The sequence below is a fragment of the Monodelphis domestica genome, chromosome 5 (genome assembly GCF_027887165.1).
Source record: "Monodelphis domestica isolate mMonDom1 chromosome 5, mMonDom1.pri, whole genome shotgun sequence".
NCBI lineage: Eukaryota > Metazoa > Chordata > Mammalia > Didelphimorphia > Didelphidae > Monodelphis > Monodelphis domestica.
Window position 1 is genome coordinate 250170680 of NC_077231.1, and position 1153433 is coordinate 251324112.

At 36.0% G+C, this 1153433-nt stretch overlaps 1 protein-coding gene and 2 long non-coding RNA genes across 27 annotated transcripts; 1 reads left to right on the forward strand and 2 right to left on the reverse strand.

Annotated features, from left to right (window-relative positions):
* Positions 1-104354: 104354 nt before the first annotated feature.
* PARD3 (par-3 family cell polarity regulator) lies at positions 104355-834986 on the forward strand. Of its 25 annotated transcripts, none has more exons than XM_001374556.5 (25): positions 104624-105466; positions 241881-241982; positions 420875-421055; positions 456703-456881; positions 485556-485687; positions 522294-522385; positions 527044-527127; positions 544094-544219; positions 545486-545868; positions 551598-551737; positions 554558-554686; positions 558012-558050; positions 565776-565964; positions 567417-567587; positions 575949-576099; positions 588199-588388; positions 593720-593871; positions 594945-594989; positions 600217-600444; positions 613693-613918; positions 646103-646213; positions 658697-658954; positions 810323-810443; positions 822971-823098; positions 832820-834986. In XM_001374556.5, the coding sequence occupies exons 1-25, from the start codon at positions 105347-105349 to the stop codon at positions 833211-833213; spliced, it is 4071 nt and encodes a 1356-aa protein (XP_001374593.3). In that variant the 5' UTR covers positions 104624-105346; the 3' UTR covers positions 833214-834986. The 25 variants fall into 25 exon arrangements, with proteins under 25 accessions (XP_056656874.1, XP_007504821.2, XP_007504813.2 ...); XM_007504743.3 differs by having other exon boundaries at positions 593720-593868; XM_007504757.3 differs by having other exon boundaries at positions 593720-593781.
* LOC103100309 (uncharacterized) lies at positions 207690-228412 on the reverse strand. The gene is made up of 3 exons (XR_473325.3): positions 228210-228412; positions 212829-212881; positions 207690-208080 (listed from the first exon to the last, which is right to left on the reverse strand). It is a non-coding gene; the product is annotated as an uncharacterized LOC103100309 (long non-coding RNA).
* A 302092-nt stretch (positions 834987-1137078) lies between the features above and the next one.
* Positions 1137079-1138836, reverse strand: LOC130454628 (uncharacterized). The gene is made up of 2 exons (XR_008912399.1): positions 1138627-1138836; positions 1137079-1137914 (listed from the first exon to the last, which is right to left on the reverse strand). It is a non-coding gene; the product is annotated as an uncharacterized LOC130454628 (long non-coding RNA).
* Between the last annotated feature and the right edge of the window lie 14597 nt (positions 1138837-1153433).

Here is a 1153433-nt window from a genome sequence, read left to right on the forward strand (position 1 = left end):
AACAGCCTCTCCCTATATTTTCTGTCAATGTTAAGTGTACTTTTCATCCCTATCCCACTCTTTCTTGTGGTTATTAATAATCATTATAATAGTAGTTAATAATAGCAATGCTAGGAGGAGATGGCATGTATCTCATTCGGTTCCCACATGGCTTTTTATTTTCTCCTAGGTTTCACTATGTTTTGAAATCTTTCAATTTATATTGTTTGGGCTCAAGATGAGTATTTACTATAGCAAATATGAAAAACATTGTTCTCAATCTGCTTTGGATCAATGTTATATTGGGGTCATTTGGGGAGACAAAATTTTTTTTTTCTGTTCTGCTCTACCTTTATTACACTTCATTGAATTCTCATGGCTATTTTGGGCTCTATATTTGGAATAAGGGGATTCATCATTCATTGATTTTTTCAGAAGTAGCAAATTTTTGGTGTATAATTTTTGCCACCATCTTCTGTCTTTCCAGATATTTGATAGGTGCTAAATTCTTGCTTTCTGCAGTCATACATCGAACAACTTGTATATTCCTTACATGATCTTCCTTAATCACAAAGTCTGGGCTCCTTAAGAAAAGTCCTTCTAGGATGCTATCCACATCCAGAGAAAGAACTGTGGGAGTAGAAACTGAGAAGAAAAACAACTGCTTGATCACATGAGTCAATGGGGATATGATTGGGGAGGTAGACTCTAAATGATCACCCTAGTGCAAACATCAATAGTATGGAAATAGGTCTTGATCAATAACACATGTAAAACCCAGTGGAATTTAGGGTTGGCTATGGGAGGGGGGTGGGAAGAGGGGAGGGAAAGAACATGAATCATGTGACCATGGAAAAATATTCTTAATTAACCAATTAAATAATTTTTTAATGATGACATTGAATTTGAAAAAAAAGGGGAAACAAGAAAATATTTTTTAAAAAACAAAAGAGAAAAAAGAAAAGTCCTTCTATAATTTTCAGGGGACAATGTCTTAGTCTCAATATGCTTCTGCTACTTCTGCTGTACTCTTACCATGTGAGTATTACTACTACTAGTAGTGGTAATAGCTTCACCATTTCATTGTTCTTTTTCCCTCCCTCCCTCCCTCCCTTCCTTCCTTCCTTCCATTCTTCCATCCTTTCCCTTTCTTTTTGTCTTAGTAACTATACAAATGAGGTCAAGTGACTTGACCAGGGTCACACAGCTTGTGTGAGGCCAGATTGGAAGTCAGGAAGATGAACCTTGACTCCAGGGCTGGTACTCTGTGCATTATGATGCCACCAAGCTGCCTTTGTTTCATCACAGGTCCTCTGAAAGCATGAATTATCATTGTGCTGGTGGCAGTTCTTACAGCTGTCAAAGTTATTTCTGCTGCCTCAGACACTTTCTATTCTGGCTGTATGACCCAAAGAAAGTCACTTAACTTGTCTAAGCCTCACTTTCCCTGTCCTTAACAGGGGGTAATAATAGTACCTGTCCCACAGCATTATCTTTAGGATCAAATTGGATAACATTTACATACATATTATAGCAACTCCAAGAAGATAAGACAAAGGGGACAGTATTTTCTAATTTGGTCCTAATGGCAATCCTATGGAGTAGATATTGTTTTTAATCCCCATGATCTAAAAAGGGAAATGAGGCTCAGGGGTGTTGTGACTTGCTCAAGATCACACAACTAATAATAAAGCCTTCATTTCATGTCCAGGGCTCAATCCCATCTACCACCCGAGACTCCCTCTGAAAGCCAGAAGCATTCTCATCATTCTCAAACACAAAGCAGAAGTAACAAGGTCTTTCCATTCTCCCCCTTTTCCTCTAATTAAAGCAGCTGACAAGAGCATCAACCCAAGCAGTTCCAGAGATTTTTTTATGGGTGCCTTAGATGCTAGCCAGCCTGGACAAACCATTGGCTTCATTATGCATATTTGATGAGAAAGTTTTTCACAGCTGGTGTGTTGAATGTTCCCTAAGAGCCAATTTGATCCCCTTTCTATGAGCAACTCCTTTTTTCAAGTGGAGAAGAGAACACAGAAACATTTAACAACAAAACACAGAAAATTTAATCATCTTGTAAGAACCATTTCTTTTCTGTGTGAGCTTTGAGATGGTCAGCCTCCATTTTAGTATGCATAAATTAGTCAATCAGCAAGTATTCATTAAGTACTTCCTGTGTGCCAAGTACTGTGCTTGGTTGAGATACAAGCACAATAAATAATATAGTCCCTGCTTTCCAAGGACTTATATTCTCTCAGGGGAAGCAACATGTACACTTCCAAGTACATTCAAGATACAGACAGAATTTGATTTGGGGGAATGGGGCACCAGAAGCCTGGGGATCATGAAAAGTAGTCTATGGTCTTTTGTCTGAACTCTGACGAAAACTCAGAGGCTGAAAGGCAGAGAGAACGCAAGAGGGGAAGTCTGGGGCAGATTGTAGAAAGACTTGGAATATTGCATATGGTGCCTTTCTTAAGTATTCTTTATCAAGCAAAAGAAACAAACCTTCACCAAGCTAGAAAGAGACATTATTGCTGGGAAGCCGCCATATGTCATTTCTATATTTCTCCATACAATCTTCTCTCTTTTCACACCATGACTCTAATAAAGATCCAACCCTCAAAGAAAGGAGCTATTTATAGCTTCTTTCCACCAAGCTATTTATATTTTTAACTGAAGGAAGAGTATGGGTTATCTGGCTTTCTAGCCTAAGAGATTTTCAAAAGAAAAAGACAATCCATTGAATAGAGAAGATAGAGCTTCATTCATTCCACTTGTCTGAGATTTTTGCTACTGAAAAATGGGAGCTAGTTGGAAAAATACATTAAAATTAGCGATTGTAATCTTTAATTAACAAGGGAAAATTGCTATTCTCTCTGTCACTCTTTGAAATCATCACATGGGCAAAACCCATAATGAGGGGTCAAGAGGTCTCTGACACACAAATTTGGAGCAGCAGTTCCAGATTTTTAGCCTGCTTGCTAATGATAATCTCTTGCTCCTCTCCTTAGGAATTCAGTTTGAATAGTGAATTAAGTGATAGGTAAGTACTCATCACTAACTGCATTAAAAAATACCTTTAAAATAAAAGCATCAAAAATTAAAATAAATAAATAATGAAAATAAAATAGAAGCATCAAAGCAATTTCCCACTGTTTCTTGTTGTTCAGTTGTTTTAGTTGGGTCCAACATTTCATGACCCCATTTTGATGTTTTCTTAGCAAAGATACTGGAATGATTTGCCATTTCCTTCTCAAGCCCATTTGACAGATAAGGGAACTGAGACAACAGGGTGAAGTGACTTACCCAGGGTCACATAGCTATTAAGTGTCTGGGGTCAGATTTGAACTCAGGAAGATGAGTCTAGAGTGATCTCTCTCCTCTATGACACCCAGCTGCCTATGTTCTTTTCTCTGGGTTCTTTTTCAGTTGGGGAGGTGGGGTGCCTCTAGCCTAGAATTGCTTTTGGATTTCAGTATCTCCCTGCTAAGTTCACACATTTTTCTATCTGTAACACAAAAGGCATCCCAGACTGTTTTTAGCCAACTGAGGCATAATGACTAGAGGGAAAATGTTTTGCTGTATCTGATACCTTCCTTATTTTTCCCTAAAAATAATTTATGAAGTTTTTGTCTATAAGCTCTTTATCCTAAATTTATGTGTTTCAAGTTGCAAGGAATATACTGTATTTCTGGTATTGTAGGATTTGGGGAAAAGGTCTATGGTTCCCTTTTTCTCTCTTAATTAGATAGATTTCAAACATTTACTCTAATATACATGATCTTTATTTCATTAGACTAATGAATCCCTTTTTTATCTGAATGTTGAATAATGGGAAGATCATCAAACTTGGAGTTGAGAAATGTCAGTTCGAATCTCACCTCTCCTTGGTTATGTCATGTGCCTCCTTTAGGACTCAGTTTTGCCATCTGTAAATTAAAGAAGTTTTCTTTAAAGGACCTTTAAGATCCCTTCCAGCTCTGTCTATCTGTGATTTTCTCATATGGAAGCCAATTAATCTTGATCTTCTCTGGAGAACCTCTAGCTCTGTTCTTTCTTCTTCTTTTAACACTTATCTTCTGTCTTAGATTTAATACTAAGTATCAGTTCTAAGTCAGAAAAGCAGTAAGGATTAGACAAAGGTAGTAAAGTGATTTTCCCAGAGTCACATGGCTAAGAAGTATCTGAGGCCACATTTGAACTCAGGACCTCTTATCTCTAGACCTAACTATCTACTTAGCCACCCAGCTGCCCCTCATTCTGTCTTGATAGAAACGTGGTTGCTTTTCACTGTTCCAAAACAATAGGATTGGGGACCTTGCAATCCGATGAGTTACTCCTGGGGACCCCAAAAACCTTGGGTCAATTTTGGAAGTCTTTAGGCTATAGATTTTGTTTGAAGCAATGTTGGGTTCCAATAGAAGAATCACACTGAAGTAATTCTGATTCTTAAAAAAAGCAAAAGGGGAAATTGACAGCCCAGAGAAGAGTACCCTGATGGCTTGATGACATATGCCATAATTAAGAGAATACTATATGCTTCCCAATGATATGCCATGGAATGGAATGAACTATAGAGATGCTTAACTAATGACTCCTCCATATGATGCAACACTTAGAATGGGATTCCTGAAGGCAAGAACTTCTCAGTACTCCATTTTGTATTTCCAGGCACTATCATTATCATCATCATCACCATTATTATTATTAATTAAAAATTGTGCATATAGTGGTGTCTACTGTGCATTTTATTTTTCTTTAAAACCCTTACCTTCCATCTTGGAATCAATACCATGTTTCAGTTTCAAGGCAGAAGAGCAGTAAGGGGTAGGCAATGGGGGTTAAGTGACTTGCCCAGGGTCACACAGCTAGGAAGTATCTGAGTCTGTATTTGAGCCTTTTAGAAATGTCCTTTGGTCCTCAGTACAACACTGTGAGATACACAGTGCAAGTATTATAATCCCCATTTTACAGATAAGAAGACTGGAGTTCAAGGGAGTTAATTGACTTGCCCAAGGTCACAGCTACAGTGTCTTAGCAGAGCCTAGGTCTCCTTTGAACACTATTCAATTCAGCTAACATTTATTAAACACCCACAGAATGTGGGGCACTATTCCAGATGCTTGAGATCCAGAGGAAAAATCAAAATAATCACTTGTATTCAAGGAGCTTAAATTCAACTGGGTGATAGAGCATGCCCACGATGCCCACAGAGAGGCAAAAACAAGGTATACACCAAGTAAATCAAAATAATATCAAGAGGTGACATTTGCATTAATATTAAAAGGACTCATTTTAATTACAAATAATAATAAAATTATAATGCTGGAAAAATTAATATTAAGAGAGAGAGAATTTTAATAACTCAGGAGATCCAAAAAGACTTAGGGTGATAGTGACTGGGAGCTGTCCTTTGAAGGAAACTAGAGATTTGAGAAGTAGAAGGAGGGAGAGAGGGAATTCCAGATACCGGGGCCCAATTAGTCTAGGTACAGAGGTAGGAGGCCAAATGTCCATATGGGGAACAGCTAACAGGTTGGCTTAACTGCAACAGAAAGAAAAAAAAGTACTTTTAGGACAAGGAAAGATTAAGTAGGAACTGAGCACTTAGAAGCTCTCCACAAATGTTTATTGTTTGACTGAAGAAGCTACCCAGGCCCAACTTGCTTTCTTAAATCAAATCGACTGATTTATCCATTTTCGATGAAGCAATAGACAAGTAGGTCCCTATGATGGAGTATCCTGAATCATAGGCATAACTGAGCTTGACCCTGCTAGAGTTCCTTTGGAGCCCAGGTCTAAAGGAAAGATCCCAAGAGGACCTTCCCCCCCAGCTCTGAGATTCGGATGATTAAATCCAGGAGGAGACTTGGAAATCTGAAGACCTCAAGATGAAAATACCAAGGGGGAAAGAGAGTTCATTTGCAGGAGCTCCCAGACCACTAGGCAATTTTGTGTGGCTCAAGGCCATGCACAGCTAAACAAAAATAAGTGTTATAGGTCTGGCTGGTCTCTTCTGGATTAAAGAGGCAGAACTATAGCTTTCTATTCTCTCTGTCTCTGTTGCTTTCTCTGCCTGCCTGCCTGTCTTTCTCTCTTTCCCATGCCCTGTCTTCCTTCCTTCCTTTCTTCCCCCCTCTCAATTCCAAAGGCTTCTGCACAAAGAAATGATATATTACATACATTCTTGAAATGATACACATTAATGAAATGAATATATACATTAAGATGGATGAAAAGAATGGGATTGCATCGGTCTTGTCTAAGAAGACAAGGCTTCCTCCCATGTTCAGGTCTGTCTTTGAAGAGAGTGACAGGATGCCTTGAGTCCAAGGCTTTTCCAGCTGCATTGTCTCTGCCTATTTGAGGCTGACTTTTGTAAACCTCAAAATTCCTTAGACTTATAAATGTTGGAAATTTCACCCTACACTTTTCCAGTGTGGAGTAGATCTTTAAGTGTAAGGAATTGTATTTCTACATTCACTGCTCTCAGGAAAAGTGACCTCCCAGAACACATAGGCTAGAGGATGACTTTTCTTAGGGAATGAAAGAGAATTTGTTTGAGCTCATTGTTGAACTGAGCTCCCTCCCTACCCATGCTTGGTAGGACATTATACAGATCTGTAAACATTTGCAAAGCACCTACTAGGCACTGGGAAGATGAAAGCAGAAACATTCCCTCTTCTCAAAGAGTTTAAATTCTTCTGGTATATTAACATATAGAGGCGGGGTGATGTATGTTGAAAAGGATGATGGATTTGGAGTCAGAGGACTTGAGTTTGAATTCTGGCATCACTACTTATCACCTATTTGACTTGGGTAAGTCGCCTAACCTCTCTGGTCTTAGGCTCCTCATCTGGAAATACAGGGGTCAGATTAGATGGCTTTGGTCTCTTTTGGCTCCAAAGATGCAATCTGATGACCCCAAATCTTCCTCTTCTTGTGGGCAGTTGTGTCTCCTGGAGCAAGTCACTTAATCTTTCTAATCTCAAGATCCCTCACCTTCAAAATGAAGAATACTTTTTTTTTTAAACTACATTAAGAAAAGAACGTTAATCCTTGGGAACCCTGATAAAGGAAAGCCAACCAACTCCAAAAGTTACTGACTGATCATCCAGCTACAAAAGATTACAGCCTAAGGATAGAGCTCCTTTTAGTTGAAATCCTACAATTTTGTGGGCAGGGAATTATAGGATAGGAACAAATCAAGAACATGGTTTGGGCTGTAAAGTAATTTTAGTGATAAGGGAATCATAAGTTAGAAACCTTTGCTTCTCGTTCGAATCTGCTTTCAAGCCATGAAATGTCGGGAGACGACTTTTCCGGATTGTTTAATAAAACTCGGCACACACCCTCTATTTGCCAACTGAAAAAATACCCAAGCCCAGAAGGCACAGGACTATGCCTGTAAGCAAAGCACATGGGCATGCTTTAATGCTGCACATGGAGTCGCTTTATTGGAGATTCGAAAAGCTGCATTTCACACACCTGAAAACTGCACAAGTCTGCTTGGTGGATTTCCTTTTGTGATAATGAAAAGATCTGCTAACTTCTCCTTTTCATTATTGGCATGATTATGGTTGCATTCTAATCAAATCAAGAAGGCATCTGTTAACAATTTACTCCAGTGAGTTGGTGTCTCAGAGTGGCCAGCTGCTTTTGAGGTCTTCATCGGAAAACATACTTGACCCATTAAAAATATTAGCCAGGATAAGGGAGGGGAAGCCGCCATCTTTATCTCCAACTGGGGAACTATAATGCTGGCCTCTTGCATTCAGCAGAGTAAGGGAGAATAGAGCTCCCTAAATCACAGGTATCTGATGTCATGTGTTCAGGCTTGCCTGTGAGATGATTGCAGAGGCAGGTGGGGACTTCAACAGGGAAGAGAGATCTGATGACTGGGCTTTAGAGTATCCAGCTTGACACAATGGAAGGAAGGCAGGGTTTGGAGTCTGAGGACATGGGTTTGGATCCTGACTTTGTCACTCACTTCCTCTCTCCCCTTGGAGAAGACAAATAACCTCTTTGGCCTCTGTTTCTACATTTGTAAAATAAGGGAGTTGTGAAACATTTTCTGTGACTACTTTTAATTCTAAGTCATGCCCTTGTGTGGGAAAATATTTAGCTCATTTTCTTATCTTTCTACCAGGAGATTGTTCTTGAAACTGGAAAATATTCATGATTAATGGCAAATTTAATTAAATGTAAATTAAAAGTAAAACGTCAGCTTCCGTGGAATCAGAAGAGCTGGGATTTAATCTTAGTGCTGCCATTTAATTCCTTTGTGGCGTTAGGCAGCTACCACACACCTCTCTAGGCTCCAGTTTCTTCATGTGTAAAAGGAGAGAACTGGACTCGATCCCCTTGAAGGTACCCCAGAGCTCTTGGTCAGTGCTGCTTTCGCTCTCTTCTCCCTCAGGAAGAAGCATGTTCATTTTGACTGGGCAGAAGAAAATCCCCCAAGTCAGAAAACCTAAAATCAAACATGTTTTAATGATGTAAAACCTAGAAATGTTTCCTCTTAGAAACAGAGAATGTTGGAAGAAGGGCTAGTCCAGGAATGATGAGGTTGCTTTGGGATGTATTACTTAAGCTTTCTGGATATCGATGCCGAGGTTTATAAAGTACAGTTCTGGCCTGGATAAATACTAAGATCTTTTCCAAGTCTAATATTCTTAGATTCTAACAAACAGCAAAACTGGATTAGGCATAGGTGGAAGGGGGATCTGAAGTTTTTTTTAGTGGCTTGATTATAGGGATGATATCTTTTGTTTCTTTTATCTCCAACAATGTCTAACATTGTTATATCAAGAGAATATATTGGTGCAACTAAGTAGCACAGGCCTGGAGTTGGGAAGACCTGGATTCAAATTTGACCTTAGACACCTCCTATCTGTGTGACCCTGGACAAATTATTTAACCTTGATTGCCCATCCCTTGCTGCTCATATATCTTAGAATTGATACTAAGATAGAAAATCAGGGTTTAAGTAAAGAGAGAGAAAGAGAGAATATATTAAATAAGTCCTTTTGATTGATTATAGGAAGAAAAACTACAAAGTATTGTTATTGTTCAATTGTTCAGTTTTGTCTGACTCTAAGTGACTTTTTCCATGGTGCTTTCTTGACAAAGGTCCTGGACTGGCTTGCTATTTACTTCTCAAGTGAATCCCATTTTATAGATGAGGAATCAAGGCAAATGGGATTAAGTGACTTGCCCATGGTCATACCACTAGTGAGTGTCTAAGGCTGAATTTGAACTCAGATCTTTCTGGCTCTAAGCCTGACACTCCCCTCCAATGTACCACCTAACTTCCTTCTATTAAAATATTGACTTCCAAAATAAAAGCAAGAATTAATATCACTTTAGCCCTACAACCCCTATCTCCTTCCCAAATAAATAAATCTGACTTCTAAAAAAGGGCAGTCCTCAATCATCCAAATGTTCATTTTAATTATACTATAGCAATTTTCTGTAAGGCACTGAAATGAGACTTTAAATGTAGCCAATGGCTCATTATGGTGTAGGTGCATCTCTCTCACTCCTCCTCCCTCTCCCAGAGAGGCAGAGCCTATGGCTGTGCATGTGGGTGGGTTTAGGGTTGGTGTGGAGCTTGGCAATGAAGTTTTCCTTAGAGAAATGGAATATGGACTGAGTCTAGCTGATCTCTCATATCTCCTTTTAGTAAAATGGCAATGACAGAAGTTTTTGCCATGAAAAAGATGGCAGCTTGCTTAATGGAGGCCTTTCCTTGGGTTCATTGCTCTATGGAGTGGAGAGCCAAAGAGAGAACTACATCAAAGCTAGGAAGCAATGAGTAATGCTGGAGACAAGGCAAGCTGGGATCTGCAAGGGAAATGGAATGGGTACATCGGCTCACCTCTGGGAAAGAAATGGGTTGTAATCTGGGCAAGATGGAGAGATGGAAAGGAGGAGGCAGATAATGCTAGGAACATACTCAGCCTTTCACTGAAGTCGTATGACCATAGCTGACCTCTAAAAGTATACTCTAGTGAGGAAGAGAAACTAAGCCAGTAGGTACTGGTCCTGTCAAAGGGCTCGTTTTCTCAGCTATTCTAGGTGGGGAGGGCTAGGGTACGATTCATTCAGAAAAGCGTGCTGGTTGTTTTGTTGCCTTTCTAATTATCTCTGTACTAATTAAATGTTTTACCTATAAGCAGGCTTGGCTACACTTACCAGACACAAGGCAATTGGAGAAGATTTCATGACTTTGAGTTGGATTTGGTTGGCAGGCTTGAAAGACAATGGCATTTTTGTTTGTTTGTTTAACCCTTACCTTCTGTCTTAGAATCATTACATAGGGTCACTTCCAAGGCAGAAGTGTGGTAAGGGCAAGGGAATTGAGGTTAAGTGACTTGTCCGGGATCACACAGCAAGGAAGTATCTGAGGCCAGATTTGAACCCAGAATCTCTCATCTCTAGGTCTGGCTCTCTACCTAGCTACCCTGATGATAGTGTTGTTGTTTTTTTCCTTAAATTTGATCTGCATTCTTTCTTTCTTTTTTTTTTGCTTATACTTCTTTTATTTTTTTTCAATTATGTGTAGAAACAATTTTTTGTCATTGTTTTCTGACATTTTGCAATTCAGATTCTCTCCCTCCCTTTCCCCTCCAAAGATGGCAAATGGTTTGTTTTGGGTTATCCCAGTGTTTTCATGCAATATATATTTTCATATTCCCCGTGCCATGACAGAAGACTCCTATACATACAATAACAAACTCATGAAAGATATAAAGTGAAAGATGGAATGCTTTGACCTGCAACTAGATTCCAACCGTTCCTTTTGTGGCTGTGGAGAGCATCTTTCATTATGAGACTGCTGAGGTTTTCTTGGGACCTTGTTTTGTAGATAACACTTTAGTCCTTCATAGTTGATCCCATTGATAGTGTTTTGAAAAGAATATAGATGGAGCTGGACACAATGGTACCGGAAGCAGCAGCTGTAACCTTGCTGGGCTGGTATTAGATTTGTGACAGGTAATTCCATGCGGACATCAGCTTCTGGGGGCACTTGAGCTGCATCCCATTTCAGCATTTGAGTAACAGGGACAACCAAAGCCACAGGATTCTATGGAAGAACATTCCCAAGAGCCCCTGCCCTGCCATCTCATATATCTTAATAGCCTTGACCAGGAGAATCACTGAAACCCCTTTATAAACTCGTTATTAATTGAATGTATCTTTCTCCTTCACATAGGAAGATGAGAAAATCCTTCATTGTTGCCAGTAAACAAGAAAGAGAAACTTACTTTAGCCTAAAGAAGTCTTCTGAATCAGAGATGTGCTGGGACCCAGGATCAACTGGAATGAACATTTGAATGTTTTTTTCTTTATTACCTTTTATCTAAAATCAAATTGTTTACTAAGGTAATGCTGGCTCAAAGACATTTGGTCGACAGCTGTAAAAAGAAGAAATAAGAAATGATAAGTAGAGAATAAACAGATTTGATAGGTGGGACACATCTATTACTCCAGAACATAGTGTAATACAAAATGGGGACCAGAACTACTTAGTCTTCCTGAAACTTCTGACTGAGAGGTATAGGCATCTCGGTTAATCTCTCCATTGAGTGCCCTTTATACTCTTTGAGGGTTGCTTGTTTACCTGAGTGTTAGCATGACAAGTAACTACAAACTTAGACATGAATTAATTTCAGGTATTTCTAGATTTTTAAGAGCTAGATGAAAGAGTGCAGCCTCCTTGTTTCTGTAGCTTTTTATCTTCCTATCTTGGAGCCTAGCACCCACTAGGAACTTCATAAATGCTCCTGGAATTGAATAACCATAGCTGACAGGTACATTATACCATTTCTTCTGCAAAGTTCTTCTTGTTTCAGAAGCTGCTTTTTTGGTTAAGACTAACACAATTAAGGTTTAATGGAGGACTTCTTTTCCATACTTTCCTAGAAAATTAGTGACTCATGGTATTCTTCCACCCTATTTGGGGCTGGCTGATATGGAGTATAAAGGAAATGATGGTGACTGAAATGAGGCAACCAACTGATTCTCTTGTTTCTGAGATCTGTTTTGTTTTTTAATTATTTTAAAATTTATTATTACTATTATATTAAAAACCCTTACCTTCTTGTCTTAGAATCAACTCTAAGAAAGAATAATGGCAAGGACTAGGCAACTGGGGTTAAGGATTTTGCCCAGGGTCACATAGCTAAGAAGTGTCTGAGGCCATGAAATCTGCTTTCAATGGAGTCTCTCTAGCCAAAGAGTCTTATTATATAATGAACATTGGCAAAAAAGCTAGTACTCTAGCTCCTACTGGTTTCCTAAAGATCTCTCAGCTTTGGAGTACTTGCTTCTGGAAGCAAAGTTCATCAGAGCTAGAAGGTCCTTAGAAGTTGTTTGGCTCCAAAACTAATGCATCCAAAATTAGAAGGGAAGCAACAAATTGGGAAAAAAATCTTCATAACAAAAACCTCTGACAAAGGTCTAATTACTCAAATTTATAAAGAGCTAAATCAATTGTACAAAAAAATCAAGCCATCCTCCAATTGATAAGTGGGTAAGGGACATGAATAGGCAATTTTTAGATAAAGAAATAAACATATTAATAAGCACATGAAAAAGTGCCCTAAATCTCTTATAATCAGAGAAATGCAAATCAAAACAACTCTGAGGTATCACCTCACACCTAGCAGATTGGCTAACACGACAGCAAAGAAAAGTAATAAATGTTGGAGGGGATGTAGCAAAATTGGGACATTAATGCATTGCTGGTAGAGTTGTGAATTGATCCAACCATTCTGGAGGGCAATTTGGAACTATGCCCAAAGGGCACTAAAAGACTGCCTGCCCTTTGATCTAGCCATAGCACTGCTGGGTTTGTACCCCAAAGAGATAATAAGGACAAAGACATGTACAAAAATATTTATAGCTGCATTCTTTGTGGTGGCAAAAAGTTGGAAAATGAGGGGATGCCCTCCAATTGGGGAATGGCTGAACAAATTGTGGTATCTGTTGGTGATGGACTACTATTGTGCTCAAAGGAATATTGAACTGGAGGAATTCCATGGGGACTGGAACAACCTCCAGGAAGTGATGCAGAGTGAGAGGAGCAGAACCAGGAGAACATTGTACACAGAGACTGATACATTGTGGTTTAATCGAATATAATGGACTTCTCTACTAGCAGCAATATAATGATCCAGAACAATTCTGAGGGACTTAGGAGAATGAACACTATCCACATTCAGAGGAAGAACTGTGGGAGCAGAAACACAGAAGAAAAACTACTACTTGATCACATGGGTCAAGGGGGATATGATTGGGGGTGTAGACGCTGAATGATCATCCTAGTGCAAACATCAACAACATGGAAATAGGCCCACATGTAATACCCAGTGAAATTGTGCGTAGGCTACAGGAGGGGGTGGGGGAGGGGAAGGAAGGAACATGATTCTTGTAACCAGGGGAAAATGTTCTAAATTGTCTAATTAAATAAAATTAAAAAAAAAAGTTGTTTGGCTCAACCTACCCTCAGTTATAGGCATCCCTTCTATAATATCCCTGATAGTAGTTATCTGCTGTCATTGAGTAAATTAGTCATATCTGACTCTTCCGGACCTCCTGGACCACTTCTGCCTTCCACAATCTCTCAGTCTATGTGGGTTGATATTCATGCTTGAGTGGTTTGCCACTTCATTCTCCAGTGGATCACTCTGTGTCAGAACTCTCCATCATGACCTGGCCATTTTGGGTAACCCTGCAGAGCATAGCTCATGGTTTTATTAAGCTGCATAAACCCCTCCGCCATAACAAAGCAGTGATCCAGGAGTGGGATAGTCATCTAACCTCTGCTTAAATACTCTGAGGGATGATGATCTCATTCTATTTTGAACAGTAACAGCTGTGAGAAGGAAATTTTTCCATGTTTTGAGTAGAGACCTACTTCCCTATTATTTGGAGGCAGCTAGCTAGGGGGCACATTGGACTAAAGTAGTGGACCTGGAGTCAGGAAGACTTGAGTTCAAGTTTGGCCTCAGACACTCACTAGCTATACAGCTCTGGGCAAATCATTTAACTCTTGTTTTCCAAAGTTTCTTCAACTGCAAAATGAGGATAATAACAGCACGCACCTCAAAGAATTTTTGTGAGGATCCAAAGAGATAATGTTTTTAAAGTGCCTCGTATGCTATCTGGCACATAATAGACATTCCCCTTTACTTCTACTAAGACATCCCTAGTCTATCCTCTGGGATCACATGAATAAATCTAACTCTTCTTTCCCATGACAATTCTTGAGATACAAATTGCTATTATATCACTTATAGTTTCCTTTATTCAGATTTACCATATCCAATTCTTATGACTGCTTTTTTTTGGGGGGGAACCCTTACCTTGTGTCTTAGAATTGATACTAAGGTTCCAAGGCAGAAGAGCAGTAAAGGTTAGGAAACTGGGTTTAAGTGATTTGCTTAGGGACACATAGCTAAGAAATGTCTGATAACAGATTTGAACCCAGGACTTCCCATCTCCAGGTCTGGTTCTCTATCTACTGAGCTACCTAGCTGCTCCTTGATTGCTCTTAATAAGACATGGATTCCAGATCATCTTCTGAACCCAGTAACCCTCCTTGTTATACAGTTCAGTTTGTTAAAAGCTCTTGGAAAACAATGGTGCTCCCCCCTCGCCTCCCCGCAACTGAACAAATATGGTTTCACTCCTACAGAGCAAGACAACAATCACCTCCTTGCTCTGGATACTATGGTTCTATTCCCACAGTCATAAATTCCATGAGCTCTGGGTGCAGGCATGCAAACTATTGGTTCACTTGGAACTTGCATCAAGCTCTATTTCACCTAAACATCTGCCAAGCAAGTCTTTCCCATCTGGTACTTATGCAGTTAATGCCTTGAAATCAAGTGTAGGCTTTTACATTTATCCCTATTATAATTCAATGGATTGTAGGATTTGGAGATGGAAGGGAACTTAGAAGTCATATCGTCTGTAGGATTTAAATTGATGTCCAATACTCCAAGAGTTATATTTTATAAAGTTTATTAATAAGCACTTAAAGTAGAAGGAATAAAAAGGAAATAGAAGTAAAAAAAAAACCTAATAATTTAACAAAATTATGACCACATGACTAAGTTCTCCTTGCCTAAACAAAAAGCCCACTTCCTCAAAGCACCTACAGGAAGACAAGAGAGTGAGAGGTGGGCTACACCAAATTTATATCCTCCCTATGTCAGCACATAATGAGGAGAGTGGAGTGCTGGGAGTTGTAGTTTTTAGGGTAACAGATTCTAAACACACACATCCAACCCACTCATTTTATGGTAGAGGAAATTGAGGTGCAAAGAGGACTCACTGGACCCTCTAAGCACCTCTAAATGGGGTCTTGGACTGCTTGCCAGTGGAGGGAGGAAAAAGAGTCAAAGAAGTAGAGGTGATACATAAGAATATAATAAATATCTGAATGAAATCTCTGTTTCTGCTTCTCTTTCCTTCCCTCTTTGCCTCTGTTGCTCTTTTTCCTCCCTCTCTCACATACACACAAAGTCAGAGGATTTATAATGAAGAGAAAAAACAACCATCTCAACAATAAGCTAGCTATATATGTAAGCATTAAACATTTTCCCTTGTTAGTAGCATCAAAACATTTTTTCTTGTTTCATTCAAGTATTTATATTTGAATTCATTAATAAATTCAATTTATTTTCTGAATGAAGAAAAAAAAATTGCCCAAGATCAGGCAAGTAGATTAAATAACAGAACCAAGATTTTGAATCAAGGTTTTCTGGCTGTAAACCTAGGGATCTTGATACCTTTTAGAAAGTTGTATCTTGTTTGTTTGTATCTTGTATCTTTTCCAGCCTGCTCAGATCTTTTGGAATCCGGCTTCTTTGATCATTCAGATCTACCCCTTCTTGCTTTAGTTACCTGAAAAATCTAGTATGACTTTATATCTTCTTTATATGAGTAATTACTACTCCAAGTTGATATTGATTTCATTTGCCAACATTCTTAGACTATTTATTCTACCTATAGCAATGCATCAAGCAGTCAAAAGTATATTAGATACATGTTTGATGCTGTGCTAATGGGTAGGAGTAGACAAAACAAAAGACAAAGACAAAAACTAAATAGTCTCTATGCTCAAGTAGTTCATCCCATATAAGGGAGGTAACTTGTGTATATTTCAGTATATACAACATAATTGAGGCAGCTAGCTAGGTAGTATAGCATGGAGAGAGTACTAGACTTGGAGCTGGGAAGACCTGAGTTCAAACGTGACCTCAGACCTTAGCAGCTGTGCAACCCTGGACAAATCTCTTAATCTCTGTTTGCCTCAATTTCTTCAACTGTAAAATAAGCATAACAGCACCTACCTCACAGGGTTGTTGAGAGGATTAAATGAGATAATATTTGTAAAGTGCTTTGCATAATGCCTGGCACCTAATAGGTATGGGATAATGAGGGGAGACACTAGCAAGTTGGAGGGACATCATCACAAAAGGCTTCCTGCAGAAGGCAGGATTTGATCTGATCTTTGAAAGAAAGATGAGATTCTAAGAGGCAGAGGGAAGAGGGATTGCATTCTAACCATTGGGGACAGACAGTGCAAAAGCAAAGGGAGCAGGATGTCCTGTGTGATGAATAGTCACAAAACTCATTTGACTAGACCACTGAATGTGTGAACAGAATATTGTATGTTAAGGCTGGAAAGGTAAGTTGGAGCTAGGTTGTGGAGTGTTTGAAGACCATTCAAAAGAATTTACTTCTGAATCTAGAACTAATTGGGAACCACTGGAGTTTATTGAGCAAAAGAATGACATGATCAGACCTAGCTTAACATACATCACTGATAGCTGGGTGGTGGATGAAATAGAAAAAAAGGAAAGAACCAAAGTAAGAAAGACTATAGGAAGTTATCACCATAGTCCAAGCAAGACTTGATGAAGGCTTAATGTGGGGTGTTGACCTATTGAGTAGAGAGAAAGATAATTGTAAAAGACATTGTGGATCAAAATTTGGTAAAAGTTGTCAACTGATCGGATAGATTGGGTAAAGATTTGAGAATGACTCTAAGGCTGCAATCCTGAGTGCTTAGAAATATGAGCAATAGTCCCATGAACAGATATGGAGAAGACTGAAAGAGGGAAGGGGTTTGGGGAAAAGAACATGAATACTATTTTTGACATAATGACTTTTAGTAGCCTACAGGGCATCTAGTTTGAAATTTCCAATAGTTTATTGTTGACTTGGGATTGTAGATAAGGAGAAAAACTAGAACTGCTCATATAGAAGTGAGAGTCATCTGTAAAGATTATAATTAAACCCATGAGAGCCACTGAGAGTATAAGAGAGAAAAGAGAAGAGGTCCAGGAAAAGTCTTGGGGTATTCAACCCCTTGTAGGGGTCAGTATGAATGGAAATCAAGGAATGAAGGCTGAGAAGGAGGGCCTGCTTGGCAGGTCAGAGGAAAACTAATCATGGAACCTAAAAAGAAGAACATATTCAGGTCAATATTATGGTCAGTTGTATCAGGCGCTGCAGAGAGGTCAAGAAGAAAACCAAGAAAAATTTACCAGATTAACCCATTAAGAGATGAGTGGAAACTTGGGAGAGAAAAATTTCACTTAAATGAGAAAGTCAGAAACCAGACTGCAAAGGTTTGAGAAGAGAGTGAGATGAAAGGAGGTGGTGGCAGTGAGAGTAGACAACTTTTTTTAAGACTATAGCTTTCAAAGATGGAGATCTCTAGGATAGTAACTTGAGAGTATGGTAAAGTCAAATGAGGTTGTGTGTTTTTTACTTGCTTGCTTTAGGGGAGACTTGTTTGTAGACAGCAAGGAAGGTAACAGTAGTTGAGGAAGGGACGGGAGAGAGACAGAAAGACACAGAGAGACAGAGTTGGACTGAGAAAAAGATAGAGAGGAAGAGAGGAAGAGAAAGAAGTGGAGAGACAGAGAGACAAAGACAGAAACAGAGACAGGATATAGAAGATATAGGAAGGTATAGGATCAAAGGTATATATAGATGAGCTGACCTTGGAAAGAAGGGCCACCTCCCCAGTGAAGCCTCCACTATTATCTAGGTAATAGTATATAACCATATTGGTGAACTTATGACACATATTCCAGAGCTTACTGGAAGGGGCTGCTCCCTTCCCCCTCTCCACACACCTGGGGACATTTGTCCCATCACCCACCCCTCTGCCCAGCATCCCAATGGGAATTCTTCCTCTCTCCCCTATCTGGAGTGAGGTGGGGGGCTCACATGTGACATGAGGGTTGCACTTTGGACACTTAGTCTCTAAAAGGTTCACCATCACTGGAATATACCATCTTCCTGAAATCCAGATATAACATATTTACATTTCCATAGAATTATAGATTTAGAACTGGGAGTGACTTTGGACAACATCTTATCCAACTCATCTGGCAAACTGAGATCCCAAAAAGGTGAAATAAGTTGCCCAAGTTCACATAGAGAGCAACAGAGTCAAGATTTGATTTGAATTCTGTCCTCTGACTCCAAACAGCAAACCTTCACAGTTGAGTGTAAAGCCAGAGGAATGAGATTGCCTCTGTACCTAAGATACAGAATCAACATTTACAGGAACATATTTTTATCTTTTGAATCATATTCCCATCTCTATGACATGCTAAGTAGCCTCGGCAAGTCATTTAAGGACAATCCGGTTTCCTCTTGTTTGCAAAGATGTTGAAGAAAATATGCAAGTGTACTTGACTGGTGCCGGGAGTCTTATCAATGCCCAAAATAAATAGCAGTAATTCACATTTCTATAGCACTTTAAGATTTACAAAGTACTTCTCATAACACCTCAGGAAACACGTGCAAGTGCTATTAAATCACTATTTTACAAATCAAGACACTGAGACTCAAAAAAACAAATTAAACAACTCAGCTATCATCTTAGATGGTTAGTGTGGGAGCCAAGATTTTGAATCCAGATCTCCTGACCCCAGATCTCTTTGATCTTATACCACCATGCCCCTCACCTCAGTGTTTGTCATTGGGTCCTAAAGTATGCTGATGGAATTTAGTATGAGGCACTTGTATTAGATCTCAAGGTTTGGAAAAAGACCCAGGTGCAAAGTTGGACCTCTTTAATGTCCTGGTCAAATGGCTGAGGGAGGGTTTCTGGGACGCAGCTTAGTTTGAAATGCTCGGTGATATTTTATTTTATTTTATTTTTCTCTTTAAATGTATTTATTTAATTAATTTAGAATCTTTTTCCATGGTTACATGATTCATGTTCTTTCCCTTCCCTCCCCCCTACCCCTTCCCATAGCCAATGAGCAATTCCTCTGAGATATTTTATAATGAGGGCCGATTAAACCACAAATGCATTAGAAGGTCACCCACTCATCTGATCCATTTGGGGGGGGGGGGGTCAAAGTAGAATATTCTGCTTTGTCCGGCTTTATGAGGTCTGTTAGAATTAAATTACCCAGAAAGGTTTTGGAAGATTGACTTTTCTCTCTGTCTCTTCTAATTTTTTTTTCTATTCCATTCCTGTATCCCCAGTTTCTTCCTGGAGGCAGCCTCATTTGGTTCTCAGATCTGCAGATCCCAACAGCCTGAAGAGAACGATTCACCCCACTTCAGAAAGCAAGTGGAAACCTGCACAATTCAGAGTGGCTTTCATAATGGTCCCTTCACCTTTTCTTTGCCCCTGGAGTCATGGGTGACCCCTGCCCCCTGGAGATAGCAGGTATGTGTCTGCTATCTCAAGAGACATGAGGGGAGATACTTTTTCCCATAGCAAACCTGAAAACAGCCCAGATCTGTGCCTTCCACCTTGTTCTTCTTCACCAACTGTATGCTTTGATTTTTCATCCTCGTAACTTTCCCATGTAACCACACCCCTGCCCCACCCTGTTTGGGGCACATGTCATTTTTTTCCTGCCTATGAATTGCCATCTCCCCACATGAACAGGTGAAAGAAATGAATAGAATCCCTAAAAATAGCCCTGAGTAGTGAGTATTCCAAGATAGACAGTTTTCCACACCCAAGCCTTGGCAGAAGGTAGAAGCCATGGGGAGTGTCTAGAGCAGTTTAGTGAATGCTTAGGAACCCTGGGTAGGGATCAGAGTTGCCAGCAGCTCTCTGAAGGCTGATCTGACCCAGCTCAAGTGCAGAACGGTACCTACCATACACTTCCTTATTGGTCAGTTGTTTTTCAGTCGGATTCTTCATAACTACATTTGAGGATTTCTTGACAAAGATATAGGAATGGTTTGTCATTTCCTTCTCCAGCTCATTTTACAGACGTGGAAACTGAGGCCAACAGGGTTAAGTGACATGCTCGGAGTCACACAGCTAGGAAGTATCTGAAGCCAGATTTGAATTCAGGAAGATGAGTCTTTTTGATTCTAGGGCCATTGCTCTATCCATTGCATATTTGCTAAATATTAAATGAATGCCTAATAAAGTGAGGAGTGAACAGGAAAGCATCTTCCAAAGAACTATGGCCATAAAGCAATAATTGTCTGATTTTAGAATGAGGACACATTCTGATTAGATATAGGTCAGGAAGAGAGAATATGGTGGGCGCCCAATAAACCTTGGCAGTATCTGCCTGGCCTCAAATGGGGAACATTATATAACTGGACACAGAGATGAAAACATACAAGACAATTAAGTGTGTGCTGAAAGTCTGGCAACTGTGTATTACTGGAATGAGTCCCAGAATAGTCTTAATTTTTTTGCCAAAGATCCCATCCTGAGACAATGGTTGAAATATATAAAGTCACAGAAAATTAGAACTGGAAGGGACATTAGAGATTATCTAATTCCCCTTGTTTCACATAAGAGGAAACTGAGAAGGTTCATAGAAGTGATGTGATTTGCCCAAGGTCGCCCAGTAGAGCAAGGATTCATATTCAGGTTCTTTTCTCTTCTAGTTCAGTCATCTCCCCACCCTAAGCTTCCCTGTACCCAGTGCTACCAGTCAGAGCCCCCCTACACTCTTTCGGAAGTCAACAATATGGTTTGAACTGAGGGGCTTCATTCCATGCTGTAGTTTTGACGTCAAAACATTTGGGGTCCACAGTTTGATAAAGATGTAGTTTAAGAGTAAGTTTTCTGATATTAGGGCCCTAGACCAGTAGATGTGAGTTTAGAGATTATTTCATTGTTTGTATTTATATCCTCAGTGCCTAGCACAGTGATGAACTCATAGTAGGTAATAAATTCTTCAAAAGTGAATAAATGGACATTCATAAGTTTAGATCATACATAGGTATATTATGGATATGTGTTTGTATATGTATTTCAGGTATGAATAAACATATAGGTCACACCTTATGACTGTTTAGATCCCTAAGTTCTGGAAATGGGGTCTAGATATTACCTAAAACTATAATTAGCAAATCTAATTTTTTACGCACAAAATTCATCCCCTTCCTCAATAAACAGAATGAATGAAATGTACCCTCAAATAAACTTTTTATGACAAATTCATTTAGGGAAGAGGAGATGGAATTTAACTTAAGGAAATGTCTCATTACTCAGGACATAAAACTCTGGATGAGAAAGAAACCCTGCAAAAATAAGAGGCAATTGCTTACAGGCTATTACAGGGGCTCCATCTCTTCCCTATTCTCTCAGATGAAAACCTTGGCTCAAATTCCACTAAAAAAATTCAAATCATTTGCTGAGTGCTCTCTTCTCCCCTTCTCCTCACCTTACACCATATTGATGCCTTCTGCCACTGTCTCCTCCTTCATCATGTCACATGAAAAGATAGTCCTCCTTGCCAAAACCTCTCAATGTACACAAATGATTCCATTCCATCCTATCTGTTTTCAGGTTTGCTATGGGGAGAAGTATCTCCTCTAATGCCTCTTGAGATAGTAGACATATACCTGGAGCAAGAGTAAGGTGCCTCCTCTGTCATCTCCCACTATCTCATCAATCTTAAAACTCTTCCTCTCTACTGGTTTTTTATTGAATTTCTAATGACTACAAATTTGGCTGTCTCCTCCATCCTCAAACCCCCCCTCACTTGATCTATATGTTCCCCTAACTCTCCTCTGTCTCTCCTAACTTTCAGGCTAAATTCCTTGAGAAGACAGTAATCATTGCCTCTATTTGCTTTCCTCTCAAACTCTTCTTTACTCTGATGTCTGGCTTCCAAACTTAACATTCAACTCAGACTTCTCTTTCCAAAACTGCTTGTGATCTCAACTGCCAAATCTAATGTCCTTTTCTTAATGCTCAGCCTTCTCGACATCTCTATAGCATTTGATACTGTCTACCACCCTCTTCTCCTTGATTCTCTTTTCTCTCAAGGCTTTAGTGACACTGTATTTTCGACATCTTGAACTGGAAGTCCAGTAGGCGTCTTCAGTTTAACTCAGTTTTATTTCCTCTTCTCAACCCTCTCTCTTCCAAACTTCCCTTTTAACCTAGAGGATATCACCACCTCCCAGTCATCCAGGTTCCTAACTTGGGTATCATCCTTGGCTCTTCAGTCTTTCCATAACCAATCTGTTGCCACAGTCTGTTTATTTTATCTCTTACACTGTCACCATCCTTGTGAAGACTCCTCATCACCTAAGTCAAACCATTTCGGTAGCTACTTAGGTGATCTTCCTGCTATAAGTCTCTCTATTCTCTAGGGCCATCCTCCATTCAGTTGTTAAAATGATCTTCTCAAAGTTCAGATCTTACTATGCGACCTCCTCATCACCTCCAGGATTAAATATAAAATGTCTGTGAATCATTTTGCCAGTACACTGTTGTTTATAATTATATGACTATTGAGAGTGTTATCATTGCAGCTGACTCTTTTGCTTTGTTAGTTATCCATGCTTTTTGCTTTTGATTGATTGCTATGTACTATGGATATGTATGTACACTTTTTAGTTACATGTAATTTTTGACAATTATCTCTTGTCATTTTAAAATTCATATTTTCTCCCTCCCAACTTCCTTCAGACAGTAAATAGTCTGATATAGGTTATACCATTGTTTTCATGAAATATATATTTCCATATTGCTCATCTCATGATAGAAGATACATATCACACATATAAAACTTTCATAAAAGAAATATAGTGGAAGATTCCAGATTCCAACAGTTCCTTCTTTGGCCATGGATAGCATTTTTCAATACATGCAGGAGACATGGTATCATATAGAACTGTGATGGTGAGCCTATGGTATGTGTGCCCAAAAGGGCACACAGAGCCCTCTCCGTGGGCATGCCTGCAGTCTTCCACTAGAGTTCACTACTAGTAAGCCAGAGGAACTCAGGGCCAAGCTATTCCTCTCCCCTTCTCGATGGGCCTTAGGACATTCCTCACTTCACTCATCCCTCTGTCCAGCAGCGCAATGAAAGAGCTTCCTCCCTCCCCTGTTTGGGGTAAGGGGGGAGAAGGGGATGGGGTGGGGTGGGACCTGGCACTGTCTCTAAAAGGTTCACCATCACTGATATAGAGCATTACCTGGGAGGATACTTTGTTGATAATATGACTAACTACATACAGGACATAACACAGACATTTCAAAAGTACATGCATACCCATAGTACATAGCAATCAATAAAAAAGCAAAAAGCATGGATAACTTTATACCCTCCCTTTCCCCTGCCCTATCTCCCAGCTTCCCAAGACCTGGAATGTTCTCCCTCTCATCTCTGTTTCCTAGCTTCTTTTAAGAAAGTCCCATCTACCATTCTACCTTCTAAAAGAAGCTTTTTCTAATTCTTCATAATCTTTGTATCTTTCTTCTGAGATTATCCCCAATTTGTCCTTGGATATATCTTGTTTGTACCTAGTTATTTACATATTTCTTCCTCCATTAGGTATCTAAATCCTTGATGGAGGTGGGGGTGGGGGGTTTCTTTTAACATTTCTTTGTGTCCACAGTGCTTAGCCCATGCTGGACTTACTAGGTAATTAATTAATGCTTATGGCTGGCTGACTGAGATAGCAGGGTAGGTAAGGGGTGGGCTACAGAGGAGCTCACATGGGTGGGAGGTTATAAAGCTAGAAATAACTGTACAATCTGGTAGTTTTTTATTTGAAATAATTCAACCAATAAGTATTGATTAAGCATCTACCATGTGCCAGGCACTGTGTTATGTGCTAAGAATACAAAAATAGAGATGAATCAGCCCCTTCTCTCAAAGAACTTCTTTCTATGGGTGAAGAGGCAGGAAACATTCACATCTATAGGTAGGTTCAAAATATAGACAATGTAAATACAAACGAATTCTGGATAGGGATGCACAATTTGCTGGGAAGGTGAGGGTTGGGGATGCTCAAGAAAGGTTCCATGTTGCAGATGGTGCTTGAGCTCAGGTTAATGAAAGTGAGGAATTATAGGAAGCAAAGGTGAGGAGGTAGTACATTTCTGGTGTAGAGGACTGTCTGAAGATGTAGAGACAGGAGAGTGATGTTGAAAGTGAAGGATAAGTAGGCTGGTTTGGATCTTTCTAATTAGATGCTAGGTTTTTCTTTGTTGCTTCACTGCTGAAAGAGGACACCATCTAAATTTCCACTCCCTAAAACAAAATTCCAGTGACCCTGCCCTAGTTATGGCTCTGTTGTTTAGTCATTGAAATGGAAGACTGATTCTGTTTGGGGAGTACAGAGACCAGGGAGCTTGCAACCTGAACTAAAGGTATTGATGATAGTTGATGAAGAAAATAAAAACCAAATGTCCTGAACCCTAAAGGAATTATCATTGCCACACCTAAGAAGTCAAAGAAGGATTGCAACTAATTTAGGAATGGCAGAATTAGAGGAAGGGCTATTTGAATGCTTCCATAGTCACAGAAAAAGGCAGCTAGGTAGTACTTTCAATAGGGCATTGCACTTGGAATCAGGAAGACTTCGCTTCATGAATTCAAACCCAGCCTCAGACACTTACTGGCAAGTCATTTAACCCTAATTGCCTCAGTTCCTCATCATTCAAATGATCTGGAGAAGGAAATGGCAAACCACTCTAGTATCTTTGTCAAAAAAATCTCAATTGGGATCGATCACCAAGAATTGAACTTGACTGAAAAGTGACTCAACATCTTCATCATCATGACAAAATGCTAAAGCCAGAAAGGGACCTTAGAGATTAATCCAATCCCTTTATTTTTAAGTAGGAAGAAATTTAAGCCCAAAAAGGAATACTGATGACTTATCCAAAGTCATGTAATTAGTTAATGGGAGAACCAAGACTAGAATTCGGGTCCCTTGACCCCTTCTTGTGCTTTGTAGATCTCACCAATTTACAGATGGGAAATTCAAATTAAATATCTATTGGGAATACACTTATGTAAAAGGTAGCACATCATAGTACAACTACCATACTGTAGACAATTGAATTATTAGTGAAAGAGCATTAACACTACAGTCACAAGACCTGGATTCAAATTCTGCCTTCAATACTATATTTGTGAATAACTTATGAGTCTCAAGGGTTATCACATTTTCTTTTTTATAAACTGAGGGAATGAACTAGGTAGCCTTTGATGTCCTATTTAGCTCTAGAGTTTTGATCCTATTGTGAGGAATAGATCCTGACAAGATGGTGGACTCCTCCCACAAGCCCATATAATAGAGCAAAAATTGAGTAAAGCTTCATATTCCTGGAAACCACATCACCCAAGTTTCAATCAAAACAAGTTAAACTTCATATTCCTGGTTTAGACCCCATTTCCCTGAAATTACATCAGCATGTTATAATGAGGCTGGGGGTGATAGGCTGTCCATTACCTAAAGCTTACTTAATTGGCCACTTTCAAAAAAGGCTAACTGGGTATGCAAATGATTAGGCTAGAAAAATGCTACTCTTTGATTGGCTAAAGTCTATATATGAATAATTAGGAAAATGAGGTGTTGTACATTACACATTCTGATTAGTTAGTTCTCCCAGCTAGATTATAATTTTCTGGTAACTGACCTATGGTAAACTAGGAAGGGGACCATTTTGTGATAAGAACTAGAATAAAGAAGGGTCTATGAGCTCCCTTGCTTTGTACTTGCTGACCGTGAACTTGCTTTCTGCTCATGAATTCCCATTCTCCCAAGAATGGAATAAAAAAAAAAAGCCAGGGGGCAGCTGGGTAGCTCAGTGGATTGAGAACCAGGCCTAGAAATGGGAGGTCCTAGGTTCAAATCTAACCTCAGACACTTCCCAGCTGTGTGACCCTGGGTAAGTCACTTGACCTCCATTGCCTAGCCCTTACCACTCTTCTGCCTTGGAGCCAATACACAGTATTGACTCCAAGACAGAAGGTAAGGGTTTAAAAAAAATTTTTTTAAAAAGCCCTTGACACTCTGTTGCAAAGTGCAAGGCCATTAATGAGTAGTAGGGCATTCCTCTCAATATTATCCCTCTTCTCCAACTAGCTCCTCTCTTCCACAGATCCAGACAACTGCCTCAAAATCTACCAGAGATGGCGCCATAGAGGAAGTTCCACCCTGGACTCTATTCCCCTTATACATTGGTGACTGCCTCTTGCAATTTAGGGAAAGCCCTGGCCATATTTCACTTCTCTTCTTCCTCTCTTCTTTTCTTTTCTCTATACTCTCCCTTTTCCCCCCTCTGTCAACCCAAGTTCTGAATTTAGGAACTAGGATCAAATTTATTGCAACTTTTTTTTTCTGATTAGAGTATATTTATATACTCCCCATGATCATACTCATTATCCCATTTGCTTTCCTGACCAAATCATCCTCCTTTGCCCTCCTCTCCATGTATTTCCCCCATTAGATACATTCTTAAAGGAAGGAATTGTCTTCGCTTTTGTGTTTGTATTTTCAGAAGCTATTGCATTTGATATGAGTGTGCTGAAGCCAACCAGAGCCAGAGAACTAATTGTTACATTTTCAGTGTGAGCATTTAAATCTTGAAAATCAGCAAACACTACAAATCAGGACTTGATTTATTGTTTTATTGATGTCTAGACTTAAGAAAGTAAAGAAGATGGTTGTGATGAAGATTAAAATTAATAGTGTGTCGTTTAATTCCCCTCCCCACCGCAGAGCTGGCTATTAACTCTCTCCCAGTACACCACTGAGCTGACATTTACAATGTTAATGACAACATTTAAGTTTAGGCAGATCATATTTTGGAGTATTGAATAATGCAAAATCACTTGACAAAGACAAGAAAAGATGCCTTCTATTAACATCTCTAGCTTGAAAGAAAATTAAAATAGTTCCCATTTATTTGGTTACTGAGATATCACAGTAGGTATTGACTTGGTGAATAATTTTGATGTATGGAAACCCCTTTTTCTCTGGGTAAAAATATTAATGAATTTTCCAAGTTAGACGATAAAGTTTGGAAAATTCTAAGACATTTGATGCATGATTCCTGAGCCAAGAGGGAGGACTGGCTTTCCTTGTGACCTTGAACTTGTCTCATTTAACCTCTATTATCCTGAGTTTCCTTATTTGAAAAATAGAGATAATAATCCACAATCTGGTTCACAGAATTGTTTAAAGCATATTCTTACCTTCCTCATAGTACTATCGAGAGGAAAGTGCCTCGCTAAACCTTCAAACTTATAGATAAATGTCAATTACATAGAAATTATATTAGTGTATCTTGTTATTGTGCCACAGGAGAGACTGTAATAGATAGTAGAAGGCTGGTCTTGGAGTCAGGAAGAGTTGAGATCAAGTCTTGCTTCTGACACAAACTCACTTTGTGATCTTAGACAAATCATTTGTTCACTTAATAACCCAGGCTACTGTGAACATCTGAGACACTGAGGTAGGTATTGGCCCAGAATTTTTCAATGGTATAAGAGTATCTTGAATATATATATATTTTTCTTTTTGTGAATTGCTTGGCTTCAGAGAGAAGCTTACCATAATGTAGGATTTAAAGCATCTGTTTTTAATTACTGGAGTCATAGTCCATGTAATTACAATGTCAATCAACATGACCATGAAAGACACGAAAGACAAATTCTAGACTTTTGAACAACCACGTCTCTAGGAGGAAGAGAGGATTGTCTGCTCTTCTGTGCAGTTGCCTACTACAAATCCACGGACCAGTCTGCTTTCTCCAAGCTCTTTCTCCAAGGATGTGGCGATCAGAGTTTTGGTCAAGGACTAAAAGAAACTCTGACTTGGAAGTATATGACCAAAAGACAAATTACTTAGCTTTTTGGCTTCCTTATCTGTAAATTCAAGGGGTTATTCTGTGGTTATCCTAATTAAGGCTACGGAAGCACCAGCTGAGAAGTTGTTTCTCCCCCTCCTTTATACTATTTTTTTTCTCTATTTCCTTTGTAACTACCCAGACCCAGGTCCTCAGGAGCACCTGCTGGACCATTTCAGTAGTGTCCTAACAGGTCAAATCCATCTCATTCAGCACCCTACTATGTGCAAAAATCCTATTCAAAATGGCATTTGTTTGTGTTTAAAGACATAATCCCCAATTCGAAGGAATTTATCTTCTATTAGGGACATCTGACAAATACACAGACAAATATCTTGCAAAGAAGTATGGGATGGGAGTAATGGAGAAGTCCAAAGGGCTGGGAAAATCGGAGCAAGGAGAGGGCACTTTTTTGGAGGGAAGAAAGAAAGGATTCATTGAGGAAATAGTTTATAGGCTGAACTTTAAGGGAAGATACAACTTGATTTAATTGAGTAAACATTTATTAAGTGCCTGTTGTGTGCCATGCTCTATGGTACATATTAGGGAAGCAAAGGAAAAAAGGAAAAAAAGAACCCACCATATCTTCCTGAGGAGGGGCCACATAAATGAACATAGTCTAGGAAATGGAAATTATATACAAAGGAAATACAAAGTAATAAGGGCATCGATCAGTAAGGAGATCAGGAAAGACCTCAAATAAGGGTGGCAGATGAGATAAGCTTGTAATGGAGGTAGGGACTCCAAGGGGTGAAGAGGAAGAGCATTCCAGACATGAAGAACAGGTATACAAAGGTGCAGGTGGAAGACAGAGTGTCTTATAACCAGAGCAACAATTAGATGTAATAATATAGTACCAGTAGCTAACATTTATCCAGCACTATGTTCCAGGCACTGTGCTAATGCCTAACAGTTTTTATCTCATTTGCTCCTCACAACCCTAGGAAACAGGTGCTAGTAACATTCTCACTTTACAGATAAGGAAACTGAGGCAAATGGAGGTTTAGTAACTTGCTGAGAATCACATAGCTGGTAAGTGTTTGAAGCTGATTTTGAACTCAGGTCTTTCTTACTTGAGGTCCAGCATTCTATCCACTGGACCACCTAAGTGCCCCTAGGAAATAGCCCTAGGTGCTATGGACTGATGGCAGTATGAGAGCATGCTCAAATGGCAGAAAAAGTCTCTTTCAGGGAACAGAGAAAACTGCTGAAGACAAACTCCATTCCCCACTTTTGCTTGGCCTTGAACCCTACCGATCTCCCTTCCGCTTCTTCTCTAGCATATCCCCACTGATTCCCATCTCCTGAGAACTTTCTTCTTGTGCCACATGCTCTAAAGAACACTTTCCCATGTCTCTTTGTTATGTCAACCATTAATACTCATTGAATATCCATCCAATTTCTGTGGAACCCTTTACCCCTTTGAAAAATGTGAGTTATTTATTCTAGAAATGCAGTTATGTGATTGAGAGCCAGTCCTAGAGATGGGAGGTCCTAGGTTCAAATCTGGCCTCAGACACTTCCCAGCTGTGTGACCCTGGGCAAGTCACTTGACCCCCATTGCCTAGCCCTTACCACTCTTCTGCCTTGGAGCCAATACACAGTATTGACTCCAAGACAGAAGGTAAGTGTTTAAAAAAAAAAAAAAGAAATGCAGTTATGTGACTATGAAATCATATGGATTCAGGTGGCTAATTTTAATTCTAAAAGACCCAGGAAATTTAAAAAGTGTCTCCCCATCCATTGCATCTTTCCATCACTAAGTGCTCTCTGAGTTGCTCCAAGTCAACAAAGATTGATTAAAGACTTACTCTATAGGGGCAGCTAGGTGACATAGTGGAGAGCGTGCCAGTCCTGGAGTTGGAGGAACTAGAGTTTAAAGCTGTCCTCAGATGCTTCCCAAGGCTAATTTTCTATTAACTGCTCCATACTACTTTCTTTTTTTTTTTTAATTTTTTTTTAATTTTATAGTATTTTATTTGATCATTTCCATGCATTTTTCATTAAAGACAAAGATCATTTTCTTTTCCTCCCTCCCACCCCCCGTGGCCGACGTGTGATTCCACTGGTATCATATGTGTTCTTGACTTGAACCCATTGCCATGTTGTTAGTATTTGCATCAGAGTGCTGCTCCATACTACTTTCAAAAGAGTTTTCTAGAATCTAAGTAAAAACAGTATAGTGAAACAGAAAGAGGACTGGGTTTGGGATTAGAGGACCTGTGTTCAAATTATGACTTTGCTATTTACTACTTTTATGTTTTGGGACAACCTATTTGGCCTCAGTTTCCTAGGCTGTTTGCATCTCCAGCACTTGTCTTAGCTTTGGGCTCATAGGAAGCCCTTGCTCTATGCTTTCTCTCTCATTTGCTGAAAAGTGAAGATATTGGAAGGCATGACCCCTAAGGCTCCTGCTGCTGCCTCTACATTTTAGGCTTTTTAGATTAGTCTCCTACCTTCCTGACCCCAATGAGCTTTCCATCTAGGGAAAGTAATCCCAGCAGAAACAAATAGTATTTGAAAACTAAATAAGGAAAAGGAATTAGGCTATTTGACTACGTATTTTACCTCATAAAGAACTTTGTTTATAACTCTCTGATGGAATTAAAGTGTGAAGTTGTGTTTCATAGTGGCTTGTATTCGTATCTTATCCCTTCAATAGACTGTAAGCTCCTTGAAGGTAATAAGTCTTGTCTGATGTAAACTTTTGCATCTTGTTAGGTGCCTAGCATAGTGCTCTGGATGCTGAAGGATATTAGTAAATAGATACTGAATTGTATTTTTTTTTTGAAGCACAGTGCTGTCTTAGCACAGTGCCTGGCACATAGTAGGTCTTTTTTAAAATAACCGTTACTTTCTAAATTAGTAACGTTATGAATAAAATTCTCAGGAGACTGGATATTAATTAATAATTGTTTATGAGATTGTAAAGGTTGGAATGAGAGAGTGTGAGACATACACACACACAGAGACCAAGACACAGGGAGACAAAGAGAGACAGAGACAGAAAGAAATAGTCACATAATCCCATGGCCATGCCCAACTAATCTGCTTATCTCCATTTGCTCCACAAAAGTGTCTTGCCAGGAAAAGTCTCCAGACCAAGAGTCCTGCTTCCTCCAGCTCCTCTTTTAAAGCCCTGGTGATATCACTCCTTCCTCTCTCGGGTTGGACAGACTTGACCTCAGACAGAGGCCAGTCTTCTGGACACCAGGAGTCAGGGGGAACAAGAGGCAAGCATCTTTTGGGACACCAGGGAGCCACGAGGCCCCTGGCATCCTTCTGTAATACACATGCTCACCCAATCAAAAGGTGAGTCTGATACCAACCAAAATGGGTTTTCAAATCTTTCCTTTTTTTAAAAAGTAAAGAGGGGTCCAATTTATATTAAATTCACCTAGTGACAACTCTAAGACAGAAGGACAAGGGCTAGGTAAATGGAGTTAAGTGACTTGCCCAAGGTCCCTCTAGAGTGACTAGAAACCTCTTCACCCATCTCTCACCCACTTCATATTCAGTTCCCTTTTCTATGTTGTCTTCCCTCATTACAATATAAATTCCTTGGGGGCAGGGACTGTCTGCTTCTACAACTAGGTCCCAATTAGTATGAATAATGAAATTACTTCAATGCATATTTTCATTGGACTGGTACCAGTATCCATATTTTGCACAGGCATAATTTTAAATAGCTGAAATTCAAATATGTGCGACGTCTTCCATGGGATCATTATTTGCACTCATTGGGACCTAACTGTATTAGTATTGCTAGAGCCAAACCTGACATACAGTAGACACTACATTAATGCTACCTGTCAGAGGAAGACTTGAACTCAGCTCTTTCTCTGACACCAAGACTGGCCCTTCAGCCACTAATATTCAAATCTATGAATAAATGGAAAATATAGATATAGTATCATATAGTATTTGCTCAGCTCTTTCCAATGCCAAGAATGTCCTTTAAGACATTGCTTTATGATGTTGTCTTTTGCTTATATTCAAATCTATGAATAAACTTAAAAATAAAATATTGCATTATACTTACCTTTTATGAACACACTGTAACCCTCTAATTGTGTTCCTCTAGAGAAAATAGAAAGTTAGCCTGGCTTTAATTGCTCTATTTCTCAGTTTTATAATTAATTTTATACCCCAAAGCTTTGCATAGAACCTAGCCTATAGCAACTGCTGGAAAAATGCTTGCTTGTTTGATTAAAAGCAATAGATATAATTTTGCCTGCTCTTCATATTTTGTTGATAATAAAGAAAAGGGTTTTTTTTTTCCTTCCAACTTTAGAATGAAAGAGAAAAAAGCTTTTGATGAGTCATTAGCTTTTTAGAGTTGGGTAAGTTTGAGAGTGATACTTTCTACCAATACCTAAATGCATAAATCAAATTATGCCATCTGTCACATTGCATATACTTTTTGTAATACTATGATGGAAATTAGAGATGGGAAGGATTATAATGTTATCTATTGCAGCCTCTAGTCTTCATGGTACAATGGAGCTCAGAATACCACCTGGCACTGTGCTCTTGGGAGTTTTAAATCTCCTCAGCAATTGGTCCAACCTCTCCGTCCCTAGGGATACTATTTTACTACCTTCTTTTATGGTTCCAAGTACTAGGAAGCTGTTTTCTTTTCTCAGGAATCAATTAGCTGCCTTGTCTTACTTCTCTACTTACACTTAGCCATATACAGAATGAGTTACTTGTCAATATTTATGCTTCTGAAATACATTTTTTAAAGGGGCAATGTTAGTCTGTCAGCTAGAGACTTTGGGGAGTATTGGCTGCAAAATTACCTGCTTCCCCTTCAAAGTGGTATCTGGTAATTAAATATGAGCATTATCTTGTGGACTATAGCATTGTTCAAATGTGAAGGTATGTTCCAATTAGAAAAGCGCACGAGCATCCATTAACCCTAGCAAGGTCTGTATGTTCGAAGCCATCAAATAGTACAGAACCAGGAGTCCAAATGGTTAGAATGAACAACACTAATTGGACTATCAGCTTTGGAATTAGGAAGACCTGAGTTTGAATCCTGAGTCCTAAGACATTACTCTATGGGATTGGATCATAGGTTTCAAGCTGGAAGGTACGTTCAAGCTCTTCTAACCAACTCTCCAGAGAATTCACAGAGTGTCTTCTCTCAGCTGTAGGACTCCCCCTGGGACAGAGCTCACTTAGATGGGAGGGTGGGGCAATCCTCCCCCAACACTTCCAGTTCTAGAGGACCTCAGCCCCACCCCCAACCTCCGCCATATTTCATCCAATCTAACCAAACATGATAGACAAATCAGGGCATCTTGCCATCTGCTCTTCTGCTCTCTCTGCCATTTCAATTCTAGCTCCTAGGACAGAAACCAAATCAATATTAGCATTGCTACTGGACAGGAGATGCCAACCTATTACTACATAATAATTCCACTCAGAATTCTCTTGATTTTCCAAACCAAAGCCTCCTTTTCCTAGTCCCTACTCTTCTCTATGCATTATATTCCCCATTAGCATGCAAATTTACCCTTAATGCTTAGCACAGTGCTTAGAATAATAATAATTAATAACAAATAAATAATATATTATACATACAGTACTTAGAATAATAATTAATAACTATGTAATATATTATATATTTATGACTGTTTAATAATTAATAATAATACTTGTATAGCGCTTATTATGCGCTTTTACACTGTCTTTACAATTATTATTGTGGCATTTAAAATAGTGGATGCCATAAACTATAAGAGTTAAAATGGTTGAGGTTGTAAACTGTAGTGAGTAAAATAGTGGAAGATATAAATTGTAGTAGATATAAGAGTGGGTGAGTAAACTGTGACCACAGAAAATATGTTTTCACTACAGTGTCTTGTTTTTAAATCAAATATAAGGTGGTCGCCAGGGAAATATTCCCAATTATGAATATACCCAAGTCAACTGGGTTTTATAGAGAATTTAACTAATAATACAATGAGGAATTAAAGAAAGAGAGAAAGAGTAAGAAAGGAATAAGTATGAAGGGCCTTGAGCCAACATGGCCTAGACCTGAGTCTTAAGAGAGAGAGATCAAGTCAGTCAATCTTTTATCACTCACCACAAGATCTGTCCAAGCAAGGATTCTAGTGACACCAGGCCAGCATCATCTCAGCTGCCTTCACCAACTCAATCCTCAATCTGAATGTTTCAGACTGTCTCCCTTGAGCTCCTATCTGAGCTCTTATTTAAAGGTCAATTTCTCCTATGTCACCTCCCCTAAGTCCTTACATCTACCAATCACAGTAGACGTTTTCCAAAGGACAGACCATTCTGAATTCACACCTGAGTAGACTAACCCTTTTAGTAATCCACACCTGAGTAGGTTAGAATCTCTGAGTAACTTTCTCACCTCTTTGTCCCATGTAAGTTTGCCTGACCTTTATAGGCACCCCTTTGTATTAATTCTAAAAATAGGCATGGCTTAAGTATGGGTGTAAGTATTTTTCATTGTTCAGCAAGGAGTTTTCTCCCCTAAAGCAGTCTTAAGTACGGGTGGAGTAGAGGTCTTCCCATTTCTGATCTAAGTAGAGTTCTCACATTTTAGATCTAAGTAGCTTCACTGTTTAAAATGGGGAATAGTCCCAATAGGGAATTGTCCCAATGAAAAATTCCCCAATGGGGAATTTTTTAACATTCACAAGTCTGAGATATTTCAAGATTCACATTATCTCATTTGTTCCTCACAACAACCCTGGGAGGCAGATATTACTATTGCTCCTATTTTACAGATGAGGAAACTGAGACAAAGAACAGTTAAGTGGATTAATTACCGAGGCTCACACAGTGTATATAACAGGTACTAGCTAGAATAAATTTATGTAATATATAATAAATTTAATTAATTCAATGATACATTTATGTAAATCTCTATACTATAGAATGTATATACAAAATCATTGTTGATTGATTTAGTCCAACCTCCTATTTTTATAAATGAGGGAACCGAAGTCCAGAAAAATGAAGGGACTTTCACACAGCCAACATTAACAGAACCAAGATTCAAACCCAGGTCCTCTCCTGCCAAAGCTCAAGCTCTGTTCCGATTAACCATGTGAACCTGAGTGAGTGCCACCACTTGTCATTATTCCAAGAAACTCTCTAAGACCAGATATTGCCTGTCAGGGAGTTCCCCATATCCATTAAATTACAAGTTCAGTCATTTCTCCCACTCCAAAACCCTCAAGTGTCCAACAAATCAAACTCAAATATTGAGAGTCATACAGTAACAGAGCTTCCAGAAGAGCAAAGCAGAACAAAACCAGTGGGTTTGGCAACACCATCATGCCGCAACAAAATGAGAGCACCTCTGCTTTATCTTTTTCCTGTTTTACTATATTTAATCTCTCCTCTTCTCTTTCCCCCCTATGCTGCCCTTGGGCTTTTCTAAACAGAGCAGCATTTCCCAGGATTCCCTGGAAAGGAAGCAGCCTTTGTTAAACCCACTGCCAGGATGGTCTTCATAAAGTATTAGTATTCGCCTCTCTGGCTGCCCTACTCACTGCTCATGTCACTGCTCTAATATCAACCCTTTATGGTACACCTCAAGAGGTTTAGGAAAACAGTGGCCATGCAATGTCAATCCAATACTTTGGCAAGAGGAAACCCAGGACAAATGGTTGTGGGTCCCCATTGCCTTTTTCTTCTGTCTTGGGGAAAAAACTTTTGGACAAAATTCTTGAGTGGTGGGAGAAAGGAAGGTAAAGGAAAAACGAAATTCAATAACCTATACATTCCATGAACTACGAAGATAAGGTAATCTTTAATACTCAATCCAGTTAGTACCTAGAAATGGTAGGTCCTGTGTTCAAATCTGGCCTCAGACACTTCCTAGCTGTGTGACCCTGGCCAAGTCACTTCAACATCACCCCCTCCATTGCCTAGCCCTTACCACTCTTCTGCCTTGTAACCAATACATTGTCTTGATTTTAAGACAGAAGATAAGTGTTTTAATTTATCTTAAAAACCGCAATCTAGTAGAGGCTGGGGTCTAACAGTACTGTACTATCATCAAACAACTATCTGAGTTAGTATTCAAGTGCTTTTCTCTTCCCTTCCTCCCTTAACCTCAGTGATTTTGCTCCCTGCTTTAAAGGTGTTCAGCTGAAAGAAGAAATCAAGTTAACAATATCTCTCCCATGAGTCCCAAACCCTCATGCAGGGCTCTTTGATTAATGAGACAGAAAAACAAGACCAGACCTGAGTTCATCTCAGCCTCTTGGCACCATATGCCCGCTTTCAACTCAGATTCCCTCATGACTTAGGAAAGTTCCTGGAGCATGAAGCATGCGGTCCTTTAAAAATGCCAACCAAACAAATGGACTTTCTCGCTGCTCTGGAGTTCAACTCCTTAAAAGCATATGTCCTTGTTGGCATTGCATGGCTCGGTGTTAAAAATCTAGGACTTAGTCTGCTAGGAGGAGTCCACTGAAATGTGCAAAATGTTGTGGTCTATCTGGAGGAAGGATGAGATCAGTCACTGGATTTGTTGGCTGAAATCTCAGCTTTAAGGATCTCTGTAGTTGCTAACTTACCACTCTGAAATCCCATCATTTTCTTATTTCATATTTATATATTTTTCGTTTTTGTATCATTCCCCCCCCCACATAGACACTCAGCAAACCGTTTCTTGCAATTTTAAAAGAAAGAGGGGGATAAAAAGCAGCTCAAAAAAAGATAACCGTCACATAAACCATTGTGACCCTCCATTCAATACAACTCATACAACAAATACGGCTTTGACCAGTAGCAAGGACTTTATGGAAATTTCTCCCTATTCATTTTCTCCTCTCCTCTCTCCAAACTTTCCCATGTAGCCCCATCTGTGACCAAGGATTCCTTTCTATTATGCTTTTGTCTTTGAAAAGGGTTTGAGATTGCAGAACTCATTTTCAAATGGCTTTTTGAGCCCTCGAAGGTCCTGCATCTTCTCCTTCAGAGAGAGCACCATGTTTGGGGAGGCCTCAGTACTCAAGAGAGACGTGCCCTCTGGGAGGGAAGCTCTGCCACTGCATTCACCATGATTTCTCTGACTGCAAAAATTACATTTTTAGGCAACAACACAAAAATCATTTAACTTCTCTTTCAACTTGCAAAGAACTACAACAGAAGGAATTTTAAACCAGCAAACTCTCCTCTAACATCAATCGACAAGAATTATTACGCACCTGTTATATATAAAACGCTGGGGATATAAAGCAAAAAGAAAATCTGTCTGCTCTCAAGGAGCTTACAGTGGATAGAAGAGACATATACACATGTGTGTGTGTGTGTGTGTGTGTGTGTGTGTGAGAGAGAGAGAGAGAGAGAGAGAGAGAGAGGACAGAGAGACACAGAGAGACACAGAGAGAGAGAGAGAGAGAGAGAGAGAGAGAGAGAGAGAGAGAGAGAGAGAGAGAGAGAGAGAGGGAAACATAAAAATACAGGATAGTTTGGTGGGAGGGATGGGAGTGGCTGAAGGGAGTCTGTAGAAGCTGTAGAAGGTGACATTTCAGCTGAGTTTTCATGGAAATGTGAGATTCCAAGAGGTGGACATGAAGAAGATATTTGATTCCAGGAAGAGGGGCTAGCCTCTAAAAAAGGCAGGTAGAAGACAATTCTGAAGGGCTTAAGACAAAACCTCCAAAGAAGGAACTGTTGGAGTCAGAATGCGGATGAAAGCATGTGATTTTTCTATTGTTCATTTGGTCTAATGTTTTGGAGTTTTCGTTTTATAAGACTAATCATAAAATGAACAATATGGAAAATATGTTTTGCATGATAATACATGTATAACCCAGCACCAGGAGGGGGAAGGGAAGAGAGGGAGGGAGATAAATTCAGTCATATAGCTTAGGAAAACTTGTGTGGAAATTTGTTAATCTATATCGTTGGCAAAATATATGTATATACATTTTTTAAAAAAATTAACTATACATATATATTTTCTATCTTTACGATAGAAGAGTTCAAATCTGTTTACGATTCACTAGCTCTGTGACCATGAATAATTAACTGTGTCTCTGAACTTTCATCTCTATATAATTAAATTGGAGATAACTCAGGAACTTCATAAATGCGCACATTCCATTGACAGTACATATCCCACCACATCCAACATTCATCCCATCAGTTCACCGTAGAAGGTCTACTCAATATGCTGGGAGCTTTCTTTGGGCTGCTTCTTACCACCTGGAACAACATTTTATAATCTGGCACTATCCTTCCCTATAAGATTTTACTAATGAGTCATTATTCCAAATTGCCATTGCCCTTGTTGTCATATTTTTGTTTGGCAAGTAAGTTAAGTATTTGCTGTTGAAAATGATGTTATTACTTTTGTTCTCAATGTTATGGCAATTTAGGTTGATTAAATTCTATATGGATTGACTGTAATAAAAAAGACAGGTGGAGAGGGTTGATGGATTGTCATGGGTGAGCAACTGCAAGAAGGCAATCTGAGTAGATGGCAGAGTTTAGGAAGATGAATCAAGTATAACAAGGTTGGAAAAATAGTTGGGGATTAGATTACTAAAGACTTTAAAAACAAAACACCAGAGTTTCTATTTGATCCAAAAGGTAAGAGGGAGTCAGATAAGGTAGAGGGAAAGAAAGCACTGAATGTGGATGGAAAAAAAAATCTGGGTTCAATTCCTGGTTCCTTTTCTAAATGATGGTGTGACCCTGAATGAGTTGTTTCTCCATCCTGAGTCTCGGTTTTTCTCAAGTACCAAATGAAAATAATAATACTGTACCTGCCATTCTCTAGCTCACTGGATCATTGAGGATTAAAAAAGATAATATATGTAACATGTTTTGAAAGTTTTATGAATGTCAGTTATTATTATTAGTGATTAAGAACCTTTCACTACAGTTTGCTTCATCAACTATCAGGTTGCTTATCTTTCTCCCTCCTATGGGCTGCTTCAGGCCATTTTCACAGCTTTTGTCCAAATCTGTTCCAACTTGTTCTCAGCTGTTATTTAAAATGCAGCTTTGATTGCCTCTGTATAGGCAATGCCCAAAAGTGATTTTTAGGGGTTTTTTCTCAGCTTCAGAATTGTCTCTCCCTACCTCTGAGGTCTTCGGACTTTCTCTGCCCTTTCTCTTCTCTCATTCTGGAATGGATCTGCATAGTTCTTGAAAGGAGATGCAAGTCACACCAGCACCTTCGTCACCCCTAACACATCCCAGTTGTCTCATTCAGAGTCGCTCTCTCTCTCTGGGTAAATGGTACAGTCTGACTTTTGGATATTTTCCAACCCGTACCTCCCCATCCTATACTGTGTCCTCTCCCTTTCTTGGAACCCTTTCATTTCCATGGTTCTGCTTTTTCCAAGTCACTCTGTTCATACAACTGGAATTGGTTTCATATGTCTCGGGGCATTATAATATTTGTGTCTTTGATGTTTTTATCTGCTATCTTTGGTGTCTCTCCTAGCAGCCTTTCCTCTTGACTGAATTATGAACTACCCAAGGGAGAACCAAGTGGACTCAGTAATTTTCTGTTTGAGAACTTCTCATTGCTAATTAATCCCCAGCCTGAACCTTGTTGCCCCTGTTTTCTTCTGTAAGTTCACTGTTTCCTTTTTTGGGGGGTGCTAAGAAAATGATTGCTGGGTGGCTTGTGAAATGCTTTGACATCAACTGAAAGGTCCTATTTAGGATGAAAATGCCATTTTGAATGGTTGTTAAGGGGAACAAGTGAGAGTCATGCTGCTAAAATGCTGTATTTCAGAAATTGTGTATTTGCCATCCTGATAATTGTTGTCTTGCTTTTTGATTTTTGGGTTTCATTCTTTCCTCTATGTGTTATGACATTAATAACTGTTCTGTATGAAAATTCAGAGTAGACTTCAGTTCAGCTTAACACTGCTTCCTCATTTAATAACAACAAATAACACATTTCCTCATAAAGAAAATTAACCATTAATAATAATAATGGCTAGTATTTATAGAGCACTGGAGGGTTGGCAGAGTTTTATGAAGATCTCTTTTTAACTTCCAAATAAGCATGGCAAGTAAGTGCCTATCGCCATTATACATATGATGAAACTGAGGCAGACAAAGATTAACTGGCCTATGGTCAGGCAGCTAGTAAATATCTAAGGCAGGATTTGAATTCAGGTCTTCCTGAGAGCCCAGGGCTCTATATTCTGCACTAACTAGCAGGGGTGTGGGGGTGGGGGGCAAGAAAGTCAGTTAATAGTTATAGGTATCTATTAACTTTTCTCATAGGATTTAGGATTCAATATTCCAATGCTTTTATTGGATCTTTGTTCTCATTCATGAGGGTATTCCTTCCAACCATGCAAATCACAACCTATCAATGCCTGCTCATACCATGAGTCTCTTGATTGTGTATTCCCATATGTTTAGGGAATTATGAAAGATCAAAGGTATAAAAGACATCACTGATATATATTTCACATCCCATCCAGCTCTCCACCTAGCCATCTTCTTGCTATCTCTCCTGCAACTGCATCCTCTAGAGTCAAGACCAAAAGACCTCCAGAGATCATTTCTTGAAGGACTTAATCTACTAAGTTTTGGAACTCCCATTTGACCTGTGTTGATCAGTGAGTCAGTGAGTGCAAACTTACATATCACACTTGTTCAGGCTAGTCCCCTGGTTGTTTAGGTTCAATATTAAAACAAAATGAGATTCTCATAGACCATTCTATATTTAACAATGACATTTTCTTAGCCAAAGCAGGAGGAAGATATTCTACAAGGAATGGCATTGAGGAGTCCTTAAGTTGATTCCATTAAGCAAATCTCCCATCATAATTCACCAGTCATGTCTCCGAGAGCCCCTCCAGCTCCCCAAGACTGCTTTGTACTCAGGGGATGAAGAATTGACATCAGTAATCGAAATCCTTACTCCCTTGAGCCAGCTAAGTCTAGAGGAATGATTCAATACCTTTAAAAGAAAAAAATCCTAGCCTAACCTACATGGGGAAGAAGGGTTAGGACATCGTCCCTATCCCAGTGCTGTAGCTTACTTGTAGCCCCAGACGGAATGTTGCTTCTGATCCAATCCAGCCATCTACTCTGAGAACTATAACCAAATCATTTCCGTTACAGCTGCTGAAAAGTGTGTTTCATTCTACTCCCTTAAGGCTCTCCTTATTTTCTGTGATTACCCAGACTAGAATTCTCTTATTTGTCTACTGTTCTCCTATATATGTTGTCTCCTCTCATTAGGATATAAACCCCTTGAGAACAAGGACTGTCTCACATTTATATTTTTTAATCCAAGTGTTTAGTGGCCACATAGTAAATACTTAATAAATGCTTTTCATTCTTTCATTCATTCATTCATTCATTCATTCACATTTTTAACTTTTGCCTTCTTTCTTAGAATTCATACTAGGTATTAGTTCCAAGGCAGAAGAGTGTTAAGGGATAGGCAAGTGGAGTTAAATGACTTTCCCAGAGTCACACAGCTAGGAAGTTTTTGAGAATAGATTTGAACCTAGGACCTCTCTGGGTCTGGATCACCATCCACTGAGCCACTTAGCTCCTCCACATACACACTGAAAGAAGAAGACAGACTGGTCATGTTATAGGAGTGAGGGATAACCACATACTGATTGGTAACTTTGACATTAGGAAAACTTGAAAGATGGCCCTTAGAATACTGTGTTAAGCTCCTGTGGCAAATGAGATTTAGGATGATTTTTAAAATCTAGAACCTTCTTTTTGGGGTGTGTTGCAAAATTACAGAGAAGGAATAAAACACTTTTTTGTCTCCCATAGCTAGAATGAATCCATTTCTCACCTCAACCTCTTGGAAACCCTCTTCTTTCAAGCTTGAGTGTCATCTGTAGGGAGCCTTTTCTGATCTACTTGGTTCTAAGCACTCTCTCTCTCTCCTCAAATTATAATGTGTATATTTGTCTTTAATTCCTGTATTCTACAATAGAAGGCTGGGGTATTTAATATTTGGAGAGGCTTAGACCTATGATTTCAATAATGTTAAAGACAGAAAATCCTAGGTTATAGACCTGTATTTAATACAAAACAACTATGTGACCAAAGACAAATCACTCCCTAAGCAATTCTCCAAGTCTAGAGATTAAAAAAAAAAAAAGCAACACAAAAATCCTTACCTTTGGTTTTAGACTCAATACTATGCATTGGTTCCAAGGCAGAAGAGTGGTAAGGACTAGGCAATGGGGGTTAAGTGACTTGCCCAGGGTCACACAGCTAGGAAGTATCTGAGGCCAAATTTGAATGTAGGACCTCCCATTTCCAGGCTTGGCTCTCAATCCACAGAGCTACCCAGCTACCCGCAAGTATAGAGATTTAAGAGGTCAGTGCTAATCTTCCTGGTATATAGTAGGCATTTAAATGCTTAGATTAAATATTTAGGAATGAGAGAAAAATAAAATTTAATGGGAATGATAAAAATAGTAGAAAACAACAACAAAAAGGAATGGAAAGGAGATTAAATAAAAAGGGGGGAAAGACAAAGTAGGAATTTAAAAAAGAAGTTGTATGAAAGTCATCAAATGAAAGGATAATAATCCCTTTACTTTTTTGTTTTTAGATTCCCCACACACACTCACACTTTTTTGGTCTTTTGCTCAAAATTCTAAAGAGAGGATTAACAGAGATTCAGAAAATAAAGTTGGACTAGACCAAGGCCAACACCAGGTGGCAAATTGCAGTGAAATAGTCCTTGCCAAAGCAACTAAAAACTTGGAATGCTGTTTTATTGGATTACTGTTTTGAGGACCCAGTAGGGAAGTGGGAGGAGAAGGAAGGTTGACCAAGTTGGGGTATGAAGAAGAATGTTCATTAAGGATGTGTCATGGTGAAGCAGGAGCCACGATGGCTGTGTTGGATCATTTATGAGAAATTCTGCTAATACCTCCACTAATGCTGCTTTTTTTTTTTACCTTACCACCTGCTAGAGGCCAAGTCAATAGAAAATTGGTCCTGTGGGTATTTCAGAAATATTCTCTGACACAAATATTTACACAGGAGTACTTGTGTTTACATTGCATGGCTTTGGATTTTGGCGAGCCCACTCCCGCCTCCCAAGAGGAGCAAGCAGAGAATGTATGTCTGACACACCCATGAGAAGGAATCATCCAAGAAAACAGTGACATTTGCAAAGAAGTAGAAAAACTCTTCTGCCCTTTAAGCAGGATTAAGAGCTGATGCCTTTATTCTGATGAGACATTAAGTTGTCAGGGCTCTAGGTCAGCCTCATGCATGGCTGATGTTTTTATTATGGATCCTATTAGAGAATTTCATTTTCCTTGTACCCTAGAAAAGTCCTTGCTTTGATTTTTCCAACGATTACCTTTAATATGATAATGATGTTTGGTCCCAGATGACAAAGAAAGTTCCTTCTGAGCCTGAAGTTGTTTCTGTTACGTTTATCCAGGTAGGTCTCTACTTCTTGTTCCTTTCTGGGAAACCTTTGAAGTCTGTCCCAATCTAGTCCACATCACTGTTGCCAATGAGGGATTGGTAAGAAGAATCTTCCACAGGGTCTTCTAAAGGTGAGGTCATGGCTGAATACCATTAAGGCTGATCCTCCATAATTAGGTGCTAGAGGCAGTCCAATTATTAAAATGATGCTTGATCTTCTATAAAGATGGGATATGAACCAAAAAAGCCAGCAGAAGAATTTATAAAGGGAAGGGGCACAAAGAACAATTAAGCAGAATATGAATGGAATATTTTTGTCAGTGAAGTAATGGGGGGGGCTCTGATCTACATAAGATTCCATGAGCCTAAAAAATATGAACCAGATGTTTCATGGGATCCTAGAACAGAACCAGTCCCTTTAGGGTTCTCTACTAGAGTAATGATGTGGAAAAAACGTTGACCTTGCTGCTGCCTGAAGAAAAGCATTAGAGAATGTCTCAGTCCTTCCTTCTTCACCCACTGAGATCAGTGGATCAGGTCAAACATAAAAAAGAAAAGGCAGCTGAGCTTAAGGGACAAAAAGCAGCAAAATGGACAAAAGTCCTAGACATGTCCCCATCCTGATTTGAGGCTTCTTGCAAGAACTGAAGCAGGTCCTCTGGACTGATGACAAAAAACTATTCTGGTATACTTAGTTGTGACTTGGAAGGAAGAGAGCCAAATGAGTCTTTTTTGAAAATGTGGCTCTCTGTCTCAACCAAGCAAGAAACAAAATTGCTTCTCATGAGTTGGATGGCCTACTGTTTGGCAAGGGAGCTACTTATTTTCTAACCAGGAACTATTTGCTCACAGCCTGATGGGCTTCCTTCCTCTTTTGCTTCCTGGGATTTAACATATTGATGCTAGATGAGGTGTGGATAGCCAATCAGCTTAGCACTGCAGTTCAGAATTGCTGAATTCCAGTGAATTATAGCCTTAGCCTTCCCAATAGTGGCAACCAAGGTCATGCACATTGAGGTAAATTCTGTGAGTCCCTGGAGAAGTCTTGTAGCCTGGGCCATTCGGCAAATATTTCACATCTTGGAAATAGAGAATAAAAAGAGAGGATTTGGATAATGATGAATCTGTGTCATGTCATGGTCAGCCACAGCTGCTTCTTTGACATCATCCTGCGAGCCCTCCCTCATTCTTTTGGCCAGGCTTGTGTCAGGGGTGGCTAGACCCTGACAGACAGAGTCTTTGAAATCGTGTTATAAAAATGAGGCTTTGGGATCCCTCACCAGGTGACAGGGGAAATCTCTGCCAACCCTGCTCCCAAAGGCAAGAGACGCCAAGATACTGTGTTGTGTCAGCTGTCGCACCACCCTGATCTCACAGGCTTGAAGAAGTTGCACTGTTTTCTGAAAGCTGACTATTTTCCTTCCCCTCCCCAAAGTTTCTATCATAATGGATTGTATTGTAGCTTAACTTTGCTGTATTTCTTAAAGATTTCCTCATCGATTGATTTATTTTATAAGAATTTCAATGAAATTTATCATTCTCTACTATATTGTTAGACTTGGAATAGTGCTACACATGGGATATAAATGTCTGTTTTGCTCTGTACAGTGATGGAAAAACCGCCTCTAGAAATTGGGAAAATATGCTTCAGCTGATTCCCCTAAAGAACTCTCTTAACAACAGCTACAATTACTCACATTTACCCTATAGAATATTTTAAGGTTTAGAAAGAGCTTTCCTGGCAATAGCAACTTGAGGTAAGTAGTATGAATATTTTTGTCCCAGTTCCATAGCTTAGGAGACTGAGAGTCAGAGAAGAGTTGACATTTTATAAAATTTTATCAAAGCTTTATATTATTTTAAATTTTATGTTATAAAATTTTAAGGTTTGCAAAGCACTATGTTGATGTATCTCATTTTTTCCTCACAGTAACCCTGTGAAGTAAGTGCCTATTATGATCCCCATTTTACAGCTGAGGGCAGTGTGGCTGAAATTATTTGCCCAAGGTTACTCAACGAGTAAGTGTCTAAGGCAAGATTTGGACTCTAATTAAGCACTCTATCCACTGTGCCACTTCCCTTTATCTGAAGTAAAGCAACTTCTCCACAGTGTGAGCCAGGATTCTTACTCCCTGAAGCTACAAGGATATAATATTCTTTTAGTTTTGTTGACATGAGTTGTGGTCAAGTTGATCAAAGAATCAGAATTTTAGGACTGGAAACCAAAATCATACTCTTCTCAAGGTGCTGTGAGGGTGAGTTGGACTCTAGTTTTTAATCATGCTATCACCATTTATTTCTTAAGGAAGCTTAACTGATGTGAATTAGTCACCACCACAAAGAGACCAGAGAGACCAGAAACTGCCTCAGCCAGAAAATTCTCAGCCAAAGGAAACACTGGTTTTAGAATACATTTTATTGTAAAATCTTAGCGAGGAGTATGATAGAAGATTTAAAGCAATATCACCTCATAAAACAGTAAGAAGTTGTAGAAGGAAAAATTGGATTACAGAAAGCTTGATGAAAGACATAATTAAATCAGGTTCTCCCAAGAATATTTGAGGATGAAAGCAGGAGGAAGATCACAACAATAAAAAATGGAAAAGATCTGATAAGATTGCTATAACTAACTCTTTTTTTAATGAACATGGAACCAACACATTTGTATTCCAACATTAAGGTTTCTACTATGCTGAAAGAGGAAATAGAAATGACATTAAGGAAAGCAAAGATAGGAAAAGTAGCTTGGCTCTACCAAGTATACACAGAGGAAAGGTAAGATGGAGGCACAATTTTAAAAATATTTCATTTATTTTATTAAATATTTCTCAATTACATTAAAATTATTAACATCCATTTAAAATAAGTTTTAAGTTCCAAATTGGCTCCTATCCGACTCCATATCTTCTACCCTTGAGAAGGCAAGCAATATTTCAATTATATTTGTGAAGTCATGTAAAATGTATTTCCATATTTGCCATCTTGAAAAAGAAAACATACACATATACATACATTAAAAAAAAAAGAAGCAGCTAGGTGGCTCAGTGGATTAAGAGAAAAGCCTAGAGACTGGAGGTCCTGGGTTCAAATTTGGATGCAAATACTTCCTAGCTGTGTGACTCTGGAAAAGTCACTTAACCTCAATAGCCCAGCTTTTACTGCTCTTCTACCTTGAAAATAATACTATTCTAAAAGAGAAGCTAAGACTTTAAAACACACACACACACACACACACACACACACAAAAGAGTAAAAAGAAATATACTTTCATCTGCACTCAGAATTCATCAGTTCTCTCTCTGGAAGTGAAGAGCATTTTTCATCATGGGTTCTTTGGAATTGTCTTGAATCATTATGATCAAAATAGCTGTCTTTCATAGTAGATTATTACCAAAATATTGCAGCACTTTTTAATAATTCAGGAATGGATTCTGAAGGTATCTAAAAGAGCAGAGGTTACTAATTGTTTGGGGGACACAACAGATTTTATTATTCCACCCAAAAAATGACAGATAATGTCAATAACAATCAACTCATATGCTTACTTTCTCATTACTACCCAATCATAGGATCATAGACACAGCTGGAAATGATCTCAGAGGTCTTTTTTCTTTATTTTTTTTCCTCCTTTTTCTTTTTACAGATAAAGAAAAGGAAACACCAAATGATTTGTGACTTGCCCAAGATTACCTACATAAGAGACAGAGCTGGGATTCTAACCCAAGTCTTCTGACTGTAAAGGGATTACAACCTAAACTAGATCACCTTTCCTCTATATGAAACTAACAATCAAATAAAATAAAGCGGCATTCTTGGTGACAAAATGAAAAGAGAAGAGGTAGGCTTTTTCAAGTATTGGTCCTTAGTAGACCACATATTTATAACTCAATTGACTTGCAGCTACACAAATTACAAAATTTCTTTGTTTATTTTTTGACTAAAAAAAGTATATGATTTGGTAGATTAAAAAAAAAAAGTGCTACTTTAAAAGACTCTTCCAACAAGATACCTCCCTCATCCAAGTCAAAAGAATTCAAGAGTTCTTCAAAGAGGTAACAACAGAAATAATTTGCTTAATCATTAAGATCAAGATAGTGAGGGGCAATGAGTTGGTTCAGTGGATAGAGAGCTAGGATTGGAGATGTGTAAAGATTAAAATTTAGGGGAGACCAAGGCAGGTAGAAATTAGTTTCTCTCTGCAAGGAGTATTACATTTTTTTGAGGTTTATTAAAGTTTGAAGATTAAAGAAAATACAAGCAAGAGAAGCACATGCTAGGTGGGCCATGAGGCCCACTCAAATTTCACTCACATCATGAGACGCTTCTGTTTGCCAGCGGAGCCAGGAAGAGAAGAGAGCCCCGCGGTGGGCGGAGACCCTCTAAATAATCATTTTGCTCTCAGCCCATTTGAGAATTCAGTGAGATTACAAAGCACTCTGGGAGCTAGCAAGGACTCCTGGGGAATGGAGTCCAGAGTTCAAATCTCAATTTTACAGATGAGAGATCCTAGGATAAAAATCTGGCCTCTGGTACTTCTTAGCTGTGTGACCCTGAGCAAGTCACTTAACCCCCATTGCCTAGCTCTTCCTACTCTTCTGCCTTAAAACCAACATGGTACTGATTCTAAGATGGAAGGTAAGGGTTAAAAAAAAAAAAGATCAAGCAAATCATCAAAAGGGAAAGGCATCCTGACAAAGTCTGTTTGATAATCTCTTGGAGAATATCCTGCACAGAATTCAAATGAAAAGATTATCTAGAGATGGCCTCAAAGGACAGTCTTGAAAACATTCACAAATTATTCTCTTTTGTTTTTTAGTCCCTTAACCATGCAGATATTCTCTGCCTTCTTCCAATCCAAACACATGGAAACTTTAGTGAGCCAGTTTCTGGTCATGATGACTCAGGGGTCAGCACTATAGGATGATCCAAAATAAAAGTTTTCTAATTGACTATGGAAGCAGAAGAAATAATGACTCAGAAGAAATAATGAGTTGCTGAGCTGGAATGAATGAGCATACAAAAGGGGTAATGGGACAACCTCAAGTTTTTTTTCTTTAATGGAGTCATAGCAGTGGTAGCCAGAGCAGTAGTGGACAAGGGGCCTGATCCCAAAAATAGTCAATCAGTAAATACCACTATGTGTAAGGTACTGTACTAAATGTTAGTGATAGACAAAAAAAAAAGTCTCTATCCTCAAGGAGCTCACAATCGAATGGGAGAGACAACAAATAAATAGATGTGTACAAAACAAGCTGTATTGACAAATAGGAAAGAATTAAAAGAAGGAATGGACTAGAATTAAGAGGGGTTAGGATAGGTTTCCTCCAGAAGATGGAATTTTATTTGAAGTTTGAAAGAAATCAGAGAAGCTAAGAGGCAGAGATGGGGAGGTAGAAGATTCCAAGAATTAGGATCAGTCAGAGAAAATTCCCAGAGTCAAGAGAAGAAATGTCTTGTTCATGGAAGAGCAAAGAGGCAGGTGGCACTGGATTAAAAAGTACGTGACAAGGAGTAAAGTATCAGAAGACTGGAAAGGTAGGAGGGGCTGGATTATGAAGGGCTTTGAATTCTAAACACAGGATTTTGTATTTAATCTTAAAGGCAATAGGGAGTGCCACTGGAGTTTACTGAGTAGAGGGGACTAACATGGTTGGATCTGTGCTTTAGGAAAATCACTCAGTGGTTGAATGGAAGGTGGATTGGAATGGAGAAAGACTCGATTGAAAATAAGTGAAATAATAGGGATGGCATAGGGCAGTAATGGCAAACCTATGGCACAGGTGCCAAAGATGGCACACAGAATGCTCTCTGTGGGCACAAGGCTGCACCCTCCCTTCTCCCTGATTTTGTTACTAGAAAGGCAGAGACTCGAGCAGAGCTGCTCCTTTCCCCCTCTCCATCATGCCTGATGGACATTTTTTCATGTCTCCCACCCCTCTGCCCAGAAACCCAATGGTAGTGCTTCCTCCCTCCCCTGTTGGGGGGTAAGGGGTGGGACACAGCACTTGGTCTCTGGGGGGACAGGGAATGGCACTCAGTCTCTGGTGAGAGGTTGGCATGGCACTCTGTCTATGGAGTGGGATGGGAGCAGAGCCTGGAACTCCATCTCTAAAAGTTTGCCATCACTGACATAGGAGATAAACTTTAAGAGGGGCTGAGATGGAATGGGTTCATTTGAGTATGTAGACAAGTTAGCCTTGGGAAAGAGTAAGGCCACTTCATCATGTGAGACAAGAATGAAAGAGGAGATAGTGGCAAAAAGAAGGAATGACAAGATAAAGAAAGGGGGAGAAAGGGGAGTCCATGGCAAATGTCTTCAATTTTTTCCTGTAAATATAAGGCAAGGGGCAGCTAGGTGGCTCAATGGATAAAAAGCCAGACCTGGAGATGGAAGATTCTAGGTTCAAATGTGGCTTCAGACACATCCTAGTTGTGTTATCCTGGGCAAGTCATTTAACCCTCATTACCTAGCCCTTGTTTCTCTGCTGCCTTGGAACCAAAAACCTAAATCAATTTTAAGACAGAAGGTAAGGGTTTAAGAAAAAAGAACAAACAGTCAGGTTCATAGTTGAGGGGGTGGGCAGAGGGAAGCCACAGGAAATTTGAGGAAGGATGAAAAGGCTTGAAAAAGCTACTGTGGAGAGTAGGATAGTGAATTGATGAGGGAGGTCTATCTAGTAGGATTGCTTATTAGCAGGGGAGGTAGTTTGGCATAAATTTGTAGTGAACTCAATCAGAACAGTTGTATAGTTTGTTTCCACCTACTTTCAGCAGCATATGAGTATGAGCAAAGGCAATGGATGAGGGAAGTGATCCAAGGCTAAAGTCTGTTGGGGCACAAAAGGAGAAATTATAGGGGGTCAGGGATTCAAAAAAAGAGGGCAATGTAGAGTTGAATTGGTTCACCAAGGAGTCAAGATGGGGGAAAGAAGAAAGTGGCTAGTGTACTGGATATGGTGTGGAAGAGAACTGAGGATCTGGGAAATTAAAAGTGTCAATGAAAAGTAGGGTTTGGCAAGGGAAGGCAGAAGGAGAGGTAGAAGGCCAAGAGATACTGTCTAGAGAAGGGGATTTTGGAATTCTTGAACATGTTAGTGGCATATTTATGGGCGATGGAAAGATCTTTGTGTGTGGCTGAGGTGATGTGGAAGAGTAGGTCATGGGAAGGGAGTAGGTTGAGGAATTGAGTGGTTATATTGTTTGAGAGAGAATTATGTATATTGAAGTCCCTAAACATGAAAGCAAGAGCCAGGGAAGAGAGAAAAATTGTAAGCCAGGTACTGAATTCATTGAAGTAGGTAAAGGCATGATTTGGTGGTCTATAGACAACAGCTTCCAGGATTTTGAGTGAGTGGTAGATATGAATGTTGTTCATTCTTTATTTCAAAGAGGACTGTCAACATCAAAGAGTGATGCCTTGACTCACAATGAATTGGATTTAAGTAAGGCAGAGTTTCTCAAAATTCTCATCCTCATCCTCCCTTCCAAAGTCATCCCAATCCAATAGCAAGACAAAAATAAGACTGGTGATGGCTTCACATGCAGTTGATGACCTTGACATCTTCAATGTCTCATCAAGCTCTAAGCACTCCACAGTGTCTTCTTCAGCCACCTTCAGGGCTATTGAAACAAATTGTTCTCATCCTTCCATTCCACTGGGGGAAGTCTTCATATGTTTGGTGTAGACATCTCTTCTAACTCACTAATGAGTCTGTGCCTTGTGGGTTACCTTCAATCTGATTTAGCCTACCTGCTGAGACAGTTACCCTGGATGTGGCTGTTGCACATATCACAACTTCTTAGAGCCACAGATGAGAGTTCATTGAGAGGTAGATTCTAAAGGTGGATGAACAGTCCTGGAAAGGGCTTAGTATGCCCTCACAACAGAGGTGCTAATCCTCCCTGAACATATGCCCCATGTATGATAGATATAAACAGCATGAGCCTTAAGAAGGAGAGGTTACTGAGTAATGGAGATAGGGAGAGAACCTAGAAGTGCCCATGGGGAGAAAGGATTAATCCTCTACCTCTCACCCTCCTCAAGCAGTGAGCCAAGAAGTGTGAGCTGCTCTAAGCTAACTCCATAATCATCAATTCTTTTGGCTCCTCAGCCAATTAGAAACCTCATTGTCTGTAAGTCAGTATTCACCACTGAGTCATTGAGGACCAAATCAACTCACTGAAATTTCCACCTGATTAGATGGGAAGTAGGTACATGCTTTAAGAATAGGCAGAGGGGGCAGCTGGGTAGCTCAGTGGATTGAGAGCCAGGCCTAGAAATGGGAGGTCCTAGGTTCAAATCTGGCATCAGACACTTCCCAGCTGTGTGACCCTGGGCAAGTCACTTGACCCCCAGTGCCTAGCCCTTACCACTCTTCTGCCTTGGAGCCAATACACAGTATTGACTCCAAGATGGAAGGTAAGGGTTAAAAAAAAAAAAAGAAAAGGCAGAGAATATTTTACATGCTTTTAAGACTGGTCTTTATAATCTAGTCCACCCACTCTACAGATGATGAGGATCTTCAGATTTATCTTGTTATTACCTTGATTTAATTAAGCTCTAGAACATTGCAGAATCTCCCAGGTGAGTGAACCTGTAATCAGTCAAGAAACTCTGACCTAACTATGCACAATAGAAACATCCAAATAAATAAAGAATACTTACTGTCTAGACTCCGCTGTAGAATGTAGAGACAGAATGGTACAGAGGAAAGAATGTTGAGCTCAGAGTCAGCCCAAGTTCAAATTCCAACAAAGTGTCAATGTTGGAATTTTTTTCTACCTACTCTCCTCTCCTTCCCCATTCTTGTCCATTTGGAAGGGGTGAGGGAGGGGCAGACACAAGGGGAACCTACAGAATGTGCTGCAAATGATACAGAACTGGTTAAAAAAAAGAAAACCACTACTGTGAGGATGAAGCTGATTGGTTGGATGGCTTAATTTGGAGGAAGGGAACCCTCAGATAAAATTCACTGCTGCTTCCCTTATAATGATTGGTGTTAGACAATTGAGAAGTTGGGAATACTATTGGTGCTGTCTAATTTTTTTCAGCCTAGGGGAAAATTCTGGTGGCCTTACCCCAATTAAAGATCTATTCATTACTCTCCTAAAAATATATCTCATTCAAAATGGAAGTCTGTTTGCTTGCAACAGGTGCTTACTAGTTGTATGACTTTGATTAAGTCTTTTAACCTCTGTTGGCCTCAGTTTCCTCATCTGTAAAATGGAAATAACAATAGGATCTACATCCCAGTGTTGTTGTTAAGATCATATGAGATAATATTTTAATGTGCTTAATATGTAGTAAGCATTATGTAAAATATTAGCTATCATTATTATTACCTCTTGGGATAAGGTAAAATGAACAATATTATTTGACTATTTTCACAGTAAGAAGTTCTGGTTAGACATAGGAACCAAAGAGATGAGCTGATATTGATCATCCCCAAGATGGAATTTAGTCCACCTGCCAAGAGTAAAGAAGCTTAAGAGGCACCCTTAGCACATTCTAGTCTATCTATCTATCCATCCACCTATCTATCCATCCACCTATCTATCTATCTATCTATCTATCTATCTATCTATCTATCTATCTATCTATCTATCTATCTGTCTGTCTGTCTGTCTGTCTGTCTGTCTGTCTGTCAGTCTGTCTGTCTGTCCATCCATCTATCCATCTGTCTGTCTGTCTGTCTATCTATCTATCCCTAGCTTTGTGAAATTTTCAAAATACTTTCATATGTGCTATTTCAATTAATCTTTACAAGAACTTAGAGGCAGATAGGATAGTCATCATTATACAGGTGATAAAACTGAGGCTCAGAGAGATTAAGTGATTTGATAGAATTTTAGTCATGTAACTCCTAGTTCCTCCTTCCAGGGTTCAATCAATATTTATTGAGTAATTTAATAATTTTCCAACTAAAAATAGAAAGAGTATTTCCATTTAAAGTATATCTTATTAAAGATAGGTCTTTGCCACTGACTAGCAGTATAATCTTGGGCAATACACCTTATTAAGGACTCAGTTTCCTCATTCATAAATAAACAAGTCATACTAGATGATGTCTAAGGTCTCTTGTCTCTAATAGAACATAAATCTATATTTTTATTGTAATCTGCAGAAGCTGGAAACATATTTTTCTTATTATATTGTAAATAAGAGAAATTGAAAATATCCTACACAAATACCAAGAATAGAGCTTGGATACAGGCAAAAAATCTTTCCTTTTCTTGTTTTTTAAATTCTGAATTTTAAATGTCTTTTGGCTGACTCCATTTGGCTTAAGCAGGCTGGGGGTGTGTGAACTGTGACTGCCATTTGGTTAACATCAAAAGAGTCTTTAGCTAATGATTTTTATTTTTAATTGGGGATTCTCCCTTTTTTCTTGACATGTGACTATGGATTTGCATGAAAATTCTGACGAGGCTGTATATTCTGGAGCTTGTTTTTGAAACAAACCTTTTTAATCGCTTCAAATTGCAAGAGTTCTGCATTAGGGGGTGGATACTGTGATTCACAGTTTCAAAGGAAGAAAATGAATATAGACCTCAGCCAAGCAATTTGTAAAACTGGAGCCTTGACAGATATCCAGGAAGCAGCAGGAAAACAACCCGACAAATGCCTTGACGTAACCTGAAGTTACACAGTGAAATGAGTTCCAGAGGAAAGTCAACTTCTGATATTAAGGAGGTAAAGGGATTTGTGGAAGCCAGTCTTATCATGAAAAGCTGAATTAAAATGAACAATCTGAGTCTTAAAAATACTTAGCTGGCTGGCTTAGGCATCTTGTCTGACATTCTGGCAAATTAGCTAACATTATCTCTTCTTATTGTGGGTCTGGTTAACAATGGGAAATCAAGAACAATGAATTTCCTGTAAATGGGATTTCATACTTTAATTAATTTCCCTGGTTCAATTAAATTCTACAGCATCACTTAGCATTGTTCCAGACATATGTTTGCCTGTATGTACATGTACAGATCCACATAATTTTTCCTCCATTAACAACAAAGAAAACCTTAATTAAAAAGATTGTCAGTTTTCATGAATGGAACATTCAGCCATCTTGTTTTTAATTTTTCAATGCATTCTTCAGGGTTTTTTTTTTAATATTCAAAAGAAAACCTTCCCTTTACTTTCTGTTTTCCCTTTCTAAGTTTACATTTTATCTTAATTTATACAGTTTATACCAAAGCTCCCTTAATTAATTTGAAAAGTATAAAAAAATTAAATGACCAGTGAAAGTAGGATTGACTTTTATGGGAACTGCAACATCATAAAGTGGAAAGATCTCACAATTTGGAGTGAGAAATTGCTAACTGGTACAACAGATAGAGAACTGGGCCTAGAGCCAGGGACACTCATCTTCATGAGTTCAAATCTGACCTCAGATACTAACTAGCTGAGTGACCTTGGACAAGTCACTTTACCCTCTGGGTCTCAGTTTCTAATAGATGGCTGTTCTAGATTTAAATCTAGAGTATTGGGCTTACTCTCCAACATATGCATAATCTTTCTTGATGACAATTACTAACATATAGTGACTTTTATTCTTGGTTACCAAATAGTACAAAACAAACTAGTTATCTTTTTAGTGTACTAGTACTAGTAGTAGTCTCTCGGTGACCGAGAATGACGATTGTCTTTGTGCATTATCATCTACGGTGTACCCTCATGTGGCTTTGGAGTCCAAAGGCTGAGGCGCACAGTTTGTGGCACATGGGGCCTGGGACGCCAGCTGTTACGGGAGGTGCAGGTGTGGCCTGGTGTCGGCATTCACGCGCAGCGGCAAGACGTCAACGTCGCTCATCTTCAAAGGTGGCGGCGGCATGGTTAATGTGGGTTCGCCAGCTGCTTCTGTCAGAGGCAGCGAGTTCTACTTGCTTTGGTGTCATGACAGCCCACTTCAAGTTGGACTTTAGCTGATCCTTGAATCTTTTCTTTGGTCGGCCTTGTTTCCTGAGTCCAGCTGACAGTTCGCCATAGAATACCTGTCTTGGTACTCGCTGTGGGTCCATGCGGATGACGTGTCCAGACCATCGTAGCTCGGTTTTGAGGACCAGGACTTCGATGCTGGTGGAGTTGGCTCTGTCGAGAACTTCCTGGTTGGTGATTCGGTCCTGCCATCGGATCCTCATGATTGACCGGAGGGAGCGTTGGTGGAATTGCTCCAACTGCTTCATGTGCTTCCGGTACAGTGTCCATGTCTCACAACCGTACAGGAGCGAGCCGAGGACCACTGCGTTGTACACTTTGAGCTTCGTTGCAATGCTTACACCGCTGTGTTGGAGGACTTTGCAGCGCAGCCGCCCGAGTGCCTGGCTGGCCTTTTGGATCCTGGCATTGATCTCGTGGTCTAGGGACCCGTCGTTGGCGATGGTGCTGCCCAGGTACTTGAAGGTGTTGACATTAGAAAGCTGCGTGCCGTCGATTGTAATGCACGGCTGGTTCGTTGGCCTCCCTGGTGCGGGTTGGAACAGCAACTCTGTTTTGCTGAGGCTGATAGTCAGGCCAAACAGTTTTGTTGTGGTGGAGAACCTGTCCACAATGGTTTGGAGATGATTTTCTTGGTGGGCCATGAGAGCACAGTCATCTGCGAAGAGAGCTTCCAGGATGAGTCTCTCTGTTGTCTTTGTTTTTGCAGTCAGGCGGTGAAGGTCGAATAGTGAGCCATCCAGTCGGTATTTGATGTAGACACCCAGGTCTAGATCCATCACAGCATGTCATAATACTTGGGTGAAAAATAGGTTGAATAGTACCGGAGCGAGGACACAGCCTTGTTTCACACCATTGGAGATGTTGAAGCGATCGAAAGTCTCTCCACCAGATAGGACTTCCCCTGTCATGTCGACATGAAAGAGCTGGATTAGTTTGATGAATTTTGCTGGGCAGCCGAGCTTGCTGAGGATCACCCACAATGTGTCCCTGTTCACTGTGTTGAACGCCTTTGTCAGGTCTATGAAGACAATGTAGAGACTCAGGTTCTGCTCAAGGCATTTTTCCTGCATTTGCCTCACTGTGAAGACCATGTCGATGGTGCTGCAATCTGGTCGGAAGCCACATTGTGATTCAGGCAGGTTCTGCTCTGAAACAGATGACAGGAGTCTGTTGAGTATAACACAGGCGAGGATCTTTCCGGCAGTGGAGAGTAGTGAGATGCCTCTGTAGTTGTCACAGGCTGCTCGTGCGCCTTTGTTCTTGTATAGGGCTACAATGGAGGCATCTCTGAGTTCTGGGGGCATGTCTTCCTCTTCCCATATGCTGGTCAGCACTATGTGGAATGCCTGGAGCGCCTTTACATTTAAGGCCTTGTATACCTCAGTTGGGATCCCGTCTTTACTGGGTGCCTTGCCTGCACTCATTTGTTTAATGTCTTTTTGGACTTCCTCAGGGACATCAAGATGTTCAATGGTGCGGTTTTGGGGTATCTGGTCAAGGGCGCTTTGGTCGACTGAAGAGGGTCAGTTGAGAAGCTGACTGAAGTGTTCTTTCCATCTGTTGCTGATGCGTTTTTTATCTTTTATGAGAGTGTCACCGTCAGAGGATAGCAAGGGAGTGGTGGTGGGTTTTAATGGCCCATAGACAGTCTTGAGGGCACTGAAAAATTGTTTGTAGTTTTTTGTATCAGCAAACCACTGGATTTCTTCTGCCTTTTTTTCCCACCATCAGTCTTGCATCTTCCTGATCTCACGCTGTGCGGTGGCTTGGAGAGACTTGAATCTGTCCTTTTTAGGAGCAGAGTGTGGGTTATTTTGCCACTCCATAAAGGCTTTGTTCTTTTTGCTCAATAGGTCTTCAATAGCAGTGTTGTTCTTATTGAACCAGTCCTGGTGGTTGCATTGTTTTGGGCCTAGGACTGCCTTTGATGTTTCCTTCACTGCATCTCTGAACTGGTTCCATTTCTCAGTTGAGCTTCCAGTGAGTGGTCCCTTGGCAGACAGCTTGTCGTCCAGGCAGGACTGGAATGTTTGCAAATAATATGGATCTCTAAGATGACTCACGTTGTAAAATGCACGAACTGTCTGGGCGTGTTTTGGATGGCGAGGCGCAATGCGCATTTGAAGAGTCGCTCTAACCAATCGGTGGTCTGTCCAGCATTCAGCTCCTCTCATGGCTCTGATGATCTTTATATCCTGGATGTCTCGCCGACGTACAATGATGTAGTCAATGAGATGCCACTGTTTTGATCATGGGTTCATCCACGTTGTTTTATATTTGTTCGCCATTCTGAACACAGTGTTTGTGATGGTGAGTTCGAACTCCGAGCATTTGCTGAGTAGCAGTAGGCCGTTGTTGTTCATTTTGCCCACACCGTGTTTGCCGAGCACTCCTTTCCATCTTTCATGGTCCTGGCCAACGCGGGCGTTGAAGTCTCCCAGTAGTATTAGCTTGTCATTGGTGGGCACTGAATGCAGGATGGCACTCAGGTCAGAGTAGAACTGCTCGATGGTCTCCTCTGTGCTGGTCAGTGTTGGGGCATATGCGCTGATGATTGTGGCATGCCAGTCTTTGCTGAGAGGCAAACGGATCTTCATGAGCCTCTCGCTGATGCCCACAGGCAAGTCTGGCAGCTGTTTGAGCAAACTGGTCTTGATGGCCAGGCCAACACCGTGGATTCTGTCTTCATTTGAGGCTCTACCTTTCCAGAAGAAGGTGTATCCAGTGGTGGGTTCACTGAGTGATCCCTCTTCTGGTAAGCGTGTTTCACTTAAGGCTGCGATGTCGATGTTATATCACGCCAGTTCTTTACCGATTAGAGCTGTTATTCTCTCAGGTCTTGGGGTATTCTCTCTGTCAAGTAATGTCCTGATGTTCCATGCTCCTAGTAGGAGTTTCTTTGTATTTTTTCTTTGATTTCGACCGCTTAAAGGGATGACCCACCAGCTACGGTGTCCTGACCGGGTGTTTGTAGGGCAGGCAATGTTTGGGACACCTTTTCTAGTCCCCTCCCTTGATTAGGGTGAGCAGTGCTGTCCTAGAGAGGGCTGCTCAGTCTCCCAGGATGCTGCCGAACATCTCTGCTGCCCACAGGGCCAAGCGACCATTGGTCCGTGGGCTGCCTACGTGCAGGATCGTGACTACAACTGCCAGTGGTCACCTCCACCTGTTGCATCGACACTCCCCCATCGCCGCAGGTCTTGAAAAGGGTGGACGGGGTTAGGATAGATGAGTGTGCACAAAGATACTTGTGTGTGAAGGAGATTTAAGTGGAAAAGCCGATGCACAGAGACAGTCCCACTCTCTCGGCTTTGGAAGCCTGGGTCCAGTGGCACGAAAAATTGTTACGTCTGGAGACTTCCTCAGCTGCATTGGATGGCTGTGTTGTCCTTTGTGCTCCAACACGCCCTAAGCACTCCACAGTGCTTTGCTGCGTCGCCCTCTCAGCCGTTGAACCTTCTTATTGGTTTCTTCCATCTGTTCAGCTGAAGCAGTCTTCACATGCTGGGTAAGCAAAGCCCTGGTTCACCATGGGTCGACGACCCGATGGCTACCCTCACAAGGTTTGGCCGGCCTGTTGAAGCCGTTGCCCGGGGTGTGGCTGCTGCCACATGCTAGCAGCTACTGGGAGCCCCAAGTGAGACCTGGGTGTCAGGTGGGGGTCAGAGGCTGGAGAGCTGCCCTAGGAGGGCACAACAAGCCCTCCATACCAGAGATACTAACCCTCCCTGAGCACCCCATACACCCCCCTTTTTAGTGTAGTGACAAAAGAAATGACAGCTAAATGGAAGGATAGCTAACAATTTCTCCTTAGAGTGCAATTAAAAACAAAAGATGGCAGAGTTGGCCTTACTGTGTGCCCAAAGGCAATACAAAATATGCTTTCATGAGTCATTTTATCAATCTCATTTTGTAATGCTCATGATGGACATAAGCTAAAAGAGTATCATGGAGCTGACAGCAGCTCATATTCTAACAGCTATTGTACAGGACGAAGGGGTAGAAAAAATACTACATTAAATCGTATCTTAACCAGTAGATCTTACTACTGGGCATACCACAGGTAAGTCAGTTGCTGAAATTAAACCTTCACATATATTGGAATATTCATAGAAGCATTCTTTGGAGGACTAAAAAACTGGAATCAAAGTCAGTACCCATTGATTTGGGCATAAGTGAGTCATGGTATATGAATGTAATAAAATATCATACCATATCAAGTAATAAACACCAGGAAATCAGGGAAATGTGTGAAGATTTAAATGAATTGATACAGAGGGATGAAAGCAAAACAAAGGAAAAAATATAGAAAGTTATGATAGCGATGTAAACAAAAACCATGCTGAAAGAAATTAGGCTAATACAATGACCATTCTTGGTCTCAGAGCACAGATGATGAAATACATGTCCCTTTTGTCAAAAGAGAGCTAGTAGACTCTAGATGAGGAATGTTTGGTAAACCACTTTTCTTCTTTTTATAAGATAGAGAAAAATTTCAATAAAAAAAATTAAAGGAAAATTATTAACAAATATGACCCAAGTTTAAGAAATAAGAGACTAAAAGTTTGGAGATCATTCAGAAGATCTATGCCTATATAGTGTGATTACTTTCTTCTAGAAGAAATTCAGAAGGCTATGGGCAGGGCAAATAGCAAACAATATTTAAAATATAAAATTCATCCTATTTTAAAAGATAGGAAATGACTGTTTACTGATGTAGGAATTATATTTTTAAAAAAGTTGTCTGATGGAATCAGACCATACATCAGTGAGAACAAAGACCAAAATCAATATACAGGCATCCCTCACTGTTGCATTTCACTTATTGCAGCTTCACTGTATTGTGGGTTTAAAATTTTAAAAAAATCTAATTCTGTATCACAGAGGTTTTGATTATGCAAGTTTGCCAACATGGGACTGTACAAGGCTGAGCGCAAAGAAGACGTTTCTGTATTGGTTGATGGAATAAAAGGTAACCAATCACAGGGCTGTGTTCTGTATCCTGGGCGCTGATTGGCTCATTGTTTATAAGAGTGTAGGAAAGGTTAAGAGTGTGGGAAAGGTTTATAGAAGACTGGGAAGGGTTTATAAAGCCTTAAAATATATGCAAATAATAAAATAAATATAACAAGGCTACTTCGCAGATTTTCACCTGTCACAGGGGTCTCTGGAATGTAACTCCCACGATAGGTGAGGGATCACTGTAAAATGAAAATGAAGGTTAAAGATCATAGAATGGAAGCTGAAAAGAATATCAGAGACCGTCTGATCCAACCCCTTCATGTTTGTGTAGTCCTTATGATAATTTTCAATTTGTCCTTGCACTCGAGGGTTCGGTCTCCAGAGGATGGGTTTTAGGGTTAACCTTGTGGATCTTCCCCTCCCCCCCCCCAGTACTTCATAGTAACAATCATCCAGGACGTACAATTAGCCATAAAAGAATAGGTATAAAATACTCTCCACCCCTGCTGGAATAGAGCAGGTTCTTCTACAAATAATGGGAAAGGGTCCCATCCACTGAGCTTCCTACCAGGGGTCATGCCTCTTGAAGATGTTTCTTTCCTTAGGAAACTGTCTCTTTCTATCCACATTTGTCTCCAGACTTTTTGTCTCTAGCTCCTCAGCTGAGCATTAAATTCTCTCAAACCAACTTTCTAGTTGCTGGAGGACCAGTATCCTTGCGGGTTATGGCCCCTGGACATTTAGCTTCCTTCTAGGTGCTATAGCTAATGGAGGTGGGGAAAAGAGAGACTTGTTTGGCATGATGGATAATGGCCATCCAATGGCCAAGGCCCTACAATTCTTTCAAGATGGTTTAGAAACTAACCTGTAGAGTTGGAGTAAAACTCCTTAACATTTTCTTTACCTCCAGATGGCAAACTAAGGACTGGAGTGTGACTTGCCCAGTGCTACACAATGTCAGAGTTCTTCTGAGCCTAGAGCCAGTGATATTTTCATTTCAGTAAAGTACCTCCTAAAAACCGTCCCTGTCCTTGGAGAGCTTACATTCTGCTGGGAGATAGAGTATGTGTGATTTTTCTTTCTACTGGACTTATGATTTCATTGGTGGATTAAGCTCTATATGAGAAATTATCTATTTTCTCCTGAAGGACAAAGAAACCACAATATTTGGATCCTTACATCCTAGTCTATGATGTTCTATTCAAAGAAATAAAAAATAGGACTGGGAAAATGGAACTGGAACTAACAGCTGAATCAAACCAAGAAAACACTAAAAGAAATATGGGCTCATGCAAAAGTAATTTTGAATGCACTGAAGTATAGCTTTACAGTCTCAAGAAAGAGGAAGATATCAAAATAATGGGGGGAAATAATGGGCAACTCAGTGAGCATCAAGAACCACAGTTCCAATTATATGCCTACTTTCTCTTCTTGATAAAATCTTGGATCAGCAGCATGGCATAGTGTTGTGGTATGAATCAGGAAAGTCTGTGTCTACATCTCACCTCTGTGGCCACATTTAATCTCTCATCACTCCTAGGACACTCTAAGACTATAATTTTCAGACAAGTGCCTAATCTACATCAGCAAGGAAGGTTTCCATCCTGGGAATTCTCTACCTTGATGAGCTCACAGGCTTGGACTAAGAAGAAATAATTCAAATCTTTATGAGAATGGTCTACCTGTCTATCAAGGCCATTTGGGGATGAAAATATGAAAATGCAACAGGTAGACTTTGTAAACACTTTTTAATGCCAGACCACATCTTTAAACAGGTTATCCAGTCAAGTGAAAGGTACAAAAAATACATGATCAAACCACTTTTGGAATTCATTGATTATAAACAACAACAAAAAGCTGTTTAATTTATTAGAGCCTGAAAGGACCCCCTCCAATAAAGAGCCTCACACATCAGTTGAGATTATCGAAGATTGTTTGATAAATTGAACCACACAGATAACTATCCCATAACCTTTACATTACAAACACCAAGCAAGGCATAAAACAGGGAGCAATATGCTCAGGAAAGGTATTTACCATTGCCTTTGGTGATGTCTCATACAAGGTCCAAATGGAGGAAGGATTCTCTACAGATGAGGAACGATGGTCCCGTTTGTGAATAATATTGTGCTGATTTCATTAGGTCCCAAACAAGATAGAGTATCCTCAGTGAATTCCATGATTACTTAAAAGAGAGCAGTCTAATAATTTATACCATAAAACTAAGTAGATAGAAAAATAACTATTATCAAGACTATAACATGCAATCAAATGGACAATCTACTGAGTTAGTTCATCACTATTCATGTTTGGAATAGTTATTGCAAATGGAAAATGTTTTGGGTCCAGAACTGAATAGGAAGATTAGAGAAGGGCCAATTTCATTTGGGAAATCATTCAGTGTTGTTCCCCATTGCAAAAATGCATCTTTTCAAGACATATGTTCTCCTGGTAATTCTTTATGACTGAAAGTCTTGAAACATGACAATATTTGAGGAATTAAAGTTATGAGTGAGCCAAGTGGCAAATGGTAAAGCACAAATGGTAAAAAAGATAGTAGCGTATTTCCAGTGGTGACCTATAATTGAGAAATGGCATCAAAGAATATTAATGAAGATATGTATAAATGGAAAAGGAAATTGGCCAGTCATGTGGTGCAAATGAGGGATAATAGAACAACTTACCTGCTCTATTTATGCCTCCAAAATGTGAAAAACCTAAACAAAACACAAAACCCCACTTGGAGAAAGATGTCCAGCATGATGTGTTGATCTTTAGAGGTTCTAGAAAGCCATGAATAGTTTGGGATCCATAAAATAACAAATCCATAAATACAATGATGCATCATTACAAGTAGAAAAAATAAGACAAAAATTGTTTAAAATAAGTTACAAATCTAGGTTTATAATCCTATTAGTCCATTATATAGCCTAACAGGATAATTCAGTATCCTCCCACACACACCTCAAACTGTAAATAAAAAGGAGGAAATCAATTAATATGACTGTTAATTGTGGCCACTTTTGACCATCAGGCCAAAGATAATTAACCAATGATCATTCTTCAGGTATTTTCTGGGTTGGAAAAATTTAGAAGTCATCTCAAATTTAACTTTATAAATGTTAATATTCAGCATGAAATTTTCAAATATGATAAATGAAACTACAGTCAAATTAGTGTGAATAATGAACCCTCCTGCAGTGGTCATATTATTTGAATGCTCATTATATTTTTCCATTGGGATAGATCCAATTGTCATATTTTACATTATATGTGACTTCAGGTAAATTTGGTATTATTATTATTATTAATTAAAAATGTGGATCTAAGAAAACTTGCAGAAAATAGAGAAGTCAAGAGTTGGAGCTAGTGTGGTTGTTGTTTTTGTTGTTGTTAAGGGGAAATGCCAAGTTAATATTTTCTTACACAATTTATAGTAGTCATACACAATTTATAGTAGTCATAGTATCTTATGAGCAGAATTATACCTCTTCAATTCTCATGTATTTTGACTATAAAAAGGGAATAGAATAGATATTTTGTATTTACTATAGGCCAGGCACTGTGTTAGGTGCATTAACAATGTTATATCATTTTATCCTCACAACAACCATGTGAGGTAGTTGCTATTATTATTCCCACTTTATAGTTGAGAAAACTGAGGCAGGTAGAGGTTATGTGTCATACAACTAGTGTCTAATGATGGGTGGATTTGAATTTGTCTTTCTGACTTCAGACCCAGTGCTAAGCCACCTAGATGCCTACAGAGAGATTCTTAACATGGGGTCCATAAACTTAAAAAAATTTTTTTTGATAACTAAATTTAAACATTATTGGTTTCTTCTGTAATCTATATGTTTTATTCTATGTATTTTAAAACAATTTTCTGAGAATGGGGTAACCATAGGCTTCACCAAGCTGCCAAAGCATATCTATGACACAAAAAAAGGGTTAAGAACTCTGACTCCAGAGGTAATTTTAAGTTTTCTAATTGGTAATCGTAGTGCTATCTTAAGAGACCTGTGCCATCATAAGAGACAGCATGGCATAGTAGATGGGGTGAATCAGTTGAAGTCAGAAAGATCTGGGTTCCCATCTTACTTTAGACATTTACTGACTGAATATATATATATATATGTATATATGTATATGTATAATGTGTATATATTCCCATCTTCCCTCTACCCGTTATTTTTTTTTAAAACAGGTATTTCGACAATATTTGTACCCTGTGCTTTGCACCAGCCCATTCACTTTAGGGACCTTTTCTATATTAATAAAGAAATGAAAATATATTATATACATATATACATATAAAACACACACCTATCTACTAATAGTTTACCAAACTCTATTAGTAGACAAACATAGCCATAATATACTTTGGTAGACTTATTTTTGTCCATCATCTCTCTTACAGGATTTATACAACCTCTTATTTTATGATAAGCAAAAAAGTAAAAAAGCAGTTGGTATCATTTGTTCCCAGCTTAATTAGAAAAATTTAAGAGGATAAATTAAGTGAATCAATGGGGGGAACCCTTACTGAATTATATAAGATCATTTTTCCTTTGGATAAATCTCCCTACTTGATTAGATGTTCTGAAAATGCAAATATGAGCTGTTAATCTGATTCTAGTCTTTGAAAAAGAGGCCATGAAAAAGTCATATTCCACAGCAAATATTTATGATTTTTATTTCTAACTTCTCCACGATAATTTGGAAACATCACCTATGAGAAGGTAGCTTATCTCCTGATTAATTTTGTCAAATATGTATCATTAACCTTGATAGATGTTTTATACACAGTTTTTTTAATATATTATTTCTAAAAATAAACTTATTTATTTTCAAGTATTTTTCCCATGTTACATGATTCATGTTCTCTCCCTCCCCTTTTCCCTCCCTGCTCCCAAAGCTGATAAGCAATTCCACTAGGCTATACATGTATTATTTCCATATTGTTCATTTTTGTAATAGAGCAGTCTTTTAAAACCAAAACCCTGAATCCTATACCCATATAAACAAGTGATAAATCATATGTTTTTCTTCTGCATTTCTACTCCCACAGTTCTTTCTCCCAGTGTGGATAGGATTATTTCTTATAAGTCCCTCAGGATTGTCCTGGGTCATTGCATTGCTGCTAGTAGAGAAGTCTATTATATTTAATCATTCCACAATGTTTCAGATACCATGAACAATGTTCTCCTGGTTCTGCTCATTTCACTCTGCATAAATACAAAAATATTTTTAGCTTCATTCTTTGTGGTGGCAAAAAATTGGAACAAGAGGGGATGCCCTTCAATTGGGGAATGGCTGAACAAATTGTGGTATATGTTGGTGATGGAATACTATTGTGCTCTAAGGAATGATGAACTCCTTGATTTCTATAAAACAGTGTAGGAAACATACCCTGCTCCCCTTATGTAATGCCATGACTGTATTCCCAGTTATCTTCTCTTGTAGGAAATACTTTTATAGTTTTGGCAACGGTTATCCATTTAAGGAATCATCTAATTAGGCTCTTAGGATGCTGGTACAACAACTGATGCTTATTTACTTTTGTATGTTTACAATTTGAAATGGATATTTTGAATCCTGAACCAACTCTTGGTAGTAAAGACATTTTTTCTATTTGGCATATTTTCACCAGTTATTGGCTGGTAAATCCTCCTTGAACTACGTATTTATTTTACTTTCTTTAGAATTAAAAAATGTTAGTTTAAACTCAATACTTATCAACAAAGGTGAGTATAATCAAATAAGTCATGCAGCCTGAAAAATAAAATCTGGCATAAAGTCCTTAGTATTTATCAAAGTAAAACCAAACAGATGAACAGACAATAGAAACACCCCAAATGCCCTGGTTCTCTATTCCTTTTCTTTAAAACATTTTTGTCTCTTTTATTTTACATCACCTACATTTCTTATTATATCCCTAACCCTAATCCTCCCTTTTTCTCTTCCAGAACCATTCTTTATAACAAAGAATTTTTAAAAAGGAAAATAAAAGGTTTTCAAAACTAACCAGTGTTTTGAAAGAATCTGACCTGTTCCTTTTCAAAGGCTTTTGAAATTGGATTTCTTTCCAATGACCTACTTTTGGCTTTGATAGATAGAGAGATAGATAGATAGATAGATAGATAGATAGATAGATAGATAGATAGATAGATAGATAGATAGATAGATAGGTAGGTAGGTAGATAGGTAGGTAGGTAGGTAGGTAGGTAGGTAGGTAGGTAGGTAGGTAGGTAGATAGATGAACATCACCTATATATAAATGAGCTATCATCTCATTAGATAGATGAACAGATAGACAGCTCATAGACAGATGAATAAGTGGCTAGTGGGAAGAGTGACACAGTAGATAGAGTGCCAGGCCTAGAGTCAAGAAAACTCATCTTCCTGAGTTCAGATCTGGCCTTAGACGTTTACTAGGTATGTGACCCTGGGCAAGTCATTTAACCTTGTTGACCTCAGTTTCCTAATCTATGAAATTATCTAAAGAAGGAAATGGCAAACCCTTCCAAATGGGGTCCCAAAGAGTCAGATATGACTGAAAACCAACTGAATGACAATATAGATGAATAGATAGGCAAATAGATTAATAGATTCATGAAAAGATAAAAGGTAAAAGATAACGATGAATAGATATGTAGATAGATGGTAGATTAGATGATCTGTGAGTAGATGGATGATAAATAGATGAATAGACCAAAATATGAATGGATAAATAAATTATAGATAGATGATTATATTGATGATAGACAGATGAATGGCAGTTAAGTGGTGCAATAGATAGAGAGCTGGTTCTGGAGTCAGGAAGACTCATATTCCTAAGTACAAATCTGGCCTCAGACCTGTCGTGAAAGTAAGGGATAGTCAATGAACAGCCTGTATGTTCCACTAGTATTCTTGTGATGTTTAGCAAGGTAAATTTTATGTAAAAAATGTGATAAGTATGGGGATTCTTATTCTCTGCTTCCATCTTGCTCTTCTTTGGATTTTTGTGAAAGTAGCATAATTCTGGAGCTTCATTTCTTATCCCAACTTAAAAGTAATGGCCTTTGTCAGGTAATAATACTGTTTGATTGAATCAGACAACCATAACCAAGTGTGAATAGAGCCTTTATATGTACCTGCATCCATCAAAGTCATTGTGTGAGAGACTAAGTAATTTCATGAGAAATTTGTAGAAAAAGAATAAACCATCTTGGAAACAGAGGAACAGATTCTGAGGCTCTGGAGGAAGCGTGACTAATATATTTCAGAGGAACCAAGAAAGGGCTCAGTTGTTGTAGAGAAGGAAGATAATAGAAGTCATTGGCTCTCTAGGGGCAGCTAGGTGGCACCATACTGCATAGAGGACCCAGTCTGGAGTCAGGAAGACCTGAGTTCATATCTGACTTCAAATACTCAATTGTTTTTGCCTCCATTTCTTTCTCTGTAAAATGAGCTGAAGGGGGCAGCTGGGTGGCTCAGTGGATTGAGAGTCAAGCCTAGAGATGGGAGGTCCTAGGTTCAAATCTGGCCTCAGACACTTCCCAGCTGTGTGACCCTGGGCAAGTCACTTGATCCCCATTGCCTAGCCCTTACGGCTCTTCTGGCTTGGAGTCAATACACAGTATTGACTTTATTGACTCCAAGGCGGAAGGTAAGGGTTTAAAAAAATAAATAAATAAAATGAGTTGAAGAAGGAAAAGACAAACCACTCCGGTGGGGTCACAAAAGGACATGATTACAATAACTGAACAACACCTATATACCTCTATAGGTATCTCAAATATATTTTAAAGATATGGGGTGTATGGGGTGCTCAGAGAGGGGTAGTATCTCTGGTATGGAGGGCTTGTCATGCCCTCCTAGGGTAGCTCTCCAGCCTCTGACCCCCACCTGACACCCAGGTCTCACTTGGGGCTCCCAGTAGCTGCTAGGATGTGGCAGCGGCCACACCCCGGGCAATGGCTTCGACAGGCCGGCCAAACCTTGTGAGGGTAGCCATCAGGTCATCGACCCATGGTGAACCAGGGCTTTGCTCACCCAGCATGTGAAGACTGCTTCAGCTGAACAGATGGAAGAAACCAATAAGAAGGTTCAACGGCTGAGATGGCGACGCAGCAAAGCACTGTGGAGTGCTTAGGGTGTGTTGGAGCACAAAGGACAACATGGCCATCCAATGCAGCTGAGGAAGTCTCCAGGTATAACAATTTTTCATGCCACTGGACCCAGGTTTCCAAAGCCGAGAGAGTGGGACTGTCTCTGTGCATTGACTTTTCCACTTAAATCTTCATGGACAAGTGTCTTTGTGCACAAAAACGCACAAAGACAATCGTCATCCTCGGTTACCGAGAGACTATTACTACTACTACTACTATTTTACAGCTAACACTGAGTGAGGAAAGCCTTTAAAGGAGGCTCATCTTTGCCAAACACAATACAATGCATTTGCTGAGGACAGCAAACATTGAAGCTGGAAGGGAAAAATATAAAAGTGGGATCAAAGTCAACCACATCATTTTAGTCCATTACCTTGACTAGTTTAGAAAAGTTCTCAATCATTTAATCAATTCACTCTAGTGGATTAATAAACCCACTTATGAAGTAAAATGGCTGCAGACAAGAATCTGTTCTAATTGGTTGCTGGACTTTGCTTTTCCCTTGGGGTCCAATACAAAAGTGTCACATTGATTGAAATGGAAAACTTTTTCAGAAATTTGAATGTATGGCTCTCTAGGACATTCCTGAGAAGGAACTGCCTAAAAGAAAGAAGCCTCAACTTGAGCCAGGTCTCACACACACACCCCCTCCCCGCCCACCCTTTCCTTTGACCAGAAGCAGACTTTGTAATTTTGAAGGGTCCAGAGGATGTTGGACTTTCTATAAATACCCTAAATAGTGTCCATAGGTCAATTGGAGGAATCTACATCTTTAGAAGCCAAGAAGCATCTTGAATCACAGTTCCATAAGGAGTCTAGAAAAAAAGTGAGCACCATGTCTAAAGGAAATTCTTGAGGACTTCACAAATGGGGAAAAAGGACTTCTAAAAACCAATAAGCCTGAGCCCACTTTCCCCTTGATTTCTATATACTTGTGATAATGTTTTGTTGCAGATGTTTGGGGCAATGTTTTATACCAATTGTGCTTACTGGATTACTTTAGTGAATACTCCTTTCTAAAGGCTTCTAAAAAATGGCTGATTTTAAAATGATAATCTTCAGAAAAGAAACACTACTGTGGGCTCAAGCTGCTAGCATTAGAGCCCTCTTAGAGCCACCCTTACAAAGGATTTGGGAAAATACCCCAGAATATATATGGGCTACCCTAGAAAAGTACACACTCAAAGTATGCATAACTTTATTGGGGCTCATTGTAAGTCACAAAACTCAAGAAGTTCTAAATTAAAAGAGACGTATTCATGAAGTTCTGAGGAACCACTCAATGGTTCAGTGAACTAAAAAGGAGCTAGGAATGCTATTTTCTCTACCTGCTCAGATTTATAATGAACTCTTTCTTCTCTAGCTTCCCTTGGGCAAAATAGGTACAATACTTATTATTCCTTTTTTTTCCCCTAGTGAAAAATTCATCAACGAAATTCTTTAAATGTTGTACTTTGAAAAGCAACTATTGTGTTGTCTGGCAGCTGGTGGTTTTGCAAACCAGAAATATCAATGGTGGTTGCTGTGTTCGAGTATAAATGACAGTAACTTATCTTAGGTAGGTTCAAAACAAATTTCTTTTTATGAATGAGGAAATTAACCCATGATGTCTCAATACTTTGACAATATGCAATTTGACTGGTCTGGATTCCACTCAGATTTCAGCCCCTCTAACTCGGTCAATAATGTAGGGCTAAAGATTTAACTCCCTTGCAGTTGAGCTGATGATGAATGTCTCTGAACTTAGCTAGGCTGTTCTTTAGGCAATTGACACACAATCTACCACCACATCCATCCTTGTGAAAACCTTCCAGACTTTGTACTCCTTTACCATAGTGTTCAAAATGCCAACCCAAGGCATCAGGTGAGGACTTAAATGAAAGATAGTTTCTCAAAGCAACACCAATGTTTGTTCAAAATCTTTAAAAAATTTAATTAGTATAATCTATCAATCAACAGAATGGAGATAGTGTGGAGTAGAGGGTAGAAAGCCAAGCTTAGAGTCAGGAAATCCTGCTTCCAACACTTACTAGCTGTGTGACCCTGGTCAATTAACTTTGCCTTGGTGCCTCAGTTTCCTCATCTACAAAAGGAGGCGTTGCACATAATGGTCTCTAAGGCCTTAAAATCTATGACCCTAGGAATAAGGATTTCTTATGTGCTGACTATATATCAAACATTGAATTAAGGGAGATGAGCAGAGGCAAACATAATCCAAATAAATTGAGAGGGATAGCTAACAGTGGATGATAGTCAGGATTCAAAAGGTCTTGATGGGCTAGGATATTGCTGAATTAAATAAGAAGATGAAATTGAATAGGAGTAAAAAGAAAATCTTAAACTTGGATTACAAAACCCAATTTTACAAGTGGAAGGGAAGAGATCTAGTTAGACATTTGAAAGTATGAGGACTGCAAACTCAAAATAAGTCAATAATGTGATATAGTGGCCAAGAAAACAGATACTATTTTAGGCTACACTGAGAGATGCAGCTTTCAGGATTATTGCCTGCAGTTTTGAGAGAGCCTCCCAGTTGGCATTTTGGTCTCAAGCCTCTCATCCCTCCTCCACCCTGCCTTCTACTGCCAAAATGTTTTTCCTTAAGTGAAGATCTAAGCATGGCACCAACCTATTCAATCAATTTTAGTGGCTCCCTACTCCATTTAGAATAGAATATAAACTCTTTACTTTTTAAAATTCTATACAACCTGACCCCTACCTATCTTCTAGACTCACTGGATGTGCTGCCTCATCCCCCCATACTTTTGTGATTCAGCCAAACTGGTGCTTTGTGTTCTTTACACAGGAGACTCCATCTTTCTTCTCTGGCTCCTTCAAGACTGGAATCCTCTCATCTCAGCTTGACTTCACAGAATCCCTCAAGACACAATTCCATCCTGATCATCCACATGAAGCCTTCATGATTTACCTAACTGCTAACACCTTTTCATTCAAATGATCTTGTGTTTACCTGTTTTGTATTTATTTGCATTTATTCCCTTCACATTTTTTTTCTATGCATTAGATATGTGCTTGTTGTCTTCCCCAGTTAAATATAATCTCCTTTTGAGTAGGGTTTGTTTCTTCTCTGTATTTGTATCCCAGTGCCTAGCATAGCACTTGACACAAAGTAACTGATTAACAAATGCCTGTCAGTTGATTGGCCAAGGAAGTGAGAGATCTCTTTCTTGCTCAGATCACTTCTGGAGCATCATGCTCAGTTCTGGGTACCACTTTTTCAGATGTGATAAGCTGGAGTGTCCAGTAAGGCAAAAATAATGGGGAAAGCCTATGAGAACATGTAATATAGGGATCTGTTAAAGGAACTGGGAAAAAAAGGCTTGGGGACATAATAGCTGTCTTCAAAAATTTGGAGGGTGGGCATTACAAGAGAGATTAGGTTTGTTCTGCTCAACCCCAAAGGGCAGAAATAGGAGCAATTGGTAGCAACTGCAGAGAAGATTTATAGTTGGTATTGGGAAAAAACAAACAAACAATTAAGGACAATGCCAAAGTGTGAGTGGTTGGATGCCTTGACTGGCTTACCCTTTTTAGAGGTCTGAGTAAGCGATTGATCACCGCATGTCAATTAAATTGCAGAGGAGACTTTTTGGCAGCAGTTGGAGTAAGACTTCTGCCACCCCTTCCAATTCTGAGATTCCATGGAATAGGAAGGAACAAGTTCAGGAATCATTTATATTTGGCAATAAGGGGAGAACTGAGGAACCATATATATTCAAATGAGTTTGTATTACCATAGCAAACCCCTAGTCAGTGCTGGAAGAAGCAGATCATAAGGACCTGCAGTATAATAAGTGAATAATAATATTGAAAGTAGAGCAGTCTTAAGATTTGATCCAAGAAACAGTTTTTTTGATCACCCATTAAAATCAGATTTGGAAAACTCATATTGAGATGCCTCTGCACTTTTTTTTTTTTAAGCCCTTACCTTCTGTCTTAGAATCAATAGTATGTATTGGTTCCAAGGCAGAAGAGAGATGGGATTAAGTGACTTGCCCAGGGTCACACAGCTTGGAAGTATTTGAGGCCATATTTGAACCCAGGACCACCTGTCTCCAAGCCTGGCACTCTATCCGCTGAGCCACCTACCTGCCCTTGCACCAGCTGTTTTTCATATCAAAATGTCCCCAAACTCTTAACTCACAATATACCTGGGCACAGGTCTGAGTAAGATTAGAAGGTCATGAAGAGCATTCATGTGTACTGGCTGATGGGATTTCTTCAAGCCATCATACTCCTCTGACTCTGCTACTAACTCCAAACTGTAAAACCTTGCTTCTGCATCTTTCTTCTGGAAACACCCTTAGCCTCCTCACTCCAGGGTACCTTATCCCCTTCACCCCCTCAGGAATTCCTCTGGGAGCCTTCATTTGGTGGAGAGCCCCAGGCTATGCAGACTTTATTCTCCTCCCAGTTCTGTTTCAGTCTTTCCAGGCTTAAAAACCACACTCCTGCCCTGGGGATACCTTCAGCCTCCCTCCCTTCATTACTCAGTTCCCTTTTGGATCTTGTCTTCCCACATTAGAATGTAAGTACCTTAACCGGCAGGGACTATCTTTCTTCTTGTATTTGTATCTCCAGGGAGGCAGCTAGGTGGTACAAGACTCATGTTCCTGAGTTCAAATCTGGCCTCTGACACTTAATAGCTTTGTGACCAACTCTGGGCAAGTCACTTAACCCCGTTGGCCTCAGTTTCCTCATCTGTTAAGTGAGCTGGAGAAGGAAATGACAAACCACACCAGCATCTTTGCTAAGAAAACCCAAATGGACTCCCAGAGTCAGACATGATTTTAAAAAAAGATTGAACAAGTATCCCCTGTACTTAGCAGTATTTAGCATAGCACATAATTAGTGTTTAATAACTGCTTCTTTCCTTCCTTCCCTCTTATCTGAATGACTTTGACTTTGTAATTCAGATTTAGAAGCTTCATTATGCTACTTGTGTCAGACTTTTAAATGACAGGAAGAGCCTCCTTAGTCTTTGAAAAGTTTCTCTTTCTTCAGACTCTTGATCTAGGAATTTTTTTTTATGACATCACCAGTATTGTCACTAATTCCCCTTTCAAGCACACAGTTCACAAAGCTCAAAAAAAAAAGTTTGTATATTGGTCAGAGAAACAAATTGAATTTATATCACAGCCCATGGATAATATCAACACCTACCAATGAACAACTCTTCCCAAGATACCCAACCTACCCAAGATACAGCTAAGAAACAGGCAGAAGTTCAAAGAGAGATCTTTCATAGTTCCTTGGATATGTGGATATTTACTATAGCTCCTAGAAGATGGGATTTGTTATTCCTATAATTTTAATGCACATTTCATCATGGGGTATTGCTAATCATTTTTCCAAAGAAAAGGCTTCTCTGTTCTGGCCTTTATGGAGTATTTCAGGATTTCTCTCCTTGAGGCCAATATAAGACCAAGGTATTTTCATTCTGAAGTCCTATTCTTGTACTACAGTTTCCAATCAATTCTGGCCTCACACAAAAATGTCATGAAGGAGTAGAAGGAAAGTTGGATAAAGGAGCCATAATTCCAATAGCTGTGCAGTTTAGAAGAGAGAATAGTTTCGGCCAAAGCTCTGAGAGGAAATAGCTTGGAGTAGGAAGTGGGGAAAGGGGAGAGAGGGGCAGGGAGAATCCAAGAGAAAGTTATGCCATTTCTAAGGAGAAGTTCATGAGTACAATTCCACAAATGAGAGAACAGGACTTTGGGCAACCAGGAATTGTTCTGTAAGCTTGATACCACTTTCCTTTGTAGTCTGTATGAGTGAAATGTGAGCTCCTAGAGAAGAGACTGCTCTGCTTTTCTTTTTATTCCCAGCATTTAGGATGGTGCTTTGCACACAGTAATCACTTAATAACTTTATACCTCTGGGAAATTGTGCCCCAGATCTGTAGGTGTGCTTGCTGAATAATACTCATTGATAAAAGCTAATTAACTCTGGCTGGTTAATTGATATCAAGTGATGGTTAGTCCCATTAATGGAGGCTCATGAACTAGTATCATAGATAACCTCTCCCTCAAGCCCTCCTAGTTACCCTTAGTACTCTGTAAGGCGAAGTAAGCAGCCTTCTTTGGGAAATCCAAATGGCCAGAGAATGGGGTTTGGGAGAGTGAGCCCAGAGCCCATGCTACATATATATGCAGCACTTGAAATGAATAGAAAGCAAGTTTTCTATCCTCTAAAACTTTTGAACCCTAAATAACAATGTGTTTTGTGTACAGTCTGCAACTCAAAAAAAGTAGCAGGTGGGGGCAGCTGGGTGGCTCAGTGTATTGAGAGCCAGGTCTAGAGACGGGAGGTTCTAGGTTCAAATCTGTCCTCAGACACTTCCCAACTGTGTGACTCTGGGCAAGTCACCTAACCCCCATTGCCTAGCTCTTGCCGCTCTTCTGCCTTGGAACCAATACACAATATTGACTCCAAGACCTAAGGTAAGGGTTTAAAAAAAAAAGAGTAGCAGGATCCCATTTAATTCCCCATTCTATACATTCTATTTGTACCAATGGGACAAGGGTATGGACCAGCAAAGAAGCTGCTTTAAAGCAGAGTTCTACAGGGAATGCAGTTCTACTGCCTCCAAGGCTGCCACTGCCCACCATCCCTGGCTATCATTCCATGCCCATCCTCACACCCACGGCATACTTAGCCAGCACTGATGAAGGCCAGCAGCTAAGCTGGCACTACTATCATTACAACACAGCTGGGTAGTCCTAACCTTGTAACTATGAGGAAGCATAGTTTTGCATCAATATTATTCATGCTTTCTGAATTTGTTCTGTTGGTCCTTGTTTTCTCAAGGAAGGAAACAAACATTTATTTCGCATCTACTATGTGCCAGGTACTGTGCTAGGTATTGTACAAATATTGTTTTGTTTAATTCTCACCATGGACCTGGAAAATAGGGGCTATTATTATCCCCACTTTACAGTTGAGGAAACTGAGGCAGAAGTTAAGTGATTTGCCTATAGTCACATAGCTAGTATCTGAATCCAAATTCAAACTCAGGTCTTCTAGACTCTTGTTCCAGAACTCAATCCACTGTATCATCTAATTGCCTCTAAAAGATATAAGCAATAAATTTGAGGAGAGAAAAAGTAAATAAAATTATCAATATTACTGAGTAGCCAAAAATCTATTCCTGAACATCTCCTGGTGAGAGTCACCTTGGTCACCTAATGGAAATTAGAGAACAAAGTTTGATGAATGAATGGTTCCTGGCTTAGGTATTTTTTCCTTCAAAGCTGATTGTAGTTTCTCCTGTTCCAGTCATACATTCCCACGAGGATATCTTTCCTTCTACCCTTGATCACAATACATGTTTGGTAACATACTACGCCTATTTAAGCCCGACATGTGTCCCTGTTTTCAATGCTCTATGGGTTACTTGCAATATCCATCAGAGATGATTATGTTTCATCAGTAGAGTTTAAAAAAAAAAAAAGATGATTGTGTAAAATAACAAATAGTTTTGGATCACTAAAAGCATGATACAATTTCCCAAATGCTATCCATCCTGATCTCTTCCTATGCTTCCCATTTGGGGTTTTGTTGGTTAAAATACTGGAATGGTTTGCATTTCCTTTACATCTCATTTAACAGATGAGGAAACTAAAGCCAACAGGGTTAAGTGACTTGCTCAAGGTCACACAGCTAGTAAGTATCTGAGGTCAGAGTTTAACTCAGGGCTATGAGTTTCTGACTTGACACCAAGCTTTCTATCCACTGTGCCACCTAGCTGTCCCCATATTAGTAATACTAGCATTCATTTACATGATATTTTTATCTAATCCTAGGTCTAAGCACAATTTATGTTGTACTTTCCTTGTTAATAATACAATATTTAAAGCTTTAACAAGGAAAAATTATACATGAAGATGGTCATATTCCAAGCCTGCCTTTAGTTCTTTGTTCTTCTGCACTATTTCCTTGTCTGCTGGCTTCTTCTCTCACTTCTTTGCAAATGTCCAAGTTTGCCTCTTGATCTGGAACTTTTCTTCTGAGTTAAAATCCTGAAATTCTAGTTGCTTTGCTGGAGGTACTGTGAAAAGGATATTAAACTTGAGAGGGTAGAGACTTGGGTTCTAGCCTTCCCATTATTTAGCAGTCTTATTGTGTGTAAATCATCTAATATTTTGTTCATTTCTAAAGTTAGGGGGAATAAACGAAATGGCCTCTATGGTCTTTTGGGGGTGGAATGAGATGGAGAAGGACAGTTAGGTGCTACAGTAGATAGAACAAGCAGGCCTGGAACTCATCTTCTTGGCCTCAAATTTGGCCTCAAACACTTACCACGTGTGTGACCCTAAGGGAGTCTTTTAACCCTGTTTGCCTCAGTTTTCTCATCTGTGAAATGAGTTAGGAAAGGAAATAACAAACCATTCCGTTATCTTTTCCAAGAAAACCCCAAATGTGGTAACAAACAATAACAATCTTTTAAATTCTGCTGACAGGAGGGATTGTGAAAAAAAGTGTAGGTAAAAAAAACCTTGGCATTTCTCCCAAACAAGAAAAACCACAACCATGCTAGCTCCAAGTCTTGACTTCCCTATTTTTAAAAAGTTTTCCTAGATGTACATGCTTGAAGTTGGAGTTACCATCTACTTAATAATAGCAAATGACATTTATATAAATCTGTTTTTTTTTAATTTTAGGAGTGTTTGATATTCATGATTTCATTTTATTCTCACAACTTTGTGAAGTAGGTTCTACCAGTATTTTAATCTCCACATTTCAGATGAAACGACCCAGGTTTAATAGATTATGTGACAGCAAATATCAAATACAAGATACAAATGTTGGTTTCCCCTAACACTAATTCTAGTGCTCTTTGTGCTGAACTTTCCCCTCTCTATTGGTTCTACTGATACTCCTCCTAATGCTCCCCATCATCCCCCATAATATCAATTGGCTTCCATTCATACAAACCAGCCAAATCCTCACCATGCTACCTACACTCAGACCAATATCCTAATCTTTCACAGCAGTAACTTTGGACTCTATCCCTATGACCTGGCTGGCTCTGATTCTTGACCGTTGTGTACTTGTTTACCAAATAAAATACAAATATTTTGTCCTGGTATCCAAGATCCTTAACAATCTGTCTCCTACCTAAATTTTCAAATTTATATCTCACTCTTTCCCAATAAGAATCCCATACTTTATCCTAACTAGTCTAGCTCCTCATCCCCCTAACCAAGGCCTGTACATTCTCATCTCTGTACCAAGTTTCATGTTATTCTCCTCATTTGTATAATACTCTTGAAGTCCTCTCCAAAGTAAAGACAATCATTGGGATTTTCATGAACTTCACAGCTTGACTCTGGCAAGAAGTAGGGTGAGGGGAAGAAAGAAAAAATGTGACTTGGCAATGTTAAAAGAAAATAGAAGGAAGAAAGAGAGAAAGAAAGAAGGAAGGAAGGAATGAAGGAAGGAAGGAAGGAAGGAAGGAAGGAAGGAAGGAAGGAAGGAAGGAAGGAAGGAAGGAAGGAAGGAAGGAAGGAAGGTGAAGAATGGTATATTTCAATTTGCATTCAGACTCCATCTGTTCCTTCTATAGGAATAGATATCCTTTTTTGTCATGAGTCCCAAGGAGTCCCTCTGGATCCTTGCCTTGTTGACAGTAGTTAAGTCATTCAGAGTTGGGCATCATATATTATTGTTTACTATATACAATGTTTTCCTGACTTCACTTTATATCACTTCATATAAATCTTTCCTGGTGTTTGGGGGTTTTGTGTATGTGTGTGTGTGTGTGATCATCTTGCTTGTCATTTCTTATGGCTCAATAGGATTTCACTACAAGTGTTTATAACAACTTGTTCATCCATCCCCTACTGATGGACATGGCCAGGAAAAAAAAGCCGCTAAAAATATTTTTGTATACTTAGGTTCTTTCTCCCTACCTTTAATCTCTTTTGGAGACAGACCAAATACTGGTATTTCTGGGTCAAAGGGTGCACAGTTTGATGGCCCTTTGGGTATGGTTTCATAGTGATCTCCACAATTGTTCTATCAGTTCACAGCTCTACCAATAATGTATTGGTGTCCCAGTTTTTCCACATCCCCTACAACATTTATCATTTTCCTTTTTTTGTCATGTTAGTTAAACTGGTGGGTATGAGGTGGAACCTCAGAGTTGTTTTAACTTGCATTTCTCTAATTAATAGTGATTTTGGAACATTTTTTCATATACCTAAAGATAGTTTTCATTTCTTCACCCAAGAATTGCCTGTTCATATTCACTGACCTTTTGTTAATTGGAGACATATCTGCAAAATCTAACAGAAACCTTGGAGACCCTTACTGAGAGGGATGGTAGTGAGGGCACCCATGTGGTCACAAATATACACACACACACACACACACACACACACACACACACACACACACACACACACACATATATATATAAGCATATGTCCTGTTTAGATAAGCCAGAGGCTAGATCATGGAGCCCTAGCTGCCTCTTCTGCTTTATTTGTCCTTACCTAATCATAAAAGATTGCTCTGTGATGCTGATCTGATCATGTCCAATCTGGTATGTAAGTGTGTCCAATAGGTTGAAGATCCTAGATCTATCAGGCAGAACTAACTGATAGAAAGGAGGATTTTTTTTGGTTGTTATTTTTAACCCATTTCTTTTATTTAGGAGGATACAACATAAACGAACTTCTTTTTTAAAAAAAGTTATACACATATTTACACATATGTTTATAGTTGAAACTATTAAGCATTTATCTCCATACTACCTTCACCACTGCAGGAAAGAAACATATAACAAATTGTAACAAATAAGCATTATCAATCAAAACAAATTCCCACTTTGGTTATAGCCAAAAATGATCGTCTCATCTTTTGTGTCAGCCCAATATCTCTCTTTCATGAGGTAGACAACAGTCTTCATCCCTGGTCCTCTGGAATTATGTCATTGTTGATCATTATATTGATCAGATTTCCCAAGTCTTTCAGAATTGTTTATTTACTACAATATATTTTTAAACCTTTATCTTCTGTCTTAGAATTAATATTGTATATTGCTTCCAAGGCAGAAGAGTAGTAAGGGCTAGGCAATGGGGGTTAAGTGACTTGCCCAGGGTCATACAGCTAGGAAGTGGCCAAGATCATATTTGAACCCAGGACCTTCCATCTCTAGGCCTGACTCTCAATCCACTGAGCCACCTTGCTGCCTCCTATTTACTACAATATTTACATTATAGTATAAATGATAAATAAGTAATATAACATTTTAGTTTTGCTCACTTTAATGCTGAATTAGTTCATAGAAGTCTTCCTATCTTTCTCTGAAATCATCCCTTTTTTATATTTCTTATAACACAACAGTATTCCATGACATGAATGTACCATATTTTGTTCATACATTTCCCTAGTTGATGGGTACCTCACAAGGATATTTTCTGCATCAGAGAAGACAATCAGTGTCAAGAATCAGAGTCGAGTATCTAGCCCAGCTAAGCAGAAGGCACAAATCTGGAGCTGCTTAAACATATGTTCTCAGAGTTACATCTCGACTTTCTGGCATAGTATAACTAGTTAATATTGCCATTTACCAACTTGTTTAAGCGCCTGTAGATAATAATAGGTATAAGTTACTGAAACCTGTTTTAAATTGTTCTGTTAATGTGAGCTGGTGAGAGCATACGGTGTTAACCTTTCTGTTCCCCAGTTGAAATATCCTGATTATGGACCCAAATATAATCTTTTACTACTTTCGCTCCCAGGGAACTGGGGTTGGGCTATAACAACCCAAGATTAGAGGATTTGTCCATTTATTTGAGGTGGTCCATATTCTCCAAGCCTGAATTGTATCTGGTTGCCAGAGGCATGCAAGTCCACAGTAAAATAGTCCCTTGGTCAAGAGAAAGAGAGCACAGAGCTTTTACTTAGCCATTTGGGCCCAGCAATGATTGGTGTTGGTGTCCTCTGATATTTGAGGAGCTAATTCCAAACAACCTCGAGTGCTTAACCCTGGATGAGCCCCAGACAGGACATGAGGTCGCCCTGCCAGTTGGCTATAGAACAGAATGATTAGGAAAGGCTTCCATGGCTCCCACCTTTGGAATATAGGGCTGCTGGTCTTTTCCAGCCACTCCCTGTCTCCTCCCACCAGGGTGACCTACTTTGTAATCATCATCCCTGGCACTACCTGCTAGAGGAGCATCTTTGTGAATGTGAATGGAAGGCCACTAATGGGGAAAGGCCACTTGGTTGATGCCCAACCCTAAGGGAGCCACACTAATATTTTTCAGGCTCCTGTTTTAAATAAGATTCTCTTAAACTGCCTGAATCCCAATTTAAGGAGAAGAAAGAAAAACTGTTCTGACAATTGGGGGCAGGGTGTCTGCTCGGCTTCTTTCTCTGCGTTTATCACACACCTGCTACCATTCTCCCTCTTTTTTAAAACTCACCAATGACAAATAAAGCCCATGAACCAACAGTTCTGATCAACCATTTCTTTACCTAAACTATTCATGGTACTATGAAAAGAAGAATAATGAACTTAAAAAACTGGATCACCTTAGAATCTGAGAGCAAGCAAGCACTTCTTCATCTGCATGAATTTTCAGAAGAGAAAAGTTAAGGACAACCAGACACGCCTCCTTAATCAACTCCAGCATATTCCATCTCACCTCGGCAAGTGGAGGTGGCTTGTACTTTCCAGAGGCTCTCACCAGCCCCTCTATAGCTCATTCCTGTCTCTTGTGGTCTCTCCCTGGACCATTACTCAAATCATCCAGCCTCGTCCTATCTTGCTCAACTTGCCAAACTAAAAGTGGTGAAACCTGAACCTCCACTCTTTCTGCTACTGTGCTAGCCCTTAGCTCAAACTCTTGTGCCTTCCTTTACTTCTCATACCAGGTGAGGTTCTCTCTCTTCCTTGCAGGTAGGTGGAACATTGGATAGAGTCCCAGACCTGAAAGCCAAAAGCCAGAGTTCAGACGAAGACATTGACACTAACTGTGTGACCTTGGGTAAATCACTTAACCTTTGTCTGTCTCTGTTTCCTCAACTGTAAAATAGAGATTTATAATAGTACCCACCTCCCAGGGTTGTTGTGAGGAATAGATGAAAAAATAATTGTAAAGTGCTCACAAACAGCATTTGGCATAAGGGTAGGTGCTTAATAAACTACTATTCCCTCCTTCCCTTCACCTCCTCTTCCTTTATTTTTTTAAAACCCTTACTCCCCTTTCCCCCCCATCTTAGAATCAATACTGGGTACTGGTTCCAAGGCAGAAAAGTGGTAAGAGCTAGGCAATGGGGGACAAGTGACTTGCACAGGGTCACACAGCTAGGAAGTGTCTCAGGCCACATTTGAACCCAGGACCTCCCATCTCTGGGCCTGACTCTAAATACACCAAAACACCTAGCTGCCCCCACTTTCTTTTTCAAGATGAGAAAAGACCAGGCTATATTTTCACAGGATTCTGACAGCTTAGCTGTTTCTAGCAGATTGACACAGAAGACTTTACTTCTTCCACCAGAAACTGGTCTCTAAATACTCTGCTACACAAATGTTTCATTTCCCTGATGAGACCTTAAGCTCCTTAAAGATAGGGACCGTGAGATATATTTCTTAGTATCCAGCATAGTAGTGACTGAGACTGTAGTCTTCATGGCTTAAAGTCTTCAGGACAGGCTTCTTGGATCTATCAGCAAAGGGGAAAGAAAGTTTTCAGCAGTCCCCAAAAGGCTAAAGCTTTGGGGGGGAGGGGGGTTGGCTTGATTTAGACAAAACAGTCAGCTTCTCAGAATAGCCTGATCTTTCCCCAAATCCAAGAATGACTTCCCTTCCTTATCCTCCATTCTAAAAACTGACTTGCTGTTTCTGGCTCAGGCCTTGGATTTGGGCACACCAACTAGGACTGTCTTTTTGTTTTATGCTCACTCAGATTGTGAGTCTGACAGATCCTCTCCTCCCCTTCCCTCCCCACCCACAATTGGCCCCCCTCAGTCCTTGATCTTTTCCCTGAGTAGGTTATTACTGTAAAACACTTAGCTAATTTGTGTTGATTGGTTGAAGCTGTCCTTCCTCTCCCTTCCCTGCTCCCCATGTGAAGGTGATGTCACTGATCTAAGGTCAAAGCCTTCTAGGCTTTGGATTGGTATGGGTTATGAATTTGAACAAAGCCACTCATTCATTCCTATGTCTTATCCTTTCCTCCCTAGCCCCACCCCAGGACTTTTGATCAAGGGCACATATTTGAGAAAAAGACTAGCCCAAGTTAAGATTAGAGTCTGGGACTGGTGGTTTGTTTGGTTTTTTTTTTCCTCATTGTGAGGCAGGCTGATCTCTAAGGGGATAACAACATTTAAGCATTTAGAATAACTTGTAAGAGACTTAACTTTGTGACCTTGATAACACTTGACCTATTTGGGTCTCCTATTTTCTAAAATAATAAAGTTGGATTCAATGATCTCTAAGATGCCTTCCAAATTGTTTAATGAACCTACGATATGTCTTATGAAAGAATCCTTAAGCCACTTGGGGAAAATGCAGGAGAAAAATCATCATTAAAACAGGATTCTTTGGTTTCTGCTCCAACACACCCAAGTTTCTTCACTTAGATGATTTCATGATTCCAGGATGACTACAGTGGTCAGGATGTTGGTGTCAGGTTTCATTCAAAAGTTAACATGTTCCCCACCCCCAACATTATACCCCCAAAGTCTCTGCACTGACTGACTCATGTGGAAGTGGACCCAACACCTGAGTCACCCCATCAATTCCCATAGTCCCATAGGTTGAAGTACTTCCTGGACAATCCTTCTCAAGCCTGGGAGACCTCATAACAAAGGAGCAGGACAGGTGTGTGTGTGAGAGAGAGACAGAGACAGAGACAGAGAGAGAGAGTTAAGCTTTAGGGGACTTTCACATTACTAATCCTGATTGTTTCAGAACTTAGAAATTTCAGTCATTTGAAACTGCACCATGCAGGAAGTATGGCATTCCAATTATCAGCTTCAATGCCTTTTTACTCCCTAGGCTGAAAGTGCTTGTTCAAGTCCATTTGTGTTTATTAGAGAGCTGATCAGCCCAAATCCCTTTATTTCTTAGCTTGATCTAATCATTCAGATCAGGTGAATTGGTTTTCCTCATTCCTGTGACTACCCCCTCTAATAGTGCAAATCAGGATTTAGCCTCACATAAGCCTATTCAATTCATGTCCATATCTTTCCAGAAATTTTTCATAAAGGACCGATCCAGTCTTCTAAAAACTTATCTCTCACTCTTCTAACATTTCGTGGGAAATAATACAGCATGAGCAGTGTTTCTCTTCCTCTTTCCTTCCCACATATTGCTGGCCCACTTCCCTTTCTGGTCATATATTCTTGATGTCCTATATGTCAGTTTTGGTTCATGAGTCATCCTTATAGTAATATAAAGGCAGCTAGGTAATATAGTGGATAAAGCCTTGGGCCTGGTGACAGGAAGACCTGAGTTCAAATCCAATCTCAGATACTTATTAGCTGTGTGATCCTGGGCAAGTCATTTAATATCTGTTTGCCTTGTTTCAACTGTAAAACTGAGATAATAATATCACCTACCTCCCAGGCTAGTTGTGGATAAAATGAATATAGTTGTAAAATGCTTAGCATAGCATCTGATACATTGTAGGCACTATATAATTATTTGCTATTATTATTATTATTATATTGCCTTCTACTCAACTACCTTGGATCTTTCCATTAATCTTTTAGTCACAAGCACTGGTGATTTTTCTGAGACTTGGAGGGTTTCATGACTAGCCCTCAGCTAGTATCACTAAGAGAACATATTTTGCCAATCTCTCCTTGGTTCTCTTCAGTTCTTTTTATGTTCTCTTTTTGTTGATCATATAAGCTCCCATGATGCCAATTATCATTTAGGGCAAGTCGTTACAAGATCTCTTTACAAGTGACCATCTAGCTTCTAAATATTCGTAATGGTCTCCAATATTAAGGAATCCATTATCTCCAGAAGCATCCCATTCTACTTCTAGACAGTTCTGTTTACAAGGGTTTTTACTGAGTTAATCGACAAAGCTGTAGCCCATACAGATTTGAACAGGAAATCCCTATGGTCTGGCCTATAAACTATTACTAGATTATATTAATATGTTAAATTTAACATTTCAAGAATGATATGCTGAGTTGTTCAACCAAAGTGTTACCATGGACATGGAGGACATTCTAATAATAATATCTTACAGAATATTGCTCTTGCACCATCCAGACCTAACTTTTATTTTCTTTGTAGAAACAAATATTTCAGTATTAGTCTCGGTGCAATGATCATTCAAGTCCAAAATGTGTTGTCAGATCTACCTATCAGTAACTGATTATTATGAATACACAGCCTACTTGAATAACTTAGTCCTGGATTGAGAATTATCATCAGTATAAGAGGCACTAGAAATCTAAAGACATTTGTTGGAAGATGCCCAGGGTCCCAATTCCAATACCAAATGAGTATTAGAAGTTTTCCTCTTTCAAGGATGCCACAGAATACCAAAGACAGTATCCTTCTTTTTCTCACATTTCTCTTTAAAAATTAGTATTGGTCAGACTATAGCAAGTATAGCATTAGAAGCTCTTTAAAACAAGAGGCACAATGAATCAAGAATTCTATGGAGCTTATACAAATGATACCTACAGTCCCCAAGAGGTTGGTCTCTATATATTTTTGGCAACTTTGAGATTCTATGATTTCATGAGTCTAGGAGTCGGTAGAGAAGCAGAATGTCATAATAGATAGAACCAGCCTCAGAGTCATGAGATGTGGGTTCAAGCCTTGCTTTTGATATGGCTGCCTCTCAATATCACAGGCAACTCCAAGACTCTAAATTTTGAACTGGTACTAATCTGTATTCATATAGGATCTTTCTTCCCTGAGAGTTCCTTATAATTGAATTTCAGGTTCAATCACTCTCCTTTCTCCAGACCTTCAATTTTGGGGGAGAAATCCTCATGATATTATATTCCCCTAGTACACAGATCTGGCCAGAGTAAGGAGAACCAATTCTGAATTGCAATGGCCTTGAGACCTCAATAATTTATATAGAGCCTCAACTCTATCTCCCTTTTTGTCATTAAAATTTAAAAAGCAGAATTGGAAATCTGGACAAAGAAAACTCTGCAGGCTCTCCTTAAAGAACCTAGATAATGCACCTCATTCTTTCTCATTCTAAGCATAAATTCACCCATAACTGGCAATTCTTCCTGGAACTGAGACAATGAGCTGTTGTACTGTCTCTGTGACAGTAATTGTTTGGATTTTTTAAAATTGAAAACTTCCTATATATCTTTTTGAGTATTGTGGCTACTTATATGACCAAGTGCTATGTGTCTGGTTGCTGCCAAGCTTGTGTGATTGGTAAGAGGGAACAAGTAGGTCTAATTTGAGGGCAGCTGGGTATTAGAGCAGATAGAGTGCCAGGTCTAGAGTCAAAGAGGATTCAGCTTGAGTTAAAACCTGGCTTCAGGCACTTATTAGCTGTATGCTCCTGGGCAAATCACTTCACTCTGTTTGCCTCAGTTTCCTCATCTGTAAAATGAACTGAAAAGGAAATGGATAGCCACTCCAATATCTTTGCCAAGTTAAACCCCACATGGTGTCACAAAGAGTGATTAAACAACAACAACAATAAAGTCTATTTCATCAATCTTCTGCCAAGTTACTTTCTATATCCAAGCCTATGTCCATAGCTTCATGTCAAAATGAACATGTTGTGAACAAAATGTCATGAACAAAAATTGTCTCCTCCTTCTTTCCTACCCTCTCCCCACCAAATCTTAGTAACAAATATACAAACAAAGAAAATTCCTGCATTGGTCATGTCTCAAAACCCTCTCTCAATTTGTACCTGAGTCCATCTTCTCTCTTTCAAGAGTTAGGTAGCATATTTCATTATGATTTCTCTATAATTAAAATTGGTCCCTGAGTTGATCAGAAATATTTCAGAATTGTTCATCATGTCATGATTGCATAAAGTACTCTCAGCTCTGCTTATATAATTCTACATCAGTTCATAAAAGTCTTCCCAACTTTCTCTGAAATGTCCCCTTTAAGCATTTCTTTTAGCAGGATAGTATCTCATTGTATTAATATGCCATAGTTTGATCACTTGTTCAGCCATTTCACAGGGTGAAACCCTTTCCTCTCTTTCCATTTTCTTTGCAACCACAAAAAAAGAGCTAATACATATATATATATATATGCATGTATGTATTTTTTTTTAATTTTCCATACATGTGAGTTCTTTACTCTCTCTCTGATCTTCTTTACCTATAGGCCTAGGAGTGATATTATTGAATCAAAGAATACATACAAGTTTAGTGCATACTTTTTGTGCATAGATACAAATTGCTTTCCAGAATGACTGGACCAATAAATAGCTCCATTAGTTATGTGTTGATTTTCTTGTTTTCATGCATTCCCTCTCACATTTGTCATTTTCTTTTTTGATAGCTTCAACAATATGAAAGGTGTGACTCAACCATGGTTTAATTTGCATTCTTCTAATTATTGGAAGATTTGGAAGGATTTTTTCCATATGGCTATAAATAAATTGGATAAACAAATATGGCTATAAATAAATAGGCACATTATAAATGTGCCTATTCATAACATTTGACCAATTATTAATTGGTAAATATCCTCTATTCTTAATAAATTTGAATGTTTCCTATATATTTGGAAATTATAACCCTATTGGAGAAACTTGTTAAAAATAATTTTCCCCTAGTTATTATGCTTGCCTGCCAATTTTAGCTTCATTGGCTTTGTTTGTGCAAAAGCTTTAATTTTATATAATCAAAACTGCTCATGTTATTGTCTGGGATGATTTCTATCCCTCATTTGTTCATGATCTCTTTCCATATCCATAAATCTGGTAATCTCCTTTCCATATGATGCTCTTTTAAATAATTATTGCCATCTTTCATCTTTTCTCCTACCATGTCTTTGGTTCACTTTGGTCCTCATATGGGGGATCCAGGTATCACTATACTGCAGAAGAGAATAAGAAGTGAATTATAACTGAAGTAGCCAATAGAAATTATAGGACATATTTCTGGATCAGCTCTCACAAATGGAGATTGTTACTTATAATTGGAAATTGGATTGGGAATTTCAAACCAGAAGATAAAATCCAAACTACATTGTCCTGGATCACTGGGGAAGGAATAGTGGTGTCAGGTCAAGTTTAAGACTTATGAATCATTATGGAAGGGGAGTGCTAAATATAAGTGAGACAGATAAGAAAATAGCTTTTAAATCTCAAGTCCATCGGTACCTTGTTAATACAGAATTCTGTTCAACTGGAGATGAACAAACCAATGCAAGGAATAAGAGTCAGTCCTGGTGTTGGAAAAGTACTCCTGGATCAAAATCAGACAGAGTTGAATAAGAGATATATTTTATCACAATATCACAATATTTTATCACAATATCACAATAACATAGACAATCTTATGAAGAAACCATGGAATTTGAAATGTCCTTTTGCCTTGGTTGGTAATGTAGCAACTCTATTTCTTTAGACCTATTAAAAGCTCTACATTCCCATTAGTCTCTGTCCAAGAGTTCATTCCCTGATCCTGAACTTGCCCAGACAAATCTTCTCCCCATTAAATTTGGTAATTTTAAATTATGAATTTCATCTTCTGGTTTAATATTTCCCAAGCTCTTGTCATTGGGAGAAGACCAGAGAACCTTACATCCTTTCTAGTGCTCATCATTTCCGTATTTCTTTCAGCACCTATCTATAGCAAGTTCCTTTTAAAAGATTTTTCCCGCCTTGTAGAGATTGTGGTTTGATGTTCTTTCATTCCTAAAGGCAGAAATGTTTGGAGGTTCTCCCAGCTCTACTAGTTCTAGATCTGGTAGCCTCTAAAGAAGAAACACCCAAGTTCACCAGGTGGCTCTTTCATAGCCCTTCATCTATTGGCCTCTTGGGTCTGGCCTTTCTCTTTCCCCTACACTTGTCATTGAGCTGAATCATCATCTTGATGAGATAGTATAAAAGTAAAAAAAAATATCTCACTAGCCCTTTAATCAATCATCCTGGAAAATGGCCAGTACAGGCATACAAAAGAACAGTTCTTGATCAGAAGCACCTGTACTAGCTAGCCTAAGAGCAAGCAGGAGGAAAGGAGGCCCAGTCACTTATTCCAAGAGGAACAAATTTAAATACGAAGTACCCTAAGATTTTCTTTCTCAAAGGCACTCTAGCATCCTACATTTATGCCCTGGAATACAAAAGGTTAATAGCAACAGTTATACTTTTGGGAAGGTGAACCACAGGGCTAGGAATCCCTGAAGGTGCAGTGCAGGGAAGTGTCTCCATGGAGACTGGAGCAGCAGATGAAAGGGAGGGAGAAGATCGCTTGAGCATTCAGTGCTTTCCCAAAGTTCAAAGCCAGGGAGTGAGCGGTAGACAGTGAATAGCTAAAGTGGGGGACAAATACGAAGATTCCAAGCTGTGTGAAAGAAGTGAGGTCTAAAGTGAGGTCTAGGTATGTTATTGAATAGGATCACCTTATACAATGGGCTCCTTTGTGCCCCTTCATTGTAAGTATGTAATATATACCATGAGTCTATTCCTGGCATCCCAGTTCAAAGAACTACCGAAGGTTGTTTGGGGCTCCAGGATCAGGCAAACAAGTCTTTGTAAGCCTTCTTTGATGAATGAGAGTAGCCCAGGTTTGTTATTAAGAGCATGAAAGACTGTCTTATGTTGACTTGTAGGGTTGCTCCTACCACAATTTCCAGATGAGAAGGGAAAATTTCCTTGCTATGAAGATTCAGTGGTGTCTGGAGCCTTTTTTTAATGTGGAATGAAGGCAGTTACTCCCAAGTATGAGCTAGTCCTGGACACATAAGTCTTATGTCTCTTTGCAGAGACCAGCAGCAGAGGGAAGAGTTTTGATTTACTGTCACAATGATCCAATGCATCTGAACCAGAAAGAATCAATCAACAAGCATTTGCTTGTTAAGTGTCTGTGATATACCAGGTACTGTGCTAGGCATTGAAGATGTGAAACAGTTCCATCACTCTCCAATTGGGAAACAACAAGTACACATAGACGTATATACAAAATAGATACAAGGTAATGGAGAGATTGTTTCCTACATCATCCATCTTGCTTATTCAGTGCTTAGCCTCAGCATCTCTTGCTGCAAGGGTGGAGTACTATACTATGTGGCCAGCTGATCAGCAGCTGTTGGTGGTGTCTCTAGTCTGTTCAAAGTACAACTTCTAACCCAGCTTGATTATGTCAGCACTTGCAGGGCTGATACCTTCATGAAATAACAAAAGACCTAGATGCCCTATTAACTTGGCCTTATTAGTTACTATTACTATTACCACAATCACTACCACCACTATTACTACTACTACTATTTTTTTAACCCTTACCTTCTGTCTTAGAATTGGTATTAAGCATTGGTTCCAGGGAAGAAAAGTGGTAACCTGTGTTGGTGAAGACATGGCACATGTGCCCTGGTAGCATGGAGCAGGCTGCTCTGTTCTCCTTCTCCACTGTACATGAGGACATTCTTCACATGCCCTGCCTCTCTGTCCAGCAGATCAATGGGAGCACTTCCTCCCTTCACTCTTTGGGGGTAATGAGGAGGGGCTCACAGGTGGGTGGCATGAAGGTGCAGTTTGGGCACATGACCTCTAAAAGGTTTGCCAGTGCTAGACTAGGTAATTAGGGTTAAATGACTTACCCAGGGTTACACAACTAGGAAATTTCTGAGATAAGGTTTAAATCCAGGAACTCCCATCTCCAGGCTTGGCTCTCTACCCTCTGAGCAACCTAGCTACAGCTACTATTAATACTTCATTTACCACTACTACCACCTTCGCCACTACCACAACAACTACTATTTCTATGAAGCACTGAGTTTGAAGTCAGAAAGACCTGAATTCACATCCAGCCTCATATACTTCCTAACTATGTGGCCCTAAGTAAGTCACATAATCTCTTTCAGTTTACTCAACAGTAAAAATGGGGACAATAATAGCACCTACTTCACAGGAGTGTTGTGAAGATCAAATGACATATTTGTAAAGTACTCAACACAATTCCTGGTACAGAGTAGGCCCTTAATAAGTGTTTTTTCCTTTCCATTCTACTCCTTTCAGACTTATATAATTCTAAAGTTATGCCCTTTTGTGCAAGCCTACACTGGTAACTGTAACAGAAGCCTACCATGATCTATTCGCTTTGGGGCATTTCCAAAAGGGTTGTGAATATGCCTTAACCACTTCCAGTTACTAGATGGGGCACTTCTTTTGATACCAAGCATGAGGCAGTTCAGTGGTCCAATGGATAGGGCACACTTACAAATTGTGTGTCCCTAGGCAAGGCACTTAAGTTCTTTGTCTCAATTTCTTCATCTACAAAATGAGGATAATACAAGCACCTATCTCTCAGGGTTGTTATAAGGAAAAAAAAAATAGAAACCTTAAAGTGCTATGTAAATGCTAGCTCATTATTATTATGTACCTTGATCCCTTCTATTGACTCCATGATCATGCTGATTCACCACTTGTCATAAAGAAAAGATGAGGGTTGTATTAAAGGTCTGGTTTGGGTATAATGGAGAAAGAGTAGATGATTCCAGAAAGCAGAAGGAGGGTGAGCTGGATTCCTCCTTCTGTCTTCTTCAAATATGTCTCTCCACTAACCCTGCCTTTACTCCCCTCTAATAACTGATTAATGGGTGAACCTTTTCCCTTGGGGAAAGAGAGAGAAATCTGTTCTCTCCCCCTTCAATATAACAAGGAAGTCAATTTAAGATAACGGACACTTTATTCTAACAAATGGTGGTTAGGGGTAAGATAAACAAGATGTCTGAAGGTTGGAGTTTATTGGAAAGAGGGTAAGGAAAGTCCCTGTCTGTCTAAAAATATCTTTCTCCCTCCCCCCAAAGTTGAGAGACCCAGGCTTGTCAGCCTGGTCTCTGAGAGGCTCAGGGTTTGGTGACCCTGGTCTTAGCACAGCAGAGCCAATGTCCAGACTCAGGGCATCACAGGAGCTGTGTGAGATCTTCTGATGCTGTTCTTCTTCTTCTCAGGTTCTGCCACAACTCTTGGTGTCTTTGGGGGGGAGATGGTGATTAGGATCAATGGGGATTTTGTATAGCTCTGGAAAGAAATCTCTGATCAGCCTGTCACCCTTGGCTTTCTCAAACAAGAGAGAGATCAACTTGGCCTCAGACACTTCCCAGCTGTGTGACCCTGGGCAAGTCACTTGACCCCCATTGCCTAGCCCTTACCACTCTTCTGCCTTGGAGCCAATACACAGTATTGCCTCCAAGAGGGAAGGTAAGGGTTTAAGAGAGAGAGAGAGAGAGAGAGAGAGAGAGAGAGAGAGAGAGAGAGAGAGAGAGATCTACTGTCTCCCCCTAGCATCTCCACTTCCCCCAAGATCGAAAACATCCTTCACCATCCCCTGCTGTGGATGCAAACCTCTGTCTAGATCTCAAGACTCTGGCAGACTTTTTTGCTTTGTATTTCTTTCTTTAAGTACAGGTGATTAAGTAGCAACCCTAAGATGAATATTTCTAGTTTCTAGAAGAAACTTGAGTTAAAGAGCTCAAGGTCTCTGTGTTGGTTGACTAGTAGAATGTGGTCTTCAAAATAACTACTTAGAGTACTGGAAAGCAACTTGGAAATATACCTCAAAAAGTCTCTAACTCTGTATACTATTTGACCTAGAAACACTCCTATTAAGCATATTCTTCAAGGATATAAAAGAAACAGGGGTGGGGACATCTAGGTAGCTTAGTAGAGTGAGAACTAGACCTAGAAACGGGGAGTCCTGGGTTAAAATTTTATATCAGAAATTTCTTGGCTGTGTGACCCTAGACAAGTCACTTAACCCCCCATTGCCTAACGCATGCCACTCTTCTGTCTTGGAATCAATATACTGTATTGATTCTAAGATGGAAGGTAAGGGTTAGAAAAAAAATTAGGGCAAGCATATACATGCACAAAAATATTCAGAGCAAATGTCTTTGTAGAAGAGTTCCATCTAGTTTTTCTAAAAGTTAATCCTATTTGGGGACACCCTAAAAATGAACCAAAATTTTAAGCTTTAAGAGCATATCATAGCAAAAACCTTTACACTAAGGAGGATGCCCATCACTGGGTAATAGCAAACAAATTATGATAGGTGAAAGTAATGGAATAACATTTACACTATAAGAAATGATGAAAGGGATGGTTTCAGAGAAAACTGAGAAGACTTATATGATTTGATTCAGAATGAAGTGGACAGAACCAGGAGAACAACTTTGATAATATCTATAAATATTGTGAAAACTAACAACTCTGAGAGACTTAAGGACTGTGTGTGTGTAAAGAAGTAACCAGCCATAACTTTAGATGACCAAGGATGAAGTGTGCTAAAGAATTCTTGACACAGAGATGATGGACTGACTAGACATGCATAGATACATGTTTTCATATATTTACTAGAGATACATGTTTTCAGGCAAGGTCAATATGTAGTCTGTTTTGCTGCTGACTTACTATATAGGAAAGTAGGTGATTATTGTGATTTTGGTGTGGAGATATTTGGTTGTAATGGGGAGCTAGTGATAGTGAAAGAGAAATAAAAAAGAAAGGAAAGAAAGAAGAATAGGAAAAGAGAAAACTATTTTAAATCATTCACAGAATAAATGGAGGCTAAAAGTAGATGAATAGAATAATTTTGGGGACTATTATGCTGAATTTAAACTATGCTTTTTAAAAAACCCCATAGAACAAAATAAATCTCTAGGTAATGAGATTTACATTTTCATATAGAAGTGTTTTTCTGTTCTACATTCCCCATAGAAATGTTTGGGTTTGTTAGTGTTTGTCAAGTTTTATAATAAAAAAAATTAAAAAGTGACTTTTCAGGGAAAAGATGACTACTTGTCAGGAGGATACCCTTTGCCCAATACCCTGGCTTGCAAGAAATACAGACTTTGAGTGAGCTACTTGGACAGTGCAAACCTGGGGTAAGAATAACATTTCTATTCAGCACTCTCACAAAATATTTCATGTTTTAATTTTTAAATTATAAACCTCTTGGGAAGGTATAATAGGAATGATGGATTACTGTATTATGATTAAGCTTTGATCAATGCATGTTTAAAGATCTTTTTCATGTTAAGCATTTTTATTGTGATAGAGGAAATAAATAGCTGTCATATACCCGAGCAACTTTATACATTGAATACCTTTCTAGAAGGAACTTGAATTAATCCCTTTTGGGGAGTCTTTAGAATTATTTAGATCTTTAAGATGTTCCATCCCCCCCCACCCCTGTATTTGGAGTCTATATCCCCAATCATAGCCCCATCAACCCATGTGATTGAAGATTTTTCCATGGTTCCATGATTCATGTTCTTTCCCTCTCCTCTTTCTCACCCCCCACCCCCAGCCCATAGCCAAAAAGTAATTCCACTGGGTTTTACATGTGACACTGATCAAGACCTATTTCTATATTATTAATATTTGCATTAGGGTGATTGTTTAGAGTCTACATCCCCAATCATATCCCCATTGACCCATGTGATCAAGCAGTTGTTTTTCTTCTGTGTTTCTACTCCCACAGTTCTTTCTCTGGAGGTGGATAGAGTTCTTTCTCATAAGTCCCTCAGAATTGTCCTGGATCATTGCATTGCTACTAGTAGAGAAGTCCATTACATTCAATTGTGCCACAGTGTTTCTGTTTCTGTATACAATGTTTAACTGGTTCTTCTTTCAGTCTGCATCAATTCCTGGAGGTCATTCCAGTTCACATGGACTTCCTCAAGTTCATTATTCCTTTGGGCAAAATAGTATTCTATCAATAATAGATACCACAATTTGTTCAGTCATTCCCCAAATGAAGGGCACCCCCCTATTTTCCAATTTTTTGCCACCACAAAGAGTGCGGCTATAAATATTTTTGTACAGGACTTTTTCCTTATTATCTCTTTAGAGTACAAACCCAGCAGTGGTATGGCTGAATCACAGAGCAGGCAATCTTTTAAAGCCCTTTGGGCATAATTTCAAATTGTCCTCCACAATGGTTGGATTAATTCACAACTCCACCTGCAGCATATTAGTGTCCCAATTTTGCATATCCCCTCCAATATTCATTACTTTCTTTTGCTACCATATTGGTCAATCTGCTAGGTGTGAAGTGGTACCTCAGAGTTGTTTTAGTTTGCATTTCTCTAATCAGGAGGCATTTAGCACACTTTTTCATGTACTTATTGATAGTTTGGATTTCACACAAGTTTCTGACTTTTCAGTTATCTTTAATTTTTCTTATCCTCCCCATCTAATCAATGGCCAAGTCTTTTTTTTTTAATTTCTTTCATAAGATTTTCATCTTCTCTTCAATCACTTGACAACCATTCTAGCTCATACCTTCATTACTTATTTCAGACTATTGCAGAAGGCTCCAAATTAGTTTCCATGTCTCTAGTCTTTCTTTTCTCCAACTCATCTCCCATATAACTACTAAACTGATATTCCTAAATCAAAGGTCTTCCCCCCCCCCTTCCTATTACCCTATCAAGAATTTTCAATATTTCTTCATTGCTTCTGGTACAAGAGTTTATAGATAGATTTAAGGTGGTATGGGGGGAAAATTTACACTTTTATTTTCACTAACCTCTAATGAAATTTAGAATTTCCTTCTATCATGAATATAGGTAATCTATTGTTATTCTGAGAAAGGGTCTTCATTTACCATATGGCCAAGGTTGCCTTTGACATGCACAAAAACATTAAGAACTACTGCTTTGGGATAAAAGACAAACTTTTCATATGGTATTTAAAGTCCTTCATAATCTGGCTCTTCAATTTATCTCAGTTTCACATTAATCCTCCTTGTTTACTAAGTTCATGCTTATTTTCTATTCCCCATACCTGACATTCCATTTTGAAAGATTAGAAAAGACAGTTGTCCCAGTTTTCATAAAAGGAGAAATAAATGCATTCTGTAAGCTATGGTGAACTTGACTTTGACACCTGGGAAAATTGAAGGATGTTTTATTAGAAAATGGGTTAATAAAAATCTAGAAAAGAAAGTGGTCGCAGAGGACTTAAATGAATTTACTAAGATCATCACATAAGACTGACCTCATTTCTTTAGGACGGTTTTTAGACTGACAATCAGTGGAATTCTAGGGATACGTTTAATTACCAGGTGGCAATGAGCCCCACCTCTCACTCTGGGGCAGCAACACACTGTAGGTCTCACCAGCCAAAACTTAGTTCCCAAATCCCACCCACTGGCTAACCCCACCTCTCTTTTGAATGTACTATATTTCAGTGAGTACTCATCAAGTCCTTGGCATAACACAGTTGTTTTCCCACACAAGCAGACACACCTGATGGAATGCTGTATACTGCATTACACTTTGCACGTAATCAATAAGTAAACAAACAGTATTTGATAATAAAATTTTGTTGTTGTTTAGTTGTTTCAGTCATGTCTGACTTTTCATGACCACTTTTGGGATCTTCTTGGCAAAGACATTGAAGTGGTTCATCTTTTCCTCCTCCAGTTCATTTTATAAATGGGGAAATTGAGGCAAACATATTAAATGACTTAACCAGGGTCACGCAGCTAGTAAGTGTCCAAGGCTGGATTTGAATTTAGATCTTCCCAACTCAGGTCCATCTCTCCATCTTCTGTGCCACCTAGCTATCCTTTGATGACAAGGACATGATACAAAATAATCAGCAATACTTACTAAGTGACTGACAGGCTGTTCAAGTCTCCAGGAGCCCTACACACATGGGATCAGCTATGATTTAGGAGTTCTAGCACATACACCACTTTAGTGTTCCCTTAGTAGACAAAGGAGTAACAATTCTTTCAGAGGTTCAACTCCCACTTCCTTTAGTCCTGGACATCAAAGATAGATAACCCAAACCATGAATTTAGGATCTTGGCTTCCTCGTGGCATAGCAATATAGAATGTGGAATCTGGTGCAAAGTGAGACTCAGGAGAGTCAATGGTTTGGTCTCTGTTGCTGGGGAGGGAGGGGATGGGGAAGTGTTCTCTGCCTTCATCTGTCCTCTGCTCATCATTGGCAATAGATTTCCTGCAGGAGCACTGCCACCACTGTCCTTTCATTTCTCCTTGAACATGCCATAGCCTTTCATTGCAGTTTCACTCAGTTGGTTCTCCTCTTCATTCACCACTGCCCCATCAGCAACAATTACCAAATCTTTGAAAGTGAGGGGGTGGAAAGGGAGATGCAGCAAAATGAAGAGGGTTTCCCTAGATTTTTTAGCAGTGTATTTGACAAAATCTCCCATTCTATTTTTGTGGACAAAATGAGGATGATTGTACAATTAGGTAGGGTTAGAAAAGATTAAATGGCCTGAACGGAGGAGTTAATTAGTGGAGCAATAGCAACTTGGAAGAAGATCTCTAGTAGAATTCCTCAGGGATCTGTGCTTCATCTTGGGTCATTTAACAATTATATCAGTGACATGAATAAAGACACACATGGAAAACACTTAATTTGCACATGCATGAAAGCTAGCATGGTAGATGATATCACTGGTGGATGATATAAAGATAAAGAATCTTTACCTGACCTGGGTCTGATAAGATGATATTTTGTAGGGATAAATGTTGTCTGATACTTGGACAAAAAAAAAATCAGCCTTTAAGTATAAGATCAGGAAGGCATAGGTAAATACTTCCTCTGAAAAAGATCTGAGGGGTTTCATGAACAGCAAACAGTAAAACAGTGTGATGTGGTGGACCCCAAAGCAAGTGTGATCATAGGTTACAATATGAGATGCATAATACTAGGACTATGGAAATAATATTTATACTGTATTCAGTCCTAGTCAGACCACATCTGAAGTATATCATTCAGTTCTTTAGAGCATATTTCAGGAAGAATATTTATAGGCTAAGTAGTGTAGAAGGAAGGTTGACCAAAATGAGAAAGGGCTTCCAGATCATGCCATAAGAAGATCATTTGAAGAAAGTGGGAATATTTGACTTGAAGAAAAGATGGGGGAAGACATGACAATTGCCTTCAAGTATTTGAAACACTACAATGTAGAAGAGAGATTAGATTTTTTTTTCTTGTCCTCTAAGGTCGGAATTAGGAGGAATTAGCTGAGGCCTCAAAAAAGCAGATTAAGACTCATTGGGGTGGGGGATAGAACTCCAGGGGTAGAGTAGGAGGACCTGGGTTCAGCTCTGGCCTCAAATACTCCCTAGACCATGGGTAAGTCAATTAAACAGAGTCGCCTACACCATACTACTTTTCTGCCTTGGAACAGATATTTGTATCCATTTTAAGACAGAAGGTAAGGGTTAAAAAAAAAGGTTCACTCATTGTAAGGAAAAACTTACTTTGTCCCAAAGTAGAGTGGACTGTCTTAGTGAGTACTAGGTTCCTCTTGACTAGAAGTTTTCTAGCAAAGGTTGAACGATCACTTTTGTGGGACACTATAGAGGTAATTTTAATTCAGGTACAGATTGAACTAAATGACCTCAGTTTCTTTTTAACTCTATGACTTTAGGAAATTATTTGTGGTATTTCTGTTTATAGTTTCATAAGTCCTGATAGGCTAATAAAAGAACTGTCTGTATTATCTTGTACTAACTCCTCCTGGCACCTTTCAATGGACAAGGAGGGGTTTCTGAAGGCAATAGGCTTATATACAGCTTTGACTGAGCCTAAAGCTACAGACTCATCACAGGCCACTCCCTACTCTATTAATTGTACCAGAACCTTGAGGCTGTTTAGCAATATAGCTACAGCTGCTGAAGACACACACAGAACACTCCCTCCTGTATCCCTCTCAGGAAAAGGTTGCATGCCAGGAGGACACCCAAATACATATATGAAAGAAATTATCTAGGGACCCCAAGCCACTCCAGCTGTTTTCTCATCACAGTTGAGTCTTACCTAATTCTTCTAAAATGTGTTTCTGACTATCAATAAGCATATGAAAAAGTGTTCTAAATCTCTTATAATTAGAGAAATGCAAATCAAAACAACTCTGAGGTATCACCTCACACCTAGCAGATTGGCTAACATGGCAGCAAAGGAAAGTAATAAATGCTGGAGGGGATGTGGCAAAGTCAGGACATTAATGCATTGCTGGTGGAGTTGTGAATTGATCCAACCATTCTGGAGGGCAATTTGGAACTATGCCCAAAGAACACTAAAAGACTGTCTGCCCTTTGATCCAGCCATAGCACTGCTGGGTTTGTACCCCAAAGAGATAATAAGGAAAAAGACTTGTACAAGAATATTCATAGCTGCACTCTTTGTGGTGGCAAAAAATTGGAAAATGAGGGGATGCCCTTCATTTGGGGAACTGAACAAATTGTGGTATCTGTTGGTGATGGAATACTATTGTGCCCAAAGGAATAATGAACTGGAGGAAGTCAATGTGAACTGGAATGACCTCCAGGAATTAATGCAGAATGAAAGGAGAAGAACCAGTTAAACATTGCATACAGAGACAGAAACACTATGGCACAATCCAGTGTAATGGACTTCTCTACTAGCAGCAATACAATGATTCAGGACAGTTCTGAGGAACTTATGAGAAAGAACTCTATCCACCTCCAGAGAAAGAACTGTGGGAGCAGAAACACAGAAGAAAAACAACTGCTTGATCACATGTGCTGATGGGGATGTGATTGGGGATGTAGACTCTAAACAATCACCCTAATGCAAATATTAATAATATAGAAATAGGTCTTGATCAGTGTCACATGTAAAACCCAGTGGAATTACTTTTTGGCTATGGGCTGGGGGTGGGGGGTGAGAAAGAGGAGAGGGAAAGAACATGAATCATGGAACCATGGAAAAATCTTCTAAATTAATTAAATAAAATTTTCAATTTTCTGTTGGTGATGGAATGGTTTTTTTTCTGGCAAAAATTTGTAATGTGTTTTAAGATAAATTTTAATGGAAATCTTTAGTTCCATTAGCAATGATATCTTTTGGGCTATGCTCCCTACCTACATCAACCATCCCTTATAACAAAGAATAAAAGAAGGCAGGAGGGATGTTTTTCTCTAAAACTAACTAAGGTGTTGAAAAAAGTCTGACATTACAAGAAGTGTTCATATCCAAATCCAATGCACTCCTACAAAAAAGCAGAATGAGGTGTCTCTTCATAGCTTAGTAACTATACTTTTAAACATTGGATTTCAATTGGTTTGTTGTTGGGGTTTTTTTCCCCTCCATTTACATTGCTGTAATCATTTCACATGTTCTTTTCCTGGTTCTATTTTACTTTCCATCAGTTCATACACTTTTCTCTGTGTTCATTATATTCATCTTTTCTCATATTCAAGTAGTAGTCTATTATTCCTGTACTCAAGCTTGGTTCAACTTTCCCCATGGATGGACAACTACTTTGTTTCTAGTTTGTTTGTTTGTTTTTTTCACTTTTTGTTACTTCAAAAGTTGCTGCTATAAAAATTTTTGGGCCTTTCTTTGTGTCACTGACCTCCTTGAGGTTTATGCCCAGCAATGGAACCTCTCTGTCCAAGGCGTAGACATTTCAGTTATGTCTAAAGCATAATTCCAAATTGTTTTCTAGAATGGTTGAACTAATTTACAATTCTACCAAGATTTCATTAGTGTAGTATGTATATCTTTTCACAGGGGGAATCTTTTTTTTTTCAATTTAAACATTATTTTATTTGGTTATTTTCAAACAATATTCCTTGGAAACAAAGATCCTTTTCTTATCCTCCCCCCTCCCAACACCCCTTCCCTAGCCAATGCATGATTCCACTTATCACATGTGTCCTTGCTTCAATCCTATTTCCATGTTGTTGGTATTTGTATTAGGGTGTTCATTTAGAGTCTCTCCTCATTCCTGTCCCTTCCACCCCTGTAGTCAAGCAGTTGCTTATCTTTGGTGTTTTTACTCCACAGGGGGAATCTTAAGTACACCAATAATAGTTACATTCCCCCTTTTTGCTTAAATTCTCTGGTTACCTCCCCCTCCAGCCTCTTCAGTGTTTCTGAGGCTATTTATACACTCATGGTCCAAATGACTGTCATCTGCTCAATTACCATCTTCTAGTGTTGTTACATTGTCTTTTCTAAGATATTAATAAACATGAGCATGATTGTATGTATTTGAAATTATGACCCATATTTGGACAACTGCCCATTTGCAGATGGGCTGAAATGTTTAGGGGATTTCTGCTTAGTTTGGAGAACATTAACTTTTGATCATTAAAAATCAATTGAGGTATCAAAATGCAAGAGAATTTGAAAGAGGGCTTGCAATAACATTGTAACCTTTGATTTGAGATAAGAAAAAAATTAAAGACATTTAAAGTAATATGTGTGATATTCAAGGTTTGGGAATTTGGATTTAATGCCTTTGAATAGCTAAATTATTAAGGAATTGAGATGTCCTTGGTCTTATTTATTCTGCTTATATTGTCAAAGACATTAATGGTAATGGTTAAGCTGTACATTTTCACCAGAGAATTATTGGGATTGATTGGGATTGGTTAAAAATGATGAATGGAGTGTTGTTTTACATTTATTGTGTCCAGTGAACTTTTATAAGTTTGGTTTTATTCAAGGCATTTTAAAATATCTAACATTTTATGAGATGCAATGTTGTATGGTGAAAAAAAAACCCACTGGTTTAAGGATCAAAAATGCTAGGTTTCTGTTAATTCCATATTGGTTATTTGACCTTGGATGAGTCTATTCTCTTTGTTGCCTAATCTATAAAATGTAGATAATAATATCCATTCTTTTCTTTGTATAGTTTTTGTAAGGATCAAATGAGATTGTTTATTTGAAAAACTGTAGTGTTCTGTAAATATTATTAAAGTGATTTGGTATTAGAGAACTTTTTTTTAGCTAAGTAAAAGATTTTGTTATCTATGTTGTATTCCTAATGTCTTCTCCTCTAGCTAAAAAACAAATATGGACTATTGCATTCAGTTTGTAGTATATTTTATGAATGACATTGACAAACTAGAATATATCCAGATTACACTGGTCAAGATGGTGAAGGAAGTAAAGATCTTCCCAGATATAAATCAATAGAAGGAACTGGGTTGAGGGAGGGTCATCCTGAAAAAGAGAAGAGAAAAAGATCAATGTGTTTGGGACATGACACAATAGAGGAATTTAAGGAACTGTCTGGGAAAAGGGGGTTGTGACTTGTTCTTCATTTCTAGAGGAAGAACAAGAAGCAATGGTTAAAAATAGAAGCAAAGCAAATGTTTTAATGTAAGGAATAGTTTCTTGTCAATAAAAGTTATTCTAAAAGTAGAATGGGTCCTGCTACTTCCTACCTGTGTGACCTTAGGCAAATCACTTTCCTTCTCTAAGGCTCTGTGAAATGGATTAGATAGAATGGCCACACTGATCATGAATGTATCTGTGAACTGGTCACTTGGGAGGTCATTGGTTCCTTTCTTGGAAGTTTTAAATCAGTACATGGATGATCTTTTAGTTATGTTATCATGAAGTAAATTTTTTTCGTAGACTAGTTAGCCACTGAGGTCCCTGCCATCCCTCAAGTCTGTGATTTTTGTTTGTTTGTTTGTTTATTGGAAGGGGTACTAGAATGAGAATAGGAAATCTGGTTTCTCATTGTGGGAAATTTTCTTAATTTCCTTGTGTCTCAGTTTTCTTCTCTATAAAGAGGGACTGAACCAAAAGATCACTAATATACTATCTGAGGCAACTAGGTGCCTGGGTTGGAGCCAGGAAGATCTGAGCTTAAATTCAACTTTAGACACTCGGTAACTGTGTGGCCCTGGGCAAGTCACTTAACCTGTTTTCCTTAATCTACTGGAGAAGGAAAAGCAAATGACTCCAGTTATCTTTGCCAAGAAGACCACATATGGAGTCATGAAGAGTTAGACAGGAACAAAAATATTCTGTCCAGCTAACAGTGCTTATTTTAAACTATCCAGATTGTCATTATAGTTTATTTATTTGGTATATCAAGGATTCAAGATCTTAAGAGTGTTGGTACTCTGTACCCTAATCTATATCATTCTTCAGAGTGGTCTTCTTGATTGCCTGTGACTTTTAAAGATCACCTAGTGCCACCCTTCTGGTGATGAACCTCTCTGAACTTAGCTGGGCTGGTTCTTAGACAACAAACATTTAGTCTGTCACCAGGTCAATATTAGAAACCTTTCCAATTTGATAGGACATACCAGAGCTTGTTCCCTCCTGGTCTAGCCTTTGAAAATCCATGGTCCTCTTTATTCCATGATAAAGTATCTTTATTAATCATGGCAGAAATAATGTTTTGTGAGAGAATCTACATCTGAACTAGGACATGTTCCCCAAACTTACTGAAAAAAAAAAAAGGGAAAACCATAAGCAATCCCAGTTTATTGGGTTCTTTCCACTGCAGGTGTAATATCCACTATCAGTCTCAACAAATCAGTTATAGGAGAAACAAGAAATGAGGACTGTGTTATGCCCAATGCAGTAAAAAACCAAAACTGCATTGTTAGAGATGTTTAATGTTACAAATAACAGAAGAATCTTTTTTTCTTTGTCTAGATAGCAGGAAATCTGGATTCTATTTCTGTTTCTGCCTCTCTCTTTGTGACCTTGAGGAATTTACTTAACCTAACCTAATCGAGTATGCTGGTAAAGAGTTGTAAAATTAGATGTAATATCTTGAAGGTGCAACATTATTTTTATTTTCATATTGAATATTCTTATTGTCACATAGTAGCTTCATGAAAGTGTGAATTCCCTTGACATCTTCTAGGAACAAATGGCTAAAATGAAATTATAACATCTTCTGACAGACAAAGAATCTCCTCTGGCATATTTGCCTTTCTCTAAACAAAAATGTTCTTTATTAAGAAATCCTAGCCCATAACTAAGCCTGAAAGATGAGATTTATACTACGTTTCCACATATTCTTGAATTTGTTCCATGCTTTTTAAAGTCTCAATATCACTGAGTAACATACTACATTAGCTCTTGTGTCTTCCAGACTTTTAAGTGGCTATGAGGTTTAACTTGAGCATTTGGATGGCTTTGCACATCTTTTCCCTAAAGGCACTTTGAGTACATTAGGTTCATAGATTTGTACCCGGATTGTTTATATTGCAGTTAAAAAAAAAAAAGCATTGGAATTGTTGACTTTGACTCTCATGTATTAAAGTTGGGGAAAGGGGTCAAGGCAGGGTCACTGAAAACTAAGTTAAATAGTAACCCCTGAAAGGCTTGGGCAGGTTATGCCTTCTCCAACAGGAATCATAGAAGATTGGTTTTTGCTCTTCGTGCATAACTGACTGCTAGGGTCTTTCACCGAAGCGGCAATCTGATGAAAGACTTGTCAGTAAGAGACAGGACTACCCTGGAAGCCAGTGGTTTTGGGCGTTGAGGAAATATCCCCAGTGTGGGGAAGAGATGTCTGTAGAACCCAGATCTACCGGAGAGAACTTGTTTTAAAACACTTTCTCCTGCAGAACAAAATCTAAGTATATGTACACGCACACATTTTAAAGAGACATGGGGCATTTCGTCACGAAATACTCCATCCCAGGAAGGGATTTAAAAGTGACAAAAGAAAATGCTGAGGGTGGATTTCAGCTGGGATTTGGGTGGGTGGGTGGGGGCGGCAGCGGTGGCGCTGGGCAACCTGGGAGAGAAAGAAACATCGAAGACCGCTGGGTGTGTTTGCTCCTAGGGGAAGTGAAGATCAGGGAATGGAGCTTCGAAAAGCCCACGGAGAGGACAGAGAAGGGTGGGCTGGGTTAGGGTGACAGCTAAAAGAGGGGTCTTACGAAGTCAGGCTCGAGGATCTTGGGGAAATTCCAGATTGGACCCGTAACCTTTCTAGTTAGATTCCCTAGTCGGTACCTCTGCGTCCGCGTTGTAGCTGTGGTTCCCCCACCCGGCCCCCACTCCGCAGAGAGAGGGTTAAAGTAGGAAAAGAGAAAAAGCAGTCCACAATTTCCCGACCACCCCTTCCACCTTCCTGCCCTAAAGGGGTGCTGGAGGAGAGCGGGAACTCAGTCTAGCAGGGACTGAGGCAATGCACTCTTCCTCCATGGCGGGGAGTCAGTAGCTCTGGTCTCTCCCCCTGCTGCATGTGAGCGAGTGTTTTGTGCCTCTCGTCCCTCCTCCTCCTTCTCCTCCCCTCTATTCTCCATTCCCTCCCTTCTCCCTGAGCAGCAGTGGGTGCTAGCAGCAGTAAGAAGCAGCCGCCGCCTAGAAGGAGCGCGCAGGAGACTCTGAACAGGTGGCTAGAAGCAGGGAGGGCGAGCCTCCCAGGGCTGGGGAGCTAGCGAGTGGGAGAGAGGCAGCCGCCGCCGCCGAGCATGCCAGCCTAGGGCCCGCCGGGGCTGGCCGCGTCTCCGCGTCTCTAGCGCGCTCACCGGCTCGCCCCGCTGAGCTCAGGAAGCGCCTGTTGTGCAGCCTCCCCCACCCCCACTCAATCCCACCCGACCCCCTTCTCTCCCTTTGGCTCAGCCCCGCAGCTCTCACACTCACACACACTCACTCTCTCACACGCACATACACACACGCACACACTGTGCAACTGTGTGCCACAACATTTCACTGGGCGGCGACGTTACACCGCCTTCTCCTTTTCTTTTTCCTCCTCCTCCTCCTCCTCCTCCCGCCGGGCTGTCGCTTTGGGGAGGGGGTTTGGGGAGGAGGGAGGGGGCCCCAGAGGCCCGAGCAGAGGGACCGCGGCTGCGGCGGCTGCGACAGCGGCAGCATGAAAGTGACCGTGTGTTTCGGGAGGACCCGGGTGGTCGTGCCGTGTGGAGATGGGAATATGAAAGTTTCCAGCCTCATCGAGCAAGCGGTGACTCGCTACAAGAAGGCCATCGCCAAGGTGAGGCTGGGGCGGGCGATGGGTGCAAGGGACTGAGGGAAAGAGGCAGGTTTGCTGAAGGCTGGCTGTTCGAGTGGAGCTGGAGGAGAGGAAAGACGAGGAGGGAGAGAAAGGAAGGGGGGGAGGGAGGAGGAGGAGGAGGAGGAGGAAGAAGACGCAGGAGAGGGCGCCCGGGATCAATATGGCGCTTCCTGGAAAGGGGAGGAAGGGGGAAACGAGGAGAGGCAGGGAAAGTGCTGGGTCCCGGGGAGAAGAAGGGGGCCGCCGAGGAAACCCGGGGGCTCACGCTTGGGTGGGGGAGAGGAGGAGCGGAGAGGCTGGAGTCGATTTTACCTACGTGCTCCTGCTTTCTGCCTCCACCTTCTCCTGCTAGGCTTCCCAGAGTTGCCTGACAGACTGGAAAGTTTCAAGTGCTGCTGGGATGTCCCGGCCTGGGGGCAGGGAGTGTTGTGTGTGTGTGCGCTAAGTGTGTGTGTCCCTGGGTGCTAAGTGTGTGAGTTAGTGTGTATGCCTGTGCCATAGAGAGGAATCGGGCTTTGAAGAGCTTTAACCGAATATGGCTGCGGTGGCTGCTGCTGTTGCACTCTGCCATCCAGCTGGGTGTTTTTTTTTTTCCCTCCGCTTGTGTATTTGGGGGGTTGGAGGTGGGGAAAAAGTCGAGAGCTTGGGTAGTTTAATCCTGAACTCTTTGTCATTTTCTTGCTGTGTGTTTCCCCTGGCCCTCCTCTCTCTCCCAGCTGTTCAGTTTCTTTGTAGGAAGAAAGTTAGTATTGCTCCTTTCTGTCCTAACCCTCCCCCCCAACCCCCGCAACCCCCTAAAGGGCGGAGGTGGAAGACCGAGTGCGTGTCTCTGATTTTTCCTTCAGGGGGATTGCAATATATCCACAACTGTACATGCCACAAGCCGTAGTGTGCAACATGGCTTTGTGTGTTTGTTTGTGTGTGTTCATGTGTGTGTGAGCGCCCCTGGGTTACAGGATTGTTGTGGAAGGCTGTGCTTCACCTCGTGCTCAGGTTCTTTCCACTAATTTCCCGAGATTCGCAAAGCCAAGTTAAGATTAAAAAAAGAAAGAAAAAAGAAGAGGAAAAGTCCTAAATTAAATACTGCCATGAAAGCTTTCACTTTGATTACTCTAACTGGGCAATAGTTAACTGCAAACAGTTGAAATCCAGCTCCAGGCCTCCCACTTCTTCCAGGCCCTGGAGGCAGAGAGAGTGAAATGTGGACTTTGTGACAAGAGTTTAATTCTTATTTTTATTAAAGAATGCCATGGGTTTCTTTCTGGACGTGTTTCTTTTTCAAAAAATGAAATTTTCAAATGTATATGAATTGAGTTGAACTGAAGAATCTTTTTTCTCCTTCCTCTGGAGATGGGGGAGGGGGCGGGTTTTGAGTGTTTTGGGCGCTCTTGATTGGGTGATGGGTTAATCACAAGCAGATTTGCCCCTGGAGTCAGTGTCCTCTATGTCAGAAATGCTTGCTACAAGTATAGAGACATGGATTTCTAGTATAGTTCAAAAAATGTTTTGCTGGGCAGAGTGCCCCGAGATTGATTATGACTACCTATATTGGAGAGTTACTTTAAAAACTTAAATATTTTACTTTCTGAAAGGGGGCTTCCTTGAAAGCCATCTCCACTATATTTACTTTCCTGGAACCATTTCCATATGGTATCTGGCTGGCTTGCTTAGGAGTTAGATTTCCCTTTTCTTTGGTGTGATGAGACATTGTTTCAAATAAACATTAAGAATGTATCAGGAAAGTCTTTTTGGTATTCTGTTTAGGATGTTTGTGGGTATTTAAGATGGAATTCACACTGGATTTTTCCTTAAGCATTCAAGGATACATCTTCTAAATCAGATAGTCTTTCAATGGAGAAATTCTATTATAAATGTAACATTTTAGCACAATGTCTTTCTTTAGGATCTTGTGAAATATAAACTAGTTGTAGCTTCTGTTTGAATTGGGGATGGTAGACAAAAAACAGGATAATTTCAATCAAATCTTAGATGCCTTACAGTTCTAGTTGAGGTCAGTCAATAACATTTTAATTAAAAAAAAAACTGTTTATCTTCTGTCTTAGAATCAATACCAAATATTGGATCCAAGGCAGAAGAGTGGTAAGGGGCAGGTCTTGGAAGTTAAGTCACTTGCCCAGGGTCACACCTATAGAAGTCTCCTGAGATCAGATTTGAATCCATGACTTCATCTCTAGGTTTAGCTATCTAGAGTCACTTAGCTGCTCTTGTATTTAGATAATGTTTAACACAATTTGTGTTACTTTTGAGATTAATCTCTGACATTCAGATTTTGGTAACAGAAACATGGCATTAGCCATCCTGTTTCCCCAAAGCTCTGAAGAATACCCATTAATGTCAGTCTTCTATTGGAAATCAAATAGTGCTGGGGATTGTACAAATGTTTGCTTTACAAAGCAAAGCTACTAATGAAAAGAATTCTTTGCCCTGAATCTGATACTGTATGGGGATGGGGGGGATGTGTATAAATGAGAATTAATAAAGTTTTAACATTTAAAACTAATAGCCTTATAGGGCAAGTATCCAAGTGAATGGGAAACAATTTTAAAGTTGAAGGAGTGAGAGATGTTAGTTTAAAATATTAGGTTAAAAAAAGGTTTTGCATAGATTTCAGAATGGTCAGTGTGCTCTTCTCTTTGTTCATTTTTGTGATTAGAAAGAAAATATTTTGATGTTGTTATAATCATTGTTGCTGGTTGTATTAACTCTACTAGAATATACAGGGTAGCAGGTAAATTGCAGTTTGTTTTGCAATATGTAAAGTGTAGCTATATTATATTGCAAAATTTGATTAGAGAATATTTCAGGAGCGTGAATAATTTCTATAAGTCTTCTAAGGTTTTAAAAAATGTTATTTAATGGTTAAGGAGCAAATTTTAATACTTGTTTGCTTATTGCCAATTCTTTTTTTTTAATTTTTCTTAAAATATGAGACAAGGACATTCTTTTTTTTTTCTGTCCTTATGCACTAACCTTCATGTTATTGTTGAGTAGCAGACCTAAGTCTGGTCCCTATATAGTAACTGAATATCTAGATTTGCAGAAAGTGACTTTCCTGTATCCTGTATCCTGAATGACATGTGATAAATTTTCCCATCTGGTTTGGAGTGCTGTGTGAGTTGAAGCTTTCATAACTTGAAAAAAAATCAATTCCAAATACATAAGATTTCTTTGTAAAAAAAATTTAAAATCTAACAAATAGTACTAAAATTTTAAAGAAGTTTGGGTGTGAAAAAATACATATTTTTTAGTAGAATAAAATAATGAATGTCCTAATTACTCCTGTGGAAACAAATCCCCAATGAAACCATTATTTCAGTTATAAGTGCTAGCTATAATTAATCAGTCAATAAGTTTATTAAATATCTATTCTGCATTAGGCATTGTGCTAGGAGTTGTTGCTACAAGAACAAAAGTGAAGCAATGTTTCCTCTAAAAGAGGGAAATTCAAATCTTTGCTGCTCACTGACCTTGGAGAAGTCAGCTTTTTTGGACTTCAGTTTCCTTATTCACAAAATATGGATATTGGGCTAGATTTTTTTCTCTAAAATTTCTTCTATTGACATAGGCCTAGAAATCATTGATGCTTGAATACCAAGTTTATTATATTTCAATAATTCAAGAATCTGGAATTTAATTAGTCTCTAAGTTTCTTCCTTTGTTGAAGATTGCAGTCTCTGCATTTCCAAGAGGTACTATGGTTATTAGATTCTCTAAACCTGAGGCTCTTAGCATGTGATATGTATTTGTGTATGTTTACTTCATGAGCAGTCTTGTGAAGTCTATAGACCTCTTCTCTGAATTCACGTTTTTAAATACTTAAAATATATTGTATTATAAAAGAAACTCATTCTACTTAAATATATAGTTATCATCATCATCATAATAGAACCAAACAAGTTCCTGGAGTACAGGAACCCTAAACATAATTAGGTGGGTCCTATAAAGACAGTAATAATGAGATATGGGATGGAGCCCTGGCTCTGAAGTCTGAAAAGCTTGGTTCAAACCCTGCCTCTAGTGCTTACTAAAATATATACCAACCTTGGGCAGGTCATTATCCTCTCTGAATATCAGCCAGGAGACTGGACTAGATGTCCCCTAGGGATCCAGCTCTAAGTTTGTGATTATATTATATTCCTTTGACCTGATCTGTACTCACAGACTTTCTAGTTCTATAGGACCTGTTGGAGTTTGTATTCTGCTCCCATATTCCTAGAGAACCTAAGACCACTTCTGTAGTTTAAGGTATTAGACTGGTGCTTAAGTGGAAGATATTCAGTTGTATCCAGCTGTTTCTTGTACTAGCAGAAATACAGTGGAAATAGGACTAGTATTTTGTTTGCTCATTTTCTCCTATTTGCTTTCATCAACAAATATTTATTGTATCTCTACTATGTAAAGGACACTGGACATACATGCAAGGAAGACATGCGTCTTGAATTTCAGATGTATCTCAGTTGGAAGACCAGATAGATGGCTCTACCTGTTTAACTTTTTCTTTGTTCTTGTGAGTGTACTATTGCATTGATCCTTACTTCATAGACTTGGTTCCATCACCTGCTATTAAATTCAGCAAACATTTATATAGTGCTGAGTGTATAAGAAATACTATGCTAGATCCTAGAGGTACAAAGGACTATAAAACAATCTTTCCTCTCAAGAAACCTACTTGGGAAGGTAGGACACATTTAAAAAAGAGAAAAAATAATTCAAGGGAGCATGTGTTCAATGTCTATTAAATGGCAGATAACTGAACATAATAAGTTTTAGAGAAAGATTGGAGTCATCAGAATTGACTTAATAGAGATAGTAAGGCTTATGATGGTCCTTGAAGGAGTCAAAGGTCTTGGGTAGAGGATATTCTAGGTAGTAATAATCATGGTTACAAAGCTGAGGATTTGGTCACAATGAACATCAGTGGGACTAGTTTGAGGAAAGTGGAGATCAGATCTTGGAGTCTTAAATCACCCTGGGAAAGGCTTTTGAACTTTTCTGTAGGAGCTATCACAAGTTTTTGATTTGGGAGGTGATTGGTGCAAAGCCTGTTGTTAGGAACATTCATTATATATTTGTGGTAGATATATTAGAGAGGGGGGAGATGGAGGTATGGGGATATTAACAAATGTTAGCTATTGAAAAAATGAGTTGATGAGGATGGGAGTTAGATTGGGGTATTGGTAGTAAGAAAGAAAAGAAGGGACAGATTTGAGCAACACTGTGAAGAATTTAATGGCTTAGTTGATGTGGATGAGATTATTCAAGGATGACTCATCATTGGCCTTGATTGGGGTGGGGGAGGGGAATGGAGGAAAGTGTAGTCAAGGATGATTAATGTAACCAGTCTTTCAGACTCTAATCTAGCCACAGCTGTAAGGGAACCCCCATCAGATGACAGGGTAACTGGGAAGGGACCAGTTTAAGAAGAGCATACTAGCTTGCTACTTTCTTGCTGAGGGGCTAAGACGGGATCTGATTTAGCTATATGAAAAGAATGGGGGTGGGGTGGGAGTGGAAATGGGTCAAGGCAGTCTCTTAAACTTTATTTCTGTCCTGATGGCTATTGTCCCAATGGGGAAAGGAAAATGGTAAACAGTGTTTACGAGCTTTAAAGTAAAAAAAATTTTGAACATATATTATGACATCACACATAATAGCAAAGATGTGACCATGTATAAGCCTGTGGTTCAGGCTCTTTTGACTTATAAGATATATTTGATCATTCAGCGGATTTGCTGAGCCTTTGTTTTGATCCTGTGCAGATTTAGTTTTATAACTAATGGTAGATGTTTATACAATCTTAATGTTACATTTCTTTCTGAGAACTTTGTAAGTCTGTGGTTATTATAAAGTGATTTGTGGTTTAAAGTGTAAATTATGGAATAAAATAAACTCAATTTTGCCTGTGTATTATTCCCCTCAGAAGGAAGTATATGGTGAGGGCTATCTTCAAGGACCTTCAAAGGAAATGAATAGATGCCAAGAATCTGTGGGAAGAAATACATTGAAAATGGGATAATGTGGACTGATAGAGTGATGAGAGTACTAATATTACAAAGTTGTCATACTTCTTGTTTGCATTGACTATTTTGCATATTACTGATGAAAACTTAACCTCAAGCCAACTTCTCTGTGTTAAGCAGATTCTCTTCATTAATGAATGATTTAAAAAAAACCAAATTAAATATTATCCTAAGATCTAACAGATCTTAGCAAGGTAAATTTGTTGCAGAGAAATACATAAAAGTTACTAAAGAAAAAAATTAAAGGTAGCTAGATATCTCAGTGGATAGAGAGCCAGGCCTGAGGATGGGATGTCCTGTGTTCAAGTTTGGTCTTAAACCCTTAACTGTGTGACCCTAGGCAACTTACCTAGCCCCTACTACTCCTCTGCCTTAGAACTGAGATTTAGTATTGATTCTAAGACAGAACATAATGAAGTTTTCAAAAAATTACTTGATTTTTTTGTTTAGAATTATCTGTCATTGTACTTTTTTTTTATCATTGAAAATAGTTTACAATATACAATAGTTTATTGAAAATTTACATGAAAGCTGAATAGAGCAGTGATAAGTCAGAACTCTTACCTTATATAGTAATGTATATATAGCAAGCCAGCAATTCATCAGGAGCTATTTTTGAAAAAAGGTAGTATACATATTTTCTCTCTCAATTTTGAGAGAATCTTACTTTGTGGCTAATGTTTCTTATTGCACAATTAACTTAGACCTGAGTTCAAATTATGTTTCAGATAATGACTAGCTATATCACCCTGGGTAAATCAGACAGGCAGGTAAGAACGTGTCATAAAAACTTAGAAGAGAGACTCCAGAAGAGGCATCAGATGCAGAGAAGTCAAGAAGAATGGAGACTGAGTAAAGGTCATCAAAACTGACAAGTTAAAATATCATTAGTATTTTTGGAGACAGCAGTTTTAGTTAAGCTTGGAATAATGAGATTGGAAGCTAGATTGCAGAGGTTTTACTAGAGAAGGAGAGGAGAGGATTTCAAGACACTCACTATAGATGATTTTATTAAGTAGTTTAGCTGTTAAAGGGGAGGAAAGGTGTAAGATGATGGGTAATCATTTTGTTCAGGTTAAAGAAGAGGATTTATTTTTACTTTTTAGAGGATACTATTAGGCAGGAGGGAAGCAGCCAGTAGAGAAAGAATTGATGAGTAGTAAGAGTGGGAATGCTTTAAAAAAGGCAATAAAATTGTTCAAGGGTACATATAAAGGGGATTCCCTCTGTAAAATGGAGATGAGTATCTTCTTCATAGGGTTGTTAGGTTAAAATGAGATTAAACAGATTCAAACTCTAAAGAATTTGTAAATATTAGCTGCCATTATGACTATTAAGGTAATGTTTTAACTTGAGTTTATGGACCCTTGCAGTTTTAAATGATTATATTTATAGGAATTGTGGTTTTTCTTTCTTAGATGGATTACTCATTTTTTGTTTTTGTTTTAAAAGAGAATACTTATGGACTGTGCATACAGATTATATTTTTTCTTAATGCTTCTAGCAGTGATAATTTCTGAAATGCAAGTTAATATGTAGAATCTGCAGAAAGCTAATAAACTTGAATATTTTGAGAAAATAAGTTAATTTTTTTGGGGGAAAATGTTAGTGAAAATAGAAGCTTAAAAATTAGGGTACTGGAAGAAAGGAATTAAGTCTATTATTCCTCCCTCAATTAATGTTCACAACTTAAAATACTTTGTCAAAAAATAAATAGGTAAAAATGCAGATCCATTGGTTTATTTAAAAAAAACAATTAGGAGAAATATATGTAGACCTTTCAAATCTTTAGTATACATTTTGACTTTTTATGTATTTAGAATAGCCACATAAGCAGTCTTTGCAAGTACAAGTTTAGATTCAGACTGAGTTGGCATATATAAAAGCTTTTTGGAAAATTGGTATGAGAGCTCAAGCTGTATACAACTGATATTTAAGATATTAGGGAATGGCCATACTAGGTCAGGATTAAAGCAGACCTCTCAGAGAAATATGGGAAGATGACCTATAAGATACTAATGCCAGTTTGTAATTCTTAATTCTGTAAATTGGGAATCTTGTATGTGTTCCAGGGTTAAATAAAAATGTTGTTGACCAAGTTTTCTGAAGTGCCATATGTTTGTACAGTTGTTAGTCTTCCTTTCTATTTAGAAACATATCACTGTCTAAGTCTAAGGACCTTTCCGTTACTAAGATTCTATAGTCTCCAGATTCCTCCTTGAATTGTCAAGCAGGGTTCTCCTTGCACATATCAGCTCTGCTGCCACTAGTGTTTATTTTATTTGTTGCTTTTAATCTGCTTTGAAACAGTAGGAGTAAGTAGGACTGCTGGCTCACTGTAGACTTCTGATTGGCTCTTTCCTACAAAACAGGCTTCTTCTGTTTCCAGTGTATCTGTATTGTAAGGTAACTCATGGAAAATAGTTTCAGGAATATTTTCATACAAAGGAATTGAAAAAGTTATCTTACATCTTTTCTTTGGAGTCAACCCTTTGTAACTCTGCAACCTTAACTTTCAGTGTTTTGTAGCTATTATTTCTTCTATTTATACTGTTGTTATCATGTATATTGTTTTCTTGGCCATGCTTCCTTCATTCTGCTCCATTTCATCTAGATCTTTCTATGCTTCTCTATATTTATCATTCTGGTAATTTCTTACAGCACAGCAATTCCATTCTACCATTTATTTAGCTATTCCCCTCTCAATGGGCAGTTACTCTGTTAATAGTTCTTTGATATCAGAAAACAACACTGCTATTTATATTTTAGTGTAGATTGAGACTTTGATTTTATTGGTGATCTTTTTGGGGAGTCATTCCAGTCAAGAAGCATTAATTACCTACTAAAGGCAGTTAGGTGGCACAGTGGATAGAGTGCAAGAGTTCAAATCTGGCTTCAAATACTTGCAAACTGTGACCCTGGATGTCACTTACCCCTGTTTGCCTCACTTTCCTTATCTGTAAAATGACCTAGAGAAGGAAATGGTAAACTACTCCAGTATCTGTGCCAAGAAAATCCCAAAATGGGGTTACAAAGAATTAGACATAACTGAAACAACAGAAGAACAGCGAAATCATCTATTATGTTCCAGGCACAGTGCTAAGGGCTAGGAATTGGAAGATAGGTGGAAGACAGTCCATGCCCTGAAGGAACTTACATTCTAATTGGGGAGTCAACTTGCAAATAGCTATTTACAAAATATATATTTAAGATAAACCAGGAACAATAAATCCCGGAAAGGCACTAGAATGAAAAGTAATTGGCAAAGGCTTTTTGTATTGTAGAATTTTGGCTAGGTCTTGAAGGAAGCCAGGGAAGTCTGGAGGTGAAAACGAGGAGGGAGAGAACATTCCATCTAGAGATGACAGTTAAAATAGCTGGAGTCCTCAGATGAAGGAATGGCAAGGAGGTCATTATCACTGCATCTTAGATCATATGGAAGGGAGAAAGGTGTAAGTAGATTGGAAAGATAAGAGAGGCCAGGTTATGAAAGGCTTTGAATGCCAATTAGAGAATTTTGTATTTTATATTGTAAGCAACAGGGAACTGCTGAAGCTTATTGAATGGGGTGGGGTGGGGATAATATATTTAGACCTGCATTTAAAGAATATTACTGATAGCTAAGTGAAAAAATGGACTGGAATGAGGAGGCTTCTGGCAGGCAGACCAATGAGTAGACTATTGTAATAATCAAAGTATAAAGTCTTGGTGGGGGAGGGAATGAATTACACTTTTGGGGTACATACCTAGTGTAGAATCCCTGGGTCTAATGGTATGGACATTTCAGTCGCTTTATTTGGATAACTCCAAATTAATTTCCAAAATGGTTATGCCATTTCATAGCTCTACCATTTCACTAGTATATTTCTGTCCAAATCCCTTCAAGCATTCATTAGTCACATCTTTTGTCTTCTTTCTTAGTTTGCTAGGTGTGAAGTGAAACCTTAGAGTTATTTTGATTTGCTTTTCTCTTATTAGTGTTTTAGAACATTTTCTCCTATAATTGTTAATAAATCTACAATTTCTTTCCATCACCATTTATTCATATGTTTTGACCACTTTTGGGAAATGGTTTTTGGTTTTCTATATTGATATTTATAGATCTTGGATACCAAACTATTTGAGAAATTTGACACAGAGTTCTTTTCCCATTTGTTTGATACAATTCCTCAACTATCTCAACCTCCTTCATCCACTTTTTTTTCTTAACTTATATTTTGTCTGTAGAAGCTTTTCAATTTCATGTAAACACTTTTCTTTTTTATGCTTCGTAATTACCTCTATCCCTTTTTGGTTAAGAATATAACTCCTACCCATAAAGGGTTCATCATTTGTTTCTCTTCTATTTTTTAAAAAGGCACGATCTTTAATATTAAGATCATCTGTCCACTTTTTAAATTTAGTTATTGGAGCAGCTAAGAGGCTAGAGTCAGGAAGACTTGAATAACAATTTGACTTCAGAAACTAGCTTTGTGACCATAGGCAAGTCATTTAACTTCCCTATGTCTCAGTTTTCTTATCTGCAAAATAGGGATAATTATAGCACCCTACCTCCCAGAGTTGATGTGAGGATCTAATGAGATAGTTATAAATTGTTTAGCACAGTGTCTGATACATAGTAAATTGAATATATATATGCATATATATATATATATGCACAATGTTAGCTATAATATTGATAATAATGGAATATGGTGGATGATATTGAGCTAAGCCTAATTTCTGCTAGATTTCTTTTCATTTTTTCAGCAATTTTCATCAAAGAGTTAGTTCTTTCCTACAATATCTCTTAATATTAAACACAGGAGCTTAAAAACTTTAGTAGACATTACCACTTATTCTAAGTACCTCACTCAGTCTTTCTCCTTGTCCCAAGATGTTTCTGTAAATAGTTTTTAACCTAGAAATCAGAAAATTAGATGAAACCCATTGTATTTGAATCTCAAGTTCAAAGATACTTTTTTTTGCACATGATAATATGTTTGCATAAAGATTGGAAGATTATAATTCAATGACCAATTCTTTATTTCATATACTTTTGATGATCTTTAGCTATAATATTCAGAACCCATAAAGAACTTCTAAAAATAAATACCTAGACAAAAAAAAATAAATTTTCCCCTTCTAGTGTTTCTTTGCTTTTGTAATTTGTACCATGTGCTTTTGTGATTTAAAAGCTTGTGGTGGTGGTTATTAAAGAAGTGTGACAATACTTTTCATTTTGTGGTGTAGAATATTTTATGAAAGATGGTTATATATTTGGCAGAATAATGAAACAATTACAGATTCCCTGCTGTTTGGGCACATTTAGCCTATCGATAGTTTGGAGGCTTCATAAAAGCCTGCCAGCATATATATCCATGCACATGTGACAGTCTGATGTTTTCAAATCCTTGTGATCCTTCTAATTCCTACTTTATTTCTATTCCTTCTAATATCCTACTTTAGTCTGTCAGAAGGAAGGGGAAAAAAAATTAGATTGGGTATAAGTCCCAACTCTGACATGTTGCATAGGCCAAATCATATAACCTCTCTGTCTTCTTTGTTTTTCCACTTGTAAAATGGGGATAATACTTGCATTACTTACATCATTGGTAAAAATGAGACAGTATATATTAAAATACTTTGCAACTTTAAGGCACTTTGTGAACTAGTTATTAGTATTAATATTAGCAAATTGATTCAGTATTGTAAGGTTTTCAAAGGGGTCTTACAAATTTTATTACTTCACATTTTATTATTTATTATCCTCACAACAACTGCAGAAGGTTGGTATTCCTATCTTCATTTTACAGGCAAGGGAAATGAGGCAAACAGATTGAATGACTTGCCTTGGGTCAAACAGCTAGTAAATTTTCTGTGTCTGGATTTGAATTCAGGTTTTCCTACTTTTTGTTCCTGTACTCTAGTCACTGTACCATCTTGTGGTATATAAAACCAGGTATTTTAGGGTGATATTTAGGGGGAAAGCTTATCATTATTTTTTGACTTTATTTGAGAGGGAGTCTAGACCTCTGGTTTTATTCACTTAGGAAATTTTTCACCTTTAAAACTCAGTAGCCACTCTGGATTTTATAGCATAATTGAGTTGCCTGGGAACATTAATAAGTTAAGTGACTTATTCAGAGTCACTTAGTAATGTCAAAGCTGTTCCTTTACTCAAGGTTATCTTGAGTCTAACCATTCAACTATGCACTCTCCTTTTTTTGGATGTGCAATTCTTTAAAAAAAATTCATTGTTTTACTCTCTGGAAGACTTCAGAAACCTATTTTAAAACAACTCTCAACCTAGACAACAAAATGACTAAAATTGCAAGGAAATTGAAAGAGGTCATTTTTCTATTTTACCTCTTCCTCAATTATTTTTATTCTAGTTATTATAATAAAAAAAGAAGTTAGAATAGAAGTTAACAAGGAGTTTTTTAGCTTCACTCTGAATGACATTTTGAAGAGTTAAAAATAGCTGAGTTGCTTAGACAATGGTTATAGTGTTGGGAAATGTTTGGTAGCAGTGGATTCAATGGTTTCTGCTAGCTAATTCTTTGGAATATCGAGCATGAATTGTACTGGTCTTTTTAAGTATGCATACTGTGTGTGTGTGAAATGGTTTCTTCAGTAGCACACAGTAACAAGTACACTTGTTTTCAGTGTAAAGAATTGTTTATCATCCTGTGATGTGTACAAACACCTTCTGTTCTGAGGATTCCTGTGGTTAAAATATGTTTGGGATTTAGTTGTTGTTAAATTAAAATGTTGACTTATTTTCAGAGATAAAAAGTGAGAAAAGAATATCAAATTCATATCTTAGGAATCATTGTTCATAGTTGTATTTTATAAATGATTGGTACATTTCACTTTTTATTAAGGAGGTAGTATGCTGGCATATTGATGTCTGCTTTTCCATTTTTAATTCATAGTTTCTTATGGAACTCATTTCTAATAGGTTTGAACTTTTAAAAATCCATATTCCTTATCCTCAATCAATATGTGAGTTCTAGTTCACCAAGATTTTCCCCAGCAGATGTGTCCTCCACTCCACATGTTTTCTTGTTAGAGCCAGAAGCACCTGCAGATGAGAAGGTGAAATGTCCAGGATATTGGTTCCTGAAGTATTCTTGCACAGGATATGAATAATCACAAAATCCATTAAAGCTGGATATTGGTTTTGGTACCTATGCTCCTTTATTACAGATCTGGAAAAATGCTGTTTAGATAAAAGTAGATATGAAGGAATTTATACTGGCTTTTTATTAGATTGGTTAATATTTAAACAGTATGTCTGAAAGGTGGCAGTATTTCAGTATTTGGTTTGAGGAAAGTTGAATCATTAACTTATGCTTAATTAGGAAAACATCAATTCTATTGTGGGATGAGTTCTAAAAAATGACTGTAGGTTAAAGATTTGCATGTTCATGGGAATACAATTCAATGCCCTTGCAATGGGCAGTTATATTTCATCTTTGCAGCTTGGTAAAAATGCCATGGCACACCTCTGTGATTCCAGCCTCAGATTTTGAACAGCACAGAAGTCAGGTAGTCACTACAAAGACTCTTCTTAATAAAGGTCATAGGTGTTGAAAACCCACAGTTAAGAATTACCTTTTTGGAACTGTTCTTTCATGTCTGTATTAGCATATATTTTCTTAAATTCTAATAAGAAGAAATCCTAAAAAAAATTCAGATGATGATTAAAAAAAAAGAACTTAACCACTACAAAGATTAATTTGTTGCCAAATTACATCATCTATCCTAAACAGTAAAAAGGACATTGATATACTAAAAGGGTCTTAGGAGCCTTAGTTATTTATATGCATTATGCATACAGTTGGATGTAGAATAAGAAATTTTAAATTAGCCAGAATTGTAAAAGTTCTAAAATAGTCAAATCAAATTATTTCACTAATCAAGTTTAATTGTATTTGGGAAAATATTTTTGGTGTTGTAGATTGTTCCTCTTGTCACCAGAGCTATTTTTTAAAATCAGAGGTTGTAGCAAAAATTGCTGGACCAAAAAAGTTACTATTTCTTTGTAGAATTTCTTATATCAACAGGTATTATTAGATAAAAGGTGACATTTTCTTTTTTAGTGAAACTCTATGTATTTTGTGTATGTATATATGCAAAAATTTGAATATATTTTTGTGCTTGAGGAAAACAAACTACATCCTCTTTGGTGAAGAACCTCTCATATTTATGAATTATAACATTTATCATGCACAGAACACTTTGGTACCTTAAAACATTGATTACTTATTAAAGAGCAGATTTTAGCAATACATTTTCTTTATTCTATCACCATCACTTATTACATAGGTCACAGTAATTGCCGTATAACACTTCTTTCCTTCCATTTGAATATGAGGCTTGTGATTTGTGGCATAACATATGTGAAATTTAATGTCCTAGTTCAGATAAAGTCACCTACTGCCTGCCTGTCTGTTTATGGGAATGGATCTGTTTATCTTATTAAGGTGAATATTTTGAGTGATCATCCTAAAGATAGGATTATATGAGATTGCCACATCTTCATCATATAATACTACCTATTCCCACCACTTAATATTCAAAAAAATTTTCTTTACCTTTTAAGAGTTTCTTCTTCAACAAAATGAGAGAATGAGACAAGAGGACCCTGCATGTTAAATGAAATGTGGTGATTCCACTGACAGTGACTGTAATATAAGAAGAATATACAGGAACACTGGAGGGTTTATTTCATTTGGTACATTTGCTATTTTTCCAGTTTGATCTGTAAATATTCCTGAAATTTGGCTTAATTAGATTTGTGCTTTTTGTTCTGGATCTTGTTCTACTCTGTTCTTTCTGTGAGGTAATACTACTTGCAAATAAGCTGATTATCTAATCAACTGGTGTTTCCTTTGGTGGCTTTCCCTCTCTATTTGGCAAAAAGATTAAGCTTGCTATTTGAGGTGGGTTAAGGGCTGTTTTCAGGCTTTTTGTGGTGACTTTTATATCTTGTTAAACAAGAAATAGTGAAGATGAATGTCATTGTTCTTGTTTTTATTTATTTTCTACCTTTTAATAGTTGAACTTGTTGAAGTAAATGAGAGCTGTTCTAGTTTCATGTCTCATCCTGTTCTTTTTACCTAATTTAGTATTGATTTTAACTTTTTCACTAAGTTGTTGATGATATGAGTACACACAAATAACATTTGAAAGAGATGCTCATGCCACTGACTAGTTTTTTCTTCTCTATAGTCAATTACATTTTTAAATATATGATTATTCAATGTTGGCCATGCTTTCCAAATCTCTTCATAAATGTAGTCAGAGGTTTTTAGGTAAAAACTTTCAGGGAAATCTACAAGCTTTTGGTTGTTAACTTTCTCAATTCCCTAACCAAATTTTCTTGCTTTTTCATTGTTCCTTTGTGCTCTCTCTCTCTCTCTCTCTCTCTCTCTCTCTCTCTCTCTCTCTCTCTCTCTCTCTCTCTCTCTCTCTCTCTGTCTCTGTCTTTCTCTCCACCCCCCCCCCCCCCAATGAATAACAAAATCTGTGGGGTTGGTTTGATAGATCTTGTCAATGTCATTCTTCTCAGTAGATGCTGGCATATCTTTGGACAACACACGAGAAGTTGACCAAGAATATAATAAAATATGCCCTTAGGCACATGATGAAAATATTGTCATTTCCTTTATTTGCACACAAGAAGTGGAATAAGCTGTGTCATTGGGGAAGTATGACCATAAAAATGTGTTCACTGGTCATATATCAAGGTTGGTATTGGATAGAATGCTAGACTTGGGATCTAGAAGACCTGAATTAGAAATTGGCTTCTGACATTTATTGCCTATATTATACTGGCCTAGTCATTTAGCCAATTTGAGTTTCATTTTCCATATTTGTAAAAAATGGGTAATATAGCACTTAACTTCATGTATTTTTTGGTGAGATCACATATTGGGATGACATGTAAGGCATTTTGCAAACCATGAATTATCATCTAAATGTCAGCTGATTATTATTATTGCTTTTATAACAACATAGATGCATAGCAAGAGCTCTATACTTCCATTCCATGCTGGAGATTTTAAGAGGATCTAGAAAGGAAGGTATCTAATATTCTGAGTAGAACATTTGTGGAGGATTTATGAGAGGACGTAAACAAGAATTACAACTAATGAGAACATGTGGGTGGATGGATGGATTTTGTTGGAGGTAGTACCCACATTGATGAGATCATGGATTTGTGGAAGTAATGATATGCTATTGAGAAAAAAAAAGAAAAGAAAATTTCCCACCCTCTTATTGCCTGGAAGAGGCAGCTTAGTAATTGAAGAAACTCAATGTATCACATTTTTTCAACTTCCCTTCACAACTTTGATACTTCCTGATATCTCCTTTGTAAAATGTATTTCTTTGAAATAAGTACAATGCTTTTGAAATTTGATACTTAAGTTTCAAGAAGCACTGATTCCTTCTTTTTTTTTTAATATTAGAAAAGGATACAATGCATAATATGTATGACTGGAATTTACTTATCTCTCCTGCTACTGTTTTTACTTCTTCTGTGGTTAATGCAAATAAATAGTGCATTGGAAAAAAAAAGTTTTCCAAAACATTTTTTTCCCAAGAGAAGACATTTCAGGGGAATTTAAAGTAATTTGGTTTATGAAGCAGGGAATAAGATTTTAGTCTAAAGTAAAATTAAAATTTAAGAAGGCCTTGCAGTGGGCTAAATTTTATTTTGCCTCTGAGAAGAAATGCTGACTATCTAGACTTAGAGGAATAATGTTCTTTATAATTCACTCTCTTGTGACACTGTAGACCTTTAGAATAGATTTTTCTAATGAATGCTTGGCAAAGTAATTGCAAAGTTGTCCATATGTACGTATCTGTTGGAGTTGTGGTAAAACCATATTTTCAGTGGTGATACTTAATGAAATCACAGATCCAGAGGTCATGGAGAACAATTTGTACATCCATCTACTGTGTAACATTCTCTAAAACTGGTACTCCAAATTCTGCTTAAAAAATCACCAGTTATAGGTAACTCATTGCCTTGTAAGGGCACTTTTCTTGCTTAAACAGGACCTTTAAAGTGGGAGATTTCCACAAGGGACAATGTGAATTGAGGCAATTTGAGGCATAGGAAATTGCATATGTGAATGAGTGGAGGCAGGAGAAGACAGTACCAGACCTGGGAATGGTGAGTAATGGAAGAGGAAAATGGAGAGGAAATGTGAAAGGTGGTCAATGAGAGGAATGGAACAGATGGAGTAGTGTTGCAATAAGGCTGGGAAGATTCATTTGGGTCAGAAGAACTTGAAAGCTAGGCCAAGAATTTCTGTGTTCTGTGTCCATTAAGAAGACCCTGATGGTTTTTTAACTATAGAGTAAAGGGAATCATGCCTATGCAGTAAGGAAAAAAAACTTTGGTGGTGTGAAAGATGGATTAGAAATGGGAAGAGTTTGGAGAAAGAACTGTGGGATTAGAAAGCCAAATATAATTGGGGTTTTGGCTTTAAAAGATCACTCTATTGCAAATATGACTAATATGGAAATGGGTTTTGAACAATGATACATGTATAACCCAGTGGAATTGCCTGTCAGCTCTGGGAAGGGGGAGGGAAGAAGGGTGGGGGGAAATCATGAATCATGTATCCATGGAAAAAAAATTCTAAATAAATAAATTTAAATTAAAAAAAGAAATGGAAAGAGTTTGTAAAGAAGAAGGGTATTAAAGAAAACTGAAATGGGAAGAACTGAAAAAGGTATGAACCAGAGTGTTGGCCAAATGCAAAGGGGGAAACAGATGTTTGACAGAATGCATAGTATTTTGGAGTGGAAAATACTTGTTCATACCCCCTGCTCAGTGGGAAAGCACTATGTCAGGTTCTACCAGGGTGAGTGAGATGGTTAGCTTCTCTTCCCTTTTGAGCTTGTACCATAGTGATATGGTGTATTAGGTATGGCTATCTCAAAGTGTGCACATTCATCTTCTTGCTTTCAGTTTTTAAAGTGATAATCATCCTGGACTAATGAGGATAAGATGTGACTTTGCTACTCCTACTACTATGATTCCTCAGCCTCTCACCTCCCCTCCCCTATTTTCCTCAGGTGTGTGTAGTTAGGTGATGATACAAAGCACTAGCATCCATGGACAGAGTCACCTGCCAAAATGCTCCATCTCTGGTCTTGTCACTTCTGTTTCCGAGGCTGTATCATTGTTCTCTTGCTCTTTTTGCTTGAAGTTGTCTTATTAGCTGGTTCCAAAAGGATTTCCCCCTCTTAAATTTTTATCATAGGAGGCAGCTAGGTGGCTCAGTGGATGGAGAGCCAAACCTGAAGATGGGAGGTTCTGGGGCAAATTGGACCACAACACTTCCTGGTTGTGTGACCCTGGGAAAATTACTTAACCCCCATTGCCTAGCCCTTACCACTCTTCTGCCTTAGAATCAGTTATAAGACAGAATGTGTTTAAAAATAATTTCTTATAATAGACAACTCATACTCTGTATTTATACAGTTCTCACCAAGTATCATTTCTTATTCAGTGAAGTCTTTTACAGAGTTTATGAGAATGGCTGGTAAGCAAATGTTTTTAGTATATTTCACTTAATGAAGTACCCATATTCCTCTTATGAAGGTCTTGGCATTCATGGTCACATTAGAGGATCTTCCTTTGACGTGTTGGGTTTTATTTTTGGAATGGCTCACTGATATCCCTCTATCAGTACAGATAGCAATCTATTTATATTCCCTTATCCTGTATGATTATTGTCTGGGTGTTCCCCTGAATTTACCACATTGAGTATATCCAATGTGATCATGACTGTTTTCTCTATCTCTTGATTTTGCATGGATACCACTCGAGCATTTTGATTGTTCACTGGTAATTCCAAGCTCATGTAACACGACCAGTTCACTTCATTTTCTAGTCAGGTATTTCTTTGGTGACATTCTTTATTCTAGTTCATCTCCAAAATTTTCCACTCAAGTTATGGCTTTTGGATGACTCTTCATGGTCCTTTGAATTGACTTTCTATTTTCATTTCTTCAGAGACTTACCATTTTTTATGACTTATGGCCATAAACTATCACAAGGGCCTTTTTTTTTTTTTTCAGAGCAAAGCTTAAGTCATTCAAAGCAAAGCTCAGTTTCTCCAAGTCAATCCAGGTTGCTCCCCCCTTCTTTGACCATTCCAGGCCTATTTAATTGTTAATTCACAGTGTCTTGCATGATATCCAGATTTATACTTTGATCAGTAGATCAGCCAATATGATATCATATATAGTTGACTAGATAGTCCCTAGAGCTTGTCTAAGCTTGTCCTTTAAAGCTTGAACATGCTTTAATGCTATACTAAGACTTTTGGGACACCCTTTACACATACCTGTTTGAGTGTGTGTATGTGTGCACATACACATTTGTAGATGGACAAGCTCTATGGACTACTAAGTCAATTGCAATTATACATAATCTAGGCAATAAGCAGTCATTATCATTTGGTTTTTCCTTTGTGAATAGTTAGTCTTATCTCTTCTGATTGCTTATCAGTTTTATTTTGAATGCTTTGCAATATTCTAAAACTTGAGGATCATAACTGATATATGGTGTTGTGAAGTTTGCTGCCATTTATAGATGGGAATCCCTTTATTGAAGAGGATCCTTTTTCTTTTTAGGTGTTATACAGGACCTCTTCTATGACAGTGGCAAACATCTTGGAAGAGCATAAATAATTAATCCTTCACTTTCATAGGGGTAACATTCCTAGAAAATGGTATGAAAGTCAAAGATACAAACGTTCATACAGTGAACCTACTGGAAAAAAAAGGAGTTAGGTTTCCACAACCACTAAAAACTATAATCTTTTGCCAGAGATTGCTAAAAATGCACTTTTTTGCATACAATTCTTTATAACAGAACATTGATTCTGATATATATATATATCAGAATATATATATATATATATATACATATATATATATATACTTCTTGCATAGTAACAATAAAATATAAGGTAGCACAGAAAATAAAAATTGGTAACATGTAAGACTTTGCTAGAATCCCTAGAATTCTGTGACCTCTTGATTTCAGAAAATATTCATTTTTCATAACAAAATCTGCAGCATCATAAGTATGGTTCAACAAATGAAATTCTTAAAATTAAAACATTTTAGAACTTGTATCTTGCCTACCACAATGTCAGATGACAGTGTGTAAACATTGTTCCCTTATTGCACACTTGAGATATTTTATTTATTTATATTATTTTAGAACCTCCTGGAGCAAATTCATTAGCATTTTTGTGAACATTTTTCCTTTTTTTTGCAGATATAACTAATTATTGATTTATTAATAGCAAACTGTGGTCAATGAGTACATGGGGAACTCTTTGAATAATAGTTAGCATTTAGATGGTCTTGTAGTTGATACAACTAATAGAACGCCAGACTTGGAGTCAGGAAGAATCATCTTGAGTTCAAATTTGGTCTCAGACATTTATGAGCTATGTGATCCTGGGCAAGTCATTTAAACCTATATCTTACTTTCCTTATCTATAAAGTGAGCTAGAAAAGGAAATGGCAAACTTCTTCAGAATTTTGGCCAAGAAAACCCCAAATGGGGTCATGAAGAGTTGGATATAACTGAAAAAGACTCAGTAACAAGCAACAACAATGACATTTATATAATGCTTTGTTTAACACAGTATTTTACAAAGATAATTTCATTTTATCCTCATAATAATCCTGGGGGCAGTGTGGGCTCTATTTATTAATATCTATTTTATTGATGAGGAAACTGAGAAAGAGATTAAGGAACATATCACATAGACAGTAAGTGTTTGAGGCTAAGAAGTTCAAATGCAAGTGCTCTTAACTCTTGGTCTAGGATTCTGCAGCTTCTAAGTGCAAATTTAGGTATTGATATAACTCTATGTAGATAAAAATTAACCTAACCAGTAAATTCACTCTGATTACTTTTTTGACTATTCATATTTTGTGTTATTTATTATTGTTGTAATAGAGATACTTATATCGGTTGCTCTCAGGGCATTTAAATCCTGTCTCAACTTCTGAAGTGAGTAGAGTCAAGAAATTGTTTGTGTTCCTCTTTACCATAGTTACAAGATATTTCCCGCCAGGTTTCCCAGACTATGTGGTAGAAGGAGATAATTATAATAATACCTTATGTTTACATAGTGTCTTCTTCCAAGAAGTTCCAAGTGTTTGCAGACAACACTTTTTAAAAATAGAACATTACTGTTAGGTGGGTAAGGTCATACTATCAACATTTTATAGCTAGGGAGAATGAGCTAAAATGAGGTTAAATGGTTTCATCTTACCCACTGAAGTAGCAACAGAAGGCTAGTCTTTTAATTCGGAGTTTGTTTAATCAGAGTGTGCCAAGTACAATCTCATGGATATGTGTCTAAAAAGTGGGGTGTAAATAGAATTAAAAAAATCAAACAATATGTTAAATATACTAAGAAAGCTTCCTATTGTAAGAAAAGTTGGAAGTGAATTCTTTAGCAAAACAAATAACAACACTGAAGTTTAGATTTACAGAAACAGAAATTTAGAGTTGAAAGAAACTTTGTAGATTATCTGGACAAACTTCCTTATTCTACACATAAAAATGAAGCCCAGTGAAATGAAGTGAGGTCATAGGGATATCAGAATTGGGATTTATACCTAGGTTTTTGTTTTGTACAAGTCAAGGACTCTTTCCCACTATAGCACACTGCCTTTTTCTATAATTTTAAAATAAATGTTCATTGCCATAAAAACCTTTTTTTTTGTACACAATGATGCTTTATGGGTGATATATTGTGCCAGTCCAAAGGACAATGGAATGTTAATGTGGTGATAAAAAGCAGGCTATGTCATGCTACTAACAAATGCCATTTTGGTGAGAAGTAGCATACAAGATCATTGAGAACACATATTTTAGAAAAGGAAGGAGGTGGGCCAATCTTTTAATTAGAATGAGAGATAACAGATGGATAGCTAAGAGGTACTGATACTACTGATACTTCTATTAAAATTATGAAAGAATAGTCTAGCGTGATCATGTGAGCTCTCAGTGGAGGATTTATGGAAAGATATGGGCAAGAATCACATGTAATGAGACTATTTAGAAGGGTTGTGAAATATATACGTAGAGGAAGTATCCACAGCAATGAAATCACTGATCTATGATCCATAAGTTTATGCTTGTATATTATGTTTTAGTCATAGTTTTGGAGCTATGATGGAGATTAGAGATCATATTGCTTCTATTTTTTAATATTTCATTTTCTTTTTATTCAATTAACAAACATTTATTTTCTCTCCATTTCAGTCCTTCTACTGCCTCCATTGGGGAAAACCAAAGCAAACCAAAATGAAACCCTGTAACAAATATCAAGAAAAACACATTACCTCATTGACCATATTCAAGAAATCACTTCTCATTTTGCATCATCAATTCATTACCTTTGTTCCAAGGGGTAGGCAACATAGTTTATCATCAGTCCTCTGGAATCATGCTTATTCATTGCATTGATTACAATTTTTAAGACTTTCAAATTTGTTACTATTTTAAAGTGACTGAATATTTACAAGAACATAAGCAGGTAACATTTAAGAATTTTCTTTTTATCTTAAGTCTTTAAAAAAGAGATAGGCAGCAAGACCTTCAGAAAGTAACCTTCAGTTACTTTCCAAATTTATACTTATTCTTCCAGTCAGCCCTACCCTCCCTTTTCACATGATGGGATAATGCAATTCTTTGACATGACTGGCTATGTTGACTGACTTAGCCTTTGTCCAGCTGCCTCTGTAATATTGGGTGCATCTGTAACTCCCAAGTACAAGAATGTCTTATCCACCAGGAAAGAAAGAAAGGAACAGAAATGGAAGAAATGTTTCCTTTGATGACAGTACAGAGTGAATGCCTTAACTTGAAGGGTAACTGAGTAATGCTGTAGTTAAGAAATCTTTTCCTGAAGCTATGACAGCAATATAATCTTTCACCATTTTTTAATGGATGAGATTTATATCAGGCATTAACTACTAATTGTACCCTAGTGGATTATCCCTATGATATTTTTTTTACTCAGAATATATTTAGACAACATTAATATTTCACATAACAGACAGCATATATGGACTAATTAGATGGAGGGGGTGGAACTGGAAATTCTGCCTTTTGTTCCTGATTCCTAAGATTCAAGTAGAGCACTATTTCCAAAGCTTTGATGACAGTCTCATATATTTTCCAGAATCTCTCTCAATGGTATTGCAAGTCGTGGGGGTATTCAGAAAAAGCTTAGATTAGATGTGTTTGATTTTCCTTTTTTTCCAGAGGTAAAGTTTTGTTGATATCAAGACTAATCTTCATGCTTTGAGGAAGTCTTTGAGATGTGATTCTGTTTCATAATTTTTGGATTCATCATCTTCACAGAGAAGTTCAGAAAGCCTGAGAATAGTGGTATAGACAGAAAAAGGGAAAAGGAATTGTATGTTCATAGATTGAGTATATTTTAGAACTGGAAAAATAATATGAAACTCTCAAAGACTAGTAAGCTAAACTTCTGAAAGCTTCAATTCCTAGTTGAATTAGGATTAGTCCTTGGACTTTTGATTCTTATTCTAGTATAATTGGGCATTATGGTTTTCTATAACAAGTGATTCAACTTTGTTTGAAAAAAAAAAACTGGTTACTTTAAATCAGAATATGCTATTGACTTAGAGCACAATATCTGACCTCCAATATCAGATCTGTGGTAATGTATAATATGAAAGAGCAAAGAAACTGAGGAAATCTATAATACTATTATTGCTTCAAATATGTAAGATGGGTGTGCTGACATTATCTTGAGGCTTTTTTGGTTACTTTGTAAGCCATGGTCTGGAGGAGGGGTTTGTGGTACCTTAAGGGATGCTCTTGCTAATAGAAACTACAGCTCAGCTATTTCTACCAATGCCAGAGATAGATCAAACTGAACACTGACAGGTAGTAAATCTCCTTTTTAACTGCTATTCTGTATTTATAAGTGCACATTTCTTTTCCTTATATAACATTTACTTAACAGAAGGCACCAAAAAATGAAATGAGACTAACTGGCCAATCTGGAAACAAGGGAGATGGAGTTCTGAATGAGGAGTTCTAAACTTTAAGACTGGCAAGAGGAAATTGGCAGGAGCTTTGACTGGTGTTAGAAGCAACATTTTCCTGGCAGAAAAGTCTGTTAGTTATTGCTTTTGAAAGCAGAGGTATTATATTTTTGCATATGTGTGTGCTTGCTTAAAAACTGATCTATTGCTTTTCAGGTGCTTTTATAGTATCACCCCAGATAAGAGTTATTATTGAACTTTTGAAGGATTGATGCTTTGGCATTTATCTACAATGTCATATAAATTGGCCAAAAGATTAATTAATGTTATGGGTTTTGGTGCTTTCTAATGAATAATTGTTAGGCTCTATCATGAATGTTTAGATGAATATGAAATTAGAAATTTACTATTTGGAATATTTAGAAAATTGCAAAATTTTTTATTTGGGACTTTTTTACAGTTTTAAAATTAATTTATTTATAATTTTTATTTCTCCTGATTCATTTAAAAGGAGCTAATTATTCTGTGGCTCTCTTTTTTTTCTCTGCTTCCCCCGCATGTATTCTTGGTAAGGAAACTTACCAAGATGAAGTGGTCATTGCTGAAGCTGGGTTCAAGTTCTGAAGCATACTAGTTGTATTATCAAGAACAAGTCATTTAAGCTCCCAGTTCTAATTGTAATTTCTATGTAAGTTGCTGATACACTTTTTTTTTTAGGGAATTTGCACATTGGGAGCATCTCACCCCCCACCCCCATTCTCATTTATTATTAACTCATATTATATAAATGCTGCTTCTGCAAAAGATATGACCCTGCAAAGGAGGATATTTAAATCACTTAAAAGAAAATCTTTGTAGAAACTTCCAAGCATCTCTGACACAAGGAGAAGCATCTTGTTGGTTTATTCTCAGCATCTCCCAGTTAATACGTTAGTGTCAATTAAAGCCAGTGAAATCATCTTAGCATCTTAATTTTTGACTTGTTTATGCACCAGCATCATTACTGCTCATGCCTCCTTTGGGATTTAGTTGATTACTGAATTAGTGCCAACAGAATAAGCAGAAAATAATACCTGGGGTATGTAATATTTGAATAAATGTAATTTACATTATTTTTAGTGTGTCTAGAAATAAAACAATCTTATCAAAATCTGAAATTTGAAGACAGGGTTCATAAGGTTAAAGTTTTCAGTGTGTTAATATTTTAAGGCCTCAACTTATTTCTCTTAAAAGTATTATTTAGGTTTTTATTGAATGGAACAATTTTCAGGCTTATCAGTAATGATTTAGGAATAGAGCAAGTTTTATTTAAAGTTTGATGCCACAGTGTTTGATAAGAAAGGGTTATAAAAGCTTTGACTTTAGGAAATTTTTAAAATTACATTTTAGTTTTTAGCTAACAAGCATTTATTTTCATTCTAGTGCATCTCCTTTTATCAGACTTGAGATAACCAAAACAAGCCAAAGCCCCTGTAACAAATATGTGCATAGTAAAGTAAAACAAATTTCCATATTGACCATGCCCAGAAATATAGATTTCATTTGTTCAGTCTTTTGTACCAATGTCTCTCCAATTGGTACATATAAGTGAGGTCACTAAACTGGAACAATGAGTTCTTATCTAATTTTTGAATCAGAAAGGAGACTAGAAAGAAATTGTGACAAGTTTGGGCAGTGTTTCTTCTTGGACCACTTCCTGCTCAGTTGCCTCTTTGCTCTCTTGTTCTGGCTTTGGTTCCACTTTGGAACAGGGCTATGATATGTGAGGAAAGAGAATGGCTTATGAAGGATAGCAAGAACATTTATTAGTCAGGTGCTAGACATATGGAAAGAGCATGGAATTGGGAGTCAGGAAACTTAGGTTCAGGTCATGCTTCTAATTATTCTGTAATTTCAAACATGTCACCTGCTCAGCCTCTTTTTACTAATCGGTGAAATGAGAGTGATTCCTAAGTTTCTGTTCTTTTCACCTCTGATATTGTAGGATTCTATGGAACATTGGAGGAGGAGGCTCAAGAGGTTGAGTAGAGGAAAAATCAGTGTGCCCATCAGCCATGACAGCCTATTTTTCATAGGCTACTCCATGCTTTATGGAACTTAGGTGTTATGTGGCACAATTAAGAAAACTGTACTAGCAATACAAATAAAGGGAGAATCACCATCCTTGCTCTCCAGACCACATTTTAATGAGGGAGACACACTGCATAAAATTATGGAAGTTTATTATATATAGTCCACAATGTGATATGCAAATAGATAATAAATGGTAGGTAAATTCAGAAGGAAGGCTAGTACTAGCATTGAGGGGGGGACCTGAAAAAGCTTTTATCAGAAAGTAGATTTTTAGCTGACTCTTGAAGGAAACCTAGGAAACCATGAAGCAGAGGTGGCCTCATTGAAAAACAGGGAGAGATTTGAAATTGATAACTACTTCTTCCTTTCTTTTTTTCCTTCTAACTTTTAAACCTTTACATTCTACCTTAGAATCGATACTGTTGGTTCAGAGGCAGAAGAGCAGTATGGGTGAGGTGACTTCTCCAGGGTCACACATCTTGGAAGTTATCTGAGACTAGATTTGAACCCAGGGCCTCCTCTCTCCAGACCTGACTTTGTCTATGAGCTATCTGCCCTGTACTCAGTAACTTCTAAGGTTCTTGTTATTCACCTGTTTTAGCCATGGCCACATCTTCTGTGACCTCATTTAGAGTTTTCTTGGCAAAGATATTAGAGTGGTTTGTGGTTTCCTTCTCCAGCTCATTTTACAGATGTGGAAACTAAGATAGACAGGTTAAATGACTTACCCAGAGACACATAGTAAATGTCTGAGGGCTGATTTTAATTCAGGGAGATAGGACTTCTTGACTCCAGGCCTGACATTCTATACAGCTACTCTATGTTTCTCTCTAGCTATAAATTTATGATTTTGCAGTCCCATGTTAATAATTTGTGCTTCACAAATTGAGACAGCTTGGCATGAAGTATATCTTCCAAGAAGGTTGAGCTAATAATTATCATCACAACACCAGCAAGCATTTATATCTCTAAGTTTGCAAAGTGCTTTACATGTTAATTCATTTATCTGCATCTAATTTTTTTTAACTGATTGACTTGTGTAACTTGTGTATCCTTGAACAAATTAAGGTTTCATTCAGCTCTAAGATTTGGTGATTCAAAGTAATTTTGATTTCTTTAAATCTCGTCTGTTCTGCAGTTCCTGTACTCCCTCATTCCTAGGTCTTTTCAATAAATATGGCTTGTAATTATGAGTTATCATGATTTTTAAAAACTTTTAGCTTCTCTTTTAGAACTGCTACTAAGTATTGGTTCTAAGGCAGAAAAGCAATAAGGACTAGGCAATTGGGGTTAAGTGACTTGCCTAGTGTCACACAGCTAGGAACTATCTGAGGTCAAATTTGAACACAGAACCTCCCATCTATAGACCTGACTCTAGCCACTGAGTCACATAGTTGTCTCTAGAACTATCTTTCCTTGCTTTTAGAAGCTGCCCAATTCATTCTTTTTTTTTTCCCAGTCTTCAAAAATTGTCCTTTTCTTAAGATTTCTTAGACATCTACTATCTGTCATATCATTGTTTAAGGACTTTTGAGTAGAAATGTTTTGCCTATCCAGTTTTAATGTGCTGTATAATCCTTTACATGAATTTCCTTTCTAATTTTTCTATGACTGCCTCTGTTTTTATTATTATTTTTACCAGTCTACATAGCACAAATAGAGAGTACAGTAAAAACATAGGAGAGACTCAAGTTTGATTTATGTCTCCTACATTAGCTTAATGGGTGATATTGGTATATCAGTTAACTTCTGGGATACAATTCCTCAATTGTTCCTTACCCTCCTTCAACCATTTTTCTTCTTAACTTACTTCATCTGTAAATTGGTAAGATATGCATACCTGTCATACCTTCCTCTTAGTGTTGCTCTGGAGATAAGAGGCAGAAATGTTTTCAAAGAATTTTAAAATATTAAAATGTTTTCCAAGTGCAAGGTAACAACAACGAGATTCTTTCTTTTTGGAGTCATCCATTATCAGCTTCTTTCCCCATCTATTGAATGCTACATTCTTTTTGCATATTCCTGTGTGCATGTGGTATATTTGAGATATTTGGAGTGTTATCTGATTACCTTTTCTATGTGACATAATCAGGGACAATGTGGTCTAGTGGAAGGAGCCCTGGTTTTTGAATCAGGATGCCTGGTTTTCAACCAACCAAGATAGTGTAGATAAAGTAATTGACAAACATTAAGGCACTGTGTAAATGTCAGCTGCTGCTGTTCCTTCTCTAATACTATGCAGTGTGGAACTTGTGGCAAAGTCCCTGCCTCTCTGCATCTCAATTTCTTCACTGTATGTTGAGGTTTAGTAGGCAAGCTTCACAAGGACAGCGACTATATTTTGGTTTTGTTTATAGCTTCAGAATTCAGCAGAGTTGCCAGTACAAAGTAGTCGCTACTAAATTCTTCTTGGCCGCATTTTATACTCATGGTTTCTCATCTCTCCAGTGAAGGGAGAAAAGGTGCTTTTTTCTTATAAGACAATTACTATTCACAACTCCTAAATGAATTTGGCTACAGAACACTTTGAAATGACATATATTTAGGCAATCTATCATTGATGTTCAAAGGAGGATTCTTGGTGTATGCAATATTATAAAGAATAAAGAGGGACCAGGGACATTTTGGATATAGAGGAAATAAATTTATTTTTAAAAGAAAAAAGAAAATGAGCTCATATTTATCCTGAAAAATTGCTGATTGTAATATTTATACTTTTGGTGTAAGCTGGAATAATGTTATGCTCTTGTTGACTTTCTGTTGCTGTGTGGAGGTCCATGATATGTGACTCAGTATAGATCACACCAAGTGAAAGAGTAACATTGTCCACTATTCTCTCCCTTTGGATTCAACTTTAGGTTTTTTTAGTACTTGCTTTCTCTTTTCCTTCCCTGCTTTTTGTCTCTGTAAGACTGAGGTTTATTCAGAGAAGACAGACTTATTCTAATATCCCTCCATCTAAACTATTTTTCCATTATTTAACATTTTTTTCTATTCAAGCCATGTCTCTGGCCAACATACTTCTAGCTACCTAGAACCTCTTTCCTCTACTGGAATTATCTAAAAGGCTGCTCACTGCTTAACCTTTCCACTTCCAGTGGATCCTGCCACTTTCTTAAATGTGGGAACAAGAGAGCTTTCTCTCTTTCCCATCTCTATGAGTAATTACCACTAACTTCAGCATTTTCCAATGGAGGGTGGCTTGGAGGGATGATAGCTGTGTAGATTAATTCTGCTTCAGTACCTGCAGAGGGTGAAATGCTAGACAAAGATCTCCAGCACATGGGGAGCATCCTTTGTAGAGGAGCTGTGGGAGAGATGATTTATTTAGGATGTGATGGCTATTTTCCAATATTTGAGGGGTATTCATGTGGAACAGTGAGTAAAGGCAGTATGGTATAGTGGAAAGAATCCTTTATTTGTAATTTGTTCAATCTTGTTCAAATGGATTCAAATTCTCTCTCTTTTCTTTATCATTTTTTAAAAGCTTACCTTTCATCTTAGAATCAGTACTGTATGGTGGTGCCAAGGCAAAAGAGTAGTAAGGGCTGGCCATAGTGGCTAGCCCTTGGTAATCCAGCTAGGAAGCATCTGAAGGCAGATCTGAACCCCAGACTTCTGTCTCCAGGCCTGGCTCTCAATCCACTGAGCCACCTAGGTCCCCTACCTTTTCCTTATCTGTTGTGAGGCCTTGAGCAAGTAGTCTAGCTCACCATTCTTTGTGCAAAAAGGTTGGACAAAGATCAATTCTGCTTCCCCTTTCAAATCTATGTTCTCTGATCATGTGAGCTGGCTTCAAATGGTAGAACCAGGAGCAGAAAGTACAAGGTGAAAATGGCATTTGATGGTGATAGTGGTGGTAGTGTGCAGAACAAATTTAGGCTTGAGAGAAGGAAATCCTTACCAACTTAACAAAAGTGGAATGGGTTACATCAGGAGGAGGGGAATTTTCACCTCTTTCAAGTGCTTCAGATAAAAGCTAGATAATATACTATATTGAATATATTATAGGGTATTCCTTGGGAGTTATGGGTGGGACTAGATGGGCTCTGAGGTGCCTTCCAACTCTGACATTCTGTACTGTGAGAGAGAGTGCTGGGATTAGAGTCAGAGAATGTGGGTTTGTACCCTGACTCCAATTAAAGTAATTGCTTGTGGGCAGGCCATTTCACCTCTTGATGAATTTTCTCATCTGTAAAATGCAAGGTTTGGGATGAATGAATTCTAAGATCTATTTCTAGCTTTAGAAACTATGAAGTATGACAGTTTAACAGTTATAAACTGTAAACAGGGAAACACTTGTGTTTATGTTATTTAATTAGCAGAGAAATTTTAAATAGAGGGTATTGATTAATTGTAGTGATCATGGGAAAATCTAGATTTTTGCATGCATGCTAGAAACTTGATTTGGGCTATGGCAGGCAATGGATATTTTAGGTGCCATATTATCCAAAAGTTATGTGTTATGGTTGGGGATCCTCAGAAGCATTTCTAATTGGTCCTTTAGAAAGTTTAGGAGTTACTGTATATCTGATTTGGAATTAGTTTAGCTTTGAAAGATAAATTTAGGACTACTTTTGTGTAGAAATTAAACTATCATGCAGTCAGCACTTAGAATGATTAAAAATATTTTAGTCTGAAATGCAAATAATTATTCTGAATAAAAATTTTCAGGATAAATTCACACATTCAATAAAGGAAAATTTGGCACAACACAACAATTATGTAAAAAAGTTATATCTGCAATCTTAAATATACCTGATAAAATACTGAGGTTTTACCAGAATTTAATATTTTTATTTTCAGGGTTTTTTTTGGTGTCAAATCCAGATTATTATTATTATTATTATTTGCCACAAAAGTTTTATTTTACTGAAAACAGTTATTTAAAGTCTGATTGCATTATTAAATTATTTCATTGTATCTCAGGACTATAATATTTTATGGAAGAATGCAATTCATAATTTTAAATAGGAAGTCAGGAAAATTTCCCCAGATATGGAAGTTTAGTTTATCATTTTTTCAAAGGCTAAAGTCCTTTCATTTGATATACTTCTATCTTCATGTTAATTTGCTGAATCTCACTGTGGTAATTTTTTTTGTCACTTTTTAAAATAGCATCTTGTCTATAGCCTAAAGAACATTATTTTTTTCCCTGTTCTAAATCTATTTTTAAAAAAATCCAGTGTGACTGACAAAGAGTACTTCTGGGAAAAAAACAAACAAAAAAATAAAAAAACAAAACTCAACACAGTTCTGTCTTTTAGACCTTGCATACAATTTGTGACAATTTATCCTGGGATCAGGCTAGAGTTAAGAAAGAAAGTCCATGAAAAGGGGAAACATTTATGTTTAGTAAAATTAGTTCCTAGTTCCCCAAAGTGTTTAAGTTAGAGTTCAGTGCCACAATGATGATGTCTCTTTTTGAAGGAAACTATTGTGAAGGAAAGAGCTTTCTTTCTTTTATTCTGAACTTAATGAGAACTCTTGTTTTAAGGCAGCTGACAAATAAGTATTCTTGCCTTTTTAACCTTAGGAAATGGGCAGTATTTTGCTTTCTTCCTAAATCTTATAGAAGATCAACCATAAATGAAGCTATCCAATCCATATTCAGGCAATTAGAAGATAAGAAACAATGTTTCCTGGGGCAGTTGCAGAGGTGTATGGTCTATTTGTGCCCAGTCTGTGATAGAGTTTTCCTGGCTTTTAAATTGGCCTGGTAAGCCACAGTTTCACTGTTTAATTGACCCCAACATAGAAATGTCATTTTTGGTCCTTTTAGAGAATGAAACACAACTACTAACCCAACCAGTCAACAAAAGGATCAGCAGAACTGTACAGTCATTGTTAAACACCTTTTTTTTTTTTAAATAAAAGGCAATTTTGCTCATAGATAAATTATAATTTTTGTTTCACGGTCCAAAGTTTTAAATTTGACTTTTTTTACTCCCATAAATTCAGATTATTAATGTTATTTTGCTGGCAATTTAGAACTGCAGCGGTATACCAGAATTAATAAAGCTGATAACCAAGGAAAAATGATAATAGAAAAGATTATCTATCAACTGATATATATTTCCCTTTCCTGCTTCCCTCACAGGTTAAAAATATATTAAAATTTCAACACCATATATCACAATTTCTCACCTGACTAGATATTGCTAACACCCTAGTGTTTTAGCACTAGCAGGGAAAATTCCATTAATAGTTCAGTTCCCTTTCACAGAGTTCAGAGGATTTTTGGTAGGCATTTTGTAATAATTTTCTAAGCCTATATCATGTGGTACTCTGTAGTTTACACTTTATATGATTTTTTTTACTGTTTCTTTTCTCTTAGCCCTTTCTCCAAAGCTGGTTTGTAAAATTCTCTAATATATATTATGTAATATATGTACATATAATTCTCTAATACATATATAATATATATAAAATGTGACTGTGTCACATTAAAAAATATTTTAAAAACCTTTACTTTCTCTCTTAGTAACAATTCTAAGACAGAAGGGTCAGGGCTAGGCAAGTAGAGTTAAATGACTTGCCCAGGGTTACACTGCTAGGAAAGTCAGATTTGAATTTAGTTCCTTCCTACTCTAGACCTAATGCTCTATCCACTGAGCTATCTACCCGCACCCCTCTAAAATATCTCATGTAGTCCTGTTGGTGACCAGCAAATCTTAGTGATTCTGGGCAAGTCACCTAACTTCTATGGGTCTTTTAAAGACCAAAATGTCTAAAATTGTCTTTTCATTCATAAAATGAGGGAATTGAGTTAGATGATCTTCAAGGTTGCTTCCAGCTTGGAAATACAAAGTCTTCAAATATTTAGTAGATTTTTTTTTCCTATTGGAGAAACTCAAGTTTCAACTTCTATGGTGTCATGGAAAAAAATTCACTTCTGATTGGTTCATTGCTCAGTTGAAGCTCTGTTCATTGCCTTGAACTGTTATTCTTAGAATGGCAACCATTAGTTGCATATGCTTGGCTAAATGAAATGATTTTGTAAACATCCCCAATTTTATCCTAGAAGAAATTATAAATTTTATTGCAACAGGAAGTTGAAAAGTTATGGTTGAAGAAATTAATTTCCCTCTTTTAAATATGACAAAAAAGTGAGAGCCAAAACAAAGCTCAGTGAAATGAATGGGAAGCTATTTAAGAACAAACAGGAAATACCACTTCCCATAGAAGAGTCATGGAGTCAATCTGCAGAGTCCACTGGTGCAGGTCAGAAAGTCAAATAAAACAACATGACTGTTCTAAAAAGGGATGCTTGCTTCTTTTAATGGGACTAGGAACCTCTGCAGCTGTGCAGTCTATCAGGAAGATTAGTGCCATCCGCATTTTCAGACTGATGTCAGTTGAGCCTCTCTTTGAAGATAGGGTGATTCAGGTGGGCGAGGAGGAGGAGGAGGAGCCCCTTTCTTCTGCCTCCCTTGGGCTGGATGGGGAACTGGGGAGGAAATTATTCATTTTCTGAAAGACTTATTGAGGTAAAGTGCTGTGTGGAATGGAACAATGGTATGCTTTGGCATTTTACTTGCACCAGAAATGCAAGACAGAAACAGACATATTGTGGCCCTCTAGGAGCTTGGATGTTTTCTCTCCACAGCTGTGTAAGGGAAGGTTAGGTTGGAACTGGGAATTTTCACTGTGTCACTACTTGAAAGTTCCAACAGTTTTCTCTACTTCTCTTATTACAGGGTGTGCATGTATTAGACATCTGCACTGATTATTCTTTGATAGTTCAAAAGTCTTATTTTACTCAGAGAAACAAAACTGACAAATAACAGCAATTCTGAATCACTATTTTCCTTCCTTTTATTGAAAAAGAACAGCCTCTGTTTAAAAAAAAAAAAACATATTGTAGAAAAAGAGGTGGCTAGTTTTCCTTTGCCTAAAATATAGATGAGCCCTAAGAGAACCAATTTCCCACTCAGAAACAGAATTAATGAGTCCCATTAGACACTCAACAATAGAACCAGAACTTCAAAAGTATCTCTTTTTTCCTCTTCAGAGGTAGATTTCTCAGGATAAGAATTGTACTATACTCTTCTGGTTGAAAGCTTTCCAAAATTAGATGCTCAGCATCTGAAGAAGTGAATTACTAACAAAAAAGAAAAGTGATCTTGTGTTTATCAAAAGGGGGAAATTCTTCCAGATGGTGACTCTTAGATGGAAAACCTTTTGTATTAAGGAAACTATAAGCTTTTTAAAGCTAGCATGCATGTATGCAAATATCTAGCTTCATTATAAAAGGGTAATTTTTTGAGAGGCGAAACTATATATAGGGAAACTCAACTGGTGTGCATTAAAGATCATCAGTTAGTCTACAAACATTATGAGATGCCTTCTATGTGCTAGGCTCTGTACTAGGTGCTGAGAAAACAACTACCACTAGAATCATATACAGTGCCTGCCCTCAAGGAGCTTATGTTGTAGCGAAGGGAGACCACATATAAAAGAAAGCTGAACTAGATAGAGTAGGGGATGGGAAAACCATAGAGGAAGTCTGGAGTGCTTCCTGAGAAGAATGAAGGTTGGTTTGGCAAGTTCAAAGGTATAATTCAACAAGTATTTATCCCCTTAATTCTAAGGCCTTCTCACTTTCAATTATTTCCAATTTAGAACGTATATAGCTCGTTCATGCATAGTTGTTTCCATGTTGTTTCTCCCATTAGACAGGAAACTCCTTGATGATAAAGCTATCATTTATATAATGCTTGTTATGCACTAGGCACTTTTCTAAGCACTTAACAATTATTATCTCATGTGATTCACATGATAACCTGGGAGGTGAGAGGCAAATGACTTCCCCAGGGTCACATAACTAGTGTCTGAGATTATGTTGTGCTCAGATCTTCCTGAATCCGGATCTACCATTCTATCTGCTGTGCAGCCAACATGCTTCTCTTAATAGCATCCTTAGCCCTTTACTATCATGTTTGGCATATAGTAGGTGCTTAATAATTGTCCTGGGCCCCTATTTTGTGCCAGGATTTGTCCTAGGTGCCCAGGATATAAAGGTAAAAATGGGTAACAATAGCCAGGTTCAAGGGACTTTGTTTTTGTGGTAGATAGAAGGAGTGGAAAAACAACATACACATTAGAAATGAAATATAGGGGCAGCTAGGTATCATAGTGGATAGGCCACCAGCCTTGGAGTCAGGGGGACTTAGGTTCAAAAATGATCTCAGATACTTCCTAGTGGAAGAACCCTGGGCAAGTAACTTAATTCCAATGAACTAGCCTGTACCACTCTTTTGTCTTAGAATTAATTCTAAGGTAAGGGTTAAAAAAAATGAAATTAAATACAAAGTAATAGGTTTCTTTTATAAGTAATGAGAAATTCTTAGGGGGAGGGAAGGCATTTTAGCTATGCTTCAGGAGAGCCTGTGCAAAGTTATAGAAATGGGAGCTAAAAAGTCCTGTCTAGGTTTCAGCAAGCATTTGTAGTTTTACAAAAGAGTCCTCTAGAATATTGACAAAAACTGTCATGTAGTAAATATAAAGGTTTAAATTTTTACTTTTAAAATACCTCAAAGATCATGGGAAAGAGAAACCAAAGTGATAAGGGAAGAGGGAAAAGAAATAGCTATTTGTAGCAGAATTGTTAGTGTGAACACTAACACTTGCCAGTCATCTGGAAGTCATAGAGAACTAAGGGAGTTTGCTCATGTTCTTATCTTGCTGGGAGATAGTAACATTAGTAATTGTAAAATGGAAGAGCCATGTTAATTGATTTTCCTCACACACAAAGTTAATTTTGACAATATTTTGTAGCATTCTATTCATTGATTTAAGAATGACAATAGTCTCATCTCATCTCTTTGACTAATTTTACAAAGGTCAATGTCTTCAAGAAGTCAGTAGTGAGATGGGAGGTGTGATAGAGACATGGAGAGAGAGGTTTTGCAGGACTTGTGGACCAAGATGCAGGGCTGGAGATCTAGCTCTAGATGTCTGTCAAGAGAAGATTCCAATGGAATGTCCCCAGGGGAGGCAGTTGGGGATTTGCTGGACACACTCTGAGAAGAGAAACAGGACTTTTGGTCTCTGTGTCTCTGACTGGAAGTCACTTTTTCCTTGGAGGTTTTGAAGCTGGCTGAAAGACTTTTGTGAGGCTGATTTGGTTTTTGGGAGATCAGCCAGACTGAATTTGAGGAGAAAAAAGAAAAGTTTGAAAGGGCTGCTGTCCTCCATCTTCCTAACTGTCTAAGAGTTACACTTGTGACTCCCCAAACCCTCAATTTTATCTCATTTAGATTAGGGAAATTCCTCATCCCTCTTACCTCAGTTTCCCATCCTGTTATCCCAATAAACCCCTTGACTGAGAAAGCAACTGGAGTATCTTTATAATTCACTCAGGAGGGAGGGAAGAAGGAAAAGCTTCAAGAAGATTTGGGAGGTGAGGGAGGCAAAAGGGAGAGGTTCCTTAAGGGGGGGAGTAAGGGAGTAAGGGGATTAGGAAATAGATTGATCCATCAGCAATCAGTAGGGATCAATAGGCAAAACCCCAGAATAAATTCCAGGGCATTCCTTTATAAGTAGTCCCCTGGGTACCAGCAATCCTGTGTGGTGGCATCCCTGTACCCCAGCATTTCTGTCTACCTCCATTACTAATAAGCAGGTTCAGGTTCCTGTAGCAGCCTCTCAAGTCACAGACAGAGAACACCAGTCATTGCTGAAGAAACAGTTTCCAGTCAGTTTACCTCTCTATTTTAACGAGTAATAGTGTCTCTCAGTTTATTCTTTTATTACAGAGGGGACTTCCTTTGGCCACCTAAACTAGTTGGCTTGGGCAACATTTTGAAAATAAGGCAGGCATATTTTTGGGACAGCTTAAACTATAATCCAGACTACATGTTGCTCTCTTATCTATCAGTATACCAAGGAGATTTGTGTTAAATATTTTCTTCTAGTAAACATCTAGAATGTTCTGTCATCCTTCTTAGCTATCAACCAAGTAATGTTGACAAAAAGAAATGGTGAGATTTTTTTTATGTGAAATAGCATTGGCCACAGGCCAGTCACTTGCTGTCAACAGTAGCACATCATTTGACTTATTGGAACTTTGTTTCAGTATCATAAAATAGGAATGGTAATATTTTGCTTCTTTGTTATAAGGAATCTAATGAGGTGTTATGCATAAGAAAATACTTTGTGAACTCATTGTTACACAGATGTATGGTAGTGGCATCGGTGAGTGAGCCAAGTCAGTCAATGAACACTTATGCACCTATTAAGCACAAGACACGGTGCTAGGCACTGGGGGTACAAAAAGAGGCAAAAAACAGTCCCTACTCTTAAGGAGTTTACAATCTAATTCAAACAAATACATGCAAAGCAAGTGGAATACAGAACTGAAAGCAATAAAGGGACTGGAATTAGGAGTTTGGGGAAAGTTTCTTGTAAAAGGTAAGATTTTACTTGGGACTTGAGGTCAGTAGTCATAGTGGAGGAAGGAGAATCATGCATTTCTAGTTGAATATATTTGGGGTGGTTTTTATATGATTCCCTTTCTATCTTCAATTAGTTTCATATAATGACTGTAGAGACTTCAGTAGTTATTGAATATACAGGATATAATGGAATGTAGTTAGTATTTTTCTGGCTTTTATTTTTTATTTATTTTTAATTTTATTTTTAAACCCTTACCTTCTGTCTTGTAATTAATACCGTGTATTGATTCCAAGGTAGAAGAATGGTAAGGGCTAGGCAATGGGGGTTAAGTGACTTGCCCAGGGTCACACAGTTAGGAAGTGTCTGAGGTCAGATTTGAACCTAGGACCTCCAATCTCTAGGTCTGACTCTCAATCCACTGAGCCACCCAGCAGTCCCCATGCTTTTATTTTTTATTCCAAATTTAGACACCATATAGAAGAACATTTCCACATTTAAAATAGAACTGAAAGAAGAGATTATATCAGAAATCATATCCTTATTACATACAATTTGCTTTTCTTTTGAAGCATATAGGTTAAATATGTGACTTTCAAAGTTGTCTTTTTGTTATTGTTCTTCTTTTCCCTCTCTTTTTTCCTTTTTCTCTTGCCAACTGTAATATGACTTCTTCCTCAACTTCCTTACTCCCACAACTGGAAAAAAGAAAATTGAAAATTCGAATACCAAATACACATAGTCCAACAAAAGAAATTCCACATTGGCAATATCCAAAAATGTTTGACTTCTTCCCCTTGAGATCATCACTCCTCTGCCTGGACATGCTTCTTTATCAGTTCTCTGGAATTATGAATGTGACTAGGCATTGAATTGAATTTAGCCCTTAAGTTTTGGAAAGTAGATAGTTCTTTATGTTTTTATTGTATAGCTTTTTTTCTGGGATTTCATTCACCTAAATCTGCCTTAATTCACACAAAATTTTCTAGATCTTTTGGACACCATCCCTTCTGTTATTCCATAGAATAACTAATATTACTTGACAGTCTCATCTCACTGCTTGCTCAGTTGCTCAATCTGCAATTGGTGGGCCTTTGTTTAGTTTCCATTGTTTGTTATAATAAAAATGCCAGTTACACTGTTTATGGATTGAAGAAACTATTCTTCTGGTGTGTGTTTTGTGTCAAACTTCAATGTCGTGCATCAGAATAGGTGAACGAAAAGTACCTGTATGCTGTTGTTTAAGAAGTTGTGATCATTCCTTTGTAATAACAACAAAGAATTTAAGTAATGACAACTGCTACAATGATCATGAATGATATGAGACATTCTGTACTCCTATTTTCTTACCTCTCTGAGGAATTTAGGGATATATATTTCCTTGTCTCTTCTCTCTGACCAAGATTAGTTATTGTAATTTCCCCTAAGGTTGGTTTAATTTTAGTATTCAGCTTGGTAAAATTAGTTAATTATCACATATATTATTTTCTTGGTTCTACTTCATTCTGCAGCAGAGCAGACAGAATTTTCTATTTCTTTTGAGTGACTCAATTGACATTTCTTCATGCACAATAATATTCAATCATATTTATGAACCATAATTTGTTCAGATGTGTATATTCTCTTTCCAGTTGTTGATCATGACAAAAAGAACTATCATAAATGTTTTTTCTACTTATGGGTTCTTACAGAAAAATGTGGAGAACATGTGGCCCTTTTTGGTGGATTGAGTAGCACAGGCACAATAATCCTTTGCTACTCTCAGTCTACCATTTACTGACTCTTCTTCTTGCCCTGGATGGCTAGGAATAGTCAGGGCTGATGAGTCTGCACACAAAAAGATCAATAAGTTCCTTCCTCAGCTTTTTGTCTTGCCTGGCAACTTCCCTGAAAAGCAAGATTTCTCTGGGTTCTTGGGTGGCTGAAGGTTTTATACTTGACACTTTAAGCTTGAGCACTCTCCAGGCAACCAGGGGTCGACATCCTCCTTCTTGTATACACACAGAGTCCTTGGGGAGAATGGGCACACATTTGAAGCACCAAGGCAGGCACACTTGTAGGAACAGTTGGGCTGAAGGATAGCTTCTCAGCAGGAGTCAGTCTTGGATGCTAAGTCAATCCACTGTTGATGTCTGTCAGGCTGGCAGAGGTACTCCTCAGGGCTGGCTTCTCCCCAAATTCAGCTTTTACTACTGCTAGCTCCAGGGGTCTTTGCTCCCAACTCCAAGCGGTGAAGGAACTTGTCTGAGGTTTTATCCCAATTTTAACTCAAAAGTCACAGCCTGGTCCATTTCTCTTTCTGAGTATTAATTTACCTGAGATCAAGAAAGAATTAGCTGAACCAGGCAGCATGTATTCAGGGACACACAGAAGCTAGATTTGAACCTCCTGACTTCAGGCTTGATGCTCTATCCCTTGTACAACCTTGCTGCCCTGTCTTCCTGACTTGTTGAAGAAAGGAAATAGGGATTCTCCTAAATATAACCCACATTTCATGTTGGTAGGAGTTTTTGAGAGAGTTGAGAGGTTTGAGAGCAGGATGTAATGTTATCACAAGAGGACTTTGGAACTGGTGCAGCTGAGTGATCACTGCATGTTATCCTAGATGCTCATAAATGATTAGTTTAAAATTTTTATTGGAATTGCCATCAGGTTTATTAGTCTTATTTTATACAATCTTCTCTCCATTCCCTTTTGAAAAATAAAGACAAATTTGACTTCAACTCTTCTGTTTTCTCATTCTTTCTTTGAGTCCAAAATATGATTTACCAAAGTTTTAATATTTTTTTCCTTACATATTTTGAATCACAATTTAAAAAAATGTTTTGTTCTGTACTTCCAAGCTTACAGAGAATTCTCCTGAAGGGGAGAATTTAACCAAAGGAGTTGAGTATTCCTGCCAATGACAGCTTTTATTATACATTCCTAACCTTTTCTGGCTCTTCTTTCTGCTTAAAATGTACCTTTAGAAAGTTTTTTCTAATGTTTTTAGACTGTTTTGTGACTTAGCTCATTTTTGGCTTTAATTACTGAGGCCACTTATTTTTACATGCTGAGAAACATTGTACTGTGGTGGATTGAGCACAAGGTAGGCTTGGTTTTTAAACCTTGCCTCTGAAACTTAGATAATAGTTCTGAGACCAGGGACAAGTCATTTAACCTCTCAGGGGCTCAGCCAGTAAAGGTAATATCCTGCTTTTTTTAGAACTACAACTCACATACATTTATGCTGATAGGATTAAATGCCCAGTACTAAAATATGTTTTTTCATATAGAACACTTTGCAATTAAAGACCTTTGTCAGAAAACAGAATGCACTTATTGAAGTTTGAGCCATTGGCAAAAAAGTCATATTGAGAGCAAGAGAGGGGAAAAAGAAGTTAAAAAAAAAGATGGAGAGCCTTTAATAGAATTGAAAACAGAGATTCTTGTTTCTGGCTCCTCTCTTGATTGAAGTAATTCTTGTCTTTAATTTCAGGTTACTTATAATTTTCCTTTAGTCCACTTAAAAGAATTAGTTTTTGTAATAGAGTTGCAATGAGCAGTATAAATTGGTTTCACCAATCTAGATAACTAGTAAAAATCAAAATTATTATTTTTTTAAAACTTTTATCTTCACAAATCATAAAATGCTTTTGTTTTTTTCCTTTTGTTTCCAAGCACTCATTCAATCATTTATTAAGTCAAAATATTTATTAAATATGAATTATATATCAGGACACTACATGAGACATTGGGACTTGTCACTCTTTGTCACCAACAAGATAAAAATAAAATAATCTCTATTATCTAAAACTTTACATTCAATCACTAGAGAAAAAGGAATTAATATAAATATATGGAGAGTAAATATATGTAGAAAAATACAAAATAAGTAAAATGTACTTAAATACAAGTCAGATAGGTAGGGTACTATTAGGAAAATTAGGAAAGGTATTGTATCTTCAAGCTGTATTTTGACAGCAATAAGGATTTCAATGAAGAGGAGTTAGAAGAAAGTTTATTTTAGGGTGAAGGAGAGACAGTTCAAATGGAGGGATACAGAAGATGGAATACTATTCATGAGGAACAGAGAAAGGGCAGTTTGGACTATGAAGTGCCAGAAGGGTTTGCATAATGTAAGGTAATACATAAGGCTGCAGAGATATGTTAGGGCCAAATTATGAAGGGCTCTAGAAAATAGAGGTAAGCATTTGTTTACATTTTATCTCAGAGTCAATAGGGAGCCATAGGAGATTATTGAATAGAAGTGAGATCTGAATTTAAGGAAAACCTTTTTGACAATTGTTTGGAATTTTTGAGCAAAGGAATGATATAATGAGACCTCACCTTAAGGGAAACCTCTTTGGTAGCTGTATGGACATTATACTGGAGTGGAAAGATTTTGAGACTTCAGGATAGAGCAGGAAGCCATTACAATAATCCAGGTGAAATCCTTTCCATTCAATTGTAAGTTCAAGTGGAGATTTCACTTTTTGTACCTTACTGTGTTTGTTAATTATGATTTAGAACTATTAGGTTTATCATTGATATATTAATGAATCACTAGTTAAAGAAAAACAATATTTACTGTGTCATTTTAGTAATAGCAATGAGAAAGTTAACTTGCCTCTTTGGATGGGTTTGCTTTCTTTGCTAAAATGATCAGTATTACATATAGATGAAATGAATGAAAGATACATAAATTGTTACTCAACTCTGTATCAGGATAAAGTAGCTTCCACATGAAAGTCATTCACTATGTAGTTATGGAATAAATTAAATGAATGTGAGGCCTACATTTTTTTACTATATTTTGACTAAGAAAATCCCTTCATTTAGATTTATTTTTTCACTTTACTTTCACATTTAGAATAAGCAAGAATGAAGTCGTATTAGGGTCGTATAACTTTTTAAAAATGAAAACACTTAAGTGACTATGGAGTTTAATAAGAAATAGCTGTTAAAAGCTAACTGAAAATTTTAAAAAATGGTAGTTATATTTTAAAAAGTATCATTACCTTATTTTCCTTTATTCTTGCATGATTTGTTTTACTGTTTTCTAAATTATTTTGTAATATCTTTAGACATGAAAAACTGCACTGAATTTACTTTTGTTTTATGGCAATTAAACTAGATCTTGATGGTTTCAATTTTGTGACTATGAACCCCCCCCAAATCAATGGAGGGCAAAAACCAAACTCATACATTGTCAGGTCCAGGCTCTTTATTTAAATCCAAAAAAGCCCCCTTTCTTCCCTTGTTTCTTCTCCTGTTAATTTAGTAGAATTGTCTAAATCTCTAATTGGTCAGGCAACTTCACCAATACCCTCAGCATTGGCACTTAATATGTGCAGTAAATAGGAAGATGATTCTGGTAGTATCTATATAATTGTGATCCAAATCAAAAGTTAGGCACACTTTGCCTAATGACAACATCCATTTCCCTCATGCTGCTCCCTTTTAAATTGCTGTGCTCAGAGACTGAAGATTTAGACTCATTAATAGCTATTTAGTAAAATAGTGACTGAAAGATATTTAAAAATGTCTTCATCCCCCACTCTAGTTCTAGTCTTCCTTTCTGATGTTCTAAAAGTAGTTTGCACTGGGATCTTAAACTCAACATGTTAAAATGAAACTCATTATAACCTCTCCCCAAAAGTCCTGAGAAGGGCAAAAGGCCGACTCACCCCATCAATCTTCATGCCCTGAAGTTCAGTGCAACTAACAGTATTTGTTTTGAGAGCCTCCTTCATGCTATTCTCATCAGCCTTATCCAAAGTTATAACATATTTTTACAAGTAAACATTAAAACACCATGGGGTATAAAAATCTTGGGACAATATAAAAAAAATTCACTATATTGAAATACAAGAAACCTTCTAGTTTTTTACATCTTTAAAAATCATTTCATTGGCCACGTGCCTTGCTTTCATTGCAGTCACCTCTTTTCTATGACTTGACATTCAGTTTACAGGATTTTGGTATCAGTCTTTAATTCACTATTATGGAGGGCAATTAGGTGGCTCAGTGGATAGAGAGCCAGGCCTGTAGATGGGGCCTCCCAGATTCAAATTTGGTTTTAGAGACTTCCTAGCTATGTGACCTTGGGCAAGAGACTAACCTCCAATTGCCTAGCTCTAACTGCTTTTATGCTTTGGAACAATTACTTAGTATTGATTCTAAGATGGAAGGTAAGGCTCTTTTAAAATGAAATCATCATGAAACCATACTTATATTGGATATTAAAGGTTTCTTTGAAGTCTATATTTTTGAATTGTCTTTGTGATAATCCATAGGATTTTAACCACAGATTATTTGCCAGGTAAGCAAAGCTTGTTTAGATCCATCTTTTGGAGAAATTTCTTATTCTTTATTATTTAAGGCATAGTAGAGAGTTGTGCTGTAGTAGTCCACCTCTGCTTGGGACTTTCTTTAATTCTAGAATAGTTCATTTTCACTTAAATGGGAATAAGACTTCCAGGTCAATGGAAGTAAAAAAAAAAATTCCTCCAAACTCATCTGTAATTGAGGCAAAGAGAATTAGTTGCTTTTTGCACCAAGAGGTCAGATGAAATGCCTATGGTCACACAGCTGTTATGTTTTAGAAGCAAGGCTTGAATCTATTTTTGCTCATAGTTTCTCATTTGTGTCTTATCCTCTTACTATAGTGTCTGTAATCTCCATGAAGTTAGGAACTGCATGTAACCTTTCTGTCTACCCCAGTATCTGTTTACAGTGGATTTGTGTATATGGTCAAATTGTTGAATTACAGAAGACAATTCCATAGGACCAAGAGTATAAATGAATATTTATTAAAATATGCCTTTTTAAAGAGGTTTAGCAATGTTTTGGGGGTACTATGATTATTGTTGTTGTTGTTTTGATATTGATTTGGAACAATGCTATATGAAGTATATTTATATTTCTAATTTTCAGTGTCAATACCTGTGTAAATCAAATTTAGTTCTGGTTATTTTTATGCAAGCTTTAAATTTTGTGAAAGCTTACAACTGCATTGATTTTTGGGGATATTCTATATTTAGATTGAGCTTAATCTATATTTGACTTCATTGACAGTATTTTCTATCTATGTCTTAAAAATCATTGGTATTTTCAGATCTCAGGCTATAGCTTAGAAGTGGAAATATAGTAAACTTCCATGATTATCTTGCTATGAAATTTTATTGAATTCACTATTTTGACCAAATAAGATGTACATGAAAAGAATGAGAGTTACTGGTAGGGCAGGTTTTAAGTGAAGGTGGTGTTTTTTCAGGCGTCACAGATTTCTGATATGTAATGGTGATATTAAAAATTGTTTTAAGTACTAATATTGCTGGAAAAATATAAAACTCTTAATTACCCAAGCTTTTTAATGAAATGCTCATCATTTAAAAATACTATCATTTTTCCTCTGATGACTGACTCATAGAACACTTTTGCCCTCCAAAGAATTCAAATTGATGCTCATACAAAAGCCAATGGAGAGGAGTATAGTGTGGGAGTGAGTGGGATGCAATGAATTGTAGACAAGGAACTTCAAAAAGAAGTGGTATAAATTGTGTCATAAAAAGGCTATAAGTGAAAGAGAAAGTAGACTGGTCAAGTTATAGTATCAAGAGACAGTCTTTGGAAAGTCTTCCTATTTCCTTGATCTCTAGGAACCCTCCAGCAGGTTCTGTGGCAAACTTATGGGAAGAAATCCTGGATGGGTAGTATCTGGGAAGGAAACCCAGGTGGATGAGATCACATAACTATTTGAGTACCTGAGGAAGTAACCAATGTTGTTCCTAGGTCTATTGTGTAAAATGTGGGTAGTTTGCTAAATTTTCAAAAAAATGAAAATGTGTTGTTCCTTGACAGGTATGGCATTTTTAAAAGAAAGCTTCAAACACCATTCAATTTATTTCTCTTTTTCAGAAAATACAACTAAATTGAAAAGATATACCATATATGATTTGGTGAAGAGAACATAATGATTTTAACTGTAGTATATTACTGTTTAGTTGTTGAAGTTCTTCACAATAGGATTATTGTTCCACAGCACTGAATCTCATCCAGAGTGTAATAGAGGGGTGTTTTGGGGAGATAGAGAGAGAGAATGGAATCTTCCCTCTCACAAGGCAAAGGAGGAGTTGATGTTGGTTTGGATCAAGAGGTAGAAGGAGGGTGAGTCTGTTCTTTTCCCCCTTCAGTTTTCTCTAGTTATAGCCCATCACTATGGCTGCCTTTTCACTCCCCACTGCCAGGCTCTTCCTAAATAGTAAACTTCTTCCTTTTAGGGAGAGTGAGAGAGTCACTTCTCTCTCCCTTCAGCTATAACTGTCCTTCACTGAGGCTCCAGTCACTTAAGGTTTGATAATAGATTTATTCTAAAATAACAGGGATGAAGGATAAGATTGAAAATGACTCATAGTCTGTGGTTACAAGGGAAGAAGGGATCCCTATCCTTTCCCCTAAAGTTAGTTAACTCAGGTTTGATGGCCTGAGCCCCTGAGAGGTTCAGAGCAATGAACCCTGACTTTTGGCACAGCACAGTAGGTATCCCAAGTTCAAGGTAACAGGGAGATTGTGACTAGTCTTCTTGTGCCCCTCCTCTTTCTTCAGGTCTTTGCCCACTTGTTGAACTAGGAGGATGGGAATCAGGTTTCAGGGAAGAAAAGGTTTCTGATATCAAGATCTGGTCAAAGAGTGGACCTTCTCCTTGACACTCTTAGTCAGAGAGAGAGAGATAGAGAGAGAGAGCAGACCAACCAATTGACTCTCTCGGTTTTCCCTTTTCCATCAAGGTTCCAAACCCTCTCTGCTCATTCCCCCTCTGCTGATGGAATCCTTGCAGTTTCTCCAGGCTTTTTATTTCAAAAGACTCTGGATTTTTTCTCTCTCACAAGAGGTAGGACATTTTTCTGAGCAAGTGTGGACAATCTAGCAATATTGCCTGTGTCCTTTTTCTATAGTTGTAAGAGTTCAGAAGTACATATTTTTGAAAGATATACTTTACATAAAATAATTAATTTCTTGTGAATTATATTAAGGATTTCATCAGAAATAATACCCTAGTTGATTTGATGGATTTTATTCACTCGAGCAATAAACATTTTTCAATTTTAAGAAGCTGATCACATAAATATGATATATTGCAAACTCTGAATATCTGCTTATTCACTATACTTTTAAAAGATGATTATTTTTTCTTAACTGTCCAGGGGACCAGATGCAGGGTTTCTAATATAAATTGTTCTAGCCACATTCACCTCCAGCAGTGATGATTTTTAGTGATCCCTGTAGGCTGCAGATCTGCTTGCAAAGGTGAAGGGTTGTGTAGGGAGTATGATTTGCCTTTATGTACTAAAAATATTGAGTCCATGTATATTGTATGCTCTCTAAATGAATTTGAGAGTTGGGCAGATGATCTAGTGGTTTAACCATGTAGGGAAGCAGCATCTTTATTGAAAACATTGTTATCCTCATCAGTTAGAGGTTTATTTGGGTAAGTTGCACCTTTTGGGTTGGGGGATTAAGCCTATTGATCATCCTTGCCTTGGTGTCAGTTGCTTTCATTTAATTGATTCCTTTAGTTTGACTCTTGGAAGTGGTGGTGATGCAGGGAGGTGATAGAGATAAAATTGGCAGGAGATTTAGACTGGGGAGGAAAAAATATTAGGACATAAGATTCATTCTTATGTTGCCTTCATCCTTTTGCCTGACCCCACCTCTTTCTAGTCTCATTGATTATAGATGCTCCATGATTTCTCCACTTGATAGGGTCTAAAACTGAATTAGATATGGATATAGATGAAATATATTGTATAACATCTATATTATGCTTTAAATTTACATTTTATTCAAACCTGTGAGTTAGGCAGGTACAAATAGCCCCATTTTATAAATGAAAAACCTCTGTGAGATTATATGACTTGTCTATCACCACACCAGATCCCCCAAAACCACTCCATTGAACAACTTGACGTCCCTCCTTCAATAGAGGAAGTCCAAAAAGCCATTAAACAAATGGGTGCAGGCAAGGCACCCGGTAAAGACGGGATCCCAACTGAGGTGTACAAGGCCTTAAATGGAAAGGCTCTCCAGGCATTCCACATAGTGCTGACCAGCATATGGGAAGAGGAAGACATGCCCCCAGAACTCCGAGATGCCTCCATCGTAGCCCTATACAAGAACAAAGGCTCACGAGCAGCCTGTGACAACTACAGAGGCATCTCACTACTCTCCACTGCTGGAAAGATCCTCGCCCGTGTTATACTCAACAGACTCCTGTCATCTGTTTCAGACCAGAACCTGCCTGAATCACAATGTGGCTTCCGACCGGATTGCAGCACCATCAACATGGTCTTCACAGTGAGGCAAATGCAGGAAAAATGCCTTGAGCAGAACCTGAGTCTCTACATTGTCTTCATAGACCTGACAAAGGTGTTCGACACAGTGAACAGGGACGCATTGTGGGTGATCCTCAGCAAGCTCAGTTGCCCAGCAAAATTCATCAAACTGATACAGCTCTTTCATGTCGACATGACAGGGGAAGTCTTATCTGGTGGAGAGACTTCCGATTGCTTCAAGATCTCCAATGGCGTGAAACAAGGCTGTGTCCTCGCTCCCGTACTATTCAACCTATACTTCACCCAAGTATTACGACATGCTGTGATGGATCTAGACCTTGGCGTCTACATCAAATACCGACTGGATGGCTCACTATTCGACCTTCGCCGCCTGACTGCAAAAACAAAGACAACAGAGAGACTCATCCTGGAAGCTCTCTTCTCAGATGACTGTGCTCTCATGGCCCACCAAGAAAATCATCTCCAAACCATTGTGGACAGGTTCTCCACCGCAACAAAACTGTTTGGCCTGACTATCAGCCTCAGCAAAACAGAGGTGCTGTTCCAACCCGCACCAGGGAGGCCAACTAACCAGCTGTGCATTACAATCGACGGCACGCAGCTTTCTAACGTCAACACTTTCAAGTACCTGGGCAGCACCATCGCCAACGACGGGTCCCTAGACCACGAGATCAATGCCAGGATCCAAAAGGCCAGCCAGGCACTCGGGCGGCTGCGCTGCAAAGTCCTCCAACACAGCGGTGTAAGCACTGCGACGAAGCTCAAAGTGTACAACGCAGTGGTCCTCAGCTCGCTCCTGTACGGTTGTGAGACATGGACACTGTACCGGAAGCACATGAAACAGCTGGAGCAATACCACCAACGCTCCCTCCGGTCAATCATGAGGATCTGATGGCAGGACCGAATCACCAACCAGGAAGTCCTCGACAGAGCCAACTCCACCAGCATCGAAGTCCTGGTCCTCAACACCCAGCTACGATGGTCTGGACACGTCATCCGCATGGACCCACAGCGAATACCAAGGCAGGTATTCTATGATGAACTGTCAGCTGGACTCAGGAAACAAGGCCGACCAAAGAAAAGATACAAGGATCAGCTAAAGTCCAACATGAAGTGGGCTGGCATGACACCAAAGCAACTAGTACTCGCTGCCTCTGACAGAAGCAGCTGGCGAACCCACATTAGCCTTGCCGCCACCACCTTTGAAGATGAGCGACGTTGACGTCTTGCCGCTGCGCGTGAACGCCGACACCAGGCCGTCACCGCACCTCCCATAACAACTGGCGTCCCAGGCCCCATGTGCCACAAACTGTGAGCTTCAGCCTTTGGACTCCAAAGCCACATGAGGGTACATCAATAGATGATAATGCACAAAGACAATCGTCATTCTCGGTCACCGAGAGACTACCACTATACTATCACCACAAAGCTAATAGGTCTCTGTGTCAGGATTTGCATGCCAGCATATGTGTAGCTTACTATTTACTTTGCAAGACAAAACATAAAGACATAAGTTGATACAAGACAAAAGTTTAAGGCCAGGACTTCATAAGGAGAGACCACTGTGGACTGTATTCTACAAGTTTTTAGTTTTGAACATTATCTTGAATAATAATTAAATTTTATTTACATAATGCTTTATGATTACAAAAGACTTTCCCATTCATTACCTTATTTGATCTCATAATAGTGTAAGAAAAATAGACCTAACCGTATCTATTACTTAAAAACAAGGAAACTAAATTTTAAGGATGTTAGGTGTCTTCCATAAAATCACACTGGTATGGTTTTTTAGTTATCAGCTCATTTGTTCTTCGTCAAATCATGATCCCTGTTAATAGGATAAGTAGGATTCAAAGTGGGAATGGAAGACTTTTCAAGGAATAGAAAAAAAAGAGAATGGAAAAAGGTGGTAAGAGGAGAAAAAATGAGGAGGTTTTTTTTTTTTAAAGGATTGGCATGAGGGCAGCTGAGTGGCTCAGTGGATTGAGAGCCAGGCCTGGGTTCAAATGTGGTCTCAGACACTTCCTAGCTGTGTGACCCTGGGCAAGTCACTTTGACCCCCATTGCCTAGCCCTTACCACTGTTCTGCCTTGGAACCAATGCACAGTATTGATTCTAAGATTGAAGGTAAGGGCTTTTTAAAAAAACAAAAAAATAAAAAAAATATAAAAGGATTGGCATAAAGGGGAGGAGAGTGACCAGAGCAGAGTTTCTCTCTCGTTGGTGAAGTTATAGGCTGGAGATAAGGGTGAAAAAATAAATTTGGATCAAATTGTTAAGGATCTCAAATATCAGGCCAAAGATTTTCATCCTTTTCAACATAGTGAGAAGTGAATAATTTTAAAGATTTTTTCAAAAAATTAATTTGTTCCTCTCACTCCCTCACCTGAAGAGAAATAAAAAAACAAACCCAACACAGTCTAAGAAGCCTAAATTAGCTATGTCCAAAAATGTCTTTCTTTCTGTGTTTTAAGTTCATCTCCTATTTGTCCAGAGGTGAATGGTATATATTTTTTCTTCCTTTTCTTTGGAAGTGTGGTTTGTCCTGACCAGAATTTTAAAGTCTTCCAAAATGTTTTTTTCTCTATGTCATTGTGACTGTAGAAATTGTTTTCCTAGTTCTATTCACTTTGCTCCAAATCAATGTTAAGAATTTTTTTCCCCCAATGGCCTCTGAAACTGTTCATTTAAAGATTTCTTACGGTTAATAATCTATAGCATTTCTGTACTCATTTGTTTAGACATTTCCCATTAAGAGGATACCCTATAGTTTCCAATATTTGGCTCCCAGAAAAAGCTCCAATAAATATTTTTGAATATATACCTCTGTCCCATTTTTCTTTGACTTCTTTGGTGTAGGTCTAGAATGGTATATCTATCTGGGTCAAAGATTATACTCAATACCTTTCTGAGCTCATTTACAAATAGTTTTCTTGAGTGACTGAACCAAATCAAAGCTCTATTAACAATGTACTAGTGTACCTGTTTTCCTCAGGCACTCCAACATTTGTCATTTTCTCCTTTTGTCACCTCTGCCAGCTTGAATAATATGAACTATAACCTCAAAACTGCTGTAATTTATAGTCACCTTATTTTTGTGAGTACTTAGAGTACTTTTTCATATAATTGTTGATAGCTTTGATTTCTTCCTCTGAAAACTTCATGGTTATATACTTTGTCTACTTAAAGTTTTGTAAGGGAATGCAGGGGGAGAGGTGGAAAGGCAGTAGATTAATTTTTGAACATGGAAATAGTACATTTGTGTGTGATGGAAAGAAGGGCATTTTTGAGTGTGGCGGAAGTGGGGTGAAGGAGTAGGTCATAGAAAGTGAATAGGTAGAGGAATTGAGTGGTTATGGCATTTAAGGGAGATTTATGGATGCTGAAGTCCCCTAGTATGAGGACAAGAGTGTTGGGGAGGAGAGGAAAATTATGAGCCAAGTACTGAACTCATTGAGGAAGGCAGAGGAGTAAATTGGTGGTTTGAGACAACAGCTTCTAGGATTTTGGTTAGACAGTAGATATGAATAGCATGAATATTAGAGGAGAAGCTACTGAGTGATGGAGAAAGGAGGAATTTGAACTGTCTCCAGAATTAATGCTTTTTATCCAGTCACCAACCCTGGATTTGTTGATCTGAAGTCATATGTCTAGAAGAGTTAGTCATCTAGTCAAACCTTCTTTCTACAGATGAGGAAAACTGAGGCTCAAGAAACAGCTAATAGCAGCAGAGTTTGTGATTCAGACCCAAGTGCCCTAATTCTAAAATCACTGCTCTTTCTATTAGAGCACACTGTCTCTGCCTTCCAAAAATAGTTGGTGGGATTTTTAATAGCATATCCAGTTGATTAGCCTTATTTTGTGAGTTGGATCTTTCTAAAAGAGGGGTAGAATGAAGGGAGGGGGGGTGGTGTATTGATACACTAGTATTTTTTTAAAGGCCTTTTCTATGGGTGCAAAGTATGTGCAGTAATTTGTTTTACCAATTGAAAAAATGTTATGTTGGAAAATGTATGTCATTGCTTAAGATTTTCAGACCTATTTTAATAATGCTGTGGTGGCAGGTTTTGTTTTATGCTTCTGTTCTAACTATATTGCTGAAACATCAGAATAAAAGAAAAGAAAAAGAGGGCTTGTTTTTGGTTCTGCCCTTCTTTGGGCTTACACTATGGAGTTATTGAGTTTTTGTTTTTTTTAAGGCAAGATTTTACAAAGTAAAATAAGCTTGACATTTTTTGCTAAACATGGCCTTTGAAAAACACTAAACCAATACATTGCATGATGGTTGCATAACAGATACTAATATGAAGTAAGATACTTCAAAACTCCCATCTTTAAGTTACAATTGAGAGTTTAGATGTGCATATTCTTAGTTGGATCAGTTTTCACATGACAAGCCTGGCTGCTCATTCTTGCTTTAAATCACTGGTATCCAGTGAATTCTTTTTATTTAGACCTGTGATATGATCAATATTGAAATACTTGAATTATTTGGCAGAGTCTTAATAGTGAGCAACATGGTATAGTGAGAAAAAGCTGTGGGTTTAAGAAATCCATGAACAAATCCTGACTGTGCTTACTGATTGTCACATGAGCAAGTTGCTTAGTCCTCCAGAAGCTTCAGTTTTCTCATCTGTACAACACAATGGCAATATTGGTGTTGCTTGCCTCAAAGGATTGTTATGAGAAGAGCACATTGTAGATTGTTCAAAGATATGAAAGTGAGCTGTTAGTATTTTAAAGGAACTATATTATGATGGGGAGGGGACATTTCTTTCTGCAGCTCATCATCTTTGTCCTTCATGAATTTTCTCTGGTTGCTCTCCATGCCTTCAGGGCTCTCTTCTCTCATCTCTGCCTACTGACTTCCCTGGCTTTCTTTAAGTTTCAGCTAAAATCACATCTTCTACATTAAGCCTTTCCCACCCTCTCTTAATTCTAGTGCTTTTCTTCTGTTAATTATTCCCTACTCATCCTGGATAGAGTTTGTTTGTATATATATATATATATATATTTGTTGTCCCATCAGATTGTAAACACCTTGAGGGTAGGGACTCTTTCCTTTCTTCTTGCATTCCAGGTGCTTGCTTATAACCTACCTAGAAACTGATGTTTTAAAATTAAAACCATGCTTTCCCAGTTTGGTTGGTCAGTTTATGCTGGATAGATTTATAAGCACCTGAGTCCTCTCTTGGCTTACTTTTTTAGGATTTAAGGGAGGCAACGTTAGAATCATGAAAAAAAAATACTGGTCTTGCACACAGGAAAGTTCTGGGTTCAAATTCTGTCTATCATAAGTAGGTGACCCTGAGCAAGCTACTTCCCCATTCCTTTTTTGGCTCATTTTCTTTATTTGTAAAATGAGATAATACTACACTTTAAGGGATTTTGTGAAGAAAGTCAAATCTACTGTAGCATATATCCAATACCTACTATATACTAGCCCATGTGCTAAGCTCTTGGGATACAAATAAAGGCAAAAGTCAGACTTTATTTTTCAGCAGCTCATAGCTCAGTGAGTAGAAATTAAGGAACTGAGGGGATAGGGTGTTTGAAGGAGTATATTAAAATTTCCCAGCATGAAGGCAGGAGTTGGAAGAGAAAAACACTGTGAGCTAGTCACTAAACTTGTTGAGAAAAGGAGGACAGTGGCCCAGAGATCAGGAGACAATAGCTCTCAAAATCTTGACTAGGTGATAAATATGACTTGAATTAACTTCAAAGGAACACTGGGTACTGAGAGACCAATGATTGTGGATGGGAATGAGTAAAAGTGGAGAGGGTGGCAAGGCAAGTCCTGTCATTAATATGGAGCCATGTCTCCGAGAGTTCAGGATGCAAAAGGAAAAACACTGTAGAGGAAAGCCAATTTGTTACCTCTCTAGGAGGGATTCTAAAGAGCACAGTAGAAAGCAGGGTGGAGTAAGTAGCTTTAAAGTGGGTCTTTGAGTGGGTGTTGTTGTGGGGCATAGGAATAAGAGAAGAGGTAGTTGGGGCATGGAGAACAATGAGATAAGGTTCAGAATCACGGGAATGACATGAGTATGATAGGGAGACATTATGTTCATCATTAAGGAAAGAGTTCAGATAGGTTTCATCAGCCCTAGGAGCTCAGCTTTGTTGATTTGCAAACACCTTAAGGGCATGGACTATCTTTCCTCTTCTTGGGGTCCAGTCTTCATCTCACTGTGTCTAACTAGGGGTTGTGGCTAGAAAAGGGGGAATATCCAAGTTGGAGGTCAGCTCAAGTGAGGCAACTGATGTGGGGGTGGAATTCTAGAAAACTACTTCCGAGGACGGACTGGAGTGGGATAGATTGACTCACTTAGGAAGGCTAGAATGTTTCCCTCATTCTCTGGCGGTGCTTCCCTCCTTCAGTGAGCATAGGTGAGGCTACTGAAAGAAAGAACTTTGTAAACCCTGAATTGTTAGTTATTTATGTATCTCAGCTCACATTTGTATGAATAAACTTAAGTTCAGCACCTGTTAATGCCTAGAAGAGAATCCTCCTTTCTCCAAAGCAGTTGCTACAGAATACTGGTAAGGAACTAGAGAGTCTGTGTTGGCCAGCAGGTACTTTGAGTAACATGGATGAACAACTGCCATCTCTGTTCCTTTGTATTTGGTTAAGCACCTTATTGTTGAGGGCAATAGAAGGATGATAGGAAGATAATTTCAGATCCATGTATATATACTCTGTGGGATGATATGGTATTGTATTTGAATGGGTAGCTAGACTCAGTTTTGCAAAGATTCTATTATAGAACAGGGCAAGTAGTGCCAATAATTCAGGTTCTTCTTTATGAAGAGAAGCAGCAGCTTGCGCCCTCCAACAGGAAAACAACTGGATTACAGAAGAGCTTTGATTAGGATTAGCTTTTATGAAGTGGGTTCATAGCATATTCCCCACCCTCTGCTGAGACAGCTCCAAGAGCTGAGGTAGAGATGGCAGAAGTGCTTTCTGGGTTTATTTTAGGTGTGAACCAGCCTTCAGTGGTTTACCCTGGTGACCTAGTAGGGTAAGCTGTTGCTTTAATGTGATCTAGTTCTTGGGGCTTGGCTAAAATAACATATGGCTCACACTCCTGAAAAACTGCTTTTGATTCTGGTTAAAGGACAGGATGTTTGTTTCAATATATTCTTACTTTTAAATATACCAGCCCAGGCATGCATGTCCTAGGCTTCCATTGCTTCATATGCCTACTGCCACAAGGTTTGCGAATAAGGTCCTATAAGGTACCTGCATGCTGGATTGATAGACTTAACTCTGCCATCTAGCCTTTTCTGGTTGATATTTTAAAAGTCATGATATTTTAATTGAAGAGGCTAACTTTTGAGGTTATGTGGATTCACATCTTTCTGCTTGAAGGAAAATATGGATAGTTATGTATTTAAAAAGCAGTTCTGAAGAAAGAAAGGCTCTTTTTAAAAACCTAGAGAAGGAAATTATTGGATGAGTTTTACCCACTTTTTCTGAGTGTTACTTTTTAGGAACCTTTTCTGAAAATGTTTTTAGAAGTTCAGAAGCTGGAGATCAGGTCAAGAACCATTTCTAAGGGGAAGTTAGGTGGCTCAATAAATAGAGGCACAGAGCTGGAGATAAGAGGTCTTGGGTTTAAATCTGGTCTTAGATACTTCCTATCTATGTGATCCTGGGAAAGTTACTTAATCTCAACTGTTTCTCCCTTACCACTTCTGCCTTGGAACTGATACTTGGTTCTGAATTTAAAACAGGAAATAAGGGCTATTAAAATATTTTTTTCCTAAAGTTTCACAACCAATATTAAATGGAAATGGATAATATCAATCAAGGTGTATAATTGTTAATGAAAACCCAGTGCCTTTTGAAGAAAAAATGATAGCAATCATGACTGCTGTTAATTATGCTAAATTAGTTAGAAGATACATTAAAGAAAATTATTCTCACTAGTAAAATCCAGCTATAAATTCCTTTAAAAATTGTTTTTGGTAACAACAAAACAAAAAAACCAACAAACGAGTTTGAACATATAAGATCTGACACTGGTTAGTTTACATTTAAAAACAATGCTAACACACATAGAAGCTTTATTTATTGTACTTCTCTTAAATTATGTATTATAAATGTGGCTCAGTGACCATAACCACACAACTATGTGTCTGTATATATTTAACTAAGAACTTCAAAGTATTTACACATTTTCTCTCATACATATTCTTAGTACAATATATATAAAACTCAAAGTCCTATTTTATGAATGAAAATGCGGAGTGAGAATAGATAAAATATATGACAGATTTCAATTTGGTTTAAAAAATAGTTTAAAAAGAGTAGGGGCCAGCTGTTTGGCCCTGGGCAAGTCACTTAACCCCCATTGCTTAGCCCTTACTGCACTTCAGCCTTGGAACCAATAATCAGTATTGATTCTAAGATGAAAGGTAAAAGTTCTTTTTTTTTTTTTTAAGAGAGAGCATTTTGTGGAAAGAGATTCATCTTAACTTTATGATGCAGAACAAATATTATTGTGGTAAATTGTGTGGGTTACATCAACCTTGTTCAATCATATGATAATCATATTTAAACAATTGCTTTATCATATTGAATATTTGACCTATATGTGAATACATATAATTTAGCATTATCTAAGAAGAATCATTAACTGAAACTGAAGTAATAACTTAAATGGTTTACTTAATATATAATAATAGTATATAATAAATAACTTAATGATTGTTTAGAGTTTCCAAATCATGTCTCTAGGATAACAGTTTCCAAGTAGATTAATTGTTTCTTCAAATTTCAACAGAATCATAAAATGTATAGTAGGTCATCACTAATTAGGAACTGCTATCTTGTAAAATTTTCTAAGCTGCCCTTAAATATGGTAGCTCAGATAAAAGATACTCATTTGCACTATGATTTGAGAAGTGAGAGCATGCTAATATTATGTTGACAGCTCATCAGTCTCTCAGAATAAGCAACAGGCACATATATCCTAATCTTCTTTGTGTGTGTGTGTGAATGCTAGTATCGTGCTTGTATTCAGTAAGTGAAAGGTCTGAATAAAGTTCAGTGGCATGATGGCTTCTTGTTATGAATAGAATCCTGTAGGTGAGACATCTTAGCAACATCAAATCTAGGGGATGGTAACTTTTAATAGATTTAGAGTCACTATTTTGTAAGTCTTTAAATCAAATGTTTGGTACCTGTCTATATAGGCTTTCTAAATTGTATTTACATAAGGATATCTGCGTATTTCCCCCTTTCATACAGAGCATGTTTACCCCCATTTCATTTATACCAATTTTATTGCTATGAAAATATACATTTTAACTACTTCTTTGGGTTCATAATCTCATTGTGGATATTTGCTTCTTTGGCTGAGCTGGAATCTGTTGTCTCCTTCCTATCCTGTGAAGTCCTTGTCCATGCCCTTCAGTAACATCCAACCTGGTGAAGGACTTGCTTTTGTTCTTTTACGTTTTCATGGTCACCAGTATATTGATTAAACTACCTGTTATCTATTATCCCTCATGATGTTGATATGATTAGTCCATCTTTTTCCATCATAAATATCTATCTTGTACCACTTCATGTGCTTTCTAGGAATCTTTCTATTGGGTTTTTAGCACCTTCACTTTTTTTCTCTGAGATTGTAATTTTTGGTCATGGGGCATCTCAGGAGAATATTGGCAGTAAAAAAGGCTACCTTGTGGTGCCTTCAGCAGCTTGGGATATTTGAATCAAAAATACCTTGGCTTTAGAAGAGCAGAGTAGATAGAAGTTGCAGAGAGGCAGGTTATAGCTCAATTTAAGTTTACTAAAAAAAAAGTAGGACCCTCCAAAAGTATAATAAACTGCCTCATGAGGTTCTTCTTTGAAGGCTTGCTGCCCTCTTGTTAGGGTTTTTGTAGATAGGCTCTTCGTTCAGGTGAGTTTTGAATTAGATGATCTCTGAATTCTGTGTTTGTACTACATAATTGCCCCAAAATGGCATAGACTGCTCTCTTTCTCCCAAATTTATGCAAAAAACAATATTTGAATAAAATCCCCACTTCCCATGTCCACATGTTGCTTCTTCCCCAAGATGTTTTACTTTATTTATACAAGTTAATATAGTACATGAAGACAAAAGAATTGTTTATCATCTCAAGAAAACCTTTCTTATAATGGGCACCTGTAGCTTACAAAAGGATGGCCCCGATCTTCTGTAATGTCTTAATAGTACAGTGATATTATCAGAGTAACTAATTGGTATTTTGGAAGCGAATGATATCTTAGAATAATTGGGTATAAAGTAGTAGGGAGCCAGAGGTAAGAAAAGAAAAGAAAATCAGCGCTGCAATAAATCCTGGAGATAGTTACATATGGGCATTGACTAAGGAAAGGAAATCCCATTGGGACAGTCCAATAGCAATTCTGTGTATTTAAACCTAGGATGGATTTGAGGAAGCATGGGAATGAAGGTTCTGACTTTCCCCACGCTCCACCAGGTAGCAATTGATTCTTTTTAGTAGGAAACTTTGAAGTTTAAAAAGCAGGAATCAACACAAAGGTCTGTCCTCCATTATTTTGGAGAGAGTTTGCAGACCACTAATATTGTCCTCTTTCCCATATTAAAGGTGATGAAATTAGTGCCTAGGCACTGCCACTGACTGTAACTCTGGTTAAATGTTCTCATTAATAAAATGAGGAGGTGAATGGAGTAGTTCTCATTCTCATTGATTCAGCAAACATTTATAAGCAGTCAATCTGGACCATGCACTTTATGTTGGAAGAAATATAAAGTTTGGCTAAGTCATGGTCCCTCTCCTCTTAGACCTTAGTCTAGTAAGGAACTATGACATAAACACAGATAACTGGAATGCATGATATTACAGCAGTGCATTGGAGGTACAAAACCAAATCTTGTGTCTTCTTTTTTTTTTTATACCCTTACCTTCTGTCTTGGAATCAATACTGTGTAGGGCTGGGCAATGGGGATCAAGTGACTTGTCCAGGGTCACACAGCTGGGAAATGTCTGAGGCCAGATTTGAACCTAGGAACCTCCTGTTTCCAAGACAGGCTGTCAATCCACTGAACCACCCAGCTGCCTCCCTTGTGTCTTCTTCTAAGCTTCCTTTATCTCTAATGTATTCTGTGATGTTTACAAATGGAGCAATGAATAATCTGTAGTAATTTATGAAGCTCTTATAGTAGAAGAAGAGTAGGGAAAATATCTGGGTCATCCACATAAGTGATGTATAAAGGTCAGACTACATAAAAGCTGCTGAACTGGCCAATTTCCCTGATGCACAAAGTAGAATTTGAAGAAATGGCAGGCCAGTCTAATATGTATTTCTTTCTTTCTTTTTTCTTTTTTGTTTAAACCCTTTACCTTCTGTCTTGGAGTTAATACTGTGTATTGGTTCCAAGGCAGAAGTGTGGTAAGGGCTAGGCAATGGAGGTTAAGTGACTTGCCCAGGGTCACACAACTGAGAAGTGTCTGAGGCCAGATTTGAAATTAGAGACTTCCTGTCTCTAGGCCTGACTCTCAATACACTGAGCTACCCAGCTGCCCTCTAATTTGCATTTCATAATTGAAACTTGCATCTCCAACAGCAAGCTAGAAGATGAGTGTGAGATAATGTAGTCAAGTGGAACACAGCAACATTAAAAAAAAAAAAACCAGGGGGCAGCTGGGTAGCTCAGTGGATTGAGAGCCAGGCCTAGAGATGGGAGGTCCTAGGTTCAAATCTTGCCTCAGACACTTCCCAGCTGTGTGACCCTGGGCAAGTCACTTGACCCCCATTGCCTAGCCCTTACCACTCTTCTGCCTTGGAGCCAATACACAGTATTGACTCCAAGACGGAAGGTAAGGGTTTAAAAAAAAAAAAAACCCAAAACTTTACCTTCTGACTTAGAATGTATTGGTTTCAAGGCAGAAGAACAGTAATGGCTTGGCAATTGGGGTTGTTGAAGTTAAATTAAAAAAATAAAGAAAGTTTTTAGTTTCCATATAGTTTATTAATAATCACTTGAAATAAAGAAAGCAAATAGTAAGAGATTTAAAGCTTATTTTTCTACTCTTAAGTCTGACCATATGTTGATCCTCCTGCATGACCCTCCATCAATCTCTCCCCCTGCTGCTGTCCAGGGAAATAGAGACCGTGGGCACCCCCTTGCTCCCTTCTTTTATTCTCTCTTGACCCTGACCCGTAACCTTTAGTTCCGGGTCATGTTCCTAGGACTCTTCACCTGTAACCTCTGTTTGGAGCTTCACGTGAGGTCCAGTTATGCAGCAAGGTTGGACGAGCTGGGGGAGGGGGTTCCCTTTACCCTGGGTTAAGTGACTTGCCTTGCATCATAGGAAGTGTCTGAGCTTAAATTTAAACCCAGCACCTCCTGTCTCTAGGCACAACAATATTTTTAATGGATTTTGAAGTTTGGTATTAGCTGCTGTCATTTCCATTATATAGTATTTTGTTGATAACTTCTTCTTAGAAGGGCACTTCACTTATATGTGAAAGGTCAGAGTAGTTGTAGCTTTTTATCCAAACATATATGTGTCTATGAGAAGCCCAAGGAGTAATGAACCCACACATTGAAGGAAGGAATAGACAATTTTATTTTTAAAAAATCTAATTAATTTGGAATATTTCCCCATGGTTATATGATTCATATTCTTTTCCTACCCTCCTCCCAACCCCCTCTTATAGCTGACATGCAATTCCACTGGATTTTACATGTGTCATTGATCAAGATCGATTTCCATATTATTGATATTTGCACTAGGGTGATCGCTTAGAGTCTACATCTCCAATCATATCCCCATCAACACATGTGATCGATCATATGTTTTTCTTCTGCATTTCTGCTCCCAAAGTTCTTTCTCTGGATGTGGATAGTATTCTTTCTCATAAGTCCTTCAGAAATGTCCTGGATCATTGCATTGCTGCTAGTAGAGAAGTTCATTACACTGGATTGTGCCATAGTGTTTCTGTCTCTGTATGCAATGTTTAACTGGTTCTTCTCCTTTCATTCTGCATTAATTCCTGGAGGTCATTCCAGTTCACATGGAATTCCTCCAGTTCATTATTCCTTTGGGCACAATAGTATTCTATCACCAACAGATACCACAATTTGTTCAGTTCCCCAATTGAAAGGCATCCCCTCATTTTCCAATTTTTTGCCACCACAAAGAGAGCAGCTGGAAGAGACAATTTTAGAAGGAGAAAATTTGATTGTCAAAAACTACTTGAAAAAAATGCTTAAAATTCTTAATAAACAGAATTGATTTTAAGATATCACCAAATTATATGTAGAAGAATGGCAATAAATGATAAAAATCAATATAAAAATCAATACAATTTGATACTTTCAGGCCTGGGTACTAGTATATAATTTATGGTACTGTATGTACTTATACATATTTATATTTTAGTAATCTCACATTTAGGCTTAAATAGCATAATTCAGGTCTTTCTTGAAATCCTTCTATGCCATGGAGAGGGGAACATTTAAGCATAGTTACTTCAAACATTTGTCAATTGGGGAATGGCTTGAATTCTTATAATTTTGACTTAGTTTTCTATAAATTTGAGAACTTAGACCTTTATAAGAGACATTTGTTACAATTTTTTCCCTCCAGTTTGCTGTTTTCCTTCTAATCTTAGTTGTATTCGTTTTGTTTGTACAAAAGACTTTAAATTTAGTATAATCAAAATTGTTCATTTTACATCTTATAAGTTTCTTCTTTCTTGTTTGGTCATAAATTCTTCCCTTCTTCAAAGATCTGCCTTGTAAACTATTCTGTGTTGCCCTAATTTAGTTATAGCATCACTCTTTATATCTAAATCATATGTTCATTTTGACCTTGTCTTGGTATAGGGCAGCATTGGTGAAGGTTTTCAGGTTTGTGTGCCCATACTGCTATTTCAAGTTGCCTGTGAGCCCCTCATATTACCCCAGAGTGGAGGGAGGAAATGCTTGCTTTAGGTGGCTGGACAGAGGGACGGGGCATGCAAAGACAAATGTCCTCAGGTGATGGAAAGAGGGGGGAATGGAGCAGCTCCCCAAGTACCAGCACCAACTCTGGTATAGGGTGTGAGATATTGGTCTACACCTAGCTTCTACCATTCTGTTTCCTCATTTTCCTAGCACTTGTTAAATAGTGAGTTCTTAAAAGCTGGGATTATGTAGGTCTTTAAAGTTTGGAAAGTGCTTAATGTGGTGGATCTCATTTGATAACTTAGACCAACTCCTTCATTTTACTATTGAGAACAATGAGATTTCAAAGAGGGGTAGTTATTTTCTCAAAATCTTTCAAGGATATGACTGAATCATAATTTGAACCCAGGTTCTTTTGTTCCAATTCAGCAATTTTTGCTGTACCACATCACCTATATCATTGCCTACATATGAAAGAGAAATAAAAAAAATGATATATGAGTTTGGATAGAAACAGAGCAAATGCATCTTTGTTATATTAATATAGTTGATTTTATGCTTTTGTTTAAATGCCAAGTTTTTTTTTAAAGAGAAAACCCTATTTTTATTTAATTTACTGTTCTGTATATTTATTTGATTATTCTATATTTTTGACAAAGTTATTTTTGGCCATTAGACTAATATCACCTCAGCTGGACTGGTCTCTCAAACTGCCTGTGTATAAATTTTCTAGCACAAATGCATATACTGCAATATTTTTTATACAAGGATCTACTAGAGGAGAATGGTTTTTGGTTGTTTGTAATGGTTTTCTTGATGAATTGAATTCTAGAGAAAGTATTCAGGAACACTTTATTTTCATTTATTTAGTGTTTGTTCCTAATGCAATTAGGGTGATGGTATTTGCTGAGAAACCATGGGGTGGAGGTGGGAGGGGAGCGTGCTATATTTGGTAATTTGGGGGGAAATGTAAACAAAATTAGCCATGTTCCTTGTACTCAAGAAACTTTAATAGAATAGGAAAGAACCCAACCCTTCAAAGGCATTAATAGAGTAGTTTGAGAAATAAACAAGTTCTGGATTAATTAGACAGGTTGAAAAATGGTTGATGCTAATTATAGGATGAGGGAGGAAAATCTTTAGGGAGGGGGTTGTCCTTGTGTACCAATTTAATGAAGACTTGGCAGAAATGGAGGGTGAGAACTATATAGAAGAGTGGAGCAGATTGAAACAGTTGGGCAGACTGCAGAAGAGTCCCCACTGAGAAATTTATATTTGAATTCCAGAGTGAAATAATCAGTTTTTTGTAGGCTGCCAACTTTTGAGAATATTGTTAAAGAAGGATTAATGATGATGATGGTGATGCTGCTGATGGATAAGGAGCTAATGTTTATAAAGTGCTTTCTTTGTGACAGACACTGTGTGAAGTCCTTTTCAGACTTCTCATTTGTCCTCCCCATTTTGCTTTTGAGGAAATTTAGGCAAATGGAGATGAAATGATTTGCCCAGGGTCATGTAGTTATTAAGTGTCCAGTGATGGATTTGAATTCAGGTCTTCCTGATTCTAGGTTTATGCTGTCTTACTGTTCCATCTCAGTAGAAGAAAATAGTTATTGGAGTGTGTTGAATAGTTGAAAAAAAACATCAAGAGATTATGTTTTGGATGCTGGCAGTGCTGGTCAGCTTGAATTTAGGAAAGCCTATTATTAAATGTCACTATATGCATTTATACTTCAGAAATGAGCAAATAATACAATAATGGGCTTCACTTATTGGTTTTCTGATTGTGTAGATGTAAGGACGTGATGAAGGACATGCTAATAATTTAGACTAAATTTAAAGGTGTCCTGGTTACATTTCTTTTTCTGGTGAGCTGATTTGTTCACATTTGTCAGCACATCCATTCCTGGGGCTTGGATCCCTGTTTCCCAAGTGTCTGTTCTAATTTCCTTGTACTATAAAGCTTTTGGTACCAAGGGATCTTATTATTTAAAACCTACCTTTAACTGGAAGCCTTCCCCAGCCCCTCCTAATTCTAGTGCCAGTATCAGTTAGTTATTTCCTATTTATCCTGAATATAGCTTGCTTTATATTTATTTGCATATTGTTTTCCTCATTATTATAGTAGTAAACTCCTTGAAGGCCAGGTCTCTCTTGTGCCTCTTTTTGTCATCTCCAGCATTTAGCACAGTGGTTGGCACATAGTAGGTACTTAATAAATGTTTTTGATTGATTGCTTGATTAAACTAGGTCATCCTCTCTGAAATCTCCTACTGTTACTAATGGCTTCCTCTCTCCCCTGGGAGCTGTTGCCTTAAGGTATGGAACAGATTTGGTGGAGAATTTCAGCAGCCTGCCAGGATTCTGTAGTTTTGAGGTGGGAAACACTGCTGCTAGCCAGTTGTAGGGACAGAAGGGAATTTTTTGCAAACCCTTGGAAGAGGTTGTTGTTAATGCTACCTTGAAGTTTTGGGAGGAGTTCCACACTTACAATTTTCTTCTGGGGGATCTCTTGTGGAAGTTGCCTCTGTGATTATGATATTAGAGAGTTGTTTAGGGTACTCACAGGTTCAGAGAATTTCTTATACTTACATGGCTAGTCTGCATCAATGGTAGGATTTGAATCCAGGTCTTCCTGACTCCAAAAAGTCTGACTATTCTCTGTGCCCTTCTCTGTCTCAACTAGTGTCTGTGGGATATAAAAGTTACTGGATCATCCTAAAGCTTTTTGGCTTGGGAGATGTATAGAAGAGAGATGCTCTCTAGGTTGCTTTGAGTGCTGAAGAGGAGGGAGGAGACACACACTTTGTGTATATGAAGTTTGATTTTAGTGAGATCCAGGCAGGACTTTGAAGGAAAAACATTTTTTTCTTCTTGAAGTGTATGCACTTGGGAGCAGCCTGTAGCATCTCATTGTGTCTGTGCTTTTTACTGTGCTTAACAGCAAATATGACAGAGAGACAGACAGAGAGTCAGAGACACAGAGAGAGAGAGAGACAGACACAGACACAGAGATCAGAGAGATCCCTTGAGTATATTGAGACCTGAGTGAACTGCAAACCAGCAAAGTGGAGGTTAGACCGCACCCTGTTTATGCTGCTTATAGGTTTGACAGGTGCTAACCTGTTACCCAGGGCTTCAGCCAGGGCTGGAGGCCAGAGACTAAACAATTTGCCTGGCTCCAGTGATTCTAGTGTGTTAAGTTTAAAATAGGGCAAGGGCCAAATCAGCCCCCCCCCCCTTTTGATTAATAACTCTACTACCTATGCTGCTGGCAGAGACCTGAGACATTTAGAGCATTAAAAAGCTATTTGATGAAGGTATTGAGTTTCAGAATTTCAGAGCTGGTAAGGATTTCAGTGGTCATGTAGTCCTCCATCTACTCAGTTCAGAGATCCCTTCTGTGATAGTAATAGGAATTGATCAACCAACATTTATTTGATTGAAGTCTTCAACTAATATGGAACCTATTTACCTGAGGTTCTATTTAGCTTTAATTGTTAAGACCTGTGAAATCATATACTTTCCCCCAAATGTTAGGAATTTTCCCTCAAAAGCAAGATTAAAAATGCCTCCCTTCGATTTCTACCCATAGCTTTTTGCTTGTCCCCAGGGAGCAGTTCTTTTAAAAAAAAAATAAAAAAAAACCCTTACCTCCCATCTTAGAATTAATACTGTGTATTGGTTCTAGGGCAGAAGAGTGGGAAGGGCTAGAGGCAATGGGGGTTAAGTGACTTGTTCAATGTCACATAGGGAGGAAGTGTCTGAGGTCATATTTGAATGCAGGACCTAGACCTGGTTCTAAATTCTTTGAGCCACCTAGCTGCCCCTTAGGGAGCCGTTCTAAGTCTAATTTATCTTTTATTTAACAGAACTTCAAATACATGAAGGCAGCTCCCATGTTCTCCCCCTCCCCAGGCACTAGCCTCCAGTATTCTTTTCTGCTTAAACATATCCCACTTCTTCATGTGCTCCTTACACAACCCCCTGAGATTGTAAGCTTCTTAAGGGCAGAACATCTTTTTGTCTCCCCAGCACTTATTACAATGCTTGGCACCTAGTAGGTGCTTAATAAAGTTTAGTTATTGGTTTTCAGTTTCCTCATGATCCTAGTCATCTCTCCCTGAGCATGTTTGAGTTTGTCAGTATCTTTCCTGAATTATAATTTTGACCGTGTAACTTGTTTGCCAAGCTAAATCTTCAAAGTACAAATTGGAGTGCCCAATGCTATCATTCCCTCAAATTACAAACATGTATATTGAAGCAAAACTAATCTCCCCATTGGCTATGTCCATAAAAAAATCTTTATGTGCCTTTCTCACCTCTATATTAATAGCATGTTTCATCATTAATCCTCTGACACTGGGGCTGGTCTTTATACTGATCAGAGTGTCTAAACCTTTCGAAATTATTTGTCTTTACAATGTTGCCAATGTTCAAATTGTTCTCCAAATTCTTTTCATTTCACTCTGCATCAGTTCATCTGTGTCTTTCTAGATTTCTTTGAAACCATCTCCTTCATCATTTCTTTCCACGCAATCACATTCTATTGCATTTCTATATTGTAACTTGTTCAGCTATTTCCAATTGATTGGCACCCTCTTGGATTCCCATTTTTTTGCTACCTCAAAAAGAGCTGTCAATACTTTCATAGTAGGAGTTTGTCTTGCTTAGGACTAATTCTTTCCTAAATCTACTCTCTCTCTAATGTTTTGTCCAGGGTCTGTAGAATCCTAGATGGGACTTGTAGGTTGGTATTGCTAATGCTTTCTTGGAGTATTGAGTTGTTTTATTATTCCAGATTCTTAGGGATAACTTAGATTGGGGATCTGCAGTCTTTCAGGGCTCTCCAAATGTCTGCCTCAGAACAAATTTAATCATTACCTGCCTAGTCTGAGATATGCAGGTTTATGACTTGTTTATGTTTGAGCAACAGATATGAGTGTGTGTCTCCTTTGGGGTTTCAAGAGACTGCCATTGGACTAGCCATTGCCAGCCAGCTGGAAAACTCTCTTTGTTAAGAGTGACTTCCCTTTGGTTTGGAATTTCTGCCCTGATGATTTCTCTATAGATCTCATATTGAGCTAGAGATTGGGACTGTAACCCTACTTCACTGCTGAGTTTGAACCACACAGCTACTCTTTGCTTCTCAACCTATTCCTAGTTCAGAAGGCAACCTAGGGTCTGAGTCTAATGGCAGCCAGTCCTCTCCTCAGTTCACTTGGGATATGTGACCAGGAATTGGGTAGTGAGCAAGAAACTGCCAGCTGGGATCTTGTTCTACACCCTGAATTTGCAGTGTCTTGGAGTGGATATGAGACCTTATCTAGCCTTGGCACACATCCCCTTGGCTATGAACAGTCCACTGCCACAAAACTTTCTGTGTTTCTATACCAATGAAGGATATAAAAAGGACTGATTTTTCTTGAATTTTGCCATCAGGATTTAAAAAACAAAACAAAACACCTTATACTTTCCGTCTTAACAACTCCAAGACAGAAGGGCAAGGGCTAGTGACTTGCCCATGGTCACAAGCTATAAAGTGTCTGAGATCAGATTTGAACCTAGGTTCTTCCAATGCCATACCTGGTGCTCTATCCCCTGTCACCTAGATGCTCCTCTATTAGGATTTCATTGGGTTTATTTTTTAAAGATGTATTTGGAGGAGTTTGTGTGTGTGTGTGTGTGTGTGTGTGTGTGTGTGTGTGTGTGTGTGTTTAGCTTGCTATATTTCTTCCTGCTATTTTCTCATTTTGGTTCTACTTTTTACTTTTTTATTATGAAGTTTCTATTACTTCTTGTGAGGTTATTTTTAACTTAGCCTTTTACTCACCCTGTTAGTGGGAATAAATTAAAACAAAAAAGCCCTCTTTTGCAAGAAGCCTTTCCCAGTACCCATTAATGCTAGTCTTTCCCCTTGAAATTATTTCTAATTTATCTTGTCTGTATCTTGTTTGTACAGCTATCTATATAGAGTTGCTTGCATGTTTCCTGCCCCCATTTGGGGGTGAGCTCCTTGAGATCAGGGACTGTTTTCACCTGCCTTGTATACTAGTCCTGGCACATAGATGGTTATTAATAAAAGCTTTTTGACTTAAAGGAGGGACAGTGAATCTGATCCACACCTTGAGATTTTTTCCATGTAAGAAAGATTAGTTTTAGCACATTTTTATATCACCCAAGACTTCTGAAAGCCATGTTATTTGTGTTTTTACCAGAGTTCCCAAGAAAGTAATTAGGCATCATCTTATTGGTAGTGTTCATCATAAATTAATTGGATAGAATTTTGTTCTTCATTATAAATTAATTGGATAGAACTTTGCAATTATGGATTTGATAAAGTAGGGAGCTAATTGCTTAGTCCATTTTTAATTTAATCTATTGTTTTGAAGAGGCTTATCATGGTATAGTGGAGAGTACACTGGATTTAGAATAAGAGGTCCCAAGTTCAAATCCTGATGTTGCTACTTTCTTCTACCTGTGTGATACTGGACAAGTTACTTAACTTTTCGTGATGATTTCCAAGATCTTTCCCAGACTGAATCCTACAGTCCTAAGAAAATACCAGTAAGGGATAAAAATCATTTTCTTATGTCTCTTGAGGATAATGAGTAGCTCCTACCTTCAAAAGAAGTATAATATTAAAATATCATGTAGACATGGGAAGTTGGGATGCGTAGCTCCCATCAGACATAACACTACTGGTATATCATAATCTCTCTTATATGCCTTGGAATTGGTTCTCATTTCCTCCTTGAGATAAAAAATTCTGTTCCTTGGGAGTTTTATTTTTTTCCCTGTAGAAACGCACTGGGAAATACCTGTACTATTGGTTTTCACATTAAGTTCTGTGCCAAGAGTTTGGGATAAATTGCAAGTATTTAGGGTTAGTAGTAAATGCAGATAATTTCTCTCTGATTAGGAGTCAGATTTGACACTTCCTCTTCAAGTGGTTTGCTGTCATGAACAGATGGCTTGCTTATTGCAGAACAGATGTCATGGTTGACTCAGCAAGCCTCTCCCTCCTCTCATACTAGAAAGTGTTTCACTTGGCAAACATACATGTCTGACCTGGTCCCCCTCTCCCCTCCTCCAGCCCTCACCCCTGCTCTGATTTTGATGTTTTTCCAAAATGTGGGCCAACACAGAACCTCTTTAGATTTTCAGTAAAACATGACCGATTCATTAGTTTATCTAAAACTATTCTTTAAAAAACAAAAACAAACCAAAATGACTATTCATTTTAAGCTGGTAAAGAATAACAATTGTTGGCAAATGATGTTTTAAGGTTTGTTTATGGAATACTTTACAAACATTTCCCAAACTGAACTTCACGGTAGTCTTGGGAGTAGATGTTATAGATATTGTTAGTATCATCATCCTCCTCTTTTATATTTATAAAGCCGTTCATTTGTAAAGTTGTTTATTTGTGAAGAGTTCAGAAAAATTAAATGACTTGCCCATGATTACATAACTACTGATGTTGGAGATAAGATGCAAATCCGTTTTTCTACTGTCCTATTTTTTCCGTCAAAGTATATTTCTCCTTATATGCTTGATACATGGCATTTATAATTCTGTATTTACTCTGATTCTTTGGGTCTCAGCAAGTTGAAGAAATCTTTTTTCTCCCTTTCTCATCATAGAAGCTCTAACAATGCACAATATACCTTAATTAAAGACTTTCTCAATTGAACATCAGTTTAAAGCAATGCAATTTCTCTCTACTATGGCAAGAGAAATCCCCCCCTCCCCAATTAGTAAAGTCCTAATTTATTTGCATATTTGTTGCAGTCCTGAAAATAAATAACCCATAGTCTTTCACTTCATCTTATATAATAATTTAGAAAAGTACCTTTTATAAAGGTACCTTTTGTAAATAATTTAGAAAAGTGTACCTTGGAGAATTGATTTTTTACTCAAACCTCCTTTGAATGGTTATTCTTTTCCTAGCATTAGAATAAACATTAGGATTAAACAGTAGACCACCATTTTGAAAATGAATTATATGCTTCTGTCATAGCAATGTTTCTCTGTAGATTCCAGAGGAAAGGCAACCTAGGACAAGAAGGAATCCCCTAGATGAAGTAAGAGTAAGAAAATGTGAATTTCAGTCCCAACTTTAACCAACTACTTACTTGCTGTATAACCATGAGAAAGTTATTAACCTTTCTGAAAATTGCTTCACCTATAAAACAAGGTTCTGAGTCTAGATGGTTAGTTCTTAACCTGGAGATCATGAATTCACAATGGGATCCTTGGATAGACAGAATCTTTATGAAACAGGGGGAAAAAAACCAATTTATTTTCACCAGTTTCTATATGAAATTTAGCATTTCCACCTATTATTTAAAAACACAGTTCTGAGAAGGGGCTTTACAACACATAAATGAGTACGAATCTTTTCATTTAACCTGCCTCCTCTAGCTCTATGCATATACAATTCTGTTTAGCACTTCTGCATTGCTAAACTGGAATAGTTTTTCATTTCAACTGGTATGACTAACAAAGTACTCTTAGGGACTTCAAAATAGAAGACATGATTGCTATCCTTGTACAAAATCCAGAACACTTCTCAAAGAAGAAATGTTGTGTATAGATGACATAAAAGGAAAGTCCCCAATGGATTCTTTCCAGATTTCATTTCCTTTAGAAGTAGAATGAGGTTACAGATGATATCTCACAGAACACTGGTTTTCTTTTGGTGATCCTATGGTGTGGTCCCTTGTGATAATGTTTATGATGTGACTGTTTCTGGCATAAATTAATCATAAATACCGTCATTTAATGGTGTCTTTCATTAGCTTTGGTGTCTTTTATTTGTTTCTTTGCTTTTGTGCAGGATGAAATGGGGGTGTGTTTGCCAGGAATCTCATCTAACAAATGGCTCTTTTTTTTGGAGTGAGACTGGAGATTTACTATGTGCTTTAAAAGAGAGTGATATAAGCAAATCACCTAATTTTCCTCATAACTGATGAATAGAAAGGCCATGACTTAATATAATTTGGTGTGATGAGGTGGTTCACCATTATTCTGGCTCGTCTTCTTCGATAAGGATTATATACAGGTTTATTTCATTTCACTGGGGTAAAAATTCAGATTCATCTCAAATCTAAATTTAGAAAATATAGATGACTTAATAAGAAAGAATTCATCCCAGAGTTTTCATAAAGGGAGATGTTATGCCTACAAGTGAGTTGAGTGGAAACTAATATTGAAATCACATTGATTTTTTTCAGAGACAAAGAGAATTAAAATTTTAGAACAGGAAAGACCTATTTCTTTACAAAGGAGGAAACTGAGGCCTAGAATGTTGAGTGTAGCTAATTGGTCTTCTGACTCCCATTGTGTGCCATTTGCCTCCTACTTATTCTTTCACCCAAATTTATTAAAAGCCTACTCTATAAGACACTGGGTCATTATTACATAAATGAGATGTACCTGTATCTGATAGTTATTAAGAAGAAAGGTCCCATTGACATTTTGGAGGAATTGTCAGCAAGCAAATAATGGAGCATCTGCCTAGTATAAGTACTACCTTCCCCTCCTAGTAACTCACAAAGGTACTAATCATATTGGCAAAAAAAGGTAAATGTAAAAAATTATTTATATTCGATTTCCAAGCTTCATTTGCTCTCCCATTTCAAGCAACACTTGATAAAACAGAAAAAATAAATGTTTTTTCAAGTAAGATTTATTTGAATTGTATATAACTGAGCATTGTTAAGGATCTAAAGGAATACGAAATGATTCATTTTCCTTTTAGCAGTAAATTTAAGCATGATATTTCAAAATCCAGTTCTCTTTCTTCTGTAGTTCAAAAATCACACTCTCATGTACAATCTTTTATGGTGTCTTTGTTCCCAAGTGCAATTGAAGAGCTTTCCATTTCAAAAGCAAATAGGTGTAAGTGATCCAATGGGGAAGCAGAAAGTTTATTACCTTTGTTTTCTCTGTGACTAGGAGGAGGAATGGAACAAGAAGGAAAGATCACAAAACTATTTTTGTATCCCCAGCATTGAGCATTGGCCTGGTGCGCAGTTTCCTGTCCTTTGAGGCATCTCCTTTCTAGCTGGTCAAAGGGAATTCTAGAAATATTTCCATTATTTGAAGTAATCAAAGATTTTCCTTTCTCTTAGTTTTGTCATTACCTCAATTTCTTTGTGGCTTCTTGTTCAGGAGTTTTCCCATTGTGTTCCACTTTTTATGGTCTCATTTGGAGATTTTTTTTTTTTTTTTGGCAAAGATACTAGTTTGACATTTCCTTTTCTAGCTCTTTTCAGAGATGAGGAAACTGAGGCAAACAAGATTAAGTGACTTTCCCAGGGTTTTGGGATTTGAATTTAGGAAGTTGAGTCTTTGCCACCCAACTAGCACCTATTAAATGTTTGTTGACTGAATCATATTCCCAGCAGGACTACTTTGATATTTACTTATTATTATCATTTTAACTTCATCTCCAACATTGGCTATTATCTAAAAACAACCACACATTTTTGTCTAATTACTATCAGTTCTATGTAAATTTTAAAAATGTTGACTGGGATTATGTGATTTAAAAAAAAAATATATATATATATATATAAATGTCATTACTTTAAAAAGTTTGGAGATTTTATACCTTAAAACTCTTCACAATGGAATTTAGTCTTTAGCTATAATATCACATTATATAAATGCCACTTTTGAAGTAATATTAGAACAGAACTTACAATTATGAAATGGATTTATCTTTGTTAAAGAAAGATAAATTAAATATGTTTCTGCCTTCCAAATTACTTGCAATAAGGAAATACAGGTATCCCTTCCACATTGCTCTTTCCCCATTACAGTGTACAGGATAGAATAAAAAAAATTAAATGGGGGTTTGGGGGGAGATTGGTAGAAGCTATAGATGACATACAAAGGACAATAGACAATGAAGAAAAAGTTGAGTAAATAATTTTTAATTATTATTGACTTACACATAGCCTATGACCACTTACTTAACCCAAATTTTATTACAAGGTATTATAAACATCCATAAGAGAAAAAGAAAACAATTCAGACTTCTTTGGTGTAAAGGGAGGGACAAACCTTTTTTTTTTACAGAATTTCCACATCATGGGAGATGTGCCCCCAGCTCTAAAGATATGGAAGGGATATCTGAATTAATAAATTCTTTTAAACAGTTGCTCAAGTAAATTAGAAAAGAAATTCCTCCACTAAGATCATTGGGAATGCCATAAAATGAAGTAAAACTACATTTAATTATTAAAGGAGCGGGAAATGGTATTTAATATCTTTCTCTTCCCTGAAGCGATTTGCCTTTGGTTATATAATTATTTCTACATTATTGCTTGACATTCAAGTGTGCTGCTGCATCTGTTCTCATCAAATGAATCTCCCTACTGTCACATAAAAGCTATTCCATGCTCATTCCTGCCTCTTTGTCTTCATTCATGATATGTTCATTTGGGAAGCTGTTTTCTCATCTGTTTGCCCATTCTAAGGGGTTTGGATGTGTTTTTAAAAACAAAACAAAACAACCAAAATTAAAAAAAAAAGTATTTAGCTGCACAAAAAAGTATAAATTGAGCAATGCTGTTTACAAATGCAAATGAGGTACTTCTACTCTGTGCAGCCATTTCTGACTTAGAGAGAGACTTTAGTGGTTTCTTTCTACAGCATTGCCTTTTTGTAGCATTCAGTTGAGTTCTCTGTTGTATCTTATGTTACATGTGATCTTTCATGTCTATTAATAGTGAGTTCATTGAGGGTAGTGCTGAGTACACTGTAGATATTCAAATAATGGTTGATTTTTTTGTTGTCAGGAGTTACTCTCATTAAGGGTTGGGAGTATAAGAGAGTGTGGGAATACAGAGAGAGATCTGGAAATCTGTATGTTCACCGTTTCAAGTTAGTCTGCCAGTTTTCCTCAGTGCATGAGTAGAATTGTATTCTTGGAAGAGGATTCCCAGTGCTGGATGATTCATTTTATATATATAATCTTACCTTTTATCTTAGTATCAATTCTAAGACAGAAATGTGGCAAGGACAAGCCAATCAGGTTTAACTTCCCCAGAGTCATTTAGCTAGGAAGTATCTGAGGCTATATTTCAATCAAGTTCCTTTTGACTCTTAAGTCTGGTGCTCTATCCACTGGGCTACCAATTGAGTACACACAATGTGTAGAGCTTTATGACAAGTTCTAGAGGGAGCTGCAAAGTTTTGCAAACTTTGTCCTTTCTCTTCTTGGAGTTTAGACTCTAGGAAGGTGAAGAAGTTCTCTTTTCCCTCAGATTTTCCCAGACCACCTAGTCTACACCTCTCATTTCCTCTTCTGTATTACCTTGTTGTCATGTGGTTTATTCATACATTATTCCCGATGGTGAAGATAGGTTCATAGAGGCCAGTAGAGGAGCATTTCTGGCCTCTCATCCTCCACAATTTTTTGCAGTGACTCACTCAACCTGTTTGCAAGGATGCTCGGAGATTGTTTTGTTTTACTCCTTTAAACTTTGTATGCTACTAGATGCTTTCCCTGTAGCTTAAAAGCCAAAAACAAACCAACAACAAATAAGAATAACATGGCCCAGAAGTTTTGGCTAATGAACCATTAAAACACGTCTCATCTTGTATCCTTCCATTTAGTATAGTGTTTGATGCAGTACTTTTTGTCACCAGAAAACATGGATATAAAAATGATGTAGATATTTTGAAGCCTGGGGAGAATGAGAATAGAGAGGCATCTGGAATAGAAACGTAATTTTGAGTTTTAGTGTAAATTCCAGAATAATTTTATTTACGACTCAAAATTATATTCAAGTTACCTAACAATGAGAAGAAAAACTCCTTATCCTTATTTGATTTTTTTTTTTTTGGAGAGTGGAGTGGAAGAGCAGAGTGGGTAGAACGAAGATTTTCTGAAGTTTTTTATCTTTTCTCTTAGGGCCTACATCTGTAAGCATAAGTGGATGCCAATGTAATGCTGTTATTATAAAGGTGTGTTTTGTGAATTTCTCATAATCAGCTATAAATTCCTTTAAAATATCCATGTTTATAAATACTTTCTACAAATGTCTTTTCATTGTTTAAAAGCTTTAGTAGTCATTGAGATATATAGGAAGGCAAAATTCCTCAAACCAAACAGATATAGTTAAGTCATTGTATCTAAATGGCATCACTTCAAGAGTTTTAAAGGTACTTACAGATGAAATTGTAGGACAAACAATGGCTTTTAATAATTGGACTAGATAGGAGTGGTACTGTGGGGAAAAATCTACAATAATTGGTAACTCATTAGTTATGAAACAGTAAATGATGAAGATTGTACAGTCTCACGGAATATGTACCTTTTTTTGAATTGAGAGAGGATTAGGAGGTAAAAGGGTACATGATGAGGAGAGGTAGGAAAGGAATGTGTTGTGTCTTTGAAGATAAAGGAGAAGAGAGTTTCTTCTAGGAGGAACTAACTGATCAGCTATGTCTGAAGCATTGGAAGAAACAAAGATAAAGGTCTGAGAAAAAGGTCACCAGATTGGTTGTAGATGTTTTAGAGAGCCAGGGGTGTCCAATTTAATTTCAAACAGCTGGGAAAAAAAATGGCTAGCAAAAGCATTGTATATAAGCAAATTAAAAATAAAATTACTAGTGAAACAAAGTAGAGTTGTGAGAGGATGAGAGAGAATCATTAAGGGAAGTTTTGTTTTTGTTTTTGAAGACATGGGAAAACTTGAATGAGGAGGGAGGATCTGCTGGTAGGGAGATTTTGAAGATATAAAAGAAAGATAGGCTGAGTGTTGGTGTGAGGTTTAGGCTGTGATATGAACACAGGAGTTTTGAAGGAACTGCTATGGGATCTTGCTTGTAGCTAGGGTAGAGAGAGACAGGGTAACTGATTTGTATGTTATGCCAATATGTTATACTGACTTCATCAGTAGATCTGTTTCAGAATTTTATCCCCTGGAATTCAAAAGAAAATTTGGATTCTGGCATTTTGAAATGTCTCTGTAAAGGTTTCATTCTTCCTGTGTGTCACTGGTAACCCTTAGTGGGAAGAGTAGATTGGGAATCTATTGTTGATGAGATTTTAAAAACATGTATAAAATGGATAATTTTTAGTAGGTCATTTTTCCTCTCTAAATCTTTGGTCCTATGGTTATCAAAGAATACTTTGGAGAGAGCTTGCCTAATTTTAATTCTAACATCATGTAGATATCCAAATACAATTAGGCTACAGAAATATTTTCTCAAAAGGAGAACATTTTAATTAAATTGATTGACTAATAAATGGTGTGGCACTTGTGAAGGTATCTTGTATAAGATTTCTTGTTAAAAAGATTTTGTTGTGTTCATATCACCTAAAGAGCTGTTGCCTAGAACACAGAAATATCACTATTGATCAATTCAACACTTATTTTAAAAGATAGGGATAGGAACTAGAACTGAGATTTCTCTAGCATGGGGAATTCCCAAGTAAGGAAACTCCATTTACCAGTGTAGGTTGGCATATTCTCTGTACAGAATTTAAAGTCTTATTGAATTCCTTAGAACATAGGTATCAAACATGCTGGTGCATATTTTTATTTATGGTTTCCTGGCCTTGATTTTAATCAAGTTTGGCACCACTGATCTAGAGTACTGAGACGTTAAAGGACTTGCTCAGGGTCACAGTGCCAGGATGTGTTGGAGGGTCTGATCTCTCTGCTCTTGGCATTGATGCAAGTTCTCCCCACTACACATTGTTCCCTCTCAAACACTTATTCATAGTGCTTACAAACTAGGTATTAGACTATTTGTCAAGAAGGGATTCTGCCTCTGTGACTTAAAATTTTTATGTACTACGTTATTTTCTGGCTTTTGAAAAATATATAAAGCAGCCATATGGATGTACAGGCAAATTTGAAAATAATAACCCTGAGTGGTGCACAGGTATAATATACATTCAATGTCCCTTAATTATAATGCATATAAGATTATATAGAGGTATGAAATCTGAACTACATGAATTTAAATCCAAAACCATTTAATCAAATGGGACTGTATTTGTCCATGTACATATGTACTTTGCGAGCTTTAAAATACTATGTAAATGTTAGCCTTTATTATTAATAACACAACTAAACATCTCATATTCAATATTCCATAATTTAGCAACCTTTCCCTTAGTTCATTTATCAAGAGAAATGGTAGCAGAGCTAGAAATAGACTTTTCTCCTTTTAGAATTGTCCTCTCCTTCAGTGCAAACTAATAGCCCTTGCATTGTGGAAGAGTGCTGAGCTATAGAACATAAAATAGCACAAGAAGATAATAGAAGGGAAGGCATTACTTGAGCTTCACTTTGATTTTCATGGGCAGTTGATTCATTTTAACTATCCTGGGGGAGTAACTAGAAGCACTGAATGTGACCCAGACAAATCTTGGATAAATTTCCTTTAGGGCTCTAGGAAGAATAATATAATAGGGAACATTTCCAAAATATTGTATTGACTATTTTCTAAAACAAAGAAGAACTCAGTCATGATTTCCTTATTCAAATCAGCCCAAAGATCTGAAAAGGGTTTTGTGACACTTGGAATGTCAACGACTGATGATCAAAATAAAATACAAATAATGTTGATACCTTTTATGTTAGGCTTATATATGAAATAGTTATGCTTGTTTACATAATACAAAACTGCTAAGTCCTGAAATTACAGTGAGCTTGTTGACACATGTATAATGTTTTAACAAGGTTGTCTGTTGACAGAGAAAACATTTAGATGAGAGAGGAGAGAAGGCTGTCCTCTTCAATGAACCTCAGCAATGAAAGTTGTCCTCTTCAACCAACCTAAAATGAACCTACAGAGAATCCACTTTATACTTGTATAAGTTTGAAATGAATTACATTAATTATTTTCTAATTAGCAAAGAATTGAAAGGACATCTAAGACTGTAGTTTAAACAGAAATCTATATTTCCCTGAAAATGGAATTCTATTTTATCTGCATTTTATTTTAAGTTCTTTGAAAGTAACTTTTGTAAGTTGCCATACTGTAAGTCTTCCTTAACTAAACTTTCTTGTAATCAGTTTTTGCCTCATCACTATTATGTTGGTCTCAATCCCTTTTGCCAAATATTGTGCTTGTCAAAAGATTTTGCATCATAGTTAACTCCACAGAGCTATTAAATCATCCATCCCTGAATTTTTTTCTTTTTCTTTTGATATTGATTGCTTTCTACATGCCGTTTATTTCTTCTGCTTTAATTGGGAGTACTTTGTCAAGCCAAAATGACCTGGCAGCCTTTTAATTTTCCCGAAGTCTCATAAGTAGTTCCTTAGTCTTGGCTGATTTCCCATGTAGCTAACTTTTGCAGTGATATTCTGCAAAGATTCTCACAAGATAAATCCTTTCTGGAAGAAAGGCACTCAAAGATTTTCTTTTGATTTGAAAGTGCTCGTTCCTTGAAGGTGATAGGGCACTAAAATAATCGCTATCACTTCTTTATGCCATTTAGTAAATCAGATAACCCTGACTGCCAGTACTACTATTCCTAAAGCTCCCTGGAGGTACAACTGATTTTCTAGGGAGAGTCTTTCCTATACAACTTCACATATGAAGTTTTTATTACTCTTCTTTCCTGCTTGCTTGTTGATAAATGAGTTGGACTTTCTTTATCTTGTTGATCTTTATAATTTTTCATCAGACTCTAGTTTTCCAATAATGTATTCTGGGTGGTTTTCCCCCTTATCTTCCCAAATTGAATACAATGACACAAGTCATTGTGTTTGCATATAACCCATTTCCTATAAGGTACACATATTTTCTGAGACATTTCTGTAGAATAACTGACTCAAGTGTTCAAGTTGCAAACCCATTATAATATACAAGACATTTCCAACATTTTCTGACTCATCCCTGTCTCTTCCTTTCCATTATGATAATCTCTAGATAGCTATTATTGGTATCATTCCAGGTGGTAATTTGAACTCTAGTGAAGAAAAATTTTTGTAGCATATTAGCACCACTAAAGTAAGATTAATTTTCCTAGTCTATTTTCTCCTTAAAATAAGTAATTTTATTTGAATCTAAACTTAGATTTTCCTTTGTTAGAATGTATTTCTAGGTAATATGTACTCCTTTCCCACCATTAAGCTTCAAGTCTATATAAGCTGAGTATTTCCAAAACTATTAACTACATTGTGTAATGGGTAGTATAGAAAAATTAAAACAGACAGAGGTCATCGGAAAAGGATGTTGTAATTGAGAATACTGTGAGCCCCTCACCCCTAAACAATTTAGTTACTGCCATTGTGAACTAACACTGTTGCATATATACTTTTCCCCCCCAGTTTTTGATTGTTTTCAGTTTCCAACATTTTCTATGGGATGATAGCACCAGCTGCTAGAAATCTGTTACTTTTAATTAGTGCTATCCTTTAACCTTTCTTCAAATTAGTATATTCATTGAATATCCATGGAGAAGTATTTACCTGATTGATTATGAGGTTCTTGTCTATGTACTGAATATGTCAATTACTCAAAAATAAGGAAACTACATAATTCCTAAAAATAATGAATAAAAAGGTAATAAGCTACATATTTGAATCATATGGAGGTCAAAATAGTTTTGGGTTGGAGGAAGAGTGGGAGCATAATTGAGAAGAAACTGAAAAAAAACAACCTCAGGAACCCTTTGCCTATTAATAAGATTAACCATCACCAATAAAGCATCTTTGATCTAGAGTTGGAAGGGACCCCAGCAGCCATCTAAGTCATATTCCCACAGGTTTTGTGGTTTTGTGACTTGCTCAGAAGCAGGCTTTGAAACCAGGTTCTTCAACTCTAGCCATTGTCTCGCACTGTGACAACTTGCAAAGTTACTTTCAAAGATTTATATAATACAGTTCTTAGCTATAAAACAATATTTTCTTTATAAGTTTTTGAAAAATGAACACGGTTGAAGAGAAGGCATTTATAAGCCTTAAAGCTGTATAAAAATATGAAAAGCTATTCTTTTTTGTAAGAGAAGACTGAAGTTTAAGAACAGATCAGGAATAATTAATCTGCTTTTTTATTAAGAGAGTACCTATACATTTACAGTTTTACACTAATTCTGTGAAATATATGAGTTAACAGGGATTTGAGGAGAAATCTTTTAGTGTGACTACCACAGGGAAAAATTGGTAAATTATTATTTTCTGCACACATTTACTTCAAGTCATCTTATTTTGGTGATCTCAGTTTCTTTATCTGTAAAATAAAGGAATGAGAGGTGGATGGGTTTTCAGGTTCCTTTTTCGAAAGGAATGTTGAATAATTTTTTTCCCCAGAGGGAAGTGAATAATGAGAGATTGAACAAGGAAGTGCCGAATGAAAGGAGAGGAATTGTTAATTATTATTATTTTGTCTTTGGTCTTTAATACTATTTTAAATTTCTGGTTACTCACTGAATAAGCATGTAAGCCTTAGTTTCTAATTTACAGTAAAGAATTAGTTCTAAGTGTTGAACATGACCCAATAATTTCGATGTACATTCAGCACCTCTCTGATCTAAACCCTTAACTAAATGAAAACATACAAAATTTTTCTCATTAGGAGTTTTCAGGTTTAAGGGAAGTTAGATGGGAGAGACCAGTGTAACTAGTATGGAAAAGAATAAAAAATGAAGTCTTAGTCTTTCTTTCTAATGAAACTGGCAGTGGAACAAAGCAGCTTTTGTGCACACAGAAGAAAATAAACAGAAATTTCCTTCCACATATAATCAAACACTTATACTATTTACCTCCCACCAAAGAATCCACTTTTAAGAAACCACAGTATGCTTATTGCAGCCTTACATTGTAGCCTGTACTGATAAAACCTCATAATGAAAGACAGGAAATTTTAGGATGAAAAAGCAGTAATTGAGAGATAAAATCTTTTAAAAAGAAAGTTCTTGACTGTTTTGTTTTTTAAACCCTATCCTCTATTTAAGAATCTATACTAAGTATCACGTCCAAGGCAGAAGGGTAGCAAGGGCTAAGTATTTGGGTTGTGACTTGCTCAGTCACCCAGCTATTGGCTGCTTTCTTAAATTTAGCTTCTTCAAAGTACTTTTAGTTTTGTGCCTTTTGACTTGTGCTAGATTTCAAATGACACAGTTTAGAGAAATGCATTGGTTATTTAATGGCAAAGATAAATATAGATAAGTTAAGAGGGTCTGCCATGACTTGTACCTGGAACAACATAATCAAGTCTTCTGTTGGTTTTGCCCATCTTCTCACTATGAATTTAATGTTGAAATTCTCTACATAGTTAAAGGGGACCCTATCCCTAGAGGACAGAAGTTACATCTGAGCACAATTTATGATTTTGATACCCTGCTCTCTTTTGGGCAGGTGATGGGCTCCTTTACAATCAAAGCTGCTCAAGAACAAGTTCTGATTTTTGTCTTTTTTAGTCCCTGAACCCCACAGTCTGTGGCACATATTAGGCCCTTAATGAATAGTTTATGATTGATTGAGCTTCAGTAGTTTTTAATGGAGCATAGATATGATCATTTCCATTCCATAAAGGGTGTTTGAGGTTAAGTGTGAATTTGTGAATGTTTTGCAGTTTTAGGAAAAGATTTACATTTGATTGCTTCTGGTTATATAGTTCTTAATCATTTTCATTCTCCAATAGAATGGAATAGTCTTTATAAGAACTCAGTGTTGATAAAAGCATAGTGTACTTCTTCTGGAGGGGATCTGGTGAATCCCTCTTTTATCTTTCCTGCTTCTATGCTTAGTTTTCTGACACCTTATTCTTTAGAATGGAGGTGTCAAACTCTCATCTCCCAGCTTGTGACCCTCAAAATTCCAAACCAGACTAAAATGTAATTGGAAAATATTTAATTAAATAAATAAAAATATAATGCAACATAGATAATATTAATTTGTGGTTTTCTAAGTCATTATTCTGCACCCAGGTATCTATTTCTAGTTGATTTTGACATCACTGTCTCAAAAGACTAGTCTTGGTAGTCACAAAGTCAATAACACCCTTCCCTCTCCTGTTCCCTCCCATACTCTCAATTACTTGCTTATATTCTCTTCAAGCACAGAAATGCAATTGGGGACTATAGCATCACTCTTTACTATAGCTGTTTCTCTTGTTGTTCACTTGTTTCAGTCGTGTCTGATTTTTCATAACCCCATTGGAGGTTTTCTTAGTAAATATACTGGAGTGTGTCATCATTTACTTCTTCACCTCATTTTACAGATGAATCAACCAAGGCAAACAATGTTAAATGACTTGCTCAGGATCACCCAATTTAGTAAGTGTCTGAGTCAGGATTTGAACTCAGGTTTTCCTAACTATCTGCTGAGCTACTTCACTGCACACCTATAGTTGCTTCTAGGCACTTTATTTCAGGATTGTGGGAGCATTCAATTTGGTTAGGATAAGTTTTGTTTAGAGAGCACCACTATAGTTTTCGTACATTCAAAGTACATTTAAGGTTTGGAAGACAGAAAGTTTAAGCTTTTTCATTTTAGTTTCATGGATTTTCTGCCACTTTGAGTTTTTCATGTTCCTTCCTCACAGTAAAACTTATGGTCTTTGTAAGCTTCATCATCAATATATGTGGTCCACCTGAGATCCAGTTTAGTTGATCAAAGTTTTCCTGAACATTCTGACTATCTAAAATTAATTTCAAATTCTGACCATAAATCCCAAGTGCCAATCAAGACCATCAATTTTTTTTTCCTGCATGAAAATCATGTACAGAAAAAGTCATCATTTCAATAGGGAAAATTCTTTTTATCCACATGGTGGAGGATGAGAAAACATTCTTATTTTCTTCTTGCTAAAGTGGAATAACTTCAAGGGTCTGCATATTTCTTTTTCAGTTCTATTCTCTCTGCTTATCTTTAAAAATTTGTTTCCTTTGTTTTTGTGTCTCCTTTCAGATTACTTCCTATATCCTCCTATCCCTCACCTCCATAGTTCCAACAATATGAGGAAATTAGTATATCATTTCAAAATAATTTTTAAGAAATTCCACTCAAGACATGATCAAGGAGCGCCCTAATGCAAATACCAACACTAAGGAAATGGGTTCAGAGCAAGGACACATGTGATACCCAGACGAATCGCCCGTTAACTAGGGAAGGGGTGGCAGGGATGGAAAAGAAAATGATCTGTTTCCAATGAACAATGTATGAAAATGACCAAATAAAATAATGTTTTAAAAACTAACAAAAAAAAATTCCACTCAAGTTCCTTAAGTGATTCTTTTATGGGAGGAGAGATATAAGATGAGGTAAAAAGCAGAAAAAAGCCCATCCAGGGAAATCAGAGGCCTTTTTGGATTCCCAGTCATCTCCGCATAATAAAGGTTGCATTTTTGTGGTAGGAGATGTTTCATGAACCACATATAGCACAAAACAGCAGGAAAAAGTGTAATTCCACTGGGATTTACGACCAACAAGAAAACAGCAAGTGGAAAAGTAACATGAATTCATTGGAAATTTTAAACCTTTCCTGTTTGCCTATAATTTGTGCTTTCCATCTCTTTTACTGTCCTCATTATTATCTGACTGTATTTCTATTACATTAGCAGAGGAAATCTGTTTTCTTCAGCTTATATCTCTCTGGGTGGCTTTTACTCATGTATGAAGCATAATAATTTATATCATCATAAGGAGCACAAATCTGGTTCTGTAGATTTAGTCATTATTCTGTTTGTATATAAGTGGAATTTTTAGAGGTAGGAGATAAGTTCTTTGATTAGATATGTCTGTCTGTGCCTTTGACTTTTTTACTTTGGTAGTGTTATGTTACTATCAGATCTGTCCAAATAGGGGCTGCTATTGAAGCAAAGTGCCCCTTCTAAGATGAAATCTGTTGCAAAGGGAGAAAAACATGTAGGGATACACTGAGGGTGAAGGGGGAATTACTGCATCTAGCTACAGACCACACAGTTTTATATATTGAGAGGAAAACACAATTTCCTATATTCAGTCTAGTATCAAATGAAATCCGAGACCTGGCAATTCTGACTTGCCCTTTGTGCAATGGCCAGCTATGATTCCAAATGACTGATGATAAAACCAACCTATATCCTTAAAAAGAGGTGATGGATTCAAGATGAATAGTGAGAAATGCATTTTTGGACATGGACAGTGTGGGAATTTGTTTTGCTTGATTATACAATTTATTACAAAAGGGTTTTTCTTTTAGATAAAGAGAGATGGGAAAGAAAAGAAATGCTTATTAATTGGTAGATAAAATAAAATGAAAGAAAAATAAGAATAGGTTAAAATTAATGTTTAGTGGGTTCATAGGTAACAGTAGTGCAATTGCTTAGGAGAGCTGATATGGCATTTGGTAGGAACATTGGTCAGATGCTTAATGCCATACTATGTCTCCCATCCTTTCCAAAAATGTATTGATCTTTTCAATTTGTTTTCCTGTCTCTCTGTGCCATGAGTTTAGGAAATTTGCAATAATTTTGCTTATCAGGCATGAAGAATAGGGAGCAATAGGAAACTCATACAGTTTTTTTTTTCCATGATGAGTTAAAGAGGTGCTATGGTGAGTAGGGATGCAAGAAGAGATATGCCTCATCTCTCTTCGAGAAGCCTCTCCAAGCAGTGTGGCAGACAGATGCAATCAGTGTGCAGTAAAGGACACACTATCTTAGCTCAGAAACTTCTGGATGCTTGAAACCCTGAGGGCCCGGCCATAGGCAGCTCCTGCCTCTGCAAAAGGAGTCACTGGCCATAAATCAAGAATGGTCTTTAAGTTGGAGCAATGTGGAAAAGTTGACTTATTGAACAGCTGTCTTTTTAGCCACCAATATGCCATATAGAGGGTACTCTCCCTAGTACCCTTTGATGACAGGAACAAAAGCAATGTATGTTGACATTAAAGTAAAAAGTTAGATTTTTCCGCTGAATAGTGTGTAAGGTGGTGTGCAGTTTTTAAAAAAATGATCACTCTTGATTACTTAAAATTAGAAAATCTTGATTATTGTCTTCAAAATATTATAACATTTTCCAAATCAAGCAGCTTAAACTTCACTACAAAATTTTGCAAGAATTTTCATAAAGCTTTTGCTATGGTTATGAGAGCATACAAATGACATTGCTTTAAAGCTATCACTGTGTGCTCATAACAAATAATATAAATGAGTTTTTTTTTTTATTATAGTCCTGTAACAGTTTTATGTTTTTTGCCAAATAGGCATAGCATGCACTTCCTGCCAGGAGTAATTTATTTATGTCTCTAAATATATTGTTGAGACCACTGTTTGTACATTCTCTGTTGTGTGTAACATCTGCATTTGGAAGATGCATTCTCCTTTTTTAGGTGTAGTACCATGCATGCCATACTTGTATAGATGATAACAAATGCCTTTTGAAAGGCTGAATTTTTTTTTTTTACTGATACCCCACACAGTGCTTCAATATCATCTACTGAAATAACTGTCAAATAAGACAATGATGCATTTCAAAGAACACTTGATGACTAGGAAGCCTAGATTCAGATTATAGCTCCATTTTTGTTATTAACTTGCTTTTAAAGTAATTATTGGTCTTCAATTGTTATTAGCTAACTAAATAGAATTATAGATTTAGAGCTGGAAGGGACTGAAAAGGTCACCTAGTTCAACCTCATCATTTTACAAATGAGGAAACTGAGGCTTATCAAGTTCTAGGTCAGAGGTGACAGAACTGGGATTTGAATGTAGGTCCTCTGTTAGCAAATCTAGCATTTTCTCCACTGAAACACTATACTTCCTTAACAATAAAATACCATAACAGTAAAAGGCAGCTTTAATTATTATTTAATTATTATTTACTAGATCTGATCATTAACGTCCTACTCAAATGGATTGTTATGATTTTGAGATTTCCTAGGTATCTCATAGACCACATTATCTGAGCATTAGCTTCAGCTGTTCTTGCCAAGCTTGAAGTTTTTGATTGTGGTCATGATAAAAGATAAGTCTAGTTAAATTTGTAAAGCCTCTTTATCAGGTTCAGTACAAGCTGATACAGTTTTTGTATATGGCTCTTAAAGCTCTTAAAAACTGCTGACTGACTCATAAAGGATTTGTGATTTATGTTGGTAGAGATTTAGTTAACATGATTAATTAATGCATGGATCTTTGAAATAATGAAACATTTGTTATGTTGCCCCTAGTCTCTGATTCTTTAGAGAGAACTTAAAATTCAAATAATTGAACAGGAGTTTATTTTAGTTGACTAGTCTTTGGTTCCTCCTGTTCCCTTCTTTTACTTCTCCCCTCATTTATTGAGATGCATCATAGTATGATGGAAACAGCACTGGAGTAGAGTTAGAGATTTTTGGTTTAAGTTTCAACTCTCTTATTTGACTACTATTTCCTTGGTTTCCTTATTTGTAAAAATGAATGTTTTGGTCAAGATCATTTCTGAGGTCCCTTTTAGATTTAAATCACTGACATTCTGATTCTATAAGGTTGAAAACAAAGAATAAGTTAAAAGAAATACTATATAAAGGGAGGTATAAAAGTAGAAGAGGGCTTGGAGATTGCAGAAAAGTAAGATAGGTATTCAACATCTGAACACATCAAGTATTCATGGACTTATCCCGGAAGAGGGATTAGACTTTTACTATATAGGTACAGAGGACAGAAGCTGGAGCAGTCATCGCAAATTACAAAAGGGCAACTTTAAATTTGTTACTAGAAAAACGTTTCCTGAAAATTAAACCTGTGCAAAAGGACTTTAAGGAATAATGTGTTTCCTCTAGAAGTGGTGGTTCCCCCTTCCTTAGGTGCCTTTTAAGCAGAAGTTATAAGACCAATTGTCAGGTATTTCATAGTAGGGGTTCCTTTCATGCTCAGGTTGAACCAGGTGGTAGATGAGATGTCTTCCACTTTCTGTTTCTATGATTCAATAAAGTTGAACTGAATGAATAGAAGATTGAAAATGTTGTCCCTTAGCAAATATTTTTATAATTTTTGTGCAAAGAAAAAAGTGTATAGGTACACATTAAAAAGGTTATGGGCTATGTCTTCAAGGAGCTTGTGATCTATTGTTGATAAGAAGCAACCATAATAGAAACAAAAGAGGTATAGGACTGTCTGTCTGATCTTTCTGGCTTGATTGTTGAGGTCTGAGTGAAAGTGTGTGTATGTATTTGCAATAAGTAAGTGGTGTCAAATGCTAATAGAAATATAAAGATCACTGTGAAGATATTGTGACTAAGAAGTGTAAGAAGTGCTTTGCAAAATAAGAATTATTACAAGTTAGCCATATTCAGGGGATTTATGTTCCTTTAGTCTTGAAATATCTTGTTTATTGTTCTGCCCTTTTTAAAACTCTCTGGATTAAGATAGGAAAAAACCTTCTCAGTTCTATTCCTACTCTTCAGGATCTCCAGTTAATTAGAAAGTCAAGTTGACCTGTGTTGTAGGAGAAGGGGGGCGAAAAAGTAACTCCATGTTGAAGGAAGATAACCATTTCTCCTGGCATAAAGAAGTTCAAAAGATGTCTTGATCTAGTTCAATAAGTTAAAATTTACATCATAGTATTTATAGGGGAGGAATTTTATAGTGGTATATGTATATATGTATGTATATGGCTCTTCTGCATGGTAGATTGGGTTCATCTGAGAGTTGTTCTGGAAACATGGCTTCATTTTAGTCAAACTACTTAAATGACATGCTAATCCAGATATGAATCGAATCAGAACAACTTCTCTTATATGAACATAACAAGGAAAAAAAGTAAATTAGTCTACAGGTAAAACATAGAAAAAATAAAAGTAAATAAATAAAATACAATCCCAAGCTAAGAATGTGAATTATTGTTTATATTACTTGTTTTAGCCTTCATTCTCATTTTATCAAGTATCAGAAGTCATCAAGAATTATGGTTATGCAGCTCTGATCTCACTTAGTACAAAGGAAATCATTTGAGTTAAAATGGTGAGCAGGGTGGCTTGGGACTCAGGGGATGGGGATGATTAAGTAGTCTGGCCAAAATCTGGACATCCACTTGCTCTTCTTGCATTCTTTTCATGGTGCACCTTTGACTAGAAAGAGGACCTCTTGAAGTGTCTGTCTCTTAACTCTACCTAGGGATAGATAGTGGTAGGTAATGTCTGCCTTGTTGCATTTCCTGGTGAGAAATTTTGAAAGTATTAGGATTGTTAGCTACAAGCTAAAGACACTGAGAGATGCTTTGCTCCAAAAATCACTATACAGATGAAGAAACTGAGGCAGAAGCTAAGTGATTTATTGAGGTTCACCTATAATTAGAGGCTAGAATGAATGTTTCTTGACTTCTAATCTAGTGAATTTTTTCCATTATGCTGATTCTTACTTGATACTTCACAATGTACCTGAAGTAACCAAAGAGTTCTTTAGCACTTGTTTTCTATTGCTAAACTTTGGATTAACTTCTATGTTTTCTTAGATTAAAAAAAAAAATCAGTTTAGTCTATCTGCTTGATGGCTAATTTCATCATTATTAAGCTGCCAAATGCTACTAAAGTAAGTTCAGTTACCCATATCTCAGCAAAAATGTGTCCATTTATCTATATTATGTTCCTGGCTTAGCTAGTATCCCCTTCATCGATCTGCCAGAGGGCCACTATTGTATTTAGAAAGCAGAATTTTATAGAAGTAAAAATAGGTCATGAAACAATAAGCTTTAGACCTGGCAATTCCTGAATATAATAGAACTTTTCTCTAGTGATAGAGAACAAATTTTCAATTAACATCTCCTAGGGAATCAATATTGTTAAAATCTTGTATGAGCCAATTCTCATTTATCAGCCCATAATTAAGAGCCATGCCCATGCTACTTAGCTCAGTAGGACATGCCAACCTGTTTTCTAGATCCAAGAAATTTGTATCATAGGAGAATGGGTATGGGCTTGTTCCTGTTTTATTGTTGTTTCAAGTAGTATTCATTTTTTCCCCCAGTTTCATTAAGATTAAGTAAAAAAATACTTATTTAAACCATGTCATCTAATGATTGGGTTATTAGTTTTTGTGCATCTAAGTAACATTTTATTCAGCTTAATGAGCATTTATTAGACACCTACTGTAGTCTTTTGATTTTGTGGAAACTGAACTAAGTTGATAAAACAGGATGAAAGAAAGCTAAGCTCCTTCCATAACACAGAAAAACAGAAATAAAAGCGTCATAAAAAAGAAAATAATAGGGGGCAGCTGGGTGGCTCAGTGGATTGAGAGCCAGGCCTAGAGATGGGAGGTCCTGGGTTCAAATGTGACCTCAGACACTTCCCAGCTGTGTGACCCTGGGCAAGTCACTTGACCCCCATTGCCTAGCCCTTACCACTCTTCTGCCTTGGAGCCAATACACACTATTGACTCCAAGATGGAAGGTAAGGGTTTAAAAAAAAAAAAGAAAATAATAAACACACACAACTAAGAATAATATGAAATTAATAGAATGGTACAAATAAAAAGTGCTGTAATAATCATTGTAAGTACTACCAAAAATAGTTTTTTTTAATACTTAAAAAAGTTTTTTATTGTATTTAAAATATAAAGACCATTCTTAGCTCCATGGTCATACAAAACCATGTTTTCCCAGACACTGAATTTTAGTTCAACCTCTGAATTTTGTATAACAGTGTGCAAAGCATAATAGTGTTAAGTGGATTGCCTCTGGTCATGGGGTCATTAAGTGATATGGCCAGGATTTGGGCATAGCTCCTCTGACTCCATACCCAATGTTCTTCCCTTTGCACTATGAATGGTTAAAGACAGAATGGAGAGGAGATGCCTAGAAGAGATTTTTCAAGACTCGGCAATTAATTGTTTTTAATCTTTAAATAGGGGTATATACAGTTCTTTTTGAGACCCCTTTTCCCTTCATGGGCTTTACACAATTGACCTTAGCTGCCAGTGATTTAAAAATAATCTTAATATTTGGAAATTACTCTGATAGTTTAATTCTTATTCTGAGACAGCTTGTGTTATATGTCAGTGGCTCCCATTTAACATACCCACCCTCATTTCATCCTGGGAGAACTTTGCATTATCTTTTAAAGGAAAGGAATTTGGGAGTAAAAGTTTATTTCAGTTTAAACTTGATGGGTGTGTGGGTGGGAAGGAGGCTTTCTTTTAGAGTACTTTCATTTAGAGCATTTTTGAAGATCACAAAACTTACTTACCTGGCTGCATATTACTATTTCAGAGGCTATTGTTTAATGAAGAGCTTAGAATCAATAAAACTCATACATGATTATGATTTCCTAAAAATATTTTTTAAATTGTAAGTAATATTTATGGAAAGTTGCTAAATAAGATTATTTTAGGTATAAAATGGGAGATCCCTCATTATAAAGATATTATAATAAGACTGTAAGAAAGAAATTATGCAACAGTGATATATGTCAAGAATCTGAGTTTTGCTTCTGCAAACTGGGAATATGAGCTGTCAATATCAATCATTAACAGGTTCTTTAAAACCAACTCTTCTGTATTTTTATGGATAGAATTGTTTGATGAGGTGGCTCAGTGGATAAAGCACTGAGCCTTGGGTCAGGAAGACTGGAGTTCAGATTTGGCCTCAGACACTTGCTGAATGACAAGAACCACAACAACCCTTTGATGTTGAAAGGGAATGTTTGTCACCTTATAATAGTATTAGGTATGGTATTGCTTTCAATTTCAGTGTTATTTAAACACCTAAGTTATGCTATTTAGTGATAGTTCTAGAAGTACTATAGACTTCACAAAAGATTTAATTGGCCATTGGATATTTTTTTGTAGCCGGTTTTACCAGAGGCAGCATAGTGCCCTGGATAGAGAATTGTTTCCAGAATTGGGAAAACTGGGGTGTTCAAATTGATTCCCCAATGCATACTGTCTATGGGATTCTGATCAAGTCAATTAACCTCTCTGTGCCCCAGGTAGCATTGCACTACTATAATTTGCAGGACAGGTGCTGAACTCCATTGTTGAGGGAATTTTCCTATAGGAAGTTCACTATGTAGTAATTTAATCATGGGTCTGAGTTCCTCTTCGTCCCTCAACTCTCTCCCCCCTAAATATGACATTCCAGTGTGTGTGTGTGTGTGTGTGTGTGTGTGTGTGTGTGTGTGTGTGTGTGCATGTGTGTGTTTTCAAACAATTAACTTTTGTTTTCCCTTGAAGATAAGTTATGTGAATTTCAGGAGATAATTCCTATCGGATGAAGGATAATAACTAAAAATAAGTAATAGGTCACTGTCATCTCTGATGTCTAGGCATTGGTAACATTGAGGATGGAGAGGGATCAGACAGGTTTCAAAGAGAAATGTTTTATACAGTTGCATAGTAATAGAGGAGCCAGTATTTAAAAAAATTTTTTTTATATAGTTAAATAACCATTGAATTGAAATCCTGGGATAGTGGGCTGAGATCTGGCCACACAGTCAGGAAGACCTCTATTTAGCTTCTCCTGACACAACCTGCCTATGTGACTCTGGGAAAAGTCACAGAACCGATCTGTGTTTTACACACATCTCTTAAGACTAACAACTGGAGAGAAAGTGCTGATCAGCTTTGGTGGAAGAAGTTGCCTCTTTGAGGGGGTTTTCTATAACAAAGGGGTGATCCGCTGAGGAACTGAGAATCATTTTCTCTTGGACCTGGGAGGAAGAAAAGTCTGTGAGGAAAAGCTTTATGGGATTGTTCCTTGAAAGGGGTGCGTGGTAGGAGAAGAAAAGGATTGTTTGGAGAGCTTGGTGAATGCTAGGGATGCTTTGTGAATTCATTCACTTTGGGACAGTTTGAAGTTTTGTGTTCCTGTTATTGGTTTGGGAAGATCTTTTTTTAGAGACAGATGGATGAAGCCTCACCTTTCTTTTTAGAAGAAGAGGGAATGAGACCTTTCCCCATAAGTCTCTAGGAATGTGTGAATGTTCTGGTGATAAGATACCTCAGGTTCCTTTCCAGTTATATAAAGATAGTGGTGGGACTTTATGATTGTTAACCCTCTTGCTTAAAGTTCCATCTGAAATTTGTCTGGACTCAGGTAGACCAACCGAGAGGTTATGTGGTACCTTGGAAAGAGCAGAGAATCAAGAGACATGGGTTTGAATTTGGCCTCTGATGTTTACCAGTTTTGTAACTGGGCAAGTGACTTAAACCTGCTCCTTGTCTCTCTTTCTTATTCTATAGAAATGAATGTGATGATACGTGTAACACCAAAATCAGAAGGTTGTGGTGAGGAAAATGCTTTGTAAGGTTTAGAGAGCTATAAGGATGAGAAGTTGAAGTTATCACAGTAGTCAGCTGTTTGAAACAAAAAAAGTCAATAGTAATATAATCAGTCAGTCGACAAACATTTATTAAGCCTGTACTATATGCCAGGTACTGTGCTAAGCCCTGGGGGATACAAAAGATGTAAAAGACAGTCCTTACTTTCTAGGAGCTTATGATGGAGACATCATGACAATTAATTATAATCAAAGCAAACTATATCAAGATAAATAGGAAATATTTAAGAGGGAGAAAGCGCTGGAATTAAGAGGGGTTAGGGAAGACTTCTTATAGGAGGTGGGAATTTAGTTGGGACTTAAAGGAAAACAGGGAGGTCAGCAGTCAAAGTAGAGGAGGGAGAGCATTCTAGGGATGGGGGACAGCCAGAAAATATGCCAGAAGCTTGAGAGATGGTGAAATATCTTTTTTTTTTTTGAGGCAAACAGGATTAATTGACTTGCTCAGGTTTACAATGAGTAAATGTCTGCAAAGGTAGGACTAGGCTATGAAGGGTTTTGAATACCAAAAAGAGCATTTTTAATTTAGTCCTGGAGGCATTAGGAGCCACTAGTTTATTGAATAGACCGGTGGCATAAAGAATGGATTGGAATGAGGAGACAGAGGAGAGGTAGGCAGACCCACTAGAAGGCTATTGCAGTAACCAAGGTGTGAGGTGATGAGGGTGTGAACTAGACTGGTGGCTGTTATGAGAGGAGAGAGGGGGCAATTTTAATAGATGTTATGAAGGTGATAGCGGCAGGCTTTGTCTACCACTTGGATGGGGGCCAGGTTAGAGATAATGAGGAATCAGGATGACTCCTGGGATGAAAGCATAGGGTACTGGGAGGACAGTGTTGCCCTCTACTGGAATGTGTTTGAAAGAAGTACTTTAGTCATGTTTTCCTTTGGAGAAAAAAGCAGAACAGAAATTTTTGTCTTTATGCCCATAAAGGTATGCCCAAATAGAGACTGTTGAATTTGATTTAATTTTTATCACAACCATTTTGGGGATGTTGCTACTGCTGAGTTTCAGGGTTGAATATGGGCATTTCTCCCCTTACATTATGCTATGCACAGGTGACATCAAAATGCCACACCAAGCTATCGAGCCTTTTGCCCTTCCAATTCAAAACTGATCCTTATTTGCATTATTTATAGCTTGCCATTATAGCATAAAAGGGACAAAGATTTTTTGATCTTCTCATCTGAACAGATGAGATTTCCTGTTGCCCTGTCAGTCTTGGGGAGTGTTCCATCTTCAGCTCTTTTTTAACTTCTTTCTAATGACATCTCCAGTCTCTGACTAGCACAGGCATGCCACTATCTCAGAAATATTTTTTTAACAGGCAAGGGAGTTCTTAAAGTTTGTTGTTATATATGGCAGGGAAAGAACAGCTTCAGGTACCTAGACACAGAGGGGTACCCAGACACTCGTAGGGACAGATGGGTCACTAGTAAACCTCCACTATCTGATGATGAGCTCACTTTATTCTCTTTATTCATTTCCAGCCTCATCAGTGATGTTTTTCTTTTCTCAACTCAACATGTCTTTCACTTGGATGAGCTGATAATATTGTATTTTCAAAGTAAATGAAACAAATTGATTTAATTCCAGTAATTTATGTGGCAGGGCCAGTCCATTAGGCACATTTAACACTTAGAGCAGCAAGTTTTATAGAAGGAAAAATTCTGCATTTTTTTTTGCACAGTATTAACCTTTGTGTGTGTGTGTGTGTGTTTTTTTTTTTCAAATGGGTGATTTTAGAACCTGAGATTTTGGATAGATTTTAAGTCTGCTTTAAGATAAAGGGAAAAGGTATAAGTATAGATCTCAGGGCAGGAGGATTTATTGATCAGATTGCTATAATATTTTATCTCTATGGCTTAAATTCTCAAGGACCTTCTATATGGCAGATTCTTGGGACAAAAAAAGGGTCTTTTCCTCCAAAACTTGTTATATATTATGGTGATGGGTGTTTAAAACTTTAAACATTTTTTGGGGGGGCAATTTGGACCAGTAATTTCATTAACATAGACAAATCTTAGGGCTGGCATAGACATTGGTATAGACAACTCTCATCTACTTATGCCAATGCAGATGAAATATTTGTGTGCAATTTATGGTCATGCTGGGGTATGGCAAGATACATCTGTAGACCCTGTTAAGTGGTGAGGTTGAGTTTGAGTACTATGCTGCAGGAAGATGAAAGTTGATTAAGTATTTGCAATAAAGCTGGCATCAATATCATGAGCCCTGAGAAAGGGTTTTGGATAAGGAGGGCAGCGACCCAAGAAGGTTAAAACTTCAGTACTGATTAGCAGGGAGATTAGTCCTAGAATGGCCTGGGAGGGAAAAGGAGATCTATTCTCAAAAAACAAAAAACAAAAAACAAATGACATTTGGCCTTTCCCCCAACCAACTTAAAGAGAGTTACTTTAGCTTACTGAAAAGTTAAGTCATTTGACTGTAGTTATATAACTGCTTCAGGCGTAGGGTTTGAAGCCAAATCTTTCTGACTACTAGGAGTACTCTATCCAGCTTTCCATAATTATTCTCATTTATAAATATAGCATCATTCAAGAAAGAACACAAATAGGAAAACTGGCTTTCCAGAAGTTGACAAATGAGTTGAAGCTGGAGAGCTAAGGCTTTTTAGAGGGAGAGAAGGAAGGTAATCTCAGTTTGGGGATAGCCTTAGGCAATGGAGACAGGATGCAATGCCCTGTTGGGGGAAAAGGAAGGAAGCCAGGCATCTGAAAAGGAGGAGGAACAATTAAATCAGCTTATTTCACATTCATCATTCATCACAGTCACATTCATCATTGAATCATAGCTTAAGGTTCTGTTATATTTAAATCTTCTATCTTGCTGCATTTTGAATTTATTGAGGTTAGGTCTTGCTGAGCCTAATTTTGTTTTCCTGTTGTACTGTTGATTTTCTCTAATTTGTACCACAAAAGGTTGTTGCCTTTTTTTAGCCTAATTGTGTTCTGATGACAGGTACTTAAAAAAAATTCTTATACCATATTGGTGTATAGAATTATAATTTTGCTTTCATTTGGATAATAGGATGAGTTAAGACATTTTATTAAGGAATTGTTAAAAATGAGTCTTGGGTTAGGCCCCATTTCTTCTCGTTAAAAAGAAAAATAGGGGGCAGCTGGGTAGCTCAGTGGATTGAGAGTCAGACCTAGAGACTGGAGGTCCTAGGTTCAAATCTGGCCTCAGACACTTCCCAGCTGTGTGACCCTGGGCAAGTCACTTGACCCCCATTGCCTAGCTCTTACCACTCTTCTGCCTTGGAGCCAATACACAGTATTGACAGTATTGACTCCAAGATGGAAGGTAAGGGTTTAAAAAAAAAAGAAAAAAAATATTTTTCTTCAATAGATGAGACAATACTACTAAGACTATAGCCCCATGAATTTCATTTAGATGTGTGGTATCCTACTTTCAATCTACAAGGATAAATTTCACACATTATTTATTTTCACTGGCTAAGTACTATTCAAATGTAGATTTATTCAGGCAGGATTTCCCCCAAGTATGTCTTAAGATTCCCCCCCTCCCTCCCCAGAGTTTATTGGATTTCCCTCCCTTTAAATGAAGTATATGCTTGAATGAAAATATGACAAAGTCTTTAAAAGTGCTTACTTTGTTCTAAGTACTATGTTAAATACTGGGGGTAAACTTAAAAAGTAAGATAATTGCCCTCAAAAAGTTTCCACTCCTGTCTCAAGTGGTGTTATTTAGAAACTGTAGCTGTGAAAGCTTGAGGTCTTTACATAAAATCCATAAGAATTGATATAATGTTATTAGTCTTCCTAATGAGATCTAGTAAATACTCATTAACACACTGGTGGAAATTGCAGGATGGAAGATTTTCATTGAGTTTAAAGACAAACTTCCTTGTAATTGAGAGTTATTCCTGAGGCACTGGATGACTTTGGTGGACTTGGATGCTCTGTCTCTGTCTCTGTCTCTGTCTGTGTCTCTGTCTCTGTGCGTGTGTGTGTCTGTGTGTCTGTGTCTCTGTGTCTGTCTGTCTCACATTGGGAATTCTGTGGAGGGATATGGCTTGTATTAGCCTCTCAACTTCCTTCTAGTTCAGAGATTCTTTAACACTAGCATAAAGTAATGCCAAATCTTGAATTAAGAAAGTTAATACCATAGGAGAACAGCAACAATCACTAGTGAATGTAGCAAAATGCCTATTAGTATTTTTAGATTACTTGATCATTTGAATTATCAGGCCAAAGGTAATGAAAATGCTTTTAATTAGAACTTTCAAGCATATTGAATGTATTATTATTCATGTATGTGTAATATATATGCTTTGGATATAACTGAAACATTATTTTGCAAGATGCCCTTGGATTTTACAGTTATTCTGCTGACTTATGGGATGGCCCTTGTCTTTTACCTCTTGGGGAAAGTGGTTTTTCCCATTTAATAACATAAAATGAAACTGAAATTAACTTTAGGTTGATAAAACAATGTGATTTAGTTGAAATGAAACCACTGAGTGATAGCAATATCATGGTGCTTAGGAGTGAGGATATTTTCTGGTTCCATTCTCTGGCAGTGAGAGTCTGATAGGAATCTGGTGACTTGGGCTCTAGTCCTAGCATCTCCAAGTTCTTTTCATGACTCTTCCATTACATAACATTAGGCATGCTATTTAAAAGCTTTTGACACTTGGGTATCCTCATCTGAAGATACACTTAAAAAGATTTTCTTCCATGTCTGTTATTTTTAGTGTCTTGAAAAGAATCATTATCATGAATTGAAATAAAAATGTTTTTCAAAAAATGATTTAGGACTTATTTTATAAAACATTTTAATACTTGTGTCACTTCTAATGTTTTACTATTTTCTATATAAGGCCATTAAATATGGCTTTGGAGAATCCAGTCACTGATGAATAATCCTATATTTCTTGCATACACTTGCATGTTCTGGTAAATATTGTATTAAGTATCTAGGAGAGGAGAACCCTTAAATCTTCTGTACCCACCAGTTTGGTGATGTTCTGGGATTTATTTTCCCTCTTCCTAGCTCATATTTCTAGATGTTTCTATGGCTACATTTACAAGCCTGATGTGTTTTGAATCAGCTTTTTTCCATTTAGTGTAATTTGTAAACTCAATTGGTTTTGGTTTCACTGCTTGAGGCAGGAATAGTATAATTACTTCTAGACAATTTCCCTGTGCATTTAAAGAATCAGCCCTTGAATTCCTAAGGAGGAAACTGACGGGATGGGGAAATAATTACAAAACATGTTACCCCTAAGGCTTAAAAGAAAGATGACAAAAAAACATTACTAGTATAAAATTTAAGTTACACTGGAGGAATCAAAACAGGCTGCATATAAATCTACTTTATTTTTTCCTTATATATATTTTTTTTCACTGAATGAAAGTCCACCTGTCTTTTAAAGCCATTCATAATCTGCCCCCCTCCTACTTTTCCAGTCTTCTTACTCTTCTGTACATACTCTGTGTTTCCATGACCCTGATTTTCTTGCTGGGTTTTTTTTTTTTTTTATGAAAGATACTTCATTGCCTCAATCTAAGCTGTACCTCATTCCTGTAATTCTCTCCCTCCTAATTTCAATTTCCTGGCTTCCTTGGCCTCCCTTCAAGGTCCAAATAAAATCACATCATCTACAGGAAATATTTTCTAGATCCTTCTTAATTCTAATGCCTTCCTTCTGTTGCTTGTCTCTAATTTATGTTATCTCCATCTTATTTGTACATAATTGTTTGCCTATCTAATATCATCTTTGCCATTATGAGATCAGAAACTGATTTTTTGCTTTTCTTTGAATCCCTCGGACTTAGCACTGTGCCTACCACATTAATAAGTGCTTTTTGACTTGATTTCTTCTCACTCTGACCTCCTCACCATTCCCTGAAAGACAAGCAAAAAAACCCTTAAAACAAATTTGCATTGTTAAGGAAAAACAAATTTCTTTCTGGCTATGTCCAAAATAGTGGTCTCATTTTGGTCTCTGAGTCCATCACCATCACTGCCAGAAGGTTGGTGGCCTGCTCCATTATAAATTCTCTTGAATTGTGATTAATTATTGTATTGATTAGATTTCTGAACTCTTTCAAAGTTGTTTGTATTTACAAAATTGTTTTTATTATGCAAATTGTTCTGTTTCTGTTTGACTTACTCTTTATCAATTCACAAAATTTCCTAGATTTTTCTCAAAATATTTCTCTTTTCTTAAAGCACAACAGTATTCTTTTAAATATTTCATTCATTTTAGGGAGTTTCAAGAATTTGAACCATGATTGAATTATTTCTTAAAGTCTCTAATTTATTTGCATATGTAGTTCTGTGCTTCTTACTGAATTATAAACTCCATTAGAAAAAGTACTATGTCTTAATTTGCATTGTATGTAATACAGTAACATATATATGTAGTCATTTAACAAATAGTCTTTGAATGAATATGTTAGTGACCAAATCAATGAGTAGTGATATAATTGGACCATTTTTATTGTATTCTTATCCAATTGATTCAGTATGATCAGGTAGCCAATTATAAGTCTTATGGTGATTCAAGGAAATGGTGACTTAAATTTAATTCAAATCAATATTTATTCAGTGCAAAAAACTAAAACTGATGGGCACTGGAGATAGAAAAAAATGAAACAGCTTCTTCCCATGAAGTATATATATTCTTCTCTAGGAATAGAATATGTGCATAGCTATGTAAATACAAGGTTATTTGAAGGGGCCCAGGATCCTTTATAGGTGATAGACAAAATATTAGATGAACAGACTCCTAGGAACCTCTGATATAAAGAGAATAGCTATGCACTTTTTTTTAAACCCTTGCCTTCTGTCTTAGAATTCATGCTAATTATTGATTCTAACACAGAGCATTGATAAGGATTAGACACAGCCAAATATGAATTTGAACCAGGACATACTGTATCTAGGCCTGGCTCTCTATCATTTATTCTCACTAATAATAAAAAAAAAACAACATCAAATGCACACTAGGTAGAGAAATGTGTTTTGATGGCTAAAAAAGATTGACCTGGTTTGGACATATTCTCTTGGTGATGCTCATGGAACATCCAAATGGGGATATCTAATAGGCAGTTGGTGATCTGGTCCTAGAAATTCAGAGCATGACAAGGTTTGATTGTGAGTCTTGTGAAATAGAGATGATAATGGAATCCATGGGAGCTAATGGAATATGAAATATTGAACAAGGGGGAAAAAGGGAGAGCACAGGGTAGTCTCCTGAATTGTGAGATGATGAATGATTCACGCATAGAGGCAGAATAGTCTTGAGAGAAGAGAGTAATGATAGCTGACAGAGGGGTGGTCAACAGTATCAAAAATATACAGAAAGATCTAGAAGGATGAAGACTGAGAAGAGACTATCAGAAATAGCAACTGAAAAATCTCTAGTAATCCTGAAAAGGGAAGTTTTTCATTCAAGTAAATATGAGATTTGGGATCTGGGCCATTTTTAGGAGGCAAGAAATAAATTTTAATGAATACCATTGTTATATCCAATTGTAATGAATTCTCTGCTTTGGCTGAAAGCCCACACTAACACGTTTGCTGATGTGGTTAAAGTAAATTTGAGCAAAGTCAAATGATAGACTTGTTTGCCAAGGTCTTTCCATTTAGGAATACATAAATGTTGTTTTGGAGTACAGTTATAATAGGACAAATATTTTAATTAGTATTATTTTTACCCCCAAGCATTACATTTTGTCCTAATCCCAGATGTTATTACTTTCAAACATTTATTGATAAATTAACCCATTTTTTAGATTGTAGCAGTAATCTTCCAATTTTATGAGGCCGGGCTTTGTTATAATTTCTGTATCTCCAGAAGCTTATTAAAAAGACATTCCACCTATCTGACCAGATGGAAATAGTACCAGCTTTTCCAATGACATTTAATAATACTTTTGAAAGCCTGATCATGCATTCAAGCTTTTCAACTATAACAGTTTTATAAAGCTATGCCCATATTTTCCTTTTGATTTGTTTTAATCCCTTCATTTTATGAATGAGGAAAAAATGCAGGCAGGTTAATTGACTTGCATGAAGTTATATTGTTAATGACAAAGCTGGTATGAAAACAGGTAGTCTGTGTTAATTGTGGTCATGTGTATAAAGTGAAGACCAGAAATAAAAATCTTGGACTGTGGGGAAATAGACACTTTGATCAGATTGATTTGTATTCTTATTTATCTCTTACTGAATCCTCAGTGGAGAAAGCTACTGGTAATTAGAATACTAGATTTCAATTTGACTTTCAACTTCTCTCTTAGGTTTAACAAGATTAATTGCTCCACCCCCAAAACATTAATAGTTTAATTTATTTCCTTGATCTTTTAGTGGAAGATGCTCTCTTTGATTAATATTGGGCTAACTAAAAGTGTGCTAAAAGAGGGAGATTAGAAGCATCCATAGCTAGCAGAATGTGCCAACCAGATTATTAGTCATTGACTAACATAGTTGTACATGATAATATATTCTGCACATGATGAAATATTTTAAGAAGTAACAGCCTTAATTGTTTCAGTAGCAGAGTGTGGCAGGTGTACCCCTTTATACTCAGTTATCTTCAGTTCAGTTTGGGCTTATGGAAATGTTTTGTGCTATATCTAAGTTCAGATGTTCATTTTCTATGCCTCCCATAATGGATCATATATAATGACAGCAAATTATCCTAACCAATTTTCACTGGAATTCAAGGCATAGATAAACATAAATTAAATTACCTTTCTAGAACTGTAGATCATTTGCTGTAGGAAAATCATTGCCTGTTCCACATTCTACCAAGTACCTCAAACTTGGCTCCCGGAACCTTGGCTTATATACTCTGGTCCCCTTTTCTGCCTCTCATAGTGTGGTAACTTTCTGTAGTCCTGGCACTGACTGGGTAAATGCATCATTGCTTAGATCATTTTGATTGGGCCCTGATTGAAGGACCTGTTATAGATTTATTTTTCTTCTACTTGGAATTTTTACACATAAGACTTTGATAGTCTATATTTTCATCCAGAAATTTTTCTTTTCTTTTGGATTTTCTGATGTCTTTTTTAATATCTCTTGCCAATTGATTCATATACCTCAGCCATGCATCCCTAACTGATTCTGAATCTTTCAATCACCCACAACACGGGGGAATGTAAAAAAATATCATTATTTAAATTGCAAAGTTTAAATTCCTTTTGAGAAGAATTTTAGGTGAAGAAGATGCTACCTCTCTGAATCCAGAACTGAACTGTTGGAGAAGCCACCATGAAGAAGCCTCCAGACCACAAGTTGCACAAAATTGAACTTTGGGTGTGGTTGATTGAACATTTATTTGTATGTATACTTTTATGCCAAAGGGGACTGCCCCCTAACGGCTTTTTGTCAATGTGTTCAGAAATTATTGGTTTTATTCTTTTTTCTCTTATCCTCACACTATTGTAATCTTTTAAGTTTATTATGTTTTTATGATCCTTTTGGGGAAAAATTAATTTTTCCACAAATGATCACACAGGGGATGTAAAAAATAGACTCGAATACAGGACTACAATCCCCATGAGCCTTTGCTCCACTTCCCCAGAATGCCTTGTAATCTCACCTGGGCCGAGATCGAGAAGATATTTAAGCAAAGGTTTTGAAGTCTTGGGGCCCCCTTTTGGACTTCCGTTTTTGGAGCAGAGGCGTCTCTTCCATGATGTGAGGTTATTTTGTCTAGGCCTCTGGCCTAGGCACATGTTTCTTACTTGTATATTCTTAATCTTTAACCTTTAATAAACCTCTAAAAATATATATATTCCTTGCAGAGAGAAACTAATTTCTACCTGCCTCAGTCTCCCCATCTCCCCTAAATTTTAATCTTTACAAGACTTTAGAAATAATCTGTTCAATCTCCTCATGTAATGGATCAGGAAAAAAAATGTAGGTAAGTGAAATTATTTGCATAGTTACTGTCAGAGGCAGAATCTGAACCCAAGTATTTTAGTCTGTCTCCCGCACCAGCATGACTTTTGTATTGTGTCTCAGATGACTGACTTCCTCTGTGTTTGTTCTCTTTACTCATACTGTTTTGTTTTATAGCTAATGAGACATTTTGTATCCTTGATGTTTGTGTATGTTATAATCTACTAAACCCTGAGTATGCTCCATCAGGGCAAGAATGGTATTTTATTTAAATGTTGTATCTCCTCCAGCACTTGTCATATCGTAGATGACAAATAAAGGTTTATCAAATTCAGTTCTATAAGGAAACTGAAGCTAAAGTTAAGTCCTCCTGGATCATGAAGATAGTAGGTATTGGAACTGGGATTTGAAAATGCACATATCTTGACTTCAAGTTCATCTTTCTTTGGAAAGACTTTTCATATTTCTTTGCAGTCTCTGATGAAGAACAAGACTTACTGCCCTAGTTCACCAGTTCTTAAAAGCAAAGTACAATACAGATTTACTCGGAGGCTTCACATATTTGCTATGTGATACATAATAGCTGTGGAAAATTCTTTGTGTCTGAACAGATAATCACTGAGTAAATGTTGATTCCTGTAAAAAAGTGAAAAGACAAATTGTATTAATGAGATACTTTGGCCTGACCTTCTGTTAGCTCATACACCCTATATAAACAGATTATATAATCAATCTTAGGAAGCAGATAAACAGTTTCTCTTCTTTTCTCTCCCTCTTTGCCTACCTCTTTTACTTTATTTCTAGGTTTTATAAGGGTGACCTTGAAATTCTCATTTGTAGCCTTTGTGGAATGTCTGTAATAGGCTAAAATGACAAAAAACCTAAGGAATGAAGCTTTTTATTTCTATGACTTCCTTAGACCTTTGCAGGAGAACAGAGATCTTGACAATCATCTTAATATCCTTGAATCACTAAAGATCGATTCCCTACCATCCCTGACTGCTTTTTAGTTGACATTATTCTTTGAAAAATTTCTATGAATTGAACTTAGTGAGTTAGATATTTAAAAAAAACACAAAGACAACTCAGACTTGAAAAAAAAGAACCCAGCAGTGAATCCTTCTAATAGAGCATAGAATTCTTTAGTGATTTAAATAATTTCTTTCTTATATTTGTTTTTTACATTTGAATTTTGGAACATTACATTTTTCTTATAGTTGTACATGTTGATGCAATGAACAAGTAGAATTTGGCAGTCCTTTATATACATATGTACATACACATATATGTAAGTGATTAATTGTTGATTTATGGAAGGGGGAGCATTTATTGAAGATGTCTCTTATAGGGGGAATTTTTCTGCCTTATCGGATCTAAACCTGGAAGGACTGTTGATTATTTAGCCTAATTACCTAATTTTATAACAGATTAATGGAGAATTACCTGGTTTATTTAGGACATTTTTCTTGCTTTCAATATTTCAACTTATATTTGTTGAGTGACTAAACTGTGGAATATTCTAAGTTTGAGGTATAAAAGGAGCATCTAGTACTTTTGTTTACAAAATTAGTTGAGAAGAAAAGACATGCATACAAATAAACTGAATTAAACATTTGTTAGGCACCCATTATGACCAGAACTAGAGGACAAGATACAAAGTTGAGATAGTTTGTGACCCATATTCTTATGGAGCTTCTTATGGACTAGTAGGGGGATATGCCACATAAACATGTAACTATAAATTAAAATAACACTTAAGTGCATACATGATGAAAGGCATTTTCAAATGAATGCATTAGAGAAAACATTTTATAGGAAGTGGTATTTGAATTGTACTTTAAAATATGAGAAAGAAATCAATAAATAGATGGGGGTGTTGGTGTTGTATTCCAGAAATAAAAAACAGCAGCTGAAATGGCACCAGGATGGGGAAGGTCATAAAAAATCTTCAAGTACAAGTTAGTTAAATGTATTATGGAAAATATTGTTGAGATAAATGGTGTATTAGATTGAGATCTGTGGCCTGTTCTAGCCCTTAAATACTATAATAGCTAAGTGAGTGTGCTGCTTTATTATAGAGAAATAGAAGGACAGGGAAGGATAATGTGTCCCTGTTTGTAGGGAGGGGGAAAGAACATTATTGGAAAGAGAGTCAAGATATGTCTAGATAAATAAGGCTAGAAAAGCTGGATAGCACCATCTCTTGGAGGACATTGTATGCCAAACAAAGGGTTTTGAATTTGGCATAGAAGATAGCATTTTTAGCACTAGGATGATATGATCAGATCTGTTTACAAGGAAGTCAGATGTGGCTGGGATGTATAGGATGTTTTAGAAGGGTGGAGAGAGGGAGTGAAGGTGGGAAGACCTGTTTTGAATCTAATAGCCCAAGGGAATGGCAATAGGAATAGTGAAGAAGCAGATGTGAGATTGCAGGGATAGAAATGACAGAATAGATTCACATAGATATGAATAATAAGAGGGAAAGAGTCAAAAAGAGAATACCAAGGTTTCAAATGTGGATGAATGATGGTGTTCTAGAAAAAGATGGTGAAATCAGAAGAAGCATTTTCTGGAGAAGCAATGAACCCAGTTTTGGACATGTTAGTTTGAGGTTCTAGTATATCATTACCAATTGGCAGATTCTGAAGGCAGTTGGATATGCCAGTTTGAAACATGAGGTCCTGGGCAGGGCTTCCCAGAGAGGCTGGTACGTAAATGACTTATCTAAAGTCTTACAACAAGTTAGTGACAGTCCATTGTAATTTAAGTCTCTTGATACCCATTCCACATTCTTGCCACAATGCTATTCTATACTGAGGATTTTGACTATCTTGTCAAAATGGGACACTATTGAAGGTTATTGTGTTTTGGGTGGACATGAGGAAAACAATGTTTTAGAGAGAGTGATTTGGCTGCAGGATGGTCTGGAGGTCATGAAACCAATTAGATGACTTGATCATCATGAAATGTGAGAAAACAATTAACTTAATTTCTTAGCAACCTATTACTGTAATAACTGATCTTTTTTTAGGAATGTTCAAGTTTCTTGTTTGGGTCTCCAAGGGTCTGTGATAGTAATTTTCATTATAGTAATTATTACTACTAGATTTTGACACTTAGATGAAATGTAACTAATAGTAATATCAAACAGAGGCACTTGTAAATATAGACTGCATTTAAGTACAGGGGATATCCTTTTAAAAATAGCTAATCATCCATGAATAAAATAAGACACCTCTGTAGATAATGTCTTGTGGCGATATTAAAGGCATGTAAAGAAGCCTGTAGTGGGTTCATTTGTCAGATATTCACTAAATGCTTATATTGTGGTACCAAATGGTGGGACTATGCAAGGATTCAGTCATTGTCCTCAGGGAACCTATAGTCCAGTAGGAAGATAAGACATATACACAATCCAACAATATTTAGCTTTAATATAACTTATATAATTCAAATTTTAAAAAATTCTTCATATAGCATCTCATTTGAGTCTCATATCAATGTTGCAGTGCACAACACAGTTATTGTTTCCCCCATTTACAGAAAAGAGAACACCACCAGAGTTATTGTGCCTGGTTTACAAGTGAAGAAATTGAGGCTCAAAGAAGTTTAGTTCCTTTCTTGTATTCAAAGGGCTGTCAATGTTTCAGAGGCAGGATTTGAACTACTATCTTCCTAAATCTACATTGTGAGTCTTGCCTACTCTGACAGGGTTCCTCTTATTACAAAACAGTTTAAAATGCCATAGGAGTTCACTTCAGAGCAATCTTACTTCTGGTCAAATGATGATAACTAATACCTCACAAAATCTTTTTCTCGTCATACTAAATAATAATAATAGTATGTAATACTAATAATAGGCAGCTAAATAGTAAGTGAATAGAGTGCTGAGCCTGAAGACATGAAGATTCATTTGGGAGTTCAAATCTAGCCTCAGACATTTACTAGCCATGTGACTCTAGGCAAGTCATTTAACCTTCTTTACATCATATGTAAATTGTATTGAAGAAGGAAATGGCAAACTATTCTAGTATTTTTGCCAAGAAAACTCCAAATGGGGTCATGAAGAGTTGACAATAACTTAAATTATTCAACAGCAGCAGCAAAAAAAATAATAATACTTATTCTGTATCAGGCATTGTACTAAGTGCTTTTTAGTTATCGTTTTATTTAATCCATACAACAATCCTGGGAGTTAGGTGCCCTTATTATCCTCGTTTTATAGATGAAGAAACTGGGCTAATCAGAGGGTAGGTGATTTGCTCAGGGTCAAATGGTTAACAAAGTCTAAAGCTGAATTTGAACTCAAATCTTCCTGATTTTATGCTCAGCATGCTATCAGTCAACAAACATTAATTAAACAAGCACCCACTATCTGCAAGGCACTGTGCTCAAAATCCTTCTCTAGGTTATATACTATTTGAATAGTACATGATTATTTAACACCAAGACTGTGACTTTAGTGTGATCAAAAATAATTTATTTTGGAGGTCAAAGATGGGGAGATATTTGGGGAGGAAAGCAATGGGCATGAATCCCTTTGGTAGGAACCATTATTAGATGTGCCAGGCTATTCTGAAGTCATTTTCTATCATGTTAATGGTTGATAAGACTCCCAAGGATTTATTGTGTACCTTGCTTAGTTACTGATAATTCTGCTTACTCACATGTTCCTAAGAGTGTATATATTTAGAATATTCTATAATATTGACTTCCTCATGAAAACCTTGACTGCCAGAGTGCCAGCACTTTCAGTTTTTTTTACTCTTAGCAATAGTGGCAAGATAAAATATTCTAGTGTTTTCTTCTCCAGAATCAGAAACTGTTGTTAAGTTTTCCTTATTAGTTAATTTTTCCCAAGGCTTAGTCTGGTTACAATTTTTTTTTCTTCTTTTCTTGTTCCTTTCTTTTCAAATTTAAGTAGCTGGGTTGAGGATGGCTTCTACTGCACATATTTCTTTCCCATTTTCTCTTTTGTGAATCTTGTCCTTAATGTTTTTCAAAGTAAGGAAATTTTTACAAATCTTGTCCAGAATTTTAACTTAAAATGGCATTTAAATCTAATATTCGAGAAACACATTTAGTATTTAGTTGTATTTTATGGTTATATATTTATATTTAATTTGATATTTATGTTAGTGGAAACCATATTGGACTAAGGATGCCTGAATTTTGTTCATGGCTCTGATACTACATGAATCAGTGTGTGACCTTAGGTGAATTGCTTCATCTTTCTAAATTTCAGTTTGCCCATCTTTAAGAGCTTGAAATTTAGTAATTATTTTCAACTTCAGCCTTAATATATGTGATACTAATTGTTCAATGTTTAGGCAGCATAAGATGAAACATAATTTTTCATTTAACAAATATTAAATATTTACCAAATGACTCCTGGTTGCAGAATGCTGTCCTATTCACCATAGAATGGGCATTTCTAGACATGTAGCAGAAAATAAAAGGAAACCATATATGAAATTGTGAATTTATATCATATATCCTTTTTATATAATGAAAGCAAATTGTAACTTTACAAGTTCTCTTGCTTATCTATGGCCTCTCCTGGCCTGTCTTCCTTTTCTGTGCATTTAAAAAAATAGTTTTTCAATGGCTCCACCTCCCTCTCTTTTTTGCTACCCTATCTAAATCTTTCTTTTACCTCTCCTTTCACATAGGAGAAATATAGGGAAAAGGGTGTGTGGGTGGGAAGCCCTTATACTAAATATACATTTTCAAATGAAACAAATTTCTATATTGAATGTGTCTAAAAGCATACAGCTTATTCTCTTACTCTGTATCTTAAGGCTATTACCTCTCTGTTAGAAGGCAGGAAGCCTGCATCATTATCAGTCCTCTGGAATTATGGTTGGTTTCTGATCACTTCTCAAGACTTTCAAAGTTGTTTGTCTTTATGGTTCTCTTGTTGCTTTATGTTATTTTCTTGAATGCTGTCTCAGTTCATATGTCCTTCAAGTTTCTCTCAAACAGCTCCTTTCGTTATTCTCATGGTACAATATATTCTATTTGTTAAATTTACGTGACATAACTTATTTAGATACTTCTCAGTTCTTTGCCATTGCAAAAAGAGGTGATGTAAATATTCTAGAATGATTTGATATGCCCTTTAAGTCTCTCTGCTTCCCATCTGTAACTTTGTGACACCAGAATTTGGTGTCACACAGTACTGGGCTCTAGATTGCTGAGGGACTCTGGTCCAGTTGCATCCTCTCAATCTCAGGTTTTTTTTTTTTTAATCTCTAAATTAGGGTCTACAATATCAGTACTATCTTCCTCATTGTTTATTGTGAGGATCAAATGAAATGGTGTAGGTTAAGTGCTTCTAAAATGTTAAAGTACAATCTAAATGTCAACAGCCTGGCCCAGTTCTATGGGTGTGTTATGAAGCAGTGTGTGTCACTTTTCTTACTGATGACTTCCATAATTTTGTTGGAATCTTTTCTCTTTGATGTTCATTAATAGATGATCAACAGCAAAAGCATTGGACTTAGAGTCTAGAGATCTGTGTTTACATTCTATTTTTAAAGTTTTTTTGGGGAATAAACATAATTATTAAGTAAGATAAATCTTTATTAAGAAGTATTTCTTCCATGTAGCAGAAGAAAATGGACCCAAGTTTTGTTACATAGGTCTGCTAATGATGATTTTTTCTTCCTTTTGCTTATATATTAATGAATCCAGGCAATAGTTTGGTTCTGTGAATGCTGCTCAAAATTTCATTGTTGCATTAAAAAGGCACAGGAAAAGACAGAAATTGTGATGATTTAGGGGAAAAGCTTCTTCTAATACTTCTAAATCTTGTGAATGAACCATCTTGGAGAGTGTCAGTTCATTCACTTTAATGAAATTGTCACAAACTGAGCCATCTCATTTCCTCCTTTACATATTGGGTAATCAAGTCTTACTGCTGTGATGTAAATAGTCTCAACTCCTCAATTGCCAGTGGGGCAGGGAATGGCATATTTGTCCCAAGTCTTTCACTCTTGTCATTTTAGTCATCCCTACCGTATGTATAGTGCTATTGGCTGCATAGGGGCATTTGTGTGAACATTGGTCTTGATCACTCAATAATCTGCTGAACCAGCTCTACTGCATTAGAAAATTCTGCTAAGGATTTGCCTTTTAATGTTCCTAAAGAGCTTTTGGGAACCAGTCAGTCCTAAAGGAAGTTATTTCACATTTGCTCATGTAGTTTTTTTCCCACTGTTGGATATATATGTATTTATTAATTTATTTGTCTAAAAAAATTTAATTTTTTAAAAAAGGTAAAAGATTAAGTTGCTGATAGCTTTTCTCCAAAGAACCACATACCTTGGTGTATTTCTGGTAGCTGGTATTATGAGATGTATAGCAAATGAAAAGCACTCATTTGGGGGTTGGAATTTAGCCCTGAGTAAGCATTTTCTTGAATCATAGGGAGGAATATGAAACTTTGTATGCTGCTATCTTGTTCCTGAATCAATAATGCCTAATGTAGTCCAGTAAACTTTCACTAATTTCCTGATAAATTAAGCCAGTCTGGAAAAATTATTCTCCACAATGTTTTCCTTTTGCTTTCCCCCACCCCATAACTCACTTTCTTCCCCAGGGACTGATACACAGGCAAGCACACAAAAGCTGGCAAGGGAAATACAATGAACTACTTAGATGGCTGTCAAATTACTTTCCGGTTGCTCTGCTAGTAGTCTGTTCACTGCACAATAAAGTTAATTTGTGGTATGCTTCTTCCTTAGTTTATTTTTAATTAAGTGGATTTCTGAGTGTGTCCACTTTTCTGCCAAATTTAGTTATTTGCTGTAGGCTTCTCATTTGAATAAAGCTGTATACTTTAAGTCACTTAGCTTGTGGGACTAGTACCTTAAGCACTATCTACACAGAGGCACTTAATTTTAGAGCGAGTTGTTGAATAGTGGCACAGGCTTCCTGTAATATTTTTATTACTTTGTGTGTGATGATGATAGCTTCCTGACAGATTTTCATACACAAGGCAATTATTTGTGTTATAGAATCCAATGAATGCATTAGCTTTTGGAACTGGAGAGCAGTGTACCAACCTATAACATTATAAAAGAAGTTCTCCATTATCTCCTGGGTCTTCTACAAATGTTCATTTTTCATTATTTAACATAGGTGATAAATTAGGTCAAGGGAATTACAGATGATGAGGGTGAAAGAAAAGGAGTGATTATATATGTACTGTTAGAGGAGGAGGAGAGCTTTGTGACTGGGGATAAGTTATTTGATCTCTTTGGGACTCTAGTGCTCAAATGTGAAATGAGCAGATTGTACTGCATCAGTTTAGGGTCTTATTCAACTCTAAGCTGGTGATCCTATGATCTAGAAAGTCTCTCTTCTAGTGCTAAATACTATGATCCAATTAACTATTGTGAGTTATACCACTTTGACAGTAGATAGTAGTGATATCTTCATCAGGCAGCCATAGTACATCTTTCAAAACTAATTAAGAGATTAAGGAGATGTCCATTTTGAAAAATGAAGGCACATTACAGTGTGCCTTCAGTGTATATATTAAGATATATACCCACATAAGCACATATATGTATTTATGTTCACATAATACAAACATGTATTCACATACATATACTACAAGAGGATGAGTTCTATGGCATCCAAAGGTCCAGAGCCTTTCTTTAGTCTAGAGCAGCGGTTCTCAACCTCTCAATTTATAGCAACGAGAATACATAATGCATATCAGGTATTTACATTCCGAATCATAACTGTAGCAAAATTACAGTTTTGAAGTAAACGCCAAAATAATTTTTTGGTTTGGGGTCACTGCAACATGAGGAACTGTATTGTGGGGTCACGGCATTAGAAAGGTTGAGAACCACTGATTTAGAGTAAGATGACCAGAGACCAAATCTCACTTTTGAATCATCACACCTATTTCTTGTGTTGCACTGCCATTTGAGTTGGTCTTGGAAGGATGGGTAGAACTTTGTTAAGGATGTGGAAGGAGGAAATTCTGATCCAAAGGAAGGCTCATATTATAGAAAAGTATGGAGGCATATTTGAGGGACAATTTAATTTGTTTGGAACACAGGTTATATGGAGGGGAGTGTTGTGAGATGAGGCCAAAGAGATCTTAGGATCACATCATTGGGTGGTTGACTAATACATGAAGGAGTTGACAGGATAGTAGGTTATGGGGAGGCACATTGTGTTTCTTGAGTGGTGGATATACATGATAACTAGGATAACAGGTAAAAATGACTTGAAGAAATGAAAGAATTCAGATTAAGGTGTCATTGCAGCAATCCAGAAGGGGGCTTGTGTAGTTTTGGGTGAGGCCAGAGTCAGTGGGAATAGGAAGGAGGAGATGGATCAAATATTCAGTAGTATAATTGGCTAGATTTGGTGACTGGATTAGTTGTGGAATCATTGACAGCATTACATTTTAGAGCCTGAATTATTGAAAAAGTAGTGGTACACCAGTGAATTAGGAACTAAAGGGTAACAAAATCTGGTTTAGACACTTAGAATCTGAGGATTTGAAAGAAATGTAAGAGGAGACAGTTAGAAGACCATTGGAAATATGGAACTTAAGTCTCTTGAATGAGATGACTGAGCAGAAATCTAGAAATAGAATTCTCCTTAGGTATCCCTATGCTGAATAATGCCTCTGCATAGTGCCTATGTTTCCCTAAGCCTGAATAATGTGTTGACAGAAGTCAGTGGTAGGAATGCTGTTTCACTGATTCAATAACTATTCTACTCTATAATAACTCACAGAAATGGCATTGTTTAATCAGACTCTTGAAAAGCTTTCTGCTCAGACAATGCATTCCTCACTCCCCACTAAGATACACATTTATTCTTTGAGGAAGGGAGCATGACAATATATTTTTTCCTATTCAAATATTCTAATGTGTGTTTATCCTGATTTTAACATTTGTAATGAAAAATTTCAGGGCTCATCAGCTTCTGGGAAATGTATTTTTATGTTTTCCTATTTCTTACTTAGCTCAGACCTAGCTAGTTAGGTCTGAGAACTGAAATACCTGAGTTTAAATCATGCCTCAAATTGTTACTAATTGTGTGAGCCTGGGCAAGTCACCTTCACTCTGTCTCTATTTTCCTAATTAGAAAATGTCAATAACAACAACCCTACATTGCTGGGTTTTTTTGGAGATTAAATGAGATAATATTGATAGAGTGCTTAGTATATTATTTGGCATTTAGTAGGTTCAATATAAATTCTTCTACTCCCCCTTTCCCAGCCTTCCCCTCCCACCTTCCTGAGCCAGGGAATGAGGTATTAATAATATTTTTGTGACTTTCTGTTAACTGACACTCTTAATGGTTACTTGATACAATATATGTGTCTCTGTGTGTAAGTAAACATATATGTTGCCAGTTTTCAATGATTTAGAATATAGTCAAATATACTTGAATAGGAGGACCAGAGCAGTGGAAAATTGTGTAGTGCTTACCAAGATTCTAAGATATTCTCCATCACAAAGATTCGTCTCTCTCTTTAAAAAAAAAAAATTACCCATACTTTCTGTCTTACAATCAATACTAAGTATATATTATGAGGCAGAAGAGCAATAAGGGCTAGGTAATTGGAGTTAAGTGACTTGCCCATGGTCACATAGCTAGGAAGTATGAGGTAAAATTTGAACCCAGGACCTCCCATCTCCAGACATGACTCTATCCACTGAGTGAACTAGCTGCCCCCAAATTTATTTCTTTTTAAACCCTATTGTTCTCAAGTTACAAATCTTATAATGGTAGAATGTTACAAGTCTCCAAAATTGCAGTCAACAAAAGGGGCAAAAGAGATTGTCCTTTGGTGAACAGTTTCTGATGACAATGGCCTGAGGGTCAAAGTACAAGAGAAGGGATCCCATGCACATGATGAGTGATTGACAAAGATCTTGTTGGGATGGTCCTGTAGCCTGATGCAGGAATAACACTTGCAGTTTGTTTGGGGTGCTTTGGTACCCACTGCATAGTGGCCTTTAGCTTGGTTGGGTGGATTCTCTGTAGACACCTCTGGGAGAACTGAACAAGATGAGATGGCATAGGTGAGCTGTCATCTGTACCAGTGGAAAGAAGAACCACCTGGCTGTTATCATGGACCCATTGAAATATTTCAGCAATATTTTAGGTGGCAACAGTTGTGTGGAATATAACATTTGTTTCTAACGGTGTTTTGGAGTCTTGCTTGTACTGCATCAGGGTCATAATTATTTTTACTTTTTAATTGTTGTTGCAATGTAGTTTGAGTCTTTATACTACCAAGGTTCCTGCTTATTCTAGCTATGGGTAACTCCAATACTGTCAGAAAATAATAAGGAATGAGTTAGGCAAGTGAAGGAACCCAATTAGTATTTTAATGCCTGAATGAAGAGTTTATGTTTGAAATGACAAGCAAGAAGGAAACAGCTGTTTTTGAAGAAGGGAATGACATGCTGAAAAAGCATGCTTGAGTGTTTTCTTGGAATCTTTGAATAGGATGTGGATTGGAAAGCAAAAACCAGAAACACACAGAGCAATTCCGAGAGATTCTTCAAAAAGACTTTACATTTGTATATTTATAAAATCGGATACATTTAGGATAAGAAAGAAACCCTTCAATCTCTGTCTCTTAGCCACAGTCAGAAGTTGATTTCTGGCAAATCCGTTTCTGCTCAATGTTAAGGCTTCAGGGTTTTGAGGAAATGCTAGAAAAAATAGAAATTCTTTGGGATAGGTAATATAGTTCAAACACATGCTGCACTGCATTAAAATCTCGCTACTTTTTGGATTCATTTTCAAGTTTTTAAAAAATGGGTAAAAACCCTCCGCTTCAGCTGGTCCTCTTCGCCTTTCTTTTGCATGAGTAGCGCCATCTGGTGGCTCTGAGCTTGTATGCTGCATAGTTTGGTGGACTGTTGCGCTATTGTCACCGTGGAAGCCTGGACATCAAACTAACCCACTCTTTGAAGATCTTCCTTTGATGTAGGTGACAGGAGAGAGTTAATTTGACTAAATTTTGTGCAAGAGAAGAATGAATTGCACAAACCCCAAATATTAGTCTTTTTAAAAGCAAATTTGTAAGAAAACAACCTTTCTATTTAGAAATTATTTTCTATATTCTAAGAATTTAAAAAGACTAATTGTAACATTTTCTTTGGACATTATACTCAAAGTGATAGCCAGAGTGACTGATATGGGTAGCGGCTTCTTGTTTTAGTTGAAAACGAAGAGTTGTTGATTCAGTGTCTGATCCCTTAACTGATAGATGTAAAGGACCCTCAGAGGTCATCTCTTCCCCTCTACACACACACAGGTGTAGCATTTCATGGCTGCTTTGGCAAAAGCATTGAATTTAAGATAGGCATCACTTAATACAATAGATTTCAGTTTTTATCAATCATATTCTTTCTTGAAGTACAGAAAGTCTAAGACAAAAATGATCTGTTACAGTGTAAATTTCCAATAGGGTGGAGACAGAGAGAGAGAGAGAGAGAGAGAGAGAGAGAGAGAGAGAGAGTGTGTGTGCCTGAGAGAGCACTTGCTGTGGTAATTCTGAATTCCTTTCGACAAGGAGTCCTTATCAAATATGATTAAGACCATTCAACTTGCTGTGTATATGCATTATTTGTTACCAAATTTAGGAATGTGTGTGAGCTGTTTTTGCATGTTACATAAGAGGTTGGAAGAGGGAACAAAAAGCATCTGTGCTTTAGATTGTATGATTTTGTAAAACCACTTTTATTGCATTAAAAATCCATAATGTGTTATGATCAAGACCCACTAAGTAGGCTATACTTGTAATGCATTGATTTTTTTGTTGAAAAATATTTTATGTGCAGGAGAATGAATTTTACTTTACTCTTTTGACCTTATCTGTTTTGTAGCTTATCTAAAAATGGCATGGTTCAAATGACTTAAAGATAAAGAGAAAAGTTTATTGTGAAGCTGACTATGTCAAGCTGTTTCTGGGTAGAATATAGAGATTTATTCAGATGTTTGTATTTTTTTTTTCATCATTTAACTGAGAAAGATAAAACTCCCTTTTGCAGGGAAAGCTTTTCTGGCTGCTGATAGAGTGCACTCTGCTGGTGAGTTTGGATTTTGATAATAAAATCCTTCACAGAATTAATATTTTAAAATCTTAGGACTTAGGCTTTAGAAAATCATCTAGTAGAATCTCCTTTATTCGACAAAAAAGAAAAAGAAGGCTCTGTAAAGACAGCAATTTGACTAAGGACATATGGCTAATGAGCAACAGAATCAGTTGTCACATCAAATCATAGTCCAGTGCCTTCCTTTCTGCTATTCAAGTCCAGCATTTCTCTTTTGCTTTGAATTTCCTGTTTATTACATTGACCCCAAAATGGGGCCATTAATAAAAGTTGACTTTTATTTATGTCTTTACCAGCAGTATATGACAATTATGAAGTGAACTACTTTTAAGGTCTGTCATGGGGGAAAATTTGAACATTTCATTTAATGGATTTGCTGTAATAATTAAATATAAGCATTTATGCAGTGTTTTTGATTCTGAAAACTACTTTGTTTTCCAACCCTACAGATGGATAAGGCAAAAAAAAATTTACCTCCTTTTTTTAACCTCGAAGTTAGGTGACACATAGGTGATTACACAGCTGAAGAGTGTTGGAAGCAAAAGAGTTCTTAATTCCATGCTCAATGTGGCATTTGCCAACTGTTTACCATGCAAAGCAGGTAGTAAATGTAGAAAGAACTCTCTACAATCTTTAAAGAATTTTGCTCATCTATAAAGATGAATTGTAATTATTCTATGCTGCTTCTCTAGAAGAATTTGGCTTCAGATCCCTTGAAATTACTAGTAATCTTGATTATTAGTTTGTTGTTGTTGTTTCTTCTTAGCCATTATTTTACTAGATGCATAGATTTTTTTTTACATGCATTTCTTTTAAGTTTAAAAAATTTTTGTTCCACTAGGTTTGTCTGGAGAACTTGTCCTATTACTACATCCTTGCACGATATTTTTTGAGGAATCAGTTTGTGCTAAATGAGAAAAAAACATATTGGGAAAATCTTTTAAAAGTTCAATTCACTTGTCTTTGTGTGTGCCCAAACTTGGTAAACAAACTATTAAAAGATTTTAGGACTATAAGAAAAAATGTTTATTAAGTTGAAGACTTAAAATTTTATAACACAGGTAAGGGGAATTTTTAGTTGGACATACACAGGAAGTATTAGACCTGACTTGCTCTGACATGAAGAATGTGATGCAACTACTAAGTGAATATATTACTATATTGAATATCAAGTTTAACATTAACTCTGCCTTCAAATTAGATGAAGTGACCAGGCTGGTTCTTCAGTTTTTGCTACTAATTAAAACATCTACATTGTTTTCATGGAATGATTGTACCTTACATAGACTCTTCCCAAAAAATCCAAAGGGATTATTGTAGCCAGCTTGTTGTATACACACAGAGAGACAGAGAGACAGCAACAGAAAATATATGAGTGTATGTGTGTGTGTGTGTGTTTTAAACCCATACCTTCTTCCTTAGATTTAGTTCCAAAGCAGAAGAGCCATAAAGGCTAGGCAAATGTGATTAAGTGACTTGCCCAGGATCACACAACTAGGAAATTTTTGAATTTACATATGAACCCAGGACCTCCTGCCTTCAGACCTTATCTACTGAGCTGCCAAGATGCTTCTAACCAATATTTCTTTATAGTAGGTGCCAAGTAGAAATAGCATGAGCTTGAATTAAAAAAAAAAAACCCTTAGTTTTTAAGAGAATTATAAAGAAAATCTAAAATAAAATAATGAAGTTTTAGAAGCACCACAACCCAATGGACAGATAGTTGGGCCCAGAGTCCTAAAGATCTGGATATCTGGATCCAAGTCCCATCTCTGATACATCCTGATTGTGTGACCCTAGTTAAGCCATTTCACTTGTCTTTGGTGCAGAAAAATCTTTAAGAACTTAAGTTGCAAAGCATGTGCCAATCTATATTGGTACAAGGAATTTCCTCATGAGCAATTTCCTATGCTAATAATACATCTTGTAAAAAAAATTTTTTTTAACTATAAGTAAATTGCACTCTGGCTCTATTTTGGTGTAGAAATTGCATTAAATTGAAACCCACCTCAGCCACTTAAAAGCTGTGTTACTTGAACAAGTCATGTAACACCTCTTTTAGCTTTAGTTTCCTCATTTATCAAATGAGGTTAATAATTGTACTTTGTCATAGTGTTGTGAGGAATAGGGCTTGGACCTGTGATTTCCCTGGTACAGGGAACTTCTTGTTAAAAAAAATTTCCTCTCCCTTTGCAGACTGTTCTTTGATTTGCTATTTTTAGTCTTACTAAGTTTCATTGTGGTACTGAGAAATGAAATGATTTGCCCAATCACTGACAGTTTGTATCAGAGGGAAAAAAATCAATCAATAAACATTTATTAAGCAAATAATATTTCCCAGGCACTGGGCTAACCACTGGGCAACTGTGCTAATCACTGGTAGGTCCCTTTACCTTGGAGTGTTCCAGGCAACTGTACTATGGAACTGATCTGTATATTTCTGAACTAGGAATTGATCACAGGCATGAAAAATATTTGAACTAGGGAGAAAAATTCACAGGCATAGTGTAATACATGTATATTACTGTGCAAAGCATGGATGATAATAATATGGATTGGTTCATATCTCACTACCTGAAGTCTCCTGTACAGTTGCCATGATTTTTCATACCTACTTTCTCTTAATTGCTGAAGGCTCTGTGTCCAGTTCTTCCAGTGCTAGTCATGTAAAGTTTTCTTGCTCCCCACTCGAGTCTGTATTATACACACTCTTTCTCCATCTCTGTCTCTTGTCTCTCTCTAGTGGCTTAATGTTGGAATTTGGCCTTCGGCAGGTAGTATGGTCTCTCAAGACTTCTCTTATACACAGTGCTCATTCCTTGTGTCTGCTAAGCTTAGTATACCTCCCCTTGGGGACACTACCACGAGCTGCATAGTATATATCTCAGCTGAAATGAGCCTAAAGAAAAGTCTCCACACCTGTGTTGTATAACTAAAGAGTACTGCGCCCCCCCCCCCCCCCCTACCCTGTGAGGGTATAGGATGTATCTATCACCTGCTGAATTTGAAAAGTACTTCATTAAAATATCTATTTTCAAAATGAGAATCATTGATATTTGTTCAGGTTTCTGAGGTTGTGCAAGTTTCACAGATACCAGAACATTTCCCTGCCCCTCCTTCCTTTACTTGGGGTGTGACTGGATGCTCAAAATTTTTATTACAGATACAGAATTAAGTAATTGTCATCCCTGGTACAACTTTATTTTCTTTTCTGGTCTTGACTCAGTGAAAAATTACTAGGAAGAACTTTTCTAATTCTCCAGGTTGACTACAAAGTATTTTCTTTCAGGCTATGATACTATGGCATTTCACTGAATTATATTCATCATTCTTCAGTGAAGAAAAAATTGTTATTCAATCGTTTTTCCATCATGTCTAACTCTGTAACACTTTTGGGAGTTTTCTTGGCTAAGATACTGGAGTAGTTTGCCCATATCCTTCCCTAGCTCATTTTACTGGTGAGGAAATAGTCAAACAGCATTAAGTGACTTGCCCAGAGTCACACAACTGGTGTCTAGGACTCGATTAGAACTCAAGAGGAATTTGTGGAAGTTTTAAAAGGCTCTTGATGGTGAGAAATGGCAACATATTTTGAATCTTTTGAGCAACTTTGGGAGCCCGTTTGAATACATGATGAACACAAGACCTTTAAAAAAAAGGTCTTTTCAAAAAAAGTGCTTTCAGTTATCCACATTGCATTTTTGAAATTGCATATGCATTAGTTATACTACTGAAAATTGTATACTATTTGTATACTATCACATATGCTATTGTAATAAGTCCCATAAGCCCAGCTTTTCGGATGTCATTAAAACTGCTTGCATCCAGCAAGACATGTTTTTGCAAGATTCCTGTATCGTGGTTCAAGTCTATGTGGGAATAACACTCAAGTGCTTACATCACAAGAGGATCCTCATAGAAACGACATCAATTCAGCTTAATTAGTAAGTTTACACTATGGATTCTCAGTGTGGAAGGATCCCAGATCTTACGCTTTATATATGTACATATTCATAATATCAGTACTAATTAAAACCCATTAGCACTATTACCCAACTGTGATGGGGTGGGGGGCATAGTCTTTTCTTGAGGATTACAGAGAATCTGCTCCTTTTGAATCTTCCTGGTGGGTGAAAAGGAAAGAGTGGTCAGGACTGAACTCCTTGATGGTTATACAGGAAACATGATTCCTACAGAACCTGGGACAGGTTGAAATATATTGCTCTATTACTTAGCTGAGCAGATTTGTGACCTCAGTTGTCAAACAAGTTTTCTGACTTCCTTGTCTAGTCTTGTTGATCTACTCTATGTGTGTCAGAACTTCAGTAAACAGGAAGAACTTCTGGTGACCAGACTGTGGTATATAGGGCAAAGAACCAATCTTGGGAAGTGTTTTATGGTTTCTCAGAGGCAGAATTCCTTATTTTCTCAGATCCTTTCTTTTAAATTAAAACACATCCTTGTAGAATTTTTAAAACCTGTACCTTCTGTCTTATGGGTTCTAAGGTGGAAGAGCAATAAGGGCTAGGCAATGGGAGTTAAGTAACTTGCATAGGGTCACATAAGTAGGAAGTGTCTGAGGCCAGATTTGAACCTGGCTCTCAACCAATGAGTCACCTAGCTGACCCCCCTTGTGGAATTTTTAAAATAAGTTTTAAATGGTGGATTTTTCTTCTTTTAACATTGATTTTTGAAATTGCCTTTGCTTTTACATATCACAAATTTGGATTCATATTTCTGATTAGGACAACAGGATAAAACATTGTGGCAAGAAGGCAATTTTCATAGAAAGAAACTAATTCAGTTACCATAGATAATAACACAGAAGCTGCTATAAGCCAGATGTGTGATTTGGGCTATCAAGGGCACTGGGTTAGACCATGAATACACATCATCCAATCTGGTTTAGTTAGCAGAAAGCATTCTCTAGTGGAAAGAGCTGACATCTGGGTTTGAATCCTGCTCTGATGCTCACTATATATAGTGTGACACTGGGCAATCATTTCATCTCTTTGACCATTGATTTTCTCATCTGTAAAAGAGAGGCAATGATACAATGATATCTATAATACTTTCTCCTCAGGGTTGCTCTGGGGATCAAATGATATACTTACTATATGTAAAGCTTTTTTGGGGGAGGTGGAGACTAGACCTCCATTAGCACAGGAGGCTCTGTGATGGATTCACTCCTCCAATGCAGAGCCAAACCTCCTTTATAGGTTATAGTCTGGGAGAGTTGCTTGGGCACTGAAAGATTAATTGATTTTTATCATCATATAACTAGTGTGGGGCAGAGTTTGGGACTGGAAATCTGGCTCCACATCTCTGTCAAACTGCCTTTGCAAATCTTCAAGTGCTGGAGAAATAGCAGTTGTTATTATTGTAATTATTATTAAAGCATATACAAGTATCTTCATGTTGCTTACTGTTCACCAAACAGCATCTACCTTTGGTACTCATTTCCTTTGTCAAAAGATTCCCCTTTAGAATTCCTTCACTTCCCATTAACATCCCACTTATCCTCAAGGGATTATATTTGGTCAAATCTCTTCAACTAAGTCTTCTCTGTCTTTAGCCCACAATAATTTCTCTCTTACTCCGTTAGCACCTGTCTTCAGTATCATTTATGTAGTGTTCATTGGGTGCTGTTAAATTTATTTCATGTGTTCACATTTCAGTAATTAGGTGAAGAACTCCATGAGACTAGGAATTTTGTTTTAAAGGATGTGCAAACTGACACCTAGAGATATTACCAAGTCAATCGGGCAATGAATGACAGGATTTGAACCTAGATCCTTGGATTCTTTTTACCTCAATTTCCCCATCCATATAAGGAAGGTATTGGGCTAGATAACCTCCCCATTCCAACTCCAATCTATGATCATATTCCAAATTCATTATTCTACTGCCCCTGTGGTTTTCTGTCATCTGCACATTGTTCTAGGAAATTTCCAATTAAGAAGTGGCTTGTGCCTTTGCCAGTTCCTAAGCAGACCATGGCCCCTGTCACTCAGGAGTATTAGAGCAAGATTGGTGTAGGCAGAAAGGATACCAGGGCAGAATATTGATTAACACTTTGAAATACACTAAGAATGTGAGAAAAAACACTGCTGCCAAAGTTGTTAAGGACTATTGGCTGTTTTTTTCTTCTACTTTTTGCCATGGCTATGGTTTGTCATGATTGATTGTAGGCTGATAGGAAAAGTGGTTCATTGTTCCTTTCACTGAGGGTGCAAATCTTCCAAGAGTGGATGAACTTCTGGGAGATTCTCAGGCATTACAAAATTAGGTAATACAAGAGTGGCATAATTTTTTATTCAATACACTTATTATTGGAAAGTACACCTATGTTTAGTTATAGTTTAAAATAAATCTTATTTTTCAACTCATAAGCTTTTGTTTTCTCCTTTTTGCTTCTTCCAATTCACGGGGGAAGGGGGAGGAGGGAATTACCCAACAAAAACACTTGTAGCAAATATGTGAAGTCAAATAAAACATCAAAATATTGTAGCACCTCCTTTATGCTGGACACTGTGCAAAATGCTGTACAATTATTATCTTATTTGGTCCTCACAACAAATCTGTGAGGAAGATATTATTGCTCCCATTTTGCAGGTGAGGAAACTGAGGCAAACAAAGATGAAGTGACTGCAAAAATAAATTCCTACATTTTCCATGTCTAAACGTGTCTGACCCTTTTAAAAAGCTATCAGGTTATGCTTCTCTTTGAAACTGTTTATTCCTCACTGTGTGTTGTATTGTTTTCCCACCTTTCCCACTTAACCTTCCCATTAAAATTTTATTGCTGCTTGATCTATTTCATACCTTAATTAAAGATTGTGTAATGTTTCTTTGACTGGATTCCCTTAACCTCAGTTTCACTTAGTGTATATGTTGTTTTGTATTGAGGAAACTTTACTTTTTAACATTATTAAATATATTAATATGGTTTTGTATTAACAGGACTTGAGGTTATTTTTATGGAATCCAAATTATTATGCAGTAAAACTATTCAGTGATTTTTTTGGGGTGGGGTGTTGATACTGAAATATCTTAAATGGTAACTTGGCAGATAAAGAAAAAAATACTAGGCATTCTGATTTACTAGAGAAAGCAGTGGCTTTGGTGGTTGAGGATCTTGGTTCAAGTCCTGGCTGCTGCTTACTGTCTTTGTATTCCTGAGGTTATTTTTTGAACCTCATCTTCTTTATTTGGAAAATGAAAGGTTTGGACTAGAGGGCCTATGAGGTCCATTCAGGCTCTAAATCTACAGTCCTCTACTAGTTCATGGTCAAGTCATTTCAAAATAAGATTCTTTTAGGGCTATTTAGAAATATAGTATTAAAGTGGATTAGAAGGATATGTGTGTGTGTGTATTATAAAATTTATTCTTAATCCCTTGCCTTCTGTCTTAGAACCAACAATAAGTACCAATTCCCAGGCAGAAAAGCAGGAAGGGCAATTGGAGATTAGTGACTTGTCCAAAGTCCTATAGCTAGGAAATGTCTGAGGCCAGATTTGAACCCAGGACCTCCCATTTCTAGGCCTGGCTCTCTACTGAATGACCTAGCTACTCTTTCTTTAGAACACTTATGGCACATGATATTTTACCAGAAATAGTCGTTGTTTGTATTTATATTCTGATCTTACCTGAGCTGCATTTAGCTCTTGGCAAATCGTTTGAAGATACAATCATAGAACCCTCCCTTGATGGTGATAGGAGCACCTTGGGAAGAATAAGGCAGCCCCACCTCTGACATCAGCAGATTTTGAGGTGAAGCCATGGAGCTGTCCCCCTCCACCCTCCAAAGTAACTCTGATCTCATACTCCATATCAATGGAAACAGTTGTTTAGTGACCACTGACTCTTAGCTAGATCTCAGCTTTGTGATGTTATGTTGTTGTGGAACTCTGACCAGGACATCTGGAACTGTTGGATATGATGGATTTGAATACAGGGTTCATCACATGCAGCTGGATAGCTGCCTTCCTACAGTTTCAAAAAGGATCTCTGAGGTAGGCTAGAAATCTAATATTTTGCTAAATATGTTATCAATTGAATTCAAAGGAAGATTAGAATTGAATTTGGATTGGTTTTCATTATCCACTGTCCCTTCCTTCCTTCCTTCCTTCCTTCCTTCCTTCCTTCCTTCCTTCCTTCCTTCCTTCCTTCCTTCCTTCCTTCCTTCCTTCCTTCCTTCCTTCCTTCCTTCCTTCCCTCCTTCCCTCCTTCCCTCCTTCCCTCCTTCCCTCCTTCCCTCCTTCCCTCCTTCCTTCCTTCCTTCCTTCCTTCCTTCCTTCCTTCCTTCCTTCCTTCCTTCCTTCCTTCCTTCCTTCCTTCCTTCCTTCCTTCCTTCCCTCCTTCCCTCCTTCCTTCCTTCCTTCCTTCCTTCCTTCCTTCCTTCCTTCCTTCCTTCCCACACCATTTAGGCCATTTCATTGGTACAGGTATAGCTCCCTGCATTGATGTATAACCTATATATCATTTAGAGTATTTAACTTTCAGTGATAAAGTAGTTGGTAGAAGACAGAGAGAACACTTGGGCTTTGAGTTTCATGACTGCAAGGCTAGTCAGCCCCTTGTCTGCTGCTTTTTCCTCATCTGTAAAAATAATTTAGGACTATTGATGTTTTTGGTTTAGAGTATCCATATATGAGATGAGTCATAAGCATATCAATAATGGAGAACTTTTTGAATAAGAGATGTTGGACAGTGAGTTGCTAAATTTAAAAAAATCATATCGAGTTATTTATAATTTATCATGTTTCAATGGTTTGTTTTCTATGTCAAAAATTCTTTTGATTCTTAGGTCAGTCTCTGATGTGTATTTGTTATAAAGAAAATGTTCAAAAGTATGTTTTCTTTTGACTGTGTCCCAGAGTTAGATGGTTGAATAACCAGAGGGATGTCTAAATTGATTATTTAGGGTTATTTCTTTTGTAAATGCTAGGCGAAACATGAAGCTCTTATTATTAAAAACTTATAAAACTGCCTCCCTTATGTTCTTGATTATGCATAGGTACAAAAACCTAGATAACAGAATAATTGTTATCAGATTTGATTAACTCTTTATAGCTGATGTTAATTTTCTGTTCTCATATCATCACCACAATGCTGGCAAATAGGTTCATTTTCCCAAAGAGAATACCACTGGCAGCAATAGAAGATATACAATTCAACCAATTTTGGAGACATTCAAAGGCAGAACTAGTCTCTTGGGATGGGGAATAAACATCCATAGACCTTCTCTAAATGCTGCACCCCCACCTCGGTCACCTCTTTACCTATTTCTGTATGAAGCTGAGTGCTACAAGGTGTTTGAAATCTGAGCAGAGTATAGACCTTCTGTTGAACTCTTTCTTTGATTTCTAGTTCATTTTTTACTTTCTTGCTCCTTAAATTCTGTTTGATTTTGATACTGACCTCTGCTTCTAATGTCAACCTCTGCTTTCTGTTTCTTTCTTCTCAGTTTATCTTTCTGTATCCTAGGCAAGGAATTTCAGTTATAGGTGATGCAGCAGATACCTTGCATCTCTCAGCAAAGGACTCTTCCATTTGTTGCATTTCCTTGTTCTACAGACTGGAAAGCATCAAGTGGGCCCCTTAAGAGGTGATTAGAACCACTCAATTCCAGGTCCTAGCTTTATAGTGGGTTTTGAACAAAATAATCATTTGAATTTATATTTCCTTTTGAGATCTTTGCCTAGAATAATTAAAATGAAATATTCTTTATACTTTTCCCTCAAATGGATAAATGATTAAGTAGGAAGTTATTTCCTATCTTCCTTTATTTTCTTAGTTGACCATATTTTCTATTTTGGATTCCAAATCTATTGTCACTTTTCTACTGGTTCTTTACCCATCATTACTATGAGAAGAGACAATATTGTACAGTGGAAAAGGCTCTGGTTTTGGAGTACAAAGATCCTGGTTCAAATTCCATCTTTGGCAGTAATTATTATGCATTTAACATCTGTGGTTCTCATTTTGTGAATGAGAAAGATTGGACTAGATGGCTTCTGAGACCTATCCATTCCTCCTCTGTAGTTTTAAAGCTATCAACTTAAGTGGGTTAGCACAGGAGATTAGGACATTTTTGTAGTAGGAGATAGAAAATCTCATGCCCAAAGATGTCTGTATCATATAGGAAATAAGAGCAGTTGAAAAACAAAAAGATTTAGGATGGATTGTGTGGCAGTGCGTTGTGCATCTATATCATAAAATAATCTAAGAATGTAGCTCCTATGGTATGCCTGACCATCCTTTCCGCAAGGTTTCCTTTTCCTTCTCTCTAAGCAGATTGTTTTAAAAGTCTTTTTTTACAAGGAATTATCTCTTGTATCTGTCCCATCTTTTCTCTCCAACTGCCATTACCATTGTTCATGCCTTAGTTCTTCTGGACTGTGGTTATAGCCTCTCAACTGGTCCCCTTACATCCATCCTCTACTGCCATATCCATCTTTCTAATGCACAGATCTGGAACTTCCTAGTTAAAAACAAAGTGACTTTCTGTTATCTCTGGGTAAAATAGAAACTGCTTAGACTGGCACTCACCATCCTCAATAATTTAGTTCCAATCTCTCTGTCCAGTCTTATTTCATTCTCCTTTCCTTTACACTTGACATTTCAGTGAAATTGCAACAAGGTCTCGAATCTTTTCCTGTATTATCCTGGTGTAATACGTTCATATTAAACTGGATTCCATTGCTTTCCCCTTCTCTCTTGTATTGAGCATCAGTTCTAAAACTTGGTCCTGGAGTCAGTAAATTCTGGTTTAAATCCTGCCTCTGACACTAATGGACAAATGACCTATCCTTTAGGAGTCTTAATTTCCTTCCCTGTAAAATGCAGGGAATCATATTTCAAATATTTATCATTTAGGATTTTTGACATGTAAATAATGCATATATATACATATATATACATATATATATATATATATATATATATATATAATTTTTGGACAGGCGTGTGGCATAGTGGATACAATTTTGGACTTAAAGCCAGGAAGGCTCATCTTGCTTGGTTCAAACTCAGCCTCAGACACTTATAGCTATGTAACTGCAGGCAATTCACCTAACCCTGTTTGCCTCAATTTCCTCATATGTAAAATTAGCTGGAGAAGGAAATGGTAAGTTACTCTAGTATATATGCCTCCAAATGAGTTCATGAATTGTTTGACATGACTGAATTAAATTATCCTAAATTATCCTTATAGCTAGGGATCTCAGTGGATTGAGAGTCAGACCTAAAGATGGGAGGTCCTGGGTTCAAATGTGGATTCAGACACTTCCTAGTTGGGTGACCTTGGGCAAGTCACATAACCCCAAATACCTAGCCCTTACTGCTCTCCTGCCTTGGAATCAATGCTTGGTATTGATTCTAAAACAGAAGGCAAGAGTTTAAATAGTATTTTGTAATATAAAATGTTGTGTAAACCTAAGAGCAAAGTGCAGTTGTTATTCAATCCAGATTCATAGGGTTGTAAAGAAAGTATCTATTTTGAAGCCTTATTAATATTATTTATTCTTATTAAATAAATAATTACCATCGAGAACTTTCATTTTAAGGTCTTGTCTGTTTTTCAGTCATGTCTGACTCTTCATGACTTCTTATGGGGTTTTCGAGGCAAAGATAATTGAAATAATTTCCCATTTCCTTCTCCAGCTCATTTTACATTTAAGGAAAGTGAGGCCAACAGGGTTATGTGACTTGCCCAAGGACACAGCTAATAAGCATCTCAAGCTGGATTTAAACTCAGTAAGAGGAGTCCCCTAAAACTAGGTCTGGCACTCTTTCCAATGTACCACCTACCTGCTACAAAGTCCAGTACACTATTATTTCAAATTTCATGAAGGCTTCCATCATACCCTTTTCTGAAAATGTTTGAGGAGATATATGTGAGGAGAGCTTCATATTTCTAATTTCACTTAGTCTATACCTCATCATTGTACTCAATACATTTTATCCTCTAGACATGCCATATTTGTATTGGATTTTAAGCTTTTTGAGACAAGGACTAACTATTTTTTTCCTGTTATACCTCTTGCAGTCTTCTATGCCACAGACACTTAAATGTTTATGAAACTGAACTCTTAGTGATAAGAATGAATATCTACAAAAAAGTCAGGTTTATCAAATTTATAGGTGACATAAAGAGGATGTGACAAACTCAGATATTAGATGACAGAATCAAGATCTCTCAGGATCTTGGCAGGAAGGGCTGAATCTAGAAAAGTGTATTTTAATTGGGATAAATAAAGTGTTCCTACCCTTAATTTCCAAACATCAATTGTGGAGTTGTTGGATACATATAGTGTCTTAGTGGCTATTTATGTAGAAGACTTCTCCATTTTTAAGAGGATGGTAAATGCATTTTAAATCAACAATGTAATGTAGCAACTCAAGAAGCTAATTTCAAGTCAGTTATGTTAATTGAAAATTGGGTGTCCAGTCATGCTCAGGCAGCAAAAATTTATTAAGCTCTTATTGTGTGCCAGAGCCTAGGTCCAGAATGAGGGAGATAGATAATCTTTTTAAGCTCTTACCTTCCAACTAAGAATCAATAATAAGTATCAGTTCCAAGGTAAAGGGCCAGGTGATGGGATTTGAGGATTTGTCTGGTGTCACATGGCTAGGAAGTGTCTAAGCTTTAAGACTAGCCTTAGACTCTAAGGCCCTGCTGTTTCCAGGTCTGATTCTCAATCCACTGAGCCATTTGGTGCAGAAGATTTATGGAGATGAGAAAATGAAAATTTTGTTTTTCTAAAGTGCCTGAAGAACTGTTTCAGGCTTCTATAATCTCTTTTTTCTTCTTTTTTCTCTTTTTCTGGTTTTATTTACCTTTATATTCAATTTGTACTCCAAGGTCTTCCACTTCAAAGATGTATCTGCCTCCACCCTAGAATTGCTTATTTTTTTGACCACCTTTCTGTGGTCTGTCATGGCTATTCACCAATCTTGGGTAACTCCTATACTCACTTTCTCTATTCTTGTTCCCAGACTAGAGGAAAAATCACAAAAAACCAAGCTGATTTTCTCCACTATAAATTAATGCTTAATGAATACCACCTGGGCCCTTACTGGGGCTCTGCTGCCTTTTTAGACATCTTTAATGGATTTTAACTGTCTTCCCTATTGCAGCCACTTCAACTCTCCACTTTCCTCAGTACCCCAATCTTACTGCTAGGTTCCTTTCATCCTTCATACAGCAGTCCTAGAGAGCAAATAAGTGTCCTAAATTAGAAATGTGTTCTATGGATCATTAGTTGTACCATTAATGATTTATTGAACTTGATACTTTAAGATTTAGCAGATATACCTTTTTTGGGAAGTAATCTGAGTAAATATTCAAATATTATTTCTTGGCTAAAGAATTTAAAAACATTTTAAAATCCTTTATTTTTTTGTTTTAAACATGGTTTTGTTTTAAAGATGCTTCCCAAAAGAATTGACAGAGTAATTAACAGAGTAGTTAGTGTATTTTCTTTGCTTTTTTCTAAAGGGAAATGTTTCTTTTCTTATGCTTTTGGAATGAATGCAAAAAAGTTAACAGGGCATTGAATAACTTTTTGCAACACTGAAAATAATTTCCCTTTGTAATAATTGATGTCAGCATTTGGGGTAAATTCTAATTTCAAACCATTCTCTTTAAAAAGAAATAGACATGTCATTTTTTAGAATTTTATAATTAGAGCAAAAGTGACAGTTTGGCCCAGTCTCAAGATATGGTGGTATAAATATATTTATATTATTTAATAAATGTTGAGGTTCTTTTCTGACAAATCTTCTACTTTTTCTTTTTTTTAGTGGGAAAAGTTCTAGTATTTCTTCTATAGATTTGAAGCTATTTCTCTAGTTTTAGTGTGAAAACTGTTCATGGCTTTCCAGTGTGGGGAACTGTTTAGGATAGGAATTAGGGAGAATTAGTAGTTTCCTACAACAGATTACAGGAATGTGCCAATGAAATACAATTTACATTTCAGGTCTTATATGCCATTTAAAAAAAAATGACATTTGCTCCTCTGGTAAATAAGGACACTTGCAGGCAATTACAATTCATTTCCTCTAAAAGATAAGCTAATATCAGTTTTTACAAATTTTGGCTTAATGTGAAAATTAGGCTCGGTGGGAAAATATGGCTTGATAAATAATACCTTAGCAGACTAAATTAAATGACTGTGTCCCTTTTGTTTTAGAGACTTGGTATCTTCCATTTCTTATATCACATTTAGTTTTATTTTATCTCTTTTTTATTTTTATTTTTTTGATTTATTTATCTAAATTTGATAGTGGTTGGTTCAGATCTCCCACTAGTATACTTTTATTATCTATTTCCTCCTTCAATTCTAGTAGTTTCTCCATTAGAAATTTGGGTGTTATACCATTTGGTGCATACATGTTGATTAGTGATATTTCCTCCTTGTCTATGCTCCCTTTTATCAGGATGCATTTACCTTCCCTATCCCTATTGATCAGGTCTATTTGTGCTTTGGCTTTGTCAGATATCATGATTGCTACTCCTGCCTTCTTTCTGTCAGTTGAGGCCCAGAAGGTCTTACTCCAACCTTTAATTCTGCCCTTGTGATCACATTTAGTTTTAGATGGTATCAATTGATAATTTTTCTTAGCTACATTTTCTGCTTCAATAATAATAGCAAAAACTTACATAGTTCTTTAAAGTTTATAAAGTGATTTACAAATGTTATCACATTTAGTAAAATTGTCACTTGATTATGGCAACTGTTTGAGTGGTTCATTAGAGGACATTTAACACTTGCATTTCTGTTTATAAATTCATAGGCTAAATAGTAAGATTCTTCCTGCTTTTAGTACTTTGTTAAAACACACACACATATTAGACCCCTCAATCAGTGCATCCAATTGGAGCTCCTCTTCAAAGACATGAGTGTTTTAGTGGATTGAGGGGGAATGAATTAGAAAAAGAAAAAATTCAAAAAAATAATCTATGTGACTAATGCAATAGGATTAGCAGGTAGTAAAAATGAAGTCAGTGCATTGAAATCTGTCATTTCTGCCCATCACATAATCAATTTCTAAAACTAGCTTTCCTTAACCAGTTTATTAAAGCTCCTTAAAATTTTTTTCAGAGAAGCAAACAAAAAAGATTTCAAAAAGCAAAGTTTTCTACAACTATAATGTCCCCTGATTTGAACTTTTTACAGTTTGTCAATTGATATACATTTTTCCTTACAGCCTCTCTAACAACTGGGGTTAGGAAAGAGTTTCTTTGCTCCCCTCAATTTAGAAGATTATATGTATTGATGCTTATGTCAAATTAGAATGCCATTGTTCATCTTGACCATCACACATAAACATGAGATTCAGAGAAAATGTCTATTTCTAACTTTGTTCCTTAAAACAATACTTTTCCCTCTAAACTATGTGGAATTAAAGTAATTTTATGTACTCTATGTACATGATTTTATAATTTTAGCTGTGAAGTAATGCCTCCTTTTGTTTCACATTTACCTCTTTCAGGCTCAAGTATACTCCTTATTTGTACAGTCTGAAATTTTATGGACATCTCTTTTCACTCTTCCTGTGTCATAGGGCTTGGGAGAAACTTCCTACCTGTGGTCCAGTTTGGTGGTGGGATGATCATTCTTCTTTAGCTGCTAGTAGGTCAATTTCCTTATTGATTCTAAAATCAAGGTTTTAAGGCAATCAGTGATGTTCTCCAGTTTTTTCCAAATTAATTAGAAATGCACACTCATTAACCTGAAATCTTGCATTCCAATTTATTAGGTAAAATAGAGAACCTTACCCCAGAAACTTTGACTCTTCTCTCAGTGTCAAGCTTCCAATGTAACTGGTGATATACTTCATTGACTGCAATCAATAGCACAAAGAAGTATTGAAAGACTTCATTGATGTAGCACTGTGAAAAAATTGAAATTCAATCACTTCTAACTATTCACTGCAATATCTGACTTCTCTAGACATGGGAAACTAAGCCCTTCCATTTATCTTTCTTAGGATTGGAAAGCCTCTAAAACAGTCTTCAAGATACCTCCTCTATGAGATGTTACCTGAAATTGGTCCTCGGCAAAATTTGAAATTAGGCAATGTTTGTTCATTTCCATAGCTTACCTCTTGACCCAGAGCACTGGACAATCTGGTTCTCTTATATTTCTTTTTGTTGCAATAACTCCAGGTCTTTGTTCTCATTTTCTTGGGTCTTAACAAGGTGTTGGATCTGAAAGCACTTATTCACACTCTAGGTATATGAAGCCACTTTGGAACATTTTCATTTTCAAAAGAGGAATCTAGTTATTTAAATAATTAGTGAAATGGTAGGCAGTTTGGTTAAGTGAATAATTTCTGGTCAAGAGAACATTTTTGGGAAGAAATAACTTCTTGGAGTCCTGCCAGAAGAGCAGGTCCATATCCCTAGAATGTCGGCATCCTCACAGAACCTTGCTTACTTAAAATATGTTATTTCTACTGTGTCATCATTCTGTCATTTATTGGAAGCTTATAGGCTTCTTGAGGACAGGAACTATTTTTGATTTTTGTATATTTTTTTGGCAATGAGTACAGTGCTTTTTGTCCACATCTAGCAGTTGTTGAATTGAATTGAATTCCTACCTCTCTCCACACTCCCACCAAACTGCCAGTAGTCAACAACATCTTTTACTTTCTCATTCTGCTATTACTGTTTTCATCTTTTCAAAGCATTCCTCCCTAAAGTAGAATATTAACAAGCATACTTCAGCTTTCTGGAAAATTGCTTTCCACAATCAGATATTTGACTTTTCTTGTAAAACACAAGCAGACCCTTTGTTTATTGTAAAAGAATTACGTTCATGAAAACCCACAGATATCCTCTTGAGAGATCAGTGTTCCATGAAGCCTTGTCACTCAGTAACATGGAAATCTATCAGATTTGTTTAATGCTCATGTGTACTAGGCATGGCTAGGGCAGTATGTCTACATCTTTCTTTCTCTCTCTTTCTCTCTCCCTCTCCCCCTCTTTTCCCTGGAAAAGTTCAGACATAAATTTAGGAGAAGAAGCTGCTCAAGGCTTCCGAACACAGTTCAACAAAGATTCTTTGAGATCTAATCTTTGCTCCTTTTCCATCAGTAGATACAGGTTTTATGACTGATGGTAAAATATTTACTGTGAAACCAATATTGAAAAACTAAAATGATAGCCAAGAAGAAAGAGTGAAGTCTTATCATTACAAAAATGTGATGCTGAGATGGAAAATAGAGACACTGGATATCAGAGGTTTTCAGAAATGATTTAAACAAGTAGATCCTGAAGAAACTTTAGGCATCATGTAAACCAGGGTCTGAGTGAGTTTCCCACGGTAATCTTAATAGTTACTTTTTGGTTGATTGATTACAAATACCACAATGTTAAACTTGGTTCAACAAATATTTGAGTGGGGGCCACTGCTGGTTCCATTGTGGTTCATTGGATTGAGAGCCAGGCCTGGAAACAGAAAGTTTTAGTTTCAAATGTGACCTCAGATACTTTCTAGGTATGCAGCCCTGAGCTAGTCAATTAACCCCAGGTGCCTAGCCTTACTGCCCTTCTGCCTTTGAACCTATAATTAGTATTGATTCTAAGACAGAAGGTAAGGATTTTTTTTTTTAAACAGTACCTTCCATCTTGGAGTCAATACTGTGTATTGGCTCCAAGACAGAAGAGTAGAAAGGGCTAGGCAATGGGGGTTAAGTGACTTGCCCAGGGTCACACAGCTGGGAAGTGTCTGAGGCCAGATTTGAACCTAGGACCTCCAGTCTCTAGGTCTGACTCTCAATCCACTGAGCTACCCAGCTGCCCCCAGAAGGTAAGGGTTTAAAAAAAATTGATATAAAAAATGTAGAGAGGCAGTGGGAGTAGTGGAAAAATATTTGGAAGGAGAATCAGGGAGACTTAGATTCAAATTCTGCATGACTTTGTTACCGTATAAATTTAGTTTGAAGGATCTTATACGTCATTCAGTTTAGTTTCTTTACTGTACTGTTAAGAGTGGAGGCTCAAAGAATATAATTTGCTTAGGATTATACAAAATGACTTTTTGTGACCCTATTTGACGTTTTCTTGGCAAATATAGAAGTTTGTAATTTCCTTCTCCAGATCATTTTACAAAAGAAGAAACTGAGGCAAACAAGATTAAGTGGCTTGTCCCAGGGACACATAGCTAGTAAGTGTCTGGGGCCAGAACTGAACTTGGGAAAATGAGTCTTCTCTACTCCAGGTCACAGATACAAAAAATGGAACCTGCTGTCTAGTAGCAAGGGTGCAAGTGAGCAGTAAACAGGGTGTGAGACATCAAACTCTACAAAATCTGTACTACTATATGATACACAACTGAGTTCTTGATATTTGGGGAGACTAGTCATATCAACACTACTATGAGTATCAATGGGGAAAATTCGCTTTGGAAGAATTGCTTCAATCTCAGAGTGTTGTTGGGGATGAGTGCTGGAAGAATGAGAAGAAAAAAATAACTAACATAAAAATATTGATTATAGCTAGTATTTGTATGGCACTTAAAGATTTTCAAAGAACTTTACAAATATCTTATTTTATAATTTCAACAACAATAGAAGGTAGGGGCTATTATTGCTTCCATTTTACAGATGAGGACATCAAGGTAGGCAGAAGCCTTGAGTTGCCCAGGGCTCACATGCTGCTAGTATGTGTTTGAGGCTGGATTTGAACTTATATCTTTCTGACTAGGTCTAAAACTCTATCCATACATACTTGGCTGCCTCAAGCAAAGAGTGCCCTAAAATAAAATGCAAATGGCACATCATTGGTACAACATCCTAATAGGAGAAAGACAAGTGCTGAGGATAATAAAGTAATTTATAGTACAAATACCTTGGACCAACTTCCATTTGGATGTAATTTGAAAGGGCAATGAAGTTGAGATCAGCATAAAAGATAATAGGATTTAGACATCTGACCTCTTTCTGGAAATTATTTGGACACAACATTGGAGAAAGAGCACTGGAATGTGATAGTGTCCAGTCCATGTATGGACAGTCCCTAGTCCTTCCACCCCTATGAAGTAGGTTGTTTCTGGGCCCCTTTAGGCTTGTCTGTTAGTGATTGTTGAAAGAAGAGAGAGTTGCTAAGCATGTGATTTCATTTAAGGCCCCACCTGGAGTCATTTATGACCCATTCAGTGTCAATGGAATCCCAGACCTGGATAATCTATATTTCTCTGTGAACATCATCTGTGCAGGGACTGATTCTCAGGGCTACCTGGAAACCAATACCTTTACAGAAGAATTAGATTGATTTTAGGAATGTTGGAACAGTGACTTAACAAAAATGCCAGTCAAATTATTCATATTACTCTCAGTGTATAGATTAGGCAATAACTTGGAATTGGACATTGTTTTTAAAAAGAGCATCTGATATTCATTAATGAAGGATACATGTATTCTTCATTGCTCATTGTTTTATAAGAATAGGTGGTTCTGCCCATTTTAAACTAAAGGATGCTTCTTCTGTGTATTAAGTGTTGCTTCAGATCCAAATAAAAGCACTATCATGTGGTGGGCTTTAGAAATATTAGAACACAAACTAAAATAGAAACCTGTGGTTGGAGAACCCTTGTCAGAAACACCTGATCATGAGCTTGGGACTTGTGGGTTTTCTATATGTATCAGATTTCCCAAGTAGCATTAAATTTAATTTAGAGGTATAGAAGTAAATCTTGTATTATACTTATTCTTTAAATCTTTTTTTTTTGCTGACAAATTTGGTAGTAACAAAGCTAAAATAAAGGAGAATGGTACCTCAGCAAAATCAGGTAATGTAGAAGTAGTCCCAGAGTATGGTGCACATTCTACACTTCCTGTCTGTTTCCCCAGAAAAGTGATAGAGGGGTTGATTTTGTCAGTTTGTTTTAGGGAGCAGCTTGATCATCGCAATAAAATGGTACAGTTTCATCCTTGTTTTGTTTTCCCATATACATTGTTGTAGTCACTGGATATATTGTTTTCCTCATTCCACTTTACGTAAGTCTCATGATTCCTTGAATTATTCATTTTTGCAATTTTTTATGGTGCAGTTATATTACATTACAGGAATTTGCCCTGATTTATATAGTCATTTTCCAGTTATATGCCTTTGTTTCTTACTTTGTGCTACCACAAAAGTTGTGGTGTTTATTGTTATTATTATTATTATTTCTGCTACATATGGGACTTTTCTGGACTTGTTTCTCTCCCCCCTTCCTCAACTGGGGTATAAACCTAGCAGTGGACCTTTGTGTTTTAGATGCTTGTTAAAAGCAGAAAAATGTTAGGAATACTTGATGACAAAAGAACTGCTATCTCTTTCCTTTGATTTTATGTTCTTTTGCTTCTTTCTCCTTGTCTTGTCCCAACCCCACAAATAAATCCCAAGCCAAATAATACTTTGGTTTAATTGCAAGCAGCATTGATTTTATAATCATAGAATTCAAAATGGCAGTCCTGTTATTGGTTACATGAATTTGTAGAGGAATATTTCATAGCATGAAAATTTCATTTTTGAAAGTAAAAAATGCAAACAACTTCTACCTATTTCTCAGATTTTGCATATTTCTTATAAAATAGTTGAGTGGGGGGCAGCTGAGTAGCTCAGCAGATTGAGAACCAGGCCTAGAGACGGGAGGTCCTAGGTTCAAATTCGGCCTCAGCCACTTCCTAGCTGTGTGACCCTGGGCAAGTCACTTGACCCCCATTGCCTAGCCCTTACCACTCTTCTGCCTTGGAGCCAATACACAGTATTGACTCCAAGACGGAAGGTAAGGGTTTAAAAAAAAATAAAATAGTTGAGTGTATGCACCTTAGCCAATTAGATGAAACAGATTTTTATTTAACACCTACTCTGTAGAGAGAACCTTTACTCAGAGCTAGACAAAAAGACAAAAATGAAGGTAAGTAGAAAGGGACTACTTTGGGGTCCCCAGATGAGTAGAATATCAAGTAGGAAGTTATGGGAATACAGGAGAGAGCCAAACAAAAGGCTTCCTGAAAAAATTTTGGGAAGAAATTTTGAAGCAACACTGAGGGGGAGATAAAACCTCTGTAAAGCCTTAGATTCATATTAAGAGACAGAAAAACCTCTAGTCCTTTCCTATATTTACTGAACAAATGCATAAAGGAGGATGCAGAGAATTTTGTGGATAAAGAGATGCTTAAATTCCAGGTGATTTTGAAATGTAACATTTCCTTTTTATAAGTAGGGAATTTTATTTTTTTACAGCTTGATTTGTTAAGAAACCTTTCAGAAAATCCTTCAAAGATATTAATTATTTTTGTTCTTTTAAAATTTAATGCAGGATCCAAATTATTGGATAAAGGTTCATCGTTTGGAGCATGGTGATGGTGGGATCCTTGACCTTGATGACACCCTCTGTGATGTGGCTGATGACAAAGACAGAGTAAGTTTTGTTTTTTTACCTTGAGAAATGAGTCATGTTCTGTCAGAGATAGTTCCCCCAGTATCTCAGGAAGGTGAACAATCAATCCCAGTCATTCGAGTCCCCCTTTATTTATTTGCCCCTCCCACAGCATGAACTATGGTGAACTAATTCTTCTGTTAAGTAAGGTTATGGTTATACATAGAATCTCATGACATGTTTCTGCCAATCAAGATAAAACCAACTTAGGCTTAGCATGTAGGATGCATAGATAATGGCTGAGTTTTTGAGAATTACTTTTCCAAGCACTGCAGCTTGTATTTCACTTTTTAAAAAAATGTGGCAACTTTCTTAAGAGTATTGTTCATTTCCCTGACTTCTTCCACAGAATACATGGAGCACAATTTAAATTTTGGAGATTCAGGATTGTTGTTAATGTGATCCATTTCTTGTTAAAGAAGATATAATGGTAGCTTCAAAGTGTCAGATCAAGGGCAAGACAATGACCTTGGCCTTTTAACTATTGAGAGAGAAGCCTTCTCTGTGTTAGTTTGATTTTTGGCTTTCTCTGAAGAAAGGGAAGAAGTAAAGTATCATTACTTTTCTGAGTAATATGCTCAAGGTTTGTCTTTCTGCAAATTTAATTAGTGAATCAAAAATGGAAACAACCTTTTATAACATGATTTGCTTAACTTTTAGAAAATTACTGTAATTTTTTCTATTACTATTATCATATTTGACTTACTGGTACCATTTAAATCATCTGTAAGATTGTAAACTTCCTGAAGTTATCCTGGATTATTCATCTAAATATCCAACAGAGAGCCTTCCCTTGAGTATGTCTTCTTTGTTCAATTAAATACAAAACTCACCATCACTCTGCTTTAAAGGGATTATTTATTGTTTATATCATCAATGGATTTCCATATTATGAACATAGTGGTCTACAGACCTGCCCCTGTCATCTTATGCCTTCTTGTCTCTCTCATTTCATAATGTTTGTTGATGGGGTGTGAAGGAGTAACCACCATTTCAGGAATTTGTTTTGGGTGGGGCATCAGAGTGGCTACTTCAAAGCCTGAACATTCTTCTTCATCATCATCAGATAAGACAATGATGACATATTTAGAAATAGAAGCAGGCCACAAAATTTCCCCCAAGATTTTCATAATGTATTCCAAATATCCTAGGCATAAACAGCATTAAACATTGAATATTTACTCTTTCAAGGAGATGAAATTCTTGTTTATTCTTTATAAGACAGATCAACTTTCTTAGGAAATATCATTCTGTAATAATATATTTTACTCAGAATAATGGTGGTGTGTGGATGAATTCAGGAAAGTAAAATTGTTAGGCTGTGCAGAAAAGCAGTGAAGGAGGCAGAAGGCTGATAAATTTATCCCCAACACTTAATGCTGTTTTACTCAGGCAGAGCTCTATAGTTGACTAAGTGTTGAATAGCTTTACTATCCTCAGGTGAGCCTTTGATGCTAAAATGAAAGGTGGCAGAACTAGTCAGCAAAATTCTTGGTCTATTTGAGCTTTAACTTGCAAATCTGCAAATAACATGCAAGCTACCTGATGTTTTTGAAAGCTTTGGGGCATTGATATTTTCCAAATCATCAAAGCACTTATTCTATAAGAGAATGCATAAGTAAGAAAATTCAATTTATCAGAGTTCTTAGGAGATTTGATTTATTTGACCTGCCAGGATAGGATTCTGTAAGCATCGTCAGAATTGATGTTTCCTTTTTATTGTGATACTATTGAGGAGATATATTGTAGTAAGAAGTCTCTCCCTCTCTCCCAAAATGTCATGTATGATTGGGTATTATTCATTGGCTGCATCTTGCCTTTTGCTTTATGGCTCATGGATAAATACTAAGGTCACACTTGAGAAAATCTTGTTCAGTCAACTGCATTTTTTGATTAAAACATTGTTCTATTTCACTGAGTACTGGGCCAGGGACAGGAACACCCTCAGCTCATTTCACTTCAGCTCATTCATAAAGGATATAGCGCATGCGGATCATATTAGATTCATCTGAAACTAGAGATATTTAAGGCAAAGAAGGTCTTAGGGTTCTGCAATATTTGACTGGATCGTTTTTCTCAGTAATGTGACTTCTCTGCATCCAGACTTTTTCATCACTTTTGTTTATGGTTCATCTTTCTGTAAATCTGCCTTAGCACATCTCCTCGATGTCCTAATGGCCTTTTTCTAGGTCTTTTAACATTTAGAATCTGGGGAGGGAATGTTCTGGCACTTGTCCTCCTCATTTAGCCTTGAAAATTTGAGGCATGTAATTGAGATTCAATAACCCTCAAGAAATGAAATAGCAAAGTATAATCATAAAAAACTCTCCACATTTCAGACATCTGTGGATGAAAAATAATTAAAATTTTATTTTGAAATAGAATTGTTTATCCTACTGTCTTTATTTTCTTTGGCTTATATATAAAAACAGGGCACCATGTCAATTAATGAAGCTTCTTCCTTTGAGATATTCTTAATTTCTGGTGTTTCTAGTGTTAAAATTCTTTAGTCATGTATTCCATGATATTGCATTCAAACAAGTAACCACTTCCTGGTGTGGTCAGACTTATTTCATTACAAACCTTTTATATATAAAAAAAATGAAATAAATGTAGAAGATTCTGAAAAATGGAACTTTAAAAACATGGGCTTTTGAAATAGAAATAGGATTTGGGAATGGGACAATATAGAATGTATTTTGGAGACTATCTGATCTGTTTCCAAGTGAAATTTCCCGTAGATCATGTAAGACAAGTCTAACCCTTTATATTTTTAAAAGATCTCCACTAAAAAGATTGGATTGTTTCTCCTAGGATCACATGCAGTGTTCAACAACCCTCCCGTTCAGCAAATTCTTCCTTGTATTTATAACTACCTCCTGGTCATCTGTGATAACAGGAAGAACAAGATGATTAAAATGAACATATCATCCTGTAGTAGTGCAGGCTGTCAGGCTGGATAATTGGTGCTTGATTATTTATGAATTGACTACATCCATCTTTTCTAGCTTTTTTGGGGCCACATCAGAGGTGAGAAGCACATATATACTAGAATTGTTTTCCTCTGCAAAATATCTATTTTTTGAGCTTTTTTCTTAGATCTTATTCTTTAAATCTTTGATTATGTTTGTTACACTTCCGAATTTAATCCATTATTTTGGTGCCTTTCTTAAATTGTAGAGCCCTCAAAGGAGTATCATATTTTAGTAAGTATCTAAGTATTATGGTTGTTACTTTGAAACTTATTAGTCTCTAAATGGTTATTGCACACACACTGTGTCCAAAACATTGTGGAGGAGGACATAAAGAAATGAGATGGTTTTCTGTCAACAAAAAACTTATTAAATACAAAATTACAGAATTAGGTTTTGAATTTATGTTCATCATATATGTCGATAGTAGGTAGTACTTCTTATTTCCTGTTTCAAATCCAATTTGTTGATTTGTAGGGTTTGACTTCTCTGCTAGAGTAGACCAATTGTAAACATTTAATATTGCTAAAGGTAAGGAGAAATAAGCAAGGAGTTTGGGGGGATTAGAACCAGTCTTCTGTTTTCAAGCTTAATGAGTTAGGGTTATTCAATCAACTGAATTGGTGGTCTTTTGTTTTATACTGGCTTATAGAAGTAATTAATGAAGCAGATCACTTGGCCATTATGGAGACACTTTTTCTGTTAAATCTGTGTAAAATTAATCTCAGTGGAATGTCAGAAGCTCTGAATTCTTGGTCCTGATTCTTACCACTTGCATGACCTCAGGGAAAGCATTTAACCTTGTTTGGCCTTCTCCTATCTCTTCCTTATTGAAATGGTGGGGATTTATTAGATAACAATAAAGTTCCCCTCTACTTTTTAATCATGATCCAATGTTGAACTTTCATCAATTTGGGGGCTTATTATTTTTAAATTGGAATTTTAAGTAAGATGGAAAACCTCAGTTGGCCTTTCCATAGATTTAAGGGTCCTACATTATTGCCTGTTCAAAAAATTGCTGGTTGTATCCTCTTATTACAGAGTTCTATGTTGACTCCAGATCAAAGTTACTAATTTCTTTTTTTTTTTTTAACCCTTACCTTCTGCTATGTATTGGTTCCAAGGCAGAAGTTGGTTCCAAGACAGAAGTGCAACAATGGGAGTCAAGTGACTTGCCCAGGGTCACACAGCTAGGAAGTGTCTGAGCTCAGATTTGAACTCAGAACCTCCCATCTCTGGGCCTGGCTTTCAATCCATTGAACCACTTAGCTGCCCCCTGCAGTTATTCATTTTAAGAAAAATCAGAGATTATAAAATCTGCAAAGCATAAGTGCAAATTTTCTTTCATCTTCAATGGACATGGATTTCATTGATATTTTTCTTTAAAATACTCTTACCTTCTAAGAATCAGTATGGGTAGTGATTTCAAAGCAGATAAGGGCTAGGCAATGAGAGTTAAGTGACTTGCCTAGGGTCACACAGGTAGGAAGTGTGAGTGATGCTAGATTTGAATTCAGTCCTGGCTCTTTAACCACTGATCTGCCTAGCTAACCCTTACTGATTTCTTTCAATAGTCTTAAGCTTGATGTTACCAGCAGACTATATGTAATAGGCAAATAAGAATATCCAGAACATTCTCTTCTATAAAGAATTTAATTTCCACTTGGATTTTGTACAAGACATTAACTGTCTCTTATAGAGATGAATATCTTGGGTGAGCATACATTTGCCTATTTTTTGCTTTTGTTCAATATATGACAAAGATAAGGATTGGGACTGGCCTGTGATCTCTCTGGTAAAAGAACTTGAACTGAGTTTTTCTTAGCTCTAAGGGCAACTTTATTTGCCACTATGCTATACTGGCTGACTTAATGTTTAGCAATAGAAAATAATAGAAAAGAAATAAGATACTAGAAAATCTCTTTCCCTCTCCTTGCCCTCTTTTTTCTCCTCTCTCCCTTTCCCTGGGCTTGCTCTCTCAGATCTCACCTCTGTAAATTCTCTTTCAGGTCTAAACGTTATTATCATTTTACAGATGAGGAAACTGATGCTCAGAGAGATTGTGTCATGTGACTATTAAATGGTGGCTCCAGACCTTCTCATTGGTTGTCTGGTTCTATTTTTCAATGAAATAAGTGATATAGACAAATTCTAAAAAAGCACTCTGGGTTATCTGAAGTAGTAAGATGACTTCCACCTGGCAAGGGCTTTATGCAGAATGTGATATTTCATCTCCACCAAGAAAGCTTTGGATGGATGTAGATGGAAGGCAAAGACAACAACATGATCAAACGGAGTCGTTTTTAGAGATTTATGACTAGTCCAGATTGACTGTACATTGGGGGAGTGTAGAAGGTGAATGAGAAATAAGCCTATGACTGCAGAATGGGCTCGCTTGAATCCTGAGCCAGATTGTACAGCCTTGAAGATCAGGCTATGGAATCACAGCACACAGTGGTATTTCCTGCTCTAATCCAGGTTACCAAGGTTGGAGTAGAGCTTGCTAGGACCTGTCTTTGGTGCCTCTGTGGGAAACTGCATTTACTGAAGATGGAGACCGCCTCCTAGTGTGATTGAAAACATAATGGCGGATAGACTTGTTTCTTCATGATTTCATGTGAAATTGGCTCTGCTATTTGTCCCCTTTTGAAATCTTCATATTTGAGGAGAGCAGATTTGAAGTTTTTAAACATAAACCTCTAAGCATATATTATGATTTTAAAGTGGCAGAACTAGCAAATTGTCTTTTCATGTTAATTATTTGAGAAATAAATTGGTGTTGTTTTCACATGGGTATTTTAGGGAGTTCTTCATCCGCTTCCCCAGCTGCTTTGTTTAAAGCTGGCTTAAGAAAAATTTTGTTTGGTTGGTTTTGAGTTACCTGGTTCTTTCACACATGTGGAATGCACTAGTTATTCTGGCTGTCATGCTTTTATATTGATTTTCCAAGTGGTAATGCCAGATATTCTGAGACTAATCTCTCCACTAGCAGCATTGAATGTTTTTTTCCTTGTTCTTCTACCATTACTCCCGAGTTAATAAAAACTTGTTTTCTTCAATTCATCAAGGGCCTGGTTTTCAATGACAGTTTCACATAATACCCTTGAGGTAATCCATGAGGTTTTAGGGGATGGACATAATCTCAGAAATAGTGCTAGGGATGGTGAAAAGAAATCAAAAGCTGAGATTTCCTTGGAGCCCAACTTGTAAATATGTTCCATATTCCATAGTGGCAAATACACTAATGAAACAATTTGAGCTTCATGGTTAATGCTGAGAACATCTGCTTGGGTTCCAATATCTTTACACAGTCACTGCAACACATACCTAAGGAAATTTAATGACTATAGTCTGGTCTCTCAGGTGAGCACTGTCAACACCTTTGATTTATCATGCTAGGTCTCATTTTTCATTCCCTTTAATTTTCTCCTTTTCTTCATATCATTCAACCAGTGTCTATTAAATGCCTACTATGTGCCAGGTATTGTGATAGATGCTAGGTATCCAAAGACAGAAAGGCTGTCTCCTGTGTATAAGAAGCTGGTATTCTTCTGGAAGAAATGACATGGATACAGAAAAATAAAAACAAAATAAATGCAATGTAATTAATACGTTAGTTATTTTTGGGGTTGGGAAGGGCACTGGCAACTGAGGGTTCAGGATATGTAGGAGGTTGCACTTGATTTGAGTCTTAGAGGAAGCAACAGAGTCCAAGAAATAGATGTGAGAAGGGAATGGATTTTGGGCATGGCAGACCACATACACAGAAAGTTTGAGGAGAGATGGAATGTCGGGTATGGGAAACAGCAAGTAGGTCAATTTGGTGAGAATGAGTTGGCTCCATGCATTTACTTTCATGCCATAACAAGCCAAAAGCAAGAAAAGCTCCTTCCTGTGTGGGGTGTGTTATGAAGCAAACAAACCTAATAGGATCATCAGAGAACAGAGAATCAGTTGATGAATGTAAACATTCATATTCACAGCTTTGGAAAATTTTAAAATAATAATTTTAGGACTTTTATTATGTATTTTTCCTAATAAATTGATAAACAAAACCTTTTGACAACCCTTTAACAACACAATCCTTTAAAGCTGAGTGCTTTTGAGGACTTAGGGAATACCATGGAGGCACAAAAACCTCTTTTCCTATTATCACCCAATTTGGGTTTTGTTATGAATTTACATCAGTTCTTCCACTTTTATAACTTATGATTGTGATTGTCTCCCGGTTCTTTCTCTGCCCCTTCCTTCCTTCCTTCCTTCCTTCCTTCCTTCCTTCCTTCCTTCCTTCCTTCCTTCCTTCCTTCCTTCCTTCCTTCCTTCCTTCCTTCCTTCCTTCCTTCCTTCCTTCCTTCCTTCCTTCCTTCCTTCCTTCCTTCCTTCCTTCCTTCCTTCCTTCCTTCCCTCCTTCCCTCCTTCCTTCCTTCCCTCCTTCCCTCCTTCCCTCCTTCCCTCCTTCCCTCCTTCCCTCCTTCCCTCCTTCCCTCCTTCCCTCCTTCCTTCCTTCCTTCCTTCCTTCCTTCCTTCCTTCCTTCCTGCCCCCCCGTCTCTGTCAGTATGTCTGTCTGTCTCTCCCTTCTCTTCCCAGATTTGAACCCAGAACCTCTCATCTCTCTGCCTCTCAATCCACTTAGTCATTTAGATGCCCCCATTATTTTTTCTTTCTAGTATTTCCCAAACCATATTCCTGATGAAATTTATTTGCAAAATATTTTCATGTCTGCAATAAATGATTCTCAGAAGTATACTTTTCTAAAAAAAGGTCCACTTGACTACTTTTTTAAGACTCAGCTTTTTTCCCTCCTTCATACCACATCATAATTTATTTATATGTTAGACCAAGTAAAATGAGGCAGTATTATCTAGTGCAGTCATGGTGATTTCTGCTGTCAAGACTTGTCAGTTAATAGACGTTCATTTTTAGTGGATTTGTAGGGTCTGTGTCAGAGATTTTGTAGAAGGGGTAAGGAGAAGGCCTTTATTAATTGGTACTTGTTGTAGAGGCAGTCTGAAATTCCTAGAAGGCAACTTGGAGCTCATTGTGTTGTCTGAGACAGGGTTTGTGCAAACTAGAGTTCATTTGTTGGAGTGATATTGAAATGAATTTCATAAAACATTCATAAACTCTGCTATGTTAAGGGATCAAATTGCTGCTGAAATTTCCAGACATAGAGCGAGAACAGCTTGCATTTGACACAAATCTCATAGTTAATCCTTTTGAAGGCTCTTTATCTCCTTAATTAATGCCTGGCTATGTATATGCTTGACACTGGAAAAAATGAAAATAAATTTTTTCAGTTACATGGAGGTAAAATAACTCAACAATAAAAAACATGGGGATCAGCAATTTTTTTGAATCGAAGTGTTTCAGGTTGATTATGCAGTTGAAATTTTAATTGTAAGTCATCTCTTCCCCCTAATTTTTTAAAATGATATCATCCTCCCATATATTTTAGTTTATTCTGATAATATTCTGCCTTCCATGCCACTTTCTTTTTCTTTTAGAACCAGAAGTTTCATCAAATGGAGGTAATTTTTGGTGGGTGATTATGTTTGAATTTGGTAGCTTTTTATTTCAAGTATTTGAGGATTTCATGACAAAATGTTAAAGAGCCATTAGAAGATTAATTAATTTGGGTTTTATTATAGTTTTACTCAATTTAACAGTCATGTAAGACTCTGAGAATACACATAAACATGGGAGTTTGTATTTTATTATAATTGCAATAATTATATTTGATGTGAATAATACTTTAGTTTTTTCAAAATACTCCATATACTTATTATATTTGAATCTTATTCTGGCCCTTTTAGGTGGGTGCTCCAGTAATTATCTTTACTATGCAAATGAGACTGGTTCACCTCAATGAAATCTCCTGTTTTGGATCATTCAGCTTCTAAGTGTTGCAGGTCAGGTTTGACTTTAGTATTTAACTTTAGGTAGATCTAATATTCTACTTTGTATCCGATGTTGCTTCTTCTGTAATGAGCTCCTGAAGTTTTTTGAGCAAGCAGACTGACCTGGTTAATGGCTATACATCAAGAAGAATAGTTTGGCTACTGGGTAAAGACCAGATTGGAGATGAGGCAACATGAGGTCTGTTAGAATAGCCCAAGCAGAAACAATAGTGTGATAGAGGTATGATTGGAAGAAAATAGATAAAAGAGAGAGATCTTCTTGAAATAGAATTAAGTGGCAACTGATTGAATGTGGTTTGGGGACTATAAGAAGGAGAGTCAAGAATCAAGAAAGTGTCTCCATATATGAAAGACAGTAATTGTCTTTTTTGAGACTTATCATTTTCTTTTGTATTGTCGTTCTTTAAAGATACTGGCTGATGGTCTGTCTAGGAAAGCTGATGAGCCCTAGGTATTAAATATACTTCACAATCACAATGATGAGCTTAAAGGGTATTCTCTCCTGTGTCTCATTGTACCAGAACTACAAAAATCACTGTAAAAGAACAAGAGGAGATCAATTCAAATAAACAAATGATTTTAGCTGACAAAATGTGAGCATGAACTTAATGAATGAATGTTCATAGCCTCAAATTACATCTTTGTTTTTAATACATTTAAGGAATATAATGAGAAGAAGCCAAATGTATTTATAATCTGAAGTTTTAGATAGCAAAATATATTCTAAATTCTTCCATATATGCCAGATTTTAAAAAATGTTTCAAAAGCAATGTTTTGTCAGACAATGAAAAGATACAGACCCCAGCTGTATTTTCTGTTGCGTATTCTTTTGTAGGATTCATAGCAAGTTTTTGATTTGAGCCAACTTCTAGGTTCATTTTGACAAATAAGCCACTCTTAAATCTGCCTTGTGGGAATATGGAATTAAATTTGCTAATATATTATTGCATAAGATAATCCTGTACCTTAAATCCCACAGGAGGAATTGAAATCTTGGTGAAGCTGAATTTTAATATGGTAGCATAAATACTGTATAAAATTGGAGGGAATGTTACAGAATATTAGAGTTGTATTAGAGATTTATTTACAAATGATCTAATCCAAACCATCCATTTTATACATGAAGAAACTGATCTCCAAAAAGCTGAAGCAACATGACAAAATATTTCCACTTTAATGGACAATTGAGCCATGGAAATTATGTGTTGATAAAATCACTTAACCTTCTGAAATAGCTTTCAAGCACTTTAAACTCTTTAAATAAGTATTTTTTAAAAAGCTTAGAAAAATATAGAAAACAAGAATTTTTTTTTTATTTTGAAGGTATGTTAAACATCAGGAATTCTTTATTTTGAAGAAAACTCTTTAATTTAGAGATATTTCAAATAAATAAGGACATGTAGAATTTTTTTTTTAAAAGAAAGACAGCAACTAATCCTTCTTGGTCTAAAAGTGTTTTATATATTACATTTTCTCTGGCTCAATTTTTCATGCCTTTATTCCCATTATGACCAATATAAAGAAAACACAATTTAAAGCTTTTGCATGAGCCAAATTAGTGGACTTAATTTTTTTTAAACCCTTGCTTTCTGTCTTAGAATAAATATTGTGTATTGGTTCCAAAGCAGAAGAGTGGTAAGGTCTAGGCAATGGAGGTTAAGTGACTTGCCCAGGGTCACACAGCTGGGAAGTGTCTGAGGTCATATTTGAACCCAGGACTTCCTATCTCTAGGCCTGGCTCTCAATCTACTGAGCCCCCCGCCCCCCAGCTGCCCCTCAAAATCACTTCTAATGATAGAAATGAAAATTAAAATAATTCCAAGATTCTACCTCATGCCCACTAAAATGACATTAGTGACAAAATAGGAAAATGAAAAATTTTGCTATAAGAAAACAGGTATTTGTATGTATGATTTGGTGGACTTGTGAATAGTTATAAGAATTTGAGAAAGCATTTTGGAGTTATACATCAAAGGTTACTAAAAAGAATGTGCCCTTGGACTTAGCTATACTACTGCTAGTCCTATATCAAAAAAGAAATCATAGAGGAAAACATCCTTAATGTATGAAAATATTAATAGTAATTCTTTTTTGCGGTGGCAAAAACTTGAAACTTAAGACAGCATGGATATGATGGAAGATAAATGAAGGAATAGAAGATTTCCAAAAGAAATGGAAAGACATATGAATTGACAGAGTAAAGTGAAAGTACTTGAAGGACAAGTTATAATATCAATATTATACAAATGAAAATGAGCAGAACCAGTAAACAAATTATATGACAACTATAAACAACTTTTGAAAACTGTTAGAATTATGATCAGTGCAATGACTATTTGTGATTCTAGAGCTCTAATTATAGAGAAGAATTGATTCTTATATTTTTGAGGTGCAAAATTATAATTTTAATCTGATTTTTGCCAATTGGCTTTCATATATAGCTTTACCTTCTAGGGATGGTCATATATCCATTGTTTTGTTGGTATGGCCACAGTCTAGTCAGAGGCAGTTAGTAAGCTCACTATGCCTATGTAGATGGTGGGGTCTTTTAGTGTTTAACTCTTTCTTCATCCTGATTTCATCAACTGCTGACCAACCCACAGGCAAGGAACTTTTCTCAATTTCTTATTTAGACCTTTCCTCCTGTGATGGATGCATAATCCATTTCCAGGTCTATGTTTAAAGTCTTTCCTATTTGGTAGGATCATCAGAAATTGGATTCTGTTGGTTTAGATCTTGAGAATTTAGGATTACCTCCATGCCAAGATGAGTCATCAGAGTTGAGGTAAGATTGAGCAGAGGCAGGTAAGATTGAGAATTTAAAATATATTTATTTTCTTGCAAATGTCCTACTATAAAATTGAGAAAGTTGCTGAAAGTCATAGTGTATAAGATTGTTAAATTTATTTGTCTTTGTACTCTGGGTAGTGATTTGTTATTTCCAAAGCACACCATTGTTTTCTGGAATTATAGTATATATTCATGGTCACCTGCACCCACTTCCCTTTTATTTATTATATTTTATTATATATTCATTTTCATCACCTTCATTACAAAACCTTATATAACCTCAGAGATAGACAAGAGGCAACATAAAGGAAAGTAATGAATGAATGAAAAGGCATTCATTGTGTACTTCTTAAGTGAGTGAATTAACTCCCCCAGTGGAAGTTCCCCATGGAAATATAAATTCAGAAGGACTAAGTCTGGTATGGTGGACATAAATAGGTAGAAAGGATGCTAATGCTTTCTTTTTAAAGAGCTATGGTATTTCCAGCACCCTTCCTTTTATGGACAGATGAGTTATGAAAAAGTCCGGGAATAATTTCCATGATTCTATTCTGGTTTTTAATCTTTATGAGGTTTTTCATTTTGATGAAAATGGTTTCACATGGATTTTTGACAGGCATTTAACTCCTTGAAGAGGGGAAATACCCCTCCACTATATTGGAAAAAAAAAAAAACCATTGGATTTTCAAGCAAAAGTATGATTATGATTTTGGACTCTTTTCTATACATTATATATTTATTTTGGCAAGAAATAAATTAGAAGCTGTTCTTGGCCTTAGTTATTTGCCCACACCCTGTGAGCATCAAGTTGTGCAGGTATACCTTGTTTTACTCAGCTTCATCTACCTTTCCTTCACCTTTTATGTGCTTAACAGGATGGGTCACTTTTTTGTCTATTTCCTTCAATGGCATCATGGTCTGACCTGTCCAACTAGAGGTATTCAGTTAATGTGATTTAGCCTCTTTAGTTTAGTCGTGAACTTCAAGTGAAGTGCACATGCTCTTATGCTGTAGAGCTCAATGAAATTACTCAAGATGGGTTCGCATTTATTTTTTTCTCTGTATTTTTAAAGTTGCTTTTTCACAGAACTGATCAAACTTTAGTTTTAAATATCATTATCAGTGGTTCCTTGAAGCCTGAAATTTGGGTATTATTTAGTTTATTCTCTGGCTAGTTTGGGGAAAATTGGCTTGACCTGGAGTTGTTCATTTCTCCTGGATCAAGATGGCAGGTAGAGTGAAGAGAAAATTTGACAAGAGGTATTCCTCTTTTTCTGGCAATTCCCGGAAAGACTCAGTGAAAGCCTTGAGGTATTCCAGGTCATTGAACAGCAAACGATCTACTTTGGGAATCCAGAAAAGGCAGGTTGGTGTTGTATTTCAGTATACTTTTCATGTAGGTGGTTCAAACATAATTGACTTTCAAGATTTAAAGTAACTCCTGGGGTGTAAGTTCTGGGATTTTGTTTTTGTTGTTGAACTAGTGAACAAAAATTCATTTTCATTGGAGATGATGCTTTACCAATATTTAGTTTCTATTTTAGTGTCAAAAGCCATCCCGTTCTTTCACGTCGCAAATCAAGTGAAAAAGTCTATTTCAACTTTTCATACTCTGATTTTGGTGCAGGGCTTTTAGTGTATTAGCACGAAAATGAAATAGAAAAATTCTTTTATCTAAATACTGATTCTATACATTTGATATGCTATTGCATTTATAAATATAGTTATACATAGGGACTAAATAGGAAATTAATGAATTAGCAGATTGAGTGGCCCAATTCTTTCTATAGTGACAAATAACATACCCCATGTAAACTAGTCTTACTTTGCTTTACTCTTAGGTACACTGTTTAATATTATAATAGTGATAGAAATAAGAATCAGATTTATTATTTCATTTGGTAAAGGAGCTCCTCAATGTTTTCTACCAATGCAAATGCCTTCATGTTCCAGCTGAACCATTTACTGTACTGTTCAGAGCCAAAGGTCTTGTCCCCAAATGGAACATTTTTGGAGCTCAAATGGTAAATGTTTAAAATAGCTAATAGCTCTTACTAAACTTTAGGAAACTAGTAAGCTTGTCTCCCTTTTTCCCCCTTTAAAAGTACTTAGTCATTAAAAAAATAAAAGACACCTCTCTTTATGTATTAAACCTATTTTTAGGAAGGGCTGGTGATGGTTGTAAATATGACACAATTTCCTTAGGGAGGACCCTTGTTTTACATAGTAATTCTTTCTTGGCTGACTGCCATGGACTATGTATGCCCTCTAGTGGTCTTTTGTATCATGGTAGATTTTTTATTTGTTTTAATTATTTGTTTGAAAGGAAATAGCATTCAGAATCCTAACATTGTAAGGATTTGTGGAGTCATCATATCCACACCCTTTCAGAATTATAGCTAAACATCCCTGATAAATCCATTTGGACTGTTCCTCACACTAATGGAACTTAATGGATTCATATTTCTTTTGGCTACATATTGATACAATTGTAGAAGTGGTAATAGAGTGATTTCATAATACTGGGTCATCTCAGTGTTTCTAAAACTTTATTTTAGCTGACACATTTCTAACATGCCTTTGCTCATGCTAGTGTTTCTTCTTCTTTTCCCTTTATTTCTGAGGGGCATGTGTATTTAAGAGCCTGACTCAGTGAAATGTTTACGATTATTTAAATAATTTTCTTAAAAATCCCCAAGCATTGAATGGTAAAGTTCATTACAGTAACAGTAAGTCACAATTAAATTTACAAAGGACTTCCTTACAATAGCCCTGGTGGTAGGCAATATAGATATTATCTCTTACGCTTTTATGAATGAAGAAAATGAGGCATAAAGAGATTATGTAATAGTTACTCGGCTAATTAGTATCAGAACTGGGGATTAGAAACTAGATTTGTTTTGTTTTTTAATTTTTAAATCTGGGCACTTTCCCTGTGTTATGAATAGTACTTGGCAGGATATTTTACCCCAATGTACACATAAATGATTAGGTTGTTGCACCCATTGCCAGAACTACCCTCAGTGTTTGGTAGGCTCTGAAGGAAAACATGAAAAAAGAGGTATTGAGCTGCCTACCAAACTGAAGATATACAGAACCTTTGTGGTGACCTCATTTTGGCATGCCTGTAAAACTTGGACAGTCTGCCAGCACCAGGCCAGAAAACTGAATCACTTCCCTTTGATTTGTCTTAGGAAGATTTTGAAAATCACCTGGCAAAATATGGTATGGGGCACCTACGTCCTTTCTTGAATTACCCTGCCAAGCATTCAAACTCTTCTCCAGAAAATGCAACTCTGATGGGCTGGCAACATTGTTTAAATGTCAAACATACCTTTGCCTGAAAGACTGTTTTACGGAGAAGTCAAGTGAAGTCAGAAGAAGCAATACAAGGAAGCTCTCAAGGTTTCTCTGAAGAACTTTGGTATTGAATTTGAGACATGGGAGACAGTGGCACAGGACCATCAAGCATGGCATGCTTATGACAAAAAAAGTTGTGTGCTTCATGAAAAAAGCAGAATTGCAATAATACAAAGGAAATGTGAAATGCATAAATTTTAAAGACATCCCCAAATATTCCCAACCTGTGTAGAGCCTTTTGAGCTCATATTGGTCTGATCAGTCATAGTCAAACACACTGTCATTGACACTTAAATAATGACTTTGTTTTGGTCCTGCTTGAGTATGATGGCCAACCACTACTACTGAATAATAATAATTATATTATATGATATAACATATTAATTAATAATAATTAGTTATGATGAGGTGAAAGCTATAATTAGTGAGAGTTGCAGGGTAATATGATAATATATATTTTTTGTTATATATATATATTTTTTTTTATATCATTTCAAACACTAACAACTCTGAGTTATGCTAACATGATGTGGGTTTCTGTATTTACAAATGCATTTCAAATAATTAATTCAAGATGTCCTTAAATGCAGAAAGACCTGTTTTCAGAATTAAGAGAAGAATGTATGCCAAAGGCAATTCTGTAGGAAATAGTAATGAAGCAAGGTGAGAATATTGTTTCAAAGTGGTGTTGCAGATTCCGAAGGTGAAATTTTTACTATGCCTAAGCTTGAGAGTGAGAGCCTTGCATATGTCTCTCCAGAGGTCAAAAACCTTGCTCCTGATGTCTTAACTTGTCATTAAAAATCTCATGACACTTTACAGAAGGCTGCTAATCTGGAGGATCATTTGACAGAGTCCAATTTGTTTAATTAAATTCTGCTGAAAGTTCCTGACTTCCTGCTCTAAACTGCTATGTAATTGCTAGTAGTAGGCATAATCACAATTGTGCTCCGTGCTTTCATAAATGCTTTTAAGATATTAATTTAACTTCGAAGCAGTACTGTGGGACAGGTCTAGTTTTCAGTCTCAGAGATAAGATCAAGTGCCTTCTCTGAGAAATCAATAGTGAAATTTCCGGAGTTGGATAAATGAACCAGAGGTGCTAACTATGAACTAGCTTTGTCAGGTTATTTATAGCCATGTGAAACTCTGATAAAGCAGTAGGAAGAAATGATTATGTACTAGAAATAGATTACAGTAAACTCTTCTATTTCCTTCCAAACACATTGAAGTGAGCATCACTGCACTGTTTAGTATATAATGGCAGGGAAAGTTTCTAATGTCACCCTTAAAGATATCCATGATAATCTGGAAGGCCCTGAATCAAACATTAAATGATATTCACTGTACCATATTTATTTTAATACTTCAAGCATCTGTACTGTGGTTCCTTTCAGAAACAACCTGTCCTTATTTGAGTTTGTCTGTTATAGAGAGTCTTTGCTGAGGTCAAAAAAATTAATCCCATTGGAGCCAGAGGTATTGGATAAAGTTGCTTTGTAGATATTATTTACAGTCATGTTCAAATCTGATAAAGCAGCAGCAGCAGCCAAGCCCCATTCAAACTTAGCTTAGTCATCAAACAATAGACATCCGTATGAAGTACTGGCAGCTAAGTGGAAATTGCTAGACATTTCAGTTTTCTGGCAGAGTCTTTCAGAACTCAGAGCCACTTGCATGTTTATTTTTTTTAATCATTATGTTAAACTTGTCAGTTTAAAAAGCATGAGTTAATTTCATTTTCTAGTTCCTTAATACAGCTTTCCATTATGTAGGTAGATCTGATGTACCTTTTTTTCCTTTAGGAAGCATCATTAAGCCTCTATTGTATGTTGGAGAACCTCACCTTTATCTGTTATACCCTGTGCCTGGTATAATGAACATGAAGTAACATGCTTTTGGTGAAGATGATGTCAGCTCCAGATTCTTACAAATATTCAGGAAATACTTATGCAGGAGAAGCATGCTAGTATCTGATAGCATCACTGGGAGAGAAGTTTCTAATTCTGGACTCAGGTAGCACAATGGATAGGATCCAGAGTCAGGAAGACCTGAGTTTAATCTGGTTCTGCCCACTTGCTAGCTGTCTGACTCTGGACAAAACACTTATTTTTGGTTTGCCTCAGTTTCCTCAACTATACAACAAGGATAATAATAACACCTGATTCCTAGAGTTGTTGTGGGGATCAAATGAGATATTTGTAAAGTGCTTAACAGTGACTGGTAGGTACTTAATAAATGTCAATTCTTCTTTGAGGAAATGCTTCCTACAAATGCATATCCTTATTTCTTCTGCAATTTATGGTTTTAAAAGGTTGCAAAACAACTAGGTGCCTTAGTGAATAAAGAGCCAGGCCCAGAAAAAGAAGTTCTGGGCTCAATTCCGGCCTCAGACATTTCATAGCTGTAAGTCCCTGGGCAAGTCACTTAACATGCCTAGCTCTTACCACACTGCTTCCCTGGAATCAATAGTTGATATTGATTCTAAGACAGAAGCTAAGGGCTTTAAATAAAAGTTACTGGGGACAAATAGCCTAGGGTCACAAAGTCTGACTTTATCCATCTTTCTTCCCTTCCTTCTCCTTCCTGATTCCAGGTCTAATACTTTTATTTAATGTACCATCCAGCTGACACAATTAAAGTGGTTAGGTTGATGATCTCTGTTCCATGAAGGAAAAAAACATTTATTAAATTAAGTGTTTGCTGTGTTTTAACATTCGTAAACATTGATAAAAATAGAGACTCTGTATGAATTTCAACAATTCAACAACAAAAATTCAACAAATAGATCTATTACTAGTATGGGTTGGTAGCATAATTCTTGTCCTTGAAAGACTAATCTTCCTTTGTGCTAACATAAATAAATTCACTGTCACTCCTTGTAAGGGAGCTATATAATAATAATTTTAAAAAATCACATATTTGATTTTAGAATGAAGCACATAATCATTTTGGAAGTACTTTATATATATATGTGTGTGTGTCTATATATATATATATATTTCAAAGTCTTTTGTTTAGTCTTTTAAATTTTATTTTTATCTATTTAAAATGATTTTTGTACCTGTCATGCACACAAACTGGGGTATACGCTATGAGTTGGTTCTGTACAGTGTGTGCATATCTGTGTATGTGTGTGTATATGTATGTATAGGAACTATGTAGAAATTAAAAATGTACCATATGCAATTAAATAGTAGCCTAAATTTCATTATCTTCAGAATCTTCTTTTAGTGCTTATCTCCTTTAGTTGTAATCATTTCGTATTATTTATTACAACATTGAATATGGTAGGAAGGTTTTTAAAAAAGTTATTTTATGCTTTATTTTTGAACTTTTGAGAAAAGAATATGTTTTAGCAGAATTTAGTTTTACCAATTACATTTTCCATTTTTAGATGATCAGTTTGGTATATGCGTGCATTTCCAAATATTCACCTGACATCTAGCTAATAAAATTGTCATTTAAAATATAGATTGGACCTTTGTCTACAAAAAGGACAAGTTTGATTTAGATGTGTCTTGACAAACATTTTAAAAATTAAAGTAATTTTTAAGTGGAATTTGTCTTCTGCATCAGAACATTTTACAAATGTAAAGGAAAGCAGCGAATTTCAGCTTTATCATCAATTTCCCTGTCAGATGAGCAATAAATTGATAACAGAAGTAATAAGACACAGGGAAAACCTAATGGGAACTGTGCTATTTCATATATGTTGCAGTTGAAGCACTTATTTTCTTTTTGATTTGCAGACCATAATTTTCACTGACAGCATTAGTAGCTTTTAGCAGAACTGCCACTGACAAGTGACATCCATCTAGACAGATGCTGCCTCATCTGACTTTGCTTAATGACTCCAGTGTCTGTCTGGCTTGAAGCATAGTAAATCCTAATAGCTGTCCATGTATTATTTAATACAAACAAGTATAAAAATGAAATTGACAGTAATGCCTCTTCATATGCTTCTTGCCTGAGGAATTTCTTTATCTCAATTACTTAAAATTTTAACTTGTTGATAGCTATTGTGATTTTCACTTATCTGCCTTTACATATAATTGAAATCCAAGTATTAAACTTAAAAGATAAGGAAAAATTATTTCAGCTGAATGGCTTAGGTTTTGTTTTCTGGTGTCCCACACTACCTTTTTTGTGTGTTTGATGTCATTGTAGATTGCATTGCATGTGGATTACAAAGAGATAGGACCCAATATTGTTTGCTTTTTTCACTAAGATTTGGTTTATGGTTCACTATTACTAAATTCTAAAATTTCATCTTGCTCTTTTAGGAACTGATTTTTAGCTACAATGTGAATCACTGTTACCTTGCAATATTGGTGTAATCTGCCAGAGACTCATGTTACAACTAGAAGGGACATTCTTAGATATACTCATCACTTACCTATCCCTTAAACATGACCTATACTTAGTCAAGAACCATTGAGTAAAAATTCACTTCTTTCAAAAGTATGTGGGTTTTCTTTTAGTGTATGCAGTGCTGATTAACTAGCTAAAATAGTTTTCTTTTAGAAGTCAACTTGTTTTAAATTCATTCAATCCATTCAAGCTATTTTGGTTTTAACCCCCCCTCCCCCAACAATTTATATAATTTAATAAATTAGCTCTTTTCATGGACCCACTCACTCTGACAATGCAGATCCTATAGATAGAGAGGGATCCTGTAGATAAATCTAGGAAAGTTTTACTTATCCTTTCAACTTCACTGAAATATAAAATATAAAAGTCAGGTAAAATGCTTATCAAATTTTACAAAGGTCTACAATAGGTAGAGGAATTGGTTGAATCTAAACATATGAAATTTGCTTTAAAATATTACCGTTGGATTAAAAAAATTAATTGCAGGACTTGCAAAGGCATAGATAGCTTGAATGGAAAAAAAATTAGAGGTTTTAGTGTACTAACCATAACTCACTAGGAATCAAAAATCTAAAGTGAGCTACAACTGTATTCAATGAAGTCTGGTGTCCAGGGGTAGACAGGATAGTCCCAATTTACTGTTTCTTGGTCAGACCAAATCTGAAACAGCATGTTGAATTCTAGGTTTCTGGAAGGCTAGAGTCAGTCTGGTCTACATGCAGAAGAGGGTGAACAAGTTGTTAAGAAGACCAAGGCCTGGGGCAGCTGGGTAGCTCAGTGGATTGAGAACCAAGTATAGAGATGGGAAGTCCTCAGTTCTAATCTGGGCTCAGACACTTCCCAGCTGTGTGACCCTGGGCAAGTCACTTAACCCCTATTGCCTAGCTCTTACAGCTCTTCTGCCTTGGAACCAATACATAGTAAGAATTAAAAAAAACAAAACAAAACAAGAAGACCAAGTCCCAACTGCCCAAGGGATAGTTTGCTACAGGTGTATAACTGTGAGAAGAGAAGATGTACTAGGGGTATAAGAGCTGTGTTTGAGTAGTGGAAAGCCTGTCATGTGGAAGAGATTAGAGTTATTCTGATCAGTCCCAGAGGGCAAAATGAAAAGCTTTCCGTGGAATTGGTGAAATGACACTTGCTGGCTCTGTGTAAGGGAAGAGCTTCTTAACCACTGGAGTTTTACTCCATTAGGTTCCTGTGGTGCTGGAGGTTTTGAGGGGAAGGCTGCAGGAACACCACTCATGGATATTCTATAGGTTTCTGTTCCGATGTATATGAATTGAAATATATGGACTCAGGACTATTTGTTCAGTCAAAATTTATTAAGTACTTGTGATGTGTAAAACACTGTGTTTGGTGCTGAGGAAAGCTGATAAAGATTTGTATATGTGCTTATAAAGGCATTTACAAAATAAACACAAGTTAATTATATGGAAGTAGGCACTAGGAGCAGGAAGAGTCAAGAAAGATTGCCTGTCAGTGATAGCACTTGAGTTGAGTCTTGGGAGACTAGAGACTCTAAATAGCAGAGTTTGAGGGAAGGGATCATTTTAGGTATGGGTGTGGGGACCCCCCAGTGGAAAGATATGTAAATAGGGGGGCAGAGTGTCACATATGAGAAATTGTAAGAAGTCCAATTTAGCTGTACCTAGAGTGCATAAGGTGAGTCAGTGCATCAAAAACTAGAAAAATAGGGTTACAGCCAGGTTGTGAAGAGGCTTAAATGCTAAACAGGAGTTTATATTTGATCTTAGAGGTAGCAAGAGTTCATATTTGAATTGGAAACTCTGAGGTTCTGTGATCTTTTTGTCTTGTTCTCAAGTAGAAATTATCTTTTGATTTCAAATGTTAGAAGCCATTTAAAGAAAACACACATTTATTCAGAAACTCTTAGTCCAAAGCAAACAGATGAAAGAGTAGAAGAGGCAGTGGCAAAGGTATGAATGTGACATCTCTCTTCTCTAGTTTGGTTCAGAGCATTTCTTTTTACTTTTTCACTGTAATGTTGCTGCATGTTAGCTTTGTGTCATGTCTAAGTCCTGAGTCCTTCAGCCTGAGAGTGTTGTTTTTAACATTCTTAATTAGAAGTTACTTCAATACTGAATGAAGCATATTTCACCGTAAAGGAATTTGTCATAATGGAATTTTACCTGTTGTGCCACCATCTGATTAATTATACAAGATATATTTAAATAGTATAATAGTTAATCTAAGTTAAATGAGATATTTAAATAGTTTCTTAGAATGATCTGCAAAATAAGTGTAGCTTTTTGATGTTTATTCTACTTTGAGGCCAGTGTATTGGAAGGGTGATGAAAAGATCAGTTCCTGCTTTCATATATCCCCTGCTATTCTTGCCTTGTTTCTTAGTCTCTCCTTTTTAGTGTCAAGTACTTTGCAGATGTAGTCATTGATACTTCTCTTTTATCCTTTTGATCCCCATGGTAAGCTATTGCTACTATAGATTTTTCTTAAGTCTTAGCAATTAGTGTCCAAATAATTTTAACCTTAATGATTTTCTAGTGCCACAGACTGTCAAACTAAGTATCTTATTTGTGTGGGGTGCTCATGGTATAATGATGAATAATAATTCCAATAGCTTTTCCTCAAATTATTTTATGACTTTAGCACAGTAGAAGCGAATGCAGATGTTGGACAAGGACCATCCATCTTCTTGCTATCAGTTCTCTGCACCTGTATGTTTTGACAGATAAAGTTCAGAGCACTAGCTCTTATGGACATTGACAAATGTGGCTTACGAGAGAGCTTCAGAGTGATATACTTTCACTACAGTTCTTTTCCTGCTTTGAAGGGAAATGATTGCTTTTGACCTGTAATAGTATATTTGATGGAAAATTGCTCCTTTTTGAAGTTTGTCCTTGATTGGTTTTTTATTTTAAAGTCTTGGGATTCCAAAATAAATTTCTTGTTCTTTCTGTCAAAAGCATATAATTACCAATGATTAGCTAACACTTCTTATAAAAGGTCTCAAAAAGTGTAAGATTTGGAAAGTTATTTTAAAAACGTCAAAAAAATTTTTGCCTTTTGAGGAAGTCAATGTCTGGTCCAAAAGTTCAGAGATTTGATGTGAAGGCATAAAATATATAATTGTAACTTTTGGGGAAAGAAAACTATTAATGAGTTATGTGAGAGAGAGAAGTGACAGAGGCAGAAAGATGTGTGTGTGTGTGTGTGTGTGTGTGTGTGTGTGCACGCGCGTGTGTGTGTATTTACTAGAAATCATTAACTGGAGAATAGGTCATTGATAAATCCATAGCTGTGTCATTTTTTTCAACTACAAAGTATTAACAAATTCTACTTAATTCCTATAGTGCCATCTAGAGTCAGGGAAAAGTATTGATGAGATTTTTGAGATTAAAGAAAAGTAACAAATACTATAGTTTAGAAAAGTATCATAGAACTCTTTTAATAACTGAAATTTACATAAATTATAATAATATCTGACATTTCCTGCTCAATCTTTGTTCCTTAAAGATAAGTGTATGCAAATTCTTTTTGCCTCTACTCTGAGGAGTCCATTTAGGATGAAATCAGTGTGATATTGATTTTGGATAAAGGAATAAAGACTTAATTATCAAAGTTCTGTTCTCTCATCTCCCATCACAATGCACTTCCACCTGACCTATAGAGCCTTATAATACCTTCAGCATTATATATTTTACTACTGTTCTTATATTTCATATTTATGTAGGTTACACTTCATTGTAACTTATTAGAATGTAAACACGAAGAGGGAAGGGACAACATCTGTTTAAATTTAGGAACATCTCTCAATCCCAGCCAATTGCCTGGCATAGTGCAAGCTGGCTTATTAGGCATTTAATTGATTTAAAAAAATTTTATGGACATGTTTTTTAGTTTTATCTTTTCTTGTCTGTATTTTTTATTTTGTATTTCTTCATTTCATTCAGGTTTGCCACTTAAAGCAGCTTTATTAAGAATTCTCTTTAAAGATTTGAAAGAACTTCAAGAATCCCATTTTATAAAAGAGTTCTATCCTGTTTAACCATGCTCTTTATGTAGTTTAGTATGTAGTCATAGGACTAATACTTATCAAAATGAAATGTCATGATGGGAAGGAAATGTAGGAATATCCAAGAAGTGAAAATTTGTACCTGAAGGACTTCCTTAGGATACTACAACATCCCTTCACCCTGCCCCTCTGTGATTTAAAGGATAATTTCCTTTCTTACTAAGATGTTTATCTTGCCATCCTGAACATGTTTCCATTTTCATGATTATACTTTTTTCAAAAGTTGCACATGCTATTTGCAATTTTTTAATTGGTACCAGCAGCCACTTAATCACTGTTAAGAACATTTTTTTAAACATTTGTTTTTGAAAAGAACTTTGACAGAAATGAATACATCAAAATGACAAATTCTTTATGAAGTGAAAGTGAAAAAACCCTGTGGACCTCCATGAACATCATAGATTCTCCTGAAAGAACAGCTGTCACACCTGCAATTAGGGACCATATTATTCCTGTTTCTTGTCTTCTGTTGTCATAATCAATTTTTACACATTTGGGCATCCTGGTGTTCATTATGTTTTTTCTTTTTGAAGAAGATGATCAGTAAGAAAGATAGAGGGAATTTATGAGAAAGAACAATTTTTGCAGTAGTATAATTGTCCTGGAGTGTAGATTAATAAAGTCTCCTATGAAAATAGGTCTAGGCATGGCTAAAGAGTAGTTTTCTTTGAAAGACTCATTTTAAACTTCTGCAATTTTAGCTCTTGGTTTGGTTCTATGGCCTTAAATTGATTAATTCCCTGTAGTGGTGCAGATCACATGTATCTATCTATGCCTTCTTTCTTTTATTTTTTTTTTAAAAACCCATACCTTCTATCTTAGAATTAATACTATGTATTGGTTCCAAGGCAGAAAAGGGGTAAGGACTAGATAGTGATTTGCCCAGGGTCTTATAGGTAGGAAGTATCTGAGATCATGTTTGAACCCAGGACCTACCATCTCTTCATGTCTAATTCTTTGTTCATACTTTGATAAATCTGATTTTACTCCTAATAAAGTTGAATAACTTACAATCCTTTTGTTCCCCCTCATTTGGTGTGAATTGTCCATGCTTGATCTAGAAATACTCCACTGAGGGTAGCAGCTACTCAATTGGAGGATTCTCTCATCTTTAAACCTTATGTTGATACAAGAGGAATATGTGGGTACCCATCAATTAGCCCTCGTAATTGCACTGCAAAGGAATCTCTCTGCTTTCACATCATACACTTTTCTAGTCTGTTCACCCATAAATTTTCTACAGAGCATCTACTCAATGTCTTTAAATCCTTTCTGGAGATCAGTTATCATTTTGTTGAGTACCCAGTGCATAACTTATACTGTCCATGAGTTATTCCTCATTTTTGCTACCTGACTGGCCTGTTATCCTAACCCTTCCTGGACTATGCTCTTCACTTTTTTGCACCTTCTTTGCTACCGTCCCTTCCCTAACTTTCTACCTCCCTTTTGTGTCTTGTTTTCCACTACTTGAAGGGAGAAACTATCTTGTTTGTATTTTTATCCCCAATGCTTTATCTATTGCCTTTTACATATTAAATGAATAATAACGCTCTGCCTAATTATAATCAAATGTTTCTTTAACAGTCATTCCATATGCTAATTTTTTGTATGCTAATCATCAATGGAAACATATCTTAGTTTATTGGAGTTAGGAAGATCTGAGTTTAAATGTGGCCTCAGTCCTAGGTGTGTGACTGGGGAAATCACTTAATCTCTGTCTTCCTCAGTTTCTTCAGCTGTAAATTGTGGATCATTATAGCAACTCACAGAATTGTTGTGAGAATCAAATGATATAAAATTTGTGAAGTTCTTAGTACAATGCCTAATATATTATAGGTACCTAATAAATGTTTATTCTCTCTCCTTTCTCTACTTATTATACTCACTGTATGACTATTAAAAAAAGGGAATCCATTGTAAGTTCTATTCTACATCCACAATCACACTCAATCCTTTTTTCATCTTTGTCTATGTATATCTATATATCTATATATAGATATATATGTATGTATTTAGAGAGTTGAGATGTTTGAATACGTAGACTGTTAAAACATTTATTTAGCAATCTAAAGATAGAAATGCAAGCAAGCAAGCAAGAAGTTGCTCTCAAGAAGTTTTCATTCTCCTGGGGGAAAATAACATATAAAGACACATGGTGGGGGGTGAGGGGGAATGGTGTGGAAATAGTGGTGATGAGGGCGTAGGTATGGCCCTGGTTCGAGGCAAATTAAGTTAAAAACTGGTCATAATTCAGAATTCCAAGGAGAGAATCCATGGTTCAAATAGGATGATAGCCTGTGTATAGGAAACACAGTGTTGAAATAATGATCAATAAATGATGTAGATGTCTCTATGTGTTTATGCTATTTTTGAATTCCTTTTATTATGTAACATTCCGCAAATGCATTACAATCTTAGTAGAGTCTATATTCTTGCCATTTTTATTTCCACGGAGAGTTATTTCATCTCAACACAACTCAGTTTGCTTAGCTATTTCCTTTTTAAATTTCCTTTTAAAAGCTCAGCTTTTAAGGAAAATGAAGAATCTAACCAGGAAATGGTGCCAAACTTGGTGAAAGCAAGAGTGTTATTTCATGGGCAATTTTATCTTCATCAAATGTCTCTGGAGGTAGCTTTCTGACATTCAGATGACTTTCCAAGTTAAACTTGAAGCTTACATTTCACATACTGGGACACACATCAAAGCCAATGAGTCTGGCCATCTCTCTAGAGTGCTTATCACTGTAGTATCTAAATACTTGGCCTTTCTTTCTAAACAGGATTTTCAGGTTGGTAATACTTGTTTCTTTGATTGCTGCATTAGTTTCCCAGGTAGTTGATGGTCTAGATCACCAACTCAGTAAATGCTCTGGGATCATTAGTCAGACTTTTAAAGTAACTTGTAAATGAATAAGTGGAAGGGGAAATCTGTTTTTATTCTCAAAGGGCTAGGTCTCAGTCCTTTTCTCTGTTCCATTTTCTTCAAATTTTGCTTTATTTCCTCATAATCATACTTTATGCTTTTGTGACAGTCAAGTGTATGAAGGGTACATTTTCTTAGTTAGTCCTTATAAAAAACATTATCTCCATTTTGCAGATCAGAAAGCAGATATTATATTCATTTTATGCATGAATTTTAGGGAAATTAAACAACTTTACCATGGTCATTCAACTAACATAAATGTAAATGTGGAGGGTCTCGTGGCAAAGTCCATTGCCCTTCATAGGGTCACAGCTTCTAAAGCTGAAAGAAACCTTGTAGAATATTAGTTACTTTCCCCCACTCCTATTGTACCCATATAGAAGGAAAGTGAGGTATCACAAGGCAGCAGAGGGATGGGACCTGAACTGAGCATTGAAGGAAGCTAGGGATCACAGGAAGCAAGGAAAGTACATTCTAGAGATGGAGGATAGCCTATACAAATGGAAATAATGGAACCCAGAGTTTGGGGAATAACTATTGAACTGGTTTCTCTGGGGGAAAAATTGAAGGGAAGCAGTACTGAACAAAGTCTGGAAGGGCAAATGGAAACCAAACCATGGACACCTTTGTTACCATTGAGTACATTGTATTTTATCCTAGAGAAATGAGGGAACCACTGAGAATTTTTGAGGATGGGAGTACCATTATCAATCCAGGGTCTTTGCAATATCAAGTTGGTAGTTATATGAGCTATATGGAGGATGGAGGGTAGGAGAAGAGATTGGCATTGGGGAAAAAATGTTTCATATGTGCAGGTAGACCACTTGGAGGCAAAGAATGGATAGAATGCTGGACCTGGAGTAAGGAAGAAAAAAAGTTCAAAAGCATCAAACATTTTCTAGATATATGTGGATTAACCTCTTTTTTCCACAGTTCTTTATACAATGGGATAATAATAATAATAATAATAATAATAATAATAATAATAATAATAATACCTAATTCCCAGGGTTGTTGAGAAGATCATTTGATAACATGAGATAATATTTGTAATTGCCTTTATAGACCATAACAACTCCACCACCACTACTACAATATAAGGACAATAATAATAATTGGCATTTATATAACAACTATTGTCTTAAGTACTGTGCTAAGCATTTTACAAATGATAGTTATTTAAAAATGCTTTATCAATGCTAATAGGAGTAGTGGTAGTGGTAGTTGTTACAGTTTTTCAGGTGAGAATTAATGAGAACTAGTTTAGAGTAGTTTTGTGAGCAGACGTAAGGTATCAGAGTAAAACTGGGAAGACTTCTTAAGAGATTAAACTGTTAAAAATATATGTAATTTATAAGTACATTTTTCATTCTTAAAAGCATGCTGTTATTTTATAATGAAATTTTGCTAAGACAGACAAGCTTTATTAGTGTGTGACAAGATTTTGCCCTGGGCTGGTTGGGGGAAAGGGACTACATTCTTTTAGGCATAGGTAGGGGATCTTATTATCTTGCATTATTCAGATGGGATAATAACAGCCTCAATTAAATAGCATTATGTTTAGACTTTCCCTTGTGGCTTCAAGAGCTACTTTATGCAGATAACTAAAGACTTGTCAGCAACAGAAAATCCTCATGTGTCTCATGTTCCAACTTTGTTATAATCACAAACCTTCTGCTACATGCTGTAAAAGATAACTTTTGAGAGATGATCCACTGCCTTTTGGGAATGGCCAATTGTTAATTTAATTGGAAAAAATAACTATATTCAGTTAGAATTCTACTTTGGTAGAACAGTTTTGATAGAGTTCAGTACTTGGGTGTTAGAATCTAATGACCAAGGTGAATAGAGATTCAGCTGTCAGAGCTTTTGGCAGTTGGTAATAGGATATGTTTCCTCTGTGTCAGGTGCTGAAATATATTCCAGGCTGGAAGCAACTGAAATATAGCTCCACCTGATGGGTGCCTGACCTACGTAGAATGAACTAATGGTCTCCATTCAGTTCTTGTTGGGCAGGTGTTCCTATCACAGTTGTTACTAATTGGCACTTCTGTGAGCAGTTTCAGCAAGAGGTGTGCTGACTAGGTGCTGAACTTAACAACTTTGAAACCTAAAGGATTGCCCATCCAGATAAGGTCTGAGGTTCCCTCAGGGAATATGCCACGTACCCTCCTCCTAAAGAAAAATCCCCCCAATCCCCCCATGTCTGCTTAATTCTTATACCCATATTTATCACCATTTTGGATGAATGTTCTGTGACCTTAAATCAGAACCTGCGCGGCCAACCTATACCTATTAAGATTAATATAAGATTATTTACAAGCAAGCAAGAGAATACCATTTGTTCCACCCCCTCATCTAGTGGCATGTTTTAAAACTTGTATGGTTGTAGCTATTTCTTTTATGGAAATTAGGCATTTTTGTTATAGAGTGGAAAGCTGTTGAATGTATAATTATATAGAAATTGCATTTGATTTCTACTCCAATCCAACAATACTTTTTGACTACTGTATACAAGGAGCTCTGCTGGGTATTTGAGATACAGAATCCCCCAACTTAATTTTTATTTTTGCAGTTGAGATTAGGTGGGATGTGGCAGCTATGTAATGTGACAGCATAATCTTTTTTTTTTTTAAACCCTTACCCTCCATCTTAGAATCAATAATGGGTACTGATTTCAAGGCAGAAGAGTGTAAGGGTTAGGCAATGGGGGTTAAATGACTTGCCCAGGGTCACACAGCTAGGAAGTGACAACAGAATGATACCAGATTTTGGTTGACCAAATACATTTTTAGAAAATCTTCTCATTGAAGAAAGCATCTGTATATGTTCTGTGCCTGTTTGAGAAAGCAGGAATGTTAGTGTGACATGTTATTTCTTTGGAAAATCTGAAATGCCTTTGCTAAGAATTGTAGAACTCAAAGATTATTTTAATAATTAGGTAGTGTGTTTTTCCTTTTTATTTCTTTTTTTTTTAAAATTTAGAATATTTTCCATGGTTATTTTCGTGAATTTTCGCACTCCCCCTTCCCGGAGCTGACAATCAATTCCCCTGGGTTATACATGTATCATTGTTCAAAACCTATTTCTGTATTACTCATATTTGCAGTAGAGTGAACTTTTAACATCAAAACCCTGATCACATCCATATCAAGCTACATGATCAATCATGTTTTTCTTCTGCATTTGTGGTTCCACAGTTCTTTCTCTGGATGTGGATAGCATTCTTTCTCATAACTTCCTCTGGATTATCCTGGATCATTGCATTGACCCTAATGGAGAAGTCCATCACCTTTGATTATACCACAGTGTATCGGTCTCTGTGTACAATGTTTTCATGGTTCTGCTCCTTTCACTCTGCATCAATTCCTGGAGGTCTTTCCAGTTCACATGGAATTCCTCCCCTTCATCATTCCTTTCAGCACAATAGTATTCCATCCCCAACAGATACCACAATTTGTTCACTCACTCCTCCAATCAATGGACTTAGGCTGTGTATTTTTCTGATGAAAGTAAGTACAATGAAAATATTGTTACTTACATGAATTTTTTTGTAAGGAAGTGATTATATTTAAGTTTTATTTTCTTATTGAATTTTATGAAGATGATTATTAATTCATTAGAAGCCAATGCAATCAGCATTACATTATATGTCCAAGAGGTAAATTAGATTGTTTGCATATTGTAGAATGGGGAAAATTGTTTTTTTCTTTAAATTTTGTTTTGTATCCCCTAGGTGGCGGTGTCTGATGCAAAGTATTGGAAACAGTAGGCTATAACTGAGTGAAATAGATGATCATAGTGGTATATCTTACATTAAAAAGTAGGGTTTAATTTGTACCTTTTTAATAACAGTCTGAAGTTTTAAATAGGTTATATGAATAGTATTATTGATGAAGCCATTTGCATTGAAGTTTATAAATGTATACTATCAATTAAAGTATCAGGATGGCGAGGAAGAATATGTTCTAAAGTCATACCTAAGTCTTATTAATTACTCCATTCATCCAAAATACTCTTTTTGTTTGCTTTTTTAAAATATGGTGATAAACACAATTTTGTGGGCTTTTCTAAGAATATGTCATGAAGTAGATGTTCTATGAAAACCTAAAGCTGGAAAGGGAGGTAGTTTAGGCATCATCCAACATGACTCCCTAATTTTACAGAAGAGGATACTGACATAAAAGATGTTCTATGAAAACCTAAAGCTGGAAAGGGAGGTAGTTTAGGCATCATCCAACATGACTCCCTAATTTTACAGAAGAGGATACTGACATAAAAGATGTTGAGACTTATTCAAAGTCCAAGAACTGCTTAGTGGAAGAGAAAGGATCTCTAACAAACAACTGTTTGAGATTTTTATCACATTATGTGAGTTTGTTTAGAGGGTTTTTTAAAAGAAATCATTCCATTTTGGGGAGGGTTCAGCGAGAGGGAAAATTTAAAACATTGTTAAATGATGTCTTATATGACACTTAAATGGAGTAATGGATAGAATGTCAGTCTTGAAGTCAGGAAGACTCGTCTTCCTGAGTTCAAATGTATTCTCAGATACTATGTGATCCTGGGCAAGTCACTTAACCCTCTTTGCCTCAGTTCCTCATCTGTAAAATAAGCTGGAAAAAGAAATGGCAAACCACTTCAATGTATTTGCCAAGAAAACCTCAAATGGAGTCATGAAGAGTTATATGCAACTGAAAAGTGAGTGAATTGCAACATTACACCTAAGTAGTTTATTTTTAACAATTTCCAGTTTTTAGTACGTGGGCAGTATTCTTGATGTCTGTACAATATACATGTTATATTTCTGTAAACAATAGACAGAGATAATAAAACAATAATTTTTTTTGCAATCTCAGTGGAGTATGAATGAAAATGAAGATTAAAATAGCTAAAGTAATTTTTTTCATGATTCTTGAAAAATGCAGACATGTATAGAATGACTAGACAGTTTCAACATAGTTTTTAGAAATGCCATTTTGATGAGAATCACAGGACAGAATAAAAACAGGATTTCCTATTTAGGCAAAGTGCTAAGATTTTGTTCAATATTTCCCCAAATTATGGAATGTTATCTAAAAAATGGTTGCTTGCGACCCTTTCCTCCCTTGCTGTGCATTCTCTAAAGCTAGGAAAGACCTGGGCATTGCTTTCAGATTCTTGAGGATCAGAGGGTGCATCAGAACATAATTCAGCATTAAGTAACTATAGAAACCAAGATGGCTTGGGTATTTTTCTTAAGACACTGTTTTAATGTTTAATAAAAACCGATCTCTTCACAACATGTTTACATCAAGCATGCAAGCATGCTCTCGCTCAGTGCTTCTGAAATTTTTATGTAGCATCTGTTCCCAAACCTGAGAGCGTTAACAAGGCCTTAATACAGATAGCTCTCAGTACAGCAGGGAGTTGCTCATGTCATTTTCTGACTTCTCCTGCAGACTTGAGTTATTATTCATAATGTAAATTCTCTCTCTGTTCCCAGCATGCACATAATTAATGGAAAAGACTATCCAAGGAAGCTCTGCAGCCTCAAATAGGTCACTATTACCAGATGTTTAATTATTGTCATTAGGCAGCATTTGGAAATACCTGGCGTGCACTTTAAAAACAACGCAGTAAGCAAATCCCTTTGGATTTTGAGGGACCGATTCCATTGTATTAGACGATGATTAAAATGATTAGGTGTACAATGCTAGAGCAATCATCTTGTGAACATCTTTATCAAAAAGTGGTAATAATTATGCCACACTTGATATGAGCTACACATCATACCCCTTTGCATTTCTTCCTTGATTTTCTGCAACTGGGCCAAGTTTTAATTAATGTACTTAAATAGTATGAAAACTTGTGCATCTATAATTACATCTTCGGTAGCAATATTTTTAAGCTTTGCAGACAGTGTATTTATTATAGTAAAATTGCCTGGAATTAGGGTCAGCTATCTGGAGCCCCAAGAGAATATTGGAATTAAATATGATGCAGATGGTTTTCTCTCATGAAAGGAAATAAAATGTGGGCTTTAGTGAAAACCTTATGCTATAGAGGCAAGAATTGTGGATCCACAGTAACTGTTCTAATAATTGCTTTCTTGTTATGACTATTAAATGGCTGTAATGAAGAGAAGGAAGGGCTCATCTCTAATGCATAAATATATGCATAAGTAAATGCAAGGATCAGATATTCTAATTAATGTGAATGTATGGGTAGATATTTTAAATGGAAGTCAAGTTAGGTGGCAGAGTGGATTAAGTTCTGGATCTGAAGTCAGGAAGACTCATTTCCCTGAATTCAAATCTATATTCAGGCACTTAATAGCCCTGTGCTCCGGGGCAAGTCACTCAACCCTTGTTTTCCTCAGTTTCCACATTTGTAAAATGAACTGGAGAAAGAAATGACAAACCACTCCAGTATCTTTGCCAAGAAAACTCAAATGGAGTCATGAAGAACAGGAAAATGACTGAGAATGACTAAACAACAAACACTTTAAATGGAAAAATCCCTTCATTGAAGCATTTCTGAAATATTGTGGCACTTGAGCAATTTGAAATTTGATTTTTGTGTGAGTTCCTGTGGCTCTAGATCTCTTGCAAATTATTTTTCCTATAAGACTTTTTTTTTTCTATTACTATTAGTCTCTGCTCAATTCCATGGAGGAGCTGAAGGTTTAATATTCTTCTCTTTTTCAGCATCCGGAAGTAAGACTTCATTGCTTCTTCTTGTGCAGATTCTCTCAGTTAATGTGGGAACGCAGCTATAAGGAAGGATAGATAGACAGTGAGCTCTCATTTGGGAATTAAAACAGTGGTATCATGATTCACAATTATTTTCTGACTTTTAGTGCTTGGAGAGTAGGAGTAAGATACGTAGTGTGTAGTGTGGTACTAGGGTGGAAATTGCTTTTTCATGCTCACCTGGGACAGGGGGTATGCCACTTAATTCCTCTTACTTTGGATTTCTCCTATTTAAATAAGGATGAATAGAACTAGAACTTTTGAATTAATGGGATAGGGAACTTCCAGCTAAGGAAACACTTTTTTTCCCCACTGTCAGGCAGAACCTTCTCTTAGAGTCTTTGAAAGTTGTTTAGATGTCCTAGAGTTGGGAGGTCCTAGGTTCAAATGTGGCTTCAGACACTTCCCAGCTGTGTGACCCTGGGCAAGTCACTTGACCCCCATTGCCTAGCCCTTACCACTCTTCTGCCTTGGAGCCAATACACAGTATTGACTCCAAGACAGAAGGTAAGGTTTAAAAAAAAAAAAGAAAGAAAGTTGTTTAGATCACTGAGAGGTAAAGTGATTTGTGAAGGTTTTGAAGAGAGTTTATGGCAGAGGCAGATCTTTCAGACTCTAAGGACAATTTTTCTTTTTCTAAGCCATAATCTCTCTCTCTCATCTATAAAGTGGGGATAATTTTTATTATAGAATGGTGTGAAGAAAGCACTTTGTGAACCTCAGTGTGCTATAGAAATGTGCCTATTATTATTGTGTCATGTAGGAAAACCAATATATAATTCAGGGCTGATTTTTTTATTATTTCAATCATTCATGCTAGGAAATCTGTTTCAATCAGCCTGGAATTTGTGCCTTTCCTGTTCTTACCACCTTCTGTCCCATCTGTTCATCTTATGTCTTGTATCTAGAATGTACTTAGTAAGCTCATAATGCATATTTGTTATTGTTTAGTAAAGTAAGCTGACCAATGGAAATCTTGCCTGTTTTTCAAGACCCAGTTCAGACTTCATGTCCTCTTATCTATGGATTATATAATCTAATATTGTCGTTGTTTAATAGTCAATAAATATTTATTAAGCATCTATGTTCAATCCTTAGGATACAAATCCAAAAAAAAAAAAGGCAGTCTCTTGCCTTAACATATTTACAGCCAAATGTGGAAAAACGAAATTCAAAAGGAAGCAGAAAGATACCTACTGATTCAGAGAAGTCCCAAGGAAATGCAGCCAGGTTCAAATTGAGGAATATATGGAGGAGTCAAGAATGAAAGCATTTGAAACTTCCACCTGGGTGAAGAGGGTAGAAGTTGGGTGGAAGTGGGGGAGAAGGAAGATCAACTGGTGGGAAAGGAGGAAAAATCTCATTATTTTGGTCTCAGTAGGTCAACTGAGGAGGAGTTAAGTCTTATATACAATTGAGAGGTCCAAGAAAATAGTCTATTTAGTCAATGAATTAGTGCCAAGGCAATTATGAATTGTCAAGACTCTGGAGATCTCTAAGTTCTTGATTACCATATTGTCTTGGGTTTTTCCTGAGTTTCTCACAACTTTTTTTTTTGTAATGGTATACATATCCATAAAAATCTCTATGTCCAAATTGAGTTTTTAAAAAAACAAATTGTAGAAATGGCTGGATTTTAATTTTCTTTTTGACATAATTTATTTTCTGGGTTAGGAAAAAAATTCTTGTAAACTTTTCCTAAATTACCATATTCTTCTTTATATTAGGAAATTATAGTGGGAAGAGGCACTACTTCTAGAGTTACTGGAACTGGACTCAGATCCTGGCTTTGGTGTTTACTCCATTTGCAACTTTAGACAAATAGTTTCATCTTTGTTGGGCTTAATTTTTCTCATCTGTAAAATAAGGAGTTGGACTAGTTGCTCTCTGAGATGCTTTCTTACTCAATCTGTGATCTGAGCTTGAACTGAGTGTCCTCTGTCCTATTTTCTTATTCTCAGGCTGTGTTGAAGCATTTATTTAGTGCTTAGTATATGCCAAGACTTGCCTAGGAGGATTAGTTTATGTAATATTTTCATTATAAAAGGCTGTGTAAACAATCCTTCCAAAAAAGCCCAACCCAAACCCCCATTTAGTTTAAAATGTTTTAAAATATTATACAAATGCCCTGACTTTGATTGAAATAAGCAAGAATTGATATACCTTATTTCAATTCAAAATAATGTATAACCCAGTGATGATTTGGTGCTTGATACCCTAACATATGAGGTTATAGCATTTTTTTTACAGACCCAGAAATGAAATTGTTTTGATGTTTTTTAAGTGTTTAGTTTCTGACATTTTATTGGCATTAACATTGTTTATCCTCAGATAATCCCCATCAGAGCCATGTGATCAGAAGCACAATTTCTTTTTAAGGAGGTCAGAAAAATACCAAAATAATTATTAAAAAAGACAGGCTGTGAATTACTGTATTAACTCATTCTGTCTGTGTTCAAATTTTTTAGCACTTTAAAGAGGTATGTAGCTTGCAGTATTCCAGTGGGATACATAGCGCAAGTATTTTTTAAATAGTTGAGTAAAAGTTCACTTGTCATAATATACTCCAATTTTATCTGTACTTGCTGGCCTCCATGTAGGTGATATTATAGTTGTGAATCTGTTTAGAATGCGACCCCATAATTGTGATTTTACTAAAGCAAATCACAACAACAAAAAAATAATAAAATGGTGGTGGTGGTGGGGGGGAACTCCTTGAAAGAAAAAATCTGGACTTTTCCTAGTAAATTTTTGTAGAATAATTTATTATAATTATTTTTCATTGTATTTCTATGTTTCCAGTTTGTTTGAATTGTATGAATTCTAAGCCAGAAGAATGGCAAGGGCTAGGTTAAGTGACTTAAGCAGGTTCACATAGCTAGGAAAGTGTCTGAGGTGAAATTTGAACCCAGATCCCCCTGACTCCAGGCCTGGCACTCTGTCCCCTGTGCTACCTAGATGCCCCTGTTTTCTGTTTTTTTTTTTAAACCCCTACCTTCCGTCTTGGAGTCAATACTGTGTATTGGCTCCAAGGCAGAAGAGTGTTAAGGGCTAGGCAATGGGGGTCAAGTGACTTGCCCAGGGTCACACAGCTGGGAAGTGTCTGAGGCCAGATTTGAACCTAGGACCTCCCATCTCTAGGCCTGGCTCTCAATCCACTGTGCTACCCAGCTGCCCCCTTGTTTTCTGTTTTTTAAAGAGATCTCCTTTTATGTCTGTGGTATGTATTTTGGGACAACCTATATTTGGACAAAAATGACAATTTAAACTTAAGAAAGTTTTCCTCATTCCCCATGCATTTTACCCTTAAAAAAACCAAACTCAAACAAACAAAAAAAAACCCCTAAAAAAACCAAAACCCTTCCATTTGCAAGTGGATTATGATTAATTTGATTTCAAGTGGATAATAATTAAACATGTTATCTTCTTTTCATTATATATTCATCTGTCTCCACCTGGTCTATCAGAATGTAATTGTTGTTCAGTAGTTTCAGTTGTGTCTAATTCTTCAGGATCCCTTTTGGGGTTTTCTTGATAAAAAAATATTAGAATGATTTCCTTGTTTCAGCTTCTATTACAGATGAGGAATTAAGGCCAGTAGGGTTAAGTGACCTGTCCAGAGTCACACAGCTAGTGAATGTCTAAGGTCAGATTTGAACTCAGGAAGATGAACTGTCTGTCTACTGCTCCACTTGTCTAAAATGAAATGATTCTGTTAAACATGTTTCATATAGTACTCAGTGTAAGCCAGACCGCTAGGAAGAACTGATGAAATGAAATCTATGACTTGCGAAATTGATATCTTGAGTGTTAAGTCCTGGTACAGGAGGTAGTTAGAGAAGAGCTCTCTTAGATGCTTGGTCTATGACTAATAGTGGCTTGTTTGTGTATTTTTTTTCCTTTGAGGGATCTGATGGTAATCACTTTTGGTCTCATCAAAGAGTCATAACAACTTTTCTAACATCTGGAGCAATTTTTGGTATGTGTTTTAGGATGAAATACATGAATATTAAAAATAAACTGTAAAACATTTATGAAAGTTTTTTGAGTTTCTTTTAAGGATTACTTTGAAGCTGACTTAATATTGCATTTATTACAGCCACTCTACAGTTCAACTTTGCTTTATAGGTTTTAATCTTCAGTTCACATATGCATTTTTAAGATGATATAGTATTACATGCAGTTCCAATCTGTTTGTTAAAAAAATAAAGTTCAGTTAAAGCCATGTGCATGCCACATGTTAGTATTATCTAATAGAATACATTCTGGTTCTGTTTATTAACAAATAATTATGAGCACTTTAAGCTTCATTTGTGAGTGTTCAGTTTATATTTTAGCTATAATAGCAGCAAATAGAGGAGCAATTAAACTAAAATTTTTGCTTTCCTTCATACTCCACAAAACATTGATCTATTAGTTTTCATTTTGAAACTGGATAAAACTCAACTTCAGAATGTGTTTAGCATTTATTAAGTTAATCTTCTGCAAAATATTTTTGCATTCCAGGAACTTCTCAAGTAAACAGCCAGTTTCAATACAGATTTCAGCAACTCATTCTGTAGTCGTAGTCTCTCGGTAACCGAGGATGATTGTCTTTGTGCGTTTTCATCTATGATAGATGAGTGTGCACAAAGATACTTGTGCATGAAGATTTAAGTGGAAAAGTCGATGCACAGAGACAGTCCCACTCTCTCGGTGTGGGAAGCCTGGGTCCAGTGGCACGAAAAGTTCGTTGGAGACTTCCTCAGCTGCATTGGATGGCTGTGTTGTCTTTTGTTCTCCATCACGCTCTGAGCACTCCACAGTGCTTTGCTGCGTCGCCATCTCAGCCGTTGAACCTTCTTATTGGTTTCTTCCGTCTGTTCCGCCGAAGCAGTCTTCACATTCAGCAACCCTAATATTGTAATAATGATCATTATTTAAGGTATATAATCAGTAAAGGGATAACTTTGGAATCAGGATGGCAGAATTGGAAAGCTCTCTGGATAACAGAGGCTCTGGGTTCAGATCCTAGTTTGGTGACTTAATTCATGTTTGAAGTTGAGCAAGGAACTTTATCTCTCTGGGATTAGATGATCTCTGAGGTCTCCTGGCTGCAAATCTAGTATCCTGCCTCTGATTTAAATCAGCCTTTCGATCACTTGTAAACAGCTTAATTTGTCAGTGTCTCAGGCAGCTGCCCTAGTAGGCAAAGTTACCAAGAATTGATGAAGGAAAGGAACGCTTTATAACAGAGGAATCTTGGACCAAAAAATCCTTTCCCCCTACTAATCTGCACCTAGTGGTCTAAAATGTAGAGATGATTTATATCCATTTTATATTCTTGCTGTGCACCTCACAACAACTTTCTTAGGTACTATAGGTATTCCTCCATTTTACAGATGAGCCAACAGATTCAGAAGAGTGACTTGTCCTTCATCATGCCAATAGCATCTGAGGCTGTCTTTGAGTACATACTTTCCTGACTCAGAGGATGATGGATTTAGTTGTAAAAGGGATCTTAGAAGCCACTGGCTGATTTGAAAGATGAAGACATGAAGACCCAAAGTGGTGAATTCACTTGTCCAGGGTCATCTAGCTTAGTTCTGAGGCATTATAAAAATTATTCATAATAGTAGTAGTAGTCTCTCGGTAACCGAGGATGACTATTGTCTTTGTGCGTTTTTGTGCACAAAGACACCTGTGCATGAAGTGGAAAAGTCGGTGCACAGAGACAGTCCCACTCTCTCGGCCTGGGTTGGAAGCCTGGGTCCAGTGGCACGAAAAGTCGTTACACCTGGAGACTTCCTCAGCTGCATTGGATGGCCGTGTTGTCCTTTGTGCTCCAACATGCCCTGAGCACTCCACAGTGCTTTGCTGCGTCGCCCTCTCAGCCGTTGAACCTTCTTGTTGGTTTCTTCCGTCTGTTCAGCCGAAGTAGTCTTCACATGCTGGGTGAGCAAAGCCCTGATTCACCAGGGGTCCACGACCACCCGATGGCTACCCTCACAAGGTTTAGCTGGCCTGTCGAAGCCGTTGCCCGGGGTGTGGCCGCTGCTGCATGCTAGCAGCTACTGGGAGCCACAAGTGAGAGCTGGGTGTCAGGTGGGGATCAGAGGCTGGAGAGCTGCCCTAGGAGGGCATGACAAGCCCTCCATACCAGAGATACTACCACTCCCTGAGCACCCAATACACCCCATTATAAGTTGTTCAAAACCATAGAAATTAATTCATGTTGATAAATAATATTTTGATACATGAATCAGTTAATAAACATTTATTATTAGGGGCAGATAGGTGGTACAGTGGATAGAGTGCCAGGTCATCTTTCTGAGTTCAAGTCTGGCCTCAGACACTTGCTTTGTGACCCTGGACAAGTCACTTTACCCTGTTTGCCTCAGCTCCCATATCTTCCAAATGAGCTGGAGGAAAAAAATGGTAAATCATTCTGGGGTCATAAAGAGTCACATGATTGAAAAACTACTAAACAAGGAACATTTATTAAATGCCAACAAAGCTCCAGGCACTGAGAATATTTTTAAAAAATCCCTCTCCTCATGGAATTTCCAATCTGATGGCAACTGGCATCTTTTTTTTTTTCTCTTGCATTATCTCTTGGTTGCTGTTGTGTTTCTGTCCAGCTCCACCAAAGGCTCCAATTCCCTTTTGGGCATACTCAACTTTTATTCTTCAAAGATTGTAGTATTTTTTAATGCTTATAATTATAAAATGTGACATGGGTTAATGGACCAGGATCTCAGTATTACATTTTAAAATAAATTTCTTGATTTCTTCATGAACTCCCTTTTTACTTTACCTGTATTACTATACTCTCCAAACTAAGGCATTTGATTTTAGACCTCACTCCTTAAATACAATTTAACAGTTCAACTACCTTAAAAGAATCAAAATGAAGTGAGCCACTGTGCTTTAGAAAGTGAAAATGAATCTTGAATCCATTATAGGAAAACTTGGAATAGGAAAATTTCATTAAGAAAGGAGGATGCAATTATTAAATGAGAAAAGTGACATGGGAAATGTGCCCATCTAAGTAATGACCAAAATGTGCTTGTTTGAATACTATTCCATTATAGATGGTGGGGCTCAAGCTGTAGTGCTCTTTCAGGTTATTAGAAGATGATAATCATTCCTTGTTTTATTGCCAAATTATTATTATGCTCTCTGAGGTATGAAGTGATATTAATGACCATTTTCAGTAAGAGATAACGCTTTATGGCATTGCTATCATTTAAACATATTAAAATAAGTTGTAATGCTGAAGAAAGCCCTAGGGGAGAGAGAGGAAAACTTAGGAGTTTAATTTTGAAATGCAATTGGGAAATTATTTGGACATTCAAGAAAGCTTTAGGGTAAAATTTCATTAATAAAGTATATTATTTTCTAAGCTATTCATGAGTAATGAGAAATTACTTTTCGTGATGTTGAATCTAATTTTGCTTACTCAAAAAAGGTTCTATGGCTAATTTTTTAACTTAGTTTACCAAACTATAAGGGCCAAAGAAATGGAAATTGTAGGGGAAAAATGATTATGTGATGGTAATTTAGCTATTTGGATGGTTTTATTTATTAGAATGTAAGCACAAACGATACCATATAATGATTATAAATTATATTTCAAATATTTATGAATGCAAATGTTAATCTGGCAGTCTACTTCTTACAATGAATATTTGTTTACATAGATATATTTATATAGATATCCATGTATATGTGTACATGTGTATGTATATGAGTGCATATATGTAACTGTTTATGTACATAGTTATAAAAATTGGCACAAGTCTATAAAATTTTTATTAGCTTAAATTCTAAACTAAATATTTGGGTTGGGGTAGGGCTGAGTGGGTAGAGGGGACAGCAAAGTTGGGCAGAGTATGGCTCTGAGGTTTTTTCCTCTAACATAAGTCATTTTAGAATTTATGGCAATAAAAATATTCCTCAAGGAGAAAGTTGAGTTGCATATCTCCGGGTGTAGTTCAACTAATATTTTGTCTCACCAAAGAGAACACTTGTTAGTTTACTCTGGATACATCCTTAGAGATGAATTTTCTTAAAATTATTCAATTCTTTTCTATATCTTTCCTTTGAGTATTCCTCTTTTTTGTTGGGCAAAGAAAATTATAGAGATATTTCCATTGCTTTGAGTAATCAAAGGCTTTCCTTTCCCCCAGTCTCATCATTACCTTAAACCTGGGTTGGAGAACCCATGGCACCTGTGCCCCCATGTCACAAGTAACTACTTCCTTTTCCCTCTCCTCGGTACCCAAGGACATTTTCACATGCCCTGCCCCTTTGCCCAGCAGCCCAATGCAAGCACATTCTTTCCCTGTCTGCATTAATGCAGTTAGCTCACAGGTAGCAAGAGGGTGCATTTGGGCACATGATCTCTAAAAGTTTCACCAGCACTGCCTTAGTCCCTGCAAGGTTTGTTGTTTTTCAGTTATTTTTCAGTACTGTCCATAATGGAGTGGTTTGCCATTTCCTAATCCAGTGGATTTTATAGATGAGGAAACCGTGGCAAATAGGGTTAGGTGAGCGCAATTGCCTATAGTCACACAGGTAATAAGTATCTGAAACCAGAATTGAACTTGGGAGTATCAGTATTCCTGACTTCATGGTCAGCACACTATTGACTGTGCCACCTACCTGTTAGGATTTGGAGCTTGGTAATGAATGACCTCTACTCCATTGAAGTATTTCCTGTTCTAAATCAGGTTGCCCATCCATATTCTGTTTTCTGAAACTTTTCACACGTTTTCCTAAGAGAAAGTGGCAATTTTTAAAAGTAGGTCAGTTTGATTAGAATAAACATGGAACTAGGTGGCACAATGGATAGAATGCCAACCTTAGAGCTGGGAGGTCATGGGTTCAAATTTGACCTCAAGATACTTCTTAACTGTATGACCCTGGGCAAGTCACTTAACCCCACATTGCCAAGTCCTTTCCACTCTTCTGCTTTTGAACAAATACAGTATTGCTAAGAATAAAAAAAAAAATAGACACGGAGAGAAATAAAACGTGAGAAATAGGTTGGAGTTTAGTTGTTAAAGAATTTAAATGCTATGCTGAGGAATTTGAATGTTTTTAGAGGCAATAAAGAGTCAATCATTATCCTGTTTGCACCAGTTATTTGCATGTTGCATGTCCTGTGGGGGGTTCCTCCCTCCACCATTAAACTGTGAACTCCTTGAGAGCAGGGCTTGTTTTTTGGGAGAGGTATGATTCTTTGTATTTTCATAAGTAAGCCCAGTGCCTGGACCATAATAGGTATTTAATAAATGCAAAGAGACTTCTTCACTACAAACATGAAGAAAATCCTGCTATAGAAAAACAAAGCATTACCCTAGAAATTCTGTGTGGTTGTTAGTAATAAAATAACAAAAATATCTACTTTCATATACTTTTCTAAATTTGCATCCAAATATTTCAAATAGTTATCAGTCAAGTGATATGGATCTAACAAAAGCCCAACACAAGAAAAGAAATTTGATGTGATTATAATCTTATTTATTCTCTAGTCCTATGCTTTGACAGCCAGTTTCTAGACAGGAACATATTTTTGGATCATATTTCATAGGGTTATGTGTAAGAAAAAAATATTAAAATTCCTCATCTAACTAAGTACAGCACTTAAATTGGAAGGACCTCCACAAAGTGAGTGACTAGTCTCTTTGGTTTTAGTACCATTACCACTTTTATACTGTGTCCTGACACAAGGGGGTTGGTGTACTTGTTCAGATTGGTCATAACCTCAAATTTCTAGAGCACAGAAGTTGGCCCACAAGATAGAACTGCTTCTCAAATGAAATATTTTAAAATATAAAGTGTGGATCTATACAAATCATCAGCATTTCGGTAGTTTTCTAACAAAATCTAGCAGTAAGAGTTAGAAAGAGAAACGTCACTTAAAATCACTCTAGACAATATAAAATATGTAGGAATCAATCTGCAAAGACAAACGCAGGAATTATATGAACACAACTACCAAATACTTTTCACACAATTAAAACTAGATCTAAATAATTGGAAAAATATTAATTACTCATGGGTCAGATGAGCTAATATAATAAAAATGACTATCCTACCCCAATTAATCTACTTCTTCAGTGCCATACCTATCACACTACCAACAATTTTTTTCTGGAATTAGAACAAGTTATAACAAGAGTTCATCTGGATGAACAAAAGAGTAAGAATATCAAGAGAAATAATGACATAAATAATGTGAAGAATGGGGGCCAAGCAGTATCAGATCTTAAACTATACTATAAAGCAGTGGTCATCAAAACAATATGGTACTGGCTAAGAGAAAGAAAGGAGGATCAGTGGAATAGACTTGGGTTAAGAGACCTCCTCAACAATACAGTCTATGATGAACCCAAAGATCCCAGCTTTGGGGACAAAAATCTACTATTTGACAAAAACTGGTGGGAAAATTGGAAGACTGTATGGGAGAGATTGGATTTGGATCAACATCTCACACCCTATACCAAGATAAACTCAGAATGGGTGAATGACTTGAATATAAAGAAGGAAACCATAAGTAAGTTAAGTGAACACAGAATAGTATACATATCAGATCTGTGGGAAAGTAAGGAATTTAAGACCAAGCAAGAGATAGAGAACATTACAAAAGGTAAAATGAATGACTTTGATTATATCAAATTAAAAAGGCTTTGTACAAACAAAAGAAATGCAACCAGGATTAGAAGAAAAGCAACAAACTGGGGAAACATTTTTATAACAAAACTCTGGAAAAGGTTAAATTTCCCAAATATATAAGGAATGAAGTTAAATTTACAAAAAAATCTAGCCATTCCTCAATCAACAAATGGTGAAGGGACATGAATAGGCAATTTTCACATGAAGAAATAAAAATTTCAATAAGCACATGAAAAAGTGTTCTAAATCCCTCCTGATTAGAGAATTGAAAATTAAAACAACATTGGGAATAGAATGCGGGAAATAATTCTTTTTTGACAATTTTTTTATTCTAAGTTTTAAGAAAGTCAAATTAGTTTCAACTTTGTACTTTTGCCAAATAAGCACATTTTTTAAAGATGTGTTTTCTGAGAGCATGTATCTTCATCTATTTGGGATTGGCGTACAACACCTTTTTGCAGAATCTCAGTTGCACTTTCTCCTGCTTGCACTGTTGGATTTCTATAGCTGATATTCCTAACCCCATCCACTTCATTTCATGTCATTATTGTTTTTGTTCTCTCTCCAACTTTTGCTCACTTTTGTCTCATTCTTGACATTTTGTGCATGAAAATGAAATAGAAACTGCTGAATTTTGAATCACTGATCCTTCTCATGCGTTTGTGATAAAAGTACTACTATCTTATCTTAATGGTATTAGACATTATTTAGGCAATTGATTCAGCAAGATGAGGGGAAGAAATGAGTGTTCCCATTAAGGTTATTGTGATTCTAAATGTTAAGCTTTTTTCATTGTTTCCTAGTTTAAACACTATTAAGCTCATAACACCTTAAACTAATTCATGGGAATTTGTAGCACTGACATTTCCTTCCATTCTCTCCTCTCCCTCCTCCTCTGCCTTCACATTTTATTAGATGGTTGTGTTTATTATGAAAACAAAATCACTGGGAGCTGAGGATCCCAAACTGAGCATCTGAAGGATCTCTGGGGTGCTACCAGAGGGAAAAAGTGATGCTTTCATCTGTCAGTTACCAAAACAACTACTAGTTCCAAGTAGTTCAAAAGTTTCAAAATTACATCATACCTGTACCTTCTATCCTAGAATTAATACTAAGTATTGGTTCTAAGTCAGAAGAGCAGTAAGAGCAAGGCAATTAGAGTTAAGTGACTTGCCCACAGTCACACAGCTAGTAACTTTCTGATGGTAGATTTGAACCCAGGTCCCTTGGGTTCCAGGTTGAACTGTGTCCACTTTGCCACCTTGCTACACTACTTTTAATGGCATCATTGAAAATTTTTAGGTAAGGTTTTGTTTATTGTATGTTCTGCCTTTCCAGTAACTTCTTGAACTCTCTCATTTGTGATGCCATATCTTTGTAAATCTGGATTTGGGGTGGTTATTATGGTTTTAAAAAAAGGAAAAATCAATGGAAAAATATAATTCAGAGTGGTATCATATCTGATTCCAGGGCTTGAGAAATTGTGCATATTTATCTCATTAGTAAGTCATTATTTGGTATTTAAGAATGAACGAAAAACATTTTTTCCTCCAATTTGCTATTATTTTTTCAAATGACTACTAAGTTAAGACATAAATACTTGTTAACTTATTGTCTCTATTTGATAAATGGAACTGTTAGGTATTTCCTTTTACCTAAGGGTGCCTTGAAAAAAACTCCTGAGACAGTCACTAATTGTGGTTACTGAACAATGAAATCAAATATGTCTTTTTCTTTCAGTTTATGTGTATTTATTTTTCACAAAACTATCAAATTGTTATAACATAAATACATATTAATTTGTTTGGATCTGTCTATTTAATAAATGAAGCTGTGAGATATTTCTTTTGGCCTGGAGCTGACATGAAAAAATTACTGAGTACCAAAGGTACTGTGAATTGAAAAGATTTGGTGATGCCAAATTGAGCAGTACTCAGCATAGTGCTATAATGGTCTTCATATTCAAGCCCATACTTGAAGAGTATCTGGCAGTGTGGTATATAATGCAGAGAAGTCTGGACTTGAAGTTAGGAATACCTAAATTTGGATCCTGCCATCATCAAATTAGCCATATACCAGAAGAACAAACCAGATTAGTCGAGGCAGTAAGTTCTTAAACTCTCTTTATCCTCATGGACATCTGGAGAAGTTAAAGCTCTTCTCAAAATGAATTAAAATTTTTTTTATTTAATTAGTCAAATTAGAATAGTTTTCCCTGCTTACAAGAATTATGTTTTTTCCTGCACCTCACTCCACTTGCTCCCATAGCTGATGGGTTTTACATGTGTCCTTGATCAAAACCTGTTTCCATATTATTGAGGTTTGCACTAGGATGATCATTTAGAGTCTACATCTCCAATCATATCCCCATGGGCCCATGTGATCCAGCAGTTGTTTTACTTCTGTGTTTCTATTCCCATAGTTTTTCCTCTGAATGTCTATAGTGTTCTTTCTCATAAGTCCTTTAGAATTGTCCTGGATCATTGCATTGCTGCTAATAGAGAAATCCATTACATTCGATTGTACCACAGTGTATCCGTCTCTGTGTACAATGTTTTCCTGGTTCTGCTCACTTCACTCTGCATCAATTCCTGGAGGTTGTTTCAGTTCACCTGGAATTCCTCCAGTTCATTATTCCTTTGGGCACAATAGTATTCCATCACCAACATATGCAATAATTTCTTTAGCCATTCCCCAATTTGAGGGCATCCCCTCATTTTCCAATTTTTTGCCACCATGAAGAGCACAGCTATGAATATTCTTGTACAAGTCTCTTTTCTATCTTTGGGGTATAAACCCAGCAGTGCTATGGCTGGATCAAAGGGCAGACAGTCTTTTAGCACTCTTTGGGCATAATTCCAAACCCTACAGAATGATTGGATCAATTCACAACTCCCCCAACAATGCAATAATGTCCCAATTTTGCCACATCCCCTCCAGCATTCATTACTTTCCTTTGCTGTCATGTTAGCCAATCTGCTATGTGTGAGGTGGTACCTCAGAGTTGTTTTGATTTGCATTTCTCTGATTCTAAGAGATTTAGAACACTTTCATGTGCTTATTAACATGTTTGATTTCTTTATCTTGAAATTGCCTATTCATGTCCCATGCCCATTTATCCATAGAGAATGGCTTTGTTTTTTGTACAACTGATTTAGCTCTTTATAAATTTGAGTAATTAGACCTTTATCAGAGGTTTTTATTATGAAGATATCCCCCCCAATTTATTGCTTCCCTTTGAATTTTGGTTGCATTGGTTTTGTTTGTACAAAACCTTTTTAATTTAATGTAATCAATTATTTATTTTACATTTTGTAATTTTTTTCTAGCTTTTGCTTGGTCTTAAAGTCTTTCCCAAAGATCTGACAAATACACTATTCTATGTTCACTTAATTTACTTATAGTTTCCTTCTTTATATTCAAGTCATTCACCCATTTGGAATTTATCTTGGTGTAGGGTGTGAGATGTCTTCCAATTTTTCCAGCTTTTTTTTTTTTTTTTGTCAAATAGTGGATTTTTGTACCCAAAGCTGGGATCTTTGGGTTGATCATAGACTGTCTTGCTGAGGTCACTTACCCCAAGTCTATTCCACTGATCCTCCTTTCTGTCTCTTAGCCACTACCATATTGTTTTGATGATCACTAATTTACAGGATAGTTTGAGATATGGTTTTACTAGGTCACCTTTCTTCAGATTTTTTTTTTCATGATTTCCCTGGATATCCTTGATCTTTTGTTATTCCAAGTGAACTTTGTTATGGTTTTTTCTAATTCAGTAAAAAAGTTTTTTGGTAGTTCTATGGATATGACACTAAAGTAAATAAGGTTGCGTAGGATTGTCATTTTTATTATGTTAGCTCATCCTACTCATGAGCAATTAATGTTTTTCCAGTTATTTTGATATAGTTTTAATTGTGTGGAAAGTGTTTTATAGTTGTGTTTAAATAGTTCCTGTGTTTGTCTTGGCAGATAGATTCCTAAGTATTTTATATTGTCTAGAATGATTTTAAATGGAATTTCTCTTTCTAATTCTTGCTGCTGAGATGTGTTGGAGATATATAGAAATGCTCATGATTTATATGGGTTTATTTTGTATCCTGCAACTTTGCTAAAGTTATTGATTATTTCCACTAGCTTTTTAGTTGACTCTCTAGGATTCTTTACATAGACCATCATATCATCTGCAAAGAGTAATAGCTTGGTCTCCTAATTAACTATTTTAATACCTTCAATTTCTTTTTCTTCTCTGATTGCTACTGCTAATGTTTCTAGTACAATGTTAAATAATAGAGGTGATGATGTGCATTTTTGTTTTACTCCTGATCTTATTGGGAATGCTTCTAATTTATCCCTATTACAGATGTTGGTTGCTGATGGTTTTAGATATATACTATTTATTATTTTTAGGAAAGGCCCTTCTATTCCTATACTTCCTAGTGTTTTCAATAGGAATGAGTGTTGTATTTTGTCAAAGGCTTTTGCATCTATTGAGATAATCATGTGATTTTTGTTGGTTTGCTTGTTGATATGGTCAATTATGTGCTTAGTTTCCCTAACATTGAACCATCCTTGAATTCTTGGTATAAAACCCACATGTTCATAATGAATAACCTTCGTGATCACTTGTTGGAGTCTTTTTGTTATTATTCTATTTAAGATGTTTGCGTCTACGTTCATTAAGGAGATTGGTCTATAGTTTTCTTTCTCTGTTTTTGACCTGCCTGGCTTTAGAATCAGTACCAAATATGTGCCATAGAAGGAATTTGGTGTCAAATAGTTTGTATAGTATTGGGATTAGTTGTTCTTTGAAAGTTTGATAGAATTCACTTGTGAATCCATCAGGATCTGAGGTTTTTTCTTAGGGAGTTCATTGATGGCTTGTTCAATTTCTTTTTCTGATACAGGATTATTTAAGTATTTTATTTCTTCTGTTAATCTAGGCAATTTATAGTTTTGTAAATATTCATCCATATTACCTAGATTGCCATATTTATTGCCAGATAATTGGGCAAAATAGTTTTTAATGATTGCCTTAATTTCCTCTTCATTAGATGTGATGTCTCCCTTTTCATCTATGATATTATTAATTTGTTTTTCTTCTTTTCTTTTTTTAAATTAGATTGACCAGTACTTTGTCTATTTTATTTGTTTTTTCAAAATACCAACTTCTAGCCTTATTTATTACTTAATCGTCCTTTCACTTTCTATTTTATTACTTTTTCCTTTAATTTTTATGATCACTAATTTATTTTTAATCTGGGGATTTTTAATTTGTTCACTTTCTAGTTTTTTTTTTTTACTTGCATTCCCAATTCATTGACTTCTGCCCTCTCTAATTTGTTAATATATGAACTTGAGGATATAAATTTCCCCCTGAATTCTGCTTTGACTGTGTCCCTTAGATTTAGAAATTCATTATTGTCATTTTCTTCAATGAAATTATTAATTGTTTCTATGTTTTGTTCTTTAACTAGATGATTTTGGAGAACCCTATTATTTAATTTCTAATTAATTTTGTTTTGGCTCTCCATGTGCCCTTACTAATCATTATTTTTATTGCATTATGATCTGACAAGTTTGCATTTATTATTTCTGCTTTTTTTGTACTTGTTTGTCATGTTTTTGTGCCCTATTACACGGTCAATCTTTGTGAATGTACTATGTGCTTCTGAAAAGAAGGTATATTCCTTTTTGTCCCTATTTATTTTTCTCCACATATCTATTAACTCTGATTTTTCTAAGATTTCATTCTCTTCTCTTCCTCTTTTTTATTTAATTTTTGGTTTTATTTATTTAGATTTGATAGGGGAAGGTTTAGGTCTCCCACTACAATCTTTTTACTATCTATTTCTACCTTCTACTCCACTAGTTTCTCCTTTAGAAATTTGGATGCTAAACCATTTGGTGCATACATGTCAATTGCTGATATTTCATGATTGTCTATACTACCTTTTATCAGGATATAATGACCTTCCCTATCTCTTTTAATCAGATGTATTTTTACTTTGCCTTTGTCAGATAACATGATTGCAACTCCTGCCTTCTTTTTCTCAGTTGAGGCCCAATGTATTTTGCTCTGGCCTTTAGTTTTTATCCTGTGGATATTTACCTGCCTCATGTGTGTTTCTTGTTGAAAACATATGGTAGGATTTTGGTTTCTAATCACTCTATTTGCTCTCATTTTATGTATGAGTTCATTCCATTCATGATCAGAGTTATGATTACCACTTGTGTATTCACCAGCATTTTGATATCTTCTCCTAGTTCTGCCCTTTCTTCTTGTGCTATATCCTTTTAAACAAGCAGTTTGCTTTTACTCAGTCCCCCTAATCACCACCCTTATTATACTTCCCTTTCTGCCCCCTCCCTTTTTGTTCCCTCCTTATTTTGGGGGGGCGGGGTCTATTAAGTTCCCTCCCCCCTCTCTTTCCCTCACTTTTCAACCCCTCCCAACTGCCCCCCCCCCAATTACATTTTCCCTTTTCACTTTCCCTGTAGGGTAAGATAGAATTCGATACCCCAAGGGATCTAGATGCTCTTCTCTCTCAGAACTGATTTCACTGAAAGTAAGGTTTAAGTATTATATATCAGCACTCTCTTCCTCTCCTTATTATAGTATTCTTCCCCTTCCCTTCTCATGCACCTCTTTGTGTGATATAGATTATCCTATTTATCTTATTTCTTTAAATTTCTCTTGGTGCCATATTCTTTTCCTCCCTCCCCTTTTCTTTTTTTGCATATCACCTTAGACCACTTATTACCACAATCTCTACCTATGAATGATTCTTCTTATTATAATAGTGAATATAATTTTTGAGAGTTCACAAATAACATTTTCCAGGTATTAATATAAACAATTTCATCTTATTGTAGTCCTTAAAGAAAAAAAATTTAAATTAAAAAAACATTTCCCCCCTTTCCCCATCTCTTTTTTTATGTACATTTTCATGTTTCTCTTGATTTTTTTGTTTGGATATCAAACTTTCCATTTAGTTCTGATCTTTTCTTTACAAATACTTGGAAATTTTCCATTTTGTAGAATGGCCAAACTTTCCCCTCAAATATATAGTCAGTTTTGATGGGTAGGTGATCCTTGTTTGAAAACCCAATTTTCTTTCCTTTCTCCAATTCCTATTCCAAGACTTGAGGTCCTTTAGTGTGGAAGCTGACATATCTTGTGAAATCCCTATTGGTGCTCCTTGATATCTGAATTGTATCTTTTTGGCTTGTAAAATTTTCTCCTTAGCTTGGAAGCTCTTGAATTTGGCTATTATTCCTGGGCTTGTCTTTTGAGGTTTTAGTGTAAAGGATGTTCTATGAACCCCTTCAATGTCTATTTTGCCCTTTTGTTCAAGAACATCTGGGGCAGTTATCTTGGATAATTTCTTGTAGTATGATTTCAAGATTTCTGTTTATTTCTGGGTTTTCAGACCCGTGATTCTCAAAATGTCTCTTTGAGACTGGTTCTTGTGATTCATCATCTTGTCACTGAGATATTTTATTTTTCCTTTTATTTTGTTAGTCTTTTTACTTTGCTTTATTAATTCTTGCTGTTTTCTGAGGTTATTGGCTTCCAATAGTCCAATTCTGGTCTTTAAAGACTGATTTTCTGCTATAATCTTGATTTTTCCTGCTTTAATCTTTTGACTTTGCTCTATAACCTTTTGATTTTCCATTTTGGTTTGGTCTATCCTGCTTTTCATGGTTTCCAGCTGTTTAATTTTTGTCTCCAGTTGGGAATTCCTGTCTTTTAAACTGTTATTTTCATCCATCTTTCTCATAAACTCCAATTTAAATTCTTCAAGAGCTTGTGGCCAATTTCCATTTTTTTGGATGGTTTCGATGCATTTATTTGTTAGTCTTCTTCTGCTATTTCCTCTGTAGTCTCAATTTTTCCTCCATAAAAATTATCCAGGGTCAATCCCTTCTTTTTGTTCCTCTTGGTATTGGGAGGTTGTTTTTCCTGGGCATTGTTTGCCATCACTATACTGGTTTTTCCTTCCCTTTCCAGTCAGAAGTCTGAGTGAGGAAGGCAGGCTCTCTGTGTATGGAGCTAAGGAGAGCAGTTTTTGCTTGAGGCCACCTCTCCAGTCTCCATAGCTTCTATGGTTTGCTACCCACCTGTGCCTGTGCTATCATCTTGCCCAAGGTCTGTGATCTTCAGCCTTCTGGGGTCTCAAGTCTAGCTGCTCTTAGGGGTAGGTCCTTGGTGGTCTCAGTCAGTTGCCAAGGATGTAGAGGTGCACGTCACTCACTTCAGAGGTGACCCTCACTACCTCACTAATTCCAGCCCCGCCTCTGACTCTAGCACAGTGTATGTTGGGTGGGGGAGGGCTGATCACTTGCACTTTGGTGGAAGCTATTTTACCCCATTTATAGTGTGGAAATGCCGAAGTCCCCCATACCCTCAATGTTGTACCCCACTGTGGAGTACCTTCATTTGTATGAATTTGGTTTTTTTTTTTTGGCCTTTTGTAGTAGTATTTATTGGTAGGTGATGAGGAGAGGAAGAGTCCTGTATCTACACTACTGCCATGTTTACCCAGAGGTCTCCTCTTCTCAGAATGACTTTTTAAATGCTTAAGATCAGATATTACTAAGGAAACTAATGTTTAAAAATTTTTAAAAAAACATTCAATGTTGAGAAGCCCATTCTAATGCCACTTCCAGTTCTTTATCTGTGATTTTATCATCTCTGTGCCTACATTTTATGATGTGGAAAATGGGAATTCAGTTCCACATTAATAGTATCAATAGGGGCTGCTATGGGGCTCAGTGGCTAGAAAGCCAGGTCTAGCGATGGGAGGTCCTTGGTTCTATTGTGGTCCCAGATACTTCCTAGCTCTGTGACCCTGGGCTAGTCACTTAAACCCATTTGCCTAACGCTTACTGTTGTTCTGACTTAGAATTGATATTTTTGAATTCTATGATAAAGAGTAAGGTTTTGCTGTTTTTGTTTTGTAAAAATAGTACCAATAGTACATACTTAGCAGGTATATCAAATGAGATGTATATAAAGCACCTGGAAAAACGAAAGGGGTGTATAGAATTTCTTTTGTTATTGATAGGAGTTGGACCTACTTAAGGTTCTCATAATTTTTGAGAAACTTAAATCACTGAAATGGAAGACTTCATTTGAGATATGATAAAGGTGATAGAAAAATCTTTCCTATACAATCAGAGCTTTCAAAAAGACCTTTAAAAATTAAGTTGTAATTTTGTTTTCCCTATAGCACAGAAATGACATAAATGAGCACAAATATGATCATGGATCATTAAACTATGAGTTTATAGCTGAATAAATTATAGGACATGAAAGCCCTAGAGACTTGTGGTGTTATATATTCTTTTGTAAAATCTCAGAAACATCCTGACTGTTTAATGTGGTTACTCTGACATTAAAAAAAAAAAATCTTGTTGTCCTTCTTAGGGTAAAATATGCTGACTGTTCAGTAGGGGTCACTCTAAGTTTGTTGTTGAGGATTTTTGATCAGTAAGATGTAAGTGATGATGCATATTGGTACATCTAAAAGGAATTCTTTGTGCTACAGTTAGTTTTAAGAATTAAATTGACCTGATTTTATTGTAAAAATGAAAGTAATAGAAAATCTTTTATACAATTAAACATAGATAGGAATTTAAGCTGATGCCTGGAATGAAGCATCTAGTCCTTTACAGTTATTTCCTTTTGAATAGTTTGGTCACATCATTTGGGTGAATATAAAAACACATTTCTAACTGTGATCTTTCTCTTTTTCAAATGACTGAATGTAAATACTCCTTTCTAACTTTTGTTTTTGTTTTTGACTCTTTGTTATTATTTTTACCTAAGGTAAACACTATAGATAAGTAAGGGCAAGGATCATTTCCTTCCTTCTTACCAAACAAACCAAAAACCCCACAGTGCTATAAATGTTTTAAAATTTATACTAGTTCAGAATTGGAATTTTGACTTAGGAAAAATATGGGAGGAGTAATATATTTGTGTTTTAGAATCTAGTTGTTTGTGTTAACTTTGGCATTTGATATTTACATGAATAATACATGTTTCCTCCCACACTTATTTAACTCCTTCACTCCTTCAGCTCTCCTTATTGTTACTCAGACCCTTCCTCTCTAATCTTAGAAGAATCTAGTCCTGATGACATGCACATGCCATTTTCCCCACTGGAATTTGCTTGGCAGGTTTATGCCTCTAGATTTCTCGCCACTAGAGGGCAGCACAGTTGCATAGATTTAGGTAGAGATCTCAATCTTCCCTCTTGGCAGGCGTGAGGGGGGATTTTGGGGAACAAAGCACATTATTACTAAATGTTAAAACTCCCAGTGACATAGTATTGTAGTGAATTCAAATACACGATCCAGGAAATTCTCACAGCATCTTTGACTTGCCTCCACACACACAGTCTGATGTACATGATCACTTGTAATTAAAACTAACACGTGCAGAGAGGGTGAGCTAATGTGAACAGAAATTTCAAATTGTCTAACTTTCAAAACATGTGCAAGGCCCAACTTGGTATGCTGTTTCCCCAAGTTCTATTCATTAATTGTGAAAGAAAAATGAAAATGTAACCTAGCAGTTTAAGAAGTAATTTATGATGATTAATTGATTTGGGCAAGGGGGCTTTTGAGCTTAGCCTTTTTCCTCAAAGCAAGAAAAAATTAAAAAGATTTATAAACAAAGGTATACTTCTGTTACTCTGTGCCTAATGGTGTTAGCAGTCTTAGACTGGGCCCTGCCATTTGGAAGGCTTTTTACTTGCATATGGTTAAAAAAAAGTTAAAAATGTTGGTTTTTATCTTCAAGTCTGTAGGAGGGACCCTTAGCATCATATAACTATCTAGATCTGCAAATAAAGAAATATTGGCTTTCAGTGTTTTAATTTAATTACATGCAAAATTATTCAAACTAATAATTATCTGTATTATATCCTGCCCCATAAAATACATATAATTCTGATCACCTACAGGCTCAAATATTTGACTTCCCTTTTTGGGGGGGGGGTGGGTACAATCTGTGTTTTCTTCTGAATTGGTAATTCTTTGTCATGAATTTCATATAGTAATTCAGGTAAATACCTTCTCTTTGCCATAAAGTTTTAGAGTGTTGTCTATTGTAAGTTGACTTTTCTCTGGTGACATATTCAGTCTATGTCAGCTCTTCCTGACTCAAAGGCCCCTATCCAATATTATACTACCTCTCTCAAATATTTATGTATTTGGATAGTTTATATTCTATCTCATTAAAATGCCCATTTCTTCCCTTCATGTGTCAAATGGCCAACTCTTGTGTTTTTGTCCATCCTTTACCCTTTTACCTTCTATCCACCTTCTCCTCTAATGCAAAGAAAGAGGGATGGTAGAGAGAAAGTGAGAAGCTAGAGAGCTGAAGTAAGAGTCTTTATTATTTTTCTTTTTCTATCCCTGACACCCCATCTCATGCTTTGTGTGTATTAATAAATGTTTGTGGAATTGAATTGTTTGTTTAAAAAAACTCAGCTGTGTCGATAATTATAATAGAAACCTTTAAATTTGAGCATCTGCTAATTCTGTAAATATTATACATTGTTAAGTTTATTTTTGAGAGATGATTATTACCAAAAAGTATATTTTTGATTTGTATGATTACATCTTTTTAATTATCAAAATGTACATTTCTAGATCATTTCTAAGTTTGTCACAGAACTAGCAATTCTAGTTTCAGCTAACTCAGTGTATGGGCTGGAGGAAGTAATGTCTGTAGCACATCTTAAAAATGAACTCTAGATTATCCATCAACCAAGTAGATGGCAAAGTCCTAGATAGAGTTATCTTATTCTGTCTTTACTTTTACTTTGTCTTTTAAACCCCAGGCCAATGGAAGGCATTTAATTTAGAAAGAAGGCTGCTTCTTCTTTTGTTATTCTTCTACTTTCTGTTGGTGCCAGAGGTAACTTGTTTTTCTCCAACACAGAATATAGAATGAGTATTTTGCTTTTTCAGAAAGAGAGTACATAATAAGCAGATACTTTTCTATCACCTTTATAAGTCTGGATCCTGGCTTTCTTATTTTATTTGAAGTATAATGAAATCCTATCCATGTTCCACATATCCTTATCTATTGGTGCATTCATAATCAATTTTTTTTCCTGTCAATATTCCTAGAAAGTAAGTGCAGGTAACTATCTAGGATCCTAGGCTTTAGTGTTCTGACCTGATTAGTGGACCAGACACTTGAGATGGTATGCCAAGGACAAGGCTATATTGCCAGTTAGTACTTGAAGAGCAAACTAAACTCCTTCTCATTAGGCCATTTTTATTCTAAAGTTAGTTTAAAAATCACCCAGGTGACTCCAGCAATGGAGTAAGGCACCTGGAAACAATAGAATCCTTTCTACAGTCATCCCCCAATGGAATTGAGTCCTTTTGTGGCTTCTTTTCCTCATGGATACCCTTGATCTTTTAACAAAATTCTACTGGCAGGAAAAACTTGTAGTAACAACAAGAGCTGATATTTATGAAATATATATTTGCATAATGATTCCCACACATGTTTTATGAATCTTCACAAATAACCTGGGCTAAGTTGGTGCTTTTATTGTCCCCATTTTGTAACTGAGAAAAGTGAAACCCAGAACAGTTCATGGTCATATTGCAGATAGATGTCAAGGGTGGGATTTGAATTACATGTCTCCCAGTTATAGTTTGAGACTCTTTCTGATATGTCAGGGTGCCTCAATTACCCAAACTGGGTAATTTTATTTTCTTTACTTTCAGGTGACACTTTTTACCTTTTATAGCTCATAGAGTTGCATTCCCCTCTGATCTCCAATTTTCCTTCAAATAAAGCAGTGTGAATTTTAGGTTTTCTATGCCCTGATTAGTTTTAAAAATCCTAACAAACAGGAATGTAAACACTCCTACTTAAGGATTAAGTGTTGAAGAAGTATGGCTTTTGATAGACATGTGCTAGCAAGTGACAAATAAGAAACAACAGACAAAACTCTGGGCTGTGCTAAGTCAAGCTTAAGCTACCATTGGTACCTGTGAGATGCGGGAAGTGATGTAAAAAAAAGTCTATATATTTGTGTTACTTCCTCTTGCTGGTTTCTTTTTGGTGGCAGAGGCGTTGAGCTCTGGGTCGCTCTTTCTTGGACATGTGGCTCTGGGTCTTTCTTGGAGACGTGGTTCTTGCACTTTGTGCTGGGCAGCATTTGGAGTCTTGGCAGCATGGTTGTGAGGCTGCTAGATGAATGACTTTAGGTTGATTTTTTTTTTCCTTTACCTTTCCAAACACTATTCTTTTAGGAAGCAGAGCTAGTTTTTATTTTCTGAGGAGGCCTCATGCCTGAGTTCTCTGAACTTCCCTTGGCTTAGGCTAGACCGGAGAAATCTTATACCCTTTCCCCTTTCTCTTCTTCTTAATTCCTTCCCTCTATATTAATTAAACCACCATAAAATTCCCAGACTGACTTGAGTATTTTTATTGGTATTGAATTAAATCCCTGGTGACCATTAATATAACATATTAGTCAAAACCCCAAAATTTACCCCTTACAGCATAAAAGGATAAACACAACAGGGACAGAAAAATGCAGCAGCAGGACTTATGATCTCATTGGGATCTAGGTGGGATGCTGGGTAAGTTACTGATTTCAGTGCTACCCTTCTCAACAATAACAAGTCTCCAAGCCAGAGTAAGAGAAGTTACAAGGATTCTCCCCCTCCTAGAAGACCACAATAACTTGTCTCCCCCACCTGAATGCCACACTAATTTTTTTGTACAATTCATATTTCCCCATGGCAGTTGTGTTGATTCAAAAAAAAATTCTGAGGTATCATAGATATAAAAGATTATTTTTAATATTTCTTTTTAATCTGGTGAAATAGACAGTGTAATTGTATTATAACTTTTAAGTACCTCACCTGCCTCTGGAAATCTTTTTTTTTTTTTTAACACTGATTACATAAATGCTGGAAGCTGGAGACATGCAAGTCTGCTCTATTACAAAATGGCAGGTCCACTGTGATCTGAATGAGCTTAAGTGTATCACAGTGTTTGGACTCCACTCTGCTCAGAGCTGTTGTTTTAAGATGCATGATTCCATGAAACAGTTGAAAGCTATAATGTATATACCAGGGAGCCTGTATTCCCTATAACTTCCCCAGCTTCTGATGCTCATGGAACCAGCTTCTGGATGACTGAGCTCAGCACCATGCCTTTTATAATATACCAAGATTTGCATTGGTGTGCTTGCTATCTCAGCAATGGAATTATCAGGCAACTGGCACAGAACCAAGTACTGGAGGGACCTTGTGAGGCCATCTGTTCATTGTGTACCAACATAAGCACTTAAATTTTAGCTTTTTTGGTGGCTTAGCCCTTTCTTCCCCATTTTTTCCCTGACAAAGATAGAGTGGATATTTTCCAGCATTACACTCATAATTCTGAAATCTTTTTAAACATAAAAAAGGAATACAGCAACCCATTCCCAAATTTTAGTACCTTTTCCATTGTTGCTGTTGTATGGGTTTGGATACCACTGTATTCTATTATATCATCTAGGAGCTGTGTATGTCCTGAGTAAGTATACTCATATGTTTAGAACAAAATTGTATTACTTTTTAATAATGTGGTCTAGTTCACTCAACTACTTTCAAATGGCAGAGGAGATTGGTAAACATGTCAACTTCTCATTGTGCAAAACTTTCTGTGACTAACCAAAGGCTTGCATTTTGAGCAAATACAAACAAGGGCTATTATAACCTCAACAAGTGAGGGTTTGCATCTCAAAAAAAGGTAACATTACTTTTTAGAAAAAAAATGTAAACCCTCATCTTCTATCTTAGAATCAATACTGTGTATTGGTTCCAAGGCAGAAGAGTGTAAGGGCTAGGGAATGGGGGTTTTCCTACCACAAATTAGATGGAAAAGTCTCATGGTCCTTAAGGTACATTGACAAGCAGATGTTAATGCCTCTTGTAGGGCTGGTGTGATATAATTAAATAGTATTTCCCCCCTATATCTTGGTATGTTTTATGTCTCTCCCTAAGTATTTTTCCATAACAAACGGAGTATGTGTCACACTGACAAACAAGAACTGTCAAAATATATCTTCAATCATCCTCATCATATGGGATCATATATATGGAGCTAGAAGGATACTTGAATTCTGGTCCAATCCCCTTATTTTTCCAGAGGAGGAAAAATTCAAATAGTACCATTTATAACTGGATGAAGGAACTGGAAATCTTCAGTCTAGAGAAAATAAGATTCAGATCATATATTATTAAGTATTTTTGAGGATTTTGCAGCATTGGCATGTGGAAGAAGGTTTTGATGCAATTTCAGTTGATCTCCAAAGGGCAGAACTCAGAAATTGGTAAAAGATACAAAAAGGAAAATTCAGTCTTGATTAAAGGTTAAACTTGCTAGCAATCAGAGCTTTCCAAAAGAAAGGTAAGGCTTCCTTAGGAGCCAGTGGGTTTGGAGATCAAATAAAAACTGGAATGGTCATTTTTCTTCAACATGCCAACTTGGAAATTCCATGATTTGGCCTAGAATTACCAAGGTGACCTAAGGTCACATTATAGTAAGTGAGAGCTAGAATTTGAATCCAGGCAGGTTCTCTTTCTTCACAACCAGTACTTACACCATGTGCACTCTCCCCCTGCTCCCTTTCCCCATCTGCAGTGTGGATGAATGGACTAGCTGCTCCCAGAGTAATACAGGCATTTTTACTAAGTGTTGGTCCTGCTTTTTTGACCCTCACTTTTTTTTTTAATTGAAAGGAGGAAGGGTAGGAGAGATCTTGTTAGCTTTTTTTGATGACTGCATTGCGTATACACAGACTGACAGACTTCCTCTCTTTTCTTGGCAGGGGCTATAAAGAGAGATCACATTAGTATAACCTTTGCCTCTAAAGGTGTGGATGAGAGAGTTGTGGTTGGAATTTAATTTTAACAGGTTCTATCAAACTGCTAAAAGATATTGAAAATGCTTAATATATGAGGCTGGGGCAGTAAATCACTTACAGACTTGTTAAAAATAGACGTCCACAATGTATGTATGGATGAAGCATGTGTTTCTTCATGGAGACTTTTCATTACTACACCAATCAGGTGTATTATTCTCACCTCATAATTCCGCAATATTAGATGGCTGGCATAGATTGTGCTGAAGTAAGGATTTGACACTTTTGGGGGCCTTTATGAAATCTAGTCTTTTACTTATTTGTCGGCCATTGATTTTTTTGACAGAGCTTAAGTGTGGATTTTAGTCTTATTTTGGAGTGGGGGACATGCACAATGTGGAATATGCGTCCAGAGTAGCAAGGATGCCACTTAAGGCCCTTGTGAAACATAGTGATGGCACTGGAACATCCTCCACAATTTGTATGACTTCTCTGCTTCTGTTTTTGTTTTTGCCCTATTTCCTACTGGTTATACTGCTTTTGGACTTCCCTGGGCTTCTCCACCATGCCCCATCCTCTCCCCCCAAAAAGAGTGCCTCTGTTCCCTCCTTTCCCATGCTTTTTAGCTTCCTTTGGTGTGGTACCTCTACCCTCCTCCCCGCTCACCCCCCAACTGGATTGTAAATTCTTGACTTGACTATCTTTTTTTTTTTTAACTTATATTTGTATCCCCAGGACTTAGTATAGTGGCTGGCGCATAGTAGATACTTAATACACATTTCCTGACTGACCAATTTCCTTTTTTCCTTCTCACCCTTTTTTCTTTGTGTCCTTTACTATTCCCTTTTCTTTCATTCTCTTTTTCTGCATCATAAGGTTGTCAGTGACTCCAATAGACTATTATATTTTGCTATTCAGTTTTAACAACAAACATTCATTTTTTGATACTAGGCCCTGGGTGAGATAACCTCTGTCTTCATGGGGCTTGCAATCCAGATAGAAGATATGACATGTACACAATCATATTGAAAATAATGCATGCAAGGTACATAAAGAGAGCTTTCACAAATGTATTAGTAGAATTTTAAGGTGAGAAATCATTGTTGAATGGGAATGGACCAGTTAGGGCTTCCTAGAAGAGGGTATTTGAATTGTGACTTTAGAGATATGTAGGAATTCAATACATGTAGAGTAGGGAACACTATTCAAGACAGACAGAATAATTGGAACAAAGGCTTGAAGAACAAATAGGAAACTATAGATAATTGAAGCAGGCATCTGTTAGGAGGCTACTCCAATAAATAGTGGGTGGTGGTGGTGGGAATAGAGACAAAGGGGATGGATATGAGACAGATGCAATATTAGATTAAGTAAGAAACTGGGGATTCTCTTTCTTAGAAATAGGAATGTAAGAAGAGAAATGGGTGGTGGTGGTGATAATCTAGGTGAGAACTGAACAGTAAGTATAAGAGGGAACAAGAATTTGTATAGTACCCACCGTATGCTAAGCACTTTACCAGTATCATCTCATTAGATGCTGGCAATAAGCCTGTAAAGGTAGGTGTTCTGATGATCCTTATTTTGCATTTGAAAGGAGAATTGGAACTCTTCGAAGACTCTCTTATAAATCATTATCAAGATATTATCAGCTTCATATATATGTTCTGCTTAGGTGACCTGTTAACATATGTGAATTTAACCCCTCTAGATATGTGTATATGTATATGCTGTCCCCATATGTATATGTTATAATATGATCATAATATGGCAACATTCTATGAAAGTACAGAAGTTACCAGTACTCTTTAGATAGGCAACAAATGGGAAAAGTAGTTTGAACTGAGAAAAACAGTTTGTTGATTGGAAGTCTTGATGAAAGTACCTCATCCACTTAACCTATTAAAGTTGCTGTATAACTCTTGTGTCAAGTAAGACAGAAAACATCAGGGCAGCTGGGGGCAATGAAGAGAGGTGACAGTATCCTTAACTTGGTTTATATCACCATTTCTAAAGCTATTCTAAAAAGTAATAGTTCAAATGTGTTTCTTCCAGGACTCCTCTGAGATTAATCAGACTATTTGTACATCTTGAAGCTTTTAAAAAGTACGTCAGCCAATGTGCATATGTGGATATCTCAACTCAGTGACTTTCAAAGGGAAATTCTGCTTCAGATGTGTCATCTTTCTTTGTAAAACATGGTTGAAATTATGACCAGGGAAAGAAGAGATGAGCAACATCTCATCCAGTGGGTCTGAAATGTCCATTGTGGGTTTCCTGGTTCTTTGGAGTGATACAGAATTGGAAATGAAATGTTACTTTTATCATTTGACATTTTGCTTTAAATTAAAAAAAAAAAGATATACGTGTGCGCGCGCGCATGTGTATCTGTGTTAAACATACCTTTTTTGTTATTGTTTAGAAAAAGGTAATCAAAATTGAAAGCTGGTCCCAGAATGACAGGTCATAGGAAAGTATTCCAGACTTAACAACACATGCATGCATACTCTGCATATTTCTAAGGAACTTGGTGGTCACCTTGGCTGATTCTTTTGGATTTGTGTCCAAACATTAGTTGGTGCCTGTGTAACAAATCAACATTTTTTCTTTATTCTTATGTTCAGGTCAGAACAAATATACTATGCAATCTTAGGTATTTTCCAGGGCAATATGTTGCGAAAGTTGGAGCACTGCAAATGTGAACATTGAAGAAACATCCTTCATACTGGTCTCTCAGGATGGCATAATGCCATACTTGAAAAATTCTCCTGTCCCCTGGCTCTGACTATGAGGCTTATGGAGATTAAGGGTTTTATCAATGGCCTAGTCTATGTCTAGTCAGTTTTTTTTATCTATAACTTAGGGGTAAACCTTTCACATTTTGTGTAATTGCTTGGAAGAAATAATTTTGTGAGTCTTGAAGTGTTGTATTAAACTCGAGTAATTTTTCAAGTTTAATCCCTTTATGTGAGGTTCATTTTATACTTATTTTGTACTTTTAAACATTCTAGAATGTGGGGGCAATCAACACAAAGTCCCTAATATGTTGTTTTATGATATGGAGAGCTATTAATTGTATCTATCTAATAAGTTAAAATAATGAAATTTTCATTTTATTGTTTCTATTTTGCTTCCATATGGAATGTTCTTGTTGAAAAAAAAATTTAAGCCAGGAGACAGATCTTGTGTTCTATTTCCAAATCTACCTTTTTAATGATTATATATCCCTATTTATTAGCTTTCCCATGTAGAAAATTGGCAGATAAATATTTTTTACCACCCTTCATGCACTCAACCCCCAAATTTATCTTTTTTTCTCATATATGCCACTCCCATCTTCCATCTCCATGCTTTTGCAGAATATGCCCCTTCTTCACCTCTATCTTTTTGATTTCTTAGTTACTTTCAAAATTGAGTTCTAATGCATTCTCCTACATGAGTCCTTTTCTGATCCCCTGAGCTTCTAGTTCTTAATTTAGTTCATATGATTTATATCATTTTGTTTATACTTATACATGTATCTTATTTCCTGATAGAATGTACCCAAACAAGAGCAAAGATTTTCATTTTTATCTTTGTATCCCTAGTACCTAGCACAGTGCTTGGCATAGAGTTGATGTTTAAAACATGCTTTTCTTTTTTGATGGATTGATTGGATGCATGTTTCTCAACCATCTGAATGTTTAATAGTCCCTGAACCTAGTAGGATTGGCGAGAGGATAAAACAGAGATATGAGCAGTCTTTGACCTAGAAACAGGGAAGAATGAATGATGCATAAGTGCAAATGGACTTTAGTCACCCCTGGGCTTCCTATTAACAGAGCCACAGTAGGAGTCCCAAGACAGTCCCTTCAATGGAAGATGACAGTAACTCTCCTTGTGGGGATAGGGAAGGTGGGTGGGAAGCTGGACTTACCCATATAGATACTGTTGTAGTGGGAACAATGTCAGAAGGAGAGAAAGAGATGTTTACCTTGTGTTCCTGGAAATTCATGCCAAGATTTCTCTTAGAAACAATTTTATAACGAAATCATGGTTTGGTGCTTCTTTATTAATAGCTCTGAGGTTAGTGGGACTTTTGTGAACCAACTCGGAATGTTGTCATTCAACGAACAACATTGTTTCTAGGGAAAGTATGTTTGGGGGTTTGTCAGATTGTACTTTAGAAGCTACCTGTATATGGGAGATACATTGAAAAGTCACATAAACTCCTCAAGACCAGGGAGATTCCATTTTGACTTTCTGTTGCTAGTAGCTAGCCTGGTAAAGAACTTAAGAAATGTTCATTGAAATCTAATAAAACCCGATTTTAGCAACTGTGTTAGAACAAAAATTTTTTTTAATTTAAAAGAATTAAAAAGAAATAAAAAATTAGGACACACACTGCTCTATTTCTGAGCTATTCCCCCCCCCCCCCCCATTTATGAGAGGACAGCATTTGTTTAGTATACAAAGAGATTTCACATATACTATGTCACTTGAACCTCACTTAAAACCTTGGGAGGTAGGAGTAGCCAATTATTCACTTTAGAGCTGAAAGGGACTTTAGAAATAACAAACCCCTTTATTTTTCAAAGGAGAGTTTTGTTCTAGGGAATCAAAATGACTTCCTCAAAGTCACACTGATAGGAACCTATAGAGCTAAGGTTTGAATTCAGAGTCCCCTGGCTTCAAAATGATTGCTCTTTTGACTACATCATACTGCTGCTAGGTGTTATAGGTATTGCTATCACTGGTCACCAGATAGGCATTTGAGTCTCTAAGATAGTATGTGATTTGCCTAAAGTCACACAGTGCAGGTTTTAGGATTATAATAGAGGCTTCCTGGCAGGCTTCAGATTTTCCCCTTATGCTATATTACTTCTCATAGGCACTTGCCACGACATGAGACATATGAGAAGTGGAATTTTAATATGTGGAAAAGACAGCACCTTTTTAGGAGGTCAGTCAAGAGCAAGAGGTCAGTGTGAGGTGGTGTCATTTTAGGCAAGTCTTTGTTTAATTTGATTTTTTAAAAAACTTTTACTTTCTGTCCAAGAAATGAGTATAAGACAGAATGGTAAGGGCTAGGCTAGGCAAATGGGGTTTAGAGACTTTTTAGATAAGTCATTGTCATCATAATTCAAAAGGAACCTGATTTAGAAAAGACAGTTGTTTGTAGATGGATAAAATATATTTTCTTGTTCCCTTTTATTTTTAGGTCCAATGCATTCTCTAAGTGTATTACTAATGAAGTTCAGTTGCCTACTAATCTTTCTGTTAACTAGTAGACATGGTGACAAGAAGGTGAAATGGTATCAAGACAGTTTGTCTAAGCCTTTATCTTTGTTACTCCCCATGCCCCAATTGGGTTCAATTTAAGACTTCTAATCTCATGGACTCAATGTCATTTTTTAAGGGCAAAGACTTTCACATTTCACTATTCCGGAAAAAGAAGAGAGACACAGTAGAGCAGAATAGGTAGAATTGTTAAAGTTAAGTTGGGGGTTCCTTTCACACAGAATGCTGGTTTTGGAATCAGCAAGTCTTGGGCTGAATGTTGCTTCCAATATAGCCATATAACCACACATGAGACAAATTGTCTCTAACTCTAAAGAGAGTTGGAACTTGGGGTTCACGGGCTCCTAAAAGGATTGTGAATAGATTCAAAAGGGTCCATGAACCTATTGGAATGGAGATGGGTGGGGGTGGGGAACAGCATCTTGATTTGCTCTATAGAACCTTTTGATTTCCAATGTATTTCATGCATTTAAAAGCATAAACTTCTCCAGACTGCTAAAGCACCCACAGCACACAAAAAGGCCAAGAACCTCTTCTCTATGATGATTGTATATATGGGTCTGCTTTGGTAGAGAGGGAATTTTCACAATAAAACAGTCATGGGAACCTGATATGGTAACATAGATTTACAAAGAATAGTTTGTGTAAGGGTGGTTCTCTAAGAGCCCCGGATTTAGGATCAGAGACCCAGGATTCAGATTCCACTTCTGTCACTTTCTACATGTCCTCCTACAAGCTTCTCATCTGTTTGATCTTAGTTTCCTCCTCTGTGAAGAAGAGGAGCTTGAGCCAGAACACTCTGGAGATCTTTCCCATTCTAAATCTGTGAGCCTATGTGAATTATACATTTATTTATTTTTTACCGTTTAATAAATGAAGATAATGATGCTCAGAGGGATGGTCTTGCTCATGATGAACACATGGTTAATAAATATTTGGGACAGGCTTTTGAACCAAGTCTCTTGACTCAAAAGTCCTCTAACAGTATTGAAGAACATGTCTTGTTATAACAGTGGCATTAACTACTTCATGTCCAGTATGAATGAATTATCATATTCAATCTATTGTAAAGGGAGTGTTGTCAGACAATAGTGAAATGCAATTCCTACACACTTAGGACTAGTCTACCAGGCTATGTGCGTCTACTGTGGGTATTTGAGACAGAGCTGACAGAAGTATCAGCTTTCCCTTTCAGACCTCTGTGGCCTTGCTTCACATTCTGATGTGTTTTTGTTTTTTACTCTATATGTGTTTGCATTTATTATGCCTTCCAGGGTGAATTTTTTTTCTTTTTTTGGCTGTAATTTTTGCTTTCTTCTTCTACCCTCTCTAGACTTCAGGGGTCAGAATGCTGACATTTCACATGTGACTTTTCATATGCACAACCTTAAATCTTTTACTTGTGGTTGAAAAATTGGGTGGAGAAAACAACTTCAGGAAAGTATATATGGAGCAAGTCCTTTGACAGTGGGTCCAGTCAGGAAAAGGATTAAAAAGTCCACATGGAAGTCAATTATGCTGATGGAAAAATGTGTAAACTGGGGGGAAGCATCAACTAAAGAGTAGCTCTCTGGCTTAATGATAGAATTGATTGCTAATGTCCTTTATCTCTGTAGAATAAGAGTCTTACTTTTCCCCCAGCAAGTTTTATTAGAGAAATAAAGAATATGATTAAAGTTATTAGTAGCTACTCTCTAAATAAACATGTGTCATCCAAATGGCTGAATGGCAAGGAAATCTGTACTTTCTGTGTTGACATTGTGCAGATATTTCTTAAATTATATGACAAATACTCCCCAAGTGTTTCCTCTCTTCTTTCTTTTTCATTTCTTCCTCCCTTACTTGCTTCCCTCCTTCCTTTGTTTTTCCTTCTCTTCCCACCATTTTTTCTTCCTTTTTCCCCCTCTCCCTCCTTCTATTCCTTTCTCTCCCCTATTGTTAGTTTTGGAAGTGAGAAATCTGGAATAAAGTAATATTTAGGTATGTTTGCTTGAATGATCAAACATGTGCCATTTATTTTTCTTTTCTTCTGATTGTACCCTATTCATATTTAATTTAAATATTTCATAATTTATATTATATATATAAAAACAATTTATATATCTAAACTATCCTTTTGCCTTTGAAACTATTTGGGTTTCAAGTCCACACTCTGGTTTAATGTTGATTTAGGTAGATCAGAATAGATTTTGTTCAGATTATTTGGCTATTTTGGAATTCTGTTTATATGGCAAATAAAAGTTGAATTTTTATTCCAGTACTTTTTTTTTTCAGATGTATGAAGCCATGATTAGACTTCTGCTTATTAATTTGGGGGAAAATCCTGTTTTGAAAGTAGTAAATTTATTCCTTAGAGTGATGAAGCCAGGGAATATATTGGAATTAGAAGTCAAGAGAGAACGATAATGAGCATTTATTAAGTAGCTACTTGACTCCAGGCCCAATGATCTATCCACATAGTCACTGAGCTGTTTCTGAAGCCTCAGACAGCTGGTGTGGGAAATTCCTTAACTGAAAACAAATTGAATAGTTACAATTTATTGATAGTCACTAGTTCTCCTTATTGTGATTTGAGAAATTTTTGAAGTATAAAGCAATTAATTATTAATTGATTACTTGTTAGCATTTACAGAGCATATATAAGTATGGCTTCTTTTTTTTTTGTCATTAGGTCTTCACAATAGGTCTGTGAGGTAAATGCTATTGGTTTCTCCATTTTACAAGTGATGATAAAACTGAAGTTTAGTCTCGTGTCCAAGGCCACACAGCTAAGGTCTGAAATGTGGTTCAAATTCACACCTTCCTAATTTCAACTCACACATTTTATCTCCTGTGCTATTCAAAAAGAATATAGAATGCAAACAAGCCATATGTTTAATTTTATTTACTTTTTAAAATAATTTTTTTTCCCATAGAGGTTGTACCAAAGGTTATGCTTCTGGTTAGTGAATTCTTTTATTGATATATGAGGAGGTTGGTGCTTGTAACCATATTCCATTATAATTGGAGTTGACTTTAGACTAGATAGTTACTTCATCGTTTTTTGAAGGTTCACACTGCTCTCTCTATTGTTTCTCTCCCTAAGACCAGCCAAGTCTTACAAACAGGTAGTTTTTTAAATGCTTAATAAACTCAAGTCATTTACTTTCTCATGCTGTGATTATTTCAATCACCTTAGCAAAGCATCGTGCCCTTACTGTGTATCTTAATGTCTGTTTAGACATTTGGTGCTTTTCCTGGTGACATGAAGAAAACGTTATAGCTGCTGTATTTTGTCTTTGAACTGAGGTGGATTCCATCTATCATGAGATTTTTAATTTTATAAAATTATAGCTTTTGATATTTTAAACATTCCAAGATTTCAATTGGAAGCCAAAATTGGTAAGTTTAGTGAAATTGTTCCATTTTCTTATCTTTAAGAAGTGATATCACATTAAAAAAATTAGGTCTGGAGCGATAGCTTTACTTTTTTGCCTCATCCCCTCCTCTCTCCTTTTCCCTAGCTTCTACATTCTTTCATGCTTTATTGAATAAGTCCTTAACACAGGATCACTTTCCTGATTCCCCTAGTCAGTAGTTCCTTTTTCTGAATTTACCTTGTATTTATTTTTTAATTTTAATAATAATAGCATACATTTATATCAGAATTGCTTTAAATTTTGTAAAGTGCATTATATCTATCATCTCATTTGATCTTCAAAATAACCCTGTGAGGTAGGTACTGTTATCTCCTTTCTTTGGTCGCCCGATTTCTGAGTGGGCGAACTGTCTATACATGGAAGTAGCTGGCAGACTGGGGTTCCTCACTGCTCTCATATGTAAAGGACTATGCAGGCTTGTGGGTGATGAATGGTTGGGGTAAGATCTTGCCTGCTTGGACCCTTTTATAGATGATGAAGCTGAAACTGATAAGTACTAAATGTCTAAGACTGGATTCAAATCCAAGTCTTTTTGATTCCATCTTTGACTCTGCAGCTGCTGTTCAAAGTTTCTTTCCTTAAATGATTACATGCAGTCTGGTATTTAATACTGCTTGGTTACAAGCAATCTGCTGTATAAGCTCCTTGAGGACAATAATTGTGTCTGTTTGGGAATAGGCAGTATTTAATAATACCCAGTGATTGCTTGATAAAGCCTACATACAGATTTTTTTACTACATGCAGAATATTCATTGGTACGTTCATCTGGCTATCATGCTCTCAGCTTGGATTTGGAGTGACATTCTTTAAGTTGGAAATTCTATTTTGCTTTCCATTTAAATGATAATCGAAATTTTTGTATTTAATAGAATTTACACACAATCCACTTCTCCCCTCCTCCTTCTTGCTGCCTTATTTTTTTCCTTTTCTACCAATAGGATCTGCTACTTTCTACAAAAGTGATGTTTAAGAAATTTAAACAAGTCAGAATAGTGAAAAGTTTTCTGCTGGGAGATAGGAATTTCCTAGTTGGTAAACTGTCAAGTGCAGAAAAAAGATACAAAAAATTTCTGCCTGTGTAGAGATTCAACCAAATTGTCAAAAACAAGTTTGATAAGGGGAAAAGAATGTTTTCCAAGACTATTATTTAGTCAGTGCTCTGAGCATAATATGGTTCCTTCTTCTCAGAAGTTTTTTTTTTTGGGGTCCCTATCAGAATTATCCATTCATTGAATAAAAATTTGGAAGCACCTGCTATTTATTGTATTTTGCCAGATGATGTGGAAGAATCAGGGATACATAAGGCAGCCAGACCACAGAAGGCTAACAATCTCATTGAGACAATATATTAACAGATAAAAAAGTTAAATATCATAAAGCCAAATTTAAATTTTAAATTATTAATGCCATGTCATAAATATTTTCTGGTTTCTGAGATGGAAGAATCACTTGAGGTTAGAATGGTTAGTGAAGAATTCTAAGAAATAATATTTGTATAGACAGAAAGAACTAGAACATTCTATGTAGTTAGACAGCATGAACAAGAATGCACGAAAGAATAAACACTGTCCCCAGATATGGTCAATGAAACAGCCTGGCTGGATTAAAGTTCAAGTCAGGGGAGTGACAGAAAATAATAGAGAAGTGGAGATGACATGAATACAATTGTGCAGTCTTACATGTACTTTCAGGGAGGCCAGTTTATTATTGAATAAATGAATCATTTATTCAATTTTTAAATTGACAGTTAATTATTTAATTGTTTTACTTTTTCAAAAGAGATCTTTTTGAGTGGCAGTAAACTGTAAATTTTTGTAAAAAACACCCAATTCAGAAAACAAGAATAGTATTCTGAGAGAAAGTGGCCTTTGTGTGAGATGCTACAGGGATGTCACAGACAGAATATCATTGTCTTTTAGGAAGTGATGAAGGGTATAGTTTTAGACAAACTTGGAAGATTTGATTCAACTGATTCAGAGTGAAGTGAGCAAAACCAGGACAACTTTTTATACAATAACAAAAAAGTTGTAAAAGCAAACAACTTTAAAAAGTCAAGTATTTTTTTAAACACAAATGACTATTCAATATTAAAAGAGGACACATGAATAAACACACTACCTACTTCCTAACAGGTGATAGATTCAGAGTATCTATTAGCACATACAAACGCATGCTAGAATTGTTTTTTCTTGACTCAGATTGTTTTTATAAAGGCTTTGTTTTTGTTTTGTTTAGTTAGTAGACATGTTTGGGAGAGGGAGAAGACAGGTTTTAGTTATTTAAAAAATGAAATTAAATTTAGAAGAAAAGTGAAGTTGGAAAGAAGGCCTTGATTGCTAAATCCCCTTTAAATATGGTGTTTGGAGGAAGTGACCAAGAGATTTGTGATTTATAAACTTGGGAACATAATTATTTTTACCAGTGACAGAAAAAAAAAAAGGAGCTGATTTGTTAAGATAGCAATGAATTTGGTTTTGGACCGAGGGTTTTGTATGATGGAAGAACATCTAAGTGGATATAACTGCCCTGCAGTTGGAGATATGGCAGTAAAGTTTAGAGGAGAAAAATAATTCAGTTCTAGATAAGCAAGGTTCTATATAAAGGTGTAGTGATGGAGATGATGAAATTAGAAAATATTTGTAGGGAGGTCTAATAATTCATACACAGAAAGCATTTTTTCTTGTTTTTGGCTTTTAAAAATACTTCATTCAGTTAGTGCTGCTGATATTCCATTTCTGATGTATCACATTCACACATTTATTTGGTAGTATTGGTTCATTTGCTTTCCATTATTTCCTACAATCATCATATTGGTTTCACTAGTGAAAAATAACATTTAAGTTGGCAAGATTTGAGAAAAAGGCATTTCAGGTGGGGTCAGAAAAGCATCCATATGAAGATGTAGACCATGGAAGAATGCTCCATCTGATGGGGGATTTTTGTTTTCTGTCTAGACTTCCTAGAAGAAATGGCTCCGACCTGGTTTACTTTTTCTGTGAATTTGTTGTTATTGGTTGAGGGTAAAGAAACCCTAAAAATAACTGTATAGGTGGACCTGTGAAAATTGTGGCTATTAAACAAACACTATCTTGGTTTATTTCAGTTTTCTAGTCACTTAAAACAAAAATTTGAGGAAGTACATTATTACTTTACCAGCAAATACAAAATAATATTTGACTTGTTAGCTCGAAGGTTATTGTGAATGGGATTGTAAAGATCTGTGGCAGGCAGTTTTTAAGAAGCCTTGATTCACATAATTTACTTTTTTTTTAACCCTTACCTTCCTTCTTAGAAGGCAGAAGAGTGGTAAGGGCTAGGCAATGGGGGTTAAGTGACATGCCCAGGGTCACACAACTGGGAAGTGTCTGAGGTCAAATTTGAACCCAGTACCCCCCATCTTTTGGCCTGACTCTCAATCCACTGAGTCCCCAGCTACCCCCTTCACATACTTTACTTTTAATCAAATCATCCATTATCACTCAGAAAGAGGTTATAGTTGATTATGGCTTAGAGTTTCTGTATTACAAAAAAATATCCATTTTCCCAAAGTTTGATTGGCTAAATTTTATGTAAATTTTATGTAAAATGAGACAGGAAAAGTTTAAAGAAATCTTTATTTTTATACTACAATTTGTCTATGTAAAAGTATATTTCACCCTCCTTTAAACACTTTCACTAAGACCTAAATGAATCAGCTCTCACCATACCTGCATCTTGACAGCAGATCTCAAAATTTAATATATGATCATTCAATTTGAGGGTATATAAGTTTAAGCCAAACTTCAGTGTATTGAGTTACTTTTCTGTGGAAGGCACACTTCCTTAACAGCTCTTCAGTCCCAGTAGACCAACACAGGCAGAGAGGCTTAGGGGGATATTGCTCATCCCCTGCCAATATGACACTTACTCATTTCATAGAATATTCCCACACACTTCTGCCCAAGAGGAACATGATAAATCTTTGCCACATGGATGCAGTTTACTTTCTTCATTTTCATAGTGTTGCTGCAGTCAATATCCAGCTGCCAGACATCTGGGTGAAGTACTCGCCAACTGTGAATTGCAGAGGAACCAATTTTTTTCTTGGTCTCCTGCTCTCTGGAAGGGATGAAAATAGAACAGGAGGCTGGATAACCCTCCCTACTTGGATGCATGAACAAATGTGGGAAGGGCAATCTGATTTATAAACTTCTAGTGTTTTCTTGAGATGTGAAATTTTGCAAGTCAAAGCAAAACTTGTACATGAATGAGTTAATATTGCCTGGAATTGATGAAAATGTCTAAAATTGCTTTATGGCAAGAATGGCAAACTTTGTACTGACTTTCCTCCTTTGGAACTCAGCCCTTTAACTGTCAGAGTTTGACTTTCCAATTCTTTTCCCCTCTCTCTGGATATTTGTTCTCTGTTATGCATCTAATATTTTGTACTTTATGCTAGCATTTATGTTGTCAATTTATGTAGTTTAGACTTTGTAGGAGTGACCCTATATCTGTTTATTCCTTTTCAGGCTCTTTGCTGCAATTAAGGTAGCTTGACACTAGGTGGTGCTTTGGTTATATTGTATTTTCAACTTATGGCCCCAAACAGCTGAGTGTTTGAGAGGGACACTGTCATGTCTTTTAACAATGAAAAATAAAACAACCAGGGCCACGTAGAATTCAATTAAACATGAATATTAAGCAGGGTTATTGCTATTTTTTTTTAAAATGGTGAATAATTTGAGCAAGAATTAAAGAAATACAAACACAGGTATAATTAGGTAGGTTATCCTACATATCAAATCACATTCTTATTTGAGCTTCTTTTACTGTAGCCTAAATCAATGAAGAATAAAAAAGCTCTTTTCATTGTTCTCAGCGTCTGAGCTTCTAAGTGAATGTCCCTTTAACTGTCCATCACCAGTGGCAGAGTAGATCAGCCTTCCAGATGATTCTTGTGAACCATTCCCATTTCTTTTCTCCCACAAAGTGTACAAGTAAAGCAGCTCCTCATACTTGCCAGCTTCCTATTCATCCATTGATGATGAATTTCTTATGGCCCTTGTCATGAGACAAAGAGCAAGAAGAATCACATACAACTGATTTTTCCTTACTTGCCATCATGAAATCATATTTTTCTAATAAAAAAGGGATTAAATTTTCTTTCTTTTCAAGAGAGATCTTTCTGGGGACAGCTGGGTGGCTCATTGGCCCAGAGTTGGGTTCAAATCTGTCCTCAGAAATTCCCAGCTGGGTGACCCTGGGCAAGTAACTTAACCCCCATTGTCTAGCCCTTACCACTCTTCTGCCTTAGAACTAATATACAGTTTTGATTCTAAGATGGAAGGTAAAGGTTTAAGAAAAAAAGAGAGAGAGATTCTTTCACTCCTTAACATTGTCTTTGCCCATTTAAGTTTGATTTTGTTATTCCTTTCTGCTCTATAATGGGAATCCTCTGACTCCATTTTCTCAAGACTAAGAAAGTCACTACATTTTTGCCCCTTATTAGTGTTTTTAGGTACTCTGAAAGGGCCTTGTGGATATTTTTATTTTCTACCCCTGACACAAACTGTCACTGGCTATTTCTTATGTTGTGCCAGTGACTACCACCCTCACTTCTATTTAGCCACTTAACATTAGATACACAGGAGTATTTACAAACCTATATACATTTTCCTCAATACCTCTTGGGCACATCCTCCACATATGACTTTGGTCTCTGGGGAAGGGAGTTAGGGACAGAATTGGCTGAAGATATAGTTCCATTTTTATATAGCATTGGTCCCACCAATTTCCTATCCTGATGTGGTATGATTGCTGGATGGATCCTTCCATTGGGCTAGAGTCCTGAAGACTTCCCTAAGATCACTCCTCTCAGGGTAGTGATGCTAATCTGACAGGATGCTGAAGAAAGCTTTATTATACTTGTTGGGACAAAGAAGTCATAATGGAAGCTGACTGGGCTTTTTAAATTCTTCTCTAATCAAATATGCTCCTCTTCAACAAATTGTTAGTTGATTGGAATCCATTTCAGAATTTCTATGAATGTGTAGTAGTAGTTAGTGGTGGTGATAATGGTAGCAGCAGCAGCAATAGCAGTAGTAGCAGTTGGAGTTGTAAATTGTTTATATATGGCTTACTTTGTACCAGGCACTGTGCTAAGCATTTTACAATTAAAGCATTTTATACTCACAGCAATCCTGGGAGATAGGGGCTATTATTATCCTCATTTAACAGATGAAACTGAAGCAAAGAGAGATTAATTTCCTCCATGGTCAAACAGCTAGTAATATCTCCATAGTCCATTCCTCCAAGGTGCTTCCTCTATTTGCCATTGATTCTCATGGCAGCTTGGAAATTTCACCATTGGGATATTTCATACTTGGAAAATTTCTTACATTTATAAGTCTAAGGAATTTTGAGGTTTACAGTCCTACATATAGAGAGATATCATCATCTCCCTAGTATTTTCTATATGAAAACCCCACCAGAAGGACTCTGAATATGCACTAGTCCTCCATTACACTGCTTTGAAAAATAACAAAACCAATTGTTCCCCTCTGATGTCTTCCTAGCTTTTATAATATGTACAATTGTGATTAGATCCATCCAGCGTTTTCACCTCGATATAAAGCTTTAGGTTAAACACTGAGATTTAAAATCATTTTCTAAAGAATATGAAGTTACAAAATCTCATCTTTTTGTGATGTCTCATACTTTTTTTCCCCCATTCCCTCTCATCTCCACCCCTTCCTTCCCAAGAAAGCAATTATGATATAGGTTGTACATATATTAACATATAATACTTATATTCCTGTTCATCATGTTGAGAAATAAGACACATATTGCTTACACTACATCCTTCTTGCTATCTCTCTAATTCTGTCTCCCACTAAATAGTACCCTTTATTGACTTGTGAAATTGAGAATGGACTTTTCCAGGGGAAAAATTGAAGTCCTGTTATTTTACCCCCAACCCTGAAGAGGAAATGAATTTATCTTCTTTTTCCTGTGTTGCTATTTTGTAAGAATTTTCTTCCTGTTCTTAAAATAGGTAAGCTGATAAGCAGAATTGATATGAAACAACAAATATATAAGGACCACATATTTTGTAATCATCTTGATTGCTCTTAATGGTGCTACGTTGTAGGTTTGACTAATTAAGATTAATTGTAATCCAGACTATGTGCATTGCCATATAGAGTGGGCTGTAATTAAATAAAATATAATGATTTTAACATTGTGCCACTAATATGTATTTGAAATAGTGCTTTCCAAAAGACTCTTATTCCCCAAAGTGATTAGGGCATTCAGATAGCCTTTGTAACTCCACAGATGTTACTAAGCTCAAATTTCAAACCATAAAACATGTTTTTGGATTATTTTGCCATGCATGTAGGAACTGAGGTATCTGTATTTCACAAAACACTAATGATCTAGATTGGTGAAAGCTGAATAGAAAGAAAACAAGATGGTCAGCAAAATATTGTTTTTTTACCAAACAAGATGAACTTTTTTTTCCTAATAATTTTGTGTGTCCCCCTCTTCCCCCCAAGAATACATGGGACAAATTTCTGTTACTGTATTCAAATACCTTATGATAACTGAATAACTGTTGGCCACTTCTGAAATAAAGCTTTGCTTTAGATTGTGTATGTATATTATATCTACATATATATATATTATACCCATATAGTACTAGGGCTCCTTTGATTCTGTTGAGGAGGACTTGATTTATAGATAAAAAATTGGATGACTTCACCTACTGTTTGATTGCCTATCATTTCTGTATGTTTATGTATATCAAGTTTTTATGTAGATGTTTATGTAGATGTGTTTACACTTAAACATATTAGATAAAGCTTTGGACTGGTTGTAAGGGGACCCAAATTATATTCAGGAATCTATATTAAGGACAGTTAGTCTAATTCTTCATTTATAGACAAGGGAACTGATTCCTACGGAGATTATGTGACCGAACCAATATTAGAGGTAGTAAGCAGCAGAGACAGGGTTTGAACCCAGATCTTCTGAGTTCAGAACTATTGCTTACCCATTCTATGCTGGCTAACTTCCTCTCCAGACCACAGTTCCCTTTGAAAAAATGAAGAGGGTTTGGTTTCAGTGATTTCTAAGATGTTTCCAATTCTAAGGTTACTCAAGAATACGTAGTAAGACAAATCAATATTTCCAATAATTTACACATTTAAATAGATATATACTCAGACAAAAATATCACTTTAAATATCTAGAATAAATTATCAAAAATATTGAACACATTGAGGTCTCAATGACTTTATTATTTCTTTTGTCACTTATATAAGGTGGGATTGAAATGGGATTGATTTTTATTTTTAAATATACATATTTTAAATATTGTTTTCTAATGATGTTGCCAATTTTGAAATATCTTTTCTGGGATTTTCTTTAAAACATGCTGCATGTTCTTTCTGGTACCTTCTTGGTTGTTGTTGTTGTTGTTGTTTTTAACCCATACCTTCTGTCTTGGAGCCAATACTGTGTATTGGCTCCAAGGCAGAAGAGTGGTAAGGGCTAGGCAATGGGGGTCAAGTGACTTGCCCAGGGTCATACAGCTGAGGCCAGATTTGAACCTAGGACCTCCCACCTCTAGACCTGGCTATCAATCCACTGAGCTACCCAGCTGCCCCCTACCTTCTTTGTTTTTTAAATTAAATTTCGTTGGACAATGGTGGCAAGTCTTTACTCAGTATAAATTTTGATTTTTGGAACAACTTGAAAAATTCAGATTCAAGTTAATTATTAATCAGCATCATAGGATGAATGATCAAGTACAAGCCTATGATAATCCAATTACTCATGTGACATAATGTTAGGGTTGGAAAGCATTTATATCATCTAGGCCAATATTGTCATTTTTCATACAAGGAAACTGAAGTTCCTACAATTTAAAAAACTTGTCTAAGGTCATGAGGAGAATATCAGACTGGTTTTTAAATCTGTGTTTCCTTTTCATGTGAAGATAAGAGAACACATGATTTGATGCAGATACAAGTTTTTATACCTGTGTAAAGTCATAGTCTTATAGTTGTGGGCTGTCCATTGATATAGATGTCACCCTCTTCATTCTTTATGACTTTGTCCATGTCCAAATAAATTGTCATTGGTGTGTAATTAGGAGGTTTCTATTGATCTAGGCATTTCATGGGAGACAGTAGATCACATAGGCTATACATTGGCTGTTTCATTTTCTCATTATGGAACTGGTCTCTTTTTTCCCTCATTATACATTTTTAATGACACTCTTTATCTTGCTTCTGTGCAATTCTTGACTACTTACATGTTGCCATTTGTCCATGCCCACCATGTAACTGCTTGCTGCTTTTTTGGGTGAACTTCAATTCTTCTTTACAGATTCAGATGGGCTGCTCTTCCATTTACACTGCATATTTTATACTTGGAATTTTTTACCTGGTGTCTCTTCTATTAGAATGTGACCACCTTGTGTGATCAGGAAGCATACTTTATTAGAAGCTTTATTAGTATCTCCAGTCTTGAGCTAGAACGTGGCATATTTTAAGTGTTTAATAAAAGCTTATTAACTCACTGATGGGTTTTGGATCCTGTCTCTTTCCACTTACTCTGCTGTGTGACTTTGGGTAAGGCACAGATGGGAAATGAACTAAATGACATCAGAGATCCATTTCAGGTAGTAAGCTATGATATGGCGCTTATCTGGGCTTGGTTCCCAATGAAAGCCTCATTACATATAGAGACCACAAATCCTAATAAAGTAATTATTTTGTGAATAATTTAAACTAAAATTCTGTGTTTTTGATACTGTGGAGTTTTACCAATTGACATTTTCATCATTTATTTTCAGGGGTACTCTTGTATGCTTTAATTTAGCAATAGAAATTTTCTTAGTTTCTTTCTAACACTGACTTTTTGAATGCTGGAATCTCAGTTTACATACTGACTACTTAGGCTAAAAAGCCATTTTATCCATTCTTATTTGGAAGTATTGACTCCAAGCTATTTGTGTTGACTTAGAAAAGTGATTATAGTGGCAATAGTTCTGTATTGCACTTCGACATAGAATTTGTATCACATTCAAACATCTTGGGAAGACATAGTATTTAAAGAAAATTTAATTAGAAAGTAGATGTATATACTGCTAGAAAATCAAGGGAAATTAAACAAAACACATTGTATTAACTTCTTTGATGTAAAACAGGAACTTTCTCAAGAAGTTGTCTTTTCATTAAATTGTGTTTCATTCTAGAAGTGGCTGCTGCTTTGTTTTAATAAGTGGGTCTTACTGGTTAAAACAATATTAGGATTTTTATGTACTCATTTCAAAAAATCCAAATGCCCATGATGTATTAATATATTCTCCTAGAGGGCTATAATCCTCAGCTTTGTTTCATTGAAGTGGTTGCCATATTAGCCAGTGTAGCATTAATCTTATTTTAAAACATTTTATTATCTTATTGTATGTAAATATAAAAAAGCTGAGTAGTTTTTGTCATGAGCAAAGTGATGGAAACGTAGAACTTTTACATTTTAATTTCAACTTTGGCACATCCTAGCTTTTATTAGAACATTTTCTTTGTGACCATCTCTAATGCCCTGGGGCATGATTTACATACATAGACAAACACTATATATATGCCTTATATATATATTTTTACCATATATATATATACACATATATATATCTGTGTGGGTGTGTGTAGAAATTTATTGTTTATTTGTTTTCTACATAAGAGGCTCTTACATTTGTGCCATTCACATAGCTGCCACTTTAGTTTAATCCTTCATCACCTCTAACTAAACCATTGTACGTAGTCTCTCAGTGTCCCTGCTTCCAAGCTTTCCTCTCATCAATTTTTTTTTCTATGCAGCTGCCATTAATATTCTTAAGATACATGGCTGACCAAATTGTTCCCATGCTTAGTTATCTTCTCTATCTTCTTGTTGCCTCTGGGATAAAACACAGGCTCCTTTGCTATGAAACTTTGACATTCAAAGCCTTCTACAATATTTAACCTTTTCCAAAAATTTCATTTTATTTCTCTTTTTGATCTCATTGAGGCAAACTGACATAGTAGCTATTCTCCTGTTTGATATTTTTTCTTACCTTTCCATGCCTCATGGGTCATGTGGAATGCCAACTATATGTGGAATGCCAGGCCTCCTAACTTTAAGACTCAGCCTAGGTGCCACCTCCTATGGGAAGTCTTCCTCTAACCTCTCCAGTTGCTACAGTGTTCTTGTCATACTATCTTTGTTTACTTACTCACGCATCTGGTATATCTCCCAGGGAGTGGAAATTTTTCAAAGGCAGAAATTGTTTTCTTCTTGTCTTTGTGTCCTTGATAAAAAAAAAAAAGAGAGAGGTGTAGGACCCACACATTAGGTACTTAATACATTTTTGCTGAATTAAATTGTAAGAGATGTGTTGGACTTATGAAGATGATGATAGTATATGACTGATAATACAGGGTTTAATTTTTAGGTGGTGTATATCAGAATGAATTTTATTTTATACTGAGTTTTAGAAAACTTAAGAAAAATAACTCCTTACCTCAAAACTTCCCTGTATCTCAACTTAATATTACACCTATCTCAGAGGTTAGAATGTAAGAATGTTTATAGGTAGAGAATCAAGCTTCCTTTTTTTTTTTTATCTCTATGAGAAAGCACAACACTTTTGTATTTCAAATAAATTTCTGCCTTAGTAATATAGCTTTTCTCAATGTACAGCAATAAGTCCATCTATTTTGATAGAGATCCTGGTAGAATATCAGTCAAAGGTTTTTGACCCTGTTCTCTTACGTATTCTTATCAATGACTTGGATGAAAGTATGCGTGCCATATATATCAAGTGTACAGATGATAGAAAATCAGGAGGGGTGATTATAATATGTATGCTAGATGATGAAATTTGGATCTAAAAAGATCTTGAGGGACTGAATATAAGAAATTGAAATTGAATAGGGAAAATGTAACACCCCAATTTTGACATTAAAAATGTATAAAACTTGGAATCTCTGAGTAGTGACCCTTGGAATTAAAAAAAAATTATTTTGTTTTTATTTAAACTCTGTTTTCCAATGTATTTACCCACCTCTGATAGAACCCTCCCTTAAAACCAAGAATATAAAAAGGTAAAAAAAAACAGTTCAGTTCAGAAAAATTAACCAACTTGTTAGCCAAATCTAATATTACATGAATATAGTATATTCAGTAGTTTGTATGAAAAAGAACTACATGTTTTTTTGGTGTTGAAAAATAGCCATTGTGATCTTAGATTGGAATACAGTGGTTCTGTATATCCTATTTAGAACATAGCTACAATATTTCATTCAGTATTGCAATTATCACATTCAGGAGAAACTTTGGCAAACTGAAGTTTATCCAACAAGAAAGAGACCATTAAGATTTGATCACATGCTATGTGAAGACTAGCTAAGGAAATTGAGATATTCAAGCTGAAGAAGACCCGGGTAGGAGACTTGAGGGCCACTTAAATTGTGTGAAATGTTATGGAGAAGAGGTATTCAACTTTTATTTAATTGTTCCCAAAGGATAGAATTAGGATGGAAGTTGCAGATAGATAGACATTGACTTGATAGAAGGACAGATATAAAGATGACCACTGACCAAGAATTGAATGGATTGCTGGAGGCAGGTCGAGTTCCTCATTACTGAATATGGAGATGCTGGAAGACGTGAAGAATTTCTGCCCAGCCACAATTGGGACTAGGTGTCTGTTGTGTTTCCTTCCTTGTCTTAGATTACCTTAAATATTATTAAGTTTGGAATTCTTGGAACCCCTTAGTTCTGTAAATGACCCTGTCAAATATGCTGTTTATATTTATAAAAGCACATTGCCTTTTCTTCAAACCATAGATGAAACTGATTTGGGTAATAGGGTTTTACAGCATGAAAGGTTTGTAGGCATCATTTAGTAAAATCTCAGCATTTTATTCCTGAAAACCTAGACTTGAAGTGGTTAAGTGACTTGCCCATAGTCACACAGGTAACAAGTTTCTTAGCTGCAATTGGAATCCTTTACTTTTTACACTTCGTTAAAACTTTATATTAAAAAAAATCCATAAATTTAAAACTAGGCATAGTTAAGTATAATAAAATATTTGTAAGATATAGAAAGAGCGACAGGGGTAGGTCAGAAATTTCCTGCCTCTACTGTGTGTGTGTGTGTGTGTGTGTGTGTGTGTGTGTGTGTGTGTGTGTGTGTGTGTGTGTACACACATCATGATTTTGAAGTAAGGGACTGTTTTTATTTTTGTCTTTTTATTCCTAGTACCTAGCATAATTCTTGACAAAATAGGCACTTGTGTTTTGTCCTATTCTGGACTGCCTTAGGCTTTCAGTTTAATGTGATTGTATTAAAAAATGAGGTCAGGACCAACACCCAGTTTTTATTTTTCCTAGACTTTTTGGACTAGTTCTATAATATAGGCCATATAACTGAAAGGAACCAAACTAAAATGAAACCACATATAATGGGCAACCTCAGCTCACCTGGATGACTTGTTGGGAACCTAGGAATACAGTTCAAGGGCTTCTGCTCTTTAGTATATATGACCTGGACCCTTTCCCTTATACTGTTCCTTATTCCTAGCAACATGTGAAGAACTCTACCATATGAGAAGTATTGGCACATACCTCAGTCTTGAGTGACCAGAGTTTTAATAAACAAGGACCATGCATCACATTTTATTCTTTGAAATGCTTTATTGGAACTGCTAATTTATTATTTTTTTTACAGCATCCAACTTTGGTAATTCAGTAAAAAAAATCATGCAACTCAGATGATTGTTTCATTTTATTTCCCATTGCCAAATGTAAATGCTCATTATTTAAAGCAATAAAAAGATTTTCAAACAACTTTCAGGAAGCTCCTGTCTTATTGGATGTCTTCAGCCAGCCTCTTCCAGCTGGCCCTTAGTGCAGTGAAGGTGTCAAGTACCAGGCATTCCTTTCCAAACTTTTGGAGAACCTCTCAAATTCGTATTAAATGTTGCCAAAAGAATGGAACAAATTTCAAGTTGATGGGCACTTGGACTTATTTTCATGTTCTCTTTCTCCCAACTTGATCAAAATGATAGACTTTTTGCAGAGATCTTAAGAGTAGCATTTCATGAATGCCCTGTTGTGGCTGAAAAGAAATGAGTTTTCTCAGTCTGTAATAATTCTTCTTACTTCCAGTGTGTCCTTACTTGTAAGTGGTTTCCTTTTTAAAACTACTTTTGCAAACTACCACATGTGTCCTAGTTTGCGATCATTTTGCTTCTCAAGTTTTGCTCTTTGCCTTTAGATAATGTCTTCATGTTTGGTTGCAAAGAAAGTTTAGTCATGATATTGATTTTGTGTCTCCTGGTTTGCAGGGAGATACTATATCAAACTTGACTTTTGTTAGATGAAGAGATTCATAATTCTGCATCTTGATTTTGACAAGTGCTAAAAATATTTATTTTAAAAATCTGTCAATTGTCTTAAAGGAAAATATTTTCTCCTTACAAATGAGTGATTCATGATGTGTGGTTGGGATATATAGTGCTACAAACATCCCTGATGTAAGTGCCCTTTTGATATTTTTTTGCTTACTACTGAAGTTTGTGTGAATTTGGACTTTGATTCTAGGGATACCTAGCCTCTTGAGCTAAGACTAAAAGATCTCAGTGTGGAAGTTTAGAGGATACTCTAGTTGTCTCGTTTGAAGTAGTTTACACATTTGACTGTCCTTACAATACTCATCCTCAAAGAAAGGAACTATCACTTCAGATTTTTCTTCCTTACCCATAATTTAAAGAAATAGAAAATGTATGGAGATTCCTCGGCTCATATCCCAATGGTGGTGGTAAGGGGAAAGAGAAAAAGGAAAAATTATCTTTTATACATGTTATGTTCTAGACATAAGAGAAAGTAATTATAGGCAGGAACTTGTGAATTTTTAGTTAAGGTGCTTTATTAATTATTCCCATCATAGGTAGTACAAAGGAATCTAGAACTTCCTTTATCTTTATTTTTTGCATAATTAGAAAAAGAAGGAAAATCATACTGGCCTGGCAGAATGGATACAGATTTTTCTCTTTTAAATGAAATGAAAAGAACAAAAGCATGCAAAGCTATTTGCAACTAACCCTTATATTTCAATCTTTTATTTTGTTTCTTTCCCCCTTTTTGGACCTTTCTTACTATTGGCTTTTCTAAATTCTCTCAGCTTTGCCTTGCTACCCACCCAGGAAGCTCCCTTTGCTTCAAATGAGCTCTATGGGGCACAGAATAATGCAGAAGTCAAAGCATCATATGTGTCAGAAAGAGTGGTCTATATCGGTGGTGTCAAACTCAATAGAAACATGGGGCCACAATCTAGCACTGTGGTGGTAAACCTATGGTACGCATGTCCCAGACGGAGCACTCAGAAGCCTCTCTGTTGGCACACCTGCCATAGCCCCAGCATAAGGTTCGCCAGTTAGTTACTACAAAGTCAGAGGGATGAGGGTTTGGGTTGTTCCCCTTCCTCTCTCCATGCACATGGGAGGGCATCACCTACTCCTATAAAAGGTTCACCATTACTGACCTAGAACAAATGGATCCCTGAGGTTCACATATTCATTTAGAAAACCATATAGTCCTATCACCTATATTTTATTCTTTAAAAAATTTTTTTTTTATATTTCCTCTTCACATTTTAATCTGTTTTGACCTGCACTCCGGAATGTTGAAGGCGGTGGACCATGTGTTTGATATCTCTGTTCTACTTATGGTCCTATAAAAAGCAACCTGCTTCGATGGGGAACAAAAGAAACTCATGGTGATTATAAAAACAGACAGCACCCATGGTAGCTAATATTCCAAAATTGTTGGAAAAATCAATAGAATTTATGTAAAACACAGGAACTCTTTATTCTTATATAATAACCAACATAACTTTTCTATCCCTGCCTCATTCAGTTCTTCTGTGCATTATCCTAGGGTATTATTTAATTATTTAACTGTTCTGCTGCTAGCTGTTATACATTATGGACTTCTATTACTGGCACAAAACTCATTAGTTAAAACCCATCTTGGGAACACTATCATCTTTATTATTTGTGATATGACTATGAAATGTTGCAGTTGTGAGCACATTTGCATGTACTCAGGAGGATTATTTGCAAATATGGATCACATGTGTTGTGCATTTATCCATAAAATGATGAAGATTTTTATGATCTTAATGTATCTTAGGTAATAGCTTTGTGGATGGAAGAGGGTGAAATCCATAAAATGTGGTACTGCATCATGGACCTTCAGTCTGCCCCCAAAGGGTCTATTTTCAGTATCAGTTTTTTTCTTTGGTTTCTTCTTAACAATATAAATTGTTTCATCACCCCCAAGAGCTTAGCATTCTGTGCATCCTAGGCCTTCTAGTCTTACTCTCTGAAGTTTGTAATAAAAAAATACCAACAACTATGTACATCATTCAACACAGAGGCACCTGATGTACCTGCCATATTAAAAAAAATACTCTTGTGGTGCAGAAGTTCAATTGAAAGCATGTTGGACCATGAACCAAAATTTAAAGTCTTAGAAACTCTATCATTAACCATCTTTTCTATGTGCCAGACATTGTGGTGTGTGCTGGGGATAGAAATACAATAAATGAAATAATCCTTTCTTTCAAGATTACCCCTTTCTTTCCTTTATGTTCGCCTTTCCACTGGAAAACTTAATGATATGGAAAGAATGACCTGGGTTCAGATCTTTGCTCTTTACTTAATAGGAACCCTTGGATGAATCTGTTTTTGATCTATAAACAGAGATGGAAATGGTTGGACTAAATGATCTCTGGATCACAGTATTGTAAATTTAGGGCTAGAGGAGATTTTAAGAGCCAGATTATGACTTAATGGTCATCTAGTCGAACTCCCTCACTTTACAGGTGATAACTAAGACTCAGAGAGGTTGTGATTTGTGCCTCACATCACAGTGGGGATTTGAGTCCTTGTCTTCTGATCTCCAGTTCCACTCCATCAAGTCCGAACTGCTCTCATCTCTCTGAGTCTCTTGAAGTTCTAAATCTCAGATCTTATGATCTTATTTTGGAAGCTGGTGGGAAACCCTTTTGTTCTAGCAATCCCTTGTATCAATACAATGTTAAGACATTGAAATTTCTGTGAGTGTGCTTTGTTTTTTGTTACATACTTAACACAGTACTTCATGCATTTCATCATTTTGTTTTGTCCTTTAGTTGTTTCCAACTCTTTCTGGTCCCAACAACCATACTGTCTATGGGGGTTTCTTGAGAAAGATTCTTGCAATGGTTTGCTATTTCCTTCACCACTAGGTGTTTAAAAATGGTAGTGGAACTTTGCTTTTGTTGTGGGGGGTGGTTATATGATCATATATTTAGATCTGCAAGAACCCTTGCCTATTCTATAATGTATACATGGAGATTTTGATCTCACCAAGGTGGAGACACAGGAGAGATTATAGGGAATTCTGGGAAATACCAAGGACTTCTGGGGAATGAAGTCTAAGGTTCAAAATCTCCATTTATACATTATTTCTTTGAAGTTTGCAGAATGCTTTAAAAATATTGTCCAACCTTATTTTCACAAGAACCCTGGGAAGTAGTTGTAATTATTACCCCTTTTATATATATGAGGAAACTGAGGCATTTAGCAGGTTAGTGACTTGTCTATAGTCATGTAGTTGGCTAGGGGCTGAGGCTGGCTTTGACCGTAGGTCTTCCTGGTTCTTGGTCCAGTGAACTCTTGACAGTGCATAGAACTGGCTATTTTTGGATTGCTTTTCTAATCTAGTGCCCTCTTTTTTCAGAAGGGGGAAGAGAGGCATGGAAGGATTTAATGAATTACATAGATTCTCACAGGTAGTGCAAGGCAAAAAAGGAACCCAATCACTTTGACTCTTTTCCCTATTTTTGGCTTGTTCAAAAAAATGAAGTCACAAAATTAAGAAATATGAAAACATGAAGTCCAAGTTGCCAGAATCTGAACTCTAATCCAGATTATTTCCTAGTTCCAAAATTGATGCTCCTTTCAGAGCATTATTCTGCTTGCCTGCCCGCCTGCCATTAAGACTGAGTTCTTAAGTGGATGAAGCATTTGGCCTTCTAAAATGAGCTCAAAACACATGCTGATAGGCCACAGCCTGAACCACAGTGCAATTTATGCCTCTCAGTGAGTTGTTGCTGTCTCTCTGCCTGTCTTGCTATACCATTGTTTTTGAAAGAATAGGGGAACATTTTTTTGGCAGCTTCAATGCAGGCAAGTTAATATTGTCATTGGGCATAGGATATTAACCCCTGGGGTTCCTGGAATGTGTCAGGCTGCTCATTGCCAAAAGCAAGATGCAATCAAGGACAAGGATGTGCTCTTATGGGAAACAAAGGCTGCAACTTTATTAACACCAGAGCGACACAACACCAGGCAGGTGGTCTTGGCTAATTTAAACTTGCAACCCACTCAGGATCTATTATTTCACTTTGGGACATTTTGACAATCTGCCAGGGAAGAGTCATTTTCAAAGCACAACACTAATTTTTTTTTTTCCAGATATGCTCCCTCAGGTCCTATAAACTGCTTAATTTTGATAGCCATTTTCTGCTCTAGTACTTCGTTACTTTTTCCTTCCTTCCCACTAATTCCCCTTTACCAAACTAACCTTCAGATTGGGATACACTATGTACCCTAAAGCGGAAAGCCAGTGCTCTCCCAAAATTCACCAGCACTGTTCATTCTCTGCTTCTCCCCAATGGTTTTGGGTACTGCAATGGAAAAATTACTGAGCTTTATTTTCTTTTCATTTAAAATTGATGCATATGCATATTTGATTTAAAAATAGACTTGAATAGAAGTCTTTTATAGTGCTTTATGGTTAGAAAGTACTTTTCATAGGTATTTTTTCATTTGATTTTAAGCAAATCCTTCAGGAAAGGTAGTTCCCTCCCTCCCCCTTTTGTACAGTGCCTGGCCCAAGTAGGTCCTTGACAATGATTGTTGAATCAATTAAGGCAGGCAATAGTGTTCAGATTCCATAGGTGAATGAACAGGGTATGGGGAGAAAGCATTTAATAGAGACTTCCTATGTTCCATGCACAGTGCTAGCTCTGGAGATGCCAAGGTCGAAATGAAGAGAGTTCCCTATTCATGGGGATCTTACCTCCTAGCCTGGAGAGGTAAAGCCTTAAAGGCAATAGATGGCCACTGATGGAAATTTTTGTTAACAATTACAGAGATAATAAGAACCCAGAAGAGTAGATTGATGACTCTGTGTATGTGTATGTGTGTAGTTTTCATCAGTTATTTTCAATGTGCCACACATTGTGCTAAATGCTAGTAGAGGATTGTTGTAAGGAGCTGGAGGATCTTCCAGACCTTACACTCTGCTCACTTAACTTTAACTCAATAGAGGATCATCTCCAGCTTGTTAAGGCATTCAAATTGGACTTGCAGAGTCGTTGCTGTCTCTCTGCTTGTCTTGCTACGTAATGTGCGTGTATATAGAATGTGTGTATATGTAGATTTATATGTGTGTTTATATATAAATAATTCATTATTCATTTTCTACATGTCGGTTACTGTGCTGAATTCTAGGAAGGAAGGAAACAGGGCATTTACTAAATGCCTACTATATGCCAGGTATTGTTCTACACACTTTTACTAATACCGTCTCATTTCATCTTTATAACATCTTTAAGAGGCAGATGCTGTTATTATCCATATTTATAGCCAAAAAACCTGAAGCAGACAGGGTAAGTGACTTTCCTGGGGCAGAAAGCTAAGAAGTAACTGAGGTCAGATTTGAACTCAGGTCTTTGTGACTTGAGGCTCAGCACTCTATCCACTAAGCCAATACCTGCTTTTATGTAAATTCAAGCAAGCAAGACAATTCCTGCCATCAAGGAGCTTATAGTCTAACTGGGGCACACTGCCCGTAGGAAATATTTGGAAAGACTAGAGGAGATAGATTCCTGGCAGAAAGGATTGGAGATGACCAGAAAGTGGCATGGGGTCTGATTCTGGACAAGATAAGGAGAAAACTGATCAGAGCCTTTAGTCCCTGGATGGAGCCCAAAGTTTTGGAGTAGAGGAGAATGGGGATCATGGCAACAGTTCAGGTGGCAGGTTGAAATGACTAGTATTTGATTAAGATTCAAGACCTGGAAGCCAGAGTTGGATGGGGCAGTATTGAGAGTACTAGTGTTCTGGCAAAGTGGCCAGCTAGCAGATGGCCAAGGATTAAAGGGAAGATAGGTGACAAAGCCAAAACATAGGTTAATTCTTGCCCACAATCACTTAATTACTGACCCCTGCTGTTTTTTAGTTAGATTTATAGGACTTCAGTCCACCATGGTAAGAAACATATCTTCATAAATTCATTCATATGAAACTCTATATTGGCAAGCCATTCTCTTCTAAATTTTAAAGGTGGACCAACAGTAGGTTTTATTGTTTGCATAACAATTGCTTCTAAGAAATATAAGAGTATTTGAAATCTTTTCCATAAGTCCTGCTTCAATTATCTTAATAATATGGAGGTGATCCTGTGCTTTCAAAAGGGAGCCAGTGAAGTCTAAGGTCTGGCAGGCTTTTTAAGAATGGAAAAGACTCAAAGTCACTTTTCCCTCTTGTTAAATAACTGGAAAGGTGGTACAATGCATAGTATATTAGGCTAGAGTTAGGAAGGCTTACTTGCCTGATCTAAAATCTGGCTACAGACACTTACTAACTGTGTGACCAGTGGCAAGTTACTTAATCTTTTTTTTTTGCCTCAGTTTCCTCATTTGTAAAATTAGTTGGAGAAGGAAATGCCAAATCACTCTAGTATCGTTGCTAAGGAACCCTGAAATGGAGTCACAAAGATTTCGACAGGACTGAAAAAAATTTTAGTTTACTGTGCACCCTCAGATTTGTTCCCCACATGTTCATGTAGTTTGAGTATCATTAAGCCAATTGTATGGTTTGAAAGCACTCCCCAAAGTCTTCTAGTTGTCCTGAATTGGAGTTTAGGAGTAAAAATGGAGTAGCCATGCTTTTTTTCCCCTCTCTGATCCAAACTATTCTTGCCTCCCTTACCCCATTTCATTTTTTTTTTTTAAATTCAGAATTATCTCTGTTAAGGAAGAATCTTTGTTTCTAGGGGTTGTAGATTGTTTACATTTTGAGAACATACTGTTTTATTTATGAACTTTTTCTATTAAAAGCAGGTCTCAGGTTCATACCAAGTTGTTTTCATTTTTAGTATTCTTCATAGGAAATTGTAGGACATTTTATAAAGGGAGACCTGCAATGTTCCCTTGTGCAAATCCTTTATTTTGGGGGGGGGCGGGGAAGAAAGAAAAATGAGACCCAGAAAAGTTAGATGACAATCCCAAGAACATATAAATAGTATATGTAAGAGATAGGATTTGAATTCAGGTCCTAGGATTCCAGAAATGGTACTCTTCACTATACTATACTATACTATACTATACTATACTATACTATACTATACTATACTATACTATACTATACTATACTATACTATACTATACTATACTATACTATACTATACTATACTATACTATACTATCTTGTAATGCAAACTCTTGATTGGGAATCTTTTGAAGGACCTAACTACTCACAATTAGGAAAGAGGAGTCGTGTGATATTTAATGCTAACCTCAAAAAACATAATATGATATTAGGAAATATTGGAAAAAGCTATAGAATTGTCATAGGATCATAGATTTAGTTAACTTTGGAGGACAACAAGGCCAACTTCTTCATTTTACAGATGTAGAAACTCAGGCAAAGAAAAGTTGTGCCTTGCCTGGAGTTATACAACAAGGAAGTGTTTTGAGGCAGAATTTGAACTCAAATCTTCCTGATTCTTAGTCCAATATCCTTTCCACTATATCATGCTACCTCTCAAGAAAATGTAATATTAGTAATATTGCTAATAATTTTTCAAAATTAGTTAAGATGGCAGACTCTTTGGAAAGTTATATTCTTGCAGATATGATAGAGGTTAAGAGAAGTAGTTGCATATAGTAAAAAAAGAGCTAGCCTAGGAGTTAGGAAGGTTCCTGTTCAGTTTTGGTTTCTTCTTCATGCATGCTAGCTGTTTGGTGTTGGCAAGGTATTTAACTTTTTAGTGACTTAGGCAAATTTCTGTGACTACAAGGGGAAAAGAAGGTGCTGACTCATGGGTAGAAGGAATTTTTTTATCTGAGTGTTTGCAATACTAATTAAATTACTGATTCAAACTCTAGTCCTATCATGGAGGTTACATGTTACATATCTTTATCTATGCTACATATACATATCTCATGTCAATTTTCTATTCCAACTGTGGACTTATATTTGCTATTCTGATTTTCCATAATATTTTATTTTTATCACAAATTATCTTTTTCATGATCTTTCTCTCAATAGGCAATATTTATTAAAGATTTTCCTCTTCTTGGAGAGTAGCCCAAAGACTTGTTCTTGTCTTTTTACGGACAGTAATATATTGGAATTTATTATCTTTTCTGTCTAAATAGATTATAGGAATATATGTATAATCAGATCTTTTCCTTTGAGCTTTGCTAGGGATCCTTCAACTCTTGTACTCATCCGTGGATAATAATTGTTCCCCCTTGACTCATTTTGTAAGTAGCTGGATATCTTCTAGGGTATAGTGTGGTGAAAAATTATTCTAGAATTCTTGGGCTGTGATTCTTTGTAACACATTATAATTTCTAGTAGATATTCTTAGATAATACTAGTCTCTTCTGGATGCATTGGATTTAAATGGATATTTTAAATGTATAACTTAACAATATCAATTCATTGTCATTTTTAAAAATTAGACACTAGTATTTTAACAAATTATTGCATCATGTAAAGTGAAATCTTTCAACTTAATATCCTACTCAGGAACAACAAAGTCTTCAATTTAACACCCTACTTAGAAAAAGGTTGCTGAGGTGTCTTTAAATATATAAGTTCTCCAAAATATTAGCTAGGAATTAGTTTATATAACTTATTTATTGCATACTTCAAAGTTGATGACATCAACTAAGAAGTCTGGTCATATGTATAGATTAAATTATTGTTAGGTGGTTAAAAATCAACAGACCCTGTAAACCCCAGTTTATTAATGGATGGATGTTAATGTAGAAGATCTCTTTGCTGAAGCTTCATTCCTTGTAGCAAGAAGGAATATTTGTCAACAGAGTATATTCAGAGGGTGGTAATCAGGAAGGTTGGAGGACTCAAGCATGCAATCATCCCCTCAAAGATCTAAGAATGTTGTCTGTAGAAGAGAAGATGAGGGATGTTATGATCAAAACATTCAACTATCTTGTTGAAGAGATGTATTTGTCTTGCTTCCACAAGGCAGGTGTAGAATAAGTGGAAAGGAGTTATTGATAGCTTTAATATAAGTGAAAAAAATAGTAACAAAGTGATTTAATGAAAGAGATGAATCTGTGAGGGAAAGGAGTCTTGGATGTGGGTAGTGCTTTGGCATTGGAAAGGGGATCTTCTCAGAACCATGAGGATTATGTAGTATTATGCCCTTTGGAGAAGAGGAAACTGCAGCTGTAGGGAATTAGATGATTTGCCAATGGTCATATAGCAAGGTGGTATCTGACACAAGTTTCAAACTTATAATCTTTGTCTCCAAATTGAAGACTATATACTATACTCTTTTGTATCTTAGTATTCATGCTTGTTGGGTGTTGGATTAAAAGTCCTCTACTGTCCTTTTCAACTCAGAAATAATACATATGCCTCACAAAGGACATTATAATTATGAATTGTGAGTCTAAATTCTAGACACTGAAGGTATGAAAATGGAATTTCATATTTAACAATTAGGAACTAGGCTTCAGAACCAACAGATTAGATGTTTGGTTGCTGTATTTATATGTGATAGCGATTCTTATTCTTATTAAAAATGGAGTACAATCATCACTGGGATTCCTAATTTTTCAATTATATTATGATTGTTATGTAATACAAAATTCAGTTTTATGGCTTCTTTAACTAATATTGAAAGAAGCATTTGTGTCATCCATAACAGTCCTATGAAAGAAATTGCCTTTATCTCCAAATGTTTGAGTGATTTCAAATATCTGGAGGCTATCACGTAAAAGGACTTGTTCTCCTAGAACTCAAGGGCAGAAGTAGGAATGATATGTAGAAGTGGCAATGAATCTAATTTCTCTTTGATGAAAGGGAAAACTTTCTAACAATTAGCCCTATCCCAAAGTGGAAGTACCTTAGAAAGTAGTAGATTCCCCATTACTCTCTGAACCAAGGCTGGATAACTTTTTGTCAGGGTTCTTATAGAAGAGTCTCTTGTTCTGGTACCAGTTGTCCTAGATGACCTCTAAGGTCCTTTCCAGCTTTGGGAATCTATGACTTTCATTTTGAAGACTTAATAGATTTTCTAATATGATGTTACTACAGTTGTGGTTTTTTTTTTTTTTAACTTGGAATGGGGAGAAGTTCTTGTTAAGTAGAGGAATCTCCAAAAAGTGTGTTTGATTATGGCCAGAAGATAAGGCCAATATGGATTAGATGGTCTTATCTTCCACTTGCTGAACTCAACTACAGTGTTTCCTCTTGTCCCCAGCCTTTACAGTATTTTATAAAGGCATTTGAGAACAGAGCTGGAGAGATAAATATTAGCTTAGCAGTGGTACCTGATGTTTTATTTTTACCTGTGGGAATGTCCACACAAAGGGAATTTTGGAAAGAAAAAGATTGAACTCACAGATTGAATTCATTTTAGCAAGGAGAAATGTGAAGGAATATGTGGTTTTAATAAGGCAGCCCTTTTAGATGGAAATAAAAGTATAAAAATGTAGTACTCATTGAATTATATATGAATTGCACTATCAAACATTAATTTAATGAAACAATAGTGAGAAAGTTTATCATAATCTATATTGCTCACATAGAATGCCTAATATTTACCAACTTTTTTTTTTGGTCCTTGGTGTTCACTATTAACTGTAGATTTAATAAACCTTTTTTAGTCTGAGAGCATAGTGGTTAAAGATTTTGTAGTTTGAAGCTTCTACTGTAGCAATAAAGAAACATAAGTCATAAATGCAGCTGCCATAAAAGTAGCCCATGAAAAACAGTTTCTCTTTAAATAATTGAGTGGCAAGGGCTTGTACAATCATGCTCCAATATTCTTCTTAGGAGGCCTTGCTATACAAGTGTGATCCATCTTCTTTGGCAGTCAGAATTCTAGAGCTTTTTAGAACCTTGGTTTCTTGACTAACCAGGAGTATATATGAAAAGAAATATGAATTTCAAGTCAGTTTAGTTATTTAAAAGTCATTCTCCACAATTCATGAATAATGCTGGTATCAGTGACAACTCTCTCAATTCTTCATGTGATCAGTAGTAGCCTTGCATCATCATCCTAAATTCTAAATGGCAGGCTCTGTGTTCCCTGTCTGTGTTATCTCTGAAAAAACATTAATCATTTCAAGGTTCTAGTCAAATCCATTGACAGAAATTGTGAAATGTAATTTAGCTTTGGGAATTGAATTAATGTTTTCTAATAGCTCTGAGCTATTCCATGATTTATTGGTTCCATTGCTTGAGGGATTTTATAATCTAAATAGGTGATTATAAATGATACTCAAGATCCATTGTATATCATAAATACAATCGGTATAACTGGCAAATATAATAATGGGCTTGTGGGGGTTATTTTTGGTCAACGCTATGCATATCACGACAATTAAATAAACTTTATATTAGTTAAAAAAGTTTAAAAAACAAATCTTAGATTCCATCTTAATTTGCTCACTGGTAGATAATATTTTAGCCATATGAATAATTTTTGCTTTCTGCATTTCAGAATACTTCTTACTATCTTTTTAGCCATTCATTCCCCTATCCCTAAATAATCCACTACCACCAAACACCCATAACTTAACTCATGGAGAATAGAAATATTCTCCAACTATCTCTTCCTTTTACAGAAGTCACAATAAAGTGACTCTGCTAGAAGGTCAGAAACTTGGGTATTCAGTAGTTCCAGGGTTGTCATCTGAGGAGAACTCACCCAATGGAGCAGGCTTGTTCTCCTTGTAAGAAGACTGCAGCAGAATGTATGCACTTCTATTGATGTCTAATTTGTTGAAGCAAACAGGAATCTTCTTAAGAGTTAGGAATGGTTCCCCATGTATTGTGGGAAGCCCTGGACTCCATCCTGGGTGAGACAGCTGAGTATAATAGACAAAGTATTGAATTTGGAGTTTGGAGATTTCTTTGTCTAAGAATGAGTGGGCTGGATGAGATCATTGCTAATGGCTCTTCAAGCCTTAAAATTAATGCTTAGCTGTCAGTTGCTTTTGATCCTATTTATAGATAAGATATCTGTATTGAGTTTGTAACTGCTCTCAATGACTGATTTGCCATATTTTCAGGCAAATTAATAATAACTTTAAATGTTTGATTGCAATCACAGTGATAGTGATTTTAATGTTTATTTCAAGGGGAAAAATTCATGCTTGGGATTTCGAAGTGTTTCTCTCACATATAATAGTTATTTAAATTAAGAATCCAAAATTTGGTTTACTAGTATTGCCTCTCTTCATCAATACTGTAAGAAGATTCAGTAGTCTTTTATAGCATTCTTTGGAAGTTAGGCGGTGCAGTGGATAGAGCCTAGAGTCAGGAAGATCAAAGTTCAAGTGTGACCTCACACATTTACTTACCTATGTGATCCTGGGCAAGTCACAGTTTGCTTCCGTTTTCTCATTTGTAAAATAAGTTGAAGTTGGAGAAGGAAATGACAAACCATTCCAGTATCTTTGCCAAGAAAACCCCAAATATGGTCACTCTTAAAATTATTCTCTTCTCTAAAAGCTTTCTCCTTCCTTCAAGATGTAGTTAAAATGCCACCTTCTTCAAGAAAATTTTTCTCAATGCATTAATCCTTCTCAAACTACTTTGTATTTAATGATTTTGTATTTATTTTGTATCTGTTATATTTATGTTTATTCTCTACATGCGTCTATATTTATTTGTTGTCTCTCTTATTGCAATGTTCTAATGATTTTCTGATATATTACGAATTGCTTCATTTTTCATCTTTGTAGGTCAAGTTTCTAGCATACTAACTTGAACATTGTAAGTACTTAAATTCCTGTTGATTGATTGATACTTTGCATCATCACAATTTTTAAATTATGAAACCTACAAAGAACAAAAAGATTTATAGAGACTGAAAATGAAAATCTGTCTTTTTGTTGGATCTGTTTGAATATTTTCTTTAAGTGTGGGGCAGAGTGTTACTTTTCATTACAGAACGTCCCATAATTTAAGAACAGGCTCCTGTTCCAAACGTTTAGAAATTGGAGCTCACTTTCTCCTAGAAACAGTTACCCTTGGAGTCCGGATCCTCTAGGAGTCAACCCAAACACATTCCATTTACAGCATCTGAGCATATGATCATACATTTAGAACTGAAAGGAATGTTAGAGGTCATCAAGTCTAGCACCGTAATTTTTGAAGATGAAGAAATGGAGTCGTAAAAAGGCTAACTAGTTTTTCAGAATTTAGTAAGTTTTTTTTTTCCATACATGATTTCATTTCCCCCCATCCCCCTTCAGTGCTGTATGCCTTATTGCTAGTGATGTAGTTGACACCAAGCGAGATGTGTAGTAATTCTATAGAGCTCCAACTTGGAATTCCAGAATAGATCTCTTCCATTCCCCCCCCCCACCCCCATTTCTCCCCTCGCTAAAAACACATAAAAAACCCAATATTTTCTCAGTATTAGAACAAGAACTAGAGACTTTCCCAGAGAATGATAGAGCTTCTTGTAATTTCAAACCATTGATAGAATTTGGGGTTGGAAAATGAAGTTTTGTTGTGTGAGTTAGAGACCAAGGGAGTTTGGAGTGTCTTGAATGGAATATTTCTGAAGAAAAGTACACAGCGTTTTGATGCATTTAAATGGGTTTCACTTTCAACAATAATGTTCTCTTTTCATTTGTGTGCTAAAGACACAGAAGAAAGATGATAGTGAGCCTTTGGATAAATAAAGTTTCCCTGATTTTTCAGAGGAAACATATTCGCCAAATATTTGCTAAGCTCCTATTATATTCCAGTCAAAAGTCCAGATGCCAATGCAAGTCAATTTGATTTGGTAGAAAGAGAGCTAGCTGCCTTTGGAGACAGATAGATCTGAGTGAAAATTTTGCTCTTGAAAAACTGGCTCTCCAACCTTTGGCAAATCACCTAACCTTTCAGTATTCTAGGCAACTCTCTAGAATAGAAGATTCAGTTCAGTGAGGGTACTGTCTTGTGGGGGTAGAGGAAGTTTCCCTATCCTGGAGTTTTTTTTAATAACAATAAACTCACAGGTTCCATCATTGTCCCTATTGCTAATGTGTCAGCCATTTTGGTAGATACTGCAGTCCAGAGAAAAATCCCTACCTTAAAGAGACTACTGTTCTTTTGGAGGTAAACAACATGTATATATTAAGAAAATGCAAAATACACACAAGTTAAATATAAAGTAATTTAAATGGAGGCAATGGTGTGCTGGTAAATGTTTAACCCACAGGAAAAATGTACACATGGTACTTTTGTATTTAATTTACATTATTAACACTTTCTCCATCACTGTAAGCCTAGACAACCAACAAAACTATCTCAAACCCTGCTATATAGCATTTATTGATTTTCAATGTATAAATACTTACACTAAAAATTGAACAACTGGCTTTTACAAAGTTGAATTGAGCTGGTTCCAGCAACCCCTGGGTGATGATAAATAGGTGTCCAAGCCACTGGGGGAGGTTGTAGACTGGAACCTAGCAAGAAACCATTTGTAGGCTTGAATATCCCAATTTGATTGTTACTACCCTTTCTTCATTTCCCCCATATATTTCCTAGTTGTACCCCTACAGTCCCTGCTCTGGGCTGTTTGGAACTCAAAATTTAAAAGTAATAAATGGAAAATTGCTGTTTGGCCTCATGACCATGTATACTTAAAAAAAAAAAAATTATACACAATTGGGGTTAAGTGACTTGCCCAGGGTCACACAGCTAGTAAGTATCTAAGGCCTATTTGAACTCCATACCTCCTATCTCCAGGTCTGGTTATCTATCTATTGGGTCACCTCACTTGCCCCATCATATATACTTCATTAATAATTTTGCACAGTGATAAGGTTTGTTTTGTAACTTTAATGAAGCAGTATGCAATATTGTTGTACTTGAAAAATATCTGATTCTGATGCTAATGACTTTGTGATCCTGATAAAGTCATTTAACATTTTGACTCACCTTTATTCTCATTTTTCAAATAAATATAAAACTTCTTTTCCTACTTATTGTGGAAGATTCTTCTGAGAAAGTATTTTGTAAACCATAAATCATTATAGAAAACGGAATTCTTTTATATTTATAGTTTGTTAAGATTAGTAAGTATGAGAGAGTATACATTTCAGGAAAAAGTGTTCAACAGTGTGTACTTCCTTCAAAATTGATTTATTATCAATTTTATGATAATTTTATTAGAAATTGTTTTGTGATTTTTTTTTTTTGGTATGTGTCCAAAGAGTATAACTATAAAACAGAGCTTTCTTATAATGACCCTCTCAAATCACATTCAAAGAGAAAACATAAAAGCTCTTACCTGGCTCTTACACTTTCAAAATGGAAAATTCTTGTTCCCCTTGTCACCTCTTTGATATTTTTGGTCTCACTAGAATAGATGCTCCCCCCCAGTTTCCCATATGATATGATCTTTGTTCAAGTTGTCATAAATTCTGATAGCCCTTTCAGGATTTTTTTTTTTTTTGGTCATCTTAATGCTTGTCCCTTGGTATCAATATTTTGACTTTACATGGAGGATCTTCTTAATTTATTTGGAGAATTGCTTTATTTTCTGCAAAACTATGGCATAATCTTTGTGTTCCCAGCTCATCATCCCATGATGAGGCCTATCATATCTGGGAAGTACATGATTCCTTAATTTAGAGATTATGGAAATGAAGCTCCTAGATATTATAGACTACTTCCTAGTCATTGAGTCAGTGGGAGAATGAATTTGAATCTAAGTGTTCTGATTCCAAGTCTACTGTTCTTTTCACTATATCACACTCATTTGCCTAGAGCAGCTGTTTCCTAGAATCTATAAATTATACATCATGTTTAAATAGGAACTTGACCAGCAGTTTTTATTCTTGGCACCACACCAATCATTTGCTGAAAAACTGGCTGATTGGGAATATTCCACATCTGTTTGACCTCCCTTTATTTCTACATACCCATTGCTGTGGAATAATTATAGGAGCAATGAATGAGGATGGGGGTGTCAAGTATCCCCTCAAGAATACCCTAAATGGGCAGCTGGGTAGCTCAGTGGATTGGGAGCCAGACCTAGGAATGAGAGGTCCTTGGTTCAAATCTGGCCTCAGACACTTCCTGGTTGTGTGACCCTGGGCAAGTCGCTTAACCCCCATTGCTAGCCCTTACCACTCTTCTGCCTTGGAGCCAATACACAGTATTGATGCTAAGACCCAGAGTAAGGGTTTAAAATAAAAAAAAGAATACCTTAAGAGTGAAGCAGTTACAGCCTTTCTCTTAGGGACCTCTATCTTTAGGTAGTCCCTGATATGCTTTACATCTGAGGATCAACCCTTTGAGAAAGTGATTTTCAAGGACTGAAATTATTTCAGAATTTAATTCTTGATTGTTCAAATCTTCCATTTTTCAAGGTATCAGATAACTGACAACTATATTTGTTATTAATAATTGTTTGGCAATGAACAAGTTAAGAATAAACATAGTTGAGATTGAGTTTTCCTTTTAAAGTTTGCAAAGTGTTTAGCATAGATTGTTTTTTTAGAGACCTCAGAATGTCCTTGCAATTGTGTAATATGTACTGGAAGTGTTACTACCCCTATTTCTCAAATGAGTTTGTTAAGGTTAGTCAGGGTGGATTTGAATTATGGTCTTCCTGGTGCCAAGCCTAACAGATTCCCAAGTCTTCCCTGTTTCTTCATGCACCTTAAAAGATACCATCTACCATATAATAGTGGATGAATGTGGACTAAAATAAGTTATTTCCTGATCACTACTTCAGATATGCAATTTTTTAAAGAAGAGTCATGAGAAGAAATTGGTGAAATGATAGAATTTCCTTTTTAAAAAAATAACAATGCATTTGTAGTCACATCTGATTTACTGAGACCATAAGACCTTGTCAAAAGAAGTACCCAAATCTCTCCTCTTTGTGCAATAATTTTAAATTAGATTTGTCTGGAGCAGTAGTTGCTGAATAGCTCTTAATTGCCATGTATAAATGAGCTTCTCAGGCTAATCTTATCCCACTTGCCATCTACAGTGACTGAAAGAGAAGAGACGAACAGAAGACTTGAAAGTATGATGGTTCTGAGATCATTTTTCATATGAGGTGTAATTATATCCAAGTGCTTTCTAAAATGGAGGGATAAAGCAGCAATTGGCTTTCACTGAAAGGGACCAATATAAGGATTCTGGTTGAGAACCATTTCCCCATCTTTGTATAAACAAAGTAAATAGAAGTCAGTGTTTGGCTACAGTGAAGAATGAATATCCCATTCTCTCCATCTCCAGCCTGTGAATTGTAGCAAGTTTTACCATAGGCATTATAAAAATTGGTACGTTATTACTGCTGCATTTAGAGTCATTTGGGAATGCTGTTGTCGGGCTAAATGCAAAGTTAAATTGTAGCACTATTTGGTTTCTATATCCCACCCCATGTAATTAACCTGAAGAAATGATGAGTCCCAGAAGCCCTACCAGTACTAAGATTTTTATAAATAAAGGAATTTAGAGGAAAATGTGTAGTTTTCAAATTTTTATTTAAATTTCAAACTGTCAGAGATATAAGATACTTGAACATGTAGCATTAAAATATTTCTCAAAAACAAAGCATGTCTTCTTTTGGTTCTCAAAATGTTTTTTGTTAACTTTAACTGAAATAATAATAATAATAAAGATAGTAAACTTCTCTCTCTTCAAGCTCATCATATTATTGAATTTTATGTTGTTTGGCCTGGGACTCCTGTGGTATAACATTTTCAAAGTGGCTTATAGTTTGACTAATGTAGAAACTCGCAATTTAAAGGAATCTAGGACTTTAATATGAAGTTATATATATGTATATTACTATTTTTAATGGCTAAGCATCTTACTACATTTTGGTTCTTTTATAATGACTATTTACCCCCGTATGGAAACACTTAATATGTTTTGGAATTTTAAATACCAAAGTCATATGATTGGATGGACAACCTGTAGAATTTGTTCATTAAACAGGATCTGAATCTCATCAAGAGGTATCACAAATTGACAATGAGCTAGGCTCAGAGTTAAAGAGAGGAAGAGGGTGGGCAGAAGTGTTTTGGGGGAATTGTAAAACAAAAAAATAATAAAGTTATAGGTATGCCAAACCTCTCTCTGAATATATTTTTTCAAAACCCTTACCTTCCATCTTAGAATCAATACTTTATATTGGTTCCAAGGCAGAAGAATAGTCATGGGAGTTACGTGAGTTTCCCAAGGTCACATGGCTAGGAAATGTCTGAAATCAGATTTGAACCCAGTACCATCTCTAGACCTAGCTCTCAATTCACTGAGGCACCTAGCTGTACCTCCTGAACATTTTTATTATTCTTATATTGATGTAGTATGGCTTTGAACCATGGAAACCTTCAGAATTAAAATTGTTATCTCTTAGAGATTGCGTAGAGGGTGTGAGCAGGCTACCACAAATAAAAAAATAAGGGATTTAAGAGGAAGTATGGTTATAATGATGTCATCAAAGAACTGTATAATAAAAAAAAAAGATGATAATCTGGTCATTAAGTGAGAGTTATAGATTATTCCATCGAGATCAGTGATGCCAAGAGAATGTAATGAAGGTCCCTATGTGTGGTAGACCCCTATGGTGAACTTACTTGAAAGACATTAATAAGAGTTGTATAGGATAGACCGGCTAATGAAGTGCTATTTGCACTCTTTAGATACCTGAATTGATGACGTCTCCTAACCAATGGATGATAAAGTACATAGATGCTACTCATAGAAGCATCATTTGTGCATATCAAGCACCATGTAAAATTTCCTGTCTGTGTTATGTATTTACGTATGAATGAGCAGGACCCTCTCAGAACCTAGGTACTGGGAAAATTAATTCCAGATTTTAGTGGGAGTAAGAGGAGAATGGCCAGAGGTTATGTAGCATGTTTTGGAAATGGTGGGAAAATATAATTAACTTGTAGCTTTATTCACATCTGTTGATTTTGATTGTTTGAAAGGAACCTAAACAGTTGATTGACTCTCTCCATAAAATATTGATAATATTTATTGGTGCCCTTCTATCTACATTCTTCTTTATATAGTTGATTCTAATTTAAAGTTAATTTTAACTCTATAAAAAACTTATTCCCTCTATGCCTACCTGTTCAATCAGTCAATGAATATTAAGTAAGCAACTACCTTGTGCCAGGCACCCTCATTTTAACATCATTACAGAATGTCTGGAATATAGATAATTTCTTTACTTCTAATTTTTCTTATATAGTCCTTGCATTTCACTGACAAATTAATTTTTCTGGTGTTATTTTAGTTGCCACTCTTCCACTCAATCCTTTAATAGCTTTGTCAATAATATTCTATATAATGTATGTGTGTGTGTGTGTGTGTGTGTGTGTGTGTGTGTGTGTGTGTGTGTGTGTATAACCTCTTTCCTATACTCATTCTAAGCTAGCCGGCCAACATACACTTATTAAGGACTTACTATGTACTAGGCAATGGGGATAAAAAGAAAGAAAAAAAACAATCTGTACTCAAGGAGTTCACATATGAATTCATGAGAGAATATATAAATTATTAGATACATACAAGCTACACACACACACACACACACACACACACACACACACACACACACACACACTTCCTAAAGGGAAAGTTCTTAAGTTAGGGAGCACTGAAAAGAAGATATTTAGAAGCTGAGAGTTGATCTGGAAAACTTAAGAAGCAGAGGTGAGGAAGATCATTCCAGCCTTAGGGAGGAGCTAGTGTGAAGCCATGGAGATAGGAAAGGAAATCTCTTATGCAAAGAATACAAGTACGTGGAGAGGAATAAATTGCACTCAGATTGGAAAAGTAGGAAGGGTTTTGAAGAGCTTTAAAATACCAAACAGGACTTTATAGTTCATCCTGGAGATACAAAAGGGAGCCAAGTATTTGGGATAAAAGAGAAAGCTATTACTTTAGACATAGTTTGCAATACTGGGAAGGACAGAAAAGCCATTTCTAGCACTAGAGTTTTATGCAGTGATTTGGGTGGGTGAATAAACAATTTCTGATGTATTGTGGTATTAAAGTTCCTGTCTCATTGAGAGAACTATCTTCTTTGATACCTACATGTATCTACACACATACACACACACACGTATGGATGTAATTTTTTGTCTAATAATGTTTACTTGCATATGGAATATGGTGACAAGGATAAGAATGAGGATATATGGACTGTCTGGGTCTTTGATTTAATTGATAAAAGAATATGTCATTTGAGGAAATTCCTTTCACCAATGCTTGTCAGGGCCTATTCTTCTAGTTTTAGAGAAGGCAGTTCTAGTCTTCCTGTTTCCAAAGTAGGATTTGTTTATGCTGTGCCACACTGTTTTATAGACAGATATTTGATTTATAGAAATATATTGAAATAATTGACTCTAAGGCTTACACTGATATTTTCAAATAATTGGTATGTCTCTGAAACAAAAACACTGAATAGAATGCTCCAGTTATTAGATGTGCTGACAACTGTTTAGATGTCTAAAAGGTGCTAACATTTTACTGTAAATAATGAATGGCTTATTTCAAGCATCTTTAAAAAAGCATTATTCCTCAAGAAAGTAATGAGGGCTTCAGAAAACAAAATTTAAAAGGCAAAAACCATCTCTGGACCTCTGAAAACACAACCTTCAAAATGTGAAATTGAAAAATGAAGCAAGGATGCTTGTAGTCTTTGTAATCTAGATATGACTGTGTTATACCTATTTTCTTTGTCATCTCAGTTTTAAGATGAGAGTGAAATTTGATGGATTTGAATGTTACTTAAAGCATTTCAGAGAGCAGGATCCTTGTTTTGAAGTCTTCACTATTCCTTTGTCTATTGGAATGCCTCCTTAAGCACCTCAGGTTTCATTTAATATAAAATTCTCATAATTGAATGTTAAAAGATTGCAGCAACCAGGATTAAAAGATGCAATTCAAACTACATTGAAACATAATTTAAGGAGATGTTAGAAAAAAATAGAAATGGGAAAGAAAAAAGCTAATTAGGAACTTTCATCTACTCTATAGAAATCATTTCAATATTTATTCCAGTGACAAATCAATGATGGTCAAAATAGGAACCCTTTTTCTTTCTTATAAAGAAAAGAAAATGTTGAACAAAATTCTTTATCTTATTTATCCTTACTTTCCTCTAAAATATGTTCAGAAGCAATCCTACTTTGCCTATGGATACTGGGGGAAGAATACCAATCCATGCTGACATAAGATATTCTGTCTCGGTCTCCTCTCTCTGTCTCTGTCTCTCGTTACTTTCAATATTTGCTGCTTACTAGGTTCCTTTCTCCCTAATAATATAGTCCACCTCATTTATAGACAAGGAAACTGACTTTTGGTCACATGTCCTATAACTCCAAATTTGGCATTGTTTCCACCATACTAGGATGTCTCCTATAGCCTTTTCATTGAATTGATTTTTTTTTCTTTCTGAAATTAATTTTTTTCTCCAATTTGTATAATATCCAGTTGTGGTAACATTTCCTATTCTCATTGGAATTGTGTTGGAAAAAAAACCCCACCATCATGCAATTCAGTATTCACTTCAAGTTTCATTAGCATGCTGCATAGCCAACTCTTTTACATCATTAGATAACTGAAATAAACCATAAACTAACCTGTTTGGTCTCTCAGGTCCCTAAATCATATGATCTTTATGATTTGCCTCAATTTGATGTGTTTTTAGTAATCATCATCTCTTCTCTCACACATTTGGCCATTAAAAAAGATTAGGATCTTGCTTGAATCCAATCCAGTTTGAGTTAATTTGGTGAATGAGGTTTCATGAGAAATTGCTTTAAATTCCTTCCCAAAATCAAGATATTTAACATCGATTGCTTCCTTTAATCAAGTAATTCTATAAAGCCATCAAGGAAAGCAATCAGGTTTTTTTTCATCGTGATTATGGCTTTAAACTCTTTGGTTTTGGTTCCATTATTTTATAGATGTTTACATGTTCCTATTAGTGCTTGTTTCTTCCCTTTATTAGGAATTGAAATTAAACTAACTGCATAATAATTTCTCTCTTTTAAAAGTCAAAACTATATCATGTTGCCTAATTTTCTGCTGCTATTTTTCTAAATTAATCTGTTATTACTCCCTCCTAATTTTCTTTAAAGAACAATATATGTTGGAATAGCTGAGTTGTTGGACCAGAGCACTTGTCAGGAAACTTCCCATGATTCCACCACTATAACTTCATTGCTCTGGGTCTCTCAGGCCTTTTGAACTTTAAAATAACTTAAGATTTCTTCATGAACCATACAAATAAGCAAAAAGATTGTCCCCATTTAAATTTTAACTAATAGATTATTGAAACATTGTTGACAGCTTTCAGAGAATAAGGCCCTAGCAGGAGTGAGATGCCTATCCTATACAAAATAGACATCTTAATTAAAAGGAATGGAGGAATAGTGCACAGTTAATTGGAGGGTGTCAAAGACCAACTTTGTTTGCAGGTTATATTTCATAAGAAGTCATCCATTTTGATTATCTGATGTACAGATAAAGCTGTATGGGGCTTTTATGTCACCTAGCTTTGCTTTATTTTGCTTATTTTCTACCTACAGCTTTGAACTTTTACTGTTATTTCAACTTCTTATAATTGAAGCTCCTGCAGTTCTTTTGGGTATCTTTTGAATATGGGAAGGCACAATAGATGATATAATTTTGTGGTGGACCCAATTTAATCATGCTCATTCAACTTGGGATGAACCTGGGGTTGGAATTTGGCAAGTTATGAGTAGTGTGTAGGATGAGAGAACAAGTGGTTTGAATAAAGTCCTAAAGTTAAACAAGTTCTGAATATATAAATGTAAATTGAAGTATATATTTTGTCATGATTTTTTAGTAATACTTGGATTTGCCATCATATGGTTTGTTTATCATTGTGATCACAGAATCAAGGCATAGAATTATAGATTTAGAATTAGAAGGAACCTTAAAGGCAATCTCATCCAATTTTATTATTTTACCTATAAAGAAATTGAGAATCAGAAAAGTTAAATGACTAAGGTATCAAAGGCAGAGTGAGATAGATAAGACTTGAACTCAAGGGTCTCTAAACTCCAAATTCCATTGCTCTTTTCATTTCATGATTTAATATTAGTTTGAAGTTTAAAGAACTCATTTATTTGCTTTATTACTATCTAAAAATTCTTTTTTTCTCAGAAACCATGTGGAGTCCTCTGAACTTAGGGAGTAAGTACTAAATAATAGATAATAGTGTGTCTCAAGTTTTGAAAGATTGACTAATGGATAGTTTGTATTCATATGTCCCCTTTAAGATTACAAAATGTTTTCACACGAATCATCTTATTTGAACTACATCATCCCTGTGTTATATATAAGGCAAGTAGTAGTATTCTCATTTTATAGTTGTGGGGACTAAATCTCAAGAGTTTATAGTTTGTTTAAAATCACATAGCTAATAAGCAGCAGAGCAGGCTTCAAATACAGATTGTCACCATATACTATGTTGCTCCTTGGTAATATTTTCATTAACATTTTGATTATAGGATTTGTCAAAAGAGAATTTTTGGAATAGATTGAATTAGTGAATAAGTCATATCTAGATTTATTCTTTATTAATTGCTCAGTTTTAAAATACTTCCTTTGATATTCTCAGTCTTTTAATGAGATCAACTATCAAAATATTAGATGGAGGAAGAAAAGAATCAGACTGTAGGCATAATCTATATTCAACACTCATTTATTCCGAATGCTTAGGGAATAGCATGTTGGTTAATTTAATATTTTGACTGAGTAGTCCTGTGCATATTCATACAATTGAATTACAAAAAACTATACTTAGTGATGAAATTGTATTGGCAGTTAAAGGGCATGTCATCATTGTGAAGTAGCTCAGAGCCATCATTGTGAACATTAACCATACAGAACCAAATTTAAGATAATAAAAAAATGCAGAAAAGTAGGCTGATTTTTTAAAAAAAACTAATCTTAGTCCATATGAGGCCGCTAGATGGTGCTGTGCCTGGAATTATGAAGACAAGTTCGAATCCTTCCTTAGACACTGATTTGCTTTTGACATTGGCAAGCCACTTCTTCTGGTTCCCTCAGTTTTCTTAAGTATAAATGGAGTTAATAATAGTACCAGGCTGGGGCAGCTGGGTGGCTCAGTTGATGGAGATCCAGGCCTAGAGTGGAAGCAATACATAGTATTGATTCTGAGATGGAAGGTAAGGGTTTAAAAAAAGATTATTACATGCTTCTCAGGGTTTTATGAGGAGCAAATGAAATAGCTTTTGTAAACAGTTTGTGTAAAACAGTTAAAGTCTCTTCCTTTCCGCTTCACTTGCTGAATACCTTCAATCGTGTATTAGAAAAAGTCATTCTGTTGTTTTTATCCATACCTAATAATGCAAATTGGAACTTTTATTAAGTAGGTTATAGTTTATCTGACTTTGTTTATGGATTTAAAACATTATTTCTATTCAAAAGAGAGCTGCCAAATCCTTTATGGTTTGCTTGAAGTAGGCTCTGCATATGTCACAATCTTTTATCCAATATTAATTTGTGTAGTAAGTTCTTCTTTTACTTTTTTTTTTTTGCAACATACTCTACTTCAACCTATTCTGTCTCTGAGTTATCACTAATTACAAATTAGTCAGGTTCAAATTAATGAGGTTTGTATATCAGTTGATAAGTGTGCAGCCAAGGTCATTGTTAAATCTCTTGAGTAAGATCTTCACCCTAAGTGAGGTCTGGAGTTCCCCCAAAGACTGAACAGGTTTTGAGAGTTCAGGTGCTAAGGTGTGAGCTTTGTTGTGTTTTACCAGTCCCGCTTTTTGCCAGAAATTTATATATTTAAAACATTTTGATATTATGTTATCATAGTTTAGTGCATTGGGATAGAAAGGTCTCATAGGCAGTGATACTAATTTAAGAATGTTGTCAACCCTAAGCACTCCTAAGAGGATTAAGAATTCCAAGGCTAATAAATGAATCTGTGTAAATCTTACAGACTAAGATGTGTGAAATGGACATGTTTAGAAGATTTATGCATGTCTCTTGGAATTAGTAGGAAAAAATAATTTGTTAACCTCCATCTAAATATATAAATGTGCTTATCTCAGTTATGGAAGGGACAGTTATTGAGGAGACTTTAAATATTGGCCTAAATTCAGTTGAATAAATTGCACATTAGGTTTTAATTTGAATTTATTTATAGCTAGATGCTATGCCTTTATTTTTCATTCTAAAGTCTGTAATGAAGTGCTCTTCTTTGGCTTGTCATTAGTATTCAGAGCTCTATCAGACTGCAGTTCAAACTCTCTCACTTGCTTTTGTCAGAGAAGATGATGGAGCAAGGTTGCTTAGAAACACTTAGCCACACTCTCAGCGGGAATTATCAATCTGTTCTGTATGTTCACCTCCACACACAGGGGAGAAAATTGAGTTTCACTGCTGACAACGTTAATTGATTGCAAGTTGTTTTAGTGGGAGGTTGCTATTGAAAGCGAGATTTCCTTTAACTTTCCTACATTAAGATGCAGGGAAACTATACCAAGAAATATCGACACTTTTTATTACAACTAAAATTTTCTTAAATATGTGGTTCTAAATTTGGTTCTGAAAATTTTATCATTTATTCCAAATCAGGTCAGCTAATAGGATTATCTGAGATTTGGAAACTCAGAAGCGATTTTTTTTTTTGTGATAAATTTAGTCAAGTTCTTCATTCAACAGTATCTCATATATAACTATAGAGTTCTTTCTGGTTAGAAAAAAAAAATCTTTACTATTTAAGTATTGGAGAGTTAAAGAATAGTTTGACCTCCTAAAATATTTCTTTTCCTTTCTCTTGATTTTTCTTCACATTCTTCTTCTTGTTATTCAAAATAATCAAGATACTGTTTTAAAGTTGAGTAATGAGTATGATTTCATCATGGACATGATTTAATTAGTGTTTAATTTGAGTATAAAGAAATATATCTCTAATTTGGCTATTAACATATAAATCCACATTTTGGAGCATTGTAAATGCTGGCGAAAAACCTCTAAAAACATTTTGAAATCAAATATAGTTCTGATTGATTGAATTAGAGAAAATGGTATGAGAGAGAAAGCACTTGGAGTAGTGTTAGCTAGATGACTCATTTGGAATTTATGTTATTTTACAACTTGAAGGTGATGACCTCCCTGGTCCCTTTGGGAAATGTGCTATTTGAAGCATAGTGTTTGTTTTATAATCTCTTCAGTTGAAGTATCCCCAGATGTTACTCCCATTGGAAATAGAATGTTTTTATCCTTTATTTAGCAGGTTGGTTATTCTTGATTTTGCAAGACTTTTCCTTTTGTATCCTATTTGCAAAGTCTTTTAGGATATGAAAAGTCAGATATGAGTATTATAAGAGCATTTATAAGTTTCCAAAGCACCTTTTTCAAATATTATCCCATTTGATTCTCATAGCAACCCTGGGAGGTAGGTGTTATTATTATTTCCATTTTATAGATGAAAATAAAAGAGAAAGTCAGAGGTGAAGTGACCTGCTTGGGGTATTCCACAATGATATGAATAACAGAAGAGAAAGTTACCTTGATACCAAGGGAAAATGTTTAGGCATTTATGAGAAAATATTTTAAGACTAAGGAAAATGAATCAACATTTGATAATGAAGACAATTCTCTGGATTTCTATGAGAACATAGAATCAAAGCAAGATGTTCCTGAGAGATTTAAAAGAGAAATAAAAATTTTGAATGAAGACTTCATGGTCTGAACAGCAGAAATAGTTGTCAAAAAATTCAAAAAAATAATTAATCAATCAATCAATTAATTAATTAATTAATGAAGGTGAATCTCACCAAAGACAGAAAAGGGCAATTTAGAAGAAAAAAAATTTTTTAATGAGAGAGCATGCTATCCATATAAGCAAAATAATCTCAAAAATAGATAGTGAAGAGACAACTTAAGCGTTATAGGGTTCCTAAAAGAACAGTTAAAAAATTTTTTTATGTAATTTACAAAAATGTAATGAATTTTTGTACTCATTTAAAATTGTATGTATTCTATATTGTCTGACCACCTCCTTTCCCTTTTCCCTCATGAGAAGGCAAACAATTTGATATAAATTATACAAGGGAAATTATGCAAAATACCTTAGTCATGTTGCAAAGGAAAACATGCCCCTTTCCACTCCCTAGCCCCAGAAAATAAAGTAAAAAAAGTATGCTTTGAACTATATTCATACTCTATTAGTTCTTTCTCCAGAGGTCTCTAGCATTTTTCATCAAAATTTCTTTGGATAGTCTCAGATCATTGGATTTCTCAGAATAGCTAAGTCATTCTCAGTTAACCATTATACAAAGTACTGCTACTTTGTAGTGTTCTTGTTCTGCTTCCTTCACTTTGCATCAACTCATATAAGTCTTCCCAGGTTTTTCTGAAATCATCCTGCTTGCCATTTCTTCTTTTTCTTTTTAAAGCCCTTACATCACATCTTAGAATAGATATCAAGTATTGTTTCCAAGGCAGAAGAGAAGAAAGGAATTTGAAAATGGTGAGCTGCTCAGTGTCACACAGTTAGGAAGCATCTTGAGGCTTTATTTGCACTGACAACCCTCTATATCCATGTCTGGGTCTCTATCCATTGAACCACTTAGCTACCCAAATACTTATTATTATAGCAAAATAGTATTCAATCAGAATTATATACCACAACTTTTTCGGTCATCCCCCAATTGATGGTCATCCCATCAGTTTTCAATTCTTGGCCACCATAAAGGAAACTGCAATGAATATTTTTGCTCTTACAGATCCTTTTCCTTTTATCTCTTGGAATACAGACTTAGTAATGTTATTGTTAGGTTAAGGGATATGTACAGTTCTGTAGCCCTTTGGATGTAGTTCCAAATTGTTCTCCAGAATGGATGAGTTTACAACTCTGCCCACAGTTCTTTAGTATCTCAATTTTTTCACATCCTTATCAGTGTTGGTCATTTTCCTTTTCTATCATATTAACCAATTTGATAGGTTGTTTTAGTTTGTATTTGTCTAATCTACAGTAATTTAGAACATTTTTTCATATGATATATAGATAGCTTTGCTTTCTTTTGAAAACTGCCTGTTCATATGTTTTGACCACTTATCAACAATAACATTAATTTCAAACTGATTGCTGTAAATTGCTGCTTTTGTAACTTTGCATAAGCCTTTTAACCTGTTTAGGATTCAGTTTCTACCTTTGTAGATTGGAGGATTTTGTGGGATGACATTGTGGTCCCTTCAATTCTAAAGCTTTTGATTGTTGTTGAGGTAAATACTAGGCAAATTTGGAGACAATATTTTTATAAATATGAGACCTTTTCCTTGTTATTCTTGGCCATCATTATCATATTGTTCAACTGTCCAGAAGAAAATGTCAGAATCAAAAAATATTAGAAGAGAATAATTTAATATTTAGGTAATCTTGTTTTTTCTCTTAAGTCATCTGGTTGGTCCATGACCATTTCAACTTTGCTCAAACTTTAGAAAAAGAATTATTTAGAAGCTAACAAATAACCATTTTCAGATCTCTAAGTATATCATAAGTCACAAAATGAAAATGTTACAAGGGGCTATTTCTTCTAAATCTGTTATTTCAAAATGAAGAAACTAAGACTCGGGGAGTTTAAAGACTTGCCCAACATCACACTTGTAGTATGTACTGGAGGTGGTATTTCCACCTGATATCACTTTTACCAGGCCCATTGCTCTTTCTTCTGAACTATGTTCTACTTAATCATAGCATCAGAAAGCTATAGCTATACGGGACCTTTAAGGCCATCTAATCATTTTAAAGATGAGATATTTGAAACCTAAAGACATTGTCACTTACTCAAGGTAAACAGAATTTTAGAGACAGAATTAAATTAACCACAAATAATGGGTTGAATCGCCATTTCCCATTGCAATGAATGGTTATATTCTTAAAATAATTCCTCAGACTTCTATATTTTTATTGGGTTATTGTCTTCTCTTTTGAAAATAATTTAATGTAACTTTTTTGTTTTGTTTTTAGTACAAAATCTTGGATAATGGCAGAAACACGAATTTAGTTACATTTAGAAAGGAAAATATAAAATACAAAAATTATTAGTTTTGTTTCTTTAGTTAAAATTGCTGGTTATCATTCTCTTCCTTCTCTCAGTTTAATTTCTATAATTTTTTTATTCAGTGTTTGTATGTGATTCTAGTATTCTTTCTTCAAATGAGATAAAATTTGTGTAAACCTTAAAATGCTATTTTTATTATTAGCATATAGATTATTTCTAACTTACATTATTACTAATAAGTTCATACATAATTTTATAAAAATAGAACTTTCAATTTTTAATAATATTCTTAAGTTTATTCCCCAAACTGGGAAAATTAGAACAAAGCATATGATTGGGTTCTTATCATATACTCTCCAAAAAGAATAAACTGATTTATAGTTTTTTAATTAATGAAATAATGTACCCATTTCCTCTATAGCACTTACTCCCTCTAAGAAAACATTATATATTTTATCATTTTACATAGCTTGATGGCAGTAATGATACTTGAAAAATTTGTTCTTTTGTATATTTGCAATTAGAGTTTGAATTAATTTTTTCCCTGTACATATTGATACTTTCCCTCCTTTTAGTATTCTGCATTTATATCCTTAGATCATCTTTTAGTGTGAAATTGGTTTTACTCTTGTAAATGTGTTTTACCTCATTAATCCTGTGTCAGTTTTTTTATGAATAGTTTTTAATTTTGGAAGCTTCATATTACGTTGAAATAACTGTTTAAAATTTCACATAAATTTGTGAATTTTTCATCTAATAATTTCTTCTATTTATTGGATTAACATTTTTCTCATCATGCTTGAGATTAATATATTATCTGTTGCTCTTAATATTTTAACCGTTACTAGTTAGCTCACTAATTTGCTTTATTGTAGTACATAGTGTGAGAGGTATGTTAAAAATATTTTTAATCATACTGCTTTTTAAGGTTCCCAACAACTTTTATTGACTTACTTTTATTCAGTGTTTTACATTCTTAATATTATGAAACATTGACACTTATTAATGCTATTTTGGGATTCTCTCTTTTCTTCCATTAGCTATGTTGTTCTCTATTTGCCGTCAATACAAGTAGTTTTTATTTTCACTTCTTAAAGTAAAAGTTTTTATACATCTGATTCTAAAGGAATTCTTTTCCCTCTTCATGGTTCTAAAGATTAGATGAAACTTTTAAAAGAGCTTGAATGACTTTTTTTTTTTTTGTTTGTTTGTTTTTGGTCAAACCTTACCTGAGAAAAATGAATGTTTTATTTTTTCAAGTTATTCACTCTTTTCTTTGGAGTGTTAGTTTCTTCAGAAAAAAATTATTATGTCCTTAATCCTGTCTAGGCTTTCTTAGGGAAGAATAATATTCTTTTTTATGAAATGTTAAAAGTCTTGAGAACTTTTTAGTCAGTTATTCACCATAATTGACTGATTAAAATTTCATACAGATGTAAGGGTGCATGTTTTATCTGAAATTCATTTACATGTAAATTACACATTTGTTGCCTAGACACTGTATATAGTCTGTAATATGAAGAAGATGTTTTAGCATTGAGGGGAAGGAGCGCAACAAATGGAGAAGTAAAATCAAAATAAAAGATGGATTGGATATATGATTAAAAAAAGGCAACATAAATGTTAAGGAGTGAATATTGATGAGTTAGAAAATTGAAATACAACTGTTTTACCTAGTTGAAATGTTCCCCCTTCCCCCATTTTCTTTTTATATATAGTTATACAGTACTAATTATAAAGCCAAAGTAGCTATAATTATCCCAGGGTTAATGAGCATCAACAGGAATTAAAATGCCTTGAAAAAATTAGTTAGGCATTTCAGCAGTAGAAATTGGTTAATCTCTTCTCCAGTGAAGAAAAATCACATGAACAAAAATTAATGTCCTGGTGGTTGTTGTGTTAAAAAAGAAAAATATTCTGACCTGGGCTGAGATCCCATTTAGGGATGGTGGCTTTTTTGTTTGTTTGTTTGTTTGTATTGGTATGGATCATAGATCAGAGTTTTAAGAGACTTCTAATTGATCCTCTTTTTATTACAGATAGGCAGAATAAGGAGCAGTAAAGGGAACCAACCTCTCCAAAGTCACTCAGTAAGAATCACGGATGTAGCTAAGGTGGCTTAGTGGGTAGAGAATGAGGACGACATAAGTTTAAATCCAGTTTCAGATACTCACTAGCTTTGTGATCATGGGCAAGTCACTTAATCTTTGCTTGTCTTAATCTACTGGAGAAGAAAATGGCAAACCACTTTATTATCTTTGCCAAGAGAACCCCAAAAGAGCTCAATGAAGCAACTGCCAAGAGATTTAAAGAAGTCTTCCTCTATAGGTGGCATTACTGGTTATTTCTCTGCTTTGCTTTCTGTAAATTGGAATACTTCTTAAATATATTTTCTCAGTCAAAATTCTTTTGTGACATTTACTTTTTTATTTGAAAATTTTATTTAATTATTTGATTTAGAATATTTTTCCATGGTTATATGATTCATGTTCTTTCCCTCCCCTTCTTCCTCTCTCCTCCTGTAGCCATCAAGCAGTTCCATTGGGTTTTACATGTGTCATTGATCAAGACCTATTTCCATATTATTAATATTTACATTAGGGTGATTGCTTAGAGTCTACATCCCCAAGTCATATCCCCATCTACCCATGTGATCAAGCAGTTCTTTTTCTTCTGTATTTCTACTCCTACAGTTCTTCCTCTGAATGTGGATAGTGTTTTCTCTCATCAGTCCCTCAGAATTATTCTGGATCATTGCATTGCTGCTAGTAGAGAAATATATTACATTGGATTGTACCACAGTGTATCTGTCTCTGTGTATAAAGTTCTCCTGGTTCTGCTCCTTTCACGCTGCATCAGTTCCTGGAGGTCTTTCCAGTTCATATGGAATTCCTCCAGTTCATTATTCCTTTGAGCCCAATAGTATTCCATCACCAACAGATACCATAATTTATGCAGCCATTCCCCAATTGAAGGGCATCTCCTTATTTTCCAATTTTTTGCCACCACAAAGAGTAAGGCTATAAATATTTTTGTACACGCCTTTTTCCTTATTATCTCTTTGGGATATAAATCCAGTAGTGGTATGGCTGGATAAAATGGCAGACAGTATGACATTGTCATCAAATTGATGGTGTGCTTCTTTAATGCAGAAATATTTTTTATGTGGGATCCTATTTATTAAGAGCAAGCCTGTATCATAGGTCAGTCTTTAAAAACCCTTATAAAACAAAAGTTCCATCAGATCTATTCTGTAATGTTAGGACATATGCCTTACAAAAGGCTTGGAGACCAACAAGTTTATTATCCTATGGAAATGCAGTAGTAATTTACCTTAATTTACTCTTAAAAATAGCTTCATGTTTTCTGATTAAATAAGAATCTATTCCAAAGGAGGGGTTTGTAGACACCACCTGTAACTCAGTCTTCAGTAGTGCTGAGAGAGAAAGGAACTTAGAAAAACTCCATTAAAAATCAAGAGAAGTTTCTTATTTTTTTGAGCATTATCATCTACATGGTATTCTCTACCTTAATTATGTTGAAAAATATTTCAGTATTTTAAGAGTATTTATGTTAATATATTTACTATGTACTTCATTAAGTCTATTACATGCCCCACATACCATTTGCTGACATTAATTTTCTGTACAGTAAGATATTCAGAGAAGTTATGAGACTTGGTGTTAAAAGACATGAATTTGACTTCCAACGCTTTCGTATCTCATGTGTGACTGAGGCAAGTCATTTAGTGACCACAGACATCCTCAATTGTCTCATCTGTAAAAAAAAAAGGAATTATAATATTTGAAGATCCACCTTATAATTGTTTTAACCATTAAAATAACATTTATAGAGTGCTTAATAGCCATTAAGTATTAAATAAAAACAAGTTGCTATATGTTACTAAGCTTCAAAATGACCACATTTTCATTTTCTTTTATAACTGGGTCTGAGTTCCAAGGGATGAATTAGCTGGATTTTATTGCTTCATTTTGAGTTATGTGCCCATGAAATCTGACTGAAGTACTCTTGCAAAATGAAAATAATCACCCCTAATCCTATATCTCTCATTTTTTTTTGCATTATTCATGTATTGACCACTGAGTATATAAATTTACTGTCAGGTTTGCTAATTGTCATCTTGTTAATTTATTAATTAAAGACATTTAAGAATTAAGATTCTAAAAGATATTTCACAAAATTCCTGGTAGGGGAAAAAAGTATTCTTATGATTAATCAGTCTAATATGGTTATTTTTCTTCCACATGTACCAAGAATCTTTAGGTATTGGTGACCAGGTTACAATATTTGTGGTTTGAGTTCATGTGATTTCTTTCACTTCACTTATTTACTGATGACAAAATCTTCTTGGTCTGCACCTGAATTTTGGTGATTCTTGTCAGTTGGGATAATTACTTAAAATAATAAATCAGCACACAATTTTCTTGAATAAAAGTATGAGGATAGGATAAATCAAGGATTGACGGGTAAGATTCAGATAGAAATTCAATTTTTTTACTTTGCAGTAGATATCTGTCCTTTCAGCTTTTATTTGGATCATTTCATTCAGAATGGAATGCATTAATTTTCAAATCCTTTAGTAGTCATTGTAGACAAGTAAGAGCATGGTGAAAAGAATGTTGGATTGGTAGGCAGAATAACTGGATTCTGATGCTGGCTTTGCAACTAATTATGGATGACTTTGGACAAATCATTTATCCTGTTTGGATCCCTCTTTTTCCTTATTTAGAAAATGTGTAATTTAGACTAGAGTAGGTGGGCTCACAGTTTCTTCAAGGTCCAGTGCTTTATAATGCTATTTCTTTTGAACAAAGGCTTCTTGAGATTGAATGTGATTTTACATCACTGTTAAATAACATAAATGTAATGAAAGCACAGAGTCAGAAGTCTTATGTAACTCAGGGGAGAATCAGTAATGTTTCCATACGTCCAAACTATTGGTGGGTGACAGGACATTACTGTGGAGTCAATAGATGCCTGCTGTAGTCATTCCCACCCCTCCCCCAGGTTGTTCACATTCATCATATCAACTCTTGTACTCTGGCTCTGTAGCAATTCCATTTTAGAGTGGGTTCCTCTTGGGGGAAAACATGTACCAAGCACCATGAGGTTGTATGCTGCTAATGACTTTATATAGGACACATGTAAGAGAGTTGGATGTTGTCTCTTTTCTTAAACTTGGGAGTTTATACACAATCACAATCTCGTTTATTTTCCCTTGTAATAACTTCTCTTAACAAGTCTTTTTGTTTACATTAATGAGCAACCTTGCACAAATGATGCAGATCAAATTGATCCCAACATGAAAATGTTATATCCAGTGAAATAGTAATTTCACAACTCAGTGTTCCAAAGCCTTGAATTGTTTATTCGGTGACACCAGGGACATTAACATCTCTAATCTAATCAATCATTAGTTTCTTCATAAGAAGTTCCAATTCCATCTGTTCGTTTAGTTTTATTGTTCTTCGGTGATTTGTTTTCTCTATTTCCCAAATAGATAAGGTTTTTACTTTCATTCTAAATGACTTTTGTATTTGTTCTTTCTCATATTGAATGAAGGAACTTATTCTTTATGGGGCTCCTTTTCAATACTTAATCTTGTTATTAATAAATTAAACTTTGGCTATTTGATTTTCTGACCCCATGAAAATTATACTTCTAGACATAAATCTCTATGTGGAGCTATTTCTCAGGGGTCTAGAAGCTCCCAGGTGCACGCTCTCTCTCTCTCTCTCTCTCTCTCTCTCTCTCTCTCTCTCTCTCTCTCTCTCTCTCTCTCTCTCTCTCTCTCTCTCTCCCCCTCTCTCTCTCTCTCCCCCTCTCTCCCCCTCTCTCCCCTCCTCCCCTCCCCCTCTCCTCTTTTTTCTTTCTCCATAGAAGGCTCATAAGTGAGTGTTGATTGACCTAATGCCTTGGATTAAATGACTCATTGTAGGTCACACTGATAGTAGAGCCATGTTATAAGGCTAGATCCTTTGACTTCAAATCTCATGTACTTGATATCACATCACATTGCCCAATGTGTTGCTACCTTGAGTCATGCATGTCTAATTCATCATTTCCCCAAAATATGGATCCATGAACTATCCTACATGTAAGTTCTTGAAGGAATGAGAAACTGTGGCATATGACAAAATTTGGTTTAGGCAGGGAATTAGAAGGCATGACTTTACAGTGATGCCTCTGTCACTGACTTTTATGATCTCAGAAAAATTAACTGTTCTCTGGCCCTTGGCTCATTCGCTTGTAACATGCAGGAGGTGGACAAAATAATCTCAATGGTGGTGTTTATTTCTCTGATTCTATGATTTGAAGTCTTGATTTCTTCTCTTTGATCATGCTTCCCAGCCTTCTCTCACACCACTTCCTTTCTTTCTAAGGAATGTCATTGCAATTATACATACAGTTTGAGAAAGCACAAGCATCTGAATGGATAGGAATTGGAAACTACTATTTTGAATGGCAGGAATAAGAAGTGACACAGATTTGCAAAACTAGTTTAAAAGGAAAAGGAAAAGAAATAAGCCTATCATATTGAGAGATTTCATCTATAATCCTGCTCTACTTCCCTGGAAGATTTGCCTAGTGATATTCCCAATAGACTAACTGCAGTTTTTGTGATTAGTGTCTGTGTGCATCCAGCTACACCTGTAACTATAATAATCTATAATGTATATAACTGGCATCTGTATCTCTATCATCTGTTAACTATATATACTCAATCGCCATTTTACTCTGCCCACATATGAGAGAGGTGGATTTTTACACTTAGTAGTTAGTTACCCAGTGGAGACTGCTAAGTACTGATGAACCTTATTCGATTTCCTAGCAAGAAGAGAAAAGCATGGTGAATGAAAGAGTATTGATTTTTTCCCCGCCCCCATGGCCCCTCCTAGCAGTCATTTTCCAGTTGACAGAACTCTATTATATTATGTTGGATATAGAACTTGGTAACATATGCCTTTTAGTAAAGTGATTGTGGTTGCTAGTATTCTGAATCCTACAGCAATTACAGCAATAAAATGATTCTGAAGACAGATGGCTAGAACATAAATTTGAAAATGTTAATGTCAAGTATATCGTACAAGGCTTTTCTCTAAAATATTGATAGCTTAGAGTCCAGATGTAACTGTTGACTTATAATAGCCTTCTCCCCATCTTATTGTGTAATTGAATAAAGGCATGACTACTTTAATGATACAGAAAAGCTTTAAATTAGATTAAATTGTAAACAAGTGTATAAACCTGAAATTTAAATCTATACTTACACTAATTAGTGAGTAGTCAAAAGTGCCTCACAGGAGGCTGACCTGGAGGGCTGTCTTGAAAATGTGATAGCAACTTTTATTTAATTATAAGACAAACACAGTTTCACAACCAGAGAAGAAGTCATAGCAAGGTCTACTTTTCATAAAAGTCAAAAAGCAATAAAACTATTTATAAGGTGAAAATTAATAAACTTCAAAATAAAAATTTAGTTCCAGGAATAATATCTTTAATATAATTAATATTAATGTATTTTAAATAGATTTTAGCATGTATTAGAGCACTGAAGAAACTTTCTGATCTTTTTCCAAATTTTATTTGATTTTAACATCTTACTCTTTATAGCAGCTCATCTGCTTCTGAGCTGATGTGGCTGGCTTTATTTGTATGCAGGCTAATGGACATATACTATCTTTTTTTTTCTTTTTCTTTCTTCCTTTCTGGTGTATATATCAGAGAATCAGCTAGATTAAAAAAAGTTGTTCTCTGAACTATACTAGGTGAATTGGAATTAATGTGCTAGAGAAGGCTTTTCCTTCTCCCAACCCCCCTCCCTTTTTTGACTTATTGATTGATTTTGCATGTGAGATAACTGGCAGCCACACTTCTGAATGTTTGGAACTAGATCCAATTCACCTTGTGTTTCTTCCTGGCTTGCACTACAGTTAATGACTATAAAGTGCATTTGAAGATACTTACTTCCTGTTGTTTTCTTTCCTAAGCACCCAATAACACTTCCATTTCTAAATAGTTCAAGAAAAGGTACAGCTGATAACAATTATAGTTAGACTTGAATCATAAAAATATAATCTCTTCTTTTAACTGGGAATCTCTTAATAATGGTTTTCTTAGCTACTTTTTTCTGAGGATAATACATGTTTCACTAATTGATATTTTAAAAATTGTAATCTTGGTAAAGCAAAAATGTCCATAGATTTCTCTTTATAGCATTGCAGTTTTCAGTCTTATGCTCAATATACTTTCTGAGAGAAATATTGTGTGAATGAACAATGACATTGACATTTGTTTTTATTTACTCCATATTTAATAGATCATCTACACGTTGACTTTCTGAACTGAACTGAAGAGTTCTGAGACTAGCCAGAGCAGGTGCTTAAGGCATGGGGCTGTGGGTTTTTTTCATGATCATTTCACCAAGAGAATGAGAGCCCAAGCCAGAAGTAACAAATAAAGTAAACAGCCATGAATCAAGAAATAGGAAATAGAACAAAACCAGGCTTTTTGTTTTCTCTGCTCACTAGAAAATTAACTTTTAACGCTGTTTATTCTGAATAGAAATGAGTTTTATTTTCTCATATTTTTTTCACACTTGGTTAATACTATGGATGATTGACCTAGTTTCATATTTGAGTTCAAAATTAAATTATAACATCGGCTACAATGTTTTGGTGGGTCAAGGGCCAGGTATTTCATCCTTCATCATACAAAATACCTGCAAATGGAGAGAAAATAGAGAAGTGAATAATTGAAAATAAAGTTCTAATCACAGATCATTAGTGATTTTGAAATTTATTCTCTTTTGCTTTAGGATCTTTTAAATTGTTTCATTTAATCCATTTCCCTAAGGACTAAAAAATTATGAGAACAGCCAAAGAGGCTACGAAAGTTGCATTGGGGTGGGAGAATAGATTATATGGAAGTATGCTTTGCTTAATTATAAGGTCAACTCACTATATATTATCCAAGAAGTGACTAACTTAATTCACACAGATAATTAAGGGTGGCATAGGATCAAATTGGTTATACCTGGACATTAATATATATATATATATATATATATATATATATATATATATTTCTCTAAGGATTTTCTTTTACTTGTAAACCATTGTGACATCACCTGTGGCATATTATTGTGTCTAGGCATGGCTTTACTCTATTGAGTCCCCAATGCACTCATCTATATACAGTTTACATGAAAATTCTATTTTCCTTATAGTCTTCAAAACATTTCTAAGATGAAGGGAATTTATTATATTTTGGAGCTAAAAATAAGTGTAATTTTCAAACAATTTTCATTTTTCCTTTGGCATGTACATGTGGTGCTATACTTAATATTTTTGCCATTCTCGATCTCCTGGGCTACTACCCCTGCATTTTTGGTAAAGTAACCTTGCTTTTTTCCCTCCCTACAAATCTGGAGCTAATGAGCATATCTCATCTAATGCATTTCTCACATATTTCAGTCATTTTCCCTGGGGGTGCGGGCTTTTTAATCATATGACAGTATGCAAGCTATCAGGGCATTTGAAAGATCAAGCCAAATGTTTCCATGACCTCTTTTATAATGACTGGAATCTGTTTTTTCAATTTGTTGCAAAGTTTAGAAATCCTCAGATGAAGAGTGATCAGAAATGCAAGCATCCTGTACTTGCTTGCAAAGTGCTTTCAAGGTCATTGGCTAAAATGCCCTACCGAAGTGCAAAGTGGGGTTATTTTGCTTGCCTGACTACACAAGCGCAATGTGACAGTCTCTTGAAAAATGTTTTAAAGTGGCACCATAGAGAAGAGATTAAGAAAATGGATTGTGTCAGTATGTACTCTGGTTGCTGTGGGAATGCTGGGAATTATTTTCTTATTTGTGTAAGTCTAGTGTTTGCTTGGGGTACTGAATGGTAGTTCCAGTATGACCTCTCTTTGACCATAGATTTTAGCCAATGCCATTATAGCATTTGTTGTTTAATTGCTGAAGCATCAATTGAATCATCAGAGAATGGTCAGTCTATTTGGCAGCCTTAGTGAGTGGAAAAAAGGGACTGCTTTTGAGTTATTAATATGGATTAACCATCATGAGGATTTGTAATCTGATTTCTTGTTTCCTGTTATGGCTATACCTAGTTTGACTTAAAAATGGGAGAATGAAAGGTAGCTACGTTAGAGGTCAGATTTCCATAGGTTTTTTTGAAGTGATTTATGTCTTACAGTGAATGATAGCCTTGCTTGATATTCTACTAAATGGCACCATAACCCAAATAGATTTTAAAAAGCCTTGTATTTTCCTTAGTTTTAAATTAAAGTACAGTAAAAAACAATCACATATATTAAGTGTGAAAATCAAGTAAAAATCCTAAAGGGTTTAAAAATAACTAAGTCATTTGTGAAGTTTCAAAAAGTTGTAGTTAATACCTATTATATTTTTCATAACTTAAAAAATCCCCACAACTTTAACCTTTCACCTTAGAATTAATACTGTCTATTGGTTCCAAGGCAGAAGAATGATATGGGTTAGCTGATGGAAATTAGGTGACTTGCCCAAGGTCACATAGCTAATAAGTGTTTGAATTTGATCTTTCTTACTTTCTTACTCCAGTAGGATACTCCAGTTCTTTATCCACTGAGCCACCCTACTTCCTCTGGCATGTCATAATTTTCAAAGTACTTCCCTGAAAAATCTGTTGGGTAGGTACCAGTTTGGATATGGTACAATTAAAGTTCAGATAAGTTCAGAGGAAATAGTTGGAAAGGAACACAGATACCTTTTAGTTCAATTTTATAGATAGGAAAACTGAGTCCAAGAGAGATTAAATGACGCACTCACTCTGATCATCTAGTGTCAGAAGCAGAGGTTGCCCCTAAATCCTTTGACTCCAGGGATCCAAAGTTCTTTTTCTATATCCCACTTTCTTTCATATAATTATCTAAATATCCAGTGTTACCATTGGACTTTAGAGTCTTCTGTCCCTTCCTCCCTCCCTCCCTCCCTCCCTCCCTCCCTCCCCCCTCCCTTCCTTCCTCCCTCCCTCCCTCCCTCCCCCCTCCCTTCCTCCCTTCCTTCCTTCCTTCCTTCCTTCCTTCCTTCCTTCCTTCCTTCCTTCCTTCCTTCCTTCCTTCCTTCCTTCCTTCCTTCCTTCCTTCCTTCCTTCCTTCCTTCCTTCCTTCCTTCCTTCCTTCCTTCCTTCCTTCCTTCCTTCCTTCCTTCCTTCCTTCCTTCCTTCCTCCCTCCCTCCCTCCCTCCCTCCCTCCCTCCCTCCCTCCCTCCCTCCCTCCCTCCCTCCCTCCCTCCCTCCCTCCCTTCCTTCCTTCCTTCCTTCCTTCCTTCCTTCCTTCCTTCCTTCCTTCCTTCCTTCCTTCCTTCCTTCCTTCCTTCCTTCCTTCCTTCCTTCCTTCCTTCCTTCCTTCCTTCCTTCCTTCCTTCCTTCCTTCCTCTAGCATACTCCTATATGTTCTTTTAAATTTTATTTTCTCAGAATATTAAAAAAATCCATGTAAAGAAATATGAAGAATCCTTAGTTACTGTTAGTACCAAAATAAAGATAACTCTCAGGTTTTTGAGCCTGAGGAAACAAAGTAGTTTAATTTTGGAGCTACTGTCTCTGAATTTCAGAGTTAATGAAAAGTAAAATTAAGCATCAACTTACATAAACAGAAAACTCTGCTTGGGTATTTTTTATTTTATTATTTAAATATTAAATTATTTATTTCCCACTCTACTAAACATTAAAAAAAAACCCAAAACTTTAAAAAGAATCCTTATCTTTGGTCTTAGATTTTTTTTTATTAAATTTCAGTTCCAAAGCAGGAATGGGTAAGGCCTAGGCAATTTCAATTAAGTGACTTGTCTAGGTCTAGAAAGCTAAGAAATGTTTGAGGCTACATTTGAACCCAGGACCTCCTATCTCTAGCCTGCCTCTCTATCCATCGAGCCACCTAACTGCCCTCTTTTTAAACTTTAAACTTTTTCTTTAGTTGACTATGAAAATGGTCATATATTTTCCTTCTATTTCAAAAGTTAATTAATCTACTAGTATGGAAAAAACCCCCACTGTATCTATAGAGGTTAAGATAAAAAATTTTATTTTGGACGGCCATTTAAATGGTTTGTTTAAAAAATAAACATGGAGTAGAGTTAACTCAAAGTTTAACCTGTCTTCTGAAGGAATACTGAGACCACTGCAAAAATTTATGAGAAGATAAATGCACACAAAGTCTTATATGTACATAAGTGAGTGGTTTGCTAGCAGTGCTTAAGGTTAACATAAAAATTTGGATGAATGTGGTGATAGAAAAGCAAAAGACTTTAATCAGCTTCCCTGTTTGTGTTTTATTGATCACCAGGAGTTTTGATTTTGCCTGTTGCACAGAGATGTTGAAAATAAGATTTTCCCATAGTTTTCCCAGTGTACTTATTAACATTAAATGAGCTTCTGTGAAACGATAAACAGAAATTGGAACTGACACAAGCAAGGACTGGTTTGGTATTATTAGAAGGAATTGAAAAAGGAGTGGAGGTTTCTGCATTAGTACTATCATTTAAGTTGGTGTTGAAATGCAGATAGCAGAGGACCTTATCCCCTACATGTATTTTTATGATAAAAGCTACTCTTGCTGGAAAAGAAGTAAGATATTGTGTTTTATGAATGCTTTCAAATACATTCAACTTTTATTCATTTTAATTCATGGCAGTTTGGGGTAGAAAAAATGTACTGTTTTTATTTTAAAAATAAAACTTTTTTTTGACTTAAAGAAAATTCTAAATTAAGCAGTAACACTATTATAAAAATTAGCTCATTTTAATTCTGACTTTAATGTAATGTTCCCTCAGGTCCATATGATTACTTTCCCTGCCATTTTATTGAGTTTGTATTTAAGAAAAAAGTTGCAAGGAAAATCATAATGATCCTGAGTCCCTGTTTAGGGAAATTCTTTACTTTTAGGCCTGTTTGCATCTCTGCTTTAATACAGCCTTCCTTCCTATTCTCCCTCAACTTTCTCACCCTTTTCTTTCTCTTGTACTTTCCTCCCTTCCTATTCCTTCAATTCTGCTATCTTTTACTTTCCTTCCTACCTTCCACATAGCTCTTCTGCTTCATCTGCATTACCCTCTCTTATCTCCTCTTCTAACACTTGCAAAATATTCATATATATCTAAATTATCTGACACTCCTCCCTCTTCCTCTCCTTTTCCTGTTTTTTCCTTCCCTTCTACCTCTCTTTTACTCTTCCCTAAATTCTGAAAAAGTGTAGATAGAGTAAGTTAACAGTAAAGAGAGTAAGTACAGTTTTATTGGGAAAAATGACATTGACTTTTGTAAATGATATCAGATCTTAACTATTACTTGCTATTATTATTTTAGGTGGGAAGGGAGTAAGTAGAATTCATTTGCCAATTTACAACATAGATAATTGAATATTGATTGAAAACAGGATTATACTATTCATATGTGAAAAAGTTATTTTCTTAACTCCATTCAGCTTTATCCTTCTTTCTGTTAGCTACTAGATAGAATTATGGTGAAAACTGAAGCATAATTTTCAAAACTTCACTCCCTTTTTGATTTACACTATTCTTGCAAATCGACATCAATAATCTGAATAGTAGAATGCTAACTTAGAAAATAAACTTTTCAAATTCACAGAAAGAATTTTTCGGGGCGGGAGGGACCCTGTCATTTCCAGAATCTATTATGTCATTCTTTTCTTTTTTAGTTGTCTTATCTTACTTAGTTTTATAAAGGTTTACATAATGTTCCCCAATGTTTACCTTTTAAATAAGGGGTTCCCTAGAGTATTAGACACATAATTTTATATTTATAATGCCTTATATTAGCTGGGACTTAAGACTTAGTAGCTCAGAAGCACTGATCCAGGATCAAGAGTTGCCCAGGAAATTGAAGATCATCAACTGGAAGATAAACTCCTTGAAAGGCAAGAGTTATATTACTTTCTATGTTTATATCTTTAATATGTAGTGTGGTGCATAGAACTTCCAGAACGTAATAGATGTTGATTGTGTTGAATGATCTTGCAGGTATGAGGAGAAAGCTAGAGAGTTGTTTTCCTATTAGGCCAGTAGTAAAGTGTTTTATTATTAAAAATGAGTTAGAAGGAGAGAGAAGCTTGTACTACTTGTGCCCATTTTACTGATATGAGATTAATACATGCTGCTTAAAAGAAGCTATTTGCTGCTGACTATTCACCAACAAAATCTTATTACTTATTTTAACTGAATGCAGGAGAAAATGTTGGGGAGAAGATCCTTTCACCTATTTAAATGTAAACATTGTCTTTCATAGAATTAAGATTTTTATTTTGCAGGTTACGGGGAAACTTCAAATGCTTCTTAGATCCATTTTTACTTTGGCATTTGATAATATGGTAATAAACCTCTTTCTGGCTCTTCTGCTAAAGACAGCTGAAGTGAGTAGCAACAGAATTCTTATAGTATTCTATTTTCAAGATTACTATATTGTTTCTTAACAGCAAAAAACACTCCAAACCCCTAGACATGTATTGATTTAACAGGTTATAAATCTGTTTGAAGGCTAATCAGCCTTTGTAAGGAAGATTTTTAACTTGTGACTTGAGCAATGAGCTCATGTTGTATCCAAGCTATGATAATGGAAAGGAATGATTGTTTTATTCCTTGTACATTTTGCACAGTGATATTACTAGACCACATCTGATAACATTCAGACTGATTATATGAGTTTGCTAATAAAATGAAACCTACAACTGGTATGTAGCAAGAAAATATGAAATAATTTCAAATTATTCATGCCATTTCAGATACTTTGTAGTAAGTATATAACCCACATTTGTTTTTCTATAGTGACTGTAATCCATGAGGACCACTTTTCCATCATGGTCTATTAAAGTATATTAGTATAGAATCATAGATTTAGAAATGGAAAGGAATTCAAAGATCATCTATTCTAACCATTTAATTTTCTGAGCAAAAAATAATTCCAGAAGGTGGAAATAACCTGTCCATAGCCAAAGCAATAACGAGTTGAGGAGTTTTACTTATTTATGTGATTTTGATTAGCTTAATTTGATTATTAGCTCCCCAATTGGTATAGATATTATAATCCATAAGCTTTACTATATTTTGCTTTTTTGAGAACTCTGAATGCCATATATATTTATGTTACAATTTTAATGCCAAGGGAATGTTGATAACTAAATGTTTTATATTTATATAATATTTAAAAATATTGATCACATTATACAATATGTATATAAGCAGATATACATATAACAATAACTTAAGTATATTTATCTATCAAGTAGAGGATAAAAAGTAACAAAACACTCAGTTCCTGCCCTATAGAGGGCTTTATCTAATTGGAGAAACACATACCTGAAGAACAATATTACATGACAATAGAGGGACTTAAGTAAGCTGAGCAGAACAGAAAAGTAACGAGTTAAGGCATTATTAAGTACAACATGAGTGATATAGACAATTCCTACTTTAGACAAGCCAGGAAATTCTATTAGTCTTTAGTTTAGAATCATGTACAAATGACAGTGGATTTCAATCATCTAAGAAAGTGTTATTGAGGGAGGATGAAATTGAGTAAGGCTCCCATATAAGAGTAAGACTATGAGAAGCAGACAGGGTAGGGGAGATAGTTCATTAATCTTGACCATTTAAAGAAACATGGGCCAGAAAGCAGTGAGTGATAGATTCATGAGATGTTAAATATGAGCTTGGGAGTAATATTATTTAACTCATGTTTTAAGTAGACAGAAATAGGGCAGGTTTGTATAAGTTTTTTTTTTTTTGTGGGAAGCGAATGGAGATAAAGTTATGTTTTGGGGAAATTATGATAGTTTTGTAAGAAGAATATTATCAGCTTGGTGACAAAGTAGAAAGAGCATTAGGGCTGGAGTTAGAAAGAGCAGAGTTCAAGTTCACTATTAGATTTATTTCCTAAGGTGTTCAGGGAAAAAGGAAGAGAATCTATATGTTAAATATTTATAGCAGCTCCCTTTGTAGTGGCAAAGAACTGGACATTGAAGGGATGTCCACCAATTGTGGAATGGCTAAACAAGCTGTGGCATATGATTGTGATAGAATTTTATTATGACATAAGAAATAATGAACAGATTAATTTCACTTTCACATAATTCTGGGTTGTTGTATTAAAGTGATCTCCAGTTGATCAAAAAGATAGGTTAATTTCTTCTTAAACTCAACTAAGTCATTTTCTCTTTCTTAATTAGAGTTTGTTTAGTAAGTCTTAGAGGACAGGGACTGTTTTTTGTTTATTTGTTTTTTGGATTTTCTGTAGTATAATAGCATAGTTCCTTGTAGGATGTATGTATAATAGATATTTCAGGAGATAATTTGTAATATAACCAATGTCTATGTAGATTTTGTCAACATCCTTGGGTATAGTGTGGTGTCATCTAATCAGAAGAAAACTTTGTTTTTTGGAGCAAATTAAGGCCATTTTTTATGTCACCCATATTAAAATTTTCATTTAGTATTTTGGATTCTTCTTGTGCCATAAAAAGATCTGTTGGGTTTCCCTTTTTCCTTTTGGCAGTTTAGAATCCAAAGAATAGAAATGGGACTTTTTCTTTTCTCCTTTTTTTTTCTCCTTACACTGTCAATTTAAAGTGAATAGACTGGTATGAACTACTTCCTATGTGTTAGTCTTAATGCTCTGCTTTCAGGAGATGAGACAGGATAGTTCAGAGCATCTACTTGGATTCTCTTCTCCATCTATTTTCTTTATTGGTTGACCCCATTTGCCTCCTTCAACTCTCCCAGATCTTTTCCACATTTTCCTGCCTTCCCATTTTTTAGTTCCTCTTATCTTTCATATCATCCTTCAAAGTTCATCCCCTTTTCTTTAAGATGACAATTACTTCAAGTGGAGAACTCATTGACTTCCTAAATCTACTACTACCTGTTAATTTTCCACAGACTCTCCTCTCTCCTCACCCCCTTTCCCATTGTTGAGTTCCCTCTGGAAGCCTCCATTTTGTTGAGCAGTTTAGGAGGAATGTTCTTTATTTCTCTTACTCATTTTATGAGTGACATGATCCTTTGGATATTTAAACCTATGTTTTGGTTTGGGTATTCTTCAACTTCCCAGAAGAGGAGCAAGGACTAGGCAATTGAGGTTAAGTGACTTGACCTGGATCACCCACTGAGGAAGTGCCTGAGATCATATTTAAGGGCAGGGGTTCTGGTTCTCTCTCTCTCTCTCTCTCTCTCTCTCTCTCTCTCTCTCTCTCTCTCTCTCTCTCTCTCTCTCTCTCTCTCTCTGTCTGTCTCTCTCTCTCTGTCTCTCTGTCTCTCTCTGTCTCTCTCTCTCTCTCCTCCCCATTATCCCTTTTTTCTCTGCTCCCCTTTATTCCCACTCTGTCTTCCTCTATCCCCTTTTTCTCTTTAAAATACGTATTTCTTTCTTAGACACATGAGCTATATAATAATGTTCCTTTAGATACAAGAATTAATCTCTTTAACTTCTCTATTGAATGAACTTGTATAAACGAAAATTAAATAATACAAGCTACTAACTTTGTAACAACTAACATATAGCAGTTACTGTGTGTTAAACACCATGCTAACTGCTTTACAATTGTTATCTCATTTGATCAATAAGCAGGGTGGTTGTTAATTCTCCAGCATCTACTGAGGGGAAAGGATATTAAGCAGATTGTAGTTATTGGAAAAAAATATAAAAGTAATATAAAAATGGTTGTTGCTCCTTAGGTTAGCAAGATCTCTCCAGATATGTCCCTGAAAGTTCATGAGTCTGACAAATGGAAAACAGTTAGGAAAAATTAACTTGGATAATATGTTATCCTTATAAGTGTGGAATTCTCTCAAGTACATTTCTATTCCTGCCATCCACTGACTGCATTAATAAAATACATGGCTCCTACCCATATGATTCTTTGTATGTTCCATACATTTCGTATAAGCAATCTACAGTAGAGCAATCATTTAATACTCAGTTTTCAAAACTTCCAGAGAAGATTTTAGCAGACCATAGAGGTGCCCTGTCAGTACTGAATACATTAAAATACAGGGCTTATGACAGCAGAATATTTAGTCTAGAAATTGGATAGAAGACTTGAAATTGGATAGATAACTGAAGCAAAGCTGTCTGATATCTAAATAGCATACAAAAGTTGAATTTATTGTTATTTCAGCAGGTTTTCCCAAACTTTTTTCAGTTTTATTTTCACATAGGTGGTAATAAAAATCTATATCCTTGTTATACAAAATTCATAAAATGAGCAGTCAATTTTGTTATGTGAATAATTAGTTGTGTTTTCTGTTTAATATTTATATACTTTAAAAAATCTCATTTTTTAGTATATTACAAAATGATCTCGTACTTGTTATTATGATCATTGATAAGCATATTGATATGTGCTTTACCTGTCATTTTATCTTTGCTTGGCGATTCTCTCTCCAGACTTCTATTTTTGAAATGTTTTCTGTAGTTAGATAGTGAGTCTTCATTTCCAAGGATGGCTTTCTATTCTCTGAACACATTGCACCCAACTATTACCCTTATTTGCTGCTCTTCCATTCTTGCTTTCCCCTTCTTTATACCTGTTGAATTGATATTCATTCCATAAAAATCGAACTCAAATGCTACCTTTTGCAGAGTGACTTTCCCTCAAGCCTTAGTTGCTAATGGGTGACCATTGCCCTCTGCCTTCTCATAGCACTTGACTTTCAAATAAGCACACTATAAGACCCTTGATGAAGTACCATTTAAAATAAAAAATTCTACTCTTCTCCAGTATACCTCAGTGCTTTGGACTTAGTAGGTATTTAATAACAAAACAAAAATCATAACAAAAAGAGAAGATCTAATTCTTCATTCTCTAGTTCTTGATATCTTACGGCTTTGTTGATTACATGAACAAATACCTTTTGCCCAGTTATATTATTTATATTATATATTAGGTATTATATACTGTTCAATCTAAGGTAACACAAGGGAGACTGCATTCAATTTGATTCAACTGTTATTTACTAATTGATTCAACATTTATAAATTACTTACTGTGTGCCAGGCACCATGTATTTAAAGACAAAAATGCAATAGTCCCTTCCTTCTGAAGTTTACATTCTAATGAGAGCTGGGACCATGGGTTAAAGTACCACATAAACATAATTTTAAAATTACATACAGAGTTTTTGTGAAGGAGAGAATATTTATAACTGGGTATATCAGGAAGGGCCTCAAGGCTTCACTTATCAGGTAACACCTGCATGTTGCTTGAAGGAATCTAGGGATTGTAAAGGAGGGAGAAGGAAATGGCCTTTTCTTTCTTGGACTTTTGCAGTCACCTCTTAATTAGTCTCCCTGAGTCCACTGTTACCTCTTTCCAAACTATCTTTCATGAAGCTGCCAAATGAATAGTGCTAAAGCATATTCCTCCACTGAAGAAGATTCAGGGGCTCCCATTACCTCTCTGTCACTTAAAGTCCTTCCCATTCTTGCTACAATTTGTCTTTCCAGACTGTTTACACATTACTTCCTGTCAAGCACACATTTTACCAATTACTATTACTATTTTACCACTTACCATGGTTTCTTAAGAGTCTTAATATACACTTTCAAGTTATGAATTTTTTAAATATATATATTTTTTCAACTTAAATTTTAGTTCTCACAGATGCAAAGGTCTAGCTATTAACTGTGAAGGATCAGTTAGAAAATGTCTTTTTCTCTCTGTCTCTGTCTGTCTTCTTCTTCTCCCTCCCTCCCTCCCTCCCTCCCTCCCTCCCTCCCTTCCTTCCTCCCTCCCTTCCTTCCTTCCTCCCTCACTTCCACCCTTCCACCCTTCCACCATTCCAGCCTTCCTTACTTCCATTGCTCCATGCCATTAGATTATTTTAAATTGTATCTCAATCCATTGACATACATAGAAATGAGAACAAACTGAAAAAAAGGCTAGTTCATATGTTAAACATTAATTTGAGCAACTAGAATTTTATTTTTGTTTTAAAAAAGGTATCTCAACACTCTTTGAATTTTGAGTGCCTTGTGATTCATTGTCATAGAGTTTAAGAATTACAATATCCACCACAAAAATTCAGGATATAGAGACAATCAGAATTCAGAGGCTAAGAAGAAATTTGGAGTAATTTGGATGGCTGTGCTTACTTAATCAGGAATTATATTTCATGTTGGTTTTTCTTTTTGGAATCTTGCCTATCAAACCATTTCACTTTGCTTGGAAGCCATGGCAAGTCAGTTTGCTGACTTTTAAGTGATAGTGGAATTTTCCCTCACATGAATGGATACTTTATTATGCTGTTGATAAGCTACACAAATGTGGCTCTCTTTGAAAAAAAAAAACACCAACATATTGTTTCTTTTTGGTTTCACACTGTATAAAATCTAGACATAAACCTATCCACTATGTTTCCCAACCCCCTGAAATGAAATTCTGTTATATTACCCAGAAAATCCAGTCAATACTAATAGAGAAACTTCATTTGAAAGTGTATGCAACACTCAGTCCTTATTTCCCTGCAGTTCTTCTTAGAGGAGAGAAAGATTAGACATACACTCTTATGGCAGCACCACAGTTTGGTAAAGAGCTATTGTAATTAATAATGACTTAAAAAAACTTCTACTTTTTTCTAAGGAATTCATTTTTTCATGATCATTGTTATTTTGTACGAAAGCTATCTTTGCTGATTTATTTTAAATGGCTATTTTATATAACATACCAAATTTTATTTGACTTCCGGGGATGGTTTAAAGTAACAGTGGTTGTAATTATCTTCACCTCAACAAGTACTGGTAGTCAAAACTTGGGAAGTACCTTTTTATTGTTATATTCTTCACTCTCCTAAGTGAGTAAGGTCAGATTATATTGTTGTCCTGGGAGTCATCTTTTTCATCACTTACTGTATATCTTTCTTTTAGGTGAGTAACTGCATTTATTTAACTTTAGAATAATGACTTAGAGGAAAAATTGTGGCTTGTCAAGGAATGGGCATTCATTTAAGGAATCTAGATATGCTGAATTGTTAAAAGGTAGCAATTTTGTTTTGTCTATTCAGTTTGCAATATGTCTACTGTCCCGAGTCTTAACTTGTGAAATATGGTCTAAATGGGCTATTTTCTCAATTCCATTGGAAACAATCATCAAAACTTCAGTTTAGTGGGCTAAAAAAATTGCTTGTAAGCAAAAAGTGGAATAGGTGCCTTTCCTAGGAATTCTTCAGTAAAACTGAACTTATTGGTGAGCATTACTTGATTACAGTGACTATAGACTGGTGACTCCATAAGTATTGTAGTCCCTCTAATGAAACAGATTGCTACTAATCCATGTGCTCTTATTCTAGTTGAATCTTATATTTAATTTAGTATAAATACTCTGCAGGTGTCTTTCACTTTATTTCATCAGCCTAATTATTTTCTTGGTCCTATATATCTTCAGTAATTTCTCTAAACTGTCAAATTTTAAATAGTTTAGCTAATGTCTTGATTTCTCAGCATTTGGAGAGAGAGACAGACAGACAGACACTGAAAGACTGACTTACTGAGCTGCTCTTACTCTCTTGGGATTTGTTGATAATTCATTTAAATTGTTGATTCATCATTTTTTATTATTATACTTATTTATTTAAAGCTTTAAGGTTTACAAGAACATTTTCATCTTAACAATCATATTGTGAATAATAATGATGATAGCTAGTATTTATATAGCACTTAAAGGTTTGCAAAGTGCCTTACAAATATTATATAATTTTATTTATATAATAATCCTGAGAGGTTGGTGCAATTCTTCTCTCTCTTTCTCAGCCAACTCAATTGAGGCACAGAGCACTTAACTGATTTGCCTAGGTTCATACATACATTTCTGAGAAACAATTTGAACTCAGTTCTTTTGGACTATAGGTCTTGTGACCTATCATAGCAACTTTAATAACTACATTTAAAAAGGGATTGGGGATTATCTGTGAAATGAGAATACTAATTGTTCTTCTTATGTCCAGATTGGGGGAAGCATTTTGTAAATTTTAATGTTTGTTTTATACTTGGATTATTGCTATAGCCTACTTCAAGACTCTTTCCACTCCAATCCATAGTCTCAACTATCAACTGATGCTCCTAAAGGTTATTTCTAATCAAACCCCTTCTTTTTACCCTCTAGGAAAAAATTTAAATCTTCTCTTTGTCTTTTAAAGCCTAGTTTAGCCTAGCCTTTTTATACCTTGATCTTCTCTGAGTGCCTTGTATTCCAGTGCATTTACTTCTTTTTTTCTCAGTCAAGAAGTCAGGCAAAAAAACCCACAACAACCCAAACAAACACTTGGATTAAGCACCTATTTTATACTATGCACAGTTCCTTTGACAAGGTACTCCATCTTTCAATTAAATTTAATTCTTAAGATAACACTATTATTTTTAGGCAGTGACTGCTTTTTGCTTCTTTCTGTATCTCCTGGCAGATAATAGACACTTAATACATGTTTACTGACATGAGTTGCATTTTTAAATGATGATGTATCATATAGTAGGGTATAGCTAGAAGAAGGAATAAATCTGGAATCCAAATACAAAGGTCAGAATATCTTCACCTACTTAATAGGTACATGACCTTGAGCAAGTCACTTATCCCAGCCTATGTTTCTTCTGTGAAATGTGCCTGCTCCTTACACTATACCCTTGGCAGGGCTATTTAGGGAAGAAAAAATGGGGCCACATTTGTGAAGTATTTTAAAGACCTTGGTGCTCTGTAGTACTGATAACATTAGTAATAGTGGCTGGGTATGGGGAGGAGGATGCTCAGCTAGGTAGAAATCATTGTTGGAGAACACTTTAAAATAGCTGCACAAAGCAGAACAGCTTGCTGTGTAGTAGACATCATGTTTTCTAGGTATCTTTTAGCAAATGTGGAAGGCTCCTGTGCAAAGAAGAGATTTTGCTAGATATGGTTGGGTGCAAAAAGGCAGATTAACTTGAATTCATCATCTCATTGGCTTTTCCATCACCTTTCAGACTAAGCTTAGAAAGCAGCCTTTAAACAAAAAGTATTTAGTATCCATTCCATTAGATGAAAGGTGAAAACCAGGAAATGAGAATGCTCAAGAGAATGAGCTTGGCATTCTTTGCCTCATTCAGAGAAGTGATGCTTTTTCTCTTTCTAGGATGGGCTGTGAAAGAGAGAACTCAATCTCTTGAGGAAGAGTAGAATTTTATAAAGAAAATATACCTCTGAGGGCTATGGTTCTGGGGCAACTTAAGGAATGACTGAGATAAAATATTGTGACTAAGGAAGCTAACACTGGAGTTGGCAATAGTGTCTTAGGGAAGCTATTGAGAACTCAAAGATCATTGACTTCATTGCACCAATCTTGATACTAGATAGCTTTTCTCAAAGCTAAATGAAATTTCTTAGCTTCTGTATCAGGTTAAAGTGAATATCCTTATTCTGATTTAATTCCCACTATTTTGGGAGAGTTCTATCTGTAGGATATAAAGCAACATGAAGCATGATATTCAGTGATCTAATTTGTAAGCTATCTCAGATGCAACTCTATTCACAGTATATAAGTCACATGAAAGATGTTTCATAATTGTTTGGAGACAATATGTTGAATATAACTAGATAGGCAATATGTTAGAGGAGGTTGAAAGTCCACTTCAGTCAAAAATCTCGTATTCGATCCTTGTCTCTTATATTTGCTCTTTGTGTGACCTTGGGCATGTTAACTATTGTCATAGGTTCCCCAAGGAATTCTGGGGTGCTAAAACAAAAACACTAAGAATGACACAAATATCTAGCATTTATATGGTACTTTGAGATTTGAAAATCATTGATTCCTATGACAACTTTGTGAGATATGTGCCATTTCTTAACCTCAATTTACAGGTCAAGAAACTGGTATAAGGTGGTTTAGTGACTTGTCTAAGGATACCCACAATTAGTAAGTGTCTGAGATAGGATGCAAATTTGGGTCTTTGTGAGTCCATGCCTAGGACATTCTCTACTATGCCATCTATTTGGGACCTAAGTTAAAGATCTGCCTTGTGATGGAAGATTCTCAGATAGTCAGTTAGTTATCAGAGTCCTTCTGTATTCCTATTTCTCTCAAGTGAATGAAATGTCTATCATTACCCATAAATAGTCCCTATTTTATTTGTACATTTCTGTGCGTATATGTGGGTATGAGATTGTGTGGTGAAATACTTTGGTTCTGACATAAACTTTTTACTTCAAGCAGATATATAATTCATAATCCAAATCTCAGTAGTTCATTTTTTTATTCTGTTGGGACGGTGAGATTTTCTAATTGATGGAATAGATACATTTTTAATTAACAGAGTTTTTTTTGGTAATTTCTATGTTTGTTTTTCTTTGGTATTGTAGTCAAGTTCCAAGGATAAGATATCTTTCTGTTTAGAAAATTATATGTAGATTTTCCCAGAATTGGAAAAATTGAATGCCTCCTTTGTATGATTCACTATATCTTAGTATTTTGAAATTTCCTTCTAGGACAATATGGTATGATAAAAAAGTTATAACTTTGAAATTAGAGCACTAGTATTCATTTTTCTTTCTGTCACAGATCATCATATCAACTTGGGCAAGTCACTTTATTTTTTCTATAAAGTGGGTTTTTGAATAGTTGGCTTGTGAGGACTCTTTCAACTCTCTATATGATGCATTTAAGTAATGTCAGTTTTCTCTATGTGTTTTTTTAAATAATGATTATCCTTTTTAAATTTCCTCGTAATACAAAACAGTATTTCAGTATTAATTTCTGTTATTAAGGTTAGTTGAATTATTTTCAAAAGATACTTCTAAAACTCACTGAAAGGCAATTGGGTTTTGATTGGTTCCAATTCTAGTTGTAGGGCAAATCACTTTGCTTCCAACCCATTTGACTGTTCCTTATCTTGTTAATAAAACATCATTTCCCTTTCATTGTTGAGCATAGCTGTGTTTTTCATTATAAGCCACTGAAAAAAAGAACCTAGAACTTAATGCATCTAAATGAAATGCTAGAAATGACATGAAAGACTTTCCATTCCAGTGCACTGCCAATTGAATGAATCCCTTCTGATGATCTTGCCCTTACTGAAAGTGTACACATGAAAAGTTTATTCTAGGCAAAAAATCTTAAACTACCTTTATTTTGGATTTTTCACATTCTTAGTACATGAAAGACAGTTATCAACACTTCGTTACTGTTGTGGAATACAAGCTAATGATGCACAAAGTTAAAAACCTCTTGTTTTTCATTAGGAGACCTATTAGCTTTGAAAGCAGTAAATAATAATTGGCATTTACTGAATTTTAAATAGCATCTGCATGCTGTATTTTTGAGTTAAAGAGGATGTACAATTCATGCGTTGCTGTGAAAACTTGATGTTCTCAGAAGGTAGTTACCTTTTGGCATTTAACCCAGTTTCTTCCTGGTTTTTATGTGGAATATTTCCTCTGTTTAATTGCTCACATGTTTTTTGAAATATTTACGTGCAGTTCTTAAGGTGCTAATTGGCAGCAGAATAGCTGATGGATGGCAAAACTGTTGAAATCAACATTAACTTAGAATACATCCATAGTAAATTTTTGTATCCTGCTCTGGGATAAGTGGCAATTGTGGTTTCAGTGCATCACCACTTTAGCAATAAAAAACATAAAACAGCAGTAGGCATTTTGTCTATTTACCTTATCAGAGCTTCTGCCTGTCAGTCTATGGCTTTTATTTTGGCAGAATTTTATAGAGTGCTTTTGCTCCATTAAATAAGAATTATGGCAGAATTCTTTTAGTGATCCTTTTGAACACAAATGTAACTTTCGAGGTCTGTTCATTTGGGATGGCTATATATATATATATATATATATATATATATATATATATATATATATGTTCCTCCTAAAACCTGTTCTAATGGATTGTTAATATAACTTTCTGCAGACTTGCTTGGTTTTTTCTTTCCATTCTTTTTAATGTTGCCATCTTTTTTTTCCCAATTAGATATCATTTTCTACTTTCCAGAAAGGGAATTATTTAACATCTAAAAAAACCCAAATACATAATAATCGATGACTGTCATGCATTCCACCATATTGAGTTCTCTGTTATGGTTCCTTATTGCTAGGAGAAGCTCCTAGTTTCTGACTGGACCCACTACAAATTCATGTCATCTTCTGTTAGGGTTGCTAATATTGTTTGCCAATCTTTTTGTTTATTACTGATTTATTATTTATAACACAACATAGAACTGCTTTGCACTACCTTATTTTTCTACGAGACTCTTAATTCTACTATGGCCTTTTTCTGAAGGCAAATTCAATTCTTGTACTTATGAAAAGTTTTTTTTACCCTTTTTTTTATCCCTCTCCTGCCTTCTTTACACATTGGAAGTTCTTAAAAAACAAAACAAAACAACAAAGTTCTCGATCTTCTCACGTGCCCTCGATTTCAGTGTCACTCTGCTGTGTTGCCTTTTCTCTTTTCTTCTTTTCCTATCTACCTTGTCTGGTTTGTTATTTTCTCCCTTCTTCTTCTTGCTTTTTTCCAAACTTGCTTTTCTCTCCTCACCCCCACCCTCTGGAGGGGAAGAACCAAAAATTCCGTATTTTCAAATGAAATTGGAAATTTTCTAATGGGAGACATTAGAATAACATAGTCAATATTAGTTTTGGGGTAGGGACCCTATGGTGTTTGAAATGCCAAAGTTTTCCTGCAAATCCTTATTTAAATAAGTCAGGGTTCTCTGATTTCAGTGAGTATACTCTCCATTCATTGATGCTAATCAAACCCTTTCTTGTCCTTAGTAGGCTGCCATGATATCTTGCTATGACTAGAAAAATTGGCCATTTGATGTAGCCCTGTCAGTTAGTCATTAGATGATAATCAAGATCATCTCTATGACATGATAAGCAATAGAAACAGGCCTTCAATATACATTTAACCTTTTTTTTTCTGATTAATGACATGTGTAAACTTGTTCATCTGTGTTAACTTTGACTAAAATTTAGTGTGAAACAAGGCAGAATGTGTGTTTCAATTACTTTAGAAATGTATTCTTCCTTGACCTTATTACTGATCTTTCTTGTTATGTGCCAACTTCCTTTCCCGAAATTTGTTTCCATAGTTTGCAAGGGCAAACTAATAGTTTGAAATCAATGTTATAATATATCATGCTTTAATTGTGTTAGTTTTGATTTAAGTCTTTCATTTTACCCATTATTTTATGTAGTGATCAGCCAAAGAAAATATCATTTTTTTCTTCCTCAGCCAAAAAAATAATCTTTCTCCCTCTGATTACTTGGCATGTAACATGGTTTTTTGATACATTTGGAGTAACAAACTTTAAAAATCTGTGCATTCTCTCTCTCTCTCTCTCTCTCTCTCTCTCTCTCTCTCTCTCTCTCTCTCTCTCTCTCTCTCTCTCTCCCTCCCTCCCTCCCTCCCTCCCTCCTCCTCCTCCTCCCATCCTCCCTCCCTCCCTCCTCCTCCTCCCATCCTCCCTCCCTCCCTCCTCCTCCTCCCATCCTTCCTCCCTCCCTCCTTTTTTCTCCCTTTTTTGAAATATATCTTTTTCAGAAAAAACCCTTAAAAATAAAAAGCAGGCAACCCTGCTAGACATATTACTTCAATTCTTTGATTGTATGTGAAGTTTAATGGAGCTCTTACTTTGAAATCTAAGGAGAGTTTTCCTAATTTTAACCTCCTGTTAGTACTACTCATGAACATAAAAATCAAAGGTAATTGCAAGTATGATAAAAAGCCTTGAATTTCTGAAAACTCATGTTAGGATTAGATGGCCATAGGTGATTTCAGTACTTTTTCTTGACAGTTTATTCTTAAACTAGATTAAATAGACTCAGATGTGATTGTGGATGAGAAGCAGCTTGGAGATGATCATTAAACTTATAGTTAGGAGACCTGGGTTCTAGTCTTGACCATAGCTTTTGCTTGTCATATGTCTATCTCCCAAATTCTTTGAACTGCAGTTTTCATATTTATGAAATATTTACAGTATTCTCTCACAGGATCGTTGGAGAGAAATAATTTTCTAAACCTTGTAAAAAAGCTATATATAAATGTGAGCTGTTTTCATTTCTAGACATACAGTAATCCTTGAGGCATTTTTGAACAGGTATTTAGTCTCTTACTGGACTTGATACGCCCTCATGTGAAGCTGTATAACAACAAAAAGCTTAGACTTATGGGTTGTTAGATTTAGGAGAGACCCTTGTCCTATTGAGGCAAGAATAATGATGGACAAAGGCAGGGATTCTAACTCCATGGTGTATTAAATAGTTTTTGAAATCTATCTATCTATCTATCTATCTATCTATCTATCTATCTATCTATCTATCTATCTATCTATCTATTTTTTTGTTCATTCATTTATTTATTTTAGGACATTGTTCAATACTGTTTTTATTTAAAATTTTTTATTTAATTAATTTATAATATTTTCCCATGGTTACATGATTCATGTTCTTTCCTTCCCCTCCTTCCACCCCCCATCCCATAGCCAATGAGCAATTCCATTAGGTTTTACTTGTGTCACTGATCAAGACCTATTTCCATATTATTGATATTTTTACTAGGGTGATCATTTAGAGTCTACATCCCCAATCATATCCCCATCAACCCATGTGGTCAAGCAGTTGTTTTTGAAATTCCTTTAAAATTATTTTTAAAAGAGAACTTTTTATAGTCATCAGAATTGTAATCATTATTAATAGTTGAAATTTATAAAGGGTTTATTTAATTATTTCATTTGAACCTCATAACGACTCCCTTAGGAAGATATGTGACAAAATTTTTTGAAAAACTCTTTCCTTCTGTGTTAGAATTGATAAGGATAGACTCCATGGAAGAAGAACAGTAAGAGCTAGATATTTGGGATTGTGTCTTTCTCAGAATCACACAACTATGAAATATCTGACACTCAGTTTGAACCAGGCTCTTCCCCATCCACACACTTGGCTCCCCTTCTTTTTCTTTTGATTAATAAATCTGAAAAACATATATCTGTGTGGGTAAAGATAGAGAACTGTGTTAGTTTTGCCTTCAAAATTTTAGCTTTAAAAAAAAAATAGCAATTTCCCTAGGAACCAAAGAGATCTGACCTTTAAAAATGGTTGATAATGGTTGAAAACTTTTATAGTTACTTCAGTATAAGAGATATAACAATTAAAATACTAAATTTACTGAGAAACTTGAGAAGTTTTTCTTCCTATGACTTCATTCTCTGGGATGAGTGCCTCTCATAGCCACCTTCCTTTGAGTTTTAATGTGGTCCCCACCATCAGCTGCCCTAGTTGAACTCTCTCCCTCTTCCCCTCCCTTCCTCTTTCCTTACCTAATTGTTTAATGTTTCTAGTTGTATTGGGAACTTTTTTTTATCTTGTTGGTAGAGTAAAAGATGGCAATCTGATGATCAAATCAGATAATGGTTGTAATGTTTTTATAATGCCTGGCACCTAGCAGGTGCTTAATAAATGCTATTTATTTTATCTCCTAAGATGCATATTAACACCAGCTCTTATCCAATATTCAGGCAGAATAATGCTTCAAAAACAGAGAGGGATGGGAGCAGTGGTGCATATAGACCTTTTTCCTATGTTAGAAATGAAAGTGTTGGTTTAGTCATTTCAGTTCTGTCTCATTTAGTGATCCCATTTGAGATTTTCTTGTCAAAGATACTGGAGTAGTTTGCTATTTCCTTCTTAGCCAATTTTACCAGTGAGGAACGTAGGCAAACAGGGTTAAATTATTAGCCCAAATTCACACAGGTACTTAGTGTCTGTGGCTGAATTTGAATGCAGGTCTGCCTTGACTCCAGTTCTGACTTCTCTATCTACTGGGCCATCTAGCTGTCCTAATGATGGAAAGAGGTCCTCTCTTTCTTTGCTTATTATTTATATGCTTTGCTATACTATGCATTGCAGATCATTGTTCTAGGCAGGGAAGAAAATGGAAAGATTAGAATAGTAACAATCATCTTAGGAGAACTTAAAATTTTTTTATGTAGACTTTGTATTTTATCTCCCAAAGGGCAATAAAACCTACTTGATAGGGTATTCTTTGTGTAATTCTCTTCCATTTACATTGTGTGCATTTCATTTATATATTTTTGAATTTGTCTCTATTGTCTCTCCCATTAGAATGGAAGCTCTTTGAGACAAAGAATTACTTGTCCTTAAGAAATTCCCAGTCCTTAGTTCAATTCATGGCACACATCAAGTATTTAATAAGTTGTTTTTTGACTAATTTTGTTGAGTGAAGAGAATTCTCATAGATGGAATTTCATCAACAAGTGCTGCCAGACAAATGATTTAGAATTTGTAGACTTAGAAATCTGACTTAAATCCTGGTCTGTAGTCTGATTGCTCAGCTATCTTTCAACCCATTTCACTACAGTAATTCTCACATATCCAGATATCCCTGAATTCCACTGAGCACTATCTGTAATATAACATTTTGCCTTTTTATTATCTCATTTAAACTTATCATTCCACATTGTATACATCTGAAAATACTATTTAATCATCAGTCAAGGGAGGGGCAATATTCCTTCCCTATTTTCTTACTTCTTTACTGATTTGGATTCATATCTGGATATTATACTACTATGTAGTTTTTTCCCAGTAGGGAACAATTTTTCTCAGGGAGGAAATGGAAAATCATCGCATTTAAAGAGCTTTGGAAGGACCTGAGGACCTTTAGCTTGGAGATGAAAAGGTTGAAGGTGACTAATGGTAGTGTTGTTTTCAACATTTGATGGACGTTCATAGAGAAGTGGTATTAAACATATATATTTTTAAACAGCCCCTCAGGACCAAATTAAGATAATTAGATGAAGTTAATGGGGATGGAAGTTTCAGAAATCCAATGAAAATGAAAACTCTAATAATTAGGAAAGGAAAACCTTCCTTAGAGGAATATTGATTTCCCAAAAACGGGATGCTATGATCTCTTGAGTTCCTTTCTAGTTCTAAGATTCATTGCTATTCTAACATTGGTACTTGGATTTAGGCTTACAGTAGAGTTAGTTAAAAGTAAAAAAAAAAAAGAAAAAAATTTCTTGCTTCTGTGGCATTAAAAAGATAATATTCTACATGAGTTAGACTATTTTTATTCTAAAACAAATGGCATATTTTTGTTGTAAACATAAGTAGAGATTATTTGGAATTTTTAAAAAGGGCTTTTTATATAACCCCTTTCTTCAAGAATAATGAATAATTGAATGAGTTGGATTTTTTTTTCCTCAATAAACAAAGAGAAGAACATTTTGGAAGAGAAGCCTTTTAATGTACTTCTTTTGTTTTATTTTAACCCCATTTTAAATAGTTGAATTTGAATTTCATTTGCTACTTTACAGAAGAGGCCAAATCCTCTAATGATATTCAAATATGGAATATATAATTTATATAAGACGAGCAGAGAAGCTTATGGTACATATATTTTTTTCTTGAACTGTATACTATCCTCTGAGATTCCTCAGAGAAGTTTGTTTTCTACTCAGGATGATTTTCATAAGTAGACTTTTATATTAGCAACTTGCATCACTGCTTTTAGAGTAATTTATCCATTTACTTTTGTTAATGGGGAATTTATGCTATACACATATTATGTAAAATTTTGGTGGAATAAATTGCCCCAGGCAGGGGGAGGTGATGTTTTTTGCTCCTTTGGCTCAGTGTTGGCTGCATCTGGGAATGGAGGAAGGAGCTACTGATCCAAGTCATTTAAAGGAGAGTCAATGCCTGAGTCTATCTGGGAAAATGAGTAAAACTGCATCTAGAACTTGCTTATCCCAGTATTTATGGAGTGGTGGAAATTCTGACCATCTTCTTCATACAAAACACCACCACCACCAACAACAACAACAATAAGCATTTACATAGTACATTTGGGTTCCCAGCATGCTTTGCAAATAATATATTATTTTTCTTTCACTGTAACTCTGAGTGGTAGGCACTTTTATTATCCTAATTTTGTAAATGAGCAAACTGAGGCAGACCAAATGCCACATAGCTAGTAAATGTTTGATTTAGAATTGAACTCCCATCTTTGTTGCCTTCAGGTCTAGCAATCTTGTCCATCTTACCACCTTTAACTATAGGAGGTAACACTGAAAATAGTGGAAACAGCCACAGTCACCCCTTTCTAGGGCTAACTTCATTTAGTTGATGAAGAGAAGGCTGGCCATAAAATGAAATTCAGGAACAATAAAATCAAATCCTCAAAGCCATCCCTATTGCTTCCCATTTCCCAATGTCTACTTTTTGCTACTAAATTTCCAACTGTAAGGTTTCATTGAAATTCATCCTATTAGGAAGAAAGTAATTTTTTAAATCATAAATTTGCTTAGGAGATTATATACTTGTCAGGGTGATAATTCTTGGAAATGTTTACTTGTTACTAAATGTGTTTTGGAAAGAAAATGAGAAAGCACATTTCCTAGAATATTATAGATTTTGGATCAGTGCTTATTAATAGTTTGAAAGCTATAGAGGAATGTGATGGTATGAACAAACAGAAAGGGAATAATTGTTAGAGATTTATAACCTTACTTTTATACTTAAAATATATATATTTATATATATATATGTATTTATATTTATATTTATATTTATTTATATTTATATTTATATTTATATATATGTATAATATATATAAATAAAATATACTTAAAAGGAAATTTTTTGAGGGGGGAGATCATGACAGGGCAAAGGGAAATAGGCTTGAATTGTTTCTAGGGCTTAAAAATAAGAGATTCTTGTCCTCTATTTGAAGGCAGAGGGAAATGCCTAGAGAGCTTCTTGTTCATTTCTTATGTAAGTTCATTAGGTGTTTCAAAAGAGACAAGTTATTTTATCTAGAACAAAGTAGCAAGATCTTAGTATTGATTGATTCTTTCAAATCAACTGTAATTATAAAAACAGTACATATTTTTGATAAGTGAGAGTCTGATTAATGTATCATTGTATATCAGGCCTAGAGTATGGAAGACTCATCCTCTTGAGTTCAAATTTGGTCTCAGACTCTTACAAGCTGTGTGACCCTGGACAAGTCACTAAAGTCTGTTTGCCTCAGTTTCTTCAATTATAAAATAAGCTGAAGAAGGAAATAGCAAACTATCTAGTATTTTTGCCAAGAAAACCTCAAGTGGGTTTACAAAGAGTTGAACATTACTGAACACAACTAAAAAGCAACAAAAACGATGGTTTAGGGAGTGGTTAGACCTAGATTCAAGTCCCAGATTTAACACATACCTAACTAGGTCGAATCTAAGGCTTTGAGTTTCAGAGAAATTGATAATCTACCCTGATAATAGGTGTTCTTTCATCTAAAAGTTCCCTATATTAATAAAAATGAAAGTCCATTCTTTATCTCTACCAGTCTATTATACTTATGAGTCCCATGAATTTTTAAGAATAGAAATGAACAACCTTGGAAATCCATTTATTTCATGAAGCAGACCAATATTCACTTGAGTTTATAAAGGTAATCTTTTGACCGCATTCTTCAAGGGTTTTCTTTTTTTGCTGGTAAAAGGTAGAGTTACTAAATATTTATATTAATTAATAATCAAAAGACTTCTTTCTGCTGGCCATTGACTCAAATCTCTTCTGGGGTTGGGGAATCCAGTTCTAGCCCAGTGGTTCTCAACCTTTCTAATGCCATGACCCCGCAATATAGTTCCTCATGTTGCAGTGACCCCAAACCAAAAAATTATTTTGATGGCTACTTCAAAACTGTAATTTTGCTACAGTTATGATTCGGAATGTAAATACCTGATATACGTTATGTATTCTCATTGCTACAAATTGAGAGGTTGAGAGGAGAGCAGGATATTGTTTCAGAAACTGAAAGCTTAAAAAAAAAAGAAAACTCATAAGGTTCTCTTTTAGATTTGCCCACAGACATTATCTTTAGCCTGGGACCATTTAAAATGCCTTCTTTAAAGAAGTTGAAGGCATTACTTTCATCTTATTTGTGTTTTTGTTTTTTTTTTCCTTTTGGTTTGTCCTTTGTTTTAGAAAAGGATCACTGATACCATGAGAGTTTTCTACAGTTCAATATAAAGAACAATACCTTAACAGTTTGCTTTTCCTAAGAGGGGAATGAACAGTTGTAGACAACTGGGAGTTTTGAAGTCCAGGCTATAGGATCATTATTAAAGGGTGAAGAATGAATGAGTGGAAAAAAAATAGCATTTATTAAGCACTTTCCATATGCTAAGTTCTGGATACACAAAAACAATAGCCAAACAATTCCTGCCCCCAAATCTATTCTACTTGGGAAGATACTAACTACACAGATAAGGTAATTCTGGGTGGTCTAGGAGAAGTATTTGGGTTTGGAGAGCATTAAGGATCTTGAATAGGGTTTTAGGGGAAGTATACTAACACACCTTTTCCAATAGATTTTGTAGTATGTGATTATGATTCTAGAAGTAGAAATTGGAGGGACATGAGGGGAGAATGAAGAGAATTGTGTGAATAAGAATCGTTCTGCTCCCTTTCCTACACAGGGGATCCTTTCCTGTCTGGGAGGCAAGGCAGTTGGTGGATCAAGAAGTAAAGTGAAACGTGACTAGCGTAGTGGATTTGATATTGAGAATGATTATAGTTCAGGTACATATAGATTGATTAGATAGCTTTTGAAGTCCTTCCCTACTCTAACAAATTGTGGTACTTTCTCACACATGTAATCAAATCCAATTTATTTTGGCTCTATATATTCCATTTTGAAGTATAAATGTCGTATGAAAACAAGGTCATAGTGAGTGAATGAACTTGGTTATATGTCATGTTTTTGACTTAGAATCCACTATGACTGTGTGTGTGTGTGTATTTTAATTAATAGCATTAACATCAAGAACTAAGACCCAACAGATGATTCTTTTTCAAAATGTGGTTTCTTAAGAATTAGTGGCATATTTGGCAAGATTGCTGAAATAACTAGCTGATGAGAATGGGCTTCCATCAGGCACCTTTTCTTTAATTTTTCCACTATGTCTTTTAGCTTTCTGAAGAACTTTATTTTTCATTATTCCACACCACTTTTGTCAGTCCCCAAGAAGATTTAAATGTTGCAGTAGCATTCTAAGGCTCAAGATTTTGTAAACTGTTTTTTGTCAAATCTCTAGTATCCCAGATATTTCAAATTGAAAATAACTTGGCAAATGAAGAAAGTTTCAGATTTTTTGCCATTTTCTATTCCCTCCTTTTGTGTATTTGAAAACCGAACAGCAGGCTAATAATTCATTGCCTTTTCAGAATATTTCATTTTGAGTTCTGACAGTAATAACTGTGTTTTATCTGGCTGTCAGTGTCCTTCTAAGATGGACTTAAATTGTAATGTGCTCATTCATTGTATAGTGAGGAAAGAATACATTAACTTTCTAAAACAATAGGGGAAAAAAGGAAAACTGGCTCAGTTAATGCCAGTGAAAATAAAAGCAATACATTTATTCTGAGTGAAACATTAAAAGTCCCTTCTGAAATGGGTATCAGTAATTGTTGTGGTCTGAGAATTGGAGTTTTTTTCCCCTCTTGCACAAAAATGCGTTCTTCATTGAGTATTCTGAAATAGTGATTCTGAGTAAAATGTCACACTTTTCATACAAAGTGAGTGTTTTTATGCAATGTCATTTTGACATTCATATTTTATAAATAACCTCATTTTGCTAGTTATTGAACTCCATGTGAAGATTTTGTTGATGAAAACATTTTTCAGAAAACAGTGACCATATACCTAGAGTTCATTTTCTTGCCTTGTTAATATGTTTTTAGAGTTGTTGCCTTATAAATATAGTTATTGATGGCATCATGACCATTCGTGCACAGCTTGCCGAGTGCTTTCTGGATAGACACCCACAGAGAATACAGGAGAGCATCTTCAGTCACACCTATTGGCTTTGTCTCATAGCCATCAGGTGCCCAGGGGTCCAGAAGGGTGACTAGCCTAGCCTTCTGCCTCAGATAATGGTGAAGAGACCATTTCCAAAATGCCATTTGCCTGAGATCTGTTGAGGTGGAGAATGTCTCTCTCTGCTTCCTACCTTCATTCATGGGACAGAGTATAAACCATATCATTTGTGAAGAGTAAACTTTTCTGAAGGACAGTGGGAAATGAATGAATGAACAAGCATTTAAGCACTCTTACTATTTGCAAAGCATGGTGAAATATGTTTTTTTCTGAGATGTACTTTGTAAACTTTTTGCATATAGTTGTGAATACTTTACCAAAATGGCCGTTCATATTTAACACTAGTGTAGCACTTTTAATTTTCTATTAGTGGTTGGGAACAGCTAGTGGATTGTGGAACAGATAGTGGAACAGATAGTGGATTGAGAGCTAGGGATGGGGTTGGAAGATGGTGGGCTTTTATTTGGCCTCAGATCCTTCCTAACTGTATTACCCTGGGCAAGTCCCTAAACCCTCATTCCTTAGCCCTTACTACTCTTCTGCCTTGGAACCAATAGAGAGTATTGATTCTAAGATGGAAGGTAAGATTAAAAAAAAAAGATTAGTGGTTGAAAGAGGATTCAAACTAAAGTGGTTGGGGACTTAATATCCGTTATATGAGAAGAGTGGGAAGAAACTGATGACTTATATTTAGACTATAAGTCAGGGTGGGATTAAATAAATTAGTGAATGACTTATCTCTTCCACCATCATAGTGAATACATTTATGGACTTTGCATGAATTTGTAGTGACTTTAGTTATAATTGTTAATCAATTTTTTAAAAAAGAGGGATGTATTCCAAATCATATTGTGAAAGAGCTGCCTTTATTAAAGTTGGCCCATCTGACTTTACAGAATTGTGCTCATTGTAAAAAAAAATATCAGACTTATGGATGTTGGTCCATTTGGCTGCTTTGTGAATGAAAATCTGGGAAAGCAAGGCTGTCTTTTTAATGGCATAATTTCTTACCAGATGGCAAAACAACTGGAATCAGCCATGTACTGTTCTGTGTTGTTCTAAGAGTATTCCTACTTAACTTGTGGAAATTTATGACAGGGGTAGGCCCTTGATTTTGATATGCAGAAATTAATATTTACTCCAGTTAGATATGACATTTGCTATTTATTAGACTTTAGAGAAAAGCTTTTGTTACTATACTTTCTGAATGAATGAACAAGCATTTAAGCACTCTTACTATTTGCAAAACATGGTGAAATAACATTTTTTTTCTGAGATGTAATTTCTAAACTTTTTTAAATAGTTGGGAATACAAAAAATGGCCTTTTCCACATTTAATACTAGTGAGTGTAGCACTTTCAACTTTCTATGAGAATTTTAAATCAGCAAATTAGTGGTTGGGAACTGTTAGGTGGCTGCATAGGTTAATTCTAAAGTCAGGAGTCATAATGGGTAGAGATCTGAACTTGGAATCAGAAAGTATTAAGTTCATTTCCAACACCAGGCACTCACTAGCTGTATGATTATTATAACAAATGGCTCAAATTCTGCCTAATTTCCCTTATCAATATATTGGAGATAATAATATGTTAATAGCATCTACCTTCCAGGGTTGTTGTAGAGATCAAAGGAGATTATAATTTGTTAAGATTTTAACAAACCTTAACATGCTATATAAATGCTACCTATTATTGTAGTTATTTGTTTTTTGTGATTAAGAAAATGACTTCATTTTCACAGGGATTACATATTCTTTCAGTAAAAACACATAATTAACTCAACCATGATTCTCTTTTATTTGTGCTGTGCTTAGGTTTACCTGAATTCTTATCAGATTCTTAAAATTGTCTCCTTCTGCTTTAAGACTTGTGAACTTTAAATTACTCCACGCTACTTAGACCTTACTTTATGGTGAAGATTAAGTTGTAATCTACTGATGGAACAATGAAGTTTCTTAATTCTTTATAGTGAAGCTAGAAATTTAAGCTAAGTCTATTTTAAGATCTTAATACAAAAAGGTGTTATGTAACTATAAAGGGTAAATTAAAAAGTTTAAGTAATGAACAAAAGGTGAACTTAACAAAGAAGTGTTAAGTAACTCAAAAGATATAATCTAATCAAAGAAGATGAGAACTAAAGAATGGGCAGTCCTGGAGAAAATCCTCTGATGTGGTGATTGGTATATGTGAAAATTGAGAGGAGGGGACACAAGAGTAAAAGGTCTATATATTTCTTGTCACTTCCTCTCTCCGGTACCTTTGGCAGTGGAGAGGTGGCTGGTGGCAGCTTGCTGGGTCTTAGTGTGGCTATAGCTATTGTTTGGTTCAGTGGTGAGTTTCTGGCTGAGTTTTCCCTCCTTTACTATCCAAACTTTATCCTCTTAGAAACCTCTAATCTCCTTCAGAGACCTAGGGACTGAGATCTTGAACACTCCTTGGCACAGTCCAGGCAGGAGAAATCCTATACCCTCTTCCCTCTTTCTCCTTAAAATCCTTCTCTCTATATTAATTTAAATTACCATAAATTTCCAGACTGACTTGGGTATTTTATTTAGGATTTTTTCCCTGATGACCAATTAATTTAGATTTTAAGTCACAACCCTAAAATTATCTCCACAGTCTTATAGTGAGGGTAACCTCCTGCCTCCCATGTCATCCAACTCTTCTTTTGGAAACCTTTAATTATTAGTTTTTTGTTGCTTTAAATCTAAATCTGGGAATTGCTGAGTAAGAGTGAATAAAGCACCAGGTCTGAGTCCAGAGGACTTGAATTCAAATGTGCCCTTAGACACCTCCTAGGTGTAGTGACCCTGGGGAAGTCACTCAGCTACAATTGTGTATCTGTTACTGTTCTTTTGTCTTATGATTGATATTAAGACAGAAGGAAAAGGTTAAAAGCTAAATTTGACTCTTCTCTTTGAGGTAGGATGTCCAGAATTTGGATTGGAAGTCAAACCATTGCATTGTCCTTTGGAACTTTCCTTAGGCATGATTAGGATTTCATGGAAGAAAGAGATGTTGAAGGAACTCTCTTCTAAGATCCACCAAAATGAATCCTAACCAGTGGTTTGTGAGAGCTCTAGAAGATCTGTGTCAAATGAAGATTTGTAATTCAAATGAATTTTAAAGGTACTAGGGGGAGCCTGGCCTTTCATAGAATCACAGAATATTTAATCAAGTCTTTCATTGAATTGCTTCTTATAACAATGAGTCAAGTCTGTAATTTTCAACTCTCCTTGTCATGATATATACTCAATTGGATTTTCTTAAAGTGAAACATGCACAGGTTTCTGCACTCTATCTTTTGGAATAATTCTTGATCTTTCTTTTGCAGTGAATTTGAAAAAGACATACTTTTCCATAAACTGTTCCCTTTCCCTTGATTTTTATGTTCTGATATTCTCTCCAGAAGAGGAATGATTTATCACTGAATCATGTAATTTTGTTTCATGAAAAGGGTGGCTCTTTGAAACAGCATACGTATACATTAGTCCAAGTTGAGGTTCTTTGTGCATTCATGTTTCAGTTACCGAACAACCTAAGATGAGAGGATTTAAACTTCTCCTTGAGGAATAGAAGTAGAAATCATGGGATGTGATTCAAAATGGGTTTTGAATCCCAGAAGACCTAGCTTCCTGCTTAGTCTCTGACACATCCTGGGTGTGTGACCCTGGGCTAGTTTGTTATTTATCCTGTATTGTCAGCAGGTTTCTAAGATTACAAGTTTCAAAGACTGTGCAATACTTCATTGGAAGAGCCAGCTTCTTTTCCTCTGTGAACTCCCTTAATAATGAGATCATCCAATTGTTATCCCCATGTACTGAGGTACCTTCAGAATTAGAGAAGAAATGTCATGGCATAAAAATATTATGAAAACTAAAAATTATGCATTTGTTTTCAATTTCATCCCTCTTAGAGCATAGAGTTTAAAATGATAGACATTAAAAATTGAATTCCTTTACTACCATTTTGTTTATATTTAATGGGCTATATCTACATTATTAATTTTCCTTGATGATTCATTTTAGAAAGGAAACATAACAGAGTGGGTAGCAAACTCTCCTTAGGGACCAAGAAGACAGGGTTTACTTGATATACATACTTGCTGTGTGATTCAGACAACTCTCTAAGATTATAAATTACAGTGCAGGTGGTGATCTGCATTTCCTTTTGGGGGTCCCTCAGATAGATTCTAGGTATGTGATGTTATGAAAATAATCAAGTTTGATTTCCTGTTCTCTATAATACAAATATTATCTGTCCATAAGTATAATGCTATTTCCAATCTTTATTACACAAAGCTTTTACTTTCTGATTTAAGCTAAACAACTACCACTGTGGCAACAGGATAGTGAGTTTTCTATTTGTTTTAATTCCTTTATGCCTCAGTTTTTTTTTTCATTTACAACACAAGGGTTTTAGAGAAAATGACCCCTGAATTCCTTTTTATCTCTAAATCTTAGGCCTAAATTCTTTAATGATAGTAACTGAGACATCTGTTTCTAGTGTCAGTTGAACTGTGGTGACCACATCCAATCAATATATTTTTACAAGCATTCCTCAACTTAACAATTGGTTAATTTCCAATACTTTACTTATAAGTCAATTGCTTGGTTTTGAGACTTGGAGCTAATTTGGTTATCATCAAAATGTTGACTAACATTCCCTCGAAAAGTCTCTTACTGAAAAGAATCATATTGATGCTTACTGAAAACACTCATAATTTTAAAAATTATTAGAAACACATATCAGATTGGCCAAAATGGAAAAAAAAAATTGAAGGGGATATGGAAAAATAGGGATACTAACATATTGTTAGTAGAACTGTGAACTAATCCAACCACTTTAGAGAGCAATCTGGAATTATGCTAAAAGAGTGTTAAAATTGTATATACCTTGTATCTCGGAAATACCTTAGGTTTATTTCCTGAGGAGATCAGGGAAAAAGGAAAAGAAATTATGTGTTCTGAAATATTTATGCCAATTCTGTTTGTGATGGCAAAGAACTAGAAGTTGAAGGGATGCCTGTCAATTGGGGAAGTGCTAAACTTATTATGGCATATGACTGTGATGGAATACCACTGTACCATAAGAAAGAAATGATGAACTAGGGGCAGCTGGGTAGCTCAGTGGATTGAGAGCCAGGCCTAGAGATGGGAGGTCCTAGGTTCAAATGTGGCCTCAGACACTTCCTAGCTGTGTGACCCTGGGCAAGTCACTTGAACTCCATTGCCTAGCCCCTACCACTCTTCTGCCTTGGAGCCAATATACAGTATTGACTCCAAGACGGAAGGTTAGGTTTTAAAAAATAAAAATAAAAAAAATGATAAACTAGTTAGTTTTTGAAAAGCCTGGAAAGACCTATATGAAATCATGAAGAGTGAAATGATCAGAACCAAGAGAACATTTATATATATCTATTCATATCTCTATCAACAGAAATATTGTTTGAAGAATGACTTGTATTTGTCCACCTCAACAAAAAGAACTTATACATAGAAATAAGTAAGGCATAGTTTAGTGAGTGAGTGAGTGTGTGTGTGTGTGTGTGTGTGTGTGTGTGTGAGAGAGAGAGAGAGAGAGAGAGAGAGAGAGAGAGAGAGAGAGAGAGAGAGAGAGAGAGAGAAATAATGCCATTTCTACTGGGGGATAGTAGGGAGGCAGGGAGGGAGGGAAACATTTTAATGTAACAAATGTAAATGAAAAACTAATACAAATAATTAAGTGTACACCATTAAAAAAAAAAGGCAACTGAAGACCAAGGTTGGATGAGTCCTGTGGCTTTCAGTGGAGGTTTATAAGTCCAATGAACAAAGGCAGAACAGCTCCTAGAAGATGGAAGAATAGTGATACAAGAAAGGGGAAGAGAAAAACACCCTTGGTTCTCAGTGAATTTGCTATTCTATGTGGTCCACCTTTCTCTCTGACTCTCCCCTTAGAGGTATTAAGGAGAGGAGAGAGACTACATTTCCTTGTACTAAAGTGCTCCTTTTGATGGAGTGGATATAGGTGGGGAAACCACTAAGAAGAGCTTGATTATCTCTTTAGAATGGCTCACCATTTGGAATTGCCAGTGGCTTGGGTGGGGGTCTGGGGAGAGTATCTCCATGCACTGTTTATTATTCCTATGTACAGGTGTTTCTTTGTAAGTTGGGGAATGCCTCTATTGGTGCATGGAAATACTCTCAATTTTTATGTACTCTGCTTTCATGCTGACTTATCTCCAGCAAAGAAATAGTCAGTGTTAAAAATCATAATTGCATATTTGAAGAATTTAATAAATTCTACTGATTTCTATGTGACATTAGAATATCCAATTATTTAAGCACATAAACTCCGTTTAAAAATCTGTATTCTCCAGCACTAGCAGAGTTCTAAAAAACCCCCAAAACAAAACAGGTCAGTATTTGCTTTGAAAGGAGAAAAAAAATCCCATTAACAGTTTTTTATGCAAAAATTTCCTTCCTGTTTTCAGAACCACTGCTGGCCAATTTTATTATGCACATTTGATAAGAAAGCCTAAATAGTAAATCATTACCTCCCTTAAGATTGTCTCATCCTTCCTGGACAAGTTATTTAAAAACAAAATAGCCAATGTCAGTAATAAAAATACAGTTTACTTTTTGTTAACTTGTATTCAAAAGTCTTTATTTTTTTATTTTAAATTTACCTCTAAACAATGTGGAGAGAACCTCAGGAGCTGCTTCTTTAAAAACCAGCTAATCTTCCATAGGCAGCTAAATGGCTCAGTGATAGAGTACTAAACCTCAGAGGTTCATTGTGTGACCTTGGGCAAGTCCCTTAACATCTGTTTTCCTCTGGAGAAGGAATTGGCAAACCACTTCTGTATCCTTCCCAAGAAAGCCCCATGGACAACTATGTGTGTGCTGTGTTCCAGGGAGTCACAAATAATTGGATTAAAATCTACTATTCTGCATGGCTAGCAGGAGGCAGTGGTCCATTAGAGTCTTCACTCCACTCCCAAGTAAGCATTTGAAAAGAGTATTCTTGAATTCCAGAATTCCAGTTCTTTTTCTTTTTATCTCCTGTATTTTTTTTAATCAAGTGTGAACTTTAATAAAATCTTGTTTTTGGATTTGTCTCATCTTAACGATACAGAATATAATATAGGCTATGTTTAAAAAAGCTAGTGTGTCATTGGGTCCTTTTTCAGCCAAAATATAATTGTCATTTTCTCAGGGGAAACTTAACAATGTAGTTGTTTCTTATTAGACATTCATTTGTTTACTTATTTATGCAGTGGTTGGACCCAGCCCACCCCAGCCTATCCCTGGTTTTGCTTTCTCAGATTTCAGTAATCCTATATCATTCCAGGGAAAGGAGGAAGGCAGGAAAGGGGCTGCTGCCAGATGAGGGAGGGGGCTGATACTCTGGTTCAGGGATATGTGGAACAGGGCAAATAGAAGACAGACATTCTAGGAAGACTGACAAGTGGCCAGGTAGGTAGAGTGGAGCAAAGGTCTTCTCATTTTAGGCTGAATGTTCTGTCTTCTCCCCACCTTCCAGTGGCAGCTACTTCTCCCTGAATCAGTTCTTTGCTTTCACTTGGATGTGTGTTTTTTTCTTTTTCCCTAACTTCTTCCCAGAACTGGGGCTGTAGATCCAAGGGGCTGAGAGCACTATACTATTCAGTAACGTGAACAGAGGTGTTAAAAGTGAAGGTGAAAACTGTCTTTGATTTGAGGCATCCATGGTGGGGGGCCGGTTATGGAGCCTATCCCACACAGATAAAGGGGCACAGTGTGATTTAACATGTATTATTATTACTAAATTTAATTATGGTAATGCCTTACTATGTTATTAATCTATCAATTAAACTTTTGCATTTATATTTATGTACAAGAAATCAAGATAGAAATGGTTGCCTGTTAGGTCTTGGAATAGATCCCCTGTGGATATGGTACCCTACTATAATACTTACTGTGGGATGGAAGGAAGATTGGGCAAGCCTGTGATGTGACTTAATGGGAAGGTATGCCACAGTGTACATGAACCAGCTGATGATCCTGAGGAGTGGATTTGCATGAAATCTTTGGAAACAAAAAGTAGTTTATATATAATTTCTTGTAAGAGTTATTTAAAAAAAACAACAACAACCTTGTCTTCTGTCTTAGAATACATATTGTGTATTGGTTGCAAGGCAAAAGAGTGGATAGGCAATGTGGGTTAAGTGACTTGTCCATGGTCGGAAAGCAAGAAAGTGTCTAAGGACAGATTTGAACCCAGAACCTCCTATCTCCAGGCATGACTCTCTATCCACTGATCTACTTAGCTGCCCATGAAGTAAGTATTTATTAAGCACTTACTATGTGCAAAGTACTGAGCCAATGAGAAAGGAAATATTTTAATTTTCTACAGAATATCTGAGGCTAGATTTGAATTCAGGAAGATTTTTCCGGACTCCAGGACTGCCTCGCTATTCGCTGCACCACGTAACTGTCCTTACATATGTCCTCAGGCACACAAAAAGCGTTTCTTTCCTCTCCAGCCAATGGAGGTCACTTGAGAGTGTTGTGCTTATGTGTTTTAATCACATTTTAGCTTGTTTGTACATGGGTATTGCTAGTAATGTAGGGGTGGTGTGTGCTTTTCCCCTCTCTTCAATTGAGTAATTAAGATTAGAATAGCCTTGGCTGGTGAGAATTTATGATGTCCGTGTCGAACTAATTCACTTCAAAAGGCTGTGTAGGTTGGCATCTTGGAGAAAACACCAGCTCTTCATCCTGCCGTCTCTGGGCAAGAGGGTTGCTCCTCCTTGGGAGTTCTCAGCTTAAGCTGCTCCCTGACACCTGACTAGTGATATCAGGGTGATTTTATGATGGCCAAATCGGCAGACAACAACAAAGAATGTTATGTCCCATTAGTGGTAGTAACTTGTAGACAGAAAATTGACAGGACAAGCAATGTCGCCTTACACATCACTACCACTCATACCTCTAGGGGTATGTCAGGAGTGCCCAGTTCTTCCCACCCTGGTGAATTCCTTCAGCGTATTCCCCATCTTGCTGTCATTGCAGAAGTTCCTCTTCATTTTAATTCTAGAAAGATGTGCTTGGTGCTTATTGTATGCGAAGTGTGTGAGATCCAGTTGTATAAAAAATACAAGTATGATTTGTAACTAATCAGCATGATGCCCAATAGAATTAGATAAGAACACCAAAAAGATAGTGAAGAGCTTCATTTCTTTAAGAACTGATGTTAATCAATAGTAATGTCTATCTCTTCATTTCCTTAAAGTTTTAAATTCAGAAAGCAAATAGCTCCTGAAAAGAAAGTGTCATTGTTTCAGGAATTTGGAACTGAGTTTAAACTTTTGCTCATTTGTACTTTAGAAACTGTGATATTACAGTATCATTTTGCAACTGTTTTAACAGGGTTTCAATTGTATGAATTCAAAATGAAATCTATCTTTGAGGGAGTGTGTGGCATATACAGTTTCTTGTGTTACATAAGCTATAACCAAAGATACAAACTACTAAAACTAATAATTTAGTTCCATATTCATATAATGATTTGCACATATAAGGACTCCTGAGTAATTTACATTTGTTTCATTAAATGAATCAGAGGTCATTAGTGTGTTTTCTAGTTTGGGAAAGTTATCAATGATTTTGATTTTCCTAGGATCCAACTGACCTGAGAAGTAGAAATTTCTAACCCCTTGTTCTTTACTCAGTCTGTTAGGTAGCACTCATTTATTTATTCATAAAGAAATTTACACTAAATTTCAGGTTTTTAGAAAATTTGACTTCTCATTTCTGTTTCCTGAACTGTATAAATACTTTTGACAATGGAGGGGGGAATAGAATAGATTTTAAACAAGATAATTAGTAGTATTTATTTTATAATCAGATTAAAAAAACATTTATAAACAGGTTATAATAATAAACTGCTCTAGAATTTTATTATTTAGTTACCTTTTGAATGCATTCTGCCAGTTGATTAAAATGAGTGTAATTTAATCAGTATTGTGTTGCACACTGAGAATAATTTAGGCTAATGTCAAGGACAAGTGTTATCTATTCTATTGTTGTAGTGAGATAGGGAATAATGAGTAGAACAGAAGCAAATCAGAAGATATTTCAAGTTTTTCATCTCAATCTCTTGATATTTTAAATCACATGCTGTTTGCATTTAAAATTAACTGAATGTTACACATTCACAATTAGAATCCCCCCTCTTTGCCTCCCAAACTACTCATTTGTGGCTGATATCTTCTTGTATAGTTATACCACTACTTGTGGTTCTTTTGAATTGAATTTTCATTCAGAACTTTGGGTGAGCTATAGATTTGGATCAGATGATATAATTGATGTGTCCCTTCCCATTTCCTACATATTTACTTTGCTTATAGATTAAATAACTTCTTTCTCACTTGCTTTTGAGTTATGTGGTATAAGAGAATTAAGGGCTTTGTCATTCTGGTTGCTGGAAACCTCTCTTTCTCCCTCCTCCTCTCCCCACTACCTCTGTAAAGACTAGAAATCTCATTTTACAGATGAGTCCTGAGAGATTTAATGATGGTTTCAGGGTCACAAGAATGAGAGTTAGGATTTGCACCCAGGTCTTTGATTTCCAGATAGTCTTCACAGTAGCCAGACTTCCAGAACATGTGTCAATGGAGTTCTATTGTTTGATATTTATTAATAATGATTTCTATATAGATATGGCCAAAAAAAAATTTGGCTATTGGTCTCAGTGCTTTTTGAATCCCCTTTTGCTCTCACTCCTATTATAAGATGAGGTTCTTTTAGGACATCAGTGGGCATAGGTGAGCAACACTGGAAGTATGAGTGCTTGAGATAAGGGTCATTGTGGTCACCTGCCCCAGTTAGGGCTGAAGCTGCACTCAAGCAGGTTCCCTTCTTCGCCTATTGTTGGATCCCCCTTGGTTTAGCACAGTGCCCTGGCACATAATATGTAGATATAGATATAGATATAGATATAATTAGTTGGGATATTAGTTATCTGTGATTTGACAATAAAAAGGGTCTTGCTGGCTTTTCCAAGTTAGTTCTTAATAGTTAGGATTCCCTCATACCCTGGCATTCAGTTTTGTAAATCAAGATAGAGCTAATCAGTCTCTTCATCTGCTAAGATTTCCTCATGATTCTGATACTTTTTTTCCTCTCCTTTTGGTAAATTCATTTTTGTTAGTGAGTTTGGGGTTGTGATGGCAGAGAGCAATCAGGCAACTTTGGTGGAAATGTGTTACTTTACTATGCATTCATTCAGTCCATTGAAACAGTAGCTCTATTTAAATTAGTTTTTAATGAACCATGTCAGCAAGTAAGGCTCATAGAATGATTAAGTATTTAGTGCTGTCTCCATGTCATTAAAGTAAGTTCAGTCATCAGAAAGCTTACAAATTGATTTCATAGTTACTTCTTTCATGTCCAAATGATAATTTGCTGCTACCTCATTAATTTGTGCTCAGATTCTATACTGCTTCTATGCTGGCTTTACACTGGTCACTTACAAGAAAACAGCACTTGATCATCATCCTTAGGCTCTAATTAGTTTCTCCCTCCCCCCATTGGAATTACGTTGTTTGTGTTCAGCCAATTTCAAAATTACCTTCCTTTATCTTAGTAGGTAAGCTCCAATTTTTAGTAGTATTTTAGCCTCATCAGCAGCATAATGTATATAGTTGTACCTCAAGAATGGGTGTAGGTAGGTAGTGCTGCTGCCTTCATGAGAGTAGGGAAACCCTCATTATATCTGCTATGGTGTTGACAAGTGGGTCAGCTCCCTTCTGGCTAGAATCATTTGCATATTTTCATTGTGGTATGGGGTTGACATACTCATGGCTATTAGCTGAACACAAATCTTAAAGAGGAAATCTAATTAGTCGGAAGGCTCAGCGGGTGATATAGCATGTGTCACCCTGAGGGATATCAGAGTGCAAGTCCAGATTTTGAATTTAAGCAGAAAAGCCTGGGAGTGTCACAGGTGAATGTCTATCTCTTCAATACCCAAGCAAAGTAGAATGTTTCTGTCAGGTTCCTGTTACTGAGAAATACATCTTCCTATAAGATCCTATTAGCTCTTGTGGGAACAATGATCTCTGCCCTATGATACCCTGAATTTCACTGATCAGAAAACTGGGCTACTAAGTGGGACTTGAGATTTTTAGGAACCCTCATATACACATGTGCATGTGCATGTGTGTGTGTGGTGTATGTGTATACATTTTGAATATATGTATGCATGCATGTATTTTCCTCATTCACTCTAAGGAATCTGAAATTGCCAAGAATATATGGTTTTCTAGTACTCAGAATACTTTTAATATACAAAAACTGAGGGAAGGTATTAATTAAACATTTCTTTACCTCAGTATTGGTGACTCAACAAATCCACTTCCCTTGTAGCTCTATCATTCCAGGAAATGACTGCAGAACCAAAAGAAAATTGTGTATAGATTGTAAGCGATGAACATTAAAAGAGAAACTTAAATCTGCTTGTCTTTGACTGCAACTAGATGGGAAGGCTGATTGAAAGGTTGTCACAATGGTAAACTCCCAAATTTACAAAGTTTACCATAGTTTTTAGGTTTCCTTCCTTCCTTCCTTCCTTCCTTCCTTCCTTCCTTCCTTCCTTCCTTCCTTCCTTCCTTCCTTCCTTCCTTCCTTCCTTCCTTCCTTCCTTCCTTCCTTCCTTCCTTCCTTCCTTCCTTCCTTCCTTCCTTCCTTCCTTCCTTCCTTCCTTCCTTCCTTCCTTCCTTCCTTCCTTCCTTCCTTCCTTCCTTCCTTCCTTCCTTCCTTCCTTCCTTCCTTCCTTCCTTCCTTCCTTCCTTCCTTCCTTCCTTCCTTCCTTCCTTCCTTCCTTCCTTCCTTCCTTCCTTCCTTCCTTCCTTCCTTCCTTCCTCTCTATTTCTCTCTTTCTCCCTCCCTCCCTCACCTTCTGTCTTAGAATTGATATTCTAAGAACTAGGTAATTGGTGTTAAGTGACTTGCCCAAGATCACTCATGTAGGAAGCTTCTGAGGCTTAGTTTTTTAAGAGAAACAAAGTAATATTGTCCATTGAACTGATCAGTGTTGTTAACATTGAAAGTAGTCTTTATTTATATAGTTGTAACAACTCTATATATTGTTATTTGGGTCTTCATTTATTCATGTTAAACATGTAACTATTTTTCTCAAATAACAAAATTATTTTTTTCTCCTCCATAACCGATTTATTGGTAAAAATACCAAAGCCCTCTGTCTTACATAGTTTATATATGTCTGGTTTACATAGTCAAGCAAAACAAATTTCTGCTTTTTTCACATCCTCCTAAAATGTCTCAATTGCACATTGAGTTCTGTCTGTCAGGAGATGGGCAAATTTTTTTTTTAATCTTCAGTTTTATGGCATCATGGTTGGTCAATGTATTGATCTGAGTTCTTAAGTTTTTCAATCAGAATCAACCAGTGTTTATTGTGGATTTACTATGTGTCTGGGCATTGTGGTAAGCCCAGAAGCAAAAAGCTGGCAGAAGACAACTAAGGAGCAAATGCATTCAAACAAAGTAGGGAATCATTACCAAGGAAGCCACTACAATTAAAAGCTTTTGAGAAAGGTTTCCTGTTGAAGATGAGATTTTAGTTGAGACTTAAAGGAAGTCAGAGAAGCCAACTGGCAGAGATGAGAAGGGAGAACATTCCAAGCACATTTCAAAGTTGTTTGTCTTTATAATGTTAATTCTATTATGCAGAGTGTCCCAAACTTAATGCAGACATCAGCTCTAGTCCCTTCAGTGTTCACTAACATATCTGGGGCCCCCTGTATGAATTGTGCTTCTGGTTCTTGGTTCTTTTTTGGACACTTTACATTGAGAATTTTTCATATTTATCATTCTTTATGTAATAATAATCATTTACTATATTTATATTCCCAGCTTTTTTCTGCCATTACTCAATATCTTGGACATACTGTTTCCAACTTTTGATAGTATAAATAGTGTTGCTATGAATATTTTCATGCATATGCTTTTCTAATTTCTACTTGTGGGATTATGACCTCCTTTGATGAAAGTATGTAAAAAGTATTGTAACTTGCTTATTTCCAAACAGTTTTCCAAGGCACTTAAATTCAGACCAGTTCAGAGATCTATCAGTAGTATTATACCTTTTATCCCCATGTCCTCACTAATACAGAATTAAAAAAAAAAAACATCTTTGAACATCTTAGCTAATTTTATGAAGATATGATTGTAGTTTTGTATTTTTAAAATGTGCATTTATTTCATTGATGATTCTGATTATTTCCAGTTTGGGGTTTCAAAATGTATAGTTTTTTTTTTTCTTTTAAAAGTAATTTTTATTCTTAGATCACAAATCTATTGTGGTATAAATCATACATGCTTTAATCAATTCCCTCTAGAATTTGAGTGTCAGTCCTTTTCAGGGAACAACTCTGAAATTATTTTTCTCAGATCACATCTTTTATTTTATTCATGAAAAAGCTCTTCATTTTTATGAAAGTGAAGTAGTTTGTTTTGACTTGAATAATATTCTCTGTGGTGGGTTATGAAATCATCTTCTATCCTTAGCTGTCCATTTCCTGAGAAGCAGTTTGCTATATTGTCTAGAGATTTGGCCTTGGTGATCATAAAGATCTATGTTTAAGTCCTGCCCTAACATATAGTGAGTGACTGCTGTCAAGTTGCTTAATATATTGGTGCCTATGCAAGAGATCTCTAAAATCTTAAATTACTAAAGAGTTGCTAATCTGGTTATAGAAGTCATTTCCACACTAGAAATTCCCTGAGTGGATCAAATCAGAAATTAATTCATCTGTTCCCAATAAACTTTCACAATCCATTTGCAATTTATTGTGGTTTATAAAATAAGATGAAGATCTAAATTTCTTTTTTGGTTCTCTATTTTCTCTGCATTTATCACTGAAGAGAGTTCGTTCTTCAATACTTTGTCACCTTGGATTTGTTGACGATTAGGTTCCTATATATACTTTTGGGAGCTATATAAGATTTTGTTTTGTTTGTTATGGTCTTTATGTCTTTCAGATGAACTATATTTTTGTTGGGTGTATTAAAAAAAAACCCAAGGGCTTTCTTGTTGCTTTTCTTCTGCTTGTTGTCATAGTTGCAATAACTTCTCATTGTCTCTGTTTCTCTTTTAGCCTCCTCTCTCTTTTTTCTGTCTTCTCTGTAAACTATAGTTTTAGTTTTGTCATGTGATTGGTTGGCTCAGCAGTACTGTCCTTAGAAGACTGAAATATATGACAAGTATGGACAATTTCCTATCAAACCTACTGGGTAGTGAATTTAAAACCAGCTATTCCAGCTGGTTTCATTTTCACATTGCAAAGAAAATGAGACAATGGAGTATGATATGCCCTGATTCTATGCAGATCATTTTAGTTTGGGGGGCGGGGTGACTGTCAGGAAGAATCTTCAGGATCATGCCCCTTTTTAATTTAATTTTTTATTTTTTTACCATCTGCTTTGGATCTTCTTAATTGCCAGAATTCTACAGGTGATATAACAGACATATTATTGTATGTTATCCCCTCCCCCCCCAATATTAAGCTTTTTCTTCTTTGGATTATCTAAAAGATATTTTTTTTTTCTTTAAGCAGATAGCTATACAGATCTGTTAGTTGACCTTTGTCTTCACAGTCACTGAACCTGAGGAAATAGATGCAAATTAAGAGATTGTCAGGTTTATAGAGACTGTGAAATCAGTTGCTTAAGGAGGCTCTATAGTCTCTGTCTTTAGAAATCTCATGAAGAGTGACACGTTTCTAAGGGAAGAAAGAAGTGAGACTTGGGTGAGGATATGTAGAGTAGCTATTGATAACTGTCTTTGTCCACATGGACCTCACGTAAATTTTCTCTCAATAAAATAGGATGTTTATTGCTACTTTTCTTCAAGGTCTACTCTGAAATTATTAGGTAATATTTGTAAGCATTTTGTTAGAAAATGGCTCTATCTACTATCAGTGGGTTCATAGAAAATTTTTGTTTCAGACTTTTGTATCTATAATAAAATGCTCCTCCACATTATTGGCTGGGTCAACCCTGGAATATTTTCTTTTTTTTTTTTCCCTTTCCTACTGTTTACTAGTAAATCACACCTGGATGAAATTATAGGGAATTCCCCTAGACTGGTCTATTATTGACTAAATCAAGAAATAAGTGTATGAGACTCTATTGCAGAGATATCAGCAGTTCTAAGAAGTGCTAGGTAGCCTTTTTATTTTATTTTTTTTTATTTAAACCTCTGGGGCTTCATCAAATGTCATCATTTTTTTTTCTTCCAATGGTCTCTTCAAATTTTCTTCAAATTTCTTCAAATGGTCTCTTACATTAAGTTGAATGGAGAAAGTCATCATAATCATCACAAGTCACTTTAAAACTGAAAACAGCCCTCCTTTGTCCTAAAAGACCTTTTACTCACCTGACAAACAAAATGAAATACTCTGGAATCCTGATACCAAATTAAGAAGATTCAAAATCTGGAACATGTATGGAATTGTATTATTCTCCTCTGACTCCCACTTCTGTACCAGATGGTGATGAAATAGGATTGTCTAGCATTATAAAAAAATGTAATAATGTTTCTGGATGACATCTCCCTGGTTATCCTATGAGGGAAGAAAACCACTACATGATCAATCTCTTCCATTTGGTTCCCCACACTAAGCAAGTTCTACTTACTCCTTTCAGAGAATGTATTCAGTCTTTTGTTTATTATCATTTCATTATGTGTGTATGTGTGTGTGTATGAGTGCATGTATGCATGCATGCTTGCATGCACAAAATTCCTACATCTGAGTATTGTTTTCCTCAAATGTAGCATTTAGTCATGTGTTGGATTTCACATGTGGTTTTGCCAAATATTTCAAAATGATTTCCAAGTATTTGATTTGTTGGTGACAATTATCTGCCTTGTTTTCTACTAAGAGCCCTTAGTCTCTTAGAGGTTAAATGACATGTCCAAGAGGTTGACAGAAAATCTATGGTAGAATTCAGAGGTCTTAGTCAAGTTATTTAAAAGTGACATGTCCCTGGAGTTGTACTAAATTCATGGGGCTTTTGAATTGCCTGGTGGACAGGACCAAGGAGCCTTCAATTAGTAGCCAGGGAAAGAGTAAAGTGTGTATGGAGCTCTTCATTTAACTGTTTGATAGAATTAAGAAAAACATCAGTTTGATTATGAGTCAAACAAAAATTAAAGGTACACCTTTTTATCTTAAAGGCCATGATAGCAATTTTAATGAGTCAATAATTTCTGAGAAAAATCTATCTTTTTAAATCTTACTTTGCATTTCTCCTATTAAAGAGTTGTCTAAAATTACATGTCCTCTGCAACTTAGCATAAAATTGTATCATGCCTGCACCTGGCCCTTAAGTTTTGGTTTTATTGAAAACTGTAAAATCATATCTTATTGGCATATTGCAGATAGCCAACTGTGATACTATTGCTGAAATTCAAATAGCATTTGTTCATGGCACCTTCCAGATTTTATAAAACCATTTTCTACAACAGCTAATTATTGAAAGGAATATGTGTTTAAGCTTTATATCTAGGTCTAGTACTGAGAATCTAATTCTCTGAAAGTTTCAGTTTACATTTCCAAAGTGCAATGGGGACATGGTTCTTTATTCCATAATCCATTATTTGTTTGATAACTGAAGTTGAATTTCATTTCCTTCCAAATAAGAGTGCCAAAATGTTGAAATTTGGTGTGTTTTAAATCAATATGAGATAAGCTTTTTATGAAATATTCCCATGGTACTAAAATTATGAAATTAACAGATGGAAAATATAATGGAATAGTATAAAATGAAAAATGTTAATTTTTCAGAGTGGTAAAAAAATTATAGATGTTAGTTTCATTGACTTACTAATGGAAATAAGGAAATGTGTTGGTGGTGACTTAGGGTAATATGTACAGTGGTAATGTAGATATACTTGCCAATCAGTGGCCAAGGAAAGGTACACTTTCATTTTGTTTATGAAAACAAAATTTTGTATTCTTGCATACAAGGAGGCATTTTGATCCATGAATATTCTAAATGTTCCCCATACTTTCTGAGTTTCTGGTTTGTGGGCTGTTTGATTAATTTACTGAACTCTACCAAATTATTCACTATCATTCTCTCCAGTGTTTTTGTAAAATGTGAGTTAATATAAGATACTGTACCTGGATTATCTTCTTTTCCTTCCTAAAAAGTCAACAAATTTGTTGTCTACTTTGTCTCTGGGAATCTCTAAATAGTAGTATATGATTATAGAATCATAGATCTTTCGATGTTAGGGTGGCAACCTTGCCTAATCCATAGCCAAAAGGTATGCCTGGTACCTTTTATATGGTAACATATAAATAGCAAAAAAATATAACCTATCCAGTCAGTGGTTATTCTACTTCTGCTGAAAGACAAAGATGCTAAAAATTAGAGATACAAAGAAAGACCAACAAAAATCTCTGCTCTTAAGGAATTTATAATCTGATTGATGTGGAGGTATAATTAAAACCTCTCTAGTAATTTTAGCATCCTTGGCCTACAAACATTCTTTAGCTTATCAATATCCTTTAAAAAAACCTTAAATGTATTTTAATAAATAAATCTAATTTTAATAAATTACATATGAATTCAATTTGCACCAATCATTTTCCGAATGTTAGTGATCCATATTCTCTTTCTCTCCCTTCCATACCTCCCCCTATCAATGTCCTTTTTAAACTTTGATGCTCTAGAAAATTTCAGATTCAAATTTGTTTTCTCATTTGTAAAATTTTATAAAATCAGGACAGTTATACATAGTCAAATCCAATCTTTACACCTATCACAAAGAAGTAATGGAAACATGCTTTATAAACCTTAAAGTTTACAAAATTTAAGTTGCTTTCCTATGATCCCAACAATAATGATGATGATAAATTAGCACTTCCATTTCCTAGTACCTTATCTTTCTTGAATTCTTTTACTTGCCCTGACAAGATGTACAATAAAATGGTCTCATTTTTGGAATACTGCCTTGTTGTTGTCCTCCTTGCATAACTCTCTGTGAGCTATACCTTGCAGAGTAATCCATGACAGATAGTTTATAGTAGAGAATTCTAACAAAGGACAACTCTGTCAAGAAGAAAATGTGAAGCCACTCAAGTATCTTTGTGAAGAACCCCCATGGACAGTATTAAAATGATAAAAGATATGACACCAGAAGATGAGCCCCTTAGGTTAGAATATGGTATAGAGGAAGAAAGGAGGAATTATAAGTAATTCTTGAAATAATGAAGTGTCTGGCCAAAGCCAAGAAGGAAGTTGAGCTGTGGATGTGTTTGTTGATGATAGGACTGTCCAATGGTGCAATGGTCAATATTCCATAAAAACCTATAATGTGTGATCTATGAACTAATGTAAGATGGATGTAGTCAAATGAGAGATGGGAAGATTAAGTATTAACTTCTTGGTTTCAATGAATTTAAATGGATGGGCATGGGTGAATTTACTTACATATAGTGCTATAGTACTGTGGGCAGTAAGTATTGGAGTGGCCATCATAGTCAATAAAAAGATGAGAAAAGGAATACTGGAGTATAATCTCAAAAATAAATGAAAGTTTTTTGTTTGAATACATCACAAACTATTCAACATCACAGAAATACAAGTCTGTGTTCCAACCACTGTTTCTAAAATGATCAAAATTGACTAAAATGACCAAAATTGACTTGTTCTTTGAAGACCCACAATATCTCGATATAAACCCTTACCCCAAAGTCACATTTATTTTAGAGATTTGGAATGCTATATTAGGAAATCCAAAGATAATTGGAATAATTGGCAAATTTAGCCTTAGCATGCAAAATGAAGTAGGATAGAGACTAATAGAGTTTTGTCAAGCTAATTTGGTGGTCATAGTTAATACTTTTTTTTCAATAACCCAAAATGTGACTGTACACATGGACATCACCAGATGGTCAATATTAAAATCAAACTGATTATATACTTTGCAGCCAAAGGTGGAGAAGCTCTGTACAGTTAGTTAAAACAAGACCTAGAGATGACTGTGCCTCAAGTAATGAACTTCTTATTGAAAAATTTTAGACTTAAGGAAAATAGGGAAACCATCAGATTGTATAAGTATGACTTAACTAACATCTCTTTTTTTTTTTTTAAATATATTTTATTTGATCATTTCCAAGCATTATTCGTTAAAGACATAGATCATTTTCTTTTCCTCCCCCCCACCCCCCATAGCCGACGCGTAAGTCCACTGGGCATTAGATGTTTTCTTGATTTGAACCCATTGCTTTGTTGATAGTATTTGCATTAGAGTGTTCATTTAGAGTCTATCCTCTGTCATGTCCCCTCAAACTCTGTATTCAGGCAGTTGCTTTTTCTCGGTGTTTCCACTCCCATAGTTTATCCTTTGCTTATGAATGGTGTTTTTTTTCTCCTGGATCCCTGCAGGTTGTTCAGGGACATTACACCGCCCCTAATGGAGAAGTCCATTACGTTCGATTATACCACAGTGTATTAGTCTCTGTGTACAATGTTCTCCTGGTTCTGCTCCTCTCGCTCTGCATCACTTCCTGGAGGTTGTTCCAGTCTCCATGGAACTTCTCCACTTTATTATTCCTTTGAGCACAATAGTATTCCATCACCAACATATACCACAGTTTGTTCAGCCATTCCCCAATTGATGGGCATCCCCTCGTTTTCCAGTTTTGGGCCACCACAAAGAGCGCAGCTATGAATATTTTTGTACAAGTCTTTGTGTCCATTATCTCTTTGGGGTACAGACCCAGCAGTGCTATGGCTGGGTCAAAGGGTAGATATTCTTTTGTCGCCCTTTGGGCATAGTTCCAAATTGCCCTCCAGAATGGTTGGATCAGTTCACAACTCCACCAGCAATGAATTAATGTCCCTACTTTGCCACATCCCCTCCAGCATTCATTACTTTCCTTTGCTGTTATGTTAGCCAATCTGCTAGGTGTGAGGTGATACCTCAGAGTTGTTTTGATTTGCATCTCTCTGATTATAAGAGATGTAGAACACTTCTTCATGTGCTTGTTAATAGTTTTGATTTCTTTATCTGAGAACTGCCTATCCATTTCCCTTGCCCATTTATCAATTGGAGAATGGCTTGATTTTTTGTACAATTGATTTAGCTCATTATAAATATGAGTAATTAAACCTTTGTCAGAGGTTTCTATGAAGATTTTTTCCCAATTTGTTGTTTCCCTTCTGATTTTAGTTATATTGGTTTTGTTTGTACAAAAGCTTTTTAGTTTGATGTAGTCAAAATTATTTATTTTACATTTTGTGATTCTTTCTATATCTTGCTTGGTTTTAAAGCCTTTCCCCTCCCAAAGGTCTGACATGTATACTATTCTGTGTTTACCCAATTTACTTATGGTTTCCTTCTTTATGTTTAAGTCACTCACCCATTTTGAATTTATCTTGGTGTAGGGTGTGAGGTGTTGATCTATTCCTAGTCTCTCCCACACTGTCTTCCAATTTTCCCAGCAGTTTTTATCGAATAGTGGATTTTTGTCCCAAAAGCTGGGATCTTTGGGTTTATCGTATACTGTCTTGCTGAGGTCGTTTTCCCCCAGTCTATTCCACTGATCTTCCTTTCTGTTTCTTAGCCAGTACCAAATTGTTTTGATGACTGCTGCTTTGTAATATAGTTTGAGGTCTGGGACTGCAAGGCCCCCATCATATGTGTTTTTTTTCATTATTTCCCTGGATATCCTTGATCTTTTGTTCTTCCAAATGAACTTTGTTATGGTTTTTTCTAAATCAGTGAAGAAGTATTTTGGTAGTTCAATGGGTATGGCACTAAATAGATAAATAAGTTTGGGTAGGATGGTCATTTTTATTATATTGGCTCGTCCTATCCATGAGCAGTTAATGTTTTTCCAATTGTTCAAGTCTAGTTTTAGTTGTGTGGCGAGTGTTTTGTAGTTGTGTTCATATAGTTCCTGTGTTTGTCTTGGGAGATAGATTCCTAGGTATTTTATTTTGTCTAAGGTGATTTTGAATGGGATTTCTCTTTCTAGTTCTTGCTGCTGAGCTGTGTTGGAGATATATAGAAAAGCTGATGATTTATGTGGGTTTATTTTGTATCCTGCAACTTTGCTAAAGTTGTTGATTATTTCAATTAGCTTTTTGGTTGAATCTCTAGGATTCTTTAAGTAGACCATCATGTCATCCGCAAAGAGTGATAACTTGGTCTCCTCCTTGCCTATTCTGATACCTTCAATTTCTTTATCTTCTCTAATTGCTACTGCTAGTGTTTCTAGTACAATGTCAAATAGTAGAGGTGATAATGGGCATCCTTGTTTCACTCCTGATCTTATTGGGAATGCATCTAGTTTATCCCCATTGCAGATGATATTAGCTGTTGGTTTTAGATATATACTGTTTATTATTTTTAGGAATGACCCTTCTATTCCTATGCTTTCTAGTGTTTTTAATAGGAATGGGTGTTGTATTTTATCAAAGGCTTTTTCTGCATCTATTGAGATAATCATGTGGTTCTTGCTAGTTTGCTTGTTGATGTGGTCAATTATGTGGATGGTTTTCCTAATGTTGAACCAGCCCTGCATCCCTGGTATGAATCCTACTTGATCATGGTGAATGATCCTTCTGATCACTTGCTGGAGTCTTTTTGCTAGTATCCTATTTAAAATTTTTGCATCTATATTCATTAGGGAGATTGGTCTATAGTTTTCTTTCTCTGTTTTTGACCTGCCTGGTTTTGGAATCAGTACCATGTTTGTGTCGTAAAAGGAGTTTGGTAGAACTCCCTCTTTGCTTATTATGTCAAATAGTTTGTATAGTATTGGGGTTAACTGTTCTCTGAATGTTTGATAGAATTCACAGGTGAATCCATCAGGCCCTGGGGATTTTTTCTTAGGAAGTTCTTTGATGGCTTGATGGATTTCAATTTCTGATATGGGATTATTTAAGAATTCTATTTCCTCTTCTGTTAGTCTAGGCAGTTTGTATTTTTGTATATATTCATCCATTTCTCCTAAATTGGTGTATTTATTGCCATATAATTGGGCAAAGTAATTTCTAATGATTGCCTTAATTTCCTCCTCATTGGAGGTGCTGTCCCCCTTTTCATCTTTAATGCTGTGAATTTGCTTTTCTTCCTTCCTTTTTTTAATTAGATTGACCAGTACTTTGTCTATTTTGTTTGTTTTTTCAAAGTACCAGCTTCTTGTCTTATTTATTAAATCAATAGTTCTATCACTTTCGATTTTATTAATTTCTCCCTTAATTTTTAGGATTTCTAATTTGGTTTTCTGCTGGGGGTTTTTAATTTGATCGCTTTCGAGTTTTTTCAATTGCATTTCCAATTGATTGATCTCTGCTCTCCCTTGTTTGTTAATATGAGCTTTCAGGGATATGAATTTGCCTCTGATTACCGCTTTGGCTGCATCCCAAAAGGTTTGAAAGGATGTTTCGCCATTGTCATTTTCCTTGATGAAATTATTAATTGTTTCTATGATTTCTTCTTTAGCTAAACGGTTTTGGAGTATCATATTGTTTAATTTCCAATTGGTTTTAGATTTGGTTTTCCATGTACCATTACTAATCATTATTTTTATTGCCTTGTGATCTGAGAAGGCTGCATTCATTATTTCTGCTTTTTTGCATTTGTGTGCTATGTTTCTGTGACCTAATGTATGGTCAATTTTTGTGAATGTGCCATGTGGTGCTGAGAAGAAGGTGTATTCCTTTTTATCCCTATTTATTTTTCTCCATATGTCTATTAATTCTAATTTTTCTAAGATTTCATTCACTTCTTTTACCTCTTTCTTATTTATTTTTTGATTTGATTTATCTAAATTTGATAATGGTTGGTTTAAGTCTCCCACTAGTATGGTTTTATTGTCTATTTCTTCCTTCAATTCTCCTAGTTTCTCCATTAGAAATTTGGGTGCTATATTATTTGGTGCATACATGTTGATTAATGATATTTCCTCATTGTCTAGAGTCCCTTTTAACAAAATATAATTACCTTCCCTATCCCTTTTGATCAGGTCTATTTTTGCATTGGCTTTATCAGATATCATGATTACCACTCCTGCCTTCTTTCTATCAGTTGAGGCCCAGAAGGTCTTACTCCATCCTTTAATTCTGACCTTGTGGGTGTCAACCCGCCTCATGTGTGTTTCTTGAAGACAACATATGGTAGGGTTTTGGATTCTAATCCATTCTGCTATTCGTCTACGTTTTATGGGTGAGTTCATCCCATTCACGTTCAAAGTTATGATTGTCATTTGTGGACTCCCTGGCATTTTGATTGCCTTCCCTAATTCTAACCTTTTCTTCTTCGGCTCTACCTTTTAGTCCAGTGATTTACTTTGAATCAGTCCCCCTTGTCCCCTCCCTTGATGTTTCCCTTTTTAGTCCCTCCCTTTTTGTTCCCTCCCCCTCCCCCCTCTCTTTCCCTCCCTTTTTGTTCTCCCTCTCCCCCTCCCCCCCTTGGTTTTCCCTTCTCCTTACCCTTGTTGGGTAAGATAGAATTCAAGATCCCAATGGATCTGGATGTTTTTCCCTCTCAGAGTTGATTTCCCTGAGATTGAGGTTTAAGTAAACCCCCCCCCCCCTCTCTTCCTCTCCTTCTTATAGGAGTTTTCTTCCCCTCCCCTTCCCCTGTGAATCTTTGTGTGAGAACCATTATTCTATTTGGTCTTTCTTTACCCCCTATTTATACATTACATTTTCCCCACATATTAGTATACATAGGTTGATATAAATGTAGTCCTTATAGAAGAGAGTTTGAGTAAAAGAAGATAACATTTTTCCCCTTTCCTTAATATTTACCTTTTCAGGTATTCCTTGCTCTTTGATTTTCGGTATCAAACTTTCCACAGAGCTCTGGTCTTTTCTTTGCAAAAAGTTGGAAGTCTTCTATTTTGTTGAATGCCCATACTTTCCCTTGGAAGTATATAGTCAGTTTTGCTGGGTAGCTGATTCTTGGTTGGAGACCCAGCTCTCTGGCCTTTCTGAAGATCATGTTCCATGCCTTACGATCATTCAGAGTAGAACTTGCAAGGTCTTGGGTGACCCTGATTGGCATTCCTTTATATCTAAATTGTCTTTTTCTGGCTTCCTGTAGGATTTTTTCTTTTGTTTGATAGCTTTGGAATTTGGCAATTACATTCCTGGGAGTTGTCTTTTGGGGGTTTAGTGTAGAAGGTGTTCTGTGAGCTCTGTCAGTGGCTGTATTGCCCCCTTGTTCTAGAATCTCTGGGCAATTTTCTTTGATTATATCTTGTATCACCATGTCCAGTTTGGTGTTTATTTCTGGCTTATCTGGGAGTCCAATTATTCTTAAATTATCCCTTCTCCCCCTATTTTCCAGATCTATCACCTTGTCGGTGAGATATTTTATGTTCTCTTCTAATTTCTTGGTATTTTGGCTTTGCTTTATTGATTCTTGCTCTTTTACACGATCATTGTCTTCCAGCTGCCTGATTCTGGCCTTTAAAGCCTGGTTTTCTTTTACAGTTTGGTCAAACTGGTTTTGTAGATGCGTGAATTTCTTTTGCATTATTTCCAACTTTTCCTCCCAGAAGGCTTCCATCTTTTTGGTCATTTCTGATTCAAATTCTTCATAGGTTTGTGGAGAGTTTCCATTTCCTTTGGAAGGTTTTGGAGCATTTTCTTTTATATTATCTTCTGTCTGCTCTGTATTTTGTATTTTGGCTCCATAGAATGTGTCCAAAGTCGCCCCTTTCTTCTTATTTTTCTTGGTATTTTGGGGCTTCTGTGGTTCTGTGGAGTTTGCCATTTCTGAATGTGGAGGATTAGTTTTTCTTGTCTCTTTCTGGTGTTCAGGGGCTTTAGTCCTGGGCAGATAGTTCTATGAGCTTTCCCTGGGTTAAACTGAATATGCCTCACTGGAACTGGAATGGAAGGGTCGGACCACGAGGCCACACTCTCCCCCTGGCTCGATTTCCGGAAGTTGCCTTCAGAATCGCTGGCCGTGAGGCTGTTTCGTCGGCCTGCGGGGGGATGGGCTGCCGCTTCCCCAAGCTCCGAGAGCACAGACTTTCACTGAGACTTGGATAGCAGGATCCAGCCCGTGAGGCTGTCTTGCCCGCCCTGAGGGTTGCTGTTGTTTTGACCAGCTCTTTGCAGCGGAGGCCCCAGGCAGTAACTTTCACCGGGACCAACGGGCTCTCTGCAGCGGAAGCCCCAGGCAGTAACTTTCACCCGGACTGGGACTTGGGTAGAAGACCCTGAGGGTTGTTGTTCCTCAGACCCTGCTCTCTGAGCCCTGCCCGGCTGCCGCTTCCGGGAGCCTTGGACTCTGCGCTCCTACCCCTGAGGTCCGAGGGATCTCGGGTTCTGGCTTTTAAGGGGAGCCGTACCTTTTGAACCGGGTCCAGGTCCAGGAGGAGGGTTCCCAGGGTCTGTGCTGTTGATCGTTTTGAATTTCGGCGCCTTAGGAGCTTCTAGTTTGAGATCGGTCGGGAAGGGTTTTCCGGAGATCTGAACTTCAGCTTTCTCTAAGCCGCCATCTTAACCGGAAGTCTCCTTAACTAACATCTCTTATGAATATGAAGTGCAAGGGATAAATTTAAGAAATTGGATTGGTAAATAGAGTGCCTAAAGAAATATGGGCAGAAGTTTTCATCATTGTACAAGGAGATAACAACAAAAATCCTTCCAATGAAAAAGAAGAGCAAGAAAGCAAAATGTCTAATCAAACTTTACAAATAGCTGATGAAAGATATTTCCAAATGAATGCAGAATTACAGAGGAAAATTTTCTTAAATGAACAATTCAAAGAAATAGAAGTAGACAATAGAATAACATAATGGAAATTTTCACAAAAAATGGGCATCATAAAGGACAAAAAAAGGATAGGGACTTAACATACGTAGGAAAGATTAAGAAGGGGTGGCAAGAAGTCATAGAAGAACTTTACAAGAAAGATGTTTTTTGTTGTTGTTTAGTTTTTTTTGAAAACCGTTACCTTCTGTCTTAGAATCAATACTATATATTGGTTCTAAGTCAAAAGAACAGTAAGGGCTAGGCAATGGAGGTTAAGTGACTTGCCCAGGATCACATAGCTAAGTGGTGGCCGAGGCCTGATTTGAACCCAGTCTTTAGGCCTGACTCTAAAGATTTTAACATCACAGAAAATAGTCATGATTGTGTGGTTATTAGACTAGAGCCAGACATATTAGAGAATGAAATCCTTTGCCTGAGGAAGCATTGCTAACAGTATGGCTAGGGAAGATGATAAAAATCTTACTGAGCTACTTAAAATCCTAAAAAGTGAATTTGGAAAAAAACAGTGGCCACTGAATTGGAAAAAATTAGGGTATGTCCACAATAGTGTGCTTGAATTAATGAAAAATTGTGCTTATGTCACATACCAGCAAGGTTATGCTTAAGATTCTGTAAGCTAAGCTTTAGCAAAATATGAGCTAAGAATGAACAGAAAAGCAGGCTGGTTTTTGAAGAGGCAGAGAAAGTAGAGACCAAATTGCCAACATTTGCTGGATTATGAAGAAAGCAAGGGGGTTTCAGATAAACATTTACTTGTTCCATTGAATGCACCAAAGCCGTTGAATTTGTGGATCACAACAAAATTTGGGAAGTGCTCAAAGAGATGTTAAGTATTGGATCGTCTGACTAGTCTTTGGAGGAACCTGAATGCAGGTCAAGAAATAGAAGTTTTTGCTGAATATAGGACAATGGATTGGTTTTAAGATTGGGAAAGGAGCATGACAAGGCAATTGTCACATTAATTTTTTTGGAGATTATATATTCCAAAATTCTAGACTAGAAGAATCAAAAGCTAGAATCAGGGTTGCAGGGAGAAATATCAACAATCATATATATATATAAGTTGTGGTGATATTTGGAATGAAAAGACTCAGTGTAGGAAGTATCGTTTGAGCTGATCTTTGAAGAAATGGATTCCATGAGACAGAGTCTTCAGCCTATGCCCAGGTACCAAAGTAAGAGATGGATTATCATGTATGATAGACCAGTTTGGCTCACCTACACAGAATGCCAAAGGGAACCATGTAAGTAATAAAGTACATTAAAGCTAGTTTGTGAAGGACTTTAAATACCAAATAGAGAAATTTGAATTTTATTGAGTCAGAGAACTTTTAGAACGGACACAATGGAGCTTTTTGAGCAGCAGTATCTCCTTGGTACAGTATGAAGGATAGTTCAGTGAAACAAGAAAACCAACTGGAGGGTTCCTACTGTTTTCAACAGAGAGGAAGAGATAACTAAAGTGTTGGCTATATGAGTAGAGAAAAGGGCACAGCTATGACTGATGTGAATGTAGAATTGACATATCTCAGCGACTTCTCTGTAGTAGTATGGGTGGAAAATTTGGGAAAAATCTAATGTTTAGAATAAAAACAATTCTTTCATGTGAGTGATGTCTTTTAAAATAAGTAGGGGGCAGCTGGGTAGCTCAGTGGATTGAGAGCCAGGCCTAGAGATGGGAGGTCCTAGGTTCAAATCTGTGTGACCCTGGGCAAGTCACTTGACCCCCATTGCCTAGCCCTTACCACTCTTCTGCCTTTATTGACTCCAAGATGGAAGGTAAGGGTTTATTAAAAAAAAAAATAAGTAGCCACTTATATAAACTGACCAATAAGTAATGTTTTCAAAATATTTCAACATTTTAAATATATGATCTTTTAGATATGCATTATTAAACAGAACATTGTGATATTCAAGCAATGAGATGCCCTTGAGAATGAGTTTCTTCATTTGAGTTAAAAAATGTTAACATTTGTATATAGCCAGTCTGGCATGAAACAAACTCATATTGTCAAAATTAGAAACTCATAATAATAATAATAATAATAATCTCTAATTCATTATGTACCAGGTTTGCTTTATGCCTAGTTAAAAAAAATAATACAGGATTTGAAACTGAGTCATTTTCAGATAATTTTTTTCATTCATTCTGTAGCAGTCCGCCCCCCCTAGCTATGGGCAAGGGGAAAACAGTTGGTATGTGCAGATTGCTCAGTCTTGAGAATGCTCAGTATTGCTCATGGCTGGGAAGGCCTCTGACCCTTGACCCCAGCTTCTCCCAGGTTAGGCGGGAAAACAGGTTTCTTTGTTCTCCCCTGGTTAAGAGAAACCACACCTATGCCTTGTCATTAACCAATGAGAATCATCCCTATGTACTGTGTATATTTGCATATCAAAAACTATAAGTAGCCCAGCAAGCTCCGCCTCTCGCTCTCTCTTCTCTTTCAGGCTAGCTGATGGCTGTCCTTGCAGGAGCTTGGCCTCTGGCCAAGCTCCATCTTTAATCTTTCTCTATTCACCTCTCTGACCTGTGTGGTATGGATCTCTGGACTGGAAAAGCCTACGGAATGGTCCTTTGATCAGAGCTTAGCTGTGGCTCATTGATAATTAATAAAGACTCATTCTGACCACCTCATATCTCTAATAGGACTCCGTCACTCCCCTCGTGGGATCAAAACTTCTATCCTGTCTCTATCTTCCTACCTTGTGGCTTCTCTCCCCTCAGAGAGAGCCACACATTCATTCATTCATTCATTCATTCATTCATTCATTCATTCATTCATTCATTCATTCATTCATTCATTCATTCATTCATTTATTCATTTTTAAGCCCTTACCTTCCGTCTTGGAGTTAATACTGTGTATTGGCTCCAAGGCAGAAGAGTGGTAAGGGCTAGGCAATGGGGGTCAAGTGACTTGCCCAGGGTCACACAAATGGGAAGTGTCTGAGGCCAGATTTGAACCTAGGACCTCCCATCTCTAGGGCTAGCTCTCAATCCACTGAGCTACCCAGCTGCCCCCGAATTTTTTCATTTATTTTAAAGAAAAAATTATCAGAAAATTATTTCTGAAGGAAATTTCACATTTCAATTGGGAGAAAAGACTGTGAAGACAGACCATTATTAGTAGAATGTCAAAGAGTTACTGTTCTCATAGCTATGCCAAAGGTCCTCTCTTGGTAGGAGACAACATATTTCACATTGTTCTCATTTGAGTTAATATGCCTTTATTTAGGTTTTGGAGAGTGCATCTTATTTTTCTGTCTTAGAGTTGGTTAGGCTTATCATGTGTCAAAAAATTAACACAAAATAATGAAATCATTATATTTAGTCCTTCCAAGAGTGGGAAAATAAAGATATGTACAACTATAATTGTTAACTGGAAGGAAGCAGAAAAGTCATTGAATGATTTTTTTTTTTTAGAGGCAGCTAATGGCAGAATAGATATTGTCCTGTACTTGGGGAGGGGGAAAATCTAATCTCAAATCTGGCTTCAAACACTTATTATCTATGTGTCCCTGGACAAATCACTTAACATCCGTTTGCCTTAGTTTCTCTAACTGTAAAATTAGGATAAGCACAACAACTACCTCACAGAGTTGATATGACTATTAGATGTGATAATATTTGTGAAGTATTTATCACATTGTCTGGTTCATATTAGTGCTGTATAAATTCTCATTATTTTCTTCCCTTTTACAAATTAGAAACAAAAGTCCTAACAGAGTTAAAGATTGAATTCAAAGTAGCAGAGCTCTGGCATTTAAATTCCAGATCTCTGAAATTAAGTTCAGCATCCTTTACTGTGCCACGAGGAATCCTTACACTGTGGTTAGAAAAGGACATCTGAAATTTTAATCTGTTTTGGAAGTTGTTTTTTTTTTATTTGGCTTAAAATATTTCACTTTCTGCAGAACATATGTAGATTTGGAGCACTTTATAGTAAATAAAAATATAGTGAAAGTGTACTTTCAGGAGTCCTTGATTTTGATCACCCACCCCCTTTAAAAAAACAGAATTCACTAAGTGAATTTGGGTCTGTAGTGTCATGTAAATACCTTTTAAGTCTTAGTATTTCTCCTATAAAGTGGATTTGGTCTGAGTTTCTTAACTTGGATCTAAGTGCCTCTGGAAAGCAACCAGGAAGTCCACATACATTGGGGGGGGGGGTCTTTGTATTATAATTATTAAATGAGAGTTGATAGCTTCTGATTCTATACATGAATATTAAAGGCAATTTATTTTGGATGAAGGGGATATTGATTCATTTGACCTTATTTTAACTGTGGATTTTCTTGTTTTTAACAGCTGGTCGCTATATTTGATGAACAAGATCCACACCATGGAGGTGATGGCACCAGCGCGAGTTCCACTGGTACTCAGAGTCCAGAGATTTTTGGCAGTGAGCTTAGCGCCAACAATGTTTCAGCCTTTCAGCCCTACCAAGCAGCAAGTGAAATTGAGGTCACGCCTTCCGTTCTTCGTGCAAGTAAGTGAAAGCTCTCGTTGCTCTGCACATTTCATCTTAATTTACAGGGAACCCAACTTTTGTTACCCTTTCATGCTACTGTGAATGGAATTCACAGTCTGTGTTTATCAGAAGCTGATTAAAGAGCAAAGCCTGAACAAATGCCTCTTGCAAGAGAGGTAAATAAGCTTATTTTTCATTTTAATAGTTTGGGTAGACTTGACTTTATCCTGATAGAACCTTTTAATTGCATATCCAAATTTAAATTATGATCTTATTGCAGGCAAAATTACAAGTATAGTTATTTACCTTAGTGCCCTATTTGACTCTATATAATGAAACTGAACACAAAGCATGGGTAGTGGGAAAAGACAAATGAACAAGGTTAATTAGTAAGTAAACCCCATAAACAGTATTTATGGCATAGTTCTCTTACTGTTTCTCTTGTCAAGCAAAGGTCAGATTAACATGGGAAAGGAAACAGTTTTGGTGTTAAAGATAGCTCTGGTCCCATCTCTTCAGTTAACTGGAAGAAAGGCTATCATGGCAACAATGTAGAGAAGAAGCCAGTACTGACAATTTGAATAAGGAGATGAATCTTGGTAACTATCTAGCTCATAGGATATAGTCTCCCCAGATTAGGAAAGGCAGCATGATTTAGTTGGCAGACCACAATATTAGGGGATAGGAAGAACTAGTTTTTATTCTTTCATCAGATGTTTACCAGCTATGTGATTATGGTCCAATCACTTAACCACTTTCTGCCTCAGTTTCCTTATTTGTAAAATTAAATATTGGATATAAGAGTTTCTAAGATCCCTTTTAACTCTAAATCTATGATCTTATGATATTGTTAATCCAATTAGCATATTGACTATTTTGAAATTTACAAATGAGCCATTTTAAAGACCGACTGTGAGCTTATAGCACAGAATTTCATTTTTGAAGCACTTCAAAATGATGATATCATTATAGATGCTGAAGATGGAAGGCTATGAAGTTAAAAATCCCTTCATCTTGGATACATGCCATTTTATTGGTACCATTAGGTAGCTCTGTGTGAGTAGAGTTTTATTTTTTTCTGATTCGTTCTCTGCAAATTAGCCTGTCTCTTCCATCTTTTGTTGATTGGGGATTATTGTACTTTAGTGACTTGGCCGGTCCACTGAGTTAATCTTCATATTCAAGCAGAAATTCTTTCTCATATATGTGTCTCCAAGGTAGGGAGAAATAAGCAGAAATATGGGGGGGGGGAATGGTGTTGGCTTCAACTGTGAACAAACCTGTCACCTCCTTAGAAAATTTCAGCCAAGTGTCATTTCTAGAGAAGCATAGAATTTAGGCGGCACACACTGCATGATGGGATATGTAAGTGATGCCCTGGAGGATCATGTGTGGATGCAAACCAATTAAGTTAACCACTTACTGAAATTGCTTTCTATCATCTGGACAAGAAGCAATCACAAGTGAGACAAAGGCATAAAGTGGGAAGTAAAAAGGCTTATGCAGAAGCCAGACCAGCAACTGTGCTATAGGACATACTAGTTTGATGACTCTTTGCAAGTGTGAGCTACAAGTTAAGTTGTGTCCATAATTTACTGAAATATTTCATTTTATCTGAGAGATGACTGGCTCCCTGATAAATTTCTTGTATATCCAAATTTTATTAATTATATCATTTGCTAGAAGGAGAACTTGCTAAAAGAATCAGTCCTTAATCTGGATTTTCATTAGAAGTATTAGTTATCTGGCTTAAGATAGAATTTAAATTTGGTCACCCCCTTCAGTGGAATGGCCATGTATTGCTATTGTTGGAACAGAATTTTCAATAATTTTGTCCTTCCAAGTCCCTCCATTTTGAATCTTTTACATTCCCTTTTACCTACCTTATCACAAACCCCAGGAAAGCTCTACTGACCCCTTGCTTTTGAAATCCATGCCATGGTTTTGAGGGTCACCATCAGAATTGCCTGCTTCCCAAAGAGATCTGAAAGTTGAGACATAGCTGAAATGAGTTTTTGCAAGTGCTCAAGAGATGAGAGACTGTGAAGCTCACTTTCTTGTTTGCTTTTATAATCAATACCTTTTGAAGGCTTTGCAGTCAATGAACAAATATGTTCAATACCCATTATGTACAAGGTGACATTCATGATTTATGTCTTTTGAGGATGACTACTTGTGCTCTGCAAGCTCAAAAACTCAACTGGCTTGCCTTCTTCAGACAGATCTAGAAAACTTCACCACAGAAAACCTTTTTAAAAAAAGAATTTCACAAATATTAACCATCCATTATTTTCACGAATCAAAGTAAAGGGGACAAAGTAAAGGGTCATTATTTTAAAGACACTTAAGATCTAATATGGGATATAATATATTTCAAAACAAATTAGAAACATAATGACTTCATTAGAAAAGTCTAACTAAAATCCTGCTGTAGTTCCAAGAATGACAAGGAATCTCTTTATTGGGGGAATTCAGAAAACTTCTCCAAGGGGTATTTGTTTAACCAGGCTTGTGAGCAAGTACCCTCAAGATTAGGCAGTTGGAAGTGGTGACCCCTACCTTGTCAAATAAATCCCAATGAAAGTTCAAGCTTGCTTTATGTAAATCAAAATAGATTGTCACAGAGAAGTGATAGCGGGAAGTATTTAGGGTTCTTATAATTAGATATAACATTTATAAGCCCATTTATGCCACATACTACCTTTGTGGCCATGGATGAGTTATGCCACTTCTCTACCTCTCTGGGTTTTGAGTTCCATATATATAAAATTAATGAATGTGGCTACATAACTACTGTGGCTCTTGCAGTTCAAAATTGGAGGCCTCAATACAGATAATGAATGAAGCAAAACCAAAAATAATTCACAGTTGATATCTGTTTTAAAAAAGTTTTTAAATATACCATAATTTAATTTATATTCATCATTTTTGCCATCATAATAAAAACATTTAATATGTTCTTGCTTTCTGACATAGTAATGCTAGTCAAGTTAAATTATGTATGTATATATATTTTCAGTGTAAAACATTTTAACATATTCAATAACGGATATAGAAGTATGTGTGGAAAATGATTATCTCTACTTCAGATTCTTCTGAAAAAATTAATCCAGGATGCATTTTTTATTTGAAAAAAGATCCAAGATCAGTGCTAGTATCCATCCTCTTAACATTAACTGGCATTAGACATACCATTTCAAGTATTTGATTTAAATATATATTGAAAATAGAAATAAGATCCCCATTGTATTTCCTTTTAACTTGTGAAGTGGAGCATGGCATACAAATAGTATTCTCAGTATTTCAAATAATTACCTTCTTACTGAGCAAGTTCTATTCAGCATATAAAACCCATCCAGTTTTGTTGTAGATGCAATCTGATTATTACATGTTGACAAGGTCATATATCTATTAATTGGATTGGAGATGGGATACAAAATTGCTGTAATTATTGTAATTTTCTAGCTAATTGCAGGGTTGGTGGTGAATATTTTACTTCTGTAAAATGAAAAACAGTATTCCATTTGAAGTTGTTTTGTGGAGTTTTAGACATTTTGTTTTATATCTCTGGTGCTTTTTGCCCACAAAGAATATCTCTATTTTTCTATAATGGCTCTTAGCAATAACTAAGGCCACTGGGCAAAGGTAGGGGGCTTTGATGCCACTTTTACCTACCTCTTTGTGTTCTGGCTGCTATCTTTATTGATTGTTTGTCAATTACCATACTTTTTTCCCCCTAGGAGTAAAATTTAGGTAGGTATTACCCAATTGGAAAAGGAATTTATCTTTCTTACCTACATTTCTCCTGTTCTAAAATTTAAAAAAGATTAATATTCCAATAGTTTTGTCATGCATTGTCCTCTAAGATATGAAATTGGAGTGATTAATCTACTGACTCACTTTGCTCTAGTTAGTGTACTATAACTAGTATGACTATATGCTATGGAGTACTAGAATATATGGAAGTTATGCCAGTTTCCATATAGTAGTTAGATTTCATCAGCTGGTTGAACATTTTAAAAACGCACTTGTATATAGCATGAGATTTTTTTTTAGTAGTGGTGGTGGAGGAGGAGGAAGATGGGGGGTGACTCTGCTTCCAAGGAGAGGTTGGAAGCTATCTGCAGAAGATTGTTAAAGCAGACTGATGTTTATTCCCTGCTGAAATATAAACTGTAGGCGCAGGTGAAAATTGCCAAACCTAATGAGCAATTTGGCAGATAAGACAGGATGTCAGGCGACAGCAGTTCAGCAGCGGGTGCACTGTCTGTGAACCAACTTGTTTGTTCCACAGAACTGCATTTAAATAACATAAATGAAAGAGTTTTTTTTAAAAAACCTCAATATACAGTATCAGGAAGAAGTATCTTTTTTCTTTAGATTTTTATAATATATTTAAATAAGTAATATTGCCATTAAAAATATTTGGTTTTGAAATTCACTTATAATTGACTTTTGATGTTCAGACATTATATCTATAGAAAAGAATACATTTCCTTCCAAAGGAGCATTAAGTAATAAATGAAGTATTAATATAGAGCAACAATGAAACTGATCCCTTGGTTCACTAGACCATAAGATTCCAACTATAGTTCATAGTCTTTGTGTTGGAAAACTGAATTAACACAAAAAGCCCTTAAATGAGGAGGAACTTTTATTGCAAGCAAGTGTATAAAATATTTGGTTCTTCTCCACTGAAGTCTTATTATATCCCAGTTATGTTAGTTGAAGATTGTATTAAAATCAGACATAGTTTTATTTATACATATATCTTTTTTGTCAAACAATGCCTTCTCTACAGGGGGAGGGGAAGAAGAGAAGAAGTTAGCTGGGTATTTTAATGTAACCAAAAATCCCCAAGAAAGTAGTTATGGAAAATACTATGTGCAGATATACATGTAATGTAACACTTAAGGTTTCCAAAGCTCTATATGTATATTAAGTGGCTAGGTGGTACAGTGGGCAGAGTATTTGAGTTGGAGTCAGGAAGTCCTGAGTTTGAATCTACTCTCAGTTATGTGACTCTGGATACATCATTTTATTTCTATTTGCCTCAGTTTCCTTTTCCAAGAAGTGAGAATATCCATAGCACTTACCTATCTAAGTAGTTGTGAGAATAAAACAAAATGATATTTGTAAAAGAGCTTTGAAAATGTTAGCTATTGGCTATTATTTTATTTGATCCTCACACTAACCCTCTGAGCAAGGTGTTATGATTATGACCATGTTTCAAACGACACAGAGAGATTGTATAACTTGCCTACTGTCACATGGCTAGTGTTTGATGTGATTTTTGAACTAGGGTCTTCCTGGGAAGCTAGAAGGTGCTAGCTAGTTAGGTAGCTAGATACAATGCCAAATTTGGAGTTCAAAGAACTCCAGGAAGACTTGGATATTAGGATATTCCATTCCAATCCCTTTGTCCAGAAAACCCCAAACGGAGTCATGAAGAATAGGACTTGACTAGCTGGTAATGCATTAGTACAAAGGATGTGACTGTAGAATTATGTCTAGGTAGCACAGGGGATAGAGTGCTGCCTCTACTGTTAGGAGAACTTGAGCTGAAATCTGGATTTGGACAAATATTAGCTTTGTTACCTTGGGCAAATCATTTAACTTCTAGCTGTCTCAACTTCCTCATCTTTAAAATGAGGAAAATGTTAGTTCAGGGTTGTTGTGAAGGTAAAATGAGATAATTGTGAAACATTTTGCAAGCCAGGAAGTTCTATATAATTGCTAGTTATGTGGATAGTGATGATGATGATGATGTCTCTCCTATTTTATGGAAATTATGTTCATTAATAAAGTGAGAGGATCGGATTAGCTGACTTCTAAAGCTCTCTTTCTTCTCATCCATAATTATACATAAGTCTCTCTCTTTATATCAAGACCACTATTCTTAACTTTTGGTTGATCAGTCATTTCAGTCATGTCTGACCTTTCATAATCTGGCAAAAATACTGGAGCAGTTTGCCATTTCCTTTTCCAGCTCATTTTTACTCAGATGAGGAACTGAAGCAAATAGGATTAAGTGACTTGCCTAGGGTCACACAGTTAGTAAGTGTCTGAGGCCAGATTTGAACTCGAGAAGTCTTCCTGACTCTAGGCTCAGAAAACCACCCACTGTGCCACCTAGTTGTCCACATGCCTAACTGTTTATAAGCAAATTTTGAAATGAACCTTTTTACATCGTATTATTCCTATGAGTTTAAAACAAACATGCTAGTGTAGAGAGGACTTTTCATTCAGTTTATATTAATTGATGTTGGAAATAAAAGATTTTGGGACATTCAAGTTTTCCTTATTGATCACAATGTTTCTTTTAAAAGAGATCAGTAGGACTTGTGGCTAACAACATGGCACCTTCCATTGAGTAGACTTTAGTTTGGAATGAGATATAAGAGTATAATTGGATAAAAGTCTTCATAGTCTTAACAATCTAAATATTACTGGGTAATAAAAATAATTGTCATCTGCAATGATATAGATCTACGTATACACACATTATACATACATATATACACATGTGTGTGTATATGTGTATATATGTGCCATTATTGTCTGTCCTAGAAACCATACAGGTAGCAATTTGAAGGCAGAAGAATGGTAATCATTAGCCAATTGGAGTGAGGTGACTTGCCCTGGGGCACACAGCTAAGAAATGTCTGAGACCAGATTTGAATCCAGGTTCTTTGACTCCAACCCTGGTGCTCTATCCACTGTGCTACCCCTATACTGGTTTATATTTGCAACATACTTTATATATCTTCTCTCTTGATTTTCTTAATAATAATTAAGAAAGGTAGTATAATTATTCCCCCCACTTTACACGTGCGTGAGGTCATCCTGAGAGGAATGGCTTTTTAAGATTATACAAACTAGCCGGTACCTGGGCTAAGCCCCTAAACTAGGTTTTTCTGCCTCTTTGGTGATGTTTGGTATGAGTCTTTAGGAGATATGAGATTAAGACATAATTTGTGTTGCAGGAGCAAGGAAGCATTCTTAGCTTATATCAACCGCAGTCTGTTAAAAGCTGTCTTAGAGAGCATGTGTTTACCCAACTCTGACATAGACTCTTCCTTTTCTGTGACCATGCCAACCTGTTGTGTTGTCTTCATCCTTCAAACTCTTGTGATACATTGTTTATATCAGTCATTTGGCATTGATCTTAAACTGTCTCATCTTTGTAATTATAGTTGTTATTTAATTGTGATTTGGGGGACAAGGACTATGCCAAAGGTATATGTCCACACCTCCCATTTTTCCCATTTTAAGTGCTTAAGAGATGCTTTTTGAGGGGTAGCTAGATGGTTCAATGGAGAGAGCACCATGCTGTCTCTTTCTCAACTCATCTTGCTAAATTCAATAGGGTCAGTGATCAATTGCTTGTAAGGTAATGCATTTTTCAGTAATAGTGACTGATAGTGAACATCTACAAAGTTATAGAAAGTTTCTCATATATGTTAGAGGAGGGGTCACTAATACCAAAATAATGGATCATAGAACCAAAGATTTAGCTTTGGATGGGGCCATTAAGGCTGGATAATCCAATGTCCTAATTTTATTTTTTCAACTCACATGTATAAACAATTTTTAACAATTATTATTGGACAATTTGTGATTCAGATTCTCTTCCTCCTTCATTACTATTCCCCCTCTGCAAAACGCCAAAAAGTTTGATATAGGTGATACCAGTGTTATCATGGAATACATATTTCCATATTTCTCATTCTATGAAAGAAGAGACATCACACACACAATAAAAAACCCATGAAGGAGGGGGAAGCTAGGTGGTACAGTGGTTTGGGAGCCAGACCTAGAGATAGAAGGTCCTAAGTTCAAATTTGTTCTGAGACACTTTTCTATCCAAGTGACCATAGGCAAGTCAATTAACCCCTGTTACCTCGTCCTTACCACCCTATTGCCTTGGATCTGATAAATGGTACTGATTCTAAGGCAGAAGGTAAAGATTTAAAAAAGAATAAACTCACAAAGGAAATAAAGTAAAAAAAAATGGAAAGCTTTGATCTGCAATCAGACTCTTAATATTTCTTTGGCTATGGGTAGCACTTTTCATCATGTGTCCCATGGGATTATCTTGGGACCTTGTTTTGCTGATAATAGTTTAGTCCTTCACAGTTCATTATCATAAAATAAATCTGTAAATGTATACAATATTCTTCTGGTTTTATTCCCTTCACTTTGCATTAGTTCTATAAGTCTTTCCAGATTTTTCTGAACTCATCCTGATCTTCATTACTTATGGAACAATAGTATGCCATTACAAGAATATATGAAAACTTGTTCAGTCATTTCCCAATTGATGGACATCCCTTCAATTTCCACTTCTTTGGTACTACAAGAAAGAACTATCATAAACCAAAGCCCTGATTTTGTACCTGGATAAGAAACTGAGGCATGAGAGGGATGAAGCACTTTCCCCAAAGACATCACTATAGTCAAGTTCTAAAGTCAAGTCTTGAACTTGAGTTGTTTTCTCTTGTGTCATGTAGCTTTCTTCCCCATTCTTTAGATATAAAAGTTTGAAAAGTTTGAAAAATCCAAACTAAAGTTAAAATAAACATACTGATTTCCAAACAAAAGTGACCTATTATACATAATATAACAAATTTTTTAATATCTTGTGAAAATTCTTTTGTATATCAATAAGTAATGACAGTGCTTTGGTGGATAACTTTACAAGTTTTCAGGCTAAAAAGCAGAATTTCCTTTACTCTCATTTACTATTCTACCCAAGTTTCTGGGTACTTTTTTCTATCAGTAAGTATCACATAGGCCTCTATATTGTGGATTATTTTGTCAGCATGAAAGCCTGGCAGATAAAATTTTCCTTCCCTTCTTGCTATACTTGATCAGATCTCTTGTTTACTTCTCTAGAATGTGTTTATTTTTTTCATTTCCTTTAATGTCAGAAATGGCTTTGCACTCCCAGTGTTGTTTGCTCCTGTCTGCCTCCTGGACCCAGCTGGAGATTGGCTTCATATCTTGGAATCATCATGTCAATTCCAAATGATGAAGGACTGAAAGAAAGCTGCACAAAAGGGAACAAGATGCTGGCTTCTTGGACAATGGGAAGCTATTTTTAAAAAACACTTCCCTACCCTCATCCCTGTTTCTTATTTCTTTCCTCTCAAATTGAAAAGTGTCCTACCTGACCTCTACTTTTTTAAGCAAAGCCCAATGACAAAGTCAACATGCTTTTTTTTTTACTTCGATAAATATCAGAATATCATTTGTTAAATAGATAAATAAATAAAATTGGGATATATCTAACAATATACTTAATATCCCTTGACTCTATATAGTACCTGGAAATAAGTTTTCTATTTCATTAAAAATATTTTTTTGGCTTGATTCTTGATTTTATTTTTATGTATGTGCTATTTGGTATTTGAATACTATAGAACTTTGGGTCAAATAATATGCCAGTTGCTCAAATCTTCCTGAAAATGGAGATTTTTCTCCATTTTTTTTTTCTGTTCAAGATCATGGGATATTGGAAAATGTTAAATCATAGACTTTTTATACTTTTTAGAGCTACTGTTCTCAGTGTGTTCCCAGCATAGAATCTGCCTTTCTATTTGTGTCCCTTAAAAGCAGTCAAAGAGTTTTTGTGCTGTTTTCTATCTACTGTATGGGTTTAGCAATCAGAATCCATGTCCTTTCAGCTCCTGCTTGCCAAGTGAAAGATAAATACAACAATCATGGTAAATTGTTTCCTGTGCAGTAAATGTGCACCCACCAAATAACTCTGAGTATGCTTTTGTCTCAGTGCAGAAGGTGTGCCCTGCCTATAATGCATATTTTTTACTCTAGAGGTGACATTTCTCAAAGTTATTGACTTAGGGAGATTTGACAGCATTATCTAGCTCTATATGAGGAAACAAAGAAATCGTTTTTAAAGGTAAAGTCTATACTTAAAGGTATGAGATTATGGTAGGTTTATTATGGAAGCATCAGACCAACCATTTTATCAAATCATGCACCAGGAAAGGGGATTCACCACTAGACTCCCAGACATGAGATCCTTTAATAAAAATATCTATGGGTAGTATGAACAGCAGTTGGTTGTTAATTTTTCTAAAATCGTTGAGAAGCTTTTATTTTAAAGAAGTTTTGAGTTAAGGGACTGGAATAGAATGAATAATGTTTTTTTGGAGACATAAACATTTCAAGAACTTTCTAATTAATGTCTTAGAACAGGAGTTCTTGACTTTTGTGCATGTCATGGATCTCTTTGGCAGTCAGGGAAAGCCTTTGGAATCTTTTTTCAGATATTATCTATCTCTCCACATTTATATATACACAAACATACATAATGTACAAAATAAAATATTAATGATTATGAAGGAATCCATTGATATTGAGTTATGTGTAATACTATAAAGGTGAGTTACAAACCCCAATTAAGAATCCAGGTATATTTATACATAGTCTTCACTACATGTGAGAAAAACATTGTGAAGATGGGTCCAACATGGCTGCTTATCTCTTTGGGTAGTGGCTAGGCATTTACTGTCATCTACCTGGGTAGACTTCCTTTATTCTACGTGTATAAAATGAATTTTTAGGATTCAATTTCCATTCATTTTCAAATGACTTCAAAGTGTAAATTGCTATGTCCTTTGTGCCATGTTTCATCACGTTTAACTTTCAGCACTTGTTGATTGTTTAGCTTAAGGCAGTGGACCTAGAATTGGAATCAAAGGGTGGATTTGTGGTAGAGCAGAGATGTCAAACATGGAACTCTATACATATGGGCCACAATATTCCAAATGCAGCTAGAATTAGATAAAAATATAATTGGGAAATATTGAACAAAATAAATAAAAATATTTAAAGCATACATAATATTAATTTGTGGTTCTTTAACTTAATATGAATTACATAGGGATCCCTATGTATGGTTAAATTGTCCCTATTTCTATTTGAATTTGATGTAATTTAGTTTGAATTCTAGCTTTTCCATTACTGTGTGAACCTTGAATAAGTTCCTTCTCATTTTTGAGAATTTTTGCCCTCACCTATAAAATACCATGGGGTAATAGGTAGTATTAAATGATCTCAAGACCTTTTCTCATTTTAAATTCTTCACCTTTAATGCACATAAATCTCTACCAGTCTAGATGCTTAAACAAGTCTTCCATGGCAACCTTTCAAATACCTGAGAATTACAATCATCTCACCCCATCCCACCCTAAGTTTCTCTTTTCCAAGCCAAGCATTTCCAGTTGCTTCAATCCTTTCTTTATAATAGGACTCCATTCCTCTCTTTAGACTGATAATGTTCTAATCTTTTTCTTTAACCCTATTTTTCTTTGCCCTGAAATGTGATCACCTGAATTCAATAGCATTCTCTATAACTAATCTCATTTCCCTCCTGAAAGATGTTGTAATATGGGCCTTTCATTGATAGCAATTGTGATGTATCATAGTGCTTTGTATTTGGTTTAGTTCCTCCTAAAGGATTAAAAGGGCCTTGAGGACAGTGATGATGTCTTGCCACCTTAATGTCCTTAAACTTCTAATAGACTTATGTATTACCTGCTACAAATCATGCAAAGTTTAAATCAATTTTATGCCTATTTGGAAATCTTTAATTGAAGAGTTGATCTTTTAGAATGGGATGGTAAAAAATTAGCATTTTGTTTCCTTTATATAGTAAAAAGATAGAATTAGTTCTATTCTGTTGCCTAGTAGGCTTTGAGGTGTGGAGTCATTATAATTCTTTAATGAGCCCCATACATTTCCTAGATTTTCTTTTTTCATTTGGGACATCTCTATAGGTGAATTGAATAAGGTAATATTTGGTATTATGAAAACATCAGACTGCTCACAAATTCATTTTTTCTATATCTTTGATATCTGAACAGATGACATATACCCTACCCTGAGAATTAAGATTTTAAAATGACTTATCTCTTTAAAATTATTATTTTTAATGATATCAGAAGTATGACTCTTTAATAGGAAAAATTTCATGCCATCTTTCAACATTAGAAAGTTTAGAAAACTTCCTATAAATTTGTAGATAATTCTATCAGCCCCAACAGGTAAAAAAATAGGTTTGGTTTAATTGACAATGTAAAGTTAGATCAGCATTACCATGCCTCTGTAGTGCTATTCTCTGGAATCTCAGCAGATCTACTTCACATTGATTCCTCAGAAATGTGATCTTTAAACTTGTACAAGAAAGCCTTAGGCTCTCTATTATTATGTGTAAAGTAGATTCTAACTTTAGCAAATCTTGCTTTCCATAAGAATAATAGAAATAATAAAGAAGATCAAACAACTCTGAGATAGAGGTATTGGCCTCTCTAAATGTTTCTTTGTAAAACAAGGAGATTTACCATTTTCTCATGTCCCTTCTATTTCAGTGTATTCCCAAAGCTATTGCTTCACAATCATCTTTGGAAGTGGACCTTCATTTTTGTAAAGTAGAGAGCTGTATTCCTTTGGGGGGGGGGGAGTCCTGGCATGTGTTTGCTTTTGTAGGAAAAACAGGGTGGAGAGAATAACAGATGGCTTCTCATTGAACAGACAGTTTTTTTCTTAGTTACATTTTTTCCTTAGTTGTCTTCCAGGTTTTGTTTATTTCTCTCTCCTCTTTCCTACCAATATTCATATTCTTATTATTCTCAGTTACTAATTCTCTTTCTCTCTTCCTTTCCTTCTCTGTCTCTCTTTCCCTCCACTCTAGAAAATATGGGAGCAAAACAAAACCTCTTTTATTTTGTTTCTTGTATTGAAAATGTATATAGTAAGAACACTTGTTTTTGAATCTGTGAATAAGCTAGTAGACTGATAAATTTAAAATTTAATTGTATGATTTTTATTTTTCTCTTTCTTAAATTACATGAATTTGAATCACCATTGTCTTGGTGTAAAAAACATGCAATTGTTATACATTTATTGGTAATTTATTGCTAAATGTGATATAGTGAAGCCTTCCATTAAAGTCTTTAAATTGAAAGTGATAATTTTCTAAATGCCTATCACAAGACCATTTTGATACAACACTTTTATTCTGAAATAATAATAGCCAGTACATAACACTTTCATTGTGCCATACTTAGAATGTCTTGCTTGATTTTTATAATCATTCTGTGTGGTATATAGTACCACTATTTTTACTCTCATGTTATAGATAAGGAAATAGACTCAAAAGAGGTCTGATGATTTCCTGGTAGCAGAGGTCAAAGGCAAGATTTGAAATCAAGTCTCATGTAATGCCAAGACTGGTATCCCCCCCCCCCCCCCCACTAATAGCACAACCTTCAACTAATATTGGTCTTTGTGAGATTCTATTTTTTGTTGAGAAAAAGAATGAGAACCATTTCATCCTGATAACCTGGGAAGTTAACTCTCATATAGATGATTTCTTATTCCAAACTTTCATTTTGGAGTTTGTTCTTAGAATCCAGGGGACTCTCTTTTAATATATCTACTAGACATTTCTACTCACATGTTCCATAGTTATGTCATAATAAACTATTGAAAATAAAATTCCCTATCTTCCTTCTAAATATGGTTACAGCCTGGTGAATTTCTCTTGCCTAAGATATCATTCTTTCAGTTAACTAGGATGAATACCACAGTGCCATATTGGGTTCTCTCCTGTTCCTTAGTTTCCATTCCAATTAATTAGCAAGATTTGTCAATTGTTCCTTGGACTTTTCTTCCATATATCTCTTCCTTTTCAGTTATATTTCCACTATCCTAATAATATGACTATGAATTATCTCACATCTTAACTACTGTAGTTTCTTTTTACCTAAACAGCTTCTATTTCTTTATTTTACCTTTTATAACTTCATCATTTTGTTTTTCAAAGTGATTTTTATATCTTTCTCTTCATTGTCAAAGAAATAGATTTCATCCATCCATCCATCCATTCATTCATCAAGGAAACCTCCTATCCCTGAATTCCCCATTCAGAAACCTTATTCAGTCCCTTATTCATTATGCAGGTTAGTATTTCAGCTTAATTTAGCATTCCAAGAGGTTCTCCACAATCTCTTTCCAATGTATTGTTATTATTTTTGTTTGCCTTGATTCCACTCTTGCTCCACAAATAATAAAAACTGGGTTTTGATCATGGTTCTTTTTAGCATTTTCCTGGTCATGAACCTCAGTTTCATCATCAGTAAATTTTTCTTTTCCTTCAAAAACTATTAAATGCATATTATGTGTACTTTGTTGTTTTTGTATAGAAGTTTAATTAAGGTTTATAAAGCTCTTTACCTATTTTGCTTCATTTTATTCGTACCACAGCCCTGTAAGATAGGTATTATCAGTGTCCCAGTTTTATAGAAGAAGAAATTGAAACTAAGAAACTTTTCCCAAGATGATATGACCAGCATATATAGAGGGACTTTAACCTATGTCTTCCTGTGAATATAGCACTCTATTATGCTGTAACACAGTACAGCTGGGGCACCAAAGAGGTATATGAGATCAAAAAAGGAGAGACCTTCTAGTTAGGAAGGTAGCAGCAATTCTTTTTTTAAAGTGACATTTGAATAGTAGATAAGAAGATTTCTAAGCAATAAGGAATAATGTGCTACAATGGAAAGTTTTCCCAATGTGGAGAATGACAACTGCAGTTCTAGTCTAATTTCAAACACTATTTGTCCTTTTTTTCCTTTATAAAATAGAGTAGCTAACTTCAAAGGCCAATCCAATCCAGTAAACATTTATTTAGCATGTAATCTTCTTTGCCTCATTTCAAAGCTTATTAATTTTGGCTTTCAAGACACTATTTTCTCATTTTAGTTGAAGTGCCTCTTTTTCCAGATGAGTTGTCTTTTTAAGTTCATTTCTCAGTTGTCTTCATCCTCTCTTAATTTTTTTAAATTGTATTTTGAGTTTTTCCAAAGCCTGTGTCCAATTTGCTGGAGTTTCTATGTTTTTACTTGGTGTTCCTTGGTCCTCCTCTGTTCATATTGGTCTTTTTTATTGCCTGGATAGAAGCTGTTGATTGTAATTTCTTTTTTCTTTTTCTGTTGTTTGCTCATATTTGCCTATAATATTGTTCCTTTGATTTTGGGCTGGATCTGTTGGTTTGGGCTATTATGTCCTGACGGGGCTTCTTCTCTGCTCTGCTGATTGGTCAATTTGAATCCTGATGTCAGATCTTCCCCAACGAGCAGTAGAAGCTGAAAAGGAGCTGGTCTTCCCACCTTATTATTAAGGTATTCTATAATTTTTGCAGCCTTCACCCTTCGAGTTTAGTCAGCAGGCTCTCAGTGGAGTCAATGGGGGAGGGGTGCTGGAGTTTGAGCTTCCCTGCCCTCTGAAGGCTTTATTCAGAAGATTAAGTTAGGGCAGAGTTGATCTTGTAGAGCAGAATGTGCTTTCAGGCCAAAACCTCCAGAAAAGGGGGGTGGGTCAAGATGGAGTGTCTCAGCTGCAATTGGGCTGCCTTCTTTGAGCTTCTCCTCCAGTTGCCTCTAAGCCCTGAGCCTGGCACAGCTGTGCCAGGAAGGTACTCCCTTTGGACTAGTGCCTTTGCCTGCCCAGAGATTCCAGCCATCACTGGAAGCTCAGTAGTATAGGTGTGGGTGGGGACTTGGGACCTTTCTTCTTCCTTTCCCTTAAAACCACGTGTTCTGGAATTCAGGCTTGTGTGTGTGTGTGTGTGTGTGTGTGTGTGTGTGTGTGTGTACCTTTTAAGTTGAATCCAGCAGGAGGATTTCTTAGCTCTGTCCTGTTGTTAGATTTGTTTTTCAGTCCCCTCGAAGCATTTTGTTTTTAATTGGTGTGGAAGGATTTTCAGAGGTCTGGACTTTCTCTGCCTCTAAGCCACCATCTTGACTCCATCTCCCTTCCCTATTACTATCTTTCCTTTATTATTTTCTTTCCCCCCACTATATCACACTCTATTGCCCCTTCCCAGCAACTTCCATATATAACAAATAATATATATTTTTTAAATCCTTACCTTCTGTCTTGGAATCAGTATTGTGTTTTGGTTTCAAGGCAGAAGAATTGTAAGGGCTAGGTAATGGGGGTTAAGTAACTTGCAAAGGATCACACATATAGGATGTGTCTGAGGCCAGATTTAAACCTAGCACCTCTTTTATCTAGGTCTGCCTCTCAATCCACTGAGCCACCCAGATGCCCCTTCAAATTACATTTTTTAAAGAAGATGAAAAAAAATTAGCAAAACGGATCAGTGTAGTGGAAGAAGACTGAAAGTATGTACTGTCTACTACAATTTTTCTTCCTTTTACCCCTACTTCCAAAAATCCGTGGAATGCACGTTTTCACATTTTTTCTTTGGAGTCATGTTTTGTAATTTTGCAACATTCACTTTTTTTTTGTTTTGTGGTTGTTCTTTTCATTTACAGTTTGGTAGTCATTATGTTTTTGTTTTCTTTGCTCTTTTTAATTTTTTGCGTGTGTGTGTGTGTGTGTGTGTGTGTGTGTGTGTGTGTGTGTGTGTGTGTTTGCTTCAAGGCAATAAACAGTTATATAAAACCTTTGACATACCAGGCATTCTGCAACAATTTATAGTTATTAGCTCACTTGATCCTTTCAACACCCTCTCAGAGTGAGGTGCTATTATAATTCCCATTTTCTAGCTGGGAAACTGAGGCAAATAGAGTATAAATGACTTGCCTAGAATCACACAGATGATGCCTGTGACCAGATTTAAACTCAGAATTCCCTCACTTAAGGCTTGCTACTTTATCTGTTTCATCACCTAGCTCCTTTTTAGTTCATTTAAAACTTCCCAAACTTCTTTAGTAAAAGAAATTACCAGTATGTGGTCCATTTCTTTCAGCACAATTATATTTCATTACATTCATATACTGTAATTTGTTTTGTCATTCCCCAATTGATACACATCAGCTTTGTTTCCATTTCTTTGTTATCACAAAAAATATTTTTATTTATATACCTATTCTTACCAATTACCTCATTGGGGTACTAATCTGATAATGGAATCTCTGGGTTAAATGGTATCGAACTTTTAGCCACTTATTTGATTATTTTTAAATTTCTTTCCAAAATGACTGGACTGATTTATATCTCCAACAATAAACTATTAATTTGCCTGTCTTGGTAGAAGTCCACCAGCAATGACTATTATTATTTGTTATCCTCTTTTTTTAAGCATGCTAGGTGTGAGATGAAACATCATGGTAGTTTTGGTTTGATTTTCTAATAGTTGTTAATAGTTTGCTAGTCTTTCAAACATTTTTTGTTCATGTCTTGGATACAAAGCCCCTGTTAGATATGTTTGATAAAAAGGTCCCCCTTCTGAATCCTGTGCCACTAAACTTGTTTCCTGGGTTTATTAATTGTGTTCTCAATTTCCTGTGATCAAGTTTATCTATTTTATGTTTTGTAATTGCATTTATCCTTTGTTTGGTTAAGAATAAAAATCCCCACTCACAAGCTGTGAAAGATGTGTATCTATTCTTTTTTTTCCCAAAAAGTGTATGTATCACCTTTAATATTCAATGAATCCATTTAGAATGTGCAATGTGGTATAACGTGTAGGTCCAAGCCTAATTTCTACCACATTGTATTTCAGTTTTCCTAGCAGATTGTGTGTGTGTGTGTGTGTGTGTGTGTGTGTGTGTGTGTGTGTGTGTGTTTATTACCAAATACTAAGTTCTTTCATTTTTAATTTTTGTCAGTTGATGCAACATTGGGTAATTGAATTTCATTTTTTCTAATTCTCCTTTTACTTTCTGCTTCATTGACCTACCTCTCTTTTTTAAAACCAGTAACAAATAAATTTGATGATTGCTTCATTATAAAAGTTTCAGGTTTCTTTCTTCGTTTTTATCTCTTTCCAGTTTTTCCCTGGATATTCTTTATCTTTTTATTTTTCTAACAAAATTTCTCATTATTTTAATAATTTTTATAAATTTTCATTTAATATTTTATTTGGTGTAGCCTTAAAACCATAATTAAGTATTCATAATATTCTCATTTTTATTTTATTGAAATGATGTGCACTGAATATTCCTATAGCTATTTAAGTTTATCTTTATTCAGGGGCAATTTATCATTAAATCTTTACAAGTATTTTGCGTACTTTGGTAGACTCACCCCCTCACGCCCCCCAGTGCTTGAGGAATTTCATAGTTATATGAAATAGAATTTCTTTTCCTAATTTTACCACTTGAATTTGTTATTAATATAGAAATGTTGATTTTTGAGGCTCTATATTTTGTAACATGTGACTTTGCTGAAGCTATTAATTGCCTCAACTACTATCTTGGTGATTCTCTAGAATTTTCTACTAAACCATCTTGCCATTAGCACTAGGTATAATTTCATATCACGTTGACATATCTTTTTAACTTTAATTTCTTTCTGATTAGTATTTCTAGAATTCTATCAAATGTAGGAAGAGTGGGAATCTTCCTGTTTTTCCTTTTATTTCTTTAAGAGAAAGCTTCTACTCTGACTTCAAAGTATATGATGTTATTTTTGTTTTTAGGTATATACTCTCATGATATTTAAAAAGACTATGTTATAGAGTTTTTTATGTATAAATGAGTGGACTTTGTATTGATTTCTTTTTTCATGTTGAACCATGCTTATATTTATTGTGTAAATTCAACTTGGTTATAATAAATGATTTCTTGCATTTAACTATTTAACAAAGTTTTATTTTAATGTTTTGATTCAATATTTATTAATGATATTAGCTATAGTTCCTTCTGTGCTTTGTCCTTCTCAGAGATATGTATTAATCATATTTTTGTCTCAAAAAATAAGTCTGATTAAATGTTTTCATTATCAAGTTTTGACAATAATTTGTACTTTATTGCTACTAAGTGCTCTTTACAAGCAGGATAGAATTCTCCTGTGAATTTGTAATGATCAATTTTTTTTCCTTTGATAATTCTTTTAGTTGCTTCTAATTCCAATTTTTTAGGGGTTTATTGAAGGTGTAGCTGTAACTTCAGGAACTTTTTAATTCAAGTTCATTTTTGCAGCCAAATAAGCAATCCACTCACTAAATATTTAATGAGGGAGAATAGCACCAACAAAGCAAGAATATCCACATGATACAGTAGCAAGTAGTTTCTCTGGATTCAGTCTCTCACTGATCTCATTCTAAAAATGGTGTGATCAGTTGTTACTCAGGCTTTGGCAGTAGCATGGTCTATGGCCCCAACCAAATCTAAGAAACACAGGCTCCACCCTGGAAATTTTTGTGCTCCTACATGACCAGGAAACTGGGACCAACTAGGTTCAAGGGCAGTGTTGCTACTGGGAGTACCCCATGTTGATTAAGTATGGGAAAAGAAGCTAAAGCCAACCAGATATAGGCAAAGAAAGGAATGGTGTTTCTCTTATCACAGCTATCTCTTTGGCCTTTTGTTTGTTATTTTACATTTTTTAAAGGTATATCCCTATCTTTTGTGTTGTCAGTTTTGTTAGTGGTATGTAACTATACATAGTAGGTTCTGGTTGATTTGATTTTCTGCTCTTTTAATCAGGTTTAGCTACAGTTTTATTACATTAATGTTTTCACAGAAGAAACTTTTAATTTTATTAACTATTTCTATAGGTTTTTACAAAATTATTTCTCCTCTAATTTTTACACTCCTTTTAAAAAATAAAAATCCTTTTCTTTTGTTTTAGTATCAATTTGAATTCAGAAAAGCAGCAAGGAGCAAGCAATTAGGGTTAGGTGACTTGCCCAGGATCACATATCTAGTAAGTATCAGAGGCCAGATTTGAACAAGTTCCTCCTGACTTCAAGCATGAAACTATTCTCACTGCTACAAAGCTGTCCTCCTCCCACCAATATCCCTTTTATGCTAATTTTAGGTAGTTAATTTCTTGGATTTATTAATTTAAAAAATTCCTATTTATCAGTTCTCTCTTTTCAAGTTTGTTGATGATGTTTTTAGGGTCAGCTTTTGCTGCCATAAGACACTTTCTCTCGGTCATCTTTTTCTTTATTTTTAAAAATATGAGGTTCCTTAAAGCTATACATTTTTGATCCTAAGAAACTATAAGTTGTTTAATCTTTTTAAGAGTGATACTATGCCATGGTTTTTTCAACGTAGTTTAAATGCTCAGGCATAAAATTCTTTCAGTCTTCAAGTTTTCTAATTTTTTACTTGGAAGAGACTTTAGAGGTCATGAATTCCATCCCTTACCAATTTAGCATTCCCTTCCATAACATTTCCAACATATGGCCACCCCGATTAAACAACTCCAGAGAGGGAATAGACTGTCTATGAAGAAGTGAGTTCACTATTTTTAGATGTAATTTTTGAAGCTTCTCCTTTTTTTGAGCAAAAATGTCTTCCTTGAAATTTAGCATTTTAGAGATATTTTTAACTCCTACCTTCCATCTTAGAATCAATAAGATGTATTGATTCCAAGGCCATAGAGTAGTAAAAGGGCTAGTCTATGAGTGTTAAGTGACTTGACAAGGGTCACACAGCTAGGAAATCTTTGAAGCCAAATTTGAACCTAAAGCTTTCCATGTCTCTAGAGCCTATCTCTCAATCCACTGCGCCACCTAGCTGCCTCCAGGATACTCGAGATTTAAAGCTGAAGAGACCTTAGATATTATCTTGTATGATCATAACATTTTACATTTGAGGTAAATGAGACCTAAAGTGACTTGTCTAAGATCACAAAGGGTGTAAAGTGGTTGAACCAAGATTTGATCCAAGATTTTCTCTATTTAGACTTAGTGCTATTTTATTGTACTGCTTTGCCTCCCTTAAAGATTCTTGTTCTTTTCTAAAAGATCACATTGAAAAATGATTGCCTTTTTCCTTACATCCATAGATATTGTTTCAATCTTTATCCAAAACATTGTTAAAACTTAAATATGATGTTTATATTTCTTCCTTTAATAGAATAGTTGAGTTCTATCTTGAGAACAAGGACTTTTGTTTTTTTTAATTTGTCTCTCTCCCAGTACTTAGCAAAAGTACTTTCATCACAGTAAATATTTATATATTCAGTCATTTATTTCTTGGTATCGTTATTAGATTTTTACATTCATCTTTAGAGAACTACATCAAATTCAATTTACTACTAATATTTATATGAGCCTTTTATGCTGCACTGTTTGTAATCTTACATGTTGGTTTTTTTTTGCTATTGTATTTTTAATTATGCCCATTTTGGGTTTAGAGCTTTAAGATATTTTTTGCATGTCAAGTTTTAATCTGATAATTTCTTTGTCAAATATTATTTTATAATTTTTTTTAATGGTGGGAGTGATTGGCAGAGAACATTTTTCTGCTGTAGTTTCATTATAATTTTGGTTAATGCTGTTGACCTTTTTTTCCTTCTCTCCAATATTTATCCATTATTTATTCATCAAATCTCTTATTAAATATTTTGAATGATTCATTATAAACTTAATCATCAATAAAGCCAATTAAGCTTATGTTATAGTTATTTATATTCACAAAATTTTAATGTGTCAGAAATCCTAACTTCTCATGCTCTCTTAAATATTGATCACCATTATTTGTCCATTCTTTCTCATTAACTTCATTTCTTTTGGTTTCCTTCTATTCATTTATGTTCTTCATATTTTTTATCTTAATTACACTATGTAATTCCATTTAAAAAATGTACCACAATCTATTTAACCATACCCACATTATTAAAAACTTATGTTGCTTCCATTTTCCCCTTACAAATAATGCTGATATCAAAAAAATCTATGAAGAGATACTACTTTTTGTTTTGTTTTTGCTATAAACATTATGTATTGTCAACAATGAAATTATTTAGTCAAAGGATGTGATTTTACTGCAGACTAATAGACTATATTTTCTATTATTCTTTTTACAAGAACTGGTCTATCTCATAGAATCATTAGGGTGAAAAACACTTTGTAAAATTTGAAAATTATATTTTTTTATATGTGTTTACACACATACTAATGATATTTTTGATGTACAATATCACACTGTTATGGTGATTATTAATTAGAGAAGTTTTCTTTTATTCTAAATAATTGTAAACCCTTTAAAATGGAAGGTTTCAGAGTTTGTCTTCTTCAATCATATCAACTCAATGAAAGAATACTTTCTAGTTTGAGAAAGTTAGTGATGCCAAAGAAAGAGCAACCAAATTCGAAATAAAAGAAGAAAATTTGAGCTCAAGACCTGAATCGACTATTCTCTATTGCTCATTTTCCTAATTTGTAAAATGGAGATAAAAACATTAATTTTACTTAGCCTGGTGATCAAAATAATATGTGAGTATTTTAAAAAATTAAAAAAATTTTTTAAAAAGTAAGCTACCACCACCACCATCACTACTACTACTACTACTACTACTACTACTACTACTACTACTACTACTACTACTACTACTACTACTACTACTGATATTCCTGTTGCTCTTGCTCCTACCACCACCATCACCACCACCAATATATTAGCAACAAAAAGAACAATTACCATATTTTTTTCAGATAGTTATTTAGCTTTTCATTTTCAGATGATTATTGTGTAATAAAGATCTTTTTTTTTCTGTCTCTCATTGTCTACTTTTTCATTTCTTTTTCTTTTTCTCTGAAAAATTTCTTATTGATGATTTTTTTTTTTTTGGTAACTACTTAAATGTCTCTGTTTACCTGTTCTGGCTTTCTTTATATTTCTGTTTTCCTAATTTTCCTAACTAGATTTAATTAATTGAAGTTCATGGCAGAGTATTGCCCTTAGAAATGAAATGCTTGTTTTCATCCTACCAAAACCATTGTATTTTGTCTTTTTTTTATTCCCAGTAATTAGTATAGTGCCTGACAGATAGTAAGCAAATAATAAATGCTTGTAACTAACTATAACTAGATAATGAAAAGGTTGGAAGGAACCTCTAAGATCATCTATTCTGAGCCTCTATTAGAAATCTCTCTGTAATATATCCACCACATGGTTATCTACTATTTCCTAGATAGAACTCTAATGATGAAGAATCCAATAGTTACTGATGAAATCTCTTCTGCTTTCAGTTATCTTGCTTCTCTCCACTCCCCTCCCCACCCCATTATGTCCCCATGCTAATTCTCAGCTTTTAGTAAATAAGACACTGATGAAGTGTCAAAAGTGGCCTGGAGTGGCCAGAGGGATCCTCTAGGAACTGAGATCCTATTTGACAGTTGACAGAAGGCTATGATAGGCACATGTGGTTTGGCTCAAGGGAACCTCAATTTTGTGGTTTTCTGAGCTTCCAAGCTGTCTTGTTCCATTTTCAATACATGCATATAAAGACTCAGAAGGGAATAATCAAATGGTGTGTTTTCTTGGGACAAAAAAGTAATTTTTAGTAATATGGTTAGTTTATATTTGGTAAGAAAAGTTTGCTATCTCAGCTGTTAGGTTCTTTGTTTGCTATTTGCACTTTTGGTGAACTTTGAGCTCAAAATTTATACTCTACAGAATGTGTCAATGTCAGTGGTTAGCGAGGAGTGAATAAAAATGCACAGAGGATATTTTTTTTCTTTTCATGTTTTTGACCAGTGTCAACAAACATGAACCATTGTTGAGGGAAAAAGAGGGTTTTTATACATACATATACATAACGTATACATATTTATTATATATAAATACCATGAATATCTATTAGGCTAGATTGTATATTTTTTAAAGGTATAAAATTTCACATGGTAGTTCTGTAGTACTGTCCTACATGTCTGTTTTCCTTTGTCAAGTTTCTTTGTTCTCTCTCATTTATCTTAAAAATGAGTCATTGATGTTCTTTTCACTTTAAAAACAAATTTTAGTGGCATCAACATCACCCTGAATCTACTTTCCCATCCAAAACAAGTAAAAAAAAAGCTATCAATGTAAAAATGTAATCAATGTAATAAAATGTAGGAATGGATCGACTAATTGACCCAGTCTAAAGGCATACGCCTTATTTCTGCACATCTATTTATTTCTATTTCATCAGATTTTAACAAACTTTAATTCAGTCTGGTAGCCCTTATTTATTCCTTTCTCTTTTCATGTATACAAACTTAAGAGTGTCAATATTCTGGAAGAATTTGTATGGTTTGATTTTATATGTTTTAGGAAAATCCATAGGTGATTATTGCATAATAAAAATCTTTTTTTTTTCCTGTCTGTTATTGTCTCTGTCTCCTTCATTTCTGTGTTTTGCTTTTTCTCTGGAAACTTCTCTCACTGACAATCTTCTTTTTTAACTGTCTTTATGTCTCTGTCTATTGCATTTTTCTTTATGCCTCTATTTCTTTTATTTTCATAATTAGATTTGGTAATGAAGTTCATGGCAGAATATTAAGTTAATTAGAGATGACCATTGGCTCTGTTGGTGAAGAAGCTTTATCTATCCCTAGCACCCCTTTGATTTTTAGTTATTTTGGATCCATTCATAGGATATTAATTCAGGACAAAATATTATTTTTATAAGAAGAAGTGAAACATTATACTAGGTTTGTAATATCAAAGTGTGTGTGTGTGTGTGTGTGTGTGTGTGTGTGTGTGTGTGTGTGTGTGTGTGTTTGTGTAGGGGAACAAATATTTGACAAGATTTCAATATAAAACCAAGGGAAATAAATAAGTAAAAAATATATGTATTCTTAGAATATCAGAGAAGGAATAAAAATAGATTCTTTAAGAAATAAGTAACAAATATAGTTTTTGAGCAATTGAGACAGAACTTGAACTCATTTCTTGAAGATGCTAAGCCAGCTCTACTACATTATGCCTTGTTGCTTCTGATATACAAATTTCTTCTCTTCTTAAATTAAGATGATTTTCCTAAAATTTACCTTCTGAATGATGTGAGCAGTGCACCTTTGTTTTTAATAAAATGGTATTGAATATGGTATTGAATATCAGTTCTGTTTATTTTTTATCATTGTTGTCATTAAGTAATATTGTTGATCCAATAGAATGTTGCTTTAAGTTAAGAGCTTACATTTAAAGAATATTACATTAAAGAATTTTTACTATCCAAATAAATCCCCTCAGGTGATAAATACGTGATTATAAAGAACTATAAAAGTGAAGAGGAAAGCATATTTAAATGAATCCCCAATTAATTTCTAAAAATGTCATACTAGCATATGCGCCAACACTCTTGGGGAGTCAGTCTTCTTTTCATGGTTAATTACAACCTTACCCTTCTCCAACCTGCTTCTATAGTCATTCATGGCTGCCTCTCTCCTAGCTTTTGTATGAGAGCACATATGTTGAAAAATATGAAAGTGCGTGCAAATGCAAGTAGATACCCAATTAGCCCCATTTTAGAAGTGCAATTAATACATAGAGTGGTGAAGATTTATTTAATGAAGTTCAATTGCAGGGGATGTACTCTGTGAGGAAAGTAGTAATATCTTCTTGCTTCATATAAATGTTGAATGAATGAAATTATGCATGAGAAATAACATTTTCTTTGGCACGAGTTTTTCGCATTCATGTAATTTTCATTATTTTTTCTTCCTCAGTTGGTAGAGGAGGTAGGTAGTAAGAAGAACACATGGGTTTTATAGATTGTCTGGTTGATGGATAAGGAGGAAAGAAGAGAGGTTTCCCTCATATGATTTTAGAGACATAATAATGATAAAATAGCCAAACTTTATTTAGTATTTGTAAGTTTCCAAATCTTTTTACATGCTATCACATTGGATTCTCACTATAATCTTGTAATGTAGAGGTTTATGTTATTTTTATTTCTATTTCAATAATGTCTTTAACTGAGGCTCAGAAGGGTTATGTGGTATGTACATGGTCCTATGGCTATTGTTTTATTATCAGGATTTGAACACAGGCTTTCCTAACTCCAAGTGTACTATTCTATCCGCCTCTCTATCTAAAATGATCATCTTTCATGTATCTATTAATCCAATTTACTGTTATTTCCATAGAAATAAGAGCAAATGCCAGCAGTGTTCCAAAGGCAGGGGTCAATTTTTAAACATTGTAATAGTCATTTATTAGTATATTTCCTTTATTTCTTCCTCAGGTTAACTGCCATTGTTTAACTGCTGGAGAAACATTAAGTCAAAAAGCAGTGCTTATGGAAAAATAACTCCTCTCAACCTTATTCCCTCTCTTATTATAAGACTGTTAGAGAAATAAACTAATGTTACTGGACATCTCATCCTTAATGCTCGTTTTATAGATCAAGTGACTGGGCTCCTGAGAAAAGAGTGAACTTGTCTAAATTTCTCTTAGTGGACAAAGATTTATATAATGACATCATATCTCAAGACTCACTCTTCATTTTAATCAATATGTATGAGAATCTACTTGTTTCCCTAGACACCCACAGGTCCTGATCAATTAAGGAAGCTCTCACACTTGTCCCTTATTTCTGCTCAAAAATGTTAAAATGTTATTAAACACCCCCCCCCCCCATACCCAAGATGAATTTAGAGATAAGGCCCATTCTTGAGAGAGATTTTTTGTAACAATGAGTGATATTGATGATATTACTTCCCCTGCTTATTCCATAGTGGAACAGGGTGAATTTCACTTTTATATCTGTCTATACCTCATTTGCACTCATAAAAATGACATTTGACTCTGGACCATTTTCATTAAAATGGCTTTCTGTATTGTTATGTTTCTGACATTTTGCCAATTAAAATGCATTTTGAAGCCCACTGAAAATGCTGCAATACTTGTTTTTGTTTTTGTTCTTCTGGATTTGGCTATGCTTGTTACCTAGGAAACAGCAATTGGGTTGGATTTTATTTGCCTGGTTGTCAGACTGTCAGAGTTATGGATAAAGTTCTTTACTGTAGGATTGTGCATGTGTTCCTTAAAGATAGGGAATATTTCAGCAGAGCCAAAGGCTCCTTCTTCGCATCCTCCAGGAAATAGATTTTGTCATTTCAGAGTCAACCTGACCAAATGGATCGAAGACCTGGAATGAAGAAGATATTGGTTCAAGTTTCATTTCAGATACACGATAATTTTCCTAGGTTCTAAGTTAAAAGACAAATTACTGAATCTTGTTAAGTTGAGGTCCTCATGCCAGAGAAATAACATACCCAGACCCAGCAAGAACTCCTAATCTTCCTTCTCCTGCCAAGTGCAGTATATTTTGCACTTAAAGAAGTATTGTTTGACTCAGGATGCCATGCTAAGTATAGTTCCATAGAGAATACCTACAATGAAGGCAACATTAATTTAAAATAAATTTTTTATTTCTCTTGAAAAGTCACAGACATTCTTTAGCATGCCCAAAGTGCCTCTCTCCACCAAGCAAGGAAGAAAGCAGAATCTTAAGAAAAATAAAATCTTTGTGATCTTCTCTGGAGAGGACATTAGATATTATCTAGGAGAACATCTTTCATTTTACAGAGGAAAAAACTAAAAGCCAGAAAGGGGCAATGATTTTTCTAGTGATATAGGCAATGACAGAACTGGGATTTCAACTTAGCTCTTATCACTTCAGACTCAGATTTCTTTTTTTTTTCTTTAGTGACCGATGTGATTGTCTTACTGAATAAAATGAATAATTATCTTCATAAATAACCAATTTTACGTCTGTGGCCAGAAAGTTTCAAAAATTAGATTGAGAGAAGTTTACCTAATGCTGATTTTGAAAGTATGGGAATAATGAAGCTTATTTTAATGATGGCTCTTATCTAATAAATACTTCATCTTAAGGAAATTATAAACTTTAAAAATGCATTTTTACTGAATTCTGTGAATAAGAAATTTATATTTCAATCCTATGTCAAGTGAAGATAAGTGAGATTTTAATACAACTAGTCAGTTTAAGCACATTTCACATTAGTGCTATTAGAAAAAAAAATATTTCTAAATGGATCCCAACTAGACCTAATTGTTTTTGCTTTAAAAAGTAATTAATCTGAATTATAGATTAAATTGCACCTTTCATTTGTTTTTTTTTTGAAACTCAACCAATCAAAAGATCCATTATAGTCCATGATAGTTTATTTTTTTCTTTAAACCTATCTTTCCCAGTCTTGTTCTTGGCTCCTACTAGCCATTCTCTTCATATGTAACCTATGTGCTTCATCATATGTGCTCCATCAACTATTTCTGTATGCTGAGGTATCAAATACAGATACTGGCCACATTGCATTATACAGCCCTCCCAATCATTGCCCAACCAGATTAAAATGGAACTGAGAAATATTTAGCAAAATAAATAAAAGTACAATAGAAAATAGATAATGTTAATATGTAGTTTTCTTAGTCTATATTTGGCCTGCAGGGATTCTCATATGTGGCTTAGTCACCCTTTTTCTTTTTTGATTTTGGCATTACCTCAAAGTACCCAATTTGTCAACATGATAACACTGAAATGTTATTATATCATAGGGAAACAGAGAAATAATTTGGTGACTTATTATTTTCTGAATTAATGGGAAGAAATAATGAAATCAAATAATAATGAACTAATTTTTCTTTATCCATAAGATAAAGAAAATATTGAAATAACCTTCTGTTTTTATGATTTTGAGATAATAAAGCATAATGTGTAAACACCTGCCAGCAAATAATGTTTATTAATAGACAACATATGCAATGTACTCTATTCAGGAATTCAACTGAAAAAGAGAAAAACAAAGGATGAGAGGTGGTTAAGTGAGATGTTTTGGCATCACCCCTCCAGTTCCTTAAAACTGTAAAGACAGGCTGTAGGGGTTAGTAGAAAAAACACATTTGTCTTGAGGAATAAAACAGTACAGTAGCATCCTTTTACTTAAAGAGCAATTTATAGAACTCATCAGCTGAAAAAGACACAAGGAAGACAATATTATTTAGCAAATAAAGAAAAATTTGTAATTTGTCTTGATGTCAAACAAAGGGAATTAAAGAAAAGTATATTAATATCTTGAAGGTAATGAAAGCTATCTCTGTATAAAGTAGTGTAGTTGTTGATTAAACAGATAAAGTAATGATTATAAAAATTAAATATATGCAAATTAGGGGGTCTCGATAATGTGCTTCTTAGTTTCTTGGGGGAATTAGCTAATGAGCTTACTGAACCGGCACTTCGTTTTATAAAGGAATAGAGTACCCATTAAATACCAGAGCTTTAGGAAAAGAAAATGACTGTGAAGTGCTAGACTGGCACTATTCCAGAAATAGACTTCAATCCCTAATACACTTTTGAAGGCAAATATTAAAGGTGATTTAATAAGCACCCGGATATCCTCAGTATGATCAGTAAGCATTGCATATGCATGAAAATAAATCATAATGTTGAGGTTGAGGCTGATAGCTTGAAAAATTTTAATTACAGTACTATTGAGCCAATAGAATAAAGTATATAACATGAGGGATTTAATGCAGTACCCTACAAAAATGAAAAGAAACAAGATTCACTTGCCTATAAGGAACTAAAAACAAATAGAAAGACAATAAAGCCAAGTTTTTTTTATAAAAATGAAAAATTGTTGGGACCCTCTGGTGGCAATGAATTTTGTATTTAGTCTCTCTTCTTCTCTCTTCCGTTGGGAAAAAACAATTCATGTTCTTTATATTGCTACTCTATTGTACCCACCCATTCATCACTAGAGAATAAACAATGCTAAACATTAGAGTTATGAAAGGTGCTGCCCTGGTTTTTGGTGAAATCAGAGAATTGAGGAAGCAAGACAGATTTGGTTAGGGAGCCATGAATACTTGTATTTAAACAACCTCAGACCCTTATTTGCTGTGTGGCCCTGAGCAAGTCATTTAACGTCCATCTTTGTCAGTTTCCTCATTTATAAAATTAGGATTGTAATAATGCCTTCTTGCCTGGATTGTTGTGAGGATAAAATGATATTAATTGTAAAGTGCTATATAAAGCATGGAGTATTATATGGGTTCTTGCTACTTATTATTAATTGTTGCTGCTGCTTCTTTTTCTTCTTCTTCTTCTTCTTCTTCTTCTTCTTCTTCTTCTTCTTCTTCTTCTTCTTCTTCTTCTTCTTCTTCTTCTTCTTCTTCTTCTTCTTCTTCTGCTGCTGCTGCTGCTGCTGCTGCTGCTGCTGCTGCTGCTGCTGCTGCTGCTGCTGCTGCTGCTGCTGCTGCTGCTGCTGCTGCTATTACTGTTACTACTACTACTACTTTTGCTTAGTCAGTGGTATTAATTCTTTCCCAAGGAATGGCTTTACTTCTGTGGGAATCCATAAGCTGCCTTTTATAATTTTTTATTGTTCATTTTGGTGATGAAATTTAAACCAGTGAATTCTGAAGATATGAAAATCTGAAGAAAAAGTATATGGAAAAATGGTTTCTATGTGGACTGCCTTGTAGAGTGAGTCAGATAGACTGAAGAGCTCTTCTTGCTACTGTATCTGTATTGGGCAACTACTGTAAACAGAGTACGTTGAATCCAACATAGGAAAGTAAGTAGATATCTTAGGAAAGTTCCAAAGTTCTTTTAATGGACCCTTGTTTCTCCAGGAAAAGAAATTCCATCTTTTTAATGGCACTCTGATTCTGGTAATGTTGTATGCCTTTGAATCATGAAACTGCCATCTTGGGCAAGCACTGAAGTTGAGAACCACCTAAAGGGAAATGGAGAGGAAGATGATAACAGTAGGTGAGCAACATGTAATATATGACAGAGGAAGAAAGATAATACCTCTCCCCCCCCCCAAAAAAAAAAAAGATGATCTCATAGAAGTGACAGCCAGTGGATGGCTTGCTTGCTTCATGAATACTCTTGAGATGTCAAGAGAATGGGAGGAAGGCTGCTAGTAATCTTCACAACCATTGATGTGAACTTATGCTAAATGTGGACTTTATCTTTATGATCGGAGGCTGTCTACCTTGATGAATTCACCCATCTTTTGGAGTTAGGAATATATGATAGAACACAACCACAAATATTAGAAATGGGTGGAACTTGAAGCCACTCAATACAAACTCTTCTTATACAGAAGAGAAAATAGATCAATAGTAGCCAAATGGTTCCCAAATGCTTCCTATAACTTTTTAGTGTATGATCTAAAACCAGACCCAGGATTTCTGACCTAGAAGTTACTAGCACTCGCCAATAGCTATTATCTATAATAAGAACCAATGTTACTATATGTTTTGAAGTATCTTTCCCTATGTTTAGCTCTATTTTTATAAAGATAAGAAACAAACAAAACAAAGTTGTCATAGAGATTCTGATATATTGGACATCTATCATGTTAAGATGTTCATCGCCTTGAATATTCAATAATAAATATTAAATAGTATGAAAAGTTCTAGTTGCAATCATAAATTTGTGGGTGAGCAGATTTTGGCTGTTTAACAGTCCAAATGTGAATATCGGTTATTTAATTCCTTTTCTAATTTATTCTACAACTTATTTAACAGGGACCTTACCTGCAGAGGCAAATCAATATTTACAGTACATTAGTGCCACAGAGAATTTGAAGTCTTGTGATTAGGGTTTATTGCTGTTTTATCTACTCTTCAAAGTAACTACAGACATCAAACAACGTCAGCTGTCATCCTGGATTCAGTGACATTGCTCTAGTCCCATGTGTGCTTTATCCAGAGGTTTAATTATTGAACATTCTTTTCTTTGTATTTTGTTTTAATATTTCAAGGGACATACTTTGGAGATCTATATATTAAATAAACCAAAAGATTCTTGTTAGAATATTCAATTAGTGCTTGTTTTTAAATCCACTTCTTTTGCTAAAATTAGAGAGAAGCATTTGCTCTTCTAATGCTCAGAGTGCTTTAAATTAGAAGTCATTTTTAATTATTATAGAGGTCATAAGACTACTATGACATAAATATCTTTTTCTTGGGGTTCTTTGGCAATAGTAGGTTGATGATTTATACAATGGTGAGAAGTTCTACATCAGTCTTATTCTTGTACAGAAATGGCTTCATTTTTGCAACATTTGCTTAACTGGAGAAGTGATCAGGGCCATATGTCAAGCTCATTTGTGCCTCATGACTCATTTTGTAGATAAGGTCAAGAAATTAATAGTAGTCCCAAACCTGAGATATGCCAGGAGTCAATACAGATTGATCTTATGCTGTCTTGAGTGCCCAGTAGATAGGTGTGGCAAATTCTAATGATTTTGAAATGATTTTTTTTAGCTGATTTAGCTGAAATGATTTTTTTAGGAATTGTATTAGAGCATAATACTGACTCTGGAGTCAGTCAGTTAGAACTAACCTGGATTCACATATTGCCTTGCATCCTTACTTCCTTTGGGACCTTGTAGCCAATTCATGAAATCACAGAATTTGAGGGTTTTTTATTCAATTCAATTCAGTTAACATTTATTAAAGAACTACTGTGTGCCAGGTACTATGCTAAATGCTGTGGAGACAAAATCAATGGAAATCTGTTAATGGAAAATTGAGTTACCCATAAAGTTCAGAAAGTTTAAACCCCTGTTTAAAGGAAGTCTTTGGGTAGTGTTTCTTGCTGCTCTACCTGCTAGCCCTTTAATCAGAGGGCAATGCTACTAAAAGAGTGTTGAAAGTGACCTCAGTGATCACAGAAATACAATCTGTTTTTTAAAATGAATCCCCACTCAAAAATACCAGACAAGTAATCATCTATATTTGATTGAAATCCACAAGGAGGGGGAGCCACTCACTACTTTTTCAGTCAGCCGATTCCCCTTTTTAAAACCTTTAACTTCTGTCTTAGTATTAATTCTAAGATAGAAGAGTAGCAAGGGCTCAGGCATTTGAGGTTAAATGATTTGCTCAGCAAATATCTGAGGTCAGATTTGAACCCAGGTCTGGCACTCTCTCCAATATCCTTCTTAGATACCTCTCAGGGTATTCTACTTTTGAACAGCTCTATTATTATTATTATTAAATTATTTTATTGTTATAAATTATAATATATTATATAAATTACACATATAATTTATATTTTACATAATATAAATTATAATATAATATATAAATCATAAGTAAATTATAAAACAATTTTATTGACATTAATTTTAAATTTGTTTCTTTATAACTTTTATTAACTGCCTCCTGAATCAGAACCAAACAAGTTTATTCCCTTCTCCAGGTATATATTCTCCAGGTCTTCTTGTGGCCAATTCTGAGCCTAATCTTTCATATTCCCCAGCATTTAGTATACTACATTGCTTAAAGTGAGTTCACAATGTGCATTTATACTACAACTGTTTACTTTTCCAAGTTTATTTTATTTTGAAAATACTTCAACCATCACTCAACTGATCATTGATATGTGCCAAAGAATTTTAGGGTTAATAACGAACCAGAGTAGATGCTTTTGCTTGTGTGACTCTAATGGTGAGAAAACCTGTAGGCTTAGTTGTTTTGGAAATTACAGTCATGTTTAGTCTGTGTAGGTACTGATGCCTGGCATTAAGTAACTCAGAATTAGGTATGCTGCATCTTCTGTTAGGAAGCTGAGAATTGGAATGGAAGCTGAAAAATTATTTCCTAAGCTATGCTATTTATTCTGTACCCACTTGTGGGAAAGCAAATCCAAGTGAATCATTCGTCCTGTTTGAATTTGTCCTGGGGCTGAAATTCTGTATTAATATGGTCACTTTATTATGCTCTGTGTCTACTGCTGCTGATGGGTACAGCTGTGTCCTTTGTTATTTATATCTCCAGGGGTCTGACCAAGCTTCTGTTTGTTAAGCTTACTCTGTCTAGAATATGAGGTGCTTTATTCCTCTATTCTTTGGCTTCACAGTAGAGTTCTCAAAGACCCTCTAATATGAAAACAAAGATGCAATAATATGTCAGCATTGTGCTTGCTCACAAATGTACTTATGCATTTTCATTTGTGATTTTCAGTTAGACCAACTTATTATACTATTATAGAGGGATTAATTTATCTTTTAGGGCATTTCATTTTTACTAAGTATTTATAGTCAAACTTACTTTTGCCTTGAAATATTTAGCGTGATAGAATCTCTTTCAACTCTACTATCCTATGATTCTTAAAGCATAATTAATACAATTATCCCATTTAAACAAACAAGGAAAAAACAACCCAGGATAATAATTTACATTTGTAGAACTCATTTCCTTTGAAGAGCCCCAAATGAGCTGAGTTTAGTGATATGTGAAGGCTGTTTATTAAGCTTTTCCCTAAGCTTTTAGTGAGGAAAAGGAAAAAAAAATCCATTATGCATGCCAAACTGAATCTTTTATTTTCTCTAAAGCTAATACTTTAAATTGGATGAATCTATATTAAGATAAATTTGTGTGTACTCTTTTTAAATTTAATTTGGATTTCTTACAGGTTGATGTTGTGGGGTAATCTTTCCTTTTTATCTTGTTCTTATCTCATTGGGTTTTCTGTAAGTATCTTTGATTATAGTCCAGTTATAGGAGATAATCCAGGTCTTTATTAATTGGATTGGCCATATTTCTACAAAGAAGTTGTAATATAAAACATATTTTGCACACATTTCAGGTACAAGCAACATTTAATTTGATGTCAATTACATTAAGATTTAAATTAATGTGATGGCTACTATATGTGTACATCGACAAAAAAGAATATAAACTTCTAATTTATTAATAGTACCCATGTACATAAACATACACACATGGCTATTGATCTGCTAGTTTATGCTACCAATTTTTCTTCCAGGAACTTTTTTTTTTGTGGTTCTGGTATTTTTAACTCCTAGATTAGGTGATTTCTTCTCATAATATGGGAAGTTGGTGCAATGAATATAGAGCACAAGATCTGGAGTCAAGAAGATCTGAATTCAAACCTGATCTCAGGCACTTATAAGCTGTGTGACCCTGGACAACTTAATCTGGTTTGCCTCAATAGCTCATCTATAAAATGACCTGGAGAAACAAAATGGCAAACCATTCTACACTCTTTGCCAAGGAAAACCCCAGTATAGTCATGAAGAGTCAAATACGTTTGAAGTGATTGAATATTAAAATCTCATACTTTGGAAACAAAACTTAGTTTTGAACAGTATGCTTAGCTGTATGACTCAAACATGTGTAAATTGTTTAATTATCTTTAGAGAGATTTTGTAGTTTCAGCAGAGAGTATTCATTTTTTTAGAGTTCTTTCACTGAATCTTCATGGCAAAACCAAAATTCATGGTCTTTGAAAATCAGAAAAAGGCTTTAAAATTATCTTAAATATTTGGCATTTCTAGGAATTAAACTCCATCAGTTTTTAAGTATGAAACCAGTGATTTAATTGCTTTCTATCTGTATTCTGATGATCTACTTATTTAATTTCACAGAGCTTCATCACCAGATTTTGCATAGAGTAATGATTTGGGGGCATAGGTGGGCATACCAGTCTTCTACATAGTTGTGACAGAAGTTGTAGTCTACACTGGAGAAGGCAATATTGATGAAATTATAGCTATTTCAGGTTTGAATTTTTAGAAATTACTTGTTTGGCACCAGAAATATTAGATTATTAAATAGTGATATGTTAAACTCTATGAATATGAAAAAACCTCATAGTTATGAAAAATTAATTGTCTTTATTTATTTATTTTTTTGCTTTCTGTCTTTGAATGAGTGCTAGTTCCAAGGCAGAAGGGCACTAAGGGCTAGGCAATAAGAGTTAAGTGATTTGTCCATCATAGGATATAAGCAAGTGAAGAAAAGACTCTATAGTATCACATCACTTCAGTGTGCTGTTTTAACACTTACATTTTTATTCATGAATCTTATAAAAAAAACTTTACTTTGGTATCATTTATAAAAGACAATGTACATATCTATACTTTCAGATATGCCCTTACATGTACGACGAAGCAGTGACCCTGCATTAATTGGCCTTGCAACCTCTGTCAGTGATAATAATTTTTCCTCTGAAGAGCCATCACGGAAAAACCCCACGAGGTGGTCCACAACAGCTGGCTTCCTCAAGCAAAACACTTCTGGGAGTCCCAATACTCGTGATAGGAAGGTAAATACAATCTATTTCTATTGTGCTAATCAAGTTTATGTTTGTTTGGTTTTGGAAATTCATATTTGATCTTTCGCTTTAACCTTTGGATACGTCCTGTTTTTCTATGTTTTCCCCAAGGCTCCCCCCCCCCCAATTTTTTATTTCATATTATTTTAAAAAAAGGATGTAAATTGAAGCAGTTATCCTACTTTATATAATTATTATATTTTACTTCAATGTTGTATCAGTTCAATTCAACTAACATTTATTTAGTGCCTACTGTGTGCAGAGGACAGAGATTGGACCTGGAAGAGACAAAGAGTTAAACAAAGACATAATTTCTTTTTTTATGGAGCTTATTTTGAGTGAGGACCTATTTGCAGAAAATGAGAGTTGTGTAACCAACAGCCTGTGAAATCAAAAAAGCAAAAAGAATTCCACTGATGGAAAGGATCTAGAGTGTCTTCATAGATGATGTATTATTTGAGTTGAAATTTAACTGTATTCAGTAGGCATAGAAGGTTTGGGAAGAAGATTCCAACAGCAGTATGAGCCAAGATACAGAAGAGAGAAAATGGAGTACAGAGTAAGTTAGCTGGCCTAGAATATACTGAACAGAATACAGTGTTGTGTAAAAGGAAAATGGTGCCAGATTGCATAGGGTCTGAAGTGTGAGGAGCGGAAGTTTGAATCAATAGTGGTACCTCATTCTCTGAGGTTTTGTTTTCCCAGGTTTCATCACCTTGGATGGATGCTGTGTTGGTCCACCCAGTCCTAGGGGGAGGAGCTGTGGTTTCTTCAGTCAGTTCTGCTTTCACTTTCACTGTTTAAACTTTTTAAAGGTTTTGTTTTATATTGGGGGAGAAAACGTGAAGCACCTAGCTGAATCGCTGAGAGGGAGAGTACATGCATTCTTGGGGTCAGCAGATGTTTACTTATCTCCATGGTAGGTCTTGGAACAGACCAGGAGCACTATTATAACTTACTAAGCAAACCTTGTGTCTCTTTATAATAAAAAGTCTGTGAGCACAGTTTGTTATCAAGATAGCCCTGGAACTGTTCAATTTTCACATAGTTTGCCCGAAACAGTAGCAATTTAACTGTGGTTTAGTATAATCAGAGCATGAGAGTTCAGATGTTAGTTTTATCAACTGCTGTCCTTCTACAAGGCATTTAACCTCCTTTTGATTCACCTTTATTCTCAATAGAATGCAGTTAATGACTGCACTAAATATCTCAAAGAGCTGTGGGACACACATGACATAATGCACATAATATAGTTTATTGTCTTTATTCATGTCCACTTGTTTTAGTTTTTTTAGTTGATTTAACTCAGGTCATTTGTTAATTGAGTATATATGTACTATGTGGGGAGATACTAAATATACAAGTCTTGTCAAGTCACTTAACCTCTCTTTGCCTCAATTTTCTCATCTGTAAAATGGGGATGATGATATGGGTAGCAAATGGAACAATAATTTTAAAGCACTTAGCACAGTGCCTGGCACAAAGTGTGCACTATCTAGCAATGTTAGCTATTATTATTAGGCAGCTAGGTAGGTCACTGAGTAGAATGCTGGCCCTGAAGTTGGAAAGGCTCCTCTTCTTGAGTTCAAATCAAGCTTCAGAAGCTTACTGGCTGTGTGACCCTGAACAAATCATTTTACTCTATTTGCCTCTGTTTTCTTATCTGTAAAACAAGTTAGAGAAGGAAGAGGAAAACTACTCTGGTATCTTTTCCAGGTAAACCTCAAATCAGGTCATGAAGTGACTCAACAACAGCAACAAAATATTATATAGTATGAAGAGACATGACATCTACTAAATATATATTTCTGCATTAAAAGACTGTTTGATATTAGATTTTTCCTGGGCATATGTTCATAAAATGTATATTCTTTACCAGTCACTGAGTTTTTTTATACAAGTCCACAACATCTCACTCAAGGCAAAAGATAACTCCAAGCAAACTTCTGGGATGAATTTGGAAGAATGGATAGAGTACCTTTTTTTTACCTTGAGAAGGCTCAGAGTCAGAGAATTTTTCTGGTTTATGGAGAAGAATATTCTAATAAGTTTTAAAAAGGCAAAACTTCAAATACTCTCCCTCATACTTGCTATGTGACTAGACGAGTCATTTAATCTCTCTGAGGTTCTTGTGGTTTTCATCACTTAGCAACTAAAGACACAAATGGGGTTGTGATCTAATTGTTGGAAAGAATTTACACAGGGATGAAAGCACAGATCCTGATCCAATGAATGAATGAATAATTTTTTAAGTGAAAAGTACATATTTACCCCCATGGCTAGATAAAGCCTTATGAAGATATCAGATACTGAGCTGTGCTACTAAGAAATTTCAATAGGTAGGAAAGTACATGTTTAAAAAATTTTTGCTTAATAACTGAACTTTTGAAATATTGAAAAGAAGCCATAATTCTTCAATATACTTTATTCTGTTAGGATTGAAATTCTTTAGAGATCATTTATGAATTTATGATTGTTTATTAAATAGTAAGTGTTAGAGTTGGAGAGAAAGAAAAGCACATAGTCCATATCCTCTGAGTTTGCCACTCACTTCCTCCTGTTTCTGTTCACCAGCTAAGAGGAGTCAAGTCAAGGAATGTCAAAAGGACTGTGCCAACTTCTAAACAAACCCTGAATGAGACCTTCCCCATTAGCCTAACCCCATCCTTAGACCAAATACCAAAAGCCCAAAAGACCTTAATCCCATTGATGTCACTCCTATGTCTCCCTGGATAGAGAGACCTGACCTCAGTTAGGAGCAAAATCCAACCTTCCAAACACCAGAAGTCATGGGGGACCAGAGAACACTTTCTGGAATGCCACTGGACCAGGAAGCCTCTGCTTTCTTCCCACGGTACTTACACTCACTCAATGAAAGGGTGGGACTGTTTCAAAATTTTCATTTCTAAAAGGATAAAGGGGTATAATTTATATTAAATTCATATATCTCAGAGTTTCAGCCTTAAAGAATTCACTGAACAGGCACAGTTATAAAACTCAGTTTGTGTGAAGTTTCTGAAATGTGGGGAAAAAAGGCAGCTTGATTTATGATTAAAAAAAAATGTTTTTAAAGTGATTCCAATGTATGAAAGTGTTTTAATTTGAGGGTGTTTCAATTAAATGTTTTCAAAATTAATTCTTAGCTAATTGGCAATTTACTGTTAGTGCTTTATTTTGAAATTAATTGGGAAGGGAAATGGGAGGATTTAGAGTTGGGAGAGGTCTTCTTGGTTATCCAATTCTACTGTCTCATTGGCTACTGAGGTACTGAGCCAGAGTAAAGTGACTTGTTCTAGCTAATCCAGATTATAAGTAGTAGAGGGAGGGATCTAAAACCAGGTCACAAAGTCCAGGGCTCTTTTTTCCCTTTACCTCTTAAGTAGAAATGGTTGCCTGAACCCTGCATATTAATTTAGAAAATCACAAATTAACATTATCTAGGCTATGTTATATTTTTATCTATTTTGTTAAACATTTCCTACTTACATTTTAATCTAGGAGTTTGACTACTATCATTGATACCATGCTATCCCCCGAAGCATTGAGTTTTTAGTACCAGTCTTTTGATTCTTCTGCCACAACAAGAAACTCATACTACAGATGTCTTATTTTAGGTATCCCTTTAAAAAGACACAATTTTTATTGTATTTATTCCAAACCTATTCTAATTTTCATTGGCACCTTGTGTTATTTTAATTCTTAGTGGATTTTAAAAGCAACTTATTCCAATTATGGAAGTTTCTCCCCGTGTGTGTATGTACATATACATACACACTTAAAACACTATAAATCTTTTTTCTGGAAAGTTTTTTCTTTATTCTTTTCACTTACTGATTTATTGAACATAACACACCAATACATCCTACCATTTGAATTTGGTTATAAACTTGTAAAAATATTACTTTAAATGATCACTTTCCCTACTGCTTTATATTTAGTAATAAAAAGAAATTCTTCTTGCCTGTTCAGTATTCATATACTATGTTCTTGGGGAATCACATTTGCTGATAAGGCACGGGGCATTAAACTTTTTTATTCCCATAGATGACATGGCACGTTACTTCCCTAAGAGCCTGAATTTTTTTTTTCTAAAATGAAGAGAATAAACTAGATAATCCTGAAGGTCCTCTACTACTGTCATTTCCCCTTCTACCAAAGTAACCTGAAGGTTCTTGAGTAACTTAGGAACTTCATTGTATTACCTATTTCAGGTTGAAGGAATCTTGCAGTAATTATGAGACTTGGGATAAACTGCTTTTTTTTTTTACTCTGTTGACATGTATCTATATAGTTCTACCTCATGCAAAGACTTGTGTTCATTCATTAAACATTTACCAAGTTTCTAGTATGTTTAGTGCATGGTACTAGTGCCAGGTTGAGATACAGAGCTGAATAAGAAAAATTTGTCCAAAATAAGAAGTTGGGACATTTTTTGGGGTGGTAAGACTAATAGAATTGTTTATGATGAATTCATGAGCAACATACAAACATTGCTATAAATGAAGCAAGAAGGTCAATGGAGGTTTCATTGAGTAGAGTTAGGTGTTTGAGATGAGTGTTTTAGTAGGAGGTAGAATTTTTAGTAGGCAGGAGTGGGGTGTACTTCATGCATAGGGTAAGGTATGGTCAAAGACACAGAAGCAGGGAAAGACTAGAAGTATTGGTGTATACCTGTGTAGATGGTGGGTGGGAATTGCAACAAGGAATTGTCCAAGTTGGCTGGTGGGTAGACAGATCTATGAGGGAGAGTTGTGTTAATTAAGTATGGAAAGATAATTTGGAGCCAGACGATGACCGAATGGATAGTTATTGATTAAATTCTTACTATATGCCAAATACTAGCTAGATACTAGAGAAACAAGTACAAAGAATGATTCAATTTCTTTTTTTTTTTTTAAACTTACCTTCTGTCTTAGAGTCAATGCAAGTATTAGATTCCAAGGCAGAAGAGTAGTAAGGGCTAGGCAATTAGGGTTAAGTGACTTTTTCAGGGACACACAGCTAGAAGCTATTTGAATCCACATTTGATTGCAGATTCTCTGCTCTCTAGACCTGGCACTTTATAGGCTGTGCTACCTACCTACCCCAAAATTTCTCCTTGAATTAGAACTTGAATTCTGAAATTCTGATTGAATTCTGATTGGGGGGGGGGGGTGAGAGAGAGAGAGAGACAGAGAGAGAGACAGACAGAGACAGAGAGAGACAGAGAGAGAGACAGACAGATAGATAGACAGACAGACAGACAGACAGACAGACAGACAGACACCGACCCTAATTCTTAGGCCCTAATCAGGGAAAAGAGTTTCCAGACTTTGGGCCTTTCACTCACCACAGTGATTGTCTGAGTCAGAGTTATTTTGGCCTTTGTGGTCCTGTTTTTACAGATCTTTTTCTCTTGTGTCCCCTTCACTCTTTGGTTCACACCTTCATTGGTTAGATTATACCTTTTTTGGTTAGATCTCACCTTTAGTCATTAGTTCACACCTTTTTGTAGATCAAAAAGGGTAGATCTACTTCAAATACTGAGTTTATACTTTTTGTAGATTAAAATGGGTAGTTCTACTTCAAATACTGAGTTACCACCTTTTGGGGGATTAAAATCTAAAAATAGATTGTGGATTACAATTCAATCTTCCCAATAAATTAATAGCTAAGTGCCTTCATTGTTACAATCAGGAGATAAATAAATTCAATCTTCAGAGTTATTATTTGATAACTATTTCCATATTATTAATTTTTGTTATAGAGAGATTTTTTAAATAGTCTAAGCCCCAAATCTCAGATCCATATATCACAGGCAGGGAGGGAGTGCATTCCTGCTATGTGGGATGGTCATTGCAATGATGTAGATATAAGGGATTGAGTGGCCAATGTGAAGAGCAGATAGGTCAGTTTGGTTGAGTCACAGAGAAAAAATTACTTTGATCAATGTATAGGATGGAGTACTGTAGGGACAGATAATAAAGTAAGTAAAAGGTGATGAATTCTTGAACTGAAATGATAGTTTTGTGAGTGGAGAGCAGGAATTTGATGAAAGAGATTATGTGCAAGTAGATATGGTAAGTTTTGGCAACTTATATGATATATCATCATTAGAGAATGAGAAGTTTTGAATAATGCCAGAATTAAAAACCTGGGAGACTCTAGAAAAAGTATTGTCTTTGACAGAAAGTGGGGCATTTAGAAGAGAGAAGAGTTTAGGGGAAAATATATCAATTTCTCTTTTAGACATAAGTTTAAGATGTCTCTGAGACACTGTATTTTAAATTTCCAATAGACAATTGGTGATATAGTACCAAAACACTAGGGAAAAGCTATAGATGTAGCTGTAGATGGATATACAGATCTTTGAGTCCCCGGTCTAGAGATTCACTGGAGATGATACTGCCAATATTGAGGATATAGGAGAAAAGAAGAGACCAGGACAGGTGAAAATCTGTTCCTGAAAAGCCATTTATTTTGATTAAATAAGAAAAACAAAACAAAATAGTTAATTGTTTGGAAGAAACTTTATCCTACTATAGCTTTTTTTGCTGAGTATATATTGAGATATATTAGAATTCATATATATGCACATAATGCATTTGTATGTGTGTGTATATATACATATATATGTATCAATCAGATTGCTTCTTAAATGAAATGCTGTAAAAAGCATGAAGATCTCCTTGACCTTGGCATTATACTACCCAATCAATGACTAACTTGGCAGTCCATAAGAATGTCATACCATGATATCTTTACATTTTCTCTTTCTTGGAAAAAATGAAATATTTGCTTTATTTCAGAATTCCTGACTCTGTTTGGTAAAGCTAATGATGCTTTCAAACTTTTCTTCCCCTTTTAAATGAGATTAGCAGAGCGCATTTAAAAAATGGTGATAGAAAATCTTTGTTATTCTGACCACCAGTCTCCATTCCTTCATATCAGTTTTAGCATATATTTAGCATCTAGTGAAAAGACTTACTTCTATTTAAGGTTTTCCATGTAGTCAAAGTTTTTTTTTTTTGTTGAAGGAAACAATATTTCATTGTCTGAATATTTTCAGTCATTTTTACCACCTCTTTGGTCCATCTCATTATGTCAATGTCACTGTAAATTATGAGAGGCAGTTTGGTAGGTGGAGAGTCTTTAAGGCATCCTTTCAAGAAGAGAGGAACCAAAGGACTAATCGAATGCAATCTACCATGAAGTTCCAAGTTGAAAACCTTTGCTCATGCCATTTGTATATCTCTGAGGACTTGGTCAGGCACATATTTCTTTCAATTGAATGATAAATATTACTTTTATTAGTGGGTGTATTTTAAGGTACAATTGTGCTGGATTTGTATAGAAAAAACTTAGACTCTCTATGACATTTTGACTAGCTGCCAAGAGGAATTCAAATCTGTTTAGGAAAAGTGTATAGAGAAAATATTTCTTTGGATTCCGTTCCTTCCTTCCTTCCTTCCTTCCTTCCTTCCTTCCTTCCTTCCTTCCTTCCTTCCTTCCTTCCTTCCTTCCTTCCTTCCTTCCTTCCTTCCTTCCTTCCTTCCTTCCTTCCTTCCTTCCTTCCTTCCTTCCTTCCTTCCTTCCTTCCTTCCTTCCTTCCTTCCTTCCTTCCTTCCTTCCTTCCTTCCTTCCTTCCTTCCTTCCTTCCTCCCTTCCTCCCTTCCTCCCTTCCTCTCCCTCTCCCTCTCCCTCTCCCTCTCCCTCTCCCTCTCCCTCTCCCTCTCCCTCTCCCTCTCCCTCTCCCTCTCCCTCTCCCTCTCCCTCTCCCTCTCCCTCTCCCTCTCCCTCTCCCTCTCCCTCTCCCTCTCCCTCTCCTCTCCTCTCTCTCTCTCTCTCTCTCTCTCTCTCTCTCTCTCTCTCTCTCTCTCTCTCTCTCTCTCTCTCTCTCTCTCTCTCTTTCTTCCTTTCTTTTTTCCCTAAAAAGAGATGTTGGATTGTTTCTTACCCCCTGCGTTTATTATTTCTGTTTTCCTTTGTTTCTTGGCATGTTTAGTGCCTTACCAGTACCCTTGATACATACAGGCAGTTGGCAGAGATGCTCTCCTAATTAAGTCTTTGTCACTTCCTTCTCCATTCCATTAGAGAATCTGTTGCCTTATTTTTTTCCCCATCCAGCATTTTTTTGTAAAATAAAAAAAAAATATAAAACTCACTCTCACACATGCCTAGTTTTACATTTTCCTTCCCTCTTTTTTCTCCCAGGTCATCTATAATGGATTTGAACTATTCTCATCTTGAATGGTATTTTTTAGAAACAGTTGCAATGCTGTTGCTTTTTACTATCCCCTTTTGCAAGTACTGTGCTAGACATTGTGGGAATTCCAGAGAAAGCATAGCACATGATTCCCATCTTCTTAGGATTCATAAGCTAGATGACATCTCATAATTTAATTTGTATCTCAAAATAGAATGGAAGTTGTTTTGGGGATAACTTTCCTGTTTTTCTTGAACAATTTGTGCTGAAGCCACAAAATACAATCTTAAGAAATGTCAATGATTCTACTCTTTTTATATTTATGACACTATGATTGATCTTATATCTATAGTTAAAACAAAGAGATAGACAGTATAGCTACCATGGGCAATGAAAGCTTGAGTAGTCAAAAAACTCATAAGAGGGAAACTTTTTAATGGCGCTTTTTATACATGCACATATTTTAGGGCAAGAGAATTCTACAATTCATGTTGGTTTGTTTTGTTATAATTGGTTTGTTTAGTTAGAGTGAAGGCTCAAAGTCTCCACTGAATATTTAACATATGAGTAGAGATAGTGAACAAATGAATTTTTTTTAAGATCTACTTTTGTCCCCTACTGGCCTCTTACAACTCAAATATAATAGAGGTCCCCCCCCCCCTTTTAAACATTATTTTATTTGGTCACTTTCAAACATTATTCATTAGAAAAAAAGATCATTTTCTTTTCTTCCTCCCACCACCCCTCCCATTGGTGAAGCGTGATTCCTCTGGGACATGTGTCCTCGATTCGAACTCATTTCCATGTTATTGGTTTTTGCATTAGGGTGTTCATTTAGAGTCTTTCCTCAGTCATATCCCCTCTACCCCTGTAGTCAAGCTGTTGCCTTTCCTCGGTGTTTTTACTCCCACCATTTGTCCTCTGCTTGTGGGTAGTGTTTTTTTCTCCTTGATCCCTGCAGGTTGTTCAGGGACATTACAGTGACACTAATGGAAAAGTCCATTACGTTTGATTGTACCACAGTGTATCAGTCTCTGTGTACAATGTTCTCCTGGCTCTGCTCCTTTTGCTCTGCATCACTTCCTGGAGGTTGTTCCAGTCTCCATGGAATTCCTACACTTTATTATTCCTTTGAGCACAATAGTATTCCATCATCAGCATATACCACAATTTGTTCAGCCATTCCCCAATTGAAGGGCATCCCCTCATTTTCCAATTTTTGGCCACCAAAAAGTGCAGCTATGAATATTATTGTATAAGTCTTTTTACTTATTGTCTCTTTGGGGTACAAACCCAGCAGTGCTATGGCTGGCTCAAAGGGCAGACAGTCTTTTAGTGCCCTTTGGGCATAGCTCCAAATTGCCTGCCAGAATGGTTGGATCAATTCACAACTCCAGCAGCAATGCATTAATGTCCCAACTTTGCCACATCCTCTCTAGCATTCATTACTTTCCTTTGCTGTCATGTTAGCCAATCTTCTAGGTGTGAGATGATACCTCAGAGTTGTTTTGATTTGCATCTCTCTGATTATCAGAGATTTAGAACACTTTTTCATGTGCTAATTAAGAGTTTTGATTTCTTTAGCTGAAAACTGCCTATTCATGTACCTTGCCCATTTATCAATTGGAGAATGGCTTGATTTTTTGTACCATTGATTTAGCTCTTTGTAAATTTGAGTAATTAGACCTTTGTCAGAAGTTTTTGTTATGAAGATTGTTTCCCAATTTGTTACTTCCCTTCTAATTTTGGTTACATTGGTTTTGTTTGTACAAAGCCTTTTTAATTTGATGTAATCAAACTTATTTATTTTACATTTTGTGACTCTTTCTATGCCTTGCTTGGTTTTAACGTCTTTCCCTTCCCAAAAGTCTGACATGTATACTATTCTGTGTTCACCTAATTTACTTATAGTTTCCTTCTTTATGTTTGGGACATTCACCCATTCTAAGTTTATCTTGGTGTAGGGTGTGAGGTGTTGATCCAAACCTAATTTCTCCCACACTGTCTCCCAGTTTTCCCAACAGTTTTTAATATGATAGAGTTTTTAAAAATTGTTTTCTTTCTTCAAGATTCACCAACATACAAAAACATACACATTCTATTTGGTCATTTTACTGTTAACATCAATGTATTTTTTTTTGTTGTTGTAAAAACTTTGTGCCCCTTTTTTCAGATGCTGCTGCTGAAGGTAATGCAAACTACTGTCAGATACTTTGAGGGTCAGGATAGATTAAGCAACTAAGTTGATATCATGAAGAAATTAGTGCCCCAGTAGCATTTTCTCTTCCTTGTCAAGAAGTGTTTTGAGTCTATAATCATAATAACTATAAAATTAATGCATGTTTGTATAGTGCTATACACTTTACAAAACATTTTATTCAAAATAGTACTGTAAGAGTGGTAGGATAAATACGATCTCCATTTTTTACATAAAGAAATTAGACTCAGACAGGTTTAGTGTTAGTCTTAATGAAGCTGTTATTATAACTCAAATCATCTGATTCAGTCTATTATTTTATCCCGCGTCCACATGCCATTTCTAGGAAAGAAATAGAAATTATTTGTATCTGAGATTAAAAACATTCCAGTAGGGTATCAACTGTAGAGTATCATCTTTATTTTTCAATTGATGGTTAGGCAGTTCTGTTAATTAGAGAAAAGAAAGTAATCTCTTTGCATGAATGCCAACCTCTTTCCACCCTACCTAATTAACTTTTAGTAGATTTTCACTTACTGTTTTTCCATTGATTTTTACTGCCAATTTTTACTATCTGTGATGTAAGCTAAGGAGTTGCATTATACATATAGTACCAGGTTGCTAAAGTGGCTCATTTATTCCATGAATTATTTTAGTTAATTTTCTTTAACTTTTTTTTAAAACAAATTTCTTTAACTTTTTCCTTAATAATTTTCTTTAACTTTCCAAGACACTCAGATTATGAGGCTGTTGCTATACTTCTTCCTTCTATTCTCTTATTTCTGTGTTCTTATCTCTTATTACTCCTTTACATTGTATTATTTTCTTTTTCCCTATTCTCTAATCCTCTCCTTCCCTTTATCTTCTTCTCCTGACTTTTTTTCTTAATGTATACAACCCAGCAAAGAAGTAATCCACTACAAATTTCTATTTTTACCATTGACCTTCAAACAATATAGCATTAGTTGGGTGCCAAAAAGTTAATAAATAAATATGTGGTCAGCCGTAGTGATAATCAGAACTACAGGAAGGAAATCTAAAATGTCGCCTTCTTTTGAATGACATGCTGGTTTTTTTTTTTTGGGGGGGGGTGCTTTTTGCTGGATTTAATTTTGTGTGGTGATAGTCTTAAGGAACACCTTGAAGAGGAATAGATTTTTAGTTTACCCTTCAGTATTTGATTTTTATATTTTAGCTGCCTATAAGACAAATTCCATCCTCCTGCTTTTGTATGTAGAGATTATACTTCTACTTAATACCATTAGGGGAATTTTTGTTGGTGATATTTGTATTACTTCAGTCATTATGCTTATATTTTCATTATTGCAAGAAACCCCTCATTCTAACATAAAAATCTATATTTTTGGTTGGAAAATTCCAGTTTCATTGTTACCTTCTAACATGATTTATTAAGCTATCAGACTGACATTAATCTAGTTCAGTTTCAGTTTTGAAATGAGTTGACAAAACTTCTTATTCTATTACTTTTTAAAAATAATACCTTCCATATTGAGTATCAGTTCTAAGACAGAGGAGTAGTAAGGGCTAGGCAATTGGAGTTAAGGGTTTTGCCCATTCTCACACAGCTAGAAATGGTTAAGGTCAAATTTGAATCCAAGACCTCCTATCTCTTACCTGTTTTTCTATCCATTGAGCTACCTAACTGCCCCTACTATGACTTTTTTTTTTTTAAAGCATAGTGGATAAATGGATTGGGAATGAGGAAGGTCTGGATTCAATCCTACCTCCAATATATATTGTAAGCATGTCCTTGGGTAAGTCACTTTTTAGTATTCCAACTAACTCTCAAGATTATATTGTGCAATAGTCGAGAGTTTGAATAGGAGTTTCCTCATTGGGAGTTATTGATATATACTAAATCACAAGTTTCATTTAAAAATAACAACAGGGTTTTTCCATTCCTGTTATCTTCTACGTTCAAGTCTATAATAAGTGTTAATTGCCTTTTTGCATCTTTCCTTTTTTTCATCAGTTTCCATGTGTTTAAATATCAAAATTTTTGCCTATGAGTTGTCGAACCTATTTTTTATATTCTTAAGGTTGAAACTATCTCCCTTTTATAGAATGAAAGGTGCATAGAATTATCTCTATTACATAAAATTTTTTAAAAGGATTCTTAGAAAAGATTTCATGTATTACACAAAATAATTTGACATGCTATTTGTATATTTTGAACAATGCACCCCATTACATTCTGTTTGTTTTAGGGTTTGTTAGCATGGAGTAACATAAGAACACTTGATTAAATCATCATGTATACCTATAACTTTCTAAGCCACAAAGTATTAACTATCAGTTACAACAAGAACAGAGACTGGACTTTAATTTATGAATATTGGGAATTCCCTGGTAAGAAAAATTGTCTACCAATTCAGGTTAGCAATTTGAGGTCTGAAATAGTTGCTCTGCTTTCCCAATGTCACATATCCCTTATGCATCAGAATTGGGAACTGGATCCCCAAGTCCTCCATTTTCAGAGGCCACTTCTCTGACTAGTATGCCATATTGCCTCATTCCAGCAATAATAGTAATAATAATAATAATAATAATAATGTTTAAATGGAATGTTAATACAGAGAAAGCAGATTTTACCAGTGTTACAGTGTTAGATATTTTATTTTTTATTTTTGGGCATTAGTGACCATTAAAACTCATGTTCTCCTTCCTTTGCTTATTTGTTCATTTCATTATAGATCTTAATGACAGCTGCTTAATTGATCTTGTCAGTCACACTCATTATTTGTGGGTTCAGGGATGCCACAGAACCAGAATAAGCCATTTTTTGACCTAGAAACTGCCTTTTAGAGATGAGAGAGGAAGAGAATTCACTGATGTTTCCCCCATCACTTCTCTTTTATTGATGGCAGAATCACCTGTGGGATAGAGAGAGTATTAGTGTCACTTCTGTTGGATCTGAGAATCGTTAACTATCATTAACATTAACTTAATTATTTTCTTAACTTGTTTTCAGAACCTTGAAAAATCTTCAAATATAAAGTGGCTGCATTATTCACGAGTTAAGAGAAAGATGTAATTTAAAAGGAGAAAATAAAATGGGTGTTTCCTCTTTCTGAGTTACCCTTCAAAATGCTTGGGATTGTACTACATTCAGGGTCATATTGTATTTTGGTTCACACTGTGTGTTCTCTCATAGAAGTTGTTTCAGATTTTCTTATCTATGAGTCACATTGTCTTCTTTCCTTGGATAGTCAAATTATCTTTTTTGAATTTTTAAACATAATATACTTACTCATTTGACTCTTTTCCATAATTTCCTTCTTGTTATTCATTTTAAATTGATTCTGACTATGATATTGCCTCTCAGAAATTATGACATATTTTAATATCAATGCAAAAATATCTACCTTGAGAACATAATATATTCTTTTTTTTTTTTAAGGCAATGGGGGTCAAGTGACTTGCCCAGGGTCACACAGCTAGGAAGTGTCTGAGGCCAGATTTGAACCTAGGACCTCCCATCTCCAGGCCTGGCTCTCAATTCACTGAGCTACCCAGCTGCCCTCAACATAATATATTCTTAATGATTGAAATTATTTTGTTTAATATTACCTTTTAACATTATTAAACTTACACTAGCATTAGTAGTCCAGTTTTAATTTTGAAATGAGGTATCTAAATACCTCTTTCTCTATTTAAAATTTTTTGCAGGTAGATTATTCAGTCCATAATGCCATGCTTTCCTTTTGTTAGTACAATACAAATTTCAGAAATGCCCAATAGTTTCTTTACTGAATGTTATGAATGGTTGTTTCTCACACCACAAATAAATTCTTCATTTTTTGATTGCTGTTTCCAATTATTATCATGGTGTAAAAGCAGCTTTGAGTGAAGACCTGTTTGCATTTTCATTCAATGAGATTTCTTCCTGTTCTCTTCTAGAGATTGCTCTAACTTGGTCTTTAACCTCATTTTCCGAAATTATTTAGAATTTGATTTTATTAATTTCCAAAAGGCTCAGTATACATGAATAAAAATTACATGCTTCTGCCCAGAGGACATTCTTCTAAATTTGGCACATTCTTCCTGACAGGATGGGTTTTTGAAACTGGATGGAGAAAGGAACAGGTTTTGGCTTAATGCTTTTAGAAAGTTGTATAATAGTAGATGGACCTTTCAGTCAATTCCTTTATGTGGGTGGAAAGAGATCAGTGTAGTGATGGAGAAAAAGAGGGGAAAAAAACTGGACTGGAAACCAAGCATCCATTCCTGGCTCCACCACTAACTGTGAAGGGATTTAGATGAGATAATCTCTAAGGTATCTTCTAGAGCTAAATGTTATGCTGCTTGCTGACTATAGAGGAGGACTTCCCTTGAGTGAGTCATATAGAAGGTACCCTAATTATTAAGGTAAGCTTAAATATTGAAGAGACTGTTAATACTTGTTTTATAAATGTAAACATATCTTTAAACAACCAAAATTGAAATAGGAAAGATGATATAACTGGAACCATGCTCTAATTTAAAGAAAATATTTTATTGAAGCTCATTTCCCAATAAGTAGTTTTTCAGCTTCTGTTCTATACCAGTAGGAATTTCCATAAAAATATCACTGACTCTTCCAGTCTATTACCTCCATCTGAAATGACAATTCCTTTATTAAAAAATAGATTGGGAATATAAGAATGGAAGCACTTAATTTATATTTGCAACTAGGTTGGTTATTTTGAAGAGCTGATGAATTCCTTTGATTTTATTTTGAAGATAAATAAAAGTTAATGTTTATTATTTTGATGAAATTGTAGGTGAGGAATCTTTGGAATGGGAAAATTAAAATGATGAGTAGAATAGGAATATAAAAGAACAGAATTATAGTGTCATAACTATAAATACATGAATGTATGAAATTTTTCCCTTCTTTTCCTTTTTGAGAAATATTTTTGACCCAACCTTTACATTATGAAATGTGGTGCTAAATCAGGAGAAGACTACCTCTAGAAATATAGTTTTGGTAAAAAGAATAGAACATTTTGGCAGGTTTCATTGGTTATGTGTTTAAAATGGAAAATGAGATTTTTGTGATTAATTACCCAAATTCATAAAGACAAACACAGACTGGTTTTCAAAGGGTTATTTTGTAAGTTTTGTGTCTCTGATAGGTCAGCTTGTAGGCATTAGCTTGATATTCAAGGTTTTACTGTATTCCACATGAACTAGAAAAATCACTGTGCCCTTCAAAAATTAATTTAGTGTTACAAATATGCAGATGTCCTACTTTCTTTGAACTGATGGCAAATAGGATCCAAAGAGACTTATTCCCTTGTTACTTTTGTGTGGTGCCTCCATGCCATAACCATAAGATTTTCTCCCAACCAACAAGCCTAGGTCTTGGCTCGCTTCTGCAACCTTCAGGTTTCAAGGTACCACTATTTTGTTATTCTTTCTTGATCACTCAAATCTCAAATCTTTCATAGGGATAAGGATGAGGAATTTGCTTCATCTCACCTTTTGACAATCCCTGAGAAAGAAGGATTTACTATGAAGTATTCTAAGGGATCCTTGTGGAAAGTTAACAGGTTTATAGTTTACCAAAGTTTGGGAACTGATTTCTGATCCTTTATTAGGTATAGGACTTTCCTTTTCTCTCCTTAGCTCCTTCTTGACTAAATTTATTCTCCCCCCTACCCCCCAGTTGTTGCCTCGAAATTAACTCAATTTTAGTTCCATACTTATGGAACTGGCTGTTATAAACTCTACATCAATGAACACTTTCTACAATAAAATCAATAAATTCCTATTATTGTGCCAAGTGCTAGGGATTCAAATAAGAAAGGTTATTGCTTTCAAGTAGCTTACGTCTTAATGTGGGGGAAGAAAATTTACAAAAGGAAGATAAAAAAAGGAGATAAGACCATTACAGTCATCTTTTGCTATGTCATGGTTCACTTATTGCAATTTCACTGTATCTTCACTGTACCATTGTATTTTTAAAAAAATCTAATTTTGTATTATGGAGTTTTTGCTATATCACAGGATTTTGCAGATGACTACCATACTATACACAATGGAAATGCAGTATGCCACTACTGCTTGTGTAAGTTTGCCAAATTGATCTGCTACTTCACATATTTTCACCTATCACAGTGGTCTCTGGAATGTAATTTCCACAATAGGTGAGGGATGACTGTATAGATTACCTGACTTATAAAGCATAATGTTTCTTGGAGTCAAATCCAAGCAGAGCTGCTCGTTACAATTGAAGAAATGGCTGGAAAATTCTGAATCTTTTGTAAATAAGACTTTGGGAAGTTTTTTGGTCTACCTTCTAGACTTCTAATTACATGGGAGAGGCACCTGAGGAAGTGCCAAATACCAAAGCTGAAGAAATCTCCATGATGAGGAATTTAACCTGGGGGAGGCATGACACTTGCTGCACACTTCATCATAAAGGAACGATGGTATTAATGCATGATGAGACATTCTCTCTCTGTGTGCGCGCGCGGGTTCATTTGTGTAAGTGTAAAGGTAGAAATTGTTAAGGTTTACTAATCTTGTTTATAATGGGTTTTGCTCTTCTTTTGTTCCGCTGTGAGATTATGTGTGATATGAGAGAGTCAGGTGAATTTTAGGTAATTAAAAGAAAATTTAGAAAAATTTCCTGCTCTAAGTAGCATATGGTTCTGAGATCTGTTGAGGTCTTAAAAGTGCCCTTATGTAGTTATAGTGGGTTGGAGAAGGACATTTTCATGACCCGTTGGAGGTGGCGATTTTGATGATCTACACAAATATTAAAATTTCTGAGCAATAGAACAAAGAATGGATTGGTAAAGAAATCTGTTAGTTTAGTGCTAACTTTGTTGAGGAATTTGAGAAAGTGGTCTTCAGGGAGGTAGATGTCAGTAAGAATAATGGAGAAGGGCTTCAAATGATTTTCATGAACTTCCAAAGAAGAAATATTATTAAGGAATAGGTAGAGGGATAGTCTGAAAGATGGTATAGAAAAAATCCTCTTCTTAACTTTCAATGGTGAAAAGAAACAAAGAAGTTAACAAAGGATGTGATGATCTTAGGGCCAGAAAAGATTTAAACTAACATGAAATTTGAGAACAGAGCAAAAATTCAAAAAATTAAAGTGAAATACATTAGGTAATAGATAAACAAGATTAAGAAGGAATAGAGATGAGATATTAGGTGACTAGATATTTAAGGCAATGAGAATCGATGATTAGCATTATGGTTTGTCTGAACAAAGGTAAACTACAGTAGCTGTTTGTTAACATTTACAAGTAGGGTAATGTTGCTCAATTACTTCCCAATAAAAAAGGGACTTAAAACAGAACAAATACATTTAGGGAATGCTAATTTGGAATCAAATGACCAATCAGTAAATAAACATTTATTAAACACTTGCCTGTGCCAGGCATTCTGCTAACTGAGGGGATACTAAGAAGTAGTAATGATGAGGTACTTTGAGGAAATGGGATTGAATCAGGAAATCAGGGCTCTGGAGAAGGCTCTACTGCTAATTAATTGGCCATATGCTTCTAATAAATTTTCCAGAGTTAATTTCTCTGGGAGTCAGTTTCCTTATTTCAAAAATGAGAGAGGTAGACCAAATATTCTCTAATGTCTATACTTACTTACTTACTTATTTATTTATTTATTTATTCATTTATTCATTCATTTATTTATTTATTTATTCATTCATTCATTTATTTATTCATTTATTTGTTTATTCATTCATTCATTCATTTGTTTGTTTATTCATTTATTTATTCATTTGTTTGTCTATTTATTTATTTATCTATTTATTCATTTATTTATTTATTTATGTGTTCATTCACTCATTCATTCATTCATTCATTCATTCATTCATTCATTTATTTATTTATTATTTTGTTAAATCTTTTTCTTCTGTTGTAGAACTAGTACAGTGATTCCAAAGCAGAACAGTGCTAAATTTAGGCAGTGGGATTAGGTAATTTGTCCAGAGTCACACAGCTGAGGTCAAATTTGAACCCAAGACCTCTCATTTTTATTCCTGACTCTCCTAACTGCCTCCTTTTAATTTTTTTCTAACCCTAACATTCTATAGATATGAAATATTATAGAATTATGTCTGTACTTTTTTGGAGCCATGGACCCTTCCAATCTATTGAGTATAGATATTTAAAATTTGATTAGGCTACCTACTTTTTCTTGAGAGATGAAGTTGAGTCAGTGAAATTGTTAGAACCACTTAGTTCTGAGGGCATTTGGGAGAATATTTTGGGGATCTTAAAATCATGTATGCTATGTTACTTGGAAAACTCAGCTGCACTTATTGTCTTTCTGGGCTCATTAGAACTCTTTCAGGGAAGAAGGACTAAAATATCATCATAAAATATGTGGAAAGGGTTTTTCAAGCCCACTGCCCTGGTCCAGCTTTCTAGGCACATTTCTAGGCACCATAACTGATCACGTCAACCAATAGTACATACCAACTTATGAAATGACACACAGATGGCCTGATTCTCTTATTGTGACACACTAAGGTGAGGTTTTCACCTTGTGATGCATAGCAATAGGAAACTCTATTGTAATTCTCCCTGTGCACCTGTGTGTAAGAGGAGGTTTCAGAATGAATACTGATTTCTGGCAGGTTCAGTACCCCTGAGCCTCTCACTAATCTAAAAGTAATTCCTTGATCTACAAGTCACTGAACACATATAATAAAGAGGGTAAATGGGAAGGAAACAAGTTTTACTTTAAAGCTCTCAAGACAAAAATGACTTTTCAAAAGTATGTAAAACCCCTTGAACATTACCCTATAAAAAAGTGATAAAAAACCAAGCCCTAAACCTTAGGAAATGTTTTTGTACCTACAATTATCAATGTAAAGAAGACTTGCCTGCATAAACATTTCTCTGCATTTCTCTTTGATTATAGCACTAAATCCACAACATTAAGCTCTCTTTACAAACAAAAAAGAATTTTATTATGGTCAAAAGATCAAATTGATGAAACACTAGCAAGACAGCCTTGCTGATGGAAATCTGTAATTCATTACTATTATCCCATAAAACCTCATTCTTTACTAAGATAAATATTAATGGTGCTGGTTACTGTCATTAAAGTTCCACTAAATCTCATTTTATTAGAACATTGACTAGCTCTCCTTAGGGAGAATAATTTTTTAGTCATTGTTTTCCAAGACTTGAGTGAACATTTGGATTTTCTCCTCATTGTGGCATTAGTATTCTTTCTAAGTCAAGGAAAGATATGCACACATACATACATGAAGACATGTATGTATATATGTATTTTTTGTGTATATATTTTATATTATTAATATAGTTGTTTTTATTCAGTCATTTCAGTCATGACTAATGGATCTCATTTGGTATTTTCTTGACAAAGACACTGATGGGGTTTGCTGTTTCCTTACATGGCTCATTTTATAGATGATGAAACTGAGGGCAAACAAGATTAAGTCACACATAGAAAGTATCTGAGGCCAGATTTGAATCTGGTAGATGAGTCTTCCTGACTCCAGACCCAGAACTCTATCCATTTCACTACTTAGCTCTTATGTGCATTTATGCATGTATGAATGAATCTATAGTCACACATTTCTTTATATATATAATATATGTATATATATATATTTATAAATGAATATACACATATACAGACTCCCCTATCTACCCTCACCAGGCAATTTTTTTCTTGATGATTAAATCTTTGGACTAATAGGCTTTCACAAAATAACTATTCCATCTTTAAAGGCAAATTTTCGACCAGGACCAAATTTATCTGGAAATTTTAGGGAACATATAAAACATAGCTGTGCTTAATGTTTCTGGCTAATAAGACTAAGGAACAGTGAAACGATTAGAGATCAGTACTTAGACCATCATGGAACAGGAAGAATGTTTAATAACACATGTTGAGGGTTTAATGTCATTTTATAGAACAGTTATAGAATTGATGTTTTAAAACTTGAGTTTATGGACCACTTTTCCATCAGACAGCTCTGTGAATGAGTGCAAAAGCATCATTATCTCCATTTTAGAGGAGACAAGAAATCTCTAGCTCAGAATGGTTCAAGGACTTCCATAGTAGTTGCTTTGTGATTCTTGAGAATTGAAGGTGGGGTTTTGAAACCTGATCTTCTGATTCCTTTGCTCTTTTTCCTAAATGCCTAGCTCAGTCATGGAACTTTGATTCGTGCTATAAGTTCTCTAATTGTCATTTTTGTGTCTGAGACTTTTAAAAACTACTTTTCTTGTTTTTAATAGTAGAGTCTTTCCTTTGTTGATTTTCCCCAATTATCTGCACATAACTGTTTGCATGCTGTCTCTTGCATTGGAGTATGAGCATGTTAAAGGCAGGAACTTTTTTTTTTTGGTTCTTTTCTTTGAATGCCCAACTCTTAGCACAGTCCCTGTCTTATAACTGTGTGATTCCTTGTTCACTGACTGCTTCCTGACTGTCTTAAAACTCTCTTCTATTGCTCATTACAGACAGAATGGCATAAAATAGGGTTGAGGAGAAGGAGTTGGAATTAGGGAGATGATGTTTGAGCAGCATATTTTTGCCACAGAATTAAAGGAATGAGTGCCTATATGACTTCATGGGAGTATGTGAGCATTTAAGTATCTGTGGATTATTCATTATTTTGGATTATCTGTGATGATTCCCTCTCTCTCCTGGTATAAATAATCTAGAGCTGGTAACATTTTGAGAATTTGGTGAGTTGCAGAGGAAATTTGCCAAATTGGTTGTCAGAAAATTATGCTATTCAGGGATCTGTCAGTATGACTTTTTAGTCCTTTGCATTGATAGTTTTTATTTTAACTCTTGAAGGGTAATCTTGTAGTCAGTTAAAAATACTTAATGTCAATTTTTTAATAAAAATATTTGTTGGTACCTTTGACTTCTCTATCACTCATATTTCCTAGTATATTTCTTACTCCATGCCTAGAGAGTAGTCTCATCACCAAATATAAAAAGGAGAGACAGAAACAATTGAGCAAAACCAAACAACATATTGAAAATATTCGACCTTATATGCCTAAAGGCAAATCCTTTAACTTTTCTCCCTATCTTTGCAAAGAAGTGAGGGGGAGGTTTCTTTTAAATTCCTTCTTTGTGACCTAGCTTAGTAATTACAATTTTATAACATTTTAATTTTATTTGTTCTAAAGGACCATTTTCATGTAAGCCTGTTAGAGGTGATTTTAATGTAAGAAAAATTAATTCTTTTTTCTTTAGTGAAGGCATTAGCATAATTCTTTCCAAAATAGGAAATTAAATGGATAGCATGTGGGGGAAAAGCTTTAGGAAAACCAAGATACCTTAGAATAATTGATATTTCTTATTTTTAGTCCAGATATGTGACCTAAGTATGAACTTTATAGAGACATCAAGCCTATTATATATTTATTTGTTTTTGTTCGTTCATTCATTCATTCATTCATTCATTCATTCATTCAATTATTTAAAACCCTTGCCTTCTGTCTTAGAATCAGTATTGTACATAGGTTCTAAGGCAGAAGAGTGGTAAGGGGTTGGCAATGGGTGTCAATTGACTTGGCCAGGGTCACACAACTAGGAAGCCTATTATTTAGACTGCTATAGTGTTGTTCTTTTAGTATTAATATCTACATATTTCTAAATTAACTTGAAAAATGATATGCTCATCATTCTGGACTTCAATAATTGTTTTGCTTGGTCATGTTAGCCCTGTGATTATAATGTATTACTGATTATGTAATATGGAATTGCTGAGTTTGGACACTATTTGTTTAACATGATTGAGAGAAAATATAACTGCCTTTTGGCTCTTTTTTCCTTTTTTTTTCTGAACTGATAGTGACTCTTTAGACTTGCTTCATTCATTGAACTTTAGTAGTGTTCATTTTTAAAAAAAAACTTCTAATCAAAGTAAGTAATAAGTCAGTTTCCATTATACTGTCTAAATTTTGAAAAAATAATTGAATGAAAATGACCTGTTAGTCCTATTCCGTGCAGTCATTTAATTGGTAAGTATCTGTTACACACCTACTGTGTGTATACTGTATAAGACCTTCAGAACAATAGGTTGGAACCCAGTGGAATTCAATATTAGTTAATAATGAAGGTATTCTTTATTTTATTATATTTAATAATGAAGGTATTCTTTATTCTTTATTTTATTCTTATCTTTTGGGCTTACAAAAATGGCTTGAAATTAATCTATTCGAAACTGTATGTCCATGATAAATGATGATTTATGTAGCATGTTGGATAATATTTAAACTACTTGGTTAGTTTTATTGTTTGTGCTCCCCTCCCTCCAATGAATAGATTGTTGGATTGTTGTTGTTGTTGTTTTTTTTAAAGGTTGCCTGGAAAACTTCTAGTTATCATTTGAAAGTCATTAGTATTTAAGTGTCTTGAACTTGATTCTTCCCTTTTTAGTAGGCTCAAAGTTGAAGGATAAGGTAGGGATAGCAGAAAGTGCTTTGATTTGACAATCAGTAATGGATATCTAAAATAGTCTACCTGGAAAAACATATTTTCTGGTTGTCTTAAATCTGATCAGTTTTATTATTTGAAATATTTTCAAGGTCACGCTCTAGGTATTTGAAGATGGTTAAACTATAATATTTCCTTACAGAAGCTAAAGCCAGACTTGAGAGATAGGAAAGTGATGTAATATAGGATATAGTACTTCATTGAATCAGTAATGTAATTTTGGTTTGTTTTTGAAGACTTCTGTTTAGTGTGCAGATGGATTTTTCTGTATGTGTATGTGAGCCATAGTTATCAATTTAAACCCACTCTTTCAGAATAGACTGAAATATTAATCAGCTTCACTGGGGATTTTTCTAGAACAAAAATGAACATAGAAATTGAAAATTGAAAATAAAAATCTTTTCTATGAGTTTCTATTGATCATTAAAGTTAAAAAAATTTAATTCTTATATTCTAACGATATAGACATGTAAACAAGTAGAATATACAAGATGTAGTAAATAACATTTATCAACCAGGTAAATACTCTATGTTCCCATAATTTAATCATACCCTTTATGTCTAAATGATATAACCATTTTGATCTTTTCTTGGTATAGGCTATGTTGTGTGATATTGTTCTATATCTAGGTTCTGCCATATTGTTGCCCTAGTTTTCCCAATGGTTTATATCAAACAGTGAGTTGGTATCCTAAAAGCTTGGCTCTTAGGGTTTATCAAATGCTAGATTGCTAAGGTCATTTACTCCTAATTTATAACATTGATTCATTAGTTTAAATAGTTTTTTATTAGCTTGATTGGTATGACACTGCATAAGTAAATTAATTTAGGTAGAATTGCCATTATTATTATGTTAGCTTAGCCTACCCCTGAGTAATTTATGTTTTTCCTATTGTTTAGATCTAACTTTATTTGTGTGATAAGTATTTTGTGTGTTCATGTAATTCCTGTTTTTGTTTTGACAAATAGATTCCAAAGTATTTTATATTGTCTACAGTTATTTTAAGTGGAATATCTCTGTATCTTGCTGCTGGATTTTAATGCTAGTGATTTAAGTGTGTTTATTTTGTATCCTTCAACTTTGCTAAAGTTATTTCATTTTTTTAAGTTGATTCTTTATGATTCTTTAAGTATACCATCTTATCATACACCAAGATTGATAGTTTCATTTCCTCATTGACTACTTTTATTCCTTTAATTTCTTTTTATTATTGCTAAATCCAGCATTTCTAATGCAGTATTAAATAATAGTGGTGTTAATGGGCATCCTTGATTCACCTCTGATCATATTGAGAAGGCTTTTAACTTATCGCCAATGCAGAAGATACTTGCTGATGGTTTTTGATAGATAGTACTTACCATTTAATGAAAGATACATTTATTTCCTATGCTTTCTAATGTTTTTTAACAGGAAATAGTGTTGTATTTTGTTGAAGGTTTGTGTTTTCTTTTCTTTTCTTTTTTTTTTTTTTTGCATTTTGATATAATGATGTAATTTCTGTTAGTTATTTATAAGATCAAATATACTGATGCCTTTCTGGTATAAATCCCACCTGCTAATAGTGAATGATCTTTGTGGTATATTGCTGTAGTTTCTTTGCTAGCATTTTATTTAAGATTTTGCATTGACATTCATTAAGGAAATTGGTTTGTAATCTTTCTCTGTTTCTGTTCCTCCTTGCTTAGTTATCAGCACCATATATGTGTCATAAAAAAGAATTTAGTAGTACTCCTTTGCCTATTTTGCCCAATACTGTATATGGTATTAACATTAATTCTTCTTTAAATGATTAATAGAATTCACTTGTGAATCCATATGGCCCTGGGGCTTTTTCCTTCAGAAGTTCAGTGATGGCTTGTTCAATTTCTTTTTCTGAGATAGGATTATTTAAGTATTCTCTTTCCTTGTTTGCTAATCTGGGTAATTTATATTTTTTATAAATATTTATCCATTTCACCTAGTTTTCATCTGGTTTGGTCGGTGCTTTCATATCTATTATCTCATTTCTTTCTTTTACCAACCTTATGAGGAAAGTAACTAAAGTATTATTATTTCCATTTTAATGAGAACAACAAAATTTAAAAAACAACTTTTCTGAGACCAGTGATTACTAAGTCATTGCAGAGCTGAGTTAAATTGGGTCTATGTCTGTCTGTCTGTCTGTCTAGCCATCTATCAATTTCACCTATGTCCATATCCATATTTATGTTATTCATCCCTCTTTCCATCTATATGTACCGGTCTGTTAAAATGCATTAATTTCTTTTTATTTTAAAATTTGATTTTTAATTCTCCCTCCATGGTTACATGGTTCTTGTTGTCTCCCTCCTCTATTCTCCCCCCTCCCAGAGTTGATAAGCAATTTCACTGGGTTATACATGTATTATCTCTCAAATCTTAGTTCCATATTATTCATTTTATAATAATCTTTTAAAACTAAAACCTCAAATCATATACCCATATAAATAATTGATAAATCACATGTTTTCTTCTGGATTTCTACTCCCATAGTTCTTTCTCTAGAGGGGGATAGCATTCTTTCTCATAAATCCCTCAAGATTGTCCTGGATCATTGCATTGCTTTTAGTAAAAAAGTCAATTTCATTTGTTTGTCCCACATGTTTCAGTTGTTGTCTATAATGTTCTCCTAATTCTGCTTATTTCACTCTGCATCAGTCCATGGAGGTCTTTACAGTTCTTATAGAAATCAAGCAGTTCATCATTCTTTAGCACAATAGTATTCCATCACTATCATATACCACAATTTGTTCAGTTGTTCCCCAATCAAGGGACATCCCCTCATTTTCAGCTTTTTTGCCACCATAAAAAGTACCATTATAAATATTTTTGTAACAACAGAACATTTCCCATTTTTTATTATTTCTTTGGGATACAAACCTAGTAGTGGTATTGCTGGATAAAAGGACATGCATTCTTTTAAAGCCCTTTCAGCATAATTCCAAATAGTCGTCCAGCATAATTGGATCAATTCACAACTCCACCAGCAAAAAAATGCATTAGTTTCAAAAGCTGTATTAGTTTCAACCTAAGCTTTACCTCATTCCTACACCTCTGATCATACCTCACAGCTTATGAATTTAGAAAAAATCATTAAGTGCTTAATATGTTCTAAATTCTGAGGATATAAACAGATAAGTAAAGGGAATACCTATGTCCATGGAAATTGCTTTCTAATAGGAAAAACAATATACATGATGGTTCAGGCTGGGGCAATATAATCTTGAAAGGGATGGTGATGGGGGCTATAAGGGAGTAATTTGACACTCCCTAGTCAAAATTGATTTGATTATGGTTCGTAGTTCCAAAACCTGGAGTAAGGGAAAGCAAAAAAGAAAATGAACTGATTTAGCAGTTGGGAGGGGCTAGCAGGGTTTTATAAGCAGGTTTTATAGGAGATTAGAGAGATAGGAGTAAAGTCAAGCATGACTAAGACTTTCTTGAAATAATATTCCAATATATACATCATGCACCTCAGTCTACTACCTATCTAGTAAGAGAAGGCAAAACATTCCATCATCAGTGTTTCCTCGGCAAGACTGGTCATTACAATGACTTGAGTTTTGATTTTTTTTCGGTGCTTTTTGCATTATATTTTTTCCATTCATCACATTTTAGCAGTTAACATTGGACATTATGAATATTGTTGTACCAGGGTTTCTCATGCTTTGTCCTGTCTTCACTCTTCAATATCATGTTCTTTCCTATGAGCAAGAGAGTGCTAGTAGGTCTTAAATTACTCTAGTCTCTAGAGTTAGAGAAGAAAGTAAAACAAATTTGGTTAAGAATATGATAATTACTGCCATTGAGGGGGGACCCAGCTTCTTGAACTGAGTTCTGTTGTTGTTTTATCTTTAGCTGCATAATATAATATATGCTCCTGGAAAAAATGATTATTCTCCAAGACATTAATCTTAAAGACTTGACAAAATTTTATCCTATCAGTAGCCATTTATGTCTCTATCATGAATAAATTCTTCCATACTTTGAGTCCATTTTTATTTCCCTCTTATGTATTTTAGGTGTTAGTTTCACAAAACTGTAAGTGTACATATAGAAGCAAGAGAACAAAACTTATAGCCAGCAGTTGTACTTATACTCAGCTTTCTTTCTTACTAGTACTTTGACTATTGATAAATCATTTAAGCTTCTGAGCCCAGTTTCCTCATCTATTGAATATGGATTGCAACAATTACACTATCTTCTTCATAAACATGTTTAATCATAGATTGCAAAGTGGTGTTTTGGTGTTTTATAATCTGCCTGTTCAGTTTAAACACACTACTATACAAATTCTTACCACATAAAATTTTTTTTTGCCTTTGAAGTTTTTGTTTATATAGTTCAAAATTGATATTTAAAATTCTATGACTTCTAACAAGGATATGGGCAATAATTTCCCAATAATGAGTCTCTCAGTGAGGTTCTTCCAAGTGGGATATTTTAAAGAGAGTGGCTTTGTCTTGTACACTGCAGAAAACATTCAGACTGGGTGATGCTGCCTTTATAGTATCCCTTGTTTTAATTTCATTCTGAATAAGGGAAATTAGCTTTCAGAGTTTAATATTCAATATGAGTCCTGATTCTAGCAAATTTAGATTTATTGTTTTTTATTGGGGTCATAATATATAAATTTTCTTATATGTAGAAACACTTAATGACAATTAAATAGTTTTCTACAGAATGCTACATCTCATCATCTAAATTAGTTCCTCTGTTAAAGAAGACACAATGAGTATTTCTCAAAATGTGCTGCTCATATATATGTCTAGAAAAAATATAAACATGCCTACAAATTCCTCAGGGTCTAATTATGGTTCTGAAATTGAAAACAAAATCATAGCTTTAGACCTTGAAGGAACCTTCTAAATCATTAAGTTAAATGCCTTCATTTTACCATTGAGAAAGCTGTGACCCCAAGAGTTTAAGTGACTTGTCAATAATCTCATAGACAGTACAGGCAAAAAGAAATTATAATCAATAAGAAAAATTAGGGAGAGTATTTTAAAGAATAATTCTGCTAACAATTTGTTTCTTTTGTTTGTAGGTATTTTCATAGAAACTATGAAGGATAGGATTGAGAAAAATGTCTTTCTTTATTTTAGGAAGAATTTAATATCTATTTAGTTTGATTAATTTCACAGCTTGATGATGCAATGGTTTGAGTGCCAGGCCCGGTGTCAGGAAGACTCAACTTCCTGAGTTCTAATCTAGTTTCAGATATTTACTAGCTATGTTACTCTGGACAAATTATTTAATCCTGTTTACCTCAGTTTCCTTATCTGTAAAATGAGCTGGAGAAAGAATTGACAAATCACCCAATTATCTTTGCCAAGAAAACACAAAGTGGTTTCTTGAAGAGTTGAATACTACAGAAATAAGGAAAAAATTAATCATTGGGTATATATATCTAATAATGTATACCAGTGTGTACAGCCATTTGGCTATTTGTTGTTGTTGTTGTTGTTGTTGTTGTTGTTGTTGTTGTTGTAGACACCTTCTTATGGTTCTGAAGTTTTTTAACTAGAAAATAGTATCATGTGTAGGTAGGTTCTTAAGATCTTCTAATAGCAAATTAAGACCAAATGGATTTGAAACATTGAAATAACATAGAAGATATGATTTCTTGCTCAACTATTTTGTTTAATCTTTAATTCTATTTTGTATTTGTGGATTTTTGTATGTGCATTAGTAGAAACAAAATAAAAGAAACAAAAACCAGTTGTACTGTTAATTTACAAGACCTGGTTATTACAAGACACCTTTTTGTTTCTTTTGGAATAGAAAGATGAAAACTACCGAAGCCTCCCACGGGATACTAGTAACTGGAATAACCAGTTTCAGAGAGATAATGCTCGCTCATCATTGAGTGCCAGTCATCCCATGGTGGACAAGTGGCTGGAAAGGCAAGAACAGGTAATAAATGTTGTTATAGGTGTGTAAATCTACACAAATACAAACTGTTATATTTATCTAATATGTTACTAGTTTGATAATTTATTCCATATCTTTCAGAAACATCTTCTAATCTTTCAATTTTCCTTGGTGGTACCAAAAAATTTGATTGTCAAAGAAACAAACTTTATGTAAGAATTTGTTCTCAGCATGTAATATTTCAATTGGGTAGATAAATTCCTGAGAGGAACTATCTCAGAGATTTTGATTTCTCACCAGCTTAACTTTCTTTTGTATGGTGGGCAGTGGTGATTATTAAATGGAATTAGGTTCCTCTGGTATTCACAAGGCATAGACAACTGCTTGATATTATCATTAAAAAAGGAATGTGATGTTTTCTAATACCTGCCATTCGGACCTAATGTCTTATTTCTGAAGTATGAGATTAACTTTTTGAAATTATTCTTGATTTTAATGAGGAGGCAGAGTTTTCTTTGGGCTTGTAAATCACAATTAGAGAATATGAAAATATTGAATTTATAATATCAGGGTGTCTTCTTTTATTATTTAGTAAATTCTATTATTAAAGAGAATACAATTACTGGTTGGGTTCCCTTTAAAAGAAACTTCTGGCTGATACACATACTGGAATTATTCTTGAATTTCAATTTGTGATTAGGATAGTGAAAAGTAAAGGTCGTTTTCCTGTTTTACCTTGCCCTGTGACTATAAGATATACTATTTCCTTTCCTAGTGTTATTATTAATGATAATTAAGTAAAAGGAAAAGTTTTCTTTTTTTAAAAAAGATTATATTGTCACTACTATTTAATTTTTGTTCTGTTGTATTTTCTTTGTACAAATGAACTAACTGCATGGCAGTAAGTTGCTATAAAAAGGGCAAAGTTTGTAAGTTATGGTTCAAAGTTGTAATATTATAGAAAACTAGATTTTTACCCAATTGAAATATTTAATTTATCATGAGTTTTCAAATGGAATATTTTTCAGAATAATAATACTTATAAGTTTTTAAAAAGAGAACTATCTCTCAACAGTTCCAAAATTTAGACAGAGAAAGAAAACTACAGAGCAAACTCCTTAATGAACATTGATGCAAAAATCTTAAATAAAATACTAGTAAAAAGATTCCAACAAGTCATCACAAGGATTATTCACTATGATTGGGTGTGATTTATGCCAGGAATGCAAGGATGGTTTAATATTAGGAAAACCATCCATATAATTGACCATTTCGACAACCAAACCAGTAGAAGTTACATGATTATCTCAATAGATGCAGAAAAAAGCCTTTACAAAAATACATCCATTCCTATTGAAAACACTAGAAAGTATAGGAACAGAAGGACCATTCCTCAAAATAATAAACAGTATATATCTAAAATCATCTGCAAGTATCATCTGCAATGGGAACAAGTTAGAAGCCTTCCCAATAAAATCAGAGGTGAAGCCAGGATGCCCATTGTCACCTTTTTTATTTAACATTGTACTAGAAATTCTAGCTTTAGCAATTAAAGAAGAAAAAGAAATGAAAGTGATTAAGGTAGGCAATGAGGAGACTGAACTATCACTCTTTGCAGATGACATAAGAATCCTACAGAATCAAATAAAAAGCTAGCGGAAATAATTAACAACTTTAGCAAAGTTGCAGGATAAGAAATAAACTCACACAAATCATCAGCATTTCTGTAGATTTCCAATAAAATTCTACAGCAAGAATTAGAAAAATTCCATTTAAAATCACTCTAGACAATATAAAATATTTAGGAACCTATTTGCTGAGACAAACACAGGAATAATATGGAAACTACTACAAAACACTTTCAACACAATTAAAATTAGATCTAAATAATTGGAAAAACATTAATTGCTCATGGGTAGGATGAGCTAATATAATAAAAATTACAATCCTACCCAAATTAATTTACTTTTTCCATCCCATACCTATCAAAACTACCAAGAAACTTTTTTTTATTGAATTAGAAAAAGTATAACAAAGTTCATCTGGAAGAACAAAAGATCAAGGATATCAAGGGAAATAATGAAAAAAATGTTGCTGACTTTAAATGATCATTCTATTGTAAATATTAATAACATGGAAATATGTTTTAAACAATGTTACGTGTAAAACCCAGTGGAATTGCTCCTTGACTCCAGGCGGTGGGAGCGAAAGAACATGAATCATGCAACCATGGAAAAATATTCTAAATTAATTAGATGAAAAGTTAAAAATAAAAAAAAGTTCAAAAATTAAAAAAAAACATTATATTCAATTATCTTTTGAAATTTTTGATTAATATAGTTTGCGTTTATTATTTGGTCATTAACTGAACCAGGTACTTCCTAAACCAAAGGAGCTAAATTAGGGCTTCATACTAAGAAAACCTTTCAAAAATGCTATGTCCCCTTGTCTTTGTTGTTTTTTAAGTGATTTTCTCTGTACTTTTTTCAAGATACATTTTCCTTTAGTTAAAGAAATGTATACTCACACCATGTCACATAGTATTTAAATTATATTAGGTGATTGATTCCAAAACCTTAAAACTTAGATCTGTTAGTATTTTAAAAAAAGATTCTCATCATTAAATTTAATGCTAATGAACCTATGTATACCTGGAAGAGAGGGAACTTTTGGTTATTTCAGGCCATTGCAATTAATTAGACTGAAAACTCTTTAATAGGGCATGAGCAGCGGAAGGAAACTCATAACAAGTGAAGGCCTGCAGAGAAGCAGAGCACTTCTGTATGTTTAGGGGAACGGGTGTGTGTGTGTGTGTGTGGGGGGTTGGTAGGTAGGTATACTGATTATCACCTTCCATTTTGACAAATAGTTAATTTTTTATTTTCCTCTCCTTTATGATCTCTTGTATAATATTTAAATATGAGAGAAAAAAATTTATTTGGGATATTCCTCATCATGTTCCTGGAAAAAGTTTTTTCATCCTGTATAATTTTTTTCAAGGCAAAACTGAAAGTCTTTTCTTCATCTTTGTGCCATTGAGATGGAAGGGTGTAATGGACTCCAAGACATTACATGCTTTCTGTGTTTGTGGTTCCCCTGCACCCCTCTATTTCCTATTAGAGTGCTTGTTTCTCTTCTTGAATAAAATGACTATATCATATGCCATTATTATCAATAGGAATAAACACTGGGGCTGAAAAGGACAATACACTTCTAAACAGGAAAGATTATGTTAGGTCCAGGTCTAAGCTCAAGGTATCTTATTCTTTGTGGAGACCTGAAGTTGAAAGTCAGGTTCAATCTTCTGTCTTTCAGAATCCTGGCCAGTAATTTTCATTCTTGTAACAAAAGACAGCCTTTGAACTTGGTCAGATATCTGGTGGTTTATGAAGGGTTGATGCCATGTAGTCACTTGGAGAAAGTCCAACATAAGTGTTAAAAAATGCATTTTTGTAATACTTCCCTTCCTGCCTTCTTTTCTTTTTCCTTCTTTCATTCTGTCTTTGTTCTTTGTTCTATGGAATTTAGTTGACATTGGATGTTACTGAATATATTTGTGACTACAATCAGGTGATTTTCCTTCAAACCTAGTTCACTGGACATCTTTGAAAATGTTTTCAGCTGTCAATCCTACCTCTCCTCCAAGTAAAATAGCAAGGCTCCCTGAGGGTTGCTGAGCATCCTCAAAGAAGCTAGACTAAACGACTTGTCCAAGATAAAAATTATAGTGGTGGAAAAATATGGATGAAATTGATTCTAGGAACTAAGAAATAACAAAAATTCTGACAATTTTTGGTATGTTTGAATCTCTTTGGGGATTTGAATTACATTTAATGATTCCCACACACTCGGCTAAGGGTTGGACCATACATCATTTATTATTAGTTGATAATAGAGCATAAGCAGACTATGTTTATATACCTCTGAAACTTTATTGTGTGTTAAAACCAACTAATGAATCCCACAGAAAGAGGAGGTAGCAAATTTATAATACCACATTAGAGGAATTTAGTACTAGAAAGAGGAGGAACCTTTAGGGGAGTCTGGGATGTCTAAGAGAATAAATGTTAAGTTAATTGGGAGCCTGCCCTTTTCATTACCTCCTGTATGGTATCAGACTCTGTGCTCAATTAGGAGGAAGACTACAAGAGATGAAAGGTTTTTCTCCCCTTTTCTTTCTTTTGAGGCACATTATAAGAGGAATTATTGCTCTGACCAGTACAGAAAATCCCTCTTTTCAGTTTGGGTCCTTCCTGGCAAAAATTCATTCTAATTGGCAAATGATGCGATAGAAGTTAAACTGTGAAAATAATGACCATCAAGTCTGGACTTCCCATAATAAATATGACATTGCTTCCACTTCTACTTGCACTTATCTTGGTCTAAAGCATGATTTTGTTAGGTGGAAAAAAAATTACTTAGGAAAAAAATAGTTGTTCATTTCAACTTTTATAATTTCCTAGTCATAAAGCTGAAATGTAACTTTTTTTTTGCATGATAAACTCTATTTATTCTACAGATTAAAATAAATAAAATTGCTCTTGAAACTTATAATTGTACATTTGAGAAGACAGATCTGGTAGTTTTTCTTAGATGAGATTTTTTTTATCACTTGGTAGGTAGTTGAAATAATTAATTGACTTGGATAAGATAAAGCCTCTTATTTCTTTCATTAGACGAAAGATAGAGATATTAATGGTAAATTAAGGTAAATAATTATTTCATTTAATTAATAAATCATATGATTTGCTATGCACTGATAAAAATTCTGAAGGTATATAACATGCTTACCTATCATTTCCCTCCTCCTTTTTCTTTCAAGTTTCATAACTATTCCTGAAACCCCATAACTAGTCTTTTTAAAGATGAGGTAACAGGGTTTTGTGACACCTTTGTCTTGAGGTTGTCTTCCTTTCTGCATAATTTCTCCTCATTTTCCTTTCTTGGATCTTAATCTGGTTTATTTCTTTAGCTCTGGTCATTCTTCAAGGCTCTGTCCTGGGTTCTCTATTCTTTTCCTTTTATTCCAGTTTTGTCAAATCCAAATAAAGACATATTTCTAGAAGTGGTATTTTAACAGAGAAAACCAAACCAGAGGAAAACCAAATGTTATATTGTATTTTTAATGTTTTCTCAAACATTTCCCATTCATACTTTATTCTGGTTCAATCTCCACTCTCAAGTTTTGTGAACAGTCAATTTTTTTCCTTGGCGATCTCATGGATTTAACTATCATCTCCATGCAGATGATTCTCAGAGCTATTTGTTTTGTTCTTACTTGTCTCTATTTCTCAAATCTCACATCACCAACTGCTTATTGAATATCTAAAACTAGATATCCCATAGAAATTTGAAAGTCATTATGTCCAAAATTGAGTTCACTATCTTTCCCTCCAAATCTTTACTTCTTCCCAACTTCCCTTTAATAGTTCAGAATACTGTTATCCTCCCAGTCATCCAGGATTACAACTTGGGTTAAATTTTGACTTATTACTATCTCAAAGTTCTATTGATTTTACCTTATCTCTCATATGTGGTCACTGCTTTCCTCTGATGATTACCACCATAGTTGAGCCCCTCATCATTCACTCCTGGATTACTTCAGTAGCATGGATGGTTCATTTCCTTGAACCAAGTTTCTCACCACACCAATCTCACCTGTCAAATTGATCTTCCTGAACTTCAAGTCTTATTCTGTTACCCTCCTATTCGTGAAATTTCAGTGGCTCCCTATCACTGCCAGGATCAAATATACAATGCCTTTTTGGTTTTCAAAGCCCTTCATAGCCTTTACCCTTTATATCTTTCCAGGCTCCTTACAAACCTTTCCTTTCTTCACCTACTCTGCTCTCTGGTAATATCAGGGTCTTTGCTGTTTTTCTCACTAGAGACTTCATCTCCTAACTCCATGCATTTTCATTTATGTCTTTCATGCTCAGTATGCTCTCCTTCATTTTCTCTCTCTGGGCTCTCTCTCTTCTTTCAAGTTGCAGGAAAAATTCTACCTTCTACTGGGAGCCTTTTTCTAATTCCTCTTAATTCTAGGGCTTTCCTTCTATTGATTGTCTCCAATTCATCCTGTCCATATCTTGTTTGTATATAGTAGTTTGCATGTTTTCTTCTCTCATTAGAATGCGAACTCCTCGAGAGCATGAATTTCATTTTCTATTTTATTTTATTTATTTATTTTATTTTTATTTGTTTTATATTTATTCATTCTTTGTATTTCCAAGACACACAGTAGGAGTTCAGTAAATGATTTTAAACTTGTCTTGGGTTTATTGGCTGATGAGCAGAAGAATGATAAGGTATTCTCTGTCCAATTGAAGGCACTTTTCCATGATACTATATATACTTCAACTATGTGTACTTATTTTATGTTCTTTATTTGGGAAAAAATATTAGGCTAAGAACTATAAGTCTTCAGCAAAAACTTGGTAAAAATGACTAGAATCCTGCCTCCTGTGGTTTCTACATTGAAGATTCAAAGTCCCATGCCAGTTCTAAAACCTTAGCAGTTTAAAGATTTGTTTTGCCAAGCACAAGTTTGTTGATGTGATGAAGCTGTTTAAATGATATTGAGATGAATCATGGCATAGGCATATTAAAATTCAATTTAATACAAATTCTAAAGGATGGTGCACCATAATGTTCAGTGGATTTGTCGTCAGTCAAGATCAAATTATTGACATTCTAGTGCATGGAAAAAAAATGTTTAAGCCTTAGACTGTTTACATCTATAATAAGTGATGAAAATCTGATGAAGCCTTCAGATCACATATCTTCTCTATTAAAAAAAATCCCACTGGAGATGAAAAGATTAAATCCATAAATGATGTTTCTTATGTTAATTTGGTAGTATGAAGATGCCTAACTGAAACCTTAGAGCAACATACAAAATTGAGTCTTGTAGCCCAGAATATTACAAAACATATACTGAGTCATTCAAGTATTTAGTTTCTTATACCAACATTTCCCTGCTTTCTCTCTCATCTAACAGAATTTTATCTGTTTTTTAAAAACCCAACTCAAATATCCTCTACTCTAAAAAAGTCTTTGATTATTCATCAGACACTTTGTTTTGCAACACTCTAAAGTAATTATATGTTCTCCACCTTAACCAAATTTATAAGTGGTTTCTAGTCTTGGAGTGATCTCCAAGTCCATTTCTCTACTGATCACTTTGATGATAGGTTAACACAGAAGCAACCCGTTACCTTAGAAATCTGTCTATGTCCCTTGGGACATTATGAGAATTGAACACTGAACTTCTGTGTAACTGGTATTCAAAAATTAGAGTCCTTGATATGAAAGGAATAAAAACACAAGGTTTTTCCTGGAGCTGATTAACTTTAGAGATAGACTCTTCAAATTCCCATCCTTTTTTAACTGATTTTAACTTTATTGCTTCTTTGATCTATGGAATAAAGTTTGAATGCAGCAGGACATTGAGTTAGAAAATTTACTAAGTGAAAGATTTTTGGTGGTTGTGTATATTAACCTCCGTGGAGAATCATTTAGAGTTCCTGATTTTTCCATCTCTGTAAGTGGAATCATTAGACTTGAACATTGTAAACTCCAGCATCTTTTTCTGTAGTGATCTTGTACTCTCTATTTTTTGTTGAAGATTGATTTTCATTTTAGCTCATGTTGTGGTGTCAGTAAATTTTAAAATAAAGACATGTATTGTTGAGTTGTACATTTAAATATGAGTGCAATGGGGAGACATGCATTATATAATGTTTTCTTCCACTCCTAATTGTTCAGATCTTTCATCTGCTTTTGAAGGTTCACTCTTTCCATATGTCTCATACGCATAAGAGATAAGAGATGGGACTAGAGGTCTTAAAAAAAATCTTCATAAAAAGAGTTGAATGTGAGTTTTTGGTCTCCAGTCTTCTGTTTTCACTAATAATTGAATAGAGTCTGGGGACAGAGATTGTGTCATTCATAAAGCATGTTACATTTTTCAACATCTTATACAGATTGGCGTTATGCTTAAAAAAAAAAACTCTAAAGTTTTTGCTTGATTTTTTAAAAAATCACTCTTAAAGAGTTCTATTGTGTTCTCTCTTTGGTGTTAAGGAATTCGGCCCCAAATTTCAAATTGTATACACAAAGGCCTCTTTGTACTTGTTAATATTCTCTGTTAATTATATAAATGTGCGGGCAAATGTATTGCTTCTTCTTGGTCTTTTCCTTTCTTCTGGGATTCAGAAGGCATTAAAATTTGTTTTTTCCTAATAGCTCAACAAATTAGCAACAATTAAATTTCTTGTAATGGATGTGTAGTTTCATTAAAATGAGCACTTAGCTCACATTTTAAAAAATTCAAGTCAATAAATTTTATAAGGGTAAATGACATGAGTTAAGAGCCATGAATTCTTCTCTCAGCTTTGCCACTAATTAGCTGTGTAGTCATGGATAAGCCATTTAATATCTCTACCCCAATTTCTATATCTATAAAAAGAGGGGATTTCTTTTTTTTTAATTTTCACTAATTTCTCAAGTTCCCTCTCATTTTTTATTTGTCATATTCTACATAATTACTTGAATAATTTTCCAGTTACATTGATTCTTAAATTATGAGCACACTTTTACTAGCACCCGACGTCATAGGTTTGGGGTTCCATTCCCAGTTCTTCATGGTACCACTGCTATTAGCCTAGGTTAACCATTTAACCTCCTTGAACACAGAGTTCCTACTTGTAACAGGAGGGTTTGGTCTATAATGATTTCAAAGATCTCCTCCACTTCCCTAACTGTAATCCTCTTTATTGCCTAATTTGGACCCTAATGAAGCATTTTAACTCTGTCTTGCACAGAAACCATCAATGGGCTCCCCATAAATAAAACTTAAACTGTAATTTTGGTATTTCAAGCCCTTTCTTTATAGTTTGATTTCAGCCCATTTTTTCTGACTGATCTAGGAACCCCAAACACATTCAAGAAGCCATTCCTAACTCCTCCTATGTGAGTACCATCTGCTGATTTGTGTGTATTTACACACTCGTGCATGTGATCATATGTGTACATATATACACACATTTATTAAAAAATGTTATATTCCTGTTAGTATGCTTCTTGAGGGCTAAGAGCAGCAGAAACTGATCTTAAACTTCCTGTGGCTGATGCAAGCCCAGTAGATCCTTAATAACTGCTTGTTTTGATCAGTTGATTAGATTTTAAATTCTCTTTGATATTTGGATTATGTATGAAACTTGTAATACATATCTGTAGAGAATTAACTTACTATATAATAGGACCTTTAAAACCATCATGTAGGGGCATCTAGGGAGCACAGTGGACCCCTAACCTGACCTGTAGTTGGGAGGACCTGTGTTAAAATCTGACTTAAGACACTTCTTCCTGTGTGACCCTAAGGTAAGTCACTAAACCCCAAACTACTCTTATGCCCTGGCACTGATATTTACTATTAATTCCAAGGCATAAGAAAAGGTATTTTAAAAATCATTTATTTAATTTCATTCAAATATTTCAATGTCTGGAAAAGGTGTAACTCTGTTATGTCTTCCCCTTTATATACCTTTTGTGCACTTTAATGTACTAATAATTTTTGTCTTGATTGTCACTTCTTTCCATGGATTTTTGGTATAATATAACTATATTTCCTGCCTTTGTTCTCTTTAGTGACATTTCTAGCTGCTCTATGAACATAACCTGGACTATCTTGACAAGTGTGGTGGCTCTATATGGTCTTTAATGATAAAACAGTTTTTATAACAATCTTCACAGATCCCCACTCCCCCAATCTATTAATATGAAACTGAGATTATTAATTTTTTTGTGTCTATGATCTTACTTTCAGTAGTTTGTAAGTCCCTTTGAAAAGAAAGTGATAGTTATTTAGTATATAATTTTTCAAATAAAAAGTTTTCTTTTACATATATTTATATAGCTAGATGGTATATATCTTATATTTTAATGTTATATGTTAATATATACATATATATTAATCTACAATGGCTCAAATATAATAGGTCCCCTTCTCCTTTGAGTGGAAGGACAGAGAGATCTGTACTTGCATTGGAAACTCTTCTAGATTTGTACCCTTCAGAGAGTTTCCTTCAGCTCTGAGAACTGAAGTGACTTTCCCATAATCACATACTTGGTCTATGTCAGGGATAGAACTTGAACCTGGGTCTGTGACTCTGAGGCTTGTCCTCTAAACACTTAGACCCATCCTGCTTCTCTATAAGAAAGCACTTAATAAATGTTCATTAAATCATGGTTGAAATGTTTATTCTTTTTGAGAAACTATAATGTATAATCATGTTGGTGTTCCACATAGTTGTCCGTGAGCAGCATAAATTATATGCTCAAATGTGCAGGTTAACCGGAGGTAAATCAATAAGCCAGAAGCTATCAAAGCTAAGAGCAAGACCATTTGTATAGTAAAGCAAATTATCTTAACAGTCATATAGTCATTGTACCTTTGAGTCACTATCACATTATTAAAGGACAGCTTAGCACTCAGTGTTAGTATTGGAAAATGATGCATTAGTTAGAGATGGAGAAGAAAGCTACATAAAGAAAACACTTCAAATCTGGTTAAAATAAGGGTTACATTTGGGGAAAAATAAAAACTTGATCAATGTTATTTGTAGAGAATCCTTTCTCCAGTTCCAAGTGCTATTTATGTGTTAATTATTTCCTACCTTTCTCACAAAATGTCTTATGACTGAATATATATTTAGAGTTTTTAGTAAGGGAATGATCAATTTATATTCTCATCCACTGATTGTATGAAATAATTTTTGCTGTACCATAATTGGTAACAACATCAATGACAATATCAAAAGAAGCTTTATTTGAAAGGTTCATTTTGTAGAAGTGATTAGAAGAAGAATTCAAGATGTGTAATCTATGTATGGAGTTTAATATCAGAAACTAAGCAATCCCCTGTGACTGGCATATGCTTCCTCCTTGCTCTGCATCAAGAGACTATGGATGGACTCTTCCTAGGACTTGGAATCCCTTGTTTATTTTAAAGGGCTCTTTAATATTAACTTAAATGAAGCTGCTGTGATTCCTCTGGATGCTAGTGTTTCCCCTCCCCAAATTATTTATTTTACATATGCTCTCATAGTTACATGTTGTTTTCCTTCATTCAGTGGAAACTCCATGAAGGCAGAGATTCTTTTTTACTTTTTTGGTCTTTATATCCCTAGCCCTTAGCACAGTTTATAGCACATAAGTAAATAATAAAAGCTTTTCAATCAAGTGACCTAGTAATAAGAAAACAACTTAGAGGTCTCTAGATTATTTTAGAATTTGTTACTCTAAAATATTTTCAACCGTATCGACCATTTATAGTATTCTGGTCCTCATTTGTAGAGAAAGTAATGGAATGCAACATTAAGATGGGCTATATAACTTCTACAAAATTGCCATTTTTTATTATTTTTTTCTCCAGAAAATCAAACATGTAATGACTTCAGATTTTTCTCATACTCACCATTTATAGTCTGTGCTTCAATGTGAAATATCTTCTCAGAATATTCTGCATTCCTTTAGTATGATGTCAAAAGATGTTGATAGAGTTACAATTGCTGTGTAACTCCATTGACCTTCTTTATCCCCTCCCCTTTGATGACAGCCTTCAAATGGAGATTAAATGACCATTTATCAGGATATCATTGGGGGACTCTTGTTTTAAGCTGGGGCTGGATTATATACTCTCTAAAGTTCCTTATAATTCTATGATGTTCTGATATAGAAAAACAAAATTTAAGAATGATGATATTTTGGAAAGTTCACTTTCAAAGGTTAATCACTTTTTTCATGGAAATTATTATGCTTCTTATTTGTTGAGCCATCTTTTATAGCTGCTGTTTGGTTTTGTGGAGTTCTGAGGTCTTTGTTTATATTACTGTGAAAATAAACCATTCTTTCGACTCTTTAGGGGCTTCAAGAAGAGTTCATTGCCGTCATATGTTATCACACATTGGCATCTATTTTCTTTCCCTTTGGAAGTAAATTTAATTCCATAATGGAAAAACAGACCTTGTGTATTCACATATTCAGTACATCAAATTGTAAATAAAATAAGGGTTTTTTTAAAAGCCATTTCCTTTACCAAATTGCATTTAGTTAAATCTTGAGTAGTTATGAATATTTCATATAAGTGGGTAATTGAAACTCATAAAAATTATTTTGTGAACCTAATTATTTCTGAATAAACATATTCTTAAAACTATTTGCAAAGTGGACAGATATAATGTGCTGATTTAGGGGAATAATGGTAAAGTTCCTTTGTTCCTTTATGAAAAGGATAACCCTTCTTGTTGTAGGGTTTGTGGTCCCTTGCCTACCTCTGTCATTATTGGTAATGGAACTCTTGGGTATCACTTGTACAGTGTTGCCTAACTAGAATTTGTAGATCTCTTATTTTCTATCATAAGACAAAACAAAGCTATTGTTCATCTCCTTAGTTGATCCTCAACCAACCTTCTACTTACCAGTGGAACCAATCCAATTAAATATTTTTGTGAAGCATTTTTAGGCTGACCTACTTTATAAGCATTGTTTCAGGCTGAAGGATGTGAATATGAAGGAATGATACTCCCATGCCCATAATAGCTTCAATTGTATTTTTCTTGTGCTTCCTAATCTCAGAGAAGTTTAGCCTACTCTGAAGTGATATAAACTGCTTTCCATTCCTTCCCTTTTTTTTTTTGCCCACTTCCCTCATGCACTTAAAATTTTCTTTTTGCCCCAACACCTAAATGGAAGAAAGCTAAAACAGGATGGTTACAATTGGAGGTTGAAGAGAAATACAAATTTCACTTCTATTCTCCTTCATGTCAGAACTTGCATATAATATATTTCCAATTTCAAAAACTCTCTGTCCCACCCCCACCTCATTTAAAATTACTATTGTGCCAAGACAAAGATGAAGTGAAACACATTAGTAAAATTAAAACTTGCCTGAAGTCTCTTGGCACTCAATATAGTTAATGAATATAGATTTGACCAGAGTAAGAGCATTTATTTCTTGAATTTTAACAAGTAGCCTTCTTGAATTTGTCTTTGCAAAAAGCAAATAGATATATTTTATATAAGCCAAAAATAAGTATTTCAAAGGCTGTTAGGAAGCATTAATCTTGCTTCTTCTAGTGCTATAAATAAGGCTAGCTGTACTTTAGTAGTTTCAAATTTACATAATATATGTCCTCTGTATTTTCATTATAAACTGCAAGTGTTGATATGGTACTTAAGAATTAGAATTAAATTATGAAATTTCATATATTTTTAACAATACCCTGAATGTTCTTATTTTGGGTTCACATTTCTTTTGAGTATAGGAATTATGAGTTGTAGATCAGTCACCTACACAAAATGGGCACAATTTAGCTTAATTCTTCATCCAGTTTATTAAGTGTGTTTCATTTATAGTTGTATGGCCTCAGTTGGTACTGAAAGTATAAACAACATTTTCAGTGTCATAGATATGAATGGCAGCCTGATTAAATCAAAGGATGTCTTCTCAGAATATGTATTGTATACTGTGTATGAAATGAGATTGCAGAATAGAATCCATAAAAGTTGACCATCATTTATATTTGGTGAATTAGAGGGAAGAAAGAGCCAAAGGAGACATCTTTTAAACATGGGAAACTAAAACAAAATGGTGTTAGAATCCATTTTTTAATTGATAAGTAAAGAAATATTTATTGAGGGTTTACTATTTTTGAGTCACTGTACCAAGAAGAATCAAGAACAAGGAAGACAGTCCTTGTCTTCTTGGAAATTGTATTCTAGTAGAGGAAGCTAGCATATGGTGGTCTGGCTGAGGTGCTTCAGATCAGGAATTCATAGGAATGGAGATTGATTTTTTTGGCCACTTTTTTGACACATCTCTTCCAGAAATGGTAGACTTGATTGGATGATTATTCTCAGATCTAGTAAGAGCTAAAGGAATGCAAAGGAACAGGTATGCTTAGCGACACAGCAAAATGACGGTGGAAATGACACGGTGGATCTAGGTCAATAGTAATGATAATAGGTAGAGTTCTCATGGTACTAGGGGAATTTGTCAGAAGGACAGGTTTTGTAGTAAAGATGTGTTCATTTTTGAATAAGTAGAATTTAGGGGAATAGAAGTATATCATGCCCCACCATATGTGTAATTGGAGGTCTGGGGAAAAGTGAAGGATATAAATGTATATACACACACATATGAGTTAAAGTCAAACAATTTGTAAAATACCATCATAATTCACAGATTTTTAGTCATGACTTTGCTCTTGAATCTTGAAAATCAGTACTTCTTCACATCTCCAGTTCCTCAACTTTTCAATATTACTAAAGCTAGAGGGGTTTTGGAATATTCTTTTATCTTTTGTTCACAGGCTTAAGGAGTTTTTGATTTTCACACATTAAGCTATTCTACAGAGAATTCTTTTCTAGTTTTATTTCCTATAAAATTAATCTAACAGTTGTCCTTTGCGGGGTATAATTTTCTTTGTCCCTTTGATACATTGTTGGGTCTCATGCATCTTACATAATAAAGTCAAAAGGTTGGTTGGGTCAGAATTACACCTTGGGCTAGAAAAATCTTTGTGTATCCTAAAGGAGCAATATTTTAAAGTCATTACATCTGCTGGTACTTGGAAATATGGCATTGGTACCTTCTTTTTTTGGCCAGATTTTACCATCTGTCTTTTTTTGGCAAGATTTTTTTTTTCAGTTACTTCAGGATTTTTCTCATTGCTTATGCAGTTGCATTTTGGCCCAACCATAAATGTGTATAACTGAAGAAATGATTTGTTACTGTTATATGTTATCATTCTTGGGCTTCTGAATTTGAAGAAAATCCTTGAAAAAATTATTTTTAGCTAAAATTTTTTGAGCCTAAAAGATCTCATTGATTGACTAATATACTTTTCCTTTACTTAAACATTTAACCTTCATTTTTGTAACAGATTAAATTAGGGGATTTGGAGTGGAAATGTTAGTTTGATTAGATCAAGAGATTGCTTGAATTTTATAGTTATTCATTCTTTTAAGGTCCCAGAGGGAATAATTTTCTTGAGAAATATTTGTTGTAATTATAAACAGACATAATTCAGTAATACTTTCAAGAAACATTGGCTGAGGTTTTGGCATTAATGACCTGAACTTTTGAAAGCAGAAACATATTTTTGAAGGAAGTCCAAGAAAAATAGTCATAAATTTGAATAATAATACAATATCTAGTATTTTACAAATATTTTCAATTGAGAAATGGCAATTCTACAATGTATTTAAACTAAATGTCCCTAGCTCATGTGGCAATTCTCCTAGTCAGTCTCTCATCACTTCGTGTTGAGACAGTAGCCTCCTACTGATCTCTTTGTTTCAATGGTCACTTACCCATCATTTCTTTCTTTTGGATCTTAGTGGATTTTAAACTCATTGTGAGTCCATTGTGTAATAGGACAAGTGAATAACAAGAATGAATTAAACTCATGATATTAAAATGGCTCTGTGCTAATTGTCAGGTATACAAAAAAAAAAAAGGAAATACCATGCTTGCACTCAAGGATCCCATAATGTATGCCAAGGGCAACATGTCAGCTACTCATGTTCAAGGAAGATATCTGTTTAGGATAAGTTAGATATCATTTCAGAGGGTAGATACTAGCATTATAGAGACATCAGGAAAGACTTCTTACAGAAGATACTATTTTATCTGAGACTCAAAGGAAGTCACAGAAGCCAGACAAAGACTAAAATTTGGCATATTGATATCCAGTTTTGGGGAAATGATTATCTTTATACTAGCTTTCCCCTCCCTTTTACCTTCAACATTTCTACTCTAGAGGTAACAAAATTGCTGCTAAGGAAGCCCACAAATCTTTGTGCAGCCAGTACAAGATAAAAATCTAATTGAGAAATGTTTTACAAAATAAAATTTAAATACAGTATAATAGAGGTAACATTAATTTGTGGTTTTCTAAGTCAATAGTGTGGCTTGTAGGGGAATCTCTTTCCATATGAATTTTACTGCACTGTCTGACATACCTCTTTCTCTTTGACTGACTTCCTTCTGAACCTAAATGCCATCTATTCCAGTAGACCCTCTCTTAGGCTCCCCCCCCCCCCCACCCTCTAGCTGGTTATTCCTTCCATCTCAGATTGCTTTCCACAATCTCTCTGTCTCTCTGCCTATCCCACCTCCCCCTATATGCCCTTTAGGTACTTATTATTCCCATGTTTTCTTCCATATTTTAATATAAGCTCCTTGACCAAAGGAAAAAAGTTATTTTCTTTTTGTTTTCTTTTTTTTTCCAGAACTTAGCAGAATATATGACTAATAACAAAGATTTAATGTATGTTCATTTGACCCTTATCCTCTTGCTGTTTATTCCTCATGCACATTGTTCCATTTCCCATTTCTGACCATTTTTACTCTTATCCCTGTCTGAAATTGTCTCTCCTTATCTCTGCCCCATAGCTTCTCTTGCCTCCTATTTCAAGTCTCAGCTTAAGTCTCATCTTCTTCCTTTCTTAGTCCTCCTTAAAAAAATAAATTCTTGTTTGTGCATAGTTGTTTGCATGTTATTTCTATGATCAGGATGTGAGTTCTTGAGAATGGAGGCCTCTTGCCCCTTCCTCCATCAAAAAGAAAATACAAAGAAATTTCCTAATGATTAGAGCTACCAAAAGTAGAATTACATATATCTGGACATCTTCAAGCAAATGCTGAAGACTGCTTCTTGAGTGTGCTATAAAGGAAATTTTTTGTGCAGGAATGCAATGAAATAGCTCAAAGGTTCTTTTGTGTCCTTGACCTCTTTGACAGTCTTGTGAGGCCTATGGATTTCTTCTCATAAAAACAGTTTTTAATGCATAAGATAAAATATGTAGGAAAATGAATTGCAATGAAAACCAATTATATTAACATGTAGTCTCAAAATATTTAAAATTTATAAACTGCACTTTTCATAACCTTCCCATTAGATAATTTCTATGGTCCCTTCCAATTTAAGTTCATGGATTCTCTAACTTTATATAATTTTTGAGACTTCTTAAAACCGACTTTTTTTTGTCCATTTCTATCTTTGTTACTTAATTATAAGTTCCAATGGAAGGGCCTGTTTCTTATTGTTCTTTGTGTGTACACGTACCTTCAATACTCATGTTAAATTGAAAGCAGATTTATTTTTGAAAATTATTTATTTTTAAATATAGAATATATAGGAAACTTAAATCTTCTGTTCTTTAAAGTATGCTTTTCATAAATCTCTCTCATAAAAGTATTCTTCCTTTATCAAATCATTAACTTTTGTCAAGGCTTATAGTTAGAAAAGCGCAATGCTTTTATAGCCTATTATTTCAGTGAATTATTTAATATTCCATGCAGTTAGATTTACAAAAAATTGCCTTTTAAATATATTTTTCTCTAATAGAATTGCTTTTAATATTGTACTCTGGTTTAATGTGAACTATGAGGTATCCAATTCTAAATTTGTATCTTTCTCCAACAAAATTTTTTTTTGCAAAACTTTGGATATTATGGTAATTTATTTCTATAAGACTCCTATTTACCCTACAGACTAGTGTGAAAAAATGTAGCCATTCTCATCATAAAACAGATTAAATTCTTTGTGACTTTTCTCTGCTTGAATAATTCCTCTTTTGTGCTCCAATATTTTTCTTTAGATTTTCTGTAGTTACAACTAACAGAGCGAAATACAATGGAAATCCTGCTTGTATTGTGATGTTAGATTAATTGCTAATAGATTAGAAATTAGGCAAGCTGACTAGCAATTTCCAGTTTCTAAACTTTTTAACAGCTTTCAAAAATTGAAATCAATATTTATTCATTTAGATGCAATGCTCTTAATACTGTAAATGTGAAAAGGCAACCTGGAATAATAGATTAAAAGGCTGCAAGGCTACAAAATGTGGGTGTAGGTATAGTCTCTGACACATTCTAAGTGCTTCCTTGGCTAAGCTCCTCAACTCTTTACTTTGGTCATCATGAAGATACCAAGTTGCATATTTGTAGCTGATCTGTTTTTGGAATGAGGGGTTTCCTCAAAGAAGATAATATTTGTGAAGTACTTAGTACAGTGTACACAGTAGGTGCTTAATAATTATTCTCCTTCCTTTTTGCAATAGGCAGCTTCTCCCAACTCACAAAATCTCAGTTCCTGATAAAAATTAAAAAACAACAGAAAGTAACTATTGTCTCTTTTAATCCAGAGTACATATGCATGTGCATTTATGTTGAACAAAGACCTCCGAAGTAGTAGCCAGAACACCCCAAAACAGTAAAATTATTGGTTAGATCTGTCTTCATAGCCTACAATCCTTAGAAACCATATTATGTATGGCCTGATTTTTTCATGTAAGAATTTTTTCACCCCTCTGTTGGTTAATAGAGGCATTTCTTTTTTAGAACAACTAGACTTTTCCACAAAATTTGTCATTGTGTTCTAAATTTTAATGAATAGTGAATAATGTATGAGCACTTGATCTTAAATATAGAGTAATTCTAGATAAACTCTACAGAGAAGGTGGTGGCCTGCATTATTAGAGAGGTGTGTGTGTGTGTGTGTGTGTGTGTGTGTGTGTGTGTGTGTGTGTGTGTGAGAGAGAGAGAGAGAGAGAGAGAGAGAGAGAGAGAGAGAGAGAGAGAGAGAGAGAGAGAGAGAGAGAGAGAGAGAGAGGATTAGGCTCTGGGAAGTATACAATCAATTTATAATGCAATCAATTTATAATGTATTTTGCTACCCTTTCAGATATTCTTTATCTTCTTTAGTCCTTTCTTACTGCTACATTTAAGTAGTTTATTTTATATAGATACTTTATAAGGTCAGTGGTACATGGGGTAGATGACACTGGATAGAGGAGTAGGCTGGGAGTCAAGAAGATTCAAATTTACAAGTTCAAATTTGGCTGCAGACCAAGTCCCTTAATTCTGTTTGCCCCAAATTCCTCATCAAAATAGGCTGGAGATTAAAAAATAGGAAACTATTTAATATCATTGCCATGAAAAATATTAAATGGGATCACAATGTATTGGCCATGATTGAAATGATTGAACAAGCACAAAATTTTAAAGTCACTACTTCTTTCACCACCCACATATTCATTGACCCTTTTTATTCTGTCTTTCCATTCTCACTCTAGTGAGACTACTTTCTCAAGAATCATGAAGATCCAGTTAGAATATGGTTATTTAGATAGGGGGAGCCATAGTGTCCTCAGAGAATCAAGAATGAGTAATTAAGCTCAGGAATCATGGAAGAGTGGAGGAACCTTAAAGGAGGCACCTTTACCTACCTTAAAGGAAGACAAGCTTGTAGTAAGCAGAGAATAACATTAGGTGCTATCAAGCATTGTATTTTGATGCTAACATGGGAGAGAGACAAATGGCTCTCACTCATTTAAGGGACATTTGGTAAACATGTCTCAAGTAGATCATTGCTAGATGTTGCAGATGATAGAAAGTTATAGAAGACTTGCTTTGTATAGTTTTGCATCCATGAAGAAAATAAGACACAAATACAGATCACTTTAGTATGTAATACTGTCAGTCAAAATACATCCCCCAAGTGCCTCATATGCCTGGCTCTTTGCTAAGGTTACAAAATCAACCAAAAGATGACTCCTAACCTGAAGGAGTTGACAGTATGATGGGGGAGACTACAAGTAAATACCCAGTTACAAAAAAGGTATGTAATAGTAAAAATAGGAAATAATTACAAGAGGAGAGGCAGTTGAATCAAGAAAAGTTGGGAAATGTGGTTTTCAACTGAGCTTTGAAGTAAGCTAGAGGACCTAATAGAGTTGAGAGAGATAGTATTACAGATGTTCAGGACAACAAAAAAATAATATGCCCAGATATGGAATGTCTTGTTCAAGAAATAGTAATGAGACCACTGTTCCTGGATCGAAGAGTCTGTAGCAAAAAGTAAGGTACAAGAAGATTAAAACAGTAGTGCAGTGATAGGTTATGAAGGATTTTGAAAGCCAGGCACAAGATTTTATTTTAGATCTTGGAAATGATGGGGAACCTCTGGAGTTTCCTGAATAGGAGGTTGCCTTATTCATACTTGAATTTTAAATAAATCAATTTTTTGACTGAATGGAGGATGTATGCAATGGTGAGACTCAAGACAGACAGACTAACCCAGAGGGTATTGCAGTAGTTCAAATGAGTGTCCATTGAGTGCCTGCAAGAGTGTTAAGACAGCATTAGAGAAGAGAAGAGGACATATTGTAGAAATGTTGCCATGGTGAGATTGAAAAGCCATAGGAACAGATTAAATATGTGACTTAGAGGCAGTAGAGCCAAGGATGACTTCTAGGCTGTGAAAGTCATTCCTTAGGAACTAGGAGGATGATGTCACTCTCAACAGTAATAGTGAAGGTGTGTGTGAGACAGGTTTTAGGACAATATAATTTCAGTTTTGGATATGCTGTGTTTAAGATGCTTATTAGACATTTGTTTTGAAGTTTTTGAAAGTATTGGAGATGGTGAGATTTAAGGCCAATAGAGAAGTTAGAGGAGAATAGGTAGAATTGAGAATTATCAAAATAGAGGTAGACAGTAATTAAATCCATGGGAACTAATAAGATCACCAAGTGAAGTAGTAAGGAGAAGGAAGAGAAGTTTTTTTTCCCCCTAAGACAAGATAAGGATTTTTAAAGAAAGAAAAGAAGTGAGAAGGGTTGGAATGTGATTACTTGAGCAGGTGGAAGAGTAGTCTGTGGCAAAGGAATAAGGCCATTTTTTCATGACAGGTTGAAGGAGCAGATTTTAGCAAAAGGTATCTGAATATAAATAGAAAAAGGAAAAGAGAATATCCTTACTATAGTCTCATTTTTTTTTCTCAAAAAATGAAGTAAAATTTTCAAGTGACATTTTATCCATTAAGGATACCTAACAGCAAAGTTGATTTTAGGGAGAGGAATATAATGGCCATTGTCTTTTGCATGATCTTTTGGTGAAATCACTGAATTGCCAATACCACTTCTCTACCTTTTTTAGTGTGATAATCATGACATAACTCATCAGGCAAGTCATATATTTCTTTTAGATCTCTAACAATCAACTTTCTCTGACATGTAAAATGTGTAGGGTCAAGGCACAACCTGGTAGTGGTATTCAAGTGCCCCTTAGAAAGGTGACAGATTTGGAGGAGGAACATAGGAAGCTTCAAGTTTGGGTCATCATTTTTCAATCAGGGTCAAATGAAGCATCAGCTATAATGGGTTCTAGGAATTTCATCTTTTAATATTTGTGTTGAAAAATCATCCTTGATGTTAGGGAAAACTGTCAGGGTTGACACTGATTATAGAGAATAGAAAACTGAAAAGAAGAGAAAACTGTAAAAGTTTGGGAGGCCAAATAAAAAAAGTAATAGCAATTATAGTAATTTTCATCAACTTTTTACCATTTATGTGTTATTTCTGATGTGTCACAATAACAATTATGTATATCATTAAATATGTCATATCAACCCAGGGAAAGTTTGATTATAGGACTAGATTTTGTTCATATATGCTCATCATTCATTGTTGCTTTTGTGGCACAATTGCCTCTTCAAAACTTAGAAGCAGCATTGATTACCTTGCATTAATAAACTAAATTTCATCAGTCAGCAGATATATTAAATGTTTGTTCTGAAGACTTTTAAAGACTTTCTTGGAACATACTGATATAAGTGAGTTTTTTTTTTTCCCTATAGACTATGTCAACACCTTGCTCTTTCATATCATTAAAAGTCAATTAACATTGGTCTTGATTCTCACTATAGGTGATTTCTATTATAAATGTATCTTTTCACTCTTAAACAACTTTTAATGTACATTCGCTAGAAAATTTGGTTAATAACTTTTTTACTTGCACTTATATCTTTGTAAAAAATGAAAATAACATTAATAGCTTTTTTCTTTTTACTTCTCAAAGTTTTCTACTATACTGTTACTCCTGTATAAAGGACTTGATATTGAAGTCTAGATTAAGATTACATAGAAAAATGAAATTCTGTAGTGAGCAATGGATAATAATATCATAAAATTACATAAGGGTTATTCTCCAATTGTAGTGCTTCCTACTGTAACTATCATGCATTGAACTCCTCTTGCTTGACGTCCGTCTTTGTGATACCAGTTAGAATTCAATTAGTGTATCTTTCTTCTATTTTCTGTAAGTTTGGATTTTTCAATGAATTATGGTTTGTAGAAATTTACTGATTACCTTTGGTGAGCAGCAAATTCTCTATGAAAGTATACTACTTGTGGTAATTCAGTAACTGCACTCAAATAACATCAGAATCTGTGCTCAAAACTTATTTCTTAGAGCCAAATTTTGGGTTGCATTTGGCTCTTCCTTATTGGGAAATGGGCAAGAACTCTGTGTCCCTGTCTCTCTCCCTTTCCCCCAAATCCTCCTTCTCCCTCTTTCTGTCCCCCTTCCCTCTCCCTCCAACCCATAGTATCATTTTTGAATTAATTTAGAATTGAGAAATATGTTTGCCTAGGTTCTTTACAGAGTCATTGATATAACATTTCCAAAATGGAAGACATTAATTTTGATTATCTGAGAATGGGAGAGGGACAACTGCTGACTACTTTCTTACCTCCTTGTCTTAGAGAGAAGGTAAGATTAGAAAATGTTGAATTTAGAATTGGAATATCTGGGTTCAAATTTTAGTTTTGCCACATTCTATTTAAATGACCATAGGAAGTCATTTAACTTCATTGGGCCTCAGTTTCCTTAACTTTAAAATGGCAGAATTGGACAAGTTTCTTTGTATCTCTAAATTTATGAAAGGTGAATGATTTTCTCATGATGATTATTTCAAATAACTGAAAAATGCAACATGCTGTTGAGAAGGGAGAAGTCCCATTACGTACTATTCACTGCTATGGTTCTGGAATTCAAGGAGAATTGAAAATTTTGAAAGCAGATCTTATAACTTGATACATGAAGCGGAAAAATATATATGAGGGAGTGTTTCTATATTTATTGTCAAGCTGCAGAGGCTTATTTTAATGTTCCAAATAATAGGGTGTTGTACATCTTTTATATATCAGCAGATAATTTTTTTAATCCAAGGAAAGATGAACCAACATTCTCAGATTATTAACATTTCAACTTTCTTGTTTTCTGCCCTGAAAACATTCCATTGTGAATTTATGGGGAATGAAAAATCTGGACAGTTCCCCAGTATAGTTTTTATATTGTACTTCAATGACAGATATCGAAAGGTCTTTGAAGATTATCTAGTTCAATCTACTTATATTACAGATAAAAAAATTGAGGCTGGGAAAGCATTTTGCCCAGAGTCACACACATGGCAGGGTTGGAGCTTTCCCATCATATAAAATAGCGGTAATTCATACATGTTTCTGAAACTAATATTGTCCTTCAGAACCCTGATCCAAGGATTTTGCTGATATGCACTATTTAACAGAATGACATGATTGTGATTCCATATTTACTATGGATAACAGAGAAAGGATTCTATTCTTTTTCATTAGTTCTTGTAGTGTTTGTAAGATGAGTTCTCCCTTGCATCTCAAATTTAATTTTTTTCTTTATGTTTCAGTTATTCTGTACTTGAGCGTGCTTTTCTTGTCCTTGTTGACTTTGGTATGTAGGACCTTTAGAACTTCTTTTAAGGTTTTTCTGTGATAACTTGGCCCTTAATATTTAATATTATTGGGAATAAAATATCATTTTACTTGTTCTAGAAAATGCCCAATAGCTAATTACTGTGCACTGTGGTCAATTATGTTCAGTTACCCTCAGTTATAAAATGAACACAATGCCCCCAAACCTCATAGGATGAATAAATTGTTCTGTTATACATAAATCAAGTTTAGATAAGCTCAAATACTACATTCATATTCACTTCCAATTAAAATATTGCTGATGATAGTTGATATTTGTAATTCAGCAAAACTAAAGTGATTGCTAATTATAAATTTCTTCATATAATTTTAAAAATTAAGATCTCCAAATTTTTAATATTTACTAATTATGTAAACTGATTTTAAAGCTATGTATTCATCCTTTTACACTGCATCTTTAAGTAAAATTTTATCATAAAGCAAATATTGATAAACCTAGATGGATAAATGTGATTTAATCTGTGAATATCTGGTGTTGAAAGTTAGTAACAGACTTAAAATAGAGAAATATTACACACAAAACACTCAATTCCTCTCCCTCCAGAGTCATGACAGTTATGTTAAATTGAGGTAGGTTGAGCTTTCTTGAGACATAAGGTCTCTTGATAATGAAAATTAAATAAATATTTGTCTTCACTCTCTTAAAAGCATGACCTGACTTTTTCACTTAAGACATGACCAGATACAAATCTTCCAAATTCCCTGTCTTTTAATAGATTTATAACTGGAAGGAACCTCAGAAAGACAGCTCAGACATTAACTCCAAACCTAGAGAGGCCATGGTCACACAGGCTAAATGCTTACCCATGTCCTTCTACTTTGAGTAAGAACACTAGTTCTTTCCTCTAAACTGAATTGCCTCTCCTTCTCTTCTGGTCAATTTGTCTTCGAACCTTCTCTGGCTGGGCTCTTTATTGAGTCTTTTATTCCCTAGAGTCAACATTTTAGGAGGATCCAGAATATGCTAGGGTTTACTCACCAACTACTTCTATTCTTTTATAGGTTGTGGAGTATTATGGTAAAGATGTTTTGTTCAGATTCATCCTACCCATTCCCCTAATCCCAATAAGTGGGTAGAGTTGTAGTGTCAGTATATAGACATGTAAATAGGGGTGTGTATGCCAGTGCATGCATTTACATACCTACATTTATGAATTTAAAGAAATAATTTATATTCCATAATTCCATTATATAGTTATTTTGATTACTGGACACTTTTGAGGTACTAAAAAAAGCAACTTTCTCAAAAAAGGAGTTTTAGGTAACTAATTCTACATTTTTTAAATCTAGCAATCTCTTTTATCTTCTACTTCCTCATTTTTTTACCTTAGTTCTAGAACTGTACAATGATAACTGCCCATGTTATTTTTAATTTCCTTATAATTGAAACCTTCTAATCGCTTCAAAATTAATTTCAATAGTAAATTAGAGATCATCTATTAAAATCTCATTGTTTTTTTCTGATAAGAAAACTCACCACTGTGAAGAGATTTGCTCAAGATGGCAGAGTTAGTGTGTTAGATCCCAAGTCATCTTATTCCTAGACTAGTTCTCTTCTAATTATTCACTCATTTTTTCCCTGTCATTTCCAACTCTTCCTACCCCCATTCCCTCTCTCCCCCTACCTACTCTTTGGCAAACATACTGGATTGGTTTGCCAATTCTTTCTCCAGTTCATTTTATGGATGAGGAAACTGAGACAAAGTTCTAAGTGACTTGCCCAGGGTCACACAGCTAGAATGTGTCTGAGGTTGTATTTGAACTCAGGAAGCTGGGTTTTCCTGACTCCAGGCCAGACTCTGTTCACTGTACCACCTAGCTGCTCCATCTCTTCTAATTATTACATCACACTGCATTTAATAACGTTTTTAATGGAGAATTCTGGACTCTGCCAATTGAAACAAGTTCTTTTTATAGTGAGGTAAGGATTTTGAGAATTTATAGATTGATAATATTTCACTCAACAAGTATTTATTAAAAGCCTACTATGTTCCCTAGCACTGTTTTAGAGGCTAAGAGGGATCAAAAATGAATTGAAGTCTGAGGACTCTAACAGATTTCATTAAGTGTTAAAAAATGAGTGATATCATTTGGCTCTATCTTTGAGTTTCAGATTTATTAAAGTTTTCAGATTTTTTTTCTATCATTTTTGAGTCTCTAAAGTACTCTTTGGCTTAACTGATGTTGGCAGGGCTTTTTACACCAGTCCTCCAGAATATGTGTTGTCTACCTCATTGCTTCAGAGGGCGATTTGTCGCATTGATTTTAGTCTTTAAAGCCCTGTGTGATTTAAGTGCTGCTAACCTTAGATAACAGGTCCCTTACTAGGAATTCTTTGGAGACCAGAGGTTAGTGGCTGTTTCATGCCATGGGTTTCTTAGGTTACATTTTTCAAATTCCTCCCCTATTTCGCTCCCCCATTTTTCTAACCTCAAGGGCATGATACAAAACTGATCTTTTCAAACTTTCTTATGCTACACTTGTGGCAAGGCAAGATTGCTTTTCTTTGCAATGTTTTATTACCTAGGCGACCAAAGGGTTGTGGGTGTGTTAAGGGGACACCTGCAGTACTATCTCTGCCCATGTGGTAGGGAACTTTTTAAAGTAAGATTTGTATCTTGACATTGCAACTTTAAATTGTCAGGAGAAATGAAACTGAGAGTTAAATTGGAACTTTGACCCAGGCAAAACTCTTACCTTTGACCAAACCATTGGCAGACCTTCCTTCCCTTTAAAAAAAAAGATTAACATTTCTTCAAAGTTTAATGACTCTTTTGAAAAGTTATGACTTAAAAACTTCCTCAGGCAAAAGAAAAATTCACAACTGAAGTTCTGTGTATGGAAAAAAAAGATTCTAGCATGTGGAAGGTGAATTTCAAAGTGATAGAGAACAGAACACAATCTGTATAACCACATCAGGCTTGGGCTTTTACATTTAGCATCCAGGGGATCAAACTGAGCTGGAGTCCGCCAAAGCCAGTTGAAACCTTACATGGTGATACAGATCTGCAAATCAGGCAACCAGGGACTGTTAGAGATAAAAAAGAATAAGGATGAAAGCACTATGAGACTTATTTTGGAAATTGCCTAATGACAGATTCAGGTTTCTGAATAGGAAATGGTATTTGGTATTCAAAAGACTTCTCAAATAAGAGGAAAAAAAAAGATAGCTTTGGTCCTTGAAAAGCTGATATGAATAACAAAGGAAAAGTGTGAAGCTGCTTCAGAATGTACTTCCTTTCCCTTTGTCTTTATATCAGGAGTATAAGACATTGTTCAGGCACAAAAACATTCACTCAACTCTGTATTTTATCTTACATGGATAAGGGTTGGTGTGAAATATTCCTGTTTTATTTTTTCAACTTTGTTTTCTCTTCAATAACTGCCTCTATAGGTGTTTTTTCCCTCATAGGTATGTCCTGCAAGGTAGAATTAAATAGCAGTAAAAATGATTTTTGTTGTTCTCTATTGAGACTGTAGTTAACCAGTTGTGAGGATCTATTTTTAATAGAAATTATGGACAGATACCTTAGCCTACTTCTCTTAATTCCAAGAGAAATTAGATTACTTTTAAATATGATTCAAGTCCTTTCCTTTCAGCCCTTGGAAGCTGTTAGTGATATAAACAGTATAGTATCATAAATATATATATATATATATATATATATATATATATATATATATATATACACACATATATATAATACATGCACACACTCGCAGAGTCTTACTTGCAGATATGTCATCCCATTCTATTCAGTTTTTATTTTAGAAATTATAATGTTTCATTCCCTTTGCCTGCCTTTCTAGCCTGTAAATATTGATAAGGTAATCTTTTATGTGAAATAAGCTGAGTTTTCTTGTCCATTCATAAATGAATCCCTGATTTAATTAAACCCCAGGAGAACAACCTGAGCAAACCAAAAGTAAGAACATAATTGGAAAAAAAATTGTGTAATCAACAGTAAATGATAAAATTATTAAAAGAATTAACTGTTTTTCAAATTTTATTCCACATTTTTTATGCAAGAAAAATTTAATAAAAAGCTGTGATTTTGGAAAGGGACATTACAAGTAATCCTCCTTTTTGACATACTGCTGTTCTTAAACTTTGAAGAGCACTTCTTGGAGCAGAATTCCAGTGTCTCTGTGGACCTGAGGGGCTGGTGCTGTACACTTACGAATGCAGACATCAATAGAGCTGATGAATGAGCACACAAAGGATGGCAAAGATCCTTCCTCAAGATCTTTATTAGGCAGAATTTAAGAAAATTTTCAAAGGCAGTCATTCCAGAATATCATGAAATGACAAAAAGTGAGAATTCCCTGTATCAAAATGTTCCAATTCTTTCTTCCCAATACTTTTTTTTTAGGTAAGCAAAAGAAAACATGAGGCAACAAAAGCACATGGCATCTGGGTCACATTTAATACTTTGTTTTAAAACACTGTAGTTGCCTGGATATGGCCATAATCACTTTAATTTGGCTTTTGTCCCAGTCATAGAAAATTAGAAACAATTCATCAATTCACACACGATAGGTTTTATTAATATATTTATCTTTACTATCACCTAATTAAGATAAATTTAATTTTTGAAAACACAATTTAGCATTAAACATTCAAAGTAATTATTACTACCAAGTACTTTGACTCAAAAAGATTAATTCAATTCAACAAGCATGTATTAAGTTCTTTTAAGTGAAAGATACTGTGCTAGGCACCAAGACTTCAAAGACATAAATGAAATATTTCTTGCCCCCAAGAAACTTGTTGTGTTTTTCCTCTGGGTTGATGGGACAGATGCAACATATATTCAGATGAGAAAATACAAAGTAATTACAAAGTAATCTCAGGTGGCATTGTTACCTAAGGTGAGGGAGGCATCATATCTCAAAAGGTCTGATGCATGGGGAGCCTTGGGAGCTGAATTTTGAAGATAGCTATGGATTCCAAGAGACAGAAGTGAGGAGGGGCAATTTATTAGTCATGGAGGGCAGATATATGCCGAGGCAAGAATGAATGAAGAGGAAAGACAAAGTACTGGGAACAATACACAGATTTCTTTAACCTTTTATTGTTTGAATGCATGTTCTTTAATAAACAAAGACCGTTAAACAGAATTTAGAATGTTTGTCTAGTACAGGTTCACAAAAATAATCCTAACCTGAGCATCATAAAGATGCTGAAAACATTTCAAAGTAATGCTTATAGATTTCTGAAAATGAGAAAGACATTTTGCTGTATAGTACCTTCTCGTCCAACTGAGAGTTGAGTGCTCTCAATATCTCTGACAAGTGATCTTTTAGCATATACTTAAAGATCTCCAGTGATAGAGAACTCTACCACTTCCCAGAGAACCTAGTTCTACTTTTGGACTGCTCTCATTAAGTAAGATTATGTTTATTTTTATTTTGCGCCAAAAGTCTGCCTTTTTGCAGCTTCTACATGTGTTTTCTCTGAGACCAGTCATGTTTGATTTGACTTCCATGGAATAGTCCTTCACATGTTTGAAGACAGTTAACCCATTGTGCTTTTTCTGTCTTCTCCAGGCACCACAATTCTACTTTCTAGAACTGACTCCTCTACATCCCTTTTTCTAGTTTCATCAATCTCCTGCCCAAATCTTTTGGTCATTTTCTAGTTTTTCAGATATCTTTTCAAAGGTATATCTTAGTCTAGAAATCATATTCAAGAGTTGTTCTGATCATGGCATAGGCCCCTTTGTAAATTCCTAATAATTCTTTGTTTTAAGTAAAACAAATACTTGTAGCCATCTAAAAGAAATTCAAAAAAGTTTTCCTGCCTTAATATTTAAGAATGTTTACATTTTTATATTCTTTTTTTAAAAAAGGTCCTATATTTGGAGGGAGAGGACTCTATACCGTTCCTATACTACTGTTTACTAGCTGTATGATTTTGGTTAAGTTGATTAAATTCTTTGGATCTGAGTTTCTTCATCCATAAAATGAGAGGTTTCAGACCAAATAGAATCTAAGGTCTCTTCTGGCTAGAAATCTATTTTCCAATGTATTTATGAGAAGAAAAAACAGAAAGAAACATAGAATATAGTATTGTGGCTCTCTGCAGATCTCTTATAACTATCAGATGTTAAAGATAAATCATCAGGATTAAAATCAGAGATATTACCCCTACCATTATTTTTCTGAAGCTCCAGGTAATAGCATAAATTGTTGATGTGGTATAATATGTACATGTGAAATCCATTTTCTCCCCACACGTTTCCATGCTTTTGTACCTGAATTTGGCTGTAGACAGGAGAGGGCAGTGTAGACCTAACTTGTGTGGCTTCTTATCCTCCATAGAGAAGTCTCTTTCTATTTCAGCAAATCCCAAATCTCTTCCTTATTCCCTCCCTACATATGGAGCCTGTGATTCAGTTGTATCAGTCAGATGAGTTTGCTCATGCTCAATAGACAGAATAGACTTGGCTCACAAGCAGTCTTTTCCTTTGCATTGAAGGTGAAGTACTAACACACACAATGAGAACAGTTTTCCAGTGTTATGGAACAAATCTATTTCTAAATATTTTCTGAGGGTCTTAAGCTTTGAAAGAAGAATCACCAGATTTCACACTTTTAAATCAATAGTAGCCTTTTATTGATATAAAGAATAATTAATGCTATATACTAAAAGCTACATAACTTATCTCCACTTTGAACATTTAAAAATGTTTATTGACTTCTTTCCTCTATTTTAGATTCTAGAAGGCAGAGGTTGTCTCTTTTTAAAAAAATTATTAAATTATTATTTATAACATCTATGTAATTAAATGAATTAAAGAATTAAATTATTAAATATGAATCTTGTTAAAGCACATTATTATTAACCCTTTTAGTTACTTACATAATTTCAAATTTCTGAAGAATTTCAGTAAACATAATCAAATAAATTGTAAATAAGATGATTTTTTTTTTCCTGGCCTAAACTTAAGAGTATTTGGTGAAGTCCTCAAAGAAACTACAGGAAGCACAGGACATAATCTTTTGCTTTTTCCAAGTTAACAATGAACACATCTGCCTGGTAGATTTGTGGGGTTGGCGGAAGGGAGGTGTCAGAACCTAGCAGAAGCAGAGTTGAACTCTTGTTTATGAGGAAGTTTCTAAATATTTTGTCATACCTCTTGTAATTTTTATAAGTGCCTTTTCTTGTCTTTAAAAGCATTAGGTGCAAACTACAATTTTTTTTTTTTACAATGAGTAGATGTTTTATGAGCTAGTTTCCTTTTCTGATTCATTAATGATGTCATTGCAAGATTGTGTTTTTGAGACAATAGTGAATTGTGATAAAAATAATGACAAAATGATCCCTTTTCATTTGTGTAGTGGTTTCAGGCTTACAAAGTAGTCTCCTCACAGTAACGCTTTGGCTCTCCATCACAGACAGAAAGTAATTTTTCCTGTCTTTATGATGATTGCTTAAGGAAATAAATCACAACTCTCTCCTGTCACCCAGCATTTTAAACATTTGTTTCCTTGAGAAATTTGGAATTATGTTGGAGGGAGAAGGTATTTATTTAGGATTGGAATAGCTGGACTGAGGTTATTTCCAACTCTGAGATTCTGTAAATTCATTAAAATATTTCTCTAACTCTTTGACCTATGCTCAGATTTAGCATTTTGTAGTACAAAGAAGCCTAAATGCATTGAAATCTGATATCTAATTCTTCAGCTTCTGTATGTATTATATAAATCTACAAGTTTCTTCTATAGTTTTCGTCTTCCATTTCTTTTCTTTTCTTCTTCCATTTCTTTCCTTTCCTTTCCTTTCCTTTCCTTTCCTTTCCTTTCCTTTCCTTTCCTTTCCTTTCCTTTCCTTTCCTTTCCTTTCCTTTCCTTTCCTTTCCTTTCCTTTCCTTTCCTTTCCTTCTCTTTTCTTCCTTTAACCCTTACCTTCCCTCATAGAATCAATACTGTTCATTGGTTTCTAGGCAGAAGAGAGGTAAGGGCTAGGCAGTAGGGGTAAAGTGACTTGCCCAGAGTCATACAGCTGGGTTTTCTTCCTTTTCTAAAGAGTTTACCGTGTACCTGATTTGTGTGGTTAGAGGGTATTTGATTTCTGCTCTTTAATTTCTTCAGAGAAAATGTGGTAATCTGTGTATTGTGCTTAATGTCTTCCCATAAATTCATCACAGGGGATCCAGACAATGAATCAGAAGATTTTCTCACACTCTGTAGAGAAAGCATTAGTTGTCCTTTATTCTTGCTATATGACCAATCCATTTTTTTCAACCCCTGTCATACATATTTCTGATGACATCTTTTCCAGTATGACACAATATAGGGAGAGATAGCTATGTACTCAGGAATTCCAAGTTTAAATTCTACCTTTGACTATGTGGCCACTTGCAAGTTATTTAACTTCTTGGTTATGTTGTTTGCCAGTCGTGTCTGATACTTCATTATCATATTTGGGATTTTCTAAACAAAGATACTGGAGTGGTATACAATGTCTTTCTCCAGCTACATTTATATGAGGGGAAACTGAGGTAAAACTGGGTTAAATGAATTGCCCAGGATCACACACCTGGTCAGTATTTGGAGCTGTATTTGAAGTCTTCCTGATGCCAACCCTAGTGCTTTATCCACTGAGCCATCTAGCTATGCCTAACCTCTTTTAAGTTCTAGGCAATTCTCCAAGAGAATGTATTCTTTGGTCTTTGGAAAAGTTTCCTTCTCTTGGAGTTTCCCTTATCCAAGATATCACAGATCTAGTCCCTATTCCTCCCCTTCTCCTGTTATAAGTGTCTGACTAATAAAATCCACTGGGGGCCACTTCATTGTCTGTGTGTGTGTGTGTTTACTTTTGATAAACTGTGCAGTTTTGCGAGGACAATAGTGGTCTTTGAGAGTCACTTGAAATCATTACAAACTGCAGTTTCCCAAAACCAATCTAATTTTTAAAAAGACTTCTGTTCATTCCTGGGATCAGTTTATTGTCCTGTTTCAGTGGCTACCTCTCTCTCTAACCGATAATATCTATAGGGTGCCTATGTTCAATAGTCTGGACAATATCATTCAATCATTTGATTTATGGTTTTGCACTACAATTTTTCTGGGATTTATTGTATTGTTCATAATGTCTGTTTTGGGGGATAACTCGGAGGATTTTTCTATAGACAATGCTTCCTTCACGGCAGATCCAATCATAGATTTATTTATTGAGTGATTGACTCTCTTCTATGATCTTCACAAATGGTAATGCTGAATTGAAGGAATAATTTCATATTTGTATAATGTGATCTTATCATATAGATGCACAGATTTTGAAGGGAACACAAAGGTCATCTAGTTCTTGTGACAGTATAGCTGAATCTTGGGCCATAGGAGATTAAGTGACTTGTATAGACTTACATAGTAATTGTTAAAGGTGGGTTTTGGACTTTGGACCTCAGACTCAAGAGCTAGTGATCTTTTCAAGTCTTTCCTCCATAGATGAGGAATCATGGCTTCTATGCAGAAAAGATATGACATAATCCTTGACTTTTAGGCAGCTTATAATTTAAGAATTCAGTCATGGAACATAGAAACATATTCACTAACACATCATTAATTTATTATCCTATGTAAAAACAGTTCTTGAAAGAATAGCAATGTATTGATTATATGAAAAAATGCCCCAAACTACTGCTACTAATAAGTGAAGTGAAAATAACTACTACTCACCCACCCCAAGAAAATCATCTTACAACCAACCAATCTGTGAAGATGACAAGATATGGGAACAGTCAATGTAGGATGAGTTCTGGAAAGATAAGTGCACACATATATTGTTGGTAGAGCTGGAGAATTCTGGGGGAAAACCACAAAATTTTACAGTGACTGAAATTCCCATACCCTTGATAGTGGTCAAGGATGCTGTCCCAGAATAACAATACAATTTGTAGCAGTGAAGAAATGGAACAAAATTGATCCCTAAAGTTTAGGAAATGGATAAACAAATTCTAGTGCATAAATGAAATGTGATATTACTAGTCTGTAAGAAATGCTGAATGGGTTTAATATGGAAAGGCTTCTCTAAACTCAAGCAAGGTAAAGTAGACTCAGAAAAACAATATACATAAAGGATACATCAATGAAAATATGGAGAAGATAAAAACAAAATTGAATCTGAATATTGTGAAATTATAATAACTAAGTTTGGTCCCTGAAAATAGAAATTTAAGATGCTCCCACACACAGTTAATTGCAGATGTGGGGGAACAGAAAGTGAAACACTGCATATAGCACCAGGCTTAGCTTGATATTTTTCCTTTTCCTTGCTCTTTACTGTTCAATATTCTTTTTCTTATTCTTTTTAATAAGGGATAGTTTTTTTGAGAAGTAGAGGAGAAGGATACAGTGAGAAACATAATTGATACAAAGTCAAAAGATAGTAATAAAATTTATTACAAAAAATGAAAGATCATTATATACCTCTGGTGGCTGGTAGAATCCTGGTACATTTTCTAGAACTTAGATGATTATATGTGACGAATCACATAATTATACAACAACAATAATAGTAATAATTGGAATGGCTAAATAAATTCTGGTATATGAATCAAATAGAATATTATTATATTATGCAAAGTAATATATATGATTACTATGGAATTAGTTACTAATTACTATAGCATGGAATGATTTATGTACACTGAAGCAAAGTGAAATAAATTGAGAAAAATGGCTTGTTCAGAAATAATAGTAATAACCAACATTTATATAACATTTATGTCCTAAGTGCTATACAGTGATCTCATTTGATTCTCAAATTAACCAGGAGAAGATGTTATTAATATCCCTCATTTTACAGATGTGGAAATTGAGGCAAACAAGGATTAAACATCTTCACCAGGGTCCAATTTAGTAATTCTCCAAAGCTAGATTAGAATTGAGATCTAATTAATTCCTGGCTTGACACTCTGTATACTGTACCATCTATAGATATGATGGGTGAGCAACTTACTTGTCAGCAGGTGGGGTGTCTTTCCTCATTGAGAGCTTTCTGTACCAATTAATTATGGGTCAAGACCAACAGGAAAAATGTAAAGAAGTTGGGCTTAAATAGATCCCCCTTGCTATAAGTTACTACATGTTCAGTCACATCTCTCTTAAAAAAAAAAAATCCTAAGTGCCAGACAGCCCAGTAAAGCAAGCAGTCAGGCTGAATGCTATTTACACATCCCAAAGTCAGGAAATTCAGAGTTCTGGTTCTCATAGCAACTGTATCTCAACCTCAGGCTAGCAAATGTTAAGTTATCCAATTGAACACCCCACTTAGACATGTGGAATCATACACTACCAGCCCACAGGAGCCTGATATTAGATGTGTGAATAGCATATCTATAAATGATCACCCATTACTCAATCACAATAATTTGAATATTTCCTTTTTATTGCTATTTCCTCAGTGGCCCATTGGAGTTTCATCTGATTCAAAGGCTATTGCATAAAATGCTTACATGTTTATTATTAATGTTTCTGGGATACATGGATTATAATGTTACCTGTTAACAAATTTCTTCAACTTGCTGTACCTCCTTCTACATCTGCTTTATAAACAACTCTGCTTTCCCCTTCACATTTAGAGTTCTTGTTTACATTCATAATGTCATTCTAAGGCAGGTTCAAGATGCTGGTTAACCTTTGAAATGTATTGCTTGTGTGTTGCTTAAATGAGATAGATGACTTAAAAGTGCATATTAGAGCCTCTCAAAACACAGGATCATCAGTCTTCAAAGAGGCTGGCTTTATGTGGAGTCAGCCCTGCCAGAGGGGGACATATTGCATATCTACAATTCTTAGAAAAATTTCTTTTGTACATCTTTTTTTTAAAGACTCTCAGTAAATGTCAGTTGGACATTACCAACTGCCTCTGCCTGGCTTTACTATCTCTTCCATAATTTAATATATTGTTTGACACTATACTGAACTCCTAACCCCTCCCTTATTTTGTTGATTGATGTCTCAATTGATACCATACAAATTTCTTCTTCAGACCTCATTTCTTTCAACATCACTTTGATCACATGCATAATTAAATGTATAAATTTCCATTAAACAATAGAGTGCTATTCCTTTTGGAAATAGCTTAAATTATGTAGATGTAAATTTGTAAATAAGTTCTCAGTCCTTACATTAAAAATAAGTCCAGGAAGTACATACGTGTATGTGTTTCCACTCTAAGCTTTCTCAGAAATAGAACAAATCAATTATATATAATTGTCATCACGATCCGTCTCACCTGTACAACAGTTCTGTTGCATGTTATGCTTTGAAAAGTGAATATTTTCTACTTATTGTCACAAATCTCTTGGGATATCTTTTTATTTTTATCATTAATACATTCAACAAAAACAACAGCTAACATTTAAATAGTTTGGCACAGTGCCTGGGATTCAATATATACCAGGTACTTTGCTAAGCACTTTAAAAATCTTATCACATTTGACCCTCTCAACTAACCCTATGAATTAGGTGTTGTTATCATTATTGCCTCTATTTTACATTTCAGGAAACTGAGACAGAATTTTTTTCACCTGTGAATAGTTCATTTTTGCTTAGTTAATGGTTATCATACCTCTCTTTCCAATATGGTGTTGATTGAGTGGAGAGCTTGGATAATAAAATTTCTCAAAATCTGAATTATTCTATGACAATTAGTGGATTGAATAGTCTTTCTACCCAGCTATTTTGGAAACTGTAAAGTTCATTTGGAATTCAGTAGGATGATCATTTGGATTTAGAATAGGTTTCTTATTTTTGCAAGGCAGAAGATGCTAAAACTAAGAAATGTGCCTTGAAGAAGAGAGAGGAACATCTTGTCCTCATCCCCATTTTATTTTTAAAGATCACTTTGTCCTGATATACTGTCCAGAAATCCTGCTAGTACTTAATGAGTTAAGATTATGTGGGGTTCAAACTGTGAATCATGGAATTTATGCTTGTTTTCTATGTGGTAAATCTCCAGTGCATTTGTATTTCTAGGATGAAGATGGAACAGAGGAGGACAATAGCCGTGTAGAACCAGTTGGACATGCTGATACTGGTTTGGAGAATACCACTAATCTTTCCCTCGAGTAAGTGACTAATGATATTAATTGTATAAAATCTAGCACCATTAATACTAGAGTATCATATGCAAAAAGTGTTGCTTGGGATTTATTGAGTTTTCATAAGAATCGATGAATTATTCGTTTTTTTAAAGTGCATTTATTTGTTGTTACTTTTCTTAGTTTTCTCTCAGTATCAAAAATGTGAATTGAATATTGCATAAGATATGTGGAAAATCAGATATATGTAATTTTTAGAGATACATAATTTTTATAGCTTGACAAACATTTTTATTAACATAATAGTATTGATTTAGAGTTGTGTCATCGACATATGTCCTATTCTAAATTGATTTGATGCAATTTTGTTAAAATTTCTCCTTTTTCTTACCTTTCCATTAAAATATATAAAATCCATTGAATATATAATATTGTACATATAACATGTGAAAGCTGTAATAAAATTAGTAATCTAGCTTGAATTCTTCCTTCAACCCCACCAAATGGCTTTTGTTCAAGAATTTCTATTTCTGTAGATATGTGGTTGGTATAAACAATCAGGCCATCATTTAGCCAACAGAAATTATATTAATTATTTAGTCAAAAAAACTATCAAAATATCTTAGGTATAAACACATTTCACTACAAAAATAATAGGAATAATTGGATGACTTTTTTTAAAGAAACAGTATACTATTGTTAAGAATCCTGTTATAACACAATAGTCACCAAAAACAATAACATTACTAGAATGATGATTATATAAGAATATATGTTGTTATCTATTGAACAAAATTGAGTTTTCTAGGAATCAATCTAACTTGTAGGTAATCAACTACAACAGGTATCTAATCATAACCAATTAAAGTCTTTTTCATTTAATCCTGGAAAAAATTTTGTTTATTTGGTTTTTAGAATTAGGGTGATTCAGGGGCAGCTAATTGGCTCAGTGGATTGAGAAACTGCCCTGAGATAAGAGGTCCTGAGTTCATATTTGACCTCAGATATATCCTAGCTGTGTGACCCTGGGCAAGTCACTTAATCTCCATTGCCTAGTCCTTACCATTCTTCTACCTTGGAACCAATACACAGAATTGATTCTAAGATGGAAGGTAAGGGGTTAAGTTAATATATATATATATATATATATATATATATATATATATGTATGTATGTATATACATACACATACATACATACACACACATATATACATTTAATGAGCAATTTTTACTGCAAATTATTATACTCATTATTTGGTTTAGCATAAAAAGCAAATCTTGTGTGTTTCAATTCTTATAAATGGAACATGAATTTAATGATTTCTATATTATCTTTTATAAATAATGTAAGTATTCAAATGCTTACTTAACTCAGTTACATCTCTTTATTATAGCAATATACTTAATGTCAGTATTCAGTTTATATATTGTAAGTTGTAACCTCAAGACTTTAAATTTCAGAAAGAGTGGAAATTAAAAAAGGAAATTTCAATTTTGAAAATCTGTTGCTAAATTTTATGACCGTTGCTAAATACATAGAATCATCCATTGTAAGAATCCATTATAGTTGATCTGATTTAATTTTCTACTACTTTTCTCAATAATTTTTTTAAAAAAGACTTTCAAATTTTTGAAAATGAAATGTGTTTCCTTGCAACTTCCAGCCATTGATTTGGGATCATTTTTGGGGAGCCAAACAGATATCAAATCTACATGATTAACTTCAGTATTTTGAATGTCTCATTTCATGATTGGAGACACTTTATCCCCCAATGCAAGTCAAAATGCTTCTATATGTTAGCATTTAGTCTTTGGTTGAGTTTGCTGTGGCCAAAAATTCTTTAAAACAGTCATTGAAATATTTAAAGATATTCCTTGTGTTCCTCTTTAGACAGTTTTCTAACTAAAAACCACAAGCCCCCTCATGTGGTTTGACTTCAAGTCTTATTACTAACTTTACTACCTTGACATCATATTTCACATGCCTGATTAGAATGTAGTATGGTTTGACTCTCATTCTCATTTTTCTTTATGCCATACTTCTTTGAATACAAATTAACATCATATTAGTTTTTTTTAAGGAATTATTTATAATTTGGATAAAATATTTTCTCATTAGCATTTCATTTTGAATTTAGTTTTAAATGTAATTATCGCTCAGGGGTCTCTTTTATAATATTAAATGGAAAAAAGTCTTCGTAAGGAAAAGATATAAAGAAATTGAAGTGATAAATGCAAACAAACTTCAAAAAGAGAATGAATGATTTAATAAGAATTACAGAGAAGTCTCACATTGTTTCCTTCTTAATGAATTAAAACTTACAATGAAGCTTATATACTTTTATAGCCTAAATGGCTTAAATATTTCCATCATCAAATAACTAGAACCAAAAGTTGAATCACCCCTAGAGATACTGGGAGGTATCTGAGAACGAACAGGTATTAAATAAACCAAGGGAAGTTACTCAAGGCAAAGTTCATCCCAAATTTTATTGTGTATACTACAACCACCTGTATTTAGTTGCCATTGAGCTGTGGTGGAAAAATAAATTCACAAATTTAAGAGAAAAGAGAGCACTTTTGCCTGTAGGTGATATTATTAAGAGGGAAAGGAAGTATTTATGGAGAAAGGAGGATCTGACTTGCCTCAAACTAATTGAGTTTAACAGAGTTGAGGAGTTAGGGGAAGAGGAAGAAGATTCATTCCAAGTCCTGGGTTGGTGTGAATCAAATTGGAGAAACAATTGAGAGAGTCGAATTCAATTTTTCTGAAATGAAGCACAATATGAAAAAGAATAAATAAGTAATACTAGATTACATTCATCTCAGAAACAAATCAGTTTTTGATTCTAATCCTTTCTGTTCCAATATATCTCCTTTTTGTTATGAAGGAGCAGAGAGAGTCAACAAGTTTTAAATGTTTTGAGCTAGAGATAATGGAAGGACAGTGATATATTTAAACAGGAATAGAGTCTTTAAAGGACACAATGGTTTCAAGTGTAATCATAAGTTCCAACTGGAACAGGTTATTTGGAACATAATGTACAGTATTTGGAAGGTGATACACAGGAGGCAAATAGAAAATATATCTAGAGCTATCAGAAGAAGTTGGTGGAGCAGAAAAATTAGGGAGTCAATTACGTGGAAATGACACTGAAGTCACCTGAATTTGTGAGATAATGAAAGAAAGGACACTGAGATACAAGTAGATATTAAAAAGTACCCTGAAGATTCCCTTAAATGTGTCAGGGGAACATGATAAACCAGTAAAAGTTTTGTATCATCAAAATCTATATTTCTTTACCCCTAAAATTTGTCTAACTAGTGGCAGCAGTATTGTGTTAGTAGGAGTTTTAGGCATGGGTTCAAATCATAGTTTTTAAGGTATGTAACCACAGGCAAATCACTCAAATTTCTTCAAGCCTCAATTACTTTATAAATGGGTACATTAAAAATTAAATGAACTGCTTCACAAGACCATTTTAGATAAAGTGCTTTTGTGAAATTTCAAGCATTTGGTAATATTTTTTTAAACCCTTACCTTCTTCTAACTTAGAATTGAATTGAATTGAATCAAAATTTGAAAATGTATCAGCCCTGTGAATCAATGTTGTGTAATGGTTCCAAGGCAGAGGAATGGTAAGGGTTTGGCAATGGAAGTTAAGTAATGTGCCCAAGATCACAAAGTGATTTAATCCCCAGGACTTTCCATCTGTAGGCATGGCTCTCAATTTACTAAGCCAACAAGGTGTCCCCTTTAAATATTATTGCTATCATTTTATAGGCAAGAAATATAATGGGATAATGGATAGAGATATCAACCACTTTAGGGAGAGGTAGGTGCAGGTCTTACCCTTGATAAGTGTGTGTGTTGTTGGGCAAATCACTTAACCACTCAGGGCTCCAAGCATCTCTCTAAAGCTATAACCTGCATGAAGTGTCAAAATGCATTGTTAGAGAGAGTGGACCTTATGTAAGTGATATCACAGGTCCTATTCCTGTCCCTATGCTTGCTCAAAATGTAAATCAAAAAATAATTTGTGTCAAGAAGCAACACTAAAGCTTCTTTATAATTCAGTTTTTTTTTTTTTTAGTTTAGACTAAGCAAATATTTCAGGGATAAATATGAAATAAATAATAAATAATAATAATAAATAATAAAATAAATGAATCAGTGACTTTATAATAAAACTTTGTTTTATTATTTCCTGTTGAAAAATTAATAGGTGTAGGTGTAATTTGGGAGATAAAGTCTTAAAAATTCTAAATAGTCTTTAAAATTTAAGTAGCCACTTTAGTGTACTGATAAGTTTAGAGGAAATACACTGTTGGTCCAGGGCAGTGTAATTTCTTTCATTATTCCTGGACAGGATGAAGTCCATCAGAAATATTAGGTTGGTATTATTTTCTGTAGTTATTTCTGATGATTGCTCTTCTTTCATGCCATCAGACTAATATTCAGGTATGTAGTGTTTACTGTTAACTTCATCACCATTGCTCACGTTCTGGAATATTGATGTTGTATGTTTGGTGGGTATCTTTGTTGTACCGTGGCTTTCTTTCCTTTCCTTTTTTTTCCTTTTCTTGGTTTTGTGTTTTTTTGTTTTGTTTTGTTTTCTTTTTTTTTTTTTTGGTTTGTTTACAGTACATGTTCATGTTCCCTCATTCATCATTGTCTCACAGTGATATGGTAAAGCTCGTAGAAGTCTCCAACGATGGAGGGCCTCTGGGAATCCATGTAGTGCCTTTCAGTGCTCGAGGCGGAAGGTAATGTATTGTGTAGGATTTTAATTGAATCATAACATGAAATGTTTTCTCTTAGTTTATGCTGAAATGTTTGGAGTGGGTTTAGCATGTTCTTAATATTAACCAATTAAAATTTGTAGCCACTGATAATCCATTTCTATATGTACATTGTAATTATAGAATTTATTTAGACTGATGGAAGGATGATTTTCAGGTATACAAGCTCATCGTGCATTTTATACAAATAATCCTAATGAATTTATTGTTCATTGCAATTTACAAAACATTCTACATCGCTGATGGAATATTCTCTGTTAAATTGGCAATACATGTAAAATTCAGAACTCAAGCTGGACTGGCAAAGTGAAGTAAAGAAAAATAAGACAATTATCTAGATGAATTAAATCAAGAAAAAAAATTCTTTTCCCCTAAAGTATCCCTATAAGTAGGTTAAGTGTCTGTTAAATTTATTCCAGTTTTCTTTTTTTCTACATATTTCCTATAATTAATTTTAGGATTAAAAACTAAGTCATTTGTGTTACTATTGTCCTTAGTATCATGTGAAATTTACTCTCTATGATCTCCCTTTACTTCCTATCTCACAATTTAATACATCTGTGTTTGATGTTTATTACCTGATTTCTGAATGAAAAATAAATTCTAGAAAATATCAAATACTAGGCATTTAGGGTACGTTTATCTTCATGGTTTTTTTTTTTTTAAGAATCACTCAATGTTTACAGCATTTTCCACTGAAAAACTTGAGTTTAAATTATTTAAAAATTTTCATCAAATACCATTGGTGAATATTCTGTGCTAGGTGGATATTATGAAGTCAGTGAAACATAATGTAACTTTGCCCTATAGGAGCCTCTCACCCGGGGTACTACCTCAAATCAGACAACTGAAACTTTTTGACTGATTTAAGTTTAGTGTGTTCTGCTTTGGCCCACTCTGGCTCCCAAGAGGAAGAAAATGTATCATTCCTTTAAATAAATTATGGCAGGTCAATAGTGCATGTGTTGAATCTTGAACTTAGTGTTAGCAACATCTGAATTTGAATTCTGCCTGAAGACATGTACTAGCTGTGGAAATCTGGGTGAGTCACTTAACCTCTCCCAGGCTCAGTTTCCTTATCTTAAAGATGGGGATAATAGCACTTATCTCCCAGGGTTGGTATGAGGATCAAATGAGTTAATGAGTAAAAGCACTTTGCAAATCTTAAATTACTATAAAAATGCTACTTCCTGCTCCAGGAAAAAAAAAAAGATCACTTTAAGTACTTCTGAGATTTAAGGACTATAGCTTAATTTGTTTTCTGGTAATGAAAATAAAAATAGTATCAGAGGCTTTGTAGAAAAGAGCTGAACCATCAAAGACAAATGCTCATAATATAACTATAATTCATTCTCACATATGCCTCATAATTAATTTTTAAAAAATTTAAGAATATTTCTGAAAAATTACTGTGGTTTCTTGATGTAATGTATTTGACATGGTAAATATAATTTTGAGTCCTTTAGTAAAAATGGAATGTATCATATAATTTTGTAATAGCTTTACCCAGTGTTGACTTGCCAACTCTTGATCCTCTAGTTTAGATACTAGATAGAAATAGCACATTTTCCTGAATATAATGGAGAATGGAGAAGGTATTTTGATATTGTAATATTTTCAATGTAGTAACTGCTTTGAGCAGTGTAATATAAGAAATTTTTTTAAACCTTTGAGGAATATTGATTAAACTCTTAAAAAAAATCTCTCCTAACACTGGGTCAGATTTATGTTCAATTGATTTCACTTATATTTCTCCTAATGTTTACAGTGATGCTTTAATATTTTTATACCTTTCATAGATTGAATATATTTAATGTTGATCACTGGAAAGGGAAACGGAGCTTGTCTAATCCTCATTTGACCACACCAACTAGTAAAACAAATTATTTCTAATCTTATTAAATATCTCATCTAAATTAAGTCAGTGTGTGCCAGACCAAAACAAGGATTTTACAGTGCTAAATACTGGTCTATCTGCCCAACACATTGTCTTAGTTTGAGCCAAAATCATGATTCATCATTTCAAGTAACCCTTTGGCAGAATTAAAAATGAGATAATTTGAATTTTGCACTGCCCATTTGAGAAGTAATAAAAAAAAGATGATTTTTATTTAGAATCAAAATTATGTGAGAACAATTGTTAACCTTTTTTCTGTCCCTGTTTTTCCAATTTCCCATTAAAGATATTAAATATTCATTACTTGTTAGTTTAGTGTGTTTCTAATTATGTCATATTTTAAAAAAATGAAAAACTCATTTCTATTTTTGCTAATATTATGATCATTTTTTTTGTTTGTGTTTACAAAATCCTTAAGGTTTTTCACAGTGGGGGTGTCTATCAAAGGAAGTAAGAAACATACCTCTGAGTCAAACCATAGGAGCATCATCATGTTGTACCCAACCTTTGCTGGATAACTATAGCCTTAGCTACCTATGGGAAAAATATAAGGGAACCCCAAATGAAAGTCAGAAGTAGGGTTTCTGTCAAAATCTAACACATCATCATGATTTCTAGAGTAAAGGAATATAGATCACATGCCTGAAGTCCTAACACATTTTCCCTCTTTATAGACCTTTTCAGCCAGGCCATTATTGATAGCTAATAATTATGGAGTGACTCAAACTTCCTTTTGTTTGTCAGTTTTACTGATATACCTTATATTTAATCACTTGCTAAACCTTTATTTCTTCCTTAAATCTTTACTTTTAACAACAACATAAAATATAACTAAGCAAATTCAGCCAACTGAACTTCCATATTTTATAGAATATGTAGTATTCAGCATCCATAGTTCCTTTTTTTTAATAAACAGGGGTGTTTTTGTGTGTGAACAGATAGACAAGATTAAACTGTTTGATTGTTTTTCTGTTACTCTTAATTATATTACTGTGGTCATTCTATAACTTGTTCTTTTGATTATAGTTTTTGATTTAGTATAGATCTTTGCATTTTTCTCTAAATTCTTCTATTATTTCTTATGACAGTAATTTTTCATTATGTTTCTTGCCCTTTCTTCTCCCACTTCTTCCTGGTGAAAGTGACAGAGTCTATGATGGCCCTTGTTCTTAGACACATTTGGTTTCAAATTTTGATTTTGATCTTCCTTCAAAGTTGTAAAATAAAATATTGTATTCTATGCTTCACCTTCTAACTCTCCAGGTTACAATGTCCAAGGTTCCATATAAAACAAAGCAATTTTTATGTCATATACAGACATGGTACTCATAATACAGGTACCCATAATGATGACATTCTCTTAGCATCTTTTTCTTAAATTTATTTTATTTGGATGTGGCCACTGAGCCTGCTATAAATTCTGGGAGCTACAGGTGAGAGTTGTGTAAAAGGTAGACACCAAAAGTGCAGGAGCAACCTCGAAATGGACTCATTAAGCCTTCATGCTAGAGTTTCTAGTCCTCCCTAAAGTCCCCATATATCCTAAATGAAGCTCAGAAGACTGTCTAAACCAGGTTGAGGATAACCAATAAACCTTAAACCTATTGATGAGTTAGGAGATTATCTACTCCTAGCATGTAAAGACTTACCCTGGCAGAAAGGGTGGAGGAGAACAATTCATTCTAGTGGTGAAGAAGGCAGCTGAAGCAGGTCCTCTGGAAGGTGTAGAACTTGTTTAGACATTGAACATGCGATGGTCATCTACTGCATTCCAGACCATCACCCATCATCCTGACTTTTGTCTTGTCTCTGAACTTAAATGACTTTGTAAGAGAGAGTGAGGCTGATGATTTGTGTAACTCTGCCTTACTTAAATCCAATTCTCATGCAAGTTAAGCCATCATTCTATAGTATCACTGGTCTTCTTTGAAATTAAGGATAAGCAACATTTTCTTTAAATGGAGAGTCAAGTTAGAAATAATTTCAAAGTAACAGAAAAGTGTTAATGAAGTATTCTTAATTACTGGCTATATTTTACTGAAAGCCATGAAGACCTAAGAAAAAACATTATCAATTAAAGTCTGAAGGTTTTCAAAACACGGTCAACATATATTGAACATTCTATATCTTGTACATTTCAAAGGTCATCCATGACAAGTCTCAAGGTAAGAGAGGCAATTTTTCTAAAAGTCCAGGACCCAACTACATGCAAATATGTGGTGATAAATGAATGCAACATAAACCATCTCCCTCCGTCTCCACCCAGACCTTGAGCTAATGTAAGATAGAATGTTGAATAGATGAAAGAGGTTCAGACAATTCTCATAGGACCTTCTCAGGGAAACTTTGTTAATTTTTAATTTCTATTGTTATGTATATTTGTAGTAAATGTGATAACCCCTTAAATAAAACATTAAACATTGTGACCTTTCTTTAGTTCAGATTGGGTCTCTATCACATAGTTTAAAAACAATTTTGATAGTTTTCTCAAAGATGAAAGTTTTCATTTGACTTTTTTCCTGGCCCTTTACTTTTTATGTTAAGTCCACCTGTAAACTATGAGACATCCTCATGCACTGATCAGTTTCTATCTGTATACAGCTACTTTTTTCTTTTCTTTTTTTGGTGACGTGATCTACTTATGTAGATTGGAATTATGATAGCCACTCACAGACCACTTCTAATACTGATCAGCAAGGATGCTATAACTTGTTCCATTTTTCTGACCTAGTGATGTTTGCTCCTCCTTACAGAGCCTGATAGTTGCTCATTTCTAGGCATCCACTACAGTGTTCCAGACTTAATGGGGCCACATCAAATTGCCTTTAGGCCAATAATAGCTCAGAATTCTTGAACTCACGGTATCCACAAACCTCAACTTTCACCTGTAGTAGAGATCATAGATGTGTCCACTACAGCCAGATCTATTAATCACTTCTGTATTTTATGCTGTTACTCTCAAATTAAGATGTTACTTTTGGGCATTTAAGATCAAGTACTTTGAAAATTTATTATCTTCTCTAATTCTGATTAGTTATGGGACTTTTGTATTCCCTGGAAATATTTAAGACTCATTTTTAAAGAGTCAGCTTTTTTTCCTCTCTAAGCTGTTCAAAGAACAAAATTTGATGCATAGCTTCTTTTACCATTCCTCATTTTTCTTGTACTATCTGTAGGAGGTTGAGCCTGGAGCTATCTACCCACAGAGGAAAAAAGGATTGAAATAATCACTTTCTTACAAGGTGTTTTACTTGACAATAAATGCTGTTTTTCCACAACTGATCCCTTCTCATTGTTATTCCTAACATCCTTTGGAAGATTTATTTGAAATTTCTAATATAACTGATCTACGTTTTTTATTTTTTTATTTTTTTAAGAAAGTTCAAAATAAAGCCAGACAGTCATCAAATTCTACCCCTTACTTTCCCCATCTACTTGCTGATTCAATAGTAAGTTTAGGCTGTGTTATAGATATGTTTCTGTTGACATGCATACTTTTACTTTATTAAATTAAACAGTTTTTGAGAAGACAATGAGAATGCCATCAGTAAATATTTTCAGTACCTTTTGTATGTTCTGTTCTCTTCCTCCAATGTCCCATTGTGATGCTCAGTTGAACTTTTTTTTTCTTTTTCTGGACTATATCATCAGAATGCTTGCTTTGGTGGACCCTATGATAGTGGAATGTCTTCAAGCTCAGACCAGGTGATGGTATTCAGGTTTAAGAGTTCTGGTACATCTAAATCAGAGAAGCTTCTTGCTATCTTGGCTAATGATGGAATTTTGAAATAGCTACTCTATAAGACAGTCTACTGAATCAAAGAGAGTTGGCAAGTGAATGGGGAATAGTCAAAATGATAATAAAAACATTCCAATAAATTTATTATTTCTGGGGTTATTTGGGGATACAAAACTTTTAAGAGACAATCCTTGCTCTTGATGACTTAAAATCTTGTTAGGGATTTGGGACCTGATCATATGAAACTAAATGAAAATTAGGGGAAGCATAGGCTAAGTGATAAATTATTATAGGATGTAAGTACTATTATTGAGGAAAAATGGAAATAATCCCAAGGGCCTGGAAAGGAGTGGAATGCTTCATTAATTGAGACTTTAGTGGGTTTTTTAATGGCTCTGGGAAGTTGGGAAAACATTCCAGGACTAACTTAAGTAGTTCTTTCTATATACTTTAACATCAGGTGTGTGTGTGTGTGTATCCGTGTATCCATGTATCTATATCCATCTTTCCTGCCCTTTTTATCTTCCCTTTGGCCTTTTGCAAATGTTCCCAGAGCTTGTAAGATCAGCATCTCACCAGTATTCACAAATGGATGGAGATATAAAATAGAGCTTCTTTTCAGGGAGATGTTGAGGAACTCTGCTTTATGGAGACAGGGAAGGTTGAGCATGAATGTTACAATTGAAATCAGAGGACATTTTTTACCTTGTAGTTTGCAAACATTGTGTGTGCCATAATAGAAAGTATTTTTCTTTTGTAGGCAGAGGAGTTGGGTTGAAATGCTGCCTCTGTAACTTACAGAACTGTGACACCTCCCTGGTTCTCAGTTCATCTGAAAAGTGAGAGGTATGGATTGGATGCTCCTTTTCCAGCTCTAGGCTTATGATCCTTTATTTTGTAACTTTGGGCTCCTAACATTACCTCCTATCTTTAAATAAGAAAAGTTAGGCTCAAGTTTCAGTAACTAGGTTAAGTTATAAAGGATTATGAAGAAAAGAGTGACCCAAAATGTGAAATAATCTGTCCAGGCTGATAAGCTGTGTTAGAACAAAGAATGGTATAGAAATCTTTTGCCCTTGTCATCCTAAAGTCTTACTACTGCTTATTTTTGTCAAAACTGGGATTTGAATTTATATCTTTAGATCCTACATTAAGTTTCCATTCAACTCACTTTTTTTTAAAAAAACCCTTGCCTTCTGTCTTAGAATCAATGCTAAGTACCTATTCCAAAGTCTAAGACCAATAAAGATTGAGCAATTGGGATTAAGTGACTTTCCCAGAGTCACATAGCTAGGAAGCATTTGAAACCTGATTTGAACCCAGAATTTTCTGTTTTCTGGTCTGGGTCTCTTTCCACTGAGCCACCTAGCTGCCCTGAACCTACTTTTCATAAGCATTTTTGCTACATGCACACACCACACTCAAAGGCTTGCATTTCAAAGAATCTTCTTTTTTAAGTCAAAAAAACCTTTTTTTTATTTCCCCAGACCAATTACATTTTTCCTGTTTTCCATTATTTTATTCAAGTCACTGGCAGCTCTTCCATCATATCTTTAAGCTAAACCATTATACCATGGTTTTGATAGTACATATGGTAGCTTGAACTCACTAAGCATGGTATGTGTTATCTTTTGTCATCTTTTCACTAGTTTCAGCTTTCAATTTTCTACCACCACTTTGGGTGAAGATCCTGCTATTCTTCCAAGTCCAGAAATTCTAGAATCAGATTTGGATGGGACCTATGAAGGCATGTAATTCAAATCCTCCTCTTGGCTGAGAAAAGATGAACCAAAGAAAAGTTGCATAATTGTGTCCTTTCCCCATCCATTGCACCTCTGTCTTACTGCTGATTGCAGACCCTAGCCTGCTCTGGACTATTTCTGACTCAATTTTTGTAGTCTTGAATCACTCATCTTTATCCTCACCTCTCTGCCTTTGCTTTCATCTTCTCTGTATATTTTCTCAAAATCTGATGTTGTTGATATGATCCCTTTGCATCTATGTTGCTTTCTTAAGCTACTTCCTTTCATCATTGCCCAGTCATATGTGGGCAATTAACCAATATGAATTTTATATTCAAATGTAATGTTTTTCTGAATGTATAATTTAAAAGTTCAGTTGGCAACATTCAACATTTAGAGATTTATTTTTGTTCATGAGAAATATGGTAGAATCTAAGTGAACTGTAGTATAATTGAGGAACACATTCCCTTGTTTCTCTGAATTATTGTGTGATGGAGGTTTAGGTCATTTATTTAGTGCCAAATGTATCCATATGTAGAAAATTTTTGTTTCTTATTTACTCCTGGCCGTTCTTTCAAGGCTATGTACTTATAAAAGACTGTCTTTCAATTACTTTAAAAAATGTTTTTAAACCCTTCCCTTCTGTCTTAAAATTAATACTAGGCAATGGGAGTTAAGTGACATGCCAGGGTCATACTGCAGGAAGTATTTGAGTCTAGGTTTGAACCCAGAATGTCCTATCTCTCTGCCTGGCCCTTTGTATCCATGAGCTCTAACTAGCTGCACCCTTAATTGCTTATAAGTATTTTAACGAGCAGTCACAATATTAATTAAATTATTTATCTATAAATTAATAAAGTAATTAGGCAATGTTTTATCTGGAACAAATATTCAGATCATGAGTTGCAGTGTCAAGATGCTTTAGAAAAGACCTGAAAAGCATATATATATATATAATATACATATATAGCTATGTACCATATATAGATACACTGTTAATATGATCTGACTTTATAGCACAGTGAATGTATAGAGAAAGCATAGCTTTGCCCCTAATCTTTACATAGGTATCATCATCATCATATATATTTATTTTTAGATTTTTATTTTTAAAATTATTTTATTTAATTAATTTGGACTGTTTTTCCATGGTTACATGTTTCATGTTCTTTCCCTCCCCTCCTGCCTCCCCCTTCTCAGAGCCAATGAGCAATTCCATTGGGTTTTTCATGTATCATTTATCAAAACCTTTTTCCATATTATCAATATTTGCAACAGTGATCATTTAAAGTCAATATCCCCAATCATATCCCCATTGAACTATGTGATGTCATATGAAAAATCACATTTATTTAACACAGTGTACCATGCTTTATGCTAAGGCATTTATTTACAAGTATTATCTTCTTTGTTCCTCCCAAAAGCCCTGAGAAGTAGGCATTTGATCACTCCCATTTTAGAGATGAGCAAACTGAGGCAAACAGAGCTTAGTGTCTGTGACTATATTTGAAAACAGGTCTTCCTTACTCCCAGCCTGAAATCTACTGCCACATTTAGCTTCCTCAAGCAGAAAGAGTGATAAATCACAAGAAATTTTGAATTTTTTTAAAAAGAAAATTTTATTAATAAACACATCACTGCAGGTTATGAAAGTGGTTTCGTTCCAAAAGAATTGTTCAAGTGATTATCTTTTAAAACTTGCCTGTCTTTGCCTCTATTCTTTAAGCTAGATACTTTTACATAGAGTTGTAACTACATTACTTTTTCTTTTCCTTGTTCAAACTCCAGTTAACGTTAATTGAAATCATCAAAGTAGGAAGTCCAAAAGTTCCATGAAATTTTGTGTAATAACAGGAAAGTGGATTATATCACCTTGTTAGACTTTCATCTCTTTTCTCCAGTTGCAGCAGTCCTCACTTCCTTGTCTTGTCCATGATACTGAGACAATTTAATTTCAGATTTTATATATAATGATGTTCTTTTATTAGATATAATTCTTAGTGACAGAACCCATGGAATTTCTTTCTCAGCCAATGTCATTTTGCTATATTTTAAGTCTTTTTGACTAGATTAACTTTATTAGCATAGTTAAAAATCTACCTCAAGCCTTCCTTCTATCTAAATCCATCCTATTTATGATCTTTTAGTTTATATCAACAGGTTTCTGCAACATAGTATTTACCCCTGATTTCCAGGTTTGTTATTAGACTTGTCTACATAAGGATGCCTTGTTACTTGTAGATAGTTGTAAAGCATTTATTGAAAAAGAATAGTCAAAATGTTTGGGGGAAGCAAAAGTATTTCTACTTGTATGCTATAGTTTTTTAATACTTGGATGTTGAGTGGCAGAGCCCCAAATAGGTAACTATCTTGAGATTCTTAGAGAGGGAGAAATTGATTTGCCCATGGACTTGATCAAGAATGAATTAACAGGTAGAAATTGCCAAGAGTTCAGAGAGAAGCTTAATTAATTAAAGTTTGAAAATAAAATATGATTAATTAAAAAAGTGTTGATTTTTTTTCCTGTTGCAATAAAGGCTTAATTTTTTTAAAGTCCCTGTTTTAAAATGAAACATTACCAAAAGAACAAACAAAAAAAGCCCCAAACCAAATAATCTTACCTTCAGACCCATGATATGTATTCATTTGTATTTCCATATTCTCTATACTTTTTATTTTCCTATATTTATATGTTTATATATAGATATATATGTATATCTGCATATATACAAAATGTACCTATCTATAGTTACAGCCATACCTATGGCTATCTGTGCCTCAATTTACCTGTTCCCCAGGGAAGGGTTTTGTGATATTAAGTCTGGAAAATCTGGCCAAAGAGGACAGCAGGAAGATCTAGACTTATCAAAAGAGATAAAATCTTGAATTAGGGGCTTTGAAATGCTTTTGGAAAACAACAAAAAACAAAATGTTGAACTTAGAATACTATGAATTCCTGCTCTGTCATTTTCTACCTGTCTGATCATGGACAAGTCTCTGAGTCCTAGTTTCCTAGTTTTCCATATAATCTAGGCTAATTTCCCTCTCTATAGAGCTTTGATGCCTGTCTTTTATGGCTAAATCTGGACAAATTCCATAGTAGTTCTTTTTTTGTTACCTTACTCATTGACTTCTTTCTGAGGAGTGGTTTGTTTTGGAAAACCCCTCTTTCATCATTTCCTAGAGAATTCCCTTGAAGTTTTCCCTTTCTCTAGTCACTGTCATATAGAATAGAGACTGTATTCGTTCATGGTCAGATTTAGTGACTTACTCAACCTCCCTGTGTGAAGTGTTCTGTGCAGTGTTCCGTGGTTACTGAATGCCATTCTGCCCTATTCAGAGCTCTGCTTTTAGACATTTGTGGTGTTTATACTCTGTCAGCTTTTATTAAGATAAATTATGATCATTTCCATACAGCTGGGTGGCAGTTGTGGTGAGTTTACATTATCAAAGCAAAACTCAGACTAACTCAGCCAATTTAGATGTCAATAAAACATTTGTTACTTATTTTCAGTTTTATCATTGGTTGTAATTTATACTTAGGATTGAAAATGTTAACATGTGTGACTGAGTTTGTTTTAATTAAGTGTATAATTAGGCTAATGAACCTTGTAAAAATGTAGTGGTGCAAGCCTTAATATAATCTAAGCAGTTAAATTTCTAATTATGCAGCCAAAATAGTACAAAGATTCAGCATCGCAATGGTTTGCTTTTTGTTGGTGGATTTTTTTTTGCATGTGTGAAGAAGCCTCCCTTATAAATTACCCCTCCCCCCCAAACAATTGAGGAAAATACATGCCCACTGAAAATGAGTATATTAATGCTTTATTTTAATTTGGGCTGAAGTCAGATTATGAGGACATAGAGGATGTTTTGCTCCCATGTTGTATGTGTATGTTTGTTCATATTTAAGGACTCTTACCTTGTTTTAGCAAAACTAGTTATTTCTCCCATTTATGTAGTATTTTGACATTTGCCAAGTACTTTCTTGAAACATCTAGATTGATTCCTATAGTAAGCTTGAGGTGTAGGTATTGGGTAATACATGGTTTGCAATTCCTATTTTAAGATGAGGAAACTGAGGCAGAGACAATTAAGTGACCTTTCCTGAATCAGCAAGCTAGTACTTAGAGGAGCCAATTTTTCATTCTTGGTCTTCTTGACTTCATTTCCTGAGTTCTTATTAACATGAAACGTCTATATACTATATACCAAAGTCAGTTTAGAATGTGTGCTTGCTAGACAGCCAGTTAAGCCTTAGAAGAATAAAAACACATCTTCCTCAGAGTGCATGGGAGCACCAAGTGTCTCTTTTTTCCTTCCCCATCTCTACCTTCACATAATTCTGTTTTCATTGGCAGCCTTTTATTTAATCAACAAATATTAATGAATGGAATTTATTAAACATATGCTTTGTCCCAAGCATCTTGCAGTACATAATATCTTAGTGTCATGCCTTGTACAAAGCAGATATTTAAGAAATATTTCTTCAGTGGATAGATTTTTTTTTGCCCTTAGTCACATTGAAGAGTTATATTGGATTAGCTAGACCATATGCCTCTACACACTGCATTCTTCCATCTTTTATAATCTTTTATATGTCAATTTTTTTTTTTTTGTATTTTAGTAATTTGGGCTTAGGATTCCTGCTCTGCCTATTATATTATGGCCTTTTTCTTATTAATAAATCAAGATATTTAGCAAGCCACACACTGTCCTAGCCACTAGGAATAGAAAAAATCCACAGTGAACATCCATTCCCTCTATGAACTTTTATTCTAACTAGAAAGACATACATAGAAAAGATAGACAAAAGATACACCCAACATTGTGTGATTGAAGAGGTTTGCCCCGCAAAGTAATTTTATTTAATTATTTTGTGGTGTGTTTTTTTCCTTTTGTGGTATTGAATCTGGAAGGTCTATAAAAAACAGCAGAAAGATATAGAATTTTCAAAGAAAGAGAACCACGAATGAGGGTATTTGAAATACTTATGAGTATCCTAGATTTCTGGTCTGCCATTTTCTAACTATCTGATCATTGATTGACAAATCACTAGACCTGGGAGCCCCAGTTTCCTTATCTGTAAAACTGGGATGATAATTCTTTTGTTCTCTTCCTTATAAGATCATTATGATGATACAGATACTTTGTAAACCATAAAGTGATATTTAAACATGTCATTTTGATTGAGAAAATAACTTTTTAGTTAATTTGGAAGAGGATCAAGGTCTTTTATGTGAATTTTGAATAGTATGATTTATATATATTTGTTTTCCCTCAGACCACCCCTTCCAAAAAATAAGGAAAGGTATCTTATTTATTGTGACCAAACAAGTAAAATCCAGGCACCTAACATGCCTTCTTAATTTTCAAAGTCAGCTCCTTCAATAAAAATTATTAGAATTGAGATGAAAGATGAGGGATGAGGAAATTTCTGCTTATTTAAGAAGCTGCTAATTTTTTTTTGTTTGTTTGGCAATCTCATTTTACCCAGTTAAACCAATAAGGTAATTTCATACATAGACTGTAATAATTTTATTTAAAATTCATTCTGTTTTGGGGTCTAGTTCATATCTGTCCTCAGATATTCCTTTGCCGTATGACCTTGGGCAAGTTGGCAAGTCACAACTCCAATTGCCTAGCCCTTATCAATTTGAAGACAGAAAGTAAAGATTTTTTAAAAAATTCAAAATTAAAAAAATTTTTTGAAAGAATCCAATCATCATTGGTCAAGTATTTTTGTATATCATTAGGCTACTAGCTTATTCTTCTTTCAGTCTACTGAGTTACATTACAAGCATGTAAAGTTTCCTTGAAGGGTCGGTCTACCTCAAAAATTGGGTCAGTTCTGAAATCTCTGAAAATTCCATATGCAGTGTATAAGATGGCTTTAGATAATAAACACGATAGGTTTTGTGGATTGGAGTTAATGAAGTATAATGTGAGTTTGACTTATAGTTTATTTCTATGTTATGCTGTTTTTACCAGAGGATGAAATTAATAGTATTCTAATCTTGACATATGAAGGTTTATTTAGATTAGTCAGAGAGATAAATTATCTATGTGAAATATGTTCAGCTTATAACTTTTCTTAATAGTTTTTGAAGTGATAGCAGCCAAATAACAGAAGACCTTTACAAAGTTTGATAATACTAGCAATTAAACAGTCATTTACTAAGCAGATTTATTGATGTAACCTTTTGACATTGTAAACTTTGCATACGTAGCCCTTCAAAGGACTATTATGCCACTACATCATGAAAATGTGTGTTCAAAATGTAAATGAAAGATCATATGTCTTATATAAATAGTAACATCTAAATAGCACATCTAGGGGATGGATGTTTGATTTTTTCAAAACCAAACAAAATAGTACCATGATCACCAAGGATACTTTTGACTACATCTCTCATTAATGATTAATCTCTGCATAAACTCCATTATGATGATCAATGTTAATAGTGTTAAATGACTTCTATTATAAACATTTGCTTTCCTCTATAATCATGCTTTAGAAAATGAAAAAGAAGATGATATGAATTAAATAAAAATATATTCCAGAAGATCTTTAAAGATTCTAACAATGCTGAATTACTAACAATAATTGGTTCCTTTCAGCTTCTTTTTCAAGTGTATTCTTCCTCTATTGGATCAGGAGCTTCTTTAGGGCAGGGACTATCTTTTGCTTCTCTTTCTATCTCTGGTGCTTATTGTGGTACCTGGAATAAAACAGGGTCTTAAAAAATATTAATTGACCCACTAATCTCAACAGTAGTTAAATATATGGTGCTAATAATCTATACTTTGAGGAACAGGGAGCCCACAATTTGAAAGTTTCTGCTTCACTTTTCCATTTTCACTTGTTTAGTGATTTTTGTTGTCATTCAGTATTTTTGTGAATGGTTGTATATAAGCAAAGGTAGTATCAAATTTGCTTATTTAATTTAATTTTGCTTTTCAAATATCCCAATTCTTTGTTTTTCAAAGAAACATACCATAAGTCTTGAATAATTAGTCACTTTCCTTGAATTGTGTTATGACCAATTAAATTAGTTCTATAGAAATTATTTTGCATTTTCAAGAGAGATGCCAGACATTCTTTTTCTTTTAACCAAAGGGGATTTCAGCATTTGATAAAATTGCCCGATAGTGTGTGAATATCTTTCTAGAATCCTACTTGTCATAGAAGCACTGAATCATTATTCAATTTCTCACCTTTTTCCTTTACCTTGAGATACTCTACTTTAATCCTAGTCTTCTCCATAAGTTGTTCCAACAGTACTTTTATTTGTCATTAGGTTTGCTGAAAATTATCTAGAAAATATAAATTCTTGAAATAGTTGTTTTGTGAAGTCAGTACAATCATACAAGATTTTCTTGCTTGAAAAATATATATTTTTTTAATTTAGGTATGATTTTCTGTTAATATATGGACTGAAATGGAAAACAATTTTTAATTAGCTTTTAGTGAACTTCAAAATTTCATCAAATTGGGTTATGGCTTCATTGAATTGTGATATATAAGTAGTCAATACAAAGAGTAATATCAAGGAATTCTATTGAAATTGACTGCTCTCTTCTGTGGACTAATTAAGTCCTATTTTTGATATGACCTTCATAGATTAGAATCTCATCTGTCAACAGTGATCAATTTGTCTCATTACAGGCAATGGATAATATTGTTTGACTTAGCTAGATAGATAAACCTTTTTTATTAGTCACTTTATTCCAGGAACTTGCCTAAATTTTTTTATTCACTTCTCATTTATTGAATGTTTAATCATATTCTTAGATGAATGAAGGCCCTGCCCGTATAGAGCCTGAAATCTAAAAGAGAATTAAATTCCTATTATGCACGTTAAGTAAGATTAAATGTGATAAGTGCCATGAAGGATATAAACAAAAAGTTATAAGAAAGAACAGTGAGGGAGAGATTGCTAGAATCCAAGTTCATCAAAGAAAAGATCTTTGAAGAAAAACACTTGAATCAAATATTTCATATTAAGATACTTTTCTATTGGAGAACTTGCTGACTTCTATGAATTTTGAATAACTTCTATATTGCCTTTTAGTATTGCAAATTTGAGTGTTTATGTCTTTTTTAATTTAATTTAATTTTTAAATTTAAATTAATTTAATACTTAATCTAATTCTTAATAATATTTATTTCAGATTATCTGAAAAAAATTTACTGAAATAAGAAAGGAAACATTAGCATAAAACATATTCATAAATTATTAAATCATGATAAGTATTTAACTTCTAAGTTCCCACTTAAAATGATACTTCATTTTTAGTAAATATGGAACAAAAAACAAAGCCTAAGTAAACTAGGTAAATATATTCCATGTTAAGCAATACCGTTAGTTATTAATTGAAAAAGTTGCCATAAAGGAACCTTACACTTTCCCAGCATTCAGAAAAGTTTTAGTTAAGTGCAGAATTCCTGAGAATCATATATTTAGCACCAAAAGGAACCTTAAAGTCATCAAGTCTGTCTCCTGTTTTATAGCTCATGAAAGTGAAGCTGAAAGTTAAGTGTTTACCCAGAACCACCCAGCTAGTTTAATTAGTATTTAAGAATGAATTTGAATTCAAGTCTTACTGATTTCAATCACAAGAGTAATTCACTATGCCATCTAGCTATTAAATACTGCATACCATATGCTTTAAACTCATGCTTTACTTTGCCTATTATGTTCCAAATACACCCATTTTTAAGCTTTACCCATTTTTTGGGGGGGTGGGGGGAAGTAGAGGCATGTTTAGATAATTTGAACATTGACATTAAAGGGAAAGATCACTAGGTCTTCTCTCAGCCATTGTTTCAAAATTCCTTAGTCAGCTTGATTTTGTCAGTCTTCAAATAAAAATACAATTATTAGCCTCGTTAGCATTGTGAGAACCAAAGTGTTTTGATATGCAGAAACTAAAGCATCTGCTGAATCTAAGTGCTAACTCAGGAAATTATTTCCCCTTTATATCCCTGAATTCATCTCAGATAGGAGAACCCAATGGTTGATTAAGCCACATATGTATCTCTCAGCCAATTCCTCTATTAACTAGAGGCTGCTGAGTTCAGAGGTATCTGATTTTCTCCTTTTCTCTCCAAGACTGACATCCCCACTCAGCAGTATGCAAAACTGGCTTATGGCTGAAATACTGCCAAAAATGTTGACAAAAAGCTGCTGCTCACCTGTTGCACACCATGACATCCACGGAGCCATCAGGCTAGCTCTTGTCCATGTTAGACAAAATGTTGTCGTTTGTACCCAAAATTGGATGCTCTGACAAGACAGAAAGGGATCTCCTCCCTTCTGTGGAATGGGTTTTATTCAAGATATGGATCACAAGTTCTTCTGGATATTGGCTCAGAAATTATGGGAAGTAGTGGGGTGGGAGTTCCATTTCAAAAAGCACTGGAAGTGGGTTAACACCTTGCCTTCCATTGGAGAGCTTTCTGAATGTTATAGTGGTTTTTAATAGTTAGGATCCTATATACCAAGGAGATATTGAACAGGTAATCATTTGCATTCTTAATGTTCCAGAACGCTGGGGTTATTAGTGAAACGACTGGAAAAAGGCGGTAAGGCTGAACAAGAAAACCTTTTTCATGAGAATGACTGTATTGTCAGGATTAATGATGGAGACCTTCGCAACAGGAGATTTGAGCAGTAAGTGTATCTGCCATAAAACATTGAACCTCAACAAGCTTTAGATATCAGGTGTTACAGGTATTTGCCACCTTTACAATAAAACATCTGAGTAGGGTTTCCTTATAGGGAGAGGCGTAGCAGTTTTCTTCCACTGCCTTCCTTTAAAAAAAAATTTAATAAATTAAACCTTTGTTTAATCTCCCATTAGATGCCTTTTGAAAGATAGGGCTTGTTTCTTAAATCCAATATGATGAGCCCATATCAATCTTTTCTGTAGTACTAGTTATCTTGTGTCTAGGAAAAATCCACCATTCCTTTAGTTTCATGGTATGTGTTATAAAGAGTTTCCATGCTGCTTTTAGAAGATTATTCTTAAGAAAGAAAAGCTCCTGTGTATCCAGATATGAAAGAATCACTCTGTTGGCTGTCTGAGTTTTCTTGCTTTGGTACAGGACAATAGAGAAAAGCTCTAAGACTAAATTCCAGGGGATCTTTGCTATAATTTTCTATGTAATGCCTAAAAGAGAAAGCCACATTTCCTCCTCTTTAATGTTTTTCAGGGTGGGCTCTGAAGTAGGAGGGAATAGGTAAATATTAGACATTTCTGTTTGAGGAGCCAGAATAAGATGCTATAATTTGTTTAAATTAAACATAACCATGTAATAAGAATTGAACTCATTTTTTAAAATGTTCTAAATTATGGAGCAAATAGTGGTGGAAATATATCTGTACACACTAGAATCCAAAGAAGGTACACTTAGATTATTGATTAGTTTTACTAGGTACTTATGGCACGCAATAGGAAATCAACTGATAGTTAACATTTAAATTTCTAAATAAGTTTGTGCAAATCTTTTTCCTTGGAATGCTTACAATTTTACAGCTAAATATTCAAAAATTGTTTTTGAAAATATGGATAATATGATATTTAATTCCTTTGACGATGATATTTAACTTCATTGAAGATTCAGTGATGTACATAAAGCTGCTAATTAATGTGGCCCATAGTCAAATGCTAGCATATAATTTACTTCAGTTATAGTTAATTTTATTTTCTATTTTTTCCACAAAAATGACATGTAATTCATATCTCATACAGCATCTTTACCTTCATCCAAATATATATGATTGATTAATCAATAGGTTATTGGTATTTTAATTTTCATTTTAATTTTAGCAATATCTGTCAGTTCTTATTGCTTAATTAGTCTACTTAATTATGCTCATAATGTCTCCTACTCTGCCAGTCTTAATTTGCTAATTTTCATTCATTCTGAAACCTAGAGCACAACATATGTTTCGCCAAGCCATGCGTACACCCATCATTTGGTTCCATGTGGTCCCCGCGGCAAAGAAAGAACAGTATGAACAACTATCTCAAAGTGAAAAGAACAATTACTATTCTAACCGCTTTAACCCCGATGCCCAGTATGTGGATAACAAGAGCGTTAATAGTGCAGGACTTTCTGCCCTCCAAAGAATACCCAGACTGAACCATCAGGCTGACCAAACAGACTCTTACTCACAACTACCTCATAATGCCAACATATCAGGAAAACTGCCATCAACTCTCTCTCCCACACAGCAAAATGTCCTTAGTCCATCCCCAAGCAGTGGATATAACACCAAAAAAATAGGAAAGAGGCTTAACATCCAGCTTAAGAAAGGTAAGGTCTATATTCAGTTTTTATTGTGTTCAATTATTTTTTAAAAATAAAGATTTTTTTCCCATCCTGCTGTATATCCAATGAACCCAAAATGCATATGAGATATTTAAAAATCATTAAACAGGGCAGTTAGGTGACTTGGTGGATCAAGAGCCAGGTCTGGAAATGGGAGATCCTGGGTTCAAATGTGCCTTCAAATACTTCCTTGCTGTGTGACCCTGGGCAACTCACTTTCCCCCCATTGCCAAGGCTTACCTCTCTTCTGCCTTGAACCAGATTTGTGGTATTGATTTTATGATACAAGGTAAGGTTTAAAAAAGTCATTAAATATTTCAATATCAGGTTAGATAATGTTTTGTTTCTATAGTTAATGCTTTTATAACTTATTCTTAGTAACAACTTTATTATGTTATTTCCCCTGATGGTTGTGAGGAAAAAAATAAGCCTGGAAGATCATAGTAGACAAGAGAAACTTTTGGATAAGCTAAAATTAATTGGAGAATAGGAAGTTATGACATAATAGAAATGTTTGGTAGATGGTTGGGTTCAGAGAGTGAAGAAAGATTTTATTTTTGTACACTGGAATTGAGGGTACTCTAAGATCTCCAGAAAATGCAATCAGTGATGTAGGACTAGAGTTCCAGAGAGTGTTAATAGCTAAATAAAGAAATAGATGTGTGAATCTTCTGCATAGGAGTGTTCATTGAATGAATGGGAGCTGATGAGATCACCAAGTCATATAATATGATATAAAAAGACAAAAAGACCAAGGACAGAGTCTTGGAGATATCCATGTTTGGGTAATGATACTGGCATGGACCTAGTCAGCATGATGTGAATTCCTCCACCTTCATTTAGCAGCCCATGGAGTGGGATGAGGAAAACAGATCCTAAATGTAATCCAGCAATGGAATCTGGCAAAATGTAATTAGTAAAAGACAGGAAGGTAAAGGATTTGTGAGTGGAGAAGAGTTGGAGGTAAGTTGTTTCACCAAGGGTCTGTGATAGGGAAGAGATGGAAGTGTAGCTAGTGCAAAGGAGACAAGTTTGGAATGGACTGCATGGTAGAAGGAATGAAGGTCATGATGGGGATGAAAAACAATAATAGGTATTGAAAAGGATAGAGAAAGATGGAATGCTAAAAGATTATGGTCAGGAAAAATAGATTTCCAAGTTTCCAAATGTGAATGTGGAATACTTCTGAGTGATGGCAATTTCAATGAATTTCAATTTCAATTTCATTATGAGAGAGAACTGAGAGGTTATACATACATGAAGGTTAGATTGAAAAAGTAGATATTAGAGTTTTTGATGGGAGTATTGATATTTATATTGATATCCCCTAGTATGAAAGTGTTGAGATAGAAAGACCGAATCAGCCAAGCACTAACATAATTGAGAAAGGAAAGATATTTAATGTCATTGATAAAATGACCACCAGGATCTAGATCAGGTGATAATTGTGAATAGCATAAACCTCAAAAAAGGTGTTGCTGAATTATGATGGAATCTGAAATTGAATCATCATCTCTTTGCTGCCAGTGATATATATTAATGCTACCATCTACTCATTTATGACTGCAATATTGATTTCTTTTTTTTTTTTTGCTGATTTAGGTAATCAATTCAAACAATTGATTTGATTTTTAAAAAACTGAATTGATGAGTTGTTTCAACATACCAATCAAATAATTGCTTTCCCAACATATCTCCATACCTTAATTATTACAGTTGAAAACTGAAAGAGTTCACGTGAATTATATGATTGAAAAATAGGTGTTGAAAAATGATTTGTGGAAAAAATTTGTCTCCATTCAGAAACAAATGACAATGCATGGTTTAAAAAACCTCATTACTTTTATAGTAATAGTTTATTTTGAATGTGACTTAACATAAATCTTTTTCATTTATTTCTCTTCATCAGTATTTTTGAGTCACATAATTTTTCATTCAGTAATATATCCTGTATCATTTGTTAAGTAGGGGAAATGATGCCCAAAGTGGATATATTTGGGTTGGTTTTAGACCTCAAGACTCTTGATTCTACCAATACTTATTTTTCTCCCTTGAGTAGAGATTTTGGAGAACTTTCAAATATGCATTTAGCTCCTTTCTAAAACTGTATTAGAATCAAGTGAACTTCCCATGAACACCACATTGCTTGTTTCTGGTTGCTGAATTTTCAGCTCTATATACCTCCCTGACAAAAGCAAGAGTTGACAGCTTGTCGGTGGTGGATATTCCTCCAACAAGACTTAAGGGCATCAGCATAAATCTGGTTGTGGACCTTTCAGTTATGTTTTATGTTCACTGAATGACAGTCCTCATTTAGAAAAAATATAATGAAATAATTTAATAAAATGTATATAGAAAACTGACCAAAAACATGCCCATGATTCCTCTATGTGACAGATTTCCCAATTTTATATCTGACATTCACACGAAATAATCATGTACAAGTTACTGCTTTTTCTAAATATCTTTGGTCTTTTAAGCAACTCCAAATCTATTAATGTGGAAAATTATAATTTTCCACTTTTAATGTGTAACTTTTCATAAGTATATTGAGAAATTCATGCATGATGGCGGAATTTTGATGATGATTTGAAAGGTACTTGTCATTTTTTTCCATATTTAGAAATCAGTTATTTATTTGAAATGAAATATTTATTTCTATTAAAAAGAACTAGAGAGTAGTCAATGTATTTTTAACAGTGTTTAAAATTTTATTTTTGATTCTTGCACTAGAATACAAAAGAAGAAATAAATAACAGCTTCCTTATTAGAACTTTTTTTTTTTACGTTAATACCATGCTCAGTGGAGGCCCTGCTCCTTACTGCTATTTTCTTTTGATTACTGGGGCATCAGCCATGTGGAGCAATAAATGAAGCAAAACATTTATGCATATCCCCAAGTAGTGTATTATAGGTATGAATAGAATGGGGATTTTAATTGTCTTTGATTATCTCTAATGAAGAATGCTGTTAAGAAAAGAGGCTTCATGGAAACCTCAGAAATACACTTTCATTTAGGAAAATAAGCAATGGTTATTTTGCCAATTGGCGTCATTGGGTTAAAAATTCTTTGTAGGCTTCATTAAAGCAGAAAGTGCATAAGACTTCAAGTTCCAACTAGCATATTCTAAGTAATAGTGATTTATTATAAGGAAATTATCCATCTTTATCTGATAATGAGAGAGATATTCTTCATTGTAGTTTTTCCTTGACATATTTTTGGAACTATGACATCCAGAATGACAAAATTAGTATAGTCCACAAGTCTTTGCTTCTATAATTATGATTTCTTAATATTTATTGCCATTTTGGCATTTTCAAATACTCTGATCTTTCACAGGAATTAGCTTTTTAATAAAGTCAGAGGGAGAAGGTCAGTAATATGTTTCAGTCAGTACAGAATGTTTTGTTGGCTTTTCTAAATGAAAATTGATATCTATTTATCTTTCTTTTAAAGGTCACTGCCTGAACTTTTAGCATACAGATTTAGGGGTTATTGGTGATATTTTAATAGTATTGTGATTCACACTGCAGTCAGTCTTTATAGATCATACAAGTTAAGATAACAAAGTAGGAAGAGTTTTGATTTTTTCCTTATTAAAATAATATAAAATTCTGGGTTCCATTAAAAGAGATACATGGAAAAAATTCCAGTAGAAAAAAATTAAAAGATATGTTATAGCAAAAGTATGTTAAACCTGTGATCATAGCACATAGCTTAAACATGAGCAATTATGAACATTTTAAAATATTCCATTCAAACTGACCAATTAAAAATAATTCAGTTTTTATCTCTTACTGAATAAATTTAGCAATGTGACATAGTAATAAATTGTTATAGACCTAATTCAATATGTGCAATTTTGGAGGGGTGGGATATTTTATTACCCAATTTCTTTCATGTCTTACTGCCCTTTCTATATAATTCTTCTGAAAATTCTTCAGCAACACTGAGTTATTCATAGAAGACTTATTTACAAAGCCCTTCTGTTAACAGATTTCTATGCACTGGCTGGGCAGGGTAAGAGGATAGAGTATTGAGGGCAAAAGAAAGTTAGGTAAAATACAATTCTCATCCCCATGGAGCTTAAAGACAAGTGTATGGAGGGGAGGGTAAAACACAAATTTATAGATTTAATAAACTATATTACATGATTAATACATGAAAAACTCTATGAGGTATATGTATTATCAGTCAGGGTGATCAGAAAGTGCTTCAGGTGGTATTTAAATTGGACTTTCAGTCATTGTACTCACAGAGAAGATTGAAGAAGACATTTTGGGTACAGGCAACAATGGGAGGATAAAGGGAAAGTGATGGGAAATGGGAAAGAACAAGAGACAAAGAACAGTGAGCTTAAAATGAAGATTTATATTAGGAGGGTTAAAGATCAACATAAAGGTCACTCTCAGATCATGTCATACACTTAAAAAAGCCTGATGTAATAATTATTTTTTTCTCATCTGTAATATATGGTGGTTGGGCTAGAAGACTTTTGAAGTCCATTTCTTGGTCTATATTTGTGATTCTTTGAACATTTAAAAATTCTGTGGTTATCTTTGTATATATCATATATACCTAACTATTAAACTCCATGAAGTCAAGAACTGTATTTTGATAGCACTTAGCTTTATGCTCTGTACCTATTAGGCAATTAATAAATATTTCCTCAGTTGAATTAACCTGAGTCTTAACTACATGAATTTCTTTCACTTTTATTTCAACTAATATTTACTAAAAACATAATTTCAATTTACATAACATTTTAAAGTTCATAGAAACTTTCTCATAATTTTCTGAAGTAGTTAATTAAAGGATAGTATTATGGATAAGGAAATGGAGATACTGATATTGTGATTGGTTTGTGATCACATAGCTCATAAACTCTTGTCTTTAAATATTAAGACTTAAAAACTTCGTATTTACATTCTGCACCATTTCTTTTATTTATGGGACTTGTTATGATTTAATTATATCCATATAGCAGAGTCCCATTTATCAAATGTGTCCAAGATAGCGTTTTAGATGGAAACATAACCTAATGTCTTCAAAAGTAATTTTTTGAAACTAAAGTAGAAATCTGTCATAATTATAATGGGCATGAAAATTTTATTTTCACGAATCATTGACAAGTTATTATCTTCAGATTTTACCTTGCCTCATTTTGGATTATTACTTGTCAGTTCTAGAAACACATAACCTTCTTCTTATACTCTATTCAACATATTCACATGTCAGAAAATCCTGCCCCAAACCTCAGAATTGAAATTATTCAAATTGGTCATATATAGATGCTTCATTAATTTCATCATCATTAAATGTAATGCAATCATCTTTGGAGATGGCAGCCAGAAAGAAAGAAAAAATTTTAATCCAATAATTATTTCTTATCTTAGCTGGAAAAATCCAATTTGAATTTTGGGAAATACACACCTGAAAGTTGAGCTATAATGCAAAAGTACAAAATGACAAGATCCAGTCATTGTCAGTAAATTAATTTCATAATTTTGCTATTAGAAGATTCTTCACTTATTAATAGCAATGCCCTTATGGGCTCCTAATTCCCTTTAATTTACTTAATTCTATGTCGGAAAATCTGAGCAAACATTGATAAAGAACAAGGATGCCTACAGTGTTAGGATCATTAAAAAGTTAGTTAATGACAAAGTGCTTTCAAGTGGTAAAATCTCAATCATTTCTATTATTTTCCCAGGTTCAGAAGGTTTGGGTTTTAGCATCACTTCCAGAGATGTACCAGTTGGTGGCTCAGCTCCAATTTATGTGAAAAATATTCTTCCCAGAGGGGCTGCTATTCAAGATGGTAGACTAAAAGCAGGAGATAGACTTGTGGAGGTGAGTGACGAATTTCTTTAATCTTAAAAAAACAAAACAGAATCCATAAATCATTTGGGGGAATTACTTGACTGCTTCTTTTAGACTGCTTTGTACAGATAGATACTCAGTGTGAGACAGTAAATTCTGTTTTGCAGCAGGATACATAGAACACAGTTCAATTAGTCTAATGTTTTTCGCTCAGCATGTGGTTGTGTCTACATGATGACAAAACATCTAATCAATCCATTCATTTCAGTCAAAAAATTAAGTTAGTCATTTAGATAGTTGGTTTTCATAATGTCAAACATTTAGATTGATGGAATTAAAAATTATTTTGTTGAAATTTTGACTGAATTAATAAAACATTTTCATAATATATGTATTTAACCTTAGTTTGTATTTATTATTTGATGATTAGGAGTTTATCTGAGGAGACAATTGCTGATATATCTTTTGACTAGAAAAATCAAAAATAAAGTAAATGAAAAGCAGTTCACAAGAAAAGAACTGGAACCAAAAATAGTGGCAATGGAATACCAGAATGAATTGAGACAAAATTTAATGCCAGTAAAGATATCTTTAGTTAGATGATATCTTGCATATTTATGAATTTCTGTTATACTTCCTTTTAAATGACCTATAGCAATGCATAGAGCTTTTGTCATTCCTCTATTTAGCTGTTTCTTTAGAAAACATTAAATCTTTCTTTATCAGCAGAATCTTCTATCCCTCAGTTACTGAGAGCCAGTGGACCAATTACCAACATAGAATAATTTAATAATGTGTATTGTGGCTCTTCTGTGGTCTCTCTGTGTTTCCATTCTTATTTCTGCTTTTTTTTTATGGTTGCATTTACCATATGCTATTTTCAAAAATTAAATTCTTTCCACAAAGGCAGAACAATATAGTTTATATTGCTCCCACTCACATTTCTGAATTACACTGTCTTCCCTCTCCTTTTCCACCTCTCTATGTTTTCTTGGTGTATTTAGCTGATATGTTTAACATTTTGCATTAACATTTCATTTACACATTTAAGGTCTTCTCTATAAAGATAGACTCTGAAGCTCACAAGACTGGAAAAGCTGAGATATTTTGAGAATAGTTATATACTTTTTTACAAGTTCTTGAATTTTCCATAAATATCAGGCTACTATTCAAGATATGGCAGAACTTTTCTTGCAAATATATTTAAAAATCTTACCTTCTGTCTTAGAATCAGTACAAAATATTGTTTCTAAAGCAGAAGAACTGGGAGGTCTAGGCAATCGGTGTTAAGTGACTTGCACAGAATCACATAGCCATGAAGTGTCAGAGGTCAGATTTTATCCCAGGATTTCCTATCTCAATTGGCTCTCTATCCACTGAGTCACCTTTCTGCACTACAGAAATATTTTTCAAATGATCTCTCTAGTACCTGTCTATCTAGTACCTTCATAAAGTTCAAAAATTCAGATGAATAATTACAACTTCCCTTAAAGACCAATCAATCAATATATGTTTTTAAAGTACATATTATATAGGCACACATTATGTTAGACATTAGGAATAAAATAATTACATTTAGTGAAATAATCCTTACTTGCAAGAAGTTACAACTAACATGTTCAAATATGTCATAGTAGAGAAATGTGATTATAGGGATTAAATGTTTGCCATTGGTCATTTGGCATCATTTTGTTGTTTCTTCTTGTCTCCCTACATCTTCTCAACTCTTCTTATCCTTCATTCATTCCTACTAAAGACATAAGTGACTTTAATAGGTTATAGTCACCCCTCTTTTTGTGTTTTTTTGCTAAATACACATAATCTTTTTGAAATAATACTTTTATCCATGAATTCTTAATTTTTCCCCAAATACATTTGTTTTTTGTTTTAAAATATAAACAACTTTTTATCACAGCATAACATTTTCTTATTTCTAGGGGAAATTTTTTTCAACTAATATAATGAATTTCTTTACTTAGAATTGGATTTTGGGACTTCAGGAATGGCAGCGTTGAAGAGTGATCAGACAAGGGTGGCAGGCAGGGACTCTTCAAAACTTTTTCAGAGTTAAAAGTTTCATATTAAAAGTGTTATTAATTTATTATTATTAAAAGTACTTTGAACATGATTTTTGTTACCTACTGAAATAGCAAAAGCTTATTTTATTGTTTTTAAAGAACTTACAAAATGTCCTTGACATCTGAAGTTAGTAAATATTTTTAAATATTTTTATTTTTAAATTCATTTTCAAAAGGTGGGAGGGGTGCCATTTATTAATTTTAATTGTTACTTTTTAAGTTTCCACTTATATTCTCTTATGCCTTATTTTAGCTATAATAAGTCTGCTGGTTCTTTTCCTCCACCATTCCATGTGCTAAAAACATTTTAAGAGATTGATACTACTCCATTAATTTCACCCAATCCTCTCTACCCTCAAAATCCTTCAAATGCCCATTGAATGTATTCCTGAGTACTTCAAGAATATGGTAGAATATCCAATTTTGCATTGTTATTGCCATGTTTACTAGACACTTGTTCTGTGGGTGAAACAGCAGTCTGCGTACCTGTTTGTCTGAGGACCAGCTGAGCTATGCTGAGAGAAAACCATCTCTATACTTTCAATATTAGATCTTGGATTATTTTTTCAGCCATAGAAACTCTATTATCTTGTGGAGAGCTCTGATCTGTGTCAATGGAAGGTGTTTCCACATTGATTCAGAGCCAGATCTTATGAATCAATCAGTAATAAATTCTTTGGAATAGTTAACTTCATGGTATTGGCTATACCATTTGTCTTGCTTTTTGTCTGATCTACCAGGCTAGTATTTTTAAATTCTCTATTTGTTTTAGGTAAATGGAGTTGATTTAACAGGCAGAACCCAAGAGGAAGTTGTCTCCTTGCTAAGAAGCACCAAGATGGGAGGAACTGTGAGTCTTCTTGTTATTCGCCAGGAAGAAGCCTTCCATCCAAGGGAAATGGTAAGTAATTTAGATTGATTATGAAAATTTTTAGATGAATATGTCAAAACAATTTAGCTGCTAGCTGAAAAGTGTGGCTCATGACTTCCATTTGTGTGTATTAGTTTACATTTTTCATTTCATTTTAACTTCTCATCCAGTTTTGTGGCTTGGAGGTGACCCTTAATTTTGAAAAGCTTACCTGGTGGAATAAAAAAATAACAATCACAACAACAACAACAATAATAATAATACATCATAGTATATCATAAAATATATAATCAGTCTATAATTTATATAAAATTGTTGCATATCACATCAAGTAAAGATACCTTTCAATTAAAGCCTGATTAAATAGGAGAGGCTAATTACCAGTAGTTTGGACACCAAGAGATGATTTTTTTTTAGACTACAGATACTCATGAAAAACTTTTACTTAGAGTTTTAGTCTGCATTAGTAGAGGGGAGTATCCATTCTGACCAAATTATCATTTTTTGAGGAATGAAAGTAAGTAATAAGACATTTTAAGATTTATCCCCCTAATTAAAAAAAAAAAAAACTTCTATTTTAGAATTACTGTGTACTGATTCCAAGTCAGAAGAATGGCAAAGGCTAGGCAATGGAGTTTAAATGAATTGTCTAGGATTACACACAGCTAGAAAGTGTCCCAGGTCACTTTTGAACCCAGGACCAGGCTGACTCTCTATCCACTGAGCCTGTTAGCTTCATCCCCTATCTCAATTTCCTTTTTAAAAAGATCTTCTTAGAAATGATTAGAAATTAGTTCATAAATAAGGAGTTTTTAACCTTTTCCATTTCATGGGTCTCTGTGGAAGTTTGATCAAGCCTATTGACCCCTTTTTAAATGCATTTTAAATATTCAAAGGATTCCAGAAGAAACTATTATATTCAAATGTAGTTAGCAAAAAGTATATATTTTTAATTAAATTCACTGACTATAGATTAAGAACTTCTATAAAATAGGGACTCCCCCTCTCTCAGTAATAGCAAATGATAATTAATATAAAGCTGTGGGATAGTCTCAGCTTGAAGGCAGACAGACGAATGGATTATTTCATGGATGTCATATATCAAGAAACCTGCCTTAACAAGCTTGCCATTTCTCCCATTGTATGGCCTCTCATTTTTCAAAGTATGTATAACTAATCCAAAAGAGGAAGTTTGAATCACATTGTATGGAAAGAAGAAATTTACAATAAAAAAAATGATGGTGAATTTAAATTATAGAGAACTAGTATAGAACAGAAGTCTTATACCTCTTAATTAGCAGCACATTGAAAGTTAAGTTGAATGACTTAAGTGAAATGGAATAAACCTTTTTAAATTCTCTTTCTCACTGATGACAAGTTCATACATATTTTGAGTATTACACAGGAATTTTCATTGTATTGATATTCTTCAAAGAAAGCATATTAGAAATACAGTTTTGGGGAAAACATTTGTAGCAAATTGTTCGTTGGAGCTTGCTTTAAAAATTGGTGTAAAGGAGAACTGGTTAATGCCTGTAATTTTTGCCATGATAAACATTGTTTAACTGAGTTTACATGGTATTGAGTATGTTTTAAAATACATCTTAGCCTGCCTATTTTAGTGTGTTAAACATCAATCCTAGTCTGCCTTTGTTTTTCAAAACAATAATTAGATTCAGTGGCAACTACAATGAGCGATAGACTACAAGTAAAGTGGAATCACATTTGCTTTATCTCCTTGCATATAACTCTGGATACCCTTGGGTCTTGGTTTGGGGAATGTTTTCCTGAAAAAATGCATATATTTCAATAAGTTCAATAAGACAAAAATCACAACATTTTGTGTTTACTGAAGCAGCAGCAGCAATAGTACAAGTAGGAGTAGGAGCAGTAAGAGCAAGGATAACAGCTAACTTTTATAGTGTGTTGACTATGTGCTTACTTAGCACTGTGCTTAGTGATTTACAGTTATTAAATCATTTGTTCCCCACACCAATCCTGTGAGGTATTTATTATTCCCATTTTCCAGATGAGGAAATTGAAGGAAAGAAAATTAAATTACTATTGAATTTATATTATTTATAAATACATTATATAATATGAATATTAATATATATGTATGATAATATATAAGTATTATATCCTATATAAAATATATAATAAATTAATTTTTATATTAATGATAGTGGGAGAAGGAGGAATGGATGCAGAAGCAGTAATATCAGAATTAATAATAGTAATGACGATAATAACAATAATGATAATAGCCACATTTATTTAGTGCTTTAAGATTTGCCAAAAAATGGACACATACTTGAATCTCACAACAACTCTGTGAGGTAGGTGCTATTGTTATCCTTGTTTTACAGGTGGATAAAGAGAGGTAGACAGAAATTAATTGGCATATTCAGGGTCATACAGGTAGCAAGGTAGTATAAAAGTTCACATTTGAATTGAACACTTCCTGACTCTATCTCCAATTTTCTAATAACAAAAGTTTTTTTAATGAGCTCGGCATTGTTTCTTCTCCTGTGAGAGCTACACATTTCAGTGAAAATGATTAGCTGAAAAAAGTGAAATGTTATATATTATAACAAAATATTGCAGTTAATTTAAAGCTACCTTGTGCTTTCATATACACTTTTAAGCTCCCTTTTTTGACATTAATATCCTTTTTATATATGTAAGTTATTTACGAATGTACATTAAAAAACTCTAGTTCTTACAACAATGAGCAATATGGAAGTGTGATTCACATAACAATAAAAAATTAAATTAAAAAGATGACTCAAAATGAATAAATAAATAAAAACACTCATGATAGCATTCAAACTAAGGTAGTGACAGGGACAACAAATCCTGTTTATACTTTGATATTATCATAGATTTTAGCTTTTTTTCTCCCTTTAAACCCTTACTTTCTGTTCTAGTAACAACTTTAAGACTAAGGGCAGGGGCTATGCCACTGGTGGGTCAAACCCGTAGGAAGTGTCTAGGATCAGATTTGAATCTAGTTGATGCCAATCTAGACCTGGCACTCTGTCTCCTGAGTCACCTAACTGCTCCTGGATTTTAACTTAAGAAAAATGTAAATGAAATTTTTCATTCTGATTCTAAAAAATAATTATATATCATTAAACTATATATTGTTAATGCTTAGGCTTATTTGAAATATAACCAATGTTTGTTATGTGTTTATTCACTAGGCAAATATACTTTATTGTTCAGCATAAATTTGGAAATTTCTAGTTTTTTAAGGATTCATTTTAAAAATAAACTTTTAAAAAATTATCTTCCATTTCTTAAAGTTACTAAAAATAGCATTGGTCACGCTAAATTTATACTTTTCTTCTAGAATGCTGAACCAAGCCAGATGCATATTCCCAAAGAAACGGTAATGACTTCTTCTTCTTTTTTTTTTTCATGATGTAGTGATCTTGATGTAGTAATATATGTGGATAACTAATGTACTTTCTCTCCATATCTCATTGTATCATAGACTTATTGTATAGTTTATAAAGAAGATGTATTCTTAAAATAATGTTTAAAAAAAAAGATGTATTCTTAGCATTTACATCTTTCTCCTCTAAATAGTGAATATATTTTAGGCTGAGAGACACTTTGAGATATTTCCAAAATTACATGCAAAATTCAATTTGGGAATTTTTTTTATTTCTTTACACAATGAAGGAATACATTTGGGGCAGCACTGTAAATTGGCTTCAGAGATTGTCTGCTTTGGAACAAAATAGGACAACATCATCTGCTTATTGTGTTGGAAATGACCCTTCTCCAAAATGGCAACAGTTTCCTTTTGAGTAGAATTTGATGGTTTTGCTATGGGAGGAATTATCAGACATTTTAAGTCAGAATTTATGAGGTTATGTGGATGGACATAGCATCCCAAATGGTATAGCTGACTAGTTGGACACCTTCTTATGGTGAAGGAAAATTCAAGGAAGGAAACAAAATTATGAAACTAGGCTGGAAAAAAATATTTATTGTCTTCCCTTCTTCTGTTGGACTGAGACATTCATATAATCACTATCAACCCTTTTGAAATTCTTCTTTATATTAATAATATTTATGATATTCTTATAATTAATTTAATGAATTTAATTTTAAATTTAATTTTATTTATTTAGTTTTTATACTTAATCTTAATACTTAACAAAATTATGATATAGCAATTATCTTAGAATTGAGTTTATGCTTGTATGAATTGTTATTTTCTCTACTTCTGGGAAAAATAATCCAAATAATCAAAAAGTTGTTTATGAAATTTGCAGAGTTTTGATCAAATTCCATAAATAGTCATTCTGAATTAGTTAAAAATTCTTCTACTGTTAAATGGAGTAGACAGAAACTTATATCTTTTTTTATCTTGATAACCTATTGCTGTAGACAGATAGTATAAATCAATCCTTATGAAGATGATTAAGTATCCATGTGGATGGATTTACTTTTGCTAACAGAAAGCATATTAAAGTTACTTTTGGTCATAATGACTGGTTTTTATTATACTTTTCAATGCAAAATCATCAAAACATTGATCATATTATAGAAAACAAGTCCAAGAAAGCAGTTCGTTTTGTAATTTGGTGGTAACTATTTAAAATCAATTTCTTGAAGTAAGGAAATATCACTAGAAATGTAGTAATTCAGCAGTTTCTAGTTTTATACTTGGGAGGAAAAAACTAAACCTAAATTGTGTCTAACATATGCCAGATTTCCCAGTTATAGTAGGATTAAAACAAAAGCAAACCAAATTTTCTAAAAATATTTAGATTTTGTTTCTATTATCCAGCAGCTGTTATTTGAGTTGTAAAAGAGCTTAATTATTGCCAGATGTGACATATTAGTTTAGCTAATAAGAATAATGAACTTCTGTATATATGTACAAATAAGATTCATTAGTGTTTATCTAACATATGGGGGAAATTAAAATACTTCACCTTGAAGCACTATAAAGGAGGTTTTTAAAAAGTTTTAATTTAGAATTAATATCAGTTCATTTTATTTTCTGTTTCTTTGCTTCTTCCAAAGTATTTTGATTTTCTCACAATAAAATATAGTTTTTCTTTCTTTTTGTCATCCCAATTAAAATGCATACTCTGTATTTTTGTCTCCAAGACACATAGTACTCATACTATAAATATATGTAGTAGAACCCTCAATGTGCTGTCGAAACTGGAATATGCTGAATAATATAGGATATTTTGTTATTTCTATACTTGCCTTTTGTGTATTGCAAAAATATATGTATAAGCTAGATTATTTTAGTATTATTACTAGGATGCATTATATTCTTATGCATACATTTACCAGTGTAGCACATAGAGGAAAAAATCCTAAAATATATATATCTTCATCATTTAATGTTATTTGATGGTCAAGGAAAAATATTTCTCTATAGTTTCACTCATCAAAAAATTTTAGGATATCTAGGTCATTCATTGGGTAGAGAGCCAGTTCTGGAGACCAGAAATCTTTGAGTCCAATCTGGCCTCAGACAAGTCCTAACTGTGTGACCTTGGGCAAGTCACTTAGATACTTAGCACCTTTTTGTATTAGATCTAAAAACAGACCCAGCTTAAGGGCTTGGCCTCACTATAAGTTATGAGTTGGGACTTTTTCATTGTTCAGTAAGGAGTTCACAACTTTATCTTCCCCTAAAGTATGCTTAAGTATGGGTGGAGTAATGCTAGAGTTCTCACATTCCTGATGAAGTACATTCATTGTTTAAAATGGGTAATGGTCTTAACCAAATGTTCTAAGGTAGAGTCTCAGAATTTTTAATATTCACAAGTCTGAGAAAATTTAAGATTCACAACTTACTGTACTTTGCCTAGCCTTTACTACTCTTCTGCCTTGGAACCAATTCTAAGTATTGATTGTTAAAATAGCAGGTAAGGTTTAAAAAAAAATCATATGATCATGATATTTGTTGTAGAAGAGGATGTAAGACTTGGTTTTATGCTCTGATTTTGAGACAAAAAAAATCCAAATACAGAGTCTTACAGCCTATTATATAATTATAAAAATGTACTTTTCTATATAAATTTTTTTGTGGATAGCTCTCTATCCCTTTTGTATATTATCATCAAAGATACTCTTAATATGTATGTAGATGATTCTCATAAACATTTTACAAATGTGAGAAAGTAAGCCTATGGGTTGGTCAATCAATCAAATATTTAATGATTTGGATGTGCTAAATACTTGTTCTTTTGATCTCTTCAGGAATAGTAATATCCTCTGCCATTTTTGATTTTTTTCTTCCTATTCCTTTCACATCTTTCCCTCTCAGAGAGTGTTTGTAAAGTAATCCTTCTATGTCCTCTACTTTTTATTAGCTCCAACTATTCTTTAAAAATCATTAAATTACTGTTATTTATAGTCAGCATTCTAGTGTGCTCCTCTCATTTTGTACATATGTCAGACTAGCTAGTGAGTTAGACTTGTATATTCTGTCTGTCTATCTGTCTATCTGTCTCTCTCTCTCTCCCTCCCCCTGTATTTCTTCATTCCCACTCATCTTAAGACTTCATTTGACCTCTCTCTACACTCACTAGATTTTATTGATGTGTAACACTTATCATGGAATATTAAGTAAGGAGAAGGAAGCAAGAAAAGACTGAAGGGAGCGGAATTGGAAATACTGGAAGGGAACTTAAAGAATGCAGTCTATTTAAATATTTTGAATGATAATGAAGGGAATCTATATTGAGAAGAAAATCAGTCCTATTTTCTATAAATAAGACTCTGAAACAATTAATATTACCTTATCTAAAGCTGCAGCATAAACAGGCTTGTCAGGAAATGATCCTAACTTTTTTGGATAGTACATTTTATCTCATATTTCTGCCAGATTTTTGTTTCTTTTTTTCAAGTGGAAGTGATATAGAGACCTCAATGAAGGTACCAATTGCAAATAGTATTTAAAGGAGTTGCTTTTGAAGATAGCATTTAAATAAAGCATAATTCAGTATATTCCCCTAAATTTCTGATTCTTTCAGTGGGTCTGGGGTTAGGTCAAATTTCTGTACTGAACAAGTAGAACTAATCACATCTATAAGTAGGCTATAATATGTCATGTCTTTATGCTAACATTCAGGGGAAACTAACTCTTTCTGGAATGGGATGTAGTATTCTCTTCTGCATTCATTTGGAAACCATGTTTTTTGTTTGTTTATTCGTTTGTTTCTGACTTTTTTGCTCATACTTCACTAGGTCTTGGGAAGCTAGATCCAAGGAGGGTTTGAAGAATTGGGGAATCACAGTGTAGTAGAAAATAAGGGAGTTAAGAGAGATAATATCCCTTTCTCTTGATAAAACATCCTTAATCCTGAGATTCATTTCCCTTTCCTTAGAGACAGACTCCCTTTTGCTGGATTTCTTGGGGTTACTCCTTTGAGTCCCCTCTCTTGGCAAATTGAACAGGCTACCCATAAACTCACTCTCTCTTTGATGATAAATAACCACTGGCTTCTCTTACCAGTGGAGATCTGGATGGGACCTTTTCTCTCTAGACAGCTCTACATGGATGGAAACCCTTCCTTCTCTTTGAGTACCACTGCTCTTGACTGGGAAGGTTCTATGCCCATGAATTCTACCAACTCCCCACTGAATCCCATTCATATCTTCTCCACCACTGTTTTCCCCCTAATTCTACTCTATAGCAGAAGTGGGAGAGAGATTTTCAAATATTTATGTCACAGGTGAAAAAAAATGCCTCATTATGCTTCTTCTGCCAATGAACTGTACGTCTACAAGCCATTGCCTACATCATTCTGGGATTTGGAGGGGGATGTACTTTCAAAGATTATTAGTTCCTACATGTTTGATTTTAAAAGAAAATTCTATCTTTAAATAACTGCGCTATACTTGTGTTATATCTGTAGAATGCAAAAATGCATTGTTATGCTTTTAATGTAGAGATATTACCTAGAACTTAAACTTGAGGACCAAGAATCACCTTATCACCTATTCCATTTTTATTATAAATTACATACTTGAGTAGCTTCATTCATTTAGCTGAAGTAATATAAAATGACCTTTACTTCAAGAAATCAGTTTTGAATAAGTGTTTTCTCTAATTATTTCAGAAATGAGTTGAATTTTATTTCTTAAGCCTCATAGTGCATATATTTTCTCATGAATATTTGTTTTATCTATTTGTCTCAAAGTAATTTCCTTTTTTTAAAAAACCCTTATGTTCTATCTTAGTGCCAGTTCAAAGTCTTCTGACTGGCAAAGCCTAGGCAATTAATGTTATATGACTTATCCAGAGTCACACAGCTAGGAAATGTCTGAAATTAGATCTGAACCCAGGTCTTCCCTACTGCAGTCATGATATGCTATCCACTGTGGTATCTAACTGTCCCAGTAATTAAAATTTCCAATATTCGTGAACAGTAGCAGCTTGATTTAGAAGATGGGAAGATATTCTTAGAACCAGGAAGATCTCGGTTCAAGACTCATACTTGCTGTATTACCCTGGCAAGTCACTTAACTTTACTGTACTCTAGGTAAATCTTGAAGATTATAAGTGCAATAAAATAAGTATATTTTAAGCTTGTACCATGTTCCAGGCACTGTGCTAAGTGCTATGGATCCCAATAGGAAAAGTTACACAGATGTGAGTACCCTGCTTTAATGGAAGGAATTTTCTCATCTTACAGTTCTGTTTTATTGTTGTTGAATCATTTTCAATTGTGTCTGACTCTTATGACCCTGTTTAGGGTTTTCTTAGCAAAAATACTGGAGTAGTTTGTGATTTCCTTCTCCAACTCATTTTTCAAATGAGGAAACTGAGGCACAGACTTCAGTGACTTGTCCAGGGTCATACAACTAAGTGTCTGAGGCTAAACTTCAACTTATGCCCTCCTGAGTTCAGGAGCCGCATTCTATCCATTGTACCAATTAACTGCCCTTAGAGTTAGAGTCCCTACACTGATGAAATCACAGTCCTAATTGTTATGCCATCTTATGTGAACAAAATCCTCCATTGGGGGGAGGTAGAGGAGGGCAGGTTTTGAACTTTCCTTTTATGTACAGTCAAATCCAAGGAAATTTTTGTTTTTTTATTCAACTTCTTGTTTCCTTTTCTGTTCAAAGTATAATATTTTGAATAGCTAACCTCCTTAAATTGTTTTTATACTAAAATAAAATTATATTTAATTTTTAATAATTATATTTCGATATAATATGCAATTATTATATTTTAAAAATTAACATGCATTATATAATATGACATGTAATATATGTAAATATAATAAAATAAATAACAATAAAATAAAGCAAAAATTAACTATCAATGCCTCTTAAAATACTGTTCTTAGCCAGAAACTTAGTGAATTTTGACTAAGAATTATATTGTGCTCACAGCCAGAAGTTAGTCATGGGAAGTTGGACTTCAAAAGTACTGTCATTGAAACTTCAACTTGATATTAGTTAAAGAAAAATTTTATCTTGAAATCTAAATATATTAGAAGGGGAAGGTTTCTCAGTTCATATAAAGGTCATCTCTTCTCTAAGATCATTTGAAACCATCTCAGATGAACCTCTATATTATTTTTTAAAGACTTCCAGAAGAAAATAATTGAATTTTAGAGTGAGAAAAGATCTTAAAATACCAAAAAATCCCCTAATTTTGCTGTTGAGGAAAATCTGACTTAATAAGTAGAATCAACTTAGTCATGGTCACCCAATTAGTTAATGGCAAAGGGTAGGATTCAATTCCAGGATTCTTTCCATTGTGCCCTATGATTAATACATTCTTGTCCTTGCATAAGAACAGAAAATCATAGATTCAGAGCCGGAAGGGACCTTGGGCTATTGAGTCCATTCCCTTTTTTTTACAAATAAACAAACTAATGAATAGAGAAATTAAGTAATTGGATTAAAGTCAAAAGTACTAGCTAAGTATTTATGCAAAAGAGTTTGAACACTTAGTCTGGCCATTCAAGAAGTCTTACAATAACAGCCTAACATTCTTCCTACTTCAGGATAGGCTATTTTTTGTTTTCTTTTAAATTTTTTCTCTGAATGTGAGAATCAGCAAGTGCTCTTTTTTTTGTTTGTTTGATTAACTTTTCAGCATTTGAAGCCTGTTGAAGACTTTCTATTATTTGGATTGTCTACCTTCATTCTGTTATCTCTTGGCAGTTATCTTACTGACTACTAGCATGCAAATATAGATTGCTCAATTATTCTCATATTTATTACGTGAATACCACAGACGTTGGGGGACGCAAGCTACTATATTGCTAGTCATTTCATGTAGTTTGGAATGTTCTTCACTATGTTCTCAAAGACATTGAATTGAATAATTCAGCAAACATGTTTAAATGGTACTGTGGGATGAATAACATATATTGATAGCCATTTTTCTCCTTGCATCTTGACGATGGTGTTGTGAGTGAAGTAAGCAGAGCAGTCATTATCCATATTTGACAAATGGATCTACTGAGACTCAGAGACGTGTAGTCATTTGTACATTCAAACTCAAGTCTTTGGTTCCAAATTTACTGTTGTTCCCACTATACCCCTCTATCCATTTTGTTTTTGTCTTTTGATGACCGTCAATAATCTGGGCTTCTGAGCATTCACAAGTGGAATGATGCACCATTTGCAATCTAGACTAAACTATCTTGATTCTGTTATTTAAGAACCCTGTGAATTCCTAATACAGCAATTGGGACAAATGAATAATTGTATTTATTTATCTTGATTCCTGCTGTTTATGTTTTCCTCCTGTGGTTTAGAATACATAAACAGATGAAGAAATTATTTTTTAAAACCATAGGAGTCCACCACTAAGGAATTAAGGGGTCTTAAATGCTTCCAGTTCATTTGGTGTTTTTCTCATAATCTGGTTCAGATTTGTTTCAATATTGAAACAAGGATTGCTTCTAAATATTAACATCTGGTTCCAGGAATCATCTGGTAGAATGTACGCACATTATTAATGTGGATCTTATCGTGGAACTTCTGTAGAAACACTGTGGATATTGCAATTAAGGAACTGTTTGTTAGCAATCTCTAGGACACTGGGACAAAACCAAAATGTTTTAAAATAATGTCATTTTTGTGTGTATGTTTTTCCCCTTATTAGAAAGCAGAAGATGAGGATCTGGTTCTTACCCCAGATGGCACTAGGGAATTTCTGACATTTGAGGTTCCCCTCAATGACTCTGGTTCTGCTGGACTTGGAGTCAGTGTTAAAGGTAACCGGTCAAAAGAGAACCATGCAGATTTGGGGATCTTTGTCAAGTCCATTATTAATGGAGGAGCAGCTTCCAAGGTAAGCATGTTATCTCCATCCCATATTCTATTCCTTAATTAAAAATCTGTTTAGAAAGATTTATTTAAATGGTTTTTGAATGATTTATAATTTTCACTTTATACTTCATCCTATAGTTTGCATATTTAAGTGACATTTTCTTGTTTTGCACTCTAATATCTTTGAAAATAAATGTAAGGAACTCCTGCTATCAGATTCATTTAACAAGTATTTGTTAAGCACCTGGGGAATACACTCCCAAACCCCCAAAATAAAAAGTTCCTGTCTTAAGGAGTTTACTTTTGCTCCTCCTCACAGGGAATGCTACTTTTCCTCATGCACCTTTATTGCTAACCTTCATTTCTTAGTTTTCTAGTTCTAAGACTTTGATCAAATTCCATCTTCTTCAGCAACCTTTCTTGGTCCCCTTGGCTGTTTGTGCCTTCTCTTTTGCGATGATCTTCTATCTTTTTTATATATATCTAATATACACCTGGTTATTTGCATGCTGTTTCTCTCATTTAGAATATTAACTCCTTGGATATTTTTACCTTTTGCCCAATGTTTAACACAGTACCTAAAACATGATAAATATATAAGAGCTTAGTATATTCTTAAATAAATAGCAAATAACTTAATTGTTGATTCATTGAGTGGTTAATGATTCTATTAGAAGAGCTAAGTAGCTCATATTTATATACAATGTACAATAAATACATAACAAATACACATGGGGAAAGATAGGGTACTGATTTCATACATCTTAAGGGTTTGCATGAGATTTGAAAAGTTTTGATGTGACTTGGTCAGTATCAAATTCAGGTTAGATTAACTCTTGTTAACTTGAACTCAAATTATCATGTTGTCACTTCTGCTAATATCTATGTTAACTATATTTTCTGAACCAAAAATCCATGACACTTTCTGGGAAAGATATTCCTTTTATAGGTAAAATCTGGGAAAAATTGAACTTTTCTGGAATTTGAAAATGTGAAAAATCCTGAAAGTATGATGGCTACATAAGACCACATATGACTATTTAGTTCTCTGGCAAGCAGAGCACCAGTATCACGAACCCTTTCTTCACAGAAAAATGTTCAAGCCCCCATTTGAAAAGATTATGCTGTTCCAGATTAAAATATTAGCCAGCCTCAAATATTTCCCTCTATAGGGCCCTCTGGCAGCCAGAAAATAATCATATTGTGTTCTTTGAATTAGTATGCTATTTGGATAAACAGATTATGCTAATGATTTGATTTACCAATGTATAAATGATTGGAATAGACAAAATCTTCAGTGATTGCTTAGATGTTATTATATATGAATTCAAGTGAACATAGTCTATTAGGATTTTAAAAAGTGTTTTTGTTTTCTTACTGAAAAGAAACTTCTTTTTCATAACATTGTTTAACTCTTATAAATGCAAGTACTTGCTTGTTTAAGGGTCTTACTATTATCTTTTTTCCTTCCCAGGATGGAAGGCTTCGAGTGAATGATCAACTGATTGCAGTAAATGGAGAATCCCTGTTGGGCAAGACAAACCAAGATGCCATGGAAACATTAAGAAGGTCCATGTCTACTGAGGGAAACAAGAGAGGGATGATTCAACTCATTGTAGCAAGGCGAATAAACAAATGCAATGAGGTAAAAAGAAAAAAAAAGGGAACATTTCATTGAACCATTTGATATCCAATATTTCTATTAGGCTAACATTCTGTAATGACTCTTTGTTAGGGGATTTAATTATATTTAGAAAATATATCTTCTGACCTCGTATCTGGAAAAATCAATTCCAGAATCATTTGAATGTAGTTTTTGTCATTTCAATTCCCATGTTGAAGTCATTTTAAAAAGGACTCCATTATTCCAGTTAGAGGGTTTTTATGGCTGGATTTTCACCTTCATTTTCTTGAAATTTGTAGAATTCTGGGCTCTTTCTTTTCTACATATACATTGATGCTTAAACGCATTATTTTTAATGGGGAAAAGGAAGAATTTTTGTTTACGTTTAGCTGTTTTAACCTTTTTGCACAGTGCTCTTCTAGGCACAGAGGAAAGAGTGCCTTCTTAGGTACTTGCCCTTTTCAGGATCCTCTTCTTCAGCAAAGTCCACTCTTAATTGGAAAGTAAAATTATAGTGAGGAGTAGAAGTCTGCCTTTCCCTTTCTGCTACCTATTCAGACAAGGGAACTGAGAAGCCCCTCAGGCACTGAATTTTCCCTTCCTTGGAATTGGCTCCATTTTGAATTTCACTGCTGTGGGTGTCCACAATGGCTGTCATATTTTTCCTCTATTTGTGCTTCAAATAGCGGAATTATGAATATGGGTTTATGAACATGAAGAAAAAAGTTGAGAAGCATTGATTCTTTCTCAGGTTTAAAAATGGATAAAATGTGCCCAGTTCATCCTTGTGTAGCCTTATGTTAGCTTTCTCAGCTACACAGAAGTGGAAAATCTCTTGTTTAACTAAGGATATAAATGAATAATATGAATTATACATTTAGATAAAACTTCAACAAATATTTAACAATATTTTAAAATTTTGAATAAACTACAAGATTAATGATGACATATTTAATGGTTTTAATGTAGAAGTGGATACCCAGGATCAAGATTTCCATTGATGAGAAATGCAGGTCAAAATTCATGAATGATATGACAAAGCCTTTTATGCTATTCATAGTATTTATGTTATTTTGAAATAACTGACCTTGAAGTTAGAATGTCATGGGTTCACATCCTGGTAATGAAATATACTGACTAAGTTGCCTTGGGAAAAAAATCATTTAATCCCTCAATGCTCCAGGCAACTCTCTAAGACTTTACACTGCAGAGAAAATGCTAAACCAAAATGGTAGAAGGATTTGATCTGGACATTCCTTGTACTGGGGAAACCCTAGCCCCAGTCCCTATACCATTTTTTCTGTCTAGAAAATAAATGTAAGATGTGTTACATAGGGCACCTTTTAATCTCATAAAAATGGCAGATTGATTGTCTTTATAGCTTAGAAGTGACATTGGACATTAGGGATCTATTCTCAAGCCATGTTTAGTTAAATCACCTTCTAATTAATAACAAGAAACAAAGTAAATACCAGATGAGAAGACACATTATGTAATTGCAATAGCTAAATTTATACTATTTTAAAAGGTTGTCCACTTTGAAAAATGGGAATGCAGTGGATAAAGTAATATTGGATCATTAGTTAGCTAGATCATAGTTGATAGTGGTGGCCCTAAAATCAACAAGATCTGGTTTAAATCCAACTGTAGACACTGATTTTGTAGCCTGAATAAGTCACTTAGCCCTTCTCTGCCTTAGTTTTCTCATCTCTGATAAGGGGAATCAGAATAGAACCTAGCTCCCAGGGTTTTTGTGAGGATAAAATGAGATGATATTGGCAGAGATTATCAAACCTGTAAGTAAATATCACATACTATTTATTTGAATGTATACCTTTAGTACACATGCTCTATAGTTAACAAAATAAAAAAAATACAAAAAAAGTACTTGAGCAACTCATTCATCCAGTAAACATTTATCCTTCTTACAAAGTGAATAGGAAAGACATGGCAGCCAAAGGTAACACTGGTTTAGAACATGAGCTCATTTAAGAAACAGTAAGAATAAGGAAGGTGGAAGAACATAGTTTCATTGGCAATATCACCTCTCCAAACAGTAACAATATTTGGGGATAAATCAAGCTTACAGTGAATCTGATATAAATCTTAGATTGTTTATAGTATCTGGTATAACTAATCCAAATCTATATATCCTTAATGAAAATACATAAAGGGAAAATTCAGTTTTGTGCAAATGATTTTCTATGATATACTGCCTTTTTAAAACTATCAATTGACAGGTATAGAAAAACATGATCTTGCTCTGTTTTTTCTTTTTAATTTAAAAAAATGCATTTGATTTAGTAATTTCAATAATGATATAAATGTAGTCCTGAAGTCTTTCCTCAAACAAGATGTTCAACCCATATGTTGAAGTGATACACTGATGACTGACACATCCACAGAGGTAACTTGGCTTAGTGTTCTGAGAAAGACTGACATCAAGTAAAACTTTAAGCAAAAAAGACATCTGCTCACCTATTGTGTTCTCCAGGGCCATGCAATCTAAAATTGCATCAGATTATCCATTCACTTTTTCCATATTTTGATTATTGGCCACTCACATGATGATTTTTATATATTTCTCTTTTCTGGTGTTTGATTGAATTACCTTCATATACTGGGTACAGAAGTCATCTCCAGGTACCTCTGGGGCTTATCTTCTATAGGTTTCCATATATATATATATATATATTTTTTTTTTCCATCTTGTTGTCCATGCCTGAAAAAAATGCACCTATTTCAGGGGTCATGTTTAGTTACATTTCTCAGTGGATGTTAATTTACCTTTATCAACTATGCTTTTGAAAAATAGCCAGAGGTGACTGAAATTATTTAAACACTTTTAAAGTCAAAGTTTTTCATGCTATCTAAAACAGAAAGGATAATTTGACGTGTCATCAACAGTCCTGATTAGTTAGTTAGAAAAGATGTTACTCATAAAGTTTCCTGTCTTGACTCATTGCCTACAGGAGGTATACTTTGAGTTGTTTTTGTAGCAGTGCCTAGTAGGAGCTCAAAAAATGTGTTGATTTAACTTAATTTACAAGTAGATTATCCCCTTTCTTTCACCTCATCCTCTTCTATTACATGTCACCAGTTACCTTTTGGACACTTGGAACTAGGGATATGAAAGGCAGAAGTCTAAAGATACATTGTGGGAAGATGGGGGAATAAGGCATGAAGATTCTTCACCTTCCTACTATCCCCAGTAGCAACCAAAAATAACACCACAGAATCAGTGCTAAAAGCTGAAAACAGACAAGAGTCTGGAATGAAGTTGAACAACCAAGGACAACTGGGGAGGGAGGTTTCTGACTTCCTTGGACTTGATCCCACTACTTCAAGCCCTTGGGGCAGGAACAGAGCAAACAACTTGGAATCAACAAGACTGCCCCTCAGGTTAGGATCTGAAACCATCACTTTGTTTCCTGAGATCAGGAGTTTACATCTGGGAGGATGTGAAGTTGTCAGGTGGAGCGTCCTAGGAATAGCTGTATTGATGGTGATCTTTTCTCAGAAGACTACCCCTTGCTGACAGTTGGTGATTGAAGGAGTAGATAAAGCACAATCCATAAATGCTACAACTTAAGGGCAGGACATCAAACCTCACTGCTAACAAGTGAGGGACTTTGGAGTCCTGAGAATGAGGTTTGGATACCTGCTCTGTCCCAGGTCACAGTCATGGAAGTGGAAGAGGGAGGAAGGATTTTGTACTGGTGAAGTGTAGTTGCTGAGAGATTGGGCCCCTGTCAACTGTGATCACTCCCGGTAGAATGGGATCCCTGGTTGTTGCTGTGATGGCCTTTTTACTTTCAGTTGCTGTGTTAGAATCGTCCACAGGCTCTGATTGGACATGAGATCAGTCAAGGATTGGGTCTTGAACAGGGAGAGAGATTACTTCTGACTCTGGACTATAAATATTGAAATAACTAAATAAGACCCAGGAAAAAACAACCCTTCCAAATCCTGAAACTTGAGGAAATCTACACCAGTACCTTAAGAGCCCTGGTAGTTCAGCAAAAAAAGCAATAATTAAGTGTATTCGCCTGGCTGCTAAACTAAGAAAAGAAAAGAGAAAAAGATCAACCAAAGGAGAAAGAACCAACCTCTTAATAGCTACTATGGGTACAGAGAAGTCCTTGGTGCAAACTCAGGGGACAATAAAGTAAAAACACCTACTTCCAAAGTAGCAAAGAAATAAAATAAATCACTACAAGCTCAAAAAGAGCTTTTGGAAAAGCTTTAAGAAGACTCAAAACCCAAATGAGAAAAGTTGAGCAGTGCAAGAAAATAAAATTATGAAAGAAAGATCACCCAAATGGAAAACGTGATCCAGAAACTCTAGAAAGAAAATAAACTATTAAGAATTAGAATTAGACAAGGGGAAGCAAATAAATTCCTGAGACAACAAATAAGAAATAAGAAAGCAAAATCAAAAGAATGAAATAGAATAGAATATGCAATATCTTATCACAAGAGCAAATGACTTAAAAATAGATCAAGTAGAGACAATATAAGAATAGTTAGACTCCTGGAACATTATGATAAAAAACAAACAGACAAATACCACGCTCCAAAAAAATCAAGAAAAAACTTCCCAGAAATTCTAGAATCAGATGGTAAAATAGAAATTGAAAGAATCCACCAATCACCCTGAAGTAACACAAAGATGAAAATGTACAGGAACATCATTGCTACAATATGTAACTCCCAGATTGAGGGGGAAAAACCCCTACAAGAATTAAGAACAAAATAATTTAAATACTGGACACCTTGAACTGGATATCTTATAGGTATTTCAAACTCAGTATGTCTGCTTGTCTTTCCTTCCCTATTCTCCTTACATATAAACTTCCTTATATTTCTGATTCATAGACAGACCTGGAGGATATCTCTATTGTAGGATTTCATTAAGATTGAGAAGTGTTCTACAAGAGTATCAATGGATGGGGATGTTTTTTTTAACCCAGAATTTAAAAACAAGTGTTGGCATAAAGCATTTCATAGAATCATTAATACGAATTGTCATTTTCCATTAAAAAGCAAAATATATCATTTCCTCATGGAGGAAAAAAATTGACTACTCTAGTGAGAAGCAAAGTATCTTGCATAGTCTCCTTACAGGTCAATATTAATATGAAATAGTTCTGTTTGAGATTTTAGTTCTGACTCTTTTTATTTAATGGTTTATTTCTGTAACTTAAAGACTAGCTGGACTCTAAAAGTCCCTTCTCCTTTTGGCTATAAATTTTTTAAAAAGGAGAGAAAAGATTCTTTCTAAAACCTGAATCTGCTGCATCTACAAAGGAGATAAGATGATTTAGAGAAAATGATGGCAATCCTTTATCTCTTAGCAAGGATTTGTGTTTACAGTAGTTATGTTTTTCTCTCTTAGTAAAGTTTAATAACAAATTTAATGAAACCACCTAGAAAAGGACTATAATAACCATGGAGAAAATAAGTGCTTGATTGCTTTTAGAGCATTTTCTCAATTTTCCTGACTTTGTTTTTACTTTGGCATTTGCTCCAACTTGATGTCTCTTCTTTTTAACTCAAATTTTCTTTAAACAAGATTCATCAAAAGGTTTAAAACAAAGCTGTGTTCCCCTCCACCAATTTTTCTTGGAAATTAAAAGATAATTGTATCTTTTGTTAAATATTTATTCTGTTGACTATTGATGTCTTCATTTAAATCTACCTTTTGAGATGCTAATTAGAAATGATGGGGGAAGGAGGCTTTTCTGTGAAAATGTTAAAGTAGAGGATTCACTTTTCAAAGTGTATCAATTAGACTAGGGCAATAGTTTCTCTGAAATGCAGACAGTGGATGCTACTTTTTTTTTCTTCTGTCTTTTTCATCATGGTTTTCTGAAATAAGGAAACCTTGCTATCAACCTAAAGAAAGTATCACATTGCTGAGTTACAAGGTGCACTGGGGTAATGTATTTGTTTAACAAACTTGAGTCTCTGCTGCTGTCTCCTGGGAAAGTAAATCTTTGTATCACACAGTACTGCTAATCTCCTTAATGTATGCACACATTTGCAATACATGGGAGTAGTTGTTCTTTAGGGTCCTGGGAATGTTGGTTTCATAAATTGTTTTCATTTCTTCATGGAATCTTGGAACTTAACAGTAAAATTCTCCCTAGGTTTTTTTTTTTTATTTCTTTATATCAGAAGAATTGAATATTGTTTAATTTACTTTTCAGCAAAGCTGCCACTTGTAATCTGCAATTAAAAAAACCTAATAAAACAAATCCTCTTTTTACAATTTAAACCTTATTGAGTCTAATTCACTTGCACTGCAAGTTTATTATTCTCCTGCAGCTTGACGTGCCTCCAATTGTAATTGTGTTGACCCTTCAGTGCAGTAAATCTCCCCAGTGCTTATCAAACTGGGAGAGATAAGTCTACAATTCGGAACTTCATTAAATATCTCATTTATATTAAACAGACGATAGCTTCTAACAGAAATAATCATTTTTACTGACTATGCAACCTCTCTCAATTGTGTCCTCATCTGCTTGGAATGCCATGAATCCTCCCTCCTCCAAGGTCTGGCAATAAGCCAGCCTCAAAATGTCATAAGATGTTAGTCCATTGGGGTGGCTTCAAAGATCCTGTTGTGAGTATTGCATTTAGGAGTACTTTGTTACCTCCTGGAGGAGTTTTAAAAGGCTTTAATAGCCTGAATTCTGTTGACATGCTAGAACCACAAATTGTATGAATTATAAGAGGCAGCTGTTTAAACGAACATGTAGCATGTTATTGTAGTTCACCGTAGTGCCAATTGACTCTTCTCCCTCAAATTTAGAATATTCTCTAAATCAGAGAAGTCTTGATATAGTAAATGGCCCTTCAATTCCTGTATTTTACTTGCAATAGTGCACTGAAGTTTGCCCCTTGTTTTCACATGCCATTTCTTCTTAGATTCTTCACATCAACCCTGTGAAGTAGATAGATTGTATGCCTTGAACCTCATTTTACAAATAAGAACATGAGGCTGAGTGGGTTCCCAAGATTCCCAGACTCACATGGAAAAATATGTTGTTTTACTTGGGACACTAATTCACATCTTCTGAATGCAAGGCTAATGTTTTTCTCCCTATACCAGGCTGCCTCTCTTTCCTTCTAAGTATTTAACTGACCTCCAAAAAATTAACTTAAGAATAAGATGAGGGGCTGTATGATGCTGGGTTGCTGGAAAGAATATCTTAGGATCTGTGTACACTAATTTTTCAGTAGGTGTCTTCAGAGTCTTTTTTGCTGCCAACAAACCAAAACGAAAAAATCTAGTAAGATCTTTGGTTACATTAAGAGCAGAATTATATCCCAAAGAATGGTCTCAATTTGCATTTGCTTTAGTAATAAGCTGCTTGCTCTCACTGTAAAAGGGGTTATGTGTACTGATTCACACCTTAAATATTCATGAAATAGCATTTAATCTGAATGACACCTATACTAAACTAGAGTTGGTATAGTTTTTCACACTTCCTGTATTCACCAAATTGTATTTAATCTGAATGTCACCCACACTAAACTAGAGAAATGCATGTTTATGTTATTGTTGTGATAAGCCAACTTGTGGGATAGTTTTCAAAAATTATCCCGTAGAAATATCCAATTTTTGGTCTATGTAGCATTAAGCCAGAATACTCATACTTTTAAGGGTTAATTTCTCTCTCTCTCTCTCTCTCTCTCTCTCTCTCTCTCTCTCTCTCTCCTCTCTCTCTCTCTCTCTCTCTCTCTCTCATATCCTTACATTCCACCTTATAATCAATATTATGTATTGGTTCCAAGGCAGAAGAGTGGCAAGGGTTAGACAATTGGAGTTAAGTGACTTGCCCAAGATGCCACCATTAGGAAGTAGGAAGTATTTGGGTCCAGATCTGATCCTAGGACCTTCTATCCATTGAACTACCTAACTAGTTGCCTCCAAGACAGTCCCTTCGAGAAATCTGAACTAAATTAAGATGAGACCAGTTAATTGTTTGAAGAAAGAAGCTTACAAGAGATTATTTCATTGTTTCCTTGTGTCTCCAGTGATTAATTAAATGAAGAAATAAGCTTCAATACAAGATGAAAATAAACCTTATTATTATCTATGTATTTAAATATAAAATTAAAACCATGTATATAGATATCATCCATATGTTCATATATACTTCTACCAGTGCTGAAGTCTGACAAGTCTTCACAGGAGCAACAATGTTAAGTGGCATACAGCTAGTTGTATCATTCCAAATTATAGTGGTCCAGAGTGACAAATTTGAATTCATTTGGTAACCAGCCAAGTACAAACCTTGGATCAGTTACGGTGGTTCTCCCCTCCCCAAATGCTGATAAATGAATCTTTAATTCTCTTCTCTTTCTATGTAGGTGAAGTCACCTGGGAGCCCCTCGGGGCCAGAACTGCCTATTGAAACTGTGCTGGATGACAGAGAAAGAAGAATTTCCCACTCACTCTACAGTGGAATTGAGAGTCTTGATGAATCTCCCACAAGAAATGCTGCCCTCAGTAGAATAATGGGTGAGTCATAGAAAACTCTTATTTACCACAATTTAATTTTTTGCCCTTTCATCTTTGTTTTTGTTCCCTAAAGGTTTGTTAATAGAAAACTCAGAAGACACATATGTAACAGGAGAGAAGTAGTTGCTGTTTTTTTAAGTAATGCCCACCTTTCTAACTATGATTGAAAACTGAGGTTCCCTGTAAGCATTTAAGAAAAGCTAATGTGAAGAAAGCAAATCAATAAATTGATTTTGTTAAGTGAGTTTTAAATCCCCAACTAGGTGAGGAAAAATGATGGGATGATTTTAAAATATTTTCCAGCAAGTGAAGTGTTCTTAATCGGTTTGAAATGGCTAAAGAAGCATTGTTAAAAATAAAAATTCAGCAGACAATGCCAGGAAGGATTGATAACTTGTATTGGTACATTTTAAAGTTATCCCAAAGAGGGACGATATAGTTTAATAATAATTGTCATCAGGTTTGTGCTTAACAGGGATTTTTTAAAAAAATTTCATTGTATTTGTATTTTTTTTTTCTTCATGACACTAGTTTTCAAATTGTACACCTAATTTTCTGCATCCTTTGTTTGGATTCAGCACCATACTGTCTGTGTGGCCCCCAGTGGGTAATGAGGTTATTAGCACTTCCTCTGCAGCAATTCAGTTTCTCACTAACAGATCCAGTTAATATAGACTTGTCTTGCCATCAGAGTGGTTGGATTTACTGAGTTGCTCATCATGGGATTAGCTTGTGAGAGTTTTCAGATTTAAAACACATGAAACTGTTTGATTAAAATAGTACCTGATAGAAACCACTTTTATTGTGGAATGTTTTGCAAACTATAATCTAAAGAATATCTTTTAAGCTCAACTCTTTCAGTTCATACACATAGAATTTGAGGATTTTTGATGGAATTTGGTGAAAACAAGGATGAATTTCATTTATTCTGTAGACACTTATTTAGTGCCTACCATGTCCAAAGGCCCTCTTGGGGGCACATGGAAATGAATACATTTTAGTCCTTGCTCTCTAGGAGCTTATAGTCTTACAAGAGAGATACGACATGGACACAAATAATTATACTACCTTTTACCATGGATTTCCCTTAGGAATCCTTTTTGCATCTGAGGCTCCAAAGTCCCCATTTTCTTATCACTTAACAAATATAATGCCATTCTCTGTCTCTGTTGTTCCTTGACAAATAGTTTCTTCTTTTGCCTTTTGAAATGGTGCTGTACAAGGAGGTTTTTAAAATTTTTAATAGTTTTCTGTCCTTTCACTAGTATTGGATTTTTATACTGACTTGATATTGATGGGAATGAAAATTATTCATGTTAAAACCATTTTAGTTTGAAGGAAGATCTGCCCCTGAACAACAAAGAGAGAGAGAGAAAGAGAGAGAGAGTGAGAGAGAGAGAGAGAGAGAGAGAGAGAGAGAGAGAGAGAGAGAGAGAATGTCTGTGTGTCTGTGTATACAAAGTGATATACTGTAATTTCCCCTTTATTATAGGAACATAGGATTTGCCATACTGGATCAGGCCATTGGTCCATCAGTTCCGGTAATCTGCATCCTGCTTCCAATCCCTGATGCTTCAGAGGAAGGCGAAAAATAAAACCCAATTAATTCTTCTAGTGGCATTTTGCAATGCTGTACATAGGGTTTGGGGATTCCTTCCTTTTCCTCATGGGCTATTGCCCAGACTTTATTAGTTGTGACTTCATTGGTCCTTTTTCATTTTGTCCAGTACTTAATGTTCCTATCCCTGACTCTTATGTCTGTAATGAACTTTTCTAAAAATTCAGATATTTTCTATAGCAATAAGTCCTCCTACCTATATTTGTACTGAGTAATAATGTATGCTACCCTTTGTTTCTTTAAATAAGTTGACAGTAAAATTCCACCCTTTTTCTCGTAGGTTGAAGAAATGTTTATGTTTTCATATTCAGTAAAACTGGCATTAAGAAGTTTTGATATTTTCTAAGCTCAGTTTCGTAAAAGAGCATTTTACATTAAAGATTAGAAGTATATTTTGCTTTAAAATGTTTATATTTTGTTATTACCTTTTTTTTTTTGGAAATGTGGAGTTATTTCAGTCTTTTGTCCATGCCAATGCTAAGTCTCAGATGCTTTATAATGCCTTTGCCACTAAAGTGCACAGTGGTTACCATAACCTCTACTGGAAACATTAGAGTAGAACAATACCTTATTTTATAATATAATATATAAGCAGGAATTACAAACCATGAAACTATGAAAACAAAGAAAGCCAATGTCTGAATAGAATTTTTAAATGTTCCTCCTCCCTAGACAGCACTATTACTTTTTGGTTCTTACTAAAGATTGTTTCATTCATTGCAGTATATCCTAGGTGCCAAACACTGTCTCTGTTGCATGCCAGGCACTTCATAATTACTTGTTGGTTGAATGGAACTCTTGGAAATTATTCAGCAGCTAGATCTTACTTGGACAATGGTTCTGTCCTGCTCTTTGTAGAACAGTTACCTGTAGGAGTCATAGTGGTGCTATTTTTTTGTAGCTATATCTCAATTGCATTACATTTAAAAGTCCCAATCACAAGTTTCATCAGTTTAAGAGAGATTGGGAAATCTTTTCTTATTGAGGATTTTCCATGGCTTGTCATTTGATAATAACCTAAAATTTCTCAAAAGAAGAACATACTTCTATAAACAAACTACCAGTTTCTCCAAATGTATACCTAAACAAATATGTAACTATGGAAAGAACTAGAGAACATAGGATTAGGGTTATAAAACTGGAACTGGCTTTAGAAATCATTTAGCCCTTTACCTTCATTTTATAGCTGAGGAACAAAGAAGTTAGCTAACTTCCCCAATCTCTTCTAATTTAGATGTAGATAAAAATTGGTCATTCTTGAGGCAAATCACACTTATTATTAACAATAATCCTTCTTTTTGCCAATGCTGCCTAGGAAGACAAGACTACTCTTGTTGTTTAGTAAATAATATCCAAAAGTGTCTGGATGGGAAAGTAGTTCTCTATGATCTTTTCCATTTTTTATGAAAACATGTAACTTGTATATATTTTAGGACCACTGCCATAGCTTTCTTAAATAGTGTTTAGTATCCTAGCCAAAAAACTATATAACATTTAGAGCTTTAATGGACTTTAGAGGTCACTTAATATAATTCTTTATTTCATAGACGAGCAAATTCAGGTCCAGAGAAGCCAAATGACCTCATTCTCTCAGGTTGAGCCTGGAATAAGTAACAAAATCAGGATCCAAATACAAAATCTTGGCTTCTTAATCCAGGGATATTTCCACAAGTTTTCTCAAGAAAAGTCATAATTAGCATTCCAATCATAGTAGCTCTATCCATCTCACTTTAGGTTAATAATTGCTAATACAGTGTTGATCTCTTCTAAAATGGATACAAATGTAATCTGAATTGGTAGCCAGAAAAATAAGAAAGAAAAAATGTTTTATTTTTGATGTATACAAGCATTAGTAAGCAATAGGTGATTCAGTTGCATGAACCATAAATCAAGCTTTGGATGATTAGAGCAGTTTATACTAACTAACAATTCTCTAAGGTCCAGTAAGCTACAGAATCCTGGAATTTTGGTAACATTTATTTCAAAAATGACTTTCTGTTCAACACAAAAAAATTGTAATGTTCAATTAATAATTCATTTTGTTAGTAACTACAAATATACAATTATGGTGAATTTGAAAAGTAATTTTCTTCTATATATTTTCATATGGTAAATGATGGAAATATAAAAGGAGATTAATGTTCTTATTTGCTTTTTGAGTGTGATTAAAAATCAAAGACCACTTAAGAGATATTGTTAAGTTTTTAGTTTAGCTTTTATTATGTATAATATTGTTTTCTATGTAAATTATTTACAGTGAATAAACATTTAGGAGAACATAATTTTGTAATTCTTTATTTCACTTGTACTTCAAATGAAATTGGTGAACTATAATCTAAAAATCTGTGGGTTTTATGATGATTAATATTTTTGTGAGATATTCATCATTTAAAAAGCACCTAAGACAACTGTTGGTAGATTCCATTCCAACAACAAAATTTAACTTAGAAAAGGACTTCATTATTTCACAAATTTTTATTTTCCCATAATTTTACTTTAACTATATTGCTTTTTCTTTGTATTTTGTGCTAGCACTTCTGTTTGCTTAAATCTGTTGTTATAAAAAGTACTGGAAAAAAACCAACAACTCCATTTCAACAGTAAGGCGAACTAGGGTGATGAGCTGAAACCATTACATTAATCATTCAATAAATATCAAATATTTCTTATGTGCCTTCTATTCATAAGACACCAAGGATAGATATACAAAAAAGGAAACAATTTCTACGTATAACAGTTATATTTTTGAAGAGGAAAAAAGTTTCTGTATATATTTGTATATATATGTAGTTTTACATATAGAATAAATACAAAAGGAATAAATTCAATAAAGACCAAGTATTTATATAAATATGATATAGGTTGGAAGGAAGAGGAAAGGTTTTTTTCCCAGGAGATAGTACTTTTATTGCATCTCAAAGGAAGAGAAGGTCTCTTTGAATCAACATTCAACAGAGTCTTCCAAGAGTGAGGAATGTAATTGTAGAGGTAGGAAAGAGATGGAATGACCTGTATGTGAAGAAAGAAAGAGTTTTTGATTGTTTCACATGGTATGAGAGGGAGAATAATTTCCAATATAGTTCAAATATTAGGTTGTATCTAGATTGTTTGGGACTAAATATAGCAGATTATATTTGATCTTATAGTAAAAAGGAAGCCACTGGATTTGTCTCAGTAGAAGAATCACAAAATTATATAATTATTTCGTCCCTTATGAAAAATTAGTGTGTTTTAAGAGAGAGACAGAGACAGAGAGATTTGAGGCAGCGACTATAATTAGAAGGCTAATACAATTATATGAAAATAAGGTAAGAAACCTGAGATAATGTTAAGATTGTAAAAGTGGGAAACTGCAAAGAGGGTAATGCCTTTGACAGAAATAGGGAAGATTTTTTTTTAAGAGGAACAGATTTAGGAAGAAAGATAATGAGTTCTGTTTTCAATGTATTTTGTTTAAATGTCTTGAAGACATTGAGTATGAAATGTTCAATAGACTATTATTGATAGAGTACCAAAACTCAAGGGAATTATGACTAGATTTATTGTATCATCTGCTTAGAGATCATTGTTCAACCCCTGGGATCTAATTTTAATGATGTTTTCAAGAGGTAGCATGGAACAAGGTAATCTCGGTCCTGTGAAGTTTTAATAAAAATAGATTATTAGATAAACTGTTTATAATTGCTTTCATTTTAATACTATGCATTTTTTATGTATTTAAAAGCATTATTTGGAGATGAGCATTACAGTCTTGCCCATATTGCCAAGGAGGGGTGGGGGGAGAGACAGACAGACAGACAGAGACAGATACAGAGACAGACAGAGAACCTTCTTACTGTCTTCCCAAGCCCTGTTCTGTACTTATTTTCAGAGAGAGAGAGAGAGAGAGAGAGAGAGAGAGAGAGAGACAAAAAGAGAGAGAAAGAGAGAGAGAGAGTGAGTGTAGGCAAGATCCTTTATAATGAAGGCTGGCATGGGCTAGACTGGTTTTACAGTTTGTTGTTTGGCTTCTCAGGCACTTTCCCCATGATTAAGCCTTAAAAAAAAAGTTGAGTTGCAGACCATGATGGGTATAGTGAACTAGCAAAGGTGACTGAATAGTAGTGGTCACACAGGTATTAAGTGAACCAGGAAAGAAATAGTGTCACAAATTCTAACAAGTGAAAAAGTATTCAGGGGAAGAGAATAGTCATCAGTGTCAAATGAAGCTGATAAATTGAGAATGATTAATACTGAGTAAAGCCCTTAACACCTGTCATTTCAGAGATCATTGATGATTTTGTTGAGAATAGGTACTATTGAATATTGAAGTAAAAATCCAGATTGTAATTAGTCCCAAAAATGAGTAAAATGAGAAGTAGAGACAATGAATTTAGATAATTATTCAAGAGGTTGATTGAGAAAGAGAGGAGAGAGATGGAACAATAGCTTGAATGAAAACTTCTAGAGAAGGTTTTTTTTTAAGGATAAGTGCAATTTTGGCATGTTTGAAGGCAGCCAGAAATATTCATGAGGAAGATGATGAATATTTGAAAGGAAGCTGAAGAGATGTATTCTAATGGAGAGGATGGGAGAAATTAGGATTAAAAGCGCAAGAAATAAGAAAGAAGTAAAAAGTGCAAACTGATTTTAAGATGATGAAAGTAGAGGAGCTTGCATCCAGTGACTTCAGTATTCTCATAAAGTAATAGGCATTTATTTTAAAGTAAGAGGGAATCAGGGAGCTTTAAAATGACTACCTTGCTCAGTTGATAACATCAATTTGTAATGTATATTACACATATAGATTATATGCTTTGTAAGAATTGGTTGAAAGAATTGGTTGTCTAGTTTGGAGAAGTGATAGGGATATGTTTGCTTATTCAGATATGTTAAGTGTTTATCATATAGTTTGCTTGATGCTTGTGCAGAATTAAGCACAAAGATTGATGTTACTGTTATAGTCTAAAAGGGTCACCTTTTTATGTTTCAATATAGTCTTATATTGCTTCAACAGTCTTATAAAGGAACCAATTGCCTGTTCATTAATTGAGCTCCTAGCACAAAAAAAGTATTAAAGCATTCAAGTTCTCTGAGAGATAAAACCATTCATTTCTATAGATATTCTTATTTCCAAAGTACCTTCTTACTGTCTTCCCAAGCCCTTGTTCTGTACTTATTTTCAAAACAGAAGACTAGAGATTTTTTTTTCTCCCACTCCTGTTGAAAATGTTGGTTAATTAAGTTTGTTTGAATGGAGGATGGGTCCAGATTAGTAACTAGCTAGAATGATCATATATAACATACATCAACATACCAACCTTTTTTATTGCATACTGACATTGCACTCATCTTGGAATCAAAACAATTGAGTTCACTTGTCTTGACATTTATTTGCTTTGTGATCAGTAACAAGTATCTTAACTCTGAACATTGGAGTTTCCATATTCATAAAATCTGGACGATAATGCTTAGGCTACCCATCTCCTAGGTTTACTTGGAGGAAAGATTTTTATAAACCTTTCAGTGTAATTGATGAATGGATAGGGACTGTATTAAAAAAAATCATTGGTACATAGGACTCAAAAGTGGGGAAATTAATATACCAGTACAGATTAATGTCTTCTCAAAGTGTCCCTAACAGGTGTGAGGCTCATAGCCTAATGTGGTACCAGCCAATTTAAAATGTAATTGGAAAATTAAAAAAATAGAACAGAAAATGTTAATTTGTATTTTCTAAGTCCATATGGGACCCACAGGGATTTGTAGCCTGAGACATTTTAAGATTCACTGACTTGCTTATGGTCACACTGTGTGTATGTATCAGTTTGAGCTAATAAATGTGAATTTTTAATGTTCAAAAGAAAAGAATGGGTGAGAGTGATTTTTCTGATGTCATCTTTAATTTTACTAGAAAAATGTGTTATGAAATGTCAGCATGTTTTTTTCTTCCTGTTAGTCAATATAAGTTGGTACCACTCAAAGATATTTATTTCATCGTCCTCAGCACTCATGGTAAATGCTTATTCCTTTTTTTTTTGAGCTCTTATTTTCCCAATTATATAAAATCACAATTTTCCACATGTTTCTTTAAGTTACAAAGTTCAAATTGTTTCCTCCCTTTTCCCTCTCTCCTCTTAGAAATGGTAAGCAATTTGTCTGTGTTTTACATGTATCATCAGCCAAAACATGTTTCCAAATTGTTCATTGTTGCAAGAGAATATTCACATAAATCCAACATGCCCCAAATAAAAACACAAGTAAACCAAAGCCTAAAATAGTATATTTTGATCTGCATTCTGATGCCAATAGTTCTTTCTCTGGAGATGGATAGTATTTCTTGTTATATAAGTCCTTCAGACTTGTTCTAGATCATTGTATTCCTGAGTGTAACCAAGTCTTTCATAGTTGATAATTCCACAGAATTACTGTTAACCGTGTACAATGGTCTCCTGGTTCTGCTTATTTCACTCTGCATCAGCTCATGTAGGTCTTTTCAGCTCTTTCTGAAATCATCTTGTACATCATTTTTTACAGCAAAATAGTATTCCATCACCATCATATACACAACTTGTTTGACCATTCCCTGATTGATGGAGATTCCATCAATTTTCAATTTTTCCAACCATAAAAAGAGCTACTATAAATATTTTTGTATAAGAAGCTCTTCCTCCCCTCTTTTTTTTCTATCTCTTTGGGATACAGACTTAGTAGTGGTATTACTGGACCAAAGGGAATACACAGTTTTATAGCCCTTTGGGCATGGAATGGTTGAATCAGTTCACAACTCCACAAACAAAGCATTAGTTTCCCAATTTTGTCACACCCCTTCCAACATTTATTACTTTTCTTTGCTGTCATATTGGCCAATATTGATAGGTATAAGATGGTACCTTAGAGGTTTTTAATTTGCCTAGGTCTAATCAAGACTGATTTAGAACAGTTTTTCATACGGTTATTCATAGCTTTGTTTTCTTTGATTGAAAACTGCTTGTTCATATCCTTTGATGATCATGTCTTATTCTTTGCATTCTTTCCATCTAACAAAAATGAATACACACATCAGCAAGAGTAAAGTCAACTTATGCACTGAACACAGTAGGAACTTAATAAATGTTGGTGAATACACAAATATGATATAAAGGAATATCTTGGTTTTTTTTTTTATCAAATTGAAGCTTTGTACATTAGGTTTTGTTTGTACTTTAAAACTGTGCTAATACTTTGTGCCCAGAAAAGTGGATTTGGAATGCCACTCAGAGATTATTGTTCAGATGACATGCTAGACAAAGACAAGAACAATATGAATTGGTACACATTTTTCAGAGGGAAAAAGTTTTTCATGAACTATATAGACTATTTTAGGGCAGACACTAATCTGTTCTTATTCAGGGACAGAATGAACTCAAAAAACAACTACGTTTACCTAGTTGTTTTTTTTTTTATAAAGCAAATCATTTCCAAACTGTAAATTAATCTGAATACACATTTAAATAATAATAGAAATGAATTAGCTTTCTAAAAATAGTTTCTCTGTTGAATTAGGATTAAATTTAATTCTACCTAACAGGGTTATTTTGAGATTCAAATCCCACAATTATTATTAATAGCAGCAACAACATCTAATATTTATATAATACCTTAAAATTTGCAAAAGATTTTATAAATGTTTTCTGGTAAACCCCCCAATGATCCTGGGAGATAGGTACTATTATTATATTCATTTTATAGATGAAATAACTGAAGCAGACAGAAGTTATGACTTCCTAAGAGTCAGAGAGGTAAAGTGTCTAAGGCAGGATTTGAAGTCAAGTCCTCCTTACTCCAGATTCAGTGCTCTCTCCACTCTACCACTTAGCTGCCTGTGCCAAGTATTTTGCAAAAATTAAAATGCTGTATAAATGTCAGATATTAATATTATGAATCCTTTCCTTTGTCTAATTCTCTTGTTTAAACTATGATTCTTTCTTATTCTTGCCCTTGGACTCTGAGCCAAAATGCCAATTAGTTAAAATAATTTGAGTAAATTTAAGGATAATATTCTAGTTCTTCTCAAGGCATAACTTTTTTAAAAAGTGAAAATTATTCCAAGAATAGGGTGCTACTTGGCAAACAACTCATCACTGTCAGAATGCCTGTCATTTGTGTTAACAGGCCATTCTTTACCCAGCTATAATTTCTTTGATGGAAAGGTTAATGTTTAGACTATTAATGTACTCATTTCCAAACATAAAACCTACAAGACTGTTAACTCTTAGGTTCACATAGGAAAAGATCCATGAAGCCATATTCAACCTTAAATGTTTCTTCATATAATGAAATCTGTAACATCATATAATTATTCTTTGTAGATGCTTCTTGCTGTAATGAATCCAATTTTTCCCATGAATCACCAGTAATATTTTTTCCTAACATTGAACATAGTAATTTGCTAGTTTCTTTTTCTTATTCTCCTGCAAATTGAAGATTCCCTATCATTTTTACTCTCCACTCACCTTTTCCTTTCCCTTCCCAACATGCTTGATTTCAAGTACACATGCTATCTATTACTTTTAAAGTTAGTGAGAATGTGAACAACCCTAGTAAAGTTCTTTACCCTTTAGAGATGGATTCTTCACTCAAGACTTTGACTCATATTGCTCTCAGCCCAGTACTTCCCACCCCAACCACTAGTGGCCTCTCCTTTTTCTCCTGAGAGGTAGTTTTTTGATATGGGTGATTTAAGGAACTGAAGTGCCTGGGATGTGTGAGGCAGTATAATAGTATGGGGCATCCAAAGAATAGGAAATTGGTACGACATACTTTTCAAGGAAGGTAATCAAAAAGGAAGCCCAGCTCCCTATTCCCTTCCTTCATTTTAAGCAACACATAAACAATTTATATCCAGAAATACCTTGTTACATGAAATTTTTACTGATATGGAATTTATGGTTGCCACATTGGTAATGCCACATTTCCTTGGGGCATTGCAATAGCTTTATTTCTTAGACTTCTTAGCAGACAAGCTTGTCATAGAATCATACTGCTTAAAATAACCATCAAATTCAACATATGTTAGAAATAGGAATTCTTTCTGTAACACCATTGGTCATCCACCCTCCTTTTGAGAACACTTGAGTGGTGTAGAACTTAAACAACTTTTAGCTACTACTCCTTCTGCTTTGGGAATTGTCAAGAGGCTTTTCCTTATATTAATCTGAAACCTGTCTCTTTCTAACTTTTATTCTCTAGTCCGAGTTGTGTCCCGAGGGGCTCAACAGGCAAGTATAATGCCTTTTCCATGGAACAGAATTTCAAATATTGAAGATAACTGTCATCTTCATTTTAAGTCTCCTCTTTATTAAACTCATATTTTTAAGTGTCAGGTACTCTCACCATCCAGTTCACTCTCTTTTAATGAGATTTTGGGTGGCACATTTTCTTAGCAAATCAAAAACAAGCCATCTAATTATAAGTTTAGAGAAGTTTGGATTTAAGTATTTGAAGAAGTGTATCTACGTTGACATAAAACTCAAAATATTGAACTAGCGAATAAATAATGCATTAAAAAAATTCAATATTGAAATGTATTTGATCAGCAAAATAAATCTTTTGGTTCACCCAAGACATAGTTCTTTAACATTTGTATATCTCTTAGCAAAAAAGACATGTTGTTTCAGGATAGAAAAGGTATGTAATATTACCAGTGCTATGTCTATCCCATGTGACTCCCACACAGGTCTTCCCCAAATTCCAGGTATAATACAAAACCTGATATCTAAGCACAAATGGGAAAACATGAGATCATGCAAGGAAGTGACCTAATTTACAAGTCTACCAGAAAAGGAAACTGAAGCCTTGAGACAACATGAAGTTATATAACTAGTAAAAGAAGTAGAACTAAAAAGCCACACAGCAATTTGAGGGGAAAAAATAAACACCAAAAACAATACCTTCACTCATGATCATATTTCCTTCCTCATTTTGCATTTTAAAAGAGAAACATAGAATTAGTAGAAATATTATTGCTTTTTAAATTATTGTTTAGTGATGTTGCTATTAGCTAAATTATATTTTTGTATTTAAAAATTTCTATTGAAGAGAGATTTCTGAGACACATGAGGATTTTCAAGAATTTATGACTCTCACGACTGCTACTTAACAAAAATTTCCTGCTCATAATTTTGACAACCTATGCAAAAGCTGCAAAATATTTCTGATGTATTCTTTCAACTACAAATCATTATGATTGCTAAATAAATTCATTCTAACGTGTTACGTTTTTACTATATGATGACAAGAATCTATTTTCTTGTGTATCTAGTGGTGGTTGTTTTTATCCTTCTACAAAAATGTATGTGAAAACTTAACCATATTTTAAATTTTGTGTTCTATCAGGCTGATTAGATGCATGGCAACTCTGATACTTAAATTTTTAAAAAAGAGAAACACCTTATGTATATCTATGTACTATGATATTCTGGTCTAGATCGATTCTTTATCATTCTTTTTTAATTGTTCAGGTAAATACCAGCTGTCCCCAACAGTGAACATGCCCCAAGATGACACTGTTATCATAGAAGATGACAGACTGCCAGTACTCCCTCCTCATCTCTCGGACCAATCATCCTCTAGCTCCCATGATGATGTGGGATTTGCAACAACAGATGCTGGAGCATGGGCTAAAGCCACAATTAGTGATTCAGCAGACTGGTAAGATCACAGTTCCAGGCTTGAAAACAATGGCTAATTGCAATTACATTTTCTTGTACTTTTTAAATGGTTGATCACAGTGCATATTTAATCACAGAATTTTTTTTAAAAGCAGTATTCAGCCTTCACTATTTTCACACCCTTAATTATCACCCTTTTAATAAAAGAAACTTTTCATGTAAACTTATTGATTTTTATTAGCCTTTCAATGGGCATTCTAAACAATTTAAGGGGAAAATTCTTTTGTTTTTATGGTTTGCCAACGGCTGTTAAGTACTAACTATCATATGCAGCTTTGCTAATTTCATTAAGCATTTTAAAATGTAATTTAGCCACATAAGCCTCTTCCCCTCCCATGCCTTGACTCTCAAGATTTTTTTGAATAAAGGCATGAAGGCATTATGGATAAAATTAATAATCCTGATGCTTAAGCTTCAGAGAATAGATTTTCTTACTAAAATTTCCTTTGACGGTTTTTTGATTCTACTTTTTATGTTTATTGTTTATGGTAAATCCATTGATTCTTTGGGCAGTGTTTTATTAATTTGTTTTCTTTTGTCTGTGAAATGAAAATAGTTCTTGATGTTATTGAGCAGATATGTAGTGTTTGAATGTGGAATTGTACACTAATTTGCAAGTCTAGTAATTATATACATCAATAAGCAAAATAAAAGGTCCCTTTGAGGGACCCCCCTCCTTAGGATGTAGTGATAATTAACACCAACAGTATGAAGTATTAGAGTAGAATGTTCTCATTGCCCTGTCTCTAGGGTCTTTTAGGAGTGCATCAGCAAAATCCTATTTAAATGGTTGTAGCATCACTCCCTTTATTTGTTCCAGTCTGCCATTTCCTTTAGGAAAAAAATCCTCTCTCTCTCTCTCTCTCTCTCTCTCTCTCTCTCTCTCTCTCTCTCTCTCTCTCTCTCTCTCTCTCTCTCTCTCTCTCTCTCTCTCTCTCTCTCTCTCTCTCTCTCTCTCTCTCTCTCTCTCTCTCTCTCTCTCTCTCTCTCTCTCTCTCTCTCTCTCTCTCTCTCTCTCTCTCTCTCTCTCTCTCTCTCTCTCTCTCTCTCTCTCTCTCTCTCTCTCTCTCTCTCTCTCTCTCTCTCTCTCTCTCTCTCTCCGTCCCTCCCTCCCCACTTTCTTTTCCTTTCCCTCTCTTTCTCGTAGTTTTCTCTCCTTTATCTCTCTCCCCTCTACTTTGTGTTAATAATCCAAACTTGGTGTCTAAGGAATTGATGTTACTAGTTCTGAACATTATTTTCCTGAGCTTGGAAAGTACGTTTGTCTCCCTCTACATGTTTCTCTGTTGATGCTGCAGCTGTTCTTGGAATAATTTTTTCTGTTATTTGGTCTTTGAGAAGTCCATCTGTAGCTTTAAGGAATGGGGGTGGGGAAAGGACACAAGTGAAGTTCTCCAGTAGAAAATATGAGAATTTTCAAATCAAACCACACTCAAAACTGAATGATAATAGCTTATCTCTGAATGAATTTTTCAGTTGGCTGTAGTGGGAAAAGCCACTGTACAAAATGAAATGCATTTGGAATCTGTAAGTGCAATAGCCTATTACATTTACTGTTGTAGTTCATGTGTCTTTCTGAAAACAGAAACAACAGCAATGATTACAGGGCTTCAGCATTCCCAGTATTCATCTTGGGGGCAGAATATTTCCATCTCCACCTTTACATAGAATTACTGAAGTCTTTCAGTAAAGCGTTAGTTGTAGGAGCAGCTTACTGTAGTGCCTCTGATGTAGTGTCTGGAAAAATAAATAAATAAATCTCAGAAATAGATTGTTGAATTCATTTCCTGCTGCTAATGGAGGGAGACAGTCTTGGAAAATGGAGATGCCTTGTGTGATTTTTGCTAGAAGGAGCATAGGGTAACGCTAAGAATATGGAAGAAGGGTTATCCAAACAATAATGGCAGCTGTTCTGAATCACAGCAGAAAATGTAAGCTTTTCCAGCCTGACAATATCTCTCTAATCCTTGATGAAAATGTTATGAAAACAAAAGGGCAATAAGACAGGATTAATAACTGGAATTTTAATAACATTGAGGGTCAAAATACGGTTACATTCTTTAAAGAGTCCATTGTTGTTCTAGCAGTCTTACTTGTTAAGCATGTTGATGTATTGCCCACTGCATACGTTAATTTAATGGGTTATATTGATAGGAGCCCACTAATGATGATGCAGTTTAAAGACCTTCATGTTTTAGTTATTTTTAGTAACTCATTTAAGCTCATTTTACTTTTTAAAAACCACTTCTGTGATTCATTCGCAAAATGTAGACGGCTGGCTGTGTTAAATGCATATGTCCAATTAAAAGTTTTAGTTTACAGATGAGCAAAGTATGCTTTTCTCAATCCATTAATTAATTTATAGCACATTAACGATAATGTTGCTGATAAAAATGATGGCATAACGTGCTTCTAATCTTAGTGACAACATAATTTCCAAGGAAATAAAAATAATTTAAAATTACCCAAATGAGTCACTAATTTTGAGAGATTGACTCTTATGTCAACAGTTATCTTTTACTCTCTTTTAGGTTTTCAGGTTCTCCACAGTTCAGAGAAAAGTCTTAAGAATGAGAAGCACATGCTGAAGGGAGGAAAACCTCAGCAAAATGAACAAAGGTGTTCTATATTTGGTCTAGTTACCATCATCAGCAATATTCTTCCCTGGGCTTGCTCTTGAAAATAGATAGTGTATAGTTTGCTTGTCATCTCTGGGTGACAACTTTATTCAACTCAGGCATCTGTCATCAAAGGGACTCAAGAGTTCTTTGCAATTTGTTTTGATGCTCCTCTACATGCATTATGTATTGTTTTTGGAATTTAAGATAGCTAGTAGTTCGCCCCCACTGAGGCTCAAGAACCCTGAAGGCAGTCACTGATTATATCTGTTCAATCAAATGTCCTCTTAACTTCTGAATAAGATAAAACTAATGCCAAATTTTTGGATAAAGCTACACTAGGCTGTGAGACCTTTACATGGTCCATATTTTATTTCTCAAGAGGCCCTGAAAAATTAGAGCAGTGAAATTTAATTTTTAAATGAAAATAAAGCTATGTTCTATAAAATAGAATTTCTAAGAAAGGCCAATGAATATGGTCATGCCATTGCTTTGCTCTAGAATCTCCAGGGGCTACAGATTATCTCTCTGCCATTCCTTTTCCAATCTTATCTCACATTACCCTTGTACCATGCTCTCACCAAACTAGACTCTATTCCCTAAAGAAACATGCCATGTGTTTTCCTTCCTTCGAGCCTTGACTCGCTGTTTTGCATTATTCCTAAAATCTGTTCCTGTAGTCTTCTACCTATCTTATGTCTCCCATTTTATAGCCTGCACTCTACTACCTTCGTGTGTCTTCCTCTGCATTAAAGATGGTTTCCTTCCTGGTCCTCATATGGCACTTTATCATGCTGTGTTTTGTGGTTTGAATTCCAGGAAGGATTGATCACATTTTCTTTGGATATCCTTTACATCCAGCAGACATCCCTTGCCCATTGTAGGCAAATGAGTCAATATTTCTGAATTTGGCATTGGATTTTACTTGTTCAGTAAAGGTAGTATATGTTCTGGGTATGAGATGAAATCATTAGAGGCTGATAATAATGGAGCCCCACTGGCAAATTCAATGATTTTTCATGGAACAGTGGAGGCAGCCTTCACTCTAGAGTGAGAGAATCTGGATTCAAATTCCAAGCCTGACACTACATATGGGACTGTGAGTCAGTCACTTAATTTTCTTTGTCCTCCATTTTCTTCTTTTTTAGTAAATGACCCTCTGAGGTTCTTTCCACCTCTTGATGTATGAGAATCTTATTCAGTGCCTGTTGTGTTCTAGGCATGTGTATTCTGAGGATAAAAACCAATGAAGAACAGTCCCTAGATTTGGGGACTCACATATTCACACATGAGTAAATATGGATTATATACATATAATTAAATTAATATTAATATTTATATTATTACACATGACATATATAATACTACAAATATTAACAATTAATTCATAATTTAATATAAATTATATATATGCATGCACATTTGATTCATGATAGTTTTGAATAAGGGCACTAAAGATGGGAGCATCAGGAAAGACCTCTTGAATGAGATAAACTGAAAGCCTCAAATGGAGTCTAGGGTTTGGTGTATTTAGGAGGGGTTGGGGAAAAGAAAGTCTACTCCAGACATGGTCAGGCTGTCATCATAAAAGTCAAGTACAGAGCCACATGTTTCATAGCCAGATGCTGCATTTTAATTATATTTTATCTTGCAAATATGCCCCAGTCATTATTATACTTGAGAAGAAGGAGAAAATGGCCAGACCAGTGATAGTCCTTTCCACTCCTAGATTCCTCTCTAGAATGAAGGTCTTGTGGAGAGGAATGGGTCTGTAACATTATTTTTCTTAAAGAAGAACAGTATACCCTCGCCAATAATCTTTCACTAATCAATATATAAATTAACCCTTTAAGAAAAAAAAAACTTAAAAAGAATGGGAAAGTGCTCAGAAGAAATTCCTTTAATTCTAGTTTGTTAGGAATTATTATTTGGTAACTTGTTGGCTCCACATTTTTGGAATTTGGGAGGGTTTTCCTCTTCCATATTTGTGTATTTTATACCGGAGTGTGCTTGCATTTTAAATCCTGTTAGGATGTGGCAGAGATGACTTTCAGTCATTGAATTGAATCCTATGACAATCAATCAATCCATAAGCTGACTGTCACAATTACTACTTGATATATGCCTACCACAAAGAATGTGCCTGCCATTTTGTTCCCCTCAAGGACCTTATTTTATTATTGGGGAAGACAAAATGTAAATAGCTAGGCATGTACAAGCAACACACAGAGTAGATATGAGGTCCTAGCAACTTGGATTAACAAAAAGTGGTATAGAATCATAGAGAGAAGGCGAAGAAAAGGAACAACCAGAAAGAGCTACTCTGAATGACTTTTTCTTTTCAATTTTCTCCAAAATAGAGTCAGTTTGGTGTAATCAATGGAAAAATTTGGTACAATTTTCACCTTTGCCACAAAATATCTGTGTGATTCTGGGCAAGTGACAAACTCTCAATGCCCAAGTCATGTCTCTAGAACTAGAAAATTTTTCAGGGAAGACACCTGTATCTTTTTTGACCAGAAAATCATATAGCCTTCCCCCAATTTTTCTCTTTGTCTCCAGTGTGCTGTCAAATGTTATTAAAGTCTAATGTATTGAATTTAAACTAAGCTTGTTCAAAGAATAGATATGGATGTAACTTATATGGGACCTGCTCTTATGAAACCTTTTTTTATGTTTTTTTGCTCTCCTAGTTCTTTGAGTCCAGATGCTGATCCAGTTCTTACTTTTCAACGAGAAGGATTTGGACGTCAGAGTATGTCAGAAAAACGCACAAAACAATTTTCAGATGCCAGTCAATTGGATTTCGTTAAAACACGAAAATCAAAAAGCATGGATTTAGGTAGTGAGTACAATCTCCATGAATCTCTATCTGAATGTGGTTTAGATGCTATCAAGATAAAAGTCTTGTGTCAAGCACATGTATGTGTCTATTTACTTTGGGAGAGGAAGAGGGAATGCATATGAGATGTGATGATTTGGCACAAATTTGTATTTCTGTGAGTTTATGATAACCAGATTACTCACAAGTGGCATATTTACATAACAGGCAATATGCTAATGTATATATGTTTGCTTATGGGAAAAGAAACAAACACATGTGCATTCATGCTATATTCCTATATTTCTGGGGAGAAATGGATTTAGAGTTAACAGTGATTCAACTGTTTTAAAAAACATTTTGTTGATGGACGATAGAGTTGGAGGCAGTGTTGGTGTGTCTTGTAAGTTAAGAGAAAAAGGGGTTTGGAGAGGAACCATTATCTCAATCCATGTCTAGAAATTGGTTACTTTATGATATCTGCTTCTCATTGCTCTTCTTTAAGCTTAATTTTTTAGAAATTCATGTACTGATAATCAAGGGATTTAATAAATCTAAAGTAATGGTTTAAGAGACAATAACTGGGAGAAATTCTTTTTAAGCCACTGAGAAGAAGAAAAAAAATCCTTAATTGTTCAATCATATATCAATCAGGTAGCATCTCTTCAAAATCTGCACCCTCTAAAATAGGGAGTAGAATCATCTTAGTAAAAAAAAATCTATAAACTCGGATAATTTAAAAAGCCTTTGTTAATCAGCTGTATCTTGTGGATGCTGTTCTTTGGTGGCTGTTTATACTTCAAAACTAAAAGCATTAATTTATCACATGCCTACCAGAAGTAAAATCTGGCGATGACTTGCCTTGGCTAATTATGATATGCTAACATGTAAATAACACATGTGCCTGTGATGTGAAATGACTAACAAGTTGTTTGGTGAGCTGCTTTTTGGATTGAAGGTTTTTTTGCTTGATGTTATGTATTTGCATGAAATGTGACCTAAGACATGCCACCTAACTGAGCAGACCATTGGAATGGTTGAAGCATGTGGAAGTGGGCACTAACTGGGCTAACCATTATACATTTACCTTTTAACAGTAGCTGACGAGACTAAACTCAGTACTGTGGATGACCAGAAAACAGGTAAGAATGGACAGTAAGGCTGTTGCCATGGAAACCTTGGTCCAAGACACTTACCACAATTATAGATCTGCCAATCAAATTGCATGAAAACATGTCTATTCCAATGCTTGCATGACTATTTTTATTGTAAGCCATGAAGTTACAAAGAAAAAAAGAGGAAAAGGTGATTCAAGACAGCATGCTTAAAATAATAATATAATAATATGCCTAAAAAGATAAGAGGATAGCGTAATCTACATGCATTTAGGATCATCCCCATTCTAAATGTTAGAATCCTAAATTCCACAGTTTATACTTGATATGGTTATATATATATATATTTGAATGATTACTATTTTATTGAGCATGATCTAAGTGAAGTTTGACAAAAATTTTTTTTGTTTTTTTTAAGTGATCTCTTGTTAGAAAATCTGCAATGAATGGATGGTCAAGTGTCCTTTTCATGACTAATGTATATATAAAAAAAGAAATCTCAGGCAAAAGAAGTATCAGATTATAATCTACCTTAAATGGGTTAGGAGATATTATATACACACATGTAACTTTTAGTACCTATATTAATGACAGTACTACATTGGATTTTTCTTTAATGTGTTATATAAATCATTCCATTGAAATAGTTGGATTTTTAAAAGTGGTTTATTTGATATAGTATGCAAGGTGGCTGATTGAAATTATTTTATTCCTACAGAAATTAATATCGAGAGGAATTTTTTTTCCTTAAACTGTTATAGTAATATATTTTAAACAAGCGAATCTTTCAGATATATTCATGCAAGTTTTCTTTGGTCCTCCACAATGACATTTTAATTATTCTAGAACCAATGCATATAATGAGGCTACATTACTTAACACTAATTAAGTGTGATTCACCCCTTCAACCTCAGGTAACTAGTTTTTAGCATATTCTTCAATTTGATATCTCATATACACATTAACACATTATTATAGAAATGCCGCTGGGTTATAATCTTTTTTAGAGTGAATGATAGATTACATGAAAATTATTTCCAGTGAATCATGAGATTAACTTTTTTGTAAGGCAATCTTCAACTGCTCTGGGCTCCAACTGATGAGTTACTAACTACCTGTGTAGAAGACATCCATCCACATTTGCAATTAATGAATATATAGTGGTTTGGGAATTTATTTTCAGATTGTCTTTTCTACCAATGCTAAAGTCTGTGACAATCACATTGAGTCGCCTAGGTTATAGGGCATGCATGACCTTAAGTACCACACCACCTGTGTAAAATAAAGTAAATATGTCAATATATAGCAACTGAGAGTAAAGAAAGGAATTCATCATCATAATTTTTGCATAATGATTACCAGATTTCAAACTAAGCAATGGGTTATTTTCCTGGTAAGGGCAGATTTATCATTTAATTGAAACACATGTTTTTAGTAATGTTCTTTATACTAGATAAAAAAAGAATAGTTCTTTCATGTTGTACATGATGACCTACTGAATTCCATCATGTGACATAATATAAGAAATCTTATGTGTCTAAAGCAAATTAATTTGGGTAATCTTTGGGTACCACTGGGTTTGTGTACATAAGCAACTGTCTAAAATAGACCTTTTCCTATTAGAAGACCATGAATAGATGTTCAATTATCTTTCTGTTTTACTTTACTTGAGCTGTCAGATTGTCACGATTTTACAGTTCAGTCCAAAGGTTAGTGGTATATTCTGTGGCAATTTAGTATGACTCATTTGTCTTAGTGACAATTGGTAATCATAGTTGGATGCCATGTTTTTCTGTGTCTCATTATAAAGGTAAGACACACTCATGGCTTTTACCATAAGGTTTTGGTTTTTTTTTTTAAGCAACGGAAAACTCTGTGTGTAATGTTTCTGCATTTATATTGGGTAAGGCTTTGTTTTTCTTTTTGATGAGAAATTTGATTTGATTTAGTTCTTAAAAAGGAAGTAATATGGTGGATGTAATATGTTCTTGAAAATTTCAGTCTTAAAAGAAATATATGATATTCTTAAAGAACTAAAATATCTTATAAAAGTCAAATAGGAAGATGTTTTAGAATTAATTTATTTTAATTATTCATTAATGATGCTAAATCAATTTAGGCAGCATTTTATATTGTAAAGATCACTTTGCGTTGAATTTAAAACTTAGCATACTTCTACATTTGGGATGTACATTGCCTATTAATTTTTTTTCCCTGTAACAAAGGGAAATGTATTATTCACATTCTTATTTTATCAGGCATTTACATTATATTTCAAATGAGAAGCAACCTTACATTTGAAAACAACTATATTATTATGAAAGGATCATTAAAAACAAACAAAAATATGTTTCAGATTAGAATAGAATGGAATAGAATAGAATATTCAGAACAGACATCATATAGTACCAGAGAAGAAATCCTAGAGGCAATCTAATCAACTCTTCAATGCCCAAGATGTGTTTATCTTGCTTTAACTATCAGGCATCTAGGGAGGGAGAACCTCTATCAATTTCCAGAGCAGTCAGTACTTCTAGGTAGTTCTAGTTCTTAGAAATTTGTCCCCATGTTTACAACTAAGATATGTAAGAGTTTATTCTTCTGTCTTCAAGTGGCAGGCATTAATGAAGTTCATACTGCTTACATTGTTTTACTTTCTCACCCATAACCTCTCCCATGTTCATTTTGGTGGCCACTCCTAAATAAATAAAACATTCCTACCATTTCTGAAAACCACTTCTTGACTTATACTACTCTCATAATATTGTTACTTCCAATATAGGTTTTCCTTAGGAAAAGTAAACAGAAATATGTTTCTCACAGTGATTCATAATGGCATTTAGACTCCCACCATTTTTATCTTTAATATGCATTATATTCCTTCTTTTTCATTATCTTCTGAAAAATTTCAATTGCCTTACAACAATTAAAAAGATGTTAAATTAAAAAGTACTTTAAAAGTACTTTAAAAAGTACTTTAATTGTACTTTAAGTACAATTAAAAAGTACTTTAAGAGTTTTGAGCTTAAATATCTATATCCAATTGTCTAATTTTTGACTTTGCTCTCTTTGGGTAGTGTTTTGCACCAAAACTTAATTTCCTTTCATTTCTTATGACATGCATATTTATTAAATTCTCTCTTGTTATCATTTGTTGGGGAAAATTGCCAAATTGAGTATGTATTAGAAAGTAATATCTAGAGTGTACCAAAACTTTTATTTTGATTTAAAATTATTAAGTCTATTAGACTTTTAAGATTTACATATATGTATCTATGTATATACATAATTACATTCCTATAAAGAGGGACTTGTAAATTAGTCTTTTTCCCTATACCAAAATTTAAAGGTTACAATTTTTTTCATTAGATTAATATTGTGAACTGGTATGATCTGTATCTTTTTTATGTATTCTAATTTGAACAACACTCCTTTCCTATAAATTAGTCAAAAAAGCTCCAAAAAGTAAACAGAAAGGTGAAATATAAAAGATTTAATTTTTATGTACAAGTTATCCCCTTGAGGATATCTTTTGTGATGTGGGCAGAGTGGACAGAAGCTGGGACCCTAGTGAATTGAATTATGTAGATATGAAGAAAAGTAAGCTAAACACATAAGAGATTTATGATTTCATGTGTGTTCCATCATCTTTTTCTTGGTATATGTATGGAAATGCTTGTTTCATTTGCTCTTGTAAAATTTGGACTAAAATAAAGTCATTAAAATTAAATAAATTAGGCAAAACAAGCAAAAATAAATGAGTAAACATGTAAAGCATGGTTTTAAAGTGAGAGCTTAACTTTCATTGTCCAGTGTGATTTCCATGGTTCCCTGGCCTTTTACCCTTAGATCTTGAAGCCCTGTGTCATAGTTATCTATCTTCTTGATAATGACATGACAAAGTTACTCCTTAATTATTAATCATCATAAAGGCTGCTAAACCCATGCAGGGCTAGAGAATTTCATTCTCTTGTGTGCACTTCATTTATAACATCTGAAGTAATAAATGGATTATTTAAACTGGCTCACCCAGTTGACAGTAAAGGGTGTGTATCACACTGGTTGGCAGGGCAAATTAGCCCAAGATTCAGCTATCAGTGCAAACAAGAATGAATGAGCTATTCCATCTAGTTCTGGTCAGTTGTAATGTCCTTCTAAGGACTTAAACTGGTTTTGTGTTGGCCCTTTCCTGCCTCCTCAAGAAAGAAAACTATGATTTAATTCTTAAATATTTCACTATTAACCTTTCTTTTTAATTACTATTACTCATTCCTACCTTCTCTTTCTCATTCTTTAAAATATCTCTAATACTGAGCCTGGTGAGCTTTAAATATGCACACAACTTTGAGAGTTTCTGTCCTTGACATCTCTGAAATAGAAATTAAACCCATACCAGTTCTTAAAAGAAATTCTTTCCATTATAATCCTTGGTTAAAATATTTTGCAAAAATAGATTCTCTGGTCAGCCCTGTTCTACTTTTAAAAGGAAGATGGAATCTCTTGTGTACTGCTTCCTTCTTTTGGGTTGTATTTCTTTTCTATAATGAGAAGACTCCTTAGTGAAGCACATTAATATGAATATTACTTTTGCTGCAAATCATTTGAAGCTGACCTAAAGGTTCAAGTTAAGTGTAAAAATTATGGATTAGTCTAGTTCTTTTGCTTTCCTCCTGTCTCTAATTAGGATCTGCTTTTCAACTTAACTTCTTGGTTACTATGGTCCATATAAAGTGCTTCCTGGACCAGATAGCTAAAGTGTTTTAGAAGTCATTACTTCTTATTTATCTTCCTTAAAGAAATCTGGATTGTGATAAAATTAAAGATATCAATAAAGATATCTCTTTTTTTTTTTTTAGAAAAATAGACCTTGTTTTATGAATGTGGCAAATAATTTCTTTTTATAAGTTTGACAATGTGGTCTTGTTTTAGTTTTGTTTTCTTCTTCATCTCCATGTTTCTTGGTGTTGTTACCAGGCTTAATGGAAATTTAACATGTACTGATGAAGTTCTTTTAATGTCTGAAAAGATGGCCTCTTTTTACGAATGGAAAAAGATACAAAAAACAAAACTTCTGACAGCAATACTAGAGAAGGAAGCTGTAGTAAAGCCTATCATAAGTGGAAAAACAGTCACTGTCCTAGCCAACAAAGAACAAAGAAATGCCATTGAGTGTATCCCTGTAGAATCCAAAGGAATAATCAAGCATGCAATTCTTGGCACTAATTCTAATTAACTTTTCTTTTTAACCACCAAGGTTCCCCCAGCAGAGATGTAGGACCTTCGTTAGGCTTGAAAAAGTCCAGCTCATTAGAGAGTCTTCAGACAGCAGTTGCTGAGGTGACTTTGAATGGTGACATTCCTTTCCATCGTCCTCGTCCACGGATAATCAGAGGCCGTGGCTGCAATGAGAGCTTCAGAGCAGCAATTGACAAATCCTATGATAAACCTGCTGCTGATGAAGATGATGAAGGCATGGAGACTTGTAAGTTGATAAAAGAATAAAAAGTAGACACAAAATCCTTTAGAACCCCTTTTGTGACAAGATTTACCTATAGTCTGACTTTTTTTAAAATTTTACTTCTATTGTCCTCAAATATATTGTGCTTATTTTAGGAAGCACCATTCCACACTTCCTCCATATCATTATTGTTAAATCATTTCTTTTTTTAAAAAGTCTCTGAATCTCTTTTGAGGCAATTTGGCATAATAGATGCAAAGCCGGGTTTGGAGTTAGAAACACTTGAGGTTAAGGTTTCTTGACCTCTCAAAGTTGCAGACAACTCTATAAGATTATACTTTTAGGCATGTTGACAATTTGCATTGGTAGAGGAAGTTTCTTCTCTATACGAATGAAATCTTAGGTCTTGACCAAAAATCTCTTCTCACAAAATAAAAATCTAATGCACGTTGGACTTAATTAAACTAATTGCCGACTCCTCTAAGGCAAAGGAGCTAAAGAATTATTGTCATTTTTGATAAAAGAGATCTTGTTAATTTTTACAATGTAGCCACACTAATTTGAGAATATGCATATATGATAGGTTATGTATAGTTAAATTTAGTATAAAATATTTACGGTGTAGCAGAAAGTCATGTCTTTTTTTTAGAATTAAGATGTTCTTGACATATTGTAGAGCAGGAGGTGTTTTCACAATAATAATAAACAGTAAAAATTAGAGCTTACTTTATATCTGTGTTAATAGCCATCAGTTTGCCCTTTTAGTTCTTTAACTTCAGATATTGTCTAATATATGAGAATATCAATCTGAAAGCAGCATTTCAAAGATAATCTCATTGTTATTGAATGTTTTGTTGGAATAACAGCCTTGAGTTAAAAAAAAGTAGCAGGAGATCATTTATTTAGATTGCCAATAATCCTAAATTTCCCATTATTTTTATATACAATTAGAAATCTTGTGCCATAGCTGACCACATGAAGATGGGAATGGAGTGAGGAATGGAATGAAGGATTAATGAAAAAATTATTTACCAACAAACCTTCACTATATAAATGTTTTTGAAAAAGTCATATCCATACCAGATTTCAAATATATATTTAAAGAAATTTGGTGTGCAATGTTTCATGGTAGATTTAAATGAAATGATTAATTTCTTTCAGATGTCATCCTTTTAATTCTTTAATGTCATTTTCTTCTGCCCAGTTCTATCCCTAGTCTTCTATCTCCTTTGAAAAAAATATGGTTTCCTAATTTAAATGGCATATTTTTGGTATAAATTGAAAACTCCTTTCATCAATGTATATTGACAACACAAATACATATTTTCTTTCTCTGGTTGCCAAACATAACACCCAAGATCTCCAGCTATGAAATTTCCAGTTCAATTGTCTTCAGTTTTATTGATAGACCAGTGCCAGTTTCTCCCACAAATTTGAATTATGGAGCCCCTTTAATGATAGGCATTCTACTCCTCATAGAAATTTTAATCAACCTGTAATTGTCTGATACTTAACAGTTTGATATTTTGGTCCTTCAGTGATTTTTCTAATATATAGTGTGTAGAAGTCATATAACCTTTTCCTCATTCTAGTTTCTGGATTCATCCCTATCTAATGTACAGTACAGTACCTTGTCTATTCTAAGTATTTTACTAGACACTAAAGATTCAGAATATGACTGTTGTCATATTACAGAATGTTATCATAGTTTTTTCCTTTCATGATGTTATTATACCCTGTAAAAATAAGCCTCAGGGCAAGTATGTGGCTCAGTAGATTAAGAACCAGGCTAAGAGACATGAAGTCTTGGGTTCAAATGTGGCCTCAGACTTCGATAATCCTGGGTAAGTCTCTTAACGCCAATTGTCTAGCCTTTATTGCTCTTCTGCCTGTACTTTGTATTGGTTCCAAGACAGAAAGAAGGTTTTTTAAAACTAAGTTTCTATTTCCTTATAATTTCGCTTAATTACATCTAATTCTATGTTTTGTCTTCATGTACTCCAATTCTTCTACAAGTCCAGCCCAAGAACAAGCAGAGTCTCAGACCCCAGAGTCTAGATCAACCCAGCAGTTTAGAAGGCACCCTTGAACACATCAAATTCCCACAATTCTAGTGACTGACATTATTAGGTGTTTTTGGTATACCCCAAGTCCCTATGGAAATGGCTTCTATTCAGAAACCTACTTACCCCACTGAGAAGTAATAAGTATTACTTTTGCTTGTCAAGACTTTCAACAGTGTATGCAATAACTTCTTTATTGGCTTTTATTTCTATTTGTATTATAGTAAATTTTCTTGCTAGAACAAAATAAATTCCATAACTATTCATAAAAAAACTCCCTTTATGTGTAAGGCACTAAGTGAAGTGTTTTAGATACAAAAACAATATAAAAAACAGTTTTTTCTCTCAATGAATATGCATAATTCTGGTCGATAGAAGAGAGAAGCAAATGTAAGAAAACTCTAGGGAAGAGAGAATATTGACAGTCTGAGGATTCAAAAAGGGCTTCAAGAGGAATCAAGAAAGAGCTTTGAAGGAAGATAGGAATTCAAAGAGGGAGAAGGGTGGAGATAGCATGGGAGCTATCCAGCACAAAGGTATGGGTTAGGAACATTAATCTCTTATGTTTAGGGAATATAAAGTTGGTCATTTTAACTAAATAGTTAATAGTATTTGCAAATAATAACATATCATAAGATCAGAAGTATAGATTGGAGCCAGAATAGAAAAGGGATTTCCTTGTAAAGCTTAGGACTTTGTGTTTTTTGTTTGTTTGTTATACTTAAGTGCTAAGCAAATAGAGAGCTTTTGAAATCTCATGAGCAGAGTCTGATTGGGGCTTTAGGAAGATTATTTTGGTGGAAATGAAACGGAAACTATTGTAGAACTCTGACCAATGTGTCATATGAATGTTGGCTATGGAATAAACACATGAAAGAATTTGTGAATGTATAAAAAATGAAATTTGGGAATTGATGGAATATAGAAGATGAAAGAAAGGTACCTATGTAGGAATGTGGAAAGGGAAATAGTTTTTCTATTAGATTACAAACTTAAGAGGGAGGGGATCATCTCTTTCATTTTATTGATATTTCCATGATCAAACAGTCAACAGGTATTTGTTAGCATGTGCCAGGCACTATCCAAGGTACTGAGGATTTAGAATCAGAGAAGGAAACCATCCCTACTCACTTTACCTAGAGTAAAAATACTCAGTAAGCCTTTGTTGAATCAATAAATTGTCCACTTTCAAGGACCATGTATCTGCAGTGATCCTCCATGTTTGTGACTGTGACTTATGAAACTTTGTGTGTACTTGTATTAAAAAGGCTGCAATCTTCCAAGAAACTGTAAATATTTAGAAATGAAATCAGACTCTATACTATCAATTCCAGATATAGTTTCATTATTGCTAAAACTTTTCTGAGCATCACAAAACCCTGGATTTTGGATCAAAAGACCAAAGTTTAATTTCAGCATGAAAGGTTGTAGTGATCTTCACAAACTGAGAAACCTGAGTCTTTGTTCTAGATGTGTGATGATGCAAGATGCTTAAAATACCCGACCATGTGTGCCATTTTTGCTTTCCCTTTTTCAGTTTCCTTTCAGATCTGACTGACAAATTTCTTTCTATTGGGCATTTCTAGAACCAATGTAGTATGGTGGCTTCTAGATTCAAGAAGACCTGAGTACAAATCTTACTTCTGATACATACATTTCCTACTAGCTTCTTTAAGACTCTAAATTGTAGAGCGCATGCCAGTCTCCATTAGTATAGTGAGTTTTCTCATTGAGAGTATCCTATACCAATAAAATCACTAGTCTAGTCCCCAACCCTAACCAGGGCAATACATATGTATGTATGTATGTATGTATGTATGTATGTATGTATGTATAAAATGTATAATATATATTTGTGTGTACTGTGTGCATATATGTATGCATATACATATGTACATATGTATTATTTGACTTTTAACTAGTAAACTGAATATACAACTGGCAGTCATTTTCTCTTGTCTTCTGGCTTCAATAATGTTAAAGCCATGAAATGTTGATAACCAAGAGGCCAGAAAACCATGTGAGCCAGATCCCTGGTGTAGCCATTCTCTGTACCCTTCTGTAACACTTATGTTCTTCCCATGGAGAGCCCAGGATTTGTGTCTCTCATCCAATCCATCTGCTTATCCATATTGAATATGTCTGTCTAGAGTAAGATGGAGTCATGTGGTCTGGGACCCAGCTACTTCAAGTCACTACCTATGTTTGACAGGTCAGGGCAGCTACAATCTGCTCCCTGCTCAATGCAAATGAGGCATGCTGCCTGTTTCTCAGCAGGCTTCTCCTAGATCCCTCAAATTAATGAGTGCTGGATGCTACTAGGGAAATACAGATAACAATAGAGCTTTATTTTCAGAAATAATTCTGAATAGTTCACATTTTGTGTTTCAAGCTTCTTGTTAGGTAGGAAGCATATGCTATTAGCTTGACCAATATCAAGTAAGAATCATAGGACTTAAAGAAAGTATACCAAAAGGTGAAAATTGTTTATGCTGTTTAGTAAATGCGGGAGCATGATTTTACTGTGGTAGAACATGAAATTCAACTGATTTTTACCAGGATATTGTCATATTGCCAGTTTTGTAGCTTCCAAATTGATGTTTTTAATACTTTGCCCCTAGTAGGGGTAAAATAAGATTTGGGCTTTGATAAGTAAGTGTCAGAACACCTCTTTCCATTTTTCATTAATCTGTCTATATAGTGTTTCCTGAGGGTGGAAAATAACTGTCAGATTTTTTTATCTTATTTTAAAAATCACATCTTTGTGCCAGCTACCAAGCTCACTGGAATTAAAGTATTTACAGATGAAAGGAACCCAAGAACAATCAGTGCCCTATCCATAGGTAGTATGTAGAAAAGACAGAGATTGAGCCTAAGTCTTCCAAATCCTATGCTATTAGTATTATGCCAGACTTTAACTAAATAGAAGTTCTTTTAGATGAAGCTAAATCATATTTTATTAAATGAATCCCTCTCCCAAATGCTCTTAACTAAATTAAACTTAAATTTAAATAACTTTCTTACTGTCCATCTCAGGTACTTCAATAGGCCAGGCTAAGATTTTAGTATTTTATGAAGCAAAATATAAATCTTCCACAGAATAAATAAATCATGAACTGAATTTCAAGATAAAGTTAAATAATTGTTAAATTGTCACTAATTTTACTCTATATCAGTGGATAATTGAATGTTAAATATAAAGATGTTTCTTTAATTTGTTGGAACAATGCATTCTATACTCATATTTTTTTCTTTGCACAGTAATTATTAGGTTAATTACACTGAATCATTTCATGCAGCATATTTGAATATCATTTGAGATATATGCATACAAATATTTAATTTTTTTCTTAAAATAATTTTCCTTTATGAATAGTCTTTTGACTGTATCTGTGATCTCATTAATATGGAAACTTCCTCTTTCAATGACAATTTCAGTCGTTACCCCTTTCCCCATAGTTTGGAAGTCTTCCTCTAGATCCCTTCACTTTTATGCTGACCCATGAATTATGGGAGTTTGTTCTTAAGCAATAAGCAATACAAGTCAACCAACAAGCATTGATTAAGTGCCTACTATGTTCCAGGACAGTTGTGCACTGGAGATGCTAAAAGAAAGGTAAAAAAAAATTTTTTTAAGTCCATGTCTATGGGGAGTTCATAATCTAATGAGGAAGAAAACTTTCACACAACTACATGAAAGCAGGATATGTACAGTTGAAACAGAGATCATCTCAGAGGAAAGACTCTAATATTAATTTAGTGGATAATCCTTCTCCATTGAAGAATGTCTGGCCCATTTTCCTTTCCATCTATTTATTTCTCTAGTGGAATTATAATGTAAATAATACCTTACTCTAATATGCTCTCTATTATTCTTTCTAGCTTCTTTGTTGGATTTTCCATATGATAACTTTAAGTTCTTTTCATGTCTGAAATTCCTCTAACCTTTTTTTGCATGTCTAGTTTTTTATAAATAATGAATATTTTTTATAGTCAAAATTCTTTTCATTTTCCCATACTATTAAGTAATCATCATTATTATCATCATTGTTTACCTTTATGTAGTACTTTAAGCACATTAAATATGATAAGCTTTAAGTTATAATCATTTTAGCTACTTATGTCACTTTACAAAGTGCTTTATATATATAAAATCTCAGTTCATCCTTAAAATAATCTTGTGAAGTAGTTGCTACTATTATGCCCATTTTAAAGTGAAGGACAGTGAAACAGTGATCACACAATTCTCGTATGAGATTCCAACACAAGTCTTTCTGATTCCAGCTTGAAACTACTGTTAACCCAAACCTGTTTCTCATCACAATGCTGACTGTAAAAATGTCAAGTTAACTTTTTAATCCATACTCAGTAGCAGCTCTAAATATTGTTTCGGATTATATTTTCTGTTTTCTCTTGATAATTACTGAGTTTTTCTTTTTTATTCATTCTGTGTCATATTTACAATTCTTTGTATTATCTTGTACCATTTCATTTCAGTCACTCAATAAATATTGGTAAACATCTACTATGTCTCAGATACTGTGATAAGTGTTGGGGACACCAAGCAAGGCAAAAGACTATCCTTTCCTTCAAGGAGCTCACAGCATCACAGAGATCATTATTTTCCCTTCCTCTCTAATCTTAGAATAAAGTCCTCTTCATCTGTTTCCCAAGAGCCCTTCCAAATATATTCTTCATGGTCTTTCTGAGATGCCTTCTAATTCTTTTTAAGATACTGTTATTCTAGTAAGCTGCCATCAACAAGACCAAGTCTTGTAATTTTGAACTATCCAATGAGTCAGTTGTTTACTTTTCATATTTCCTTAAGCTCCCTAAATTATGATTATCAACTTAAATAAGGCATACAAATTATACTTGTGCTGCTACATCCATCTTTTCTCCCTACGTCTTCAAAGTTACTAGACATACATTTTAGGATCTGATCTCAGATTCTTCCTCTGAAACATAGTGAATATGTAACTGAGCTAATTACTTAACTTTTTAGAACTTAAGGTTCATCTTCAAGTCTGAATTACAGAGGAGGTTCTAGAGCCTTACCTCGGCGAAGGAAGTTTTCATACCCATGGTGTTCCCTATACTAGAGAAATTTTCATCACTATCCCTTTGTCTGTTCCTGTGGGTTTCAGTAAAAAGAAACAGTGATGAATAATTCTTTTCAACCTCTTTTATATCTCAAATCCATATTTCAGAACTTAGCACACCTCCCCTTTATCCATGTGAGTTTGACATATGGCCATCTGTGTACCACTCAGCAGGTAGTAACTACTACTACATGAATCCTGGGGCTAGGAACTAACTTCTTTTATTTGCTAAAACCTATGTTTATCCCCCCTGCCATAGTTACCAGTTTTCATTCACTGACTGATGACTCAGGTAGGAAGGTAAAACATAGCAAATACCTGGAAGGGGTCCTTGATTTCCCTATGTCCTGCAAGAAAAACTATTCTATTCCTTTGTGCTGCTTCTGAACTCTCCTAACTTGTAGCATAGAGTGGTATAGTTACACTACATATTTGTCCCATAATCTATATGCATGCATACACACACACACACACACACACACACACACACACACACATATATAGGTATATATAGGGGACATTATTGTCCCCTAGATAGTCAATAAGCTACCAAAAAGCAGGGGCTATTTCTACTGTTGCTTTTGCATAATAACAATAACTACTACCAACTTTTATACAGTGTTCTCTTTATCTCATTTTATCCTTACAACAATAATTGGAAGTGTTTCTAGCAGTTTTTACTCTTTTGCATGCAACTAGGGATGAGAAAGTTTAGGTGGCATATCCAGATTTACACTGCTTGTAGTCTCTGATTCAAACTCGCCTTGCCTATTTCAGGTCCAACACTTTGTCCATTACATCTCTCAAATGAATTTTTAGAAAAGAACAGCATGTCTTGAAGAAATATGCCTTTAGAAGGATAGTTGTCCTTGTAGACAGCAGGATATAACAGAAAGTGAAGGGGAACAATATTTTTGATAGTAAAATATATATACAGTATTCATGGTGAGGGGAAAAGATGATTTTTTAGCCTCTAGTTTGAATAGAAACACCAAGAAGTTTTCTCTATATTGTTTGAAATACAAAAGCCAAAATCTCCTTTCAACTTCTTGGTTGAAACCAGTGCTGTGGCTGGCCTGCTGCAGCATTCACAAGTTTAATTTGTAGCATGGGCTGGAATTTTAATCAAGCTACATTTGCATCTGGTGAAAACATAGTAATTAGGTATATCTTAATTACAGAATGACTGTACTGCATGATGGAGGCGCAAGTTTCTTCGTGTCATACCTTCTTTAAAAAAACTTGAAATCTTATTTATGTAATCACGTGAAAAATATGCTTCGTAGTTCAGTGAGCAGAAAAGGTTAGGAACAAACTGAGATATTAATCAAAAACAAGACTGTGTTTGTGTGAAAAGAAACATCCTTCTTTTTTATTTGGAGAGTAGCTGGGAAAATAAAATGTATATAAAGAATAATCAAAAAATGGAGAAGGAGAATGGGAGCTTATGTAAATTTCTTTATCAGTTGTAATACACAGTTATGCTTAATTCTATGTATTATAATTTATTAAAAGGATATCAATAAGTCAAATAAATTTGCTCCTCTATCATTACTAATGGATTTCTTAGTAAATATATTTTATGGGAATACTTTTCTATATTTTATTTATTTGAGTGACTGAATGTTTTTTTCTGGACTTTATAAAATCTTCACAAAATTCTAAAGGATGGTTGTTAACGTCATAAATTTTTCTTACTAAAGATTTATCGGGGTATTAGGTTCTCAACAGAAAGTGTTACAGCCAAGCAGGATTTTATACTGTTGAATTTATAAGAATTGTGATGATATTGAACTTACTTTTTAATATGCAAGAGAGCAAAGAGAAAAACATTCAGATTTTCCTATTACATGCTTTTCATGTTTAAAACTTTTTTTTTAATCTTGACCTGTGATTTCATTGCTATAGGGAAGTGGAGAAATCATTGCAGGTCAGTGACTGTTCTTCAAGTTGTAGACTTAAATGATTTGCCTCAGGCACTGCCAGGTCAAGTGCCTTAGTCGTTATCATACAACCAGGATTGTTTGGCAAAGAACTTGAACTCGGATATTTTTGTCTTTGGAGCTGATTCTTTAACCCCTCTTCATAGTACCTGTCTGTTTGAAGCACATATAATCAGAATTTTAAATGAACATCTTATATTTGTATGCACAGTCTAAAAATTGAAGCCACATATTGTTAAATATTATTTTTTAATTAGTTGGCATTCAAACAGATTAGTTAAATCACTTTTCCCCCAGAAGACTTTCTATGTTAATATAGTATCTAAATTAAAATGCTCAAAATAAGTACAAACAATCTTCAAAAACACAAGTATTATTGGAAAGAGTGCTTCATTAGAGGAATAAAATGGGCCAGTGGCATTTGATTTTTGCCAGAGATGTTAGAAGAAAAAAGTCACTTGTAGTGACATTTGATAAAATACTAAAGAGCAACCTTTTTCTTTTACAAAATAACAAACATAATAAATGTGCCATACTAAATGTAAAAGTGTATGAGCACATATTGTGTATGTACATACACACATCCATATATCGATACATATACATTCACAAACAAAAGCACATTTTTTGCATTTGCCAATATATATCATTCATGTATACTCACATGTGCAATCTCTTACTTCTGTGACAGAGCCAAATTCAAACATATGGCCCCTACCCCTCAGAATTTTGCCAAAACTATGGTACAGAAAGCTAGAGGATCACTTTGTATGGCTGATAGAAAATGGATCATGTTGGATTTCCATTAACTGTTCAAGGGCCATCATTTGACCTACTCTGGGCAATGACTTTGTTTAATATTTGGCTCCTAGTACAATCAGAAGATTTAATCCCTGCTTCTAAATGGAGACATGAAAAATATCCATTATCATATAAAGAAATCTTTATTATATGCATTATATTTTATATAATAATAGATAAACATAACAAAATATATACTTATAATATATTACATATCAATTATTTATTTAATACATATTAAAACAATTAACATTTTTTGGAAGGGGAGGTGTTTGTAATCTCCTTGTTTTGGAGAAATACCTTCTCCCAATATAGGTGGATAACACATCTGTAGCAGATTTTTAAGAGATCTACTTACTTATGGTATAGTTACAATTGAAATGTTGAAAGAAATCCCTTACTTATTGTGATTGATCAAAGTACGAAAATACATCGCAGGACAGTGTGTAACTGGTTTTTGGTCAGCCTTCTAATGTTTAAGAATAGTGGGAGTGTGGTTTGGAATTGAGTTATGCTATGTGGGGCAAAATGGAAAATGTGTTCTAGAAGAAAGGAAATACAGATTCTCAGAAAATGTGGTTTAGATATACTTTAAGATGGAGAGATGTAGTAAATGGGTTTGTTTAAGTGGAATGATAACCTTGAGTCAAAGTGTACCGTTACATTTGCTCTGCCTTTATCTTGTAAATTTATCAGTAGACCTGGGATTTTGATTCTCTGGTTCAAAGTGCTCTTGGCTTTTTACTTTCCTGTAGACTGTACTAACACTGATGAAGAGGAGGAAAGAATAGTCAAGTAGATATCTGTACCAAATTCAGTCTCATTCAGTTTACTTTATATAGCTATATTCAATGGTATTACTAGAGATATGGAAACAAGTATGTCTCCTGAGCAACATAAATCTGTGCTAACTCAGGAGTTGGAAATTTAAACCCAATTTCAAACCTAAATGTGTAAATTTCTTTTTTTGAGTGTTAATGACTACAGCCATCCAATCATTTGATGACCTTTGGTCAAAGCAATTCCAGTTCAATGAATATTGAAAATTATTTTTTCTTCATCTTTTTCTTTTCTAATTGACTAATTGACCATCTTCAGAATTGTATTTATCATTGTTTATTTGAGGGTTGATATTTTTAACCTGTCTACTGTCAAGGAGATATTTTAAAAGTTCTTTTGATGTTTATTTAGGCTGCAGTTGTTTGTTTGTTTTTAATAATTCATGAATTGGTTTTTGACATTAATCAAAAAAGTGACCTCAATGTTCTGGTGCTAATGTAAAATTTCATCTTTTTTTTTTTTTTAACAAAATGAGTGCTGAGGAAAATTTGGAGTCATTTCTTGGCTTTTGAAGTCATTTTTCCCTAATACTGAAATCTATTTCAGAGTCCTAAAAAGACCTTTAATGTTATATTTCTTCAACATTAAATCCTGGACTGGGAATGCTTCTGTTACTTCAATGACTTTTTTAATATCATACAGGAGCTTGATATGTATGCCCCATCACTCCTCCATGATTTAACCAGTTTACAGATGTAGATAAGTCATCTTTGCAATTATTTGTATTTCTAAGTCTTTTTTAAATTTGCTGCTATTTATATGCCTTTATACCAACTGATAAAGACTTAAGCTTGTAAATCAAAAATAATATTGGCACTATTTAGTGGCAGTATGGGAAAGGAGTCCTTTGTCCTCTGTAGACTTCTATTTCACCTTAGCAACTGGTATCACTGTGTACCCTGTGCACTAAAAGTCCAAATGAGCATTTATATGGAAGTATCCAAGCCAGAAGAAAGGAAAGAGTTCATTAGTGGACCCTGTGTTCATGTTCTTTTTTCTAACAAAGTTAGCCCATCACTGTAGAATGAGAATGGATATCTACTGTACAAGGAAAATCACTATAAATGCTATGGTCCTTAATAACAAGTTTTTTGAAAGGGATCAGAATGGACTATATATTTTTGGGGGGAGGGGGGAGGAAGGGGTGTTTGTTTTGTCATGGCACACACTATAAGGAAAGTACCCAAAAGTCTTGTATGGTCATCTTTGTTCTTTAGTGATCCATGCTTTAGAAGCTGGATTATCCTATAGATTGCAGGAATTCAGCATCATACTTAAAATTCTAAGTCATGTCTTTCTATACCTCAATGAATGACAATAGTTCTCATTTAGATAGCACTTTAAGATCTACACAGTCCTTTCTTTTTATTTTTTATATGCTAAGACAGTTTTTAATAATTGCTTTCTAACATTTTGTGATCTACGTTGTCTCCCTTTCTCCCTCTCCCAACTTCCCCAAAATGGCAGATTATATGATATATAAGTTGTATGTGTAATTATCAGACAATATGTATTTTTGTGTTCATCATGTGAAAGAAGAAATATATCACTTAAACTAGAGACAAGTTCCTGGAATGCTTCAATCCACATTTTAGACCTTCTTTGGTGCGGATAGCCTTTCTCATCATGATTTCCTTAGAATTGCCCTGGGTCCTTGCATGGCTGATAATAGTTCATTCATTCACAATGGATAATTGTCCATCATTACTGTTACCGTGAACAACTATCCCTGGTTTTTCTCACTTCACTTTGTATCACTTTATATGTTTTTCCAATTTTTTTTGTGATCACTGTTTGTCATTTCTTATAACACAATAGTATTCCATTACAATCACATATACGAGTTCTTTCTTCATAATAACCCTGTGTGGAAGATAGTTTTAGTATTATATTCACTTCAACAATGTGGTTAACTGAAGCCAGAATGATGAAGTAACTTAAATGAGGTTCACACAGCTAACAAACATCACAGCTCAGATTTGAACTTCGACTTCGCTGGACTCCAATTCTGACATGCTTTCTCTTCTTCCATATTGTCTTCCAGTAACATGGTAATGTAGCATTCTTCATTACTATTGACAGCATCATCTTCTGATAAAATAGGTTTGTATTTACACATTAATTGCCACACAGACATACTTGTACATGTATTGTTGGTAGACACAACTCATTGGCTTATAGTGCCTAATATATGTTGAATTGCTCTAGTAGAACATAAGTTCTTTGAGGGCAAGGACTGCCTAGCTCACTTGTGGATTGTTTTACAGAGTTTTTGGCACATAGTAAGTGTGTGATAATTGGTTTTTCATTCAGGAGAAAATAGTACTATGGCTTCTCTCTCCTGACAGGTCCCTAAAACCACAGAAGTAGTTTTTTTCTGAAATGATTTGATCAGATACTAAACAAAGGGAAAAATGTTATGCATATTTTAACCTATCCATCTTTTGTGTTCTCTTTTAGCATAATCCCTTTGTCCAAGCTTTGACTCTTTATTGTGTCTTTATCTTCTTTTTTATTTCCCAGTGGAAGAAGACACAGAAGAGAGTTCAAGATCGGGAAGGGAATCTGTGTCCACAGCAAGTGACCAGCCATCCCACTCTCTGGAGAGACAAGTGAATGGAAACCAAGAGAATAAGACTGATAGGAAAAAAGAGAAAGCTGGAAAAGAGAAAAAGAAAGACAGAGATAAAGAAAAGGACAAAATGAAGGCCAAGAAAGGAATGCTGAAGGGTTTAGGAGACATGTTCAGGTAGGTACTTTACTTCTAAAGACCAGGACAACACTGACAGCGTATGAATGCTTTGTTAATGAGAAAATCCTCATACTTGTAATGTGGAAAATGTTATCTTTGCAGTCAGTTCATGGTGCTTCTGTCATTCTTATTCTTAGCTCCTGTCTTTTCCCTTCTCTGTCTTTAAGTATTCCACCTCACTTCCCTGAGACAGTTTTAGTAACTTTAAAGATGACATGATGCCAGCTGTGGTAAGTAACTGCTAAGAGAGAGAAAGGACAAATCCATATCTGAGTTATGAAAAAAACCCTCAAAATCCTTTTGTGACAGTGGTCTACCAGGGGCTGGCTTGTTCTTTCTTGTGTGAACAATGGCTCATTATCTAAATTTTGCAGACAACCTGAGTTAGTGGTTGTATTTAAAGCTTCATTAATAGCAGGTTTAATAAAAAGGTACAAATAGGCTTTAATTAAGCCATGTTGATTAATTTAATGGCTTTAAAAATAAGTTCTGGTTGTTTCTTGACTGTTGTTTTTGTGCCCTTGAATTAGGTGGTCAGATAAGTTAGCATATCATTTTTTACAAATCACTGCTCAACAGTAAAAGTGACAAGTTCTTCAGAAGTTACACGGAAACTCTGTCCCCATAAATGTTCATCCAAGGCGATTTATAATAGCCAGACATTTTATGTTAAATATAAAACTCACTTGATTGTGCCATAAATTAAACTCCTAAATGTAACAAGGAAATGTTTGAAAATAGAAAACATACAGTGTTGCCTTTTTAACTCTTCAGAGCTGCTACCCTGCATTGTAATTCCATTTTTGTTCACTTTTCTCTTTTTAAATTGTGAACATGAGTTCACCTTTCTGTTGAGTTTCTTTATGTATTGTCCCATGGATGGTTCCATATATTTGTAAATTATTGATCGGTTCTATTGAGAGGACAGGTCTTGGTGCAACCCAGTATCCAATAGACAGATTAATCTTAGATCTGATGTGTTCTGAGAATTAAATGATGATCACATGAGAAGTGAACTAACCATAAAGTTGATGATATGCATCATTGCCTAATATTAGCGTTTGCATCACAAATATGTATTGTTAGTATTTAGTTCAATTTTCTAATGCTTCAGAACATTCCTATTTTAATTTATTTTTCAATTAAGGTTTTCTTGCTCTCATGCTGCTGCCCTGAATGTATTTTCAGACAAATCATCTTTCTTCATTACATCGCATGACCAAGAACAGTGATGGGATGGAATTGCTGTAACTCACACTTGATTTCAGTTTCTCTTTTTTAGCTGAAGGGCTTTTCATTTCATATATGCAAACTGACAGCTCATAAACTGGCACCTACATAATGTACAGAAATAAGGCTGCTTCCTATCAATTAAAATCCAAGGAATTTGTACTGGGATCTTCATTAAATTGCAGGATAAAATTTAAAAAAGCTCCTACTAGAGTTTGCATTTCTCTCTCTTCAAGAGAAGACTCATTATTTCCAAAGAGTCCCCTGAAGATTCTTGTCAAAATGTAAAGGTATACATATAAAGATATAAAAATGATTAGGTTTGAGGTGTTAGGTTTGTAGAAACAAAGGAAACCTCTGAATTTTCTCTTCCACCAAAGTATAGAATGAATTAAAATGCAGTATTGCTGTGACTTCTCACCTGATGTGAGTTATGTCTTAAATTCAGCCTTCTACTTAAAGGGGTTGCAATTTGAGAAGAATTTGAATATTTGAGAACACCTGTGGGCAGCCAGAATTAAAGAGCATTTTCCTCCCTATTAAATGCTACATAAAAAAGTGTGCCATGTGAATAATGTGACAACATGTTATATGAATCTCAAGTCCTAGCTATATTCATTTAAAGAAAAAAAGAATTATCCCACTTCATTGCATTAGGGACCAACAAATCCCTGAAAAACTAGCTTGTGGGGTCAGGTACAGAGACTAGAGGTCTAGTTCTGATAAATTCTGCTGTTTTTTTGCTTCCATTTAAGGAAGCCTGCTAAGAATTCACAGAAACCCATACCTTTTGGGCTTTATAAAATTACGAGAGCTTTCATGCTGTGCAAAATATTACTTTTTGGAAATGAGTTTAGAATGATACATTAAACATAAAAGGGGCATTTAATCTTATGGGGAAACTACAACTTGCTTTCTTTATCGTTTGGCACTACTAGGTGAGAAACTTAGGTAAAGCAAATTTAAATTTGGCAAAACTTTTATTACTGTTGTCCTGATCAGTAATGAGGTGACTTTATGTATAGTAGAAGTTTTCACTGCCACATCCAATTACATGGGGACTGACAAATATTGTATTCTGTATTTTCAAGTTAGTGTGCTTTTATTTCCTAGCAAGGTAGTGGAATATAGTGTGCCTAAAACTGATTTCAGCCCTTTCCTTCCCATTTACCACTTTAAAGAGGGCTATTCATGACCTTGTTAGCACATTAAAAACAATACCTTTTATCATATATTTATTTTAAATTCCTATATACATTCCTTAGTATGGTTTATTTGAGACACTGGACAAGGACATTGTCTCTGAGTATGATTCATATAACTTGTGGTTCTAGCAAAAGAAGGGGATAAAGGGGCAGTGAGGATGAATCTGGGCATTGTAGCTGCCTAATCCAATTTACCAACATGTGTATGAGCTGTTTATTCTGCTTGAGTCAACCCTACCATGAGAAATGCATGCTCTTTCATCACAAACTAATTTCTTTTCTAAGTTCTAATAGATTGTTTTTGGTTGAATCTGGGGAGAAATGAACTTCAGGCCAAGTGGATGTTGTACTGCAGATGGAAATGGGATCACAGGGAAAAATATGGTACATTCAAGAGGTTTATGCCTGACTTATAGAGAAAACATGTTTTCCTCCTTAACACGTTAAATGGTATTCACAGAAAATGTCTTAATTATTGATAAACAGCTCTAGGAAAAGAATGTTGTGAGTCATATGAATCATTCGTCTGTTTATAAATTATAGAGGTTCTGAAATGCAAAAATCTGCCATAATACAATTTTTAAATATACAGTTGAAACTCAAAAGACAAGCAATGCCAAATGTAAAGTGCACCATATTTGTTCTAATTTATCCATTTCATGCATATAGAATCTTTAGCCATATAGGGAACTGATTTAGCCTGTTGTATGACCATTGTGTAAGTTAGAAAGTAACTATTAATCAAATGTTTGGCATATTCAAAAGCATGAGGGAGCTACTAAATTTTAATATATGTTAAATATTTGTTATTTCATATTCTTTATTACTTGATATTCTAATTTTTAAGTAAAAAAGATTCTTTCAAATAAAATCATATGTTCATATGTAAGGAAATGTACTAGGTTAGGAAATACTTTGAATTTCACAATTTAAAATTTTCATCAAAGACCTTAAGGATCATTTGATTTCATGTAGTATAAGTATGCTTACTAATGTATAGTTACTACTAATAAGCTAATTTTTATTAAGGTATTGTTATATAACAAGTATTTTGTTACTCCGTTCAAATTATAGAGCAGAGGAAAAAGTTGTAATACAACATGGTCTTACATGAATAACAAAATACTTTATAGCTATTTTTCTTTTTCCCCTCCTTTTTTCTTTGCTCTCCTTTTATCTCATCTTTCCCCCTTTTTAACTCTCCTCTCTCCTTATCCCTCTGCTTTTCCCTCTTTTTTCTCTCCTCTGGAAACCATTGATAATGTTTGAATGGGGAATTTGAAATTTTAGAATTTTAACTATTTAGGGTGACTTCTCTGGTAAGAAACTAACATTTCTACTGGGAGGAAAATAACCTTGCTGTTTCAATCTCATTTTTACTCCCTCTTATGATACAAACAGGTCAAAAAATACATCAGAAAGGAAAGCCAATGCAAATGCAATCTGGCCATATTACCATTAAGATTGGATCCTGCAATTACACTTAAAATGATTACTGGGAACCTTGAAGCATGGTTTCTTACAATTCTGTAAGAGGAAATAGATAATTCAGTTTGAAACCTTGCTTATTTGAAATCAGATCTACTATTGTCTTTTCTTTCTTTTTTTAAAGTGTGGCTCCTTGAATGCATTCTATATGATCATATTCAAGGACTTAGTCTATATAACTTTGAATTAAATATTTCAACATATGACTGGGCATTTGGGAAAATAGCATACACAAATTACAGTTGTCCTTCTTACTTCTCGTACTTACTAATTGTGTGTCTGTACCATGTTTCTCATTTAGCATTGCCAAACTGATGCCTGAGAAGAGATGAACAACAAACCAGATTCCAAAATGTCTTGAACAGCACATATTGCACAGATTTTTTTTAAAAGAGAAACAACAATAAATCTACTTTTAATGAATTTTTAGTGGCTGTTTACTAATTTTATTTACGACATCAGCCGTCTTCATGGTTTAATGATTTCCATGCTTATCAAATTTATTTGGTGCTTTTAAATTCTTGATTTTAAGGTTTGGGGGTGGTTGAGTTGATGCTAAAATAAAGTAGCACATTTTAATTAGTCCTTTTTCATGGTGAAAAATTATAATATTCTGACTACTAGCATTTTTAGGAATTAACCTAAATTTTCCCATAGTTAGAAATGTCATTACAAAAATTTTCTTATTGATTATATTGTTGACAACTAACCTCCAATTTTCCCTTGATAACACTTTGTTAAAAAGGGAAATAGAGGCACTGGCAAGTCAGAGCTTATCTTTATAGGAATGATTAGAGTTCAGACTATAATTTAATTTATTTTTTTCTTCAATAATGCTTTATTTTTTTTTCCAATAACATGCAAAAATAATTTTGGCATTCATTTTATCATAGTCTGAGTTCCCAAGCCTCTTCCTTTCTCCCTTCCCTCCTTCCCCACTGAAATGCTAAGCAATTTGGTATTGGTTATACCTGTCTATCTGGGAATATCATAAAAATATGTGTATATGTGTATGCATGTGTGTTTGTGTTTGTGTCTAGAAGTCCTTAGCATTTTGGGAGTCATGTAACCATTTAACAATCTGATAATATCTCTGGACCACTTCTCAGAATAATGTGTTTAGATGCATAAAGTAAAATTCATTAAATAGTAAAGGAAATCAATTATATTGAAATTCATTTATTAAAATATTTTGAAAAGAAAAAGGTTAAGGATCCCAAGTTTAGCTCCCTGGTATAGCAATGATGTACTTAGGGTTATATTTGGATGCTTCCCTATAAGAGATTGGGTTATAGGGAAGGGAAAAAAAAATGTACTGAGTCTTAGAATGTGATAGCTACACATTACACAGTAAAATTAAAAAAAAATGGCCAGAGCAAATGTAGTTTAAAAAAAATTGGCCCTATCAATTAATGACAAAAACAGAAAGAAAAAAGGTGATATGGCAGAGAGAATCAACATTCTTGACATGGGTTAAAGGCAGGAACCTATAAGAAAACTCCATGAAATAGCTATGTGTGTTGAATCATAGCAATGGACATCCCCAGTGGAGAAAAGGTAGATTAGCTGGTTCTTTGAAGGGTAAATTTGCACACAAGATTTTCCAGAGTCATGTAGAGCAAGCACACAAACTCTTTTCACTACCATTTCTGGGAACTGGCTGACTTACCAAATATTTTCGACATTGTGCCAAGCACGAGGACAAGCACACCCCATTCGGCTCTTATGGAAGGCTTAAGCTCACAGCCTTGTCATAAGAAGTTCTTAAAGGTGAAGGTATGAGCCCATACATTATTCATTACCATTCTGGATTTGGGATGAAGGCAACATTTAGCTACTCTGTCTTCTGAGCTCTAGAATGTACATACAATTGCTTGCTATTTAAAAATAAACATGAAAATGAAAAACTGAACAGGGAAAAAGTTTAATGAAATTGGGTTGTGGTCCTCTGTGAAAAATGCTTGCCCCCAACGTGGCACAGAAATAATTGTCCCCATTCCTTCCCAAGTGAAACCCCTAAATGTTTTGTGGAAAACAGGCATTAACATAATTGTGTTTAATTGTTCATTTCTGGAAACATCAGGAGTTGTAGTTATTTATGCCTTGGACCTAATTGCTTTGTACGTGGTCTTAACATGATAAGTTCCTCTTTGCTAAGTGGCATCACATGGAAGCCAGCAGTGATTTAAGAAATGCAGTTAAAGTAAGTACATAGTAAACTGGGTGACTTTTGAAATGAAATATTGAATGTATTTGTAAGGGGTAATGTTAAAATGAATTCTTTTTTTTTTCTTTAACATTATTATATATGTCTTCTAGTTCGTCAATCTGAAAGAAGGCAGTCCTATCTTCTCTGTATCTCCAATGCTTAATTTTCTGGAGTAATTCTTGAACTACTTATAAATACAAAATAGGGCTGTTGTATGTTTCTTTTCATTTGAATTGGAACAGGGCTCCCTATTTTTAACATCTAGAAATGTGTCAGACTAACCTGTTAGTAAAGACAAGGCGGTGGTAGACAATAACATTCTCTTAGTAGTCTTCTTTTCCTTGTTAGTAGTTTTAAATAGACAACCTGTGACATCTTCAGTCCTGTAGCTGACTGGAAAGCAAGCCAAAGGAGGCACAAAGCATGACAGCTGAGCCTTTCTAAGACCTTTTTTGACATTTCTTAATGTTTTTTAACATTTCTTTCCCATAGACCTGAAGCATGAATATAGAATGCAGGTGTCAAAGATGACACCTTCTTTATAGTCTCTGTAAAGCAAACCTTTTTGTAAAAGAAATTTTTGACAGTTCTGTGATTCTAAGTCAATTTCAATTCTAGACTGTATGGAAAATGGGAATTTTTTTTCAGTAATTGACATGAAAATTGAAGGCTAGTGACTATTCACTCTTTCTAACAGAATAGAGTAAATAAATGCTATCACATCACCAAAAGAGCTACTAGATGAAAGGTTCTGTTAATGACAATCGCCACAACATACACAGGAAGCCTCTTCTCTGTATTTTTATTTGTTTGTATTTGTAGCAAAATGGCCAAAATATGCTGTTGCTCCTAAACACATTTTTTTTCTATACCCACAAATTCTTTCAGTTGAATGAATGTTCATTTACCACCAATTCCATGCTGTTTTGCTATTCTTTAATATTCACTATATCTTTGGTGTGGCCAATAGAAAGCTGCCTTAAGTTGGAATTTTCCCTCTAAAACATACTGACTTTGTGACTCTTGTACATTGTTTCTTCCTGAGTGGTTACAAGTCACCATTGGTAGATTGAGTTTTCTAACTTGAGAACTTCTAAATTAATGAAATTAAAGGTCCGGTCCCTATTCCAAATAGCCTTTTTCCCCCCATAATTTTTAGAAAGAATTTTTGGCATCTTTAATTGAAAATTGTTTTAATTGGCTATAACTATAAAAACTGACCAAATCATAATCAAAGATTTTATCCATTATTATATTGTCTCTTGGTAGAAGGTAAAACCTGAAGTGAGAAACAATTAACTGTACTGTTTTGCCCAATTTAAGACAAAAACAAAAGTAGTCTATAGTCTTCTAATGCACAAAATTAAGTTACCTCTTTTTTGTTGTTGTTGAACCCTTACCTTCCATTTTAGAATCAATACTGTGTGTTGGTTCCAAAGCAGAAGAGCAATAAGGACTAGGCAATGGGGGTTAAGTGACATGTGAAGGATCACACAGCTAAGAAGTATCTGAGACCACATTTGAACCCAGGACCCTGGCTCTTAATCCACTGAGCCATCTAGTTGCTTCAACTCAATTAACTCTTGGAATCACTTTACATTTTATTCTAATTTCTCTTTTGCATTTTAAAGGATATCACTATCCGTGATTCATACCTATGTTTAGAACTCTGACAGTAAGACACTAAAGAATAGTCTATTTTCATTTTCATTTTCAGCTCGCTATTCCTTATGACTGTTCTTTGACTTGGGGCTGAAGCCACCATTTTCCTGCTTACCTTGCTCTGATGTTAACATTTCCCAGTATCTTGAGTCTGGATTATGTAAAACAGATGAGAAATAAATGCATACAATCCTGAATTTCATTGCATTTAAAGTCCCAAACTGACAAATTGGTGGAATCTGAGTGAGGCAAATAGACAAATGTCCTTTAAATGTTCATTTCCTTTATGTAGACTTGAATTAGAAGATCAGGCTATTTTTTATACTTCAGAGATTGGCCCCTTAAGATTCCAAAATAGATCTTTCTTACATAATGGAAGATCTTGTCAGGAATTATTTTGCATAAACTTGAGGCTCCTTAACCTAATCTACTAATCTGTACCTTGGAAAAACTTCTGTTATTTTGCCATTTTCTCTGTTACCTTCTAACAAATGAGTCTTGAGGTTTTCTTTTTCACCATTCACATGAGGGCAAAACTCTTTAATGGAAAACAATGTAGTAGAAAGTTAGTACTAGTGATCTTGGAGCACCTACCCTTCTTTAGCTAGGGCTTATATACATAGAATTACTAAATGAAAATAAATGCACCTTTTTTCATACTATTTCTTTTTATATCTAACATAATGTAATCTGTAACATAATATCATAACTATTTGTTATAAATATGTAACAAATATAATAAATCTGCTTATCCAAGAGAAACAACTTCTCACATTAGCTATATCCCAAAAGCTTTGTCCCATTCTTTTTTTTTTTTAATGAATGTTCAGGAATTCTATCCCTGAAAAAAATTGCTACTTAATCTTACATGGTCATGCAAAATTTTGAGATGATTTTGTGCATTTACACTTAATATCATCGAATTTATTGCTAGAGACCTTGGAGATTATCCAACCCAACTACTTCATTTTATAATTGAAGACACTAAGGCTCAGAAAGGTCTATGACTTGCCGAAGGTTAAACGTGAATTAAGGGGAACGTTTGAATATTTTTCTGTGTTAATTTTCCCAGTTGCCTGCTTGGGGGTATGCACAATCACTTCCTTCCCTCTTGCATTTTTCATTTGCAAGAAAATGGTTTGCCAGTCAATTTAGCAACTTTCATGTGAACATACTTCTAAGTACAAGAATTATTTAGACTTCTCTGGGTCATTCCCTTTTAATAAAATCATCAAAAAGACTGTATTGCTCTTGGAGATGAATTACTTGGACTGAAACTGTCAGTTGTAAGAAATGAGAAGACAGTACCCATTACCAAGCTGTGATATCTTGCTTGCACACTTTTTAAAAAGTTGATACTTCTCAAAATAGCTGTTTTGAATTTCAATTGCTTATGAATTTTTTGTGGTTCTTCTCCCATCCTTAAAGCTTTTTCTTTAGGTCCCATCGAACTCTGTTTTCTTGCCAATTAAAGTTTGTGTCTTATACTACCTCCCAATTTCAGATATATTTTATGGCAGTTGTCTTATGTCTTAAAGAAGGAAAACTTGTTTATTTGTTTCTGTTTTGTTGTTTTTCATACGTTTTATCTTTTTCAATACATCTGCCTGGAAGGTTTGACTTGCTCCATTTCTGAGCTGGGTCAGTCATCCCTCCAAAGGCTATCCAGTGTTCTACCCTTATGAGGTCCACCATATTGAAGTCAAGAGTAGTACAGATACCTGATAAGCATTAGGCCCTTTGTAGCTCATAACTCCTAGACACAACTAATTCACCAGCCTCATTTCTTCCTCACCTCCCCCCTTACCCAACAAACAGCAGGGAATCTGGTGCCACCACATATGGCCACCTTTTGTTTCTAAATGAATTCCATTTTTCTTCTTGTCTATCTTCCTCAATAGTATATCTACACTATGCCCTTTCTCTCACGGTGATAAATGTTTATTCATTAATTATTATCTTCATTTTTACAGCTTCAATTTTTTTTTAAATTTTCACAACTGTACCAATAAACAAACAATTACCTAATGTCTTTTAAACACTTCAGTAATTCCCAGAATCTTTCTAACACTTACTTTGAGTAGTTTTATTAAACTTTATTTTGGAACAGAAATCGGCCATCACTGTTTCCTCCTTTTAAAATATCTGAGCTACCCTTGCCATATTATCTTTAGGAGGCAATTTCTGGTTTAATTCTGGAATTACCATAATGTTCTGGAAATGCTCTTGATATTTTATATTTTTAACATAGATGATTGTTCCCATTCATTAAGAAAATGGGGGTGTATTTGTGTGTTTAACTTTAACCTTCCCATTTTTTTTCTGATTGTAGCCACATCATCAGGAAAAGAGGGTCCCAAATTCAGCTCTTGAACTTTTAGAATTAGCTGAGAATTGCCTGATATTTAGAATTCCTTTCCTACAATAAAATTTGCTACTTGGAGCACAAGCAATTTTTAGTGATTGAGTAGATTTTCTCTCAAGAAGCTTTTATTAAAACCTTACTCTCTATGTGTAAGGCATTGTGCTATGTAATGAATACAAAGACAGGAAAAAAAAACTTGATCCCTTTTCTCAAGGAGCTTAAATACTAATATTGAAGGCCACATGCAAATAACCACATAGCTAATAATAACCAAATAACATACATAGCAAATATATACAGTATAAATTGAAGGTAGATTTAGAAGGAAGGGGCAAAGGGTAGACCAAGAAATTCCTCCTGAAGAAAGTGGGTTTTGAGCTTAGTAAGACACCAGGGATGCTAAGAATCAGAGGTGAGCAGAGAAAATGAGATCGGTCTGAATGTGGGGGACAGATAGTTCAAATGCATGAAATCAGGAAAATTGGAAAAAGCCAAGTTGGGACAAGCTTTAAGAATGGTCTTGGTGGTAAAGGGGAGCCATTGGCGTTTATTGAGGTGTGCATGGCTGGTTCTGTACTTTAGCAAAATAACTTTATCAGAGAAAAGAGGAGTGCACGCTTCATTGAACCCACTAATTTTGGTGTTCATTATTGGGCAGTTGGATCAAAGCAAAGTTTTGATCTACAGTCATGGGCTCAGAAACGAGAAGAGGAAAGCCAATCCTGAGCTATTTCTGGAATATAGCAGCAGCCAGGCAACACAAAATGGTGCAGTAATATGGTGTGTGTTAAAGTCATTTAAGCAGAACATTCTTCTCTGCCCATCAGAGAGCTGTCCCTGCAACACCAGCACAAGGGTGACTGCCCTGCAGTAGACTTTATTTGACTAGTAGGCAGCATTCTTTCGTGATTCTCAGGTAAGTATATTTGCAAACTAGCAGTAAAACCTCCTGATGGGCAATAATATTTCAGCTCTTAATGATGAGTATAACATTAAAGATTAGCTTTTACTGCCCCTCTGCAAATTTGCTCACACAAGCTGTAGGTGCAGAGCCAGAGAATGCCTCGCCTTATGAAGTGAACCTTGATGAAGTACACTCCCTAGATAGGAGCTTCTGGCAGCCAAGGCAGTTACGTGATGCAGGGGTGACTTCTGTGTGCTTCTTATCCACGATTGCTCCTCAAGGGAGCAACTTCCTTCTCTTAGCATAAGCCCTTTCCTGTTCCTCTACTGCCCTGTCAACTGCAGTATTAGGCAGCCTCGAAATAACCACCATAAATATACCAGTCCCCATAAAATTTTACCAGTCCTACACACGAGTCACATTGGAAATAAAATAAATGCAGTTGGCATTTTATTACTCACCTGAGCAAAAAAAGTTTCAAACTATAGACCAGAGGTGCTTTTCAGGTAAATCAAAGTAAGATGTAGATTTTTTTAGGCATTGAGGACTGATAACTCCCCTGCTAAAAAGTCCATGCACGGCATGCTCCAGGATCCAGTTTTCTTTGCAAATATGAGAGTCTTTGTTCTAAAAGAAGTATCATGAGCTTGCCATGTAATGATTTAAATTTTAGAAAGCAAGGGGTTTTTTTTTTGTTTGTTTGTTTTTGAGAAAAACAATTATCCAGAACAGAAAATGTCATTGCTAATAACAAATGTCGGGGTAGGAGTGGTTCATGGGTAGCCTTGTAAATTATTATCCATTACAGATTTTCACATTGTGCTAACCATGAGAGATCATTAGACTGCAAATTCCTTGAGGGCAAGGACTGTTCTTTGACTCTTTTTGTTTCTCCAGTGTTAAACACTGAGTAGGCATTTAATAACTGCTCATTGATTAGAAACTGCCATGGAAAGAGTTGCATTTTTGGTTATCCATTAGCAGAAAAAAAATAATGCCAAAATTCTCAGATGTTTGGTTTTGTTCTAACACTTTCATCTTGTCCCTTCTATAAGCTACAAGATCATTGTTTGCCTTTCGTGATGAAATTTTTGACCAGGCATTGTATTATTTCCTTTTTCTTTTGTTGATTCTTGCACGCCATCAGGTATGGTTTGCATGGCTCTCCAAAGATAGGGATGAGGATGATGGGTCTTAATGATATGTGCTCCTCTAAACCTCCTGGCCACTATCAATTTCCAGTTTCCAAAAGGTAAAAAATCCTTGAGTCAAATGAGTTACTTTGTATAGTTTGAATATCTATTTAAAATTATCTTTTAAAAATAATATATTATAAGGCAACAAACCTGTCTCTTTTCTGTCCCCCCCAACCCCCAGGGCCTCTGTAATATAAAGATATGTGAATGCTCCTAGTTTTGTACTTCCTTTAAAATTCATCAGCATTCCTTTGGAGAATTCCAAACTTGATTGTTTTCAGGGCATCATTATTTACCTTTTATAATGCAAATGTGTATTAGTTTAAAATTGGTAATATAGAAGGTGAAAGAAAAGTCTATTTTTTAAATTAATTTTTTTTCAATTAATAAGTATTTTTCTTTTCCTATCTTCTACTTTGAAATTAAAAACGAAAATAGTCAAGCAGTGCAAATGCCCACATTGTATTGAAACATATGTATCCTGTTCTGGATATTTATTCTATCATCTCTTTCAGGAGATGGATAACATTCTTCATCTGTCTTTTGGAATCATTGTTGGTGTATACATTTATCAGATTTCTTCATTCTTTTGAAATTGCTTATTTTTACAATATTGTTGCAGTATAAAATGTTAAATTCTATCTAGTTTACTCTTCATCATGATATTCATACATCTCTTTCTATGTTTCTCTAAAACTATCCCTTTCAACTTTTCTTCAAGCACATCAGTGGTATAGAGAAGTTGCATTCATATTTTTGTTTATTGATTCATCCCTTAAAGGATGGGTGCTCCCTTAGTTTCCAGGTTTTTATCACCATTAATAGAACAGTTATATATGTCCTTGTACATATAGAGGTCCTTTACCTCTTTCATTGATCTCTTTGGGATATCAGGCAAATCCTTTAACAACAATATTCTTTTGGTGATGGCTGCTAGTTGTGGAATATCAAAGTGTTTGAAAGATTAAAGTTACAGCCATTTGATGTCCACTGAATGGGGGCATGGTGGCCATAAGTAGATTGAAGAAAATGATCAGTGAAGACTTGTGTAAGAGATAGTAAGTGCAGTAATGGGTGCCATCAAATAAATAAATGAGCAGAAAACTCTCAGCAGTCCTATCATTCATAGCTTTCAGACTTCACCTCTGAAGCACTGGGCTCTAATAGAGGGGTTTTCACCTTATCTGCCCTGAAAATAGGTCACCATGCTGGGTCATTGCCAGCTCCAAATGTGACCTCTAGAAGGACATAGACAAGAGACTGAGAAGCTAAGAAATAGGTTAAAATCTACATTGATAGAGGGAGGACTTACATCAACAATGATAGATCAGCTAGGTAGTACAGCGTATAAACGGCTGGACTTGGAGATAGGAAGAGGAGTTCAAATCCAGCTTCAGACATTACTAACTGACCCAAAGTAAGAGTCTTTACCTCTCTTTGCCTTGGTTTCATCTGTATAATGGGGATAATAATAGTATCTGTTTCTCAGGGTTATTGTGAAAATCAAATGAGATAATGATGGTAAAGCTCTTAGTTCAGTGCTCATAGTAAGTGGTATACACATGTTAATATTAGATGCTTTTATTGGTTATAATTGTATCCATGAAATTAATGAAATTCTTTTAGGCTGTTGACAGAAATAGCTTGTTGTAATCTGACATGTAGAATACTTCCATAATATCAGATCGTTGACCTCTCCTGTAGCTTCCCAACCCATTGTACCGCTTCTAAGCTTGTTTTCATATTATTATCTATTATATCTAAGATGGTATTTAAGGCCATTGCTGAACTAAGGAGTTATTTGTACTACAGGTGACAACTGAACATTATAATGAGTAGCCTACATGGTATGAAGTAATCCAGGGGTATATCTTATTTTAAGAAGGAAAGTCTCTCTTGTGTGTTTAATGGTAAATGTACCATGAATATAGCAGTTTTATCCACTCAGAAAGAACATTGACTAGTTATTTGCTATGGGGTAATAGGTAGAAATAATTCCATTTTAAAAATGGGTGAATATTAAAATTTTAAACAGATCTACACAGTTTAGAGTGTTTAATAATTATATATGACAGCCAAAAATCATTTATGGAAAACTTTTAATGAAAGCTCATTGATTAATTTCCTTATGCGTGTACAGCTGTCTTTTTTTTTTTTTTTGCTTCTACTTAGAGCTCACACCTTATAGTTTAACTACCACATCAAAATGATTAGACCAGGATTTTAATTTTAGAGCTCTTGTCTCACCATACCTTTTCTAAAAATACCCCCGCAGTTCATTTCTAATAATGCCCTCTCAGTCTTTATCATTTAGAAATGTCCTCCATGGTTCTGAATGGATGATACATGTGCAGCTGATAGAAAAGCAAGCATAATTAGAGAGAAGGACCTTATTAGCTGCAAAAATGAGAACAGAAAGGGTATAAAGCAAATCTCCATTTACCAACTGGAAAGGACCCAAATAGCATCAGAAACAATGAGGAGAAAATGAAAATCATCTTCAACTCTTGGATTTTTATTTTCCTATTGTTTCCAAAGCTTTTAGTCCATTTTAGCTCATCTGTCAGCATTGGCTTAAATGGATAGAAGCACTTTTTACTTGTTTAATTTCACTTGGCTAATTCAGCTGTTGCTCTTGCCTTCAGCATTTGTTCCACTGACTAACTGTGAACTAACTGTGTGTAGTTTTGAACATTCCTTCTTGATACTTGAAAAGCTCCTCACTGCTTGAGTCCAGAAAAAGACTAGGGGAAAAGGAAGACTGTTAAGAAGGAGGGATTATCTTTCAGAATATAAATGTATAGGGAAAGCATCATGTGGACTTAATGCATAGTATTGCTACTCACCTTTGGGAATAGAGCTTAAAAATCTCTATATGCCATGTTTAAACAGTCCAGCTAAAATCAGAGCTCCTTCCTTTTTCAGAAGATTGGAGCAGAATGTATAAAAAAGATGGCTACTTGTCATCTTCATATTTCTATGAGGATGTCACAAGTTCCTTATTCAGCCATATTGTCCAAGGTCTTTTATAATTGCAATAAAGACGGTAGTTTATTACAGGTCAAAATCAGTCTTCACTGATCTTTTTTTTTTTTGGCCAGGAATTCTTACACTGTAGGGTCTTAGCATCATAGATTTAGAATTGAATAGGAACTTACCATCTAGTCCAACTCCCTCATTTTGTAAATGAGGAATCTGGGGCTCTGAGAAGGAAAATATCCAAGTTTACCTAGTTAGTAAGTCTGAGCACAAATCCTCTCATGATATAGAGCTTTTTTCTCTTATACCACATTGCTCAGGGAGAAAGAATATAAAGTGGCCCTCATTTGATGAAAAATGCTAAGCCCATTAGCAAGAAGATCTAGATAACCATGATCGACCTAGGTCATATAGAGAAAAGCCATTTCAGAATGACTTTCTTCAAGTTGGAGGAAATCTAACTTGAAGAAAATCGGAAGCGTGGTAATGGGGGCAATGGGGGTTGAGTGACTTGCCCAGGGTCACACAGTTGGGAAGTGTCTGAGGTAAGATTTGAATCTAGAACTTCCTATCTCTTGACCTGATTCTCAATCCACTGAGCTACCCAACTGCCCCCAATCCACTTATTTTGAAATCACATTCTTTGGTCTTATTTTTGGTTTGGGGTTTAGTTTTTGTCTTTTTGTTTTGGGGAGGAAGAGAGCAGAATGTAACAATATGAGTCTGACTTTTGAAATGACTTTGCTTATCTCTGGCAGCAGAACATACCTACAACCAGCCATAGTGAGTGGGCAGAAACTCTTGCCTTCCATCTAGAAAAAAGTCCTATCTTTTCATTGTGAAATGGAAAAGATCAATGTCAGTTCAGTCAATTTCTAATTATGTGACTCAGTGAATTGAATATCTCCTTCCCCCAAGTGGTTTATTTGAAGAAATGCAACTGGAGCTCATGCCTTCTCATTATGGAATCCATAAGGGAGGATCTGACAGAGGTTTTCAGTAGTGTTCTCTTCTGAAGTACAGCTTAGTTGCTTCCTCTTCTTGAAAGCTTTTACCATTCTCCCACTTTTTACTACTCCTATTTAAAATTACCTTGTGATTACTTATTGTGTATGTTACACCATCCCTAGCACTGTGTCTCAAATAAGATTATCAGAACAAAAAAAAAAGTGTGAAAGGGGTCTTAGCTCAACCTTCAGACTTTTACAGAGGAGACAATACATTTTGGTGGAGTTGAGCTGAATTATAGTTAGGATAATCCCTTTCACTAAGGATCCTTCTATTCAACCTGAACTCCCTATTCTACTACACCAGTAGACGTTTCCTATCCCCTTCCCTAGAATGATCTTTTCTTACTGAGCTAAGACTTAGTGGCCTTCAGACTTTGCTCTGTACTCATATCTGTGTTGAATCCATGACTAAGCTGAGTAGGTAGCTACTTTCCTCATCTATCATCAAAGGCAGTATAGATGTATGCGGCACAGATTGGAGGATGGAAATCAATATGTCTGCCACTGATGAATCATCTTTTTCTGATCTCAACTTGATGACCTGGAAATCTTGAATTCTCACTCCTCTCATCCTATGCGCTTAAACAGAAACAAACAAAAGGTTTGTCACTGAAAAGGAAAAAAAAAAGAAAAAATCTATACTTTGGTCTACTTGATTCAATATCTGAATCTAACGAATTTTCTTACATGCTTGTGGTCCTTTGTTTCAATGTTCCTTTTTAGGTCAGTTGTTAAATGCCTTTTTCCTTATAGCTCACTGATCAGAGAACACTGCACTGAGGGGAACGAGGGTGGAAATGGAAAGAGAACTAAAAAACATTATTCCTGATTTCAATAATTTTCGGTTTAGTTGAGGGCACATGCTCATGCATCTTTTAAAAATACTCATAAAGTAACAAGTGAATGCAAATTAATGCAGTGTAAAGAAGTACATAAGAGCAATTTATGAACCAGGAAAAGCTTTGTCAGCAGTCTCCCTTAAACTGAGGCTTCCTGAGTTATTGCATTGAGAAAGTGCTTTGAGCTCCCATGGTAAAAGTTACATGTTGTTTCTATCATTCTTGACTCAAAAATAAAAACTATGCCTTGGAGCAACTGGGGTTATTAAGTTTGGACGGTGGTTCAAACTGCAACCAGGACTAAAGGGACGCAATAGCATCCATCAAAAGAAACCACGAGCATTAAGGGCTCACCCCATTCATATCAGTTCAGACATTATCTGCTAGTTCCAGCTGAGTCGGCCTGGTGCTCACTTTTTGAATTTGTTTATTTGTTTTAAGCAGAATGCCCCTTTATTTTGTTCCTCTAACTTCCCTGGGGTTTCAGAGACCACACAAGAAGCACGATCAGGAGTGACAGTTTGTAGGAGGAGATGGCATTAGAGGCACGGTTAGAAGGAATTCTGGGCGAGCACACAAAGAGAAGAGACGTGGATTAGAAACACTTAGTGAATTATTTAAAGTCCATTAAGGAGAAACACGGAGAGATGACATTTGTGGGATCTAATGTTCCTTTTCTTTTACAGGGCTATGTTAATCAGAGAGAGTACAATAGGGTTATTCCATTCTGACCCTTTGCTGCTATTTCTTTGTTAGATTCCCAAGGGTAAGAATCTTTGTGGATGGCTGCAGTGCTCACCACGACTGTGTAAAGAACAATATTCATGATCATTTCTCAGATGAAAAAGATGGGGCATCCATGCCTTTTTGGGGAAAGGCTTCACTGCATTGTCCTTTTCCGTGTCCTGTCATCTGTTGTACATACTTAAGTCAGCAGGTACCCAAGGGTGCCAGAAATGCAGTTTGCTCCTAAACCATCTGTTTGACCTTAAGTGACCCTAAACTTTAAGAAGGAGCTTGTGGTCCAGACAATTTGTGGGCCTAGAATACAAGGCTCCATCAAAGTCATTCCACAGACCAGAACTAGCTGTCTCTCTGGGCTTTACCTACATATTAAAATGGAGCCAACCTGCCTTCCCTGCCCGGATATGTGATGACCTCTGAGCCCCCGGCACTATGCCCACACTGTCCACTGGGGAGAAGTTAGGGCAGAGGGATGTCTGAATGTAAACACTGAATATGCAAATCTATTTTAAAATGAAAAATGAAATGATATTACAAAGCACTTAATTTACTCTTCAGAGGGCTTTCTCTAGGAAACATGAATCAACAAAGATCATTTCCTAGAATCAACAGAAAAAAGTGCTGACTGACAAGGTAACTTTTTTAGATAATGAGATCTTTAGGGAAGTTTTAATCTTTCCAAATTTCTAGGAGAAATGCTGAGAAGCGAGTCCATTTTTTAAGCTCTTGGTCTGACATAATATCCTTTCTGACTCTTCATTGTGGTTCTGTATATACAGAGCATGAGGGAAACATTTGAGATTAGTCAAGAACTGTCTAATGTATCTAGTAATATTGTGAGTTGTTGGCAATTATTAGTACTCTCCCTGTCTTGAGGCAAGAAGCCGACACGGAGCATAGAACATTAGACCTAAAGTCAGAATGGCCAGATTGCAGATCTTGCCTCAGTTGCTTGCTAGCCCTGTGGTCCTAGAAAAGTTTCCTAATCTCTCTCTTTCTCAATTTTCACAGATGTAAAATGGGAATAAAATTGCAAACTTCCCAGGCTTTTTGGGAGGGTAATATAAGATAACATTTATACAGTACTTAGCCCAGTGTCTGCCACATAGTAGTCGCCTAATAGCATTTGTTTCCTTGGTACTGGAAATTACATTGTATTATTTATTTATGTAGGCATTGTTTCCTGTGAGGAGAATGAGGGCAGTAACTAATGCATTTCTTGCCTTTGTTTCCCCATTTTCTAGAATAGTACCTGGCATGTAACTCATTGAATGGCTCTTGTTATGATCCTGATCATTACATCATTTTTGTTGCGGGTGGATAGTTGTACTTCCAGGAAGTTTTTTGCTTATTAAGGAACTTAGTCAAATATGTTTGGCTTGTAGTTAATCTTTACTGTAACTCAGACACGAATTGTAACCACACTGGTTCCTCTTTGCCATAAAGCTAGTGGGGACCACTCTGACTTGGAAAAGTACTTTCTCAGTAGTAAAAGGTGTGCAGTTAAATGTCATTCTAACTTTTTTCTTTTCCTCTTTCAAGTGCTAGTGTAAATGCATGTATTTTTATGACCCAGGTCTCATTAGCATTTCTTATAGGTCTGCCTTTGGGCAGTACCATTTACTGAATTGTTTCGATGCTTTGGGAGGACTAAAACCATGGTAACCAGATGTAGTATGATTATTTGCCTCTGACCTGGCAAAGTGTTGAGTCTAACAAAAGAAGCTTAATAGGAAATGTTCAAATTGACCCCCTCATCACTCGGGCTGCTTGGAGCTCAATCAATCCCTCATTATTATCAGAGTTATTCGAGCAAAGGCAGCAGTGATCATATTTTTCATAATCACTCCTTGAGCCAGATGTAATTTGCAATTTGTAGTATTGTATTATGAAACAAAAATGCATTAAAATGCACAGAGCAGGAATTAGGAGTAATGTAGTCAAGCAGGGTGACAGAGGAGGAGCTGCTATGTAAAATACTCTCTCAAAAACATGTTAAGTGGACACTGTTGATTTTAAAACCCAAATTGTTAAGTATCTGGAAAAATCAGAATTGCATGTTGTCTTTGCTGGATTTAACTTCTTATTTTTATTGATAATGGAGTCAATCTAGCCAAAGGGTTGGGGAAGTCTGTGTGTCTTCATGCTTTGCATGTTATTTCATTTGAGTTTTTAGGGTTACTGGGGTTAGTGTGATCTGGATTCTCATATAACTATGATCTGAATAAACTATGGTATATTAAGATTTCCAAAAATATATAGAGAATGAAAATTGTTCATTGACCTCCTTTTGCGAACAGTTTATTTATGAAAGAAAAATGGCATGGCTGAATGAACCAAATGATGCTGTGAATAGACTAAATGTGATAATTTAGATACATATTTGTTCATTTCTTATTGCTTAAAATATCTACATATAATGGGTAAATGCTCCTTTATTTTCAGAGTTTTTGTTTTTGTTTTTTAAAAATTTCACTAAGAGATAAATGTCTGCCAGATCACTTTGTTGAACTCCTGATGGATGATATTTGAAACCTACTGTTTTCATCTTGGGAGGTACAATCATCCTTACCATAGTGAAGATTTAATCTGGGTCTGTGGGGTTCCCCCCATTTACAGTTGTTTAATAGTTATTTTAATATCTCTGTGTTCATATCCTTCCAAGATCCCTAAAGTGTCATGTTACTGAGCATATCAGTGAATCCTTGATTAGATAATTCTGGCTGTGCAAGCAGAAAGAAAGCATTCAGAAGTATGGTAAATGGTGGTAGTGGAAAGGAGACGTGCCTTCGTTAAGTATATGTTATACATTAAAAGGCTCTTCTAGCATGGTTAGTGATAAGATGCTTTTTTTAAATCACTTCTCTGTTCTCAGATACCAAGAAGCACAAATTTAGTTTATTAAATCTAATCAGACTGGCACTGATGAAAATGCATACGATCAAATAACGGTCCTCAAGTTTGAGAATTTCCTTTTAAAGAGAACCCCTACTAAACTTAGGCAACTTAAAACCACATCCCATTTTTCAAAACACCATCTGATAGTCATGTATCCTTCACTAAGTCTCTCATCTTTGTTGATTACCAAGATGTTTTCTGCCTAAATAAGAACTTTCTATCACTTTTCATAATCAGTTTACTCTTGCCTGATTCATTCAATTCACTACTACACAAATCAGTCCTCTACCATGACAGCAATTAAATTTTGAACATCTCTAAATTCTGTGTGATCCTCTGTAGTGTAGGAGACATGTCAAAAATGTTGAGTTTTTTCTGTAAATGGAGGTGACTCTATGAGACCTGAATTGTAAAGATGAATGAAAACTGGGGGGGGGGGAGGGGAGTGGTTTTTTTCAGTATGTAATATTAAATAAATGGGAAGTAATCAAAAACATATCATCTAAAGGAAAATGGCTCTAATGGATCCCTAGCCATCTGTCCATTGAATTGGGTAGGAGTAGTTTGTCTTTGTTGGCTGAAAGTTTTTGCATATGTCAGTACAGATGACTGTGGCATTTGGTGTGTATCTTGGTGTAGAAAAAATGCCCACTGACCTGTGAAAGGGGGGCTTAATTTACATCTTTTGTTTTCATTTCACCTTCTTTTCCCTCTATATCCCTCCTGCTTCCCACACTCAGAGAGCCAACTCATAACATAGAGCAAAAAGACTGAGGGGGGAAAAAGATCAGCATCAGCAGAACTAACCAACACATCCATCAAAGCTGACAGTTTATGCTATTTTTCATCTCTAGCGTCCCTCACCTCTGCAAAAAAGGGAGGGAGCTTTGTTTTTATATTTCTTTTTGAGTCTTATGCTCCATCATTATCCATCTACCGGTCAAACAATAAAGCACTCAGTATGGGCAGATAGTGAGGCAGTGGATAGAGTACAGACCTGAGTTCAAATCTGGCCTGAGACATTATGTTACACTGGGCAAGTCACTTAACCCCATTTGCTCCAGTTTCCTCATCTGTAAAATGTGCTAGAAAAGGAAGGTCAAATGACTCCAGTATCTTTGCCAAGAAGAATCCCAAATGTGGTAATGAAGAGTTAGATATAAGTGAAAAAATGACTGAATGAAACTTTGAGTATATGCTACCTAGTGTACTAAGCTCTCTTAATACAGAAAGTAAAAACAAACCTTGCTTTCAGAGTTTCCACTTTAAAGTGGGAGTCAATATATATTATCAGAACATACAAGATAAATATAGTATAGATGAAGATACCATTGGAGGGAATTCTATCATATTTCATATCATATCACATATCAACAATTATAAGTATGACATTTTGTTTCCCTTGATCTTTACATTGTTGTAGCCATCCATATGTCATTCTCTTTGTTTTCATTATTTTCCATTTGTTAATATAACTCTTCCCACACCTCCTTGGTCCTTTATGTTCATCATTTCTTAGGATACAATAATTGTTTTTATTTTATTCACATACCATAATTTGTTTTGTCATTCCCCAGTCAGTGGAATTCTACTTTGTTCCTAGTTCTTTGCTACCCATAAAAACATGGTGCTAGAAATATTGAGGGAGGGGAATACATTCTACTTCTATCCTTGACATCGTTGGGACTTTTGTCTAGCAAAGGGAGTTCGTGATCAGCAGGTATAAACTTTTTAATCACTTTTTTAGTGTAATTCTCAGATTGCTTGAACCAGTATACTTCTTAATCACTAGCATATTATTAATCTGTATATCTTCACAAAACCCCATCGCAATATTGACTATTACCCTCTTTATTTCATCTTTGCCTATCTTCTGGGTGTGAGGTACAACTTCAGAGTTGCTTGATTTGCATTTCTTATTATTATTAGTATTCTGGAGAAGTTTTTCATGGAATTTTAAGTGGTTTGTACTTTTTCTTTTAGCCATTTTTTGTTGGTATTCTTTGACCATTCCCATTGGGGAATGGCTTTTGCTATTACATGTTTCTTAGTTCTCTAGGGTTAACAAGGTTACACAGTTGTATGAAATGCAGGGCTTAGAATCAGGAAAACCTGAGTTCAAATCTGGCCTCAGACACTTAATAGCTATGAGAACCCTGGGCAAATCACTTAATCTCTCCTTCCCCAGTTTCTTCCTTTGTAAAATGAGGCTAATAACAGTATTTACTTCCTAGCAATGATGTAAGAATGAAAAGAGACATCTGTAAAGTGCTTAACTTATTACCTGGCACATAGTAGGTGCTGTGTAATTTTATAGTTTATAAGTATTATGATTAATAATATTTAGTGCTAGACATTCATCAGAGGTATTTAATGCAACTCCTTATTTACTGATTCCCTTCTAATCATAGTAGCATTGATTTTAGAAGTACAAAAGCTTTTCAATTTCATATAATCACATTTATTTTATCTTTTATTAATACCCATTTACCTCATTTGCCTAAGAATTCTTTCCCTAGTCATAATTCTATGATCTGATTGTCTTCTAACTTTTTGTTATTTAATTCTGTAATTCTCTGTTCTTATATCCTTTTTGAGCTTATAATGGTTTATGCCAGGTCAATCTAAACCAAATTTCTGCCAAATCCCTTTTCAGCAATAGTTCTTGTCAGCAGAAGAGTTCTTATGCAAGTATTTTATGTTGTTAAGTTTATCAAACACTGGGTTATTGAATGAATCCACCCATATCTGATTTTGATTATTTCACTGTTTAAAAAAATAGCCAGTACCCAAGAATTTTGATGATTATTGCCTAAAAGTGTATATTCTGAAGTTTGGAAGTTCCTTTATCCATTCATTCCAACCGTTTTTCAATGTTTTCCTTGAGAGTCCAAATTGTTTATTCCTTCAAATGCATTTTGTTACTATTTTATCTAGTTTTGTATTATCATCTTGTTAGTACAATGTTTTAGTACTTAAGTTGTGAGTTAATTTAGACTGTGTTATCTTTAATTTACTTGTGGATCATCCATAAGTACTCAATCGCCTGCTAATCATTTAAGTTCTTATTTATTTCTTTAAAGACTATCTTGTCATTATACTTGTACAAGTCTTGATGGTTCCTTGGTAGACTGATGACTCCTAAGTGCATTTTAGGATTATTTTAAAAGGACTTTCCTTTCTATTATTTTCCCTTGTGATTTGTTATTCCTATGTAGAAAAGCTTTTGATTCTTTTGGTTTCTTTTGTGACCCTACTTACATCATTATCTCAGTTTCATTGTTGATTTGATATAATCCATCATATTGGCTAATGGGAGAACTTTCTCTCCTTTTGATGTTTATGACTTTTATATTCTTTCTCTAGTTTTATTTTTATCACACCTATCTAAACCATTTCAAATGACTTTGGCTGAAACAGGCTATCCTTGCTTTAATCTTACTGAAAGTTTCTAGTGCTTGGGATGGTTTTTGAGGTTTTCTCTGCCTGATATGAACTGTTCTTGACAAATCTCTGTTCATGGCACATGAGTTGGGATTTGGGACTATTGCTACCATTATGGCCTTTGGATATATAATATGTGCAATTTTCATTTATTTTGATTCATGAGAATTTATTAACCAGTATCTCTATGTGTCAAACATTAGGATGACTTCCTTTAATTAGTAATTAATTAGTTGACTAGTTAATGAAATCAACCCATTATTTACAAAAAGAAATTTGGCTTGATTTCACATGACCCTTATTTAGGCACTAGATGAAAAAAATTTCAGAGATGTACTGCCTTCTCTTTAGCAGTTATCAAGACAATTTAAAATGAGCAAATTGCGTGTTCATAGACTATAAACCTTAGAACTGAAACATTAGGCCAGTAGTCAAATTCTCAGATAGTCATTTAATGTAGGGGCAGCTAGGTGGCATAGTAGATAAAGCATCACACCTGAGTGAGTCAGTAAGAAATGAGTTCAAACCTGGCATTAGACAATGACCAGCTATGTGACTCTAGAAAAGTCACTTACTCCTATTTGCCCAGGTTTCTTTGCTTGTAAAATGAACTGGAGAAGGAAATGGCAAACCACTTCAGTATCTTTGCCAAGAAAACCTCAAATGGAGTCATGGAGAGTCAAGCTTGACTGAAATGACCGAACAACAACATATTTAAAACATACCACCACTTAAGGATAACTACATAGTAGGGATGGAAAAAACATTTATGGGATGATGATTACATAGAGTAGCTTAAAGAGTTCCATATCGATCAGACATTTAACTACTCTACTGTGAGCCAATCTCTAAGAACTGGTGATACAGTACAAAAAAGACAGTCCCTGCCCTGAAGGAATTTAAAATCTAATGGGGATGGGAGGAGACAACACCAGAAAAGAAGAGTTTAGGTGGATGGGATCTTGCAGGATCATAGGATTTTTCCCAATAATGAACTCTCTGAGGTATGAGAGAAAAGTCTGAGAAGTCCCCAAGTCTTGCAGGAGTTGAGAAATGAAACTGGTGTGAAAGGAAACAGGATTTTAGATTAAGCTAAAAAGGCTTCTTGCTAGAAGGGAGAACATGGTCTCTTTAAGCTTTTGGGGAATCCTGGCCCCCTGGATAAGCTATAGAGTACTATAGGGCTTTGAAGTAAAGTAGGTACTATCTGAAGTTACAAAGGGTTAAATTGTGAATCTGAAGAAAACAAAGCTAATACAGTTTGAGTTCAGCACACCCCAATGAAAGGTTTTGAAATAAAAAAATAAAATTCTGGAATCCTAAGAAGTCAAAAGGACCTATAAAATCAGCAAATCTGTTTCCTGCATTTTATCACAGAAGACTTTAATCATTTGGCAATGGAAAAGTACTACTGATTTTTAAGGAGAGGAATGGCATGCCATCAATATAAATTGTGAGCAAAGAAGGTGATGATGTGGAGGTAGTCATTTGGGAGCAAGATTACCCTTGTTTTTCCAAGTCCAGAGATCAGAACAAGGAACAATTGGTGCTAGCTGCACAAAATTAGATTTTCATTTGATTTAAGGAAATTTTGCCCCAAAATCAGAAAGGTCCAGAAATGCACTGGGAAATATTTTTCAAATGTTGATGGTCTTCAAGCAGAGACCAGATGATGTCTTTTCAGGGATGTTGTAAAAGAGGATTCTTGTTGAGATGTGGATTATATCATATAGCTTCTGAAATTCTTTGAAATGCTGAAATTCTATGATTCTGAATAAATAGTCATTAGTGAGGAAGGTTAGAGCATCACAGAATCTTAGTATCATAGAATTGGAGCCGAAAGAGAACTTAGAAGTCATCATGTCCAACATCCTTAACTCAGAGATGAGAAACTGAGGCCCAATGAAGTTAATGACTTGCCAAGGGTCACACAGCTATCCGAGGCAAAATTTGAACACAAGTCTTCCTGCTTCTTAGTTCAGTATTTTATGAAATATACCATCATGACTAATAAGAATTCAATCCCTACAAAGTTGGAAGAATTCATGCTAAGGAGTGATGAATTATTAGTCGAGTATAAGTAGAGAAATGTTGGGAAATATAAGAGATGAAAAGAAGTAGCAAAACTAGGCAATTGATTTAAGATAAAGAGATATATTGGAGATGACTGATGTGAAGTATTAGATAAAAGCTTTTCCCAAAATGATGGAGAAGTCTGGCAATGGGGAGAATGACAGAAGGAAGACAAGTTACTCTGGTGGTGGTTGGCATTTTAATTTTATCTGTTCTAAATTCTCTAAAGCAGTGTCCCTTAACCTCCAAATTTCTATAAGGATAAATATTCAGGCATGAATTTCAGCCAAGCTTCTACTGAGATATAGATACCTTGATAATTATTAGCAAAGAGGAAAGAAAAATTACTGGCTATCTATATGACAGTTCAATGGGGAGTGCTTTAGAATATTATAGTTAAAATTTTTTTCTCTTCAAGGCTCAGAAGATAATTGGTTCAGGATATTCTGTTCATCTATTTTTAAATATGGCAGTAGAATTTTGGGACTTTTTTCTTTGCTATATGGCATTTCTTAATAAAAAAATTAATAAAAACCCTTACATTAAAGAACCAGTTATATTTTGATTTCTTTTTATAATAAGATGCTGTGTTGTCATTCAACATAGTTTTCTAGAGATCTCTTAGTTTAGTAACTGAAAATATTATATCTGAAATATTAAAGTATCTCAGTAGTATTTTTCCATTGCAGTGGCATACCTATTATCATAGAGTTATTCTTGCTGTCTTAAAATCGAAATCATGAACATGTAGACCTGGAAAGCCTTTCTCATTTGTTGATTTTTAATCATAGTTCTTTTGATATCTTAGCACACAATTCTACAGAATTTTTGTCTTTATCCATTTTTTTCTTCATTAATCAACTAATGTATGTTTCTTCCATGGCTCTTTATTCTAATAAAATATGTGGCTGATTTGGCAGACGACAATGATCTCATCAGTAGCGCATCATAGTAAAACCCATTTAGCAGATTACATTGAAATTACTTTAGTTGCATGAAGAAATTGATATGTCCCTTTATGAAAAAAGCCATGTGGGAGGGTAAAGCTAAGCAGTCCAGTTAACATCACATTTATTCTGAGCACATAAGCTCCAGTCTATTTTATTTTTTCTCAAAGAAATCCTTAATGTAAGCATTTAGTTTCTTTCAAGTGTCTGCTCTATGTACCTACAACTTTGAAGGATTATTTTTTTCTAGGCTCTCACTTTAAAAAAATGCTTTTATTCTTTTTGCTCCCTCCCCCACCCCCCAATTCTAAGAGAAACATTCTTTTTACAAATTCATGTCACTGTAGAAAGATATGGGCAGTGGAAGATTCCCTGAGGGGAGGAGATATGGCCATGGACAATTCACTTTCTTTCACCACCCACAATTGATGAGCTTCCTCTGTCTGAAGGTCAGAGTTCAAAAGTGGGGGCATCAGTTCATAAACCGCTATCTCTCTGGTGGTAGTGGCTGGTGCCTTGAACATGCCATTAGTAAGAACATGCCTTCCTTCAGATGTGTAGTTCCCAAGGAAGGTGACCTGCTTGAAAGCAGCAGTGGCTTTTTGAAGATAATAAAAGAAACATAATTGATCCCGTTCAAATTTTTAAGTGTCTTGACATTAAATGATTGTCTTCATGGGTTATGTAGGGCTTAGAAATGTGAATCTGACTTTGAAAGTTCACTTAGAGCTGAAACTTTCTTTGACCTCTATTGCAGAGGGGGGGAAAATTAAGCAGTTATAAATTAAGTAGAACCCCTGGAGTACATTGGCAATTAGAGTGAACAGGACTCGGGTTGCTCTCTTCCTTCACATACTCACTCTCCAGGAAAGATCGAATATTTTTCACTTATGGCCCTTATTTCAGTCTGTCATAAAATTATAGCTGAGTTATCTGTTTGTGCTCCAATTATCAAGCCATATGCTGTGCTCTTAAAGAATGCCTTGATGAAATCACAGGATTTACTTATCTATACCAAATAACTAGGGGATTGCTTGCTTGCTATCATACAGACATTATGCCTCTGCATTTTTTTGTTCTGTATAAATTAATCTTTAACTCAAACTTATTTTTTAAGTAGATGGCATATGCAAGTCCAGTTCAGTAATAAGTCACCTAGATCCCTCCTAAATAGGCGACTGAAAAATTTCAGTATATTCGAAAATGCCAATTAATATTTCTATCACAAAATACTAGGAAAAATGTGGTGATAGGGACTAAATCTCATATCATTATTTAAGCATTCTTTGTTTCCTAAATTTATGAGTTATATTTTATATATATATGAGATAAAATACTCAATTTCCAGTTTAGTACATAGTATTTTGAAACCAGATTTGCATGATGGAAATGATCTTGTTATTTAAGCATAAGACCATTCTTTGACCTCAGCTATATAACTAATTGACCAAAAATCCAATTTTGAGCTCTGAAATATCTAGATTAATTTATAAAAAAGGGTCTTCCTTCCTTCTTCCTTCTCTCCCTTCCTTCCCCCCCCTCCCTCTCCCTTCCCACCCTCGGTTTCTCTCTGTCTCTGTCTGTCTGTCTGTCTGTCTGTCTGTCTGTCTGTCTGTCTGTCTGTCTCTCTCTCTCTCTCTCTCATCACGGTATATGATGATTCTGTGTCAATTTATCCTAAGGAAAAGAGCAATATTTTCCTGGAAAGAATATGATGACATACTATCATACAGAGAAAAATTATAAAAGGAGAAAATGGTAACTTTGAAATGGTTGCCAATACAAATGAGTCATTGTAAATAAATTTGATTGATACAGTTTTGTATTTTGTAGAATTCTGGGGGTCTAACTCATTTTATATAACATAAAATCTCAAAGTTAGAGATTTCTCAGATGCGAATACATGATATTTTTATGATGGTAATAATTTTTGCAGCTCAGTTTGAGGCAATAAAAGTTCCTTGACAAAAGGATAGGAAAAAGAGTTGTCTTGCTGTTCTAGCATACTCCATTGGATTAAACAATTAGTGTTCGTGAGTTATTTGGGGAAATATTTCCATTATTATGCTCTTAAAAATGTTTATATGTTACATATATTTTGCTATAATTAGATTTAGCACCAAACTGACCTAGTTGCTGTTCACTGAACCTAATATGTCCTCTCCTACCATCATACATTAGCACATTTTGAATCCAGGTTTTCCTGGTTCCAGGTCAGTTCTTCATGTTCTATGCAATGTTGCATAGTTGTGTGAGTCTAAATGTATATACTTATTCACATATGTATGAATGCATTAATATATGATTTTAACAATGAGTAACTGATTATAGTATGTAATTTAATCCTTATGTAGTATGTCTTATTTAAAATGTAGTCCACATTCAAGAACTAGAAAATGTTGAATATTTTTCTTCATTATATAGCTTCAAGTATTAATAAAAATAAAAGCAAAACCTTCAGAAGTTCACAACATAGGAAATAAAACCACTAAAATTAAAACTTAAGAAGGAATAGAGATAACTGTACCTGAGTCATATAATCAACAAGTATTTACTAAATGTCTTCTAAATGCCACAAATGAGCTAAGGTCCAGTTCCACAAAAACAACAGTGAGTCATTCCTCACCCTCATGGAACTTACATTTTAGTGGAAAGGGGCAGAATGTGCATATTCAAGGAGTCCCAAAAGTCTTAGTATAATGAGCTCCACTAGCTTAGAACTGCACTAAATCTTTTAGGACATCCATTATATGTCTATACTATCAGGTCTATGGTGAACAATGATTTGCTTTTGGTTTTGTAGCCAATAGAAGATGTGTGTATGGAAAGCATTTTAGGCATAATAAATTGCCAGTTCAATGACACAGAGATAGGAAAGTCATGTGTCTGAAAAGGAGAAAGTAAATCAATCTGACTAAACAGTAGAGTGGAAGAATGCAGAAGTAGACTAAAAAAATTAGAAAGGCATTGGTTATTAATACCTTAAAATAAACAAAATGATGTTTAAAATTCTCATCAAGCATCACCTTCTAGAGGATGTGTTACTAAGTTTCCATACCTTTTATTGCCTTCTTATCTATTCTGTGTTTATTTTCTATATACATGTTTATATAATCTCCCCCATTAGAATTAAATGGAAGAGTATGGACTATTTTTTTCTTTGTATTTCTAGTGTATAACATAGCATCTGATTTATTTTAACATCAAACAAATGCTTGTTGATTGATTTATTGATTCTTGTGTAATAGGGAGCCACTGAAGTTCATTTAGTGGAAAGTGAGTAGTGATATGGTCATACCTGCTCTTTGCGAAACTTAATTCACTGACTTCATGAAGGATGGATTAGAATGGGGAGGGACTAGAGGCAAAAAGAACAAATAGGAGGCTGTTGTAATAGTCTACACAAGTGGTTATTAGCACTTGAATTACAGGAGAGAAAGGACAACATTGGAGAGATGTTCCAGAGATAGAAGTGGAAAAGGGCAGAATGTGCATATTCAGGGAGTCCCAAAAGTCTTAGTATAAGTTTAAGCTTCACTAACTTAGAACTGCACTAAATCTTGTTGAAGAATGACTCTCAAAACAAGAACTTCCTTATTTTTTTTTGCAGCATTGTGTTTTTTTATTAAATGTTTGTATTTATTTGTTACATTAAAATACCCTCCCCCCATTAGAGAAGGCATCATTTGATAAAAAGATATATATATATATATGTACATAAAACTATATTTTATTTACATTTATCAGTTCTTTCTCTGTAGTTGGACATTCACAAGTTATTCTTCAAACACTATTTCGGTTGCTGTATATAATGTTCTCTTGGTTCTGCTCATTTCTCCTTTCATAATTCAAGTTGATCTTTCCATGTTTTTTTTTAATTAACCTGTTCATCATTTTTTATGGCACATTAGTATTCCAGAAAAATCATGTGTCAAAACTTGTTTAGCCATTCCTCTTTGATAGTTATCCCTTCAATTTCCAGTTCTTTGCCAACACAAAGATTGTTGCTATAAATATTTTGGAACATAGAGGTTCCTTTCCTTTTTCCCTGATCACCTTAGGAAATAAAGCTGTTGATTGAATGACTACAGGTCTTAGTGAAGGGCCTAGATAGCAAATATTCTGAATATTTTTTTGTTTCTATTGAGAGAAGGCAAAATCCACGGAAAGGCATTTTTAAAAATGTGGGGGGTTCAGAATTCTTTAGGACACACAAACTCAGCTTGGCTTTAGCTGCTTTCACTACAGGCATTCAGCTGTCAAAGCTCAGTCTGACCAATTTTCAATCATGTGCCTTATCATTGTCTTCATTAGTAAACTATGTTTTTCTTCAGATGTGAATTTCCACCTCAAAGATGCCACAATTGGCAATCTCTTTTCATCAGATTTCAGAGAACATTTGATGAGAATGCCTAAAAACTTCCAATTTAATAAGCACAAAGTATTATAGCAATGTAAATTATCTATTGTACTTTAAACCTTGCAAACATGGTCTTGTTTGTCAGTTTTTCAACTATGATGAATGTGTCCAATAAACCTGGCTGGGGAAATAAAGAAGACTGGTTGTTTATGAGGAGATTATTAAATAGATGATTGTGGGTTATCTTCGTAGTTCCTAAGTGAGGAAAAAAGAACCATACCCATGCTGATTTCAATTTTCATTTCCATCTTCCAATAGCAGAATTGTTCAGAACGCATATAAATTAATTGAATATTTAATAAATATGACCCGATTTTTTTATTGATGATAAAACTCTGAATGCTATATGCTCCAAAATGGTTCTCTTTGGAAGATTCTTTATTAAAAATGAAAGAAGAGAATCTGAATGAAACATATCAGTACTGAAAAACACCACAGGAGGTTTGAGCATCTCTATCCTCCCCCTTAAATAGTAGCTCATATTACAATGAGTGCATATATCTTTATGAAAGGAGAAAGAAAACTCATTTTGGTTGAATTGACAAGTTAGATTTTTTGTTATTAACAGGTTTGGCAAACATCGAAAAGATGACAAGATTGAGAAATCGGGTAAAATAAAAGTACAGGAAGCCCTTACTTCAGAAGAGGAGAGAATACGAATGAAGCAAGAACAGGAGAGGTAGACTAAAATATTTGATTAAAGCTCTTTAGAGGGAGGTTTTTTGGTTGTTTTCTTCTTAAAACACAAACACACACACACACACACACAAGGGATTTGCTTTAAAAAAAAAACAGGTATTCCTCTACTGCCTTATTAATCTAAGTACCATTTCTTGTGGAATCAGTATGTCATGAAAGATAAGAATACTGAATTCACCTGAGGAATCAAAGATAGTTTGGAAGTATCCAAGATCATTTGCAGAGAAGGTAATAGTAGGCAGTAATTATGTGAGCAAATCTGAAAAATGAAATAGATACAAGTTCTAGAATATTTTAAAAGCCTCAAAAACACTTTAAACTTTGCCTAAGTAATTAATAAATGTAGTTTATTATACACCTTTTAAATAGTGCTTAATTTTTTTTACTAAATTTCACATTTTAAAATGTTTTGTTTCTAAAATTCTACATGCAAAAATATTAATTTATAAAGTATCATTCTTGTTTATCCTCCCATTATCTTTTATAGCTCTAGGGTTTAAAAAAATTTTATCTCATTTTAAAACTCTATTGCTATTTTCTGCTTTAATTTCTTTTTCCATTAATATTAATAGCCAAGAATATTATCACTTTGAATAGTTTTAAGTCATGATACTAAAGAAAATAAAATTATTTCTTTAAGGTATCTCTAAATAGATGGATTTAAAAATTCTCAGTGATTCCAAACTTTCCCATGATAGTAATGGGAAACAAGAAGCTCTATTCTGGGCATTTTTCCATGTGGTTTGGGAGTGTTCTCAACCTTCTTTTTTAAGAAGCATGGGGAAATTAAATAGCATAAATATTAAATACCACCTTTCTTGCAGAAGTTTCAGGCAGCTTTATTTTTATTTTTATTCTTCTTTGTAATGCCTCTCAGAATAGGATAGAGCAACTACAGCTCATTTTAAAAAGGGAAATGTAAGAAATGTAGGTAGTCTGAATCAGAGATGAGTAGCTCATAAGAAAGCTAAGACCAGTGTTAAGTGTCTGCATGACTCAATTTCGGAACAGCTATTTGAAATTCATTACTATGGAGTGAGAGGCAGGTAGTGATAGATAATATATTCATTTAAATTATGTCAGATAATATGCTAGATGCCGGGGATAGCAAAAAAAAAAAAAGGCAGCTACTCTGAATTACATTCAACTGGGTAAATCAATAAACCTTTATTAAACATCTACTAGGTGCCAGGCAGGCACTGTGCTAAATCCTGGGGATACAAAAAAAGAATCAAAAGACAGTCTGTGCCTGTACAATGTAACATGTACCTAAGTAAATATGTATAAAACAGAGAATAAGTTAGGGAAAAGTATTAAAGGAGAGCAGATAACTGTGGACATCATGTAGGAGATGATTTCTAAGTTGACCCTTAAAGTAAGGAGCTGGAGATTCCAAGAGACAAAGGGCAGAGAGCATCCTGGTACATTGGGGAAAGTGGAATGTCTTGTGTGACAATATTCAATCCATTGATAAGCATGTATAAGCTCTTACTATGTTCTAGAAAGAAAGAAACAAAAATGGAAAAAAATTCCTTGTTTTCGTTTAACTGGGAAACAATATGGAAATAGATATGTAACATACATAGGTGTGGATATATCTATGCTCTCCCTCCCACACACATGTACATGTAAAACATAATTATGGGGGGAACAGATGAACTAAGAAATGCCACTGGGGTACAGGACGACAGGAAATAATCCGTAATGTAGAGTTCATGAATCATAATGTATTGTTTGTTAGTGTGTATGATGTTTGTTATGTACATAGGAACCTTATTAGGAAGATCTTTAAATACCAGTGAGAGGAGAGTTTGTATTTTAGCCTAGATGAAGTTGGAAGTCACTAAAACTTGTTGAGAGGAGTATAATAACATTGGACATAGGTGTTTTAGGAATGTCATTTCAAGTAGTTATATGGAGGATAGATTCAAGAAGGGAGAGACAAGGGGCATAATTAACAGGCTATTACAATAAACCAGGATGGAGAATGCAACATTAGAGGGTGGGAGTATTGACATCCATTATTTTCTTATCTCAGTTTTCAGAGAAATTAGTATATAAGTTTATTTTGTTAACTTAACAAAAGTGACATTATATGAAAAGTTGCAAAACATGATCAGTCCCATTTTACAAATAGATAAAATGAAATATACAGCACTAAAATATCTCACAACACAACTTAGGAAAATATATTGGACTTGAATTTTTTATTTGAGACTGTATTTATTTTAGTGGTTCTTTCCAATTGTCTAGTCATTAGCCATTTGCTATTTTGTGTTTCTTTGTTTTACCAAAGGACTCTCTAGCATGCCTACCTGCTCATAATTTTCAGTTAGTTTATGTATTGAAGTGTTTTATTGACTTAAATTAGAGGTTGTATTATGAAGGGAATTATCTTTTTCAAAGCACAAGTAGGACAAATACTGTGAATGCATATGCTTATATCTCTTGGTATATGAAAATTTATAGTTATAAACATTATTTGGGGAGACTGCAATCTGATAACAACAGTAAAGTGGTATCCACTACCGAGTCTTTCTGGCTATATGCCAAAGAACTCTTCTCTAAACTGTACCATTCTTTATACTTTTGATAGGTTACTTCTTACCTTTTCACAAGGGCTATGCTTCAGAACAGTTTTAATATTTTCATCAAAATTTTTAAAACAACTTCAGAGAACAAACTACAATATATCTAGCTCATGAGGGTTTTTACCTAATGATTCTAGGTAAATTGTTTACTCTTCAGCAGTGTAATTCACTTCATCCTCTCTTTGGTTCAAAATCTCTAGCCTGGCACCTCTGATGATGATATGACTTCTGGTCATAATGAATCTATTTATAAGAGTATTATACTCAAAATCCTTGGGGCTCAGAGAACAAATGAATGGTCCATTAAAAATCAATTATGCACATAATTTAAGAATGATTATATTGATTATATAGTATAGAATTTTATCCAGATCACTGTCAATTTTTTATTTTTATATTTTTACAACAATTTTTTGTACTTTATATTTTTACAATAACACTTTCTCTAAACTCTCATAGAGATCAACCAAATAATGTGTTTGACTTTAACACTTATTGAACCAGTCATACCAATATTATTATTTATTATTTCTAAATGTCTTCAATGTGTTGAACCTCATTTTAAATGTGCTCATATCTCCTCTGTGTTATTGACTTGAAAGAATATTGCTGCATATAAGATTCTTCATGAATTCCCAAGAGAAACCAAGATGGTTGGCAGAAGACTTAAATATAAATATATAGTCATTTCTCAGGGCATGTGTTATTCTTACTTATTACTGATTGTCATTGAACTGTCTCTTAGTTCTTGATTCATCATTGTAGTGTCCTACAATTTTATAAATTATTTTGCAATTTTTATTTTTTACTTTCTCCTATTTTATGGATTGACATGGACCCCCAAAACTTCATCATTTGGTGACTATCCTACTAGTTTATGCCCCTTCATGATTAGTAGGGTTGGTCTTCATAAAATATGCAGTTTGTTCCTAGGGCCAAGCTCAGGAACAATCTAGGATAATAGAACCTCCAAAAGTTTTTGTTCCACTGGCAGAAGAAATGGTCATTTTCATTATACAATGAAGTATTGGAGTAGCCCTTTGGTGGGGACATCCAGCATATTAGAGCCAAAGTTTTGGGAGGACAAGGACAAAAACCACACACAAAAGATCTACAAGCTAATGAGATTTCAGATCATTTGAGTATTCCAGTTTAAAATGAAAAAAAAAAATCAACAAATCTAAATCACCATAAATCTCTCTTGATTTTTCTTTTTCCCTCCATGCTCTGTGTTTATGTTTACATTTATGTGTGTGTGTGTGTGTGTGTTTTTAATAAAGCAAGGAAGGAGAGAGAGAGAGAGAGAGAGAGAGAGAGAGAGAGAGAGAGAGAGAGAGAGAGAGAGAGAGAGAGAGAGAGAGAGAGAGAGAGAGAGAAAGAGAGATTGATTCCTGGCAACAGTAGCGCTCATTTACTTCGCCTCATCAAATCCATTTTCTATGTGCTTTTGTCATTTCTTATATAGTCATGGTGTGTTTCTAATTCTGCTATATTTATTTTACATTTATCATTTTAATGGTGCAATCATATCCCATCACATTGAGAACCCACATTGCATTCAGGTAATTCCCAGTTACTGAAGGCAGGTTGTTTCCAGTTTTCTTGTATTGTCTTTAGTATTATGAATAAATCCACCCTGACTGATTTTTGTCCTGATAGGTCTTTATTCTTTTTAATAATCTTCTTTGGGTATAGATCTCTGGGCCAAAAGATAGGATAATTTTCACAACTTTCTTATATATTCATACTGTATGTTCTTCAAAAAGTTGCTAAGACATCCACCAACAGGCTAATAGAGTTCCTCCCCATATGATATTATATAATTGTCATAAAAGCCAAAATTTTAAATTGTTTGAGAAAATTTTCAGGAAAAGGAGCTTCCATAACTCTTTGAATTAGGAAAAGTAATTGTTTAAAGATGTCTGAAGAAACCTCCATAGCATCAGAAGATCCAGAATGAATTTTGGAGTATAATTTACTACATGGGGGGGGGGGTGAACACAAGTATTTTGAATGTAAGCTTGTGGGCTAAAGGGGATTGTCCCCTAATTGATTTGTGTTTTTTTGGCACTGTGCCTAAAAAACATTGATTTTGTTCTCTCTCTCTCTCTCTCTCTCTCTCTCTCTCTCTCTCTCTCTCTCTCTCTCTCTCTCTCTCTCTCTCTCTCTCTCTCTCTTTCTCTCTCTCTCTCTCTCTCTCTCTCTCTCTCTCTCTCTCTCTCTCTCTCTCTCTCTCTCTCTCTCTCTCTCTCTCTCTCTCTCTCTCTCTCCTATTTCTCTCTTATCTCTAACTATTGTAGTTTCCCTCTTAGAAAAGTAAAATATTGTATTCACCTGTAGCTAGAAAATCTTCAGAGGTATAAGCTGGTTAAGTTAAATGATTCATTGGGGAGACTAGTCTTCCAAAGAATCACAGGGAGCATTTTGAAAGGGAACTCTTCATTCTCTTTGTCTATGTTGAGTTAATCAACTAAAAACTTAAAAACACCCTTACTTAACACTAAGTAGAGCAGTTGACATCACTTAGAGAGCTCCTCCTTTTTAACTCAGTCAGAAACATGTGAATCCTTTGATAAGAGTTTACACCTTCAGAGGCCTTTGATAAAAGTTGATACCTTCAGAGGATGAAAGGTGTGAATCCCACAGACACTGCCTCCTGGGCAGTGCTGGACAAATTGGAAACTTATTGGCCACTTTGAAAAGGGGAAGGGACAAGAAATCACCATAAAAGCAAGCCCCAAACTCTCTCAGAGCAGATTATCTTTGAGAAGAGTGTCTTCTGGAGATAGTCTTCCAGGGAGCTTTGTTAGAGACAGTGGCTTGGCACTCGGCTTCGACTTAGGTTCTGACTCCTGGACTACCTCATTGGGCCTGACTCCATTCCTAGTTTCCTAAGAGACTATCTTCCATTTTGGAGGAGATGCTATGGTTACTCACCACCAGCCTTCCTGGTTGAGAGACAATTAATCTCTGGCTAGATTAAACATTTAGATTGATAGGATAGATAACCTCTCTAAACTCTTCACATTTCTCTATTGTTTCCTCTCCATTTTGTAAATATTTGTAAATAAATTTCTAACTCAAGATATAATAAATATTGGTGACCACATAATTTCATAGAGTCATTGCCCAGCCATTAATTTTAGCCTTTCAGTAGTTTTGAGGAATCAAACCTAGAGACTTGGCTTAGTGGAGCAATGTTTAGGCTTAGAATCAGGAGGAACCAGACTTATCTCACAAGCTGTGTGTTTCTGTACAAGCCACTTAACCTCTCCTAGTTTCAGTTTCTTCATTTGTAAAATGTATGTACAAGCTTGTGCCTCATAAGATAGTTGTGATTATGTAAAGTGTTTTGCAAACCCTAAAGCATTTTAAATACCAGTTATGACTGTCATCAATATGCTCACAATTCAACTTGATTTGTCTTATAGTACTCAAGTCTGGACTGCATTGTAAATCCTGGAAAGCTGAAAAAACTGCTAATATAATTAAAAACATTGCCTCTTTTACTATGAAAATTCCAAAATTCGCCTGCTTTTCACATATCCTGCCTATATTTTCTCCCTAAAATGTTAGCATTATATTAGTATATTTATAATTCCAATCTTCTGATTTCACTTCATTTTATATTTTTTAGATGGAATCATTTACATAGATCTTAAAGTCCCTACTAGTTCTCAATTGTTTACAAGATTTGGTAAATAAATGCTCTAGATAAGAAGCATATTTCAGGAGAGATTTATCTGATCAGGAGATTTCACTTCCTGTCAACTTTTCCTACTACTATGATGGTGAATTCTCATTTAAATTTTAAATGTATTGTCAACAAATTCATTGTTGATTTTGATTTGGAAAGGATTTTGCACAAATCTTTTCAGATATTCTACACAGGTTTCTAAACAATAGTTCACACTCTGTGATGGCAGCCTTGGTTTGCTTAGGACTGAAAGCTGAAGGGATTATCAGTTGAACTCCAGAATTTCTTTAGTGCGATATTGTATTGTAAGGATTGGTTAAAAGGGATTAAGAAAGAGTAATAACAAGGAATGGAGGAGGTGAAGGGACTGAAGGAATAAGGAGTGCTGATGAGGTAAAGGGAGAGATAACCACTGGGGCTGAGAGACCATTTGTGAAATTCTCTCCCTCACCCTTCAAACCCAAGAGAGAGGTACACCTGAGCTCATGTTATGGCCAGGAAATAAACAGGGTCTGTGTCTCAATAAGTAGGCTTCAGGGTAATTATGGAGTTCACTTGCCCTCAGGACTTGACTGATGCCTGAGCCCAAGAACCTTTCTAGTCTGGCAGGCTGACTGTCCTTCTTGACTCTTGTTGATTAGTCAAAGCTAAATGGCTAGCCTAGCCCACCACCCGCCCTTTTTTGTTCTTCTATGATTTGAATCTGACTGTGAATTTCTTTAATATAAGGTTGTTTAATAGCTCAAGTAATAAAAGGCGTGGGAATAAGTTTGTGGTAATAGGAGACCCTACGGGTAGTCTTTGTGCTACTTCAGTTGAGCCAAATGGCTCAGCCTCAGCTTTTCTTTCTCCCTCCTCTCTAATCACTGCCACTATCCTATTCTAAGCAGCTGCCTTCTTGGGAAGGTCAAGGGATGGGAAGGGTCTTCAGGGTGACCCCATGAAGTTCAAGGGATCAGCACCCTTCAGCAGCAATTGTTCTTTTCTTTCTTTCTTTGATGATCTAAAGATATCAGGAATCTTCCCTCTTCAGGGCAAGAGAAATGGAGACAAGGCACTGCCACCACAGGTTGGGATCCTGAGCTTTGGTCCTAATTCCTGACTCTCCAGAGTTCACAGGGCAAAGACCCCTTTCTCAGCTTTTTCTCCCACAAGTGTCTTCTCCTGCTCCAACTGCTGCTCCTCCTCCTGGCAACATCCTAAAAGATGGTTCCTCAGTCTCAGTTTTCCTTTCTACAGTATGTATCTATATATATATTCCATGTGGAGAGAATACATCAAGCAGTCAGTAAATTAACTAAATGTTATAGTAAATGTGGCTATTCCTTCTAGTTGCCTTCATTCCACTAAAATTTTCAGCAATGCTTGGTGATTTTTTGAAATACTGATTTATAAATTTTTTTTTGAAATACTGATTTTTGAAATTTTTGATTTGAAATACTGATTTATAAATATAGGAATTAAAGGCAGATAAGTTAAGACAGTACAGATATGAAAGAATTCAAAAGTGTCATTGCCAGAGCTAAATTGCTCAATGATAATGCAACTTAAAAAAATTATTTTCCAAAGGATTTGGCAGTCAGGTAGCTTATAGACCATTATAACATATCTGACATTCCATAATCAGTAAAAAGATTTAAATTATGTTTGTCTTATTACCTTAATATACTCATGGCATCTTACTCCATATAATTTTACACTAATATAGAATATCCTTGGGGCATTTTTCCTAATCCATCAGTGTTTAGCAAATACACATTTTAAAAATTACTGTAATCAGGTTCCATTGTCTTAGGGCATCCCCACTAAGTGTCTTTATTACTCTTGGGTAATGCTGTTTCACAGCTTTGGATGGGAGGGTACTTGGTATGTAACTCAGTAATTAAAATACCCTCTTGATGTTGTTGTTTTGCATCTCCAAGGAGTTAGATCTCTCTGTAGTTGAGTTTCACATTTCATACCCTTCCTGAGGGTTTGAGGACTCATACCTCATAGTCATGATAAACTTCTTTTCATCTTATTTTTAGTGGCTCTAGAGCTAAGAGTCATTTGTTGTAAAAGCAAAAATCCCAATGAATAGAAATGTTACAAGAACAGAAGTCTTGTGTTTTCTCTTCATCATGCATCATCCATTTTAATTAGAGGAAAGGGTGGTGAACACTGTGACAAGAGTCTGGAATTAAAATCATTAATTGATGTCAAGCTGAAGAGAGACTGTTAGCATGAATTTAGTGACAGCAGGAAAGAAATTAACCTTATTGCTTTATTTAGTATATTACATTATTTTGTGTATTATTTTCCATGCAGGTTCAAGGCAATTTCATTATCATAATGAAAGGGACAAATACTTGCTTTAAAAAAAAAAGGAAATGTGTGAATGTTTATTTCCTAGCAATTAAGCTCAAATGATAAATTCTTTAATAACTTTTTAAAAATTAGATGAAAAGTTCCAAATTTTGTCACTTCCAAATTTAACACATTTGAAAGTTAAGGAAGTGGTACATAATACAGACCATAAAACTTGGTTGGAATAGCTGGATGAAATTTTAAACCAGTAAAGTTTCTATTCTAGAAGAGAGAGATGTTACAAATAAATTTATGCGGCGGTTTGACCCAATGAAAATGGGGGTGCCTATAATTCTTAGCAGTTCCCTTACTGTTAAAATTGGTGTATAACTCCAGCATTCTAGAGATGTTTTGTGACCTGGGGATGACAAAGGGGTTACAATAAAAGAAAAGAGAGGGTGTCATCTTGCAATTCTGACCATCTGGAACCATTAAAGTATCAGCTGGAGTATGAGTTGGACAGTAGGAGAGTCTCTTAATATCTTTTAAGAGTTCCCATTAGAGACCCTGGTATTTTTATTAGAAAAATGTCCCAGTTTTTCTCCAATGGGCCAAATGTTTGCTTCCCTATGAAGAATTAAAATGCTTGTTCCACAAACACAAGTTTTTGGTTATATAACTCCTTGCATGATTTATAATATGCCCATTTGCATATAGATATACACATAGAACAGAAAATAATAAAACTATTTTTCTGTAATTTAATATCATTTACCTAAGAATTGACACCAAAATTAAGTAAGCCCACAAAATCTTCCTTATTGTTCCAACCCCACTTTTGTTATTGCAATATGTGCAAGAAACTTCATTACCACTAATTTCTAAAAAGAACTTTAAAGAGTACATTAGCCAAGCTTAGTAACCATATTCTTTTGCCTTTTGCAATAAGAATGCTACTTTGGTGACTCTGTTTATGCTGCACTTTTAAGGTCCTGATGTTTTCATTATAAGTGTGGGCCACAGCGGGGAAAAGTGCTGACAGCTTTCATAACTTTTGGCATAAAACACATTGGTGGCTATGAGATAAACAGTTAAAAATGTAATTTCTTATATTAGTGGTACTTAGAGGGGAAACCAATGGTTTTTAAGAGACACAATAGATGTGGCTGTTATGTTTATTGGGTCCTTTGCGTAGTCACATTTAATAATAATGGCCAGATGTTGGTAAAAGAGATTAAAGATATGGGCTTTATGAGTATTACCTTATAATCTACTCCTGTCACTGAACGATTTCTTCAAGGAATTGATTCAAGTTATGTAATATAGATTTATCCCAGCGTGTATTGTTTTTCTGTAATTAGGGACTGAAGTGTGTCTAAGTCTGGGATCCCATCAGTAATAAAATGGAAATGAAATATAACAGAAATTGGGGAGGACTATTTAGGTTCATGCTTCCTTTGGGGATAATTCTTTCATAACAGTTTACATACGTACACTCAAATAATTTTCTTTTTAATAAACTGAACGTTAGAAACACCACGTCTTGTGTGCCTGCTGTGTACACTCATTTTTAAACTGACACTTTCTCTTATAGTAGCAAGCACTGATGGTAGCCTAATAAATCAGCATCATATAGATGCCTCTATTCTTTCAAATTCAGAATTTTCATTCAGATTCCTACCAAAGTATCCTTCCAAAGGACTAAGACATTGTTAGGGCTTGGTACAAATGCTCAATCACTCCAGCTATTATGGCTGCTTAGATATTTCATTGCTAATGATCAGCAGTGCTATAGTTAAGTGGGTTGTCACATAAGTGGGCATAATTAGGCTTCAAATTAACACCCTATTGAGTTGAAAGGTTGAACTCATGCCTCTCTGTGTGCTATTCTTTCTGGATGAATACAGAGTCATAAAGACAGCATAGTACAAAATATTCAGGCTCCCTCTTCATTTGAGTCAACTTTCTTTTGTGGATATCAAAGTACTTAATGTGAATCATTCCTTCTAAGTCATGTTTGGCAAAGTTTCTATTTAGCAAATCAATAATCAGATTTAAAATCCTAACAATATATACCTAAGTTACTGTAAGAATCTGAGGTCCTCCTCCCATCCATGATGAAATTCATGAAATTTAACTTTCTTTTGAGAGACAGAACATTTCTGAGCAAGGTAGAAGGTAATATCCTTATTTTCTAACTAGAAAAAGGAATAAAGAAGAAGGTGTGTTTAGTAGTCTAAGATCAACCAATACATTTTGACAAAAATTTGGAATGATGGCAAAGAGCCCTTGCCTTCTAGATTTGGGGAAAAGTACTAATCCACAGAGATCCCTTCCCACACTGAAAACAAAAATTGTTTATTTTATGATGGAAAATTTATTTTCTCATATGACATAATTTTACTTCTTGCTTCTATGGATTCTGCTCCATAATCAGTGTATTAGTGATTTCAATCTTTAATTAATATTCATTTTTCATTTTAATCTTGAAAAATAAATCTAAACTAAGTTAAATATCACTGTAAAAGAGAATTATTAATTATCAATGAACTTATACAATGCCATATTAACATATATTTAAATGTTAGGTATATCATTGTGTGTGTATCTGTGTGTGTGTGTATGAGAGAGAGAGAGAATCTTTCTTTTCCCAGATTTGTGATTTCACTCATATAGATTCATACATGAAGAATGTAATTTGTAATTTATTGTCTTTGAAAGCTATCAGAAGCACATCAAAGTTAATGGACTTACCCAAGATCAAAATGAGCAGACTAAGGGAGGATAGTCACAGAGACCTAGATTCAAATGCCACTTCAGATATGTTCTGTTTCGGAGATTCTGGTGGCTCAGTTTCCACATATCTAAAATGATGGGATTGGACTTCTTGGCTTTCAATGTCTTATCAAGCTGGAAACCTATGATCCCTTTGAGTTTCAAAGGCAGAACTTGAAACCAGATTTTGTAGTCTCCATTGCCTAACGTCTATCTTTTCTCCATGTTGCCTTTCATCATTTTTATATGTATACATCCATGTATGTATGCCATATCTATGGCAAATAATCAAAATTCCTTGTCATGATTGAGTACATTCTTATAATTGAATATAATCAAGGACGCAAATTATTTAAATGAATTTTAATATGAACATAACTTTGAACCAAACTAGCATGTTAAGTACTACACTTGACTAATTTTAAAAAGCTACATATACTAGTCTAAAATATTTCCCTTTATATAATACAAAATATTTTTTCAAAATAGATATATAACATCTCTGACTTTAACTATGTGATTGCCCAGTTCCTTAAACACATAAAAACGCAAATAGGCACTTAGTGCATAATTCAACAAAGAACTTTGTTTTTGCTGTTAATAAAGAATTTATAGTGTAGACTCATGTTTAAGCTCTATATTATAATGGATATTCATGACTCAGAGTGATTAGCATATTATGAAATATATTCTAATATCTATTTGTAACAATAGTTTAATAATTCTTAGGTACTTAAAACTTAGAAAGGAATGCCAAGTAGATGTTTTTTCCAAAAATATGTCTATCCCTCATAATGTCCTACTTTTTACTTCATTAATATTATTTCTAACCCCAAGTCTGAATTATGGTCATGCTTGAGACAAGGAAAATCAGTATCTGGTACAACCTCTCAAGCTGGTCATCAGTATCCTACACATATCACAGTAGGCTAAAGTAAGGATAATAATATTCTTTCTAAAGATCTTCCTTCTCCAGTCTTTTTGAACTGAAGGATTTTATACAGGATTTCGTGTGTGTGAATCAGGTATTGGGGGGCTAAAAGCATGAATGGCTAAATGTACAGCAGAGGGGAGAGAAGTTTTGCATTGTTCCATTTTTGTTTTAATTTTACAGGATTCAGGCCAAAACTCGAGAATTTCGAGAGAGACAAGCTCGAGAACGTGACTATGCTGAAATCCATGATTATAATCGGCCGATTGGTGGTGAAGGTGATTCCTCATATGCTGGGATGTCTTCCTATGAAACCTCTATGAACAGTGGGACAATGACTTTCAATGTCAGGCCACAGAGCCCTAGAGAAGGACAAACTACGGACGCTTTATATGCCCAAGTAAAGAAGCAACGGAATTCCAAACCTTCACCAGTAGACAGGTAGGCACCAGATATCAATCGATAGCTGGCTGAAAAATTCTGTTTCCTGTATTTTTTGTTAAGGGATTTGATTGTTCATCAATTCTAAACAGACCTTGCATTTTATTAATGGCTTTTAAAAAGCCTTTGAGTCAGAAAAAAATATTGAATTCACACAAATCGTCTTAATGGGATGAGCAGCACATGTTTTGATAGCTTTTCTAATGAATTGCACATATTTCATTTTATTCCTAAAATGGTTTGGACCTGAGATTCAACCTTTAGTTTATAACTAATAAAACCAAACATAATAATTGCTACTGTGCTTATCAGGTATTTCATTTTATTGCTAGGAGGAAGGAATAGCTTTGAATTCTGTTTGGAGCAATTAGTTAAGAAATCAGAAAATGGCATGACTTGTTTCGCTCTTATTAGGTACTACATTTATTAATGGAACATGATTTTGCTTTATAGCAATTAGTTACTAAAAGGTAGAACACAGCTCCCTTTAAGCTGCAGGTGATAATGTAGCATAGTAGACTCTTGGGTGTTTAAAGTCTCGACAAGTGTAGGAAAATAGGACAAATGGGTACAATTGCAATATGGAGCTTAGTGGCTACATTTTTTTCCAGTTTTAAATAGGTAATCTTTAACATAAACCATGTTGCCTTTGTATAATCATTTCTTCCCCAGTTTGGTAATGCCTATAAGAGGAAGCTTTATTTCTTTGTTACCTTATTTTTCTGAATGGTAACTGTACATGTGAGCTGCTCTTTGAACTTTAAATTTGTTTGTTTCCCTCCTAACTAATGTGCTGAAATTCCCAGGTCTACCTTAGGTGAGTCATTTTTAATCACTACATGTTGCACAGTTTTAGTTAGCTGCTTCTAGCTGTTTTTAATTTGGGCTTGAAAACTGCTGCAGCTAACCCTCTGGCAGACCCGAAAGAAGCATTTGAAAACATAGCTATATTGAAAAAAGGGTCTTAAAGGAGAATTTTAAAATACTCAACAACGATTTTATAGGCTAAACAGCTTATTCTCTCTTTTGACTTGTCATTTTTCTCCTCTGGTTTGTCTCTTTAATATACTTAAAGTAAACACATTTGTACTGCTGTATTGTATCAAGAAGATAACATATAAAGGTTGAAGACTTTTAGTTTGGTAAGTATCCTTTGACACGATCACTTAGTTGGCTCAGTTTGCTGTATTAACTAACACAGATGTGTCAAGACGTGAATAAGTTTTCCAGGCAACTCAAAAAAGCACACCGTTTGCTTTCTTATGGAATTGTTTGTGAAAGCAACAATGTAAGATTAAAGAAAACAATTTCAATTATACAAATATCAGGCCAAAATGTTTCCTTGGTTGAAAGAAAGGTTGGAATCCTTTGAGTAGAGTTAAAACTTTTAGAGGAAACCAGTACATGATCACTGTGTTATTAGCTCCCAAGTATACACTGAAGAAGCTTTCTTTTCAGCTCATTTGAGAAGGCTAATTATGAGGGTAAGCAGGATTCTGGAAAATGACTGTACAAGCCTCCATGAACCTGGTTGGAATGGTCTGGCAATGACTCTTTTTTTTTTCTCATGGAGAGACGTAATGGGGAAAGTTCTAGCACTGGAAAAATGGGTATAATTCAGTTAAACAAATGTTTATTAATTTGTGCTTCAGAAACTGTGTTAAGTGCTTTTGCCTTTGAAAGACAAAAATGAACAGAAGTGTCTATGCTAAAGGCACTTGGAGTTTCCTGCAGCACCTCTCACTGCTAGGAACAAGACAATGTGGTTAATTAGATGGAAAGAGCCAGAGGTTGAAGCAGAGTCAAAACCAGAGGATTTACAGCCTATTCCAGAGCAGTAGTGGTGATGGCTGTGGGAGAAACCAGCTTCAAGTGTCAGGATGCAGTGATTAAGACCAGCTCCCATGTAAAGTTACTATTATAAAAAATAAGTGATAGATTCAGTAAATTGTCCATAATGGCAGAGGTTGAGCAAGACCAGACCTGTAAGTGAAGTTTGTCCCACTCAAAGCTGCACAATTGCTTACACCTTATAAGCCTGAACTGACCCCGTCTCCCAACACCCTTGTCAGCTGGTGAACTCCTCCTCCTCCTTCTTATGTTCTCTCACTGGTTTCCATAGAAATGATAAAGCAGTGTATTTGAGTATACTACTGTCACCTGGAAAAACTCTGCTTCTGAAGACTCTAGGAGATGACAGTCTTCATTTTCCCTGGCTGTCTTCCCCAAACCTCCCTGGTATTTCACGTTTGATTTTTGTCATCTACAAGGGTTGTATACATGGTTTGAGGAACACTCACTGATCGTGGCATCCTAACACCTTACTTAGTTCAAGAGCTGATTCTGGTACTTGTTATGTGACTCTCAGTAAGTCACTTAGCTTCATTCAGTTTAAGGCTCTTCAACTGAACTTTGGTCTCCTCTGTAAAGTGGGGAGAATGATGCTTGCACAACACACCATTTTATGAAGAAAGCACTTTGTAAACCTTGAAGAGCTAAAGAAATGTAAAGTCTTACTTTTGACAATTTGGCTAGTTTAATTCTTCCTAGATTAAATCTTCAAATAACTAAGAGACTTGACAATCATAAGTCTATTATCTTTCTCCATTCTTCTTGGCTCCCAGGGCTATGCCCTACCCCCAAATGTAAAGCATTTATTTTGCAAAAGCAGCTTTGGTCTCTGCACAATACTGAGTGGCTTCACAGATGTCAGGCCAAAGAGGGAAATCAAAGGGAGCCAAATAAAGTTTTTCTTTCCGATTCTCAACTTGCATATAGAAATTTGAAGCTTCAATTCCCCTTTACCATTTCAATCAAACAAGATTGGTCTATAAATATTCTCTATACAATCATATCAGTTCCATGAGCTGGTTCTCAAAAGAAATTAGGCCTTGTCATTATTCAGATTCATCAGGAAAGATTCAAAATTGCTTCCATCATGTTAAAACAGGGGAGAACAGCAGTTGGGTTAAAATAAAAATCAGTGATGAGGACAGTAAAATAACTGGTGAGAAGGTGTTGGGGGAACTATGCCCCCCCCAAAAAAACCATAGCTCATCAATCAAATCAAAACTGTAATTTAACAATTTAAAATTCTATATTTTTCACTTGCCTAAAGTCCATTAAGATCCCAAGTCTTGATGCCATTGGAACATAATGAGGGTCTGATTTTTCAAATAATGACTTAAATTCTGATCATTCTGGGCACATCAGATTGTCTTCTGTGAGGGAGAGAGGACATTTTCCCATCCTGATTTTTGTTCTTCACATTAGAAGGAAATTTTATGATGCATGAAGGCAACAGAATTAAAATGACAGCAAAAAGAGGCAGTTGTTTAGAGGAAGTTGGTTGACAGTCTAGCTGTGAAATCTGTCATTACAGTTTTCATTATAGCTAAAGTTATTCCTTGATAGTCACCAAGGTGCCATTTATGCAACTAATAATTCTTTCTAAATAATTCTTTTGTTGAAAAGGTAAAGTTGCTGTCCCTGAAATTTCTCACCCATATGCCAATCTGCTTGGCAACACGTTAAGATTCTATTTTTTTTTCCTGTAAGGTTAAGATTTCAGGTACATTAGGAAGAATAGTATGACTTGGATATTAACCCAAAACAAACAAACAAAAAAACCTCCAATAACTTAAAATTCTAAAGGATAATTCTTAATGGACTTAAGAATACTCTAAAATTCATATTTGTGTAGTCAAGGAATGGAATCTATAGTTGAGATCCCATTGAAAAAGTGTCTCTAATGGACATTTGCTGACTGGCTTGATTCAATCATTTGCCACCAATAGTGCACTGTCCTTAAATATAATTGAATTGAAATGGGTCCTGGACTGCTGTAAATCTAAAGAGCAAGGAAATAGTAGGCTAGACTCCTCTAACTTGCTGAGGACACCTTAATGGAAATATAACTGCCATAATCATATGCTTTTTGCATGCATTTTACCACTAAAGAGAGAAATGCCCATTTTAAAAGCAGAAACTTCTGTGAACTGGCTTTTCCCCCCATTAAAACTGGAATCTAGTTGTGTCAAAAGGTGATTTTGTGAGGTTGAAAGAAAATTAGTTCTGTCTTAGGTAGAGGTAGTTATGAAACATACTGTTTTTGAAATATAGAATCTCACAACAGAATTGTGTATTTGCTATTCTTAACCAAAAAGTCAAATGGCACTTTAGTTAGATATTAATTTACAGCTACTTAGTGATTCCTATTGCTGCTTTAATTGAGAAGTATGATGGGAATATGAAGTTTTAAATAAGGAATGATTTTATACCACAGAAGGAAGGAAAAAAAAATCTTTACAATGTTATTATGAAATATTTTATTTCAATTCCTGTTAAGCCCTGGTGAGTAAGGAATGATTCATTCCCTGTATTTGTATTCCTAGTATCTATCACAGTGCTTGGAATATAGTGCATGTTTAATAATTCTTGTGAATTGTGGGCAGGGGCCATTGTACATGCTATAGAGAATCCTTGTTTTTGCACTGAATACCTTGTATATTCAGGATACTTTAAAAGATTTGTGCTTTCCCCAGTGTAAGTAGTCTTCCACCTTCATAGACTACAACCCAGCCATCCCTGTGCCTTCTTCATGAGTAGCAATGACCAGTTTTCTGATGGTGAACCACAGCAGGGTTTTTCGTCTGATCTTTAAACAATAGACATAGACTCCATTGTGAGCAGACATCCAGGGTCCTTCCCACTTAGTATGGATCCTGCTAAAGGGTCTTCTTCCTCTGCCCCATCTGTTGAGAACTGAAATTTTCATCCCATGTCCCAAATGTAGCCACAAGGAAAGATATCAGAATGTATACCATAAATATAGGAGTTATATCACTAATCTCAGGTACTTCTATTAGAATTTAGTTTGGAGTATTTCAGCTTATTTCAGCTCTATAGAACTCCAGTTGAATTCAACAAATATTTCCTAAATACTGACTCTGTGAAAAGAATATTGCTAGGGACAAAAATGAACAAAACCTACCTCGGTCCTTGTGTTATATTTGGTAAGAGAAGACTTAGCATACACACAGATAAGTAAATACAAAGGCCATACAAAATGATTTCAAGAGGGAGAGAATATAAACATGAGGACATCAGGAAATACTTTGTATATAGGAAAGAATGACTGAGATATTTAGGTAAGGAAGGAACTCCATGAGAAAGGGACAAGTAAATTGTATGTTTCACACATGAAGGATCATCCATAAGAAGACAGGAAGAGAGAAGATTGAATGCCATGTATAGGAAATGTCAAAAAGGCCAGGTTAACTGCATAAAGTGTGTATCAAGAAAAGGATAGAATAGTAGTAGTCTCTTGGTAACCGAGGATGATGATTGTCTTTGTGCGTTTTCATCTATGATAAATGAGTGTGCACAAAGACACTTGTGTGTGAAGAAAATTTAAGTGGAAAAGTCGTTGCACAGAGACAGTCCCATTCTCTCGGCGTTGGAAGCCTGGGTCAAGTGGCATGAAAAATCGTTACACCTGGAGACTTCCTCAACTGCATTGGATGGCTGTGTTGTCCTTTGTGCTCCAACATGCCCTAAGCACTCCACAGTGCTTTGCTGTGTCGCCCTCTCAGCCGTTGAACCTTCTTATTGGTTTCTTCCGTCTGTTCCGCCAAAGCAGTCTTCACATGCTGGGTGAGCAAAGCCTTGGTTCACCAGGGGTTGACGACCCAATGGCTACTCTTACAAGGTTTAGCCGGCCTGTCGAAGCGGTTGCCCGGGGTGTGGCCGCTGCCGCATGCCAGCAGCTACTGGGAGCCACAATGAGAGCTAGGTATCAGGTGGGGGTCAGAGGTTGGAGAGCTGCCCTAAGAGGGCACGGCAAGCCCTCCATACCAGAGATACTACCCCTCCCTGAACACCCCATACACCCCAAAGGATAGAATAATATGAAATGAAATAGATATATTAAAGGATAGAATAATATGAAATGAAATAGACATATTTTAGAGATCTTCAAATGCCAAAATAAGAAGTATGTGTTTCATCATATTTGCCATAGTGAATTAATGCATATTTTTGATTAGGATACTGAGATATTCAGATATGTTTTTTATAAAGATCCATTTTAAAGCTAGGTAGAGAATGGATGGGAGAGAGAAGAGACTAGAGGCTGATTAGGATGTCATTGTACTAGTCCAAGTAAGAGATGATTAAATCAAGGTCTAAACTAGGCTAAAGACTGAGCAAAGAAAAGTGAACTGATCTAAGAAATATTGCTGGGACAGAATTAAGTTAATTAAATTAAGATTTGATAACTAATTGGGTTAGATGGTGAAGGAAGGAAGAGACCTAGAGCATCATGAGTAATGAAGGAAAAATAAAAGATATCTCAAAGCTTGCTAAGCTGAGTGCTCAGAGGACAGTAGTTCTCTCAATAAAAATAAGGAAGTTTGGAAAAAAGTTGGTATGAGGAGAAAAATCTCAGACTTGTTAAATATGAAAACCCATGTAACATTCAGATAGAAATATTTAATTGACAGAAGGTTAAACAAGGCTGGAAAGATACTAAAATTGAGTATATGAAGTAAAACTATATCCCCAATAAAAGATTTTCTGTTAAACTTTTTTAGATGAAACAAATTCACTTCTCTTCTTTTAGTACCTCTGAGATATATAGAGATGCATCTATAGAATTAAGTCTGGAATGACATAAATAGCCTTGTCAATGGGATCTCAATGGCAACTAGGTCAAAATTAAGATCAAAATTAATGACTTCTTTCTTAATTTTTAAAATTACTTAACATTACCTGAAAATACAATTTCTATAGAGAAGGAATGATTCAGAGAAGTTTCTCATTTAAATGTTCTATGAAAACCCTGGAATGCAAGAGAACTATTTTGGTTTTCACCTGTTGAGCAAACAGAAAGTATGTCCTAGCTTTTTCCTGTTCAGTTCAGTTCTTCCCCCCATGTTTTGATGAAAAGCTGGGCATTTTATTTGATTATGTCATCTGAGAAAAACAACATCTTTGTATACAATTCACCTTGATCCTTGACTCTTTAGTTGTTTCCTTTTTGCTTCCCTTTGTTTCTTTGATTATCTAAGAATAGTTTGTTGGTTGGAGTGTCTGTGAATCTGTGAGCCAATTGGCTCGGTGTTTACTAGTCTTGGGTGGGATTTTTTCTTCTTTTGCACACATACTTTTGGTTCATGATGCATTCTATCACAGCTTTTAATATAAATTCATGAGGATTTCTGTAGAGCCCTGTTATAATAGGGTATTTACCCACTGCATTCCAAGGTGTTTAGGTTACGACTTTTGGGAGAGATTTACCAAGAGTTCAATCCAAAACTTACTCATTTTAAATTTAGCGGGTCTACTACAGCCTTTTTACCTTGAGACTGTATCCTAAATTTGGAAGACCATTTGGTTATTTTCTTTTTGCTATCTTATAAATTCCTGCCATTTTTCTCTTTACCTGACTTGTTAGCTATTACTAAAATGGAGCAATGAAGAAAGAGATCTGTTACTCTTGTCTAACTTCCTATCAAACAAACAGTTTTTTGATGCAAAAAATGAGACCAAATTCAACAATTATTGGATAGCTAGTATGTATACATAGTACTATGCTCCAAATTGGGGCAAACATCATTTAAAATATGATCTGGAGCCTGCCCTTTGTGGAGTCATAGAGGAACCTGCTTTACCAACAGAGAATAAAAAATGACTATAGATTGTCCCTAAACTCCACCTAAGGGTACTCATTTCCAAATTCTATTTAAAGCCATCTTTTCTCAAGAACCACCAGTGATTTGACATCCTACAATGTATTATCAGTAATGATTTAAGAATATAAATCATGTTTAAAAAATCATACATATCCTCCAGGAAATGTATGATAGGAAAAGGATATAGTCCAGACATATAGTAAAGTGAATGAATAACCAGAGTTCAGTCCATGGACTGAAAAGGTAACTGAGTGAATACTTTTTCTAGGATTGGTAAAAGGAGATGCACAAGAATCAAAAAATAGTTGGGATAAGATTCCTATCTGGATTTGGAATCAATTCCTATTGAAGGGGAATGGGAAGAAACTGTTGTAGAGATACATATATCTATGGATTTACAGAATATTAACCTCTAGTAAAATGCCAATTGTGTCTATACATGTTTTGCTATCTATCTGCCTAATGAGTAAATATTCAAGGCTAGATATGAACTCAGATCTTCCTGACTCCATCTCCAACATTCTATCTGCTATGCCATCTTAGCTAGTTGGGAAATAGTATGATTTCCCTGCATAAGGTATCCCTGACTGTAATGTTAAAAGTGCTTTGGAGGGAAGTTGAAAAAGAAAGCAGGAAATCCTAATAGTCTTTTGTATACTCCAGGCACTAGTTTTAAGGTCATAACAGTAAAAGGGGGACAGGGTAAGGGGACATTGTCAACATAGAATTAATATATAAACCATAGACATTAACTGTATATATTTGGTGAAGTTTCATAGAATCAGAGATTTAGAACTAGAAGAGAATTTAAAGGTCATGGAAGAAACAACTCCCTAATTTTACAGATGAGAAAACCAAGATTCTCTGGTCTTTAGAAAAAGCAAAGTATTAGCTCCCTCCAGTCATATACTTCTCTCCTTTCTCTTATCTTTTCCACTACCCATGTATATTTTAGATAGCTTACATATTGATTTAACACTTGCTGTGTGCCAGGCATCATCTTGATTAGAAGAATGTTCAAAGGATCATAGATATAAAATAAAAAAGGATCTTGCCTGGTTTAATCATCCTATTTTCCATGTAAAGAACCTGAGGGAGGGTTCAGATTGGCTTGCCTGACATCACATATGTGACTATATTGGAATCTGGATTTTGGTCTAATGGGTCCATGTTTGATAACCTTTCTATTGCACATGTTGCATTCCTTTAAAGTATATCAGATAACTTGAACTCTCTGCTAGATATTTAGTTAGATGAAGCAAACAATATGTTCCTAACAAATTAAATTAACAAGGTAATTTTGAAGAGGATCAAGATTGAGAGAGCTAGAAATGTAAGGAGATTTTCTGAAAATGCAGAATCTCAATGGAGCCTTGAAAGAAGATAAAGCATCTTTGGGGTAGAAAAGAGTATGTTCCAGGGATGATGCACAGATAAATGGAAAGAATCTGTAGTTGCCCTCTTTGGTTCAGGGAATAGCCAAGAAAACCATTTGGTTAGAATACAAAAAAATGGATTCATGTGGAATGTCTCTATAAGAAAGGTTTGAAAGAATCTGAAATATTTTGTAAGGAGTAAGAATTTATGACTGTCTTTAAGGTATTTTAAGAGCTAATGACAAAGAAGGATTAGGTTTATCTTTGTCTATTTTTATAATCATCATATTAATAGACTTTAGTATGGCATTTTCTTTGTGCCAGGCACTGTGCTAAATGCTTTACAAATATTGTCTCATTAGATCGTCACAACATCCTGGGATATAAGTATAATGTTGATGATGATGACAATTAACATTTATATCGTATTTAATCTGTAATATTTAATATATTTTAATATTGCATTTAAAGGTAATACTTAATACATTTTAATATATAAAATATAGTATTTAATATTCTCTCATTTGATCCTCACAACAACCCTTCTTAAGTAGGGACTATTATTGGCTCCATTTTACAGATAAGGTAACTAAGACAGAGAGAGGCTGAGTGAATTTCAGGGTTATACAGTTGATTAAGTGTCTGAGGCCAGGCTTAATCTCAGATCTTCCAGACTTTAGGCCCATCTCTTTATCCCTTGAATCCCCTAGCTGTCCCATAGGATCCAAATAGAACCAAGTTTAGTTTCATTTGTTTCTGTACTTGGGTCCTCTATCTTGAGGGAAAAAAAAAGGACAGGTCTCATGCTTTATTGTATCTTCAGCTCAAAAGGAATGGGGACTGGGTGTGGGAGTTGGAACAGAAAATATGTGATGTGCCACATATATATATATATATATATATATAAACTCAGTTGAGATGGGGCAGATACGTGGCTCAGTGGATTGAGAGCCAGGCCTGGAAACAGATAGCTTTTGGTTTAAATCTGACCTTGGGCATTTTCTAGATGTGTGATCTTGGGCAAGTCATTTAACCCTCATTGCCCAGCCCTTACCACTCTTCTGCCTTGGAACCAATACATAGTACTGATTCTAAGACAGAAGGAAAGGGTTAAAACAAACAAACATTGAGAAGGAAAACCACTACCATTTCTGAGACTGCTGATTATTTTCACCTAACAATATACCCCCAACAAGTGAATGCACAAATCAGAAAAGCAACAAACACGTTTCACTTCCTGGAGCTCTGCTCAGTTGGAAAAGTTTCTGGGGACCTTCATGCTGAGAAAAGTGAATGTTAAGTGCCAAGTCTGAAAGGCAAGAGTTGTTTCATCTTGAAGGAAATATTAGGTTCTTTCTGTTATGGCTGCTAATCCCTATTCGCTTCTATCTCCCTTGGCTAAGTATGTACCTAGGACCTGATTATATAGTGTAATGCTCTTAAGGACTTGTTGTAAAGCACTTTTTCAACTCTGCTTCTTTTCTTTTCAAATCTAATGGATACCTCCTAGGGTTTTTATACAGAATTAAATGGAGAGGGTTGGGGGTGGCAGTGAATGGGGAGTGGGGAAGCAGTCCATCAAGATGAAAAGCTTAGTGAGTTATAATTTTGCAATGAAAGCCTTTCCCACTAACTCTCTAAATCTTAACTTAATCAAGCAAATTTACAACATTATGACCGAAGCCTATGTGGGGATCATGGAAAGAAATAAGTAGGAAGTATGTTTCTGAATTTTCCCATTTTTCACCATTCTTCCTCCTTTTGGCATGGTGGACTGAATCCCATGAAAAATTCTGAATTCTGTACTTAGAACTACCTCAGTGAATGGACAGAGAAGAGACCAGGACAAAAGTGACACAGTGTGCTACCTGTATGAAGGAATCCAGGTCATCTGGTTTAGTTGCTTGTCAGAGATGCTAAAATTATTTGGTTAATTTGGATGTGTTAATTAAATATGAGTGTGGGGACACACAGAGACAAAGAGAGACAGAGACATACAGACAGAAAGAGAGGAAGGGAGACAGAGAAAGAGACAGAGAAAAAAAATATCTATATACTTATCTGTATACAAAGTCCTGGCCATATTGTTTCATTGCCTTTCAAAGAAAGTGAAATTCCTCTCTAGTTTTAGTGTAGTGACTAAAAGATTTTTAGGATCAGGATAGACATAGGATTTCAGACCTAGAAGAAACCCATAAGTTCATTTGGAACAATTTATACCTAAACAGGAATCTGTAGGTTTTTTTAAATCATTATTTCATTTTTTCATTATCCCTTGCTAATGACCATCCAGCCTATACTTCTATAATGTCACAGCACAGTATAGTGGGAAAAGCATTGGAACTAAACTCAATGAAACGTGTTTGTTGTTTTGATTGAAATCTTGGCCTCACCTTTTACCAGCTTTTTGAAGTTGAGCAAAATTCTTTATCTTCCTGGACCCAAGTTTCCTCATCTGAAAAATGAGGATATTTGACAAGTTCAGCATTACCTAGCTTAGTCTCCTTCAAGGGAATATTTCAAAAGGGAAGGTCATCTGTGATTCTTAAAAATACTTTGATAGATGTAGTTCAAATATAATTGGTTTCCTTTGTAAACCTGTCCTTTCGTTTTAATGCGTTTAAGATATTATTCTGAAAAGGGGTCCCTCAATCCACCAGTCTGCCAAAGCAGTCTGTCACATACAACCATAGCCAACCACACACATACCTACAGCTTGACCTATAAACATCCCTTCGAGCTCTAAACTCACATCTTTCAGGAAGAGGAAGCCTGACCTCGAGGTGGGAGGTCCAGGCTTCAAATGTGACCTCAGACACTTTTTAGGTGTATGATCTTGGGCAAGTCATTTAATCCCTATTGCCCAGTCTTTACCACTCTTCTGCCTTGGAACCAATATACAATATTGATTTCAAGATGGAAGGTAAGAGTTTAAAAAAAAATGTCATTCCCTCCTGAGGAAGTAAATTCCATTTTTAGACAACACTATTGTTAGAAATTTTGTTTATTTCTTATATTGAACTTAAATCAGATTTTCTTATATTTCAACCCATCATTCCTCATTCTGCCCTTTGTTGTTGTTTTTTATTATAAAGATATTTTATTTTACCAATTACACACAATAACAAATGTCCCAATAAGTCTATTCTTTGGATCTTTTTCTTCCCTTTGGATCAAGCAAAACAAATACAGTCCCAATGAAACAAACAGTTGAAGAGAAGTTGTATGATCTTATGTTTTATTTTAACGCCAAGACCATTGTGAGTTATTTTATATTTTATGGGTGTAGGTTCAACATAACCAGAGAAGAATAAGCACGTGTTCCTGAAATATTGTATAGTCACTGAAATATGCCAGGCCTTCCTGGCAAAAAAAAAAAGTTGTAATTCCATGTGTCGTCATAAAATCATATGTTTAGAAGGAAAAGGGAAACTAGAGGTCATCTATACAAGCACTTGCTTGTTTTTTGGATGAGGAACTTTGGCACAGGAAAGTTCATTCAGTGGTTTGGCCAAGGTTATATAAGCAGGAAGGTGCAGACCTGGGATTCACATCTAAGCCCTAAGACCTCAGACCAGAATGTTTTCCCCAGGGCAGTGTTACACAGCTGCTCTTAAGGATTCACTCGAAAACACGGACCAGAATTACACATGATGAGAAGGCGTGGAGGGTTGTAGTCACCACATTGCCAGTACCAGTTTCTTTTAAAGTCCTTATGTTTACAAATCACTGAACTTCAGCAATTCTTGCCAAAGGGCTAAATTGAGAGTTAGAAGAAAGAGTGGCATCAAGAGAGAAAAAGGCCCAATTCCTTCCTCTTTTATGAACACGACAACCAACATTTATTAAGCACAAATTATGTGCTAGGTTCTGGGTGTACAAAGAAAAGCAAAAGGTGGTCTCTGCTCTCAAGGAGTTTCCATTCTAATTGGGGGAGAGATAAGACAGAAAGGAGAGCTGAAAAGGCTGGGGAAGTTAGGGGAAGAGAGGATAGAAAGGATGAAGGTACCCAGAAAGTCAGAATAGTTTGGGGAGGGAGATGAAGGTTAATCTACCTGGGCTCCAATTTAAAATGAAAGCATGGGAATGGACCCACCAATTAGAAAAGGGACCTACCCTACCTGGCAGAGGGATATTTTAAGGAGAGAGGAGGATGGAAATGGATATTCCAGGATTAGGAGGCTCATGGCACTAAGGAAGGTTCCTCAATAAGAATTTAACTGCAATGTACTGCTGAAGTCCAGTATATTGAGTTAGACCAAGCTGGGGGGGGGGGGGAGAGGAGAAGGAATGAGGCAACCCCTAAGATTGTGGAGAAAGAGAAAAGGAAGGATAAATCTCTTCATTTCTCCAAAACTCAGTTTTCCATCTTCAAAATGATAATAATAAGACCTGTACTATTTATATAAACAGCTTAGCAAAATCTCTAAGTGCCATCTCTCAGGATCAGCATCTTCATTATTTTTAACCTATTACAATATTATCATTGTCCACTTATGTGGGTTGTAAATTCATCTGCACTCTATATTCTTGAGAGATTTGCCTGGGACACTCAGAGTATCCAGTTCTCATGGTTAATATTAGTACCTAAGTCTTCCTGCATACAAGGCTGGTCTTTTAGCCACTGTGCCAAAGCATCTTTTCATCATCTCTATAACCGATAATGCCATGACTTAGTCACCATGTTCCCACTAGGATAAATTCTACTCTATTTCATTTACCTGCTTTTACTGTACTCCAAATTTTTTTTAAAGGACAAAAGTCCACATCACAATACCTGAGAATCGGGATTTGGGAAAAATCTCTATTTCTTTGACCACTTTTTTTCTGGGACCCCCTAGGGAACTCACAGGGCTAATTAAAACTCAAAACAAAGTATATTTAATTGAGGTGTTTGCTCCTGAAAACAGATTTATTTGACCTAAAAGCATGTCCTGATGAATAGAAAATATTCTCAGTGATACGGGAAGGTTATTTAGAGCTGTTAGGCAAGAAAATAATAACTGATTGTCCTTTAATATTTCCTTGTAAATGATTGCATATTTTTAGAATCATAGAAGAAAAATGGCAAGATAGTCTTACAAAACAAATGCCATCTCATATACAAATACAAATGTATTGGTTATTGTTGTCATTTTTATTGTGACTAATGCATAATAATAATTCATATTCTATGTTAGGATTTGTCACACACATTAGAGATGTTATTTCATTCAATCATCATTTGGTTCATTCTTCTCTTTTTTATTCCTTCTTTAAAGGAATGATTCTCTAACAAGGGAAAGGAGAGGATGTATTTGAAAATAAAGGTGGGCTGTGAGGTGAGGTGGCTCAGTGGATAGAATACCAGGCCCAGAGAAAGGAGGTCCTGAGTTCAAATTTGGCCTTAGACACTTCCTAGTTGTGTGATCTTGGAAAAATTACTCAAACTCATTGCCTAGCCCTTACTGCTCTTATACCTTGGAACTGATATTTATTATTGATTGGAAGGAAGGAAGGAAGGAAGAAAGAAAGGAAGGAAGGAAGGAAGGAAAAAAAGAAGGAAATAAGAGGCAGGCAGCTGAGAATAAAGAATGGGTTATAGGATTTAGAATCAGGATGATATGATATCAAATGCTTACTAGTTATATTACTTTAATCAAGTTATTTAACTTCTCTCTCTCAGTTACCTTATATGTAAAGTGGAGATAATGAGCACCTACATTCTAGAGTTATGGTGAGGATAAAATGTATACTTTTTAAAAGGCTATATAAATGCTAAATGCTATCTATTTATGATTCTATGTTAAACAAAAGGTTATCAAAATTATGAAAGGTAAATGAAGTCTGTGTATGAATTAAATGAACTTTTATTTTTTGGTAGCAAAAAGTCATTATCCATTATTCTGGAGAAATTAATAAATTATGCAGAAAATGGAAATCTCATTTATACAATAGCTCAAACAAGGGCAGTTTCAGGTATTAGAAAGTTTTCTCCCTGGTCTGTTTTTGCTTGGCTCAGATTTTTGGAGAAGTTCACATGCCTTGAGTTATTAGTCTTCCTCTCTCATAATTTCCCATCTCTAAAAATATCACTCCGATTTTAGGTTTTCCCAGCCTCTTATTGGGCTGTACGATTTGGCTATTATAACCCTTTCCTGTATATTCAGGATGTCTAAAATGTTGCTATGACAATTAGATCAAACATTTATAATTAGAAAGCAATTTAGTCTGTGGTAATTTAGTGTGGTATTTAATTGGAAATAGCTACAGTTTAATTCCCCAAACAAAAGAAGAATACTGATATGTTTCCTCAGAGGAGAGGAAGTAAGGATAGAGGAAGTCAGGGATTAGGAAATTGAAGGCTAAACTCTTAAACTCTTGGTCAGTTAGCCAGGTAATCTAGGGAAATCTCCACCCTCTCTTTAATCTTTTGCCTGCATGTGATAATACTTTACTAGTGAGTTCACTGGAGAATAGTGTGGAATAATGAGGTAATTTATTTTTAAGGAGAAGAGCAAGGGAAATGTGAAATCCTTGAATAAAAGCCGTACTTTAATAGCTAAGTATTACTATTATTAATGCTTTGGATTCATTACATGACTTGATTACAATAAGGATATTTTATAATCATGTGTCTAGCATATTGTAGATGTTTTCTTTATGGCAAACAAGGATCATTCCATAATGTTTTTTTCTATAACTTGGGTGAGTGACAAATCTGGCAAAAAATAAAGCTCTCGATTTTTTCTTTTCTTAATATATCATATCCAGGTATACTTTATTCATTTGTCTGAGATCAACTGCATACATAGCTCATAAAGTGAAAACTCATTATATACCCAAGGATAGCTAAATGCCCATCAAGGAATAAATGAATGCATTTGAGTTGTTTTAATTAGCTAGGTGTGATTTAAAGGTTGCTGAAATCAAAAAGGCTTATTCATTTTTCATCAATAATCACTTACCTTAATATTTCATTAGAACCTGCTGATTTGCAGACCACCTTCTGGGCTTTGATTCATTATGACTACAGACATAATTTAACTTTTCCTCTTTTTCTCATTCTATGTTATGCTCTTTCATCTCTGAGACACTGTTAAGATGTTTCCAACATTCACAGACAGCTAATTGATCCGACTTCCCTCCCTCCCCAGAACTGTACTTAAAGCTAAGAGTTCTAGGCTATAGAGGCTGGTTTAGTATAAGTCTCCTTTCATCATTTGTACAACTGACACTGGCATGTAATTTTGTTTCATGTCTACAGAGGTTAAAGTGTAGCCTATGATATCTAGAAGGGAAAGGATAAATAGATCTTAATTTGAGTTGAACACATTCTTGAATGATGCATCTTTGCTCTAATGCAAAGCATTTTGATCTTCATGGTGTCACCTAGCAGGTGAAAACTATGACATATTTATATACCTGTCTATGTAGACTTGTAGTTTCATTGAGTTTTGTACTTGATCTCAAATAGTCTTGTGTGAATTCATGTCCATTTCCTTGGCATACATGTCAACATCTTGGAATGCTGCCATCTAGTGACTGCTTCTTGATCTATTATTTTGCAATCACAACGAAAAAATGTTTCCTAAATATAGAAATATGATGCATACACAGAGGATAAGCTAAACGTCCTCCTTCCCAGATTCCCTTTTTAATAGCATATATTGAACTATGGAAATGATGGAAGTCCAAACAGGATCAAGTTTGGGGATGGGAGAAAAAAAAATTAAACAAACCAAAAAAACCCCAACCATAATTAGAACACCTATGAGTACAGGTTACTAACACCAAGAAATTAATTCTCTTTAAAGAAGTCCTCCATTTCCTGACTTCTCAAGAGCAGCTGATTTAGAATTGGGGACATGACATCCAGCAAGCCAGCCAGCACAGGCTGAGAGTCCAGGCAGTTCCTACTGGAAATGTCAAAGAAGGTTCCATCTTAGTGGCACTGAGATTTTTGTTTTGCTCATTTCTGACTGAATAAATTCACTCAGAGTTGGGAAACTGCTGTATGTTTATGATTGAGCACTGAGCTATCTTTTTCTTTTAGTATGCATGGTGATTTTCCTGGACCTGCTCTTATTTGAATTTCAAAAACTGTCCTGAAAGTCTTGCTTAGATGGTTAGAACTAAGTTGTTGTCTATCTTCTAAAACCACATTAAACAGTTCCTGGAAAATGAACTTCATCAGCTTTCATTAGCTGTTCCACTTTTGATGGTGGATTAAAAAAAATACCACTTGCCTCTAGAAACCATTATTTCAGTGCGTAGTAGTAAGATGAGTAGACTGTAGACAGTTTTCACTGTTTTGTGAGTAACTTTTCTTGGCCAAGTTTCTTATTGTATTTATAATATTTCTCAGGCAATTGAAAGCCAACATTGCTCTTACCCAAGATTTCTGTTCCCGAATAATTTCTTAAAAACCAATGAAATACCAAAGAAGATATAAATATCTACTTATGGAAGATTGGAAGAATGTTTTCATGGTTTGATATATTGGCCACCTAGAAAAATTCTAATTCATTGTTTACAGAGGGCTCTTTTTGACATTTTGCTTAGCTTTGGAGTTTTTACTGATATTGCATTTCCATAAAATAAATATTTTGTTCATACATATTTCATAGTTAGGTTTAACATATGACTTGTTTTGTTTTTTTGTTTTTAATAAATCTGTTCTCTTCTCCTCTCATTATTCAGTTCTCCTGGAAGGGGTTTGGAGTTCCAGCTTGACATGACATTTCACTGAATTTCTCATTCCAACCAAGATGTGATCTTCTTTCTCTTAGAGACGTCTCTTTAGCCTATCTTTTCTGTTTTACAGTTTTCCAACTTAGATAAATGCATATGCACACAAATGTCAGAAGCTGCATGAATATATAGCATGTAAATTTTAGCCCAAGAAATTTTAGAGAAAGCTGAATAAAAATATAATTCAATTCAGCTAACAATTATTCCCATAAAATCTGAGTAAAGTCTTCAATTTCATATGTGTGTATACGCATCTATTTAATCTATCTATGTGTACATATATGTATATAATGCAGTTGAAGAACTTTATGGGGATTTTATAGGAATAATATTTTTTGAATATATATATATGTGTGTATATATATATATATATATATATATATATATATATATATATATATATATATATATATATATATTGCATAAGTATCTTGAGAGAGGGGGACAGGAAGAGGACAGAGAAAGGAAAACAATGGCTAAAGGATTCCATATCAAGATTCACTTAAATCCGGGTTTTCAAGGTCCAACCCTGCCACTTGCAACCTTTGTGACTTTGGATGACTTCCTAATCCTCTAAGCCCATTTCTTCATTGGTCAAAAGCTCTTCTCCAAACTAAACCTATCCTTTTTGCTTTCCCTAATCTTCTTATGACCTGATGTTGAGAACCTTTCTTCACCCTCCTGGTTCACCTTTTTGTATGCTTTCAAGCTTCTCAATCAATATAATTTTAATTTTCTTCTGACCAGTCCTGGCCCTAGGGTATATAGTAATATAGGAGAAGTTGACTATGAGATAGTTGACCTCAGTCCCTAATTTGGTGTGTTTCTATGAGCAAATTTATCCTTCAGTTTGCTCTTATATCCCCTTTCCTTCTCTTTATTATTGCCCAAAACTTCACTAGTTCTTAAATAGGAGCTTTGAAATTTTATTCTACAACTATATTGAATTTAAGAATTCAACAAACATTGATTAACTGTGTCCTATGTACTTGGCACAATGCTAGGCACATTGGGAATACAAATATTCATAGTAGTCCTCTACCCAACAGAGAAGTAACTTGCACCAATGTGGGACAGTAGAAGAAAATACTGTGCTTAGAATCATAAGAATAAGATTCCATTGATGCCCAAATACTTAATAATAGTGTGATTTGAAAACATCACTTAAACTACCTGAGCCTCAGTTTATTGACTTGTCACATGGGAATAATACTTATATTACCTCAATGAGTCATTGGGAAGCAAATATTTTGTGAATTATTCTGCATTTTAAAGCTAAGCTAATGCTATTATTATAACCTCCAATCCAAAGATAAAAGCAACCAAAAATATGAGACTGGAATTTTTAAATCCCTTAACCAAGAGCATAGACTTTCTGTTGATTAAGGTATATTGTCAAAATAATCATGGTATGAATTAGACTCTGTTAAGTGCATAGAGGATATAAAGAATGTAGGAAGATGACAAGGCGCAAGGATGAATCATTCCCAAGTTGGAGTAAGGGCATATATAGAATGAATACATTGAGTTATTTGTTGAGAAGTCAGAGGCTTAGGACTATAAGCTTAAAATTAATATCCAATAACTCCAAGTATTATATTTTATAAGATTTATTAATACTCACTTGAAGTAAAAGAAATGAAAGGACAAAAATAAAAGGCTGAGTAAAGCCAGCTTTTCCAGCTGTAATCTAGGGAAAAAGAAAACCAGGGGTGGGATCTCACAAAACTTTATTCACAAAACTTAAGGACATAACTTGAGAACAAAAGTAGAATGCTGGGAGAGATTTCTTGAGTAGCAAAATTCTAATTTTACAGGACAATCCAGAGGAACGTGGGAGAAAGAGAGCTATACACATCCAGAGAAAGAGCTGTGGAACCAGAAATGCATTAGAAAAATATATGAGCTATCACATAGTGCAATAGGGATGTGATTTAGGTTTTGATGTTAAAGGATCATTCTATTGCAAATATGAATAACATAAAAATATATTTTGAACAATGATACATATATTACCCAATGGAACTGCTTGTCAACTTTGGGAGGGAGGAGGAGAGTGTAAGGGTAGTCATGAATCATGTATCCATAGAAAAATATTTTAAATAAAAATTTAAAAGATGATTACCTAGGGAACCTAGGTCTCCTCAAAAGAAAACAGTGGTACAAAAAAAGTAATATCTTAATGGAGGCAATAAAAGAAAGAATTTACCAGAATTTTTGAAAGTAGAAAAATTAAATATGAATAGAAAAAATTTATAGGAAAAAAAAACACAGCCACAAATTCCAAGTCTTATAGTAATTAAATTTTGGGAACAAATTCTGCATGCAATTAGGAGAAATGCTTTTAAAAGCAAATGAAAGGAAGTTTGAATAATACAAGACTATTCTGTACCCACCAGAAAACATAGAAGGGAATGGAATAATGTGTTCTGAAGAGCAGTGGAGTCTAGGATGCAAGCCAAGGGTGATTTGCCCTGCAAATCTGAGCTTAAATGAGAAATTTGAAACATATTTAGAAAGAAAACCAGAAGTGAAGAGATTATTTGTTTTCTGAGCACCCCAAACAACAGAAATGCAGCCTAATGCAGTGACAGACAGTAGAAAATCCAGTAGGAGAATATTTTCTAAATGTACACAGGGAGACAAATGAAGGCAGAAGTTCTAAGTAGGTAAATGTAAAGAAGTTTGTCTTGAACTTTATCAGCAGGGCTTGGCAACACCTTTCCTACAGGCAAATCATTGTTTTTATGAGACTACATTATAATAATGGAGCATATGGCAAGAGAAAATTAAGAATGTGTGATGTTCCAGGGTAAAGTCTAGATCTAACAATGAAGAGAAGATTGCTTCTGTGGTCTCAAAAAATGAAGAGCCTACAGGGGAGGGAATAAAGAGGAGGGAAGGATTGTAAAGAGGGAGAAATGAAGGAGGTTTTGCTTTGGTGGCAGAAGGAAGAATGAATATTCCAATGGGTAAAGAGATAGTCTGTGAAGGGAGAAGTGGACTTTGCACTGGGGGGAGGGAGAGTGTCCTGGAGGATTTGGTGCTTAAAAAGTTTGCTCATCCTACCTGGAGGTTAGGGGGAAGAGCTGGAACTCCTTAGGGAAACTAGCAGCTATGGGAGTTGTACTGAGGGAGGTAGAATGGGAGACACCTACAATAAATATCATTGTTCTGAAAGTGACTATATAGTTACAGGAGACCTCAATACCCTTCCTCAGCTTTGGTTAAATAAAAGGGACAATATGGAACTCGACAAACTGCTGACTTACATATTTTCTAAAAAGGATGGTAAAACAATATATACTTTTTAAACACTACATGAAATTTTTGCAAAAATTGATGAGAGTAGGTTATGGAAATATTTCAAACAAATATAAAAAGGCAGAAATAACAATCATTATATGCCCATAATAAACATAATAATTGATTCAGGGACCACAAACAAAAGATACCAACCTAAATGAAGACCTAACAATAAAATCCCAAATAAATGAGTGGGTCAAAAAACAAATCATATAAACAGTAACACAATAAAAGAAAATTATAATAATGAAACAATATATTAAAACTTCTGGGATGCAGCTAAACCGGGGGAAATTATATCCCTATAACTCTACATTAGCAAAATAGAAAAAGAAAATTAATTAACTGAATATTCATTTCAAAAATTAGAAAGCTAACAAATAAGCAAACCCAAAATAGGCACAAAAGAGAATATATTAAGAATTAAAGTGGAAATAGATAAATTGGAAGCAAAATTAACCTAGAAATTATATATATATATATATATATATATATATATAGCAAAAAGCTGATTATTTGCAGAGACAAATTTTATAAACTCTTAAGTGAATTTGATTAGAAAGAACAGAACAGTAATCAAGTCCATAAAATAGCTAATATATAAGGTTAGATCACAGGAAAACTAGAAGAAATAAAAAGAATAATCTCAACCTAGTAGAGACATTATCTGATAACAAAATTAAAAATGCATTAAAAATAAAGAAATCTTCAAAAATATAAAATCCTCGAGATATCAGTAGACTAGTTTGAGCTTTTAAATAACCCAATATCTGAAAAGGAATAGATCTAGTGGGGGAGTGTTAGAGACTTCTAATTCTTCTGGGTTTATAAATACTGGAGGCAGTTAGATGGTTCAGTAGAATAGAGTCCTAGATGGGGAGTCAGAAAGAGCTAAGTCCAAATCAAACCTCAGACACTCACAGCTGTGTGATCTTGGACAAGTCACTTAACCCCTGAAGGAAATGGCACATCACTCTAGTATCCTTGCCAAGAAAACCCAATGGACAGGACAGTATTGTTGTGTTATAAGGCCATGAAGAGTCCTACAACTTTGTGGCTAAACAAAGCTAACTGGAGTACTACATAAATGTTTGGTATGATATGGTTTGCCTTAATCCATTAACGAGGGCTGTATATTATGAGGAATAGTTCAACTATTTGTTGTTTGTTGGTTTGTTGTAGATGTCAAGGAAGGTCTCATACTTGAGATTTATTAGAATCAGTAATACTTTTTTAAAGGAGATGCAAAATTAAAATAAGGAATGCAACTTGATGGTCTGGGTGAAGGCATTCTAGCTCTAGTACAAATCTAGAGATCAGAATAGAAAAAAAGAAGAAACAAGAAAAATTAAAATTAAAAAATGAAGAAACAAGTAAAAGGATCATTCTTATCTATTTTCATTCTATTTTTAACTCTCATGATATCTGTTCCCTTCCTATTTAACAGAAGCTCTCATTAACATTTGCCTCTCACAAAAAGCCTCTTCTTTCTCTTTGTTTATTGTGACCTCTTTAGCTTCATGGATTTTATTATCATCTCTATGAATATTCCCTCAAGTTCTATATAAACCACTCTAATCTCTGCCTTGACCTACATTCCCATCTAACCTTTTCTTGGTCATTACTAACTCCATGTCCTTCTGGCATCTTTAAGTCAACATGTCTAAAAGAGAACAATACATCATCTTCCTGGCCAATTGCTACCCATTCCTCAACTTACTTATGTTTGTACAAAGCACCCAGATTCATAATCTTAACATTTTTCCTAGATACATGTTCTCCTTATTTCTCATGTCCAGTCAGTTGACAAACCTTAGTTATTTTTTACAAGATCTTCCTTTCTCTATTTAGACTACAACCATCCTATCTGCCTTGCCTGGAATATTATCATCTTTCTAGTCTCCCATTATCTAGTCTCTCTAGTCTCTAATTTACCTAAAGTAATTTCCCCAAAGCCCAAGTCTAAGCATGACACTCCCCTGCTCATTAAATTCTAGTACCTCCATATAACTTCCAGGATTAAATGTGGATTCTTTGGTTTGGCATTTAAAGTTCTTCACAACTGGACATCCACTGACCTTTCTAGACTTACTATACTTTACATACTTCACATGCCATGTAAACTGGTCTTCTTGCTCTTCCGCACTCAGAACCCTCTAACTCTTAGCTCGGTGTCTTTGTATAGTTTGTGTCCCATGTCTGGAATGAACTACCTCTTTTTCATTGACTCTTGTAATCCTTCATTTCTAGTGACCGTTCAGGTACCACCTTTTATAAGAGGTTTTTCCTTATTTAACTGCTATTGGGTATCTCTAAGAATCCATTTGTATTTATTTTGTAAATATATTTTTATGCACTTATATACTGTGAGTTCAAAAAATTATTGCAGTTTTAAACTTCAGTAGTTTGCATCCCAGTCAAACTGAACCACTCACCCAAACACATCTCAAGGTTTTTTTTTTTGTTTTTGCTTTTGTTCACATTATTCCTTATATCAGGAAGGTCTTCTCATCCCTCTAACCAAATACTTTAATTATCTGCCTAAATCCTATCTTTCTTTCAAAAGCTAATCCCAATAGCATCTCCTCAAAAAAGATTTCCTAAACCAAAAATGTCCATTCTTTTGTTGCACCCTGGTGCCAATTTGTACCACCTTACCACTTATATTCTCCTGTATTTAATATTCCCACACATGGAAAATCCCTCTACTAAGATCCAATATTATAAGGGATAGATTTGATTTAATTTTTTGTATCTCCCTGACCACCTCACTGCCAAGTGGGTGCTTCCAAATGTATACTTAGTTGAATTAAGTTGAGTAGATGTGGCATAGTTGATTGGGTATTAAATTTGGAGTCAGTAGGATTCTGACTCACATACTATCTGTGCGACCCTGGAATAGTACTTATCCTCTGTGCCTCCATTTCCTGTTGAATGATGATGAATTAGATTTATGGCCTTTGCATTTTCTTCTCATTCTACAATGCTCGGAACAGAGGTTGGTCAAGTAATTATTTTCTGTGGCAGAATGGGAGGCTATCTTTCCCTCACAATCTGGGCCAAGGAAAAAAGGTACTGAATAACCATAGTGATGATTACAGAACAATTAATTTCTATCCAGTATTAATCTCAGGGTAAATAATAACAACAATAATATTAACTTAGGAAACTGACCTTATTATGTTCCTTTAACTCTAGAAACTGTGGAAACTCTGGTGAAATTATTTTCTCTTCATTTAAACTTAAATTTCGTCTTGTACCCAACCAAAAAGCTCATTTAATTCTTGCTTATTCCTTGACATATTCTAATCTGTAGAATTTCTCCAGTTTCTATTTACTATTGCTTAGACAGATAAATTTACTCCCTATTAAAAAATAACAATAATAACTGACATTTGTATCATACTTTAGGGTTGTATAGCACTTTATAGATAGCTTTACATTTTCTTAAGTTTAGCATTCTCTCCATTATGTCGTGCTGTAATAGACAAAGCAGCCAACAATCAGGGATATGTGTATCCACCTATGTTGATATGTATATGGAGAAAGAAAAGGACATTTGGAAAATGTCTTATGGGACCAAGTGGCATGATTTTGTAATAGGTCAGATGTCCAAGAGTAAAGGATGACGAGAAGAAATCAAGAATAGGTCCAAGGTCTTTTTTTCTGGGAGGCGAGTACTATTAACATTTTGACAGGAAAATGGGGTACAGAGAAAATAGGCAGCTCAGTCTTAATTTAAGTTGCTGACAGGTCATCAAACAACAGAATTGGGAGGGAAAAACCATTAGGCAGTCTTAATTACCCTGGGTGGTCAAAAACATAAAAGGAAGAATTTCATGCTTGTACAGAAACAAAGATCATATTTTTTTCTATGGATAAATTTGGTTTTAGTGAATGATTGATGGAGGGGGGAGATACAGAGAAAAGTGGGGTAATTAAGAGAGACAGAAAGAGGAGGGAGAGAAGGGGGAAGACTGAGGCATGCAGAGAATTAGAGAGAGACCATTAAAATGGAAACCAACTGGGAAGAGGCAAGAAAAGAAGCACTAACTGAATTGGGGGAGGTGACTGCCTTAATAGTCTTGGGAATTCTTGTGTGGTACAATTGAAAGTCCTGAGAGGTGGTTGGCTACTAGATAGCTCAGTGGATTGAAAGCCAGACCCAGAGAGAGGAGGTCCTTGATACAAATCTGGCCTCAGAGTCTTCCTAGCTGTGTGACCCTGGGCAAGCCACTTAACCCCAATTGCCTTCTCCTTAGTGATCTTCTGCTTTTGAACCAAAACCCAATATTGATTCGAGAACAGAAATTAAGGCTTTTAATTAAAATAGTAAGCTACAGCTCCGAAGACAGAGAACTTAGGTTTGAATGCTGCTTCTGATTCTTATTATTCATATGAACTTAAGCAAATCACTTAATTTCCCTTGAGCTCAGTTTCCTCATCTATAAAATGAAAGGGTTGGACTAGATTGCCTCTGAATCTCTTTCTAATTCTAAATCTATCATTTTATGCTTTTGCCTTTTATGACAATAAATTCTTCAAGTTATTTTGTTACTAAGGTTTATCAGGGGGAGGAAGAAGTGGGGCAGAGTGGGGCAAAAGTCTGATTGAGGATGCCAAGATATAACTTGAGCTAATGTTTGAATAGTGCTTTACATTTTACAAAGCACTTTTCCTCATCCTGGGAAATAGGCTATGCATATTTTCAATTCAACAGATAATTTACTTAGCACTTGCTGTTTCCTGAGCTTTAGGCAGATGAAGCAACTGAGGCTTAGTGACTAGCTGCCTATCTTGTGGCTAGTAATTAGCATGTGGTCTTTCATTTTCTGGCTGTAAGGCCATTGCTCAATCTATTACACTATACCCATCCCTACTTGTGTGGCATACCATATTGGTCATCTCTGCTACCTACTAACAGTGTATCTATGAGCAGTTATTTAATCTTCAGCTTTCTCCTCTAAAATAAGGACTTTGGATTAGACTGTCTCAGAGGGCTGAGTTTCATGGTTCTTTAATACTATCACCTGGCAGAAGAATGCAGGCGATTTCATTATGCTTGCTAAAGAAGTTGCATCTACATTGTTTTCTGAACTATATAATCCTAAAAGACATCTATAGATATTTTGACAGTTTGGATATTTAAAACCAGAAATATGTGTCAGTTAAAACTAATGCCCTGCTTTAAATACAAAGGTCATACCAGTGATATTAGCTAAAGAACAATCAGTGCGAGTGGGATTTTTGTTGTTATTTTAAAAAAACAAAACATCATTAGTAGTGATGAGTTGTACTAAGCTATCCTTGTCTCATGTGTACACCTTTGGCTCATTTTGCAAAACAGCTGAATCCCTTTTCAACTTCTTGCAACCTAGTTTCCTATCCCAACTGTTTTCCTGAAATTGTTGTTTCCAATGTTCTATTCATGGCTACATCTGCTGATTTTTTTCTTATTTCTCATCATTCTTGATCACTTTGTGCCTTTTGACAATCTGCTTCCCTTAAATTTTGAATTCTTAACTGAGGTCCATGGATAGATTTCAAGGAGTTCACAAACTTGAATGGGAAAAAGTCATCTTTATTTTCACTAATCTTTGGTTTCCTTTGTAATTTTATGTACTTTATTTTATACTTAAAATTTTCATTTTGAGAAGGGGTACATAGGTTTCACTAGTTTACCAAAGGAATCCAGGACACAAAAAAAGGTGAAGAACCTTTGCTTTGCACTAATATACTGTTTGGTAGAGTTGGGAACTATGCCTGCCTCTCTGGAGAACAATTTTTAAATATGTCCAAAGGGCTATAGAAATGCATATCCTTTGACTCAGAAATAACATTACTAGCTCTGTGCCCCAAAGAGATAAAAGAAAAAGGAAAAGGACTTTTACATACAAAAATAATTATAGCAGCTCTATTTTTGTGGTGACAAAGAATTAGACATCAATGGAATACCCATTGATAGAGGAATAAACAAGCTGCATTATATGATTGCGATGGGATTCTATTATGTTATAAGAAATGACAAAATGATTTTAGCAAAACCTAGGAAAACTTATGAACTGATACAATGCAAAGTGAGCAGAATCAGGAGAACATTGTGAACAGTAAAAGAAATCAAATGGAAAGACTTGGCTACTCTTGTCAAGAAACTAATCAAAGACAATTCCAAAGGACTCTTGTTGAAAAATACTATCCACAATCAGAGAGAGAACTCATGAACTCTAAATGCAATTAGAAACATATTTTTCATTTTTTTCTTGATTTTTTTTTTGCAACTTGACTAAATGGAAATGTTTTGTATGACTTCATGTATTGCTTGCCTTCTCAGTGGTGGAAAGAGACTGGAAGAAAGGGGTGAATTTGGAACAAAAGAATTCACAAAAGAGTTTTTAAAAACTTAAAAATACAATCACCCTCCCAAAAGAACATCTTTCCTTTAGTTCTGACAGCTTTTCTATTTCTTTGGTTGAGTTGTCATCCATCCCCAAACCCTTAATCATGTCTTACCTTTCTTTATCCTCTATTTCCCTGCCATCAATTCCTACAAGTTCAATTATTATCTTCAATTATCACTTCTACCCAGAAGATTTTTCATACTTTTTCAATTCCCTTTCACAAATTCTTGGGTGAGACCAAACAGTTCCCAAACTTTGGATTTCATCTTCTACCTTTATGGTTAGAATACACTTGATCCTTACCCCTTAGAATCTCTTAGAATTCTTAGCTTCTCCAAAAGCTCAGATTCTTCCCCCTTCGGAAATTGTTAACATTGCCACAAAGTTTTTATTTATTTATTAGTTCATGGCTCATATCACACAAGAACAAGTTCTGATTCTTAAGGGCAGGAATGATTTTTCTTTTATTGATCTTATTTGCCCTGCACATAAAGCACCAACTTTCATGTAATATGTTGTAGTTTAGATGTTTTTCAGTTGTGTTCAACTTTTTGTGACCTCATTTGAGTTTTTCTTGGCAAGGATAAGGGAGTGGTTTGTTATTTCCCTTCTCCAGTTCATTTTACAGATTTTGAAAAAACTGTGGCTAAAAGGGTTAAGTGACTAGTCTTGGGTCACATAACTAGAAAATGTCTGAGATCAGATTTGAACTCAGGAATTTGAGTCTTTCTGATTCCAAGCCCATTTTCTCTCTATATTGTACCACCTAGATGCCTTTTCGTGTTATATAGTAGTTCCTTAATAACTGCTTGTTGAATTGAGTTAACTTGATTAGAAACATAGCCCTTGGGCAAGAAATAGAATTATTCTGTCTGTGATATTCAGTGTTCTGAATGAGGATCAAAGCTATCGCCCTTACCTAATTATCATCCTAGCCTTGCCAGATAAGAAGAAACTCTTCAGAATTCTACTCCTCCTCCCTAATTCAGTTGGTTTTATATAAAGATATAATTAGGACATCCTGTGCAGTGAGGTTGCTGAGAATGATGTGACTCCTCAAACAATACTCTATCCCTGCTTCTTTCTGAAACAAATACAGTGACTAAGATCATTTGCCTTAAAGGTATGGAAAGCTTTGCACAGATTTTTCTGAGCATTGGGACATTATGTAGGTAGTGGTACACATCTGCTATTCCTAAAGCCTGGACTTTGAAACATATTAGGACAAGATGCCTAATCTAAGCTATTGTGCATTGCAGAACACTGATGAGGATGGTAATCCTGGAAGAATTCAAACCAATCTGGGAATGGTGGGACTTTGACCCAGATCATGGGCACAGGTTGGAAGCTGGTGCTTGCTTCTCACAAGTGATGCTCTGCAAGTAACCCAATGCTCTTAGGCATCACCCTCTGAGAGTTCTGTTGATGTCACCTCTTTCTCCCTGGCTCTGCCCACCTACTTCTACTGACATTCCATTGTGACTATATCCAATTGAGACCAACTGTCCATGCTATGCCAATGATCAGTTAGGGATAAGCAGTATATCCTAGCCTCTATAGCAAGGAACAGACTAGGAGCCATATCCTCTAGCTGAACTGGCCCAGGTGCCAACATTGCTAGTTTTGACTCTCAGTCTTGGATGTTGATGGTGATTTTTTTCTTTCAGGGGGAAAAAGGGTTAAGTATTAGTATTTTTAAAGTTTACACAGAGCTTCCTCTCAATATGTAGGTAACACATGTGTTATTATTGCCATTTTCCAGATTTAAAAATTGTGTCTTAAAGAAGTTAAAGGATCTGCCTATAATCATTCCCTAGTAAATGTCTCCAGCAATTTTCAAAACCTGTTCTGTTTACCCCCAAGTCCAGCATTCTTTCAATGACAGGAGTTATTCCTGTTTTCAGAAATAGGTGTCAGGCTGAAACAAAGAGTAGAGGTTATTTGGGGAGCTTTCACTTTTTCTAATTTTCCATATGTGTCTTCCTATTCAGATATTCAAGAACCGCTGGGCATTCTGTTTAACTAGACACAACATTTTGCTGATTTCCTTTAAATGTTTCCTGAGTAAGAAACATATTATCCCTTAATCAGCTTCTTTTGAGATGTCTGTTTACACTAAACAAAGTCATATTCCAATTAGTTTTAAATCCTAAGCAATAACATTAGGTAATTAAACATTGTCTGAAGGGCTATCCTGTTACTGTGCTGTGGTAGAGAAGTTGAAGCTCAGTGGAAATAGCATTTGAAGGATCTTGGCAATTTTATAAATGCATCAGCCTTCTTTCTCCAGTGTACAAACCACTGCATATCCTTTTCATTTCTTTTGCACCCATACTTTAAGAAATTGACTCAGGCATGCAATAAACACTTATTAAGTGCCTCCTGTATGCAGTTAACTGCTAGCTGCTGGGTGAGACACAAAAGTTCATCATTTAAGATATAGTCCCTGTTCTCATCAAGAATTATATACTTTGGGGGGTTATAAGACATAAATGCAGAGAAAAATATAACATGCAACATAGTAAATACATTCTAGAATTTAAAAATACATGAGCTCCAAGGAGGAAGGTCATTAATGGTCCTGGGGACCCAGGAAGGTTTCGTAAAATAAAAGAGACATTCCAGTTGGGCTTTCCAAGGGGGTAGATTTGAACAGGGAAACAGGTGAATGGTGGGTACATCCTAGGTCCCTGCAGCAAAATGCTTTATTCTTTCCCAAACCTAAATGGAGTACCTTTTCCCAAAACTACAACAAAAATAACCAAGCTCCAGAGCAATTACTTTAAGGTATATTCAGTTTTGGCACAACTAAAAATTTGGGACCATATAATTCCTTTCATTGAGTCTATTCAATAGCAAGATGAATAATAAAGATATGAAGTTTTCTCTTTGTCTATTGCCGAGGACAGTTTTCCTTGAAATAACTGCTGGGTACATGTTCAAATAGGGATTTGGAGCCTGAAAAAAAGAATTCTTTCCCCCTTGTACTGTGTGGTAAATAAGTGTATGAGCCCCAGTGACATCTATTCCATGGAACTCTTTGAACTGGAACAAGCATGTCAGGAGATGAGCCATTGTGTCATTAATTGGCTATAGAAAGTACTTCATCACACAGGATCTCATACAGCAGGATAACAGGCTATTTTTAGGTTCCCGATGTAAAATTGTTTTCTCACTCAATGATTATAATTGGCTCTGTGTATAACACAAATTTTAAATATTTTATGTTATTAGTAACACCAGCGTAACACGGGAATTAACATGATAGAAATGCAAATAGATTTTCCCATTTCTTAAACTGTGGCTGCAAATGGAGAATTAGTTTCTAAGTGATTTTCAATGTGCACACTTTTTAACAAGGTCCTTCAAGGGATAATCGTTCTTCAATATCCAAGCACTGAGCAACATTGAAGTTTTGAGGAAGCTTAGATTCAAAATTTCTTGGTTTTAAAAATCTGTTTATAGTCACAATATCATAGGAAGTTGACTCAAAGAAGTTTTATAAATTGGGGGCACTAGCTAGGTAGCACTATGGATAGAGTGCCAGACCTGGAGTCAGGAGAACCTGGATTCAAATCTGTCCTTGCTCATTTCTAGCTATGTGACCCTGGGCAAGTCACTTAATCCTAATTGCTTGTCATTTCCTACTATGGTGCCTTGGAATTAATACTGAGTATTAATTTTTTTAAACCCTTAGCTTCCTTCTTTGAATTCATTTTAAGTATTGGTTCAAAGGCACAAGAGTGGTAAGGGCTAGGCAATTGCCCAGGGTCCCCCAGATAGGAAATGCTTGAGGCCATATTTGAACCTAGTACTTCCCATCTTTAAACGTAGCTCTCTGTCCACTGAGCTACCTTGTTGCCTGTTTAACTCTAAGAGAGCAGGAAGAGCTTTAAAAAATGTTACAGATTATCTTATTTGTTTTCCCTCATTTTAAAGATGAAGAAGGGAGCAGCCAGTCTTGAGTTGGGAATCCAAAATTGTTTTTGTCTTTTAATTCATTGTTTTCTCCATTAAGACTATAATGGGAGAAGCCAGGTGACTCAGTGGATTGTGAGCCTAGAGATGAAGGTCCTGGGTTCAAATTTGACCTCACATACTTCCTAGCTGTGTAACTGGGGAAATCACCCATTTGCCTAGTCCTTACTACTCTTCTGCCTTGTGACCAATACTGAATTCTGATAATAAGATGGAAGGTGAGGGTTTAAAAAAAAAAAGGATTTAATTGCTGGTAGTTTTCAGCAATCCTTTAAGTGCAGATGTTCTCATATACATATACATATACATATACATATACATATACATATATATTTTTTCACCTGATATCATATTAAGAGTGGGTTTGGGGTTTTAATAGCAAATTATTTCTCCTTGGAATGTATTTCTTTCACCCACCTCTATTAGCTATTAATTAATTATTACTGCTATATCAGGAATTGATTTTTTTTTTTAGTTTTGTAGAAAAATATAAATTGGTAGCATCCCCAGTTTTTTACATTGGGAGATCTGTGTTTTATTGACTAAGAATAAATTGAAGCCACTTGACCATTCCTCTTGAGAAAGCATCTAATTAGAAGACATTGCAACTAGCTTCCTGAGTTTCCCATTGCCATCAGGGAGCTCAAAGGCAATGCTCTAAAGGTTGCCCAGAAGCTAGCTCATAGCCATGCCCACTTGAGAGTTACTTTGCCTCTAGGGAAGTAGTGATAAGCTCATTCAATCTTCAGAGAAGGACAGAATGCAGCTCTGCCCTTTATATGATGCTACATAGGCCCCCTTTCCCTATCTGGTTAGCATCTCCATGTTCTAGGTTTCCAATTAAATTAAAGAAACATTTTTTTCAAGCATTTACTTATGTATAAGGTACTGAAATAAAATTTTAAAATATATAATAGAATGCATGTCTTTGAGGAGCTTGCACTCTAGCAATGGGAACTATATGTTTATGTATGTTCATATAGATTTAAAAATATGTGTTTTATCCATCACCTTCAAAGAAACCAGTAGCAATAATATCAGTAGGAAAGAGGTTAAGCTGTTTTCTTTTTTCCTAAACATTTTACAGTATTTTTTCTAATTGCCTGCAGATTAATTGGCAATCTAATTGCCTGTTTCTAGTACAGGATTTCATGTTGCCAGCACAGGGTTCAAGCCCATAACCTTAGTTTCATTACCAATATATTCCTTCTAACTTATCTCATATACATTCAATCAAACAGAAAGACACATGAATGTTATATATAGGCACAGCACTAGTTACTCAGATTATCTCATACTTGCATGACTTCAAATGGAACAAAGTTAAGAGCTTCTACAAACAATATTTCCCCTTTCCCATCAGGTAACTGTTCTCCCAGATTTACATTCTTTGCTTTTAAATGTATGCTATGCTGTTCAAACAGCAATGTTCTCTCTCGTAAGCCTATCATGAGAGGGGATATCACAAGAGTTAGACTGTTCAGTGGCTAGCATATGCTTGCCTTCATGACTCATATAGCTTGTGGCTGTCCCATCTGGACTACTATTTCATATACAAGTGCCTCACTAATAAGGAAGATGTTAATAGACTGAATTCAAAAATGCCTGGCTTTGGCCAGAATAAAAATAAACGGATAGCCTTTGAGCTCTTTCTACCATCATACAGAATTTTAAAATAGTTTGAGTGGTTAAATTCCTTTTCTTTCTGTAGGTTATTCCAAATATGCATTTAATCATTGAGGATCTAAATTCCTTCCCCTGACTCCTTTAAATGTGCTCTTATGCACTTTGTGTTCAACACAATTATTTGGAGAAATTTTTGGTGTCTGAGACTAAATGTAATTTAAAGGATAATATATAATAAGGTAGGGACACATTTAGCTTGTCCTGCTGTATTTATTGCATTTCCACATTTGTAGAGCCAGGAGGCAGATGGAAAGAAGAAAGAGCTTGAGTCAGGAGAATTATGGGTTCAAATGTCACCTGTGACTCTTGCTAGTTATCTAATTAGCTCTCTAACTGTCAGATAAAAGCTTCGGATGTCAGTTTCTTCAGCTGTAAAATGGGGATAATGATATCTTCATTACTTTTGTCTCATGGTTGTTGGGAGAATTACATGATTTCTAATGTTTATTTTTAAAAAATTTTGTGTTCCAAATTCTCTCCTTCCTTCATGTCCATTCCCATCCTTTGAGAAAGTAAGCAATTTGATATCAATTGTACATGTGAAATGATGCAAAACATGTTTCTATGTTAGCCATATTACAAAAGAAAACACATAAAAATCAAGAAAAATAAAATGAAAAAAAGTATGCTTTAATCTCCTCTGAGAGAGAATTTATCAGCGCTTCCTCTGGAGTTGAACAGAATTCTACATCTTGGGTCCCCTGGATTTGTCTTGATCAGAGCAGCCAAGTCTTTCACAGTAATGATGTTACTGTGTACTATGTTCTGCTGGTTCTGCTCACTTCACTTTGCATCAGTTTATGTAAGACTTACCAAGTTTTTCTCAAACCATCCTATTCATTATTTCTTATAGCATAATACTATTCAATATTCACATGCCTCAACTTGTTCAGCCATTTCTCAGCTGATGGACATCCCCACCATGTCGAATTCTTTGCTGCAGAGAATCACATGAGAAAATATATGTAAAATATTTCATATATCTGAAAGTATCATATAGATATCCACCATTATTATTATTACTCTAATCCTTTCCAGATGTCCTTACTTTACATTATTCTTATTTAGGAATGGAGTGTGAATAAGTCCTTTTCTCTTTTTCCTATCTGTTTCACAAATTATAGGGTGTGATATTTTATTTTCCTTTCCTTCTAAGTACTTAGTCCATCTTATTTTTGTTTTTGACCATGATGAATTTCCATTTAGAGCAAAATGATACATGTTGAAATGAAATATCACCTATATAACTCCTTTTTCTTTGGGGACATTTTTCTCGTGGTATAAAGTATATTTTACTTGGAATTTTTTTTCAAACCCTTACCTTCTATTTTAGAATCAATATCATATCTTGGTTCCAACACAAAAGAGCAGTAAGGGCTAGGCAATGGGGGTTAAGTGACTGCCCATGCTCGGATTTTAATTTAGGTTTCTGACTTTAATTTGACTTAATGTTTCTATTAAGACCACTGTGGTATAGTGCACTTTGAGCCAAAGACCTAAGTTTCAGTCCTTAATAATAATAGCTAGCTTTTTATATAGCACTTCAAAGTTTGCAAAACTCTCTATAATTGTCTCATTTTATCCTCACAACAACTATGGCAGATAGGTGCTACCCCTGACCCCCCCAACCAATTTTTTAGAAACTGAGTCAAAGGAAGAGTTTAACAGAGTCATACAGTTAATAAGTCCAAAGCTGAATTTGAATTCAGATCTTCCAGACTCTAGACCCCAAATTCTTCATTGCACCACTTACTAGATGCATGACTCACTAGATACTGTGACCTTGGACAAGACATCTAGCTTTGCTGGAGCTCAGTTTCCTCATCAGTAAAATGAGGTGCTCATACTTCCCTGTACCACTCTCATTGGCTTTTGTGAAGATGAATGAAGATTTTTCATAAAAAGTGCTTTCTTTGTATAGTGTTAAGAATTATAGACATGTCCGTATATTTATTTCTCAGTTTGACTCAAACCAAAGCCACTCTTCTCTTTATTCCATCTTAAATATTTGGGTTCTGGTATCAAAAGGGAGACTGGTACAGTGTTTATATATGTTTATGAGGCGCTTTGTGCATTTCCAGACAAACCTTCCTGCATATATATTCAAGGTCTCGACCACCTAATAAAATCTGGGCACTCCTCGTAGCTGAGCCTGATTCTGAGAGACTGAGAAATGCAACAAGGGCTTAGAGAAAGAAGTGAACAAATTTCTCATTTTAATTACTCATTTGGGATATTACAATCTGTTGCCAAAGCCAGTTATCATCAGCTTTGATTAGAAATCAGGAAAGACAGCTGCTGAAACAGGGAGTGAAAAGGATTGTATTGGATTAGAAAGGAGTTCTTTTGAATTTGAAAGAGAAAGGAGGCATCCTTGGAAAACATCTGAATATGCATTTATTTTAATAAGAGTGGCTAGAGGTGCTGCTGCTGAGTATTATAGGTTTGAGTCATTTTAATTATTAAATTGTCTTTGTTCCCTTGGCATTTATTGTTATGGTTGGTCCCTGCAGTCTTTTACCTGTTTTAGGTCCATTTCCATGTGCTGTCACACCCCAAATTATGAGCTGAACAAGGTCAGCATTTATGAGATAAATTCATGAATGAACCATCTTCCCAATCATTTGGCCTGATTTTACAAATGTGAGGCCTGAAGCAGCACAGGCATGGGGAAATAATACATGTAATTTCTAAGCTTTAAAGGACGGTGTTCTTTTATTCCTGTTCCAGCCACCACAGGGAAGTGCTACTTTTAGTTGGAGCATTTTTGTAATAATGGCTGATTCTAAATCAAAATCATTTCAAGCCCAAATTAGCATAAATAAATCAGAATTTTAAACAGTACATTTTCCTTGAATTGCTCATAGTTTGGCAGGGGTGGGGGAGAGGAATCAAGAGAAATGTGGTCAGAAAATTGTGCCTTTGGCTTCTTTTTTTAATGGCTTTATTTTCCTTCTAATTAGCTTTGTACTGAACATCACTGTTTTCATTGTTACTGTAGTCTGCTTATAGTGTTCCTTAAATAAGAGAACCAAGCATAGATATGGGTAATTGAGTAGACACATTTCAGAAAATTAGATCTTCACAAGCCTACAAATCCACCAGGTTGTTGTCTTTTTGTTTCACGTGGGCCAGTTTAAGACTTGGAAAACTCGAAATTGTCCCCCTAGCACTCCTGCTCCAGTCTGTGTGATACTTTAACTAAACAAAGATAACATTCTGTAACCACACAATGGATCAAACCAGTTTCCTTCAGCCCCCAGTTTGGACCATCTGTTTCAAAGAAACCCAAAACCTTCAGGAAGCAGGACTCTAATCTGTGGGTAAGAGTTTAAAAACACACACACATACACATTCTCACAACACAGAAATGTGTACAGAGGGCTGTAATCGGTTTTGTATTCACTGTAAAGGTTGGATGGATTGACCTTAGCATCTGTCCGATTTGTCCTCTTTATTCCAAAGGGGGGAATATTTTTTTCTTTTCTTCATAATATGGATTATTTTTATTTTAAGTTATTTTTTTATTTTAAAGTTATCTTTTAAAACATACTGCAAATAATAATTTTAAGAAACTAAATAACTCTGTTAAAGTTGTCATATGCTCAAAAGAATTAATTTTCTATATCCCTCTTGGTGAAAACAACCACACAATGAGTGTTTGTAATGTATTTTGTGATAGAATTCATTCAGCCTAAATTTATGTCTGATTGTATTTTTTTTTAAGTTGTGAAGGATTTTATAGAATTCTCCAGTCAATCCAACCAAGTATTTTGAAAATGTGACTGAGATTTTTGTATGATCTGGTTCCATTTTAATTCTTTGAGTGCCAGTCTATAACTTGCATTGCTACCCAAAATAACAAAAACAAACAACAAAAAAAACAAGTCATTTTCAAGAGATTGTGTCACTTCTTCATTCATTGCCAGAGAGACAGAAGATTTGCTGAGTTTGGCACCTTCTGTCCCAGAAAAACAAAAAAAATCTATATTTTGAGGGGACATAAGCTTTTTCTTTATAATGAAAACATTTAGTCATTTCAGAATGTATTAGAAGAAAGGCCTAATGATTTTATTCTTTTTTTCCCTTTTATCTTCAAAAACAGTACTTACTTCTGTTGGGGGCACCAATATCCTTCTAAATTAACCAGATTTGTAATCTTATATTCCTCATCTCTTCTATTTCCCTCATTGAGCATATCCGTTCATTTGCAAAGTCTCATCTGTTCTTTCCCTACTACATCTTTCATGCCTGTCCTTTCCTCTTCACTCACAGGATTGCCATTCTAGTTCAGAGCCTTACCACTCCTTGCCCAGACTATTGCAATAACCCTTTTAATTGCAATAACCTTCTTCCAGTAACTCCCTTCTTCAAAGTATTTTCTACACAATTGCCATATTGAAAGGACTAAAGTTCAGGTCTAACCACATCACTCCTTTTGCTTAGTTAACTTCAATGGCTTCTTAATACCTACAGGATCATAAATATTTTATATTTAAAGTGCCTTGGAATCTGATTCCAGGTGCTCTCTCTAGACTGCTAAAATATTCCTTCTCTTCTCACACTATATTCCAGCCTACTTGCTATCCCTTTTGCACAACCTTCCATCTTCTTCGTTCTTTCCTTTACAGAGACTGGTCCCCAATATTGGGAACATACCTCCCCTTCATCTCTGTTTCCCTGAGGCCCCAATTTCTTTTCCAACTTGACTCTTTGTCCACAAAATCTTTCCTGCTCACCTCAATTGTTCATCTCTGCCATCTGAATTACAAAATAAGTATTTTTATTTGTGTTGACTTTTCAAGGCTCCTTATTGCCTTTGAACTTTTAGTGATTTTCAAATAGTTTCAAGTATTAAAGAAGCCTTTTGGAGAATGTGCCATACTTGGATCAGTTGAAGGATATTTAGATTAATGAATAGAAGGCTTGGAGGGAGGGAAAGGGACTGTGATATTATATTCAAATATTTAAAGGAAAATCATATGGAAAATGGATTATATTTGTTCTGATGGTCCCCAAAAGGAAGAGCTAGCAGTAGTGAATAGAAGGTGCAAAGAAACTGACTACAGTTCATTGTCTTCATCCTAAGTAAGCCTGTCCAACAGGGGAATGGACTGCCTTAGGATGTTGTAGATCCCCACTCACTGGAACTCATTAAGAAGAGTCTGGATCTCTGATTGTAAGGAATGTTAGAGAGAGAGAGAGAGAGAGAGAGAGAGAGAGAGAGAGAGAGAGAGAGAGAGAGAGAGAGAGAGAGAGAGAGAGAGAGAAGAGAGAGAGAGAAAGAGAAATCTTAGGTGTCGGTGACTTTGTGATTATTTGAGACATTTTGTTCTAATGATTTTTTATAAATTCTAGAGCACTGATTTCCTCAAGGGAAATATCTATAAGGGAAGCCCATGTTGTTCCCTGGAAAGGACCAAATCTGTGATTTCGGAGAGCACAGATATAAGGATTGGCATAATTTTCTTAGGGTGTCACTCCTAGAGCTGCCTTTGCCTAATCAAGACAGTGGATAATGCTGCTGATTGGGGTCTCAGAAGCTAAGGTATTTTATGGTTTTTGTCAGGCTATAAATATCATATGTAAATTTTTAAAAATTCAGTTGATATTTTGTGTACTGACTAGAAGCCTATTGGGAATAGTTGCACCATGGCTATAGTCTTTGTCTAGGCTTTAGGGAAGAGGGTCTTGGAATGGAAGGTAATTTGTTAAAAATGAGCAATTTAGCCTCTGAACATTTATAATGTTCTGTTAAGTGTCCAACTTTGCACTGAATCAGTGATTTCCCAATGTATTTCAGGCTTTAGACTCATCCACAAGGTTTACAGTTTGTCTTGGCTATCATAATTAAGGAGGTAAAAACAGAAATCCTGTTTCTTGGTAAAAGTGCTATTTTTATAGCAGGACAAAACATGTATTGTTTTTACTTTACTTATCAACAAGCAGCACTGTTATTCACTCAGGTTGTGTTTAATAAGTAGATTCTCCTGGGCCAAAAAGTCAAATATATCCCTAATGAGTTCAGTAACATCACTAAGGATGCTTGTATTCCTTGCCAATAGTCTGCATTGTCTGAGTATATCACATTAGCTTTAGTAGTAGCCCAGATGCCAAGGTCAGGACATTAACAAGCAGGAGAGCTTTCAGAAAAATAAAGATTTAATGCTGAATCTACCCATGTCAGAGAACAATGAACTGGCTGTCTGGGGAGATAGGGAGAGAGTTCCTATAACAATCACTTTGCCTTATAAAAGTTAAGTTTTCTTTGCATCTTTACTCTAGGAAAGTTCTCTAAGTCAATAATGGTCCTGAAATTTGATCATCCTTGAACAAGACTTGCAACTTTCTAAGTCCAGTTTTCAAAAAAAGCCATAAAGAGCACCCACATTTTAAATCAGATTGAAATTGTGTGACCTTTCAGAGTTTAATAAAGGCATTATGTCATGCAGTATGTTTTCTGAAATAATACAGTCGAATTCAGTGAGTTAAAATGAATTTATGAGCAATAAGGGATTATTTATAACAACATAGCTTAAGGAAGAATTAAATGGCCAAGCAATAGATATATTTTTAACACAATTAATGAAATTACATTTTATTTACACCTCCTTATGCTTTGAGAAATTTATTTCACCATTCCACAAAGTCAGTTAATAATAAAAGCATTTTTGGTTGTGTTACTGGACTTTTTGTGTGTATGCTTTTAATTCTTTTAAAGTTCTATCAGGCTTCTGCTGCTTCAGGATTCATATTGAGGTGTTTCTGTTTCTCTGTGGTCATTTGGAGTGTGGTTAGCAGGCTCTTAGTGTTTCTTACTGATCCATGTTGGCAACCAGAAGACCATATGGAAGGGGACAGTTAGGTAGTTCCATAGTTAGAGAGCCACCCCTGAAGATGGGAGTTCCTGTGTTCCAATCTGTCCTCAGACGCTTTCTAACTTTGTGACCCTAAGCAAGTCACTTACTTCTAATTGCATAGCCCTTACTTGTCTTCTGCCTTGGAACTAATATTTAGTATAGGTTCTAAGACTGAAGATAGAGGTTTCAAAAAAAGAAAAGTTCCTAACAATGCCTTTTTAACTTAGTGATTTCTGAAAATGCCATTCCCCTCCCTTTAGTAACCAAGAGGGAAAGACAAAAGGTTAATAAAACTAACCCACGAATAAACCATGCTGGATAGTGTGTACGGAATGAGATTCATCTTTTCCTCTAATTTCCAGATTAAATTTTGGTTATTAACATTTCAAAGCATTAAGTTCTATATCATTGTTCTTTTCACACACATTGTTGCAGTCTTTGAATTTATTGTTTTCCTAGTTATGCAAACTTCACTCTGCATCAGTTCATATGTAATTATCTAAATTCTTCATTGTGTCTCATATTCCATGTAATATTCCATTACATTCATATCCTGCAGTTTGTTTAACCATTCACCAATCAGCGGGCACTCACTTGGTTTCTAGGTCTTTGTTACCATAGAAAGTGCTACAATCAGGATCTTGGTATGCTGTTTAAAAAATCAGATTTGAAAAACAATAGCTAACATCTGTAGATGGGATGAACCTTGTGCTTCTAGATATGACTAAAAAAAAGTCAGAAATGGAGATGTTTAGAGAAGAGCCAGGTTTTCTGAGATTGTCTGTATCTGTAGTGTGTGTGTGTGTGTGTGTGTGTGTGTGTGTGTGTGTGTGTTTGTGTGTGTTGTTCATATTTCTTCCTTTTGCCATCATAGTAAGAAGCAGAAAAAGAGACCTTGTTTTCCAGATGACTGGTTTGTGTTTGGAGGTACAGGGCAGAATAGAATAAGACAGCCCCCATGTTAGGATGATTAAAGAAAAAAATAATTTGAAGAGCAGAGAGAGTACTTGAAGTGCCTGAGGGGGTCTCTAGGCATGGAAAACATCCAATCTGTTTTTCCCCTCAAAAAACACCCTATATATTAGTTCTATCGAAATGTCTTTCACTATTACTTTGCAGCTGTTAAATTTAAAAATGCAAACAGCTTGCTCAGCCCTTCAAATGTAGACCATGTTTTTTTATCATCTATTTCCATGAAGAATTCTAGGAGAAAAAAAGAAAGAAAGAAAGAGAAACCTCCACCCTAGCCCTGATTATTCAATAAGGATAATGATGGCAGGAAGAGAAGCAGGGCATGGAGACTGTCCTCTCCCTGCCAACAGTGTTAGGATTTCCCTGTGTCCACTTCTGTGGCTTTTATAAATGACTCTTGGGAATGGTGGGCTGTTCCATGTATTCAAGTAGAGCCCAGGGTTCTTCATTCTTCCCTCAGCTGTTGCTGTACCCTGAGCCAGCCACAGGGAAGGGGTTTGTTTTCTGTTTTCACACCTCAGCTGACCAAAAGCAGAAATAGAAGCCAAGACTGTTGTTTAAAAAACTATACACACAGCTAGAATCATGAACTGATTTCAAAACAGGTGCTTAATGAGTAAAGCCTAATGATGAAATGCTTAGTGAATTAGTTTAGAAAGGGAGGACAAAAATTTCCCCCCAGTTAAGGGGAGGCAAGATGATTAAGTGGACAGAGCACTAGATTTGGTGTACCGGCAGACCTAGGTTCAAATCTCAACCTTCTAATACTTATGGACTATATGACTCTGGTGAGATCATTTAACTGCTCTGTGACTCAATTCTCTCATTTGTAAAGTGAGGATAATAATATTTCATTACCATTTCCGTCGGAAATAATAAAGATTGGGTCGGGTTGGTGTAGTGTCTGTTGTAGTCTGAGAATCTCCAGGTTTTTCCTTACTTTTTAAACCTTTATGTATGACATTAACATGAATAACAACAATCATAATTATCTAAGTTATAAACTTCTTATTATACTATACCAGATTGTAAGCTCCTTGAAGCCAGGGGTTATTTTTAATGTATCTTGCATACCTTGGAGCTACTCAATTCAATGGGAATGCCATAGAAAAATACAGTCCATCAGTGTTTTGCCCACAGAATGTCCAACCCAAGTTTAGTGGGTATTTTCCCAATGGACTGGCCCTGGCCCATTTTTATGTAGATATAATCATAGCATGGCTATTTTTACATTGTAGTGACTGGCTAAGTCATTTTTGCTAACATTGATTGACTCTTTGTCATAAGCTTAAAAATTTAGCATGGAATTTATGCTTCAGATAGCTTCTCACAGTGGGTACTGTAAACTTCAGGGGGAAAAAATCCTTTTTTCTTGCATTTTGATAGCCCTGTGTGGTATTGTGGATTATGGATGAATGAAAAAGAAAGCATTTACTAGGCATTTACTGTATACAAGCGCCTCTGCTAAGAGTAAGAGATGCAAATAATAAAGCAAAACAATCCCTTCTCTCTAGGAGTTCACAGTCTTAAAGGGGGAGATTATACCTATTGTAATAGAGGGATTTTTTATGTGGGAAAGAGGAGAGGGAGAGAATGGAGTCTTTTCCCCCTCAAGGCCAAAACCAAGGGAGGAAAAATTGATGATGGTTTCAGATCAAGAGGTAGAAGGAGGGTGAGTGTTGTTTCCCCCTTCCAATCCTCTTAAGTTATGGCTCTTCACTAAGTCTGCCTGTTCACGCTCTACTATTTGACTCCTTCTAAATAGCAGGCTTTTATTTGGGAGAGAGATCACTTCTCCCTCCCTCCCTCCAGTTGTGACTGCCCTTCCCTCAGTTTTGAGTCAGTTAAGTTTGTTAATAAGTTTATTCTAAATAACAGAGATAAAGGATAATGGTAAAAGGTTGAATGGTAAATTGGGGTCAGGAGGGAAGAGGGAAAAAGGGATCCCTAGCTATCTAAACTCTTCCCCTCCAAAGTTAGGTAACCCAGGTTTGGTGGCCTGAGCTCCTGAGAGGTTCAGAGTGTTGAACCCCAGCTTTTGACACTACACAACAGGTTTCCTCAAAGTTCAGGGTAAAGGGAGAGTGAGATAAATTTTCTCGTGGACTCTTTCTCTGTCCACTCACTGGTTTGGGAGGCTGGTGATCAGGTACAGGGAGAAGAAAGATTTGGACCAACTGACAACTCCTGGGTTGTTCCTTTCCCAAACTTCCAAATCCTTCTCCACCCCCACCCCCACCACCCCTGGTTCTGATGGAATCTTTGCCTTTTCTACAGGCTTTTCCATTTCCAAAAATCTCTGGATTTGTCTCTCTCACACTATTAGAAGTTTGAGCTTCTAGTCAGATGTAAAGACCTAATGGTCCTTAAGATGCATCAACAAAGCAGATAGTACTGCATCTTCTCTAATGTTCTTACTACTACTATGTCAATATACATTAATGAGCTTTAACTATTTGACATCACCATCAACTTTGGTGGTGAGAACTTTCTTTACCAAGTCCTCACTAGCTGTGGCTGTTAAGGAAGCAGGGGCTATAGAACCCTGGAAGCAGTTGCCAGGTCACATCTCCACAAAGGCTGATTCCCTTGATGATTGCTTTAGGATCTGGGTTGGGAGGCATGGCTGATAGTCTGGAAGATGGTGCTATTGGAGGACTCTTGAGTTTGGTGTCCTAGGTTACCTTTCCTCAGGCATGAAGGGAAAGGTAGCAATGGTAAGATATGGGCTCTCCCTCTGAGTGCCTTATTGATTCAGCTAGACTGATTTGCCTGGTCTGTGGGTGACATTTGTACCATGCTAACTCCTTATAATATTACAAAAAAAAAATTAAAAGAAAACAAAACAAAAAACCAGGGAGTGATCTCCACACACACACACCCTTTAATATTCCTTATGTTTTCTAATGACTACTGAAGCTGGTATATTAAAAAAAGTGATCTGGAGTAAACAGATTCTGGCTCTGCCATTTAACAAGGTGTTCACTTAGAAGAGCACATAACCTCTGAAATAAAAATCCTTTCTAGATGGATGGAAGATGAAAACCACCCACCTAGGGACCTCTTCAGGGCCAGTAAAACACAAAACCCCTTGGGCTCTAGAAACAAAGTTTATTTTTTATAATAGGAGTAAAGGGGAAATGATAGGTAGGTTCCTAAAACCATAGATCTAATCTCCATTCAACCTCTTTCACCTCACCATGAATTATTTCTTCTTTTTGAGAATTCATTCCAGCTACTCTAAACTCCTTATCTCTAACTAAGACCCATAAAACCCAGCTATCTGACTATAAGCTCTCCTAATTAGTATGGATTACCAAAAAAGGATAAAGAGGAAGCACTCACAGATGTATTTGAGCCTTTACCTAAAGCCTGGGGTTGTTTCTAGGTATACCCAGAGTCCCAGATGACCAAAAACACTGGAGTTTACTGTCACCAAGTGTATTTCTGACCAATGGATGTCAAGCAGATGATTTCTGTACTTCAGGGAAAAAGCAGTCCACTCCAAGGCAAACTCTCAAACTCAGGGATCACTAATCTTTCCAGAAGATTAGAATTTCCAAGGGAAAAAATGCCAGAGCAAAGATCCTTCTTCCAGTTCAGTCAAAGGCAAATCAAGAGAGAGCGACTGTTAGAAACAGTCAAACCCCAAGATCCTCTTCTTCCTTCCAGAATCTTTCCCCTCGGGGCTTATATCCAAATTCTCCTTTTTTCCTCTTAAGGCGAATCCATGAAATAAACTATATCCCTTACTTACTTCCTATATTTCTTTTGACCTATAGCAGCATATATAAAATGAGGCAGTTGGACTAGATGGTGACTGGGTGACACAATAGACAGATTAAGAGACCTGGACTCTTGAGTTAAAGTCCTGAGTTAAAATCCCATTTCACATACTTGTTGGTGGTTTGAACTACAGAAAATCACTTGTCCTTGCCTTAATTTCCTCATCCATAAAATGGAAATCATCTACCTCTGAGGGTTATTTTGAGGATTAAATAAGATAAATAAAATAAATAAATAAATAAGATAATTTTAAAAGTGCTTTACAAACTTTAAAGAACTATTAAAGTCTAATAATAATAACTATATCCATCTCTAAATCTGTGCTTCTTTATGTATTTGTTTACATATTTATACACAATTTGTTTTTATACAATATGTGTTTACACACAATGAAATGGTTGATAAATTTACTTGTTTCAGAGCTCTGGAAAATAGAAAATGGCAATAGAACAAATACTCAATTATCCTCTGACTTTCACAGAATCATGGCCATTAAAGTCCAGCATTTCAAATAGGGGGACTAATAGGGAACTCTTAGTCCAGTTTATAAATAGAACTCAGTTGGTTTTTTTTTTTGCAACATTTAATATTGGCCATCTAGATGTCAAGTATAGATTTTAGTGTCACTTATTTCATTATATTCATAATCTATTATCAAGTGTCATGGAAAAGATGAGAAATAGACTTCATAATAAAGGAAAACTTATTCCTCTCTTTCTTTTTCCTTTCATTTTGTTTCCGCTTCTATTTATACTTCTTTCATTTGGCCCACCAATATAGATATCCCAGTCATAATTTTTCAACTAATATGATGTTTGGCTAGAATTTCCCACTAGACTGTTTCAAATCCTGGGCATAGCTTCCAGTGCTCAAGTTACAGTCTCTGGTCATTCCACATGGTATAGTAAAAAGAGCATTAATATGCATTCTTCCTCTGGGCAGAGAAATGGCACATTAGGTTTTGAATGAGGCTTACATTGACTGGCTGGGCTAATGTGTTGATTTGTTTTAATTTCACTTCCTTGTTTTGGGGCCTGGGGACAGTGACCAATGAGAATGACACTAATGAAAAACTTCACAAAATATTTTTTAATGATCTTTTAAAAAGAGCATTAGTTTAAGAATCAGTAAAGCTGGACTCCAATCTTAACAAGTCACCTGGTTTCTCTGGACCTTTGTTTACTCACCTGGAAAATGAGGGTTTGGGATTAAATGACCTCTAAGGTCTCTTTCAGCTTTTAGGATTCTATGAGAAATTTCACTTAGTGAATTGATGACCTGTCTGAGATATGGTAGTCAAATTCATAATGTTTCTCAAGCTTGTTCTTCCCATCAGGCTCTATCTCAGTATGATTTTGGGTTGGGAATAGGTAGATATTGGAAGTACAAGATGGCAATATAGGTCAGAGCTTTGAGATTGACCAAACTGCCCCCTAAGTGGGAGCCCCTTAGGTCAAGAGGAAGAATGTGGCAAGCACACCAAAAGTTTCTTGAGGCTAATGAAAAAGGAAGAATAAAAGAAAATGATATATTGTAGCTTTAAGATTTACTAGTAGATATGAATCTGTTAGGCATTCCCTTTTTGTGAACCCTAAAAAAATCACTGTTGCTAGAAATTTCAAACATATTCATGTTCTAAACTAAAACAACTAAAACCTTCCAAGAACGATGTGTTGAACTTTATTCATCAAAAAGAATAAATCATTCTACCTGACACTTACCAGATTTCTCTAGAGTTGCTTTATAGCTTTTTGTGATACACATACAAAAACATACAATGATTTGATGGTTCTTGAACCAAATGACATATATCTGCAACAGTCCTAATGAAATAGCATATCTAAGGAAAAACCTGGAGATTCTCAGACTACAACAGACATGACACCAATCCAACTCAATCTTTATTATTTCCGACCCAACTCAGTCTTTATTATTTCCTCTCAGTCATTCTACAGGGTTCTGTTTAAGGCTTATGTTGCCTGTCATGGATCATAAATACATGCCTTTTCTCTTGGAGCTCTATACTCCTCCCTTGCTATTATTGTATCTGAGCCACATTTTAAAAAATAATACAAGATGTAGTTGCATCAAGCATTTCCCTCTCTCCTTCTCTTTCTTCCTTCTTCCCTTCCTCCCTTTCTCTCTTCCTTCTTTTTTTCCATCCTGCTCCCCTCCCCCTCTCCGCTGTACCTGAAGACTTTTCTCTCATTACCCACCCCTCTGTCCAGCAGCCCAATGGGAGCTCTTCCTTCCTCCCCTGTCAGGGGTAAGGCAAGGGGCTCACATATGCCATGAGGGTTGTAGTTTGGGTACTCGGGCTATAAAAGATTTACCATCACTGCCCTGGGTGTATCACTTAAACCCTAAGTGACCATATATATCAGACATTTGTCAATTTACCTCAGTAAAAATTGTCACTGATAAATTCTCCATAAGTCTACAGAAAAAATTAAATTTAATTTAATTTAAAAAATGAACATACCAAAACTAATGCAACTGAGATATTTTCAGTGACTTTCATGAACAGCTTTTAAAAGTTTCATCAACATGACATGTAGTTCTTTAAAAAAAAAATTGTAATCTCATTTGAGCCCCACAATAACCCTACAGAAGATACTATAGTTATCACCTTTTTTGCAGATGATAAAAAAAAAAGAATTCCAGTTAAAATTCAATATTTCTAAAGAAAGAAGACAAAAATAAGAATGAGGGTTTTTCTGTGGGCTTTCAGAAGTTCATTCCTCTCCAGAGAATAAGATCCTATCTAAGAGTTTGAATGGTTTCAACCCAATATTCAGGACTCCTGAATATGTGAGAACACAGATTCTCAAGATTCCATATTGTTTTCCCTCAGTTTTCAATAGTCAGGGTAGTCATTAAGAACGCATGCTTGATAACATTTAAAGATGCTTATCATAAAAGGAGATCCCTGCTTTTTGTTGTATTTACGAAATATTTCCAGACTTTATCCAAACTTCGGATGGGAAAAAAAATTACCCAATCATTAATTTTTATCTCTCAAATAGAGGAAAATCCTTATCGCATTCTCAGTAAGTTTTGTAAATTAAATGCTTAGTGACTCTCTGTGATATATTATTTTCCCCTCCTAAACAAGTTTCTCCTTTTAGTTTAGCTTTTAGCTTTCCTAGACAAATTCAAGAGAATTTTTACTATAGTATCATCAGTTAATTGATGAAGTTTTACCTGCTATCAAATTATAGGACTAGAAAAAACCTAAAGAATCCATTTAATTGTCATTTCTTTAAGCAGGACTATATTCAAACCATTCCAGAAACAAGACATTTTTTATTTCCATCTTAAAAGACGTAGAAAAGGGATTCCACATTGCCCTTTAGCTATGTTGATGTTTAGAGTGAACATCTAGCAAAGGCAAAGGGAGAAATCAAAGAGGAACAGTGGGGGATGGTAATGGGAAAATGTCTTCAATAATGAAAAAGAAAGCACCAACACTTTAGTAACTACTTGACTAAAGGCAAGTTATTTAACCCTTTGAATAAGCCAACATATCAGACAAGAAGGGTTCATATAAAGTGTTTACTATGGTCAGGCCCTATGGTCAAACTCAATGCTGAAGATACAATAAAAGGAAAAAAAATTAAAAACAATCTTTGCCCCTCGGATTCCTAACCTGTAAAATGGGGATTATAATTGTTCATAACTAGGTTTATAGTGAGACTCTAATGCGATAATGTTTGGGAAATTATTTGCAATTTTTAAAGGACTAAGTAAATGTCAGCTAAAGACAAAAGAAAGATGAAATAGAGCAAAATAACAATCCAGCTTTGGTCTGAGTAAATAAAGGTCTGCTAAGTGAGTCTTGTGGCCTCTTCTCAGCACCACTATAGGTTTTGCCCAGGCTCAAGCTGAATTCCAGATGGGAGACAATCAGGTACTCTCACCACATTCTCTTTCCTTTTTCTACCAGCAGGTGGATCTCTACCTCTCCTTATTAATCTGATGGCTCTGCCTGAAAACATTGGCTTTCTTTTATTTTCATCTGCAGGTGACACTGTCTTTTTTTCCTGAAGTCAGCAGCTTATATGGGGGGAGAATAACTGAGGAATAACTGGAATAATAATGATTGTAATTCTGATATTTTTCTAATTTTAAGGTTTGCAAAGTTCTTTCTTTACAATAGTCCTGTGAGGAATCACTAAAGCCCTTTTCTGATCGAGCAATTTCTACTATTACGTATTAATCCAAGTGAAGAGCACAAGTAATATTTAATCCATTATACAGATGGGGAAACTTGGGTTTCTGAACTAAAGGTTGAATAACAGTTCAGAAAAGTTAGAGATCACATGTTAAAGTGGACAAAGCATTGGGCTTATATTCAGAAATTTGGGGAATATAGTTAGAAAAATATTGGAGCTTGTAATCAGAAAATGGGGGACACAGCTAGGTAGCCTGAGAATGGCCAGGTTCCATCTCTGGTTCTATTAATTCCTGGCCCTGTTATTATAGCTAAATCCCTTTAGCTGACTAATCTTAAATTTCTTTACATCTATAAAATATGGAGAATACTAATCCTTATAATACAGTCTTTGGGAAAAAGTACTTTGTAATCCACAAAGCACTATGTGATCGTGAAAATAAGAACTGTCATCATCATCACTTTTCTTTGTTTTATCCACTTACCATGGAGCAACTGAAAATTAATATGGCAGACCTGTCCATTAGGAAGACTGTTTTGGTAGGATCCAAGACCCCCTTCAGTTTGAACCCTTTACTTTCCTGCCATAATAAACCACTTTTTTAAACCCTTAACTTCCATTTTGGAATCAATGCTGTGTATTGGTTCCAAGGCAAAGAGTGGTAAGGGCTAGGTAATTAGGGTTAAACAACTTGCCCAGAGACATGCATCTAAGATGTGTCTGAAGCCAGTTGAATCCAAGACCTCCTGTTTCTGTCTCTTTATCCACTGAGCCCCTCAGCTGTCCCCAATAATTCATATTTTCAAAATAAGAAAATTCTCCTTGTGTGTAAATTCACTACAGAGTAAATTTTCTTACTTGATGGAAAAAAATAAAAAGGAAAATACATGAAATTTTCAGTAGGCTGTGTTCTATGTGTGTGATGTACCAGGTGTAAGCTCACTGGGAAAGAGGTATTCTTTATTCTGAAAGTTGCAAATGGATTTTAAAGGTGGGAATCTACTTTTTGGTTACATCTGAAGATGAAAGTGCTCCATTTTCACAACACATTAAAAAGGGGGGCTGTCAGAAATTTCAAGTTTTAAAAATGCATTATGTCGCTTCCCATCATCTCTGTAGCTCCCCTGCGGATGAAGATTTTAATCAGCTGTGTTTTATTCTTTAAAGATTTTCGTTTGATTTACAACTTGTAGGAGTGGAGTTTCCGTGAGTAATCAGGGGAAATGCCATAAAGAGGACAAAGAGAAGGTGAAACAGCGTTAATAATTTAGTTTCAATAACCTTAAAAGGTTTACTGTTCACTTTTAACCTTGTAGCCCAAAAAGCAAGCTACTGCCGTGAACCATAAAAATGTTGCTTTTAATTTACAAGTCATTTATCTACGTCCAGTTACAAGGGGCTGTGATGCATTCGTTAAGCCCAAAGGTCAGAACACCTTAACAGCTGGGCATTTGGAAGCTGCCCATCTAAGTGGGTTGCTTCCCTTTGCAGCTAGAAAAATGCCAGTTTGAAACTCAACAGAGTGATCCCTTTTAAATTCATGGGGCACAAGAGTGCCAAATTAGTCCTTTAAAAAAATGTAGCCAGTCCTGACCAACTTAAGCATCTCACCCAGAGATTTCTGGTGGGGACAACTTCACAAAGCTTTGCAGACAATATTTAAAACCTCTTGTCAAAACTAGGGGGCAGGCTGGGGTCATGATTGGGGAAGAATTTGAAAACACCTGCAAACGAGGGTTTTGACATCTCAGGAGGCCTGCTAAATTAACAGAGAGATTTTTTACCCAGATCTCATTACCAGCCCTATTAAAACAATCCCTTTTGAATATTGTACTTCTCCATTGCATAGAAAATCACCAGGTGCATAGAGATGTGCTTTGTCTCACAGGTAGGTGAGGGATGCATATTCAGCTGAAGTGAAGGATCCTAGGATCTCTTTCATAATGACTGTTCCATGGTGTTACATAAATAATGTATAGGAGAGCCCAAGTTTCTTTTCCTAGAATTTTTATTCCATAATTTTCCCCTTTTACTCTGTTTTTTTTTTAGCAAGGCAGAATGGAAGTGTAGCTAGAGACTCAATGGAAGAATATGGTTCAAATCCCGCCTCTGACAAATGCTACCTGTGCGATGATGGATCACATCTTGGTTTTCTAAGTAATTCAGACTATTGGTTTACAGAGAAAGTACCAATCTGTATTAATCAGGAATTTCTTATATAATGAAATCATAGATCTAGTCCCTATCCCTAGTCCCTGTTGAAGTTGTTACTATTATGTTTTCTGACTTTCCACTATAAAACAATCCAATGTCTCCCCTTAGATTTTCCCCCAACACCTCAATTCCCCTGCACCCCCAACCCGATTCCCCTCTAACAGAATCATAGTTTTAGCAGATTAATTTTGGAAAGCAAGAAAGATCAAAATCATGGAAAATCCAGAGTGCTGGCTATTAGATTCCATCATTTCATTTTTAATACCTTAAATTTGAGCAAACAGGGGTGATGAAAAAAACTATTAATTCATAAAAATTCAATGACTTTTGATGTTTTAATGTGACTGACTACTGAAAACAAAATGTTTTTCTCCCCATGAATATTTTGGCTAATTTAAATCCATCCTCATAATTCTCTTTAAAATGACTTCAACGGGAACATAGGTGGCTTAGTAGATTTAGTGATAGACCTAGAGATGGAAGTTCCTGGGTTCAAATGTAGCCTCAGACACTTCCTAGATGTTTGACTCTATACAAGTCATTTAACCCCAATTTTCTAACCCTTACTGCTCTTCTGCCTTGGAAACAATACCCAGAATTAATTCTAAGATAGTGGGTAAGGGTTTTTTCAAATAAATAAAATTACTTCAGAGATTTGATTCATGTTGGTTGAAGATACTCAAGATACATAACCTGGAATCCTAAATGATGTGATGAAGCTAATGAGATTTGAGGCAGGCAATCCAAGCTTTGGCTTCTGTCATTAAGACCTAGTTTCCAGAATGAGCTCATGTTTATACTGGTATGTCCCCTGATCTAGAATTCTGCCTTTAATCTACTGGGTGCCAAGCCATATCTGCCATGTTGATTCTGAGGGCAGCCAGAGAGAAAGAACATCCTTTTCCAGCTCCTTCCCTTTTCAGTCCCATTTTAGTCAAATTTAAGAAGGCACCATTAAATAATACCATTGCATTCTTCATTTTCCTAAGGACTAATTTAAATGTAATGTCAAAGTCCTTATAATTGGAACTTCAAGACTTTAGGGAAGCATATTCAAGTCCAATATATTGATAATAGAAGTGAGGTCAAGAAATATTGGACAGTTCAAAGGCAGGAATGAGACAATTGTGTGTGTGTGTGTGTGTGTGTGTGTGTGTGTGTGTGTGTGTGTGTGTTTGCAAAGAGAAGGTAGTAACATTTAAAAGTTTTTTTAATATTTAAACATTTTTTAAATTTAAAATTAAATTAAAAAATGCTACAACATTTTAAAACCCTTGCTTCTGTGTTAGAACCAATATTAAGGGTAAGTTCCAAGGCAGTATAATGGAAAAAAAAAACTCAACACCAAGGTTAGATACCTGGTTTCTAGCTCCACTTCTCTCATACACTCATTGGGGGATTAATTTCTTCTTTGGGGGTTCAAGTTTTCTGACCTCTAACAAGAAGGGATTAGGCTGGTTGACCTCAGAAGATCTCTTCCAGCTCTCACATTCTGTGACTTCTTATCTGCCAGTTGTGTTATTGATGTTACTCTAGGTACTTGCAACGATGATGATTGATAGGAAGGATGATTTAGCTTTTTTTTTTTTTTACAAAAATGTTTTATAAATATTGTCTCCTTTTATCCCCACAATTACTCTGGAAAGTGAGTGCTCTTCTTATCCCCATTTTATACCAGACAATTGTGAAGGAGTCAAGTTAAGTGACTTGCTTAAGGTCATACAGCTATTAAGTATTTGAGACCAGATTTGAATTTAAGTCTTCTTAACTCCATGTCCAGCACTCTGTCCACAACAGTTCTTACTTAGTTGGCTATCAGGACTGAGATAACTGTCATTGCATTTTTATGGTACAGGTTGTCAACCTATCAGCTCTACTCTTTTTTTAAGATCAATACAACAAGGGTAGAGCATGTGAAATTCTGAATTAAAGCCCTTTTTATAATAAAATCCAGATGGCTGCCAAGAAAGCAAAGAAATCAAGGACGTGGCTTCTAGAGCCGCTGGCCTTATTCATACTTGGTTAGACATTTTGTCACCTGAAAACCTCTATTCCCTTGGGAAATGTCAGCACAAATTATTAGGTACAATTCTAAAGTTTGTTTTGATTATCTAGTTTTCTTATCTATAAAATCAGGATCATAATATGTGTACCTCATATCCTTGTTATAAAGATCAGTCAGCGCAATGCCTATAAAAGCATTTGCAAACCTTAAAGGATGTAAATGCTAGCTATTTTTTTAACATTACTCTGTCCCATTGGTCTCAAATTTGGGGAGTTAGCATCAATGGTGCAGCCCTAAGCTTTTATTACAGCTATTCCCAAGAGCCCCCAATACTGGGTACCTAAGCAAATTTTGTTGCTTTTAATTAAGCATGTAGGCTCAGGATTGGAGGGTATGCTGCTACATAAACTGTCCCTGCAGTTTGCTTTTGGCACAGGGAACTTTCATCTTTCTAAATAAGAGCCCTTCTGGCTGGCATAATGGGGGCAGAGTCATAATTTGCTTTCCAATTACAGACCTGCTCTTAAATATTTTTTAAACCCTTACCTTCTGTGTTAGAATCAACACTAAGTGTAGGTTCCAAGGCAGAATAGTGGTAAGGACTAGCCAATTGGGAATTGTGACTTGTCCAGGGTCACATCTGAGGAAGTGTCCAGGAAGCACCTGAGACAGATTTAAACCCAGGATGTCTTGTCTCCAGGCTTGGCTCTCTATATGCTGAGCCACCTAACTGCCCCTGCTCTCAAATATTTTGAAGAAGGGTTAATTGTGTTTAGAAGTTATTAACCATAAGTAGGAAGCACACCACCAACTCTTCCCATTGTTTGACAATAGGAGTCATCCCTTAGATTATTTGATACGTGATACCCTAGAGGACAATTTGATCTGACTTCAGCCTAAATGGAAACAACAAACATGTTCAGACCCAGATTAGTCACTGAATTTTTCTGGACTCCCTCATTTGGAAATGAGAATACAGAAGATACCTTGAAGAATATTTTGAATTTTGTTGTGTTGTTGCATATGGTAGTCATGCATTTAGACTCTATCTGGCAGTCCTGCATAGTAGAAACAGAACCAGAGAGAAGACATGGGCTTAAGCTTAACTCCATTGGTAATTTATTGCCCATCCTTGGATAAGTGGCTTTACCTTCTTAGCCCTCAATTCCTTCATCTCATAAAATTCTCATCAAATCCCAGAATTGAGAGGAACCTTGAAAGTTGTGTTTTGTAACATGGGAATGACTGTACCTACTTTATCTGCCTCAACAAGCATTTAATAAGTATTTACTATGTGCCAAGAGTCTCATAGGGTCATTGTGAGATTCAATTGAGATAACAGATGGTAGAAATTAATCTGAAAATTAAAGAATATTCTTTGGATGTAAGGAGGTGGCATTACACTTGTAGATAGTGATCTTTGTTGCATTTCTCTCCCTCTTTGGATAACTGAAAGATAGTATCTACTCATCCTATCATTGTTTTCTTTATACAGGTATCCTTTTCATATCATTGATCTGTGTATAATTTTTGACCCTTCCTTCATACTAGAAAAGAAATATGAATTTTTTCCTTTTTCTTTTATGGAGTGTTTTTAGTAAGAGAAGTTGTGTATATTTGTGGCATTAAAAGATAAAATATACTGATATTATAAAATACAGTGCTTATATTTTATGTATTTCTGAGTTCCTTAAAACTTTTTTCTGTGTTGTCTGCTGGCCTTCATGTATCATCTGCAGCTTCACCAAAACTCCCCCCAAATTCTCATTTACTTTCTTATGCCATCCTACAATATATAGAAGCCTCTATTAGGAGCTCTTGTGCATTATTTACCATGAGAGGAATGAAGTATTTAATGACAAAAGTCAAGCAATGGTTGCTCTCAAAGATGTTAAAGAATTGAAGGCACTTTTCTAGAGTAGAAAAGTACAACCTGCATTAGGGACCAAACTAGATATCAAGAATTCTGAGTGCATATGGCCAATTATTCTTAAACTAGCTCCCCAATGTCACTCTTACACCACTTTTAAGGAATGGTACTTTAATAGTGTAATCATTCGGGGTTTCTATTTATTTGGAGAAGTCATTTCTTTCAGATGAATTCAAGAGACAAATATTTACTTAAATCGAGGATTTTTTTCCCCTTGCTGGAATAATTCCCTTAGAAGAGAAGTGGGAATTGACTTGAGTTTGAAGTTTATATTAGATCAGTTCATTTGCACCAATGTAATTTACTATGAAGTGTAATTGGCTGTAGTGTGAAGCTCCATGTCTTCAGCCAAGGAAATCACCATTATGGCCTTCACATGTAAGGGAACTCCAAAGTGCCTTGTTTACATTGCTGCCATTTATAAAACATTTAAAGCGGCCATTCTGCTGAATAAACATTTGAGAGCCTGAAGGATAAGCATATCACTTAAACTTCTTAAGACTAAACTTTCCAAACCATTTCCTGCCAGAGGGACCCAACAGTAAAATTGCAAACTGTGTTCCAAGATGAGATAGGCAGAATTAGATTAAGCAGCTTACTGTTGACATGTCTATTGATCTGGGTTCAGTGCAGTTTCCTGTCTCTGCTAGCAGTCAGATTGTTGTATACAATAACACAGTGGCCTGGTTTATGTGAAATTGGGGACTCCAAGCATCAATTACTCCAGGAAGGCAGTGGCACTAGGAGATAAGGTTAAGCCGCTTGCAGTGTTTAAGTCTGCTAAAACCCAAGCAACATATTTGCTGTCTAAAATGTTGCTTATAAATTTGACAGTGTTCCATTTATAAGTTTCCCAAAGCGATCATCCGGCGTTAGTCTCTGAAGGTAGCAGTTCCACTAACATAAATATCTATTGTTAGTATTCCATCTTCTCCCCGCCTTCCCCTTGCTAAATTTCGTGCATGTTCATTGAATATCTCTATAAAGACATCGAACCAGGTAGGAGGGTGGCAGAAACATTGTGGGAGCCTCCTTTGGCCACATCCAACAAATTGTCATTCAGATTCGTGATTGCTATATCCTAGGAAAATGGTATATTGTCATGTAATCTCAGTATTGTGAAATACCCTGGGCTTCTTTTCAAGGTATAGAAAGAAATAGCTTCTCCCTCTACATCTTCCTTTGAGTAGATTCAAAACACTTGCTGGTTTCATTGAACACCATTTGTCCATGGTCTGTTTTTTAACTCTTTGATTTAAATAGAAAATGCAGAATTGAAATCCATTCTAAATTTATCTTGAACCCAGTCATTGCTTAATAAGCGTTCATTAAATTAAATTTCATTTGAGTTGACCTGAGCACTTGCTTAAAGGATATGAATTAAACTCCCATTTGTGTTTTGTGGAAGAGGCCAGCAAGGGTCCATTATTCATTGTAGGTGTTGCTAACTTAAAATTTCCTTCTGGGTTGGGCACTTTAGTTCTGTAGACAGAAGTTGCTCTTACAACTCCTTGTTATGGAAAAAAAAAATGCTTTGTAGACCACTTTTCACACTGAATAAGTATAATAAGTATTGTGAATCTGACTTGAAGAGTTGGCATTTCAGTTTGTCCATCATGACATTTTAAGGACTTTTCAATAATATTTGTCTCCCGTACTCTTATCATAGGTAGAAATGGGTTTGCAAATAAAACTTGAACAACTTCCCCACACTGAGTCCTGCAGGGAAACAGAAGGTGAAATTTGACAAACTCTGGCATATCCTAATAATTTAATAATATTTTCCAGGTTGACCTCCCATAATTAGTAGTATCCCTGATAAAGCTTTTGCAACATTTGCAACATTCTTTTTTCATTTTCTACCTTCCAAATGTGAAGCAAAATGAATTTGCTTAAAATGTATTTAAGTATTTTATTGGCATAGTTTTAGTTTTTATCATTTAATGAGATTTTAATTGGTTTTATTGCCGGATTTATGCATGGTGCCTGGAATGCCAATGGCAGAGAGGCACCTAATAAATTAAATGAATTATTACTATTAATACTCATATTAAAATCATTCAGACAAAAAGATATTGATAGGGTCTGTCCCTTACCCCCAAAAAACATCAATTACATAGTACCCAGGATCTTCTAGTGTGCTAAAAAATATATGGTGTTTGAGGAATGATTTCATGATCTGTAATTCTCAGAATAGACAGATATCTCCCTCCTCTTTACTTTCCTAGTACCTGGTCTATACGTCTTTTTTTTTTCTTTCCTGTAATCATTTCTAGCTTAACTGCAATCTTCTTGAGGGCAGGTATGGTATTATCTCATTTGTATTTATATTACTTCATCTCCTAACCTAGTATCCCAGATACAAATATTCATTTATATTTGCCTTTCTTCAGTTTCTATCCTATGACTTTAGACAGAGGAATTGCTTAACAATTTTTTTTTTACCAAATTTTATGTAGAAACAAAGATTATGTTTATCTGAATTTCAGTTAGTAGGATGATACAGACAAGAGCCCACACTCTTTTTTCAATTATGAAATTATTATTACATTGTTAATTCAAATTGAATTAGAGCCTTAGGAAATCACCCAAATTTAGTATTGCTAGAAACTCAGAGTATTATTTTAATTAAGAAATTATTATTGCATTGTTAATTCAGGCTGGATTTACAAAGTAATAACAATTTCTTAATTAAAATAGTACTCAGGGCTCTTATCAGTATGATATTACTAACTGAAATTGAGATAGTTTTAACTTGTACTTAGGGAAGTAAGAAAGTTGTAACATAGGAAGCTGATTTTGCCTTCTTGAAATTAAAGGAATGAATTGATTCCTTGAATCAGGAAAAAGGTAATAAGTGAGAATCACTTGTTCAAAATATGAGCTGATTCAAGAGTTAATAATCATGGTAATTCATATGTAACGATATGGAACTATATGATTATCAAGCACTTTCTACATATCCTCAAAACACTGGGAGTCACCATACCAGTATTATTTTACTTTTTTTTTTTAAGAAGATGCAGCTAAGGCACAAAGAGTTTACTTAAGTGACCACTACTGGAATGCAGAGCCAAGACTCCAACCCAGATTGTCTAATGAATGTATCCATTATTCTCCTTTCTCTTATTTAAAGAATTTTGGTTGTGATACTTTGTTTTTCTGCTTTGTCATAGCCCCCAAACTCTATTCTGTGCACAATTACCAAGAGCTCTCCTTTTCCCCAAGGAAAATCAACTAAACAAAGCAAACTATGATTTTGACAAACTATGAAAACTATGAAAAAAATGATTTTTTAAAAATTTTAAAAATAAAAGATTATATCTGAGAGCAAATTGATTACCTGTCAAAGATAAATAAAAAGTTGTAAGCCATAGTCCTCCACCTCTTAATTCTGTCCTCTATAACCAAAGCTGGTCTCCCAGTGCTCTTTTGGTCATACCAACACTTGTTTCTCTTCAATGATAAGGCAAGTTGTCATAATGTCCAGAAGCATTTCAAAGGTTGTTTGGACTTCCAGAACTTGACTTGACTTAACTTAACTAGTTATATGCTTATGGAACACAGATCTGCAAAGAACCCAGCATCTCAGATTCAGGTCGAATTTTAGAAACTGTTTAGGTTCATTGGTACATAAAAAAAAAAAAAATCTTTTTACAATATCCCCAGCTAGTCATTGATATAGCCTTCATTTTCTGTAGCTTCCCCTCCAGACTACAATTAGCATGGGATAAGTGAAGGAGAATCATTGAATTCAGCTCCTATAAAATATCAGCTCTACTGGATCTAATGGATCAAGTGATCTCTTAGATATAAAATTAACTTAAAAAGAAAGATTTTTGAACTTTTTGATGTTCATACTATACAGTGAACAACATTGTCATAGATAGACACTAGTAGAACATTGTAAAATAAGTAGAGCATAGAAAGGAAATAATGTTCAAAAAGCAATGAAATAAGTGAAGTTAAACATTTTTATTCTTTCTAAGAGGTAAATGTGATGTATGGGGAAATAGTACAAGATATGTCCTTTAAGGTAGATAAGTTAAGCAATCTTCAATTACACTTGGTAGAAACGGGCTTATGGATAATAAAGGCCATGGATTTCTTTTTTTTTTTAATTTTAAGGATTTTCATTAACAACACTAGCAACCGCAGCAACAACAATAACCATACCCTGGTATCTGAAGAAGTCTCCAGAGGATAGTAGATTGTCCTATTTTACTAAGCAGAAACTGTAATTAAATCTCATCTCTCCTAGAAACTGGTCTGGAACAACACAATAACACTCTTTGTAATTTTATAAATATGTTCAATTTGAGGTTTCTGAATGATTTTTGAAAGGTGCTAGGAGGAGGAAAGGGAAAATATTTAGTGTCTTGATTAATCCAGCATATTTAGAAGGTGAATGGCAGTTGAGAAAGTCGTTTGATCCAAGGTAGGATCTTTTTAAGGTAGACAATTGAGCCTAAAATTGGGTAGGAGAAAGATCATTAGATGAAAGATTTAGAGCTAAAAAGGACCTTAAAGGTCATCTAGTCCAGCATTCTAATTTTAAGGGTGAAGAAATTAGTCTAAAAAAAGTTAAATGACTCACTCAAGATCATAGACCAAGCATATGTTAGAGTGTATGAGCAAAATGCCCCAACATCCAAGATGGTGCTTGGCATGGAGGAAAGGCTTAATAAATACATTATGATTATCCCCTATCAGTCTCCTAATTGCATCCTCCATGGCTGCCATATTTGAGCATATTTGACATGGCACACTTTGACTTCTGTTCTTTCCCCAACTAGGAGACCTTTGTTCATGTTTTACTCCCTCTGCTCTCTATCAAAATTCTATTTCTCCATATGAGCTTTTTCAAGCCTCAACTTTACTACTTTCACACATGGGTATATTTCCTTCCTCTCTTCTCTTTAAGTGTTTACCATATATTACCTCAGATGGTTAGTTATCTTTTGAGTGCATATATCTCTTTACAACAAGATTATAAACTCCCTAAGGAGGCACACTGAGTCTTTTCTGTCTTTGCACCCCTCCTCAGAGCATTGTAAATTGAGGCTCAATAAATATTGATTGATTGAAATAAAACAACAAACAAACACAGAAACATGACAAAGCTGATAAGAATTTTGAGATACCACAGCACCTTGCCATTAGACATAGGGACCATAGTAGGAAAAAGGGGAAGAGAATTGTAGGAACTGGTTAATGGACAAAGGGATAGCTAAGAAAAACAAGGCAAAAGGATTAGTCTGGGGAAGTGTATATGAGAGGTTATTATTGACCTTTACAAAATCAGTTGTTCTAAAATTTCAGGCAGAACAGCTAAATTAGTGACTAAAGAAAAAATGAGTTGGGGAGGGTGCACAGAATATAGTAATGAATGTAGGATTCTACAGCATCATTCATTCAATATGTATTTAGCATCTACTTTGTGCAAGGCATCATGGGAAATAGAAGGAAAAATAAAATATGGCCTCCAACATTTCTTTGCACATGAGAGGTGCCAAATAAAATGTTTATTGAATTGTTCTGAATAATGAAAGTATGCAATAATACAAATGAGTGTGATAGAGATTTATCACTATATGACTAAATATAGAAAATGAAAATCTGAAAGAAAGGGTGATTATTAAGGAATGGCAGCAGAGCCAAACTTGTTGATGTGTGGAAAAATAGTCTAGGTCAGCCAGGTGGCACATTGGATAGAGTGCTGGGCCTAGAGTCAGGAAGTTGAAGTTTCCTGAGTTCAAATCTGGCTTTAGATACTTTGAAGCTGTGTGACCCTGGGTTTCCTCATCTGTAAAATGAGCCAGAGAAGAAAATGGCAATCCAGTCTAGTATCTGTGCCAAGAAAACCCCAAATGGAATCACCAAAAGTTGGACACAACTGAAGTGAATGAACAACAACAAAAGTCTTAGTCAAGGGTTCCCCATCAAGGGTAGCCCTAACCCATCTCCTTTCATAAGAAATATGAGCTTACTAAAGGATGCCAGGGAATATTTTGATGTGGGTTAAAATTTTTTATTACTAATCAAATGAAGTTATAACATTTTTGGTTTAGCCGTAGAGAAGCATGTTCCATTCTTTATGAAAAATTAATTAAATCTTTCTTTACATGTAAACTCCACAATTTTTTTCTTTTCATATTACTTAGTATTTAGCAGAAGGATCACGGAAAATCCAAAGGGTATGGGGTAGAAATGGTTTGGGTACTCCTAGTTGAGTTAATGATTAATTTTTATGTAATATCTCATGTAGTGTACCAGAAGAAGCCTCATTTGTTGCTTTGACCTTGGGAAAGATGAGAGATGCAGGGATCCAAGATTCTTGGCAATAGCTGCTAAATGAGTAGTTTTGGGAATAGAAAGTAAAGGAGTCAAAAGGAAATGGTTAAAGAAAATGAGGCACCCTGGGAGATGGAAAGACAGCTGTACTCCAGTGATTTTCTGAACACTGTTCTTCTCTCAAGTCTCCCTGAGCGCCCCTTTTTCCCTGTCTGCTTTTATTCCATCCTTAGCCTCTTCTATCCCTACTTGCCTAGTCCCCAGATCCAGAGTATTTCAAAATGTATGGAAGTTTCCAGTTGTCCAAACACTAGTCTTAAAGGAGCAGTTGCAATCCCCTCCTTCAGTTTGGTCCTACTGTTTTGGTTAGCTAGCCATAGCCATTAAAGAACAGATGTAAACCATTCCCTTGTCACCTCTCCTGATAGAGGAGATAACAAAGGGGCTCACTAGTCCCTCTTCCCCCAGAATCACCAAACAACAACCCATGAAGAAACTCTGCATCTTTGAAAGGACACTGGACACTGTAAACTGAATTTTCATATTCTTAGGAATCAGGTAGATGAGATCATCCCAGGTCACATCATTTCCAGGGAAATGAGTTCAGTCTGTACCTATGGTAGTAATGATGTGGCAAATGCCTTCCATATGGGTCACAGCACTAGTGCTCGTTCCCTTTTCAAATTTGAGGCATCTTCACAGGTAGCGAATTCAAGGTAATTAATATCTATTGTGTCAGTCAAGAGAGAATGAAGAATTATTTCCACTTTGGTACCATTGGGTGCTTTTATTTCCTTTTCTAGTTGAATACAGAAAAGTTTAAAAGACTTGAGCTGTTCCAGATGCTCTAAATGCCATCATGTTTTTAACTAAGAAAGCTTTATCTTATAAGGAAATTTGTGTTTCTTACCTCCTGGACTTCTACAAATACCTTATTTGTAGCCACAATATATGTGGTGAACTCCAGTGGAAAGGAATCTCTGGACTCTGTTTGCATTTACCTACAGAATCAGTCACAGTTTATATTGAACAAGGTTTTTTTTTTTTTTTTTTTTTGGAAAAACTTAATCCCTACTCCTCTGTATCACACACACACATGTGCATGCGCACACACACACACACACACACACACACACACACACACACACATACACTTCCCTTTTAGTTTTTTTTCCCCTTTATGGGGTGAATTTGGATTGAGAGACAGTGACAGTTTAAATTCAGAATTAAACAGAAAAATGTCTAAAAAGATCCCTTTTAGACATCTGATTGATCCTGTTCTCTTAGCTTTGTAAACTATATTTTAAAAGTATAGAAAATGTTAAATCATGATAGCATTGTCCTATAAGTGATATTATCTTCATTCAGACTATTTTACCAGAAAAAACAAAAGGTCCATTATTTTGAATAGTTAGTAAAAATGACCATTGACCTATGAATTCAAGCAAATTAGATTACTAATGGCTAGAATGTCAGTGGACTAGACTTCAATAATCTATAGCTGTCTCTTCCATGGAAGGTACCTTTGGTGTAATTGCCAATAAGCTGATAAATCCTGATATGACAAGGATCCCTTTCACATCTCCCAGTGCCCCCACAATCTGGAAATCCCATGTGCAATTTTTTGGTCTTCCTTTCGTACCAGAGAAGTCTGACATTTTTTCTTTTTTTTCTTTTATGGGTTGTTTACAATACCTACCCTGTTCCTGCAGCTTTAAAACCTAGGGCTTCTTTTTCTTAGCTGATGGATGTTCTCGGAGACATTTTTTCCAATAGAGGGCAGTTTCATCAGCATTGACTATTCTGGTTTGTAACCTTTCTCTTCAATCAGTTTTTTTTCAGGGTTTCAGGAAATTCCCTAACTGCTTCTTGATTAGCAGATGCTACCTCTATTATATGTATTTCTGAGTTTCTAATTTTTTTTTCTGTGATGTCTGCTGGCCTTCAAATGTCATCTGCTGCTTCTGCAACCCCCCCCCATCCCCATTTAATTTCTTATGCCCACTTGTGATATATCAGATAAGGAAAGTACCCATGTGGAAGGGATTCTTATAGTCAAGCTTAGCCTTTATATTGTCTTTTTATCCGTTCAAGATACCAACTTTTTGCAACAATACCGTTTGCTTGAGAGATACAGAAACTCAAAAAGCCATGACTTTTTCCAGAGAGAGAACTGAGATGGCTTTCCCATTTATAAGAAAGAGATTTCTGAATTCCAAGTTTCCAATGTTGCACTGCTATATCTTCTCTCGATATATTAGTAATTATCATTATTCTTTAACACAGGAGAGATTTTTAGACCATTTCCAACTTTTTTTCTCCACTCAGTACAACTCTTACTCAGCATTAGTACTGGTTGACTCTTTTTGTCAATCCCTCTCCTGTTGTGGCTCGTATATTTAGCAACATAGTTTTCATATAAGATTAAGTAGTGTATAATTCTTTACATTCTTCATTTCTTCTCCTTTCACAACACGTCCAAAATTTCTGCTAAATCTAAATATTTTACTTTACTTTCAAGGTGAAAAAAAAATGCCTATGTAATGAAGCTCATTTCCCATTAAAACAACTAATTCAGCCATATGTTGTTTATCTCTTGACCCAAGAAATTCAATATAGAGGAATAAAGTATTGTTAAGGTTCTGATGTAGAAAGAGAATTTGAAGTCAGAATTTATTTACTTTTAGCTCCAGTCAATTCAGAATGTCAGCATTAGGATTGGTTTGTTTTCCTAAAAGAATTTCCCCCCCTGGTCAAAATCCCATATGTCAGGATTTAGTTTGAAATGAACAGTTATAGCTAAATAATACCGTGTTATCCCTTGCACTGTAATAATATTAGTGAGTGGTAGGCAAGTCTATTTCTATCGATTTAAAGAGCTCGGGGTATTTAGACACCAAAGCAATGTTTAGGATGCTTGTTCTTATATAGAGCTCTTTAATTCCCATATTTATTGAATTCTTTGGGCTCCCTTTATTAAAACAAGCAAAAAACAGACCTTTTATGGTAGCCTCATAAATAGATATGGGAGAGCTCATCGTGAACCATATGGAAACAAAACTGTTGAGGATCCTCACAGACATTGGGCAATCTAGGCTTGTGCATGGAGCTCTGATGTGGGCATTGGTAAAATCTCCCTGTGTCAATAAAGGACTGATTACTTGGTCACATAGCTGCTATTTACTACTTGGTTGCCATGGCACAGCAGTACCAGAGAACTATTGCATCATTCATAACGCATTCCAGCTGCTGTTCTTTGCTATCTCTTTCCCCTGCTTTATCCAACCACTCTCTTTCACCCCACACAAAGTAAGAAGACTTAAGAAGTAGGCTCTAGAATTGCATTTTCTATAAAGCATTATATACAGGGAAACAGAATTTATTTAACTTGCTTGTTGTTAAAGCTCTGTTTAAACTGGTAAGGATATTCAGGATGGAATGTCAAAAGGATATCATTGGTAACATTTGAGAAGAAGTCACTAATATTGCCATTCTCCTGTTGAATAACTGAAAAAATAGTCCTCTTATAATTTGGTTCTGAGACCTACATTAGGGCCACCTGCAGGCAATCTTCACTTATACGTCATCCTTATTGTCAATGACTTTTCTTTGCTAAAATACTTCTTCTTTAATGAATGCTATTATTTGCACTTTAGAGGGAGGCTCATTATTCTTCATTTGACTTGTGTCCATGACAGAAAGAGAATAAAAAAGGGAGACTTGTAGGAGGAGTGGAAAAAGAGGGAGAACCTTTTGTTTGTGCTTATGTTTCTTTGATAAATACTGTTCTGTTGAATTATAGCTGAAAGCCCCTCATTAATTAGCAGCAATACTTACAATTTTTAACACCATAGAGAATACATGAGCTTTGAAAAATTGGGAAGGTGCAATATTTGCATGATAAGCCCAGGCATATTTTGTCCAGAGAGAGCTCATTACTTTTTCCTCTTTCAAAGAAAGTTAGCTGGCTGCCTCTCTTAAGGTAAACATTTTTATTTTTTGAAAATGAGCAGGAGTCAAACATTTATTATTTTTTTAAACTAGCAGTTTTCTAGCTTTTGAAAAAACTAATTTTGGCAGTATAGGGAAATCATAATATTTCTTTTGTATCTGTAGACATTTTGGTTATTATTCTTAGGGTGGGAGCTAAAATGAGACTTGTTTGATAAATATTGGCAGTTGGGAGGTCTCTTAAGGTCCACCATGTTTGTCTAATTTGGGACTTGAAAAAAAGGCAAAGCCCCCCCCCCCTTCATGAGAAATGGTATTTCCATTTAACTCTTCAATGACTGCACCTTATTTATTTATGTAACTTCCTTTGGCTATGGAGTTACTGAAATTCTATCTTCAATGTCACAGTTGGCTGTGACCTGTGACACACCATCTGATATAGGGAAGTCACTTGTTCTTAGTGTGTCAGACTTTTCCACATACAGTTGTTAATGCGTTTACCAGTAACTGCCTGGTGTGGATTTTCCCTTTTTTTCTCTGGCCTGCCATGTCTCTATGTTACATTAGACTATAGATCAGCTCCATCCTCCTCATAGAAGATCCAAGTTGGCTTGGTAGGAGTGGTTGAGGGGCAAGATTTTAACTCCCTAAATGGAGAAAATAAATGCGCATCATATAATTCCCAAAGTAAAGATGGAAAGGTCTACAGTTTAGGAGTGAGATGGTAGTGAAGGCTAGCTATGTATTTTTACCCCAACTAGATTATTAGTTTCACATTTTATTTATACTTATTCCATATATGTCATGGCATCAAGTACTTTGTACATTGGAGCTTAATAAATGTTTGTGGAGTGATTGGTTGATTAGGTCTGTGACTTGAAGCTGAACCAACCTTAGGTATGAGTAGAGCAGATGGTTGCCAGGATTGGAAGGGGGCAGAAAAAAAATTATGCCATCAGATATTAATTTCTTTCTATCTTTCAGGGTTTATTTTTAATCTTTGAGTTCTTTAATTCAGTAATCACTTATTAAATGCCTCTTATGTGAGAGAAAGTATGGCTTGCTGAATAAGAGAACACAGGGTTCAATCGCTGCCTCTTACACATGTTGACTGTGTGACCTTGAGCAAATCTCAAGTGCCAAGTTTAAGTCTAAAAGTTGCAGAATAAGTTCTGATCTTCATTGGTAGAAGGATCTTCCATACCGGATGCAGTCTTCTAAACCAGGGGTTTGGAGGTGGGTGTTAAACTCAAGTAGAAACTGGAGGTGATGGGGCACTAAATTATATATCAAAGCCTGTCCTTTGCAAATTGACTTAGAGAATCACCAATTATTATCTATTTTCTGTTGTCATTTTATGTACATAATACATGTATTATGTGTATTATATACCTTTTCTAATATTTTACACATACATTTCAATCTGGCACCCAGAAAGCATCTCTGTTCTATACCAAAGATATAACACAAATAGGTTCCTGTCCCCCAGTCCCAAATGTGGGAGAGGGGAAGGTAGGCACTGGGCTTGGTGCTGGAGAGAGCAGACAAAATCTAAACAGTCCCTACTCTCAAGAAGCTTATAGTTGTCCTGAGGGAAATAATGTACATACAATTTTTTGAGTGAGAGACTAGCAAAGATAACAAAACATTGATTTAATGTCAGCGGCCCTGGGTTCAGATGTTGGCTCTTTGACTTTACTACCTGGACAAGCCACCCCATTTATCTTAGTCTCTGATTCCTCCATGTGATGGGGTTTGAGCTAGAGGATCTTTTAAATCCCTTCCCTCTCTTAACCTTTGCTTTATAATGAAGTGTGCTTAAACCCTGGATTCTCTGAATATTGGGTTCCTAGACCTTGTCTCATCCACATGTGTGGCTTTTCCCCATCTTGCTTGTTTTCATTTTTTTCACCTGTTTTGCTCTCTCTGCATAGCTTCCTTCCTTCATACTGCACCTGTCCACCTCCCTTCCCCCATTGCCTTAGAGAGCCCCTCCTCCCAGCTCTTAGAGCATTTCTTTCCCAGCACATGGTCAGATGGGGTTTGATGGGGACGCAGTAGCACTTAAATGCCCAGCTCAAGGGAGGGACCAACCCTATGATGCACAACTACCTAGGAGTAGCAATGATGGTAGAAATCGGTTTAGGGAGAGCCCTGCCTTCCATCAGGATTTTGAAATCTACTGTCATTGCCAATCCCAGAATACTATAAAAGTAAGAGACAGCAGAAACAATTGAAGGTGGGTGAGTCCTTACTTGTCTCTAAGTCCTCTCCTCTGTGCCTCTTCAGCCACTTTCTCTTTCACCTCAACCCACTGGGTTCGGTTCACTCCCCACTGCTTTTCTGACCTCTACTCAAATTTCTTCCTTCCTCGGTTATCTGAACAAAAACTCAGCCTACCTCCATTTGCCCCATCCTTTTCCTGTTTTTCCAAACAATTAGGTTACTAAAACCATCATATGACTGATACTCATTTGATTTTACTTCTTGAATATGGATAAAGGAAGCACCCATGAAACAAACTTCTAGGAAGGAAAAAGACTTCCTGAAAATTGAATTCATTAAGAACGGCATTATTTTATATAAAACTTTAATGCATTTAAGACTTGTCCTTATCCCAGTTTGCCTTCATGCGAGCAGTTTAAGAAAAAGAAGTCTAATGCTGGCCTGTTTTTGAAAGCAAGTGAAGATGTTTGGAGGTGTAGACTAAAGGCAGTCAGATCAGCCCAATTTAACAAGCAGGTGCTAAAGAACTTGCATCCTGCTGATTCTCACCTGAAGTTCTGTATCAGATATCTCAGTTCAGAAACACAAAAGCAGTGTTTCCCATTGTCAAATCCATCACACATATAATTGATTTCACCAGGGCCCTGAGGCAACTGGTGACGAAATGTGCTTATGATGCAAAGAATTACAGGGCGTTGTTTTCCGTTTTTCTTTCCTTTTTTTTTTCTTTTTGAGCTGCTTGTCCCCAGACTCAAATTACCCTCAGCATTTGCTATAATGATGCAGGTACAATAGTTTTGCTTAATTACAGCTGGCTGTCTAAAACAACCTTTCCCTTGAGTCATTGAAAGTTTTATTGCAGCTCTTTAATACGATTACCAAAATTAATGGACTTGTAATTAGACATAGGTGAAACAAATCATAAGTTTGCCAAACACATACTTAATGGTTCTACTGAATGAGTTGAATATGAGATTAAGCACATATGACATGAGCTTAAACAATATACAAACTAATACCAGCATCAAGTTAGAACAATTACCGAATTAATCAGTTAACTTGCAGTTGACACTTTTATGGTCAGACCTAATCATTTATTTTAATTAAGATCTTTTGCTGTCATTAGAAGCATGTGTTTACCAGTAAATGATAATGTGCTTGAATTTCCACATATCTTGCATTTTTCTTAGCAGAGACTACAGGCTCAGTCAATATTTTGACATATTGATACTTGTAATCAAGAACAAGATTTTATTTGAGCTAGCAAATGGTTTTCTTTTATGGAAGAGGTCTAGACATAGCTCTGATTCATTAATTTTCTACTTTTCTTCGCTGATAAAGATTAACTGCCATTTGTTTTGTAGCCTGAGCATATATAAAGGAAGGCTAGAAAGAGAGAGTAGATATGAGGGTTATCTATCTTTCAAAGAATTCAAAGCACCTGAAATAAGTGTCCTCACATTTTCCGATATCTCCATCAGATAAAGTGATAGCATGGGCTTTTTTAAGGTCATAAGTCAACTCAAGTCATGTCGCCACAAGGTACTTCTGAATTTTTTGATAATGCTTTAGCTAGAAGATTGTGGCTTTTTTCTTTTTTTAATTTATCTACTTTATTTTTATCATTCTTTTTAAAAGTTTGATTTCTAAATTCTTTTTCTTCCATCCCTCCTCTCCCACCCACTGAGAAGGTGAGCAATATGATATCAGGGATACAAGTGAAATCATGCAAAATACATTTCCATATTAGCCATGATGGAAAAAAAATAAGTAAAAAGCAAGAAACATAAAGCGAAAAAAGTATACTTCTATCTGTTCTCAGTTCACCAATCTTCTTTCTGAAAGTGGATAGCATTTTTCAGGATGAGTCCTTTGGAAATATCTTGGATCATTGTCTTAATCTAAGTAGCTAAGTCTTTCACTGTTGATCATCCTTATAATATTTCTATTACTCTTCACAGTGTTCTCCTGGTTTCTGCTCACATCACTTTGCATCTCTTCATAGAAGTCTTTGTAGGTTTTTATGAAATCATCCTGTTTGTTATTTCTTATATATAGTACAGTAGTATTCCATCACAATCATAGACCTTAACTTTTTCAGCCATTTACCAATTGATTGACAGCCTCTCAATTTCTAATTCTTAGCTACCACAAAAAGAGCTGCTATAAATATTTTTGTACATATAGGTCATTTTTCCTTTTCTTTGATCTCTTTGGGATACAGACCTGATCGTGCTATTCTGGGTCAAAGGGTATGTATACTTTTATAACCCTTTGGGCATAATTCCAAAATATTCTTCAGAATGATTAGGAATGTCCAGAACTCCACATCTCCTCCAGAATTTATTTTTTTTCTTTTCTACGTTGTTAACCATTCTGATGGCATTGGTATATGAGGTGGTATGTCAGAGTTGTTTTGTTTTATTTTGCATTTCTCTAATCAATAGTAATTTCGAGCATTTTTTCACCTGACTATTGATAGCTTTGGTTTCTTGAAAACTGTCTCTTCACATCTTTTGACCATTTATCAATTGAGGAATGTTCCTATTTTTAGAAACTTGGTTCTATTCCCTTTATATTTGAGAAATGAGGCGTTCATCAGAGAAACTTGCTAGAATTTTTTTCCCCTCAGTGTCCTGCTATACTTCTAATTTTTTATTGATTTTGTTTTGTACGAAAACATTTTAGTTTAATATAATCAAAATCATCCATTTCACTCCCCGTGATCCTCTTTATCTCTTATTTGGCTATAAAATCTTCCCTTATCCCTCCACCTACTTCTTAATATCTTTGGTAAAACTTGTTTCATAGTTTATCCTGCATGAGCTTCTGGTGACTAATCCATTTTGCTACCATTCTTTAGTCACTCAGCACACAGACTAAAGCATTTGGCTATTTTCATTATTGGCTGAAAGAAAACAAAACAAAGCTCTCTCCATGCCCCTAAGAGCTAGTAAAAATACCTTCACAATTAAACTATCATGTTGTCTTGGCACATGCAGAGGAGGAATCTAGAAAGGGAAGGTAAGAACAAGAATGGTGGCTGGTGATGCTCTTTATGGAGATGGCCTTGACAAAGGATAGCCATGTCTAGGTACAACTAAGTACAGAGTTCCTCAGACTTGGACTCTGGACATTTAAAACTGTACTTATGTTGTGGCCTATTAAAGTCACATTCCCCCTAATGGTGACTCTTGTTAGCTGAGTGACTTGATATTACCCTTTTTTGTATTTTTAGCAAGTATAGTTCATTTTCATCATTGATACATATATCTCACAATATATAAAAAAGATACATGCAAAATTCCTGCCTTAAAGTGAATTAAAAGGGCTCAGTGGATTCAGGCATGGGGGGGGGGGGTCCTGGGTTCAAATCTGGCCTCAGACACTTCCTATCTATGTGACCTTGGGCAAGTCACTTAACCCCCATTGCCTAGCCCTTGCCATTCTTCTGCCTTAGAACCAATACACAGTATTGATTCCAAGTCAGAAGGTAAGGGTTTAAAAATAAAACAGTACAAAAAAGTGAATTATATCTATATTTTATATATATATTCTATAATTTATTTTTTACTTTATTCTACCAGAATCGGCTGTATATTCCTGCAAGAAAAAAATAGCCAAAAAATATGATTAAATGGCATTGAATTACTAAGGACATACCTATGCAATTACAAAATATCCAACATTCACAAGGTGATGAGGGGACAAGGATCTTAGTCTTATAGAGACTACAGATATCAAAATGAAATATTTATTTTTAAAATTCTGAATTCCCTTTTCATCCCAGTTATGTGTTCTTAGACAATTCACTGAAACTGTCTGAGCCTCAGCTTCCTCATTTGTAAAATAGAGATGAACTTAATGGACCTACATTCTAAGGTTCTTTCTAATTCCAAAACTCTATGGTTCTTTCTCTTTTCTTTTGCTAAACTTTGGCACACTATAAAAGGCTTTTTTAAAATGTTTCTTCTTCCTTTCTTTCTGAGTCACTTCCCATCTAAATTGCAAGGGAAAAAAATTTGGTGGCCTGAAGCCTTGAGAAATTCTATTACAGCTGGGTAATCTATAGGCTTGGTAATCTTGTAGCAAGAAGTGATCATGTTTAAGACTCTTTCATTCTCTCCTTTGGAAGATGCAACAGCAGAGATATGATCAGGAAATTAGCTCCTCTGATTTTTTTTTCCTGAAATCTCTCCTAGGCTTCTTGAGGTAGACCACTTCTTATCACTTGATAATGGATGCATGATTTTATTTTGTGTTCTTATTTTGACTTCCTTTGAGGTTCTCCCTTTAAGATATATAAATTCCTTGGATTTTTGCATCATAGTCATTTGCCAACAAAGCCTTTTTTCTGCTGCTAAAAACTCTGTTTCAACATAGAAAAAAAGCATTTAAACAAAACCAACCAACATGCCAATTATGCCTGAGAGCAAATCTAGGATTTGATATCTATAGTTCTATGTTTCTCTACTGAAATGAGGAAATCGATCAAGAAACATTTATAAACCATTCACTTTTTGCCAGGCAGTGTACTAGGAAAGTATATTTTTTATCATATTTTATAGGACCAAGATTAATATGACAATTAGAGTTCAGTAGCCCTTCAGGATAGATTTTATTTAGATTGTTGTAGATATATTATTTTCTTCGTTTTATTTACTTCACACTGTACTAGTTCATTCTGGTCATCCCTTAATGTTCAAAAGAAAATGTACTAATACTGGACTACTTAATTCTATCAGCTATGAATGAACTAGAAAATTTTAAAATAATAACTATATTTGCTGACACCATTATGAAAACCAGTAATATGCGCAACAACAACAAAAATATTTACTTAAAGTTGAAGTCAGGGCCTGCTACTCCCCCAAATGTTAAGTAAAATAATTTACAGTATCCATGTTAAAATGTTAGCTTTTCTGAGACTAGTTTCCTTGATTCTTTATATTAATTATTTTTTATAATACAGTAATATTTTTTATTTTTTTACAATTCCATGTGAGAAGGAAGCAAAAAACTGCCAGTGTCTGGTCAATAAATGCTTTGCTTTGCCTCTAGAATTACAATATCTGCTCTAGGAATAGCCACAGATCTGGATGCCTGTGACCACCACAGCCTAACTGAAAAACCATATCCTATTGTAGCATCAGTTCCTGCATTTGTGCTTTTGTTTAAGAATGTAGTAGTGTTTCCCTCTGGCCTCCAAAGAGCCACTACCCTGGTAACTTCTGCTTTTGGCTGCTCCTTCTTGACTGTAACTGTGGCTTGCCTATTGTTGCTTCCTCCCACTCAGCCTCCCTTTGTCTGTTGTGCCTCTCTGGCTCTGGGACTGGGATGGTACCCATGAGCTTCCATGGCCTCGTGAGTACTCAGGATGTAGTAAATGATGTGTTAGAAGAGAAAAATGTTCTTTCTCTGATGAAAGTTGAAACTCTTTAACTAGGACTCAGACACATCTGCAGGCAGACCTCAGCTGCTGTCATTAATTCATTTCCTAAATCTCATTTCTTTCCTCTCCTGAGGGTTTGTCAGTTCCTCAGTCACTGGCAGAACCATCACTGTGCATAAACCCTGCTCTTCTCATTGACTTCTAAGAGCATCTTGTTCTCCTTTCCCCTGCCTCATACTATCCTTGGCCAGTAACCACTGCACATCCTTAAACGTGTCATCAAGACATCCCTAGTACCTCTGTTTCTTTTTTATGGAAAAAGGGTCCATGTGATCACAGCACTCAAAGCATTCATAGATTTCCATTTGCCTGGACTACCATCCTTATGTTCCACATCACTGATCCCATTCATTTTCTGGGTACTTTGATGTGAATGTTTCTATTCATCAGTATAAGAAAATCCCTACACCAACACAGATCCAAACTCTTATGCCTTCTTGTTCTGTCTGATTATTTTTCTATATATCCTCCAGAAGGATTCTACCTAGGGTGTTGGGATGTTTCACTGTCCTTCAGGTTATTTGTAATCTTAAATATTCTGAGAATACAGTACATACATGCGTATATGTGTTTGTATGTACACATACATATATGTGTATATATGTATATGTGTACACATTACAACTATACCCTATCACTAGGGGAACAGTGAGAGTCAAGAGATGGGCTTTTGCAGCATTGAGATCCTTGGAATCATTGAAATCCCTGTGAAGTTTTCCACATTGTCTAGTCTAATCTCTTCTTCATATTCCATTTCGATCCAGGTTGTTTTCTATCTGTAACACCAGTTTAAAATACATATATCAGTAGGCTAATTTGATGAGCAGTCCATCTGTTATGCAACATGTTTTTTCACCCACTTTGGTTTTCTAGTTTTCTATTGTTTTTCTGGTTTGTCTAGATTAGGCTGGTCTCTTTCTTGACTATAGATTTCACTGAGAAGGCTCTCTACCATCTGGGGTTTTATGAAATTAGCAATGTCATCTGTGAATAGGAGGTACATGGGAGGCACTGTTGCCATCAATAGGGAAATCTTCCTTTGGACTTAAAGGCAAATGTCTTTGAATGACCATCTCTCTGTTTAATGCCTCACTTGGTCATGATGATGTTGACATCCATCCCATTAAATCTCCAAATTATATGGAACAAAAGGCATGAGAAGTATAGGTATCTGGCCAAGGACATCAATATCTTGTGGCAAAAGGATGAGGTGCTAGGCATTCTCATTGTTGTATCTGCAACTGGAGGTACTCCATAGATGCTTTTATTTAGAATGCAGAAGATATGATTATATCTTTAAAAGAAAATTTATTGGAGAACCATCTGGAAGCCACAAAAAGCAGGATGGACCTAACCAAAAAGCAAAAATCAAAAGATTATAGCAGCAAACAAGTCCTTAAAGACCATAATTAGGCAATTGGAAGCCAATGATCTTGCAAAACAGCAAGAATTAATAAAGCAAAGTCAAAAGACTGATAAAATAGAAGAAAACATAAAATATCTCACTGACAAGATGACAGATCAGGAAAAGAGATCACGAAGAGACAATTTGAGAATCATTGGTCTACCTGAAAACCCAGAAAGAAACAGAAATCTTGACATTATACAAGAAATTATTCAAGAAAACTGCCCTGATATTCTTGAACAAGGGGGAAAAATAGAAGTTGAAAGAGTTTATAGAACACCCTCTACACTAATCCTCAAAAGACAGCTCCCAGGAATCTAATTGCCAAATTCATGAAATGTTAATTGAATGAATTGAACAAACTCCGTCAAAAAAGATGAGAGGAATGTGACAATAACATTATTTTTTATTTTGTCCTTTAACAACTCCTTTCTATACAATAAAGTTTTGAAAAGCACTTTGATGTCATCGTTTTCTCAATGATTAGAAGTTTGATTTTTAACTAATCGATATAAACTAAATGTTTTAGAAAGCTCATTGCTGTGCTACTTTGGGCTGTGAAGTTGCTATTAATATTTCAACATTAGAATCTCTCTGGCCTTGAATTCAAATCTCCATGCAAATTACTATCTAGTTGATTCAGAGGAAGTCATTTAATCACTTTGGACCATAGTTTCCTCATCTGAAAAAAGAAAGGCTTGCCATAGGTGACCTCTAGGGTTCCTTTCTAATTCTAAAACTATCACTATGTCCAAAAACTTACCCTACCTATTCTCATACTGTTGCCCTAAGAGTACTTGTAAACCTTAAGTTTTTCTAGAATTAGAAGAAGATGTTTGTTGGAAAAGTCAAAGTATACATACTAGACAGTGAAATAAATTATTGAAGAAATTAACTAGTTAATTCTGGGGCCAGCATAGAAGAGTTGACTATCTGATGGAGTCATCGTCTCAGTTCTCCAGTTAACTTAGTTGCTGTACACTTGGCTCAAACAAAACAGAATGTTTAAAGCCTACTTTTGATTTCCAAGAAAATTAAATGAAAACAAATGATGTTTACATTGTTAAAGGTCTGACAAATGAAACAACTGTGTAGAGAGTTGGAGTGTTTTGATTTAAGCTCTTTCTGAAAGGAAAGTAACATATAGTGTCTAGTTAATACTGAATAATGTGAATTCCTGAAAAGAAAAAGAAAAAGAGGCTGGCGACTTAGCTCTAGTTTTAATCCAAGTCTAGCCAGTTTCTGCAAAATGAGCATTTAAAATGTTAGCATCTGCGAACACTCGGAGTCTAACTGGATCACGAAGAAATAGTAAAAGCTTCTAAAGAACATATTATTTAATAATTTTGAGATTTTTTTTTTTTAGAATGACAAGGTTGCCAAATGAATGTATTGAGAGAATTGGTGTGAGGATTGCACAGGAACTACAGTCAGTGTTAGGTCCCTGCTTCAGTCTTCAAATTAATTTCAAGTTTCACTTGGATATATATGTACTTTCCCCTTGACTGAACATTAACTGTGAACCCACAAAGAGAAGTGATCGAGTCTAATAGATGACAAGGTTATAAATGCACCCAGAAGTTTCATATGGTAAGTGAACAAAGCTTCTGTTGAATGAAAAAACAGCCCTAGAGGGTAGAGGGTGTCCCAAGGAATGTTATTCTGTCTGATTCAATTCAGCAAGTCGTTATTAATCACCTAATTGGAGTAAGGCATTGTGTCAGCATTTGGGGAGACAGAGACAGAAATCAAGTCCCACTTATCTCCAGGAACTTAGATCTCTCTCTCTCTCTCTGGCTGTCTCTGTCTCTCTCTGTCTCTGTCTCTATGTCTGTGTGTGTGTGTGTCTCTCTCTCTTTTTCTCTGTCTATATCTCTGTCTCTGTCTCTCATTCTAAGACAGGTGATTAGGACTAGGCAAATGGGATCAAGCTCAGGTCCTCTTGACTCCAAGTTGATGCTCTATCCACTGTGCTACTTAGCTTCCTCTGGGAAGTCTCTTTCAAGACTGGGTCTCACTCAGGAGGCTTTTAAGGAGACAAGGCACTTAACTTCCCACTTCTCTAGACCACTGTTAAGATTAGAAGTTGCAGAGAAGATAGCAGTCTGCAGTAGTATCAATTAAATCCCTAGTCCAATTCCAATCCTTAGATATAGATGCACTGATAGAAAGAAAATTCATATCTGGACTATGTCTGGCTCTATCATTCATTAACTATGTTCCTTTAGACAATTCATTTGTTTTCCTCAGATCTATTTGTTGCCTCATCTGTAAAATAAAAGAGTTATATTAGATGGTCTGGAAGATCAATGACTCCGTGAGATAATTATGCATCAAGTGCTTTATAAATCTTAAAGCATTATATAAATATTAGCTGTTATTATTCCATTTATCTAGCTTTGATAGAACAAATTTTATAGCGACAGTTGTCACTGAAATGAAAATCTACATATCCAAATTTTTCTAATCTCCAGTGAATTGCTTTTTTTATTTCAAGCAATAAAATATTAGTGAATGAAATATATATGAATGAAATATATGAAAAGAAAGTCTCAATAGTCCCTTGGAAACCTGACTAATACACAGGAAAGCCAGTGAAGAATACAGAAGAACTCAGGGAAAATAAGAATATAGTTTAATTAAAAAATTGAATATTGACTTTGATAAGGAATAAAAATGGTCAGTATAACTTAGTTTTCTTTAGCTGAAGCTCTGTCACAAAGCTAAGATGTAACCATTATTTCCCAGGTGACCCTAATGAGACCTAAACACAAGGCTTTTTCTTGGTACTTGTTTCCAGAAAGAAGTAGATGAGGAAGTTCAGAGAAGAGCAAAGACAGGGAGACTGATTTATGAGATTAAATTGAATCAAATAAATGTGAATAATTTGGCTTTGGAAGGAAGAGGTAAATTTTGTGTAAATCTCTACCACTAGTTAAATTTATGGTTATCAACCTTTTTGAATACGAAGATCCTTTTTCAGCACAAAAATGTTCCATAGCCCAGATCTCATATCCTCATCATTATCACTGACATTTATTACTGTTTACAAATGACATACCATCCTTTTTTTAATTCAAGTCTCATAGCTTCCTATGATGTTGGCACTACAGACTATCTTGCTTCTACTTTATAGATAAAGAAATTGAGGTACAAGTGAAGTGACATGTTGCATATTTAGTGTGTCAGAGGTCTCAAGATCCTGACTTGCAACCCAGGACTCTCTCCTCGATGTTCTGCTGCCACCTTTAAAAATCATACTACCCTTTTCAATTCATTTACTCATTGGCTCAATAAGCATTTAAATGCCTTTCATATGGTGCATGCTGGAAATAGAAAGACAAAAAAAAAGTCCTTGCCTTCAAGGCCCTCATATTCTATTCAGCGGCAGTAAATTTTAAAAAGAAAGTTGAATAAAAATATGCAGAAATTATTTTCTGGGGTGAGACAGAAGTAACTGTGGAGTGTTAGGATAGATTTCTTTCCAATAGGAGGTGGTACATCAGCAGAGCTTTGAAGGGACTTAGGGTTTTTCTGGAACAAATCATTGCATTAAAACTAGATATCTTGTTAGAGCTCAATAAATGCTTTGAACACATGGGTTTGCAGACTCTTATGCAAAGACCCTCAGCAATAAGGAGCAGCTAGGTGCCATAATGAATAGAGTGCCAAACCAGGAGTTAGGAGAAGCTGGGTTCAAATCTAACCACATACGTTTCCTCGCTGTGTAACCTTGGACAAGTCACTTAACCCCATTTGCTTAGCCTATGCTGCCCCTCTGTCTTAGAACTGGCACTAAGACAGAAGGTAAGTGTTTAAAAAAATTAAAAAATAACTCAGCAATACTCAAGTGGCTAAGAAGTTCCAAACTACTGAGTACATGTCACCTTTCTTCAATTGCTTGCTCTTTGACTTTTCTTTATTCTATATGTATATACAAAAGATTCCAAAGATAGTAATAATAACTAGCATTTGTATTTTTATATGTTTTACAAATATAATCTGATTTTATTTTCATAAAAACCTTAGAGGTGGTTGCCATCAATATCCTCATTTTACAAATGAGGAAACTGAGGTAGGTGATGCTTAAATTCCAGAGTCACATAACTGGTAGGTCACATTTAAACTCCCATCTTCCTGCGTCCATGCACAATACTTTATCCACTATATCATCTAGGGGTCTCTAGGTCCTCATTCTCAAATGAGATTACATTTGTAAATCACTGAGCAGGCTGTCTCATACATAAATACTTTTTCTCATCCCATGTAACCCTTATTGCTTGTTCCACTCCTTTGACAGCTAATATATGCTGCTCTGTCTTAGAAGTAGAAGAAATCCCAACTAAGGGTAGGAAATTATATCTTTTCATTCTTAGCACCTTGCTTTTAATTGGAATTATAGTTCTCACCCATCTATTTGATCTTTTAAAGTTGACAAAGCACAGAATTTTCTTTAGTTTTCCTATTTTTCAGATACTGAAACTTGGCTAGGAACAAACAACTTGGAAGTGTCTTGAGTCCAAGAGGGTCCTCATGATGCCAAGCCCAGGATTCTGGTTAATCTCCTTCTTGCTTACTGCTAAACGCAGAGACTATCCCTGTTAAAATGTCTTTGAATTCCAAGAGAGAACCAGAGTTGTGTAGAAGATACTAGCTGCTAATCTTTGTATGATTCAGATGAACAAAGAGCAGGGCACCATGATTTCATTTGAACCTTTGCTTTAACCCCATGAGGCTATCCTAATTTTACAGATGAGAAAAACAACCATCATCAAAGTGACTTGTCCAGAGTCACAGAGTGAGTGTCTGGGGTGGAATTCAAGCTAAGACCTCAGTTCAAATCTTGGTTTTGCTACGTATTACCTGTCTTGACCTTGAAAAAGTCAGCTAATAGCTCTCGGATTCAGACCCAGAAGAAGTTCTACTCTTCTAAATAATGAGGGTTTTGGAGTAGATAAGACCCCTTTCAACTCTAATTCCTATAAACCCATGTGGTAGAAAATGTTTCTTTAGTGGTCCCTAAGACAAAAGAGATAGAGTGCCAACCTGGAGTCTGGAAGACTCATCTTCCTGAGTTCAAATCTCATCATAGTAGCTGTGTGACCATGGTAAGTCAACTTGCCCAGTTTCTTCATCTGTAAAATGATCTGGGGTAGGAAAGGGCACACCATTCCCCAGTATTTTTGCCAAGAAAAGCCCAGGTGGGATCACAAAGAGTTGGTTGTGAATGAAAAATGACCAAACAGCAAGAAGACAAGACTCTGAATAGGTGCTTACAAAGTGCCTTTTAATAACCTTAATAGTAAGTCCATAAATATTTATTAAGTGTCTAATATGTACCCAGCACTATGCTAAGCTCTGGCGATCCAAAGAAAGGCAAAAAACAATCCCTGAACTCATGAAACTCACGTCAGAATCACTTAACAGGGGAGACAACATGCAAACAGTTCTGTATAGGATAAATATGAAATAATCAACACAGAAGAAGGATACTAGAATTAAGAAGGGGTGGGAAAGGCCTCCTGTAGTTGAGAATCACCATCATGTTGTCCACAAATAGAGTGGGTGTACCTTCAGAAATAAATTCCCTTTGGTAAGAAAAGAAAAGGGAAGAAAAGAAAAAAGGGCATGGAAACCAAGGAATTACTTCCAAGACAGATCTTTAGGAATGAAAAGTCTAAAAAACAAGAAGTCAGTATTATATCAATGATGCCTGATTTTTTTTTTGTTGGTGATATCTATTTGAGTTTATTTGATTTTATGACCTGTTCTCTCTTCTTAGATATGCTAAGTAGCCTGTTTATTTGTAAAATCTTTGATTCCATGCTATCCTAAAAGTGAGTTTCATGGCATCCAAGATTTAGAACTGGATGGGACCTCTGAAATCATATAATCCAAGAACCTCATTTTCCAAATCAAGAAATGGCATCTCTGAAGGGTTATAGGATCCCAAGCTCACATAGATCAGGGACAGAATCAGAATTTAAACCCACTTCTACCTACTCACAAGCTAGCACTTAGTTTTGTTTTTTGTTTTCTGTTGCATCATTGGTTGAGACCCCCTGAGAGAGACTAAAATGAAAGAAACTCAGTAGGGCATCAAGCATGTGATATAATCATTAACTTAATCCAAGGAGAGTTGACATCTCAATTCTAGGGGCTTCTCCCATTTAAAATATGCTTCTTTTTGCATCAAAAAAAGTTTTTACAATCATAAGATAGACATTTCTTGTCTAATCTGATCAGAAGACTTATGATTACCACAAGGAGTCCAGAGGTGATGATCTCTCTCAAGAGACCTCCTTTTGATCTGTAATGATCACCTGGAAATATTCCAAAAGAGAAAAGAAAACATAACCTATTAAAAAAACAACAACAATTTTTTTGATAGTTCCCAAGATTCAGTGATTTCTTGAGTTGGATTCAGAAACTTTGTTCACAGTTATTTCCAGAGACCACATATGAGGTATAAATTTCCTAATTTGTTTGCTTAAGAAAGATCCTCTCCAGTATAGCATCTGGTTTTGCTTTTTCTGGGAGCTCTTAATTTTATATCATGAGGACCAAAACACAGAAGTCATGTGACTGATTTAGGACCACACAATAAGTTGTTAGTTCTACTCAGTTGTGCTATCCCCTGCCTGCTGTGTCAGTGACTTCTCCTAAATAACAGTGCATGCAATGTAATGTCAGCATGTATCTTTTCAACCATTTTTCACACATAAACTCCATCAATTTGATAACATTATTTTACAGCTAGAAGAAGGTCACACTTCAAATTGCACCCAAGTCCTCCCTATATAGAATAAGCAACATTTGTCCATAGAGTCCAAAGCTATAACCTAAAATTATTTTAAACTAGGAGGGGGTGGGAATGAGGAGAAAGTCTTCTGAAGATGCTGTAGTTATTTGTGAATGTCTGGAGAGAGGACTTGGAAAAAAGAGAGAAAAATACCCTGCCATATTCTAGTGAAATTCAGGAGATAAAATTTTAATGTTGGAGGCATTTTTTTAAAGTCTTTTCCACCATTTTGCTCCCTCTGCATTCTGTGTGGAAAAACTATTGATGAAGAAAACCTATTTCCAGAACTATGTCAAAATCAAGCCCAAGGTCACAGTAAGAGGTGCCTCCTTCCCCCCAATTTAGGATGTTAGGAGAAATGCAAGGCCATGAAAAATGGGTTGTATCACCAGCTTACATCTCTGAAAATAACCGGCTGAATTTTATGACATAAATAGTGACCAAAACTGGCCTCAAACACCAGGGCAGCATTCTGGGAAGAAATGTGCCTGTTTATTATGTCTCCAAATGCAGCTTCCAAAAAAGAAAAAGAAAACTTATTGAGAAAATCCAATTAAATGAAGTGAAAGTAATACAGAATAAACTTACCCTAAGCAAAGAGAAATAGTTTTAAAATTGGATGAATATTTAGGGCAAAATTGATAATATGCCTTTATTATGTGAGGAGATACAATGTTCAAATCATTTTCTTGAACATCATAATCTTCAGAATGTTTCATGTTCTTATTAAGAAGGCGATTAGAAGTTTAGGAATCTTTTTTCTTTTCTTCTTATTATTGTTAACTTAATGGGGAAAAATATCCCACTCAAATATTCCATAAATGGCTTTCTTTGTACATGCAAATATTAAAAGGGGTCTTGTAAAGACTGTAGGTAAGCAAAGAAAAATGCACGATTTGTTTCCTCACAGAAATGACATTTTGATTTAGGAGAAAAATTCATGAATTTACAATCTCTCCCTTTCTAGGTTTTTCAACATTTCCTGCAAATTGTATGTAAATGAATGCAAATAAGCAATCCTCACTACCAAGCTGTTTAGAAGTATAAAATGCATAAAATTAAGATGCCAGAGAGAAATGTGCATCTAATTAAGGTAGCATGTAAAGAAATGTTTAAATTCAAATTAGATATTTCATTGGAAAGAATTACTTGTTCAATTCAAAAGGTGTTTTGTATATTTCAAGAAAGACCTGTCTTCACTGATGTTTCCATTTGCCTTCAAATCATTTTAAGGAGCCTCCCTGTGACACAGATAAACTCCAAAAGAGCCTCTGACCTAAGAAATAGTGTCATCAGTGAAGAGTAATGAATATGTATACCTACCTTTACCACTTTGGGTTCTGTCTGGTTAAGCTGTCAGAAGTAACCCCATTACATCTGGCTCCACTTCCACTACAAGTGGAAGTTATCAAATAGAGCCTGATTCTATACTTCATCTACTGATTGCCTGAAATGCTAAGTGATACAAAGGCAGTACTGCTAAGAGTAGCCCATTGACCAAGAAAGTAGACTTTTATAGAGAAACAAACAAACAAACAAAAATGAGCCTCAAGTATTGCATCATTGAAGCACAATCTTCCATCTATACATGGATGGAAGATGGAAGGGAAACTAGAAATCATTTAGCTAACATCTTCATATTACAGGCAAGCAAACTGAGGCTCAGGAATATGAATGACTTCCCTGCACCTTAAGTAGCTGAATTGAGACTTCTAAATCCAGTCTTCTGCTTCCACCAATTTTTTTTTTACTCAACCCCACTGCCTCTATCTTGGATATGATAGGGATGTGTTTCCTACTTCAGCCTGGGATTGTACAAAAAGAAGTTGGTTTAACTTGCAACATGAAGGATTTAGATTAATGTCAGGTAAAGAATTTCTATCAGATTAAAAAAAGAAAGAAAGGTTCCTGGAAGAGATTCAGGAATCTCCTTTCTTTGATGAGTTGTGTTGTCGATCAAGCCCAAAGAGTACTTCTATAGTTAAAATTAATCCTGAAGATTTAGATTAGATTCATAATTATTTAATTATAAAAGAGAGAGAGAGAGAAAGGGGTTACCAGATTGTTCCTTAACTATGTTTTGTTTCACCTACCTTCAAGGAGCTTAGATCTAAAGGGAGAAGATCATTCATTAAAACAATGTGGAAGGAAATTATTCACAAGATGGAAGGAAGTTTGAAGTGTATTCAGGAGAAAAGAGAACATAGACGACTTTATTTTTGGATATAAATTCTCTTTTTTTCTTTGCTTTTCTTCCTTCCCCTCACCCCCCTCTTCAAAAGTCACTAGTAACTGTGAGTATTGGCATTTTATCCTCAACAAGGCAACAGAATATGGAGGAATGTAATGGAATAAGAGGATGACACTAATGAGATACAGCACAGGGCAGTGGAAACCAACCTAGGAGACCACCAAGGCCACCAGAGGACCTCTGGGCAAGACCCTCTGAAAGTTATCAATATACTAAAAAATATTTCCTGATTATCTGCCACTGACACTTCATTGCACTGAGCCTGTAGGGGCTCTGAAACCTTGCCTTCAAGCTATCATTAGCCTTCTAAACCAAGAGTCCTGAGAGTCAGTCATTGCCAATGGGACTTTCAAGGGCAAGTCAATTAGTCTCCTCTTTATGCCTCAGTTTCCTCATAAGTAAAATGGGTATGAGACCTATAGCAAGGTTGTGGTGAAACCTAAATGGCATAATATGTGTACAGTTCCTGGCAAACTTTAAAGTGCCCTCAAAATGTAAGTTATGATCATTTTGGTAGATATTTTCCCTAGAATTTTAGAGTTGGAATGGACTGCATGGACTGTCTAGTCCAACCCATATTCAGAAATAAGCCCTTTCTACAAAATTCCTGACAGGTGATTATCTGGCCTTTGGTGGAAGACCTCTAATGAGAGGAAACCTCTGGATAGAGCCCATTCCTCTATTTGAAAGCCCTAATTGTAGAGCTTTTCCTCATTGCCAGCCTAAATTCACTTCTTTGACAATTTGTCCATTGCTCCTAATTGCTCTCCCTTGGGCCAAACCAAGCTATTCTAATCCCTTTTCTACATGACAACCCTTCAGATACTTGAGGACAACTATCATGTTCCCATTCCACCCCAAGCCCCTTCTCAATTTTTTCTTTTATGGATAAACATCTCCATTTACTCATATGGTATAGAATCACAGTTCTTCACCATCTTGATTGCTTCTCTCTGCATATTTTTCATTTCAGTGTATTTCTTCAAGATTTAGTTCAAATCCCACCTTCTGCTGGTCCTCCAGCTGCTAGTGCCTTCCCTTCTCAGATTACTTTCCATCTACCTTTTATATGTTATCAATGAACCTAGTTATTTTCAAGACATCTCTTGACTAGGATGTAAGCTCCTTAGTAACAGGGTTATATTTGCCTTTTGCATCCCCAGCACAATGCCTGGCAATAAACAAGTGATTAATAAATGTTTGTTGACTGGCTGACTAATTTGCAGCTTTTCAATGTCTTTCCTAAATTGGTTTGCCAAACTGAACATGAAACATTTTTTCTCAAACCATTTCTTTTATCCTAGAAGCTATACTTCTCAGTACAGTTGAGGATTGCAGTAGTCTGACTTACTTATCATCCCATTGACTCATTGAGTAAAAAATTTTTTGGTCTATGAAAATCCCAGATCCTTTATACACACATATACTCATACATATGTGCATATTCACATTCATATTGTTGTTCAGTCATTTTAGTCATGTCTACAACCCTATTTGGGGTTTTCTTGGCAAAAATACTGGAGTAGTTTGCCATTTTCCTTCGTAAGCTCATTTTACAGATGAGATACTGACGTAAACAAGGATAAATGACTTGCCCAGTGTCATGCAGCTAGTAAGTATCAGAAGCCAGATTTGAACTCAATGTGAATCTTCCTGATTCTAGGTCCAGAGTTCTCTCCACTGTGCCACATAGTTGCTCATACATATAAACATCTTAAAAATCTCTATTTGTAAAAACAGGCACATATTATCGTTTTATCATCACCCAATTCATTACTTTGGCTGTTTGTCTTTTTCTATTTTATCAGTAGCAGCATATTTCTTGGAATATACTCTTTGTCATGCATCATATGTGGAAAAAAAAAAACATTTGTTTACCGTAGAGAACTACATTTTCAAAGCCTGGGAGACTTGTTATATAGTTAAAAGGTCTGGGTCAATATGATATTCAAAAGCAATCTGAAATCATTCTAACCCAGCCAATGGAACTTATTTAGGAGTCTAAACAGGAATTCTGATTCTCTGGTGATGTTTTTCAGAATACTGAGCAAAAAACAATGAATCTTAAAAATCCAGCTGATTCCATTGTGATTGATCTAAGCAGGATTTTGAGGTAATTGATGGTTTTGCCTTAGTTGAGTCTGTTAGTGCAAATAATTATTAATCAATATGCACTCAGCTCTTACTTTAGAAGATAATTTTAACACATGATTTATTCTGAACATTTCAATTGAGCTACCTCTACAAGGAGAAAATCAATTGGCTGGTGGTCTAAAGCACTTTAATTATCTGTAGCCCTGTGCTCTTTTCCTAACCATGTTTCCCAGTATGACTTACTGTCCCATACTGGCACTGGTGACAGGAAGTTTTTCATTTCTATGGTAGAGAAATAGTCCATTGTCTTCTATATCGAATCATTTTATTTAAAGTGATTTAGTTTAGTGCCTTAAAAACAATATATTAAGGTTCATATTGTAGACTATAATTAGTATCATCCTAAAAAGAAGAGGAAATGTTACTTGGGAAACAGCACCATTGTCACCATCTGAGCAATGACACTATGGTTTTTGTGTCTGCTTATGTAGAAAATCACCTTTGATTTTTAACCATCTTGATTTGATGGGACACCAGCATCATGAGGGAGAGGAAGTGTGAAATATCTTAGAGGATGCTTGTCATCTTCTTTTTGTTGTTGGACAGACTTTTTTCATTCCCCAAGTTAAATTCCCCCATGGGGGTAAACCCTTTGAGAATTCTAAGCAATATTTTGATTATATTTTGATGAACACTTGTATTTGCCATCATTGCCATGGGGAGAAAAACTCAAGAAAGGACTCAGGACCAAGAATGCTTCTTTGAACTGAAACGAAGTTTGCCAGAGTCTGTTTTCATTGGTCCTGTTGAGGTGAAAAGGATTTGTAGATCTGGGGGATGGGACTTTTAGGTCTGATTATAACACCCATCAAAGAGCCAGATGATAGTTTCAGAGAGAGCTTCCATTGGATTTCCATTGTATGACTTTCTTGGGACTCTTCCCCATCCCCCCATCCCAGGGGTGGGGGGGAAATCCTTTTGTAATACTGTTAAATAAAACCACCTGGCTTAGGACTGAACCTAATGCTGAATGCAATATTCCATAGCATACCAATAGCTTCTCTACTGAGAGGAGAGAAATATGCCTCATCTTTGGTCTTCTCTAGAGTGTAATTATACACTGGACTTAAGAGATATTAACAGGAGCCTTCCTGGAGTCCTTGAAATCTCGCTTTTCCTCTGCTGCTTAGAGTTAAGCTTCCTCTTCAGCTTAGTCATCAAGGCCATTGGAGAGAAGGTTGAATACTTCCAAAAGATTTCCTTTCTATTCATTGGAAGAGAGATCATTGTTGGAAGAGAGATTCATGGCTTATGAGTCACTGAAACACACACACACAAATTGTTGGACATGTTCTTGACATGACAATGTCAAGTATTCTTTTGGAAGATATCAGGGTCTTTTGACCTATGTGGGACAGAAAAGGAGATCGTCTATCTGGTTTCCCTTTAATCTTTTTTATTAATTTGTGAGTGGAGAGAGGACTATCTTGAGATTCAGGACAGAGCTGGGTTCAAATATCTATGCTGAATTTTATTAGCTGTATGACCCTGGACTAGTTATTTTACTTCTCTTAGTAAATTGTTTCTTCTCTGTAAAATGGAGCCAATAATAACTGTAAAAACTTAAAAGAGTCATTATAAGGACTGAAGGTAAGTAATATATGTAAAGCATCCTGAGTAAATGTCAACAGTTATTAGCATTGGGGAGTAATAGACTGTTCTGGACCAAATGAAATTGTGAAGAAAAGTTGAAAGTTATCACACTCCACACTCCTACCAGATTTATGTCAAAAGTTTCTTACACAGGAGAACTTGAATTGAACAGTATAGTGTGGGAATCAGATCAGATAGGGAATAATTTTAATTTTATAGGGAAGAAGTTTTATTTGAATTTCAAGATCACTCTCAATGAGGTCTTTCTGGGGGCTAATTGATATAGTTTGAGGGGAGAGTGAAAAAGGATCAAGCATGTTTGCACCTACTATTTGCCAGATACTATGCTAAGCACTTTGAAAATATTATCCTATTTGATCCAGTTAGGTGCTTTTGTTATTCTCATTTTTCATTTGAGAAAACTGAGGCAGATAGGTTAGTTGATTTGCTGAGCATCACAGAGTTGGTAAGGATCTGAGGTCCGGCCTTTCTGATGTCAGGTGAAGTGAGTTTTTAGGGCACCACCTAGTAGAGAACACTTAGACAGATTGGATTGTAATCATGTAGTTACCTGTGCTGAACCTCAAAGAAAGAATTTTGAAAGGGAGAAATATTGCACGAAATCCATTCCAGGTATGAGATGTCCTGTTCAAGAGCACGAGGCAGAAGATGGAATGTCAAGTAATAGATTGGCTAAAATATAAAAGTATATGAAAGCAAGTTAGTAGGACATAAAACAGCAGATGGAGGTTGGAACTCAGTTGTTGGGGCTGTAAATACCAGGTAAGGAGTTTAGATCTTATCCTAAGGGCACTATTAAATCAGTAAAGATTATTGGCAATTTCTGAAGACAATCATAGTTAGATCAGTTCCACAGGTCTGTTTAGTTTGATAGTTGTATTGAGGATGGATTAGAGAATGGAAAAGCTAGGAGTATGCTATTGGGTTGCTGCTCTCATTGTCTAGGTAAGAGGTGACAAGTTTCTGAACTAAGATAGGAGCATTATGAATAGAAAGAATGAGAAGGCTATATAAAAATAGCTATATTAGTGCATCATGCATAGAGCCTTAAACTGGTTCAGCCATTCTGGAATGCAATTTGGAGCTGTCCCAAAAGTTATTAAGCCATACTTACTCTTTCATTCCACTGATAACTAATATTCTATATCCCAAAGATAGAAAAGATAGAAAAAAATGTCCTTATGTACAAAATGTTTATAACAGCTTTTTTGGTGGTGGCAAAGAATTGGAAACTGAGGTGGTCATCAAGTGGAAAATAGCCCAAAAAGTTATGACTTAAGAATGTGACTCTGAAGTTTCAAATTTGGATGACTAGAAGGTTGGTAGAACCTTCATGAAACAGGAAAGTTTGGATGTTGAATAGGCTGAGGAAGAAAGATATTGAGTTCAATTTTGGACATTCAAGTTTGAGATTCTGATGTGTCATCCAAGTATCAGTTGCTGATGAAAAACTGGAATTCTAGAGCTTTTGGAGTCATTTGACTAAATAACAATTTAAATTTCAGATCCTAGGTCTTGATTTAATGCCTTTAGTGCTATCTTTTCCTTCATGTATAGTTCTCACAAACACATTTTTAGAATGTTCAAAATTCCTTCCATCACAACTTTTTAATTTTCTGTTTTGAAATAGATTTCAGTGAAAAAAAAAACAACAATTAAAAAAAAACTCTCTCTAAATAGAACAAACTTTATCCTTACCAGGGCAAAGTGTGAAGTTAGAGGAGCAACCAGCTGTTTGTCATGGCCTGGGGTGGAGGGAAAGGAAAACTAGTCAGCAATTTTCTTTTTTTTTTTTAACCAGCTGTCTCTAAGTCCCTTCCTGCTTATCTCAGTTTCCCTTCTATTCCCTCTGGGACCTACTCATGCACCTGCAATCCTACACAAGTAAGAAAATGCTACACTGTGCTGAGTCTATCATGATCTCTTTATCCTTCTTCCTCTGGCCCAGAGGTACTTAAAATCTCTAAAACTGAAACTTGTCAAGAAAGAATATTCTAAATGAATTTTTGTGTGTTTGTGTGACTGAATCAACTATAAAAAAAATTCCTGCATGCAGTGATCTTTCTCTTAAAATATGGTAGAATGAAAGACTAGGATGGCCAGGAGAACGTAGGGTGGTTCAGATTTCAATTAATTTTGCCACTGATGCTGTATAACTATGAACAAGTCACTTTTCCTTATTAAATGAAGATTAAAACCTCAAGGATGAGTAAGGATGCCAAAGGTGGCTATGAGCTGGAACCCAGCCTTGGTTTCCATCAAAATCTTCTCTTGTTTTCCTGTGTGACACCTCGAAATATTGGTGGTTTGGCTCAAGATTGAGTCTCTCTACTGGCCCATGCTAGAAATATAATGATCACTTGATGAGATGATTATCACCTCCTAAACCTCATGTAGAACTCTGAGGACTCTAGTTTCCAAAGAAAAGAATGTTGTTATGCCCCAGACAACAGTCTGTATGCCTATTTAAAAATGAATGTATCTGACAAATAAAGGGGTATTTTGAGAATAAGTATAAAAATTAACCATTAAATCAAATCAACATTAAAAGAAAATAAACTGGAAATCTCTTTTTAATGGAGTAGCCTTAGTGTCACCCCCAGCCTAAACACTATTCTGAGGGGACTGGGGATATAACAGGTGGAACATAGCATTAGTTTAACCAGCACAGAGAAACATTACAAAACATTTAAAGGCAGGAAGTTGCCATAAATACTACGTCCAAATAGAGCAGCAGGGGGACATAAGGTGAGCAGAATGTAATTACTCAAAGTGGAATTTGGCCAGGGCATCAGGAGCCAGACAAGGTGTCACAATGAACTTTCCAAGAAGTCAGGACCTTGTCTTATCTCATCCAAAGGATGTGAAAATAAGATTTGAGGCCCCTTCCTGGAGAGGAGGGTTTTTATTTTAATCTGTTAGCCTCTGATATATTTCACAGATCTTGAAAGGGAAAACTGAGTGCACAAATAAATCTGTGGACTCAGGACACCCAGGTTGGCTGAAGGCATTGGCCATCAAGGGTTATAAATCGGAGTAGTTTACCATGGAAAGTCTTTGGAAAGCAGCTTTGGGCATTCTCAAGAAGAGTTTTGGATAATCTTCCTGTTTGGCAAACAGAATAATGCCCAGAATTTGCTTTTGTACATTGCCCCTTAGCTTGTGGATCTATGAGCACTTTGCAAATATTAATTAATTCCCTAAATGCACTTGTGAGCCACCAGAGATCATCAACCACTAATCTTGCAAGAAGGCCACTATTGCTTGCCAAAATAGATATGCAAGTTATGGAGAGTTTGCCACAGGCTAGGAACATAGGATAGGTTAAATGACTTAAATGTTTGTACATTTATAGTGTGTGAACTTAGGACTTAGAAGTCTAAATGAGGATACTTTCCATTGCCCTGTGCTGTATCCATTTAGTGTCATCCTCTTATTCCATTACACTCTTCCATATTCTGTTGTCTTGTTTTGGATATTCACCTGATATTTTGTGACTGGCTTATAAAACAATTGAGTGATTCTAAGAGACAGACAGACAGACAGAGACAGAGAAATTGCCTCTTCCCTTTTCCAACTACATACCCTTGTGAGTCAGATTTCCATCATATAAATCAACCAAGATAATGTATTACAACAGATAAAATGAAGAAGTAAATGTGAATCCAGCTATCTTCTATTGTCACATATTAAAGAGATCTGCAAAAATATGTTTTTTGAAAATTATACACTTCTTTATTTTTTTGTTTTGGATAATAGAGCTATTTTTCACAAAAATGTATCATGTATGTTAATAGATAATGGGTTTATTGTTTTTTATAAATTAATTGGCATTTAATATAGTATCAACTTAATAATATGGTAAATATTAAAATCCATATTTATATGCATATGTATATATGTCAATAGATAAATTGATTGATAGATCACTTATAAAAATAAACTCTTTGGTTTGGTGCTGGATTCTAATATAAGAATGATGGGATCTTTGGAAAATATGACTCAATACAGAGTTTGCAACAGAGAAAGATCGAGCTAAGCATACTCTGACTAGCACCCTTGATTTGAGTAAATAGATTTCATAAAGTTAAAGAATAGATAGGAATCCATATCAACTAAAAAAAAAAAACATTTGCTAAAATTTTCCATAAGTTAGTCTGAGATGGGTGAATGTAATACTTTCAAGAATAAAATTTTGACAGCAACACAAATAGTTCCATTGATTTAAAAAAGGGAATTAATTTAATTTAATTTTTAATTTAATGAAATCTCCTGAAAAACATTTCCATATGCAAAGTACAACAGGGAAAAAATAAATATTGTATGTAAAACAATGAATTTCTTATATTTAACTTACTTTTTTTTTTAACCCTTACCTTACATCTTAAAATCAATCCTGTGTATTGGTTCCAAGGCAGAAAAGCTGTGAGAACTAGGCAATAAGGGGTAAGTGACTTGCTAGAGACACATAGTTTGAAAGTGTTTAAGGTCAAATTTGAATTCAGGACTCCCCTCTCTAAGCCTAGCTCTCAATCCACTGAGCTTTCACCTACAGTTTACTTTAAAAAACAAACAAACAATAAATCCAGGATGTTACTTTCAAAGCTGTCCTGATTATCCACATTTTCTTTGAATTTTCTTTTACTCTACTCTGTGTTTTTAAAATGCTTCATTTTATTTGATCTTTTCTTTTCTTTTCTTTCCTTTTCTTTTCTTTTCTTTTCTTTCCTTTTCTTTTCTTTTCTTTCCTTTTCTTTTCTTTTCTTTTCTTTTCTTTTCTTTTCTTTTCTTTTCTTTTCTTTTCTTTTCTTTCCTTTTCTTTTCTTTTCTTTTCTTTTCTTTTCTTTTCTTTTCTTTTCAGCAAGACTATTACCTGCTTCTCTTGATCCAAGATTTCTATCACCCCCTATTAAAAAAAAAAAGATAATTCTTATAGCATCAACTTAGTCAAACAAAACAAATCTACACATTGGCCATGTCCAAGAATATATATCTTATTTTGCACCTTAAGTCCTTGACCCCTCTGCCAGAAGTAAGCTTACTTCATCACAGATCTTCTGGAATTGTTATTGGTCATTATATTGATCAGAATCCTTAAGTCTTTGAAAGTTGTTTGTCTTTACAATGTTATTGTTTATTGCTTTAGTCTGTCAATTCATATAATTCTTCCCAGCTTTCTCTGAAACTTGGTCTCTTGCCATTTCTTATGGTTCTGTAATATTCTTTTACATTTATATACCATCAGTTGTCAAACCAATTTGTCAAAGTCTTTTTTTCTAACTGTTGATATGTAATTATAGTTGTTTTTGTAATTAGTGTGACTTAATCTATTTATAAATTCCTTAATACTTAAACAGCCATATATTCCTGTTTTATATTCCACATATCATAATTTATAATTTCTTTGATGTGTTTCCCTAGCCTCTTTGCTAATATTTGTGTTAGCATATTTTTATGATTTGATATCTCATAGTTGGATTATCACATACCAAGGGCTATAATACCAAGACTATATTCATATATTAGAAGAGATTTCATAGGATTTCTCCTCCTACTTTAAAAAATAGTTCATGTGATCTTGATATTTGTGAGTCTTTAAATGTTTGATAGAATTCATTGGTAAATCCATCTGGTTTTGTGATATTATTTGGGAATTACTGTTTTAGTTTGTTTCGTTAAACTTTTTTCCTGAAATTGGATTATTTAGATTGTCTATTATTCTATAGTCTTTATATGTTATGTTTTTTTGTGGATATTCACTCATTTAATTTAATTTGCTAGTTCATTTGCATATAGTTTGGCAAATAATAATGTCCTTTATTTCATTTTCATTTGCTGTGTTTTCACCAAATTCTAAGTTTGGTTTTTGTCTCTTTTTAAGTCAGACTAACAAGGATTGCTCAATGATGTTCTTTACTAAATCACATACTCCCAAATCCCCTTGTGGAGCTCCTACTACATGCAAAGTGCTACATAGGTCTTAAGAATAATTTAAAATTTTACATTTGTATTTTCATGTCTGGATGAATATCATACTTTTTAAGTGTTGAGGATTATTTTTTAAATTGCTTGCTTATGTAGTCTAGACAATCCCCTGAGGTTGTTTACACAACTAATTTGCTCAGCAAACTCTTTATAGATAGCTAAAATGTAAACTTCCATCTAGCCCAATACAAATTATATGGATTAATGTAGTATTAATTATTAAGGTTGTGCTAGAATATATTTCAATACCCATATAAATAGATATATCCATCACAAGTTATTATGTCAAAGAAGAGATTAAAGATTAAATCTTTTTTATGTGTCTTTCTAGTTAGAGGGATGATTTATAAGTAGGATGATTTAAAAGTAAGATTCTCTCTTAAAAAAAAAGTGATCTTAGCTTAGAACAAAGCAAGATGTTTCTGATCCTATTCTAGCAGAACCGGTATATGGTAGAATAGTTGGTGTATCTAGCAGTGCAGAGGAGGTTCTGAAGAAGAAGATCTATTTGGTATGTGTGAAAGATCAAACAAGCAAACTTCTGGGATTCCTCCCAGCAAGACACACTCTTCCTTTCAGGCTGTTGCCAGCTGGTTTTACTGTGCAGTGGTACTAAAGCTTTACAGATTGAAAACATCTGGCTCTCCATCAATTGTATACTCAGAAGAAGAACAATGTTTAGGAGAATGAATTCACCAAATTCTTATCTGACAGATTTTGTTGATCCTAATGTGATGGGTGGAACCTCTCTCTGGTTTCTCATTGTGCATAATTTGCTCCCTCAAAAGGGCTATTCTTTCCAATCCCTTCTTTGTCCTTTAAAGGCATCTTTAATTCAAAGGTGTATTATGCTATCATTTGGGGACATAACATGTATTTTACCAGCTGTGATTTCTGCTTCTGTGGGGGCTGGGGTGGGGCATTTGCATAGAGGTCAAACTAGATATTTCCTGCAGGAACTTCCTGAATGACAAATTCTTTAAAGCACAATGTGCATTTCATGACAAATTTATGCATTCTTATGTCAGCAGGTTGGCAAGGATAACTTGCTACCTGTTGATTTGGGGAGCAAAAGGCCATTATCATCCACCAAAAGAAATGCAGATATCTCATAAACTGAGAGGAAAATTTGAAGTTTGTACTATATAAGCATATTGGGGGGGGGAGTCCAATTTGTGATAATATAATTTTTTCTCATTGTTCTGGTCTTTTGAAAGTAGCATTTAAGAAATTCTAGTTGGCTAAATCAGTTACTGTTAGCCAGTAGCTTTCTTCCAGAGCACTTTTAGAATCATAGACTTCAACTGGAAGGGACCTTAGAAGGCATCTACTCCAAACCCATAATTTTACAGATGAGAAAACTTCATAGGCTTAAAAAAAAAAACAGCCCTTACCTTCTGTCTTAGAATCAATACTAAGTACAGATTCTCAGGCAGAAGAGTGGTACAGGGCAAGCAATTGGGATTAAGTGAACTGCCCAGGGTCACATAGCTAGGAAGTGCTGACACCAGATTTGAATGCAGAATCTCCCATCCCTAGATCTGGCTTTCTATCCACTGAGTCATTTAGTTGTTCCTCTTCATGTACTTTTGATGGGAAAGTTATTTAAAAATCACTACAATAGGAATTTGGATTTTAAATATCATTCTGAATCTTGGTAATTTAATCTAAATCAACATACATTTATTAAGTTTTTACAGTGACTTTCATACAGATGCCTAGCAAGGAACATGGATGTGCTAAGGATACAAAGATGTTACATGACACATTTCCTGCCCTTAAAGAACTCAAATAAAGAAAACCCCCGGTAGTTATTATACAATGTAGACAAAATAAAGGTCCAGCCAAAATGCTCCTGTAAACTTGGAAATGGAAAGAACATTATTAGCTGAGTAGATTAGAGAAGTTGTAAGAGGTGACATCTGAACTGATTTTTTTAAAGTGAAAATGATCTGATTTCAGGTTCTGGGGGTGGCCCTTGGGAATCTAAGGAGATAATGGATGAGAACAAGAAACAGTTTGGTTAGAATATAAGCTATAAGAAGGAGAGTAACATAACATATAACTGCACAGGTAGGTTGGAGTCACACTGTAGGGGATGAGGACAGTGTGCTTGTAGAGTAGAATGGCTTCTTTATGACATAGATTATTTTCACAATATGTGAAGGATGAAGGGAAGAGGGAAGAGAGGAAACAAGGAGTCTAGATAAGATGCTGCATTAATAATCCAAAGGAAAATTGATGATTAAAAGAGTAAAGACCAGAAAGTGTGGGATAGATCTGTGAGGATGAGAAATTGTGGAGGTAGAAACATTAAGAACTGACAACTGACTATCAGGCGATAAACATTGATTAAGTGCCTACTATGTACTGGGCACTGTGCCTAAGTGTGGAGGAGTCAAAGTCTAAAGCAGGGAGGCAATGAGCAAATAGCTAAATGTAAACAAGTTTAATTCAGGCATGAATACAAAATCATCAGTAGAGGGAAGGCACTAGAATGAAGAGAAATCAGAAAAGCTTCCTGTAGAATGTGGGACTTCATCTGGGACCAAGGAGTACTTAGGATGTGGGAAGTTAAGGAGAGAGAGATTCTGATGTTTTGAGTCTCAGTGACTGGAAGCATGGTGGAACCCCCAAATTAGGGGAACAGGGAGAGAGCATTGTTGATGGGATTAGGCAGTAGATGATATATTCAGTTTTAAATATACTGAGTTGGAAGACTTAGAGCAATATCCAGGTAGTGGAAACTATTCAGCCAGGTTGAAATAGTGAGATTAGAGCTTTGGCGAACTAGGGGGTGGGTAGAGTTTAAGTCCTTGAAAAGTGTTTTGCAAGTCATAATTTGTTCATTGAATCCTACTTTTCTATTCAATTATATGATACTGTTTTGTTTTTACTTCTGATCACTCAATAAGAGAGCCATGACTTCTAGCAAATTCAGTAGATATAGAGAAGGCTAGACCAGAACTTCTCAGGTCAGAAGTTAATGATTGACTGACAAATACTTACAGGTACTAGTGCTGAAATTCCTTAAAGAGACTATTTTCAAAAACTAAGTGTTCTTATATATCAACAACTTCCCAATTTGTTTGTTTTGGAAATTTGAACGGTTACATATTAGATCTTTCCCTAGTGCATGGCTCAGATGACATACCAGCCTTGAATTTACTTGGTTCGTTTCCTTTAAAGTTCTCTGGAGAGCTTTCACATTATTCTACTTTTTTGTGAGTCCTTATAATATTTCTCCAAGTTAGAAGGTATCAGGTTGGAATATTTACATTATACATATCATAAAAATAGGATACAGTGAATTTATGTATCATTTCCAGCTTAGCTACTTAGTCCTAGGGAGTACTTTATTTAGTATCGATCTGATTCCTCTATGGCCAGAATTCTTAACCTAGGTTCTTTGGATAGATTGAGGTCCACGACCTTGGATGAGGGGAAAAAAATACCTTTATTTTCATTATCTTTTGGGTCCTTTGTAGTCCTCTGTATTCTATTTTATGTATTTTAAAATGTAGTCTGAGAATGGGTATGTAGGTTTTGTCAGGTTGTTAAAAAGAGGTCCATGGTACAAAATTTCTACTCTATAGACTAATCATTAGTCACTTTTTCTTATATAACTGAAAGAGTGCTAAATTTGGAGTGAGAAGACATGGTTTCAAATCTAGACTTTGTCATTTACCACCCCTGTGACATTACTTATGTCCCTTTGTATGTGATCCTCAGTTTCCATATCCATAAAATGAGGGAAATAGAGTTTGACCTCTGAAGTTCCTTCTAAGCTCTAAATTAAGTTGATCTTTCTAGAAATGACTCTCCATCATTATTTCTTGGTCCAATCAGAAATGGTTGTACGGGGAAGTCAATGATCATTTTTTGTTGGCCAATCTTTTGCATAGTGATAGAGGCATTTATGTGGTCATTGACAAAAGGTTTAATTCTCCTTGGGGCTTTCTCAGGAAAAAACTAACATCTAAATGAAAGAATGACAGGAAGGGACTTTAAAACATCAACTATTTCTTCTTCATGTGTGAGTTTAAACTCAGTTTAGACTACTCAAGATGGATTTTCTTCTTTCTCTTCTCTTGCTGGGAAGAAAATGTGAAACATAGAATTCCCTAGACTAAGCCTTTTGTTTTTTAGCTGAGAAAACTTGAGGTCTAGTAGAGCTGAGTAACTTGCTATTGATTACATAGTCAATTAGCACCCAAAGTTTGCAAACTTTTATTGCCTGCTCTGCCTTAGTCAGGATTAAATTATTTCTACTTTGTTAGAATGCTTTAACTTGTGGCTCATCTAAATCCTTCTTTTTGCAACTTAAGTTGGTGTCATTCCTCTCTTCTCTAAAAAGGAAAAAGAAATAATGGGATTTAGTTTAACTGTGAGTTTCTTAATTTTAATTATTTTTTAATGCTAGACCGTCATGTTAGAGAAGTCTCAATAGATTGCTTGACTTAGTTATTCTGGGTTAATATTTGATAACTAGAAAAAAGATAAAACCACTTCATACAAATATACCCGAGTGTGTGATATTTAGTGTGAATTATGTGGGAGAAGCCATTAGGTTATGAAAAAAATGAGTCTTACATTTTATTTTTAGAACTGGAACATGTATTTATCTTGGATTGTTACAGAGATTTTCTGGAATATTTTTGTACTATTACCTTGATTAATATTTGAATAGTATGTTTATATTGTGAGCTGATTTATAGAAAGCTTAGCTTCCTATGCTGAAAACTATAGAGTTTTCTATCCTGCAGCTGAAATGATAGAAACCAGTCTCGACCCCTATCTCTCTACCACTGAAAAATGTGAGTGAATTTTCACTTCCTCTGGGACATGGAGATGCTGCTGCTCCTTGTCTGTAGTTCAGAGAAAGGCTTTCACTCCAGAGTCCCCCCCTTCCTTGTTTTTCTTTTTTCCAGACCCAGACTGGAGGAATTGAGGTCAGTGTTTAATGCTGAAATGTTCTCTCTAAACCTAGTTGGTCTTGGTGACAGGATGCACAGGCTAATGTGCTCCGCTCTTCACTAGCCTAACATTATTTCCATGTCTTCTAAATTAATAGTCTGAGGCAGATCTTATGTAATCCAACCTTCCTTTTTGCATCCCCATCCCTACTCACATCCCTGGTAGGAGGCAGAAGGAATGTTGGTGTAACTCAAACTAAAAAAAAAACCAAACTTTTTCTCTGATTTTAACATTGTTTATTAGGAGGAGCATGCAATTTATTAATAAAGGATGGGTTAATCACATGTGCAAAAATAATGCCAAATGACAAACTCAAACCATCATAAAAAATGAATTATAGGAAAACTTTAAATCATTGGAAGTCAAAATTTCTTAAAATAGGAAAAAATTTAACTTACTGAGGTAGAATATTTAAGAAAAGTATTTTGGTCCCATTTTTTGCATATATGCTTCCAGGCACTATAAGCCATGCTTATTAATTCCCTAGATTTTCAAGCCTGTTTTTTAACTGAGGCTTAGTAAAGATGCCCGGACACTTTGTCATTCAATCTTCTAAACAGATTAGAGTTGCCTTTTCAATCTAATCAAAAATTGCTTTCCCTAAGCCCTAGAAATGAAAAAGATGCCATGTAGTTTCCATCATTACCAATCAGTCAATCATCAAAAATTTCTTGAGGTTCCTACTATGTGCCAAGTATTGCAGTCAGCTGTTTGGGTTAATGAAAAACTTAAAAAGCATTACTGCCATGTTTTCATGTGTTGCTGTGCCAGCCTTACTAGATTTCAAAGTTATGTTGTTCCCTCCTCTTTCAGGTACCTTCATTCTTGTTCCCTCCCCACTAAACCCCCCCCCAACACACACACACACACACACACACACACACACACACACACACACACACACACAGCAATTTATTATCAGATTCCTTTTGGACCAGCTATCTATATCTGGGTCTGTATTTATAGATATATCTGTATGTAAAGGTACATAGATAGATATAGGTATATAAATAGAGAGATGTGTGTGTATATAAGTATATATGTATAGATACATATAGATAAAATGATAGAAAGGTAGCTATTAGAGAGAGGGGAAGGGAGAGAGGGACAGAGACAGACAGAACTTTTGAGCTCAAGAGCTTATCATCGGTTGCTGCAGTAAAAGATTTTATTTGTCTCTTCTTTAGGAAAGGCAAAGCAACATTTTGTCACCCAAGTGCTTAGCTTTGCTATTCCATTCAAGAAGACAGACCCTACACTCAAGGAGCTTACATTCTTATGGGAGAAGAAACTTGTGAAAGGGAGAAGAGCTGAAAAGCTTGAGGATTGGGCTTTTAGAAAAGGTTCCTGGGCTTGGTAGTACTTTGGGGAGAATCTGCTGAATAGCCAGAGAAGAATGAAAAAGTAGCTGACTTAGACCACTCCCTAAAATGGAGGCCCCCAAAGGGAAGGAACTCACCAATGGGAGAAGGAAGTCTTCATGACAAAGGCAGCATAGAGACGGAAAAGGACAGATCAAGAGAAAAACTAAGTTAAAAAGAATATCATACATCATTGGTTTCTCTTTCATTGAGGCTTTGGTTCCTAGGATTTTTTTTTCTTTTTTAATTGCTAATTACTTGTGGTTGGCTGAACTACAGGTCCCCAGGAGCATTTCCTTTTATGACTTTGCCATCACTCTCCCACAAGTACATACCTGGTCTTTATTTTATTTTTTTTTTTAGCTTGTCAGTAACCCCTTGAAGGTTACCCACTATGAAAATCTAGTCTGTTTTTTTTTTTTTGCCTCTCCCTTTCCTCCTTGAAACATTCATTTTATAATTGTGACTGAACTATTTATTGGCCTGTGGTTTTTAGTTCTTTCACTGAAAAAAATCTGATTAAAACCCCCACTATGTTACTGAATTTTTTGGGCCCATATTGTTAAACTTGGATTTTATGAATAAATGAAGCAACTTAACTAGCTAATTATGGTATGGTAAGGTTTATTAATGTCTTAGTTCACTTTTATTAGAGAAGGCCCAGCTTATTAGCTATGCATCTTTTATCCCTCTGCCACTATAAATACTTGATTTACATTGATTTGTCGGCAATAAATGCATTGTTCTAACTAGTTCACTTGTCATACATAAAAAACTAACTACTATACCATCTTTCACAGTAAAGTCAGCAGAAAAATTCTTCAAGGTGGGGGCTAGGATTTATGGGCATTTGGAATCCATATTAAAATATGTTTTTTTTTTTCAAATAGTCTTGTGTATCCATTTGAGTTTTTATTAACTTGTTCAGAAATGTTTTATAGGGTTTAAGTATCTTTTAGAAATTTGAATGGAAATAGAGACATTGGGAGAAAGAAAGATGCTTTTTGTAGTGGATTAAATTCTGAGTGCCTAAAAATTGGAGTCCCTTCATGAGTGCTCTCTCTCTCTCTCTCTCTCTCTCTCCCTCTCTCTCTCTCTCTCTCTCTCTCTCTCTCTCTCTCTCTCTCTCTCTCCCTCTCCCTCCCTCCCTCTCTCTCTCCCTCTCCCTCTCCCTCTCCCTCTCCCTCTCCCTCTCCCTCTCCCTCTCCCTCTCCCTCTCCCTCTCCCTCTCCCTCTCCCTCTCCTCTCTCTCTCTCTCTCTCTCTCTCTCTCTCTCTCTCTCTCTCTCTCTCTCTCTCTCTCTCTCTCTCTCTCTCTCTCTCTCTCTCTCTCTCTCTCCTTCCCTCTCTCCCTCCCTCCTTTCCTATCCCTCCCTCCTTTTCTCTCTCTGTCTCTCTCCTCTCTCTCCCTCTCCCTCTTTCCCTCTCCCTCTCCCCCCACCCTTTTGGTGTCAGGATGTTAAATACAAGGGCGGAATATGACTGAGGTTTTCTACTGCCAATCATTAAAGTCACTCTGATGTTCAGTAGACTAGCCCAGATTCCCTGCAGTTTCGAGGGAGCTGCTTGATCATTCCATTCTCCTGAAAGGAGGTAGCTGAAGAGCAATCCTCGGGTTCTGTTTAATTGCCAGTGGGCTAAGATTCACTAACTGTAAATGGATATCCAGAAAGGTCAGAACATTAAAGCTACCAACCCAGGGAGCAAGAAGAATTTAAAGCCAAGAGGGATAAATGCTACTGGGCATTCCAAGAAAAATCATTTTATCTAAATTAAAATGATTCTTTCCCAAACATTTTGAAACTGAGCTGATGAATACAGGTCATATTGGCTTAACAAGACTTGTTGGAACTGCTCAATATTTTATTCCTTTGTAAAACATGTGGAAACCTCTGTACCTAAAAAGGGTCTACATCAATGTGTTCCCTTAAAGAAGAAGACTAGCATATATGTGAACTGGGTGGATAATGAAGGATAGAAACCGAAAAAGGGAATGGGTAGCAAGAATAGAAGACTTAATCATGTTGTCACCCTCATTAGACATTCTTTGAGGGCAGAAACTGTCTTTTGCCTCTTTTTGTAACTTCAGTACCTGGCACAGTACTTGTCACAGAGTAAGCACTTAATAAATGTTCAGTGAATCAAAATGAATCATCTTCACATGAAAGTCCCTGCTTCAAACTCTCACTGGTCCTTTGTGCCATGATGGGATTTTTAAAAATCTGTTTTTTTTTTTTTCCCACTTTTCCCCACTCTGCAGTATACCTATATTCCGACTTACATTTAGACTCTAGCAGTAAAACATTTTCATCCAGGAAAAAACACAGAACAACATAGTCTCTCTCCCTTAAGAGCAATAATAATCAGTCACCCCAAACTGAAATACAGGTGACGTGATTATGGAATTGTCCTGGTACCATTACAATGGACAGGGAACCCCCAGTATAAGTGGAGGCTGGAAGTAACCCATCAACCAACAATCAAGAAGCCTTTATAAATGCTGTGCTGAGTACTAGGGCTTCAAAGCAAAACAAAATCATGGTCTCTGACATGAAGGAGCTACCATTCTGAATGCGGAAAATGACATGCAAACAGTTATTTATTATAAGATATATATAGTGTCAATAGTAATTAATTTCAGGAGGAAGACTTTGGCATTGGAATGGTAAGAGGACTTGGTAAGATTTGATTTGTCTCATATTTTTCTTCCCTAAAATCTTTACTTTCAATATAGATATCCATTCCAAGACAGATGAGCAATAAGGGCTAAGCAATGTGGGTTAAGTGACTTGCCCAAGATCACACAGGGAGGAAGTGTCTGAGGTCAGATTTGAACCCAGGTCCTCCTGACTCCAGGACTGGTGCTCTATCCACTCTGCTACCTAGCTGCCCCTTGAATTGAGTCTTGAAGGAGGCCAGGAGGCCATAGTAGGAGGGAAAACATCCCAGGTAAAAATGACTTTACACACAAGGAAGATTTGTTAAGAGAAAAAGAACCTTGATTTTGCAGAGTTTGCTTTTTATATGATCCTGGCAAATAAGTCATCTGATGACCGCCCCAAGACGGGAGGATCAGAGTTTGGAGGTTCCTTCCCACTCTCGAGCTATGATCCTCAAATGCTTATAAATTCTATTTGAGAGGTTGCTTAGTGATAGAATATCCAAAGAAAAGCTAGCTTTCAGTCCCAAAGTGGACCTTACTCATCCTGTTCTTCTCACTTACCTTCTTGAAGTTGTCCCTTCTGAACCCTTTCCAGTGATTATTTGCCAAACCTTTGTCCTTTCTTGGAAGTTTGTTTTCTAGATGTCCTCTGAGGCCACTGATAAGAGTACTGTGCTGATTGGCAAGGCGGGAAACAGGTGGGGATGGGGGATGCTGTAAAGTGGTACAGGTGGCTGGAGCTGCCCTGGAGACAAAGCACAGCACCACTGTGCCTATTATTTTGGTTGGAAATGCGTAATAGAACCTTTCCCCAAAGTGGCAACAATAAACAAATTATGCCACTTCCACCGTCAGCAATTTTAAACGCTAATTGTGGCTGTTTCCAGACAAACAGGTGGATTTTCTGCTAACAAGCCCATAATTCATCACTTTTTTTAAAAAGAGGAAAAAAACCCCCAAAAACCTTAATCTTCAAAGTTCTTCTGCCTTCCCTCCATGGTTTTACATAATCCTTTCATTTCCTATAATGATAGGATTTAATAGCTTTTCTTTTCTAGTGTTCCTTGTTCTTGAAAATACTCTAGTCAGAAACCCAAGGCTACAACTTTATCTGAGAGTTCAGTGTTGGAGCTTCTTGCCCAAAGGAGTGAAAGCCAACTTGAGAACAAATTTATGTTTGTTTTTTCAGCTTTAACAAATCAAGATTTCCAAAGTGGCTTCACTGGAGTCTGTGCCCACCTAAACCAGACTTCATTTGATAGCATCATTCATTATTCACTGTTTCGAAGCTACCTTGTTTATAAGAATACTTGTTTGAAATCATATCAAAATGGAAGTTTTAATTTCTAGACAAAAGCTTCCATTAAGCAAAAGTTCAAAGGAAGTTTAGGTATTATGATGGTACCATACTCACAGTTGCAGGCACACAATAGGTTGGCTCTTAAAAAAAAAATTACCTACCATCTTAGAATCCATACTAAGTATTGGTTCCAAGACAATTGGGATTAAGTGACTTGCCCAGGATCATACATCTAGGAAGTGCCTGAGATCATACTTGAACCCAGGACCTCCCATCTATATATAAACTGTTCCAACTAGCTGCCCCAGGAAGTTTTCACTTGGTGATGATTTTTTTTTTTTAAGGATTTGTTATTTATTTGTGACCTGCATCATTGGTGGGAGAACCCATATCCATGGGATCATATATCCAGTGACATTAATATAATCACTTATTAAAATGATATTGGTCAAAAAATAAATAAATAAAATGTTGGTCAAGAGTTGTACTTATCTAAGCCCATGTGCTTATACCTATACATACATGCACACACTCAGAGAAGGAAGGAAATAGTCATTTCAGGGAAATCGTTTGTCATTGTCCAGTGACCAAGGTCACCATTTATTTATATGAATGTCTAAATCTAGTAGAAAGAGGAGAATGATAGGAGTGTGACAGGTGTGTTATAAGAACTCAAGCACCTGTTTTCTGTTGGGCTATTTAAAGGATGAAGGAAGAATCAACCTTGTTGGAATTTAACACTCATTCTACAAATATAATTTTGCTTTAAAATCCTCAATCATCTCATAAAAATTGATTGTTTCAAAGCCCTTCTTCCTTTGTGCAAACTATATATTTTTTTTCCTTCTGGCACAGGGAAACTAATGGCTTTATTAGACTTTTTAAAATTCAGAAGGTTCATTTATTGTAAATTGTTTGATACTTGAATATCTAATGAAGTATCCCATTGTTTGCCCGAGGAGCATTTTTCCCCAGGTGAAAATATATATTACTTTATATTGTTGTGATGATGAGATTGTTTACTACACTTACTGATACAGAAATTCATAGAGACCATTTAAATGTGCTAGTTCGTGATTGAGTCTCAAGGGCCCACGCTGTGGCATATGGAAGCATATTGAAGTTTACTTTTAATTTCCTTTATGGCTGTCGTGGTTCTCCGGGTTCACGCAAAATAGAGCAGAAAGAGCAAGCTGTGCTTTTTGATAGCCGGCATCCTGAGTGCCAGGTGTGCAAGATGCATGCTAGAGTCCTCTGTGAGGTTCCACAATGGAAGTGGATCTGCCTTCTGTAAGCTCAGTAGCTAACTGCACCTTGTCTGGTAGTCCTTCCCCTCATTCAACTCAGGTTGGAGCTAATGGGTGCTTTGTGTGTTAGGACTGAGAAGAGCTAAACACGTCTATTTTGCTGATATGCAATCAGCTCTCGTAATAGTGCATGCTCAGATTTAATTAGTTCTCATCATATAATGGGATGCAGCAAGATTGGTATAATTAATAATAATAATAGTGATAGCAATAATACTTTGCCATCATATACGCAAGGAGCTCAAAGCGTCAAATTAAGCATTAGGATTGTTTTTAAAATATAATGAATTTTAAATTAATTTTTTGAAATGAATTTGGATTACAAATAGGATATTCCAAACTGGTTTAACAAATGCCTCTCTTTTTCTTGCAATAACTAGTAAGACAGCTTCCTGTTAAGAAGAGGCAGCTTGGTCAGAAGTGCTGTATCTAGAGCCAAAAGACCTGCCTTAAAATTGGCTTTCTTCTATTATTGTAACTGAATGTATGACTTCTTTTCTGGGTCTCACTTCTTTTATCTGTAAAATGAAGAGGCTGGGGCTAGTAGGTCACTCAGTGGATAGATCATCAGGCTTGGAGTTGGGAAGAACTGGGTTCAAATTTGACCTCAGACGTTTCCTAGCTATGTTAAGCCTGTTTGCCTCCATTTCTTCATCTCTAATGAACTTGGCAAACTGCTCTAATATCTTTGCCAAGAAAACCAAAACGTGAAAAATCAGACACATCTGAAACAAGTAAAAATAACAAAATATTCCTTGTTCAGTCCAGAAAAGCTTGTTTCACCCATAACATAGTCTTTGTTATCAGAGGACCTGGTTCAAGTCCTGCCTATGATTACTTATTTTTACCTGTTTTAATTGAATTGAATTGCATTGAAAATTAAAAAAAAATAATTTAAATATGGCATTTAATTTCTCTGGTCCTCAGTTTTCCGTCTGTAACATGAAGAATTTGGATTAGATGACCTCTCATGTCACCTCTGGTTCTGGTGCTATGATTCCAGTCCCATGATCTAATGAACACATTAATAATAGTCCCCTTTTAATGATACCTAATACTAGTTTCTATAAGAAAATATATCCAGAATTGGGGTACCAGGAATCTATCTTTTTGTATAAGCCCATGTAACTTTATGAGCTCCCTCTCGTTGACTCAGTCACCTTTGCTTAATGGAAGGCTTTTGGGGAAACTTTTCCACCTTGATGGCAGAAGGGTAGACTTCATTCCCTCATTCCCATGATGGCAACAGCTCCTGAGGGAGCTCGTTGAGTCAAGGAATAAATAAGTAAGGTAAAATCTCTTCCTGTCCCTAGAAGGCAGACTTTCCCACTGTCTTTTTTGTATAAGTCAACACATTTAGTAAGCACTTACTATGTTCTGGGACCTAACCGCCTGAAGACATGGCATAGGCATAAGGATACATCCTTAAAAACTCTACATCTCATTGTAAGAATCAGTGACTCTATAGAAGAAATTAGATCTCATGCCTTTATCATTCTTTTCAAAGTCGCCAGTGCTCAGAGAAAATAATTCTTTTGGCAGTATCCACTTTCAAGTTTGAAAAGATAATAGAGTGAGAAATGGGAAACAGATGCATCAAGTTCTCCCCTGGCTGAATGGGTAGCAAGGTGCCAGGCTCCAGGCAGCATCCAGGGGTAGGATGTATGTGTGGCATTATATATACTAAAGGAAGGGAGGTTCTACTTATAGGCTCAAGTTTACTCAGGAGTAAAATGATAGCCCTCCTCTTCATAAGATTTCCATGAAGTTACTTGTAGAGAATATAGTCATTAAAATTCTGGGAGATAGGAAGGAAGTTGGAGCTATTTCACTCAAGGTTGGGGAAGTGATAAGAACTGACCATTTTCTCTCTCCTTTTTCTAACCCCCACCCCCAAATATTTCTAGCCTTACCTTCCTTAGAGAGACTCAAGTGGTATAATAAAAGTGTGTGTGTGTGTGTGTGTGTGTGTGTGTGTTTTTAATACCTGACTTGGCATAAATTACTGTTCTCCACAAAGATTCATATTTGCAAGGCTACTAATACTGTGGATTCAAGGGTTATTCCCACCCCCCCATAGTTACATAGGGATATGGAACTGATCTTATAAATAATAAATGCACTGATATTGTATGTGATTCCTGTGTGCCCAGCACAGTGCTAGATTTTATGATCCATACAAAGATATAGAAGACATTCTTTCTTGTTCTTCTTTGGAGCTTCTGGTCTAGTTGGGGAGAAGAGGCATAAGTAGTAGATGAAGAGTTAAAGAATGATGTCAGAAATGTCAGGAAGTGGTTCAGGATTGATTGCTCAGTAAGATGCTACACTCTGTGCCAAGAATTCAGAAAACTAGAGAACACTGGACTGACCTGAAATTGAAGTGTTCAGTGAGGAGCTCAGATCTCAGGGAAAGGTTGCTAGTTGTATTAAGGATTAATAGAGCCACAAGAGTTTTCATGAATATTTACTCTTTCTTATTTGTTTTCTCATTGTTCATGTACAATAATGAATATATTTCTTCTCATCAGTGAATATTGTTATGTAAATTTCACAGCAATTAACTATATCTTCTAAGCAGGACATTTTAATTCTCATTTATGTAATTTTGCTTGAATCTTATTGTTGTGGCCAAACAAAAAGGAACCTTATAAGTCTAAGAGGTGCCTAAAGACTCTCTTCAATACTCTGAATAATGGATTTGACAGTAGTGACCTCAATTGGCAGAGAATGCTTAGTCATTCTATCATTCAGGAGCAGGTTGTCCTATGGTCTATTTGCTATAGATTGCTTTTTCAACTGACAGGTATTTATTTTCTCTCCTTTCTACACTCACTCCCTCACTGAAATAAGAAAATCCTCATAATAAATGTGTATCGTCAAGCAAAACAAATCCCCACATCAGCCATGTCCAAAAAATGTAGGTCTCATTCCACAGGTTGAGTCCATCACCTCTCCGTCTGGAGGTGAGAACATCCTTCATTGTCAGTATTCTGGAATCATGGCAGGTCATTTATTTGCTCTATGCTATCTGTGATATAAAGATGGCAGTTAATTACTACATTTTCTAGCTCAATCTGTGCATCATGCATCCTCATCTGATAGGTTAAAGTGGTGGATCTCTGAATAGCTAAACTTGTTTGCCAGCAATTTTTTTTTCTTAAAAACTCAAACCATAGGAACATTTAAGTGTTTCAAAAGTAGACAATGTGCCAGGACTAGAGATGGCAGATCCTAAAGTCACATCTGGCCTCAGATACTTCCCAGTTGTGTGACCCTGGGAAAGTCACTTAATCCCAATAGCCTACCCATCATCTCCCTTTTGCCTTGGAACCAGTATTAGTATCAATTCTAAGATGGAAGGGAAGGGTTTTTTAAATAAAAAACCAAAAAACCCAAGCCACGATTTTCAAAACACCCCTTTCCCTTTTGTATTCCAGTCCATGTGTATTTAATTCTGTGGGAAATTTAAACCACATGTTTCTGATTCATTTATACTTAACCCCTCTCAAGGTTCTGTTCCAACAACTCTTACCTGTCTAAAAAAATTTTATCAGTCTTTTTAGAAACTCTTTCATTGGGATGGAGGAATAGGAGGGCTGGAGGGGGGGTGGTTACATAGCCAGAAGAGTTCATGCTTCATCAGGAGACAAGGAACTTGACCTCTAAAAGGTTGTACCTGGGTTTAATATTCTAAATTAGCAGGGTGAGTGTCGGTTCTGGAGTTGGTAGACACCTACATAAAACCTCTTTGAAAGTCAGACCTCCCTCAGTGATACGATGTGATGATGCAATAGGATACTGGATACTGCAGTAAGCATACATACAGAATAAACATAGAAAATAACATTGTCAAAATATTTTTTACAAATACGTGTCATGTTCCGCTCTCTTTCCTCAGCAAATGGTGCTAGTGAAGCTTGCTACAGTAATGGCCTCCACAGAGTCAGTGCTAAATGATAGAGGATATGTTTAATGGTGTAAACAAAGGATAGAAAGATAGACTTTTCCCATGAGGCAGAAAGAGAATCTTCAGAGAAGGAGGGGAAAAAAAAAGAAAACCCCAAACTGAAGGCCAATATTGGTTCTTTTCTATAGAAAGCATATAAATTTGCTCTGACGTAGTATCATCAAAATTTCTTGTTTTTTTCCCCCCATGGAAAAATTAGTTGTTCTAGTTTATAGAATCATGTTTCCAGAATGACAGCTTTGATTTTTTTGACTTTTGATGAATAAATATTCATGAGGAGTATACATACACATACATGCATAGTAACTAAAATAAATGCTATCTAATGTTTACTTTGGGGAAGAAGAATAAGCAAATTTATTTTGTTTCTGTTTACACTTATAATTCCAAATTCAACTGGTTTGTTTAAATAAGGAAACTTTCCTTGATTATTGCTGCTAGGGGTTTTTGGTAAATGAAAGTTGGGCTTGAGTTCCCACCAGTCTTGAGTATTATAAGAGGGAGCCAAGGAACACATGCACTTGTAATAACTACTCTAAGGCTGAAGGTTTCACTTAAACAAAATTATAATTAATCTTAATAATTCATAGACCCAAATGTAACACAGATCATGATTTTGGCAATTGTTCTTCCCTTCTTGTAATTGTTGGGTCATGGTTAGTCATCATTAGTCATAACAGAGAGACTAAATATTAGATGATGTTCTGAAAAAGTCAACATATAAACTTGTATGACTTAAGTAACCAACTGGTTAGTTCATTTAGTTAGAACATGGTATTAGTGTGGCTATTTTTAAAAACTATGTTTAGTTGAGGGAGGGAAGGAACCTTTTGATTGTGTACTATACTTGTAATCCTAGGCTAATCATCTCAAAAATATATATCATCACAGACAAAGGAGACTATATGGATAAGTGGGAAAATCACTTTGCTTCTCTGAGACTCCATTTCTTCACCTGCAAAAATATAAAAAATGGGATATTATTGATTAGGAGCAAAAATCTTCATATCAAGCATTTATGTTAAAGGCTTAATATTTAAGATATATTGGGAGTTAACACAAATATAAAAGAAGAAAAGCTATTTCAGCTATTCCTCATTGATTCAGTGGGTCAGACAATTTTCAAAAAAGAAGTGCTTGGGGAAGCCATGTGGCTTGGGATAAAAAGCCAGGTCTGGAGGTAGGAGGTCCTGGCTTCAAATCTAGTTGTTTAACCCAAATTGCCTAGCCTGTACCACTGTAAGACAAAAGATAAAAGTTAAAAAAAAAAAGAATTGCCAACTACGATAAGAGATTATTCCAAATCACTAATAATAAGAGAAATGAAAATCCAAACAATTCTGAATTACATCTCACAACTAGCAAACTGACCAAAAAATGGCAAAAGGTGAAAACAGACAATGTCAGAAGGTCTGCAGAAAAATAGATAGAGTTGCATCTTATTGGTAGATCTGTGAATGGGTTGAACCATTCTTGAAAGCAATTTGAAATTATGTTAAGCATTATTAACACATCCATAGCCTTTGACTCAAAGATCCCACCGCTAGACATGTATCTTCAATCAATTGTTTAAATCAATAAGCATTTACTAAACAACTATATGAAGTGCCAAACAGTGATAAACATGGGGACATGAAGACAAAGGCACAACAAAGGCTGCCTTCAATATGGAATTAATAAAAGGCAATTTGGGGCAGAGTGCACTAACAGTTGTGGTGATCAAGAAGGAGTCCTATAGATGACTTCCACTTAAGCCAAGTGTTAAAAGAAACCAAGACTTCTAAGTTGAAGATGAGGAGAAAGTACATTTCAGGGATGGCAGAAATGAGGTAGAAAGGCAAGGACAAAGGAAATGTAGCATGATGTATACAAAAACAAACAAACAAATAGGCTATATAAGTAGGTAGAGATTAGATTTACTGAAAGGAAGTGAGAAATGTTATAAGGAACAGACACAGATAAAAAAAAGACCCACATTTTTAAGAGTTTTACATGCCAAACATAGGAGTTCATATTTGATCCTAAAGATGATAAAGAGCTCCTCATGTTTGATTATGGAGGTGATATGGTCATTTTTGGGAAATCATTCCAATGGCTTGGTGAAAAATGAGTTGAAATGGGGAGCAACTAGGTAGTCAGTGATGCCAAATAGTCCAAGTGAGGGGTTGGTAGGGTCTTCATTCAAGATGGTGATTCCATGATGGGTGATGAGGGGGCACACAAAAAAAACATGATGTAGAAAGATACCAAACACAGGAGGATCTCCTATACACCAACATATTTCTAAAGGTGGTTTTTTTGGTACATTACTAAAAAACCAGAAATATGCTAGGTGCCGAATGAGTAGAAAATGGCTAAGCATGTTGTAGTGCTTATATATAATAGGTTATTACTATTTTGTATTGAGTTATCATTTTTTTAGAGAAACTTGAGAAGCATTTATGCTTCTACTAATGTAGAGTAAAGTCAACCAAAGCAGGAAAATAGCACACACAACAAGTATAGTAATTTAAATCAACAACAACCCAAAACCCCCTGAATGCTATGTATTTGTATTGACCAAATTTGATTCCTGGGGGAGTGTTCCTACTCCCCTTTGTGGAGGTGTCGAGTACAACAGAGGTAAAACATTGCATAAATATCTAGTTGGATTTTGAAGGTATGTTGGTTAGTTTTGCTAAACTGTTAAAAAAATTTATATATATATATATATATATATATATATATATATATATATATATATATATATATATATATATATATTCCAGTAGGGAGGGAAGTAGGAATGGATCTTTTCAGAAATGAAAGTGATGTAAAAAGATATCAATACTTTTTTGTTTCTGTTTTTAAATGAGAAATTTTTACTATGTAGCCCTACCAGCTAGCTCTCAGCCTATCATCCCATAGCTATGTTCTGATAAATCTATTACTACCAGTGGATCAGTGTGGCCAAAGTGATCAGTTTGGTGAATAGAGTACTGGGCTTGAGTCACAAAAACCCAGTTTCAAATCCTACCTCTGACATTTAAGGAGGCAGTTCTTTGGTTAAAGTACTGGACTTCATGTCAAAAAGACCTGAGTTCAAATGTGAAATCAGAAACTTGCTAGCTCTGTGGCCCTGGGCAAATTATTTAATCTCTGTTTACCTCAGTCCCCTTATCTGTAAAGTGGGGAAATAATAGCACCTACTTCCCAGACTTGTTATGAGGATCAAACGAGATAATAATTTTAAAGTGCTTTGTATAGAAGCTGGCACATAGTAAGTATTAATGTACATATAAATGTTAGCTATTATTATAAATAGCCATGTAACCATAAGAAAGTCATGTAAAGCAGCCTCAGTTTTATTATATGCAAAGTGGAGATGATGTTGCCTACTTGCCAGAACTGTCTGATGCTCAAGATATAATGTAAAATACTTTGAATACTTTAAAAATCTATACACCCATTATGTAGAAAAATAATTAAAAGTAGATAAATTCAGAAATAGATTTTCACATCAAACTACATCTTCCCTAATAACTCCATATGTTTTCTACCAACAAAGTACTTTTTATAAAGTCTAGAAGCTGGGACACATCTTTATAATGCCTTTAGTCATTATACTAGGGGCAGCTAGGTAGTGCAGTACATAGAATGACAGGTCTTGAGTCAGGTGGACCTGGGTTCAGATGTAGTCTTAGACATGTCTTTGCTGAATGACCCTTGGCAAGTCACTTAACCTCATTTGCCTAGTCCTTGCTCTTCTGTCTTAAGAGTTGTTACTGAGATAGAAAGTAAGGGGAAAGAAAGGAAGGAAGGAAGGAAGGAAGGAAGGAAGGAAGGAAGGAAGGAAGGAAGGAAGGAAGGAAGGAAGGAAGGAAGGAAGGAAGGAAGGAAGGAAGGAAGGAAGGAAGGAAGGAAGGAAACTGTCCATTGTCTGGGTTAGGCTGGCAAATACTTGAACATTTACTCTAAAATAAATAACAAAATATTATTGTTTCTTTCAGTAACCTCTCCTCCCACCCCAGTCAATTTAGCAAGCATTTATTAACCACTAATGAGGTGCTGGGCACTACTCTAAGCTCTGGGGATATAAATACAAACAAAAATAAATTAATAAGTCAATCTCTCACCCTAAAAACGTTTACATTATAATGAGGGGAAAGCACCGAAAGGCCGTTGAAAATAGAAAGTGAAGCCTATCTGGTCTGGCCCTTTTCTCAAAATGGAAATTCAAGGGTGAATTCACAAATTGGAGGAAACCATGGAAGTGGAAGAAGGCAACTGAAATATGGCAACAAAGTCCTGAAAATGAATTTGAATTACATCATCATTTTCCTAACTTAGATTTGTGATTTCTATCCCTCCAATAATTATCTGAAAAAACTACATTATCAAAAATGTATTCTTATTCTTTCTAATCTCAATCCCTCATGCCCATTTGCTTTTCTCTTTTTCCCAATGGAGGTGGAAGACAGATGGCTACATCAATGCATCTGTCAATGTTGTCCTCTCCACCCATCATTTTGATTTTGCGTATTCCTCCTTAGGGGCTTATAGAATCTTTCCATCATGCTACAGAATCGGCCCAAGATTCTCATTAACTGCCTTCTAGACCATCACCAATTGGTGCCATACCATTGGGCTCATTTCCTTTATCTACATCTATTTCCTATTCCCAGATCTCCCAGACTAATTCTTTCTTCTATCTCAAGACCTACCTCTTTTTTTAACACCCTTAATACACCCCCTCTCCAATCTACCAGAGCTTCTCTATTCAATCAAATAGTTTGCTTTTAAATCCCATAATATTATAAGATCATGGGATATTAGTAGAGAGATATGAGGGATCATAGAGATCATCTAGTCCAAGATATGGTCTTAGAGATCATATCTTTACCTGAGATCCCTAATTCCTAAAGGATTTTTGGATAGATTTCAGATGATCTCTGAACTTAGATGTGAAGAAAAGTATATCTTTATTTTTCTAACAGAAATTTAGCATTTCTTAGGTTATGAAATTTAGAAGCAAATGTCATCCTAAGTATAATAAGTTTCAATAATAATAAGTCCAATAAATTTCAACATACTGCCAATGGGTTCTGGGACCCAAAAAAGGTTAAGAAGTCTTGAGCTAGTCCAGCTCACCTCATTTTATGGTGAGTAAGGTGTGGTTAGAGAATTCCAGTAATTTGCCCAGAATCACACAGATAGAAAGTAATAAAATTGGGGGTTGGATGTCTACCTCTCATGATTCTAAATCTATGCTCAGCTGATTTCTATACACAGTCAAACCACACACATATATATGTATACACACCCATATATGTATTCGCTAAAATCAAGTGTATCAACAGCTAAAACTATTTATTAACTGTCTGTTATGAGCAATGCATTGCACAAGGATTCCCATAATTCTTTAAATGTAGTACTCATTCCATGATACCAAGATACCTTTTCTTTGTTTGATTTATCTGACATTCTATCTCCCACCTTGTGCCTCTTCACTGGCTATTTCTTATCCTGGAAAATATTTCCCCTTCATCCTTCTCCCTGGCTTCTCTCATCCTACCTTCTATAGAAGACCTCTCCCATTCCCTTTCCATTATTAGAACCTTCCCTCTAAGATCACCTTCTATTTACACTTGCAAGTATTTTTCTAAGTACCTTATTTCATATGTTGTCGGCCCCCATTAGAACGTGAGCTCCTTTGGGGCATGGACCACATTTTTGCTATCCTTGATACCCCAGTGTCTGGCACATAGTAAGAAGTACTTGATAAATCCTTGCTGACTGATTAAGTCTCATTTTAAAACAATTTTGCCCTACTTTGCCTTTTCATGCAATTATCTTGTGATCATAGATTCATGTCAAGGTTTAAAACCTAATATCCAGTGCCCTGAGAGGACACATAAGAAACTATGTCTGTTATATTAGATTCAACCCTTAAGTAATGAGAATCATTACATCAGTATAGATACTTCCTTGCTGGACATAGATATAATCCTTCCCAAGCCTTAGCAGTTGGTTTCATTATTCTAGGTGGAAAAGCAGAGACAAGAAGTACATTCTTAGTAGAGAGAATACAGTGAGCAAAAGTATATGATTAGGAAAATATGGGGTAGGTTCAAAAAATGGTGGTCCAATTTGCTGAAGACCTAAGATCTAGGTATTTGATAGTTATCATTATCATCATCATAATATATAATCTCACTTGATTCTCACAATAAGCCTGCAAGAAATAAGACTAGATCGATACATCAGGGACATATTAAATTCTAATTTGAGGACCCCTTAAGGTATTTTTTGAGTAGCGATATGCAATCAGAACTGAATTTTAGAAAGATTAATTTGGCAGCAATTTTAATAAAGAATGAATTGGAGTATGCACACACATGCACAGAGACTGAAACTTCTAAAGGCAGAGAAACTAGTTAGAAAGCTGTTGTAATAGTCTAGGCAAGAGGTAATGAGGGTTGAAACTAAGATAGTGGCTGTAGAAATAGAAAGAAAGGGACAAATTCTAGACACCCTGGTGCTGATAAGACTGAAACTCTAGTTCCAGATATAGAGTGAAAAAAATAATTTATAGGAAACCTGTAGAAATTACTGGACTATATGCGCACAATACAGCTCTCTTCCCAATCACCCCCTTTTCATTGTCCTCTTAGTTCTTTTCATTATATCAGAAAAATAACCTTTACTAGCCAATAATCTATTTTTATACCTTACAGCTTTGATCCCAGTTTAATTTAGGTGAGAAAGGTACCACTATTGTTAGCACTAATATCTTTTATTAACACCTTGTAATTTCACATCTAATTTAAAGTATTTCTGTACCTACCACATTTATAATACAATATCCTTCAGAAAATGTCAAGGATATCCTTTGTATCTCCTAAGGTCTCATCTACAGAATGGGTATAAGCATACAAAAGCTTTCAATGATATAGATTCTGCTAGCCCAGCAAAAAAAAAAAATGGAGTTCTAAAATCCTAGCCACTCCATATGAAACATCCAACCTCAACTTGTCCTAAATTGGTTTTTCAAATCTGTAAGGAAGAACAAATTTGACAATTTTTGAGTAAAGTAAGCAAAATGAATGAGGGGAAAATTTTTTTGAAGATAATCAGAAATAAAATTTTTAATTTTCAGGGTAGAGAGTAGTAATCTGCGAGTTAGAAGGTGAAAGTGTGTAGATAAGCAATATAAATTTAGGAGGATAGCATTTCAGAGCTCTTAATTTTTAAACAAGCAAATGATCCTAGTTGGCACTATTAAAACCTTCCAGATAATTAAAAATATATTACATTCTATGAAATTTTGTGGCCTGATACAATATAAGGAATATATTGCTATTATTCCCAATAATTAGAGTAATGGTAACATCAATAATCACCACGAAAGAATTATGTACCGTATAATTAGTGCCCCCGAACAATTGACAAATTCTTGGATGAAATCATGGAAATGGGAAGTTTCTGTGTTTAAAAGACAAATACCAACTGCATTTGAATGATATTACCAAACATCATGTTTTATATGCACAGATTGGCAAAACATCAGGGCACAGCTGTTGATTATAGATGTTCTTTTCAGTTACTGTTATGGAGCCAATGAACCCAATGGAGGAGAATGCACGTCAGGACAAATCAGAACAAAGCTTCTCATTTCCTTGGTTACTTAAAAAGCTGTCAGGTCTGCTCTGAAGATTTTCTTCTCCCCTCAGCATCTGAGGAAGCATTTGACCAAATGAAACACAGACACAATACCCGATTTTTAGAATTTATCATGAGAGTATGGAGTGCTCCATAATCTATAGGATTCTTCTAGATTGGAAGTATCTAGAGTAGATATGGCACATTAAATGTATTTTTGGCTTGGGGAGTCAAAGGGGGGAAAAATTAAAATCTAATTAACATGCTACCTGTTATAGGGGTTGCAATTGGACCAGAAGCTCCTTTTAAAATTAGAGTTTGTTATGATATGGTTTATACTATCATAATTTATGAGCAAAGATCCCATTTTAACTCAAAATATGTGGCAAGGGAGTAATTTCCCAAGGTTTTGTGCCCAACACAAAGCACTACTAAATAGCTATTTCTAAAACTCAGTATGTGATACATCATATTTTAAATTAACATATCTACAAGAAGCCTCTTTAACTAACATTTAAGTCACATGTCACAAAACTGTTTTCAAAGCTAATACCAAAAATAGGAGAAGAAAGCTTATAAGATATGTTTTCACAACATTTGGACTTCTTAATTTAAAAAAAAAATGGATTCATTAGCACAATGACATGACCCTTACTAGCCAACATAACACTGAAGGTGCCCCAGGAGAGCAGTTGGGGTTAGAGGACAGACTTTAGAGCATAAGGGCTCATGGATATTCTGTTAGTAACTTCTGGCACAAAAAGACAAAAACTTGTCTTAAAAAAAAAAAGGTTAGGGGGGGCAGCTGGGTAGCTCAGTGGATTGAGAGTCAGCCCTAGAGATGGGAGGTCCTAGGTTCAAATCTGACCTCAGCCATTTCCCAGCTATGTGACCCTGGGCAAGTCACTTGACCCCCATTGCCTAGCCCTTACCACTCTTCTGCCTTGGAGCCAATACACAGTATTGGCTCCAAGACCAAGACAGAAGGTAAGGGTTTCTTAAAAAAAAAAAAGGTTAGGAGGCATGGGGCAGTAAATATAAACAAAATTAGCTTACAAAATAAAACTGACATGTTAGAAAATTCTGCTCAAAACATCTGGTTTTCTATCACATTTCTGTGATGGAAACACATTCAAATGTTACCACAACAAAGAGTTCTTTTATGAGACACACAGTCCTTCAAAGATGCATTTATTATTTTTACCCAGAACCAAATGCAAGAATTTTGGGCTAATGAAAAACTGAGAAGGCAGAGAGCAACTCTGGAGGGCTTCACAGAGAAGGGAGACCCTGATCTGAGCCTTGAAGAAAGACACTGATTGTATGAGGGAGAAATGGAGAGGGGATTCTTTTCAGGCACAAGGGTTAACTTTTGTAGGACTGAGGCTTCAGAAGGCTGAGGTAAGAACCTGTCATTGCTCTACACTGGCCTAGATAGAGGGTTCTGCCACTTAAGGGAATGTTTATATAGTGTTTTGTGGTTTTTAAAGCATTTTTTCTATTTTAACCTGACTAATAAAAAAAGCTCCATTTTAGAGATAATGAGATGATTCTAGGAGTGAGGTATAGGGACTAACACATGGAAGAGGTGGGAAGTCAACGTTTTGTTATTTTCCTTTTAATTGTAAACTATTGTTAGAAAAAAACATTTTATTTTATTTTTCCATATTTTAACGAACATATTTATTTTTCCTCCCCCTCATTAAAAATAAATTTTAAAAAATTCATACTAGAAAAATGCATAGTCAAATTCCATCTATGATTCTGGAGAACTGATGATGGAGAAGGCTGCCCAGTTCCTGAACAAGAACTCCAACAATAGTAGTCCCCAAAGTGTTTATAGTTTCAAGGAGAAAATTTAGTGTGCTGGTGCTTATAGCAGGCACCCTGCCTTGATTAAAAAAAAAAAGGAAAAAGGAAAAGTTTTCCTTAAAAGCCTTAGAAGATTTTTTTTTTTAGCTTTACTTTCTAGTATTCATTAGGCCAGAACCAGACTTATTTGTTTGTTTAGAGATCAGGGATACTGTTTGTTTGTTTGTTTGTTTGTTTAGTTTGACAATTGGATCCTTTTCAGAAAGATTGAGAGAGCCTCAGGCTAATAGTTACTATGGTTTACAGTTGTTTAGACTATCATAGCTTTTTCAATACTAGTAGGAATTCTAGAATTTCTCTATTCCATCTGTCAGGGTCAAAATGAAATTTTATCATGAGACACAAGGAAAGAATTAACATTCATCAATACCTCTCAGGAAAAAAAAAAGTCATCAGTAGTGGATATGTTTTTGAAAACACCAGACTTTCTATCTACTTAAATTTCATTTTGTTTTCCATGTCCTTTTCTTAATGGGGCTTCTGTTTTTCAAAGGCCTGTATTTTACAAGTGATAAGTAAAGTATCCTAATTTCCGCTTTATTCCTATGAACTCTGAACAAGATGGGCTCTAGTTCCATTTTATATATAACATTAAAATGCAGTGAGCCAAGTTCCCCAAGAGTGTTGGATTTACTAAGAATAGATAAGACTCGATTTTCATTAGGAAGCTTAATAAGACTCTTAGTTGAGGGTTTGATTTGGGTTTTTTACATTTTTATGGTTTTCATTCTTATTCCTGCTTTAAGGCAGGAATTCTTCTCCAAACTTGGGTGAAAGAAGATCTTTAATCTATCATAGATAGTGGTCATGTGAGTCTTTAACAGTCTTTCTGTTCTTTGAATTATATTGCATGTATAAGCTCTTTTTTATTCTTTATTAGACTCTAATTCACATATAATAAGTTTGCTCTCTCTAGCTAGATGACAAGCTCATTGGGGGCAGAGACAATGCCAACTACTCCTTCTGTATCCCTTAAAGTACTGAGCATAACATTTATTTATTTTTATTTAACTAACATTTATATAATGCTTTCTATGTGCCAGACATTGTGCTAAGCACTTTACGGTTATTATTTCATTTGATTCTCACAACAACCATGGAAAGTAGGTGCTATTATTATCCTATTTCTGCAGTTAAGGAAATTAGAAAAAAAGGGGGGGGCAGTGGAATGCCCAGTGGTTAAGTGAGTTGTCTAAGATCACATAGCTGGAAAGCGTCTTGGGCTTCATTTGAACTCAAACCCTCTTGACTTCAGGTCTGTTATTCTCTTCTCTGCAACATTTAGAATTAGAAGTGAACCTAAGAGATCCTCTAATACACTTTGGAGATGAGGAAAATGAAGAGTCAAAATAGTAATTTTTCCATGATCACCAAAATAGACAAATAAAGAGTTGTTTAGTTGGGATTCAAACTCAGCTTCTCAGATTTTCTTTTCACTCTGTATGCCCTACTTCCAGTGCTAGCTAAATCTGGTTTTTAAATAAATATTCATCATCTAATCTTAAATGTTTCCACTTTTCTTATTCTCTGGGCAAGAGTACTTTGACACACAAGAGTTGTGAGTTAATGCCAAAATAAAATTTGATAACCACTCTTTAAAAGGATAAGACTTTTGGACCTCAGATTTCTCCTCCTTTAAATGTAGTTTGACTAGGGATAATGATCCTGTAAAATACAAAGGATTCAAAGAAGAGTAATAAAAATAATAAAGCGTCAAAGAGAAAAGAATTGTGGTTTGTTTTGTTAAGAGAGGTGAAGACTAAAGAGCTATTTAATTAGTGTCTTCATATGTATAAAAGGTTTTTACAGAGTATAATTAGTAGAGTATATAGCAATAGATCTTTGATCTTTTCATTGTTGTTACTTTTTCCCTGTAATGGTCTGAGACTTATTCACACCTTCTCATCCTAAGTGTATGTGTCTTGTCCTTATTCTTCTATAATCCTCCACAGATGGGCTACTCAGTGTCCTGGTAGCCTACTTTTAATTCTCTTGAAATTATATGAATGCCACTAGCATGTTGACTGTCCATCAGTTATCCTTCATTCTTTCCACACAACTGGTCTTTCTCTTTTTCCAGATATTCATCTCCATCATAAGACTCTTTTTGCCTCTTTCTATTTAATTTATAGGATCATTGATTTTAGAGCTGGAAGAGACCTTAGAGGTCATTTTCTTCAGTCCGTTTATTTTACAGATTAGGATCCTGAGACCCAGAAAGGTTAAGGAACTTGCTTAAGGTTATCAGATTTCAAACCAAAATCATATGAATCTCAATTGAGTATTCTTTCCATTATGACAATTCTTCATTGAAAAAGTCATTTAGCCATTGCATGCCCACCTCTCCGCGACCCAATGGATGACCTACATTTTTAATTTTTCAATTACATTGGAATCTCATATTTTGTCATTGATATAGCATCACTATGTGCATATTGATATTAAAGAGTTTGGCCTTTGCTTCACAAGAAACTCAATCATTAAAAGCATTGCAGTTTCCTTAAGGCAATCTAGTCTTCTCTATCCAATTTAGGACCCAATGCATTGTATTTCTGCTTTGCCTGTTCAAAAAATATAGCCTGATGGACCAATAGGAAGACTACTAAACACTTGCAGAAAAAAAAAGTCATGGAACTTATTACCCCAAAAAGATGACTGGGAAATGTTCAGTGACTTTGAACCCACATACCTATTTTTCCATCTTTCCAAATTCTTTATGAGAATGTTATAAACATATATCCAAGGCACTTTTGATTAAGGTTTGAGAAGGAAAAAAATGGGCTTTCACAAACAATGTGGAAAGGGATAGTTTTAATGACCATGAAAGACCAAATAAGAAGAATAGACTTAAATTAATACAAGAAAAAATTTTGGTTGAACATAAGGAAGAACTTTATTTTTTAAAGAATGTTTTTATTTAATTTTTCTCAATTACATGTAAAAACAATTCAAACATTCATTTTTATAACTTTTGAGTTCCAAATTCCCTCCCTCTCTCCCCTCACCCTTTCTTGAGAAGGCAACAACTTTGATATAAAATATACATGTGCGATCAATCATGCAAAACATATTTCTATATTAGTTGTGTTACAAAAGATAACACAGACTACTCCCCCACAACCAAAACAAGGAAAATACAGTTAAAGAAATATGCTTCAGCCTGCTTTCATGCTCCATCAGTTCTTTCTCTGGAAGTGGATAGCATTTTTCCTCATAAGACTTTTGGAAATAGCTTTTGTCCTTGTGTTGCTGAGAATAGTTAAGCCATTCCTAGTTAATCATTGTACTACAAATTACTGTTACTGTGAAATGATTTCCTGACTGTTCATTTCATTTTGCATCAATTTGTTTAGATCTTACCAGGTTTTTCTAATATTATCCTGTTCATCATTTCTTATAGTATACCATTGAAATCATATACCAAAACTAGGTATCCTTTTGAGTTCCAATTCTTTGCCTTTGCAAAAATATTTACTATAAATATTTACTATAAATATTTTTGTACATATAAGTCCTTTCCTCCTTTTTAAAAAATCTTTTTGGAATTCAGAGCTAGTGCTATTGTTAGGTCCAGTAATATGCACAGCTTTATAGTCCTTTGAGCATAGTTCCAAAATGATCTCCAAAATTGTTGGATCAGTCTACAACTCCACCAATAGTGTATTAGTATCCAAATTTTTCTACATTCTCTCCAGCACTTGTCATTTTCCTTTTCTGTCATATTAACTAATCTGGAAGGTGTGAGGTGATACCTTAGCGTTGTTTTAATTTATATTTCTCAAATCAATAGTAGGAGGCAACAACACAGTAGATAAAGTGTAAGGCCTAAAGTCAGGAAAACTTATCTTCCTAAATTCAAATCTGGCCTTACATACTTATTAGCTATGTAAACTTAGGTAAGCTATTAAGTAACTTAATGGTTTGCCTCATTTTTCTTATCTGTAAAATATCTGGAGAAGGAAATGGCAAACTACTTCAGTGTCTTTACCTACAAAACTTCACATAAGGTTGTGACAAGACTGAAGAACAAATGAATAAAGCAATAGTGATTTAGAGCATTTTCTAGTATAAGTATAGCTAGCTTTGGGTTTTTTTTCCCCTGAAAACTGTTTCTATCCTTTGACCATCTATCAATTAGAGCATAAATTTTGTTTTATAATTTTGATTCATTCTCTACATATTTGAGAAATGAATACTATATCAGAGAAACCATAACATCCCACCCCACCCCCCAGTTTCCTACTAAGAAGAACTTTTTATAACATGAGAATAGGTTTCCAAGGGAAGACTGCGTAGGGTCTCTTTGAAAAGGGAGTAGTCATCTGTTCTACATCATTTACATGTTCATTTGACTGAAAACAAGGGGATGACCAGATGATCTGTCAGGATCTCTTCTAACTATAATTCTGTGATTTCTGTGTAATTTAGTCTGCTTTAGAAAATGCTAGAGATTTTTATAAAACTTACAAAATACATAGCTTTTTAAAGACTAAATTTGAAACTACTAATTTTTTAAGACTCCCAACTAGGAGACATCATATGTAGTACTTGCAGGGGTTTGATTTTTTTTAAATAATATCACTTCCAAGTCAAAATTTTTAATTCAAGCTAAATTAGATTTTTTTCATACAGTAAAAGTTATCTCCTCATCTCCCAAAAATGATCTTTGTGAAAGGTAGCCCCCAAGATTAGTTTGTTTTCAGGGAAGAAAGACTTATCAATTCTTTTTTAGGTCCGTTTATGTGGCCCTTGGTTCATATTTCGTACCCTACTATATGGAGATGCCTTAGGTCTTCTTAATATCTAATAAGAATCTTTAATATTTTCAAAGTCTTCTTTCAACCCTTTGGTGTCTCTTTTTCCTTACAAACAGATAAAACCTTAATGGTGGATACATGTGTAGGTATATACACAAATACAGGGGACATTAGATATATTGTATCATATCATATCATATTATATTTAGTACTTTCTTACTCTTAAGATATTGCATGTCCTATACTCCAGTTCTAAACGTGTCACAGGAGTCCTTGAGCTAGTGCCCAATATTAGCATTTCATTTGTACCTTCATGCTCCAGACATGAACATTCTATGGTTCTTACAGATCAACCAGATTCCTACAAACTACATTATATGTACTCAACATTTTTTAAATTTAAAAAACTTACAAAGGAGGTTATATTTATTATACTTTCTGTTAAATTTTTTCTCCACTTAAGTTTTTATTGCTTCGAGTATCTTCTGGTTTTCACAGTGAAGCTCCATTGCTTTGGAGTTTGGGGATAACTTGGGAGTACTATGTAAAAAAATATATATATATTTTCTTTACCACTTATAGTTCTCTCTGTATTGAGCTCTCACCTCTGATTCAGCTGAGTTCTCGCCCTCCTGCACCTTTGTTTCTCCCTATCTTGGGGAAAAGAACATGTTTTTCTCTGTTCCTTCCTATTGCATTAAAAATATCACAAAGGAAAATACCATCAAGATGTGGGATAATCAAGTTAGTTTTTCCCCTCTGTCCTCCTCCAGATGGGGACAGGCACCAGAATCAAGCACTGAAAGCCTTTCTCACCATTTTAGGATGAAGGTCAGAGTGAGTTAATCACTGTACTGTCCCTTTATCCAGCTGGCCAATAACTCTATGTGATAAAAGGTCAGAGCTTACAGACTGCCTAGAAGTCTGGGTGGAGGGACCATTGTTCTCTTGCTTGCTTTTCCCATTGAAAAGTAATTGCTTTTAACACCCCTCTCCCCTCCCAAAAAAGCAATTACAAAAGATTACACCTCTTAAAGGCAATTTTTGAATCTTGCTCACTGGACAGACACCATCTGTAAAATAAAGTGTGACTTGCAGAGCAGTTGCTTGCTTTGTTATATCTAATTTCAGAATGCTTATAAATTAACCATTATTTCGGTATAAGCTTTTCATATACCCAACACCTGCATGGGAAGCTATGCTTTCTCTGTGTTTGCCCTAGACTGATTACACAAAGAGGGAATATTAATTTTAATTGGAAGCTGTAAGAGGACAAAGATCATGATTTTTCAAATTCCCAGAATGCCTCTAAAAATAACCCAATTTCGAAATTATCTAGTCCAATTCCCTCATTTTACAGATGAGGAGACTGGCCAGTAGAGAGAAGAAATGACTTGCTGAAGTTCATATAGATAGGAAGTAGCTGAAGCATCATTGAAACCTTGATTTCTAATTCCAAATGAAGAACTTTTTTCACTCTCCCCTGAGATGAGAAGTTCTGAATGAGTTATGATTTGTCTTGACGGAGGGAAGAGCCACAGCAATGAGGTCAGACATCCATTTCCATTTAAAATACAATAATTTCTTGTTTATTCAGGAAAGTAATTCCTCCATATTAGAACTTTTTGTGTAACTGTATAAATATTTCTATAACGTATTTGCCACTCTTTATGTAAAATGATAACCGAGGCTGGAATAGGAGAGCATTCTCTGTTGAAGTCTAGACTTTCACCTTTGAGGTTTCACTTACTCTCTATTAAGTCTGCACCCCAGGGAGATAGCCCATTTTTAAACTCCCTGCCGCCGCCAGTGTTTGGTCCCTAGGGTAAAACTTGTCCCCCAAATGTCAAGGACATTCTTCAGTCCATCTGAGGCAAAAAAAAAAAGAATTCTTCAAAAAGCTGAAAAGACAAAATGAAAAAAACAAGATAGAACAGAATAGGTAAATTTGCAGAGCACAAAAAAAAAAATCTGGTCCTAAAATATGCATCATCTCTAAGATCTGAGTTCAAATTAACTCAGGCACCTATTAGATCTCAGGGGCAGACTCTCTGCATGTGTAAAATGGGGATAATGATAGCCTCTGTACCTCACAATGTTACCAGATGGATCACATGGGATAACATATAAAACCATTTAAAACATCATAGCAATAAGCAGAAGAAAAAATAAAAATAATGTTAAGAGGACAAAACTGGCCCCATTCTACCATGCCTTGACCCTGATTTGATCATTCTCTCTGATGTGTTCACCAGACTTTTTTATTGCCCTTTAGTAAAGCAATGGCTGTTCACCTCTTTCCTTCATCCTCAGAAATGGCTCCTGTATAACTGTCCACTGACAGCTAAAAGTATCTTTTAAAAATTGTTATCCTTTTTTTTTTTGGACCTAACAGACAACCCCCCCCCCCCAAACACTTAAAGAAACCTTCCCACCAAGAATATTCTCCAACAAAAGTTCAACACAACATCACTTAATACTCAATTAGTGAATACCACAACAAACTCCATCACTTTCCCTTTCAAATGATATGCTGGATTTTTACCCAAAGAATGAATACTTTCACTTTCAGAGCTTGCTATGAACATTTGTTGCATTTGACCTGCATTTGTTGCATTTCTATTATTTAAATTGTTGTAGTTATTCCTCTGCTTAACTTTCTTCACTCTCTTTGAATTATTCATATGTATCATTCTTTATAATGCAACAATATTCCATTACATGCATATATCCACCATCTATTCATTCATTCTTAAATCATTGGACTTATATTGTTTTTCCAGCTTTGTGTTATTACAAGTAGCACTGCTCTGAAGATTTTGGACAGGGAGGTATATCCCAGGAAGCTCCTTGGGATCTTTGGTTCAAATGCTATGAATAATTTTATTTAAATTACATATATTAATCTAATTTCCTTTTATAATTCCAAGCTTTTTAAAAATGGTTACACCATTTCACAGTTCCACATGTAGTAAAAAGGCATTGTTTTCCTACTCTCCTGATAGCATTGAATTTTGTCATCTTTGTAAATTTAATGAATGAATTAATGCCTTAGAGTTTTAAACATTTTCATTTCTCTAACTTTTGGTGAGTTGGACCATTGATAGATGAATATTTATATTTTGAATTTCTGTTTAGCTTTTCATATCCTTAAACCATTCATCTATTAAAAGAATAGCTTTCAATCTGCTAGGTGTAATATGTTGGAATTTCATGAGATTATAGGTTCATAGGTCCCGATGTGGACAGGACCTAAGGTGATCTACTAAAACTCCCTCATTTCACAAGAAAGGGAGTTCAGATATTTTGTGCAAAGTATTTTTCCCAGTGTGTTTTATTCTAATATTGCTGGAATGTATTTGTGCAAAAGCTTTTCTTATTTTTATATATTCAAAGTACTCTATTTTTTTAATGGAAAATGATCATTTCAAGATTCTCCCACCAAACTATTTGTTTGGTTCATAGGAATAAGAGGGCTTCCATTTTTTGTTGTCAAAATTTTGCTTTTTTTTTTTTGTGGTGGTGCTTTCATCTCCTAATTTCATTCATCCAGAATCCATCAAGGACTCTACTGTTTCATTTTTATTTTCCATTATATTTTCTACACTTCTCAAAAATTTTTTTTAATTCTTCCTTCAGTGATCTTACTTCCAATTGCAGAGATTCCAGACCTTTCTTTATGTTCTTTCTGTGATTGTAACTACTCTAGACTTCCTTATGTGATCACTATTTTCACTTTTTTAAGTTTTCCTAAAGAAATGTTTTTCATATAATAGATGTTTTCTACTCGCCTTCCCTGTTGAATACTCCATTCTCTCTCTCTCTCTCTCTCTCTCTCTCTCTCTCTCTCTCTCTCTCTCTCTCTCTCTCTCTCTCTCTCTCTCTCTCTCTCTCTCTCTCATACACACACACACACACACACACACACACACACCACACAGGTGTGCTTGCACACCCCCCCAATCCCCAATGGTTAATAAATATTTATTTACAAAATGAATCTGATTGTGTAAGCAACACACTATATATTAGGAGGGCAGTAGTTATGCTTCGTCATCTGTCCTCAGGAACAAATAATGGTCATTGCTTTTAATCTGAATTCAGATACCATTTAATGCTATTTTTATTTACATTATTATAGTTCTTGTCTATTCTCCTATATCTACTTTCTATATTTATCTGCACTACCAGTGATTCTCACAGTCTTAACTACCTCTCTTTTCAAGATCAGTTGCTTTATTTTGTGTGTATATGTCAAATGCGATCCTAATTTTGCTGTCCTCTGATTATGCCCTAACATTTGTTGCTTCATCTTTTTTTTTACTCTTTCTGTCAACATTTTCAGAGTATCTACTGCTACTTTAATATTTCTATTATCTTTAACAAATGGTTTGTTTTCTTGTTTTTCTTTTTGAAATTTTCCTTAAATCCTCCAATTTCCTCCCTTATATCTTCTGTCAGTTGTTTTATTGAACTTTTCACATACTCTTGAGGCTCATGGAGTAATTTTTTTTTTCATTTCTTTGGGCTAACTACTATTTAATCCTTATTCATACCTTTCAAATTTTTCCTTCTTTTCTTTTACTCTATAATATATTCATTTTATGAAAACCTTTTAAATATATTTTTTTTTATCTCTGCTGGTTTTTCCATAGAACTTGCCAATTAAGACCTCCCTGCCTCCCTTCTTTCCTCTTTGTTGTTCTTCCCTTTTATTGAGTATAGGTTTAAAAAAAAATTAAGGTCATGAAGCAGCTATGAGTTTAGGGATCACAACTCACTTGACCAACTTATCAAAAGTCCCAATTCCCAATCTTCCTGTCCCCTGATATATTCCAGCACTGTTCATACTACTATACACACATACATGTGTACATGTATTTATTTTATAACATTTGTACAACCCAGTGGAATTGCTTGTCAGCTCTGAGAGGGGGAGAGGGAAAAGGGGAGGGAAAGAAAATGAATCATGTAAACATAGAAAATATTTTAAAATTTAAAAATTTAAAAATAAAAAAGTGTGTGTTTTCAATTCTATAATAGAATTTGAGTTTCTTGAAGGCAGAGATTTTCTTTTTGTTTTTGTACCCATAGTAGATGTTTCATAATTATTTTGTAGGAATGAATAATTTTGTTGAAATGAAAAATTAGCAAAATTGTTTTCTTTGCTGACTAGCTGTGTGACTATGATAAGTTATCTAACCTCTCAGGGTCAGTTTCCTTATCTCTAGAATGGTGATGGTAATATTTGCCTCCTCCACCCCCCAACCTCCAGAGTTCTGTTGAAAGTGCATTGTAAATATTATGTAATCTTTGTTATACAGAGCAAACACAAAATTCCCTGACTACTTTGGGGCCAACCACATTTAAAACTCAGCATTTAGATATAGCAAAGATGATAAACTTTCTGGCTGCTTCTGGCTATATGGTGAGTTAGTGCTGGAAAGTTGAGGTATCTTTTGTATGATATGGCAAACCCAAAATGATTCCTTTGTCCTTCCTCTGGTTGTAGTGGCAGAGATTTGGGGTGCTACATCAATTTAAAAAAATAGACTCTCTACTTTCCTTTGTGGCAAGTTAGGACAGGGGTGCAAGGTAGAGGTAATGATCTTACCCCTTTTTATTAGTGCACCCATATGTAGGATAGACATATGGGTGCCCTAGGTGGGCTTGCCTTTGGATCCCTGACTGAATTTTCTACTTTGTCTTTCATTTCTTTCTTTTTTCTTAATTTTAAAACCCTTATATTCTATCATAAATTCCAAGACAGAACTGCAAAGACTAGGCAATAGGGATTAAGTGATTTGCCTGGGTTTACTTATCTAGGAAGAGTCAGAAATCAGATTTGAACCCAGGTCCTTCCTTCCCCATGCTTGGTGCTCTATCCATTCCTTTCCTATGTATGTGACTTACTTTAATGTAGGTCCAGGTTTGGATGGAACCTTGTAAGTCGAAAGATGTAGAGATCTTGGATTTTAGGAATTAAGTTGTTCAGTGGCAAGGGAAGTTTCTGTATCAGAAAGGGTTCACGTTCTCTCTCTCTCTCTCTCTCTCTCTCTCTCTCTCTCTCTCTCTCTCTCTCTCTCTCTCTCTCTCTCTCTCTCTCTCTCTCTCTCTCTCTCTCTCTCTCTCTCTCTCTCTCCCCCTCCCACTCCCCTCCAAAGGTAATGAATAAATAATTTATTAGGAAACACATATATTGGCAAAAGTTTATGGTTACTTTTACAATCACCTTCCCTGTTTTTTGAGTCTTTTAATTATTGTGATTGTTGATCACTGATGATTTGTACTCGGAAAAAAAAAAGAAAGAATAAAAACAGTAATAATAGCTGATGTTTACATAGCATTTTAAAGTTTAGGAGACACTCTGTTCAAATAATCTTAGTTAAGCCTTATGGCTATGACTTGACCAAGATCACCCAGATAATAAAGGTTAGGGCAGAAGTCAAATCTAAGCCTTTCCAACTTAGCTACCCTGACATTGCTTCTTTATGTAAAACTTTAACGTGCACTTTTATTTATAATCTCATTTTGATAGTGTTGAGTCGAAGTTTGGGGACAGTGCTTTCTTTGACACTACAAGGAAGATGTCCAGGGTTAGCTGTGCTTTCTTCTACAAAGCTGGTCTAGCCCAAGATACCAAAAGCATTCTGAAAGAGTCATCAGTTTGGGGCTAATTTCACTAGACAAGCAAATGAAATAAGGCCAATTGAAACAGTGGAAGAAGTGCTGGATTTGGGGTCCTAGAGATCTGGGTTTGAATCCCTGCCCTTCTACTTGACACCTATATGCCCTTCAATAGTTATTCTATCATTCAGATATTAAGAGCCTGCTGTATGTGAAGCACTGTGCTAAATACTTGGCATACAAAGACAAAAAATGAAATATCTATCCCTGGGAAGCTTCTTCAATTCTCTGGGTATCAGTTTCCCTGTCTGTAAAATCATTTGATTGAATTAAATTACCTCAAGTTCTAAATTTATGGTCTGATAATCCAAAGCCAATACTAATTTTCATATACATCACCCTTGTGGCCAGACTCTAAACCACAACTCAGGGTAGATAGCAACTCTCGATACCAAGAAGTAATTCACTGGCTGCCCACAAAAGCTAATCTGTGTCTCTTGGGTAGGGAGGGAGAAGTTTACAGTATTTATCTAAATACATACTAAAGAAGGTGATCCAGTACCCATTGAACCTTATGGCTTACATGCAGATCCCACTGCTATTCCAATTTTGGGAAAGACAGTATGTCAGGAAAGCAGCCCTCCCTAATTGCTTTATGTGTGAGAACATTAAACCACAATAAATTTATGTATGCAGCTGCTCCATTACTGGAGAACAAGTTTTATCTCCTAATAAATTGATGTTTCTTTTTAGTGTCAACTCCAACCAAAATTTAAACCCGAGGAAGTGAACCTTAACACTAAATAATTACTTCGCTGCCACTAGTGGTGGAGAACTGGAGTCACACAATTGGACAGGGAGCATGAGTGAGGAAACATTTTTTTCATCTGTTAATTGTTTCTTGAAAGCATAATTGTGCAATAGCTTTAATTGAAATAGGAAAAGAAACTCTGCCCTTTTAAAGCAGATACTGTAAATAGCATGTCATCATTTGGTATGAGTTACACCATAAGGGAGAAGACTAAAAGCCTTATTTATTTTGAAGGGGGAAAAAGGTTTGCTTTGGTGGTTTGTCAGTAGGTGCATTTAGGTTAATGGAATAAATGCTTAGAATGCTCTGGACATTGATTAATATTTAATTCATCTTCTCTAGAAGTCTGCGTTTGAATTAAACTGGGTACTAATAAAAGAATTCATTCACCAAAGGGATTGCATAAATTTGACCTTCTATTAGAGGATCAAATTAAAAGAGCCAAAAGTTCCCCCCTCCCCTGTTTTCTGCTTGTTCTTGATCAAATGTTTTAACTTATTAGGTATGATAACATGGGAATATTTCACTCAGAGTGTCAAGGTTCCATCTAGAACCAATAGTGTGTTATTTACTTGACATCAAGAACATATTCTAAATGGTTGCCAAATGTCATCTCTTCCAATTGACATGCAGAACTCATTCAAGTACTTCTATACATTCCTATGCACAAATGGGGAATATAGATGAAGGGCTAGAAATATGTTATAACGAGAGCACTGGGCAGGGAGTAAGATGGTTTCAAGTGCAACTCAATGATCTTGTGCCTTGATTTCCCCATATAACGAATGAAGGGATAATATTAATTGGTTTTGGGGATCCCCAACATAGAATGTGCTACCTTAGGAGATGGTGGGGGGTGTCTTTACTTGTTCTTCAGAAGCTATGGCTACTGATGTGGCAGGAGTCACAAGACTAGCAGAAGCAGCCAATTTCTCCTTCAATCTTTAAACTTTAACTTGTTTTTGTTTCAGGGTCTAGATTGAATTTTTTTTCTTGACTTGGATTTACTTCCCCCCCCCAAAAAAAAAAAAGACATTTAGATATAATTTTTGATAATCATTTTCTGACATTTTGCAATCCATATTCTTTCCCCCTCCCTTCCCCAAGAAGGCAGATAATGTGATATAGGTCATGTATACTCAATGCATATGTCCATGTTCATCATGTTGTAAAAGAAAAAAAAATATCACTTGTGAAAGAGAAAACTCATGAAGGAAATAAAGTAAAGAATGATGTGCCTCAATCTGCAGTCCGATTCCATAAGTTTCTTCTATGGCAATGGATAGCCTTTTCCATCTGGAGCACTTTGGAGTTGTGAATTAACTTAAAAATTGGCAAAGTTTTCTGAAAAAAAAATTATCAGGGAGAAAATGAACTGAAAGTAAAATTTATGGAGTTTAATTGTTTATAATATAGTTGAAGAAAATACAATACAATGGCCATAGCTTGCTTCCTGGTTACAAAATATCTTACTTAGATTAATCTCATTCATGTAGACCATCTTGACATGGACAATGTGTAAAGAGCCACATAAATAATGAAATGGCATTGTCATTCTATTGCCACATACTCTGCATTTTGTGGCAGGTACATGGGGACAGAGCAAAATTCTGCTCTTACTTAGATGGATCTTCAGCCATACAATAAAGCTGTCAGATGTAAAGATGGACATGGCCTTTATAATGTGACATGAAGTAATCAATACTTTGAAGCAATGGCATGACAGAACTAGGAATCATCAGGAAACAACTTCTTTTGGCTGTCACATTGACTTAATTTAAATAATCATTTAATTCACTTTAAAGCTTCCCCTAACAAGTTAATCTCAGTGCTCAAGAAAGAACCAGCTTGATGGCCCTGAAAGGAGGTTCACCTCTGTCTCTAGAGTAGATATATGATACAAGAAGTCACTTTGTACCATCTTCCCCACTCAACTCTGCCAAGCCAGGAGAGAGCAGGCTAATACAAGGGACAGGCCTCCAACGCATTAGCTGAAATGAGCTTTCAGTCACATGGGCTTTACTGCAGGAAGATGCATCTAATTCATGGGACTGACATGTTGGTCTCTATTTGAATCAGAGCCACATCACTCAAAAGATCCTGAAACTCCCTCTCAGTTTCCTGATCAACCTTATTTTCCAAGCTACACTTTGTCCTTTAACTCTCAGTTGTCACAGGTACAAATCTCACAAGTGGCAGCTGGTTGGCAATGAGTTCTTAAGAAGTCATGTTGTATTGATTCTAGATTCCCTTTGTAATTTAGTCAATCTGTATCGAGGGGCTAATATGTACTCAGCATTGCAGAGTGAGGTGAATTTCTTATAACAGAAATATGAGACATTGGCCAGCCTTTAATAAGCTTCCAGTCTAATTGTAGGAGAAAGGCAGTGTGATTTAGGGGCAATATAAAGAGTTGACCTAGAAATCAGAAAGTCCTGGTTTCAAGTCCCACCTCCAACACATACTGGCTATGTGACTTTTGGCAAGTCATAGGCAAATAAGATTATTTCTCTTCCTCCATTCTTACCTCCCTCCTTTCCTTCCTTCCTTCATCCTTTCCTTCCTTCCCTCCTTCCCTCCTTCCCTCCTTCCCTCCTTCCTTCCTTCCCTCCTTCCTTCCCTCCTTCCTTCCTTCCTTCCTTCCTTCCTTCCTTCCTTCCTTCCTTCCTTCCTTCCTTCCTTCCTTCCTTCCTTCCTTCCTTCCTTCCTTCCTTCCTTCCTTCCTTCCTTCCTTCCTTCCTTCCTTCCTTCCTTCCTTCCTTCCTTCCTTCCTTCCTTCCTTCCTTCCTTTCTTCCTTCCTTCCTTCCTTCCTTCTCCTTGCTTTTTATCTTAGCATCAATACTAAGTATTAGTCCAAGGCAGAAGATGGTAGGGACTAGACAATAGGAGTTAAGTGATTAGCCTCGGGTCACACAGCTAGGAAGTATCTGAAGCTATACTTGAAACCAGGACCTCTTGTCTCCAGAACTGGCTCTCTATCCACTACCCACTATAAGTTTCAAATGTAGTGCCAACCTACATTGTTGGCAGGAGTTTCCTCACCTGTTCCCTATATTACTGATATCATAGTTCTGGTTAGTCCTATGTTACAATTTAGTTGAGGAGATAATACTAATATAATCATATAGCACTTAAGAAATAGGCTGAGATTAAATAAATGTCAGAGACAAAAAATTCATAAGAAAAGTTCTGTGTGGCCTGAAATGTTTGGAAAATATATGTATGAAAGAGTTAGGACTAAGGTTGCACAGTAGAAGATGGGGACAGAAGTGAGAGTATTCTGTTCAAGAGAAAATAATATCAGAGAACGGTGCTTCCCTAGCTATTGATCTAATGGATGACAAATCTTTCCAGAAGAGTTTTGAGAATGAAATGACTTAAAAGTTCATGAAGGGAGCAGGAAAGAGAACCAGGAAAGAGAAAATCTTTGGTTCTGTTGTAGAACTTGACACCTTTATAGATTTTTGGAACTTCTCTGTAACCCCTCTCCAGAAATTTGATTTTTGTCCTTTGTTATATCTCAAAAAACTACTGCCACTTTATCTTTTCACTTGTAATGTGTTTGTTTTATAGATACTTTTAAAATGACTAGAATGAATTTTAATTCAGGCTCAAATTCTTGAATTCCAGACTAGATCGGTTGAAGAAATGGCCAAAGGCTCCAACTGGTGGCAAGGGGTCAAGGATTCCTTATCTCAAGTGTTTGAAGTAGAAAAGGCACTAACTAGCTGACACTTTCTTGGCAGATCAAGGCTCAAGCACATTCCATAGCACTAAATGCCTGTGACTTGAAGAAAAGTGTTTTCAAATGTCTTTATGAGAAATATATATGTGTATATCTCACAACTATGCCCAAGTTATTCTATAGTTGCCAAATTGGTGTGGAATTACTAAAAACATTTTTATGGACCTCATGCCTCCTCACAAAGTTCTTAAGACAGTGTCAGTGCCAGGTCCACAGAGATGACATTCTGATGTCAAAACAAAATAATGCAGCACATTATTGCAGCGCAAACCTATAGAAGTAATGTTACAGTGACAAAATGAAATGTCAATGGAGGTCTATTGTCACATAATGTCAAAACAAAATGTCAAGCAGAATCCACAGAGACACTATTATGATATCAAAATGAAACAATATCTGTGCCAGTCTGTGGAGACATTACAATATGAGACAAGGCAAGACGAAATGATAGCGATACAGGTCTGCAACATTATAATGTTGATACAGAGTAGGGTCAGCATGTCCAGAAGTTGGCTCTGGGGACACCTGCAGTCTAATGTTTTCATATTTGGTTTTTAACACATTTCTTTTCTGCAAAAAGAAATTCCAGTTGTATTATTGTTACAAAAACAATTAAACTACTGGATCTTTCTGTGCTTAGTGACTAGGTTAAAATATTGTGGAAATATGTATTAAAACACTCAGATGTTCTGGGCCTCTCTTGCCACCTAATGCATAATTAGTTCCATTTGGTTTTGGCATTGTATCCCTCCACCCTGGGTACTTGGGTGTCAGTTCAAGGTATAAGATACAGTAAATGTAGTGTTACAATCTGTTTGTAAAGAACCATGCTGGGCTTTAACAGATGCTTTGTTCCTTCCCGTTCTCATCTGTCATCACGTAGACGCTGGCACAGCCACCACCATGGTGAGCCTTTAGGCATTAAGGCTCTGCTTGAAATGTGCACCTGAGTTCCTATTTCTTTACTCTCTCTCCTCATTTCTTAGTAATACGTTGGCTGGCCATCCAGTCTAACTGGGTTCAGAAAGTTGTTTTCCAGCCCTTTGAAATTTATTACAACACCAAAATTCTTTGTAGATGGCAGAAGCACAAATACTTATTAAAGGTTCTAAATGTGCCAAATTGAGATTTTCAAAGGAAAGTCATTTTTAAGTTAGTCAAGTGCCAAGTTAAGTAAAGCCTTTGAAAAGCATTGTGGGGGTGGAAGGAAGAAGTCTTTCGTCACATAGATTTTAGGTCAAGTGGTTTCTTTCTATATTTTAAACAATTCATGTTTGGGATTTCAACATAAATTTTTTTTATATCTATGAAGATGTTAGATAAATACTAGAATTGAGAAAAAAAAAAGAAAATCGGTTTCATGAATATGACATTCATCTAAGAGCAGACCACTTAGTTATTCCCCTTAATGCTATTTCAGTTAGCTACAATAGTACTTTTTGTTAAAATTTCAAAAGGGAAAAACTAAAACTTAATAAGAAATAGATATGGTTAAACCAAACAAATTGACCATACCCAAAAATATATGTCCCATTCTGCTCCTTGAGTCTGTCCCTTTCTGATGGGTAACATGTTTCATCATCAATCCTCTGCAATGGTTATTTATCACCACCATAATCAGAGTTCTTAAGTCTTTTAGAATTTCCTTTCCAATATTGTATTAGTATAGATAATTTTTTCTACTGGTTCTGCTAATTTCTCTGCATCAATTTATAAGTTCTTCTAGGTTTTTCTGAAAGTATCCCTTTACTAATTTCTTACAGTATAATAATATTCCTTGAATATCTATATCTATCATTTGTCCATTTCCTAAATTTCCCTCTTATCTTTTAGTTCTTTGCAAAACTTACTGCTATAAATGTTTCTGTGTACATCCCTCTTTTTTTCCTCCTTCTTTGATCTCTTTGGCCATATATCTAGTAGTGGCCAAAGTGCATATGCAAGTTAAATGACTTTTTTGAGCTTTCTTCCAAATTTCTTTTCAGAACAACTAGATCAATCCAAAGCTCTATCAATAGTGCATTAATGGGTGTCTTTTCCCTACTCCCTCTCCAAATTTTATCATTTTCCTTCTTTGGTCATCTTTGATAACCCAATAGGTTTGTGGTTCAGCCTCAGTGTTGCTTTAATTTTCATTTCTGCAATAATGATTTGAGGACTTCTTATGACTGTTGGTAGCTCAAATTTTTTCCCTTAAAAAACTTCCTATTCATACTCTTTGACCATTTATCAATTAGGGAATGAATTTTGTTCTTATAAATTTGAATTCATTTCTCATTGATCTTGGAAAAGAAGTCTTCATCAGAAAATTTTTCTGTAGTTATTTTTTCCTGTTTAACCATTTCCTCTTCTAGTTTTATTTCCTACAATGGAATTTGAAAACCACATTTACCAAAAACAATACAGTAATACTTTGAGTAACTAGGAAACAACAAGAGGTCACAGTAAATCAACCAGATTAAATTATTTATTTGTTTGTTTTCTCACTATAATTTCAGGAGATAATCACAAATGACATCAAAAGAATGAGGAAAGTATAAGAATTTTTTTAGTAAGGTCTTGTGGATATCCTAAAATTACTTCACATTAGGATTAATCTCTTATGCCATCAGAATAAACAAGGTGTATCAAAGCTTAAATTATACTGGGAATTTTGGAATAATCTCAGTAGTATTCTGTAGTGATAATTAATGCTAAAAATAATACCATAAGACTTAAATCCTAAGAATTTAAATCATTGAAGAAAAAAAGGTATTCAGAATATTCTACTTATTAAGTCAGGGAAGTAGACTATATACCTTATGAAAAGTGCTTAATTCTCAGATGTGAAACAAAAAAAAGATATATGACTTAGGTATTTCAATCTGATCAACTAATTAGCCAACAAGAATTCATTAACATCTATGGTGTACTGAGCTAGAAAAATGAAACATAGAAAAAATCCCTATTGTCAAGGAGATTATGTTCTATCAATAATGCATTTGCTAAAAATCCCAGTTATACAGAAGTATACTGCATTCCATTTTACTTCTGATTGCATGACACATGAATTTCCACTAATACATGCTACCTGTGTGTTACATATGACATCAGCTAGTATAAAAGTAATGTAATTCAGGACAGCTTGTGTCAAAGAAGCTCTAGTAGTAAAACTTAAGACTAGATAAATGTAATTTAAGAAGAAAGAGGACTGGCGGAATGTTTGATATAGTAATAGGATATGCCAATTATTTAGCAGAAGAAGAAAAGAAACAAAGATTTGATAATAAAGTAATTGGTGGAGTGAACCTCAAAATGAAGTCCAACTATCACCAGTGATCCTAGCTTACCATTAGAGCACAAATGAAGCTATCTAATTAATATCAGAAAAAAGATACTTTAATTTAGATACAAGATAAAGAAAAAAGCTCTTTTGGATCAATTCTAAAATAGGACTCTGGTTAAAAATAATAATACAATTGTAAGCCACTGACTACAATTATGTCAGGAGACTTATTCAGGTCAGGAGCTTTGGAATAGCACAAAGTAGATATGCTTTTTTTTTTTTCTAGTTTAACATTTGAACAACTTGATTTAATATTGATCTGTTTTCCCAAGATCATGGATTCAGAGCTAAAGGAACCTTAAAGATTATTTAGCCCAATAATGTCCTCTAACCTCATTTTACTGATGAGGAACAAGAGCAATGGAGGTAAGGGTGGAAGATGGGACAGAAATAATAGAGAACTGAAATTCACCAGCAATTCTAAACCAATAGACAAGAGCTGCTAACAACATTGGTTGATGTTCTGTCTAACTTTATTTTTACTTTTCCACCCATATAAAAGTTGGCCAAAGGAAAATAAAGACTAATAATCATTTACCTTAATGCTCAAGACTCCGTGAACAAAGGATAATCACCATGTTGAAAAAATATTCAAAAATAATGATATAAACACTCTCTTTATGTGGCTACATCCCTTTTTTAACTTTTAAGAAGAAAACTAATTAGTGAGTTCATTTTTAACAACAATATTCTATCCAAAATGTATTTTAAGAGTTGGACGCAAAAGAAAGCATTCATGAAACAGGCAGACGACATATTTCCCCAATCGCATCGGTTTCTATTTTGAGTTGAATCAAGTATGTAATGGAAAATTTCAGTCAAGAAGTGATAGAAAGACCTGATCATTACACATAACATTGCATGGGGTATTTTTTTAAACTCTCAATATGATTGAATTTTCATATGGTATTTTGTAATTAAGCTGTCATTAGACAGAGAGAATGCAAAAACAAGGAAAATGTTAGCCTTGAAATATGTGTAATAGTCCCATGATTAAAGAATTAAAATAATTGTACCATAATTACTTTCTATGTTAGGGTTATAAAAAAACCTTTCCCAATATGAAAAAGAACATTAATTCTTTTTTTTTTTTATTTTGGCATCAACTCTTTAAACCCATTAGGTCTTACAATTTCATCTCTATTGCTTTTTATTTCAGTCTTTCCATACTTTTGTAGTGATTTGTTCCCTTCTGCATGTTTCACTTCTTTGAAATTTTCCCTGATATTAAATTTCATTTACTTTCTACCTAGCCGCATAAGTATATATTTTAGTTTAAAGCATGGATTTTTTTAAAGCTGTGCACCATAACTGATTAACCTTTAGGTCCCCAGTGATTTTTAGGGAATGAATAATATAAGCCATAAAAACTTTCTCCAACTCCATAACCTTCTTCAATGCCTTATATTTTCTCTCCATTTAATAGACACATTCAGAAACTCATGTTACCTGTGAAAAGCAAATGTACTTTTGGCACAAATCCCAAAACCATCCCCTCAGTGAACAGTTTGCAAAGAAAAATGCCACAGAGGGTGTCTTGCTTGAAAGCAGTTAAATCCCATCTTGAAAACTAAAGGTAGCCATTTAAACCTAAATGTACAATTAGAACTCATTTTTTCCTTACAAATATCTTCTATTTTTAGACACTTAGATCAGCAACATTGCCTGCTCAGTGGCCTGGAAGACTTCTTGGGGGCAGTGGGACTTGCCTGACACCTTGTTAGGTCATGTGTCTAATGCAGTCTTGTTTCCCAAACTCTGGGATTTAGTTGTTTTTAAACATACTCATGCTGTGTGTGTGCACACGTACACACACACACACACACACACACACACACACACACACACACACACACCTTTTTGTTACTGTTTTAAATAGCCCTAACACTATATTTCAAAAAAAAAATCATAGCACAATTTTGCCATGATAACTTTCTTTCCTTTTCCCCTCTAAATTTATACCATGTAGTGTTAACTTTTGTATTGAGTTTAAAACAGACTAAATCATTGAGATTGTATTTGTTGTAGACATCACCATCACTTTTAGTTAGAAAATGGCTGATGTTATTTTTGTGAAATCTAAAGACAGCCAGGAACACCTTCCTTCACCACCAGCCGCAGACTCTCTGTTTTCACGTGTTTATTTCTGGGTCCTAAAATATTTGTTTTTCCTTTGTAGCTAAAGGAATTCCCCTGAAAAGTAAAGCTAAATGTCTCTTGCTCTTGCATGAGATCAGTGACAGGCTAATAAGGAAGAGTGATGGCGGCAATAAAAGGGGCTACGGGTGCATTCCGGAGATTTTGCTGGTTATAAAATGATGGCCCTGTTACAGAATGACCACAGAGGGACTGGGAGTGAAATCTGGTCCTGAGAGTTTGAGGAATCTAATGTCATGAGGTGACCTCCCCATCTTCCAAAGCCTTTGGAAGGCTGGGGTGATCACACTCAAGGCAGGCGCTTGTATTAACAGCCTCGGTAACCACCTTTTTAACCCAGAGAATATAGCTGTATGTTTTTAATTTGTTATGATTTATTGCACTGAAATTGGTGTGAAATGGACAACAAATCATGGGTGTCAGAATCTGGAAATGAATTTTATCAGCTGGAGAAAGTGAGCGCCTTTGGGATTTGCATAAGTTTCTCATAATTCTTTTCATGTTACAGATGATGAGGGAAACTGTGAAAATAAACTGGAAATGACAAAAATTTGACTAAATAGCTAATTTCACACATATACATAGGTACAACTCCTCACTAAAGCTTTTTTTAAAAACGCAAGCTAAATGTGAGCATTCATCCCAATATTGTTTTTAATGACATCCCTCTCTGAGGCCTTCCTTCTTCTCCCCCTATACTGAAAGCTATTTGTCAGATGTTGATCTTTGCATTTAATGTGAGGGAGGGAGAAAAAAATACAGGAATTAAAGCAAGAGACTTCCCATCGTCATTTTTCCAAGGCACAAATTGGTGGGGGCATCATATTTTTATACTCACAGAAATAGGCTAAGATTGAAAAAGATCTGTGTCAAGAATTTCAAATGTTATGTCTACCCTTCACTAAAGAAGAAGCTGCCCTTGTTAGGAACTAACTTTGCATGCATAATTAATTTGAGCAGCACATTCCAACTCCACAACAAAAAGAGAAATTGAATTCAGGTGTTTGGTGAACATATGGGGGATTTACTGTGAATTTATGACCTGTGGTTTGAGTGTAAAACCCCAAGATACTGGCTGATAAAACTTAATGAAGCTTGGGCAGAGAAGTTATTTTTATTTGTAGTTGAGTAATTGATACATTTCTTGGTTTAAACCTCCCACCCACCCCACCATCCCTCATAAATCTTGCAACTTGAGGAAAAGAGCAACAAAAGAATGAGGAAGTCCCATCCTTCTCAGCCCACTTGACTTAAATGCTTTTGCCTGATTTGGAGTTCACTTTTCTACAGTGGTTTCCACTTTCCTCTCCTTTTCTTTGGAACTTGGCAATGGAAGTCTCTTCATTTGTACAAAGGATGGTAGCCATGCTCTTCTGCTTGGACTAAGCACCATGGAAGGAAGTGCAAGGATCCATTAAACCCCTACTTTCCATGGTTTACAGCAGATCTAGATTCCTTTTGTACCTGCTTTAGAAAGTGGCTCCAAGTTACAAAATTGGCCAGAAAGATGCTTGGCTGCTTGACACCCCTCTTGTTAGACTGAACACACCTTCAAGAGGTGGGCCTTTGCTGAATGAAGACAGCTCAGTGTTGTGCTGGTATCCCTCCCTGTACCAGTGAGTTTCAGAAGAATACTCCTGATTTGAAGTACCTTCCACTAAAAGGGATTTAATGAGTTTAATGAGGAATCTGTGTTTGCTCACTCATTTACAGCAATTAAGAACGCTGTTCTGACATCTGTAGGTTATAACTGTTTAGCGATCCCAAGAGCAGGAATATTGGATGAAATCGCTGTCCGGTGAGAAAGAAGGCTGTCTGAAGGGACTTTCTGGTATTGTCGTTAGGGTCCTGGCCCATTCCTCTCCAGGCTAATGATATTTGTTCTTTCTGTCCCTGTGTTGGTAGCTACTTTATCACACTGACAATGTGTCTGTTTTGAAAAGATGGCAGCTCTGAACATCAGTGCATGACATCACAGTGAGACATTGCTTAATGATCTGAGATGCTGATGGTCATTGCTAGCTGCCTCTTACTAAAGCTACATGACAGGGCTGCCCTATCTGTGCCATGCTTTCAGGGGCATTTCTAGCCCATGCTGATCCGGGTGTCTGTTTTAAGTGACATTCATAGAGAAGCTGATTTTCAGATTGACCATTTGTACAAAGGAAAAGTACTAAAAGCTTTTCCTTTGATGTTTATCCAAGAACAATTGCTAATTGGGGAAGGAAGGGGGGGAAAGTGCTCTAATTTGCTTCTACTGGAAAGCTTAAAAAAAAAAAAAGCACTAGTCCTGGAGGGTGGGTGTTTTACATAATGGACAGGAGTCCTTAGCCCTTCTGTATGCCTAACTCCCTTGGAAGTCAATAAAGAAATACATTCCCTGTAATGGTTGAACTAAAACATGAGCATCCTACTGTGTAGATTACATCTGTTTCCCAAAGAATTTAAACAGGCACTGAAAAAATTGGTCCAGGAAACCAGGATTTCTGAGTGCACAGGTCTAGGCTAGGAGCACTATTTCCTGAAGAGGTAGGTGGTGTACTGTGAAAGCTGCCAGAGGAAAAAACACAGAATTCAGCAGAAGTGTTGAATGTGAAAAGCTCAGGTCAGGAAGGACTTTGAAGTATCAGCAAAGTTCCATCCACCTGAAGGATTTCCCAGTGAGTTACATTGGAGTGTTTTGTCCCCTTGGAATGTGCTAGAGACATCTAAGGGAGCTAGAGAAGCATCAACAGCAAAGTGCACTTGAGTGTGTGCAGCTCATTATTTTCAAGATCTTTGAGTTGCTTTGGAAATGTCTTTTATGGATTTTTTTGGATGAAAAATGAATGATGTTTTATTAACTCATTTTGTACCAGAAGTAATGTAATACTAAATGTGGATGGTAAATTCATCATTATTTGAAATGTTATTTCTGTCCTGCTAAAAAGTTAATTGCATAGAGCTAATCAATACTCTGGGAAAGTACAAAAGTCTTTGGCAAAAGAATTTTTGGTGGCTGACACCAAATTTTTAACAGGTACCTAAGCTTTTGCAAATTCATATAATTTGAGGGACATACATCCAGTATTACATTTTAGGACAACTAAATCAAATTTCAATCAGAAGTGTGATGTGACTTTTTTAACTGGACCTCAAGATCCCCAGTTTGCAAGAAAATGTAGACCTGAGTCATCATCAGAATTCAGTGCTATTGGATGATCTATATTGGCATTGAAATTCTAGATGTGCTAGCCAAAGAGAAGGGGCTCGTTAACAAATTTCCAGGGAATGCTTCAAATTCCAATGTTATTTTCTCATGCAAGCTGATGGCCAAGGATAGAAACACTACCTTGTGTTATATATGTTATTTTATAGCTTTCAAAGCACTTACCCTCCATTCCATATGCTCCAATTCAGCCACCCTTCATGGGAAGCATCAAGGTTGAAAGGGATATAATAGAGTTGAAAAATTATTGGATTGGAAGACACTTAAGTTTTTATGTTCTAGCTCCAATCCCTTAAGCTAGCACCAAAGTCAAGGCTGAGTGATTTTTGAAAAGTCCCTTGAATCCTCAGCCTAGTCACTTCCTCTATAAAATGGAAAGAATAATACTTGTACTATCTATCTTGAAAGAAAGTATACCAAAATGGATCTAGTATTGGCTGCAGAACCCAAAAGACCTCAATTCTAATCCAGTCTCCTACATATACTATGAGATGCTGGGCAAACCACAATCTTTCTGTGCCTCCAGGAGGTAAGTCTCCACAACTCTATTGATAAGGGAAATTCCACACCAGCTTCCCATAAAGATTAAATCACAAATGTATGTCCAAAAATGAGAAGGAAAAACCACACCCCTTACCTTATAGGATTCATTTGATGAAAATACTTAGAACCCTTTAAGTACTACATTAATTCTTGGTGGAGATAACTTTGGGCTCACCATAACTTGAATTTGTTCTATATACAAGATCTTGAACTCAGAAGTTCCCCTTTCTTATCACACATCTCTTGCCCTACATTCATCCTAAATTCACCTACTTTAATGTTTTTCATATTTCCCCCCCCCCCATTGTGTTTCTTAGTTTCTTGATTTTTTTCTCATTTTCCAGTTTATCGGTGCTTTTGGTTATATCTCCTTCTTCTTGCCTTTAAACCCCTTATTGACCTTGGACCATTCCTGTTGTACTCATCACTACTCAGGGCAACTCCTCTCTTTTGTTTGCTCTCCTCCTAATCTTGAGCAGCCTAAAAAAAGGAATTCATGATTTGATATGAACTGAATCAAGTATATGACAAACTTGTCATTCATTACTTGTCAACTGTATCCCATTCTTTACAATGGCGATTTCAGACTTCTTGATTCTGCAAGACCCCATATCCATATTTTTTCCCCTCATTCTCTGGGATTATCTCAGGTTCCTTCCAAAGTGGAAAAAATTAGAACTATTCCATAGGAACTCATTCAACTCTTCCTCCTCTCCTTTAAACTTCTAAAGGTCCTGGTACATCCTTTCCATTGTTCCTCCAGACCCAGAAGATAAGATGGCCCTAATCTCTGCCTGGGCTAATCATTCTACATGTGCCTTCTATTTCTCCTTTATAATGACACCTTTCTTCAGCTTTGTCATCTTCTTCTCCCCTTCATGTAAGATCTTTTCCAGTCCATTTATATTGCTCTGTCCCTATGATGCCTGTTGTCCTATCCTGTCTCCAGGTTTTTGTTTATGGTTTTCCCTCTGTCTGGAATGTGTTCAGTAGTGTAAAGATTAAAATTAAAATACAATAACTAAATATTAGATTTTATAAAGTTTTATTAATAATAACTAAAGCAAAAGAACTGCCTGAATTCAGCCCAATTGCAGATCAAAAAAAGAGCATGGGAGGAGCATACATCCACTTAAATACCAATAACATGATCTTGCCAATATGGAGACGCAGAAGAGATTATAGGGAATTTTGGGTAATACTAAGGACTTCTGGGGAATGAAGTCAAAGGTTCAAATTCTCCATTTATACAGTAGACTTTCATTTGTATTGAGGTGCCCTCCTTCCTAAATTCTACTTACTCCACCCTCACTTAGCTGTATATGAGCTCACTCTCCTCAAATTTTCCATAATACTCTGTCTTGGGCTTTCCACTGTGTCTATTGCTCTCCCTTTTATCATGGTTATTTATATGGAGTTATTTCCCTCATATTAGGATGTAGCCCTGAGAAAGGGTTATGGGATTTTAACCTGGAAGAAATTATTTGTTTTCCTCATTAACTTCTTTATTTTACAAATGCACATCTCTATTTTTCCTTCATCATCTGTACAATGCCTAGAAGAATGGATTGTCCATAGAAGGTGCTTGATAAATGTGCATCGATAATAAATTATTAAATTAAAGTTTTTATTACTTGCCTCCTGTTTAGCACTGAACAAGATGTTGCCAGGGGACATTTTTTCAAATAATACCTGCCCTCAAGAAACTTACATTTGGAGAGATAAAGAAAGACACAGAGAGAGTGACAGACACAGAGACAGAGAGATTGTAATAACTAGAGAATCACATAAGAGAGTTTTTAATCAAATATTATATTGTGGAGTTTCGACTATCAAGTTTCCAGAATGGGGAGATCAAAATGGGCTTCAGTAGTTGGGGAAATCATAACAGAGATGAGACTTGAATTGAGCCCTATTTCATGGGTGAGATTTAGATAGCAATAAAGAGCAAAGGAAAGGCATTCTAGGAAAGGGTATCAGAATAAACTTTCCTTCCACCCTTCTTGGTTAGATACTCCTCTCTTCAACTAATTACTTAACCATTTCTCCCTTAATAACATAAACAGTCTTGTCATGTTTGTTGTTCTTTCATCGAAGACACAGGGGAAGATAGGATGGAAAAGTTTTAGACCAACTAGTATACAGCTCCCAGAATTAGATCTTCTTACTAAAATATGTATGAATATTTTCCCTGATTGATTTTTGATTCTCAAAGCTATGTCCTAAGCTTTGGGGCCTCAGGATTCCATTTACATAATTAAAAATGCAAATTTAAAAATATTTTTAAATCCATAAAAAATTCATTAGTCACATCATCACTTTTATCTGTCAGGGCATGCCAGGCTCAAAAGCAAGGTCAGACATGAGGCCCTGCAGGCCACTGTACTTGGCTCGTCAGGATAAGCAGGTGCTCTCAGAGATGCTAGCTTATAAAGAAAATATCCTCTTTACAGTTCCCAGAAATGTGATCCCTAGGATTCTTTGGAGAAAAGCATCGGGCCAGCTTCATTACAGAGAGAAGCAATACTGGAGTAGCCAATGTCCCCAAACAGCACAGCCTTTAAGGTTTAAAGTCAACACATTACATTGCACTCCAGAAGGAAATGGTCAGATTAGTGAGTACATCTACCGCAGGTGCAGAAAGCTCCCTGAGGCTCACACCTGTAAATAGGCTGGTGGCTGCATTCTGCATGATTTGAGGCTTCCAGCTGGTCTTAAAGGGGAACTTTCTGTAAAGCACTTTCCAACAATTCAGTCTGAAAGGGACCAAGGCATGAGGTCTGTGCTGCATTCTGGATCAGAAAGGAGAGATTGTAATTTCCATGTTAATTATAGGTGGAAAGGGTGATTTCTAGCCACAGTTGCTTGCTACTATTCTGACTTAAAATCTGCTCAGAAATTCCATAATGGCTCCATGGCATCCTTTATCACCAGTGTCAATGCAAACCCAAATCCTAAATTGTACTGAGCCCCAGCATTCTGATTTTCATTGATTCACATAATATGAAATCTGGGAAGGAACTTAGAGATCTTTGAGACCAACATCTTCTCTTTACATAGAAAGGAATTGTAGCCCAGAGACATCCTTAGATCACAGACTTAGAGATAGAAGAGGAATAAGGGACTGAGCATTCATATAATGCCTACTGTGTGTGCCAGAAACTGAATTAAGTGCTTTTTACAAATACTATCTGATTTGATCCTCATAACAACCATGAGAGGTAGGTATTATTATTTTCCCAATTTTACAGTTGAATAAACTGAGGTTAATAAAGGTTAAGTGATTTGCCCAGGGTCATACAACTACTATGAGTCTGAGACTGGATTTGAACTCAGATCTTCCTCTCTCCTGGACCAATGCTACCTACCACCTCACAAACTGGCTCTTATGCCTCTTCTAAAGAACCTATCGACCATCTAGTCATCATTTAAGTTTGAAGAAACATGAGTTTTGTGGCTCATCCATTTAACATACAGTTAAATGGCACACCTAGAATTGGAATGCTGGTCCTCTGACTCTAAACCAGGGCTCTCCCACCATTCTGTTGTTTGTTCCCAATATCCTGGTGCTAGTTAGTGAATAGCCGAGCTAGAACACAGGTCTCCTAACACACTGGGGCTAATGAGATAAAGAAAGAAATCTGACTAACTTCAAGATTCCTGGGCCCCATATTTCTTCTGAAAGACCTTCCATAAGAGTCCTCTCTCACTTTCTCTATGGTTTCACACAATAGAGGGCTTTTTCTATGGCTGAGAAGCACTTTAGTTTTCCACCAAGTTTGGGTTTATTGGCCTGCCCACCAATCTTATTGGTTTAATGCCTCAGCTGGCATCACTGGGCTTTTTCTCATAAATACTACTGCTGAGTTTGTACCCCAAAGAGATAATAAGGAAAAAGACATGTAAAAGAATATCCATAGCTGCACTCTTTGTGGTGGCAAAAAATTGGAAAATGAGGGGATGCCCTTCAACTGGGGAATGGCTGAACAAATTGTGGTATATGTTGGTGATGAAATACTATTGTGCTCAAAGGAATAATAAAGCGGAGGAATTCCATGGGAACTGGAATGACCTCCAGGAATTGATGCAGAGTGAAAGGAGCAGAACCAGGAGAACATTGTACACAGAGACTGATACACTGTGGTACAATTGAGTGTAAGGGACTTCTTCATTAGTGGCGATGCAGTGATCCAGAACCATTTGGAGGGACATATGAGAAAGATGCTATCCACACCCAAAGGAAGAACTGTGGGAAAAGAAACACAGAAGAAAAACAACCACTTGATCACATGGGTTGGTGGGGCTGTGACTGGGAAAGTGGACTCTAAAAGATCACCCTAGTGCAAATACTAATAATAAGGAAATGGGTCTTGATCAATGGCACATGTTAAACCCAGTGCATCATATATGGGAGGGGGGTGAAGGGAGGGGAGGGAAGGAGCATAAGTCTTGTAACTATGAAAAATTATTCTAAATCATCTAATTAAATAAAATTCAAAAGAATACCAGTGAGCAGCCTGGCTTGGACCATTTGCCTTAGAGAACAATAATCACGTATGTTAAAGATAATAATGATAACAATAATGTTTTTGGCTTTCTTGACTTTAGAGTCAACTTAATAATTTCAGAGAACCAAAAGTGGACCAAGATAATGACAATTAGACATCCCTTCTAGTTAACTAGGTGCTTGAATGGAGAGAGTACTGAAGCTGGAATCAGGAAGACCCAAGTTCAAATCTTACCTTGGACACTTCCTAGCTGAGTGACCATGAGAAAAATCACTTAACCTCTATCTGCCTTGGTTGCCTCATCTGTAAAATGAAATAACATTAGCCCCTACCTCCCAGAGTTGTTGTAAGGATAAAAATGAAATATATTGTAAGGTACATTATGAACTTAAAAGTGATTTATAAATGTTCGCTATTAGTTTCACTCTGAAGCAGCTGATCTGCCTGTCAAGAATCCAGACCTTGGAAGTCCTCCTTAATCCCTGAAACCCTGGCAGCTTCTGTTTCCAATTCTGGCTTGAAAATGACTTCACTAGCCTCAGGAAAGTCAATGGAGCTTGTTTGAGCAATTGAAAGAAAGCTAGTTTTCTGCTTGTTAAATAACAGGACTTTCTTTGCATTGGGGTAGGTGTAAGTGTAGCAGAGAATTTGAGAACTAAAGAAGATATAACTTCCAGGGTTCATCCTACCCTTTGGGTAACATGAGGACTTTCAGGAACCTCACTTCATTCAGTATATAAATTAGGAGCGTTTGATTCATCTCTTTCTCAGCCTGGATTTCTCTAATGTGTTGGGAGTTTTAAAAATTGATTTGGGCTTTGAGAAGACAAGAATTCTAGGGTTAAGGAAGCCTACAATAACATACTAAAAATGAAGGGAAAAAAATGCTTCTGGATAAACTTGATGTAAGATATTTGTTTGTCAGGCTTCCTACAATGTTCACATTAAAATCTATCAAGTATGTCAGAAACAAAACACCCCCCCCCAAAAAAAAAGACAGCTGGAAAGACAGCAATGAGATTAATGAACATTCACTTTTCTATCTCTTTGTCTTAGGAAATTAGCCATTCTTTGGGCATGTTTCATTACCGTTTCCCATAAAGAAGGGACAAAGGGCGCCATGGATTAGGGTATTACCTGGGGTAGCCATTACAACAAATTTATGTTTTAGAACAGTTCAAAATGCTCTATATGATTTTAAATAACAAAGTGAAATTGCATTATTCTGCCTCACAGAAAAGTAGAAGGAAGCTACGGTAGTAGTGAAGTCGTAATCAAATGTTGCTCCAAAGCTCTGTATTGTCAAAAACATTTTACAGGTCCATTAACCATTAATGCTCTTGGGCTGATTGGTTTAAAAGATTTGTCAGAAACTGAACAAAGGGATGACAGCCTCTTATGGACTTGGGAAAATAACAAAGTGGAATGAATTGATATAATATGCAAGAGACTAATAAAATTGTTAAAAATGCGGATCTGAAGGCGACTTGCTCAATTAAATAATGAAAGAGTAGAGTTTGTATTTTTTTAATATTGCTCTTTAACAAACATTTTTTTTTCTGTCTGAATCTTTATATCTCCAAGATCCATTAATGTGTATATATCTATATAGGTAGTCTATGGTCAGCTTTCCTCTCATCATGTATTATTTTTGGATAATTGAATTGGCTAGGATCTCTCAACCAATGTAAGGAAAACTTTAAACAGTGAGGGGCATGGGCCCTTTTTCAGTGAAATAGAATTCATCTCCACCTGGCAAGGTACATAGACACATAGTAGGAGCTTAACAGATGTTGGTTGATTTGACTTCTTTGTGCTCTAAGAATTCTAAGCTTTGGTTCCAGTTCATAAAGTGCATCCCACCTCACTGGTGAGATAGATGCTCATTCATTTCAGTAGTGTGTAACTCTTCATTATTCTATTTATTGAGGATTTTCTTGGCTGAGGTACTGAAGCAGTTTGCCATTTCCTTCTCCAGCTCATTTTACAGATGAGGAAACTGAGGCTAACAGAGTTGAATGAATTTCCCAGGATCACAAGCTAAAATGTGTCAGGCTAAATTTGAACTCAAGAAAATGAGCCTTTCTCTGGGAGAGAATATATATTATAACCTTGGTAAATCTTTGATCTTATTGTTGTAGGTGGTTATTTCTATGATGTAGATGTTAACCTATGCATATCTACCCATTTTATGTAGCTCTTGTCTCTGCTCCTACAAGTAAAAGTATCCACAGTGAGGTCATCTCAATATGTTTAGGTCCTTCTTCTAAATTGTCTTGAGAGTGAGTAGATACCAGGGGAGAATAAAGGATATCTGTTGGTTGCCTTTCACTAGGAGACTAGCTGGATACTTCCAGAGATTTTTTCAGGGTTTTCTGTTTTCCATATTTTTCTTATTATATAACATAGTATATTCATCATATATCATATATTTTCTAAGTTTCTATAGTTTTTCCATTACTTTCCTTTATTCATAAATCATTGGATCCTGTGAGGTAAATAGGGATGCCTATTTTACAGATGAAGAAACTAAATTTAATCTCCATTATATTACAATACTAAGAAGTATTTGATTAGGTCCCCAAATCACTAGATTTAGAATATAAGTGATTTAAGCTTGGACTTTGATTTATTTTTTTGTGACTGATCTACATTTGCTTTGGGTGTCAAATTCTTCTTCTTCTTCTTTTTAAAAACCCTTACCTTCCTGCTTAGAATCAATACTAAGTATTGGTTCCAAGTCAGAAAAGTGATATGGATTAGGTAAATGGGGTTAAGTGACTTTCCCAGGGTCACACAGTAGGAAGTATCTGAGATGAGATTTGAACCCAGCATCTCCTTTCTCCAAGCCTGACTCTATATGCATTAAGCCACCTAGCTATCCTGGCATATTACATTTTTAAACTTCTAAAGATGCCTTATGGGAGTTTGGGGGCACAGATATGAATGTTAATGAAGAAACAGATCTAACTGCTTGTTTCAGTTCTTGAATTTGTGATATGTTAATAATCTTTGGTTCAAAAAGTCCTTGAGTAAGCATCATCTTGGGTAATGGTTACTCAAGTATGCCAGTTGCTTTGGAAAATGCTAGGATGTTAAATGATTATTATTTTTTGAATCTGCTAAAATACTTCTCACTTCATTGGGCATTTGTCTTAAATAATTCAAATAAGCTTTAATCATAATAAGAAAATGAAAAACATATTTTAAATGCTCACAGATTGTTTTAAAATTCTTTCACTCCTTCTAAAGTAGTGTCATTTCACAGCAAGCTGCCATTTCCCCCTAGCAACTGCAATTCACAGATTACAGTTCTCAAGTGTCTTCTTTGCCCCCCTTCTCTATTTTAGCAACAGATCGACTCCTAGCAACCATGATCGGATACAACGTCTGAGGCAAGAATTTCAGCAAGCAAAGCAAGATGAAGATGTCGAGGATCGAAGGCGTACCTATAGTTTTGAACAACCCTGGGTGAGTATGTGATTCTTTCATTCATTAAAGAACCCTATAGCTTTCCCTCTGCCAATGGCCATTCAGCTATGACCTTGGTCCCCCATGCAACATGAAGTCATATTCCTTTGACCTTTCGCATCTCGACCTTTCTTTCTCCATCTGTGCTCCATCTTTGCTAATTTAATTTCATATCTTGTTGAGCCATCTGTCCTTTGCTTATAGGACATCATCTGCTTTGTGGCAAGCCATAGCAAAAGTCATGTGGACCAATATACATTGTTGATGCTGTCTGATGAGGATTTAGATAAAGATTTTCTATAGACAAGCACTTCTCAAAATCATGAAGCCAAAATAAAGTGATTCAAAAAGAATTTTCTGTCAGTTAATTGATGAGCATTTATTGAGTACCTACTCTGTACCAGGGACTGTGTTAGGCAATAGAGATAAAAAGAGAAAAAGGACACAGCAAATTAAGACACCACAAACCCCTCCCACAAGTTAGGGGTCTTGATGGCACACAGGCACACACAACTATGCAAAAAATTCTCCCTCCCCCAAGACCAAACAAAAGATGAACTGTTGTATTATACTCGAAAAATATTCCAACTTTTTTAAAAAATGGAAAATATTTTAATTGAAAAATTTTGTATTTTAAATTTATATTTATAAATTTATTTTTTCAGTATTTCCAATTTTTCAACTTTTAATATTCATAAATTATTGACATCAGATTATATATATTTAAATATATGTTAGCCATTGTTACTACTTGATTTAAAAAATTTTAATATAATGGAGATATTTAAGATTATATAATTAAAAGTGAATTCAGAATGTTTTCTATATTGTGAATTAAATAATTCTATTTCAAAAAATAAAAGTGTAAAGAAAGTTATTAATTTTTAGGTAAAATAAAAATAAATATATTTTGCAAATAAAGTAAAATTATTAGTTAATTATGTACCCAAAGAAATTAACTATTAAAGTTAGGTGCTAATAAAGCATGTTATCCAAATTATTTCTTGTGAGTTGTTTGTAGGCTCATAAATATGCTATAAAATCATAAAAGTGCTATTCATATATATATATATATATATATATATATATATATATATATATATATAATTAAAACCCTTACCTTCCATCTTAGAATCAATACTGTGTATTGGTTCCAAGGCAGAAGAGTGGTAAGGGCTAGGTAATGGGGGTTAAGTGACTTGCTCAGGGTTAGACAACTGGGAAGTGTCTGAGGTCACATTTGAAGGCAGGACCTCCTGTCTCTAGTCCTGGCTCTCAATCCACTAAGCTACCCAGCTGCCCCTATTTTGGGAGTTCAAACATGGAAATTATTTGAAATATAAGTTTTTCTTTTCCTGTTTTTTGAATTCCATGATTTTTTAAAATAAAAGACTGAAAGTTGCAAAAATGCCCTCCCAGGGACTTATATTAAGGAAAACAGTATGTACACACATATATTACACATACATACATATAGTAACTAAGCTTCTTTGCACCAAGCCTTCTGCAAGAGTTAAGGAAATATATACCCCCTCCCCAAATAAAGTCTCTGTCCTCTAAGAATTTGTAATCAATTTTTAAGAAATTATTTGAAGGAATGAATGTATAGGTCAATTCAGAATTAATCCTTAAAGGGCAAGTGGTTCAAGTCAATTAAGCTTGATTTATCAACTCTGAAAAAGGAGAGATCATCGTGGGATGAACTTGTCTGAAAAGGTTTCATGCAGCAGCTGGAAGTCATTTTGTCCTGAAGGATGCTTAGGGTTTGGGTAACAGAAAGAGTGAGGAGTATTTGTAGGAAATAAAGTGTAAAGCATTTAACAGAATAGGAGAAGAGCTTGCAAAATCTTAAGACTGAAATGAGTATCTTCTGTGACAGGCATAGTTGAAAGGACTTTCTTGACTTGAGTCAGACAATTGGTGTTAAGAAGTAATATTAGAAGTAATAAAGAAGATTAAAAGGGAACAAAGTTAGTTTGTGAAAAGCCTTGAATGTCAACAAAAATGTCAACTTAATGCTAGCCAATGGAGAGCCATTGAAACCAAGCAGAATTTTTTTTTTAAACTGAGCTTTTCGAAGAATAGCTTAGCAGTAGAATATAGATTCTATTCCAGAAATAAAAGACGGGACATAAGGAGACTTGTTAAAGAGGTGTCAGTAGTCCATAGGTATGGGGTAATAAACACTTGGAGATATGGGACCAGAACTTGGAAATGCAATAAAACTAATCATCAGTTATATTTGGTGCATAAATAAGAATTGTCATTAGAAGAGATACCTATAAAAGGTTCTAGTTTTTTCATATAGTAGTTTTAGCTTAATTAATAAAGATTAAATATAAATTTTCTGATAGTTGACTAAATTGATTCATTCCTACAAAACAATGTGATATCATTATGTTAATCCTCTTACATGGTTTTCCATAATCAATTGACTTGTTCCTACTGTGTTTCCTAAGTATAAATTCCTTCGGTAAACATTTTCAACTAGTTTAATTTTGAGCAAAGGGAAAGGAAAGAGTGGTGAGAAAAATGGGGGGCTTACAGATAAATGCAGCACCTCTTTATAGAAGTGATTAGTAGGAAATGTTATCCAATTTGACATTTTAGGAATGAGTTTGCTGCCTGGGGCAGATCTATTGATTTAGATAAGTCATTGCAGGGTTACTTCTGAAAGTGAATACTGCTCTGGCACTCTTTACCCTTTATTTCTTGGACCCAGAACCCCAGAAGAAATTAATTCAACAAGTAGCATCCTAAGCTCATAGATTTAGAATCATACAAGATCTTAGAGATGATCTTGTCTATTCTCTCAGTTTATAGTTGAGGAAACAGGTTTAGAGAAGTGAAACAGCTTGCCTAGGGTATAGGATCCCAGTGTAAGAGAGATGAGAGTCCCATGAAACAGTGACCTGCTCAGACCACATCTGGAGTTCATGGTATTGTTTAGTTTTGATGACTTTGTTTTAGCAATGTCTATGGCTAAGTTGGCATGCTTCCAGAGTAGAACATTCAGATAGGCTAATAAAGGCTTCAAGATTATGCGATATCTTATAAATGAATGAAATTATTTAGTTGAGGCAGGGGGCAGGACAATTGTTTTCAAGCAACTGAATAGCTGTCATAAGGGAGAAAGGGAATTAGACTTGTTCCATTTGACCACAAAACTAGGGGAAAATGGAGGAAAATGGAGGAATTCACAAAAAAAGGGAAATTAAGACAATATAAGAAAAAATTTCAAAGAATTGCATCTAAAATGGGCTTCCTGGAAACCTGGTAGTTTCTCCCATTTCAGAAGTCTTCAAGCAAAGACCAAATGATCATTTGCTGGGAATATATTAGAGAGAAGTTTTGCTTAAGCATATATAAGACTAAAACACCTCAGAGGGCCATTTCAGCTCAGAATTCTCTGATCTTTTAAGTGGAAGGTCATGCCTTATATTCACCAAGCATTAGACCAAGAGTTAATGCTCCTTTAAAATCACCTTGAAGATGAGTATTTTTATCTGTATGTTGGAGAAGTAAGAGCCCTGAACAGCCTAAGATGCATGAATAATCTGCCAGGTAGCATTGATTGAATATGCTCTCCAATTTTCTACAAAACCAGATGTAGTTTTTCACTTTTTTTTCTACAAAACCAGATGTATTTCACTGGATGTTGGAAAGATAATTTAATCTCCAATTTGGTTTTCTTCTGAATATTTTTAATGGATTAGAGGAAAGATAATTTAATCTCCAATTTGGTTTTCTTCTGAATATTTTTAATGGATTAGAGGAGTTTATATTTATTATGTAATCTGCTGCTTATTCTCAAGATGAGATGCTGTTGTGTGCTTGGGAAAAAATGTTTGAGAAAACCTTGAACTCTTATAGACTTGAGAATTCAACTACTGAAGGTCATGAGCCAAATTGTTGTATATCAAATGCCATAGCAACTTTGGACAGCCAACTTGGTCTGGTTCTTCATTTTCTATAATGACTGGAGAGGGAATTATTTGGATGATAAGTTATGGAATGATTTCCTAAATTGTTGGTGAGAACACTGAACTTTTTTTAAAATTTTACTTGCAAATAATTGAGTTCTTACAGTGTCCCATTCTACCAATCATGTAAATGAGTTCAAAGCGACTGTAAGTCCATATAATGTGTAAATTTTAATTCAGATGCTCATTGTTGCCTTAATAAGAGCTGCTCAATTGTTTAAACTGCAACCTGGTGTGTGGTTTTATTTGGCTATCAAGCTTTACAAAATGAGCCCTGAATACCTTGGAATGATTGTTTCCCTTATGAATTCTGACCTTGAAAGATCACTGTACTTGGAAAGGATAAAGCTATGATCTCACGCATTGGAAGGATTTATTATCATTTTATTGTTAAAGAACCATAAACTTCCCTTTGAGTTGTGGTGTACAACTGAGAACATATTAGCCTGGAATTGTAGAGCTTGTAAGAAGTGCTCATATGCAAAATGCATCCAGATGTATCACATAGAAATGAACCTGAAAAATTATGTAAGCTGATTACTTTACATGAGTAGTAGAATGCTGCAGAAAATTCATCAAAGTACCCTTTCCATTTCACCTCATCTCCAAATGTTCTCTCTAAACTCTAGTGGTAAGGAGTCACCTGTTTCAGAGCATTTAAAAACATCATATTGCACCCTGGGGGAATCGATTTGTAGCACAAAAGGTAGACAAAGGATCTAGAAAACTCCTTAGCTCCATGTTATGAGATGAACCCAGACTTTGAAGTAAAGAAGGGTAAAAAGTCCTTTAACTATCCCATGCATGCCTTATCGGGTGAAGCACAGTATAAATAAAAATGATCAGTGGCATAAATCTTTCTTTAAAATTTATTTATTTGCAAAAACTGGGGATAGGGTTAAGATCCAGGATTCTTCTATGGATGGGCCATTGTGTTGCTTTTAAAAGAATTAAATTGCAGGCTGCCAACATAAGTATAGTATGCTGTTAAAACTTTGTAGACACCTGAGTGGTACCCACAAGGAGACTTGCTGGCTGAAGGGATTGATAAGTGGGATAATGGAGCCTTTAATAGCTAGATGGCTAAATCTATTCAATCCCAGGTTTCTAGTGACTAAAGGTGGTTCCATACTTCAAAAAGAAAATTGATACTCAGCTGCAAAGAATTCCCTCTTCTCTCCCAAGCCTTCTTTCCAGTTGTCTGTCTTGAAAAAAAAATTATGATGGTGGTGGTGGTGGTGGTGGTGATTGCAGTAGTACAATTCTATCCTTTATACATTTTTCTTTTCTATCTTGGATGTGTAGCACTGCCTTCTTGTGGTATCTTGTCTGCATAAAATCTGCAGTAAAGGATTGACTTGCACTTTTATGCCTTTTAGCAAATGTTCAACAAATGAAAAACTTTTCTTTTAAAAAGTGAATGTGAAGTTACCTACGAAATTTAAAAAGAAGTACTTTTCTTAAAATAATGCCAATTATGGTAGCATAAATAGCATCATCCCAATTTAACAAGTTAGAAAACTGAGGCTTAGAGAATTTAAGTGTCAGAGTTCATACCACAAAAAGAGGTTCCTAACAACTCATAAATTAAATAGTAGAACCCTCTTGACTTTCTAAAAATAGACTTCCTTTCTTCTTTGATAGGAAGGATATGTTTATCTGGCCATCCTTGATAGGAGAGATCAGAAGTGGATAAGAAACCATGAAGCTGAGCCTGCTAAGTGGCACAGTGGATAGAGAGAGAGCCAGGCCTAGAGTTGGGAAGATATGGATTCAAATCTTGCCTCAGGAACTTCCTAGATGTATGATCCTGGGCAAATCACCTAATCCCATTTGCCTAACCCTTGTTCTATCTGAAAGTTGTCACCAAAACAGAAAGTAAAGGTTAAGGAAGGAAAGAAGGAAGGAAGAGAGGGAGGGAGGGACAGGGAAAGAAAGAGAGACAGAAAGAGAAAGAAAGAAAGAAAGAAAGAAAGAAAGAAAGAAAGAAAGAAAGAAAGAAAGAAAGAAAGAAAGAAAGAAAGAAAGAAAGAAAGAAAGAAAGAAAGAAAGAAAGAAAGAAAGAAAGAAAGAAAGAAAGAAAGAAAGAAAGAAAGAAAGAAAGAAAGAAAGAATGGAGTTCTTGTCCAACAACATTTGGACATGAGAGTAGAAGGAACTTTCCTATCTACCATTTACCAAAATTATTTTGCAGAACATTCACTTTCATTTTCAACAAACAGCATGTTTTGAAATGTTAAAATATTAAATGTGAATGCAAGTCAGGAAAAATAGATGTAGATGATGACAAATACTGTTTTAAGACAAAAACAGACTTTTATAAAAATTTGATGAGGGTTATTTGTATGCTCTGCAGATTTTTCAACCATTACTAACATCATTAGCAGCAATTAAGCTTTTCAACCTTTGAGGCCCACAAGAGTTCAATCGATATTTTCTCTAGCATCTGATAAGTTGCAGAGAGGGTGGGAGAGAGAGATAGGAGCACCAAAAAAGTTAACTTTATTACAGTCTTGATTAATGCCCAAACTGCTTTAATATATCAAATATTGATTTAATAATATTAGCTAGACTTTAAAATGTAAAATGTTTTGAGTTTTTAATGGCAGTTTCATATAGATAATATAAGAAAGCATCTAAATTGCTAAAACAACCTCTCAGAACTTCATAGGGGCTTTGGTTGTCCTTCTGTTATTAATAGTAATAACATTTTTTGGGAAAAATTTTCAAAAATATATATTTTTTCATTTCTTTGGAAATGCACAATTCTCTTGCACTTTCCTTTCAGTATACCTCCCATCCTCCACTGAGGGAAATAAGTAAAGAGGCCAGAGCCTTTCATCACATGCAGTCTGAGTTGCTTACTGGCAATTACCTTTTACAGGAAAATTGCTATATATTCTCTTTCCAATAGCAATGTAAAGACAGAGAGTGAGAGGGACATTTGGGGACTACTGAATATTTTATACGGTTGTAATTTCTGATACATACAGTAATGAATTTCATCTCATACATGTCAAGCATACTTTTATATAAAACAGAAAAGGTCACAAAGTCTTACCTAGTTCTAATTAGTCCTGAAACTGGGTACTCCGTGTGTTTATTTTTGTTCTTTTGGTCTATTAACTGACTGCACATTTGCTATAACCTTTGTGTGAAATCTGAAATCCAGTCTGGAAAATGCAAGCTAATTTATTTTGGTAAAATGAGAATGATTTCATTTAATTGAAAAAATGTTTAATTAAGGAATTCGTTTAGCAAAACACTGTATGCAATGTAATGCCATTTAAATTTTATATGACACCAGTAATTGATACCAAAAGTGTGTAGCTCTCACTTCCCAAATTTAAATTAGCGTATCTTTAAAAAGAAGACAAAATCCAGTTCTCCGTATCTCAATTAAAAACACTCTCTAGTTTTCATATGTGGCCTGAGAAACAAATGATGAAAAGATTCCAGTATTGGGGCCCAGGCTGGTCCAGCCATGCATCATGTAATGTATGAGCATCTATTTATTTCCATCATCCAGCCTCCTTTGTTAACACCACGTTGGCCGCTTTTTTTGATTTAAAAGGTCAGTGCCTGTCACATATCTCCTCCCAAACAAGGCCAGAGTTCTTTGTTAAAACAGAGCTGCTGCCATGTTTATTTGGTGGCCTTACAGGATTATTACAATTAGATCCAAACTTGTGATTCTTCCTGCAGATGTAAAGTTGGGACACTGACGCTGCTGGTGTTGTTATTTTAGTCTAAAACATACACTTCCTTCCAGATTTACATATTATCTTTTTTTTTCTCATTATTTTCTGTTACTTTTCAAATACATTTTGTGTTTCTGGAGTCAGGTGGGTCACAATTGCTCTTTTTTGTGCTTTGCTTTAGAGATGGGGACCAAAGTGCTCAACAGCTATGATTAGCGAGTCTAATATTACCACCACAATTTACATTTTTATGAGGTCCTCATTGAAATTGTGAATTAGTGAAGTATAACCCTTCAGTTACCATGTGTACAGGTAAAATAGAAAACATACCAGCTCGTTGCTATTTACATATTGCTGTGAATGAGCCTTGCATATCATTTCTACAGCTACGTTTTGACCCATGACATTTTTATCCAAAACCCCAAAGACAAAATATATACGTTTTTGGAGAACCCACCACAGACATTATAGCAAAAAAATTGGCAAAAGAGCACTAATGGGACTGATGTTTATATTTTTTAATAGAAGGCCCCCTGTAATAAAAGATTCCGTCTCTGAATTTCAGAATCTATTTCATGATTAAATTCACGATTGGGCATTGGAAAGGCTAGACGATAAAATGGCCATGGTTGGAAGAGTATGGGGAGAGCAGTGTCAGAAAATAAATACTGCAAGAAACAAAAGACTCGATTCTTTTCTCATCTGTCAGAAGTGAGTTTTCAGGCCTCTGGGAAAAACAACTTTAAAAATACACCTGAAATTCCTCCACAGTCTTGCATTTTCTTTTCACATCTCCAGCAAGCAATGTCACAGAGCAGCATGAGCTTAAAGAGCTGGTTACTAAAACCTGCTACGGAATGGCAGATCTTTCAAGACTGCTTGACACGCGTATGTAGCTACACTGAGTGAAAAGAAGAAAGAATTTTTTTTTTTTAATAGAGGGGGGAAAAAATTCTTTAGCATTTCCTGGCCTGATCTTCCTCTTGGCCTTCTCAACTGCTTTCCTATGTCTTATTGTTTTCCTTGCCAAAAACAACTCCAACAACCCCAAAAGCCAGCCTAGCACATTATTCCTGAAGGATGCCAGCATCCACCGTGTGAGAAGAAAATGTCTTTCTCTCCCAGTGTGTTGGTATAATCCGGGCTCATTGGGTGCAGTGCTTGTCTTGCTAAAAGCACCACCCATGTATTAAGTGAATTTTGTTGTGGGGCTGTTCTCTTAACACATTTGTTCCAGGGAGTTTGATTATAAACATTCACTAGCAGAGACTGGGGCATAATAAAGCCTAATCTCTTTGTGGTGGTATTTTTATGCTGGGATATTTTTTAATACACTCACTGTTTATGCCCATATGTTTGAAACTTTGCCCTCTACATTCATATATTTTTGCATTCTATCAACAATAAGAACGTGCCAATTTTTTTTTATTCCACACTCTAAACAAAAGATCATAATCCAGCTTAGAAAAAGGTTCTATTTGTTGTTGAAGAGTATGGCCACTTCTACTAGATTCTGAAGCTTAAAGGACACATCTCCATAGCTTCGGACCAGCTGTCCCCCATGCCTGGGGGCTCTCCTTCCTCAACTCTGCCTCTTACAGTCCCCAGCTTCCCCTATGCTTCCCCCACCCTGAATTCTCTTGTATTTATTTTTATATGCTGCTCTTTACAAAAGACCCTCCACCTTCCATCCCCATGACTGCCTTTACCATATAGATGTACTGGTGATGGTGGTGGTGGTTCAGACCTGTCCAACACTTCAGGATTCCTTTTGGGGTTTCCTGAGCAAAGCTACTAGAGTGGTTTGCCATGAGGTTTTCTTAGCAAAGCTACCTGAATGGTTTTCCATTGGGTTTTCTTAGCAAAAAAAAAAAAAACCTACTGGAATTGTTTGCCATCGGGTTTTTCTTAGCAAAAAGCTAGTGGAATGGTTTTCCATGGGGTTTTCTTAGCAAAAAAACTACTGGAATGGTTTTCCATGGGGTTTTCTTAGCAAAAAGCTACTGGAATGGTTTTCCATGGTTTTTTTTTTTCTTAGCAAAAAGCTACTGGAATGGTTTTCCATGGGGTTTTCTTAGCAAAAAGCTACTGGAATTGTTTTCCATGGGGTTTCCTTAGCAAAAAGCTACTGGAATGGTTTTCCATGGGGTTTTCTTAGTGAAAGCTACTAGAATGGTTTTCTCTGGGGTTTTCTTAGCAAAAAGCTACTGGAATGGTTTTCCTTGGGGTTTTCTTAGCAAAAAAACTACTGGAATGGTTTTCCATGGGGTTTCCTTAGCAAAAGGTTACTGAAATGGTTTTCTATGGGGTTTTCTTAGCAAAGCCACTGGAATGGTTTTCATGGGGTTTCCTTAGCAAAAAGCTACTGGAATGGTTTTCCATGGGGTTTTCTTAGCAAAATGAAAACAAACAAACAAACAAACAAACAAAAAACTCAAACAAACAAAAGAAAAACTCTACTGAAATGGTTTTCCATGGGGTTTTCTTAGCAAAATGAAAACAAACAAACAAACAAACAAACAAAAAACTCAAACAAACAAAAAAAAAAACTACTGAAATGGTTTTCCATGGGGTTTTCTTAGCAAAGCTACTGGAATGATTTTCCATGGGGTTTTCTTAGCAAAAAAAATAATACTGGAATGGTTTGCCATGGGGTTTTCTTAGCAAGGCTACTGGAATGGTTTTCCATTGGGTTTTCTTAGTAAAAAGCTACCAGAGTGGTTTGCCATTTTCTTCTTCAGTTCATTTGACAGATGAGGAAACTAAGGCAAACAGGGCTAAGTGACTTGCCCAAGGTCACCTAGTAAAGGTCTGAGGTCAGATCAGAACTCAGATCTTCCAGACATGGTGTTCTACCTAGTAACCACCCCCAAAGAAACTCAATTTTCTTCAAAACTTAGTTCAAATTCCACCTACTATCATAAGCCATTGCCAGTGCCTTTAACTGCCAATATCTTCCCCTCTAAGGTTGCATTCTCCACATTGTATATGTGTCTTATGTCTATGTGTATATATACATATGCATAGTTATTTATATGACTATATAAATGTACTTTAATTATCAATTAAATAATTATTTATGTAATTTATATTATTAATTAATAGGCAAATAATGAATTATGGTAATAGAGAAGTGAACAGTTCATGTCACTGACTATATTAATGCATATTATAGGGGTGTGTGCATATATGTGTGTATATATATATTTTTTTAATTATCCTTTATTAGAGTATATGCTTCTTGAGTGCAAGAACAGATTTTTGCTTTTTATTTGTATCCCCAGAGCTTAGCACAAATACTTTTACCCACACTAAGCACCTAATGAATGTTTGCTCATTGATTGATAAGGACTGATGAAATTACAGGTGCAGAACAACAATATTTTGAATATACTTATATTGTTTCCCCTTATATAATATAAGCTCCTTGAAGCAGAAGACTGTTTCCTATACCTGGTCTCACACCCAGTAGGTGCTTAATGATTGCTATCGATTGATTGATAGCTCCCATGCATGTCATTGTCTTTCAATTCTGAAGACACTTCAGGGATCTTGGCTTTTTAGACATTTGTCAGACACAGTGTACACCCCCCCACCCCCCGCACATTTTTGCATAATAAAAATAGCTGGATAGCAGAGGCCAGAGGGAAATTAATTAATAGTTCATGTCAGTGACAATATGATGAACAATTGCTTAATGCTTCATTAAACCAAAGCCATGGCCCTCTGCTCTAAGTAGAGTTGCTTTTGTTTCTTATAACTAGATCTGGAGAGCAGCCGAACAACTTGTAAGTGGAAGGCTGAAATGTTCAGTGACTTAACTTTGAGGAAATGTAAGGGCCTGTACTCTCTAGTATGTACTCAGTCAGGTTTTGTTGAGACTGTGTCCAGTGGCCCAAAGCATTTAAATACATAGATTCAAAATAACTTATAATGTTCTGATTAGTCAAGCCAAAATGCTACATAGCCTAATAACTGGAAATTTAAGCAACACACTGGATGAATGCATCTGGATGAAATTTACATACACATATATAATATTTATTCTGTAAATAAGTGTGCGTATGAGTATGTATGTTGTATATATGCAACATGTAAAGAGAGACAGAGGGAAGGAGGGAGGGAGAGAGGGAAGGGGAGAGAAAGAGAGAGACAGAGACAGAGAGACAGAGAGAGAGGAGCCATTTCCTAAAAGAAATGTATAGAGTAACAAAAAAGTAGTGGCAGGATATAAAGGCTGATTTTTGTTGAAATGATTTCTAGGTAGCTATAACCACATCAGTATAAGCATATGACAGATACATTATAGTTATCTAATATGGATTTAGAGGAAGATACAAATACATTAAAAATATAATGTACATAGCCAATTCTCAATTCTCCACTAGTGGATTTTTTCTACTTTGTGAATTGTGCTAAATTTTTTCCTAGGTCACTTTCCACCTTGTTGCCTAAAAAGGCCACCTCTCTCTACTTGGTGGTTGAATTATTTTGTTTCATTTTGGGACATTTCTGAGTTAAGTTTTTCATTGATGTTTTCATCAATATGATCCAATTTTGATATTCATATATGCAAAGCATAATAACTGTCCAACCCTGATAAAACAACTTTAAAAAAAGATTCATGATGAATTCCAAAGCCAAGAAATGTGCACTTTTGTTATTATATAGTATGACGAGCTAAGTCATTGTATTTCATTTTCAAGGATTTTTATGAAATAATATTAAAAGAAAATAGTGGCTTAAATAATCTGAATCTACAAGGTTGCCCCAAAGTGATTAAACTCATTATGGTCTTTGAGTCATTGTTTTCCCATGTTTTTCTTGCATGTTTGTCTTTTAGCCAAACACTAAAATATACACACAGAGTGGAAGACATTCTGTTTCTGTGGAGGTGCAGATGCAGAGGCAAAGGCAAGAAGAACGAGAGAGCTTCCAGCAAGCACAACGCCAATACAGCTCATTACCAAGGTATGATGATTCTCTTATGGTACTCCAAATCTCAAAACTCAGATAAACTTCCTGGGTGGCCTTTATATCTAATAGAAGGAGAAAAGACCTCAAAATTTGTACTCTCTTCTCCAAGTTGCCAAGGGGTGGTCGATTGAGAATTGGGAATAAAAAGAGTTTGGAGTTGTTACATCTATACCAAGTCATTAAGATCACTGACATATCACTTGGCAAGTGTTAATCCATGGATTTCTGTTCATCAGCAGGCTTCAGTTCTGTACCCACTATGTTTGACACTGAGATTCAGAAACCAAAACAATACAGTTACTGTCCTCAAGGACCTCAAAGACTGTCTTCAAGGACCCCCATATGACTGGAGGTTACAGCATATAGGCAAATAAATAGACAAAATATATTGAAATTTTGAAAAAGAAATAATTTCAGGATAGGGACCTTGACAACTAGGGAAATGAGAAAAAGATTTCTTGTAGAAAGGACTATTTGATCTGATACATAAGAAGGGAGTTCCAAGAGGAAGGAAGAGGTGAGAGAGAAAACATTCTAGAAATGAGAGCGAGTCTCTGAAAAGATATGGAGGAGGGAGATGGTCTGTTATGTACAGTGAATAATAAATAAGCTAATTTGGAAGGAAGAGGCAAGTAAAATGAAATCAGACTTGGAAAGTTTGGAGCACAATATCTTCTTTAAAGAGCAAAAAAAGGAGTTTGTATTTTTTTTTAAACATAGAATCAGTAGGGAGTCACTGAAACTTCTTGAGCAGGAGAAAGACTTGGACATCCTTATGCTTTAGATATATCAATTTAGTGGTTATATGGAGGAGAAATGAGAGAAGAGGCTGGCTGCAGGAGGACAAATTATGAGTCTATTGAAATAGTTCTGGTAATAGATAACAAAGGACTGAATTAACCAGAAGCAACTCAGAACAAGAGGGAAAATATTTTTTATAATACCTTATTCTCTTTTAAAGGGAAGTATTTACAACCTATGCCATCTTACTTGTCATCAAATTCTCCGCTACCCTTCTTGTTTGTGGATATGGAAGTCATGGAAACATCAACCTGATTTATTGACAGATAATCAGGGAACTTTCCTCTTTGATGCTACTCTTGAAATGGATTGGGTTGAGCATTTGAAAGATCTTCCACAGGGAGTAATCTTTCTCTATGTTGAGACTACATGGCACCCAGCTCATGCAGTGGATTATTCCTTATTAATCAAAGAATTTCTTGCCATCACACTTAATAGCCCACTATCCTTTACTATCTTTTTCTTCTTTAGTTCATTGTCCAAATTGTCTTTTTTTTTTTCTATCCAAGGCATTTAGTTCACATTAAATACCTACTATGTACTAAATGCTAAAGATACCAAAGAGGCATAAAATAGGCTCTGTTCTCAAGAAACTAGAAATCTAAAGGGGAGGCAATAAGCAAACAAATATGTAGAAACAAGCTATGTTCAGGATAAATGGGACGGCACAAAAATTAAGAGAGGTTGGGAAAGATTTTGGCTTTGACTTAAAGGAAGCCAGAGAAACCAGAGATGAGAAGTGAGAGCCTTCCAGAAGTAGAGGCAACCAGAGATCTGGAATTTCATTACTGCAAATATTCACCCTACTAATGCAGATTGATATGTTATTATGACCAAAGCATTTCCAAGTACCCAACTATCTGGTGATGAGTCTCTCTGAACTCTGTTTATGCTGATTCTAGGGGAACAGTTGTTGGTCTTGTTCACTGCCTTTCCTGCTTATATCACCTGCCAGTGATTACCTGTCCTATGCATAGGCTTAGAGAACACAGGTTTAATGCCAAATCATGATGAGACATTGAAGAAAGACTTTGGTGGAGTTATTATTATGCAAGCCTAGTCATATTCCCTTTTTAACAGGGGGGCAGGTGACATTGGCAGGGGTGAAGGAGAATATTTTTCTTATAGTCACACAGTTAGAAAGTCACAAAAATGGAACTAGAACGTGGGTCTCTCAGTTCTGATTCCAGGGTATGTCCCAATATGACATGGTGCTCATGCTCATGACTTGAAATTTCTAATTTTCTAAGAAAAGGGGTAATAGTGAAAAAACTGGTGAGATTCAGCCTGAAGAATAGGAGACTTGGGGAGTGGACATGAGCACTATTCAGATGATATTTGGGGGTTCACACAAGGAAGATGGACTGATCTTGTTCTGGTTGATTTCAAAGCACAAGGTTCATAGGATTGTTTCTCTTAAAAGGAAGAGAATCAATTAGTTTCTCTACCCACTTTATTTCCTAAAATTAGTTGTAAATGATTTTCCAAATGAAGGATTCTGTAATAGGTCAGTGTCCATGCTAGGAAGTAATAGAGAGAAATCTCCCACACAAAAGTTACATATCCAGAAGAGATTTCTATAAAGGCATTTTTTTATAATCAACCAAGACTTCAAGAGAGCTGGATTCCAGGGCTATGCTGAAAATCTCTATCCAGCACATTTCATGGTAGGGGGAAAGGGGAGAAGAAGAAAGAAAAAGAACAATATCAGCTCCAAGCTTTTCACCCTTCCACTTCTTTGCAGGAAGGGTCCTATCTCTGACAAGTTTAACAGATCTGCCCTTATATTTACTACCTTCTCAGAAGTTTGTGGTAGTTATTGGTGGGGAAGCAACTGTGTTATCTGCTCCTTTCACTTCCAGATTTCCAGTACTTGAACCCTTTATTTGGATGAGGTGAGGAGAAGGAGGCATATATGCAGTAGTAGGGTAGTCTGTGAAGTGTAGCCAGAGCCAGCTAGATAGAATGGACAATGTGTTTGTGTTCCTGCACTCACTAGTAAAAATTGAGCAAGTACCAGGGTTAGAGTTCTAAAACTAAGTGGATTATGGCAATCTCATGGTCTCTGAAGGAACAGTGGCAGAACCAACGGCAAGAAAATAACTGGCAATTGCCTGGCTTTAGACTAGGTCCTAACACAAAAGGGAGAAAAAAATAAAAAAGGAACTATCAGCTCACTCAGAAAAAAAACTTTGTAACAACTAGGGACATCTAAAATGAGAATGATAGTGGATTGCCTATCACTGGAAATCTTAAAAGAGACACTGAATGATCACTTGTGAGGGATATTATAACAGGACAGTTCTCTTTAAGTGCTGGTTCAATTATATGATCTCTGAGTTGTCTTCCAAATCTCTCATTCTGAGAAACAAATAAAGTGAGAAATAGATGGGAAATAGATGTCCACTTCCTCTGCTCTCCAGAACTGTAAAGTCTATATTCTAAGGGAGATGTCATATGTATCAACCTGGATAGATTAACACACCTGAAAGCCTTTTCCCAAAACCATTAGAGAATTCCACTGTTGCTGTTATAAGAGCTGTTGGGCTTAATATATTTTATTTTGTGGTTAGAGAGGCTGACAAGGGAAAATGAGTATAGCGAGGAAGGGAGAATGAATTAAGGAAGGGGGAAGGTCTAGGGAAAGGAAGAGAGGCAATGAAAAACAATGGAAAAGTCTGGGAAACCATATGCTAGAAACAACAATCCACAACAGAAGGAAAGAAAGGAAATCCACCATGAAATGTGCTAGATAGAGATTTGCGGTAGACCCTGGGATTCCAGCCTTCTTGAAAGGAAAGGGGCAGCATAGAGAGATGATGAATGCCATGGATTTTATTAATAAAATTTTACTAATAATAGCTTGCATTTATATAATGCTTTAAGGCTTGTAAGGTGCTTTACATAAATTATCTTATTTGATCCTTACAACAATCGTGTAAGGTAGATGATGTTATTATCATCCTCATTTATAGTCAAGGCTGAGAGAGGTTAATTGATACTATTAGTATCAATGAGGCTTAATTATACTAGTAATACAAGCCTTGCTCAGGCTTACACTACTAGTAAAGGTTTGGAAAAACCTTCACACTCAGACCTTCCTGACTACAAGTGCAGGACAACAGCTGTATTATCTAGCCACATGCCTCGACTACCCAAACACAACAAAAAAGAACTTCTGTCATAGCCCTTAGTTTTTCAGTAGTACAAAAGCATTTCATCTTCCAAAAATGCATGCTTTATCCTAGTGAAAGGGATTTGTTTCTGAGAAGGATAAATGCTGGCTCTTTCGATGGTAAGCACCATGTAGGCAGGGACCATCTTTTGCCTCTTTTTGTATCTTCAGTATTCAGCAGAGTGCTTTGCATATGGAAGATGCTTAAAAAATGTTTATTGAATTGACCACAAAATAATAACTGAATGCTTCTGCATTGAGATTCATAGTGTACAGAGCAATCTTCACATGCATTGTCCTGCTTGGTCTTTTTAGCAACCTGCTGAAATGCTACTGAAATCCACAATTTGAACTCTATGCCTTTTGTGCCTAATATAGGGTTCTTTCTGCTGTGGTCATTCCTTAGTTGGGGTGCCATTACTGTCAAGGATTTAGATTCCTTGTGAATATAGTATATAGAGAAAGAGATCATAGCTTCACCTGAAAATTGGAGATTTTGAATCTCTTGGCATTTGAAATGGAAAAAAGTCTCAATATAGTTATGTTAACCTCCAAATAGGGGTTATATTCTTTTAGAGCATAAGGATAAGGATTTGATGGGCTCCTGCCTAATGTCTTTTCTTCTGAACAATCTTCTAGATGATTTCCATACTTTTATTTGCTTGGAAATATCACTTTTGGGGGGCATTTCTAGGTTTCACCAATACTAACTTTTTTTTACAGTATCTCTTATAAAATGGTTCACTGAAAGGTAGTACAGAAATCTGAAGCTAAAGAAACCAAGCAGATGGATATGAAAAGCAACTAGGGAAAACAATATGAAGACAAGCCATGTCCAATTTTCTGCCATGTGATTCTTTTCAAAGACACAAGATCTTTAATTATCGGATGTTGACAATTAGCAGAGTTTTGTCTAAACAAGTTGGTTTGGTATTTGAAACCAAAGATTTCACCAAAGTAAAAAACAAGTCTAGGTCATTACCAAGTTGAACATAAAATAAAACAAATGGCCAGGCCTTTTTATCCGACTTTTCCTGTGCTAACATTAGAGAAGGTGGTTTGAATTAGAGCCTTCTATAGGAAACCAGGGTGGTTTGCAAATTCTACCAGTAATTAAGAAAATCTTTAGCTGGATTACAGTTACATCTTAAAATGTCAAATAAGAAACATTAGCCAGCTGGCAATTGATTCAGAATATGCATGAAATCTAGGAGGGAAGAGAACTCACGTAGACCCCCACTCCTTTCCTGATCAGTGAGAATCCCTTTATTCCCAATTCCCAAATTAATCTAACCACCTTTTACCTTTCTTTTCCTGAAAAGAAGCTCCCTTCCCCCAAGCTCAAAAGGTAAAAACATTTTCAGTCTTGGAGTTGCTTTCTTAACTTCACTACTGTTACTTCTTCACTTACCCTTATCCCCTTTTTTCCTTTGCCTTCTCTCTCTCTCTCTCTCTCTCTCTCTCTCTCTCTCTCTCTCTCTCTCTCTCTCTCTCTCTCTCTCTCTCTCTCTCTTTCTCTTCTCTCTCTCTCTCTCTCTCTCTCTCTCTCTCTCTCTCTCTTTCTCTTTCTCTTTCTCTCTCTCTCTCTCTCTCTTTCTCTCTCTCTCTCTCTCCTCAGTTTTCTATCTTTCCTTCATTCTATCTCATTTACTATACTGACCCTTTTTCATTCTCTTTGGAGTCCTAGCCCTATTTTTTTTTACCTTTTCCTTTAGGTTTATGCATAGACCAAACATTTATGCTTTTATATTTAGTCATAAATGTAATTGATTTCTCAGCCCTGGGACATTATGTCTTATTTCGTTCATCATTTTACCTTTCATTTCAATGACTGATGGTTGAACTATATTGTTTTTCTTTATCTTGGGAAATCTAAAGGTTAAGAATTTTTTCTCATGTCAATAATAACAATATTTATTCATCAAATGTCTGATGTGTTCAAAACTCTATATTAGAGGAAATAAAAAGTCATGTCCTGGGGCTCAGTGGATTGAGAGGCAGGTCTAGAGATTGGAGATTCTGAGTTTAAATCTGGCCTCAGATACCTCCTAGATGTGTGACCCTGGGCAAGTCACTTCACTTCCATTACTTGGCCCTTACTACACAATCAATTCTAAATATTGATTCTAATACAGAATGTAAGAGTTAAAGCAATAGATGTCCCCTGTCCTCATATGCTTTCAGTCTATAAACACTCTGCAGAAGATACTAGAAAAACTCAATAAAAAAGGTAATATTTGAAAGAATATGCTTGCCAAAGCAGCATGTGTATCCTAATGAATGAGTTGAGAAACTCATTTTGGCCTTATTCCCAAGAGATAAACAAACTATCATTTATAAAAAGAAACAACCAAATGGAAACTGAGCCATAGTTATCTCTACATAGTTAGTGCTTAATTCTTGTTTATTTGATTGAATTTAAGTTTCCGTTGTCAGTTTCTTTATGTCTTACTTAATCTACCTGGAGTATGATGGATCTTTTAGGAATGGTCCTTTGAGACTGGTTATTTCCTCTTAGTCATTATGCCTAGAATTCCAGTGCCTATCAGCTGATAGTTCTGTTCCAGCTAAGTTTATGCAAACATCCCCCAATTTCTTTCCCTGAGTGAAGACAGTTGAGACAATAAACATTTGTCACACGTTTCTACCTTTGAATATGCCTTTCTTCAAACATATAACATATATAATGATGAAAAATAGGATATCATTATATGTTTAGTTAAAGAGCTTTCTCAGAGATGAATATAGAAATATACTGCGAAGCAAGATCTCATTTATAATGTGATGCCCTGCTGATTCAAAATGCTATGAACTTTACTGACTTCTAGCTTCCTGTTCACCTGTGTAAAAAAGTTTTCTGACTTTAAAAATCCCAGGACTGGCAACTAGTTTTTTCTTCTTTTGTTTTCTCTAGTTACCAATCCAAGAATCTATCCCTCATCTGTTCAGCCATACTTTTAACTGTCAAAATTTCTCTCTCTCTCTAAGTCACACTTATCAAGAATTTTGTGTTTAGTTTCTTCACTGATTAAAGCAAAAAGACCCCAAAGAACATGCAGTCCATAACATTTCTTCCAATGACTTCACCTTTTTGTGCAATGAAGGTTTATACCACTTGACACTCTAGAGCCAGGGTTGACAAACTACCACTTTATTTAAAAATATAAAAGCCAAAGGGCAGCTGGGTTGCTCAGTGGATTGAGAGCCAGACCTAGAGATGGGAGGTCCTGGGTTCAAATCTGGACTCAGACACTTCCCAGCTGTGTGAGCTTGGACAAGTCCCTTGACCCCCATTTCCTAGCCCTTAACACTCTTCTGCCTTGGAGCCAATACATGGTATTGGCTCCAAGAAGGATGGTAAGGGTTTTTAAAATATACAGAAAAGCCAAGGGGGCAGCAGTGGATTGACAGCCAAGCCTAGACTCAGGAGGTCCTGGGATCAAATATGATCTCAAAAACTTCTTAGCTAGGTGACCATGGGCAAGTCACTTAACCCCCAGTGCCTTCCCCTTAACACCCTTTTGGCTGGATTCTAAGATGGAAGGAAAGGGTTATTTAAAAAAAAGTGAAAACCATTCTTTGATGGAGGACTACAGAAAAACAGGCTAAGAGGCAGAGTTTGCTCCAGAGTCCTTTCCTTTCTCTTTTTATCAATAAGTATGTTAAATAACTGCTTTAATAAAATAGGTACTTTTAATAGTTGGATAACTTCCACTCCAAAGTTCTGTATCCATTACCCCAATTCCCCTGAAAAAAATACATTTTAAAACACATCTTTAATATCCTGCACAGAAGTTTTAAACACAAAAATCTGCTTTCATTTCGATAGGAAGGAATTAGGAACAAAAGTAATTCTATCTACTGATCTGAAGAGAACTTCTTATAGATGGGTTTGAAGTCACATTGTCATCGTTGTTGTCATCATCATCAACAAGCCATTAGGGAGCTTCTCCAAGTGCAAAACACCGTCCAAGGCTACCTTCTGGCTATGCTTTCAAATTCAATTAAACTCCAGGATTTCCTGATAGCCAAAGCTTCAGGCTTCATGGGGAGAGTGCATCAGATAGCCAGAGATGAAAAGAACCAGCAGCTCGGTAGCCTGTTTTTGATTGCTCAGAATTTTATAACCAACCTATCAAGAGAGCCCACAATTGCAAATGGAACATCAGTACCAAGATCAGCGTTTTAATTAAAGTTTTATGATTAATGTTAATTTGCTGATTTCATGCAGGCACTTTCTGTTGTTCTTGTCTTTTGGGCAGATTAATTTATGACTTTTTAAGTGAAAATAATCAGTGCTTTAGGCAAATACACTCTTCCATCATATTTAAGGATTCTGCTTAGACTAGTAGTACAAATGGTCCAGCTTCCATTAAAACAGGACCAGGGAGAGATAATGAAGAATATTCAATTAATCACTGTCATATCAGAGGATGATGCTGAAATTTAAGTGAGTCTTTCCTGGTTGAAAACAGACCCAACTACATTTCATACATTATTGAAAATATTTCTAAGCCTCTTTTATCTCAAGCCATATTAATATTGGCTCTGAATGTACAGATGATCCTTTCAATGAGCGAAAAGACAATCCCTTCAACAGGTAAAAAAGTATCTTTACAGACCACCTTAAGTAACCTCCCTCCTCAAAAAAAAAACAAGAAAGAAAAAGAAAAGGCTGGGATACAAAAATCCAACCATTATGTATGCACTGATGTGAAAGGCTAAGCAATATATGCTGTAGCTAAATTATTTCCTTATTGATGAATGAAGCAATATATTTTGTTTTATTGCTTAATTCTCCTCCCCTGCTCTATTTTAAAGGCAAAAATTAGTGAATGTCTTCCTTTCTGGCACAAAATTGTTTTGCTTTATCATCGCTGATCTTATTGTAAATTCATAAAAGCATCTAGAGACTTGATAGTAAATTAAAGATGTTTCAAAACAATAATGTTTCCTGGGGATGATATACCATTTTATTGCAGAAAAAGATAAGAATTTGAAATTTCTCTATGATTCTGATTTATTTTCCTCTCCCGAGGGTTACTGAAAGTGAGTTAAGTAGGTTATCCTGGCCTTTGGTGAAGGTACGGTGTGCAAGAAAATAATGCTTAGTCTTCAGAACTTCCTCATTCTGAAATCAGAAGGAGCACGTCCTCTGAAGAGTGTCAGCTGCTGACATACACAACTCTACAGCCGGTGCTTTAAGGGTCTGCCTGTTGCATTTTTAATCATAAAGGAGTCTAGACTTAAATCTTTCATAACTGAACTCATATTGTAATCCATTACTTGTGCTCCAAGTTAGCTCGTGTCTCTGGCATTGTGGTGGCAGCTGGATAAAATATTTGTTTTGCTTGTTTAGAATTGAATTGAGGACCTCATGAACCTGGCAATTATTGACCTAGCAAAGGCTGCCAAAATCCCAATATTTCCCTACAGTATCTTGCCAGTGCCTCGAGATTGCAGGCGCCATTGTTACCCAAAGCCAAGCAGCCAAGGTGGCTGCCCAGAGTGGGAGAGGGAAGGACATATCGATGGACCAGCTGCTGAATCAAGATCATCACTTAGCTGATGGGAAGATGTGGGAAACCTGCACATGTTAAGGAAAAAAAGATGGTTCACATTTCTCTAAAATATTTGGCAGATAAGGGAGGAGTGACAAGAAGTGAAGGCTGAAATGTACTCCCCCCCCCCCACCTCTCTCCAAGTCACCCCAAGCTAACCTGTGTGTTTTTATTTCAGGCAAAGCAGAAAGAATGCCAGCTCGGTGTCTCAAGATTCCTGGGAACAGAACTATTCTCCTGGAGAAGGGTTCCAGAGTGCAAAGGAAAATCCCAGATACTCCAGCTACCAGGGCTCCAGAAATGGCTACATGGGAGGGCATGGCTTCAATGCCAGGGTGATGTTGGAAACCCAGGAACTTCTTCGCCAGGAACAGAGAAGGAAGGAACAACAGCTGAAAAAAAAGCCCCCTTCTGATGGACCTAACAATTATGACTCATATAAGAAAGTCCAGGACCCCAATTATGGCCCTCCAAAAGGTCCCTTCCGGCAAGATGTGCCCCCCTCCCCATCTCAGGTAGCCAGGTTAAACAGATTGCAAACCCCAGAAAAAGGAAGACCGTTTTATTCTTGAGTGGGTGAGGGGGCACCCAGCTCCACGCAATGCAATAAAGGACATTTTCCTATGAAGACTTGTATTTTGGAAAGTTTAAAAAAAACACAAAAAACTTGATGGTACTCTGGAATATCTCTCTGTTGTCTGAATCAGTGCCTTTAGCGATATGGGCAAAGGAGTGGTGGGCCTTAATGTCTTTGCCACTATGTCTCAAGTGTTATTTTCATGGAAGGATTTTCCCTCGCCAATCGACAATCGTCCTGTTAAGTACACTAAGCATCTCCCCTGGGTATTGAACATCTTTGCCCAGTCCATTAGCTGTCAATGACTCATTATTAGGGTTTGTAGCAGTATGTTCTATTCTGCAGTGGATTTTTCTTACAACAGCCTACCCAGCCTTGCAGAATAAAATTAACCTGGCATTGGGGACAGTATTTCTCCATCTTTCTTTCTTTTAACTTTTCTTGGGTGAGAGGTGATCCCAAAAGAGCAAGATGTCTAGAAATCACAGCTTTAAGATATTTCCAGGTGGGATCATTTATGGTACTTTTTTGATCAATATTTAAGTATTGAAATATGGTTTTCCCTACTTTATCTAATATTCTTTTCAAAGATAAATCTCCTTTATTCTAATGCATAAACAAAACCACACTGTGACACTTTTCAGTTATTCTAAGGTTCCTTTTACATTTATTTTATATCAACTAGAATTTTATCAAGAAGGAAAGCATCAAAGACCATATATATAAATATATTTATAAATACAACTTCTCCATCAAATCCACAGTGACAGTTTGCTTTTTCACTGTCATTTATCACAGGGAAGAGGGATTCGGGGTGGGAATGGGATTTTTCCCTTTTGGGGGAGGAACAGGCATGTCTGCCCCAAATGCATTTTGTTGTATGAAATCATCAGAAAAAAAGAGAAATAATTCTTCTAGAAAGCGTCCAGAGTCCAATACATGATGATAATTACTTTAATTAGTTTTTGTTTTGACAGGTCTGAGAGGGAGGGCGAAGAGCAGGACAAAGAGAAATCAGATAGTCGCTTTGGAGATCTAAAAGCTAATATGTTTTCTACCTTTTTTTCCCTGAAGTCTTGTTATAACTGACAGTTGGTCTGCACTTCCTTATAAAGAAAAGTCTATATTGTGATACTGCATTAAAAAATAATTTTTACACATATGAAGAAAATAAAGGATATGGAGAAGGAAATTGTTACATATCCTACCAAATGCACATGGGTGTCCAAAAAAATCACAAAAACAACATGATTGCTCTTAGCAGCATTTTTCTTGTGCACACAGAGATAGAGGATCTCTGGTGTAGCAGCTGTTTTTATATTTGTAGGTCTGATCTTCATGTATGTAAAACAGAGCTGGGTTGCTAAAGTGCCTGCAAATCCTGATGTTGAGGAAAGGGAAGCTCGAGGTTGAAGCTCAGCATATCATGTTAAAAAAAAAAAAGAAAGAAAAGGGGGAATAAAAAAACCAGAATCATGTATTGTGGAATCTAAAATATGCCTATTTTTTTTTTTACTGGCACATTTTATTTTTGTGGCGTTGTTTTTTTTTCCAAATCTATGTGAAATTATGTGAAGCTGGCTTTGTGTACCTGTGTCTTTTATGCCTAATTGTTAATGATTCTGTTTGTTAATAATGTGCAACAGTGTTTAAATGGTGTCACTAATGTAAGCACGGTGACAGAGGCTCTTTCACACAGCCATTATGGAGCTGTGGGAAACAGCTTTCCTTGTACATATGAGACATAATAAAAGGCTTATTTCTGTTCCTTTGTAGTACCTGTAGTATTCCTGGGTAACATCCATAAGCTATTTTTATAATATATATATATATATTTACATATATACACACACACACATATATGTATACAAATATATGAAAGGTTATTTTTAATTAATATTAGATAAGGCTGAAAGTTTCCTTGTCTGTCTCAACATGAAAATCTGAAATACATGACCATTTGCACAATTGAACCCCACTGAAGGTACAGTGACAGAGACAGAGGGAAAGAAATCTTAGCGAAATCCCAGGGATTCCTTAGAAGAACCAGGAATCACTGAAGGAACCCAAAGAAGGATATTCCACAATTTTTCCCCTTAAAATAATTGTAGAGCAAGCTAAAATTATACAATATTTCCTACTCCCTCCTTAATTCTTCTCTACCATTCAATAGTGTGAACCTAAAGAAAAGTCCTAACTCTAAGCCAGGTTCTGATGCCCACTCACCCATTGAAAATGAAGGCGGTGGCATTTCTTAGACAGGAAGGGATGGCGTGGTGACTCATTAATATTTGTATAGAGCTTTGAAAATGAAAAGGGCAATGTAAATTCTCAGTCATCTTATGATGAGCTGTCTCTTGTACTAACATGGAGGAAGATATGGGCTGCATCCAATGGGAGAGCTTTGTACAAACCTACAGTCAAGTCCTTCTAATCCTGTGCTTGACATCAGTCGGTTGCCATAGCAGTGATCATCCTGTCACAAATTCTAGATTTTATCACTACAGCATTAACAGGAAGAGTATAGCATGTCAAGTAAATATCAACTGTTTGACTTTCACATACTTGGCATAATTAGAAAAAGAGCTCATAGGAAAGTTAAATTTGCTAATTCATCTCAATTTTTGAAAACTTGCTTATCTCAACTGTCACTGATGAGCAAAGAGAGGGAGGTGATTTTGAAGATGAGAAACATCCATTAAGCTTAAAATAAAACTGACTCATTGAACTGCCTTGACCGGAGAAGCAAAGCAGTAATGGAAATAGACTGGAACAGAGGTGTCGCCATCTTCTCTGAAACCAGTCTTCTTGAATTTTTTATTTTTTATTTTTTTGTCTGCAAAAGTTTCTCCAGTAGAACTCAGGAGTAATCTCAGAATGGCTTATATAAAAGAAGAGTGATACACTGACAAGACCCCCCCCCCTTCGCCCCCCCCCTCCACTACTCTGTTGATTGCTTATCCAATAAGAAACTACCATCAACACCATAAATCCAGAAGCTGGTTAGGAAAATTAACATTCTCTTAATCTTAGAAGTCTCCTAAACCTAAGAGCAATTGTCATTGGTGACCTCTGGCTCGATTGTAGATTGAGCAAGTAGCCCTAATTAGTTCTTTCTCAGAGATCCTGAATGTGGCCACATTTTATACCTTGAATGTGAAAAGTAGCAGAAGGCCCTCATTAGGGTTAGGAATAAAAATTTCTCAGAATTTATCTAGGGAAGAAAGATGGGCTCCATGGAAACTTTCCCTACCACTGGGATAATCAAGGGTTCTTACTTTAGATCAAGATTCAAAACCCTGATAACACTAGCTCAAAGTTTTAAGAATCTTGAACCAAACCAAGTCAGGGAAGATACATGGGGTCTGACCCTTATTATCACTGTCAAAGAAGTCAAATATGAGTAGCCTACTTTAGGCAAGTTGTTATAGTAGAAAATGCCTTTATTGTATTTTCATTTGGAGATGATAAATTGGTTGGCTCTAGAGTTGAATCCACTAGTGAGGATAATCAGTGATGGAGATGGAAAGAATTTGGGTCAAAATTCATTTTGGAAAAAGGAATAAATGAGGGAAAGAAACAAGTGCCTACTGTGTGCCAAACACCTTGCTAAATGCTTTCCAAAAATTTTCTTATTTGCAAAGAAATTAGATTATTGTAAACAGCAAAATGCATATCAATAATATTTTCAAGAGTAATCCCCCCAGGTCAAATCTGAGATTGAATTTTTAAAGTGAAAAACCTATAGTCTAGAGTGTCTTAGGTATCACCCTGTCCATATCTATGAATATGACTTCTTTTCTTCCTAAATATGGTCCTTTATCTCAATATTGAATGATAGTTTAATAGAATATCAGAGCTAGTCATGATGTTAGAAATTATCTCATCTTCATGACACAGATGAAACAAATGATGATGATTAAAGGAATCAGAGCTACCCATTGGACTTCAGTTGATGGTTTGAGAGCGAAGGAGCCAGGAGAGACCCAAGTTCATTTGTTCTAGATGACTTTCCCTATCTATCCCTGCATTCTCTGTGTTCTCCTAGGAAGTCTTATGTGCTACTCTACAATAAACTGTCTTGTGTCTTGGACAAAAAGAACAGAAAATAATTTGGTCATAAGATCATTGAAATCTTCTCCTTTGGTGGTACTTTTTAAGTTCTTCTCTATTTTCTACCACGTAACTATTTCAAAAGTTGTGGGACTTGACAGCTGAGCCAAATAAGGTTAAAGTAACTTTGGCAATCACACAGCTAGTTAATGATGCTAGAAATATCATAATCTTTTTTTCCTGACTCCAGATTCTGTGACCCCCCCCCTCATTTCGATTCGTTGCAATCTGCATAATATACTGCATAGAAACATAAAAGACACATATATATGCATACTGTACTTAACTAAACATTTTATTTAAAATTTTCTAAAATTTACCACCAAATGTTCATCATTGTTTCCGCCTGACAGCATTTTCCTTATTTTCCCATCACAAGACGACAAGCCCCTAGTATAACACTCCCCGCTAACAACTCAGTGTTAAAGCATAATGGATCTGATTCTTTAATGTTTGAACAGCTGTCTACTCATGTGAATTTATGAAGTCTACCTGTCTACATTCAGATTGACCATATAATGAAAAGCCTTCTTTGGATATTAACACAATGCCCCATAATTGTAAATGTTCATTAAAAAGGCAGGAACGATTTCAGTGGTAACCTGACAGGTAAGGAGATGCTCTTTTCTAACTTCAGAAACTGGATAGCCTCTTAATTTAGAAGCTAATATTAACTTTCACAAATCAGAAAGTGTGAGAGACAGATGCTTTAATGGAAAATGACCTTCAGCTTGTGACTAATGACTAGCTCACAAAAGCAGCCTGAGCTAAGTGTGCTCTTAGAACAAGTTTGCATGTGCTGTGACGTGGGATGAGTGGGGTAGAGCATGGGTGAAATTCCCAGTTCAGATGTCCTTGCTTTACTCAACAGAGCTCTTCATGAAAAGTTGTGTGCAAATTTTTCAATATGATTTGAGTTAAAGAGCTTTAGTATGGTCAGGGAAGCCACCTTGGAATGCATCCTATAAAGCAATACTTTGGGAAAGTAAATAATCGCCCCCTAATCCCTCCTCCCTATTTATCTGTTTAGATATTTATATGCAGACAGTTCATGACTTTTTAAGTGGATTTATGTTCCAATGGTTCATTTTTTAGTTGGGAGTTCAGAGCTTGGAACGTATTTTCCAGAGAAATGATGATATACATGGTGCATATGCTCCCAAGCCAGCCCAGAGGGATCTGCAAATGTAGCTACAAATTATGGTCCTAATTCTCCAGAATCTAACTACCATGTGAACAATATGTTGATGGGAAAATGCATTCTGAATGAAAATCTGTGACTCCAAGAAAACCTCTTCCTCCCATGATCCCTTGACCCAACTTCTTACCTGCAATAGGCACCTACCTCAGCTCCAAGTGACTGATGGTGATTCCCAGATTCTGCGGCAGGGGCTCCAATCAAAGATGGAGGAGGTAAGTTGATGAGTGGCATAAATATGAACTTTGTGTTGCAGACTTTATTGTGAATAGAAGGAAGGAAACAAGAGTTAATAATAATAGTTAAGCCTAACATTTACAGCATGCTTACAGTATTCTAGGCACGATGTTAAGCACTTTGCAATTATTTTCTCATTTGATCTCCTAATGATACTGGGAGGTAGTTGTTGTTTATACCTGTTTTACAGATGAGGAAACAGGCAAACGAAGGTTAAATGACAGGGTCACCAAGCTAGTAAGTGTATGAGGTCAGATTTGAACTAAGATCTTCCTGACTCTCGACCCAGCACTCTATCCAGTGCTGCCTAGTTGCCATGTTTTCCAATTAATTAATTCAAAAGACATAAATTACATACTAAACTGTATGCAAGACCCCAAGCTAAGAACCAGGCACAAATATTAAAAAAAAATGAAACTCCCAATACTCAAGGAACTTACACTCTAGTAGAGATACAAAAAAAAACAAATAACTAAGACAGGAGGGAGATGCAACTAACAGGAAATATGAGTAAGGCTTCAGGTAGGTGGTAGCCCATTAGCATGAAGGATGTTAAGAATCCTAAGAGTATGTGGGGGACACACTGTCTTTGTAAAGGCCAGGGGCGTGGGGGTGGGAAAGGGAATGTCCAATATGAGCAAACTAGGATTATGGATTCAGAATCAGAGAGACAGTAGAGAGTATCTAGTCCAACCCATTCATTTTTATCCATGAAGAAATTTATGCACAGAGAACTTAATTTATCCAAGGTTATGGCTAATGAGTGCAAGAGTCACTCTAAATCCAATTTCCCTGATTCTAGGTGCAATATTCTTTCTACTTCACCAAGATCAAAGATGGTGAAAAAAATGAATTTAAGAATGAGGAGTTGTAGGGAGTGGGAGGGAGCCAGGATTATAGGAGAGGTCTGAGAGGAAGGCACTTTGTGGGCTAAGACTCCTTCCAATGCCGTTGCTGGAAGACAATCTCTTTTTTTCTTCTACTGGTTCTAATTTATCTACTTCCCACAGTTACCACTTCACTCATCTGAACAGAGTTTTCCTTCTGCTTTGGTCTACTTTGGCAGAATAACCACACAGCTTTTCATGACAAATTTGGACAGGGCTCTTCAAACTTCTTGACCTCTGTTTCATCAACTTTAAAATGGGGGGGTTGGGCTGGATGATGACTATGATCCCTTGACAGTTAAAGAATTTAAAATTTATTATTTTTTTAGGCAAACATAAGTTGCTTCAAGTTTTCCTTTCCTTTTTTCCTTCATCCTTTTTTCTTCCCTTCCTGTGCAAATAGAAATTTTATATACCTGAACTACATTTACCCAGCATCCTTTTAAGTTACATCCTCACTTTGCATCCTGATGTTTGGGAGATAAGGACATAAATTAAAAGGATGCTGGGTAAACGTAGTTCAGGTGTATCAAATTTCTATTTGCACATCCCCCTGTGATTCTTTGGGAGATCAGTCTCCCCAATGGATCATTTTAAACATAATTAACTTAAAATTTTAAAGATTTTTATCTAAAGGCATATACAATATTGTAGTTTCTACAGGGGAATTACAGTAATTTGGGGATAAAGGGAAATAAAAGAGAAAAAGAACAAAACCAATGTTAAGTGTATTGACAAAAAGCCAATTAGGGAGCAGTCCCCTTTGGCATAAGAGTGTACATTCAAAATAAATTCATTAAACCCCCCATAGTTCAAATTTACCATATCTCAGAGTTCACTCTGGATCTTTTAGTGCAGCATGTGGTCTCTGAGGCATCTTTGTGGTGTCTTCTCCAAAAAGTTCACCTTCTGGATTCTAGGAGGTAGTCTCTTATTCCAAATTAGGCTCAAATTCACATCAAAATTCACAACAATAACAGTTCCCCCTGAGAAGGATAATAACACACTTCCTTCCTTCCATTCTTCCTTCTTTCCTCTCATCCTTCCTTTGTTCCTTCCTTCCCTTCTTCCTTCTTTCCTTCCTTCCTTCAACCATTCCTTCCTCCCTTCCCACCTTCTTTTCCACCTTTCTTACCTCCTTCCCTCCCTTCCTTCCTTCCCCTCTTTTCCTTCTTGTTTTCCCCCTTTCACTATCTTCTCTTTGTCCTTTATTCCTTTTTCTTTTCTTCTCCCTACCAAGGGCAAGCTGGTAAATGTTTAAGAAAAGATTCACCAAAAGGTGTAGCACACTTAAAGCTTAATCTACATTATCAACATTTTCTCCATCACCATCTTAAATCTAGGGGGGGAAAAAATCAAGATTTGATCTGTAGCATTTGCTGATTTCTGAGATGCAAACACACTGGAAATTGAACAGTTCTTCCTGAGCTTAAATGAGCTACCTCTCTTTCTGTCTGTCTGTCTCTGCCTCTCTGTCTGTCTGTCTTTCTCTCTCTCTCCTTTCACTTTTCTTACTGTACTCTTGGTTAGACATTGATGAGTCACAATGGTGACATAAAGCTCCAAATTCAGATACAGATTCACTTCAGAAGGATTTCCAAACTGACTCTCTGAGTTAGCCTCAATCACTAGGGTTATATGGGAAGCCTCATGGAAGAAGAAAACAAGGATGTCTGAGAGGGCAGAAAAGAACATTCTCCACTTCCTCTTTGTCTCCTCACTCCTTCCTTCTCAGGTGTCCAGTTGTATCTACTACAAACCATTGAGGCAAGTTGGGGATAAAAGCCTGGCGTGAGTACCAGATGGCCAGAGGTCAAAGGGAAAGGAGAAGAGAATGAAGAAATGGAAGACCACAGACCACATCTGTGGCCATTGGGCCAGCTTGTTAGGGCAGCTGTTCCCTGGGTTAACCTTTAAGGAATGTATGAAAATTAGGATCTAACATCACTGAGTTTTCTTAAACCCCTGTCTGTCTGCCTGTCTCCAAATGGATATATTTTCAACGTGGGCTAGGACCTAACAGACGGAACATTCCAACAAAGTCATCCTCTTGAAGAGAAGAACAAAATTCCTCATCTTTGACGCTTCCTTGTTCACAGGAACAATCAAACCTGTGAAAAACACCCTTTTTGGAATCGCACGACTAACCTAACTGCTGAGGCACCTCTCATTGTCGTTGGCTTAATAAGCGATTTGGATTTTCTTCCTAGACACTTGCAAAGATGATATGATTAGCTTCCAAGTATTTCATCAAAGCAATTTTTAACCCTGTTAATCAAATAGGAGATGATGATGTTATCAGAAGGCTTTGTTGTCTCTCTAGAGAAACGCTTCCCGGCTCGCTATGGGGCCTCCCTCGGCAGAGACTGAAGCTTGGCCGCAGCCAGGGACTTTTATGGTGCAAATATTTAAAGCACAACTTTGAAGATTTTGCCATTCAAAACAGTCACACATGGCTCTCGGCCCAGTTGAACGAAAGCTTCAAGGGGGAAGAACGCCATAGATTGTTGGCAAATGACAACAAGCAACACAAAACATATTTCTCAACCAGTTGTGACCTTGGCTAATGGTCTTGTTTGGGGGGTCTGACTTGGACTTGCAGCCTCCTGACTCTCGGTGTTCTCGACACTGGCCTGATTGCTGCTGTTTAGATCGGGATGAATGGGAGAAAACATTTGGCAAATGAGTCAGAGATGTGGCAGGTTAGGCCTCACAGATGGGTACAAGATATTTCAGAGTTTTGCAGACCTTTGAATTTGGGAATTGAGTTAAACTTCTGGAATTTTGTACTAAAGGAGGTTTATAAATAGTTATAGAACATATAGAAATGTGAGTATTTGGGGAGGGTAGAGTTCCTGGTGGGGCTCAGGTTTCCCCAATTGCTCCAACGTGGCAGTTCTGATCTCAGAACATTCTCTAATGTTAAATCCTTTGCTACTTCTCCATCTCTGACTAAAGGGCCCCTTCTGCTTCTAAAAATTCATCAGCAGAATTAAAACTAGGATGGAGTGATCAGAACGTTGGTCTTGAGCATCCAAATGTAGAGAGTGCTGATAGCTCTTGGACTCCTTCAGTAGCTAGCAAGTTGACATTAAAATCTAGTTAGCAAAATTAATTAGTTAAAATGGGAAGCTAGCAGATGGAGCACATTCTTCTACCTGCTGGTCCCTAGGTGAGTTTTTTCCTCCACCCAGAGGTAGAATGACCTTGTGGGGATTTTTTCCCCCATTGGGACTAGAATCCTGACTTCTTTGAATTCCCCTACCTCTCCCCTGAAGTTTGATCCAGATCTAAAAATGTCTAGTTCCTTCTCTGCCTAAAAGACCAGCCCAAAGTTCAGAGAGGCATCCGTCTGCCTCTGTTCTCCTACTTCTATTGGATGATTCATTTTCTGTGAGCTTCCTGCTATGTCAAAGCAAAGGGCCCTTGTACTTCATTATTTAAAACTCCTGGGTGTAAATTTCCAAGTCAGGCATTGGTGCAGTGAACAGAAAGAGTGAAAACAAGAGGGAAAAAGTGGAAACAAAGAAATAAGCAAAATCAGAACCCCGAAGAATGCTCTATGGCCTCGGGACACTGACCCAAGACCTAATGAAAAGTCAGGCCAGGCCAAGCTCCTGAATTGTAAAAGCAGATGCAAGAGAGCTACAGGCTGGCGTATCCAAAATAGACAAGATCTTGGGAAGGCTGGGAAACAATAACAATTGACATCATGTCATTAGCTTTTCCCTCACATATGGGAAAAGATGGAGTGAGGCATTGGCAGAGGCTCTCAAGCTGGTCAATCAATTTGGGAAATTCTGAAGCTTTTTAGGCTGAGGATTTTAAAAAATATATAAATAAGTTTTAATGATATTCTTCCATCCACCTCGCCCTCATTTCTGTTCTCTTTTTGCTTCATTTTATTTATGGTAGTAGGTGATAACGAGAAGTTTAGGGGATACAAAACTGACCATGGAGCCACACAGACCTGATTTCAAATCCTACCTTTGCCACATACTGTGTGTGACCCTGGGAAAGTCACAACTCTTATTGCGTTAGGTCATTCTCTAAGGGAAGGGAAGGAAATGTGCTAATAGGAAATATTGGTATTGGTCCCTGTACCCAGGAGATGATAGATCTTATAAAAGAGAGACACAGAGAAAACAACACCAGGAGACAGAAGGTAAAATTCATTGAGAATTTAAAAAGCAAGAATGATTTTCGTAATTCTTTTCCTCTTTAAAACCTCATCTTCTGTCTTTGAAATTATATAAAAATTGGTTCCTAGGCAGAAGAGCAGTCAGGATAGGCAATGGGGATTAAGGTATTTGCCCAGAGTCACACAGCTAAGAAGTGTCTGAGACCAGATTTGAGCCCAGGCTTGGAACCGAACCCAGGTTTGGAACAGGCTGTCCACTGAACCACCTATCTGCCATAGCAAGATTGATTTTCACAGAGACTGAGTCTTAATTCTGCTGGAAATGGGACTTTTCACTCTGTGATATTAACCAGTCTAATTTGGGGTTTATTTCACTTATGTTCGCTGTCAAACAGAATTCCAAAGTCTCAGATGAAAACAGAGCCAGAAAACAACCCAACTGGGGTTGGATGAGTTATGTGGTCCATTTCCAGACTCAGGAGTCTCAGATTTCTGAATTTCTCAGAGTAACCACTGAGATCTTTTGGGGGTACCTTGTACAAATTAAAAGGGGACCCTACCCATTATTATCCTAGCCCCACTTCTACCATAATTTCCCCACCAGCCCTCCTTTAGATGGCATCGAAGTGGAGCCTCTCATTTCGTCATTCAGGTGCTGATATTTGTCGGGGCCAAGAAGCCCTCCCATCTCTTCCTCTCTAGACTCTTCTCCCTTCTAGACTCACCTCCCTCTCCCCAGAAGGGCCAGGGAGAGGACCTCCCGTTCCAGCAGGACTACGGAAATGAGTTTCCAATATCTAATTCAGCTGAACAAGGCACTGCCATCAGCTCTGATTCTCCTTCCCGTAAGCCAGGAAATGGACTCCCCATTCATTAGGAGACAGAATTGATTCTCATTTCTACCTGGTTATTCCACATACTCTGCTAGCATGTTCTGCTGAACATCTCAATTCCCTTTATGTCATCCCTCTGGACTAGTTAAAAACCACGGGCATCCTTGGATAGCTTGTGCAAAGTGAAAGCAAGGCAGAGAAGAGACCAATGCTGGTTATTAAAGAGACATTAAACGTGCCTGTTGGAGCCAGGTTTTTTTTTTTTTTAATAGCCATCTGATATTGATAAAAGTCCTTGCAATCTGGAGAATCTGAGCTTTTTACCCCTACTTATGTTATGCTGCACATGTTTGCCTCTAGGTACATTCCCATTGCCGTCTGCCATCTCGTTGAGAAAAATCATCTAAACCACCTATTAGATCTCTCTCTTTGTTTAAATAACTTTACCTTCTGTCTTAGAATCAATACTAAGGGTTGGTTCCAAGTAGACGAGTGGTAAGGGCGAGAAAGGTGGGGTTGAATGACTTACCCAGGGTCACATAGCTAGGAAGTATCTGAGGTCACATTTGAACCCATCTCCAAGCCTGGCTCTCTATCCATTGGGCCACCTAGCTGCTCCCTGCTTATTATATCTTAATCAGCCAGTAAACATGTATTAAGTGCCTCTTATGTGTCAGACACCAGTGAGAATATAAAATAAATTTTAAAAGACAGTCCCTTCTCTTGAAGAGTTTACAACCTAATGAGAAAAGAAAACACAAGAGAATTAGAGGGAATAAGATGGGGAGGTTGAAGTGAGGCTGGTTGTGCAGATGGCTTCATGGTTTGGGAATGGGTACGAAGATGGATACGAGGCTTGGTTTCAGACAAGATGAGGTGAAAGCTCATCTCTGAGAATACAGATTCTCGATCAGAGTTCTGGTTGGAGAAGGAGGATCTGGCTGGGCCAGGGTTCAGATGAAATGGTTTAGAACTATCTGGGAATAAAACACAATAGATTGTGTACTTTGGGATAGAGCATTCGCATTTCTTGAGTTGGCAAGTTGAGCAGTTACTGGTTCATGCCGCCATATTATGAGAGTCTTATCCCTTATTCATTCTCCATTAGACAATAACAGTCTCTTGGGAAATTTCATATTGCTGAGATTTCTAGAATTGGACCTAGGAGTAACATAGTACAGGGGGAAGAACAATGGATTTTGAAATACAGGTCAAACCTGTATGACCTTATGCTTGTCCCTTTTGTTATTGTTGTTCAGTCATTTTTCACTCATGTCTGACTCTTCATGACCCCATTTAGGTTTTCTCAGCAAGGATCTTGGAAGGGTTTGCCATTTCCTTCTCCAGCTCATTTTACAGATGAGGAAACTGAGGCAAACAGGGGTAAGTGATTTGCCCAGGGTCACACAGCTAGTAAGTATCTGAAACTTGATTTGAACTCAGGAAGATGGGTCTTCTTGACTCCAGGCTCAATACTCTATCCACTATGCCACCTAGTTGCCCTTACTAATTTCTTTATCTCTGAAGTTATCTCATATCTGGGTTACATACACACACACACACACATGTACAAACACATGTATGCATATGTGTTGCCTCTCCCCTTGGAATATAAGCTCCTCACAGGCAAGGACTGTTTTGCTTTTGCCTTTATATAACCACCCAGAACTGGGCACAGTGCCCGCTGCATAGTAGTTCCTTAATAAATACTTGTTGATTAAGGCACTGTACAATGCCAATGCCTCAGTTTCCAAGTGCTCTGTGTTCATTTGATATGTAACCCATGTGGTCCATCACAAGTTATTGTGACTCATTGACCCGTTGATCCTGCAAGTTAATTTTCTGTTCATGGTAAAAGACTTGCATGGATGCAACCACTATTTCTCAATGGCTGCCCCATGGCAATGGTGTCCAATCATAATCTCTTACCCTGTCCCCTTTAACCAAAATATGCATTTTCTATCAAAGGGTGACTTTGATAGAAAACAAAACTATCTAGTCCATATAAGTGGTGCATGTTTAGAATTGGAAAGTCTCTTAAGAACTATCTAGACCAACCTCCAAATTTTATAGGTGAGGACCAGAGGGGTACAGTAACGTGCCCCAAATGCTCTCTCCATAAATTGTTAGTATATATATATATACATATCAATAAGTCAATGAGTTTGGAAATGAACCCAGGCCCTCTAACTCCAGAACAAGTTGCAATGTGGTCATCAAAACTATGACCTTGGTCTATTAATATAGTGGTACAACCAGCTAAGCCACTCATCTCTCCATATGGGAACAAGGGAATGAAATATTTATATAGCACCTACTATGTGCCAGGCACTCTGCTTTACAAGTATTATCTCATTTTATTCTTAAAACCGTCCTGCTGAGTGGATCCTATTTTTATCCCCCATTTTACAGTTGAGGAAATTGAGGTAAAAAATAGTTAAGAGACTCACTTAGGATTACACAGCAAGCAAGTGCCTGAATCCGGATTTGAATGAAAATTCCTGACTCCTGGTCTAGCGTTCTTTCTACTCTGCTCCCTAGATGCTGAAAACGCATCCCTCTAAGCATATAGAGCTCATTGAATGTTCACTAATATTTGAATAGATGGCCAAATTTAGTAACAGTTCCTGTATGAATTTGTTCATATGTATGAATTATTAATATTCAACGGGATACATACAAATAAAAGGATTTATTTCAACTGTTCTCCAAATGTGTCTGTCTCAGAGGGGATTGGCTAATATTTATTGGTGCTTCAGACTGGGCAATATATATTTCTTTTGTTTTAAAAAAACTCCACGATAGAAGTAGAATTTTGAAAAGTTTCGGGCTAGTTCAAGGTACTAAGAGGTGCCATAACTTTTATTCTTTCCTGGTCTTTCTCTACTGAGTCAGTAGCCACGACAAGGGGAAATCTTTTCAAGATGTTTCCTTTGGAATGATCTATCTGGCAGGTGTTTTGGAAGGAATCTGGGAGGGTTGAGGGAGCAATAGAGTTGGTTTAAAGCACTGTTTTTTTTTTTTAATTAAAGTAGCAAAGATAAGAGTAAAAAATGGGGTGTCACATCTTCCAAGGATACTGGAAGGGAAGGAAGGTCCTAGCAGCCCATTAAGAGTTACCAGCTGGTTGAACACAATGTTAGGGTGGTTAGGGCCAAATGAACATCTTCCTTTGGTTTTGTTTTGGAGATTTTTTCCTATGTTTTTCTTAAACCCTTACTTTCCACTTTAGAATCAATACTACATATTGGTTCCAAGGCAGAAGAGTGATAAGAGCTAGGCAATGGGGGGTAAGTGACTTGTGCAGGATGACAAACTAGAAAGTATCTGAGATCAGATTTGAATCCAGGACCTCCTGTCTCTAGGTCTGGCTCTCAATCCACTGAGCTACCCAGCTGCCCCCTAGATTTTTTCTGAAAAAAGAGTGGGGATGATCTCAGAAAACTTTTTGAGGTGGAGTTTATCTTCTCCCAAGAATAGAAAAGCTTTGAGAAGTAGAATTTTCTAGAAAGAATTTACTAGACTACCATTTCTCACAGGAGCTCAAGAATAGGACTATTGTGTAGAAGGTATACCATAGAGAAGAAGGGAAGGCCAATGGGGCAAAGGGGCCCATGGGTATCAGTTTTTCTGGCCTCAACCTTGACCTCTATTATCTAACTGCTCTGGTCTATCTGTGAAGTCTAGGATCCAGGCTCCCTCCTTTGGGGTTAGATGATCAATACATTGGGATTTATGCAGCAATTGGAATCCTGTGCTGACAGGTACCCAAATAGCACCAAGTCATCTGATTATTATTTAATAGTGTGGGCCATTAGGAGATCATCAAGGATTCAAGATAGGCTCCAGGTTGCCAACTTTCCTTTTGAACCCTTGTTCAGACAGACAAAAATGCTGGCCCCATCAGACAGCCTCCTCTGGGGCTCTCATCTTGGGTATCGATTGCCCTAGTAGAGAAGGAAATGTTATCCTTCCCTCCAATCTGCTTTGATTAAAAGTCTCTAACAAAGGGGAACTGGGGCCCACACTGGTCAGTATGATAATTGCCTACATTAAGAAGGCCTCTACATTAAGGAGTAGATGTTGCCAGGAATTATATTGTGATTGTTGTTTTGCTTCATTTTTAATGGGGTTTTATCTCTATTGTTCTTTCCCAATCAGGTAAGCCATCTCTTTATCAGTCTATGATATTCTTTATACATTGTCTTCTCTCTCCATCTTGTCTTTGGATTCGATGGTCTTCCCATGATAATAATCACCTCAAATACCGTAAAGCTCCAACAGAATTGTATGATAAAGGTAGCTTACTGGGTTTGGTAAGATAATGAGAAATATAGGGCAGAATTCTACTTTAATGAGCTTGAGGTCCTATCTAGGGGGGTTCTATCTACCTAATAAAATCATGGAGTCACAAAATTTGAGAGTTGTGAGGACCGTAGGTGTCTGACTAATCCATTAAAAAAAATCTTTGCTATGACTCCAAAAGTGGACATGTAGTATTGACTTGAAAACTGCCAAGAAAGAGGGAATTTACCACTTTTTAAAGGCAGTTTCTTCTAGTTTTAGACAATTCTAATTTTTTAAAGATGTTTACCTGTCTTCATGCCTAGAATTTGTTTCTTTAAAGCTTCCATCTATCCATTTGCTTTTTGGGGTCAAACAGACTGATCCCTTCTCCATTTGAAGCACTACGAAGACACGAAGGCAGCTAGAGTGTTTTCTCTGGATTCTTTTCTTCTCCAACCTAAATAATCCCAATTCCTTCATCTGATGCTAATGAGATATTCTCAAGGACCTTGGCTAGTTGCCCTACTCTGTACACTCTCTGGCTCAGGGGTTCTTAATATATTGTGTATTATGGACCCCTCTAGCAATCTGGTGAAACCCATAGACTCTTTTCAGGATAATATTTTCTAATGCATGTAATGAAATACACAGAATAATAAAGGAAACCAATTAAATTGAAATATACTTATCAAAATATTTGTAAAAAACAAGGACATAGACTTCAGGTTAAGAACCTCTTATTAGTTCCTCAAGATTATCCTTAAATTGTCGCGTTAAAAACTGAAAACAATAGTTGATATGTGTTCTGATGAGGGCAAAGTAGAAGAATTTGATTAAATTCAACATTTATTAAAGCTTTATTAAAGATATTGGGAATATGAAGACCATTTCCTGCCCACCCCCCGAAAAAACCAAATCAACCAGCACACAGAAAAAACCCATTTCTATCCTCAATTAAACTTATATTCTACTGGGGAGCTACAAGAGTTATACAGATAAGGAAATGCAATGTTCTTGCAATGTAATTTCAAAGCAGAAAATGTACAATCAACTTTCAAGAGTGAGGTGGTGGTGGGAAGATCCAGAAAGGTCTTATGTAGGAAGAAACATTTGAGCTGTGCTTTGAAGGAACATAGATATTATAAGAGGAGGAGATAAAGAGGGAGTGCATTCTAGACTTGGGAGATAGCCTGGACAAAGAGGTGAGAGATGGACTATTGTGTTCAGAAAACAATTTAACTGTAATGGAGAGCATTTGAAGGGAAATAATGGGAAATATGACTGGAAAAGTATGTGGAAAATAGATTACCAAAGACTTGAAATGCCAGGCTAATTGATCTGTATTTTATCCTAGGGAGGCTCTGAAGATTTTTAAATAGGAAAGTGACATAGATATATTTTGGCAATAATAATTTAATAGCTATGTAGAGTAGAGATTTGAAAAGGGAGAAACTGGAAACAGGGAGAGAACATTAGGGATCTTACTGATATTGATCGTTTCCTTTATTTCTCTTTGATAACTGTGAATGTTCCTTTTTAATTGTTGATATGGACAATTTGGTACACAGACTACTACATTAGTTTAGGTGAGCTGAGATTAGTTCCTCAGCTAAAGAGGTAATTATGTGTTTGGGGAAAGGTGAATGTGTGAGGGGTGTTAAGGGTGTGGAAAGTGTTAGCAAAACACAAATGACAGAATTTGGCAACTAATTGGCTCTGAGGAAGGGGGTAAGAGAAAATACTGGAGGATAAGGCAGAGGTTGTTATGCTCTGGGTGACTTGAGATATCATGGTGCTTCTAAGAGAAACAAAGACTTTAGAAGAATGATAGCTTTGGTAGAAAATATAATTTTTGTTTTGGACATGTTGAATGTGAAGTGCTTATGGCACATCTAGGTAGAAATGTCCAACAGGTTGTTGGCCAGCAAGAACATAGTTCAGGAGAGAGATCAGGGCTATGTCTGTTGATTTTGAAGTCATCTGTGGAAAGATGGTACTTGAACCCAAAGGAACTGAAGAAATCACTAAAAAGAGAGACTATAAAGACAGTGGATATCCAAAAACTGAACCTTTGAGGACAGGTAGGAAAAGAACCAAGAGAATACTGTCAAGAGAGCTAGTGGAGAGGAGAAATGGCTGCAAGGTTGAGGAATGATGAGACCAGGTTGACAGCATTAAAATCTGTAATCAGAGCAAATAGAATGAAGACGGAGAAAATGCCATTGGAGTTGGAGGCTAAATATTATTACGTCTACATTTCTGGTAGAGCTGTGAATTGGTTTAACCATTCTAGAAAGCAAATTTATAATTATGCTTTTAAAGTTACTAAATATTTAGAACATTTTGACCAAGAGATCAAATCAAAAAGAAAGATTCCATGCATGCTACAACATTCATAGGATCACTCTGTGTGTATGTGTGTCTGTGCGTGTGTGAGTGACAGTAAAATGCTTCAAACAAAATAGGCACCCATCTATTGAGGAATGGCTAAACAAATTGTGGTACATGATTGTAATGGAATATTAGTATGCCATAATAAACAATGTGGAGAATTGGAGAAGTATGGGAAATCATATGATGTAAAGGAGAATGAAACAGAAAAACAATACAATCAGTGGTTTCAGCAATGTAAACTGAAAGAACAATTTAAAATAACAATAACTAACATTTATCAAGGGTTTTTAGATTTGTAAACACTTTTCATGTTATCTCAGTTGATCTTTACAGCCCCGAATAAGATGTAATGATGGTGGCTAAGCTTAATCCTGGAGAAAAGATGAAAAAACATGCTTTCCTCCTTTCAATGGTGAAGTGTAGGAATGTTGTCTAGAAGAACATCAATTGCAATAATCATACCATTGGTTTTGTTGAACTTTCAAAAAATCTGTTGTAAGGGAATAGTCACTGCTTGACAAAGATGGATGGGATGTATTTACAAATGAATGTGTTGTAGGTGGGGTTTGAGGGGGGGAAGGGTAGTGAAATATACCTGCAATCCCCACTATTTGGGAAGGCTGAGGTTGGAGTTCTCAGTTGCATTGTGACTGGCAGCAATATGGTGAGCCTTAAGGCTTAAGGATGGGATGTGAGGAGGACCAGGCTACCCAAAGAAGGGCAAAATGGCATAGCTCAGAGGAGGTGATCAAAACCTCTGTAGATACTGGCAAGGGAATAGAGCCCCAAAATGGTCTGGGTGAGATAGGGAAACCCATTATCAAAACAAGTCCCAACAAATTTGTGTGTTATAAAAATTGAAGGGGTCAATAAAACTTTAAAAGAACACTATAACTTCATTCTACCAATGCGGAAAGGATTTATTTTTATCAGAGGCAGCTAGGTGGTGCAATAGAAATAGAGATTTATTTTGATACGGAAACAAGAAGTCTTCAGTTCAAATCCTACTTCCAGTAGTTAACAAGCTGTAGGACCCAGGGCAAGTCACTTAGCCTCTAATTGCCTCAGTTTCCTTACATGTAAAATAGTGGTAATAAAAATATCTACCTTCCAGTGTTATCATGAAGATGAAATTATATTTGCAAAGCACTTTACTAACCTTAATGCACTACATAAATGCTAGTAATCACATGCTTTTTAAAAATTTATGGTGTATTGGGAGCTATTGTTAAAACTTTTTGGTATGGAGCAATTCTGATGGTGTTCAACCTGGAGGGCTTATAGAATAAGCAAGCTGTGTATATGTTTACTTTGTAATTTCTCAGTTAAGCTAAGCTCATAATATGGTAATCTAATCAGAGTTCTTTATCCTTAGTTATAAAATGGGATAATAATAGCACCTACCTCCTAGGGTTGTTGTAAGGATCAAATAAGATGAAATTTGCAAAGCACTTAGCACAGTGCCCGTCCATAGTAGGTAACAAGCTAATGTTAGTTATTATTATTATTATCATCGTTATTAATATTATTATAATTTGAGATCTCTACAAAGGTTTTCATTGCCCTTCACAATTTATCTTCACTGGGACCATCATCATAATTTATATTAAGCAAAGTGCCAAATAGTGAAGAACTACATTTCACCATGAGAAGAATAAAAGAAATGGTTTTTAAAATGCTCCTGCATCACCAAAGTAAAATTTGAAAAATGTCCAATTATAATAAGAATATTTTAAAAGCTCAAATAACTGTCAGCCCCTACTATGTGCCCAGCATGGCACCCTGGCTAATGTCAGTGACAATCAGCTAACAGATATTATCCAGATGGGTCTGGATAATGTCAATATTTTAGCAAGACCACAATCCTCGCTGCAATAAGAATGGTTTAATTTTGTTTTTTCAGTAAAATCCTACAAAGTGCTAATGTTGACATGATCTATGAGGTGTAGTTTTAAAGTAATGAAACCAATTTTTAGGCACCTATTACTTATAGAAGCTGTCTCATTATTTTATGGCCATAGTTCCCCATAGAAGTCAAATTCTGAGTAATATTAGGAAATGTGTCCTTGAAAAATACCATGCAATTAGGAACGGGGTAAGTGGAGGTATTACTGCTATGGGCTCATTTGATCCTGAGCTATATGCATGAAACAAGCTAAAGGAGTTCATTCATTCAATAAATATTGAGTTCCTATTATGATGTTATTTGTGTATAAATGTCTTATAGAGGACATGAAAAAATGGAGAGTCACTGTTATCAAAAGAGAGAATATTTGTAAAGTTCTTAGCACAGCATCTGGCACATTGTAGGCATTTAACAAATGTTTATTTCCTTCCCAATCACCACCACCATAAAGCAGTTTACAATCTAGTGATAGGTAAAATCAGGCATGTAAACAAATAACTATATTGTGAATTTTATAAGTACCAAAAAGAGGGATGAATGATAAATTATAGGAGATGAGAAGAGGAAGAGATTTTTACCAATGGAACTCTTTGGGAGATAACACTTGATCTGCATTTTAAGAAGAAGAATTTGAAGGGAAAGGCATTGCTTTGCAGAAAACACTCCCTGAATGCTCTGCCCATACAATTAGCTGCCAAGTCTCTCTAATGGTACTTCCATAAGATTTCTTACATCCATCCCTTTCTCTTCATTTACACCACAGCCACTCAGTTCAGATCCTCATAACTTTTTTACCTAGAATACACAGGAATTTGTTTTAAGCCAATTTAGCACACACACATTTAGGTATTTTCAATTGGCAATAGAAACAATAAAGGCAGAAAAATATCTAAAATAAAAAATTTAAATTACAAGCTGAATCTGTGCCATTTTCCCAAATGGTATAAAGTCTCACAGCAGTTTGCCCAATTATGTGCTCATTTCAATCACACTTTCAGAGTCATTACATTGTTTTGTGCCAAACATTAGCTCCCACAAATCAGTCTTTGTCCAAAGTTCTTGCTTTTAAGTTGTGTTCATGTAAGAGCAGAATTTCCTTTTGTTTCGGTAACGCAATTTCCTTATTAATAATGGCCCCACAGTACAAGAGTAGTGATGGTGGTAGCTCTAATAAGTCTAAAGTGCTTAAAAAAACTAAAGTGCCCAAGTATGTTCCTATAAGAAATACTTATTAAATAATGGCATTGTCTTCACCGGGACCATCATCATAATTTATAGTAATCAAAGTGCCAAATAATGAAGAAATACATTTCACCAGGAGAAGATTAAAAGAAATGGTTTTTTAAAATGCTCCTGCATCACCAAAGTAAAATCTGCTTTGATTATTGCATGATTTTCTGCATGCATTATTGCATGATTACTGCATGATTTTCAACTCAAGTGAAAAGCTTTGGAATGTACTGGTGGCATAAAATGAGGTCCCTCTGTGTTTCCATAGACACATAAATAATCTCCTCCCTCCACACTCTCTCTTTCCCCATCCATATTCTACCTGGCTTCCATATTCAAACCACCAACATGGAGGCCTAATTCTATCACCTCCCTGCTCAAGAAGATTTAATAATCTCCCTATGACAAACGATAAGCCTGTACAATAAAACATGAATTTTGTTTGGCACTTGGTGCTCTTTCCAATATGGCACCAACCTATGTTTCCAAGTTTATCTAATATTATTCTTCCTTATGTACTATATACATTTCAGTCAAATTGACCTATTTACTGTTCCCATTATGTAATATTTCATTTCCCTCTTCCATGACTTTGTACAAGAGATCTCTTGCATCTGAAATGTATCCCCCTCCCCACCATCCTCTTGGAATCTCTACCTTTATTCAAGATTCAATTTAAATGGCCTGTCGTCCAATATAATGCCTTAACTTATCCATCCAACCCATATTTTTAGCTCTCTCTCTCTCTCTCTCTCTCTCTGACCACTGAAATTACTTTGTATTTATGTATCTATGTATATGTTTCCCCTGAATAGAATATAAGCTCCTAGCAGGGCAGAGCTAGATTTTGTTCTTGTCTTTGTTTCCCTGAGTACTTCCCGTGTCCACCATAGTTACTCAATAAATGTTTGGAAATGAAGTGAATTACAAGAAAGGTAAGAATGGGGTGAGCAAATGCATGGAGACTGAAGAATGAAGGACAAATGTAGGAATTGATAATTAATACAGTTTGGCTGGAACATCAGCTATATTTTGAGAATTGATGGTAAAATTTATAAGAATGGTTTCATTGTGGGTTTTTTTTTTCAGTAAAATCCTACAAAGTGCTAATGTTGACATGATCTATGAGGTGTAGTTAAAAATATACTTTAAAAACTTTAGAAAGTATAATAGGGGTCCAATGATGAAGAGCCTTGAATATAGACTAAGGAGCAGAGACTTTATTAAATAAGGGCTAACATTTATATAGTGCTTTAAGTTTTAAGAAGTGCTTCACCCACCAGAACAGAAATTAACTATATATTTATGTTTATAAATATAATTATGTATTATATAACTATTCAACTACATGTTTTAGTATATGTATAAATAGAACATAGTCATAATTATATATTCTATAATTATTCGGTTATATACTTTAATATAGGTATAAATATAACACAATTATAATTATGCATTATATGTTTAACTGTATATTTTAATGTATATGTATACATTTATAGAATTATAATTGTGTTATACAATTATGCAATTAAAATATATATTTTGCAAATTTTCCACAATTTCAGTTCAGGGTATTAAAAAACAACTGCCAAAAAACTCCATGCATGTAACACTGACTATACTATGCCCTCACTGCCTGGTATAGTTCACCATTCCTTTTGGTTTCTATAGTACCCTTAAGGAGGTTGAAAGTGTCTTGGTTCTCCATAAAAGGCTCAGCTCTTGCCAGTGGTATTCTCTCTGATTATAGAGGGCTCCCTAACACTTTGGTTCCATTTAACTATTAACAGTTGGATTAGCTTTTACAGAGGAATATTGACTTCAAAATGGCAGTTAGGTAGCACAGTGGATAGTGCACTGGTCTTGGAGTCAGGAAGACCTGAATTTAAATCTGATCTCAGACACTTAGGGGCTGTGTGACCCTGGGCTGCTCATTTAACCCTGTTTGCCTCAGTTTCCACAACTGTAAAATAAACTAGAGAAGGAAATGGTGAACTATTTTCTTAGTATCTTTTCTAAAAAAAGCCCAAATGAGTGACAAAAAGTTGAATAACAGAATTTACTCCAAAAGTGTAATTATGAATATACAAACAGGTGGGATGCATAATCCCTCACCCACCTCCCCTTTGCCTCATTTCAGTCTCATTAAATTCATAGTGGTGAAGGTCACTGTTTGCACCAGAAACTGAAGCCAAACAACAGAATTGAAACCACCGTCCTCAGACCCATCTCTCAAAGCCAGGGAGAAAGAGAATGAGCTTATCCTCTCTCAGTGGCCACAATGGGGGTGATTTGTTCTCTTTACCTGCTGGACACAACAGGAAAGAGCAGGGATCACAACATGATTTGGATCAGCTTGGCCCATTTCAAAGCTTCAACCCACTGATTAGGCTGATTTAAGGAGCCTTCAGCCACTCACCTGGGAGAAGAGGAGAGCATAGCCAAGTTAGATGATCTGGGCATGCACCAAGGGCCATGTGCAAGTATCATCCTAATGGGGGGGGGGGGGGGGGAAGACGTTAGTCTTTAACAAAAGAGGATTCTTTGAAGCATTCCTGATTTTTAAAAAGCCAGAACCCCAAAGAAACATTGAAGTGCAGACAAAGGAGACTAGGGAAACGTAATAAGGTAAACATATGGAAACAACCCTAAGGGACTCAACAGGGATAATCTGTTTTTATTTGAGTGATGATACATGTGTATGCTCTGAACCTTATCATTATCAGAGGTCATAGAGGAAGTCTAATTAGATGGAGGATCAGGAAATGGCTTTATTTTGTCCTGTGATGTTAAAAGAATAATGGAAAAGGAGGAGATGAGGAATAGACTAGTTGGGAAAGAGAGAGGAAGGCAGGGAGGGAAATTATTTTATGTAATCAAGGTGCTCAAGCTGAAATCTATCCAATGAAGGAGGAAGGGCTGCAGGGAGCAGGTGACATATGAACCGGACTCTCCTCTGAACACACAGAGTTGGGCTCAGAAATATATTTTACTCAGAAGGAAAAGGGGGAGAGAAAGAGAAGAGAAGAAGAGAAAGAACAAATTAAGGAAGGGATGAGTTAGGAACAAAATAAACTCTGAGGATGTACAAAAAAAATTCACAGGAGAATTTTTGTGATGACAAAGTTGTTGTTTTGTTTTGTTGTGACAAAGAATTGGTTCACTTCTATTGTGGAATGACTGAACAAGTTGTGGCATATAAATGGGTTCGAGTATTATTGTGCTGTAAGAAATGATGAAGGGGATGGTTCCAGAGAAACCTGGAAAGACTTGTATCAACTGACCTAAAGCAAAATGAACAGAACCAGGAGAATAATGTGTATAATGACAACTTTCTTTTTTATTGTCATGCAAAACACACTTCCATATTGGTCATTGCTGTAAACGCAAATTTAAAGACAACTTTCAAAGAATTAGGAACTTTGATAAGCATAATGACCAACCACTTTATCAGAGAACTCCTAATGAAACCTGCTACCAATCTCCTGAAAGAGAGGAGAAGGATTTAGGGTACCCGTGATAGGACAGATAGAAGGAGATATAATTTGAAATCTAAAGCTATTAACCACCCCACTCGTAGTACAAGAAAAATCAATTCCCCTTTTGATCTTGTTCAAATATATGTGTGTATATATGTATATATACAAATTTATATGTACATACATAAAATCACTTACATACATGTGTATTTGTCCATACATGTTTGTAATGAGGGAAAGGGGAGGAAATCCTCTGATTTCAAATGATTTCTGGATACATTTCCTATGCAGTATTTCTCATTCAACAGAGTTGGTGGTTTTTGTGTCAATGGAGCAGTGTTCATGAGAATGCTCTACCAGGGTCAAAAAATTGCCTCTTTATATAGTACTAGGCATTAAGGTAATTGTCAGTTAAAAAAGGAATTCTCTCCCTGGTATTATAGAGATAGAATAATATAGCAGAAAGTCTTGGCTCTGGAGCCAGAAGGACTGGGCTCAAATCCCACTTCTGCCTGGGTGACCTTGGACAAATCATCTAACCGCCCTCAACTATAAAATCAAGGGGTAAGGAAGATGGCTTCTGAGGTCCCTCCAAACTCAGAGCCATGGTCCTGTTTATTGGTTTAAGCCTTCCTTGAAGAAGGTTTGCCCTTGGACTGCTTCTGTGGGGCCATCTGGCCCCTGGCTGGGAGTGGGGGAAGGCTGCTGACCTTCTTTTCCTGCTTACTTTCTCAGAATCAGGTTGGGCTGCTTGGGATATTTGTTTTGGCCACTTTGGGGGATTTTTGTTTCACAACTAGGTAAATTCCCCTCCAAGTTTCTGCAGTAGTTACATAAGCAATTTCAAAATCATAATTTGTTCCTTAAGCTTATTTTTCTCTTTAAGTTTCTTAAATTATTAAGATTATCTGCTTTCCTGGGAAGTATCTGTGCTTTAAAGTAATTTAATTGTATACTGTGGGGAACAATTGCGAACTGTCTGGAGGACAGACTAAAAAAACCTATTAAGGCTTTTCCCTCTTTAATTTCCATGAGTCTGCATTTCAGGGAAGAGAAAATCCCAGGTAAGAGAAAATGTGTCCATTACCCAGTTTACACAGATGTTGTGAGAATTCACAGAAGACTCTTTCTTACAATGCTCAGAGTTCCCTCCAAGAAAAGCATATGCTTTTTTGCAGAAATTTAGCAGTCTTATGGGAAAGGCATGGACTCTGTGCATTCAGACACTAACAGGTAGTAGATCCACCCAAAGGCCACCAAGCTATTACTGCCACACTGCTACATGCCCCCAGCCAGCTGGCTTGCTTTTTTAGTAGCACGTTAGACCTTGGGTGGTCAGACGAATCTTAAAGCATGGCTTTCATCATGCAACTTTTCTTCTCTGGAACTTTCAATGGTTCCCCATTGCCTCGAAGATAAAATTCAAAGTCCTTAGGTAGAGCCATAATGATAATAATAATAATATCTAACATTTTTATGATGCTTCAAAGGTTACAAAGCACTTTAGATACATATTATCTAATTTTTCCCCACAAGAACCATAAGACATTATTTTTATTGTGTGTGTGAAGAAACTGAGGCAGGCAGCTTAAGTGACACAGTAAATATATGAGGCATGCTTTGAATGCCAGTTTAACTCCAAATCCAATGCTTCTAGCTACAAATCCTGGTACCAGTCCCAGGATTCATTTTAATGAGAAGGGAAAGGACCTGGGGCTGGGCAGAAGTGCTATGTAATCACAGTGGAGGAGGTAGTCTATGCCCCTGAGAGTCCAGTCCTCACTCCTGTAGGGATCAAAGGACAAGGCAGAAAGAAGGTCATCAGCAGCCTCTTGGGGTGAAGTGACCGGTTGTGGTTGTACTATATGGAGGCGTGGACTGGTAGAGTAACCTAAAATAAGATGACTATATACAAGAGTAAATAGACCCTGAAGTATGTCTTTGCTTGTTCCATTTTAGTTAAGTACAATCCCACCCCAAACCTCCTTTATCATTTTATTTTCTACCTCCTGCACCCAACCCTCCCCATATGATTCTTATTCGTCTTTGACTGGTCTATTCAATGTCCTCCAAATGAACCTTGATTACTTCCATCTCTGTACCAGTGTGTAGCATACCCCTGGATGCTGAATGCCATCTGGTCTTCTCTCCATGCACTGGGATCCTATTCAGCCCTCAAGGTTCAACTCAACTCTCCCTAGCCCCTGGAATCCTTCGCTGACTGCTCCAGCATATTGTGAGGTTTCCTCCCTTTGAACTCTTCAATCTTATACCTTCTATACTATTTCTTTAACACTTGGTTGGGTTGTATTATATTTTAGTTATTTATCTTTTTGCATGCACAGGTGTGTGCCTTATCTATTTAACAAGGATGTCAAGCTTCTGAAAGTAGGGCAACATTCCTGTGTGTGTCCCCTATAATTCCTAAGTCATCAATCAGCATTTATTAAGCACCTACTATGTGTCATGCTCTGTGTGAGGTGGTATGACTACAAAATGAAAGCTGAAATGGTCCCTGCCTTCAAGGAATTTACATTCTAATGTAGTGAGATGACAAAATATCTAAATAAATAGGTGCAAAGTAAATTTGTAAAGGACACTTGTAACTGGGATTAAGGAGGTCTTTGTGTAGACGGTAGCATTTGAACCATATTTTGAGACAAAAAGTGATTCTAAGTGAGCCATAAAAAAGGTAGGAGTACATTTTAAGCATGAGGGACAGCCAGTGCAAGTGTAGGGGAAGGGGAAATAGACTGTTTTACATGAAGAATAAAAAGGACAATTTGGGTGAACTATCAAGTGAGGGAAGAGAAATAATGTATAACAAAGCTGGAAAGGTTGGTTGGGACCACATTATTTCTGGCTTTAAAATCCAAAAGAGAGATGCTTTTATTTGGTGGTAGGGGTAATAAGGAGTCATTGGAGTTTGAACAGAGGAGTAGCATGATCAGACCAAGGACATTTATCTAGGTGAAATTGAGCTGCCACTTGTAAGATTAGTATGACTTGGATATGAGGAGAGAAGTGGTCAGAGCATCCTCTGAAGGAAGGGAGAATAGCCTGATCAAAGATGCCTAGGTAGTGATAAACATAACTCATGACTATTTGATTCATTGTTACCCTTCTCATCTTAGCACAAAGAGGAGGGGGAAAGATCTTGCTCTTCCCCAGATCTTGCTCCCCTGAGGTTTTCATGGTTCATGACCAGTCACTTCTGGAGAATTGTCTGACCTCCATTATGACCTCACTCCAAGCTTCATGGGATGAATAGGAACAATGATTTTCATCCTAAAATGAAAATCAGTGAATAAGATGATTCTGGCTTATCCTGAGGAAACCATAGGACTACATGAACTGGCATAGCAGTACATTCCATAGACTCATTCTTGCATCTCCCTGAGGTGCCCCCCACCCCAACTCTCCTCTGCTTCTTAAGTGCCCTGAAGAGTACCCTGGACAGCTCTGCTTTCTCATCTTTGCATTCTCCAAATTAAGAATTGGATTCAGTGTTTTCTCAATTGTTTGCCCACCTCTAGGCATCACACATATTTGAAAGACAGAATAGTTCAGCAGAAAGTTTTAGAATCAGGAGATATAGATCTAAATTTTACTTCTGTCATTTACTTCCTGTGAAACCTTATATAAGTGAACCTTATGTATATATAGAGAGATTATATAAGATTATGCATATACATAATCTTATAAAATCTCTGGTTTAAAGTTTCCTCATAAGGAGGTTGCACAACCTACCTCCTAAGGTCTCTTCAAGCACTAAGTCTGTGATTCTGTGATTCATTCTCCTACTTTTGTTCCCAGGACCAGATGAAGATCTTAGATGGACCTCTCAAAAAGAGATGGACTTCTAACCTGAACCTCTCATGAATCCTAGCAATTGGTCAAGGGATCTTGATGCTAGAGGCAGAGACAAAGAATCTAAAGATTTAAAGAAGATATCATTCTATCTTTTTCTAACTTTCTAACCTATATTTGCATCTGAGGTTTTACTCTATTCAATTCCAGTTGACAAACATTTATTAAACAGCTACACAGTGCTAAGTGGGGTGATTTTTCTTTTTGGACCTTTTTACCAGTGGTACGATGACATAGGAAACATCCTACTGAGATAATTCTCTTTATTAAAGCCTGTCTATCATCTTATTGGTCATTGTTCTTCCCCTAAGAGTCTTAGAGAATTGCCAGAGAAACTGGAAGTTTAAGAGACATTCTTGGTAAGAGGTTAAGTGACTGAGGGGTCTTGATTAAGCCAGTATCAGAGGTGGGAATTAGACCTAGAATTTTTGATTTGAAGGAGAAAAATAAAACAGGTCCAGTGTTCAAGTTGCTTGTGCTCTACTACTCTTCTCTGTATCCAAGCTTGGAGAGCACCATGTTTACAGGTTGTTAGTTCATCATTGATCAATATTTATTGAGTATCTGGTATGTGCGTCTTGGCTGTTGGCCTGGCTGTTGAGAAGGGCAATGTCACTGGAGGTGCTTGATGACCTGGAGGCCTGACAACAGGAATGTTGGTTCCATATCCCAGCTTGGGAAGAGGTTTCAGCCCTGATCCAGCAAGGGGGAAATTCTGCATAAGAGAATTTCTCTGTGTTTCCTCTTTGGTAGCAAAGGGCTGCCCACTGCCCCCATCTGTTGCACACATGATTGATAAATGAGCCCCTGGCACCTGCCATGTAAGTCACTGTGGTCTTTGCTGTTGACATATTAAGAACATCAATGCCTTCATTCACTTGAGTGCCTCAAGATAATGAGGTCCTCTCCTTGCAATTTAAAGATAACAGAGGGAATGCTTTCAAATAATCCATCAGTCCTTATAATTTAAGAAAGCATACTATCCACGTATGCTAACGAATAGAGATGCAAGGCATTCTTTCCTCTCTAGCTGAGCATGCGTGTGAGCTTACCTTCAGTTTGTAGCCATCACAAAGAAAATCCATCTTGAATCTAACATGACAGTGGGCAAAATATACCAATTGACTGATGATAAGTGCAAAGGATTTCACAACCAACCAAGATCTTTAAGTTAACTTTTATCTTGTTAAAGTAGTCTCTCCTTTGATGTTTGTGATTAGGTAAAAGTATTCTAAAAAGAGAGCCTGGTGAAAGTGAGGGCATTCTTCTCTCAGTTTATAGAAGCCAATCTCTCTGGAAAATATCTCAGCGCTGCTGCCATCTGGAGATGCAAGATGAACTAGGGAAATAATTATTTGAGGATCTCTTCGGTTATTACTATAGATTCCAAATTTCTTCATACTTGGATGAAAGACTATTTGACTGACTAATCCTATAAGGGACACTCAGTCTCTTTTGGCAGGATGATCAGACTCTATAAGATGAATAGAGAGGTTCAGCATATCTTAAAAAGCTATAAGCCTCCAAATTGTGGGAAGCTGTAGAGAGGTACCATATAGTAATTATCTAAAATATTCATGGTGTTAGGACTCCTGTGATAAGTGATGAGTGAATTAAGATTTTCTGTCCCAGGCTCTAGCCAAAAGTACAAAGAAATTCTTTTATGAATAGCCATTCACAAAATTTAACAATTGTTCATTCTTGGTTTTAAAAGTCTGTTTGCATGAATAATTTTCTCATCTTTATGCAGAATTTTTCCACATTTTTGTTGACTAAAATATTACTAATCTAATTTCCTATTAAAAAACTCATTTCCAGCATTGCAGAGCTGAAAGGTGCTACCAACCATTTACTCTTCAATTTACATACAACAAATCCTGTAATCTGATGGGGGCTTTCACACAAGGGTGGCTGCAAGCAATTACATGGGCAAAGAAATATTTTAGTCCAAGGCTCTGCACTGTGTTAATTTCATCTGTTGAACTCCCATTGAGATTTCACCTATTCTTAAATTGCCTATTGATGTGGGTTTAGAGAAGAAAGTCCACCAGATATCACGATCCAATGTTTTAATGGTGTTTGTGCTCTAATATTTTCTTTTTAATTATAATTTGGGAAATTGGGGTTTATTAGAAAGAAACAAAGCCACTAGGCTGGAATAATTTATTCTGCTCCTCGCTCCTCCAATCCCACTTGGCACTCCAACATTCTTCAGGTGAAGTCTAAGTTTTTAGCAACCTAGGGACACATTCGATGTCACAACTGTTCTCCAACTCATACTAATGTACCTTGAGCTTCTCTAGAATGGGTCTCGTATGTTTGGAGGAGAGCTGAGTGACTGTTGGAGGGAATACCAGAGGGGAGCAGATGCTGCTATAATTCTTATTTTATAAAGAAACAGATAGAGTGAGACTAAATGACCTCTCCAGGGCCATACAGGTAGGAAGTATCTGGGCTGGATTTTAACTTGGATCTTTCTGATTTCAGGTCCAGTGATCCACTGTACTAGCTACTTGTTAAGATAGCCATTGATAGATGAACCTGTTCAGTTCAATTATTAATGTGCCAGGTTCTGTGATTGCTATGGGTCAGTGCCCAAACATTCAGCTAGGTTGATTTCCTCCTTTAGATAGATGGCAAACTCCTTGAGGGCAGAGACTGTCCTTTGACTCCTTTTTTATTTCCAGTGCTTAGTCCAATGCTTGGTAAATAGTAGACATTTAATAGGTGTTAATTCATATGATAGATATCATACATCACCAGGTCTATACTTTCCCACTAAGTGGAAGCTGTCATAAATTTCCACACTTTTCTGGCACCATTTTCTAGAATGTAAGTGGATTCAAGAGCAGGATGTAACATTAGAAAAGAATATTAATGGAAGACATAATTATGTTTACCAAAAGAAAAAAGAAATATGCCAAGAATTATGTATTATTAATATTGCCATATCTCAGACTAATTGTTTGGTTTCCTGAGCAGAGAAGTATTAAAGCCACAGCATAGCTCTATCAATACTGCATTTCTATTAGTTCCCATAGATATACCCATGTTTGTAGCTGTTGGAGACTTCTACACTGGAACAGACTTGCCTGCAGAACATTAACATTGTTAGCATTGTTTTTTTTTTTAAACAAATAATATAATTAATCAAACTAGGTCCCTTTGGTGGTGGTAGATGCTTCAGGTTTTGTTCAGCTGATCAAGAATCCTTTTGAAGTTGTTTAGCTCTTAGTTTTTGTTTATACCTCCATATATGAAAGAGCTGAGAACCTCCGGCAGCACCAACCCAAAAATTTATAGCCAATAGACTCCAGTTTTCAGGAATAATAACAAGAGAGTGATTTGTAGAGTGCTAATAAGGACATTCTGTCCCAAAATAACTTTCTCCATAAATTTCTCTTAATACCTGATGTATCACTATTATAAATTTATTCTTTGGGATATTTCAGTTTTCAAAAAGTTCCTAATAAGAGAGGAAAATGTGGGCTTACAAGGAATAAAGCAAAACAAAAAATAGCCTCCTTCACAATGATAGCTATGTAAAAACCAATTGATCTGAGTTGGGGAGAAGTTTGGATGATCCCCACACTGATGGTCCCCCCCCAAGTAGAGAAAGCAGGACTATTTATCAGGTATGAGGTAGAAGAGATTCTAATTCACTTAAAGGTTGGATTAGATGGCCCCAGGGTCTCTCCAGCTCTGAAATGTAAATCCCCCTGGGAATATTTATCCATAGCTAAGGTTTGTTATCAGTTAGATTTTTATCTCTGACATTTAGATGAGGACAAGGTTCTGAAACTCCTAATAAAAAGTAGGGGAGTCCCTCATGTACTTATGGTAGGAGTTGGTGGTGGTGGGGTTCATAGGAGGGATTCTGTTTTCCCCATAGATTTACTGAAAGCCTGCTTCCCAGCTGGGGGATGGGGTGATTCTGAATTTTGAGGGAGATTCCAGGAAGCCCAAGTTCTCTGTGTTCAAATATATAATAGAATATGGGGTCCAGTTTTTGAAAGTGTTACAGAAATTTGTAGAAGATGCTTTGAAAAAACAGATATGAATTAGATGGCCTTGAAGGAGTTATTGTGGGGCAATATGATAATATCCAAGAAATCTAGGAGTTAGGAACCATCAGGAGGAATAAGATATGGGTGAGGGATGTCTTTCAAAGAAACCAGAGCATTACAAAGGCCACGGTTGTAGAACAGAAGTTTTTTATGGAAGAATATCTCTGATTTTTAATCCTTGGATGGTAGTAATGGACAGAGGAACTCAACCAGCTAAAAAGCATGATATGAATACTATAAACATAAATTATAATATTCCTAAAAATTATCCCTTTATTTTTTAAAGAGTATAATCTTTTTATTTATTTCATTTTTATTTTTAAAAAAATGTTTTACCAATACCTTAAAAAATGTCATTTCCCAGTTTCTCCCAACTTCTTCAAACAAAGTAGAGTAGTTATCGTGAACCTGAAACAGTGTCTTTTCATATGGTGGACCCCAGAAATTATAAGCAATGTTATTTAAAATACCTTTCATTGCACAGATGATGTGTTCAACAAATTTGCAGAGTTTGCAAAGTTGAAAGAGATGATAATATTCTGTTAGAAAGAATGACAGTTTATGATACAACCATTCTAAAGAGCAATTTGGAATTACTCCCAAAGGACTAGAAATCTGTGCATACTCTGTATCCCATAGAGAGTTTTTTTTTTAATGGAAAAAAAAGATCTGTTTGTAAAAATAAACAAAAAAATACCTTTCATTGAATAGAAACACAGAAGAAAAACAACTGCTGGATCACATGGGTTGAGGGGGATATGATTGGGATATAGACTCTAAAAAATCACCCTAGTGCAAATATCAATGGTACGGAAACAGGTCTTGATCAATGATACATGTAAAACTCAGAGGAATTACATGTCCTATACAGGATAGGGATTAAGGGAGGGAAGGGAAAGAACATGAATCTTGTAACCAGGGAAAAATATTCTAAATTAACTAATTAAATAAATTTAAAAGCCAGATAGCTAAATGAATGAATGAATGAATAAAGAAAATATCTTCCATTGATGCCCTTTCCATCTATTGCTCTTCATGTCAAGGTAAGACAGTCTTAATATGCCATTTTAGAAATGAAGAAATAGATCCCCAGAAGTGAAAGAACTTTTTTGTGGGGTGGGAGTGGGGTATCACTCTCTGAGTCTTCTCCCAGAGAACAAAGACTAGAATACCACTGCTCTACCCACCATGCCCCTTGTCTTTTTCCTTTTGCTGCTTTACTGAGGAGAAAACCATAACAGCCCCAATGCTAACCTGGGTTCTAACGTCCTGCTGAGAATCAACAAAGCATGGGCATGTGGGAGATCTCACACTCCAGTATGGAGAACACAGACTGCCGTTTCTGTTAAACATCTCCTCCAAGAAATACTGGCCGAAGGTATACATTGTTCCTTTATCATTTTTTCCTCTTGAGAGGTTTCAATTCCATCTACCCCATGGGGCTCAAATCCTTCCCTAGTGCATGAGTTTGACAGTGAGGCGGATTACTGGAAATCACTCAGACAGTGACCAAAAGCCTTTCCAGCACGTTTTTTATCCCCCTCAAAGCTCACCAGCCCCCCACCTTGTATTATCAAGAAACTAAATTCTGTATCTGACCACACAATCAGACAGCAGTGACTTGTCAGGCATCCACATAAAGCCACTTCAGCTATTTCCCTTTGACCGGACTTCACTTCGGCAACACTTTTAACCTAATTTTTCTGACATTTCTCAGAGGCACAGGAAGACGCCACAGTGGAGCAGAGCAACTTGTTCCTTGCAAAATACCCTTGAAAGGGAACACGTAGAGTCATTTCTTTTTAATTCCTGCCATCATTCTCTGACCTGAATGGGCGGACTAGCAAATGCTAGAAAAAGATGAACAAGAAAACATTGGAATTCCAGACAGCTCCATCCAGAAAACTTTAAGGTCACATTTGCCAGTTGGATAGTGGATCCAAATCCACCCCTGGACTGTACACATCTTTCCAAACATGAAACCCAGACTGGGCTTTTGTATTTTCTTTTCACTATTGCATCAGACAAAGCCGATCACTCTGGTTTGGCATCTCCAAAGTACAGTCCTCTGGCTTTCTTCTCTCTCTACTGAGGAATTTTGGCTTCCCTTGCTGGATTTAATATCATGGAAATGTAGGATTTGTGTCTGTACACGTGTCTTGGGAGCCTTTGGGGACTACAGTCATGAGTAACATGACAACAGAGGAAATCAGAACAATTACAGAACATGTTGACAATCCAAGAGACATTTTCCTGAAGTTCCCATGAAGTGTCCTTTAGAGAGGGATGGAGATGAGACAGCACATCACTGAAGTGAAGAGAGCAGGCTCACCACAGTCCAGATTGCAGAGGTTTGGAACTTGCTTCCCACAATCCCCTTCCTGAGGCAATAGGAGCAAAGCCAGGAATCTGAAGGGCTAGACTTCCAGGAATACATGGATGTAGACCAGAAAGCATAGGGTTGAGCAGAGAGTTCAAGGGGACTTACTGTGCAGACTGAACCACGCCTCCCTGTAGTGCTCAAGTTCCTATCCACATCTCTCCCTTCCAAAGAGCCATGGTGTTTACAAAAAAAAAAAAAGTAGATTCTGAACTTTGATCAGAAACTTCTCAAAAGTCCCTTCCATAGCTTCTGACAGGGGGTGTTGTTCATGTATAGAGAGCAACAATCTTGTTTTCTCTTGAAAACTGAAGGGGGTCAGTAAGGGAGGGAGAAAAGGAGCTCGGCTTAGAAAGAAACCTTCATCCAATTCAACATAAATTTAAATTCCTATTTTGTGCAAGGCACCATATCAGGTGTGGGGAAACAAAGTCAAAAAAGAACTCCTGATCCTCCAGGATTTTACCTTCTTTAGGGAGAATGTAAACTGTACAGAATTGAAGCTCCAGCTTCAATACTAAGAGGGTCAGGTTCCTCCTGTGTTTTCTGGTCAGTGCCCCCACCCCACAATTCTTTTGAAACACTGTTAAACAAAGGATAAGTCTGGCAGAAGTCCAAGTTATCTCCCCCAAAATGGTTAACAGGGTCATTTCTAGAATGGGTACCCCATATACAAGGTAGTTCTTTATTTCTTTCACCACAAAAGAAAGGCTTAAAACAATTTATAAATTTATAGTGACAAATAGTCATGTGAAACTGATAGGACTGTTCAACAGCTTTTGTGTGTTCACTATGGGAGTATGCTGTTTAAACATATCACAAAGTCTTGATCTGTTGACCAGCCAGACCATGACTTGAGCTTTCTGAATCTTTTTAGTGGGATCATTTCATTCCCCTGTACTTTTCTTCTCCAAGAAGTTATTGTGGGAATCACCTTCATCCAAGCAACTAGATTGCAATTTGGGTACTCTCAACTTTTCAGACTTATGTGGGGGATTGCCAAGACTGAAGACATCTGAAACTCAGGATCTCTGTTCAGTCACCTGTACTCAGGGAAAGAAATACAAAACAAAAGCAGCATCCGGGTACTCGAAATCCAATGTTTGGCTGGCTTAGGCAAGTGCATATTTGGGAAGTCAGAGTAGTGGAACTTGTCTCTATTCCCCATGATCCACTTGTATTTTAGAACCCAACTCATTTCCCCTGTAAGCCTTCTTCAAAGGGAAGAGAGTGCATCATGAATCTTCTTACCTCCCTTCCAAAATATGCTTCTGTTCTGGGCAGGTCTGTTTACATATGGATCTATTTGTTAATATGATAGAAGAGGATATATCAGGAAGTAATAGAATTGATTGTTTTTAAACCCTTACTTGCCATCTTAGAATCAATATGGTGCATTTGTTCCAAGGCAGAAGTGAGGTAAGGACTAGGCAATTTGGGTTAAATGACCTGCCCAAAGTCACACATCTAAGAAGTATCTGAGGCCAGATTTGAATGGAGGACATCCCATCTCTAGGTCTGACTCTCAATCCATTGAGTTGACCAGCTGCCTCCTGGAGTTGATATTTTAAACAAACATGCCAGATCTTCAGAATCCACCTGAGTGTTGTCCTTCAAAGCAGTCATGCTGGGGTGTTACAGAAATCTCTCCAGCTGCGTTGCTATTGCTCAAAATATGTCCAGGGCTTCTCTTTTGCAATTTCCTTCAGCCTCAGCTTGTGTGAGGAACACAAGAAAATTGGTTTCATTATATCCTAGGCACACACCATTCTCATCTCCCAATCCTCCAAACAGATTGACCCTGTTTGATCATCCACCTTATTCACCAAGCCTGGTTACAAATGACTTCTAGCTGATTTCCAAAATCAAACTCAGCTTCAAAGAATGAAGTTCTGCCATTACTAAGTAGAATCAAAACACTATATTGCAGGCTTTGAGAGCAACTCCAAAAGGGAAGTTTTCCCATATGTTTAGAGCAGTGGTAAAATTGTTGGAATCAGGATGCCAGCGGATGCTGCAACAGAGATACTGCTGGGTAGCTCTGCTGGAAATCTCAGGAGGAGACAAGGCAGACAAATATACAAGGTATGATTATAAAGAAATGATGTTGTAGTGTTTGCTTGATTGTTTTTAAACAAAAATATAAGCAATCAAATATTTATTTAATACCCATTATGATCTGACTTTTATATGTCCAATGATTGTTGTCAATGGCAACCCCACTCAAAACCAAGGCTATTATCCATTTATCCATGTGAGGGGAGGGGGTTGGGATATTCCATCAGCAAAGAAGGGGAATAATAGCTAGAGGGGTGTATAAAATATACTTTATATGCCCCATGCCTTCTCTAGAAGATGTGAAGACCTGAAAAGAACCCTGATCAGTGGTGTGCCAGTAAATATTTAACAAGTAAAATTATTTTTTAAAATGCTTATCTTCCCTCTTAGAATGTGTGTGTATTGATTCCAAACAGAAGAGCAGTAAGGGCTAGGCAGTGGGAGCTAAGTGACTTGCCTAGGGTCACACAGCTAGGAAATGTCTGAGGTCAGTTTTGAACCCAGGATCTCCCATCTGTAGGCCTGACTCTCAATCCACTGAGCCACCTAGCTGTCCCCAACTGGATCTTTTTATAAAAATAAATTATCAGGACATACTTTTAAGTTTAATGTGAATTACTAACATTTTCTCTATCACCTTAAATCTAGAAAATCAATGAAATAATTAAATAAAAACCTAAATGTAGTGTTTATCAATTCCCCAAAATATAAATGCTCATGATAAAAATTTAGTAATTGATTCCTTTGAGCCAGCTTGACAGCTCCAGCGGACTCTACCATCTATCTCTGAGGGCTTTATTTCAGGTTTTCTTCATTTTCTGATTGTACTTTCTTTGACCTGGCTCCAGCATGACCATCTCTGAAATGTCAGTGAATTAGACTGGTGATACCACTAATTGGTTCATCAAACTGGTTAGTATAATGGAACTGTTCCAAGAAGTTACTGGAGTGGCTTGGCTCTGTGGGCTGGCTTTATCTGAAACCATCCTGATGATTGGCTTGACAGGGAGGTCAAAAGAATGAATAAGCGGTATGGTACCACTAGAAGGCAAGATATATTGGCACAAATCAGAAATACCCCCTCACTCTATGCAGGGTATGCTTTGGTAAAGATGGCACTAGTTGCTGAAACAGACAAACCAAAACATGCAAATCCAATGAGCACTCATGAGATGTACTGAGGATTCCAGTATTATATCTTAACAAAACTAGAAACAATAGAGAGATAACTTGTCTGGGGACCATTTCTGACTTCCATTGAAAACAATGACAAAGATGAGATGCATAACCATAATCTGTGATATTTGTATGATGCTTTAAAGTTTATAAAATGCTTCACATATATGGCACCCTGTGACCAGTGTCTGGTCTTCTTGTTAGATTTAAAATAGTTTTGAGTGTTAAATAGTTGTAGATATGAGAGTGGGAGCCATAAACTGTGATAATTAAAATGTTTGGGAGCAAGGGAAATATATATATATCAATTATGACCATTGAAATATGTTTTCTACTGTGTCTTGGTTTTATATAAATGTAAGATGGTCGCCAGGGAATATATTCCCAATTTATAAATATGCCCAAGCCAACTGGGTTTTATAGAGAAATTTAATTTATAATACACTGATTAATCAATAGAAAAAGAGAGAAAGTAAGAAAGGAATAAGAATGAATAAATCAATCAGTTGGTTTTATCACTCACCCAAGATCTCTCTAGGTAAGGCTTCTCATGCCAACCTCAGGCTCCACCTTCAAGAGAGCCTCCTTTCAAGAAATGTTTCCAGAGAATTCTCCTCCTTCAGAGCCTGCCTTCTCTCCTGGTCCTCCAACAGAGCAACTTCCTCAGTCCTCCTTCAGAGCCACCTTGCTCAGAGCAAAACCTCCTCCCTCTCTCCTCAGACCAGCTATCTTTAAGGAAACCATCTAAGTCCCCTCCCCTCAGTTCTCACATCTACCAATCACTGTTGATGTCTCCCCTGTGCCAATGGTGGCTCTAGCTTAACCCAGGACCGCCCAGAGGTCTGTTTCCTTTGCACATGTCTGTTGTAGGTCATATTCTCAAATAATTAAATCTTGATCTATGCTGCAGCCCTTCCTAAATCCTGTTAGACTGAGTAGGGTGGAGATTATAAGTTCCAAGACCTGGTTCTGTCATTCCAAGTAGCTCTATTGTATCAATTCTAAAATCAATCATGACTCAAAGAACTTCCTGTTCTATGCTTAAGCATAGGTCAAAGCCCTTTCCATTGTTTAGCAAAAGGTTTCTGTCCTAAAGTAGTCTTAAGTAGGGAGGAGAAGGACCCTCCCATGCCAAGGGTTTTCACATTCCAATAGAGTTCTTACTATCAGAAGGAAATTTTTCAAGTATGAAATTTCCCAATGGGGAAATTTCCAACATTCATAAGTCTAAGAAATTTTAAGGTTTACACTCTTCAATAAACAGGACTGTACCACCACTGTTAATAATGGGGTTGGCCCTTCTTGATTTTTGCATAACATGGAACAATCTAGGATTCTCTGAAAAAATTGACAACCTCTGTCCTGGTCCCACTCTTTTGTGAGTGGTGTCTCTATTCTGCCATTAGTCTTAAGGGCTGATGCTGATTATCCAATGAACTCATGGTTTGACTTCCATCTTGTTTCAGGAAAACCTGTTATTCTTTTATTCTTTTCCTGTAACTGTTCTGCGATTTGGGATCTTAGAGAATTATTTTAAGGGTAATAAGAAGTTAGGAAAGGTCAAGCATCTGGGATATGTGTTGTTAGGACTGCTGCTAACTATGTTCAGTTCAAATTTATCTTATCTAATCACAACTGACTTTCTCTTTAGTAAGTTGGTCTTTCTACTTCTCCCTAATCAATTCTCTATCCCACTTATGGCAGCAGCTATCCCATCTCTGTTTTTCTTACTTCAATCCTCCTATAGCATCCTTTTCCCTACTCTCTCAGCTGAGTACCTTTCTATTTTCACCTCTTTTTATCTCCTAACTTCTTGAAATCATCCTCTATAATTTCCTCCTTTATCCTAGTCTTTGTTAGTCAATATCAACTCTTCCACATGTAAACTTGCTTATCCTTTTCAAAAGATCGCCCCACTTTGCTCTTCCCCCAGTATTCACTTTCTCTCCATATTTCATTTCAGATCTTTTCCAGAATCCTCAAATTCCCTCATCTTTAAGAAATCTGTTTTTGCTCATTTCTCTCATTTCTCCTTTTATACTCTTCTGCAATATGACTTACAACCATACCACTTCTTCCCCTTAATACTATCATTTCTCTTGGTTTTATTGTCTCCTTATTCTTTTTTGTATTTATCTAATCAGTTCTTTAGAGTCTCCCTCTTGGAGTCTAAATTCACATACTGCTTTGCTCCCTAACTATGGAGGTACCCCAAGGTTCAGTTCTCATCTCTTTTTTCTTTCTATAAAGCCTAATTTAGTGATATCTACTATCATTAGTTTAATTATCACCTTTAAGCAGATGACTTTAGGATCTATATACCCACCTCTAATTTTTCTCTTAATCTCCAGGACAGTATCACCAACAAACTGCTCTTTGGGCTTTTTGGACTGGATGAGTCATAGCATCTCAAATTTAACAACAGAATACATTTTTAACCTATACCCCTCTCCCAAACTTCTTTATCTCTCTTGAGTTACTGCTATCTTTGTAATGGCCCTCTTTCAGACTTGGTCTCTTTCTCAACCCCTCCTCATTTAAGTCATCAATTGCCAAATCTTGTCATTACTCTGTAGTATCTTTTGTATTTCCCTCCTTATCACAACCACTCCCCTTGTTCAAGCTTTCTTCACTTTTGTTCTGCATTATTATAATAGTCTCTCTTAGAAGCTTTAGTTTCTCCATTCTAATCCATGCTCTATGCAATTGCCAACAGGATTTTGCTGGCTCTTGATTTTGACCACATCAGGGTCCCTGCCTCCCCACCCCTAAATAATAATATTAAAATAAAGATCCAGTGGCCCTCTATAACTCTAGGATAAAATACAAACTTTTGGGGGGGGAGGAAGAGGGGATTACATTCCTTTAAGTGCCACTGGTCTTACTGTTTTTCTTCATGGCACTTATATTATTTTTTTTGCCTCTACATCGGACACCATGATTTCCTTGAAGTTTTAGTCCTGTCCTCTCAGTTGCTAGTGCCTTCTTTGTCCTGGTTGCCTTTAATTTGCTTTGTATTTGTTTTGCATGTTCATGTAATTTGTGTCTGTTGTCTCCCTGTTAGAATATAAATTCTATGTGGGCCAAGATTGTTGTATCCCTTGTACCTAGTATCTTACCTGGTCCTTAATAAATGATTGATGATTGATTAATTGGTTGGTTCTTGAATCTGAACCAGCTGTCCCTCAAAAATTAATATATGTATATGTATATATATATATATAGATAATATTACATAATCATATTGCATAATAAAGTAATTTCTAGAGAGAAAATCAAGGAGATCATTACTGATTGGGTCAATCAGGAAAAATCTCATGTAGGAGGTAGCATTTGAACTGAGCCTTAAAGTATTTTTCCTGAGAACTTTTCTAATTTAAGAGTAAGGAGTGAGGGTCACAGGAAGTTCTGATTCAGCCCTTGGAACTTGGATTTTCTCCTAATCTAGTGGTTTCTCTCAGACTCCACAATAATATTGTGTTAGTTGCTAAGAAACCCTCTTTTAATTGAACATTGGGTCAAATAGTTATAGTATGATAATATACCATGCAGATGCTGGAAAAATAGCACAATGGCCTAAAAATGACCAAGTCACTTATTTTACAACAGACATATCATAATATAATTAGTGTGTTACCAGATTTCTCACTTAAAATGCTGAAGCATTGATTCCTAATTCTAGATCAAAGGCAAGATCTTTCTGGTTGGATGACAAAGCTATTCAGCTTGATTGCTATATTAATTCTTCAAACATACTGATGTTTTGTGGACTGTCAATAAATGTATAACCTTTCTATCTATAATCTAAGTTTATATTTTCCTATTTGCTATCTCTGTCCCTGCCTCAGTCTTTTTTTTATTTCATCTTTTCACCTCTTTTTGACTCACTCCTCCTTTTTTGGCCTCTTACTTTTCTTAGTCTTTTTATCCTTTCCTAAGTCCTCTTCCAGAGATGCATCTTGGGGTAGATGTCCCCTAAGGCTTTGTTCTTAGGTCTCAACTCTTTGTTCTGCTTTGATGATACCATCAACACTATCTGGGCCACTTTCATAAATTCCTCTTTCTTCTCCTGTCTTCCAACCCTCCCCCAGAATGGTGGACATCCCTTAGGTTATGGCTTCAGCTCTCTACTCTTTGCTCTTTCATAGATTATCATGTACTTTCCATGTTTTAAATTGCTGCTTGTTAATTGACTTACAGACATAACTTCCATATCTTGATAGCTGGCTGCATTTAAATGTTCTGCCAAAATCTCAAGGTTGGCATAGCCCAAATCATATTTATCTAAAGTTCTAAAGTCAAAGGCATGATTCTGGCCATTATTAATGGCCCAACTTTCACTCTCCAACACTTCAGAGAATACAACAATATCTTTTGACTATTTCCTGTTAGCCAAGATGAATTAGGGGTCTGTAATATGTGGTGATGAAAAAGTCTTTTAATTGGCTGTGAACCAATACTCCACAGCTATAATAAAGGGGGCTCTCTAGCCCCTAGACCTCTTATTGTTGACTTTGAAGTGCAAGGCTAGCTTTCAGAGAAGTCCAGAGAATCTGGCAGGCACATCCAGTTAGTTGCCAAGTCTTACTTTGACCCCTATAGATTCCCCCTTTTCTATTCCCACATCTAGCAGTCTAGTTTTGACCTTTTTACTCCTTAGCTTGACTATTGTAGTAGCCTCTTAACTAATCTACCCACTTCCTGTCTTTTCTAATTTGTACAATAGTTACATAGTTATTTAGTGGATCAGTGGATAGAATACTGGGCTTGGAATCAGAAAGATCTAAGTTCAAATCTAGCCATATGCATTTAATATCTATGTCTATCCAATATCTAATACTCTGAGCAACTCACTTAATTTCTGTCTATGTCAGTGACTTAGTGTGATGTCTACCCCAAGCATATGAAGACTTTCCCTACAGAATGGGTGAATGAGAACAATTTGTGTCAGTGGCCATGAAGACATTGTGGCTTGGTCAGATGTCAAAGTGGCCAAGGTCATCCTTTGCATCTGAGGCCATGGTAAATCATCCTGACTTTCAACTTGCTGCTCAACTTTGATGACTAGAAGAGAGTGAGGCTGATGACAGTGTAAAGTTGCTTCAAATCCATTTCATGCACAAGTCAAGAAATGATCTCATGATGTCATTGGAGCTCTTTGAAAGGACAGATGTACATGATACCTCAGTTTAATAGCATTTACCTCATAAGAGTCATTATGAGGATCAAATGAGATAATATTTGTAAAGAGCTTAGCATAGTCTCTGGCACATAAGAGGCACTTAATAAATGCTTGTTTTTCCCATGGATCTAGCTAGTCTGTATAATTGCCTAATAGAGTCAGTTAAAACTTTAAAGCAGGTCTTCTTGGTTTCAGGGACAGTCCCTCTCTTCAATGCCAATTTCTCTATTATCTTAGATCTACCATCAGGGTCATAGATATAGATCTGGACAGGAAGCTCAGAGGTTCTTATCCAATCTCCTCATCTATTATATCAAGATCTTGAGACTCATGGAGAAGGAGTTCACCATAAGTAACAGTTTGGGGATCCAAACCCAGGCATCTCAAATACTACAAGCTTAATAAATGTTTGTTGAATTTTTTTTTTGTATTTTTGATGTGCCTATCTCTTTATTTTTTATTTAATTAATTAATTTAGAATTTTTTCCATGGGTTTATGATTCAGGTTCTTACCCTCCCCTCCTTCCTTCCCCCTCTCAGAGCCAACAAGCAATTCCACTGGATTTTATGTGTATCATTGATCAAAACCTTTTTTTCATACTATTAATATTTGCAATAGAGTGATCACTTAGAGTCTACATCCCCAATCATATTTCCATCAAACCATGTGATCAATCATGTTTTTCTTCTGTGTTTCTACTCCCACAGTTCTTACTCTGAACATGGATAGTGTTCTTTCTCTTAAGTCCCTCAGAATTGTCCTGGGCCCTTGAACTGCCACTAGAAGAAAAGGCTATAACATTTGATTGTGCCATAATGTATCAGTCTCTGGGTACAATGTTCTCCTGGTTCTGCTCTTTTTGCTCTGCATCAATTCCTGGAGGTCTTTCTAGTTCACATGGAATTCCTCCAGTTCATCATTCCTTTCAGCACAATAATATTCCATCACCATCAGATACCACAATTTGTTTGGCTGTTCCCTAATCGATAGACCTCCCCCCATTTTCCAGTTTTTTGCTACCACAAAGTGTTGAATTGAATTTAATTCTAATATAAGATAATCCAAACTCAGGAACTGATAGATTCAAACATGCAAGACATAGTTTTTTAAATACATATATCTTTTTATCAAAAGATTCCTTCTCTAGGGTGAGAAGGGGAGGGAAGGAAGTATATAGGAACTTTAATGTAACAAATTCATTTAAAGAACTAGACTATCCCCTTATTATGAATTTTATCTCTCAATCCCTACTTAAATAAAATATCCTTGGTTTCTTTTGTAATAAAGCAGAGGTTTTGGCTGAAGATCTCTTAAGAACAAGCACCTTTATTTCACATGAAAAGCAAAGCTTAAATTTTAATAATCCTAATTAAGGCAGCTAAGTGTTGAAGTGGATAGACAGCTGGGCTTGGACTCAAGAAAACTCATCTTGAGTTCAACTGTGGCCTCAGACACTTATTGACTATGTGACCCAGGGCAAGTCACTTAACCCCATTTGCTGCTACTTCTTCATCAATAAAATGATATAGAGGAAGAAATGCCAAACCACTTCACTATCTTTGCCAAGAATCCCCCCAATATGAGGTCAGAAAGAGTTGAACCCAACTAAAAATGACTGAACAACAATTCCAATAGCTATTGCTTCCCTTGTTTTTCACAATTGAGAGAGACTGTTTGGCTGAATCTCTATGACCCGAGAGAGACATTGGAAAAAAAAAAAACAACACCTTTCCAAACCTGAATTTTCTGTTAAAATTCATGTGTTCTCATTCTTTAAAGACAGGAGGAAGTTCCTTCATTGTTTGCCATGCAATTTGCTACCAAGACAGATAAAGGAAGAGACCAGATTGGGTTCAGATCTATTTGCTAAGGAATGAGATATGAGAAGGGTCTAGGTCAAATTGAAAACATTGATTAGAATAAGCCCCCAAATAGGTATGTTGTTTTTCACCTTTATGGTCTGATTTCAAGTTGGAAAATAACAGAAAGTAATTTCAAAAAAGCAACAATCAAGTGGAATAACAATTGTGTTTTTTGAAGTGGAAGCCACCATCCCCAGGAGAGCCTCAGGTGTATCTGTTGCCCTCATCTAACCAGGTAGGCATGGCTGAAGGCATTAGACACAGGTAGGGTTAGGGGTCTGGGCATGAACACCCAGTATTCTTACTTGAACAATACAGCCCCTTAACTGTTCTCCCTGCCTCTAGTATCTCCCCACTTTAGTCTGCTCCACACGATGCTGCTGGCCAGGTAATTTTCCTTTAGGACAGATCTGATCATGTGATTTCCCTACTCTACAAACTCCAATGACTTCCTTTTATCACTAGAATCAAATATAAACTCCTCCTTGAAGGAGCCTTGGAAGTACAAGTATCCGTTCACAACTCAACTTTCCTCGCCATTGTTTTGATATATCAGTGATAAGCAGAAGAATGGGAATTTGGCAGAAGCTGTATAGGACACGGGAAAAATTTAGAAACTCAGAAATACATAACATATATATAGTACTGTATGATAACTTATTTTTAATGCCATAAATATAAACAATTTCCTTTTTAAAGTTAAAATAATTAAAAAGGTAAAATTCATGAAAAGAACATGAAAACTACTAGAGAACACATTAAGGATAGCCATGTAGTGATATCTTCCAAAGTTTAGTAATTTATAAATGTACATAAGGTACTGTAAACACCCTATAAAAGGAAAAGAAAAAATTCAGATTCTTCTCTGTTATGAAGGTTAAAAATTTTTCTCATATTTCCCTGATCATGAGGGCCCCACTCCCCTAACCCCTACAATATGGAAGAGACACTTGTACTATAAAACCTTCTACCCTAATTAGACATTATTTTCCCTCCTCCACTTTGTGATCCAGCCCAACTTTGCTCTTCTCATACAATTTCCTATCTCAGTGTCTTTTTGCTGGTCATTCTCTATGAATAAAATGAACTGCTTTTTTTTTTATCTCAATCTCACCTTTCTACCTTTAAGATAACATAATGCCCGACACATTTGTTCAGTTTTATCCAAATTTTTATGATCCCATTTTGTTTTTTGGGTTTTTTTTTGGTAAAATATTGGAGTAGTTTGCCATTTTCTTCTTCCAATTCATTTTACAAATGAAGAAACTGAGGCAAAAAGGGTTAAGTGACTTGCTCAAGATCAAACAGCTAGTGTCTGAGGCTGGATTTGAATTCAGAAATATTAGTCTTCTCAAGTCCTGGCTCAGCATTCTATCCACTAAGAATGTTAATTGCTTATGGGTGTCAACTTTCTCTAATAATCTTGGCTAGAAAACAGACACACCCCAATTAGAATCTTCCTCTTAGAGACCAAGTTACCCTAACTCTGAAAAGAAGAAGCAAAGAGTAGAATTATCCCTTGAGGAGAACCTCACCCAAACTGGTTCTCTCTATACAGGATAAACAAAAGTTGGGGTATAGGGGGAGGTTGGTCCTTTAAACTGGTAAAGAGGATGAGGGTTGATCATACTCTTTAGCTATGCCTTAATTTGCACTAAGAGGGCTTTGACAAAATAGGGGAAAGAATGGATTATAGAATAAAATTAATTATTAAATTATATGGCATAATATTAATTTTCCTCAATAAATACTTGTTCATTGGTTTAACAAGTATTTATTAAGCACCTTCTAAATTTGTTAGACATTGGGGACATGAAGGAAATAAATGTGAATGAGTAATATGAAATGTGTCCTTTTTCTTAAGAGCACAATATCTAGGAAAGGGAGATGAAAGAGAAACTTAAATAAGTAGACTGCAGATGAGAATATAAATTTATAGGAGTGAATTGAAAAAAGTACTATGAGAAATCCAAAGATAAAAGCCTTTAAAGCTATTTTTAAGTTACTTAAAGCTTGAAAAATGTTTTACACTCATCCTGTTGATCCTCAACTTTCTAGATAGATGGTGTTATTATTCCTTTCTACAGATAGAAAATTGAGGTGTACAGGGTTTAAGTAATTCATTAAAGATCATGGCTAACAAATATCTGAAGTGAGATTTTAATCCAGGTCTTCTTGAATACTCCAAATCCAATGTTCTTGTCACAATATCATAGTTTCAGGAGTCCTAATGATTCATTTATTTTCTAGTTCTTAGTAATAAATAAGATTATTTGCAAAGCCCAAACCCTCAAGTCCAATCCAACTCTCCCAGTATTCCCTTGCCAACAGTGAATGCCACACCTTACTGATGCATATTTTTAAAAAATCTGTCATAAGTATTCCACATATGAATTGGAAAAAAATTAATATGAACATAGCTTGGAATGGTGCCAAATGTTACACAAGCTGTGAGAGGGAAGGATAACATTTTGCTCCAATCAGTTTTACTATTTAATCAATTTAGAATTTAAAACAAAGACACCTGGCTGTGCATCTATATAAACATTTCCATATGTATATGTGTAGATATTGCTATTTTGAGCTTTAATAGGGGGTTAGAAAAAATGCAAGTGATCATCCATTTCCCCAAATCTAGGTTATTGGGTTCATATCTAATTGACTTCAAGAAGCATGCCATAGGAGCCTATTGAAAAAGGGTTGTGAAGCCCATTATCACCTCTATTATTTAACATTGTACTAGAAACACTGGTAGAAGCAATTAGAGAAGAAAAAGAAATTGAAGGTATTAAAATAGGCAATGAAGAGAACAAGCTATCATTCTTTGCAGATGATATGATGATATATACTTAAAGAATCCGAGAGAATCAACCTAAAAGCTAGTCGAAACAATCAACAACTTTAGCAAAGTTTGCAGGATACAAACTAAACCCACATAAGTCATCAGCATTTCTATATATCTCCAACACATCTCAGCAGCAAGAATTGGAAAGAGACATTCCATTTAAAATCACCCTAGACAATATAAAATACTTAGGGTCTATCTGCCAAGACAAACACAGGAACTATATGAACACAACTACAAAACACTTTCCACACAATTAAAACTAGATCTAAACAATCAGAAAAACATCAACTGCTCATGGGTAGGATGAGCTAACATAATAAAAATGACTATCCTACCCAAACTTATTTACTTATTTAATACCATACCCATCGAACTATCAACAACCTTATTTGCTGAATTAGGAAAAAAAATAACAAAATTCATTTGGAAGAACAAAAGATCAAGGATATCCAGGGAAATAATGAAAAAAATGCAAAGGTGGCCTTGCAGTACCACATCTCAAACTATACTATAAAACAGTGCTCCTCAAAATAATTTGGTACTGGCTAAGAGACAGAAAGGAGGATCAGTGGAATAGACTTGGGGCAAGTGACCTCAGTAAGACAGTATATGATAAACCCAAAGATCCCAGCTTTGGGGTCAAAAATCCACTATTCGATAAAAACTGCTGGGAAAATTGGAAGGCAATATGGGAGTGATTGGGTTTGGATCAATATCTCACACCCTACACCAAGATAAACAGCTGAATGACCTGAATATAAAGAAGGAAACATAAATAAATTAGGTGAACACAAAATAGTATACATGTCAGATCTTTGGGAGAGGAAAGATTTTTAAGACCAAGCAAGAGTTAGAAAAAATCACAAAATGTAAAATAAATAAATAATTTTGATTACACTAAATTAAAAAGATTTTGTACAGACAAAACCAATGCAAACAAAATTAGAAGGGAAGCAACAAATTGGGGGGAAATCTTCATAACAAAAACTTCTGACAAGGTCTAATTACTCAAATTTATAAAGAGCTAAATCAATTGTACAAAAAAAATCAAGTTATTTTCAAATTGATAAATGGGCAAGGGACATGAATAGGCAATTTTCAGTTAAATAAATCAAAACTATTAATAAGCACATGAAAAAGTGTTCTAAATCTCTTATAATCAGAAAAATGCAGATCAAAACAACTCTGAGGTATCACCTGACACCTAGGAGATTAGCTAACATGACAGCAAAGGAAAGTAATGAATGTTGGAGGGGATGTGGCAAAGTTGGGACATTAATGCATTGCTGGTAGAGTTGTGAAATAATCCAACCATTCTGGAGGGCAATTTGGAACTATGCCCAAAGGGTGATAAAAGACTCTGCCCTTTGATCCAGCCATAGCACTGCTGGGTTTGTACCCCAAAGAGATAATAAGGAAAAAGACTTCTACAAGAAAATTCATAGCTGCACTCTTTGTGGTGGCAAAAAATTGGAAAATGAGGGGATGCCCTTCAATTGGGGAATGGCTGAACAAATTGTGGTATCTGTTGGGGATGGAATACTATTGTGCTCAAAGGAATAATTAAGTGGAGGAATTCCATGGGAATTGGAATGACCTCCAGGAATTGATGCAGAGTGAAAGGAGCAGAACCAGGAGATCATTGTACACATAGATTGACCCACTGTGGTACAATCGAATATAATGGACTTCTCCATTAATGGTAATGCAGTGATCCTGAACAACTTTAAGGGACCTACAAGAAAGAACACTATCCACATTCAGAGGAAAAACTGTGGGAGTAGAAACACAGAAGAAAAACAACTGCTTGATTACATGGGTCGAGGGCTATATGATTGGGGATAGACTCTAAATGATCATCCTAGTGCAAACATCAACAATATGGAAATAGGTTCTGATCAAGGACACGTGTAATACTCAGTGGAATTGCATGTGGGCTATGGGAAGGATGGGTGGAGGGGAGGGAGGGAAAGAATATGATTCTTGTAACCAACAAATAATGTTCTAAATTGACAAAATAATATTAAAATTAATAAAAAGAAAAAAAGAAAAAGGGTTATGAAGCTGATAATGTATATGTGTCTTTTAGACTTTGAACAAAGGGTAGATCCCACTTAGGAGACTGTCCCATTCCTTTTCCCTCACACTTTTTCTTTCTTAATTCTAAGCAACCTGTAGGTTGATTTAGTCTCACCACTGTGTCTTGGATTCCTTTTCTTTCTGAGTCTCCCATTGGTTAACTCCTTTCAAATTCCTTGGTTAGAGAGGGACTAAAGAAAAGGCAATGTACCATATGGAGGTTGGTGTGGCGTGGTCATGAGCTTGAAATTTTTGAGAGAAAGTGGTTAGAAGTTTCAAAATGCTTTGACTTCAGAGATACAGAATTGGATTTGAATTATAAAGACATAGACTCAATTCTGGCTTTACATACTTGCTGTGTTTGAAATTCGTATGTCAAATTTACACAATCATAGAATATCAGAATTGAAAGAAATTGCTGGGATCATTTAGTCCAATACATACATGAACAAGAAACTCCTCTATATCATTCTTGAAGTGGTTATCCTGTCTTTGATTCAAGCCCTCTAATGAAGATATTCTACTACCACTTCATCTTGAGATTCCTCAGTTCCCCCTTGGGCAAAAAATGACAAAATCTGTATCATCTCTTTAATGTAAGAATCAAATGAACTAATGTGTGTACTTTGTAAACCAGAGAGCACTAATAATAATAATAGGAGGAACTATTACTTATATAATTCTTCATATTTCAAAAGATACTTCATATATGTTATCTCATTTGATATTCACAACAACCCTGGAAGACGGGTGTTATTACTATCCCCATTTTACAAATAAGATAACTAAGGCTGGGAGAGATGAAGTAACTTGGCCAAGGATGCATACTAAGTATCCAAAGCAAAATTTTAATGCAGGTCTTCCTGATTCTAAGTACAGTATTCTATCCATTGTGTCATTTGGTCTTAGTTTCTTCTTTAATAACCTACTGAGGTGCCCAAATTTGCATGTTGATGTTACTTCAAGTACCCTGGTATTTTAGTTCATTAACCTTCTCTACTTCCAATACCTTCAACTTTACTCCATCGATTCCAGTCACATACAGAAATGATCATACTTTCAATCTCACCATCACTCACGTCTTTCACTTCCATAATGAAAAATTCTGGACTTCTTCTGAGTGTAACTTTTATAATTTTATCTTTTCCTTTGCCTTACTCATAAGACTATTCTTCATCCTCACCATAAACTCTAGTCCTTTCCCCTGTCCAACCATATGCCCCTAAGTGTCTATAGGGGAAAGGGATGAATAAAATAGATATTCCTTCCACATCTTGACTTTTTCCATCACAGTTTTAATATATCATGTGTTTGCTTAAGAAATTAAATGGAAGTTGGGGGAGGGGGGAGTTTTGTGGTGCCACAAACAACATGTAAAGGTCAGCAGATGACATAGGAAAAGTTTTAAAACTCAGAAATACATAAAATATATGTATAGTTTTGCATAAGAAAAAGAAAAAAATCAGACTTCTTCTTTGGTACAAAGGGAGGGCCAAACAATTTTATGAGGATTTTCTGGATCATGGGGGAGCCAGCTCCGAGCCCCTAACCCTCTTGATGGGTAAGAGATATCTGTATTATTAGCATTTTATCCATCACTTTCTCAGGTTAAAAAAGCCAATAAAACAATCAGTCAAGCCCTGATTTGTAGCAGTTGCTGATTTTCCAAGTACAAATTGTCACACTTAAATTTTTATAATCATCTCTTGAAAGCTGGTTTGAACTAGCTCCAACATACCCTTGACTCTGTCAGTGTTCTCTTCCAGGCCATTATAATATATTAATCTTCCTTAACTTGACCCTAGAGTTATCCAGTTCAACTTCACACTATTTTCTGCTCTTAAATTCCTGCCTCCTCTAGTCTTTCTCCAGTCTTGCCATCCTTACCAGTGTTCTCCATTAATATCTGTGTGACAACAAAAGAATACAAGAAAAGGCTCCTGTGGCAAACCTTTGGGAGAATATGTGCAAAAAACACATGAGATAGATGTGGGTGAATTATAATCTGCATGAGGGAATGTTCACATTAATTATATGACATACATTGGACTGTTGGAATAATATGAATGTGGCATGGTCATGGATGTCTCATAAGCAATTATGTAGACCAAAACCCAGAATCCAAGAATTTTTGAGGCAGTAGGGACCTCAGGGACTGTGTCATCCAATCTATATCTGAAGAAGAATGCCCTCTGCCACATATCTGACAAGTGGTTATCTAGCCTTTGAAGACCTCAAGAGAGGGGAAATTCATTGCCTCCCCAGGAAACCCAGGCCACTTTTGGACAATTCCAAATGTCAGGAAAATTTCCTTTACATCAAGTCTAAGTTCATTTCTTTATGACTTCAACAATGGGCATATGTATAGCCCATCTGGTAGAACTTCTGGGGATTTATTCTTTGGTTATAGAAATCTCCCTTTTCTTTAAAATGACAAAACATATTTCTCACTCCCTATCCATGAAAGGAGATTGTTCTTTTTCAGGAAAAAGACCTGACTGAAAACATGTGAATTTTATCACCTAGAACTAATGCACCTGTCTTAGAATGGCAGCCTCCATAGACTAGTAAAGTTAAACACCCCTAAGTCAATTGATTCCTTTGGAGAACAAGTTGATCTTGAGTAAAGCAGGTGGGGGACGAGGGGAAGGTGATGTTAAAAGTCCATATGAAAATCACAATGAAACCCCTCAGCACTCAGAATATTTCACACTGAAACTGAATCCTCCTCCTTCCTTCATCCCAGGCTGTCCAAGAGATGGGAAACCCATTTGGATTTAATAAAATCCCAAATGCCAAGAGAGAAGTCATCTCAGTTGGCAACACCATTAATTCCTTACAGCTGCACACTATCCAGCTGCTGGAAGCTGGGATTTGCCCCTTGGGACTAGAACTGAAGGGTGAAACAGTGTCAAACTTGTAGCCCTTTTGCAACCAGGATTCTTTATAATCTCATCTTCATTGGTAGCTTTAGCCTCTATTTTACAAACAAATCTCTATCTGAGCTGCTAATGACTTTTGGCTTTCAATCCAGTTATTTGGCCATCATAAATTTGTTTCTTTTTTCCCCCCTCACTCCAAGGCTCTATTCTCACTGAACCATGTGAACTCCTTTATTTGGGAAATGATGGTGTTTTTCAGGCAGAGGAATAGTTAGACATGAGTGGGAGGAGAATGAGGTAGAGGCTGCTTCCTGTGGGAAGAAGGTTCCATTATTCCCATGACTGACCAAATGGTCCTTGCCCAGCCAATAGTATGTGAGAAGTAGAATGTGAACTAGAAAACCTCTGAGAGGAACAGGGTCCTGCTGCTCCAATACTAGGGTGAAACTTATTATGCAATATGGCTTGCTAAACAAGGAACAGCTGGGTTCCCCAGAGACCAGCTGAGATACAGACTGCTCCCATGAGGAAGGGGAGTGGAGACAATTTCCTAAATTTGGACCTAAACAATGAATTTAAGCCATACTTAAAGGTCCTTCTCCTTCTACAAGCCTTTTATGAATGGGTAAAACTGATACTGTAATAAATACTAGCTGGAGGGGATGTGGCAAAGTAGGGACATTAATTCATTGCTGGTGGAGTTGTGAACTGATCCAACCATTCTGGAGGGCAATTTGGAACTATGCCCAAAGGGCAACAAAAGAATATCTACCCTTTGACCCAGCCATAGCACTGCTGGGTCTGTACCCCAAAGAGATAATGGACACAAAGACTTGTACAAAAATATTCATAGCTGCGCTCTTTGTGGTGGCCCAAAACTGGAAAACGAGGGGATGCCCATCAATTGGGGAATGGCTGAACAAACTGTGGTATATGTTGGTGATGGAATACTATTGTGCTCAAAGGAATAATAAAGTGGAGAAGTTCCATGGAGACTGGAACAACCTCCAGGAAGTGATGCAGAGCGAGAGGAGCAGAACCAGGAGAACATTGTACACAGAGACTAATACACTGTGGTATAATCGAATGTAATGGACTTCTCCATTAGGGGCGGTGTAATGTCCCTGAACAACTTTCAGGGATCCAGGAGAAAAAAAACACCATTCATAAGCAAAGGATAAACTATGGGAGTGGAAACACCGAGAAAAAGCAACTGCCTGAATACAGAGGTTGAGGGGACATGACAGAGGATAGACTTTAAATGAACACTCTAATGCAAATACTATCAACAAAGCAATGGGTTCAAATCAAGAAAACATCTAATGCCCAGTGGACTTACGAGTCGGCTATGGGGGGTGGGGGGGAAGAAAAGAAAATGATCTATGTCTTTAACGAATAATGCTTGGAAATGATCAAATAAAATATATTTAAAAAAAAAATAAATACTGATTGATTGTTGGGTAGGCAAGGCAACCCAAGACTTTAAAATACCTCTTCATGACCCAGACTGGCCTCATATGAACACAGGACCCTCTGGGAACCAAAAATGTGATTTGTATATGCCAAATCCTTCAGTATCCCCTGGAATATCAGGAATGTCCCTTCTCCAAATACTTCAAGATGGAAGGATCCAATCTATTTTCTCCAGTCCTCCTTATCTAGCTCTTCTTAGCCCAATTATAGCTCCTGAGAATGGTGATTAAACTCTTTCCAAACCTTGATATCAACTAATTTGGAAGTCACTCCAATAACATAAAGAAGACATACTATGGTGAACTTAGGGAAGGATATGAACACCTCCTTGTCTTATGTAGAAATTTGTCCATCAAACTCTGCTTAAATGCTATTAATTAATCTGATCAAGGGAGAGAGGTAGGTGGGCAGGCAGGAAGCCCTGACACAACTCCCTCTGAAAGAAGGCATTTCCAAATGGAAATTTCCTGGATAAATCACAAATCTGGAAGAACAGCAGAACTTGTTGCTCCATTGAACACCCTTTGCTGCTCAAGAGGTTTTCTTCTAATTGGGGATTATATGGTTGATTTTCATTTCTCTATTTAGCAGGGACAAATTAAGTTTGTGAGTGAGCCTGGGTTTTCTTGGTCCCTCTTCCCTGCCATGACAGAGAGAATCATTTTCAAAGCCTTGATATTATCTAGATGAAAACCTTCAGAATGTGAAATATCGATCTCTACAGGATTTTGGCTGGTACTACTCAGTGTGCTTCTCTTTGCCAATAAGCCAACTCCAAGGGAGCCTGATAACAGAAAATCAACCCTTTGTATCAGGCATTTTTACCATCAATGAAGCAGTGATTTGAACAATTAGTCAGGCTATGCTTTATCATTATAGGGAGATACCGGAAATATATCCAAGATTCTACTAAAAGACCTGCTTTGCCATGAAAAATGCTCTGAATGGAGAATGGCAATTTACTGAGAGCTTTCCTTCCCAATTCTACATCATTTCATCCTGGTTCAGTCAAGGACCATGAGATTCAGCCAGTGTGTTTCCTTTCTCATTCCATTTAGTCCTGAAGAAAGGCAATCATGGCTTTTCCTGGGAGGGCTTATTAAACCTTAACCATCAGGCATTGCTAGTATTAGCCAAATCCCTTACTTTGTCAAAGGATGACTGCTCTGTATTATTGCTCTTCATAACCTCATTTCTCCCCACTCTCTCCACAACCATCAAAATTTTGACAGGTATTTCATTGCTGCAATCACACAACTATTTTACTGGGAACTCATGACTGCTTGATTGTGAGTTAAGTGAGAATATGGGATTTTAGTTTCTCCTTTTGCCTCCCCATCATCCTCACCTTGGGGAAAGTGCTCAGAAGTACTGGAAAAGGAGAGAACAGCATGGCACTATTGAAAGGAAAGTGAAGCTGAAGTCATTTCATTTTAGTTCTACCACTAATTACCTGTATGAACTTGGGCAAATAAGGTTGCTCATTGGATCTTAACTTCCTTTGCTGTAAAAAAAGGAGATTTGGTTAGATCAGAGGTTCTCAAGCTGGTACTGTAAATTTGTTTTTTAAATTGATTTTATTATAATATATTTACTTTTTTAATCTATTAATTTTACTTCCTATATTAAAAAAAAAACGTTACTTTGAAAAGGGTGATCCATAGGCTTCCCTAGACTGACATTGAGGTCTATTACATTTATGTGCATGCATGCACGTACACACACACACCTGCACAGATTAAGAATTCCTAATCTAGGGGGCAGCTAACTGGCTTTAGCCGGTTGATAGCCAGACCAGAAAGGGGAAGGTCCTGAGTTCAAATTTGACATCAGATACTTCCTAACTGCAAGACCTTAGGCAAGTAACTTAACCACCATTTCTTATTGATCTTCTGCCTTGGAACCAATGCATAGTATTTATTTTAAGATGGAAGGCAAGAGTTTAAAAAAATCCTTCTCTAGATGATCTTTCAGGTGCTTCCAGTTCTAAAGCCTATTTTTGCTCTTATGAACTATTCAGTACTATCCTGTAAGCATATTAAGCTCCTATAATATTCTCAGTACTAACACAAAAATGAAAATAGTCTCTAACCTCAAGGGCTTCACATCCAATTGAAATAGGAATAAAGGAGAAGAAATTGAAGAAGAAGAAAAAGATGAAGATCCTTATGGAGTTTGGTTATTCAATAAGTATGTTTTTGGTGAACAAATGATTGGTTGATTGATCATCCTTGGATCATCAGCATCTGAAAAACTGAGAGCCTGTGTAGGCAGCACCCACTTTCCCCTGTTTCACATTTCACTACACTGCTCATTCATCACTGCCTAATAAACACCTAGCTTTCATTTCACACTGCCTACGTGATTTCTGCACAGAGGCAACAGCTCATGTGCACAGTATTCTGTCTTACAGGCATCCATCTTAAAACATTTCCCAGGAAATCCTTGTCTTTCAGAAGAGAGCCTGCCAGTATACAATAAACACTATATCCCAACCATCATTTCTACCCTACTATAAACCTATACTTTCTCATTTCATAGCAACATTTAGAGTTAGGGGTTCTTAAGTGATGTATCCACAGACTGGGGTCTGTGAATAGACTTCAAGGGGTCTATGATCTTGGATGGAAAAAAAAAAGTTAACCAGTATTTTTTACTCAACTCTGAAATTTAGCCTTTATTTCAAATGTGAATTTGAAAAAAAAAGACTTTGAGAAGAGATGTATCTGTCCATAGGCTTCACCATATTTTCAAAAGATTTCATGACATAACAAGGTTAAGAATCCTTATTCTAGAAACTGCACATACTGAATTAAATAGATGTATAATCTCTAGAGTGAAGGAAGTGATCACTTATAGCCTACTCTCACCAGAACACACCTGGAATGTGGTTCCCAGTTCTAAATAGTACATTTTAGAAGGGGTACTGATGTCTTTAAATAAGCCATGAAGAAAGCATCTAGATAATGAGGGACCTCCAACCTGTATTGTACCAGAATGGTTGGAGGAACCATCCCTGTTTAGCTTAGAGAAAGGAAGATTATGGAGAGAGATGATAATGGGCTTCAAGTACTCATGGGCATGCCATGTAGATAAATAATTAATTTGTTATACTTTGCTTCAAAAGATACAACTAGGAGCAATGAATAGTAGTTGTAAAAAGCAGGTTTGGTCCAATAGAAAGAAAACTTTCTAAAATATTAGTCATCTAAAAATGGAATGGGCTACCTTGTAGAGTCTTCAGAAGTTCCATGTCATGGAAGGTTTTAATTTGGAAGCTATGGGACTACAATTTTTTGGCAATGTCCAAAGAATCATAGATTTAGAAAGGGCCGTAGGAGTAATCTAGTCCAATTTTTTTAAAGCAATGAACAGAATGAGGTCTAAGAAATAAAATGAGTTGTCCAGTATCAAACCAATAGGATGCTGGATTTAAAGACAAGTCTTCTGACCTTCAAATCCATTAATTTTTCCCACTACTCATCCTTAATGGTTAAACTCCCCATGTTTAGAAGGGAAAAGTCAAAAGTCCATCTTTCTGTGATGCTAGGAAATCTTGCCTTCATTTATTCCTAATTTCTCTCCAAAGTACTTTCCAAAGGTTATATCTGAGTGTTGATGTAGGCAGTGCCACCTGAAGTAGGAGGAATGGTATTTACAGAATCGTCTTAGCTGTTGACTGGAGCTTTCTGGGTTTTTTTTTCCCTTTCAAATAAACCTTAATGGAAAAAAACAACATGACAAAAACACTTTGAGAGCATCTGAAACTCAAGGTCCACCCCCACATTCCTACAAATATAATTTCAATGATTCTGAATACTTATTTTCAGTAGGTGACTTCAAGGCTGATTCACAACAGATACTGTCTTCTTTCCTTGACGTCATTGGGCAAGGCCAAGCAAGGGACCTCTACAGTGTTCTGAACCCCTAAAACTTTCCTCCAATTGATTATTAGTAAACCTTTTGAATGGAATGTCGTGGGTGGATTCTACTAGATGAGATTGACATTTCTTTTCCTGTTGTGCTTTGGGATTTTTTAAAAAGCTCTAACCATTCACAGTACGAAATGAAATCATTTCAAGAAAAGAACTCATATTTTTTTTTAGCATTTGGCAATCTATAAAGCACTTTCCTTATAACAATCCCAGGAGAATATAAACTCCTTGAGGCCATGAGTGATTTCATTTTTATCTATGTAGTCCCAGTGCATTTAAATGTTTGACTTGATTCTCTAAGATAGATAATGCAAGTCTGAAGAACCTGAGGATCAAGAAGGTTAAATGATTCATTTAGGGGGTAGCAAGGGCCAGAAGTAAACCACCACTACCACTTTGACCATTACTTCCCCTCCTATCTTAATGGAGACAGCCCAGGACCTTAAGTCCAAAAGCCTTGGAAATGACAGTGCCCCACAAACCACCCAGCCCCCAACAGTGATCACTGGGGGAAAGAAAGATTGCTGTGAGGAAGGGGACCATTTTACTTACCATCACCAGAAACAACTTATGTCCAACCACCATGAATAGAAAGATCAGCACAGGAGCCTGGGAATGGCAACATGTCTCCAGATGGGTCCCACTTATAGTCCAGTCCAGAACTTTGAACCCAAGAGCCTAGGGAATAACAATGCTTCTAACTATGCCCTCAGCTGTCATCCTGAGAAACAACATCTGTGTAGAGGAAGTCTAGCAACCATTCCTACAAGTCTGCTTGCTTCAGTTATTACTAATTTTTAGCACACAGCTATTAAAGACCCAGAGAAGAAAGTGCTTGTCACCAAAATCCTTGGCATTGGCAAGTGGGTCAACATCAGAAACTGATAGAATTTTGTAAGTGGAAATAATATGAAAGAAGAAGTGTCACCATCTTCTTAGTCACTTCACCCTAAAGATGATGGGGCTTTTCCGTCTCACAACCAAAACCTTCCATATGTGGGGTCTCAATGATATGTGAGGTCCTTGAGAGCTGAGGCTGTTTTGCTTCTCTCTTCATAACTCCAGGGCTTAGCACAGTGTTTTCCCCATATTAAGTTCATAATAAATGTTTCTTCCATCCATCTATCCATTCATCCATCCCTTCACAATCTGACAGATAGTAATTGTCAGAGTCAGAATTTGATCCCAGGACTCCTGAATCCAAGCTTAGCTCTCTTTCTTCAATACAGCACTGGTCTTCTACCTCCAACAAATTCAGAACTTTTGTCATGTCTTCTGATCAGAGAATGGGGGTTGTGAAGGCTTTCTTTTTTGACCCTTTCTCTTTTCAGTCTAGCCTATCTCACTTGGTAATCTCTTCTGATTCCACAAGCTCAATTATACTATCAGTTCTGATTATTTATGAATCTGTGTCTATAGGGATATTCTCTCTGCTGAGTTATACTCATACATCTCCAATCGCCTCTTGTTCTGCTCAAACTGGATGTCTAGTAGGCTTCTCAAATTCAGCATGTTCAAAACAGAACCCAATATGTTTTCCCCTAAATTCTTTTCTCTTCCTAACTTCCCTACATTACTGCTGAGGGCACCATCATTCTCCCAGCCACCCAGACTTATGACTCTGTTGTTCGGCTTCTGTTCCTCATTCTCATTCATTCCTCATATCTGATCTGTTGCCCAAACTTGCTCTTTTAGCCTTCACAATATCTATCATGTTCATCCTCTCCTATCCTCTCATTTAATTACAAGTCTCACACAGGCTTTCACCAGTTCTCTTGGACTACTGAAATATTCTTCTTCCCCCCACCCCAGAACTTTATTATGTGGTGTTTGGGGCCAAAAAGAAATGAAACTCCTGAAACAATTACCCAATCAATGCAGGACAGTAAGAAGAAAGCCACTTACTCCATGTTGGTATTCTTGTTGGATTGGAGGGAGCTTGTTGCAAAATGCTTCCAACCAATCTTCCTACCTTATATCTCGTGTCTCTCCAATTTATTTTCCATTTAGCTTACAAGGAAATTTTGCTGAAGCTTGGGTTCTCAGACTTTTTATTCTGAGAATACTGTATAATTTTCAAAATTACGGGACTCTTCCCACCCAGGGAGTTTTTATGTATATTGATAATATGTGTTTGTATTTATCATGTTAAAAATGATAATGTCTTATATTGATTATTTTCACATTTTTTTATTTCTTAGACTTCTTGCAAGCATCTCAGGGACCTCTGGGGGTGCTCAGATCAAACTTCAAGAACTACCATTCTGAAGATTTTGTCTGACTATGTTACATACACACCCCTTTACTGCCTAAGGAACTCTAATAGCTCCTACCTCAAGGATCAAACAGAAAATCCTCTGTTTGGCATTTAAAGCATTTTAGAGCCTAAACCACTCCTGCCTTTATACTCTGCTGGTGCTTTACATTTAGTACTTCTACACATTCAGTACTATTATTACTATGCCATACTATTCAGTTCCATTGACCTATCTTTTAATATAACACCCCATCTTCCATCGTAATGCCTTTGTACTGGCCATCCACCATGTCTACAATACTTTGCTGCTTTGCCTCTGTCTGTTCCTTTTTTTTTAAAAACTTTCTTCAAGACTTAGCTTACATCAAACTTCTGCTAAGGTCTTTCCTGATCTCCTTCCTCTGACTCAACTGATACTGCTTTCCCATTTCGGACCATCTTCATATAATCTGTATATATCTTATATGTGTCTTAATAGTTACTAGAATGTGAGTTCCTTGATGGAAGGTACTATTCTGATTATTTTGCCTTCCCTTGGATCCTCTGGGCTTACCACAGTGTTTGGCACATAATAAGTGCGTATTTATTTTTTAAAATCCTTACCTCCTGTTTTAGAGTCAATATTGAGTATTGGTTCCAAGGCAGAACAATGGTAAGGGCTAGGAAATTGGGGTTGAGTGACTTTTCCAGGGTCATACAACTAGGAAGTATCTGAGGTCTGCTTAGAACTCATGACCTCCCATCTCTAAACCCCCAAAAATGTTTCTTGACTAACTGACCCAGATGGGCTCAGCAGTCATAGGCAAGAGTAACCTTGGATGGGTCAGGAGTGATTAGGGGGAAAAAAATCATAGAAATGAATGAAAGAATGAATGAAAAAGTGTTTGGTAAGTGTTATACTATGTGCCAAACATCATAAGAGGGCTATTAGGCAGTACAGTGGAGAAAGCACTGGACCTCGGGATCAGAAAGATCTGACCTCAAACTCAGAAATTTACTAGCTCTATGATCCTGCACAAGTCACTTAATCCTGTTTGCCTCAGTTTCCTCAACTGTAAAATGAGCTGGAGAAGGAAATGGCAAAGCCCTCCAGTGTCTTTCCCAAGAAAACCCGAAATAGGGTCACAAAGAATTGGACAGAACTAAAATGAATGTCCCACAAAAAAAAAAGCATCATAGGGAAGGGGATATGGAGCCTCCAGATTGCTTTGTCTTGCCTTTGGGAACATCCTTCCCAGATCACATAGGAAACTGCGTCAGAAACTAGTTGGTAACCATTTTGTGGTCTTGGGATCTCTGCTTGTTTTTCCTCTTTGAATAGAGGCACCAATTCAGGGGAATCAAAAATTGATGCTATAGGCAGTGGGTCCATAGTGACTGCAGAGGAATGTAGAGAAGAAGAAAATGAGGAGGTAAGGAAGAAGAGAGGAGACAGCCTCCCCCAAAGCCTCTCCTTGAGCCAGAAAAGCACAGGGCATCAGAAACATCAGCACTCTGGGATTCCTTTGGGAAGCAAAGACCTTAATGTCATAATTTTCATGAAACTGAACTGATAGGATCTTCAGATAGCAAAGTGTTTAAATTAAATCTGGCTCACTCAAGTGTGTCTTGAGCATCCCTTGAAGAGATGCTGGGGGTCGGGAGAGGTGATCAGTAGAGCCTGATAATGATTCTCAACCACAGCTGAGAGTCGGACAGTTGCACTGAGCAGGGCAATGAGGCTTCAAAGCTGAAGCTTCACTCTGAATAAAGGGATTGTCCTTTGTGTCTGAGGATGTTGCTGTTGCTGGCAGGGCTGAACTGCCTGGGTATAGATGTGTACAGAGCAATAACTGGCAATTTCTGCCCCTGGGCCAAGTTGGGGAAGGGTATGAGTAAGCTTAGCTGAGGTATGACTGCCAGGGAAGAAATGTACCCCAGGGCAGCAGAGACCTCTAAGCTACTGAAGGGAGAGAAAAGGCGCTTGGAATGAGACTGCTACTGCAGCTGTAGAGGAGGCAGGGAAGGAAGAGGATTTCCTGCCAGCTGGCATCCTTTGAACATACTGGCCTGGGGGCAAATCTCTGGTTGCCCCACCCTAGTTATTGGTCCAAAACTATGAGAAAAAAAATTAACCTTTGGCTGCTTGTCTTTTTTACTCAGCAGGAACTAACATATTAGACTGGCAGGTAGGGAGCCTTTTCCTGGTTTCAGTGCAAACTTCACAGTGTAATCAAGAAGCACCAGTCCATCTTCAAATTATTGGTCTGTCTTTCTCTTAACAAGAGATTGTTATTTGTGCTCAGGTCAGCAGCTGTGCTGTATTAAACTTCATTGCATGCTACCTGGAATGAAAGATTGTTTCTCTACCACCACAAGTACAACCACAAAAGAATGTTTCCATACTTCTAGTTACCTCCCAACTCTCTCTGCTTTGGTTTTTCCCTCTGGCTCCTTGCAAGCTATCTTCCCTTCAAAGAACTGTGATGATGCCCAGGTTTGCCCTGTTGATTTGGTTAATGAGCAGGGAATACAATGACCTGAAGGTAATCCTGTTAAGCTCCCAGAGTCCTTCCTGCCTCCCTTACCTTGGGCTCCCCCACATTTGTTGACTTGGATGGAATCTGCTCCTCCTTGCAACCAGAGTCAGGAAGATTGAGTAGTTGATCTAAAAGGAAGGCAGACAGCAATTATTGCTAATAGCTCTAAAGAGCACCAAACTCATTCTTACTCTGAGCAGCATGTAAGATCAGGAAGAGCCTGACTCTACTGGTGCTCCATTGTCCTCTGGCAACTGAGCTATGTGATGGGGAAAGATGGAGAACATGAGAATCATCTGAGACCCCTTGGAGGCTGAGCAGTGCAGCTCTGGGGGATGTGGTTCCCTGAGAGCTTTTGCTTGTGTCTGTGTTTATGTTTCTCTGTATTTGGTGTATTTCAGGGAAGGTCTTATAGACTAGGCGTGCTATAAGCCTATAAGTCAGAGCTATAACATATCCAGGGAATGGGCAGTGATCACTTGCTATCACAAAGTTAGGGATGGTGGTATGATTAGCCACATCTCTGGGTACTCGTGTCCAAGAACCAATGACTCCAGTAGCAGCAGTTAATCACAGGCGTGATGTCTCTAGAGCCTTGACATATATCTTCTCTGTGGAATTAGGATGAATGATTTCTTGTAAATCTATTTAGGGTCAACAATTGATAAATATCAGAAATGTAATAAGATTGTGAATAAAACAGCAAGTTTCTTTTTAAAAAATTATTATGTGAAACACACTTCCATATTGGTCTTTGTTGTAAGAGCACACATACAAAAACCAAAACCTCAAAATAAAACCATAAATAAACTGATATGAAAGACAGCATGCTTTGATCCACATCCACTTGACATCAACAGTTCTTTCTCTGGTGGTAGATAGCATTCCCCATTATAAGTCTTTCAGGATTGTCCCAGGTCATTAACAGCAAACTTCTTGAAGGTGCCGTGGACTTGAATTCCAGGGCTTGGATTTTAATCCTGACCTTGACTTTGGCAGGCATTTTACTGCCATAGGGGAAAGGAAAAGGGAGAAGAATAAGTATTTAGATTGAGCCAATTATTCTCCAGATTCTGCACTAAGCACTTTTACAAATATCTCCATTTTCTAATCCATAAAATATAAATAATAATATTTATATTATCTACTTCAAAGATTGCTAGGAAGATCAAGTGAGATAACACAATCACCCATTAGTCCTTTGTCCTAAATTAGGTTATCAGATTTGCTAGCTGGTGATCTAGAAATTTCATGAGGGAGATTTGAAGTGGGCAATTTTTTTTCTTTTAATTTAAAAATCCATTTATTTTTAACATTCATTTAAAAAAAAAATTGAGTTCTGAGTTCTCTCTTTCCCTCTCAGCAGAAATCTTCCACCCACTGAGAAAGAAAGCAATGTGATATCAATTATACATGTGAAATCATGCAAAACATGTTTCCATATTAGCCATATTTCCAAAAATGCAAGAAAAATAAAGAAAGGGAAAATATTTTTTAATCTGCACTCAGAGTTCATGAGTTCTCTCCCTCTCTGGAGTGAATAACATTTCTCATCATGAGTCCTTTGGAAATGTCTTGATCAGAGGAGTTAAGTAAGTCTTTCACAGTTGATATCCTCACAATATTGCTGTTACTGTGTACAGTGTTCTGGTTTTGCTCTCTTCATTTTTCATCAGTTCATATAAGCCTTCCCAGGTTTTTCTAAAACCATCCAACAAGTAACTTTTGACCTAAGGATGGTAGGTGAGTCCTAGTGTTGCCCAAAATGGCCTAAATAAGGTACCAGAGTGAAGATGGCAGACTCTTGCTAGGCAATAGCCTTTTCTCTCTCAGACAGACCTTACTTGGCCTTTGTTTTATTCTTCTCTAATGCACTTTGGTCTCTAGTTAGATTTCATTGGCATGGGGAGGAAACTTACCTTTATCAGTGAAGATATTGACTAGTTGACATCTATATAGTGCTTCAAAGTTTGCAAAACTTTATCTAAGCATATATTTACTTCAACTTGTTGTAAAACAACTTGCTACACAGGGACTCCTCAAAGTTTTAGTTCTTTAAGCCTTTAGGGACCCCCTAACATTTGGAGTCTCAGTGCCTGGGGCACTATGCAGTTAAGTGACTGCCTAAAGTCACACAACCAGTATGTGTCAAGGGTAAAACTTGAACCTAGGTCTCCTTAACTTCAAGTTCACTCTCTAACTCCTACTCCTCTAATTTTTTTATCTTATATTATTATTCTTTTGTACTCTCTTCCTCTTTTGTAAACTCTACAAGGAGAGAGACTATGTCCTACCTAAATTCTCTGCTGGTTCCAGACTCTAGCACAATTCTTCATACATAAAGGGAGTCAATGAGTTTTTGTTGAATTGAATAGGAGGGATGACATGAAGGCACTGATGTGAGAAATGAAAAAGAAGTTGGTACCAGTCCTCAAAGGGAAGAAGATGGACATTGAAAGAAAACTTAGTCCAATTCCCCTTTTTCCCCCAACACATCGTCCTGGCTATTTCTTCCCATGAACTCTAGAATGAAAGTTCCTTATGTTAAAAGCATCTGGCAATAGATTGGCTTTTTAGATCTAACCACAAGGCAAGAAATCTGGTGACAAGTCATAAAGGACCTCTACCAGGGTGGCACAAGGTAAGGTGAGCCTTCTGAATCTGGCTCCCCATCTCTCCCAGACTGCCCTTTTCCCCCAGAAACTTCTCCCACCCCTCAGGGTGATTAGTGATAGATGGAGCAGACTTTGGAAATGCTTAGAAATATACATGATCTTGAGGTTTTTAATCCTGAACAGGAAATGAGAGCTAAGCAGGGTGATGAAAACCCTTCTGGAAGGAGCAAATGTTACTCCGGCAGTCCAGTACCTGCCAAACCAAATCCAGGGCTGAGATGCCAGTGACAGAGCCCAGCAATCACAGGGAGCTCTCTGCACTTAGGCTGAACTCCCAGAAGAGGCTGTTGTGGATCTGAGAGGAGGAATTTGGTGACATTTTGCCCTTGGGGGTTGATGTGAAGGGAAAAAAAATCATACCAAGTCTTTTTTTTTCCCTCCCTTTTCCTCAAGCTTTAATTTCTGTGATTCTATGGAAACAAGATGACAGCATGCAGAATCTGAGGGAATAAGGGACCAGGGAGAGCTTTGGGGGATGGGGTGAGCAGGGTTAGAGATAATAGAGTTTATTTGGTATTAATACTTGGCTGGGTTTTCTTCTGTCCCTGGGCTCTAAAGTGGGGATTATTTCAATGAGATGGTGATTTGAATAGATGAAGGAAGAATTATTAGCTTTGTTTAGAGAACAGCTTTTTAACAAGAGTGAGAGAGTCTGTCTGGAGGTTCCATTGTCGTCTAGGCACTTCCAGCATTGCCCATGTCATGAAGAAAGCTTTGGGATGGCTCTCAAAAACACCTTCCGCCATTCCCACTCCATGGAATGGTGGTAGAAGATCAGGCGATATTTCATTGGAATTGTGACTTTTGTGGATGACCTGATGGGAAAGCCTCAAAGGTCATGGAGTTCATGTCCAAGACTGTGGGTTTGAGTCTGAGCCCATGCCACTGAGTTCTTGGGGCTCACCCCATGGCCCTCTATAAGCTGCCTACAGTACAGTTGAGACGCGTGCCAGATGGCCAGACGGCACTCAAATTTCAGGGCAAGTCTAGTGATGTTTACATACACATAAACATGCTCGTAGCAGCTGTCTGCCCTGGCGCTCACCTGGCATTGCTGGAAGCCTAGCTCCCTAGGTCAAGGGCCCTGGACCATTGAATCCACTCGGGCTAGAGTGCTGTGCAAATGTTGTCATCGAGGTAGAAAGGACGACAAGGTTTACCTCTTTGCTAGAACGTTTCTAATCTCGTTCCAAGAGTCCTGGAAGCCATTATCTATGACAAGTTTCCAACCTATAGGTTATCAATCACACTAAGTTCCAGTGCTGGAGAGACAGATGGGGGTGGGGGTGTTATTTCGTATCAGAGAGGACTGAAACTGGAGAAATTTGAAGATCCATGGAACGGAGCCAGATGCTCACCATACGTCACGATGCTGTGAACCTGTGAAGGATAGCTAAATTGGTATGAGGTTAAATAGACTGTGTAAAAGAAATAAATAAAATGATACGAGAAGCTGAGAAGAAAAGGAATATTTTGCCTTGAATGCATAAGTAATACAAATCAACAGGGGTATCGCTTGTGACTTTAATGAGCTCCAACTAGTACTTGTTATCAGAAAGCTATTTAACAAGGAGGCTGTCATCATTGCCTCCATCATCATCATTATCATCACCTCCATCATCATCATTATCATCACCTCCATCATCATCATTATCATCACCATCAAGAAAAATGTATTAAATAGCCCCTTGTACATGCCACTCTGGGTGCTAAACAAAGCCAGTTAAATGATCTCCTTCAGAAATACATAACCTCAGGCTGACGATATTTATGCAAACAAACATATAACACCACGTTCATAATTATAAAAAAAAAAAACAGTAGCTCCATATGGGAGAGCGAATAAAGCATAGCCATTGGAAACAAGAAATTGAACAAATATTGTTAGCAGGATAGAGAAATATTCTGGGTAACCAAGGAAAAGAGTAATTGGGAAAATCTGGGTTCAGATTCCAACTTAAAAGCCGGGTAACACTGGGCAGGTCACTTACCACTTTTGAGTCCTAATTTCTTCATCTATAAAATTAGGATAATAGAAGTAAATACCTGATAGTACTGCTGTTATGTCAAATGAGATAACTATGTGAAATGCTTTGTTAACCTTAAAGCATTCTATAAACATGGCATTGTTGTTTTTTTATAATTACAATGTCATCCTGATATTTTTTGATGGAGTATAGATAGAAAAAAACTGGGAACAAATCTTTCTCTTACATTTTTAGATCTAGTTTTCTGTAGGCTATTTCACAAGTGAAAAAAAAAAAGTCTGCTTTTTTTTTTTGTAATGAAAGTACAGAATGTAAGCTCATCTTCTGTAGGCTCACCAAAACATCCTCATGACAACTCCAGGAGCACTCAGTATGACAGGGATGAAATATACGTCATCCAGGACTCACATTGTTTTGATCTCTTCTGCTCTGCTAGTATATTTTACAATCTTTTCATTCCATGAATCTTGGTCATTATGAGTATTTGGGTGAAAAAGGAAAGGAAAGGAATAAGCATTTAAATAGGTAATATTTTATGCTACCTTGTATAAAATATTTTACACCAATTCTCTCATTTAATTCTCGCAAAAATTCTGAGGTAAGTTTTGTTATTATCCCTGTTTTTCATTTGAAGAAACTGAGGCAAACAAAGATCAGATGACTTGCCTAGGGTCACAGAGGTAGTATTTGGCATTGGATTTGAATTCAGGTTCTTTTGACTTTAGACCCAACACTCTATGTACTAGACCCACAAAGCTGCTCAGGAATGACAATACTTATGAAAAAATTATTATTAAATATTTATGGATCAGGATCATGTCCAGGAGATTTGGGGAAACAGTTTTGTCCATAATAGTTGTGTTTCTGCTCAGTTTGTTTATTGAATTCTCCACATTATTTTAAGGTTATATTTGTTTTATAAATGGATTGTCATCTGTTTATGAAAAAAATAGTGAGCTTATAATTCAAGCCACTAGGTATTTTCTTGCTCAGTATTAGGTGGGCACTAAAGTTGCATAGCCTATAGTGATGAATTGAACCATTTTTATGGGTTTTTTTTTTAAGGCTATTTGCAGTAATTGGTTAAGTTTGGGCTTCTAAACTCATATGTGGAGGTAATGACCTGAGCCTGAATTGCTATCATAAACTGCTCTATATCCGTCATTAAAGTCAGATGACATTTGTTTGAAGATTCTTTGTCAAAATATTCATAGTTGTGATCATATAGATGTCTCCCATGTTGGAAGTTTTGATTCAACTCTTGGATTTTAGCTATTTATAGGAATGTTGTTGAAGTTGTTGCAATGGGTATAAACTTGTTGCTTCTGGTAAATTGGAATTTAATGCTGGGTAGAGGAACCTGAGAGTTTGGTAGACAGAGTTTGCTTAGACTCCAGTAGAACATGTAGCAAAGTTTTTCATGTTATCCCTGCCACCAAAATGGAGGGATATTGGCTAGATGAAGGATTTTTAACTTGGGGCCCACAGGAACATGAATGGGGAAAATTACATCTTTATTTTCACTAACTCCTACCTCAATTTAGTATTTCCTTCAAATATGAAGTCAATATTCTGAGAATCCTTTACTAGATTGCTATAAGGATCCATGACTCAAAGATTAAGAATTCATGGACTAGATGATCATTCACTCAAGGAAATTCAGAACTGATTGAGCAAATGGCCTCAAGTAAACCGAAGGTTTCACAATACAAAGTGAAATAAAGAGAGTTGATGGCATATCCCAAGGATCAACTTCTGGACTGTTTTTTAAACATTTTTTAAATCAAATTTTTATCATTTTTCTCAATGATTTGGATGAAAGCCTAGTTGGTGTGCATATCAAGTTTGTATATAAGAACTCTGATAAAAAGTTGGCTAGCCACCAAAAAAAAAAGACAAAAAGAAAATAAAAAACAACCTGGGATTTGTATTTGTATTTCTTCCAAGTTTGAGAGGAATGAAACAAATATGAAATCAGCAGTCAGAGAGCAGGGTGAAAGATTTTCATGCACAGCAATTTTGCCAGTTGTTTTGGGACTCTTGAGGAGAACAAAGAGAGAAGGAAGAAATTGTGACATGGCAGCCATTTTCTTCTTTATCTGCAGTTCCTTTCTTTAGAAGCAAGATAACTTCTAAATGGATAAACCCAGAGGTCTTCAACTTTGTGTTTTTATTATAGGCATTCACTATGGTAGCAAGAGTGCTGAGAAAAACAAACCAGCAAGAGAGGAATGAATAGACAGTCCTTACCCTAGTTCAGTCTGACTCCCAGCTAATTGTGTGTGTTTTTTAAAATTTATTCAGTTAAAGAATACATTTTCTGACTTTTATTTCTCATGAAAACTTGTGGTCAAACAAACCCTTTATTTACATTGGTGGGCACCCCTTTGTTTGAGGCATGAGAATGCAATGAAAACAACACTGGACAGGGGCTTTTACTAGCCCAGAAGTAGGAGCTCAAACCTTAGCCCATTGTTAGAGAGTTTTGCTCTCTAAATGGGGAACAGAAGTATGAGACACTTAATCTTCTAAATTCAGATGAATGTGGGCTATATTTTCTATTCTGCCTCATATTTGTCAACCAAAGTTGTATATAACCAACAGGATAGCCATCTCTGAGAACTGGAAGTGGGGTCGTTGGCAAGAGAGATTAGACTTGTTCCTTTAGCTTCCAAGGACAATACTATGAGCAAAGAGGAAAATGTTGCTAAGAGACAAGTGTGTGGAATCTCCCTAACAATTGGACTTGCACCGAAATGGAAAAGTTTGTCTTAGGAGTTAATGGGTTTCTCTGAACAAAAGGTCTTTTTTCCCCCATGCATACCAGTCTCTCTCTATTTTTACATGTCAATACAATTTTTAATAATTGTTTTCTGACATTCTGCAATCCATGTTCTCTCCCTCCCTCCCAACACCCCTCTGTTCCCAAGACAGCAGGTAATATGATCTAGGTTGTACATGTGTTATCATACAATACATATTTCTGGGTTAATCGTGTTGAGAAACAAGGCTTATATCACTTACACTAAAGAAAAGTTCATGGAGGAAATAAAGTGAAGAATGCTGTGCTTCAATCTTCATTCAGACACCATCAGTTCCTTCCATGACAGGGTAGCCTTTTTTTTTATCATGAGTCCCTTGGAGTTGTCCTAGATCCTAGCATTGCTGATTATAGTTAAGTCATTCATAAATGATTACTTTGTATTATTACTGTTACTGTGTACAACATTCTCCTGGTTCTGCTTATTTCACTTTGCATCATTTCACGTCTTTCCATGTTTTTCTGACATTACCCTGTTCATCATTTCTTATGGCACAATAGTATTCCATTACAATCATATACTACAACTTGTTCAGCTATTCCCCACCTGATGGCAGCCCTTCAATGTCCATTTATTTTTTGATACCACAAAAGAGCTGCTATAAATATTTTTTACAAGTAGGTCCTTTCCCCCTATTTTTGATCTCTTTGGCATACAGACTTAACAGTATTATTCCTGGGTCAAAAAGGGTCTGAACAGTTTTATGACCCTTTGGGCAGAGTTCTAAGTTGCCCTCCAGAATGGTTGTATCAGTTCACAGCTCCACCAATAATTCATTAGTGTCTCAGTTTCACCACATCTTCTCTAACATTTATCATTTTCCTTTTTTTTGTCACATTAGCCAGTCTGGTAGATGTGAGGTGGTACCTCAGAGCTGTTTTAATTTGCATTTCTCTAATTAATAGTGATTTGGAGCATTTCCCCCCTATAACTAAAGATAGTTTTAAAGGGCTTTAAGTTAAGATTGTTAAAAGATTTTGGGATTAAAGAAGTAATTTTGATATTTTCATTTGGAAGTTAGAGAACCTGGGTTCAAATCTCATCTCCCTTATCCATTATGTTCAAGATTCTAAGCAAGTTATTCTTCTCTTGGCCTCATTTTTCATACCTATAAAATGATGAGCTGAACTAGATGGCTTCTAAGGTCCTTCTTAGTTCTAATCCAATGACCTAGTTTTGAATTTTAGCCTTTTACTGACTACCCACTAAAGGTTAAAAGTACAAAAGAAACACTGAATCTTCCTTCTTTTCTTAGTTCTCCATTTCTTTATTGGATTCACCAGAAACAGGCTTATTGAGCAAAAAAAAAAAGACCAATTGTTCAACAAGCATGTATTAAACAGTATTGTGTGCCTTCTTGTTGTAGGTGATGAAACTACAAAGGAAACTAAAAATAATCTCTCTGGAGTAGATGGGACAAGTGGGGGTGTCTCTGGTGTTGAGAAACATTGTCATGTTGTGAGTGATAAGACTGCACAGTCTCCAGGCGATGCTTGGGCATAACTTATCTTTGAACTGCACTTTGGCCATATCTTGCTCTAGGCACTGAACATTTGTCCTGTGGCTTGTGGTGAGGGCAACTTTAATTTTTGGTTTGTTGCTTTTTTTTTCTTTGAGGACAAAAAAGAGAAAAGAAGGAATAGTAGTGATATGGCAACCAGAGATACTCTGCCTCATGGCAGGACAAATAGGAAACCAGTTCACTCTGAGTGGTGGAAGTCATCAGAAAGGTCGGGAAAATGTATCTTTATAGTTGGGAACACCTTAAGAAAACCATCCATCCTGTAGTCAGATATCCCACCTGGAGCTAGGTCATTAAGGATCCAGCAAATGGGATGAAATGAGAAGTGAATGGTTATGAGCCACCCTGGTCTATTTAGGGTAAAACTCTGAATTAGAGAGAAAAGATTACCCAAAGTTGTCTTTTCTTTTTTTTTTCTTGTGATTTCATAAAACATTATTTGCACGATTGATCACAGTAGCAATGGAGTTGAAGAAGGAATAGTCAGCTGGTTGTGAACCAGGAATGACTGCATTCAAGTTTTATTTGCAAAGGAATATAATTACAATAATTAAAATGAGCATGTAGTTAGTAGCATCCAGTGGTCTATAAATATCTGTGCTTCACTGACTTAGAGAAGTTTAAAATCCATGATGTGTAAATGTTAGAAGGTGTTGGGTGAATTGCAGGAATGTATTTTTCAAAGCAGGTAATAAAAAGCTACACAGGTACAATCTCATTATAAGCATTTCCATGGGGTCTCCAGACTGTTTGGTTGTAGTGTAATTTTGTTAGGAGCGCATGGACAGAAATTCCATTCCCAGTTGTCAGAAACTGGAAATGAAGTGATCAGAGGTCCCTCTATGGAAAAATCAGCAAATGAGAAAAATATTTTCTGACCAATGTTGACCTTCATTTGTAACCAGTGTAGGTGGTCCAGTACAATACTGTGACTGGAATACTGCCAAAATGTCCCTCCATCCCAAGAATCTCTCCGACTGGCCCGGCACTGATGCCTGAAATAACACTATTAACTATTTATTCCTTTGGGGTAGACATGAAGAAATATTCCAGTTCCTCTTAATATATCTACTCACTGTGATAGGGAGTGAGAAGGAAGGCAGTACCCATGTTGGAAGCTAGCTATGTCCTCTGAAGTGGGTATACTCTCAAGGAATGGCGAATGGTTTCAGTACAAAGCTTTTAGGCAATCAGCAAATAGCTTTCATCTCAACATGGGATGATACTTTTATGAAGCTGGCTTTGTCTGAGTCCCCACATGACTTGCCTTCAAGGTCCTGGAGAGACAAGGCGTGCCTCAGTGAAGCATACACAGAAGAAACCCCATCTGGACATCTTGAGTGAGGCTCAATGGTTTGAGATTCAATGAATATTTTGAAAAGCATTTTTTAAGCATTTATTATATGTGAAGCAATGGGAAGACAAATAGAAAGTCAAGAGTTTCTGCTCTTACAGAACTCTCATTTTAACGGGGCAGATAACCTATACAAGTTTCAGCTGAAACAGAAAGCTCAACTTCTACCTCTAGAAGGGGAGTCTCAGCTTCCTTCAAGTCCTTTGAAAGGAACTTGGAATTTTCAGACCCTTGTGACCGTGGTGGCTCATTCTGGGGAACCAATGCTCCCCCTGTTGCCCTGGAATGGGGGCAGTCAGCAGAGATGATGCCCCTTGGAGTAGCTTACCAACTAAATCCTCTTTGCACTTTAAAGGGGTGGAAGTCACTGCCTGATTTGTCCAAGTTATGCTGAAGTAGAAAGAATGTTGGAGTTGAGACCAGGCTTCAAATCCTGTCTCTGGTCCTGTGATCCTGGTCAAGTCACTGCTGATCCATAGGCTTAAGTTTCCTCTGGGCTGCTATAGTCCCACTTTTACTGTTTATTTATTCAGGAGCCCAGGGGTAGAGCCTGGTGAAAGATGGGAAGGACCACCAAAAGAAGGGGTTAGGCTCCATTCTATCTTCCCATAATTTTGTCTTTGGCCAATTTTGGTTCTGAGCCATGAATAGTCTACTTTCAACTTTTCTTCCAGTGGGGAATAGAATGGTTTTCGCTTCATCGTGTGGCTTTGGATTTGATGGGTGGTACTTTGAGACTTCAGTGGATGTTTTTTCTTCCCAGCAGAGATGGTTAGAATGTTTGAGGTGGATAAATATGAGGGGAATTGAAGGGTTAATTGTTGCTTGACAAGAAATAGCAGAGCCAATGAACTGGAAAATGCTCAGCTCCAGCTCAACTCAGCTTTCCTCTTACCCTCCCCACATACAGTGCAGAGAGCTCACAAATCAAGCACTTTTATTGTAGAGAATGACTGTTACATGGATAGGGGCCAGAGAGAGCATTTGTTGTTCAGAAAATAGAATTATTCATTGTAGAGAATTCATTGTAACTCAATCAACACAGAGCCATTTCTATGGGCCATCCTCTGGGGCCGGGAAATAGCTTTGTTGTAAAGAAGCCTTCTTTGTAATGGTATTTCCTATCAAAGGATTTTTTTTTAACCTGTAAGTTGAAATATGACAATTAGGATCTCAGTGTTGGAAGGATCCTTACATGTCATCTAGAGTAAATGTAGACTAAATTATAAATTCCATTTATGACGACGCATTGGAAACAACATAAAAAGGACTGGGTTTGGAATCCTAAGACTTGGATTTAATTCTAACCAGTGCTACTTATGACCTGTAGGACCTGGGTCAAGGCTTTTGACTTCACTGAACCTTAAGTTTTTTCATTTGTTAAAGGAAAAAGTTGAATTGGATGGCCTCTGAGGTCTCTTTTAGCTGTACATTTATGAAGCTATGAACATTCCTGACAAGTGTCTGTCTACCTTGAGACAGAAGACCTTCAAGTGAAAGGGAAGTTGCTGTGATCCCAAAGAATAACTCAAAATTTTAGGCAGTTTTTTATCTTGCCGTCCATGCTTCCAGGGGTAGCTTCCCTCCCCACTCTCATTCTGCTATTTCCAGCTTTCCTTTATGCATGGTCATCTTACACTAGAATGTATACTTCTTGAGGGTGGGGAAATTCTTGTTTGTTTATAACTTCAGCACTTGGCACAGTGCCTAGGACATGATAAATGTTTAATGTTTTCTTTCTCTTTCTGTCTGTCTGTCTGTCTCTGTCTGTCTGTCTGTCTGTCTGTCTGTCTGTCTGTCTCATCAACCTACCAGCAACTTCAACTCATTGCCTGTAGTTAGGTTGTCGGGACCAAATTAACCACATGATAGTCAATCAAGCATTTGATGACTATGACCACATTCCCCTAAAGCAAAAGCTCTTGACTCTTTTTTGCACCATAGCTCCCTTTGGCAATGTTCTGAAGACCATGGATTCCTCCACAGAATAATGTTTATAAATGCATAAGATAAAATACATGAGATGACTAAGAAATCCAGGTTTATTGGAATATTATTGCCAAAATACTGGGGAAAAAAAGAACAGCTTTCAGATGAAGAATCTTCCTCTAAACTTTCCTTTTTTCTGTTTTCCCTCATATACATGAAGCAGTCTTGAGTTGTGAAGATTAGAAGCCCCTCATTGTCCTCATTCGGTGGCCCAGGTTGTCAATGTTCCTTGTTCAGAAATGGGCACAATACTATAAATGTGGTCTGAGTAGGGTAGCCTGTAACCTAATTAATACTTTCCTTATTCTAGAAATTAGGCTGCTATTAATTCAGTCCAAGACTTCCTTAAGGTTTTGCCATCCATATCACTCTTTGTCCTCACACTTAGCATGCTGTTGCTGTTCAGTCATTTTCAATACTTGTCCAACTCTTTATGACCCCATTTCTTGGCAAAAATCCTGGAGTGCTTTGCCATTTCCTTCTCCAGCTCATTTTACAGATGAGGAAACTGAGGCAAACAGGGTCAAGTGACTTGCCCTGGGTCACACAGCTAGTAAGTATCTAAGGCCAGATTTAAAACTCAGGAAGAGGAAACATTCTGACTCTAGACTTGCAGCTCTGCCTCCACTTCTATTGCCTCACCTAGCTGCCCCAGTTCATTCAATTTGCAATCCCTTGAAATCCCTCAGTCTTTTCCATGAATTCCTTTTTTGAAAAAATAACTTACCTTCCATCTTAGAGTCAATTCTGTGAATTGGTCCCAAGGCAGAAGAGTGGTAAGGGCTAGGCAAGGGGGAGGGAGGGTTAAGTGACTTGCTCAGGGTCACACAGCTAAGAAGCGTCTGAGATCAAATTTGAACCCAGAACCTCTCATCTCTGGGTCTGATTCTCAATCCAATGTCACCCAGCTGTTCCTTTTGAGCCACGTCTCCCTGGCCCCATCCTGGTGTAGGTGGTTAGTATAGCCTGGATCACTGGTTCTACATTTATCCTCATTAAAGTTTCATTTTGTCTGTGTCAGAGCACTGTTCTAACCTATTAAGATCTTTTTGGATCCTTGTTCTGTCATCTGATATTAGTTCTATCTCAGATTTGCACTGTCATCAGAAATTTCATAAGTGCCTTCTATATCTTCATCCAAGTCATTGATAAAAATGCTGATCCAAACAGAGCAGCTGAGTGGTTTAGGGGATAGAGCATTGCACCTAGAATAATGGAAGAAATGAGTTCAAATCTGGCCTTAGCACATTTACTAGCTGTATGACCTTGGGCAGGTTACTTAACATCTCTTACCTCAGTTTCCTCATCTTCAAAATGGGGATAGTAACAGGGGAAAGGAAGGGAATACATATTTAGATGGTACCTGCTATAGACCAGGCACTGTGTTAAGGACTTTACAAATATTATCTCATTTATTCCTGTGAGGCAGTGCCATTGACCTCACAGGGCTGATAATATGTAAAGAGATTATATTCAAAGAACTTTGCAAACTTTAAAGTGCTGTACAAATGCTACCTGTTATTAATAAGAATAAAAGGGCTAAAGATGGAGCCCTGGGCATCTCCGCCAGCAACTTCCCTTGTTGGTTGATTTTGGTGGATTTACTGACACTCGTTGGTTCAAACATTCAACCACAGTTTTAAACATGGATTCATTCTACACACCAGTCAACTATATTTTTCTGAAGCTAGATGGTATATTGGAAGAGTGCAGTGTCTAGAGTCAGAAAGACCCATCTTTATGAGTTCAAATTTGGATTCAGACACTTACTAGCTGGGTGGCCCTGGAAAAGTCACTTAACTTTGGTTGCATCAATTTCCTCATCTGTAAAAACGAGTTGAAGAATGAAATGGCTAACTGCTCCAGTATCTTTGCCAAGAAAATCCCAAATGGAGTCAGAAAGAGTAGGAGACAACTGGAAACAACTCAATAACAACAACTATACTATTACCCACTCTATATGTGTGCTTGGATATTTTGCACCTCATTTCTTTAAGGTTTACCAAGAGCTTCCTGTAAAAGTCCTGGGGTAGAGACAGTAGAGGTATCACTCCAATAGAACAAAGGGTCTTTTCTTATATCAATATGGGTATTCCGTCTGCTAAAGTAGATTGCAGATCCTGGGATCCGACCCCCTTTTTTTCAACCACAGACCCCTTTGACAACAGTCTAATGAAACCTATGCTCCAATTTTGTGAATAATGACTTAAAATAACAAAGAAATACTAAATTTGAATTAGAAGTTAATAAAAATAAGGATGCAATTTTCTCCCACAAGTTCACAGATTCTCAGAGATCTAGCCATAGACTCCTTGGAAGTTCTTGGTCTACAGGTTAGGAATCTCTGCTGCAGAGACACTTAGGTGGCTTAGTAGATAGAGAGCTAGGTCTAGAGATGGGGGGACCTGGGTTCAAATGTGATCTCGGACACATCTTGGCTGTATGACCCTGGACAAGTCACTTAATCTCAATTATCTAGCTCCTACTGTTCTTCTGCCTTGGAATTCATACCTAGTATCAATTCTAACACAGAAGGTAAGGGTTTAAGAAAAAAAAAAAACAAACCTCTGGTATAGATGGTCTTTAAGAGTTGCTGGGAAAGGGCTATCATCATCCTGTAGCTATAGTGGTGATTAGTCTCTTTGAATTTAACCAAGATGGTCTTTGTTCAAAGCACACACAGTTTATTACTGATCTTACACTCAGACTTCCCAACTTGGGAGGCTTTGGAAAAGCTTGTCTCCTTTGGGAAAAGCTTTGGGGAACTCCAGAACTCCACCCATCCAGGATGAGCTATTAGGGCAGGTCTGTAGTGAAGGAGCACAAGTAGTATTGTGCCCTTTTTACAGATGAGAAAATTGAGTTCAGAGATGCTGTTACTTGTCCAGAATCTCATAGCAAAAAAGAGTCAGAGCAAAGATCCAAACTTAGGTCTCTTCACCCCCAGTCTTAGCTCTTTCCCCTGTATTATGTTGCCTACTCATTTAGGTAGAAAGCCAGTTCACCAATAGATCAATCAACAGTAGTTCATTAAGTGGCCATGATGTGCTGGCCACAGTGCTAGACACCCAGGATACAAAAACAAAATTGAAATAACTCTTAAAGAACTTATGGGGAGGGAGAGGGATGTCAGGGGTGGAGACAACCTGTCCAACTGTGTCTTCATTTCTTAAGCATCTTGTTACAGAAAACTAGAGTAATTTTTTATACTTAGAAATGTGCATTTTTCTCTTTCAATAAAGTACAAACTCCTTGAGAGTAGGGAGGATTTCATTCTTTGTATTAGTATCCCTAATACCAATCATGGTGTCTGGTTCCAAGCGGGCACTTAATAAAGGCTGGCAGACTACTGAATGATTGATTGATGAATTGAGAGCAGGTGATTCAGGGGAAACAATTTAGCCACGAGAGGAATCAGGAAAGGCTTCATGGAGAACTTGGCACTTGCCTTGAGCCTTGAAGGAAACTGGATCCTGAGAGACAGAGGTGAGTCTCTGAAAGTGGCTATCATTGCAGCCCTCAGTGCTAAACTTCTATTTAGTGCTCAAAGTGAACAAGGGGAATGAGAACTGTCTCACTGTCTGAGAACTTGATCTGACCAAAAAGATCTCCAGGTGAGAAAGAGTTGGGATACTCTCCAGGGAAAGATAAGGGACCCCACTGGGCAAAAATCTGTGACTGTTGGCAGGATGAGAAGACAGAAGAACAGCAAATGCCTTTGTGATTCTGAATGGAAGGTCATTTGGGGGTGGAATGAGGATTTATATAGTATAATGTAAGAAGTGGGCAGCTGAGACTAAGGGAGCCTCCAGCATACTAGGCTTGGCAAGAGATCCCTGGGAGAGATGGGCGTTCCAGGTCTTTTCCCTGAAATCTGATTGAGTCATTTTTTGGCCTGAGCCACACTCCCTCTGTAGCAGGGGAACTTTTGGCAAACTTTCTTGCTCCTTTGCCATGGATAGGAGACATATTTCTGGAGTACTGAAGGACAAAGACACTTTGCCTTTCTGGGCCCTTGGGTAATGAATGTGACTATTGCCTCCATCACCTGGCCCTCCTGCCTTTCCTTTCCCTAACCTTCTCCTTTCCCCTGGTGTTATAAAAGAGGACAGGTTTGAATTCTCATGGTAGCCTGCTTTTAGCTTAGAGATGGATTTGGAGAGCTTCCTTCATTCTTCCTCACTAGCCATCATTGAAAAGCAGTGTTCCTGGGCTGGAATCCTAGACTGGGTTTAAAGATTTTAGATCCTGAAGCAGGACTCATCCCCTTTCCAAACCTTGCCCAGCCTTTTATTCTTCTCCACTAATAGAATAGTAGTTAAAGTGGTACTCTAGGGTAGATAACCTATAGCATGGGCCATGTTGGCTACCATCTTGGCACAGCTTATCCAGGTAGAAGGCTTGCTGCCTGTGACTCAGGAACATGAAGATCTTGAGTAGCTCCAGGATGCTATCCCAAGGATGAGGGGTGGGGTTTCCAAACAATTGAGTCTCCCTGAAAATATCAAGGAAACAGAAATTCTGGGCCAACTTCTTACTAAATTATATGGTCATCAGTAACTTCTCTAGGTGATTAGGGATAGAGACACACTGTCCTTATAGTAACCCCCAACCCCTAAGGAAATGGGGGAAAGTACAATAAAATTACCTTTATCACAAAATGCCTGGTGATGCTAAGGCTTCAGTTTTCAAGTGGGGACAAATTATTTATGCTCCTCTCTTACTATAAAACAGATTAATAAAATTTGAGTGCGATTCAGAAGTAGTTGGTGTAAATAGTGCTTTTGACTTGAATCTAAGAATACCTGAATTTCAGTCCTGTTACACTTATTAGCTAGGTGATTTTGGGCAAGTCACTAACTTTTATGAACTTTAGTTTCCTCATTACTCAAAATGGGAATAATTATAGTTTCTGACCTCAGAAGGCTATTGTGAGGATCAAATGAGATAACATAAATAAAGCACTTTGCATACCCATCATGTGCTATATAAATGGCAACTCTTCTTGTTTCTTGGTCTCAGCATTGTCTTTCTGTTCTCTTGTATTACATGTTGCATGTCCTTAGTGATCCAAGAAGCCTGGGCAATTTTTTGTTTCACTTCCTTCTTTTATTTCCTTTTAATTATCCCCCTCCTTTTGGCCTTCCTTCCTTAGTTTTTTAAAAGTTCTAAAGAAAGGACCTTGGGATTATCTAAAATAGTTCTATTCTTTCCTTTTTCAGATCTGGAAAATGTTCATTAGTGCCCTAAGTGGCTCGATTATAGAATGGGGTCTGGCTTATATTACCTCTGTCAGACTTGGGGTATATTTTCTTACTTCCACACTGCATTCTCAGTGAATGAACTCCTTGATAGAATTCTAAATGATGCCCCTACTATGGATGTCTGGAGCTAGGAAAAGAATAAAGAAAAGAACAAGACAAAAATGGGTATAGGAACATTGGGTGATGTATTCATCAATGACTTGACCTCAAATTGGATTTTTCAACACTTCAAAATATCTCTGATTTCACTAATATAGGTAGTTATAAATCTTAGGATCAGAATTAGATGGTACTTTAGAGGTTAATTTAGTCCAATAGGTACCTGAAGAGGAATCCTTTATACCACATTCCTGATAAGAACTCCTGTGATGAGGAACTCACTACCTTTCTGGGAATTACTGGATCTTTTCATTGATATGGAAATTGAAGGTCACTCCAAGGGCCATGGGGGCCATGGCTGGTGTGAGAAGGCTGGAGCACTTTAGAAATAAGGAAGCAAGGTATTCATTGTGTGAAGGATGTTATCAAAGTCCCAAATAATTAAAAAAAAAAAGATAGGCTGGTCACATGGCAAGAACAAGTGGTTACCAGTGGACAGCCTCCATGTTCTACTGGCATCTCAGTGATGTCAAAAAATCCTCCAGAGTAGTGGATAGCTTGCCTTTGAGGATTTTTCTTTTTCTAAAGGAAGACATAGACCAAAGTCTTATAGGATAGGCTGCTGTGGATGTGACCTGCATGATTGGATTCATACCAGTGTGGTCACAGACCTATGGGGGCATGTGTACTTCCCATTATCTACAGTATCTGGTTTGATGGATGCATATGGGCAATTTTCTTCATTCTCTTCTATTTTCAGCTTAAAGCTCTCCTGTTCTGACATGCAAATCAGCCACAAAAAATATTTTAACTCATTCTATTTGAAATTCACTAAGCTTAGAACGAAAATCTCATTTGCCATCCACAGGTAGTATGTGTGTGTGTGCGTGTGGGTGTGTGTGTTTGGTGGGAGGTCTAGTCCTGTGATTTCATTGGTATAGGACAGTGGTCTTCAGAGTGAGGGCTATAGATCCTCAAAGAGATATTGTATAACTCTTTTTGTGTATGTAATCACCCAATCCAAGGATGGGAAGACTGGTTGCATCCCTCCCTCCCAGGAATTTTTTTAAGTGGCTATCAAAGCACTTCACAAATATTTCATTTTATCCTCAATAACAACCTTGAAAAGTAAATGATATTGTCCTCTCCATTTTACATCTAAGAAAACCAAGGCTGGCAGGGTATTTTGCCAAAGATTATATGGCTAGTTAATATCATGGGCTGGATTCAAATTCAGGTCTTCCTGATTCCATGTCCAGGGATCTATTCTCCATTGCCACCTAGTTGCTTGTTATTTGGGAACAGGAGGAAATTAAGGTGGCAAAGCAGATAGAGTGCTGAGCCTGGAGTCAAGAAGATCTGACTTCAAATCTGACCTGGCAAGTCAGCATTTCCATCAACTCTCATACTATACTTTGCTGAACAGCAGCAAGAGGGTGACTAGGTGGCTCAGTGGATTGAGAGCCAAGACTAGAGATGGGAGATCTTGGATTCAAATCTGAATTTAGACAATTCCTAGCTGTATGATCCTGGGCAAGTCATGGAACCCTGCTTGTCTCAGTTTCCTCATGTTATCAGATGAGCTGGGGAAGAGAATGGCAAGTCATTCCACTATCTTTTTCAGGAAAACCCCAAATGGCTTCAGGTATGATTGAACACAAACCACCACCATTTAGCAGAATCAAGCCCTTCCCCCCCCCCCTCCCCAATGGAGTGGATTCTGATGAGTTTAAATCTGAGATAATTCATTTTTGCTTACTTTTTTACATTGTATACAGAGACTATCAAAATAGAGAGAAACATGCTTCTTGCTGAAATGCTGTTATGTTCACCGACTATATTTGGTTTTTGCACTGTATATTTTTCTGTAAACAACTATCTAAAAAAAAGAAATGAAAGGAAAAAAATCCCCCTGCTTGTTTAACTCCATTCATCAAATTAACTAAATAATTGATTACTAGCAAGCAATTTTTTTGAGACTATTATATCCGCCAGGACATAATAGGGGGATTTTTCAAAAATAATAAAGCATATTAAATCACATTGCCCTCAAGAGCAAAAAGATTTTTTGCACTATTAGTAAATGCCATTAAAATATTTTAGTCTTTATTTCATTTTTAGCTCATCCTTTAAAATTTTTCTACTTTTCTCTATATTTTAAAATATATATACTAATATTGGTATAATAGCATATACATATACAGTGTATACATAATATAATTATACATTATTGGGGAAGTACTCAGATTTTTTTACTGAAGGTGTTTGCTATCTAAAAAAAAGAGACTAATATAGGAAACTCTTTCCTCTAAAGCAGACCTACAGTTTTTCAACAAGTAAAAAAAAAAAACAAAAAAACCTTTACTTTTCATCTTTGAATCAATAGTGTGTATTGGTTCCAAGGCAGATAAGAGATAAGGGCTAGGCAATGGGCCTTAAGTGACTTGCCCAGGGTCACACAACTGGAAAGTTTCTGAGGTGAGATTCAAAGCCAGCTCTCTGTACTATCATGTTTCTTAAGTACACACACACACACACACACACATATACATATACATACAATATATGTACTTTTCTTATATATACATATGTATGTATATTATATAAATATATGTACATAGAGATATAAATATTGATGTAGTTATATTTAGCCTCCTTTAAATTTTACTCCATCCCTGACCAAGAATTTTTACCTTTAAGCCTGAATCTAGAACTCCAGATAATACCTACACATAGTATCTTTTATAATCCAGCAATTACATTGCTAAATCCACCTCTCTGTTCTAAAGTCCCTTTCTTTAATCAATAGCACTAAAAAAACAAACAAACATTCCGTATACTTCTGAGTTTAGTTTCTTGGTCCAAGGATTCAAAATTCCTACTAATATTTTCTGAGTTCCACCTAGTTCCCACATTAATCACCAGATGTGGGTAATGATCATTAAGTTTAACCATTTTTGGAAATTTGTTATGTCTTAGATATATGTTGTAGGAAGCCAGCATACTTTCCAATTATTCACATTGGACCAACATGTGGCCACCTTATTGGTCCTCTGTGAGGTTGTCAACTGCTGTAATTAATTTCTTCTTGTTGTTACTATTAGATGGTGTAATAAATAATAAGGGATTATATTGATTGGTAATTGATAACTAAAGATCAGGCAGTTATCTTCTTTCTCTCTCCCTTCCTCCCTTTTCCTCTCTCTTCCAGGCTCCCTCTTGCCTCCCCCCTTTTGATGATTCTCCTTTTGGTTTCTCTAAATCAACTCAGGGTGAGTTTATGATGTTTCACATGAAATACTCTTTCTCTTCTTTATCTTAAGTAAGGGGTTTATTTGGGGAAGACAGGAAGGGATAAGGAAATAGAAGGAAAGAGGTTTTGAGGTTTCCTTATCACTAAGATGAGTCTTAGTTTGGAGGATGTTGGAATATAGTTCAACTGAGAGAAATGGTTTATAGATCTGGAAGTGCAGTCACTATCATCAACAGAGCAAGTCAGAGAGATATCTGGACTATTGTCCTTCTTTCTTCTGCCTTCAAAGTCACCAGACCACCTCCAGCTTGAGTCTCCAAAGTCCAAGAGAGGAAAACTCCTTCTTTCTTCCCTCTTTCAAGGCAACAAGGTAACCAGGGTCCAGCCAGAAGTTGGTTTTGCTTCCAACTGTTTCTCCAGGTAACATTCCAAATAGAACACCCTTGTTTGACTGACAGCTGTTCCAAACTCAGCTGCTACAAAATCATTCTCAATTTCTCTCTTCCACAATGGTCTCTCAATAAGAGCTACTTTCTTAGTGTCTACCTTCATTCTGTAGAAGAAGAGTACCTAACCTTTGATATGGCTTCAAATAACCAATGGTCTTTCCTCTCTCCTTTGTTTTGTGACCTATACTTCCAACAGGTATAATTTCCTTCTGCCTCAGTTTCTCATCAAATCACTTCTATTTTGTAAAGGAATGCTTCTTTCTAAGCTGGAAAATAGAGAGGGACATTATTACCCCTAACATTTTGTCTCTTATTCTGATAGGGAGATAACCTTCATTTTGTGTAAATGAAGTTATTGCTAGACATTTGACAGAAACATTAACCTGATGTAATCTGTGTAAGCTGCTCTAGAGTTGTCATCCTCCATACATGCAAAAGATCAGCTCCTCATTTATCTTACTCTTGTCACCAGGTCTTGTACCTAATTTATGTAGCAAATTACCCATCCCTCAGGGTGGACTCCTCAACACACCTTTATTTATAATGGAGCATTCCTGCCTTAACTGATTCCTACTAAGTTCCTAAAGCAAACAGTGATTGTCTTCAGATATTGTCTTTAAAAAGGTCTCCTGTAGAAACTCAGCTCTCAGTCACTTTTCTCCTTTTATTACATCAGACAGTTTTGCCTCTTTGCTATTCCATTTTCTTGCCATCAAAGTCCTTGGTACTGTCAAAGAGCTTGACATATCAGAAACTGATGTGATTTTATCTGTAGAAATGATATTAAAGAATGTGCATTAATATCTACTTTGCTTCTTTACCCTAAGGACCATGGAGACTGGTTCCATATTACCTCTCCTTGATTTCATTCATTCATTTTCCCCTGTGTAGACTTTCTAACATTAAGGGTCTTTCTCTGATTTTTCTTATATATTAACTTTTCAGGTTCTGCCATATTTTAATCAAGTCTTCATGGGTTGCTCTGACTGCCTATCTGGTGGCCAGACTTCTGGTCATGGACTTCTCTGGGCTGGTCAGCAGTCAACAGACACACAGCCTCTCATTAGACTTGTACCTGTTTGGTGACATCTACCAGAGCCTGTGTTCTACTGCCATACAATGTTGGTGAACCCATGGCCACCTTTGTGATGCAGAGAAGCATCTAAGTAGAGATTTTAGTTATATTTATGATCAAATACTATTTTATTCAGTGAAAGCTTTCACATTTAAGTGAATAAACATCAGATACTGGGTTTTGTTCTAATGCTCTTCTTCTGGAAGTTAGAAAATACTTTATATTTGTTTAGAGATTTTAATTATTTTTCTCAGGTATTTCAATACCTGCCATTTTGCTTCACCTTCATGACAACCTTGGGTAGTAGGTAGGAAAAGGGACTTTTCTCATTTAATAGTTGGGATTGGTGAAGTGGTAAACTAGATTAGAACCCAGGCTTCCTGGCTTTAGCCTGGTGCTTCTTTTCCCCATGTGAGAGACCCCACTACTTCCTGTGTTAAGCAATCTTCCCAATTATTTGCTTTATTTGATATTTGAATATTTCCAGGGTGTCTCCTCTGGTTACCTTTGTTTTGACTCACAATGTTGTGTTTGCTGAAGCTCTGCAAAGTGTGGGTTCCTATTCTTCATTCTTGGGAACCAGATAGGGCAGCTCCCAAGTAGAACCATTAATTTGTTGATTTACTTCCTAACATCATAATCGGTTGGCAGTCTAAGCTTTACTGATTGATACTCGACCTATTAAAACTGATCTGGATAATCTTCTCCTGTCTCCTAGGACCTTATTTTAAATGTTGGGATCTATCCACTAATAAGAAAGTTTAGTATCTTAACTGAAGCCTACTTACCAACCTCTTTACTAGGGTCTGGCTAATGTAAACATCTCCTATTACAAAATTGTGTTAGGAAATAGTGCCTCAAGCCCTTGAACCTTTTAACTCTAGGGAAGTCCAACGTGGCAGATACATGAGGCAGTTCCTTACCTACTGAGGCGTGTTCTTGGCTAGGGAGTGTATTAGGTTAATGCAAATTTTGCCTAAGCAAAAAAGAAAGGAACTAATAAAAATCTAACTGGAGAAAGGAAACTGGTAAACAATTTTAAAAATGTAGGAAGGTTCCTAAGCAATCTGTAATAGATTTTAACAATGGGAATCATTCTCTAGGATGTTTTTCCTGTGCTTGCTTTAGCCTCTGCTCCTACTAGGATTATGATGGTGGGGTGGGGGGCATGTTGCAAAATCCTGGAATTTCTTTTTAGTATCTTGCTGGTGTTTACAGTAAGGACTGGGGATACCAAGAGGCGTTGAGCCATTTTCCATGAAGCCGATTTTCTAAAGATGATATATGCTTCTGAATGAAAATTATGCCCTGTGGGTGAATGAATAAATATACTTTTTCATGTGAAACTGTCTAAATTCATGTTTCTAGGGCAAAGGGGTAAACAATCTGGATTTTTTTCCAATGGAAAGGGAAAATCAAATCCTTTGAAATGTCTCCTGGTACAGAGATACTGAAGGAACTTGCATCTGAGCTGATTGACTTCTATGGCTTAACCCCAAATTAAGGCAGAACAGTAGATTGAACTTTCAGCATAGGACTGATTCCTACAAAATCTGTCTGAGTTCAGTAAATACCATAGGATTTCAGTTATTAAAGGAGTATTGGATCAAGCAAAACTCAGATAACTAAGACATGTAAATGCCTGGGAAATTTACCATTCCCCCACCAGCTGCTCCTCAGCCCTTTCACCTCTGTGTAGAGGAAAAGAATTCTAGAGATTGGAGATGATGTTTAATGGTGGTGAGATGGGGGAGGAGAAAAAACCCAGGCCAAAATGGGATGGCAGTACACCATCTGTAACTGATTTTAACTTTGGGAACCATTTCCTTGGATATTTTTCCTGTGTTTCTTTTCAGCTTTTGTCCTGTTAGGAAGAACTCAATTTTGAAGTTGAGCAAATGATTGAATAAAGTCCTTGTTTTCTAATTTGCTCATCTTAAAATTTAAACTCTGAACATCTAATATTCCCTCAAACTCAATGTAACCCGGCTCCAAACCCATGACCTTGAAAGTGATGTTTTGGTTTAAGGAACACAGTGGGTCAACATCTATTTAAAACTCCAATCTGATGATGAGATTGCCATGCCATTGATGGTACTCTGAACCACAACATTCCAGATATGGTTTTCTTTGTAGGATAAAAACATAGAGGCAGCTCTGCTATAACTCAACATACATGTTCCCCAAAAGTACCATGCTGTGCAAAATCACCCAATAAAAATCACAGACACTATGAGGGAAATGGGGTTGGTGTACAATGCTTTAAAACTTCATCAGTGACAACATGAATAACCCAACTCCGGGAGTGGAGAGGGAAGAAAGGAGGGAAACAATTTGGATCATATAACTTCGAAGAAAACTATGTAGAAATTTGTTATTAAAATAAAATAAAAATTCATCAGTGACATAAAGAGATAGGAATGTAATAAAAATGGAAGTACATTTTATACCTGTTAAATGGTTAAGAAAAACATAAACATTACAATAAATAATGGCCACCGGCTGCCTCAGAATTCTGCTCACCCTGAACCCCAGGCTATAATAGCAAGTTGAGAAGATCATAACTCAGACCAGAAGGCCATGATGGAAGTAGTGGTTGTAAGGACTGGCCCCCCCCCCTTTTTTTCTCACAGCACCTACTGTAACAGAAGTTATGTCACTACATTGACAAAGACTTGATGCTTGTTTATGAAAGTGGTCATCAGAAGCACTACAGTTTGCGAGCTATTGTGAAGTGCTTTAGGTTTCTGCATTCTTACTGCTTCTCATGAAAGCAAGTAGTCAGAATCAAATTTGAAATTTGTGTTATGCTCAAATTTTTCCCTAATATATTGACCACAGTGAAACAAATTCATGTTTTTAAAATATAAAGTTATAACAGAATTGACTGTACTCTTCCTTCCTTCACTTTGCATACTATATTCAACTAAAGAAGGATTTAACTTTTCTGGCTACCATGACACATATGGGACACATTAAGCTTACAATCGCCAAATACCACTAGGACGTTTTCATATGAATTAACCATAATATTTTAATACAGTTGATTTTTTTCAAACCCACATACAGAACTTAATATTTATCCCAATTCAATAATATTTTGTAGATCTTAATAGATTATAATCTACTTAGGTCTTTTTGGATCCTAATACTATTATCCAAAATATTAGTGATATTCCTCAGTTTCCTGCCATTGCTACTTTGATAAACATGCCATCCAAATTTCCATCAATATGGAATAAAAACAAGTTTAAGGACAGAGCTCTCTATCATTTTGGCAGCTATCACTCTCACTCACCCCGATTCCTCATGCCATGTTGGTATGGGTCTATTAATCAACACTAGTTTGGTAGTATTGTTCAGCCAGTCCTAAAAGTACAATGAAGCTAACCTGTATTTCTATCATGACTATATGGATATTGTGAGATGCTTTATCAAACATCTAGTAACCAGAGTTTAGAATCTTTAAAACATTTTATTGAATTTTTTGTTTCTACATCAATGTTTTATTCATTTCTATATATATTCTCTCATCTCTCCAACTGAGAAAGCAATACCTCATGACAAAGAATAAACAATAAAGCAATTCTTTAAAAAGCAGTTCAGGAAAACTAAGCAGCATAATACCTGAGTCTGACAGTATTTACAACTTCCTACCCATTGCATCCCTTCCTCCCCAGCTCTGTAAAGAATGGTCAAAGGGGCATCTGTCTTCTCCAAGCAAAACCTGTTGGTTATTATTATCACACACAGAATATAGTTTTTGTTTTGTCCTTTCCACTCACATTGCTGTCATCTTTGTGTATGTTTTTCTGACTCTACTTACTTAGTTTTGCATAAATTTATGTATAATATATGTCTTTCAAAACTTCTCTGTCTTCTTTTTTATAGTACAGTAATATTTCTCTGTGTTTAGTATGTTCATTTGCTATAATTCATCTAGCTATCCCACCAGTTAACAGGTATCAACTTTGTTTCTAATTCTTTGCTACTATTAAAAGTACCACTACAAATATTTTGGTGTATATGGATCCATTCTTTATATATTTGAACTCTTTTGGTTATATTCCTAGCAACAGAAATTCATCTTCAAAGGGTCTGGATATTTTAGTTACTTATTAGCATTTAATAATTTAAAATGGCATTCCAGAATGATTGAACAAATTGATTTCTCCACCAGGAGTATGTTTGTCTTTCCGCAACATCTCCAACATTGCCTTTTTTTTAGCATCTTTGGCAATATGTTGGATGTGAGGTAAAATCTTGAAGATATTTGTATTCTTTGTATATCTCTAATTATGACACATAGCCATTGATCACAAAGATGTTCAAAATTTTCAATCATTTGGAGGTTTATTCATATTTATTCATATTTGCATCAGTTCTCTTTATATCTTGGATAATAAGAAACCCATCAAATATTTTTCCCCATTTGTAAAAATTTTCCCCAATTGATAGCTTTCCTTCTTATTCTAGTTGCTTTGATTTTGTTCATTCAGCAAAATCTCAGGTTCATATAATGGAAATTCTATTTTGTTTGTTTGTTTTTTTTTGGTGATCAATTCTTTTTTGATTAGAACACTTTCACTTGTTTAGTTAAGAAATTTCACCAAAACCATAGATGGAAAGGTAACTAATCTGATCTTCTACTATTTTATTTTTAATTTATGATCTTTAATATTAAGTTGTATATCAATTTGAGTTTCTTAAAGTTTCTTATGTACATCTAATTTCACCAAACTGCTTTCTCAAAAAAAACCAAATATTTTGCATACCATTTATTTTATTTATTTTTAATTAAGTATTTTTCCATAGTTAACATGATTCATACACTTTTCCTCCTTTTTTCCCTTCCCTCCTCCCACAGACAACAAGCAGTTCCACTGGGTTATACATGCATTATCACTCAATATATATTTCCAAATTAATCATTTTTGTTATAATCTTTTAAAAACCAAAACTCCACATCTAATACTCACATAAACAAGTGAAAAATAAAATCTTTTCCTTCTGTATTTCCATTCCTACAGTTCTTTTTCTCAATGTGGATACCATTCCTTCTCATAAGCCCCCTGGGATTTTCCATACCACTTAATATAAGATAGGGGGTTCTACAAATAGTTTGTTTTTTTTACTTTATCAAACATTGGCTCATTGGATTATACCGGCTCTTGCTCCTGTATTCTCTTCCTTTTATCTATTTTTTACATTAAAAATATGAAAAAAATTCATGATTAATGCTTTATAGTATAACCTGAGTTCTAGAAGTGCTGTTCTTTCTTCATTCCTATATTTCTCCACCCCTTTATTTTTCTTCAGATTTAAAACCTTTGGTGCCTCCATTGACTTTTGTCATCTTATGTTTTATTCTTAATAAGTCAATGCTACCAGAAAGTGACAAGTTCTCAGTGGTCAATAGTTTGTAGAATTCATCTTATGTACGTGACATACCTATGAATTTCTCAGGAAAAAAAAGGGATCTGTGTCTCTCTTCTACACCTATAATACTCTATCTTTTCATTCATACTTCTTAGTTCAGGCTTACATATAAATATATATATATGTATATATATATGTAATGTGTTCATGCATACAAATACACATACATGTGTACATGTACACAAACATGTCATCCTCCTCTTTTTTTCACTTCCACCCTTTGGAAAACAATTGTCAAGGGAGAGTGTGAACAAACCATAATAGGAGGATTCCTTTGTAACTAACTAGTTTTCTTGACCAAGATCCCCTCTACTATCAGGCAGAAACAAGTCCATGTTTATTTGACTTATTCTTTAAACTCATATCACTCCCAACTGTAGTTCTAATTTTTGAGGAAATCATATGTTTCACCCCCTCTTAGATCTTATATTTTAAAACCAATTTAAATGAACACATTCCATTTAAAAACAAGAATATGTCAAGGCCATCTTCCCGTTGCAGTGATGACTCATTGGTTTGATAAATAGTCCCTCTAATGTTCCTGAGCTTTAAATGCCTGGAACAAGATCTCCTGTGTTCAAGGGCATTTTGAATTTCTTGAGGAGATAGAGAATGCTATATCTCCCTCTTCAACCTGCAAATTCTTCTTCATCCTTGAACATATATAGGTCAGAAATTCCTTTCCCTTTGCCTCACAGAAGTAGATAGAGACTAGCACGTTCTTAGCTATTTCCTTCCAACTCTGCTTGATTGGGAACAGGTTCTCTTCTTGCCACCTGTCAGGGAAATGCCTTTGCCAGAGAACTGTGTCTATTCTCTGCCCCCACACTCTCTCCCCAACCAGCTGTTTTCAGTTATCACCTAAAATCATAGAATGTTAGAGCTGGAAGTGAACTGAGAGATAAATTCTCTCCAGGGGTTCTTAACCTTTCTTGCATCATGCACCCACCCTGCTGGCAATCTCCTGTAGCCCATGCAACCTTTTGGAGAATAAAGTTTTAAAATATCTAAAATAAAATAGAAAGAGCAAATACCAACAACATGGAAATGGGTTCGAACCAAGAACACATGTGATACCCAGTGGCAATGGGAGAGGTGGTGGGAAGGGGGTGGGGGGAGGAAAAGAAAATGATCTTTGTTTCCAATGAATAATGTTTGGAAATGACCAAATAAAATAATGTTTAAAGTGAAAAAATAAAATAAAATAGAAAGAATTACAAAGAAACTGATTATGTTAACTTATACTTATCTATATCTATATTTATATATTTTAAATTCACAGATCCCAGGTTAAGAGCCTCTGACACTAGTATAATTTGTTAATTATAAAATGAAGAAAGTAAGGCTCCAACAGGAGGATCACAAGCCTTCAGTGAGTGAAGATCCAATAATGCCAACCTCTTTATCTGTCCCTTTTATTACCTGCCTTCATTGTTCCTTCTTCTCTGCCAGATGCCTTGGTTTCTGACTTTTTTTTTTTTCAGGAACTTTTAACCTCCTGCTTTGAGCTATCCACTGTTCTGGGTGCCTTCTTGGTTTCTGTTGTCTTATTTGACATCTCATCCATTGCTAACATGACTGCTCATGTTTTATATTTGCTTAACTTCCCCTGTTCTGGTTACTTGTCCAAGTCAGATTACCTGATTCCACCCAAGACACAGCCTAACAGAGTTCGAGTAAGTCACTTCGTAGGGTATTCTGTGACAATAAAAATTGAGAAGGATAAAGGAATTTAGAGGAAGACAAAAAGTGATTGACCAAAACACTGGGGTTTCCTTTCAAAGGGAATAGAGTATTAATTTAATTGAGATCTAGTGAGAAATTAGAGAAAATAGGCACACTTCTCTACTTAAAATAAGAGGTAGAATGGTAATAAATGCTATAGAGTTTTAGAGTTTACAAGGTGCTTTTCTTCTAACTCTGTGGTACAAATATTATTACTGTGTTTTGATAAATGATAAAACTGAAGCCTTGAGAAATTTAGTTTTTTTGTCCATGGTCCCAGAGATGGTAAGAATCAGACATGCATCATGAACCTCTTAGAATTCAAGAATGCAAATAGAAATTTTGGGTAAATTGGGGGAGTTAATAATGTCTGGCAAGGTAAGCTAGGTGGCACGATGGATAAAGTGTTAGATTTACAATCAGGAAGACTCAACTTCATGAGTTCAAATCTAGCCTTGTATACTGACCAAGTCACTTAATTTTATTTGCCTCAGTTTCCTCATCTGTAAAATGATATGAAGAAGGAAATGGCAACCCACTCCATCTTTGCCAAGAAAACCTTAAATGTCATGAGTAATAGTATGCAACTGAAATATTTGAACAAAAACAAAATGACTGACTAGGGGAACAGTGCTACAGGGACTTGATTACAGGTAGACCTAGAGAGGAACTGATTTCCAACATCTCAAGGCTATATAGACAAAGCAAAATTGAAATTATGCTACCTTTATCAGAGATTTAAATGAATTTAATTGGACTGAAGCATTTATACTTATCTCTTAAGAACTAGTATCTTTCTATGATTATTATAAAGTATAAAGAGAAACCTATTAACTGTGTTTTATTAAGTTCTCATTTAAGGAAAAGAATTGTTATGGATTATCTTAACTACTAGTACATGTATGCATTGCCTTTATATTAGTAGCATGCTTTCTTTATGGCAGATTGTAATCAAGTGTCTCAACTAGAAGCTGCCAACTAAGGACAATTAAGCCCTATTTTAGTGACCACAAACATCACATCCTCTAAATATGTCATATAAAGCAAGGTTTCTAATGCCTTCCCTTTTTCTTTCTTCTCTTGTACTCATATCAAACAGCTTTAGACTACACACTGCATTGGACAAGAAAAAGCCCCATTCAGACAATTATTTAATGCTAAATTATTAGTCAGGTCTGCCTTTAGAAATAGAAACTGATTGTGCTCCTAAGCACAGAGCTTGAAGAAGTCGGTGTTTTCCATTTGAGCAATAGCAGGTAGTTTTATTCAGTCCTTGGAACCTTTGGAAGCCTCCACCCATCAACATCATCCGGCTCCTTGGCACTGGCTTTTGGAAAAGCTGCCTTCCAGTTCTAAGAAATGAAAGGTGACATCTCTAAACTTAGTTCTTGAGATAATCTCTTTCAAAATTAAAGCTGGTAAAGGTCTCCAAAAAACTATCAATGCAATTTTATGACAGAGATGAATGTAAGCAATACCCTGTTAAGTATATCCATTAATCACTATTTTTAGATGCTTTCTTTGAATTAAAAATAATTTCTCTCTCTCTCTCTCTCTCTCTCTCTCTCTCTCTCTCTCTCTCTCTCTCTCTCTCTCTCTCTCTCTCTCTCTCTCTCTCTCTCTCTCTCTCTCTCTCTCTCTCTCTCTCTCTCGCCTTTGGCTGGTAGATAGAGCTAACCAGTTAACCATTTAGGTAAAAATAATGGTATTAAATCTTTATTTCTCATGGATTTAACCTGAACTTTACAAATCATTTAGCACATATGAAGGACATACACACAAAACTGTGTTATACTTGGACCAAGCAGTTTAATTCACTGATCCATTCTACTGTAATATTTTTGGTCATAATTATTAAAAAACATTTAGTAAGTTTATAACTATCTCAACATACCAATGAAGCCATCATTTACTAGAGGAACCAAAGGAATCTTAGGACCTTATGTTCTTTATATTTTGAGATCTTTGGAGGAAATTGGGAGCATTCTGAAAATAGGGTAGTAGAATGAGAGATATTCTCTAGCTGGGATTGTGTTATATTCAGTATCTTATGATGTACCAGAATATAGGGTTCATCCAAGTTTGAGGCTAGAACCACCAAGTGTTGTTATATTTCTCCAGGTAATCCTGACTAACTGATTTCTCTGTTCCTGCCTCTGACAACTGCACATTTCTGGGGAAAGTTACAGAATCAGGTTGATTTTATCTACTACAAATTAATAAGATACTACTGCAGCCCAACTTTCATCACTGCCTAGCCTATCTTTTACTCTATGCTTATTGACTCCCATTTCACACAATGATTGTTCCAAACTTTGATTCATTTCCATACCACCCATATTTGTGTGGGTGATGTGACTGAGCTTCCAGCTTTACTGAGAAGATTCAGACCATCAGACATAATCTGCCTCTGGTGTTATCTTCTATTCCTCCTTTTGCAACAAAATAGATATCCCTACTATACTCCATGGTTACTAACATCTATAGCTGTTCCCTGGAGCCCATTCATTGTCACTTATTCTATTATTTAATCAGAGTGAAAAACATATCTCATTTGTCTTCCCAAATTCTTCCTTTCTTTTGATACTTTTTTCCTATCGATAAATATGATTAAGTTTCTCCAATCCTTCCAAAACATTTACTGGATATATCTAGTCAATTTTGTACTGTCCTATTTCTATCCTCTATTTCATTAAGTTTCTTGAAAAGGTTTTCTATGCCTAATGCTTTCTTTTCTTCACTCCAAACTATTCTATTAAAACTGATTCTCTGCATTTACTGATGACCTAATCCCCAAATCGAATAGCCTTACCCAGTACCATCCAATGCTCATCCTTTAATTTTCTGTAGCTTTTGACAATGCTGACCACCCACTTAAAGTATACTCTTTTCTTTGTCTCTGGTCTTCAGAAACACTGTGCTCTCCTGACTCATCTTCTATCTCCCTCTCCTCATTTTCCATTTCCATCTTCTCTTCCTCACTTTTAGTGTATATGGTAATAAAAGACTTGTCCTGAGACATTTGTTTTTGGCCTTGGTGATTTCTTTTCTCCAAGATCATTTTCCCCATATATTATCACACACACACACACACACACACACACACACATCCTCCCCTTTCTCCCCTTTCCCCCCTTGCTTCGAAGTCACCAAGTATCAGAATATATGTAGATTTGAATTGGAGTGTCGTACTGAGATATCAAAAATACAGTCATCCCTTCTACATTGCAACTTTACCCACTGAATTTTTTGGAAGTTTTGAGAAAGCCACAGACAACATGCAAAGGATAGTAGATGACAAAGAAAAAATTTAGAAACTCAGAAATTCATACTTAGCCCAAAATTTATACTAAGGTACTATAAGTAACCCATAGAAGGGGGAAAAAAAGAAATGCTTAAACTTCTCTTGTATGAGTGGAAGGCCAAAAATTTTCTGTGAATTTTCCAGATTGCATCCCTGACCTTCTGTGATATAGAAGGGATAACTGTACAAATTTTCTATACTTTTCCATGTCACCCCAATAATTGATATCAGTGTGTGAGTTGCAAATATTTTCATAATGCTCTTTTACAAATATTTATTGTTGGTATTGCAATATTTGGTGACCAAATATTCCTAGAATAATATAAAGTCTACCCTGCCAATTAATTTTTTTGTGTTTCGATGAAATACATTTTGACTGTCTTTCCATATAGCTACCATTTTCTTCTAGCTTGGGTTGTAACAATAATGTCAAGATGAATGTGATTCAGCTTCTCCAGTTACAGTCCATTCTTTGGTCATTGGACAAAGATTTCATATTAAGAGTACCAGCAGTCATATTAAATTTTAGTAGTTTAAAAACCATGAATTCTTAGGCTCCCCTTCTTACTTTCCTTTTACTCTATGGAAAATTACAGAAGTAGGCAACACAGCACTGAGGGCCATTTAAATCTTTTCTCTGTTAGATGGATTGCTTAGGGCAAAAAATTTCCATCACCACATGTCCAGACTACTGGTGATATGCCTCTCCATGATAACTTAGACATCCTCAAAAAACAGACCTAATCTTTTCCTAAGGCCATACCTGAAGTCTTTCTAGCATGCTAGAACCTGCCAGAGTTTTGAAATGACTTCATAGAACTCAAGGTCACTTCTAGACCACACAAAGACATTAAACCAGAACTTTTGTGGTGGGCGGTGTCACAGGACAAGCAGATATAATTTAATAATCAGTTAAGTAAAATAGTTAAGTAAAAGAAATAAGACTTTATTAAGCACTTACCATGTGCAGGTATTATTCTAAGCATTTAACAAATATTATTTCATTTTATTCTCTTAACAGTCCTGGCAGGTAGATGCTATTATCACCATTTTATAGTCAAGGAGACTGAGGCAGAAAAATGTTAAAAGACTTGTCCAGAGTTGTACTACTTGTAAGTGTTTGGGGTTGCTTTGAAATTTAGGTAATTTTTACACCAGACCTGGTGCTGGAGTGATTTCTCTAGCATCTAACTGCCCATGCCATTATAATAATTATAGCGACCTCATTTGAAAGTGCATTTTACATCTATAGTAACCTCTATCTATAGTAACTCTCTGTTCTTAAAAAAAAATGAAAATATCTTTTTTTTCTCCCTCCTTCCCCAGCATCCCATTAGGGAAAAAAGAAAACAAAAGCTTATTTCTCGCAACAAATATAAAGTCAAGCAAAACTGCTTTTATATAAAATTATATTTATTTCATTTCATACCCTATCACCTCTTTGTAAAAAGAGAGTAGTCAAAATTCCTCATTTTTATAATAGTGACATAATATTACAAACTGTTCTTCATGTTAAGCTTGATTTAATCTGCATTAGTTCTTAAAAGTATTTCCATATATTTCTGAAACCATTTCTTTCCTCATTTCTTACAGCATAATAATACTCCATCCCATTCATATATTTCATCAGCCATTCTTCAACTGATAGGCGTCCTCTTAATTTTCAGGTTTTTGACACCACAAAAAGAGTTGCTTCAAATATTTTTGTACATAAAAGACCTTTTCTTCTTTCTCTTATCTCTTTTGGGAATAATGATAGTAGTAATAAACCTGGGTTAAAGGGGACACTTTAAAAAAATAACTTTTTGTATAAGTTTCCAATTACTTTCCAGAATGACTCTACACAGCATGCCAGTTTTCTCCTAGTCTCTCCAACATTTGTTAGTTTACTTTTCTTTGTCACGTTTGCCACTCTGATAGGTATGCCACATTTTAATAAATTATAAGAAATGAAGATCTACCAATAGTTATGGGAACCAGATGGTGAAAACATACAAAATCCCTAGATAGTCACCCAAAATAAACCTTAAATTTAATTATCTAGAAATGCCATTGCTTTACTCCAGAGCTTTCTTGTCAAATAAAAAACTATCAAATACAGAAATAAAGATTAAAACCCCCCAAAAGAACTAATCATATGGTATTGTATAATAAATATTAAAAGGAAAGAGAAAATTTTAGATTTTATACTTAAGGACAAAAGCAAAATATCTACAACTGAGAGTAATACATCCTGAAATGTTGAACGTGAAAAAAATTGGAAAAAAAATTGTAAAAAAAATAATTCAACTGAATTGAAAACTGCAAGCATTCCAATTGCAAAAACTAGAGATGGGTAAAAATGTTGAAAGACAAATGTAGGAGATAAGGGAACCCTAAAAATTTAAGTAAGTTTGAGTTTCTTGAAAGGGTTAAATAATATTATCACCATCAAGTCAAAGAGATAACAATGAAGGACAGATTCAGGGTATGTGTGTTGGGGGTGGGGGAAAATGCAAATAATACAGCAAGAATGAGAGTAACTCATAAAATCTCATAATTGGGATGTAAGAAAGTTTTTTGATGCTAGTCAATAAGAATTTATTATATATTTTCTATATGCCAGGAACTGTGCTAAATTCTGGAAAAACAAAAACAAGCAAAAAAAAGTCTGTACCCTCAGGAGCTTGCATTGTCACTGGGAAAGAAAACACATTAGTGGGAGTCAACAAGCAGGGGAGGAGGAGGAAGAGAAGTAGCCATTTGAGATCATGTTGGCAAAGTAGAAAGTCTAAAATCAAATTGCAAGAGGAATGAAGGATAGCTCTTAATGGAATTTCTAAAAGGAACTAACCAATGATAGGGACTCAGAGGAAGAAGGATATTCCAGGATGAGAAGCCAACTGTAGCATGTAGCAAAGTTCAGAGTCAGAAGCAGAGCCATATGTGTGTGGACATAGGAGTGGGATAGTTTTCATGACATCAACTTAACATTCATATTAGTAGAACAAAATAAAAAATTAAAGATTTTAATTAATTAATTGAAGATATGCAGTGAAGTAAATAAACAAGGGTTTAAGAAAGAAAATCAAATTATGAACAAAAAAAATTCCAAACAAAACAAACTTAAACTGCATAAGGCTGATTATGAAGAAAAGATTATAAGGAATATAAAAGTTAAGACCCAGTGGTATGGAATGGGTAAAAGAAGGGTGGGAGAAGATTGGCATTAGACATTTCTGACAATGATTTACTAGTTATATTTTCATTCTGTTTCTTTCCCTACCTTACACTTGTCATAAAAAGAGGTAGGGATAAAGAGCAGAATTATTAGAATAGAAATGATGCAGTGAAAAACTGTTCTAACAATCACAATCATGACTGTGAATGGGATTAACTGTCCTACAAAAAGAAAGAATGTGACAGAATAGATCAGAAAGTAACAGACTGTGTATGGGGACCAACTGATATCAGTATAAAAAGTGTCAGAAGACTAGGGTAGTCAAAGAAATATATAAAAAAACAAAATAACTTTTAGACCTATATGATAGATTTTTTTGTTCTTCAGAAATATTGGTAGAGAATTAGAAAAGAATAACAAGAACCACATGGTTCTATAAATATGGATTTAAATATTGATTCTCTTAATATATAATCCTAGAGTTGATATAAGGAATTGACCTAGATCCATATTGACATTGTCTCTAAAAATAAAACCAGGAGAAATGTACTTTTGTATTGTAAATGGTCACTCAGGCTCTCCTTGGAGAGGCAAATAAATTGGCAGTTTCACTTGATGTTCTCATTAACTCCTGTGAATTTCATTATCATCTCTGTGCTTCCAATTCTCAAACCTACTTATCAGACTCCAATCTCCAGAGTCACATCTCTAACTGCCAATTAGACATTTCAAACTGACTGTCCTGTGGACATCTTAAACTCAATATATTCAAAATCCAAACTTATTAACTCCCCCCACCCTGAACTTTCCCTTTTCCCTATATTTCTTATTACTAAAGAAGGTACCACTATCATCCTACTCTAGTATGTCATGCATTCAGCTATCAATATCACCTTCTAAAGCATACATCTGACCACATCATCCTATGACAAGAAAAACTATAATTATGGCATAATTTAATTTATTAAACATTTAATAAGCAATTACTTTGATTCCTTTATGTAAGGCACTATTTTTGGTACTAGAAACTTAAAAAAAAAATTCTGTCCTTAAAGAATTTACACTTTACTGAGAATAGAATTTATAATGGATAAATTATATAGCATGTAGCATCTATCCTCTAGCTTACTCTCTTTCAGGGCCAGGACTTCTATATATTCCCATCAGAGACCTAAGGATATCCTAAAAGTTTGGGCTGTCTTTAATACCATTGGCTCCAACTTCCATTCCAGATGTCTTCTTCCTCTTTACTCCACTAGTGTTAGGAGCTAAAGACTAATGCCTCAACTCCACTTAGCTACTTAACATCCGTTAGCTTTTACAAAGGTATATTTACTTTGAAGATCAGCAAAAATAGAACTATATTCTCCCCATTCTTCACTCCCAACACAAATTAATTTGTCAGATCACTTATCCATCCAAGGTCCAAATAGAATGAGTGCAGAGAGGACCATCCTGAATTGTACACAGAGTTTGAAAGGGAAGTTTGTGGCTATGAATAACCTTCTCCCCACCCCCAGGCTAAAAAGTAGTAGGTTTAGCAACAACAACCCTTGGGGATGTGGAGTAGTGGGGTGTGGAAAAAGAAGGTGGATAGAGTCATTGGTATAATTGGAATGCTTAGTGGTGTGAGTCAGAGAGAGGGAATAAGAAGAGAATAATGGAACTGTGAAAGGTTGAGAGAAAAGTGAATGGGGTGGGAGTTGGTTAATTGCAGAGCCCTAGGCAATTTAAGGTGTGTAGGTGTGGATCTAGGATGGCTTGGGGGTTTCTCTAGGTATGGATTTTCAGTGTTGGAGTCTCCCTCTAGGATTAACCTTGATTTGTGGGATTATGATGAGAGTGAAGGAATAAAATGGCATGTGGAGATAGGCTCTCTCTATCCTAAGTGGCCCATGTATGAGAATTAATATACAATAATCCTAGTGGCTCCCCACAAAACATTTCTATTATCTGGAGACAGAGATAATAAATTCTGACAGATGCAGTTTCTAAATGTAATAATTCTGAGCCCCCAGTGTTCCCTCTATAGGAAAAATTAGCTCGTATGATAGTAGGTTATACTTAAATGGGTATGATTCTGGAACCCTGAGCTAGACAGAATGAAGAGAGTGAGTGGATCTATAGCAATGGGAACACAATCTTGGATGGAGTTGTCTACTAGAAAAAATGCAGAACTATTAAATAGTCAAAATCACTCTTTAATCAAGGGAAAAGGGGTTAGCGCTACTAATATGACAACAGAGCTGCTTCCCATGACTGCACAGAATCAAGACCCCCTGGTCGCTAGCCCCTGGGAGTGCCATGGACTCAGGATGGACTCTGAGGAACAAAAGAACTTGGGGAACCTACATACCACTCTAGATGACCTGGGGGCTTTAGGATTAGAGGGACAGTTGATTGACTTTACAATGGTGAGAAAGGAAAATGAGGAGTTCTAGACAGGAATAATAGTGAGGGGCTGGTGCCCTACAATGGACACAAAAGGGAAAGACCAAACCCAGGGCTGGGCCACCTTGGTAATGGACCTTAGGCTAGGGGGAGAAACCATTGGGACAAAAGGGATACTTAATATTGGATGGGATTAGCTGTTCCCACCCAAACAACCAGGAAGTTCACTGTCTGGTGAAGAGGGGCCTTCCCTCAGGGGGAAACCTTTCCTGTGACAAGGTCAAAACCTGGGGTTTCTACACTCAAACTAAATAAACTGGGGATCTCTAGATTTCCATGTTGACAGAGTGTTACAGTAGAATGTTATGAGGAGTAGAGGGTTAGCAGGGAAGCACTGTGGATATTTGAGAAATCAAGGTTTAAAGTGAATGAAAGGAAACCATTTTGAGTCTAAAGCGAACCACAGCAATTGGAAATGGATGTAATTATAAGGAATTCTAGAAGTTGTGGCTAGGAGTTGAGAGCAAATAATCTCTCATATCATTATTTTCCAAAGTTCCTAATTCATAGTTGAAACTGTACTGATTGTACGGAACCCCTCCTACAAAGTCCTGTCAGTAAAAATCCAAAGCTGGGTGAAGTGAATAGTTTTTATTCATTCACACTGGGCAAGCAAAGTGAGTGATCAATTCATACAGTCCTGACTTTGGGAGGTAGAATTGGATTAGAGTTGAATTTTAAAAAACTAGTAGTCTACAATTCTCTAAAATTTAGGCATTGTTTGCTATCCACATTGAGAGAAAGAACTATGGGAGCAGAAATAACAGTACAACCCAGTTGCTTGTCAGCTCTGGGAGGGGGGAGTGAAAAGGGAGGGAAAGAAAATGAATCATGCAAACATGGAGAGATATTTAAAATTTTTTAAATTAAAAAAACATAAAAATTAGGCATTGCAAATTACTAATGAGCATAGCCCAGAATTTATTAGCTGTTGATCTGGATTGCATTTGGGAATTGGGCAATTCCTTTCACTTTCCCCCCTAATTTCTTGATCCTTAAAAGTCAAAACCTTAAATGCCAACATTTATCCAATGATGCTAAGTGGCTGTGTATCATGAAATAATTGATCCATCATTGATTATGTCAGGGGCTAGGTGGTGGATAGACAAACAAAACATGAAGTAGTCTCTGCCCTCAGGAAGTTTACATATTCTCAGGGGAGACATATGTGCTTCTGTAATAGAAAATATACTTTTATATGTATATACATACATATATGTATACACATTATATGTACTTGTGTATGCATACTCATATACACACATATAATCTCACTATAATACCCAACCTTTAGGTGATCCAAGGAAATTTGTGGGTTTCATAGTGGGAATAAGTAGATTACCCATAATAACCTTTATTTAAGAAGTGCAGAAAATACTTTACCAAGATCAGGTACACCAGGAAAAGGAATTGTGTCCTGTGGATAAGAGAGAAATAAAAGATGGGCAGCTCAGGTAGAACATTGCTACCTGATATGTATGTACCTGCCTGCCTGCCTACATGTCTATCCATCTGATTGTGTCTGTCTGTCTGTCTGTCTGTCTGTCTGTCTGTCTATCTATCTATCTATCTATCTATCTATCTATCTATCTATCTATCTATCTATCTATCTGTCTATCTGCCTGTCTATCTGTCTCTCTGTCTATCTGTCTGTCTCTCTACCCAAATAGAACAGTAAGAAATACCAGCTATGATGCCCCTAGAATAAGGACAAAGTCAATTTTTTTGGTCAGCCTTTCTCTGGTACTAATTGGAAGTCCATTGACCAAGGGACTACTATCTGATTTTGCATTAGAAAATTCTTTGTTAACTCTTTAACCTCTTATAGGACATTTTGGAGATATCACAAAAACAAAACAAAACACAGGAGCTAGGTAGAGGCTGAAGTTACAAGACCTACTTCACTTTTATGATCTCCTCTACAATGTCTTCAGCAAAAATAAAATCTTAGTTAAAAAGTAAGGCAATTAAAAAAAAGAAGAAGCATAACATGAAGCCCTATATATTAATTAGATGAGGGATTACTGACCTGAAGAAACTCTCCTAATCCATATTTCTGCCCCCTTTAATGCATATTTCCCAAAGCAGAAAAGCCTGTTTTTTTATATCTCCTTTCATTTGTAAAGCATTTTGCAAACTTGGAAGTGTTGTAGAAGTCCATTGTCATTATTATTTAGCTGTCTGTATCAGCAGTATTCCTTCACTGATTTAAATATTTTCTCTGAAATTTAAATATACAACCCCTCATTCCTAGGAAGTAATTTCAATGGCATTTCAATATGGCACTAAGAGTCAAAAAAAGGGTTCTGATGGACAAGATGGTTAGAATGCACAAAATGATGTTTCCCAGGTTAAATGCTTTGTGGAAAGCTTCATCTTGTCAAATTAGGTAGCAGGCAGACATTAAGATGCTAAGAGAGTAAAATGTTCTTCTGTTTATAATGGAATAGAAAAACCTTAATTACATTTCTCATTTTACCTATTAACCTGAGGCCTTTTTTCCCCCAAAGTTGAGTAGTTGGATCCTTTCAGATACCAGCTATATCTTTTCTGCTGTTGACCTCTTCTCTCCTGCTTTCTTCTCATCAGACAGTGAGAGCTAGGATTGAATTCCTAAGGAAAGTAATTTAAAGAATATCCATCATATCATAGTTTCAATTTATAAAGGTACCTGTCTTGGCTATTCTGTTGGTTTTTTCATCTCTGGAGACCTTCCTCAACAAGCTAGGGGGTGTGGAACTTGGAGGTAAACTGGACCACCTTTACCTAACTCTGGTCACTTTACAATTGAATGGTCTGTGATTTGGGGAAGGGAGGGCATGATTTTCTAAAGGTTATAACATCCTTTCCATGAAAACCACAAATGTCAGGCTCTTTATCCATAGGTTCAAAGACAGGAGAATTCCTTTAGGGGAAATTGAGACTTTAATTATTGACTTCTTGGTCAATATAATTTACCAGGGTTTCTCATGTCCAGCCATCAAATCCCAAGTCTGTGTTATTGTTTCAACTGCTTCTTTTCTGAAATTCCCAAATCACAATTTACTTTCTTATGAACAGTCACATTAAATCAATTACTTAACATTCTGCCAGGTAAAACTTGATTAGAGGATACAGACTGGCACCTGAGCATCGTTGACTGCTATCTTGTTGATTAGAAAGCTAAGCTAACCAGTCAACTCACCCCACTTCTGGGTTCTCATTTTAGGATTGAAATAAGGCATTGGATTTAGGAGGTATCTCAGTTCTGCAGGATGGCAGGATCGAAATATGTTTACAGAAAAGCATTGAACTCTGAAAAGCAAGTGGGCGCCTCTCGCCTGTCAGCTCTGTGGTGATGTCAAATCCATCATGTGTTTCCCAAGAGTTAATACTCACCAAAGGTCAGAGCAGACTTGCTCAATGAAACCCACCCTTCCCCCATTTCTCCCCCAACCACCACCACATTTTTTAAAGTAATACATTATGAGCTGGTAGAGGAATGGGATTTAGAATTTTAAAAATTGTGAATAAAACAAAACAAGATTTCTAATGCTTTCTTGTAAATGTTCCCATGTGACTAAAAAAATTACAAAATCTTTGTACTTTATATATAGAATAAAGAGATGATCACCATAGCAGTTCTCTTTAAAAAATGTTTTATGTTAGTAGTTCCATCTAAAATGGAACCATGGTATGTGAGGAGGCTAAAATCATCCTTTCCATTGAGGATCTATTTCCATGGAAGGCCTTTTTCCAGTGAGCTCTTTATTAAGTGTTAAGGGAAAAATATGCATGAAGGGAGAAAATATAACTGTAAGTCTCTGATAGTCTAGTGTACTGTGCTATAAGGATGATATTGTCTGTTCTAAGATTTCAATATTGTGCTTTTGAAGTGGATTTCTAGCAGTGATGTTGGGTGGATATTGAATCATTTCATTGTTTGTTCTTGGATTTTCCCAGATTCAGCATGAAGTGACTGAGGCTTTACCCTGTAGTGCAGAAATTGAGAGTCAATGAAAGGGGCACATTTCTTCCTTTCTGGGTGGACATCAGGGGTGCGCACTTCCTCTCAGCATCCTAGGTTGTACCATATACCATGAAACCATTGGTTGAACAAGAGGTAAGGAGTACCACTAAAAGAAATATTTCCTTCCTCTTACTTGGCTTGGATGCTTTTACTGCCCACACCCACCCCAAGGAATCTCTTTTTGCTATGTATTCATCTGCCTCCACTGGTATGGTTGTACTAAGACAGGTAAGAGCAGTCTAAATGCTACCTAGCTGTGAGATCCATGCTAAGTGAATGTCCCACATGAATGGCAATGATGATGAATTCTGGCATTATACTGTTCCAGTGTCTCTCTTCCTCCTCAACCACTTATCCCTCTGAATTTGCCCTAGCTTTTGCAGTCCTCAGTTACAACTCTGCTTTCTCAGTAACCAATGGCATGTATTTGTGTGAGTTATCACTATAGTTCATTGTCATGGAACTGAGATTCTCTGTTCAAAATTAATATAATTTTATTCTACAATGGTTGTCTGAACAGAGGCAGATAGCTCATCTCCCTTATACCTACTCCATAAAAACTTTAAAATGGCACCAGACTAAATACAATAAAGAAATTGAGTGAGAAGTTTTACTAAGTGACTTCACTCATCCTGAACTTTTCAGTCAGAAGCCTATAGGAAATAGGAAAGTGGCCCTACTAACAAACACAACAGAACATAGTCAGATGTACCTGAGGGCTCCCAGCACCCAGCTTAGGCAAGAGAGGCCAGTAACTTCTAGGACTCTATTGAAAAAGTAGGGACTGAGGGTACCCATGAGAGAGACCAAAGATGGTCAGAAACCGATGGCGTGTATTTCAGCTACAAATGGAAATGGTATTAACTAGTCCAGGCTACTATCATTGGGGAATGGAGGTGTCATTTATCTCTCTCATTCTGACCTTAGATGCCATTGAGGGTATCAAAGATCTAATTAAGCTCCAGGATATTCCAATGTGCAACAGGACTATTAGGGTAGATACCCCTGGAGATGTAGAAGTCAATGCTAAAATTACCCTAAGCAAAAATGCATCATGGAGCAAAACCTGGTGCTAGAACAAATTTGTTCAGAGGCTGGAGAGATGGATAAGCAGAAAATATTGACTTCTATAAAGGATTATTATAAATCTGAGGAAAGAATAATTCCATGAGAACTGTAAGCAGACATTCAAATGATATTATAATGATTTCATTAATACCTGGAAGAAATGAAGGAAGAAAAAATTTTTTTCATGAAATAAAGGTTCTAGAAGGGAAAATTTTTAGAAATAGAATGAAAATCTTAGAACAGAGAAAACTAGTAAACCACCGTACCTCAGTTACAGAAGCCCTGAAAATTAGACCTCTACCTCCCCCAAATCAGTCACATCATGAGATGGTTAGAAATATTAGGACAAAATAAAAAAAATTAAAAAAAGAAAGAAAATATAAGGTATTTGAAATAATAAATTCCAGGTGCTACATTTCAAGAAATTCTAAATGAAAATTGTTGTTCAATTGTTTCAGTCATGTCTGATTTTTCATAACTCCATTTAGGGTTTTCTTAGCAGAGATAGTGGAGTGATTTGCCATTTTCCTCTCAAGCTCATTTAAAGATAAGGAAACTGAAGCAGAAATAGATTAAGTGGCTTGCCCAGGGTCATGTGACTGGTAACAATAATAATAAATGAACTGCTAGATAGTACTTACTAAGTGACATTACATTACATTACAATATTACCTCATTTCATTCTCAAGACCACCCTGAGAGATAGGTGCTATTATTTTTTCTATTTTATAGATGAGGAAACTGAGGCAAACAGAGGTTAAGTGACTCTCCAGGGTTACCCAGCTAGTAAATATCTAAGACTGGATTTGAACTTGGGTTCTTCTGACCCCAGACGTAGTACTCTACCTCTGTTCCATTTAGCTCCCCACATAAGAGGGAAGATAATATTTAGGATAACTTCTTGATCCTAAAGGTGATATTAAAAGGAAATACCAAAGAAAAGTATTACCAACTAGAGAATAGCTGAACAAATTGTGGTGTGTGAATGTAATAGAACATTAATGCACTGTAAGAAATGACTTCCCAGAAAACCCTGATCAGAAGCAAGAGAATAATTTTTACCATGACAGCACACTGGAAAGAAAAACTATCTTGAATGCCTTAAGAATTCTGATCAAAGCAACGCCCAGCCATGCCTCCAGAGGAACTGTGATCTCCCCTCCAGACAAATAAGTGAGGGAGTCAAAATGGGGAAGAAGACACACGTTTTTGGACACATTCATTATGTGGGTTTGTTTGGCTCGCCTGTGCTTATTTTTACAAGGCTAATTTTTTTCTTTTCCTCTTTTTAATTGTAATGGGATGGGAAAGAAGGAAGGTTTTGATGGTGATGCCAAAAAAAAGGAAGGAACAAAACATTTTTACAAGTGCACAGAGGAATAGCAAAAGGAGCTTCAAAAGGACGACCAGATGAGCAGCACACTTTTGAAAGTAAAAGGCTGAATTTATTATATACATTTTCAAAAGTGACCTGTATGACACAGAAACTCACAAATATATGTAAAATCCTTTTTTGATCTCTACTTTGTACATGGAAATTATTAGCATTTTTATTTGCTTTTTGTTTTACATTAAGAAGGAAAAAAAATTAAAAATTAAGGTATCCAATGAAGATTGCAACTGACCTCATTGGAGCCATGTTTAACAAAGCAGCTAAACTCTCCATCCACTAATATGGCTCTTTGTTCATCCAATTAAAAAGATCATGTTAGTTATCTCAGGAAGTTGAGATGATATGAGAGTGAGGATTCAAAGGCTGGTCCTCTAACACTTGACTGGCAAGATCAGGGATTTCATTTGATTCCTGATCAATTATACCAGGAATGGTAGCAAGTTATCATGACTTTTTACCATGTATAATCTTATGATCTTATATTCTTCTATATTTATTTCAGGGTTATTTAATTTGTAATAATATGGGAATCATTTTCAGGCCAAATATAAAATATATAAGATATCTCTGATATAGTGGTTAGAGATCTGACCTTCAAGTCAGGGAGACCTGAATTTAAACCTTGCCTCTGACATATTGGCAGTGTGACCCTTGGCAAGTCCTCTATCTATTTAGTGCCCCAGGTAACTCTGAGGCTCTGAGACTCCAGGTTGTGGATTAAATAGTGATCTGAATCAGTAGAAGGAGAGTATTTACTAAGAGTTTCCCAAATGAATGAAATCTGGGCATATTCAGATCCCATATTAACATTTTTGTGTATTATTGTATTATTGTAATATAAAATATAATATACATTATATATATATAATATATGACATTATAACATAGCTCTTGTAAACCTTAAAATTCCTTAGACTTATAAATGTTGGAAATTTCACCATTGGGAAATTTCATACTTGAAAAATTTCCTATTGATAGTGGGTCTTGGCTATTGGAATGTGAACCCCATTGGCATGGGAGGTTCCTCCTCCTCCCTTCTTAAGATTACTTTAGGACAGAAACCTTTTGCTGAACAATGGAAAGGACTTTGACCTATGCTTAAGCATAGAACAGGAATTTCTTTGAGTCATGATTGATTTTAGAATTGATACAATGGAGATACTTGGAATCAATCTCCACCCTACTCAGTCCTAACAGGATTGAGGAAGTGCTGCAGCATAGATCAAAATTTAATTATTCCAATCTCTACCCTACTCAGGTTAACAGGATTTAGGAAGGGCTGTAGCAAAGGATCAAAGATTTAATTATTTGAAAATATGACCTTCAACAGACATGTGCAAAGCCAGAGACCTCTGGGTGGTCCTGGGTTAAGCTAGAGCCTCCATTGGCACAGGGAAATTGATGGACAGTGATTGGTAGATATGAGAACTGAGGGGAGGGAACTTGGATGGTTTCCTTAAAGAGAGAGGGGTCTGAAGACTCAGAGGGGTGGTGGTTGAGGAGTTTGAGTGGTTGGAGTGTGCTCTGAGAAGCTTGCTCTGAAGGAAGCTGAAGGTGGGGGCCTCTGAGACTGTTTCTCCATTTTGGTCATGTGAGTAATAGGGACTGATCTCTTTTCTTTGCCCCAGCTATCTAAGGGCTTGGGCCTTTTGGCCCAGCCTAAACAGAAGGGGTATTTAAGCCCTATTCCCTTCTATCCCTTTTCTCTCTCTCTCTATCTCTAATTCCTTTCTTCCTCCTGTTGTAATTAAACTCCATAAAAGATTGACTGCTGACTTGAGTATTCATTTAGGAATTACATAGCTGAATTTCTTGGCGACCTTAAATTAATATATATCAGTCTTTTAAAGTGATTTCCTTGTCACACTCTATAACATAATACAATATAACAACATATACAATAAAACAATGTAACATAATATTAACACTTGATGTAACATGTAATAGAGAACAAACTTTTCAGCCTGGTACTTTTTCTTATATGCAAACCCTCTGTGACAAATATAATACATTATATGATATGTAAATATGCAAAGAACTTTATCAGAGAGAAATCCCTCCCTAGTGCAGATTGTAGCATATTTGAGTTAGTAGAGAAGTTTTTTCTTTCTTTTAAACCTTATCTTCTGTCCTAGCATCAATATTAAATATTGGTACCAAGACAGAAGATCAGTAAGGGCTAGGCAGTTGGGGTTAAGTGACTTCCCCAGGGTTACATAGCTAGGAAGAAGCTGAGCCCAAATTAGAACCCTGTAAAATCTGTAAAATAAACTAGAGAAGAAAATGGCAAACCAACCCCAATATTTCTAAGAAGACCCCCAAATGGCATCCCAAAGAGTCAGAAATGACAGAACAACCGAACAACTATGTTATTCCACACCTCACACTGTATTGCTGTGGTTTTGTAGAATTCAGTTGCTTTACAAGGAGGCTTTCTAAATCTGATCATTCCAATCCCCAGTCTTAAAACTTTGATGCTGATATTATTGTCTGAAATGAGCAAAATGGTCAAAGATGCTTGTTTAAGAAAGTGAGCCTTAAGATTCATCCCTTTCATTCTGTCAAGGCTCTTCTGTGAGAGACAACAGTGATTCGCTGTCCCTGGAGAGACACCCCTCCAGAGCAGCAACCAAAGAAAGGGGGGCACCATGATGGCGATGCAGCAACGGTCAAGGGCACTAAGAGAAACCTCCATCCTTTTAAGAATCACCTTGTGATCTCCAAGGCTTTCAAAGAGCAGAGACGGCTTCTCTTTCAAGGTCACAGCATATAGAGCCCTGAGAAGCAGCTCATGAGATAGGTACCATGTGGCTCCAGGCATCTAGTCCCAGGGACAAGTGCCCATCACCCCTGCCTTGAAAAGGCACCAGCTTCCCAAATGGCTCACCCTTCCCTCTAGAGGACATTGGGTTGAGTCCACTCTTCCAGGAAACTCTAGGTATTCTGACCTCCTATTCCCTTCTGCTTCTAGGAGTCCATTTGCTCAGTGATGAATCATTCCCTGCCAAATTACAGATGCTCTCGACATTTCAGCCAAGCCCAGTTGATTTTTTCCGGCTGGCCACATTCTCTTTATCTCGCCCACTGATCTGAGTGGCAGCAGTTTTCCAGTTTATCATATGCTGTTCTGTGCTGCCATTTAGAAATACACACATGCTCGCCCAGTGAATATTGATAAGATACCTTTGGAATGTGATAAAATGTGGCAAAGGAAGGATATCTTTCAAATGTGATAAAGACTTTAGAAGCTGCAATAAAATGTGATAAAAGTACACTCAGTGCCAGGCTATTATTGAGAGTGATTCCTCTGTGGGTACCCCGTGTAGGGGGCCGGTGGGGGGCTCATTGTCTGTTTCTAGCCTTTCAAAGGTTTGGGTCTTTTCGTCTCTGTTTCTAAGGGGGGGAGGAGCCCTTTGAAGGTCATGTTTGAATTCAAAGCTGTAGTTATTGTCTGTTTTTCCATGTTATCTCCATTAGAGTTGCATATCGTATTTGGGAACCCTAAGGAAGTATTTTCTAATTCCACTTTTATCCTACCCTCTGGTGTAGTATTTGTCAGTGAATGTTTGTATCTGCAGGTGCTGATAAGGTAGAAAACGCTACCTGACTAACATTATTAGAGTTTCCTCTCCCCCCTGCCCCCTCCTAGGTAGTTTGAAATGATTATTGCCTCTGGACTCTAGTCCCTGGCTCAAAGATAGCAGGCCACGGGGGTAGCGCCTCCCTGATTCCTTTGAAGTCATGGTGGCAGCAGTGCTTACCCAGCAATAAGAACTTTTTACTTTTAGAGGGAAAGTGATGGAAGGGCATTTGGGAGGATAAAAAGGATGGGGAAGAGCTATGGCAGGATCAGCACAGAGTGACTATTGTTTTAAGACCAAAGCCTGCGGCTCTCTCCTTGTTCTGTGTTCAGGGCAGGCAATTAATCTCCTAAGGTTTGAGAGGGCTATTAACTCTAACCATTGCCCTACAGGGCTAAACTGGCATGGTAGGTGCAGTAATAAAGGCATGGATTAAACTCGGAGATAACATCTTTCATGCTTCACCTCCTCAGCACAACTTTTGCCCTCTGTGTTGAAGAGACACTATCAGGGGATGAGAAGGATTCTGTGTACTACAGCTGTACCTTGGAGAAGAGACCTTCTCTCTTTCCTTCCAACATGGCGCGTTGGAGTCTTTTATGGCAGTCACAATTAGAGTGGAGCCATTGGAGCTTTTTCTCTGGCTGTTAAATTTAGAGGGCACTTACAATTCTACAGCAATTAGAAACAACAGAGCTTGGTGCCTAGTTAGCAAGAATAATTAGTTAACAGGCAATGAAATTGTGTTGAGTGCTTGTTATATGCCAGGAGCTGTACTTAAGCACTAAGGATACAAATATGAGCAAAAAAGAAAGATAGACCTTGCCTTCTAGGAGCTTCCATTCTCAAGGAGGGGAAGTTAACACATGAGAAGAGGACCTGAGAAGCAAGAAGGGGAGGAGGTACTGTATAAGGCTGGTCTAGACCATTCCTTATAAAGAAGATTTGGGGAAAAACTGGCTAATATTAGAAGAGGTTTCCAGAAGCTGAAAGATGGTAGTATAGTCTTGAGTATCAGAGCCACTGGTTTGAGACTTCCACAAAATGGAGGTCTTGGGAGAGATTCATACTGAGAAGAGGAACCTGCAAAAACCATCTTTACCTCAATGGACAGCTTGCTTACTGTCCCTTAACTCTAAGAATAAAAATCTGGGTTGTAACTCCACTCACTGGTAATCCTTTTAGTGTCTTCTAGCCTAAAAGAGTCTTTGTTATTTTCATTAGGCATTGCTTGCTTCCAGATTCTTGTTTTATAGATTTATGGTATCCAGATATCTGTCTAATAAGGTCACATATGAAGGGTGCTATTTGAGGGTTGAATATTGTCCTTTATTTTTATTTGAAAAATGTAGACCCTTCTCTTCTGTCTTAGAATCAATTCTAAGTATTGGTTCCAAAGCAGAAGGGCAGAAAAGAGTAGGCAATTGGGATTAAGTGATTTGCCTAGGGTCACATAGCTCAAAAGTGTTTGGGGTCATATTTGAACCCAGGATCTCCTGTCTATACCTGGCTCTCAATCCACTGAGCCACCTAACTGCCTCTCAGACCTTTATTCTTGTACTTATCTCCCTAGAAAGCCTAGTAGGGAAATAATACAGTTAGTGCCATCTCTAAATGTAGAGGGGTGGGAGGAATTCCATACTCTAATCAGAGCAGCGAATAAGTGATAGGCTTTGCTGCTAAAACAATCCCAGAGCTGCTCATGCTAATTTGCTTTTCCACCCAAGCATAGAAGCATGATCATTTTCCATTTCCTACAATGACCACTGTCTAGTACTATCTGAGGTCACTGTTATCTCCAAGCCATGAGGAAGCTTTCATGGACAGGCAGTGTGATCATTTTTAGCAAATGACTACATTGACACTGATTATAGTCATGTTTAAAGCCAGCACACAACTTCTCTTCTGAGAACTCAGTTCCTTTTAAATGCCTATTTTTTTCCCAGATGTTTTTACTCATAAGAATATCTTACCTTTATAATCAATGTAAAGTTTGGGGATTAAAAAAAATAGTTATCCCATTCATTTGGGTCAAGTTGGAATTTAAGATCTTAGTCCCAATTCCCATGTAGCTAGATCATAGATGTAATGTGCTCCCTTGATAAGGATACATGCCTGCATTTAAAATAGAATCCACAGGCATATGTGAAGAAAACTTCATGAAAAGGAGATTTTCAAAATCTTAATTTATGGAGAGCTACGACTTGGCATGTCAGATGAGGTTTGTAGTTTCCAGATCTCCTGTCTGGCTTAGGATGAGTTTGGCTTTGCTCTCTGCTACAGGCAGGAGGTAGCTTACTACATCTCCCCACAGCCACATCCTTTTCTAGGCTTTCCACTCAAAGACATCATAGTCCTAAATGAAAAAGGAGCAAATCAGCAAAGGATTGTATTCCTTCCAAAACATCCATCCATAGTCATCTTTGGCCTGAACACACTGATCTCATCTTGTTTGGTGGCCTAAAAGAACTCACTGAATGTGGAAAGATCACTGAGAACAAATACCTTCCAAGAAAAATCAGATCTCAGTTGGATTCAAGACTATTATACTCAAGTCAATTGGTGATCCCATCCATGGTAGGTCCTTTTGTTTATTGCCACTAATCTGGGCCAGATTCACCTGTGTGACTCTTTTTTTTTTTAACCCTTACCATCCCTCTTAGAATCAATACTGTGTATTGGTTCTAAGGCAGAAGAGAGGTAAAGGCTAGACTGTGGGGATTAAGTGATCTGCCCAAGGTCACACAGCTAGGAAATGTCTAAGGTAACACCTGAACTCAGGGTTTCCCATGTCTAGGCATGGCTTTCTATCTAATGAGCCACTTCACTGGCCTACCTGTCTGACTCTGTTTCATATATTACTATGAGTTCACCATGAAATTTTCCTTGAATATATTTCTTTATATTCCCATGATTTTTTGTATGGCTACTAGTGAAACATACTAGTGAAACATACCCATAGGTTATTGAGACTTAGGAATAACAGGTACAAAGCAAGGTGGGAAATTGTCCTTTGGTTCTCATGTCTTTTTTCAGTTTTATTTTCTTCTTTCTGACTTCTCTTCCTATGCAGTATGTTTGTTTTCCCATTTGTTTTGGAGTCTTAAGACTCCTAGATGTAAGGCAAGATAGAAATGCAAAGTATTTATTATTAATGATTATTATCATTATTAGGTTTTTTGTTCCCTTAGAAGCATTCATTCTGTTTACGTATTTCCTTTCATTAGTTCATTTTTGCTTTAATGGCAATTTTATTTCATAACTTTAAGTTTCCCCTGATCCTTGCTGCTTAATGGGTTACTCTAATGAAAAATGGAAATAATTATTGCTCTTGCCTCAAGAAAATATTCTTTATTTCATTCAGAGCTGCCACTTTTGCTTGTAAGATAAGACTAGTTTAAATGGAATGAAATTCTGCAAACCTGACTGCACTAAGAAATGCTGAAATGCAGTGGAGAGAAGAGACTTCTATTTCTGATTGAAATCAAAACACAGAGCATATATTTTACCAGCCTTGCAAATAATTAAAAAAATACCAATCCACACAATTTTCACTCCCCCTTCTTCCCACTAAGCCTATTTTTATCCTTTGGGTTGATGACACTGTGGCCCAGAATACTTAGTAATGTTCTTTTATTATAAAAATATCCATAAATGCTCTTTCCATTGAATCATATCAGGGAAATATGAAAGACAACATGGGCTTTTCCTACTATACCACCTAAATAGTCTCCATTCTGGTTAAAAATAAAAGGGATTTGCTTTTTTTTTGTTTGTTTGTTTCCTTTGTGTAATTTGTACCTAGTCTATGGACTAGTAGAGAGTAAGAGAATATAAAATCAGCATTGGCACAGTGTCAAATTTTATATAAAAGCCATTCTAAATTTCCTAACAGATGATTTTTAGGTACCTAAAACATATATGAGCAGATATATTAAATAGGGTCCAATAAATCAACCTTAATTTTAGGGTGTTGGATCATTTCATTGCTTAAACCTACAGTGAACTAGGATAGAATAGATTGTGATATTAAATATCCCTTTGCTTCTCTGGGTATCAGTAGCCCATTGGACAGAGTGCTGGGCTTGGACTCATCTTCTCGGATTCAAGTCTGACTTCAGATATCTACTAGCTGTATGATCTGGGACAGGTCACGTAATACTGTTTGCCTCAGTTTCCTCATCTGTTAAGTGATCTACAGAAGGAAATGACAAACCATTCCAGCATCTTTGCCAAGAAAACCCCAAATGGGGTATGAAGTATTAGATATGATTAAAATGATTGAAGAGAGACTATATAACATGTAAAAGCTCTACCAACTCTAAATCTGTAATCCTTTTATAGTATGAGACACATTCTTGGGAATGAGGGGGAAATGGTGATTTTCCCCACAGAACCGAAAGAAATTCGTTCTTAAACAAAAATGTAAATATCCTAAAACAATTTTTGGATCAAGTTGGAGATTGGCATTGATAACTCTAAAAGGTCCCTTCAACTGTAAGTCAATTTAATTTCATTCAAATCAACCAACATGAGTAAAGTAATAGAGATTTTTAAAAAAGAAAAAAAAATTATCTTGATCAATGACACATGTAAAATCCAGTGGAATTGCGGGGGGGGGGGGAAGGGGAGAATTTTGGGAGGGGAGGGAAAGAATATGAATCATGGAACCATGGAAAATATTATAAATTAATTGATTAAATAAAAATTTTCAATTAAAAAAAGAAGAAATTTCAATAGTTCCTGACTTCAAGGAACTTTTATCCTACTTAGTTGAGGATGAGGAAGGGAATGGACAATGTAAACATGACTAAGGAAATATAAACAACATACAAACAGTGTAAAATAATTTCAGAAAGGAGAGAGCTCTTATAAAGAGAGGAGAATTCAAGATATGCTTCAAGGGAATCTTGGAAATCTATGAGGTAGAGATGACAGAGGAAAGTTTTCCAGATAGGAACAACTAACTATTCTAAAGAAGAGAGGCAGGAGGTAGAATATTGTAACAGGTAACTAACAGGTCTGTGGCATCAAGAGTGTGAGGGATATTATATGGATCATATCAGATGGAAGGGCAGAGAGCTCTTTTCTGGAGGTCTTTAAATGCTAGCCTGGTCATTTTGTCTTTGAGTTCATAGGTAACAGGGAGGCACTGAGTGTTTTTGGAAAGGGGAATGGCATAGATAGATATGTGATTCTCAGTTTTATGGACTCGATCTAGAAAAGACTTCCACCCCTTTGGATTTTGCTTTTTTCCCCCCTCTTCCTCTCCCCCTCTTATCTACTTTCCTTACTTTCTTTCCCACTCTCATGTACATTTCCATCCAGGAGATTGGTGGAGAAGCAGCTCAACATGGCGTGAGCACTGCCCACTTTGGGTTCTTGATGAACTCTGACTTTTTCATAGCTATCCCTGGGCAGTTTCCTCTCTCCTATTCACCATCACCAGACATAAAAGAAAGCACTTTGTTTCCTGGAGAGGGTTTTGTTTACCAGAGGATCAAAGCCCAAGGATATTACAGAGATCATTTCTCCCAGACATTTCATGTTTTTTCAGTTACATTAAGACCTGAGTGCAATTTGGAGACTTTATGTAGCATATTTATAGAAGCTGGTTTTGTTAATCTGCAACTCAGTTCCCCTTTGGTGGTGAGGCGTCCTATTGCTTCCTGGAATGGTATGGTGTGCAAACAGGCCATTTTCCTTCTTGGAAAAGAACAGGGTACTGAGAAAAGAAAGAATCTTATGGTTTGGGTATCACAAGGAACTTCTAGAAAAAACCCTCATCATTTAGCCCTTATTTAGATCCCTCAGGCTTATGCTAATGTCATTAGTGTTACATAGCCATTTCAGAGTTGGGAGAGATCTCAGAGATCACCTAATACATGGTATTGGTACCATGATGGTACATGAAGAAGGATCTCTTCTCTGACAAACCTCACAAGACATTAAGCAAGGGGAACTGAAGCCCTAAATCATTTCTTCCAAATGAAGTGAGATGATATATCTAAAGGGCTTTGGGAAATGTTTTCTTAAAGCTCTCTACCACACCATATAAGTGTTAACTATTATAATATAAATATCATAACTAAATTATATATGATATGTAAATTATATATTCTGAATAAAATATTAATATTATATATTGTTATTATTTCCATAGTAAGGAAAACTGTTAGACTGTGACACCAAATTCAGCAGAATGTGAGTTCCTTGAGCAGAAACCATCTTACCTTGTCTTTGTATCCCTAGAGTTAGCATGGTGCCTTACACAGGATGGTTATGCAATAAATTATTGAACAAATGAGATAAATGATTTAATGGATGAAAAAAAAAACCTTTTATTTAATGCTTACTCTGTGCCAGGAATAGTGATAGCTACACACTGGGGATACAACTGTAAGTAAGAGATTCTTTGTCCACAAGGAGCTCACATTCCAATTGGAGAGGATAACATATAAAAGAAAACTAGAAAGGGGACAGAGTTCTGTTGTAGGGTTTGCGAATAGTTGGGAAGTAGCTGACACCTTGGTTATAGGCAAGATTAGAAGAAAATTTACCTATTTACCTACAGATACACAAGATAGAGTCCAAGTCCTAGTGGAAGAGGGATGAGGAAGATGGTCATAGTACAGGAAGAATGGCCAAAATGGCCATGAAGAGAAATTAAGATTGATAAAGGGAAAAGAATAGATCAGCTATGTAAATTTCCTGGCTGTATGACCTTAGGGAAGTCACTTGGTCCAGATTGCCTAGCCCTTGCCACTGTTCTCTCTTAGAAATGATACTAAGATGTAAGAGGAAGAGAGAGAGAGAGAGAGAGAGAGAGAGAGAGAGAGAGAGAGAGAGAGAGAGAGAGAGAGAGAGAGAGAGAGAGAGAGAGAGAGAGAGAGAGAGAGAGAGAGAGAGAGAGAGAGAGAGAGAGAGGGAGAGAGAGAGAGAGAGAAAGGGAGAGAGAGAGAGAGAGAGAGAGAGAGAGAGAGAGAGAGAGAGAGAGAGAGAGAGAGAAAGGGAGGGAGAGAGAGAGAAAGGGAGAGAGAGAGAGAGAGAGAGAAAGGGAGAGAGAAAGACAGACAGAGAGAGAGAGAAAGGGAGAGAGAAAGGGAGAGAGAGAGAGAGAGAGAGAAAGGGAGAGAGAAAGAGAGAGAAAGGGAGAGAGAGAGAAAGAGAGAGAGAGAGAGAGAGAGAGAGAGAGAAAGGGAGAGAGAGAGAGAGAGAGAGAGAGAGAGAGAGAGAGAGAGAGAGAGAGAGATGACTAGTAAAGAATAAAGGAAATTAATTTTTTTTTTACACTTTTATGCAGATCCTTTAACTGCTATTGAGAAGGGAATGGTGATTTTCTCTTGAAGTTACTGCTTATGGTATATTTATGGCTACTTGGAATAACTTCCTGATGTGATTGGTCCCTCTTATTATACTCCTCACCTAATGGTATTCTAAAATATCCCTTTGTCTCTGGAGTTAGAAAATCCAATTCGCTCTATAGACTGAATATAAACGCAAATAAGCACATTGATTTCCCCATTTCATCACCTCTAGAGAACAATTCATAAGGCACGGAAGTTCTAACTAGTCAATCAATACTCCCTACTTAAATCAGAGACACAAAGAGGGGCCTATGATTATTAAAAGTGTTCTTCTGAAGATGATGTTAAATGAAAACAAAGGAACTGATCCAACTTGTGATTAGTATTTAGTCTCAGGGAGCAGCCTGGAGGAAGCAGACCTGCTCAACCATGCTTAGAGCTGTTCCTGTTTTTGTTCCTCCAAGGGGAGGGGTAAGGAAAACAGAAATTCTTAAGAAGGACTTTACCATTAAATAAGCATTTCGTGGAAACCAGGCTGAGGAGTTCTATTGACCAGGTTTCCCAACCTCTCTTCCCATGGTGATTGTTGCACAAACCGAAATCGGTGTTGGGCTGTCTGTCTTGCTCTGGCCTATTTTTGGCCGCAGCATAAATAAAGATCTGTATGAATGATCCATCGCATAGGCCAAGTCCTGCAGACTCATTAATTATTGGAAATGCTATTATCTTACTCATTTCGTAATCGTATTTCAGGAGTTGGTTACGTAATTTCATCTGACAGAGAAAAGGAAACTTTGACCTGAATCACATTAAAATAGGCCTTTCACTAAATCAGGAAGGGAGGGAGGTTTTTCCCCCCCTCTATTCCTTGCTGGGTCATAATTGGAGAGCTGGAATAGATTCATGTGTGAAGATGAATGAGGAAGAGGAAATGGGAATGCCTTTTGTGATTTCATGTAATCAAGCTATTTTAAAAATCATTTTCTATCCCTTCTAATCAGAGTTTAAATTGGGAGGGAATTCAAATCTGTCTTTGAGATTTTCTGAGTAGACATCAGGCTGGGAAGTGCAGAAATGACTGGCAGAGGGTCAGAGCCACTGGAGCTAAATTTAAAAGTCTAAAATGTCTTTTGCTGTTCTTTTTCAGGAGATATTTATTAAGATGCCCATACAAGTAAGAAGGCAAATTGTTTTGATCATATCCTTGTATATATCTGTATATATGCATATATACAAACATGCACGTATTGTGGGCATGGGCATATTGTTGTTGAGTTGTTTTTCAGTTGTGTCCCAATTTTTGTGACCCCCTTTAAGTTTTTCTGGGCAAAGATCCTGGAATGGGATGGCTTTTCTTCTCCTGCTCATTTTTGCACAGAAGGAACCGAGGCAAACAAGGAGTAAGTGACTTGTCCAGAGTCCCATCACTGGCAAGTGAAATGCTGAAAAGCTACTTCCAAGGTGGGCTAGAGCAGGAAGAGTACAAGACACGTGGTATTGGAAGGATACTGTTCATGGAGCAGGGGTAATTGGGTGCCCTGGTGTCCCAGCTCATGGTCTCAGAAGGTCTTCAGCCAAGAATTCTTGGACCATTCTCTGAGGTTCCAGCTGGCCTGTCTGGGCAGGTGGAGTCATTTTTGTAATGGTTGTGTTTTTAAGGTTTGGAGTCCCAAAGGCTGTCTGAATGGCTCCCCCATGGCATTGGTGAAACTGGGTTTTTAAGCTTTTCCTGGAGGCCAAGACAAAACTAATCCAAGCTCTCCAACCTTACAGTTTACCCATTTGCTGGCCTAATTCAATCTGTACTTAAGGAATTTCTTCATTTTGAAATCTCAGTGATAGCCTCTGGTTAATCAAGTTGGGATAAGAAATGGCGACTGATACTGGGGGAGAATCTACATTGGTCAAATTGACTGTATGGGTGTTACACATTCTGTAGCAAGAGGTGACCTAATGTGTTCCTTTTGTCCACTCCATTGGGATATAAGCTTCTTGAGGACATGATTTCTGAACTTCTGTCTTTGAGTCCCCAGCACTTCTCACAGGGTCTGGCACATGGTAAGCATTTAACGGATGCTTGTTGACTAATAAAAATTTGAGTTTGTTGTAGCCTAAGTTTGTTTGTCTGCCTTCCAAAATATACTGAGTCTAAATCATCTAGGATGGAATATCTTTTAATTCATGTGACTTCTCTCCTTTGTAGAAACATTCTTAGAAACAGAGGATGTCTGAAAATTGATCCATGACATGGTGCATATTATCATTATTGGATACAATCAGTCAATAATAATGGTTCATGTTAATATAATGCTTTACACAGTTTATAAAGTAGCTTTCTTGGATCATTTTCCTAGGACAAAGGGAGTTTAGGAATGATTAGCTCCATTCTACAGCTGAGGCAACTGATATTTTGAAATTTTAAATGACTTCTTACAGAGATGTAAAGTGGATATCCATTAGAAAATTGGTTGGACTAGATGGTTCCTAGTCTCTTCTAATTCTAGGATTCTCGGTTTCTTTGGTTTTATAATTACATTCATTTCTGCTGTTTTGATGTAAAATCAAATTTCCTTCTATTTAAAAGCAAAGATTATATTTATGTTCATACTTTATTGTTTCATTAAACAGACAGTAAGAGGAGAATTTTGGAGTTAAGGAGTTGTATCATCATTTTAGGGTGAAATGTGTTAAAAACTTTATGTATGAGGCAGCTAAGTGGTTCAGTGGATAGAGAGCCAGGGCTGGAGATGGTCCTAGGTTCAAATCTGTCCTTAGACACTTCCTAGCTTTGTGACCTTGGACAAGTCACTTAACCCCAGTTGCCTAATTCTTACTGTTCTTCTGCCTTGGAAGTAATGCTTAGTATCAATTCTAAGACCAAACTTTATATATTTCTCCAAATGCAATCTTGCATATTCTCTTCTGCATTTTTGCTTCTGGGTTTAGTTCATTGTTGATCATCATGGCTGATGATTAGAAACTCTCCATGGTTTATTTGTTGATGATTATCCTAAGGGTTATTTGCCCAATTGTATGTCATTTTATGTGATAAAATATTATTTTTCTCCTTGGTTTTTCCTATATAAATACTGGAGGCAAATTCTTTTGAGTGATTATGGATCTCATTTTGAGCTTCTGTATTCTTCTGAGGATTGATTCAATCAGTCCAATTTTGTCTACAAAGAAGATTATCTTGAAGACCTCAAGACCTCTATGGAATCTCTCTTCATCTGGGATTTTGTGCTGGATTTCTTTCATCATGCTGAAGAAGACATGATAACATTTAAGTTAGGTGAACATATATTTCCCTGTTCTATTTCTTACTTTAAAAAAAAATCCCTTACCTTACATCTTAGCATTACTGCTGTGCTTTGGTTCTAAGGCAGAAGCATGGCAAAATCTAGACAATGGGGGTTAAGTGACTTGCCAGGGTCACACATTAAGAAGTGTCTGAGGCCAGATTTCAATCCATAACCACCTGTCTCTATACCCGACTCTCAATCCAGTGTGCCACCTAGATGCCACCTTTATTTCTTACTTGATTTTAATCTAAAGGTTGTAAAAAATATTTTCTCTGTATACATATATGTGTGTGTGTGTGTGTGTGTGTGTATGAATTTAATTTTCTAAGTTTTTTAATCACATGTAAGTGTTTTTTTCCCCCTATGGTTATATTATTCATGTCACTCCCCTTCTCTCTTCCCTCCCTCTCCCCTGGATGGAATTGTCTGTTTTTACATATTTTGAGAAATTTTGTATAATTTTTACATCTATGTGACAAAACTTTGGGGAGAACTTTTAAAATGGCATTTGGCTTGTGTGCTCAAGTCTGATTGTGGGTAATGGAATACAACTGTCCCTAAAGCAATGAATTTGAAGATCACTCAAAGAGGAGAGGGGAAGGGAATAAGCATTTATATAATGCCTGTTAAGTGCCAAGCACTTTGCAACTACTATCTCATATGATCTTCACAATCCTTCTGGAGGGTTAGTGATATTATTATCCTTCTTTTTATAGTTGAAGAAACAGAGGCAAACAGAAGTGACTTGCCCAGGGTTACACATTTAGTAAGTATCTGAAGCCAGATTTGAACTCAGGTTTTCTTGACTCCAGGATCACCTCTCTATCTTCTGTGCCCTGTATCCTTCAAGAGAGAAGTATATGAGGGACATGAGCATTACATAATACATTGCAAACTAGTAATTATAAGAAAGAAGTGAAATAAATGATGTGATTAAGGAACTCAAAGGATAAAGGGACCTTGAAAGAGAGAGTCCAATTCCTTCATTTTCCTGATAAGGAAACCAAAGCCTACAGAGACTTAATGATTTGTCTAGGGTCACATATGCTGAGTCAGGATTTGAACTCAGATCTTTGTGACTTCAAGCCTATATGCTACAACATTCTGCCTCCTATGTTTGATTTTTAAAAATAAGATAGGCTGGTTACATGGAAAGAGTATGGAATAAATGATGGATACCTCATGAGCTGTTAAGAGAAAGTGAGAAAGACCATAGTATATTGGTAGGCACTCTCTGCGACAATTATGAGAAGATGCATTCAAGAGCCATATACAATGGACCCATATAAATGGGGTGTAACCTGTATCATTGAAGGGGATACCACCATTGATGAGATTACAGATCCCTGGAGTATTAGGAGAAAAATTAAGCATAGAAAGCTCAGATGGATATGTTTGGCCAAATGAGAACCAATAGAAAGTTGAATTCAGCCAACAAACCATTTCCTCCATTGCACTTCTGTGGGTCCTGAGTAATTCATCTTTTAGGGGTAAAGACAAAAGTTCTCTGTACTATCCTTTGTAGGAATAGTATAATTAACCAATTCAACATCATCTATTAACCTTATAGTAATAATTAGTTTCTAGGGTTCTGATCTCATGTCACAGATAGCTTTGAGGATGGGGTGGCAGAGAGATACTGAGAATTAGTCCCTGCCAGGAGTTTGGGCATGGATGGGAGGATATCAAACACAGATCATCTATTTAATAACTTTGCCTAAGGGCTATCCCTTATTATTACTATGAATAATAAAAGAAAATGACTCAAATTCCATTAATAACTTGGCTCTAGCCAGTAAAAAGAGTGAGCTGTAGAGGGGACGCTATTATAAGTCATTATGTTTTATGTTCAGAAAATGAATACATTGATGTTTGTAGCAAAGGAGTGCAAGCCAACTTTAGCTTTTTCTCCTGAGGAAAATAATGAGCTGATAGTCATTCAGAAAGTGATAAATGTCTACAGAATTACCATTAAGACCACCTCCCAACTATTCATGTGTAAATGGAGTGCTTTTCATAAAACAGTTCTGTATCATTTTCATGAGATTTAGAAGTTGGAAGAGAACTTAGAGGTCTTCCAGCCCAATTCCTTCTTTTGACCAATGAAGAAATGGAAGCTCAGAAACAGTGAAAGAATAGTAGCCAGATTTGACATCCAAGGATCTCAACTTGAATTCCAACCTCTCTATTTATTTACTACCTGTGTGACCTCGAACAAATCAGATAACTTTTCTTGGAGTCAGTTTACTCAACTGTAAATTTGAAAGATAGGAAGAGGTGATAATCTCCAAGGAATTATAAATTAATATTGTTGTCTTCCTAAGGTCCTTGACTAAGGTGACATAGAAATTAGGTAGCACATCCAGAGTTTGAAAGTCTGCCATCTTGTTCCAAAATTATTTCTCTTTTGGGGTTGTCATTCAAAAATCTCTTATTGTTAACCTGTTTTCTCAACCATTGCTCTGCTCCAGACTTAGAAATTCGGGGAGGACAGGCTAATCCCAGATAGAGAAACATTCACTAAAGGGGGTCTTCTTCTGGAGATGATCTATTGTTTTAGGAGGTTTACTTTTTTCTTTTTGAGTTCATAATTTTCCTACTTATCTTTATGTGCCATCAAAGATTCATTTCGAACCATGATGAAATCTATGAGTCTTCCCCCCTCTCCCCCAGCACTTTAGAAAACATTCTTGTTTATTAAAAGTCTATTACTAAATGAACACTCTAATGCAAATACTATCAACAAAGCAATGGGTTCAAATCAAGAAAACATCTAATGCCCAGTGGACTTACGCGTCGGCTATGGGGGGTGGGGGGGAGGAAAAGAAAATGATCTATGTCTTTAACGAATAATGCTTGGAAATGATCAAATAAAATATATTTTAAAAAAAAAGAAAAAAAAGAAAAAAGTCTATTACTAATACTCTGACAATATCCTGGGTGTAGGTCTTGGCCTAAAACCATTTCTTTTTTTCTTTCCTTTTTTTAAATTAAATTTTCTTTTTTTCCTCTGAGCTTAACCATCAATAAACACAAATACTTCAATATGCAAAAAAGAACAAGAAAGCAGATTGTATAAGAAACTGTTGTGGATAAGACAAGAGAACTTGCTTATTTGATAATGGAAATGATATAAGGCCAATGTGTAGATATAAACACTGGGGACTGGAACAGTTTCCCTATGGCTGTGGCTACTTGCCAGGTAAAGAACAAGACCAGAGGAAGTAGATGCTTGGTGATAAATGTATACTTTGCAGCATGTTCTTCTCCATTTCCATTTTGTTCAGTCTAAGACCTAGCTGAATCAAGGGCTTTTAAAACTACCTAACCCTATTGATTAAGCACCTATGTATGAATCACTCTATTAAGTATTGGAAATACAAAGAAAAAAATGCAAAACAGACCTTGCCTTCAAAGAGTTTACAATTCCTAGGAGACATAATCTCTCAAAAGCACTACAAATGAAAGGAGACCAAGGCAAGAAACTTGTGATGAGAAATGCATAAATAAAATCATTATTTTTTGAGATTTGTAGTAAATGATATCTCTCGCTTAAAAGGCTTTTTTTTATTGCCTGTGATATTATTATTACTTATTGATTACTTATTTCTAAGTATTACTTATTACTAGGTTCCATTATCTTTGATCTAACAAAATCTTTCCTTTCTTGCGAGTGTTCTTTAATACTTGTCTCCTTTTTTCCTGACCCCTTCATGGCTCAGATTTCAGGTAGTTGTCACATTGGAAAGGTGGTTGATAAATTAATTCTCTTGAAACCAATAACTAATAACAGTGTGATGTTCTATTTCTCCAAGGGCTTTTTCTTCAAATGATGGAAACATGGGAAAGATCTCTCAGGATTTTTGTAACAAATTCTTGGTTCTTAACCAGAGAGAGTAGATTCATCACTTTTGGACTTAATATCAAGTTCCTGGTGTGTTACATGAGGAAGTAGAACTGACAGTGAAGAAAAGCAAGATTAGAGAAGCAGTTGCTTCATGTTCAGTATGTAGAAAGGTAAATTCTGAAGGTAGTAGAATTTTAATGGTATTGAGAGATCCATTCTTAATATATCTGAAAAAAATTAGATTACCAAAAATTTGGGGGAAATTGTGGTTATTATTATTGATATTACCATTATTGATTAATCTGAGGATGACTGTGATTTAATTAATCTAGAGTTTTCTCAATGAGGAACTCCTCCTATTAATAAAGATAAAGACCTGATTGATTTAAAAACTTAGAGTATTGCTTGGGGCACTGGGAGGTGTTTGTTTAGGACCACACAGCCTTAGGTTTCATAGGCAGGTCCTCAGCTGAGTTTTTCCTGGCTCTGAGGCTAGTACTCTATTCACTGTATAGCATTGTCTCTAATAGATATTAATACTACCAAAAATGTGATCAGAATCTCAATAAGTACCTACTCATATGCCTGCCTTCCCATCTCTACAAAATCTTGGTGAGAATAAATTACACACATATTGAGGTCATTATTAATAAAGATATGAGTAGAGAACAGTCTAGCTCATTCATAAATAGTAATCTATAGCAGATCATATCTTTACTGTCATTCAATTGACTGAAAAAAGTAGAAAGAATGCAAGACTCCACTGTGTCTATTGATTGTGGATTACAAAAAGGCATTTGTTTCTCTCTTCCAACAAGGTGTGTCCAGTGCCTATCTTAAGTTCATAAGGAATTTTGTTAAATATGTAACCAAGAGAACTTTGATCTCTTGATTATTATCAAATGAGGCATAAAACCATGACCTTTCCAAAAGTATCAATATCAGGGTTGTTCTCTCATTCCTATTTGCCCCTCAACCTAATATTGAATTGTTTCCCAAATGGATTTCCTGATATCAATCTTCCCTTTCAACTCTGAGAGGCAATATCAAGAGTTTGATAATTCTCTTTACCTTTTTGTGAGTTACCTCTTTACCTAGAGGTAACACTTCTGGCAAAACCTCTATATGGACCTATCGATACATCTCCTATGGAGATGTTTCCCTAAGAGTTGATTCTTCTTAATTATATACCCAATGAAAATATCCCAAACATCCCATTTGGATGTTTACTACTACACATATAAAAATGGAATTAATATTTAAAGCAAATGAAAGATATCCAACCCCTATGCCCAGTGGAAAGGGTTTGAAGTTCCCAAGAAGAAACTCAGGAGAAGGAAAGAGATAAGATTTCCCCCTTGGGGTCTATATTGTGGATGGGAAGGTTTCAATCAAAAACAGCATCTATCTTAAAATACCTGGTACCCAGTTGGCCCAGTCTGCCTGTATCCAAGATCCTTGGCCCCATTCTTTGTAGTGATTGCTTCAATTCTCTCAGTTCCATGTGGCTTCTTGCTCCTTTTTTGTTTAACTATGGCTTCCCCTTCTTCCCTTTTTCTAACACTAATTTTCTTTTACTCTTCTCATCAGGAGCTGCATTCTTGAGTCTCTCTCCTTATTCAATGATTTCAGTTTCACTCTGATCATTTTATTACTTGTGTCTTCTGCCATTATACTATCCAAACCAGACATTCTGGGAGGCATTAAGCCACTTGAATCAGCAAACTTTGGGACCATATAATTTTATTTGACCATTTTCTACCATCATGGTATTTGCTCTTGTTAGATTCAAATTTAGGGTTAAAGACTGAATATAATAATTATTGGTTGCCAAAGGATTTTATTCATAAAATCCTAAATGAACTCAATTCAGAAATTTAAAAATCATACTCTTAACAGACCTTCACAGACTATGCCTAGGATCAGGAGGCTAAATCATTCAGCTTTATACTCCCTGAGACCATGCAACTTCATTTTCATCTTTTCTTTCCCGTTAACTGCTTTCGTATTTGTTTCTTTATACTTAGTGCAGTGGTTGACACGTGGTTAATTCTTAATAAATGCCTTTCATTGATTTGGGGAAGTTATCCAATACAGAGTAGAATAGAAAAGGGGATCCCTTCATATGGTGAGGTTCTTTAGGTTTTCCTGTATGTGGTTAATATTGTGGTAACTTTATCAGATCCCAGAGCATTGTGGATTCTTCTAAATGAGATCTATAATGATTCATAGGAGTAAGGTCTAATTATTCATGTACACACAAATCAAGTGGATGAAGAAGAATTGCTATGGTATAATATGCAGTTGGTTAGATAGCCTGTAGAGCTGGCAATCAACAAGCATATATTAAAACATCTGCTATGATAATACATGTATAACTTGGATTAAATTGCTTATCATGTCTGAGGGGAGGAGGAAGAGAGGGAGGAAGACAATTTGGATCTTATAATTTCAGAAAATGCATGTTGAAAATTGTTATTACATGTAATTGAGAAAAATATTTGAATAAAAAAGAAACACCTGCTATATACTCTATACTATATAGATGCTGAGGAAACATACACTTGCTATGGACCGGATATTGTGATGGGTTCTATTCAAAAGAGAAAATGAAATAGTCCTTATTGTCAAGGAGCTTATTTTCTATTGAGAGAGACATGTATATTTATATGGAGAGAGTAAGTGATAAATAAATACAGGGTAGTCAGATATAAAGTAATTTAAGAGAGAAGGCATTAATAGTTGGGAAATACCATTCCTGCAGCAGATGGTGCCTGAATTATATCTTTAAGAAAGAGGTGGATACTAAGAGGTGGTAGTGCAGAAGGAGGACCTTCCTAGAATAAGTTATAACTAGTCCAAAGTTATATTGGCAAAAGGAGCATTCGGTGAAGAGCTAAGAAGGAAGTCGTGTTTGGTCAGATTGAAGAATGTTAGCATTTTCAATTAAAGATGTAGAACAATTTTAACTAATAATGAGATTCTGAGTATGATTAGGATGGAGTGGAGGAGAAGGACATAAGATTTAAGGAGATTAAGCAGCTAGGAAATAAGGGTATTTGAAAGAACCTTAACATGAATGTTGAATTCTCCTTGTGTGAGGTCAAGAGTTGGGAAGGGAGAGGAAGATAATAAGCCAGGTGCTGAACTCCTTGAGAAAGGAAGAAAGTTGACCTTAGGGCTGGTGGACAATAGCCACCATGTTCTGTACAGAGTAAACATTTTCACCGAGTGAACATCAAAGGAACCAAATATCAGGGCAAAGGGAGAGCCTGTAATTGGTCTTGAAAAGTATGTTATACTGAACCAATGACTGATCTATCAGTACATGTGTCTTGGAAGACATGACTGAGCTTGGTTCAGTACTAAATAGGAGGAAGAGAATGGTCTGGGTTGCATGAGACATTGCTTAGTTCTTTTAGGAACCTTAATTTCTCTTTGAAGCAAACCCCATCTTTTTAATGTCAATATTCTTCTGATGATGTTATATTGCTGAGAATTACAGAATACCACAGGCTCCGAAAAATCAAAATTACGGGTCATCCAAAGGGCAATGGAAAGACGCATGGTGGGCATAAACAGGCTGCAACATATTACCAGCAATGAATTGTGCAGAAGTAACAGCGTAAACGATACCATCAAAGAGACATATGACCAGAAACCGAGATAGACCAGTCACATAGTGAAAGGGAGGAATAATAGATGGAGAGCTGCATGCTACATTGGTGCCTGTGTAATGTAGAGAGAATTAGAGGGAGGTTAGCTACTGGAGGATTTATGTGTGGGATGAAATGGATGAGAGTCAAGAAGGATGTGAAGACATTGGATGATCATAGGGCTAGAGCTGGAAGCAAGAGCTGAAAGCAATGTTAGGGTCTAGTCCAACTTTATTTTACAGACAAGGGACCTGAGGCTCAGAGAGATTAAATGAGTTTAAAACCAAAGTCACACAGGTAGCATGTAACAAAGTCTGGATTTGAACTCAGACCTTGTGACTAAGTTCAGTATACTTTCCTCTGGAGCATCACCTTGCAATATGCAACTCGAATGGCATATACATATTATTAATGTCATAGAGCCACTATATTGAAGTTTTTATTTAAAAAAAAAACTGTTTTAACCTATTGAAATAAGGGGAAAAAATAGTTTGACATTTATTAGTTGATAGTTATCCCAGCCCTTTATAAAACAATATAGTCTTTGATGAATTAAGAATCTGAACTGCATTTATAGATTCTGGAAGTTTCCATTACCATTCTGGTAGTATACATTATACTAAAGATTGGGGAGCTCTTGTGGCAAGTGATCTTTTTACCCATCTGAAATCCAAACAATCCCTTGATGTGGTGAAACTTTGGTTAAAACAGAGAAGATCCACTTTTTTTGAGGAATTGGTAGTGGCCTAATTGTTTAGACAGTGTAGCCATTTTTTTTTAAGTACCTCTTAACAATTTGTTGTCTTCTCTGTTGTGTCATTTAGCGTCTTTTCTTCCCCCAAACTCTATGCATCAGATGAATGATGCATGATGTTGTGCCTGGGTGGCAAACAACCATGAAAATCAGAGCCAAATTCAATTGCAAATACAGACATTTTTGCTCATAAGTGTAATAGAGGCTAACTTGATAGAGACTAAGTGTCTGGGAGGGAGTCATACACTCTATGACAAATTCATAATCAGATTGCCCTGAAACACCAAACACTAGAACAGTCCTTATTCTACCATATTATTTGAAGACAAATCAGCTCATAGAGGTTAGTATAGAAATGCCTCAGTACTCAGTAAAAAAAAAAATGAGACTAATAAGTAAACTGGATGTAATATAATAAAAAAAAGTGGAATAATAAGGAAGTTTATCTGAAAGGGCTGGGGGATCTTGGACAAAAGTGTCTGAAATCAGTGAACTGGTTTTGTGCTTGAATATATTCATCTTAGGACAAGATTCTGTGTCTTTTTTTAAAACCCTTATTTTCTATCTTAGTATCAGTACTGTGTATTGGTTCTAAGGCAGAAGAGCAACAAGGGACAAGCAATGAGGATTAAGTGACTTGCCCAGGGTCACACAGCTAGGAATTAAGTACCTATGTTTAGACTTGAGCCCAGGATCTCTCATCTCTAATCCTGGTTCTCAGTCCACTGAGCCATTTATCCTACCCACTTCTATGTGTCTTATATATCATTATCATAATCGATCAGTTATCTATATCTATATCTTTTACGTTCAAAACATAAATGAATGAGGGAAAGAAAAGCCAGTGCATTCTCATACACATTTCCCTCAATGCCTGAATGAAATGGAGTCAAGAATACTATCACAGGACCACTATACTGGGTACAAGCAAAATATCCAAAAACAACACCAACAAAATCTTAGCTCATCTGTAGAATGGAAGGACAGATCTCAGTCAAAGTGAATCAATTGTTCATCAGATCTGAACTTCCATCAGAACTTTCTCACATTTCCCATCATTCTGAAACCTTATGCTTTTCCTTCCACTTTTTGTATTTGAGCCCAGCCTTTATGGATGTGAAGCTGATGAAATCTCCATGTAGACTTTGGAATATGCACAGACATTCTGTAACTGATTCTGGTTCTGGTTCTAATCTTCTGACAACATGTTGAAAAGAAAAACTTTTGTTAGGCTATTAAATTACAATTAGGGTCCTTTCAAAGGCACTCTCTGGTCCAAGGGATCCCTTTTCTCTTTCTTTTTCCTGACTGACTACACTGGAGAGCAAGTAACATGCTACAAGTCTCTGGAAGGAGAAAGACCTCGAGCCATCCCCACTTGACGCCACATTATGGCCCATGACTCTGGTCTTCTATTCCTTTGGTCTCTAGGTGAAGACATAATTGAGACAGATAAGCCCTTGTGAACTTCAAAAGGAGAGAATGTCAAGCACCAGAAGTTAGATAGAATCCATGACAGAATTTTCTGGAAATCAAAGAACAATCCCAGATGACTTGTTTTACCCAGAATAGATCAAAGGTAGTTATAGCAATTCAACTTTCAGCTATACCAAATTCAGAAGTAACCTAACAAAGGTTATGCAGAAACTCCTCTAACTTTGAACCTGCTCTCCTCAAGAACGAAGACTGTATAGGGGAGAATGTGCCTCTAAGTCCTGGGCTTGGGGTATACTTTTAACTTAGTAAGACAGACATCTTCCCCATTTCCTACCCAGCAGCACTCATTGTGGACTTCTTTGGCTTCTCTACTATGTTTCCAAGTAACTTTTTAAAAATTAAAAATATACACACATACCCATATAACCCTTTATCTTTTGCCTTGGAATTAATACTTGTATTGGTTCCAAGAATGACAACCAGTAAGGACTAGACAAGGGGGGTTAAGTGACTTGTCCAGGATCACATAGCTAGGAAGTATCTGAGGTTATATTTGAATCCAGGATCTTCTGCTTCTAGACTTCCCAGGAAGCTCTCTTGGGAGCTCTCAATGTCTTGAAAAATCCAGTCAGCTTTGTCATTCACACCTTATCAGTGTCCTCAGCTCCTCTGAATGGATGGGAGAGCCCTAAACTACTAAGGAGAGGGAATAAGATAGACATCTCCTTTTTGATACAATAGCAAACATCTAGGACTTCTTTGAATTTTTCACCACCCTCAATCCCCCACCAGTCAACTCAATTTTCAACTTTCTTTCCTCTTCCCCAGTAGATTGTAAGCATCTCTAGAGTAGGGACTGTTTCTTTTTCTTATTATCTTTCACCACCTCCTGAGAGGGAAGTACACAGTAGGTGCTTAAAAACTATTTATTGACTATCTCTATTGATAGACTTCAGATTTTATTTTCTCAGCAAATATCCCTTTCTAAAAGCTGATTGCTGATAAGGGATTAAAAACAATTGGAATGCTAATCACTAGCAGGTAATTTAGGGTAGAAAATGCAAGGAAATAGTGCTGGAGCCAATAGCATTAAAAAAAAAATAGCTCCATCCCCTCCAGAAAACTTTCTAAAAACCTGAGGCACACATAACCAACCTAGCTCTGGAAACCTGGTTTATCTGAGGGATCAGCATCCTTAGAATTCACAAAGGTAACATTTGGAAACTAGTAGGAAATAGGAAATTTGTTACATGATTAAAGTACATAGGGGTCAGAACAATTAAAAATGCTTTATCTTGTGAATGGACGGCTCTTCAGACTTTCTAGAAATAAAGGCTAAGTATTAAGTCAATCCAAAATATGATTTCTGTCCTCTTATTACTAAACCTCCTTTTTGAGCCATGGCTGAGGCACCTTGGATTTCCTTGGGCTGAAAATAACTTGGGTTGATTAGCAGACATCTTTTAGCTTTTGCCTCTGTCATTTTTCACCTGTCATTCTCTAGGAGAACTGTGATCCATGCTAAAGATGGGGTGTAAAGTGTACACAATAAGAAACAGCAGGGTTGGCCATTGTGACATGCTAACTCCGCATGACCACATTCCTCTGGGTCTGCCAAGCACTGGACTCAGGAACTTGTGCTTGGGGCTGTCTGCAGAGAGAGCCAGAATGATCCATGTCTTATTGTGTTCCACTTCACAGCTTGGCTCAGCTCTGTTGGGCATGAAGCTGCTGTGTGAGGACTGGAGAAAAAAGGAAATGGTGTTATTCCACAACAGAGCACTGCTGTATGTTTTAAGAAGGAGGTAAAGAAAAAAGAAGAAAAATAGCAGGAAGGCAAGAAAGGCTGAAAAAAATTAAGAGAAAAGAGAAACTTTTTAAAAGGAGAAAAAGAAGAAAATAAAGAAGAAAGAGAAGGAAGAAAAGAAAGAAGAAACAAAGAATGAAAAAAGCAAGGAAAAGAAGAAAGAAGAAAGAAAAAATGAAAAAGGATGGAAAAAGAAAAGATGGCAGAAAAGGACATGAAAGAGTAGAATGCAAAGAAGGAAGAAAAAGAAGAAAAAAGAAATTGAAGGAAAAATGAGAGTATATATCTCATCCATTTATTTCCATTTTTTATAGTCTCTACTGCTGATTCTGTTTTCTATCTCCTCTCTTTCTAAAGATATTCTAAGGCAATATGGTGTATTGTAGTGGCAAAAGTTCTGTAGTCAGGGGATTTGGACTCTGAATTGACTCTGAATCATAAATTTTCTCTGAGTCCTAGTTTTATCTTTATCTTTAAAATGGGAATAGTACTTGCTAATACTAATCTACAATATGTCTATTAGAAGACTTTGCAAATCTTAATGAGCTATAGAAATGAAGGTAATGATTTTTTAAGAAGTTAAAGTGAATTAAAAGCAAACATGTTTCTTGATGTCTTTTTAAAATAAGGATCTGTGTAACTCCCTCTGGAGAGAATTATAGATGACTGGAGTTGTTTCATAATCATATTGGGGATCACCTTTCTTAGTTTTTCTTGATTTATGCTACTTTAAATCTTCATGGGTCCATGGTACAGTAAAAATAGGGCTGGATTTGTAGCCTGAGGACATGAATTTCATCTCCTATTTTTGTTACTTGGTACCAGAGAGACACTTAGTTTCTTTGGATTGTGAACTTTCTCACCTACAAAATGAGGCAGCTAAATTAGATAACTTCAAGTTCTAAATATATGAAACTCTGTTAAAAATCCCACTTCCCATCACTGAGGAAATTCTTATGGGTATCCTACCTCCAAATTATGGAGGCATCACTATCTGTTCAACTTTGATTTAGCTTCTCCAATAAAATAATTTGCTTTCCATACAGTTGTCTTGAAAGTTGTTGGTGGTTGGATATTTTTGTTTGTTTTGGCAGTCAGATGGTGCAATGAATAGAGCAACCTGGACTGAAGCCCAAAAGACCTGAATTCAAATTCTGCCTCAGACACTTACCATCATCTACATGACCTTGTTTACCTTGGTTTCCTCAGCTATGAAAATGAGCTGGAGAAGGAAATAGCACACCACTCCAGTAGCTTTGCCAAGAAAACTTCAAGTGGGGTCACAAAGAATCCGATATAACTGAAATGACTGTACAATAATGACAATAGTTTATTTTAGTCTATAAAGCTGCCCAGATACATAAAGTATTTAGTTAGCATCCTGCTCTGTTTCCCCCCTCAAACAAAGGTGAAGAAGCTTCATGCCCATGGTAGAAAGGATATTTTAGTATACTTGTCTGGAAATTGAGTGATAAAAAGTTAGATGGAAGAATGGACGTTCCTCCAGCATCTTTCAAGGAAAGCAGTATAATTCTCCTTCGGAAACAAACAAAAAGACTGACTTTTTCCGAACTGAGTAAAATGTAATGACTTTTTTGGGAAAGGACCCTATGATCCACGAAATAAAGGGCTGGTTTTTTGTTAGTTACAAGTTTTATTTCCCTTTTCAAGCTCATTACTTACTGCTGCCTTTATCAAAATGGACTCAGCTGCAAAGTTGTGGTTCAGCAAGCTGTATTTCTGTCACTTCTGTGGTGAAGCCAGCACAAGTGATAAATTGTGGTCCAACGCAGTGCCAAATGCTGCAGCCACAGTGTGATTGGGGGAGGTCACTGTTCATCCAAACCAGCCCGGGATTCACTTACTTTGAAAGGGAAAACAAACTGCCTCAGACACCCAAGCGAATGCTGAGGGAAAGGGCTCTAGTGAAAGAAATCCTGACAAAACTATGATCAGGAGCTCCGGGAACCTGCAGCCTCGCCACCTCTCGAAACGGAGCTCTCACCATGGCGCTCCAGGATTGCTTTGAAGCACGTTGCATTCCTTAGTCCCTAAAGAGAAAATATTTCAAGTTTTTTAAACACCCTCTTGTAGTACTAATCACAGCAGCAGACTTCCCCCCCTCTAGACATACCCAGCCCTCCACTACAGAATTCCTCACATATTTCTTGCTTGAGACCAATCTCTAAATTCCACTCACACACCATCCTAAACCGCCTCGTCCCTCATCCCGACACGCCTATTGCTAATCCACAGACATTGATTACACACTTCCCCAAGTACCTTCAGGGGTTCAGAACGTTTTTCCGCAGGCTCCATGGATGGACTTACAACTGGGGGAGACAGAAGTGTATAAGAGAAAGGACAATAGAATTGGAGTCATAGAATCAAAGAACTGGAAGGATCCTCTATTATAATCCCACTTTCTGCAAGACTTTCCCAGCCCTCCTTTCCTTCTGAGTTGTTGTTCAATTTATCCTATACACACCTTGTTTTGGCACAAGTGTTTGCATGTAGTCTTTACTATCAATTGTAAGCTCCTTGAGGGCAGGGGATTTGCCTTTTTTGTTGTTGTTGTTACTACCAGTTCTTTGCACAACACCAGGCACATAATAGAAGCTTAATAAGTGTTTGTTGACTCGACCTAAACAGGAATCCCTAATGAATACCTTTTCTAGCCCACACTTAACTAAATTGCTTCTCTAGCATTTTCAATGAGTGATCACCCAGGCTCTGCCTGAAGAACTCTAATGAGGGGGATGCTGCTACTTCACAAGGTAGCCCATTTCAGCTGTAGACAATTCTAATTAGTAGGAGGCTTTTCCTTACATTGAATCCAAAATATATTTCTGTATTATTCAAACACATTAATCTTGATTTTACTATCTTGGGCCAAGCAAAACAAATCTGACTTCTTTTCCATATAGACTTTCTTTCAAATATTAGAATTCAGTTAGTATCACTCTCCTAATTCTTCTTTTTCTTCAAATTTAATATCCTTAATTTTTTTATCTGATCCTACACTATCATATTCCCAGGACCATCACCATCATTCTCTTATAAACATGCTTCCACTTGTCTATGTGTCTTCCTAAAATGTGCTGTTCAGAATAGAACGCAGAACTGATGAGGGCAAGGCATATCAAGTCTTATATTTCCTGATTCCTTCACTGCAGGGAGTTCTAAATGAAGCTGAAGATAATACTTACTTTGTGAGCTATTGTATCATATAGTTGTTGACATTTTTTTTTCTAGTTTGTGGTCTGCTGAGATTAAATCTTGGTGTGTGTGTCTCAGGGTCAAACGCTGGAACTATTATTTAGCTATTCAACCTCCAGCTACCTTCACCTCCATCTTCTGAAAATGATTTAACAAATTTAGAACTTTATATTAGACTATTAAAGTTCATTACTCATTTTGACCTATGATATTATCTTGTTGAGATTTTTTTTGGATGCAGGCTATTATCCAGTATTTTTGACTGTGTGTTATCTGCATATGTGATAAGCATGCCACGTATTTTGTCCAAGTCATCAGTGAACAATAGGTGAAACCAAAAAGGACTACAAACAGAATTCTCCCCAAGAAGACATTGTCATTGATGACTATTGAGTACTAATATTCAACATGATCCAGATCCTCTTAACTATGTCCATATCTCTGTCTTGTTCCCAAGGACAGAATGAAAGTCTTTGTCAGATGTTTTTCTATGACCTAAACATACTACTACACTAGAAGAATCTTATTAACCTATGAGAGCTGTGACTGCCAGAAAATGCAATCAAGTTATTCTTGATGGAGCCATTCTAGTCTTTAAATCACTGCTTCTCTTTAATAAAAGCTTATAAATTTTACCATGAAGCCATGACCTCATCAGTGGAGCTACTTTTTTCCGCTGATGAAGAGATCAGCCAACACATACTTGTTCATTATGTATTACTCTTGTCTATGTCCTCCTTACAAATACTCCACAAGGCCAGCAACACTCAATATGGTGGAAACATTCATGTAGTTCTCTTGATATTGCATCAATAGTAAGATAGCATGTGGGATGACCACCAGCCATCCTCTCCTCTTGCTATCTAATTGACCCAACTTTTTCAGATAAAATTCCCTCTGATAACACCTTTTTAGGTGCAATTATTGATTGGCAGTATATTACAGCTTACACAAACCCATCATGAGCTTCTCCCTTGTGCTCCTCTGGATTATCCCCAAATTTAATTCCTTAGAAATTGTGCCAATATTTATAACCATTTATCATTCCAGGAAGAATTTTGTTATAAAGAGGGATGGGCCTTTAAAAACAAGGCTCAATGAACGAAAGGTAATCTAACTTGCTCTCTAACTCATTATCTATGCATTGTGTCCGAACTAGAAAAATGTGCTGATGTATCATCCCAGTGGTTTGATCATCATTTATTATGTCCTGGACAATAGACACTCTTCATCTACTTGCTTTTTTCTACTGTGAATACTTAGTTTAAGATTGTTTGGTGATAGATCTTCTCTTGTTGGAGGTTCTGTGGTGCTCAGGCTAGATGTTACCAGTATAAAGTCATTCCATTTCCATTTGGTTGTGCATTCTGGTCATACTCCATGACTGGCAAATGCTTCATTACCATGGATCATATCCTTTATACAAGTTTTAAAATTCTGTTAGAAATAGAAATAAAATTCATGAATATTTTTTTTTTTGCAGACTGAATCCCTTTTTCTTTTTGAAAATTGGAACACTATTTCCCCTTCTTTTGTCCTGTGGTATCTCTCTACTTTTCATGCTTTTGTGACTATCATGGATAAAAGCTGAGTGACCACAACTTCCAGTTCCTTTAGGGATGGTGCATGTAGTTCTTCTGAGATTGGTGATTTGAGGGACCTGAGTTCAGACATCTTTAACTAACCTGAGTGACTTTGGGTAAAGTTATCTTGGGTATGGCTTTCTTATCTATAAGATGAGAGATTTAGACTAGCTGATCTCTAAGATACCTTCTAGCTGTAAGTGCCATCGGATTTTTAAATCCACCATTTCTCTTTCATGGTGATCAGTGGTTATAATATGAAAATGAGAGACAGTGGAATGATATTCAAGTACAAGTCATGCAAGAAGAAGGTCTGATCTTAGCAACAAAAGAAGTCAAGATTCCACATTATTTTTTCCCCTTTTTGGGAGAAGGTTATAAAGGAGAAAAGATAAAGGGAAGAGTAAATTAAAAGTAATTAAAAGAAAAAAGTAAAGTGGGTGTTCAGGCTAAATATTTACAATAATATGGAAAAGGAGGCTCTGGTATTTGGAGCATTGGAAGACATATGGCAAATAATTGTGGCAAATGAAGGCAAGGGATGGCAAGGTGGAGGTGGTGAGAAGATATGCAATATGTATCTTGGTAAGTGGTAAAGGGGATAGTAATGGTAGAATAACATTTGGGTCTAGGACACTGGGGTGTGTGCAAAAGAGGCAAAATATTTTTTTTCTCAATAGAAATAAAATTTAGGTTTGGCAAAAAAAAAATGAATGTATATAGCACATGATTGTTCTTTGGGGGTGGTGCCAAGAGGAAATTACCATATTATAATTTTGAAAGTAGAATAATGTTCAGCTGAGGTTATAGTGCAATTTAGTCTTTTCTTTATTCTTTTTGGAGAGGAAATGAATTTGATTCATTAAAATCAATTATCTAACCTTTTGGTAGAAGATTGAGTTTCACATATATATATATATCTATATATAGATATATATATATATAAAAGGGCAGAGAGAGGGAGGGGAGAGAGAGAGAGAGAGAGAGAGAGAGAGAGAGAGAGAGAGAGAGAGAGAGAGAGAGAGAGAGAAAGAGAGAGATCCTTCAAGGGATAAAGAAGAGGTAAAAGAAAACTTCTTTCTCACATTTTTTTTTCTCCATCATGGGAATGACTCTACCTTGGTTTTTGAAGATGTTGCTACATGCTGTAGAGCTAGAACAGGAGAATTAATGTGATAGATTTTTGCAGGCAGACCATTTTTGCCTTATTGCTTTTTTTTTTTCCCCACTGTTGATTGAATCATGCTCTTGTGCTCACTGGACCTTGCTTGAGTTACTTTTTATACATATTTTCACCTGCCCAGCACTTCTCCCTGCTGGCATGCTGACTCACACTAATTGCCAATGCCTGCTATCAACTGAATTTGAAACTTTGATAATAAGTGATGCAGTCTATCTGGAGAGGGAATTTCCTGTGGACAAGAGGAAAATTTGCTTCACAAATTGTCATTTGAATTTTAAAAAGTAGCAAATTATGGAAAATCTACACTGGAAGAGATCCCAGTGGTCCTCTATTTCAACCTGAATCTTAAGAAGAATCACCCCACTATAGCATGCCTGACAAATGGTCATATAACCGCTTGAAGGCCATTAGTAAGGAGGAGCCTATTACCTTCCAAGGAAGCCCATCTCATTTTTGGTTAAACCTAATTATCAGGAATTTTTTCTGTTCATTAAAACTAAATTGGTCACTTTGAAATTTCTACTTATTGTTCCTTGTTCTACCTTTTGTGGCCAAGAAGAACAAGGTGAATCTTCTTTCTAGATGAGAGCCCTTCAAGTACTGGTGGCAGCTCTTGTGTTCTCTTTAAATATCCCCCCTCAAATCTCAGCTTAATTGGATGGCAATGATTTCTAACACTATTGCTTGGGGAAGTTTATGTTCAGAAGAGCCTTGGATAGGACCCAGTGATCATGAACCTTACTTTTTGTATGAATATCCTATAGATAAAAAATACTTTGGTAGTGAATGGCAAAATATTCTATTAAAATTAATTCCAAGAACAGAAATTGAGTCTCTAATGAACAAAGTATGCTCTTTGCCCAACTGATTATTTCTAAGTCTATTTAGAGATGGACATTTCACTTCCTTTAAAAACAGATATTCTTTGTTGGTCCTCATGCTTCTGCTTGATCAAGACTCTGAGTGAGGTTGACATGTTAAATGTAGGAAATCAGGAACTTGTTTCTCTGATTTTAAAAGGCAGAATTATAATGGTCCCATTTTTGTCTTCCTCAAAGTCAAATGGAAAGATGCTTAGAGAATCACCTCTATGTTCTTTATTCTAGGTACCCACACATGACAAATGCTTCATGTAGATAGAATCTCCTCTCCAAGAAGGTGGGGTGAATTTGACTCCCTCGGACAAATGGATCTCCATTTTTGTGTTTTTATATTTTCTTTTGCATTTCCAAAAATTTAGACTTATTGTTCTGAGGAACTGAGGAAGAAGGGGGAGTATCAAATCATTATTTAAAAAATGAAGGTGGAAAATATAGTCAACATGTAAGAAATGGGTGAAGGAATTTGTGCATTCAGTTGAAAAAAAAATACACATTTATCCTGCTCTGCTGAGACTGCCTAGTGAGGATATGGGGCTGGGGCGTTAAGGGATAGGGAGTCTCTACATTCGTTCATTTAAAGATAAGGATAACTCCCTTCACATAGCCCTGTGAGCAGAATGCAATGAAGATTTCCTCAGAGACTGACTGCTCAATTCTATAAACATGTTTCCCTGGGATTGGAAGCATTCTTGCCCATCCTTGGTAATTTTCTATTTTTACATGTATTCTTTATATGGATACATCTCCCCATAGTTCTTTTAATGAATAATCTCTGCCCTCCCCTTAAAAAAATGAGAAAGCTACAAAATTCTCAGCAATGGATCCAAGGAGAGAGGATTGTGGAAATTTGATTTGGGTCAAACCAAGACCATTGTTACTTTTATGATTTGCCCATATTTGGTTCTGTTCCATTCAATTTACTTTTATCAAAACCTTCTGTGGGAAAAAATTAAAAAGCCCTACTGTGTGCAAACCACTGAGCTAGGCAGTGGTACAATGGAGTCAGGAAGATGTGAGTTCAAATCCAGCATACTGGCTCTTTAACCCTGGGGAAGTCACTTGACCTATACTAGAGGAAATCCTCATCTGTAAAATGGGGATAACAATACTTACCTTGCATGGTTTATGTGGGGGTTAAATGTGATAAGATTTGTAATGAATTTTGCAAAGTGCTATATAAATGTTAAAAAGAATAACAACAAAAAAACTAATACCCAATCTGACAAGTTATGGGACTGGATAAATCATTGACCCTCCCTTGGTTTCTTCATATGAAAAACAAAGAGACTAGACTTTATGGCTTCTAAAGTCTCTTTGAATTTTAAATCTATGATCCTATGATAACAGATTGCTGCTTTTCATAGCAAACACTTAATAGCTGCCCAAATTCAGTAAATTTGCTAAATTCTCTTGCTTTCTCTCTGGTGTGTTCTGTCACTCTCATGTACTTTACATAAAAATCAGTTTGCTGAAGGCTGTGCATTCTATTAGACTTCAACAGTGATAGATGACCCTCACTACTTTTTATTTCTTTCTCCTTTTTTTGGTTGAAATTTATATTACAAAACAATTACAGAGTGGGTTCTTGAAAAATAAGCATCGCCACGTTGATACTTTTATTCTTTCTATTATGACAATAATTTTCATAGGGGAGAAAAATTGGTGCCCCAAATCCAAGTATGTCTAAGATATTTTTTCCCCATTTTTGCCTTTCACTTTGAGGGCTTGGAAAGTCCTATTATTCTAAGAATTAAATTGGCTTAGTCTAATGCATACAGATGGCAATGCCGTGTGCTAGGTGCAGCTGTCATTTTCATCCTCAGAGGAAGTGGGGATGGAAAAGTCTCACCATTCCACCTGCAGCAAGTGACAACTTTTCAAAACAGGAAGGTGAGCTGAGAGGTGGGGGATGGAGAAAGGTTGTCCCGATATAATCTCATCTGCAGCAATTAGAACTTCCTTTTCTTTCTGGGTGGATGGAGAGGTAGCTTTTGTTAACCAGTCCTTCTGAATGGTCCTTTCCCTGTATTTGAATATTAAAGGATCTGCAATTTTGTTAGCATGGATATTCCCTAAACCAATCCAGAACCTGACCCCTCTAGAATGCATTAGGTGGTCCTTGAATGTTTCCTGGGGCTAAAAAACAAAACAAAACAAACAAAACAAAACAAAACAAAACAATCCCTCCAGGAGAAGTTTTTTTTTTTTTTAGATATGTAGATTAGCCCTAGGATGACAAACCTGCAATTTATTTATTTATTTATTTATTTTATTTTTAATTTAAAAAAAACACCTTTTACTTTCTTTTCTATCTTAAATATTGGTTCCAAGGCAGAAGAGCAGAAAGGGCTAGGTAATGGGGTTTAAGTGACTTGCCCAGGGTCACATAACTGAGAAGTGTCAAAGGTCAAATTTGAACCCAGGACTTTCCATTTCTATGCCTGGTTCTCAATACACTAAGCCACCTAGCTGCTTTGTCCTCCCTGAACAGAGATAGAATTTAAAACTAGGACTGTGCTCAAATGTTCAATGGTAAAAGATCTTGAGTCTATAAGGATTACCTAGAGGACACAGGAATGTTTATCTTTGAGGAAAAAAAAATAGCTGGAGAGCATTTTGAGTATTCAAATGGCCCCAAAGGGCAGAAAACCATAGAAATTATTAAAACCAAATTCAGGAAATTGATGTCAGGAAAAAGTTAGTAATATTAGAGCCTAAAAGTTGAGTAGAGTGACCTATCTAGAGAGGTCATCACTTCCTCTACATTGGAAACGTTCAGTTTATTACCACTTGTTCAGATCAAAGTTGCATATCCTTCTGAGAGTGGATGGAGAGGGTTACAAAGGTTCCTTCTAACCCTATGATTCTGGAATTCCAAATTGGTGAAACCTCTCAGAGCTTGTATTCTACTGGAATGGTCTTGGAGAACACAGGTTGCAACTCCACACCAAGGTGAGCCATTTCACTGCAGGAGAAAGAAATTTCCTTGAGTTTGGGTTCCCTGAGAGGAGGGACTAACAATGGAAAGTCCCTTAAATGAACAAGGGAAAATATCCATGAAATGGTCTGAGACCCTTTTGCTTAGTTTTTGTTTATTTGTTTGTTTTTCAATTTAGAAGCAGAGGATTTAGAATTCTGACTTTTGAGATGTGTGTGGTATCCTGAAAGGATTCCTAGCTGGTCTCACATTTTCTTAGAAAACCACAGATAAGCCATAACTTTGCTTTATTATAATTTATTTATTTTATTAAACATTTCCCAATTACATTATAATTGAGTTTAGACCACACCCTCAGTTTAAGGAGAGCACAGCCTGTGAGTTTTATGCCTCTATTATTCTATGCTTCCTCATTTTACAAATGGGAAAATTGAGCCTCTGAAGTTAAATGAATTTTCCAAGGTTAGGGAATGAGTGGCAGAAGCAGAATTTGAAAGCCAGTTGTCTGAGTCCAAATGCAGCAGGCTTTTCATTATGTCATGTTGCCTCTGCTTAGTTCTTTTGGATCAATACTCTGTTTCCTGTTAATATAGAACTTCCTTGGGGTCAACTAGGTGACTCAGTGGATTGAGAGCCAGGCATACAGATGGGAGGTTCTTGGTTCACTTTTGACCTCAGATACTTCCTAACTGTGTGACCCTGGGCAAGTCACTTTACCCCCATTCCCTAGTCCTTATCACTCTTGTGTCTTGGAAGCAATATATAGGATTGATTCCATGGAAGGTCAGGGCTTAAAAACACACACACACACATACATACACACATACATACATATATACATATACGTGTGTATATATATATGTATGAGAGAGAGAGAGACAGAGAGAGGCAGAGAGAGCTTGAGAGAAGAAGAAGAAGAAGAGAGAGAGAAAGAGAGAGACAGACAGAGAGACAGACAGAGAGAGAGAGAGGAAAGGCAGAGGGAGAGTTTCCCCTAGGAGGGATAATACTTAAAAGGTCATTAATGCATTAGTGTGCATAAGTGCTAAGTCATCACAAAATCATTGTGACTTGCCAAGATCAAAACTCCCTTCCCTGGTTACCATTCCTCTATGGGTTATCTCCTGCCCTTAGCATGTGAGTTCATTGAAGGTAGGAGTTTCTCTCTCTCTCTCTCTCTCTCTCTCTCTCTCTCTCTCTCTCTCTCTCTCTCTCTCTCTCTCTCTCTCTCTCTCTCTCCCTCTCTTTCTTTGTCTGTCTCTCTCTTTCTCTCTCTCCCTCTCTTTCTTTCTCTCTGACTCTCTCTTTCTCTCCCTCCCTCTCTTTCCCTCTCTTTCTTTTTCTGTCTCTCTCTCTCTCTCTCTCTCTCTCTCTCTCTCTCTCTCTCTCTCTCTCTCTCTCTCTCTCTCTCTTCTCTGTCTGTCTCTCTCTTTCTCTCTCTCCCTCTCTTTCTTTCTCTCTGACTCTCTCTTTCTCTCCCTCCCTCTCTTTCCCTCTCTTTCTTTTTCTGTCTCTCTCTTTCTCTCTCTCGCTCTCTCTCTCTTTCTCTCTCTCCCTTTCTCTGTTTGTCTCTCCCTCTCTTTCTTTCTCTGTCTATCTGTCTCTCCCTCTCTCTGTCTGTCTCTCCCTCCCTCCCTCTCCTTCCCCCCCTCTCCCTATTTGTATTTACTTTACTTATCATGGTACCTGGCACATAGTTAGCTCTTTTTAAAGGCTTTTTCATTCTTTCAGTTTGAAAAGTTAGTTTTTCAAGATCACATGGGTAGGAAAGAGTAGAGCAGAGAATCTGAATGAGGACCTTGTGCTTTCAGGACCAGGGATCTTGCCACTACCCCAGGGTTCACATCAGTCCTCAAAATCCACACTAGCAGGGGATCAGGGTCATTACCTGACTCGTATAAAGTCTTAGAAAGCCTTCAATAGGTCGCTACCAAGAAGAGCCTGCCTGCAAAGTATTTACTATGTGCCTACTCTGTGATGCCAACAGCATTGCAGTGGACACGCCGCCACGATGCTGTACAAAGCTCAGGATTAGGCATGGTTTCTTATTATAAAATGTCCACAATAAATCCCCAGCTTCACAGAGAGCTGGAGTTGGTGTGCTGAATGCTTGGCTCATGCAGATTAGGTGAGCAGAGAAATGATCACACTTCAACTGGAGGAGGGGAGAGATGTTCACTTTGCAAGCGCCTCCTCTGAGCAGACTGTTGAGCATCCTCTGGGTTTATTTTACAGCTTGCGTAGGCTTGCCTAGCTGGGGAAAAGGATGGAAACAAGCTTTGCCAGAAGTCTGTATCAAATCTTCGATTTGATGCCATGGAAGGAATTGTGTGTGTGTGTGTGTGTGTGTGTGTGTGTGTGTGTGTGTGTGTTTTTTTTAATTCTCCTCCCCTTGAGGCTATGGGTGAATTTGTCTTGGCTCTACTGAAAGCATTTGGGTCAGTACCAGGGAAATGATCCCTGGATGAATTCTGATATTCTGAGAGTTATATGTTAAACCAAACAATTGGGTTTGGCATTTTAGTGGATTTCCCACTGAGTTCTTTGAAATCATTGTCTTTTTCTCAGCACAAATAGTATAAAAGTCATATGGCCCAATGGATAGAGAACTGGGCTTAGAGCCAAGAATACCTGGGTTCTAAGTCTTCCCACATATTAGCTGCTTGATCCTGGGCAAGCCACTTAACCTCTTAATGCTCTAGGCAACTCCCTCAAACTAGAAGTTGCAGAGAAGATGCTGACTTACACGGGTAAAAAGAACTCTTCACTTGGGCGTTCCCTCTCTCTATATCATATAAATTGCAAATCTGTTTCCTATTGCTATCAGAAACTCCAAGAAGTGAGAGTTATAGGAGAATTATTTGTAGCTTGCTCAACCTCAGTCAGTGCACTAGATATCTGCCCAGTATGTTGGATACAGAAAAATACTGAGTATGGAATAAAAATTTAAATGCAGTCAGAGCACTTAATATTTAAAAGAATTATCTTCTAAAATGACTGCCCATTCTCTATCGTGTCTTCTATGAAAATCTAGATTTCATCTGAGATTTGATTAAAGTGAAGTTATTACATAAACCTATTACTAAGTAGTTCCTGTTTGCCTAAAAACAAGAGGCAAAGAATTATAATACCCTAAAGACACAGACTTGACCATCTTATTATATCATTCCCTTGCTCTAGAAGCTTTAGGAGATCACTATTACCTTTAAGATAAAAAACAAATGCACTCTGTCTTTCTGCCCCTTAAAGCCCTTCAACATTTGGATCTAGCCTACCTTTCCAGAATGATTTCACATTGCTTTCCATCATGAATCCTATATTCTAGCCAAATCAGCCTCCTAACTATTCCTTTACATGACATCCCATCTCCTACCGCCATATTGTTGATGTTGTTCACAATACTGACCTTCCTCTAAGCTCTGCCTCTAGGAATCCCTTACTCCTTTCAAGACTCAGCTTCCAGGGCAGCTAGGTAGACACTTCCAGGGCAAGCCACTTAATCTCCACTGCCCAGCCCTCCCTCGCCATTTTTCTGCCTTGGAACCAATATTGAGTATCAGTTCTAAGACAGAAGGTAAGGGTTAATAAACAAACAAATGAAAAACAACTCAGCTTCCATGATACTTCCTATACAAGATCATTTTGGATTCCCTTAGTTGTGAGCAATCTCTTCTTGCCACTTGAAAATGGCTCCAAATTTACATATTTACAATCATTTTGTATTTGCTTATCTGTGTCTATCTTGTATTATCCCTGGTAGAATATTAAGTTCCTAGAAGGCAGAGAGTGACATTTCTGAATTTTTATCCCTGAGCACAAACCACAGTACCCTGTAAACTGTGTAATTGCCCAGTTAATCTACAAGCATTGATTAAATGTCAATTGTGTACCAGACATGGTGTTAGGTCCAAAGGCAAAAGTGAAACATGTCTCTGCTCTCAAGGAGTTTACAGTTGAGTGAGGGGACACAATATACACACACATAATATATATATACAGGCAGAAATAAAAGAATTTAAGTGCTTACTCTTTACAAAATGAGCATACTAAGCTACTTAGGGGGAGTCACTAGAAGTTGGAGATGTCATGGCAGGGTGGCACTTGATCTGTACCTCCAAGGAAGCCAGAGGATCCAAGAGAGGAGGTAGTTTATTTCAGGCATGGGAGTCAGGGCAAAGCCACAGGGATGGAAATGGGGCAGTGTTTGTGATGAGCTATAAGAAAGCCAATTGAGCTGGACTGCAGTGTCCCCTGAGTCCTTTGAAATCACTGTTTTCCCTCAGCACAAACAGTGTGAAAGACAACATGGCATAATGAATAGAGAACTAGCCTAGAGCCAGGAAGACTGGAGCCTGAAAGGCAGAAAAAAAAATTACTGGAAAGGAAGAAGGTTGGGTGTTAAAAAAAAAAAAACAAATCAAAACCAGAAAAAGTTTCTTTACTATTAATGACAAGGTGGCCAAGTGGATAGAATACTGGACCTGGAGTCAAGAAGACCTGAGTTCAAAAGTGGCCTCAGATACTTATTGACTGTGTGACCCTGGGCAAATCACTTATCCCTCTTTGCCTCAGTTTATTCATTTGTAAAATGAACTAGAGAATGAAATGGCAAACCACTCTAGTATCTCTGTCAAGAAAACCCCAAAATGAGGTCATTAAAATTGGATGCAACTGAAACAACTGAATAACAACATTTTGCTGTGACCCTCTCAATAATAGTAAGGCTAAAAGTGGACAGGAGATGATTAAAGTGGCCAGCCTGGAGGTTTAGGATCATCACGTTGACAGCTAGGTAAGCAGATGTTTTAGAATCTGAGAGAAACTTGAGGCAGGGAAACCGATCTAGAGAATTACTGCAATAGTTGAGGTGAGAGATGACAATTGCCTAAATAAGGATAGTGAGCTCTGAGTGGTGATGAGGAAGATGTAGAGGTAGAAATGGCAAAACAAGGATGAGGTAGAGTGAGGATTTGAGGATTCCACTAAGGTTGTATACCTGCATGACCAGAAAGATGGTGGTGCCATGGATGGAAATAGGGAAGTTCTGAATGGGAACAGCTTTCAGAAAATCAATCAGTCATCCCACAAGCATTTATTAAGTATATACTTCCTTTGTTCAAGGTACTGTGCTGAGTTGGAAAGATGAGTCCTGTTTTGGCTACTTTGAGTTGAGTTCTGTCAGCTGTGGTACTTGGAGTTCAAAATGTCCAATAGATAGTTAGTGATGCATGACTGGAGATCAGGAGAGACAATGGATGGATACATTAATCTACATCATCAGCATAAAGATGATCATTAAACCTATGAAAAATGATGACGTCACTGAGAGATGTCCAGAGAAGAGTGTCAAGGGCAGAGTCTTGAAGTTCACAAGTAGTTGGGGAGTGTGATTTGGGGTAATGATCTGAAAGAAGACTAAGAAAAAAGGACCAGCCAGATGTGTAGAAGGTAAACCAAGAGAGGGCAGTGTAATGAAAACTCAGAGAAAAGAGAATATCTAAGCACTTAATTTATGCTTATTGACTTGGTGGAATTAGAGGAGCCCAGAATGAAGTTCTTGGCCTTGTAAAACAGAATTTGCCATGGCCCTCAATAAATTTTGACTTCATTTAAATACCATAGACACTACACGGCCATTTCACTGGGGGTAAACTCACCTTACTAGAAAATTTTATTGAACTTTGTATTAATTTTTTTTTCTGCTCTCAACATGGGTAATTTCAAATATCTGGGAACCATTTGGGAGAAATGCTAAAAATTATTGCATATAAATCTAAATGTTCAAGACCCAGGAGGAATAAGGTTTTTAAATGAGAATTGAAAATACCACTCCATATCCATGTTATTACATACTGGATATCTCCAGGTTCAGAATGTTCAATGACAGCCAACTTACCATCACCAGGACCCAGTTAAGTTGCACCAGGCTGAAGCTAATTTATATGTTTCTGAATCTGAATGCAAAGTTGATTTAGAAGCATCTTAAGGTATAGAGACCACTGTGAAAATCTCATCCTTTCTAAGTTGTACAAGAAGCTTGTAGCTGAAGCCCCCAGTGGAGTAGGACATCTACCACTGCATTCCCAGGAAAAACGAGATTCTTGTCCCATTTGGATCCTTCTCTAGGTCATCCCAGGATTCTTTCAGCTTTCTCAAAACAGACCCTATTCTATTTAGAGAGGTGTTACTTAGTTGCTTGACTTGGGAAGTGTGGAAAAATAAATAAACACCACCACAAAGACAACCACCCTGATATGACACTTTCTCCTCTTGGGAATCAAAGCATCATTCCTTAACCTCTTTTCTAGTTATAGTTCTATTTAATAATCTACTTTAAAAAACAGTGAAACTCATCTTTTTACAAAATTAGTATAATTCTGTTAAATCACTCAATTTAACTGCTGAATATAAATTCAATGACTTAAAAAAGAGCTGGTCTATGTATGTAAACACCAGAGCTGCAAAAATAATTCATGTACCTTAGGGAAATTAAGTTGAAGTTGAGGAGGGTGCATAGTCTATATACCTCACAAAGTCTGACTCTCCCTCCCTTGAATAAGGGGGTGGGGGAAAGGCATCTCCCTGGAGCAGAGCACTGTGGAATCTGAGAATAGTAACTCAAGATTGGGGTGGAAATGGTTTTCACTATGGGGAGGAAACAGATGCCCCCTTTCCCCCTCATTCATAGACACTCACATTCAGAGGCCATGTGGTTCAAACCAGCCCCGAACAGAAAAACCTCATACAATATTTCCAAATAAGTGGAATTCAGTCTCTATTTGAAGACTGCCAGAGTAGGGCAGCTCACTACCTCTCAAGGTTGCATATTCTATTTTTGTGCAATTCTCTGTGTTAGAAGAGATATGTGCAGGATAAGGGATAGAAAGTTGACCTTGGAATCAGGAAGACCTATGGGTTAGTCCTGCCTCTCACATATACTGACTATATGATGGTAATAATTACACTTTCCTTCCAAGGTTGCTATGAGAATGAAATGACATTATAATTGTAAAGTTCTTAGCACAACGCCTGACAAAGTGTATGCACTATATAAATACACTGTTATTATTATTGTTGTTGTTATTATTATAAGATCCTGACTGTGTGACCTCATAATGCTATAGGCAACTCTACAAGACTATAAGATACGCAGCAATTGCCAGTTTACTTTGATGGAAGGCATTTCCCTCCCCAAGCCAACAAAATTACAAATTGAGATCTGAAAAATATCAGGAAGTTTTATCTATTTTAAGTTTAAATCTACTTCTCTGCATTGCTTATTTGCTTTATTCTATGTCTGTTTTGAAGTTAATTTTGGTAGACCAAGTGTGCTAAGCTCTGGGATTAAATCCTCATTCTACTATTAAATGTCTTTGTGATCTTGGACAAAACACTTCAACTCTTTGGACCTCAGTGGCACCATCTGGAAAACCATGGCTTTTGACTGGACAACCTCTAAATTTCTTTGTAGCTCTAACTCTTTGAACTAGTCTAATCCTCTTTCCAAATAACTGTCTTTAAAATACTGGAAGACAGTTGTCATATTCTCCCTAAGTCTTTTTTTCTCCTCTAGGACAAACATCTCTAGCCTTGTTGTTGAGGGCAGCTAGGTGGCACAGTGGATAGAGTGCTGAGCCTCGAATCTAGAAGATTCAACTTTATGAGTTCAAATTTAGCCTCAGACACTATCAGCCATGTGGCCCTGGGCAGGTCACTGAATTCTATGTCTCAGCTTCTTCATCTGTCAAATCAAGACTGGAGAAGGAATTGGAAAAACTATCCAGGATATTGCCTAGGAAAACTTCAAATGGGCTCATGAAGCATCAGACAGGACTGAAAAACAATTGAACTGATGTCCTTCAGTTGCATGTCACATGGCACGTCCCTTTTCCATTTCCATTTCAGACATTTGCCTTTGGCATTGCTGCAGTGTGTCAATATCTTTCCTAAATTATGGAACTCAGAACTGAGCACAATGGGTCAGATGTGGCCAAATTAGATGGAATACGGTGGAATTATCTCCTCCCTTGTTCTGGGCTTTGTGCCTCTCTCAATTCACCCAAAGATAACATTATTTTTTTTGATTGTCATATCATACTATTGAGTCATATTGAGCTAGCACATACTTAAATGTTCTGGATCCTCTTCATAGAAACTGTTGGGGAGTCATGCCTCACCCATGTTGTACTTAGTTGATTTTTTGAGTCCAAGTTCAGTACTTTATAATTACTCCCTATTAAATTTCATCTTATCAGATTTGGCTCATCATGGTTGCCTCTGAAGAGATTTTTGGATTCTGCTCATCCTCCATCCAGTTAGCTGGAAATCTATTGAGTATGCCATCATCTAGGTTTAGCCATTAGGGAACACTGATAGTTATCTCCTTAGTTCCTTGAGAATTCCAAACTCACACCCACTGGAGTGGAAGTGCTGAGGAGGTGCACTGCTGTAACCAGAAAGTCACCACCTTTCCATCTCTCACTTTCACCTCTCAGGCTGGGTGGTACCTCTGGTTGTCTAAGGTATGTAGATTTGTGGATCTAACACACACATTCACACACCTCCCCCCACACACAAACACACCCCTTAGTTCTGAGCTAACCACCTCTGTTTGAGTATGTTAAAGTTTTCATGGGCACTACTCATTTGACCTTGGCACAACAGATTTGGCCACCCACAGAGGTGGACGCACAGATAAAAAAGTAGCATACGGTATTTTTTACTGTTAGTGTAGAATCAATTAATAAATATACTTAATAACAAGGAGACAGTGCCTAATAATAAACAATAAACATTTTTTAAACATTAAAAATAAGTTTAATGCAGCTGGTATGATTCATAATTCACTAGGAACTCTAGGCAATGAGCTGGTTTTTTTTTTTTTTTTGTGTGTGTTTTAGAGATGACCCCATATATAGGATCAATCCTAACTCAGGAGGTTTAGAACATACAGAATTTAATTCTTTTTAAGCAGATGAAAATATTTAATTCATTTTGTCCATAGGCCTGGATGGCATTTGCCCACAGTGGAGCTGGATTTGAGGTTGTTGGCCAACTCCAGGCTCATAAGAGGAAAAGATCTAGATCACTGAAACTTCAGGAGAGATGATGTTTCTGTTTTGGTCACTGACCATATTTAATCACAACTAGCCCCTCCTGAGTCAAGGTGAATGGAATTGATAGCCAGTTCCAATGAGAAACGTTGACACCATGACATCCTTCTGCATTTCTTTCACACTGATCTTCTCTGCCATCCTGTATCTTCTGTCCTTTCCTTTCTTGCTCCTATACAACAAAGCTTCTGCTTGGAAGGGAGGGTGTTTAACAATTGGGCAATGTTTGATATCCATTAGCAACTATTCTTTGCATTTTGTCATTTAATCTTGTCTTTGTTGTTATTTTTAAAACTCTTACCCTTTGTCTTAGAATCAAGATTAAGTATAGCTTCTAAGGCAGAAGAGTAGTAAGGGTGAATCAATTGGGATTAAGTAATTTGCCCAGAGCCACACAATTAGGAAATATGTGAGATAAGATTTGAACCCAGGACCTCCCAACTCCAGGCTTGGCTTTTAATCCACTGAGTCTCCTAACTCCCCCTTTAACAGATCTTAATCATTCTACCTATAATCAGCTATTTCAGTATCAGTCATAGGAATAGCATGATTGAAACTTGATTCATTTTTTGTTGTTTAGATTTAAGATTTTGTACATCTCTCGCATTGCTACCAATTTAGAAGCATTTCAAAATTGGTCATAAAGTTGATCTGGCATGACCTCTTTTAAAAAAGCCACATTGGATTTTACCACTCTTTTTTCTAGTTGTTCTCATTAGGACAATCTCTCAGAAATTCATTTTAGAATATTCCCAAGGTTAGAGTCAAGTTTATTGACTTGCTGTTTGAAATCTCTATCCTCTTCCCTTTTTTGAATTTAGAGTATTTGCTCTTCTCCAGTCTCGGGGTACCAACCCTATTTGATACAAATTTTCAGAAGTGGCCAATTCAATTTAATTCTAATCAATTCAACAAACATTTACTAAGTATCTAAAATGTGCTGGGCCCTGGGGGTACAAAATCAAAACAACGAAGTCCCTCATGTCCCTCACCTCAAGGAGTTTAAAATCTATTGTAGGGATACAGCACATATATAAGTAAGTAAATTCAAATTTTGGAATTTTAGAAATTTAGAAATTTTAGAATTTAAAATTTAGAAATTATAAAAAATAATCTTAGAAGATGAAATTAACAATCAAGGGATCAAAAGGGGCCTCTTATAATAGGCAAAACATAAGCCATTCTTTGAAGGAACCCAAGGACTCTTAAAAGAGATGAGAAAGAGGGAATGATTTATAGACCATGACCATCAGCAGTGGAAAGGTATGAAGGCAAGAGATAAAAGATGTATGAGGACTAGCTAATAGGTCCATTCATCAGGAATGTTGAGTAAATTAAAGGAAATATATTGATGTATTAAATTAGCCTAGAGAGGTAGGTGGAAGCTATCCCCCTCATCTACATACCTTTTAAAAACTACTTACATTAAGGGGTATCTAGGTGGCTCAGTGGATTGAGAGCATGCCTAGACATAGGAGGTCCTGGGTTCAAATGTGACCTCAGATATTTCCTCTCTGGGTGACCCTGGGCAAGTCACCTAACCCTAATTATGTGATCAGGAGGTCGTAGTAAACCACTGGAACTGAGGGAGGAGAGGGCGAAGTGATAAGATTATAGCTACTCTTTAGAAAAATCATCTTGGCATCTGAGTGGTAGATGGACTAGAATAGGGAGAGATTTAAAGAATGGAGACCCATTAGAGACCTATTTCAGAAATCTAGGATGGAGGCAAAGGTTTGTGTTAGGAATATGACTATATGAGTAGAGAGAAGAGGACAAATACAAGTGATATTATAAAGGTAGACATGCTGAATGCTGGCATTGGATTGGATTTGAGAAGTTAGTGAAAAAGTGAGGAGTAGGAGATGACACTGAAGCTGTGAACCTGGGTAACTGGGAAGATGGCGGCACCTTCCACAGTAACATAGGGAAGTTGGAAAGAGGAGGATTTTGGTGGAAATATGGGTTCTCTTTTGGACCTAGTGAGCTTTGGATCTCTATAGTACATCCTGCTTGAGTTGACCAAGGGTTAGTTAAAGATATATAAGCATAGCTCAGGGTTGGATATGTAAACTTGGCAATGATATACATAGAGAAGATAATTGAACCTATGGGAACAGAAATGATCATAAAGAGAGATAAGAGAGCAAAAAGAGAAAAGAATCCAGGACAGAGCCTTGGGGGACACCATGGGTGTGGGATAAATGAATAAGCAGCAAAGAAGACTTAGAATAGATTAGTTACTTTTCCCTAGGAAGAAATTAGGGCAGATAGATCATGCTGAGAGTTAAGGAAAGAAGGACTTAGAATAGGAATGGATTGGACTTTGTGACTGAACCAAAAGTCTTCAAAACTAAGGATTTCTGGATAGATTTTATCTTCTAAGATAAGACCTGGCTGGATAAAGTTTTTGAAAGTCTTATCAATTTACTTGTCATTTTGAACTTGTAAATAGTTTTTATGCTCAAAATGTGATTTTTTTTCTTAATGCATATTGCTGTCATAACTAATTAGGAGGAAGGGAAAAACAACCAAAAATAAGGCTATGTCAGAGTTAAGTAGCATAGTGAATAGAGCACTGGACTAGGAACTAGAAGACTCTTCCTCCCGAGTTCAAATCCAGCATCAGACATTTACTAGCTGTGTGGTCCTGGACAAGTCACTTAACTTTTTTTGCCTAGTTTTCATATCTGTAAAAGGAGCTGGAGAAGGAAATGTCAATACACCCTAGTATCTCTATGAAGAAAACCCCACATGGAGTCACACACAACTAAAACAGCAAAAACAATTTTTACTCTCAAAATGTGATTGTGCCATTTTTTATCTATGGCTTTCATGACTAAGTAGGAGGAAGGAAACAACAACTAAAAAGATGGCTATGTTTTGAAACTAACATCACAGAAGAGAACCTTACCCCCTTGGATAGTGGCAACAAAAGTAGAACAAAGGCCTAACATTTTCTTTAACTGGAGCATAGTTTGGGGAGATAGTAAAAATATGGTCCTGCTAAGATAATAAAGAATTCTCACCCATCCATTGACACATTTTTTCCCCTTTGAGTTATTACCTCTTAAAGTGATCTGGTTTCAGAATAAATGACGTAGTCTCGTACACCTGCTTTTGAAAAATGGCTAAAAACCCTCCTACTTTTCAGCCTACACACCATATTGCTCAATCCCTTTCTCTTCTAGAAATAAATCTGGGCACCTCTTGAACCCTTCTCTCCCATCCCATCTCCCAGCAAATTATACCATATGTTTCCTTTGCTTGGAGTAGCTCTCCCAGAGTTTGCTTTTTAAATAGATGAACAACTTCTAACCATGCTTGAAGCCTTGAAAAGGGACAGGCATTTTTAGGAAGTCAAGGAATGAAGAAATGTCCTGTTAAAAACTGTGTTGCACATCTAACGTGAGTTCTTGGAAAGAGTTCTGTCCTATATTTTGTTGTTCTTTTTTCTCTGAATTTTTTGGAATCCCTATATCTTTAAGGCTTTAATCCAGGAGGTTTTTTTTTTTTTTAATTCTAGCCTTTTTTAAAGAGTTGATAACTAAATATTGGTTCCAAGGCACAAGAGTGGTAAGGGTTAGGCAACTGGGGTGAAGTGACTTCCTCAGATTCACATAGCTAGCATGTATCTGAGATCAAATTTGAACCCACGGCCTCCTTTCTCTATACCTGGCTCTCTATCCATTGAGTCTTCTAGTTGCCCCCTCTAGGGCACGGACCTCTAGAGCATCCAGGGATTGATTTCAGTGAGGCTATGATCTTATATGGGACAACTATTTTAATAACAAGTATTTCAAATGATTAGTTTCCCTCTTAATCCTGTGTTATACCTTTGAAACATTCTGAGAAGGGGTCTATGGGCTTCCCCAGACTGCCAAAGGGGGCCATGACACACACAAAAAGGAGCAATCATCTCTCCTCTAATTTCACTGGGGATATTGAATTGCTAGTAACCCAAAAGCCTGCATGGTTATAGTGGACAACATGTTGAACTTTATAGCCAGATGACTAGAGTTCAAATATTGATTCAGGCATAAATGAATTATGAACCCTAAGCAAATCATTAGAAATTTTTCTATACTGAATTTTCTAATCTGTGAAATTAGGATAATAATATTTTGCTTTTACTATTTGTTTTTATCTTATTATTTTTACTCATTTATTTTATGATTTTGTTTAAAATATAATAATTATAAATCTTTTCATTTAAGTTAAAGGGTTTTGAGGATCAAATGGGATCAAATGTAGAACACTTGGTAAACCTTGAAAGGAGACATAAATGTCAATTATTATTATGGCTAACATTTATATAGCACTTGGAGGTTTATAAAATGCTTATTACCCTCTCCTTTATCATTCACTCCTCCTATGAGCACTACTATGAGGAAGGTATTAGCTCCATTTTACAAATGGGGAAATTGAAACATGAAGGGGTTAGCTGATTTGTTCAAGGTTGCACATCTGGTAAATGTGGGAGATAGAAATGGAATCCAAGTGTTTCTGATACAAAATCTAGTCCTCATTCCATGCCACTTTACACCCTCTCAAATTATAGAAGTTTGGTGGCAATGAGACCCCCTGAATAGTCACAAAACATAAATCAATGTCATGGACAGCCTGAGTTGTTAACTAACCTTAGGTTAGGCATTGATGATTTAACTGGCTTTTGTATTTCTTGAGAAGATATGGCTGTCTGACAGCTGAGCCACCCAATGACCAAAAAAGCATACCCCGCCCCCTTTTGCAGGTTCCACGCAGGAATATTTGTAGATGTTCTGAAAACCCTGAAGCAAAAAATAATACCAAATCTTGAGAGAGATGCTTAGTGTCTGGAGTCAATGAATAAAAGGAAAAAAAGCATTCATTAAACAATTATATTCTAGGCATCGTGCTAAAAGCTGGGAATACAAATGCAGCAGAATAAGATATTCCCTCTCCTCAAGTTGTTTACATATTAAAAAGGAAGACAACTATATATGGGAAACAGTGGTCGGAGGATGTTTTGGATAGGAAAGTCAGAGGGCACCGTGATGGAAGCTAGGTTCTTACTAGGGCTGGTCATATTGATTTGATTATTATTCTCAGAGTTAAGTTGGAAAGGAGAGAAAAGAGGGAGCCAGAGAATAGTCTAAATTCAATGGTGTGGTATAGAAGTGTGTGGGTTGAAGTTGGACCAGACAAGATGAATGTTCACTGATCAGAAGACCAGGATCTCAGGAACACAAATTGCATGGAATGGGTCTGTCCCAGAAGTATCTTGCTTATTACTTTATGAGTGTTTGGGAATGGGGAAGGCATAGAACTGGTACCAAGAGATCCTCAACTAGACAATGTCCTCCATATGCTTTGGTAAGCTTAAGTCACATTAATTCCTAAGGCAGCTGGATGGTCTGATACATAGAACACTAGGTCTGAAGTTAGAAAAACCTGAGTTCAAATTCAGCATCAGACTCTTACTAGCTATATGACCCTGGGCAAGTCAGTTAATCACTGCCTGACTCAGTTTCTTCAATTGTAAAATGATGATTATAATAATGTCTACTTCACAGGGTTTTGTAAGGATAACATTTGTAAGGAAGTTAGTTTTCTTTCTTCTTTTTTTACTTTGCTGCCTTTCAGTTTGTATGAGTCTCTTTGGCATGAGACTGCTTTCAAACGTTTGCCCAAGATGTTTAAAATAGAGCAACTTAATGAGTAGCAATAAAAATACCCTTACTCTACCCAAACCAATGACTGGAAGTTTCAGGGAGGCAGATTTTGGCTCAGCTTAAGGAAGAATTTCTCAACAAGATGTTAGGTGCTGTAGTGAACAGAGCTCAGTTCAAAAATCACCTTAGACATTTACCAGTGGTATGAACTGAAACAGATTTTTGAACCTTTTTCCAGCTTCAGTTTATCTGTGAAATGGAGATGGCAATGGAATCCACCTCACTGGGCTGTTGGTGAGGGTCCTGTGAGTAGGACCTCGTTCGACACCACCAGTGTACTGTTCTAAGACCTTTCATTTAAGTTGAAAATCACAAATAATAGGGAAACTGATTATTTAATATTCCTCATATGAACTCAGCACTTTACAACTTTTCTTAGCGTTATCAGATCTACCAGCATCACTACTCTTGTACATTGGGGTCATTATTAATAACTAAATAGCATTAATGAAACCAAGAGAAACACTGATCTGATAATCTGATGAGGACACGACTTGTTTCAAGGATAATGAGTGTGACTGAATGAACTGCTGTGAGACTTAAGCTGCTTGGGGAAATGGCATGGATATAGTGAATAATTAAACACTTTGTATTTTATATATTTTTCACTTTTATTTTTAATATTACCAATCATTTTATACCCAAATTTCCTGTGTTCAGTTCACATAAAATGAGGTCCTCCTGTATGTCTAAATCTATAGGCATATTTGTGTATTTGTATACACATATATAAACCATTTTACAAGCCTTAAAAGTGCAACATTATTATTGTTATTACTATCGTTATAATTGTGTTGAAATATATAACATCTTGACATGGCAGGTAAAATGCTTTGTTAACCAAGGACAATCAATGGAAATTGTAGAGTCAAAGAGCTCAACTCAGAATAGAGTCCCAAGAAGTGATCCAATATCCATTAATATTGATATGTTATTATTATATTGTTAAATTTACTTATTAAATTAATAATAATAGATGAGGAGAGGGAGCACTTAGGTGGCTCAGTAGATTGAGAGCCAGATTTAGAAATGGGAGGTCCTGGCTTTAAATCTGGACTCGGATACTTCTGAACTGAGTGACCTCCTTGAACAATTCACTAAAGTCCCATTGCCTAGCCCTTACCACTCTTCTGCCTTGGAACCAATATGCAGCATTGATTCTAAGATAGAAGGTAAGTGGTTTAAAAAATAATAATGAATAAGGAGAGTTGCCCACTTATAGAATGGACTACTTGAGAGCTCACACGTCCCCTACCACTGGAGAGATACCAAGCAAAGGCTAAATGGTCACTTGTTGGGAATATTGTAAAATAAACTAATGCCTTTAGTTGGTATCATCTTAGCTCCTACTATTTTTTTTTTAATATTCTACTCCCTCACTTTCTTTGGATAGAGGTATACATTTGATAGTTCTGCCACTCTGCATGGGAAACAATTCAGTCTTTGAGAATAATTGTAGCGCCTTAAACCATGGGGAGCTAGCCAGGGAAGAGAAGCCAGGGGTTGCTGTTAAAGAATGGCTGCAGATGGATACAACTTATTTAAAAACACACACATACACACAACCCCCTTTTGTATGAGTTAGATTACATTTTTGAGGCACTGCAGTGCCCAACCTGTCCTTTTTCAAGTGCCAGAGCAGGCCAATCACCCGTAGCTTTCCTCACCAGGTGGGTGGTAATGTGTATTTTTCTCTTAACACAGCTATTCAATTTGTGTTATTCCTTTGCACTGTGTGATCTGGTTGCTTTGATCTGTTGTTTCCCTTACAGTAAGTCAGTGAAGAATGGTAATGTGCTTTTCATTTAACTTGAAATGAGAAAGTTGAATCTGGGGAAACTTGCCAGAGATGCTGAGGACTTTTCAGTCACTGTGTGATTATAGTATAAACTTATATTGTACTTTTTTCCTTCTCTTTAAAATTTTTTTTCCTTTCCTTCTGTTAGAGGCTGCCTTGAGTCATAGAATGGAAGAAGGGCTGAATTATTTAATTCATAGAATAAATGAGAGCCAAATTGGCATGGGGACCATAATTAGACAGCTCAGTGAGCAATTGGGCATTTTCCCAGGGGCCTATTGGTAACTCACATTTTTTAAAGGTGGAAGGAGGAGCTAAGCATCCTAAAAGCTTGGCTGAAGGTTCTGATGTCATGGTATTTCTTAGTTTGTATTACAGAGGATGCTTGTTGTTTTGCAGGGATGAGTTATTTAGATACTTGTCATAAATGAAACATTAAAAACCATATGCATTTGTCTGCTTTTGTTATTATTAGAGGGCTGAAATGTAGGAGACTGCTAAATATGGAAGCAAAGCAAACAAAATAAGTAGCATCACAACATTATCTTTTACAATCCCTTCCCAGGCTACATGCATAAACCTTATTTCGGTAGACTGGCATATGTTTGAGTGGGATAGGTTCATTTCATTTTTATTCTTCCTTTTGTGACCAAAGTCCTTCAGCCTATAGAAATTACTACACAGCAAAGAAAATACAAACAGAAAAACAATATACTTAATGCTTATAATAATGTAAATGGAAAATAAAACACTAAATGGAGCCAATGCTGTATCTCTACTGTTAATTTTCCTTTCAGAGAACAGAGAATGAAATATGTGAACCTCTATCCCTTAGGTATAGAGGTTGGGGATTGTGGAATACACTGTCAGATGAAGTCATTGAGTCTCTAAATTACTCCAGATTTTTATCTTTTTCTTTCACAAGAATGGTGCCCCTGTTTGGCTACTAGAGAAATTCCTCTTTCTTTTGTAATTCTGCTTATAGTTTCTTTTCCTTCTTGAGGGATGAAGAGCTTTTCTTCCCATGGCATCTTGGAATGCCATGACTAAAATTCAAAAGACCATTTCAAGTATCCTTTTAGTGTCTTCTTTCAACAGATCAAGGCATTTAAATTAAATAACAGATGTTTTAGTTTAATAAAATAGCAAGGTAAATAATGGAAAATGTCTACATACACAAAAGGATGTAGGTTTCCACAGATCACCACACTCCCATTGGGAGGAATAATATTCCTTGTACAACTAGGAATGTGTCTTGTTTGGAATACCTCTCATCATTCCAACTTCTATCAGCAAAGTATGTCTTACTGTTATTCTGCTAATCTCTTTAACTGCTGTTCTTTATCTTTAAAACTATCCTCTTTTGCGTCTCCTTAGAATTGCTACTATCATATGTTGGAGTTATGGAGGTTTCTTTCTCAAAGAGAATGTCAATCGTTTTCTGCATCAGACTACTTGGCCATCATGCTTGGTGCTAATCAACACATTTTTACATTTTCTGTCAGTCAAACCTAAAGCAACATTTAATGGACACATAAAAGTACCCTTCATATGTCTATCAAAACTCCCCCCCCCAAAAAAAATATTCACCTTTATTCCTAAAGTCAACAGGAGGTTCCCCAGGCTCCTTTGCTATGAGTAAATTTTTCTTTGAGATTAATAAATTCCTTCCAAGTCCTTTCATGAACCTGGCATCTAGTGAGATAATATATATTACCATGAAACTCCAGTGAACCTCACAGAGGCTTTGAAAAATTTTAGAAGGGGCAAGATGGTGCCAGCAATCTTTGTCCTGCACTCCTGCAAGTTCTCTATTACCTTATATATAGATGAGAAAAGTGAAGATCGGAAAAATCCCAGGACTTGCCAACAGACACATCTAGGAAGTATTTGAAGATATAATTAATAAAAAGAAAGAGTTCTTTCCCTCAATGAACTTACAATCTAAAGGAAGAGAAAACACACAAAAGGAGGCAGGAATGGGGGGACAGGACACCAGGGGATATCTAGGGATATCTTGTTCCATGGAGTTGAAACCAGACAGGGGAGCAGATGCCTAGTGGAGTGGAGATTATTTACCTCGGTTTCATTACAAGTTAACACACTTCACTGGTCTAGTCTGGAAACCTAACCACTATTTATGACATTGTTTTTGAGGGAAAATGAATTAAGAGTTCCAAACATATGATTTACAAATGAGCTTCTGGAAAACAGTCATTGCTGTCAAATAGCCAATGACCAAGGACATTCTTTTTTTTCCACTCACATTAATTGAAAAGAAGATTTAGGAGACCAATATTTGTGGAATTTATTACAAGTTCAAAGATTTTCAGATTCTCTGGTTTAGAAGGGACCTCAGAGGATATTTTGTTCAATTCATACCTAAGTAAGAATTCATTCCACAGCATCCTGAACAAGTCATCATTGAACATTTTTTTTTGTCTTATGAACTTCTCCAGGCCACCTTTTCTACTCATTTGCACCTAAGTTAAAAAGTCTGTTTATAATGTCTAAATTTGATTTCACATCTTCCATTCAGTGGTTCAGCTTCTGAAGGCAAAGCAGAAAAGTCTAATCCCTCTTTCTAAAACAATATTGCTTTAAATACTTGAAAGCACCTATCATGTTTCCCCTTTGGGGCATTTCCATGTGTGTAGTAGAAAAGGAAATGAGGATTGTAGTTGACACTTTTTGCATGGTTTGATTTTCTTTTAAAGTGTAGTAAGTTTAACCTATAGCTTTTAAAGCTAACCTATTTGTCTATACATTTTTCTGCCCATCTTTCTGTTTTTTGGATTTTTAAGACAAATGGCTCATTGTTGTTTCCCTTGCTTTGCTTCTCTTTCTTTTCCTTTCTTTTGCCTTCCTTTGCCTGCTCTTCTCTTCCTTTGCCTTCCTTTCTTTTACCTTCCTTTTCTTTTTCTTCCTCTTCCTCATCTTGCCTTCCTTTCTCTCTTTCCTTCCCACTATCTTACCCTATTTTTCCTTACTCCCTATCACCTCTAGTGAAAAAACAATTAAAAATCTCTTGTAACAAATATGAATATTCAAAAAATCCACTTTGGCTATTTATGAAAAACTTATAATATTTCTGCATCTTGGGTCCATCACTTCTCTGTCAAGAACTGAGTAGCACATTTAATTATCTGTTGTCTAGAATCCTAGTTGGTTATTGTACTTATGAGACTTCTCAAATATTTCAAAGATATTTTTATTTATAATGTTGTTACTATATCAGTTGTTCTGTTTCTCCCCACTTCACTCAATCTAAATTCATACGTGTTTCAAAATTTCTCTTTGACATTTCCAACAACCCAATAATATTCCATTATATTTATATGCCAAAATTTGTTTTGCCATTCTATGACAGTGCTTTCCTACTCCAAAAATAATTAATTCTGTATGTAGGAATTTATTTTCCTCTTCACAGACTCTCTATGAACTTTTATGTACCCATTTATTTACATGTTTGCTCCCCTATGGAGTGTAAGCTCCTGGTAGACAGGGGCTATCATTTGCCTACCTTGGTAGTTAAAGTTGTGACTAACATGCAGTAAATATTTGAGCACTTGTTCATTATATGTTGACTTACTTGGAAATGAATTTGGTTGACTATGGTAAGCTAGAAAACAAAAGATAAAAATCACAGAATGGAAAGACATGATTAGCCTGGGAAGACTTGAAGCAGGAGGCAAAAAAGAAGACCCTTGTATTGGAAGGGGTTTAAAGAGTACTCCTTGGGACTATTTTGGTAAATATGCTTAAACAGAAAACTAAAGGTTCTTCAAACTTAAAAAAGAAGATTTTTCCTCTAAAGAAGTGGCCAATTTAGAAGTTTGCTGAATGACCCTGAATATCATTTTCTTTCTGGAGTATAGTTAATGTCTATTAAAAAGTTAATAAGTCATATTATTAAAATTTATTTATGAAAAGTTATTAAGCTTATAAAAATATAAAAAGCATTTTTAGAAAGGCATATTTTTTCAAATGCTATCCAATTAACTGACATGCATTTATTAAATGTCTTCTGTGTTAACAGTCTAGGCTAATATGTGCAATTGATGCATGTTGATAGGAAATATGAAAATTTTTTGTCAAATTTAAGAAATTCCCTGAATAATATTCATATTTTGATTATAAATGCTAGAATTGACTATAGCAACTTTACATTTGGAGAGTATAAGTAAAACAAAATCACCATAGTTTTGGCAATATCAGTGGTTCCCAAGCAGATGTTGGAATTATGGGTTTTAGAACTGGAAGGGGCTTCAGTGACTTTTTTAGTTGAGGAAAATAAGACCAAGGGAGTTAAATAATTTCCCCAAGATCATAGTGGTAGTAAGCAGCAGAACTGGAATTTGAGCCTTTGTTCTCAGACTCTAAATCTAATATTACTTTTCTACTGTGCCATATGGATTTCAATACTGAAAATATCAACAAGAGAAATAATAAGAATGAATAGAAATCACAAATATGCTGGGTTTTATATAATAGATCTTTTTCTGAAAAGTCAGACAAAGTGTTGTCAGAGGTTGTATTACCTGAAATATTATCACCAAAACATAAAGAATTATTAGTAAAAGTTCCAGGGTGCTTCTGGGCAACATCTATGAATGGTAAAGGGGATTATAATTACAAATCCATCTTTTGAGAAAAACACCAAGTGCTATGATCTGGTATTCTTTTACAAGGTGTTAACAAGACTTCACAGGTGAAACTTTGCTCTGTGAGCTTTATATCATCTATTTCTTCTGAGGAGCCAACAATGATTGACTGAATTGAGCCAGAACCTTCCCTTACTCTCCTCCCCATCTACAACACATGCCTTTTATTTTGTAAGTTTATTTAATTAATTGATTAATCAAGAAAAATTTTCCATGGTTACATGATTCTTTTTTTTTCCCTCCCCTCCTATCACCCCCTTCCTATAGCCAATGAGCAATTCCAATGGGTTTTACTTGTCAGTGATCAAGACTTAATTCCATATTATTATTTGCACTAGGGTGATCGTTTAGAGTCCACATCCCCAATCATATCCCCGTCAAACCATGTGATCAAACAGTTGTCTTTCTTCTGTGTTTCTACTCCCACAGTTCTCTCTCTGGATAACACATGCCTTCTAGAATTGGGTCAGAACCATTTCCACTGACTTTTTTTGGTGCGACTCATTTGTGAGTTTAGTTTTGTACATGCTGATTTTATGTGCTCATGGATTAGTCAAAGGCAGATATACAGAAAACAGTTTAAGATGGGAGATTGGAGCTCAGGTAAGAGACCAGAACTGGATGTGCAGAACTGGAAGTGTTCTGCACAGAGGTGGTAGATAAAACTATGAGAGTAGATAAGACAATGGACACTCTCAGAGTCCTGAGTGGACCATTTCCCGATCTTCATATTAGAAGTTAACAAACTGAATCTGGATTCAGATATGTAGTTTCCTTATCTTTTTTTTAAAGGTCTTGGAACATTGAAAAAAACCCTAGTCAGCCTTGAATTCTTTCTCTTGTTTGGGTATCTTTTCTTCAAGTTTTTTTTTTTTTTGTTAGACCACATCATGAAGGAGACAATACTCTTATGGAAAGAAGTATACGAATGTCTTCTAGTCAAAGACAAAGTATATTGTGTTTCCTTGTGTTTAATCAATTAAAGGGCCTAGATCTATCATTTTCATTGGTTTAGTTTCCTTATTGGGAAACACCCTCTAACAGTGCTAATTGGTAACTGCTCTTATTCTTGTTTTAGGGCATAATCTGGGATATAAAGATTGGTCCAGTGATTTGCCCAGCATCACATACCATCATATGTCAGAGGTAGGACTTGCCTGCAAGTCTTTCTGACTCCAAAGCTGTATAGGTGATGCAAATGAATGTAAATGAATCAGAAGGGCAAAAGAACAAGAATTTGAAAATCAATATTGAGGGAGGAGGGACTAAAACATGACAAAACACCTGGGTACACCAAACACAAGCCCAAGTTTCAAGGTGAACCAATTGCTGTCCTAACAGCTGCTGCTGATGACTTTTGATCAGTAGCATAATTGATAGCACAATAGTACAGGTCACCATCCTTCTTTTTGAGAGCTATGAGCACCTTCTTTCACTTTTTTATTGTCTCAATATTTTAAAGTGGGCTTTAGGAGCAATTATTTATTACATTTTGAAGGCTAAGAATTTACATTAATCAATTAAATAATGAATATTTATTGAGTATTTGCTACCTAAAGAACACTGGGTTAGAAATCAGGAGAGCAGTTCTGCCAATAATAATTAGCAATGGGAGCTTGGGCAAGTCACTCATAGTGTTACGTAACTATTTTGAAAGTAGGAACTTTACATTTTTTGTGTGTGTATTTTGTACCTCTCGCTTGTTATTCAGTGACTGACCCATAGCAGGTGCTTATTAAATTGTTCTAAGTCTGATTAAATGCTTATTAAAATTTTTACCTCTTTTAGCTTTAGATTCTTATAGGTAAAACAATAAACACCCCCCCCACATATATATATATGTATACATATATATATATATATAAATAAGAATTTTAAAATCTAAAATCTTGAGTTCTATGTGTATGGTAATATGCCAGATACTAATAGACCACCCATCAAAATCATCTCAGATATAGTCCTTACCTTTAAGAAGATTGTGTTCTATGTGGTTAGAATTTGCTCCTCAGGACTCTCTTACCCAGCATCCTATTTGCATGCTCACATGAGTGCAAACACTGTGTGCATACATACAAAACATAAAGCCAGGCAGGAGAATTTATACCCATGGTCTTACTTTAGTTAGAGAATTAGGTTTATTATTAGAAAATTATTTCTTTAAAAAAATTCTTCTACTTCAAATGATTATTAATAAACTTTATACAATTAATACTTGGAGTTATTGATATTAATTTAAATCTTACAGTTCTATGTGTGGGGTTTAAAATTAATATTCAATAACTAAATATTATATTTTATAAGGTTTTATTAATAATAACTAAAACAAAAGAATTGCCTGATTTCAGCTTGGTCACAGGTCCAAGAGAGAAAGAGGGAGGAGTTACATACAGCCACTTAAATGCAATCACACAAAATGTGGGGACATAGGAAAATGAAATTTTGGGAAATAATAAGGGACTTCTGGGGGATGAAGTCCAAAGGCTCAAAATCTCCATTTATGCATATTTCCCTCCTCCCCCATGATCCTATTGGGAAACCAGTTTCCCCAAAAGGATCATGGAAACATAATCAACTTAAAAATTAGAATAATTTGTGGATAAAAGGAAAAGAGAACAAAACCAATGATTACTAGGTTGACAAAAAGCCAATTTGGGGGCAGTCCCCTTTGGCATAAGAGTATACATTCAAAACAAAGGCATTTCAACCCCCCATAGTTCAATTCACATCCCAACATTCACTTTGGATCTTCTGGTGCAGCATGTGGTCTCTGTCGGCATCTATCTTCATGGCGCATTCTGGATTCTGGGAGGTAGCAAGTTTCTTATCCTAAAATTGCTCAAATTTAAATCAAAGTTCACAACAATAACTTGGCCCCCCTGAAGTTAATAATAACAAACATAGGGATCACTCAGGAATGTATGGCTGAGTTACGAGATATATGAATCAATTTGCAAAAGAAGACAAAAAACATGAAAAAATTCAAATAAAAGAGAAAAATAACTTGTGGATATAATACAAAATGTAAAAATCTTATGTCTAAAAAAATCTAAGTAAAGGAAAAACAAATCTATAACAGGTCCTTGAATCAGGGCCCAATTAACATGATATAAGCAATTGTGCATTTACCCAATCAGTAGCCAGGACTATAGAAAGTTTGCCACACCATGAAAGACAGAAAAGGGACTAGATTATAGGAGCTAGGTAGGAGCCAAATTTGAGATACTTGGTAGAATGTGGGACAAGGAAGTCCTGCTTTTAACACATATTAAACAGCCACAACCTCAAACCCCAAACAAGTTCAAGTTCTTTTGTCTTGGCTCAAAATTTTCATCAATTCCATCGGGATTGGTTGTTCTCTTTGACCTTGTGCTTGATTGGGCACTATGTAGTTTAACTCTTTTTGTATTCTCTTGTCTTGGAATCAGACAGAATCATTAAAGTCCCATAAATTTTTTTTTAGAAACAATCAATGGCATTTTTATAGTCTAAAGCTTTTGGGGCATGCATTAATATTAGAACAAATTTATTTAAGACTTCTATTACTGCAAAATAAAAAAGAAATTAAAGAAAAATCTCAATGTGCCTCAAATACAAAAAGGAGAGAAAAAATAAAACTCACATACTATATTGCACATGCAAGGAAAAACAATAATAAAAAATTTTTTTTAAATCAAAAATATATAGCTTAAAATCAGTGATACATTGTGTCTGGAGGATGAAGTCCAAAGGCTCAAAATCTCCATTTATACATATGTAACAGACAAAATTTAAAGATATGAAAAGTTATATAGCAGCTAAAAGAAGTTTTGAGAAATTCTAGTCAAACCAACAGACATTTTTAAAGTGACTGCTGTGTTGCAGGTCCTGTGCTTAGCCTTCTTGGAATACAAAAACAAAGACAAAAATTGTCCTTAAGAAACTTTTTACTAAGGTTCTTAGAAAGAAAAATGATGAATAATGAATTTTTTGGAAATAGACCAGGATCACCAAAATATGTTTTGATTCCTTTCATAAAAAACATTGTTGATGGGGTTAGAGAAGGCTGATCAAAGTGATATCTATGATTATAGATAGGATTTGGATGGGCAGTGAGTCAGAAAGCTGGAATGACATAAGAGAAAGTTGTTAGTTTTACTATCAACAATGCCTAGATTCTAAATTCTAGTGATTTTATTCAGCAAAGCTGAAGTGTTTTTCCCTTTTGATGATTAATTCTTGAGACTTGGTTTGATTCTTTTCTATGAAGTCTCCATAATTAAAAAAAAAAAAAAGATTTATCTATTTGTTCAGAAATGGATTCTATTTGGTTTTTCAAGCTTATTACCTTTCTCATTTTCATCTAGACACTGGAAAGCTAAATAGCCTTATTGAATTGGTTAATATAGCCTTGTTGGAACTTATTGAACATTCTGATTCAAGAAATTTTAGTTTGGATATGCTTTGAAATCAGAGTCTAGAATCCTGAGGAGTTGGGTACCACATACTGAGGTTTCAGGGTCCCTACAAAGTTTTTAATGTGTAGGTTGAATCCTTATAACATGAATTATGCTGGATATCTCAGTGGATAGAGAGTCAAACCTGGAAATAGGAGGTCCTAGGTTCAAATCTGGCCTCAGATATTGCCTAGTTGTATGAACTTGGGCAACTTACTTAACTCTCATAGCCTAGTCCTTACTACTTTTCTGCCTTAGAACCAATACATGATTCTGAGATGGAATATAAGGGTTTGGAAAAAAATAGAATAAAATGAATTATCTTTTAAATGCACCAGAGGAACTTTCAATAAAAAAGAATCCAACAGTGAGTCTTGTTGCAAAGTGAATAACCTGCCCTTAATCTGTTTTATAAAATATTTTTGTATATTCATGGTTATGGATTATTAAATGGAGGCACAACTGCATTACCCAATTATTATAACTGATCTCCTACCATTCATATATTTAGTAAAAGGGAAAAGAAAATGCAGAATGATGCTGTCTTTATAATGCTATTTAATTCAATTAAAAAGATTCTCATTAAGCTCCTCCTTTGTAAAAATCACTGGGAATATAAAGACGAAGAATAATTCCATCCCTGCTCTCAGGTTGCTTACAATTTATTGGGGAAATACAACCAAGTACTATAGAAGGGATGATGTGGAAAGTGTCAAAGAGAGGTCTAGACCATATGCTATAGGAAGGATAAGGAGGAAGATTTGTTGGGATAGAGATAAGAGGAGGGGAGATAGAGAACTGGACCTTGAAGGAAGAGAAGATTTTTCATTGATGGCAACATGGAAGGAATGAGGCTAGGAGGAGTAAAAGAGTTATAACCACTTACATCCAACTCTTCTCTGAATATTTTACATGACTGTTTACATGTAAACAAATCTTGTAGTCAGAGAACCCTTTACTCAAGCCAGAGAAAATGATCTTGAAAAGTTTTTCTTTTTCTCACATCACTCAAAAAAAAATCATTTAGTCTTACTAATGACTGCACAATCTGTGTATTTTTGCAATCGCAGTGAGGAGCTGTAGAAAGCATTGTGATAACATCAATAGAAGCACAGTATGGTAATGTAAAATTAATGAGCTAGATGGTAATCTCCTTTTTAGGCAAATCGTATTTTGTAATACAGCACACCCTCTCAATTAGTCTGTTCTCAGGAGTCAGAGAATGTGGGTATTGTAGGGAACTTTGCATTAGAATATGAAGGAGTAAAGTAAAGTAGATCCAGGCAACAGATAGAACAAGTAAGAGTGGGCCCAGATAAAAGGGGATCTTAAAGGGGAGAGCCTTCAGCTGACAAATTGAAGCATTATTCACTGACTTTCCTTTTAATTTCTCTGGTGTAATTGTCAGCAATGGGAAAGAAATTTTACATTAGCCCAAAAAATGATAAGCAAGCTAGGGGTGCCACCTCCTTAGAGAGCACTGGAGCAATGGCTGGCAATCCAGATTTTTTATAGGGGCAGAATGCATACAGAGTCAGCCATTCCTTATTCTCCATGGTAATTATCAGTCTCATCACTGAGGATAAGATTCAGGCTTCCCTGCCTAGTGCTGAGATCTAAATTTCTTCATAATAAACACTGCACTGGGATCTCAACCACATTAGGTTGTGCCTTGCAGGCAGAGCCAGAGCTCCAAAGCCAAATCAAAGGAGACTATAAAGAAGTTTGGATAAGAAGGGAAAGTAGTGATATCCCGTGTGCAAAATTACATATTGCCTCAGAATAAGTCTGCCTGGGAGACTTCACATGGAATGATAAGATTTGTCAAATATGATATGGTATATTTCCATTGAGTATGGCTGGGAAAGAAGAGCAGAAATTGGCAAAGATGGCGTCAGGAGCTTTCCTTTTCAGAGTATGCAGTATGGGGTTGTAGGACAGGACCAGGAAGAATTAGCACCTCCAGTGTGAAGGCTTGTTAAACTCTTTTTCAGGGGTGCTCATCTACCTTTCATCCATCTTTCATTTGTGGCTCTATGAAACTGTAGTATGGACAATGGCCATACTTCAGTATACCATCTTGGCAGGCTAAACCAGGCTGTATGTAGCCAACACACCTCAAACTCATCATGAGTTAAGGGCATGTCTAAGCATCCAAAGACTTCCCACAGCAGAATGAGGGCATAAAACAATTTGCTCAAATGGCCATGAAGGTGACTGAAGTAGGAGTTGTGGCGCTCTTAGAACTTAGTCAGGTATAAAAACACAAAGTTCATCTACTGCATCCCAGGCTGTCACTGGTCCTCTTGGTTTTAGTCTTACCACTGGATTTTGATGATTCTGGGAAAGAGAATGAGGCTGATGACTTTGTGCAACTCTGCCCCACTTAAATCCAGTCTGGTGATGTCATTGCTCCTCTTTAAAAACCAAGGGTACACAACAGCAAATTTGTGCATTGCATTATGCTAGATAATGGGAACACAAAGATAAACCAAGATAAAGTCTTTACTGACAAGCTAGAAAAAAAAGAGCTAAATAATTATAATACAAGTTATAATGTCAATGATGGGAATTCAAAGACAAACAAGATACAGTCTTACAATCTAGCACAAATATGTAAATAATTATAGCCCAAGTTATAATGTAGGTTTTGTCCTTGCCAGCTGCTCATTTCTGATCTGGCATAGTGGTATAGTGCAAGGACTAGTGGCCTTAAGAGTCAGGAATTCTGGCTTTGAGTCCCAGGTTGGCTACTTCCTGACTGTAGGTATGTGGTCTAGCCTTTCTGAATCTCAGTTTTCTTATCTATAAAATGAGAATAATGATAATTGTGCTATTTACCTCAGAAGGTATAAAGTATTTTATAAAATATGGGGTTCTCTATAAAGTTATTTTGTATAGCACTGACCTAGAAGCATCCTCTTAGGATATGTTCAACACATGATCATTCTTCTTCATAGCCTTAAGAGTTTAAAACAGCATCAATATTTGATCCTTTCTATATTTAACAGGAGAGTTTTATTAAACATAATTTCTTTTTCCTTTGAGTAATTAGAAGACTTAAAAATCTTGCAGGTTTTTAAGTTATCAATTAAAATAATTTCTTGTTGTATGTACATCCACCTATCCTACCTTATCTGTTTAGCTGTTAAAAGTTGGGAAATTTGGCTGAATCTGCATTGACCTTAAGATACTATTCCAAAAACTACATTTTCCCCCTGAGGATGGCGATCAACATTATTAATTTGTTAATTAGTTATTTATGACTTTCTCACAAAAAACTCAGAATGCTTCTGGTAATTTGAATATTTGAGTTACATGGAATCTAGGTAAATCATTTTGCTATACAAAAATACCCAGTACATTTGCATAAATTATCTCATTGAATACTCAAATAATCCTATTATTTAGACAGGGTTGGCCCAATAATGCCCATTTTGCACATGAGCAAACTGAGGCTCACATAAACTCAATTTAAAGTATATATGGCAGAGAAGTCTCATTCCACCACCCACTACAGTCATGTGGTCTGATACAATAAGATTGATTAACCTGGAATACAAATAACCTGAAAGTTAAAATAACTAGAAGTTTTGTACACTTTGATCCTTAATCATCTTCCGAGGTATGTTCATTCTTATCTTGGCAACAAATACCTAGACCATCAGGAAAACTTTTGTTTGAATATGTGGGAAGACACATTTCCAAGTAAAATGTAAGTGATTCTTATTTTCTCAGGTGTCCAATTTGCTATGCTGCCTTTTCTTCCTTTAGCTGAGCATCTACTTCTCATATCTTATGTTTAAAACATATTGCTCTCTCCCTGGTCAGGATGATACTTTTTTTAAAGCAAGGAAAATGAAATGTAAGCACTTGCTTTATCTAAATTAAAAGACCACTCCTGAGTAGACTATGTAAGATGTTTACATCATGCCTTCAGCTATGCTTGGAGGGCTTTTTTGAGGGACATATAATAAAGGGGGAAGAAGCCACTGTATAGACTGCTGGGTACTCTGGTTCCAATCCCTAGCAGGTTATCAGGGGGGCAGTCTTTGGTGATTTATTTCAATCTTTTTTGGACATTTCTCCAGATCATAGAAATCACTGACCAAGTAATTTGGCAGAAGTGGCAATTCCTGATCTCTCTAGGGGTAGGACTAACTGAAGGCAGGATGCTATACATTTAGCTTCAAGTAAGTGTTTTATCCAAGCTGCTTGGCAAAGACTGGGCTGAAAGAATGATTCTTGACATATGTGTGTCTTAGTTGAAAGCACAGTGATTGGGGAGAACTTTTATTTTATGAAGAATGAGTGGCCTGATGGGTTGGGGAAGTGGTTATCTGTATCTGATTTGAGGGATGCTGAAAGGCTGCCTTGCCCTCAACATATCTCACTGCACAGACCCTTCTAGAGTGCTGGAAATTCCCAAATAACTCACTACATTGAGTTAAGGGATGGAAAACGTCTATTTTAAAGGATGATAATAAAACTAGCTGGAGTTTCTCTAGGCTTTAGGTTTCATAAGGTGCTTTACATAAGTTAGTTCACTTGATTCTCACAATAGGCTTGTGAATTAGAGCAGCTAGTGTCATTTCCATTTTCAAATGTTACTGGGGCCATATAACATACCAAACACTGACCCTTGAGCATAAATTAGTTGATGAGATTAAAGTCACCTAGTAGGGGCTTGAGGGAATTGAACATGGCCTCTGTAAGTTTTATCACAGGAAATTCTCCCCACATTCAATAAACATTTTTGAGTGCACATTACTCATAGGTCACCACATTCAGTTGTTCAGTCATTCGTTTGTGTCCAAATCTTTGTGACCCTGTGCCTCATTTAATACTGTCCATGGGGTTTTCTTGGCAAGAATACTAGAGTAGTTTGCTACTTCCTTCTCCAGTCAGAACTTGTCTGTCTTGGGTAACCCTGAATGGCATAGCTCATAGTTTCACTGACCTAAGAACCTTCTCTGCTATGATAAAGCCCTAATCTAGGAGGAACTGTAGCAATGCCGAATATTAAAGATAAAAACTGATGAAGTACCTGTCCTTGAGCTGCTTAAAATCTCCAGTGTATTTTACTGGAAAAAGTCCAGGAACTTCTTGTTCCTAGGGTTGGGAATACCATGGTATTCTGCAACTAGGTAGAGGGTATGTATCAAAAGAAAGAGGAGAGTGGATAAAAGAATACTGAAGTTTCCACCAAAAATATTGATTTTATACAAATATGTACATGCAAATATTTTACACAATTAAGGAAGAACTTAAAAATAATTTAGAGTACATCCAGTATATAGATGGGGCCTGGAGAAGCTATCTATGACTTGGTCATACAACTAATTAGTGGCAGAGCTAGAACTAGAAACTAGCACCATACTTGTGTCATAAAAGAATTGATAAAATGGTTTATAGAGAATTAATTATTTATTATTTATATATAATATATTTATATATAATTAATTAATAATAAAATAATAATATATTTAAAATTAAAATTATAAAAATATAATTAATTAATTATAAATAATTAATTGGAATTAATTATTCTTTAAATGTTTGATGGAATTAACTTGTGAATCTATCTGGTCTTGGGATTTTTTCTTAGGGATCTCATTTATGACTTTTCAAGTTTCATTTTCTAAGACAAGATAATTTCAGTATTCTATTTCCTCTTCTGTTAATCTGGGCAATTTATATTTTTATAAATAATCATTCATTTCACTTAGATTTGTTGACATATGATTGGACAAAATTGCTCCTGTTAATTGCTTTAATTTCATCTTCATCAATGTTATATTCACCTTTTACATTTTTGATGCTGGTAATTTGATTTTCTTTTTTTAAAAAAATCAAATTAACCAGTGGTTGACCTATTTTATTGTTGGATTTTTTTTCATAGAACCAGCTTGTAGTCTCACTTAGTAATTTAGTGGTTTTCTTACTTTCAATTTTATCAATCTTTCTTAGATTTTGGGATTTCCAATTTGGTATTTAATTGAAGATCTTTTTTTAGCTTAAAAATCACCCTTTAAAATATCTTTTGTTTATTCCAATATAGTTAAAGATTTTAATTTATTCTTTTTCTAGTTTTTTAAAATTATGTACTCAATTCATTGATCTGTTCTTTTACTATTTATTGATATATATTTAGAAATAGGGATTTTCCTTTAAGTATTGCTTTGGTTGCATCTATAAATTTCAGTACATTGTCTCATTGTTGTCATTTTCTTTAATGACATTATTTATTCTTTGTATAACTTGTTCTTTGACCCACTCTTTCTTTAGAATTAGATTATTTAGTTTCCAATTATTTTTAAATCTGTTTCTACTACATTCCATTGAATGCAACTTTATTGCATTATAATCTGAAAAGGATATATGTAATATTTCTGTTTTCTGCATTTTATTGTGAAGTTTTTAGGCCCAGATATATGGTCAGTTTTTGTGAAAGTGCCATGTATAACTGAGAAAAACAATTCACTCTTTTCTATTCCCATTCAGTTTTTTTCCCAGAGGTCTATCATATCTAACTTTTATAAAATTCTGTTCATCTCCTTAACTTCTTTCTTAATTATTTTAAGGTTTGTTTTTGTTCAGTCATTTCAGTTGTGTCCAATTCTTTGTGATCCCATTTTGGGATGTGGAGGTGGTTGTCAAAGATACTGGTATGGTTTGCCACTGCTTCCTACTACTCATTTCAGAGGCAGGGACCTGGGGCAAACAAAATTAAATAACTTGCCCAGGCTCACACAGTTATTAAGTATCAGAGACCAGACTTGAACTCAGAGAGATGAGTTTTTCTGACGTCAGGTCTAGTACTCTATCCATTGCATCACCTACTTGCTCATATCTATGATGACTGTGTATTTCTCTTCATTCTGTTTTTTTCCCTCTGTTTATCCTTTTCCTTCTCTCTTTTTACCCTGTTCCTTCTCAAAAGCCCATTTTACTTTTGACTACTGCCACTTTATTCACCCGTCCTTCTATCAGTTTCTCCACCCTTTGCTACCTGCCCTTTGTTTCATCTTCTTCCTCTGTTCACCTGTTAAGTAAGATAGATATCTACACCCAACTGAATGTGTATGTTATTCTCATTTTGAGACAATTTAGATGAGAGAAAGGTTCAAGCATTGCATGCCACTCCTACATTTTCCCCTCTACCATAAAAGCTTTTCATTTTGTGCCTTTTAAAATTCATTTTGAAGCATTATTTTAAAGCTGTTTGGAAGGGAAGGTTGGGAAGAGTTCAACTGAGTTACTTCTTCTATTCTACCATCTTGGCTCTGCACCCCAGCCCCTGACTTTAAACTCTTAAAAATATTAAGGATTCCAAAGAGCTTATTTATGTGGATTAAATCTATTTATATTTCCCATAAGAAGTGAAAATTGATAAATTTGAAAAATATTTATGAATTCACTTAGAATTAAAATAAGTCCATTATATGTTAACATAAATGAAATATTTGTAGGAACTATAACTATATTTGACCAAAAAAATTAACTGAGTGGCATTGTTTTACACTTTTATAAATCTCTTTAATGTCTGGTTTAATAGAAGACAGTTGGATTCTTTGGCATTCAGTCTCTTCTGATGTTGTTTTTATAGAAGTGTATGAAGAAAACCTGGTCTTACACAGATGTGTAATTGGAAAGGAGGAGAATATGGTATTGCAATAGTCTTTTCAGATAATTATGGTTATTTTCCTTTGGGACTAAACCAAAACTCAACAAGTAGAATTTTCTTAGATGTTAGTTCCAACATATAATGGAACCTGAAACCAAATCTATGAACTTTACTTCTTCTATTGCATTAAAATCAATTGACCTATTTATACTTTAGGCGGATCTTTGATTCATGCATAATTTTTTTAATATTATGCACTGGTCATTTGGAATATACAAGTTTACTGAGTTATGCCTATATCTTCAAAATCTTGACATTATACCTCCAGAGAAAGAACTGATAAATAGAAATAAGCAAAAGGTGTTACTTAATTGCTTTGTCAAATACCTTCTCTAACAGGGGAATGGAAGGGGTTAACAAATTAATTAATTTGTAAAAAGACATTACTTTAAAAAAATCACATTCATTTATCTCACCAGTGATCTCTTGAGAAACGTCAGTGAGTATGGAGGTCTTCTTCACGCGTTTAAATCCACCCTTAAAAACTTATAAGCTATTTGACCTTGGACAAGTCACTTAACCCTGAGTCAGAGAAGGAAATAGCTAACCATTTTAGTGCATTTGACAAGAAAACCTCAATTGGGATCACAAAGAGTCAGACACAACTGGAAAAAATGAACAACAGCATGGAAAAGCTGTTTTATGCAGCTCAAGGTAGCAGTGCTAAGTTTTCCCAAATTCTTCTTTTTGTTTAGAATCTTGAATTGTATCATTGGCAACAAATATCAGAGGTTTTTCCCTGATGGGATCATTTTATTTATTTTCAAGAACATGTCTGCCAAATTACCTGTCTGAATAGCCATAGTTTGTCTGCCAGTCTTTCAAGTTAAAATGACCTTCCATGAAAAGAGTGACTAGTTCAACTGGCATCCCAAACAATCCCACCCAGGCTTTTTCTGAAACCACCTCCATACTTTGAAGCAGCAGAAATGCTTTAAAGCTTACTTTCTGTTTCATCAAACAGATATATATTCAAGGGACAAGATGTTTCATTAGGACATTCTTACACGAAACTAGCTTTTTTAAAAAAAATTAAGTTAAGACTAAGTGGTAAGGAATAAATTGGTACCCTTAGTTCCACTGCAGTGATTCACGCTAAGGTACACACAGTTTAAACAACCATTGCTTTAGCACAATCAGGGAAAATGTCATAGCAGTTGTTCTGGGATAAGTCATGAGATTCAAAAAAGTTTTCAATACTTTGAATATTTCAGCACCACTTGTGATTGTGCCAACTTACAGAAAAAACATCTTCAATGATTAATTGGTGCCGATACTCGATGAATGCAGGCAAAATAGTGAGTCTAGCTAGGTCTGTAGACGTGCCCATTTGTAAAGCAGAAAGATAATCCTACAGAGTCTACTCACAGTGTGTTTGCAGCCAATTCTTTAATTCTCAGGACGCAAAGCTTCTGAAAAGCTCCACTGAGAGGAGACAAATAATATCTCTCTTTTATTATGAAAGTGGTTTTGGCCTCATGGATCCTCTAAAAGTTCCTTTAGAGCCTCTGGGGTCTTATGGCCCCCACTTTGAGAATTGCCATGTTGGTTGCTACTAACAGTGCATTGTTGTTGTTTAGCCATTTTTGACTCTGTGCCCCCATTTTGGGGGCAGAGTTATTAGAAAGGTCTGCCATTTCTTCTCCAGATCATTTTACACATAAGGAAACTGAGGTAAACAGATTAAGTACCTTGCTCAGTGTCTGAGGCCAGATTTGAACTCAGGAAGATGAGGCTTCCTGGCTCCAGGTGTGGCACTCTAGCCACTGCACCACATAGCTTCCCTTGATACTGAAAGGCAAGTTAGATATTTTTATCACACATAATTTTGGGGTGAAGTGCCTCTTAAAAGAGATGAACTCATTATAATTAATTCATCCATGATTATGTGGAGTCTTAGAATTGTAACGGTTACAGTCCCTCTAGCACAATTGATACCTGAGCAGGGATTCCTTCTACATTATCCTTAAAAAACGTCATTTTCCATCCTTTATTTGAAGAGCTCCAGAGACAGGGGACTCAGTACCTATCAGGATAGCCCATTCAATTCTTGGAAAGCTCTTACTGTTAGGAAGATTTTCCTTCTATGAAGCTCAAACCATATGACTGTCTCATCTGCTTTGTTCCTATCTCCCCAGTGAGGGCTACTGGGTTGTTGTCTTAAAGAGTTAAAAACCAAAAGAGGCTATATAGGTCTGGCTTTGAACCACATAGCTGCCTCGCTCTAAGGTGGCGCAAGCAGACTCTTTGTGAAATGGAGGAGAAGCGTGTTGGATCATTTGCAGAGTGCAGTGGTTCATTTCACCAAACTGATTGGAGATGGGATAGAGAGCAGCATTTACCTGAAATATTTCCTCCTGCTTTTGACTTCATTGGAAGGTTAATTTATCAATGGGCACACTTTCCTTTGCTTGACGAGGTGTGCAGTGCCTTCCACAAGCCTGTGACTGGATGGAAGCTGGAAAGAATGAGAAATGCTTGCTCAAAGAGGGAGAAACCGGAAACTTTCTGAGAACACGCAGCCATCTCCACATATCTGGCAGGACACGTAGTGACATTTACACTTGACAAGGAGAGTGAAGAGATCAAGCTGAAAAAAAAAAAAGGAATGTGAGGCTGTCTCTCAGAGACTCTTCACCTTCCATCTAGAGAAGTTTTGTGTGTTTTTTAAAAGACCTTGAATAGAAAGAAAAAAGCATCAAGATAATCAGAAGCCTCCTCAGATCTGCCCTTGCCAAAGACCCTGTGGAGTTGTTGGTCAGAACAACCAGTGAGAAATGATGTTGTTTGCATATCTAACCCACCACCCCCACTAGGGCTTGCTGCCACTGAAGTAGAATCTAACTTTGAAGCTCAAAAAAAAAAAAGAGAAGATGAAAGATTCTCACTTTATTTTCCATTTTCCTCTAGATTTCTGACCAGAGAGAGGAGTTGAAATGCCAAATTACCATGTGAAAGACTGCTCTCCTGATATTTTCACTTTCCCAGGGGGGGAAAGAAACAAACCCTTCTTTCCACAGTTCATAAAATGTTGAACTTGGTGTCATGAACCGAGAAAGTTTGTATAAGCATCTAAACTTTCCAGTGCTGGATGAATTCAATGATGGATACATAAGCCCTGCAAAATGATAAAGGGCTCTACTGTAACTCCTGTGGCCTCTTCCACATTGCGCCATTCTCTCCTTGGTGTCATTAGATGCCCACCTGGAGAGCTGTTCCTTGACCAATCCAGCCTTTGCCTGATGGTGATAGAATTCAGGTAGATGGAATCATTTCCTTAAGCTTCTGGTCCCACTCTGATCTTGTACCCTGGGCTTTTTCCCTCTCACTTGGGAACACATCCCCCAATTCCAATCCATAGGCTCTGTCTTGTTGCCCAATGCATATAATTTGCCATGGAACCTTGTCCTCCATTTTCTTTTCCTCACTTCGCCAGTTTGCCCAGAGATAGGAATCCTATCCATATCCACATCCTAATGGGGCTCCCTCCCCATTAGATTCTGCCAAAATGATTCCTAGCCAACTGCCTTGTCACTGTGCTCCTCCCACCTGCTTGCCCAGATCTTCATCAACCTTCTGTTGTCATCCTCCCTCGATACCCAAACCACCTGCCCAGACTTCCTGCTAGTATCTGTTGCTGGCACTTACCCAGATTGCCTGTCCTGCATCCATGGGGCTGTCTACTCTCAGGGAAGCAGCTGGCCTGGCTCTGGCCCAAATCTTGGCCACTGATCCCTATTACTTAATATACATATGCAAGGTGATATTGTTATTAATAACAATAACAATTTATCTGAAGCAAATTGAGCTTCCATTTGGGGAGCATGGCTTTTTACAAAGCACAGAATCTCAGGACTGCAAAGGACTTCAGAGGAAATCTGACCCATACCTAATGAAGAAAATCCTTTGAAGAACATCCCCCCCCAACAAGTGGCTATTGGGCACTGGTTTGAAATCCTTAAGAAAGAAGGAACCTCCACCTCCTAGGGCAGCTTATTTCATTTCTGGCAGCTGCAACTGTTCATTGTTTATGAGGAATATGTAAATTGGTCATAGTTAAGAGAATTTAAGTAGAATATAAAAGAAGTACTTTTTGCTAGGGAAGATAAAGCGCTAGCATCTGGAGAATTTTATCTACTGCCAATCAGGATTCATTTGACCTTCGATAAAGGCAATATAACTCCCAAAGTTCATCGCCCCCAAACCAAAAGGCCAAACTGCCATTTCTTATTTTGGGGAGGAGGGAAGAGGGGAAAGTTAATACCCTGGAAAGCTGACAAACCCAACAGGAGGGTATCAATTGGTTCAGAGAAAGGAGAACAAAGTTAGTATTCTGTTGCTAGGCAACAAGATTTCTAGGCTGAGTTTCTTGCATGTCTTAAAGGACTGGTGCAGGGTTTTGTTTTTATAAATGTTTATTTATTTATTTAATGACTCACAATGAATATATTCAGAATGGTACCGGTTAAACCAGGAAGAACAAAAACACAAGCAATTTCAGGAAGATAAAAGGGCAAAAAGTTGACTATAAAAAAAGCTGAAGTAGTGATTATTAATATTTAACATGTAAACACAAATAAACTATATCAAAGATGTGAGAAAGATGACCCTTAATTGAGATCTGAAATCTAAGTGACAAAAATGGATGGTTTTTAAAAAAAGAAAAAATTATGCCGATAAAGGGTTTGAAAGATTGACAGTAAAACAAATTACAACATGCCCTTTGGAAAAGTCCCTACGGTATCTGCTTAAGGTTCAGCTAGATAGGAGTCTGACCCTGGCAGGTCATTGCTTTACAAACATTGGGGATTGGGTACAGCAGATTCAACCAGTTCCTGCTGCCTGCAACGTCCCCCCCTCAGCCTCCCACCCCCGTACTCAAAGGGAAGGAAAAAGGAGAGAAGCTTACTATGACCAGATAAGGAGAGACCTTACCTTATGTGTATAAATGTGTCTGAATAAACTGGCAGGAATTTGTGGCATTTGAGATGAAAGGACCCCTTTATCACTTGCCTAACAGAGATACTTCATCAATTTTCCTATACGTGAAATCATGTTTAAAGGTGAGCTATAGGGAGTTAAGCAAAACATATTCAGCACATGAGGAAGGGGGAGGATTTGATTAATTTACAGCAAGGGAGTGAAGCAGTTCTCAGGGAAAAGTATCTTTGATCAATGATATAAAGGAGCATCTTTCAAAACTCCCAGATTCCAGCCCCTTGTCAAATGAACAGAAAGAAGCTGATTCAGGGCACAGCTGCACTCATTTTTAATGTTTTTAGGAACTTTAGATAAGCATCAACTTGAATCAGTTACCTATAGCTTCAGCATGTGAATCATGTTTCTTTTGATTCCTGTTTGGCATCAAGATCCAGATCCATGTGGCTGGATGTTTGCCATGCACAGACTGACATCTTGGCATGAACATGGACTCCATTTGGGTAACATTGGTTCTCCTCTATAATGAGGAAAGATACCTTTGGTCTCTTTGCATGGGGGTGATGGTTAGGTTCAGAGGAGATCATTTCACAGTCAGTAATAAGGCTGTTGCTTGTCAGAAAGGGCACGTGTTTTCTCTTGGAGCAAAAATCAGACTAGGAAAGGGACACTCTCACAAGCAGATTGTCTTGTCAAGTGTGTGGGGGGGAATCTCTCTTGGTACAGGCAATGTTGAAGAGCTGTTGAGGTTCTAAACTTCTGAGGGGAAGTACGAATTGTTCTGGCATTTTTTCTTTTTAAGTTGAGGAGCAAATACTTGAGAGAATAGAGAGACATTCCATTTGGTTTGTCCAGAATGAGTTCCCCAGAGGAATGTTTGCTGACATCACGTGATAGTTAATAGTTCATCACAATTTTACTTTTCGAATTGAAATGCCAATTTTGCTTGTCAGTCTCTCTTGGAGATATATCCTAACCTACTTTTTCCCCCTTTCTCCTCTCTCCATTTAAATAGACAAATATATTGGAGTTGGAGTTGAACAGGATGCTAGACTCATCTATTCAAATCATCATTCAGAGATACTATATGAGTCCTTTTTGAGGTGACAAAGTATTGGAAATTGAGGGGATGTCCATCAATTGGAGAATGCCTAAACAAATTGTGGTATCCGATTGTGATGGAAAATTATAGCTTTAAAAAAAACTGGGTAAACTTATATAAACTCATGCAAAATGAAGTGAGCAGAAGAAGGAAAACAAATGGTAACAGCAATGTTGTAATGATGATCAGCTGAAAATGACATGTACATATATATATAATGATTCAATATAATAATTCAAGATAATTTCAAAGACTCATGATGAAAGATAACTGTCCACCTCCAGAGACTGAACTGATGAACTCTGAATAGATTGAAGCATATTTTTATCTTATTTATATTGTTTTATTTTGTTTCCTTCAGCAATATGGCTAATATAGAAATATGTTTTGTATGACTTCATGTGTAGAGTTGACATCAAATTGCTTGTTTTCTCAGAGAGGAGAGAGAGGGGTTTTGAACTAAATTTTTAAAAATGAGTTTTAAAAAATGTTTACATGTCATTGGACATTTATTCTATAATATATATATATATATTTTTTTTCTAAGACAGAATGCTGTATATTGGTTCTAAGATGGAAGAGCGGTAAGGGTTAGTCAATGGGGTTTAAGTGGCTTGACCATGGTCACACAGCTAGAAAATGTTTGAGGGCATATTTGAACCTAGGACCTCTGGGTCTCTAGGTCTGGCTCTACATTCCCCAAGCCATCTAGCTGCCCTCTAATTAGGAAATATTTGATGAAATAAATAATTTTTTAAAAGTAGACTCTGAATACATGTATAAGGAGGGCAGTGAAAAGAACACCTAGCTTGGCATTGGAATTTGAGTCTTAGCTCTTCTGCTTTACTAGGTAGATGTCTTTAGGCTACTCACTTCATTATTCTGGGTTATTTTCTCTATTAAATAGGAATAACACTTGCATTATCTACTTCATAGGTTTCCTGGGAGAAAATGGCTTTGTAAATTGTGATACCTCCAATGAGTTCTTCAAGGGTTAAGGTTTTGCATTGGGACAATGACCACCCACCTCAAAGAAGGTCACAAATCCTTATAACTTAATTGTCTTCAAGAGTTTCTGTAACCAACAACTCCATTACCATGTTCCTGACCTGGAAGTGAGTCTCTCCAAACTCAGGTAGGCTGGTCCTCAAATTTCACTAGACCCTTAGTCAAAGCCTTTCCTGCTTTATAGGACCTGTTAGAAATGATGTTCTTCCAGACATAGTCTTTGAGAGCCCCAGGACCCTTCCAAGCTATAATAAAACATTACAGTGCTATCTTAGCAAGGGTAATTTGGGGATACTATTTCAAAAATACTATTGCTATTACAAGATCTAATTGGGTCCCACCAATTCCATTTTTATTAATATAATTGTTCCTTGTCACAAAAGAATACAAACTCCAGGTACCCACAACTTTTCTCACCTTGAGGAGACTTAGTCAATCTTACCGGCTATATCTTCCTTTATTTCCATAGATGCCTTCATTTACATAAATTATCTCCCTTTTTTGACTTGTTGCCTCTCTGGCTTCCCTTATAGATTCTTTCAAGGAAATGGTATTTTCTTGTAGGGAAGGAACATGTATACAAATAAATACAAAGAGTTGTTGTTGGTTTTTTATTTTTTATTTTTTTGGCAGGTGTGGGGACAATAACAACCCTAGAGATCAGATTAGGACTCAGGGAGATGGAGCTGAGCCTTGATGGAATCTCAGGACTATAAGAACTGTAATATGGGAAGAAATACACTTTCGGCATGAGGAACAGCCTGTTCAAAGTCACGATGACAGGAGGTAGAATGTTATGTATTCAGAACATCAAGTAGGTTAGTTTGGCTGGAATTTAGTGTGCCTGAAGAGCTATTTGAAGTTTTTCAGTAAAAAATATGTAGCATTTCATTAACCTCCCAGATTTATTTCCTGCTTACTAAATAAATAAGAACTGTTCCTGGTTTTTGTCCTTTACATATCCAGTCTGAAAAGCTGATTCCTAGACAGGGTCTCTTTAACGTTGTTGGGCTCCCATTTACCCAATCACTTTGTTCCTCTTGATCCTGGTGTGCCATTTGGTTTGCCTTCCTTGAAAAATCAGTACCAATGAGAATGCCCAGGGTTCCACAGTCTACAATAAATCAAAGTCAATCTGCTTGTGGCAGGTAATAGTTCTACCCATATCATTCTATCCCAAACCCAAGCATTACATGCATACTGGGAAAATCCACTGAGACCTGTACAAGTCACTCTGGTTTCACTGCCATGGAGACACATTGATTAGTTTTACTGAGATTTCCACTCATCATATTTCCCAGGCATTTGTCAATGAAGCATGGTAGACAGAACTCCTCTCACTCCAGAGGGTAAGTTGCACGAGGCTACTGGTCTGTTCACTCTGAAGTCTGATTCCCGATGCCCTACTCTGTCAGTGCATCCCAGAGGACCTGTAGGCTGACTTAATACAGTTTTCTATTTTGTCTCCCAGTGCATCTCTTGTCAGTATACTGCTGAGAGAGCATGAATCAGTGACAGCTTTTAGTTTCTTATCTCCACTGAGGATCTGTGGCTGTTTGCAGAGTTTCTCTGGTACATAACCAAATATATCGATCCCATTCTTCTGAAGTCTAGCCTTATATGGGCATGGAAATGGACACTACCACTAAGTGTAGAGCAAAATTGACCATTTTCTTCTATTGGGAAAGAACACGATCACCTAAAGTGGCAATTTGAATAAAGATCACACACACCAAAGAAAGGTGTAGAGTCATAGAAGAAAAATATATACACACATACACACAAATGACCAAGCCTTTCAGAATTAATTACAGTATTTTTAAAAGACTATTTTCTCAGAATGGACCTTTCCATTTAGGCATGCCAGTGTTAGCTTTTACTCAAATCTATTTTTTAAAATACAATTCAGTTTGATTAATGGAAGGAAGAGCTATTATTTTTCAGAAGCTTGGATATAAAACTATCTTATCCTGCCTTTATGAATAAAAATCAAGGGGAAATTTATGTAGACTATGACTGATACCTAATTAAATTCAATATCTACTATGCTACAAGGCACTGTGTTAGGCACTGGAAGTGTAAAGACAAAAAATTAAATAATTCCTGATCTCAAGGAATTTTCTTTTTTGGAATGGAAACAGATAAGAAAAAGGAAAATATATACCCAAAAAAGTAAAAGAGGGACACTAATAACTAATGGAGAGAGAGTAATCAGGCAAGGTCTTGTATTGGAAATGGACTTTGAGTTGTTCTCTGAAGAAGTTAGCTTGGAATTCTACCATTTGGAGGATTATATTTGGGAAGTGGTCCATGCATTTACTCTCTTGTATTTTAAACTCTATCCTTTTTTTATTTTATTTTACTATGTTCTAATCAAATGATTTTAAACTGATCTTTCTTCTCTAGAATTCAATCTACATTTTGTGAAAAAGTGAGCATTTAGGATAGAATGTTGATCATATCTTTCAAACATTCCTTCCTAGTTATAGATAATACTGTGAAAGAAAGACTAAAACTCATTCTTTCAGATAGTGCTTGTGCTTGAATAGGCTAGGGAAAATGTGTGATTAAATATTATTTGGGCAACTTAGTCATTTTATTGTCATTATTGTTATGTTTACAACTCACAGACTTTCTCTTTTTCATCTAGAAAAAGACATAGCAGATCTGTTTTTCCAAATGACGTCTTAGTTTTCTTGTGATAAGATGACAATGTCATGAGAGAATGTAACCCACAATGCTATTTCCCATACTTTTCTATACCATTTAGTTTAGCTTCCAAAACCCGAACCTACCTGGCAGCCTCCTTTATAGAAATCTTAAAACTTCTAGCAATCAGGATTCATTCCAGTATTTTGAAGATCTATTGGCAAACTCAAGCATTAGTCATGGATTAAGAAAAAATCAATCCATCAGTCAACAAGCATGTATTATGCCTACCATATATCCAAAACTATCTTGGGCAGTAATAATAAATGAAACTATCTACATGCAGGGAACTTGCATTCTAGTGCAGAAAGACAATGGCAACACATACAAAAACTCTGTTTTATTGCTGTGTCTGTTATAATCATGCTTTTGAAATTTATTTTCGCTTTCCCTGAGGTATTTCATAGATATCAAAGGCTTTGAAGACATGGAAATAGGACACAGAATTATAGGATTATATGTTATAGAACTTGATGGGATTTTAGACCTCGTGTAGGCCATACTCCTAATGTTACAGATGAGGAAACTAAGTCTTAGAAGTTAGGTGACTTGATCCAGGTCATATAGTAGTGAGTAGTAGAGTTGAATTTCAAATCCAACTCCCAAATCAGGATGCTATGAGTCAGTGAGTCAATAACTATATATTAAAAACTATGTGCTGGGCACTATACTGTGTTGGAGATACAAAAAAAAGAAAAAAAGACAGCCTTTGCTCTTAAGAAACTCATAGTTCAATAGGAAAGACAATATGAAAATAACTCCGAATAGATAAGCTATAATCTTCAGTTTATAAATAGTCAGGAGATGTAAACAGATAGTTTTTGGATAAAGAAACCAAAGCTATATATAATCATTTTTTAAATGCTCCAGATCACTATTGATTAGAGAAATGCAAATCAAAAACAACATTAACACATTATCTCATTCCTATAGTATTGGCTAAAATGAAAAAAAGGGGGAAATGACAAATATTGGAAGGAATAGAGAAAAATGGGGACACAAATATACTATTGGTGGAACTATGAACTGATCCAACCATTTTGGAGAGCAATCTGAAATTATGACCAAAGAGTGATTAAAACTGCATATATACCTTATGACCCACCATTGGAACTATTAGATTTATTTTTAAGGTGATCAGAGAAAAAGAAGAACAACTGATATGTTCTAAAATATTTATAGCAGCTCTCTTTGTAGTGGGAAATAATTGAAAATTGAGGGGATGCCCATCAATTAGTGAATGGTTAAACATGTGGTAGCATATGATTGTGATGAAATAGTACTGTGCCATTAGAAAGGGTAAGGTAGTTTTAGAAAAAACATAAAATTATGAAGAGTGAAATAAGCAGAACCAAGAGAATATTATATACAGCAAAAGAAATATAATTTGAAGAATGATGTGTGTGCCTTTCCAGAGAAAGGACTGACAAATGGAAATAAACAAAACATAGTTTTATCTATCTAATCTTTTTTGGTAAATGATGCCTTCTCTAGTATAGATAGGAGAAGGAAGGTAGGAGGTACAGGGGAATTTTAATGTAACAAACTAATTAATAATCATTAACTTAAAGAGACAAATTATATACAAAACAATTCAAGATAATCAATAGAGGGAAAAATTAAGATGGATTGGGATTGGGAAATGAATTACTAGAATTAAGATGGTTTAGAAAAGGTTTCCTGTAGAAGTGAAGGTTGGATTTTAGCTGGGATTTGAAGGAAGCCAATGAAACCAAGAAGTGGACCTGAGGGAGAGCATTCCATGCATGGGGAATAATGTCTAGAGGTAGGGAGATAGAGTGTCTTGTTTCAGGAATCACAAAGGAGTTAGTGTCACTGGATTGTGGAATACATGGATGTGGGGAGAGTTATGCTGGTAAGGTGTAGTGAATGAGGGAAAGAGCTTCGAAACTGAGATTAGACATATAATTTCAATGCTCAATTATATATGCATACATACATATATATATATACATATATATATAATTCTTAACACTAAATCAGAATTTGCATGTTTATTCCTTGCTATGAAGAAGGATTATGGCTTTGTTCCAACTGGGTGTCAAAACATGACTCTGAGATGGCAGCTAGGAAATCTGGAGTTAACATAGTCCATTATCAAGGCAAAAATGGATACCACTTAATGGATTTATTTTATTGTCTCTTCCTATTAGCTCAGAAGAGCACACACATCTCTTCCTTTTATGCACCTTTTTTACAACATGGTTCACCCTCTAACTCGAGGTGGGGAATATTCAGGAACCAGGACAATTACTCCCTATTAGTTCCAACCCTAATTGAACCATAATGTTTCTTTCCTTCTCTCCTTCCCCTTATGTTTCTTACTTTGAATTTAGGCAGTAGTAGTATTAATGTTTGGGTTAAGGAGGGAGAAGAAAAGAGTAGCAGATGATAAGGAAGAAAAAAGGGGAAAAGAATTCCAAAAGGAAAAATAAGGTAGAGGTTGTAAAATACATATGCAAAAGTGGGGACAGTAGAAGGAAAACTGTTGAAAAAGTGTCACAATCCCTTGCTCTACTTGGCTTTCAATCCTGCTGCCTTCCCTTACTAGCTCTAGGGCCATGTGCAAGTCATTCAGTCTCTCAGAGGCTCTTTTTAAAAAAATCTTTAAAATCAGGATAATAATACCCAGAACACCAACCCAGTAGGGTTGCTCTGAAGTACAAATGAGATAATGTATGTAAAGTGCTTCAAAAATATAATAGCAGTGTCAGCTAATAAAGAGCTGCTCCTTTAATGACCCCAAACTTCTCCCAGGAACAAAGACCCATTTTTGTAATACCAGTATTCTACCCATGTTATTGTACATCTGTGAGTCATAGAACACTACAGCTTCTGAAGAATCAAAAAATGAGTCTCATTCAGAGGGCAATGGAGAGGCACATGATGTGTTCAGTGATGGCTGCAACACTTAAGAAATAAGGAAACATGGAGAAAAATCAAAGTAAAAGATGTCATCCAAGAAGCATACAAAGAAGATAGACTATTCCTGGGGCAAGAATGGGAGATAACCAGTGGCATCCTGTGATGTCAAGAGAAAATCAAAAGAACTCTCCAGGATACTGATAGACTCTATTTTGTAAGAGTTAACAGACAGTTATGTATGATTGGCAAACATGGATGAGCTATATTTTACAAGAAAGAGTGAATATCCACATGGATGAGATCACAGATTCATTTGAATTTTTGAGTCAATTATTATTACAATGCTATCACCTATTTCCCTCATTTAAGCCCCGGTGTCTATAATTTTAGGTCACTCTTCCCTCTCCAAATCTTTGCTGCATATAAACCTAGTTACTATTGATTGAAACTTAGGTAAAATCCCAAAGGATCTAATTTCATCAGCATAAGGGACTTCTTCCTTCTCCTGTGGGATTAATAGTTCCTCTGTGATATAGTATTATATGCCCTAAGAAGTAACCTCAGGCACATAAAAGCGACTTATCCAGGGTTACATGGCTAGTTAACTATCAAAGGCAAAATTTGAGCCCTGTTCTTCTTGACTAGAAGTCCGCCATTTTCTTTGTGCCATTCTGCCTTTAGGATTATGAATGATTTAGGCATGATGAACTGTCAAAGGCAACATGGCATAGTGGAACACCCCTTGACCTAAGAATCCCAAGTCTAGCCTGTTAGATTTACTAGACAAATTTCTGTCCCACTCGCTAGACAGATTTCACCTTAGACAAGTCCTTTTTAAGCCTCAGTCCTCTCATCTGTAAAATGGAGACGATACCTACCAAGCCTCTCATGGGGTTATCTGTCAGGAGAATGGATCAAGATAATGGATGTGAATGTGTTTGGTGAACCATAAGGTGCTATCCAAAAGCAAGGTGATATTATAGCGGCTTAATAGCCAGACACAGCTGCACGCTGCTAATGAAACACAGAAGGGAAGCTCATCTTATCCAAGTAACAAATTATATCCAGCCTACTTAACTGGGTGCCTGGATCATGTGCCCTGAAAAAGAAAAACATGCAAATATCCCTTGCAAATCTGTTCTTCCATGCATATCTCTGAAAACAGGTTATCTTGATGGCCCAGAGCCAGAGGGAGGGCTGCCCCATCCCCAAGTGATGCTCTTTCCAAAACAGGAGACTAGAAAGGTTTTGAGGACTGCCTGTTCCCTAATAACCCTCCAAAGTTGTTGAGCAAATGTGTACTGGTTTTGGCTGTCAATCTGTGTTTAGAAATGTCACCAATAATTTGTACTCTGAAAGTGCTCAACTTATGGACCCCTAGTGCTAATTGGATCCACTGATTTCAGTTAAATCCCCACTTGTCATCAGCTCAGTAGTAGGTAAGATATTGAAGGGCTAATGAACCTAGAGGTACCTTTAAATAGCCACTCTGATTTCTCAAGGAGGGGAGAGGACGTAGATTTGGCCCCAAATGTTTGGAATTGAAGAAAACAAACTTTATTCTTTATAAAGAGCACCCAAACCTTTTATTTTTACTTAGGAGCCAAGGGACTTAAGGACAGTTTGGTTCATTTTATCTAGAAAAACACCAGATCCTTGCAAGCTGAGTAGGAAGTTTTGGGCAAATTGCTTTAGAAACCACAGTGAAAACAGATCTGAGACTTAATTCCCAAAGTCTGGAAGTGACTCTTCTTTAGCAACAGTCACACACACACACACACACACACACACTGATCTATTTCACAAATTGGTGAGTATGTGACCTGTAGCACTTGGGGCAATGACTTGACTTTTTCTACTTCCATAAGTCATTTTCCTTGATTCTTGATTTCAGAGCAAAATTCTCTTGTAGTCTCAGTGGCAGTTCTCCACGTCTGTCTTAGAGCTGACTTGTGTGGGTGTGAGAGACAGACAGACAGACAGGAGCTGAGAGAAGGGGGGGTGAGTTTGGAGAGCTAGCCCTGCCCCTAAGGAGCAACAGGAATACATTTTGGATGAACTCCAACATGTATTGTTGTTCTCAGTTCCCAGAAACAAAGCTGCTACCATTTTCCCCTTAGTAGGACTCCCATAGGAGTTGTTTATAGTGGTGATGGACAGCTCTGTCTTAGTCACAGAAACTTCACCCCATGTCCTGTGGGGTGAAAGTGGGGGAGCTCAGGGAAAGCAGAAGGGAGATATTTGATGACCAAAAGCTGGGGTCTTTGCTAGAATATGCTCTCCACATGAATGCTGGAAAACATTCGGGCTATATTTATAGGTTTGATTGGCTGGATGGAAAAAAGTAGCGATTCCTACCTTGGAGAGCGAATACCTCTAGTGGGCATAGGAAGCTTGTCAAGAAGTGCAGGTGTCATTTGGTAAAGAATTTTATTATCCTACTGAGATTTAACTAATTTCTTTGCTTTTTTTCTTTTATGCAAATTCATGAAAAACTCTAGAATTTATTTCCTTACACATTGAATAGGAGTCACAAGAAAGTTTACCAAAAGTCAAGAGGTTCATAGAAGGAAGAGTCAGAAAGCCTGGATATAATGGGAAGCCCCAGCTCAACCCACATGTACACAGACACACCTACCTAGTAACAGTTGCTGGGGTCTTCCCTAGTTTTCCCAAAGATTAGTAGCAGGGAGCTAGTTTCTCATTCTGAAGGGATTTGGCCCTACAGGTCTATCAGGCCCCAGGAGCCTTTGCAGATTTAGCCTCAGCAGTTCAGGGACAGGTTGGCTACCAGCAAACACAGAAGCAAAAATATTGCCTCAGAGAGCCTGTGTGCCCAGGGGGAACATATACAGGCTGATTTCCCTCTGACCCTATTTACAGACCTGATGACCTCACCTTCAAATACTGGCAGCCTCCCACTCTTAATATTTTAGTGAGATTCTTCTTCCAGTCCCTGCCAGGGATGCACAATTCCCCTCAAACCCAATAAACCAATCACAGAAATAGGAAAGACTGGTTAAGTCATGTAGCCCTTTTTATCTGACCCTGGTGGATTATTCCCTCTGGCATATTTTCCTCAGGCCCTGACTCATCTGGTTTTTAAAAATGCAAATAATAGAACCTTTGCTACTTCTCTTGGGAGATGATGATAATTGGAAATGTCCTTTCTGATTTTATCCTGCATTTTCAATCTCTTTATGTGTTCCATTATTCTTCAGAAGCAGTGTGGTGTGGAAAGATCATAGGATTTGGAGCCAGAAAGCCCCAGGTTTGAATCTTGCCTCTGCTACTTGCTACCTAAATAGCCACAAGCCACCTCTCTGGAACTCTGCTTCATTCCTTTCAAAATAAAGGGATTGAACTAGATGATGGTGTGGAAATTTAATACTACTAGCCTGTACTCCTTTCTTTGGTACCCCAAGACATTGGGAGGGAGAAAGGTTCAATCTTAAACTTGAATCTATGACTTGCTTCTTCCCCCATCCTATTATTGAGTAAGAATGGAGACCAAGCTTTTGGTTTTTCTGTAAAGAAACCTCTTAGGATAGTGGGGTAGAGAAAAGATAGTGAGTTGGAGAGGAATGGATATGTGCACTCTGCAGTCATTCTTGGGGTCTCATGACTTCAGGAATCCAGAAGACCCTTGTCTCTCCCCCAGAGTGAGATTAGAGGGACTTGGGAAAGGGACATCATGAAGAGCTTAAATTGGAATATCAGAAGGAAGGGGGAAGGCTTTTTCCTGGGAGTCCAGAGTGTACATCAACCTGCCTCTTGAAAGGGAAGGGAAGGGAAGGGAAGGGAAGGCAAGGGAAAGTAAGGCAGCTGGCCACACATTGCTAGTGCCCCCTCTTACTCTGCTCTTTTAAAAATTTAATTAATAAAAATAATTAATTAACAAATAATAAAAATTAAGCTACAGTTTCCAGAGAATTTTATTCCTAACAACTTTGAGGGCCTTATTCTCATAAAGCTTTTCCTTAGCATGGTTTACATTTTAGTCACCTTGAAGTCATGAATCCTTGGGTTCAAGTCCCAACTTTACCACTTCTAATTCTAAGCTGAACTGTAAAATGTCTGGGCCTCAGTTTCCTCATCTAATATTCTATAGTCCTATGGCCTTTTCCCTCAAAACCCAAATTCCTTTTTGTTCTTATATTAGATAATAGAATTGGTCACATCCTCTCTTAATCTTGCTATTGCTAAATTCTACTTATTTAGTTCTCAAGATTTTTTTATGTAGTCATCCAGGCTGCCCTTCTGGTATTTTGATATATCCTCAGATTATCTTCACTTTTTTCCAAGTCTCTTCAACCCTTGGTGTATGTGATGGAGGGAAAAAAAGATGATGATGGGAAGAAAACAGATGCAGGAAATGAGAAGAACTCCAAGTTCTGGGCAGCAACGATGAATGATTTGTTTTGTAGCCAACTTGGGTCAGGAACTGCCAACATGGTGGAGAAAAGACAGTTTTGAGATCTTGGCACCACATAAAGGGAAGAGATAGATGCACATGATTGGGACTTGGGACGGGACCTGGGAAGCTCCAAAGCAGGCAGTGAAAAGACTGCCACCTGCCACCTTTTGGCCACATTCGCTGGCCTGGCTACTCAGTTCAGCCATATTTTAGGTTCTCTTCAACCCTAATTTTCTCCCTTTTCTCCTCCATTCTACCACCTGTCTTTTCATGTAGAATCTTTCAATAGAAATTAGCTGCTAATGTAGAATTTGTTAAAGGTAACTTTCTGAGGATGCTGCCTCTGGGTTACACTTCAGTAAGTAGGGGTGTTTGACAATTTGCCACAGGGGAAAAGCAAGATAAAGAATTCATTTTTAACATCAAGAGAGAGAAGATGTCAGAGAAACCTTCAATTAACCATAGCTTTCCATAGGAAAACTGAAATTAGCATAGCACAAACAACAAATTAAGTGATTTGACTTGGAAGTTATAGTCATTAGCATCTTCTGGGTTTTTTTCCTCTTTCACAAGTTAAATTTTGTTAATGTTTAAGAGTGAAAACTTTGAAAGAAAGGTATTCCAGGCATTAGTACCATTATCTAGCATTTGTCTGTAGCTTCTGCACTAGGTAGTTATCATTGTTAATGATGATTGGCTAATTACAACTTGGAGATTAGAAAAAAGAGACACATGTGTCTGTGGAAAGCATCTGATGCAGAACACAAGCAAAACCAATAATGGGGGGAGAGCATCCAGTTATAAATGAGTTTGTTTCCAGCTATACATCCTGGAATTTATTTATGAGGCTTTTGTTGCACATTGCTATTGTGAAGCATTGTTCTTCTCACCAAAATATGCATGTGAGAGTACTTTATCAAAGAACACAGAGGTTCTATAAATCCTAACCCATCTCAGGAATGCATATCTTGTCTGTGGATGGCATCGAGTCAGAAATGAAGGTTAGGGGGAAATTAGTCCTACCCTGCTCTTAATTTAAAGATTAAAAATACATGTGTGGGTATTTGTGTATGTGTATATGTATATATACATATATATATATTTAGATGCATGTTTATATATATACACACATATGTGTGTATATTTAAGTATATATTTTAAATATATATATAAATATATAAGTTGTAATATTACATAAAGAATGTGGATTTTGAATCAGAAAATCTGAATCTGAATCAAAGTTTCAGAGGGGAACTTAGGGAACCTTTATTTCAGTCCATACCCCAGAAGAGATTCCCACTCACCCATATCTGATAAATGGTTATCTAGTGTCTACATGAAAACATGCACTGGGGAAGAAATCCCCAGATAATGGTGCTTCTGCCTTCTGGGTTCAATCAGAATAATTCCCTTAATCCCTCTTCCTCCTGAGAGTCTATCCAATACTTGAAAGCAATGGTGGGGCCAAAGTCTTCTTTTCTTCCAGGTAAACATTCCTACTTTCTTTCAATGATCAAGATATGCCACAGACTCAAAACTGTGCTATTTTCTAGCCTTTTCTTGGACCTTTTTCTAGGACTTTTCTAGGCAGCGGGCAGCTAGGTGATCCAATGGATAGAGCACCAGGTCTGGAATCAGGAAGACTTGAGTTCAAATACAACCTCACATATGTAATAGATGTGTGACTCTGGGTAAATCATTTATTTAATCGTGTTTGCCTCAGTTTCCTCAACTGTAAAATGAGTTGGAAAAGGAAATAGCAAACCACTCTAGTATCTTTGCCAAGAAAATCCCAAATTGGACCATGAAGAGTCAGACACAACTGAAAGAACTGAACATATACATACTTGACATATTTATACACAAGCATACCTAGATGATACTATATATGATTAGATATGCAGATGAAATCACATTTGGTTCTCTACATCAACTGTGTAAAGTAAATGCTGTTATTAGGCCCATTTTTACAAATGAGTAAACTGAGGTAGGGAGAAATTAAGTGATTTGTCCTGATCCCAAAACTAGTAAATGTCTGAGGAAGGATTTCCTGATGCCAATCTTAGCACTCGAAGTCATCTAGCTGCCTCTGAATTTTTTCTACCCACTCTTTAACAAAATATGCCACCTATTAAACCTGTTGAGTTTAGGTAGGATTAAACTCCAGATTTTCTCTGTATCATAAAATAAAGATCTATTTTTAATTCTTATAAAACCTTCCCTCTTCCCTCTCAAAAAAAAAGATTCCCAACAATACTGTTTCAGTTTTATCATTTTAATATACTTTACCTGAGATTCCAACAACCCTGGTTTGGTTCTCTACTTACCCCAATTAACCTTTGCTCTGAGAAAAAGATTGATTAAAACTTTCTAAGGAAAGAAATATGATTCTGAGTCTAATGATGACTAGACCCGGACTATAAATCCTTGAAAGAGAAGCTTGTGAATGCCCATTGAGGAAATGAATACTACAAAACACATGGGGTACATGGATTCGCATCAGTATGCATCTCTTATTCCTTCTTTTTCTTTTCTCCTCTGAGTTCTAAAGCTTGTTCTCCTTTCTCTCTTGGGTTCATTGTCATCACTTATTTTTTTCTTACTTTAATTCCTTCCCTCCAAAATATCTCTACCAAAAGAATTTTTTGTTTTGGTTTTGAGACTGAAAGTGTAGTGAACTCTTATGAATTCAATCCCAGCACTGATTGGCAAAGGAACTTTAACTTGCTCTGTTTCTAATCTGGACCAGTTTGTTCTCAGGCAACTTGGTGGTTTACCATATTGGTGCCAGACAGTGTGGGCATTCTCATCAATCTTAGTCCTGCTGAGGCTAAGAATTCCCCAACAATTGTCCAGGGACTTCGTTTTCTGGATGTTCACTAAGTGTCCCTTTCACAGTACATGATAGAATTTCATCATGAATCAAATCAAGTGCCCTGGGCTCTAGTTTAGTCTCTTCTTTTTATTATAAATTAGGATATCTGCTCTTTTGCAATTGTGCACTACTTTTCTTCTCCAGAATTTTTTAATGATTACTAACAGTGGCTTAATAATGGTTAACTATTACTAGCTCTTTTAGCAACTTGTTATAAAGTTCAACTGGACCAAGTAACTTGAGTTCAGCTAGGACAACTAGATACTTATTGTACTTCCTAGAATTATGGAATTTATGAGTTTGAAAGGCTTTTAAAGATCATTCAATCCATACCCGAGTTTCTTCATTGTCTCACATCCAGAAAGACAGTATTATCTTTTTTTTTAAGCAACATATTCCCCCAATTACATATGACAATAATTTTTAATAATTATTGTCTCACATTTTGAGTTCCAAATTCTGTTCTTTCTTCCTCTCCCTCATCCCTGAGACAGCAAACAACTTAATATAGGTTATGCATTTGTAATACATTTCAATGCATATTTACATATATGTCATATTGTGGAAGAAAAAACATATCACTTAAAAAATGAAGAAAATAAGATGGAAAATGGTTGGCTTTGATGTGTATTCATTTTCCATCCATTCTTTCTCTTGCTGTGGATAGCATTTTTCATCATGAGTCCTTTGGGATTGTTTTAGATCATTGAATTTTAATAACAGCTGTCATTCATAGTTGATCATTGTATAATATTGCTGTTACTGTGAACAATGCTCTTATTCTTCACTTCACTTTGAATCAGTTCACACATGTCTTTTCAAGAGTTTCTGAAATCATTCTGATCATCATTTCTCTAAGCACAATAGTATTCCTCTATAGTCATATAGCATACCTTGTTCAGCCATTCCCCAATTGATAGACATCCCCTCACTCTCTAAGTCTTTGCACCTTAAAAAGGTGCTGCTATAATTTTTTTTTGTATTAAAATGTCATTTACTTTTTTTTCTTTCAAATCTCTTTGGGATACAGACCTAATAGTGGTATTACTGGATCAAAGGGTACATACACATAGTTTTAAAGCCCTTTAAGTATGGTTCTAAATTATTTTTCAAAATGGTTGTATCACTCACCCAGCAGTGCATTAGTGTCCCAATTTTCCCATATTCTTCCCAACATTTATCATTCCCCTTTTCTGTCACATTAGCCAATCTACTAAATGTGAGGTGGTACCTCAGAGTTGTTTTAATATGCATTTCTCCAATCAATAATAATAGATAGCTTTGATTTCTTCATCTGAAAACTGCCTGTTCATATCTTTGGACCATTTATCAATTGGGAGTCAGTGTTACCTTTCTATCTTTAGTATCAAGGTGACAAGCAGCTACTATAGTTCTTTCTGGCATGTAGAAGATCCTGTTATTTAGTCCTTTCAGTCATGTCTGACTCTTTGTGACATCATTTGGGGTTTTCTTGGTAAAGATACTGGAGTGGTTTGCCATTACCTTTTCCAGCTCATTTTACAGATGAGGAAACTGAGACAAGGTTATGTGATTTAAACAGGGTCACCTGGCTCGTAAGTGTCTGAGGCTGTGCTTAAATTCAGATTTTCCTGACTCAAGACCTAGGCACTGTGTCCACTGTACTGAGGAGCTGCTCCCTCCTTTTTTATGAACATTAACTGATATTGCTGGTGATTGGAGAATTTAGCTAACAGGTCCCACTCCTCTTTGTACAGCCAGTTCCCATGACTACATGATCCCTGCTTCCACTCCCAGGCAGGACCATGCCCCCCCCCCCTCCTCCCCTTTCTTCCTTTTGCTTAAGGCTTGATAATCAGGTCAACACTACCATGAAAGGCATGACAACTTTTGATTCTATTTTGAGGTCCTATTATTCTGACTTGTAGGATGCCTTGAAGGAAGTTTCATTACTTTTCTACTACTCCCTGCTTCCTCATATCCGTCCATGTCAGCCTCCTCCCTTTCTCTAACCTACTCAGCCCTGATATTCTGGAAACCCTCTTTTGTTTACATGCTGCTCCCTTATATTAGATCTCTGTTCTCCCAGAAACTACTTTGCATATATTTTTAATTTGATTTTTCACATGCATATTGTGTCCTCCTAACCCAACAGAAAGAAGTTCCTCGAGGCAGAGGTTATTTTCTCTTTTATCTTTGTATGGTTAAATTATATTTGTTGAATGACTTAATTTGAGTCATTCAGATAGTTATTATTCTCAGTATGAACTGGTACCATAACAAAATAGTATTTACTGAATCTGTTTAAAAAATGGGAGTGGTGTGGGGAGTGCATGTTGTTTTTTTTTCCTTTCTTTCTTCTCAAGATAAATTGGAACCACATGCTCCATCTTCCATCTCCAGTTCTCATTGTCCAAGGCCAGGTTCCCTACCAGAAGCAGTAGTCTTGTTTCTAAGGGCTCACTCTAGCCAAAGCCAGATGTGAGTGGAACTCCCAAACACTGTCTTTGCACACTGGTATTCAGTGGTCTCTTCTTCAATTTCTAGCTTTCTTATAAACTTGAAGATCAGGACTAATTCCAGCATCCAGATGCTCTGTGAAAGTCTGAATCAGTCTAGGTCTCCAGTTGATGGACCACTTTGGAAGATGACTATAAAAATGTATCCATATTGGACTTGGAGATCTAGGGGAATTTTAAGCCTTGCAAACATATCAGAATTCCTTTTGTGTTGTCAGTTTCCTTTGAAGTATCCTTTTAATTTTCCTATAAATTGTGTATTTTGTCAAGATATAGTGACTGCTTTTCCTGGTAGAAATGATAGTATCAAGAGCCTTCTCAAAGGCAGCTGTACAGAGAGGACATATGGGGGAGATCCAGAGGAATGTAATAGCCCTGGTGTGACTTCTCAGGAGTAATTTCCCTGGGGCCATGTAGTATTTTCTCTATTTCCTTTTGTCTCTGAGGTCTAGATGTGGAGCCCACAGAAACAGCTGTGTGAGTAGGAAGAACAATGGTCTGGCCCTTGATTTAATTCTCAGAATTGGTCAATTCTCATAATTCAGGAGGTATCAAAAATGTATATAAACTTGCCAGAGATGCTTTACTGCTCCTTATTAATCATTTGATTATGTTGAATTGATGGATTTCTTGCATTAACTAGAGGAAAGTATATTTAGGTTAGAAAGTGTTTCATAAATATTTGGTGAATAAAAAGTAGTTTTTTTCATGAAATTCAGAGCAGGAAAGGGCCTTGGAGTTCGTAGTCCAAGACCAACATTAAATAAATGGATACATACTTATATATATTGTAAACAATAACCATCAGTAAAGATTAACTCTCAAATGAAAAATGAGAATTAAAATCTTATGGAAAACCCCTAGATTTTAACAAAACAGACCCACACAAGATAACGAAAATCAAAAAAGCATAGCATGGATCTTTCACACATTACTCTGGGACCCTGTACTCCTTCCCAAGGATGATGTATTGTTTTGGGTCAGACTTATGACCTATTCAAACCCATAGCTCAAAGCCCCACTAGATGGGAATTTATTTTATTTTATTTTCCCAGATTATATGTTGACACAATTTTCAATATCTTTTTCTGACATTTTGAAAATCCATGTTCTTTCTCTCTATTTCCCACCCCCCCAAGATGGAAGGTAATATACCATAAATGGTACATATGTTGTCCTATAATACATATTTCCATGTTTGTCATAATGTGAAGGAAGACATGTTGATTATACTAGAGAACAGTTCATGGAGGAAATAAAGTAAAGAACGGCACGCTTCAATTGGCACTCAGACTCTTTCAGTTCCTTTGATGGCAGCAAATCACCTTTTCCCTCATGAGTCCTTTCAAGTTGTCCTGGATCCTTGCATTGCTGATAATAGTTAAGTCATTCGTAGGTAATCAACATGAGTTATTGCTGTTATTGTGTACATACAACATTCTCCTGGTTCTGTTCACTTTGCGTCATTCGATTTAAGTCTTTCCAGATTTGAGTAAAGAGAATTTAATGAAATAAGAATGTAAGGTAAATAACAAAAAAATTGAATCAGCTCATGATGCTTTCTGGTTTCTCCCTCTGTCTCCTGAAGTGTTGGAAGCAGAAATTCATTTAAAATCATGGAACATTTTTAAGAATCAGGGTTCCAAACAATTTCTCTGTTTAGTCTCTTCCCTTTCCATCTTGAAGAGGTAACATTAAGCATTGACCTTTTAGAAACTAGAGCTTCAGAATATCTGGGCCAGGTTCTCACCTGGTGATTTTTGTTGTTGTTGTCATTTAGTTCTTTTAGTTATGACCAATTCTTCATGACCCCATTTGGAGTTTTCATGGCAAAGATACTAGAATGGTTTGCCTATTTCCTTCTCTAGCTTATTTTATAGAGGCAAATAGGTTTAAGTGACTTGCCCAAGGTCACCAAGCCAGGAAGTATCTGAGATTAGATTTGAACTACCATTTCAACAAAAATCATCCTGACTCTTGTAGCCTTCATTGTGCCCTCTGCATAATTTATATGTAGTGGTCATTTCTGCTTATCTGTCTGTCTATGGATACATCCGTAATCTATTAGCTAATTTCTCTAACCTCCTGAAAACTAATAACTTCTTTCAGAAAGCTTGTGTTGGGCTACTCAAACCCTACTCAGAGTATCTGCTATTGGCATTGTCATGCTATGGGGCTCAAGTACTTTATTTTTGGAAATGCAGTCTAGATAATTTCCCCCCTTTCTATTTGCAATGTCAACATGTATAGTATATTTAAGGATGCATCCCTCTGTACAAGCAAAGAAAAGTTCCTTTTTTCTGTGTCCTCTTCTGGGTCTCATCATCTCTGGCCTGCATTATTGAAATAGTCTGTTGGTGGGTCTGCCTGTCTCACTTCAATTAATTTTCCATTCAAGTATCTAAGTGATTTTCCTTAAATACAAGTTGGATCATATCACTCAGCTACTCAATAAACTCCAGTACCTCCCTATTGCCTGTAGGACCAAATACAAAATGCTGTTTCACATTCAACATCCTTCAGAACCAAGCCCCCTCTTATATTTCTATTCACCTTAGTCTCCACCACATACTCTTTCTTTTTAATATTTTTTCCAGAAGACATGGCTTCAATTTTCAATATTCATTTTCTGACATTTTAAAATCCTTATTCTCTCTTTTCCTCCCATCCCTTCCTAGAAGGCAGATAATATGCAGATTATACATAGATTATCCTATAATACATATTTTCATGTTCATCATGTTGTGAAACAAGACATATTGATTATAGTAGGAGGAAATAAGGGAATGAATGGCATTTTTCAATGTGTATTTAAATTCCTTTTATTCCTTTTATGGCAGTAAACATCCTTTTCCAGCATGAATACCTTGGAGTTGTCTGGATTTTTGCCTTGTTGATAATAGTCGTTGTTCCTAGTTGATCATAGTACATTATTGATGTTACTGGGCACCACATTTTCCTCATTCTGCTCACTTCATTTTGTGCCACTTCATATAAGTGTTTCTAGGTTGTTTTTTTTTTTGTGATCATCTTTTTTGTCAGTTCTTATTATGGCCTAAAAGTATTCTACTATGAGCATATACACAACTAGTTCAGCCAATCCCCAGTTAACGGACATTGCTTCAGTTTTCAGTTCTTTGCTACAACAAAAAGAGCTGTTATAAACATATTTGTGGAAATATCTGTAATATACTCTTTTCCCCAATAAATTCTTACCTTCTGTCTTAGAATCAATACTGTATATTGGTTCGAAGGCAGAAGAGTGGTAAGAGCTAGACAATGGGGCTCAAGTAAATTACTCAGAATCACATAGCTAGGAGGTATCTGAGGCTGGATTTGAACCTAGGAGCTCCCATCTCTAGGCCTGGCTTTCAATTCACTGAGCCACAACTTCATCTCTCAACTCAGTGTGTTTTTCTCAGGTTATCTACCAAGTTTGGAATGCTCTCTGTCCTCTAATCTGTTTCCTGGTCTCTTTGGCTTTCTTTAAGTCAGAGCTAAAATTCCACCTTTTCCAGAAAGCCTTCACCAAACTCTCTTAATTCCAGTAATCTCCCACTATAAATTATCTCCTATTTATCATATAGATACCTAGCTTGCTTTGTGTATATTTGTTTGCATGTCATGTCCTTCAATAGATTGTAAGCTCCTTGACTATGTAATAGGGATGTGTTGGTAAACCTATGGCATATGTGCTGGGGGTGGGGTGGGGGTGGGCTGATCCCTTTCCCCTCTCCACTGCATCTGAGAACATTTCTCACATCACCTACCCCTCTGCCCAGAAGCCCAATGGGAGCACTTCCTCCCTCCTCTTTGGCAAGGGGGCAGCTCACATGTGGTGTGAGGGTTGCAATTTGGGCACTCAGTCTGTAAAAGGTTTTCCATCACTGCATTAGGGTATTAAAAACTTCACAACCAAATGCAAAAAACAAAAATAATAAATGAATCCTTTTCAGATCATAACATAATAAAATTTATAATCACTAAGGGTCTATGGAAAGGTAAATCAAATTAATTGAAAACTAAATATTCTATTGCTTTAAAAAGTAGTGGGTCAAAAACAAATCATAGAAATAGTAGTTTAATTAGTGAGAATAACAATGAGGAGACAACATATTAATATTTCTGGAATATAACCAAAGCAATTCTTAAGGAAAATGTATATTTCTAAAAGTTTACATCAATAAAATAAAGGGAAAAGAGGGTAGCTGGGTAGCTCAGTGGATTGAGAGCCAGGCCTAGAGATAGGAGGTCCTAGGTTCAAATCTGGCCTCATAGACTTCCCAGCTGTGTGACCATGGGCAAGTCACTTGACACCCATTGCCTAGACCTCACCACTCTTCTGCCTTGGAGCCAATACACAGTATTGACTCTAAGATGGAAGGTGAGGGTTTTTAGAAAGAAAAAAAGGGGAAAAAAGACAAACAAATTGTGCATGTAGCTAATGAGAACAAGATGAACAAATAAAAAATCTCTAGTTAAAGACTAAGTTGGAAATCCAAAAAACTCAAAGTAGAAATTAATTGAATTAAAAATAAGAGACCATGATCAATGACACATGTAAAACCCAGTGGAATTGTGCATTGTCTATGGGAGGGGTTTGGAGGGAGGGCAGAGAAAGAACAAAAATCTTGTAATCATAGAAAAAATTCTATATTAATTAAATAGAATTTTTTAAAAATTAAAAAAGTAAAAGTAAGAGAACATTTAATTACTAAATTAAACTAGTTGTTTTTATGGGGAAATTAGATAGGACATTGGTTAATTTGATTAAAAATGAAGAAAATCAAATAACCAGTATCAAAAATGAAGAGGGTGAATTCACCATCAATGAAAAGCAAATTAAAGAAATCATAAGGATCTGTTTTGCCCGATTATTTGCCAATAAATCTAACAACCAAGTGAAATGGATGAATATTTATAGAAATATAAATTGCCCAGATTAACAAGAGAAATAGATTACTTTAATAACCCCATCTAAGAAAAAAGAAATTAAACAGTCCATCAATGGTCTCCCTAAGAAAAAATTCCCAATTCAGATATGAAGGAGCACCAAATTCCCAATTCAGATATCAAGGAACACCAATTGGGATTACTCAAGATCTGTCAGCTTCCACACTAAAGGACCAAAAGGCTTGGAATATGATATTCAGAAAGGCAAGAGAATTGGGTCTTCAACCAAGGATCACCTACCCATCAAAACTGACTATATACTTCCAGAGGAAAGTATGGGCATTCAACAAAATAGAAGATTTGCAAGTATTGGTAAAGAAAAGACCAGAGCTAAGTGGAAAGTCTGATATCCAAACACAAAAATCAATAGAAACATGAAAAGGTAAATTAGAAAGAGAGGGGAAAGGGGAAAATGTTTCTTTTATTTAAACTTTCTTCTTTAAGGGATTCAATAAAATCAAATTGTTTATATTAATATGTGGGAAATGCAATTTTATAACTCACAAAATTATATTTACTATTATAGTAATTAGAAGAATCATTCACAGGAAGAGATTGGGGTAATGAGTGGCATAAGATGATATGCAAAAAAAAAAAGAAAAATGGAGGGGGGAGAGAAGATGGCACAAAGAGAAACTTGAAGAAATAAGATAAATAGGATAATCACAAAAAGAGGCACATGGGAAGGGGAGGGGAAGAATATTATTATAAGAAGGAGAGGAAGAGAATGCTAATAAGTAATACTTAAACCTTACTCTCAGTGAAATCAGTGCTGAGAGGGAAGAGCATCTAGATCCATTGGGGTATGTAACATTTAAAATTAGCTTCTCTGCTAAAAGTATTATATTTTATGAGGCTTATTAAGGATTATTAGAATTAAGAAATAAAGAAAATAGAAAATAAGAAAAGCAACTGCCTAGGCCCAGAACCCATTCACAACCACTTATTCTACATCTTGCCTGCTAGGTAGAGAGTTGCCTGTGCTTAGAAGTGGAAGCAGGGAGAGGGCAAGTAGGCGATACAGTCAGTTTAAATACCCCTTTTGTTCTCACAAAGGTGAGGACCTCAGGTGATATTTTAGGGCATTCTGGGAACTACTAAGGACTTTTGGGAATTGAAGTCTGGGGTTCAAATCTCCATTTTTACAGGTATCAAATTCTATCTTACCCTACAGGTAGAATGAGAAGGGAAAACTAAGGGGAGGCAGGGAGTATAAAAAGGGAGGGAAAGAGAAGGGAGAGGGAACTTAACAGACCCTAAAAATGAATAAGAATGGAACAAAAAGGGAGGGGGCAGAAAGGAAAGCATATTAAGGGTGAGGATAAGGGGTACTGATTTAAAGCAAACCACTGTTTTAAAAGGATATATCAAAAGAAGAAAGGACAGAAGTAGGAGAGGATATAAAAATGCTGGGTAATACATAAATGGCAATCATAACTTTGAACATGAATGGGATGAACTAATCCATAAAATAAAAACAAATAGCAGAGTGGATTAGAAACCAAAATCCTACCATATGTTGTCTACAAGAAACACACATGAGGCAGGTAGATATTCACAAGGTTAGAATTAAAGGTTGGAACAAAATATATTGGTCCTCAACTGAGAGAAAGAAGGCAGGAGTTGCAATCATGATATCTGACAAAGCCAAAGTAAAAATAGATCTGATCAAAAGGGATAGGGAAGGTAACTACATCCTGATAAAAGACAGTATAGAAAATGAGGAAATATAATTAATCAACATGTATACACAAAATGGTATAGCATCCAGATTTCTAAAGGAGAATATAGTGGAGCTGAAGGAGGAAATAGATAGTAAAACTATACTAATGGTAGACCTGAAATTACCACTATCAAATATAGATAAATCAAATAAAAAATAAATAAGAAAGAGCTAAGAGATGTGAATGAAATCTTAGAAAAATTAGAGTTAATAGATATATGGAGAAAAATAAATAGGGACAAAAAGGAATACACATTCTTTTCAGCAGCACATGGTATATTCACAAAGATTGACCAGGTACTAGGGCATAAAAATATGGCAAACAAATGTAGAAAAGCAGAAATAAGAAATGGAACCTTTTTAGATCATAATGCAAAAAAAAAAAAAACAATTTGTAAGGGTACATGGAGAGCCAAATCAAAAATTAAATTGAAATTAAATAATATTCTGCAAAATCTGTTAATTAAAGAACAAATCATAGAAACAATTAATAATTTCATTGAGGAAAATGACAGTGATGAGAATTCCATTCAAAATCTATGGGATGCAGTCAAAGCAGTGCTCAGGGGGAAATTTATATACTTGAGTTCATATATTAACAAATTAGGGAGGGCAGAGGTCAATGAATTGGTCATGCAAATCAAAAAACTTGAAAGCAAACAAATTAAAAATCCCCAGATGAAAACTAAATTTGAGATAGAAATTAAGGGAGAAATTAATAAAATCAAAAGTGAAAGAACTATTGAATTAATAAATAAGACTAGAAGCTGGTATTTTGAAAAAAACAAACAAAATATACAAAGTACTGCTCAATCTAATAAAAAAAGGGAAAGAAGAAAACCAAATTAATAGTATCATAGATGAAAAGGGAGACCTCACCTCTAATGAAGAGGAAATTAAGGCAATTATTAAAAACTATTTTGACCAATTATATTGCAAGAAATATAGCAATGTAGGTGATATGGATGAATATTTACAAAAATATAAATTGCCTCAATTAACAGAAGAAGAAGTAGAATTCTTTTTCTTTTTTTAACCCTTACTTTCTGTCTTGGATTCAATACTGTGTATTGGCTCCAAGGCAAAAGAGTGGTAAGGGCTAGGCAATGGGGGTCAAATAACTTGCCCAGGGTCACACATCGGAGAAGTGTCTGAGGCCAGATTTAAACCTAGGACCTCCCATCTCTAGGCCTGGCTCTCAATCCACTGAGCTACCCAGCTACCCCCAAGAAATAGAATTCTTAAATAATCCCATATCAGAAAATGAAATCCAACAAGCCATCAAAGAACTTCCTAAGAAAAAATCCCCAGGGCCTGATGGATTCACAAGTGAATTCTATCAAATATTAAAAGACCAACTAATCCTAATATTGTTCAAACCATTTGACTTAATAAGTAAAGAAAGAGTTCTACCAAATTCCTTTTATGACACAAATATGGTACTGATTCCAAAGCCAGGCAGGTCAAAAACAGAGAAGGAAAACTATAGATCAATCTTCTTAATGAATGTGGTTACAAAAATATTAAATAGAATACTAGCAAAAAGACTCCAGCAAGTGATCACAAGGATTATTCATTATGATCAGGTGGGATTTATACCAGGAATGCAAGGATGGTTAAATATTAGGAAACCATCCACATAATTGACCACATCAACAAACAAACCAACAAAAATCACATAATTATCTCAATAGATGCAGAAAAGTCTTTAACAAAATACAATACTCATTCTTATTGAAAACACTAGAAAGTATAGGAATTGAAGGTCATTTCCTAAAAATAATAAACAGTATATATCTAAAACCATCAGCAAACATCAATTGCAATGGGGATGAACTAGATGCATTCCCAATAAAATCAGGAATGAAACAAGGATGCCCATTATCACCTCTATTATTTAACATTGTACTAGAAACACTAGCAGTAGCAATTAGAGAAGAAAAAGAAATTGAAGGTATTAAAATTGGCAATGAAGAGACCAAGCTATCTCTCTTTGTGGCTGATATGATGGTCTACTTAAAGAATCCTAGAGAATCAACTAAAAAGCTAGTCGAAATAATCAACAACTTTAGCAAAGTTGCAGGATACGAAATAAACCCAAATAAGTCATCAGCATTTCTATATATATCCAACACATCTCAGTAGCAAGAATTAGAAAGGGAAATTCCATTTAAAATCACCCTAGACAATATAAAATTCTTAGGAATCTATTTGCCAAGACAAACACAGGAACTGTATGAACAGAACTACAAAACACTTTCCACACAATCAAAATTAGATCTAAACAATTGGAACAACATTAACTGCCCATTGGTAGGATGAGCTAGCATAATAAAAATGACCAGCCTACCCAAACTTATTTACTTATTTAGTGCCATACCCATTGAACTACCAAAAAACTTTTTTATTGAATTAGAAAAAACCATAACAAAATTCATTTGGAAGAACAAAAGATCAAGGATATCCAGGGAAATAATGAAAAAAAATGTGAAGGAAGGTGGCCTAGCAGTACCAGATCTCAAACTATATTATAAAGTGGTCATCAAAACAAGATGGTACTGCCTAAGAGACAGAAAGGAGGATCAGTGGAATAGACTTAGGGTAAGTGACCTCTGCAAGACAGTCTATGATAAACCCAAAGATCCCAGCTTTGGGGACAAAAATCCACTATTTGATTAAAACTGCTAGGAAAATTAGATGACAGTACAGGAGAGATTGGGGTTGAAACAACATCTCACACCCTACATCTAGACAAACTCATAATGGGTGAATGATCTGAATATAAAGAAGGAAACTATAAGTAAATTAGGTGAACACAGAATAGTATACATGTCAGATCTTTGGGAAAGGAAAAATCTTAAGGCCAAGCAAGAGTTGGAAAAAAAATGACAAAATGTAAAATAAATAATTTTGATTACATTAAATTAAAAAGGTTTTGTACAAACAAAACTAAAGCAACCAAAATTAGAAGGGAAACCACAAATTGGGGAAAAAAATCTTCATAACAAAAACCTCTGACAAAGGTCTAATTACTCAAATTTATAAAGAGCTAAGTCAATTGTACAAAAAAAAATCAAGCCATTCTCCAACTGATAAATGGGCAAGGGACATGAATAGGCAATTTTCAGGTAAAGAAATCAAAATTATTAATAAGCACATGAAAAAGCATTATAAATCTCTTATAATCTGAGAAATGCAAATCAAAACAACTCTGAGGTATCACCTCACACCTAGCAGATTGGTTAACAGCAATGGAAAGTAATGAATGCTGGAGGAGATGTGCCAAAGTTGGGACAATAATTCATTGGTGGTGGAGGTGTGAATTGATCCAACCAATCAGAGGGCAATTTGGAACTATGCCCAAAGGGTGCTAAAAGACTGCCTACCCTTTGATCCAGCCATAGCTCTGCTGGGTTTATACCCCAAAAAGATAATAAGGAAAAATACATGTACAAGAATATTCATAGCTGAGCTCTTTGTGGTGGCAAAAAATTGGAAAATGAGGGGATGCCCTTCAATTGGGGAATGGCTGAACAAATTGTGGTATTTGTTGGGGATGAAATACTATTGTGCTCAAAGGAATAATGAATTGGAGGAATTCCATGTGAACTGGACAGACCTCCAGGAATTGATGCAGAGTGAGAATAGCAGAACCATGAGAACATTATACACAGAGACTGATACACTGTAGTACAATAGAATGTAATGGATTTCTCCATTAGTGGCAATGCAATGATCCTGAACAAGTAGGAGGGATTTATGAGAAAGAACACTATCCACATTCAGAGGAAAACCTGTGGGAGTAGAAACAAAGAAGAAATACAACTGCTTAATTACATGTGTCGAGGGGTATCTGATTGGGAATGTAGACTCTAAGTGATCATCCTCGTGCAAACATCAACAACATGCCAATAGGTTCTGATCAAGGACATGTATAAAACCCAGTGGAATTGCGCATTGGCTACTGAAAGGGATTGGGGAGGGGAGGGAAAGAATATGATTCTTGTAACCAAGGAATAATATTCCAAATTGACTAAATAACATTTTCAATAAATAAATAAAATAAAATAATCCTGGACAATATAAAATACTTGGGACTCTACTTGCCAAGACAAACACAATAATTATATGAACATAATTACAAAACGCTTCACACAAAGTCAGAGCTAAACTATTGGAAAATATTAATTGCTCAATGGTAGGTTGAGCTAATATAATAAAAAATGACAATTCAAGCCATGTTAATTTACTTATTCAGTACCATGCTAATCAAATGACCAAATAATTCATTTCTAGAACTAGAAGAAATAATGACAAAATTCATCTGGAAGAATAAAAGGTCAAGAGTATCAAGGGAATTGATGAAAAAAAATGTGAAGATGGCCTAACAGTACCAGATCTCAAATTGTTCTATAAAGCAGTAATCTTCAAAACAGTCTGGTACTGGCTAAGAAATTGAATGGTGGGACAATGGAATAGATTACATATACAGGGGTAAATTATCTTAGCATTCTAGTATTTAATAAATCCAAAGATCCCAACTTTTGGAATCAGAACTCACTAACAAAAACTGCTTGGGAAAATAAGAAAACATTATGGCAAAAATTATAATATGTAAACCAATGTTTTACATTCTATACTAAGATAAGGTCAAAATGGGTATATGATTTAGATATAAAGAGTGATAGCATAAATTAACTAGGAGAACATAGGATGATTTGCCTGATAGATCTGTGGAGAAGGGAAAAATTTATGACTAAACCAGAGATAGAGAGCATTATAAGATGTAGAATAAATATATTAAAAAGCTTTTGTACAAATAAAACCACTGTAACTAAGATTATAAAGGAAATAATAAGCTGGGGAAAATTTATAACATATCTCTGATAAATATCTAATTTCTCAAATTTATAGAGAACTAAGTAAAATTTATAAGAATACAAGTCATTCTCTGTTTGACAAATGGTTTAAGGACGTGAACAAGCAATTTTCAGATGAAGAAATCAAAGCTATTAATAATCATATGAAAAAATGTCCTAAATCACTCTTGATTAGAGAAATACAAATTAAAACCACTCTGAGATACTACCTCATACCTATCAGATTGGCCAAAATGACAGTAAAAAACATTTTAAATGTCGGAGGTGATGTGGCAAAATTGTTGGTGGCGTGAACTGATCCAACCATTCTGGAGGGCAATTTAGAATTATACCCAAAGGCCTTTAAAAGTGTTCAAATCTCTTGGATCTTGCAATACTACTACTGAGTCTGAATCCCAAGAAGATCATAAAAAGGTGGAAAGGACTTATTTCTAAAAACATATTTATAGCAGCTCTTTCTGTGACAGCAAAAAAAAAAACCTAGAAATTGAGGGGATGTCTATCAATTGGGGATTGGCTGAAAAAATTGGTGATGGAATACTATTGTGCTCTAAGAAATGATAAGCAGGATCATTTCGGAAAATGTTGAAAAGATCTACATGAACTGGTGCAGATCAAAATAAGCATAAAGGAGAACATTGTGCATAGTAATAGCAATTTTAATCAGTGATCAACTGTGAAAGACTTAGCCACACTCAACAAGATAATGATCTGGGACAATTCTGAAGGATTTATAACAAAAACTGGTATCTACCACCTGAGAAAGAAATGGAATTGGATGGACATGAATCAAAGTGTGTTATCTTCTATATCAATTTATTTATGATTTTATTTTGGAGTTTTGTCTTTATATGAGTATTCTCTTATAACAATGACCAATATGGAAGAATGTTTTGCATGATAATACATGTATAATTCAGGTCAAATTGTTGACCATCTCCAAGAGGGGAGGTAAGGAGGGAGACAATTGGGATCTTGTAATTTCAGAAAACATGTATTAAAAATTGTCATCATATGTAATTGAGAAAAAATATCTTTGAACATAAAAAAGAAAATATCTATTTAGCCAATGAACATGTAGTTTTAATAATTCACTTTGTATCACTTTGTGTAGGGCTTTCAAAGTCTTCCTTTTTTGTTGTCATTGAGTTAAGTCTGATTCTTTGTCACCCCACTGGGATACTGAATGGGTTCACCATTTTTTTTTCTCCAGCTTATTTTGCATATGAAGAAACTGAGGCAAACAGGGTTAAATGGCTAGGAGGGTTACACAAAGAGTACAAATCTGAAAACAGATTTGAACTTACAGAGATGCTCTAACCAGTATGCTACCTATCTGCCCCATTTATATAGGTGAGGAAGTCAAGGCAGAAAACACAGTCAGCTAATTAGTGACAGTGCTGGGTCTATTACATAGCCCTTATGCTTTTTTTTTTATCCCATGGTCCTTTTATAAAGGCCCCATAATGAAGTCAAAGGTAATATGGGAAACAGATACAAACACACACATGTGCATGTAAGTGTTGAAATAAAAATGCCACTGGAGGAAGCCTCAATTACTCTATTGCTTGGTCATGCAAGTACATACTAAGAAGATCATTCATGTAAGTTCCAGGTCCTCAAGAACAAATTTTCACAAGCCCATGCAATTTGGAGGAGCCCTTCCTTTTCCCAAGGGTCCCAAACATTGGAGGGACCATTTATATAGGGGTTATATCTAAGTTTATTTCATTTTTATTCTCCTGAATAAAGGATTATGTTCTCTAAAAGAATAAAATTATTTATTCCCAAGGAATTTGAAGTGACTTAAAAAGTTAGAAATAATATAAAATACGGCAATGGCAGATACAGTCCTTAGCACAATGCTTGACACATAGGAGGCATTTAATAAATGTTTATTGATTGATTAAGAGGTATGCTCCTTATTGCATTGAAACTTAACAAACAGAAAATTGCTATTACAAAATAATAGAGAAACAGTATGGTTGAGAGAAGAGAGTATTAAATGTGGAGTCAGGAAGATGTACACTCAAATCCTGAATCTAACACTTAATGACTGTGTAATCCTGGGCAGATTACCTATGCCTCAGTTTCCTCAGCTATAAAAAGAGGGAAGGGATAGACACAACAGCTTTCAAGGCCCTCTCTGGCTCTTGTAGATAAATGTAGAAATCAGATAGGAGGAAACAAGCGTTTATTAAATACCTACTCTGTTCTAGGCACTATACTAAGTTTATAAATATCTCACTTATTCCTTACAACAAGCCTAGGGAGTAGGGGCTATTGTTATTTACATTTTACAGTTGGATAAACTGAGGCAGGTAGATGTTATGTGACTTGCCCAGCATCACACAGTTAGCATCTGCATTAAGATTTGAGCTCAGATCTGTCTACCTGGCTCCAAGTCCAGGGCTTTATCCACTGCATTACCATTTAATTGCCTCTAAATTAGAGATCAGAAAGTCATTGTGTTACATAGGAGGCACTGGCTTTATAGAATGGCTTGATGGTACCTGAATTGTTATCTCTCCCTTTTTATTGTTTTCCTTTACATTTTGAGCCATAATCTCCATTACATTTCTGTTTCTCTATTTACCGTCAAGTCAGACAAACCTGTTCATGTGTGTGTACAGCCACCAACATATATAGATTCAAATAAATGTGTATGTGGGTATATGTATGCTGTATTTACATATCCTCTATTTTATTTATATATCCTCTAATTTCTAGAGCAATGCTTACAAAAATAATCTGAGCTATCACAGAGATGTCCATGCTCTCTTCTGTGCAGATCTTCTGAAAGGGACAGAGGCATCACTGGCAAATCTTTTATCAGGGGCCAGCAGCAGGGCATTTACTAGCTATATATACCTGGGCAATTCACTTCACGCCTTTTGCCTCAGTTTCCTCATCTGTAACATGAGCTGGAGAAGGAAATGGATCTTTGTCAGTATCTTTGCCAAGAAAATTCCAAATGGGGTCATGAAGATTCTGACACAACTAAAACCACTGAACAATAAACAACCAGCAACAGAATAGTTTGAGTAGCAAATGAATTGTTTTTTCTTCATATTTCTACTCCTTAGCATGACACCTGGCACATAGAAGGTACCTGACAAATGCTCATTGATGAGTTGTTGAAGGGAGGGGAGCAGAGGAGAGAAGGAAGCTTTTCAGAGCTGGGGAGATGTCAACCACTGTAGAGAAGAAATGTGGCTGGGACACTGGGGAGGGGATGAAGATGGTGGGCATCAGAGATGTGTTGTGGAAGGGAGGAATCACAACCTGCCACCTTATAGGTACATTGCTATTTCATGGTGTCTTCTTCTGTTAAAATAGGAGCTTTTTAAGGGCAGGGACTATGTTTTTGCCTTCTTTGTATACCTAGACCTCTAGCATGGAGCCTGAAAAAGAATAAGTGCTAAATAAATATTTGTTGAATGATCCTAGAACAAGGATACCCTTTTCAGAAGGCTTAGGACAATGTTCAGAAAAAACCCTTGAAATCATCCACCATGAGGCAAAATCATGACTCTGGGAATGGAGCCTGACTTTTGAAGCCATTCTATATCTCCTAGGGAAGCTATTATCTTATTTCCCCTTATAACAAATGTCTGATATGCAGTCAGCTGGCCTCTTCTTAAAAATTTCTATTGAGAGGGAACCCAATACTTTTTTCCTCTTTCTTAAAATAATTATTATTTATTTTTAACATTCTTTTCTTTTTTAAAAATTTAAGTTCCAGGTTCTCTCCTTCTTTCCCATCCCTTCTACACAAAGAAGACAAATAATATGTCAATTATATATATGGAATCAAGCAAAAAAAAACAAAATAGTAAAGAAATAAAAGAAGGAATGGAAGGAAAGAAAGGCAGAAAAAGAGAAAGAAATGAAAAAGGAGAGAAGAGGAAAGAATGAAAGAAAAAAGAACAAAAAAGGAGGGGGAAGGAGAAAGAAACAAAAAAGAAAGAAAATGAAAGTAAAAAGAAAAATGAGGAGAGAGTGATAAAGAGAGAGAGAGAGAGAGAGAGAGAGAGAGAGAGAGAGAGAGAGAGAGAGAGAGAGAGAGAGAATGAACATTTAACCATTAACCCTCTACCTTTGGAAGTAGTCCCTTTGGGGCAGCTCTTAGTCTTAGGAAGTTTTTGCTGATATCAAGCCTAATTTTTTTTTTCAGTTCCATTTTCTGGGGCCAAATGGAACAAAATTAATCCTTCTTGCACATGACAGCTTTTCAAATACTTAAAGGCTAAGCTCATGTGCCCCCTGAGTTTTCTCTTCTCCAAGTTTAACATGCCCAATTCCTTCACCAAATCCTCATATGACAGGGGTTCAACAATCAGCACCACCCTGGTTGCATTCTTCTGAAAATAAAAGTCCAGCTCAAGACTTGCTTTTTTTGGGAACTCTTTAGCTATTTGAGACTTCTTTCATCCCAAAGATATCTTGTTTTGACTTTTCATATATTTTGTACCTACTTATTATGTATGTGTATGTTGTTTCCCTTGATAGAAATGAAGTCCCTTATGGGCAGATACACTTTAATTTTTATCTCTTCACCCTTAGTGCCTGGTACATAGTAGGAATGGAAGAAATGATTTTTGAAATTTATTTTTTAATGTTTTATTTTCCCAATTACATGTACTCAAATATTTCAATATTCATTTTCCAAATTTATAAGAGACAAATTGTCTCCCGCTCCCCTTTCTCCCCCCCCTTCAGTGATGGCAAATAATTTGATGTGGGTTATACATGTATAATCTTGCAAAACATACTTCCATATTGGTCATTGTTGTAAAAGAATACTCATATAAAACCAAAACCCCAGAATAAAACCCCAAATAAACCAAAATGAAAAATTGCAGGCTTTGATCTGCTTTCTGACTCTAGCAGGTCTCTCTCTGGAACATCCTGTGTCATAAGTCCTTCAGCATTGTCCTGGGTCATTGTCTTGCTGAGGCCAGCTAAGCCTCTCACACCTGATTGTCCCACAATATTGCTGTTACTGTGTACAGTGTTCTGGTTCTACTGAAATAAAAGAGTATTGATTGATAACAGATAACCAAAAAAATCATCATCATGTTTATTTATATATAATATTTTTTCAAATTCAAAAGAACATAGTTTTCTTTGGGAAGAGTTTTTATCTTTGCATATATATTATAGAGATACTGTATTAATTTTTAATTAATTTTGTGACTATAATTTTCATTATTCATTATAGTCTGCAGCCTGATGGAGGACTACTACACTGACCTTTGGTCCTTTAATCAGTTAGTAGTGTGGGCATACTGAACAGACCAATAGGTTTGGAGGCAAATAACCTACATTTGAAATTTAGCTCTGTTTTTTTTTTTACCTCAATGGCCTCAATTTCCTCATTTGTTAAAAGAGGAGATTCTACTAACTAACCATAACATCTTTCTCTATTTTAAATCCTGTAATACTGGGTGGGGGAGTGGGAAGAAAGAACCTCCCCTTTGCCTTAAATCTACATACAGTTGTTCCAAAAATAAAAATCACACACTTAATTTTGTGGCTAACCTTGACCACTAGCTCATCAGAAACATCTCATATTTCTTTTACAGAGGCTTCTTTTTTAAAGCGCTGATATAATAGTAGTTCATATTTGTTATATGTAGCTTTTGATGTTTTTCAAAGATCTTTACATTTATCCTCTCTGAGTATCACAGTATAAAGTAGCTGCTAGATGAGGTTGAATTTGAACTCAGATCTATTTTGACTCCAAGGACAATATTTATTTCATTCTAGATTTTTCTCCCCAAACTCTCCCATCCCTAATTTTATTATGAAATGCAATTGGCAAATTAGAATTTAATATTAGAAATTGTTACTGGAGACCTTTCTGGAATATATTTTCCTTGTAAAGGAAAGTACACCTGTACTGTTTTTGTAACCATGCCATGCCACAAGAAACTAAATGAATCTATTTGCACACCCGACATAATTAAGAACCCATTATAGTCACTATTGAGATTAGTCAGCACAAGGTGCTAGCTCACCTCCCCTGGCTGATTATTCCCTTCATGTCTGGGCTTCCACCTGTAATCTGGGGAGATTTTGTGACCTCCCACTAAATGCCTGACAGCTGTGTTCCCTGAGGGAAGAGAGAATACTCCCTGTGTGTCAGACAAATAAAAGGACATTGTCTTAAAGCCTGTGGGGTTTGGGAGAGAATGACTTCAACTGTAATTTCCTATCTGAAAATTCAAGGGAATATTAACCATGATGGCAAATTTAGCAGGTGTTTGCTGTTGCTGACTAAAATTGTCTTTTGCTTTTGAAAATGGGGCTTGTCAGGAAGCCATTTCAACTCAATCCTAAAGCAACCCTGTCTTATTTTACTTGATAAGAATAAGGAAAACTGTACTTCATCTGCTAATTCTGAAATGGGCATTTTTAAGGGATTGATAGATGAATGCAGAGAAAAGGATCATCAAGGTCATCAGGACCAACCCCCTTGTTTTAAAGTTGAAGGAAGTGGCTTTTGGAAGTGGCAGAGATGGGATTTGAATTCATATCCCTGGAGGCAGTCCTGAGCCAACACTCTTTCCTTTGTCCAGTCTCAGAGTCAGAATGTCCAATCTCTGATACATATTTCTTGAGTGTCAACAGGCAAGCTTGCCAAACTCCCCAAAACTATAAATTACTGAGGGATTTATGATTTGGTTTTAATGGAGGAGATTTCCACACTGGCAAGTCACAATGCTGATGAAAACAGAGGGGTGAAACAAAAAGAAAAAAAATAAGAAAATGAATGGAATAGACATAGCAAAGTAAATTTCCTTAAGGTATAATGTCCACAATCCTTTCTCTCCTCTCTCAGTCTCTGTCTCTCTCTTCCCTCTCTCTACTCCCCTACTCCCTCTCTCCTTCTCCCTCTCCCTCTCTCCTCTCTGCCTCTGTCTCTGTCTCTCTCTCCTCTCTGTCTCTGTCTCTGTCTCCTCTCTGTCTCTGTCTGTCTGTCTCTTTCCTCTCTGTCTCTGTCTCTGTCTCTCTCTCTCTCTCTCTCTCTCTGTCTCTGTCTCTCTCTCTCTCTCTTTCTCTCTCTTCCCCTCTCCCCCCTCTCCCTTTCTTTCTTTCATGCTCTCTTACTCTCCCCTTTCTGTTGGAAGCTGAATTTTTAAACTTTTGGCTTTACATCTGAATGGGACACTTGGGTATATTGCTGTCATCATGCCATCTATAATTTGGGGACTACGTTAGCTTTTGGGGACATTTGTATCTTTTAAAGTAGACTCTTTTCCTAATTCCTAATAATGATAACAACAGAAATGATGATGGCAGTTAGCTAGTCTCATAGTCAACAATCCCTGGGCTGAAGCCTTGCCTCTGGCCCATCCTCGGGACTTGGCTGTATGACTCTGATTAGTCATTATCCCTCTCAATGTGTCCATGAAACTCTTTAAGATACAAAACTGCAGCCCAGGTGCCAGGCTGCTCTGATAGGGGGAATTACCCCGCTGAGAACTGGCTCCACTAATAACATTACAAGTAATGTCCAAACTGATGAGTTTGAGAGTTTAAGAATCAGAAAGAACCTTGGGGGTGGTCTGGTCCCCCTTGCCTGTAGTTATACATATAAAGAGCCTGAAGACTGGGGATGATTTGCTTGTATCCTTGGGCTAATTAGCTGCAGAGTTGAGACTAGAAACCAGGTCTTCTGAATCCTTTCCACTACATCACACTTACATTATTCTCTTTATTATGTTTCACATGAGCAATAGGAAATAGAGTTGGAAATGACCTTAGAGATTATCTAGTGGAGCTTTGTCATTTTACAGATGAAGAAACTAATGCCAGGAATGGCTAAGTGATTTGTCCAGTGCCACTCATTAAATACCTGAGCAGAGAGTCTGATCCAGGGTTCTTAACCTAGGATTTGTAAATATTTTTTTGGGGGGGGGTGCGGGGGAGGATAACTATTTCAGCTAACACTGACCTTGGAATCAGGAATATCTGAGCTCCATTCCAGCTTTAGACAGTTACTAATTGTGTGAACCTGGGCAAGTCACTTAACCTCTGTGTGCCTCCATTTACTACTCTGACAAAAGGAGATAATAATAATAGCTACTCCAGGGTTGTAGTGAGGATCAAATGAGTTTGTAAAAATTAAAGTGCTATGTTACTTATTACTATTGTTATTTGCATAATTGGTTTCCTATGTAATCCTCTGCATTTTAAAATATTATTCTAAGAGGGAGTCCATCAGCTTCTCCCACTCTACCAAATGACCCCCAAAAGTTTAAAAGCTCAAGTTCTAATGAATGTCTTCTGGCTCAAATACCAAAGGTTTTTCCCCCCCTGCAATTTTCCTCCTCCCCATTTCTTATTAACAATCTACTTAGAAGGTCCTGTGTTAGATATTCCCATTTTTCTCCCATTCCAAATTCATGTTTATTCCTCTTGATCATCAGGCTAAAACAATCTTTCCTTCAGGACCCTTCTGAACACCAGTCTCTTTCCACAAAGCCTTCCTGGGTTCAAAGTAAGACACCTATCTGTTATCCATTCTCCACTAAAGGTCATCTGTCTTGCCCCCATGGAAACTATTGAAGCTCCTTTTCCCTCTTAGTGGGTTCATCTCTGTGCATAATTGCTATAAATCACATGGGGTTCCGTGGGCATTCCTGTCTGTTATACAACTTTTCCTATTACTAAGTAGAGTGGCATGGCACACATATGAAGCTACTTGATAGGATTTGATGATGATGAAGTGATTATAGCAGTGATTTGACATTTCCTTAACATAAGGAATACAGAAGCTGGTCCTTTTGAAGCTCAGTTGCCCAGACACATGACCCACAAGAAAAAGAAACATACTGAAAAGTTGTACCTAGAGAACGATGAGGCATTCAGACAAGGCTGAAAGCACTGGGGAGAGCATGTCCGGTTCAGTGCAGTCCTTTAATAGGTTGATTGGTACTTCCTTATTCCCACCATTGATTAAGCCAATCAAATTGGTCAAGTTTTTTGGCCATATCTAGTTCAACATATAGACATAGCTCGACTTCAACTAATAGTGCAGCCACTGGATGAAGGGAAGCATTCAAATGCCTGGTGTAAGTTTGCACAAATCAATTAACCCTTGTGCTTCAGTTTCCTTATCTGTCAAATTGGAGAGGTTCCATTAGATGACCTCTAAAGTCCCTTCTAGCTTGAAAGCTGTTCTCCTGTGATCTTTTTGTTGTTGTTGTTTATTCAACACTAAGTAGTCCAATAGACTTATCTGACTTATAAATGAAGGAATACAAGGAGAAAAGATGGAAGTCCCTTTTACATACCGCCTTACTATTTGAAAAATGTTTCCATCACAACAATCTTGTAAGATAGATAATACAAGTATTATTTTTTGTTTCATAGATGACAAAACTAAAGCTTGAATTGTATAGTGACTTGACCATGATAATGTCTGAGGTGGGATTCAAACCTAGGTCTCTTGACTCAGACTTCACTACTTTCTCCACTGCAGCTTTCCATCTCTTAATTAGAATGTTCCTATGTATAGACATTGTATAAGACTCAAATTTGAAGATACTAAACCCTTTAGAGTAGGGATATACATGAGTTTGGGTAGCCACCTCATTTAGCTTCATGGCTGGGGCATCTTTTAAGTAGGATGAAGATTCCATTGACTTTGGACTCTTCCTCTACCACAAATGGTCAACAGATGGAGGTTTTCCACCCAAAGAGAATAATGTCAATATGAGTTCAAATGAACTTTTCCAAACAAACTATTCATTTTGTTGTGTCTGCATATGACAATTTCTGGGATTTTCAAATAGTTTACATTAAAGCCTTGCTGACATTTATTTGGGGGTGAGACAAGAATAAGTCTTCCCTCCATCTTTAAAGGAACAGTTAGAGAGATGAAACTTGTCTTTTTTGAGTGTCATATCTGTATAGACAAACAGACTCTGGAATGTTTTAGAAAAATTGCAACAAAGTTCTTTCTGGTTCAGAATGACTAAGAATGAGGTAATCAGGCTCAGCACCATGTTTTAGTTAAAGTTGCACTCAAGAGACTTTGGTTTGCTTCCCAGTTCCACAATTGGGCCAAAAAAGTAATTACAGTGATTAATAATAATATTTGAATTTTACTCTCATGGTCAACTCCTTGGAGCTGATTTTATGAGGGGAGGGGGCAAGGAGAGAAGGCAAATAGAGATGCCAATTGAAGGAAGGACATTAGAACTATATGTTATCATTTAATTTCTGAAATGTTACTCAGTCCAAAAGCTGTCATTCTTTTTTTAGTTTATCATGCCCTCCCCATCTACTGCTATATTATGGACAGTTGTTAGATTTTTTTTTTGGTTGATCATAATTATGGGAATAGAAGAGTTGAAGGTTTCAATCTCTTTGCAGTAATGTTATTTAGTACCCTGTTCATTAGTTTTCTTAAAGAGTGAAGATGATATGGAAAGTTTTGTTATAGCACAATCTAATGAAGTTATGATTTTTAACATTGTTTGCCTACTTTTCATCCTCTTCACCATTGGCACAGGGAGGTGGACAGAGTTCTCTGATTCATAAACTCTGGTTTCTAGAAGACCTCTATCATAGCAGATCATAGCTCTAAAAGCACAAGCTTTGAGCCTAATATTGGCAATAGCCTATGATGCTCTCTGAGGACTAGAGCTATATCTAGGCTGAAGCAACAGGGATTTGTCCTAAATTGCCAATTTATCGAGGAACAAATTCAGAGGACTGACAGAAATTTTTAGTCCTTTAGAAGTGTAGTAACAATAGAACTTAGCACAGAGTTAGTAAAAATAATTAGTTAAAATAGGAATTTAGCCAATGGTGGACTAGAATGAGCTAAAGCCCATCATCCCCTTATGTGAACTGAGGCTCCAGTGTCCCAACATCTTTCATTAACAGACCAAGATCTACCCTACCCCTAAATGATTACGCTGTTTGACCCAGGATAAAATTTGAATGATACTCACCTAAGGCATAAAAACAAAAACCCTAGTCTAGCCAAATACAGAGAGGTTACTAGAGGATCATGACTTTTCTTCTCCTTCTTTCTTTTTTTTTAACTATGATGTCCTAAGAATCAAAGATAGGAATGATGATTTAAATAAGACCAACTCTGTTGGAAGGTATGGAGAGTTTTGTATTCTTACAGAGAACCTCATGTTCTTAAGGACAGCATGCTGATAGTCAAGACAAAGAGAACTCCATGATGTCTGGGATCTGATGCAAACATATTAAATGAAAAGAGGGGGGAAAATCACTGCCCTGGGCAGGACTGGTCTGTAAGATTGCAGTAGCCTTCAGCTGTGCTGGTACCAGGAGGAGTTGCTATGGGAACCATTGAAAAAGATTAAATATAGCAGGGATACATGATTGTGAGAAATGGGTGAGAAAGGGGAATTACATTAATGTAGAAATGATGGTTTGGTGTATTTGTGTGTGTGTTTCCCCCCTTCTTTTCCCAAGTCACAGTAAAAACCTTTTAATTCATAAACATCCAATTAGGGGGAATGTTATAATGAAATCTGCGAAGTCTGTTCAGAAGACTTGCTTCATAATCAAAGTAGAGAAAATAGCATTTTAATTTTGACAATGAAAATTAAATGATTCTGAACCTTTCTGTGTTTGATCATTCATCTCACCCTTGGTGCAGACTTCTGTAGCAAGTTCTGCCAATACCCCTCTGGTTGTGCCAATGACTCCCAGATTACACTGACAAAATGGTCCTGGGGCATTTTACTCCAGCAGAAGAAAGCCAGTCCCTACTTTTTCAGCAATCCTGCTAGGTGTCTCTTGTGTCATTCTAAGTTTGTTATGGGCTCTCAGCTGCTATCCAGTTTCATTGCAGATACTAATCTAGACTTTCTCTTATCTCTTTAAGACTCCTCCCCACTTCTTCCTTATCCTCTCATCTAAGGCTATAAACCCAACCCTTTATTAAGAAAATAAGGACCTTTTTCTTCAAGCACTGCCATCTCCACTTATCTACATCTCAAAGCCCCCTCTCACCATCACCCATTCTCTCCTCAATAGTGCTACTCTTTTACCAGTAGGGCTGATCCAAATTCTATCCTTCATCCCCTAATTTTCTATCTTTTTCTTCATATATTGGATAATTTCCTGTTTTTTTTAATAAAAATTATCAAGTTTTCTCTATCCTTAAAAAAATTCACTTTATCCTACTATCTTCTAAAGTCCTAGGTCTGAATTTAGGAAAACTTGAGTTCAGATCTAGTCTCAGATACTTAACTAGCTATGTGGTCCTAGCCCAGTCACTTAATCACTTGACCTCAGTTTCTTCAACTGTAAAATAGGGATAATAACACTACCTACCTTACAGGTTTTTTCGTGAGGATCTAATGAGTTAATATTTGTTTTTGTTTTTTTTAAATGCCTGGCACAGAGTAAGGGTTATTTAGATGCTGTTAGCTGCTAGGTTGCACGGTGTTGAATACACTGAGCCTGTAGAACTCAAATCCAGTTTTAGACACTTAACACCATGTAATCTTGGGCACGTTACTTAACCTCTGTTTACCTCAGTTTACTTAACTCTACAATTTGAATTATATAGGAATTATTATAGCATCTACCTCTCAGGTTGTTATAAGGATTGATTGAGATAATATTTGTAAAAGTTCTTAGCACAGTTCTAGGCACAATATAGGTACTATACAAAAGTTGTTGTTGTTATTATTGTTTAAGCTATTGTTGTATGTCTCTCCTTATTTCTCAAATTCCCAGAAAAGTCTGAGGCAGTTTGCTTCCACTTACTGCCTCTACTTCCTCTCTCTCACTTCTCAGTACTTTGAGATCTAGCTACTGACCTAGTGACTCAACTCAAAATGATTTCTCTTCAAAGTTATCAGTGATCTCTTAATTGCCAAATCTAATGACCTTTTCTCAGACCTCATCCTTTTTGACATCTCTGGAGCATTTGAAACTGTGGACCATTCATTGCCTCATTTGGGCTACTTTGCTTTTCTTTTGTGGTGCTGTATACTATTGGTTCTCTTCTTATTTTTCTAACTTTTTATCAGTAATCTTTGCTGAATGATAATACACATTCTATCCTTCATTATTGATTTCCTGGATTCTTCCTACCCCAACTCTTCATCAGGGGCCCTAGGTTCAATGAATTCTTTGTTGATGACTCCCAAACCTATCTATACAACACTAGCCTCTCTCCTGAGTTCTAGTCCCAAATCACTAATTGACTATTAAACATTTAAAACTGGTTGAAATCTCAAACACAGAATGTCAGAAATAGCATTCATTGTCTTTCCACCTATCTCCTGAACTTCTCTAATTTTGTTGATGCCAATATCATCCTTTCAGTCATAGCAGTGCACATTTTCAGATTCCTCCTTGACTCTCTTCTCCTTTCCCCACATATCCAATAATTTTCTAAGAATTATCATTTCTACTTTGACAGCATTTCTTGCATCCATTTCCTTCTTTCTATTCACATAGCCACCACCCTAGTTCATATCCTCATTCACTTTCTCCTGGACTGTTGCAATAATTTCCCAATTGGTTCTCTTCCTAAAACCTCTCCCCAGTTTAGACCATCTCCATGGAGAGTGTCCAAAATTATATTCCCAAACTGCATCTCACCATTTCCCTATTCAGTAGATTCCAGTGGCTCCTAATTATCTCTAGAATCATAAATGAACTCCTATTGGTCTTTTAAAGTCCATTATTACCCAGTCCCAAAGTAATTATCCAGCTATATTATATATTATTTCCTTTACATACTCTTTGCAACTATAGATGCTATTCTTGACCTTCTTTATGCATGACACTCCATCAACCATTTCTATTGTTTTAGACTGTCCCCACCTCCAGACTTCCTCCTCCCTAACAAATGTACTCCTGCCTTCCTGCCTTAACTCTGTCCTATAAAATCTCCCTCCCTATATCTCCCTCTTTTCTCTCTCTCTCTCTGGTTATGTTTCTCTCTCTCAATATAGATATTTATACATATATGTATATATACTATTTGCAATATATATAAATATTTTTTCTTCAGTCATTTAAATCTTGTCTAAGCCTGTATTGACAACATTTGGCGTTTTCTTGGCATAGGTACTGAAGTGTTTTGCCATTTCCTTTTCCAGTTCATTTTACAGATAAAGAAACTGAGGTAAACAGAATTAAGTAGTTTGCCTAGATTCATATACAGTTAGTAAGTGTCCAAGGCCAGATTGGAACTCAGAAAGATGACTCTTTCTGACTAGAGACCTGGCACTTTATTCATTACCCTACCTAGCTGTCCAGTATATGCATATATGTATATATTTATAACATGTATAACATTTATACAAATATATATATATATATATATATATATATATATGCACATGTCATGCCCAATGAAAAGTAAAATTCTTCAGGTTAGGGACTTTATTTATTTATTTTACTTTTCATCTCCAGCACTTTGTTCACTGCTGGGCACTTAAAAATGTTTGTGGATTTATTAATTGATTTTTTGAATGATGTTCCATTGGTCCCTTGTTTACCTTTGGGATCTTTCTTTAGGGTTTATTTAATCCAATTGCTTTGTCCTTGTAAATACTTCATAGTAATTTCTGCAGAATGTGCCAAAGGTAGATTTTTCTCTTACAGGAATATGAGTCACTCAAGATGTTTCAGCTTAGATTGTTTGTTTAAATTTGTAATTTGGAATAAGCACTCCCATTTTTCATTGAAATTCCTGTGAGCTGCTTTCCTATCATTATTCCTTGTTAACTCTCTGTGAGACAGCAGGCTGCTGACCCTCCACTCTTGGGGTTGAGTCTGAACTACAAGTTGGGTAAGTCATTGTTCCAGGGTTTCAAAAGCCATCTAGAGACCAAAAAGCCTCATCAAGATTCCCTAACCCAGGCCATGGGTTTCCAAGGTATTGTTCAGTTCAACCCTGTCATTCTTTCTTTCATTCATTCATGTCCTGTTTACTTAGTCAAAGGAGAGAGATATAATCAGAATAGTATGTTGTTTTTCAGCTTTGAAATGAACTGTTCAGAAGAGAGATTTGATAAAAAAAAAGCAATGGGAAAATATTTTCCTCTTTTGCAATTATTCTGGGTCATGTTTCAAAGCAAATCCATGTTAGGAACACACTGACTTTTTTTTGTTTGCTTTGCCTTTTCCCAGAGCATTGAGCTGCACCCTACATTATTGCTGTCACAGTCCACTGAAGAATAGCTGTGTGTCCAATAAGATGATGGTCCCCAAAGGTTTATTCCGTGTAGCAAACATCCGGTTAGAGTGATCTGTTCTAACAACAGGAAATTTATTTTTAAACTGGGTAATACCTACCACATATTAATGTACTTCACTTTTATTTATTTTTTGCTTTAATCAAGTTTTCTTCTGGAAGTTAGCTCCCTTTAGGGGAAAAAAAGGTCTCATATAAACTACATCTATAATTGTCTCCTTCTTTGTATCAGCCAGTTACTTTTTCATCTGATGATCAATAATAATAATAAGCAACAGCAAGCAACATAAAGTCTGGCACAAAGGAAAAGGTCACTGGTTGTTGTTTGCTTCTCTGCCAAAGGAAGGTTGGCCAACTGTCCTCATTTTAGCAAACTTTAACCCGTAGACTTTGGGCTAGGCTAAAAATCTTTCATATTCACAGACTGCATGGCTCATTAGCTTTGGGATACTCTATACAAATGTCCCAGTATTATCTATCCATCCTTGGAAGAGGGCAGAAAGCAAATGTATCTTGGATAATTGACATCCTATTATATCTGATGGCCACAGTCATTTTCTGAGGCTGGGGCTAACAATGTTGATAGTCTGTGAGTCAAAACTTGCCCAATAACCTATTCCACTCTCCTTCACAAAGTCTTTTCCCCTCTTAATGTAGGAAGCATGCCTGTACTTATTGAAGAAGAGCATAAAAATTCAGTAATTCAATTAATACCAAAACTACCCATCACTGTAAGGCTTCCATGAAATATGTTAAATGAATACACCTTGGTCCTTTAATAAACCTGTTTGGAATGATCTTACTGTGTATGAAGAAATAAGATTTTTAAAATCATATCTTAGAGCTTCTGAGCCCAGAGGTTTACAAATAACATCCTTCTCTCCTATCCATGGGGTTTTTCTCATGAAGTGCTGTCAATTGCCACTTGGTTTGACTTTTTCCGAACAAGACTTGGCAGTAATGCTGACCACATCAATTTTATGTTCTGTTTTGTCTGACTCAAGGATATCAGACACTGTTTCATCTTAATGAGGTCTACTTCTACTCCCATTACCAGGTTATTTTCCTCTGATAAATCACAGTGTCCTGTTGTGACATTGCTCCTTGAGTATCCTGTAGGTAAAAGCATATGATGATTCTAGAGCCATCTTTCTTTCTATATCAGACTATTTCTCTTTCTCTAAAATATATGACTAGGTGCTTGAAATCAAACAAATTATCAATGAATGAGTTTTCTAGTCCAGAACTGATAGATGCCTTTATTGACTTGATTTACTTATTAGCTGTGTTTATTAAGTTTATTTTTATATTTTATTATATATATATATATAACATATATATGCATATTTATGACAGAAAAATAAGGATGGCTAGTATGATATAGGTTAGTGAAATAATACTTTACCTCTGTGTCCCATTTCCTTATCTACAAAATGAGCAACCTTATCTATATGGAAGGAAAGAAAAGAGGAAGGGAGCAAGAAAGGAAGGAAGGAAAGCTAACTTAGCTTTGGGAGATATTAGGTTTCTTCTCATGAAAAATCTTCAAGCAAAGATTGGAGGATCACTCAGTGATGTAAAAGAAAGAACAACTACAAAAATGGATATTCATTGGGTGAGTGAGTCTGAAAAAGAGTGCTGGCTCTAGTTAGAGGATCTAGGCTCAAATCCTTGCACCAATTCTTACTATGTCATCCTGGAAAAGTCTGTCAACCTCCCTCAGACTCGGTTTCTTCATCTGTAAAATGGGGGAGTAGATTCGATGACCTTGACATTCAAACTCTTATTCCGTGACATTTGTTTTCAAAGATTCCTTTCAACTCCATTGTGACCTGCTTCAGATTTGATCTCTGCATTGCCTTAGAGGGCATCTGTCCATCAATCAATAAGTCAGTTAATCAATACATGCAACTAATGCTCTCTATTCTGGGTCTGAGAGTGGATCACGATCCAAGAATTATTCTCTTTCATCTCCTTAAAGAGTCTGACTCACTCAAAGAAGTGGTTCAAAATGACACATTTAAATCTTTTGAAGTGAGACTTTTTATATTAATAGTGTCCATGGAAGCAGATGCCATGAGTCGTGAAATGGCAGGTAGCTAAAGGCTTTTATTAAGTGTTTCCTATATGCCAGGAACTGTGCTAAATTCTGAAAATACAAATAAAAGCCAAAAGAAAGACAGTCCCTGCCCTTAAGGAACATAGAGGAAGATAAAATATAAAATAGAAGTGGGAAGGTGTAATAGTGAATTACAGATCATCAGAAGCTCTCCTGAAAGTTAAATGAAATGTGGCCAGTTTGTGTGTGTTCTTAAAATGAAACTTGGCGATGGTAGAAGGGCACTGGAATGGTGGAGATATGTTCCAGGGCAAGAAGACAGCTAAATTATGGTGTCGAAAACCAAAGAATCATCTGAAGTACAACCTAGATGGGAAAGAGAAAATGCTCCTGACATGTTTCTGCCTAACAAACATTACTTAGATAGGTTCCAGGTGAATAGGAAGTTAGTGAGACCCTTGGCTTTGCCTTGGTAATATTAGTAGATTTTTGTCCCCAATAGCCTTCTTCTAAAAATAAAGAGCATGTGATTGGATGTAAGTCTCAGACCCACTCTCAATCAAATTGATATTGGTGTCTCTGAAGAAGACTGAAAGTTAAGCATGAAAATTTGGGTCCACTTGACTTCCTGCTATGAATTCCAGATCTATCTTGATGGTATGAAGGATATTATCTCCAATAGCCCCACTACTTGGAAACTGAATGTCTTCAATGAGTGCTTCCTAGCCTTTGGAATATTAGGACTTCTTTTTAATGCCAAATAACTTAATACTCTTCCATATGACAGTAGTTATACTGTTCTCTTACATTGAGAAATCTTTTATGACCAAAACCATTATGAATTCAACAGTACTTTAAAATGATTTTTTAATTTTACTAATCAAAATAATACTTATACACATTTGAAAAATAGAAAAATATATTTCAGGCATCTTATTTTTCAGCATATGGGTTTGGTTGTTTGTAGATTTGCAGATGGAGTTGTCCAGTTCTTATATGTTCTCCCCAGGAACCACTGCTTTTTGTACTATGACTGAAATTCACTTTAAAAATTTTTTGCCTTATCTTTTTAATGGCCTGGAATACAAATCAATATATTCAATACTTCAATCATTACATGTCTTTGAAATCCCATTGATTTGGATCTTCCTTCTGGAAATGAAGATTGCTACCTAATTCAGATGATGACTCATCCTGTGTGATTCTTATCTATGTCCTCCAAAAACCTTACCCCAGAGAAGTTTCACTCAGTGGACTGGAGGCTCATCTTACTTTCTCTTATCATTGTGACAATTACAGTGGAACACTCTCATGTTATCTGGATGTCAGCCCTCACCTTGTCCATCTTCCTCCCTTCCCGAAATATTTGTTCTTTTTTTTTTACTGTGTTTCTCTTACCAGTTCTTCATTGGTTATATATTATAGCCTTCTCAGACCCACTATATGCATTTCTAATGCTCCCTGTAGTGTTTTATTTCAAATTCTCCAAAAGGCAGAATAAATGCTACAGTTTATTTGTTAGTAATTAAAACCAATGTCAACTTAGTGACAAAAGAATCAACTGTAGTTAGTATTTATTTGGCTTCTTAATTTGCTATGAAAATGATAATATCACATAGAAGATCCATTATTTTTTCCAATGACCCTACAGTAAATTCTAGAAGTTTATCTTGTTTTAGCCAAGTGTTGAAAATTAGATGCACTTGTTGGCTGGAGCCCAAGATATCAATCTGAATCAAGCAAGAAAGCAGCAAATTTTTATTACATACCTGTTATATGCCAGACACTAAGCTAGGAGTTAAGGATACAATTCAATATAAAAATAATACTGTCCCTCTGTTCTTGTCCTCAAGGACCTTAATTCAACTGAGAGGCACAACATGTATAAAATCATATACAGATGTTATTCTATGTGTACAAAGCACCTACGAAATAAGTAAAGGCAATTTGGGGGAAAGGGCACAAGTAGCCGGGGAGAGAGGAAAAGACAATTTAGTTAGTATCATTTGGGTAGAATTTTGAAAGAAATAAGTTGAGGTGAGGTGAGAGCATCCAGTACAAAGATAGAGGCAGAAGATGGATTGTCCCATGTGAGCAACGGCAAGAAGATTATTTTAGCTGAATGTATAACGTCATAGTATTTAGTTATAAAGATGAGATGGGGCCAGATTGTGAATGTTTCTCAGAACCAAACATGAGGATTCATATTTTATCCTTGAGGCCAGGGGGAGCTTTTGAAAGGAGTGACAGTCAGACATATTTCAGGAAAATTGCTTTGGGAGCTCTAAAGGATGGATTGAAGAAGGGATAAACCAATTGGGAAGATACTATAGCAAGCCCCATGAGAGGTCCTGCACCATGGTATTGGTTGTGAGAACAGAGAGCAGGGAATGAATGTGAGAGATTGTGGTGGTATCAAGGACAACATTTTTGCTACAGAATGAATATATTGGCATAAGTGAGAATAAGGGTTTAAGGATACCTAGATTGTGAGACTATAAAACTAGAAAGATGGTGATACACCTGATAGAAATAGGAAAGTTGGAAAGGGAGGTAGATTTTGGGGAAAAATAATGAGTTCCATCTTGGATGTAGAAACAATGCCTGAAACAAACAAGTCTCAGGAGGCTCAGCTAGACTTCTAGTTCTCATGATTGCTTGGCCCTCTCAAATGGGATGAGCTCCCAATATGTTATTTTCTTAAATAATAACAATTTTAAAGGTTCTCAAACTTAAATATATAACAGGAAAATGATTTAGCAACTGCTGAAACTGAAGATATTCAAACTATGATGAGAATAGAATATTATGTACTTTGAAAATAATAATTCTCTTCTTCCCCCACATTTACCTACCCCATCTTCCACTTTAATATTCTTGCTGAAGATTTTTATATTATGTTCTAAAACCCAGTAAAATTAGGAAAAGAATGATAATCTCTCTCCCTTTACTCTTCTTTCCCCCTCTTTCATTCCTCCATCTTTCCCTTTATCTCTTACTCACATATACACATATATTCATAAAGTTAAATAAATAAAAAATTTCCCAAATGATAAAGAGTTTCATCTGATCCTCCCTTCTCAGACAAAATTGGTCATCCTTTTGTGTAGACAAATCCCTCTTGATGATTCCTGTAGCAACTTCAGATTCCAATCCATCTGTAAATATTTAAGAATCAAAAAGTTCACGCCACTCTTGCTGCCAAAGTGACACCCCATTTAAATTTCTCACAAATGTGTTCCAGATTGGGAAATCCTCTTTGATGTTGTGAGTCTAATGAACTGAGCACCCAAGTGGTTTTGCAGCAGCAGTGGGGCTGCAGCACCACAAGCAAACATGGTAATCTTGTAGAGATCACCTGGGACAACCCATACACAGGAGGCCAAACTGAATGCACTTGCTTTGAAGTAACAGGTCAAAAGTATTTTCCAGGTTCCCTCCCACTACTGACCCTCACCCCCCATCACCACCCCAAGAGAGGGCTTGATCCTGTCATCACCAAATCAAGGTCAACACCAAAGAGAGATGACGTGTTTGATAAACAGCTCTTTTTCCAGAGCTCATGCCATTTACAGTTCTCTTGACAGGTGTCTTTTAATAGGGCTTTTAGTAGGCTAAGAAAAAGTTTAAAAAATCCTTCTCAATCAGGTATAATGTGCCAGGATATCTTGGACTATTTACAAAAAAAATGTGGAAAGCAAATACCATATTGAAAGAACCACAATTCAAATCAATTTAGAAAAAGGAAAAAAAAAACTTCAGGGTGTCTATTTGAATATTTTCAGAAATTAGTTCAAATTATACCAGATTCCACCTTTTTCCTAATAGGCATAAATTATTTCTGATTAATAGCATATAAATTCCATGAAGGAGAGAATTTTTTTTTTTGGTCTTTGTCTCTCTACACACAGGCCTATATACACAGACCATATATATAGTACATACGTGTGAATAATGTTTGTGTGTCTATATGCTCAGAAATGTACATTTATATGCATATAGGGGTATATGTATATGTAGGAGTGGGACAGGAGAGAGTAGAAATCTAATACATGTTTATTGCATTTAATTTAATTGAACTTTGACCCAGGTAGGTTTGGAAGCTCTACTAACATTTTCTTTCTAATGTCTTTCTCTGAAGGGCAAATTAAAGGATGCATAGCCTTCTCCAATAACTTTATTTTAACATCATTTTTATTTTTCAGAATTTTGCTGATTATACCACAGACGCTTCTCAATATTCTTCTTCTGCCCCTGAAGAATACTCCTTTGTGCTAAGTAAAAATACTTAAGTAAAAACATCCTATACAACAACCGTGTGCATCAGTATATATCGGATATCTTCCCACCCCTAAAAAAATCTCTGAGAGCTTAAGAGTGAGCTAAGACTTTGGGGACATCCCATGCAATATTCCTCACCTGTATTCTCTGACCTCTCTATGGAGATAAGAATTCTACTAACTTTAGAAAAGTGTTTTCAAACTTAAACTATACTACAAGTCAATTGATGCCAAATACTCCTCCGTTGAAGACTTCTCCATAGTTTCTGTGAGGCAACTATTGGTGACTGATAAGGGGAATTGAAATATAGAAAAAGAATGGGCAAAAGTTGAGCAGAGCAGAATGGAAAAAGGAGGAGGAGGAAAAGGAGAAGTGAGAAATTGAGAAGAAATGGTCAGTTCATTAAGTGTAAAAGTTTTAAGAAATAAAGGCCTTTGGAAGTATGTTTTGCTAATAGATAGAAATTTATCATAGGCCACCACAAGGAAATGGTCCCTTAAAGAATTATTAGCTTGGCTTGCTTCTTACAAAGGGATTTAGCAAACAGCTAATGGGTCTGATGATCAGAGATGTTGTCAGAATCTTTGCTATAAGCCAATGACATTCATTTTTTTTTTAAACCCTTACCTTCCATCTTGGAGTCAATACTGTGTATTGGCTCCAAGGCAGAAGAGTGGTAAGGGCTAGGCAATGGGAGTCAAGTGACTTGCCCAGGGTCACACAGCTAGGAAGTGGCTGAGGCCAGATTTGAACCTAGGACCTCCCATCTCTAGGCCTGGTTCTCAATCCACTGAGCTGCCCAGCTGCCCCCAATGACATTCATTTTGATGTTCATTACTCAAGAGATTTTCTGTTACCTGGGAAGTTGATGTATATTTGGTAATGAAGTAAAATAATTTCTTGGTCTTCTTATTTTATATATCAATGGAGTGATGCTTTCATCATTCTGATCCCTGAGATTTAGTCCTACATCACCAGTTTTCCATTAGACATTTCAAGTTTGATGTGCTTGAGACACCTTCCACTCAACATGTCCAAAACTGAGTTCATTCTTTCACCTAAAACGTTCCCCAGTTCTTTTGAAGGCACCACCATTCTTCTAGTGTCTCAGTCAATCTTGGTATAATCCTGGACTTCACACTCTCTTTTAACCCATATACAATCAGGTACTAAATCTTGCCCTTTCTACCTTCATGACATCTCAGATCTGACCTTTTTTTCCATTCATATAACACCTTAGCTCAGGTCCTCATCACCTTTTACCTAGGTTATCACAACAGCCTCCCAATTGGCCTCTCTACCTCAAATCTCTTCCCACTGCAGTCTATCTATCTATACAACGCTGAAAAGTTAATTTTCCATAAGTACCAATCTGAAAACATGACTCTCCTACTCAACAAACTCCAGTGACTTCTTCCTTCCTTCAGAATAAAATATATGCGTCTCCATTTAGCTTTTAAAAAGCCTTATGCATCCTAGTCCCAATCTTTCCAGCCTTTTTATACTTTACTCCCCCCCACGCCCCAATCTATGATCCGGGTTTTTATCTCTATTTCTCATACATGACACTCTCTTTCCCTCTGGCTGGAATGCATTTCCTCTTTTCCTCTCCTTCAAAGAGTCACTCTCTTTCTTTAACCTGCCATTCAGGCATTATTTTCTTCCTAGAACCTTTCCTGATCTCCCCAACTGCAAGGATTCTCCTTCCACAATCACTTGGTATTTAATTATTTTGCATATATTTATTAACTTTATATTTATCAATTCTAATCAATAAACATTTATTAAGTGTTTACTAGATGCCAGGCACTATGAAAAGTATAAGGACACTAAAAAGAAGTAAAAGACAATCTCTGCCTTCAAGGAGCTTATATTCTTTTGGGGGAGATATCATGCAAATAGATACATACAAAGCAAACTATATACAGAATAAACAGGAGCTTATCAGCAGAGGGGAGGAACTTGTTCTTTACCCACCCCCATAATTTGTACTGGGTTAATTCTTAATTCTTTGGGGGTAGTGTCCATTTATTCATTACAATGACTAGCTTCCCAGTTCTCAAATACTACCTTCACCTCCAATTTCTGATAAATAATTCCATTTTTGGCTGAAGTTTAAGGGATCATCTCTAGTAATGGGGAAGGGGGTGCAAAGGAACCAGAAAAGGTACCCAGAATACAAGAATAGATCAAGGAGGATTCACTGCCTGTTGACAGTTTTATTCCCACACAGTAAGGGAAAGTTATATAGTTAAGAATCATAGATCTATTCCAAAACAATGAGAAGCTAACATACAAGCTTGATTAGGACTTTGAAACAAGACTATTCAATAGCTATTTTCCATTTTACTTGCAGTGAATATAACCCAATCAGTCAAAAGGAAACCCTTTTTCTTGGTATTCTCTTTTTCTCTGTGGACATTTCCCCCTCTTGGCTAATTCGTCATTGTTGCTATTGCTACTGCAATTACTATAGTAGCAAATAACTTACTTTTAATGGTTAATAAGGGGCAGGGAAGACTTCAACTAGCCTCTGCCCAAGATCTTCCAATGAAGGAGAATCCACAGTCTCTCAGGGAAGCCTTTATGCTTCAGAAAGCTCACATTCTTAGAAAATTCTTTCTGATAACAAAATATGCCTCATACACCTTCCAACCATTGCTTCTAGTTCTGCCTTTTGGGGTCAACAAGAATATGTTTAAAACCTCTGTGATGTGACAGCCTTTTACATACTTAAAATTTGCTCACCCATTTCTCCCCCACAGCTACTCTTTTCCAAGCTAACATCTTTCAATTCATGGGCATGTGTCATGCTCTCCATTCATCTCCCCATCCTGCCTCCCCTCTTCCAGACATACTCTAGCTTATAGACATTCTCCCTGAACTGTTGCTCCCAGAACTAAGCACAGAATTACAGATCTGTTCTACTCAGGTCATTTCTTTTTTTCCTTCTGGATGGGTTGCTTCCCTCAAGAAAGTATAGGTTTCTTTAAAAAAAAAAAAGTTTGATTAAGCATTGGTTTTATTCTCAGAAATTATGTCATATTATAGAGTCAAATAGAACTTATTATCCACCAAAACTCCAAGATATTTTGTATAGAAGTCATACTTACCTATGTTCTTTTTAAATTTTTTATTCATTTTTAATTTAAAATTTTTATTTATTTAATTAATTAAGGATATTTTCACATGGTTATTCCTATGATGTTCTGTTCCTATCCCCTCGTTCCTGTAAATCTTTTTTTCCATGAGTGGGAGGGGACATTTTTGCAGGCATAGAAAATTGTTTTTTTTTTCAAGACTTCTGCCTGAAAAGAGAAACTCTAAAATTGAGTTAAAGTGCTAACTACATTCTCTTTTTCAAAATTGGATTGAAGGCCTTTATTTCTCTATAGAACTGGCTTTAATTATTAGTCATATGGAAGATTTGCGGACCTTGCTCAGGAATCAGGATATTACGTCTTCCTTTTCTCGGACTGTGTTTTGAGCCCTAACAGACTGATCCAATTAATTGCTCTTTCCCACTTATTGCTGCCTTTTGTGTGCTTTTATTCCACCTCTTTTGAACTCACAAGTCCTGTTCAGCACTCAGCTTTCACAGACCCACACAGACACTCATTTTCCTCTTTATCTTATGCTCTTTGGTTAAAACATCCCTCCCCTCCCCATCTGAAAGCTCTGTAGGCTGCATAAGGATGTCACCTGTGAGCAGCATTTTTCTGCTAAAAATGTGTCGGCCATTCCCGCCTCAGTGGTAACCTTCCCTTGACCATAATTAGCTTATCTGCCAAGTCCAATTAAAACTTCCATCTCTGTCTAGTCCCTGAGAAGCTTAGTAGCTGAACCTTCCTGGGTTTCTCTTGATGTTTTGAAACATCCCTGTCTCTGTTTATCTCTTCCTATAAAATGTTCATATCCTGCCTGAAAGACAAGTAAGTGTGCCTGCCAGTTTACTTTCAACCCATCACCTTTTTACTGACAGGTATCCTGAAAAGATGAGGGAGATAGGAAAGCTCCTGGAGGTCCAGGCATTCCATAGAGTAGAATGAAAAAAGAAAGGGGTATGTTACTATATTGGTTGTTAGATTTCAGATTATGGATTTTAGGAAATTAAGGAGTATTCTGAGTGTAGAGTATAACCCCAAGCTTGCAGAAACAAGGAGGAGGGAGAGGAGGTGGGAAGGAAGGGAGAAAGTGAGGGAGGGAGGAAGAGAATGAAGGAAGGAAGGAAGGAGGAAGGGAGGAAGGAAGCACTAAATTGCCTAAGAAGGATTCTAAAAATGAAGATGGAAATCCCATGTATGCCCATGTGCTTGTTTGTATGAATTATGAGTAAAGGAGGATTTAAGTCTGAGGCATCAGAAGAGTATGGATCTGCGGTAAGATAGGAGAAGGGTTTTTCCAGGACAAGACTGTGAAAGTGGCACAATTGATCTTTGCTGACATTCAATCTGTCACCAGGCATTTATTAAATATCTGTTATGTTCTAGGCATGGTCCTGGTTGGTTAAGGATACAAAGCCAAAATGAAATAGCCCTGGTGGTCCTCTAGGAGCTTACATTCTATCAAGATTGATAGTGTATACATATAGAATCATATTTATAATATATATGAATTATGTATAATTATTATTATATATAATATATACCAAAATACAATATAATTATTTAAGGGAAAGAGAAAGAGGGAGGGAGGGAGGAAGAACGACACTAACAGTTGGGAACATCAAGAAGGACTCCTGTAGAAGTCTGTTGAAGTAAACTAGGGATTTTAAGAGATGGAGGTGAGAACAGGGTAGGGAGTTCTCCAAGCAGGAATATTAATAATAACAATAGCTAACCTTTATATAGTGCTTCAACATTTGTAAAGGACTTTGCAAACTTCAAGGAGCCATATAAATGCCAACTATAGCCATGTAAATCCATAGAAGCAGAAGATGGAATACTGTGTGTAAGTAATACCAAGAAAGTCAATTTTGGTTGACTTTTGAGTGCATGAAGTGGAGGAATACATAGGGAAATAATAGAGTAATTCTGGAAAGTGGGTTGGAGCCAAGTTTTAGAAGATGCAGTATTGCCTTTCCCTCCAGTGTCTCTCTTGACCCTAATAGCCCTTTCCTTCCAAATATTTCAATGCCTTCATCCTGTCGCTTAGAAGCTTAGATGTAATTGTTCCTCCCCTCTTTAAAATCCTACCTTTTATGCAAAAAGAGGTCATCTAATAATTCACCTTAGAGTGTGAATGGAATCTAGTTAAAATACTTCTTAATTCCCTAAAATCTACATTACCGAAACCTAATCGGCCAATGACAAACCCCTTTCTTAATTATTTTAACTTCCATAAGAGAATGATTCCTTAAAATATGGGAAAGCCTTTAGCAGCATAGAGTTTCTACTTAGTTCCCAAGGTAGTTGTTAGGAGAGTACTTAGAGTGCTATAAATGTGTGAGCTGGTGTTATTGTTAGTTATCATCAACATCATCATTATTATTTTAGGCATCTGCTGTAGACCAATGGACAAATATTTTTATTCAAAGGGACTTTCTAGGCACCTCTCAAATGACACCATTTCCTGGCCACCACTTCCATGCTTAACTGGTAGGATTGCCTCTAGGAAGGAGTTAGAACAAGAGTCTTATTCATGGAATTATGGAAAAAACTGGAGTAAAGAAAAAAATAAAGGTTGAGAGGCCAAGAAAGATTGCTTGATTCAGACTTTACATTCTTCTTCTGCTCTCAACTGATCATTGGTTGATCTACTTTATGATACTTCTTTTCGCTTGCAAAGGTGTTCATAGTCACTTCCCTGGTCACCCCTACTGTCTCAAAGGGCAAAGAGGAATACCATATATCACTGGAGAAGAACTGAAGTCCATGTTTCTCTAGCTTAATCTATGTCCCTAGAGAGCAAAGGTTCTCCCTGGCCACTGAAATGCACGAGGAGTAACCCATATGATGGCAGGTATGTGGTGATGGAGCGAGTGACCACTTGGTCATGTGGAAATCCACTGAAGGTCACTGAACAAAGATATCTCAGTGGTTATGTCCTCCAAGGAGTCCTGTGTGTAGGAGATAACATTATTCTAGGAGTCTATGCCTTGGAAAATGACTTTGTAGTGAGATGTTTTTGGTGAGTCAGTATCTAAGTCCCCTTGAATGAAGGTGAAGATGAACTTGCTTTATGTGAAAGATCACTTTGTAGTATACAATGAGGACCCATGTGCTGTGCTCAAGATTCCTGCTTCTCATGGGCAAGACCAGGGATGCTTCAAATCTGTGTCCTGGACCAGTCTGAGGAAGTCTATGGACATATCCCTTCTCAGAATCATGTTTTTAAATGCATAAAATAAAATACTTTGGCTCATAACCAAACTGTAGTTATCAAAGTATCTTTTAAAACCAAGTCCATGGAATCCATGTTAAAAAGCCCTGGATCAGGGCAGCAAAGTGGATCAGTGGATTGAGAGTCAGTCACAAAGATAGAAGGTCCTGGGTTCAAATGTGACCTGAGATACTTCCTAGTTATATGACCCTGGGCAAATCACTTAAACCACATCACCTACCTTTTACAGCTCTTCTGCCTTGGAACCAATACACTATATTGATTCTAAGGTGGAGTGTAGGGAGTTGAAAAAAAAAAAGCCCTGGCCAGAGAGTAACTATGTAGCAAAATTTAAACTAATGCTGTAGAAATATCATCAGAATGGGTCATAGGACCATATGTTAAAACTAGAAAGGAGGGAAGAGAGAGAGGGAACATGCATTTATTAACCTCTTAGAAGTTACAAGTCTCATTTTGTAGGTATCATCTCATATGATGCTCATAACAACCCTAGACAATAGGTGCTATTATTATTCCCATTTTATAGTTAAGGAAACTGAGGTAGAAATAAGTGACATGCCCAGGATCACACAATTAGTAAGTGTTAGAGGTCAGATTTGAACTTAGGTCTTCCCAATTCTAGGTACACAACTTTATCCCAAAACTATGGCTCCTCATTACCTATAGTGCAAGGAAAGAAGCTTAGAGATCATCTAGTTTAGTTACCTTATTTTACATATGAGGAAGCCTAAACCAGAGAGGTTAGTTGACTTGCCCAGATCACATTTAGTAGGTAGCAAAGCCTAGATGTCAACCCAAGTATTCTCCAAACTAAGCAGTCTTTCTACTATACTGCAGTGCCTCAGGGGGTCAGGACTAGTCCCAGATCTTTTCATCTTTAAGCTGCTTGACTTCTGGCAAGCTATAGAACTAATAGGAAAGTGGATCAAAGTACTAGATGTGGAGTCAGGGAGTTGGGTTGGAATCTCAACTCTGTTATTTATTACCTTGTGATGTTAGACAAATTATTTTTTTAAGTTAAACATCTAAATAAACAAAAATAAATTTTCTCTATCTCCCCCCAATATGAAAAGAAAAAGCAAAAACAAAACCCTTCTACAAAGATATATAGTCAAGCAAAACAAATTCTCATATTAGCCATGTCCAAATGTGTGTGTGTGTGTGTGTGTGTGTGTGTGTGTGTGTTTCTGTACCCTGAGTCCAGGAGTGTGCTGGAGCCAACTCAACCTAGCAGAGCCCATTGTTAAGTTTTCAGAGTAAGAGAGACATGACTTAAAACTAAAATTCAGAACCCGATTTACTGTTTTATTGATTGAACACAAACTTAAGACAGTGATAGATAAATGTTAATAATATTTTAAATTATAATAATAATAAAAACTTAAAGTACATTTTGTAAAAAGGGGATTTTCCCCTCTAAAGAGCTAGTTGTTAAATAACATTTACAAGCACACCACTGCCTGGGGCCATTGTCTCTCTCAGAATGTGGGTAGTATGCTCTATCATTGATCTTCTGGAATCATGGCTGGCCATTATATTGATTAAAGTTCTTAAGTCTTTCAAAGTTGATTGCTTTTAAAGTGTTATTGCTTATTGATCAAATTGTTTTCTAAGTTCTGTTTACTTCATTCTTTATCAGCTCATACAAGTTTTCCCAGGTTTCACTAAAATTATGCTTTTCATCATTTTTTATGGCACAATAATATCCTATTACATTTGTAGACCATAATTTATTCTGCCATTTCCAAATGATGAGTATCCTTAGTTTCTAGTTCTTTGTAAACATAAAAAGACATGTAATAAACATTCGGGTACATATGGGTGTTTTTCCTCTAAAAAAAGTACCTCTAGACCTAGAAGTCATATAGCTGGGTCAAAAGTCAGTTACCATTTAGTAAGTTGGCCATAGTTTCAAATTGTTTCCTTGAATGGATGGACCAACTCAACAGTATATTAATATGCTTGTTGTCTTGAGAAAGTCACTTAAGCACCTTAGAGATCTTTGTCTTCTGTAAAATGAAAGTGTTGGGGTACATGCCTATGAATCCCCCCTTAGACACTTAACTTAGCAATCCTATGATGTTGATTTATTTTTTGTGGGGGTTCCACTTTTTCATCTATAATGAATTTGAAGGCCCTTTCCTGCTCTAATATTCTAGGATGTGCATTAAAAGGCACAGAGAGAACAATAGGGACATTAAAATATTTGTTTAAAAATACAGCATTACTAGAGACTTTCTCTAATTACAAAGTATCTCTTCATAAGGACTTCTAAAATCTTGAAGTCGGATTAAAGGATGAAGAAAATTTTATTCTCATTTCAGTTTAATCCCTGCTGTCTAAAGCGTCTTTGTTATGCTCTGTTGGTCATGGTCTTTTTATACTGGAGAGAGCAATTGTCTTGGATAATTATGGCTTAACATTTTTGTTGTGTGACGAGTTTTTTATGAGCTTTTACGTCAATGTTGGGCAAACTTCTTATCGGAGAACAACATTGGTGATTTGAATTTTGACATGAAGTATGGAATATAGCTGATAGCCATTTACAAGGTGACTTTTGGGGGCAAAAGGAAAGGTCCCTATGAACTCCCTCCCCACCAAAAATGCCTCCTCATTTGCTCACTAATACTTGAATTGGATTTCTTAGAGGACCAAGCCTCTTGTTTCAGTTACTATTTTAAATGCCATCATTTATAGGAAAGGTAATATAGACTGATTTATAGAGGTCCAATGTGTTACTGCAGAATCAAATTGGAATTGGAATCTAGAAGATCTGCATTCAGATTCTGTCTGTGATACTAATTTTGGAACTGGCTAAGCTATAGCAACACAAGAGCTAAAATTTCTAAACCTCAGTTTCCACAGGTTTTTTTTTTTTTGGGTGGGGGGTCAGGGAGACTAATTATATCAATTTTGTTTCAGATTTTGGTCCACTTTACAGGTGTAGGTGATCAACAGGCATTTAGAAATATGATATTAGATTTCTCAGAGGAAGTTATGGGTAGAAATAGAGATTTGGAAATTATATGACTAAAGGTAATCATTTAATCTTTGAGAGTGGATGACATCATCTTGGGAAAGAGCAGAGAGAGAGAGAGAGAGAGAGAGAGAGAGAGAGAGAGAGAGAGAGAGATAAACACAGAACTTTGAGAGATCCTCACACTTAAAGAGATGAGAGAGTGGGATAAACCAGCAAAGGGGAGGGAGGGAGGGAGGGAAGGGGAGAGAGAGAGACACACACACAGAGAAGAGAGAGACAGAGACAGAGAGAGAGAGAGAAAGAGAGAGAGAGAGAGAGAGAGAGAGAGAGAGAGAGAGAGACAGAGACAGAGACAGAGACAGAGACAGAGAGACAGAGAGACAGAGAGACAGAGAGAGAAGGAGAGAACCACAGTAGTAAAATATTTCAGCAATATTAAGGAAGTCAAAGATGGAAAATGAAGCCATGGGATTTAGCAAGATCATTAGTGATCTTCCCATAGAATATTAGTTTGAGAGGACACTTTAAAATCATCTATTTCCTCTGAGAGCAGAAGGCACTTGCCCAGGCTCCACACAACTCACAAATATTAGAGTTGGGAGGTGAATCTAGGTCTTTCATTGTTGTAATGCATTGGGGATAGATTGCCCAAGGTCCCATTTCCAAATATGTTGTATTGGTGAGAGATTTTTGAGTAGTTGTGGGACAGAAGCTTAATTATAAGGAGTTGGAGAATGAGTGGGAGGTGAGGAAATGGAGACAGATAGTAGGTTATATTTCTAGAAGTTGATAGGAAAAGGGAGAGAGACTGATAGAAAGGGAGGGAGTGGGAGGGAGAGTGGGAGAGTGAAGGAATGGGTCTATAGCTTGTGGCGGTGGCAGGGTCAAGAGGTTTTTTGTGTCTTCAAATATAGTGACATTTGAGCATTTTCACAGGCTAATGGGAAGGTACCACAGAGAGGGAGAGATTGAAGGCCTGTGAAAGAGAGCATGATTGATGAAGGAAGGTCACAGAGGATAGGCGATAGGTTCAGATCAAAGGTACTCGTGGAAGACTTAGCTTTCTCAAGGTAAAGGACTGCCTTTTCCTTTAAGACTGAGAAAAGGAAAGGAATGGTAAGGATACTCTAATACTTAGAAGTGGAAGAATTAGGGAGTTCATTCTTCCTTGTCCATGTCTTTTCAATAAAGAAGGAAATGAGATCATCTGCTAGGAGTCTGGGAGAAGAGGAGGATCTGAAGGGTTGAGGAAGAGGAAGGAAAAGGTTTGGAACAGCTGCTGTGGGGAATATGATAGAAAAATGAGTAAAAAATGAATTAAAGCATTGCCATGCAGGTGTGAGGACATAATTAGACGGCATAAATGTGTGGTGGACATTTTCAGCAAGATTTCTGGATTCCTGCTGCCATATTTGCCACCAAGAGAATGCTTCTCAGATATTCTTTGTTGGCAAAACTCCTCACTTTCACCAAGGTCCTTCCATCAGTCTCCAAAATATTTTTAAATATTTGATATTTCATCAATGTGAGTGCTTCTTTCATCAATGCAGATGTAAATCCTCCATGCCTTAAACGTGATGTTTTGTTTGTTTTTTATGAGGCATAATGACCAAAAACATTCCTGCCTTAGTGGCCACCATTCTGATGATGAGTTTCATAGTATAGCTGGGCCAGTTCTTGGATGATAGACGTAAATGACTCTGACATTGCTAACCTTGCTGACAGGATAGAAACTGCCAGTACTTATACTCTATTGCTGTCTTTTTTAAGAATACAGTGTCCTACCTCTCCATGGTCACTTATATGTATGTTAAAATCATATCTAATCCTTTATTATTAATGGTGTTAAGTGGCACAACACTGACTTTAAAAAATTGCACATTAAAGCCTGTTTAAACTGCTTTTAGCTATCTTTCAAAAATCCAAAAAGCTGTCATGTGTGAGAGGGATTAAATTTGTTCCTTTTGGTCCCAGAGGCAGAACTAGGATCTATGAGTGGAAGTTACAAAAAGGAAAATTTAGACTTGGTGTCGGGAAAGACTTTCTAACAATGAGAGCTACCCAGAATTGGTTGGCTGCCTCAGGAGATCCTTAAGACCTTTAAGCAAAGGATGGGGTGAGGGATAACTTGTCAGGCTTTTTTAAATGGGAATCCCATTCAAGTACACATTAGACTAGATTGAGCTTAGAGATCTCTTACTACTTTGAGATTTGGTGTTCAAAAAGCTCTTTTGTTTGCATTTGTATGAAACTTAGTTTTGGCAGCTGGCTCTGAAGGTAGCGTAGAGATTTCTGGAACCCATTAGTGGAGCTGGAATGTCCTTTGGCGAAGCAGTCAATATGGAGCATAAAGATTTCTCACTTCCTTGCAATTACCTAAGCAGTAACACTACCACCTTTAAGATCTTAGGAGTTAATTTTCAAGCCTTTCTTGCTGACTTGCACTTATATGAGCTTGTGTCTACATTTGTGGATGCCAACACTTTATAAGTAAAATGATCAGGTATTCATGACCAGCCTCAAACTTGGTTTTCTGTTGATTTTGAGCATATTCTCTTATGGGAATTGTTGCAGTTAGGGAAGGAGGGGAGCAGTGGCTTTAGCCTTCAACTGGTCCAAGTTTCTCTTTGAAAATGAAAAGCCAAGTCTACTAAAATGAAAATTCTGCAATTGGCCTCCGTGAAGGGTAATTCAGTGAACACCTTTGATTAGCTAAGAGCCAGCAGTGGATTTGATGTTCACCCTGAATGATACGCTCATTGTGAGGAGAGGGATTGGGGTGGGGGAAAAGTGGGAGGGGGAAGAATTCTGGAAACCACAGGCCAATCATGGAAAACCCCCTCAGATTTAAAGGTTGACAGCTTAATAAATGCTCTTTGATGGTGGAGTCCAGACAGATTTATTGACAACGTTTAAAAATCTATAAAATTAATACCATAATACTTTCCATATACCATTGATGTAATGAAAGAGTTGTAAAGCATATTCTGAGTTTTCTTTGAAAGAAAGCTTCTATATGAATAGAAGTTGATAGTATTATTATTACCTTTCTCCATTCCCTCCCTTCCCCGTTCCCTCCACCAGGTTCCAGGGCAAGTAGAACAACACTTATCATTTTCCTCTAAAGCACTCTGTCTCACAAGAAATCAGAGGAAAATTCAAGGACTCCTAGCAATAACCATTGTCTATACCTTTTCTGTGACATGCTGTTAGGTTTCAGAAAAAAAGCCATTAGCACTAGCTGATGAACTAGAATAGTGTAGTCAAAGGCAGCATCAAATAAGTGGAAGGATGGCTTAGATAATAAGCCCCTTCTGGCAGCAGGGTTCCTAGACTCTTGTGTTTTGGAAATTCACTGCTCCAGAAGCATAGCATAGTTTAATTATTGTTTTATCATTTAAAGAGCCCCAAAGTACATTGGATGTCTTTGGAAGATGCATACATGTTTTTCCTTAGCCACGAGTAGAATTATTAAAGTAATTTCTAATTTTTTTAGCTGCAAGGCATATCAGTCTTAATTACAGGTTATTATATACTCATCTTAATCTTTAACTTCTGGAGGGCAGTCAATTAAGTTGGCTTTTTATAGAAGCATTTCATCTTTCTTCTCTTACTGATTTTTCATCACTTATTTCTGTCACTTGAAGTAATAAATATATATGATACATGTACACACATATTTGCTTTTTTCCTTATAATGTTGGTAGAATAACAATTATTGTTTGGTAGTGTAAGCATTGTGTGTTTCTATGTGCCTAGAATCATGTTAGATGTCATTTACATAAAGGCATTCATCCCATCTATCTTTTTGTGAAACGATGCCTTCTCAAATGGGGAGAGAGTTAACTGGGTATTTTAATACAACAAACTAATTAATTAATTAATTAAAAAGCAAATGACTCCTAAGTTTGTACTCTCAGCTGTAACTTCTTCCCTGAGATCTTGCTTGATATCTTCCCCTCACCTATTAATATTTCTTCTTATTGTCTCAAGTGAAAGATGTGTAAAAGAAAGTCATCCCCTTTTCCCCAAATTGGCTCCCACTCATGACTTTCCTATTTCTGTCAATGGTAAAATCCTGTTTCCCATCACCCAGATTCAAAGCCTTAGAGTAATCTTTTTTAACATCATCATTATTAATCATAAACACCTTACATTTATTATATAACATCATAACACCTTCCAGTTTTACCCTTATCTGGAATCAATGTGACTGTAGTCAAGATAGATGATGAAGGACAAGCCAAGAAACTGCTAGAATTAATGGAAAACTTACTTCATACAGAAGAGTTTGCAAAGTACTTTTGTTGGAACTGAGCAACATTGTGAAGTAGGTAGGATATGTGTAGACAGTTCCAGTTAAAGATACTGAGGCTCAGAGCTGTTAAACGATTTGCCTAAAGCTACATTGCTGGCAAAGGGTAGAGCTAGAAGTTAAATTCAGTCCTCTTTATACTATTCCATATGGCTTCTCTCTGAAATTTCTTTACATGGCTAAGCATGGTAGCACATGCCTATAACTCTTGCTACAAGATAGGATGAAATTGGTATATGTCATTCCAGTTCAGGACTTTACAGTCTGCTAAGCCAACCTTGGTATTCTCATTACATCCAGAACCAAAAAGGGGGAGCCACTGAGACTGGAGGACCATCAGCTTGTCTAAGAAAGAGTGAACTGGCTGGTCCAGGACAGAAATGGAGCAGATAAAGCTCCCATACCTATCAACAGTGGGATTGGTCTGTGATTGCCAACTGTACTTTCAGTCTGGGGGAGCCCCAATCTCAAAAAACAACAAAAAAAGAAAAAGGAGTTTGTTTGACTGAATATGTAGTTTAGCTTCATGCTTAGATGGTCAGATGTGAAGCCAGCAAGACCTTGGTTCTTGTCTGTTATCTAACATACCATATTGTATGACCGAGGCCAAGTCATTGAACCTCTTGGGGCTTCAGACATACCTTAGAAATTATTTATGGTGTATTGGTGAAGGAAGTTTCCATATTGGAGGTCCTATTCATTAATGAAATCACAGGTCAAGTACAGACACCCCAAAATCGTTGTATTTACTTACTTCTACGTTGCTCCGTTCCTCCAAATGGAATGCCCTGTGCCTTGCACATAATCTGCATTTAACAAATGTTTATCAAATGAATTGAATATTTCAATAGCAACTTAGAAAGTTAATGCAAAATTAGATTTTCATTCATTAGGCCTAATATCCAATATTCTGAAAGAAATATTCCTATTGTACTTTGCTCTGATAAGCCCACATTTGAAGGCTAAAAACACTTTTGGAGGCTAAAACCATTTGAAGGTAAAAAAATAAACAAACAACAACTTACCATCTGTTTGAGAATTTGTATTATGTATTGTTTCTAAGGCAGAAGAGAAATAAGAGGTAGACCATAGGGGTTAAGTGACTTGCACAGAGTCACATAGCTAGGAAGTGTCTGAAGCTAAATTTGAACTGAGGACCTCCCTTCTCTAAGCTTGGCTCTTTAACCACTGGACCACGTAGCTACCCTTAAGTTGGCATTTAAAAAAAAGGACTTTAATAAATTAATACAAAGGGAATAAGCACTTGTGAAGTGTTCACTGTGCTTTACAAATAATATCTCATTTAATCCTGGATGTAGAGGTGATCAGGATGATAAAGAGCTTCATGCTTTATGAGAATCCACTGAAGGAAACAGAAATGTTTTGCCTGAAGAAAGATTTGGGTGGGGAAGAGGAGATGATAGCTTTCTTTAGGTATTTGAAGGGTTGTCATGAGTAAGAGGAAATTGACTTGTTTTTCTTAGCTTTGGAAAGTAGAGCTCAGAGTAATAGGTGTTTGAAAGAGTTAGATTTCACTCTGATATAAGGGAAAATTTCCTTCCAGTTTGTTGTTATTTTTGTTGTCTGACTTTTTGTGACCCCATTTGGGTTCCTTTTTGGCAAAAATCCTGGAGTGGTTTGCCATTTCCTTCTTCAGCTCATTTTACAGATAAGGAAACTGAGGCAAGGCGGGTTAAGTGACTTGCCCTGGGGTCATTCAGCTAGTAAGTTATATAAGGAAAGTCTTTCTACCAGAGATAGCCAAAAGTAGAATGGATAGCCCCATGAGTGAGTGAGCCTTCTCTCTCTAAAGATCTTCTAATTAAAACTAGGTGACTATACTCCTTAAGAAATACATTGAAGAGGGAAATGTATGCACTTATATGTGGACAAATAGAAATATATGTTGTCTCCCTTAAAAAGAATATCAGTTTCCTGAAGGCAAGAATAACTTCATTTTTTTCCCTTTATATCTCACTTTTTTGGACATAGCATGTATTTAATAAATGTTTATTGATTATTTTGATCCCTCTAACTCCTTTAATCTCATATCCAATAAGTCACAAAATTCTATTGATTCTTCCTTTGTAAGTTCTCTCACATATGCTCCTTTTCTTCTATTCCCAGAGCTACCACCCAAGCTTGTAGGAATGTAAGATCTCACAGCTGGAAAGGACCTTAGAGGGCACCAGATCCAATACAAGGGTTCTATAGAAGAACAAACTGAAGCCCACAGTGGTGAAATAATTGACTTACAGCCACATAGCTCATGAAAGAGCCAGGACTATAATTTTACTTCTATATATTCTGAGGTATTTTTTCTCCCTCTCTATCATGTTTTCTCTTTTAATTCTTAACCTTACACAATTCTCTTCTGCAATGTAGCATTTTCTTTTTAGCAAAAGACAATAAGGCAATGGACCTCCAAAAATGGCCTAATTTGTGCATTCAAAAATATTTTGTTTCATTTAAAAATGAAAATAATCTGTTTAATAACTTGGTTAAGTTTAGTATTTTGTTCCTCTTTTTTTGAAGAGGACCAATGGCATCATGGAGTAATGTTTTGACTTTCTGGGGAATTAGATTTAGGAAAGACACAGTTGTACAGAGTAGTCAGACTCCTTCTCTTCCAGAATCATTAAAATCCAGTGGTAAGATAAAACTCAGGATGACTGGCAATGGCCTGGGATCCAGTGGATGACATTGGCTTCTTTGAGATCTGACCAAGCTATATACACTCTATAATATTTGCTTCGCTTTTCTTCACAGCCATTGGAACAAATTGTTCTCATCTGTCCAAGGGAAAGGCTTCACATCCTTGGGGTGAACCTCTTATCTCAACAATGGGTTTTGAGTCTTGCCAGTTACCCTTCACCTGGTTGGTCCATATGTTGATTTTTTTTTTTTATCAGAGTGTGGCCACTGCACATGCTACAGTTTTTTGGATCCAGTTAAATGACAGGTAGACACCAAAGTTGGATGAGCAACTCTGAAATTGGCAAGAAACTCATTTGAGAATGATAGTCCTCCTTGAATCTTCATTTATTAATGATACTTTTTGATGCACCAAACATTAGATGACTTGTATAACTGTGTATAATAAATGACAAATGTACTGAATACAGAGAAACATCAAAAGATTTACACGAATGGATGCAGAGTGAAATGAGCATGGGCAAGAAAACAATATATACAGTAACTACAAAAATGGGAAGGGGAAATAAGTGATACACTAAAAAGTCAAAAGTGAATGTAGCAAAATTATTAATAACAAGCATGGCTAAAAGAAGGGATATGAGAAGACAATCCCACCTGACTTCTTGGCAGAAGTGGGAGGTCCATAAGCATCACACCATTCCCCCTTTTTTCTTTAAAAATACCATTTTATCTGAGATGGCTCACTGAGAAGAAGAGAGGGAAAAAGACCAATAAAAAGTAAAACATCACCAAAAACTTAAAATAAAAGTTAACAGTACCCCTAAAAGTTCTACAGGAAGGGAATAACATTCACATGGCAACAGAAGGAGACTAGAAAGAAGAATGTAATTTTACCTTAGGATTTGGGGATATCTGGTTTCTTTATAAGAGAAGTGTAGTTAAAAAATAAAATGGATCAGGTGGCCCCATAGTTATGAACAGTAACTTGGCCTGTCTACTTTAATTTGCTTTTAAAGGATTGCTACTAAGGAAAGGAGATCTGCTCAGTATCCAAATAATCTTTTCCTTTACTCTCAGCTAACCCCCAAATGAGAAAGACTTTTAGTATCTTCTGCAGGTATTAAGATTGGGGACCCTGCTGTTTAAAATGTAAAAATTTCTCTTCCCTGCTCCTTTGGCATACCACATGTAACTGACTTAACTGTAGGGAATTTTTGAGATCCACAATACTTGTCACTAGTATTTTTTAAGAAAGACAAGATTTTGGAAGGGAAATATGTGTCTGATATTCCCCTTTACTAATGAGCTGGTGTGCAATGGGACAAAATCTGCTTTTGTAAAAGTAGGCATTTGGTCCCTTCAAACCTCACCAACTGAATTTGATCTCGGATATCATCCAGGCTTGTCTTGAATAGGAACATGCCCAGGGCTCAACTGCTTTAAGACTTGGAGAGCATTTTCACTCACCAGGAGGCTGATTAAGCTTATTATTTGCTGTCCAAAAGTCTTCAGGTGCTTATTGACCTGAGCTAAACTTGAAAACATTTAAGGGAGAAAAGGAATGTGCTCCAAATTGTCAGCCCTGAGGATGCAAAGCCACTTTCTCAAGGAAATTTGATGACCAAATTAGATGTGAACTGTTCTATTTGGAGCCTGAGCCAAGTGCATGGTTGAGAAATTGAAAATCTTTTTTTTTTCCATGCCAAGCTTTGTTTTCTGGGATGTTTGATCTGGGTGCCCCACTTTCCCATCTTCCCCTGAGGCTGGTGGGCACCCAGCATTTCATTTAGAGAAGCACAAGAATGTTTGCACACTTGGCTAAGTGTCCATTTATTTCCCCTGCATCTCCAGTGAGAAAGGCATTTTATGCATACCTTTCCATCAAATACTTGAACCCTCTAAGGACCCATACTGTAACTGGTTCTAGAGTGGCTCAGCTCTGAAGTTCAAGTTTATTCAGTACCACAAAGGATCCTTATTATTGCCAAGAAAAACAATACAACAGCTGCATCTTTGAGCATTGCAAACTTCATGATATTGTTTGTAAAATGACCATTGATGGCAAAAGATGGGACTGAAATGCTGATTGGGTCATCCGATTGGGGGGCAGTAGGATTCCAATTTGTTCCTTCCCTGTTGCACTGCTGTAATTTGTCCCATCCTTCTAGAACACCCACTCCCATTTTCCCCTTTGATTAAAGGAACCACTTTAATTTTCCCCAGAGCAATGACAAAGATCCCACACTTACTAGGAAATGTGGGTGGAAGAGTTAATGGCAAGTCACTACTCAGATAAGTCACCCTATTGTTCTGTTATTAGCATGTTATTCACAATGCTGCATTGTTGAAGGAGAATGGTATAATTAGGATATAAGTCAGTGTTCTGATTGGTCAAGAAAATCCATTTATGTTACAAATAGGGACACATCATGAATGGTCTTAGGCTGGTATGAATTCCCATTATGTATTCTCGCCAAGCTCTGCTCTTTTCAAAATTTCTTTATTTATTTTTGGTCATTTTAAGCGTGTGCCTATCTTTTCATCATCCCATGAGGGATCTGATCAATCAAAAGATATTTTTCCTACTCTGTCCTGAAGGGCCCATTTCCCTATCTCTTCTGCAAATTCTATTTTTTTCCAACCCAAGCAGAGGTCAGAGATGACATGTGGGATTTTAGCAGCCAAGATAAACAACTTTCTATCAAACCAAAATATTTTGTGGCACTAGCAAACCTCCTCAACTTACTGGGAGGTTTGCTGAGAGGGAGAGGGAATGGAAAATGAAATTAGCCAAGGGATTTCTAGCTTGAGATTTTGCCAGTGCTCTTTTGTATTGAGAACTAAGGGGCAGGCATTTGCAGCTGAAAATCAACATATGGTACCTTCCTTTAAGTTATTCGTCTTCTTAATCCTTCGTACACAGTGTGAGATACCCTGTGTATATTTTCCTTATCTCAGTCCTTGTAGTGTTGTCCCCTGACAGAGGAAATCGTCAAACAATCGCCCCTTTACATGTGTCAACCCAAGGCTACTCACATTTATTATAATGGAACAAGGGAATACCTTCATGCTATTTCCTCACATTCAATGGGATAAAGCAGATTCCCTCAGTCTCAGGTTCAGGGCATCAGTGAATAGACCTCTTCTTTAGGGCACTTGGGTCCTGTAAGATCAATATAAGTAAACAAACTAGAAAATCCTAAGGTCAAGGAAAACCTTCTCTGGAGCTGAGATCTCACACATAATTGGTGTCCAGATTCTCCCCAGCCACAAGATGATTATATGTTACTTATATCCAAAGGTAGAATGAGACTGGAATGGAAATGGAAGAAATTTGAGTCCCTGTGTCCAAGAGGATTGCAGGGGAATTGCCAGTAATTCATATTCCAGGCAAGGGAAGCGTCTTGGCTCATCCTTTCAAGACACTCCAATTTAATCGAGGGAGAAAGGTCAAACTTTTCTCCATTTTGTACAATCTAGTACAAATGTAAGGTCTTTGTCTTAATTCAGCACTAGTACAGCCCTTTCTCCAAAGCCCCAGGTCACAGAATTCTCTTGGTTTTCTGGGTCTGGCTGATTTTGATATACCTATTTCCCTCTTTTCTACTTGTTTGTGGAATTGATGGAAATGTTCTAAGAGGCGATTATTTGTCATCATTTCTTTTATTATTTCCCCTTCACACAGAGCTTTTCCTCTGAGGATCTTAGGGAGGCATGCCACAATTAAAGGGCTTAATTAGGAGCTCAATTATACCTTGCCAGGCCAGTGATCTGTGAGCTGAATTGTTGAGACCTGTTGATGTGCGACAAGGAGAAAGGCAACCAGGGGCAACTGGAAGCAATGAGGAGAGAAGGAACTGTGGGAATAGTAGGAGGATTTGGGAGGGAAAAGAATTGCTAAGGAGCCAAAGGGTCATTGACAGGGCAGAATGTGGTCTGGATGCCCATTCAGGAGCTAGAGGAAGGAAAGAACCCAGGGTGATCTGGGAAAGCCACCAAGAGATTCAATTTGGGTTGAGAGGGAATGAGAAAGGAAACTCATTTGCTAAACTTATGGTTCCAGGCCAAGTGAGGGACATATATCCTCTTAAGCCTGACCTTCTTTTTTAGATTATGTGAGGGTGTAGTACATAATAGTTGAAGTACAGAATTAATATGTGTTATTTACACAATTATTTAGATAATGGTTTGATAGCTCAAAAATTTATAATTGTCACACAAATCTATGAATTAAACTTATTTCAATCAAAAATACTGAACCACAGAAGGAAAGGGGCTTAAAGATGTAGATAATGAAAATGTACTATTAGAGAGGAATTAACTCATGTCTTGATTTAAAATTATAAGATGCAGCATGACTTTGGAGGGCAAAGCTAAACCCTGGAACAGGGGGGCTCAATGTAAGAAAAAAAAATTTTTTGTCCTTAATCTCTATACTTGACTTTATCCTGCACTACCAACTACCTGGTTCCTGGACACGTTTACTTGGATGTCCCAAAAGTATCTCAAACTTAACATGTCCAAAATGGAACTCATTTTCTTTCCCTCCAACCCCATAGTTCCTTCAGACTTCTGTATTTATGTTGAGGACCCCACCATTCTTTCTGCCACTCAGATTCACAAACCTGGCATCATCCTTGATTCTTCTTTTTCCCTTATCCCCTAAATCCATTTCTAAGAATTGTTGATTCCTCTATAAAACGTTTCTTGCATCTATTTCCTTCTGTCTTTCTGACACAATCTCTTCCTTACTTAAGACTCTTATTACCTTTCACCTGGACTATTGCAATCACATAGTAATTGATTTCTCTGCTTCAGCTCTCTACCATCTCTAATCCATCTCTTATCTACTAAATAATGGCCAGATTTAGATGATTAAAACACAGGTTTCACCACATCACTCCTTCTTACTCCATTAAAAACAAACAAACAAACAAACAAAAAGATTCAATGACTTCCTATTGCCTGTAGAATGGAATATAACATTTTCAGTCTGGTAATTAAAGTCTTCTACAATCTAGTTCCCAACTATATTGGCAGCTGGCTAAAGTGTTGGACTTGGAGTCCAGAAAACTTGGGTTCAAATCTTGCCTCAGTTACTTATTAGCTGTATCATCTTGGGCAAGTCATTTAAAAATCTATTTGCTTCAGTTTCCATATCTGGAAGATGGGGATAATAACAGCACCTACTTCCCAGGGTTGTTGTGAGGATCAATTGAGATAATGTTTGTTATGTGCTTAGCACAGTACATTACAGATGCAATATAAATATTTATTTTCTTTCCTTCCCTTACTTTTAGGATCTTAGGAAAATAACTTCCTCTCTGTGAGCCTCAATTTATTTGTCCATGAAATGGTTCCAATAATATTTCTACAATTCACCTTTTACAAAGAGTTGGAACACGCTTTTGAAATGAGAAAACACTGTAGAAAGGAGATATCTCATTAGCATATATATAAATCATAAAAGCATATTGAAGAGATGAGGGAGATGGGAGATGGGCTATGTGCCCTCCCTTTCTATCCTGTGGGAGGCATTTTCTTTCCATTTCTTCGTGCCCTGGCTCATCCCAGAGTATTCCTGTTTGAGGCATTACATTTTGCTTTTAGTCTTCAGGCTAGATAGGTGTCACTTGGGTACATAGACTTGTCAACCCCTGGGCACAGGGCAGGCTTAGACTTGTCTGCATTCTCTGTTGCCTTTATCTTTTCCATTCTTGGCATGATGGAAAATTTCAAGCTTCCAAGTCAAGGATCATGTTGGGAAAACCAGATTATTAAGCTGTCTGTTCTCTAGGAGCCTTGACTTTATGAAACTGGCTTTCACGCTCTGCTTGAATTTGGTGCTGGGCTTTGTTGGAAGCTTGGGTTGTAGCTCTTAATGAAGCCTGCTCACTTCTCAATCACAAGCTCATGTCAAATGAAATCCTGGTGGCTGCTGCTATGAGAAGTCTGCTTTCCAAACCTGCCAGAGTTCTTCTCTTTCAAGGCTTTCACCATGTTATCATTTTGCTTCAAAACCTGCCCAGTCCTCTTCAGCCAATGAGACTGAATGATGTTAGCTGCGAGCTCAGAGTTGGTCTTCAGCCAGCTGTGTTAATAGTTCAATATTCCTTAGAGCTCTACTGCATTCCCTGGAAACCAAACTTGCATGACTATGACCATTGGTTCTACTGAAAATTTAAGTTCTAAGGCACGGAATGAGGATAATATGGTTACAGCATTTAAATTATATCAGAAACCTGAGGAAGGAGAAATCATATGAGGCAATCAGAAGTCAAAAAGAACTGGAATCTACTTCAAACACTTATTTTACTGCATAACCCTGGGCAAGTTATTTAATCTCTTCAGCATCAGTTTTCTCATTTGTTAAATGGGAATAATTATAGCACTTACCTCAAAGGCCTGTTATGAGGATCCAATAAGAAAATATAAAGGACTTTGTAAACCTCAAAGAGCTATATAAATGTTATCGAGTATAATGGAATACTAGCCAGTTGGGGTTAAGTGACTTGCTCAGGGTCTGACAGTTAGGAAGTATCTGAGGTCTGATTTGAACCTAAAACTTCCCACCTCTATGTCTGGCTCTCAATCCACTAAGCCACCTAGATGCCCCCTATTATATATACTCTTAACATTCTGTGTATAAGCACTTACAGAATCATACCACTCATTCATTTGAAATAAGAGACTCTGTAAGAAAGGGCAAACAGATGGTTCAATGGATAGAATACTAGACCACTAGTTAGGAAGATATGGCTTCAGATCCTACCTCTAACTAACTAGGTCACCCTGGGCAAGTGATTTAACCTCTCTCTGTTTCCTCAACTATAAAACAGATTCTGAGACCCGAAGTACCCACCAGCTAGATTTGTTGTGAGGAGCAAATAAGATAAAAAATAATAAACATTTTAAAACTTTAAAATGTTATATTTAAGAGCTTTTATTTTTATATTCTGTTTATCTCTCCATTTTCTCTCTCTCTCTCTCAAAGGTAGAGCAGTTCAAATGTTTAAGATCGAATAGCAAAATGAAATTTCACTCTCTCAAAGATGTTTTTTTCAAAAAAGCTAAGTAATAGCTATTTCCCTCCCCAACCAAGTACTTTTCATCACTTTGTTGTTAAATTTATCTCTGTTTTCCATGGATGAACAGACATGGGTAGGTTGAGCTCTCCTTCACTGGAGATCACCATACTGATGACATCACAGATTCTTTGGAGTATTGAAGTGCCCATTGGATGACATTACAGGTTAAATGATGCATAGTAGCAAGGGGGTTTAGATGTTATTTGGAAGTGCTTTTTCCTTTCACACATGAAGGGACTGATCCCCAGAGGTATATTAAGTGACTTTCCTGAGATCACACACAGGTAGTTTGTGAAAGAGCTTAGGCTTGTACCCAAGGCCTACGATTCCATATCAGCATTCATTTTACCTCATTCTTTTCCCCATTGATTGTCTAGCTCTTTGTTTTTTAATTCATTGATTTATTTTCTATTTCAACTCATAAGCATTAATTTTCTCTTTCCTATCCTTTTAAATTTAAAAGAAAAAGAAAACCCTTGTAATGGTCCAGTCGAACAATTTACCACCAACAAAGAATTCATTTGTAAATCCTATGAAAAATTATTTTTTTTGGCAAATAGTCCCTTCTTTGGTAATGAAGCTGTTGTGTGCAAAAATGCATGTTCATTCACCAATGGTGTCTTTCCTCTTAGCTGATTTTGTTATGATGGCATTGCTCTTTAGGAATTATGTGACTTAAGAAAAGATCAGACAGTTTGAGGATGAAAGAACCAGTGACTGTGGCTCTGAACTCATCTATCTTCCTCTAGTTTTGGGTGGAAATGGTTGTAGTTAATTCCATAATCAAGAGAACACATTTTGTTCAGGCATTTTTCCCATTTCCTCCCACTCACCAGCTTGCAGATACTTATGTATGTCCATTAAACAGCTGACTCATTAGAAACAGAATTCAATTTCACAACATTTGTTGGGCACCTATGATGTGCAAGCCATCTCTGAAACATTTCTCAAATTCATCCTATCCCCTCATTCTCATAGCTACCACACTAGAAAAAGCCGTCATTATCACTCCTCTTGGCTGCTGCAATAGCCTTCTAACAGGTTTTCCCACTTCCCTACTCTCCTTCCTCTAATCTGTTCTTCATATTCATATAAGAATAATTTTTCTTTCACAGAGATCTGTTCATATCACTCTTCTGCTCAAAAATATTCAGTGGTACCCTCTTATCATTCAAATAAGGACAACCTCTTCTGCCTGATGTTCAACACTTTCCAGACCTCGGTATGATCCCAATAGTCCCATCTTAACTTATAGTAGTTAGGATTTGGAACTTGGGCACATCCCGTGCAGTAGCCAAGGACCATTCTCCTCTCTAAAGAATGCACACTTTAGCTCCATTTCTTTGCTTTTTTTACTTAGGCTGTTTCTAGAAAGTTACTTTTCCTTCTCCTTGTTTATTGGATTCTTACATGGTATTCCTTGTTGTTGGTTGTTGCTATTCATTCTTTGTTTTGGAAGAGGACCAATGACACTATGAGTGGTGTCTTGACTTGAAAATGAAATGGATTTAAGTAAGTCAGAGTTGCACAAAGTTGCCTCACTCACTCTCTTCCAGGGTCATCCTCGACCAGTGGCAACACAAAAATCTTTTGTATTCCTTAAAGCCCATTTCAGATGCTCCCTCTTTTTAGAAGCCTTCCCTAATTTGCCTGGTTGCTAAGACCTTCTCCTCCAAACTGAACATTAATCTTTCTAGTAATTGTCAGGAAATATTGCGTTAGGATCTCATTCTACTATAGCAAGTGTCTCTGACTGACTGTCCCAGAGCCGGGCTACTATAAGATTCTTCAAAGTTCTAGGAATTTGGGATGTGTCTTCTCTAATTCTATTAGCTGTAGCCCTGACCAGTTGTGCTTCTCTCACTTTTAGCTGCCAGTGACTAAAGCACTATTTCCATCTCACTGTTAAATATCTGAAAGCTTTAACAAAGGGATATTCATTTAGAATATATAGTAAGGAAAAAAGCACAAGCATTTCCCTCCCTCTCAAACAAATCAAAACAAGTTGAGGGCACACACTGTACTATTCCACTGCATATATAGTTCCCCTAAACCTCAATGTAGGCCCCAGAGGCAATGATTCGGTCTCTGGGGTTAGTGGACACAAACTTAGCAGTTTCTACATAATGTCACTCCCACCAAATTCAATGACCTTATGGCATGAGTATGGGGTGAATCTTTGTCTCAGCATTTGGACCACTGAGCTGAGCCCTGAATGTCTCCCCCAGAGATTACTCCTTTCTCCTCAAGGCATGGAGCTTATGGAGTTAGAGTCCAACAAGCTTTTAACTATCACAGGAAAGATGACATGCAGAGGCAAAAGACCAAGACCCATTTCACAGGGTCACATATCGGTCTTGCTGGGGAAAATCTAAAGTCTCTACTGGGACCCAGAAGTGAAGGAGAACAGCCAAAGTGAATGGCTGAGCCTGACTAAGACCTTTTAAAAGGGTGTCCAGTTCCATTTCCACAAATGTAGCCAATTAAAGGGGCTACCATTTACAAAATGGTTAGCATACGGCAACCAGTTACAAAATGTTTGCTTATTTCTTACAATCTCTCCAAGGTATTTTATGCATCATCAAAATTTTCCAAAGTGGACTCTAATTCATCTATATGGGAAGACACACAGAGATTTATCCTGTCTATGTGCCAAGCCCCATAATAAGAACAACACTGGAAGGGAAGAGTCCTTGGGCTTAATGAGGACAAGCCTTTGCCATTTTAAGTACTTACCATTTATTTATTTCTGTTTTAGTTGAAAGCAATTAATCTGGAGGCAAGAAAGGAAGAAAGGGAGGGAGGAAGGAAGGAAGGAAGGAAGGAAGGAAGGAAGGAAGGAAGGAAGGAAAGAAAGAAAGAAAGAAAGAAAGAAAGAAAGAAAGAAAGAAAGAAAGAAAGAAAGAAGGAAAGAAGGAAAAAGGAAAGAAGAAAGCATTTATTTAGTGCCTATAATGTTCCAGGCACTTGAAGTAGTTACTATTATTATCCCCATATCATAATTAAGGAAATTAAGGCAGACATCAAATGAAGTGACTTATTCAGGGTCACACAGCCAATAAATGAACAAGGAGGGATTTGAACCCAGGTCTTCTTGACTTCAGGTTCAGTTTTCTATTGCAGTAGGAGTCACGTACCTACATGAACATAATTGTGTCTCTGTCTTCAATTAGCTCACAATTTAATATGGAACATAAGTCATCTACACACATTAATATAATACATGGCAAAATGTATCAAGTGCATATGATACATAGTGGAGGAAAAGATTACTTTCTGCACGAGAATTAGAGAGCTTTTCATTCTCAAAGATGACTATTTTTTTTTAAGGCAATGGGGGTCAAGTGACTTGCCCAGGGTCACACAACTGGGAAGTGTCTGAGGCCAGATTTGAACCTAGGACCTCCCATCTCTAGGCCTGGCTCTCAATCCACTGAGCTACCCAGCTGCCCCCGAAAGGTGACTATCTTAATGCCATGATGAAAGTATTTTATTGGGATGATGATAAAATTGGCATCCAAAGGACCTCAGTTATGAACAATGAACTAAATCTTACAAGGATTGCCACATCCAGTGCTTTCTGACTCCTACAGAATGTGTTCTTGATATCTAGGATTGCTATTTCTGAAATATCAATTAACCTTTGGCACTTTTTATTCCATAATCCTGAGCTTTATTTTCCAACATTCCATTTTTGCCATCCTTTCCTATTTCTTCCTGTCCCAGTGAGGTCATTAAGCACTAAGATGTGTTGACTTAATTAGGATGAACTTATCAAGTTCTTCATGGGATTTCTCCACTTCCTCTTCCTTTGCAATAGATACTGGTACACCCTGGCCTCTTCCTACCTTTCCAGTCTTATTAGATTTTATTCTCCTTGCTGTACTCTGTAGAATCCAGCGTTATTGCCCTATTTACTGTTGCTTACACTGTCTCCTGATTGTACATTTACTTTGACTGGCTCCCATTCCTGAAATGCCCTTCTTCCTCACCTGTGACTCCCAGCTTCCCTAGCTTCCTTCAAAACTCAGCTAACATTCTATGTGTGGCTCACAGTTTTTACCTGTCCCTCTACCTAATGGTGGTAACTTCCCATCTCAGATTGACTTCTGTATACTCTTTATTAATCTTCTATGAACTTATTTACATGGTGTCTTCCCCACTGAAAAGTAAGCTGGTCAAGAGCAAGGACTATTTTCATTTTTTTATATATTTAGCCCTTAGGTGTCATACCTGATTCATAGCAGGGAAGGGAATAAACATTTGTACAGCCCCCACTATGTGTGACACATTGTGCTGAGTGCTTGTTACAAATACTACCTCACTGATCATTTTTATTGGAAGCATTTATATAATAAATAATAAGTGCTACCCTATTAATAGATTGATCTTCCAGTTTATTTCTTTATAAAATGTGAACTCAATTGAATAAATCCATCAAATTATCCCTTCCCAAATAAAGATGTTTATAGAATTCTAGGCACTTATATGTTAATTAGGTAGGATCTTTTTGATGAAATAAAATAGTCAAAGGCTTTCCAAATAAATATGAAAAGGTCTTGATCAATTTAGATGTCTGATGAGTCATTTGGTAATCTGGAGTGATATATTGGGAGGAAGGAAGTGTTTTTGTGTTAGCTTAGAAGACTTAGTCATTGGAGTCTTCTATAAAAGGATAGACTAGTACAAAATTAGGAGATAGATTCCAGTGAGTGATGAATAAGGAGAGAGCATTGAATCTAAGTCTTATGAGGAGTTGTTTGAGAGAAAGAAGGTTACTTCACCTAGAGCCTCTGTTTCCTTCAAAGGGAAGGACCTCATGAATGTTGAAGGTCTAAAAAATTAGTCAGTAGAAGTTTCCTCATGGTTCCTGATGGTTGTATCTATACCAGGACAGACTGTATCCAGATTCATAGTTTACAATAGACTTTGAGGGGGATGTTTTATACCAACTGTTCTTACGGTACCACCTTAATTCCTTAAAGAACCCTAATTATCTAGCTAAATAAATTTTATTCATGATGGGAAGCATACTGGTGGAAAGGATCTATCCTTAGAAATTTGAAAAAGAGATGTAGCCATTTCCCTGGGGAGTCCGATTTTCAGTATGAGTGGGAGTTGGGTTATTCACCTTAGAGCATGTCCTACCTTGTCCTGATTTCTGCAAGCTGAGTTGAGTAATTTTCCTATGAAATTATGCTTCTTGTTGCCTTTGCACAAACAACTTCTGCATTTGTCTTTTACAGAGAACCTGAGGGGTATCATTCCATTTGTCAACAACCTCTTTGTCTTATGTTTCCTTTAGACCATGGTAATGAAGATTCTTTCACCCTTCTTACCTTTACCTTCTAAGCCTATTCAGTATAATATATTTTGGGGCAGCTAGATAGTGCAGAGGCTAGAGTACTAGGCTTAGCATCAGGAGGACTCATCTTCCTGAGTTCAAATCCAGCCTTAGACACTTACTAGCTGTGTGACTCTGGGCAAGTCACTTAACCTTGTTTGCCTCAGTTTCCTTATCTGTCGAGCCAGAGAAAGAAATGGCAAATTGCTCCAGCATCTCTGCCAAGAAAACCCCAAATGGGGTTGTGAAAACTAGGACACAACTGAAAAACAATAACAGCATATTTTAAGTAATGGCTAAGGGTAGAAGAGTTGATTTTCTACGTATTGGGCTTCTCTTTTTGGATGAGGTAGCCTTGAATCTACTATTTCAAACCCCTTAATCTATACTATGAAGCCTTTCTTTTCTTCAAACAGCAAGGTCCAGGATTTGGCTCTGGGAAAGATCTAGCTCTGAACCTTTTACTGCTTCCCAGAATTTTTAATTTCTTCTCAGAAATGATCTTGGAGACCTGGCCAGGGCATTCACCTTTCACCACATCCTAAACCACATGTTGCACCATCAAATCTCTCACCCTTTCCCCAGAGTCTACTTGGCTTCTTGGTTTTTCAGAGGAGTCTGTCACATCTGATCCCTAATTACCCTTTCCCCTTCTCTTGTGCTGTAACTAGTTGCACAATGTGGGCATCCACTCTATCTATCCCTTCTACTCCCTTTTTGCTACATATATTTAGCCAAGAGAGCATTTTTAAAGGATGTATTTGCAAGGGAAAAGATAACAGAAAAATTGATATAGAAGTACATTTGGAGTCAAAGAATCTTAGTTGAATCCTAATTCTGCCATTTACTACCTATTTGATTTCAGACAAATCACTTCATTCAATTTACTCTCATTAAATTGAAGGGGTGATAGCCTATAAGACTCCTAGTTTTAAATCTATGAGCCTATGAAAACTACTGAGCCCCAGATTTCCAAAGTTAATTAACTCTGTAGGAATTGTCTGTTTTATTCTACCTTACTATGGTTCCCTGGGACTAGCTTGGCCCTTCATCTTTGCCAGGCCAGAAATTACTGGCTATTTTGTGACTCCCATGAGCCAAGATATCTTCTATCAATAAACACCCTCGTGTAGATTTGGCACTTGCCGGGGACCTCTGGATCAAGGTCATGGGGCCATTTTGCAGTCCTTGGCTCACTTTTAGACAATCAGGAAATCTCCTGCTTGCTGGTAGGGTTTTTTTGTGGGAAGACATCCTGTTCTGTTCACACTGTAGACTAATTTTTCCTGCCCCCCCACTTAAAGAAAATAAATAGAATTGTCTCCTCAAAAATAAGAATAATTCAATCCAACATTCAAATCACTTCTGAAATTCACAACAAGATCCCTCATCAGTACTGATGCTTCATCACAAACACTGCTGCTCTCAGATTTGGCACTCTAACACCCAGCTCAGACGAGGAGAGAGAACACAAACCTTGTTGCCCTGTGAAATATATATATATTCTCCTTTTATTTTTAGGTTTTAAAAAGTTGTTTGGTTCTTTTGTTCTTTTTAAATTAATAAACAGTGCAGGGGAACATAAATGAGAAAGTTTCAAATTTTATTGGAGTCCTTTCCAACCCATTATTATTTCCCAAGTGCACTTACAGGAAGCGAGGTTTGGTTCTTTCATAGATCCTCCTCCCTTTGTCCGGCTGACCCCTTTATTTCACGAGATCTTCTCCCTTGTCAGTCAGTCATTGTTTGAATTATGTAACTTCAGTTCTCAGTCTCTAGCCAAAGAATTCATTTGGCAAAGCTGAAAGTTTTTAAACCCTTTTAGAATCCATTCTCTGGGAACAGAAAGCCCTTGACCTCCAGGTAAGTCTTCCTGACTATGAAAATGGGCCTAATGCTTCTTTCATGTGACAGCACTTTAAGTACGTAAAAATAGCTATCATATTTCCCCCAGTCCTCCGTTCTTCAGGCTAAATGTGTCTGGCTCATTCAAATAATCCTGATACGGAATGACCTTGGCCGTCATTTCTGAATGCACTCCATTTGATCAGTCCGCCATCTTATAGTTTCCTTCCCTTCTAAGGATTGTTGTATCTGAGGCTCCTCTCCTGGAGTAGGAGGTCGAGTGGAAGGGGTTATAAGAGACCAGGATTTCTTTTTAGACCCAGACATTCATGTATTGATAGAGCTGAGGCAGATCTTCCTTCGAGATCATGGAATCTCTGTTTTATGATTGGAAAATCTGGGACTCAGAAAGATAATTGATTTAACCACAATAATGGATTGTGATAACCTTATCAGGTTATCAGATAATCAATCATTCACAATAAATGCTTGTTTAATGATGTACTGACTTCTAGTACAAAATTTTTGGGAATTTATAAGAAAAAAATACTTGACATGTATGTAGCCTTGCTTCTCCTCAAGCCTGCCATGATTTTGTAGCAGGATAGTCCTGTGCTTTGTGTTGCTTATGTTATGCTAAGGGTGATTTGACGCCTGATTGGCTGAGAGAATGTTGAGTGAGAGGCTAGGTACCAGTGTAGAGATATCAGTTTGCCACAAAAACAGGAGAGAGAGACACTTTGGAAAGCATGAATAGAGTGGAATCTCCTTGGAGATGAACAGGAAAAAGAACCTTAAGAGTCTTCCAGAACCATAGAAATGCAGGATAGTGAACCTATCATACAGTTAGTGCTCATGATTCTAGGGACTGCTGACAGTGAACACTTTTGCCATAACTGAGGGGAGAGATTGCAATGAAGAGATTTCTACCTTTCTCATCATCACCGAAACCCATTATTGTTCAACTTGATCTGTCCACAAGTCAATAAAAATTTATTAAGTGCCTGTACTGAACTGTGAGAATTAAAAATTTTTTTCAAGGCATTCACAATCAGATGGAGGAGATAACAATTAAACACATATGTACAAGCAAACCATATAAAAGAAACATTTTAAAAATTACAAGAGGAAAAGAAGTAGAACTAAGAGATTGGGAAAGGTTTTCTGTAAGAGAGGAGCTTTTAGTCGAGATTTGAAGGAAGCAACAGACATCTTTAGGTAGAGATGAGGAGGAAGAATATACTAGCCATCTAGGACAGCCAGAGAAAAATGTTCTGAGTCAAGAGATGGAATGTCTTGTTCATGGACAGCAGGAAACCCAGTATCACTGGATTAAAGAGAATGCTCTGGAAATTAGGTGAAAAAAGGCTAATTTATTATAAATTAGGAGTAGAAAGCACAAATTCCAGGAAGGTAAATAGAAGTCACTTCCCATATCATGTAAAGAGTCATTTTTAGAATGGGTCTGTGGGATCTTGTATAAAGAACAGGAGTAAATAGCTGAGAGTCATTATGGTCCTAGAATTTAAGAAGGGTGATAACAGTCAACTGAGTCTCTAGCTAATCACTTCATGCTCTTACTGTTTGGGTACTGGATCTATTTCTTGGTTAGCAGAAGCAAGAATAAGAACCTTTCAGGAAAAACAAAAGCAAATAGTGTTATTCGATTGGGATTATTCCTCAGTGCCAACTATGGTCATTGGGATGTTATGGTTCTTTAGTGGGATGGAAATAATGGGGGCTCACTGTAAGAAAGGAAAGATCTCTTAACTTCTACATTAGTCTTTCATATGTTCTCTTTCATGTAACTAAAACCTATTCTCTATGTGATTCTTTTCTAGCCTAAGTGTTAGTAAAAATTGATCATCTTTTTAGGATAGAATTGAGGTTCCCACATTACCTGGGTGAGAGCAAATGAACTAGAGAGAAATGAGAGATTCTTAAAGTGATCTGAGTTCTTTGTGTTAGGAGATGGCCTCAGTTACAAAGAGTAAATATTCTTCCTCTTATTTGGAACTTCCCTGAGTATAAGGAATAAACTAGTAGAAGTGTGCAGGAGCATGGAAAGAGAGGTAGCTTTTAAAATATAATTAAAATGGGACTTGGGGAAATATTTGTAGATTTTAATGATTTATACTATATCTGTCATCAATGCCATAATTGAGGTATTTTTTTTTATCTAGACCAATGATTTTTATCAGTATGTGAAGCTCCTTGTAAGAAATTTTCTTGTTTTCTCTTCTAAAGCAGATTGGCAATTGATAGACTTAATAAGTTGTCCGGGCCACTCATTTAAATGAAATGCCCAGTCAAACAATATCAGTTTGCATCAGAAGCATAACTTGAATTCAGTCTTCCTGAATCTAAGACCAGCTCTCTATTCATACTATTTCTATGATAATAGATGTATTTTTCTTTAGGTTGTTTTTATCTTTATCTTAACAAATACCAAATAAAGCAATTTCCATATAAAAATAAAAACAGAAAAAAGGATTGATTATGAAACTGTGAATCTTCATTACACACCACTTGCTTTCTTTTAAGTATATATGAAATTTCTTTTATAAATTACTTTCTCTTATATTCTGGAAACCTCATCACCACTCCTCTCTCCACCCCTGCCCCAGTGTAAAGAAAAAAAAAACTTTTATCAGAGTGGCATCATGGTCAAGCAAATTAAATTCCGGTCTAAATATGGATCCTTCATTTTGCACCTTGACTTTACCACTCTCAGGAGATTGGTAGTATGTTTCATCAGTGGTTTTTAGGAATTATAATTGGCAGTTGCATTGATTCTAAGTTCCTAAGTCTTTCTTAGTTTGTTTTTTCTTCTTTACATTATGTTGCTAGTTCATAACTCATTCTCTAGGTACTGTTAATTTTAATCTATACCATACAAGTCTCACCAGGTTTGTCTGATATCCTTTCTTTCATCATCTTTTATAGCGCAATGCTATTCCATTACATTAATGTACCTAATTTATTCAAGCATTGCTCAATTGTGGAATACTCCTTAGTTTATAGTTAGCATTAAAAAATCACCATCAATATTTTTTATATGTGAATCTTTTTCCTCTTATTTTGATCTCTTTGGGACAATTAGTGGTATCATTGGGTAAAGGGCATATGCACATTTTAGTGACTTTGGGGATACATGTCCAAAATCCTTTCCAGAATGTCTGGAATAATTCTCAGCTCTAACTACTTTTGTTTTTCATGTGTCAATTTTCCATCAGTGCCTACAATAATTGTGATTTTCTTTGTTTCTTTGTTTGTTTCTCCTTCCTTCCTTCCTTCCTTCCTTCCTTCCTTCCTTCCTTCCTTCCTTCCTTCCTTCCTTCCTTCCTTCCTTCCTTCCTTCCTTCCTTCCTTCCTTCCTTCCTTCCTTCCTTCCTTCCTTCCTTCCTTCCTTCCTTCCTTCCTTCCTTCCTTCCTTCCTTCCTTTCCTTTCCTTTCTTTTCTTTCTATCGTAGGGTACAACCTCAGTTTGTATTTCTCTAATTAGCAGTGATTTGAAGAATTTTTTTAAAAAATCTGTTAAATGTTTAAATTTCTTCCTTTGAGAACTGCTTGTTTATATATTTTGAATACTTATTTATTGGGGAATGGCACTATTTCTTATATATCAGAATGAGTTCCTCATCTATTTTGGATATCAGACCTTTATCATAAAAATTTGCTGAAAATGTTTGTCCAGTTAACTATTTTCTTTCTAATTTGAACTGTGCTGAATTTGTCTGTGCAAAACCTTAAAAAAAATTAAATAAAAATTGTCCTTTTTTTCTTCTGTGTTCATCTCTTTGCCTTGTTTGTTCATCAACTCTTCCCCTAACAACAGATGAACAGGTATTTTCTTTCCTGTTCCTTTAATGTGTTTAGGATATGAAAATTAATAAATATACAGATCATTTTTATTGGAACTCATTTTGTGATATGATATAAGATGTTAGTTTAAACCTGTTTTCTGCTGAATTAATTTCCAGTTTTTCCAGAAGTTCTGATATAATATTAGTCCAAAAGTTAGGTTATTTGGATTTATCAAACACAATGCTATTACATTCTTTCACTTCTATACACTATTTACCTCATCAGTGCCCTATAATATATGTATTTTAACATAATGTCATTACCTTTAAACCCATACACTGAAGTCTATGATTGAATTTTTTCTTTTCTTTTTTTTTTTAAACCCTTACCTTCCATCTTGGAGCCAATACTGTGTAAGAAGAGTGGTAAGGGCTAGGCAATGGGGGTCAAGTGACTTGCCCAGGGTCACACAGCTGGGAAGTGTCTGAGGCCATATTTGAACCTAGGACCTCCCGTCTCTAGGGCTAGCTCTCAATTCACTGAGCTATCCAGCTGCCCCTGATTGAATTTTATTGTAACTGTTCTTACTCATTTAAGAGACAGAGACACAGAGAGACAGACAGACAGACAGACAGACAGACAGACAGACAGACACACACACACACACACACACACACACACACACACACACAGGTAATAACTCCAGCAGAGAAGATAAACTAAACAAGGGATTAAAAGTTTTAAAACTCTATTGATCCATTTATATATCATTCCTTTTCCCACAACTTTCCCAAGTTCCTAAGCCTTAATGTCAGCTACTTAAATAAGAATCTGAGGAAGTGGACACTGAAATATAAGGAAAGTATGGTAGTAATTAGTCTCAGGGAAAATGTAAAAATTCAGCAATCCTTTATTAAGCACCTACTAGTGCAAGGACCCATGCCTATGTATTAGGGAAAACAAAAATAAAAGAAAATGAAAAAGTCCCTGCCATCAGGAAGCTGTATTTTATCAGCTATATTATATGTATTTCTCCCTTAAATCTTAGCTAATATTTTTATATAGGCAAAAATGAGGGGGGGGTGCAGCTGGGTAGCTCAGTGGATTGAGAGCTAGACCTAAAGATGGGAGGTCCTAGGTTCAAATTTGACCTCAGATACTTCCCAGCTGTGTGATCCTGGACGAGTCACTTAACCCCCATTGCCTAGCCCTTACCACTCTTCTGCCTTGGAACCAATACACAGTATTGACTTCAAGAAGGAAGGTAAGGGTTTAAAAAAAAAGTGAGGGCATCCTTAAAAGGAAAGAAAAGTAATAAAGAAACAACATGGTGCCTGGTGGGAATGATAAAGAATGGAAGCTTTCATGAGTGATGGTAGTGTTTGGGAAAAGGATTAGCTATGGGCCAGGAAGAGCTTCAGGTATAGTTTTTTGGTTGGTTTTTAGCACTATCTCTTAAAGCTGTATCCCACACCTGTTGGGCACCCTGAGAGTCACTGTCCAACTTCCATTACAAGTAGAGTGAAGGGTACAGTGGAAATATTGATAACAGCAAAGCACAGATGATGAGTGCTGAAAAGCCAATTTCTACAACCCAAAACACAGGAGATGAGTTTTTGCTATTAGCTGCTGTTTTTGTTGTTATAGCTACTCTTATCTGATTTCCACATTGAAGTGGATGATTTTATTGTGTGTGTGCCCTGGAGTCTTCTTGAAGCTAAAGGCACAACTTTTAAAAAAGAGAAGGAGGGGGATATCCACTAACTAAATTCATTTTCCCAGAGACATTAGGAGCAGATGTTCTATCTCCTGCTTGGAGAGAGAGGGTGGGATCTCACAGGGGAACAGTACCCAGAGAAAGTTCTACAGCTTGCTGAATTCAAGAGGTTTGAAGAAATTCCCTGAACTTGGGAGGTCCAGTTAAGAGTAAGTTTTCCTTCATGCTACAAAGAAAGGGATCTTACCACATCTTTTGGCAGGAATGTCACTGTGAAATGTGTTTTTTTCCCTCTCTCATAAAAGTTAAGATGTAAGAGATCATTATCTCTCCCAATTAACCTATTTTTTAAAAAATATGGGAAAAACCTTTTTACTTGGCTAAGATATTCTTTGTTTTTTTTTTGTTGTTGTTGTTGTTGTTGGGGGAAGGGAGGTGACTGATATGTTTCTGTGGGAGTTTTCTTTTATAATGAGCTCCACAGCATGTATTATTAAGTATTAGAATTCAAGAATTAGAGCAGGGAGAAAACCTGAGAGATCACACAGGTCAGGTCTTTTATTTTACAGATAAGGAAACTGAGGTCTGAAAGGGACTCCCAAGTTTATAATCTTGGGCTTAATTGCCTTTGATTCTGTCCTTTCACTTATCTCTCATATCTAGCCAGTTACTAAGTCAGGTTAGTTTACCTTTAATGACCTCTCTCCTATATATTTATTCCTCTCTGTTCTGACTGACTCCAATTCAAATGTTGTAGTGGAGTCATTTCAATTGTGTCTTATACTTCATGACTCCATTTGGGGTTTTCTTTGCAAAGATATTGGAGTAGTTTTCCTTCTTCTCAAGCTTATTTTATAGATGAAAAAACTGAGTCAAATAGGGTTAAATGACTTGTCTGGAGTCACACAGATAATAATAAGTGTCCTAGGCCAGATTTGAACTCAAGAAGATGAATCTTCCTAACTTCAAGCCTGGAACTCTATCCACCAGCTGCCCCACTATTTCAGGACAGTCCTTTATTATCACCTACCTAGACTACTACAATAACCCTCTTACTGGTGTTGCTCTTTCTATCTTTTCCAGCTCCAATTAATCCATTTTAAAAAAAACATTAAAGCCATCCCTTCAGGAGGGATTAGTTTCAGGGGGAATGCAAAAGTTCTATTCAATAATCCTTTATTAAGCACCTACTATGCACAAGGCCCCATGCTATGTATTAGGGAAAACAAAAGTCAAGGAAAATCAAATCATTCCTGTGGCCAAGAAGTTGCATTTTATCAGTTACATTATACCCGTTTCTCTCTTAAATCTTAGTTAATATTTTTAAGTGGACAAAAATTAGGGCAGCCTTAAAATGGAAGAGAAGTCACAAAGAAATACCCTTGGGTAAATGTAGAGAATGGAAGCTTTCTTTAGTGATGGTAGTGTTTGGAAAGAGGCACAGGGGTAAGGACTAAGGTGAGCTTCAGGTATGATTTCTTTGTTTTTTTAGCACTTGGCTAACTTGATACAAATTATAATTTCTGACATTTTGTAATTCATGTTCTCATCCTCCTCCTCACCTCTCCCTAAGAAGGCAGGTAATGTGACAAAGGTTGTACGTGTGTTATCATACAATACATATTTCCATGTTCTTCATGTGAAAGAAGGCACATATCACACTAAAGAAAAACTCATGGAGGAAATAAAGAATGGTATGCTTCCATCTGCATTCAAACTCTGTCAGTTCCTTCTATGGCAGTGGATAGCCTTTTTCATCATGAGTCCCTTGAAGTTGTCCTAATCCATCCTTTAAGAACAAAAATATATATATTTTTAAATATATTTTATTTGATCATTTCCAAGCATTATTCGTTAAAGACATAGATCATTTTCTTTTCCTCCCCCCCACCCCCCATAGCCGGCGCATAAATCCACTGGGCATTAGATGTTTTCTTGATTTGAACCCATTGCTTTGTTGATAATATTTGCATTAGAGTGTTCATTTAGAGTCTCTCCTCTGTCATGTCCCCTCAACCGCTGTAGTCAGGCAGTTGCTTTTCCTCGGTGTTTCCACTCCCATAGTTTATCCTTTGCTTATGAATAGTGTTTTTTTTTCTCCTGGATCCCTGCAAATTGTTCAGGGACATTACACCGCCACTAATGGAGAAGTCCATTATGTTCGATTATACCACAGTGTATCAGTCTCTGTGTACAATGTTCTCCTGGTTCTGCTCCTCTCGCTCTGCATCACTTCCTGGAGGTTGTTCCAGTCTCCATGGAACTCCTCCACTTTATTATTCCTTTTAGCACAATAGTATTCCATCACCAACATATACCACAGTTTGTTCAGCCATTCCCCAATTGATGGGCATCCCCTCGTTTTCCAGTTTTTGGCCACCACAAAGAGCGCAGCCATGAATATTTTTGTACAAGTCTTTTTGTCCATTATCTCTTTGGGGTACAGACCCAGCAGTGCTATGGCTGGATCAAAGGGTAGATATTCTTTTGTCGCCCTTTGGGCATAGTTCCAAATTGCCCTCCAGAATGGTTGGATCAGTTCACAACTCCACCAGCAATGAATTAATGTCCCTACTTTGCCATATCCCCTCCAGCATTCGTTACTTTCCTTTGCTGTTATGTTAGCCAATCTGCTAGGTGTGAGGTGATACCTCAGAGTTGTTTTGATTTGCATCTCTCTGATTATAAGAGATGTAGAGCACTTCTTCATGTGCTTGTTAATAGTTTTGATTTCTTTATCTGAGAACTGCCTATCCATGTCCCTTGCCCATTTATCAATTGGAGAATGGCTTGATTTTTTGTACAATTGATTTAGCTCTTTATAAATATGAGTAATTAAACCTTTGTCAGAGATTTCTATGAAGATTTTTTCCCAATTTGTTGTTTCCCTTCTGATTTTAGTTACATTGGTTTTGTTTGTACAAAAGATTTTTAGTTTGATGTAGTCAAAATTATTTATTTTACATTTTGTGATTCTTTTTATGTCTTGCTTGGTTTTAAAGCCTTTCCCCTTCCAAAGGTCTGACATGTATACTATTCTGTGTTTACCCAATTTACTTATGGTTTCCTTCTTTATGTTTAAGTCACTCACCCATTTTGAATTTATCTTGGTGTAGGGTGTGAGGTGTTGATCTATTCCTAGTCTCTCCCACACTGTCTTCCAATTTTCCCAGCAGTTTTTATCGAATAGTGGATTTTTGTCCCAAAAGCTGGGATCTTTGGGTTTATCGTATACTGTCTTGCTGAGGTCGCTTTCCCCCAGTCTATTCCACTGATTTTCCTTTCTGAAGAACAAAAATATTTAAACAATTTTTATTTTAGATCTGGTCATGTCATTCCTTCATTTAATAGCTTTCATTATTTCCTTATTGCCCATGGGGACAAATCCAAAATCCTTTCCTTCCCTTTCAAGGTCCTCCACAATCTGATGCTACCTAAGCTTTCCAGACTTACCTCATTTGGGTTTCTTTCCAAATGCTCCAGCAGAACTGGACAATCTCTGCTTCTTGAATTCCACTTAAGCAACCATGCCTCAATGTTTTTGTTTGCTATTTTCCATGCCTGAAATGCCTCCCTTTCTCCTCACATTTTGAATTATCACCTAGCCTTTAAGGAACAACTCAAATTCCCTCTCCTTGGCACTGCCACCCCAGGTAGCACTCTGTTATAGAACTTTCCAAGGTCCTTCTTGTAAAATATTGTATATTATGATTATCTTTGTTGAGTCCTTATCCTCCTGTAAGTCCTTTAGCTCCATAAAGGCAGGGACTATGTCTACTCCAAGAGAATCTATTTGGTCTGCTACTAAATGTTTTGCTTGTGGTGAAATAACTTCCCCAAATATGAAGTAGTGTCAGACTTTAGACTTGGACTCAGGTCTCTTGGTCAAAAGTCCATTGCCCCCTTTACTATCTTATACACTACAGGATTTCAGTCCATAGGAAAAACAGGATTGAACTCTGGGGAAGGGAGAATTTTGTTAAAAAAATAAAAAAATTTAAAAATAATGGTTTGTTTCATCTTTATGACTTCAATATTTGTTGAATAGTATGATTCTGTTCTTCGAATTCTCCTGATTTTTAAAAAGCCCTTTCCTTTATTTTTTAAGCTCTTCCTTCTGCCTTAGTATCAGTTTTAAGATAGAAGAGAGACAAGGGGTAGGCAAATAGATTTAAGTAACTTTACCAGGATCACATAGCTAGAAAGTATCTAAGGTCAGATTTGAACGTAGTCTTCCCAACTCAATGCCTGGAACTTTATCCACTGTGCTATCTAGCTGTTCCTCTGAATTTTTTAAAATTCTATTTTCTTAGGGCTAGAAGAGAGCTGAATTCATCCCCTTATTTTCAGGATAACCATTATCTAAACAATTCAGGGCAACTGAATATTTATGTAATGCTTAGACATCCTATACTCTCTTTCAGTAACCTATAATCACTATCAACTGAGCAGGACTAAATTGTTGAGGTATTACATGGTAAAAATCCTTCTGCTTTATTGATGATTAACTAGTAGATTGTGCCAGATCTGGAGTTTATGTAGAACCATTTCAAGAACTTAGTAGGAATCTTTTTGGAAAGCTTGCTTCAGCAGCTGAGAGAGAGAGAGAGAGAGAGAGAGAGAGAGAGAGAGAGAGAGAGAGAGAGAGAGAGAGAGAGATTGGTGGGTTCACACCAAAACTATCCTATGAATCTCATGTGAACTGGAATGACCTCCAGGAATTGATGCAGAGTGAAAGGAGCAGAACCAGGAGAACATTGTACACAGAGACGAATACATTGTGGTACAATAGAATGCATTGGACTTCTCTACTAGTAGCAATGCAATGATCCAGAACAATTCAGAGGGACATAAGAAAAAGAACACTATCCACATCCAGAGGAAGAACTGTAGGAAAAGAAACACAGAAGAAAAATGACTGCTTGATAACATGGGTTGATGGGAATATGATTGGGGATGTAGACTCTAAATGATCACCCTAGTGAAAATATCAATAATATGGAAATGGGTCTTGATCAATGACAAATGTAAAACCCAGTGGAATTGTGTGTCAGCTATGGGAGGTAGTTGGGTGGAGGGGAGGGAAAGAACATGAATTTTGTAACCATGGAAAAATATTCTAAATTATCTAATTAAATAAAATTTTTCTCAAGATAAAACCTTTATCCTACGTATGTATGCATGTAGTGTTTGCACTCATTGTGAGCACGCAAATGGGATGCTGGGTAAGAGAGTTTGGGAGAGCAAATTCTATCCACACAATATTCAACTGAGAGACCTAGACCAGTGATGAGTCACCCAGAAGAATCTAGACTGAGGAGGCTTGGGAAAGATAGCTAATAAGTTGGAAAGCTATAGTCAGTATCCAAAAGTATCTTAACATTCCAGAATAGGCAAAATCTAGTAAAATAAATTCAATTGGGATAAATAAGAAGGGTGATAGTTGGGTTTAAGAAATCAGCTTTGGGAAGATAGAATGAGAGTTTGAGCCTAGATAATAATTCCTGTGGAAATGATGTGGGAATTTTGGGGGACATTATGCTAAAAATGAGTTATTGATATGACATGGAAATGAGCAAAACTAAGGCTATCTGTGTCATGGTAAGAGGATTCATATAAGGAATGAATAATAGTCACTGCACTTTATCCTGATCAGTACAATTCTGGGCTCTTATGGACACATTCTAGAAAGGGTATAACAAATTAGAAATATCCAGAGAATTATGTTCAGCATGATGAGAGGAATTAGTAGTCATTTTCATACCTGGATTAATTAGCAATATTTACTTTCAAGAAGGTGTGTGTGCACAAAGGGCTATAAAAGAATGTCTACCCTTTGATCCAGCCATAGCACTGCTGGGTCTGTACCCCAAAGAGATAATGGACAAAAAGACTTGTACAAAAATATTCATAGCTGCGCTCTTTGTGGTGGCCAAAAATTGGAAAACGAGGGGATGCCCATCAATTGGGGAATGGCTGAACAAATTGTGGTATATGTTGGTGATGGAATATTATTGTGCAAAAAGGAATAATAAAGTGGAGGAATTCCATGGAGACTGGAACGACCTCCAGGAAGTGATGCAGAGCGAGAGGAGCAGAACCAGGAGAACATTGTACACAGAGACTAATACACTGTGGTATAATCGAACGTAATGGACTTCTCCATTAGTGGCAGTGTAATGTCCCTGAACAATCTGCAGGGCTCTATGAGAAAAAACACTATCCATAAGCAGAGGACAAACTGAGGGAGTAGAAACACCGAGGAAAAGCAACTGCCTGACTACAATGGCTGAGGGGACATGACAGAGGAGAGACTCTAAACGAACACTCTAATGCAAATACTAACAACATGGCAATGGGTTCGAATCAAGAACACATGTGATACCCAGTGGAATCACGCGTCGGCTATGGGGGGGTGGGAGGGAGGAAAAGAAAATGATCTTTGTCTTTAATGAATAATGCATGGAAATTATCAAATAAAATACTATTTAAAAAAAAAGAAGGTGTGTGTGTGTGTGTGTGTGTGTGTGTTTGTGAGAGAGTGAGAGAGAGAAAAAGAGAGAGAGAGAGAGAGAGAGAGAGAGAGAGAGAGAGAGAGAGAGGGTGGGGGGAGGGAGAGAACCTGGAATCAGGAATATGAGTTCAAATCCTAGTGTGTGACTCTGGGCAAGTCACTTAATATTTGCTTCAGTTTCCTCAACTACTATTGTGAGAATGAAATGAAAGTGCCTGATCTTAAAGCAACAAGATGTAGTAATACACTGGTTCCAAACTATAGTTTTCAAGTGTTATCAATGAAAGAGCCATAAATAGTCCAGGGAAACGCCTGAGATATATCTGAATGGAGCAATTTAGATGCAAATTTTCCTTAATAAGGTATATAGTAACTGACTTTGAACTTTCTTATTGGCCACAATTAAGTTTGTAAGAATGTGAGAAAAGGTATGGATCTTTTGAGAAAGGAGAACTGGGAATCCTGAATGAAACCAATGTGACCTGGGGTCTCCCTTTAAAAGAATTCATCATTTAGTGTTCTTATTTTAACTTGAGCAACACTATTATGAAGCATTTTCCCCAAGAACAAGTCAGAAGCATTTCTATAGACATGAAGACCAAGTTTCTCTTGGAAAACATAAATATTTTAGAAAGAAGAAAGTTGTTCTCTCCATCACTAAAGAAAAGCAAGTCCTTGGGAATGAGCATGTTTGTTATGACCCAGTGGAAATTATATTAATTTTAATGAAGGAAATCTTGGTAGTGGCTCCCCCAACCCCATCTGACCTCAATAATGATAGTATTCGGTGCTGATGACTCCAAAAATGACTCTGGACAGGAGAATGTAATTGAGGGTGCAATGGTTCTGGTACTAGCTCAGTGTGGGAAATGGATAAGTTTTATAGATAAGGCTTATCTTTCCTCTCCCACTTCCTCCCACTCTTTTAGAGCACCTTCCATTTTGCCCTATTGTAAGAAATGCAATTTTATAGACAGATCTGGCTATAGATGAGTTTAACATCTCCTGAATCTGGTATCCTCCATAATCTATCAGGTAACACTTTAAACCTCTACAGTATTTGTTAAGTGGTTAGCACACAGTGCCTGACACATAGTAGGCACTTAATAAATACTCCTTCCCCTCCCCTGTCCCTTTTCATTCCCTTTCCTTTCTCTTTCTTTCCCCCTTCTATATCACGTTCACTTTCCTTCCCCCTTCTCCTTTCCCCATTCCTTCCTTATTCTTGTCCCTTCTCTTTCCTTATGATATCACAAAAAGGAATTTTTGGTCAGGTGCATATCAGACTAGATGGCTGCTGATAGCCTTCTCAATCATGAGATTCTGATAATCTTCATTCTCATTAATACACTGTTACAATCAAAGCGTTCTATGACAAGTTACCCTATCCTATTCTGCTATTAGAGTCATGTTCTGTCAACCAAACTTTATCTTCAGCTGTCAAGTAGACTATTCTAACATCAGAGGTTAACCTAGGGAAAATGGAAAGCTCTCTCTGGCTCTCAGAGAATTGGCAGCCTCTTTTCCCTTACCTCTGCTCCTTTTGTGAGCAGAAATATTCTTCTCCTTAGACTTAGGGGTTTGGTGTGGATTTACTTAAAGAAATTATAACTTACCCTCCAACTTAATAATTTTTCTTCATCCTAAAATGGCTATTTTTGCTTTGAATTTATTTACAAATACATAATTATAAATAGCTCTTTATATATAAATTAATTTTAAAAATCTACATTACAAGGCTTTTGTGTGGATCAAATAAAATGACATATACAAAGTGTTCTGCACATCTTAAAAAATTTTTATTTGGTTCTATAAACTATATAAATGCCATCTAATATTATTGCATCTTTGTCATCCCCCTGCCATTCAATGTGAGGGGAGGGAATTTCTTTCTAAAGGGGTGTAAGCAGTCAAAGTGGCCAGAGGGGAAAAATGTACTAGTTCCCATTAGACAGGAGACATTCCACCAAGTCCCTCCCTCATATTCAGTTTGGCCCCTCTTTTTAAATAACCCTCACACCCATGCCTTTGGCTTTTTCCATCATTAGCCACTTTAGTAGCTTTTTGTGGGTAGGGCCATTCAGGTTGGCTCCCTTCCCAGATGAGTTTCTTCAGAACATCAATACCTAGACTGTAATGGAAAAAGGTGGCCCCATATCATTTCAGGGACATAGTGGGAGGAAATAGTATAAAGAGGAGTTGGTCTTGTTCTGTTTGTCCCCAGATGATAGAACAAGAGCAAATAAGTGAAGGTTCCAGAGGTGGGTTTGGACTCAATGTCAGAAAAAATTTCCTAAAGATTAGGTCTCTCCAAAGTAGAACAGGCTATTTCAAGAAATGGTAGGTAGGTTCCTTTTCCTTGGAGGACTTCTTTCAGAGGCTGGACAAGCACTTATCAGCTATGGAATAGTGGGGATTCCTTTTGTGATTTTGTATCTCTTTAATTTTGATTTCAAAATTTTGGAAAGGCAGTTTGTGGCCAGATTATGGGGTGACTTAAAAACCCAGACTGAGCCATTACATATTCCTAAATGAACATTTAAGACTTCAATCAGTCTTTGGGAGAAGTTTGAGAAGCCCTTGGACCCTTTCAACTTCTCCTAAGATGTACAAATAACTTAATCTGGCTACCAGTAAGGAACCCTTTGATGAGTCCATAGACTGTGTTCCTTCCTAAAGAAGGAATTCTTCCTTGGAGAGTATCACCTGTGCCTTCCCATTGAGCATTAGTGGGTTGGGGGATTAGTGCAGACAAGAGAGATGATCAGGCCTTGCGAGATATTTTTTGGATTAAACTATCTATATATTCTCCCATGATACCTTTTTGGAAAAAATGCTTTCTTTAGGCTATCCAGATAAGGATGCAGTCTGTGTCCCATGTAGAAGTAGCTTTTCTTAAAGTCCTCGCTTCACTCCCAATGGAAAATGGTTCTTTTTTCTAAGATAAAATATATTCAGGACAATCTTGACCCAACCAATCCTAATTCATGTTAATATTAATGGGAAATTCTGCAAGCTGATGCAGAACTCCTCCATTTTAGTCTGGGCATATAGTGGGTTAGATAGTTGGACTTGAAATCAATCAGGAAGATATGAGTTCCAATCCTAGTTCAGAAATGTAATTACAGTGTGACATTAGCCAAGTCATTTAGCCACTCAGCTTCAGTTTCCTCATACGTAAAATAATGATAGTAATACCACCTAGCACAGAATTGAATGAGATCACATGTATAAAGCAAAGTATAAACCTTAAACTGTTATGTAAATATGTTATGATAATGTTAATGATGGTAATAATATTAATGTCATGATTAGCTTTATAAAAGTCTCTTGAGACTTTTGTTTTGATGAGAGAGAAGGAGAGAAGGAGAGGGAGAAAGAGAGACAGAGAGAGAGGGAGAGAGAGAGAGATTTTACTCTGCTTTCTCAACCTATGGATTTAATCTAAATATGACTCACTTTCACTGCTCATGTTGAGCCCTGTAATCCTTTTCAGTTAAAAAGAATATATATGTGAGCATAAATCTATTCCCTCATTCTCATGGAAATCCCCCACTTGAATATTTCACTTATGACTAGATTTTCTTTTTGCCTGAGTTTAATTTTTTTTAGACACATAAGAAAAGCATACTCTAGGATCTAGGAGCGAACATCTTTTTATAACTCTAGGATCATAAATCTAAAGCCTGAAGAAAGCTGTATTCAGAGGATTTTCCATATTACATATGTGTGCTGATAGAAGACAAGAGCCTTAGACCAGTTGGTAGGTGTTGCTAATGGAACAATTGCTTCAGAGTGGGGGCAAATGTAAGAAGCCAGTGGCCACACAGGTCCCTCTTTTGATCACATGTGTGTGAGTGCATACATGTGTGTGTGTGTGTGTGTATGTGTATAAAATTGTCCTAGTAGGAAGTGAGAAATGTTTCAGGTATGGAAAGATCCTTCTTGGGAATGGGGTTTGGGAAACAGAAGAGAGATGAAGATTTAGGTGGAGAAATGGTTGACTAAGTGTATCTTTCCCCAAAAGGTCTTATATCTTTATTAATGTCTGATGAACCAGTTATCCTATTTAAATTAGTTAGGGAATGAGTCCAAGTTGGAAAACAAAAATGATAAAGAGCTGATTGAAAATATACTGGGGTTGGGGGGGGGGGAGAGTGCAGCTGGGTAACTCAGTGGATTGAGATGGGAGGTCCTAGATTCAAATCTGAGCTCAGATATTTCCCAGCTGTGTGACCCTGGGCAAGCCTAGCCCTTACTACTCTTCTGCCTTGGAACCAATACAGAGTATTGATTCCAAGATGGAAGGTAAGGGTTTAAAAAAAAAAAGAAAATACACCAGGTAGAGGTTCAAAAGTGGTCTGTCTGCTTTGCTGAATTAGAAAGTGGAAATTTGTCAGTCAACAAACATTTATTAAGTACTTACTATGTGCTCAAGAAATACAAAGAAAGATGAAAACAAGGTACCTGAACTCAAGGAACTCACATTAAATTGGGAGGGAACTCACATTATATTGGGAACTCATAATGTTGAATTGTTTCAGTTATGTCCAACTCTTTTCTGACCCTATTTGGGCTTTTCTTGCCAAAGATCCTGGAATGATTTTGTTATTTCCTTCCCTGGGCCATTTATAGATCAGAAACTCAGGCAAAATAGGATTCAGTGACTTTCCCAGGGTCACACAGCTATTAATTGGCTGAAGTCAGATTTGAACTCAGGAAGATTTTCTGATTCCAGGACCCTCACTATCTACCACAATACATACATACCCCATACTGGGAGCAGGGGTTTCTTATAAGCGCAGAGATCCTCTTAGGCTATACTATTCTCTTCTCTTTACCTTTATTAAGATGGATCTAGGATTCTCAGGGACAGTGCACTTATTAGCAACTCCTCCTCACACTATGGGGCACCTAAATGGTACAGAATTTTTTTGTAGGGAGGAGTTGGGACCCAAGTCATAAGATTTGATTGGATGACAAACCCTTAATCCTTATGCTTTTTATTCTTAACCTGAAGTCCATAGATTTCAGGGTGTTTATGAATTTATATAGAAAGAAAGTTGGCAAAAGAGTACATTTATCTTTTTGCTAAACTCTGACATTTGACATTTTAATCAGTCAATCAATAAACAGGTATTAATATACCTTAATATACTATATGCCAGGCACTGTGTAAGAGCTTGGAATAGCAAACGACCCTGTCCTCAGGGAGTTTACAATTGAATGGATTATAATCTAATTTCCTTTAGATGCCTGAAAACATTTTGGATGTCACTGGCATTAAAACAACATTAGAATATCAGTGGCATGAGTCCAAGTGCATTCGCTCAGGACTTTTCATTCACTTTCTGGTTCATCTGCTCCAAGGTGATTCCTGTAGGAAGAAGGCATATTCTCCTGATCTTTCTTAAAGGTGACATGGATTGTGAAAGCAGGCATTCAATATTGACCTGACTCCCATAGAGTTGTATCTTCAGTTTCCTGATCTCCGTTTCTCCCCACCTGGCTGTCCTAATAGCAGGTAATAAATATAGCTAGCATTTTTATAGCTCTTTAAAGTTTGCAAGGCATTTTACAAATATTATTTCATTTTGATCCTCATAACCATCCTGAGAGGTAAGTGCTACTATTATCCCTATTTTGTAGTCAAGGAAGCAGAGGCAGGCAGAGGCTAAGTGACTTTCCCATGATTATAAAGCTAGTATCTGTGTTTAGATTTGAACTCAGGTCTTCCTGACTGAAGGTCCCAGATTTACCCAGATAACTCAGGTACAAAATTTTAATTTTATTGGTCTACTCTCCCTGAACTTTGGTATATCTTCCATCCAGGATTTCAGGAACATGCCTGTAAGGTGACTTTTCCCTCTTTAAGCAAAGGTGGGTAAACCTACCACAATCTATTACAATAATCCAGACCTGAGCAGTGTCAGAGGAGAGAAAGAGGTGTACTTGAGGGATGTTTCAAAGGTGAAATGGACAGACCTTGGTAATAGTTTGGATATGAGGGATGAGAGATAGTGAGGAATTGAGGATGACTCCTAGTTGGAAAGCTGGAGGGACTGGAAGAATGGTGTCACTCTCAGTGGTAATGGGAAAGTTAGGAAAGTGGAAGAATTTAGGGGGTGAGTTTTGGACATGCTGAATTTCAGATGCTTACTGGATTTCTATCCTGAGATATCTGAAAGGCAGTTGGAGATGAGAGATTGAAGGTCAGCAGAGAAATTGGGTCAGGAAAGGTAGATTTGAAAGTTCTAGGCATAAAAATGATCATTAAATCTATGAGAGCTGATTAGACCCCCAAGGTAAGTAGTTTAAAAGGAGGAGAGAAAATAACCCAGGACAGAATCCTGTGGGGCACCTACAATTATGATCAGCAGGAAGATCTAGTAAAGAAAACTGAAGAGTAGTCAGATAGATTGGAAGAGAACAGAATGAGAGAGAGAGAGAGAGAGAGAGAGAGACAGACAGACAGACAGACAGACAGACAGACAGACAGACAGAGAAGAGACAGACAGAGACAGAGAGAGACAGAGAGAGATGTCCTGAAAATGTAAAGAGAAAAGAGAAGTCAAGGAGAACAGGGAGATCATTTGCAAAATTTGCTGAGAGATAGAAGAGAACTGAGGACTGAGAAAAGACCATTAGATTTGGTGACAGATCACTGGTAACTTTGGAGAGAATATTTTTGGTGGAATGATAAAATCAGAAGCTGGGTCATAAGGGATTAAGAAGAGAGTGATAGGAGAGAAATTGGAGCCATTTATTGCAGATGGCTTTTTCAAGGAACTTAGTTATATAAGTCAGAAGAGATATGTGATGCTAGAGGGGGTAGAAGGAACAAGTTTTTCAGGAGGGGTGAGACATAGATATGTTTGTAGGAGAGGGAAGCAGTCATGAGAGAGGGAGATATTGAAAATAAATGATAAATTGGGGATAACAGAGCAGACCATTTTTAGGAGATGTGATAGAATCATATGGTTTTAGTAGGTAGAGGAATTAGTCTTGATAATGAATATTAGTCAGAGGTGAAGGAGGAGAGAGTGACAGAAGGCATTATAACTAATATGAGATGAAGAGGGGAGAAGAAGGAGCTCAAGGCAAATGGCCTCAATTTTTCCTGTAAAATACAAGGCATATTTCTCAAATGAGGAGGTACAAGGAGGAGCCATGGGGGACTCTAGGCAAGTCACCTAACCTCTGCCTATCTGAACTCTCTGAAGAAGGACATGGCAAACCACTCCAGTTGCCAAGAAAGTCCCATATGGGGTCACAAAAACCCAGAGGTAACTGGACAACTGAAGAACAACAACAAATAGAAATGAATTCAGATGAAAACCTCTGCTGGAATTGTTCCAAGAATCACTAAGGAATGTTGACTAAAATGGGAGGAAACTAAAGACCTTTAGATATTCATTCATTGGCAATAGTGTACGTAAGTGCCCTATCGCTCACTACTTGACAAGGATAGAAAACCCCAAATGGCTTATTCCCATTCCTAGACTAATTTTCATGTGTGTGTGTGTGTGTGTGTTTGTGTGTGTGTGTGTGTGTGTGTGTGTGTGTGTGTGCATATTTAAAAGAGTAGGACAAGGGCATGGAGGTTGCTGGAGTCAGCTCAAAGGGACACAACTAAAGTGACAACCCCCAAAACCCCCAAAATAACAATACACTGCCAATGAATTCAGCTGCTTAATTAAATTGTTTAGTTCATGTTGAAAGAAGCCCAGCCTGTCAGTATGAACATGAGCCTGGGACAATTCCTGGGAATGACTAAAGGACCTTTTTGAGCATCAAGAAAATGAGAGAGGAATTGAACTATAGCATTCAGAGGAAGGGAAGGCAGAACCTCCACCCAGCTGTCCACTTAGAATGTCAGCAGGGAGTCCAATGATGCAGGGAGAAATAGAAAGGCTCCCGTGCTTGTCTGGTAGGAAAGCAATTCCCACCCAGTGGGCTTCTAATCTTGTATAATGATTTTATCTGGCTTTGAAAGAATTGGGGGAAGGAACATGTTTTCCTCTCACTCCATCCCATCTCCCACAGGGCAGCCCCCAAGAAAAGAGAGAGATCATTTTGGATAAATCTTCTCTGAACATCCACAGGATTATTGCTTTATTGAGATTACTCATGTTCCCTGAATGAGGTCTGACATGCTGGCCTCCGCTTCTCATGGAGCCAGAAAGAAATCGACAGTTTGCTAGTCCTCGGGTTAACATACCATTAATTAAAGCTTCACACTGAGAGGTCCTATCCCTTTGTTATACTCCTGGGGGTCTGTGCTACTTATAGGATCATGCTGTTTTCAAACAGGACCATGTCCACATGCCAAGCTTGAATCTGAATGTCCAGGCCCAAGTCCAGCCTTAATTATCAGGTCCAGTGACAGAAGGAAGGAAATGGTGAAGAGAGTTGACAAGTGTAATAAAATGGAAGTGCTATAGAAATGTCATTTCCTATAAGATGATTGCAAGAACCACACAAACTTCCTTTGTTAATTGAGGGTTCTGGAAGTCAATAACAACAATAATGAAAGCAATAATAATAACTCATTTATATGGTCCTTTAAGGTTTGCAAAGCCAAGTGTTTGAAATGCAGTTGCTCTTAGGAACATAAATTTAGACCCAGAAGAGACCTCAGAGGTTGTCTAGACCAGTCTTTTCATTTTATGGCTTTGGAAACTGAGGCCAGGAGAAGTTAAATAACTTATCCAAGATCATAATTGGTTCCAGTTTTAGGTGTATTGATACAGAAGTTAATACAACTTTAAGACTGTATCAGTAGGGTGCCATGACCAGATTGTCTGTCTGGGTGTATGGGGTGTTCAGGAGGACTAGCACATCTGGTGAAGGCTTGGTGAGCCCTTTTCAAGGTTGTTCATCTACTTTTTTAAAAATTAAGTTTATTTATTTAAGTAATTGACTTAGAATATTTTCCCATGGTTACATGATTCATGTTCTTTCCCTCCCCTCCACCCAACCACCTCCCATAGCTGACACACAATTCCACTGGGTTTTACATTTGTCATTGATCAAGACCTATTTCCATATTATTGATATTTTCACTAGGGTGATCATTTAGAGTCTACATCCCCAATCATATTCCCATCAACCCATGTGACCAAGCAGTTGTTTTTCTTCTGTGTTTCTACTCCCACAGTTCTTTCTCTGGATGTGGATAATGCTCTTTCTTATAAGTCCCTCAGAGTTGTCCTGGATCATTGCTCTGCTGCTAGCAGAGAAGTCCATTACATTCAATTGTGTTCATCCACTTTTGATGTCCAACTGTCACCCAACTCTTACCTGGGGCTCCAAGAAGATGCACCATGCTCACAGATGAGAACAACTTGTTGCAATGGCTAGGAAGGTGGCAGAAGCAGGCACTGTGGAATGCCTTGAACTTGATCAGACATCAAAGAAGCCAAGGCCATCTACTGCTTCTTGGCCATTTCTAGTCATCATGACTTTTGCTTTGAAACTGGACTTCAATGACTTTGGAAGAGGGAGTGAGGCTGAAGACTTTGTGAAACTCTGCCTCACTTAAATCCAATTCTCAACCAAGTCAAGACATCACCCATGATGTCACTGATCCTCTTCAAAATGAAGGACAAACAACATTTGTTGTACTGTAGATTAAAAATAAAAGTTCAGTTGATGCTTTTTATTATCAGTTGAATTTGTGTCTTGTAGACATCATTAATGTTTAATTTCATCTCAAAAGCTCAGTTCTTTTTTTATACCCTTAACTTCTGTCATAGAATTAAACATTAGTTTCAAGGCAGAAGAGCAATAAGAGTTAAGTAACTTGTCCAGGGTCACACAGCTAGGAAATGTCTGAGGTCAGATTTGAATTCAGGATCTCCCATATATAGGCCTGATTCTCCATCCACTGAATCACCTAGCTGCCCCCAAGTTCCTTTCTTATAAAGAAGCATCCCTGAAGATCCTACAGGTTTAAAAAGGATAATTATTGCTCATTTTATAATTAAATAACATATAATATTGTTATTACTATTTTCACTCTTGAGGGAACTAGACCTAATAGCAGGCCGTGGTTAGAGTTTGGGAGAAAGAATTCTGATTTGGATTCAAAGGACTTGAGATCAGATCCAGATTCTGTACCTTACTCCTTGTGAGATGTTGGCTAAATCACTTCATCTTTCTGGTTTTCTCATTTGTAATAATAGGTGAGATAACTTGATGTTAATGGTCCTTTCTAACTTAAAATCCTTAGATCTGCTTCCAGAGAAACAAGTTAAAAAATTGACTATGTATTGACAATTTCTATTGACTCTATTCTGTTCAAACAAGATGTTTCAACAATGTTACATGTTGATCTTTCCATGTTCCTTGAAAATAAAAAGACCAACCTACCTTTAACTGTTGATTTCTAATTACTGTATGACTTTCTCAATGTACCTTAACCTCCCTGGGCCTCAGTTTCCTTGTATGTAAAAGGGGAGATTCTAATTCTATATTCTGTGCTTCCCTTAGTATTAGATCACCAATAGGAGCAGATAATTAAATTATTCAATGATTTAACTACTGAGAGTTTAATATATAGTGGGAGCTTTCCATAAAATTTCCAAATATATGGATTTCATAGTCAAAATGCTGCAGAATTAACTTCATTATTGAATAGTAGACAGTAGATAATAGGAACTAAAATGCTCCTCTGACCTCTTATAAGCCTGCGAATTAAGCAATAGAAAGTATTGATATTACATTTTTGCCATCTAGGATTTGGTTTGATTTGTTCTCAGGATGCTTGGTGTATGCAAAATCTCTACACAAATGTGAGTTGTGAATATTTATTGAAAAGTAGAAGGACAGGTTTCCTCTTAGTCAGGATTTATTTATTCTGTTTACCTCAAATAATTCTCCCAGTTTTGACAAGGCTTATCTATCCATTTATTATTTTCCTATAGTTGCTCCTATCTTTACATAGAAATCATAAAAATAAGAATGACAATAATAACAATAATGCCTAATTTTTCAGATTTTCAAAGTGCTTTACAAGTATCTGATTTGATTCTCACAACCATTTAAGGAGGTAGATGATATTCCTATTTTGCTGATAAAAAATCTATCAATAAGAGGTTAAGTGACTTACCTAGGGACCACACAACTAGTTTCTGAGGCAGGATTTGATCCCAAAGTCTTCTTGACTCCAACACCATTACACCACTTAAATTGTGAATTTCTGACTATGGGCTATAAGATACAAAACCCAAAGTGAACTCTTCACTTTACATCTGGCCAATCTGGCTTTTTATTGACAGGGACCAGACTTTTCCTGTTTTTCCCTGCTCTCTTACTCCTTTAGTTCAAAATGTTGCTATTAAATTGATCAGTGGAGAAATAGGTATTTGTTGAAGGCCTACATGCATGGGCAAATGTATGGTCTTATGGAATAGCTTTTCATAGGAAATGTTGAATTCTGGGGGCAATTTTAAAAATCTGCTTCATGTGACTTGAGTATGAGGGTTGGCAAGCTAATGCCAATAAGCCAAATCTGGCCTGCTGCCTTTTTTGTAGGGTCTATGAGCTAAGAATGGATTTGCCATTTGTACAGACCAAGGCTTATTTGTGTATGGTCCATGGGCGCCAGGCACCATGCAAAAATAGGCCATCTATGAGCTGCAGTTTGTCAATGCCTGTTCTAGAGTATAGGCAACAATATTTCCACGAGAGACTTGTTTTGCATTTTATCTCCAGTGTTTAACTCAGTGCCAGATACACAGTAAGTGATTAACAAGTGCTTGGTGATTGATCAATGAGGGGAAAGGAAAGGAACTAATTTCCAATTGTTCATGATGGTGGGATTTAGATGTAGAAGGGACCTTAGACTACTACTCTGATGTTCTTTTTTAAATACATATTGGGATGGAATTCAAAAAGGAAAAGACATATGTAGTGATTAGTAGAGCCAAGACAATAATAATAATAATGATGATGATAATGATAATAGCCAGCGTTTGCCATAGTTTACCCAGAGCCCAGGCCTCCTACCTTCAGTTTCAGAGCTTCTGGTGTTGCTTTTTTGCCATGTCATTCTGTCTATGCTTTCACATAGTCTAAAAAGGAAAGGGCTAAGCAAGCTCTTTTTCAATGCCATAAAAAAAAAAAACAATTTTGAAATGATTTCTCTTCCTTTCTAATCATTCTTTGCAAGCCATTTTCCTTTTACCCAGTTTACATCCAAATTTTAGTCCTGTTGACAGTTAACTCAAGACTCTTTTATCTGTGCTTAATGTCACCAGCCATATCCTGCCATCGATCCACTTGAAAAAACTCCCCATTGAATCAACGGGGAGTCCTATGTAAAAATCAATGGCCGGACATGGCTTATGTGAGTAGTCGTTACTGTAAGCTGTCTAAGTTGTGGGGCCCACCACAAACATTAGGATAACCCTTTAGAATTTGTTGAAAAAAATTCTTGGATTTCTATTCATCTAAAGGTGGAAAAAGGAAGGAAGGAAGGAAGGAAATGGTACATGTTTGTAGAGAATAATCTGTCATGTTCCCACAGTTGAACTGGCAGACTTGTATTGTCTTCTGAAGTCTTAGTAACATTAAAAAAAAAGCTGAGGGATTGGTGGGGTAGCTAAAAATAGTTAAAAAATATACACACAAAAATTTCCCCCCAAACTCAGATTGATGTTCTCTGAATCCAAAACATATGCAAATGACTATCCAGAATAATAAAAAACCAGTCCATTTAAATAGGATGGCATGCTACCCACCCTCATTAACTCAGTAGCCCCTGGCTCACATTTATATTCTCTTATCACAGAGATTTAACCAGCATATCAAAGATGAGAGCAAGAATGAAAGAAATCTGAGCTCATATTTGTACTATCAATATTAAAAGCTTTACAATTTTCTTCTACATAGCACTGTGTTTTCCTGAGGTGATTTTTTTTTAATGACAGAAAATGAGACCTTACCAAACTCCTAGGGGATAGAAGGGAAAGAAGGTGTTTGTTGAATTAAAGAATCATAAAATTTCAGAGCTTGAAGGAAGCAGAATTGTTTAATCCAAGCTCTTCGTTTTATAGATGAGGAAATAGATGAGTTCTATTTCATATTTTATTCTTGTTTTGGTGGAAAGGTTCTATGTTCTAAGCATGTTGGACCATTTAGTATTTCTTATTCTTATTTACTCTCTCTTGCCTCTTTGCATATGGCCTCTTATGCGTAAAAATAGATTCCTCCATAATTTGCCTTTTCTTTAAGGTCCAGTTCAAATATTGTGATCCTTATTTTGTATATGTATATATTATTTTAAGCTAAATTTATATTAATATTTATTTTATTCCTCTATAGATTTTAAGCTTATTTGTTTGTTTACTTCTAAACCCTTACCTTCCATATTAGAATCAGATGGTTCCAAGGCAGAAATGGGGTAAGGGCTAGGCATTGGGGGTTAAATGACTTGCCTAGGATTACAAAGCTAGAAAGTCTTTTTGATCACTTCAAATACCAGATTTGAATCCAGGACCTCAAGTCGCTATACCTGACTCTCAATCCACTGAACCCCAAGATTGTAAACTTATGGAGAAAATTCATTTCAATAAACAGCTATTAAGCATTATGTTCCAGATGGTATAGATAAGAAACTTGGACAAATCACTTACTTTATGAATGCTTGAGGCAACTTTCTAACACTAGAAGTTGCAGAGAATGAGCTGGTTTTGATTGGCACATGGAGTTTCCTGATCTCGATGAAATCACAGATGCAGTTTCTACCCCTACTCAATATTTTCAAGACACTGTTCAAAGGAATTATTTTTTTCAGCCTGGCATTCCCAGTATGTAGCACTGGTTACTGGGTATATGATGGATGTTTAATAATTGTTTGCTAAGGTTAATTGAATTTCATAATAAAGAGGAGATATTATTGAATAGGAAGAAGTTAGTTCATCATAAGAGTCAGCAACCTAATGTTCTAGTGACCAATGTGCAGGTTTCTGTATTTCTGAAATGTGTGTAGAAATATGAATCATATTTTATTAATTTCCACTAATATTTGTTTATTCTCTTTGTATGTGTGACATATATGTTGATTCTTCAGATTGATTCTTCCTAGAGAGAACTGGAGAAATTCACCCTGTTGGGTGAAAAGACAAAAAGAGGGAAAATAAAGTTGCAGAAGGAGCATTATTTATTAGCCTGGTGACCTGGGTTCTAGATTTATCTGACATTAAGGAAGTTGCTTCACCCTTTGGAGCCTTAGCTTCCCCATCTGTAAAACTGGAGATTAGACTAAGCTCTTAGTTCTTTTCCAGTTCAAACTTGTTATAAAATTCCCTTGTGATAAAATTCTGCTTCTCCAGAAAGGTATTGTGGGTTCGATGGTGGGAAGTGACCTGAGGTTGAGGGAGACAATTTGGGTAGAATATCAAAGGCTGAAAAGAAGACCCTCCAGAACAAAAAAAGGGAGAGGGAGCAAAGACAAGCAGTTGTGAGCAAATCTGATTAAAAGCCCAAAGCTGGATGGATAATTCTCCTCTATGTTTCCCAAATTTTAAGGACACTAAAAAAAATTGTCTATCTGTGAAGGGTTTCAAGAAGACAGAAAAGAAGCGTCAAGAGAGAAGGAGCTTCTTTTGGAATAGTCAGAGATAGAATGTGGGGGAAATGTATGGTCTTATGAAATAGCTTTTTATAGGATATATCATCTCCCTTTTCCTTTTTTATGGTATTATCAAGGAGGAAATTTGAGATTTAGCCATCAGCAGAAGTAGGAAGGAGATTTTGTCAACAAGAGATATAAAAATGGCCAGTGACATGGTTTGCTCCACTCCTACCTACTATTTTGTTAATGTCTTCATCACTTAATTCAGCTCTTTAGTTTGTTGGCTTAAATGAACACATATTTATTAAATATCTATTGTGTGACACGGGCTATAGTAATGCAAAGAAAAAGAAGCCATAGTCAAGAAACTAGCAATTTCTCAGAGAAGATATTGCTAGCCTATTTTTGCTTCAATGAAAGAGAAAAGTGTCCATCAGTTACCAAAATCTTATACAGCTATAAGCAAATATCCTTCTTATGTCCCTCTTGAAGGAGAGTTGGTGAATATTGTCTAGTGTATGAAGACCAGGAAGTATCCTTGTTTGTCTATGGCTTTGTCTCTATGAGCTCCTTTAGGGTAGAGACTGTTTTTGTCTTTGTTTACCCAGCATTCAATTAGATAGTCAACAAGCACTTATTCTCTTGATTGACCAAACTTTCCAAGAAGAAAGTAGACAAGTTATTCATGATAGGAAGGAATAGCAATCATAAGAGTTGAATATTTAGTCCAAGTACTTATCATGAAACAAATTGCAACTGTAACTGAAACTGTGTAATTGTAATCATAACTTACTTGAACTCCCTTGCTATTGATGACAATAGATAAGAATCTTTTAAGAAAGCGCAAAAATTAATGACCATAGAAGATTTTTCAAGTGCTTCCCCGGGCATACTTCAGATCCTTGATATTTACATACTTGAGATCTTGGGTATTTACAATGATCTATTGATTAGAATCCTAGGTTTTAGTCTAAACAATATTATGCATATGACCTGATTTTTATTTAAGAAAATAATATTAAGTATTTGACATTTCCCAAACTATGGTTATAAATTCTCCACACATCCTGATGTAGGTAATATATGTTATTATTCTCAATTCACAGATAAGGAAATGGATACTGGGAGAAGTTAAGTGACTTGTCCAAGGTGACAGAACCAGAAATGACAGAGCTAGGACTTCAATCCAAACTTCCTATCATTAAATTCAGCACATTTTCTACTTCCCCATCATTGACTTCATATCAGCTATTCTCCAGGTTAACTAGGATATATTAGAGGTGGTACTTATCCATCGATGATTCATCCAGACTAAATGAGAATATTTGTTTGAAATCATTTATATGATTCACTTACGTGGTAGAAACAAATTACAAAGAAATAAAAACTGTGTCCTGCTACTTATGTGGCATGAAGCTGGCTCCTTTCCCTTATCCATCTTTCTCCCTATTGCCCAAATAACTTGGTTTAGTCCTGGCTGTTTGACCACAATATTGTGGCTGCAATTATAGTCTTAAAAGAGGTTTCTGTATTACCTATTTCATTAGAATAAAATACATCTGGAATTGTACTGTTTTTGAAATGTTTGAAAAAAATGCAGTTGGGAACTATTCAATTCAACACATCAATTCAACATTAAGTGCCAACTGTGTGAAAAGTACTATATTAGCCACTAATATACAGAGATAAAAATGGAACAGTTACTGCCTTCAAGAAAATTCTGTTCTGGGTAGGATACCACATGTAGGCAGACAAGTAAATGGAGTAAACAGTAAAAGAAGCAAGGGAGAGACTGGGCAAAGAATTGTAGGGAGATTTCAGTTAAGAAAGAGCAATGGCAGCTGGCAGGGTCAGGGAAAGCTTCATGGATGAGATGGCGAATGATCTGAGCAAGGGGTTAAGCAATTTCCCACCCCCACACTCTAACTCAGTTGATGTAGACATAGGATTTAGTCAATATGGGGAAACACTGTAAAATTGTGGCCATTCCTTTATGAGTTGGTGAACAAATCCCATAAGTGAAACTGGAGTGAACAAAGTGATTGGCTGAGTCAACGAATTATTCCTGTCCCTGAGGTCTTTAAATAGCAAAGCCCTGGAGAGTAGGAGGTAGTCTAGGAATTTCTTTGTGGAAGACAATATTCCTCCCCCATGCTTGTGGGGAAGGGGGAAAGAATTTCTCTCTTACCTACCCACTTCTCTACATGGCATTTAGCATTAGCAGTTCAAGAGTTCATCAATTCTAAAGAGAGTCTGAGGAATACGGTTTCAGAAAGGCAGTCATTTAAGGGAAGAAGCAGCAATAAAAACTGAGAACTGCCAAGAGCTGGCCTTGGATTCAAGGGAGACCCAGCCCTGGCACTTGAGAATTAAACATGGAAAGGCGCAAACTCTAGGAATCCGGCTGAGCAGCCTACTTGGCAAAGATGTTGTAATCGAGGGAAATCATATGAGGACTTCTAACCCCTGCAATAACCAGGAGTTGTGAATGGCCTTTACTATACCTGTATCTTGGCTGTGAACCTCATTACCATTATGTTGATTCTTCTCACTGTTTGCTCAATACATTTATGGAAGAATGTACCCCAGGATTATGGAGGAAATATTTTGTGACTATCTTTCTTATTATGCTATCATAATAAATCCTTTTGCATTTACTGATGGCATATGCTGGCTGACTATTAAGGCTAAGCACACCAGTGGGGACCCACGAACTACAATATTAGGAATATACACATATGAGGGATTTCCCCTAGAAACTGAGGTAGCAATGGCATTCTGGGAGCTAAGAGTGTGAGTGTGTTGGGGAATATTCCAGAGAAGATGTAACATAAGGATTTTGAAAAACAGATATGAATAGGGAGTACATTTTGGGAATGGAGGATGGCTTATATAAAAGAATGGAATGTATAGAAACCCAAGATAATGTCAATCTGGGGAGGAGGTAGTTGGAATGTGGTTATAATTTAGGGCTTATGAAAGGATGTATGTGAAGTGATGCTGAGACCCCAAGTTAGAAGTAGATTATGGAAGGCCAAAAAAGAAATTTGTATTTTATTCTGATAAAATAACTAACACTGAAGATTTTTAAATAGGTGAATAATATGGTTAATTGGGAATCATAGAACTATGGGAAGCTGTGAGAGTTATAGGTTGGAAAAAGGAGAGTACAGGAAGCAAGGAGACTAATTAGGAAGTTTTTGGGATAATTTAGACAAGAAGTGATAATATCCTAAACTAAGTTACCTCCCTGTCAATTAAGAAGGAAAAAAAGGGAATAAATAATTGTATTTTCCTTGAAAATTCAGAGTGAATATCTGCTCACTATAGCTTTTAAATGTATGATTTTATCATTAAGACATAGTCAATAATTATTTTTTAAAAATTTATAAATGAACACTATAATATAATATACCCAGTAATATATAATAATATATACAATACTATATTATATTATACCATAACATAATATGATATGATACACTATACTATGCTATACTACACTATGATATGCTATACTATGCTATAGTACAATATGATATGATATAATATAATATAATATTATAAGCTATAATAAAGAAAGTTTATCTGAGAGGCCCAAAAATGTCACAAAATGAACAAAAGCAAGTTTGGGGCTTAGCTGTTTCTAAGTCTCTAAGAAGGGAAGTCAGGGAAGGTGTTTATTTTTTTTAAACCCTTACCTTCTGTCTTAGAATCAATAGTATATATTGGTAGCAAGGGCTAGGCAATGACTTGTCCAGGGTTCCACAGCTACCAAGTGTCCGATACCAGGTTTGAACCCAGGACCTTGTTCTCAATCCATGGATCCATCTAGCTGCACCCAGAGAAGTAGCTTTGTCTCCTCTCTCTGTCCTCCTACCTCAGTTACACGACTCTCTATACTTATCATCCCTTATAGTCCAGTCTCATTCTCACCAAAGTGATAAGTGCATGAGGATAGCTAAAACTGACAATGCAAACTGTCTCTATATATTTCTCTCACCCTGGCAAGCCTGGCCTTGGCACTTGTTGACCAGTTGGATACTGAATCCCAGGGTGGGGAGCAGACAGAGGCATTTAAGTGACTTTGGGTCAAGAGAAGGGGATGAGGACATGGATTAGGAAAAGTTATTCTATATCGAGATGCTTCCATCTTCCATAACATTTTATATGGTAGGTCCTGGAGAGCTTGACTCTGGCATTAGTCTTTGAGTGTGATGGAAATGATTGTGTATTTTGTATATTTTTATATTTTGAGTACTAGTTTCTAAATTACCATTTAGATAGGTGCTCGATAAAATGATTAAGTAATACTGTAAAACATAGCTAAAGTGATTCAACAGTAAAATATACCAAAATTAGATCTAAGGGTCAAAAGGTCAGCAATTCCAAAGTATATTTATTCCATGATTGCCCAAATTAATTAATTCTGACTGGCAAGCCAGAACTGCAGTCAGACAGATAGAGAGAAAGGTACCAGCTGGTTCAGAAGCCTCAGAAACAGCAGGGGCCTTAAATGTTGATAGGATCCCAGGAAATGTGGATTAAAAAAAAAAACCAAAACCAAAACCTTTCTACTTAAAAGGAAACCTACCATTTTTCTAGAAATTGCCAAGTAGCCATTTTTTATCCAATTTAGGAATTTTCAAATTATTTTAAAGATATTCTCAGGAAAACAGGAGATTAATTGATGGTTTCAGAAAATTGTGAGTTGTGATATTCATGAGACTTGATTATATTTGCAGAAAGGGAATAAGCCAAATTCTGTTCAGAATAATGATAGGAACACCATAAGAATATGAGCAAATATTACTAATAACGAAAGTTTATAGGAGCAGCTCAAAAAAAGGTTACAGAATGAATAAGTGAGCTTTGGGGCTTGCTTTGATTTTTAGTGGAAAAGCCCACAATCCATTAGATACTATTTCTGATAAACAATGAGTTTAGGAACTTGCCACCAAGAGGCACTAATGTAAGCCTTTTGAACATAGCTCATCTCCTGTGAAATCAAACCACAACCCAGTGGCAGAACTGAATTCATAAAAGACTTGCGGCCACAGCACCATTCATTAAGTAATTTGCTATAACTCAACTAGTGGCTCCATCCTCTGATTGTTATTCCCCTGAATGCTAATAAAGGGACTGATAATGGAACAGCCTGTGTATATTATCAGGGAGCCCCACCGCCAGGCTTCATCCTAGGATACAATGAACTTCTCACAAATAATTAAAGAGAGATCCATTGGAGGACCTTTAGGGCCAGAAGGGAGTTTGGGTTTCCTAGAAGCTATTCACAAGGAAGTACTATTTCCCTCAATTCTATGACAATCATTTGCAAAATCTCTCCTCCATTTTTCAGATTGAGTTAAAATGATGGGCCTGATTCTGGTCTTTGCTGTAATAACATGGCTGTTATTTCAACTTGCAGCCAATGAGGTCGGACCTGTTCCAGAGCCACTGATTGGTATTTCCATTAGCCTAATGGTACAATTGAAATAATTATTATTTTGGCTTTTGTAATGAAAATTGGCTACCTGAAAGAAAACAGAGCCTAGTTTTTTCCAGCTTTGAAGGCAGTTACTGAAGGGTTAGTGCCCAAAACAATGGGAGGACCTCATTGTTTTGTTTTCATCCTTACATACAAAGAAAATGACAGCCATAATTGCAAGATTCTTGAAGGTAAACTATGAAATGGGAAAGTGTAGTTAATATCAGGTTTTTGACAATTATAAGACCATTCAGAGGATTCAAACTGACTGCCTAAGAAATTCTAAATCATATAGCTTTAATAATGTTCTGTTCTATTTTTTAAGAAAAAAAGAATTTCAATGCTAAAATGTCTTAGGAAATATTTTATTCCCATTCATAACTGCCGCAGGGAGAAATCCAAATTACTATGATTGGCTGTATAGCAAGAAAGATGCTACAATATGAATGGGAGACGTAGACTCATTGTTACATAAGGTTCCATCCCAGGTGCCCCAGAGAATTGGCAGTAGTACTAGTTATCAGGCCCGAGGAAGGCTATAATTGCCCTTAAGGGGTTGTGCTGCATGGAAACCAAAATGATATCAAGCTTCAATAATTAAATTATAAGAGAAGGCTGACTGAATAAGATGGGCTTGTTTCTAAGAGAACACCAGAGATTCCTGGTTGGTGTCTTAATTGCAGTTTTAAAATAATGAAGAGGACTAATAAAATTTCCATCAGACTCTTCATATTTGTCCAGAACACATATAATGAAAGAAAATGACATGGGCAAAGTCAAAAGAAACGGCTTGACAGTTAACACAAAGGAGGCTTTGTCTGCAATAGCATAAGAAGAGAAACCATTAAGAATAAAGAAGAACACTGTGGGACCTCAAACAAGAAAGGGGGCAGACTGAGAAATAAATAGGCAAAGAATGAAATGAGAAGAGTCAGAGCCAAGGTGTAGTGGGCACAGCAGCTCTTTTCTTTTCCCAGGACATTTGAGATTCTAATGAAGAGAACAACTCCATCTCCCTCACTCTACAGCGAAATCGAGAATGTGATTTCAAGAGTGAATGGGCAATGACAGGAAATCTTTTGCAAGTGATTCTAATGGGCAGTCAATGAGACTCCTGCTGAATTCCCCAAGACCCCTAGTGTGGTCTGGTTTCTGAACAGGAAAATCACAGCTGCCTAGGCTCTACTGTATGTTACAGCTAATAAGACCATCTCGCCATTTTGGAAAACAAAAGAAAGAAAAGGGAGTCTTTCTCCAAACAATATTTTGGGTAACATTTTTATTCATTATCTATCTAGTAGCAAACTGGATTTATATGATTTTCTTTTTCTAAATTAACTAAACAAATAGATACTTAGTTATCAGATTCAGCCTTAGAATTCTTAGATGGATCTATGATCTCATCCATGAAAATGGTTCCTCCAAAGGTGCAGATGACAACCTATATACCCCCAACCCCAATTCTATACAACTCTCATTCCTGTCTTCCTGGAAATCTACTACAGAGGCATAGCCCCAGTGTGCTGGAGGACTTCCATTAGGTCTCATAAAATGACATGGATGTCAATAGAGTATACAGGCTATCCATCTGTTAGCCTTCATTCTCATTCCATAACTGGTCCATTTGCTTTTTCAGGCATACATCTCTTTGATGATATCTCTTATGTTGCTCCCTGTGCATAATTCATTATGCGTAATGCATTATAGCCTATCTACCCCATCCTCCAGGCTCCACCCCTAGGCATTCTTCCATTGCCCTTTAGATGACCTATAATTGCAATCCCTCAGAGATAATAGAGCACCATGATTAACAGCCTTGAAGAGGCAGCATGATGTAGTGATAGAGTGCTGGAATTTATGTCAGAAAGACTGGGGTTCAAATCCTGTCTCTGTATTTGTGATGTGATCATAAGTAAATCATTTAACCTCTCAACCTTAGTTTTTTCATCAGTATATTGGGGATAATAATACTTCTAGGGTGGTTGTGAGGTTCAATAAATGAGATGCTATATGTAAATCACTTTGTAAACTTTAAAGTTCTATATAAAAACCAGATATTATCTTAATTATAATTATTATATAACATCATTGGAAGAGGCTTGAATTTTTAAATGATTTTAGTTTCAGGAAGAATCTTGGGTTCATTGAGCTAAACAATTTTCCAAATGCTACTTACTTCTTCTAGTTTAATTCTGGTATAGTGTTTATCCAAGATATATGCACTAAAAGACCCTGTCTATTACCATCTTTTAAGTTGCATATTTTGATTTGGACAACTAGGACTGGAAGGGAATTCTGAGGCCATTTAATCCAATTCCATTGTCTTAAAGATGAGCAAACTGAGGTTCATGGAAATTCCCAAGGCCACAAAATAGTACTAGAGATTGAATTTGAAACCAATTCTTCTGACTCTAGAGTCTATGCCCTTTCTATTGTATGGCTGCATTTTGACATTCTTTATTTACTTGGCTTTTCCTTTGCATGTTGTTTCTTCAGTGTTCTAACCCAATTGGGTGTCCAATCTAAGTCTGATACCAGTATGATGCATGTCCATTCAGTTGTGTCCAAATCTTTGTGATCTTGTGGACCATATCATACCAATGCTGTCCATGGGGTTTTCTTGGTAAAGATATTGGGAGTGCTTTGCCACTTCCTTCTCCAGTGGATTAAGGAAAACAAATATTAAGTGAACTGTCCAGCATTAAAAGCCCAGCTTTTGATCCACTGAACCACCTAGCTGTCTCTTCTGGGCCAAATGCTTTTGAGGGACCGTGAAAATCATTCATAAAGCTCAGCAGCATTTTACCCTTCATATAATCAGCAGAATGTCATCTGTAACTAAAAACATTCAAAATGCTCACCATGTAGAGACAACCTCTTTCTTTAGGATTCTTTGCTGGGCATATTACATAATGGTGGCAAAGACCTTCAGTGAACATAGGCCTTCCACTTTTAGATATTACTTAGTAGTCATTATCAGATGATTATCAAACAATGATTTCAGGTTTACCTTCATCAAGGAATCTTGAATCTTTGCGTTGCCTCCTATTAGATCAAATCAATTATTTTGTGGTCAAGAAATGATTATTATCATGAGATCTCATGTTCTCTGTTACTTTAATAAGTTGTATCAACATAAAAAATGTAGCTTTCTATGAAAGTCTGCAGTTTTTGCCCCTGTTGACTACTCCCTTCCTTCTCTATACTCTTTTCCCTCTAGTTTTCATGATATCATTCCATCATTATTTTCTTCCTACTCATCTGACTGAACATACTTGTCATGCATGTCTTGTCCTCCTATATAGGTGTATCCCAGAACTTCTCCTCATCTCTCTTTTCTTTTCTCTATAGTTTCTCTCTTGTTAATCCATCAGTATCTGAGAATCCAACTATCTTTCTTTTCAGATGGCTTCTAAAACTACAAAGCCAGTTTTCATCTCTCTCTTGAGCTCTAATTACATATCTCCAATTACCTGGTGGGTACCCCATAGGCATCTTAAACTCAACATGTGCAAAACCAAACTCATTATTACTCTTCTCTTAAAACTCTTCCCTCCTATCTTCACTCAATGTGGATAGTACTACCATTTTGGTTTGCCTCTCTATCTTTGCATACAGTGCACCTCATTCCTGCAATGACCTTTCTCTTCATTGCCATCTCTTAATATCTCTGTCTCCCTTCAAGGCTAAACTTAAGTGGTTCCTCCCACATGAGACATTTCCTGGTTTTATAGATGTTATTGTACTTCCTCCCATCATTTGAGTATTTTTTGTATGTATATTATATTATTTGTGAACATGTTGTATACCATGGCTGAGTGATGGAAAACATCTGTGTTACCTAGTCCTGGGGAGACTGAGGCTGGTGGGTCTCTTGGGTTTAGGAGTTTTAAACTTCAGTGTTCTAACCTAATTGGGTGTCCAATCTAAGTCTGATACCAGTATGATGAGCTCCCACCATATTGCTTAAAGAGGGGGTAAGCTAACCCAGCTCTGAAATAGAGTGGGCCAAAGTACATTGTGTCAATTAATAGTGGGATAAGACTTAGGAGCAGTTGCTATATCTTCTGTAGCTTAAGCGAGACATGTATTTCCAATCACACCCCCCCACCCCACCCCAACGAACTTGTTGAATTTCCTCAGTAGAATGTAACTCTTTGAGGGAAAGAACTCACTCGATTTAGTACATATCCATCTAACAACTAGTATAAAAACTGGACTAAAAGAGGCAGTTACTTGTTGATGAAAAGATTTTCATATTTTAATCAAGGGTGCCCTAGATATGTGTGTTCTCATAAATATTTTGTAGAGATGAGAAAGTAAGCATATGGGTTAGGAATTATTGATGTCCTTTGGATCATTAATTTTTAGCAGTAATAATATCCCTGATTTATTTTGTTAAGCTGTTCAGTTTCTTCCCTTCTTTCAGGTATATTGACAGTCAATCACTCAGTGCTTCTGAAATTGTATTACCTCCAGGATAGATGTCCTCTGTGTATACAGGACGTAGTTCAGATGCTCTTCTTTTCTTGGTTTCCTTTTAGCCCATTCCCTTTCCTTCTGTAGCAAACCAAAGGCCGTGGGACTAAGAATCCAAATGTGCTGGTTCGACTTTCAGCCACAGGAAATACAATAGTTGGAAATACAACATTAACCAAGTTATCACTCTATCCTGACATTCTCACTTGTATATAAAGGGGGGAGAAAATCCAGTCCAATTAAACAAGTTTTTATTGAGTGTCCACAATCTGCTCAGCATGGAGGCTTGTTGTAGTTTAGATGCTTCAGTTGTATCTGACTCTTCATGACCCCATTTGGAGGGTATTTTTTTTTTGGCAAAGATTCTAGTGGTTTGCTATTTCTTCCTCTAAATCATTTTACAAATTAGAAAACCAAGGCAAACTGTGGAAAGAAAAACTGAAGCAAGTTTTGGACTTTCTGCCACTCATGTGGAACAAACATCAGTTGGAATGCTAGAGAGAAGATATTGACAAGAATGACAGTTGGTGGGGGGGAGGGGAACTGGGAGTGACAATTGGTCTCCAGACTTTCTTCATAGCCCTTGGACTGGAAGGAGCCTCTCTCCCTGTCTCAGGATAGAAGTTCCTCTAATCCTGATTTTCCCAACTGTGTGTTCTACCCAGATTCCTGTGATCATGGCATCAAACAAAAGGATTGAAGGGGAGCTGTTTGAACTGTAAGGCCGGTCTTTAGGGGCATCAGTCCGAAGAGCCCAACCAGCTCTGAAGGTCAGAACTTTTCTTCCTCTTGCTGTCTACTGCTAAGACTTAGATTAGCATAGACAGGAATAAAAGAAACCCTTCACCATTTTTCGAGGCATGGCCTCAGCTCAAAAGCTGAGACTCAAAATCCAATCTAGGGAAATCCTGATTCCCTCTTCCCTGATACCTCCCAATCTAAACTTGTTATTAAAATTCATTTTTATTTAAATAACCAAAATCAGATAAGAGGACTATCATTTCAGGGGTCATAGAGGGAGCTAAACCTCAGGACAGCCATTCAACCATAGAAGGTCCTTATTGGACCCCTGCTGGGCAACCTTGGTCCAGGGGTGTCCATGCTTACCTGCTCCGGGGTATCTTCAACATCAATCAATAGAGAAGACATCCCCTCAGGCTATCATAGGTGGCCCATTTCTGGGAACCCCATTTTTCAAAGATAACCTCTCAGCAGGGGTAACTCTCTCCTTTTACTTCACTGGCAGCCATATTCCCTCTCTCCTTTCAAATCCTCCATTTCCTCTTACAAACCCTTCCTTATCCCCTGTCCCTCTTCAATACTCTACAATCCCTTTAACTCTTACAAAACACAGTTGAGTGACTTGCCTAGGGTCACAGAGCTAGTAAATGTCTGATATCGGATTTGAACTTTGGGCCTGGCAATCCATACATTACACCACCTAGTTACCCTCAGCATACATGCTTTAGTACATATAAAAGTATCAAGGCATAGTTTCTACTCTAAAGAAGTTGACAGCATAGTTTGGGAGAACAGACATATTGGAGAAATATTTAGCAGTGTAAGAATGATTTCTCAAATGAATAAAAAAACACATGCTAGTCACTACTCATTGTGGTACACATTCAAAGAAGTAAGACTAGTCCTTGCCCTCAAAGAGCTTATAGTCTAATGGAAGAAGACAACATGTACAGGGTAGAGCATTTTTTAATTAGTTCCACTTAAATTATGAAAGAGAACTCAATTTTTGCTAGAGTGATGAGGGAAGGCTTTGTGAAGAACTATAAATTTAAAAAAATTAATAGAATTTGGATAATAAGATGAAAGGAACTAAGTTTAGGATTCCTGGAGATTGGAGATATAGTTATGGTTTTTTTTAAACCCTTACCTTCCATCTTAGAATAAATACTATATATTGATTCCAAGGCAGAAGAGCAGTAAGGGCTAGGCAATGGGGGTTAAATGATTCATCCAGAGTCACACAACTAGGTCAGATATGAACGTAGGACCTCCAGTCTCTAGGTCTGGCTCTGCCCTCTAGTCATGAGATTGTTACCATTTTTGGAAAACATTTCCAAGAGAGAAATTTCCCAAATCATAAGATATCAAAGCTAGTCGAGGACTTAGAGGCCATCTGGTCCAGTACCTTCATTTTCTAAATAATGCAACTTTGGGCTGGGGATTAAAATGAATTGAATAGGAACATATAGCTAGGTAGGCGAGAGAGCCAAAATGGGAACCCACTTCTCATCTCCATTTCAGTGCATTAGCCACTCTGCTGTGGAGTTTGGAATGAAAGAGAATACTCTTTCAATAAGGTGGTCTACAAGTGGATGGATGTGTTTTGCTGCAATTAATTAACATTTTATTTAATTCAATAGGCATTTGTTAATTATTTAGCACATGCAAGATGCACTGTACTAAATATTGGAGTGGGGGAAGGCAAACATGGAAACAGTTCATACCCACCAGGAGCACACACTCCAACCAATCTCATTACCAATAATCCCACCTGAAATAGTTCCCTTTCATTAATTATCATCAAATCTGGAATGAAAACAAAAATATACTAAGTGATGGGGATTAACCATGTGACCAAGGAAGAAGAGGCTAGAGCTAGACCAGCCCCTGAAAATTCCACAAAGACAATTTTCCGTTGCATTCTCGACAAGCCTATGTGATTATGTAACTGAAAATTGACTCAGCAAAATAACCGTAATTGTACCATCTGACAAGTAAATTCCATGAGATAACAACAGCGAATTCCCCTTAAATGAATAGCTTGTAAAGGAATAGCAAAAGAGAATAGATATAGCCTTCTCCCACTTTTCTGCTGACAAATAGCCTTTGTCAATATTCTCATACTAGCTATTCATTTAAAAAGGCGTCACTCTTCTTTTTGCAAGACTCTTGTTTGCTTGTGTGGTACAATTACAGAGTAAATTAAGCTGAGCACCACAATGTACATTACTAGTGTAAGCTGTAGTTAAGCTAGCAAGACGTTTTTTATTATAATCCCCAGTTTTCACTTCATTGCAACTTTCCAAAACACCATCCTTTGGGGTTGAAATTTTCCATGCTCCTTTTTAGACCAAAGAGAGAGATATATATTTTTTTTCCCTTTTTGGAACATATGAAAAAAAAATTGCCTGCAGCTGCTTCTAAGTTATTGGAGAATCAAACCAAATATGATGTTTCTATTTTAAAAGGCTTTATTTTATAATCTCTAAGAAACTTAGCATGTAACAGCTATTATCCAGACATTAGTAATCCTCATGATACTCGGTTTCGCAAAGGACAAATTTGGATCCATTTTCATATTATTTTTCCCAGTTTTCCAATGAGGAAACTGAGATAAAGGTCATTTCCTCAAGACTGCAAAGGCTAAGTATTGTAAAACCAAAGTATTGTAAAGCTGAAAGGAATCTGGGAGCTTCTATTATACAATTGCTACCAGAACAAAGAGTGACCATGAAGGCTTTTCTCCAGCGTTCTTTTTATTACTTAGAAAGCAGCCCTTTCCATGTTCAGGTAGCTCATTTTTCTATCAGCAGCAAGTTCTTTTTGTAAGTTTATTACAAATAGACTTCCTATAACTTTTACTCAGCATTCATTCAAAAAATATTCATTGCACATCTATGCACGTACCATATAGCAAATACTTCCCCTCTTCCCCCAACTCCTGATTATCGTTCTTTCTTGTGAGGTCAAACAACATATTTAATTCCTTTTCCATATGCTTCCTACATTCGGAGACAGAGAAGATATCCCTAACAAATCTCTGCTCTAGAGCTTGTTTCTTCCAATTGATCATCTCCTGACTCAGCTTGGTGTCCCCCTGTTATCTTGGTAGTATTATTATAGACAAAATTAAACTTATAAATTCCCTTCTAACCATCAACACCCTGGATCAGTACATTATGCTTCTATTAGTGCCAACCAAGGTCGCATTTGTCTTTTACAGTGTTGACTCATTTCAAGATTAAAATTCGTGGAAACTCTCAGGTCTTCTTCATATGATTTGATGGCTAGACTCTTCTATCCCCATATTATTTGTCCATTTTGGCAGTGATGATGACCATGATTTTTTGAGTCATTTAATGTCTTCTCCTCTTTCAAATATATCTGAGTGCCCTAGAAATTGTGTTGTCTTCAGCCTAGCTGTCTTCTTGTGTATACTTGTTCTGGGTTCCCCTTTGCTTCCTTTAGTGACATTTCTCCATCCTTAGGAAACAAATCAGGAGCTGTGATTTTGAGTTCAAAGGTGCTCATTATTCTTTCAATCAGAGATGGCCTCCACTCACAGGAACTTATCATGTTGGAGCCAGATTTAGTGTGGATACCCAAATGGCTTAGCATACTGGCACTCTGGACACCTGAGCTCATGTCTTCCACCTGCCTCAGCTTCCCTGTTGGCAGGGATTACAGATCTGTGCCACCATTCTCAGTCATGAGACAAAATAAGTTTACACATATTGTGATAAATGTATATGTATATTTATAATATAAAAGTGATAGGGGCAATAAAATTTTAATTTGTCCATTTTTAGGAAGTGAATTTACCTTTTTTGTTTGTTTCCTGATGATTTTGTGCACACAATATCAAAATGACTAGTTGATTCAGTAAATTCTGCCAGTGGGTCAATTTGCCGGAAAGAAATGATGGGTAAGCTCATATAGCTGAAGCCAAAAACAATTTTCTGACTTTCTGAAGACCACACACATTGTTTCTGTGACACAGAAAAACATCTGGATGGAAAGAAAAATGTTTCAAAATCAGATGTTTTGCTTTATGATGCCAAACATTTTTGAAACAAACATGTTATGGAGGGCTTGCCACATTACTATGAGAACTGGAAGTATAAGAAACAATGCATGCCCTCGTTGAATTTATTAACCTGGGTAGGTATCAGAGGGCAAAACTTGTTTATACCAAGTGATTAATTATACAATGCGTTACATTGCTATCTATAATAAGTACAGAAGTAATTCTGAGAAGAAACATCTGTTTTGGCATCAAATAGGACAATTGTAATGGGGCTGTAACTAATTTAGGATTTGTGATTAGTGTTATAGGATCAAAGTATTGTAGAAGTAGAAAATACCTCAAAGATCATCTCATTCAACCTCCTCATTTTACAGGTAAAGCAACTGAGGATCAAAGAATCAAAGATGGTATTTTTTCAGCCAAATACCCATTTCCCTGCATACTTTCTCTAATTTCTAAATATTTTAATTTATTCATTTTACATTTGTGTTGTATAGATTTTTATGTCTACTTGTCTCCTCCAGTAGAAAACAAGCTCATTCAGAGTAGGGATTGTTTTATTCTTTGTACTTTTATTCCCAGAACCTAACACACAGTAGGGACTTAATAAGTACTTATTAATTGAATTGATTTAGTATGGGCCTAAACCAGTGAAACAACAAGTCACTCAAACTCTCTTCCTAGCAATCTCACCTCTGATCAAGTAGTCATAATTAAAACAGATGGAGATCCTTTGGATTTGATCCTAACAACTGGTTTCCATCTTAAAGCTGGCTAAGATAATCAGATCCGTTGTTTCTCTGGCTGCTTTAGCAACTTGTCATAAGATCCAGCTTCAGTTAAGTAAGATACTCTGAGACTGAGATGAAGGGCACCATATCATTGGAGGAAGAAGACCTTTCAGGAAAGTAAATGTTCACTACAAAGCAGAGCCTCCCACTCAGGTTAGTAACTGGACTCCAAATAATCATCCATTATGACCAAAGGCATCAAAGGGAACCAACCAGATCACCTTTCTTCATTTTTCAGAGGCAACCATTCCCCATGTGAAAATTAGAGCCATTTTGAATCACAAGACACTCTCAAGTCAGATGAAAAGATGTCATCAAATCCATGTAGGGCACGCTGAAGACCAAATGGTAATTCATCAGGATTAAGAGATTTCTTTAATCATCTTCGCACAGATGTGCATAGGAAGAAGAGCTCTTGTAAGAGCTATCGGCCAGCCCTACTATTAGTGAGCCTATTATCTCCTAACATCAGTGTCCTAAAACACTTTACCAGGTCACCAAAAGTTTCAGATAGCCTCTTTGCCTTCTATTCTGGTCATGTTTTGTCATGGGCAGGAGTGAGTTGAGTAAATGTTGGTTAACTGAATTGAATATAAAGAGCCATAAAACCTCACAGAAAGAGATAAACAAAAAAGATTAATGAAACAATCTCTTTCGTTTATGTAGTGTTCAAAGGTTTAGAAAAAATTTATAACTAGTGTATCATTTTCCCATTTTATAGGAAATTATATTCTGTTATGTTATATTATATTATATTATATTATGTCATTATATCATAACACATATTATATATTATACTAATTATATTATACTATGTTATATTGTATTATAAAAATAATTTTATTTTTATAGGAAATATTTTACATTTACAAATGAGAAAGCTAAGGTTAAGACAAGAGAGATTAGGCAACATTTCACTCAACTTGGTATCGTGGGCCTTTGTCCAGAGTCTGACATACCTGAATTCAAATCCAACCACAGTCACTTAAGTTGTGTGACTCTGGAAATGCCACTTAAATTCTGTTTGCTTAGATTTCCTCATTTGTAAAATGGAGATCAAAATACTAACATTGTTGTTGGAAGGTTCAAATAAAGTAATATTTGTAAGTTACTTAGAATAATGTCTAGAATTCTGGCATTTAGGTGATACATTGGATAAAGTTCTGTGCCTGGAGCCAAGAAGACTCATCTTTATAGGCTCAAATCTGACCTCAGAACCCTCTCTAGCTGTGTGACCCTGGGCAAATCATTTCATCCTGTTTGCTTCAGTTTCTTCTTCTTTAAAATGATCTGGAGAAGGAAATGGCAAACCATCCAGTATCTTTGCCAAGAAAACCTCAAATTAGATCACAAAGATCAGACATGACTGAAAACAATTAAACAAAAAAACCACAGTGCCTGGCATTTAGTGGGTACTTATTAAAGGTTTTTTTCTTCCTGTACTGTAAAAATTAACATTAATATACAATAACTTCAAATATTATATTTTATATAATATTTCTTAATAATCACTAGAAGTAGCAAAATAAAGATAACAAAATAAAACCATGTGCACATGGCTAATTTACTTGCTCAAATAGCCTGCTTCACCAATGTCCCGACCCAGGAAGGAAAGAGAGCTAGCTACAGAAGACCACACTATTTATCTCCTGTCCAAGTCAGCATGTAACAACAGAAAGTCAGTGGTCTCCTGGGAAATGTAGTTCAATGACACAAGATTTACAATTACACACAACCTAACTAGAGAATAGAGAAGCCAAGCCTAAATCTAGGTCTCCTGAATCCCAGAAAAGTGTTCTTCCTACTAGTCCATGCTACCTCAAGGGAAATTATAAGCCCAGTAAGTACACAGTAATGGAAGACAAAATGGAGTGAAAAGTCCAAAGTAGAGAGTCAGAAGCAAAAAAAAAAAAAAAGTCAAGACAGAAGCAGATGCAGACTACTAAAATAGGAACTCAAAAACACACAAAACTTGCTTAGAACAGGAATTTTCTTGTGTGCTACCTCCTAGAGTAGAGACACAGGATGTGAACAGTTAAAAGTTAAGCAAATGCATTTGTAATTCTACAATGTAATCTTGCATCAATCCTCTTATAACCTTGTATTGTTATGATGTAACTTTGTATTGGCACATTTGCACCAGAACCCATGGCATCTTTAAGAGATTTTATCAGAAGGAACTGCATGGTAGCCTTTCCAAGAGTATCTTTTTTCTCACCTGGCATAGAACCTGCCATTTCACCATTTGAGATTTATGCCTTAGAGGTTTGAAGATTTGTGGTCCTCAAAGACCACAATGAAATTTACAGACACTTGAAATTTACAAACTTAAGCCCCCTGACTTACTACTTTAGCCAGGATAGGTGGTCAACCAGATGCAAACAGGATGTATACCTGGTACAAGTGGAATCAGGAGTGGGAAGATGGACAGGGAGAAAAGATGTTTTTTTTGTTTTTTTTTTTACCCAGAAGTCATTCTCCTTGAAAAAGTAGCCTGTAGACTCAATGCAAATGCATCTGTCTGTATATGTGCTTTGATGCTTCTCCTACTACTTGTCTTCATTTTTCCAGACCAGGTACCTCTTCTCTGGCCAGTACTTCCCTCCTGCCTTCATTCATTGACATTCAGCATTTACCAAGCAACTGCTAGATAAAACTGCTAGCTTTGTCCTTGCTGCAGCCTCTTTTAGATTAGAGGGAATAGAGGCTGACCCTATGATTATATTTTATTGAAACAGAAAATTCCTGGCTGAAGAAACTCCCTCAACCAATGCACCTTTTTGACACCTTCTCTGAAAATTATAGACTTTGACTTAATTGTCTGGAAAAATCAAGAGTCTGAGGAAATTGCCTGGGTTCACACAAGCAGTGTGTGTATGTCAGAGGCAGGACTTGAACACAGGTTTCTTGGACTCAAGCCAGCTCTCTTATCTCTTCTATGATATTGCTAGAACATATGAAAATGCTGACAACTTCTACTAGTAGCTTAAGGACTATAATGATGATGCATGGAACTTGAAGAGTAAACTTGAGTAATTTTTTTTGAGCCCAAGTTTCAAATCAGCTCAACAATATAGCTAATTTCACAGGGTTATTAGTTTCACCAAATTTGGAAGCTGGAAGGAAATTTTTTTTATCAGTCATTTGGGATAGAATGTGCTTGAGGGAAGATATTTCCTTCTCATCTTCTTATCTCTCAGTGCTTTAATTATAAGGCACTTAATAAATGCTTGCTGAATTGAGTTGAAATTTACATTCTTTTATTTTTTAAATAAATGAAGAAACAGTCCAGTTATAATGGCTACCATTACTAAAATGTGACAAATGTCAAATCAGAAGAAGCTAGAGGAATATATTCTGTACTCATAATTATTCTGCTGTAAAGAGAACATGACAGAGAACTTGAAATTTTTTTTATCAAAATTGTCCCATAACAATTCCTTCCTTCCCTTATTTCATTTATTTTCTTCATCTTTTATCCCCTTCCTTTTTTCCTGCTCTTTCCCCTCCCCTTCTTCTCTCTTTTTTTCCTCTCTATTTTCCTCCTCTCTTTCCCTCTCCTTCATCTCTTCCTTTATTCTTTCCTTCCTGCCATTTTAAGAGGCTATTATGACCACAACACTTGTAAAAAATGAGAATACAAAGATAAAACCTAGAAAAACATGATCTTTGGGGGAAGAAAAAACAAGTAAATGAATATGAGGCTATGATTTAGGATATAATTAAGTACATAGAAAATGTACAAATAAAATGCTTTGAGACTAAAAGGGGGGATTACTTCCAGTTTGGGCCATCAACTCCCAAGATTTGCTGAATCTTGAAAATTGGAAGAATTTTCACAGTGAGAGTTTTGAGGAAAGGGGTAGTTCACTTAATTTGCTTTTTTAAAACCATTACCTTCCATCTTAGAATCAAAACTATACATTGGTTCCAAGGCAGAAGAGTGGTAAAGACTAGGCAGTGGGGGTTAAGTGACTTGCCCAGGATCACACAGCTGGAAAGTGTCTGAGGTCAAATTTGAACCCAAGACTTCCCATCTCTAGGTCTGGCTCTCCATCCACTGAGCCGACTAACTCTGATAGTTCACTTTAGACATAGGAGATAATGTGAATAAATGTATGAAGAAGGATATCAAGTTTTAGAAAAATAAGTACAAATTCTTGTATTGTAGAGTACCTAATCTAATAAATATTTTTAATGATTTAAAATAAAATAATTATATTTTTTAGATTACATGTGATATAATTTTCAAGATGTGGGATTGAAAAAACAGGGGATATGAAAGGTTTGTGGCAGGGGTATGGAGGAGTTGAAGGGAGAGAGGGAATATAGCTGCCAGTTAGGAAAGGGAGATGCCCCCTGACGAGAGACTATTTTTGAACCAAATGGGGTGTCCAAAAAAAGAGCCACTTATGATAGCTTGTGGGGTTGTTTTCTCTCTGGATTGATGCTGAAGTTGCCCCGGAGCAGGTAAACACAGACCTTGAGGGACAAGCCTTTCTCCAGAATTTGGTCACCCAGAGGGGTCCAATAAGGAACATTTGAAATTGGATGACTGAACTGAGGTTCAGCTCCCTCTATGCCCCAGAAAAGATAGTCCACTTGTCTGACTGCGATATTCAAATAAGATAAATTTTAATAACCAGTTCAGATTGGAGAAGTACCAGGGAAAAGGGACTCGGATGTCCCTAAATAAGGTTGGAGTCTTTCTCAGCTTTGGAGCTGAGGCCAGGCCTCACAGGCTGGTGGAGGGTTTCTCTTATTCCTGTCTATGCAATATCTGTGCTAGTTTTCTTAATTTCAAAATCTTAGCAATAGACAGCAAGCAACAAGAACAGTTCTTTACTTCAGAGATGATTGGGCCATGTCTTTGGGCTGAAGAAATGGAGGCACTCCTATCCAGACTGGGAAGCCAAAGCTCCTCCTACTACCCACTCCAGGAAGGAAGTGCTAGTCACAAGACCCACTGCCACTCCCAGTTGCCCCTTCCCCCACTGTCAGTCTTGACAATTTCTTCTCTCTCTAATATTCCCATTGTTGCCTGTTCCAACACAGTGGCAGAAAGTCCAAAACTTGTTCTAGTTTCCTTTCCACACAGTTTGCAATTCATGTTCTTTTCCTCCCTTCATCTCCTTTTACCTCCCCAAGAAAGCAAGTAATATATAATAGACTGTACATATTTCCATGTTCATCATGTTGCCAATAAACATTTCTTAAGGCCCTATTATGTGTCAAGCACTGAGCCATATATAGGAAATACAATTAATAAAAAAAAAGACAACCTCTGCCCTCAAGAAGCTTACATTCTAGGGGGCAGCTGGGTGGCTTAGTGGATTGAGAGCCAGGCCCAGAGACTGGAGGTCCTGGGTTTAAATCTGACCTCAGACACGTCCTAGTTATATGACCCTGGTGTAGTCTCTTAATCCCCATTGTCTAGCCCTTATTGCTCTTCTGCCTTGGAACTCATACCAGTATTGATTCCAAGACAGAAGGTAAGGGTTTGTTTGTTTGTTTGTTTTTAAATAAGCTTACATTCTAAAAAGGGAGACAACCCATAAAAGGAGGCAGGAAAGGCACAGGGAGAACAAGACACCAATGAGTCTTGGTGGAGTTGGAACCAAGCAGGACAGCAGATGCAAAGTAGTGTGAGCTAAGTCTACTTTCTGCTCTTTATAAAGTAAAGCAGTGGGAGAAGTTGGGTACTTCTTGAGCATGAGACTTGTGAAGATTAGATTTAGCTCTCCCCTGATTGTAACAATGAAGGTACTTAGCTCTTCCTTTATTGTGAAGATTAAATTGTAGTTGCCTGTTTAGATTTTAATCCCCAAAGTGTAAACCCAATATTTAAAGTAGATTTACCCATTTTTAACCACAAAAAGGTGTGAACTAACTACAAAAAAGGAATGAACTAACTACAAAAAGGTGTGAACTAACCACAACAGGTATGAACACCTATTTCATACATTTGTGGGAGGTCTGTGACCCATGTGTGAAAGAGTAGGCAGTCCTGGAGAGAAAGTCTGCTGTGATTGGTAGACGTACAATTTAGGGGAGGTGACACAAAAGAAAAAAGTCTTCATATAGTGGAAACAGAGACACACAGGGATCATCAGTCACTCGGGCTTGGACTGAATCATCATTCAGTCACTTGGACTTGGAGGGAAGACAGTCACTTGAAGCTGGAGGGAAGACAGACACTTGAAGAGAGACTGGAAGACAGACACTCAGACTTGAAGTGAAGACACTTGGCTATGGAACTGGACCCCTGGAGGAGCTTGTGCAGGAGACCTCAGACTTCTTTCCTTTTAGATGGTCACAGTGGTGAGTGTAAAGACTGACTTCTTTCCTTGCCCTTTCTGGAGGTGTGAACTTGAGACTCCTTTCCTCTGACTGGTGCCTTAGAAATTCTAACTGACTCAGAGGAAGCTGGAGTCTTCTCTCTCTGTCTGTCTGTCTGTCTGTCTGTCTTTCTGTCTGTCTCTCTGTCTGTCTGTCTGTCTGTCTGTCTCTCTCTCTGTCTCTCTCTCTGTCTCTCTCTCTCTCTGTCTCTCTCTTTCTCTCTCTCTCTCTCTCTCTCTCTCTCTCTCTCTCTCTCTCTGTCTCTCTTTCTCTCTGTCTCTCTGTCTCTCTGTCTCTCTCTCTCTCTCCCCTCCTCTCTCCCCCTTTCTCTCTTCCTTAATATCTTCCTCTATTGTAAAATAAACTACTACTAAATTCCAGTTATTTGGGATTTAGAAATTAAATCCCTGGTGACCACCTATATAAATATTTAGATTGCTAAGGGCCAAGCAAGACTAAAAGATGGTTTTGATGATTAAGATACAAATGATTAGGACAATAATGATACTTAAATTCTCTAAGAGTCAAAAAGGCTGTGTACAAAATGTGGAAAAAAGACTGAATTTGGAATCAGAAGATATGGGTTCAATTCTCAGCTGGGTCATTTACTACCTGAATGACCTTGGGTAACACATTTGCACTCTCCGAGCCTCAGATTCTTCATCTGTAAAATGAGTAGTTTTATCTGGATGACATGTACACTCCCTTTGAGTGCTAATCTAAGATCCTGTCAAATTTTTCCAAGAAGGAAAATAGGAGTATGAAGTTGAACAACACAAAGATAGAAATGTGATAATCCATTTGGATCATAGCTGTGCTTTCTTATTCCACATCACAAAAATATTCTCCTGTGTATTTCTAGAATGATGCAAATCCCTTGCCATTCCTGGACTTTGTCCAAGAGGTTTTGACATTATTTTGGGGAAAAATCTAAAATAAATTGGTTCAGTCATTGAGCTTTAAAAAAATGGAGAAAACCCTCCCACACACCTTTCCTTTGTGCTTTAATGATAATGGATAGCATCTTAATGATAGATGAGGCTAATGGGGAAATGGTGTAACCATGTTTTCACATCCTCTTGAAAAATAGGTTGGAGAAATTATGCCTTTTTTCTATTCTCACTAGGCACTATCCCTTCTGAATTTTTAAGTGACTTGTTGAAAATTCCATGGTAATTACTTTTTTTAAAGAGATGGTTTCATGTTCAAATGAACCCTGGGAAACATTAAAATAAAGAAGTTAAACATTTTTAATAATAAGACAAACTTGTTGAAAAGTTTTCCATAGTTATAGCTCCACACATAATTTTTTTTTAAATTTGCTATGTAGGGACAATGTGAGAATATTAAAATTTTACGAATACCTTAACTTTAACAGTTTTGACATCTGTTTGTTTATGTTTTTACCTGAAAATTACATTAGCATATCTTTATGTGTTTAATTGAAACTGAATTCAAAATGACCATGTAAGATTATCTCTTGTAAATTCAGTTTTGTTGTAGTTCTGTATGAATATTCATTATTCCATTCCATTCTGACTAAAAGCATTAGTCTGTATTATTTCTTAGCCTTTCAGAGCTTATTTTTGCCTGATTTTAGGTTTCTATTGAATTTTTCTTCCAGCTCAGTTAAGTGGGCTTCACTCTTTGTTTTGTTTTTTGTCTTTTTTTAAGTGCAATTTCATCCAACTAAAAATTGTCTCCATCAATGAAGATCAAAAACTTGTCTGGAATTTGTAGTCTTAGAGAGTTACTTGGTGGGGAACCAAGAGGTTGAACAACTTGTCCAGTGTTTCAAGGGCAAAGGTGGTACTCAGACCTACATTTTCCTGATGTCATGCTGTCTCTTTTGTTGTTCTTTAGTCATTTTCAGTTTTGTTCAACTCCTTTTGATCCTATTTGAGGTTTTCTTGGCAAAAATACTAGAGTAGTTTGTCATTCCCTTCTCTAGGTCATTTTACAAATGAGGAAACAGAGGCCAACAGAGGTAAGTGACTTGCACAGAGTCACACAACTAGTGAGCATCTGAGATCAGATTTGAACTCAGGAAGATGAGTCTTCTGATTCCAGGCCTGGCCTCTAACTAGTGCACCACCTAGTGCCCATATTGTCTCTATATCCACTAGATGACATTTTTTTTTCTATTTGCAGAATATTAAACCTCACAGAGAGTTTTTGTACTATCTGAACTATAGTTATATGATACCCCCTAAAGAGTTAATGTACTAAGAAAAAAAAAACTTCATTAGGGAAAAAAACTCTAAACCAAAACAAAACAAAAAAAAACAACACCCTACAAATTCCTCAAATATCACTGAGATTAAACAACAACAAACTTTCCAAAGTATAAATAAAACATAAAGACTAAACAGCACTTTTGATTATTTAAAGGGACAGTTTTTCTAAAAATAATAATGGCCAATTTTTTTAGGTGGATGATACAGTTTTTGGCCTTTTGCTAATTTAATTTAATAATAATAACAATAGTAACTAACATTTTTATAACACCTACTATGTGCCGGGCAATGTGCCAAGCATGTTACAAATATTATTTCATACTAAACATCTGATTTTAGAGATTGGTTTATTTGAAACATACAAAAGTTGAGATGTTAACAGGACATTTATTTCTTCCCTTCTCCCCTTTTAAATTTTGGTCACAATCATGTATTTGGCCTAAATTGAATATCTTGGGCTAAGAGTGTCATTACAATTCTAATATGGAGGTTGTAGAAAATTAATTTGGTGTTTTAAGGCTTTTATGACCCTTCTGAATGGGTTCCTTATTATCCCCAAACCTTCCCTTAATCCCGTTCATTGGACAGTTATGAATATTAAACTTAGGTGTCAATAAGTTGGATTATTCCAGAGGATCATTGGGCATTTGTCTAATGGCTTAAGGGATATCCGCCAGTATACAAGAGTGGAAAGGAATTGCCTCAGAAAAGCCTGCCTAATGTCCTCCTGATCTGCTTTGTAGAAGTGAAGGAGTCCCAGCATGAGTCTGTCTATCACAAACTGTGAAGAGAACAGTGGGTCAAGTTCCACTCCGTCTGTGATGTTTGGATAATTCACCTGAATCTCTAGAACAAAGCCAGAGAGAGGGGGCAGATGGTAGTCATTTGGAACAGGCTCCCCAGCCCCCCACGGCTGATCTAAAGGAGTGTTCCATAATCAGCAGAGAAATGGGAGAATTATAAAGTGGCCCCTCATAAATCACAATGTCACAGGAGTCGAAAACATGACGACTTCTCATACCTTCTGAAAAAGAGATGACAATTAATGTATTTTGTGCAAATGGGTTCAGTTTAGGGATTTGCACTTGACCTGTAAGAGGTAACAAAGAGTTTCCATTAGCTCTCAGGAAGGAAGTATTGGGGGCAGTGGAATGGAGAGAGTCGGGTTTTTTCCCCCTCTTCTTGTGCTTGAGGCAGGTGTTTTAGGCTAATCTTGCTGGGCAGACTAGCATTTAATTTTTGTCTTATCATTTTTTATTAGGAGACATTTTCACATCTGTGAAACATTTGTAACAGAGCAATCAATGTCAAGTTTTCATGTACCTCCTGCCACTCTTTAACCCATGACGAACACACTGATTTACCATGACAAACTTTTGAAATGGCTTCTCCTTTGCCTTTGACTTATACGAAGTGTTCAACTAGCAAAATGTATTCTGGCTACTGTCGGTTGAGGGCAATGAAGGTTTTTCCCATTGCGTGCTCTCTCTCTGTGATGGAGAGGTATAAAAGTGAGGACCTCTGCGGTTATCCCAAGTCCTAAAAAGTTCCCTTCTATCTTTATTGATCCTTAGAGTTCAATTTATTCAGACTTATGACCTTTACCCACTCACCATTTTGAAGTAGAGAGCTCTGATTTCTTCAATGCAAGGAACACCGATTGTGGAAATTCTCTCTGTTGAAATAGCTCAGACTCATCTATGACTTACAGCCTAGGAGAGTTGCCTGTAGGCACTGAGAGAATAAGATTTTTGCTGAGAGTCACACAGCTAGCATAAGGTCAGAGGCCAAGTCCGCCGAACTTCAAGACTAACTCTCTATGAACTATGTCACATCGCCTCTCATCTACTTTTTAGTCAATTTTAAAAATGAAAAAATAAACAAACCAAGAAACCCAAACAACTCTCAATTTTCCACTGGATCATTCCAAGATGACATTTTGACATTTCTGGACCTGCGTGTGACAGCTTCCATGCCCCGTATCTGGGAGTAAACAATAAAACGAGAGGAAGTGATAAAAAAAAAATCCTGATGCTTCTTTCAAAAATAGCCCAATGGGGAAAAGCAAGCAGCGGAAGCTAATGCTCTCACAATACTGTAATGCAATTTTCTTTTATGTATCACTTTTCATGGAACCTGGGTCCCAAATGCTTTACAGACTTCAATGCAGTTATAGAGTTAAAGGTCAGAGAGGATGAGGAAAAGGGAAATGGAAGATAGATATCAGAGAAGGGTAATGCTAACATGCAAATAATTACAGCCAAACCAAGGATGGAGAGGAGGGAGAGAAAAGAAATTTGAAACTTCAGAGGGAGTAAGACTAAAAAATCAAAAGGGTGAAGTATTAATGATTGTCTTTTTATAGGGGATTTTGAAAAGGTCAAGGAGTAAAGATATGAGAAAAACAAAAGCAAAAAAGTGGGTGCTGGGACCCTTAAATCAATGGTAAAAAGCCCCTAGAAATGGAGTCAGAAAATAGCACCTAGATACCTGAGGACACTTGCTGGATTTTCATATGAGGAGAATGAGAGTTCAGCCTTGTGCTCATGGTGATAAAATTGGGTAAATCAGAAATAACCAAGCAGTGTGATGGAGTGAAAAAAAAAGAGTAAGAGTAAAATGTCCTGGGTTTCTAGTCTAGTCTCTGCAGTTTACCAATAAGTTAATCTCAGTTAACCCATTGGAGCCTTAGATGCCTTTGTAAAATGGAAATGAGAGAGAACATAGTTTAGTGGATAGAGGATCTACTTTGGAACCAGGAAGAGTTGCGGCATGCAAGTCACATCTGGCATTTACTAGCTGTGTGACTCTGGAAAGTCATTTTCCCAGAACTTCTAAGTAGCATCATAGATAAAGCTCCAGGCCTGGAGTCAAAAGAAGCTGGGTTCAAATCTGGTTTCACACATATCCTGTGTGACCCTGGGCAAGTCACTTAACCCCTTTTGATTAGCCCTTGCCCTTCTCTTCGAGTTGTTACTAAGACAGAAAGTAAGGGTTTTAAAAAAAGTCATTTTCCATGTTGGTATCTCAAGCAAGAGTCCAATCAATCAGTTAGTCAACATGTATGAATTAAGTGCGTTCCAGGTGCCAGGCATCCTGTCTAACACTATTAAGTTAGGGGTATAGTACTAATTGACAAAATTGGAGAAGTTTCTATGGAGATAATTCCCTATACTGATAAAATTACAGGTTTGAACCCTACATTGCCCCCTTCTTAACTCCACAACTACTACCACACATAAAATCTCTGAAAAATCCATGCTTGAAACTATGTTGAATAAATAAAATCACATTAGAAATGAGTGATGACAAACCTTGACTTACAAACCCATCTGTGCCACTATTTTTACCGGGTGTTCCCTGAAAGTAGTCTTACAATTCTTATTCACATCTGGAAGGTCTGGTAAATTCCTTTCTTAGCTAGTTCCTGGGAATGGCTTTTTTTAAAAAAATAATCCAAATCAGAAAGAATTAAGGGGATAGGGAGAGAGAAAAAGTCCTCAAAGAAAGAGAATAATTGAACTCCTGAAGGAAAAGGAATTGCCTTTAAGTTGTTATTTTTTCTCCTCCTCATAGTGACTGCCTATGACAAAATATTTTTTAAAAGTTTGTCTCTGTGGATGAACGAAAATCTTGGTCATTTCTAAAACTGGACATTCAATGAAATAGACTAAGTGACTATAATATAGTGACTGTTGAAAGTGTTCAGAAAATTTGACTAGGACTATATTTTTTTTTTGCACTGCCATAGAGGAGAAAGAAATAGGAAAGAGGAATAACTTTGGATGCAAGGAGAGCTGAGTTTAAATTCCACCTCTGACATTTCATCAGTAGGTGACAACAAGCAAGTCTATTAACTTCTTAATATTCCAGTCAATATTATCTAAGATTCTAAGTTATAAAGAAGTTGCCATTCTCAAATGAAGGAGGAGATTACTACATTAGGATTTGCCATACCAATGAAATGAAAGATAGGGCAAATAATTTTATTCCTTTTTTTATGGAGTGAAATTATTTGCCCTATTTGTCTCATAGGATTGTTGTCCCACAAAAATGACAAAAGATTATGGTAGCACTTTAAAAATACTATTGAAATATACAAAATATGTATAATGGCACTAAATATTTCATGTGTCTTTGCTGTGGTTCAGTCATTTGAGTCCTCTCCAATTCTTCATGTTTCCATTGGAGGTTTTCTTGGCAAAGATAATGGAGTGGTTTGCCATTTCTTTTTCCAGCTCATTTTCCAGATGAAGAATGGAGGCCAATAGGGGTTAAGTGACTTGCCTAGGGTCACACAGTCACTAAGTGTCTTAGGCCAGATTGGAGCATAGCAAGATGTGTTTCCTTACTTCAGGCCTAGCACTCGATTCACTGTACCACCCTAGATGCCCCTTTTTGTATGCCTTGGACCTTGGTTAATGATTAACATCTTAGTTTGACATTTGTTTAATTTGGACCATCTTTTTGTATGAACCTTTTGGTCTCCTGGAGGGCAATATCTTCTGTGACAGGAGGAAGGTGGGGAGAAGCTGGGACACTTGTAGATAGGATTTATTATATAAATAAGAAGAAACACAATTTACATATTTAAGAAGATTTGTGATTTCATTTATATACAATCTTCTCTTTCTTTGTATATGGAAATTCTTGTTTTGTTTGGTTTTGTAAAAATTGGAATTAAAAAAATAGGTCTATCTTTCTGGATCCTTTTCAACTTGGCTTAAAGAAAAAAGACATGCAGTAAAGGGATTTTGTTAGCACAGTCCTTGGTTAGATAGTACCCTCTCATAAATATCTCTTAGAATACAAGGAATAAAATATGATGTAGTAAATAAACTAATTAATCTCCTCCACCTTTTATGTGCTCTACTATGCTAGACTAGCTTTTACCTTTTGGATGAAGTCTTGCCTGTAGCCAGTATTGATATCTTACCAAGTTTCTCTCAGTCCTCTTATGTGTAAATTACCATAGAATCAGCTGATGGAATTCTTATTTTCATGGGTTTTTTCCTGGTGGCACATAATGTAGTGGATATAAAACTGGCCTCCAAGGACTCAATTCAGTCCCATCTCTAACCTAGACTAGCTGTTTGAACCTTTGCAAGTGCTATGGACAACTCTTTAAGAAGATAAGTTACAAAGAAGATGCTGAGCTGCCTTAATGAAGGATTCTTTCTGCCCTCAGAGTCCCCAGAACCAAAGAATCAGAGGTCCAATTCCTAGCCCTCCTTTACTAGATAAAAATGAGCAAAATACCCAGTGTCCCACACTCAAGGAGGCTAGTGAAAATGCCTAGTTATGATGACAAATTCTCAGTCACATTTAATCAGAGCATATTTTATTGAAATGCCTCATAGTATCCTCACAAGTGGATATGTACAAATCCATTGATAAAATTAGGATATCAAATTTATCTGCACACAAATATGCATCTACCATTAAATGTGGAATTCGGATAAATTGCCCTTTGTATTTTCAGTTGATTTGACCAGACTATTAGCTATTGTTAAGAATACTGGCCAAGAAATAGGCAGTCACAGCATTTTTTTTTTCATAATGCCAAATGTTCTTGCCCAAGGGGAGGGAAGAATGCTAACCAGACATAAATCTTCCTTCAGTATAGTGAAGCAAAAATTAAGTCTCCCTTTCTGTCATGATTTTGTCTGCCTTGTGGGGGAGAGAGGGACAGACAATAATGTTCTTCATGCTTTTGACAAAATCTATTTTAATTGGTGGGAAGTACCTTGAAAGTGGATGAAATTAGAGATGGATATTTTTATGGATATAGATAAGCAGACCAGCCACTCCACCACCATGCATATTATTAGGCTTCACAATCCCCATTGATCATACCTACCATTAAAACAAACAAATGGACTCCCAAACTTACTTAGAGCCAGATAAACAAGGGCTCTTTGGAGATGTGACAGGTACTTATTGCCTCTGAGACGTCCATAAAATATAGGCTGAGTAAGGCTTAGGGTGGATTTGTAAATCATAAATTTTAGAAATCCACTTGACTCTTCAGTCTAAACTCACTCCAGACTGTGTAAGTGCCTTTCTAGCAGTCAGATGTTTGCATCCTTAAAGTTTTGGACACTAGGAAAGGGCTGTCATTTTTTTTTTAAGA

Coding starts and splice junctions, on each gene's coding strand:
- PARD3 (XM_016426304.2), top strand. CDS start 363,340: ATGACAGTATGCAAGCTATCAGGGCATTTGAAAGATCAAGCCAAATGT. Junction 421,056..456,702: donor GCCTTCCGTTCTTCGTGCAA/GTAAGTGAAAGC, acceptor CTATACTTTCAG/ATATGCCCTTACATGTACGA. Junction 551,738..554,557: donor CAGGAGATAGACTTGTGGAG/GTGAGTGACGAA, acceptor TATTTGTTTTAG/GTAAATGGAGTTGATTTAAC.